The following is a 1,106,154-nucleotide window of genomic DNA, read 5'->3' as shown; positions in this document are numbered from 1 at the left end:
GGGGCTTATGGAGTATATGAAATGCAAGAGAACACTTAAGGAAGAAATCAGGGAGCTAAAAGAAGGCATGGGGTTGCCCAAGCAGATAAGATGAAGGAGAATCCTAAGGTATCCTACAGATAATTTTAAGAACAAAAGGATTACAAGGAACAAAATTGGTTCTCTGGAACATCGGAATGTTAATGTATGTGTGGAGCCAACAGAGGTGGGGGAGATCTTAAATGGATTTTTAGCAACTGTATTTACTCAGGAGATGGACACAGAGTCTATAGAAGTGAGGTAAATCTATAGTGAGATCATGCACCCTACACAGATTACAGAGGAGGGGTGTTTGCTGTCTTCAGGCAAATCAGGGTATACAAATCCCCAGATGTTCCCTTGGACACTACAGGAGGCAAGTCCAGAAAATGCAGGGGTCCTAGCAGAGATATTTAAATCATCCTTAGCGACAGGTGAGGTACCAGAGGATGAAAGGATAGCTAATGTTGTTCCCTCTGTTTAAGAAAAGATCTAAAAATAAACAAGAAAATTATAGGCCGGTGAGCCTGACATCAGTGGGAAAATTATTGGAAGGTATTCTAAGGGACTGGATATATGAGTATTTGGGTAGACATGGATGGACTGGGGATCATCAACATGGATTTGTGCATGGTTCATGAAGCCTAATCAATCTTATAGAGTTTTCCAAGGAAGTTACCAGCAAAGTTGATGAAGACAAGGTAGTAGATGTTGTCTACATGGACTTTAGCAAGGCTTTTGACAAAGTCCCACATGGGAGGTTGGCCAAGAAAATTAAAAAAAATCACTCAGCATTCAAGCTGAGGTTGTAAATTGGATTAGACATTGGCTTCGTGGGAGGAGCCAGAGAGTGGTAGTAGATAGTTGCCTCTCTGACTGGAGGTCTGTGACTATTGGACTGCCACAGGGATTGGTGCTGGGTCCATTATTGTTTGTTATCTATATCATTGATCTGGATGATAATGCGGTTAACTGGATCAGCAAATTTGTGGATGATACCAAGATTGGGGGTATAGTGGACAGTGAGGGAGACTATCAAAGCTTATAGCGGGATCTGGAGCAGCTGAAAAATGGCAGATGGAATTTAATGCAGATAAGTGTGAGGTAGGACCAACCAGGATAGGTCTTACACAGTGAACGGTAGGGCACTGAAGAGTGTAGTAGAACAAAGGGATGTGGGAATACAGGTCCATAATTCATTGAAAATGGCAGCATCCATGGAGATGATGGGATGGTCAATGTTTCAGGTCAAGACCTTGCAGTAGGATTCAGAAATTCCGACAATCCTTTTGCCCGCCACGTTCCTCCAGCAGCTTATTTCTTTCTCCAGATTCCAGCATCTGCCACCACTGAAGTCTCTGGATTCTCAGACTGGCTCAGTCCACCCGGGGACAATGAGTTCCACTGACATGTGCTGCAAGCTGTCAAGAGCCTCAGTCACAAGTGAGGTGACTGTGTATTAAAATATCATGGAGCCATACAGCACAGAAACAGGCCCTTTAGTCCACTGAGTCTGTGCCAGTTCTCATTCAGCCATCTACATTGGTCTTCTTCCCATGTTCTCATGAACTTCCCTCCAAGATTCGATCACCCGACTACAGGCTAGCTTCAACTTGACCTGCCAACGCACAGAAAGGATGCTGATGTGCAGTTAAAGGCTTCACGATCACTATGTTTAGTTATCAGCATTCTGTAGTGATATCCACTTTGCACTTTCCTCATGGAATTTCCTTTCTGCTGCTGCTGTGGCATCTGGTGTAACAGAGGCTCCCTCTGGTGGATGAAAACCAAATTTATAGGTTACAACAGCACCTAGCGCGGCCAAACTTAATTTACAGACAGGCCAGCGGTGTGTTAATCCTTCAGTGACAACAGTTTATTTCTGTTTTCTCCTTTCACTGACCTCAGGCATCCTGAACTCAGCCCACAGTCCGGGCTCATCACCTGTGGTCCCAGAATGGACGCTGCTCTGTCTCAGGCTGGAGCAGTGGATTTACTCCCAACTCAGAGGAGTCCCAGGAGGGACCGGATTTCATGTGGTCTCAGGCAACTGCCAGAAAATTGCTTCCCTAGAACTCTCTGCAGTTAATTAGTTGAGTTTTCTTTCTATGTCATTGAATCCTAAGTAAGGATCCAAGGGTACAGCCTCAAAATAATCCCTTCAACAGTAAGATGAGAAGAAATTTCTTCAGTCAGAAGGTGGTGAATCTGTGTAATTCTTTGCCACAGATGGCTGGGCAGAACACAATATTTCACGTAATTTATTGGTAAGCAGATGAAGGGCTACTGGGAGAAGACAGGAGTGTGAGGTTGAAGAAGAATCCGCCCTGATTAAATGGCGGAGCGCACTCGATGGCCCGAATGGCCAAGTTCTGCTCCTACACCGTGTGATCTTTTAGTCATATGGACATTTGAAAACACTTCAAATAGATTTGGATAATTTTGAAAATATAAGTGAAATAATTGCAAAATAGAAACAGACTAAATTGAAGTAAAATAACTCAAAACACTTGCCTGCAAAGAGTCAGTCAATAAGCAACCATCTGTATCCGAGCTAGCTGTAGTTAAAATGCTTTGAATTTGTTACTTCCTCACTGCCAGACCCATTGATGAGTCCACACTGGTGCAGGAGGCTCACGGCACCAGTGTTTGACCTCCAGGTCAGATTGGATTTCCATGTTTGGCCGGATATCTAAGTAAGCTGAAAGAGGTCTCTATCTGTGGAACTGCCAGTTATTAGTTGTCGCAACTCAGTCTATAGTTCATGTCATAAAGCTGCACACTTTATCATAACAGGCAACGGTGGCCATTCAACATTGTGTATACAGGTTGGTTAAAGCCCCACACACTCTGCCTTGATTTGTACATTCATCTATATTCAGTCCAGGAAATTGTGTACCCAGAATCAACTGCTCCCAGTAACACTGTGAATTCTGCTTGGTTTTCCACGGATTATCAGTGTAGATGTCTCCGCGGTCAGTTGGTCATGGAGTGCCAACTTCAAACATACATAGAAGTAATTGATTCTCTCTAAGGTGGTTCAGCCATGGTGAAGCATTAAAGAGGTTTGTGCTGCTTTTCAGATTCATGATCACATGTACACTGAAACATACAGTGAAATGTATTGCTCGTGTTAACAACCAACACAAGGGATGTGCTGGGGGCAGCCCGCAAGTGGCGTTACACATTCTGGCGCCAAAATGCTATAGCTACAATATTCAACAGAACAACCAAGCAACAATGAAAACAATAGAACAAAAAAGATAACAGCAAAACAAGCCTTTCCCGATCCCTCAACATACAGATAGGCTTCCCAGCCTAGCACGGGCCATCTCCGGGCCTTCAGTCCTTGGCCCCAGACTCTTAGACGTGCAGATATTGGGCTTTCAACTTCCAGTCATTGGCCCGGACTCGTAGACTCAACCTTCGGGCCTTTACCTCCAGACAAACAAACTGTGGTCTTCAAACTTCAGGCTTTCTAAATCTGGACTTTGACGACCTCTGGGTATTGGCCCCAGCACTTGCAGGTCACAGGCCTGAGCATTAGGCCTTGACCCCAAACTTGCCGATCATAGGTTGGGATTTGAGGCAGGGAGAATGGTGATCCAGGGAAGCAGCATCTAATCTGCAGGGGGTTCTCAGACAAGAGCCATCTCACAATGATGGCGACAGTGAGCCCGGGTCCCTACCTCTAGCAGAGGAGCGGGCCATGAAATGGAGGTTGTGTAGGCCCTTGCAACAATCAGTAGAGGGAAGTCTGGTCCATTGCTTGGCAGGGCCCAGCTAAAGTCTGTGACTCACCTCACCCAACCTCCAGATGACGCTTTCCAGCTTTAGGACCATGTTCTCCTTTCTGACCCTATTTCCCATTGGAAAGATCCCTCATGTATCCAATCGCACCAGCTAAATCTAACCCTCTTCTGGTCAAGTGAAATGGTGCACAAGCACAATGACCTCTGCCACCTTCCTTCCTGCCTACCTGCACGTGTTCCTTAAGCACAGTGGTAACTATGACTTGGTTTGAAGTCATGGGGAAGCTTCAGTATTCTAGCAAGCTGCAATTCACAACATGAGGGAAAAAACTGATTTAACTTCAACTGACCCATGGATTTGGGTCATGCTTGAGCTGCTCACTTTCACTGCTACATCACCAAGAACATTTGATCGATTTCCTCTGTTGCCTCGATCTGAAAGCCATGCCAAGGAAGAACGCAGTCTGCTGGTACTTTTCGCTGTGCATTCATTTGCAAGCATGCCTTTCGCTGGCTGGGTCTCAAGAGAATCAGAATGGCACGACAAGATTACAGATGATAATTTTAATACAGAAATGCATCAGGCCTCAGAGAAAATGAAAGCTGGCACTCACTGCAACACGGGCATCCTGAAAAACATTGTGCACAATCACTTTACCTCTTGAATTTATGGTGAAGTGAGGAACTAGTTTATCTCAGTGAAACGCAAACCGGGTGTTGGCAACTAAATTATTGACGAGTAAGTGCTGCTTGACAGTTTCCATCACTTTGCTGATGATTGAGGGTGGACTGTTTGAATGGTGCTTAGCCAGATTAGACTTGTCATGTTTTTTGGGAATAGGATCAATCTCCCACTTTATTGGGTAGATGCAGTGTTGTTACTGTAATGGGATAGCTTGCCCAGAGGCATGGTCAATTCACAGTCAGAATGTTGTCCATTCCCATAGCTTTTGCTGTCTCCATGACAATCAACAGCTTCTTTATTTCCCTGGAATGAAGTAAAATGGCTTCAGACTGGCTTCTGCGATGGTGGGGATTTTAGGATTAGGCCTTGATGAATCAATTATTTATGTCTTCAGGCTGACTATTTTATGTCTTTATTGTATATGTCCGCAAAATCCTAATACTTAGTTGCATTTGTTTAAAATACCCCAAGAGCAGAGCTCAAATGAAAACTGTACACTGTTAATGGCAAGACCTTTAACGATGCTAATGTACAGAGGGATTTTCACGTCCGAGTCCATTGCTCCCTGCAAGTAGCTGGACAAGTTGATAGGGTTGTAATGAAGGCATGTGGCATGCTTGTCTTTATTAGTCAAGGCAACGAGTTTAAGAGTCAGGAAGTGTGTGGTTAAACTGCATCAGTTCTGGTTGCCCCAATATAGGAAGGATGTGGAAGCTTTAGAGAAGGTGCAGGAGGGGTTTGCCAGGACATTACCTGGTTTAGAGGGCATGCGCTATAAGGAGAGGCAGGGAAAATTGAGTTGATTTCTCTGGAGTGGTGGAGGCTGAGGAGAGATCTGATAGCAGTTTAAAAGATTATGAGGGGCATAATAGGGTAAACAGACAATATTTTTTGCCAAGGGTCGAAAAGTCTAATACTAGAGGACATGAGGGGGGTAAGAGGTATGCAGGGTAAGATTTTCACACTGAGAGTGGTGGGTGCCTGCAATGCACTGCCAGGGATGCTGCTGGTGGCAAAAACAATAGAGGTGTTTGAGAGCCACATAGATAGGCAAATGAATGTGCAGAGAATGGAGGGATACAGACATTCTATAGGCAGAAGTGATTAATTTAGTTAGGTGCTTAATTACTAGATTAATTAGTTTGGCAAAACATTGAAAGTTTTCTTGAAGCAGACCAGAGCCCCACTCTCTTCAAGGAAAGCACATCATCCAGAGCATTTCTTCTCCTCCCAGTTCTTGCCACTGACAAAACCCATCATATATATCCAAAATACTTTTTTTTAATAAGAGCACACACACACACACACACACACACACGTAAAGCAATCTTGCCCTCAGATCCTCAATTTTGCCAACAAGATGCTGGGTAGAGGGGGCCACAAACCACAAACTGCTCCAGCTGCTACCATCCGGGGAACGGTACCACAGCAAAAAAGCCAGGACAAACAGGCTCCGGGACAGCTTCTTCCACCAGGCCATCAGACTGATTAATTCACGCTGATACAATTGTATTTCTATGCTATATTGATTGTCTTGTTATACGTACTATTTATTACAAATTACTATAAATTACACATTTAGATGGAGATGTAATATAAAGATTCTTACTCCTCATGTATGTGAAGGATGTAAGTAATAACGTCAATCCTTTCAAATCAACACTTGTGTTTGAAAACTGTTTCAATTGTTATTTTGTTGATGTTGCACAGCTCTTATCCAGTAGCTCCCTCTAGTGGAGGACTGGAGATTGAGCTCATTACAAGATAAGAGAGACCATGCAGTAAATACAGAATCAGACAACACACATCAAAGTTGCTGCCTGGCCTGCTGCGTTCACCAGCAACTTTGATGTGTGTTGCTTGAATTTCCAGCATCTACAGAATTCCTCATGTTTGCATTTTTAAATACAGAATCAGAATCAGGTTTAATATCATTGGCATATGTCATGAAATTTGTTAACTTTGCAGCAGCAGTACAATTCAAAACATAATAAGAAAGAAAAATCTGTGAACTACAGTATAAATATATATATTAAATAGTTAAATTAAATCAGTAGTGCAAAAAAATGGAAATAAAAAAGTAGTGAGGTAGTGTTCATGGGTTCGATGTCCATTTAGAAATCAGATGTCCTGGATACTACGGAGGCTAGTGTCCATGATGGAGCTGAGTAATTTTACAACTCTCTGCAGCTTATTTCAATCCTGTACAGTAGCACCCCCTCCACCACCATACCAGACGGTGATGCAATCAGTTAGAATGCTCTCCACAGTACACCTGTAGAAAATTGAGAATGTTTTTGGTGACATACTAAATCTCCTCAAACTCCTAATGAAATATAGACGCTGCCTTGCCTTCTTTATAGCTGCATTGATATGTTGGGACCAGGTTAGATACTCTGAGATATTAACACCCAGGAACTTGAAACTGCTCACTCTTCCCACTTCTGATCCCTCTATGAGGATTGGTACGTGTTCCTTTGTCCACAATCCTGAAGTCCACAATCAGCTCTTTCATCTTACTGATATTGAGTGCCAGGTTGTTGCTGCGACACCATTCCACTAGTTGGCATATCTAACTCCTGTACGCCCTCGCATCACCACCTGAGATTCTACCAACAATGGTTGTATCATCAGCAAGTTTATAGACGGTATTTGAGCTATACCTAGCCACACAATCATGGGTATTGAGAGAGTAGAGCAGTGGGCTAAGCACACACTCCTGAGGTGCCCCAGTGTTGATTGTCAGTGAGATGGAGATGGTATTTCGGTATTTCGGTATTGTGCTCTTCCAGTTAGGAGGTCAAGGATCCAATTGCAGAGGGAGCTACAGAGGACCAGGTTCTGGAGCTTTTCAATCAGAGCTGAGGGAATTACTGTGTGAAACTCTGAGCTGCAGTCAATAAACAGCATTCTGACGTAGGTATTTCTACTCTCCAGGTTTTCCAAGTCCAATGAGATCACGTCTGCCGTAGACCTATTGTAGTGATAGGCAAGTTGCAATGGGTCTAGGTCCTTGCTTAGGCAGGAGTTGATTTTAGCCATGATCAACCTCTCAAAGCATTCATCACCATCGATGTGAGTGCTACTGGATGATAGTCATTAAGGCTACTCACCCTGCTCTTCTTAGGCACTGGTATAATTGTTGCCCTTTTTAAGCAGGTGGGAACTTCTGACTGTGGCAATGAGAGATTGAAAATGCCTTTTGAACACCCCCACCAGTTGGTTGTCACAGGTTTTCAGAGCCTTACCAGGTACTCCATCGGGGCCTACCATCTTGCAAGGTTTCACCCCCTTGAAAGACAGCCTGACATCAGCCTCTGAGACAGAGATCACAGGGTCACCAGTTGTTGCAGGGATCCTCATAGCTATAGTTTTATTCTCCCTATCAAAGCGAGCATAAAAGGCATTAAGCTGGTCTGGGAGTGAAGCATCACTGTCATTCATGATGTTGGGTTTCGCTTTGTAGGAAGTAATGGCCTGTCAGAGTTGACGTGCACCGATGTCACCTCCAACCTAGTTCGGAATTGTTCCTTAGCTCTGGAAATAGCCGTCTGCAAGTCGTAGCTGGTTTTCTTGTACTGACCTGGGTTGCTAGACTTGAATGCCGCGGATTTAGTCCTCAGCATACTACAAAACTTCTGGTTCATCCCTGGCTTTTGATTTGGGTATGTACAGCAAGTTCTCATAGGCATACACTCATCCACACAGATTTTAATTAAGTTAGTGACAGCTGTGGCGCACTCATTCAGAGTCAATGATGAATCCCTGAATACAACCACTTCAGCCCTCTTCCCCAACAAATCTTCTTCTCAGGCAGACCCTCTGAACTGAGGATGATTCACTTCTATTCTGTGGGTTCTGAGGTGGTTGATGAAGCCAAAGTGGGAGCCACAGTCTCCACCACAGATGGGGCCAAGAGGCTCTTGTTGGATGGACAGATGGGCACTTTGTGAGATGGTGTGCTACTTCTGCTGCTTTTTTAGTCCTTCTCTTTTCTCATGGCATATGAACTCAGGATCCTCAGTGAAATCCCAAATGCTCTTTTTCATTTTCAGGTGGTCGAGGGCTGGAGATTCCCGGACTCAGTAAGGATCTTGCGCTTTTTTGTTCGAGGAGACCTGCAACACATCCTTTCTGACAAATCACCAAGTGTGTACGCGCAGACAACTTTAGCAGCATAGCACTCAAGTGTTGGTAACTTGACTGATTTTCTCACTTCTTGACCTTGAAAAGATAGCATTGAAATCAATGATCTACTACTACGTCGACTCAGGCCTAGGGGGCCGGCGTTGGGCAATGGTCAGTACACAGATAATCTAGTTAGTATGAGATTGCATGTAAGACCTTAGTTACAGTATCTCTTAAGACAAGGAAACCCAGGTATTAAATCCATAGGAATTTATTCTTGTTCTATAACCACCCGCATTTCCCAAAAAATATCATGTTTTCAGTTACCCTGCTAATTCTGCATAACTACTCCTTATAAGTTAACAAATTTCATGACACATGCTGGTGATAATAAATCTGAGCGTGATTCTGATTGTTTTACATCTGAGCTATGATCCTGGTATGATTAATTGCTGCTCAAGGCCATAACATTGATCTCTCTTGAAATGGTTAGCATGGTGCACAAAAACCTGTTGGAAGTCTTTTGGGGCTTAGTTATGAGCCGATTCTTAAGTCTGCAACATGAAGGCAACGTGGTTGTTGAAAGTCACATTCGTGGTTTAATGCACTTTCCCAAATATCTCTGTTGTTTTCTGCACTTGATTGTTCACTGCTAGTTATCTCAGCATCAGTTGTTATTTTAATAATACAAAATGGCATTTAAGTAGAAATATTGCATTTGTTTTAACAAATTGGTAGTCCAGTAAGGTTAAGCAAGATTATCAGCTAATCTGCTGCCCATAAATGATTGTTACATCTTGCCAAATCATCCTCATTTGGAGATTACCCATCTAGTGAAGGAAGTTAAAATTACCCTTGATGTCCAAATCACTCCATAAAAGTTAGGAAGCTAAAGTAAGTGAATCATTTATAACTTTGACAAGAGTGACTGGATGCACTTAGTTGCAAAAGATTAACTGTTTAACCGATGCCCTTTAGGGAAAGAAGTTACTGGTTGCTCCCAAGGCCAATACCACCCACAGTGTTTGATTCATTCTTCAGGGCTTTACCGTCCCTGTTGAAGCTGCAGTACACCATGCAATGAAAGACTCACTGAGGTAGTAAGGAAGGTCTTAAAGTACAACGTACCGATGCAAGATTTCAACTCAAAATGTTAACAGAAATGTTCCTTTCACCCCACAGCTGCTGGTGGCCTGCTGAGTTTCTCCAACAGATTGTTGCTTGCTCCAGGTTCCAGAATCTGCAGTCTTTTGTGTCTCTTACGTTAGTGCGAGATTCCATCTTGATACAGGGAATGAAAATTCCAGTAATCGCTGCCCTGAGAATGATTTTGATTCTTTTGCACAACATTCACAGTATGGTTCAAAGTATCTACTAAAACTGTTGAACATTTTTCTGCAGGCTAATGTTGTAATTACTGATCTCACCAACCGGAACCTGCTGAAAAGCAGTCAGGAATTTATCAATTAGGAAAGTGGGTGATACTTCTAAATACATATTCATGTTCACCTGTAGCTGGAAAGTGACATATGAGACCATATTTGTAGAGGACTTTTGATGTGCATCAATAATTCTGGGATAAATTATCAGGATTGTACCAATAACCTAAAACAATTTATCCCAGAAATTCTCCATTGATCTTATTTAAAAGAAGTAGCTGCAGTAACATTGTGGATTCTGGTGAAAAACAGCAGAAGATAGGAGTGATTGATCATGGGCTTACCAAAAGACATTCCTAGTCTAGAATGAGAATGGGACTGGGAAAATGAGGTGGAACATCACCAGCTTCTGGAGCAGAGAGATAATGAGTGAGAGGGCAAGAACAGGAGAGGGGAGAAGGGCTCTAGATTTATATCTGACCATGTTGATCACCAATAATCATGACTAAGTCCAGGAAGAAATTAAGGCAAAAGTTAATGGATGGGACCAAGAGACTAGAAGGGCCGTGGTAGGACCCTGGGTGTGACATTTATCACCACCTAGTTGAAAATCATTATTGAGAAGTCTTTCCCCATGGGAGAGGAGTACTGAGGACTCATCAGGAAGTCCACCATTTGCACTCAGTCCTCAAGTAGAGTATGGTACAGTTTGGGATGCAACACACACCACCATGAGGCAAGCACTAAATAGTGAAACAAGTGGAGTAAAAACAATCCATGGAAATGTAATGAATTAACAGCACTTCAAAGTGTGGAGCTACTTCCCTGGTACTTACGCTTTTGTTCTGGCGTTCCTTTACGCTCTGGTACTAATTTAAAAGGAATCTGAGGGTCAACAGCAGGCCAAGATTCTGAGGGCAGTTCCAATATTCTCGAGAGATGGTTACAAGACCTATGATGGAATTACTTCAACCCTCTTGGTTCACAGATAACAACAAGGACAATGGTGGAAAATGGAAGGCAACCACCCAGGGGAGAAAAGCCAGTGGCTTCCTGTTCCATGATTCCTTGTGCATCATCAACACCAAGTCTCATCTCAGACATCACAGAGAACTGCTGGAAAACAGACCCCTCACCTGCTGGGATACTCCAACAGAATTTCCAGCACAGACTAGATGGGCCAAAGGATCTGTTTCTGTGCTGTAGTGCTCTATGACACTATGACCTTTTAAACCAAGAGGCCCAGAGGCAGCCCGGGAGATATAGTTCCAGGACCTCCCTCACCATGACATGTAAATTCTCAGACAGGTTGTTCACCGCACTAAAATAACCTATGGAATCCAATTCAGAAGCTTGGCTTGTGGTGACTTTGTCTGTAAACTCAACAGGAGAATCTCTGAGCTTCAAAATTCAAGCACATAGCGTTGCTTTTCAGCAGATGGAGAATTAATTTTCTTCCCAGAGCAAGACAAAATACTGATCACTTCCAAGTCACCCTGGAACTTTGGCCATACACTTCCTGGCCTGAGTAGTCATCCTTTTGCATTCCTGATGTGCTTTGTGTATCGGAGCCAGTGGCTGAGTATGCAACACTCCTTTTGCAACCCCATGCCATATTCCTTGTGGTACATCATGGAGAAACATTAGATGAAAGTTATTTATCCCAGTGCAATACTAGGTTGAGAACTCTGTTGGCTTCGTCCTTTAATTACCATGTAAACTCACAGGCACGTGGCCAAGTGGTTAAGGCATTGGACTAGCGACCTGAAGGTCGTGAGTTCGAGCCCCAGCCGAGGGAACGTGTTGTGTCCTTGAGCAAGCCACTTAATCACACATTGCTCTGCGACAACACTGGTGCCAAGCTGTATGGGTCCTAAGGCCCTTCCCTTGGACAACACTGGTGTCGTGGAGAGGGAAGACTTGCAGCATGGGCAACTGCTGGTCTTCCATACAACCTTTCCCAGGCCTGCGCCCTGGAGAGTGAAGACTTTCCAGGCACAGATCCGTGGTCTCACAAGACTAATGGATGCCTTTATATTTTATAAACTCACAGGCCTCTTGATCAACACTGTAGCAAACCCCTCTCACCAGCCCCCAGTGTTTCTGATAACCTCCATCAAGGCACAGGTCTGAATCCATTGACTGCCCCAACAAGTGATGGACCCCTTCAATTACCCAATCTTCCTGGCCCATAGAATTCCTGAGATCCCCACTGAAAGCCCTGCTTCCAATATTGACCTCCTCTCCTCCCCTTCACACTATCCCACTATCAGCCCCAACCAAAGGACTAACCATGCCCATCCTCCCCCACCCTGCTTCTTCACTGACCACAACATCCAACCTAGTCATCACTCTCAAAACAAGGCACTGGTTCCAGTACAACCAATGGTCACCAATCATTCCTTCTCCTATCGATTCCATGAAGCTGGCCTCGGCCCTGAGTCTAGCTGGTACATTTTTGAATGCTAATCCATTGCACTCATCTGGAGAACAGCTGATTCCTGCATAGGGGCTACAACTGTCTCAGCTGCCACCTTCAGCCACCATCTGACCCACCTATTGCCATGTTACTCAGCCCATGGTGTCCATTCCACCTTGACTACCTCGTGCCACCGGTGCCTGATAACCGCCCTCCCTCTGTTATGCATTAGACCATTCGGCCCATCGAGTCTGTTCCACCATTCCATCATGGCCGGTTTATTTTGCCTTCCAACCTCATTCTCTTGCCTTCTCCCCGCAGCCTTTAACACCTTTTCTAATCAAGAGCCGATCAACCTGTGCTTTAAATATATCCAATGAATCAGCTGTGACAGCTATCTGGGGCAATGAATTCTACAGAATCATCATCCTCTGGCTAAAGAAATTCCTCACCAGCTCTTTTCTAAAGGGGTATCCTTCTTTTCAGAAGCTATGCCCTCTGGTCCTAGACTCTGCCACTATAGGAAACATCTTCCACGTGTCCACTTTCAGTATTTGGCAGGTTTCAATGAGAAACCCTTCATTCTTCTAAACTCCAGCAAGTATAGGCCCAGAGCCATTATATGTTAACCCTTTCATTCATGGGCTCATTCTTGTGAACCCCCTCTGGATCCTCTCCAACACCAGCACATCCTTTCTGGTGCCCACTTCCTCAGTCTCCTTCACCTGCACAAGAGGAGTTGGATAACAAGATGCATCTTGCTCCTGATGCCTAGAATGATAATGTTAGGTGAATTCAGGAGAAACTAGTATGACTGCTGAAGGGTTCAATAAATCCAAGTAAAGTTTGGGAAGGATTAGTGATTAGGAATAAGGAATAGATGTATGTGGACACAAGAGATTCTGCAGATGCTGGAAATCTTGAGCAATATATACAAAATGCTGGAGAACTCATCAGATCAGGCAGCATTGCATCTATGGAGAGGAATAAATGTCGAGATTTCAGGCCTTGACCTTTCTTAAGACTGGACATGAAGCCAGAATAAGAAGATGGAGAAGGGGAAGGATACAAGTTGGCAGATGATAGGTGAGAGCAGGTGAGGGGGGAGGTGATTGGCTGGGGGAGGTGGGATTGATGTAAAAAGCTGGGAAGTGATAGGTGGAAGAGGTAAACAGCTGAAGAAGAAGGAATGTGATAGGAGAGGACTGTGAACCATGGAAGAAAGGGAAGGAGGAGGGAAACCAGAGGGAGGTGTGGGCAGGTGTGTAAGGAAGCTGGGGTCCACATAACGTGAGCCATCTTGCAGCATTGCCCACCGTGCCTTTCTGTGATATGCCATAGTGATTCTGCACACCTTTCATTTCTTTCCCTTTGTCAGCCAACCAGACTCGCTGTGGCGGTCTCTTTTACTATCCGGAAGTAGGTAAAGTCTACAGTGGAAATCTCTTTTTGCAGGAGTCCTTCCCCTGTACATTGGGGACCTGGGGTGGAAGGTGTTGCATTAGAGTACCATGCAACAGGTTTTTAAGCAGGTTCACTGACACCCTGTCCACCTGTCCATTCTGTGGCCAGGAGGAGTCAGAGTACCATGTTTATATGGAATGTGAGAGGTTGCAGCCACTGTTATGGTATCTGAAGGGGCTGCTCCTCCGGTTTTGGTTGCAATTCTGCCCCGCGCTCCCAATACACGGGTACCCAGTATGGAAGAGGGCAAGTCGCTCAGTGGATCTACTGGTGGGCTTGCTCCTGGGCCTGGCCAAGATGGCCATCCACGGGTCCGGGCGGCGGGCAGTCGAGAGCTCTGCCCAGGCCAACTGCTTGCCCCTCTTCCGAGGATAAGTTCATGCCCAGGTGACCTCGGAGAGGGAGCACGCGGTCACGATGGGTACAGTGGGGGATTTCCGCGAACGGTGGACCCCTCAAGCAATTGAATGTTCTATAGTCAGTAACAATCATATTTTAATTTTAATTTGTTCACTGTTTTGTAAATACTTGATGTTTGTATTTTGTATATTTTTTGTGTGAATAACCTTTAGTAGTTTTGTAAAATAAAAGGAAGCTGGGCTGACCACAGCCCTTTGAGTGACATAACCTATGCTTTGTTCCTGGGTACGGAATCTCTCACTCCACTGTCAATCGCTCCCATAATTGCCTCTCAGAAAAAGAGATACTTTGCACTGAAGTTCCATCCCTTCCGCCCATCGCGCACCCCCCCCCCCCCAAATCAAGTCCCTCTGCTATTTATTACTTTCTTAGGAAGCTGATGGGTGGTGCTTGTGAATGAATTTATTGACACAAGTATCTGTGTGTGCTGTGATCCCTCACTTAGTTAAAGGGCTCCAATATCTTCAGTTCCTTCCCACATCCCAAAGACAGTGGGTTCATAGGTTTACTAGACACTATAATTTACCCCTCATGTGGGTGTGTGGTCGAACCTCACGGGGCAGGGGAGGTTGATGGAAAGGGGGAGGAGAATTTGATAAGGTGTATATGGAGAACCAACTAGTATTAACATTTAAGCTTGGGTTTCAGGTTGTGGTGGGAATATAGAAATATATTTGTGAAATGATGCCTTACTTTGACTACTCATGTTAAAGTGTTACTTTTTTTTACAGCACAATATGTTCTGGGGTCACTTCTCACAGTTGTCATGTCCTGGTGGTGTTAGTTGCCTGGGTAACCAACTGTAACCATACTATGCTCCACCTAGGCCCCACACTGCACCCTCCCCCCACCCCCTCCATTCAAGGTCTGCAAATGCACGGCATCACTCTGTTGCTTTACCTCTTTACAGGTTTCCATTTTAGTGCTTTTAGTACTCTGAGTGATCAGCAGTTAATCCTAAAATCCCAGGCTTAGCCAGAGTTTTAAACAAGCTTTTTCTTAACACAGATGGTGCCTCTCCCTGAAATTAGCACTCCTTCTCAGCTCCTCGATGCACTCAGACCAGTGAGGCGGAAGCAATTAAACACTGTCTTACTAGTGCCACCCACGACCGGGTAAACATGTCTTTAGATAACAGACCCAGCCCAAAGTTGAATGGGTGGGAGTTTCTGCCAATTCCTTTGCATTTGCTTGAACTTGGGAAGTCCTCGCAATGCTCAGCAGCATAAATACAATTTCCAAATTATTTAAAGACTGAAAAGCTACTAAGTATTAACTTTATGACAAGATTATAACGGGGCAGGAGTAGGCCACTTGGGCTTGTTTTGATATTGTTGTGTTGTTGCTGTTGTTCTGCTGAACATTGTAGGCACGCTATTGCCGTTGGAATGTGTGGCAACATCTGCGGGCTGCCCACAGCACATCCTTAGGTTGTAACACAAATGACACACTTCACTGTGTTTTGATGTGCGTGTAATAAAGAAATCTGAATCTGAATCTACATAGATCCTTCAAGTCTGCCTTGCCACTCAACATATTCACGGTTCATCTACACTGGCCTCGACTCCTCGTCTATGCCCTAGACCTCAACTGTCCAATCTTTCTAAAGAGTAGCTACCTCTACATTACTTCTAATAATCTGGGGTGGAAAATTCCTGAGATTCCATGATAAGTTTTTGAATGACTGGTACCTTGTCTTGTAATTACTGCCCATCAGTTAAGAACCCACCTCTGTGTAAAATGTCCTTGAATTATTTTGCAAGGAAAATTAGGACTTTAGTTTTATATCATTAATTAAATACCCAAGGCTTGACATCAGGTGTTCCCAACCTTTTTTTATGCCATGGCCCCCCGGCCATGAACCGAGGGGGTCCGTGGACCCTAGGTTTGGGAACCCCTGCAAAAATGGAGATTCGCCCATGGCTATTGCGGTCTCACATTTGTTCTAATATCCAAAAGAGGAAAAATACTATGGTGGATCAAGGATTCTGCCCATCCAGAGTTTCTACTGTTCCCCCTTTCTCGCTCTCAAATAGTTTGAGGTGTGTGTTCAGTGATTTAGTATGTTCAATGATTCAACCATGTAATAGTTTTACCAGATGAACTGGAAACCCTGCTTGTACACCAGTAAGCAGTTGGCATGGTGAAATTAGAACCATAGATTTCTGACACACATGAATGTCATTTGACTCACTGCTTGTTGCCGTTGTAGTTAATGATGAGGCAGTGGGCAAGAAGAGAAGTATCAATGATACAGTTTCCTAGAAATATGATTCATCTCCCAATTAGTTGAAGACCTGAGCAATGGTTCTGAAATCTGAGAGGAAATACCAGTCTACAGTAGAGAGTGGAGGTGGGATATTTTCTTGATCTCAACTCCAAAAAAATTGCTGCAAAAATACAATAAAAATCTTATTGGCATGTAGTTCAGAGTTTATTAATATAGACTGAACAAATAATCCAACCCGCGAATAAAATTCCAAAAAAATGTTGATACAAATCATTCTTATCCATTTCTAGAGAAGCCTGGTAATGTCAGAATAACAAAGATGCATCCCTGTTGACTTCAGCCAGGTTGAGCTAAAGCGTTTTCCATTAAATACAAGTATCAATACAAAAACAAAACTATTGATAAAAGCAAAATTACAATTTGTAACACTCATTGCATGCAGTGTGAGGTAAAATCCATCCTTATCATATGTAATAATGTCATCAGGTATCAGTGTAAGCAGAGTGCATCAGATGTCTATCACTGTTCTGTGGTCAGCCTCAGGCTAACAGTGTCATCCACGGACTTGTTGTGCAAGGTTAGTCTTTCCCCATCGAACTACCGTGGCATTCCACAACCCACTCTGTTTGAGCTGTACATATCATAAAGTTAGCCAGTCTGTTTGATCTAAAAAATGTTAGTCAGTGAACCTACAGTAAATAGTTCTTTGGCTTCTTACAATTGTGGGACACGTCTTCCTTGATTCCTTGGTTCCCTCACTTTTGAAACTTGGCACAATACATTCACATTAATTTACTTTATCCCTTTTCAAATTATCCTGTACCACAGATTTCAGTCCTTGATTTACAATTAAAATTGTTGTAAAGATTTTAGTCAAGACCAAAGGAGCAGTCTTACAGAAACAAGACTCTGTCTGGCAGGGTCACAAGTAGGTTTCCTGCCTGTTTTATTTGTCTGGGATTAAGATAGCAATTATATTAAAGTAACAAGTCCCTGGTCCTGAGGTACTAACAGACAAAAAAACATTGCTGAACAATTTCTAAAATGAATGATCTTACGATGAGCAATAAACATTACAACTTTTTACTGGAAAGCACAGTGATGTACAAAATTAACACAGTATGAGGCTACTGTATCTGAATTAAAAGTCTTTCTCCAGGAATTTGGAGATATCCTGTCCCTCAGTACAGGTGGATACTCCACTCTGGGTACTGTACATAGACCACTCATTTAAAAAATACTTTTTCTTGTCGATTTGTACCTAATCTCTGCTAGCATAGGAAATGAATGACAGCTTCCTGGAATCAGTCAAGCACATTCAAAGGATTCAAAATAACATAGGTGATGAGTATTTGTGGAATGTGATTATCACTAAAGTTAGTAAGTAAAACAGGGGCCACGTCATCTATTAGATTAGGTAGGTAGTTGAAAGGAAAAGGAATGTAAAGATCTAGGAAATGTGGGAAGAGGAAAAGCATGAAGTTTCAGAGAGCTAGCCCATGTTAAAGACAAAACCACAACCATGGACTAATTTAGGCAACAGATGTCTCCAAAGTAACTTCCATGTATGTAACTATAAGCACAAAGAGAAGTGAACTGTTCCACTCCACCAAGGCATATAACCCCGAAAATCATCTACTATTATATTGTCTTTAATTTCCAAATGCAAGAAAGCTCAAGCTCAGGATTGAAGAAAACAAAAGTTCTTAAGTGTTGAACTTACTATTAACAATTTGTAGGAAATCATTACTCATCACATTATCTGCAGACATCTGCAGTTTGCAATATTTACATACTTCTCTCCCCTTCACTATACTTGAAGATTCAAGACTCCCTATGCCTCTCTATCCTCAGTATCAGCAGTGATGTGCTAAATGGACAACAAAACTCTTCCCACCCAGTTAATTTTGTTTCCTAATAGGCTGAAAGGATAGTGGAATCTGATGCAACAGAACATTTAGAAAGTAACTTGTTTACACAATAATAAAATGGGAAGAATTAAATGCAGCCTTCTGAATAGAGAGCGAGCAGCTCTTCCAAAAGGTATGATGGGTCCTGAGATCTTCTCTAAACTGTAAGACTCCATCATTTAAATTTAGAAGTGACAATTTTGATGGATCTCATGGTCTCTAGAGACTCTTGTTCTTCATTATCCTAAGGTTCTGCTTTAGTAAAAAGCAATCTTCAGAACACTAGGGAATATGCGCTCTGCCTAACCAACCGTCAACTGAAATGCAGTCTTACTTAACTAGACAGCAAAGTATTAGTCCTTCACAGTCACATTTAGTTCCTGCCCCTGTTAGAGACAGCAAACCATGCTATGATAATGTCTTTACATATTAATGTTTAATGGCTTTGCATGTTAATGAGTGAGTATATTAACACAGGTTGTTGGCGTCACATCTAGTAAGGACTTTTCATCCTATTAAATAGGGATTATCCTCCCAAATAGGGATTATCCTCCTGTTGGAATCATACAGACCATTTAGTACTCATTATCTATCTTGCAAGAGTTAGTTAAAATAAATGCACAATATTCCAAATTCTCATAATCACTCCTCTCATCAAAAAATGTGTGCAGAGTGAACACATGTAGAATACTGAAATGTCCTTCCAGATTAAGACCAAAATGCTTTTTAGGTCTTTCCTTAATGTGCATGTTTTTTGGGTTGAGTTCAGTTTCTGAAGCCAACATTATACGCAAGCTGTATACACATATCTTAAAGTTAAACTTAAGCCCAAAAGAGCTACACATTTTAAACAAGTGATGGTATTTAGTAATTCAGATTTTCAATAAATCCTAATATCAGAGAGGAAAACATCAAATCACTCATTTTATCGAAGTGCGTCCCAACTCTACATCTTCAGCTGTTGGGAAACCTGTATTAATGTTCAACTCCATAAGTTATAAATGGTTGATGACAAGATAAAGCTGGAAATCAGGAGACTCTTATAATTGTATTGTCCTTGGAGCCTGCTTCATAGCCATGTAGAATTAAAGGGGAATTTCCTGCAATATGTTGAAGTTTGTACCTGTGAAGACATTCATATGTCTTGGGGAGGTGAATCAATAACATATATTTATATCGACAGGGTAAAGACTCTATTCTCGTCAAGAAGAGGCAAATAAGGAGATTAATTTATTTGGATTCAGCGCAGAATAGGCCCTTCTGGCCCTTTGAGCCACACCACCCAGCAAGCTGCCGATTTAATCCTGGCCTAATCACAGGATAATTTACAATGACCTACCAACGGGTACATCTTTGGACTGTGGGAGGAAACCGAAGCACCCAGGGAAAATGTAGGAAGAACATACAAACTCCTTACAGGCAGTGGTAGGAATTGAAGTCGGGTCTCCTGCACTGTAAAGCGTAGCGTTAACCACTACGCCACCATGCCACTCTTGAAGGAAAGGATTCTAAACATGAAGATTTTCATTGATTTATGGAAGCCGAGACAATTTTCATTTGTACAAGTGCTAAGCTGAAGACATTGATTTTAGCAAGCTGAGATATTTTAATTTCTTATATAATATAAATTCTGAAAGTTAGGTGGAATCAGATGTAACTGAATATTTTGAAAGAAGCTTGGACATCTAATCAAATGGGAAGATTTACAAGATTGTGGATACAGAGCATGAAGAGCACTTTCAAAAGAGACAAATTACCACAGGAGTGTTGTGAAGGCTTTGAAAAGGAAGCAGAAGGGGTTCTTTAGGATGTTGCTTGGAATGAAGTCTATTAGATACAAGGAGAGTTTGGATAAACCTGTGCTGTTTTCTGTGGAGCATCACAGGCTGAGAGATGACCTGATAGGAGTATATAAAATTATGAGAGGCATTGCAACACATACAAAATGCAGGACTGATGAAAGGTCTCTCTTGATTTCCAGCATCTGCAGAATCTTTTGTGTTTATGAGAGGCATAGATAGGATGGATAGACAGAGACTTCCTCGCACGTTGGAAATTTCAAATGCTGGAGGGCATTGTAGTATAGCAGTTAGTGCATCGCTTTACAGAACCAGCAAACACCGATCCGGGTTCAATTCCCGCCGGCGTCTGTAAGGAATTTGTACATACACCCTGTGACCGTGTGGGGTTCCAGTTTCCTCCCCTACTCCAAGGATGTATGGGTTAGGGTTAAGTCAGCTGTGGGCATGCAAAGTTGGCACTGGAAGCGTGCTGGCACTGGTGGGTTGCCCCCAGCACATCTTCACATCCTCAGATTGTCCTGGTCATTGACGCATATCAGCGCATTACACTGTATGTTTCCATGTTGCAATGTATATGTGACAAACAGAGATAGCCTTTAACATGAGAGAAAGTTTAAAGAAGAGCTGAAATGCTTGTTTTTAAACACAGGAAGTGGTAGGTGCCAGAAACACACTGCCACGGATTGGAAGCAGACACAATATTAACATTTAGGAGGCATTTAGACAAACACATGAACAGACAGGAAACTGGCAGGCGGCTGGGATTAGTCTAATTTGGCATGGTGGTTGGTGCATATGTAGTGTGACAAAGGTTCCTATGGTGTACTGTTCTACCTTCTAACGAAGGCATAGAATATGAAGTGCTGCTCCTCCAGTTTGCCTCACCCTGGTAGTGGACGAACCGAAGAACAGACAATATGGGAATGGGAAAGGGAATTAAAATGGTTAGCAATCAGGATGTCCCACGTTGACCTACATTATTTCAATGATTATACCTAACCACACCACCTTTCAGCTTGGAAATTGTGTACTTAAGAAATTGGAGCATGAAATGATGTTAATATTGGGAAAACTATAGAGATTATACATCTGAATTTCAGATCTACACAGACACTGGACAAGGGTTGTGCTCCCCTTTGAAAGACGGGATTACCTCAGAGTGGACCTTGGGATATCTGAACAAAGATGCTGATGATAGAGCAACACATGGAGGAACTCAGCAGGATAGGCAGCATCTATAGAGAGGAATAATTAGTCAACATTTTTCTGCTCCCCACCTTCCCCATTCTATTCTTATCCCTTCTCTTCTTCTCACCTGCCCACTACCTCCAGCTGGTACCCCCCCCCTCTTTCTCCCATGGTCTACTGCCCTCTCCAATCAGATTCTATCATCTCCCAGCTTCTCATTTCATCCCCCACCCATGTCTCTAGCTTCTGACAGATCCCAACCTGTGACTTCATGAAAATATTTCTTATTTAACAAAAAAAGTTTTTAGAATTACTGGGAGCCTAGGGGAAATGGGAAATAGCAAGCCAAAAACATTCTAAAGGACAAATCAGATACCATGTAAAACACAATTATAAGTAATAAACAATTTCCAAACATACTGTAAATGCATAATTATTTGAAGATATTATTTGTTTGGCTAGGAAGCAAATCCCCATTGACTAGAAGAGCTGAGGAAATGCAGGAGATAAGCATCAGTACTGACACACTTTATACCCTTGTCCTGTCATTAGCAAGAGATCAATGTGGCAATGTTCCTTAAATCTCAAGGCTTTCTCTAGTGGAAATCAGCTGAAAGGAATAAGTGCAGCATTGGGACAAATAGGTTTATGTATGCAAGTCTTCTGTCAGGTTGACTTACACAGCCAAAATGCTAGAGGAACTCAGCCAGTCAGGCAGAATCAATGGAGAGGAATAAACAGTTGACTCTTTGGATTGAGACCCTATCTCAAGTCCTGAAACATTAGAGACCACAGATGCTGGAAATGTGGATCAACAGAAATAAAATGCTGGAGGAACTCAATGAGTCAGGCATCATCTGTGGAGGGAAATGAACTGTCAATATTCCAGGCTAAGACCCGTTAACAGGACTGGAAAGAGAGGGAATGGAACCCTGCCACGACCATAACTGTAGCACCTTCCAATAAAGATCAATGCACACATAATACACAAATATTCAACATATGAACACCATATTTATGAAAGGTTTTCAAGGCACAGTATTTATCCTGCAGTCCTGAGATCTCTGGAGTGGTTCCCGGGATGAAGAGGACGCAGCATCAGGTCTTAAGACTATTTACTTTCCTAATCGCTTGCTGTGCATGGATGTTTACTTTCTCAGTTTCAAGTAAGAATGCTCCAACTCCATCTGAATCTCAATACTTACTAATCTCAATAAAACTTACTTTCCCACCAAGCTTTGTATCATTGGGTTGTTCACAATAGTTTTCTAAATGGCTTAGGCCCAAGGGTCGATCCTTGAAGAAATTAGCTACTTTCACATTGCTATATTGTAATTGACCTTATTCTCTTAACCCTCTTTCCATTAACCAGTCCTTGCTTATATATTACCCAACTCCCATGAGTCTTGTGTAGTAGTAGCAGGCAGCCGTCGATCCCAGGGGATCATGGGTTTGCACCACTGGTGGACTGTGTCCAGGCGGGAAGATTTGAAGAACTGGCTGTTGCCCATGCAGCGGGCTTCCCCTCTCCACATCACTAATGTAGTCCCAGGGAAGGGCAAGCGCCGATACAGCTTAGCACTAGTGTCATCGCAGAGGGTGCCAGAGTGAAGTTGTAAACAACATCAAATTGCCTTAGGGACCCCAGCTCCAAATTTCTTCCTCAAGGTTTACTCCCGAAGCCTTTCCAGTGGGCGAGTATGGCTGCAAGGCAGCAGAGACTTGTGTAATAACCAATTATTGGCACATTAACAAAGTACTTTCCAAAAATTTGTTGGTTGTACCCTATTAGTTTCATCCTCAAACAATGGGTAGATTTGCCTACTCAATTACTTTTTCCATAATGGCGAGCTGATTCTGAATAATATATTGATTGCCGAAGTGCCAGGAACCCGCCTTAATAATGGATTCTGGTGTTAGTGTTCTCCCTTTGGTGATGTTAGACTAACTTGTTTATTACTCTCCATTGTTGTTCTCTCTCCTTCCTTGAGCATTTGCTGCCTTCCAATGCATGGGGCCAACCCTGAGTTTGGTGAATTGGGAAGAAATAAAATCAACATAGCTGCTGTCTGTGTACTTAAACTCTTTGGATGTATGACATCAAGACTAATGAATTTGTTGTTTGTAATTTGATTTTTTTTTCTTTTCTAATATTTATTATGTTATATTTCTCAGTCTCATCAGACTTCTGATCCCCCATCCCACTCCCCGCCACGATAAATTCTGTGCATTTTACTGTGAAAATGAATGCAATATATTTGCTTTAGTGTTTCTGCCATTTCCTTATTCCCTGTTGTCATTTTTCCTGCATCTGCCTTTTAATGTTAGCTTATGCTAATGACTTTCTGTTTATGTATTTGGTTTATTTTATTCTAATTAATTTACCGTCAAGTTCTGTTTTCTTCCTCTTATCTATTTCTTGGTTCATCGTGGATGATGCTTAAAACGTTCCCATTTATATAATTTTCCAGTGTTGCTTTGTTATTCCTTGTAGAAATACATTCATTAAGAAATCTCAGTTATTTCTTTAACTATCACTGCATTTCCTGAGTAATGGCAGATAAGCAATTTGCTATTCCAAACATCTCAAAATACTTTGTTTAATTGGACTAGCAGGGTCTACTATGCACTCTGCTTATACCAGATATTATATTTTCCAACACAGACTGCGGTGTAGCTGAATAATTAAATTCATGAAAACTTACATGAACCAGCAAGGTAGTCCCAAGCCACAAGATGAAGCGTGACCAGTGATCCACATTCCATGACTTTCTCAAGACTGATGTCAATATTCTTCCATTTCATGCTCCGATTCCCAAAATTTATATCTCCCTCTGAAGGCAGCCAATGCAATTGAAACTGGCTGCTCTCCACATTCAGATGGTTAAACCTCACAAGTGAGAACAGTACACCAATTAGTCCTCAAATTGACTCTACTGTTCATTTTGGTCTGAACCCAACCCCACTTTGCAACTACAATTGACTAAACACTGTTTTAAAAGATCAATTGCCCCAATGTAGAGAGGTATTTCCTGATTCATACACCTTTGTATATCAAAGAACTTCCCAATTTGGTTCAACAGTGAAATTATATTGCCTTGTTCTCAATTTCTACTGCAAGAAATAGCTTTTCCTTTAACTGTACTGTAGGGTCTTCAACCCATTTTTTTAAATCGCTTTGATCTAATCATCTCTCAGCCTTCTACAGCCAATGATGGCTTCAACCCAAAGAGAAGTGGCACTGGCAAGTTCATTAGATCCTGGTTGTCATGCTGTTAGTTCATAACATAGGACGAGAGAAATAATGTTACAAAGGAGAAAATGTTAACTGACTCAAAGAAAGAGATACTATGATGTAAAACAGTAGCCACGTCTTTCTTGTGTTAAACCAGTCTGAATTTCTCCTCATTGAATGCACTTTTTCAGTACCTTTTATGGGCAGAGCTAAAATTGTGACCAAATTTTCTTTAAAACAAGCTATATATTGAATTGAGATGTTTTGGGATCACTAGTTAGGTGTCAGGATAAGATGAGAACAACCGGAACCAGAGCTAAGATTATAAAGATTCAGACTTGAGAAACTATTTTCTTTGAAATGTTAGTAGAATAACAAGGTAAAAATGTCCTCCTGCTCATCAATCGACTGAATGTTTTACTCCTGGACTCTTTAGATTATTAGTTGCAAAATTTTTAAAAAACAGTTGTAAGACTTCACATCATAGTTTACAATCTACAAACGTTTGTATATTGTACTGTAACATTTCTCCACAAAATAGCTTTTATCTGAATCCTGTTCTTTGGTAATCAGAGGAAAATTACTCAGCATTTCCATGCCAGGCTGCTCCTAGACCAGAGATCCGACTTGACTCTGGGCTGGCACCATCACTGGCACAGCCCCCATTCTGGCAAGATTGGATGAAGTCATCGAGGGCAGTGCGGGTTCCTGTTTTGGTGCCTGCAGCTGAGCTCTATTATCCCTAGCTGAAGGACTAGAGCGGTGAGAATTGACTGTCATTGCATAATCTGATTTTTGGGGATGCTTTGGCCGGTTGCAACTTCCAGTGCTGCCAGCATCCAATGCAGTGATAGTTGAAGCAGCGTATGATGGTGGCTTGTTGGGGTAGGGTTTGTAGCTACGCATTGTGCTATTCGCAGATGACAGGGTGCCATTTTTGGAGATTAGGTCATTCTTAATCCATACGTTTCCAACTGGTGACTGGGCGTCCTCTCTGTGAACAAAACAAATGATAATCAAAATCAGTTGTAACACTCCAGGTATAAAGCAGAGGATCATTTCCTCTGAATCATTTGCTTTCATAAAAGCTAACTATAAGATGCCATGCTTACCTGTCTGGATGGAACAAGGTGAACAAGTATTACATATTATATAGAGCTTCCCTCGTATCTTATGATCACCGGGGTTTCTCATTTACTTTTGCCCAATGTGAAATTACTCTATGTCAATACCCCTTGGCTCATTTTAATCTAATATGTGGGTTTCCACTATAAAACTGACTTAAGTTTGACTCTGATAAAGTTGGTGAGATAGTGCCAAGGAGCATGTGTGTGTACACACACACACCCCATGCTTTGTCAAATTCTTCAGAAACAAAGGCAATGGTTTTCTCAGGAAATTTGGGATCAGTCCAATTCCTGGATTAGTGGGTTGTTAATTTTCAGGCTGTTCTGCAAATCAACTAAATGTAAGTCAGGTCTTTTTCACAGACTAGGTCAAAACATAAGGAAACCAAAAGGATGTCTCTAGGCTACTTTTGTTTGTTTTAAGATAGCAATTTAAGAACTTCATGGGTTTAGTCTTAGAAGTTAGGCAGCTCACAATGCTCTCAGTCATAACAGCCAATCAAAATCAGCACAGGATGAGCTCATGGGTCAAATCGTGAACAGAGCCAGCAGTCTCTTTACCTCTCTCTGTGTCACAAAATTAAGGCTTGTTGGCTTGTTATAAGTACCCGACATTGAGTCAATTAGAAGAGTACGACTATAAGATCATAAGATGGTAAAATTTGCCCCATACCCATTCCACTATCACGACTATATTTTATACGTTTAGCTAAATGGCAGAATTAGCTGCATTCTCAGTTTTCTGACACCAACATTGATTTTCAGGGGCATTGATCTTATGATCCATTCAAGAGGAATAAAAAGGAATTTGCAACATTCCTAATGTCTTGCCTCACTCTCAAGCTACAAAGAAATCCTTTCAAAAAAAAACAAACAATAGTAATATCAAAATCAAATATAAACAATAAAGCAGCCAGGCTCAACAAACAGGTTCAGTTCATCTGAGTCATAACTCAATTTAGTTGAATTGTCTCAGAATCTCATTCAGATGTGAATACCTGTAATGCATTTTTTGTCCACATTGGATAGATGTTAGCAACTGTGATACAGCCACTGTACCAGAATTAAAGTCCCAATTTTTTCTTTGCAGAACATAGAATAAATGTCATGTGAATCTTTTATTTGTAACCATGTTATTATTAATACATCAGAGGTTAAAATGGATGGCAAGCTCACTGCAAAATACCCTGATGTGTATGAATGGATCAACAAATGTTTTAAACACTGTAATGTGTGCAGAGATCTGCAATCTTTAATAATTGAAATTAGAATAGCTAAATAGCTGAACACATTTACCATCTTTTTTTTTAACTCTATATCAATTTTTTTTTCTCATGAGCCTTTTGTGAATTTCCCAATTAGTAGAAAATGCTGCTTCTGTTTTTTATAAATCCTTGGCACCAGTGAACTTTGTGGAGAATCAGCTTCTTACTTTATCTCATTGGCTAGATTTTCCTCCTTTTCTGGTGCCCTCTTGCTTCGATAGGTGCAGCAGAAAACAATGATAGCGACCAGCAAGCATATTCCAAGGAGTGCCCCAATCACAGCCCCAGCGATGACCCATGCATTATTGGCTATGGAAAGGAGAAGCAAACTGAAGATGAATCATTTCTGCGTGAAAATATTCAAATTTCAAAAGAAAACAAGAGGAACCGGTTTCAATATGCTGAAAATTGGATTTGTACCTGGGAATTCTGCGAATACAAGAAGTATGCAAATGACTGTCTGCAATGTTATTCTGTGAATCGTGACTTTCCCAATTATACTTGCTACCCAGTGTTGCTAGGCGTTGTGTTTCTTACCCTGACACTACAGTTACCCAGCCTTGGGGAGTAGTGGGAGCTGAGGAGTGGGGATGGGAGGAATGATATTCTTAATCACTGCAAAGTGATGGGTAAGATTCTATCCTAAAGCCTCCAGATTCCTTCATGGAGCACTAACTATCATGTCATTAAATCTCTAGATTTTTTTGGGGGGGCGGTCAAGGACAGGGATTGAAGGACTCTGCCAAAAAATGTAGGATTGTGTTTAAGCATAAAATACTGTGTATATGAATGAATGGATTACATGACCAAAAGGGGGAAACTGCCATGTCTACAGAATTGAACACCAACATTCGTGGATAAGGATCAATTAAACAATAGTTTCTCCGGGATCCAACATCGAGACCACTAACTTCTGTACTTACAAGTTATCACCTCCATCTGTATAGAGCATGATGCATTCCCCGCTAAATTTATGGATGAGCAAGTGTACAATCCAGACATCTCCTTGGTGAGGTTCCTCAATATTAGAGTTCCCATTTGGGAATCTAGAAAATAAATATTTCATTAAGAAATTCAAAACAGAATTGAAATTCCAAGTCTTCAATCCACTGTATTAAGTCATAAATGCATCTCAATTGCCATTTCCTTCATGTTCACTATAATTAGATCAGAAAAAAACTTCTTTGCTATTTAGTCACTTTCAGTCTAAAGTCTACAATATGAAATTCTGTCTTGAAGTGAAGTGCTTCTATTGAAGTCCATGGAAATTATCTATCTTGGCCATAACCTGGTTAAGCACCACCTCCTTGTCAAATCATTCTGGTAGGATATGGGCCAATGTAAAGGGGCAGCATATCTTGAAGTGATGACCCTATAATAGCTAATGATGATCTATATGGAACTTGATGGGGCCAACAAGCAGAGCTAAAACAATACTCCTTTCCTCGCTATGTAAAGCTGCAATGAGCCTACAACTACTTTTATGAATCCAAACCTGTCCCATAACATAAAGGTGTAGAAATCCACCCATTTACCTGAGATTTTTCCCAGATTATTTCTGTACAATAACTTCACTCAACTTCACCTGCCTCACCACTGAACTGTTCTCACAACCTATGGACATGAGCAAACCTTAAACACAAGAAATTCTGCAAATGCTGGAAATCCAAAGCAACACACACAAAATGCCAGAGGAACTCAGCAGGTCAGGCAGCATCCATGAAAGTGAACAAACAGTCGATGTTTTGGGCCGACACCCTTCTTCAGGACTGGAAAGGAAGGGAGAAGACGCTGGATTAAAAACGTGGAGGGAGGGGAAGGACGAGCGCTAGAAGGAGATAGGTGAAGCCAAGTGTATGGGAAGGATAAAGGGTTGGAGAAGAAGGAATCCGATAGGAGAGGAGAGTGGACCATGGAAGAAAGGGAAGGAGGAGGGGCAGCACAGGGAAGTGATAGGCAGGCAAGAACATGTAAGAGGCCAGAGTGGGGAATAGAAGAAGAGGGGAGGTGGAGAAATTTTTTTTTTACCGGAAGGAAAAAAATCGACATTCATGCCATCAGGTCGGAGGCTACCCAGATGAAATATAAGGTGTTGCTCCTCCACCCTGAGGGTGGCCTCATTGTGGCACAAGAGGAGGCCATGGACCGACATGTCAGAAAGGGAATAGGGGTCAGAATTAAAATGTGACAGGTCTCACCAGTATAGAGCAGGTGACATCAGGAGCCCAGACAACCCCTGTATATTAGCAGGTGAAGTGACGTTTCACCTGGAAAGACTGTTTGAGGCCCTGAATGGGGGTGAAGGAGGAGGATAATGGGCAGATGTAGCACTTTGGCTGCTTACCAGGATAAGTGCCAGGAGGGAGATTAATGAGACAAGGGAATCGCCAAGGGCATGATCCCTGCAGAAAGTGGAGACCAGGGGGACATAAAGATGCGTTTGGTGGTAGAATCCATTTGGAGATGGCAGAAGCTGTGGAGAATGATGGGTTGGATGTGGAGGCTCATAGGGTGGTAGGTAAGGACAAGAGGAACCTCTTGTTGGAAACAGCAAATCTTTCCACAAGAGTATTGGTACCCCTCCATTTCAGCCGCAGACCATCCCTTCTGTACAGGTCACATCTTCCCTGAAAAAGAGCCCAATGTTCCAAAAATCTGAAACCTTCCTGTACTATCTCCTTGGCCACATGTTAAACTGTATTTTCTTCCTATTTCTTTTCTTTTCAAATCTTTTTATTGTTATATTATACAAAAGAAATAACACGAGTACATTGAAGTAACAACACTTACAATGTCTCAAAAAAGACATTATCTTAAAGATTGAAAAAAAATTTGTGATAACAAAAAAAACCTACTAAGCAGAAAAAGTGAGAAAAAAACCCATTGGGTGTACAACCCCAGAGCCATGCATCATACAAAATGCTTCTAAAAATAAACATCAAACTGCCAGCAAGAAAAGAAAATATACCAAAACATTTACAATTAGATCATGGAAAAAATCTATCAAAAATCTCAAATGATAATAACGAGCAAATGAGCCCCATCTTTTCTCAAAATCAAACATAGGTTCAAAAGTTCGACCTCTAATTTTCTCCAAAGTAAGACATAGCATCACTTGAGAGAACCATTGTGACAAAGTGGGAGCCGATGTATCCTTCCACTTCAACAAAATGGCCCTCCTAGCTATCAGTGTAACAAATGCAATAACATGTTGGTCAGACACAGAAATACCATGAATATTTTGAGGAATTATTCCAAAAAGCACAGTTAATTTATTAGGTTGTAGATTAATTTTAAGTGCTTTAGAAATTGTTGAAAAAACTGATTTCCAGAACTGTTCCAATATAGAGCAAGACCAAAACATATGTGTCAGTGTAGCTATCTCAGTTTTACATCTATCACAATAACTATCAACATTAGAGAAGATTTTAGAAGGTCTCTCCTTCGTCAAATGATAACGATGTACAATTTTAAATTGAATCAATGAATGGCTAGCACAAATTGAAGAAGAGTTAACCAACTTCAAAATCCGTATCCAATCCTCCGTCATAAAAGTCAAATTGAGTTCCTTTTCCCAATGCTGCTTAATCCTAGATGAAGGACGCTTATCCCATTGTAATAATAAATTATAAATTCTTCCAATAGAACCCTTGATCGAAGGATTCATACTCATAATAGTATCTAACAGGTCAGCCTCCAATATGTAAGGAAAATTACTTAAATATTTTTGTAAAAAATGTCTAACTTGAAGGTATTGCAGAAAGTGTGAGTATGAAAGAGAATATTTATCAATTAATTGTTCAAAAGACATCAATCTATCTTCTTTAAATAAATCCAGAAAAGAATTAATACCTTCCTATTCCTAATTTCTTCCTATTTCTAACATCAGTAGTGTGTAGCACGGGTAGCGATCCTGAGATCACCTGTCCTGTCCTTTAACTTAGCACTGAACTCACTTTGTCACTCTCCCTACCTATGTCATTGGTACTGACATGGACCATGACTTCTGGGTACTCACACTCCCCTTCAAGAATGCTATGGACTTGATTTGTGATGTCCTTGACCCTGGCGGCTGGAAGGCAACATACATATGAATCCTTGATCACCACTACTCATCCTTTGCCCCCCTCCCTTTCCAAGTCATAGAGCCAGACTCAGTGCCAGAGACCGGACCGCTCTAGCATTTTTCTATTAGGAAGGCCTCCCTGATAGTATCCAAAACAATGTACTTTTTATTGAGGGGAAGGGCCACTGGGGTACCCTGCACTGGCTGTCTACATACTCACTGCAGCCAATTAACCTATACATCTTTGAGGAACCAAGTTGCCTGAGGAAACTCACATCATCACAGGCAGGACATGCAAACTCCGGATAAACAGCTTTAGAGATCAGAAGTGAACCTGGTTCTCTAGCACGGTGAAGCAGCGGCTCTAATAGTCGTGCCACCGAGCTACAGATTCTGTGCGGACTCAGCAAGCCGTAGGGTCCATCTCCAGCTCTCTCCATGCCATGGAGACACTCCGAGGTCCGAGGAACAAGTCTTGTTTTCTACATTATTAATAATCAGGTCCACATTACAGAATCAGGAGAGATTTCTGTTTCAACAGTTCATGAAATTTGTAATAATTAATATGAAGAACACCTTTGGGGATTTTTCTGTCGATATTTTTTAAGGTACACCGGAAGAACAGCTTATGAGCTCATTAGAAGAGTCTCAAGCGGAGATACTGAGTGCCAAACTGAGAGAGAACTGTACCAACAGAAGGATCATTAAATATGAATACATCAGGATCAATTGGGTAACCTGACTCAGCTTTCACCCCATCAAGTCCTGAGTCAGTATCAACATCACATACATTTATAAACACTTCTAAAAATTACAAAAATAGAGAGAAGTATATGCTTGTCTCTGGACTTGTTTTTATTAGTAGAATAGGACAATGATGAGGAGAGTCTTCGATTGCTACATCAGAAGCATCGTGCTGAAATACAATACATCAGCACTAGCCGGTAAAAATTAAAGAATCTTCTGAAATACATCAGTTATTGGATTGTAAGCCATTGTGCGTGTCTTTCTCAAATAATAGTTTCAGAAGCAAATTAAGCTGATTAATCTCACACTGTGTATACTTCTGCTTATCTGTGAAGTCACTGCACTCAAAGTTATTCATTGCATGTGAAGTGCTCAGTTGCAACAGAAATGCAATAAGACAGTACTGATGCAATATTTTAGCCTTACAATACTGTAAATGCATTTTTATTAGTCTGCCCACAGGAGATTGAACTGAACAGTAGGCGGGTGACATTATTGCAACGAGCTGTGTTGCAACAGTTGACACCCATTTGCGTGTCACAAACGGCAGTATCTTCTCATCTCATGTAAATTAGCATCACTGTCCACAACTGATTATATTTGTTTAGATCATTTGTATTGGATTTGTCTTCAATCTTGTGCATGGTGCATTGGTTTAACAATCCAAGACGACTCAATTATCTCCCACTTTCTGTTATTTACCTGCCAATCAATTCCATGCTTCAAATTCACATTTCTTAACATTATTCTCCTTGAATTAAAAGAAAATCCCTTTCTCAGGTCCAGTTGTGGTAACAAAAACCAAGGTGTCATAAAGTCCTTGAGTTATACAGCATGGAAGCAAGACCTTTGGTCCAAGTCATCCTTGCTGACCAAGGTGTCTACCTGAGCAAATCCTATTTGCCTTCATTTGGCCAATATTGTCCAAACCTTTCCTATCCATGTACCCATCCAAATGTCCTTTACACATCGTAATTATACTTGCCTGAACCACTTCCTCTGGCGGGTCTTCCCATGTACCCACCATTCTCTGTGAGAAAGTTGCCCTTCAGATACCTTTCAAATCTTCCCCCTCGCACCTGAAATATGTCCACTAGCGTTAGATTTCCCTCCCTGGGAAAAACTCTACGACCATCTATCTTATCTGCACCACTCATGATTTTGTATAACTCTGTAAAATTACTGCTTATCCTCCTATGCTCCAGCCTATCTAGGCTCTCTTTATGATCCAAAGTGATTGGACTGGGCAATTTAAAGAAAGTTGAATGAATGCTTCAACAATATCCCTACACTTTGTCTTTCCCTCCTCCTTGATTGGATTTGTAATTTTCTCTGTTAACATGTTTAATGAATCCACATGTTGGATATCTAACCTGGCAGATATGAGACTGTTAGGGCGTATTCTGGAGTTATGGACTAATAGCTATATTAGGCAGATTTGATGGATCGCTGTGTCTTTTCCCAAGCACTGCTATTTTACATTCACATGACTGAATTGCCAAGGACAGGGGAGAAACAGTCATCAAATCTGCAGTTCTCTCAGGACCAGCCCACCCAGTGGACTTCACATGTTCTGTCTCTTGCAAAGTTTCCACATGCAGATATTCAGTGACAACATTTCCAGTAATGAGGGATTGGTTATCCAATAGAAACTCATCAGAATAATCAGTTTCAAACTAAAGCCTATTTACCATCCCCATTTTAGTAGTTATAGAAAAACCATAACATTAGGGGACATTTACTTATGTCAGGTAAATTTTTATATTATATGGGTTTTAATCGACTCAAATACTGTTGGAAGGTACAGACTCATGCAAATTCAGGAAGGACATTTTGTTTCTGCTAAACCTCAAAACATCATAAAAGACAACATGAACAAGATTGAAAATTATTTGTGGATCAATGCTCAAGAATGGCGATCCCTCGAGCCGGTCAAGATGGCACTGAGCTGTGGTCTCCACCAAAGTTGTGGTTCAGACTTTTTTTTAGGTTTGTAGGAATGATTTTCGGTACAGAGAGGGGAGTTAGTGGTCATATTAGAGTTTAGGGACATGGTTGTGGAGGAGTTAGAGATCAGGCTGGAGACCATGCCTCCAATTCTTGCTCAAAGGCCAGTGACATTGATGTGGGGCAAAGGACATCCATGGTCAGATGTTGGGCTGGCACACCAGCAAGGATGAAGGCTGATGGACACAGAGGTGAGTGGGACACTGACAGATTTTGGGATCAGATTTCTGTGCAGGAAGGTGACACGAGGGCTGATCAGTAAGACTAGAGTTCGAAGCCTAGCGTTTAAGGTTCCAGTCGTCAGAGAACCAGAGTTCACAGCCTGGCATTTGGGTTCTTCATTCATTGTCCACGGCAAGTCCTGGGGTCAATAACAAAGATCGAGCCTGAAGGTTGATTGGAAGTTTGGAAGTCGAGGCCTGATGGTCAAAGCCCTGGATCTGTGAGACTGCAAGTTTACTGGGAAGTCAAAGGCTTAATGTCTGTGTTAGTCCACGAGTCCATGGGAAGCTGAAGACCCAAAGACAGCGTGTCCTAGGGTTGAAGGACTGTCTGTGTCTGTGCGTGGGTGGATGGGTTGAAGGGGGAATGGGGCTTGTTTTGCTGCTGTTGTTTTGTTGTTGTTGCCTGTGTTGTTCTGCCAGCATGATGGGCTATGTTGGCACCGGAATTGGTAGCGACCATTAAAGGCTGTCCAACACATTCTTCAATTGTGTTGGCTGTTTATGCAAACAATACATTTCACTGTATGCTTCGATGCAGATGTGATAAATAAGTTAATCTGATTCTCTGCCCCTACATATCATTTTAATCCTTTTCACCTGGTTTAAGTTAGCTTAACAGAAGGGCTTTGGGCAGTCACTGCCCAGCATGCCAACCTTACAATTCAATAGCTTTTGAGGTGGCTCATAACATGCTGCATTAGTCTGTGAGTTGCCCAGGAGCTTGGAGGGAGTGCAAGAAGGAGAGGCCCAGGGAGCACAGATCTGTAGAATGTGACCTACAGAATGGAGAATGGAGAACTATATGTCTTTCCTCAGCCTGATTACTCTAAACTCACCCACACTGGCAGCATGTAGGAATGAAATACACTTGAAACTTTATGTTCTTATGGCACGCTGTTAGAATTTAACCTAAATGGTTTAATTACAGCTACAATGAATTTTACACAGTAATTATCTAGTTATTAATGGGTTGTGTGGGTGAACCATTTGATTGAACTTTGAAAATCACTGATTTAAATGATGAGCGTCATTCTAGAGTATGTAGAAAAAAACCTCTGAATTCAGTCTTATTACAAAATGTCTGACTCGGGTTAGAGTAAATTCGGCGTCCTCTCCACCATTGAGCAGACCTCCACGAAACGCTGTCGCAGGAAAGCAGCGCCCATCTTCAAGGACCCCCACCACCCAGGACATGCTCTCTTCTCGCTGCTGCCATCAGGAAGGTACAGGAGCCTCAGGACTCACACCACCAGGTTCAGGAATAGTTATTACCTCTCAACCATCGGGCTCATGAACCAAAGGGGATAACTTCACTCACCCCATCATTGCAATGTTCCCACAACCTATGGACTCACTTTCAAGGACTCTTCATCTCATGTTCTCAATATTTATTGCTTATCTATTTATTATCATTATTATTTATTTCTTTTTGTATTTGTACATTTTGTTGTCTTTTGCACAGTGATTGAATGCCCAAGTTGGTGCAGTCTTTCATTAATTCTGCTATGGTTATTATTCTATATTATTCTATGGATTTATTGAGTATGCCCACAAGAAAATGAATCTCAGGGTTGTGTACGGTGGTATATATGTACTTTGATAATAAATTTACTTTGAACTTTGAACTTCTGAATTACTTCCTACAAAGTGAAACCCAAAATCATGAATGGCAGACGAGCTCAACACCTTTTATGCTCACTTTGAAAGGGAGGATATAAATACAGCTGCGAAAATCCCTACTGCACCCGATGGCCCTGTGATCTCTGTCTCAGAGGCCGATGTCTGGCTGCCTTTCAGGAGGGTGAAGTCGGCAGCCCCCGGTGGAGTACCTGGTAAGGCTCTGAAAACATGTGCCAGCCAACTTGCAGGTGTATTTAATGACATTTTCAACCTTTCACTGCTACAGTTGGAAGTTCCCACCCGCTTCAAAAGGGCAACAATTATACCAGTGCCCAAGAAGAGTAGTGTGAGCAGCCTTCATGATTATCATCCAGTAGCACTCACATCGACAGTGATGAAATGCTTTGAGAGGTTGGTAATGACAAGACTGAACTCCTGCCTCAGCAAGGACCTGGACCCATTGCCACACTAGGTCTACAGCAGACGCAATCTCAATGGCTCTTCAAGTGCCCTTAGATCATCTGGTCAATACAAACACTTATGTCAGGATGCTATTTATTGACCATAGTTCAGCGTTTAACACCATCGTTCCTAAAGTCCTGATCGAACAGTTACAGAACATGGGCCTCTGTACCTCCCTCTGCAAATGGATCCTTGACTTCCTAACTGGAAGACCACAGTCTGTGCCTATTGGTAAGAACATCTCCTCCTTGCTAACGATCAACACTCAGGGATGTGTGCTTAGCCCACTGCTCTACTCTCTCTATACTCATGACTGTGTGGCTAGGCACAGCTCAAATGCCATTTGTAAATTTGCTGATGATACAACCATTGTTGGTAGGATCTCAGGTGGAGAGGAGAGGACAAACAGGAGCGAGATATGCCAGCTAATGGAGTGGTGTCACAGCAACAACCTGGCACTCAACGTCAGTAAGACAAAAGAGCTGATTGTGGACTTCAGGAAGGGTAGGATGAGGGAACACATACCAATCCTCACAGAGGGATCAGAAGTGGAGAAAGTGAGCAATTTCAAGTCCCTGGGTGTCAAGATCTCTGAGGATCTAACTTGGTCCCACCCAACATATCCATACAGTTATAAAGAAAGCAAGACAGCAGCTATATTTCATTAGGAGTTTGAGGAGATTTTGTTTGTCACCTAAAACACTCTAAAATATCTGCAGATGTACGTGGAGAGTATTCTGACAGGCTGCATCGCTGTCTGGTATGGAGGGGACACTGCACAGGACCGAAAGAAGCCACAGGAAGATATAAATCAGTCAGCTCCGCCTTGGGCACTGGTCTCTATAGTATCCAAGATATCTTTCAAGGAGTGATGCCTCAGAAAAGTGTCGTCCATTATTAAGGACCCCCATCACCCAGGACATATGCCCTCTTCTCATTGTTACCATCAGGAAGGAGGTACAGAAGCCTGAAGGCACACACTCAGTGATTCAGGAACAGCTTCTTCCCCTCTGCCATCCATTTCCTAAATGGACATTGAAGCCATGAACACGGCCTCACTTTTTAAAATTATTTCTGCTTTTGCATTATTTTTACTTTAACTGTTTAATATATATATATATATATATATATATGTACAGCAGTACAATGCAATACATAATATAGAAGAAAAAAATCCATAAGTAAATCAATTACTGTAAGTATATATATATATATGTATATTAAACAGTTAAAGTAAACTGATGAAAAAAATGCCTCATTGCTGACAGAAGCAGAGCATTTCATTTGCTGGGGTCAACTTTACATCTAGACGTCCAGACTCAGCCAACACCACCAAATGAAATGCAGAGTAGGTTTATATTTGTGGTTATAGCACTGATGTTGTATGGTAATGAAACTTGCAACTCCAACAGAGTTTATAGCAATACATCATTGGAGATCAATTCACCCACTGGGCTCACGCAGCTAGTTTTTAAGCTGCTAGCTGCAATTTCTAGTTTTTTCCCCTGTAACCCTGCAAATATATATTTTTCAAGGACTTACCAATTTCTTTTTCTCCATTCTAGGATTAAATCTCCCCCCACATTTTCAAGCAATGAATTTCAGATCAAAGATATCTACTTTCCTGAAAAAGCAAATTTTCAAGTTCCCTTGCTACTTTTGTCATTCTCCTTCAATGTGTGAACTCTCAATCCTTCCAGCAGAGGGAAATATTTCTCTCTTTCTTCGGTCTAATTTCTTTATTATGTGGAATGCTTCTATCAAATCTTCACAGCACTGTTATTGTTACTGCATCACTATTCGGGGAACTTTAGCTGCAGCCATCTTCTGCTTTTTTTTGTAGAACATCGGGGTAAATTACAAGTCTATCCTTCTCAAATGAAAACACTGAGGGTGGCAAGAGTAGGAAGAGACACTCGAGAAATGCAAGACACAAGAGATTCTGGAGAGGCCAGGAACACAGAAAAGACTGGAGGATCTCAGTAAGTCAGGCAGCATCTATGGAGTGGAATGAGCAGACAATGTTTTGGGCTGAGACTGTTCATCGAGACTGGAAAGGAAGGAGCAGAAGCCAGAGTAAGAAGGTGGATGGGGAATGGGGGGGGAAAGGGAGACATACAAACTGGCAGAGGATAGGTGAGGGGGAAGAAGGATGAAGGTGGGAGTTGATAGGTGGAAGAAGTAACGGGCTGAAGAAGAAACAACCTATTGGGAGAGTGAATCTTATAGAATCGATTGCAATGGTTGGGGCCAATTGATTACTCGGTGAATTGACTGGGCATCCTATATGCAGGAGGGACTCTCTTTTGAGCACAGCCTTTAGAGTGCGTATGTTTTTGGCTCGGCAGGCTCAGTTTGTAGCTCCTGCACTGTAAGTTACCCAGTATGTACCGTTACAAACACGACTCAGTAAAAACACTTAATCAGACTACGTTGTCGTTCTTGCCCCACACATACATAACAGAGAAGACAGTTAACTATAGAATAAAGGGAAGGAAGGCGAGAGAAAGAGAGTCATGAGGGCAGAGGAGAAGAGGAGTGAGAGGATAACTTGAGAGATGAAGGAATCCGGGAGACACTAGCTCCTGTTCCACCATCACAGATACATCCACATCTTCTGAAATGACCACATGTGCAAACCTAAGACCATAAGACATTGGAGCAGAATCAGGCCATTCAGCCCATTGACTCTGCTCTGCCATTCATTTATGGCTGATTTTGTTTTCTTTTCTCAACCCCATTCTTCCATCTTCTCACAGTAATCCTAACTCCCTTACCAATCAGGAATTTATCAATCTCTGTCTTAAGTAGACCCAAATACTTAGCCTCCACAGCCTTGTGTGAACGCCATCAAGTACAGGCCCAGAACCATCATATATTAAACTTTTCATTCTTGGGATTATTCTTGAGAGTCTCCTCTGGATCCACTCCAGGATCAGCACATATTTCCTTAGATATGGCAGATAATGCCTTTCACAACATCAGGACATCTTAAAACACTCCATTGAAAATAAGTATATTTGAAATATGTTCTCTGGTACATGGTATGAAACTTTGAGGATCTTTTTTGTTTATCCATGAGAATTCAGCTAAAGATAACAACAGTTACATACTGAGTGAAGAAACTAGTTTTTGTACTCACTGTGGATAGGGAAATTAAAAGACTGTGGCTTGGGACTAATCCGTTGCCAAGTGTAGGTGGGGACTGGTTTGCCACTTGATGAATGACAGGTCAGGGTCACATTATGACCAACAAATTTGCTTCCGTCGATACTGCATTTTGGAGTGGAGGGTGGTACTAATTTGGAGAGAAGAGAGAAACAAATCAATGAGATGGATGCTTAAAATATGTGGAGCACATTGCACTTGCTACAATACTCAGAATGAATTCCATGGCGCGAGCCCAAGATCGACTCCATTGCTTCTCTCTGATTGAGCCACCGAGCAAAGTTGAAGGCGATGAGGATGAGAGCAGAAGACGTGCGAGTGTTTGGCGCCGTCCACCTGCGTTTGGCCAGCCTTCTTCTCTCGCGCGCTAGCTGCTGTCGGAGGAAAGTGCAGGAGTCTTGGGATCCACGTTGTAAGGATTGATCGGTGAAGCTGTGGACTCATTTTGGGGGACATTGAGGTTCATGTTGCATGTGTTTCTGGATTCTGATAACTCTATTTTTGCTGTTTTTAGGCTTTTTGATTGGGCGATCAATGCGGACTGGGACGCTTTGGCGAAGAATGGCTCTGCAGCCTGCAGTGGGATAGCGGCACTACTAAACTGAACTAAACTGAATACTACTGGACTCCTGGTTTGATATTCTATGTGCTGTCCGCTTGCTTTTTGCCATTTGCGCAATTTTTTCTTTTTTGGCGCGTTGGGTGTTTGGTGTTTTCTTGAACGGGTTCCATGGTGTTTCTTTGTTTCTTAATTGCCTGTGGGAGGACAAATCACAGATTGTATTCTGTATACATGCCTTGATAATAAATGTACTTTGAATCTTTGAATCTTTGAATGATCTTTCATTGTAACATAAGAATATCTGGCCAAAAGATTTGTTAATCAATATTCAAGTTGTGGGTGTTGTCAGCAAGGTGAGAGGTTATTCCCCAAATCTATTTGAGCCTGCATATTGCACACCATCTGAATGAGGTATTCCCACAGTGCTCTTGTGTAGGGAGTTTGAGGATTTCGACATTGATGATGAATTTCTCAATCAGAATTTTATGAACCTTACAGTACATTGCAGTGACTAAGATAGATAGAGGGGGCTGGGGGCTAACTAGAATGGTTGGAAAAAAGAACAATCGACATTTCAGCCCTGGCCTACTGATTTCCAGCATCTGCAGATTTTCTCTTGTTCGTGTTTTGTGAAAGGCAGTTTGCTCGGTGAGTAGTGTCTACAATGATTTTTTTCCCTGGTCATTTCTTTACCCTGGACACATACAAGTCCTGCAGTGATGGTAGACTGCAGTCAGTGTCATTTTCGGCTAATCTCTGGTTTTTGCATATTGTAAAAGGATGTTGTGAACCCAGACAGAGGTGACTGATGTGAGGATGCTCTCTATGATGGGAGAATTGCACCAGTATGTTTTGGAGAAGATGGAATTTTACCAACTGTTGAAAGACGTTTTCGTTAATGAAGGAAATGTTGTTCTCCTACATGAGGTCCTGTGAATTAATGAAGCCCAGGAACCTATACGTTGAAAGGTGCTAACTGTAGAGTTGTTATTAGGAGTGGGTGGAGAGGAGGCACATTTCTCCTGAAGTCAATATGCATCTCCACAGTTTTGAAGACATTCCGCTCCAATTTGTTATGATTGCACCAGGCTTATTTACTTTCTGATCGTATTTGGATTTATCATTAATTAATCATTTTTCAAAAATTTGAATTAATCATTAATAGTTAATTTCATATAACTGGTATAATAGCATAATGGCTAAGCTACTTGACTAGTATCATAGTCCATTGTCTTAGGGATGCAGGTCAAATCTTGCAATGGCAACTGAAGAAGTTTAATGCACATAATGAGGTAAAACTAGAATTAAAAACTAGAATTCCAATGCACTAAGAAAGCTCAATTCTCCTATGAATATGTCCCTCTTCTTTCCTTAAATATTTCTGTCTTAATGGTGGATATTCCAACAGTGTGTAATGCAATCTGTCCTGTTAAGTCAGTCTGAAATTCAAACTTCTGAAAGGACAATGTGAATGATGACAGTAGAGTGTAAAATGATACACACTACATTTATTATCCTTAGTAACAGAATATACCGTCTGACAGTCTCAATATGTCAGACCACACAAAAAAAAACCAAAAATAAATAGCCAATTCTCATATAAACAAAAAGAAGTGTAAGTAATTTAAAGTTTGAGAATTCATTACTGAGTCAAGCAGGCTGCAATGTGTCCACGCAGAAGATAAAGTGTAATTCATTTATCTTTCAATGGGCAAAGTGCTCTAATTTTGTTCAAAAATCTCTCCAGTGACACTTCATCAAAGGTCCTCTTGAAGTCCAAATGTCAACTTGTCCTCCCTTATCTGTGTTAGTTACAATGTTAAAAATCGCAATAAATTTATCAAACACCATTTCTCTTTCATTAGTCAATGATGACCCTGCCTAATCTTAATATTATGTTCTAAGTGCCCTGCAATCAATTTCTTAGTAATAGATTCAAACATTTCCCCACTACTAATGTCAGGCTAACTGTCCACAATTTTCTATTTTTACTCTCCCATCTTTTCTATGAAGTTATAACCACCTTCAAACTATATTAGCCAACTCCGATAAGTACTCTCTCCCAATTTGCAACTGTAGCCTCTGATACAGGGGTTCCTAAACTTTTTTAATGCTATCGTCCCTACCATTAACCAAGGGGTCCGTGGGCCTCAGGCTGGGACCCCTGCTCTCATTTGCGACTGGCTCAAAAGCTGGGGGAGCCATGCAGTACATTCTGGGAAATGAAGTCACTCAACTACAGAGTAGGCAGGCAGAGTAGATTGTAATACGTACTCAGCACAGACAAGTTGGTTATTCCTGTTTTCATTAAGCCAGGTTTTGCAGAGACTACAGTGCAAGTGTAGTGACCTGAATCAGCTAACTTGGTGTTGTTGATATATATGGAGACATCCCTGGTTGGCTTTGAATGCAGGAAACTAATACGGTCTCGGTATTGACGTTCTATTGTAATTTGGCTGCTGGAATACATCACGATCTGGAGAGAAGAAACAAAGTACATTTTAGAAAAGGAATGTTAACAGCATGGTGTACAAGTCAGTCAAACCAAACCACTATATTCCTTCACACTAATAGAATTTACACTGAATTTGATGTTAATTATGAATTTACATCAAACATCCTGCAGACAGTTCACAAAACTACTATCTTTTATTTCAAATATGATTCTATTACTCAGCTGCGTACGATTGGAATCTGTGATTTATATTTTGATGTTTTGGCGCTGTTTGAGCAATCTGGCACTTTGCTGTCTCCAAGGTTTGGAGTGGAGTGTGTGGCCTGGACGCCTGGTAGCCTGGAGACAGGGCACAAGCCAGTGATCGACTCCATGTTGCTTCTCTCCGATTGAGGCGTTGAGCAAGGCTGAAGTCGACGAGGACGAGCGCGAAGGACAGATGGGTGTTTGATGCAGTCTTCGTGCGTTTGGCCGGTCTTCCTCTCCCTCTCACTATCTGCTTTCGGAGGAAAGTGCAGGAGTCTTGGGATCCACATTGCAGGACTGTTTGTTGAGTCTGTGGACTTGTCTTGGGAGACCTTGAGGTGCATGTTGCACGTGTTTCCAAAGTCTGGTTACTCTTTTTTTTCCTGTTTTTGAGCAGTTGGATTGAAGTGAGTGATGTGGACTGGGGAGCTTTGCGGAAGAATGGCCTTGCGGCCTGCATTGGCTAGCGGCGCAGTGCTGAACTGAACTAAACTGAATACTAATGGTTTGATGTTTGATATTTTATGTGCTGCTCGTTTGCTTTTTGCCGTTTGCGCAATTTGTTCTTTTTTTGTGTGCTTTGAGTATTTGATATTTTCTTGAATGGGTTCCATGGTGTTTATTTGTTTTCATGGCTGCCTGCAGGAGGACAAACCTCAGAGTTGTGTTCTGTATACAGTACAGACTTTGATAATAAATGTACCTTGAATCTTCGAATTGGTGTTAATGTAGAACGCTACTAATTTGCAAGTATTTGGGCTAGTAGTTTAAGGAGGTCCCCAGATCCTTTCTCCAAAGGGTGCTTAATCTAAAGGTGTAAAGACCCGGATCCATTTTGCTGTATGCCCATGTACCTCATCTTGCACCTGAATTAAACTAGTTGCAGGTGGTATACAGCAAGGCTATACAGTACTTGCAACATACTGCCAATGAGAGAAGAATGAGGTCCGTCTTACACAGCACAGTCCAGTCACTGTGCAGCAAGGAATCCCTAGGAAGCTGGTAGGGAGCTTGCATAACAAAAACACCTAATCCTTTACCTAGGCAGAAAGCCCACAGGCTGGCAGCCAACACCTCCACTTGCAAATCCTGCCCCGTTTTCCAATGTGAAGCCAGGCAGAATAAAGGCCAACAGTGCAGATACCCAAGCCTATGTAAATGGCCGAGATATGAAAAAAATATACAGTTCCCCAGTTCATCCTGGTCCAGAAAGCTTTCGCCCACGTCTGATTCCATCCTGAGGGAAGTATAGATTCTCTGATCACAAATCAGGAAGCCCATCCAGGCTCTGAACCATCCCATTCCCTGACTTTTTTGTCTCTCCAATGTGTTTCGATTCTGCCCTTATTATCCCACCACCCACTTAGGGCTATTTGACACATAGCTAAACATCCTACCATCATATGTTTGAGATGTGGGAGGGAACCTAGGGAGACCTATGTGGTTGCGGACTCCACACAGACAGCACGGAGGTCAGAATCGAACCTGGATCACGAGGGCTGTGCAACTGCAACAATGTTGCTGCATTCCTGTGGTGCCCACCATTGGCTGCATGTTTTTTTGACTATTCTGCAGTCTTTTTTTGGTGCCATCATGAATACAGTCTAAAATTTCTAGGAGCCAATCACAAAAATATAGACTTTTGGAATCCTTGAAGTCTGTACTGCTGTTGAATCCATCCTCTTAGTTCAGTGTTTTACCCTCTAGTAAAATCACAATGGAAGCTACAGTCTAAAAATGTGGCTTAGCAAATGGAGCACCATCATGCTGAATAACTTTAAGCTGGAGCTGGTTCAAAAGGGACTAAGTCACCTCAGTGTACACACTAAATATTTGCTGTGATATCACTTACCACTCCTGATGTTCCTTTGGTCCAAATCACAGAGGTGATATTGAGGTTTGCTGGGCCTGTGATGATCCGGCTGGTCAGAACAACGGTATTGCCGATAGAGACCTGCTGTGTACTGGGCATCTCTAACTCCAATACTTCTGATACCACATCTGCAAAAGACAACAGAAACTCTTTTTTGAATTCAGACAAACAAATTAAGAGCAGGCTTAGTACACTGCAAAAGGTGCAGAATGTCATCTTAACACAACATAACCATCAGTGCTCTCAAGATCTGTCAGGATATTGTATATTCATTCAAGTCCTGACTTACTCTTCTAATATTCAGCAGATACAGGCAGAGATTGTCCAGACTTTCCATAAGACCACAAGACATAGGAGCAGAATTAGGCCATCCGGTCTCACTCAGGGCAGCAATGTCGACGTTATAGCGCCTCAGCTCAGCAGTGATCAGGGCTGTTCTCCGGTGAGGTCTGTCAGAGATGCCATACGAGTCCAGGAGAGTCCTTACATTCCATGTTACCAGTTTATTGTTTCTTATTTCAAGCGCAGTAGTGGAATAAACTGATAGGTATGGTAACCTATCCAGGTGAGTGATTGAATGGGCAATTTTTAGGCCACCTTTTCTAGGCCCTTCCCCAACTGAGGTGAGCAGTGCGGTCCCTAAATAGGGCTGCTCAGTCACACAGGGGTCTGCCAAAAACAACTGCCACTCAGTCCCAGCTGCTAGCGACCAAATACCCTGTGCTGCTGCCATGCAGGGTTCTGACTTGGAGCTCCCAGTCCATTCGTACCTGCTCCCGTTGCCAGACGCCCCATTACTCTTTGCTCTGTGCATAACCTTACCATAACCAACACCATCTTCCAGCAGAAGGCAAAATATAAGACCTCATGGATGCACTCTCGCTCTAAACATTGGCACATGATCGACTTCGTCATTATGAGACGTAGTGACATCAAGGATGTTCTCATCACCCGTGCCTTGAGAGGTGCAGACTGCTGGACTGACCACCGTATGATTGTGTCCAAGCTCCATATGAAAGTGCGATCCCCCCCTGCGGCTGCAAAAAAACAATAAAAGTGGCTAAGTTGCAACCGCCTAACAAGCACAGAAGCAAGAAGTGAGTTTCAACGCATCCCAACTGAGAAACTAAGGGAGCTGGAACCTTGTCTGAGCTCAGAAAATACCATGGAACAACGGTATTTAGGGAGGGAGCAGCTCCCTATGAGGCAGCAGCCCAATCCATCAGCCATAAGAGCTGGAACCACCAAGACTGGTTTGACGATAACTCAGACACCATCCACAACTTGCTTAAGGACATACACAAAGCACACCGGGCAACTTTAGACAACCCTTCATCCACCAGCATCAGGCAGCATTGGCAGGCAGCTCAGAGGAAATTGCAAAAGGCAAAATGAGTGGTGGACTGAAAAGGCACATGAAATCCAGTCCTTTGCCGATAATAATGACATGCATAATTTTTTACAATGCTGTCAAAACTATCTATGGCTCAATAAATCGATGCGTTACACCCCTGAAAACAGCAGACCTTCTAACACTTCTGAAGAATCAGAATACCATTCTGCTGAGGTGGGCTGAGCATTTTAACACCCTGCTTAATCAGGACTCTGACGCAGACTCCACCATCCTGGACGAACTGCCTGAACTTCCTCCTATCCACAACCTCAGTCTACCACCAACCTTCCAGGAGGTTCTATCAGCTGCCCATTCCCTTAAGAACAACAAGTCCCCTGGTACTGACAATATCCCTGCTGAGTTACTGAAGAACGGTGGGTACATATGTATGCACACCCTCTACCAGTACATCACCAAGGCCTGGACTGATGAGAACATCCCACAGCAATGGAGAAATGCAAACATCATTGTCATCTATAAGAAGAAGGGTGACAAGGCCATCCGCGGCAATAGTAGGGGCATATCACTCCTTTCTGTTGCTGGAAAGGTCCTGGCTAAGGTGATGCTTCAGAGACTCATCAGCAACATCACCGAGTCAATGCTGCCTGTATCGCAGTGTGGATTTAGGAAGAACAGGAGCACGATCGACATGATCTTCACAGCCCGGCAACTTCAGGAAAAGTGCCGGGAGCAACATTAGGACCTGTTTATGGCCTTTGTTGACCTCTCCAAAGCATTCGACACTGTGCAAAGAGAGCTCTTATGGGGTGTCCTCCTCAGGTTTGGCTGTCCCAATAAATTTGTTAACATCCACCGCCAGTTCCACGATGGGTCGACCGCTCGGGTGACCACAGGAGGACATGAGTCTTGTACGCACAGGGATGAGGCAGGGGTGTGTACTAGCGCCAGTGCTCTTTAACATCTTCCTCTTGTGTGTTACCAAGCTTCTTCGCAACGAGATTGAAGACAACAGCGTTGTGGCAGTGGACGTCAGATTAAATGGTAACCTCTTTGACATCAGGAGGCTCCACGCAACCACCACACTCTGCAGAGAGCGGGTCCTGGAGCTGCAGTATGCAGACGACTGTGGTCTTGTGGCCCATACTCTGGAGGATCTTCAGACTGTCCTTGCTGTGGCGGTGAGAGCGTACAGCAGGATGGGGCTGTCTGTCAGTACCACCAAGACAGAAGTGATTTGCCAATGGAGTACCAGTGTCCCACCCACTCTACCTGCCTTCACTGTTGGTGATGAAAAGCTGTCTGTAGTGCCATCTTTCAAATATCTGGGGAGCATTCTCTCTGAGGATAGTGGCATTGACGACGACATCCAGAGCCGCATTAAACAGGCATCAGCTGCCTTTGGGAGACTTCAGCGTAGAGTCTTTCAGAACAGGAGCCTTTGTCCCTCCACAAAGGTTGCCGTATACCAAGCGGTCTGTGTCACCACCCTCCTTTATAGCTGTGAAGCTTGGGTAACCTACAACCATCACATCAAGTCCTTGGAGCGCTTCCACATAAGCTGCCTCCAGTGCATCCTGGGAATTACCTGGCGTGAGCGGGTGCCTCACACTGAAATACTTGTAAAGACCAACTGCAGGAGTATTGAGGCCATGATCACCCAGCATCAGCTGCAGTGGATGGAGCACGTGATAAGGATGCTCCCCATGTCGGCTACCCCGCAGAGTGTTATACGGCCAGCTACATCATGGTCGACACTCAGCTGGAGGGCTGAAGAAGCGCTATAAGAGTCAGATGAAGAATGCTTTAAGAAAGTGCAAGATCAGACCCGAGGACAAATGGAGGAGGTTGCTGCTGACCGTACCACTTGGTGACAGCTGTGTAGGGACGGGGTTCATATTCTGGAGATGGAAAGAACAACCAGAAGACAGCAGAAGAGAGCCAGGAGAAATGCAGCCATGGTTGCCACCACTACTACATATACATGTCCCACCTGCAACAGAGCTTGTGGGTCCAGGCTAGGACTGTACAGTCATCACAGATCTCACCGTTAAAGGAGTGGACGTCGTCATTGGATTTCGATGGAGAACCGAAGGGGGGGTGGTGTGTGTGTGTGTGTGTGTGTGTGTGTGTGTGTGTGTGTGTGTGTGTGTGTTGGTGTCAGACTAGACTCTGGGAATTGAGGAGTCTAATGGCTTGGGGGAAGAAACTGTTACACAGTCTGGTCATGAGAGCCCGAATGCTTTGGTACCTTTTGCCAAATAGTAGGAGGGAGAAGAATTTTTTTCCTCCTCCTCAACCCCAGTTCCTGGCTTTCTCCCCGTAACCTTTGATGCCATGTCCAATCAAGAGCCTATCAATCTCCGCCTTAAGTACACCCAACGACCTGGCCTCCACAGCAGCACGTGGCAACAAATTCCACAAATGCACCACCCTTTGGCTAAATTTCTCCACATCTCTGTTTTGAAAGGGCGCCCCTCTATCCTGAGGCTGTGCTCTCCTGTCCTAGACTCTCCCACCATGGGAAACATCTTTTCCACATCTACTCTGTCTAGGCCTTTCAACATTCGAAGGGTTTCAATGTGATACCCCCTCATCCTTCTGAATTCATTAAGGCAACCAGACTATTTCATGGATGTGTCAGTGAACCTTTGAACTGCTTCCATGAACGTTTTTCTTGAAATGAAGACAGCAACAATGCACTTTTAACTCAAGAATAGGCCACATTAATGCTCTTTATAAAAAGAGAATAATCTATTTCTGCTTTCAATTTCCACAACAATAATAACTTTCTATTAGCTTTTGAGTTACTTGCTCTATCTGCAGACTAGCCTAACTTTGTTAGGCAACGAATGGAGACTATTTGGACTCCACAATGGTACTCAAAGGTGACTTTTGAACACTGTTTTTGAAACACAAGAATGTCTACACAGAAATCATCAAAAACAAGGTTCATACTTTAAAAATCAAACCTGGTGTCAAATCTGTCTAATGCAAACCACAATGCAGGGGTTCCCAACCTTTTTTTTAATGCCATTAGCCGAGGGGTCTGTGGGCCCTAGATTGGGAACCCCAGAGACAAGCAAGGGGAAAAAATTGTCAAATTTGGAAGGAAAGGATCATTGCTGAAGTTAACTCAGTGAGTACCCTTGACAATGATGGTGATTAAGGCAAATAAGACAGTCAGGCTGGGCAACAAATTGAAACTAACTTCAATAAGGAAGGCAACACTGATCAATATCCTTTGCTACATCTCAAGACAGCACATTAATTTGGCCAGAGCTTTGAATACTTTTCATACCCTACCCTCAAATAGATGTGGATGAATTGTCAAAAGGATCTCACAAGCAAACACACTGGAGTTTGTGTCCTCATACTAGGTTGCCACACTATCAGATCCTCTCCAAAGCTGAATCATTATATTTAAAAGGCTGACATAACCAACCTGTTGGGCACGTGGCCAAGTGGTTAAGGCATTTGTCTAGTGGTCTGAAGGTCGCTAGTTCGAGCCTCAGTTGTGGCAGTGTGTTTGTGTCCTTGAGCAAGGCACTTAACCTGGTGTCTGTGCGAGGAGTGGCGCCCCACACAGACTTCCAATCTGTGCCTTGTAAGGCAAGAAAATGCCCGACGGAGGCCTCTCATGGTCTGAGACGACGTTTCCCCCCCTGCTCAATCAACCTACAGCTAAGTTGTTGCAAATGGCAGTGTGGTGGAACCTCTTATTGTACCAAAGCCAAAGCCATGCTGATAACATAGCAGCTGGCACATTGCTTTATAGTCCCAGTGATCACCAATCGGCATTCAATTCCCACCGCTGACTGTAAGGAGTTTGTATGTTCTCCCCAAGACATCAAGGCTTTCCTCCAGGTGATCGGGTTTCCTCTCACATTCCAAAAATATATACTGTAGTTAGGCTTAGTGAGTTGTGGATATGCTATGGTGGCACCTGAAGTGTGGTGTCACTTGTGGGCTGCCCAGCCCAATACTCACTGATTTGATTTGACACAAACAAAATGCATTTCACTGTGTGTTTTGATGTGTACACGACAAATAAAACTAATCTTTAATCCAATCTGAATTTCTGAAATGGAAAGTTCTGAGGGAGAATCACTCTGCCTCTTTAGTCATGCTCTGGCTATAACAGGAATGCCTGATTAAATGTTCAAAGATAAAAATAGAGAAATGTTTCATTTCCCTCAATCCTTCTCTGCATTAGCAGAAAAGTGAGACATTTTAGCTGGTTACATATAATACATTACTGAAAATTTATGTTGAAAACACATCCCACTTGTAGATTAAGGGGGCAATTTAAACCAAACAGCCTATCAAAGGAAAAAAAAGCAAAATCACAGTAGGAGTTGCTTTAGAGATAGTTAGTGCCAAAATATTTCTATTTCTGCTGAAAGTAGCACATGCAATGTAAAAATGTGTAATTAACTTCAGTTAATCAGGCTGCTTCCATTGAAATAAAAAGCACCTCTCCTACATCATTAGCCCTGAACAGAATGACTTCTGCGATAATGAACAGGAAGAACAATAGAATGAGCATCAAACTGATTCTTTATGTTACAAACTGAAGTGAGCACTTTTCATCTCAAATTCCTGTGGGTAACCCTCAGGGAGCTTTAATACGCTGTGAAAGACAGGGCAGTTTCAGCCCCTTTTGGTCCTTCACAGCTTTTCCCGCGTCTCTTAGTGATGCAACCGCGGTCTTCATTGCTCCCATTCCACCACCCCTCACCCTCAACTTACTGCCTGCATTTACATTCTGACGGCATTCAAGACCTGTGGAGTTTTCACCGTGAACATTTATCTCATAGTCATACTTTATTGATCCTGGGTGAAATTGGTTTTTGTTACAGTTGCACCATAAATAATTAAACAGTAATAAAACCAGAAATAATTAAATAGTAATATGTAAATTATGCCAGGAAATAAGTCCAGGACCAGCCTATTGGCTCAGTGTGTCTGACCCTCCAAGGTTGGAGTTGTAAAGTTTGATGGCCACAGGCAGGAATGACTTCCTATGACGCTTTGTGTTGCATCTCGGTGGAATGAGTCACTGGCTGAATGTACTCCTGTGCCCACCCAGTACATTATGTAGCGGATGGGAGATATTGACCAAGATGGCATGCAACTTGGACAGCATCCTCTTTTCAGACACCACCGTCAGAGAGTCCAGTTCCATCCCCACAACATCACTGGCCTTACAAATGAGTTTGTTGATTCTGTTGGTGTCTGCTACCCTCAGCCTGCTGCCCCAGCACACAACAGCAAACATGATAGCACTGGCCACCACAGACTCGTAGAACATCCTCAGCATCGTCCGGCAGATGTTAAAGGACCTCAGTCTCCTCAGGAAATAGAGACGGCTCTGACCCTTCTTGTAGACAGCCTCAGTGTTCTTTGACCAGTCCAGTTTATTGTCAATTCGTATCCCCAGGTATTTGTAATCCTCCACCATGTCCACACTGACCCCCTGGATGGAAACAGGGGTCACCGGTACCTTAGCTCTCCTCAGGTCTACCACCAGCTCCTTAGTCTTTTTCACATTAAGCTGCAGATAATTCAGCTCACACCATGTGACAAAGTTTCCCTACCGTATCTCCCCTAAAAGGCACCATTGAAGCAACAGACGGGATCATTATCATGAAAGGAAGATTTGCATTTATACAGCATCTCCCAACACTGCAGGACGCAGCACAAAACATGCAACCAATTACTGTACGACCTTGCTGATACCACATTCATGACCCTGAACTTGACCGCACTTCAAAACTGGTTGCAAGTGCTCTGCAACCCCCTGCGGTTGTGGAAAGACGCTATAAACATGCAAATCATACTTTCATGATCCAGGAATAAGCTCTCACTGAATATCACCTTCCCATTTATTTCATCCACACCTGTGCTACATGCCTCGGGCCTTTCTCTCGATTTTTTTCCCCCAAAATGACAGCCGTTTTCTGTGGTTTGGTCATGTGGAGTCAGAGCTTGAAATTCCCAATTTCTAATTTTCGCCCATTTCAGGATGTTTTCTCAGTTATCATTGTTTGGCAAAATCAAATGCATTGATGATTGAGAAGTAAATTTAGCAAATAGATCGTGTTTTAATTTCTAAAACACATTGCTTCTCAGTGTGTGATGGAAATAAATAATACTTGTCCTATTAGCCATCCATATTTAATATAGAAGATAGAACATAGTGCAGAAGAGTACAGGCCCTTCGGCCCATGATATTGTGCCAACCTTTTAACTGACTTCAAGATCACCACATAGCCATCCATTTTTATTTCATCCATGTGCCTATTTAAGAGTCGTTTAAATCTCCATAATGTACCTGCCTCTACCACCAACCCTGGCAGTGAATTCCACACACCCACCACTCTCTGTGTAATGAAGCTTACCTCTGCCACCCTCCCCCCGATATTCTCCAATCACCTTAAAATTAGGCCCTCTCATATTGCTGCTGTTGTGACTCCCGTCTCCCCTTCCCCCACCACCACTCCGCAGCCCCGTCTTCCTCAGATCCCACAGTCAGCTCCTGGGCCCTCAGAGGCTCCATCTTTCTCTCACCCCAACCCTCCCCTCTCCACTGACACCCCCAGCCTCCCCCCTCCCCCCTCTGATCCCAGCCCTCATCCGTGCCGGGTCTTTACCATCCCCTCCGACCTTCAACTGTCGGAGGCAGAACGCTCTGTTCTCAGTAAGGGCCTCACGTTTGTCCTCCTTCGCCCACACCTCAGCGAGTTCCGTGTTCGCCACGATGCGGAACTTTTCTTCCTCCGTCTCCGTCTCCGAGCCTACTTCTTCGGCAAGGACTCTTCCACCCCCACCGATGACCCCTTCTCCCGTCTTCAACCCTCCTCTTCTTCATGGACACCCCGCTCTGGTCTTCTGCCTGCTCTGGATCTCTTTATTGCTAACTGCCGACGGGACATCAACCGTCTCGACTTCACCGCACCTTGTCCCCATTCCAACCTCACTCCTTCGGAACACTCTGCTCTCCACTCCCTCCGCACTAATCCTAACATTATTATTAAACCCGCTGATAAGGGGGGTGCTGTTGTAGTCTGGCGTACTGACCTCTACCTTGCCGAGGCACAGCGACAACTCGCGGATACCTCCTCTTATTTACCCCTCGATCGTGACCCCACTAAGGAGCACCAGGCCATTGTCTCCCACACTATCAACAACTTTATCCGCTCAGGGGATCTCCCATCCACTGCTACCAACCTTATAGTTCCCACACCCCACACTTCCCGTTTCTACCTCCTACCCAAGATCCACAAACCTGCCTGTCCTGGCCGACCTATTGTCTCAGCTTGCTCCTGCCCCACCGAACTCGTTTCTGCATACCTCGACACTGTTTTATCACCCCTTGTTCAATCCCTTCCAACCTATGTTCGTGACACTTCTCACGCTCTTAAACTTTTCGATGATTTTAAGTTCCCCGGCCCCCACCGCTTTATTTTCACCATGGATGTCCAGTCCTTATATACTTCCATCCCCCATCAGGAAGGTCTCAAAGCTTTACGCTTCTTTTTGGATTCCAGACCTAATCAGTTCCCCTCTACCACCACTCTGCTCCGTCTAGCGGAATTAGTCCTTACTCTTAATAATTTCTCCTTTTGCTCCTCCAATTTCCTCCAAACTAAAGGTGTAGCTATGGGCACCCGTATGGGTCCTAGATATGCCTGCCTTTTTGTTGGCTTTGTGGAACAATCTATGTTCCGTGCCTATTCTGGTATTTATCCCCCACTTTTCCTTCACTACATCGACGACTGCATTGGCGCTGCTTCCTGCACGCATGCAGAACTTGTTGACTTTATTAACTTTGCCTCCAACTTTCACCCTGCCCTCAAGTTTACCTGGTCCATTTCCGACACCTCCCTCCCCTTTCTAGATCTTTCTGTCTCTGTCTCTGGAGACAGCTTATCCACTGATGTCTACTATAAGCCTACTGACTCTCACAGCTATCTGGACTATTCCTCTTCTCACCCTGTCTCTTGCAAAAACGCCATCCCCTTCTCGCAATTCCTCCGTCTCCGCCGCATCTGCTCTCAGGATGAGGCTTTTCATTCTAGGACGAGGGAGATGTCTTCATTTTTTAAAGAAAGGGGCTTCCCTTCCTCCACTATCAACTCTGCTCTTAAACGCATCTCCCCCATTTCACGTACATCTGCTCTCACTCCATCCTCCCACCACCCCACTAGGAATAGGGTTCCCCTGGTCCTCACCTACCACCCCACCAGCCTCCGGGTCCAACATATTATTCTCCGTAACTTCCGCCACCTCCAACGGGATCCCACCACTAAGCACATCCCTTCCCTCCACCCCTCTCTGCATTCCGCAGGGATCGCTCCCTACACAACTCCCTTGTCCATTCGTCCCCCCCATCCCTCCCCACTGATCTCCCTCCTGGCACTTATCTGTGTAAGCGGAACAAGTGCTACACATGCCCTTACACTTCCTCCCTTACCACCATTCAGGGCCCCAAACAGTCCTTCCAGGTGAGGTATCACTTCACCTGTGAGTCGACTGGGGTGATATACTGCATCCGGTGCTCCCGATGTGGCCTTTTATATATTGGTGAGACCCGACGCAGACTGGGAGACCGCTTTGCTGAACATCTACGCTCTGTCCGCCAGAGAAAGCAGGATCTCCCAGTGGCCACACATTTTAATTCCACATCCCATTCCCATTCTGACATGTCTATCCACGGCCTCCTCTACTGTAAAGATGAAGCCACACTCAGGTTGGAGGAACAACACCTTATATTCCGTCTGGGTAGCCTCCAACCTGATGGCATAAAATTGACTTCTCTAACTTCCGCTAATGCCCCACCTCCCCCTCGTACCCCATCTGTTACTCATTTTTATGCACACATTCTTTCTCTCACTCTCCTTTTTCTCCCTCTGTCCCTCTGAATATACCTCTTGTCCATCCTCTGGGTCACCCCCCACCCCCCCGTCTTTCTTCCCGGACCTCCTGTCCCATGATCCTCTCGTATCCCCTTTTGCCTATCACCTGTCCAGCTCTCGGCTCTATCCCTCCCCCTCCTGTCTTCTCCTATCATTTTGCATCTCCCCCTCCCCCTCCAGCTTTCAAATCCCTTACTCACTCTTCCTTCAGTTAGTCCTGACGAAGGGTCTCGGTCTGAAACGTCGACTGCGCCTCTTCCTATAGATACTGCCTGGCCTGCTGCGTTCACCAGCAACTTTGATGTGTGTTCCTCTCATATTAGCCATTGCCACCCTGGGAAAAAGGCACTGGCTGTCCACTCATTCTATGCCTCTTAGCATCTTAATCACCTTGATCAGGTATCCTATCATTCTCCTTCACTCTAAAGAGAAAAACTTGCTCAACCTTTCCTCATAAGACATGTTCAATAGTCCAGACGGCATCCTGGTAAATACTTCTGCACCATCTCCAAAGCATCCACATCCTTCCTATAATGTTTCAACAAGAAATGAACATACTACTCCAAGTTACTCAACCAGGTCCCCCCCGCCAATCAATAACACCAATATATTTTGCGTCTGAAAACAAATGTGATGGTTAATTGCCTTTCGGTAACAAGTTCAATGGCAAAGCCTTGATTTTCTATGTAATTTCATGTCAGCCTGAAGTTATGAAATATGTTGTCAATGGAGGTTTATCAGTGTAATATACCATCCAAATTTGTAGTAAGGTCCTAAGATGGCTTTTATCAGCATCAGTAAAAAAGTTAAAAATTGGAGTTTATATGTTTTGTTTTGTTTAATAATCAGAAAGTAGACTCTACCCAAAGGAGAATTCCATAGCTGCTAGTCTGGAGTATCCAGTAATCATAACTAACTGCAACTAAACTCAGAAATTACCCCATTCCGAAAGTGAGTCTCTTTAAAGGAGTAAACTATATTGGTACTAAAATATCATACCAAATTCCACACTTCTGATGAACAATGGGAGATCACTGGTTGTTCCAAATCTTGGCTGCACCTCCATAATATTCATTTTCATTCACAGAGTCACAGAGTTATACAGCATAGAAACAGGCCCTTTGGCCCTGTCCGGAATTGCCAAGGTGACAATCTCAGCTAATTGTATTTGCTTGCATTTGGCCCATCTGCCATTGGCACTTGCCTATCCAAGTACTTCTCCAAATGCGTTTTAATTCTGTCCATTTCTACCACTTTCTCAAAGCTCATTCATACACTCATCACCTTCTGTGTGAAAAATTTGCCCCTCTGCTCCCCTTTAAATACTTCCTCTCTTATCTTAAATCTGTGCCCTCTAGTTTAAAATTTCCCCAGCCTAAGAAAAATACTGTGACAACCTACCCTATCAATGCCCTTCTATAAAGTTTCCTCAGCTTCCGTTGCTCCAGCGAAAACAGTCCCAGCCTGTCTAATTTCTCCTTATAACTCAAATCATCTGGTCCTGCAACATCCTTGTGAATTTCTCTGCACTGTTTCTAAATTAATCACATCCTTCCTATGGCGTGGAGTCAAGAAGTGAACAGAACACTTCAAATGCAATCTCACTAACATCCTGTACAGCTGAAACACGATGTCCCAATTCTTGAACTCAATGAGTAAAAAAGAATTCAGAATACCTACACGTGCAGCTAGTAGCAGATCTAGCAGTCACTAAAAGTAATTAATACCCAACATACCCATTGGAGAGAATTTTCACTTGTTGACTATTAATCATTTGTGTTAGATCAAAGTGGACAAGATATAGATCCTACAAGAGATAGTGATAAATTAAGCAGTCTCAGGTAGAGTAAAACTTTCGAAAATGGTACACAGTTCGGGGTATCTCTCACCCTCATCATCCAGAAAAGAAACTGAGGGAAGGAATTGCACACTCTACCACAATAGAAATGCTGATGTAAGTTTGTCTATAAGAGCCTAGTGTACAAGTCATTTTTCTACCCGAATACTTTGCCCAGATTTTTGCTCTTTGTTATTATGTTAATAATTGATGCAGTGACTATGTTGTGTGAATTTTTTGAACCAGTTGTAAGGTCAATAAACAATTCATTCATTTATTTTTTGTTGGTTCATGGGAATATAGGCTTGGGCAGATGCTGGGAGGATGCCTCCTACAAATGCTATTCCAAATAAACTGGGAGGGAGAATCAGGGCTTACCGTCCTATCTGAAACTACTGGTTCAATTTTGATTTCAGATCCAGCTGTTTATATCATTGATCAGTCATAAATTTATAGTCTGTTTATTACAAGATGTACCTATCCTAGGTCTTCATGTGTATGTCCTAAAGGGGCTGTATTCCGAAGGGGTAGAAATTGCTCAGTTAATTTACCTTATAGAGAAGACAACTTACAGATCACTAGTGATTTTCTGATTTGGGGTTATAATAGACACTCTGACAGTGAAAATTTTGAAATTATGGAAATTATACAAATCTGTTTGACCCACTCAGCTAAAGCAATGCTTGTTGAACTTTTCTCAGCTTCATGTAAACCTTAAGACTAGATTATTAATATGTTCTTGGAGTTGTTATTGGAAGGAATTACAGCTCAAGTATCCAAGCAATAAGGATTCATTCCTTTACATCAAAATAATCTTTTCTAATTCAAGCATAAATCAAAGTAAGAACATTTCTTCCAGCCAGCCACTTCATGAAATTTGTGCTATTTTTAATCTTTCCTGACTGAACAAACAGAAATTATTTTTTTAACTCCCTTATTCAGAGATACACCAGAACCCCTGTAATCTTCCATAGATTGTCACTGAAGTTTGTTGTTTTTCAGCAGCTGCACAGTGCAATACTTAAAAATTATGTTACAGTAATAAATACATAAGATTGATTGAATAATGCAAATATAGGGGGGAAAGTGAGGTAGTGTTCATGATCCATTCAAAAATCTGATGGCAGAGGGAAGAAGCTGTTCCTGAAACATTGAGTGTGTATCTCTACGCACTTGTATCTCCTCCTTGATTGTATCAATGAGAAATGGCCATTTCCTGGATGGTGAGAGTCCTCAATGGTAGATGCCTCCTCCTTGAGGATGTCCTCGATTGTGGAGTGGCCAGTACCCTTGATGGAGCTGCCGCCAAGCTGGACCAGTGGGCTAAGCATCAAACTTTGAACACTATATTGGAAAAAGTGCATGTGGATTTTCACCCTTTGTGGTTGCAAAGTAACTGCTGGGAACTGTATTACCTTGATGTGCAATAGAAAATCACCAGTAATGCCAATTCTTGTGCATACTAATAGACTTCTACAGCCCAAGACAAGCAAAAATAAAGACTTATGTTCAGAATATTCACATTATTTTCACTGCCAAAAAGAAAAAATCAAACATATGGATCGCATAAAATGAAACCCTTGCTATCTTCATAGGCAGATTTTTACATATATCAAAATTGCTGATGAAAGCACCCTTAATTCCTTCTTGTGTCCCACAAATTGATTTAAATTTAAACAACCCTCTAGAAATAGGACGGCTGACTTAATTTCACAAGTTTAACGAAGGAGATTGTGCACCCTGGCTCCCTAATTACACCTGGACGACACAGAAGGAAAATATATCTCCATATTTCTTTCACAGAGAAGCAGCTGAATAGTTGTGTTTCTCTGTTCATGACTAATTCAGAGATGTCAAATGAAGCTATAGCTGCTCAATTAATTCAATCGCACTTCTTATTTCAATTAGTAGTCAAGTCTGTGGTGAGGTAGTGTGGAGCTAACGATATAATGTACATTACCCATGAAAGACTGGCCAAAGGACCAGCTCATTTCTATGACATTAATTTTGCCCTACAGTAGTTGTTAAAGTACTTGTGGGTTACCACTAAAGTAATAAACAGAACAACCATATGGATACATTAAGTTTTCAGCTCAAACCTGCCTCCTCTTAGAATTCAATGTTATTCACAACATTAAAATTAAATACTCTGTAACTATGTAGCCTGATGTCCTTTATAGGTATAAACACATGAAAAAGTAACAAATCTATTGAGTCAAATGTTGAAGTCAGTTTTAAAACAATTTATGGATTCCAAATTGCAGCTATCACTGAGCACGTTCTGCTTATATATGACTCACTGACATTAAAAAATACCTAAAAGGGATTAGACCTACAAAAATAGAAAAACACCAGTTTAAATTAAACCTCCCTTTCCCTTAAACCAAATCATTTCTTCATTGCTTGCTTAAACAGGATTGGCATTTTAAGCTCCTAAATATGAACCAGCAACATTTTTTTATTTACATAGAATGGTTTGAGTTCTTAGCAAAATGAGGTGGTATCATCTAGATTTCTTTCTGTCTGGGTTTCATCCAAGCCCCACTTTTGATATTCTGCCCTGTTTAATAAAGCAGTTTGACCAATATCCTTGTTTGTACATGATCTCTATTTAATGAGCATTGCAAGGATTTATATCTTAGTCCTCTCTATTTCAAAACAAAAGTGAGCGAATGTCGACCTCAGAAGGACAGTTTCACAGGTTTAAACAGGAAACAATTACCTTGAAGGATATACCACCCAAGTTGACAAGGCCATTTTTAAGTCAAAGCCTGAGACAAATCTTTTGTAGCAAAGCTTTTTTTTGTGCTCTTAAATTGATGGCAAGCAGAACTGGTGTACCACATTTCAATTCATTCACAATTGAGATAGACCCAGCAAGAACAGCCTTTTCCAAACCCCAGTGCCAGCAACAGTAAAACAAGACAAATCAGCAAGATTTAGTGGGAATTAAATAACTGATGCAACATAATCAGCAGAGAAGATGTACAGATATAGATGGGATAAGGCCCCATGTTTTTTAATTGAACTGGAAGAGTCAAGGAATCACAATAGCACAGTAACTGGCTCATTGTGTCTGTGCCAGCTTTTTGCAGAGCCGTCACTCAATCCTGTTCATAGAGTCATAGAACACTACAGCATCAAAACAGGCCCTTTGACTGATCTGGTCTTCTGTCTACTTCTACCCATCTGCTCCTGGACTATATCCTTCTAAAACCCTCCCATTCATGTACCTATCCAAACATCTCTTAAAGGTTATAATTGAACCCACATCTGCCACTTCTACTGCCAGCTTGTTCCACACTCGCACCAACACCTGAGTGAAGAAGTTTCCTCTCAGATTACGCTTAAATATTTTACCTTTCACCCTTAACCTATAACCTCCAGTTCTAGTATCAGCCAACCTCAGAGGAAAAAAAACAACAGGAATTCTGCAGATGCTGGAAATTCAAGCAACACACATCAAAGTTGCTGGTGAACGCAGCAGGCCAGGCAGCATCTATAGGAAGAGGCGCAGTCGACGTTTCAGGCCGAGACCCTTCGTCAGGACTAACTGAAGGAAGAGTGAGTAAGGGATTTGAAAGTTGGAGGGGGAGGGGGAGATGCAAAATGTTAGGAAAAGACAGGAGGGGGAGGGATAGAGCCGAGAGCTGGACAGGTGATAGGCAAAAGGGGATACGAGAGGATCATGGGACAGAAGGTCCGGGAAGAAAGACGGGGGGGGGGGGGTGACCCAGAGGATGGGCAAGAGGTATATTCAGAGGGACAGAGGGAGAAAAAGGAGAGTGAGAGAAAGAATGTGTGCATAAAAATGAGTAACAGATGGGGTACGAGGGGGAGGTGGGGCCTAGCGGAAGTTAGAGAAGTCACTGTTCATGCCATCAGGTTGGAGGCTACCCAGACGGAATATAAGGTGTTGTTCCTCCAACCTGAGTGTGGCTTCATCTTTACAGTAGAGGAGGCCGTGGATAGACATGTCAGAATGGGAATGGGATGTGGAATTAAAATGTGTGGCCACTGGGAGATCCTGCTTTCTCTGGCGGACAGAGCGTAGATGTTCAGCAAAGCGGTCTCCCAGTCTGCGTCGGGTCTCACCAATATATAAAAGGCCACATCGGGAGCACCGGACGCAGTATATCACCCCAGTCGACTCACAGGTGAAGTGATGCCTCACCTGGAAGGACTGTTTGGGGCCCTGAATGGTGGTAAGGGAGGAAGTGTAAGGGCATGTGTAGCACTTGTTCCGCTTATACGGATAAGTGCCAGGAGGGAGATCAGTGGGGAGGGATGGGGGGGACGAATGGACAAGGGAGTTGTGTAGGGAGCGATCCCTGCGGAATGCAGAGAGAGGGGTGGAGGGAAAGATGTGCTTAGTGGTGGGATCCCGTTGGAGGTGGCGGAAGTTACGGAGAATAATATGTTGGACCCGGAGGCTGGTGGGGTGGTAGGTGAGGACCAGGGGAACCCTATTCCTAGTGGGGTGGTGGGAGGATGGAGTGAGAGCAGATGTACGTGAAATGGGGGAGATGCGTTTAAGAGCAGAGTTGATAGTGGAGGAAGGGAAGCCCCTTTCTTTAAAAAAGGAAGACATCTCCCTCGTCCTAGAATGAAAAGCCATGATCCTCTCGTATCCCCTTTTGCCTATCACCTGTCCAGCTCTCGGCTCTATCCCTCCCCCTCCTGTCTTCTCCTATCATTTTGGATCTCCCCCTCCCCCTCCAACTTTCAAATCCCTTACTCTTCCTTCAGTTAGTCCTGACGAAGGGTCTCGGCCTGAAACGTCGACTGCAGCTCTTCCTATAGACGCTGCCTGGCCTGCTGCGTTCACCAGCAACTTTGATGTATGTTGCTCAGAGGAAAAAGCCTGATTGCATTTACCCTATCTATACTCCTCAATTTTGTCTACCTCAATCAAATCTCCCCTGGTTCTCCTATGCTCCAGAAATAAAGTCCTAACCTATTCAACCTTACCCTATAACTGTGATCGTAAAGTCCTGACAACATTCCTTATAAATTTTATCTGCACTGTTTCAAGCATATTGATATCTCTCCTGTAGGTAACTGATCAGACCCTCACACAATACTCCAGATTTGGCCTCACCAACATCTTATACAACTTCAACGTAACATCTCAACTCCTGTACTCAGTACCCAGATCGATGAAGGTCAATATGCGAAAAGCTCTCTTTACAGCCCTATCTACCTGTGATGCTACTTTCAAGGAATTATGGATCTGTATTTCCAGATCCGTTTGCTTTACTGTACACTTCAGAGCCCTACCATTAGATTATGAGGACATGCAGTCCTCTTCTATTGTCATTTAGTAACGCATGCATTAAGAAATGATACAATATTCCTCCGGTGTGATATCACAGAAACACGGGACAGACCAAGACTGAAAAACTGACAAAAACTACATAATTATAACATATAATTACAACAATGCAAACAATACCATAACTTGATAAACATAGAAACATAGAAAATAGGTGCAGGAGTAGGCCATTCGGCCCTTCGAGCCTGCACCGCCATTTATTATGATCATGGCTGATCATCCAACTCAGAACCCTGCACCAGTCTTCCCTCCATACCCCCTGATCCCCGTAGCCACAAGGGCCATATCTAACTCCCTCTTAAATATAGCCAATGAACTGGCCTCAACTGTTTCCTGTGGCAGAGAATTCCACAGATTCACCACTCTCTGTGTGAAGAAGTTTTTCCTAATCTCAGTCCTAAAAGGCTTCCCCCCCTTTATCCTCAAACTGTGACCCCTCGTTCTGGACTTCCCCAACATCGGGAACTATCTTCCTGCATCTAGCCTGTCCAATCCCTTTAGGATTTTATACGTTTCAATCAGATCCCCCCTCAATCTTCTAAATTGCAATGAGTACAAGCCTAGTTCATCCAGTCTTTCTTCATATGAAAGTCCTGCCATCCCAGGAGTCAATCTGGTGAACCTTCTTTGTACTCCCTCTATGGCAAGGATGTCTTTCCTCAGATTAGAACAAGCTGTGAGCATGGCAAATAATTCAAAGTCTCTCGAAAGTCCCACATCTCACGCAGACGGGAGAAGGAAGAAAACTCTCCCTGCCATACCCGACCACAGTCCGACTCTGAGTCGTCCGAAAACTTTGAACTCCGACCAGCCCTCTGGCACCGAGCACCGAGCACCATCTCTGCCGGACGCTTCAATAGACAATAGACAATAGGTGCAGGAGTAGGCCGTTCGGCCCTTCAAGCCAGCACCGCCATTCACTGTGATCATGGCTGATCATTCACAATCAGTATCCAGTTCCTGCCTTATCCCCATAACCGTGATTCCGCTATCTTTAAGAGCTCTATCCATCTCTTTCTTGAAAGCATCCAGAGACTTGGCCTCCACAGCGTTCTGGGGCAGAGCATTCCATACATCCACCACTCTCTGGGTGAAAAAGTTTTTCCTCAACTCCGTTCTAAATGGTCTACCCCTTATTCTTAAACTGTGGCCTCTGGTTCTGGACTCACCCATCAGCGGGAACATGCTTCCTGCCTCCACCATGTCCAATCCCTTAATAATCTTATATGTTTCAATAAGATCCCCTCTCAGCCTTCTAAGTTCCAGAGTATACAAGCCCAGTCGCTCCAATCTTTCGACATATGACAGTCCTGCCATCCCGGGAATTAACCTTGTGAACCTACGCTGCACTCCCTCAATAGCAAGAATGTCCTTCCTCAAATTTGAAGACCAAAACTGCACACAGTGCTCCAGGTGTGGTCTCACCAGGGCCCTGTACAGCTGCAGAAGGACCTCTTTGCTCTTGTACTCAATTCCCCTTGTTATGAAGGCCAGCAGGCCATTAGCTTTCTTCACTGCCTGCTGTACTTGCATGCTTGCTTTCAGTGGCTGATGTACAAGAACACCTAGATCTCATTGTACTTCCCCTTTTCCTAACTTGACTCCATTTAGATAATAATCTGCCTTCCTATTCTTACCACCAAAGTGGATAACCTCACATTTATCCACATTGAACTGCATCTGCCATGCATCTGCCCACTCACCCAGCCTGTCCAAGTCACCTTGCATTCTCATAACATCCTCCTCGCATTCACACTGCCACCCAGCTTTGTGTCATTGGCAAATTTGCTAATGTTACTTTTAATTCCCTCATCAAAGTCATTAATATATATTGTAAACAGCTGCGGTCCCAGCACTGAACCCTGCGGTACCCCACTGGTCACCGCCTGCCATTCAGAAAGGGACCCATTAATCGCTACACTTTGTTTTCTGTCAGCCAGCCAATTTTCAATCCATGTCAGTACTCTGCCTCCAATACCATGTGCCCTAATTTTGCCCACTAATCTCCTATGTGGACTTTATCAAAGGCTTTCTGACAGTCCAGGTACACTACATCCACTGGCTCTCCCTTGTCCATTTTCATAGTTACATCCTCAAAAAATTCCAGAAGATTAGTCAAGCACAATTTCTCCTTCGTAAATCCATGTTGACTTGGACCGATCCTGTTACTGCTATCCAGATGTGTCGTAATTTCATCTTTTATAATTGACTCCAGCATATTTTCCACCACCGATGTCAGGCTAACCGGTCTAGGTCCCACACAGGAGATTAGTGTGCAAACTTAAAGCACACGGTATTGGGGGTAAGGTATTGGTGTGGGTGGAGAATTGGTTAGCAGACAGGAAGCAAAGAGTGGGAATAAACGGGACCTTTTCAGAATGGCAGGCGGTGACTAGTGGGGTACCGCAAGGCTCAGTGCTGGAACCCCAGTTGTTTACAATATATATTAATGACTTGGATGAGGGAATTAAATGCAGCATCTCCAAGTTTGCGGATGACACGAAGCTGGGTGGCAGTGTTAGCAGTGAGGAGGATGCTAAGAGGATGCAGGGTGACTTGGATAGGTTGGGTGAGTGGGCAAACTCATGGCAGATGCAATTTAATGTGGATAAATGTGAAGTTATCCACTTTGGTGGCAAAAATAGGAAAACAGATTATTATCTGAATGGTGGCCGATTAGGAAAAGGGGAGGTGCAACGAGACCTGGGTGTCATTATACACCAGTCATTGAAAGTGGGCATGCAGGTACAGCAGGCGGTGAAAAAGGCGAACGGTATGCTGGCATTTATAGCGAGAGGATTCGAGTACAGGAGCAGGGAGGTACTACTGCAGTTGTACAAGGCCTTGGTGAGACCACACCTGGAGTATTGTGTGCAGTTTTGGTCCCCTAATCTGAGGAAAGACATCTTTGCCATAGAGGGAGTACAAAGAAGGTTCACCAGATTGATTCCTGGGATGGCAGGTCTTTCATATGAAGAAAGACTGGATGAACTGGGCTTGTACTCGTTGGAATTTAGAAGATTGAGGGGGGATCTGATTGAAACGTATAAGATCCTAAAGGGATTGGACAGGCTAGATGCGGGAAGATTGTTCCCGATGTTGGGGAGGTCTAGAACGAGGGGTCACAGTTTGAGGATAGAGGGGAAGCCTTTTAGGACCGAGGTTAGGAAAAACTTCTTCACACAGAGAGTGGTGAATCTGTGGAATTCTCTGCCACAGCAAACTGTTGAGGCCAGTTCATTAGCTATGTTTAAAAGGAAGTTAGATATGGCCCTTGTGGCTACAGGGGTCAGGGGGTATGGAGGGAAGGCTGGGTTCTGAGTTGGATGATCAGCCATGATCATAATAAATGGCGGTGCAGGCTCGAAGGGCCGAATGGCCTACTCCTGCACCTATTTTCTATGTTTCTATGTTTCTATAATTCCCTGTTTTCTCTCTTCCTTCCTTCTTGAAGAGAGGGACAATATTAGCCACCCTCCAATCCACAGGAACTGATTCTGAATCTATAGAACATTGGAAAATGATTACCAATGCGTCCACGATTTCTAAAGCCACCTCCTTAAGTACCCTGGGATGCAGACCATCAGGTCCTGGGGACTTATCAGCCTTCAGACCCAACAGTCTATCCAACACCATTTCCTGCCTAATGTAAATTTCCTTCAGTTCATCCATTACCCTAGGTCCTTTGGCCACTATTGTATTTGGGAGATTGTTTGTGTCTTTCTTAGTGAAGACAGATCCAAAGTACCTGTTCAACTCATCTGCCATTTCCTTGTTCCCCATAATAAATTCACCCGTTTCTGTCTTAAAGGGCCCAATTTTGGTCTTAACTATTTTTTTCCTTTTCACATATCTAAAGAAGCTTTTATTATCCTCCTTTATATTCTTGGCTAGTTTACCTTCATACCTCATTTTTTCTCCATGTATTGCCTTTTTAGTTACCTTCTGTTGCTCTTTAAAAGTTTCCCAATCCTCCGGCTTCCCACTCGTCTTTGCTATGTTATAATTCTTCTCTTTTATTTTTATACTGTCCATTACTTCCCTTGTCAGCCACGGCCTCCCCTTACTCCCCTTAGGATCTTTCTTCCTCTTTGGAATGAACTGATCCTGCACCTTCCGCATTATTCCCAGAAACACTTGCCATTGCTGTTCCACTGTCATCCCTGCTAGGGTATTGTTCCATTGAACTTTGGCCAGCTCCTCCCTCACAGCACCATAGTTCCCTTCGTTCAACTGTAATACTGACACTTCCGAGCTTCAACCTCAGCCCCGGTCGCCAGCAGCAGGCAAAGCTGAGGACTTTGGGGCCTTCCCTCCAGAGATTCTCAATCGCACAGTAGCAGTGGCAGCGAACTGGGCATTTCAGAAGTTAATCCAGATGTTCCTCCATGCTGTCACGGTTGTCTCCATCAAATCAGAATTGTGCACGGCATCCTTCTTACAAATACGATATCATTTCACCAGAGAGGTTACGCGCGCTGCGTCGCACCGCCATCTTCTGTCTAAGTCCTATCCTGGTTTGTCCTTCCAAAGAGCAGCACCTCACTTGTCTGCATCAAGTTCCATCTGCCATTTTTATCCCATTTTCTCAGCATGTCAAGATCACTCTGCATGCTCTGGCAGCCTTCCTCGCTGTCTACTACACTCCCAATCTCGGTGTTGTTCACAAATTTGCTGATCCAGTTTATTACATTGTCACCTAAATCATTAATATAGATGACAATCAACAATGGACCCAGCACCAATCCCTCACCACACCACTAGTCACAGGCCTCCAGTCAGAGGTTAACAGAGAAAATAATTCAGTCTTCCCCAACCAGAAGCCCTGGATGAACCATGAGATCCACAATCTGTTGAGAGCCAGATCAGTGGCGTTCAGGTTTAGCGACCAAGTAACATACAAAAGGTTCAGATACAACTTCTGGAAAGCTGCCTAACAGGAGGAGTGGCAATTCTGGACCAAACTTGAATCACTGAAGGATGCTCGAAAGCTGTGGCAGGGCTTGAATGTTATTCCCTCTCATCAGGTGAAACCAAGCGACACAGGTGACAACAGGACTTCACTCCCAGGTGAGCTCAATACCTTTTACACTCGCTCTGACATTCAAACCATGAAGGAGCATTCACGAACACCTATACCCCCCAATGATCCTGTAATTTCAGTCTCTGAGTCCGATGTGAGAGCATCCTTCAGGAGGGTGAACCCAGGGAAAGCATCCGGCCCAGATGGAGTACCTGGCCGAGTACTCAAGACCTGTGCTGATCAACTGGCTGGAGTGTTCACAGATATCTTTAACCTCTTGCTTCAGCGGGTGAGGTACCCACCTGTTTAAAGCAGACTTCAGTTATACCGGTGTCTAAGAAGAGCATGGTGACCTGTCTCAATGACTATTGTCCAGTGGCACTTACATCCACTGTGATGAAGTGGTTTGAGAGGTTGGGGATGAAACATATCAACTCCTGCCTGAGACACGAGTTGGATCTGTTCCAGTTTGCCTCCTGGCACAACAGGTCCAGCAAATGCCATTTTTTGGCTCTTCACTCAACCCTGGAACATCTAGACAGCAAAGTTGCATACATCAAGATGCTCTTCATTGACTACAGCATTCAATACAACCATCTCCTCAAAACTAATCAATAAACTTCAAGACCTTGGCCTCAATAACTCCTTGTGCAACTGGATCCTGGATTTTCTTCACTGCAGACCCCAGTCAGTTTGGATTGGCAACACCACCCCCTCCACAATCACCATCAACACAGGTGCACCATGAGGCTGTGTGCTTAGCCCCCTGCCCTACTCGCTTTATACATATGACTGTGAGGCGAGGCACAGCTCCAATGCCATCTTGAAGTTTGTTGACAACATTGCTGTTGTAGGTCAATTCAAAGGTGGTGACCAATCAGTCTTTCGGAGGGAGAATGAAAACCTGGCTGAGAGGTGCCATAAAAACAATCTCTTACTCAATGTCAGCAAGACCAAGGAGCTGATTATTGACCTCAGAAGAAGGAAACCAGAGGTCCATGAGCCAGTCCTCATTGAGGGTTCAGAGCTGGAGAGGGTTAGCAACTTTAAACTCTTCCGTGTTATCATTTCAAAGGATCTGTCTTGGGTTCAGCAAGTGAATACCATTACTAAGAATGATGGCAGCACGTCCATTTCCTTCGAAGATTGTGAAGATTTGGCATGATACCTAAAACTTTGACAAACTTCTAGATGTGTAATGGTGTAATGGAGAGTATATTGACTGGTTGAATCACAATCTTGTAAGGAAATACTAATGCCCTTGAATGGAAAAATGCTACAAAAAGTAGTGGATATGACCCGGTCCATCACAGGTAAAGCCCCCCCCCCTCCACCGTTGAGCACATCTACACGGAGCCATGTTGCAGGAAAGCAGCATCCATCATCAAGGACACCCACCACCCAGGCCATGCTCTCTTCTTGCTGTTGCCATCAGGAAGAAAGTACAAGAGCCTCAGGACTCACTCACACCACCACGTTCCGGAGCAGTTATTATCCCTCAAACCTCAGGCTCTTGAACCAATGGCGATAACTTCAATCACCCCCATCACTGAAATGTTCCCACAACCTATGGACATATTTTCAAGGACTCTTCATCTCTTGTTCTCAATATTCATTGTTTGTTTATTTATTTATTTATTTTTCTTTTGTATTTGCACCATTTCTTGTTTTTTACACATTGGCTGTTTGTCTGTCCTACTTTGTGCTGTACCTCAATAAATAAAGTAAATAATCAACCGCCCCCCCCCCTCCATTCACTCCACTGCATCCCTTTCCATAGAAACATTTGCAACATGTTTTCCATGGTAATGACTAGTATAAAATTCTTGTTAATTATTCCAGCCATGTCCTCCACTTCAACTGCCTCAACCCTCCCACAACCACTGCTGCCTCTAAGCTGCACAGTAACTGAAATGCCCCCGTGTACATAGCCTTTATTGCCACACAGCTGGAATTTTCTTTTATGTAATATTTTATTAAAGTGGCACGCAGTTTTCTGACCGTGTGAAAATTTCCTGTTCAGAGCAATGGCTGGTCTGCGCAGCTGCAAAAAAAATTGAGGTAATATTGCCCACAACTCGTACATTTTTTATATAAACCCAAACTACTTTCACATTCTGTCTTTGCCAGTCTTAATTTCCTTACCACCTCCCCTCTCACCTGGTTCTGTTTGTCCAAGGTCTTATTTAGATTATTCTTCCTGCCTGTGTTACTTACCTATTTTGTTTCTTTTACTATGTTCACCATCACTTTGCAGTGTTACATGTAGGGCCCATTAGCTTTAGTTCTGCTGTCTAGGTTGATAAGCCACTCTAATTCAAAGTTAAAATCTTTAAACCAATGCAATCCAATATAAAGATGCAAATTACTTTGCACTTGTCCCACCTGAGTATTTACACTTCATCTACTGTTTGACAAAATTGGAAAATAAATAATTTCCCTGCATCTCACCAAAGAAAAATGATCCTAGTGGAAACTTGATTACCAGAAACAAGAAAGGTCTTGGCCCAAAACCTCGACTGTTCATTTCCATGGATCTGTTGAGTTCCTCCAGCATTTTGTATGTGACACTTCCAGAATGCTTGGAATAAAGTCCAAAGGCATTTGATTCAAGCACCAGGGGGCAGCATTGTGCAATTGATGTAAATTGTCATACTACTAAGGGAGTGTCACTTGGTTACACATAATGTCACCATAGAAGGCACTTACATATAATACAAAGGGATATATACAAATGTTTCAAAAAAATAGAAAGGGGAGGGGGGGTGCTAGGGGCAAGTGTAACTACACCAGGCATATAAAATGTCACACACAACTGCACTGCAAAGTCCTCCCAAATTCTCTGTTAGAATAAGTAATCCAAAGTTCATGTTCTCTCCCAGGACAACAACTCCAGCATGGAGGCTGTAAATGCATCCAATCTACTTTGTTGGAGAGGCCATACTCTACCAATACCGGAGTCCCAAATAGACTCTCTATTCTGGGCTCTATCGTGGGAGACAGCTGAAGAGATTCAAATATGGTCAAAGCTTCCTTGAATAAAGCAGTAACATCCTCACTGACTGTTGGGAATCCCTAACCCATGCACTGCTCAAAATGGAAAGGAGTACTGAGGATGGGATTGAGTTCCTCGAGTTCATACATTGGGGGCCCTCCATAAACAATGAAGGATAGAGCCACCTCACAAACTACCAACTCCTCACATCATCAGGTACCTCCTCTTCTTCCCATGGAACTCTCTGGTTCCCATTGGCCTCATCAATCATCTCAGAACCCACAAACCCAGAATGGAAGCAAGTTACCTTTGATCCAAGTATGTGCCAAAGTAGTAATGTAAAAATATAAGTACAATACAAAAGAAACTAAAACATAATTAATAAACAAACACCAACAAAACTACACCTACAGAGCCAAATAATAACAATGGAGTTGGAAGGGAGTAACTAATTTGTTTTCTGATAGCACATATATGGTTTGTTCATCTGGAACTGTATTTATAATCATCTTTGAACTACTGTATCAATATTGACATTATGGAAAACAAGAAAGGAAAAAGATATCAGGACAGACCACAATAATGATTTCACTTTGTATGGTGTTTTGTAATACATGATATATAAGAGTTCCAGGCAAATAACCTGTACTTATCAGAATGTTTCTGTACAGTGCTGGGTACAGTTTCCATACAAGTGTATGTCCAAAAAAGTGCTGCAAGTTCCTGCATTTTTCTTCTTTCTATTCAAAGCTAATCTATGATCAGCCTCCAACTCAAGATCTTCAAGTGTTTTGACGAAATTAAACGAAGAGAGATGTCAATGGCTTGAGAACAGGTCGCATAACTAGCGAAGAAACCATTAGGGTAAATTATTTATGTAGAATTTTGTTGCGAACCACACTGTTTGCTTAAAAAAGCAGGAATCAGAATCATAAAGCGCCATCAAAAAGAAAGTGACAAAATAATTGAAAGAAAATTTACAAGACAATGGAGAGAGAACAGCACAAGTGCCTATCAGTGGCAAGAAGGCTGAATGCAGTTGTTCCATATTGTGTGGTAAAGTGATCTTGTTTTAAAATGTACAGTATTGATATTTGGGATGGATATGTCGCTAGAAAGGCTAGAATTTATTTATTAATTAATTTATTTAGCAACACAGCAAGGAGTAGGCTCTTTGAGCCACACTGCCCCAGCAATCCCCGCCAACCCCGATTAACCCTAATCTAAGCATTGGACAATTCACAATGGCCAATTAACCCACCTGGTATGTCTTTGGACTGTGGTAGGAAACTGGAGCAGCCGGGAAAAACCCACATATTCCACGGGGAGGACGAACAGAGACTGCTTACAGACAGTGCCAGAACTGAGCTCTGAACCCTGACGCGCCGAGCTGTAATAGTGTTGCACTAACCACTACGCTACCATGGCATGCAGTGTTCTCTGTCACTCAGTGTCTTTGAATGAGTGTGGGTAAGCTGCCTTCCTCCACTGCTTTTGATAAAGGTGTTGGATGGGAAGTCTGGGATTTAGATTCAGTGATAGTGATGTTCTTCCAATTAGTGTATGACTTGGAGGTAAACCTGTAGGCAGCATAGCAGCTTCTACTGGGTCAATCAAAGGTGTTGTTATCTTTTTTATATGAATTTTTTTATGATTGCAAGACCCTGCTGAACATTAAGAGTTTAAAGTACTGCTGCTCTAACACACCGGTGAGTTGCTTATTGGTGGAGAAATTGAAGGAGCTGGACTTGTTGCGGGCCGTGATGCCACCTACATCGGAGATTTGGGGTCAGTGGACTCTAACAGCAAGTGATCAGCTTAGTTGCTTTTCTTGTGATTGTAAGACCCTGTTGGACATTGGTGGTGTGGAATGCTGGAAGTCCAATTCATTGGCTTATCAGTGAATGGTGGTGGGGGGGGGGGGGCTGCATGACCTCAGTTGTAGAGAGGACTAGACCTCAAGCTGCAGTGTCACCTGTTTTCAGCCGCCCAGGGTGGGGGAATGGTGGAGGTGTGTGCTCCACCAGAGTACTGGAAGCAGTGTGGCACGGCATCCAAGCTGAAGTTGGGTGCTCCACCAGAGTGCCAGTTGTAGTATGGTGTGGCGTTCTGATAGTGCTGGTGTCGGCCTCCTCGTGTTCACTAAGCAGAAGACAAGCTGCATTGTGTTCGACTGCAGACTGCTGCAACATTCATGGGCTTTTCTTTACGTGACTGTATTTTGCTACTATCTTATCCGTGCAATATGTGCTTTGCGCTGTGTATGACTTTTGGTACTGTGTTTAGGACCTTGGCCCCAGGGCCCAGGAGTAACACTGCTTCGTCTGGCTGTATTCATGGATATTCATGTATGGTCGAATGACAATTAAACTCGAACTTGAACTTGAGATAATGCTGTTCACAGCCCTAATCCTTCTTGCTGACAGAGGTCGACAGTTTGAAATGTACTGTCAGAATAATCTAGGCAAACAAGATGTATTTTCTAAATGACAAACACTACATTACCCACTACAGCTACAATGCATTGGGTGTAGAAGAAATATTCTACAGAGCAGTGGAAGGAGGACAAATTAGGTTGTTTTGACAGCAGCACGGTAAGCTTCTTGAATGCAGTTGGACAAATCTTCATCTAAGCATTATTTCCTGGTTGACAAATTATACATGGTCTTGTGGGAAGTAAGTCACTTGCCACAGGATACTCAGTCTCCGACCTATTCTTATGGCTCTGGTGTTTACGTAGTTGGTCTAATTGTATTCTGTGATGAATATTCACTGTCCAGGGCCAGAAGGATCTTTTTTTAACCAAGCTCAACTTCCTACCATAGCACCTGACACCCCTAGAGATCAGAAGGTTGTTAACAAGAGTTAGGAAGTTAAACTTCCAACCAATATTTTTTGTTTAGCTTCTTGTCATAAACGGGAAGCAGTCTTCAGTTCTTTATGTAACTTGCAAGCAATAAATCAGCCTGATGTTAAAAGAACAGCCTTGCAAACAGCACTGTCTATAGAGCACAGGATGCTGGCCCACTGCATGGGCTAACTTCTCAAGAGATGTAGTGTAAGACAATGGAGTTATGTTCTGTAGACTCTTCTGTTCCTGGGCATTGGAGTTTCTATAGAAAGCCAGGATGCAACCAGTCAAGATACTTTCCACCATGTATACAGTCATAGAGTTATAGAACACTACAGCACAGAAACAGGCCCTTTGGCCCATCAGTTTGTTCCAAACTATTAAACTGCTTAATCCCATCGACCTGCACCTGGAACATAGCCCTCCATACCCTTCCCATCCATATACCTATCCAAATTTCTCTTAAATGTTGAAATCAAACCTGTATCTACCACTTCCGCTGGCAGCTCGTTTACCCTCTATGATCCTCTGAGTGAAGAAGTTCCCCTTCATATTCCCCTTGAAAACTTGACCTTTCACCCTTAACCCATGATCTTTAGTTCTAGTCTCACCCAACCTCACTGCTTCCATTTACCCTCATAGTTTTGTACACCTCTATCAAATCTCCCCTCATTTTTCTATACTCTCAGGAATAAAGTCCTAATCTATTCAAACTTTCCCTATAACTTAAGTCCTGGTGACATCCTTGTAAATTTTTTCTGTACTCTTTTAATCTTATTAGAAAGCAGGTGACCAAAACTACACACACACAATACTCCAAGTTAGGCCTCACCAACGTTTTATACAACTTCAACTTAACATCCCAACTCAGGTACTCAATACTTTGACTTATGAAGGCCAATGTGCCAAAAGCTTTCCTTATGACCCTATCTACCTGTGATGCCACTTTCAAGGGATTATGGATCTGTTTTCCCAAATCCCTCTGTTCTACCGCACTCTTTAGTGCCCTACCGCTCACTGCGTAAGACCTACCCTGGTTTGTCCTCCCAAAGTGCAACACCTTGCACCTGTCTGCATTAGATTCCATCTGCCACTTTTCCGTCCATTTTTCCAGCTGGTTCAGATCCTGCTGTAAGGTGTAATAATCTTCCTTGTCATCCACTACACCCCCAATCTTGGTGTCATCTACAAATTTGCTCTATAGAATATAGTATCTATAAAAGTTTGTCTAAATTTTAGATGACATGCCAAATCTACGCAAACTTTGAAGAAGGTAGAAGTGCTGTCATGCCTTCTGTGTAATGGCTCTGGTGTGCTTTTCTCAGGACAGATACTCTGATTTGGTAACACCGGGAATTTGGCTAGGATATCCAATAAACACAACTATCTTGTTTTGTGTGAGACAGAACTCCGAGTGGACTGATTTCTCTTTGTTGCCCGGCGCACTTCAGGTTTTATCAAATAAATGCCACATTCAATCAAATGGTGCCTTGATGTCAAAGGCAGTCACTCTCACTTCATCTATGAAATTCAGTTCCTTGATCCACGCTTTGACTAAAGATACAATAAGGTCAGGAATTAAATGAAATTCAACTTGGAAAATTCAACGTAGTTTATTTGTACGTGCTCCTTTGTTGTACTATTAAGAACACTATTCATCACTAAGTGATGACTAAGAATAGACTGATTGGAAGGCAATTGTTTTGACCTATTTTTAGTGGACTGAACATACCTGGGAAACTTTCTACATTGTCACATAGATGTCAGTATTACAACTGTACTGGAAAGGGTTGGCTAGGAGCCTGGGTAATTCTGAAGGACACATCTTCAACGCTACATCCGGGTTATTAGCCAGTCCTACATCCTCTGCGTATCCAGTGTTCCTGTCCATTTCCCAACACTACATGGTTGTTAATTGAATTGGCTGGAGATGGCTTCCATATCCTATCGCAGGAGAATCTCAGGAGGAAGCAAAGACAGATGATCCACTTTTGACTGAAGATGTTTGTAGATGCTTTATCATGTGTTTGGTGCTCAGACCCTGGACTCCACCATCTCTGAGGATAGGGATATTTCTGAAACTTTCTCCTCATCCTAGCCTTTTAACTATTCACCCCCTTTCTGGGCAGGGAAGACTATGAAGCTTTGATGTGATCCTTTGGTTATGGGATCATTTGGTTCGGTGTGTTGCACACTGCCTTTCTCTGTGAGAGGTCAGATCGCCATTAGTAGCCAGCAGTACTAACTTCTGAGCTCGAGAGGATGCTGAGGTGTGAGGAGCCTGCTCCTAAATAAAAAGGACTGGACACAGCAACTGCAGCCGATTTGTGGTGAATGGCTTGCACTCCCTCAGTCTGCCAAGTTTGTTTGCATGTAAAGTTCAGCAAGTGAGGAAAACAACAGAGTGGAACTCTGAGCGCTTCCGTGAGTGGCACAGTGACTCAGCAGATAATGCTGCTGCCTCGTGGCTCTGGCAGCCCCAGTTCAATCCTGGCCTTCGTTCATCTGCATGCAGTTTACAGGTTTTCCCTGTGGCCACTAAAATTTACCCAGATGCTCCAGTTTCCTTCCACGCTCCAAGAACTTGCTGATTCCCGTGTTAATTAGCTGCTGTGTAGCAGATGGTAGGCGCGTCAGGGTGGAGTTGATAAGCATGTGTGAGGGAGAAGGAAAAATTACGAAGTAAGCAGGGGAATAGGATTAATGGGAATACTCTGAGAGCTAGCATTAAGGTGCAGGCAAACCATCCCTCTCTGTGAATACATGGATCCTCCATAGAGAACGTTCCCAGTAGTTCACATCACAGGTGACCTCACCTGGTCCCTTAATATCACCTCCCTGAACAAGAAGGCACAGCAGCACCTCCACTTCCTAAGCAGATTGAGACAAGCAAGGCTCCCACTCCCCACCTTAACTGTGTTTTACAGGAGCACCATTGACAGCATCCTGACAAGTTGCGTCTCCATCTGATATGGGAGCAGCCGAGCACTGGACTGGAAGTCCCTACAAAGGACTGTGAGAACAGCCGAGAGGATCATAGGGGTCTCCCTACCACCCATCGGGGACATCTATCAGGAGCGCTGATCAAGGATCCCACCCATCCATCCAGCATCCTCTTTGACTTTCTACCATCAGGCAGGAGGCTACAATGCAGCAAAGCAATAGCAGTCAGAATGAGAAACCGTTTCTTCCCCCAGGTCATTAGGCTTCTGAACTCCTGGCCGCATCATATTTAAAGAGTCACTGGTTAATCTGTTCCGTATCTTATGATATTTAATATTAATGTACTTTAGTTTGTTATTTATGTGTGATTCATCTGTAGATTTTATCCTTACCTTCATTAGTTATCCTGTGTTATGTGCACTACTGTACTTTACACCCTGGTTCGAAGAAACATTGTCTCGTTTCTATATACATTATTTGAATATATACATGTATATAGTTAAATGACAGTAAACTTGACTTGTCACTAATCAATGGGCTGAATGGTTTCTTCAATGTTGTGACATGATATGATAAATAAAGTATTGATTCCAGACTTCAGTTGCACAGGAAATACAAAACTTGGGTTTTTGCCATAATTAGCATTCAGCTTGATTGAAACCACTGTATGCAAGATCCAAAGTTCACATATTCCATGAAACAAATGGCTCACTGTTCCTACATGAGTACATTTTATCAGCAAAGCTCACTGAAGAATGTGATCTTTACGAGTTCATGGGTCTCACTTTCACCACATTCAATCGATTTAACCACTAAACAACAGAGAAACAAAGAACACCTTCTCAGAGAGAGTCTTCTGGCACTTTGGCTTTCACTTCCATTGATGTGAAAAATACTCCTCTCAAGTTTACCACAGTTACTGGACAAATTCGTCAGAGTCATCAGAATCAGAATCAGGTTTAATATCACTGGCCTATGTTGTGAAATTTGTTAACGTTGTGGCAGCAGTACAATGCAATACATGATAAATATAGAAAAAACTGAATTACAGTAAGTATATATATGTATATTAAATAATTAATTTAGATTTGTAGTGCAAAAGCAGAAATTTAAAAGTAGTGAGGTAGTGTTACAGAAACAGGCCCGTTTGCCCATCTAGTCCATGCTGAAATATTAATCTGCGTAATCCCATTGCCCTGCACCCGGACCTTAGCCCCCCACACCCAGAATCCTAGTTAGGATCCCAGTTTGTATCGTCAAACCTTGTTTGTGAATAGTTGTTTAGTGGAGAATGGAAGCTCCCTTCGGGAAGTAGGTCTATGGTGCTGTGTACCCGATAAATATTTGATTCTGGTTCATAGTCATTACACTGTTATGCTGCTGTCCACAGACAACTCTAAAGTACCCCGGCAAACTTCCCTTTGCTGTAGCCACAGTCAGGGACAGTAGCACATATTCAAACCTTGATATTAAAAAAAAGTCTTTTGCAGGATACAGCGTGAAATAAACCATATTTCTGTCCACAAAATCCATGGGAATAACTCCAAAAATCACAGAGAGCTTGACCATGTAAATCTAATTTAAAGATGCACTGTGAGATTGATTGTATGTTTCCAAGAAGATCTGAGCTTAAAACCATATGTTCTGGTAAATTCTGCCTAACCCCACTGTCCTCTTTCTCTCTCTTCCCATCCTAAAGTCAGTGACAGATGCTGGAGCACAGCCCCAGAAGTTCCAGTGTGTACCACACTCAAAAGTATGAACTTTGGTATCAAGTGACAGCAGGGTCTGCAACTCAGCCCAGAGTTAAAGCCAATGCCAACTGCATTGCCAAGCAACATTTCAGCAAAAAAAAAACTGGTTTTATTATTATATTTGCAGTATTGTGTGGAGTTCTGCTCGCCAACCTACAGGAAACCTATCAATAAGCTTGAAAGAATGCAGAGAAAATTCACAAGGATGTTACCGGGACTTGAGGACCTGTGTTTTGGGGAAAGGTTGAACAGGTTAGGACTTTATTCTCTGGAGCATAAAAGAATGAGGGGAGATTTGATAGAGGTATACAAAATGATGAGGGGTATAGATATAGGGTGAATGCAAGCATTCTTCCTCTCCTCAGGTTGTGTGAGATGAGAACCAATAGTCAAAGGGTAGGGTGAAAGGTGAAATATTTAAGGGGAATCTGGGGTGGGGGAAACACTACTTCACTCAGTGGGTGGTGAGAATGTGGAATAAGCTGCCGGTGGAAGTGATAGATGGGGTTCAATTATAATATTTAAGAGAAGTGGACATAGGTACTGTACATGGATATGAAATGCAGCAAGGGCTGTGGTTCGGGTATGGGTAGATGGGACTAGACAGAAAACAGGCCAGCACAGACAGGATAAGCCATAGTGCTTTAGGACTATACACACATACACTTCCTAGTTTACAAATAATCTCAAGTATCTTAAAACAGGACATTTTTCAGCCTACCTCATCTTTATCAGCTCTCTGAGCGATCCCATTAGTCCCATTCTCTCAGTTATTTCCTTATAACCTATTCGCTCTCACATGAGCATCAACTTCTTTCTAACTCTTCTACCACCACCCACGTAGTGGACAATTAACCGACCAACCAACGCACCTTCGGGATGTGGGGGAAAACCGGAACGCCTGGAGGAAACGGGGAAAACATGCAAACCCCACCTAGACAGCACCAAAGGTGAGGAACAAACCCAGGTCTCTGCACCACTTACTGAACCTCTGTGCCTGACATAATCATTCATGTCAAGCTAACTTTATTTTAAGAATTTAGCGTGGGTGCACATTTCCACAATGAAAGGTTTGAGAGAGCCACCATTCCTAACAGTGAAGACAAAAGATTTTGTGAAGGCTGACAGTCTACATGAGCAATTTAGCTCTACTGTCTCATGTTTAGTTTATTAAGAGGCACTGCAAATTAAAGCAAACTAATTTTAATTCAACCTCTAACAAGTTCAGTCCTAGTGAAAACCGCGATGTCAGGCTCATGCAATAGCAGGGCTGAACTCCAGAGGTGAAGAGAGAGTAACTGCCCTTGACATATAGGCGGTACTTGATTGAGTATGGCATTAAGGAGCACTGGGTAAAGTGGAGTCAATGGGAGTTGGCGGAAACCCTACACTGGTTGGAATCATACGTAGCATAAAGGAAGATGATAGAAGTGGTTAGAGATCAATCCTCTCAGCCATAAGACATCTCTGCCAGGTGTTCCTCAGAGTACTGTCCTTGGACCAACTGTCTTCAGCTACTTCATCAGAAATGTTCAACAATGATCATCACTATTCATGAAAACTCAGACAATGATCCACACTCACAAAATACTGGAGGAAGTCAGCAGGTCAGGCAACATCTAGGGATGGAAATGAACGGTCAACATTTCGTGCCAAGACCCTTCATCATTCTGACCTGCTGAGTTCTTCCAGCATTTTGCATGATGCAGATTTCCATCATCTGTAAACCCTCTTGTACCTCAGATAAAGCAACAGTTCACATCCAAATGCAGCAAGACCTGGACAACATCCAAGCCGAGGCCGATATGGCAAGTAACATTCCTACCACAAAAGGACCACACAATGATGATAATCAACGAGAGAAAATCCAGCTCACACCCCTTGACATTCACTACCATCACTGAATCCTCCACTATCAATACACTACAGGTAAATTGACCAGAAACTAAACTGGGATAGCCAAATAATACAATATAGCTATAAGAACATGTCAGAGGCTGGTAATCTTAGGACAAACAACTCACCTCCCCCAAGTCTCTCCGCCATCTTCAAGTCAGGACAGTGATGGAATACTCAAGACTTGCTTGGATGACTACTGCTTCAACAACACTCAAGAGGCTCGACACCATGCAAGATATAGTAGCCCACTTGACAGGGAACCCATCCACAACCACTTACAATCAACACACAGGAGCATCAGCTTGTACCACTTTCCAGGATGCACTGCAGCAACTCACCAAGACTTGTTTGAAAACACCTCTGCCAGTTAGAAGCACAGGGGAAGCAAAAGGATAAGGAATGCCACCATCAGGGATTGGCCCTCCGAGCAACACGGCATCCAGACTTGGAAATAGACCATCATTCCTTCACCTTAACTGGGTCAAGATCCTGGAGCCTTCTCCTGAACAGCATTGTGGGTATACACACATCTTAAGCAAGAATGCAGCTCAGCATCACTTTCTCAAGGTCAATAAATGAACACAAAAGATGGAAAGATAACAGCAAGTTAAACTCAGCACCAAATGTAGTTGCTATATTTATTTCAAATTGAAATTGGTTTATTATTGTCATGTGTACTGAGATACAGTGAAAAGCTTGCCTCACATATTAGAAACATACAGCACAATACAAGCCCTTTGGCCCACAAAGCTGTGCGGAACATGTCCCTACCTTAAAACTACCTAGGCTTTACCCATAGCCCTCTATTCTTCTAAGCTCCATGTAGCCATCCAGGAGTCTCTTAAAAGACCCTGTCGTTTACGTCTGCACCACCGCCGCCAGCAGCCCATTCCATGCACTCACCACTCTCTGCGTAAAAAACTTACCCCTGACATCTCCTCTGTAACTACTTTCAAGCACCTTAAGACTATGCCCTCTCATGCTAGCCATTTCAGCCCTGGGGAAAAGCCTCTGACTATCCACACGATCAATGCCTCTCATTATCTTGTACACCTCTATCAAGTCACCTCTCATCCTCCGTCGTTTCAAGGAGAAAAGGCCGAGTTCACTCAACCTATTCTCATAAGGCATGCTCCCCAATCCAAGCAACATCCATGTAAATCTCCTCTACACCCTTTCTATGGTTTCCACATCCTTCCTGTAGTGAGGCGACCAGAACTGAGCACAGGGCTCCAAGTGGGGTCCGACCAGGGTCCTATATAGCTGCAACATACAGATTGTTCATACAGATCAGATCATTACACAGTGCATTGAGGTAGAACAAGGTAAAACAGTAACAGAGCACTGATTTTGCACCAATGTTATATTAAACGAAAACAGAAAATGACTGAGATACTCAGCAGGTTAGGCAGCATATACAGAGAGCGATGCAGTTAACATTTCAGGTTGGTGACCTTTCATTAAAACTAAAATTGTTTTAGAAAACGAGTATATGTGAAGGCTGCATCCTGAGTCTCGGTGGACTACAATCTTAGAGTCAGAGAGTCAGAGAGTGATAAAGCATGAAAACAGGCCATTTGGCCCAACTGGTCCTTTGGGTTTGCTGTATTTTGTTTGCACTTACAGGCTCATACAGTATTCACACTTTGTTGCAATGGAACCCAAACGGCTGCTCCCAATGGCTACATCTGGCCAGACTGGTTGGTCTTGGCAATGATAACGTAGCTTTCTGATTTCCTCATTCAAGTGACCTAAGCCCAATGATGCAGGCACTGCTATTGTCACATCATTTAGCTTACACACAGCACTCCCATCTGAATTCTGCATTAAAAGAACTCCCTCGCATCCTTCAATGCCATTTCCAAAGCAATAATAGACGTGAATGTCGTAATGAATGTGAGCTCCTGTGTATTAAAATATTTGGTTTATGTGCAGTTTTCTATCAGCCCACAGACAAATCAACCTCAAATACATCCTGGGACGCCATAGTAATGTAGCAGTTTGCACAACGCTATTACAGCTTGGGGCGTCAGAGTTTGAAGTTCAGTCCCAGCGTTCTCTGTAAAGAATCTGTCCATCCTCCCCGTGGCATGAGTGGGTTTTCTCTGGGTGCTCTAATTTCCTCTCACAGTCGAAAGATGTACCAATTGGTAGGTTAATTGGTCATTGTAAATTGTCCTGTGATTAGGTCAGGGTTAAATCGGGGGTTGCTGGGTGGCGCGACTTGAAGGGTCAGAAGGGCATAGTCCATGCTGTATCTTTCAATGAATCTTGAAATTACAGTACCACAATAAATTCTTCAACACGGTGATATAAACCATGACTGAGCCTCAAAGTTTTTGATCATAGGTCGCAAAGTTACAGCTTTCAGAATTTTCCAAGTGCTTGTCAAAGTGCCTGAGCAATATTTTGGCAACCTGATTGGATGAGACACCTGGCTTTAATTCCCACTTTCCTGATGTAGTGGATTTTGGGAGTAATAATGTTACCTGAGAAAAATCAGCTCAGATTAAAGCATTTCTGCGTGCTTTTAGTTTTGATTAGATTAAATACATTTATCACACGTACATCGAAACATACAGTGAAGTACAACATTTGCGTTAACAACCAATGCAACCTAATGATGTGCTGTGGGCAGCATGAAGGTTTCGCCAGACATTCCAGTGCCAACATAGTATGCCCACCTTGCCTGGCAGAACAAAATACAGCCAACAGACAACAAGCAATAACGACAACAAAACAAAATGAGACAGCCAAGTGGTCCATGCAAGCTTGATTTCAATGCTTAAGAGAAGTTTGGATAGGTACATGGATAGTAGGGGTATGGAGGGCTATGGTCCCAGTGCAAGTCATTGGGAGTAGGCAGATTAAATGGATTTGGCATGGACTAGGTGGCCGAAGGGCCTGTTTCTGTGCTGTACTTCTCTATGACTATGACTCTGACTCTTTCCTACTCTCCCATCCACAGAGTCATGCCTCCAACCCAGAACAGGCTGTCTCCAGGTCTCCAACCTCCAGTTCTTGGCCCAGGCCCCGTACTCACAGATATTGGACCACCAACCTAGGGGATTCCCTGGACTCACTGACCCCGGATTTGATCTCCAGACTCACTGACCTCAGGGTTTTTGACATCAGTACTTGCCAATTATGGCCCTTGATGTCAGAACCTGCCAACTCAAGACTTCGACCATTGGGCTCATCAACCTGAGTTTCAACCACAGGATTTTCCAGTCATGGGCCTCCAAACTCTGGAGACGCCAACCTCTGGATTTCAATCTGCAGACTACAGACCTGTATCCTCAGAGGTCACTTGCCCCTGGCCCAGCAGCATTCCATTCAGAACACTGACCTCTGGCTCCTTCCCCAACTCTCTATTTATTGTCCCTGACCCCTCACTCCCCTCATCTCTGTCCCTAAACCCTAATCGAACACTCAACTTCCCACACCATACCCTAAAACCATCCCTATGAACCAAAAAAACTATTCCTGAGCCATGAACCCGGCAGACATCCGCAGCCTGGCACCATCTTGAATCATTAATATCTTCGGTTTCACTTAGGACTTCTGAATTTTTGCTACAGATGATAGGAACTGTGCTAAATAGGAACTTGGGGTATTTATTCCCAAAGCACTTTAAGGCTGAATATTAGAAGAGTTCTATCTCAAGGCATGTGAGTGTGGTACCTATGTAGATACTGGCATGTGGATTTGCTTACTGCTTGGAGTTGACCATGAGTTGAAGACATGTTTAACTCAAATTGTAGGGACCAACATCTAAGAGCACATTACATGGACCTAGTCCCTGGAGCCATTCTAAGCCATCCATTTTGCCTCTAAATGAGACCAGACAAGTACTCTGTACCAATTGACAGCTATTCCAGCTGGTGTCAACAGTGAGACTCTGCACCTTAGCCAAAAGACCATTGTTGGATTAGGGTCCAAATTGTTACTTTCCTTGTAGTTTAGCTTTCCTTATGCTTAATTACATGTTCATCTGTGAACGTTCAGTGGATTTTCATTCATTTGTAGTGCAGCTGGTCCTGTACTTCTGTGGTTCCTTTGCGTGTAAGCCTGAGATGTTAATGCAGCATAAATCAAAACTGCCCTTGTTGTCTAACAGGTTTTACAGAGAAGATCCCCTTATCTGTCCAGCTTGAATCAGTTTTCAGTATAAAGAAAGACCGCAAGGTAGGTTCTTTGTTAGAGTGAGTTGGTTACAATCAGTTTGTTACCTGCAATTGAGCTTTACCGTTTTATTTGTTATGAACATCTAGTAAAGCAGCTGTAACTATAAGACTTGCACCTTATCCTTGACTTCTAAAGAACCTTCTGAACAATATCATCTCTGGATTCCACACCAATAATGGTCTACAGTCAGTCTAATTGTCATGGGCTGACAGAAATAACTTCATGCGAAGGGCCACAGTTCCTTTCCAGACAATATGAGAAAAATGTGCCACAATGCCATAAAACCATGTGATCCTACTCCAATGGGGAAGTATAATGACCAGCTTCTCTGTAGATTGTCACCTTGTCGTGGCGGAGAAGCTTGTGTGGTTCTGTGATCCCGAGAGCAATGCCGTCTGGAGCTATGCTCCTGGTAGGGTCACCTATGGCTGTAAGGTCGAGGGTGAGGTCCCTGACAAAGAACAATCCAACCAAGACCTCAATGGTGGAACAGGCGGATGAAGTTACTTTGAACTCAACGGCTGTGAAGGCGGATGAAGGCTGCAACAAATCCATTAGCTCCAATCGTCGTGGTTTCCATGCCATTGGAATCAGTTGGCTGAGTTGTGAAGTATCGTGTGCTTCTTGGAGTGCAACGTCAAGCACACGTTAAACAAATACATGAACAGGCGTCTTCACTCTGTGGGCCACTTCTTCAGAACGAAGACCATCATCCTCGACCTCGAGGGATAGCCACGATGATAATGACTGGCTCAATCTATAAAGGTGGTTTTCAAGAAACAGTTGATGGATAATACGTTGCACAGGTCCATGCAGTATAGCGTTTTCCCATTGTCATGCTGAACGACACCCACTCCACCACCTGGTATCCAGACTGAGATCCTCATAAGAGCCAGCTTAGAACGTGATTATTCTGGTGTAGCCAAGCCAAAAGAGAAGATGGAGAAGGAAATGGAGCCAAAGGACACTTAAGACAGAAAGACAGTCTAGTGCAGGTGGCAAGATGCAAATACTTACATCAATTACGTTGGAACAACATTCTGATGGGAAGTATCCCAAGTACTCAGAGACAATTATGCTTGGTGAAGATCAATGGGAAGTTCAGGAATGTCCATGTCGATCATTTACAATCTGCACATGATTCTTAAGCTGATGAGAACCTAAATCAATAGCTACAAGGTGTGCTGGAAGAGATGTCACAACATGACATGAAAAAGCTGCAGATCCCAATAGTGATTGAGAGCCCAAGAGCAATCAGAGTGAATCCATAAATGCACAGTTGGTCATCATCAAAAGCAGACATTAGAAAAAGACATCATGGAGAAGTGCCTAGAGCAGGCATTTCCAACCTTATTTATGCCATGGAGCCTTACCATTAACCGAGAGGTTTGTGGACCCCTGGTTGGGAACCCCAGTTCTAGAGAGAGAGAGAGAGAGGGGTGGTCTATGACGTAGCTAAACTTCCAAATTTGGAAGTATACATCTGTAATGATCTGTAACGTTCTTTTCCATTAAAGGAAGCACTGTGTTTTGTTGTATTGCTTGTAAAAGAATAATTGTTGTTTTAAGACTGCTAACTCTAAAGTTAAAATGTTGACTGTTCTCTGGGTTATAAGCCTCTGTAGTCAGTTGAGAGAAGACATTGGAACAAATAGTCTCATTGGTTGGAGTCTTAGTAGGTTTGTTTGACATTTCACACCACAATCTTACAGAGAACTAGACCGCATACTCAAAATTCTGGGATATGTAATAAGGACCTGAAAATTAGCAACAGACTGCTAGGTTTGCTGGGACAATAGACTTTCACAGCTGGAAGATGGGTTACAAAATGTGCTGGCAAGCATCTCCAACTGTAGAAGAACCACGTTCAGAGCAAGCACTCTCCTGCTATTTTCTCTATTCAGTCACTCCAGCAGCTGATTGGCCAAATGAAGAAGTGGGCCCTGCAGGATAATGTCAGGATGTGGGACCATTGACTGGACTGAACATGTGTTGACAATTTCCCACGCCACAAACACTGGCCATAACCTTTAGCTCAAAGACGCAAAAAGCTTCTGAAAAACACTTATCTCAACTACAGGAACTGATTTCCTGTTTAACCCTCTGAGAATCTCCAGTAGCTCTTATAACAGCTCAAGTATTAACCTCAATATCCATTATTACAAAGACACATGCTGCAAGTCACATTTGTAAGTACTATTTGTTTAGAAATGCCTTTGAATTTGGTGCAGACCCTTCCTTCTTTGCAAGAATGTCATGATCATGAACAGAAACAATTTTTTAACATCAAAAATTGTTTCTGTTCATAATTGTGGCTTTAATGGTGCACAGTTTAGCTTGCCAGAAGCATACTTATGGGTCCATATCAAAGCAGGACTGCAATCAGAAAACACATGCCAACTTTCCTTAAGATCCTAATTAGAAATTCAGTTCACCAGAACACATACAATTCAAAACAGAAAGGAAAATTTGCTTTTATCAGAAATTCTGCCCAATGCAACCCAAAAATGAGCAGGGGATGTTATTTCCAATCTGCACTAACTGTGATCTCCCATTGAGGAAGTCAAAGACCCAGTTGCAGAGGGAGTTACAGAGGCCCAGGTTTTGGAGCTTGCTGATTGGAACTGAGGGTATGGTTGTGTGGAACGCTGAGCTGTAGTCAATAAACAATGGCCTGACATAATCCAAGGCCGAGTGGAGAGCCAATGAGATTCCATCTGCTGTAGACCTATTGTGCTGATAGGCAATTTGGCCAAGACCATCCTCTCAAAGCACTTCATCATATTGGGCAATAGTTATTGAAGCAGCTCACCCTGCTCTTCTTGGTCACTGGTACGATTGTTGCCATTTTGAAGCAGGTGGGAACCTCCGAGAGCAACAGTGAGAGATTGAGGATATCCTTGAACACTCCCACCAGTTGGTTGACACACGTTTTTCCCTGCCCTATCAGGGCCTGATGCCTTGTGTTCACCCTCGTGAAAGATGTTCTGACTTCAGCCTCCGAGACAGAGGTCACAGGATCATCAGATGCTACAGAGATTCACACAGGTGTAGTTTTATTCTCCCTTTCAAAGCGTGCATAAAAGGCATTGAGCTCATTTGGGAATGAAGCATCACTGCCATTACTGATGTTATGTTCCACCTTGTAGGAAGTAATGGCCTGCAACCTCTGCCAGAGCTGATGTGCATCCGATTCTGGCTCTAACTCCAATTGGAATTCTCTTCTCACTCTTAAAATAGCCTTCTGTAGGTCGTACCTGGACTTATATACGTTTGTAGTTCTGGATCACTGATCCTGAATGCCTCAGATCTAGCTCCCAGCATACTATGAACCTCCTGGTTCAGCCATGGCTTTTGGTTTGGGTATGTTTTTGAACGCACACATTCACCCACACAGATCTTGATCAATCAACACTGGAGCACCTCAAGGAGGTGTGCTTAGCCCACTGCTCTGTTCTCTCTACACCCATGACTGTGTGGCTAGGCACAGCACAAATGGCACCTATTAATGACACAACTACCATTGGCAGAATTTCAGATGGTGATGAAGAGCCATACAGGAGTGAGATAGGTCAGCTAGTTGAGTGGTGTTGCAATAACAACCTTGCACTCAACGTCAGTAAGACCAAGGAATTGATTGTGGACTTCAGGAAGGAGAAGTTAGGAGAACACACACCAATTCTCAACGAGGGATCAGCAGTGGAAAGAGTGAGAAAGTTCAAGTTCTTGGGTGTCAACATCTCTAAAGATCTATCCTGGGCACAACAGATTGATGCAATTACAAAGAAGGCACAACAGCAGCTATATTTCATTATGAGTTTGTGGAGACTTGATATGGCATCAGAGATTCTTGCGTATTTCCACAGATGTACCGTGGAGGGTATACCAACTGATTGCATCACCATCTGGTATGGAGAGGCCACAGCACAGGATCAGAAAAAACTGCAGAAAGTTGTAACCTCAGCCAGCTCCATGATAGGCACTGTTCTCCCCAGCATCGAGAACACCTTCTAAAGGTGATGCCTCAGAAAGGTGGCATCCATTATTAAAGACCACCATCACCCAGAACATGCCCTCGTCTCATTGCTGTCATCGGGGAGGTGGTATCAAAGCCTGAAGACAAACACTCAATGCTTCAGCAACTGCCTCTGTCCCTCTGCCATCAGATGTCTGAATGAACGATGAACCCATGACACAACCACACATTTTGTTTTCTTTTTATTTGCTTACTTTTTAACATATTTAATATAGATTTAACTTCAATGGGGTTTTAAAGTATACAAAAATGACCAGAACCACACCATTTGTAGGTAGGGCCAATAAGGAACGTCACCCAAACTATGACACAGTTTAGAATTGCAGACCCCAGTGGCTTCTGAGCAACTGTGTGCAGATGCTGTGCATCAAGGAGCTCGTAAAGCAGCAGTTCACTGTTGGAAGCTTCATGCAGTGGGACTGATTTGATATGTATGTGCTTCAGAGCAGCATTCAGCCTATGAGAATAAGAAGGAGATTCCTCCAAAAGCCAATGGGCATTCCGCTAGAGGTGGGCACTTTCCTCTACATTATTCCTCCCCAGCAACATTCTCCCCAGAAAAATCTCTATTTCCCGTCCTCAGGAGAGGATAAACCACCATAATGCTTCAAGGCATCATTTCACTATTGGATTCCCTGCCCAAATCTTGGATAGGGCTGGCCTTTAATAGGTTGGGTCTAGCATCCAACCTTGAAAAAGACCTTCATCCAGTCCTATCTGGGTGAAGATCTGCTCCTGGATTTAACACTCAGGCTATTCTTTAATCGCCTACACTCATTATAACATCACAAAAGCATTGCCAATGGAACCCCTATCGGAGTTACAAACATGGAGGACCTGGATACAATTTACTATTGTTGCAGGTGACTGATTTTTAGAAAACGTTGGAACACACAACAGAATTAAAGTCCCACAGATTGTCCCATCCAAAAGGCACAGGAAGTACTAAAACAGAAGAAATTGCAACTTAGCCCCTTCATTCAGACTTGGGTATGCAGAGTACAACTAAAGGGAAGTGCACCTGGATTATTTCCCTCCTATTGGTTTGAAGAGCATCCTTCCTTACTCCACATTATCCTGCCCCCAGCAATCATTCACAATGTTCTTAATAGAATCCAGGGACAGACACTGTTTCTTTCCACTTGCTATTACAAATACCATTCATGGAAGAGTGTTACTTCATGGTCAGCTCTTTTTATATTTAATGATAATAAACCTTCCATTCAAATTTGCATACAAGGGTCAGCCAATCAGAAAGCCATTATTCAAATAATGCAGCACCAGATAAGCTTCCAAAGCTTTCCGGAATCATACAAATGTTGGTCTATGGCCTCCTCTTTTGCCATGATGAAGCCACACTCAGGATGGAGGAGCAACGCCTCATTCTCAGTCTAGGTAGCCTCCAACCTGATGGCATGGACATCGATTTTTCCTCCTGGTAATTGTTTTCCCTCTTCTTCTATTCCCCACTCTGACCTCTTACCTCTTCTCCTCACCTGCCTATCACCTCCCTCTGGGGTCCCTCCTTCTTCCCTTACTCCCATAGTCCACTCTCCTCTCCTATCAGATTTCTTCTCCTCCAGTCATAGAAACATAGAAAACATATAGCACAATACAGGCCCTTCAGCCCACAAAGCTGTGCTGAACATGTCCCTACCTTAGAACTATCTAGGCTTTACCCATAGCCCTCTATTTTTCTAAGCTCCATGTAGCCATCCAGGATCTCTTAAAGGACCCTAATGTTTCCGCCTCCACCACCACCAGCAGCCCATTCCACTCTCTCTGCATAAAAAACTTACCCCTGACACCTCGTCTGTACCTACTTCCAAGCACCTTAAACCTATGCCCTCTTGTGCTAGCCATTTCAGCCCAGGGGAAAAGTCCTTTGCCTTTTCCACACACCTGGCTTCACCTATCACCTTTTAGCTCTACTCCTTCCCCTCCCTCCACCTTTTCATTCTGGTGTCTTTCCCCTTCCTTTCCAGTCCTGAAGAAGTGCTTCGGCCTGAAATGTTGACTGTTTGTTCATTTCAATGGATGCTGCCTGACCTGCTGAGTTCCTCCGGAATTTTGTGTGTGTTGCTCTGGATTTCTGGCATCTGCAGGATATCTTGTGTTTTATCTTCTTTTGTTAGCTGTAACTAGAATAGATTTCCTGTACTGTTTTTGTACTTTAAAGTGTATATTTTGCATTATTTAAATTGCTTTTTTAAGGTAGCTTCTCAAATGATGAGAGGTGATACAAAGTCATCAGGGAAATACAATTTCATTAAAAGCCATTGGTAATTATTGTTTACCTTCTTGCCTGAATTCTCCTCAGAAAGCTTTCTGACAAATGAGAAGTTGGAGCAGTTTTCACAAGGCAAAGAGATAAATTGCAGGTATTAATGGAATTCCAAAGCAATTCAAGGCAGGGGAATTGAAACTAAATTGAAATAAAAATGTTTATTGTACACATTCCAAGATCAGGTAATGCAATCTGGGTCAGAAAGTTCATTCTGAAATCTCACCCATTAAGAAATTCAGTTTGGAACAGTGTAACAAACACTAATGCAGTAGGTCAGGCAGCATCTATGGAGAGGAATAAATAGTCCACATTTTGACCAAGACTATTTGGCTATTTTAAATTAAATGTATTTTTAAGTCACACCTTGCCAGAATTAATTGAACATCAACAAAATTTCTTAAGCTCTTGGCACCAGTGATTTATGTTCATAGATACAGTATCTCTATTGCCTGAAGTGGAGGGATCAAAGTTCAAGGAAATTATGTACTGATCAAATAAACAGTAAACAGAATACTATCCATCCAATCTTCACCAGGGAAATTATATACTGTAAATGGGTCCTGAGACTTGTCTACTGAGATACTGCTCCAACAAAAGAGAGAGCAAGCTCAGTGCGGGCTGTTTCTTTGCAATTTATTCCAACTCTGAACTTTCAAGATAATTTTCTACCAGTAATACCACATGTGGTCTGATAGCATTTAACCCGAAATAAATAAAACAGATTTCCTGTATAACAATAGATAAGATATGTTTGCTTTTTGGTGACCGGGTGTTCAAAACTAGGATGTTTAGTTGTTGTAGTAATGGAAGAGTCTCCCCAGGAATTAGACTTAAAGCGGCTTATTTAAAGAGAACTGTACAAGAGTGGCTGGGGAGAAGGGAGAACTTGTTTTTGCAGGATGGACACTAGCATATCTATTTAAGGTTATTAAATTTATTCTGAAAAGCATTGCTCTTTCCTCAAGCTCCAGGCTTCTTGAAATTGTTTAGGAAAATGGTGGGAATATGTTGGGGCACCGGTGTGCTGTGGGAAAGAGTAATCAGATGCTCACACAAGGTTCAGTTGATCGGAGGGAGCCGTATCCTAGGGCAGGATTAATATACATTTGAATAATGGAGACTTAGTGTGGGAGATAAAATGAACATGAATTGGAAAGTACTTCAACTGTAAACTTCCAAGGAGCACCCTGAGGATTAGAACAACGATGGGCAAATGCAAATCAATTTTACCCTTCCCTTTTGTTGGCATATATTCTGCTGTAGCGTTTCAAACCAAAACATCAACAATTCCATTTCTGACACCTCTCACCCCTTTCCCGGTCTCTCTGCCTCCATCTCTAGAGACAAACCGTCTACTGACATCATTAAACCTACCAGTTCCCACAGCTATTGTGACTATACCTTTTTCCACCCTGTCTCCTGTAAAAATGCTATTCCCTTTTCTCAGTTCTTTCATCTTCGCTACATCTGTTCCCATGCTTTCCTTTCCAGGACATCAGACATGTCTTCCTTCTTCAAAGAATGGGATTTCCCTTCCTCCACTATTAATGCTGCCTTCAACCGCATCTCATCCATTTCCCAGACATTCACAGATTTATTTCTCCTTCCGGCAATTTTTTTTTTCTTTTCCCCTCCCCATTCACTCTTCTTCTATTCCCCACTCTGCCCTCCTACCTCTTCTCCTCACTTGCCTATTCCCCCACTCCTCTCTTATCAGATTCCTTCATCTCCAGCCCTTTACCTTTCCCACCCACTTGGCTTCACCTATCACCTTCTAGTTAGTCCTACATCCCTTCCCCCATCTTTTTTTTATTCTGGCGTCTTCTCCCTTCCTTTCCAGTACTGAAGAAGGGCCTTGGCCTGAAATGTTGACTATTTATTCATTTCCATAGATGCTGCCTAACCTGCTGATTTCCTCCAGCATTTTGTGCGTATCGCTCTGGATTTCCAGCATCTGCAGAATCCCTTGTGTTTATCGACAATCCCTTTCCTCCCACAGATGCTGCTCGAACTGCTGAGTTCCTCCAGTAAATTGCTTGTTTCTCTACTTCGTATAATGTTGGCTGCAGATATAAAGCAAGCAGAGCACAACTGCCAAGAAAGCCAACTACTTTCAAGTCATGTTAAGTCTACTGCCTGTCACTTAAATGTGTTTACTTAAAAAGAGAGCCGAATTAAAGCAACAAACTTTTAACTATGCCTTATCTCTGAGCTACAGACGGGCTCAGGGGAGTCTTGGGCGTATTCTGTGCAGGGATGAATAGTAGTAACCAAAATTTCTCCTTGGAGTACCAATTGATTGTTTACACAGATCGGTAAACGGAAAGCAAGCCTCATCATTAACAGAGCTGGAAATAGTTGACACAATCTTCCTAAAATTGGTCTAAATTTTAATCTCAGGAAGCAGATTATTTTTCTCCCATTTCACACAGATATTTTAAGGATTTTTACTGTTTTCCCTTCAGTTCTGTTCTCCTCTGTCAAAGATAATGTCTGTGTACTCATCCTTCCTTCAATCCACGCTTTTAAAAAATTCATTTCATTTTTTAATCATCTGTTGTTACTGAAAAACTTGCTATATTTAAATTGGCTGCTGCTTTTGCTGATGTAACTTTGGACACATCAATTTATTATTTAAGGAACATACAGGAAAACCATTAAAATTAACAAAGAAAGATCTGTGCTTTTGTCTCCTCAACTCTACAGCCTTCAATAACTTCTCCAAATGATCATGCAGTGATAACTTGCATTATATATAGCACCATTCAGATGTTAAAAAGAGCATAAGGGATTTCATAGGAGCATTACTGAATAAAATTTGACAGAAAATTACATTGAGGTTAGGTACTAAAAGAATTGTTGTAGCAAACTCAGAGATATGGGGAGATCTAAAGAGGAAATGGTCAACGAGTCAGGTAACCGTGGAGAGAAAAACAGATATAATATTTCAGATCAATCACCTTTTGATAGGAAGGGAGTTTAGATCCTTGGCATCTGTATATTCCACTTGAGTGCATGAATTTTGGGTTGTTCAAAAGGCTACAAACAGAGGATCACAGACATCTCAAAGGGTTTTAGGGCTGAAGGGGATTAAATCGATAGGAAAGCATTCTTTAAGAGAGTTTTAAGAGTCAGATGTTAAAAGACCAGCAGTCAACACATCAGTTAGATCGGGAAGTGGGTAGAGCAAGTTGGATTATCAGTGTTGAGTTGCTTCTATCGAAAACAATCGAAACTCCATGTGGTGGAACTCTGATCTTAAATTTGAATACTGCAAATACTCCAGCAGATCAGGCAATGGTGGAACAGAAACAAGGTTAATGTTTCACTTCAATGATCTTTCATCTATACTATTGGAAAGGATTAATGCAAGGTTCAAGATGGGAGCTTGATGAAGACAAGAATGACAGAGTATAATATTGAGGTTACAAAACATGCATGAAGAGTTTTGTGTCATTTTTCAATGCAAATGAACAGAACATAGAAGAGTACAGGCCCTTCAGCCCATGATGTGGAGCCAACCCTTTAACCTACTGTAAGGTCAATTTAACTCTTCCCTTCCACATAACCCTCCATTTGTCAGTGACTTTGAAGAAGGAGGACATCTCTGATGTCCTGGAAAGTAAAGCTTCATCTTAGGAACAGATGTTGCAGAGACAAAAGAACTGAAAAAAGGAAATAGGATTTTTACAGGAAACTAGGTGGAAAGAGATATAGTCAACGTAGCTCTGGGAACTGGTAGGTTTATAAAAGATGTCAGTGGATGACAAGTTTGCTTGTCTCCAGAGATGGAGACAGAGAGATTGAGAATGGACTCAGATGCTTCCAACCCTTTGTCCACTAGGGCCCATTTAATTGACTCACCATTGATCCATCGAGCAAACATGCAAACTAAATGCAGCAACAAGAGCGCTCAAGTACTATAGTTTGCTCTGCCTTTTGATAAAGCACAACTAATCTGACCTAAACTTCAACTCAACGTTCCCAACCATCCTGGCAACTATTGACTTTGCTTCTTAAGAATCTGAATGTCTCTGTATTAGAGACTCTGTTTCCACCATTCATTGAGATAAGGAGTTCAAAAGACTCATTACCTTCAAAAAGAAGGATACAAACTTTTGCAATACGCTTAGAAAGTCAACCGCAGCCCCGGTGCCAAGTTTTCAGAGCCTACAATGGAAATGTTGCTGGTCTACAAAAAGCACAGGGAGGTGAGACAATTTGGAAATGATTCAAATAGCATTGCATTGGCACAGTCAGATATGGTGGTTGAAACAATCAGGACCAACTGTTCACATGGACATTCAGTGTCGCATGAATCTTTAATGCCATTACCAGGTCAGGAAGAAAATGAGAACCTGTGATTCAGCTCTGGAGTGTCAAACTAGGAGGAACATATTATACATATATGCTTTACTTATTTGCATAAGGCAAAAATAAGGCAAGTATCATTATACATCTTCAGTAAAATTGTTATTACATAAAGATGGTTTGCCTGAATGCATCACTGACGACAAGAACACAGGAAACCAGGAGCAGGAGGAGGCCACTCAGCCCCTCAAAAGCCTGATACCCTATTCAATATGACCACGGCTAATCTACTGTACACTGGTTTCAACTCTTCTTCTATGTCATTTCTCCTTAGCCCTCAATTCTTCCATCTCTCAAATATTATCTACTTCCATCTTAACGATCTTACCTCTACCATCCTCAGGGGCAGAGTAAAACCATAAAACCATAAGACATAGGAGCAGAATTAGGGCATTCAGCCCATCACGTCTGCTCTGCCATTCCATCATGGCTGATCCTGGATCCCACTCAACTCCATATGGCCTTCTAGCAATAACCTTTGATGCCCTGACCGATGAGGAAACTATCAACTTCTGCCTGAAATATACCCACGGACTTGGCCTCCACCGTAGTCTGTGGCAGAGTATTCCACAGATTCAACATTGGAAAAGTAGTGGTCCCGATACTAACCCCTGAGGAACACCACTAGTCACTGGCAGCCAACCAGAAAAGGCTACTTTATTCCCACTTGCCGCCTCCTGCCTGTCAGCCATTCCTCTCTCCATGCCGGTGTCTTTCCTGTAATGCCACAGAATCCAAGTAAATGACATCCACTGCCTCTCCTTCGTCCACCCTCCTTGTTACTTCCTCGAAGAACTCTTACAGATTTGTCAGGCAAGATTTCCCTTTACAGAAACTATGCTGGCTTTGACTTATTTTATCATTAGTCTCCAAGTACCCCGCAACCTCATCCTTAATAATAGACTCCAACACTTTCCCAACCACTAAGGTTAGGCTAACTGGCCTATAGTTTCCTTCCTTCTGCCTTCCTTCCTTCATAAAGAGTGGAGCAACATTTACAGTCTTCCAGTCCTCCAGAACCAATGTATCTGTTATCTCTTCAGCAACCTCTCTCAGGACGTTGGGATGTAGTCCATGTGGTCCAGGTGACTTCTCCACTTTAAGACCTTTGAGTTTGCCTAGCACTTTTTCTTTCTATGTCATTTCTCCTTAGCCCTCAATTCTTCTATCTCTCGAATATTATCTACATCCACCTTAACGATCTTACCTCCACCAACTTCAGGGGCAGAGTAAAACCATTAGACCATAAAACGTAGAAGCAGAATTAGCCCATTCAACCCATCGAGTCTGCTCTGCCATTCCATCATGGCTGATCCTGGATCCCACTCAACTCCATATGGCCTTCTAGCCATAACCTTTGATGCCCTGACTGATGAGGAAACTCACTCCTGCTCCCTGACACTCTCCGACCTCTGGCACACTGCTAGTGTCTTTCACAGTAAAGACAGAAGCAAAATACCCATTAAGTTCATCTGCCATTTCTTTGTCCCCCATTACTACCTCACCAGCATCATTTTCCAGTGGCGCAATACCAACTCTCACCTCCTTTTTAGTCTTCATATAACCGAAACAACTTTTAGTATCCTGCTTTATATTGTTGGCTAGTTTGCCCTCGTATTTCATCTTTTCCCTTTTTATAGCTTTTTTAGTTGTCTTTTGTTGAATTTTAAAAGCTTCCCAATCATTCAACTTCCCACTCACTTTTGGTACCTTACATGCCCTTTCCTTGTCTTTTAAACAGTCCTTAACTTCCTTTGTCAGCCACTGTTGCCTACCCCTGCCATCTGAGAACTTCTTCCTCTTTGGGGCATATCAATCCTGCCCCTTGTGAACTATTCGCAGAAACTTCAGCCATCCCATCTCTGCTCTGCCATCATCCCTGCCAGTATCCTCCTCCAATCCACCTGGGGAAACTCCTCTCTCATGTCTCTCTAATTCCCTTTATTCCATTGCAATACTGATACATGAGACTCATGCTTCTCTCTCTCAAATTGCAGTTTGAATTCGATCATATTATGATCACTGCCTCTTAAGGGTTAATTTACATTAAGATCCCTAAAAAGATCTGGGTTATTATACAACACCCAATCTAAAATAGCCTTTCTGAGTAGGCTCAAGCACAAGCTGCTCTAAAACAAATTCCCTCTCTTGTGATCCGACAACAGCCTGATTTTCTCAATCTCCTTGCATATTGAACATCCCCATTACAATTGTGACATTACCCTGATTACATGCCTTTTCCAGCTCCCTTTACAATCTCAACCCCCACATCTTAGCTACTGTTTGATTCCCACAATGGTTTTTTCACCCTTGTAGTTTCTTAACTCCACCCGCAAAGATTCAACATTCTCTGACCCTATGTCGCCTCTTTCTAAAGATGTAATTCCATCTCATACCAACAGAGCCACACCACCACCTATACCTTATTCCAGTGATTTCCTACCTGTCAACCCTACCCTAAATAGCTGGCCCCTTATTTTGTAGCTCTGTCTCTAATTTATAATTCTCCCATTAGTGGAAATATCTCAACATCTCCCTGTCAAGCCACCTTAGGATGTTATGGTTTGAATAAGATCATGCCACTTTCATCTAAACTTCAAGGAATACAGACTCAAACTCTCTAGTCTTTTTTGATAGGACAACCCTCTCATCCCAAGGTTAAGGTTTGTGTTTGTTGTTTTTTTTTTGCAAGCATGAGAAACATTTGATGCACACAGGAAAGGAAGGAGAGAAGGAGGCAGCAGTGATAATGCAGTGGCCAGTGCTGGCAATTTGAAACATGGGCTTTTCAGTAAAAAAAAGAAACGGGTTTACCTCATCCTCATCCTCAGATTGGTGCTGTCCTCTTGCTGATCCCACATCTGGCTGAGCAGACTCCTCCTCACGACCCACAATCGCGTATAATAATTTAACTCACTCTCAAACAAACCTCAAGCATTTCAGAAATACATCTGACTTCAGCTCAAGCAGGGGTTCCCAAAATGAGTTGCACAGACTCCCTCGGTTAATGGTAAGGTTGATCGGCATTAAAAAGGTTGGGAAAGTCTGGGCTAAAGGATGAGTTTAGTATGAGAGAAATGTGCAAGTGACATCCGCCATGGGTATGGAAGGTATTCTTGTCTTTTAGGGAAGGATCTCGATGCATAAAATACCTTTGTAGCCATATTTCTTCACTTAACAAACTTTTCTTCAGTTTGAGGAAAGCTTTTCAAATTTGAGGAATGAACACTTGTGAAAATTGCAATGCCATGCTTGCTGTCCGCAAAACAAATTACTTTCTGCACCTTGCTTCACTCATCTCTTTCTCATCTCCTAGAAAACTTACAGGAGAAATATTCAATGTGTTTAAGACACTCAATGTCAATGAGATTGCATGCATGAATGTGAACTACTGTTAAATTGGCAGTGTGATAGTGCACACAAGTACCTACCTCCAACAAGCACAATATAAGGTAGGTGAAGTGCAGTTGCTACTTTTCGGAATGGATATCTGCAAGTGAGTGCCAAGCCCTTATATTGTCTGTTTAGCCTAACTACCCTCAGCTATCTTTCAAATGTCAATACATGTTTTTCCCCATTTGGAAGCTACTTGTGGTAGCTTTAAAAGGAAACAATGACTTAAACAAAAACAAGAGAAAATCTGCAGATGCTGGAAATCCGAGCAGCACACACACAAAATGCTGGAGGAACTCAGCAGGCCGGGCAGCATCTATGGAAAAGAGTACAGTCAACGTTTCGGGCCGAGACCCTTCATCAGGACTGGAGAAAAAATGATGAGTCAGAGTAAGAAGGTGGGGGAGGGGATGAAGAAACGCAAGGTGATAGGTGAAACTGGGCGGTGGGGAGGGGGGTGAAGTAAAGAGCTGGGAAGTTGATTGATGAAAGAGATACAGGGCTGGAGAAGGGGGAGTCTAATAGGAGAGAACAGAAGGCCACGGAAGAAAGAAAAGGTGGAGGAGCACCAGAGGGAGGTGATGGGCAGATAAGTTGAGAGAGGGAAATGGGAATGGGGAATGGTGAAGTGGGGTGGGCATTATCAGAAGTTCAAGATATCGATGTTCATGCCATCAGGTTGGAGGCTACCCAGATGGAATATAGGGTGTTGCTGTTCCAACCTGAGTGTGGCCTCTTTGCGACAGTAGAGGAGGCCGTGGACTGACATGTCAGAATGGACAGTGGAATTAAAATGGCTGGTTATTGGGAGATCCTGCCTTTTCTGGCGGATAGAGTGTAGGTGCTCAGTGAAGCGGTCTCCCAGTCTAAGTCGGGTCTCACTGATAATTTTGGTGGATGGAGCGTAGGTGCTTGGCGAAGCAGTCTCCCAATCTATGTCAGATCTCACCGATATGACTTAATCAATACTATTACCTCGACAGAAATACAATACAGAGATAAAATACTGCAGATGGTGAACATCTGAAATAAACATTGAAAGTGTAGGAGGGTCCATATGGAGAGAGAAGCAGGGATAATATTCCATATCATTAAGCTCTCATCAGAACTGGTAAAAGTTACAAATAAATCAGTTGAGTTCATCACAATGGGAAAATTGCATTGACATGAAAACTACACCGTTTCTGGGTCCACAGGTGCTGCTTCAACAGCTGAGTATTTCCATTTCTCCCCCAGAAACATTGAAGTTGTTGATAAAGAAGTGGCAGGGGAAGAGGAAATTGAAACTGCCCAATTTTCCATAAATTCTGTTTGGCTAAAGCTGAGCTTGTTTCTCTTTATTTTCACAAATCACACCCAATTTACATGCCGTCATTAAGGACATAATGATGTGAAATAAAATCTGTCATAATTATTATCAGCTCAGGGCAAATTACTGAGGTTGGTGGATATTCGGATGCAATATCTTCACCCAGTAAGTTAAAATTAGGAATGTGAAGAAATAAACCTGTGTTCCCATTCACAGGGCACTTTCTATCAAGGAATTCTGACTAAAAGAGTTGAAACAATCACTGATGAAGCTCCTCAGCTACTCGCTTCTGTCAGCAAAACCACTCCTTGCCTTTCCACCCTCATTCTCTTTTCAGATTGGTTCAGCTTTCATTTTCAATGGGATATTTTCATATCTTGGTACTGCACAGAAACGCGTCTTTCTTTTGCACCAATTTCACTTTGCGCAGCCAGTTTTTCAAGTATAAATCTTACTTACGTGGCATTTTGATTAAACAATTATAAGTTGTCAAATTTCCTGCTGCAAATGGGAGTGCAAAGTTGACTTAACCTAGTGAGCTTTGCCTATAGATCCTTTACCTAACAGTGGGTGCAATAATATAATAACTACACTCTACCATATGCTTTGCTAAAAAGCCAGAACATTTTCCATGAGCTATTCACTATCTGCTTTAACTATGTGCTTCAAGCTCATGCCACTCATCTTGATACAATCCATCAAGCAGACTGCCTGAGTATAAAATGGGGATTGGTGACAAGATAATGATCATGATGCTGATAATGAAATCCACTCTCATCACGTTATGTTTTGTTTCAATAAACCAGCAGCAAACTGTAATAAATATAACCAGAGGAAACATTTCTGTCATTTTGTTTTAAGATTAACACAATACACTAATTTATGTGCTTTATGGCCCAGGGCAAAGTTTCAACAATATTGTTTCATAAAATATTAGAATTCCCAAATATGAGCACTGATGTACAAATGATCTCATGCGATTGACAGTTCAGACATTCAGGTTAAATATGACTAAGTAAACAGGACTGCAAACCCCTGAAAGGCATGGCATTGGGAGAAAGCAAAACTACAAATCAATTTTGCTGGTGGTGTGCATTCTGCTGTGTGTGGGATGTTTTCTGATCCGATTTTGCCACTCTAGGCACTAACTTGTGTTGGGTTGATGCTTGATGGGGTTTCCTGAGTCCTCCAAGTGCAAGTGTAATTGGATAAGGATCAGTGGTACAAATCTGACCTTTCTATTCCCCAGATTGAGACTATGATCAGCCCACTCACAGTTCCACTGCTAGGTGAACTCAGGTCAGTTACCACAGTGCAAACTATGCTACTAAGCTTGCTGCTACCAGGTAGGTTGGAATTAGGATTACTTCGGATCATCCAATTTGCACAGAATCGTAAAATGGTTGCAGCACGAGAGAAGAATCGGCCCATTGAGTCTTATTTGTTCTTTGTAAGAGCAGTCCAGTTCATCTCAATTATCCACTCTCTCCCCATTGCCCTGCAAATTCTCAGATCCCAGCTCCTTTTTTGTATGCTATCATTGAATTTGCCTCTGTTACTTCTGCTGACAGTGCACTCCAACCATGAGCACTGATCTGGTCTTTTGTCAATTACCTTCATTCCCTGCCTCTTGGTTCCTCACCAATTTGTCAACGAAGACAGCTTCTCTCTACTCTGTACATGTCATAGTTTTAAATATCCTGTCAGGTCTCATCACAATCTCCTTGCAATCATTTTAGCATTTCTCTCTGCACCCTCTCCAAAGCCTTTACTGTTGTTTTCTAAATTGCAATACCCAGTAAAGGAAAATTCTCCAGTTGTGCGAAAACCAGTGTTTGATAAAAGTCCATTCATGACTTCCCTGCATTTACGCTCTTTGCCTCTGTTTATAAAGTCAAAGATGCTGCATGTTTTTTTAAGCACTTCCTCAATCTAGCCTGCCACTGGCCATGAACACATACACACATTAACTGCTCCTCCACTCTGTATTATCTCTTCTTATTCTTTCTGCCAAAATGTGATTCTTCATGTTTCTAGATACTAAATTTCCAGCAGCTAATCAGGAACCTGAAGACCAATCTGCCTATAAATTCTATAACTATTTTACACATAGTTCTCTTGGTTTCCACATTTTGTGCAAAATTGGAAATAAAGTTCTGTGCACTCAAGCCAAAGTCACTGGTACATAAAAAAAAAAGTGACCTCAGTATTTGGCTCTGGGAAACTCTGCTGTGTGCTTTCCTCCAAAATTAACACTTTTCTCTATCATTCCTGTTATTTAGCCAATTTCTTGCCAATGCTGCTAAAGGCCTTTGTTTTCCATGGCCTTCCATCTTGATGTTGCCTGTCATATGGCATCTTATCAACCTCATATGCAATATGCTATCACATCAACCACTTTTCCCTCACTGGTCCTCTCTTTAACTTCAAAAAACTTTTTTGGTTAGATCTGGTCACAAAATCAATACAAGTTTTTCTGTTCGATCAAAACTTGTTGAAATGACTGCTAATACTGTTAGTTCTAAAGTTCTAGATTCTTTCTACAACTTTCCCACCACTGAAATTAGACTAGCCTACATTACTTGGTTTATCACTAATCCCTTTATAATCTTTTGAGGAGTTAAAAGAGTTCAATTGTCTCATTAATCTTTTTTCACAGGAAGAGTGACTCAATTCACTTCCTACAAAAACCTTGCCCTAATAAACCAAACTGATAGCAAGAGCAGGAAGCAGACATAAATTGCATTTATTTTGTTGTCATTAATTGGACTAGAAAACCTACTATTATTTAGTGCAGCAAAATACAACTATGATAAAGGTTGGCACAAATTAAAAGAATACAGCAAGTTGAACCACATTTACTTAGACTCTACAGAAGCCCTGTGTGTTTTTGAGGATATGCAAGAAATGATCAATTCATGTCAATCCATGGCCTCCTCTACTGTCAAGATGAAGCCACACTCAGGTTGGAGGAACAACACCTTATATTCCATCTGGGTAGCCTCCAACCTGATGGCATGAACATTGACTTCTCTAACTTCCGTTAATGCCATATCTAATTAATTTATTTATTATTTTTTCCTTTTTTTTCCTCTCTTTTTTTTCTCCCTTTCCCCCTCACAATAACTCCTTGCCTGCTCTCCATCTTCCTCTGGTGCTCCCCTCCCCCTTTCTTTCTCCCCAGGTCTCCCGTCCCATGATCCTCTCCCTTCTCCAGCCTCGTATCCCTTTTGCCAATCAACTTTCCAGCTCTTAGCTTCATCCCTCCCCCTCCTGTCTTCTTCTATAATTTCAGATCTCCCCTTCCCCCTCCCAGTTTCAAATCTCTTACTATCGCTTCTTTCAGTTAGTCCTGACGAAGTGTCTCGGCCTGAAACGTCGACTGCACTTCTTCCTATAGATGCTGCCTGGCCTGCTGCGTTCCACCAGCATTTTGTGTGTGTTGTTAATCCAACAATATTTGTGGTTTTGACTCTCATTTGCCACCATTAACTTAATCTTTCCTGCAAAGTCTAAGTTGGTGTATGTCTCGATCATCCCATCAGCAGTTCCACCACACCAAGACGTATTGGTACAGTTTACACAGGCCGAGGAATTCTTCCACACCTTTTTGGTGTCATAAAATATCATGAATCTCCCTCTAATACTTTTTCAGAGACCTGTACGATTGGTATTCTTATCTCTGACGTTACATTATTTCTGATGCAGAGCATCACACAATTTCTTTGTTGACTCAAGATTATTCTGTCACTCCTGAGCTGCAGATGACTCAGTATTGATTTCAGGAACAGCTTTATGCTCATACATCACTCAGTGTATTCACAGCCCTGCTGTATCCTTTGAAACACATGAACTGTGACTGCTGTCTCTCAGCAATATAGTTGAAGATGTCACTGATGAATATTTTTGGGTGTTGCACTACTGTTAAAGACACTTGAACAAGATTGACACTGAAAAAAAAATGATAATGAACAGTAAAATTGTGCAAAAATGAAGATCTGGATTAGAAGTGCCCAGAAATATGAGCAGAAATGCTTAACTTTCTGCATTTATCCAATTTCAGCCTTGTAACACTATTACTTCGAACCTCTGCAAAGACAAATCCTAGGCCAACTGTTTTTTTCTGAGTCTAACATACTTTGGCATCTGGGCTCCAAACGTACACAGAGTTCTTTGACTTTATTCATTAACCCAAAGTCAACGAACTACAGCCAAGTGTAGACACTGCCTAATACCCATAACCGGTAGTAACTCTAGGATCATATGGTCCAGTACACTTCACAGCTCTCCCACTACAATGATAGGTCACTGAGAGTTAGCATTACTTCAGGTGCTCTCTTGATAACCACCATATACTTAGGCAAGACTGATGTGTTTGCAATTCTAGAGCAACCTTTAGATCCAAGCTAGCTAGAGCCTCTTAATTCCATCCATGCTAAGCAGCTCCTTTCAACCATGCTGACTTTGTCCACATCTAAATTCCTAGCTGCATCAATTTGCGCACTTCCTCCCCATTGCCACGTGTTGATCAGCTGGAGAGTTATAACTGAGGCTATAAACACTCTGAGAACACCAGCAGGTTCAGGAACAGTTATAATCCTACAACTACCAGGCTCCTGAACCGGCGTAGAGAACTTCACTCACCAAAACTCTGAACTGAGTCCTAAACCTACTGATTAACTTTGAAGGACTCTACAGATCATGTGCTCAGTATATATTTTTTAAATTATTTCCACAATTTGTCTTCTTTCACACATTGTCAATCTTTATGTAGAGTTTTTCATAAATTCCGTTTTGCTTTATTTTCCTGTAAATGTCTGCAAGAAAATGAATTTCAAGGTAGTATATGGTGACATACAAGTACTTTAATAATAAATTTACTTTGACGTTGAATAGGAAGCTCTCCCCTTCTCACCACCTGTGTCACAATGGCATAGCTAGCAAAGCTGTTGCCTCACAGATCCAATGATTTGGGTTCAATCCTTAACTCCGGGGCTGTCCATGTGGAGTTTGCATGTCCTCCCTGTGACTACATGGGTTTCCCTCAGGGGCTCCACATAGCTTCTTCCCACATAGCAAAGACGTGCAAGTTGGTAGGTTAATTGACCACTGTTGCCCCTAAATGCAGTGGCTGTAGAAGCTTAAGAGACAAATAGAATAGGATTAGTCTAGAATTAGTGTAGATAATGCTTGTTAATCAATACAGATTCAATGGTGCAGAGGATCTTTTTCAATGTTTTATGACTCTTATCCAATACTCTCCATTACCATGATTGCCCTGCACACAAAGCCCACAGAAAGCTAGGGTGGGGAGGCATTCTAGCCCAAATTTCTCACCTCACTTTGCACTTCCACATGACAGGAATGCACAGAAGGAACTGCGGAAACAAACAACTTAAAACAATTGCAACTCATTTTTAACTGCAGTACAACACGCACACTCTTTGCAGAAACAATTATCAAACAAAATGTGATGACTGAAGAATTCTACAAGAGCTTTTTTTTTTGTAAGTGTTTTAATACAAAAGCGAGATAACAGGGTTAGGAAATTCAGGAAGGGAGCTCCAAAGGAAGCCCAAGGAGCTGAATTCCCTTCTATCTAAAGGTACAGCGAGAAAAGAAACCTGGAATTGGAAAAGCAACAAGATCTTGGAAAGTTTTGGGATGTTTCAGATGCTTAGAATCATTTTATTACTCTTTTTGTCCCTTTCATAAAAACATGGAAAAATAAGAGCTGGAGTCGGCCGTTCAGCCCTTCGAACATGCTCTGCCCATCAATGTATATACTGTATGTCTGATCATCTACCTCATTACCAGATACTTCTCTTTTGTATCTAGACACTTATCTTTGTAGGCACATTCAGCTAGTTGGTCTCCACTGCATTCAGTAGAGTAGAGAATTCCACAAGTTCACTACCTCTGAGTGATTTTTTTCCTCTCATTACTGTTCTCAATGTCATACAATGTATCCTGAGACTGTGACCACTGGCTCTAGACTTTCCGTCCCAACCACGGGAAATATCTAGCCTCTCGAGTCCTGTCAAAATGTATATATCAAAAAGATCCCTTGCCGTTCTTCTCATCTCTGGTAATACAGACCTAGTCAATTTATTTTCACATCAACAATAGTCCCACCATCCCAGGAATCAATCTGATGAACAATCACAGCACTCCCTATTTCAATATAAAGACCAAAACTGCATGCAATGCTCTTGCAGTCTCATCAAATCCGTGTATAATTGTAGCTCTTGTGCTCAAAACCTCTTGCAATGGAAGCCAATGTTCCATTTCCCTTCTACTTCTGTATGTTTACTCTCAGTGACTAATGTACAGTATGCTGTGCACAATATTACATTGAACCCCACCCTTATAAATAGTATTACACCACAATATATATCCTTGAACATTAAGCTCTTAGCTTCAGTCCCTCATTCACTTCCGTTATTACAAATAACACCTCTATTTCTGTCCCTTTAACATTTTCACTACGTTGATCCCACATACGGCTTGCCTTTGTTTCTGTTTCTATTTATTTTGCTTACTAATTTTCTAATTTCTGTTTCCAATTCGCTTTGTCTTTGTCATTCACCTTGACAATAAAGGTGAGATAACCTGGGAGAAACACCATTGGGGATTAATGGACATGAAGACTTGTGTTAAGTATCTGCTGTCGAAATGTACCTTTAATGCATGAAAACAAAGATTCTTTCTTGGTCTGTGTTGTATTATTGCAACGACTACCCTATGGAGCGCAATGTATCCTAATTGTCTGCCCTTAGGGTTCGAAGGTTATTGACTTTTAGATTAATTAGCATCTCTATCCCTAATGTGTTTCCAAAATCAATCCATTACTGTTGTCCCCTCACTTCCCTTCCCTCCCGAAGGCCATTTCTTTTCAACAACATTTGATGGATTATCCTCCTAATAATAACTGAGGAACTTCCGCACCATAATAATTTAACTTGCATTTACAGATAAGCATTATTGCAGGAACACCACTCTGTTTAACCCATGGTACTGTTCAGCATTAAGAAGGAAGACATTACACAAATTATGATGTCATGTAGCAGGGTTAGCATAACATTAAACACATATATTCACAGAAAATGTCATTCCATCTGGCTGGGTCACCCTGTATCCTGCTCTTTCGAGAAAGAAGAACCTCAACATTTTCAATCTTTTCTGGCGTCCATAGCATCCTCTGAATAAAATGAAGTGAGTTATTCCAAATTTAATCTAATCTCATCTTAGTTTTTACATCAGTGAATTTTCCCTTAACATCAATTGATTTCTGAATAATTCTACTGCAAGGATTGGGCCCTAAATATAAGACTTTCCCTCTTTCCAGTCCTACCACAAATGAACATTTGTTTCCAGGTCAACAATACTTTGGATGCAACTCATCCATTAATTATTGCCTCTCCCACTTGAAGTGTAAAACCCGACTTCATCAAGTGACAGGATCAATTTTTGTGCTTACAGTCACAAGAACCCAATCATAAATGAATATCTTGTGATTTAAGGACAGGCTGTAAAAATGTTTCTCTGTTAATGTTTGATCTCATTGCAACCATTAAATGTAGTATTTCAGAAATCCCTTAGTTAATATTCAGAGGATAATTCAAATGAAATTCAACATGAAGTTTTAACTCTTTATAGCTCTGTGGGTGCTGCTTATTTCCTGGTGTTCACAGTGTTCTCTGATTCAATTTGAGATTTCCAACGGTTACCATTTTGCTTGATTTTGGTAAGTTCTTGCACCCCATTCTGCCATCCTAATCATTCTCCCTCTTCATGACTCAGACTCAAATTGAGCACAATGAAGTCTACGTCCACTACAGCATTGCACCCCATCCTACATATGAGAGTCCTCGCAGTGAAGGTTGTGGGGATATCTCAGCCAGATGCTATCCCAAAAAGAGAACGCAGGGAGTTGTAGACTTAGCCAGATCCATCATCAGCACAACCTTCTCCACATCAAGGACATCTTCAAATGGCGGTGCCTCAAGAACTCAAGAATGCACAATCCATCATTAAGGACCCTCACCATCTGGACATGCCCTCTTCTTATTACAATCGTTGGGGGGGTGGGGAACAGGAAGACCCCCACTCACTGTTTTAAGAACAGCTTCTTTCCCTCTGCCATCAAAATTATGAATGGTCTTTGAACCCAGAAACACCGTCACATATTCTGCCTACACACTATTTATTTATTTTTGCACTGTACCACTGCCACATACAGTAAAAACAAATTTCACAATGTGTGTCAGTGCATCATCTGATTCAGACATGCACACATAGCAACTGGAAAGAGATTAAGGGATCAAAGACTCTAGATTTGCTCAGGTCAGTCACATTTACCGTTGCCTTGAGAACAGACAGTGGACAAATGATCCATCTTGAAACTAAATGCTCTGTGTTCTTTTTAGGCTCACTGGCCAGTACATTAGACAACCAGTTCATCAAGGAATTAAACTAAATGAAAATCTAAAATAAAAACAGAAAATCACTGAAGAACATAGCAGGTCAGAGCACATCTGTGAAGAGAGAAAGAACAATTAATGTTTCAGGCTGGGAGACCCTCCTTCAGAATCTAAGGAACTACACTTATTACAGATCAACAAAGTCTTGCAAACTTAGAATTGGGCATCAAGTGGGAAGTCTCAATGCTACCAAAAATCTTTCATGCTGTAATCAATAGAATTTTATTATGCTTTATAAAGACCAAAATACATTAAATTACATTTTAAAATCAAATTAATTCAAAAATTTTAGTTCAGACTCAGAAACAGAAGTACTATAGGATACATCCTTTTTACCCTTTGCTTTTTTAGTTAATCACTAGGAAACAGCTGTATCCTCTAAATTCCAATGTTCAGTTACTTCTATATTTTCCTGCACTGTAACTTGCAATAGCAGGAAGGGCTGCCAATGGAAGATAAGCAGATCTTTAAAGATCAAACCAACAGAAATCCAAACCATAATAAAACAAACACTGCTGATACTGCATAGAGCAAGCTCTGCAGGAAGCAGTATAAACCTGCTAATCTACAGTGTAGATAAGTAGTAGATAAGTAGATTTAAAATTTTTAGGCTCCACTGTTAATAACTTAACAGCACTCAGTTCAATTTTTATCAACCAATCACTAGAAAATGCGGGAAAGTTACTCAGGATGGAGTCCTCATTTGTTTCTTTTTCCCCCTTAACTTTCGCGTATGTCTGTTTGGGAGCATTAATTAGCAGATCCCATCTCTTCCACACTGTGGGAACACACTGCCCTCAGAATCAGAAGGCTCTGGGTTCACGTCCCCCTCGCGAGACAACCCAGAGTAATTTAAGCTGATATCTCCTAAGGGAGGTAACGTTAAACTAAAGCTATAACTATTGAAGAATCTCTCATTATTATCACAGACAGCAGCTAATTTGCAGCAAACGCTTACAGAAAACTGTTAAATTATATTTATATTACATTATCAAATCTATACTAGATATTATATTTTATAATTATCATCATAATGTGCCGTGTCATATGACATGGGTGATCATGGTCTTTGACCATGACTGTTAGTGGCAAATAGTTTCAACAGAAGTGGTTTGCCATTGCCTTCTTCTGGGCAGTGTCTTCACAAGACAGGTGACCCCAGCCTTTTTCAAAACTCTTCAGAGATTGTCTGCCTGGTGTCAGTGGTCGCATAACCAGGACTTGTGATATTCACCGGCTGCTCATCCGACCATCTACCATCTGCTCCATGGCTTCACGTGACCCTGATTGGAGGGGGTAAGCAGGTGCTACAGCTTGCACCAAGGGTGACTTGCAAACTCTTCTATGATATATTTTTTTGTGTTACAGTATGTTTATTGTTATCTTATATGTGGTATATGTGCCTTGTGCTGTGTATGACTATTGGTACTGTGTTTTGCACCTTGGCTCCAGAAGAACATGGTTTAATTTGTCTGTGTCCATGGGTATCATGTGAGGTTGAATGACAATTAAACTTGAACTTGACCTTGATCTTGATAATGAACAGATATTCTGATTTAGACACATTTACTGTATCTGAAGATACAGGCTGATCAGGTCACATTTCTTTGCTATTGATGACACCACGGGATTTTTTAACAACTAAACATGTTGTAATGACTTCTGTCGGTGCAGCATTCCCTCAGTTTCATATTGGAACGTCAGCCTGGATTTTCATGCTCAAGACTCTGGATTTTGCATGTGCATTTTAATATTTGAATATTATAATTTTGTAATCAGAGCATTGGAAAAAATACCTGTAACTGATCTTACATCTCACAGGTTAAAGGTTTTCACACAATTCATGTGTGAATTTATGGAACCGCCGAAAGCATAAAGTTGGTTTTAATGTAGTCTTTCCAAGTAGAAGATAAAACTTTGCATCAGAGGGGAATGCAATGGAATTCCTCCATGACACAGTGTACAAAGTGCACTCTGTGGCCACTCTTTGAGGTACCTTCTGTACTGAATGAAGTGGCTGCTGAATGTATGTTTGTGGTCTTCTGCTGCTCTAGCACATCCACTTCAAAGTTTAATGTGCTTTGAGTTCAGAGATGGTCTTCTGCACATCACTGTTGTAACGTGTGGTTATTTGAGTTACTGTCACCTTCCTGTCAACTTGAACCAGTCCGACCATTCTCCTCTGACCGCTCTCATTAACAAGGCATTGACAAGGACTTCCGTTCACTGGATGTTTTGTTTTGTTTTCCGCGCCATTCTCTATAATCTCTAGAGACTGCTGTGCATGAAAGTCCCAGGAGGACAGCAGTTTCTGAGATACTCATCTCATACCTATCTGGCACCAACAGTCACTTAGATCACATTCCTTCCCCATTCTGATGCTTGGCCTGAATAATGTCTGAACCTCTTAACTATGTCAGCATCATGCTTTTATGTACTGTGTTGCTGCCACATGATTGGCTGACTCGGTATTTGCATTAACGAGCAGGTGTGCTGGCGTACCTGATGAAGTGGCCACTGAGTGACTATCCTTTATCTCTGTGCAACCATGTTTAACTCTTGATAACTTATGAATACATCATTCTTTAGAAAGGGCATGGCTGAAACCTTGTCCCCGAGATAGAATTTGTAACTTTTGTTTGGTCGGCATGTCACAGAACCAAAGTGATAAATAGTTATCTCTTCTCCTTCCCCAGTCTCTTGATCCACTCAGAAATACTGGCATAATTCCATTTTTTATCCTCCACACTTGTATCCCTTGACTTATTTTACTTTACACTATCAACATATCTTTTATCTCTCTCTCTCTCTCTAAGCAGACAAATGTCAATATCCAACACCATCAATATCCATATCGCAGCATCATGAAGTCATAGATTGTACTGAATACTAAGATGGACAAAAAAGATTAACTTGTTGATGCCACCTACCTCCACCTTTCCTTGAACTCTCACTATGACCCCTGATGTAGAAAGTTTGTTGGAGAATCAGAGCTAAGTTGACAAGCATCTGAGGGACAATAAAGGACAGGGAATAAGATTGTTGGGATTGCCTGAGTCAGCATAGACTGAAGGGACAGAATGGACTTCCCTGCTGTTAGTAAATATATATTGGAATCACAAAGTCAGTGAATACAACTGGCTTTCGATACTCCTACGTCTGTATTCAGAGGCTAAGAGATGTGGATCACACAAAATTAAGGAGGAATAAATACTACAATCCTAATTTAGGAACACTTCTACAATTTAATGCTTGTTCACTTATGAAGGCTACAGTTTTGTAGTGGCACGCCAAAGGGTGATGCTATGATGCCAGTGAGGATATAATAATCTCCTGGCATTAATTGGGGGTCAGTCATTATTATCAAAGTTGCTGGTGAATGCAGCAGGCCGGGCAGCATCTCTAGGAAGAGGTACAGTCGACGTTTTGGGCCGAGACCCTTCGTCAGGACTAACTGAAGGAAGAGTTAGTCCTTCAGTTAGTCCTGACGAAGGGTCTCGGCCCAAAACGTCGACTGTACCTCTTCCTAGAGATGCTGCCTGGCCTGCTGCGTTCACCAGCAACTTTGATGTGTGTTGCTTGCATTTCCAGCATCTGCAGAATTCCCCGTGTTCAGTCATTATTATTATTTTTTTTCTTCTATATTATGTATTGCATTGAACTGCTGCTGCTAAGTTAACAAATTTGCCCGTGATAATAAACCTGATTCTGATTCATAAAGAAAGATTTTGTTCAAAATACAGTATTAGATAGGCAGAAACATTTCAAGATTTTGGCTCCTGTCACAAGCTTCAATTTTAGTCCACCCATTCCACTTCTCTCCTTAGCATCCCATATATAGGACTTGTACTTTATGACAAACCTCAGCAGGCCATTTCTACAGAACATATCTTCTCAAACTTCAAAATGCCTTGGACTCCTTTATCATGTCACTCTTTTTCCCACTGTAGGGTGGGATCCATCCAAAGCTCAGTCCTTAATCATAGTAAGACCCCTTCATTCCAGCCATATGCTTTTTCTTTATGACTGACCCCAATTAATATATCTACTAACAAGAAGGAAGTTCATTCTGTCCCTTCAGTCTATGCTGGCTCTCAGGCAATCCCAACAATCTTATTCCCTGTCAGTTATTGTCTCTCAGATTCTTGTCAACTTAGATTTGATTCTCCAACAAACTTTCTACATCAGGGGTCATTAACAGTAACCAATTAATCGACCAGCATCAAATTCCACTCCTCATTCCTATTCTGACATGTCAGTCCATGGCCTCCTCTCCTGCCACGATGAGGCCATTCTCAGATTGGAGGAGCAACACCTCATGTTCCATCTGGGAAGCCTCCGACCTGACAGCGTGAACATTGATTTCTCCAACTTCTGGTACTTCCTTCACCTTTCCCATTCTCTCCATTCCCACTCCCCTTTCTGGTTCTCCTTTTACGCCTTCTCTTCTCCTCACCTACCTATCATCTTTCTCTGGTACCCCTCCTCCTTCCCTTTCTCCCATGGTCAATCCTCCTATCAAATTTCTTCATCAGCTCTTTACCTTTTCCACCTATCTCCTCCCAATTCTCACTTCATCCTCTCTTCCCCCAAACACCCAGTTTCCCCCTCTAGACTTCATCCATCACCTTCCAGCTTGTACTCCTTCCCCTTCCACCACCTTCTTATTCTGGCTTCTTCTCCCTTCCTTTCCAGATGAAGGGTCTCGGCCCAAAACACCAACTCTTTATTCCTTTGCATAGATGCTGCCTCTCCTGAGTTCCTCCAGCATCCTATGTGAGTCACTCTGCACCTACAGTATCCACAGAATCTCTTGGGTTTATGATGACCTACCAGCATGTCTGGAGGGAGGAATCTGGAGCTGAGACAGAGGGATCATGTACGAACACCATACAGATCAATGCACTTCCCTGATGCTCTGAATGCAAAGCATTACTTGAAGCATTATCCTCCATTTCCTAGGATGAAGCTTTCCTTTCCAGGACATCAGAGATGTCCTCCTTATTCAAAGAGCAGGGCTCCCCTTCCTCCATCGTTGATTCCATCTTCACCTTCATTTCCTTCATTTCCTGGACATCCGTGCTCACCCCATCTTCCCACTGCCTTAACAGTGACAGAATTCCTCTTGTCCTTACCTACCACCATGAGCCTCCGCATCCAACTCATCATCCTCCGCAATGTCTGCCATCTCCAAAGGGATCCTACCACCAAACATATCTTTACCTCCCCCGCCCACCCATCCGCTTTCCACAGGGATTATTCCCTCTGTGATTCCCTTGTCCATTCATCCCTCCCCACCAAACTCCCTCCTGGCACTTATCCCTGCAAGTGGCCAAAATGCTACACCTGCCCATTCACCTCCTCCCTCACCTCCATTCAGGGCTCCAGAAAGTCCTTCCAGGTGAGGCAACACTTCACCTGCAAATCTGCTGGGGTCGCCTATTGTGTCCGGTGCTCCAGATGTGGCCACTTTACATTGGTGAGACCCATCATTGGGGGCCGCTTCATTGAGCACCTCCGCTCCATCTATCAAAAGTGAAACATCCCAGTGGCCAAACATTTTAATTCCAATTTCCATTCCTGTTCCAACATGTTGGTCAATGGCCTCCTTTTGTGCCCAGATGAGGCCACCCTCGGGGGTGGAGGAGCAGCACTTTATATTCCATCTGAGTAGACTCCAACATGATGGCATGAATATCGATTTCTCCTTCCAGTAAAAAAGAATTTCCCTCTCCTTCCTGTCTTCTTCTATTCCCCATTTTGGCCTCTTACCTTTTCTCACCTGCCTATCACCTTCTCTTGGCTCCTCCCTTCTTCCCTTTCCGCTATCCTCCTTCCCCTCCCCTACCTTTTTTATTCTGACATCTTCCCCCATCCCTTCCAGCCCTGAAGAAAGGTCTTGGCACGAAACATGGACCGTTTATTCACTTCCATGGATGCTGCCTGACCTGCTGAGTTCCTCCGGAATTTTGAATGTGCTTCATTTTTTATATATACTTATTGTAATTTATAGTTGTTAATATTATGAATTTCAAGGTACTGCTGTTGCAAAACAACAAATGTCATGACATGTGCCAGTGATATTAAACCTAATTCTGATGCAGGAAGCACTCAGTACTCTGACGTGTGGAATGCTTCCAGTATTTTCTGTTTTTATTTCCTGTTTCTAGTATCTGTAGTTTTTGGTTGATTTTCAATTTTTTTTTAAATCTTTCTACATTGTTTCAGTGGAGTGTATCAGTGCCCTCCATAAAAGGGCATGAAATAACTTCATAAAAGTGGAGGGAGTCCAAACTAAACATTAACACCACTGCCTCTCACCAAATCACTCTATAAGGACATGCTGGACAGAGAATGGATGAACAAGGACAGCTTTATTGCCATTTTATCCTTGACAATGAAACAATAAGGAGCAAAACAAAAAAAAATGTGTAGGACACATTCATGCAGAGAAATATTTAAGTTAGAGAGACACAAGAGACAACAAGTGCTAGAATCTGAAGCAACAAACAATCTGCTGGTAGAACTGAATGAGTCAAGCATCATCTGTGGGAGGAAAGGAGTTGTTGATGTTTTAAAACAGAACCCTGCATCCAGTCATCTTTGTTAAATGCTAATCGAGTTGAACCGAGGTTGATTTCCAAATTTCACAGTACTTTGCTCTATTTAGTTTTGACACCTGGCTAAGGTTGGCACATCCACAGGGAACACCTGCAGTTCAGTCTTTCCTGTGGAAGGATGGTCCAAACTGATGAGTGGTCACTCCCCTCCAATGCTGAATTCTACTGGTAGAGTCCAGTTTTGCTCCAACTTTCCCCCTTCTCCCCACTACCTCATCCACCCTCCCCACCCACAACCTTGTCCTAATGGACCTCTCTGCCCTGGTCATTCTCTCTTCTCCCCACTTTCTTCGGGAAGAAGATACAAAAACTTGAGAGCACACACTATCAGACTCAATGACATCTATCCTGCTGTTATCATGCTCCCTTCTCGCTACTAGCATTGGGCAGGAGATACAAAGCCTTAGATTCCGTACCACCAGGTTCAGGAACAGTTAATGACCTTGGAACCAACAGTCTCCTGAACAAACATGGATAACTGCCCTCACCTCAACGCTCACAAAATGCTGGAGGAACTCAGCAGGCCGGGCAGCATCTGCAGATTTTCTCTTGTTTGTGATTGGCTCACCTCAAAACTGAAGTGACTCCACATCTGACAGACTCATTTTCAAGGACTCTTCAACTCATGTTCTCAGTATTATTTACTTATTATTTGCATGATTTGTCTTCTTTTGCACATTGGTTGTTCGTCAGCTTTTTTTTAAATGTATAGTTGTTCATAAATTCTGTTGTATTTATTTTTCCTCTGCCACACATTTGAGAGTATCGGGGCAGAAGTGAGTGCAGCAGCTATTACTAAGGAAGTGGTGCTTGGGAAGGTGAAAGATCTGAAGGTAGCTAAGTCACCTTGACCAGAAGGACTACATCTCAGGGTTATGAAAGAGGTAGCCAAAGAGATTGTGGAGGCATTAGTAATGATCTTTCAAAAATCACTTGATTCTGGAATGGTTCCAGAGGACTGGAAAATTGCAAATGTCACTCCAGTCTTTTAGAAGGGAAGCAGGCAGAAGAAGGGAAAATATCGACCAGTTGGCCTGACTTCAGTGGTTTGCTTATTTATTTATTGAGACACAGAGCAGAATAGGCCTTCTGATCCTTCAGCTGTGCCACCAAGCAACACTTGATTTAACCCGAGCTTAATAACGGGACAACTTAACCAATTAAACTACTGACCAATACATCTTTGGACTGCGGGAGGAAACTGAAACATCCAGAGAAAATCCATGCATTCCATGGAGAGGACGTACAGATGACATTAAAACTGAACTCCAAACTCTAACTGCTTCAGCACCATGGCACCACTGTGGTTGGGAGATGTTGAAGTCCATTATTAAGGATGACATTTCAGGGTACTTGGAGGCACATGATAAAATAGGCCAAAGTCAGCATGGTTTCCTTAAGGGGAAATCTTGTCTGACAAATCTGTTGGAATTCTTTGAAGAAATAACAAGCAGGATAGACACAGGAGGGTCAATGGATGTTGTTCACTTGCATTTACACAAGGCCTTTGACAAGGTGCTACACATGAGGCTGCTTAACAAGATAAGAACCTATGGTATTACAGGAAAGATACTAGCATGGATAGAAGATTGGCTAACTGGAAGGTGACAAAAAGTGGGAGTAGAGGGGAATTCTGGTTAGTTAGTGATGGTCTTCAAGGGTTGGTATTGAGGCTGCGCATTTTCACGTGTCAACAAGTTGGATGACGATATTGATAGCTTTGTGGCCAAGTTTGCAGATGATACGAAGGTAGGTAGAGGCAAAGGTAGTGCTCAGGAATCAGGGAGACTTAGACAGATTGGGGGAATGGCCAAAGAAGTAACATATGGAATATAGTGTAGTCATATATGATCATACACTTGGGTAGAAGGAATGCATTCTAAATGTGAAGAAAATTCAAAAATCTGAGTGGCAAAGGGACTTGGGTGTCCCCATGCAGGATTCCCTAAAGGTTAACTTCCAGTCAGTGGTAAGGATGGGAAATGCAATGTTAGCATTCATTTTGAGAGGACTAGAATAGAAGAGAAAGAATGTTATGCTGAGGTTTCATAAGGCACGGCTCAGACCACATTTGGAGTTCTGTGAGAAGCTTTGGGCCACTTATCTAAGAAAAAATGTGTTGGCATTGGAAAGGGTCCAAAAGAAGTTCACAAGAATGATTTCAGGAATGAAAGGGTTAACACATGAGGAGTGTTTGATGGCTCTGAGCCTGTACTCACTGGAGTTTAGAAGAATGTGGGAGGGATCTCATTGAAACCTAGCAAATATTGAAATGCTGAGATTGAGTGGTGTCAGTACCTCCAGTACCTCTGTCTTTTTGTGTGTTTTCCCCCTAGCCGTCAGTCTGTGGTTTTGTATTGCCATGTGTTCTTGTTTGTTTTCATGCCCCATGTGCTCCTGTCCCCACTCCTACTCTGTTCCGGCCTCTGTATCACTGAGTACTCCGTCTCTCACCTGTTTCTCATTATTACCTGTATCACTGCCACCTGTGTCTCATTGTGCTCCACCTATCATCTGCCTCTCTGTTTATTGCTCAGTGTATTTCAGTCCTGTGTTTGCACCTGTTTGGTGCCAGATTGTGCTAGTGAATTTTCCTGAGCCTGATGTTTGGATTTCTCTGGATATTTTGATCTCTGCATGAACTTTGATGGTGACTTTGTTTGCACCTCTGGATTTGTTACTCAATAAATATCGCAGTGTGCACAGTACTGGGTCTGCGATTGGGTTCTTGCTCTAGTGCCCTGACAGTGTGGATGTGAAGAGGATATTTCCTATAGTGGGTGAGTCTAGAATCAGAGGGCACAGCATCAAAATAAAAGGACATCCCTTTAGAACAGATGAGGAGGAATTTTTTCAGCCAGAGGGTCATGAATCTGTGAAAGTCTTTGCCACAGACAGCTGTGGAGACCAAGCCATTTAGAATATTTAAGGCAGAGGTTAACAGGTTCTTGATTAGTCAAGGCATTGAAAGTTATGAGAAGAAGGCAGGAGAATGGGGATGAGGGGGATAACAAGTCAGCCGTAATGGAATAGTGGAACAAACTTGATGGGCCAAATGGCCTAATTCTGCTCCTATATGCTCTTGGACTCTTGATCTCCCAGTCTACTTCCCATGACCCTTGCACTTTATTTGTCTACCTGCACTGCACTTTCTCTGTAACTGTAACACTATGATCTGCATTCTGTTTTTTATTCCTACTTTGATGTACTTATGGGATGATCTGGCTGGATGGTACTCAAACAATTACATTTTACAGTATCTTAGTATGTGACAATAAAAACCCAATGGCAGGACCACCCCTATGCCCTGCCCACTCCTTGCAGCGTCTTCCTTCCTTCCTTCTCCCTAGCATTATTCTGGGAATCTGCCACTCTGGTCTTGTGCCCAAAAGTTAGGATGGGATCAATAAAATAGAAATTTTTGCCTGCAGAATGGGGAAGTGATTTCACAAAGATGAGGAAAATCTGCAGATGCTGGAAATCCAAGCAACACAAACACAACATGCTGGGGGAACTCAGCAGGCAGCTTCCATGAAAAACAGTAAACAGTCAACATTTTGGGCAGAGACCCTTCATCGGGGAGGGGGAGGGGGAGGGGGAGGGGGAGGGGGAGGGGGAGGGGGAGGGGGAGGGAAGGAAGAAGTACAAGGTGATAGGTGAAACTAGGAGGGGGGAGGGGTGAATTAAAGAGCTGGGAAGTTGGTTGGCAAAAGAGAAAGGGCTGGAGAAGGGGGAATATGGTAGGAGAGGACAGAAGGCCCTGGAAGATAGGGAAGGGGGAGAAGCATCAGAGGGAGGTGATGGACAGATAAGGTGAGAGAGGGAAATGGTAATAGAGAATGGTGAAGGGAGGGGGGGAATTATCAGAAGTTCGAGAAATCACTGTTCATGCCATCAGGTTGGAGGCTACCCAGATGGAATATGAGGAGGCTATGGACTGACATGTTGGAATGGGAAGTAGAACTGAAATGGGTGGCTACTAGGAGACCCCACTTTTTCTGGCAGACGAAGCCTAGGTGCTCGGCGAAGCGATCTCCCAATCTATGTTGGGTAGTGATTTATTTTATTGAGAATTTCTCTCAAAATGCTGGAGGAACTCAGCAGGTTAAACAGTAAACAGTTGAACAGGAAAAGAGTAAACAGTTGATGTTTTCGGCTGATCGTCAGGCCCAAAATGTCAAGTGTTCAAGTGTCCACCACCCCGCCCCCCCCCCCATCTGTAGATGCTATCTCACTTCTTTTAATGTCATCATTCCAAATAAACTGATTCCTAACCTCCAGAACCGGGGCCTGAGCACTCAGATCTGCAGCTGGATCTTCAACTTCCTCACAGACAGGACCCAGGCTGTAAAAAAAATAGGGGACAAGCTCTCTTCTACAATCACTCTGAGAACCAGTGCCCCACAAGGCTGTGTACTCAGCCCCCTGCTGTACTTACTGTACACCCATGATTGTGTAGCCAAGTTTCCATCAAACTCAATATATAAGTTTGCTGATGACACAATTGTCGGCTGTATCTCGGGTAACGATGAGTTTGAGTACAGAGAGGAAATTAAGAACCTGGTGGCATGGTGCAAACTCAATAACCTATCCCTGAACATCAGCAGGACGAAGGAATTGGTCGTTGACTTCAGAAGGAGTAGCGGACCACACAACCCCATTTATATCGGTGGTGCGCAAGTGGAACAGGTCAAAAGCTTTAAGTTCCTCGGCATCAACATCACAAATGACCTGACTTGGTCCAACCAAGCAGAGTCCACTGCCAAGAAGGCCCACCAGCGCCTTTACTTCCTGAGAAAGCTAAAGAAATTTGGCCTGTACCCTAAAACCCTCACTAATTTTTATAGATGCACCGTAGAAAGCATTTTTCTGGGGTGCATCACAACCTGGTATGGAGGTTGTCCTGTCCAAGACCAGAAGAAGCTGCAGAAGATCGTGAACACAGCCCAGCACATCACACAAACCAATCTTCCGTCCGTGGACTCACTTTACACCGCACGCTGTCGGAGCAGTGCTGCCAGGATAATCAAGGACACGACCCACCCAGCCAACACACTTTTCATCCCTCTTCCCTCTGGGAGAAGGTTCAGGAGCTTGAAGACTCGTACGGCCAGATTTGGGAACAGCTTCTTTCCAACTGTGATAAGACTGCTGAACGGTTCCTGACCCGGATCTGGGCCGTACCCTCCAAATATCCGGACCTGCCTCTTGGTTTTTTTTTGCACTACCTTACCTTCCCTTTTCGATTTATGATTTATAATTTAAATTTTTACTATTTACTATCGATTTGTACTTCAGGGAGCACGAAGCGCAGAATCAAATATCGCTGTGATAATTGTACACTCTAGTATCAATTGTTTGACGACAATAAAGTAATGTGTTTCTCCAGCATGCTGCGTGAGTTTCTCAAGATTTCCAGCATTTTTATTGCTTTAATGATATCATTGACTTGTAATTAATCTTTTCTTTTAAACTTAAATACTTCAGAATCAGGCTTATTATCACGTATATATGTCATGAAATCTTTTGTTTTGCAACAGTAGTACATGCAATGCATAACATACCACTACAATAATGGCCACTTTATTAGGTATGCCTGTACACCTGCTCATTAATGCAAATATGTAATCAGTCAATCATATGGCAGCAACTCAATTCATAAAAGTATGCAGACATGGTCAAGAAGTTCAATTGTTATTCAGGGCAAACATCTGAATGGGCAGAAATGTGATCTAAATTGCTCTGACCATAGAATAATTATTGGTGCCAGATAGCGTGGTTTGAGGATTTCAGAAACTTCTGATCTCTTGGCATTTTCATGTACAACATTCCCTGGAGTTTACAGAGAATGGTGTTTTTTTCCTAAAAAAAAAGCAAAAAATAAATCTAGTGAGCAGCAGTTCTGTGGGTGAAAAGCCTTGTTAATGGGAGAGGTGACAAGAGAATGGCCAGACTGGTTCAAGGTGACAGGAAGATGACAGTAACTCAAATAACCAATGTCACAGCTGTGGTGTGTAGAAGAGCATCTCTGAAAACACGACATGTTTATCTTTGAAGTGGGTGGACTACAGCAGCAGAAGACCACACTGGGTTCCATTCTTGTGGCCACTTTATTCGGTACACTCCTGTAAATGGAGAAGGAGTTGGGGATGGTACTGGAGACGATTTGGAACAAGGGCTGTTCTATGTAGCCAACAAAAAGTCAGGCATAACTGGGCCCATGGCTACACCTTTGATTAGTCAAAAGTGAGACAAGTTAAAGTTGTTCAGGGTAAAATCAAGCTCAGCCAAGCAAATGATGGTGTTGGAAAACTAATTGGACCTTTGTTGAAGAAAGAAGCGAGGGCTCTTAAACTTTCTTCATGAGCGATAGAGATGTATAAAGAGTGGACATCCAGAGTGAGGATGAGGTATTAGGGGTTGGGGAATGGTGTCATAACAATAATAACAACCTCAGAAAATCTGAAAAAAGTAAAGCTTGCAGTTATGTTTAGAATAGTGCTGATCTTTATACATTTATTTTACAAATATAGCTGTTGAGCAAATTTTAGTTGTAATCATTCAAAGGACTAAAATTGAAGATAAATAATCACCCTATTAATAAATGCTGCTGCAATGAACTTGTTTGCCCTTGCTTTCACAGACATGCAGTCGTGTAAACGGAATGTGTGAGTAATACATAATACAGTCAGATTGTGTCAATCATAGGTGCACCATGCACAGCCATATAAAAAGACCAGGTTGTGTGTCTTGGTACACTGCAAATATTTGGACTCTAAAAGATGGTCCACTTGTTTGAGTGAATACAATGCACTTCCTTCAGGTTATGAAAAATGCACTTCTTGGAAGAGGTTCCTGAAACTCCTGGCTGAAATAATTAATTTAAATTTTGCAAGTTGGAACTTGGATTCTTCATCCGCCATCAGCCGTGGCGAGATTTTAAGCTGGTGTGTCACAGGGGCATGAAGATCTACCGTAATTGCTCTCAGTGTAAAGTTCTGAGGTGCTGAACCAGATGATCCATCTGATCTCTCAGGTGGACATAAAAGATCTCACAGGCTCACTTTCAAAAACAACAAGTAAGTTCTTCCTGATTTTCTAAGCTATATTTATTCCTCAATTAGTGTTGCAAGAAACTGCCTATCTGTGGTCATCGCCTTGCGGTTTGTGGGACTTTACTTGGCACCAATTAGCTACCATGCTCCTTAATGATGCAGAAGACTTTGGACAATTTTATGTATATCTGTATTTTTTTTAATTTTTAGATCTCTTACCAATACAGCTCACCAACTTTGCTTACAGGAAAATAGCCCAAGAATGCGAGACTACATGTGATTTTGATAACACTTGACTCGCTCACCACATTATGACAATCCATCTACCAAAGAGTGACCGGTGGGATGATGTAGAATACACCTTCATTTCCTGTGTCTCCTTCTGCAACGGGATCCTTGGCCTCCTCATCGGGAGATCAGTCAGTGCAGATGAGAAATAACATCTTCTCCTCGCTGACTATCAACACTGCTGCACCTCAAGGATGCATGCTTAACCCACTGCTCTACTCTACACCCACAACTGTGTGGCTAGGCACAGCTCAAATGCCATCTCTAAATTTGTCAATGACACAACTATTGGCTGAATTTCAGATGATTAGGGGGCATACAAGAGTGAGCTAGGTCAGCAGGTTGAGTGGTGTCACAACAACCATCCTGCATTCAATGCCAGAAAGACCAAGGAATTCATTGTGGACTTCAGGAAGGAAAAGTCAATGGAACACACATCAGTCCTCAAAAAGGAATCAGCAGTGGAAAGGTGAGCAATTTCAAGTTCCTGGGTGTCAACATCGCTGAAGATCTATTTTGGGGCCCAACTTATTGATGCAATTACAAAGAAGGTACAACAGCTACTATATTTCATTAGGAACTTGAGGGAACTTGGCATATCTGCAAAAACTCCAGCAAATTCCTACAGATGTACTGGTTGGATTACCATCTGACATGGACGGACCACCACACAGGATCAGAAAAAGCTGCAGGAAGTTGCAAACTCAGCCAGCTCCATCGTGGGTACTAGTCTCCCCAGGAAGTGTTTCTGGAAATCCAGAGCAACATACAAAATGCTAGAGACTGCTGTGAACAGGTCCTAACAAATGTCAATCGTGCGTGCTTCTGTGGCGGTTAAACACAACACTGTGCTTAGGATGAACAGCTTTTAAATAGCATCAGTTGCATGTGTTTTTGGTCAAAAGGTAGTGATTTTTGTCACTGATAGTTGACAAGAAATAAGCAGTAAGACAATTCAAAACCGTTTTGTTCACTGCAGTTTCAAGCGTTCAGGCTTGGAAATGCCAGAAACAACTGGGAGTTAAAGTGAAGTGATTTCACTACTCAACAAGTTAGGGACTATGAAAAATTTGAAGATATCGACAATCATCTTGAATGTTACCTTTGGTCCCCACCCAACACTCAGCTGTCGCCTGTGACTAGAAGTAGATCTTTGCATGCGACAGCGGCCACAGCCCGGTGCACCGCTTTGAAAGGCAGGCTAAACCAGTTGAGGGTAATCAGTAGGCCTCATACCTTGGTGGAATAGGAACGTGCCTGGCGGAGTGTGGGAAGTGAGCTCCAGCGGACCGGGTGGATGAGATCGAATGACCGGGAAGGGGGCTCTGCAACGTTCCATGGAAAGCAAAGGGCATGATGAGGCACAGAAGTCGAGGTTATCCATTGCAACAAAGGAAGACCCTGATTATGACGTCTACTAATTCCACTGGACCCAGATTCCCGAGGTCGAGAGAGTGGAATAGCCCAGCCCCAGTACGATGGCTATTCCTCTTTCCCTTACAGATTTCCTGTCATCGTTGGATGTGACAGAAAACCACCAGTAATATTGGTAGTGTTCCAATTCGTTCTGTATTTCATTTAAATACATAATTTATTACTCAGCTAAGCAGTAGTTGGTCTTTTTTTAAAAATATCTTTTTAATTATTTCCATGAAACTTTGAATTGGGGCAGCCACTTAATTGGGTCAAAATGTACTGGTCCCAATTAATCAGCATCCACTGCTTGAAACGGTGAAACGGCCACTGTAAATAAGCAGTGAAGCCTCGAGTTGGGTATAATTAATAGGAATGTGGAGAGTATAAAATGAGTTTGGTCAAGTCGATTTTTGTGTGCACAAGTACAGTGAGGTACCAGAACAGTGAAAAACTTGCTTGCAGCAACATCACAGACAGAGATTCAAACAAGACTTAGGATATAAATTATGCATTTATACTCTACACAAAATGAAGTAAACAACTGTGTGCAAAAAAAAAACACCATGAGAAGCAAGTCCATGGTAGTGCAAGAAGTGGTCCACAATGTTCTGCTGCTGAAGTAGGGTCAGAGTTGTGCAGGTCAGCTCATTAACCTGATGGTTGTAGGAAAGTAGCTGTTCCTGAGTCTAGCAGCATGGGATGTCAAGCTTCTGTCTAATTAATACTGCATCAGCCTGTGACTCTGTCCTGTTCAAGTTTTTCCCAAGTGTGTTGATACCAATAATTTGGACCAAAGCTATCTTTTGTCTTTAGCTCAATATTTGACTGCTTTATTTATATAAAGAATTATTGAAGATGAAACTAATTCACAGAAATAATTTCATGATAAGAACATGCATTATTTCAGTGACTTTCACATAAAGAAAATAATGCTGCCACTGGTAGGGATGCAAGTGGGAGGGATCATGTCATGGGAAAGCACAATCTGAAAGGCTGTCATTCGTTGCCCACTGAAATTGAGGTCAATAGCTGTGGGACCAATCCTCCCCTGAGAGCAGCTCTTGGCTAGGTGTCAAGTCACAGAACTACATCACTAACCTCATCCTTTTCAAAATGCAAACTTCAGTCCTGCATCTCCCCTGAGAATACTGAAGAATCCCACAATCTATGACCAGATTAACCTCTTGTTGAAACAACTGTACAAAAAATGAACAATGAACATAATGAGGTGTTCATGTGAAATATCTCTAACAACTGCACAAAAGGTATTAATTACTTAACATGGTATGAATTACAGACAAGAAATTTTTTTTTTTGATAATACTGCACAGTAGAGAGATTACAAAATGGCTGTCATCAGACCAACTTCAGAAACCTGAAATTGATGCAAATCCTGTCCATCTGATAGGATTTTAGGAATAAATAAAAAGTAATCAGCAAAACAATAAATTGCCTTTTCTAAACGGGAACACCATTCTGAAAGTGAGGTGGAAGCAAATACCACACTACTTTTCAGAAGGGAATTGTCAGAAAGATGGAAAATGCATTGCTGCATTATCTGGATAAAGAGCAAAGGGTAGCACAGGCATGATGGGCTGAATGGAATAGCATTGGGCTACGTTTCTATGACAACATCGGAAAGGCTTTGTAACCCTGCATTTTGTTTTCTCTCAGTGATATAGCTCTGGCATAAAAATATATTTTGTATTTCAAGATATTTGTTGTGTGTTGTAGATTCAGCCATGACACTCTCACACATTCCCAGTCATAAGTTATCCTCCAGTTAGTGAGATTAACTTAGTTTCATGTTTATTTATTCCAAATACATACAACTTTAAAATGTGTAAAAAATATAGAAATGTTTACAAATCTCAGAGCAAATGACTTTGAATATTTAGTAGAACCTCATAGGAACTGTTGGACCGTGGATGTCTATGAATTACCATTGCATGAGTGTCCAAACTGCAGCAAATAAAACCACCAAGGCTCACAAACACTACATGATGTGAAAATTCTGTTCATTTTTGGTGACTTCATGTAATTTGATTATTATCATAAAATTCCATCATTCTGGGAATACTCGTGCTATTAAGAAGCAGTCTGAAGTATTACACTGGATATTTTTAACTTCCTGGGAAAGCAGCAGCATGAGGATTTTACAGGCATTAAAGGGGTAAGAATTCCCCTGGAAAATCAAAATAAATTACTTAAATACAGCTGTGGTTTGACGTTGACAGGAAGTAGGATTGCAGTGACACTGTCCCATTTCTGATCGCCTGCGAGTTTGTAACTACACTGCAACAAGTTGAGAGGCAAATCCAGAATTGTGATCCCAATCTGACCCAGACTAACAGGCTGATGTGTCCTGCAAGAAGCTACTTTGCATTGCCTCTATTGACATACAACTCCAGTGCGATGTGGAAGCTAAGTGCAGAAAGAGTTTGGGGGATCCGTTCCAGTGTAAGCACACTTGCTATATCAAAAGGGGCGAGAAAAATGGACACTGATTCTCAAGGTTACTTGCCAAGATCAAATCCTTGCGCAGCCATCTCATGGCGGTCGGAACGTTATTTGTAGCCTCCAATATAACTGGAGTACTGCAGCTATGTACAATGTTAGATGCAGCAAGATCAAGCTAGAACACACAATTACAAAAGGGCAGAACAACACAAAAGGCAGCATGCAATCAACCAAGTCCTCATAATAAAATTACCCCCTCCAACTTTCAAATCCCTTACTCACTCTTCCTTCAGTTAGTCCTGACGAAGGGTCTCGGCCTGAAATGTCGACTGCACCTCTTCCTACAGATGCTGCCTGGCCTGCTGCGTTCACCAGCAACTTTGATGTGTGTTGCTTGAATTTCCAGCATCTGCAGAATTCCTGTTGTTTACCCCTTATTCCCTGCATTTTCCAAGGACACAGCACAGAAACAGGTCCTTCAAACCACCAAGTCCACACTAAACATCAAGCATTCATCTGCATATAGATCCCATTTTTTATTCTTCTCCACATGCCCATCAATCTCCCTCCTCCCTCAGATTCTTCTACTTACTTGTACACCAGGGGCAATTTACAGGTATTACCTAACCTACAAACCGGCACTTCTTTGGGATGCGGCAAGAAACTGGAGCACCTGGGCGAAACTCATAGTCGCAAGGAGAATGGGCAAACTCCGCACTGACAGCACCAGAGGTGAGAATTGAATCTTCGCGCTGAAGATGAGAGGCAACAGTTCTTAGCTGTGTGCCCTCCTCCTGAACTACTCAGATACAGCCCAAGAAATAGTAGGAATAACCTGTACAGCCTCTCTAGTCTGTTCCACTATTTAGTAATCATGGCTGATCTTCATACTCATTTACCTTCATGTCCAACCTCCATTAACTCTCATGGGATTAATATCAAGAAACTTATGGCTCTCAGCTTTGTATATACCTTGTATTTCCACAACCCTCTGGAGATAGAGATGCACAGCCTGTACAAATGAATTTCTAATCTCAATCCCAGCTAGTTGAATCCTTATCCTTTGATTATGCCCCTCGTCCTAGAGTCTCCAACCTGAGAGAGAGGAACAAATCCTACTGTGCTCTCTTGTACACCTCGAGTGAGATCACCTTTCATTCTTCTAAGGTTTGTTCCTGTTCCACCAGTTCTCAGCCAATTGGTCTCTCTTGCTGATTGTCTTAAATCTGCCTGAAGCCTGCTACCTTTGGAAACAGTTTCTCCTTACTTTGTTATGGACTCTCATAACCTTGAGGAGCTCTGCTGAACTTCCTGTTAAAGGTCTCTGCTCTAAGGAGAATTCCAGCTTCTCATCACATTAAGTACGCCAAGAATGGAAAGAAAATAAATGAGCAACATTGCTAAGAAATAAAGAAGTTGAACTATACAGATGGGAAGAACATTATTTATTTGAATGGCTAAGGAAAGAAACACACCTAATTAACTAATTGTCGAGTACTTAGCACAGGCTGCAAATGTAGTTACACCCATGTGTTCTTCACCATAGAAGGAAGTGAATTTCAATCAGCACTGCGTGCCACAAACCAGTCAATCAAACTGCTTCCACAAGCAGCAAAATGAAATGCACCAACTCAAAATTTCTATAATAGTACCTTTGAAACCTTACTGCCAGAACAGAAAGCAGCCAACAGACTACCATCTGCAAGTTGCCAAATCACATCCACTTGAAAATATACTGGTAACTGTTCAAAATCCTGGCGCTCCCTACTCAATTGTGCTATGCAAGTACCTTCACCCCACCGACTACAGCAGACTTGGCCAACAGATTGCCAACTCATTTATGGATGGATTATTAATTCCAAGTACCACTATGTGCCCAGGTTCTACCTGTCACCCTGGCTACGAAGGATGGGTCTGGCTCCACTCCCGCACAACGCCCCAGTCAGCTGGTCGTTGCTGTCATACCTGTCCTACGTAGAAAAGTTCTCCCAGGACAATGCCTTTGACCACAGGGCCATCAGGCAGTGGTCGGCACGTAATGTCCTGCAGGCACTGCAGGAGAAGGACATGACGGACACAGTGGGGTAGTTCCCTGAGCAGACCATTCAGTACATCTGGCAAAATGCCTCATTGCCACACCTCACCAACAGGCACCAAGACCTCGCCTGACTGTCAGTGAGAGGGGCCCTCCCAGTCAGATCCCTCCTGTACACCCGGAACGTCGTCTCCACACCTCGCTGCCCACGGGAGGACTGCAGTGAGGAGGAGTCTGTAACCCACCTCTTTGCACACTGCCAGTTCGCAAAGAGGGTGTGGAGGACGATGGACGGGCTAGTGTCACGTTTCATCCCCAGCAGCTGCGTAACAAAGGACTCTCTGATCTACGGGCTGTTCTCAGGGACGCACCCGGAGACCAACATCCGGTGCTGCTGGCAGATTATCAACTCGGTGAAAGACGCTCTTTGGTCGGCCTGAAACTTGATGATCTACCAGCACATGGAGATGTCCGTGGGAGAATGCTGCCGACTGGCACATTCTCGGCTGCAGGAGTACGTGCTGAGGGACGCACTGAAACTCGGTGCAGCCACCGCAAGGGCCCGGTGGGGAAGGACCACGGTGTAGGGTTCTTCACCCGGGGGAGTGGGAGGGGTTGGTGGGCGGGGAGTATACCCCTCAACAATGGTGTGGTAAGGTGAACAACTGGAGTGCCACGCGGGTGGCTAAAAGTGTGGAAATGTATAGACCGTAATGGAAACATTTGTAAAGGATTGACAGACATTGAATGGTTTATTGTACATAATTTTATTTTTGAATAAAGTATATTTTGGATATAAAAAAATTAATTCCAGCAAGGTGAACTGAGCTGAAATCGACACAGACACAAGAACTGAAGGGTGGCACGGCGACACATGGTTTACTTAATGTGATGAGAAGCTGGAATTCTCGTTAGAGCAGAGACCTTTAACGGTCTGTGGCACAATGCTTTACAGTTCACAGTTGAACCCAGGTTCAACTCCCACAGCTGCCTGTAAGGAACTCTCCCCGTGACTGCGTGGGTTTTCTCTGGGTATTCCAGTTTCCTCCCACAGTCCAAAGACGTACCATTTGATAGGTTAATTGGTCATTGTAACTTGTCCCATGATTAGGCTTGGGTTAAATCGAGGATTGCTGGGCAGCGTGGCTCGAAGAGCCAGAAGGGCTTATTCCGCGCTATTATTTAATAAGCTAAATAAATAAATAAGTTATGCAGATGCCTAAAATCCAAAGGAACGTATACAAAATGTTAGAGGAACTTAGCAGGTCAGGCAGCATCCATGGAGATGAAGAAACAGTGGATGTTTCAGGCTGACAGCCTTCTTCAGGACTGGAAAGGAAGAGGGAAGATGCCAAAATAAAAAGGTGAGGGGAGGGGAAGGAGGATAGCAAGAAGGTGATTGGTGAAGCCAGATGTATGGAAAAGGTAAAGGACTGGAGAAGAAGGAACCTGATTGGACAGGAGAGGGTAGTAGGTGGAGCACCAGGGGGAGGTGATAGGCAGATGAGAAGAGGTAAGAGGCCAGAGTGGGGAATAGAAGAAGGAAGGAGGGGGAGGGAATTTTTTTTTTACCAGAAGGAGAAATCGATATTCATACCATCAATACATAGATGTCCTCCAAGAGGACCACAACCTTGTAGTGGTTTGGAGGCTTGCATGCCTCGATGACCCGGAGAACTATGTTGGCTGGAGTCAGGGCTTTATGCTTTGGTTCTTGGTAGGGTCACCCAACAGAGGACTCTCTGATCTACAGGCTGTTCCCGGGGACGCACACGGAGACCAACAACCGGTGCTGCTGGCAGATCATCAGCTCAGTGAAAGATGCTCTTTGGTCAGCCCGAAACTTGATGGTCTACCAGCACATGGAGATGTCCGTGGGAGAATGCTGCCGACTGGCACATTCTCGGTTGCAGGAGTACGTGCTGAGGGACGCACTGAAACTCGGTGCAGCCACCACAAGGGCCCGGTGGGGAAGGACGACAGTATAGGTTTCTCCACCCGTGGGAGTGGGAGGGGTCGGTGGGCGGGAGTATACCCCTCAACAATGATATGCTAAGCTGAACTACTGGAGTGCCATGTGGGTGGCTATAAATATGGATATGTACTGAGTATAATGGAAACGTATGTAAAGGATGAAAAGTTATTGAATGGTTTATTGTATATATTTATTTTTGAATAAAGTATATTTTGAAATTTAAAAAAACAGGTCAAAGCATAGAGGCCAGACTAAGGGTGGTCCACCGGTCCTCCAGGTTCAGGGGTTCAGCTCAGGGCTAACAACCCTGACTGGTAAAACAAAATTGTTGCAGAAACAGCAACGAAGAATCTTTCTACATCTGAGTGCAAGGGTATTCCTGAGCCTCCTCCTGGAACTTGCATGACTGACAGTAGTGAAAACCGAGAGGAAGCTGCTGACCCGATGAAGGAAACCCTGAACACCGCCAGAGATGGAGGACCTTCATTGCTGCCTTAAACACCAGCAGCGTAACAGGCAGTAAGAACAACACATAGATGTGTGTAATGCCAAAAAAAATCAATTTGCCAAGTAAATCCTGTTAAGGTACAGGACTGCTAAAAGGGTGAGATGATGACGAGGAAGATTAAGATGATCAGATTAATTCGGAGATCACAGCCAACAAATTCTGCCATTGCTCATCTGTCAACTTGACACTGTGAGACAAACCTTTGCAGCTGAATAGAAAGACAGCTGGTTTGATAAAAAGAACAGAGTTGTCCTCAACTGGATAATCAGTGCTAGCTCACAGTTGCAATCTTTACCTCTCAGGTAAAATATTTTTGTCCAAGCCTAGCCCAAATCTAATGGTGGTACACCAGTACAGGATCGAGGAACTGTTGCATTATCTATGGTAACCCCTTGAATTAAATACAAAGCAAAGCTCCAGTTGTCTTTTCAGATGACTGAGAAAAAATCTATGCTACTGTTTGAAGAACAGCAGGAGAATCCGTCTGGTATCCCGGCTCAGATTTAGCCCTCAACTAACATCACTAATAAATGATAGAGACCTGCTGCGCAGGTTGACTGTGTGGTTAAGAAGGTTTACAGTGCATTGGCCTTCATCAACTGTGGGATTGAGTTTAAGAGCCGAGAGGTAATGTTGCAGCTATATAGGACCCTGGTCAGACCTCACTTGGAGTACTGTGCTCAGTTCTGGTTGCCTCACTACCAGAAGAATGTGGAAACCATAGAAAGGGTGCAGAGGAGATTTACAAGGATGCTGCCTGGATTGGGGAGCATGTCTTATGAGAATAGGTTGAGTGAACTCGGCATTTTCTCCTAGGAGCGACGGAAGATGAGAGGTGACCTGATAGAGGTGTATAAAATGATGAGAGGCATTGATTGTGTGGATAGTCAGAGGTTTTCTCCCAGGGCTAAAATGGCTAGCATGAGAGGGCACAGTTTTAAGGTGCTTGTTAGCAGGTACAGAGGAGATGTCAGGGGTAAGTTTTTTTATGCAGAGAATGGTGAGTGCGTGGAATGGGCTGCCGGCGACGGTGGTGGAGGCGGAAACGATAGGGTCTTTTAAGAGATTTCTGGACAGGTACATGGAGCTTAGAAAAATAGAGGGCTATGGGTAACCCTAGGTAATTTCTAAAGTAAGGACATATTCAGCACAGCTTTGTGGGCCAAAGGGCCTGTATTGTGCTGTAGGTTTTCTATGTTTCTGAATATTGTGAGTTATATGGTTACATATTTCCTTGTTTTCTGTGTGATCTTGTTGTGCACAGATTGACTACTCCATACAAATAATACACACAATTGGTGTAAAGAACTTGAGAACACTCTGAAGGTATAAATGATGTTAAATCAAAACACCTTTCAGTCCACATCAGTATATCCTTCCTGTCTCATGTACTTATTTAGAGTCTTCTTAAACACACCTACCTAATTCCCTCAACTACTTCACCTGACAGCATATATCCCTTTCCAATCTTTGGGTGAAGAATTATCACCCAAATCTCCACCAGACTCCTAATTATAATCTTCTATTTAGGGTCTCATTTCCTGTTTTTCTCACAATACTTCTATTGTCTCAAGTCTTCTGTGATCCTTAAAAATTCTATTAGGTCACCCATGAGAGTTCCTTCCTCAAAAAGAGTCCTAGCCAATTCAGTATTCCCTGTTTTACAATTCCATCAATGCAGGAATAAGCCTAAACTAAATGTACTTGCTGCATCAAATGGTGGCTTTTCTACATTCCATATCTCTAAGCCTCTCAATTACTTTCAACAATATTCAGGAGTATGTGGTCTCCTTATTAAACCTTGCAATGTGTTAACCTCCCACTTCAATGCATTGAAATTAATTTTTTAATTAAATCTCTTTCTGTGTTTATTGATGTTATGTTAATGTCACTGTGCTTTTTTTTATTAAATAAACCCTTCTAAACATGTTATCTGTAAACTTGAAATTGTACTTCCAATCCCAAAGGCAAATTAGTTTACATAAAATGATGTATTTGAATACAAATTTATGGAAATCTACTTTGTGCTATTTACCATTCTCAATGATTACTTTGACACTTTTTTTGGTCCACTTGTAGCCAACTTACTATACATTGTCTTTCTTACATATAACTTACTGTACATACATTCTCTTTCAGCTCCCAACGCTCAGCTTGGTCATAAGACTACTATGCAGCCCCTGAACATGACTTCTTTAAAAAGCTAAAAATATAATACATCTACCATGCTGTCTACCTTTTCTATTTTATTGAAGATTGTTATAGCCAGGGATGGTTGTTATAGCCCCCACTACCTATTAAATGCTCCCAGTGGTGTGCGCCTCAAATAGCCTCTGACAACCAAGTCCAGCTCCCGGCCTTCCCATGTGGCTCAGCTAGGGAGCCCAGCAGAACTGTTTCTACTGACGAGAAGGGGCAAAGGTGGGTTACTGGCACCTTAAAATCACTCGCTTCCGGCAGATGGGGCTCGTCAGCCGCGGTTGGCAGCTCATCGAGGAGAAGGAAAACTCTGATCTCCAACCTCCGCTGCCTTGCCGCTATACCCACTCATAGGGAAGACTTCAGGAGTAAACTCCGAAGGAAAAATCCGGGGCTGGAGTCCCTAAGGCATTCCTACATTGAGTTCAATGCCGACTGGCAACTCCTGCGATGCTGCTGGTACCAAACTGTATCAGTATCTGTCATTCATCAGATGTATGGAGAGGGGGAGCTTGATATATGGGCAACAGCTTGCTCTCCATATCGTACTGCCCAGACTTGTGTATCTAGACAGCTAGGATGCAATGAGCATGGTGGACCCTAACCGAGGGAGGCCTCACTCACTCACTCAAGGTTTATAGTATGGACTACACTGTAGCACAACAGTTAGCGCAACACTATTACAGCTGGGGGTGATCCGGAATTCGGAGTTCACTTCTGGTGCCTGTCTTACAGTATGTTGTCCCCAAGGAATGCACGAGTTTTCCCTGGGTAGGTTAATTGGTCATTGCACATTGTCCCATGATTAGGTTAGGGTTAAGTTAGGGTTAAATTGGGGTTGTGGGGGTGCCGGGCCAGTGTGGCTCGAAGGGCCAGAAGGGCCTACTCCAAGCTGTATCACTCAATAAAATAATCTTTCCACATGTTTTTCTACCTCTACTGATTTACAAAGTTATAAATCCTAACAAAAAAGTTGCCATCCTAATGCTCTCCATTTAGGGGGTACTTATACTAGAATTAGCCTCGGCTAGTTTGTCTTATTCCAAATGGGTCAAAAGGCTCTTGCAGAGATCTTGGCTGATGTTGCGGAAGGCAGCTTTGCACTAGTGTAGACCGTGATTCAGAATGGGCACAATTAGCAGGAAAATTATTCTGGGAGCAGTCATTGTATAAGTAAGAATGGATATATGTCTGAAAAGCATATGTAATTTCTTGTCCTTCTACGGATGTACAGCAAATAGACCACCCATACCTGCCACAATGGTGGCAGAGTATTGAACCATCCCTGAATGAATGCTTTAACACAATCGTACGTGGAAGTCTGCTTTTGTGTGCAAGGAAAATGGAAGCTATGAAAGCCAAATTTAATTCAGAGCTGCATGGATTGTGATCAAATAAAAAAACATTTTGCATGTGTGAATTATATATGTTGGCCTCTCTACCACATTGAAGAAAGGATCTGTTTTCAATAGGTTTGATGGCAAATCTGCCAAGTGAATATGAAGGAAATCTATATTCCCAAATCAACATATACTTACCCATCAAAAGAGGTCTTGATTTTTCCCCCCCTCACACATCAGAAATGTAAAATAAATTTAAAAGCAGAGACAATTGTTATAACACACCCGTTTGTAACTCAGACTGATGCCAGCCACTAGAATCAGACTCAGGGCTTTGAAGCTACTTAAGCACATAGCCACTTTAGTCTATACTTTGCAACTCTACTTCATCAAAAATGTCATGCTATCAGTTTTTTTTTTAAAAAAGAGTTCTGATTTTGTGCCATAAGTTACCATTTGAGTTGGTGCAGATATTTACTATGTTATACTTTAAAAGTGTCAGGAAGTATAGATGACCCTTGACCCAAAAGCAGAGCAGCAGAAACAATTCAGTAGTGAACAAGAACTTTAATAATTGACCACAAAATAAGATGCGCGTGACCACAAAACAAGAGAGAACAGAAATGAAACCCAACAGGCAATGAGGTAAACTTTAGGCAGGGAGAGAGAAGGGTAGGATCGTCTGGTTGAGGCCAGCTGGTTTGAGGAGTGAACAAGGACTGAGGATGAGAGGCGGGGTTAAATAGGCTGCTGGCGATGAGAGTGGGACAAGCAGCAGATGAATCCTATTAGCTGGGTGGAGACTGGAATGTGCCTGCTTGTGCAAGCTGGGAGGCGTCAGCGGGGAGCAGACCTGACGAAATGTTCCTCATTGGCTGCCAAAGAAGTAGTAAAACGTGCTATGTTTATGTTAATTCTTCCTTTCCCGGTTACTTTGAAATTTTGTGACACTGTATCATCTAAACTTGGAAAGTACAAGATTTGATGCTCATGTCCATGTGTGGATAGATACATGGCAGATCTGGCAAAACAGATTCAAGAACCAAAAGGCCTACACCTGCTCCTAACTTCTACCTTTCTATGTGCTGGCAGGAGTGGGGAGCTTGAGCAACCACCTTCTACAGGAGGCTGTGCTCTATGACTATGACCAGAAAAATCCTTTCAGCTTCCTTGTCCCTTCTGGCAATTTTGTCCATTTTATCAGTGATTCAATCGCCCTTTGACACTCCTCGTGCACAAAGAATAGCCAGCTTTGTATAGGACTGTGTTATTAATAAGCTGTTTTTACAACAGTAATAGCAAGCCAGGGGTTAGAATGAATCTTAACTGGTTGTCTGGAAAATAGTTAAGGTTTCCATTCAAAGGTTTGAGAAAAATATTCACAGTAAAAGATTGAATAACAAGTTCTAAGCCCTTCTTCAAATGGACATGATCTGTGAACTATTGATATTTTTGGAAATTGTCAGCTGCTTTTAACCTGTGCGTCTTGTTACTGTCACCCATTAAATATCATATATCACCAGAAGCAAATAAATCACTGCTGGAGATGAGGGCAAAATACTCCAGGCGTGATGATTAATTTAAAGGTGCAATCATGCTGTATTTAAAAGCAATGGATTAGCAAGACAGTGCCTATTATGTTGCAATGACTGCAAATTGCTCAAGTAAATTTAAGTTCTATAGGGATGGGGTGAAAAATCACAGAAATCCACACCAAAAGTAAACTAGAATTAGCTACCAGTGTTTGACAGGAAAATGTTGATATCACCCATAAATCTGCAAGGATTAGTTCCGAATGTAATTGCGATGTGCTCACCCTACTTCCTTCAATACACTTTAATCCATGCACTAAATGTTTTTCAATGTTTATTTCAATAAAATTATCTATGCGGCCGAGTGAAAATTCAGCAGTCTCCACTTTTTATCCCTTGAAATTAATCTTTGCCAAGTTGGAATATGGGTGATGAGTTAGGTTCGGGAAAAAGTGTGGGATTAGGAATCATTCTGGGATATGCTTTCTCAATATCCTTAGAACTGAGTAATAAACACCGACTCTCCATCGAAAAAAAATAAAACAAACTCACTAATCGTGTCAATAACCAATGTTTGAAATGTAAAACATGCAGAGCAAGTGTGGAACCAATAATGATGTCTGCTTTGAAGTTGCAATGTAATAAAAAGCAGACTGAACAGTTGGAGTCATAGGATTCGTAGACATTTCACAGGCTCATCTTATGTTAAATCCATTAAACTAGAATTTGACAGTATCAGATGAAGAAAAATATGACACAAAGTGGATGTACAGACATTTTTATTTCACATGGAATTTTTCATACCCTCACGATGTCCCAGATCAGAAGTGGAGGCAAGCACCAGAGACATGTTTTGCAGCTTGTCCCACAGGCAGTGGTGAGGTGTTATCAGTTTGTGGCTAAATGCTTGCAGAATACTTTGAATGGTGAGGAGGATTCCTTACCACCAAGCAGAGATGAGGTAATGAATCCCCCTCCGTGTTTAAAGCAGTGGGCACCTCCTGGTACTCTGCAAACATTATTTAGCCAAAACTGACTACAAGGAGTATCACAATATAACATAACGGTCAGAAAGGGAACAGTGCTACCAATCAAGTCAGAAAATGTAAATCTATTGCCAACCAGTGAGAAAATGCAGGTGAGTTCGGCTTCCGGTTCTGCACACTTAAGCCACATTCTGAGAGATTCATTCTTAATAAGAAGTGTTCAGGAATGGTTTATTGAGTGTTCTAGGTTTGGGATAGAGTGGGGAGGGTGCAAGGAGAGAAGATTTCAGTTCCCAAACAGCAGCCTGACTGAGCATTAGGGTTGGGGAAGGCAACCTTCCCAATTTTTACTTAGTGACTCTGTGCAGAAAGGTGCAGATAAGAACATCAGACTGTGGCAGGATTAGATTTATCAGTGGTGCGCCTGTAGGATCGATCTCTTCTTTTGCGCCTTTTTTCCATTTACAATGGGCAAGAGATCAAATATTATGATCACTACATAGTCTGTGGGCATCCTTAACCAAAATAATGGCAATTACAAAGGCATGAAGAATTGTTGTTTGGGAGATAGGACAAGGGAAGATTAGTAGATAAACAGAAGCAGGTATTTAAGCAGCTCTTTCACAATGCTCGACATAAATATACCCCTGGGAATTAAGAACAGAAACAAGGAATTGGCAAATAATTTACACCAATAATTTGTTCTATTCTCCACAATACCTTGCAAATATCCCAAGAAAGTCACATGGACTGGTTTCAAATGGCACTGAGAAACCATAAAGTTCATATCATGAGGGACAAAATATAAGAAAAACTAATAGGACTAAAGGCAGACAGATAACCAGGATCCAACTGCCTTTGCACAAGCGTTTGAAAAGAAATGGCAGCAGAGAGTGTAAAACCATTGGTTGAAGGTTTTTAAAACTCACTGATTTTCAGACACAAGAGATTCTGCGGATGCTGGAAATCTTGAGCACCACACACAAAATGCTGGAGGAACTCAGCAAGTCAGCCATCTTTTATGGAGGGGAATAAACAAGACACTTCAGGCTGAGACCCTTCGTCAGATCTGAAAAGGAAGTGGGCGGAAGGCAGAATAAGGTGGGTGGAAATGAAGTACTACAAGCTGGCAGGTGATAGGGAAGACCTGGAGAGAGGGAAGGTGGGTTGATGGGGGAAGGGGGATAATGTTAGAGGCTGGGAGGTGAGAGGTACAAGAGCTAAAGGCCTTATTTCCAAGAGGGTTACAGTGGACATAACTCACTTGTTCAAGAGAGGGAGATAAAAAGGAAGTATTCGACGAGCATCTATTTGTTGGTAAGATGCCAGAGTCTATAAATTTAGGAAGAAATAAGTAGTCATTTGGAGCTTAGCCATTTGTGAGATGGGCTTGAATGAGGGGGGCATAACTACAAAATAAGGGAGAGTCATTTAAAACGTATAGTGAATCTCTTTATATCTCTACCCCAGAGTGTTGTGAAGTTGAGATTATTGGGGATATTTAAAGAGGCAGAAGATATATTTTTGGAATGTCAGGGAATTGAGGCCTGTATGGAATTGGCAGTGAAATGGAGTTGCAGCCTGGATGCAACTATGAATGGTTCAGCTATGAATGGTTGGACTGAGCTTGAGGGGCCGAGTGGCCTAGTCCTGCTCCTGTTTTCTTGCGTACTGTACAATGGCATGTCCTCACTACTGCAAGCACAAATAAGCACTCTGCTCCTGCAAATATGATTCCACACCTTACAGAATCTGTTGATGTGAAAAGTATGGAACACGGGCACTTCCATATTACTGTTTGACTCTAACTAAATACACCAGCTGCAGGAGATAGCACCAACATTTTTGCTATTATACTGTATACAATTCTCTAATCTTTGTTCCTGGTAGTTTTTCCATCCGGATCATTCAATGTCTAAATAAACACAAAACTCTGCTGATTTTTTACTACATTGCAAAGAAATGGCTATTTTACCGTCTCCTTACCCATTCCTTCCTCTTGCATCATCACTCATGACATGAGAAAACGCATAGAATCCAGGATATGCACCTCATCCCATGAAGAGACCCCTGTATATTTGTATCATGCTTTCAGTGTGGTATAACGTTGAGATCACATTTTAAAGATGTCAGACATTTAATGTCTGAGTAACCAAACGAGGAATGAAAGTCATACGCAATATCACACAAGTAAATGCAACTTGGTCACATCTTCCACTTTATTCACAATATCTTGAAAATAAGTCGAGTAAAACACCCGTCAATCTTCCAGAGTTTTCAGGTTCCTCAATCAGCTCATTAATGGGCCTAAACTGCTTTAACATTAAACTTTGCATAGTTCAAGAGTCTCAGGTAAGATCTAAACTGGAAATTAAACCATAATGATTGCCATTTGTGCTCTTTTGAAAATATTTAAGCAATTTTGTGCAATATCCAAATAACTTAAAGTTAACCATTCACTAAAGTTGTGGCTTAAATAATTGTCATTTACCTGGTTAAAAATTAAACTGGACATTGTCAAAAGTAACTCTTGACAGTTTTGTATCATTGGTCAGTGTCAAAAGAAGGTTAAAATTGAATCTTAAAAAAGTCCATAATTAGGCCTACTTTCCCTGATCATTAATTCACATCAATTGGCAGCTGTAATCTAAATAGGAAACACTTTGTACAATTCAATGCAGTTTAAATCAATCCCTTTTAAAACCTTTGACTGAAGTAATGTTAATTTACTAAGTTCAATGCCCTAAGCTTTGATAAATGGTATTTGGACACAGTTATTTGATCAATACAAGGAATAATCATGTCGATCATTCCAGCACTGTGTGGAGCTATTAACATATTTTTCTACAGAAATGGTTTGCTATTACCTTCTTCTTGGCAGTGTCTTTACAAGACAGGTGACCCCAGCCACGATTAACACTCTTCAGTGATCGTCAGCCTGGTGTCAGTGGTCGCATAACCAGGATTTGCGATCTGCACCGGCTACTCGTACGACCATCCACCACCTGCTCCCATGGCTTCATGTGACCCTGATCAGGGGGCCAAGCAGGTGCTTCACCTTGCACAAAGGTGACCTGCAGGCTAGTGGAGGGAAGGAGTGCCTTACACCTCCTTTGGTAGAGATGCATCTCCACCCTGCCACCCATAGTTAGGTAGTAAATAGAAATCAGAATGCAAAATATTGTGTTGCAGTTACAGAGAAAGTGCAGTACTTATAGGCTTTAATTTTATTAGAAGCATCAGGACATAAATTCATAATTATATTATATATAATTGCTACTACACTTTTCTGAGAGAGATTTAAATCTAAGATGTTTTCCAAAATGTCCATTGGATATGGGTATGGAAAATTAGGGGAAACAGTAATTAAAAAGCTTCTAATCTGTAAATATCTAAAAAAGTGAGATCTGGGTAAGTTATATTTATTAGAGAGTTGATCAAAAGACATAAAACAATTATCCAAAAATAGATTGCGAAAAGATATTATACCTTTGGTTTTCCAATCAAAGTAAGCTTGATCCATCGTGGAAGGTTGAAATAGAAAATTTGATATAATGGGACTTGCTAGAATAAATTGATTAAACCCAAAAAATCTTTGGAATTGAAACCATATACATAAAGTATGCTTAACTATTGGGTTATTCATTTGTTTATATAATTTAAAAGAAGTAAAAGGAAGTGAAGTTCCTAAAACCGAACCCAAGGAAAACCCTTGTAATGAATTAGATTCAAGATTTACCCAATGAGGGTTTAAAGATACGTCCAAATCTCGTAACCAAAATTTTAAATATCGAATATTAATTGCCCAGTAATAAAATCTAAAATTCGGGAGGGCGAGCCCCCCCTCTTTTTTAGATTTCTGTAGATACCTTTTACCTAACCTAGGATTTTTATTCTGCCAAATATATGAGGAAATTTTTGAATCTACATTATCAAAAAAAGATTTTGGGATGAAAATTGTCCTGATGCTTCTAATAAAATTAAAGCTGACTGGGAAAGAGAACTTGAGATTAATATACCAACTGAGAAATGGGAAAAAATTCTTCAGTTGGTGAATTCATCCTCTGTGTGTGCTAAGCATAGGTTGATACAGTTTAAAGTAGTGCAGAGGGCTCATATGTCCAAAGATAAACTATCTCGTTATTACTCTTATATTAATCCAATATGTGACAGATGTCATTTCAAGATAGCTTCTTTAACTCACATGTTTTGGTCATGTCTCTTGTTGAAAAAATATTGGAAAGATATTTTTGATATTATTTCAACGGTCCTAAACATAGACTTACAACCTCATCCAATTACTGCTATCTTTGGACTACCAATGATAGACTTAAATAATTTAACCTCTTCATCACGAAGGATGATTACATTTCTTACTTTAATGGCTAGAAGGTCCATTTTGTTGAATTGGAAAGAGATTAACCCTCCTAAGGTATTTCATTGGTTTTCACAAACTATGGTGTGTTTGAATTTGGAGAAAATTAGAAGTGCAGTTTATGACCCTTCCATTAAGTTTGAAAAAACTTGGAGGCCATTCATTCAGCATTTTCATTTGATGTAAGTTGATCATTTCCAAACTTGTTTTATCTCTCTGTACTGTTGTTGGAGGGGAATGGAGTCGTCGGCACTAAGGTTTTCTTCTTTTCCATTTTTAAGTTGTTAGTTTTGCCCAGGTCTTTTAGTTTAGTTGATTAATCTTGTTTTTCTTTGGGGATGGGGTTTGTTTTTTTTTCTTTTCCATGATTTTTTTTAAAGTTTTTTTTTGATTTGTATTATCCGTTGTCAGTTCTACATGATTGGGAGGTTTGTTAACTTACACTATTTGATTTTACAATTACTTTTCTTAAGTGTAACTATATATCTCCTACTATTTGTATTATTGCTATGTTTTGTTTCTATATTTTGAAATTAATAAAAAGATTGAAAAAGAAAGAAAGTACTTATAGGCAAATAAACTGCAAGGACAGTGATGAGGAAAACTGGCAGATCAAAAGTTCAGGAGTTCATATTTCAGTGTATTAACACAAATCTAAACAGACCTTGGTCAGGTGCCATCGGATACTGAATAATTGATTGAAAAGGCATGGTTACTCTCAATTGAGCAAAAGTTTCTAAAACAACAAGAAATTAGGGACAGGAGAAAGCCATTTGACCCCTCAAGCCCTCTGATTCAGATTTCCTCTAGTCCATTGTCCTGTCCTTTCCTCATATCTTTTGATTCCTTTACTGCTTAATAATCTATCTCAACCTTAGAGCCTGAATGATCAGAGGTATGATTCTTCATCTGAAATGTTAAACCAAGGTTTTCAAGTGAACATGAAATTTCAGTATTATAAAACATAGAAATTTACAGCACATTACAGGCCCTTTGGCCCACAATGTTGTGCCAGCCATGTAACCTACTCTAGCGGCTGCCTAGAATTTCCCTAGCACTTCCCTAGAACAGAGCCCTCTGTTTTTCAAAGCTCCATATACCTAAGACCCTATTGTATCCGCTTCCACCACCGCCACCGGCAATGCGTTCCACACACCCAGTCTTTACAGTCTGACCAATATCCAAAAAAAACAGGTAAACTAGTTCTCATCTGGTTGTATAACCTTGCTGTAGGCAACCTGGGTCCTGCACTTCCTACCTAAACCCTGACTCGCTGCAAAACTATTTCATTTGTCAAACTGCATTGGTTTATACAGTGAATATCAAAAATGTAAATCTTCACAGATTGTTCCTGCTTTTTTTCTGCAATTCTGACCAACACCGAGGTGCTTTGCCATCCTATGGATGTTACTTTTTTTTTTATTATATTCCCGTAAAAGACATCTTGGCTAAGCCCTATTCAAATGAAAGTTTTCAATTCACCAAGACTAAAAACACTAAAGTTACTAAAGATGCCACAAAATGCAATTTTAAAATTTATGTTCTTAAAATGTTGAAGAATTAACCTGGATAAAATGTCAACTGGAAGATACCATGGAACTGCTTGTACCTTGTATCTTGTTGCACCATTGATATTAGTCCAATCACTTCAATTAATTAGTTTCAGTGTAGGGCCTACTGTAATTTAAACAAACTTACTTGACCTCAGCTCAAAGAATCCAGCCATGCGAATGAAGTTTGGTACAAAATATTCTGGTCTGGCTCAATGTGTCCTGCACTGGACCAGCTCATAACTTTAGCCCAGTCGGTTTCACTCAGTGTCAACAGTATCACTAGGTCCATGGCCAGGTAATGAGACGGGAGTGTTCCTCAGGATCAGAGAGCACTTTCCCAGTGGTCAGCTTCAAGGCGGCCTTGATTCACAGTCATGCATTAACACCCACCACACATCTCTCCTGGCAGTTGACATCAAATTTGACTCAGAGCTAGTGTCTGTGTAGGATATTCTACAAATAAGACTTTAAAAGATAGGAGCAGAATTAGGCCACTCAGCCCATCAAGTCTGCTCTACCATTCCTTCATAGCTGATTTATTATCCCTTTCAACCACATTCTCTTGCCTTCTTCCCATATCCTTTGATACCCTGACTAATCAAGAACCTATCAACCTCTGCTTTAAATATACCAAAGACTTGGCCTCCACAGCCATCTATGGCAATGAATTCCACAGGATCACCATCCCCTGGCTAAAGAAATACCTCCTCACCTTTGATCTAAAAGGACGTCCTTTTATTCTGAGGTTGTGCCCTCTGAATACACTCCCACTATTGGAAACATCTTCTCCAAATCCACTCTATCTCTCTAGGCCTTTCAATATTTGATAGGTTTCAATGAAATCCTCCCTCAGTCTTGTAAACTTCACTGAGTAATGGCCCAGAGCCATCAAATGCTCCTCATAGTTTAACTGTTTAATTCCCATGATCATTCGTGTGAACCTCCTTTGGACTCTCTCCAATGCCAGCACAACTTTTCTTCAAAAAGGGGCCCAAAACTGCTCACAATACTTCAAGTACAGGCTGACTGATGCCTTATAAAGCCTCAGTATTACATCATTGCTTTTATATTCTAGTCCTCTCAAAATGGATGCTATAATTGCATTTGGCTTCCTTATCACCGACTCAACCTGCAAGTTAATCTTTGGGAGTCTTCGTGCAGGATTCCCTAAATCCCTTTGCACCTCTGATTTCTGAATTTCTTTCCCTGTTCAGAAAATAGTCTACACCTTTATTCCTTCTACTAAAGTACATGACCATACACTTCCCTATACTATATACTATCTGGGACTTCTTTGCCCATTCTCCTAATCTGTTTAAGTCCTTCTGCAGACTCCCTGCTTCCTCAACACTACCTGCCCCTCCACCTATCTTCATATCATGCATAAGCTTGGCCACATAATGTATAATAGTGTACCTGGACTTTCAGAAAGCCTTTGATAAAGTCCCACATAGGAGACTAGTGGGCAAAATTAGGGCACATGGTATTGGGGCAGAGTAATGACATGGATTGAAAATGGGCTGGCTGACAGAAAACAAAGAGTAGCGATTAACGGGTCCCTTTCTGAATGGCAGGCAGTGACCAGTGGGGTACTGCAGGGTTCAGTGCTGGGACCGCAGCTGTTTACAATATATATTAATGACTTTGATGAGGGAATTAAAAGTAACATTAGCAAATTTGCTGATGACACAAAGCTGGGTGGCAGTGTGAAATGTGAGGAGGATGTATGAGAATGCAGAGCGACTTGGACAGGCTGGGTGAGTGGGCAGATGCATGGCAGATGCAGTTCAATGTGGATAAATGTGAGGTTATCCACTTTGGTGGTAAGAGCAGGAAGGCAGATTATTATCTAAATGGAGTCAAGTTAGAAAAAGGGGAAGCACAACGAGATCTAGGTGTCCTTGTACATCAGTCACTGAAAGCAAGCATGCAAGTACAGCAGGCAGTGAAGAAAGCTAATGGCATGCTGGCCTTCATAACAAGGGGAATTGAGTATAAGAGCAAAGAGGTCCTTCTGCAGCTGTACAGGGCCCTGATGAGACCACACCTGGAGCACTGTGTGCAGTTTTGGTTTCCAAATTTGAGGAAGGACATTCTTGCTATTGAGGGAGTGCAGCGTAGGTTCACAAGGTTAATTCCCGGGGTGGCGGGACTGTCATATGTCGGAAGATTGGAGCGACTGGGCTTGTATACACTGGAATTTAGAAGGCTGAGAGGGGATCTTATTGAAACATATAAGATTATTAAGGGATGGGACACGCTGGAGGCAGGAGGCATGTTCCCGCTGATGGGTGAGTCCAGAACCAGAGGCCACAATTTAAGAATAAGGGGAAATCCATTTAGAACGGAGTTGAGGAAAAACTTTTTCACCCAGAGAGTGGTGGATGTATGGAATGCTCTGCCCCAGAAGGCTGTGGAGGGCAAGTCTCTGGATGCTTTCAAGAAAGAGATGAATAGAGCTCTTAAAGATAGCGGAATCAACGGTTATGGGGATAAGGCAGGAACTGGATACTGATTATGGATGATCAGCCATGATCACAGTGAATGGCGGTGCTGGCTCAAAGGGCTGAATGGTCTACTCCTGCACCCATTGTCTATAATGCGAAAGGAAGTGATCCCAACACCAAACACTGCAGAACACCACTAGTTACCGGCAGGCAACCAGAAAAGGCCCCTTTATTCCAACTCTCTCTCCTGACAGTCAGCTATTCTGCTACCCATGCTAGTATCTTTCCCATAATACCATGCATGGGCTCCTATCTTATTTAGCAGCCTTGTGAAAGGCCTTCTGAACATCCAAGTAAAGGAAGTAATGCCTGTTATTTCTTCAAAGAATTCCAACAGAATTGTCAAGCAAGATTTCCCCTTAAGGAAACCATGCTGACTTCAGCCTATTTTATCATGTGCCTCCAACCTCCAAGTACCCTGAAACACCATCCTTAATAATGGACTCCAACATCTGAAGTTGGTCTAACTGGCCTATAGACTCCTGTCCATTGCTTCCCTCCCTTCTTAAAGAGGCATGACATTTGCCTCCAGATTGTTTTGGGATACAAAATTATACAGGACTTCAAGCCTGGGTTTTAATTTTTATTCTCAAGCAGACTTTTAAACCTTGTAGGTATTCTTTGGGTGAGGCGACTTCTGGCTGCTCTAGTGGTTATTGTTAAAATACCAGGGGGATTACAGGGAGTCATTATAACTGCATTAAATTATCAAACAAATACAGTGTGTATTTATGCTGATAGGTGATTACATTCATTGTTTTATAAATATCAGTACTAAAAAAATGCTCATTTATCTCACTGCCGGTTCCACCACAGAATGGTTGCTAATGCAACAAATAGTTCAAAAGTGGATGATGTGAAATGTTTTTGAGATGAACAACCTAATAACTGACCATACAAATGAAGTATAATTGTATAGCTTTGGACCTCGGAGGTACGGAAGCCAACTGCTCAGTATAAATATTGCACATTGTAAGGTTACAAAAAAAATATGGAGTTGCACCTTATAGAGGAGAAATGCCTTTGGTTCAGTACATTCACTGACAAAACAGCAGTCTCTCTTGCTTACTGCCCATTATGCCACTGGCATTTAGGGCAGCAATGAAGGTCCTCCATCTCAGTCTGTCTATATAGCTGCACACAGATACAGAAGGATTCTTCATTGCTGTTACGATAACAATTTTCTTTTACCAGTCAGGGTTGTCAGCCCTGAGCGGAAACCCCGACCCTGGGGGACCGGTGGACCACTCTTAGTCTGGGCGCTACCCTTTGACCTGTTTGACATGGGTGACCCTTCCAACAGCCAAAGCACAAAGCCCCGACTCCAGCCAACAAGGCTCTCCGGGTTATTGGGGTGTGCAAGGCTCCAAACCCAACAACAAGGTCGTGGTTGTCCTCTCTTCAGGAGAACTAGATATATTGTAGGAATTCAGTTTCATACTGTGAGTATAATGTCAAATCAGTGACGTAAATTGATCTTGGGGTTCTGAGGCAATGCCAGCAGTCAAGGGTCCTTTATCAGACAAAACATGAGAGAGGAGCAAAATTGCAAGCAGCAGAGGGACAAATGAAGAATGATTGCTGACAATAAGACTGCTCGGGCTCTGAACAATATACATGATAATGCATTCCTGGTACAGGCAGAGTACATAACATATAATAGAGCTACATGCTTATTGTTTAGCTTCCTTCTTTTCAATTCACACAGCAAATTTCCAGTTTAAATTATACTATGCATTACTTTTGGGCTGGGAATTTCCTGAATTTAAACTTCCCCTGCAAGCTCGCTACACCCCTCTGTCTTATTAGTCACGCTTACATTGATAGGGAATACTACCAAAGTTTTAAACTTCCTGCCATTGTAAGGAGAAAGAGTTAAAGCCTTTAAATTCAAAGGAGTGTCATGGCAAACTCACTAATTTGATGAGATCACAGCATTGCTCGTCATCTGTCTGGCTACCACCAAGGGCAGCTGTCGTTTAACCTTCATCTTCCACTGGGACTTGCTGAGAGTAAGCACATAGACCTGTTCTCATCTTTGAGGTCATATCCCTTGTCATCCGCCACTTTGTTTGCCCCCTGTCGGCAGGGGAAAATGAGTGGGCGTATAGCTCCACAATGCGCTAATCCCTCACTGATGGATGAGCTTTGTTATCTGTTGTTCAAGGACATTCAGATACAAAATGGGAATGATCATGGGGTTGACACACACCCAGGGCCTGAGCCACCTAATTGGTCGTTAGGAAACAGAGAGACAGAGAGAGAGAGAACAGATAAGACTGCTGTTAAAGGTGCAGTAGGGTACCTGTCTAGAGAACTTAACTTGGCAAACTATGAAGGCCATGAAATCAGAAAAAGAAAGAGGCTGAAACAGGAGGAAAGTATTTTTTGACTGTCGTTTTAATAAAGAGGAAAATACTATACTCAAATTCAAATCATTAAACAGAGTTTAAATATGCCAATATGTCTGGTTTCTTTCCGCCTCACTTGATAAATGGTGGAACACTTCATACGGGCCAGAGCAATTTCATGTTAGCAGCCCATATTAAATGTAAGTATTAGTCAAGCATCAGAGAAGTGGTAAAAGGGCTGCTACTATTTTATCAATATACCCGCACAAAAGGAGGGAAACCAGGGTTTGTAGTATCCATCTCTGGACCCTCACTCAAAATGTACATGTGTGGACACAGAAGGGTTGTCTCCATCCCCCTCAGTAATCAAAAAGACACCCTTCATGTGCTGAAAAGTAACCATTGGTGAGATAAGAGTCTGCAGGACTCAAAGTGACTGACGTCAATTGAGGCAAAGTAACTCCCTCCTGCTCCCCACAGACTGAAAGCTTTCTTAGAAGAGCTTTTCTGAAAATAGAAAGCCTAGCCAAGTTCGAATGCCAAGCACAATGTGCTCATCACAAGAGTTTGGGCTCATACTTTGCTCTTGAATCTAGCTTAGTTTTTCTTGAGAATTCTCCAGAGTTAGCAACATTGAGCCGAGCCACCATCAGCAATAGCATAATGATTCAGTAAGCAGGACAAGGTAGACAATCCATCCATTTGATGAAAGAATTCTAGCTGCATCAAATGCTGTTGAACTGCTAAACTCTACAGTATAATACCCAAGGTCACATTCAGGCCAAATTATATGTTCCTCAGTTAGATATGAATCTGAAATTTGTGATGTTGCATTTGCATAGAGGGAACACCTTACCCAGTTTAGGTCGGCATTTCCTTTCCAAGTGTTTACTACATGTCTTTTCTTTCCCTCTCCCATACAATTTGCTTCCTTTCATTGTCTGGTGGACCGACTGCTGATGAAGTGCGCGGCCATGGCAGACTCTGTGACCTCATCTGCAGCCCTTTTTCATATAGAAAAGCAGACCGTGCAAGCAAACAAACTGACCTTGAAAAGGGCAGCTGGTTTGAGCCTGATTAAGCCATTTCCCCAACACTCATGTCCTTGCACAATACAATGGGAAAACAGGGAATGGCAGTCAGGTGCAGGAATTCTGATAGCTTTGTTCTCCTCACACACAGCTGACTGGAGCTCCTCCAGATGTCTTTGGAAACAAACCAATCTCAAGATACAGGCCTACAGCTTATGTCACAGTTACACAGCTTTTTTAAAAATTCTACTTGATTGAGCTTGTTTGATAACATCGGAAATATCATATATCACACTCATATTATTGACCCCTCCCACCCTCTGCATGAACTGTTTGTTCTTCTGCCATCAGGCAAACGTTACAGGAGCATCAAAACTAAAACCACAAGGCTACTAAACAGCTCCCTCCCACAGGCAGTCAGACTGCTAAATAGCTGCTCTACCTGACTCTGCTTTGGACACTTTTAACTTGCACTGGACACTTATAACTGATTTTAACTGACATGTGGCTGTTGTGTTTTACTATTTATTGTTATGTTTATTATTTAGTGTTGCTTTTGTTATGTTATGATTGCACTGCTCCTGAGAAACGCTGTCTCATTCTGCCCTGCAGAGCTGATGTACGGTTAGTATGACAATAAAGTTTTCAAATCTTGGAAAATTAATACATTTCTCATATTAACCCTCAAACTACACATTACGGGCAAATGGAACATGCCATTTGTATCATTTTCAAATGGAGTGGAACAAAGAGTCATAAAGCATGGAGACAGGCCTTTCTGCCCATTACGACATCCGTGTGCCCATTTATGCTCATTTATAGAAGACAGAACAGTACAACACAAGGAAAGCTCATTCAGCCCATGATGAATGCTGAACTAATTAAACTGATGATGCCCAATTAAATTAATACTTTCTGCCTGCACATGGTCCATATCCCTCCACTCTCTGTATATTTACGTGCCTATCCAAGAGCCCCTTAAACGCCTCACACATCCCACTTTATTTTCCTCACCTTCTCATCACCATCTCCCCACCCACCTCAAGATTTTACCACTATGCATGTTAATTTACAGCTGCCGATTCACCTAGCAACACACACGTTTGTGATGTAGGAGAAAACCAAGGAGAAACCAGCACATTAACAGGAGGAATACGTGGACTCTGACGCAAGTACTACATGTAATTTGTGACTTTTCCCCAAAATATCCCATTTAGCTTAGAATACTTGACTAATTCACAAGAAAGCAGCATCACTCTTCAAGGATCCTCACCACCCAGCCCATGCTCTCTTCCTCTGCTGTCATCAGAAAGGAACAGGAGCCTCAGGACTCACACCACCAGGTTCAGGAATAGTTATTACCCCTCAACCATCAGGCTCTTGAACCAGAGAGGATAACTTCACTCACCTCAAAAATGAACTGCTCCCACAACCTATGGACTCACTTTCCAGTATTCCTCATCTCATGTTCTCGATATTTATTGTTTTTTCTCCCCATTTGTATTTGCATAGTCTGTAGTCTTTTGCACATTGGTTGCTTGCCCATCCTGTTAATTGCGGACTTTCATTATTCTATTGTTTCTTGGATTTATTGTGTATGCCCACAAGAAAATGAATCTCAGCGTGGCATTATGTGCACTTTGATAAACAAGTTGTCTTTGAACTTTGAATTGGACTGCCTGATGAATGGGTTCTGAGGAGAACTTGGACGGGGAAGCTGAATGCAAAGTACTCAATAAGTTGCATGTCTGGAAGATGTTTTAGACCCAGGTATGTTTGTTTTGATATAAACTTAAATTAGCTATTCACTCCTTTAAACAAGAAGCACTGGGACTATATTTAGGGTTGAGTGGTTCAGTATCAAAATACTGTACACATATCTGAAACCCACAAGTTTGAATGCCATGATAGTGACTGGAAATTTTCAATAAATTCAACATAGCTTTAAGGTAAGAAGAGAAATACTTAAAAGAGAGCTGATGGGCAAACTTATCAGAGAGGATGATGGGTATATGGAACAAGCCATCAGAGGTGGTGGTAGAGACAGGTACAATTAGTGTTTAAAAACATTTGGATAGGAAAGGAATGGAAGGATATGGGCCAAATGTGGAAAAGGTGGATTATCATAGATAGGTTCAGGTTGGATTAAGATAAATAGGTATCTCATTCAGCATAAACAGGTTGGGTCAAATGGCCAACCTACCTGTACAATGGCATGAAAATCAGCTCAGATATTAGTCTCAGCAATGTTGGCTATGAAGCTACTGGATTGTTATGAAGCACCTAGAAGCTCTCACATCCTTCAGTGGTCAACCAAGATGTGACTTCACAGCCACCCATGTGGTGAACTCTTAATTATCCTGGGAAGCAATTGGCAATGAACAATCAATACTTTGTCAGTGATACCCATGTTCCATGAATGAATAAGTGAGTGAGTAATGGAGTCTGAAGCACTGTTTAGGACATATGTCAGATTAATAACCACGATTATACTGTCCATACACCACACATTCGCACTGTGTTTGCTATTTTACCTTGTAAAATGACTTTGCTTCATGCAATGGGAGCAGGTTCTTTGTGCTGCTATGAAGGGTATTTAATTTCACATTTCCCGTCTATGTTAGACTCCCGCATTATCCTTTTCTTTCGTGATGCTTTATGGATATCGTGACTTCTCAGAGCACTGCTCTGGCAGCTTTCCCAGACTAGGATAAGAATTACATTGGCAGGTTTTTGGTTCCTCAGGAAGGAGTCAGGTTCAAACTACGCTCAACATCAAAGCTGCGACTAATGGTCTCAGAATTGTGCAAGGGTCGAGGCAGTGGCTTTGGAGCATCATTGGAAAGGGAGGAGGAGGGAACTATTTGCTGCTGCAGTCACAACTCCAGGGACTTGGGTTCAGTTTTGCGTGGTCTCCCTGTGATCATGTGGGTTCCCATTGGTGTTCTGGTTTCCTACAACATGCCAGATACATGCAGCTTGGTAGCTAAATGACCACTGAAATTTGTTCCCAGTGTGTAGGTAAGTGGTAGGTTCTGAGGGGAGTTGATGTGGGGCAGAAAGAGAATGGAATTAGCCTAGAATTGCTACAAATGGATGCCTGAAGGTTGGTATGGACTATGTGGGCCAAGAGACCTGCTTTTTAGCTGGATGGCTTGAATAACTTCTGAATTCTATGACTAAAATTCTCTAGCAAATCATGTAATGCACTGAGGATCAGGATGTAGACAATGGTGCTGCTATTATAAACCTGAAAATGCTCACTCACTGTTAGATAGACTGTTTGACAAAGCATCAGAAAGCTGCCATTGTGGGTTCCTTCCATTGCAAGACAGTTTTTTTTAAAAAATGTGGTAAAATAAGCTCAATTCAAATTCCTTCATAATTATGTTGTTGTTACCAAAATCCATCTTTATTTTATTTCTGTTTAATGTAAATTATTGGATACCTCTTAAAATCAAAAAAATATTAATTATTTTTCTAAATCTCAGAACAGTATATAGCAACAGACTTAAGGGAACTCTTCATTATAGAACAAAGTGAAATGAAATTAATATGATACAATCATCTGTGGGTCTGTGACATAAACACTGGTCTTTTGAGGGTTAATTAAGGAGGTGATCACTTCTAATGTCACTTTATATACAGTAATGTTATTTTTTTTAATATTTTACTTTAGTAAAATGCCGCCTCATTGCCCCAGGGTCGTGAGAAAAACAGTGGGCAAGTTTCCCAACAGTAACAGAACTTACATCAGTACAAAAAGCAAACATACCAGTGTCAAGCAGTAAGTTTCCATAATATGTCACCAGTATGTGGTGGAGACACACAAAGGTTTGACTGTCCCCAACTTCATTTATCCCAGATACACTTCCTCAGGAAAATTTCTGCATATATACACACAATAACATATACATTGGATTCTGGTTAATTGGGACACATCAGGACCAATACATTTTGGCCCAACTGTCAGTTAGCCAAACTTTCATGGAAATAGTTAAAAAGGTATATGAAAAAACATTTAACTGAGTAACAAATAATGCATATAAATGGATGCAGAACAAATTAGGACAAAATCAACAATACTGTGCATTAATTCCTAATAGTTATCATTGGAGCAATTAATGCAGTATATTTTTGATTGACTGTAAACAAAATCAACGCAGCCAGCTAGTGCAGATAATGGACTGCCTTCATACAAGGTTTTCAACTATTGTATCCTACAAATCTTCATCTTCATTGCAACATTCAAGATGATTGTCGCTACCTTGAAATTCTTCGTAGTTCCTAACTTGTTTAAGTAATGAAATCATTTCATTTTCACAACCTGGTCGATTTTAGCATCTCCAAGCCTGAACGCTTGAAACCATGGTGGGCAGCACAGTTCTGAATTGTCTTACTGCTTATTTCTTGCCAACTATCAGTGACAAAGTTCACTGCTTTTTGAACACAAACACACGCAACTGGTGCTATTTAAAAATTGTTCACTCTAAGGCAGACACTCAATGATTCAGGAGCAGTTTCTTCTCCTCTGCCATCTGAACCCATGAACACTACCTCACTTTTTTATTTCTATTTTGCACTACTATAAATATATAAATAAATATATACACACACACTATATAATATATATACATATATATACACACACACTTACTGAAATTCATGTTTTTTTTCTCTATTATGTATTGCATTATACTGCTACTGCAAAGACAACAATTTTCACAACATATGCTGGTGATATTAAACCGGATTCTGATTCATATTTCAGATCAAGCTTCTCTGACAATACCTCAGGAGGTATTGTGCACTCTCATGGATGAGGTGTTAAGGTTGTGCCCAGAGTTATGAATTCCAACTAGAAACAGCTCTCTTCCAACAGTGTGCACCAGGGTTATTGGTGCATGCTTTGCATGAAATGCATCCTGCTCAGGTTCAGGCAGGAAAGGAGCCAGAATGTCTGGTCTAAATCAAGATGGGTGATAATTTTAATCATCTCTCAGCTTCAGAAATACTTAAGCAAAGGTAATTTCCTGATTGTGGAAACAAAGGAACACAATGATAGTTTGAAACGCTGTGAGGAAATGCACTGGACAATGAGCTCGGTGGGTTAGCACTGAGCAATTACAAAGCTAGGAAGGGGAAAGGGATGTAGGAATGGTTCTTGTTCCAGACACTGCCTCAAGGGTTTGAATAGTTGGTTTCTCCTCCGATCCTAATGGTAGATCTACAGATCAGGACTGTTCCAAAATAGTCCGGTGTATGAAGGTCACAAGTTGTGGGTAGTGTCGAGGATAATGAAAGAAAGTGAAATAAAATGGGAAATAATTAAATCAATGGCTTGCCATAAATTGTAACATATTCACACAGATATCCCATGTGACAGGACATAAATACTACATGGTACAAATTTTAAAACAAAAACCCAATTGCTGAACATACCCATCAGATCAGGCAGTATCCATGAAGATAGAAACTGTTTCAATTCAATTAATTTTATTGGAACTTTAAAATTTCAGACACAAGACTTTTTTTTAAATGCAGGAAAACTGGGGCAAGGAAGAATGGGAAGGTATGTGGTAGGATGGAAAGCTGGATTGCTTACTGATAAAGGAAAATATGGCAGAAAGCAAAAAGGTGGGTAGTAACACAAGAAACAAATATTTAATCAAAAGTATGCAAATAGAAATATCAGAATAATTATCAGAAACTCTTGAACTCAGTGTTAAGTCTAAGAGATTTTATGTAAATGCTGTTATTCCAAATCATGTGCAATTTAAAACTGGAAAAAAATATTCAGAAATAAAGAAAAACAGCTGCTTTTTCTTCAAGATGATGCAACCTGAAAAAGTTCCAAACTTCATAAAATACTTCAACCTTGGTGAATAAAAATAGTATATGATTTCCATCTTATTCACTTTATTTCCTAATAAAGTAATCCTTAAGCGTTTTCCTCTGAAATGGGTAATATTAATCATTTTAAAGGATTCCATTTAGTCAATATCACTTCTGTTTAATGACACTGGAGAATAGCCATTTTATAAAATAATTTTGGAGGTCAATAAACTTTAATAACTTGTGAATTTATAATATTTTCTGGAATAGCTGTGTCAATGTTTCAAATAAACTTTAACAAATACACGTTCTGATTTTAGTATCCCAGCACTAGTATAATTTTCTCACAGTGGGAGTTTCCTGGAGCCAAGGCCAGCTTGCGATGCCTCGTTATATAAAACATAGATCAATAGAGCATAGATGGACAGGTGCTTTGGCCCACAATGTTATTCCAAACTAATTAAATAGGTAATCAAATGCCCAACTAAACTAATCCCTACTGCCTACAAAACACCTATATCTTTCCATTTGCAGTACATTTATGTCCATCTCAGAGACTACGGGATGCCTTTATTGTATTTGCCTCCACCACCACCCCAGGTAGTGCATTCCTGACATCACTACCTTCGTTGTGGGGAGAAAAACTTGCCCCGCACATCTCATTTGAACTTACCCCCTCTCATTTTAAATGCATGCCCTCTAGTATTAGCCATTTCAACCCTGGGGAAAAGACACTGGCTGTCTATCGATCTATGCCTCTCATTTTCTAATAAACCTCTATTGGATCTCCCTTCAGCCTCTACCAGTCCCGAGAAAACAATTCTATTTTGTCCAAATTCTACTTATACTGTAGCTCATCCAGGGAGCATTCCAGTAAATCTCTTCTGCACCCTCTCCAAAACTTCAACAATTTTCCTATAATGGGGTGCACTCCAGATGTGCCCTAACTAGAGTTATAAAGCTGCAACATTACTTCCCAATACTTGAACACAGTTCCTCGACTAACAAAGGCAAGTATGCCATGCGCCTTCGTTACCGTCTTATCAACTAGTTTAGCCACTTTGAAAGAGTTATAGACCACAAGATAACACTGTTAAGGGTATTGTCATGAACAGTATACTATCGCTCTAGATTTGATCACATTTGGCAGGGTTAAACTCCATCTGCCATTTCTCTGCCCATATCTGCAACAGATCTATAATCAAGCTATATCCTTTGCCAGTCCTCTAATTTACTCACAACATCACCAATCTTTGTGTTGTATTCAAACTTACTAACATACCACTCTACATTTTAATCTAGGTCTTATATACAGTGGCATGCAAAAGTCTGGTCACCCAGGTCAAAATTTCTGTTACTGTGAATAGCTAAGCGAGTAAAAGATAAACTGATCTCCAAAAGGCACAAATTTAAAGATGAAACATTCTTTTCAACATTTTAAGCAAGATTAGTGTATTATATTTGTTTTGTACAATTTTAGAGTGAAAAAAAGGAAAGGAGCACTATGCAAAAGTTTGGGCACCCCAAGCGATTTGAGCTTTCAGATAACTTTTACCAAGGTCTTAGACCTTAATTAGCTTGTTAGGGCTATGGCTTGTTCACAGTCATTGTTAGGAAAGGCCAGGTGATGCAAATTTCAAAGCTTTATAAATACCCTGACTCCTCAAACATTGTCCCAACGATCAGCGGCCATGGGATCCTCTAAGCAGCTGCCAAGCAGTCTGAAAATTAAAATAACTGATGCCCACAAAGCAGGAGAAGGCTATAAGAAGATAGCAAAGCGTTTTCAGATGGCCGTTTCCTCAGTTCGTAATGTAATTAAGAAATGGCAGTTAACAGGAACAGTGGAGGTCAAGTTGAGGTCTGGAAGATCAAGAAAACATTCCAAGAGAACTGCTCGTAGGATTGCTAGAAAGGCAAATCAAAACCCCAGTTTGACTGCAAAAGACCTTCAGGAAGATTTAACAGACTCTGGAGTGGTGGTGCACTGTTCTACTGTGCAGCGACACCTGCACAAATATGACCTTCATGGAAGAGTCATCAGAAGAAAACCTTTTCTGCATCCTCACCACAAAATTCAGCGTCAGAAGTTTGCAAAGGAACATCTAAACAAGCCTGATGCATTTTGGAAACAAGTCCTGTGGACTGAAGTTAAAATAGAACTTTTTGGCAGCAATGAGCAAAGGTATGTTTGGAGAAAAAAGGGTGCAGAATTTCATGAAAAGAACACCACTCCAACTGTTAAGCATGGGGGTGGGTTGATCATGCTTTGGGCTTGTGTTGCAGCCAGTGGCACGGGGAACATTTCACTGGTAGAGGGAATAATGAATTCAATTAAATACCAGCAAATTCTAGAAGCAAACCTCACACTGTATAAAAAAGCTGAAGATGAAAAGAGGATGGCTTCTACAAAAGGATAATGATCCTAAACACACCTCAAAATCCACAATGGACTACCTCAAGAGGCACAAGCTGAAGGTTTAGCCATAGCCCTCACAGTCCCCTGACCGAAACATCATCGAGAATCTGTGGATAAACCTCAAAAGAGCAGTGTATGCAAGACGGTCCAAGAATCTCACAGAACTAGAAGCCTTTTGCAAGGAAGAATGGGCAAAAATCCCCCAGACAAGAATTGAAAGACTCTTAGCTGGCTACAGAAAGCGTTTACAAGCTGTGATACTTGCCGAAGGGGTGTTACTAAGTACTGACCATGCAGGGTGCCCAAACTTTTGCTTCAGGCCCTTTTCCCTTTTTTGTTATTTTGAAACTGTAAAAGATAGAAATAAAAAAGTAATCTTGCTTAACATATTAAAGAAATGTGTCATCTTTAACTTTATGCCTTTTGGAAATCAGGTAATCTTTTACTCGCTTAGCTATTCACTGTAACAGAAATTTTGACCAGGGGTGCCCAAACTTTTGCATGCCACTGTATACATCTCTGAGAGATCAGAGTGAGAGATACATTACCTTGTGCTCGCCTGACCTTGTTTTTCCCATCACAGCCTTTAGCCAACTGATTCCTGCAGTTTACACTCCAATACTTTAAAATAAACCCTGGGGATTGGGTAACCAATCTTAATGTTTCCACCATCAGTTTTGATATTTGAAACATACATTTTACTACAATATGACCCATGATAAATGCAAGCTGTAACTGTACACAAAACGCTAGACACATTCAGCATGGAAAGAGAAAGAGAGCCAAACTTCAGGCTGAAAATTCTTTATTAGATTTGACCTGACAATGCTGATTCTCTCTCCACATATGCTGCCTGACCTGCTGAGTTTTACAACTTTCTTGATATATTATATATACACCTAGTATCTACTGCTTTTAAATTTTCATTTACTGTTGCTGGAAAAGGTTACTTAAACAAATAGCTACTAAAATTTATTACTAAATAGGTTCCTTCAGTACCGATATTTCATTCTTAATCTTTGGGACATCCTGCACAGTACATGTCCCAACAGCAACTTCTCTGCCCCAACTCTCAGTGCGACCTCTCCCTGGGAACTCCTCCCATGCACCACCTTAAACAGCTTCACTAAAATACTTACTTATTATCACTTTGTTGTCAGTGTCACCTTATTGTACGTTAATTGGCTACCGTGATTCCTGTCTTACAAACGTGACTATACTTGCAAACGATTTCACAAATCACATTAGATCACTCTGGTCATGAAAATTCCAAGTCCCCTTCTCAAAAAATTTAATCAGAGTTACATGAAAATTAAGGCAAATTAAACTAACAATTGGCCCCCAGAGAAACGTACGCAATCGAATAAAATACATTGGGACCCAACCTAATTGTTATAGGGAGGTTAAACTGTCAGCTCTCGTCCAATATTCGAGAGCTTTTGATCTTAAGCCAGTCGAGCCAGTCCTGTTTTTGGCTGATCATTTACAACAAAGGAACGATGCCAGGCCGTGGTGATATTAAGGTGGCACATTTATATCGCTTAAATAGCGAAACTAAGAGATGGTATTCTATCTTAAAACAAACTCTAAGCCTCTGGTTGTATTTGCGTTTAACAGCTATTTTGTTAAAAAAAAAGACATTTATGCTTCATAGCTCTATCCGTTTGCAGTAGTTGTGAGATGAACGGGACGTCCCCTGTGGGAGATTACAGACAGCCGCAGAGGAGTTCGTGGCTCACTGAAGACAGCAGTGTGTGTACGGAACCTTACCTTCAAAAGCTCCGCTTTGCGAGTGCACCAGGGAAATAAAGCGCTTCGGAAGCGTTCTTTTTTACGTTGAAATTTTTCTTTGCAAAAAAGGCATTTGAAAAGGGAGTTAGTTTGCAAATATGCGTCCTTGATTACTCATAGACCGAGTCGATGAGAGCTCCTCCACTCCAAAATCCACCTGCAGCATTCCTTCACTAAAAGGTAGCCTGAAGCCAATTCACACCTACGACCCGACAGGTAGAGGGAATTTTACTTTAAAGGCGAATAGCCAAGGAAATCCCTCGTTTACTTTGTCAAAAAAAATGCAGACAGCTCTTTAGGGACGACTTGAAATGTAGGATTAAACATAATGATGCGGTGTGTATTTTCTGAATAGCAATTACAAACTATTGCTGAAAGTAAAAAATTGTATGGATAATGAAAAATCTAAAATTTGGCACAAACCAACCCGTTTCTATGAATAAAGTTCCCTCCTAGTAATTAAATTAAGAAGAATGTTCTTACCGTCATGTACAGTTACCGTCACTAGGAACAAGAGTGTCAATTTCATTACATCCATGGTGATTCCTCGGATTTAATATCTTAATGTCTCAGAGGAACTAACAGGCAGCTCCGTATTAGTTTCCTGCAAGGTAATCGCTTGGAGAAGAAGCTTGCAAATAGCACGGCTTGTATTAATTCGACCTCGGGTAACTTGCACTGATGCAATTAAACCACGCTGAGAGCGAGGATACCGAACCTCAGCTCTGCCTCCGATGCCCCGGAGCAATGGTTACAGCCTCCGATCCCCGGCAGACGATTGTCAATCAAATCCCTACCTACCTGCCTGACTACGCGCCGCCCCAAAGCCACTTGTTAATCAACGTAGGGAGCAAGTGATTGGCTAGGCGGCGCACTCTTAATCTGTCACTCTCAGTGCACCTGCAACACGTCATCTACAAACGAAAAAGAACCAGACTGCTGCTTCCCGATGGTTAACTTTGCAAAGATTTGTATTTGCGCGCTGTTGCATCCTGCTCGGGAGATAAATTTTCCCGTACAGCTGGTCATTTCCCGTACAGCAAGGTCAGGTTTTAATATAGAAACTTGAACTACAGTGTGTCGCTTCGATCTTCAAGTCTCCCCAATTTCATTCATCAAGCCCAGTGAGCAGACGACTCGAATCGAGAGACTAAGTTATCGAAGCATTGGAGAGGATGACCTTACCCAAAAAAAAACTAACGTAGAGCTGACACAAGAGACAGTAGGTGCTGGAAGAACTCAGCGGGTTGAGCAGCATCTACGGGAGGGTGCAGGGTTTTGACTGATTCGGTGGATAATTCCTACCCCCCCCCCCCGCCACAGATGTTGCCTGCTGAGTTTTTCCAGCAGATTGTTGCTTGCAATAAAAGTCCCGTTCCGCTGACAATAAATGAGCGAAGGAAGGGCCTCTGAAACACGGACCTCTTCCCACTTCTCAGGAGCCACCTGGCAAGAAGGAGAGACCGTGGATGCAGTTTGACATCACCTTCTGTGTACCAGCACAACCTTTGACCAACAGAGGAAATCAGGCGGACAGAAGCCTGACGGCACACACCACCTCCAGGTTCAAGGACAGCTGCTTCCCTTCGGCTATTTGGTTCTTTAACTAAACTGCACAGCCCTAATCACCATCACCCAATATAGCAACCCAATGACCAATTTTTATCAATGTGCATTACGATGGGCTTTCTTTCTTTCTTTCTGTGTATGATTTGTTTTGAATTCCTGTTTTTCTTGTGAAATCTGTTTATCTGATGCTGTGTGCCTGTGATACTGCGGCAAATTTGTCATCCTTTCCTTTGATGCGGTTTAAAAATATAAAAATTAAGGGTCTTTAAAGTGGCTATTATCCATTTGAATTTAAACCACTAAAATTAACCTCAATTTGCTAAACGTAATTACTTAGAAATATGATTGTTGTAATTTCTTTTAAATATTCAAAAACTTTTTAAAAATGCTTCTATTTATTCACTGCCCATAAAATTCGAGTTGAAATGCCTCCACATTACATGTCTCCACCTAACCTCGTGTAATAAGGAATGGCTTGAAACTATGACACCCCAATAGTGTTTTACAAGCAGTGAAGTCCATGAGACCATAAGACAATTCAGCCCATCAAGTCTGTTCTGCCATTCCACATTGGCTGATTTATTTTCCCTCTCAACCTCATTCTCCTGTATTCTCCCTGTAACCTTTGACACCATTACTCATCAAGAACCTATCAACCTCTGTTTTAAATATACCCAATGATTTGGCCTCCACAGATATCTGTGGCAATGAATTCCACAGATTCACACCCTCTAGCTAAAGATATTCCCCTTCATTTCTGATCGCAAGGGATGTCCATTAAATCTGAGGCTGTGCCCTCTGGTTTTAGACTCTCCCACTATTGAAAAATCCTCTCCACGTCCACCCTATTTAGGCCTTTCAATATTCAATAGGTTTCAATGAGATTCCACATCGCCCCCCCCCCCCCAATTCTTCTAAAATCCAGCGAGTACAGGCCAAGAGCCATCAAATGCTTTTCATACGTAAACCCTTCCAGTGCTGGGAACATTCTCATGAACAATTCCTTCATTTCTTTGTGATGAAAGCTATAACTCCCAATTAAGGATATAGGCAGGTCAAAGTGCAGATTAATTACAATGAAGATTTTTAAACTATTGTTAAAATTGGCAAAAACATAATTTCTGGCTTCAGCTTAAAATTTCAAAATGTTTCAAACTAGCACATTTATGGCAAATCTACAGGAAACAAAAGACTTTTTTTGCCCAAGTGTGTAACAACTTAGCATCAGTAGAATTAAAGTACCTAAATTACAAGGAATTCTGTTTTTGCTAAATTGAAACTCACAGCTAGATTGGGCCACTTGCTTCCATAAATTCCATATTTCCTTACAACATAGAAAGAAATCATTTCAGTCCAATAAGTCTATGCTAGTTCATAACTATTTTTTCATTTTACCTATTGTCCCCACATTCATATCAACCCCACCAAGATGCCACCTCTCAGCTAAATTAGGGGCTATTTATGGTGACGAATTAACCAACTGACCTGCATGTCTTCGGATGCAGGGAGAAACCAGAGAACCCATGTGGTCACAGACAGAACACAGAAATTTAGCACAGACAGCACCAGAGGTCAGGATCAAACCCAGATAAGGTGAGGCAACAGCTCCACTAGAGGCATCCTTTTGCTTTCCTCTCTTTCCATCTTTGGGATTCCATTTCTCGGTGCAGTAAAACTCCAATGATCAAGCAGCCTTGGGAATTTGGAGAAGCCAGATGAGCTGATTTTCTGGACAATTGGACGTAATTCCTATCAGATTAACAAATATTTCCAGTACCTTAGAAAACCGAAGCATAGAAACTGAGAGGTTAGATCTGAGGATGACCAAGTGGTCAGAATTATGAATATCATATAGCTCAGATTGTTGTAAAACTGGAAGAGAGTGGTTACATGGAGGGACACAAACAAGGGTGATAATGTTAATTTTGCATTAGAGGGAAACAATAGTTTTCAATAATAAAGACGATGTGAGTCAGGGCAGAGAAGTCAGATTTTCTGGCCCCATTGTTATTCAGCATTTATATAAATGATTTGCATGAGCATGTACAAGATATGGTTAGTAAGTTTGCAGATGAACTAAAATAGGTGGTTTTGTAGATAGTGAAGAACAATATTAAAAAATACAAAAACTCCATACAGCACCATAGAAAGCATCCGATCTGGATGCACAAAGGCTTGATATGACAATTACTCTGCATGTGACTTGACTGCAAGAAACTGCAGAGTTATGGACACAGCTCAACCCATCACAGAAACCAACCTCCCCTCTATGGATGCTGTCTATACTTCTCACTACCTCAGTAAAGCAGTTAGCATAATCAAAGACCCATTGACCCTGGGCATTCTCTCTTTTCCCCTCTTCCATCAGGCAGAAGATACAAATCCCTGAAAGCCCGTACCACTAGGCTCAAGGACATTTTCTAACCTGCTGTTATCAGACTATTAAGTAGTTCCCTCGTATGATAAGATGGACTCTTGACCTTACTATCTACTTCCTGGACATTATTGTTTATCTGTACTACTTTCTCTGTAGCCATTCCACTTTATTCTGCATTCTGTTATTGTTTTACCTTGTTCTACCTCAATGCATTTGTGTGATCATCTGATCTGTATGAACTGTATGTATGCAAGACAAAATTTGCATTGTACCTTCATATGTTTGACAATAGTAAACCAATTATAATTATAAAGCAACACACCAAAATGTTGGAACAACTCAGCAGGCCAGGCAGCATCTATGTTAAAGAGTACAGTCGACGTCTCGGCCCAAAATGTCGGCTATACTCTTTTCCATAGATGCTGCCTGGCCTGCCGAGTTCCTCCAGCACTTTGTGTGTGTTGCTCAGATTTCCAGCATCTGCAGATTTTCTCTTGTTTCTAATTGCAAAGATCAGAATTAAGCCCAGATACTGGAGCTATGATTTGACTTCACCATTTGCTGTCTTGAGGTTTGCGAAACTGCCATGTCTTCTGAAAGGCCAGGCAGCATCTGTAGGAAGAGGTGCAGTCGACGTTTCAGGCCGAGACCCTTCGTCAGGACTAACTGAAGGAAGAGTGAGTAAGGGATTTGAAAGTTGGAGGGGGAGGGGGAGATCCAAAATGATAGGAGAAGACAGGAGGGGGAGGGATAGAGCCAAGAGCTGGACAGGTGATAGGCAAAAGGGGATACGAGAGGATCATGGGACAGGAGGTCTGGGAAGAAAGACGGGGGGGGGGCCAAGAGGATGGGCAAGAGGTATATTCAGAGGGACAGAAGTAGAAAAAGGAGAGTGAGAGAAAGAACGTGTGCATAAAAATAAGTAACAGATGGGGTACGAGGGGGAGGTGGGGCCTTAGTGGAAGTTAGAGAAGTCGATTTTCATGCCATCAGGTTGGAGGCTACCCAGACGGAATATAAGGTGTTGTTCCTCCAACCTGAGTGTGGCTTCATCTTTACAGTAGAGGAGGCCGTGGATAGACATGTCAGAATGGGAATGGGATGTGGAATTAAAATGTGTGGCCACTGGGAGATCCTGCTTTCTCTGGCGGACAGAGCGTAGATGTTCAGCAAAGCGGTCTCCCAGTCTCCGACGGGTCTTGCCAATATATAGAAGGCCACATCGGGAGCACCGGACGCAGTATATCACCCCAGTCGACTCACAGGTGAAGTGTTGCCTCACCTGGAAGGACTGTTTGGGGCCCTGAATGGTTGTAAGTGAGGAAGTGTAAGGGCATGTGTAGCACTTGTTCCGCTTACACGGATAAGTGCCAGGAGGGAGATCATGAGGTGTGCCAGTGTTGATTATCAATGAGGTGGTGATGTTATTTCTAATCCACACACACCGGTCTCCCAGTGAGGAAGTCAAGGATCCAATTGCAGAGGGAGGTACAGAGGCCCAATTTTGGAGCTTTTTAAAATCAGAATTATAGGAACGATTGTGTAAACTGCTAAGCTGCAGTCAATAAACAGTATTAGTATTATCCAGGTGATCAAATGCCACATGAAAAACCAATGAGATTGCATCCACTGTCGACATATTGTGGCGATAGGGGAATTGTAGTAGGTCCAGGTCCTTGCTGACACAGGAATCTTATCCACTCTCCAATAAATTCAACCTATTGTTAACCCTTTACTGGAATTTGCCAAATAGCGGGCACTTGAAAACAGCAAAAACGTGGGGGGGGGGGGTCAAGCCCTGACCACAAACACTAGGCTGTAACTCTAGGTTCAGTCCTGAGTTTGAGTGCTGTCTCTGTGGAATTTGCATGTTCTCCCTGTGACCATAAAGGTTTCCTCATGTAGGTTCCTCATTTGTTAAATAATTAGCCACTGTACCTCGTCCCCAGTGTGCAGGTAAGTGCAAGCTGGAGAGAGTTGAGGGAAGTGTGGAGGGGAAATGGGATTAGTTTGGATGGGTGCTTGATAGGTGCCATGGACTCAATTGCTTCATCCAAGATATCTCTAAAAATAAAGATTTCAAACCACAGAAATAAACCCAAGGACTTTGTCTGGAGTTTAAAGGAGCTTCAAAGCTGAAGAGAAGTCAACATCTTAGGCAGGGAATTAATGCAAACAGGACTTCAGACATCTGCAACATATACAGACATTTATTAATTGTGTGTGTGAATAGTTTGGAGATGGATTATTATTGTCAATGACCCATATTCACATTGTAATTTGTTCACATTGAGATTAAGTGATGGCACAGTACTAGAAAGGCTAGACATCCCCTCTCCACCACCTTCTTCCCATTCCAGCACCTGCAACTCTAAAGGGACTCACACAAACCACAGGGTTTGGGGGGGGGGGGGGGCCAGAGAGAGACAAGAACAACTGAAAATAAGGTTACAGCAACAGAGCCAGAAGGGGATGAGAGGGGAGGTGCAGCAGTGTTAGATGAATCGGAAAGAGGTGATAGGCGAGCCAGGAAATTCAAACATCAAACTTTTTAATTATTTAAAATAACACCAAAGTAAGTCACCAAAATCACTGAAACACCCTGTGCTGCGGGTGTGACAAAAACTCTCCTTATGAGCAGTCTGTTGCCCTCCCTACAGTTGTCTACACAGTTCTCCTCCTGTACTTCATCACCCTTGTCCATCAGGAGCAACAACAGTTCCATTCTCCCCACCTAGTTGCTGCTATGAATCACTAGCAACAGCTTCTTCCATCCTTGCACTATTATCACTGGTGTCTTCAGCCATGGGTCCTTCCTGGACCTCATAACTGCTCCTTGGCAACACAATTTAATAATCACAAGGCGAGTGCCCACATCACATCCCTCTAAAAATTCAGCAAAATATTGGGAAGCTCAGTGTCAGCATCTTCAGTGAGACAGACACACCAATCGTTGTTTTAGTGCTTCTTCACAACCCTGCTGCATATTCCACTTCAAAGTGAGTTTCTGATCACTTGACAATGTCTCACCTGGATAAGTTCCATTTTCCTACGTGATTTTGCCCAAATCAGTCGATGACCTGGGTTATCTGTTCCTGAAACCCTCATCCATGCCATTGTTAATTCCAGTTTTCCAACGCTCTCCTAACCGGGCTCGTCAGTGCAACCTCTGTCTCTGCATCGTCCTGTTTGTCCCTGAGCATTGCATTCATTGGCCAACATTGACTTCCACAGAAGCCACATTTCGATGCTAAATTTTCATCTGCTCATCCTTAATTTTGAGACTGTGGTTTTGCCTGTGTTCTTCTTCGCCACTCAGAACCCTCCCAGATATCATGCCTCTCCAATTTAGAGCTCTTGACCATCATTCAACCTCCCTGCAGTGGCACGACAGGCTGGTTGAAATGCTGTACGACTCCAGTGAGCCAGGTTTGATCCTGGCCTTGGGTACTGTCTGTGTGGAACTTCCCCATTCTCTCTGCAACCACATGGTTGTTTTGGCTTCCTCCCATGTCCCAAAGGATGTGCAAGTTAGCAGGCTATCTGGTTGTGGTAACCTGTACCTAGTTTGTGGATGAGTAGGGGGTAATCTTTGTAGGCCAGGGTGGAGCTGAAGGGCATATGAGGAAAATAAAATGGGTCAGTGTAGGATTAGTACAAGTAGGCAGTTGATTGTCAGCTTTCACCCAGTGGGCTGCGGGGTCTGTTTCCATTATGCATGACTCTATAAAAGGTTCAATGTCCCTTCTGACTTGAACTACATAACTCCCATGCACTGAGCACAACATATGCACTCTCCACTCTAATGGAATGCCCCAGGGAATGGATTGAAGATTCAATTTGACGAGGAAACAGGCCAATTAGGGAAAATAAAATCACAAAAAAAATTCTCTCCAATCTTTTAAGCATAAAAATAGCCCTAATTCCGACTCTTTTATATATATCGTTGCATCGCATTATTCACTGGAGTGCAAACCACCACAAACATATTAGAATGAGCGGACCTCATTATACAGGGGTCAATTCACTAAGGACTGGGTCTGAAGTTCTGAGCGATATACGGAGCAGTTTGATTCAATGCTGCCCTCTCGTGGCCCAGCATCGAGTTACACTGCAAGCCACCAGATCTATTTTCATTATATCATTTCCCCAATTCCCAGAGAACAGCCACAATCAAAACTCAATGATGCATAAAAAACAGAGTTCTCAGTGACGCACAGGGCATGCTTTCATCTTTGAGGGAAGCAACAATCTTTCTTGTTTTAAAGCCTAACAATGTGAGGTCGACACAAAACCTAGCAGTATTGTGAAATTAATTGTAATTTGCAGCAGGATATTAAAAGGGTGGAGCACTGGGCAAATTTGAGGCAGCTGAATATGAGGCAGTTTAATGTCGAGAAATATGATCCAATGCATTTTGGTAGGAAGAATGAAGGGCAAATGTAGAATAAAGAACACTTTTGAAAAGAACAGAAACACCAGGGCTATGTGTGCACAAGTCAATAAAAGTGGCAGGTTAGGTTGAAAAAACATTAACAAGGCATGCACAATTTTGTGCTTCATCAACAGAGGCACCAAGTCCAAAAGGAAGGAGTAACATTGTTCCTTTATAGAGACTGGTCTGGCCTCAGCTTGAGTATTGTACTCAATTGGGGTCACATCATTTTGCACTTACAGGTTTCATTGTGAGTTCAAAGGAGATAAACGCGAATGGTGCTTTGGATAATGAACTCATAACCTAAAATGATTGAACAAGGCTGAGGGGAGATCCGATAGAAAAATATTCAATGATGCAGGGTCTTGATATGGCGGATAGAGGCAGGGTGTTCCCATTGGTGGACAGTTCAAGGACTAGAGACCACAGGCATAAAATGTTGTTGAAGAGAATTAACAGGAATGTGAGGAAAACACTTACAAAGCACGTGGCTTGAATCTGGAACTCTGCCCACAGATGTGATGGAACACGTTCCCTTGCACTCTTCAGGAGGTAACTGGATAAACCTACGGCAAGTTAACATTTTTAACACTAGAGGAGCCAAAAGTTAGAATTAACAAGTTGCTCGCTCTCAGAAAGTCTCTGCAGGAATGATGGTTTAAATGGCCGCCTTCATACTGTAGCAAGGTTGCAAATTTACAGCTTAATATTGTGGTGATGGTATAGAATATGATTACAATCCAGAATGTATTTTAAATGTTAATTTTGATCAATGCAACAGAAGCAGGGAATCCAAATTTTAAAGAATACTGATTATTTATGGACTGTACAAGGTGAATGATAAACATTTAATTGGAACCATAAGATGAATATATTACTGAGCAGTTGTCAAGGGCAGCTCTACATTACAATAACATTTTAATGTACACTTGAATTTTTATAACTATGTGCTGTGCCTTGAAACCAATAACAAAAAAAAGACAAGGAGCTTTTGGCAAGTCTATTTTCCAACGGATAATTTCTTTTGTAACAAACACCTGGCTGTAACAAGGAAACAGTAATCCCCGGGGAAATCTTTCAGAAACAACATTATTCCTGTTATAACTTCTCATTGTTTTGACATCAGCAGGATGTGCCTGCCCCAGCTCAGAGCTCAGCAAATGCTGGAGTCTGCACACAGACAGCTCTTGTGGAATTGCAAGAAACAGTAGCTGTTGAAGTTACGCAAGGAAAGTAAATGGACTGTAGTTTTCCCAGTTCATTTTCCTGATTTCATATGGCAACCCACATAGATGGCTGTGGAATAACATGTCTAAACCTCACCGTGCTCTCTACCTTCTATTGTTACACTGTTAATCGTCTAGAGCCCCACCACATCTCCTTTGCCAAACTCTTGGGCCTGTCCTAATTATTGTCTCATGTGGCCTGATGTTAAACATTTTGTCAATCATGTGAAACTACATAAAGGAACTACATAAATCAATGTTTCATTTGTTGAATTAACAGATTGCTATTAATTGAACTATGATGAGAATATTAAATCTTCAAAGCAGCGTGCAAGCGTGGCTTCAGGCCGAGGTCCTGGATTCTGTGAAGATCCAGCTAGTGTTCGACCAACACCAAGAGGAACCAATGCCAATGAACTAGACAGAAAATTATGGTTCAAGATTGATGCTTTGCTTTGTGGTCTGCTGACCCTACTGGATTTACCAGTAATAGTAACTGAATGGGGTTAGGGCTGGACTCAGTGATGATGTCCCTACGGATTGAAGAACTAATCAATTTTTACAATTAACATTTATCAGAAATGGGTGGTAAAAGAGGAAAATGGAAAGTTAGGAAGATATAAAAAAATAAGGCAGTGAACTCAGGGCTGCATAGTGATCATACAAAGCTTCAAGCCAATTTATCTGATTATTTGTACTGGATTTATTACAAACTGTAGATGGAAAGAGCCATGTTGCTGGCGTTGACCAGATTCACTGGGATAACAGTGAGAGATAATGAAAAACAAAATTAAAATAAATATATCTATGAAATACAAGATTCAGCAGATGCTGGAAATCTTGAGCAACATCACAAAATGCTGGCAGAATTTAGCAAGTCAGGCAGCATCGATGGAGTGGAATAAACAGTCAACATTTTTGGCCAATAGTTGAAGGAGGTTCCCTCAAATCTGTGGGGATTACCTTTGAGGGGTGTTTACCACTGAAAAGACAGACTAATCCACATACAAACCCTAACAGAGATAGATGGGAACAAAATAGATAAATGTGGTAGCATATTTAAAAGGATTTGATTGACAAGACCAAACAGTAACTTTGCTCTGAATACAACCCAAAATTCTGTTCCTGAAAGGATCTCTCTAGCAGTCTGTTGGGAGTTTTTCTTGTTTACTAGACAGAAGTTTCCGCTGTCATACCGTACATGTTTCTGCCCTGTTTTGTCGAGGCCAGTTGGTAGGAGGGTTGGGACAGAAGCAAATCTTCCAGCTTTGAACCTGCAAGTCACCCCTCAGCACTTCAACTAGTTAACAATTGATTTGCAGCTCAACTCCACATCATGTGAACAGCACTATCAAAACAAACTATTCTAATATTGTTAATGAATTCCTACTGGAATTGACACTGGGGAGGAGTGTTTTAGATTCCTACCACCCTTCACATGTAGCTGTATTTAAGATCAACCCTTGAATGGCTAGGTATTGCTTTTATATACACCACAAACACTATTTTTCTATCAACTACTGTACATCAATTCTTCTCATCTCAGATACTGTAATGACAATAACAGCTAAACATTGAAGAGAATGAGTTTGGTCTGTGCAATAACCTGTCTCTTCAGCATCTGAACGTATCAAGGTGAATCTGTGCTCCACCCATGTCCAAAGCCCACCATACCTTTATGTTGTGCAGAGCCAAGCAATGATCAGTTGGAAAGGATGTATACAGTTGTGCTTGGCTTTGAGAGCTTTTATTACTTTGGTTTGATCTAATTCAAAGAGAAGCTGAAGCACTTGGTAATTAATTTTCATACACACTTCAAAGGAATAAATAACAACAAAAAGAATTTGGAACCTTCAATTTCAGATGATGCTGAAATCAGTCTGTTCTGAGTTCAGATAACATTAAAACAGCAAGATCAACAGTTTACCTTGGCAAACGTCAGCATTGAGTTACCCTCGCTAGAAAGTAGGTTCAGTGATTACAGAGCAGGTTCCTTCAACATGACTGTTCAATTCTCTCAATTGCCTGCTGACTGTAGCTTAAAGCACATTTATTAAAGACAACAGCCATCTGCAATCTGACACAACTAGCTACATAGAAACATAGAAAATAGGTGCAGGAGTAGGCCATTCGGCCCTTCGAGCCTGCACCGCCATTTATTATGATCATGGCTGATCATCCAACTCAGAACCCCACCCCAGCTTCCCTCCATACCCCCTGACCCCCGTAGCCACAAAGGCCATATCTAACTCCTTCTTAAACACAGCCAATGAACTGGCCTCAACTGTTTCCTGTGGCAGAGAATTCCACAGATTCACCACTCTCTGTGTGAAGAAGTTTTTCCTAATCTCGGTCCTAAAAGGCTTCCCCTCTATCCTCAAACTGTGGTCCCTCGTTCTGAACTTCCCCAACATCGGGAACAATCTTCCTGCATCTAGCCTGTCCAATCCCTTTAGGATTTTATATGTTTCAATCAGATCCCCCCTCAATCTTCTAAATTCCAACGAGTACAAGCCCAGTTCATCCAGTCTTTCTTCATATGAAAGTCCTGCCATCCCAGGAATCAATCTGGTGAACCTTCTTTGTACTCCCTCTATGGCAAGGATGTCTTTCCTCAGATTAGGGGACCAAAACTGCACACAATACTCCAGCTGTGGTCTCACCAAGGCCTTGTACAACTGCAGTAGTACCTCCCTGCTCCTGTACTCGAATCCTCTCGCTATAAATGCCAGCATACCATTCGCCTTTTTCACCGCCTGCTGTACCTGCATGCCCACTTTCAATGACTGGTGTATAATGACACCCAGGCCTCCCCATCTTACATGTGGTCCAAGTGAATGCAGGAATCTGACTTGGCAGTGTTGCAAGTCCAAATTTACCCCTGTATATCCACACAAATATTCCAATACAGATCACTAGATCTACTCAAAGATCTTCAAACCCATGGATCTTTAGGGTCAAAGTGGCAATCTGTACATGTCTTTAATTCATCTTGGCAACATTTCTGCTACTAATGAATACAATAATGAACTTTAAAATTAACATAATTGATTTTGTTTTTAAAGGAATAAATGGGATTGCTTCTTATTGGGAAGAAAAACACTCATTCACTTTCCATAATAATTCTGTACCAGGGTATCAATGCTTTCTGAGCAACAAGTTTGCAAAGACTCAGTTATGCAGGTGTCTGAAGGGTGTTATTTTTCATATTTTTTCAGGATTCCAACATAGCAGCATATTTAAACAAGTAGTACTGGTGTACATTTGTACTGCAGTGTGATTCTATGAATGCTTTCCTGATTTTTCATTGGAGATACTCGGTTGCTTCATTATTACTTTCCTTAATTAACTATCATATTAAAAGTCACTTGCCCATCAGTTCTTCATTGCTGAATGCAGTTTGCTCCCGGCCTTAGGCAGAGGCTTCAATAAGTTACAACTTCACCACCTCAACACATGTATTCAATATTGGATTCACCTTCCCCATTCCTCCCACCACTACCTTTACTGTATCTTGCTGTGGTTATGGAAGTGAACCATTACTAATTCAAAACCACCAGTTTTCATGACTATCTGGGCCAAAAGCTTCAGCAGAAACACACATTTTCAGAAACAATATTAAACAAATTTCTTCTCCAGTGCCCAAGCCAATGTTTAACCCACAACCAACATTAAATGCCTTTTATATACGACTCCTGCTGTGACTAATCAGGAAATCTTATCTTCCGTTACCAAGAGTTTCTTGTGGGACCACTGGACATTGTGGACTGCTGTCTGAACTTCTTTGAGTTATTTAGAGTTAAAAGCTGTCCTACAGCAGAGTAATAAACAATGATTGACCAACAATTTAGTGACAAATGAACACTTTCCCAATTGTGACTTTATTGAATTTGGTGTCAAGTTTGACAGGAAGATAGGTGAAGGTATTTGAAGTTTAACATTAAGTGACTTTAGACAAGGCACAGGTTTTTCCCCACCACAAATTAGCCAGAACTGCTGTTTTTGATCAATGGAAGACATTCCAGGAACTTCTTGGTACAACACCATTTTCATGCTCTCAAAGTGTTGCAGCTCTATTGGAAATAATAACCTTTGTAATGAAAAGTGAAATTCATCAAGGTTACAAAAATAAACGATTAAATCTCTGACCATTTAAAGGATTTTCAAGTACAGTCACACAAAGTGATGCAAAATTTAAGTGTTGCCTGTGGGAATTTGCACATTCTATGAAACTCCACTTGGGAGCTCCAATTTCCTTCGAAACTGAAAGAGGTGCATGGCTGCCTGATTAGATAACTACCCTCTGTGTAGGCGGATGGTAAGGGAATCAGAATGAAGTTGATTAAGATGGGGGGCAGAGAAATGGAACTGATGGGAATGTTGTGAGAGCTATCATAAATCAGTAGACTGAATAGCCTTCCATGCAATTGACAAGTGGTCAACAAGCTGCAGAACTTGACCTTCAATGGGAAAAGAGAAAAGTACGACAGGTGAAACATGATATAAACATAGGGAAATACTGCAACTTCATGCAATTTAATGAAAAAAACAAAGGAAAAAGTAATTAAAATGAAGACTGCAAAACCTCACAGACCTAATTTCCACCATGGGTCATTGAAATTGGATGACAAAAATCGAGCAAACTAGAGAGATGATCTTCCACAGCTCTCAATTCAATGCACTGGATTCAATAACACTGGACAACAAAAATTTTGCTTCCTGAATATTGTAGATGTATCTTATGTTTAATCAATGCATTTGACGTGGAGGACTTACAGAGACGCCTTAAAGAATGGTGCTGGAACTGAACTTCTGAATACTCCAAGCTATAATCGCGTTGCTACCGTGACGCCCATGGCCATGGGATTGGTTATGGCTTCTCCTCTACCTCTGCGTCCACTATTTGGTCATTGGCAGCTCTTCAATGAACTTCCATTCAACTCTGTGACATTGTGTAAAAGATATTCTGAGTGCACATTGTAATAAGTCTAATGTAGCCTTGTGTTTCTTTTTTCCAAGCATGAAATCTGAAAGATATTGCTTCAGTAGACAAAGTATCCACACACACAAATAATAGTCATAATGATCTTTAATATCTAATAATTTATAGCTTAATGCTGCATCAAGAGAATACAAGACATATCTCACCAAAACAGCCCAGAGTCGTTAGGAGTTTCCATTGAAAATAATGGAAAATCCCCAAAGTTCTTTAGTAGGGGCAGTGAGTGAGGACTATATTGTGAATCAAAAGACCTTGTCTTGATCACTTGGAACCAACATTCTCATCCATACTTACTTTTCAGTCACAAGCATTTGCTAGTCAGCAGTGATGCTATATTTTTTCCTTAAAGGATAAATCATTTCATAAAGTATTACAATATAATCGATAACAGCAGGGATAAATACCACATAATATTTCAGTTAAGAAAAAAAATGGAAAACAACATGTTCATGTTTCTGTTGCCATTCTGTGATTACTTTCAAAAATTCAAAGTTAGGTTTTAATACCACCACAAAATGTGGTTACTTGGACGGATCAGCCGCCTGCTGAGGAAATGTCTTCACACTTTGCCCTGATCCAGCCGTCATACTATTCATGTGCATCATTGGTCAGCTAAACAAGAGGAATGGCTGCCCGGTTTAAAATTAAAGCTTTACACTGCTTAATTACAGAAAAACAAAATCTGAAATAAAACTTTGGAAAAATCAGAACATAAAAATGTAAAAATACAATTTCTTTTTGTTTAAATTTACTTCTAGCCATATCTTCATCTTTATATGCTCAACAGTGTCTATACTAAGAATGGTACAGTTCAGCCTACCTGGTCAGTCAATGCTCAGAACAGTAGCTTGCTCTGGGTATTTTCTCCAGTGATTTGGGTTTTGTTTTGCTGACTGTTTCATTTGGTCTTCAATTATGTGGGAATTGTAATCCTACGTAAATTAGGGAGGGCTTAAAACGGATATATTTCAATGTTTGCTCAACACAACCTTAACGTTGCACCTGGACAAGTTTCCAAACAGTGTACACTCCGGCAACCCGACGGAACAAAGAAAGATGCAGTCTGTAATTGCAGATTTGGGAGTTTTAGCATCACTGGCTGATACAAAACTACGTACAGAACAGTCCAGCACTTTTTAGTGGGGTTGGAATGTTTCCTGGATGCCCAAGTTGTAGATACATGAAACTTCTCAGCAGCACTCCAAGATTAGGATGCAGATGTACGCTCAGTCAATGTCTTTCTTAGGGTCACAGGTTGAGTCAAAAGTTTACAGGATAGCTGATGAAGAGAGCAAAATTAAACATTTACTGGTTTCCAATGGAAGAAAAGTGGAGGGATCTTCTTGAAAGTCTAAATTGGAAGCTGCCCCAATAATCTTGTAGGTAAGGACATCATCTAGTATAATGCTAAACTTTATAGACAACAAAATTCCTGAGTTGTATTTTATTGGCCAATATCCTGGGCAAAAGCAGATATAATTGGTTTCAACGCCTGGGGAACGAGATGACAGGTGTTCATGATCATTATACAGTGACACCACGAGAGAGCAAGGACGCCATTAATGGTGGGGATTTTGGAAACACTTGCCATGTTGTCTCGTCATAATCAGTCAACATTCAATGTTTAGGTTCATAAGCCAAAATTATGCAATCTACTGGAAGGATACTTCTATCTGCAGAACCATACTCAAAGTAACAGTTGGCAGAGGACTCTCGGAAAGTAACTAGAAGAGAGATATGCTGCTTTGAGCAAAACTGTATCAAATCTTTTCATTAAACTGTTTCAGAAAGAAAGCTCATTTTAATTCAGATCCACATAATTGAACGACAGGTGTATTTCTTTCATGATTAACAAGTTGGGAATCATACTGTAATTAAAAGATCAGTCTGAATCTAAAACTTTGCATAGTTTCCAAGATCTATGTCCAAACATTGATCTCAACTGTACAACTTGTAATTATATGTCAGTTTCAATTCGATAACAAAATTCTGATCATAATTAGATCCTTCACAATAGCATATTTGAAGATATGGAAATTCATGTTCAGGGAAAGTGACATTCATTTCAAATCTTAAATACTGACCAATACAAAATTAAAAATTAAATAACCTAAGTGTCCATAAGACCGGTGACATTATTTCATGTTAGGTATTGAAATAATGCTAAGTTGTTTTTTTTTAAATTCACAAATACTTCAGGGTACAAATAGCAATCTACACTGTCTGTGCCCAAAACCACAGACAAGGGAGAGTTTTCAAAGTGCACCTCAAGTTTAATATTAATTTCCAATATTCAAAATACAATTTTGTTTTTGTTGGGACCAGGATTTACCCTTTGAATAGTCTTAATGGTGCCCACACAACCACAAAGATGAGGCTGCCTTGTAATGTTACTGGAAAACAACTTCCCCAAACTATATATTCTGAGTGAAAGTCAATTAGTTCCAATTGGATTGGATGAATGTTTTTGGGAGTATCGAGGGAAAAGTCAACAGCCCAAATTCTTCAAAATGCTTCATTCTGTTTTGAGGCAAAATTATCTAATCATCTTGAGACTGTGATTAATACCAAAATACTTTGTGTGGCACTAACGGATTACCTTTAGATTACAATTTAGAAATTAATTTACTGAAAAGTTTAGGAAGTAATCATTGTGACATGTCGACGCAGAAAACAATAATGTAACCTTTTCATAAAGAGAAGAGTAAAATAGTGAAGTTGGGCTGAGTTGCAATGATTGCTGTTTATGGAAATTACATTTTGCAACTTTGAGTGCCTTGCCCCTTTCTTTTACTGTACGAGCTACTTCAAATGTAGCACCCCAAGTAGTACCAGCAATATCACCAGAGAACTTCCAATCAGTTTTCAATCAAAGCAGCTCCAATTAGGTGTTCTGGAGGAGTTTGAGGATATGTGACGTTAACACATACCACATCTTTTAGTGGAGAGAAACACTAAGAGAAAAGTGCTCTCATGAAACTTGAAGCACCCCCCGCCCACCCATCCCCAATGACAGCTTTTATTGTATTTTAAAACAGTTCCATTTTACTACAATGTGGTACTGCTTGTAAAAAGCATCACATCGGGAAATTAAAGCCAGATTAATGAGAATAAAGAACAGATTTCATGTTGCATTTGTGTCGCACTAGCCGACAGATCATCCAGCAGGGGTTCTCAACCCGGAGTCCAAGGACCCTTCAGTTAATGGTAGGGGTCCATGACAAAAAAAAAAGTTTGGGAACCCCTGCCATAGAGGAATGAAATTAATAATTTGGACTCCTTACAGTGTATGGGAGCACAGGAATGATCTCTTGCTACTTTACATTCCATAATCCAGATTATAATTATTCATAGACACAAATTCTGCTGCCCTGCCAAAACATCAATGTTCTCACACTAAATTGCTGAAATAAAGCTTTCTGCTGTATTCTTCTGCCTCCTGTCAAAGGAATCAGTTCATGAAATGCAACTCAAGACAGGACAACATCTATATTATCTTGTCAGATAGCGTACAGGTCCAGACAGTAAGTAGCAGCTCACAAAAGGGGAGGAGGAAACAAGTTTGAAATATCCTGGCCTTGTCTGAGCAAGTTATTACACCAGATCCAATGGTATATCCTGTCAAACAAAGATCGGAGGATACCCAACAGCAAGAAATAGGACGCCTGATAGTTTATTCACTTCAATGCTCAAAGCTATGCCTCTGCTGTCTTCCATAATCATTGTAAAGTCACAGATAACGGAAGAAATCTGGGAACTTTCTCATCTACTTAGCTGTGTCTTTGAATCTATAGAAGCATAACCAGCGCTCAGTGATAATTAAACACAAGGGATTCTTCAGACGCTGGAAATCTGCATTTCCATTCATTTTCTGTGTGTTGCTCTGTGGCTTTCTAGCATCTGCAGGATTTCTTGTGTCTGTTGCTCAGTGAAATCTATTGTCAACTTAAAAGCTTCATTTCTTATTGGACTCAGAAATAAAGCTTTGCAATGTCTGTTTCACTAGTTGCCAGAAAGAAATAGAACTTTCATAACGATTTTTTTTTGAAAAATAGCATACATTTTTTCACTTTGTTTGGCACGGGCTGTCAATACCAAATGTACATCTGAAATTTTAAAAGACACTCTAGCATTATCTATTGAACAGCCATTGGGGATTTTACAGTGAAGTTTTAGATTCCCAACATTTTCAGATTAGGGAGAACATATTCAAAGTAAGATGACACTAGTTAACAAACTAGGATTAAGCTTCAATATATTCATAGCTTCATAGCTTATTCTTATTAAAATAGTTAGCTTAAAAGGACTGAAAAGCAACAGCAGCATTTTCTCTCACTTTGTCTCCAAGGTCTTAAAATATCCTCACAATGTCAAAAGCTCACCACAAAAGATGTTTCAAGTCATTCACGTTTCATTAGTAACTCAACAGATGTGGACACTACAACTTAAAGGGTGAAAAACAATGAAAAGGTGGAAATGGCCATTATTTCAAAAAACTTGGAATATTAACTCTAACAAAGGTTTCATTGGACCCATTTTGCATAGGAAAAACTTAGCCTGTAATTTGTACCAAGTCCTATTTAGAGAAATAAAGTGCCCCCATTTCACACAAATGTCACAGAGTTATACCTTAATTCATAGCACACTGCAATACTGAAGTCCTAACTTCCATCAGCTGACCTGTGCACTGACTGGTAGGAAAAATATATTCGAAATGCTCAAAACCCTGATAGCTTGTGCAAATCCACAAACTCGGTCAAAGACTGGATTGTTTGATGTAACTGACTGTGGAAGACCACTTTGGGGTGAAACTGACTGGTGCTAACAAGGCATTTTCCTTCTGACTGTATAGGGAGAGTACTAACTCAAACAAATAAGTTGGGGTTATATTCAGCTATTATTGAAGGTAGAAATCATTCATGGAATCTTTGCACTGAATCTCATTTAAAGGGTGCTGCTTGCACTCATTAGTTAAGTTGGTAAATCATACAAGTACCTGTCAAGGGTGGAGTAGACTACTGACTTTAAAATAGTTCCAGGTAGAAATTGTCAAGAAACAAACTGCTGGAGAATCTCATCAGGTCAATGCAAATAATCTGAGATCAACACACTGAGACCATAAAGTATATGAACTAGGATTCAACTCACGAAGAGTTCAAATGCACATTTGCAATCTACCACAGATCCAAACTTTCATATTTTTTTTTCCATCTGCTGCCACTGTATTTACCCCAACCTAGCCAAAATGTTCAGTGTGTGCCCAGATCAAACACACAATATTTTCCAGGCACTATGCACGTGAGTTTAAGTGCCAGGAAAATTGCAGCTGGACAGTTTGGAGCTTGGTCACGACCATAACAAAATCAGGTTCTTGGGATTGTGTTTCTGTTAACAATTGGGTCATATTTTATCAAAAGGAGGAAAATTAAATTAACACTTTGGCTGACTGAGGCTACTCCAGAGCAGCTTCTAAACAATGAAAAAGGAACCAGAGATTCCTTCTTCGCAAGTTCAATGCTAAGTTCAGTGGAAAAGGCATGCATGCAGATACATCCCATTTCAATTCCATCTTTCCCTTTCTCCGTGTTTGGATTTGCACCCAATTAAATTGGTTGCATGGCCTGTAACCCAGTGAAGTCATCACAAAAGTGACTGGTGGGTTTGACTACTGGGCAATGCTAAAACCACAGAATGCAAGTAAGGCAAACATCTCAACATACCACCACTTCAGTGTAACATTTAGATGCTCTCACGATCTGCATTCCTGACCTAAACTGGTTAGCCTGTAACTCAACTCAACTTAACTGTAACCAAGACATTAGACTTTTCAGCGTAGTTAAAGTACTGGGGCTCCAACAATCACTTTCAAGAGTTGAACTTTAAATCCACAGAGCAGACCAACTCCAAACTACATGTCTAGCATTTCAGCTACTGTCTTGCACTTCCATTCCAATTTGTTTTGAGCAAAGTGACTCAACTTCTTGTTTTTCTCTCTCAGCCGTAATAGTATTGAAACCCTTCAAGTACAGTAAATGTGGGAAGCTTTAAAATCAAAACCCTGACATTATTGCAGTTCTAAATGTGACCAGGCAGAAATCTTTGTACATCACAATTGATTATGTTGGCTCTGGTTGGAATTTACTTTGTGAACCGTAAAGAATACCCCATGGCTTTTTCCAAACACTCCTGCACGCAGCCTGAAGAGAGATACTCTTTTTCTACTTCTATAAATTTGATGTAAATAGATCTGGAGATGGCTCCTGCTCGGCAGTTTTCAGAGAGGAAGCTGTTGATTGAACATGTCTCCATGCCCAGCATCTTGACTGGTGGTTGAAAGTGTTGCAGTATGCACTGGCGAATGGTTTGCTCCTCTGCCACACCTAGATAACAGTAATGAATTTTTGACTTCATTTCACTGGCATCATTAACTTCATTTTCCAAAAGCGATGGTCCTGCAGTACTGCCACTCGAGTCCCGCTGCAGCGACACCCTTGGCAGCACTCGAATGCCGTAATCTCGCCGTGGGGAAAGATTCTCGTCCTCTGCCTCTTCACAACCAATGACATATAGTCCATTAGTATCCGGGATCCCGCCCGGAAGCAAATATTGTACGGTGTTGTCACTGGCTGCACGGGAAAGGGCAATGGGTATCCATTCAAAAGCAAAGTGTAGCTCAAGACAACGTGCCTCACTTTTTGTGATCTCAAATAGCTTGTAATAGACTTTCTTCCAGTTCATTTTTTGACGCTTAACAGCGATCACTTTGCCTTCTGGTTTATCTGGATTTAAATATTCCTTCAGTCTCTTTCCAACCGGCACCTGCGAGCTGATTTCTGCATAATGATATCGTATGTCCTCCACCCATCTCGTATTATAACCAATAGCGAAGATACCAAGTTTATTTGCAAAGTACGTACTGCCGAGATCGTCATAGCTTTGGAAATCCTGCCACCGTGGGTGGACTGAGTCCAATAGTGCCATGAGGGCTTGCAGAATCTCTGGTTTCCTTGAAAAGAGCAAACAGTAGAGAATCAGAAATCACTACAAACTGGACACAGGTAGTAACTCACAAACAGCAAAAGAGTGAGGAGGCAAGTCATTTGGTAGATTATCCCAATTAGACACATTCTATCATCCTTTAACTACAGTCCTGATTTTTTTTTCCTTTAAAATATACATTCAGTTTCTCCATTGAAAGACAGGAAGCATCCTGACAGGACAGTCCAAATCATGAAGATATGCAAATTTGCAAGTTATCATCTCACATTACTTGTTTTTTTCCCCCCAATTTATCTTAAATCTGTCTTCCACCCCAGCATTTAATGGAAAACGTTTATAATTTGTTATATTCAGAGAAGCTGACAAAATGCATTTAAAGATGTACCGCAGTCTGATTGAGGATACATTTCACAAACAATTCATGTACTGGCCTCTGCTGCCAAAGTGAAACTGTCACACGCCGGCAATCTCTTCTCAAAGCATACAGAATGGTTGAAGCATTAGTCTTCCAACAATGAAACTCCCCATTACTCAAGCAGTCATTGCAGTTCTTCCTCACTAGATGGAGTAGAGCATCGAGACGATGATGTTGACTCTTGGATTTGGCAGGACAGCTCAATCGGCAATTATGGCAATTATGGTCAACTATTAAACAAGGTTGTTCGTATCAGTCAATGAATGTAGCTCCTCAGAGCAGGGAGAAGTGGAGAGAATTAGATTGCTCTGAGAGTCTAGGGAGGAATGATGGAGGGTGTAAGAAAGTAAGATGCCTGTAGAAGCCATACATCTGTTCTCTGTCTGTACTGTATACCGTGTTGCGTGTTTATTGTTGTAACTAGTCACATGAGTAGGGACATGGTAAAAGCAAAGGGAATACTACCCTGCTCATTGCAGTTTGTAGTAGTTGGGGACCAGTGGATCTCATATCTTTTGCTGATCCCTCCATTGTGCTCAACCTACACTTGGGTATGCTTAAGTTTCATTGCTACAAGATTGTATGTTTGCCAGTTGCTACTAAAGGATCGAAAACGTATCCTTGACTTTTGGAACAATCATTATTGGAGTGAGGGCGCATCATGCAAATATAACTAACCCTTAGGGTTGCCAGCAGTGGCAATTGTTTTGGTTTGGATGCTACAATGCCAAGGTGGTCAAATTAAGATGATCAGACATGATGCCATCACCAGTTCTTCACTGATAATTCTTTCAAAAGCACAAGTTTTTTGTCTTTGTCAATAAGTCAGAATGTGATATGAAAACCCACTTTGTTTACATGAACTATCCACATTTTCATGTTTCCATTTTTGGACATCACATTTCGGATTCATACCCCAATGATATCCTTTAACCACACATAATCTGGGCTAAACATCTAGTTCAATGGAATTTGTGCAGTAACTAAGAAATATTTACAAACAGGATTGAGCAGCCTGGGAGTTTGGGATGGCTATCTAAAGTTTAAGCCATATATCACACCCTTGATACACCAAGTACACCAGATCGGACAAACAGTCAGCAGGAGGTACATTCACTGAACTTTCTGCCAACTAATTTAGGTGCAATATTTTCAACTTCATTTCATCGAAGTTGGTACTCCTGTTCATTGTACTACTTTAAATATTGAGCAATATCAGAACATTCCTTAAAGCTGTGGAGTTGGATTGTTTAAAAAATAAAAACTGCCAATCAACTGAAAATTAATTGGGAAATCAGAGTACAAAAATTATCCATCACTGTCAGTGCCTTCCCTTAATCAGCCTGAAAGTTGCTTGTTTGCAGAAGTGTACTTCAAAATTCTACTTAATGAACTATCAGATTAACACATCTCATGTTAAGCAAGGTCCTATTCACACTTCGGTCAGCAATGGGGAGTTATCAACCTTCAGTGTTCCAGGATTTGCCAACAGCACCACAGGGACCATCACCAGACTATGCCATTATGAATGTATTCACAACAGTAGTGTTTACTTTAACACATACAGTGCCTATAAAAATATTCACCCCCTAAAAGTTTTCGTTTTATTGTTTTACAACATTGAATCACAGTGGATTTTTTTTTTGACACTGATCAACAGAAGACTCTTTCATGTCAAAGTGAAAACAGATCTCTAAAAAGTGATCTGAATTAATTACAAATGTAAAAAAAATTGATTGCATGAGCATTAACTCCCCCTCCCCACCACCACCTTTAATATGACACACCAAATCATCACTGGTGCAGCCAATTGGTTTTAGAAGTCACATAATTAGTTAAATGGAGATCTGTTTTTGGAGAAGTGTGCAGTCAAGGCGTTTCAATTAATTGTGGTAAAAAATACATCTGTACAGGTGTCCCCCGCTTTTCGAATTTTCGCTTTATGAAACCTCACTGTTACGAAAGATCTACATTAGTACCCCGTTTTCGCTAACAGAAGGTGTTTTCACTGTTACAAAAAAAATCAGCGCACGATAAAAGGCAGAGCGCGCCCCGAGCAGCCGCTCTCCCCCGGATTCGGAACGGTATTGTTTTAACACATGCCTGCGAGCAGTCGTTTACAAGATGAGTTCTGAGGTATTGGAAAACCCTGAAAGAGCTCGTAAGGGTGTTAAACTTAGCATAAAACTAGACATAATTAAGCGTTTTGATCGTGGTGAACGAAGTAAGGACAACGCGAGTTTGGCTTGTGGAAAGGGACGAAGACGATGTTGAAGAGGTTTTGGCATCCCATGACCAAGAACTGATAGATGAAGAGCTGATGCAATTGGAAGAGGAAAGAATAACAATCGAAACCGAATGCAGTAGTGAAATGAACGTGAAGCAACTGCATGAGATTTTCGTTGCAATGATAAAGTACGACTTTAATTTTGAAAGGGTATGTAGGTTTAGGGGATATTTGCAAGATAGTTTGAGTCCTTACAAAGAATTGTATGATAGAAATATGCGCGAGGCTCAGCAGTCAAGCAAGCCTTCCACATCAGCCACAGCAGACGACGAACCTCGACCTTCGACATCGAGGTGGGCAGTCATAGAAGATGAGCCGCCTGCTCTAATAGAAACAAACGATGATGAGATGACACCCCAGTGTCACACCACCCCAACCCCCAGGCCACGGACAAATACTGATTTGCGGAAAATGCAGTGGTAGCCGGGAGGCACACAGCACACCTTTAAGAAAAAAGCCGAAATAAACATGCTAATTAACTAAGTGCCGCCCCACACGTAAATGTCGGCCCAGATCAGAGGTGATGCAATCGGAAATTGGCACTGATCTGGGCTGACAATTACGTGTCGGGCGGCACCTAAATAATTAGCATGTTTATTTTGGCTTTTTTCTTAAAGATGTGCTGTGTGTCTCCCGGCTACTGCTGGACCCCTGCATGCTTCGTGGCAATATATCGGGTCGCTGCCCGGAGGGTGGGGGCCACTGCACCATCCCAGCCTGCGACGACTCAGTCTAACACACCATCATCAGTGTGCTCGGCACTGTCCCGATTCCGGTAAGTGATACTACACTGTACATACATTATTTCTACAGGCTGTGTATTTTTACGTGTTATTTGGTATAATTTGGCAGATTCATAGCTTGAAGGTTACTGGAGAGCATTTGCGCCGTGTTTTTGCCAACAGCACTTGCGTGAGATTTTTGCTTCCGCGAACAGTGCAGTAATGATTGTGGAAAAGTATTTCTACTTTATATAGACTGTGTATTTATCATATTATTTCTGCTTTTACTACATGTTACTGTTATTTTAGGTTTTATCTGTTATTTGGCATGATTTGGTAGGTTATTTTTGGGTCTGCAAACACCCACAAAATTTTCCCATATAAATAAATGGTAATTGCTTCTTCGCTTTACGACATTTCGACTTACAAACCGTTTCACAGGAACGCTCTACCTGTATCTGCAAGGTCCAAGTGCTGGTGAGTCAGTGTCCTGGCAAAAACTACACCATGAAGACAAAAGAACACTCCAAGCAACTCCGCAAAAAGGTTTTTGAAAAGCACAAGTCAGGACATAGATAAATAAATTTCCAAGTTACTGAATATATTGGAGTCCAGTCAATCATCAAATGGAAAGCATATGGCACAGCTGTGAATCTCCCGAGAGCAGGCCATCCTCAAAAATTGTGTGACTGTGCAAGAAGAGGACGAGTGAGGGAGACGGCACATACAACTGTCAGCCGGAAGCCTCTCCAGTCGCAGCTTTATGGGAGAGTGGCAAAGAGAAAGTCGCTGTTGGAAAAAAAAACTCACCATGAAATCTCAGCTAGAGTTTGCCAGAAGACATGTGGGAGTCTCTGAAGTCAGCTGGAAGAAGATTCTATGTCTGATGAAACCAAAATTGAGCTTTATGACCATCAGAATAAATGTTATGTTTGGCGTAAGCCAAATACCACACATCATCAAAAACACACCATCCCTACTGTGAAGCATGGTGAAGGCTGCATCACGCTGTGGTGATGCTTCACTGCAGCAGGCCCTGGAAGGCTCGTGAAGGTAAATGGCAAAATGACTGCAGCAAGATACAGGGAAATCCTGGAGGAAAACTTAATGCAGTCTGCAAGAGAGTTGCAACTTGGGAGAAGATTTGTTTTCCAGCAAGGCAATGACCCCAAGCACAAAGCTAAAGCTACACAGGAATGGCTTAAAAACAACTAAGTTAATGTCCTGGAGTGGCCAAGTCACAGTCCACACCTCAATCCAATTGAGAATTTGTGGCTGGACTTGAAAAGGGCTGTTCACTCACAATCCTCACACAATCTTACACAGCTTGAGCAGTTTTGTAAAGAAGAATGGGGAAAATTGCAGTGTCCAGATGTACAAAGCTGATCGAGACCTATCCACACACACTCAAGGCTATAATTGTTGCCAAAGACGCATCTACAAAATACTAAATTAAAGGAATGAGTACTTATGCAATCAGTTATTTTGTGTTTTATATTTGTAATTAATTTAGTCACTTTGTTGAGATCTGTTTTCACTTTGATACAAAAGAGTATTTTTCTGTTGATCAGTGTCAAAAAAACAAATTAAATACTTTTTGTAGGCACTGTATATCATACTCAGCAACAATCACTGAAGAGTGAATACTGACTGGTTTACAGATTCCAGATCAGTAATCAGTGATGCCCTAGTATCAGGAATGGAACCAGATACTTAAAAATCTCAATTGCACACCTGCAGAATGATGAAATTGATTCTATATTATGGCTCAGGCAAAATGATTTGAAATCCACTGTTGTAACATGCAAGGATTACTTTTAAACTTTTGAGAGATGACTTACTGCATGTTTTCTGTGGATTCACGCCGTGCTGGTGGTTTCTTCTTTACTAAATTCATTTCTTCTAGGAAAAGAAATTAATTGATTAAGAAGAGTTGGCTAATTTGATGATTTATTGTTTGAGAACAGTAATATTTGCACAACAGTCCTAAGAACACTCATTTAACAGGTACCATCACCTTATTCAGGATGTGTTCGGTACATGCCCTAGAGTTATATCATATGTTACAAAACCATTCTTATCTAGCCAAAGTGCAAGGAAGTGCCCACATGGAAGAACAACATGACTGGACTTCAACACGTTTAATCATAGACCAAATGCAACTAAGAGAACAGAAGCATGTTAATTTGTACATGTTGTGATCAAATGAAGGGTTTTACTATCAGATAGGAGTAAATGAAATTCATTTATTTAGTTAGCCCTCTGAGAAACTTAAACAGATCATGATGTCTCTTTTCCCATCTGCTCTTACCCATGAAGCTGGCCTTCATCTGAAAGGACAGTTCTTGCTCTTCTGTTAAAATCCAGAAGGCTAGAACATCAAAATAGGCTATACAGAGACATTTAAAAAAAAAACATGCCCTCACAGGCAAATTAAAAATTAAATCAGGGGGCATTCACTTTTGTAAAATTTCAGTCACATTTAGAGCCATGATAAAGACTGAGGGATTAGTGACCTTTATTCCCTATTGCCAGATTAAATAAATATAAGAGTACAAAGATAGAAAATAGAAAATAATTTGCACATTTCACAAACCATATGATTGGTCAAGATTCAATGTTTTAAAAAGTTCTTATAGGTGACCAACTTTAAACCCATAATCCGGAAAATATCAGGAGTTTAGTTTCTGCTTCACAAGAGCCTAAAAAGTTGCATACATACCTTCCAAGTGTTCTCTCCACATGGAAATCACACATTTCCACAGACAGTAGTAATAGTCCATGCTCTATTCCCCCAACCTCCTCTCTCATCATAAACACTAACATACTGTATTTCTGGAACTTCAACAGGGCAACACAAATTTCCACAGCTTTCCTCCTCTTATTAGGAAAATATCTTTGTTAAACTCGTACAGTTGTTCCACTGAAATGAATGAGTGAAAAGGTCACCTCTTTGAAAAGTCAGAAGTTTATTTAATTAGGTTAGTTTAAATGATTTTAAGTGTGTGCCCCTTGTGATTAAATATATAAACTTCTAAACAAATATTACACAATTACTTTTAAACAGGTTTCAAACATCATAAAGGTTTGGAATTTACAAACATTCAACAGTAGTTACAGCTTTATTAGTTGATGAACCAGGGCCAGGGCCTCTCTAACAAAGACATTCCACGAGTGCAGATAGCTCTTAAACTGCAATACACCATGCCGATGTGCTGGGAGGAAAACTAGCAGAAGACTGCCCCATCCAATGTTGGAAAAAACAGACAGGCCCAAGCCACTTGGTCATCAATTTCAGAAAAAGCAGGACCTGCCATATTGCTGACCCAAAGATTTGTTTATTGCAAATTCAATTCCAGTGGATGACATGCTTCAAATCTATTTTAATTTGCAAGCAATCTGTCATTATCATTTGGATCTAGCATTCAAATTTGTAGGACACAGTACTCTTTGGCAGAAGTGATTAAATTAACATCCTTCCTTATTCCAAAGTTCCTGCAACATGTGAGGCAAATAAAGTTAATATTTTAACTTATTATGACAGACAACTTATTTTCTGTTCCACTACAGGCAGCAAATAAATGGCATCCTTTCTATATTTTTCCCAGCTCGTTCATGAAGAAAATAAACTGAAATCTCCAAGCCCTCCACACTCAGCTTAATGATGCATACACTGAACTCGTGCTCTTTTAAAGGTAGCATGGTAGTGTAGTGACTGGCACAACACTTTACAGCACCAGCTACCCTAGTTCAATTCCCACCATCGGCTGTAAGGAGCTTGTACGTTCTCCCTGTGACTGCGTGGGTTTCCTCTGGGTGCACCGGTTTCCACCCATAGTCTGGTTGGTAGGTTAATTGGTCTTTGTAAATTGTCCCCGATTAGGCTGGGATTAAACCAGGGATTGCTAGGCAGCGGGGTTCAAAGGGCTGGAAGGGCCTATACCACGCCGTGATGGAATGTAAGTGACTTTAATGATGGTTCTCTCAGCCCTCAAAACAATGCCACTGGATTTTTCAAATTGGAAATCAGGTTGGGTTTTAGTTTAATATCCCCTGTAAAGTACTTCAATAACTTAAGCTCAACCAGCTAGAGAACAAGCTTGGACAGAGTAGCACACAGGAGGTGTGGAGAGTACGAAGAACATCACTGGCTTCAAACAGCCTAGCTATAGAGCTTTGGAATGCAGCCCTGAATAGGCTAATAAGTTAAACCAATTCTTCAATAGGTTTGACAATTGCCCTCCTGTTTGTACTCCCCTCAGCACACCAGCCCAGATGCAGAGGCACCCAATGCTCCCTTAGCACCAACGCTTCCCCTCCTCCCCGCTCCAGTTCAACCCATCGGTGAATAACACAGACTACCACCGTCTACATCCCCTCCTTGATCTGCAACTAGCATCCACACCTCCACATACCAACTGCTATTGTCCTGATCTTCAACTACCCAGTCATTATGGACTCAACTTCACTACTGAGCAGGTGAGAAGGGCTCTGGGGAAACTTGACAGGGCAAAGCACTGGGACCAGATGGTGTGAACCCCAAGGTCCTGAAGAAGTGTGCTGAGCAGCCATGTAGACTTCTCCAGCGCATTTTCAGTCTGAGTCTCAGCCTGGAAAGGGTCCCGACTGTGTGGAAAACATGTGTGGTCCCAGTACAAAGCAGCGCCAACCAAAGTCTTGAATGACTACCATCCAGTGGCCCTGACCTCACATATCATGAAGGCCCTAGAGGCGCTAGCCCTGGTTCACCTCCGATCCTGGTCAGATCAGCCCTCCATCCCTTGCAATTTGCCTACCAGGAGCACAGTGGAGTTTACGATGCTGTCATCCACCTGCTGAACAGAGCCTACTCCCATTTGGATAAGCAGGGCAGCACTGAGAGGATTATGTTTTTTGATTTCTCAAGTAACTTCAATACCCTACAGCAGCCCTCCTTGCTGGGGAAAAAGCTCCGTTCAATGTAGGTTGGCACTTCCATTGTGCCCTGGATAATGGTCTACCTGACTGGCACACCACTGCTTGTGCTGCTCCAGAGCTGTGTGTCAGACATGGCTATAGCACCACTGCCGTCCCAGAAGGGACTTTATTGGCTCCCTTCCTGTTTACCCTATATAGCTTGGACTTTAGATACAACACTGAGTCATGTCGTCTGCAGAAATTCTCCGATGACTCAGCAATAGTTGGATGTATAAAGGAAGGGCGGGAGGATGAATACAGGGCCCAGGTGGAGGACTTTGTCAAATGGTGCAAGCTGAATCATCTGCAGCTCAACATCAGTAGGACAAAGGAGATGGTGATAACTTTAGGACAACCAAGTCTGCACTACTCCCTGTTACTATTGATGGTGAGGACGTGGATGTGGTGAGGACCTACAAGTACCTGGGGGTGCAGCTGGATGGCAGACTTGAGTGGAGCACCAACAATGGCTGTGTAGAAGAAGGGTCAGAGTCACCACTACTTCCTGAGGAGACTGAGGTCCTTTAGAAGATGCAGGCCTCTCCTTCATATGTTCTACCAGTCTATTTAGTCACCTGTACAATCTTCTATGTGGTGATGTGCTGGGGCAATGGCATCACAGGTGATGCCAAAAGGCTCAATAAATTGATTAAAAAAGCTGGCTCTGTAATAGGAGTCAAACTGGACATTTTAGACTCCTTTTCGCCTGTTATTAATCTGTTTACCACACCCTGCTATCACAGACACCCTGTGCAATACTACCATCACTTCTTATCTGGACAGTGTGAATGTGCACCCATTACTGTATAATATCATGGTAATTCTTGCACTACCTTCTTATCAGTGAGAACTTGGAAATCTTGTGCATTTTATTTTTAAGGCAACTCATTTTTTATTTTTTCTTACTTTTTTCCCCCCCGAATATTTGTATATCTTTTGCATTTGTAATGCTACTGTGACACTGTCATTTCCTTTGGGATCAATAAAGTATCTATCTTCTAAGGTGTCCGAGTTATCGAAGTGGAAACCATGTGACTCAATGGCAAAAGTATTACCAATAGCACAAGAGAAAAATGTCGTCTTCTGTTATTGCTGACAAATCCGCTCTCCAACTCTACAAATGAAGTTGCCTCCGCAGCATTTGAAGCGGATACTTCTACATCTCACATTTGCTTTGAAGACACTTCCCCGCCCATACCCGATCTCAATGACTGGGACTTTTAAAATAATTTCCTGCCTCTAACTCCCTCAAGCTTCACTTATAGCCATGTTAACCTATGGACACATCTCGATTTGCTATCTCACACTTTCCAAAAGGTACTCAGTTTAGATTTCTAGATATTAGCATGCCAGTTTGATCTTTAATTATAAAATTTAGAAGTGTTGAGGTCCATTGGGCTCCTAATTTTGTTTTTAAGCAACAAGGATTGGCTGATTTGAAAGAAAATAAGTAGGAAATTGCTATCTCCCCTGGTCATACCATTCTTAAAGGGAAGTAATGCATAGATTAGACTATTTAATATGCATCAGCATAAAATGCAGTCTTGATAACTGCACACTATGATGCAGTAATCTATACAATCTAAATTGCTTAATGATGTTGATTCAACTGTTTAAGTACATATCTCTTCCATTTTATTTGAGCTATTTAATTGTCAGATAATTTAAGTTTTGCAATAAAACAATTTAGAGTAAACAAATATGAAGACTCATCTCATAAGAAACAAAATTAACCAAGGAATCAACAAAAAAACTGAATGCTAGCCTTCACTGCAAGGGAAATGAAGCAGAAATATTTTGCGACAAAACTATGACCACACCATAGCTTGAGTATCATGCAACACACATAAAATGGAGGAACTCAGCAGGTCAGGCAGCAGGCAGGAAAATGAATGAACAAGTCGATGTTTCGGGCAGAGACCCTTCTTCAGGACTGGAAAGGAAGGGGGAAAGACATCAGAATAAAAAGGTGGGGGGGTGGGAAGGAGGACAGCTAGAAGGTGAGGGACCTTTGCTGCTACTTACGCAGGGGAGTGGGAGAGGGGGCTTTGGGGTTCAAAAGTTTTGTCATTCATTCTTTTGGGGTTCTTCTGTTTTTCATGAGTGTCTGCGAAGACAAGTCTTTCAGGTTGTATACTGTATATATTCTCTGATAATAAGCAGAACCATTTGAGAAGGATAATACTCCGGTAGATAGCTCTTCACCTGCATCTCCTATTTCCTGTACTTCTGCTCTCACTCCACCTCTCCAAACAGAATAAATGCAGAATTCCCTTGGTCCTCACCTTCATCCTTCACAGATTCTGCTTCCAATGCATTTCCATTAGCTTATATATAATCCCATTGCTGTCACATCTTGCAGGGACTGACCATTTCCACGGGGTCAGACTCTCTCCACCACTCTTATGATTCACTCTACACCTGCTCCTCCCCATCCCCTGGTACTTACACTGGCAACCACAAGAGCAACACCTGTTCCCACACTTCACCGCTCACCATAACCCTAGGTCTAACTGAAGCAGAGATTGAAATGCACTCTCTCCAACTTTATCTATTCCATTTTGTATATTTACATCGTCAAGATCAAGACTCGGCAACTGCCTTGCGAGCAATTCTCTGATGTCCTTTCTGAGCACCCAGTTGCATGCCTTTCAACTCCCCTTCTCATTCCCACACTGATCTGTCTGCCCTTGGCCATCTCCACTATCAAGGTGAGCACAAGTGCAAACTAGGAGGTATTACCCCTCAATAGGCTATGACTTAATGGAATGAATATTGAATTTTTCTATTTCAGGTATACCCCAGCACATGTTGCTTTCTCTCTCTTTCTGATCCACCCAGGTTTTCTCAACTACCACCCAGCATCCATCCCTCACTCCATTAAGTTTCCTTCCCTCTCCTACCAGGTACCATCTACCTATCACCCACATTTAACCTGCTGGGTTTGCCTATAATGCCCTCACCACCATCTGCCCAATGCACTTCCCTTACCTAGTTCAACTTATCACCATTACTCATCAGATTCCACAATCCACAGCCCTATACTGTCTCCACCTCAATCCTCCCCTTTCCCTACCTGGTTCCACCTCCCATCTCCCAGCTCTGGCCTCTCCTTTATATATTGGCCAACTGCTCTCCACACAGTCCTGATGCAGAACCTTGACCTGAAATGTTAACTATCCCTCTGCCTCCACAGATGCTGATTGACCTGCTTTAGTTCCTCCAGCAGTTTTTTTTCCCCTTGATAGAATTTCCTGCTTACGTCCTCCTCTCCAATCAGCATCATTGAATCAGTAACACCTTGTTACAGAAATTGAGGGTTTTGTGATTATACAGATTAAGATAAAAAGCATAGCAGCTTCGTTAGGCTATTTATAAAATGAAGACAACAATCCAACTGACAAAAACAGCCCATGTTTGGGAGATCTCCACCTGGGTAGCAGTAACAGGACTTGGCTAACCCACATAAACCCAAGATAAAATTAGTGAACGACCTTGCTTTCCCTCACAAAAATGCATCCAACTAATTCTGATTTAGCTGTAATCCTCTGAATTGGATAAGCCTGTAGAAATGAAGTTCAAATGAAATGGCCCCTCTTGTCAATGCAGTTACAGTCAGTGTTTTGGTAACCACAATTCAATTTGTGGACATGCTTCCGGGAGTTTTAAAAAAACAAAACACAAATTATTTCTTAACACAGCAAGCTTGACAACTAAAAACAGATTTCAGAAACCCTGCAATAAGTCTGTTTGCTCAGATCTTTGTTCCAGATTTTCACATATATGCCTGCCATGTAAATATGTATCGCCAATTCCAAACTGACTGCATAGTTTTGACTGTCAAGTCAAACTTTTTAAGCAGCTGCTCAAGTCACGAACAAATCTATGCAGTTACACCATGAGAATCCTTCAGTTCAGAATTCCAAAGGTACAGATTCACAGTTAAATACAGAACACACAGCACAGAAGGAGCATACTGGCTCTCTGCAAAAACAACAAACTAGTTGCAGACTCCTACTCTCTCCCCAAAAGCCTCACAAATTACTTTATTTCATGCATTATTGAACACAATTAAACCTGCCTCCACTTAACCCAGACCATAATCACTTGCTGTGTACAAAAATTTTGCATGGTACTACTTTACTTTTTTTTTGATTCAGCTTCATTTTATGCCTTGAGCTTCCTAAACACACTAGCAATGGGAACAATTTTTCCTCCAGTGCATTGCTCATCTTATGGTTTCAAATACCCCTGTTAGATCCCCTCACAACTGTGTTCACAGGAGAACAGCCCCAGTGTCAGTAGTCAGTACACAGACATAACCAGAGCTCTTTAATCTCTAGAATCATTAGTAAATGCGTGCTCCACCTTTCAAAGCCTTTAACTTTTAAACATGATGCCCATACTAGTCACAATACTCTAGTTGTGGCAAAACAAGTGTTTTCCACTTACCTTTTTTAGCAAGCTTCAACTATGAAACTCAAAAGATTCTTTTTGCCTGTGAGAAATGCTGCATAGGCTGGTTGATTAATGCAATAATGGATTTCAAAATTGGACATACCAACAACTTCTGCTAGTTTTTGAGGAGTTTCTAAGGGGGTGGGGAATAATTATTAACTAGATGACAGAGTGATTGTTGAATTAGCAAAGATATAAATCTTGCATACACAAACAACACCCTATGTTCCTAAGGAGACAATCGATCAATGTTAATAGTACACCGTTTAATCAACTTTTTCTCTGGGGGGAAAATATCAGACCTCTCCATGCCAAGAGTAACAAAATCTGCATTACTCTACAATATATTTTTCCTTGAAAAGAACAGCGGGCCATGTCCGCTGAATCATTTTCTTGCAGATGAAAACTTTATCTAGGTTTCATTTGTCAGGCTTGGCAACTGTTACTATGATGCCATCTGACAAGCAAATTATTGAATCCAGGATGTGACTGTGTATAAAAGAAGATCAACAGAATAAGTTGACAAGGGTCAGAGTACATGGAACAAACATAGTTATACCTCTACATTATACTTCACCTGTATTTTATCTACTTATAGCACTGTTTATATCATACAGCAAATTCAAAATGGAACCAATTGCTTTCTGAGCTAGTTATCTGCTTTTGAACTTAATATATTCACACCGCTAGCCAGATTTAAACTGTGATTGAAGACAGTAATATACCATTCTGCTTCCAGACATTGTGTTAAAGTGAGGGACAAACATCTGCAAACCAATAATTCAGAAATAACACTGGCTGGATAAACTGCTGTTCTCCAGCCTTCGTACGACTTCAAATGCAATATTCACTCTCTCAATGATAGCTATTAAGGAGTGATCATAAGGAGTCTACTTCTCATGCTCTTGACATATGCAGGAGAAAAAAAAGTTGCATGGTCCAAGATTGTACCATTTCTCCACTATCTCCCCAAATAAGTAAAACAATATTAGGACTATTTTAAAAGTAGACATGTTACAAACAGATGGATCTTAGCTAATCCCTCTCACACAGCTAAATTCATTAGTTCCTCCAGAGTTTCCTATTACAGGTTTACGAAACCTCACTGTTACGAAAGACCTACATTAGTACCCTATTTTTGCTTTCAGAAGGTGTTTTCACTGTTACGAAAAAAAATTCAGCGCGATAAAAGGCAGCGCGTCCCGAGCAGCCGCTCTCCCCCGGATTGGGAACTGCTTTGCTTAAACACGAGCCTGTGAGCAGCCATTTGCAAGATGAGTTCTATGGTATCGGAAAAGCCTGAAAGAGCTCATAAGGGTGTTACACTTATGGTAAAACTAGACATAATTAAGCCTTTTGATCATGGTGAACGAAGTGAGGACAACGTGAGTTTGGCTTGTGGAAGTTGACGAAGATGATGTTGAAGAGGTTTTGGCATCCCATCACCAAGAACTGATAGATGAAGAGCTGATGCAATTGGAAGAAAAAAGGATAACAATCGAAACGGAATGAGTAATGATAAAGTACGAATTTAATTTTGAAAGGGTACGTCGGTTTAGGGGATATTTGCAGGATGGTTTGAGTCCTTATTACAGAACTGTGTGATAGAAAAATACGCGAGGCTCAGCAGTCAAGCAAGCCTTCCACATCAGCCACAGCAGACAACGAACCTCGACCTTCGACATCAAGGCGGGCAGTCATAGGAGAAGACGAGCTGCCTGCTCTAATGGAAACAGGCAACGAGATGACACCCCAGTGTCCCACCACCCCAACCCCCAGGCCACCGACAGATACCAATTCGCGGAGAATGCAAAGGTAGCCAGGAGGTACACAGCACATCTGTAAGAAAAAAGCCGAAATAAACATGCTGATTAATTAGGTGCCACCGACACGTAATTGTCAGCCCAGATCAGAGATGACGCAATCGGAAATCGGCACTGATCTGGGCCGACAATTACGGGCGGCACCTAATTAATTAGCATGTTTGTTTCGGCTTTTTTCTTAAAGATGTGCTGTGAACCTCCCGGCCACCGCTGGACCCCTGCATTCTTCGCGGCAATGTATCGCTCAGCGGCCTGGAGGGTGGGGGGGGCCACTGCACCACCCAAACTCCGACGACTCAGTCTAACACATCATCATCAGTGTGCTTGGCGCTGTCTTCCCGATTCCCGTAAGTGATACTACACTGTACATACATTATTTCTACTTTATATAGGCTGTGTATTTTTACATGTTACTTGGTATGATTTGGCAGCTTCATAGTTTAAAGGTTACTGGAGAGCACTTGCGCGTGTTTTTGCCAACAGCGCTTGCGTGAGATTTTCTGCCGACTGCGCTTGCGTGAGATTTTCGCTACGGAGAACAGTTCAGTAATGATTGTGGAAAAGTATTTTGACTTTATATAGGCTGTGTATTTATCATATCATTCCTGCTTTTACTATATGTTACTGTTATTTTAGGTTTTATATATTATTTGGCAGGTTATTTTTGGGTCTGCGAATGCTCACAAAATTTTCCCATATAAATAAATGGTAATTGCTTCTTCGCATTATGACATTTCGGCTTACGAACCATTTCATAGGAACGCTCTACCTTCGGATGGTGGGGGAAACCTGTACTTGGCTTGTTTAGAGAAAATTATAAGGAAATACTTGTGAAAGTATGACGTACTCAATATAATCCTAACATAAAGGCATACCAGTATTCATCAGCCCTCCAGTTTTACATTTTCATACTGTCTCTCAGAAGTATTCATTAAACTATTAGTATCTGCCACCAACCAAGTAGAAGGCTTATCAAGTCAACAAATAGGATACTTCTAACCCACTAATGCTTCTAAACAAGAGTAAAACTAAATGGTAACAGTGACTGCTGAGATGCAGTCTCTTACAGATTAACATAACATACTTATGCATGGCATATGGGACTGATACAAGTACATATGCTTCCATGGGGTGCCATGTTAGCACAGTGGCTGGCGCAACACTCTTTACAGCTCAGGCTGTTCCAGAGTTCACAGTTCAACGACACTGTCTATAAGAAGTTTGTACCTTCTCCCCATGACTGTGTGGGTTTCCTCCCACAGTCCAAATACGTAACATTTGTAGGTTAATTGGTTTTTTCAAGTGCCCGATGCTCAGGCTAGTGTTAAACAGGTGGACTGCTGGGCAGTGCAGCTCATTGGGCTCAAAGGGCCTGCTCTGTATCTCTAAGTAAACAAATCAATATGCAAATTGTTTAAGGATCTTTCCACATTCCAGTTATGCTATAATCCTTTACTTTGACTGGTGAGGAAATCCTCTTGGGAATCTGCTGAACAACTCAATACTTCAGAGTCAGCTCTCCATACAGATTAACTTTGCCCCAAAGAGCAAAACTGAATCTCTCCCAAATGAAGAGTACATGCACGAGTTATGGGCATCATCTAGTTCATTGTAGTGTTATAAATCAATGATCCACTTGTTCCCTATCTACATCTTTGGACTTGCATGAATATTATTTTATCCTGTGCTTGCAAAAAAAGCAGAAACCTACAATTAGTTGACATACCCCGCTGAAATAATAGTTTTCCCATTCTTGCCATCTCAGCAAATCAGGCAAGGGTAGACAGCAAAAGTAACAACTTTTGCAACTATCATCCTGAGATAAAAGGGGGATAGGATTGACACACATTGCAAAAGTAACAACTTCCATCACAAAATATAGATGATCTTTGAGAATATCAAGAACTAACCCACAGACATTAAATACCGAGGAAAACGCCATACATTTTAAACTGTAAAGCAATCATTGAGATCTGGTATGGTGTAGTACAGATAGCACTGTGCTAGTGGTATTCAGTAGCAAAATCTAATGCAAGGTGATGTTGTATTTTTTTTTAAATGTGTTTTACACTTGCTATGTTTTTAGCAATCTGCCACAACCACAGGGACAGACCTTCACCATCATTTTCTCACACACACCTCTGGACACAAACAAAATGGAAAAGTACAAATTCTGTAGTTGTACTGAACACTAGAGAGTTTCCAGAATTCAAGTGAGCAATGACAAATTTCTCATTTTCTAATCTCCAAGTACTGCAACAGTTTATCAGTAACCACATTCTGGCCTCTTGATTCTCATTAAATTTGTTTTCCAATGGACAAAGGAATCCTGCCTTCATCCAAGGACCAAGGCTCTGGAATAACTTCAGAGTTTTCCTCTCTCAGCCTCCTCTTAAAGTGGGCTTTTAGGATTCTCATTAATGAAAATATATTCCTCTCTTAAAATCTTGTGACTTGATGGCACACCTCTCCAATGTTTTTGCGACATGTATAACATAAAAAGCACTACTATATAGAGCATACTGGGGCATTTTAAACATACAATGGTGCTAGAAAGTTTGTGAATCCTTTAGAATTTTCCCTATTCCTGCATAAATATGATCTAAAGTGTGATCAGATCTTCATGCAAGTCCTAAAATTAGATAAGGAGAACCCAATTTAATAAATAACACAAAAAACATTATACTTGCTCATTTATTTATTGAGAAGAATGATCCAATATTACATGTATTTATTGGAAAAAGCATGTGAAACTCTCAGATTATCAGTTCATTTAAAGAGGAAATTAGAGTCAGGTGTTTCAATCCATGGGATGACAATCAGGTGCGAGAGTGGGAGGCCCTACCCTATTTAAAGGGCATAGACCTGGGTCTTCACTATCAAAGTCTGATCTTCACCACACAGGTTTTTGGAATTGTGCCATGCCTCGATCAAAGGAGATGTCTGAGGATCTCAGACAAAAAAAAAGTTTTTGATACTCATCAGGCTGGGAAAGGATACAAAACCTTTTCTGAAGAGTTTGGGCTCCAATCATAGTCAGGCAGATGGTATACAAATAGAGAAAATTCAACACTGTTGTTACTCTCCCCAGGAGTGGTCGACCAACAAAAATCACTCCAAGAGCAAGTCATGTAATCATGTAATATTCTGGGAGGTCACAAAGAACCCCAGGATAACATCTAAGGTAGGGGTCCCCAACCTCTTTTGCACTGCGGACCGGTTTAATATTGACAATATCCTTGGGGACCGGCCGACCTGGGAAGCGCGGGGGGGGGGGGGGCGCGCAGGGTGTAGGGTTGCCAACTGACAAGAGTATCGGTCAAATAAGTTCTTTTTACGCAGAGAAAGACTACAATGACCATGAAGCCATGCATGGGCACCAGTGCGCATGCGGGACATTGCGCATGTATATACGTGTCGATTTTTTCTCCCAAATCGTTTCTGGCGATTCTGTTCGGGGGGGGGGTGATCACGACCAGAATATAGGTGATAAGTGGCTAATACACTCAATTTCGTTTCTAAAAGGGTTTATCTAACGAATTTAATATTAAACACACAGCGCATATTTTCCTTGCATGAATATAGTGACAAGTCAATTATCGGGGAGGACAGGGGAGCTTGAAGTAAGTGTTGAACAAACTTCCAGTAGAAGTGGTAGAGGCAGGTTCAATATTATCACTTGAAGAAAAATTGGATAGCTATATGGACAGGAACAGAATGGAGGGTTATGGACTGAGTGCAGGTCAGTGGGACTGGGTGAGAGTAGCGCTCGACACGGACTAGAAGGACCAAGATGGCCTGTTTCCGTGCTGTAATTGTTATATGGTTATATAACTCAATAGCATCATAACATTTTAAGTAATGTTTGGATATTAAACACACAGCACATACTTTCCTTGTATGAACATATCAAATCATTGCAACACACCAATATCGCTGAATCAGTGGGAGCCCTGGGTTTGTTTTCCTGCAACAAGACGGTCCCATCGAGGGGTGATGGGAGACAGCGATACTTGAAGGGGGTTCCTTAAGTCCAGTCTATTCCGCAATTTAGTTTTCGTTGCATTCATTGCAGAAAACTGCACTTCGCAGAGATATGTTAGAAATGGAAGCAACGTTTTCAGTGCTTTCGTGGCTATCTCAGGATATTCAGCCTTGACTTTGATCCGGAATGCCGGCAGAGATGTTATGTCAAACATACTTTTCAGCCCACTGTCATTTGCAAGCTCGAGGAGTTGCTCACCTTCCCGCGCTGACACAGATGACGCGCGCGTAATGACCTCGTATGGGTAATGGCTCAACAGTGCGTGACAGGGAATGAGGAAAGGTTGCAGCTGACTCATATCACCAAATCATATCATTTCCTCTGCGGCCCAGTGGTTGGGGACCGCTGATCTAAGGAGCTACAGGCCTCTCTTGCATTTGCTAATGTCAGTGTTCATGAACCTACCATCAGGCACAACAATGATGTGCATGGTAGGACTGCAAGCAGAAAGTCACTACTCTCCAAGAAGAACATTGCTGCCTGTCTAAAGTTTGCAAAAGTTAAGCTAGAAGGCTATTGGAAGAATGTTCTTTGGATGAGTCCAAAATAAAACTTTTTGGCTTAAATGAGAAGCACTGTTTGGTGAAAAGCAAACATTGCATTCCAGTACAAGAACCTCATCCCATCTGTGAAACATGGTGGTTGCAGTGTTATGGTTTGCGTCTGCTTTGCTACCTTCAGACCAGGACGGCTTGCCATCATTGATGAAACTAAATTCTGAATTGCATCAGCAAATTCTACAGAAAAATGTCAGGGTATCTGACCGTGTGCTGAACTCAAGAGAAAGTGGGTCATGCAGCAAGACAATGACCCTAAACACATAAGTCAGTCTATCAAAGAATGGTTAAAGCGGAAGAAATTTCATGTTTCAGAATGGCTAAGTCAAAGTCCTGACTTTAACCCTAGAGAAATGTCGTGGAAAGACCTGAGACAAGTAGTTCATACAAGGAAGCCCACCAACATCCCAGAGTTGAAGCAGTTTTGTGAGGAGGAATGGCCTAAAATTCCTCCAAGCCAATGTGCAACACTGATCAACAGTTACCTAAAATGTTTGGTTTCAGTTATTGCTGTACAAGGGGGTCACACCAATTACTGAAAGCAAAGGTTCACATAATTTTTTCCAACAAATACGTGTAATATGGATCATTATTCTCAATAAATAAATGAACAAGTATAATTGTCTTATTTATTTAATTGGGTTCTCTATCTAGTTTAAGACTTGTGTGAAGATCTGATCACATTTTAGGTCATATTTATGCAGAAATAGAGAAAATTCAAAAGGGCTCACAGACTTTCTACCACCACTGTAGAAGTTACTGGACTATTGATCAGAAGATAAATTCAATTATCTCCAAGGCAACTTTTCAATTAAAAATGCTGTACCAGTACCACATATGATAACCAGGAAACAGACTGGAGGATCATAAACAAGAGGTTTGATTAACTTAATGACTTTAAGGATAGAAAAACGGCCATCTTTACCTACACTAAAGGATTGTTAATTGAATCTGGATCCATCAGTGTTTGGTTCTTAAAATGGCCTAACAAGTCAAGGGGGAATTTACAGATGGACGACAAATGTGACTCACAGCAGCATCCACATTCCATGAGTGATTCAACATAAACAACAGCTAAATCTTAAACACAAGAAAATCTGCTGATGCTGTAAATCCAAAGTAACACACACAAAATGCTGGTGGAACTCATCAGGTCAGGCAGCATCTATGGGGGGGCGGGGGGGAGAAAGAATAAAGCAGTTGAGGTTTCAGGCCAAAACCCTCGACCCGAAACATCAACTGTTTACTCTTTTCCATTGATACTGCCTGGCCTGCTGAGTTCCACCAGCATATTGTGTGTGCCGCAGCAGTAAAATCTTGCTCATTTGCAGAATTTTGCTCTAGTGTATTAAATCTAAAATTCAGGAACTGATATTAAAACATTTATGATTTTCAGATTTTCACATCATTTTTTTTAAAATCACTACTGTGGAAATATTACTTTTTGAGATGATGAACTCAGCCCACTGCACACGCAGTTACTAAATGAAGAATATGACTGGTCCATATATTCCAATTAAAAAAAGTGAAATGAAAACTAGAAAATATTACTTCTGTGGACTGACAAAACCTCGCCAATATTGTGACCTTGTAAATGAGAAACTAGCTTGGTCTGATTCTGATTTTCTTTATGATTAAAGGTTGCTCAGCTTTCATACAAATGGATCCACATACTGGAAACAATAAAAAGTTTCAATTTTTGAATTAAATTGCTTGACTTAGAAAATTACCCAAGTAATGGAAGCAAAAATTGTACAAGTCGTTCTGCTATAATGTATATATCCTTAACACAAATTGCTTATAACTTGATTGATCGGATAGGGAACACTATTTGCTACGTTGGTTATGGTGTGACTATAAAACAGGCAACTGCAGCCTATTTTGTTATAACACTGGTTTTTAAAGGGAGGTTTCTTATGGATGTAACTATTGTGTTAATTGCTGATTTGGATGTCAATTTCCACAGCCTTCCCTTCAGCAGCAGAAGGAAAGCAATTTTGTAACTTTAAGAATGATGGCAATATAGTGGATTCCAGTTAAGTGGGCCATTGGTTAATCAGGGCAGCCACTTATTTGGGACAACTCTTAAAGAACAAAAACTAATTGAGAAAATAACTGGGATTCCCTTGTTACCAAATTGGGACAGGACACTGTTGTCAAACAGTTTCTAACTGGCGTCAGACACGTACATTGATTCCCTCCTTCGATAACTATTAGAAACTTATCAACAAAGATGTCTTAATGCATTTAATAGAACTATCACTGCTTAAAACTGACGGAAAAAACACTGGTCGTGGAGGGAAGCCTCCACGGAGGAAGCGTGGCTGCAGATCAGGGATATAAGTGAATTTAAGGAAACGGTTTCAAACTCCCAAACTCTTGCTGACAAAAGTGCAGTCTCTGGTGAATAAAATTGATGATCTCAGAGCCAGCGTGCTGAATCAGAGGGTCATTAGGACCACGTGTGTCCCTTGTTTCACGGAATACTGGTTAACCCCTTCCATACCGGATGCAGCGATTCAGATCAACATGTTTACTAAACACCGTCAGGATAGATCTATAGAGTCTCTCAAAATCAGAGGTGGAGGAGTATGCCTCATGATCAACTCTTTTTGGTGCACAAATATATCAGTACTGTCCCAATTCTGCTCACCAGACCTGAAATATCTAGCAGTTAAGTACCGTCCTTTTTACCTACCGCGGGAGTTCTCCGGGGTTATTTTGGTAGCAGCTTAAATTCCAGGCCAATGTCAATCAGGCTTTAGATGATCTGAGCAACGTGCACAAAACAGAGCATCCTAACACCTTCACCATTAAACCCTTGGACACTACCTCACTTTTTAAATTATATATTTTCTGTTTTTTGCACAATTTTTAATCTATTCAATATACATATACTGTAATTGATTTACTTAGTTATTTAAATTTTTTTTTCTATATTATGCAGTGCATTGAACTGCTGCTGCTAAGTTAACAAATTGCATGACACATGCTGGTGATAATAAACCTGATTCTGATTCTAATTCTAATACAGTTTCATAGTACTGTTGTCATATTAATGGTGTTCCAATTTGTTCTTATTCAATTTAAATACATAATTTGTTACTCAGTTAAACAGTAGTTTAGCTTTTTATACCAACTATTTTCAAGAAACTCCGGCTAATTGGGACAGCTGTTCAATTGGGCCAAAATGTACTGGTTCCAATGTGTCCCAATTAATCAGAATCAACTGTATCTGCACTGTTGCCCTGCTTTGATCATCCATGAAGTAGTGAAAAAGACTGAGATACATTTCATTGGGACTGATAACATGCAGGATCCCCAAAATCTTACTTCTTAGAGTGGAATTTAGTTCAAATCCTTCATAGAAGAAATGAAACTGGGACAGTGAATGTTTTCAACCATCCACCAAGATGTGGTCAAGTTCTGTTAACATTTTACCATAATGCATTTGTTACGGAAACCACAACTTTTCTAAAAAAAAACACTAAAACCACTTGTTTTCCAATGTGGCTGCTAGTGTTGGGCAAGTGGAAGACTGGAAAGTTAAGAATCCTCATTTTATAAAATAGTGAAAGTTCTACCTTTAATAATGTTTAAATCAACAATCTAACAAAGGAATAGACTATGCTTTAGTGCCAGCTGCCATTCAAGCATCCTATTGTCTGTTTATCTTTATTCCTAGTAGAAATGTGTGGTCTGAGCAAAGCTCAGGAAACTATCAGAGTACTGTAATTATCCTCAATGATCTAGGACTATTAATGGAATGGAGTGGGAATTAGGAGAAGATGATAGGAAAATAGGAAAGAAAGCTGTACTTGTCCTCTTTTGATTTTTGCACAAGATAAAATTTCACATTGGTGGCTCCCAGTGCTGGCTTTCATTGCCTTCAATAGGTTAGGAAGAGCAATCAAGTAGCATGCAGCAATCTTAAAGGTGCCAATTACTGAAGAGATAGCAGCTGCAACCAGTGAAATCTCTCACACACAAAATCTATTAAGCATAATGGTAGACTGCCAATTATGATATTAATTACTTTTTGAAATGGCGTTAGAGGCAAAGTCCTGTATAGCCAGAACTAGGTTGCAGAGTTGTGACTTGCAGCTGTCTCAAAGAAGAACTTATTGGAGTATCTAAATTAAGTTAGACCATAGAGACAATTGGTCATTCAATAACAGAAGACTATAATTTTGATTTTGGTAAGAAAAGAGATAGTAACCACAATATTAATGAAGATTTAAGTAAATCAACCTGAATATCTCATTGATGAATTTTAGAACACAACATTAATAAAGCTCAGCAATCAAAGGGTAGCTTCAGGTTGATCTTTGAAAACAATCAGGCTCAAAGTCCGACAAATGCATTGGGTCAGCTTAGCAATATATCAGAACCCACTGACTGCATCTCATTTTGTGTGCATTGTCAAGTTCTTAAACATTTTGCAAACATGTTAAGCTATCAATAAATGCTGAATGAGTCTGTACCAATTATATCCTGATAATTCCCATGAACAATTTGAAGCAAGAATAAAGAGATAATAGGACTTTCAAATCACAATTTTTTTTTGTATCTGAACCTTCACAAATGGGAACAAGATCACATTTTAGTTAAATCGCCAAATGCTTAGATAGCTGATTTCAGTAAAGAAAGCAAGCTCTAACACCGATACTTTATATAAAGATGACACTGATAGGGTCACTGACACTATAGGTGACCCAAGTGTTCAGAGCTATGGATAATTATTTACATCCACAGACAATGATTGGATATCACTGGGGGAAAAAAATGCATGACTGCAGTAAAAATACATGATTCTTTGCCATACAAGACCATTAAATCTACCACAAAGGCAGACCATTTCAAATGCCAGAGATCCCACTGATGCAAGATTTTCTAGTTATTCTAAAGTACAAAGCCAACAAGTTGCTCACCCACATCCTCATCTGCGTCCTGGTATACAGAGAGATCCTGTCTCTGGTAGGACTGTAGTTCCTGCTTCTGATTCATGAGCAGCTCCTGCTTGATAAGCAAGTCTTGTTTTTGGTTTCCCCAATCTTCCAACTCGGTTGGCTGCACCTCCCGGCTTTCTTCCAAATTAATAGTGCCTGGTTTTGCGTCCTGGTACAGTCCACTGCTGTCAATAAGAACAGGCTGATAGGCGTGTTGCTCCCACACAACAGGCACACGTCCGAAGACCTGCTCCAGCTGCTGAAATGTATAGTTACAGGTTCTCTTACCCCGACCTCGTTCCTTCACTCGACTATAGCACCTCTTTAGAGTCTGTATAGGAATGAAAATAAGTCAGACCTTAAAAGCAGTGTTAAAGTAACATGCAGAAACTAAATTGAAATCTCATCTCTCTCAGAACCCCAAAACTGAAGGATTTTTGAAAAAATATTTTGAGATAGAACACAGTAACAGGCCCTTCCAGCCAAATGAGTCCCCACCCCCACACCACTGACACCCAATTACACCCGTGTGACCAATTAACTACTAATAAACACTAGAGAAAATCTGCAGATGCTGGAAATCCAAAGCAACACACACAAAATGCTGGAGGAACTGCAGGTCAGGCAGCATCTATGGAAATTAATAAGCAGTCTATATTTCAGGCTGAGGCTCTTCAGCAGGACTGGAAAGGAAGGGGGAAGATGCCAGAATAAAAAGGTGGGGGGAGGAAAAGGCAGACAGCTAGAAGTGACAGGTGAAGCCAGGTGGGTAGGAAAGATAAAGGGCTGGAGAGGAAGTAATCTGATGGGAGAGAAGAGTGGACCATAGGAGTAAGGGAAGGGTGGTGGAAGAAGAGACGCAGAGGGAGATGATAGGCAGGTGAGAAGAGGTAAGAGGACAGAGTGGGGAATAGAAAAAGAGAGGAGGGGAAGGTAAAACTTATTTTTACTGGAAGGAGAAATTGATATTCATGCCATCAGGTTGGAGGTGACCCAGACGGAATACAAGGTGTTGCTCCGCCGCCCTGATGGTAGCCTCATCTTGGTACAAAAAGAGGCCATAGACCAACATGCTGGAACAGGAATTGGAATGAAAATATTTGGCCACACACACACACCTCCCTTTTGGAATGTGGGAGGAAGCCAACCCAGAGGACACGGTCAAACTCCTTACAACGAACAAATAGCAGCAAAATTGAACATGGGTTGCTGGCGCTCTAATAGTGTTACACTAGCCACCATGCTACTGTGCTGCCCTTATTTTTCTTCTTCCCACTGAGCCCAAATCCAAAAAAAGTTATACTTGATCACCTGATCACTAATTCTTGATCAAGCGTGCTTTCCTTCTTGTTCTTGGTTTATAACAATCGCAACCAACCCCTCTGATTCATTTTTTGAACAAAAATTGATTCAGTCAAATCACTTTTGATTATTTAATGCACAGCAAGGAAACAAAAAAATAATAATTTTCCTGTGAACATCACACCTACCACAGTGTTATACCGTGGTAATGGCAGACAATCACTTGCATAAGTGACTGAAGAGCTCCAAGCACGGAACAGAACTTAGTTTGTTTCCTGAAGTGCAGTACTGGGAGCTTATTTATTGAGAGCAATAAATAAGTACTTACTGGTTATTTGCCTTTCTCAAAAATTGACTCAGTACTGACAACACAACTATGAATTCAAAGTTATGAGTAACTCATCTCAACATACATGTATTTTTAAGTGCAAAAGCCCTTCAGACACTGTGCCTAGAAAGATCACATTAAAAAAAAGGGTACTCTTACTGGCATATTTCTGAGAAAGCTATTGTGGACTTGAAGCCAGTGGAGCTAAGTAGCCAGGTTCCAGACTTCCAACTAGCAAAAACAGATGTTTACTTCAAAATGCGTGACAGTTGGAGAGCTACTAAATAGAATTTGCCGTTATTATATAGAGCAGGATACCACAAATGGATCTGTTCAATGCAACAGCTAGTTCCTGTACAAGAATGCCTCAGAAAATGCTGGCCAAGACCCACCATGACTTCAAAGACAAAAGGCCAGGAAACATTTCAAGTGCAGAGCTCTGCACTTCCATATACAAAAACATACCTGTCTTTACTCTAATAACGCTTAGATGATTTGTCACTGTAGTGTAAACATTGCAATTAAAGTGTTTGTATGTAGGTTATTATGAAAAGCTTCCTCATCTCTGTTCAAAAGAAAACGAGTAGAGAGAAATTTCAAAGAGACATGCCAACATCCTCTGGTTATGCTACAAGTGCAAGTATTTTTAAATTGATACAATGTATTGACAAACAATACATTAAATAAAATCAAACAACAGGAATTCTGCAGATGCTGAAAATTCAAGCAACACACATCAAAGTTGCTGGTGAACGCAGCAGGCCAGGCAGCATCTATAGGAAGAGGCGCAGTCGACGTTTCAGGCCGAGACCCTTCGTCAGGACTAACTGACTTACTCACTCTTCCTTCAGTTAGTCCTGACGAAGGGTCTCGGCCTGAAACGTCGACTGCGCCTCTTCCTATAGATGCTGCCTGGCCTGCTGCGTTCACCAGCAACTTTGATGTGTGTTGATTAAATATAAAATTGTAGGTAATGTAACAATTAGTGACTTCAAAGTCTGTTATGCACATTTTAGATGAGATTCAACTTTATTGTCATTGTGCCGAGTACAGATACAAAGCCAATGAAATGCAATTAGCATCTAACCAGAAGCGCAAAAGAATAGTGTTATTTACAAAATAACTACGAGTAAGTGCTACAGCACACAAATACAAGTACTGAGACAGTAAAATATGGGTGCAATACTGCTTAGCGCTGTGATGTGAGGTTCAGCAGGGTCACAGCCTCAGGGAAGAAGCTCTTCCTGTGCCTGCTGGTGTGGGAGCAGAGGCTCCTGTAGCGCCTACTGGATGGGAGGAGAATAAAAAGTCCATGGTTAGGGTGAGATGCATCCTTGATAATGCTTTTTGCTCTGCCTAGGCAGCGTTTATGGTAGATGTTCTCAATGGTGGGCAATTGGGTGCCGATAATCCGCTGGGCAGTTTTCACCACACGCTGGAGTGCTTTGCGGTCCGATACGGGACAATTACCATACCACACTGAGATGCAGTTGGTGAGTATGCTCTCAATGGTACAGCGGTAAAAGTCCGTCAGTATCCTGGGACAGAGGTGAGCTTTCTTCATGCTCTGCAGGAAATAAAGGCACTGTTCCGCCTTTTTGATCAGGATGGAGGAATTCAGGGACCAGGTGAGATCATCAGAAATGTGGACACCAAGGAATTTGAAGCTTGATATACACTCCACTACAGCTCTGTTGATGTCTATGGGGACATGAGTGTGGCTCCTAGTATGCCTGAAGTCCACAATGATCTCCTTGGTCTTCAGGGTGTTAAGGGCCAGGTTGTTATCGGCACACCATGCAGCCAGGTGCTGTACCTCGTCCCTGTAGGCCATCTCGTCATCCCTTCTGATCAGGCCAACCACTGTGGTGTCGTCTGCGAACTTGATTATGGAGTTAGAACCACGTACAGGAACGCTGTCATAGGTGAAAAGGGAGTACAGAAGAGGGCTCAGCACACAGCCTTGAGGCAGACCGGTGTTCAGGGTGAGAGTGGAGCAGGAGAGGTTGTCTAACTTAACTGATTGGGGTCTGTTAGTCAGAAAGTCCAAGGTCCAATTGCAGAGGGTTGAGGTGATACCAAGCTGGCGAAGTTTGGCGATCAGCTTGGACGGGATCACAGTATTGAATGCCAAACTAAAGTCAATGAACAGCATTCTGACCTAAGAGTTGGGGCTGTCCAGGTGGGTCAGGGCAGAGTGAAGTGCCGTGGAAATGGCGTCCTCTGTAGACCTGTTGGTGCAATAGGAAAATTGATGGGGGTCCAGGGTAGTGGGTAGACAGGATTTCAGATGTGATAGAACCAGTCTCTCAAAGCACTTTGCAATGATGGGGGGCGGGGGTGGAAGAGTGCAACTGGGCGGAAGTCATTCAGGCCCATGGCAGTGGAATGCTTCGGCACTGGCATGATGGTGGCGATCTTGAAGCTTGTGGGGACAACTGCCTGGGCCAGGGACAGATTGAAAATGTCCGTGAAGACCCCGGTCAACTGCCCTGCACAGACTCTGAGCACACAGCCAGGTATTCCATCCGGACCAGCTGCTTTCCATATATTCACCCTGCTCAGGGTGGCACAAACATCGGAGGTGGAAAGTGAGAGAGACAGTTCACCAGGTCGGAGATCCACTTTGAGGGTGACCTCCTTGTTCTCTCGGTCATAGCAAGCATAGAAGTAATTGAGCTCATCAGGGAGGGAAACAGAACTGGAAGGGGGCACAGTACTAGGTAGTTTGTAATAATCTGTATACCATGCCACATGTGCCAGGGGTCCGAGGAGTTGAAATACTCCTTGATCCTCTGTTTGTATGTGTGTTTAGCCCGAGAGATTTCCCTCCTCAGGTTGGCCCTGGCTGAGCTGGAAGCCTCCTGGTCTCCGGACCTGAAGACTGAATCTCTGGCTTTGAGTAGGAGGTGAACCTCTCTGTTCATCCACGGTTTCTGACTGGGGAAAACTTTTATTTGTTTTTCTGATGTCACTCTATCTACACACTTGTTGATGTGCTCAAGGACAGAGTTGGTATATAAATCAATGTTAATCTGAGTCTGTGGTGGCATGGGCAGCAAACGCGCTCCAGTCTGTGTGTGGAATTGGTGCTGAAGAGCAGAGTCAGCACCCTCCAGCCAGATCTTAATAGTCTTCATTGTGGGTTTCACACATTTAGTGACCGGGCTATACTTGGGAAGCAGAAACAATGAAAGATGGTCAGACTGTCCCAGGTGGGGGAAGGTAGTGGCTTTGTAAGTGTCAGCCACATCTGTGTAGACGTGATCTAAGGTTTTATTTCCCTTTATGGTGCACAATACATTTTGGTAAAATCTTGAAAGCATGGTTGATTTTTTCAGTTTACATGTGGTTACACAGAACACTATACTTGTCCACTAACAAAGCAGACTTAAGTAATACATAAAATGTATAAAAAGTATGACATACATTACATCATATATAGCAAGGCCTAGGGAACTGATTCCTTCCAGTGTGCCCAAAAAAAAAGGCAATCTAAAAAAAGTAGCAAGAAAAAGTGACGGTAAATATTACCCAATGACACACTATTGATTCTTGCTCTTCACCCGCATTCTACCCGAGATCACCTTGGGACCACCAAGGTAGGATTCAACCTTGCACAAATTTATTACTTCACAGTTATCCACCCAAATTAATATTATCATACCCAATTGTTATTATCACTGTCTGTGCCAGTGGTGCAGTGGTATCTGCACCCAGACATTGGAACAAGAGGTTCTGGGTTCGAATCTGGCTGGTTCCTTGCACGAGTTCCACCTGCGCTGGGTTGAGTGTCAAGAAACAGCAAGGTTGCTGCCCAAGGCACCAAATAAAGCACGGGGAGGAACGTACTTATTATCACTACCTTGTTTTGATTACAGTTGATATGACAGAAGTGCCCCCTTTATTATACTTAAATCTCAAAATTCATGACTCTGTCCACAGTCTTATCCCCCTCCCCCCAAAAAAAATTTACAGTGTCCTTTCAAACGCATACCAATTTCCAGCTGGCCAAAAATTGAGCAACTTCAAATGCATTCTAGCTTTTATCTTCAAATTACCTAAGTCAGGACTTCAAAAGTAGATGTTCAATATTGATTTATGAGGTATTATGCTATAGATATTGAAATATTGGATGAGGATTGCAGTATGTGGATTAATGATAGAGATACAAGTTCAAATCCCAATGACAACTAGAAAATTAAAAATAATTAAATAAAATAGAATAAAAAGCTAGTAAAACTATGAAACGAACAGATTGTTAAAAAAAATCCACCTGGCACACCAACGTCCTTCAGACGAGGTCGGTCATCCCTTGCCATTTGACCAAGATGTGACCACAATAGAGGGACTGATTATTTATTGTAGTAGTTGCATTACAATAATTTTTAACTGAAAAGTAAAGAGCAAATGTTGTCGAGGGAGCTCTTGGGCTGGTGTAGTTCATGCAATACAGAAAGTAAACATGCAGCTACACAAGGAATTGGAATGGACCATGGTAGTTGGCACTTACTGTTGGGAGCACAGAAGCCAGAAAGTCTTGCTGAGATTGTATGGTGCTTTAGCAAGCACTCATCGGTGTATCACTTTAATCTATAAACCTAAAGACTACACTTGCACTGAATCTGTGGAACTCAGTTGGGGTAGGGGACTATCCTATAAAATAGACAAACTGTCTTCAATGGAATTTAGAAGAATGAGAAGCCTGCATTGATTACAAGAAAGAATGGCAGGACAAGATACTGAGATACCATTTCTACTCGCTGGGAAATCAGTACTGCATGTATTACATCAGGGCATGGAACAATCATTAGATCCGAAATGAGAATTTTTTTTTGGTTATACAGAGGGCTGCAATTCCTGGGAACTCTCTACCCAACTCTCTACTATTAATAGATATTAAAGGATAAGAGAAAAAGACATTTTAAATACAAAGGGAATCACCAGTTTATGGGAACAAGCAACAAAATGGATCAGACAGACATGATACTGAATGCCAAAGCTGGACTAGGTTACATGGCCTCGCCTTGGTTCCATTTGTAGGGCAATGCTTTTAACTAGAAGTTAGCAATAACTGCCAGACTTTGCCTCCTCATGCCATGAATGAATCAAATTTAATACTAATGGTATGGCTCCACACTGTTGAGATGCAGGCTATTTTTAGATCACATTTTGCTCGTAAATCCGTTTTTTTCTACTAGGGCTGGGGCTGATTATGGCAGTTATTGAGACACAAGGTAGCAGCTGCTGGCTTAATTGTTAACATGGCTCCGTTGGTACTTGCCTTGGAATGTGCAGGTTCAAGAAGCACCCAGAGAGCATTGTTGAGTTGTCTCTTTGTATTCAGAAATGCAAGCAAGGCCTACAACTTTTTAAATCAAAGCATTTTTTTTAAAAATAGTATTGTGGCGACCCACTTTCTGGCACCCACGAACCGGCTCACAACAGCGCGCGCAGGCAGAGGGCCGGCCCCAAAAAGGGTGCCAGGCCATCTTCACCAGCAGGGGGAAAATCCCGCACGCAGAAAGGGTCTGGGAATATGCATTCCCCACAGCAGTCCCGCCCGGGGAGGGCGGGAACGGGAAGGCTTTAAAGCAGGCCGCGAAGTCTGAATAAATCTCTTTCATCGCAACTCTAACTCACCGACTCCGTGTGGTTATTCTAGCGCTGTTTGTAGCACACCGCTACAATTGGTGACCCCGACGGCCCAAACGATATTTGGACCAGAGATGACCGACGCTGCATCTGTTCACGCAGTTTCGTTAAAACTGCCAAGCTTCTGGACGCTGCGACCCCAATTATGGTTCGAACAAGCAGAAGCACAATTCCACATTCGGCAGATAACCTCGGAGTCCACTCGCTACTACTACGTGCTGAGCTCACTCGACCAGGAGACTGCTGCACAAGTTGAGGAGTTTAAACAGTCGCTCCCGGAGGACGGCAAATACACAGCATTCAAAGCCCTGCTCATAAGGACTTTCGGACTCTCACGGCACGAATGAGCACGCCGCTTAATGCACCTGGATGGTTTGGGAGACAGGCCGCCGTCAGCATTAATGAACGAGATGCTGGCCCTGGCTGAAGGACACAAACCCTGCCTCATGTTCGAGCAGGCGTTCCGAGAGCAACTGCCCGAGGACATATGCCTGCTGCTGTCCGATGCAGATTTCAGCAACCCCCGGGAGGTGGCGGCCCGAGCAGATGTGCTGTGGAATGCCAGGAAAGAGAGAGGGGCATCCATCGCACAGATCACCAAGCCGCGTGCCCAACGACAGACCAGACCAGGCCCGGCAGCAGAGCCTACAAAACCCGGCGATGGGAGTGAGGAGCCCAACGGACAATGGTGTTTCTACCACCAGCGGTGGGGCACAGAGGCCCGCCGCTGCAGACCGCCCTGCAAATTCCCAGGAAACGCCAGGGCCAGCCGCCACTGATGGCTACGGCAGCTGGCCATCAGGACAGCCTCCTGTACGTCTGGGACAAGCAGTCGAGACGCCGCTTTTTGGTCGACACCGGAGCGGAGATCAGCGTCTTACCTCCAACGAGTTACGACACCCGCAACAGAGAACCGGGACCCACCCTGAGGGCCGCTAATGGCAGCACAATACGAACCTACGGCACCCGCACGGTGCGGCTACAGTTCAGCTCCAGCCGGTTCACGTGGGACTTCACACTGGCTGCCGTGGCCCAACCACTCCTGGGGGTGGATTTTCTGAGAGCCCACTGCCTGCTGGTTGACCTGCAAGGGAAGCGATTAGTTCACGCCAAGACTTTTCAAACGTTCTCCCTGGGTGAAGCACAGTTGCCAGCCCCACACCTGGACTCCATCACGCTGTCCGACGACGAATTCACCAGGGTCCTGGCGGATTTCCCATCAGTACTGACACCGCAGTTCACGGCAGCCATGCCCAGACACGCAGTACAGCACCACATCCCGACCCAGGGACCACCCCTCCACGTCCGTGCTCGAAGGCTTCCCCCGGACAAGCTCCGACTGGCGAAGGAGGAGTTCAAGAAGATGGAGGAATTGGGGATCATACGACGGTCCGACAGCCCATGGGTCTCCCCCCTTCACATGGTGCCCAAGGCAACGGGGGGCTGGAGACCATGCGGTGACTACCGCAGACTGAACGAGGCTACAACGCCAGACCGCTACCCTGTGCCGCACATTCAAGACTTCGCAGCAAACCTACACGGCGCAAGGATCTTTTCCAAGGTAGACCTCGTCCGGGGATACCATCAAATCCCTGTACATCCGGACGACATCCCCAAAACAGCACTTATCACCCCGTTCGGACTTTTCGAATTCCTCCAAATGCCGTTTGGTCTAAAGAATGCCGCACAAACTTTCCAGTGGCTAATGGACGCAGTGGGACGCGACCTAGACTTTGCATTCATCTATTTGGACGACATCCTCATAGCCAGCAGTAGTCAGCAGGAGCATCTGTCCCACCTCCGCCAGCTCTACTCCCGCCTGAGCGAATTTGGCCTTACAATCAACCCGGCCAAATGCCAGTTCGGACTCAACACCATCGACTTCCTGGGCCACAGGGTTACTAAAGACGGGGCAACCCCGCTGCCCGCCAAGGTAGACGTGGTCCGCAACTTCCCCCAACCCAACACAATCAAAGGCCTGCAGGAATTCGTGGGTATGGTGAGTTTCTACCACCGTTTCCTCCCCTCAGCAGCCCGAATCATGCGCCCCCTGTTCACCCTGATGTCAGATAAGGGCAAGGACATTACCTGGGACGAAGAGGCCTCAACCACTTTCGTTAAAACCAAAGAAGCCTTGGCAAACGCCGCAATGCTAGTGCACCCCAGAACGGACGTTCCTACTGCCCTCACGGTGGACGCATCCAACACAGCAGTCAGTGGAGTGCTGGAACAACTCATCGAGGGTCGCTGGCAACCCCTGGCGTTCTTCAGCAAACACCTACGACCACCTGAACTCAAATACAGTGCTTTCGACCGGGAGCTATTGGCACTATACCTGGCAATCCGGCATTTCAGGTACTTCTTAGAAGGTAGGCCCTTCACCATGTTCACAGACCACAAACCGCTTACCTTTGCGTTCATGAAGGTGTCCGACCCCTGGTCGTCCCGCCAGCAGCGACATCTGTCCTACATCTCCGAGTACACGACGGACATCCGGCATGTCTCGGGAAAGGACAACGTCGTGGCGGACGCACTTTCCAGACCGACCATACAGGCTCTGTCCCAGGGGGTGGACTATGCAGCACTGGCAGAGGCACAGCAGGCAGACGCCAAGATCCCCAGTTACAGGACTGCAGTCTCCGGTTTGCAGCTCCAAGACCTCCCCGTAGGCCCAGGTGAGAGGACCCTACTATGTGACGTAGCTACCGGCCAACCCTGCCCCGTCGTCCCAGCAGCCTGGCGCCGGCGGGTTTTCGAGTCCATTCACAACTTAGCGCACCCCTCCATCAGGACAACCGTCCGGCTGGTCGCCAACAGGTTTGTGTGGCATGGACTTCGTAAACAGGTCAGTGAATGGGCCAAAACGTGCATGCAGTGCCAAACGGCCAAGGTGCAGCGGCACACCAAAGCCCCGCCGCAGTTCGAACCCACCCGCCGGAGGTTCGACCACATTCATGTGGATATTGTGGGACCCCTGCCAGTGTCGCGAGGAGCATGGTACCTCCTAACTATGATAGACCGGTTCATCAGATGGCCAGAGGCAGTCGCGCTCACCGACATCACCTCCGAATCCTGCACCCGAGCACTGATTGCAACCTGGGTAGCACGCTTCGGGGTACCAACCCACATTACCTCCGACAGGGGCGCCCAGTTCACCTCCAGCCTGTGGTCAGCTATGGCCAACCTTTTAGGATATCAGCTACACCACACAACTGCCTACCACCCACAGTCGAACGGACTAGTGGAGCGCTTCCACCGTCACCTGAAATCGGCTCTCATGGCCCGCCTGGAGGGGCCTAACTGGGTGGACGAGCTTCCCTGGGTCCTGCTCGGAATCCACACGGCGCCCAAAGAGGATCTGCACACCTCGTCGGGCGAGTTGGTGTACGGCGCACCCCTGGTCGTCCCAGGAGAGTTCATACCAGCCTCAAGGGGGCAAGAGGAAGAACCCACAGCAGTCCTGGACAGACTACGGGAGAGGCTCGGTAACCTGGTCCCCATCCCCACTTCACAGCACAGACAGAGCCCGACCTGCGTACCCAAAGACCTGCAGAACTGTAACTTTCTTTTTGTACGACGGGGCGGACACCGGGCACCGCTACTGCGGCCCTACGAGGGGCCGTTTAAGGTGATCAGGAACAACGGGTCCACGTTCGTGCTGGACATTGGGGGGAGAGAGGAGGTTTTCACAGTGGACCGACTCAAACCGGCCCATGTGGACTTGGCGTAGCCGGTCCAGGCTGAGGCACCGCGGCGCAGGGGCAGACCTCCCAAACAGAGGCCGATCCAGACTGTGGATATTGGGGGAGGTATCGCTGGTTCTGGGGGGGGGGGGGGTTATGTGGCGACCCACTTTCTGGCACCCACGAACCGGCTAACAACAGCGCGCACAGGCAGAGGGCCAGCCCCAAAAAGGGCGCCAGGCCATCTTCACCAGCAGGGGGAAAATCCCGCACACGGAAAGGGTCTGGGAATATGCATTCCCCACAGCAGTCCCGCCCCAGGGAGGGCGGGAACGGGAAGGCTTTAAAGCGGGCCGCGAAGTCTGAATAAATCTCTTTCATCGCAACTCTAACTCACTGACTCCGTGTGGTTATTCTAGCGCTGTGTGTAGCACACCGCTACAGTATCACTCAGAGATATCAGCAGGAACTTCAGGATTTAACACTGCTAGGTAGAAAATGTTCTGGTATATTCAGCACTATCATCCTCTCAAAACTAATTAATAAGCTCCAAGACCTTGGGCTCAATACCTCCCTGAGCAATTGGATCCTTGACTACCTCACTTGTAGACCAGTCAGTTCAGATTGCAAAACACCTCCTCCTCAATCACCTCAACACAGGCACACTACTAGGTTGTTTGCTTAGTGCTCTGCTCTACTTGTTTTACACATGACTGTAAGGTTCAGTGTAGCTTCATTGCCATATATTATGTTTGCTGACGACAGCACTATCATTGGGAGAATCGAAGGAGATACGAATCAGCATATTGAGGGAAGATTGAAAATCTAGTTGAGTGGTGCCACAACAACCTTTCAATGTCAGCAAGACCAAGGAGCCAATTATTGACTACAGCATGAGAAAACCTGAAGTCCATGAGTCAGCGCTAATGAGAATATCAGAGGTGGAGAGGTCAGCAACTCCCCAGCATTATTTCAGAGGATCTGTTCTGGGTGCAGCACGCAAGTGACATTATACAGACGGCATAGCAGTGCCTCTAGTTTTAGAGGCTTGCGCAGATTTAGCATGTCATGTAAAACTTTGACAGAACGTCTACAGATGCTCGGTCGAGAGTATACTGACTGGTTGCATCACAGCCTGGTATGGGAGCACCAATGCTCTTGAATGGAAAAGCCTACAAAAAGTAGTGGATACAGCTGAGTCTATCACAGGTAAAGCTCTCCTCATCATTGAGCACATTTACAAGGAACGCTGTCTCAGGAAAGCAGCATCCATCATCAAAAACCCCTATCTCAGCCATGCTCTCTTCTCACTACTACCATCAGGAGGGAGTTACGGGAGCTTCAAGTCCCACACCATTAGGTTTAGGAACAGCTATTACCCCTCAACTATCAGGCTCTTGAACCTGAGGGGATAACTTCACTCACCCCAACACTGAACTAATTTCAATACCTATGAAGTCATTTATAAGAACTTTGCAACTCGTTTTTTTTTCCTTTTTTGGATTTGAGCAGTTTGTCTTTTGCACATTGGTTGTTTGCCCGTCTTCGTTGTGTGCAGTTTTTCCTTTAATTCTACTGTGTTTTTTGTATGTATTGTGAATACCTGAAAGAAAATAAATTTCTCAGTAGCATATGGTGACATACATGTACTTTGATAATAAATTTACTTTGAACATTTCCCCTACATTCTCTCTCCACACAACAAACCACCCCATTTCTTCAGGTCTTAATGCACAGTTCTTGAAAGTGATCCTACACCAAGACACCAACCTTGGTTAATTTAAACAAGCTTTCAGAAGAACTACAACAACAGACAGAAGAACAGGCCTCCATTACCCTCACACATGGTGATCACCAGTAACAGTATGCCAATACTTCTTAACATCCTTCTTTGCTGCACCTCATTCCATGTCTTCTAAACCACAGCATCCGTTTGGCCCAAACATGACCCTCCCCATCACTATGCACATAGCACCTTCCAAACAGGCAGCCTCGAGTGGGGTTTTATGTACATGGGAACACCATCAACTGCACATTTCTCTCCGAGTTGTATATTATCCCAACTTGGAAAAATGTCACCATTTCATCATCACCACAGTCTATTCCCTCCCACCACTTGTGGGAGTACCACCAAAAATACAATGCCATTTCAAGAGGCAACATCTGAATCATGAAACACTAGGCAATGGCTCCAAGGCAGCCCAACTCAACAAATGCTGACATTTCATGGCAGTACCATCTCCAAGTTCCGCAAAATCAATATCCTGGGGAATCACCAGATTACCAAAGGCACTTTAAAGTCGGACTTTTCAGCAAAACCCCTACCTAAAAAATAAATCGTCTACAGCATCCAGCTCCACTGAAATATGCACGAGTTTGATCATGGTGCCCCATGACAACAGAAGTCACAGATTCCATGACAACAGAAGTCACAGATTCCACAGTAGTGCACTGCTGGCTTGAAACAGCCAACTTCTGCCACTAAACACAACTTGCTGCCACCCAGCCTCAGCTGTTCACGTCACAGTTGTGTACCTGTTGCCATGATCTTTGAGTCTGCTACGTCAGTAAATTGCTATATCAAATGATGGCATGGCCAGTGAATTGCCCATATATCCATGGATTAACTATCAGTTCTTCCCTAGGATGACTAATTCCATGCTCCCACCTCTGCAGCTTTAGCAGTTGTCAGTCAAGCAGGTAGCTTAGATTGCTTCCACTCACGATAAGATACTACAATCTTAAGTTAGGCCAGTTATCCTTTATGGTAACCTGCTACCTCCCTCATATTCAAAGAGCACTCATTCATCAATTTGGCTGCAGCTATGAGGACAGCATGATATAAAATTAGTTGTAACAAGCACAAAATGCTGAAGGAGCTCAGCAGGTCAAGCAGCATCTGTAGAGAAGAATAAACAGTTGACATTTCAGTCCCAGACCAGAGGGAATAACTCCTGAAGAGTTGTGGCCCACAACAGTGAATTCCTGGCCATTGATGCTGCCTGACATGTTGAGTTCCTCTGATATTTTGTGCATGTTGCTCTGGATTTCCAGGATCTGCAAAATCTTTTGTTTATAAAATTAGTTGGTCAAGAAACGGCTTATAGAATATTTGCACTGAGAGAATACAGACATCTTGAAATACTGAACCACTCTGATGTTGATTGGAGGCCCAGAAATTTTGGCATCTAGCATTACTTGACTTTGGAAATTACTTTTTTTTTGGAGGGGATAATGTAACTATCATTAATAGGCAGACTGTAATATAGCAGTAGTATCTCTGTGGAGCTATGAATGTCTCCACGCCATTGTTCATGGGTCTTGGGTCCCAGGTTCCAAAGAGATCAACATGTACTGTTCATGTTAATTGCAGAGTACTCAGAAACCTGGCCCCACTTTGGTACTTGTGGTGAGGGAATATTCATGCTGATGATTGAGTAAGCACCCAGGAAATGGAAGACATTTCAAAATGAGAATACTGCATTTCTTTGTTCATCTTGATACTATAGTAAAAAGCAATAGATGTTCATTCCATTCTCAGACACAGCAGAAGCTTTCATGTATTTCTACAATTCGTGCCATACAAGATTATATGGCTAGGCACAAATATAATCTGTAAGTTTGTTGATGATACAACAGTTGTCAGAATCTCAGATAATGACAAAGAGGTGTACATGAGTAAGATAGATGGCTGGTTAAGTGGCGTCACAACAATAACCTTGCATTCAATGTCAGTAAGACCAAAGAATTGACTGCAGACTTCAAGGAAGGGGAAATGAACCAGTCCTCATCGAGGAGTCAGCAATGGAAGGGGTGAGCAGCTTCAAGCTCCTGGGTGGCAATTATGAAGGTGGCACACCAAGGACTACATTTCATTAGGAGTTTGAAGAAATTTAGTATGTCACCAAAGACTAACAAATTTCTACACATGTACCATGGAGAGCATTCTAACTAGTTGCATCACCATCTGGTTTGGAAGGGCCACTGCAAAGGATCAGAAAAAGCTGCAGACGGTTGAAAACTCAGCCACTCTACCACTGGCACTAGTCTCCCCACTACTCAGAACATCTTCAAAAGGCAATACCTCAAAAAGGCAGCAACCATCATTAAGGGCCCTCATCACCTAGGACAGGCCCTCTTCTCATTAGTACCATCTGAGAGGTGGTACAGGAGCCTGAAGACACACACACAGCGTTTTAGGAACAGCTTCTTCCTCTCCGCTATCAGATTTCTGAATGGACAATGAACCCATGAACATTACCTCACTATTTTTTGCTCTCTTTTTGCACTACTTCATTTGTTATATCTTTTCTATAATTTATAATGTATTGCTTTGTACTACTACCGCAAAACAAATTTCACAAAATATGACTGATATAACAAACGTGACTCTGATTCAATTCAGCTAAAAATAGATACATACACATTCCAAGATTTTTAATCTCTCCGTCTCCCAGTGTAGAGTGCCCTCCTTCTTCAAAACATCCACCATTGTCCCTGAACCTAAAAAGACCAAGGCAAATATGCCTGAATGACTGGTGTCCTGTCGCACTCATCTCAACAATAAGCAAATGCTTTGAGAGGCTGGCCAAGGACTACATCTGCAGCATACTACCACCCACACTGGATCCCCTACAATTTGCCTACCGACACAACCAATCGACAGATGACACAAAAGCCACAGCTCTGCACAAGGTCCTTACACATCTGGAGGAGGATGCTTATGTGAGAATGTTGTTCTTGGACTACAGTTCAGCATTCAACACCATAATTCCCTCCACGCTCGACAAGATGCTCAGAGACCTCGGCCTCTACCCTGCCTTGTGCAGCTGGATCTTGGACTATCCGTCAGATCGCCGGCAGGTGGTAAGAGCGGGCTCCCTCACCACTGCCCCTCAACACAGGTGTGCCTCAGGGCTGTGTCCCAAGCCCCCTCCTTTACCCTCTGTATACCCATGATTGTGTCGCCACCCATAGCTCTAATCTGCCAATTAAATTTGTTGATATTACATTGATTGGCCAATCTCAAATAATAACTAGATAGCCTACAGAGACAAAGTCATCACCCTGACACAGCGGTATCAAGAAAACAACCTCTCCCTCCATGTTGCTAAAACAAAAGGAACTGGTTGTGGACTACAGGAGGAATGGAGACAGGCTAACCCCTATTGACATCAATGGATCTGGGGTTGAGAGGATGAACAGCTTTTAGTTCCTTGGCATACACATCACCGAGGATTTCACGTGGTCTGTACATATTGGCTGTTTGGTGAAAAAAGCACAACAGAACCTCCTTCACTCAGACAGTTGAAGTAGCTTGGTATGGGTCTCCAAATCCTAAGAACTTTCTACAGGGGCACAATTGAGAGCATCCTGACTGGCTGCATCACTGCCTGGTATGGAAACTGTACTTCCCTCAATCGCAGGATTCTGCAGAAAATGGTGCAGACAGCCCAGCACATCCATAGATGTCAACTTCCCACTATTCAGGATATTTACAAAGACCGGTGTGTAAAAAGGGCCCAAAGGATCATTGAGGACCCGAGTCACCCCAACCACAAACTGTTCTGGCTGCTACCATCCGGGAAACAGTACTGTAGCATAAAAGCCAGGACCAACAGGCTCCGGGACAGTTTCTTCCACCAGGCCATCAGACAGATTAATTCACGCTGATACAATTGTATTTCTATGTTATACTGACTGCCCTGTTGTAAATATTATTTACTACAAATTACTATTAGTTGCACATTTAGACAGAGATTGTTGTATGTGTATGAAAATGTATGTGAAGGAAGTAAGTAAGTAATAAAGTCAATTCATTCAATGTCAGACTGCAGTGCAAAAACAGGAGAATTCAGTACAGCGACTGTCACTGCTGTGGGTGTTTTATGACAAAGAACTTTCCCCCAGCTCCAGACTAAGCAGATATCCAAATTGCTTCAAATGGTAAGCCGAGCCTTTCACTGTGGCATAAACTGTCTCCAATAAGCTTTCACACCCACAATATATAGTACATAGCTCAGGTGCACCACAAGGCTATGTGCTTAGCCCCCTGTTCTATTCGCTTTACACTTTTGACTGTGAGGCTAAGCATAGCTCCAAAGCCATATTTGTTTGCCGATGGCACCATTGCCATTGGCTGAATCAAAGCTGGTGATGATTCAACATACAGGAGGGAGATTGAAAATCTGGCTGACTGGTGCCACAACAAGTCTTGTTTTCAATGTCAGCAAGACCAAGGAGTTGATTATTGTCTTTGGAAGGACACTGGAGGTCCATGAGTCTGTCCTCATCAGGGGATCAGAGGTGGAGAGGGTCAGCAACTTTCAATTCCTTGGTGTTAACATTTCAGAGGATCTGTGCTGGGTCCAGCAAGCCTAGTGCCATTATGAAGAAAGCATGGCAGTGCCTCTACTTTCTTTTAAGTCTACAAAGGTTGGCACGTCATCTAAAACTTTGACAAACTTCTAAAAATGTGATGGACGGTATATTGATTGGTTGCATTATAGCCTGATATGGAAACACCAATGTCCTTGAATGGAAAATCCTACAAAAACTAGCGGATACAGCCCAAACCATCACTGAGCAAAAACATAGGAAAGCAGCATTCATCAGGGACCCCACCATCCAGGTCATGCTCTCTTCTTACTGTTGCATCAGGAGCCTCAGGACTCACATCACCAGGATAAGGAACAGTTTTAACACTCAACCATCAGGCTTTTAAATTACAGGGGATAACTTCACTCAACTTCACTCACCCCATCACTGAACTGTTTCCACAGCTACAGACTCACTTTCAAGGACTCTTCATCTCATGTTCTCGATACTTATATTTTCATCTCTCTCTTTGTATTTGCAGTTTGATGTCTTTTGCACATTAGTTGTTTGTCCACCTTGTTGGGAGCGATCTTTCATTGATTCTATTGTGTTTCTTGTATTCACTGTGAATACCCGCAAGAAAATGAATCTCAGGGTTGTATATCGTGACATACATGTACTTTGATAATAAATTTACTTCAAACTTTGGCTTCTTCCAGCAAGTCTTTGTTCAATGGTGACCGCCATCCCACCCCAATATTGCTGATAGAGGAATGGGCAAAATATTGAAACTTCCATCATGACAATGCTCAGTACTAGTCATTACAATCACAACTACTCTTTATCTCTGCAATTTAATTAGTTATAAGACCCTGCTGCACTTAGCACTGGACTAATTCAACGTGACCAAACATGCAGGAACAGGGTTCTAAGGTGAACCTAAAGGGTATTAAGGCAAATCAATGGAAACCGTTTTGTCAGTATTTGTTGCCTTCTTTCTCCTCCTCCTATCATTGTTGCACATGCGAAGGTGTGAGGAGTCCACAGACCCCCTCGGTTAGTGGTAGGGCTCCATGGCATAAGAAAGGTCGGGAACCTGATCTAAATAAAACTGTCCATTAAGCTTTTAGTGTCTCCATACCCGCGACTGCAATTGTTTCTGTAGCACATCCAGCAGCGAAGAATGCAATGGGATAACTAATAAAGGCAGAGGCCTGATCTCCAACAGATATTCTCCTGTCTAAAATGAAACATTGGGTACAGCAAACTTCCTCAGCTGAAATGGCAAAGGAACTAAAAGCACAGAATTCACCATGATGACATGTTGTCACACATAAACCCATACATTCAGGGACTGATAACCCTTGTGGTTCAACCCTGCTGAAGCAACAAGCTCTCTTCCAAATCAACCGCCAACCTACAAATAACTGCTTCCTTTACAAAGCACAGCTGTAGGGTTTCTCCTGCTGATCATACTCAGCTGTATGTATGATCCATAGTGGTCACAAGTTATTTTGTCTTTGCTTTATTCATGGACAGTTAAATGCACAACTTTAAGGCTTCATTGTGCTTTACCCAATCCAGACTGTAGAGCAATTAATAACTTACACTGAAAGGGCATGCTGCACAGTTGAATTTCTCAACAACATACAGGTCATTCTCCTAGATGTCAGATCGTGCTGCGTATCCTAATGTATATCTACATTACAACAATGATCTCAAATAAAGGGCATTGGTGAAATACTTTTGGGTGCATCAAGAAGCTACAGGAGTTCAAGTTTACCTTCCTTTCAGCCACTTGTTTGAGAACAGAATGGAACATGCATTCTGGATAAAGTCGTCATTTGCACTTTTATAGTTAGAACTTTAAAACTTTAGTGAGACAAGATATTAATTATTAAACTATTGAGATATGATATAGCAGCTGTTCATTGTTGGCTCTTAGTTAATAATCCTTTCATTTCAAATAAAAGGACTAAAATGCTTTTTGTTACCAGATCCTAATAATCATATATTAAATTATCAAATGTTACACTAATACAAAATGCTTTCAGGTAGTTACACTCTCTACTCAAGGAATCCATCATATTTGATTTCTTCTTTTGCGAAATGGACCTCAATGGAAATTTAAAATCCTGAGCTGAAAAGAAAATTGAACTGAACTAATTTAACCTTTGCCTATAGATATTAAACTTGCTAATTAAACATTAACATCACAAAACTGTTTTATGATACACATAAAACAAAATTCCCAAAGTATGAACTTAATTTTCTTTTTAGATGCTGACTGACCAGCTGAACAAGTGTTTTTTTATTGCTCCTGAACTCTACAAGTTCAAAATACTATTTTTAAAAGCCCTTAAGATGTTTGAACATACAAAAGTAAAAGCCTTGAACTTTCATCTACACTGTTACTTGTATTTGAAAGGCCAGTCTATTCACAAGATTGTACAGTGGCTAACTAATCCATTATGAATAATCATTTAATAACTGATATATATTGGTACAAATGCTTGTGCTTCACCTATATTTAATGAAGGTTACAGGTTCTCTAAAATATCATTTATGTTAAAATGAAAAGTACAATTTGGAAGAAAAATGAATTTATATTTCATCTTTGATCTCAGTACACCAATTGTTTTAGAATCTATTAAATACCACAGAAAGATTGCCTCAATTGAAAGGCAAAAAAAAACTGACAAGTGGAAAAAGCGTTAACCAAATCACTGGCAAATACAGAACAGTGACATGGGGCATTCACACTTCTCTCAGTTTCTTGGTTAACAGCTTATCCAAACATTCCCTCAGAAAACGTTACAGTCCTGTATTACAGTATCATTGGTTTAACCTGTATCTGCTTGCATTTCTGGAATGGGCCTTATTTTCCAGCTAACAGACTGACATCAAGATTCAAAATAATCTGAATTCAATGTATTAAATGGCAAAAGCATCACCATTAAATGAAATAATTGGCATTTAAAATACTTTCTATCTTGCTGTGCCTATGTTGATTCTTCTTGAAACAACAGCCTTAAATTTAAGAAAAGCAAAGTAACTGCTTGAAATCACAGATAATACTAAAATATGAAAAATAGAGGCAAATACTTCGGAACGACATGAGCTGGATAAAGTATAATTGGGTAGATTTTTAAAACATTTTAAAATGATGCCATTATAAAATAGTAACACACATAAATGGTACTGAAACAACCAAATAAAGCTGGGAGAAATATGTCTAATGACAGAACGGCAACATTCAAGTAAAATATTATGCAAACATTTAGCTTAAACAATTGAGAATAACTTGGAAGATGACTTTCCCAAGCTGCACAACACACCACAGGCCACACCTTGAATACTGCAGTCAGTTCTGGAGACAGCCATAAGAATCACTCAAGACCTGGACACATTCCAGAGGGGAGAAATGTGCAAGGCTGATCAGCAGTATCAAATGAACTACAAAGATTAAAAACAAGTTTTAAAAAAGTCAGTCTTGGGTGAAGATAACAATGACATTACTTTCTTGAAATTAATCACTGATGATGATTTGCTTGTGAAGCTACAAACTTAGCTTTAATTTCAAATGCATGGGAGCTTTGAAAATTTGGAATGAGATCACTTGAAGATGCTGATGACAAAATAGTAAAGTGAAGTAAACTACAACAAAAAAATCCTGACACAAAGAATAAGCAAAGGGCTCCAGTCTACAATCTAGTGATTAGAAGCTACTCCATACTAAGAGGGAATAATTTAGGATTGAGAAAAACTTTAAACCTGCTGGCAACAGAACTATAGGACACTGAGAATATGTAGATAATCATGCTAGGTTCTGGCATTTGTGAGTATAAATTAAGTCAGCTGTAGGCTCAGAATGGGGAAAAGTAGCATAATGTTAGACTGTAAGCAGCCAAAGATGTGGATTATTGATTCATATGTTTGTATTCTATTAAAGTAGATATATAATTTAAATTGCAGAGATTAAAATAAATCTAGAATAAAAAGCTAGCATTAATGGTAAGCATTAAGCTAGGTTCAAGAGCCGAACTGCTGTTGAATAGGGTTAGTATCGACTTGATGGACTGAAAACAACCTAGTTGTAACCTCTCTATGGAATAATGGGAAACGTTATAAACAGAAAGTTTATTAATCTTTTGGTTTGTGCCATTTCCAGAAAAAAATGCAACATAATCGTTTATAATACAAAATTAAAAAAGGGTTCTTGCAAATTGTCAAACTGGATCATTAAAAATAAGAATTATGGTTCAAGCTGCAAGTAAGATTAATCGGTTTTAAATGCTACTTGAAGAAACAGAAGTGTGCCCGATTTACTTCATTACTACTTACAAGGTACCTTGGAGACACAGATTATAGGTTACTCAAGAGATTCTGCGGATACTGGAAATCTTGAGCAACACACAGAAAAAAAGCTGGAGGAACACAGCAGGTCAGCCAGCATCTATAGAGGGAAACGAACAGTCGACATTTGGGAACCGAGACACCTCATTAGGATTGGAAGAGAAGAGGATTACTGTTATGCGTGCACTAGTTAGTTTTACTCGTCAGGAGTCTTGGTACCTTTATACGCTCCTTGCACTGGTTGGCGCTTCTCTCGTAACCCATTTCGCGCAGGGCCTGCGAGATCCTGTCGAAGATGTGCGAATTGCGCAGGTTGCCCTCCAGCACGTCCTGCAGCCGCTCGTCACCCCACACCGCGATCAGCGCGTTGGTTTCGGCCGGAGTCCAGGAGATACCGCGGCAGGCGGGCGGCCGGCTAGGGCTGGGCGCGGGGTTCTCAACCACTACGCTGGTCCAACTAGGGGTCGGGGGTTCACTGGCTGGATCGCCCACCACCTCTGACCAGGTGGGGGCCACTATCTCCAGTGGGGCATCAGCCGCCGCGCTCGGCCAGCTCCGACTCGGGGAGTCCGCTGCCCTGGGCGCCGCCATCCTCCACCGTCCACATCCGGGCACCCACCCAGGAATTGTGGGACACTGAGGGGCAACGCCAGAGGCACCGCCCACACAACCAGATTACTCAGGCTATGAGGCTTCAGAGCAATGGTCTCTTAAAGGCATCGCGCCAGAACGGATTGAAATGTTACTCTTCAAACTGAAAACTCCAATCTTTAAGTACTGCTCAGGCAATTCTTTGAGCAAGGATCCCATGCCCCGCAGAAAGATGACGGGCATCCTGACGTGAAGAGATTTGTGGGATTGGCCGGGCTCTCGCGCCCCTCTAAGAGATGGCGAGCGACCGGGTCACTTTAGTTTAACGGCGTTGGAGGGCTATTCACAAACGCAAAGTGGTCCCAAGTAGGTGAAAGAGTAACGGCGCTTACTTACTGGGAGTTTTCTACCTGTTCTAGGCAGCAGCGCCACCCCGCATGACAGGAGTTGGTAGAGTGTACTGGGTGACTCGTGCCCCACTCAAAGATGGCACCTTTAATTGTTATCATTCAGAAGTTTCTGTCCCTAAATTGACATAATTTAAGTGAAAGCGCCCCCGGAGACAAAATCAACGAGAAGGGTTAGGGCTGTGGTCTGTCTGTGAGACGAAAATCCCCGGGATTTGTTCACGGAGCCCCCGCAAGAGGCTACTGCCCCCCACAAAGATGGAGTTGGTAGCGTCGGCCTTTCTACCTTGTTTCAGGCAAGCAGGCTACTCTCCGTTCCGTAACCAAGTCCCTAACAGAATCGTGCCAACCAGATGCATCTTAGCCTGTAAATTTACCCCGCTACGACTTAGCTCTGTATGTAACTTGAAAATATAAATGTACGTACTTCAGATTTTAAGATAGCAGATCATATGGGTCGAGGCTCTTGCCCCTTTTAAAGATGGCGCCGGCGACTTCCACCCGGTGTATTGTGGGATAAAAGACCAGCTTGGAACCCGTCCCCACCCCCACGACGGCGCCAACAACTACCTGTACTTCAATTGGTGGCAAAAGTGTCTTTGAACTAGATTTCACCAATGTTACAAAATTATATGTAGTTACTATTATGAATATTTTTAAAGAGACTACGTGAATTTTATTGTGACAGAATTGGTAGTGGTATTTTGGTCATAACTGCAAGGAAGCTGATCTCCTGCCCCAAACAAAGATGGCGTTAGTCATGGTACCGTCAGGATCATACGACAAAAAGGGCTTATGATCCAGCCTCACCTACAACCTTTGAAAGAGGAACCTATCCCAAAAAGTGTTGAACAGATAAAGTTATGACAAATTATGAGACAGTATTTTTCTTTTTGGAACCTAATTATACATATACTAGAATTATATTTGGTATTCCAGCCCCCAGTGATATTGATACAACTTTAGGGGGTGCAAAACTTGTCCCTACACCTATTATCTCACTACTGTCCAGAGACTTAAACAGCCCTTCCAGGTGAGGCAGCTATTCATGTGTATCTCCACCAATTTTGACTATTGCATTCATGTTCTCAATGCGGCCATCTCAACGTCAGTGAGACCAAACATAATATTGGTTTATTATTGTCATGTGCACCAAGACACAATCAAATGATTGTCTTGCATATTGTTCATATAGGTTAAATCATTACACAATGCATTGAGCTAGAATAAGGTAAAACAATAACAATAGTCATACTTTATTGATCCCGGGGGAAATTGGTTTTCGTTACAGTTGCACCATAAATAATAAATACTAATAGAACCATAAATAGTAATATGTAAATTAGGCCAGGAAATAAGTCCAGGACCAGCCTATTGGTTTAGGGTGTCTGACCCCCCCCCCCCCAAGGGAGGAGTTGTAAAGTTTGATGGCCACAGGCAGGAATGACTTCCTATGATGCTCTGTGCTGCATCTCGGTGGAATGAGTCTCTGGCTGAATGTACTCCTGTGCCCACCCAGTACATTATGTAATGGATGGGAGACATTGACCAAGATGGCATGCAACTTAGACAGCATCCTCTTTTCAGACACCACTGTCAGAGAGTCCAGTTCCATCCCCACAACATCACTGGCCTTACGAATGAGTTTGTTGATTCTGTTGGTGTCTGCTACCCTCAGCCTGCTGCCCTAGCACACAACAGCAAACATGATAGCACTGGCCACCACAGACTCGTAGAACATCCTCAGCATCGTCCGGCAGATGTTAAAGGACCTCAGTCTCCTCATGAAATAGAGACAGCTCTGACCCTTCTTGTAGACAGCCTCAGTGTTCTTTGACCAGTCCAGTTTATTGTCAATTCGTATCCCCAGGTATTTGTAATCCTCCACCATGTCCACACTGACTCCCTGGATGGAAACAGGGGTCACCGGTACCTTAGCTCTCCTCAGGTCGACCACCAGCTCCTTAGTCTTCTTAACATTAAGCTGCAGATAATTCTGCTCACACCATGTGACAAAGTTTCCTACCATAGCCCTGTACTCAGCTTCATCTCCCTAATAATCTGCATAATAGAGTGTAAAAGCTACCAAAAAAACAGTGCAGTGCAGGTAAACAATAAAGTGCAAGATCATAGCAAGGTAGATTGTGAGGCTAAGAGTCCATCTTATCAAACAAGAGGTCCTCTCAAGAGCCTGATAACAGTGAGATGGTAGCTGTCCATGAAAATGGTGCTACATACTCTTAAACTTTTGGAGAGAGAAGATAGAATGTACAGAGTGAGAGAGTTTTTGATTATGCTGGCTGCTTTACTGAGGCAGTGAGACTGGATAAAGTCCCTAGAGGGGGTGGGGGGGGAGCTGGTTCCTGTGATAAGCTGAGTTGTGTCCATAAATGCAGTTTCTTTCAGCCACAGGCTAGGCAATTGCTACACCAAGCTGTGATGCATCCAGATAGAATGCCCTCTGTGGTGCATTGATAAGGATTGATGAATTTCTTTAGCCTCCTGGGAAAGTAGAGGTGTTTCTGAGCTTTCTTGGCTGTGGCATCAACATGGTTGAACCAGACAGGCTATTGGTGATAATCATACCGAGGAACTTAAAGCACCAGTTCTCTGTCCCCTCTGGCAATTTTGAACTACCAGTTGCTACTTCAATTCTCGTTCCCACCCTGACTTGTCGGAATTCAGCCTTCTTCACTGCCTTGGTGAGGCCAATTACAAACTAAAAGAACACTATCTCATATACCCACTTGAGTAGCCTACAACCCAACGTTGAATTTTCTAATAATCCTAACCTGTTCTTTTCCTATACCTACCAGTCCACCCAGGTTCTTTCTTCACCTTTTCCAGACATCCCACCTCTCCCAGAAGTTCCGGGAGTCTCCCGCATATTGATAACAGCTCCCTGACGCTCGCAAATTATATACAATATCCCGGAAATCATTTTTTTGAGAGAGAGCGAGTGACAGACGTAGCGAGAGAATGACAGGGAGAGCATCCTGCTTGGTTTCTCTTTGTGCTAAGTAGACCTACCAGTTTTCTCTGTAGGCGGGCTTTAAATTCGACCTCTCTCTCTCTTTCATTGTCCATCAGTTCAGTTTAGTGTCCTACAGCGCCATGGCAGAGTGTTCCAAAAAAAGAAAATATAAAACATACTTCATCCCAGACTACACTAAAGTGTACCCCTGCCTAATAGGGGTCAAAATAATGACAATGTTGCTTGCTGCACTGTTTGCAACAGTGACTTTTCTATTGCCCATGGTGGGTTAAATGACTGTAAAAGACATGTTGAGGTGAATCCTGGATTATGTCTCAATTAACCTTGAAGGACTGGTGCCAAATTACAAAAGTTTGCCATTTGATGAGTTCTGGGGGAAGCTGTCCAAAGTAAAATCTGTGAGCACAGGACAGTTGAGATTCAAAGAGCTCTGCCAGTTGATGAAGCTGCTTTTGGTGCTGCCAAATTCTAATTGTGATTTAGAAAGGGCATTCAGCATGGTGCGTCACAGTAAGACAGAATTCAGAAGTTAGCTGTCTCACAAAACACTTGTGAATCTGATGTCTTGCAAAATTAATAAATTCATTGACACAGACTGCTATGAGGTTGCTTCCGGTTGAGACCCCCCTGAAATGAGGTTTTGTAGGGTGGGATGTCTGCTTTTCCTACTACCTGCAGAATCTGTGTGTTGTGAAATGTGTTGTTGTGTGACAGCAGTACAGTCCAAGACATAAAAATTAACATAATTAACAAAATAAAATAAATAGTATAAAATATCAATAACTAGCTACTGTTCATCAATTCATCAAATGTTCAGAAACCTAATGGTGGAGAATAAGAAGCTGTTCTTAAAACATTGGTCGTCAATGTGGATCTTCGGGCTCTTGTACCTTCTCCTCAACACGAAGAGTGCATGTCCAAGATGCCTATCCACTTTTCACCTTCCTGACTCTGTCTTGACCTTGGAAACAACAGGGACTGCAAGTGCTGGAATCTAGAGAAAAAAAAACAAACATCTAAACTCTGCACCAGTCCCATCTGCTTGCACTTATCACCAACCATCCTCTTTCTCAAACTCCACCCCCCCACTTCACCATCTAAGCTCCACCTGCCCATCATCCCCCACATCACCTGGCTTCATCTATCATCTCCCAACCTCCACCTGACCTCTTCCTCTCAGCTTTTAATACTGGCTTTCTTCCCTCTACGCGCACTATCTTCATGTAGATTCTTGACCAAAATCGTTGCCCCTCCCTCTGCCTCCACAGATGCTGCTTGACGTGCTAAGTTCTTCCATTGGTGTTTATTTTGCTCCAGAATCTGAAGTCTCTTATGTCTCTTTGTGCACTGATTCCTGCAATTCAATGGAAATCTATAAAGATGTTAAACAGCAGGGTTCTTACTCCATTTTATGTTTTAATTGGGGTAGTGGTTAGTTCCTGATTACTATCAAAACCTATACCAATATGCTACTAGAAGTGTACAGATTACTACAAAATGTTGTCCTTTACTGAAATAAAAATTATGGAGGAAACGTACTTTGAGTGTTGGAAATCACACAGAGTCATTTACCTCAAACAGCAGTTTTCCACACATGGTATCTTATCTGCTGGGTATTTCCAGCATTTTCTTCTTTCTTCCTTGATATTGTTGTCAAAAATATAGTGTTCAGTGTCCTCCTTTCACATCTTCAAGCTGTGCTAAAGCACATTACAGCTTTTGAGTACCTTTTAAAGAGTAGTTACTATCATAGAATTGGAAACCAAGCAGCCAAATGTTCATTCAACAGAAGTAATGGACCAAGGCAATTTAACTGCTGGTTGAGAAATAAATGCCAGCCAGCACATTGGGGAGAACTAACCAGTTTGTCTATGAGAAAAGAAAAAAAATGGTAATTTACAGCCTTGGTTTAATCCAGTGTAAAAACAGGCCATTTATAATTCCTAATTGAAATCCCACTCTAGCAGAAATGCACAAATAAGTACAAGATTTTAATTTACCTTTTGTAGTGAAAATAAAGGCTGAAATTGCCAATAGAGTTTAAATAGCTATTGGAATAATGTTGAAATATGTGTCAGTTAATAACATCATAGTCTATCCAAGTGTTATTATTTGTTGCTGGACAGAGGGTATTTAGTTGTCAAACATTTCCTTGATTAAATCTAGCCATTATTTATCAGTTCTTCCCCTTTTTATGTTTGTGGATTAAAGCCCTACTGTTTCTACTTTAGCAACTGTGAAACCTCATGTCATTCATACTCTTGCAGCTGTCCTGTTACAGTAACACACGTATAGCTATATTGGGACCTCTTTCACCTCAGCTCCTGTGAATTAAACCAGTGCCATACTCCACAACGTACGCCATCTCCAAAGGGATCCTTCCACCAAACAAATATTTACCTCCCCCGCCCCTCCACTTTCCACAGGGATCAATCCCTTTGTGATTCTCTTCTTCATTCAAGTGAGGGAACACTTCACCTGCGAATCTGCTGGGGTTGTCTACTGTGTCCGGTGCTCCTGGTGCGGCCTCCTCTACGTTGGTGAAACCCATCAAAAAATGGATACTCATGGAGTATCGCTGCTCCATCCACCAAAAGCGGAAATTCCCAGCAGCCAAACATTTTAATCCCGATTCCCATTCCCGTTCCGACATATTGTATTGGTCCATGACCTCCTCTTGTGCCACATTGAAGCCACTCTCAGGGTGGAGGAGCAACACTTTCTATTCTGTCTGGGTAGTCTCCAACCTGATGGCATGAATATTGATTATATCTTGTGGTAAAAAAAAATCCCTAATGCTCCCCTCTTCTTCTTTTCCCCACTTTGGCCTCTTCTCACCTGCTCCTGGGTCCCTTTCTCCTATGATCCACTCTTCTCTCCTATCAGATTCCTTCCTCGACAGCCCTTTATCTTTCCTATCCACCTATCACCTTCTAACTATCCTCCTTTCCAGTCCTGAAGAAGAGCCTCGGCCCAAAACGTTGACTGTTTGTTCACTTTTGTAGATGCTGCCTAACCTGCTGAGTTGCTCCAGCATTTCATGTGTGTTACTCTGGGTTTTCAGCATCTGCAGACTTTCTCATGTTTATGATTTGCCATTTTAATTGTTCTCTATCAATTTGTTTGAGGTGGTGTAAAACAAAATCAGACTGATCGCTCTAGGATGGCACACAGCAGAGAAGTAAAATTGAATTGTAAAGTCATGGGAATTATATCCTGCAGTATTATCCAGCACTTACTATAAAGAGAGTGCAGCAAATATTTATTAGATTGCTTCAAGAGAAGGCAGGTTTGCCATTTCAAGAGAGATTGAGTGGACTGCAACTGTATCATTACAGTGTAGAAAATGACAGCAAGTCTCATCAAAAATTTCCAAATACTGACCAGATGTAGCAACTGTGTAAGACAGGTGACACAGACTGATAAGAAGGCAGAGATTGTTTAAGACCGCAATATGAAGAAATCTCTTCACCTAGAATCATAGAAGTATACAGCGCAGAAACGGGCCCTTTTGAACCACCTTGTCCATGCTGACCATGGGGTATATCTATGCTAATAGAGTGTGGTGAACCTTGAAATGTTCTACCCGGAGGGCTTCAAAGGCCCTGTTGTTGTATTCATTCAAATGGACAGATTTCTGGATATTAAAGGGATCAAGGGTTTTAGGGATAGTGCTGAGGTAGAAGATCAGCTATAATGAACAGCAGAGAGTCTTGACGGACCTGTTCATCTACAGCGACTATTTCTGGCAACATTTAGAAAATATTTAGGCCACTGTGTCCAAGTTGGCCATTAAAAGCTATTTGAGTCCATACAACTTGCAAAGACGCTTTAAATGTAGCTTTTCCTTTAAACGCCTGTTTTTCCAATTGGAGGCTTGTGACCAGTGGTGTGATGCAGGGATCGGTGCTGGGTCCTCCATTGTTTGTCATAAATATTCATGATTTGAATGAGACTGCAGGTGTCATGGTTTGTATGTTTCCAAATAATGGACAGTAAAGAAGATTATTTAAGACTACAGTAAGGTATAGAAAAAGTGAATAAAGGAATAGCAACACACATCAAAGTTGCTGGTGAACGCAGCAGGCCAGGCAGCATCTCTAGGAAGAGGTACAGTCGACGTTTCAGGCCGAGACCCTTCGTCAGGACTAACTGAAGGAAGAGTTAGTCCTGACGAAGGGTCTCGGCCTGAAACGTCGACTGTACCTCTTCCTAGAGATGCTGCCTGGCCTGCTGCGTTCACCAGCAACTTTGATGTGTGTTGCTTGAATTTCCAGCATCTGCAGAATTCCTGTTGTTTGCGTAAAGGAATAGCAAATGGGATTTAATTCAGACAAGTGCAATGTGCTACATTTTGGAAAGGTACCGCAGGCCTGGATGTACATAGTGAATAACAGGGGTCTGGGGAGTGTTGCTGAACAAAAAGGCCTAAGGGTACAAGTATGTAGTTCCCTGAAAGCAACATAGATAGACAGGGTGGTGAAGAAGGTGTATGACATCCTTGTCTTCATTGGCTGTAACACTGAGTATAAGATTTAATACATCATGTTACAATTGTACAAAATGTAGTTTTGGTTGTACTTGGAGTATTGTATGCAGTTCTGGGCAACAGACTACAGGAAAGGTGCGATTAAACTAGAGAGGAAAGATTCACAAGGATGTTGCTTGGATTGGAGGGGTTGGAGGATAGGCTGGGTGTATTTTCCCTGAAGCAAAAAAGGCTGAAAGGTGATATGAATGAGGTATATAACATTATGTGAGAAATAGAGAGGATAGATAGCCAGTATCTGTGACCCTTGGTTGAAGTGTATAAAAGTAGAGGGCATAGGTTTAGGGTGAGGGAGAGGATGTTTAAAGAGGATCTGAAGGGTAAATTTTTCAGTAGTTGGTATCTAGAATGAGCTGACAGAAGATAGGGTGGAAGCAATCACAGTAACAAAAGTTAAAGAGCATCTGGACAGGTACTTGAATGAGCAAGGCATAGAGGGATATGATTAGTAGAGATAGGCATGGTGTTTGGCACAGATACAGTGGGCCAAATGGCCTTTCACTGTGCTGTACAACTTGATGACTCTTTGACTATGACCCTGATGCCTTCTGCTATGTGTGACAAAAATGGTGGTTACAAGAGAATGATAACTAAAGAAGGGCAGTTAATTTAGTTACATTCAACCATCTAAAAAGATCCTAAAGTGCAAACTCTAAATTCTGAATTCTCATTCAAAAATCTCTCTAAATTTCTTTATTTTCTTACATCGGTAAGTAAAGAACAGCATTTCAGCTATCATGAAACGTTAACGCTGCTTTTCACACCCTAGCTGCTGCTTGACCATCTAAGTACTTACAATGTTTTCTGCCGTTATTTCAGCTTCTCCACCTGTAGTTTCTGCTGAGAACCAAAGCTAGGCTGAGCAAAAGGACTGCAAGGAGGCAGATGGATTACAATATGGGAAAATGCAAGATTATTCAGTGGTAGGAGTTTTTCATATTCATTTCACTTTATCCAAGTGGTATATTCTAAAATGGCAGGAATACTAAATGTTACTAAGCAGAGACATCTTGGTGTGAGGTTCACTGTGCAGAAAACATGCAAGCGATGGCCGTAAACAGACAGTTGTCTGATACTGGGATACTTCACAGAGCAAGCCATTACTCCAGACTGTTCATCTATTGAATGAAATACATGATTGGGAAAAAATACTAGTTGCATCACATTCCTCAGAGTCTGTAGAGTGTGATGTAACTATTTTATACAGCATTTATTTCATTCAATACTTCCTTCAGTGTTAACTTTTCACCAGAGGCTCTCTATTTGCAAAGGTGGGGCTTCTGTGTGATTTCAGTGAGGATATACCAGCTTGTTGAGTGGTGTCACAGCAACAACCTTGCACTCTTCGTCAGTAAGACCGAAGAGCTGATTATGGACTTCAGAAAGGGTAAGATGAGGGAACGTGAACTAATCCTAAAAGAGGGATAAGAAGTGGAGAAAATGAGCAATTTCAGGTTCCTGGGTGTCAAAATCTCTGAGGATCTAACGCTACACAAACTGAACCACTTATACTGTAGCCTCTAGTTCATATCGCTTTCCTTGGAGAGGCTGCTGGTTCAAGTCACGGCCCTCGGAGGGGCTGTTGGTTCAAGTTGCTGATCTCGGGGGTAGCTGGTTTGAGATGCTGCCCTAAGAGAGGTCCTGATGTTCTCAGAGATGTTATCAAAATTCTGAGATTTAGGGATCGGACTGGAGTTCATATTGGCCTCTTTCTGGTCTGTTTTTTTTCCGTATTCTTGCTTACTCTTTCTTGTTGCAGATTGGTGGACTGGGGGGTTGGGTGTGTTTAGGGTTTGTGAGTTTTTTTGCTTTTACTTTTTGTCTGTGGGGGGGATTGATGTCTTTCTTTCGACTACTTCTATGGTTTTCTGTATTCTATGGCTATATGGAGAAGACAAATTTCAGAGTTGTATTCTATGTACGTACTTTGCCAAATAAAATGGACCTTTTGAACCTTGAAAGATACACACTGCGGAGCTGATGAAGTATCAGCACAGGGGATCATTTTTCACTCAGCTCATAACGGTTGGATCTGGTCAATGCTGAGTCCCCTGTTCCTGCACAAGCACTTCTCTCGGATGAGTTCTTACTGTTAATGCCACTTTTGATTCCCAGTATGAAAAGAGGGTCCTCAAGAATGAGCAATACAGCAAGGTTTTCAGTCATGTCAGACAACCTAACTCGTATTTCTTAGCCTTTAGTAGGAGACTCTGAGATACAAAATTATCCATAAGCTGTAGATAGAGTGGATAGCCAGTACCTTTTTCCCAAGACGGCAATGGATAGTAATACCAGAGGATATCCGTTTAAGGTGGAGGAATGTTTAGAGGAGATGGCAGAAGTAGGTTTTATACACAGGAAGTGGAAAGTGCCTGGAGTTCACTGTGTCGGTGGTGGCAGGGACGTTTAAGATACTTCTGGTGGCCAAGCCAGAACCAAAACAATTGCCACTGCTGGCAACCCTAAGGGTTTGTTATATTTGCATGATGCGCCCTCACTCCAATAATGATTGTTCCAAAAGTCAAGGATACGTTTTCGATCCTTTAGTAGCAATTGGCAAACATACAATCTTGCAGCAATGAAACTTAAGCATACCCAAGTGTAGGTTGAGCACAATGGAGGGATCAGCAAAAGATATGAGATCCACTGGTCCCCAACTACTACAAACTGCAATGAGCAGGGTAGTATTCCCTTTGCTTTTACCATGTCCCTACTCATGTGACTAGTTACAACAATAAACACGCAACACGGTATACAGTACAGACAGAGAACAGATGTATGGCTTCTACAGGCATCTTACTTTCTTACACCCTCCATCATTCCTCCCTAGACTCTCAGAGCAATCTAATTCTCTCCACTTCTCCCTGCTCTGAGGAGCTACATTCATTGACTGATACGAACAACCTTGTTTAATATTTGACCATAATTGCCATAATTGCCGATTGAGCTGTCCTGCCAAATCCAAGAGTCAACATCATCGTCTCGATGCTCTACTCCATCTAGTGAGGAAGAACTGCAATGACTGCTTGAGTAATGGGGAGTTTCATTGTTGGAAGACTAATGCTTCAACCATTCTGTATGCTTTGAGAAGAGATTGCCGGCGTGTGACAGTTTCACTTTGGCAGCAGAGGCCAGTACATGAATTGTTTGTGAAATGTATCCTCAATCAGACTGCGGTACATCTTTAAATGCATTTTGTCAGCTTCTCTGAATATAACAAATTATAAACGTTTTCCATTAAATGCTGGGGTGGAAGACAGATTTAAGATAAATTGGGGGGAAAAAAACAAGTAATGTGAGATGATAACTTGCAAATTTGCATATCTTCATGATTTGGACTGTCCTGTCAGGATGCTTCCTGTCTTTCAATGGAGAAACTGAATGTATATTTTAAAGGAAAAAAAAATCAGGACTGTAGTTAAAGGATGATAGAATGTGTCTAATTGGGATAATCTACCAAATGACTTGCCTCCTCACTCTTTTGCTGTTTGTGAGTTACTACCTGTGTCCAGTTTGTAGTGATTTCTGATTCTCTACTGTTTGCTCTTTTCAAGGAAACCAGAGATTCTGCAAGCCCTCATGGCACTATTGGACTCAGTCCACCCACGGTGGCAGGATTTCCAAAGCTATGACGATCTCGGCAGTACGTACTTTGCAAATAAACTTGGTATCTTCGCTATTGGTTATAATACGAGATGGGTGGAGGACATACGATATCATTATGCAGAAATCAGCTCGCAGGTGCCGGTTGGAAAGAGACTGAAGGAATATTTAAATCCAGATAAACCAGAAGGCAAAGTGATCGCTGTTAAGCGTCAAAAAATGAACTGGAAGAAAGTCTATTACAAGCTATTTGAGATCACAAAAAGTGAGGCACGTTGTCTTGAGCTACACTTTGCTTTTGAATGGATACCCATTGCCCTTTCCCGTGCAGCCAGTGACAACACCGTACAATATTTGCTTCCGGGCGGGATCCCGGATACTAATGGACTATATGTCATTGGTTGTGAAGAGGCAGAGGACGAGAATCTTTCCCCACGGCGAGATTACGGCATTCGAGTGCTGCCAAGGGTGTCGCTGCAGCGGGACTCGAGTGGCAGTACTGCAGGACCATCGCTTTTGGAAAATGAAGTTAGTGATGCCAGTGAAATGAAGTCAAAAATTCATTACTGTTATCTAGGTGTGGCAGAGGAGCAAACCATTCGCCAGTGCATACTGCAACACTTTCAACCACCAGTCAAGATGCTGGGCATGGAGACATGTTCAATCAACAGCTTCCTCTCTGAAAACTGCCGAGCAGGAGCCATCTCCAGATCTATTTACATCAAATTTATAGAAGTAGAAAAAGAGTATCTCTCTTCAGGCTGCGTGCAGGAGTGTTTGGAAAAAGCCATGGGGTATTCTTTACGGTTCACAAAGTAAATTCCAACCAGAGCCAACATAATCAATTGTGATGTACAAAGATTTCTGCCTGGTCACATTTAGAACTGCAATAATGTCAGGGTTTTGATTTTAAAGCTTCCCACATTTACTGTACTTGAAGGGTTTCAATACTATTACGGCTGAGAGAGAAAAACAAGAAGTTGAGTCACTTTGCTCAAAACAAATTGGAATGGAAGTGCAAGACAGTAGCTGAAATGCTAGACATGTAGTTTGGAGTTGGTCTGCTCTGTGGATTTAAAGTTCAACTCTTGAAAGTGATTGTTGGAGCCCCAGTACTTTAACTACGCTGAAAAGTCTAATGTCTTGGTTACAGTTAAGTTGAGTTGAGTTACAGGCTAACCAGTTTAGGTCAGGAATGCAGATCGTGAGAGCACCTAAATGTTACACTGAAGTGGTGGTATGTTGAGATGTTTGCCTTACTTGCATTCTGTGGTTTTAGCATTGCCCAGTAGTCAAACCCACCAGTCACTTTTGTGATGACTTCACTGGGTTACAGGCCATGCAACCAATTTAATTGGGTGCAAATCCAAACATGGAGAAAGGGAAAGATGGAATTGAAATGGGATGTATCTGCATGCATGCCTTTTCCACTGAACTTAGCATTGAACTTGCGAAGAAGGAATCTCTGGTTCATAGAAACATAGAAACATAGAAAATAGGTGCAGGAGTAGGCCATTCGGCCCTTCGAGCCTGCACCGCCATTTATTATGATCATGGCTGATCATCCAACTCAGAACCCCACCCCAGCTTCCCTCCATACCCCCTGACCCCCGTAGCCACAAAGGCCATATCTAACTCCTTCTTAAACACAGCCAATGAACTGGCCTCAACTGTTTCCTGTGGCAGAGAATTCCACAGATTCACCACTCTCTGTGTGAAGAAGTTTTTCCTAATCTCGGTCCTAAAAGGCTTCCCCTCTATCCTCAAACTGTGGTCCCTCGTTCTGAACTTCCCCAACATCGGGAACAATCTTCCTGCATCTAGCCTGTCCAATCCCTTTAGGATTTTATATGTTTCAATCAGATCCCCCCTCAATCTTCTAAATTCCAACGAGTACAAGCCCAGTTCATCCAGTCTTTCTTCATATGAAAGTCCTGCCATCCCAGGAATCAATCTGGTGAACCTTCTTTGTACTCCCTCTATGGCAAGGATGTCTTTCCTCAGATTAGGGGACCAAAACTGCACACAATACTCCAGCTGTGGTCTCACCAAGGCCTTGTACAACTGCAGTAGTACCTCCCTGCTCCTGTACTCGAATCCTCTCGCTATAAATGCCAGCATACCATTCGCCTTTTTCACCGCCTGCTGTACCTGCATGCCCACTTTCAATGACTGGTGTATAATGACACCCAGGCCTCCCCATCTTACATGTGGTCCAAGTGAATGCAGGAATCTGACTTGGCAGTGTTGCAAGTCCAAATTTACCCCTGTATATCCACACAAATATTCCAATACAGATCACTAGATCTACTCAAAGATCTTCAAACCCATGGATCTTTAGGGTCAAAGTGGCAATCTGTACATGTCTTTAATTCATCTTGGCAACATTTCTGCTACTAATGAATACAATAATGAACTTTAAAATTAACATAATTGATTTTGTTTTTAAAGGAATAAATGGGATTGCTTCTTATTGGGAAGAAAAACACTCATTCACTTTCCATAATAATTCTGTACCAGGGTATCAATGCTTTCTGAGCAACAAGTTTGCAAAGACTCAGTTATGCAGGTGTCTGAAGGGTGTTATTTTTCATATTTTTTCAGGATTCCAACATAGCAGCATATTTAAACAAGTAGTACTGGTGTACATTTGTACTGCAGTGTGATTCTATGAATGCTTTCCTGATTTTTCATTGGAGATACTCGGTTGCTTCATTATTACTTTCCTTAATTAACTATCATATTAAAAGTCACTTGCCCATCAGTTCTTCATTGCTGAATGCAGTTTGCTCCCGGCCTTAGGCAGAGGCTTCAATAAGTTACAACTTCACCACCTCAACACATGTATTCAATATTGGATTCACCTTCCCCATTCCTCCCACCACTACCTTTACTGTATCTTGCTGTGGTTATGGAAGTGAACCATTACTAATTCAAAACCACCAGTTTTCATGACTATCTGGGCCAAAAGCTTCAGCAGAAACACACATTTTCAGAAACAATATTAAACAAATTTCTTCTCCAGTGCCCAAGCCAATGTTTAACCCACAACCAACATTAAATGCCTTTTATATACGACTCCTGCTGTGACTAATCAGGAAATCTTATCTTCCGTTACCAAGAGTTTCTTGTGGGACCACTGGACATTGTGGACTGCTGTCTGAACTTCTTTGAGTTATTTAGAGTTAAAAGCTGTCCTACAGCAGAGTAATAAACAATGATTGACCAACAATTTAGTGACAAATGAACACTTTCCCAATTGTGACTTTATTGAATTTGGTGTCAAGTTTGACAGGAAGATAGGTGAAGGTATTTGAAGTTTAACATTAAGTGACTTTAGACAAGGCACAGGTTTTTCCCCACCACAAATTAGCCAGAACTGCTGTTTTTGATCAATGGAAGATATTCCAGGAACTTCTTGGTACAACACCATTTTCATGCTCTCAAAGTGTTGCAGCTCTATTGGAAATAATAACCTTTGTAATGAAAAGTGAAATTCATCAAGGTTACAAAAATAAACGATTAAATCTCTGACCATTTAAAGGATTTTCAAGTACAGTCACACAAAGTGATGCAAAATTTAAGTGTTGCCTGTGGGAATTTGCACATTCTATGAAACTCCACTTGGGAGCTCCAATTTCCTTCGAAACTGAAAGAGGTGCATGGCTGCCTGATTAGATAACTACCCTCTGTGTAGGCGGATGGTAAGGGAATCAGAATGAAGTTGATTAAGATGGGGGGCAGAGAAATGGAACTGATGGGAATGTTGTGAGAGCTATCATAAATCAGTAGACTGAATAGCCTTCCATGCAATTGACAAGTGGTCAACAAGCTGCAGAACTTGACCTTCAATGGGAAAAGAGAAAAGTACGACAGGTGAAACATGATATAAACATAGGGAAATACTGCAACTTCATGCAATTTAATGAAAAAAACAAAGGAAAAAGTAATTAAAATGAAGACTGCAAAACCTCACAGACCTAATTTCCACCATGGGTCATTGAAATTGGATGACAAAAATCGAGCAAACTAGAGAGATGATCTTCCACAGCTCTCAATTCAATGCACTGGATTCAATAACACTGGACAACAAAAATTTTGCTTCCTGAATATTGTAGATGTATCTTATGTTTAATCAATGCATTTGACGTGGAGGACTTACAGAGACGCCTTAAAGAATGGTGCTGGAACTGAACTTCTGAATACTCCAAGCTATAATCGCGTTGCTACCGTGACGCCCATGGCCATGGGATTGGTTATGGCTTCTCCTCTACCTCTGCGTCCACTATTTGGTCATTGGCAGCTCTTCAATGAACTTCCATTCAACTCTGTGACATTGTGTAAAAGATATTCTGAGTGCACATTGTAATAAGTCTAATGTAGCCTTGTGTTTCTTTTTTCCAAGCATGAAATCTGAAAGATATTGCTTCAGTAGACAAAGTATCCACACACACAAATAATAGTCATAATGATCTTTAATATCTAATAATTTATAGCTTAATGCTGCATCAAGAGAATACAAGACATATCTCACCAAAACAGCCCAGAGTCGTTAGGAGTTTCCATTGAAAATAATGGAAAATCCCCAAAGTTCTTTAGTAGGGGCAGTGAGTGAGGACTATATTGTGAATCAAAAGACCTTGTCTTGATCACTTGGAACCAACATTCTCATCCATACTTACTTTTCAGTCACAAGCATTTGCTAGTCAGCAGTGATGCTATATTTTTTCCTTAAAGGATAAATCATTTCATAAAGTATTACAATATAATCGATAACAGCAGGGATAAATACCACATAATATTTCAGTTAAGAAAAAAAATGGAAAACAACATGTTCATGTTTCTGTTGCCATTCTGTGATTACTTTCAAAAATTCAAAGTTAGGTTTTAATACCACCACAAAATGTGGTTACTTGGACGGATCAGCCGCCTGCTGAGGAAATGTCTTCACACTTTGCCCTGATCCAGCCGTCATACTATTCATGTGCATCATTGGTCAGCTAAACAAGAGGAATGGCTGCCCGGTTTAAAATTAAAGCTTTACACTGCTTAATTACAGAAAAACAAAATCTGAAATAAAACTTTGGAAAAATCAGAACATAAAAATGTAAAAATACAATTTCTTTTTGTTTAAATTTACTTCTAGCCATATCTTCATCTTTATATGCTCAACAGTGTCTATACTAAGAATGGTACAGTTCAGCCTACCTGGTCAGTCAATGCTCAGAACAGTAGCTTGCTCTGGGTATTTTCTCCAGTGATTTGGGTTTTGTTTTGCTGACTGTTTCATTTGGTCTTCAATTATGTGGGAATTGTAATCCTACGTAAATTAGGGAGGGCTTAAAACGGATATATTTCAATGTTTGCTCAACACAACCTTAACGTTGCACCTGGACAAGTTTCCAAACAGTGTACACTCCGGCAACCCGACGGAACAAAGAAAGATGCAGTCTGTAATTGCAGATTTGGGAGTTTTAGCATCACTGGCTGATACAAAACTACGTACAGAACAGTCCAGCACTTTTTAGTGGGGTTGGAATGTTTCCTGGATGCCCAAGTTGTAGATACATGAAACTTCTCAGCAGCACTCCAAGATTAGGATGCAGATGTACGCTCAGTCAATGTCTTTCTTAGGGTCACAGGTTGAGTCAAAAGTTTACAGGATAGCTGATGAAGAGAGCAAAATTAAACATTTACTGGTTTCCAATGGAAGAAAAGTGGAGGGATCTTCTTGAAAGTCTAAATTGGAAGCTGCCCCAATAATCTTGTAGGTAAGGACATCATCTAGTATAATGCTAAACTTTATAGACAACAAAATTCCTGAGTTGTATTTTATTGGCCAATATCCTGGGCAAAAGCAGATATAATTGGTTTCAACGCCTGGGGAACGAGATGACAGGTGTTCATGATCATTATACAGTGACACCACGAGAGAGCAAGGACGCCATTAATGGTGGGGATTTTGGAAACACTTGCCATGTTGTCTCGTCATAATCAGTCAACATTCAATGTTTAGGTTCATAAGCCAAAATTATGCAATCTACTGGAAGGATACTTCTATCTGCAGAACCATACTCAAAGTAACAGTTGGCAGAGGACTCTCGGAAAGTAACTAGAAGAGAGATATGCTGCTTTGAGCAAAACTGTATCAAATCTTTTCATTAAACTGTTTCAGAAAGAAAGCTCATTTTAATTCAGATCCACATAACTGAACGACAGGTGTATTTCTTTCAGGATTAACAAGTTGGGAATCATACTGTAATTAAAAGATCAGTCTGAATCTAAAACTTTGCATAGTTTCCAAGATCTATGTCCAAACATTGATCTCAACTGTACAACTTGTAATTATATGTCAGTTTCAATTCGATAACAAAATTCTGATCATAATTAGATCCTTCACAATAGCATATTTGAAGATATGGAAATTCATGTTCAGGGAAAGTGACATTCATTTCAAATCTTAAATACTGACCAATACAAAATTAAAAATTAAATAACCTAAGTGTCCATAAGACCGGTGACATTATTTCATGTTAGGTATTGAAATAATGCTAAGTTGTTTTTTTTTTTTAAATTCACAAATACTTCAGGGTACAAATAGCAATCTACACTGTCTGTGCCCAAAACCACAGACAAGGGAGAGTTTTCAAAGTGCACCTCAAGTTTAATATTAATTTCCAATATTCAAAATACAATTTTGTTTTTGTTGGGACCAGGATTTACCCTTTGAATAGTCTTAATGGTGCCCACACAACCACAAAGATGAGGCTGCCTTGTAATGTTACTGGAAAACAACTTCCCCAAACTATATATTCTGAGTGAAAGTCAATTAGTTCCAATTGGATTGGATGAATGTTTTTGGGAGTATCGAGGGAAAAGTCAACAGCCCAAATTCTTCAAAATGCTTCATTCTGTTTTGAGGCAAAATTATCTAATCATCTTGAGACTGTGATTAATACCAAAATACTTCGTGTGGCACTAACGGATTACCTTTAGATTACAATTTAGAAATTAATTTACTGAAAAGTTTAGGAAGTAATCATTGTGACATGTCGACGCAGAAAACAATAATGTAACCTCCTTTTTCATTGTTTAGAAGCTGCTCTGGAGTAGCCTCAGTCAGCCAAAGTGTTAATTTAATTTTCCTCCTTTTGATAAAATATGACCCAATTGTTAACAGAAACACAATCCCAAGAACCTGATTTTGTTATGGTCGTGACCAAGCTCCAAACTGTCCAGCTGCAATTTTCCTGGCACTTGAACTCACGTGCATAGTGCCTGGAAAATATTGTGTGTTTGATCTGGGCACACACTGAACATTTTGGCTAGGTTGGGGTAAATACAGTGGCAGCAGATGGAAAAAAAAATATGAAAGTTTGGATCTGTGGTAGATTGCAAATGTGCATTTGAACTCTTCGTGAGTTGAATCCTAGTTCATATACTTTATGGTCTCAGTGTGTTGATCTCAGATTATTTGCATTGACCTGATGAGATTCTCCAGCAGTTTGTTTCTTGACAATTTCTACCTGGAACTATTTTAAAGTCAGTAGTCTACTCCACCCTTGACAGGTACTTGTATGATTTACCAACTTAACTAATGAGTGCAAGCAGCACCCTTTAAATGAGATTCAGTGCAAAGATTCCATGAATGATTTCTACCTTCAATAATAGCTGAATATAACCCCAACTTATTTGTTTGAGTTAGTACTCTCCCTATACAGTCAGAAGGAAAATGCCTTGTTAGCACCAGTCAGTTTCACCCCAAAGTGGTCTTCCACAGTCAGTTACATCAAACAATCCAGTCTTTGACCGAGTTTGTGGATTTGCACAAGCTATCAGGGTTTTGAGCATTTCGAATATATTTTTCCTACCAGTCAGTGCACAGGTCAGCTGATGGAAGTTAGGACTTCAGTATTGCAGTGTGCTATGAATTAAGGTATAACTCTGTGACATTTGTGTGAAATGGGGGCACTTTATTTCTCTAAATAGGACTTGGTACAAATTACAGGCTAAGTTTTTCCTATGCAAAATGGGTCCAATGAAACCTTTGTTAGAGTTAATATTCCAAGTTTTTTGAAATAATGGCCATTTCCACCTTTTCATTGTTTTTCACCCTTTAAGTTGTAGTGTCCACATCTGTTGAGTTACTAATGAAACGTGAATGACTTGAAACATCTTTTGTGGTGAGCTTTTGATATTGTGAGGATATTTTAAGACCTTGGAGACAAAGTGAGAGAAAATGCTGCTGTTGCTTTTCAGTCCTTTTAAGCTAACTATTTTAATAAGAATAAGCTATGAAGCTATGAATATATTGAAGCTTAATCCTAGTTTGTTAACTAGTGTCATCTTACTTTGAATATGTTCTCCCTAATCTGAAAATGTTGGGAATCTAAAACTTCACTGTAAAATCCCCAATGGCTGTTCAATAGATAATGCTAGAGTGTCTTTTAAAATTTCAGATGTACATTTGGTATTGACAGCCCGTGCCAAACAAGAACCTAAGTGAAAAAATGTATGCTATTTTTCAAAAAAAAATCGTTATGAAAGTTCTATTTCTTTCTGGCAACTAGTGAAACAGACATTGCAAAGCTTTATTTCTGAGTCCAATAAGAAATGAAGCTTTTAAATTGACAATAGATTTCACTGAGCAACAGACACAAGAAATCCTGCAGATGCTAGAAAGCCACAGAGCAACACACAGAAAATGAATGGAAATGCAAATTTCCAGCGTCTGAAGAATCCCTTGTGTTTAATTATCACTGAGCGCTGGTTATGCTTCTATAGATTCAAAGACACAGCTAAGTAGATGAGAAAGTTCCCAGATTTCTTCCGTTATCTGTGACTTTACAATGATTATGGAAGACAGCAGAGGCATAGCTTTGAGCATTGAAGTGAATAAACTATCAGGCGTCCTATTTCTTGCTGTTGGGTATCCTCCGATCTTTGTTTGACAGGATATACCATTGGATCTGGTGTAATAACTTGCTCAGACAAGGCCAGGATATTTCAAACTTGTTTCCTCCTCCCCTTTTGTGAGCTGCTACTTACTGTCTGGACCTGTACGCTATCTGACAAGATAATATAGATGTTGTCCTGTCTTGAGTTGCATTTCATGAACTGATTCCTTTGACAGGAGGCAGAAGAATACAGCAGAAAGCTTTATTTCAGCAATTTAGTGTGAGAACATTGATGTTTTGGCAGGGCAGCAGAATTTGTGTCTATGAATAATTATAATCTGGATTATGGAATGTAAAGTAGCAAGAGATCATTCCTGTGCTCCCATACACTGTAAGGAGTCCAAATTATTAATTTCATTCCTCTATGGCAGGGGTTCCCAAACTTTTTTTTTTGTCATGGACCCCTACCATTAACTGAAGGGTCCTTGGACTCCGGGTTGAGAACCCCTGCTGGATGATCTGTCAGCTAGTGCGACACAAATGCAACATGAAATCTGTTCTTTATTCTCATTAATCTGGCTTTAATTTCCCGATGTGATGCTTTTTACAAGCAGTACCACATCGTAGTAAAATGGAACTGTTTTAAAATACAATAAAAGCTGTCATTGGGGATGGGTGGGGGGGGTGCTTCAAGTTTCATGAGAGCACTTTTCCCTTAGTGTTTCTCTCCACTAAAAGATGTGGTATGTGTTAACGTCACATATCCTCAAACTCCTCCAGAACACCTAATTGGAGCTGCTTTGATTGAAAACTGATTGGAAGTTCTCTGGTGATATTGCTGGTACTACTTGGGGTGCTACATTTGAAGTAGCTCGTACAGTAAAAGAAAGGGGCAAGGCACTCAAAGTTGCAAAATGTAATTTCCATAAACAGCAATCATTGCAACTCAGCCCAACTTCACTATTTTACTCTTCTCTTTATGAAAAGGTTACATTTTTGTTTTCTGCGTCGACATGTCACAATGATTACTTCCTAAACTTTTCAGTAAATTAATTTCTAAATTGTAATCTAAAGGTAATCCGTTAGTGCCACACGAAGTATTTTGGTATTAATCACAGTCTCAAGATGATTAGATAATTTTGCCTCAAAACAGAATGAAGCATTTTGAAGAATTTGGGCTGTTGACTTTTCCCTCGATACTCCCAAAAACATTCATCCAATCCAATTGGAACTAATTGACTTTCACTCAGAATATATAGTTTGGGGAAGTTGTTTTCCAGTAACATTACAAGGCAGCCTCATCTTTGTGGTTGTGTGGGCACCATTAAGACTATTCAAAGGGTAAATCCTGGTCCCAACAAAAACAAAATTGTATTTTGAATATTGGAAATTAATATTAAACTTGAGGTGCACTTTGAAAACTCTCCCTTGTCTGTGGTTTTGGGCACAGACAGTGTAGATTGCTATTTGTACCCTGAAGTATTTGTGAATTTAAAAAAAAACAACTTAGCATTATTTCAATACCTAACATGAAATAATGTCACCGGTCTTATGGACACTTAGGTTATTTAATTTTTAATTTTGTATTGGTCAGTATTTAAGTTTTGAAATGAATGTCACTTTCCCTGAACATGAATTTCCATATCTTCAAATATGCTATTGTGAGGGATCTAATTATGATCAGAATTTTGTTATCGAATTGAAACTGACATATAATTACAAGTTGTACAGTTGAGATCAATGTTTGGACATAGATCTTGGAAACTATGCAAAGTTATAGATTCAGACTGATCTTTTAATTACAGTTTGATTCCCAACTTGTTAATCCTGAAAGAAATACACCTATCGTTCAATTATGTGGATCTGAATTAAAATGAGCTTTCTTTCTGAAACAGTTTAATGAAAAGATTTGATACAGTTTTGCTCAAAGCAGCATATCTCTCTTCTAGTTACTTTCCGAGAGTCCTCTGCCAACTGTTACTTTGAGTATGGTTCTGCAGATAGAAGTATCCTTCCAGTAGATTGCATAATTTTGGCTTATGAACCTAAACATGAATGTTGACTGATTATGACGAGACAACATGGCAAGTGTTTCCAAAATCCCCACCATTAATGGCGTCCTTGCTCTCTCGTGGTGTCACTGTATAATGATCACAAACACCTGTCATCTCATTCCCCAGGCATTGAAACCAATTATATCTGCTTTTGCCCAGGATATTGGCCAATAAAAGCTATCCTGTAAACTTTTGACTCAGTCTGTGACCCTAAGAAAGACATTGAGTGAGCGTGCATCTGCATCCTAATCTTGGAGTGCTGCTGAGAAGTTTCATGAATCTACAACTTGGGCATCCAGGAAACATTCCAACCCCACTAAAAAGTGCTGGACTGTTCTGTACGTAGTTTTGTATCAGCCAGTGATGCTAAAACTCCCAAATCTGCAATTACAGACTGCATCTTTCTTTGTTCCGTCGGGTTGCCGGAGTGTACACTGTTTGGAAACTTGTCCAGGTGCAACGTTAAGGTTGTGTTGAGCAAACATTGAAATATATCCGTTTTAAGCCCTCCCTAATTTACGTAGGATTACAATTCCCACATAATTGAAGACCAAATGAAACAGTCAGCAAAACAAAACCCAAGTCACTGGAGAAAATACCCAGAGCAAGCTACTGTTCTGAGCATTGACTGACCAGGTAGGCTGAACAGTACCATTCTTAGTATAGACACTGTTGAGCATATAAAGATGAAGATATGGCTAGAAGTAAATTTAAACAAAAAGAAATTGTATTTTTACATTTTTATGTTCTGATTTTTCCAAAGTTTTATTTCAGATTTTGTTTTTCTGTAATTAAGCAGTGTAAAGCTTTAATTTTAAACCGGGCAGCCATTCCTCTTGTTTAGCTGACCAATGATGCACATGAATAGTATGACGGCTGGATCAGGGCAAAGTGTGAAGACATTTCCTCAGCAGGCGGCTGATCCGTCCAAGTAACCACATTTTGTGGTGGTATTAAAACCTAACTTTGAATTTTTGAAAGTAATCACAGAATGGCAACAGAAACATGAACATGTTGTTTTCCATTTTTTTTCTTAACTGAAATATTATGTGGTATTTATCCCTGCTGTTATCGATTATATTGTAATACTTTATGAAATGATTTATCCTTTAAGGAAAAAATATAGCATCACTGCTGACTAGCAAATGCTTGTGACTGAAAAGTAAGTATGGATGAGAATGTTGGTTCCAAGTGATCAAGACAAGGTCTTTTGATTCACAATATAGTCCTCACTCACTGCCCCTACTAAAGAACTTTGGGGATTTTCCATTATTTTCAATGGAAACTCCTAACGACTCTGGGCTGTTTTGGTGAGATATGTCTTGTATTCTCTTGATGCAGCATTAAGCTATAAATTATCAGATATTAAAGATCATTATGACTATTATTTGTGTGTGTGGATACTTTGTCTACTGAAGCAATATCTTTCAGATTTCATGCTTGGAAAAAAGAAACACAAGGCTGCATTAGACTTATTACAATGTGCACTCAGAATATCTTTTACACAAAGTCACAGAGTTGAATGGAAGTTCATTGAAGAGCTGCCAATGACCAATTAGTGGACGCAGAGGTAGAGGAGAAGCCATAACCAATCCCATGGCCATGGGCATCACGGTAGCAACGCGATTATAGCTTGGAGTATTCAGAAGTTCAGTTCCAGCACCATTCTTTAAGGCGTCTCTGTATGTCCTCCACGTCAAATGCATTGATTAAACATTTCTTAATTGTTCACCTTGAAAAGCAGTCTGTCACAGCTTTGTTATAACAACAGTGTAACAAATATCAATTTCCTTTCACTTTTAGCTCTTTCAGTTTTGTATTGCATATGGTTTCTTGATTATAGTTTTGATTTAATTTATATTTTAAAATCTTATTGCTACTGGCTGATAATATTTTGTGACCATTATACCTACTCTTGTACCTCCAAATCATGTTTGGACATTAAGAATGTCAAGCCTTGACATTAAGTAGAAGGTTACCAGAAATTTTAAAAAGTCTTCAGTTCCATGGACCAGAGAAAATGGTTCAGACAGAGAAAGTTGAAGGGCTAAGTGACAGTGGTGTCACTACCTTGAATAAGTTTAATTCTTTACAAGGGCAGCAAAGGTGGTAATCAGAGATAATAATTTAAAAATCAAAGATTTTTTAAAATATGTTATTTAAAAAGGACATTTTTAGGTAACAATTGTTGCTCTTGAGTGTATAATCTTAAAGTAATGGAAGCAGAATCAACAATAAGTAGTGAAGGAGAAGATGCTGGGTTATATAGATACATTTCAATAGAACACAATCAATAAGAATGCCTCCTCCTGTGTTGTAGGTTCCTGATGGTTTGTCTGCATACCCTTTCCACTAATCTGTGACTTCCATTTTTACTAACAGTCTGCCGAGTCTTCTGGAAGTCTATCTAATTCCATTATTGCTACTTTCAAATTAGTAAAGCGGAAAAATTTCAAATGGGTGAGTTGCATGCCTTGTGCTTCACGGATCTATGGTGGTTCACATTTATCCAAGGTTCAGTCATTCAAAACTCAAGCATATTTTCACATTAGCAGCAGGGCTAATATACTTAAATATTAAAAGGCTTAAATATATTTATTTATTTATTGCTAAATATGCAATTTTTTTGGCATTTTTCTCAATGAACAATGGAGTGTCATTGGTGATTGCACTGAACAACAAATGTTTTCAAAAGTGTTGCTTCCTCAGAACAGTTTATTTCTGATAGACTGCCTGAAGCTGAACACAAATATAATTTCAGACTACTTGTATCACGCAGGAATCTGGAGAAACAAGAAATTAATTTTTATTGAATATAATACATTTAGTTGCAGAAAAGAGCTGACACTTTGCAATAGTCCAACTCAGCTAAAAATGTTTTATTATTGATTTTTGTTTGAACTTAATGTCTGAAGCTTGTTGTGGAAGTGTGCAGCAATAATCAGCCATTATTGATGGATTCCGGTTGCCCTGATACCGTTTCACCGTGACTGAAATGTCCTGGTGAAATCTTTTACCATGCTCGTCACTAAGAACACCAAGATTTTCAGGGAAGAAGTCTAACTGGGAATGCAGAAAATGAAACTTTAGTGACATGTTGCACTCCATGGTTTTGTATGCTTGAAGCATGTTGTCAACCAGCTGCACATAGTTTGGTGCTCTGTAGTTGCCAAGAAAAATTTCAACAACATCCTTGAATGCCTTCTATATGAATTTTTCTCAGATGCCACCAGAAGTTCTTTGAATTGCCTTTCATTGATGACCTGTTTGATTTGTGGACCAACAAAAATGCCTTCCTTAATCTTGAAATCAGTTATTCTGTCTTGAATTATGAGTTGAAATAACAAATATTGGGGATTTCAAAAAAATGGTGCATGATATAAAAATTTGATAGTGATTTTTCATGATCAGCAGCTCAAATCCATAAGATACACCCACAATATTCAGGAAGCAAAATTTTTGTTGTCTGTTGTTATTGAATCCAACGCATTAAATTGAGAGCTGTGGAAGATCATCTCTAAAGTTTCTTTAATTTTGTCATCCATTTTCAATGACCTATGGTGGAAATTGGGTCTGGGTGGTTTTGCAGTCTTCAGTTTAATTACCTTTTTCCTTTGGCTTTTTTAAAAAATTAAATTGCATGAAGTTGCTGAATTTCCCTATGTTTATATCATGTTTCACCTGTAGCACCTTTCTCCTTTTCCATTGAAGGTCAAGTTATGCAACATGTTGACCACTTGCTGTCAATTGCACCTCTTTCAGCTTCGAAGGAAGCTGGAGCTCCCAGTGGAGTTCCATAGAGCGTGCAAATTCTCACAGGCAGCAATTAAATTTTGCATCACTTTGTGTGACTCTGCTCGGAAATCCTTTAAATGGTCAGAGATTTAATCATGTTTATTTGTGTAACCTTGATGAATTTCACTTTTCATTACAAAGGTTATTATTCCAATAGAGCTGCAACAGTTTGAGAGGATGAAAATGACGTCGTACCAAGAAGTTCCTGGAATATCTTCCATTAATCAAAAACATCAGTTCTGGCTAATCTGTGGTGAAAAACTTTTGCCTTGTCTTTTTCAAGTCACTTAATGTTAAACGTAAAATGCGTTCACCTCTCTTCCTGTCAAACTTGATACCAAATTCAATAAAGTCACAATTGGGAAAATGTTCATTTGCCACTAAATTGTTGGTCAATCATGTTTTATTACTCTGCTGTAGGACAGCTTTTAAGTCTAAATAACTCAAAGAAGTTCAGACAGCAGTCCACAATGTCCAGTGGTCCCACAAGAAACTCTTGGTAACGGAAGATAAGATTTCATGATTAGTCACAGCAGGAGTCGTACAAAAAAGGCATTTAATGTTGTTGGGTGTAGGTGAAGCATTGGCTTGTGCACTGGGGAAGAAATTTGTTTCATATCATTTCTGAAAACGTGTGTGAGAGGAGCACTGTTACAAGGGTTCATAACGTTTTCAAAATTTAGCAAAACGTATTGAATGACATTGGACAACTTGGTGTACAAGTATAGTCTAAATGCGGTCTTAGATTATATTTTTAATTTTCACACATTAAATAATCTGAACCGAATTGTAAATTTGATACTGGAGTTGATTCTGTTGATTTTTGTACTCAAAGCATGAAAAAGCCACAGAGTAGCTATTGTTGGAACAGAAGTGATAAGATCGGTTATCCCTGTCTAATTCTTCTAATGTTGAAAATCTCAACTTGAGCAATGGTTAGGCTGCTCCTTGCCTTATTATCACTCAGAAATCCTACAGAGATCACTGATGAATGTTGACTGCATAATACTTATGAGGTTGGCTGGTGTTTTACTGCTCCCTGTAATAAAGTGGGCTGCTGAAGCTTTTGGCCCAGATAGTCATGAAGACTCAAGCAACACACATCAAAGTTGCTGGTGAACACAGCAGGCCAGGCAGCATCTCTAGGAAGAGGTACAGTCGACGTTTCAGGCCGAGACCCTTCGTCAGGACTAACTGAAGGAAGAGTTAGATAGAGATTTGAAAGTGGGAGGGGGAGGGGGAGATCGAAAATGATAGGAGAAGACAGGAGGGGGAGGGATGGAGCCAAGAGCTGGACAGGTGATTGGCAAAAGGGATATGAGAGGATCATGGGACAGGAGGCCCAGGGAGAAGGAAAAGGGGGAGGGAACCCAGAGGATGGGCAAGGGGTATAGTCAGAGGGACAGAGGGAGAAAAAGGAGAGTGAGAGAAAGAATGTGTGTATAAAAATAAATAATGGATGGGGTACGAGGGGCAGGTGGGGCATTAGTGGAAGTTAGAGAAGTCGATGTTCATGCCATCAGGTTGGAGGCTACCCAGACGGAATATAAGGTGTTGTTCCTCCAACCTGAGTGTGGCTTCATCTTTACAGTAGAGGAGGCCGTGGATAGACATGTCAGAATGGGAATGGGATGTGGAATTAAAATGTGTGGCCACTGGGAGATCCTGCTTTCTCTGGCAGACAGAGCGTAGATGTTCAGCAAAGCGGTCTCCCAGTCTGCATTGGGTCTCGCCAATGTATAGAAGGCAACATCAGGAGCACCGGACGCAGTATATCACCCCAGCCCACTCACAGGTGAAGTGTTGCCTCACCTGGAAGGACCTGATGGCATGAACATCGACTTCTCTAACTTCTGCTAATGCCCCACCTCCCCCTCGTACCCCAACCATTATTTATTTTTATACACGCATTCTTTCTCTCACTCTCCTTTTTCTCCCTCTGTCCCTCTGACTATACCCCTTGTCCATCCTCTGGGTTCCCCCCCCCCCCGTCTTTCTCCCCGGACCTCCTGTCCCATGATCCTCTCATATCCCCTTTGCCAATCACCTGTCCAGATCTTGGCTCCATCCCTCCCCCTCCTGTCTTCTCCTGTCATTTTCGATCTCCCCCTCCCCCTCCCCCTCCCACTTTCAAATCTCTTACTAACTCTTCCTTCAGTTAGTCCTGATGAAGGGTCTCGGCCTGAAACGTCGACTGTACCTCTTCCTAGAGATGCTGCCTGGCCTGCTGCGTTCCCCAGCAACTTTGATGTGTGTTGCTTGAATTTCCAGCATCTGCAGAATTCCTGTTGTTTGCGTAGTCATGAAAACTGGTGGTTTTGATTTAGTAATGGTTCACTTCCATAACCACAGCAAGATACAGTAAAGGTAGTGGTGGGAGGAATGGGTAAGGTGAATTCAATATTGAATACATGTGTTGAGGTGGTGAAGTTGTAACTTATTGAAGCCTCTGCCTAAGGTCAGGAGCAAACTACATTTAGCAATGAAGAATTGATGGGCAAGTGACTTTTAATATGATAGATAATTAAGAAAAGTAATAATGAAGCAACCAAGTACCTCCAATGAAAAATCAGGAAAGCATTCATAGAATCACACTGCAGTACAAATGTACACCAGTACTACTTGTTTAAATATGCTGCTATGTTGGAATCCTGAAAAAATATGAAAAATAACACCCTTCAGACACCTGCATAACTGAGTCTTTGCAAACTTGTTGCTCAGAAAGCATTGATACCCTGGTTCAGACAAGATCAGTTATGTTAATTTTAAAGATTATTACTGTATTCATTAGTAGCAGAAATGTTGCCAAGATGAATTAAAGACATGTACAGTATGCCACTTCACCCTAAAGATCCATGGGTTTGAAGATCCTTGAGTAGATCTAGTGATCCGTGTTGGAATATTTGTGTGGATATACAAGGGTAAATTGGGCTTGCAACACTGCCAAGTCAGATTCCTGCATTCACTCAGACCACATAGCAGGAAAGACTCCTAATCATGGCCTTCCTTTTGAGTTCCCTTGAGTATCGGAGATGTGTGGACCTCTCCACCTTGGAGCTCCTGTACCAGATTCCCTGTGCTATTCTTCAGTCTGCTGTTTCCTGGTACATCTCTCCATGGCACACATCATTTCCCACAGCACTGGCCTCTGGGTGACAGGTGCAATGACACATTTAGGTCATCATTATTTTTATCACCTCTTTCTCTTCCTTTCTATCTATTCTTCTGTTTCTCTCTCTCCTTCTGCTTAGCTCCCTGGCATTCTAGCCACGAGAAAACGTCGGACTTCTTATATCCCACTGAGGCAAGTTAGTGACTGCACTAAGTACACCAGGTAATATAGATCATTTCACAGAGGATGTGGTAATTGAGAGAAAACGTAGTTAATTTCCCATTGTGGCTGTTCATGCAGTGATTTATTCTCTGTGGCACCAAAGTAGAAAGATTGTCTGCTGCAGCTGGTATTGGGTTGACTTCAAGAGGACCTCTTTTGTTGGTAAACGCGAGGAATTCTGCAGATGCTGGAAATTCAAGCAACACCCATCAAAGTTGCTGGTGAATGCAGCAGGCCAGGCAGCATCTCTAGGAAGAGGTACAGTCGACGTTAAGGGTCTCAGCCCGAAACGTCGACTGTACCTCTTCCTAGAGATGCTGCCTGGCCTGCTGCGTTCACCAGCAACTTTGATGTGTGTTGCTCTTTTGTTGGTAGCCTCTTTTCTATTCCTTGCTGTTTCAACCTAAATTGAGGGGATGAAGGGCAAGCAAGCCATTTAATGTTCAGCATAGTGGTGGAACAGGTGGTGTTGCTGCCTCACACCTCCACTGACTTGGGTTCAATCCTGATCTCTGGTCCTGTTCTCGTTGTGAGCTTGAGGGTTTTCTTCAGGTCTCCCAGTTTCCTTCCAAATTCCAAAGGCATGTGGGTAGGTGACCACCATATGAGCTATCATTTTGTGTACGTCAATAGTTGAATCTGGGTAGAATTGAAGAAAATAAGGGGAGAAAAGTGTCAGAGGGGAAATTAGTTGAGGAATAGGATTACTGTTGGAGCTGGCGACTGGTAAATCGTCAAAGAGTGAAATAGCCTCAGTAAAGATATATAGAAATTTCATTATCATGCAAGGCAAGGCTTGATTTCAGTGTGTGTGTGCGCGCTTCTGTGTCTGAGTGTATCCCAGTGAGAAAGCAGAATGAGAAGTGACACGCGGCTCACTTTGAAATCTTGCGAATTTTTCTTGTGAAATTGTCCCTTTGTGTTCTCACTGCAGGAAGAAAGAACTGGAGCCACCTCTTGCATTGCCTGATCTGATCTCCTGCATCGTTTTGCACAAATTGCTGTGTACTGAAACATGAATAGAATGAGACCCCATTCTGAACCTCGAAATGCTCTTTTAAACTTGTTTTTGTTTTTTTTTTAGCAGCCACACTTTAAGGAAAATCGTTTTGCTGCAATTGCTCAACAATAATTTAGCATCCAAAAAAAGGTGAAATGCAATGTTTTGGTTTGAACTTTTAACAAGTAAAGTTGGATAGTTTGGGAAATTAGTTGAAAGTTAGTGTTTAATATTTTCACTAAATATACATTTAATTGAGAAATTGATCAAATGGTGACAACTTCGAGGCCTACAATGACTTACACCCTTATGTTCCGAAGAGGTGAGTACAAGGAGACTGATTGCAGTGACTGGGATTTCCAGAATTCCTCTGAGTAAATCTGGGGGTGACAACATGAAGCAAAAAGTAGTGCCCCATGTGTTGTTTCACTGTGGCCGTGATACTCTTGACCTCCGGTATTGTGTGCGTGCAGATTTTGCACCCTCTGCCTATGACTGCGTGGGTTTTTGCCGGATGTTCATGTTTCTTCCTGCATTCCAAGGTGTGCTGCTCAAATCGCCAAGAGTGTGTCAGTGAATGATAGGACAATCAGAGAAAAGCTTTGGGCATCTGAGAGAGAATAAGTTGTAGGGAAATAAGTGGGTTAATGGTATTGCTCAGAGAGCCTATATATGAGTCAAACAGTTTCCTTATATGTCATAAGGAAATTGGAAGACCCTTCCAATTTCCTTAAGACATATGAATTGGTTTAGTCCTTTCCCACCTACAACCCTCAATATTTTTCGTGCTCTCAATCTCCTCACTAACTTTCAATCCCTGACCACTTTATTTTCAGCATGGATGTCCACTCCCTATACACTTCTATCCCCCATTAAGAAAGCTTTAAAGCTCTCCAGTTCTTTCTCAAGTAAAGAACAAACCAGTTTCAACACAATCATACCCCAGAATCTGGTGGGGAAACTGTCCTCACTGGGTCTCAACACCTCCCTCTGCAGTTATATTCTGGACTTCTTAACAGTAAGGTCACAGTCAGTCCGTGTGGGCAGCAATGTCTCTCATCCCTTTACACTGAGGACTGGCACTCCCCAAGGCTGTCTGCTCAGCCCACTGCTGTTCACACTGTTGACACATGACTGTGTCGCGGGATCCAGCTCAAACCGTGTCATCAAGTTTGCAGATGACACAACAGTGGTTGGCCTTATCAAAAATGATAACGAGACGGAGAATAGAGAGGAAGTGGAGTGGCTGCTGGAGAAGTGTGAGAAGAACAACCTAAATCTGAACATGTAGAAGACAAAGGAAATCATTGTGGAGTTCAGGAAGGTGCAGAAAAACCATCCCCCTCTGTGAATACATGGCCACCTCCCTGAGCAAGAAGGCAAGTAAGAAGATTCCTAAGAAGATTGAGGTAAGTAAGGCTCCACCCCCACCGCCCCAACCATCTTAACTGCGTTTTACAGGAGCGCTATTGAGAGCATCCTGACAAGTTCTTACATACTCAGTTGACGAGATTACCAGTAAAACTGCATTTTGATAACAGAATGGTGGTGATAGGAACACTTAATGGACTAGGTCCTGGTTACTCAGTAAAATGATTGCCTACAGGTCTAACGGTAAATCCAATTTTGTATTACAACAATGGTGTATGCTATAACATAATTAATCAAACTACTGAACCTTGGAAGTCATCACTGCCGCGTCCCACGCTTCTACTTCTAGGCTTTGTCTGTGGTTCCCTGTTACCACATTAGCATAACCCACATCCCTATTTACTGGTTACCAACCCTCACTATTCCTTTCCCTGCAACAGTCCCACCTCTAGGCTCTTGGCCTAAACTTGCCAATAGGTCCTAAATCTTAGATCCCTAACAGAACCCCTATTTGGCCAACTAAATGACAATCCCCCTTACACCAACGCTTTACCTTCTGTCATAGTACACACATTTAAATACTGACGGTCATTAAACCAATCAGCTGTACAACAGCAATAATATGAGAGAAAACTTGAATCATGGGGTGGATTTGTACTTTCAAACCCAAATTCCAAATACTGTCCCAAAAGGAGGGGTTCTCTAATACCGCCCCAACTCCATTCTCATGGTCCTTTCTGACAGTGCATCTCTTTTCTTGACGACTTCCCTATCCCCTCGGTGATCTTCTGCCAATCAGCAGCAAAGTGTGCAGTGGGTGGTAGTTCTGTGGCTACACACTTGAGTAATCCTTTGTCTGTGTCACCACCATAAATATAAACTCCAGCTCCAACGTCCTTTCTGCAGGTGGCTTAGGCAAGGTCTGTCGCGCAATCATTCATTCAGTTGAGATGTCACTGATTGCCACATTATAGCCAATCAGAATGCATTGCAACCGCCCCTTGTAAAATGTCCTTGCTGATGTTGCAATGTAATAGAGTGTACTTCAGAAAGCTTTCGTTATGAACTGGCAATATGGACAGGGAACAGTTATCATATGTAGCAAAACCACATTCCATCAGGCTCCTTCCTACAACTTCCTCTGGATGTGCCTAATGACTCCCCCTTTGGTGACATTGCATCAAGTTCACCTCCCTCTAAGACTTGTGCAACTCGATTGCATAAGGCGGCGGGTTGCTTAGAGATACCTTTGTTCCCTCATGGTACTTTCTGATGTTATGCACTCTCATAAGACAGTACATCTGCTGGTCAACATGTCGTAGTATGTGGAAGACTGCTACAACATACAGTGGACTCCTCTCATTTTCGCAGCCTCCCAGGACATGCATAGTCACTGTGAGATCTCAAATGTGGCACACAGGGCACCTTCACTCATCGATTCTTTCAGCTGGTTGTCTGATATCCTGTGACCTTCTAGCCGCAGAATGTTTGTCCCGACTACAGACAAAAGCCAGGCAGCATACAGCACTCTGCAAAAAGCAAATTTCATAATGTACATGAGTGATGCTGATCCTGATATGAGTCTCTATTGTGGACTGAGAGTGAGAAGGGGGCAGGGAGAGGGCAATTATGGTTGGGAAAAAGAGAAGGGAGAGGGGAGGGAGCAGGAAGCACCAGAGAGACATTCTGTAATGATCAATAAACCAACTATTTGGAATGAAATGACATTGCCTGGTGTCTCAGGGCTGGGTGTGTCTGCACCCGTGCGACCCCTGCCCCTGGCTCTCCTTCTCTGCCACCTGTCCCCACACCCTCACCATGGTGCTGCACCCTCACCATTCCCATCATCCTTTGCTCCCGCTGGATTTACAAACTCGCTCTCTGCTCAGCGTTGACAAATACAGTACTATATATGTGCCTAAGACTTTGGTACAGTACTGTATGTTGTACAGATTGCATTTTTTAAAGTGTCACGTGTCATTGTTCACTCTATCAATAACCTTATTATATTCTTTAACTGGATAGTTTCCAACTCCACTTACTATTGTGCCATCACCACAGAATTCCCTATTCTACTAGCTTGTCCCAAGTCACCATAATTTTGTGATATAATCTCCTTCAACTTCTGCCGCAGAGGACTGACTGTGTATTTATTTCTGCTATATTTAAAGTATTCACTGTGGACCACTGTTCCCTCTCAGCTGTGTGGGTGCGTGGCCAGACAGTAGCTGAATTGCCCCCGCGCACATAGCCTTTGTTGCTACGCAGCTGGAATTTTATGTTACATAATGTTTTACTAAAGTGCTGTACAGTTTTCAGGCTGTGTAAAAATTACCTGCTCAGAGCAATAGCTGGTCTGTGCAGCTGTAAAAAAAAAATTAGAGTGAACATTGATGGAGACCCCTGCTGAAAATCCTGATCCTAACAACTCTATCAAGTCCCTTTTCCTTCTCCGTCTTTCTGTCCTAAACTCACTATGACTAACTTCCCCATAAGAGTAAATATTGGAAAAGGTGTTTCATACTGTCCCCGCAAAACCTAGGGAGCTGTGAAGGTTAAAGACTAAAGATTATCTGCACATGTCTATAGCCTGATACTAGAGTAACCTTTTCGCCCATATCTTCCAATGCTAACCCTATACCCCAGTGTCCCTCTGGGCCTCGCTACACTGTGGTGCTGTTGTGGTAATAGGGGATCCCGCAGTGATCAATCCCTGAAGGAGCAGCTCTGTCAAATACTATACGAGTTTCATTGCCACACCTAAGTGTGATTGATTCGTTCATCCCATACTCATCAGCTGCATCAGCCAAATCATCCCAATCTACATCATGTTCAGCAGGCGAGCGTGGACTTGCACTACCTACCATTCGCCCCAAAATCAGAGGGGTTCTGAGATTGTTTGGCAATCGCTATTCTGTAGTGATGGCACAATAATGCTGTTAGTATTACTATGGCCCTTTTATGTTTGGCCTTCTCTTGTCCCTTCCACCAAGCAATTTGTTCAGGGATTGTTCCAACTGAATTGTAACACTTCTTTACCATTTTTTGTATCCTGGTCTACTTTGAGAGGCGCTGATCATGTGGATAGCCAGAAGCTTTTTCTCAGGGCTGTAATGGCTAACACAGGAGGGCATAGTTTTAAGGTGCTTAGAAGTAGGTACAGAGGGGATGTCAGGGGTAAGCTTTTCACACAGAGAGTGGTGGGTGCGTGGAATGCACTACTGGTGACTGTGGTAGAAGTGGATACAATAGGGTCTTTTAAGAGACTCTTAGATAGGTATATGGACATTAGAAAAATAGAGGGCTATGGGGCATGGACAAGATGGCAGCGCAACGCAGCGCGCGCGGCCGTTCCGAATGATATCGATATGTGTTAACTAGGGGGCCGTGCACAATCCTGATCTGATGGAGACAGCCGTGAGAAGCACAGAGGAACACCTGGAGAAACTTCTGAAATGCCCGCTTCACTGCCGCTGCTACTGTGCGATCAAGAATCTTCGGAGGGGAAGGCCCCAGATCCTCGGCCTTGCCTATCGGCTGTTGCTGGGGCCGGGGTCGAAGCGCTCGGCAGAGATGGTGCTCAGTGCTCAGTGTCAGAGAGCTGGTCGGAGGCTCGAAGTTTTCGGACGGACTCGGAGTCGGACTGTGGTCGGATGCTTCCAGAATGCTGCATCGGCAAGTTTGCGGCGCTGGAGGTTCACCATCTGCGTGAGATGATGGGACTTTTGAGAGACTTTTACCATGGCCATGGTCTGTTCTTATCAAATGACGGTATTGCTTTGCACTGTTGTAACTATATGTTATAATTATGTGGTTTTTGTTAGTTTTTCAGTCGGTTTGTCGTGTGTTTCTGTGATATCATTCTGGAAAAACATTGTATCATTTCTTAATGCATGCATTACTAAATGACAATAAAAGAGGACTGCATGTCCCCATAATCTAATCTAATTCTAGGCAGCTTCTAGAGTAGGCTACCTGGTCGGCACAACATTGTGGGCCGAAGGGCCTGTAGTGTGCTGTAGATGTCTATGTATCAACTTACAGTTGTAGTGCCCTACAATCAGTATGAGGGATCCTTCCGATATCCACACTACTTTCTTGGTTTCCTCCAGCTTCCCTTTTTCCGCCATGGCCATACCTTACAGTGTCTGCAATTCTGGCTTCCTGAGCCTACGCTTCAAACAAAGTTGGTTAGTCAATCGATTTCTTAAATCAACTGCAACCCTTAAATACCTGGACCCTGGTGCTCAAAATAATGGGTGACTTACTAAAATCTGGTGCGCAGTCAAAGCTGAACTACCCAAACATGAATTCGGTATGGCTTTCACATTCCCAGTTGATAGGATTACCAGGATAGCAGAATGATGGTGACAGGGTGACTTAATTAAGTAAGACTCAGTCCTGATTACAGAATAAAATTATCTCCACTGGTCTAACAGTAAATCCAATTTTTTATTGCAACTATATTGCAACTAGGGTGCATGCTATAACATAATTAATGAAGCTCTTCAATCTTGGACATCATCAATGCTGCATCCCATGTCTCTACTTCTAGGATCTGTCTGCAGTTCTTTGTTACCGCATTATCACAATCCACATCCCGATGCACTGACTGCTGATCTTTTCTCATTTTCCCTGGCCCTCGCCACCTTCCCTGCAAATTAAACTTGTTTCACCTCTAAGTTTTCCCAGTTCCTTCAAAGGGTGATCAGCTTGAAACAGCGACTCTCTCCATAGATGCTGCCTGACAAGCCAAGTATTTCAGATATTTTCTACTTTTATTTCTGATTTCCAGCATCAGTCATATTTTGCTTTTATAGTCAAGAATATTTTGGGATTCACTTTCAAGTGAATGACAGCATCAGGGTAATTAAATCAGTAAATCTCATTTCAAAGTCAAAAGTAAAATTTGTCATCAGAGTACACACGTCACCACATACAACCCTGAGGCTTTTTTTCACTGTGGGCAGACTTAGCAAATCTATAGAACAGTAACTGTAAACAGGATCAGTGGACAATAAATTGTGCAAGTGCAGATATAAATAAATAACAATAAATAATGTGCATGAAATAACAAGATAAAAGAGTCCATAAATAAGCATAGTTATCCCTTTTTGTTCTAGAGCCTGATGGTTGAGGGTTAGTAACTGTTCTTGAAGCTGGTGGTGTGAGTCCTGAAGCTCTTGTACCTTTTACCTGATGGCAGCAGCGAGTAAAGAGCATGGCCTGGGTTGTGAGGATCTCTGTTTTTCTATGGCAACGTTTCATGTAGATATGCTCAATGTTTGGGAGGGTTTTACCTGTGGTGTACTGGGCTGAGTCCACTATCTTTTTGTAGGATTTTCCACTCAAAGGCATTGGTGTTCCCATACCAGGCTGTAATGCAGCCAGTCAGCACACTTTCCGCCGCACATCTATAGAAGTTTGCCAATGTTTTTGATGATATACTGAATCTCCGCAGACTCCTGAGGAAGTAGAGTCATTGCTGTGCTTTTTTCACAATTATATTTATTTGATGGGTCTAGGACAGGTTCTCTGAGCTAAGGACACACAGGAATTTAAAGTTACTGATCCTCCAATGTTTTCTGGTTCATGAACCTCTGGTTTCCCACTCCTGAAGTCTACAATCAGTTCCTTGGTCTTATTGACATTGAGTGAGAGGTTGTTATGACACCACTCAGCCAAATTTTCAATCTCCCTCCTGTCTGCTGATTCATCGCCACTTCGGATACGACCCACAACACTGGTGTCATCAGCAAACTTGCAAATGATGTTGGAGCTGTGCTCAGCTACGCAGTCATAGGTGTAAAGCGAGCAGAGCGGGGGGCTGAGTACACATCCCTGTGGTGCTCCTGTGCTAAAGAGATCGTGGAGGAGATGTTCTTGCTGATCCAAACTGACTGGGGTCTACAAGTGAGGAAATCCAGGATCCAAGGTGCTTGGAAGTAGGTACAGAGGAGATGTCAGGGGTAAGTTTTTTACGCAGAGAGCGATGAGAGCGTGGAATGGACTGCTGGTGACGGTGGGGGAGGCGGATACAGTAGGGTCTTTTAGGAGACTCCTGACAGATACATGAAGCTCAGAAAAATAGAGGGCTTTAATAGGTAACTTCTAAGGTAAGGACATGTTTGGCACAGCTTTGTGGGCTGAAGGGCCTGTATTGTGCTGTAGGTTTTCTATGTTTCTATGTTTCTAATTGCACAAGCAGGTATTGAGGCCAAGGTCTTGGAGTTTGTTGATTAGTTTTGAGGGGATGATGGTGTTAAATACTGAGCGGTAATCAATAAAGAGCATCCCGATGTATGCATCTTTGCTGTCCAGATGTTCCAGGTCTGTGTGAAGAGCCAACAAGATAGCATCTGCTGTAGACCTGTTGCTTCAGTAGACGAATTGGAGTGGATCAAAGTCACCACTCAGACTGGAGCTGATATGCTTAAACACCAGCCTCTCAAAACACTTCATCACTTTGGATGTAAATGCCACTGGGCGATAGTCATCTAGACAGGTTATCATACTCTTTCTTGGACACCGGTACGATTGTAGCCTGCTTGAAGCAGATAGGTACCACACACCGCCAGAGCAAGAGGTTGAAATAATCCGTAAATACACCAGCCAGTTGGTCAGCACAGGTCTTCAGTACTCGGCCAGGTAATCCGTCCAGCCCAGGTTCACTCTCTTGAAGGTGGCCCACACATCGTCTTCAGATACTGAAACCAGGAGATGTGGGGGTGCACAATGGTTTCTCCCCATTCCGGTGGTCAAGGCGAGCATAGACGTCATTGAACTCATCTGGAAGCAAAGCTCTGCTGTCTCTTCTGTCGCAAGATTTAACTTTGTAGGAGGTTATGGCATTCAAACCCTGCCACAGCTGTCGAGCATCCCTTGTTCATTCCAGTCTAGTTTGGAATCTCAATTTCACCTGTGATTTCCAGAGATCATACCTGCACCCTTTATAGCATTCTTGATCTCCAGGTCGGAATGCCTCTGATCTGGCTCTCAGCAGATTCCGGATTTCACTGTTCATCCAGGGCTTCTGATTGGGGAAAACACTGAATGATTTCATGGGGGCACACTCATCCACAGCTGTTTTAATAAAGTCTGTAATGACCCTGCTGTGGTCATACATGTCCTCAGATGAGTGCTTGAATACGGCCCAGTCCACTGACGCAAGGCAATCCTGTAACCATTCCTCTGCCTCCTGCAGCCACCTCTTGGTTGTCTTGATCTCTGCAGAATTGCTCTTTAGGCTCTGTCTGTTTGCAGGTAGCAGGAGTACAGCCAAATAATCCGACTTGCCAAAATGCAGTCTTGGGAAAGAGCGATAGAGTTCCTTGTTGTAGTGTATCAGTGGTCTAATGTGTTGGGACCTCTGGTGCAACAGGTTACATGCTGGTGATAATTGGGCAGGGTGTTCTTCCAATAGGCCTGGTTAAAGTCACCGACTACAATTTGAAATGTGTCAGGATGGGCTGTTTCTTGCTTGCAGACAACATCATGCAGTTAAAGGGAGATATGTATGACAAGTCAAATCAAAATTTTTGAAAATATAATCGACAGGGTAGATAAAGGTGAACCAGTGGATGAAATATAGTTTGGATTTTCAAAACATACAGAAACAAGTCTGCCAAAATAAGGCCAGAAGGGATTAATAGACTAGGATGGGAAGAAAAAAAAGAAAACAGAAGGTAGGAATGGTAGACTGGTTGGCAGTTGGTTGCTGGTGCAACTGTCACAAGGATCGTTGCAAGCAATGAACAAGACTTGTTCCTCCCTCCCACTCAGGCACATACACAGGGCAGGCCTCCAGCCTCTCACGGACATGGACTCGGGCTTTGATCTCCCCAGTGGCTCGCATAGCTTCGCAGACTGAGCTGTGGCCAACAGGCCTCGACTTCCAGACATCTGATTCATTCTTGGGCTTTGATACTCGGCAATCATCTTAGGACACACGCTGATCACTGAGTTTGACGCCAATTCATGAACCCAGGGGGTCATTGGAACTAGTTCTTCCTGCCCGCATGGAACTCCAACTCCAGACCCGCCAACTACTTGCTGAACTGGGGTGGGGGGGGGCTCTTGTCCACTCTCTCTGCCAATCTGACTTCCAGCCGCTGGTGTCCCACGTCCACATTGTTGGTCTTCGAACGCGGAGCCGAGACATAGACTCAAGCTTCATCTCTAATTCCCTCACATCCCTATTCATAACCCTAATCTGTCCCATAACTCCCCCCTCTGTCCCCAAAACCATTCTTACAAACCTTAAAAAAAATTTAAATATTAAACAATTAAAAAACAACTAAATCCAAGCTGCGACTTAATGGAGATCGCAGTTCGGTGCCTTCTTAGGCATTGGTCTAGCTATGTGAGTTTGAATCTCACTGCTACCACTGCAGAATTTAAAAGCAATAAAACAATTCTCCCTAAACACAAGGAAATCTGCAGATGCTGGAATTTCAAGCAACATACATAAAAATTGCTGGTGAACACAGCAGGGCAGGCAGCACCTATAGGAAGAGGTACACTCGATATTTCGGGCCAAGACCCTTTGTCCCATTCCTCCTCTCTCTGCTTTCCGCAGGGATCGCTCCCTACGTGACTCCCTTGTCCATTCGTCCCCCCCATCCCTTCCCACTGATCTCCTTCCCCGACACTTATCCTTGTAAGTGGAACAAGTGCTACACATGCCCTTACACTTCCTCCCTTACCACCATTCAGGGCCCCAGACAGTCCTTCCAGGTGAGGCGACACTTCACCTGTGAGTCGGCTGGGGTGATATACTGCGTCTGGTGCTCCCGATGCGGCCTTCTATATATTGGCGAGACCCGACGCAGGCTGGGAGACCGTTTCACTGAACACCTACGCTCTGTCCGCCAGAGAAAGCAGGATCTCCCAGTGGCCACACATTTTAATTCCACGTCCCATTCCCATTCTGATATGTCTATCCACAGCCTCCTCTACTGTCAAAATGAAGCCACACTCAGGTTGGAGGAAGAACACCCTATATTCCGTCTGGGCAGCCTCCAACCTGATGGCATGAACGTTGACTTCTCTAACTTCCGTTAATGCCCCACCTCCCCTTCGTACCACATCCATTAGTTATTTATTATATATATTTTTTTTTCGCTCTCCTTTTTCTCCCTCTGTCCCTCTCACTATACTCCTTACCCATCCTCTGGGCTTCCCCCCTCCCCCTTTCTTTCTCCCTAGGCCTCCCGTCCCATGATCCTCTCATATCCCTTTTGCCAATCACCTGTCCAGCTCTTGGCTCCATCCCTCCCCCTCCTGTCTTCTCCTATCATTTAGGATCTCCCCCTCCCCCTCCCACTTTCAAATCTCTTACTATCTCTTCTTTCAGTTAGTCCTGACGAAGGGTCTCGGCCCGAAACGTCGACTGTACCTCTTCCTATAGATGCTGCTTGGCCTGCTGCATTCACCAGCAATTTTTATGTGTGTTGCTTGAAACAAAACTCCCTGGATGTTTTTTTTAAATAAAAACAGTGTCAACAGTGCAGACATGGAGCTACAAGACTGTACATTAAAACCATTTGGTTCATTGGTCCCCATCGGGGAAGACTTTTTTTTACCCATGCCTTGCCTGGCCTTTATGTGATTACAGGCCTACTAAAGTGGTTGATCTGAAAGTGCCTCCTCAGTTCAGGAGCAACTGGGGATGGACAATAAATGCCAGCATTGCTGGTGATACCACATGCGGAGACTGAATAAAGAAAGGAACAAGCTGGGCTCTGCCATTGTTGTGGATTCATTGTCTTAGAGCCTCTTCCTTCCATTAGCTGTTTAACTATCCATACCATTCTAGATCCAGTGTGGCAGAATTGCAGAGTTTTCACCTGATCCATCAACTGCAAGATTTGTGATATCTTACACTGGGTAAAAGGTACACAACCTAACCTCAGGTTTCACATAATATGAGCCTTGGTGCTCCCGGTGTACTGTTCCACATTCCTCATTAATTATTTGTTGGTCCCCTGCCTTTATACTAATTATAAGGTGAGAGATGTGATGATGCATGAGATTACAGATTGTGATTGAATATGATTCTCTTACTGGAGGCCATAGTAGCCCCTGGTTTAATTTGCCAAATCTTATCCAATTAGCACAACGTTAAAGTCAACAGAGTGTATCCTCTGTGTGCCCTCAGTCCCTCCTGATCTGGCATGAGCAGAAATGCCTGTAACAAATACGGTAGAGGTTTGGAGGCAAGATCAAGTAGGTTTATCCTTTGTGTTCATTCACTTACCGCCTGCTGCAAATGAAACCTGTAGCTGTGTTACTCACAACTCTGCCAGCTTGCTGCCAAGCCACTCTTGGTGATGGACACTGAAGTTTCCCTCACATTCTATGCCCGTTGCCCATTCACTGCTTCTTCCAAGTGTTGTTTAACATGGGCAAACAGTGATGCATCAAATAAGGCAAGAATATATCTTTGCCCACAATGCCTTGATAACGTGAGACTTTATAGAGTTGGGGTCAACGCTGAGAACTCAAGTTCCCCTCCTCAGCTGTACTGCCATTTATGTGGGGTATGTCCTGACAGATAGAGATTTAAATTAGCACCAAAGTTACTTAATATAAATTTTGTCATGCAGATATCAAACAATTTTATGATAGATTCAAATTTAACAGTGGAGCAAAATGTAAATAAGTCAAAGTGCTTGATTAATGTGCTGGTACTCTCACATTTCCTCATATTATTCTCATAGAACACTGGGTGGCAGTATTGGTGCTGAGTTTAGCTGGAACCAAGTCACTGCCCAACTGAGCTCCAGTAATTATCTCCGAATTCCAAGTTTTCTTTTCGTTCTGTATTCTGTTCAAATATTTGACTGAAATCAGCTGTGAGCTTTTCCAAACCAAGGACAACATTCTTTAGGTGTTTGATCAGCAGAATAATTTTGAGAAGAACAAATAATAAATACAACTCTAGAAATAATAAAAAAAAACTCATGCATTTGTTAATGTAAGTGATGGTGAGGGAATTCCCCAATCTGCAATGTACGTTCAAGAGTACTGATTCTACACTAGTTATACATTGCTCTATGGTTAATAATTAATCCAGATTTAAATGAAATTTACATTCTTTTATAAAATGGAAAAAAAATAGAGTAAAATTCATCAGAAGAAATCCAGTGGAGTTGGGTTATTATGGAAGAATTGGTATGTGTTGATCTTCTGTGTGTTTTTGAAGGGGATTAAACATTATAGGGAGTTAAATATTTATATATTATTGTGACCGGCTTATATCAGATAAAATTAGGTGTGGTAGAATTAAAGGTATTTTTCAAACTGCTGCTTGCTGAGGTCTGTATTTTCACATTTGGATTGTTTTGTTAAACTTATTTGAAGCAATAAAATGAAACCTAACCATAGTGCATTATTAACTTTCGGGTTTGTTTTCTTCTTGAAGTTAAAATAACTAAAATAGATTACTTAGTTCAATAAACTAAACACACCATGAGGTCCTAAGTATGGGGAGTCATATACATCAGAGAAATTTATGCACTGAATTTTGTGATAAATCAATGAATAATGGGACAGGCCTGAGGGATTTAAAAGGGTCCTCCTGTAGGTATATTCAAAAGTTTCCTGTCATCTGAGATAGCAACCATATACCACATCCCAGGATTGTAGAGGCCAACAGATATGGTGAATTCTTGTTGGTCAAATCAATGGTACTGTTGGTCATTGTAATTATAGCATTACCTTTGTTAGCTTGAAAACAGAAACACTGGAAACATCTAGCAGTCAGGCAGTATATTTGGAGAGAAAAAGAGTGTTTATAAGTAATACAGATTACATTTTCATATAGCACTCATTCAATATCTCCACTGTCAGACGATGCAGAAACTTTTTTCCACTTATATAGTGGGATCCCGTTATCACTGCCTATCACAAAGTTTATTCCATCTTCAACATCTGTCTAAAATTGGATTACCAAGATCTGCAACCTTGGTGTTATGTTTGGTGTTGACCTAGGTCTCAGGTTTGAGGTCCACATTGTCAACACTTATTTCCACCACATTATATTGCCTGCTTTCTCTCCAGCCTCTCACTTTTGCTGAAACCCTCATTCATGCCTGTGCTATCTTCATTGCATTCCTGGCTGGTCTTTGCCATTCTATTCAATGTAAACTTCATGCAAGACCATGCTGCCCATGTCCTAACTCATGCTGGCATGGTTGCCATCACCCTAGTTCTTGCTGATTTATGGGGCCTCCTGATTAAATCTCAAGGTCTTGCCTTATGATCTATATAATCTCCACTAACTCAATAAATTTCTGAAATACCTGATACTCTAATTTTGACTTCTTGAGAATCCACAGACCCAATCACACCATCAATTGTATTCATGTCTTCATCTCACAAAGCCCCTAAATTCTGAAATTTCAACGTAAAATATCTACCACTATACCCTTTCTCCTGAAGGTATCTTTAAAACCAAGCTTGATCAAGCTTTTGTTTCTCTGTCCTGTTAATTCTGAATATGGTCCAGCACCTATGAAATGCCTTGGCAAACACTAAAGGTACTATATGAATGGAGTTTTTTACCCACCAGAAGTTGGGGATGAAAAAAGCTTTAATATAACGTGTTCTGCTTTAACATTGTACAGCTGAAACTGCATGGTGATAGAAATAATACTGAGTGTAGGTAAGTCTAGCTCCGGCCATGAATTATGAAGGACTTTGTGAAGCAGAGCTTCTTTCCAGTGGTACAAATTATCCATTGTCACTGCTGAAAAACAACCTGAACTTGGTAAGCCTAGAACCTTCCCTTCGCACGTAGACCTCTAATCAATCTTTCTCTGCTTTATTGACTATTTTGCTTTCAAAACTGTTCCTTTTAAACAAAAATTAAAGACCTTAATTTGCATTCCACACTTTGCAAAGTCAGGATGCATAATAATGTCTTACAGCTATTGATATGTTCTTGAGGATTAGCCATTGAAGTCACGTATGAAACACGCCAAACAATTTATGCACAGCAAGCTCCATCAGCAATGTCTTGGCAAATTAAGACTAGGATAGCGGGAAGCTCCCCTGAGCCATGACCAGTGTACATGATTGCTGTGGTGCTAATTGATGCTTTTGTCTTTATATTTTTTTCTCTCAGTTCCTTCTCTGAAATGATTATCTCTCATGGAATGCAGAGGAGGCTTAACCCAAAAGCATAGCAGCAGAACTTAACTTTAGTAATAGATTGCAAAATAACAAGCTACAAGGGGCCACAAATCAAGACAGAACAGGTACTAAGCACGAGAGAACAGGTACGAAACACACCAGACACCATGGTAACTGAAGGCTACGAACAATTGGTTGAGGCTGGCTAGTTTGATGAGTGAACAAGGATTGTGGATGAGAGGTGGGGTTAAATAGGCTGCAGGCAATGAGTTAGAAATGAATGGCAGGTGACTCCTATTAGCTGGGTGGAGACTGGGAGGCGCCTGCCTGTGCAGGCCTGATAGGAGCCCCCTAGGGCCAACGCCCAACAGCCCAGGACTCTTTGATAAGCAATTGACTCAGGATGTAACTGGATGGCATCCAAGACCTCTCCTCCGGGCAGCACCCTTCCTAGTCAACAAGGAACTGCATACCCCGTCCAAAAAGACATGAATCCATCAACCAGCAAACCGTGTACACTGGACCACCTTCCACCATCCTTGGTTCCAGAGGTGCAGGCTCCGGTGGGTTGAGTGGTCCGTGGACAATGGGCTTGAGACAGGGCACGTGGAAGGTAGGTGTGATCCTGAGGGACGGTGGCAGCAGACGGTAATAGGTGCAGTTGGCAGCTTAGATGGCCCCTCCATACCCTTTTCCAAACATTCTGGCAGCAGTGAACCAGAGCCCTGATGGATGGGACCTCCACTTTTTGCTCCTCTGTGGTGGACAATGGGCGTTGTTAGCCAAGAAGCACTTCAAAGAGTGACATTCTCCTGGTAGAGGAAAGGTATAGCTTGTGGGACAGCTCAGCCCAGAGCAGATACTTCTTCCGTGTCAAAGGGTTAGAGGCGGCAAAGCCTCACAGAAACTTGTCCAATTGCTGATTGGCTCTTTCTGACTGATCCCTGATCTGCGAATGATAGTCAGAAGACAAACTCACTGAGGTGTGGTGGAGGGAGCAGAAGGCTCGCCAGAAGTGGGTGACTGTGGAGGCAAACTACATGTTGGAGAACCAGGTCCACTGTCTCAATGGCTGATGGATGCTTAGGGAGGCCAATGAAGTAGGCCCCACTGGAGAACCGGTCCACCACTTTCAAGATCACCGGTGCCCCATTGGAAGGTGGCAAATGCATGATGAAATACATGGTGATGTGGGACCATAGACGTCAAGGGACCAGTAAGGGTTGCAGGAGCCCAGAGGGCCACTGGTTGGAGGATTTGGACTGGGCACATTGAGGGCAGGCATCAACGAATTGCTGTACACCTGTGATCATGGTAGGCCATCAAAACTGGCATCGCGGAAAATCTAGAGTCTGTCGTCCACCTGGATGGCTGGAGAGAGGTGAGGATTTGGCGTACTGGAATTTCTCAGAACACATGGCTGCCAGCATGTACATGGTGTTGTCAGGTTTGTCAGCTGGAGCAGGGTCATGCTGTAGGGCCTGGCGGATCTGGCTCTCGAGGTCCCAAGTGATCGGGGAGTGGATCTGAGAGGATGGAGTGATGGGCTGAGGGTTGATGTCCATTTCAGCTGGGTCAAATTGTCACAACACGGTGTCCACCTTATTGTTCTTGGCGCTGGGTCGGGAGGAGATGCTGAAGTTCAATTGTTCAAAGAAGAAGACCCACCAAGCCTGATGTGGGTTGAGTTGGTGGGTCTGTTGTATGGATATGAGGCTCTAGTGGTCAGTCCAGATCAGGAAGGGTTCAGTGTTCCCCATCAGCCAATGTCTCCATTCATCCAAGGCCCATTTAAGAGCAAGTAGCCCCTGGCTCCTACTCCATAACGGCGTTGTGTAGAGTTGAACTTGCATTAGAAGGCACAAGGGTGTGTCTTCTCTTCACGTCCTCGTTGGGGAGGATGGCTCCGGCACCCATGTCAGATGTGTCCAGTTCTACCACAAAACGTCTGGAGGGGTTCAGATGGCAGAGAATGGGAGCAGTGGTGAAGCGTCTTTTGAGCTCCTTGAAAGCGTAGTCCACAAGCAGAAGACCAGGTTATCCATGAGGTAGGTGACTTAGTGAGGGCCTTGAGAGGAACGGAGATTCAGCTGAAGTTTCTGATGAACCAGCGGTAGAAGTTGGAGAAGCCCAAGAAGCATTCTAGCTGTTTGAGCGAGCGTGGGCAGAGCCATTAACGACTGTGTGCACCTTCTTTGCATCCATGGTTATGCCTTGGGGTGAAAGAATGTAACCCAGGAAGGAACTAACTTGGGTGTGGAAATGGCATTTTCTAACTTGCACTACAATCAGTTTTCAAGGAGACACTGAAGGACTGAATGGATGTGACAGATGTGGTTTTGGGGTCCTTGAAGAAGATGCGGATGTCGTCGAGACAGATGAACACATACCTGTGTAGCTTGTCTCAGAGGATCTTGTGAATGAAGGCTTGGAAAATGGCTGGACTGTTGGAAAGTCCGAAAGGAATCACCAAGTATTCATAGTGGCCAGAGGGTGTTATGAATGTCATCTTCCACTTAAAACTCTGGCGGAAGCGGACCAGGTTGTACGTGCTCCGTAGATTCAGTTTGGTGAAGATCAGAGTGTTTCAAATGTGCGATCCATCACGGGCAGAGAGTAATAGTTTTAATGGTGATTTTGTTAAGTCCACAATAGTCAATGCAGGGATGAAGACCCCCATCTTTCTTTTTGATGAAATAGAATCCTGCAGTGTCTGGGGACTGGATGGTTGAATGAAGCCATGCTGTATCGCTTTGGCAATGTAGTCATTCATGGCTTGGGTCTCAGGAGGAGAGAGGGAGAACAGATGGCCTCAGGGAGGGGTGGTGCCCAGGAGGAGGTGGATCACACAGTCGTCTGGTCCATGAGGCAGCTGGGTGCTGGCTTTACTTTTACTGAAGGCGATGGCTAAGTCATGGAATTCCTGTGGGAGTTTGGTGAGGTCTCCAAGGACCTACGGTGTGAAGTCAACTCAGCAGTGAACTGGATGACCAGGTGAAGTGTGGGTCATGAGTGGAGGGCCAGGGGTAACCCAAGATGAGAGGAGTTTGGGTGAGTCGATCAGGAGGAATTGGATGGACTCATGGTGCTCTCCAGTGCTCATGTGCACAGATCATGTATGTGCTCTGACCATCTCATGTCCGTTAATGGATGTGATGTAGAAGGGCGGAGAGATAGGCTCGTAGGGAGTACAATCTGCACACACAGAGTCGGGTACATAAAGTTAGTGCTGTGCCAGAATCCACCAGAGCCTCCTGTGCACATAGAGCCGTCGGGGTGTAGAGGAGGACAGAGAGTGACTCAGACTATGGTGCTGGAATTAGGGGCCAGGGAGAGCTTACCAGATAGAAGGCCCCTCATCTCTACTTGGTGGCGTCGTTTCCCAGATGCAGTGGCCATTTGATGCGTTGGTGAACCCACAGTAAGCACACAAGTTGTTTATCCAAAGACACTCATGTTGTGGGTTGGGGGGGGTGCTGTTGTTAAGGGAACTCTCCCTAACTGCATGGGTTCTGAAGGCATTACTGCTGAGGGTCCTGCCGCGTGAAATGGTTCTGGGTATAGAACTGGGGCTCTGGCTGATGATCTAGAGGGTCGTTCCGTAAGACACTTGTCAATACGGAGGGCCAGAGTGATGAGGTTTTTGAAGTTGATAGGCATCTCCTGGGTACACAGCTCATCTTTCATGCACTCTGAGAGGCTGTGATGGTAATAGGCCAGCATTCCCCTCACACTCTGCTGTGAGGGTCCTGGATTCCACAGTGTAATCCAGCACTGAGCGTGAGCTTTGACACAGGCGAAGAATCCGATCAACTGTCCCCATTCCACTTCCCAAATGATTGAAAACCAGCGCACCTCAGCAGTGAGTTCCTCATATTTATTGTAGATGGTGGTTTCATTGTCCCAGTTAGCAGTGGCTTGGGCCAGAGCTCGCCCAAGTCAAGAGAGTAACGACGGCAATCTTGGCACGGTCTGCAGAATACAGGGATGTATGAAGCTCAAAGTGCAAGACGCACTGGGACAGGAAGTTGTGGCATCCGTTTGGGGATCCTTTGAAGTGTGTGGATGCTGGAGTCTGGGGCTCAGTGGGAGGAGGTTGACTGGTGTAGGGTTGCTGTATCGAGACGGAAAGTTGGAAGAGAGTGGCGAGGAGATAGTCAGTGGTTTCCTGCTGCTCCTGGATCATGTGCTCGTGTCGATGGATGACTTCCTTTAGGGGAGCGTACTCTGCTGGTTCACTCATCCTGTCAGGAAATGTAGAGGAGGCTTGGCCGAAAAGCAGAGCAGCAGAGACGATTCAGCAGTGAGCGATAACTTTAATAATAAACTGCAAAATTACAAGCTACACGGGGCCCCAAAACAAGAGAGAACTGGTATTAAACACAATAGGCAAAAAGGTAACTGAAGGCTAGGAGCAACTGGTTGAGGCCAACTGGTTTGATGAGTGATAAACAAAGATGGTTTATGAGAGCTGGGTTGAAATAGGCTGCAGGTGATGAGCTAGAAATGAGTAGCAGATGACTCCTTTTAGCTGGCTGAAGACCGGGAGGCACCAATCTGTGCAGTTGTGACATTACTTTATACTGCTGCACATTTTAATGGGTGTCAACTGCTATCCAGTACCAAGCAGCTATTTTTTCACAGGGATATAGGAAATCTGGAGTTAACAATAAGGCTTCACATGAAAGCTCAATAGAGAGCTTCTGCAGGTTCATCAGGAGCCACACCCTCTTCTCAGACTCAAGGCATCACAGCTGATTTATTTTGTACAATACAGTGGATTCCAATTAATTGGACCATCAGTTAATTGGGCAGCCACTTGTTTGGAACAACTTTTAAAGAAAAATATAATTGAGAAAAAAGCTTGGGGCTGAGGAGGGGATTAAGGCCCAATCAAGGCAAGTTCTGGTGCGGGAGTTGATTGTGGAGCTCACTGAAAAATGATGGAGAGAGAGAGAACGTCCAGGAAAGAGCCAAGCTGTTGAAGGAAGTTTTTGGCGAGAGTGGAAGTGAACTAGAGATGGAGGTCGGCGGGAAAGAGGAACGGAGTGGAAAGAGGAAGAAAAGAAAGCAGAGGTACAGGATATCAAACTCTGAGGAGTCAGCGGATGATCAAAACAGGACAGCAAAACAATGGAAAGAAGATGAGATTAAAGCAATTATAAAACTAAGTGAAGACGGGGCGTCTTTTGGTGATTGGAACCCGATTCGTTTGACGAAGATACTCAACAAAATTATAGGCGAGGTTAAAGGAGCAAAGATTTTACAAAATGGATTGCTATTAGTGATTTGTCGGGATAGTGCTCAGCAAGGCAAAGTGATAAGATTAAATAAAATAGACGGCATACAAGTACAATGCTCAATACTCAACAATAGAAAGTGGACTAGAGGAGTTATTTCGGGGATACCAACAAAAGTTACTATGGATGAGATTAAACAGAGCATAAAAGGAGCAAAAATTATTGAGGTCAAACGTTTGAAAGTTACAAGAAACGGGAAAAAGTGTGATAGTTTATCAGTAATGATTAACTTTGATGAAGAGAGATTGCCAACGAACGTTTACTTAGGGTGTATGTGTTATGTAGTTAGAATATATATACTCCCACCTTTAAGATGCTATAAATGTCAGAAATTCGGGCACATTCTGGTGGTCTGCAGAGGAAAACAAAGATGTGGGAGATGCGCTGGAAAACATGAATATGGGAAATGTGAAGCGGGAGCTCGGCTGAAATGCTGCAATTGTGGCAAGGAACACAGCGCAGCTTATCGAGGGTGCATTTATAGCAAGAAGGCGGCTGAGATACAATATGTAAAAGTAACTCAAGGAATCAGTTATGCAGAGGCAGTGAAAGAATTCACTGAAAAAAGGCTGTCAAGCAAACAAATACAGGGAATAATAAACTGGTGAATTGTGAGAGCTGTAATATGAAAAACAAGGATACACTATTAATGAGTAGAAAGGATTTCATACTTTTTATGGTGGATGCAATTAATTGTTCAGTGCAAACAAGCAAAAGAACTGAAAAAATTAAAATTATAGTTAAGTCTGCAGAAAAGTATCTTGGTATTAAAGGGATTAGGGTGGGAAGAAGTCAAAGAAATGCTGAATGGAGGATCCAACAGTTCACAGGCAGGGGAAATGGAACCTTAATGGCAGTATATTTATTGTAAATGGTCAAGAATTTAAGAAATATGTTTCAGAACTTAAGGAAAGTCCTCAGATTTTATGGTTAAAGCCCAGGGTAAATGTGCAGAACTCCAACAACAAATAGAAGTACCTGACAAGAACAACTGTGAGTTGGAAAGAGATTGGAAAATGGAGGAAATTATTACAAGGATACAAAAGGAAAAAGAATTTGTTGCAAAGTGAATTATCTACATTCAGATTATAAAATGAAAACATGGAAGCAAATGAAGAAGAACTCCAAGGTCACAGTAAACAACTGCAGGCTACGATCGAAGAAAAGGAAAACCTGAAAAAGCCCATAGACTTGGAAAAACAGCAATTTTAAAAGTATAACGTGCGATAATTACTATTCTTTAAGAAGATGATTTTAGTCTTACAAGTGATGTAGATGAAATCAATGTAATTGAGGTAATGCAACTACATGAAAACGTGACAAAATTAGGGAAGAATAGCAGTTTGCGGCCTTATCTAATGAGAGCATTAAACAGTCATGAAGAATTGCAACTATAGAATGATGCTAATACAGCAATGGTCCCCAACCACCGGGCCGCAAAGCATGTGCTACCGGGCCGTGAGGTAACGATACAAGTCAGCTGTACCTTTCCTCATTCCCTGTCATGCACTGTTGAACTTGAACATAGGGTTGCCAACTGTCACTTATTTGCTGGGACATCCCGTATATTGGGCTAAATTGGCTTGTCCCATACGGGACCGCCCTTGTCCCGTATTTGCCCCACTAAGGTAGAGCGTTCCTATGAAACCTTTCGTGCCGAAATGGCGTAAAGCGAAGAAGCAATTACCATTAATTTATATGGCAAAAATTTTTGAGCGTTCCCAGACCCAAAAAAAACCTAACAAATCATACCAAATAACACATAAAACCGAAAATAAATAACAGTAGCATATAGTAAAAGCAGGAATGATATGATAAATACACAGCCTATATAAAGTAGAAATAATGTATGTACAGTATAGTCGGGAAGATGAAGGCAAGAACGATTTGTGGGGGGAAGAAATCGGCACTTACGCGCATGCGCATATCACATGTGCACGTCACACATGCGCACATAGGTGCCCGCACAAGGCTTCATGGTCGTGGTAGTCTTTCCTGGGGTAAAGTGTCCCGGGATTTTACTGCTACTTTTGTCCCTTATTTGGGAATGAGGAAGTTGGCAACCCGAACTGTAAAAGACATGTTGAGGTGAGTTTAACCCTACTTGAACACCCCCACCCCTCCCCGGTCGGCCGGTCCGCAAGAATATTGTCAATATTAAACCGGTCCACGGTGCAAAAAAGATTGGGGACCCCTGTAATAGAGAACTGCAAGGTGAACTAGATTGTCTAAAGTAGAGAACTCCAGGACATACTTGGTTGGAACACCCCAAGTCTAGCAGGTGGCGGTAATGCACTGAAAAACTGATTGCCAACCGCCATAAAACAAAAAAGAAGATGAAGAAAAAAGCTGGATTCCCTTTCTTCATTTGGGATAGTAGGCCACTTAATTTGAGCAGGAACTTGTTGCCAGATAGGTTCTAACTAGCGTCAGTTGTGTGTGTTTGTTTTCGAATAGCAGTCCTTTTGTCACTGATAGTTGGCAAGAAATAAGCAGTAAGACAATTCAGAACTGTTTTGCTCACTGCTGTTTCAACCATTCAAGCTTGGAGATGATAGAAACACTGGGAGGCCAAAATAAAATGATTTCACTTCTTCAACAAATTAGGAGTCATAGAGTCATAAAAAGGTACAGCACAGAAACAGGCCCTTTAGCCCATCTAGTCCATGATGAAACTGTTTAAACTGCCTGCTCCCACTGACGTTCACCAGGACCATAGCCTTCCATACCCCTACTATCCATGTATCGATATAAACTTTGCTTAAACATTGAAATCGAGCTCGCATGCACCACTTGTGCTGGCAGCTCATTCCACACTCTCACAGCCCTCTGAGTGAAGAAGTTTCCCCTCAAGTTCCCCTTAAACATTCCACCTTTCACACTTAACCCGAGACCTCTGGTTGTAATTCCAGCCAACCTCACTGGCAAAAGCCTGCATGCATTTACCCTAACTATACCCCTCATAATTTTGTATACCTCTATCAAATCTCCCCTCAATCTTCTACAATCCTGACCTATTCAATCTTTCCTTATACGTTTGTAACTTGGGTCCTCCAGACCCAGCAACATCCTTGGTGTTGGATTGGGGTGTTATTTTCTTGTATTTTTTTGTAGTTTAACATTCCTATCCTTGCTTATATTTTTTATATAAACACCTATATGTGTGTAATTGTTCAGTTAATTTTCTGGTAATTGTAGCATATAGTAGCTGATTCTGTATTTTCGAAAAGCTTTTTCTGCAACAGGAATCTCACCGCTTGAATGTGGCTGTTTCCTGGGTTACATCTTACAGTCATGGAATTATAGAGAAGTACAGCATAGAAACAGGCCCTTCAGCCCATCTAGTCCATGTTGAACCATTTTAACTGCCTACTCCCAATGACCAGCACTGGGACCATTGCCCTCCATACCCCTACTATCCAAATTTCTCTTAAACGTTGAAATCGAACTTGCATGGACCACTTGTACTGGCAGCTCATTCACACTCTCATGACCTTCTGAGTGAAGAGGTTTCCCCTCATGTTCCCTTTGTTACGTACCCCGTAACTGGGTTGCCAAACCAGCAGAAATGGATCACTCTGTTGGAGTCTGGAGTACTAGAACTAAGAAAGTTTTATTAAAGAAACAAGCAACATAGTAATCGAAAGGATAATAAATGCAACAGTTCAACAATGATAACCACACATGTGCACAGAATTAAGATAACAGCATCAATCAAGCCCTATCGTTGTCTAGGGGTAAATGACCAAATTTAAAAGTGACTCAAAGTTCAGTCCAGTTTAGTAGTTCATTTCGCAGTAATCGTTGCCCTGGCGATGGACAACGTGGTGGGAAGAGAGAGATAGAACAGGAACAACTGATCATTCAGAACGGCTTCACTCACAGACCGGCGAGATGGCTCACAAGCAACTTTTGGGCGGGTCCTTGGTGATGTCACCTGAGGTCACCGACTGTGACCCCTCCTCCAGATGCGGTCGATCCTCTGCAGTGAACCCGGCACCCAGGCAAGGGCGGACACACACCGGGTTCCCGCTGATCGTACCTTTCCACCCCGGGCGTTGTCTGATACTTCTCACCCACTCGTGAGAGGCGCACCGCTTCCAGGGTCTCGTTACCTCGGGTGGCGTGTGTGTGTCCTGCCTTAGCGAACCTGTCCCTTTTTATCCCCCTGCTGGGGCATCGCCTGTCCATCACTTCAAACAGTTCAAGGTTCAAAGGGGGGGAGCCGCTCCAGACAGCTCTCTCTCCCCCGTCCTTTCATTACACATCTCCAGACGCTGCTCCATTGTTCCTTATCTCTCCTTCCCCTGAGGGCAGGTGGCAGACCACTTGCTGATGTCACTGATGCTAACCCAGGCCAGCAAACATCTTAATTTTATGTGTATTCTCGTCACACCTTAAACTTCTCACCTTTCACCCTTAAGCCATGACCTCTGGTTGTAGTCCCACCCATCCTCAGTGGAAAAAGCCTGCTTGCATTTACCCTATCTATACCCCTTATAATTTTGTATACCTCTGTCAAATCTCCTCTCAGTCTAATACATTCCAAAGAATAAAGTCCTATTGAATCTTTCCTTATAACTCAGGCTCTTTGGACCTGGCAACATCCTTGTAAACTTTCTCTGTGTTTGTTCAAGCTTATTTACATCTTTCCTGTAGGTAGGTGACCAAAACTGCACTCAATACTCCAACTTAGGCCTCAAAAATGTCTTATACAGCTTTAACATAACATCCGATCTCCTGTTCTCAATACTTTGATGATACATGAAGGGGAATGTGCGAAAAGCTTTCTTTACGATCCTATCTACCTGTCACACAACTTTGATTGAATTATGGACCTGTATTCCCAGATCCCTTTGTTCTGCCACACTCCTCAGTGCCTTACCATTCACTGCGTAAGACCTACCCTGGTTGGTCCTACCAAAGTGCAACACCTTGCACTTGCCTGCATTACATTCCATCTACCATTTTTCTGCCCATTTTTCCAGCTCATGCCTTCTGAAAGCCATGATAGCCTTCCTCACTGTCCACTACACCCCCAATCCTGGTCTTATCCACAAATTTGCTGATCCAGTTAACTACATTATCATCCAGATCATTGATATAGATGACAACCAAGAACAAACCCAGCACAGATCCCTGCAGCAGACCACTAGTCACAGGCCTCAAGTCAGAGAGGCAACCATCTACTACTACTCTCTGGCTTCTCCTACAAAGTCATGTCTAATCCAATTTACTACCTCATCTTGAATGCCAGGCAGCAGAAGCTTCTTGACCAACCTCCCATGGGAGACCATGTCAAATGCCTTGCCTAAAGTCCATGTAGACTGCATCCACTGCCTTACCTTCATCCGCTTTCCTGGTAACGTCCTTGAAAAACTCTGTAAGGTTGGTTAGACATAACCTACCACACACAAAGCCATGCTGACTATCCCGAATCAGTCTGTCTATCCAAATACTCATATATCCAGTCCCTTAGGATACCTTCCAATAACTTTCCCACTACTGATGTCAAGCTTATAATTTCCTGCCTTATTTTTAGAGCCTTTCTTAAACAGTGTGGTGCGTGGCCAAGTGGTTAGGGCGTTGGGCTCATGATCTGAAGGTCATGGGTTCGAGTCTCGGCCAAGGCAGCGTGTTGTGTCTTTGAGCAAGGCACTGCTCCAGTCTACCCAGCTGAAAATGGGTACCGGTAAATGCTGGGGGTTAACCTCGTAATAGACTGGTGTTCTATCCGGGGGGCGGAGTCTCGTACTCTCAGTCGCTTCACGCCACAGAAACCGGTATAAGCACCGGCCTGATGGGCCACAAGGCTCGGGACAGACTTTAACTTTTTAACTTTCTTAAATAGCAGAACAACATTAGCTATCCTCCGATCCTCCGGTACCTCATCTGTCACTAAGGATGATTTAAATATCTCTGCTAGGACCCCTGCAATTTCCCACAGTCCAAGGATGTACTGGTTGGTAGGTTAATTTGCCAGTGTAAATTGTCCTGTGATTAGGCTAGGTTTAAATTGGGGGTTTGCTTGGCAGTGCGGCTCTAAGGGTAGAACAGACCTGTTCTGTGCTGTACCTCTCAAAATAAATAAAATAAAAAATAACTGTATAAAACAAAATTAGTACAGAAACATAACGTGATGTAGGTTAATATGAAGAAGTGCATTAACAAGCAGGATCCTTGGATTTGTATAAGTAGCAGCTCATTGAGGACTGAGCAAGAAAGTTATGGTAAACTTTTGCAAATCACAGATTAGACCCCAGCTGGAGCAGAGCAGCCAGTTCCAGGTGCCACGTGTTAAAAAGGATGTCAGACCTTATGATGGATCTGGAAGAGATGAGCTTGAATGGTTACAGGGAAAAATAACAATGACATAAAGAAATGAGGGAAACTGGCATCTCCTTCCAGTGGGAAGGTTAAGGAAGATCATTTCATTGGGATGTTCAAAACAATGAAGTTATTCCTTTGGCATGAGGTTTATTGACACATGAATTACAGCTACATGGAGAAGCATATCTATTCAGAATCAGAATCAAGTGTATTATCGCTGTCTTATATGATGTGAAATGTGTTGTTTTGTGGCAGCAATGCTGTGCAAAGACATAAAATTACCATAAATTACAAAATAAATAAATAGTGCAATAAACAATGGATTCTTGGACTGTTCAGATATCTGATGACAGAAGCTGTTCCTGAAGTATTGAGTGTTGGTCTTCAAACTTCTGTACCTCCTCTGTGTAACAAGAAGTAACAAGGAGAGGCCATGGCCCTGGTGGTTCAGGTCCTTAATGATGGATGCTGCCTTCTTGAGGCACAGCCTCTTCAAGATGTCCTCAATGGCGGGGAGGGTTGTGTCACTGGTGGAGTTGGCTGAGTCTATAGCCCTCTACTGTCTTCTGTGATTTTATGATCCATACTCATCTACATCCAGTCGCAAAACTCTCTACGGTACATCTATGGAAATTTACCTGAGACTTTGATGACATACCGAATCTCCTCTAACTTCTAATGAAATATAGCCCTTGTCATGCTTTCTTTTTAATTGCATCAGTATGCTGGGTCCAGGTTAGATCCGCTGAGATATTGACACCCAGGGACTTGAAACTGCTCACCCTTTCCACTGTTGATCCCTCAATGAGGTCTGACATGTGTTCCCTTGACTTCCCCTTCCTGAAGTCCACAATCAATTCTGTGCTCTTACTGACATGGAGTTATTGCTGTCACCAGCTGATCTATCCACTCCTGTATGCCACCTCATTGCCGTCTGAGATTTTACCAACAACAGTGGCATCATCTGCAAATTTATTAATTGCATTTGGGCTATGCATAGCCACACAGTCATGAGTGCAGAGAGAGCAGAGCAATGGGCTAATAACACGTCCTTGAGATGTGCCTGTGTTGTTTGTAATTATTAATGATCAGCACTGATTGTGGTCTCTCAATGAGGAAGTCGAGGGTCAATAGTGAATTGTTCTGATAAGGAATAAATTGTCTGTAAGGATCCTGTACTCACGTGCCTGTGATGCTGCTGCAAACGTAATTTTCATTGTAACTGAACTTCGCCACATGATAATAATTTTGACTGGACTCGCCCATGACTATCTCTCACTTCTGGGCTTGTTCAGGGTTCCATGATTTGAACACAAAATTCAGGTTGAGATTCCCGAACAGTACAGAAAGTGTGCAGCATAGTCAGAGATGCTGTCTTTCAAATGAGATAAAATTCTGTGAGGACAAAAGAGACTGCAGATGCTGGAGTCTGGAGGAAAAGAAGCTGCTGGAGGAGCTCGTTGGCTCAGGTTGTATCAGTAGAGGGAAACATTGCCTGTCGATTTCCCGCTACAGATGTTCCCTGGCTTGCTGAGTGTCCTGCAGCGACTCTTTTTTGCCTGAATTCTGCAGCTCTTTGCCTACTCATGTGGTTGGAAAAGATTCTGGGCACCTTTTCAAAGTTCAAAGTAAAATTATTATCGAAGTACAAAGGGGCAAGTGAAGTTGAGTGAAGTTAACCCCTTTGGTTCAAGAGCCTGATGTTTGAGGGGAATAACTGTTCTTAGACATTTCCTAAGTGTTCTTCAGCTACTGTTATTACAAAGAAAAAAAATCTGATCCCTATCAAATTTCTTTTCGTTTTGCTTGCTTTTTATCTACAGTTTCTCAGTACCCTTATACATCGTGATAGGAATCTGTCAATGGAGTAGATTTATCTGTCAATAAATTTACTGCATCCAATTAAAAATATAAGACATTTTATAACAAGATCAGAAATCAGATCACAAATTGTCTTTGAAAGGAAAACAAACAAGCTTTATTTTGGATAAAAATAATAAAAAGATTTGAAAAGAAAGAAAGAAAAGAAAGCAAAGCATTAGCAGCAGATTATATTAATTCCAAAAATAAAATTGCCAATTGTAAACTTTCCACACACTTGATAGGCAATGGTTTAATAATTAAAAATGTGAGAATCAAAAGTTTTAAGTCATAGGCACATGTTGTCATGTTTAACTCAGTATCTCCTTAAGATCCTGTTCTAATGTGGTTGTGATCTCACACATTATGTGTTCCAATCCATATCATGCTGTGGTTTTGTCAAATGGAAAGGGAGCTGGTTCATTTTGACAGAGAAGTTGAGGAAGCAGACATGAATTCTTGAAGTTTGTATACATAATTGATGAGATTTTGCATCAAATCCTGTCTCTGACAATAGCCATTAAGCATTTCCTGTCTTTTTTGGTTATTGCTGTCTCTTGTAAATTTGGTTGAAAGGGTTCCTAGGACCTGTGACACTGACCAAGGGATGGATCAAAATTACTCTAACCCTGTGCCAAAGTGAGAGAACGTCTGAGAACAGACCTGCCTTAAGATCTTGGGAGCTGAAAGGGGAAATGTAAACCAGCCAAGAGTAGTATGCATTGAAGAAGAATGAGAAAAAAGTAAGAGGAAGAGAGTCACAAAGCTAGAAGGGCCAATTCCTCAATAATAGAAAAAGATCTCAAGTGTCCAGAGTTGTGGACACATTTCAGCACATTTGTTATCTTTTGTAACTTCAAAACATTCAACTAATTCAAAGGCAGACACGCGAGTCCAAAAATGCAGATCTATCTTCAAGGCTGGCACGTGGCCAAGTGGTTAAGGCGTTGGATTAGTGATCTGAAGGTCGTGAGTTTGAGCCTCAGCTGAGGCAACATGATGTGTCCTTGAGCAAGGCACCTAACCACACATTGCTCCTGCACGTTTATAGCCCAGCGGTGGCGGTTGGTCCAGTATGGACAAGACAGTTTACTTTCAGCGAGGTGCACACTTATCACGTGGTTCTGATAGCAGTAGCCAACTTTCTTCTCTATCAATTGACTCTGCTCTCCTCAACTGATCGATGTGTCATCTCCAGATGATATCAGACTCAATCTCCACTGTGTGGGAGAGTGGTCAAGTTTCCGAGTACCCACTTCTGATCACCTCTGTAGTCCTTCTCCAGGACTGCTTGTCCAGGAGTGAAACATTGAATCTCCTTGTTTGAGGAGTCTTCAATTTGTCTCAACTGTTTGTCCTGCATCCTCCTTCTGAGACCGGGATTGAGGCGATCCAAGAGTGAACACAAGGAATGACCCAGGAACAGCATAGCCGATGAGTTGTTGGTTGTGGAGTGTGTGACATTGTGATATGCAAGGAGAAAATTGGCAAACTTCTTGTTCGGTGTTAGTGTAGTGCATTCTGTTAACATTGCTTACAGTGCGTACTTTTGACTCTGGACAATCTTTTCTGCCAGGCCCTTTGTTGCTGGTGATATGATGCAGATGTAATATGTCTTATTCTATTCATTTTTAGAAATGACTGAAACTGTTCCACAACAAACTGTGGTCCATTGTCACTGAATAAGTGTTCTAGAACACCAGTCTTTGAGAAGAGGCTTCTCAACATATCAACAGTGTGTGAGTCTGTAGTCGAGGCTGTTGGAAACACTTCCGGCCACTTTGTAGCTGCATCCACTATTACCAAGAAATTTGTGCCCATGAATGGTCCAGCAAAATCCACATGAATCTTCTGCCAGGGCAATGCAGGCCATTCCCAGGGATGGAGAGGCGCTGCTCCTGGCATCTTCTGGACGTGTTGGCATCCCAAACAGTGCATGGCAAGTTTCTCGATTTGCTGATCTATCCCAGGCCACTAGACAACTCTTTCATTTTGACCACCCCTCGATGACAGGTGTGTAGCTCCTCCAACACTTCAGCTCTCAGCTTGGATGGTACAACAACTCTCACCCCTACGTAAGGCAGCCACCATCAAGGGCAAGTTTATCCCGGCGCTGATTCGTCACCCTCTTGAATTCAAGCTTGTAATTGTGTCCTCCAAGAAACAGAGCTCATCTCTTCACTCGTACTGCTGCTGTTAGTGGAATGTTCTTCTGTGGATTGAAAATGGACAGTAGTGGTTGATGATCAGTAATGAGGGTAAACTCTCTCCTATACAAGTAATGGTTGAAATGTTTTACATCCCAAGCCAGACTCAAGGCCTCTCTATCAATCTGTGCATAATATTCCTCTGCAGCAGGAAGGGAACGTGATACAAAGGCTATTCACTTCCATCACTCATAACATGTGACATGACTGCACCTATACCATAGGATGGAGAATCTCAGACAAGCTTCACTGGATGATGTGGATCATAATGTGTCAGTACAGTGTCTGTCATCACCATTTCCTGAAACTTTTTGAAAACCATCTCACACTGCTTTGTCCATTGCCATTTCTTCCCAATCTGCAGTAATGAGTTCAAGGGGTGGAGCACAGTAGCCAGGTTTGGCAGAATCCTGTTGTGGTAATTGACAAATCCTAAAAAGGACCACAACTGTGACACATCCTTTGGCCTTGGGGCATCCACCACTGCTTGAATTTTCTCAGCACATTTGTGCATCAATTGTGTGACTGCAGTAAGCGGTGCTTGGTTTAAAGAATTCACACTTGTCGCGATCAGCTCTGAGCCCATAATCTTCTAATCCTTTTAACACTGTCTTTGAGGTTTTGGAGATGTTCCTTGCCATCCTTACCGGTAACAATGATGTCATCCAGATAATACTGAGTACCCGGGCAGCCTTGCAACATCCAGTCCGTAGCTTTCAGCCAGAGCACAGGTGCAGATGCCACTCCAAAAATAAGCCTATTATATCGATAAAACCCTTTGTGTGTGTTTAAGGTGAGAAACACTATGAAATTATCCTCCATCTCCATCTGCAAGTAGGCCTCAGCTATGTCCACTTTGCTGAAGTGTTTCACTCCAGAAAGGTTTGCAAAGATATCCTCTATCTTGGGCAGAGGGTATTGATCTACTTACTGTACTGGATTGATGGAACCTTAAAATCACCAAAGATCCTGACATTCTTGTTGGCTACAGAGACAACTGGCATTGCTCACGGGCTCCACTCAACTTTGGAAAGAATTCCTTCAGCCTCCATTTGATCCAGCTCACTGGTTACTTTATCATGGATGGTATAAGGAACCAAAAGGACTTTGCAAAACTTGGGTATGGCATTTTCATTTAACATTATTTTATTCTTGATATGTTTGAGTTTTCCAATGCCATCCTTGAACACTGCTGTGGCATCATCCAGTACCTTTCTTAATTCGATTTCATATGGCTTCATTGCAGGGGATGTGGCATGCAGATGGTGTATGGATCTCCAATCAAATTGTAGTTGTCTCAGCCAATCTGTCCCCACAATGCTGGCCATCCTGTTTTTACCACATACATGCTTAACGTGGTTTGTTGGTTGTTGTATTTCACAGTTGCAAATATCATTCCCACAAGAGTTATCTTTTTACCAATATAAGTTATTAGTTGGATATCTGCAGGCTTCAGTTTCATATCTTTGAAGTAACTCTCTAACTCATTTTGTGGAATGACTGAAACAGCTGAACCAGTGTCCAATACAATTTGAATTAATTTGCCTTACACTTCTGGTGTAAGCCATATGGCTTGTCTATTGTTAGTTTTCACATTGTAAATCTCAAGGCTACACACTCCTGTGTCACTCTCATCATGACCATATTTTTTCATCAACATCAGCATGAAGATTTGTGCTCTTTTTGAAACTGCAACTTGGTTTTTTAGCCTTTTCTCTTCTGTGAGCAGCCCATCTATTGTTGTCTGTCCCTATTTTCTAAAGCTAGACAGATAGATAAACTCCAGTCCCAGCGTAGTTGTATTTTGAAGGTGGTTTTATTATTCACCATAGTGTTACAGTGTGCAAGAAGCCAATGCAAAAAGACAGTGCTTCCCAGCGTTCTCACAAAAGGTAGATTCAAATATTGATTGAAATTCCTTTGACTTCTAACTGAATGAAATGTACAAAGATATAAAATGGCTGAGCTGATGACGGAAGTTAATTGCTTAGCAATGAAATAATGAGCAATCAACAACAGTTGTGAACTTACAATTAACAGTGAGATCTAGTAACTAGAAATAAAATAACAAACCACATTAGGGTTTATTTTGTTGCATTTTCTGCAAGCTTCACTTTTAAATCTGTGTTTGTTTGGTGTATGTGAGCCCCTGCCACAACAGTAACACAACTTGATTGGCCAGGCCAGTATCTGTTTAAATGATGCAATTTTGTTCACGCTCATTTTAATTCCTGACTGCAACTCAATTGCATCTGTTTGTAGTTTCTATTGAAATAGCAATTTCCACTGCTCTTTTAAATGTAAGCTGTGCTTTAGTTAGGAGCCATTTTTGAATGTTTTCTTGTCAGGTTCCACAAACTGAACGATCTCTTATTGTATCATTAAGCTCATTACTGAACTGACAATACTCAGACATCTCTTCAATTTGGCCACGCAAGCTGAAATGGACTCCCTTTCCTTTTGATTCCGCTTATGAAACCTAAAGCATTCTGCAATCAACAAGCTGATGACCTACTCCATTTCGCCAATTAAAGCTTCCATTATTCACCGATTAAAGCAACGAGGGAGATTGAAACTTTGAGGCGAATGCGGAAAGTAACTGAATGATCAGCGTTGGCTCCCTGCCTCTTGATCCCTCTGCTGCCGTAGGAGCCTATTGCTGTGCCCGGAGGGTAGGTCTCTGCGCTCGAGCCGTGTCTGTCTCTTTCCATGATGTTGGAAGATGTTACCAAGGTTCTGTGTTTATAGATTTAGACTATGGACTTTTTCAGTCTTATAATTTTCGTATTCTGTGCTTTCACCCATTCTTTCTTGCTTTTTTTGTGTGGGGGGAGGGGAGTTTGGGTGCCAATGTTCTTGTTCTGCTTTTCTCAGTTCCTTTTGTGCAGAGGGAGGGGGATTTTGGGGTCAATATTCTTCCTGCTTTCTTGTGCAGGGGAGGGGGTTGGGGGGGTTGATGTTCTTGCTGCATTTTGTGCAGGGGAGAGAGTTTGGGGATTAATGATCATGTTGCCATTCATTTTTTGTGCGGGGGGTGGTTGGCTTTGCTGTTTCTCTTTGAACTTACTGTATTTCCATGGTTTTTCTTTGTTTCGTGGCTATCTGGAGAAGAAGAAACTCAGAGTTGCATATTACATACATACTTTGATAATAAATGAACCTTTGAATACTGAGTACACAACAACATCAAGGAAACCAATCTCCTCTCCATAGACTTGGTCTACACTTCTCCCCTTTCCATTAGATATATGATACAAAAACCTAAAAGCATGTACAGGCTCAAGGACAGCTTCTATTCCACTGTTATTGGTCCCCTATTGCACTAATATGGACTCTTGACTTCACAATCTATCTCGTAATGTCCTTATTGTCTCCCTACAAAGTTCAAAGGTCAAAGTACATTTAATATCAAAGAGTGTATACACCATACATCCTTGAGACTTGTCTCCTTACAGGCAGCCACAAAACAAGAAACCTAAAAGAATTCATTAATTAAGAAAACAACGAACACCTCATGTGCAGAGATAGAAAAACAAACATAAATTGTGCAAATAATAGAAGCAAGCAACAGCAACAACATTCAGAATGAAAGTGAGTCTGTAGATACAAGGCCTGGAGCAGCCAGAGCAGGCCCACAACCTCAGCCTCAGTTCATGACACAGCAGAGCAAAATGTCACGAAGCCCAGAGCAGGGCTACAACCTCAGCCAAACGTAGCACAGCAGCAAGCAGCACAGGCCTGACCCTCACCTGCAGTGCACTTTCTCTGTAACTGTAACACTCTGTTCTGCACTTTGATATCGTTTTACCTTGTACTACCTCAATTCGCTTTGTAATGCTCTGTAGGAACGGTTTGCAAGTTAAATTTTCCATTATACCTCAATGCATGGGACAATCATAAGCAAATTTACTCCCAAAGGCGCTGGTTCTGCGAGGTGAGTGAACTCTAATCGGTACTTGTTGTTCTTTGCATGTGGAAGATCTGATATCCAAAATGTGCTGTATTAACAATAACCTGTATTAAGAATAACAATAACCCTCAGTTTCTCCACTTAATATGAAGGCATTAAGATTGAGCTTTCCTTAAGTTTTGACCTCCAGTGGAGCAGGAGTAGGTCATCTGGCCCGTTGAACCTGTTCCTCCATTCAATAAGATCATGACTGATCCAGCTGTGAACTTAGCTCCACCTACCTGTCTTTTCCCCATAACCCTTAAATCCCCTGCTATGCAAAAAAAAAATCTAACTCTACTTATCTATATTTAATGAGGGAGCCTCTATTGCTTCCCTGGACAGAGATTTCCTTCGATTCACTACTCTCTGGGAAAAGCAGTTTCACATCATCTCCATCCTAAACCTATTCCCCCAAATTTTGTGCCTATGTCCCCTGTTCTAGTCTCATTAACTAATGGTAACAGCTTTCTTATCCCCTTCTTAGATATTACAGTCTCCAGCATTCTCTACCCTGTGCTTACGTCTTGGCAAAAGGCATCGTAATCAATTTCAAATATTTATATACTTGTCAGCCTGCAATTAAAGCCGTCTGTCACTGTTTGTCATTCTCTGAATTCTCAATCCAGCCACTAGGTGCCATCAGTAAAAAGTGCCACTGCCAGTCTCACACAGTGAGTCACATTGACAGCAGAGTTTTATGGAAAAATCCACAGCCCCATCTGCCCTGCCCAGGGAGCCAAGAACCCTTTGGAGAGAAATAAAAAGGACTGTAGCCCAGCAGTGTGGTGTCAGAGGCAGAGAAGAGCAGGCTTCCCCACCAGATGGTTACCAGTTTGGGTCTCAGTGCTGTCTCTCAAACACTGGACCCACAACTGGGATGAATTCCGCAAACTCACAGCTCTCTAACAGCCTTCTGGAACAAAAACATTGCATCTTGAATTAGGATGATGTGAGCATATTTTGCTTAATAAGCTTGGCTTACTGGAACCAGATGCCTTCAAAGACAGAGCTAGCCTTTCAGCTCATTTGACATTGCATCCTTTTGTTTCAGATGGATGTAAGACTATATTTGACAGTACAGAGCTGAGGCGCAAGTTTCCCTGTTTATCTACAAATTAAAGCAGACTGTGCTTACAAAGTGCATTTGGAATAAATATGCATGTGCATGTTTTGTTTGTGTGCATTTGCATGTGGCTTATGTGCATGATTTGAATATGTTGATACAAAGGTTCAAAGGTTCATTTTATTATCAAAGTATGCATGCAGAATACAACTCTGAGATTTGTCTTCTCCAGATAGCCATAAAATACAGAAAAACGACAGAAGTCATTGAGGACCCCCTCCTATGTGAAAACGAAAAAGAAAACTCACAAATCCTAAACCCCCAGTCTCTCCCTTGCGCGTTTAACTTATGAGGTGAAACTGCTTTTCCCAGAGAGTACTGAATCAATAGGATTCTCTGTCCACTGCTTATGCATGCATGCCTTTGTGTGTGACTGTCTCTTGTGCATGCTGGGCTGTGAGCGCGTGCTCATAGTCCTTAAACGACCTACAGTAGGTGCACTAGTTACTGATCCTGCTCTACCCCAACCTTCTGAAACTGACAGTGCTTGAACATGGACCTAAGAGACTTCCTCTGTGTGCTCTTCTGTGATAGTATTGGATTCACTTTCCGCCAAGCCCTAAACTCAAAAGGAGATTTTAAGCCTTATCTGATATAAATATCTACGGGTACCCTCACTACAGGAGGTTATACTATGTCCACCTACTTTTCAAAGACTAGCTTACTTCCCTGTCTAGTTGCAGTGGCGAGGTTGAAATGCCAATACCCATTATTTGAGTGGTGGGTGCCCCCTCCCTGCCAATGAGGCAAAACTTCCAGAAAACAACGTAATTTAAATGGAAATACCAGAAAATCTGCAGATGCTAGAAATCCAAGCAATGCCCTTAAAATGCTGGGGGAACTCAGCAGGCCAGGCAGCATCTATGGGAAAGACTCAATGATGGGTCTCGGCCCAAAACGTCGACTGTACTCTTTTCCATCGATGCTGCCTGGCCTGCTGAGTTCTTCCAGCATTTTGTGTGTGTTGCTTAGTTTAAATGCAGTTTATTTTATTTGTAATAATAGATTTAAATTTATACAAATACAGTACTGTGCAAAAATCTGAGCTACATATATATAGCAAGGATGCCTAAAACTTTTGCACAGTACTGTAGTAATTTTATGTATTGCACTGTAATGATGCCACAAAAAAAAACAAATTTCATGACATATGTGAGTGATCATAAATTTGATTCTAATATGGGTCTCTTTTTTCGATTGAGAGTGGGAAGGGGGCATGGAAAGGGGAATCATTGGGGAAAAAGGGAAGGAGAGGGGAGGGGGCAGGAGGCACTCAAGAGACATTCTGTAATGATCAATAAACTAATTGTTTGGATCAAATTAACTTGCCTGGTATCTCAGGGCTGGGTGTGTCTGCACCCGCGCTACCATAATATATATATGCCTGAGACTTTTGCATAGTAGTGTAGTTCTTAACAATCTTTTAAGACTACAGAGGATTTCTAATTTATAAAAGATCTCCAAATTCCAAAAAAATCTGAACTAGAAAACATTTCCAAACAGTGGTACAATTCTTGTGAACTGAGAGAACATACCAACAAGTTGTAGATGAACAAGTTGTCCATCGCAGAAAGTGAAGGTTGGGGAATGAATGCTAGTTCTCCTTTCTGTAACCTCGCCTTTCTGTCATTCCTAACATTCCCCAATGTTTTCTAACCTCTATACTGTTTTGCTACTGGTTGACATTAGCTGCATGTGATTTTTTTCAGATACCTTTGCTGGGACAAAGAATTTCACGCAGATGGTCTAGAAGCTTTTGGGAACAGAGATCCCGGACACCCTACGAGGGCTGATGGTCTGAGTACACAAATATCTGAAATAATGATTGATCATACCTGTGGCCATGACAAAATAGGCAGCCTGTGCTCTGTAGACAAAGCTGTTGATTTGCAAAGCTGTCCTTTTAGCTTCAGACTGATTATTGCTTGGAATTTACATTAAGAACTGAAGACTGGTTCTTGCTTACACCAAGAAGCTGAGCAAGTAATATTAGTTAGAAGTTTAACTTTGTAACAAACAACTCTGACCCTTTGGAAAGATCATGCTGCCGAGCTAGAAAACTGAGATTAACAATAAGCCTCTCAGGCCCTGGAAAGTGAATATCCATGACACTTCAAGGGAAGTGAAATATGGCTGCAGAATATTTAAAGAAATGAATTGTTTGGTGATTCAGCTCACACCTGTTTGAGAAGAGGGGTAGTGATAGTGGAGGTAGGATCACCAGTCTGCAGAGAAGGATGTGCCAGGGACCATCAGGAGACTCAGCTGGGTGGTATGTAGAGGGGGACAGCCTTCCCAGTTAATACATACGGAAAAAACTTGCAGCTCACATGTTCAAATAAAACCTGTGCATGCAGATTGAGAAAGCATCATGAAAGCACAAGCATTGCCAATGATTCACCTGTTGAGTGCTCAGATATCACATGCACTTACTGCCTGTGTCCTGGATGTGCACTGTGCACAGATATACTGTATATAGACTGTATCAACATGTCAATTCATAACAACCTATCCAAAATGCACATTAATATGGTAAAACAGGTACTTTTCACTTTCTCTGCAGTTCTCTGAGTGTGATAGTGTGGAACTTAGCTTACGAGACTGTATTGTAAATTTGGAGACTAAGTTAACTCTTAGAACTGCAACTGGGGAGGTTAAGTTCAGTTAATAATCTGCAATCAGAAGAAGACAAATGGGCCATTTGTAATTATGACAAAATGGTTGGGTTATCATAAAACATCAAGTTCACTAATGCCCTTTGAGGAAGAAATCTATTCTCCTTGTCCAGCCTGGCCTATATGTGGCTTCAGACCAGGAGTTCCCAACCTAGGGTCCATGGTTAAAGTTAAAGTCTGTCCCAAGCCTTGTGGCCCATCAGGCCTGTGCTTATGCCGGTTTCTGTGGCGTGAAGCAACTAAGAGTACGAGACTCGCCCCCCCCACCCCCCCGGATAGGACGCCGGTACCCATTTTCAGCTGGGTGGACTGGAGCAGTGTGTGGTTAAGTGCCTTGCTCAAAGACACAACACACTGCCCTGGCCGAGACTCAAACCCACGACCTTCAGATCGTGAGCCCAACGCCCTAACCACTTGACCACGCGTCCTTGGACCCCTTGCTTAATGGCATTGGTCCATGGCATAAGGAAAAGTTGGAAACCCCTGCTCTGGACCATTCAATATGTTTGATTCTTAAATGTCTTCTGATAGCAAGTTTAGGATTAAAATAAGGCGGGGTGTAAATATCAGCTCTGCAATTGATGCTGATTTCCCCCCAAAAAAGGAAAAAATTCTGCTGCCCAGTTACAACTGTAAGAGGTTCACCAGGCACCACTGAGTGTCAGGCATCCCCTCCAATAAAACAGGAAAGGACTCCACTCCTTCAGTAGTAAGCTTGTATATAGCTGCAGACTGTGAATCTTAAGAGTCAGACAACATCTCCTCCTCATTGGCTATCAACACAGGTGCAGCTCAAGGCTGCTTGCTTAGCCCTTGCTCTGCTTGCTATACTTGACTGCATTGTTAAGCACAGCTCCAATGCCATGTACAAATTTGGCAACAACGCCGCTACTGGACAAATCACAGGTGGTGATGAGTCTCTGTTCAGGACTGAGATAGGACACCTGGTTGAGTGGTCCCACCACATCAACTTCTCAGTCAACATCAGCTGATTGTTGACGTCAAGAAGGAGAAGGAGAATGAACAAGCGCCAGTCTACAATGGTGAGTCTGCGACAGCGAGGATCAGAGCTTTATATCGCTGGGCATTAATGTATCGGATGACCCAGCTCATAAATTCAGTGACAAGGAAGCTGTGCCAGTGTCTCTACTTTCTTTGGTAAAGGAGGTTCAACATCTTTCCAAACCAAAAGCGTTGGCTGAATCAGGAGATTCAGTTTGGTGAAGATGAGATTTGTGGTGTTGAAGACCAACGATACAGAATCCTACAAGAAGTTTAGGTGCAACCTACAGCAGGTCTTTGTGAGAGCAAAAAGGCAATTCTGTGGGAAGTTAGAGACACAATCAGATGTATGACAGCTATGGCAGAGTTTGCATGCCATTATTTCTAGAAGGCAAAACCTAACTTCATAACAGGCACTGGTGCTCCACTCCCCAAAAAGTTCAATGCCTTTTATGCAGGCTTTGAAAGTTTGACGCTATGACTGTGCAAGTCCCCACAGCATCTGGCGATCCTGTGATTTCGGTCTCCAAGGCCACTGTCAGAACATCTTTCAAGAGGGCGAACCTGATCGGATATCGAAAATCTGTGCTGACTAACTTAAAGGACATGTTCAACCTCTCACTGCTGCAGTCATAGTTTCCTACCTATTTCAAAATGGCATCATTCATACCGGTACCCAAGTAGAGCAGGGTGAGCTGCCTCTTGCTGAATGGCATGGCTTGTTGGGCCAGAAAGGCTTGTTCTGCGCTGTCTCGCTGTAAGTTAAGGACTGCAAAACCAAGATGTAGAAAAATTAAGAACTAAACAGCTGTCTATATGTCACTGTGTTATTGAACTAGATGTCAATAATCTCAAGTACTTGAGTTCAGACCCAAAAAGGAAATAAGAAGCTGGGCTTTTCATTACTGTCAAAAGCCATGGAAAAATGACACAAATATCTGTTGCCTCCAGGTTTAAATCATGAGAAAGAACAAATTGAAAATCACCCATACTTGTCAGCTGTAGCCATTTACTTGATTAACAAATATCCTTTGACTGTGAGTTTTCAGTCCTGACACAGCCCTGCATGTTAAAATAAAAAAGAATTTGTTCACTTATATGCAGAAGCAAAATATTTTAATAAGAGGCTGGGACATGAAAGCAAAAAATGCTTCAGGTACTCTGCAGGAGAGGTTGTGTCAGATGCATACTGTACCTCCCTTTGTTTTCAAAGATAGTTAACAGTTTTGTTTACATTTCCAACAATTTATATTCTTTTATTCAGATATTCAGGCATCTATGTTCTTTTTCTCAATGTCTTTTGGAAGCACGTGTCCTATGTTGTATACTCTCTGTACTTATCCAGAAACTGAGCTGAAAAGGGCAAAATTCATGGCTGATGGTTGGTCTTGAAGCTGATGTAGCAAGGAGAATGGTGGAGATTGCAACAGCTTGGAGACTGAATGTACTCAGACCCCAATAAATGATGTCTTTTATCTAGTGCATTTGGAAGCTGTTTAGATCACACTGGGCAAAATCATCCATTTCTTTTGGAGTCAAAATCAAATTTATGCTCTCTTGTAAACAAGTCATTGACAGTTGGAATTGTTTTGAACCAAAAAGCAATGTGCTTGCACTAATCCAAGATATATAAATACAAAACTGTGGGGCAGCACAGTAGCATAGTGGTTATTGTAATGCTATTACAGCGCCAACAGACTGGGTTCAATTCTGCCACCGTCTGTGAAGAGTTTGTACATTCTCCCCATGATTGCCATGGGTTTCCTCCAGGTACTCCAGTTTCCTCCCACGTTCCAAAGGTGTATGGATTAGTAAATTGATTAGTCACATGGCTGTTATTGGGTGGCGCGAGCTTATTGTGCTGAAAAATCCTGTGACCATGCTGCATCTCTGGGAAAAATAAGCCCTGAATTCTCAAGCCAAGCATTGCCTTATCTGTGCTAACATTATCAATTAGTGAGGTTTTTCCCACAATTTGAAATCAAAACTTGGTATGAGGAGCTTGAAAATGGAACTCATTTGAGCGATTGCACCTTTTTTCCCAAAGAGTGAGTTTTGGTTGTTTCGTGGTCATTTTGCATTTTTTAAAACACAATCTTTTGAGAAAAGTTTTGTCATCAGAAAGTGTTTCATTATTTTTCTTGAACTGAGACGGATAGCCTAAGCTGCCTGAGCACTAATTGACATTTGTCATGTCAAAACACTTTAGGTATTGTAGTCATACTGAACTTCTATGGTCCCATGAGGAAAACAAACTTCACTTAAAGCTCTGAATAAGCTCACACTATCTGTGTCTTTTAGTAAACACAAGGGATTGGGAAATAGTTAAAAATTTACTGCTGGACTGATCAACTTGAAAGAAGGAATGTGAGATCCAAGCTACAATCTTTGTTCTTTGCTTTTCCTTGTCCATAGAAATTCATGGAGTGCCTCTAATTCCTCCTGTCAGTGACAGCTGAGAGAATTTACACACACTTTCATCTTTTTTGGTCTCAGTCCAAAACTATTATTCTCTCAGGAGCAGTTAGAAGCACTTCGATTGGGTAAACAGTGTCTCATTTTCTCCCTAGAGGGAGACGATTCCCATCCTGGAAACTGGAGCGATGACCATAGCGATTGGATTTTTACAGTGATCCATCTATCAAGGAGATATCTGCTGCCAGGCACTCTCTGTGGGCCTCCTTACCAAGCTCAGGCCCAGCTGAGGCTCATCCCAGAAGGCAGCGCCGCACCTTCAGTTGGCTTCCCCAGAGTCGACAATGATCAGGTGCTGAAAAGGCAGGAGACGGTGGGTTAATTTTCTATCACCTCATATTGCACACATGAACACATAGACTGCTTAACGGCCTTTATATTACACAGTCACTCATTAGTGAGATGTATAATGGATGCATCTTAATGAGAGAATGTGTAGTACCAAAACAGCTGATCTTTTACTAACGACAAACAGAATGGCTGTCAGTTCAAGGGTGAGAAAAAGATGTCACTAGGTCTGACCAACCTTTAACCCTACAGTAGATCTTGGTAATATTTCAATCTTCACTCAAGTGGTGAGAGTATCATCTAAGGATAGTTATAAAATCAACTAAAAAACTTATTAAAATCTTACTTTTTAACATGGTGGCATTTTTTCAGTAAACACAAAAGGCTATGCACTGATGCAGTTATGTTATTTTCTAATCTATTCCAATTGTACGTGGCACTGAAAAATTCACAGCTCGCTGCGACAAGCTATTGCAGCTATTATTCAAATGTTCAGATTTAACTAGTGAGTGTGAGTAATGTAATGGAGTCATAGGGTCATACAGCAATGGAATAGACTCTTTGGCTCACCAAATCAGCTCTGACCTTGGAACACCCACTTACACCAGTCTTGTTTCATCCACCACTCCTCCCCCACCCAATCCAACCAACTCCCCCCGGATTCTACCATTCACCTACATACTGGAAACAGTTCACAGTGGCCAAATAACCTACCAGCCTATTTGTGCTTGGGTTGTGAGAGGAAACCAGTCAATCACACAGAGAACATGAAAACCACACCGACAGCACCAAAGGTCAGGATTGAACCTGAGTCTCAAGAGCTATGAGGCAGCAGCTCTACTAGTTGTGCCACTGTGTGGACAGGGTTAGTAGCCTGATTAACATTAGGAAGCATTGTGGTTAATGCCAATCATCCCACACCAAGTGTCCACATCCAGTAGGGCTTCCGTTTCAGTAGGGTGAGGAGTGGAAGTCTTGAGAAACATATATCACCTTTCATGACAATATCTTGCCCTTCACAAATACATCAGCCACACTTTCAAATTGCATTACTAACTCAAAAGTATTTTGACACCTGAGGTCATAGGGAGTAATATCTAATTTTGATTTCTTTTGACCTTTTAGTCTTAGCAAGTTGTTGACACTAAGGAACCATACATGTCACATCCTCAGAGAGGAAGGTGGGAAAGGCGAAGAAATAAAATCACAAAGAAAATGTGTACAAGATGTCACCAAAGGCAGGTGGAGCATTGCATACTGGGTTTCTGAATAAGGGCATGACAAATCTGCTGGGAATTACTACAATTTATTTAGAAGTAGCAGGAAAGGATATGAAATATCCATTGACATGTCAATTCATTAAACTCAGTCCTCAACAGCGTCAGCCTCGTGACCGCTAAGCGGTTTGATTAGTCCTGCATCAATCTTGTGCATAATGACCACTGATTATTAACAAAGACCTTAATTTGGATGAATGACTTGCACGCTTTTCTGTTGTTTATAGCTTTGAGAAGCCGTTGGCTGCCTTCTGGGCACTGCATTAAAAAGTTGTTTATTCTAATATTCTCTGTGTATGTTGCTTTGTGCACAGGCATTGACCTAGTGTTAAGCAGTGTGAGATCTGTATGCAGTGAGCTTGGAGGTCCATCTAAAGGGGCTACATTCTCAGAGTTGGATTGTTTTCATTGTGCCGACAAATAAATCACTGAAACAGTCCAAACAACTCACTGTGTAGACTTACCAAGTGCTGCTGAACTGAATGATCCGTAGCATCCTGAGCTCAATTTTCAAATGATGCAGAGACAGTCAGTTAGTCTGAGGGACCTTCTTGCTTAGGGTCAGAAAATGAAGCAAATTGCTCTTGCTATTAGCTGTCTGCTGAGAGTACGATACTTGTCAGAAATAGCTTATGGAGTTGATCGGGGAAGTTGGCAGAGCAGAAGGAAAATATTGTTTTCGGGACAGACTGATGTGCTTAAGCTGTTAAACAAGTTTCATTGGATCGAGCCAGTGAAACGTTTCTCATGGAGGTAGAATCAAGAAAATTGGGATGTTCTAAAATATGAACAAAGCCAATTAGACGGGAAATTGGAGAGCATTCTCAGCACAAAAGGTAGAGGAAATCTGAAATTCTCTTCATGAGGATGGGTGTTTCCAAGACTGAGATGAATTTTTCTCTGGTGAAGGGTGTCAAAGGATATGGAGCTGTGATAGGTGAATGGAACAGATATCAAGCGTGTGCTTACTGAATGTCAGTACAGGTACAAGACGCAAAGTGCTCCTTTCTTAAAGTTCCCACATAACTGACTCCGTGGGTCTCTCTTGGGCCACTCACCACTTCAATCAGTTTACTGGACAGCTTAGCATAAATAGACAGGGAGATTAAAGGCAAGAACCTTTTTTTTGCAGCTTCAATCTTGTCAGTTTGTTAGACAGTTTAGCAGAAATAGGACAGAAAAAGTGAGAACTGGAATGGGAGCTTGACATTCATGGGAAAAGAAAATTTCTGAAAGCATTGGATTTTGATTTAATTTTACCCCTTGGCTGTCAAACATTTGGCTTACACTAATAACAGAGGATGAAGCAAAATTTTTTTATGGCTATGTTTCTCTCTAAAGACATTGATACTTTACTGGGATTCCATGTTTTGGAAGGTGCCTGCCTATACTTCATTTATCCGCCTTTGCTTCACACTTGTGTTTTGACAGTGAGCATTTGGTAGCAATTTAGCAGCACTGGGCCCAGTTGTCAGTATTGTCTGTGACAATTGATAGGATTTGTGAATTGGTAACTTGGTCTATTTTTGTCACATTTTCTGAGGTACAATGAAAAACTTGTTTTCATTCCATTCATACAGATCATTATATCACATCAGTGCATTGAGGTAGTACAAGGGAAAAGTAACAGAGGCCAATGTTAGGCTGTCTTTAAAGAGAATGAACCCTCGCAAGGTGGAAGGTCCCGAGGGAGTACCTGGTAAAGCTCTGAAAACCTGTGCCAACCAACTGGCAGGAATATTCACGGACATTTTCAATCTCTCACTGCTATGGGCGGAAGTTCCCATTTGCTTCAAAAAGGCAACAATTATACCAGTGCCTAAGAAGAATAATGTGAGCTGCCTTAATGACTATCACCCAGTAGCACTCACATACAGTATACAGTGATGAAATGCTTTGAGATGTTGGTTATGACTAGACTGAGCTCCTGCCTCAGCAAGGATCTGAATCCATTGCAATTTGACTATCGCCACAATAAGTCAACAGCAGATGCAATCTCAATGGCTCTTCACACGACTTCAAACCACCTGAACAAAACAAACACCTATGTTAGGATGCTGTTCATCGACTATAGCTCAGCATTAAATACCATCCTTCCCACAATCCTGATTGAGAAGTTGCAGAAACTGGGCCTCTGTACCTCCCCCTGCAATTGGATCCTCAACTTCCTAAACAGAGACCAGAATCTTTGTGGATTGGTGATAACATCTCCTCCTCGCTGATGATCAACCTCAGGGGTATGTGCTTAGCCCACTGCTCTAGTCTCTATATACACATGACTGCATGAGTAGACAGAACTCAAATACCATCTATAAATTTGTTGATGATACAACGATTGTTGGTAGAATCTCAGGTGGTGACGAGAGGGCGTACAGGAGTGAGATATGCCAACTAATGGAGTGGTGCCACAGCAACAACCTGACACTCAACGTCAGTAAGGCAAAAGAGCTGATTGTGGACTTCCAGAAGAGTAAGATGAGGAAACACATACCAATCCTCATAGAGGGATCAGAAGTGGAGAGAGTGAGCAGTTTCACGTTCTTGGGTGTCGAGATCTCTGAGGATCTAACCTTCTCCCAACATATCGATGCAGTTATAGAGAAGGCAAGACAGCGGCTATACTTTATTAAGAGTTTGAAGAGATTTGGTATGTCAACAAATACACTCAAAAGCTTCTATAGTTGCACCATGGAGAGTATTCTGACAGGCTGCATCACTGTTTGGGGGGGGGCGACTGCAGAGGGTTGTAAATTTAGTCGGCTCCATCTTCGGTACTAGCCTACAAAGTACCCAGGACATCTTCAAGGAGCAGCCTCTCAGAAAGGCAGCGTCCATTATTAAGGACCTCCAGCACCCAGGGCATGACCTTTTCTCACTGTTACCGTCAGGTAGGAGGTACAGAAGCCTGAAGGCACACACTCAGCGATTCAGGAACAGCTTCTTCTCCTCTGCCATCCGATTCCTAAATGGACATTGAACCCTTGGACACTACCTCACCATTTTAATATATATCATTTGTTTTTTGCACAAATTTTAATCTATTGAATATATGTATACTGTAATTGATTTACTTAGTTATTATTATTATTTTGTAACCCTCAGGTTCAGCCGGTGGCATTAGTCTAGGGAAGATAGTCTCTGGCCTCACCAAACGTGTGGAATATGAGGTACAAAACCTCTTGTTTGTGTGGATGCTGTGTGATCTGTTCCCCGTTACAAATCAGTACAGTGAAATAACAGACAGTACACCATATACAGTTAAACGATTTAGCTTTATAGTTCTTAATTTGACTAAAGGGATAGTAAAGTAAACAAAAAGAAAAGGCAACACACACAGGACGAAGGGTCTCGGCCCGAAATGTCGACTGTACCTCTTCCTATAGATGCTGCCTGGCCTGCTGCGTTCACCAGCATTTTTTATGCGTGTTGCTTGAATTTCCAGCATCTGCAGAATTCCTTGTGTTTGCAAAAAGAAAAAGGCCCATTTTAATGAAACAGTCTAATGTGCACATGTTGGAGTTCACGGTTTCCCTCCCGCAGTCTGGCACTGACGTAACGGCAGTGGAACTGGCTGGTACAATTGGGGCTCCAGGAGAGGGGAGCCCATGGACTGTCCATACTTTCCGGAGGAGGTGAGTGTAGGGGAGCGGGCCAAATCGCAAGTCGATTCTCCTGTAGCTGGGGGCAGAGACTTCAAAGACAGGACTCTCTCGTTTCTGCGGAGCGAGGGCAAGGAGTGGTCTGATTTGGAATGTGTAATGAGTCCCCGTCCCCTACTGAAGAGTGAGAATTCTGAGTTAGTATCCGCCCTTACCTCTCAGGCAAATAAATGGAAAAATGCCCAGGTTCAAAGTCTCAGCTATCGTAGGGTCTGCGCATTCTCAGGAACGAAGCTCACCCGTAAAGGGGAAGAGGAGTATGAGACTTGGGTGGAGCAGATCTCTCAGCTGTTAGATGAGTGGCCGTGCTCTGATGACACAAAACAACAATGATTGGTTGAAAGTTTGAGTGGGCGGGCTGCTGACATCATGAGAGCCGTAAAGGCACAGAACCCCCTTGCCACTTCTGCAGCCTACACACAAGCACTAGAGAAGGTGTTTGGCCCGACGGGAAGCCCAATGGAGCTCATGACGGGGTTTCAGAACATGTGTCAGGAGGAGGGGGGAAAAGCTTTCTGCCTACATCTTTCGGCTAGAGAGGCAGCTAAATTGTTTGCGGCGTATAGAGGCCATTCAGATGGCTGAGGTGGACCAAATAACGAAAGGCGCCCAGTCCCAGAATCTGATTGCTTGGGGTCTCCGCCTGTCTCATAAGACGCTCCCCCCCGCCCCCATTTGTTGAGAGAAGTACAAGAAGAGAAGAATGCATTGGAGGCACAGGAGGCCTCCGTCAGCAGGGTACGGTCCTCAGTAGTGGTCCCCTGCGGTGAAGTAACCACGGATAGCCTGTCCCGGGGAGTGGTAGAGGAGATTGTGGCAGAGTTGAGAAACGAAGTGTCCCAGTTGTTAACAGCGGGTGTGCCCCCCCCCATATGATGAAGCTGATAGGGAGGCAGATCCTCAAAGGGGACAGACTATGCGGAGGGCTGCTAACAGCCGGGGTCACGCGAGAAGGGGAACAGCCGGTATTGTCTGTTGTAACTGTGGTGAAGAGGGACACTTCAGGTGGGAGTGTGAATGACGGGAAACCCCTCAGAGAATGAGTCTCCGAGTACCTAAGCAGAGAGAGTCGTTGGGAAAACTTAAAAGAGACCCAGTGAGGGGACAGCCTGGCGTATCAGGGGTAACACATTCCCAGCAATATATCACAGAACACCCTAAAGCAAAAAACCCTATTCCTGAAGACTTAGTGAGGCCAAGCTCCAGTGTATCGCTATGGATAGAGGCTATTTATGCTAGAGCCATACTTGACACAGGGTCTCAGGTCACTTTGCTGTAACGTTCGTTTTACAACCAGTATTTGATGCATTTACCATTGACGCCTCTCAGTGCACTAGAGATCTGGGGTCATGCTCTGGTGATTATCCGTGCGAAGGTTATTTGTCAGTGAAGCTGGAATTTTCGGTGGCCGATGCGGGAGTGGCTGAGGCCCTTAATGCATTATCACTAGTTTGTCCGGACCCCCGGACAAGTTGGGGACACCTCCCTCTCCCTTGCCAGGGAGAGAGAGAACCTATGGGTTGTCGAATTCAGATGAACTGTGAAGCTTTAGGGGTAACTTTAATATGTGTCTTTGCTATTGCTTAGCACAAGCTTGGGCTCGGTGATGGTACCGATGTGCGTTTATTTATGCTGGTGGGGGGAGGGGGGGGATTGATGTCTGCCGCTTACGTGCAGGAGGGGGGAGCGGGGGGATACTTTGGGGTTCTCATGTTTAACGGTCGTTCATTTTTTGGGGCACTTCTCTGTTTTCGTGGATGTTTTGCGAAGAAAAAGCATTTCAGAATGTATATTGTATACATTTCTCTCACATTAAACTTCACCTTTGAACCTTTGAACCCTGTTGAGAAGGGTGGTGTTTCAATTCTGGTGGGGACCAGCAACCCTATTGTGAGAAGGCTCACGGGGGCCTGCAAGGAGAAGGCTGGTGAGAGCTTCCTGAGTACATTGTCTGCTCACCCGGTGTTTCGAGCTGCTTTTGAGGAAGTGCATGGCTGCATGGGGCTGGATAACGAGTTTAGACGAGGGACTGTAGTTCACCCAGTCCAAGCCAATCGTGTTACGCCCCAGGGAAGTAGCGAGAGTACTGGGAAACCCCAAATTTCACGGAATACCCAAGGGCGAGGCCCTCTTGGTGGATGCCCCGGAAGACCACGAAGAGGAGTCAGGAGTGCCTGCTGGGGTACTGGTGAGGTCCAAACTGTAGAAGCCCTCGGTTGTACAGGTGAACAGGATGGCAGAGATTGTCAGGAACATGACGAAGAGGGAGGTCGCCTTCAAGCGGAGGATGCCCCTAAAGCATCTTTTCCTGGTGACGGTAATGTCTAGTGTCTCTGTGAGACAAGCTGGTGAGAAACTATTGGAAAAGGGGGGAAAGTTGACCACTGGGTCATTCATCCGGGGACTCCCCAGTTCCTGCAGGTTGGAAGAGGACATTGGTAGAGAAGATGTTGAAGCTGGAAGGTGTCTTTTCCACTGACGAGTTTGATGTGGGTTGTTCCAAGAGCACTTGCCACACTATCCAGGTGACTGAGGACACCCTGTTCAGAGAAAGGTCACGGCAAATGGAAAATGTTCGACTGCATTTCTGTAAGTTAGAGGAAGCTGGGATCATCACTGAGTGCAGAAGCCCCTATGCATCCCTAATAGTAGTGGCCTAGAAGAAGAATGGGAATGTACGGATGTGTGTGGGACAATAGGAGTCTGAACAGGTGTACAGTCACTGACCAGTATACGGTCCCAAGGATTGAAGACGTGCTGGCCTGTCTGAAGGGTGCAAAGTGGTTCAGTGTGCTGGACTGGAGGAGTGGATATTACCAGATACATCCATGACAGATGCAGTGACCACCTGGCCAAGGCCCTAGACTGTGAGCGCATTGCGCTCTTTCCTTGGGTTCTGTGGGTACTACTAGAGATTTGTAAACGGCTACGCAAGAATGAGTCACCCTTTAAATCAGCTTCTGTGTGGTTACCCTCCCTTGGGGAAGAAAGAGAGGAGGGTAAAGAGTATCTTAGCCCTTCGGAGCTTTTTGGAGCGAAGTGAGATGTGAAATGTGAAGAGGCCTTCCAGTCGCTGAAGGAGCTGTTGACACAGATGCCTGTGCTGGCTTTTGCAGACCCCTGCTTTCCACATGTGCTGCATACGGATGTCAGCAGAGAGGGCTTAGGGGGTGTCCTGTATCAGGATCAGGACACTGGGTTGAGACCTGTTGTGTTTATCAGCCAGAGTCTGATGCCCGCTGAGAAAAACTATCCCATGCACAAGTTGCAGTTTCTGGCATTGAAATGGACTGTTGTGGATAACAACAGTTGAGTGACTACCTCTATGGTGTCAAGTTTGAGGTGAGGACAGACAACAATCCTCTAGCTTATATCCTGACCTTGGTAAAACTGGATGCCACAGGCCGTCGGTGGTCGGCGGTGTTGTCTGCCTATGATTTCAGCCTGAAGTACCGGCCAGGAAGCAGGAACATTGATGCTGATGCTTTGTCCCGATGGGCGCATGAGGGACTGGTCAGGGACGATGAGTGGAAGAGCGTTCCTGCCCCGGGGGAGGGGGGTGGGGGGAGTGAAGGCCATGTGCTTGTTTTCCATCACGGTGAAGGCAGAGGGAAGGCAAGGGCAGGATCAAGCGGTAGATCAATTGGGAGCTTCTGATGATCCCATTCCACAAGTTTACTGTAACCTGACTGGTGTGAAGACAAACCAGTTACCGGAATTGAGTCCTGGAGAAGTGGCAGCTGCTCAACGAGATGACCCAGGCATCGGTACCATTTGGTCAGCGGTTGAAAAGGGAGACATGGCCCAAGCGGAGAAAACGAAACACTCTGTGATGCCTCCATTACTGAGAGAATAGTTCAGATTGGAGTTGAGGAACCAGATCCTATATCGGGTCACGTCGCCTCCGGACCGACCTCAGTGTTCCCAGCTGGTTCTGCATGAGAAGTATCGGAGGATTATGTTGAAGTCACTTCATAATGATTCCGGACATTTGGGAATTGAAAGGACCTATGGATTGCTCAGAGATCGGTTCTACTGGCCCTGAATGAAGCCAGGGGTTGAAGAATACTGCAAGTCGTGCATTCGATGCGTACGGAGGAAGACGCTGCCTACGAGGGCCACTCTGTTGTCCCACTTGCGGAGTGATCAGGGACAAGGTTTCAAGAGTAGGCTCATACATGAGTCACTGAGCATGCTTGGAGTTGAGAAGTTGAGGACTACACCTTCTCAGCCATAGGGTGATCCCCAGCCAGAGGGGTTTAATCGGACCTTGTTAAACATGCTCGGAACCTTGGAAGTCAGCAAGAAGAACAAGTGGAGTCAACATATTGGACATCTTGTCCACTGCTACAACTTTACACAGAATGAAGCTACCGGGTACTCGCCATATTATCTGATGTTTGGGCGCAAGGCGAGGTTGCCCATCGACCTTTGTTTTGGGACTGGCGAGGAAGGCCTGCCACCGAGGATTTATCTGAAGTATGTGCCTGAAATGAGAAGGGAGCTGAAGAAGGCTTATGACTTAATTGAGGTTGTGGCTGCCAAGTAGAATCAAGGAAATAAGAGGAGGTATAGAACATAGAACATAGAATAGTACAGCACAGTACAGGCCCTTCAGCCCACAATGTTGTGCCGACCCTCAGACCCTGCCTCCCATATAAGCCCCCACCTTAAATTCCTCCATATACCTGTCTAGTAATCTCTTAAGCTTCACTAGTGTATCTGCCTCCACCACTGACTCAGGCAGTGCATTCCACGCACCAGCCACTCTCTGAGTAAAAAACCTTCCTCTAATATCCCCCTTGAACTTCCCACCCCTTGCCTTAAAGCCATGTCCTCTTGTACTGAGCAGTGGTTCCCTGGGGAAGAGGCGCTGGCTATCCACTCTATCTATACCTCTTATTATCTTGTACACCTCTATCATGTCTCCTCTCATCCTCCTTCTCTCCAAAGAGTAAAGCCCTAGCTCTCTTAATCTCTGATCATAATGCATACTCTCTAAACCAGGCAGCATCCTGATAAATCTCCTCTGTACCCTTTCCAATGCTTCCACATCCTTCCTATAGTGAGACGACCAGAACTGGACACAGTACTCCAAGTGTGGCCTAGCCAGAGTTTTATAGAGCTGCATCATTACATGGCGACTCTTAAACTCTATCCCTCGACTTATGAAAGCTAACACCCCATAAGCTTTCTTAACTACCCTATCCACCTGTGAGGCAACCTTCAGGGATCTGTGGACATGTACCTCCAGATCCCTCTGCTCCTCCACACTACCAAGTATCCTACCATTTACTTTGTACTCTGCCTTGGAGTTTGTCCTTCCAAAGTGTACCACCTCACACTTCTCTGGGTTGAACTCCATCTGCCACTTCTCAGCCCACTTCTGCATTCTATCAATGTCTCTCTGCAATCTTTGACAATCCTCTACACTACCTACAACACCACCAACCTTTGTGTCATCTGCAAACTTGCCAACCCACCCTTCCACCGCCACATCCAGGTCGTTAATAAAAATCACGAAAAGTAGAGGTCCCAGAACAGATCCTTGTGGGACACCACTAGTCACAATCCTCCAATATGAATGTGCTCCCTCCACCACGACCCTCTGCCTTCTGCAGGCAAGCCAGTTCTGAATCCACCTGGCCAAACTTCCCTGGATCCCATGCCTTCTGACTTTCTGAATAAGCCTACCATGTGGAACCTTGTCAAATGCCTTACTAAAATCCATATTGATTGCATCCACTGCACTACCCTCATCTATATGCCTGGTCACCTCCTCAAAGAACTCTATCAGGCTTGCTAGACATGATCTGCCCTTCACAAAGACATGCTGACTGTCCCTGATCAGACCATGATTCTATAAATGCCCAGAGATCCTATCTCTAAGAATCTTTTCCAACAGCTTTCCCACCACAGACGTAAGGCTCACTGGTCTATAATTACCCGGACTATCCCTACTACCTTTTTTGAACAAGGGGACAACATTTGCCTCCCTCCAATCCTCCGGTACCATTCCCGTGGACAACAAGGACATAAAGATCCTAGCCAGAGGCTCAGAAATCTCTTCCCTTGCCTCGTGGAGCAGCCTGGGGAATATTCCGTCAGGCCCCGGGGACTTATCCGACCTAATGTATTTTAACAACTCCAACACCTCCTCTTCCTTGATATCAACATGCTCCAGAACATCAACCTCACTCATATTGTCCTCACTATCATCAAGTTTCCTCTCATTGGTGAATACCGAAGAGAATTATTCATTGAAGACCTTGCTCTCTTCCACAGCCTCCAGGCACATCTTCCCACCTTTATCTCTAATCGGTCCTACCTTCACTCCTGTCATCCTTTTTTTCTTCACATAATTGAAGAATGCCTTGGGGTTTTCCTTTATCCTACTCACCAAGGCCTTCTCATGCCCCCTTCTTGCTCTTCTCAGCCCCTTCTTAAACTCCTCTCTTGCTTCCCTATATTCCTCAATAGACCCATCTGATCCTTGCTTCCTAAACCTCATGTATGCTGCCTTCTTCCACCTGACTAGATTTTCCACCTCACTTGTCACCCATGGTTCCTTCACCCTACCATTCTTTATCTTCTTCACTGGGACAAATTTATCTCTAACATCCTGCAAGAGATTTCTAAACATCGACCACATGTCCATAGCACATTTCCCTGCAAAAACATCATCCCAATTCACACCCGCAAGTTCTAGCCTTATAGCCTCATAATTTGCCCTTCCCCAATTAAAAATTTTCCTGTCCTCTCTGATTCTATCCTTTTCCATGATAATGCTAAAGGCCAGGGAGCGGTGGTCACTGTCCCCCAGATGCCCACCCACTGAGAGATCTATGACCTGACCTGGTTCATTACCTAGTACTAGATCTAGTATGGCATTCCCCCTGGCCGGCCTGTCCACATACTGTGACAGGAATCTGTCCTGGACACACTTAACAAACTTTGCCCCATCTAAACCCTTGGAACTAATCAGGTACCAATCAATATTAGGGAAGTTAAAGTCACCCATGATAACAACCCTGTTATTTTTGCACCTTTCCAAAATCTGCCTCCCAATCTGCTCCTCTGTATCTCTGCTGCTACCAGGGGGCCTATAGAATACCCCCAATAGAGTAACTGCTCCCTTCCTGTTCCTGACTTCCACCCATATTGACTCAAAAGAAGATCCTGCTACATTACCCACCCTTTCTGTAGCTGTAATAGTATTCCTGACCAGTAATGCCACCCCTCCTCCCCTTTCCCCGCCTCTCTATCCCTTTTAAAGCACTGAAATCCAGGAATATTGAGAATCCATTCCTGCCCTGGTTCCAGCCAAGTCTCTGTAATGGCCACTACATCATAATTCCATGTATGATGAAAAGGTTAGGTTCTCCCAACTCATGCTGGGGGACCGACTCCTCATAAAGAATTTGGAGCTACCTGGGAAGCATAAGATGGCTGACTGCCCTATGTAGTGGAGAGTTACATGCCAAATATAAAAGTTTTCTGGATGAAACCAGAGGATGGGAATGGGTCTGTCAAGATTCTCCATCGGAATCACCTTCTGCCTCTGGGACAAGCGGTGCAGGTTGACCCAGAGCCTGACCTGAAGCCTACACCTAGTAGGAGGACTCTGTGACGACATGGAGTAACTGAAGGACCAAGAATAGGAGAGATTAGACCGTCCCCCACCCCTGAATGGGATATTGACTCAGAGGATGAGGAAATGGGGGTATGGTATTTGTTGCCTTCTGCTAACTCCCCACTGACTGAGGAAGAAATTCCCAACCCTTCTCACACTGGGTCAGGTGAAATTGGGGCAGCTATCTGTGGACAGACTGGGTTTCAGTGGGACCCTGAAAGGGATGAAGTGGGGCTCAGATAAGGGACAGAAGGGTCCAAGCTGCAGGAGGGGACGAGTGATAGACCGAGGTGGTCTCGCCAGGTAGACCAGAAGTAGCCCAAGGAGAGTCAGAACCTGAAGAAGTAGATGAGGGGGTAAGGAGGTCTCAAAGAATCAGGAGACCACCGGATAGGCTGGCCTACGTAGCACTGGGGGAACAGAGTGTGGCCCCTATCGCCTTGGGGAGCTATGTCACGCCTTTCACACCTGGGGTGGACTTTCCACTTTGCATGACGTGTTGGCAAATTATCTCAATGTCATGAGGACGTAACTAATCTTGGTTGGGGTGAGTGTAATACCCTGGGAAAGGTTTCACTGCTAACGTAGTGGTCTTCCTATAGAAGCAGTGTTCGGGTTATGGTTAGACATAACGGGTTCTTTAGAATGTGAGCTGTCCAATGAAGGGAGAGTGTTTTCATTCTGTGTGCCTGACACCAGGGTGACCTGGGTCTTTTGTTCGGTGGGAGATGAAGAGAGAAGACATTGGAGAGGAGAGGTCATAGGAGTTGACTTGGAGTGGGGCTGGGAGTTGACGAAGCCCAGGGAATTCGATGGAAGATCGGCGAAAGGGGAACTGTGGGCTCCAACTTGTGCACAGTAGACTGCTTCTTTAAAATGGATCCTTTTTCTGTTTGCTTTTTCTTTACTAACGCTTTAGTCAAATTTGGAATTATAAAGCTCAATCGTTTAATTGTATGCGGTTTACTGTCTGTAATTTCGTGGTACTGATTTGTAACAGAGTAACAGACCATGCAGCAGCCACACAAACGGGGTGGGGGGGGCGTTCGGGTGAGCTTATACCTCAATCTCACACGTTTGGCGGGGCGAGAGATTGTCTTGCCTAGACTTGCGCAGTCGTCAGAACCTGAGGGTTACATATATATTTCCTGATCACCTTGACTGACTGCTGCTTCAGCCTCCTCTGCAAGGTCTTCCATGTAGAATCTCTTATCCTGTCTTACGTCTCTTCACTTTCTTGTTAGCTTCAGTATATGCTAGTTGAAGTTTCACCTTAGTTCGTATTGAACTTGCATCTGACACTTTCTTCTTAATTTTCTGTCTTCTAAGGCTGTCCATGTTTCTTGCTGTATCCATTCTTTGTTCTTCTTTCCAGCTCTGTACCCTAGGCACGCCTCGCTGCTCTTCTTGAAGACTGAGGCAATCTGTTTCCACATTGTGTCAATCAATCTTGTCTACTGACACATTCTCGTCAAGGTTTTGCGAGGCCTGGAAACTGTTCTTAAACTGAATGGTGAAGGCAGATCTCACACTGGCATCCATGAGCTTTTCAGCATCAAAATGTCTTCAAAACATCAAAATGTTCTGGCCCCAGTGCTTCTCAGGTTGAGTTTCATCACTGCTACAAGGTGGTGATCACTTCCTGTATCTGCTCCTCTCTTCACCTTTACATCCCACAAAGATCGTCCCCATGTACCATTGATCATTAAATAGTCAAACTGGTTCTTGTCAAGTCCATTGGGTGAGCACGATGTCAGTTTGTGGATTTCATGGTGTGGAAAGAGGGTCCCTGCTTTGACCAGATCGTTCATGGTACAGAATTCCACCAGTCCTTCACTATTGTTATTCATTGTTCCACTTCCATGTGTGCCCGTGACCCTAGTGAAGTGTGAGTTGTTATTTCCCACTTTGGCGTTTAGATCTCCCATGACGATGATTACGTCATGGTGTGGTGTTAACTCTAACTCTGATTGCAGCTGTTCATAGAAGATGTCCTTCCTTCAATGTCACTCTGACTAGTTGGAGCATAGCACTGGTTCACTTGTTTCCCTTTCAGCCTGACTCTCATCAGCCGACTATTGATTGGTTTCCACTCCAGCAAGCGCTCCGCAATGCCCTCCTTCAAAATGACAGCAACACCATCACAATGCTGACCATCTTCCATTCCTGAGTAGGAAACTGTTTCACCAGTTGCTGCCTTTAGTCTGCCAGACCCTGTCCATCTGCTTTTACTTACTCCCAGTATATATAGGTTGTAACAACACATTTCTGCAGTTGTTTCTACCAGCTTGACGGTGTTGTACACTGTTTATACATTCCAAATAACAACTCGGTCTTGGCCTTGGCAGTGTTCGTGGCTTCCTTCATCATGCCAGTAGCTTCCTCTCAGTTTTCACTACTGTCAGCCATGCAAGTCCCGGGTGGAGACTCAGGAATACCGTCACACATGGATGTAGGATTCTTCACTGCTGTTTCCATAACAATGAATTTTTACCAGTCAGGGTTGTTAGCCCTGAGCTGAACCCTGAACCAAGAGGACTGGTGGACCACCTTTGCTCAGGCCACTAGCATTTGACCTGTTGGCATGGGTGACCTTACCAAGAGCCCAAGGCCCAGACTCCAGCCAGCATCACTCTCTGGCTCAGTGAGGCATGCAAGCTGCCAAACCATGACAAAGTTGAGGTCCCCTCAACTGGCACAAACTATCATTTCACAGACAAAGTCACTGAGAAAAACACACAAAATGCTGGAGGAACTCAGCAGGCCAGGCAGCATCTATGTAAAAAAGTACAGTTGAAGTTTTGGGCCGAAACCCTTCGGTAGGACTGGAGAAAAAAAGCTGAGGAGTAGATTTAAAAGGTGGGGGAATAGGAGAGAGAAACACCAGGTGACAGGTGAGATCACACTTCTTACCCATGCTGATGTTTGGTCTGAACAACTGAACCTCTTGACCATACTATTCTGCGTGGAATTGCTGATTAGATATTCGCATTAGTGAGCAGGTGTGGGGGTGCAGCTAATAAAGTGATACTGAGCTCAGTTTCACTCCAACACAATGGGTTGACCTTGCTTCCCATGGACAAAAACTGTATTTATTTCAATGATTCGTTATTGTAGTATGAACTGACACAGTGAGCAAACAGTTACTTGTTTGATCCTCTGAATAAACAGTTACCTGGTTTGACCCACTGCATAAGCAGTTACCTGTTCTGACCAACTGAATAAATAGTTACCTGTTCTGACTCACTGAATAAATAGTTACCTGGTCTGTCTTACTGAATAAACAGTTACCATTTCTGCACCACTGAATTAACAGTTACCTATACTGAGCCACTGAATGAAGTTACCTGTTCTAACCCACTGTATAAGCACTTAACTGTTCTGACCCTCTGAATAAGCAGTTACCTGTTCTGACCCTCTGAATGAGCAGTTACCTGTTTCAATTCACTGAATAAATGGAAACAACTCTTTTTCCCTTATTAAGGAGGGAGGGAGCCTGTGGCATGTCGAATACCAGATGAATGAGCAGATTGGGACACTACAAGTCTGTGTCTTCATTGATGCTTTGCTGCACGCTTGCATGCTTGGTGGGGGGTGGCAATGATTTTGCTGCTGGGTGAGAGGGGGTCGTTGCTTTACTGCTGCTTATGCATGGGAGGGGGAGCTGGGGGGCCTTTGGGGTTTTAATGTTCAACTGTCATTCGTTCTTTGGGGTACTTCTCTGTTTTCATAGATGTTTGTGAAAAAGAAGAATTTCAGGACATGTATTGTGTTCATTTGTCTGACATTAAGTGTACATATTGAAACCTATTGAAACATTTAATATTTCTGACTTACTGAACAAGAAGTTACCGGTACTGACCACTGAATGAATGATAACCTATTCTGGCCCACTGAATAAGTTACCTGTTCTGACATTGAATAAACAATTACCGGTTCTGACCCTCTGAATAAACAGTTACCTGTTCTGACCCACTGTATAAGCAGTTACTTGTTCTGACCCACTGAATAAGCAGTTACCTGTTCTGACTCATGGAATAAACAGTTACCTGTTCTAACCCACTGTATAAGCAGTTAATTGTTCTGACTTACTGAATAAACAGTTACCTGTTTTGACCCACTGAATAAACAGTTACCTGTTCTAACCCACTGTATAAGCAGTTAATTGTTCTGACTTACTGAATAAACAGTTACCTGTTTTGACCCATTGAATAAACAGTTACCTGTTCTGACTTACTGAATAAACAGTTACCTGTTTTGACCCACTGAATAAACAGTTACCTGTACTGACTCACTGAATAAACAGTTACCTGTTTTGACTCACTGAATAAACTGTTACCTGTTCGGTCTCACTGAACAAGCAGTTACCTGTTCTGTCTCACTGAATAAACAGTTACCTGTTTTGACCCTCTGAATAAAGTTTCTTGCCCTGACCCACTGAATAAACATTTACCTGTTCTGACTCACTGAATAAAATGCTACTTGTTCTGAAAAAAATTACCTGTCCCGAGCTAATGAATAAACTGTTACCTGTTCTGACCTACTGAATAAACAGTTACCTGTTCTGACCCACTGAATAAACAGTTACCTGTACAGAGTCAGTGTGTAATCCGTTACCTGTTCTGCTATGAACTACATATCGCATTCAACATAGTCCCAACGAAGGGAGTTATTTTCCACTGATCCTGTTCCTTTTGCTAAAATAATACATTATTTTGACTTTACGCATTCTAAATTCATGATTGTTCTTATCTAATGAATAAAATAACATATTTTAAAATTGATTTATAGAAATAGAGTATAAATCTATGAAACCCTTATAATTTAGTGGAAATTAAGCAAAGCAAAAAGGGAATATTAACACAGTGAGAAATAATACATAGTTAGTTGTTTTAAGTCTATTTATGTAGTAATGGGGATAATCTTATCTGCTATAATTGTGTTAAAAGGAGTGATCTGTCACCATTTTCCTTGCACTTATTTCTATTCTCCTTGACTTCAAATTGGGGAAATGAATAACAATAAATGATATTGTTCTTTGCTCTCTTATCTCTTCAATCAAAAGGACCCAAACTGTGCCTTTTCATTGTAGTGCTCCATTGAATTTCTGTCCTCTAACAGTTTTATTACTGTTTGGACAAATATGAGCCTCATGTTACAAATCACTAATTCTGTCTGAGTATCAAAACTTCAGAAATCAATGGAAGAAGAGCAAGTAATTCGTATTTATATAATTTCCTTTCTTGGCAGATTCCCAACCAAACTTAAAATCCAGTTTGTGAAATGGTCCATTAAACAATTGAAATAATCAGTAAAAAGTTGTTAACTCAATAGCTTCTCATGATTCAATCAGCAGGAACAAATGCTGCCATCTGTGAACAAATGGTCCCAGACGACAACAATTATTAGTCACCAGTATTATAAATTTTGCGATTGAAAATAAAATCATTTTTGATAGAATATAGGAAATTTTTGCATTTTACATCCCAGCAGCCAATTAACACTGGATAAAACAGTGATCTCAGCAGTTTAGTGAAACCAGGAATGACCTCTTTGGTAACCAGACTTGCAGGTGTCTTTGAAACAAAATACTTCAGGATTTGAGTTACAGGCCTCAAGGGAAAATCAAAGCAATTTTGACAACATGATTTGAATTAGAATTTGTATCCTCACAACACTCAGACATAGCAGGTGTCAGTCAGGTAAAAGGACCGAACATTCTTCATAAGTTACAGTGTGCGATATTTGGAAATATTAAGTTCTGAACTGACTAATTTATGTTAGTGCTTCTTTGTCGTGTTTCTCTGCTATTCCCCGATTCAGGCCCACTCCACAGATTGTCAGCTTCCTGTACTACTTTTGGTGAGCTGCACTCTCACAAGAGCCACTATTATGCAATGACTCCTTCAACCGCTGCTCATTTCCATCATATTAATCAAACCAACAGCAGAATGCTCATATTACCTGGTGAAAATCTAACATCAAAAATAGTGATAGAACATAGAACTGCAGAGTTCAGTACAGGTCCTATGACCCACAAAGTTGTGCCAAGCTTTTACCCTCCTCCAAGATCAATTTAATGCTTCCTTCCCACATAGCTCTCTATTTTTTTTATCCATATCTCTTGCAAAGGATCTCTTACAAATCCCTAATGTATTTGTCTCTATCATCACCCCTGGCAGTGCATTCCATGCACTTACCACTCTCTGTATTAAAAAACGACTTCTGACATCCCCCTATACTTTCCTCCAATCACATAAAATATTGAAGGCACATTCAGCTTATTTTTATTCACAGGATTTTGCTATGTGTGAAATTGGTTGCCTCAATTTCTACGTTACAATAGTGATTAAATTTTAAACATACATAATCAAGACGACTTGATGTCATGAGATTGTGAAAGATGTGATATAAATGTGAGTTTTGTAACTTTATATCACAATTCAATTTGCAGTGGTGTCATCATGACAGACACTCAGCAGTATCTGTTTTTGTTTCAGTCGGAATCACTTCACTTCAGACCTTGCCACAGCTATAATCCATTGGTTTATCTGAGCAGGTCATGCTCTAACCATGGTTACAAAAGCTGGAGAGAGATGGTGTAATCCTCAGTGTGTGATAAATCTCTGGGACCTTGAAAACTGTCAGCCTTTCTCAAGACTCAAGTAGTAGCAGCCACAGCAGATCCAAAGAAGCTTAGCAGCTTGTAGAACAGTTTACCTGATTTCTGGCCTCTTCACTGGGCTCGGTTCTCACCTCCTCCACCAACCGCACCATACAAATTGGAGAATGAGTTACAACATCTCCCCAAGATTGTTCGGTGACAGAGCCTTCTTTGAGTTTTACTGGTGAACAGACCAAGGCATGACAACGTCATTAAATTTGTTAGTTTGCAGCAGCAGTGCAATACAAAAAATTACTACAAGTTACAATAAGAAATATATATACACATGGTACATAAAAGAGAAAATTACTGAGGTAGTGTTCATGGGTTCATGGACTGTTCGGAAATCTGATGGCAGAGAGGAAGAAGCTGTTCCTAAAATGTTGAGTATGGGTCTTCAACTTTCTCTACCTCCTTCCTGATGGTAGTAATGAGAAGAGGGCATGTCCTGGATGGTGAGGCTCCTTAATAATAGACGTAGATTTTTTGAGGCACCACCTTTTGAAGGTACCCTGGATAAATGAGGGTTTTGCTCCTCTACTAGATCTGCCTGGCATAGCATCAAATAATCTGAATGATGGGGAATCTCAATGTACTCAGGTTGCCGCCATCTGCCAATCAGTTCCTTCCATTCTTACAGTGGAATTCAGTATGTCCAGGATGTACCTGCTGTGAAAGGGTGAACACGATTGGATCTTTTCAGAACCATGGCCACAGCCGGCTCAATTCAGCTCATTACCAATATTATTCCTTTTCTAAATCACAGATACCCTAATTTCATGACTGCTTGCTCAGAATCCTGAAACACCCTGCCTAATCATCTTGTGCGATTAACATTTTACACAAAGGATGTAAAAATTCACCTTCTCAGAGCCACTGAAGTCGACCAATAAGTATAGCCATGAAAATGTCAATTGCAACTAAAGAACAAATGCAGAAGAACAGCAGGCACTCCAGTAACATTTACACAGGTAACCTCCATAGGCTAGATCTCATGAAAAATTGATGATCATTGGCCAAGCTCACATGTGGAGAATGGTCACTTGTGCAACGTAGCCAAGTATGGCCCATGAGCATTGAACAGAAATCGAAATAAAGGATAACCCTATGATCACATTATTAAATAATTGAAGATTGAGAAGTAGTTAAATGCTTCGGTCTGGTGAAAGGCTCCAGAGGTGGAGTGCAAGTGTGACATCTCAACTGTTAATTCTTCACAAAGCTAGTGACATTTACCACATACAGAATTTACATGATGTCTATTGCAAACAATTGTTGAGAAAGCTGATGTGGCCAGTCCAGGCTGAGAGGGCAGTGTGGGAGGTCAGAAGACCGCAGATCACTAGAGGAGGTCGTGGCTGGTGTTGATCAAGAGAAAAAAATCTGTTTTAGTAAAACTGCGTATTAAGACACTGGCACATAAGATATGTTAGTGACGTTACCACTCTGCATAGAGGAACTGAGTAATGTTGTTTCTGAATTAAATAGCAAACATTCCTCCTGATCCTGATGGGAGTTGTATAACAAATACAGCAGAAGGTGCATTTAAAGAATCTTTTTTTCAGATTTTTTTAGATTATGAAGACACGCAGTCCTCTTTTATTGTCATTTAGTAATGCATGCATTAAGAAATGATACAATATTCCTCCGGTGTGATATCACAAAACACAGGACAGACCAAGACTGAAAAAAACTAACAAAACCACATAATTATAACAACATATATCAAAGTTGCTGGTGAACGCAGCAGGCCAGGCAGCATCTATAGGAAGAGGCGCAGTCGACGTTTCAGGCCGAGACCCTTCGTCAGGACATATAGTTACAATAGTGCAACAATACCATAACTTGATGAAGAAGTCCATGAGCACAGTAAAAGTTCAAAGTCTCTCAAATGTCCCACATCTCACGCAGATGGGAGGAAGAAAAACTCTCCCTGCCATGCCCGACCACGGTCCGACTCTGAGTCATCCGAAAACTTCGAGCTCTGATCAGCTCTCCGACACCGAGTACTGAGCGCCATCTCTATCCGAACGATTCGACCTCCATCTCGGTCGCCAACAGCAGGCAAAGCCGAGGATTTTGAGGTCCTCCCTCCGAAAGATTCCCAACCGCGCAGTAATGACAGCAGCAAACGAGCGTTTCAGAAATTTTTCCAGATACTCCTCTGTGCTTTCACGTCCATCTCCATCAAATCAGAATTGTTCACGGCCCCTATTTGACGGATACGATACCATTTTTCACCGGAGGGCTGTGCACGCAAGCAGGCATGAAGTTAGGGTGAGATGTGATATGGGAAAAGAATCAAGTGGGAGATAAGCAGAACTGAACTGGCTTGACTATGGTTCTTGCTTTGCACAGTAGCTATACCTTGTTCCTACCAGGGTCCACTATAAGTATGGAGGGAGCTAACTGGCAGATGCTGTGCTGCTGAACTACAAATGGAACTAACAGTGATGTCTGATCAGTCGGTTTCCTTAGAATTGAGGGAGAGAATCAGCCAATGTGATCCATGCCACACAGTACTTCATTGGCAAAAGGAAGGTTTGTCATCTGCGTGAGACCAAGAGGAGATGGATGACAGGAGTGATGCAGGTGTTGGCTGAGAGAAGGCGGTGAAGTCTTGCTCATCACAAGGCTTGTTAATCACCCTCTGCTCTTGCTGCTGAGGCTTTCTTCACATAGATCAAATGGGTCATTCTGATCCTTACTGCACTGCCATGATTTGTCTTTCTTTAACAGTCAAAGTAGAATCAACACTGTTGTAAGGTCTGGCAGAAATCTAGTGTAAAATTGGATCATACCTCAAAATGACTGGAGCTCAATAACAATTTTGGCCTTTATCTTCATCTGGTCTCAAGCCAAAATAAATAGTTTCCCTTTACTGGAAAGCATATTTGCTTTTTTGTTACTTCACATTATGTTAACGAAGTCCTCCAAATACAGCCTCGAGTACCTGAAGACATTCTTCCTTGATATCTGTTGCAATTAGTGGTCATTCTGATTGAAAATAATTATATCCCTTGCTTGTCCCTCATTACTTGGATATGTTAAGCAACAATTTTACCTAGGTGCTATAAACCATTAGTTTTTGTGCATTTATCTTTTGTGGCTTCAGCAATTTGCAGCTGAGACCTTCTTGGTACAGTATTCGTTTATTATCTCCCATATTCAATGTTTGTGCAGCCTCCAAAGTGGTTTAACCAGACTATTCATTCTTCTGCTAATGAAGATATCTTTCAACACAACAATATTTAGCTTCTGGACAATCCCCAGGGAAATTTCTCCTTTATTTTTAAAGCATGAAGATTTTAGCAATGTGGCAAAAGCGCCAATCATCCGCAACCTGGAATTCTGCTTCTAGAAAAGTATTATATGTCTCACCCAGAGTTGATGCCTCTACCAGTGTCCACATCGAGAGGATTCAAGGCAAGACTGCCTGCAAACAGAAAGCTTATTCAGTCCCGTGAGCACTACCCACAAAATAATTCCTCAGAGTTAGTGGGAAATTAAATGGTGTTATTGTGATCCTTAAACATTTTGCTGGAACTTATCCCCCATAAAAATTAAACACAAAACATTGGTTAGGCTGCATGTGGAGTATTGTGTGCAGTTCTAGTTGCTTACTGCATGAAAGATGCGATTCAGTAGAAAAAGTGCTGAAAAGATTCATAAGGATGTTACCTGGATTAAAGGATTTGAGATTAGATAGGCTGGGTCTATTTTTCCTGAACAAGGGGTGATGAGAGGGAAATAACAGAGGTACAGTACTGTACAGAAGTCTTGAGGACCTAAGGGCAAGATGGCTGTACCAGAGAGAAATGATGAATTGCTGCATTCACAGAGAAATGATTCACTCCAAACATGCCGGATTTGTGGATCAGACCTGACGACTTCTCAATATATAGCATGGACTGAATTGCTGATTTGGAGAAGTTAAAAGGTGGAGATTTGTGCTTCATGATAAATACAGTCTCTGTGGTGCTCGGATGAAGTGACCTAGGTCTTGTTGCACTCTTGTTCCCAAAATCTGGAACATCTAACAATTAAGTGCTGATGGTTCTACTTTCCAAGAGAGTTCTCCTCTATGATCCTGACCACAGTTTACATACAGCCGAAAGCCAACGTGAATCAGGCACTCAAGATATTGAATGCTGTTATCACCAAACAAGAAACTGCCCACCTTGACACATTTCAAATCATTGTCAGGGACTTCAGTCAGGCTTGTTTGAAGAAATCTCTGCCCAATTATCATCAACATATAACCTGCAGCACCAGGGGTTCCAACACACTTGACCACTGTTATACTACGATTAGTAATACCTACCGTTCCATGCCTAAATGGTATTTCGGGAAATCTGATCATGTGGCTGTCCTTCTCCTACCTGCATACAGGCAGAGGCTAAAGAGCAAGGCTCCAGACAAAAGGACAAAAAGAGGTGGTCGCGGGATGAAGAAGAGCAGCTATGGGATTTTTTCGAGTCGGTGGACTGGTCCATGTTCAAGGACTCGGAGGATCTGAATGGTTACACCACGGTTGTCACGGACTTTGTTAAAACGGTCATGGATGACTGTGTCGCCACCAAATCATTCAGAGTCTTCCCCAAAGAGAATCCCTGGATGAACCATGAGATCTCCAATCTGTTGAGGGCCAGATCAGTGTCATCCAGGCCTGGCAACCAAGTAAGATACAAAAGGTCCAGGTACAATCTATGGAAAACAATCTCACATATGAAGTGGCAATTCTGGACCAAACATGAGTAACTGGAGCAGGGCTTGAATGTTATCACCTCTTACAAAGTGAAAGCAAGTGACATAGGCGACAACAAGGCTTCACTCCCAGATGAGGTCATGCAAGATTCACTGAGTGTCACAAAGGAGGGTGTTGGGAACAGACCCAAATGCAAGACACAGAGGCTGAAGTACTAGAAACAGGACAAGGATGCAGGACCTGGGCTAGGACATGGACAAGAAACAGGGAAACCGGACAAGGAACTATGAACTAGGAGTCTGGGCTTGAACCCCGAGGCAGAGACTGGACAAGGACCCAGAACCTGGGTCTTGCCTCGGGCTCGGGCCCCAGGACCAGACAAGGACATGACATGACTGCAGGACTGGAGGCTGGGGTCTTGAGGCTCGAGGCTCGGAGACAGGCTTGGGGTCTTGAGGCTCGGAGACAGGCTTGGGGTCTTGAAGTTCGAGGCTCGGAGACAGGCTTGGGGTCTTGAGGCTCGAGGCTCGGAGACAGGCTTGGGTATGGACTCGAAGCCAGAGACTGGGCAAGGACACAGAACCTGGGACTTGACTTAGACTCGGACTCCAGAACTAGGCGAGGGCAAGACACGGCTACAAGACTGGACATGGCTTGGGTGAGGAACTCCTGGGTAGGGCGAGACAGAAGGACAGGTAAAGGCACATGGACAGGACTTGGATAGGACTGGACTAGGCACAGACTGGACAAGGGCCTTCAGGAGCACGGAGCCTTGGACTAGAAGAGACAGGAGCATGGAACAAAGAAGCGGGACCTCTCCTTGGGAACAGGACATAGGGCCAGGACTTATACACATAACACAGAGCTGGGACCCCTCTTTGGGAACAGGACGTAGGTCCGGGTCTTATACACAGAACACTGAAGGTGAAGAGACAGAACCCAACACAAGGTGGCGGCAAACAGCCAGACCCACCTAGCGAAGGCAAGGACACAGAGACAGTTCCCAACACTAGGTAGCAGCAAACGGCTGGACCTACCTAGCAAAGGTGTGGACACAGAGAGACAATTCCACACAATAAAAGACAGCTCCTTATCTTGACCTAACAAGGCTCCGGTCTTGCTCTGGCAGTAAAACTTCAGTGATACAGGCGGGGTATCCAGGCTAGGTGAGCAGGCAGAGAGTCAGACAAGGAGGGGAACAGAACAGTCCAGCAGGGAATCCCTGGTTTGCAGAGGTATTTATGTCTCAGCCCCAAAACAAGAATCACGTGCCTACAACAGAAACTGGGGAAAACTAGAAACCCTGGAATAAGGAGCTATGGACAGGACCGTGAACCGGAATACGGACTTCACAGACCGGACCATGACATTGAGAAAGTAAGGAGGCATGGGATCCAAGGGGACATTGCTTTGTGGATTTAGAACTGGCTTGCCCACAGAAGGCAAAGAGTGGCTGTAGATGGGTCATATTCTGCATGGAGGCCGGTGACCAGTGGTGTGCCTCAGGGATCTGTTCTAGGACCCCTACTCTTTGTGATTTTTATAAATGACCTGAATGAGGAAGTGGAGGGATGGGTTAGTAAATTTGCTGATGACACAAAGGTTGGGGGTGTTGTGGATAGTGTGGAGGGCTGTCAGAAGTTACAACAGGACATTGATAAGAATCAAAACTGGGCTGAGAAGTGGCAGGTGGAGTTCAACTCAAATAAGTGTGAGGTGGTTCATTTTGGTAGGTCAAATATGATGGCAGAATATAGCATTAATGGTAAGACTCTTGGCAGTGTGGAGGATCAGAGGGATCTTGGGGTTGGAGTCCATAGGACACTCAAAGCTGCTACGCAGGTAGACTCTGTGGTTAAGAAGGCATATGGTGCATTGGCCTTCATCAATCGTGGGATTGGGTTTAAGAGCTGAGAGGTAATGTTGCAGCTATATAGGACCCTGGTCAGACCCCACTTAGAGTACTGTGCTCAATTTTGGTCGCCTCACTACAGGAAGGACGTGGAAACCATAGAAAGGGTGCAGAGGAGATTTACAAGGATGTTGCCTGGATTGGGGAGTATGCCTTATGAGAATAGGTTGAGTGAACTCGGTCTTTTCTCCTGGGAGCGACGGAGGATGAGAGGTGACCTGATAGAGGTGTTCAAGATAATGAGAGGCATTGATCATGTGGATAGTCAGAGGCTTTTCCCCAGGGCTGAAATAGCTAGCACGAGAGGGCATAGTCTTAAGGTGCTTGGAAGTAGGTACAGGGGAGATGTCGGGGTAAGTTTTTTACACAGAAAGTGGTGAGTGCATGGAATGGGCTGCCGGTGGCGATGGTGGAGGCGGATACAATAGGGTCCTTTAAGAGACTCCTGGATAGTTACATGGAGCTTAGAAAAATAGAGGGCTATGGGTAAAGCCTAGGTAGTTCTAAGGTAGGGACATGTTCGGCACAGCTTTGTGGGCCGAAGGGCCTGTATTGTGCTGTAGGGTTTCTATGTTTCTAATGCCTTCTATGTTCGCTTTAACCATCAAACATGGAGGAACCATCACAAACTTTCATATCTTTTGATAACCCAGTAAATTCAGTCTCTGAGGCCAACATGAGAGCATCTTTCAAGAGGGTGAACTCACAGAAAGGATCCAGCCCAGATGGGGTACCTGGTCAAGTACTAAAAACCTGTGCTGATCAACTGACTGGAGTGTTTACCGAGATCTTTAACTTCTCACTTTGGCAGTCAGAGGTACCCACCTGCTTCAAGCAGGTTTCAATCACACTGGTGCCCACGAAGAACATGGTGACCTGCCTCAATGACTATTGTCCAGTAGCACTTACATCCACAGTGATGAAGTGTTTTGAGAGGTTGGTGATGAAACATATCAACTTCAGCCTGAGAAGAAACTTGGATCCACACCAATTTGCCTACTGGCACAAACAGGCCCAAAGCAAAAGATATTTCATTGGTTCATCACTCAACCCTGGAACATCCAGACAACAAGGGTACATGCATCAGGATGTTCTTTATTGACTACAGCTGGGTTTTCAGTACTATCATTCCCTCAAAACTAATCACTAAGTTTCAAGTTCTTGGCCTCAACATCTCTTTGTGCAATTGGATCCTTGATATCCTCACTTGCATACCCCAGGCAGTTCAGATTGGCAATAACATCTCCTCCACAATCTCCATCAGCACAGGTGCACCACAAGGCGGTGTGCTTAGCCCCCTGCTCGACTTGGTTTATATTTATGACTGTGAGGCTAGGCACAGCTCCAATGCCATATTTAAGTTTGCTGATGACATCACTGTTGTTGGCCAAATCAAAGGTGGTGACAAGTCAACATGTCGGAGGGAGATTAAAAATCTGGCTGAGGGGTGCTGGAACAAGAACCTCTCACTCAATGTCAGCAAGACCAAGGAGTTGATTATTGACTTCAGGAGGAGGAAACCGGATGTCTGTGAGCCAGTCCTCATCAGGGATCAGAGCTGGAAAGGGTTAGCAAATTTAAATTTAAATTCCTCAGTGTTATCATTTCAGAGGACCTGTCCTCGGCCCAGCACATAAGCGCAATTACAAAGAGAGCACAGCAGCGCCTCTACTTCCTCAGAAGATTGCGAAGATTCAGCATGACATGTAAAACTTTAACAAACTTCTATAGATGTGTGATGGTGAGTATGTTGACTGGCTGCATCATGACTTGATATGGAAGTACCACTGCCCTTGAATGGAAAATCCTACAAAAAGTAATGGATACAGCCCACTCCACCATGGGTAAAGCCCTCCCCACCATTGAGAACATCTACAAGGGGCGTTGTCACAGGAAAACAGCATCCATTGTCAAGGAACCTCCCCACCCCCCCTACTACTGCCACCACTCAGACCACGCTCTCTTCTTGTTGCTGCCATCAGGAAGGAGGTACAGGAGCCTCAGGACCCACACCACCATGTCCAGGAACAGTTATTACCCCTCAACCATCAGGCTCCTGAACCAGAGTGGATAATTTCACTCAACTTCACTTGCCCCCATCATTGAACTGTTCACACAACCTATGGGCTCACTTTCAAGGACCCTTCATCTCATGTTCTCAATATTTATTGCTTTTTTTTCCTCTTTTTGTATTTGCAGTTTGTTTGTTTGTCCATCTTTTTGGGTGCGGTCTTTCATTGATTCTTTCTTTTCAAATCTTTTTATTGTTATATTATACAAAAGAAATAACACGAGTACATTGAAGTAACAACACAATGTCTCAAAAAAGACATTATCTTAAAGATTGAAAAAACTTATGATAACAGAAAAAACTTACTAAGCAGAAAAAGTGAGAAAAAAAGCCCATTAAGTGTACAACCCCAGAGCCATGCGTCGTACAAAAAGCTTTTAAAAATAAACATCAAACCGCCAGCAAGAAAAGAAAATATACCAAAAAATTTACAATTAGATTGTGGAAAAAATCTATCAATTAGTGATTCTATTGTGTTTCTTGGATTTACTGAGTATGTCTTCAAGCAAGCAAATCTCAGGGTTATATATAGTGACATATATGCTCTTTGATAATAAATTTACCTTGAACTGACTTTGAACTTTGAGCCTTGAAGTTTAATGGGGATCTAAGGGGTAAATTTTGAGATTTCCTTGAGATTTGGTTGCCGTGGAATGCCTTGTCAGGGGTGGTGGTAGAGGCACATAGAGTAGGGGCATTTAAGAAACTCTTAGATACACTCATGAATGATAGAAAAATGGAGAGTTATATAGAAGGGAAGGGTTTGATTGAATCTAGAGTAGGTAAAAGATCAACACAACATCATGGGCTGGAGGGTCTGTACTGTGCTGTATTGTTCTATGTTTTATGCTTTCTATGTGGGCAGTAGTACTGGTTGCCATCGACTTGTTTAATTAAATGTTACTTTATAATCCTCACGGAGCCAGACAGTCTTATCAGCCTCAGGCACCTCCAGGCCGAGACTTTCCTCACTGCCGCTGGCCCCTCAGGCTCCCCTTCGCCCATCCCCACACTCCAACCTCGTGTCTCTTGTGTCCTCAGAGCCTCCATCTTCCTCCCACCCCACCTTCCCTGAACACCCCAACGCTCCTCTCTCCTCTGACACCACCAACTCTCTTCCCCCCACCCCCTGTCTGATCCCATCTGTAATCCTTGCCATGTCCTCCCCATTCCCTCTGATCTTCCTCTCTCTGAGGCGGAACATTCTGTCCTTAGCAAGGGGTTTACCCTTGTTCCCCTTCGCCTGCACCTTAGTGAGTTCCGCGCCCGCAACAATCCCGAGCTCGCCTTCCATTGCATCCATTTCTGAACCCACTTCTTTGGCAGGAAATTCACACCCTACGCTGATGACCCCTTCTCCTACCTCCAACCTTCCTCTTCTTGGACACCCCACTCTGGTTCTTTGCCTGCTCGGGATCTTTTCATCTTGAATTGCCGACAAGACATCAACCATCTTTACTTAAGCCCTCCTCTCTCCTCCACCACCCTTACCCCCTCTGAGCTCACTGCCTACCACTCTCTCCACACCAATCCCAACCTTACCATCAAACCCGCAGACAAAGGGTTTGTAGTGTGGCAGACAGACCTCAATCTTGCTGAAGCCAGGCAGCAACTCTCAGCCATCTCCTCATATTTACTCCTTGAACAGGGCCCCCAGTTTGAGCCATCAGAAAACTGTCTCTGACACCATCACAGACATCATCAACTCTGGAGACCCCCCATCTACTCCCACCAAAGTCATAGTTCTCTTACCCCGCATTGTTCGCTTCTACCTCCTGCCCAAGATCCACAAACCAGACTGCCCAGTTAAGTCTATTGTCTCTGCCTGCTGTTGCCTCACTGAACTTGTGTCCTCATGTCTCGATTCCATTCTATCCCCCTTGGTTTGGTCCCTTCCCACCTGATCTGTAACACTTCTCATGCTCTCAATCTCTTCAGTAGCTTTCAATTTCTTGGCGCTGACCATCTCATTTTCACCATGGATGTCCAGTCCCTATACACTTATATCCCCCATCAAGAAGGACTTAAGCATGTCTGCTTTTTTTTCAATAAAATAACCAACCAATTTCCCTCCACCACCATCCTCCTCTGTCTGGCAGAACTGCTCTTCACCATCCACAAATTTTCCTTTGGCTCCTCCCACTTTCTCCAAACTCGAGGAGTAGCCATGGGCACCCGCATGAGCTGACTTCATCAATTTCATCAACTTCCACCCTGTCCTTAAATTTATTTAATCCATTTATGGCACCTACCTCCACTTTCTAAATCTCTCTGTCTCCATCTCTGGAGACAAACTGTCAACCTACCGATTCCCACGGTTATCTTGACTATGCCTCTTCCCACCTTGCCTCCTGTAAAAATGCTATTCCATTATTCCACTTCCTCAGTTCCTTCATCTCCACCGCATTGGTTCCCAGTGCATGGCTTTCCTTTCCAGAACATCACAGATGTCCTCCTTCTTCAAAGAACAGGACTTCCCTTCCTCCACCATTGATGCTGCCCTCACCTGCATCTCCTCCATTTCATGAACATCCGCACTCACCTCATCTTCCCGCCACCTTAACAGGGATAGAGTTCCTCTTGTCCTTACCTACCACTCCATCATCCTCTGCAACTTCTGGCATCTCCAAAGGTATCCTATCATCAAACATACCTTCACCTCCCGCTTTCTTCATTTTCTACAGGGGTCACTCCCTTAGTGATTCCCTTGTCCATTTGTCCCTCTCCACTAATCTCCCTCCTGGCACATCCCTGTAAGCAGCCTAAGTGCTATATCTGCCCAACCTCCTCCTTCAGCTCCATTCAGGGCCCCAAACAGTCCTTCCCAGTGAGGCAACACTTCACCGGCGAGTCTGTTGGGGTTGTCTATTGTGTCTGGTACTCTCGTTGCGGCCTCCTCTACATTGGTGAGACCCATTATAAATTGAGGGACTGCTTTGTTGAGCACCTCTGTTCCATCCACCTGAAGCGGAACTGCCTGGTGGCCAAACACTTTAATTCAAGTTCCCATTCCCATTCTGATATGTCAGTCCATGGCCTCTTGTGCCAAGATGAAACCACCCTCAGGGTGGAGGAGCAACACCTTATATTCTGTCTTGGTAGCCTCCAACCTGATGATGTGAACATTGATTTCTCCTTCCAGTAAAAAAAATCCCTCCCCAACCTTTCTTCTTCTATTCCCCACTCTGGCCTCTTACTAATTCTTACCTGGCTATCACCTCCCCCTGGATCCCCTCCTCCCTCCCTTTCTCCCATGATCCATTCTTCTATCAGATTCCTTCTTCTCTAGCCCTTTACCTTTCCTACCCACCTGGCTTCAGCAATCAGCTCCCAGCTGGCCTGCTTTCCTACCCCCACCCTCCAACTTTTTACCCCTTCCTTTGCAGTCCTAATGAAGGGTTTTTGCCTGAAATGTCAACTGTTTATTCCTCTCCATAGATGCTGCCTGACCTGCTGAGTTCCTCCAGCATTTTTTGTGTGTTGCTTTGGATTTCCAGCATCTGCAGACTTTCTTGTGTTTATAACAATCACTAGCCTTGGCTTTTGCTTTTCTAGTGGACCAAGCCTTCAATTTGTCTGGGTATTCACAGGCCCTTTCCAGAGCATTTTCTCAGTTTAGGCTAATGGCACCTTGCTGAACTCTGGTTTTGTGTGTCCCTTCCCACAATGGAACAGCAATTGTTGCATCAATATTCATATCAGTGTCTTGATTATTGATCCTTTAATCTTGCAATTGCTGAGGCATGCAGTGACATACATACTGTTTAAAGTGTACCCTTCAATCTTATTTAATCCTCCCTTTTCTAATTTTCTCCTTCAATTAGGATATCTTCTTGACTACTGGTGCTTGGGCTTACTGTACTCTGTTTAGTCCTGCATACAAATCTGTGATCTTCTTTTCCACAAATAAAACACCTTGCTGCTCTTTTTTCCTCAAGTCCAGCTGAAGGGGCCTTGGCCCAAAACGTTGACTGTACGTTATTTCCATAGATGCTGCCTGGCCTGCTGAGTTCCTCCAGCATTTTGTGTGTGTTTCTTGCTGCTCTGAAATGGTATTACTGCAAAATGATTGCCATTGCAATAACATTGGAATTTCCTGCCAGACGTGATTTTCATGCCATTCCTGTTAGTTGCTGCTGTTGGTCTGTATACAACATTTACACTGATTTGCCAGCTGAAATTTCTTCACAACTACGAAGTTGTAGTTATATTGTGTGTTATTTTGAACGTAGCTACTTTGAGTGCTCATCCATTAGTCACATACTAATCAGCTCCTGCAAAAAGGAGATGCTCATGAGTTGCTCTGACATGGCCGATCTTTCAGAGAAATAAATGTGGTTGCTAATTCTCTCTCCTGACACTTGTTTATAGGTTCTGGACTTACAACTTTCCGAAGCCACTGATGGCATTAGGTTTATTTTTATTTATTTAGCAATGCAGCGTAGACTAAGCTCTAACTGCCCTTCAAGCCACACCGCCTCAGCAATCCCCAACAAACCCAATTAATCATAGGACAATTTAGATTATGAAGACACGCAGTCCTCTTTTATTGTCATTTAGTAATGCATGCATTAAGAAATGATACAATATTGGTCATTAATTTGCAATGACCAATTAACCTACACGGTTGTCTTTGGACTGTGAGAGCAAACCAGAGCACCCAGGGAAAACCCAAGCATTTCACGGGCAGGACATACGGACTCCTTACAGGAGGATGCTGGAATTGAACTCTGAACTCCAGAGCGCCCCGAGCTGTAATAGTGTCGTGCTAGCCATTACACTACCATGGGTTGAAATGAACTTATCACTTCTCTAATAAATGAAAGCTCAATTGTTCCATGGGCAAGCAAATTTGCCAATATTGTGTAAATGACTGTTTCTATTTCTACTAACCTGTTGCCTTCTCACATTCATTTATAGCCTTGTTCTCAGTATCTTCCCTCTTCATAATTTCCTTCAATTGGACATGTGAACTGAAGTGCTCCCATGTTTCATCATAATCACCCTGGTTTCCAACATAACCTGCCTGTGGTTCAGCATAGAACATAGAACACTGCACCACAATGTCGTGCCAACATTTTAACCAACTCTAAGATCAATTTAACTCTTCCCTTCTGCATAGCCCTCCATTTTTCTATTCTTCATGTGTCTTTCTTAGAGTTTCTTAAATATTCCTAATCCAGGGGTTCCCAATGCATTCTGAGTTGGATGATCAGCCATGATCATAATAAATGGCGGTGCAGGCTCGAAGGGCCGAATGGCCTACTCCTGCACCTATTTTCTATGTTTCTATGTTTCTATTCCTCGGTTAATGTGGAGGCTCAATGGCATAAAAAATTTGGGAACCACTGCCCTAATGTATCTGCCTCTAGCACCACCCTGGCAGAGTGTTCCACACAGCCACCATTCGCTGCGTAAAAACCATAACTCTGACACCCCCCCCCATACTTTCCTCCAATCACCTTAACATTATACCCCTTCGTATTAGCTATTACCACCATGGGAAAAAGTCTCTGGCTATCCACTTAATCTATGTCTCTTAATCATCTTGGCCTACTATTTTGCAGTCTCTACCATTTAGTCAATTATTAGGCAAGATAAATTGCATGCAATTTGGTGTGTTTCCTTTTCTTTCTCTTTTGCTTGGGATCACATGACCTGTGTGCCAAGACTAATCATGAGCTTCCCAAACTCACCCTATCAATGGAACTGCCTCATTACCCAGCTGTGATTTCTTTGGAATCCTCGTTGCCAGTTTAAAGTATTTGTGTGCTCAGTGGGCTGCTAACTTCCAGTGAAGTCCATTGTAGAAGTATACATGATTTATGAGGGCTCTTCACACAGTCTCTCTAACTAGCGTTGCAGCGCAGAAAGTAAGTAGTCTCGCAAGGGGTGGTAATCTTAAAAATAACAACTGTTGTTCACAGAAAATATTACATATAATCCAGAAGCCAATTTTACGATAAAGTTTTTGCCGGACTGAGAGTCAGCAATTCGGCGTGTCCCCTTTGACCCTAACCAATTTTATCAATGCACCATAGAAAGCATCCTATCCAGATACATCTCGGCTTGGTATGGCAACTGCTCTGACTGTGACCGCAAGAAACTGCAGAGAGTTGTGGACACAGCACATCATGGAAACTAGCCTCCCTTCCATAGATTCTGTCTACACTTTGGTTAACCACCTGGTATAATCAAAAAACCCAAACATTCTCTCTTCTAATCCCTCCAAACGGTCAGAAGAGACACAAGCCTAAAGGCACATATCACCAGGCTCAAGGACAGATTCTATTCTGTTGTTATAAGACTATTCAGCAATTCCCTTGTAAAATAAAATGGACTCTTGTCCTCGCAATCTACCTTATTATGACCTTGCACCTTATTGTCCACCTGGATTGCACATTCTCTGAAACGTAACACATTACTCTGCATTATGTTATTGTTTTACCTTATACAGTCTCTGGAAAATAAAACTGAGGACCTCAGAGCAATATTGCTGTCCCAGAGAGACATCAGGGACTGCTGTGTACTTTGCTACACGGAAACATGGCTATCCCCTGCCATTTCGGGTGCAGCGCTGCAGCCCGATGGCTTCACCATTAGATTTCAGAATGGACAATAAGCCCATGAAAACTACCTCTCTATTTTTTTCTCTCTCTTTTTGCACTATTTATTTGATATTTTTTATATATACCTCTTATTGTAATTTATGTTTTATTATTATGAATTGCAATGTACTTCTGCCACAAAAGAAAAAACTTCATGACATATGTCAGTGATATCAAACTTGATTCTGATACTTCTACTACCTTAATACACTATTTTATTAAATTGATCTGTATGAGCAGGATGCAAAACAAGCTTTTCACTGTACCTCAGAACAATGATAATAAACCAATTTACCAATTTTTACTGCAGGAAAACTGATACACTTCATAATATATTTTCTGAATTCATCATCCAACTTCATTAATGATGGCAGTCACTTGTACTAACCTGCTACGTGTCATTGGTTACATCCCAAAAGTCTCCAAATCTACTGGTTTTAGGAGCACAGTGATATAAAATCACATCGTTACTAGGTTACTCTCAATAACGTGAATGAGGTTCTTGCTCCCGTCATTCCTCGTGTGTTGCCAAAATCCCGCTTTCATCCAGCACCACCAATAACACATTGTACAGCAGAGGTGCAGCTGCACATTGGCCGATTGAGTGACATTTTCATTTATCCACTGGTTGAAGCTAATGGAATCTGTCTGCAAACATGAGAAAATCTGCAGATGCTGGAAATCCAGAGCAACTCACACAAAATGCTGGAGGAACTCAGCAGGCCAGGCAGCATCTATGAAAAAGAGTAAACAGTTGACGTTTCGGGCCAAGACCCTTCATCAGGACAGTTGAAAGGTCTCGGAATCAGTTTGCATGCTATTTTAAGACGTGCACTCCTCTAAGGTCAGTAGAGGGTAAAACTTTCAAACTCCAGTTTCATTTCCTCTCAGTACACTCCCACTAGGCAGATGGCTTAAAATGACCCTCTCTCTTCATAAATTGTTTTTAAGTGTTTCTACTTGAACACAGTGCCCAGATTTCAGCACTGAGTTTCAATGTAAACAAGATAATAATGGCAAATGGTCCATTATGGAGCCATTTGGACGGACTACCTTTGTAAATGGGAAATTCCCTGTGCCAATAACCTTAGAGTGTGCCAGACTGTTGTTCATTGGATTTCTGTTTGTAGTGGATTGCTGGCACGTATAGGTGCTATGTTTACAGACACAGCAGTGTAGACAGTTCACTGTGTGAAGTGCTTTGAGAGACTTTGACAGTGATATATTTCTTATTTATGTATTTCTATTTTAGTTCGAATTTCCATGAGAAAATGGAATTGGTATTCTCACTTCCTGTTCATTTTGATGTTTTACACATTCCAAAGATCTGTCTTCATTTTTAAAGCTTTTATTGAGATTGAAAGGCAATTTATACCCAATAAACCTCAATTCAAAAGCAGAAGGTAATTTTGTACTAAAAATGGTGCATTCTAGCTAGTCCAGAACCGTAATATATAATCATGACAAAACCACATAGAGTTGTCAACCCGACTCTTAAAAAGGGCATAAGATATCTCTATCACTTTGACCAGGTTGTGGCCTCGAGCCACTGAGGTCCCATGATGAGTTGAAGACAATGAGGTGGCAGTGTGTGTGTGTTTGCATTGGCTTCCCACTGAGAGTATAATTAAAACAGACGGAAAACAGAGGTGATAATGTGCTTTCTCTGAGGCTGCTTGCTGCAGAGGTTTGATTAATGATGCTGAGTAATACAGAGACGCAGATGTATTTGCAGGGTAGACACCACAATGGCCTACTGAGACTAAACTAAGGGATGCAACCTTGATCGATGGGCATACTCCGGGGGATTGTGGGATCAGCTGGACAGCAGTCCACTCCCTAAGTATGTGATCGTCCCTTCCTGATTTCAGGTTTTCATTTCAGTTGACTTTAACCTTATGAATGCCACTGGATTGCTACCTCAAGTGCATTGCCAAAGCTCTTCACAGGAACTATGTCTCACTTACAGGAGCGAATCATTCTAAATGGCTCTATAATACACAGTTTAAAGTTATTAACCATTTTATACCATATTTTTAAGGACAGAAATAGGAGTAGACTATTTGCTACCCCACATCTGCTTTGAAATTTGGGATGATAGTGGCTAATCTTTTACCTCAGTGCTATTTTTCCTTCACTAGTTCTGTGTTATAACAGTCAGACAACATGGAAGCAGGCCCTTAAAAGTTCAAAGTTCAGAGTACATTTATTATCAAAGTATGCATACTTTATACAACCCACTCTCATTCAGCTCACTGAATCCACAATGAGCATCAAAACACCCATTTACACAAGCACATTTATTTTCCTTGTATTCAGCTCAACTCTCCCCAGATTCTACCGCCCATCTACTATATACATTGGGGCCAATTTACAGCCAGTTAATGTAACAACCTGCATGTTCTGAAATGCGAGAGGGAATTTTGATCACAAGGAGGAAGCCCATGAAGTTTCAGGGAGAACATCCAAACTCCATACACTGATATCAGAGGCTGGGATTGAACCAAGTTACTGGAACTATGAGGCAGCTGCTCAACACTCCCTGTGTCTCCATCTAACTGCCTGTTTCTGATTCTTTCCAATTTCTCATTTCCATGATTTCCTTAATATCGAAAATTTTATCATGTGTGCCTCGAATATACTCAGTTTCTAAACCATCATCACCCTCTCTGATGGAGATTTCCAAAGATTTACAGCCCCCTGGGTAAATAAATTTCTTCTTATTCAATTCTGCGTGGCTGACCCCTTTATTTTGAACTCCTGGTGCATAGTTCCAGAAACACCATCAGGGGAATGTCACCTCTGTAACTATGTACGTGAGAGTTTTTATGTTTCAGTGTAATCACATCTTTTAGATTTCAGAGAGGTTGGCAGCTGATTGGCTATTGTTAATAACTCTAGGATTGTTGGACAGCAGGAGAGTTAGATAGGAAGATGAAGTTAATGGGTATGCAAGAGGGAAAGTGTAGATGATTGATTAATATTCAGTTTGGCCCAGTCCTCTTATACTTTTCTAAGAAGATAACACCCTCATACTTGATTCAATCTGGTGAACTTTTCTGGGGTTCATTTTATTAAAACTATACCCTTCTTTGTATTGTGAGACTAAATCTACGGTATACGTAATATTCCAGTTCTATCTTACCAGCTTCTTAATAATTACAACATCCTTATCCTCCTTTGTTCTCATATCTTCCTGAGATAACGACCAATACAACTTTCATTTCATAAACAGTGGAGTTACATTTGCCACCTTCCAAAATGTGGAATTTTGAAAGGTGAAAAACAGTGCATCCACAGTTTCTATAGCCACCCATTTTACCACTTTGGGAGGAGGTCATAAGGTTATTGGCTTTGAGGGTCATTAATTTCTCCAGCATTATTTTTTCATAATGTTAATTTCTTCCAACTCATTCACCTTAGACCTACTGCTTTTAACCATATCCATTTTTGTTGTATCGTCTCACGGGAAGATAGGCACAAAACAATTGTTTAAGTTCGCTGATATTTCCTTATTTGTTTACATAATTTCTCTTGTCTCAGTATGTAAGCGATTCACATTAACATTAGCTTTTCTTTTTTATATACTTCCAAAAGGGCTTTTACTATCTGTTTTTATGTTTCTCAATCAGATTAATCGCATATTCTATCATTCCTTACCAATGTCTTGGTAAACTTCTGCTGAATTATACAGTTTTCCAAATCTTTCGGCTTGCTTCTCTTTGGCAATATTAAAATCCTTTCCCTTTGATCTAATGCTGTAATTAACTTTTCTTATTAGCCATGGTTGGACCACACTTGTTAGGTTTTTGCACCTTAAAAGGGATATATATTTGTGAAATCTATATATTAATTCTTAGCATTTTTGTGATTGTTTATCTATCCTCATAACTTTTAATTCATTCCCCAACCAACTATTATTAATTCATGTCTCATACCTTCGTAACTTGTTTCATTTAGATCTAAGTGTTCTGCTTCAGGTTGAAGTAAATTACTTATATCTTTAATATAACATTCTATCATATTAAGATTGCTCTTTTTTAAATTCCTCAACTAGATTAATTATTCTCATTATATAATCTTTTCTCTAGTTGATTTTTAATACTTTATACACACTCCATAAAGTTGCCTTACACTATCACTACCAAATTGAATTTACTATGTAGATTAAAGTTGTCTATGATTATTGTGTTGTTATATATGCCTTGATTTTCTTGACTTATACAATGTGCTACAAAACACCTACAGTTTGGAGGCCTTTTTAAAAAAAAATCCCACCTATGTTTGCATTCCCTTTCTTTTCTTTAGCTTCAGTTAACTTTGGCTTCCTGAGCTAAGACCTTTCTTTTCTAATACCTTTATCCATTCTTTTGTGGTTCACTTTTCCTTTTCCACTTTTCTTATCTTTTCTAAAGGTTAAGCATCCTGAAATATTTAGTTCTCAATCTTAGTAACATTGCAGCTGTGCTTCTGTAATGGCTTTTAGCTCATACCCATTTATTTATATTTGTCTCACTGTTCATCTGTCTTATTATGAATGTTTCATGCCTTCAGATGAAGACTACAATTTTAGTTTTTTTTAATATTTTCCCTTATTCTTACTCTGATTGAATACTCTGTCCCTTCCTAATATTATTTTATTACTCAATTTTTCTACTCTGCTCTATCATCTTGTCCTTTCTCTTTGACTTTCTACACTTACCTTCTCCAGACACCTCAATAACCCTATACACTCACCCATTCAATATTTAAAACTGAGCTTCCACCTTACTGCTCAGGTGACCATAAATGGTTCCATAGCACTAACCAAAGGACGAACAAGCATTTCTTCCTGAACCTTTAATTAGACTTGAGGTAATTATTATGGGATCTTTCTCAATGCAGTTGGCTGCCATATTTTTCTATGAAAGCATTTGACATGCATATCATTGCCATAGATACTTTTGATCAGTTCATGATTATGAAATGTACTAAATAAATGCAATTTTCTTTGATGAACAGAATGACCACAGTAAGACATTAAAATTGCATTTTTAAAGGACACTCAAACCCTCAAAATGAATCCCCTTGACACTTCATCAATTATGCCTTTGCTAACAGTTTATATTGCAAGAACTACAAATGTTTGTAAATAAAATGAGCAAATTAGAAGTGGGATCACTACTACATTTGTTGAATAATGCCTAATCTGTGAGGATAACTGAACGTAGAGAGGCAAGGATATGAACATAACACAATTTTTCTTCTGTCTTCGATGAACAGTGGAGTGTCATTGGTGATTACACTGAACAACAAATCTTTTTGGAAGTGTTGCTTCCTCAGAACTTTTTGTTTCTCATAGTCCACCTGTAGCTAAACACAAATATAATTTCAGACTACTTGTATCACATAGGAATTTGGAGAAATAAGAAATTAACTGTCATTGAATATTATGCCTTTAATTGCATAACGGTGTTGACACTTTGCAATAATTCAACTGAGCTAAAAATGTTTTGTCGCTGACTTTTGTTTGTCCTCAGTGTCTGAGGCTTCTCACTTAAGTTTTCAACAATAATCAACCAGTATTGATGTATTCCAGTTCCCCTGATACAGTTTCTCCATGATTGCAAAGTCCTGGTGAAATCTTCCACCATGCTTGTCACTGACAGAGGCAGTGCTTGCAGGGATGAAGTCTAAATGGGAATGCAGAAAATGAATCTTTAGTGACATGTTGCATTTTGTGGTTTTGTATGCTTGAAGCATGTTGCCAACCGGCTGCACGTAGTTTGGTGCTCTGCAGTTGCCAAGACAATTTTCAACAACGTCCTTGAATGCCTTCCATGTGATTTTCTCTGCTCCCTCAAGAAGTTCTTCGACTTGCCTGTCAATGAGGACCTGCTTGATTTGTGGACCAACAAAAACACCTTCCTTAATTTTGGCATCAGTTATTCTGGGAAATATCTTCCTCAAATATTGAAAACCTTCATGGAAATTTTTGTGTCTGGTGACAGCAGATTCCATCCTTGCAGTCTTGAACCCAGTAATTCTGCTTTTGCCTTTGACAAACCCAAGTCTCTGACCAGGTCATTTAACTCAGACTGGGTTATTAGATGAGGCTCACTCGACATGAAGGATTCACAATCTGTATCAATATCAGTGTCGTTTTCCATTCCTAACTCATGCATCATGGCATCTTCACCTGTCTCCTCTAGACTCCATGTCTCTGGTGGCTTCAGTACTGGAAGACTATTGTTATGTGACACAGGTCTCATGGCTGAAGGGTGATTGGGGTATTCGATGGATTTCCTGTTTAGCAGAGAAACCAGACACACTGGTCAGACAGAAGTAGCAGTCTGTCTCATGATCCTTCTGTTCTGGTCATATCATTGAGACAGTGAACGACATTGACTTCCGAGTACCCCTGAGCCAAGGGCTAAGTTCGAATGCATATGTTGTGCAGCAAATGTGAGGAGCGCTGGCTTTGTCTTGGTCGCCAATTTTACACCCAAAGTAGAGCTCATAAGCTTTCTTAATAAGTGGAGTCATGCTCTGTCTTTGAGATTTAAGCGTATATTCACAACAAATACAACAGGAAGTATCGCAGCTGTTGCAACACTGGTGAGACATTTTGCTGTCTCAAATACTCCTAAAAATACAATTACTTTATTATAATGAGTATGCACAATATGTTATGCGCATACAGCATGCGCATCGACGTGATCGCAAACCGATATACCTGTAAACGCAATGCGTAGAACAGTGCACGTGATGCTTTTATACCCGCTCTTAAGCCTGTCCTGCCATGCAGCATCCGCCCTGCCTAAGCATGCCCAGGCAAGCGTGGACAAGATAGAAAACTTTTCAGCTTACATTGTGGGTAACATTATAATTGACTTGAATTATGAATTGAGATAACAAATATAGGCAATTTCAAAAATATGTACATGATAGGAACATTTTATTGTGATTTTCATGATCAGCAGCCCAAAATACATGAGATACACCCAAAAGTATTCAGGAAGCAAAAAATCTTTTTTGTTCAGTGTAACCCATATCTATTTGTGGGCCTCCTGCAAGTTTGCTGATGGAATTTTTTGTTAGAATTTTTGATTTGTTTCATTGGCTGAGATTTAACATTCCATTAAAATTGCTAGATGTAGATATAAAATACTCAGTCTTCACATACTAATGACATTCACTGTCATACTTTCGCAAGTGGGTCATATCCAAAAAGGCTTTTAAAACATACTTATGCCTTGAAGAGGGAGTTTCTGCATTTCTTGGTTGGGCCAGAACTTATATGTGGAGAAACTTCATATTTTTAAGCTGATTGGTGTTTTCTGATGGACTGGTGTTGATCAAACTCATGTTGGGTGCAAAAGGATGTGGTTAGTCATCTATTTTATATAGTATTATCTATTCATAAAACAGGTGCTTAAAAACCATTTTAAATAATTGAAGACATTGCAAATATTCCACTTCCATTTTCATTATCTTTATTTCTTTGTCTTGCTCAATAATCAAACCTGATGTTCAAATAGAATTCCTTACATTTTTCCTCACTTTTAGGTTAGAAATTGAATTGATTCTCCTTTTTAGTCCCACTGTGGATTGCCCGTTAATTCCAGAGGCAGAAACCATACTCTCAAAATTGGCTTCTGATTGTTTGAAGACAAGCTCTATCAGGCCAATTTTCCAGACAATCGAGAAAAGCACATCATTGTCACTAGATTTACCAAGTTAATCTTCTGTCATCTGTTTCAGCCTGAAATTGAGTACTTCAGTTTCATAGTGCAATAGCTTTTCAACAGCCTGAAGGACTGGACTGCACAACAACATTACGCTATGGATAATCCATCACTTGTCAGTTTTAAACTTGTGTCTTGTTTCTCCTGAGTTGAAAGTATCACCAGAGACAACTTTGTTATCTCTGGCTAGAACTTCCCATAATATTATCAAAATCTGTGTTTCTACATTCTGATAATACTTGAGTTCGACACCTATTAACATACTGTAGGTGGCATGGGCAACATCAAGTGGAGTACTGTGTTCATTTCTAGTTAAAACATGAAAGGATGGATGTGATTCATTCGACAGGATCCAGAAAAGATTTATGATCACAATTCCTGGGATGAGGGTCTATAGTTACAAGGATAGATTACAGAAGCTGCAACTGTTTTCTTTGGGGAAGAGAAGGCTGAGGGGATAAGTGATAGAAAGTGATACAGGGTCTAGACAGAGTGGATAATGGGAGACTGTTGCCTTTGGTGAAGTGGTTGGTGACTGGATGTGACAGGTATAAGATAAAAGGAAGGGAGAATTCATTTATGCATCATGTATTTGGAATCTGGAAGGCACTTCCTGTGGAGGTGGGTTCCATTGTGGTCTTGGGGAAAGGTATTGTTTAAATATATTGTAGCAAAATATTTTCAGAACAATGGAGAAAGGACAGATGGGTGCAACTAGTTAATTACTGGGTAGAGAGCTGGCATGGACATAATGGGCTGAATGGACTCCCTCTGTGTTTTGACTAATCTAAGATCCTATGTTCAAGCTTGAAAGAAAATCAAGGGTGTTCTAGTCATATTGAAAATAAGGAGATATCCCAGACCCACTAACCCCTCCTCCAGAACAGGTGAGACAAGTCTGCGTGTGGAGCTATTGATTAAATTGCACAAAGTCAAGGTTTTAAAGACTAATGGCAATAAGTGATCATTGTTCCTTTGCCTACTTTTTCACAATCTCTCATCTGCTTAACCTCCAGAAGTCCTTGTAGATTTCATTTGTGACTTTAGCTTTGAACTGGAATGCTTTCTAAGTAGAACAGGGGACTTAATGTATGTATACAAGCTACCTGATTTTACCCAGACTCAGATATAGTTTCATCATCTGAGGTGAGCAAATGGCATAGATCACACAACTGTTGGTTCCCTTATTCCTTCTCGAATGTTACACTTTATATTATTACACCCATGAGGTTATGTGATTGTTGAAGAAAGTAAACACGAGGAAATCTGCAGATGCTGGAATTTCAAGCAACACACATCAAAGTTGCTGGTGAACGCAGCAGGCCAGGCAGCATCTCTAGGAAGAGGTACAGTCGACGTTTCAGGCCGAGACCCTTCGTCAGGACTAACTGAAAGAAGAGCTAGTAAGAGATTTGAAAGTGGGAGGGGAGGGGGAGATCCAAAATGATAGGAGAAGACAGGAGGGGGAGGGATGGAGCCAAGAGCTGGACAGGTGATTGGCAAAAGGGATATGAGAGGATCATGGGACAGGAGGCCCAGGGAGAAGGAAAAGGGGGAGGGGGGAAAACCCAGAGGGTGGGCAAGGGGTATAGTGAGAGGGACAGAGGGAGAAAAAGGAGAGAGAAAAAAAGAATGTGTGTATATAAATAAATAAATAAATAACGGATGGGATACGAGGGGGAGGTGGGGCATTAGCCTTGAAGAAAGTGATTGGTGTGAGTAGATTAGTGCATGTCCATCATGAATGTAAGGTAGCTTCCTCAGACCTGTTGGTCAATGAATCGTTGTCTTAACTTTTGTTAAAAATCCTTTACTTAAGAAAGTCACACGTTTTCCCTTCCTGTCAATGGTTGACCCCTCTCCACTGAAATGAGATCTAGCTGCTGCTCATTCATTGGACATGCTCAAGTTTTGGACATTCTTCCAACCTTTCTGTCCTCCCACAGGCCATTCTCACCCAACTGATCTTTATGTCTCCAGCTACTTCTTACTGCTGCTCAGAAAGTGTATGAGCCTCACATGAGCACCAAGACGTCCTAGCCTGTGGCATTCCTTACTGTAAAAGATATGCAGAGTGGAACGGATAGGAAAGGCAGAACAGAGGGGACTAACAAGAAGAAGGAGCAAAGTTATGTGAGAACAAGGGACAGAACTAGCTATCTAGACACGCCTCACACTTTTTTTATCGCTGTTTTTGACACTTCGCTCACTGGCCTTAAACAGAAGAAGATGTATGTGTCTTGGAAGAATGTTGTTTCAGTGCCATCATACTAAATCCCAATTAATGCCATTGCACAATTGAGCCCTTTATTTTGGTAGAAGCATCTAAAATCCACAAAAGTGGCTTAAATGGGAACAGATTCATCCAAGAATTTGGAACTCTCAAAGACTGTGTGGGAAATGGGAAATTGTAAAGCTGTCAAAGTCCTGATGTTGGTAGTGGTGGCAGTTTAGTGGACTTTACCTTGGAGAAAAACACAGCTAAGTGACCTATAATGTATGTGATAAGTGTGGAGTGAAAAGTCTTCCATTCCATAACACTAATACCCTGTTACGCACAAAATTGGTTTGCAAAAAAGTTTTGTAAAAACTCAGTGCTGCATTTGTACAATGAAGTCAGTGTGATTATGATTAGATCAATCTCCTTGTCCGTTCTACTTGCTTCAAGATTCTTGAAATAATGTATTTTAAAATATTATAATGTTACAGAAAGATGCTCCCTTCTGCAGAGATTGATGCACAACATTGATAGTGAAACTGCTGGTGATTTAAAATAAATCAGAGATGCTTGAACTGCACTGTGACTAATTCTCATGTCCTCTTTCCAATCAGAATTCACTTCCACACAAAAATTTCCTCGGACTCTCACCCCTCCGTCACTGTCTCACAGAAGTGACATAAATGTAACCAACTGTGCCAGGAGCACTATCAGACTCTGCATCGTGGCTAATCTATTCAGTTGCCTGCAGCACACTCAATTTGTAATGCCATAATCATGGTAATCCTTGTAATTAGAATTGTACAATTAGAAATCTGATTGCTCCCTTTTTCATTCGTGTGATATGAAGAATTGTTAATGACATCTGGCCTTCTGCACTCTAAAGCTGCATTTCATTTTATATCGTCACCCTTCAGGCTATAAGTAATTAAACTTTCACGGTACCAATAGTGAGCACTGTGCTGTCTCATGATTTTCCCTGGTTTTCTCTGGTGTGTAAGGTAAGACTTGTTGTCTATTCATTTTTTTAGCTGAATGTGCATCTCCTTTTTCCATCAAATATTGTAATTCAATTCAGTCAGACTTTGTGTGGGAACATTTTTATCTCCGGTTAAATGACCATGTTTCTTTATGTGGTCAACCTCTCTACAAAACTTCTACTTCGAGCATTTACACCAGAGCACAGTGAGGAAAAAAAGGTTATTTTGGCTCAGAATAACATCTTCTCTACATTTGTTCCAATCCAGAATTCTCAAAAAGCACTGAAAAGCCAATTAAAAGTAACAATTCAAATAACAATTAATACTAAATGAACCTTTTATGTAGGTGTTTGAGCAAGGATACTGTTTTAAAATGTTTTAATCCTAATGTGCTGCATGAGATTAGAAGATTTGCATGATTATCAAGGCACTGTTTTATAACTTTGCTTCTTATGAAAACAGATAACAGAACCAAAAGGCAGTATCTGTCATGTTCAATGATTTTTTTTCAGACTTCATCTTTAATATTTATTATTATCTTGGATTCCTTTTTCTCAGTTCCTTCATTTCTGCTGTATCTGTTATCAGGATGAGGCTTTCCTTTCCAGGACATTAGAAATGTCTTCAAAGGACAGGGTTTCCCTTCCTCCAACATCATGCTGCCCTCACCCGCATTTCCTCCATTTCCGGGACATCCATGCTCACCCCATCTTCCCACCACCTTAACAGTGATAGAATTCCTCTTATCCTCACCTACCACCCATGAGCCTCTGCATCCAACACATTATTCTCCACAATTTCCGCCATCTCCAAACACATCTTTGCGTCCCCTCATGATCCTACCACCAAACACATCTTTACATCCCCTCCACACTCCACTTTCCACAGAGATTGCTTCCTCCGTGATTCCCTTGTCCACTTGTCCCTTCCCACTCATCTCCCTCCTGGCACTTATCTCTGCAAGCAACAGAAATGCTACAGTTGCCCAGTTACCTCCTCACTTACCTCCATTCAGAGCCCCAAACAGTCCTCCAAACAGTGCTCCTGATGCCGCCTTCTCTACATTGGTGAGACCTAACCTAAACTGGAGGACCACTTTGTCAAGCACTTCAGCTCCATCTGCTAAAAGTGGAATTTCCCGGCAGCCAACAATATTAGTTCCTATCCGTATTCCCATTCCAACATGTTGATTCATGGCCTACTCTTTTGCCACAATAAGACCACTCTTAGCGTGGAGGAGAAATACCACATATTCTGTCTATGTAGCCTCCAACATGATGGCATGAACATCGATTTCTCCTTCCAGTATTTTTCACTCCTCCTTCTGTCTTTTTCCCACTCTGGCTCCTTACCTCTTCTCCTTACCTGCCTATCATCACCCCAAGGTGCTCTTCCTCTTTCCCTTTCTCCTTTGGTCCACTCTCCTCTTTTATCAGATTCCTTCTTCTCCAGCCCTTTACCTTTCACACCAACCTAACCTTGCCTCTCACCTTTTAGCTAGTCCTCCTTCCAATCCCCACAACTTTTTATTCTTGCATCTTCCCTCTTCCTTTCTAGTCCTGAAGAAAGGTCTTGACTGGAAGCATCAACTGTTTGTTTATTTACATAGATGCTGCTCAACCTGCTGAGTTCCTCCAGCATTTCGTGAGTGTTGCTCTGGATTTCCAGCATCAGCAGAATCTCTTCTGTTTATTGTTTAAGTTGTAGTTACATCAAAATATGAAATATTTGCAAAATGACAGACATGAAAAAAATTCACTGATCCCAAACAGTTGTGATATCTTCTTTATCAGAATGTAAGCATGCCCAAACATTCTTGGAGTATGTGGTGCAGGAGAAATTCATATTTGCTTACCTCCACTCAGTATTTAGTTATATCTCTCCGTGCTTTGTGGTGCATCGGGCGGCAACCTTGCCGTTTGTTTAGCATTTGTCTGATTTTTACAGTGCTGGGTTGCTAGCTCAACACTCAACCTGGCATGGATGGAAGGTGTGCAAGGAGCTGGCCAGATTCGAGCCCGGGAGCACTTGCCTCGAAGTCCGGTGCTGACACTGGCCAGCTTCTCCACTCATTGAACTCCATTGATTTCAATGAAGCTAAATGTATGGAGAAGATACAGATTCAAACTGGCCAGAGGCTCCGGTATCATGAAATGCTTTGAGGCTGGTCATGCCACGCATTAATTCCAGCCTTCCAGACAACCTCGACCCACTGCACCTACCGGCAAAATATGTCTATAGCAGACGCCATCTCCCTGGACCTACACTCATCTCTGGAGCATCTGGATAGTAAAGATACTTACGTTTGACTACTACTTATTAACTATAACTCCACCTTCATAACATTAATTCCAAGCAAACTCATCACCTAACTCCAGACTCTGAGAGTCAACACCTCCCTCTGCGACTGGATCCTTGACTTCCCGACCAACAGACTGCAATCAGTAAGGATAGGCAGCAACACCTCCACCATGGTTATTCCAAACACTGGTGCTCTACAAGGGTGCACTCTCAGCCCCACTCTACTCCCTCAATATTCATCACTGTGTGGCCAAATTCTGCTCTCGTTCCATTTGCAGGTTTGCAGATGATACCACTATAATGGGCTCAAATAATAATGAGTCAGAGTACAGGAAACAGATAGAGAGCTTAGGGACATGATGCCAACAATATTCCCTTCAAAGTCATCAGAACAAAAGAGCTGGTCATTGACTTTAGGAAGGCAGCAGTGTTGACGTTGAGAGCTTCAAGTTCCTAGGATTGAACATCACTAACAGCTTACCCTGTTCACGTAGATGTAATGGCTGAAAAAGCTCACCAAAAAAACTTGTCTCTACTTCTTCGTGAGGCTAAAGAACTTTGGCATGCCACCAACTGTGCCAGGAACTCTGTCAAACTCTGCACCATGGTTAATTATTCAGTTGCCCGCAGCACTCTCAACTTGTGATGACATAATCATGGTAATCCTTGTAATTAGAATCGTCCAATTAGTTACCTGATTGCTCCCTTTTTTTATTTGTGTGATATGCAGAATTGTTAATGACGTTTTTATTGATGCACCATAGAAAGCATCCTTTCTGGATACATAGCAGCTTGGTCTGGCAACAGTGCTGCACATGACTGCACGAGACTACAGAGAGCTGTGGACACAGTTCAGCGCAGCATGGAAAACAGCCTCCCCTCCATTGACTGTCTGTACTTTTCACTGCTTGGTAAAGCAGCCAGCTTTAACCAAAGTCCCAGCTGCCCAAGACATTCTCTCTTCTCCTCTCTCCCATTGGGCAGAAGATACAAAAGCCTGAAAGATATACCACCAGGGTCAAGGACAGCTTCTACCCTGCTGTTATAAGACTTCCATACAGTACTGTGCAAATGTCTTGGGCATTATATATCTCTGGGTTGCCCAGATATTTTGCACAGTACTACAGTATTTTTAAAGTTTAAAATAAATTTATTAACGAAGTACATATATGTCACCATATAAAACCCTGAGATTCATTTTCCTGAGGACATACTCAATAAATCCATAGAATAATAACCATAACAGAATCAATGAAAAACCACCCCTGTACCTTCTTCCTAATCGCAGCAGTGAAAGGAGAGCATGTCCTGGGTGGTGGGGGCCCCTGATGATGGATGCTGCTTTCCTGCGACAACATTTCATGTGCGTTTATAGATGTGCTCAATGGTAGAGAGCACTTTACTCATGATGGACTAGGTCGTATCCACTACATTTTGTAGGATTTTCCATTCAAGGGCATTGGTGTTTCCATACCGGGCTGTGATGCAGCCAGTCAATATACTCTCCACCACCCACCTATAGAAGTTTGTCAAAGTTTTAGATGTCATGCCAAATCTTCACAAACTACTACATGCATCTGGCGTGTATTGCACTGTATTGCAGCTGCAAAAAAAAGACAAATTTATTGACACATGTGAGTGATGATTCACCTGTTTCTGCTATGGGTCTCTATTGTGGACTGAGAATGGGAAGGGGACAGGGAGAGGGGAATCATGGTTGGGAAAAGGGGAAGGAAGAGGTGGGTGGCAAGTATTAGGGACACATTTTGTAATGATCAATAAACCAATTGTTTGAAATCAAATGACCTTGCCTGGTGTCTCATGGCCTCACCCTCTCCACCCTCACCACCCTCCGCCCCGGGACTTCTTCTCTCCCACTTGTTCCACACCCCTCCCGCGACACTCCACCCTCGCCATTCCCAATATCCTTCGATTCCTTCAGCTTTGCAAACTTGCTCTCTCCTCCACATTGACTAATACAGTACTGTGCAAAAGTCTTAGGCGCCCTAGCTACTTAAGACTTTTGCACAGTACTGTAGTTCCCTAGTGCAATAAGTTAGACTCTAGACCTCAATCTACCTTGGTATGATCTTGCACGTTATCATTTACTTACACTGCACTTCCTGTGTAACTGTTACACCTGATTTTGCATTGTTATTGTTTTAACTTATTCTACCTCAATACGCTGTGTATCTGATCTGTATGAACAGTATGCAAGACAAGATTTTCACTCTACCTCAATACAAGTGACAATAATAACCAATTCCACTTTGGAAAGTTTCCTTTTAACTCTAGTGCAATTGGAAATTAGTTCAGGAACCCACATCTGGTTCAGAGTGAGGTTACCTTAGCAAATTGTTCCAAATTTCATGAAGGGACTGAGGTTTTCAGCATGTATCACAGAATCTTGTCATCTGTTTCTTTGTGTAAAGGAGATCTCTACATTTGATCCTGTCACCAACATATGTGGATGTGGTTTTTTCTTAGGGTTGGATTTAAAAAGTAGTGCTGGAGGATGCAGGCGGTAAAAATTGTGTCAATGCTCCCAGAAACTCCCAAATCTGTAGCAATTTTCTGTGCTTATGTGGGATGCAAAAGTCTGGATATAATCTTCAGGAGACAATCTGAACAGCATCAACAGGTGGAAACAGCCAAATGAATGGTGCGCATTAAGATTAGGTCAGAGCTAAGGTAAACTCTGCTGAGTGACACAACTCTACACTTCCCGTGGGATTTCTACACACCTACTAAGCATAAATCATGACTCTCAATAAAATGTTGTCCATTTGACCATGTGACTGCTGAGTGCTGTTAAAGAAGCTCAAGACTGAGCAGGACGAAGCAACAACTCAGTTGTCACTCATCCTCTGAGCTTTCATTCCTTTCGTCATTAGCACATCAGGATTCACGTTTTTCAAGCTTTAAGATTCAAGACTCAAGTTTATTTGTCACATGCAAATTGAAACATAGAGTGAAAGGAATCATTTGCGTTGACAACCAACACACCTGAGGGTGTGATAGAGGCAGCCCACATTTCAGCACCAACATGGCATACCCACAATGCTCAGCAGCAGAACACAGAACACAACAAGTGACAAGCGGCAACAACAAAAACAAGCCTCGTTCCTCCCTCCTACCCACACGTAAACACAGTCCTTTAAGCACAGACAGGCATCCAGCTCCAGCCTGCGGACACTGGGCTTCGAACCTCCACAGTGGACTTGAAGAGATCCATTGACTTGGCTCTGGCCAGCAGGCCTCAACACCTGGACTTTTGATTCATCCTCAGGCTTCGATCCTTGGCATCGATCTTCCAATTACTGAACATCAGGCCTCAAACTCAAGACTCACCAATGGCAGGACCCCAAATGCTAGGCCTCGAATTCCAGTCTCATCAATTTCCAAATCCGGGGTCGGTGGGGGGGCATCAGGGCATCAGAAATTGTTACTTCTGCCCCCATGGAACTCCAGCTCCATAACATGCCAACAGTTCACTGACGTGGGGTAGTCCTTATCCACTCTCTGCTGGTCCAGATGAGGAGGATCTTGATAAAGGAAGTGCCATTGAATGCCAAGTGTATCTAGTTCCACTCCATCTTGCTAAATATTTCATTCTGTAATACTTTTGTAGTTTGGATGTTGCCTGCCACTTATTAGCCCATGGCTGAATGTTAGGACAGAGAACATCAAACATAGAACAGTACAGCACAGAAACAGGCCCTTCAGCCCACAATGTTGTGCTGAACCACCTGTAAATTTGTATTCAAATGGCTAAGTAAAATAATCCCCTCCGCCTAGACAATGTCCATATCTATTCATTTTCCTCACATTCATGTGCCTATCTAAATACTTCTTAAAAGTCTCTACCACCACCCCAGTCAGCGCATTCTAGACATCTGTCACTCTCTGTGTTAAAAACCCACCCTTCACATCTTCTTTGAAATTGCCCCCTCTCATCTTAAATGCGTAAGTCCATAATATGCAGAGGGACCTAGGAATCCTCGTTCAAGACTTCCAGAAGTTTAATTTACAGGCTGAGTCTGTGGTAAAGAAGGCATATGCAATGTTGGCATTCATTTCAATGGGAACAGAATATAAAAGCAAGGAGGAATTTCTGAGGCTTTAGAAGACACGAGTCATGCCAAACTTGGAGTATTGTCAACAGATTTTGGCCCCATATCTCACAAAGGATGTATTGTCATTGGAGAGAGTCCAGAGGTAGCTCACGAGGATGATTCCAGGAATGAAGGGGTTAACATATGAGGAGCATTTGGTAGCTTTGGGCCTGTAATCACTGGAATTTAGAAGAATGTTGGGGGGATCTCATTCAGACCTACCAAATGTTGAAAGAACTTGATAGGATGGATGAGAAGAGGCCACAAAATGCATCAGTTCCATCATCATTGACATACTGTCTGTGGAGAGGGTGCTTCCATTAACAGGAGAGTCTCAGATCCCAGAGCACAGTCTCAGAATAAAGGAACATACCTTGAGAAATGAGTCTAAATGACTATCGCCCAGTGACACTGACATCCACAGTGATGAAGCGTTTTGAGAGGCTGGTGTTGAAGCATATCAGCTCCTGACTGAGTGGCAACTTGGATCCACTCCAATTTGTCTCCTGAAGCAACAGGTCTACAGCAGATGCTATATTGTTGGCTCTTCACACAACCCGGGAACATCTGGATAGCAAAGATGCATACAGCAGGTTGCTCTTTTTAGATTACAGCTCAGCATTTAACACTGTCATCCCCTCTAAACTAATCAGTAAGCTCCAAGAAACACACACAAAATGCTGATGGAACGCAGCAGGCCAGACAGCATCCATAGGAAGAAGCACAGTCGACGTTTCGGGCCGAGACCCTTCGTCAGGACTGGTATCCCCTTGTGCAATTGAATCATGGATTTCCTTATTTGTAGACCCCTGTCAGTCCGGATTGACAAACACATCTCCTCCACAACCTCCATCAGCGCAGGAGCACCACAGGGCTGTGTGCTTAGCCCCCCGCTCTACTCGCTTTACACCTATGACTGTGTAGCTGAGCACAGCTCCAACACCATATACAAGTTTGCTGATGACACCACCGTTGTGGGCTGTATCAAAGGTGATGATGAATCAGCAGACAGGAGGGAGATTGAAAGTTTGGCTGAGTGGTGTCATAACAACAACCTCTCACTCAATGTCAATAAAACCAAGGAACTGATTGTAGACTTCAGGAGTGGGAAACCAGAGGACCATAAGCCAGTAATCATCGGAGGATCAGAAGTGGAGAGGATCAGTAACCTTAAATTCCTATATGTCACTATTTCAGAGGACCTGTCCTGAACCCATCGTATAAATATAATTGCAAAGAAAGCACAACAGGGCCTCTGTTTCCTCAGTGGCCTGTGGAGATTCAGCATGTCAAAAGGTTTCAAAGGTACATTTAATATCAGAGAAATGTATACAATATACATCCTGAAATTCTTTTTCTTCGCGAACATCCATGAAAACAGAGGAATGCCCCGAAGAATGAATGACAGTTAAATGTTAGAACCCCAAAGCCTCCCCCCCAGCTCCCCCCTCCCACACGTAAGCAGCAGCAAAGCAACAATCCTCCCCACCAGCAAAAAACATCGGCACCCCCCCCCGCCACCGAGCACTCGAGCGTGCAGCAAAGCATCAATAAAGACACAGGCTTGCAGTACTTCAAAGACTACTCATTCACCCGTTAATTCAACATGCCACAGGTTCTCTCTCTCTCTCTCTCTCCCTAATAAGGGAAAAAGAGGCGTCCCTGTTTCACAGCGAGAGGGGAGACATAACAAACAACTCGCTGATCTATGATGTTAAAAGTCTGTTGCATCGCTTTTTCCGAGCTCTGCGCCCAGAAAGCTAGATGTGTAGTGGAAAATGTACTGATTTGCTGCATTATGTCCTGGTATGGAAACATCAATATCCTTGAATGGAAAATCCTACAAAAAGTAGTGGATACGACCTAGTCCATCACGAGTAAAGTGCTCCCTACCATTGAGCACATCTACATGAAATGTTGTTGCAGGAAAGCAGAATCCATCATCAGGAGCCCCCACCACCCAGGATTCTCACTACTGCCATCAGGTAGAAGATACAATGTCTCAGGACTCACACCACCAGGTTCAAGAACAATTACTTCCCCTCAACCATCAGGCTCTTGAACAAAAGGGTATAACTACACTCATTTAAGGACTCTTTCACGCTCGTTATTTATGGCTATCTATTTATATCTGCACTTGCCGTTTGTTGTCCTTTGATCGTGTTTACAGTTACTGTTCTATAGATTTGTTAAGTTTGCCCGCAGGAAAAGAATCTCAGAGTTTTATGTGGTGATGTGTATGTACTCTGATAACAAATTTTACTTTCATTTTGAGATAAGGAGGAATTTCTTTAGCCAGAGGATGGTGCATCTGTGGAATTCATTGCTTTAGAGGGCTGTGGAGGTTAAGTCATTGGGCCATTTAAGGCAGGAATTGAAGGGTTCTTGATTGGTAAGAGGGTTAAGAGTTATGAAGAGATGCGGGAAAATAAAAAAATTACACATGATTGAAGAAAGCTTTTGGCACATTGGTCTTCATAAATCAAAGTACTGAGTCCAGGAAGACATTGCTGAGGACTAATTTGGAGTATTGTGTGCAGTTTTGGAAAGATGTAAATAAAGTTGAAAGAGTACAGAGGAAGTTTACAAGATGTTGCCAGGATGGAGGGCCTAAGTTATAAGGAAAGATTGAATAGGTTAGAACTTCATTCCTTGGAACGTAGAAGATCGAGAGGAGATTTGATAGTGAGAAACAAAATTATGAGGGGTATAGATATGGTAATTGCAAGCAGGCTTTTTCCACTGAGCTTGAGTGGGATTACAACCAGATGCCATGTGTTAAGGTGAAAGGTGAAAAGTTTAAAGGGAACATGAGAGGAAGCTTTTTCACTCAGAGGGTCGTGAGAGTGTGGAATGAACTGCCAGCATAAGTGGTGCATGCAAACTCGATGTCAACGCTTCAGAGAAGTTTGGATATGTACATGGATGGTAGGCGTAGGGAGGGCTATAGTCCCGGTGCAGGTTGATGGGAGTTTGTGGTTCAGCACGGACTCGGTAGGCCAAAGGGCCTAACTTATATCTTGTGGTCTTATGATCTACTGATAGCACTATTGATGTCACCTTCCATCATATTGCTGAAGATTGAGACTAGGTAGATTTGGCAGTAATTAGTCAGATTGGATTTTTCCTTTTCATACACAAGAAATAACTTCAAAATATTCCACATTGTCGGGTAGATGCAAGTCTTGTAACCTTAGGGGAATAACTAAGTAGAACTGAACTATGGTAATCTTTATGAATAAATTATCTAGTCCAAACGTATAACTCTGTGACATTCTTTCTTATATAGTGCAGACATCTCGCACTATTCTTTATTAATGTACCTAATTCATGTGCTTCCTGGATCTGTAAATCTGAGTCCTTGAGAATAGACCAAAACGCAATCCTACCTGATTCTTTTGACAAGTTAGAAATAACCTTCGTTGTCCAATCCTTGGAGCACTATTTGAACTCCAGTCACATCCACCTTGCATGCTTGAGGAATCTAGAAGAATGCATCCTGTAGGAACCTTCATCAGATGCAAAGAAACAGGAAAACTCCCAGGAGAGTACATTTAAATCTTAATAAAGTAAAAGAGGCAAATTCTGCGATGAATATGAGCAGACAAATCCTAAAGGTGAGGCCATTGAAAGAATCATGCATGCTCTACATGGAGAGTTTATAGAATACGATAAGAGATGTCGACAAAATCAATGGGAGAACAGTCCTGATGAAGGGTCTCGGCCTGAAACGTCAACTGCGCCTCTTCCTATAGATGCTACTTGGCCTGCTGCGTTCACCAGCAACTTTGATGTATGTTGGGAGAAAAGACTGTGCATTGGATCAGCTGACAGACAAAGACACGTGCAAATAGCAGTTAGATGCCAAATATTCAATTATCATAAAGTTCAGCAATCAGGCCTTTGATAGCTCAGTATAATTAGGGCATCGATGCTGGGATGTTGGCCTGAGAGAGGCACTGGTGTTGGCTAACTAAACTTACCAGTGAAAGTATACGTTGTTAGTATCCATCTAGTTTTTTAAAGTGCTGTTGCATCTAATCAATAACTCAGAGACATGCATGAGGCATGGATCTCTGCTGCCCGGCCGACCAAGTGTTTTGCACTGGGCTGACTGTCTTGATCATCAAACCTTATTTTCTTTTGATGGACAAAGGCTGCACTGGTGCACTGATGGAGAATTCTGTCAATAATGTCTGCCTTCCATCAAAGGTACTTTCTGAGATAAAGGCAGAGAAAGCAGGATCTCCCAGGCCACACATTTTAATTCCACATCCCATTCCCATTCTGATATGTCTATCCACGGCCTCCTCTACTGTCAAGATGAAGCCACACTCAGGTTGGAGGAACAACACCTTATATTCCGTCTGGGTAGCCTCCAACCTGATGGCATGAACATCGACTTCTCTAACTTCCGCTAATGCCCCACCTGCCCCTCGTACCCCATCTGTTATTTATTTTTATACACACATTCTTTCTCTCACTCTCCTTTTTCTCCCTCTGTCCCTCTGAATATACCTCTTGCCCATCCTCTGGGTCCCCCCCGCCCTTGTCTTTCTTCCCAGACCTCCTGTCCCATGATCCTCTCATATCCTTTTGTCTATCACCTGTCCAGCTCTTGGCTCCATCCCTCCCCCTCCTGTCTTCTCCTATCATTTTGGATCTCCCCCTCCTCCTCCCAGTTTCAAATCTCTTACTATCTCTTCTTTCAGTTAGTCCTGACGAAGGGTCTCAGCCCGAAATGACATCTGTACTTCTTCCTATAGATGATGCCTGGCCTGCTGCGTTCACCAGCAATTTTTATGCGTTTTGATCGACATTTTCGATGGTCTTTCCATGAACCTTTATTGTCAGAGGTCATTGTTGTAAAAGCTGTTGGAGGACATTTGTGGATTTTACATGTATGGCCTATTCACTCGTATGTTTCAGTAAATTAGATAAAAGACCAGAGATATAGTGCTTAAAGGCTAAATATCTTTTTAAAAGTATTCTGCATGAAAATGTAGATTTTTACATGGAAATTTTATAAGCCACTTCATAAAATAATACCACTATAGATTCCAAAGTGACATGAGATAGACAAATGTGGCAGCTGTTCAGTCAATTGTTATATATGGTGCAGGATGTTGGTTGGGATTCTTGGTACTGGTACTTATTGGAATATTTTGGTGTCTGCCTTAAACATGGGGATAGAACCATAATATGAATATCTCCACTTTAGAACAGCATTCATCAAGCTGTGAGAAGAATTTTGTCTTTGTTTTCAGCATTGAATAATTTAGTTTTAATGCAATGTAGTATTCTGACTTGAAGAGGCTGCTTAGCACATTGTACAGTTTTAATAGTTTTAACTGGATTTACTCATTCTGGAATTGGGACCTTCAATAATGTAATGGGATGTAATAATTTAATATGATTCCTTTAGTTGAAGAGCCCAGATTGGCGGCATATTATTGCCACTAATCCACAGTATTTACTGGAAATCCCTCTGTGCCCTGTTGCTGGCTGCTGTGAAGAAATCTTTGAAGTTCACTTGAATTTGCCGCAGGATGGAATTGATAAATAATTCTGCTCATAGCTTTTTGGGAATTCTTCTGATGCCAGCATTCTTTGTATATAAACTGCCGCTGAGGAGCTATTGTATCAGTTGAACAAACAGCTGATCCCAGGATGTTGATAGTATGAAGTCCTTCATACTCATCTTGATCTTTGCTGCTTGTGTCACATTAAATTCACTTAGTCATTCCATTACCAAGACCCTTTCTTTAGACAGGACATCCCTACATTCTAAAATAACTATTGACATAGACAATAGCTTTTGTTAATTAATCACTTTATCACATAAATGGCATTGAGTGGAAAAATATAATTGAACTGATTGGCATCTTTAAGTGTCCCAAAGCACAAAAAGAGTATTGTTCACAAGTGGAAACCAGAGGACATTGCTTTAAGGTGAGTGAGGGAAAGCTTAATGGATATTTGCAAGGCGGGTTTTTCCACGCAGAGATCAGTAGGTGCCAGAGGAGGTGACAAAAGCAGAAATATTAGCAATATTTAATAGGGATTTAGACATCAAGGACTGAAGGGTCTGTTCCTGTGCTGTATTGTTCTGTGTTCTTTGTTGTAGTAGTGTATTTAATATTACAGTAATACTTGTGTAGTGTTGTAAATATATCGTTTGATTAAGCATTCTTTGTTTACATAATTCATTAGGGGTTACATGTAGAAGTACGTGAAAGGTATACAGCATTATGCCACCACATTATATTTGAGAGCCTCACTGAAGAAAAAAATGAAGTCTGCACGTATATCCTGGTTTCGCGTGTTTTTTTTTTGGGTTATCTTATGAAGATAAAATAACCTAACCATGGTGACAAATAAGTCTTAAAATGAACTCAAGACGAATACCTACCTATTGAAGTGCAGCGAGAAATTTTGCGGAAAGAAAAGGTCAAGTGAAGAAAAGCACGGCATTTCTTTTTAACAAGAGGAGAGACACAGCCGAGTAAAAAAAGGCAGAAAACGGACAAAATTCACGGGCACATAAAAAGTGAATACTGGGTGATAGTAATAAAAAAAAATAATCAGAAATGGCTGGCTACATTGGAAAAATAGATGAATTCAATTGCACAGCAGATAACTGAGGTATATTGAGTGAATTGAGCAGTATTTTAAAACAATTGAATTGAATTGACTTCATTGCTTACATCCTTCACATACATGAGGAGTAAAAATCTTTACGTTACATCTCAGTCTAAATGTGCAATGTGCAATTTATAGTAATTTGTAATAAATAGTATGTACAACAGGACAGTCAATATAACGTAGAAAAACAGTTGTGTCATTGTGAATTAATCAGTCTGATGGCCTAGTGGAAGAAGCTGTCCCAGAGCCTGTTGGTCCTGGCTTTTATGCTGTGGTACCGTCCCCAGATGTTAGCAGCTGGAACAGTTTGTGGTTGGGGTGACTCGGGTCCCCAATGATCCTTTGGGCCCTTTTTACATACCTGGCTTTGTAAATGTCCTGAATAGTGGGAAGTTCACATCTATCGATGTGCTGGGCTGTCTGCACCATTCTCTGCAGAGTCCTGCGATTGAGAGAAGTACAGTTCCCATACCAGGCAGTGATGCAGTCAGTCAGGATGCTCTCAATTGAACCTGTGGGTTGCCGAATGCCAGATGAATTGCGATAGTCTTTGGGGTAACTGCAAGGTCTGTGTCTTTGCTATCGCCTAGCTCACGCTTGTGCTCGGTAGCAGGTGCGCTTTTTTGTTTTGCTGGTAGGGGAAGGGGGGATTGTTGCTCGCCGCTGCTTGCACATGGGAGGGGGGATCTGGGGGGGGGTCTTTGGGGTTCTCACGTTTAACTGTCATTCATTGTTTGGGGCACCTCTCTGTTTTCGTGGATGTTGTGTGAAGAAAAAGCATTTCAGGATGTATATTGCATACATTTCTCTGACATTAAATTGAATCTTTGAACCTTTGAACCCTGCAGAAAGTTCTTAGGATTTGGGAACCCATACCAAACTTCTTTAACTGCCTGAGGTGAAAGAGGGCTGTTGTGCTTTTTCACCACACAGCCAGTACGTACAGACCACGTGAGATCCTCAATGATGTTTATGCTGAGGAACTTAAAGCTGTTCACCATCTCAGCCCCAGATTCATTGATGTTAATAGGGGCTAGTCTATCTCCATTCCTCATGGAGTCCACAACCAGCTCCTTTGTTTTTGGGACATTGATGGAGAGGTTGTTTTCTTGACACCACTGTGTCAGGGTGATGACTTCTTTTCTGTAGGCTGCTTTGTTATTATTTCAGATTAGGCCAATCAATGTAGTATCATCAGCAAATTTAAGTAGCCAATTGAAATAGCCAATGAGAAATGAGTCCCAGTGTTGCTGTGTGTAATCGATGGAAGAGCATACAGTTTATTAAGAAGTTTGACTGCATCAACCAAACCAGCCAAAATCAGCTTTGCTGATATTGTGAAAGTAATGCAGGAACATTTAGAAAGAAAACTATTGTTGATTTCAGAATGCTTTAGGTTTCATGAATGGAATCAAAAGGAAGGGGAGTCCATTTTAGCTTATGTAGCTGAATTAAAGAGATTGTCTAAGCCTTGCCACTTCAGTGATAGGCTTAATGATGCATTGAGAGATCAGTTGGTGTGTGGAAACTTACAAGAAAGCATTAAAAACAGCTCCTAACTGAAGCACAACTCACGTTTAAAAGAGCAATTGAAATCACAGTATCAATGGAAACTGCATCCAGAGACACAGTTGGGCTGCAGTCAGGAATGAAAGTGAGCGTGAACAAAATTGTAGCATCTAAACAAAAACCTGCCTAGCTGAACAAATTGTGTTACCTTTGAGGCAGGAGCTCACATATACCAGACCAATGAAGGTTTGAGGGTAAAACTTGCAGAAAATGGAACAAAGTAGGACACATACAAAGAGCATGTCAGGTAGACAAAAATAAATGGTCTGTACAGGGAAGAGAAAAAGATAAACAGTCAAGTTTCAGTTTCAAAAAGAGCACTTATCTGCATGCTGTTGATGAAAAATCTGATAATGATGAGGGTGACACAGGACTGAGTAGTCTTGAGATTTACAATGTGAAAACTAAAGAGACAAGCGATACGGCTTACACCAGCAAATTAATTAAGATGGAATTGAACACTGGCTCAGCTGTTTCAGTCATTCTACAAAATGAGTTTGAACGGCATCTCAAAGATACTGAACTGAAGCCTACAGATATCCAATTAAGAACTTACACTAGAGAAAAGATAGCTCCTGTGGAATGACATTCGTAACAGTGAAATACAACAACCAACAAGGCATATTGGGCTTGTATGTGGTAAAAACAAAAGGACCAGCATTATGGGGTCATTAGTGACTGAGACAACTACAACTTGATCGGAGATCTATCCACCATTTGCATGCGACGTCCCTTGCAATAGAGTCGACTGAAAGCAAATTTAAAAAGGTACTGGATGATGCCACAGCAGTGTTTGAGGATGGCACTGGAAAACTCAAACATATCAAGGATAAAAAGTGTTAAATGAAAATGCCACACCCATGTTTTACAAAGCCCTTTCTGTTCCTTATACCACCTGTGATAAAAGTAGCCAGTGCGCTAGATCACATGGATGCCGAGAGAATTCTTTCCAAAGTTGAGTGGAGCCCATGGGCAATGCCAGTGGTCCCTGTAGCCAAGAAGAATGGGTCAATCAGGATCTGTGATGATTTTAAGGTCACCATAAGTACCCAGTACTGAAAGTAGATCAACACCCTCTGCCCAGGATAGAGGATGTCTTTGCAAACCTTTCTGGAGGAAAACACTTCAGCAAAGCGAACTTAGCTGAGGCCTACCTATAGATGGAGATGGAAGAACAGGCCAATTTATTTCTCATCATAAACACTCACAAAGGGCTTATCACTATAATAGGCTCATTTTTGGAATAGAATCTGCACCAGCCCTCTGGCAGAAAACTATGCAGCAGGTGCTGCAAAGTTTCCCAGGTACTCAGTGCTGTCTGGATGACACCATTGTTAATGGTAAGGATGACAAGCGACATCTCCAAAATCTCAAGACAGTGTTAAAAAGATTAGAAGACTATGGGCTCAGAGCACGATACAACAACCATGAATTCCTTAAACAAAGCATCACTTACTGTGGTCACACCATTGACACACAAAGATTACACAAATGTGCCAAGAAAATTCAAGCAGTAGTGGATGCATCTAGGCCAAAGGACATGCCACAGTTGCTGTCCTCTTTGGGATTTGTCAATTATTATAACAGATTTCTGCCAAACCTGCCTACTATTCACCACCCCTTCAACTCATTACTACAGATTGGAAATTAGGAAGAAATGGCAATGGACCAGGCAGTGTGAGGTGGCTTTCAAAAAGACAAAGAAAATGGTGATGTCAGACTCTGTACTCATACATTATAACCCACATTGTTCTGTAAAGCTTGCTTGTTATGCCTCACCTTATGGTATAGGTGTAGTCATGGCACATGTTATGAGCGATGGAAGTGAATGCCCCACAGTCTTTGCATCAATTTCCCCTACTGCTGCAGAGAAAAATTATACACAGATTGACAGAGCGGCCTTGAATCTGATTTGGGGGTGTAAGATGTTTCAACCAGTATCTGTATGGGAGAGAGTTTACCCTCATTACTGATCATCAACCACTAATGTCCATTTCCAATCCACAGAAGGGTGTTTCACAAACAGCAGCAGCACATATTCAGAGATGGACTCTCTTTCTTGGAGGATACAATTAGAAGATGAAATTCAAAAGGATGACTAATCATGGAAATGCTGATGGATTATGCCGTTAACCCTTGGAAAAGAAAATACCTGAAAGTTTTACCAAAGAGGACACGCCTCTTGACATGTTCTCTCTAACGCAAATTGAAAGTCTCCCTATTATGGCAGCGATGATCCAAAGGGAAACCAGAAAATGTCCCACACTGTCTGAGATCTACACAGCCACACAAAATGGCTGGAATGTGTAACAGGAATCCCACTTCTGTCATCTTACCAGCACCAGGATAATCTTGCCCTTGATGGTGGCTGCCTTACGTAGGGATGAGAGTTGTTGTACCATCCAAGCTGAGAGCTAAAATGTTGGAGGAGCTACATGCCAGTCATCTAGGCGTGGTGAAAATGAAAGAGTTGGCTTGAAGCTTTGTCTGGTGGCCTGGCATAGATCAGCAGATCGAGCAGATTGCCATGCACTGTTAGGGATGCCAACACATCCAGAAGTTGCCAAGAGCAGCGCCTCTCCTTTCCTGGGACTGGCTTGCATTACCCTGGCAGAGGATTTATGTGGATTTTGCCAGATCATTCATGAGAACAAATTTCTTGGTAGTAGAGGATGCAGCGACAAACTTCTGTGTTTCCAATAACCTCCACTACAGCCTCGCACACTGTTGATAATTTGAGAAGGCTGTTCTCAAGGACTGGTGTTACAGAACACTTAGTCAGTGACAAAGATCCACAGTTTGTGGGAGAACACTTTCAGTCATTCCTGAAGGTGTATAGAATAAGACATATTACACCTGCACCATACCACCCAGCTACAAATGGCTTGCTGGAAAGGTTTGTCTAGAGTCTAAAGAATGTACTGTGAGCCAAGTCAGCAGAACATACTGACACTGACACTAAACCAGAACCTCACCAATTTCCTCCTTGCGTATCACAATGCAGCACGCACTCACAACCAACAACTCCCCAGTTATGCTGTTCCTGGGTTGTCCATTGCGCTCATGCTTGGATCTTCTCAAACCCAATCTCAGAAAGACAAACAGCTGAGACAAATTGAAGGCTCCTCCAACAAGGAGGCTCGATGTTTCTCTCCTGGACTAGCAGTCCTAATGAGGGACTACAGAGGTGATCAAAAGTGGGTACTTGGAAACATTACGGACAGAACTGGACCACTCTCCTCACAGTGGACATGGCATCTGGAGATGAAACTTAATCAGTTGAGGAGAGCAGAGTCAATTGTTCGAGAAGAATTGAGTCTAGAGCTTCAGAACCACTTCTCGGAGTCCCAGAGTCAACTCCTACAACCACTTTATCCATCTCCTTCTGCTCGGGTTCTTACTAATTTTCAAACTTCCAAACCATTTAAACTTCACCGTGGAACTAGACAAGGTTGTCTGTTGAGTCTTTTGCTCTTTGATTTAGCTTTAGAACCCCCAGCCATTGCTTTTCAAGAACCTAATGATACCTGTGGTATTTTAAGGAGAGGTATTACTCACAAAATCTCGCTTTACGCTGATGATATATTGCTTTTTATCTCTAATGTTGAGACCTCGTTACCTTGCATACTTTCTTTACTCTCCTGTTTTAGCCAGTTTTCAGGATATAAATTCAACCTACATAAGAGTGAATTATTTCCTTTAAATAGTTTGGTATCAATTAATACTAATTTCACTTTTAAAATTGTAAGGAATCAATTTACTTATTTGGGTGCAACAGTCACTTAGAATTACAAACACCTGTTTAAAGAAACCTTTCTTACTTCATTGAACCATGTAAAAAGGATATCATTAAATTGGTCTCCTCTTTCAATATCGTTGATTAGATGAATTAGTTCTAGTAAAATGAATATTCTACCGAAATTTATATATCTTTTTCAGGCTTTACCCGTTTTTATTCCTAAATCCTTTTTTGACTCTCTTGATTTTATTTTGTCCTCTTATATATGGAAAAATAAATGTCCTCGATTAAATAAAGTTCATCTTCAAATATCTAAAAAGTCTGGAGGTTCAGCCTTACCTAATTTTAGGTTTTATTACTGGGCAGTTAACATATGATATCTTATGTTTTGGCTATATTATATAATCGTGTAGACTGTCTGGTATGGATTTCTTTAGAAGCTAACTCTGTTAATAAATTTTCTATTATTTCTCTTCTTGGATCCTCACTTCCTTCATCTGTAAGTAAACTAACTGATAATTTAATAGTTAAACATACTCTGAGGATCTGGATACAATTTAGAAAACACTTTGGTTTATTGAGATTTTCCCTTTCAAGTCCCACTTATTCTAACTTTTTTTTAAACCCTCCATGACTGATTTAGTTTTTAAAGAAAGGGACAGGTTGGGTATTAAGTGTTTTTGGGATCTGTTTATTGGAGGAAATCCTTTTTCATTTGAGCAATTGTCAGCTAAATATAGCTTACCCAAAACTCACTTTTTTAGATACTTACAAATCAGAGACTTTCTAAGATCTCAATTATGTATATTTCTTATGCTTAGATAAGAACTTAGTAGACGTAATTTTCAATTTGACACCTTTTCATAATGGTTCAACATCTAATATTTATGGCATGTTACTGGAGATGAGGAATGTTCCTTTAGACAAAATTAAGAATCTCTGGGAACAAGATTTACAGACATCAGTATCTGAGGAAACTTGGAATGAAATTTTTAAACTGGTTAATACTTCATCGTTATGTGCTTGCCATTCCCTCATACAATTTAAGGTGGTACATAGAGTCCATATGACTAAGGATAAGCTATCTCGTTTTTATTCGGATATATCTCCCTACTGTGACAGATGTAATAATGGAGAAGCTTCATTAATTCATATGTTTTGGGCTTGTCCGAGTCTTGAAAAATATTGGAAGGAAGTTTTTCAAACTTTTTCTTTACTTTTCAAAGTCAATTTTAAGCTTATTCCTCTGATGGCCCTATTTGGTATTGCTGCAGGAAAAGATATCAAGCTGAAGACATCTGATTTACATATTTTGGCCTTTAGCTCTCTTATAGCTAGGAGGGCGCTTTTGTTTAAATGGGAAGATGTTTCTCCTCCTACTCATGCTCAATGGTTATGCGACATTATGTCATGCTTAGATTTAGAGAAGATTTATTGTTCAATTTCTGAATCTCATCAAGACTTTCAAACATTGTGGGGACTTTTCCTGAATTATTTTCAAGACCTTCAATTCATTGTTTAAATTCAGATGTTGGCTATTATTATTTTTTATTATATGAGAAGGTATTTTACCTTTTTTTCTCCTTAATATACAGCCGTGGTCTTGGTAGGCATTAGATTCTTTTTTTTTTGTAATAAATTAGTATATTAGAGGAAAGGAGAAGATGGCAGCACGATGCAGCACGCGCTGCCGCTCCGATAATGAATATTTGTTATTTGTCAAGTAGGGTGCCATCACGTAGCGTGCACAATTCTGACATGAGAACACAGAGGAAAAGCTGGTGAAACTTCTGAAATGCCTGTTTTGCTGCCGCTGCTACTGTGTGATCTGAAATCTCCGGAGGGGAAACATAGAAACATAGAAACATAGAAAATAGGTGCAGGAGTAGGCCATTCGTCCCTTCGAGCCTGCACCGCCATTTATTATGATCATGGCTGATCATCCAACTCAGAACCCTGCACCAGCCTTCCCTCCATACCCCCTGATCCCCGTAGCCACAAGGGCCATATCTAACTCCCTCTTAAATATAGCCAATGAACTGGCCTCAACTGTTTCCTGTGGCAGAGAATTCCACAGATTCACCACTCTCTGTGTGAAGAAGTTTTTCCTAAAATCGGTCCTAAAAGGCTTCCCCTTTATCCTCAAACTGTGACCCCTCGTTCTGGACTTCCCCAACAACGGGAACAATCTTCCTGCATCTAGCCTGTCCAATCCCTTTAGGATTTTATACGTTTCAATCAGATCCCCCCTCATTCTTCTAAATTCCAACGAGTACAAGCCCAGTTTATCCAGTCTTTCTTCATATGAAAATCCTGCCATCCCAGGAATCAATCTGGTAAACGTTCTTTGTACTCCCTCAATGGCAAGGATGTCTTTCCTCAGATTAGGGGACCAAAACTGCACACAATACTCCAGGTGTGGTCTCACCAAGGCCTTGTACAACTGCAGTAGTACCTCACTGCTCCTGTACTTGAATCCTCTCGCTATAAATGCCAGCATACCATTCGCCTTTTTCACCGCCTGCTGTACCTGCATGCCCACTTTCAATGACTGGTGTATAATGACACCCAGGTCTCGTTGCACCTCCCCTTTTCCTAATCGGCCACCATTCAGATAATAATCTGTTTTCCTATTTTTGCCACCAAAGTGGATAACTTCACACTTATCCACATTAAATTGCATCTGCCATAAATTTGCCCACTCACCCAACCTATCCAAGTCACTCTGCATCCTCTTAGCATCCTCCTCACAGCTAACACTGCCACCCAGCTTCGTGTCATCCGCAAACTTGGAGATGCTGCATTTAATTCCCTCATCCAAGTCATTAATATATATTGTAAACAACTGGGGTCCCAGCAATGAGCCTTGCGGTACCCCACTAGTCACCGCCTGCCATTCTGAAAAGGTCCCGTTTATTCCTACTCTTTGCTTCCTGTCTGCTAACCAATTCTCTATCCACATCAATACCTTACCTCCAATACCGTGTGCTTTAAGTTTGCATACTAATCTCCTGTGTGGGACCTTGTCAAAAACCTTTTGAAAATCCAAATATACCACATCCACTGGTTCTCCCCTATCCACTCTACTAGCTACATCCTCAAAAAATTCTATGAGATTCGTCAGACATGATTTTCCTTTCACAAATCCATGCTGACTTTGTCCGATGATTTCACCGCTTTCCAAATGTGCTGTTATCACATCTTTGATAACTGACTCCAGCAGTTTCCCCATCACCGACGTTAGGCTAACCGGTCTATAATTCCCTGGTTTCTCTCTCCCTCCTTTTTTAAAAAGTGGGGTTACATTAACCACCCTCCAATCCTCAGGAACTAGTCCAGAATCTAACGAGTTTTGAAAAATTATCACTAATGCATCCACTATTTCTTGGGCTACTTCCTTAAGCACTCTGGGATGCAGACCATCTGACCCTGGGGATTTATCTGCCTTCAATCCCTTCAATTTACCTAACACCACTTCCCTACTAACATGTATTTCGCTCAGTTCCTCCATCTCACTGGACCCTCTGTCCCGTACTATTTCTGGAAGATTATTTATGTCCTCCTTAGTGAAGACAGAACCAAAGTAATTATTCAATTGGTCTGCCATGTCCTTGCTCCCCATAATCAATTCACCTGTTTCTGTCTGTAGGGGATCTACATTCGTCTTTACCAGTCTTTTCCTTTTTACATATCTATAAAAGCTTTTACAGTCAGTTTTTATGTTCCCTGCCAGTTTTCTCTCATAATCTTTTTTCCCCTTCCTAATTAAGCCCTTTGTCCTCCTCTGCTGAACTCTGAATTTCTCCCAGTCCTCAGGTGAGCCACTTTTTCTGGCTAATTTGTATGCTTCTTCTTTGGAATTGATACCATCCCTAATTTCTCTTGTCAGCCACGGGTGCACTACCTTCCTTGATTTATTCTTTTGCCAAACTGGGATGAACAATTGTTGTAGTTCATCCATGCAACCTTTAAATGCTTACCATTGCATATCCACCGTCAATCCTTTAAGTGTCATTTGCCAGTCTATCTTAGCTAATTCACGTCTCATACCTTCAAAGTTACCCCTCTTTAAATTCAGAACCTTTGTTTCTGAATTAACTATGTCACTCTCCATCTTAATGAAGAATTCCACCATATTATGGTCACTCTTACCCAAGTGGCCTCTCACGACAAGTTTGCTAATTAACCCTTCCTCATTGCTCAAAACCCAGTCCAGAATAGCCTGCTCTCTAGTTGGTTCCTCGACATGTTGGTTCAAAAAACCATCCCACATACATTCCAAGAAATCCTCTTCCTCAGCACCTTTACCAATTTGGTTCACCCAATCTACATGTAGATTGAAGTCACCCATTATAACAGCTGTTCCTTTATTGCACACATTTCTAATTTCCTATTTAATACCATCTCCGACCTCACTACTACTGTTAGGTGGCCTGTACACAACTCCCACCAGCGTTTTCTGCCCCTTAGTGTTACGCAGCTCTACCCATATCGATTCCACATCTTCCCGGCTTATATCCTTCCTTTCTATTGCGTTAATCTCCTCTTTAACCAGCAACGCCACCCCACCTCCTTTTCTTTCATGTCTATCCCTCCTGAATATTGAATATCCCTGAACGTTGAGCTCCCATCCTTGGTCACCCTGGAGCCATGTCTCTGTGATCCCAACTATATCATAATCATTAATAACAATCTGCACTTTCAATTCATCCACCTTATTACGAATGCTCCTTGCATTGACACACAAAGCCTTCAGGCGCTCTTTTACAACTCTCTTAGCCCTTATACAATTATGTTGAAAAGTGGCCCTTTTTAATGCTTGCCCTGGATTTGTCGGCCTGCCACTTTTACTTTTCTCCTTAGTACTTTTTGCTTCTACCCTCACTTTACACCCCTCTGTCTCTCTGCACTGGTTCCCATCCCCCTGTTGTGAACTAACCTCCTCTCGCCTAGCCTCTTTAATTTGATTCCCACCCCACAACCATTCTAGTTTAAAGTCACCTCAGTAGCCCCCGCTAATCTCCCCGCCAGGATATTGGTCCCCCTAGGATTCAAGTGTAACCCGTCCTTTTTGTACAGGTCACGCCTGCGCCAAAAGAGGTCCCAATGATCCAAAAATTTGAATCCCTGCCCCCTGCTCCAATCCCTCAGCCACGCATTTATCCTCCACCTCATCGCATTCCTACTCTCACTGTTGCGTGGCACAGGCAGTAATCCCGAGATTACTACCTTTGCGGTCCTTTTTCTCAACTCCCTTCCTAGCTCCCTATATTCTCCTTTCAGGACCTCTTCCCTTTTCCTACCTATGTCATTGGTACCTGTATGTACCACGACCTCTGGCTCCTCACCCTCCCACTTCAGGATATCTTGGACACGATCAGAAATATCCCGGACCCTGGCACCAGGGAGGCAAACTACCATCCGGGTCTCTGGACTGCGTCCACAGAATCGCCTATCTGACCCCCTTACTATCGAGTCCCCTATCACAACTGCCCTCCTCTTCCTTGCCCTACCCTTCTGAGCTACAGGGCCTGACTCTGTGCCGGAGGCACGGCCACTGTCGCTTCCCCCCCAAGGCCCCGAATCCTCGGCTTTGCTTGTTGCTTGGCAGCTGGGGCAGGGTTGAAGTGCTCGGCAGAGATGGTGCTCGGTGCTCGGTGTCGGAGGGCTGGTCGGAGGCTCGAAGTTTTTTGGACGGACTCAGAGTCGGCTGTGGTCGGGTGCTTCCAGGATGCTGCATCGGCAAGTTTGTGGCGCTTGGAGGTTCATGGCAGGGAAAGTTTCTCCCTTCTATCGTCTGCGTGAGATGCTGGGGCCATCGGGACTTTGAGACTTTTTTTTTACCATGCCCATGGTCTGCTTTTATCAAATGACGGTATTGCTTTGCACTGTTGTAACTATATGTCATAATTATGTGGTTTTTGTCCGTTTTAGTCTTGGTCTGTCCTGTGTTTCTGTGATATCATACTGGGGGAACATTGTATCATTTTTTTAATGCATGCATTTCTAAATGACAATAAACGAGGACTGAGTATCCTCATAATCTAATCGAATCTAATCTATTTCAATTAACTATTGATTAACTTACATGAATACGAGGTAATGAGATTGTTATTATGAATAGATATAATGTAATTGGTTGTGTTTAAAATCTTTTTTGACCTTTTATATATACTTTCTTGTACTCTGTATTCTTCTTCTTCTTTTTTTTGTAAATTGGAAAGAACTCCTACAACCACTGCAGAGGAGGCCCCAGAACCTAAGATTGTTTCACAGCCAGAAGTCTCACCTGCTAAGCAAAGTGGCCCCCTCCCCACCTTCTCAGCAAAGACATTATCCCACAAAAGTAAGAAATCCTCCACAGCGATTAAATCTTTAGGCCTGAATGGGACAACTTAAAATTTACTATATATACAGTTTGTATACATTCTATATTGAGTTGAAGCTTATAGCTAAGCAGGGAGAAGTCTTGTGCATTTAATATTTCAGTAATATATGAGTAATATTGTAAAATACTATTTGATTAAGCACTGTTTGTTGTTTACATAATTCATTATGAGTTATATGTAGAAGTACATGAATGGTGTACGTCATTACACCACCATGTCATATGGGTGGACCCTACTAAAGTAAAAACAAAGTCTACACACATCTGCCGGTTTTCCATGTTTTTCTTTCAATTAGTTTATGGAGTTACAAAACATAACATATGTTTGCCCATGATGTTGTCTCAGGTCATGTGAGAATTTCCTACTCTTCAGTCGAATCACTGATAACAGAACACACAGCTCCTCAGTTTGATCTCCACATTCCACTAGGCCATGGTTGATTCGTACCTTAACTCTGTTGACTTAATTTGGTTGTCATGGAGTCATGGGGTCTTAGAATTGTACTTACTTCCTTGCTTAAGTCCACTACCCCTACTGGGTCAAAGGGCACTTACAGCAGCCCACCAGAGCCCCTCTGTCCTGGACCAGTCTTTCAAGTTGTCCCCAGGTGTAGACCATCTTTGAAGATCCTGCCTCTCCCAAAGATGAGGTCTTTGGAGCTTCTACTGGTGTTTCTGTAGCTCTGGGTTTTTACGGGATGGGGTTTGCTAGCTCCCATGCCCAACCCTCTTCCTTTCACAGCCAGGCTTAGGACCATCCATGGCGGAGTTTCTTAGAATCGTGCAGCATAATAGCGAGCCTGCTGGCTCAGCATATGAATGCTGCCCATTGTATCTACCTACGCTGATCTCAGTTATCCACATCATCGTCCATTGCCTTCAATCCCTTTGCAATTAAAGTACTTGCCTCAATGCTTCTTCAATTTCCTGAGGATTTGAAAACCTTGGACCCTTTCTCACGCCTCTCACCTTGAACCTATGCCCTTCTGTCTCAGGCACTCCAACTGTGGGAAAGCAATTTTTGCAACTTTTTTGTCCTTTTTGTAATTTTATATACCTCTGTCAGGTCACCCCTCAGCCTCCTCTGCGCCGACAAAAACAAATCCAGTCACTCCAGTCACCCCTTATAAGTGAATTGCTTCAATACAGGCAACAGCCTGGTGAATCTACTCTGTACCCTCTCCAGTGCAATCATCTCCCTCCTATAGCATGGTGACCAGAATGGTACATAACACTCCAGATAGAGTTATGAATCGCTCTGCGTAGTTGTGCAGTAATATTTCCAGCTGGGAAAAGGATTCCAGATCTCCATCATGCTGTTTGATTTTGCCCATGCACAGGCTGTATGTACTGAGCTCCTGCTTTCTTTGGTTCAACTTAACAGGCTAATGGGATTTTGGTATGATAGGTCAACATGTTCCTCAGTTTTGGCTGAGCAGCTGCATTGTCCAAAAGTGCCCTTGATTCAGAAAGAGAAAAAGGGATCCTTTATTTGGAGTCCAGCAGGTGAGTTTGCACAGGGATTGAACTTAAATTTGTGATGCTGCAGCTGGTGGTATAGCTTGTAATCCAGGAAAAGTGGGTACTTCCAGAGGGAGCGTTAGTAACAATAGCAAAAATGGTAAATTATTACTGCTGAGTAGCGTTCAGTAGGATAATTGAAAACAGTACAGCTTCAGTTGAAAAGATTTGTCAAAGTACATTGCAAACTAGCGGAGGGTGGGCGCATGCTGAATACTGACACTGACACTACATTGTCACACACAGGTCAGTGTTTCAGCATACTGCCTTACTTCTCCTCCATCATGTCTAAGAAAAATAAAAATGGGCAGAGATGTAACATGGGGTGTTGAATTGCTGTAGGCTGTTTAACACAAAGCCAAAAGTGACCCCTATTGAGTCCACATTTGCATGTGACTAATGATATTAAAAAAGGACAAAAATCACTCAAATAGAGCCATGCTTTCATCTCCAGACAGAGTGTTGGGAAAGGATTAAACGTTAACTAAGCAAAAGACATCACGAACAGCTGGACTTACTTAAGGGATGAGCTTCATTAATGACAAAATACCCATTGGCAGATGTCCTGCATAATTTTAAGTGATGGTAATGGAATAATTCTGGACTGGACTGGAATTCTGATCCAATTAATCAAACTGCAAACAAGCTTTATGCATATTCTCAGACAGTTGCCACAACCACAACTCATGGCAGCTCCCCCACCCCCATCAAGCCGTCCCTCCTGCCCCCACCCTGTGCCCCATTATATGTACGACTAACAATGACTACAATGTACAGTTTGCTGCACGTGCATCTAGGGATTGATACGATAACTGAAAGGGATTCTTACCCACTGACTTCCCATTTGTAAATCTAGCCTCTGCACTGACCTCTCACTACATTGATCATTCCATGCTTACAAAGCCAGCCCTAGACAATACTTTTACTGGACATTGACTAAGTTTTAATAAATGAAGTAAAACTGAACTGAGCTGTTTACAGCTTGGAGTGTAAAGCTACATTGCACATATTGGCCAGATCATCAAACTCTCTCATCTAGACAAGGATGGCAAGTTTCACCTGGCAACACATACAAAATGCTGGAGGAACTCAGAAGGTCAGGCAGCATCTATGGAAATCGATAGATAGTCGATGTTTCGGGCTGAGACCCTTCTTCAGGACTGGAAAGGAAGAGGGAAGACACTAGAATAAAAATGTGGGAGGAGGGGAAGGAGGCGAGCAGGAAGCCAGATGGGTGGGAAAGGTCGAGGGTTGGAGAAGAAGGAATCTGATGGGAGAGGAGAGTGGACCACAGGAGAAAGGGAAGAAGGAGGGGACCCACGGGGAAGTAATAGGCAGGTAAGAAGAGGTAAAAAGTCATAGTGGAGAGTCGAGGAAGGGGGAAGGGAAATTTGTTTACTTGAAGGAGAAATTGATATTTATGCCATCACCTGGGATAGCGAATGGGCTGCTGCAATATTCCCCGCTATCAATGGGTCAGAAAGACAAAAATTAACAAGGGCTCCTTCACTTGAACGTAGAGCTGCAGTTCCTCACCAAAGTGTGCACAGGCACCAGGTCAAGATAGGAACTGTGCTTCATTAATACCCAGGACTCTTGTACCCTGGCAAAAATCGATGAGTCATTTCAATTTGACCCCAGGAAATTAAAACTGAGAAGAGCAATAGGTGATTCAATGACCTTTATGCCGACAGGAAAAGCAGTTTTATACACTGGGAAAGAGGTCAGGAATGAAAATAATAACAGATAAAAGACGAGCACAAGCTCTTCAATTTGTTAATCTATCATGTCCCCTCTTGTCTGCATTTTCATCTTATTGCTCAGTTCCTAGAGTCATAGAGAGATACAGCACAGTAATAGGCTCTTTGGCATACCATCGACAGTGACTATCAAGCACCTACTCTAGAGTAATCCTGCCTTAACCCATTTTACTTTTGCTATATTCCCATCAGCTCCCTCCAGCTGCCACTCCTCATCTACACAATAGGAGCAATTTACAGGACCTAATTAACCTACCAACTCACATGTTTTTCAGATGTTGGAGGAAATTGCAGCACGTGGAGAAAACTAACACGGTCACAGAGAAAGCGTTCAAACTCCACATGAACAGTACCAGAGATTAGGATTGAATTTGGGTCATGAAGCAGTGAGGCACTGGCTCTGTTAGCTTTGCCACTGGGCCTGCGATCAGAAAAGTGAGAGCTGTTTAATAAACTCTACTTCAATAACTTTCTCCATGCTAGTCAGCTTTCTGATCCTCGTATCCTAATATTGAACTGATACAGTATCTCCAGAGTTTGATCAGTTGCAGGTTGAGTTTCTGTGCAGTGCCATATGCTCGAGGTACCTTGCCTTGATGAAAGCACAGATGAGGCCTGTCACAGGATGGTCCGCTCCTTCTTTTAATGATACTAATGATAATGCCACTCTGACTCACTGATACCCCTTTAGAAAGCAGTCCTATTATCCAGAAGCCACTGTGCCTGCATTTTATGGGCCCTCGTAGCCACACAAGAGAAGATGACGCAGAACCGTTCTAACTGGTATAGTTTTGAAGCTGAAATCATGCACTTCAGGTCTGTTTGATCAGCCCAGTTCCATTTTAAATCAAAGGACCTAACTGCGTCTCTGTACAAGCATTGAGCTTATCTATTGCTGGGTCACTTTGGCAGTAAAATGTGACTCTTCATTTTGAGTTTCTATACCATTATATGTGAATAAGAGGCCATTCAGCCTCTCGAGCTCATGTAAATCAAGTTTTATCCGTACCTAATCACTTATAAATCATCCGCAGTCTCACTTACTCTGAAGCGGGAGACCAATGGCAGATTAGTTCAGGTTTTGCGTCACTCCTGCAGGAGGTACCGTCTTTTGGAAGAGATATGAGATAAAGATCAATGTATCATTTGCTCTTCAACATACAAAACTTCCCCCAGTGCATTTCGAAGGTTGTAGAGGAGGGTTCCCAAACATTCAAACCAACATTCTTCTGTCTACTCATTACCAATATGACCTGGTTATTTATTTCACTTGTGTTTCTATGTCACTGCTGTGTGAAAATGTGCTTCAGTATTTCCCACATTACAACATTTCAAAGTCATTTTATTGCCTTTAAAATGATTTGAGGTATCTTCAAGTTGTAGAAGTGCCAGGCTTATGACCCACCATGTCGCTTTACATCTAATGCAATGTTTTTTCACAGAATCGAGAAAGAGAAAAGTAAACATACTATGCTTTTTAAATACAAATTCCAGAATGTGAGAGTGCCATTCTCTGTGGTCTCAGATTCCTGTGTTAAACCTCATGATGTATCACACTGTTTAACCTCGCTTACTCCAATCTGCATATAGATTAGAATTTGCATGTTGTATCTCCATTCCTTCGAGCGGGAATATCTGTGCTGTGTGCTTGGCTAAGTATAGCAGATGTCACCGGACACAATCTCATTAATCTTGTTGACATGCTCTCGTGTTTTGATAGACTAATCACTTTTTCAAATCTAAAAATGAAGAGACCTCTCCCTCTTTCTAAGCTCTCATTGTTAAATCGATCTGTTGGACATTAACTTACAACTCTGACTAGGTAACATTTGATGGAAATTCAAGGCACAGGCCCTACGTATTTTGCAAAGCCACTGAGTCCGGCAACTAACTTTGGAAGCTATCACTGCAGCTGAGATGAGGATGCATAATTATCCTTTGATGAGGTTCGATATCTCTCTCTTCATGCCTGCTGTGCAATTAATGCTGAGTCTCTGTCACTTGCATAAATTGTGCTGCCACTAAATTGACAGTCATAAGGCTAAATAAAAGTGGGAAATAAAAATTCTGCAAAGTTGAAATCAAAAAGTAAGAACAAGCACAGCAGACATAGTCCTTGTCTCGGGAAGATTAAAGTTTTGTTTGTGATCCCTTTTCCGAAGCCATCAAAAATAAGCATGTTTTCCCTTTCACTTAATCTGTAATGCAGTACCAATACTATGCAGGCTGACTGATAGCTATTAATATTTAATTTGATAAATTAAATCCTCGCATAAAAGATGAATATTACTTAAGCATATTAATATACAGACCAAGGGACTCTCGGACTGAGAGACCCTTACTTTGCTCCATTGCTCAGTAACTGGCTCTCCTAATCTTCAACTATGTAATCCAAGTCTCTCGTCTGTCCACACAAACATGGTGTTAATATTAACAAACTCAAGCTTATTACACTTGTCTTTTTTCTCTCTCCTCTTTACCAACAGCAATGTGTCACTTCTCCAACCTAGAACCACCCTATCCCCTCAATCTGCCCAAAGTAGGGTCTGAAGGAAAGATGTACACAATACTCTTCATTTGGAGACTTTATGCTCTAGAGGATTCATTCTTGGGTATTTCTTTTATGCGTCCTTTCCTTCTGCACTTCAAAACCTACTGCTTTGATGACGTTTTGCTCAGGTATCTTGTGGTCTCTATCTTAGGTTAAAGGCACTGAAAAATGCAAGCTTCGATATTACCTTCTGACTAATGAAGGCCAACATACGCCTTCTTAACCACTATATCATCTTGTGCAGCAACTCTGAGGGATTTGTACTCCAAGATCCTTCTGTTCCTCCACACTGACAAGAATCCTGACATTAACCATGTTTTTCATCTTAAGTTCAATCTTCCAAAGTGTATCACTTCACACTCTTCTGAATATCATCATGTATGTAACCCTCAGTTGAATCTAAATATTCATTAACATAGCTCTGCCCACAATTCAAGTCATTGGTAATTCCAAATTATTTAAATTTTGCTTGGTTTTCTCTCGAGCTATGCATATCCGAATTTAGTACTTCCAACTCTACATCTTAAAGGAAAATAAACAACTGTACCCATACAGTTATTTGATATTATTTGCAATTATTAATGATTCCATTGCCAGATTTTCAGTGTTACGTTTCTTGCACTGGCAGAGGGTGCTGGTGGAGTATTTTACAGTATAGTTGTGGACATAAAATATGATTTGAAATAAATATTAATGCAATCCTTCTTGTAAGGTAACTCTAGGTTTTAGTGCATTTATTCTGTATCTGACAAACTGCCTGAGGTCTGAACCCTGGAACTTCCTTCATAAATCCCTCCACCATTCTATCCTTCTCTCCTTAAAGAAAGTCCTTACAAACTTCTACTGAGCGCTTGGCAGCCCAGTCTCATTGGCTGTGCTAGTTTTCTACAATTAAACTCCATTGAGATGTTTCAGCACGTCTGACTAAATTAAATATTCTCTGTAAATGCACTTTGTTGTTGTTGGGCCTACTTTGGCACACATTGGTAGCCATCCACCAATATCTATCAGAGAAATTAAAGAAATACCTAGTAAATGGCAAGCTGGAGACAAGAATGGAGACTTCTGAGCATTTAAGGCCATCTCACTGTTTATTCTCATCACTTGTGATCATTCTTGTACTCACTGAATATATGTGATGGTTGGAATCACTACTTCAATAACTGAATATAAAATTATCCTTCAAAAGAAACTACAAAGATCATACTTAAAGTAAAACACAGGTATGGCCCTCTGAAGACAGGTTTAAATTACTACTGCTGAAGGCGGATTAATTATTGGCTATTGTCTATGCCATTCTAATCTGTAACTTGAGTCACTATTCTGTTCAGTTTTACAGTAAATTTATTGAAAGTTCACCACTAGTGTGCTAAATTGTTGCAGGATATCAGTATTGCAGGGAATTCTTGGCAACGGGGCCCGTACAATATTCCCTCAGTACCATTCTATCCTTACAGCAGATAAAAATGTGCCATTGAAGGCCGAGTACGTGTACGTGTGTGCAAATGAAGCCACCTTTCAATTCCCACAGTTGCTGTGCAACATACTCAAACAGAAAAAACAAAGAGCCAAAATCTATAAAGCATCTTTCATGTTTTCAGCAGGTCCCAGTACACTTCAAGGCCAATGTGGTACAATGTATTTGAAGTGAAATGGCTGTGGTTATGTTGAGACAATGGAGTTGATTGTTGTGGAAATAATAAATCAGATACTTTATAGAGTGCACATTCCTTACACTTCAAGGAAGTGACATGCCATGTAGATTCAATAAATTCTTCTCAATGTTGCTGTTCAGTAAGGCAAATGGACAGGACAGAATTTCTAGCCAAACATTCATTATTGATGGGAACTAACACTGAGCTAACTGCAGTGCTTGATAGAAATAATGTATCAAAAGCAATTTTCTTAAATAATGTACACACATGATCTATACTACATTGCTTCCCCTAAAAAAGTAATGAAGCCACATTAATAATAACTATTTATATGTTAAATCATTCTCTTAAATACCAACAAGAAATATAAATTAAACAAGTAATGTTCATAAAACATCCATTCACAATAAATTTAGCTAAATATAATCTACTTAGGATCTTCTCAACTATACCACTAAAGTCCAACCGAGGCAAAACAATTCAACTGTGTGACCCCTGATACCAATAAAACCAATTGATGGCTACCTGTACAACTGCACATTTCACAGATAACACACATCTCATCTTTACCAATAAATAAGAAGAGCATGCTAGGAGAACTGAGTATATCAAATAGCGTTTATTGAAAGAGAAACCAATTAACACTTCAGGTCAAGAATCATTGACTCTGAATTGGTTAATAGAACATAGAACATAAAGCATAGAACAGTACAGCACAGGAACAAGCCCTTCAGCCCACAAACCAATCCCTTTTGCCTACACAATGTCCATATCCATCCATTCCTTCCGCATTCATGAGCCTATCTAAGAGCAGCTTAAACACCTCTCTCATATTGCCTCTAGTACGACCCCTGGCACAGCATTACAGTCACCCACCACTCTGTCTAAAACACTTGCTCCTTACATCTCCTTCAAATATACCCTCTCTCATCTTAAATGCATGTCCCGTTGCATAAGACCTGTTGGACCTGGGAAAAAGATGCAGGCTATCTACTCTACCTTTCCTCTCATGATCTTATATAGAATATCATATCTCCCCTCAACTTCCACCGCTCCAGAGAAAACAACACATATTTGTCCAACTTCTTCTTATAGCATAAGTCTTCTATAATCCAGACAGCATCCTGGTAAATCTCTTCTGCACCTTCTCCAAAACCTCTACACTCTTCCTGTAATGGGGTGACCAGAATGCAATTCTCTAGATGCACCTAATCAGAATTTTATATTGTTAAGCAACACACATCAAAGTTGCTGGTGAACGCAGCAGGCCAGGCAGCATCTCTAGGAAGAGGTACAGTCGACGTTTCAGGTCGAGACCCTTCGTCAGGACGTTCCTGACAAAGGATCTCGACCTGAAACGTCGACTGTACCTCTTCCTAGAGACGCTGCTTGGCCTGCTGCGTTCACCAGCAACTTTGATGTGTGTTGCTTGAACTTCCAGCACCTGCAGAATTCCTGTTGTTTGCGTTTTATATTGTTAACCGGTTTCTCTTTCCACTAGACCTTGCTTGACTGGCTGAGTTCTCCCAGCATATTCTATTTTTGTTTCATCTGCTGTTTTATTTGTTTGCCATCACACCTGCATCTTTACCTCTTTATGCTAAAGAAAGTTGGCATGTCTCCTTTGACCTCACCCATTTCGCTGCAGCTTTGAAAGCATTCTATCCAGATTCATCATGGCTTGGTATGGCAGCAGATCTACCTATGACCACAAAAAACTGCAGAGAGTTGTGGATGCAACTCAGCACATCAAGAAAACCATGGATTTTGTCTACATTTCCCCCTGCTGTGGTAAAGCAGCCAGCATAATGAAAGATCCCACCGACTCCAGGCATTCCCATCTTCTCCCCCTTCCCATCGCACAGAAGATACAAAAACCTGAAAACACATATCACCAGGCTCGAGGGCAACTTCTACCCTGCTGCTACAAGACTATTGAATGGTTCAATGGTTCACTAGTACAATAAAATGAACTCTTGGCTTCATTGTCTACTTCATATGGCCCTGCACCTTATTGTCTGCCCTTTCTCTGTAGCTGTTACACTTAATTCTGCATTGTTATTATTTTACTTTGTACTATCTCAATGCACTGTTGTAATGAATTGATCCATTGGTACATGTTACGTAATAAAACCAATTAACTAATTTAATTTAATTTAGCATAAATATGAGCACTGGATATCAAATGTATTTCTTAATATCAATAGTGGCTCCTAAAACTTAACATAGTCTACTATGGAAATATGAATTCAGTTTCCAAAATATTCTCAAGTATCGCAAACCCAATAAAAATTCCAACAACGCAAACACGAGGAATTCTGCAGATGCTGGAAATTCAAGCAACACACATCAAAGTTGCTGGTGAACACAGCAGGCCAGGCAGCATCTCTAGGAAGAGGTACAGTCGACGTTTCGGGCCGAGACCCTTCGTCAGGACTAACTGAAAGAAGAGATAGTAAGAGATTTGAAAGTGGGAGGGGGAGGGGGAGATCTGAAATGATAGGAGAAGACAGGAGGGGGAGGGATGGAGCTAAGAGCTTTCAAATCTCTTACTATCTCTTCCTTCAGTTAGTCCTGATGAAGAGTCTCGGCCCGAAACATCGACTGTACCTCTTCCTAGAGATGCTGCCTGGCCTGCTGCGTTCACCAGCAACTTTTTGAGTCTGTTGCTTAAAAATTCCAACAATTTTGTTCTTACATGTCAATATTATTTCTCCTTTGCTCCAAATTGCAACTCTTACTTTTGCTTGCCTATGTGCAATGGAATTTTCCTTCGATTCACTCTGATTTTCCCTCCTTAGGTAGCGTCAGCAGCACACAACTCATCAATCACAGTTCTCAGTCTCTCCTGCTCTCTTTCTCTTATTGGGTTTACATTATTACCTCCAGGCCTTGGGTAATGCCATACATGGGATTTTAAAAATCTTTTTATATTACTGCCGCATAACATCACAGTCCTCATCAAAAGGAGTCTGGCTCAGGCCATTCAGAAGCTTCATGAACAGTAGAAGTCTTGCGGACAATATGCTCTTTCCTGAGACTTGTAGTTCCTTCCATCATGGGACCACCACCCACTGATACAAATGACCTGGTCAAAGGCACTGAAATCAACCTTCTCACCTGCCATCAACCCAATGATTTCAGCAAGGTACACACATCAAAGTGGCTGGTGAACGCAGCAGGCCAGGCAGCATCTCTAGGAAGAGGTACAGTCGACATTTCGGGCCGAGACCCTTCATCAGGACTAACTGAAGGAAGAGTTAGAAAGAGATTTGAAAGTGGGAGGGGGAGGGGGAGGGGAGATTCAAAATGATAGGAGAAGACAGGAGGGGGAGGGATGGAGCCAAGAGGTGGACAGGTGATTGGCAAAGGGGATATGAGAGGATCATGGGACAGGAGGCCTAGGGAGAAGGAAAAGGGGCGGGGGGAACCCAGAGGATGGGCAAGGGGTATAGTCAGAGGGACAGAGGGAGAAAAAGGAGAGTGAGAGAAAGAATGTGTGTATAAAAATAAATAACAGATGGGGTACGAGGGGCAGGTGAGGCATGAGCGGAAGTTAGAGAAGTCGATGTTCATGCCATCAGGTTGGAGGCTACCCAGACGGAATATAAGGTGTTGTTCCTCCAACCTGAGTGTGACTTCATCTTTACAGTAGAGGAGGCCGTGGATAGACATGTCAGAATGGGAATGGGATGTGGAATTAAAATGTGTGGCCACTGGGAGATCCTGCTTTCTCTGGTGGACAGAGCGTAGGTGTTCAGCAAAACGATTTCCCAGTCTGCGTTGGGTCTCGCCAATATATAGAAGGCCACATCGGGAGCACCGGACGCAGTATTTCACCCCAGCCGACTCACAGGTGAAGTGTCGCCTCACCTGGAAGGACTGTCTGGGGCCCTGAATGGTGGTAAGGGAGGAAGTGTCAGGGCAGTCCATTCATCCCCCCCCCATCCCTCCCCACTGATCTCCCTCCTGGCACTTATCCTTGTTAGCGGAACAAGTGCTACACATGCCCTTACACTTCCTCCTTTACCACCATTCAGGGCTCCAGACAGTCCTTCCAGGTGAGGCGACACTTCACCTGTGAGTCGGCTGGGGTGATATACTGCGTCCGGTGCTCCCGATGTGGCCTTCTATATATTGGCGAGACCTGACGCAGACTGGGAGACCGCTTTGCTGAACGCCTACGCTCTGTCCACCAGAGAAAGCAGGATCTCCCAGTGGCCACACATTTTAATTCCACATCCCATTCCCATTCTGACATGTCTATCCACGGCCTCCTCTACTGTAAAGATGAAGCCACACTCAGGTTGGAGGAACAACACCTTATATTCCGTCTGGGTAGCCTCCAACCTGATGGCATGAACATTGACTTCTCTAACTTCTGCTAATGCCCCACCTCCCCCTCGTACCCCATCCGTTATTTATTTATATACACACATTCTTTCTCTCTCTCTCTCCTTTTTCTCCCTCTGTCCCTCTGACTATACCCCTTGCCCATCCTCTGGGTCCCCCCCCACCTTGTCTTCCTCCCCAGACCTCCTGTCCCATGATCCTCTCATATCCCCTTTGCCAATCACCTGTCCATTTCTTGGCTCCATCCCTCCCCCTCCTGTCTTCTCCTATCATTTTCGATCTCCCCCTCCCCCTCCCACTTTCAAATCTCTTACTAACTCTTCCTTCAGTTAGTCCTGACGAAGGGTCTCGGCCTGAAACGTCGACCGTACCTCTTCCTAGAGATGCTGCCTGGCCTGCTGTGTTCACCAGCAACTTTGATGTGTGTTGCTTGAATTTCCAGCATCTGCAGAATTCCTGTTGATTTCAGCAAGGTACCAGTTTTGTCCTAACATTCTTGTGTGATCTGAATAAATTGCACAGTTCATTTCCATGTAGGGTGATGAAAATTCTAAATGATTCAAATGCATGGAGAGATCCAGATTCCTTATTCTGCTGTTGGTTCAATCTGCTCATCACTCCAGTACATCTCACCCTGATCTACATTTCTGAATTGCTTGGTGCTGTGCTCCATAGCATTTTCTTACTCTCTGGTAATCTCAATAACAATTTTTGGTCATCTCTGTAGGAGATTCCACAACGGTCACCTTCTACCCGACAATCTCACGGTAATTGTACACCAGTACCTGCTTTACTTGCCATTCATGGTGAAGAAAACATGTACATCTCTTGCTAATGGGCACTTGAACAGTCAACACTGGAAATCTCTGATTTTTGAGAATATTTAATGCTGTGGTGAGCATCCTCTTTATGAATAGTTGACACGCATCATAACTGTACCTTTGGAAGTATAGGAGTTCTCATATAATCCCATTAGTGTTCATTGCCTTCTTGGTTTGCTAGTCTGTTATGCTCACAACCTAAACATCTATTGAATGCCTGAAGACAAAAGGTGGGGATCTGTGTTTCATGATAAACTCTTTGTGGTGCTCAGACATAGCGGTCTTTCCGCACTGTTGTTCTCCTGCCCTGGAATATCGATTGATTGTGCTGTTCGTTCTACAGATCTTCACTATGATCGTGACTGCAATTTACATAACACCAAAGGCAGATGTCAAGCAAGAACTCGGGGTCATGAATGTCACAATTAGCAACTAAGAAACACCCTACTCCGACGCCTTTCAAATCCTTGACGGGGACTTCAATCAGGCTTGTTTGACGATATCTTTGCCCAATTATCATCAATATCTCACCTGCAGCACCAGGGGTCCTAACACACTCGATCAAAACCGCGTCTTGGGAAATCTGATCATCTGGCTGCTCTGCTCCAACCTGCATACAGGCAGAGGCTAAAGAGCAAGCTCCAGAGGTAAGGATAACAAAGAGGTGGCCTCAGGAGGCAGAGGAGTGGCTACGGGGTTGCTTCGATTCAGTGGACTGGGCCATGTTCAAGGACTCATCAGAGGATGTGAATGAATATGCCATGGTCTTATAACACAGTCATGGACGAGTGTGTCCTCACAAAATCATTCAGAGACCTCCCCAACTAGAAGCCCTGGATGTACCAAGAGATCCACAGTCTGTTAAAGGACAACTCGATGGTGTCCAGTCTGACAACCAAGTAAAATACAAGAGGTCCAGAAATGACCTCCAGAAAGTCTTCTCACATGCGAAGTAGTAATTCTGGACCAAACCTGAATCACAAAAGGGTGCTCAGCAGCTGTGGCAGGGCTTGAATACTATCACCTCCTACAAAGAGAAACCAAGTGACATAGGTGACAACAAGGTTTCATTTCCAGATGAGCTCACTGCCTTTTATGCTCATTTTTACCAACAAAACATGTAGGCACCTTCATGACACCCCAAAGCCTCTGACAACCCTATGATTTCAGTCTCTGGGGTTGACATGACAGCATCCTTCAACAAGGTGAACCCACGGAAAGCATCTGGCCAAGATGGGGTTCCTGGCTGAGAACTGAAGACATGTGCTATTCAACAGTCTGAGGTACCCACCTGCGTTAAGTAAGCTTCAATTATACTGGTGCCCAATAAGAACATGGTAACCTGCCACAATGACTTTCATCCATTAACACTTACATCCACTGTGATAAGTGTTTTGAGAGGTTAGTGATAAAGCATATCAACTCCTGCCTGAGGAGCAACTTGGATCTGCTCCAATGTGCCTACTGTCTCAACAGCTCAACAGCAGATGCCATTTCATTGGCTTTTCACTCAACCCTGGAAAACCTGGACAGTGAAGATGCATACATCAGGATGCTCTTCATTGACTACAGCTCTGCGTTCAACGCTATCATTCCCTCAAAATTAATCAATAAGCTCCTAGGCCTCAAAACCACCTTGTGCAACTGGATCCTCGATTTCTTCACTTGCAGACTCCAATCAGTTTCAATCGGCAACAACATCTCCACCACAATCACCATCAGCACAGGTGCACCACAAGGCTGTGTGCTTAGCCCCCTAAACTACTCACTTTATATTTATGACTGTGAGGCCAAGTACAGCTCCAATGCCATATTTAAGTTTGCTGATGACATCACTACTGTTGGCCAAATCAAAGGTGATAACTAGTCAGCATGTTGGAGGGAGATTGAAAACCGGGCTGAGTGGTGTCACAACAACAGCCTCTTGCTCAGTGTCAGCAAGACCAAGGAGCTGACTATTGACTTCAGGAGGAGGAAACTGGAGGTCCGTGAGCCAGTTCTCATCGGAGGATCAGAGGTGGAGAGGGTCAGCAACTTTAAATTCCTCAATGTTATCATTTCAGAGAATCTGTCCTGGGCCCAGCACCTATGTGGCATTACAAAGAAGGCAAGACAGAATCTCTACTTTCTTAGCGACTTGTGCAGATTTGGCATGTCATCTAAAACTTTGATGCTCGGTGGAGAGTATACTGACTCGTTGCATCGCATTCTGGTATGGAAACAACCAATGCCCTTGAATGGAATAGCCTACAAAAAGTAGTGGACACGGCCCAGTCTATCATAGGTAAAGCTCTCCCCATTATTGAGCACATTTGCAAGGAGTGCTGTCGCAGGAAAGCAGCATTTGATCACTGGGGACCCCCACCATTCAGGCCATGCGCTCTTCTCACTGCTGCCGTCAGGAAGGTGGTACATGAGCTTCAAGTCCCACACCACTAGGTTCAGGAAGAGCTATTACCTCTCAGCCATCAGGCTCTTGAACCAGAGTGGATAAGTTCACTCACCCCAGCACTGAATTGACTCCAATACCGATTTCAAAGGCCTCTACAACTCATGTGCTTGATATTTATTATTTATATATTTATTATTATTGTTGTTGTATTTGCACCGTCTGTTGTCTTTTGCACATTGGTTGTCTGTCTATGTCGTGTGCGGGTTTTCATTGATTCTATTGTGTTTCATTGTATTTACTGTGAATGCCAGCAAGAAAATAAATCTCAGGGTTGTATGGGGTGATATATATGTAATAAATTTACTTTAAGTTGATAATAAATTTACTTTTGAACTTCTGAACTTTTTTGAACTTATCAAATTTCCTTCTGACCCAATAGCTGAAGCCAAACGCTCCTCTACTGATGTGTAGACACCAGTGCATCACCCCAAATTACTTCCTGGAGAGTTTCACTGGTATCCTCTATGTTTTTCCTCTCTAGACTTCAACTCACCCTGGTAATAGAACAGTTTCTACTGATTTCTCATTCACCCTGGTCACCTTGTTAAAACCGTAGATGTTAGTCCTGGTGTGCAAGATATCTAGGCACCTCTGAACCCACTTGCCAATGTGACCTGCCCTGGGCTCAGCATGTAGATGCAATTACAAGGGAAATGTTGAAATCCAGTAAGATGGAACTGATAAACGACAACTCTTTGTGTGCAACTCCGATGGGAATCATTGGAAGCATAAGAATACGACAGCTGAATCCCAAAGTCACAGCCAAGGGTACTTCAGTAAGTAGCATCATTTTATGCCATTTAAGAAATCTATTGATACTCAAAATTTACAAACCTCGGATGGCAGACTCGGGTCATGAGTGCAGTTCCTGTTTAAGAAAACGGTAGTGCATTTAGTGCACAGGTCTACAGGTACAATGGAAATGCAAAGGCCTTAGACTCCCACTCTTGATTATCCTGCTGGTGAATGTACAGTCTCTGGAAAATAAAATTGAAGACCGCAGAGCAAGATTGTTGTAGCAGAGGGATATCAGGGATTGCTGTGTACTTTGCTTTGCAGAAACGTGGCTCACACCCACCGTTTTGGATGCAGCACTGCAGGAAATACCCAATCTAAAAGCCATGGATGACGCAGGAGATTTGTAGTCTGCTGAGGTCTAGGTCTGTGGCATTCAAAACCAGTGATCCAGAACTATACAAGATGTCAAGATACAACCTACAGAAGGCTATTTTAAGAGCTAAAAAACAATTCCATTTGGGGTTAGAGACATAATCAGATGCATCTCAGCTCTCGCAGGGTTTGCAGGCCATTAATTCCTACAAAGCAAAACCTATCATCACGAACGGCTGTGAGGTTTCACTCACAGATGAGCTCAATGCCTTTTATACTCACTTTGAAAGGGAGAATAAAACTACACCTGTGAAAATCCCTGCAGTATCTGGTGACCCTGTGATCTCTGTCTCAGAGGCTGACGTCAGAACATCTTTCAAGAGGGTGAACCCTCGCAAGGCGTCAGGCCCGATGTTGTACCTGGTAGGGCTCTAAAAACCTGTGCCAGCCAAATGTTGGGAGTGTTCAAGGACATCTTCAATCTCTCACTGCTGCAGTCGGAGGTTCCCATCTGCTTCAAATGGGCAACGATCATACCAGTGCCCAAGAAGATCAGGGTGAGCTGCCTCAATGACTATCGCCCAGTGGCATTCACATTTACTGTGATGAAGTGCTTTGAGAGGTTGGTCATGGCTAGAATCAACTCTTACCTTAGCAAGGGCCCGGACCCACCACAATTTGCCTATCACCACAATAGGTCTACAGTGGGTGCAATCTCACTGGCTCTCCACTCGGCCTTGGATCACCTAGAGATAGAAGTATCTTTGTCAAGGTGCTTTTTATTGATTGCAGCTCAGCATTCAGTACAATCATACCCTCTGTTCTAATCAGCCAGCTCCAAAACTTGGTCCTCTGTACTTCCCTCTGCAACTAGATCCTTGACTTCCTCACCAGGAGACCACAGTTTGTATGGATCAGAGATAACATCTCCTTGCTGACAATCCACACTGGTGCACCTCAACGATATGTGCTTAGCCCAATGCTCTACTCTCTCAACACCCACGACTGTGTGCCTAGACATTGCTATAAATTTGCCGACAACCCACCTATTGCTGGCAGAATTTCAGATGGTGATGAAGAGGCATACAGGAGTGAGATTGATCAGCTGGTTGAGAGGAGTTGTAACAATAACCTTCTACTCAATGTCGGTAAGATCATGGACTTCAGGAAGGGGAGGTCAAGGGAACTCACACCAGTCCTTATCGAGGGGTCAGCTGTGGAAATTGTGAGCAGTTTCAAGTTCCTGGATATCAACATCTCTGAAGATCTATCCTGGGACCAACATTAGATTCGATTATGAGGACACGCAGTCCTCTTTTATTGTCATTTAGTAATGCATGCATTAAGAAATGATACAATATTTCTCCGGTGTGATATCACAGAAACACAGGACAGATCAAGACTGAAAAACTAACAAAAACTACATAATTATAATATATAGTTACAACAGTGCAACAATACCATAACTTCATGAAGAACAGGCCATGACACAGTAAAAAAGTTCAAAGTCTCACGAAAGTCCCACATCTCACGCAAACGGGAGAAGGAAGAAAACTCTCCCTGCCATGCCCGACCACAATCCGACTCTGAGTCATCCGAAAACTTTGAGCTCCGGTCAGCCCTCCGACACCGAGTACCGACAGCTTCGACCTCAGCCTCAGTCGCCAGCAGCAGACAAAGCCGGGGATTTTGAGGCCTTCCCTCCGGAGATTCTCAATCGCACAGTAGCAGCGGCAGCGAACGGGCATTTCAGAAATTTCTCCAAATGTTCCTCTGTGCTTTCACGTCTGTCTCCATCAAATCAGAATTGTCCACGGCCCCTATTTAACAGATACGATATCATTTCACCGGACAGCTGCGCGCGCTGCGTTGTGCTGCCATCTTCTCCTCCTGCCGAAAATAATGATGCAATTACAATGAAAGCATGACAAAGGCTATATTTCATTAAGAGTTTGAGGAGAATTGGTGTGTTACCAAAGACGCTCTCAAATTTCTACAAATGTACCGTGGCGAGCATTCTAACTCATTGTATCACCTTCTGGTATGCAGGGGCCACTGCACAGGATCAGAAAAAGCGGCAGAAAATTGTAAGCTCAGCCAGCTCCATCATTGGCACTAGTCTCCCCAGCATCAGGGGCATCTTAAAAAGGTGGTGCCTCAAAAAATCCATCATTAAGGAGCACCATCACCCAGGATATGCCCTCTTCTCATTGCTACCATCAAGGAGGAAGTACAGGAGCCTGAAGACACCTATTCAGTGTTTCAGGAACTATGGCCACTACGTACAACAATGGACTCTTTTATTGTTCTCTGTTCTTTCTTATATATTTTTGAATTGCTTATGTTTAAAAACAAATTTGTAAAAAGTCCTTTGCTGTACATTGTGGTCATAGTGTTGCGACCCCCCCTCAACGCTCGCTGGCATGTCTGACACTTCAGTCTCTTTGGTTCACCATGCTCATATTAAGTTTCCAGACAACTAGCCACCTTGTGGACGAAGGCTGTGGTGATTGGTTTTAGCTTATGCTGCTATTTGCAATTCCAGCAGTTGCCCCTCTGGTTGCTTTTCCCTCTTCATGCCATTCATCTTCTTTCCATTAGAGTGGGTTCGACAGAAGCATGCCTTTACCAAACTTTCACGTCATGTCTTGCCTTGACAGCCCTGGTCAGGTCACCGCACTGCAGCCAAATTCCAAGGAGAGTTCTTGCAGATGTGCCTGCTAACTAATTTGCCTTGCCGTCAGAAATACTTTCAAGTAATCAGTGGTCTGAAAGTATTGAGAAGTCTGAAAAAAGAAGCTGTCATGAAACTGTCCAATGTTTTGTCTGTGGGATGCTGAGGATCCTTTGAAGTGCACTACCAGTGATTGACTTCTGACTCCTGACTACAGAGTGGTGAAGAGATGAGGAAAGGTGGAAAAAGCAAAGGAAATTCATCAGGATGTTGCTGCGATGAAGGGCTGTAGCTATAAGGAGAGTTTGGAAAGGCTATGTTTATACTTATGGGTTGAGCAGTAATCTTACAGAGATGTGTAAAATTATGAGGTCATTGATAGGATAGACCACGGGTTCCCAATTTTTTTTATGCCATGCACCCCTCCCATTAACCGAGGGGTCCGTGGACCCCAGGTTGGGAACCTCTGGGATAGACAGTCGGAATCTTGTTCCCATGGAGAGCAAGTCTAGAACTAGAAGGCACAGGTTTAAGATGAAATGGAAGAGATTTAAAAGAGATCAGAGATCTGAGGGGTACGTTTGTCATATGAATGTGGGCAAATATCTGGAACAAGCTGCCGGAGGAGGTGGAGGCAGATACAATTAAAAGCTATTTGGACAAGTAAATGGATAGGTAAGCGTCAACGGGATATGGGCCAAAAGCAGGCAAATGGAACTAGCGTTGATAGGCATCTTAGTCAGCATGGATCAATTGGACCAACGGATTTGTTTCCATGCTGTGTTAACTCACTCACTCTCTCTCTCTTTCTCTCTCTCTCTCACACACTCTCTCTTTCTCTCTCTCTCTCTCTCTCTACCCCCCCCTCTCTCTCCCTCTCCCCTCTCCCTCCCTCCCTCCCTCTCTCCTTCTCACTTTCTTTCTCTCTCTCTCTAATCACACACTCTCTCTCTCTCTCTCTCTCATGCGGGCAAATGGGATTAGTGTAGATAGGTGTTTTGATAAGCATGCATGAGGTGGGCTGTAAGTGGTGCATGATTCTATGGAAGTGGAGAATTACACTGTGGCCATTCTGTTAGGTACCTCCTGTATCTAATAAAATAGCCACTAAGTGCATGCTCATGATCTTCTTCTGCTGTAGCCCATCCACGCCAAGGTTTGACGTGTTGTATGTTCAGAGATGCTCTTCTGCAACCACTGTTACATAGGACATAGAACATAGAAATCTACAGCACATTACAGGCCCTTTGGCCCACAATGTTGTGCCAACCATGTAAACTATTCTAAAAACCGCCTAGAATTTGCCTACTGCAGAGCCCCCTATTTTTTTCTAAGCTCCATGTATCTATCTAAGAGTCTCTTAAAAAACCCTATTGCATCCTCCTCTACCACCGTCGCTGGCAGTGCATTCCACGCACCCACCACTCTCTGCGTGAAAAACTTACCTCTGACATCCCCCTTGTGCCTATTTCCAAGCACCTTAAAACTATACACCCCCGTGTTAACCATTTCAGCCCTAGGAAAAAGCCTCTGCCTATCCACACGATCAACGCCTCTCATCATCTTATACACCTCTATCAGGTCACCTTTCACCTCTGTTGTAATGCATGGTTATTTGAGTTACTGTCACCTTCCTGTCAGCTTGAACCAGTCTGGCCATTCTCCTCTGGCCTCTTTCGTTAGCAACCCACAGAACTGCTGCTAATTGGACGCATTTTTTGCAAAGTTCTCTGTATACTCTAGAGACTGTTGTGCATGAAAATCCCAGGAGATCAGCCCCTATTCAGCCTCTATTCAAACCAGCCCATCTGGCACCAGCAAATATTCTACGGTCAAAGTCACTTAGATCACATTTCTTCCCTATCTTGAACAACAGCTGAACCTCTTCGCCATGTCTACATGATTTTATACATTGAGTTGCTGCCAAATGATTGGCTGATTAGATATTTGCATTAATGAGCAAGCGTACAGGTGTACCTAATAAAATGGCCACTGAGTTCATATCGATTCACATTCCTGAACTGGTAGAGTGACCAAGAAGTGGGCTTAGATCCCAGTAGCGAACTTCCTTGAAACATCTGAAAATTGGCAACATTCCATTTCACAAACAGGGAACCTCATCACAGTGCCTAATCACTAAGCTCCTATTTTTTTTCCTAAACCTCACTGACTCTACTTCATTCAATACTCTCCTTATAACCAATCTTCAGTCCAATACTCCCTTCTGTACTTCTGTGTTGAAGGTATACAACAGCGGTCCTATTAAGCATGATAACATAGCGGTTAGCACGACACTCTTACTGCCTGAGGTGTCGGAGTTCACATCTGACTCTGTCTGTAAGACGTTTGTACATTCTCTCCGTGACCACATGGGCTTCCTCCTGGTGCTCTGGTTTCCTCCCACAGTCCAAAGACGTACCGGTTGGTAGGCTAATTGGTCTTTGTAAATTGTCCTGAGAGTAGGCTAGGGTTAAATAGCTGGGTAGATGGACGGTGAGGTTGTTGACCCGGAAGAGCCTGTTCCATGCTGCATCTCCAACTAAAAACTTTGTAAGTTTCACAGCGTTGAAGCTATGCCATTGTTGCTGCTGGAGGTGCTCTTTGAGCATCACTGGGTTTGCAGCTCTATAGACTTTAGCTTCCCTCATTGAACACAGGGATCACACAATAACATTCTATAAAAGGGATAGCAGAGTGAGAAACAATCAGAAATGTCAGCGAGATCTGCAGTTCCTCGATATGCATTAGTCATATCTCATAATAATCTCTGAAACTTGGGAAAGAAGAGTCCAGGGTAGATTTTCAGAGGGCCGTCCTTTAACTGCTCACATCTGACTGGAGAACACTTCTTGCCTGTGCTTTTTTTTCGCGTGTGCCTGATTCAGAGTTTGACTAACCAGCATGGCACTGTTTGCTGTAATCTACAGCTAATCACATTTGTGCACACAATGGATCTCTAATGAAGACCGTATATAATGGATATTGAATTACTAACAATCACTTCATCAATTTGGACACTTACTAGTTAGTGTCATTAATATTTAATTAGAGTAATGAATACCTACTTAATTTTCTCTAAATTACCAAAGAGTTATTAGAAATTAAACTTAAGCAAGTTAAGTGCTCCCACTCTGTAAGGCGGTACTTTGATAGTTATACAGCCTCCAGGGAAAGAGCTGCACAATGGGTCTGTTCCACACAGCAGGAATTTAACCTTCATCTTTAGTGAGTTGTGTCAATAGCCAGACTTAGCATGTGTATCACAAAAAGGCATTCAGCTGTAGTTTATCTTTCGTTTCTGTGCCCACTGCAGATACTGGCTGCCAGTAAATGGTGTCAGTTTAGGCCTTTTTTTTAAACATTGTTCTGTCCTTTGTCTGTTCTGGTTCCTTAAAGTTGTCATAGATGGGTGGGGGAGGGGTGGGGGTAGTGTGGATAAACTCCCATTACCTTTTAAATGCTCCCAATAGCATGTGACTCAAATAGCCTCTGACAACCAAGTCCAGCTCCCGGCCTTCATATGTGGTTTAGCTACTAAGCCCGGCAGAGCTGTTTCTACTAAAAGGTGAAGGGGCAAAGACAGGTTACTGGCGCCTTAAAACCAGTCACTTTGGGCGGATGGGACTCGTCAGTTGTAGTTGGCAGCTCGTCTAGGAGAAGGAAAACTCTGATATTGAACCTTTGCTGTCTTGTGACTGTATCCACTCATGGGGAAGGCTTCAGGAGTAAACCCCAAGGAAAAGTCCAGACTTGGAATCCCTAAGGCAGTCCTATGTTGAGATCCACACTGACGGGCAACTCCTGCGACATCGCTGGTGTCAAACTGTATTGGTCTCTGCCGTTCCTTTGGATTCATCAGCTGTGTGGAGAGGGGGAGCTTGCTACATCGGCAACAGCTTGCTCTCCATGTCGTACTGCCCTGGCTTGCGTATCTAGACAGCTAGGATGCAATATCCATGGCTGACCCCAACCAATGGAGGGCCTACCTCTGTCCTCCTCCTGTCAGTCAGGAACATGAAGTCCCAGGAGATCCAGGAGCCCGTGCAACAGTCGGCCCCAGCCAATTATGTCAAAAATCACTTTCCATCAAGGCTGGCAACAAAGATCAAGGGATGGGTCCGAGTTTGATCTCTTGCTCCTTCCTTTGACCAGGGAAAGGAGCCAACTGTAGTGACATCCGCACCCAACAGTCAATTGAACATTTCTGGCCACATCTTGCTGATTACATGCTGTAAGTCAATGGATTTTATATCCTCTTGGCACGTTGTAATTAAAAAGGGACATATTTGTAAAACACCTTTCCCTGACCCCAGGTCAACTATTGAAGAATGGTTTGAATACAAAGTCAGTGTCAGAGAGTCAGACAGCACAGTAACCTGAATCGTGTCCAAACTGATCGGCAAGCACTCAGTTACACTATTTCTACACTAACCCCATTTTCTTCTCCTCACATTTCTATCGACTCACTCTGTCCCAGGACTGAATACTGGGCACTCACCTCCACACTCACAGCAATTTAGAGTGGCCAATTGTCCGAGCCACCTGCATGCCTTTGGGATGTGGGAGAAATCTGAGGCACCTAGAGAAAGCCCATACAGTCACAACGAGAGCATGAAAACTCCAGGCACGGTTCAGGGTTGAACCTGTGAGGCACCTCCACTGACCTGTTCAATGGCTCAGGAGACCAAATGAACACCCAGTTATGATAAAGGAAATATTGCAGCTATTTTGTATATGCTAAACTCCCATAAATATCGATGTGGAAATGAAAAAAAAAATCTATTGAGATTTTGATTGGTGTTCATGTTACTGGGCCACCAAGGGTGGCTCATATGGTTTCATATAAAGTAGTGTTATGAAGTCCATTATAGAGACAGCTGAGGTCTTTGATGCCTCTTTCAAAAGTCAGCACTCCCTCTACACTGGGATGCCAGCTTAGTGACTTAAGTCCAAGTCCTTTAAATGGTCTTGAAACCTGGCCTGCTGATTGAGAGTCAAGAGTACTGACCAAACTGAACCACAGAAAATACTGTTTAGGCACTAGATCTTTGCTTCTGGGTGACCTATAGATGGCTGACTTCATCTATCTCTTTACACTTGGTAGTGTGAAAGCAGAGAAAACTCGCCATCTCCTTCAATATATATAATGATATGTTACTGTTTATTAATCACAACCAGTGCCTGAGAAGCAAAAGAATTTTCATTTATCTAAATGATTTACAGACCTGCCCAAAGCATTCACCAACTACTGAAGCTCTTCTTATAAATGAAGACATGAAGGTTCGGAAGAGAATAGTAGGAGTAGGCCACTCGGCCCCTTAAACCTGCCCCACCATTCAATATGATCATGGCTGAGCTGCTCCAACCCTGCTCCTTTTTTCCCATGCCTGTTCCCATTAACCTAGGACTCACTGTTCTTTCAAAAATCTAACTGCTTTCTCTTTAAATACTCCGACTGTTAGAAATGCACCATCAATCTAGTACAGACAGGCTGCCACAAGCAACCTTTAGATAAGTAACCAGAAAATTCATTTTATATTTTGAGTAAGGACAAGGACACCAGGTGAACACCCAATTCTTCATTCATTCATTCTGTGATATCTTTTCACCTCACCTTGGATGGCGGAACATGTTTCAATTTAACATCTCAGCTGAATGATGTTGCCTTCAACATTGCTCCCTCCCCTCAGTGAGGATGCCTGCTCTCATGTTCTGAAGCAGAAATTAACAACCTCCTAAACTTAGAGAAGAGAGTAATAATAACTTACCCACAATGGATACCTCAAACAACAGGATGCATGTTCTTTTAAAGTTTCCTCAAAATGTTCTGCGTGTTTTTATGTGTCTGTATGTGCAAATGTGTGGCATTGCATGCATATCTGAAGTTGAAAAGTTATTAATTAATAGTTGATCATTTTGAAGAGCAATGATATTTCAAAATGGTATAGACTTTTTAAAGACTAAGTACTGTAAGTATATATTCGCATTAAGAGGAGGGTACAATTTTAAGGTAATTTGCACAAGATACCTGAGATGAGTTGGGGAGATTTTCATTCTAGCACATACAGGTAATTGAATGAATGAATTGAATGAATTGACTTTATTTCTTACATCCTTCACATACGTGAGGAAAAAATCTTACGTTACGTCTCCATCTAAATATGCAATGTGCAATCATAGTAATTTATAATAATTTATAGTAAATAACACAGTCAATGTAACATAGAGCCCACTCAAATCAACGTGAGTTCATCAGTCTGATGGCCTGATGAAAGAAGCTGCCCTGGATCCTGTTGGTCCTGGCTATTATGCTGGGGTACCGTTTCCCAGATGGTAGCAGCTGGAATAGATTGTGGTGGGGATGGCTTGGGTTCCCAAATGATCCCACGGGCCCTTTTTACACACCTGTCCTTGTAATCTCCTGAATCATGGGAAGTTCACAACTACAGATGTGCTGGACTGTCCGCACTACACTCTGCAGAGTCCTGTGATTGAGGGAAGTACAGTTTCCATACCAGGCAGTGATGCAGCCAGACAGGATGCTCTCAATTGTGCCCCTGTAGAAAGTTCATAGGATTTGGGGGCCCATACCAAACTTTCTCAACCGTCTGAAGTGAAAGAGGTGCTGTTGTGCCTTTTTCACCACACAGCTGGTGTGTACAGACCACGTGAGGTCCTCGGTGATGTGGATGCTGAGGGATTTAAAGCTGTTTACCCTCTCAACCCCAGATCCATTGATGTCAATAGGGGTTAGCCCGAACCCATTCCTCCTGTAATCCACAACCAGCTCCTTTGTTTTTGCAACATTAAGTAGAGACACAAATCCTGAAGCATGTTTTGACTCAAAACATTCACAGCTCCTTTTCCCCATCTGATGCTGCTCAACTTGCTGAGTTCTGCCAACAGACTGTTTAAGTTAACAATTAGAGCAGATTCTCTGAAAGGCTAAAAGAATCAGATTCTATTTCTGCTTTCTGAAGGGAATTAGGGTTAACATTTGAAAAAAAAGTTGCGACTATGAAGAGTAGGCCTGATATGGCTAGCTCTTCCAAAAACAGGGCACAGATGTGAGGAGCTGAAAGTCTATGAAGAAGGGATCAATCTTAAATTTTGCACTTTCGATTTATGGGTGACTACTCGAAAGTAAGATAATGGCCTGGATTTTGTAATAATGAGCATCCAGTGAGGTCTGTTGACAGGTTTATGTGAATTTTGTGTACTGGGAAATTTGGCATTGAATGCTGATAAAATAGCATCACTATACAAATGAATATCCACCATGCATTAGGAACTAGAGGGAACAGGGCATTACAGTGTGTAATCCTTGATTAATGACTTCATATGAAAAGATTGAGAAATGAACTAGAAGGATGGAAGGAAAGTATTAGTTAGAGTAGATGAATTCTGTGTCAGTCAGATATAGAAAGAGAAATACAGATGAAAAGAAAGGCTGGATTCAGAGGGAAAAAAAGAATTTTAAAAATCTATTTTGATCATTTTCAAATACATAAAAAAACAATAAATAGTTGAAGAATCAAATCTCCACATTGGTGATTTTTTTAGTATGAATGGTTGATTGGCAGGAACGAACAAATCTCAGATTATTAAAAGGGTTCTACTCATTATTGAAATAATAAGAAATAATTAACTGTGGCAGTCTTTGATCTTGTCTACCACACAGTCAGTGCAAGTCAGCAGTGCAGCAGAGGGAAGCCATTGTCCCTGTGAAGCTGAAAATGGAAAGTGCAACTTAGCAAAAATAGTAAGACTTCAACGCTTTAACTACGCAACTGCCTCTTGGCTGAATTTGCTGCACCATCAGCACTTAAATAACAATAACCACTCACTTCACTGATACATGACACTTTTACCTAAGGTTTTCCCAGTCTGACCAACAGCAACCTAACAGACAACCTAGAACAACGACCACCCTTGCCCTATCCTGTTATAGTTAGCAGCTGTTCACCGAATATGCTGCAGGCGAACTACAGAACAGCTTGTTTGTAGCATTTGGGATAACTGAATAGGGTTCATGCAGAGGTGAGGGCTTGCCTGTAAGAGAGGAAACAACAGAGGGGCTCTGATTCGGTCAGAATACTTTTTGTTCTCTGTTCACAAGATAAATGCTTGTTTTGAGGAATGGTTTGATGGGTGGTGGAGGGTTTAGTTTTTCAATGGATCGCCGGGGACCAGAGCTCAGCTCAGCTCCATGATTGTCTGACTGTCTGTGTGGAGAGCTCCAAATCCCATTCAGGCCATTGTGGGAAGGTACTAAACAGAGGTGATCTGCTTTCATACAGTGACGAGAGACAGTGGTAAATGAGTTGTCTCAGACACTGGTGCACCCTTCACAGTAAGCGTTGGCAAAAGCCTGTACCTTGCCTGCCAGTAACTTGGCTCAGGAAGTCTCAATTCAATTCATGTTGAGCCATAACATCCAATGGAGAAATGACACCTCAATTTATTCAATGAGGGTTGGATTTCATGCCACTTTATGGAGATGGAAATGCTATTTACCCCTTATGCCACCTTGTAACATATATTGCTTCAGTAACCCTTGAACCTATTGTGGTAAAGATCAGTCCTGTTCCATCCATTATTTAGATTACTATCAGACCAGTATTTAAGTTTTGTTTCTCTATATCTTCCTTAAAATACATACCAAACAAAATTCAATTAACCTTAGTCCTGAGATTTTTCATTTTCATAGTTTCTTATGAGACAGAAGGATATTTGGCCCATCAAGCCACTGCAGGCTCAAAGTGCAATCCAGTCAATCCCATTCTCTCACATATTTCCCAGTAAATATTTTCTCTCACACTACCTGGACTAGGGGTAGGTATCGTGGCATTAGGACAAGAACTGTTAGGATGGGAAATAGCTTCTTTTCCCAGGCTGTAAGACGACTGATCTCCCTGCTGCCACACACGAATGTCATCATACCATCTCCGCACGTATGAAGCACTGGATGCATTACACCATTTACTTTTTAGCTTGTGGCATAAATGCACCCTATTATTTGTAAATTTACTTGTGGTAATATTACTTATTGTGTTATGGGTGTGAGCTATATGTACTGTGTTGTGCACGTTGGTCAGGAGAAATGTTTCATTTAGTGGTGTACATGCATACGGCTGAATGACAATAAACTGAACTTGAACTTGAATTACCCTAAAAAATCAGCACACGCTTGGGACGTGGGAGCAAATCCGAACTCTCAGGGGAAACCCAGATGGTCACAGAATATACACACACCGTACAACGGCACTGGACGTGAGGTTCAAACCCAAGCAGCAGGAATACCTGCTGTGCCCTTGCTCTGCTCTTGTGATCCTGTGTCTCAGCACTTTAGAGAAAGGAGGGTCCAGATTTCTGTTATTAAAACACGTGCTTCTAAATCAAAAACTACACCTCCTGATTTGAATAAACATTACTTCTCATTTTGTGGGGGGACAATTTTTCATTGGTCATATATTAAACACATAACATTGTTGTATTGATACCTTGCACTTTGTTCCAAAACTAGGATTTCATTGAACTTTGGAACTTCTGTGTACAACAGTCAGACGCTACCAGACCATGTGATGATCCCAGATTACCAAAGAGATTATTTAGTCAAGCTTCAATGTAAAACACTGGGAAGTGTTCTAGTGATGGTGTGGAGCATCAACAGTGTTATAGATCATTTGGACTGAATGTTTGTGACATGAAAAGAATAACTTGATTCATAAACTTTCTGTTATCATATTTGCTTCTGCCATCTCTTCTCACAGTGTGCTGTAGGCACCTACTACTCTCTGTGTAAAAAACTTGCCTTGTAAATCTCCTTTAAACTTTTCTACTCTCACCTTTTAGCTAAGACCTCCAGTATTTGACAGTTCCACTCTGGGAAAAAAGACCTTATCTACCCCATCGATGTCATAATTTTACATACTTCCACCAAGTCACCCATCAGCTCTCATCCAGAAAAAATAATCCAAGATTGTCCATCTTTTTTGTTATGGCTAAATCTTTTAAAACCAGACAGCATCCTAATGAACCTCTTCTGCACCCTATTCAAAGCCACTACACCCTTCCTGTAATGTGGCAATCAGAACTGTACTGTACAAACAAGAGAAAATCTGCAGGTGCTGGAAGTCCAAGCAACACACACAAAATTCTGGAGGAACTCAGCAGGTCAGGCAGCATCTATGGAAAAGAGGAAACAGTCGACATTTTGGGCCGAGACCCTTCATCAGGACTGAAAAAAAAGATGAGGAGTCAGAGTAAGAATGTGGGGGGAGGGAAGAAGTACAACGTGATAGGTGATGGGTGAAATCGGGAGATGGGACGGGGATGAAGTAAAGAGCTGGGAAGTTGATTGGTGAAAGAAATAAGGGGCTGGAGGAGGGGAAATCTGATAGGAGGGGGTAGAAGACCATAGAAGAAAGGGAAGGAGGAGGGGCACCAGAGGGAGGTGATGGTCAGGTAAGGAGATAAGTTGAGAGAGGGAAACAGAAATGGGGAATGGTGAAGGAGGGTGGGGCAATTACCAGAAGTTCGAGAAATTGATGTTCTGACTGTACTGTATATTGTTCTTAAAGAGTAATTATTAATAATAGTCAGAATGCAAAGTCACAGGCAAATGGGCCAGCCCTAGAAATATATACTTGAAAAATCTCAAGGAAATAATAAGACTATATTGTTAAGATAATGACAAATGGCTTTGTTCTTCTTCTGAGGAACAGTTAATAACATGAAACATTAACTTTTGGTTCATTTCTCCACCGTTGGCGCCTGACCTGTCAGCATTTCCAGAATTTTTTTTGTGACTATTTCAGATTTCCCACAAGCCTGATATTTTGTTTTTCTATTATGATTCATGAGCAGTTGATTCTTTATCTTCCTGCGTAAAACTTCAAACACCCATGCATTGTAATATTGAAGAATATTTTATGATAGAAATTAAATTGCTTTTTTGATTGCTTTAATGCTTCCCATTGAATGCACTCCATGAATTGAAACCAAAAGATTGAATATTAAATTAGCAGCCCATTTTATTAAGTCTCTTCAAAGGTTGCCCTGCATTCTTTACACACAATAAAATATAGTGGAACCAAAGGAAGGAACACATTTGTGTTAACCAGTGTTGCATAGAGCATTTTAAACTTCAGATAGCTCTTCCTATACTGTGCCAGTTTATTGGTGCATACTTTCCTGTTTAAGGAATCGTGAAAGGACATATTAAAGAATGATGAATTGCATTTAATTTGCAGAAAAGATAAAATTTCAACTCACTCAATACGTACAGATGGAAAACATAATACCAGAAATTCTCCGTATTCCTTCCCATTTGCCTGCTCTGACAGAACCACAGCCAAGGTTGTGTTGTACTAATCCTGTATCAAATGTAGCACAAAAGAGACCCTCTCATGAAATAATCTAATCTGTTATCAAACTGAAAACAAAATGTTTAATCTAAACTAGATAAGAATTTTGTAATTATGTTTACTAATGCAATTAATGCCCGCTCACAGGGCAATCCAATCAATCCTGTTCTCCCATGCTTCCCGGTAACTTAGTTTCTCTCACATTACCTAGACTAGGGGTAATTTACAGCAATTACCCTACACACGAGCTCATGTTTGGGATGTGGGAGCAAACTAGAACTCTTAGGGGAAGCCCAAATGGTCATAGAATATACAACACTCCACACAGATAGCATTGGAGGTGAGATTCAAACCCAATCAATGGCGAGGTGAGCAAGCTGCACTACCTGCTGCCAGGCGAGAGGTCAGTGGGGAGGGATGAGTGGAGAAGGGAGTCACGTAGAGAGCAATCCCTACGGAAAGAAACAAGGGAGAGGGAGGGGAAGATGTAATAGTGGTAAGATACTGTTGAAGATGAAAGAAGTTACGGAGAAAGATGCGCTGGATGGTGGTAGGTAAGGACAACAGGAACCCTTGTTATGGTGGCGGGGGGAAGAGGTAACGACTTCTGGTAAGATGGTGGCGTGTGCAAATGCAACAGCCTCTCGGGGTCCTACCAAAGGTGCTTTTTCCTTCGTAAAATGTGTTTTTTTTATGATCCAAAGACAATTCTACTCCAAAAACATTGAATATTTCAGGGCCTCCTCATTGATTGGAGTAGCTGGACTGGTCTCGGCTGCGGAGCCAGCTGAGGTGTCGAAGGGGCGGGCCGTGATGTTGGAGAAGGAGACAGCCAAGGCTTCAAAGGGGCCGGTCGGGATATCAGGAAAGGAGACGGTCAGGATATCAGAGGAGCCTGCCAGGATGTTGGAGGAGCCTGTTTGGGTATGGAGGAGCAGACCTGGCTGCAGACCGTGTTGTTGCCCACAAACGGAAGCATCGAAGTTGGCGCAGTATAACTGTGGGAGATTATCTCGGGCATTTCACTTGTGGTCGCCAAACTCTGTTAGACAGTGATAATGTAAGTTGCTGCAGGCATGCTACCCCTGTCTGGTGAAGGGAGAGGCGACATGGGATCTGTGTAACCTTGGTTGGAGCGAAGACTAGGCCTCAAGCCTCGGTCTTGCCTGCTACTGCAGACCAGGTGAGAGACACAGAAGTGCTACAGCATGGTTGGGCTCAGCCGGCGCTTGGCCTCGCCTGTTGGTGCTGCCCTTCCATGATGGAGTGGTGGAATGACAGGCTGGATTGTGTGCATCTGTACACTTCTGGGAAACTGTACCATCGATTGCTGGACATTGTCGCTCAGGGTCTTGGACTACTTACGTGTTTTTTTCTTGAGTGAATATGCTTCTTTGCTCGCTATTTTGAGTTATGTTACTTGCAGTTTACTTGCTATTTTGAATGTTTGCACCTTGACCCCACAGGAACACTGCCTTGTTCAGCTGTATCCATGTATGGTTTGAATGATAATTAAACTTGATTTGATTTAATATATGGGAAATGGAGGCGATGCGGGTGAGGATCGTATTGATGGCGGTGCAGGAAAACCACGTTCTCTGAAGGAGGACATCTCAGATGTTTCAGAATGGAAAGCCTCATCCTGAGAATAGATGTGGTGGAAATGGAGGAACTGAGAAAAGGGAAAAGCAGTTTTACAAGGGACAGAGTGGGAAGAGGTATCGCCAAGATAGCTGTGAGAGCTAGTGGGGTTATAAAAGGTAGCAGTAGGTAGTCTGTCATCAGAGATGGAGCCAGAGCAAGCAGCACCAAAGCCATCATCAGTGTAGCAGAGAAAGGATTGAAAAGCATTGTCAGTGTAGGCTTATAAGCCGATGAAAAGGCAAGCATAGATGGGGCCCATGTGGTATGATGATTAATTGGCTGTACAGTCCCATACTGAGAGAGTGCTCCCTTGTTGGAGATGCCATCTTTTAGATGGAATGGTAAACAACAGCCCCATCTCATGTGGATAAAGGATCGTGTGGCACTACGTTGATGAGCAATCGGTCTTCCCTTTGTTTTTTTTCCATTATCTATCCATCAATCATCACAGAAACTGGTCGCTTTGTCATTATCACATGGGGGAGCCTGCAATGACAAATTATTCTGCTTCATTTTGTGCATTTCAATGGTGACTTTATATTCAAAAGCATTTAATTGACATTCTCATGTTCCGAGCAATTCTGAGGTCATGGAAAGTGCTATATGAACTTAGCTGCAAAGTGTTTGAAAACTTCTCCATCCTTTTTTATCAAAAGCATTGGGCCTCTCTGGAATGACAGGACCACATTGTCACAGCCTCTGTGCTCTGGCCCCCAGAGCACTTGCATTGGCTGTTAGTGCTACTAGTCTTGTTGTTTCTTAGTTCTTCAGTCTCACTCTGATGAAAAGTGGTGAACTTGTAATGATAATTACAAACGTGGATGATAACTGTATACTTGGCCTTGCATTCTGAACCCAGTTTGGGTGTTCAGTCATGCTCAGTTTACAAGGGAAAGACTGGCAGTTTCCCGTCAGTTGCTAGCCCTGGTGTTTGTTAGTTCTTAATATGTTATGGGTAGGGCTAGTTTTGAGTAGTTACGTTCCCAGTGGATGACGGCAGCTGGTGCTTCCTCTGTCTACCCCAACCACCCCTGTTGTAGAGTCCCAGGTGCCGGGCAGTGATCGATTGGTTACATGACAAGCACTCTATAATAAACTTGTCAGGGCTGGCCACACTCCTGCACTTTGAGCTTGCCTGTCCTGTTTAGTAAAATTCATTATTCTATCTGACCTACTTTTGACATCTTAAAAGGCCACGATTTGCCGTGCATCAACTAAACCGAATCTGAATTCGCTGCACATACGCGCCACTTGAATATTCCGTCTTACGCATTCTGTTTGAAGAATTGCATCAGCAAGCATCGTTTTCAAATCAGTTTTAATATGAGAGTCTCTCCTTTGTCCCCTGATTTTCCTGGGTCACTAATTCTACTCTTCCTAGAATAAACTTTCTACGATTTATTCCCTTGGTATGGAATGTACCTAACGTGCTGCTCCAGACTTGGAATGGGAGCTTGCAGTTTTATACAGATTTCATCGTTCTTAAGGTCTTTGAATAAACTTTAATAGACATCAGCAGCATCTGCTTAAGCAAGTAAAAAGCAGTGTGAGAGGAAGATTATACATCTTTGTCTGTGTTAAGAGTTACAAACAGCAGGACTATGGGACAGTTGTAGCAGGCCAGCTAACAGTTTTGCTTTTCTGTATCTTGAGCGATATTTATTTATTATATTTATTTATTGAGATACAGCACACTACTGGCCCATCTGGCCCTTCAAGCCACACCACCCAGCAATCCCCCGATTTAACCCTAGCCTAATCAGAATCAGGTTTAATATCACTGGTATATGTCGTGAAATTCGTTAACTTTATAGCAGCAGTACAATGAAATACATGATAAATAAATGTAGGGGAAAAAACTGAGTTAAATTAGGTATATATATGTCTATTAAGTAGTTAAGTTAAAATAAGTAATGTGAATATCAGAAATGAAAAAGTAGTGAGATAGTGTTCATGGATTCAATGTCCATTTAGGAATCGGACGGCAGAGGGGAAGAAGCTGTCCCTGAATCACTGAGTGTGCGCCTTCAGGCTTCTGTATCTCCTACCCAATGGTAACAGTGAGAAGAGGGCATGTCCTGGCTGGTGGAAATGCCGCCTTCCTAAGGCACCGCTCCTTGAAGATGTCTTGGATACTATGGAGGCTGGTGCCAGAAATACGGCTGACTAATTTTACCAAGTTTCTGCAACTTACTTCGATCTTGTGCAGTAGCATCCCCTCCGCCCCAAGTCTGCTGCAATGCTGGGAGTTAAAGAAGCAATCAGGACCTCAAGCAGGAGAGACCTGTCAGGCCCAGTCCCTAGCAGAGTCATAACCAAGGAAGGATGATTAAATTCTACCAACATTAACTGGCAGTCTGTGACCCACACACACAGCAACCAACCAGTAACTGACCATGACAGCAGAGTGTAAAGAGAAATAACAACCTGTTACAAGAAGTAGAGGTGAGCGTTTACCAAGCTAAACTATGTCTCTTCTTCTCTGACCTCCCCAAGTTTCTTGACTACCCACCAATCTATAATATTAAAGATACAGTGATAAGTAGACTCCAAATGTCTGGGCTTTGTATGATAATAGGCTGGTGCTGAGTGGAGACACAAGTGACTGCAAATGCCGGGATGTGGGGCAACAAGCAGAATGCTGGAGGAACTCAACGGGTCGAGAAGCATTTGAGGATGGTAATGGACAACCGATGTTTTAAGTCAAGACCCTTTCTCTGGACTGAAAGATAAAGGGGGCATAGTCAGTATGAAGAGGTGAAGGGAAGGGATGGGTAGATCCAGGTGAGGAGGGGTGATAGGCAAATAGAGGACAGAAGAGTGGATGCAGTGACAGAGACTGGGAGGAGACAGCTGAAGGCAACAAAGGGCTGCGGATGGAATCTGATCGGAGAGATGCATGGAAGCAAATAATGGAGATGTGGTGCCCTTTGACTACTGCAAGTGACAGGAGACAGTTGGGGAGTACATTGGCGATGGCAATAGCATTTATTTAGGCAAAAGGACTCTCGGTTAGCACATGACATTCATCCAGAAACAATAAGCTGGCATTACAATACAGCTCCCACAACAATTGGTTGTGCTGCACAAATTCAGAGAGCTTTCCCAAGGAATGTAAAGAGAAGAAGGTGTTTTGCATTTCCAAAACAGTAGGGGTCATTTCTATTCAGGTGACTCAGACACACTTCATCATGATCTCATGAAATGACTCAAAATTTATGGGAATATGGTGGAAGGGACTATTCTGGTTTACTTACTAAAGGTGTCCTTTGTTCTTCTTTCAAAGCAGAAATCAGAGTATAAAATCAGCATCGAATTCACTTTGCTAAAGTCAGACAACCATCAAAGTTCTCATATCAAAGTAATAGAACTTGCTGGATTTTTCTGCTTCAAAGTTAGTTTTCTTTCAAATTTGACTTTCTTGTTAATATTCAATAATCAGTTCAAGTTCAATTGTCATTCAGCCATACCCATGAATGCAGCCAAAGAAAACAACATTACTCCAGGGCCAAGGTGCAAAATGCAGTACCAACAGTCATACACAGCACAAGGCACATATAACAGATAAACGATAGTAGGATAGTAGTCACACAAAAAAATTATTTCAAGTCCCTGCGTCCATGAATGTTGCAGCACTCTGCAAACACAATACACCTTGTCTTCTGCCAAGTGAGCACCAGGGGCAGCACTGACTCCAGCATGGACGCTGTGTCACACCTCCTCAGGCACTTTGGTGGAGCACCCGACTCCGACGCCTCCCTGTGGGAGGCTGCAAACAGACGACGCAGTGGCTTGAGGCCCATTCCTTGCTATGACCGAGGCCATGCAGCTCTGCTGCCAATGGACCAGTGAATTGGATTTGCAGCGTTCCATACTAATAATGTCCAACAGGGTCTTGCGATCACAGGAAAAGTGACAAAGGTGATCACTCACTGTTAGACTGCACGCTGCCTTCGCACACTGACTGCTCCGAAGGCTCTCTGACGCAGGCAGCAGCATGACCCACACCAAGTTTAGCTCCTTCAGTTTCTCCATTGACGAGCAATTCACTGATGCGGTCGACTTGCAGTACTTCAAGTTCTTAATGTCCAGCAGGGTCTTGCGATCGTAAAAAGTACAATAACGTCTTTGGTTGGCCCCATAGAGGCTGCTGTGTCTGAGCACGCTGCCATCTTCCTGGAATTAGTGAATGGCTACTGACTGCCTGCTGATCCTCATTCTCATGGCAACGCAACTCTCCGTACGACCACTGACTACACAGACTTGAGCTAACATATATTACTTCTTGAGCCAGATGAGAATGTTCTTGAACAATCACAGTAAAGAATGAGGAATGAAAAGCAAGGCAAGATGATGGCAGGTGAGCTTTGTATAAAGGATGTCAAGTCTAGAGTCACATAACCAACCATAAACAACCCCTCAGGGATACACAGTGATTACATATTAAGGTTCTGGTCTATACTTATCCCACAACAAACCATCACTAATAAACCCGATTATCTGTGTATTAATGTATCGTTTGTGGAAAGAAGCTGTGTGCTCATTAGCTGTGTATCTCCTCCATTAAAACTATGACTACATGTCAGAAGCACTTAATTGGATTGTAAAGTGCTTTGGGACATCTTGAGATTGTGAACAGTAGTATATGAATGGCAATTTTCTACTTTCTTTATGCTTTAATGCAGTCCTTTGAGAATATTCAGAGCTGTCTGCATGCAGTGATGGAGAAGCAGTGGACCACTGAAGAGTCAAGAAAAAAAATAAACGGCCAACCAACTCAGCCCTCAAGGCCCCAACACAAATTAAGCTTTGACTGAGATCTGGTGGTCCCAATCGGATCTATAAGTCACCACGTTCGCTTCTTCCACTGTGGTAACAGTGGGTATAAGAGATCCGAAGTCAGAAACTTCACATACTTCACATTAGAAAATCAAATCAGAATCAGAGCTAGTTTAATATCACTGACATATGCCATGAAATTTGTTGTTTTGCAGCAACAGTACAGTGCAAAAAATACAATAAATTACATTAAGAGATATAAATTAGCTAAGTATGCAAAAAGAGAGCAAAAATAGTGAGCTTGTGTTTGCTTTGAGGAACTGCTTTTCCCAGAGAGTGGAGAACCTGTGGAATTCTCTGCCCAATGAAGCAGTGGAAGCTATTTCAGTAAGTATATTTCAGACAAGATTGGATAGATCTTTGCATAGTAGGGGAATTAAAGGTTATGGGGAAAAGGCACGTAGGTGGAGATGAGTCCATGGCCAATTCAGCCATGATCTTATTGAATGGCGGAGCAGGCTCGACGGGCCAGATGACCTACTCCTGCTCCTATTTATATTCTTATGTTATATTCAGGCTCCTGTACCTTCTCTCTGATGGCAGTAATTAGAGGAGAGCATGTTTTGGGTGATGGGGGTCCTTAATGATGGATGCCGCCTTTTTGAGGCAACACCTTTTGAAGATGTGATACAGAATCAGTCAGATTAACATTCCAAGTTGTAGTTGGTAAAACTGACTTTGAAAGTAAAGTAAATATCCACACATGGGAAGCTAAACAAAATTAGTAGCAAGTTCCTTGGGAAGAATAGTTGTTATTGCTCAGCAGGAAAGGATATATGAATATCAGTGTTGAGTCATATTTGTAAGGAGTGGTATGTTGAAGGATGTTAGGATATTGCCCAGACGGTGAGGCTGGGCAAAAAGACAGTCATAGGAATGTAGGAGTGTCCATCATGAACCCAACCTTCCCCGCCATTGAAGACATCTTCAAGAGGCATTGAGGATATCCTCAAAAAGGCAGCATCCATCATTAAGGGTCCTGTCCATCCAGAGCAAGGCCTTTTCTCGTTACTACCATCATGATGGAGGTATGGGGCCAGAAGACCCACACTCAATGATTCATGAATAGCTTCTTCCCTTCCATCATCTGATTTCTGAATGGCTCGGAAATCCATGTTCATTTTCTTTCCACTATTTATTTATTTTGTAATTTATACTAATTTTGTGTCTTTGCAATGTACTGCTGCTGCAAAACAACAAATTTCAGGACATTAATTTCACTGATAATAAACCTGATTTTAATTCTGATGTTCAAAGTCAGTTCTTTGGTAATAGCTTTACCAACCACAACTTGGAATGTCAATCGGACTGATTCTGTATGACTGTCTCTTCGTCAAGACTCCTGATGAAGGGTCCCGGTCCGAAATGTTGACTGTTTACTTGTTTCCATAGATGCTGCCTGGCCTGCTGAGTTCGTCCAGCATTTTGTGTGTGTTGCTTAGGATTTCCAGCAACTGCGGATTTCCTCTTGTTTGTGACTCTGTCTCCGCTGCTGTCTGTTGGCACTTACCCACCACTTCAAGCACTCAGTCTCTCAAAGTTCAAAGTAAATTTACTGTCAAAGCATGTACATTGTATGTCACCATATACAACCCTGAGATTCATTTTCATGCGGACATTCACGGTACAACAAAGAAAAGTGGAAAAAGGAGAATAATAGAATCAATGAAAAACTGCACACAAAGACTGACGAACAATCGGTTAGATATGTGGGTTATGACCAAAGAAAAAAATGGCTGGAGTCGTTTAGCACTTCAGTGCAAAGGTGTTTATTAGGTGTGTCAAAAATCAAGCTTACAAAAATTTGCGAAAGTAGAGGAAAGAAAACAGCTATTATTTACAAAAAGTTATAGTCATAGTCATAGTCATACTTTACTGATCCCGGGGAAATTGGTTTTCGTTACAGTTGCACCATAAATAATAAATAGTAATAGAACCATAAATAGTTAAATAGTAATATGTAAATTATGCCAGTAAATTATGAAATAAGTCCAGGACCAGCCTATTGGCTCAGGATGTCTGACCCTCCAAGGGAGGAGTTGTAAAGTTTGATGGCCACAGGCAGGAATGACTTCCTATGACGCTCTGTGCTGCATCTCGGTGGAATGAGTCTCCGGCTGAATGTACTCCTGTGCCCACCCAGTACATTATGTAGTGGATGGGAGACATTGACCAAGATGGCATGCAACTTAGACAGCATCCTCTTTTCAGACACCACCGTCAGAGAGTCCAGTTCCATCCCCACAACATCACTGGCCTTACGAATGAGTTTGTTGATTCTGTTGGTGTCTGCTACCCTCAGCCTGCTGCCTCAGCACACAACAGCAAACATGATAGCACTGGCCACCACAGACTCGTAGAACACACTATCTACCAGAACACACAATGATATCTCCATACTACTTTTGTCCAAAGTGAACTTCTGACAGCCCCTATCTCTCTCCCCTGCTGAGGGTGAAGAGCCCCATTTTATTAGGCAGCACGACATGCCATCTTTAATTACCCACAAAGTTAACTTCAGACTACACATGAATTAGAATGTGATGCACCCCATAACGTAGCTACAATTATATTACAAAATAAACAGAAATATCTACCTTAACTACAGTATGCAAACAAAATATACACATTTACATATCCCCATTACGAAAGAAATGGAATATTCTGCCGTTTATGCTCAGAAAGGCACCATAAAGCCAACCCGAGCTCGGTTTAGGACTTATTATAAGAAGATTCCGGGGAAGACATTGAACTGTGTACAGTCAGTGTAACGACAGCAAAATGACAAGGGTGTGTGTGTGTGTGTGTGAGTGTGTGTGTGTGTGTGTGTGTGTGTGTGTGTGTGTGTGTGTGTGTGTGTAAGGAGTGAGTTTACCAAGTGTTCACCATCATGCAATCAATGCACACAAGAAGACAAACTGTAAATACAATAAATAAATATATAAATAACACTGAGTGATAATAAATAGTAATGCCCACCACTGGCACAACATGGTAACAGTTCATGCCATCTACAAGATTCATTACACCAGTCCCTGACAACTTTTTCAACAGCACTTCCTCAACCTGTAATCCCTGTGGCCTGATGGTACTGTGGCATAGCAAGTAGAGCTGCTGCCTCTCAGAGCCACGAATCGGAGTTCAAATCTAACCTTGGGTGCTGTCTGTGTGGAATTTGAATGTTTTCCTTGTGAATGCATGGGTTTCTTCCAGGCTCTCGGGTGTCTTCCCACACCCCAGCGATGCGTAGGCTAGTAGATTAGTTGGCCACTGTAAATTGCTCCTCGTGTGCAGGTGAGTGGGAGAAACTGGGCAGAGTTAAGAGTTGGAATTAATATAGAACTAGTGTAAAATAGTGGTTGATGAATGGCATAGTCTCAGTAGGCTAAAGGGCATGTTGCTATACTATATTTATGATTCTATGTCAAGGGTAGGAGGACGCATGAAACATCATCAACAGATTCTCCTCCCAATCACACGCACATTAACCATCTTTCCTCTATCAAGTCACTCCAAGCCCTGGAACTTCCTGTCCGATAGCATTGTCCAAGCACCTTCATCAGAAGGGCTGCAGTGACCCATGAAGGTGGCTCATCGCCATCTGATCAGTGGCCACTAAGGAAAGGTAGTGAATCAGAAACACAAGAAAATCTGCAGATGTTGGAAATCCAGAGCAACACACACAAAATGCTGGAGGAACTCGGCAGGCCAGGCGACATCTATAGAAACGAGTACAGTCGACGCTTCAGGTCAAGACCCTTCATCAGGACTGGAAAGGAAAGTGGGGGGGGGGGGTGTGAAGCCAGAATAAGGAAGTGGGGGAGGGCAAAGAGTACAAGCTTGCAGGTGATAAGTGAAGACAGGTGAGGGGGGAGGTGGGGAGGGGCCATGAAGTGAGAAGAACAAGGTGACGGTGGAGGCAAGTTCTCAGAAAGGACACACGCCTGCGGTAGCGAATGTGTGTGAGCACATGGTTGAAGTGCAGCAGAGATAACAAGGAGGGAGCTTTGCAATAATGTTTGCAACTAATGAGAATGGATCCATTTATCCATCCTGAACCATGTTCAATCAACCTCATCTTGAAAGTACTCTTCACTCTCCAGTATCACATCCTCCTCAAATAAAGAGAGGTTTTCTTATAGAATACCTCCACTTCTTTCACCCCCAGCCCCTCACATACTTAACATTCCACTGGGAACAGAAAGAAACTGACAGATACTGGATTGTGAAGTTACATAAAAGTATCCAGTGACCTGACCTCCAATGTTGTCTATGTGGAGTTTGCATGTACCTCTTCTGACCTCATGGGTTTCCTTTGGGTGCTCTGGTGTCCTTCCACCTTCCAAATACAGTATGTGTGGGTTGGTAGGTTAATTGCCCCCTTTAAATTACACCTATATAGTTGAATGGCGGAAACTAGGGGCAATTTAGGGAATGTGGAGAGAAAGTAATCTGGGATCACTGGAAGAGTTGATCAGTGCAGACATAGTGGACTGCATGAGTTGTTTCTATGTTACATGACTCTATACACTTTGTGGCCACTATATTAGGTACAGGAGTGGAACCCAGTGTGGTCTTCTGCTGCTGTAGCCCATCCATTTCATGGTTCGACATGTTGTGCATTCAGAGATGCTCTTCTGCACACCACTATTGTAACGCGTGGTTATTTGAGTTACTGCTGCCTTCCTGTCAGCTTGAACCAGTCTGGCCAGTCTCCTCTGACTTCTCTCATTAACAAGGCGTTTTCACCCTCAGAACGGTTGCTCACTTGATGTTTTCATTTTTCGCACCATTCTCTGTAAACTCTCAAGCAGGGGTTCCCAACATCAGGTCTGTGGGCCCTTCAGTTTATGGTAGGGGTCCATGGTATAAAAAAGCTGGGGAACCCCTGCTCTAGAGAACGCTGTGCGTGAAAATTCCAGGAGATCAGCAGTTTTTGAGATACTCAAACCACCCTGTCTGTCACCAACAACCAGTCAATGGTCAAAGTCAACTGGATCACATTTCTTCCCCATTCTGATGTTTGGTCCGAACAATAACTGAACCTCTTGACCATGTCTGCATGCTTTTATGCATCGAGTTGCTGCCACATGATTGGCTGATTAGATATTTGCATTAACGAGCAGGTGTACAGGTGGATTGTCACCTTGTCGTGGTGGAGAAGCTTGTGTGGCCCTGTGATCCCGAGAGCAATGCCGTCTGGAGCTATGCTCCTGGTAGGGTCACCCATGGCGGTACGGTCAAGGGTGAGGTCTCTGACAAAGAACAATCCAACCAAGACCTCAACGGTGGAACAGGCGGACGAAGTTACTTCAAACTCAACGGCTGTGAAGGCGGATGAAGGCTGCAACAAGTCCATCAGCTCCAATCATTGTGGTTTCCATGCCATTGGAATCAGCTGGCTGATTTGTGAAGTATCGTGTGCTTCTTGGAGTGCGACGTCAAGTACACGTTAAACAAATATACGCACAGGCGTCTTCACTCTGTGGGCCACTTCTTCAGAACGAAGACCATCATCCTCGACCTCGAAGGATAGCCACGACGACGACGACAGGTGTAACTAATCAGGTGGCCTCTGAGTGTATATAAATGAAGTAGAACAGATAGAGGTGGCATAGAGAGGGAAGAAGGAAGAAAATCAGCAAAGCAACAGACAGTTTCAACTAGGTTTGTGGAGGGTGCCCTGTGAATCAAATGCTAAAGAAAAGACACTTCAAACTAATGTAAGTAGCAGTTTTTGCTTAATATCTCACCATTTCTATCTCATGAACAGGTGAAGGGTTAAAGATGTTTTTCTCGTGCGTTTTTTTGCATCTTAACACGGTCAGATCCATTGGCAACCACGGAATGAAAAAGCATAAAAGGGCGACTTGACATTATTCGTAGTTTTCACCACCTCAAATTGACTACCTTTACAGAAATACAGTTATGGAGTGAAATGCTAAAAAGAAATCTATTTCAGTTAGAATGCCATTGTTCAGACCTGTGCAAAGAAATCAAGAGGAGATCAGAAAAAAATTCTTTCTGACTAGCCCTGACACAAAGATTTCTGGTCCCCAGCACTGCCGCCCTCTCACCTTGATGAACAGACAAAAAAGAGAATAGGAAAGTAATTTCAATACATGATGAGTCCCCCAAGTACTATGTAAATGGAAAAATCTCTTCTTTTCTAAATCAGTAAGGCAATTGAAGCTGTCAGTGAGCTATGTGTTGGGAATTCGAGATAGGTCTGCAGGAGCTGACAGGGAATTAATAGACTGCAAGATTATTAGGATTCACAGTTCTGTCTGCAAACATTATCGTTCTGTGGACCAGAACACCATCTGCTATTTCACATTGTAATTCTGGGACAATTGCAATCCAGTTTATGACTGAGCCCTTTTCCCCTTTCTGTATCCTTTGGCTACAGACCACCGATCCCACTCTGCCATGCCAGCGGGCTTCCCCACTTTCATCGCCACTGGCTGGGCTCCGCATAGCTTGGAAGTCAGCTCTGGGTAGATTAGGCCCCCCCTCCCAGAGGGCAACTACCAGCCTTACTGATTCCCTCCTGCCCACTCTTCACAACAACCGATTTAAAGCATCAGCACTGGAAATGGCCTGGCCCATTTGTTAGCTGTGAAGGCAGGATCACTGCACCATTCTCAGCTCTAAACTTGTGCTGGTTTCAGTCCCACTTTGTTCTAGAGAAGCAAAAAAAGATTAAGTTTAAAACTCAGGCGATTGCCACTGAAATATCTGACATTTTTTGCACAGAATTGCCTGCTATTACCTGCATTGTGTGCAGAAGTTTCAGGTGACCACACAGAGGCCTCAGACACTAGCTTCCACTCAATTGCCATTGACAGGTCAATTGCGCTTGCTTTTGGTCAGTTCAGTGAGGGAACATGAAAGAACTAGCATGTACACTGGGAAAAACACATGCATAATCTGTACCAATACAGATCTGGCATGTGTCCAGTCAGCTCATTTATCTCAATGGAGAAGGAATAAATAATGTACAATTTACATTTACATTCTTCTAATTTAACTGGTTTACATGAAGCTTATTTAATTTTTTGCTAGCAACTTTGTTTTTTTTTAATTACCATTTTTGTGTTATAATCTTTTTGATTGTGAATGGCAGAGTCATTCTGAAGCTTCCAGTCACTTTGACATCTGATAACCCAGGGGGTGTGGTTTACCAAAGCAATCCTGCGGATGAAGGCTGTCATTTACAGTTTGGAAGTCCCTCGACTACTTGGGATCTTACCAATCAGAATGCGGTTGGCTTCACGGTGCGAGTTTGTGCAGGCAATCCCATTTCTTGTAAAAGTGGTTCAGTGTGCACATGATAAGCAAAAGATTAAGATACATTATTTACAAACAAATTGCACCAACAGTACAGAACTGTGCAAAAGTCTTTAACACATGTAAAAAAATTCTGTAAAGCGAAGATGCCTTCAAAAATATGGAAAAGTTTCTCAATATCAAAAAATCTTACTAAAAAGAACAATAAACAGTAAAAAACTAAATCAGATCAATATTTGGTGTGATCACCTCTAAAACTGCATCAATTCTCTTTGATACCCCATCATGCAGTTTTATAAGAAAATTGGCTGGTAGGATGTTCCAAGCATCTTGGAGAATTTGCCACAGTTCTTCTTCAGATTTTGGCTGTCTCGCTTGCTTTTGTCGTTCCAGGTAATCCCAGACAGCCTCGATGATGTTGAGATCAGGGCCCTGTGGATGTCATACCATCTGAAACCATAAAAAATCTAGGGTGCCTAAGGATTGTGCACAGTACTTTATAATGGTATAAACCATTAAATAAAAAGGTCACAACTAATAATTTACTGGCATTAAATTAAAAAAGACACTTCCTATAGTTGCAGAGCAATATATGTCCATACTAACTATCTGCAGGAAAATTTCATAACATTTTGCTGACAATTAAAAGTGAACTTCAGCATAGCCAGACACAACATTTTGGGGGAAAAATTATTTTGCTCAGATGTTGATAAATAAAAGTGAAATTATTTCCTTAATGTCTTATGACCTCAGTAATACTTGGTGTCTTGGCAACTAGTTAGAAATACATATATATCAAGTTTACTTCTTTTTATTAATCTATTTTTCTCCTCAGCTATATGCAATGTTCCTGTGGGCAATCCTTCCCAAATTTTATCAGAGTATTTTTTTTCTACAAAGAATGTAAGAATGTTGATTGTGTGAGGCATTATGATGAGCCTGATGTTTTTGAAAAGAATAAATTCTCACATGTTTATTTTTAACCAGGAGCCCCTGAATAATGTTCATCACTGGCTTGTTACCTTCTGCTGTGTATTTCTTTCCTAAAGTAAACCAATCAGTCCATTTATGCAATGAGGTATTCATCTATAGGACAGGTGGAACACCATAATCACTGTTAGGTAAGAGAGATATTCCAAAACTTTTTCGCATTGTGGCAGTAAGTGATGCAGGATCATACTTGATTTGGTCTACAGCTCATTAATATTTTGTACAGATGATCTGGTCCAATAATCCCGAACTCCCAGTCTCAGAATCGGGTGATGAGACATTGTAAGGACTCGATTATAATCAAGCCTCAGCTGACAAAGCACTGAGGTCTTGGCCCTTGGATTTCATTAAATATTATAAAATAAAAACAAAATTCAAATTTAAAACTGTAAAGATGTATTAATAATATATTAAAAGACAAAATTAAAATCATTAAAATGACAAAGATAAATAAAAAGTGAATAATTGAACTTGCCTTGGTTTTCCTAATTGCCAATAACATTCTCAGATTCAGATAAATGGGGATTCTGATTTTGGCTCTGGTTGGTCTAAAAGGTGAATTCATCAGTGTAAAGGCTGATTTATACTTGTGCGTCAAATCAATGCCGTAGGTACGGCGTAGCCGTGAACCCTACGCAGTGCCTATGTGGATCCCTACGCCGCAGCCTGACGCGTACCTCTCCCAAAATGTAACTACGCGTCACAGCAACGCAGACCGCAACAACTGTGATTGGTCCGCTTGGTAGCATCGCATTTCCTCCTACGCTGCAATAGCTTCCCATTGGGCGACTGAAGGGCAGGGAAGGAACTCTGGCTGCAATGCTTTCCATAGGGCTTTACAGACCTCTGAAAATATGGAGGACACATTTCGCTTTTACTAAAAAAGACGCTCGCTTTAAACTTGTTTCCCCTGAGAAAGACTACCATGACCATGAAGCCTTGCATGGGCAGGTGTGTGCGCATGCACGACGTGCGAATGCGTGACGTGCACATGCGTGTACGTGCCCAAATTGCAGAGTGACGCAGACACACCAACGCACAAGTATAAATGCTCACAACAGCGTAGCCCACTTACATAGGCTACGGCGCAAGCTGGTATGCACATGTATAAATCAGCCTGAATACACCACGCAAGTTCATGTGAGGCTTAGCAATGGGCAGAGCGATGGATGTGCCTGCAAAGTTTTTATCTACAGATCAGACAATGACTTTAATTAATATAGCATGTTGCAAAATGTCCCAAAGCCAATTCACAAAAGCGATATTAGACCAAATGTAGCACTCAACAGCAGGATACAGATCAAATGGAAAGTCGGGCAGAGCAATGGCAGATGGAATTTAATCTCAAAAACTGTAAGGTGATGCATATTGGGAAGTCAAATTTGGATAAAATATGTACAGTAAATAGTAAGACACTAAAGAATGTTAAATCATAGGGATAAAGTCTATTGTTCCCTGAAATTCTCAATGTAGGTAGATAAGGTGCTGAAGAAGGAATTTGACTTACCTGCCTTCTTAAATCAGGGCACAGAATATAACGTTTGGGATGTTGGATTATTGCATGCATTGCTGGTCACCACACACCAAGAAGGATATGGTTGGGATGACACAGTGCACAAAGATGGTGCATATGGGCTGGAGGGCTTTAGTTATGGGGAGGGATTGGATAGGTTGGGCTTGTTTACCTTGGGGAAAAGGAAGCTGAGGATGGTGTATAAAGTTATGGGAGACATGGATAGGGAGATAGTCCAAATCATTTTTCCCATCAAAGGGGTATTAAAAACAGAAAAGCATAGGTTAATGGGGGATTTGAGGAGTAAGTGTTTTACACAGAGAATTGTCGGTATCTGAAGCAAATGCCAGATGAAGTGGTGGAGTCAGATACATTCATTGCATTTAGAAGGCCTTTACACAGGTATATGAACAGGCAAGAAGAATTGGAACCAAATGTGAACAAAAGGGAGTCATGCAGAAGGGCCAAAACCTTGGCATTGTGGGCTGAAGGGCATGTTTCTGTGCAATAGGACTTTTGGGCACTCTAGCTTTAAGTGGTCCACCAGTCCTCCAGGTTTGGGGGCTCAGCTCAGGGTTAACAACCCTGACTGGTAAAACAAAATTGTTATAGAAGCAGCAATGAAGAATCCTGTTACATCTGAGTGCGATGGTATTTCTGAGTCTCCATCCGGGACTTACATGACTGACATTAGTGAAAACTGAGAGGAAGCTACTGACACGATGAAGGAAGCCCTGAACACTGCCAGGGATTGATAATCTTCATTGCTGCCCTAAATGCCAGCAGCTTAATAGGCAGTAAGTAACTTTAAGTGCATATGCATTTGGGCCGTAAGAGAGAAATTGCAAAACCATAATATTGAGAGGGATACTGTCAGTGTAATAGGTGCAAAAGGCACAGAAATTCTAAATGGTATTTAAGGAGAACTCTTTTGGTCAAGATGTAGCAATCCCAACATGAGGCTTGGGTGTGACTGGAAGAGGACAGCTGATTAAACCATAAACAAGAGCAAATCTGTAGATGCTGGAAATCCAAGCAATGCATACAAAGTGCTGGAGGAACTCAGGAGGCCAGGCAGCATCTATGGAAAAAAAGTACAGTCGACGTTTCGGGCCGAGACTGTACTTTTTTTCCATAGATGCTGCCTGGCCTGCTGAGTTCCTCCAGCATTTTGTGTGTGTTGCAGATTAAACCATTCTTGATTTACTTTTAAAGAACGGAACTGGGATGGTGGAAGTATAAGTGGAGGACCATTTTTGTGATTGTGTTCATAATTCAGTTGGATTTAACAGAGTTATATAACAAGGCAAAGACAAATTCGGAGTAAAGGTTCCAAATCAGGGTAAGGCCAATTTCATCAAACCTGAAGTGATTGAGAAAAAGTGGAGTGGAAACAGTCTTTAAATCAGTTAAATTAATGTCTGAATGATAGAACGCACCAGAGAATGAGCTTCATAGATTCAGAGTGAATATATTTCCACAAAATGAAATATTTGGACTCCAAATTTAGAATCCCCTGGATGACATGTTGCACAGAGCACAGGATAGGAGGGACAGAAGAAGTTTATGTCAAACATCAGGAGCAGCATACACATACATTTTCTGTTTGCTGGGGTATGCTGTGTGCAACACCCTACCATAAAATCACAGTGCACTCCTGGACTAATGAGGGCAGAGGGATCTCGTTACCTGGAGGCTAACACCATTCTTCAACTGTATGCCTACAATCATGTGACCACTGGTGTAGCAGCCGCGAACATATGTCAAATGCTGTGGAAGTAGAGGGTAGCGTTTATCTATTGAGCTATCCCTCTGAGCAGTGCCACTGCAGCAAGTGTCAGCCTGCGCAGTGTCTCCCAGGATAAGGGAGTCATGGGAGCTGGTAGAAATCGTGGCATTCATCTGCACAAATTCCTTCTCATGTCGATCCTGAACTGCAAGTTTTACAAGCAGAAACATTTTTGGTTGATGAACAAATCTGGGTTATTCAAGGGCGCTCTTATGGGAATATGAGTGCGCTCTGGGGGAGCAAGTCCCAGTTTCCAAACTGCCACCTACTTTTTCCTCACTGGGTCCAGAATCAGAGCAAAGGGCAAAAGAGTGAGAGATACCGCAGCACCAGTGACAAACATCCAGGATAATCCAGAGGCTAGTTTATGAGCTTTTGTGACTAATTACTAGAGAGGGACCAATCCAGGTCATCCCACAATTTATTACTGGTGTTAGCTATTATGGTATTACAGAAGTCAAGCCTAAAGACTCTTAGTGCACTGGTAAGGTGCAAGTGTGGTCTGATGTCCCCAGGGACTCTTTATGCGTATGGCTCTTTCTACGTCTACATCCCCATTTCCTGACCTCCCTGAGTTGCCTTCAATACCTATCCCAAGTCCTTCACTCATGGAACATGATCATGGATGCTACCACCCACTGAACAGCACAGCAGCTAAATGCTGCAGCAACCACTTTCTGCTTGATTCGGTGTTCGAGCAGCCATTTGTCAGTTCTGGCTTTGCTTGGTGAGATGTTCACAATGTCAGTAGAGTGTCCTTAAGCAGATAGGGAAGATCACAGCACCATTAGTAGCATAGCAGTCAGCATAAGGCTTTACTGCAGCCAGCTGTAAGATAGGGGTTCAATTCCTGCTGGTGTCTGTTAGGAGTTTGTACGTTCTCCCCATAATCGCGTCGGTTTCCTCTGGGTGCTCTGGTTTCCTCCCGCATTCCCAAGACATACAGTTAGGGTTACTGAGACGTGGGCATGCTATGTCAGTGCCAGAAGCCTGGTGACACTTGCATGCTGCCTGGAATAAACCTCTCTGATTTGACTTGACGTGAGAGACACATTTCACTATATTTCAAAATACATCATAATAATAATAATAAGTACTTTACTGATCCCCAGTGGGAAGTTATTTCATTACAGCAGCAAGATTTAAAAACACACTTAGTAATAATAATATTAACTAATAATAGAGTACAGAATAATAATATACAGAATAATAATTTGCCAATGTACAATAATGTGCAATACTGTGCGATAATTTACAAAATAATAAAACAGGGACTATTGTACTATGATGTGTGTTCTCCTGTCGCACAGAGATGAACTGTTGTACATGCTTTATTGCATTTGATAGGAAAGATTTTCTGTAACGATCCTTGTGACAGTGGAGCTAAATGAGCCTGTTTAAAAGGGTGCTCCACCGCTTATTCAGTAGGTCATGGTGAGGATGTGCCTGATTGTCTGTAATGGATAACAGATTGTTTAGTGACCTCCCCTCCACCACTAACTCAAAAGAGTCCAGAGACAGGGCAGTCCCTTGTCACCACCATCTCAGACAGAGCACTACCCAGCTGTACCAGCTAGGGGTCTATCTGCCCAGTCGTCAGTAATCCAGGAGATAGTGGATTTGTCTATGCCCATCCTTTGCAGCTTCTTGCTTAGAAGAAGTGGCTGTATTGTATTCGAGGCACTAGAGAAATCCAAAAATGTGATTCTCATCCAGGTGGGAGTGAGCTCTCTACAACAGGTAGATGATGGCATCAACCACTCCCACATGAGGTTGGTAGGCAAACTGTAGAGGGCCCAATGAAGATCTCACTTGCAGTCCAAACTAAGTCAGGACCAGCCTCTCCAGTGATTTCATCACATGAGATGTGAGGGCAATTGGTCTGTAGTCATTAATTTCAGATGTAGTCACCTTCTTGGGTACAGGAACCAAGCAGAAAGTCTTCCATAGCATTGGTAACAAATAAAACTAATCTTAAACCTGAATGAACTTCTATAGCTCCTTTGAAGGCTCTGGAATGGTCATTGATGTAGGTCCCAATTTATCACAGAAGGGGCTGAAAATATTTTTCATAGCGACTGACATCTTTAGGTCCATGTCTACCCTGGGAAAATATTAGGCACAGTCATGTGGTTCAATTTTATAACTACCGTGATTTAACTCAGAAATGATTGCTAGTGCGCTTTACTCTGGGTAAAGTTAACTCTGGACCATATGGTACTGTACAATTGTGTAAGTGCAGAATTTGTTCCAACTCAAAGCCATAGACCCCTACCCCTAAAATAATAAATATGAACCATTCAGACTTGTGTGCAAATAACAGCAAATTAGATAAAGGATTGGGAGAGGAGTATCTAAGTAAATTAAAGATAAAATATGTAATTTAAAACCTTTGAAAATATTGCTATTTTTCCTCATTAGATGCTGATTCTATATGAGTGCATCTCAGACCACATTCAGTCTGTGTGTTAGTGAATAACAACAAGCTCAAAGAGTCTGCCAGGTCCTGAGGGCTTCTAATTCTTTTACTATAAGGCACTATCATCCTCAACTTTGATACGTGCACAAAAGAGAATAGCAGAGTAATCTTCAATATTTGAAAAGTTGGTGCATAACATGTTAATGCCAATTGTTCAAACAGAATAGTGAGTAGATGATTTAGTTCTATCAATACTGCTCAAGAGAGAATAAAAGTAAGATTATGTATTCGTGATTAACATATCAAAGATTTGGCAAGCAATGTTCCGTTTATTTGAACCACACCTAAAAGATATAAACCGTCCCACTTGTGAATTTTTAAAACTGTAACTGGGGGAAAGTAGTTGTCTCATTTTACCCTGTATCAGTGTTGAACTCCACCAGGTTTTTAGAGGTCCCCGGTCAAGTGCAGTCTCTAATGACCAATTGCCTTAGGGCACAAGTGTTGAAGAGCCCTGAACACAACATTTCATCTTGGTGGATACAGCTCACTCCGTCACAGGAAAAGCATTGAGGACATCTACAAGGAGTGCTACCACAAGAAAGCAGCATCCATCCACAAGGACCCCCACCATCAAAGCCATGCTGTCTTATTACTGCTGCCTTCGGGAAGGAGGTACAGGTGCCTTAGGTCCCACACCAGCAGATTCAGGAACAATTATTACACTCCTGAACGAGCGTGGGTAACTTCACTCACCTCAACACTGAGCTGATTCCACAACTTATGGACTCACATTCAAGGATTCTACAACTCATGTTCTCAGAATTATTTATTTACTTATTTGTTTGATTATTACCTTTTTTTATTGTATTGCCATTTGTCTTTTGCACATTGGTTGTTTGTCAATCTTCATGTGTAATTTTTCACTTTTTCTGTTGTATTTCTTTGTTCTACAGGTTCAAGAACAGTCACTACCCCTCAACCATCAGGCTCCTGAACAAAAGTGGATAACTACACTCACTTGCCCATCCGTTGAGCTGTTCCCACAACCAATTATATCACTTTAAGGACTCTTTATCCTGCTGTCTCATGTTCTCGTTATTTATAGCTATTTACTTATATTTACATTTGCATAATTTGTTGTCTTCTGCTCTCTGGTTGATCTTTCATTGATCCCATTATAGTTATTATTCTATAGATTTGCTGAGTATTATTGTTGTTCCTCTCCGTGCCTTGTGGCTCATTGGGCGGCAATTGCCATTTCTTTAGTATTTGTCTGTTTTTACAAGGCCTAGTTGCTAGCTCAACACTCAACCATGCACGGATGGAAAGCGTGCAAAGAGCTGGCTGGATTCAAACCCGGGATCACTCGCCTCGAAGTCCGGTGCGGATGCCACAGCACCACTGGCCAGCTAATTTGCTGAGTATGCCCGTAGGAAAATGAATCTCAGGGTTGTATATGGTGACTTTGATAACAAAATTTACTTTGAATTTTGAACATTGAACTTTGAATGTCTGCAAGAAAGTGAATTTCAGGGTAGTATGTGATGATACATATATATTTTTATTTGAAAATACTTTTACTTTGAAAAATAGATGAGTGGAATTTCAAGTCTCACGGTCACTATATTAGTCATTTCTACTTTAGCAATGTTCGTTGAACATTTCTGTTCCTTACAGCTGTTGACGTCTCAATTGTGTCTTTGTCACTAACATATTTTCTTTCACCCTCCTTCCAGACCATCCGGATAATCCTGCACCAACTCCTATGCAACAACTTGCACAGCTCCAAGAGCTGCTGCCCCTCAGTTCCAGCAGCATAATTCACCCCTGACCTCTGCTGCTGTAGATGTGAAGTTATCACAGTCATCCTGCAAACTGCATGGGATTCCTCTGTGTGATCCGGTTTCCTCCCCCTTCCCAAAGACGTGCAGGTTGGGAGGTTAATCGGCTGTTGTCAATTGACCCTAGTGTGGAGATGAATGCCAGATTCTTGAAAGATTAATGGGAATGTCAGGAGAATAAAATGGATGCAGTGTTGGGTTGGTGTAGATGGGTGTTAGTGGTCAGAACAGACTTGATGTACTAAAGGAGCCATTTCCATGCTGTGTGAGTGTGACTTTAACTCCAAGTCATCCAGAGTCATAATACTAACATTACCCCAACAGTCACATCAGCCCTCTATTTTGACTTACATTGTCAGTAAGGCGATTTGCAGATCAATAGCTTAAAAAATTATAATGCAAAATCAGACTAGAGCAATCATAGCTCCAACATTTAACAATAGTGTGCTGGGATTTTGGTTTGTGGAATGACTGATGTACTCACCCATGGTAAGTTCAGCCTCAGTAGCTCAATTTTTCACTTACCACAAACTAATCTATCAATAAAAGCACCATAGATGAAGCAGCTTGCTGATATCTTATCGCTGTTTCCTTTTAAAAGAATCTCCTTTTAGCACTTTCTTCGCCAAGTCCTGCAGCAACAATAGTCATATGCAAAGATTCTAAAAGAGGTGATTCAAATAAGGGAATAATTATTGCCCATTGACTGGTATAACCTTTGACAGACATGTAACACTTCCTTTAATAATGAAAGAGAGAAAAAGAAGACTATTTTGGCGAAATGGTCCTCAAAATATTTAGATTGACAGATCTGGTTTTGACTGGCTGAGGCCCATCGCCCAGTTGTGATGCCCTCACCCTGTGGGGTATGTGCCATATCCTTAATTTTCTCCAACCGCAGTCAAACGAGGCCCACCGTTGGACTTTATGAAGTCTGATATGGGACACTCCTCCACCATGGTTTCTTGTGATCTAGGAACTGGAGCGTGGTGAGTCACCACTGCCATTTATGATGTCAGTTTGACGTGGGCTTCATTTGTACCATATCTGCTCTTTGGTGCCCCATGAATGTAGTTAAAAGCAAGAATCTCAAGTGGATGTTGGTCTGTAGCTGTCTTCTTTTGGCTGCGTTCTGTGATCCTTTAACAGTTTTTCCACCTTTGGCTACAGCAGCTTTTTACTTAGAATATAAGACTAAAAGACATGGGAGCAGAATTAGGTCATTTGGACCATCAAGTCTGCTCCACCATTCAATCATGGCTAACTTATTTTCCCTCTCAACCCCACTCTCCTGCTTTCTCCTCATAACCCTTGATGCCCTTACTAATCAAGAACCTATTAACCCCTACTTTAAATATACCCAGTGACCTGGTCTCCACAGAATTCTGTGGCAATGAATTCCACAGATTCACCATCCTTTCGCTAAAGAAATTCCTCCTTATCTCTGTAATAAAAGGATGTGCCTCTGGTCCTAGATTACTTTCCAGCCTTTTCCAGAAGGTCAATAGCCACCTTCACAGCGTTCTTTCACTTTCCATTACTCCGTGGAGAGTGAAGCTCAGATAAACATGTCAGCTACATGCATGTCTGTTCAACCTGCACCAAATCATTATATTGTATGTTACTTCCTCACGTGCATTCTGTAAACCTTAAATTATTCCTTTATAGTATGAGACATTTCCACTCTGGGAAAAAGACTACAATTATCTACTCTATCTATAGCTCATATAATTTTAGATATCTCTATCAGGTCACCCCTTAAACAATGATGTTCCGGACAAAACAATTTGTGTTTGTCTGATGGAGACATTAAAGTTGCTGGAATCTGGAACAACAAACAATATGCTGGATGCAGCATCTGTGGGAGAAAAGAAGTTGTCGACATTTCTAATCAAACCCCTGTATCAGGAGTGAGGCAGGGTCTTAACCTGAAACATGGACAATTTTTTCTTCCCATAAATTTTGTATGACCTGCTGAATTAATCTAGCACATTGTTTGTTTCTCCTAGTTTGTCTAAACTCACTTTATAGCTGATACACTCCAATCCAGGCAGCATCCTGGTGAACCTCTTCTGCACCCTCTCCAAAGCCTCCATGTCTTTCATGTAAAGTAGCAAGAAGAACGACACACAATACTCCAAATGCTAGCCAGAGTTTTATACAGACACACCCTGACTTCTCAACTTTTGTACTTAGTGCCACAAATGATAAAGGCAAGAATGCTGTACACCTAGGAAGGTGGAAGACCCGTGACAAAGTCCATGGAGGTACATGCCTATGTTCTGTCCGGTACGGGTAGAGGGTGAAGGAGACTCTGGGGTTGGGTACAGGGCTTCTTGTTCTGGGCGCACACCTCGCACGCTTGCACATATTGTCAGCCTCCTTTAGCCATTCCAGGCCACCAGTATCTCCACTTAATGAACTTGAGGGTTCTGGCAACCCCTGGGTGAGTGGTCATTTTAGATGTGTGTCCCCATTGAAGAACCTTAGACCTGACAGAACTTGGAATGAACAGTGCAAGAATGGAGGACCATTCTTGGGAATCTCTCCTTGCAACTGGGCTTTGTATATCAGTGCATCGATTCCCAAACGATGGGTGCTATCACCCTAATTTGGGGCAAAATGATGGTAGGTTGCTCCTCTTTTTCGGGTTCATCAAACTCATGAGACAAGGCATCCAGTTTTTGATTCTTTGACCCTGGTTGATTGGTCAGGACAAAATTGAAATGGTTAAAGAAAAGAGACCACCTGGCTTGCCTGGAATTCAGTCTTTTGGCCTCCTGAATATAAGCCAGGTTTTTGAGGTCGGTCCACGCAATAAAAGAGTTCTTGGCACGCTCAAGCCAGTGACACCATTCCTTCATCGCCAACTTGACCACAAGCAGCTCCCTATTTCTGATATCACGGTTCACCTCTGCTGGGGATAAACCTCCGGAGAAGAATGCACATGGGTGCAGCTTATTGCTCAAGGGTGTCTGTTGAGACAACACTGCACCCACTCCAATGTCTGAGACATCCATCTCCATGACGAAGGGAGGGTCCAGGTTAGTCAAGACCAAAATGGGAACTGTTGTGAACTGCTGTTTGAGTTCTGCAAAAGCAGCCTCCGCTTTGGTAGTCCAAGCAAAAGGGCCTGTGGAGCTCTTATTCAGTACTATCAGCAGAGCCACCACTGAGCTGAAGTTCCTGATGAACTTTCTGTAAAGTTGTCAAATCCCAGAAAACGTTGGACTTGTTTCCCAGTGGATGTTTGTGGCCAGTCTCCAACTGCCAGTGTCTTAGTAGGGTCCATCTTGAGATTGCCATTAGAGGTGAAAAACCCCAAAAGTGAAACTGTGGTTACATGAAATTCGAATTTTTCAAGCTTGACATGAAGCCCATGATCTAGAAGCTTCTTTAAGATATCTCTGATGTGACTGACATGCTCCTCCATGGACTTCGAGGAAATTAGCATGTCATCCAAGTAGGTGAAGGCATACTTATGGAGAGCATCGCAGAGCACATCATTCATGAAGGCCTGAAAAACTGCCAATGCATTAGCAAGGCTGAAGGGCATGACCAGACACTCATAGTGCCCTGTCAGTGCTTTGAATGCAGTCTTCCACAAGTCACCCTTCTTTATGTGGACTGGATTGTATGTACTGCGCAAGTCTAGTTTTGAGAATACTCCTGCTTCTCAGCATATCTCAAAGGCCGTGTTCATAAATGGAAGGGGGTAACAATTCTTAGCCATTATGCGATTCAGCCCTCTATAATCAATACATGGCCACAGGTTTCCATCTTTTTTCTGTACAAAGAAGAAGCCTGCGCCAGCTGGTGAAATGGAGGGCCAAATGAATTCCAGGGCAAGAGTCTCCATAATGTACTTCTCCATAGCGTGTCTCCCTGGGCCAGAGAGCGCGTACAATTGATCCCATGGAGGACAAGTACCAGGCAGTAGATCTATTGCACAGTCATAGGGCCGGTGTGGTGCTGAGTTGAGGCCTTTCCCTTGCAGAAGACCTCTTCCAAATCCTTGTAGGCGGAGAGAACTTCAACTGGCTCAGGTGTTGCAACTACCACGAACATCACTCTGACGACAAATTCTGAGGCTGCTTAGGTAGTGTGGGTAATTCGCAGACCTCGGAGGCTCCTCCGTAGGTTTACTGGAGTCCTTTGTTGAAATGGAGTCCAAATCGGTTCTTATCTGACTCCAGAGACTTGACCAAATCAGAGTCCAAATCTACATCCATAGAAAAGGAAGGGGGAAGATGCCAGAATAAAAAGGTGAGGGGAGGGGAAAGAGGCTAGCTGGAAGATAAAGGTGAAGCCAGGTGGGTGGGAAAGGTCAAGGACTGGAGAGGAAGGAATCTGATAGAAGAGGAGAATAGGACAATAGGAGAAAGGGAAGGAGGAGGGGACCCAGGTGGAGGTGACAGGCAGGTGAGAGCAGGGAATAGTTGGGGGGAGGGGGTTTGAATTTGTCTACCGGAAGGAGAAATCGATATTCATGCCATCAGGTTGGTACCCAGATGGAATATAAGCTGTTGCTCCTCCACCCTGAGGGTGGCCTCATCTTGGCACAAGAGGAGGCCATGGATCGACATGTCAGAACAGGAATAGGAATTGGAATTATGTTTGGCCACTGGGAAGTCCCACTTATGGCAGATGGAGCAGAGGCCTTCGATGAAGCATTTCCCCAATTTATGACAGGTCTCACTAATGTAGAGGAGGCAGCATCGAGAGCACCAGACACAATAGGTTACCCCAGCAGATTCACAGGCAAAGTGTTGCCTCACCTGGAAGGACTTTTGGGGCCCTGAATGGAGGTGAGGGAGGAGGTGAATGGGCAGATGCAGCACTTTGGCCACTTGCAGGGATGAGTACTGGGAGGGTGATTAGTGGGGAGGGACAAATGGACCAAGGGATCATGGAGGGAGCGATCCCTGCGGAAAGCGGAGCTGGGGAGGAGGTAAAGATATGTTTAGTGGTAGGATCTCTTTGGAGATGGTGGAAGTTGTGGAGGATAAAGTGTTGACTGTGGAGGCTGATGGGGTGGTAGGTAAGGACAAGAGGGACTCTACCACTATTATGGCGGTGCGAAGGTAGGGAGCACGCGGATGTGGGTGAGGGCAGTATCAATAGTAGGGGGAGGGAAAACCCCATTCTTTAAAGAAGGAGGACATCTCTGATGTCCTGGAATGGAAAGCCGCGTCCTGGGAGTAGATGCAGTGGAGGCAAAGAAACTGAGAAAAGGAAATTGTATTTTTACAGGAGATTGGGTGGGAAGAGGTACAGTCGAGATAACCGTGTGAATTGGTAGGTTTATAAAAGATATGTGTGGTGATATCATGTGTCACATGTAAGAACGTGATTGGACTGAGTTTGGAGCATGCGCAGAAATGACAGAATGATTGAGAAACTTGTATGGTGAAAAACGTGGTTGCTGTTTGCTGTTGTAAATAAAAGTACTAGTTTTAATTCCTCCAGAATATGGTTTGTTCTTAGTAACCCATGGTAAGTATAAAGAACACAACATGGTGTCAGAAGTCGGTCTGGAAGAATAATACCTTTCGCTAACACGGGAAAAACAATTAGCAACATTAATCAAAACAAACCCGTGGTACGTATAAAGAACACAACAATATGGGTAGACAATTTCTCTTCAGAGATGGAGACAGGGAGATAGAGAAGGGGGAAGGACGTGTCAGAGATGGACCAAGTGAATTTAAGGGCAGGGTGGAAGTTAGAGACGAAGTTCATAAAATTGACAAGCTCAGCATGGATGCATAAAACAGCACCAATGCAGTTGTCAATGTAGCAGAGGACGAGTTGAGGAGTATTACCAGGGAAGGCTTTGAATATGGACTGTTCTACACAGTCAACAAAGAGGCAGATGTATCTGTGGCCTTTGCAGGTGCCCACAGCTACCCCTCAAGTTTGGAGAAAGTAGGAGGAGACAAAGGAAAATTTGTTGAGGGCGAGGACCGGTTCTGCCAGATAGAGGAGGGTGGTAGTGGAGGAGGATTAATTGTTTCTTTTGTCAAGAAAGATGTGGAGAGCTTTGAGGCCTTCCTGATGGGAGTTAGAAGTGTATAGGGACTGAACATCCATAGTGAAAATGAGGTAATCAGGGCCAGGCAATTGAAAGTTACTAAATAAATACCGCTCCTTTGCAAAGTCAATTGAAATGGTAGTCCTCTTTCTCAGACAAAGACTAAGGGAAGCAGGGAGTGTAATGTTGCTGTGCTTTGCTCAGGTCTCGACAAGACTAAGACAAAAAGGAGTTAAATGCTGCCATAACGAAACAGTAATTAGCATGAATGGTGGCAAGATGCTAGGAGGCGCTGAACAGTATCAACCAGGGAACCATCCACCAAGCAGAGAGGAGGGGTAGGTGGGGTGACTGGATCCAGGGGAGAGGTAGTAACCAGATTGAGCTGGGAAACATGGAACACCGGGTGGATCTTTATTGGTTATGGTAGGTGCAAACATTTCCTGACTTCAAAGAACTGGAGTATGTCTGCAGGGCCAAAGTTGTTTCACCATGCTATGGAATCAAGATTCAACTTACCGCTCAAGTGCAGAGAAGTGAGGCTGTTGGTTTAATATCCTGAAAGCAATTTTTCTGACTTCCCTTCCATAAGTAAACTAAAATGTTGAATAATCCATCTACTCGTCTCCATAATTTAGCTCTACCCTGCTGTCTTTACCCAACATTTACATCTCTCTAGCAGCACTTCAGAGTGAGTTTACCCACCTTGGATGAACTTTCTCTGTTTCTATTCGACCACAGTATGGTTTAAGAAAATATCCCCCCACCTTTTACACCTAACGGAATATTGACTTCTAATGCTAAAAACAAAATGGGGAACATCACTCAATCACTTGCATATACTAACCATGGTCACTGCCCATGTGCTTTGTCGCTCTTGAAAGTTGTATTAATTTTGCATGAACAATTTTCAGGATTCTCTGCTGGGTTTGACCATCTCGCAAATAGCCAGCAATCTGCTTTTATTATGGGAGTCTTTTAGAAAGACGCTGCTTTTTAACACGAGTATTTTTAACATTTTCTGCATTTTGCGAAACCTTGAAAAAAAAGCTCCTGGTGAATGAATTTCAGTTTTGGCTGCCATGTGATTCTCACACTGTTCCCTGTTTGCTAGAAAGTGCTTAGATGCTCCAGTCAATAGCAATTAGTGACCAACGGGGCACCCCAGGGATCACAGCAGATGCAGATTTGCTCTATCACTCACTGAATTTAGTAACTAAATCACGTTGCAGGATCTCGGAGCCTTGCTTTATACAAAGACATAGAGTTGTCTTAGAGATGGAGTCACTGAAATAAAAACACCAGAATTATCAAAAAAAAGTGAATACTGTAATCGCAGAACCATAGGATTCCTTTGAATGGATGACCTAAGGTGAATCATCTGGTTGTTTTCATCTGGAATTTACTGTGGTGATACTGAGAAGATGACTTATGGTGTGTTGTACCATCAGCAAGAGGAGTGACCTATGTCCCATAACAAACATTTCAGAGCTCACAAAACTACACCTCTCTTCTTACATCCTTGTTATAATGCCAAATAAAAGGGCATATGGAATTTGCTGCAAAAGATTTTTATTAAGTTTACCTCAGTTTTACACGGCTTCCTTCAGAAGTCAGAAGCAGATACAATGACCCTGAACTTGACTTTAATGCTGACGCAGCAAATAGACTATGTGTGATACTAATCCCAACCCCAGCCCTAACCTTTAGCACTGCTAAATGCTATTTACAAGGCAGTCAAGCTCAGTAGATATCCCTGAGAGATATGTACATGAGTGTAATGTCACATTCAAGACCACTGAAGAGACAAAGTACAGTACATCAGCAAACAGGCACAAGGTGATTACACAGCAATAACTCACTGAGTCCCTATAATACACACCTGATCATTTGTCCACCAACAAATAGCAGCCCTGTGCACTAAAAGCTCCATTCATTAGCATTCTGGGCTTGGGTTAACTTTCAGATTTCATGTGAGGAAAACGTGTTATTGTACGTAACTTTATTATTATGAGTTTCTCATATCTATGGCCATGAAACGCACACAAAATTGGCTTCTACTGCAATGGTTATACATATCATATTTGCTGCATCTCTCATTGTCTGCACATTATTAGCAGTCTTTTAAAAGAAGGGGACATACAAAAAAGCTGTGCACATGCTCGTATTTTCCTAGGAATGCGATGGTCTTGAAAGTCTATGTTAACTTCCTACATTGCACTTTTCTTATAATTTCTTATGATAGAAGAGGCCATTTGGACCATTGTGTTTATGCTGGCACTTACAGCAATCCCATCAGTCCCATTGTCTAATGTTTCCCTGTTACCTATTCTTACTCACCTGTCCATCAGCATCCCCTGAATTCACCCACACTGGAGGAAACTTACAGCAAACAATTAAACTACCAGCTCAGTTTGGGGATGTGGAAGAGAATAGGGATATCTGGAAGGAAGCACACGTGGTCACGAAGGAACGTGCAAACTCCACAGACGCAGTATCTAAAGTGGAGATCAGGGCATTGTAAATTCATTGTAAATTGTCCTGTAATTTAGCTCGGGTTAAATATAGTTGGGTTGCTGGGTGGCACAGCTTGCTGGGCCAGAATTGAATTGGCTTTATTACTTACATCCTTCACATACATGAGGAGTAAAAACCTTTACGTTACGTCTCCGTCTAAATGTGCAATGTGCAATTTATAGTAATTTACAATAAACAGTATGTACAACAGGACAGTCAATATAACATAGAAGTACAGATGTGTCATTGTGAATTAATCAGTATGACTGCCTGGTGGAAGAAGCTGTCCCAGAGCCTGTTGGTCCTGGCTTTTATGCTGTGGTACGATTTCCCGGATGGTAGCAGCGAGAACACTTTGTGGTTGGGGTGACTTGGGTCCCCAATGATCCTTCAGGCCTTTTTTACACACCTGTCTTTGTAAATGTCCTGAATAGGGAGAAGTTCACATCCACAGATGCACCTGGCTGTCCGCACCACTCTCTGCAGAGTCCTGCGATTGAGGGAAGTACAGTTCCCATACCAGGCAGTGATGCAGCCAGTCAGGATGCTCTCAGTTGTGCCCCAATAGAAAGTTCTTAGGATTTGGGGGCCCACACCAAACTTCTTCAACCGTCTGTGCCTTTTTCACCACACAGCCAGAATGTACAGACCACATGAGGTCCTCAGTGATGTGGATGCTGAGAAACTTAGAGCTGTTCACTCTCTCAACCCCAGATCCATTGATGTCAATAGGGGTTATCCTGTCTCCATTCCTCCTGCAGTCCACAACCAGTTCCTTTGTTTTCGCGACATGGAGGGAGAGGTTGTTTTCTTGACGCCACTGTGTCAGGGTGATGACTTCTCTGTAGGCTGCTTCGTTATTATTTGAAATAAGTCCAATCAATGTACTGTTGTCAGCAAATTTAATTAGCAGATTGGAGCTATGGGTAGTGACACAGTCATGGGTATACAGAGAGTAAAGGAGGGGACTTAGGACACAGCCCTGAGGGGCTCCTGTATTGAGGGTCAGAGGGGCAGGGGTGAGGGAGCCCACTCTTACCACCTGCTGGCGATCTGACAGGAAGTCCAGGATCCAGCTAAACAAGGCAGGGTGCAGCCGAGGTCTCTGAGCTTTTTGTCGAGCCTGGAGGGAATTATGTTGTTGAATGCTGAACTGTAGTCCGAGAACAACATTCTCACATGAGCATCTCTCCTCTCCAAGTGTGTAAGGACGGTGTGCAGAGCTGTGGCCTATTGCGTCACCTGTCAATTGGTTGTGTTGGTAGGGGAATTGTACTAGAAGTACCTGTATGGGGCTGTATCTCTAAATAAATAATGAAGTTTGGAAAGATAGACAAAAAGGAAAGGTGTAGCACTGTTGAAGAATGACATCAGAATAGTAATATGAGATTACCTTGGCTCCTACAATCAAGATGTAGGACCAATATAGGTGGCAATAACAAACAGCGAGGGAAGATGTCACTGGTTGAAGCTGTACATACCCTTGTGGATTTAGCAGTGTGGTTCAGAGTGTAAATCAAAAAACTAGAGGGGACTTACAGGAAAGGTAATGCAATAACTGTGGGTAACTTTAATCCTCATATACATGATTTAAATAATAAAATTGTCAAAGGTGCCTTCAGGGTGGATCCATTGAATGTACTTGAGTTAGTTTCTCAGTATAATATGTTGTGAAAAAAAGCCAGAAACCAGTCAAGTGTATTGAGGCTGGGTTAATTAATCTCATAGCAAAGGGTTCTTTTGGCAATACTGGTCAGAAAATATTCATATTTTGCTTAAGAGCGATAAATAGATATGAAATGTGTGTTTTCAACAAAAAGTATGAGGGACTTGTATGATTTTTTTCTAAAACCATAACCATATGTTGCATTTGTGCTGTGTGCAATGTACAGTGTGTTGTATGCTGTTGGTAATGTGTCCTGCACCTTGGTCCGGAAGGAACACTGTTTCGTTTGGTTATATGCATATATGGTTGAATGAAAATTGAACTTGTACTTGAACTTGAAGGTAGAGTGGCAAAAGTGAATTAGGAAAGTAGATTAAAAGATGAGATAGATATTCAGTGGCAGACATTTGAAGAAAAGTTTCATAATTATCAATAAAGGTGAACTCCATTGAGAAATAAAGACTACTGAAGGATGATGCTTGTTCTGTTAATAAAAGCAATTAAGTGATGGATGCAAGTTGAAAGAAAAGGCCTATTACTTTGTAAAAATCAGTGGTAGGCCAAGTGATATTGGAAAGCAATAAAGGTTAACTAAAAGATAAAAGTGAGAATGTCATTATCTAAGTAAATAGCTAAGAAATATCAGAACAGATAGGAAGGCCTTCAACAGATGAACTTTGGGGATTCTTTGATTCCCAAGAGCAGTAGAGGATAAGTCATTGAATATATTCAGAGATGAGATAGACAAGTCATGGGTCTGTTGGAAAGCAAAGGGATATGGGTAACAGGCATGAAGCTAAAATCAGATTAGCCTTGATCTTATTAAATAGGGGAGCAGGCTTAGAGACCCATCTACTATTACTACTTCTTAACTTTCTGATAACATGCTCTGGAATTTCTATTGTAAGTATGGAGTTGAATTAATCTTGGGCTCAAACTTTGTGACAATTAATTTATGAATACAGTATTAAGATCCATTTGGAAGTCCAAGTCAAAGAAAAATTAAAATCAGAAGTCAAAGTAGGCCTGATATTCTTTGATTATTCTGAATTTTGTGCAGTGAAAATATCTCTGTAACTCAATTTGTCAACATGGAAACAATTGTATGTCCTTAGGAGCTTGAAAGGTGTCACCAGAGGAATCTGCCAAGAATTACCCAGCTGAACTTGCAAAGTTTGCCACTGGTGATGTAGATTTAGATATGAATGCATTCAATTATTCCCTTTGGTATCTCTGGATGTCCTTTTACAGCCAATGAGAAACTTCTTTGGTGTAATCACTGTTGTAACGTGATACTCAGTTGGCAGAAGCAAAATTGTGGAAACTGTGATGCAATAATAACCAAATGGTTACTAATTTATTGATCTTGATTGAAGGATCAATGTTGGTCAGAATTCCAGCAAGTGCAAATCACTTTATAAAGGACCACATAGAGCAAACTTTATTTTTCCATGTTAGTGATCCAACATTACATATAAAGGTGTTTACCCAGTAGATCTAAGCTTTACAATGATGAATTACCAGCTCAAAGAATGTTGTACTAATCTAGTGTTTGGGAGATGCTGGAAATGCCTTGGGAAAATGTGTGTTTCTAATTATTTTCCGGCTTTAAGTTTTATATTCATGGCAAGAGATATATTCATTGCTTTACCGGAAGAAGTTGCAATTAACCTACAGCGAACAGACATACGATAGATGCTGGCTGTTAAAATATCCTGTGAGCTCCCAAATGAACAGGCCTCATCAGGTAACATTATATGGATCTTGTGGTCTTCTCCATGGGAAGAAATTAATAAGGTATAGTCCAGGTATAAGGTATGTTTACACCTTCAATCTGTTAGTGTTATTCAGCTGCTTGTCCTCTCATCACAAAAGGGAAAGGAGAGAAGCACATAACAAACACAGATCGACATATCTTAAGTTTCATCCTTATTGCATTGAATAGCTGGTTATTGTACAATAGACAATTTTGTGGTAAGGAGGGTAATGAGCATCAATTCCTGGAACAACAAACAATCTGCTGGAGGAACTCAACAGGTCAAGCTGAACCTGAGGGAGGAAAGGAATTGCTGACGTCCCAGGGCATGATGCTGCTTGACGGGCTGAGTTCTTCCAGCAGGGTTGTGTGATGCTTCAGATTCCAGCATCTGCAGCCTCTTGTGTCTCTGTTGATTCCAGGAAACTGAATTTCAACTAGTCAGCATCATGCAGCTCTTAAATTGGCAGCAGTCTTGGTGAACAGTCCATTTGCTCTGTGGTATTGGCTCACTTTTTTCCCCTCTCTCATTAGCACAGCCAGCCCTACTGGGCATGAGCTGCACCCCTGCACTTTACAGCTCTTATGTTCCTCTCTCTGTGTTCTCACTCTCATTTCATGAACAAAAAGACCATGTACCCTCTCCCTAAACGCCCACATTAACCCATCAAGCAGACAACCTAGTTCATATCTTATCCTCGGGTGCCCCTGTCTTCACCCTCTTAAAGACATTCCATTGTTCTATCTACCCCCTCCCATCTTCCTTGTAGATCGATACTAATATATTTCCTCATCTTCTAACGAAGAGTCTTTGATCCATAATTTCTGCCTAACCTGCTGAGTGTTTGCAGAGTATTCTGTTTTCATCCCAGATATCCAGCAGCTGAAGTTTTCTTTGATTTCCAGTCTGTTTACTTGTTATCCTAAGACTGATCGCAGCAGCATATTTTGAAAGATTTTTCACAATTCCTTTTCTTATAAACTAGACCACACAGAAGTTTAAATATGCATAGTGAATATGCATATATGTATATTTAAGTATGCATGGGAACCAAACCCTGTGGCCTTACTTGGGATTTTATAAAGGATTAGCAATGATTTTTCAGTATATCAAGAGAGTCCACAGAATGCCCAAAATATTGCCCTATAACTCCAGATGTGCTGACCAAAATGATGCCTGCTGCTTAAAATTCCTTAATTATTTCTTATTTTATTTCCAGCATGAATTAAAGACAGAGCAGGTACAAAAATAAATATGTTATTTAAAACAAAATCAGAAAATGCTGAAAATACTCAGCAGGTCAAGCCGTATGTGTAGGAAGAGAGAAACAGAGTCAATGTTTAAGGTTGGAGATAACCCCCCACCACCACCAGGCTACTGCACAGAATCGAAGTGACCTGCAAAGAGGTGTAAAATTAGTCAGCTCTATCATGGGCACTAGCCTCTGTAGTATCCAGGACATCTTCGAGGAGCAGTGCCTCATAAAGGTGGCCTCCATCATTAAGGATCCTCACCACCCAGGACATGCCCTCTTCTCATTGCTACCATCAGGAAGGAGGTACTGAAGCCTGAAGGCACACACTCAACGATTCAAGAACAGCTTCTTCCCCTCTGTCATCCAATACCTGAATGGACATTATCCATGAACACTACTTCATTACTTTTTATTTCTAATTTTTTGCACTATTTAATTAATTTAATTATTTGATATAAATATATACTTACTGTAATTCACAGTTTCTTCTCTATGTTGTCATATATTGCATTATACTGCTGCCGCATAGACAACGACATGTGCTGGTCATATTAAACCTGTTTCTGATTCTGATTCTGCCAAGTGTTTCCAGCATTTTCCATTTGGTTTAGCCCTTGGAGTGGACGGCCTCTTTCTCCATGGTGACCTCTGTGAAGTACAGATGAGCTGGTTTACCTGTGCGCACAGAGAAATTTGCTTTAGAAGAAAGAGTGCCTGGATGTAAGGATGATCCCTTGATTTGAGAAAGCACAAAATGCCGGCAGTACAAACAATGAAACAAATTGACCACCTCATACCATGTCACCTACAACTTCACTTGTTCCCTGTGAAACCTCCCCTTATTTTTATATTCTGCTTACAGTATTGCTGTTTATTTTCCCCAGTTGTGCTTCTTATTTCATAGCTATTACTCTGCAAAAAGTTATTCAAGCACGTGAGTGGCATATAAACTTGTTTGTTTAATATGCAGGCTTTGACTTCCGATAGAAGTTTTGAGCTTATATGAGGTGTGGGTGTTTGCAAACATCTCCCATCATGTAAGTGAGCTTTCCTGATACTTGGATGGCAACAGAGAGATTTTCAGATATAGGTGATATTTCAACACTGTTCTTCGATGATCGTCATTTTGTCATGGTGGCGAGGCTTGTGAATTCCTGAGATCCCAAGAGCGATGCTGTCTGGAGCTTAGTTCCTGGTAGGGACACCCATGTTGGCAAGGTCAGGGGGGTGATTCCAGACCAAGAGTGATCCAACCAAGACCTCAACAGCTGGCTGAAGATAATGACACGTCACAATGGCAGTTAAAGTGGAGGAAGGCTGCAGAGGTGGAGAGTCCCCAGTCAACTAGCGTGCCATGCCACTGCACCCGGAGCCTGATCTATCAAGGGTATCCCTACATCACCCTCCCCATGTTAAACAAAGTCACACACAGGCAGTCTCCATTAAAGGAATAACCCTCTTGGAGAACATCATACTCAACTCGCGAGCTCGCACAAAAAAAATATTCCAGTTCTAGTAATGATTCAAGATCGCCAGCGCTATCTTGCCTTACCTTGGACTCAATTGTAAGGTCAATAAGTTATTCCTGCACTTTGTAGAAAGTTTTAGGGCTTTATAGTTGACAGTTGAGCATCCTCTCCTAATGGCTAAAACCTTCTGAAGCTCTTTCAACAATGAGTTTCATCAGCAGTAATGGTCTTCCTCATCTCGGTGCCCCTCTCTTGATCTATTCCTGCCCTTCGCAGAAGTATTGAACCCTTTTTCATAGCTTCAGCTCTTGAAAAACTATTCAAGTAGTTAATGTTCATCCTTCCAGCATTAGTGACCCAAAATTGCTGCAATCAATTCCTGCCTGAACAATGCGAGCCCTGGAGAAATGATCCATAGGTTAAGAGAAAATAAGCTTCCTGTTAATTCCCAAATAAGGAACTTGTTACGTAAAAGGTGACTCGACGCTAAAAATGCCCCAAATGAGGAGCTTCAATATAAAAAGGTGTTCATGTGCTGATTCATTATCAAAAGGAATTTCAGTGGTGAATCAGTGTTAAAGGAGTTCAAATGATGAATCAGTATCAAAAAGTTCCCGTGACAAGATTCAGCAATGAAGAGAATTCTCAAGGTGAAAGTTGCTATTAAAAGGCGTCAGTCGTTGAAATGATTGTTAAAGAGGCACATCAAATCCAACTCTGTTTTTTATTATTTAATTGAGCCAAGATGTTCAAATAATTGTCAGCCAAAAAGCAAGAGAACAAATAAAAACAATATTCAAAGTGCTCCCTAACAATGGGGAGAAGCAGGAGCCTCTAATTATAACTGGCAGGTCAGCAGAGGTTACAATAACTCAAACATATGTTCTGATACAGCTGTCTGCTTACACAAACGGAGTGATTGCAAATTATAGCTTGGTCAAAAGTGAAAGGAAAAACATAAAAATGGCTTAAACAATGGAGAAAACACACACACAAAAACAGATTAGCAGTTGGGGTGTATTAAGATCCCATTGCACATCTTTAAAAGACGGTTTCCAAACAGCATATATCACTTTCTCCCTCCGGGGTCGTCGCTCACCGGCAGCTGGGCCCCCAGTGGGAGGTGAATGAGGAGCGAAGGGAGAACGGGTAACAGGTAGAAGCCCATGTGCATGTGGCAGGTTTGGGGACGGAACCTCATTGAGAAGGAGACCATCAAAGCTGAGCTTAATTAAGTAGAAGGAGTGTTTGTGCCGGAGCTAATAGGGGATCAGAGAGATGGGGTGTCCGTGACCGGCTGTGATACAATGAAAACCAATTATAAGCCCCCAGCCTTCTCTTACATTATGTATTAAGCCATCTGGGTCCATGATATTGGAGGTAAAGGGAGACAATCAGTGGGAGTGTCACTGATCACACGCCAAATTACCACGTCTGTCTCTTGCCATTGTTCACAGGATGATACATTCACAAAAGAAGCGGAAGAAACGGACACAGAGGATAAGAGGTCTTTAGGGGCTTCCAGCTGAGTCCTGTCTGCAAACAGCTTGCTTAAGGCATGGTTGCCAAAGTACAGAGTAGTTTGTGTACCCTGCATAACTCCACTACAAGAAAAGTGCCCCAGGAATAGATAAATGCCTTTAAGCTTAGGTTAGTTTGCAATAAACACTATCTTCAGATTGAAGCAAGCCAGGGTATAGCTGCAGAAGATGATGAACTATTGTTATTTGTTTTTATCATCAGTGGTTTTGGTTAGCTGAGTCCAGACTGATACTTGACTAGTGTGGCAAACAAAAGATCATGAAGTGATTATTGCATGGTGATGATTAAAATTAATTGAAAATCTTACTAATTCATGAGATGGAAGGTAAGTGAAGAAAAGTGGACTTTTTATCTTGAGGAGGTTTGAGGGTACTGCTCTTGAAGTTCGGCTTACTCTGGGCAGAGATCGGAAGGCTGATGCAATTTTGTAGTTCCAATTCTCTTAAACTGAACATCTCACTGCAGGTGAGAGCTTGGGAAAGTTTGAGGAGAAATGGTATGTCACCAAGAACACTTGCAAATTTCTACTGATGTACCATGGAGGGCATTCTGACTGGCTGCATCAACGTCTGGTATGGGGGGGGGGGGTTGCTGCTGCTGCTTCCATAGTATCCAGGATATATTCAAAGAGCGATGCCTCAAAAAGGCGGCATCCATCATTAAGGACCCCCACCACCCAGGTCATGCCTTGCTCTCATTGCTACCATCAGGGAGGAAGTGCAGGAGCCTGAAGGCACACACTCAACAACTCAGGAACAGCATCTTCCCCTCTGCCATCTGATTTCTGAATGGTTACTGAACCCATGAACCACTTTTTTGATTCCCTATTTTTTGCGCTATTTATTTAATCTATTTAATATACATATATATATATTTAAAGTAATTCATAGCTTTTTCTCTGTCGAGTATCATGTATTGCATTGTACTGCTGCCGCAAAGTTAACAAATTTCACAACATATTGCCAGTGATATTAACCCTGATTCTGATTTTATCATTAATGTTTTTGGTTAGCTAATTCCAGACTGAAACTTAATTAGTATGGTCACAATAACTCACATTTATATAACATTTCTTATCACAGTAAATTAGCCTAGGTGTTTGGTGAAAGTTTTACCAGGTAAAATTAGATACTAAACACAAAATATTGGAAGAGATTATCATGTGCCCGGCAGAAATGTAGGTTGCAAGGAATAATAAAAGTGGAGGGAGAGGTGAGAAGTGAAGATCTTAATTGGCTCAGCGGCTGAGGGCATGTCAGCCAGTGGTGTGGAATGAAAACTAGGCAGAAGCAGCATTAGGAGGCTGGTGGAATTTCTACATCCTCTCCTGAAGCTGAGGGCTTGGGGCTATGGTACCAGGGATCCTCTGGTCCTTCACCATGTGAAACAAAATCTGGAGTTTAGGATTTGTGTAATCTTATTTAATTTGATAAAGATGGTGAGGGGGGGGAGGGAGGGAGAGACAGAGAGAGGGAGAGAGAGAGAGAGAGAGATGAGAAAGAGGAAAAGAGAAAAAGAAAAGAAGAGAGGTGAGAGAGGGAAGGGGAGGGGGACAGAGAGGAGAGGAGAAAGAAAGGAAAGAAGAGAGACAAAGAGAGAGAGAAAAGAAAAGAGAAAGTCTTCCAAATACTTGAGTGTATGTACCTTCCCTCCAGACCCGTCCTCGCACTTTTTCCTCTGAGCTGGGAGACTGTCCATTGTCATGGCCTCAAGGTGTCAGGTCACTGCTGCCTTCTGCTACATCAGGTGTTGGTCCAACGTGGGCTTCATCCACAGTATGTCTCTGGCTCTCTGTGGTGTCAGACTTTGGCAATTCTCTGGTTATCAGGGACCTGTCTTCTTTTAGACCCCTCCCCTGGTGTACCTTTAGCAATCCTACCTGCTGAACTACAGAATGTCTATGTTGGGGTGTGATATCTTTCTGGTCTGCAACAGTCAACTCCACATTGTAACCCTCGTTTGTATCTTTATGTTCAAAATCTTCTGAGAGTATCTCTTGGCTGGCTTCAGTCTTGAAATATATCACTGGAGAGGACAGTGATTCAACCAGTAGTGTTACTGCCTTGCTGCTCCATTGTCCCAGGTCCAAGTCTGACCTTTGGTACTGTCTGTGTGGAGTTTGCACAGACTCCCTGTCATCATGTGGCTGTCCTCCAGAAGCTTCAGTTTCTTCCCACATCCAAAAGCTGTGCAGGTCGACCAGTTCATTGGTCAATGTAAATTGTCCCTAGAGTGTAGGTGAGTAGTGGAATCTATGGGAGAGTTGATGGAATGTGGGGAGGATAAAAGAGATTGGGGTAGAGTTAGTGTATAAATGGGTACTTGACGGATGGTGTAGGTGGTGGGGTGAAGGACCTTTTTCTGTGCTGTATCTCTCTATGACTCTGAAACCACAAGACTGACTGGTTTTAACTGTAATACCTTAGGATTAATAGCTTGCTTTGGGTGGGCATTTTACACTGCTTCCAAGCCTCACTGAAGTGTCACTGAATCTCTGAAAATTCTATCCTTGCAAAACTCACCTGATCCACTCCATGGACATGTAGTGTCTTCTCCATTGTCCACTGTTTGTGGGAATGACTTTCCAAACCACATACCTTTTCCACATTGTACTTTTCCCTGTACTTTCCCTGCTCTGCTTTTTGTCTGCTGATTCATCCCTCTCCCTGTTGTTGGCCATCCAACGTTGCCGGTCTGGTTTTATAAATCCACAGTTTTGCAGGTCTGAATGCAGCTTTCTGGAATTAACTCTTTCTCAAGTAATAACAGCTCCCTCAAGTTAGGTTCCAGACTCCACAAATATAATTTGATGGGCAAGTCCTTAAAAATATATGTAGTCTGTGGAAAAGTACACACTCAGGACAACAAATACTTTTTCGGGTTTTAATTCCTTTATCTGTTTTAGATGTTTAAGTGCCAGAAGAGGGTTGCAAAACAAAACGAACAAATTTACAACCAGTTCTTGCCGTTACAATCTCAGTTTAACTTTCAATTCACACTCTTGTGTAGTGGCCAATTGTGTATGCAGTATAAAAATACATAAAGCAAACTGCACAAAACTAATACAGAACTAACACGGTAGTGGCAATTCTACTTGGCTGGTGAGGAACTTTGAATAAGCCACGCTACCCAGCGTTGATTTCTTCACTCGTGGAAATCTTTCCTCACCATGCTCAGTCTCTGGGAGGAACTCAATTCCAACGCCCCACCAGCGTCTGCAGCAGAAAACAAAAATGGTCTCCCCACTATCCCACACGTGCGTAATGACATCACCGTCTCCACTTAAAGGCACAGACAACTATTCTAGCATTACCCGGATGGATGCCTAAGTACACTTTTAACGATACTGAATAGATTCGACGGTCACCCGGTTACCTATACGAAACTGTAAACCAACTAACAGCCTTAGCTCCTGGAAAACATTATCAAAGCATTCCCCTGACTCCTGTTTGCATGTTCAGAACTGGTCATAGTCAGCTCTTTCATCTCCAGGCGTGCTGCACTTGATACATTCTCTTGGATCTCACTTAAAGGTTTTATGGTCTGGTGCCATCCTTTCCCCTCCCCCTCCCTCTCCCCCACCTCAACCCCACCTTGTGACCAAGAAAATCTGAACTTTTTTTCTGTTCAGATTTATCTACCGCCTTCATTCCTCAATTGTCTCCATTCTTTAGGCAGGCTACTTGTCCGAAAATCCAGCGGCTTGGGGGATTTTATCTGCTGCATGTCACTGTGTCTCACTTAGTTCTCTATCACTCACAGCACATCTGTGCATTATTTTAGTTAGATACCTCCTGCCATTTCACAATATTCAAACTGGGCACTATAAATAAGGTAATTATGTCAACAATGGATCAGCATCACTCTTGTGAGATACTGGAGGATAAGGGGTTAACTCACAAAGTGCTTTATTTAAGCCAAATAACTTGTTGAAAGAGAGAGAGAGAGAAAAAAGAGGCAGAGAGAACATTTCTTTTGCTATATGCCTATATCCAGATAGGCAAACCAGCTGTAGTCCACTCAGTGGCTGCAAGCTAACTACATGCTGTATATATACGCAGTTGGCAATGTGGGATGAATCATACTTGGGTACACACTCCTATAAACAGATAGGCTGCTTGAGTAGCCATTAAACAAGCCACACATATTCCAGGATTGTTCGTGCTTATGGTGTTTTTTTTTGCAAAACCTAAATTAATGGAACCTCCAAGAGGACCACAACCTTGTTGTGGTTTGGAGGGTTGCATGCCCCAATGGCTGGAGTCAGGTCACCCATGTCAAACAGGTCAAAGGGTAGAGGACAGATTAAGAGTGGTCCACCGGTCCTCCAGGTTCAGGGGTTCAGCTCAGGGCTAACAACCCTGACTGGTAAAACAAAATTGTTACAGAAACAGCAACGAAGAATCCTTCTACACCCGAGTGCGACGGTTTTCCTGAGTCTCCACCTGGGGCTTGCATAATAGACAGTAGTGAAAACCGAGAGGAGGCTACTGACATGATGAAGAAAACCCTGAGCCCTACCAGAGATGGAGGACCTCCATTGCTGCCCTAAATGCCAGTGGTGTAATGGGCAGTGAGTAAGAATCAATGGAAACACTCACTATTCAGGAAACCCTGAGTGCACAAGCTCCGAAGTTTCCAAGAAATGGGTAGAAAATATTTCACTACATGCTCGGTTTCCGGAATCACACACTGGGAGGGTATGGCTGGCCAACAACTTGCTTCCAGTAACATGAATTAGGGGTTTCGTCCCAAAACTAATCAATTCTTGCCTGAGCCACACCAACAAAAGAAGAAGAGCTTGCATTTATATTGAGATTATGATTTCAGGCCATCCCAAAGTGCTTTTAATCCAATGAAGTACTTTAAAATTGTGAGACAGGCAACTAAAGTCTATCTTCACGCAGCAAGTTTCACAACATCAATGAGATGCTGACCAAACCATCTGTTGTAGTGACTCCAGGTGAGGGTAAGTAATTTCTTGACCTAATCCCCTACTCCTTCTTAAGATCTTTTAAATACATTAAGAGACTGGGCCACTGTGTAGTATTTTATCCAAAAACGTCATGGCTGACGACGCAATACCACGCTATTAATGAAGTACAGTATTTGGTTTAAAAGGAAAAGTAATTACAGGAATGGAACATCCATTGGGTTGAACATGGTGTCTGTGTTTATCCAGTCCATTGTCCGATACAATACCCAGTCATACAATCACAAAAGTGAGCTGGCTGGACCAGGCGATTTACCAGAGTACATCTTATGAGGATAGGTTAAGCGAGCTAGGACTTTTCTCTTTTGAGCAAATGGCGATCCAAGGTAATTAGACAGGTGTACAAGATGATAAGAAGCATATATTGAGTGGAGAGCTAGTGACTTTTCCCTGGGAGGAAATGGCTAATATGAAGGAGGGTAATTTTAAGGTGAATGGAAGAAAATATAGGGAGGATGTCAGAGGTATATTGTTTACACAGATAGTGGTAGGCGCATGCAACACACTGCCATGGTGGTGGAGGCAGATACTTTAGGGACATTTAATAGACTCTTAGGCTCATGGATGATTGAAAAATGAAGGGTTATGTTGGAGGGTAGGGTGAGATTGATCTTAGAGTAGTTTAAAAGTTTGGCACAACTTTGTAGGCTGCTTGTACTGTGCTATGTTGTATTAGAGTATCCAATGTCATGGATGACTCTAAAGCAAGTCTTTAATGAATTTAATAGGAATCCAAAAGGAAGGGTCAGTGATATGACATAGTGATTAGTAAATTCATAAGGAATTGAGGACAAATTTCACACACATGGTACTTTGAACACGTGATGCACAGACATCCCACCTCTCCCGGAAGTTCCGGGAGTCTTCCGGATATTAATAGTGGCTCCCTGATGCCCGCAAATTATATACAATATCATGGAAATCAATTTTTTTTGAGAGCGAGAGAGAGAAAAGCAAGAGAGAGCACGAGAGCGATCACGAGAGAGAGAACACGCCATGGCAGGGTGTTCCAAAACAAGAAAATATAAAAAGTACGTCACCCCAGACTACCCTAAAGTGTACCCTTGCCTAATAGGGGTCAAAATAATGACAGTGTTGCTCGCTGCGTTGTTTGCAACAGTGACTTTTCTATTGCCCATAGTGGGTTAAGACTATAAAAGACATGTTGAGGTGAGTTTAACAGGTGTCATTCATTCATTAGCATAGCTAACGTTATTTAAACTATCTGGCTAGCTGCTAAGGAGCTACTCTATTGCAGACATCCCACCTCTCCCGGAAGTTCCGGGAGTCTCCCGCAAATTGATGGTGCTACCTCCCTGAAATGAGTTTTCACAGGGTGGGATGTCTGGACTCACTACCGCAAAGAGTGGCTGAAACAAACTGAATGATATGTTGGAGTGAATCTGCGGGACAAAAGAGCAGATGGTGATGCAGATAGGACAAGGGGAAGTAGACTCAGGTGGAGCTTGAACTCTGGAAACTGGAATACTGAGCCACAGAATTCAGACAAGGTCCCAAATGAAGTTCCATTTTTGGATGCTTGCATTCCTTATGGTCCAAGGATGGACGGAAGTCCTTCTCTCATCACCGTGCAGTGACTCCAGCTGGAAAGTGCAAAGGAATGGATGCCAGGAGAGAGCTGTGATATTTTACAATTTCCATTATCTGGACAGACCAGGAGCAGCTATGAGGTAGTGGAAGGATCCTGGTGCTATTAAACTTGCATTTACATAGCACCTTCCACAACCTCAACATATCCCAAACTACTTCACATTGATGAAACGCTTTTGAACTATAGCATTTACTAGAAAGCACAGAAGTCAATTTATAGCAAAGTCCTATCTGACTGGATCAGATAATCTGCTTCAAAGATTGCAATTTAAGGATAAAACTAAGAGTGGTACGTAAGCATATTTCCCTTTAAGACAGTGTCCTGGGATCATTTACATCCACCTGAGATGTTCAGGTGGAGCTTTTGGTTCAATATCCCCTCCCAGGAAGATTCAGTACCTTCAAGGGAGGAGAGAGGAACACATTTGCTCCATCTCCCCTAACTATCTTGGAAGATCTCTCCAATTCACTTTTTCTAAAATTAATCAACATTTCCCAGCTGATTGAAATGAAACCTCTCCTGAATAGTTCTCTTTAGAACTGGCCATGCCTATAACCAATGTGTCAGTCACCTGACCAGCTCACAAAGGCCACTGATCTCAGGAGACTCTGCAGAAATAAATGAACCTGTCCCGACTAATGCAATCAAACTCAGGCCTGCGATATTAAACCAGAGAGAGAGAGAAACTCCATCATATGTGTTCAAAAGGGTATTATCATGCAGAGAACTAGTGAGGTAACCCGATATTGCTGCATATAAATGGAGGTGGGGGAGGGGGAGGAGGGAATGGGAAGAGAGATTGACAGTCAAATTTATCAAAAATGACTGTGGCCACAAGTCCATAGCAACAATGTTCCCAGAAATTTAAAAGGATTGATTTAGATCTTTGAAAAAGATTGTCAAATAATAAATCTGCCAGCAGATTTGCTCATCACTCTGTATTTCTGAAATGGCCTTGGCTTGCAATCTGGAGTTTCATTTTTAAATTAATCCTTTTTTTAAATTATTCCCCACCCTTGATCCTGTATACGATTCCTGAGGCAGCCACTGGGAGGGGCACAAGAGCTCATTGTCCTTCTGCTTCTCACCTCAATGCCTCCTTCCACAATTTAAACCGTCCCTTCTCACTAAGGCTGAGAGATCAACAGGTACTTGCTGAATGAGTTTTTGTGCATATAAATCTACAATTATATCACTATTGCAAAATAATCCACCGCACATCCTTTCCATTTTAATTTCACTCTCAATAAAAAGGATGTGGTTAAAAAATGTTACTGGCTCTTGGGCCTGTAAGTTCTCTTCCCTCTGCAAATTCCCTCTTAATCTCTAACTAATATCTCAGATATAACTCACTACTTGATTCGTACTTAACCATACTGATTCATCACACCTATCACAATACTTAGGTTGCGGATAGGACATTAAACCTGGGTAGTGGGGCTGGGTTCAACAGTGTGGAAAAGTATGGATAAAGTAAAAAGGAAGGAGAGTGCAAGAAAGGTTACTGAAGTCTCTGGAATAAAGAATAAGACTCAAAGTTTAGAAAGGGATAAGAATTTAAATTCAGGCAACATGGAGTCAAAATCGAAAAGAACGGATAGACAGATAGATAGATAGATATACTTTATTGATCCCGAGGGAAATTGGGTTTCGTTACAGCCGCACCAACCGAGAATAGATATAGCAATACAAAAACCACAAACAATCAAACAACAAAGTGCAAACTATGCCAGATGGAAATAAGTCCAGGACCAGCCTATTGGCTCAGGGTGTCTGACTCTCCACGGGAGGAGCTGCAAAGTTCGATGGCCACAGGCAGGAACAACCTCCCGTGACGTCCAGTGTTGTATCTCGGTGGAATATGGCCGGAGTCCAACAGCAAAAAGTTCAATATCCGGTCTACAAACACGTTCCTCGATCGTAATATGACCCAGATTGCACCATCCGTTGTTAACCAGAACAGTAAGCACCCAACTCCTTTACGCTTACCGCTCTCAGTGCACTTCCGGTCAGCCCGAACGGTCTGGCAGCCATCCATGGAAAAGTTTTGATCGGGTATGTCCTCGTGCAGCCCCGTTCCAGTAAAACACATAACACTGCACTCCCGAAATGTTCTCTGACGCCTGGCTAGCGCCATGAACTCGTCCATTTTATTACCCACCGAACTCCTCTTCTCCATAGGTCTCTGTTGTCTCGACCCGGTCCTCTTCCCTCGCCTTTGTGATCCCCCTCTGCATCCTCTGTGTGTTTTCCTCCAGATTTCGGCAGGGGTATCCGCCGCTCTGCTCGCTAAACCGGCCGGCATAAGCTCAATCAGCTGGTCCCTGGAGTAAATAATGTGACCATGCTTCTGCCCCGCTAATGAGACGTGTCGGAATGTAACTACTTCCAGCGCTAAAAACCCAAATAAAACTCTCTACCAGCATGTTAGAGGGGGTGCAGCTTCGACGTGTTACCGAGAAAAAAAATACAAAAAATAACGTAAGTTTAAAAAGTAAGAAGAAAAAAATAAGAATACTGGTTGGAACGGCTGTAACAGGCTGCATGCACAACCGGTGCACGCGCATGGTGAATACAGGACTGAAGGTGTTACATTTGAATGCATGCAGCATACAAAATAAAGTAGATGATCTTGTGCGCAGTTAGAAATTGGCAGGTTTGACATTGTGGGTATAGTGGATTCATGGTTGAAAGAAGATCACAGCCAAGAGCTTAACATCCGAGGATGCACGTCGTATCGAAAGGACAGAAAAGATGTGCTGGCATTAGAGACAGTCCAGAGGACGTTCCCGAGAATGGTTTTGGGAATGAAAGGGTTAGCATATGAGGAGCGTTTGATAGCTCTGTGCCTATACTCAATGGAGTCTAGATGGATGAGGGGAAATCTCACTGAAACCTATCAAATATTGAAAGGCCTAGATAGAGTGGATGTGGAGAGGATGCTTCGTATCAGGGAGTCTAGGATCAGAGGGCACAGCCTTATAATAGAGGGACGAAAATTTAGGTCTACAGCCATAGGGTGGTGAATCAGTGGAATTTATTGCCATAGGCAGCTGTGGCAGCCAAGTCATTGCATGTACTTAAAGCAAAGGTTGTTAGGTCCTTACTTAGTCAGGGTGTCAAAGGTTACGGTGAGAAGGCAGGAGAATGTGGTTGAGAGGGAAAGTAAGTCAGCCACAATCAAATGGCTGAATGGCCTAATTTTACTCCTATGTCTTATGGTGTTATGGTTTTATGATTGACCTTGAACCTCTATCCTGCTATCCTCTCCATCCCAAATTTCAGCTTTCTCCTTTTCAGTCTTGATTTCTACTTTAGGCAACTCCAGATCCCACAAACCCAGATCCCTTCCTCTGCTCTACATAAATTTCATTTTATCCAACATCTCCTGCCTGTGTTCTTTCCAGCATCAAGTCATGACACCTTGAGTGTATATAACACTGACTGCCCCTTAATGATTGCTTTCATTTCAATAAAATCACCCTTCTTTCTTCTAAATTTCAAAAAAATCAATCTAACTTTTTTAGCCATGAGTGCTACAATTTGTATTAAACATTCTCCCTTTTCCTCTCCTTATTGTTTTTTAAGCGCCTCCCATAAACTTCTTCCCCTTTGAGTAGCCTTTAGTCGTCCAAGCTAATATTGCCTTTAGCTCATCATTTCGCTTTGTCTGATTTGGGACATTTATATATGACTTAGGTGTCATATCAAATCAAAGTGTTATTGTTTTATTACTATGACTGCTTGTTTTATTATTTGGTCTTACATAATCATGCATCTCACACTTCATGTCAACCTGTCAATTTTCAGACCATGCCACCCAGGGGCTGGTACTAATATTATTTTGTGACTCTACGTGCTGGATCACAACTACTGGTATATATGCTGTGTGTGACTATGCACCGTGCTTTGCACCTTGGCCTCAGAAGGCTGATGTTTCACTTAGCTGTATACATGCGTCAAAATGGTTGTTCTGACAGGTCTAGTGTGGTAGTGTAGTGGGTAGTGCTTGTCGCTCTCACTTTCAGCTTCCACCGCTGGCTAACGGGCCTGTGAGAAGGAGAGCTGAATGTGTAAGTCTTTCCCCGCCTCTCCAACAGCAAGCCTCAAGTAGTGCCTCCTCGCTGGCGACACATATAAACTGAACTCCTTCAGACTCAGGCTGTGCTGTACTACTCAGGACAGGGAGGAGGTCTTTTCCCTGCACATGTAGCATGCAGGCCCACCGGTGTGTGGACACGTCCTGGTGCTCGTGAACCAGATCCCCAGCTCTGGGTAAATAGCCCCATTGCCTTGTGGGCAGCCTCAGGAGGGGTGAAGGCTACGGGAATAAACCCCGACAGCAAATCAGGAGTGGAGCCCCTAAGGCGGCTGGATGTCATTGAACATCCTTCCAGCAGCTCCTGCAGCCAAGCTAGTGCCAAACGTATTGCTTCATAAGCTTTCCTTTGGACTACACTGGTGAGGCCGAGAGGGGGATCTTGACAACTGGGCATCTCAGGATCTCCATACCTCCGCCCATTGTCCTTCGAGACAGACGAATGTCCGTCACCACCGTACGTGTGTATGGCTGAATGAAAACCAACTTGAATTTGAACTTGAACTTGAACTTTGAATATAAGAGTCTTAATAACTGAATAAACAGTACGGCAGTGACTCTCCAAATGTTTCATACAGTGAACTACTTTGAAATGCAATCTATCAATGTGTAGGCAAACTATGAGTTGTCTCAGTCCTTCTATTAAGACAAGAGTCCTAGGCAAGGATGGTTAGGACCCAAGTGCTGGAGTATTTGAAACTCGAATCAAGACGCAAGATGAAACTGAGACAAGAACCGGGTTCGAAACTAAATGCTAGATGAGAATCCAAAATAGAGTTGATGATTGAGCACTGAACCTTCAGTTCAGGTGCCCTTTACATATTAGAATCCTGGTGCCAAAACATGGCCACCAATTTGTGGGGTGGGCCTGAATCCAAGAGCGCTTCAAGGAATGGTGCCTCAGAAAGGCGACGTCATTATTAAGGACTTCCATCACCCAGGACATGCCCTCTTCTTATTGTTACCATCAGGAAGGAGGTACAGAAGCCTGAAGGCACACAATGATTCAGGAACAGCTTCTTCCCTTCTGCCATCCGATTCCTAAATGGACATTGAACCCATGAACACGACCTCACTTTTTAAAAAAATATTTACGATTTCTGTTTTTGCACTATTTTAATCTGTTCAATATACATACAGGTTTCCCCTGCCCCCCCCCCGAAGGTAGAGCGTTCCTATGAAACGGTTCGTAAGCCAGAATGTCGTAAAGTGAAGAAGCAATTACCATTTATTTATATGGTAAAAATTTATGACAGTTCGCAGACTCAAAAAAAACCTACCAAATCATGCCAAATAACACATAAAATCTAAAATAACAGTAACATATACTAAAAGTGGAGAATGATATAATAAATACACAGCCTATATAAAGTAAAAATACTTTTTTGCAATCATTGCAGTACTGTCCACCGTAGCGAAAGTCTCAAGCAAGCAGTCTCGGCAGAAACACTCAGCACAAGCGCTCTCTCCAGTAACCTTTAAGCTATGAAGCTGCCAAATCATACCAAATAACATATAAAAATACACAGCCTATATAAAGTAGAAATAATGTATGTACAGTGTAGTATAATTTACCGGAATCAGGAAGACAGCGAGCACACTGAGGTTAGGCAGAGTCGTTGGAGGTTGGGGCGGTGGGACACTGGGGTGTCATCTCATCGTCGTCTGTTTCCATCAGGGGAGGCAAGTCATCTTCTTCTATGTCTGCCTGCCTCGATGTCGAAGGTCGAGGTTCATCGTCTGCTGTGGCTGATGTGGAAAGCTTGAAAAATGACAGTATACTTGACTACTTAGCCTCACGTATTTTTCTATCATACAGTTCTTTGTAAGCACTCAAATCATCATGCAAATATGCCCTAAACCTACGTACCCTTTCAAAATTAAAGACGTACTTTTAGGCAATCATTGCAGCGTTGTCAATTGCAGTGAAGATCTCACGCAGTTGCTTCACGTTCAGTTCCTGGACGACTTTCACTTTCGGTCTGTTTGCTACTGCATTCAGTTTCGATTGTTATCCTTTCCTCTTCCAATTGCATCAGCTCTTCATTTATCAGTTCTTGGTCATGGGATGCCAAAACCTTTTCAATATCATCTTTGTCAACTTCCACAAGCCAAACTCTACTTTGTCCTTACTTCACTCACCATGATCGTAAAGCTTAATTATGTCTAGTTTTACGCTAAGTGTAACACCCTGACGAGCTCTTTTAGATATTTCCAATACCTTAGAACTCATCTTGCTAACGGATGCTCAAAATAAATCGACGTAAAGCACAGATGCTCACAGGCACGTGTTTAAGCAATGCCGGCTAGAATGCAGTTCCAGGGGAGGAGCTTGGCTGCCTTTTATCGTGCGCTGCCTTTGCTCGCGTGCTGCCTTTTTTGTGCGCTGCCTTTTTTCACACGCTGCCTTTTTTCGTAACAGTGAAAACACCTTCTGTTAGCGAAAACAGGTAACTAATGTAGGTTGTTCGTAACAGCGAGGTGTCGTAAAGCAAACTTTCGAAAAACCGGGGACACCTGTATATACTTATTGCAATTGATTTACTCAATTATTTTTCTTTCTACATTATCATGTATTGCACTGAACTGTTGCTGCTAAGTTAACAAATTTCATGACACACGCTGGTGATAATAAACCTGATTCTGATTCTGATTCTGAATCTTTAAATGGGCTACGCCAGCTATCCACACTCTGGAGAGTCAGAATGTCTAAACCTCGGAAGCTGACGCTGTCCAGTGTGTATCGTAACACATAGTAAATATATTTTGATGAAATTAGTTTGTAATTATTGACAGCTTCAGAATCATAAATATTATCACTCACCAGAAGAATGTGAAATTAATTGTTTTGCAACAGCTGTACTGTGCAAAAATGTAAAGTTAGGATAAATTACAAAATGAATAAATAGTACAGGAAAAGGAATAATGAGGATCATTCGGAAATCTGATAGCAGAGGGGAATCTATGACTTAATGATATTTTCAACCTCACAAAAGAAAACCAGATTGAAAACAGCCCAAAATGAAAATCCCTGACAATGTACTGGAACTTCTACTATTCATGTGTGAGGAAAAGATAAATATAATTTGTAGAAACCTGCTTTGCTGCTAGACTGCTTTCTTAGAGAGAGGAGGGATTGTCAGAGTTAGTAAATGAGATGCTCAGGGATGTGCTTTGCTTCACTGCTGGTTTATTATAGAAAGAGAGTAAATAGGGATCACAGAAGCAGCCATCATTATCGGTTGTATTAGTTTCAGTGATCCCATATTTGATGACAATTCTGTCCCTACAAATGAGTGGTGGACTTCAACACACACTCTACCGAGCTTTGTGCTGTTCTTTCCACTCTCTGATTTTCTAAATAATTACTGACAACATGCTGAAATTGGCTCAGCTGAAAGATCGGAAAGTGGCAGTAAAGATTCATAAACAATCCCAGAGAATTTCAGAAGCAATTTTATTCATTTTCAACCAGACTGGTCCTCTTATTTTCTCTTGGGGTGTGCAAGTCTGTAGTTTATTTTCCTGGTTACTATCTATTTAGGGTTGGAATGAAGGTAACAGTGCACAGAAGTTAGAACAGCAATATTGGCAAAAAAAAGATTATTTTGATAACCCAGGAAAAATAAGATTTTGCATTTTATCATGAGAAATCAGATATCAACTTTGGTTCAGATCAATCAAAATCACACAGACAGAAGAAGCAACCAGATAAAGAGAAAGATTTGATCATGAAGTGAATGACTTGAGATCCCAGGCTAACTGTTTATTTATACCTGGATGAACTGCTTGAAGCTTTTAGGGAAAAGGAGCTCATATCTTCTGTCAGAAGACTTAGTCTCTATATTGTCTGGTTTTGTGTGATTCCCCTGTCTTTATTTGCACACCCATCATTCACTTCCTTTTCTCCAAATTCGCAGAGCATCTCATCTCGAACATTACACCACAGCAGTAAAAAGAAGAGAACTCTGGAAATTAGGGATTAAACCTGAGAAGAGTAAAACTTTGATCAAAGGGTGCATCCAAGATCTTTCCCTTTCAGATACCGAATGTCTGCCTGACCAAATGCAACCCTTCATTACATCCTTCAGTGTAACAATATACACATGTGGTTATGAATAGAGGCTGCTGATTCCATCAAGTGAAATTTCAGACCCTTGCTGCCTTTGTCCTTCTTGTTGGTGGATGCTCTGGATTTGGGAGATTCTGCTGGAGTTGCTTAGGTGAGTGACTGCTGCGCAAAATGTCAATAAACCTACTGCATCCACTGTGCATGGTGGAGGGAACGAATGTTCAGGATGAGTTGGTGGAAATTAATCTTGTTTTAAGGGGACTTGTATCATAGAAATCGTGTACAAGGATATGAAATACTGGATAATGTAATAAATCTCTTCCCCGGCCCAAGGTTTCATCCTCTAAAAGGGGCAGAAGGCCAGGAAGCCCCATAAGATGATTCAGAAAGAGCTACACAATCAAATATGCAACCTGCCTCAGCTTGCTGCTCTCTTTCCTCCATGTGTGACCCTTTGATTCTTTCCTGCCAGCACTTTATGCCAAGGAGAATGACAGAGCCAGTGTGACAACACCTCTCTCAGCTGACATCCAGAGTGTGGAAATGTGGCTTGCTTTTTTGGATGAATCAAGTACGGCTGGACATGGTGGGCTGTAGGGCCTGTTTGTGTGTATTGTACTCTGCAAGGTCAATGAAGAAACTCGGTCTAAAATGTTGAACTTTGTTTTCCTGTGTAAAAACAAGCTGCCAAAGAACTCCAAAGGTCGAGGAGCATATGGGGAGCCAAAGAGATAATCAGGGTTTTGGGTCTGATGGTGCCCCAACCCCACAAATAGACCCATTGTTTCTGCCTACTCTTGCCCCATCAAACTTCTCTCTTCATTCTTTGACTCCATCTGTCTCCCTTATTCAGTCCCTTCCCATCTACATCCAGGACACCTCTCATACCCTCCCCATTTTGACAACCCCTAATCATTCCTTTGCCTCCATAGGTGCTGCTTCACCTACTACGTTCTTCCAGCAGTTTTCTCCTCCAGATTCCAACATCTGCACTCTGTTGTGTCACTTTCTTTCCAACGCTTATTTCTAGGTTTTATCTTTTACATTAGGTGAACTGATCTTCCAGGAGGAGGTGAAACACCTGTCAGTTATTTACCCTGTTGTCCCAGCTAATGCATCATATATTGGTGTAGTACTGACAAGAGGAGTCCCATCAGATCTCCAGCCCTTCTGAAGAGCAACTGAGGTGATCACACCCAGAGTGAAAGCTTCAGATAGTAGATGGGTGGCCACCAGGAGGAGTAAAGGGAGTAAGCAGTCAGTGCAGGGTTTCATTCTGGCCATTCCCCTCAGAAACGAGTATACCCTTTTTGGATACTGTTGGCGGGGGGGGGGGGATGGGAATGACCTATCAGAGCACGGCAGCAGCAGCCAGGCCAGTATCGCTGTGGTAAAGTGACAGGAGACTCAATAGATAGGAGAACGGACAAGAGATTCTGCGGCTGTGAATGAGGTTCCAGGGTGGTGTGCTGCCTCCCAGGTGCTAGGGTCCAGGATGCCTCGGAGCAGCCGCAGAATATTCTCAAGGGGGAGAGTGAGCACCCAGAGGCTGCGGCGCGCATAGGCACCAATGACATGGGTAAAACGGGAGGGAAGGTTCAGCACAGTGAGTGTGGGGAGTTGGGATAAAGACTGAAGAGCAGGACCAGCAGTATCATGGTCAGGAGGTTCACTAGTACAACTCTGGAAAGTTTAAACTAGGTTGCCAGGGGGATGGGAACCAGATCACCAGGTCAGAAAATGGAGGGATGGAGAGGAAGGTAGATGTCAAGGCCAGTAAAAACAGACAGGAGCAAAGTAATAGATACGATGGGACAGATAGTTTGAAGTGTGTGTATTTTATTGCTAGGAGTACTGTGTGTAAAGATGACGGACTTAGAGCATGGATCAGTACGTGGAACAACAATGTTGTGGCCTTTGCAGTGACTCATTTAAGACGGACAGGAATGGATGATTAATACCCCGGGGTTTTGATGTTTTAGAAAAGTTAGAAAGGGACGTAAAAGAGGAGGTGGGGGAGTTGGACTACTACTCACGGACAATATCACAGCCACACTCAGACAGGAGATAACGGAGGGCTTCTCCACTGAGTCTATATAGGCAGACCTCAAAAGTAGGAAGGGTGTAATCACTCTGATGGGATTATACTACAAGCCCCCAATTGCCACCGGGACATTGAGGTATAGATGTGCAGGTAGATTAAGGAAAGGTGTCAAAACAATAGGGTTGTTGTCATGGGGGCCTTCAACTTCCCTGATATAAACTGGGACCTACTTAGTGCAGAAGGTTAGATGGGGCAGAATTTGTTAGTGCAGCCAGGAGGCTTTCTTAACGATATGTAGATAGTCCAACAAGAAGAGGGGCTGTATTGGACCTGGTGACGGGTAATGAGCCTGGCCAGGTGACTGTCCTTTCAACGGCTGAATAGTCAGGAAACAATGACCACAGCTCCTTAAGATTTAAGATATATATATATATAACTATAGCGCCTACAAAAAGTATTCAGCACCCACCCTCCCCCCCCAGAAGTTTTCATTTTTTATTGTTTTACAGCTTTTTTGACACTGATCTACAGAAAAAAAACATGTCAAAGTGAAAACAGATCTCTACAAAGTGATCTAAATTAATTACAAATATAAAACACAAAATAATTGATTGCATAAGTTTTCACCCCCTCTAATATAACACACCAAATTAGTTTAAGTGGAGATCTGTTTTTGGAGACTTGTGTGCAGTCAAGGTGTTTCAACTGATTGTAGTAAAAATACACTTGTATCTGGAAGGTCCAACTGCTGGCGAGTCAGTGGCCTGGCAAAAAACTACACCATGAAGACAAAAGAACACTCCGAGCAACTCTGCAAAAAGGTTATTGAAAAGCACAAGTCAGGAGATACATACAAGAAAATTTCCAAGTCACTGAATATCCACTGGAATACAGTTAAATCAATCATCAAGAAATGGAAAGAATATGGCACAGCTGTAAATTTTCCTAGAGCAGACTGTCCTCACAAACTGAGTGACCGTGCAAGGAGGGGACTAGTGAGGGAGACCTATGAAAACTCTGGTGGAGTTACAAGCTGGGAGAGACTATGCATACAACAACTGTTGCCCAGATGATTCACCTGTCAAAGCTTAAGGGAGAGTGGCAAAGAGAAAGCTACTGTTGAAAAAAACTCTCATGAAATCTCAGCTCGTTTGCCAGAAGGCATGTGGGAGACTCTGAAGTCAGCTGGAAGAAGGTTTTCTGGTCTGATGAAACCAAAATTGAGCTTTTGGGCCATCAAACTACATTATGCTTGGTGTAAGCTAAACACCACACATCATCAAAAACACACCATCCCCTACCGTGAAGCATGGTGGTGGCTGCATCATACTGTGGGGATGTTTCACTGCAGCAGGCCCTGGAAGGCTTGTGAAGGTTGAGGGTAAAATGAATGCAGGAAAATACAGGGAAATCCTGGAGGAAAACCTGATGCAGTCTGCAAGAAAACTGCGACTTAGGAGAAGATTTATTTTCCAGAAAGACAATGACCCCAAGCATAAAGCCAAAACTAAACAGGAATGGTTTAAAAAGAACAAAGTTAATGTCCTGGAGTGGCCAAGTCAGAGTCCAGATCTCAATCAAATTGAGGATTTGTTGCTGGACTTGAAAATGGCTGCTCACTTATGATCCCCATGCAATCTGACAGCTTGAGCAGTTTTGTAAAGAAGAATGGGGAAAAATTGCAGTGTCCAGATGTGCAAAGCTGATAGAGACCTATCCACACAGACTCAAGGTTGTAACTGCTGCCAAAGGTGCATCTACTAAATACTGACTTGAAGGGGGTGAATACTTATGCAATCAATTATTTTGTGTTTCATATTTATAATTAATTTAGATCACTTTGACACAAAAGAGTCCTTTCTGTTGATTCATGTCAAAAGAAGCCAAATTAAATCCACTGTGATTCAATATTGTAAAACAATAAAACATGAAATCATTCAAGGGGGTGATTACTTTTTATAGGCACTATATGGGCCTTGCAGGAGAGTATTAAAGTGAGCAGAACAAATTACAAGAGTATTCAGCAGGAACTAGGGAGAGATCATTGTGAACAGCTGTTTTTGGGCAAGTCCACATCCAACATGTGGAGGGTGTTTAAAGCCCAACTGCACAGAGTACAAGACAGGTACGTTCCAGTCAGGACATGGAAGGACAAGGATGGCAAGGTAAGAGAACATAGGATGTTGAGGGAAGTGATGAATTTAGTAAAGAAGAAAAATGAAAAGAATGTAATGCTGAGGAAGCTAGAGTCAGATACAGCCCTTGAGAATGATAAAGAAGCCAGAAAAGAACTCAAGAAGGAAGTTAGGAAAGCCAGGAGAGACCATGAAAAGTCCTTGGCAAGTAGGATTAAAGAGAATCCTATAGAATTCTATGCATACATCAAGAGCGAGAGGATAACTAGGGAGAGGGTAGGACCACTCAAGGGTAAAGGGGGAGATCATTTGCTTGAATACGGAGGATATGGGTGAGACCCTAAGTAAGCAACAGCAAATCAGTGCTGTCCATATTAATATGCTAGGGCATTTCAAGGTAAAGGAGGAGGTAATGCTGTGTCTTTTAAAGAGCATTAAGATGGATAAGTCCCCAGGGTCTGATAGGATGTACCCCAGGATATTGAGAGAGGCAAGAGATGAGATTTCTGGGGCCTTGGCCAACATCTTTGTGTCTTTCCGATCCATAGGCAAAGTCTCAGAGGACTGGCGAGCAGCTAACATTGTTCAAGAAGGAAACCAGGGACAATCCTGGAAACTACTGAATAGACTGATCAGGCTCACATCAGTGGTAGGAAAGTTACTGGAAAGGATTCTTTGGGATAGGATTTATGAGTATTTGGAAATCCATGCCCTAATTAGAGAGAGCCAGCATGGCTTTGTGCAGAGCCAGTCGTGTCTTACTAACTTGATTGAGCTTTTTTGACAAGATGATGAGGGTGATTGATGAAGGTAGAGCCGTGGATGTTGTCTGCATGGATTTTAGTAATGCGTTTGACAAAGTCCCTCATGGGAGGCTCATCCAGAAGATTAAGATGCATGGTATCCATGGTGAATTGGCTGTTTGGATTCAAAACTGGCTTGCTCATAGCAGACAGAGGGTAGTGGTCAAAGGGACTTATTCCAGCTGGAGGTCAATGATTAGTGGTGTACCACAGGGATCTGTACTGGGGCCTCTGCTGTTTGTGATGTATAAGAGGATGCAGAGTGACTTAGATAGGTTGGGTGAGTGGGCAAATTCATGGCAGATGCAATTTAATGTGGATAAATGTGAAGTTATCCACTTTGGTGGCAAAAATAGGAAAACAGATTATTATCTGAATGGTGGCCGATTAGGAAAAGGGGAGGTGCAACGAGACCTGGGTGTCATTATACACCAGTCATTGAAAGTGGGCATGCAGGTACAGCAGGCGGTGAAAAAGGCAAATGGTATGCTGGCATTTATAGCGAGAGGATTCGAGTACAGGAGCAGGGAGGTACTACTGCAGTTGTACAAGGCCTTGGTGAGACCACACCTGGAGTATTGTGTGCAGTTTTGGTCCCCTAATCTGAGGAAAGACATCCATGCCATAGAGGGAGTACAAAGAAGGTTCACCAGATTGATTCCTGGGATGGCAGGACTTTCATATGAAGAAAGACTGGATGAACTGGGCTTGTACTCGTTGGAATTTAGAAGATTGAGGGGGGATCTGATTGAAACGTATAAAATCCTAAAGGGATTGGACAGGCTAGATGCAGGAAGATTGTTCCCGATGTTGGGGAAGTCCAGAACGAGGGGCCACAGTTTGAGGATAGAGGGGAAGCCTTTTAGGACCGAGATTAGCAAAAACTTCTTCACACAGAGAGTGGTGAATCTGTGGAATTCTCTGCCACAGGAAACAGTTGAGGCCAGTTCATTGGCTATATTTAAGAGGGAGTTAGATATGGCCCTTGTGGCTACAGGGGTCAGGGGGTATGGAGGGAAGGCTGGGGCGGGGTTCTGAGTTGGAGGATCAGCCATGATCATAATAAATGGCAGTGCAGGCTCGAAGGGCCGAATGGCCTACTCCTGCACCTATTTTCTATGTTTCTATGTTTCTATAAATGGCCTGGATGTAAATGGGCTAGTAAGTTTGCAGAAAATACAAAGATTGGTGGTGTTATGGATAGCATAGAAGACTGCCAAAGAATACTACAGGATATGGATCAGTGGCAGGTATGGGCAGAGAAATGGCAAATGGAGATTAACCCAGACAAATGTGAAGTGTTGCACCTTGATAGATCGAATGTAAGGAGACTGTACACTGTCAAGGTCAGGACTCTTAACAGTATTGATGAGCAGATAGATACTGGGGTCCAAGTTCATAGCTCTCTGAAAGTGGCTACACAGGTTGATAGGGTGCTTAAGAAGGCATATGGCATGCTTGCAATTATTAGTCAAGGCATTAAATTCAAAAGTCAGGAAGTCATGTTGCAGCCTTATAAAAATCTAGTTAGGCCGCTTTTGGAATACTGCATACAGTTCTAGTAGGAAGGATGTTGAGGCTTTGGAGAGGGTGCAGAAGGGATTTACCAGGTTGCTGCCTGGATTAGAAGGCACGTGCTATAACAAGGGGTTGAACAAATTAATGTTGTTTTCCCTGGGGGGGGCGGAGGCTGAGGGGAGATCTGATGGAGGTTTATAAGATTATGAGAGGCATCGATAGAATTGCCAGACAATATCTTTTTCTCGGGGTTGAAATGTCCAATAACAGTCGGTGTGCATTCAAGGTGAAAGGGGGGTAAATTCAAAGGAGATGTGAGGGGCAAAATTTTGACGCAGAGAGTGGTTGAGTGCCTGGAATGCGGTGCCCAGGTAATGGTGGGAGAGGGAGATACTTTGGGATTTTTAAGAGACGTTTAGATAGGCACATGAACGTGAGGGAAAAGGAAGGATATGGACTCTGTAGGCAGAAGCAATTAGTTTAGTCAGCCGTTTGATTACTAATTTAATTGGTTTGGCATAATATTCTGGACTAAAGAGCCTGTTCTTGTGCTGTCCTGTTCCATGTTTCAACCAGTGCTGCGGCTTCGGGTCGTCCGTGTATGGCGGCCAGAAGTGATGCGCCATATTATCCAAAGCATCTTCAAGGAGTGGTACCTTCGGAAGACAACGTCCATCAGTAAGGGCCCCCATCACCCAGGACATATGCCCTCTTCTCATTGTTACCGTCGGGAAGGAAATACAGAAGCCTGAAGGCACACACTCAGTGATTCAGGAACAGCTTCTCCCCCTCTGCCATCAGATTTCGAAACGGACATTGAACCCAGTAGTACCTCACTATTTTTTATTTGTTTTATTGTCATTACTTATTTTAACTTAACTAATTAGTATACATATATATACGTGCTGTAATTCCGTTTTTTCCTCATATATTTATCATGTATTTTATTGTAATGCTGAGATAAAGTTCCAAATTTCACGACATATGCTGGTGATATTAAACCTGATTCTGATGCAATGTTCTAACCCAGTAGCCGCAGCACCCTTTCCCCCCATATCCTTCCCTTTTGAGCTCTCATTGCAATGTTTATCTTTCCCTTTAACCGGCATTTAAAACAAATGACCGAGTCATTGCATTCGTTGTTGAATCATGCTGCTTGCAAATTGGTTGCTGTGTTTCCTACCCAGACAACTGTGACTACATTTCAAAAGTACTTCACTGTGCATCACGATATGGGACACCCGGATCACAAGAAAGGTTTGTTTTTAAATATTCGTATTCAGATTAGTTTACTGTCATATGAAGCAGGGTACAATGAAATTCCTTGCTCGTGTAAAGTTCACAGAGTAAAGTGGAAAATAGTAATAATAAATACAATGAATACCGCGACAAGCTAAACAGAATAGGACGAAGATGGTAGTGCACTCTCGGGTAGTTCAAAAAGAAATGCTGAAGAGACAATGACAGTATAACCAAGAGAGTCGAATTAAGAGTCTGAGAACGTGGCAACATCACCGGGAAGGGAATGTGAAAGATGTGATTGCTTCAGAAGTGTGATAGCAGTGGAGAAGAAGCTGTTATTAAGGTTGCTCAGGCTTTTAAGATTCTGTATCGTCCCTTATTTTTCACTGCTTTCTTGTGTTGAGGTACGGGTGGAATAATTTGCAGCATAATTTGAGACCAAAATATAAAATGGTTACAATTCCAGGGAGGTGAACCTTGTGCAGATGAACTTGTGTGACTCCATCTTGACTTTTAACTGCCTTTTATCATTTCTCCATCCTTTTTGTTCTCTCGCGATTGTATGCTGGAAGGTTTGCTTGAGCTCAAAGGAGCTTTTTATAGACCACTGTTATGTCTGACCCAAATCCAGCACCCAGCACCCAGCACATCAGACATAATCAGGTAAACAGGATTGTAAGAGAGATGCATCGGTTTGTTTATTGAGTTAATGTCCTTCACACAAATGCTAATTGTTAGTTTATTCTCCAGTTAGTGCCTATTTGCTCAGGATTTAGGGAGCTGTGTATGTGTTTGATATTGGCTGATTTGCTCAGCTTTGTGTTCAAATAGAGGTTGCGAATTCTATTGCTTGTGCTCAGTACTTAATCTCCTTCATCCCTTGAGTTTTTGGCCATTTAACCAGCTAAGCTCACACTTCACAATTACTAATTCCACTTCATTAAAATTTGAAAGGCAAACTGTTGACTTCAATCATATTATATTTCTGTATGTGTTAAGTTTATCTTACCATTACTACAGCCCTTGCTGGACAAGAGATGTATATGATAATAAGGATCAAGATTAAATTGCTAATGCTTATAGTATGTATATCATCATAACTCATGTGGATCTTGAATTAGAGACCCAGACAATGTAAGAATAATTAAAGACCCATTGCTTGCTGTGTTTTGAACTCCAATTCCTTTCTGAGATCCTTGGCATTTTCATTAGATTTGTTTATATAATCTTAGGTCAAAGGATTTGAAAGGCAACGTTGTTTTGCTTTCAGTATTTTCTGTCTCAAAACTTTCTCTGTCGGAAACACACGAGCAGGAGAAAATGGGAGCAACCCTAACCCTGCCATTCAATATGATCATGGCTGACCTGTCCCAGGCCTCAACTCCTTTTCTATGCTTGTTCCACATACCCTTGATCCACATTTTTTTCAAGAAGTTATTTACCTCCTCTTTCAATATCCCCTATGGTCTGACCTCCATAATCACCTGGGGTGCAGAATTCCAGAGATTCATTGTCTTCTGCAAGAAAAATTCCGATACACTTCAGGTTTAAATGTCTGTCCCTTTAACTTGTAATGTTGTCTATTTCTTCAAGACTCTTGCACGATTGGAAGCATCTTGCCACCTTCCAGATCTTATATGTTTCAATAAGATTCATTTGAGCTCCATAGAGATCCAGATCAGAAGTATCTGATATGTTTAGGGTAGAAGGCTACAAAGAACATTTTGTTTCAAAGGAAACAAACTGCAGAAGAATTAAATGGGTCAGTCAGCAGCGGTAGAGGGAAGGTGATGTTTTGTGTCAGGACCCTTCATCTAGATAGCCCATTTTCCATTGCAGATGTTGCTGGGTTTCTCCAGAAGTTTGCTTGCTCCAGATTTCAGCATCTGCAGTCCCTTGTGTCTCCAAGGTCATTTGGTCTCTAACTCCTGATTTAAGACCATAAGACCACAAGACATCAGCCCAACTCTTGCAGCAGTCTATCTTTGTGCGGTAGCCTTCCTTTTGGATTTGTGTGACTTGGCACTCCTGAAGCAAGCATGCTATTGGTTGCTGTGAAAATGGTTACATAGCCCTGTACGTGGACTATTTCCTCAGATGTGTTATTGGCTGACATGATTGTGTGGCTCTGGACTACGGAAGCTACCTGTTCCCCTTGTCCTCACTGAGACCCACTTACCTGAAATATGGCATTATGTTTAAAACTGAGTGTTTAATTCTACCACCACGTTCTGAAGATGGTTGGCAGCAGTCAGGGGTTCTCAGAGAGCTGGTCAGGTCTCCCCTGCGGATGGATATGAATTTGGGAAGATAACTGGAATAAAAGCGTTAAATGCTGGAAATATACAGCAGACAGCATCTGTGGAGGGAAAACAAGAGTTAAGGTTTCAAACCAAAGACATTTCATCAGAACCACTTATCAGGAACTTTTCCTAGTTCTGTCGAAAACCATTGACCTGAAACTTTAATCATTTCCTTCTCTATAATCACTGCCTGATCTGCTTGGTACTCCTGGCGTTTGATTTTAAATTTGATGGTTCTTCAGGACTTGTCAATCACAAGCCAATCCACCACTAATCAGCAGCTTGAGCAGTGGTTTTGTGACCCCTTATTCATCCTAGATACTTTATAAAAACACTAGCATCATTTCCTGAGACATTGGAGAAAGTATCAATGTCTGTTTTCCAAAAATTAATTGTGCATCTACAAAACTTAGCACCCAGTGGGTAGAGAGTATACCATCACTGGGTGGTATTGAATTTTGTTAACTACACTTCACTGCAACAGTCTTAGAGTTGCAGTCCAGATTAATCACAGACTTGAAACCTGTAAATCACCTTTGTATCCTGCTGTAAGACTGGTGATATGACAGTTCTTAATAAAATAACATAAATTAACTTGTACCTTTCTAGGCAGCTCAGCTCAAAGAGGCGCTATCTCACAATGCAGGGGACCCTGGTTCACCTCTGACCACTGTGTGCAGTTTGCACATTCTCGCTGTGACTGTGTGGACTTCCTCTGGGTGCTTCGGTTACCTTCCGCAGCTCTGAGATGTGCAGATTGGCAAGTTAATTGGCCATTATAAATTACACTGAGTGGTAGAATCTGGAGAGAGCTGATTTGAATGTGAGGAGAATAAAATAGGATTAATGTAAGATTAATGTAAATGGATGGTTGGTGGTCAGCATGGGGTCACTGAACCAAGGGGCCTGTTTCCATGCTGTATCCTTCTACGTATGACTCCAACACTGAATTAACCTCAACGTCTGAAGAGCTTTGTCCTTCAACATAACGGATTAGACCAGCTCATTGTTTGTGAAACTGAGTCTGAAAGTGCACATGGTAGAACCAGTCACAAATATATAATCAGAAACAAATACAATAATGATGGAAAACCTGAAACATATAAAAATTGTTAGAAATATTCATCAGATCAGGGAATCATTGTAGTGGGTGAAACTGAGTTAATGCTTCAGGTTAATCACTATTTTCTGCTTCTACTGTTAGTAACAAGCACCTGGCCGCATGCATCCATTGCAGTTACAGTACATATTTTGAAAACCCCGCTTAACCTGACATATTTTGAAAGGCCTGCTTAAAAATTATATTGATTAAAGATGTTCATGAATGATATCACACAGCAAATTCCAGTCCAATTAGGCTGTGTGATTTAAGGGCAGATATTCCACAAGCACGCTCCTCTCCAATATCATTGCTGTGGACTTGAGAATCTAAGTTATAGGGAGAGCTTGAATAGATTTGGATTTTATTCCCTGGAGTGTAGGAGACTGAGGGATGATTACAAGTGGTATAAATAGGGTAAATACAAGCTGGCTTTTCTCACTTCTCCATCGGCAGGACTGGAGAAGGGTCCCGCCCTGAAACATCGACTGTACTTTTTTCCATAGATGCTGCCTGGCCTCTTAAGTTCCTCCAGCATTTTGTGTGTGTTGCTCGGATTTCCGGCGTCGACAGATTTTCTCTTGTTTTCTCACTGAGCTTGGGTGAGACTAGAACTAAAGATGAAAGGTGAAATGTTTAAGGAGAGCCTGAGAGGGATCTTCTTCACTCAGAGGGTGGTGAGAGTGAGGAACAAGCTGCCAGCAAAAGTGGTGGCTGTGGGTTCAATTTCAACATTTAAGAGAAATTTGGATAAATACATCGATGGGAGGGATATGTTCCAGATGTGGGCCATTGGAATAACACTTTGTCATAAACTAGATGGGCTGAAAGGCCTTTTACTGTGCTGTAGGTCTCTACGATTTTACGACCTGAAGGATATTCATGCAGTCACAGCGAAGCTCTGTGAGAACTCCACATAAGCAGCACTGGAGATAATGATTAAATGCGAGGAGCTGCTCTACGTGCTGTAACACTGTGTCACCCCCCTCTCCTCCCTCCCTCAGTTTTGAAGCAGTACCTATTCCTCATCAAAGTCAACATTCTGGGTCATTCTGGGTCAGTAATGCACTGTACTCCCAGGTACAACATGCAAAACTGGTTATTACTTATGCCGCTTGAATCAATTTTACTCAATATTTAGCTACAGCCTCATTAAAATTCTCAATGAATTGAGCCAACGCGCATCTGCAATGCTACTGAATCTTTCGAGCCAGGTAATAAAAGAAAAGGCAAGTGGTGATGAAAGTTCACAACTCATTCCAGGCACGTAAACACAGCACATGGAGTGGGACCTAATCACTGTTCTCCAAAACCAGAACCCGCCACCTTTCTCCAGGTGCTGCACTGGGCAGAGAATAATGAGTCTCAGACCTGATTCCAGATACAGTACATGACATTCAGCGGGTACCATTTAATTGAAAATTCATTCGGTAGGATCATCAGCTCAGCTGTAAGCCGTTCCTCGCACATGACACAAGAATCGGCCATTCAGATCCTAAATCCTTTTTAAAAGAGCAGATCAAATTGTCACTCTCCCTCTGCTCTAACACAACACTTTGCAATTAAGCAGTGTCCTTAACATTTGCAAATTTCCCGGAAATGGAGTATGAACAAGCAGAAGGGAATGGCAAAATTTGACATAAAGCCATAGCCAAAGCGAGAAACAGACCAGACATGGCCAGAGAGATTGTTTTAAGGAAGACTGGAGTGGCAAAGGAATTTCAGAGTTCAGTGCCAGGATAGATGAAAGGATATTTGTCAGAGATGTAGTAATTAAAATCAGAAGAGATCTGAGGTTACAGCTGGAATGGTTGGAGAAATGAGCCTGTGAATGAAGCTCTTTATCCATCCCTGTCAGCAATGTCTTTTCACATGTTTCGGTGACTCGTCTCTGAAAGTTATGCTTGATACTCCTTCCATATCAAAATAAATTTGTTTGCCATAATGCCTCGAGTGTGGGTCGGAGCCATGTAACACATCAACACGCTGTCTAATTCTCTCATTTTCCAATAGTTTTAAAGAAATGTGTGCATTCAAACAATAATACGCCATTCGTGAGGATTTTTCTTTTCCCGGCATTGGCCAGCATTTCCTGGTTTAAGAATCCCATTTGAGTTCTGGATAGGCTGAGTTTACTTACTTTCCAGAAGTGGAGGCTGACAGGGATGTACACAGTTATGAGGGACATAGACAGCAAGCTATTCCACATAATAGTGGTGTGTAAATCTAGTTTTGGTCTGTAGCCCTTTAAGCTTTAGCAGTTCATATGCTTGTCTAGATACTTCCTAAAGTTTGTGAGAGTACCTGCCTCTATCACCTTCTCAAGCAGTGTGTTCCAGATCCCAAAAACTCTCTGGGTGAAAACAGTTTTCCCTTAGATCCCCTCTAAACTTCTTACCCTTTTCCTCTTAAGGAAATCAAGTGATATGGGGTTGGTATAGTGATGTAGTACTGAGGTAAAAGAACAGCTATTCCTGCTTCTGGTTCTTATCTTCTGATCAAAAGCCCTACTTGCAAATCCATTTTACACCCTATGATCACATGACAAATCCCTAGGGGGAATGTCTAATTGTTTTTCACTTTTTGGCCAGATGGTCCTGGTGTTCTAGATCCAAACCTCCTGGAAAAGACTAAATGTCAGAAGCGGGACCGACAGGAGGAACTCAGCCAAACCCCAGGGTTTGAGGAGTTCACGGAGGGCTGGGGGAAGAAGCATTGCTGCCTCAAAGCCAAAGAGAGCCTGCATGGAGCTGCATTAAAGCAAGTTGTATGAAAGCTGAATGTGGGCAATTACTCCAAAGAGATAAGAACCAAAATAGTAAAAGGCAAATTTAGGACTGACGTCCGGAAATACTTCCCACAGAGAATAATTAACACAAAAGTAAAAAGCTGCAAACTGTAGAAATCTGGAAAAAAAAAAGAAAATCCTGGAAACACTCAGCAGCTTCTGGGGCAAGAGGACTAAAAGTTAATGTTTCAGATTGATGATATGGCATCAGAGTAATTAATCATGTTCTTAGGCAGTCCCTAGGGGCTGAGCATTATTTCTTCCAGTCTGGTTTTGAGGTGACTAGATGAGGCCAATGTTGGTTTCACAGACTCTTCTCCAGACAAGCCAATTGGTGGGTGGGAAGTGTGTGAGGTAATGCACTCCTTCCATTACCTACACAAGGTTTCTGTGTGCACCCAATACATGGTCTTAGGGTTCTCAATACCAGTCTGACAGCTCCTTTCTCCACCTTGTGCAGTCATCCATTCCCAGGTTGGGAATGTTGCAAGTCTTCAAGGAAACTTTGAGTACATTCTTGATATCTTTGCCTGTCCACCTGGCAACCTCTTCCTGTGAGAGAATGGTGTCTGTTTCATCAGTCTAATATCAAGTATGTGAACCCTTGGCCTGCCCAATGGTACTAAGAGTATCTTGATTGGAGTAAATACATCTGCTAGCATGGTGAGCAACCACCTGTAATTAAACAAAGCAAGCAGGGGTTACAATAGATGTCTTTGGATGAAGAAACAAAATTCGTCAAGAAACTTCCTCCTCATCTCAGTCTAGAGGGACACCATTCTATTCTGAGGCTGTGCCTTTAGATCATAGCTTTTCCTATTAATGGAGACATTCACTCTGCATCCATTCTGTCCAGGTCTTTCATTATTCAGTAGGTACAGTTGTGGGAGGACACCATAGTACCCAGAAAAAACCCACCTTGTCATAGGGAGGACGAGCAAACTCCACATAGACAGCACCGGAGGTCAGGATTGAAGTTAGGTCTCTGGTACTGTCCCACTGCATTAGGTCTCATATGAATCAGAATCAGGTTTAATATCACAGGTATATGTCATGAAATTTGTCATTTTGCAGCAGCAGTACATTGCAAGACATGATAATAAAAAATAAATTGATATATATATATATATATATATACATATACACATTTTACATTAAATTAGTGCAAAAAGAGAGGAAAATAGTGAGGTGGGGTGTTCATGGATTGATTTTCCATTCAGAAATCTGATGGCAGAGGGGAAGAAGCTGTTCCTAAATGTTGAGTGTGTACCTTCAGGCTCCTGCATCTCCTCCTTGATGGTAACAACGAGAAGATGGCATGTCCTGGGCGATGGGGGTCCTTAATGATGGATGCTGGGAGGCAAGTGCCCATGATGGAACTGGCTGAGTTTACAACTTTGTGCAGCTTTTTCCGATCCTGTGCAGTCGCCCCTCCATACCAGACGGTGATGCAACCAGTTAGAATGCTCTCTATGGTGGAATAACCTCTCTACCTTCTGCTGTTCAGACTGGTGGGAGCGGCCATGCGTAATAAGTAGCATCAGAGTTTTGTGCATGCCCACTGCAGCAAAGGTCAACGTCCAATAGGGAGAAGGGGAAGGAGAAAGCAGAATTAAACCAAACAGCAGTTGACAGTTTAACATAGAGATGACCAAACCCAGTTGTCACGTGTCTGTTTTAATACAATGAATATTTCAAAATATTTAGAAAAACAATATGCAAATGTTGCATTTTGTTTCAGGAGAATCCAAGATGCCGAATAGAATGCAGAATAATTCAGACTCTGCGAAGGGGTTAATTCCAGGCAGCCAATTGTAACACCTTCATCTGGACATGCCTAATGTCTAAATTGTGACCTCTGGTGGTCGAGCATAAAACTGCAAGGGCAACACTTCAGGGTAGATGTCCAGGAGAGAGCGGGCATGGGCGAATGGGGAGGAGACGTGCAGGCAAAAATTAAATAGAGCAAGTTCAAGGGGGAAATAATGAATCAGGAACAAGACGTTGAATACCACGAACACTCGCAGAAAAAAATAGTGTCCATCATTTTTTCACTCCTCTCAGTTACCTATTTCGGTCAAAGGACCACAAATAGTGGCGCTCGCCTTCCAACAAATCCCAGGTTAAATCACTCAGAGGCAGGAATGGGACGGAGCCGTCAGTATAAAACAGGAAGCAAAACAGCTGAGTAACTCAACATACTACGTGAGCGAAGGAAGGAGTTGATACTAAATCAAAGCACCACATAAATATTGATCTTATAATCGTGTTTTATTTTTTGAATTTCGACTCTAATATTTACCCTGGAAAGGGTTAAGGTGCAGTGCCGTACGTGGAGCTGTGGGTATGAAATGCAATTAAGGGATATGTGAACGGTGCATTGAAAAATATGCAAATAGCAGTGAATTTAAAAAAATCACAACTACTGAGTATGAGAGGGGACACGATTTACTCTCCGCCTGTCTTCTCTTTTGTTTTTTAAAAGGGCAAGTGTTCTTTAGAATAAAGCAGAGTGCTGATTTGGGGGAAATAACCGCAAAAAAAAAGCGGGCACCGCCTCTGCCTTGGGAGAGGGGTCTTCTGCATCGTACTGGCGTGAAGACGAATTAAAGTTTGCAGCAGTAACAGAAAGAAATCTCTTCAGTCTGCCCCATCCTCTCATTAAAGTGGAATTGCGCCGAGGTGGAGTGGATGGAGTTTCCTTTTATCCTTCCCACCATCACAGCTCAGCACGCTGGGTTTCAGAGTACTGTGCGTGACTCACGGCTCTCCTCTCTGCTCTCCAGAGAGCCTTATTAATCTCATAATTAAACATTTATTGGTGCAAGCACCTGGTTTCTACTTTCCCCCCGAGGGACCCTGATCATACACTCACAGGAAGAGAGACACGCAGAGAAAGAGAGAGAGAGAGAGAGAGAGAGAGAAAGAGACAGCAGAGAGAGAGAAGAGTGCAAAGCCCACCAGACTGCTAGCCTCAGTAAGCTGAACGGCTAGGCGGCACAGACTGAAGTTATTTGAACAGTCCAGTGAAGACATTCCAGACCTCCACTATCGCCTCGTTTGAGCTGTACCCGCACAATTTTTTTTTCTATTCTTTTTAACATAAACTTCTCTTAAAAATAACCTAATGTGTAATCATGATGTTGAGATATCTGCTGAAAACACTACTTCAAATGAACCTTTTTGCGGATTCAATCTCCGCCGATTCCGCTAACTCAACCGACCCGCTCTTCGTTTACAACGCCAGCCTGTCAAGCTTCGGAGAAAACGTCACCGACAGTGGAAATCTGACTTATGTCAACGGTGAGTCGCCCCTGTAAATTGTGATTAAAACATTCTTGTAGAAAGCGCCAGTTTGAAGAAGGATGCTTAGTGATATTTTACCGTTAAGTACTCCGAAGTTGGGGTAAGGAGCTCGTGGTTTAACAAACTTTAAACGATGAGTTTAGCCAGGCAGGATCTGAACACTGCAAACTGTAGGGCAGAGAAAGTTTAGTCCGTTTATCCATATTGTAATTGTCTTCAAGTATAATTTAAATTTGATCAAAAACAAATTTATGTTTTAAATTATACTGCTCTTCCGTTTGATTCCGGGCACCCAGCTATTACAACAGCTGCTGTCATAAAACCTTTTTATTGCTCTGAAATTCTTATTAATATTTTATTGCACAGATTATTTTTTCAGAATAAGAATTATCTCAGCATTAAACTTGGTAATAAAGATATAATTACAAATCAATTTCTAGCCACTCATGAATAATTCTTAAAATAATGTTTTTGAAAGATGTGATATCTAACGATATTAGACTATATATATTACATAAAGAATCTGTTTAATTCAGAGTTCACGGCAATTTCAGTGGTTAACAACTACAGGGTATATGGTGTGAGACCTGCAATTAAAGTGTTTGTGACCTCTTTAAAGCACTCTTTCCTCATATTACTATCTTGATTGGAAGCCCCACTGACTGTAGGATTGTGTTAGCTGATATCTCATTTCAAAACCATATACCCTAATATCAAGGTTGAGAACTGAGGGACTGCTGGCTTCTTTATTGGATCAATAAAACAGATTTTTCTAGTGAAAGTAGATTTGCTGTCCCTGTCATAAAGGGTAACTTGCCTTCCCTTTGGAAGGAAGAGTGAAATGTACCACAATCAATGCTTTAAGTGTCTATTTTCAGACTTTTGCCATAAAAGGTAATGGGGGAGATGTAACTGAGAAGACAAGTAGGTAAAGGACTAAATGATTCTGATGTCTCCTGCCACACCAGCCTGGCACAGAGTAAATATTTTATGGGATTCTTCAAAAAAAAATCTGACTGTGCACACCAACTCCACCCTGAAACCATCTCCTCCAACACTCCTAAATTCTATGATAGTGTTTATTTTAAAAGAATGGTGAAAGCTCAAATAAAGATCTGCAAAATAAATCCAGCTGTGAGCAAAGGTGGTGGGAGCTGAATATTGTCATGGTGCATTAGCCAAAACTGGGATGAACAACTATTTCCCCTGCCTCCCTTGCCCTTGCTCTCTCTCCACCTTCAAAGGAGAGAAGGTTTCAGCCAAAACTCTTCCCTCATCCGTGATCCATGATCATCAGGTTTAAATGGTCAGCTTGTTTGTAGACATGAAGCAATTCAGGTGGGGGTCAGCCTTGCAATTGGCCTGAAGAGGAGAATTTAAGGCATTCCAAGAAATGCGTTGAAACTCAAAAGTGAATCACACCTCATGGGGTGATTGAAGAGAAAATAGTGATCCTAGTTGAGAGCAGAACACAATAACGTGTTATATAGAAGAGGTTAAATGAAGAAAAGTAGGAAGAGGGTTTTTTTGTGGAACACAAAACCATTGGTACACACCAGCTCTGTATGTGAAGTCTGTGTATAAATGAGGTTTGTGAGGAATGAAGAAACTTAACTGTGAGTGAGCATTGACTAGGCTGGAATGGGGTTCTTTACAACTGAGGAGGTTGAAGAAAATTTAATTGAGGTGTATATAGTGAGGGGTTTGGATATCATGAATATGAAGGACCCATTTACCTAGCCAGGAGGTCAAGAATTATTGGACATAGATTTCAGGTAATCGATGAATGGATCAGAAGGGAGATGGTAGCATTTATTTCCAACAGGGGCTGTTGTGAATCTAGAACTGGCTCTTTAAAAGGGTGTCAGAAAAACAGTCCAAAAAAAATACACAGATAAGAACTACAACCAATGTATTTATGGACCTAGACCAATGGTAATTGGAGTTAGGAACAATCACTCCTCTTTGAATGCTAAGAACATGATAGGCAGAATGGCTTTCTCACTTCCTTTGATTCTATGTACAGAATATAAATGTAGTCTTCACAGTGTCAGACAAGGGGACTTCCAGGAATGGGATCTAATGACCACCCTTCTTTCCAGAAAAATTCTTCCCTAGATACCTTCAATAAACAAAATGTCGAACCCTCCGTCTGAATAAAAGCAAACCAGGAAACATAATTCCCCAAGCATTAGAAATGCAAAGAGCAAATCTTTGTTAATTGTATTCTTTGAATAAATTGAGCGTCTAATCTTGTGATAATGATTATGATGAAGAACTGCTGGTGCTGCTCTCAAAGGGTTAGTACTCATTTTATTTCACTGAATGATCTTTAGGTGAAGCCACCAGGTTCTTTTCTATTGTTGTGTGTGTGGCATTAAAATTTCATCAAACAAATTTTTGTACGTGATATTCAATATTTAACAATTCCATTTTTGGTGCATTGATGAGTTGTCCATTTCTCAGGTCACACTTTTGTGGAATGTTTGCAAAATGCTCTACATTTTTATTTTATATATGGCTTTCTCTTAGAGTATTAGCAATTTTAAAAAGAAAATAAGGTTAATCTGCCAATTGGTAGTTTAATGGAATACCTAACATGGCACTGAGACTCACAGACCGAAAGATTCTACATTTAATTCCTATTCTGTGTTAAATTGGCTGATCTGAATCAAGGAGAGAGGTAGTAGTGTTACAATTAACCAGACAGCCCCTGGATTATTTTACAAGGTTTCCTCCTGAGTGACTTTCACTGAGTAGTCTATGATCACTAGCATTGCGCTTGACTTATTCACAGTTTAAAAGCATAATTTGCAACCTGGATTCTCATCCCGAGCTCTTATGTGGAGAATTAAGAGTAATTTTTTATTCTCTTACTGTGGGTAACTTGAGAAGAAAAAAGATCAGGAATGAAACAAGTCAGGGCAATTACCCTGAGATGATTGCTGTCCTGACTCTGATTTCATCTCCCAGCATCACCAGCCATACCCAGTTATAGAGCAGTAGTTGCCCACATCTGCCCTTTGTCTTATCTCCTGCAACAGGATCATGTCAATACAAAGGATCCTGAGCGGGAGGGCAGCACTTGTGTGACTGGACAAAGTTCAAGGTATGGCTGCTGAAGGTGATGGACATATTGAGGGCATAAAAGTAATTTCTACAAAGCAGAAGTACGACTTCAACAAAAGAGCAGAATTAAAGAATAAGGATATTTCTTTGGTGGAACTGAATTATGTGCTTAGAATTTCTAAATTGGGATTGCTTTGAGAAAACACTCTCTGCATTGCCTGATGAGATATTGTGAGCCGACTTATTCAGAACACGTATACAATTTCATTACCAGGAGAAAAACTCATTTAGTGTCATAGAATAAAATTGTCAAATAATAGAGCACACAATACGACCATTTGGCCCATTGTGCCTGTGTTGGCATTTAAAATATCTGTACAACTCATCCCTCTTTCTGTGTTCTTTCCTTGGTACAGAAAAGCTCTTCAAATATTCACCCAATTTTCTCTTGTTTTATTGAGTTTTCTGGCATCATCCTCTCAGACAGTGAATGATATATTATAACAACTTGCTCCATAATTTTATTTCCCTCTGATCACCTCTGGTTCTTTTGTAAATGAATAATTCTGCATCTACAAATTACAAAAAAAACTTCTATTTAAAGTATTTTTTCTGTATTTGCTCTCTCAGACCTCTTCAAGTTTTGGACACTTTTGCCCTTAATATTTTCCATTCTAAGTCTTTCCTGAAATTCCACAGTAATGTACCATTCTGGAAACACCTTATACATTGCATTTAATATCCTAACACCATTCTTAAAGTAATCTGCATGAACTGGCCACAAAACTCCACCTGCGACTTAACTACTGTTTTTGAAAGGTTTTACCTAACTTTGTTCGGGTACTACCTCTCTCATTAATAACTTAAAAGATCTTCGTTCATGTCAAAGATGACTTTTCAGCCCCTAGAGGGAGAGGTTAATTTTATTTCTGAAACACTTAACCTTCAATACAGCAGAGATTATTAGTCTTTCAATAAACCCTCTAATTTCAGTAGACTTTACAGTTTATTGATACTGTGCTGAGGTAGAGACTTGTACACTGGTTAAATAACTGCACGGGAGGGGGGGATATTACAGTGTGAGATCGCAAGTTGGCTCATTTAGTGATGCTTGCCACTCTAGGTCAAAACTAAGAGTGTGGTCATGACAGAGGCTGAAGTTAGACTGCACAACTGAGTGAGTGCTGCTCTCTCCGTCCTCTGGATCAGACCACCACTGGCACCAATTAAATTAAGCCATTGCTTTAGGCAATTGTAAAAGGTCTTGCATCACTACTTTGGAGATGTGTGGGAATCAACCCAGCATATACTGGCCACTACTCTCCATATGCGCAAAGTCACCAGAATGCAGGTTAGTTAGTGATGAAGACTATATTCACATTGGCCTAAGTTTCATCGAACACTGGATGTAAATAAGGTAATGTGATCCATTTTAAAAGCGAATCATTTCTTTCCAAAGTAAGTAGGTGATGCTTATTGGTTGACTTCAGCTGTGGTGATCTTCCAATAGGCTTTAGCCTTTTCAGGTAACAGTGAGGAAGTGCTATAGAGGAGTGCTATCACGCCCTGTGGAGTGTGTGTGTGTGTATGTATGTGTATACACCCAGTGAAGGCAGCACGGTCTTGGCTGCTACAACCCCTGATGGCCAAATATTTCGGCAGCTCCCATTGGCCACAGCAGCCACTTTGCGTGAAGTGGGTCAGACTGGCGCCCGTTCAGGGAAGCAGTACAGAAGGAGAGAACAACTGTTTTAAACTTGATGGAATTTAAATTAAGCAAGTTTGTTATTTTTGGTATTGAGGTGGGAGATATGAGTTGGATCCGAAACAAAGTCACTGTGACTCCACTTGACCAAGTAAATAAATCATAATGTGTACTGTAGTTGTTTGAAACAGTAATGTGTTACAGAATTTATACATGGAATCAGGCCATTTGACCCAACTATTATATGCTGAGTGTTAGTGCTTTACAAGAAATGCCTCCCAATTCATTTCATACAATATATCTATTGTACACTCTTTCCTTTCATATTCTCTTAATTAACTATATTTTTTATTTGCCACAACCAATGTGTGAGTACGTTCCCCATTTTAACTACTCCTTGGGTGAAGATGTTTCTGCTGAATTGCCTACTTCTATTTTTACTGAAGGCGTGAGTGGGGCTATCTCTACTTCCGCTCTGTTGTATTTTACCGCAATGCCAAAGATCTCTTCTGTCAACTCCACGTTAACGGAAAGAGTCACAGCTTGTCCAGACTTGTTATGTCTGTTTCCCTCCGAACGTGTTGGTGCTTTGGAAGTTGCTGCCGACTCTCTTCCCCTTAATCTCTGGCCCAGCACCCTCCACTGTTGTTCTGTCACGGGCTCCTCCTGTATTTTGCAGGCGGCCACCTCACTGTCCAGACACGTTTCAAAGCTGCCGAAACCAGCAAGACAATCCGTTCCTTTAAACGGGCACGTCAGCTCCAGCTTGGTTTATCTGTCCTTGCTTCCTATTTGCATGGGTCGTCGATATTTTATAATCCGTTAATGGATGGGCTGTATTTGACAGGCGCACCAGGGGCGCGCACATCGATGTGTCCCTGTGTCATGCAAATTGGCTGATTGCAATCTGAAAGCCTGTTACTATTCCGAAGGTTAGAAGTCAAAGGCTGATGGTTTTCCAAGACGAGTGCACATTGTAATCCGACTGTCTGTCACTATGGAGACACCCGGTTTGAAGTCCAGGCTGGTGGAGTACCAGTGTCGACCCACACTGGGGCATTTATCACCGGTGCGAGGGTGATAAATGCCCCGACCAGAGGCCTCTTCCCAGAGTAAAGGCTTTTTTAAAAAGCTGAAATGATTTTCAAATTGTTTTAGCTTTATTCATTCCTAATATTAAACAAAGCCTACAAAATATTGCTCTACGTAAAAATGAACCTTGGACTCAACTCATCCACGGCCTAGATTTGCACCCAGGGTCCTGCTGATCTGTACTTTCTCGGAATGCAGAGGAGGGCCAGGTGAACGGACATCTTGAGGCAGACAGATCTGGGGAGAGTGGGGCAGGCTCTGTCAGAGCAGTGAGCGGGTCTCGTGTGTGCATGCTGAGACTCTGCCCCCGGAAGCCGTGATAGCCTTCAGCAGTGTGCTGGCTGCAAAGAAAAAAAAGCTTAACCTTTTTTGTTTAAAGCCTGACACCGAACAAATACATAGATAAGTAATTAAACATATTAGCTTAAAGTAAAACCCATAAATGCACTCACCTTTCTTGGAGGTGCTGATGAACACCTCAAATGAATGGGTTTGGTGACCCAATCTGTCCTCTGGGTGTCAAGCTAAGCTTCCTTGCAGATCCACTTATTGGGGCTGGTTCAGACCTCCCTGTCTGACTTTGCCGACATGTAACCCCGGGTATGCCGAAGCACAAACAGGTGATGACCAGCAATTGTCTTTGGAATGCTGGTTGTCAGCCAATATTCAAAGATAAAAGTAAATTTATTATCAAAGAAGGTATATGTCATCTCTTACTACCTTGAGATTCATTTTCTTGCAGGCGTCCACAGTAGTACAACTACCAATAGAACCAGTCAAAAACCATGCACAAAAAAGTCTAACAAACAACCAGTGTGCAAAAGACACACAGCAAATACAAGTAAACAAACGAAACACAGACAAATACATAATACTGAGGAGCATGATTAGTAGAGTCCTTGAAAATGAGTCCATAGATTGTGGAATTGGTTTAGAGTTGAGGTGAGTGAAGTTATCCACTCTGGTTCAGAAGCCTGATGGTTGAAGGTATGACAACCCACATACAATGTTTTAGGACAGCCTCCTTCCATATGCAATCAGATTTCTGAATGGTCCATGAAACCATGAACGCTACCTCATTAGTCCTCTTTTTCACTATTTTTGTAACTTGTGTAACCTTTTATGTCTTGTACTGTATTGCTGCCACAACAAATTTCATGACATATGTCAGTGACTTCTGACTTCCAGTGGTTACTGAAGTGTCAAATGAGGTGTTGTAATTTGAATCTTGCTTACACCCTGAGTGGACCATTGGACTAAGGTGGGTGGTCTGAAAAATTCCAAAGCACAAGTAACTTCCCAAACTCTTTTAGCACTCACTTTCCTCATGGGCTAAGCTGCCAATGACACTTTGCTGGCTGTTATGATTCCAAACGAATTTTTATCAGTGGCTAAAATTCATCTGCACTCAAGCTCTAATCTCACTCCACAGCCTTAAGTCTTAAGCTATGTTTTGACTTGCCCGTCACTGATTTAGACGTCCATCCCTCCCCGACAACACAAGATTTGATGATTGGATCAGTTTGTTTATCCAGGCATGCTATGCAATGGGAAATCACTTTGAGTTGGTCTCGACAGTAATATCTGGCCTGGGCTAAACCAAATAGAACTGTTTTGAGAATGATGCTGTCGGATCTCCATCACGTCCGGTGAGGTGCTGACATTCCTCTCGCTCAAGGGAAGGCGCAATAACGCAGCTGGTGCCATGTTGCCATCGCTGCTTTAACGAGGCTCACTGAGGCCAAGGTCTGAACAAGAGATGAGGTAGGAATGCAGTGTGATTCTTAACAGTAAAACTGGTGACATCTTCCAAAGCTATCTTCTCTGCAATGCACACACAATGCTGGAGGAACTCAGCAGGTCAGGCAGCATCTCTGATAATGAACTAGTAGTCAACGTTTCAGACCCATCATCGGGACTGGAAAGGAAGAGGGGAGATGCCAGAATAACAAGGGGAGGCAAGGGGGAAGGAGGATAGCTAGAAGATGATAGGTGAAGCCAGGTGGGTAGGAAAGGTAATGCATTGGAGAGGAAGGAATCTGATAAGAGAGGAGAGAAAATCCATCTTTGATAGATTTTTTGCTGAAGCTTTAGAAAGAGGGAAGTAGGAACGGAAAAAGTAGCAAAGAACTGGAGAGGTTCACCACGATGGAACATTTCAGTCATGAGGAGAGACTGAATGGGCTAGGTCTGTTTTTCTCAATGCAGCGAAGGTAAGGGACATCCTGAAAGTGAAAAAGTATGAGGGGCACAGATCGGGTACATAACAAAGAAAAGGAATCCCCATAGCAGAGGTATCTAAAACTAGAAAGCATAGGATCAGAGTAAGGATTAAAAGATTTGAATGGGATCTGAAGAAAGTTTTCCACCCAGAAGATGGTTGCAATATGGAGAGTGGTGGTGATAGAAGCACACACAACATTTAACAACACCTGAAGTGTGAGGGCGTGGAAAGCTCCAGACCTAGTGCTGATGAATGGGAAGGGGACAGATCCTGATGATCAGGGTTGACAGAGTGGTCCAAACGGCCGTTTTCTGTGCTGTACGATTGTGTGGCTCCAGTACAGGGTGGTAATGATCCGTGGATTTGTCTTCAGTGAGAGGTGAGCAGTCATCCACAAGAAATGCATAAAGCACTTTATGGCTGGAAAAGAAATCTAATTTCTTTCGCACAGTGGCTTTTTTGCAATCAGCAATGCTTGAACAGGCAGTTGAAGCAAGCTCAAAATGACTTTTAAAGAGAATGGGATAAACAATTGAAGAGAAAATATCAAGGAGGCCATGTATGATGGGATTCCTATTTCATCAAAAGAACCAGGACAGACAAAATGGGCTGAATAGCCTCCTATAGTATAACATTCTATGAATCCATGCAAGTGGCCTGTCACAGTTTGGTTTTGCTATGACCCGCCACCCTGTGATATGACTCCTAAGTGCCAGGCACTGACTAGCCTTTCCTACACCAGCCCTACATCTCACCCATTTCATCCTACATTTCACCCATCTCTACACCCCGCACGTTATGTCAAGCCTCCAGGTGCTCCTCCTTTGAGGTGGTTTGTGTGGGGAGACTGTGATAATGTGTAGGAGGAAATTGACATCAGACCCTGGACCAGCCCTTACCATATCATATATCCATTGGCTACAATGCTGGACCAAACAAGACTTCAGAACATCACACTCAATCCATTCGACATCTGCTATCTTACTGCAGACAGTGGATTTAAGGTAGGTCCTTCTCAGAATTGTGTGTATTTCCTAACTAAATGACACATGACAATTTACTGTTAAAGGCAGAAGGGAGTCTTGCATGGGGTGTGATTTTCTTAATACTTTAGCAATGAAGAATAGCAGCATTTTAGCTGCTTTCTCCTTTCAGATAAGACATGAAGCCCATGGCCCCCTGTACTCTTCTTCTTCTTCATCTTAATCCCATCACCCCTTTACTGGGGCATAGGCCGCCATTAGCAGCTTTTCAAAGTCCTCTGTCCTGGGCCAAAGGTTGATGGGCCCTATGGCTTCCGCTTTCACCGCACAACTTCATACGTGTTCCAGGTGAAGATCCTTCCTCTCTCAGGAATAAGGTCTTTTGAGATTTTGCTGGTGTTCCTGTAGTACTGGGTTTTTTACGGGATGGAGTTGCTCACCTCATGTCTACCCCTCCTTTTGCAGCCAGGCTTGGGATCGTCATTGGCAGAGTTCTCTGTACTCTTAGGTGAATGTAAAAGAACACAGAAGAAAATTCCTTCCTGCTGGTATTTAGCTCTTAATCAGCATCTCTAGATGACATTATTCAACTGTTTGTGGAACCTTGCTGTGTGAAAATTGTTCCCTACATTGTCATAGTAATTACATTTAAAAATATTACTAGGCTAGAAAGCATGTCCATCAGATAGCAAAAGTCAATGCTCTGTCTTCCTTGAAGTTTGCAGGAGAGAGAGTGTGCTTCACTCCACAAAAGATGGAATTCCTGGTCAATGAGAGACGCTCGTTGTATGGAGGTGGTAAGGGCTGTGGGCAGGACTCCCACTAGGGTTATCACAGGAAAGCTCTGGCAGGCAGTGGCTCCACTGGCCTTCTCCAGCAGTGACAACATGCACAATGGAGCAATGACCACATGAGTTACTGTATATGGAGGTGAGCATTGGATTAATGAAACTACTGCTCTCTCACTAACATCTGCACGTGCACAGACAGCTGTTACTCCATCCGTATGCACTCTGCCTCACCTCACCTCTGACTTCACCTGTATAGATGCCAAGCTGCCAGATATTGAGGTGTGATGTATTTCAATGCAGCAAGGGAGGTCTCAGTTGGTGTGCCAGATTGCTATTTACCAGGGATGGCTCACTGAGTATAGTACTAACGCAATGCATTTCTAGACGATTAACTTGAGATTAAATTGACGCTACTGATCAAGGAGTGTTGTTTTCCAGATAAAGAGCTAGTGATTGTGGGATAAGTTCAATACACCTGCTGTGTCATTCTGGTAATGATTGATTGTGACTTATAATGTGATGTTGATTCCTACCTGAAGTCTTTTTTCAGTCTGCTCCTATAGCCTTACATTGGTGGCATTAGCCTGTCCTAGGAGACCTTCCTAAGTGTTGGATTAGGGTCCATGGACCCCTCAGTTAATGGTAAGGCTCCGTGGCATAAAAAGGGTTGGGAAACCCTGATGTAGATACTTTTGATAGTGAGGAGGGATATACTAGGCTGAGTCCACTACCATCTGCAACTTCTTATATCCTTCTGGATTCAAATTGCCATGATTCAACAAGTCAGGATACTTGTAAGAGTGGGATTGAAAGTGGCAGAAACTGGTACAAATTTATCACAAGTATTGCTATGCCCTTGTGCATGGTATTACAACAAGTAATTTGTTAGAAGAGTGAAATGGGAGTTTGTATTGATGAAACCATGTTTTCTTCCCATGGCCCATAATGAACTGATCACTTGATTAAAGTGAATTCCACTTTCAGTTCCATGAGGAACTTCTTGTTACTAAATGTATGTGCCTTCAACTGCTGGCTCCACATCGCACCCTACCCCCCACTCTAGCAATACATCACCTTATCCATTGCACATCAATCTGATTGATAGATTGTGATGCACATGACTCTCAGATGCATTGGTTACAATGGTCAATACTAGACATTGATATTGAACTGCTACCCAAAGCATAAAAGCTCTCAGTCACTGACAGTTGCCCAGTGCAGATCCTTTGAGAGATCAGTGGAATTTGCACAGGGGACTGAGTTGTTCTTGTGCTGGGAAATAGTGAAAAAGTTATGGCATCAGGGACTTATTCATTTCTGTGCTATAACCGATGCATGTCAACCTGTAAGACAGAGATTATTGAGTGTTGTCTGGGCTTTGGTACCTATTTATTGCTGCATTCGATTAAAATGATTAAAAAGTAGAGAGAGTTACTTGCTTTACCTTAGGAACTATGATTTTTTAGGCTCTTTAGGAGGAAGCAGAGAGTGGAGGAAAGGGAAAGAGAGAGAGAAAGAGAGACAGACAGCTCTATCAGAGAGTCTCTGTATTCTCTGTCGATAATGCTGTTTTCTTTGCTTAGCTGGGAGAGGAGACTATGGATGCTGAGCAGGGACACTGCCTAGTAATTGCTATGTAGTCCTGGCTCCCAGACTCTGCCTCATCTCTTAGGCTCTGGATCTCCCTGCTGCTTGTCCTTTGCACTGAGAGTGCAAGGTTATACTGCAATGCAAGTACATTTCCACATCTAGCTTGGTATGTGCAGCAGGGCACGCACCCACATCCCATCCCTCCCACACTAATACAGGCAACAGAAGTCTCATCTTCAGGGCAGCAGTCACCTCCTCCACTACTATCCTGGTTCTTCAGCTCTTGTGGTATCTCTGCTCAGCTGATGTGGTTGGAGTCCAAACGGGTGTGAACAGCCATAGAGGTAGGAGGTAGTCCTTGTGCCCCATGATTTGTCGCTCAGTGTAGTGCTGGCTGCCGAACAGTCATGTAGACTTGCTCAAGATGGTCATAAGATTAGCCACTGGTAATACACACATAGTCAGAGACACATTCAGTGTCCACCATGCCAACTGTGGAATTTAAATTCTGGATTTAAAAAAGAGCAACTAATCCTAGTAATGATGATCAGGAATGTACTGAATTGTAAATACCCATCCAATTCACCAACAAGGAAGAAATCTCTGATCCTTCCTCAATTTGGCCTTTAATTGAATCCAGACATAGCAATCTGGCAAGCTGCTCAGATGTGCCTTAATCACAACATTAGAGCAGATAAACTAAACGGACGACCTGGCATTAACTAAGGCTACAAATCTGGACAATGAGGTCTACCTTGCTAAGTTCTCGCATTCAAACCTTGTGTTCAAGTTGGCAAGCTGTTTTACAGGCGATTTAACTACAACCTACCATAATTGTTCTCAGATAATCACCCTCACTAGCAATGTGCCAGGCTTCACCATTACAACCCCTAGGCATATCCTGTCCCAGTGGCAGTAGGAAACCAGATGAGGAGTAGCTTTGGACGTCCACAATGTTGACTCATGATATCAAGTCCAACATGGGCAGAGAAATCTATTTACTGTGTACTGTCCTCTCTCACTGGAGGAACCATTGCTTCTCCATGTTAAACAACCTGGTAGCAGAACCAAAAGTAGCAAAGGCACAGTATGCATTCTGGATGGAAGACTTTGATGTCCATAATCAGGATGGTTGTAATATTACCATTTATCAAGCTGATCAGATAGTGAAGGAAATGGGGGCGGCCAGACTGGACAAATAGATAGCTAACAGGAAAAGGAGGCTCGAAGAGCCTCCTCATCCTTAACAATGGCAGGCCCCGCATGTGAAAGCTGAAGGCAATACTGAAGCCTTCACAACTGTATTGAGTTAGGTATGCCAGGAGATGATCCATCTCATCTTCTTCCTGACATCCTCACCATTCTCCAAATAAGATGACAGTCAAAATGATTGTTGATTGCACTGAATACGGCAAAAGGCATGGGTCTAGCTCAATAGTACAAGAGTTGTGCTCCAGACCCAGCCATACATCAAGCCAGGTTGTTCCAGTACAGTTACAACACTGGCATTTTCCCAACGATGCAGTAAAATTGCCCTTTGGGGTAGAAAATTCCAAAGGTTCAGAATTCTCCGGGTGAAGACATTTCTCCTGAACTCTCTCCTGTATGACTGATCCTTTATTTTGAGATGGTGATCCCTAAATGTAGACACCCCAGCCAGGGGAAACATCAACTCTGCACCTACCCTTGTCAAACACTGGAAGAACCTTCTATGGTTTGTTTAGAGCATAAGGGATTTGTCAACCAATGCAGTATTTTTGTCAGCACATCGGGATTGATTGAATTGACGTACTACTGTGGTGAGGTTACTGTGGTTGAAGCTTGTTGGAGTCTGAGTCTAATCCCACATGGCAGCAAAGGACACTTCAAGTTATTCAATAAATCTAGAATGCAAGAACAGGTATAAACAGCAATGACCTTGAAACGAGATTAGATTAGATTTACTTATTAATCACATGTACATCGAACCATACAGTGAACTACGTTGTTTGCATTAACAACCAACACAATCTGAGGGTGTGCCGGAGGCAGCCCACAAGTGTCGTCACGCATTCCTGCATGAACATAGTATGTGCTCCATGTTCAGCAGAACAAAACACAGCCAACATACAACAAGCAACAACAGCAAAACAAACCGCTTTCCTACCCTTCCCATCCACACACACGAACAGGCCCCCCAACCGTAGGACAGGCTGCCTCTGGGCCTCTGACCACCGGACTCGCCGACATTGACCTTCGGGCTTCGACCTTTGAACTCGCCAACCTCTGGGCTTTGACCGCAGGATTAGCTGATCACGGGCCTCCGACCCCAGGACCTGCTGACCAACTTCAGGCCTCCAGATTGTTGTAAAACCCCGTCTGGTTCATTAACACCATCCACGGAGGGCAACCTGCTTTTCTTCCCAAGTTTGGAATTGCTCCTATCTCCCATCCAACCTCTTGGAAACAGAGAGTGGAAAACAAACAGTGAATGTGGCAAGACTGCCCCCGATACACTGATGCCTCACTGGACGCTATTCTGGGGACTTCAAGGACATGCAGGGAGACCATCTTCCCTGCTGATGAAAGAAAGAAGCTGACAGCCGGCTCAAGGATGTGTGGCTGGTTGCTGGTGTCAGCAGTATGAGTGTGGGCTCTTCCTCCCAGAATCAGTATCACAAGCAGTTTAATTACCTTATCACATCAGGAAAGGTGAGTACAATGACAAAGTGTGTGTATGTCTCTAACCTCCCCCCACCCCTCCACTCTCACTGCCAACCCATCAATCTTCACATCACCTTATCATACAGGTGCACACCTCCCTATTTATGCTGTTACTCGCATTCTCATCTCTGCAGCACGACTGACATTCACCTTCATCTTTATGCACTGTCACACCTCTCTCTTTCATTGCCACAATCAATAAATGCTCTACTTTCATCCATCCATGCGAATAAGCCATTATGCTCATTAATCTTTTCTTTCTTTCCCTGCAGGACTGGGAAGTGAGTGCAGGTTTCCTGACTGCAGCAGACAGTCAATGGTGGTCCTCCCGAGATCAGATGGTTTCGAGAACAGATTGTTGAGGAAGTGGCTCTGGAGAGAACCTGGATGTCAGAAAGCGTGATATTTAGTGGCAGAGAGCTGGGGATCTCTGATCAACAGATAGAATTATGCCTCACCTCAAACTGTGCATCCAGTTGTCTGGATTAAGTGCCAGGCCAACTGATCACGTGCGTCGATAAAGCCATATAAATTTTCATTTTGAATGTTCAAATTCATGGCCAGTCTTTCATAGGGTCTGCTTAACCTCAGGCACTGAACAGCAGGAAGGCCTCGGAAGAGGTGTCTTGCTGAGAGTGTGTCAGAACAGGGCATCACTTCTTGGTTGGACTGGTACGATGGACAGGCGGGTTTTCACTGGTGCCTCATACATCACAAGGGGTGGAAGCAGTGGCAATATTACAAAGTAGATGTTGTCGAATACAGGATCCTTGAAACCATGTTCATCTGGGTTGTCCCTCCAGACGAACAGCCATCCCCTGAGGTACTAAGGAAGAATACATGCTGGCGGGGACCTCGGGTGGACTGTGTGCTCTTGCAGAGAAAGTAGTCAAGTCTGTCTCAAGCAAGAGAAATATGTTGATGCAAACTGTTTTGTTGAAGCCCTTCTCCCTGCTTGCCGGTGATGTAGGCTATGGAGAAGCTCCCACGGGCATTGTATCTCAGCTTTCCAGGCAGGCTGCCTCTACAGGCACTGAGACCATGGGGGGGTTAAATGAACGGGTTTAAGAAGGGGGAAAACCAAGGACTGTAGTTGAGGCTCAGTTGTTTCACACTGTATGGAATGGCAACTTACCGCTTTGTGGGCACATGTGAAATTAATTGTCAGGGCCACTTCTGGCCCGTAACAATTCAGTTTATTGAATAGCAAGTGACTTTCAACACCTGGAACAGAGGGGTGGTGGAACGACGATGGGCAGTACACTGATGGTTGACCAAGCCACTTCCGGCTGGTTACAGAACTGCTTTGTGTTGGAGGAAGGAGAGAGACAGAGGGGTGTCTGCAGTCAGTCTGAACCTCACAGTGCTATGCAGCCTCATGTCCCACTCTTCCAACACTTGACGCATCTTCCTCATCTTCTCCCGAATACAGGAAGGTTGTCTTCCCACTCATCAGTGCCCATTGCTCACAGTCGTGCTATCGTTGTGATAACCAGGACAGACAACCACCCATTCCTGGAACGTTGTCAGGTGCCTATTGAAGCACCTGCCCAGAGCAGTCAAGTAACCTTAAATACGTCTTTGACATTCTGACATCTCGTTTTGGGAGGTGGTGCTGTCTGAGGCAATGATGTTGTTTGCTGATTGGCATCCATTCTGGGATCTGCCTTTATCTCAGAGGGGTGAGCCCAACTCTCATATCCTCATATTTCCTTATGATATAGGAGGTCCTTCAGCCCATCTTGTCTATGTTAGCTCACAAAACAATAAAATCGGCCCCATTCCCCCACTTACTTTCCAGTAACCCATTCTCTTTCTCCTGCTCATCAACTCTGTGCTAGTTCTCCTGCCAATCACTTACACTGGGATTAATTTCCAGCAGCTAGCTAACACTCCAGCAGATTTTTGGATGGGATGAAAATAGTGAAAGCTGGGGAAAGATTAGCTTTATTTGTCACATGTACATTGAAATATACACTATCAAGTGTCATATTTGGGGCAGAGCAAATCAAAAAAGGTTGTACTGGGGGCAGCCTGTTTCCAGTGCCAACAATCCACTAACCCCAACTCTATCCGGCACCTGAGGAATGTGGAAACCCCCTCAGTCACAGGAGGAACAATCAAACCCCAAAAGGTGTTCACTGATGCTGGAAAGCAATAGCACTAACCACTGCTGTGTTGCCCGATGTAGTCACAGGGAGAACATGCAAACTTCATACGGGTGTCACCTGTGGTCAGGATGAGACCTGAGTCCCTGTGGGACGAACAGCTGCACCACTGTGCCATCCCTACCCTGCTCTGCCACCTCCAGTCTGCTTGGGTATTGAATAGATTGGTGAGGGTGGGGAGATGCAGGTTGAGGGAACCAAGGCAATGGTCCGGGTGCCTTTCACACCTGGAGAAACATTTCCCATGTTTGTGAGGTATCTACACAGGAATGGAGTGCAGTCCCTATCACTGAATGAAGGCTTCAGGCTGGTGTGGTGGTGCTTTGAGTATCTGGTGCATCTGATTGGACAGCCTTATCCCTGTGGGAATCCAACATGAGTGGCATCGCCAGTGGTGCTTTCCCCGTTAGCTGCATTATCTATGGTGACATATGTAGTAGTCCCTGCAGATGTTTTGGAGGTACCTCTGGTACGTATCGATGCATAGCCAAAGGGCAAATACTGGTGAAGTCTCCTGGTGGAGTGATCCTGAAGCCTGGCAGCCTGAGGACAGTAGTCACTCTGACAACCACAGCACGGTAGTGCAGCTCACAGAGCTGCGGCCTCACAGACCCAGACCCGGGTTCAATCCCAGCCATGGTGTGATGTAAGCCTCTCTGTGAGCATGTGGATTTCCTCCAAGTGCTCTCGATTCCTCCCACACCCCCAAAATAGGCAGGTTGGGATGTTAACTGCCTGTTGCCTGTTGCCCTGGTTTGAATGGTGAGTTGCAAAAGCCAGAGGGTGGTTGATGGGACTGAGGGGAGAACAAAATATGTTTGAGCAGAAACAGGTATCGGTAGTTGGCATGGGCTCTATGGCCAAAGGCCTTTTTCCATTCCGAATTTCTACGAATGTGTTCTTGTTCAGATGTGATACCATCTTCGTTAAAGTCTGAACCTCCCAGGACACTGATGGAGTCAGTGCTGTTCCAACAGAGGGAGGAGGCTGTATTAATTTAGTGCAGGCCCTGCATCTATCTGTGCCCTCTCTGTTTTCAAATTGCTGCTTAGCCAAGGTCTCAGTGATTTCACAGTTGACTCCATCTGGGTCTTGTGGGTATTTGCTGAATAAGCAACACTCCACTGAATGCAGTTTTATAACTGCAGTAAACAAGTTTATATAGTCTGCAAAATTCAGCATAATCCTCCGAAAACTCCCTCCAAATCAACAAGACCTTTGTGTGAGACCTCATGAAGCAACAGTATTTATACTAGCAGCACATTACCTTCTCAGTTTCCGTCCAAAAGACAATCTTTACTTTGTGGGTAAAATCCCCAAACCATAATTAGCACTGCTCATAATGTTCAGTTAACACGATTACATTACAGGCCTGACTGCCTCACTGTGGTCTTAATAGTGGATGTTCTTGGTTAAACCCAAAGGTTGGTGGGTTCATTCTGCATTTTCAACCCATGGATAATCTTTGCAGATAGCACTGGTAGGGGGAAAGTTGCTACTCAGTTAAAGGGGTTAACTATTCTCAAACTCGTATATCCTATTAGAAAAGCTTTCCACATATAATGGCAGAATTCGCCTTTACATACACTCAGTTGCCACGTTACTAGGCACCTCCTGAACCTAACAAAGTGGTCACTGAGTGTATTTTCATGGTCTTCTGCTGCTGTAGCCCATCCACTTCAAAGTTTGAGGTGTTGTGCATTCAGGGATGTCCTTCTGTACAGCAATATCCTAACGTGGTTATTTGAGTTACTGTCACCTCTCTCCCCTTTCTTGATCTCTCTGTCTCCATCTCTGGAGACAAACTGTCTACTGGTATTTTTATAAACTTACCAATTCCCCTGGCTATCTTGACTATACCTCTTCCCACCCCATCTCCTGTAAAAATGCTATTCCCTTTTCTCTGTTCCTTCGTCTCCACTGTACTGTTCCCAGGCTGAAGCTTTCCTTTCCAGGACATCAAAGGTGTCCTCCTTCTTCAAAGAACATGGTTTCCCTTCCTCCAATATTGATGCTGCCCTCACCTGCATCTCCTCCATTTCCTTGACATCCGCACTTACCCCATCTTCCCGCCGCCTTAACAGGGTTAGAGCTTTTCTTGTCCTCACCTACCATCCCATGAACCTCCCCATCCAGCACGTCATGCTCTGCAACTTCCGCCATCTTTAACGGGATCATACCACTAAACACATCTTTACCTCTCCCTACCCCCACTCTCAGCCGAAGGGATCTCTCCCTCCGTAATTCCCATTTCTATTCGCCCCTCCCCATGAACCTCCCTCCTGGCACATAACTCTGCAGGTGACAATAATGCCACACCTACCCATTCACCTCCTCCCTCATCTCCATTTAGGGCCCCAAACAGTCCTTCCATCTGTTGGAGTCATCTGTTCAGTGCTTCTCTACATTAGTGAGACCTGATGTAAATTGGGGGGATGCTTTGTTGAACACCTCCACCTGCAAAAAAGCAAAATTTCCTGAAGGCTGGCCGGCTGGTGGCATAGTGGCATCAGCGCCGGACTTCGGAGCGAAGGCTCCCGAGTTCGAATCCAGCCAGCTCCCTTGCATGCTTTCCGTCCATGCTGGGTTGAGTGTCGAGCTAGCAACTCGGCCTCGTAAAAATAAGAAAGCCTGCTAAAAAAAAACACCGTCATGGCAGTGTCCCGATGACTCCACTTGGAGTTAAGGGCTTTCTTCTTCTTTCCTAAAGGCTAACCATTTTAATTCCAATCTCCATTCCTGTTTTGACATGTTGGTCTATGGCCTTCTCTTCTGTCATGATGAGGCCACCCTTAGGGTGGAGGAACAACACCTCATGTTCCATCTATGTATCCTCCAACCTGATGGCATGAACATCGATTTCTCCTTCTGGGTAATTTTATTTTTTCCTCCATCTTCTATTCCCCACTCTTGTCTCTAACCTCTTCTCACCTGCCCCTCCTTCTTCCTTTTCTCCCATGGTCCACTCTCCTCTCCTATCAGATTCCTTCTTCTCTAGCTCTTTATCTTTTCCACTTATCACCTCCCAGCTTCTTACTTCATTCCCCCTCCCCAGCCCACCTGGCTTCACCTATCACATTCTAGCTTGTCCTCCTTCCTCCCCCCCCCCCAACCCTTTTTATTCTGGCATCTTCCTCTTTGCTTTCCAGTCCTAATGAATGGTCATGACCCAAAACAGCCACTGTTTATTCATTTCCACAGATGCTGCCTGACCAGCTGAGTTTCTCCAGCATTTTGTATGCGTTGCTCTTGAGTTACTGTCACTTTCCTGTCAGCTTGAACCAGTCTGGCCTTTCTCCTCTGACAGCTCTCATTAACAAGGCATTTTTGCCCACAGAACTGCTGTTCACTGGATGTTTTTTTTTGTTTTTCACACCATTCTCTGTAAACTCCAGTCTGTTGTGCATGAAAGGAGATCAGCAGTTTTTGAGATACTCAAACCACCCTGTCTGGCACCAACAATCATTCCATGATCAAAGTCACTCAGATCACACTTCTCCCCCATGCTGGTGTTTGGGCTGAACAAAAACTGATCCCCGCCCCACCCCCAACCATGTCTGCATGCTTTTATGAATTGACTTGCTGCCACGTGATCGGCTGATTAGATATTTGTATTAACAAGCTGGTGTGCTTAATAAAGTGGCCTCTGAGTGTAATTTCACAAGCAAGGAAGGTTTTTCACTTGGAAACGGGGTGTGAATGGCAGGCAGAGAAGATGAATCAACAACAGCAGGGTACCAACTGGTTCCATAATGAAACGTCACAAGAGCATTCATAGCAACTCTGCTGACCCTCCCTCCTGTTGAGAGAGTGACATTCAAGCAGCATGGAAGAAGAAACACAAGAATAAACTTCAAGATATAAGTGGTTTAGCTGAACTGAGGAGGAAAGCTTACATCCCACTGGGGGAAATGGAGTGAAGAAAATGACACGACATTTTATTTATTTTCTTTTAATACTGATCTGGAAACAGAAAATGGTTTTGACTTCTCCTTTATTGAGCTGTCTAAAATTGGACCAAGCCATGGGGCCTGACAGACATATCAGGGACTTCATGACACTCACATTTATGTATCAGCGTCTAACACAATTTACGTAGAATGAGTCGCAGGCACGAACAATCAAGGCAATTCTGTCCAATATCTTGGTCAATATGCCTCCCTTCCTCACCAAGAATGTAGAAAATTATATGCTTATTTTCACATTGTTCCTGTAATCATATTGGTTCCTACATAACAGGGACTACACCTCCAAAGTACCTCATGACTGCAAAACACCAAGGGATATCTCGAGGTCATAAAAAATCATTCAATAGACACATTTTCTTCCTCTAATGGCCAGCAGATTCCATTAGGATTAAGGATGCATGCCCTGGGTGGTGAGTCAGGAGTCCAAAGGGGCTTTTGAAGTCAGATATTTTTTTAGTGAAACAAATGCCGGTTGTGTAGCCTCAAGGCAAATGGTTTTTGCAGTGGATGGGACAGAGATTACGGGAAGCCACATCCGTCTGTGCCTCCCATCTCTCACAAATCACCTACTCACACAAAGCCTGTCAATATAGCAAAAAGACAACAAAATTGCGTTTCATTCTTACTGTATTGCTCTGTAGACAAAGGTTAAATACAGGCAAGGTTACTTATATATTATTTTGTGCAGCATTTGCAGATTAATATTGCCTTAACCTTCTGTACGTCGGCTGTGATCCTTTGCCCTCACAACGGGCTTTAGCTATCATAAATCCTCTGAACTTGATTCACCATTAGTTCCATAAAATGTGGTAAGTTTTTAATGTACAGCCATTCATTTAAAGGCAAGCTAAGTGATGGGGGCTGTCACTACTCAATTGTATACAACAATGAGATTCCCTGGGGAATTGGATAAAATGGGCAATTTGTTAGACAAGGAAAGTTGCACATGCATTGATGGCTGAGTAATGAGCTGTTTTAATAATGAGACCTTGTCCATGCTAAAATAATGTCAAAGTGAATGGATTATTGACAGTGAAAATTGACCATTCTGGCAAGGTTCCTGAAATTGACCAATCGCTTCTTGCTCAGAATGTGAACTTGTAGAAGCTCAGCAAGCTTCACAAAAAACAGTTAAAAGATTCGAAGCTTTAACTCCAGTACTTTGCTCTGATCTTCAAACCGCGCCCCCCCCCCCACGTAAGGTCTAACCCAATTTCCCATATTACAAGAGAATTTTTTTTATTGCTTGTAAAATCTTTTGTAACATCCTCTGCCTGTAAAGGGCATTCAGCAGTACTAAAGCTGCCCTGCTGAATGCCTTCCTGTTTTTTTTCTTTTTGAAGGTTATGACTTCTGTTGGGGGTTGGATCTATAGGTACCAATAGTGAGCCATCATGAGCCTCTTAGTATCTGAAGGGAAGGAACTGTATTTATATAGCACCAGTTCAACATCACAGTGCTTTACACCAATAAAGTGCTTTCACTATGATAATGTAAATAGCAAAATGTAAATTATTATCTGGTAATGAATTGCAGAGCCAGATAATACATTTAGTGACATAGTTTGAGGGATCAATACTAACAAGTTCGTAAGGAGAGCATTCTGCAGTTTTTGTAAAAATAATGTCATGCTCTTTTACATGCACCAAATGCAGCCTCAGGTTGATGTCTCAACCAAAACATGACACCACACTCCAGCTTTTGATTAACATTTGCATTTCCAGAAGTCACTCACTCACGATTACAGTGTGTTGCTGCCCAACATAGGAAATGTCAGGCCATTTATAATATTCTCACGACTGCCGTGATGTCCTGAGCCCCTCCTGCTCTGGTTCACTCCATACCACATGATTTGAAAATTGTTGTTGATTTTGCTATGCCTAACAAGAACAAACTAAGTGTCCTCACTCTTCCCTCTATTGAATATTTCCGTCAAGAAGAGAAGGTATTGTGTTGTGCTCTGCTGATTTCTCCATTGAATTCAAGGTTCACCGATACTTATTTTAAACATAACTGGCATCCCTGGAGAGGACAATATTCATTATCCTAGCCCATTGCCTTGTGGTGACCACTATCTTGAACTGCTGCTACAACTGACTGGCCTCTGGGCCATGTCTTTTAGCCATATTGGAGTGGGAGTTGACTCACGTATGTCAGTCCAAGCATGAATGACGACCTGCCTTCTTTACAGGATGTTAGTAAGTCAGTTGGGTTTGATGACACCTTTACTGATTTGACCAATTTCACAGCTGTGCTGTACTTCCAGAGTTTTTGTCTTATGAATGAATCCAAAATGTGAAAGATTTGAGTTGGATTTGAAGGTACAATTCTGGTGATTGTACCTCATGAGTATATGACAGTGCTGGAGTACTCTTGAGGATATATGTAAAAAAAAGCTTCTCAGAACTGCAGGTCTCCTTCCTTCATTCATCCTTCCTTTCTGCATTCTATGGGTTACTAAGAGCCTGACTTGGCACCATTTGATTGCTTCAATTTAACTATTAACCTACTCTTAGTTTTCAAACCTTTATGACTCTTTGCACCATGCACTTTGGCTCTTTCTCAGCCTTCCCTGCAGTAGTTCAAGTCTTGTGGTCACAGTCCCTCTGTGACTGCAGCCCAGCAGTGAGCGTTGTCCAAAATCTGGCACTATTGCAGCTGCACTGAGAAGAATTGAATGTGCTTTCAGTAATGATCTTCCACAGTTACTCAGGCACCTCAGAGGAGTTACAACCTGGCTTATTGCTGCCAAGGGGAACTTTTTATAGGCTCAACAAAGACATTTAAAGGATGTGCATTGTTCCGTATTTATGGGCCTACAAACCTGAATATTTGTTTTTTAATTACCTGATTTTAATCACTATTGACATGCAAAGTTAATGAAGTTTGTAGATCGGAGATTTATACTATAATTGTACATCAGTTCACAAGGACACTGATCCAATAAAACATTTTGATTGGTTATTTGCCCCGTGGTTAATCTGGCCGTTAATATCAGATTTCTCTTAATCCACAACACTCTGCTCCTACCCTGGAAATAGCTTCGCTCACTGACGGCTCCAATACAAACAACACACAGAAAATGCTGGAGGAGCTCAGCAGGTCAGGCAGCATCTGTGGAAAAGAGTAAGCGGTTGACCTTTCGGGCCTAGGCAGGACAGAGTGGAATGCTGAGTTCCTCCAGCATTTTGTGTGTGTTGCTTTGGATTTCCAGCGTTGGCAGATCTTCTCGTGTTTGTGATACTCCAATACAGGTGCCAGAGTAGCGTAGTGGTTAGTGCTACGCTATTACAGTTTGGGGCAATGGACTTCAGAGTTCAATTCTGGCACCATCTGTAAGGAGTCTCTGTACATCCTCCCCATGAAATGCATGGGTTTTCCCCGGGTGCTCCGGTTTCCTCCCACAGTCCAAGTATGTATCAGGTACGTTAATTGGTCATTGTAAATTGTCGCGTGATTAGGTTAGGGTTATATCAGGGTTGCTGGGACGGCGTGGCTTGACGGCCAACTCTGTGGTGCCTCACTGAATAAATACCTCAGTCGTAAATAAATACCCACGACCTAGGCCATGCTGTCTTCTCGCTGCTGCCATCAGGAAGGTGGTACAGCAGCCTCAGGACTCAAGCTACCAGGTCCAGGAACAATTACTACCCCTCAACCATCACTCTTTAATCAGTGGAAGTAATTTCACTCAAATTCACTTGCCCCATTACTGAACTGATCCCACAACCTAGGACTCACTTTCAAGGAATTTTCATCTAATTTTCTCGATGTTTATTGTTTATTTATTTATTTATTATGTTTCTCTTTTGTATTTGCACAGCTTCTTGTTGTTTGTACATTGATTGTTTGTCCACCCTGTTGGGTGTCATCTTTCACTGGTTCAATTATGTTTCTTGAACTTATTGAGTATGTCCACAGGAAAATGAATTTCAGGGTTGTATATGGTGACATATATGTACTTTGATAATAAATTTACTTTGAATAAATAAACTGTGTATCAGAACAACTCCAAGCCCCAGCTCTTTCTCTGTAGCCTAGTAAAATTTTCTCCTCCATATAGTTATTCAGTTTAAAATCTAAAGCCACAGTGGAACCTTCTACCACAGGTAGCGGATTCCATATTCCCAGCTACATAAAGGAGTTTATTTCAATTCTCTTCTCCTTTATCTTATATCTGTGACCTCCAGCAAACAAAACAGATACACACAACCCCTCAACATCTTATCAAATCTCTTCAAATAAAACAGCCTCAGCCTCTCTAACCATTATAACTGCAGTCTCTCACACCAGGAGGTATCCTTGTAGACCTTTCCTGGACCCTTTCTATTGCTTTTACAACCTTCCTATAACATGGAGACGAGAATCAAGCACAAACTCAAGTTGAGGCAGTAATAATATTTTAAAACAACTCACCTTTCACCCGGTGCATTTGTTCATGATCCATTACCACTGTGAGTTCAGCAATCGTACCCGTGCTGTGAATGCAAAGCTAGAAATGTCTTCAAATCAATGAGCAACATATAGTGATCAGCAAAGTACAGCATCCACTCAAAGGTAAAGCTGTACCAGAGCTATGTTCTGTCCACACTCTTGTACGGGTCAGAATGCTGGTGCATGACAGAGAGCGACCTTCCTAAGCTGTCATTATTCCACACCATGAGCCTCTGGAAGATCCTCCATATTTCTTGCTAAGAAAGATCTCCAACCACACCCTACTCCTTCAGTGTTATCAAAAGGACATGGCCACAATTATCATGAGGAAACATTGAAGATGGATTGAGCACGTCATGAGAAAAAAGGCCAACTCCATCATCAAGACAGCACTTCACTGGATCCCTGGATGGCGAAGGAAACATGGGAGACCAAAGGTAACTTGGCGCTGTACTGTAGAGCCAGAAATGAGGACCCTGAACCACACCAGGGGCACAATAGAGAAGATGGCCAAGGTCAGACAGAGATGGAAGACCTTCATTGCTGCCCTAAACACCAGTGGCTTTCACAATGCTTCCTTTGATTCCACCATCAACGATCCCAGTGCTTCAGGTCATAGTTTCCCAACCCCACTTCATTTTCAATACTGTTCCATCATAAGTCCAGAACCATGATACTTCTTGACTTGACCCATACACACCTTGATGTACTCTTCCAAACCCAGTTTGGAAATCTCAAATAGATATGAACAAGCTCTGTTTAAAAAGCATCTCTGCTACAGTAAACTGCAATTCTAGATTATTTGACAGAACATGATAGGCAGTGAACTAGATAAAATATCACTGAGATCATTAGCTTGGTTCCAAGGGGTTATTAATGAACAACTCAGTGTCTGAGGGAAATTCAAATGTTTTGGGAGGCAAAGTATACTAGTGCTCCTCTACACAGATAAGCCTTCCTATTGCTTCCGAATGATTAATGAGGGTAAAGGCAAACTGAACTTAATAACCAACTGCTTATTCTGACTTTGTCTAAGAATACACTCTCCTTGCTTTCAATGCTAATACCAGGGGATAAAAAGACAGCTTTTCAATATTATCCCCGTGGTCGCTTTGGCTGTCTTTTCTTTACTATCCCCCTACAGCCTTCAACCAGGCTCATTTCTATTGCATGCATTGCCTGTTATTCCATATATCTCCCACTCGGCCATCTCTTCTTACCCCACTGCACATGAGTCATTTCCTTACACTTCTCCAATGCACAAACAGTATCATTGATTCATTTCCCTTTCCAATTGTTGTTCCTCCTTTCTCTTCCAACTTCTTTCTTCTCTTCCGTTTATACAAAGTCACATATCCTTCTGTGATGAATCATGTAAACACTCAAAAATTTTCCATCCAGTGCTTGCGAGGGCAGAGCAGACTGGTCTCTGAGCAAACTGAAAGGTGTTACTTGGTCTGACTCCTGTTGTAGTTTGGTCTCAATTCAAAAATTAAAAATTCAAAGTGAATTTATTATCAAAGTATATAAGGAATATGTCACCTTGAGATTCATTTTCTTGTAGGCATTCACAGCAGAACAAAGAAATACAATAGAATCAGTGATAAACTGCACATAAAGACTACCAAATGACCAATGTGCAAAAGACAAACTGTGCATATAAAGAATAAATAAGTCAATAAATAATACTGAGAACATGTTGGACAGTAAAGTCCATGAAAGTGAGTCCATAGGTTGTGGAATCATTTCAGAGTTGGAGTGAGTGAAGTTATCCATGCTGGTTCGGGAACCTGATGATTTAATGGTAATAACTGTTCCTGAACCTGGTAGTGTGGGACCTAAGACTCCTGTACCTTATTCCTGATGCCAGTTTGTGTTCACCAGCCACGTGTTTCTATTAACCGATCTATAGTTTGGATTATGTCAACAATGTCAGAAGCATTTGAGTCAAAGATTTTAATGGCACGTTCTGTGACTGTAATCAAAATCCATAATGATTCCATTCTTTCCTTGATTTGATGCAGCTGATTATTTCCTTCTCCCTATTTCTGCTTTTATGGGAATCTGTCTCCAGGTCAACTTGTTGCAACAGAAAAAGCACAGCTCCAGTAATGAGTTCTCCTCTCAGCACTGCCCAGTACGCAAGGCTTTATTGTCGACTCACTCCATGTCGCATGTCATTCCCTGCAGATAACATCATACATGCAAACTCTGATTCTATGCGTTTGTTAAAGATATTCAGCTGCACTTCACTCTCACCAGATTCAGTACTGAAGTTTTGAGGTGTCAAAGAGCATTTCAGTATCCAGTCCTGGAAGAGCCATAGTGTACCATTAGGACAAGAGTGTTCCTATCCAACAGTTACAAGAACATTAAATAGTTCCCTCGTATGATGTTGGACTCTTGACCTCACAATCTACCACATTTATGATCTTGCACTTTAATGCTTACCTGCACTGCGCTTTCTCTGTAGCTGTTACACTTTACTTTGTGTTGTTATTGTTCTACCTTAATGCACTGTGCAATGATATGATCTGTATGAACAGTATGCAAAGTGACGTTTTTCACTGCATCTTGCTACATGTGACAGCAATAAACTAATTCCAATTCCAATCGTAGTAAATAGGAGTAGAAGTGGGCCATTTGGCCCTTGGTGTCATTACTCCAGCAGAGCAGTGATGCAGGTAGACATGTTCCCTCACAACCCAAGCCATCCTGGCTCAATCCAGGGTATACATTCTGGGTTTAGTACTCTGCTGCTGCCCGTTCTCCATGAGTCTGCCCATTCTCCCTGAAACCACATGGACTTCCACTGGATGCTGCAGTTTTCTCTTACATCCCAAAGACATTTGGATTGTTTCGTTGTTTGCCCAAGTGTAAATTGTCCATTGTGTGTGGGTGAGTGGCGGAGTCTGGGGGAATAAATGGGATAAATGTAGGATGAGTGTCAATGGGTACTTGATGTCTGGCATGGACATGCTAGTGTGAAGGACTTGTTTCCAACTCTGTCTTAATACAATCATGACTGATTTTCCCAATCTAATATTCTCTGTGCTCTGAAATGATACCTCAAGTGTTTAGAAATCCACTAGTTTCCTTTTTAAATATATTCAGTGATTTGCCCTTCCCTACTTTCTTTGATTAGTAATTCCACAGATTCACCACATCAGAGTGAAAAGATCGCTCCTCATCTTAGACTCTTGCTCTTGATCTGAAACTATGTGAAACATCCTTCCTGCATTCAGTCCGTCCATTCCTAAAATAATGCTATATATTTCAACAAGATTATTTCATTCTCCCTCCACCCACCTTATTCTGGTATCTTTCCACTCCCTTTCCAGTTCTGAAGGAAGGTCTTAACTCGAAACATTAAGTGTTCATTCATTTCCATAGATGCTGCCTGACCTGCTGAGTTCCTCCAGCATTTTGTGTTCTTATCTCATTCTTATGTTCTTTGGTGAATGCAGGCCTAATTGACTCAATCACTAGAACCCTGACAAGCTAGGAATCAGTCTGGTGAACAGACATGGCAACCACTCTCTGGCATGTATGTCTTCTTGGATAAGGATATGGCCAGTTCTGATACAGACAGAAAATGCAAGTTACCTAAAGTTGGAGAATGTGAAATGATCATGAAACTACATAGTGTTGCAAGTGTCATTTCAACAAGATTGCATATAAATTTACCCAATATATCAATGCTCTTGTATGAAAAACCTCTTGCAATGAATGGGCAATGCATCATTTATGGACCTAATTGCTTGATGATTTGTCAATGTCTACGCTATTTTTTCACAATCATTAATAATATCCCACCTTTCTATTTGGCTGACCAAAGTGGATAACCTCACACTTATCTACATCAGGGGTGGCCGACCTTTTACATTCCATGCGTCAATTTTTTCACGCATGAGTTCTATATTAACATATTTTTTACAAGAATTGAATGGAGGTATAAGAGTTGTATGGCACATCTGAACTCGTGAGTGAAAAAAAATGATGCATGGAATGTAAAAGGTTGGCCACCTCTGATCTACATTATTCTACAGGTATTTGCCCACTTGCCTAACTTTCTTCAATTGCCTTGAAGCCTCTCTACATCTTGCTCACAACTCACAATCACAGTGCATAAACCCAAGAGAGTGTGAAATTGCTGGACAGCTTGAGCACCACACACAATATTCTGGAGGAACGCAGCGAGTCAGGAAGCACCTATGAAGGGAAATAAACAGTTAATATTTTGGGCTGAGACCCTTCACTGTCAATACTGTCCAACTAGAGGCAAATTGCTTCTTCTATCTGTATTAGAACTGGCCATTTCTGCTCTAAGCCATCCATTTCTCCCCAAAGGTCCAGCTTGACCTGCTGGACATGCCCCACAGTCCAGATATTAGCAACACGTAACATAGAGGAACAAACATACTTTTCTTCTAACTACCCTGTGAACCCATTTGACATGGTCTTACGTATCACAGATATTCCCTTTGTCTTATCCTTTCTTGCCACCATCCTCTGCATCTTAGAACTAGCTTTTCTTTCTCACTTCCAGCTCTGAAGCAGGACTTTGATCTCAACTTTTATTGTTACATTTTTCGCAAATGTTGCCTGAGTGGTTGGTCCCAGCATTTTTGGTTTTTATTTAAGGTTTCAAGTATCTGCAGTTTTAAAAATATTTTCCTATTAATTAGCACATGCTTATCTGCATATAGCCTCTTCCTGATACAATTACAGTTCCCTTTCCTGTACTGCTTCCTATTATTTACTCTTCAGCACTCTAGATTACATTTAGTTTAAAGCCCAGTTTATCTCCCAGTTATTCAATTATCCAAACTCTGATGCCAGCGTGGTTCAGGTGCAGTCAGTCCCAATGGAACACATCCCTTTCCTCAGTTGCTTATAAATCAAAAGCCACTTTTCCCATACCAATCTTTAAGCCAGACATTCATCTCCCTGATCCTTTTTAAACCTGTGACAATTTGCTTATGGCTCAGGTAATAATCCAAAGATTATTACTTTTGTAGTTCTGCTTTAATTTAGTCCTTAGACGCTCAAACCCTCTATGTCCTTTTACATTCTATGGACCATAGCAACAGGATTCTGCTCCCTCCCACTCTGAGCTCCTCTCCAGCTTTTCACCGAGCATTGGATAAGCAACGTAGCCTTTGGGTCTCAAGACCCTAGTTGCAAAATACATTGCCCGTCCCCCAAATAATGCTGTCCCTTCTTCCAACCACAGTTTTACTCCACTAACTTGAATGGCTTCCACAAAATCATGGTCAGGTTGGTCATTTTCCTGGCACCTACCCCTTCCCAAACAACACACACAAATCTACTGAGTCACATGCAATCAATAACACCCACCCCTGTCTCTCTGTCTCGGACATGCCTCCCCTTTCAGATCACCTATCAGTTCCAAAGTTAGGGTATTGTTTCAACTAGTATGTGAAATATATGCAATACTGAATGGAACATACAACTCTATAGTCTACAGTATGTTCTATAGATGCTGATGTAGTACATCAACACCAATTCACCCTCTGCTAAACTAGAAATGGAAATATATGGTTGCAGTTTGCTATGTCAAGAATTATGTGCATAATTTATGGAAGTGCATATGTTGCATGTAATATGGTGAGCAGGGTAGTTAGTACTGCAGCCTTACAGGTCCGGAGACCTGGGTTCAGTTGTGAACATGGGAACTGAATTTCCCTTTGTGCTTGGTTTCATCCCATATCCTAAAGTTGTGCTGCTAAGTTTAGTAGCTATTGTTAAATTATCCCTCGAAAGTAGTTAGACATCTGTTTGTTATGTGCTGCGTTGTATGACGTGGGCAATCATTGTCTTTCCATGACTGTGATTGTTCTTGGCAAATGTTTCTACAGAAGTGGTTTGCCATTGCCTTTCTCTGGGCAGTGTCTTTACAAGACAGGTGACCCCAGCCATTATCAATACTCTTCAGGGATTGTCTGCCTGGTGTCAGTGATTGCATATCGCATAACCAGGACTTGTGATATGCACTAGCTGCTCATATGCCTATCCACCACCTGATCCCATGGCTTCACATGACCCTGATCAGGGGTGGAGGTTGTAAGCAGGTGCTACACCTTGACCAAGAGTGACCTCCAGGCTAGTGGAATGGAGTGCCTTGTACCTCCTTTGATAGAGATGTATCTCCATCCTGCCACCAAAACGTAGTTAATGGAAGAATGAATCAAGCAGAGTTAAGCACCACACAGATAGTATCAGATACCAGGATCAACCCATTGACTTCCTGCAGCAGATTGTTTCTTGCTCCAGATTCTAATGTCTGCAGTCCCTTGCATCTTTTTGTTGCCCTGAGAGCTGACGTGGACCTGGTGGGCCAAAGAACTTCCTCCTGTGCTGTTATCAGTGTAATTGCAAGTACTCTCTGTAGTGTGATATAAAGAGAATCTAATATTGTCTGCGCAAAACTGATCCCATCCAATGAAAGGAAAAGTGAGCCAACACCAGTGTCCTAAACTGGGTCCTTAGCACTGTGGTTATAACTATACTCAGCTGGCTCTCATGAGTGGGACACATAGTCTGCATGCCTGGTGGCAGAATCCTGAAATAGACACTCCACCTCAAGATCCATGACAGCAAGGGATTACTAGGGAGCAGTAGAAATGCCTTAAGGAAGCTCTTAAGGGACTTTGTAACATCTTTATGCCTAGCCCATAAGCACTTGAATTGGAAGTGAGCACTTTAAGGCACTGGGGAGGCACTATCCTTCCCATGAAGACACACAGAGCTTCAGCAAAAAAAGTGACAAGAGTGTGCCATCGCCCGTACTACTCCTGTGCACCTCCAGTCCCACCCACTGCAGAGTCTGTGGTCCCTTCAGTAGCCTCATCAACCACCTCAAAACCCAGTGAACAGGCATGGAGGCATCATCCTCACCTAAGGAACTGCCTAAGGGTAAGAGACAAAGGAATAATATGTGGCAGAGTGATAGTGAAAGAATAATGGTTGGAAGGCTGGCGAGACTAGATGAAAAATAGTCTCCAATATTTATTTTAATTATATTATATAGAATGACATTGAACAATACAGGAGAAAAACAAGCCTTTCGGCCCATCAAGCCCATACTATCACCAAGCATCTATTTACATTAGTCCAACACCAATGAGAGTTGCTGGAATTCTCATCACATTTCCGGCAACTCTCCCCAGATTCTACCATTCATTTACTCACCATGGGATATTTACACTGGGAAGTAAACCGAGCAACAATCAGAGGAGCCTGGGAATGCCACGCAATCACAGGAAAGACATGCTATCTCCACACAGACAGCACTGGATGTCAGGATAGATCCCTAGCCACTGGAGCTGAGAGGCAGCAGACCTGCCAACAAACAAACATCGGCAATTTGTTCATGACATGTTGTGCAGAATATTCAAAGTATTCTGATTCATTATGCAGTACGAGTAAAACTGAAATTGCCTGAGGCCATGAAATTAATGAAGTCCAATTAAAAAAAGATCGTCTGAGGGGTTTTAAAAGAGGCAACTAGTCTGCCATCGTTCTTTTGGTACAATAACCAAGACTAATTTATCCCCTAAATAATTTGCATTCAAGGTGAGCTTTGGACTATACCCCAATGCTAATTTCCAGGGCATCGATGTTGCTATGATCAAGTGCATCTATGATCTATGTTGCAGTAACTATTATCAGAGGATGTGAATGTATCAACTTTGCCTCTGATCAGAAGGTTGTGGGCTTACACACAAAATGCTGGAGGAACTCAGCAGGTCAGGCAGCATCTATGGAAAAAAAGTACAGTCGACATTTCAGGCTGAGACCCTTCTTCATGACTGGAAAGGAAGTAGGGAGACATCAAAAAAGGTGGGAGAGGGGAAGAAGAATAGTTAGAATGGGATAGGTGAAACCATGTGTGTAGGAAAGGTAAAGGACTGGAGAGGAAGGAATCAGATAGGAGAGGAGGGTGGACCATAGGAGAAAGGGAAGGAGGAGGGGACCCAAGGGGGGTGATAGGCAGATGAGAAGAGATAGAGGTCAGAGTGGGGAATAGAAGAACAGGGGAGGGGGAGGGAAATTATTTTTACCAGAAAGAGAAATCAATATTTATGTCATCAGGTTGGAGGCTACCCAGACAATCTATCCACTGGCGATCAGGCTCTGAGCTCCAATATAAAATAATCTGCTTGTCTTTAACTGACTATTGTAGCCACTACTTTGAAAATGAGGTGTTCTTCCTCATGTCCTGACCAAAAGCACCAAAGAAAACCTCAATTTATCCAGTCATTTACTTCTGTAGTTTGCAGGAAACCACCGTGCATGCATTACCATCATGTTTCCTTCATTGCAATCAAAGTTATCTTTAGTTACAATACCCTGTGTGATTTCTTGAGTCCTGAAAGTCGATATACAAATCAGAATTCTTTCATATTGCTTTGCCTTTTACTACAAACACCCTCCTTTAGCTCCTAACAGGACATAGGTAAGCCTGTAGTAAGGGTGTGTGTTGTTTCAGTTTTCCTCGGATTATCCTCAGCATCAATGTAAATCGGTAAACAAACTCTACAGAGTACGTGTTAATAGCTCTGAATAAATCTGCAGCTGTTCACAACAATCCATTTTCACTTAATGGGTTAAATTGCTGCCCTACCACCCCCAACAGTTTGTTTCAATTAATCATTCATAGTGCATTTAATTACTGCACAGAGCAGACAATGCTAATTAATAGGCTTCTGGCTGTGTTGCAGCCATGGGAGAGGTATGAACACACGTAACTGTATATAAATAACAGAATGTGTGTGTGCGATTAGTTTATATTCCTGATGTACATTCCTTAATTGCTGTGAATTTGATGTTATTAAATTGCAGACTACTGCCACAAACTACGCTGGTTGCATTTAAAGGCACCATCTTTGGAAAAATAGCATCAGAGGATTTTTTTTGTCTAGAACTGAAAGACACAAAATGTGTCCTTTTAGTCAATGTTTTCTCACCTGGGGGTGATATTATCTTCACCACTGCTTTGTGTTTATCTGGGAATAGGAAAAGGGGTTTGCTGAATAGGTTTTTACAGAGGAACTGTTTCTTTAAAATTAATAGCTCTAATCCCTGCACAGATGCCTTATGTGAAGCTTAGTTTCTGCCGTTTTAAATATTAATAAATACAAAATTCAGTAGAGCTTACCATAAATTAATACACTGGGGGATAGGGAAAAGAAGGGATTTTAGTTTGTTGCATAGTCATTAACATTTAAAATCTGCTAAAGTGAAATTTCCCTGATTACCAGGGAATCTCTCTTGTTAATTATCTGTAATAAAAACAGATCCTTGTATTTTAGGGAGGCTGCTCGGATGTGGGTTTCACCTGGGAGAACACATGAAGGAATATTAGGTTGTGAGCGTTACACACTTTATAACAGAAGCAGTGCAAGTAATATTCATGAGTGGGGTCTGCAACCCAGCCTGTCTGACATTCAGTCTGAGCTCTAATCGGACAAGCATGCTGAGACACTACCTCTAGATCTCTAGACCTCTTTACATTGACCTGAACGTACTCCATTTCTCTTTCCCTTCCAGTACCCCTCTTGGGCTCTACTGTCCTGACACACTCTATGTAAAACCAGCCTCTTGGACCAATTGGTTAGCCACCCTTCCTAATATCCTGTTCTTTGTCTCATTGCAAGCTTTGTCTGATTTTTTCCCCAATGAAACACCTTAGGATGCTTTATTTTGTAAAAGGTGCTATATAAATTGAAATTATTGAAGCTACTATTTGTTCCTTTGTTCCAGTTTTTAAAAAACATTATTTTACATCAATGGAATATTTCTCATTCTCATAGCACATAAATTTGTAAAATGCAACTTGAAAGCTAGACATACCTAACAGGTCAGGAAGCACTGTGGAAAGGGAAGCAAAGTTTGTGTCATTTCTGATGAAAGGTCATTTACTTGAATTATTAACTCTTTTCTATCATCATAGATGCCGTCTGACCTGCTAAGTGCCGTCATTATTTTGTGTTTTTATTTCAGACTTCCAATAATTGCAGTTTTTTTTTGCTGTTCAAACACAATGATAAAGATTTGTCATTTGTATTAGGAATGAGGAAATTGATTCTTCATTGATTTTGATGGATGAGAAATTGCAAATAATCCATCCACGGTTCCTCTCCGTGCCCAGTTGATGAGGTGAACTTATCTGCATCCTGTGTCATGGAATGAAACACAGAACGGCCTCATTGTACTGGTTCTGGGCAGAACTTAAAAAAAAATGTAACCCTTTTCAAATTCCTTTCCTTGAAGAGCTTTACAGCTTTAAAGATATGTAGTCTCTGAGTCACGTAGGAAATTTGGTAGGAAATGTGGCTACTGTAACGTCCATAAGCATCCAGGGGATAACTACCATATGGTCTGATTTTTAGTTGGGGTTAAGTATTGGCTGGAGTATAAGCCACATGTCTTCTGCCCGTTAAAACAGTGCCTTTGGATCTGAGTGAGCAATTTAGGTTTTAGTGTGACAATTCACCTGAAAAACAGCATCTCTGATAGTGTAGTACTCTATATTGAAGTCGCTGGTGTAAGACTTGAACCCAGTACCCTTCTGTTCAGCATTAAGTGAAAACTAACCATTTCTAAAACCTAAATTAGTCCCATTACCTACCTTTGATCCACACCCTGTGTTAAGATAATGCGCTTACTAAGTTTTCCTTTAAAAGTCCTTAAGTGTTTAATGTACCTTGATTGCTAGTAAGATTTCCAGTAATGCATATCATTTGAAGAATCAAGGAACATTCTATTTCAGGAAATTAATATCAGTAGATGAATGATGTTCATGTCTGATTTCTGAGCCAAGTCCCTGTGGATGCATCATCCCATTGGTTCCTGAGATTACTGAATGACTATTTTATAGTCTTGTTCAGTAATGGCATTGAAAATCACTCACTTTTCTTCTGAAGAAACATCAAAGGTGAAGGACTGTGTGTCTGACATGAATATATTCAGATAACATTTTAGTGCTGCTTTCTCAAAAACCAACCATTGCTATAACTTACTGGGAAAGACTCTGCATTCAAATCTACAATTCATGACATCAAAGTTGTTAATGAGAAAGGCCTATGCACACTTCAGTATAAATCTATCCACGGTCCATGATGAAGTAAAATTTTATCTAAAGATGCTGTATTTTTTGCACCTGCAAATCTGCAATGAGTGTGTATACTTCTGCATGGTGAAAATACTGACTTTTTTTTAAAATTTAAAAGTACTTATATAGTCACTGGAGGAGGTTCAGTGAAACATTTACAAATGTATGAAACCAACCCTCTGAGGTAATAAACATTAGGAGAACCTGAACAGTTTTTCTCCCAAACTGACCTAATAAAAGCCTTGAAAATTATGAAGGTATTTTATAGCAGTGACATGTGAAATGATGTTTCCACTTGCAAAGGGACTCAAAAGCTATGGGTTGTTAGAGAGGCACTAATAAATTCAAAAAGGAATTTAACAGCAATCTCTTTGGCTAAAAGTGGTTAGAATGTGAATTTTGATGTAAAAGGTACAGATGCATTTCAAGGGAAGATGTGGGAAATAGAAAGGACTATGATATGCTGATAAGATTAAATGAGCTGGGTGGGAGGAGGCTTGAATTGACCTAGACTTGATTGGCCAAATGAGCAGCTTCTATCCATGTGGTCATAAATTGTGAGCACCTGTCCAATTTGTGAGTCCACAATTTCACATTGTTCACTTTAATGGGTGGAAAATCACACTGCCGAAACTGGGTGCTTGCCTTATTTCCGAATATGTGCTCCTGACCCATGACATTCTGTGTGAGGAGTGGTAAAGTCAATAACATGTAATTATGGTAAACTTCCTGTGTACAAAGCTGCTACTTGGGAGTAAGGGAGAAGGCAGCAAGCATCAGCTGGAAACCAGATGCTTCCCTACTGGATTAAGAGGACCACTGAAGAGCAAGGCACCTCGCTCTGCTCTGGGGTAACTTATAGTTGTGGCCAGTTATTCAAGAGGCCTTAACAGGTCTCTCACTCACCTGCAATCTCACAAGGCGAGTGTGAGGAACACTTAGATTTTAAAAAAATTCCAAACTGACAAAAATCTCAGTAAAACCCATCGACCTTCGTTGAATGGTTGCAATGTGAAATTTCTCTTGTCATTACTGAACACAGTGCACTTATTGCTCAACAAATTTCTCACTTGCCAACAAGCTATTCTTTCCATCATTAGAATTTTAACATTTAAAGCTACAATTGAGTGCTAAGTTAATGCCTATGTTTATACCCATAGGTCTGATTCAACAGAGAAAGAGCACCCAGTCTAATGTGGGACTTTGGACAGGAAAATTGAGGATGGGGACAGTAAAGGGGGGGGGGGGAATACAGAGTCATTCAATGCTTGAAGAGAATAAATGGATAAAATGAAGAAGTGGAATCACAGAGAAACTGGAATAAATAATTGTCAGATCAATATTTTATAGTGCACAACCCTTTGTGAATGCATTTTGTGCCCTACTGAAGGTTTTATAATGAGTACATTAAGATTGACAAGATGCTTGTGGTCTGACAGAAGCATTAACATAAAGTGTTTCTGGGTGATTATGCACCAAACAATCTAAAGATAAATATTAAAATTATATGCATATGTTTCTACAAAGTGCCTCCTGCCACTGAGCTGTGTAGTTCTGTCAGTCAGCTGAAGATTAATACATTACTGCATTGTCATCAGAAACAAACTGGAAAAGGCAATGCATTTGGGAGCACTGTAGACTTTTTCTGAGTCTTGCTTTAGACAAATTCATTCATTGCCATGGACTCTTCACTCACATATTGCTGACCCTGTTGGTTTGTCCTTTAGACTATGGGCCACATTTAAGCAGACTTATTGTTCACATTTTTGTTCTGTTCTCTTGGGTCTGTGTGTCATGTCGTAAAAGAGCATTGGAAAGAAGAAGCAACCTTTGGGAATATTTTCAGAATGCCAGCATAGAAATAGTTTCCTCTTTCGTTTCTGCTCCTGTCCCCTTTTCCAAAGTTCATCTGTGGGATATAGATTGTGAAGCTTGAATCTTAAAAACCTTGCCTGGTTTATTGAAGATAAACTTGAGAGGAGTGACCATTAGAAGATCAGCTCCTCTCAGAGTAGCGAGTGATTAGCTGACCCATTGCAGAGATGATTTGTTCTTCTGTAATGTATCGATGTGAAGGAACTGGTAAATGTTTTTGTGTGTCATGGGGTCAGTGGATGAGGCGCCACACCGTAATCATGCGGAGCAGGAGGTGCTTCGTTCAGTCGTGCTTTGTGCAGGGTGAGCTTATCTCAGCAGCTGTTGGCATCACAGTTAGGTTCCAGCTGTTGATCATGGTTACAACAGGAAGCTGAAGGTTACAAGCCACAATTTCTGCCTTTAAATAATATCTGTATTGGAAGGTGCAAATGTGGATGTTGGGTAGGGGCAATATTTAGCTTACGTGGGATGATCTCCGTAAGCAAACAGCCTAATATTTATGCCACTGTTTTTGTTTCTTGTAGTCACACAGTGCATTGAATGATCAACTGGTCAGATGTGTCATCTCATTTGAGTTGTGGTGTCCAATCTGATCGTCACTTGTTGGTTCATAACTGTGCTGTTTGCATGCCCAACACCAGAGCCCTGAAGTGGATGTTCTATTCCAAGACCTATCACAGCAGAGCATTAAGAAGTGGACAGAAGAAGGATATTCTCAAAGCATCTTTGAGAAAGTGTAAAGGTCTAACACCGCACAAATGTAGAAGGAACTTTTGATATGGTTCTGAGAATCTTGAGTCTATTTGTCAAGAGTGAACATAAGCCTCAGTCAAGAAGTGGAAGGAGTGCATGACCCTCCAATCTACCCATCTGCCCACCTTGTCATGCATCTCCTGACCCACCTGTTGTGTGGTGACCTCATCAGTCAGCTCAGAACCTGTGGATCTGGAGTGGAAAGCAAGTCATCCTCAACCTTGAGGCACTGTCCAAAAAGAAATTGGAAAAATAATAGGCAGCTGATATGGCTGATGCCCCAGGAGCAGTACAGTGCTGGAGTCATCAGTGAAGGAGAATAGGAGACAAATATAAAAAAAAAGGGAGTAGAAATATATCCTCGGTGTCCAATGATAAATATAATCAATCTTCCATCGTTGATACTTCATTTGAGGGTGAAGTGAAGGGCCAAAGATGGTGACGTAAAAACCAGAAGGACAGTTAGTGGACAAGACTGCGATGGTAAGAGTGGGCTTGGGATCGGAAAGGATCATCAGTCTGCATGGGAAATGCAGTGTTTGACCAGATTAACAACGGCAGTTCACCTTTAAACAGAAGATAATCTAAACAGGGCTGAGCTGGAAAGAATGGAGGAGGGGTGTTGTGGGTGATCGATGGGGATTGGAAGAGGGTTGTTAGTCTGGGATGGAGAGCATATAGGGATGTGGTTAGATCAGAGGGGCAAGGGTTAGATTGTCGTTGGGAGAGAAGTTGTTTACTGGAATCGGTGAAGGAGGTATCATCCTGGTCAACACAGTTGTTCTGCAGGTAGTGCAGCTGTCTCACAACTCCAGCAACTCCAGTTGGACTCTGATGGGTTTGTGTGGTGCTTTCTTGGTCTCACATGATCATGTTGTGCTGTGCTGGCTTCCTCACACGACCCAAAGACAGGCTGGTTGTAATATGAATTGGTTATGTAACTTGCTCCTGGTATAGGTGGCTGATATGAGAATGAGAAGAGGTGTTAATGGATGTGTGTGAGAGTATAGGTTATGTGGGATTGATAGGATTGCTGTGAGAGCCAGCATCGACTTGATAGACAGAATAGCCTCTGTGCTCTAAGAAAATATAATGTTGGGATTCAAAGTAGTGTTTTGGGCTGGAATTAGAAGAAAGGCAGGTGAGGGAGTTGATGGAGGAGCCAGGCCATATATCAATGAGACTGAGTTTTAGCAGCAGAATGTCAAAAAGGGCATGGCTTTCAGCCTTTGATTGTGATGTCAAGCTGAAGTCCATATGTTCAAGCATATTGTTCGGGCTGCTTTGAATATGTCTGCCCTTTTGGAATACTGTAAAGAGTTTATTGGAGAGCAGCGGTCAACTTTTATAGCTGAGATCATACGATTATTTACTTTAATGGTTGTTTGTAAGTCCCTGCTGTTTACGACCTGTCAGCCTGATGTCTGGGAGAACTGAAATCTGCATTGATAATGTATCATTAATGTCACAGACCATTCCAGGAGAGAGCTACCACTCAAAATTAAACACATTGTAGTGGCTTATTTGTTCAAAAGAGCAAGTTTTAAGGGACACCTTAATGGAGGAGAGGCAGGGATAGTTAGCGAGGGAATGTCAGAGCTGAGGGAGCTGAAAACATGGCTGCCAATGTAAATTAGAGATCTGCATTCCCAATGATTAAGTGCTTGAATTCACTAGGCTAAATTTTATGCATTTGGCCTCCCACTGTGGAGCTTTGCCCATCAGGATCACATTTCAAGAACACGGATCAGAAAGCAGTGTACCTGCACAATCCCTGTCTGTCATTAATCATGGGAATCCTGCAGGGATCACTAACTTCTGTGCTAAAAGTCTACCATATTTTCCCAGCAGGGGAAGCACTATGGGAGGTGTACCAATACTTATGGTATTGATTGTTTCTGCATCCAAGTCATTAATTTAGCTAAGAAGCTCATTAGGATTTTAAGTGTTGCTGGTTACGAGAGTTGGGGAGAAAATAGCTGAGGTTTTTACAAAGGTATTTAGAACTGTCGTGGTCTTGGGTGGTCACATCCCTAACCCAAACAGATAAAGCAGAATTATTGCAGGGTGACATTAGAGGAACTCAAACCTAGACTGTAGCATCTGTGTGAGAAAGTAAATACAAATGGACCATTGGGACACAGAAATTGCAATGAGACTATATGGTGCTTGGATCAGACCTAACTCTTGTGAAATTTTGATCACCTAATATTAATCCAAAAGAGTCTTTAAGGCAACAATAGCAAAACATATTAAAATTTGAAATTCTTCAGTCCTGAGGAAGGCGCTCCACCTGAAACGTCAGCTGTTTATTCATTTCCATAGATGCTACCTGACCTGTTGAGTTCCTTCAGCATTTTGTGTGTGTGCTCTAGATTTCCAGCATCCACAGACTTTCTTGTGTTAATGATTTCGGAATTAGTTGTCCATAAAGGTGGAGGAAATTGTTTTCAAAAGTGAGAGCACTTCATGGAAAATCATTGCATGGCCAAGGTTTCTATGAACAAATAATTTTTTTAAAGTTATCAAATGACTACATCAATATATATAAAAACAGGTAACCTCTGCTTTATTCTGGGACCAAAGGGTTTTCCATACATTCCTTTGCTAATCAGCCATACTTCTTCACTTCCACAGTATTTCACAGTACAGCAGCTTTTGATGTTTTCACACCCATAAGTTCAAATGCATTTACAGTGAACAATTTTACTCTGTTGGTTTCTTTCAGTGATGGAACGAGAAAGCTGAACAAGCTTTCTCAACCAAAATGACACAACTGTGCTTACAAGAGAAGTCAAAGTCAACATAAAAGCCAAAAGGAGGGTATATAATAGAGCAAAAATTAGTGGGAAGTTGGAGGATTGTTGGAGAAGTGGGATGCTGTTAAAAACCAACAGAAGGTAATCAAAAAATTCTTTAAGAAGGTAAAGATGGAATACGAAAGTAAGCTAGCCAGTAATATTAAAGAGGATACCAAAAGTTTCTTCAGATACATAAATGTAAAGAGGTGGGAATGGAGTGGAACGCTGGATAACGATGCTGGAGAGGTAGTAATGGGGGCAACTAAATAAGTATTTTGTATCAGTCTTTACTGTGGAAGACTCTAGCAGTATGGTGGAAGTTCCAGGTATCAGGTGTCATGAAGTGTGTGACATTACTATAACTAGAGAGAGAAGGTTCTTGGGAAACTGAAAGGTCTGAAGGCAGATAAGTCACCTGGACCAGATGGTGTACACCCCAGAATTCTGAAAGAGGTGATTGAAGAGATTGTGGAGGCATTGGTAATGATCTTCCAAGAATCACTAGGTTCTGGAATGGTACAGAAAGACTGGAAAATTGCAAATGTCACTCCACTTTTCAAGAAGGGGGAGAGGCAGAAGAAAGAAAACTATAGGCCAGTTAGTCTGACCAGAGTGGCTGGGAAGATGTTGGAGTCAATCATTAAGGATGTCATATGTTGAAAGATTGGAGCGACTGGGGTTATATACACTGAATTTAAAAGGGTGAGAGGGGATCTGATTGAAACATATAAGATTATTAAGGGATTGGACACGCTAGAGGCAGGAAACATGTTCCCGATGTTGGGGGAGTCCAGAACCACAGGCCATGGTTTATGAATAAGAGGTAGACAATTTAGAACGGAGTTGAGGAAAAACTTTTTCACACAGAGGGTTGTGGTTCTGTGAATGCTCTGCCTCAGAAAGCAGTGGAGGCCAATCCTCTGGATTCTTTCAAGAAAGAGTTAGATAGAGCTCTTAAAGATAGCGGAGTGAAGGGATATGGGGAGAAGGCAGGAAAAGGGTACTGATCGTGGATGATCAGCCATGATCACAGTGAATGGTGGTGCTGGCTCAAAGGGCTGAATGGCCTACTCCTGCACCTATTGTCTATTGTCTATTGATGTGGTTTCAGGGTATTTGAAGGCACATAATAAAATAGGTCATAGTCAGCATGGTTTCCTCAAGGGAAAATCTTCCCTGACAAATCTGTTAGAATTCTTTGAAGAAATAACGAACAGGATAGACAAAGGTGAATTGGTTGATGTTGTGTACTTGGAGTTTCAGAGGCCTTTGACAAGATGCCACACATGAGGCTGCTTAACAAGCTACGAGTATTACAGGAAAGATTCTAGCATGGATAAAGCAGTGGCTGATTGGCAGGAGGCAAAGAGTTTGAATAAAGGGAGCATTTTCTGACTGGCTGTCAGTGACCAGTGGTGTTCCACAGGGGTCAGTGTTGGGACCGATTCTTTTTAAGTTATATGTCAATGATTTGCATGATGGAATTGATGGCTTTGTTATAAAGATTGCAGACAAGATGAAGATAGATGGGGAGGGGGCAAGTAGTTTTGAGGAAGTAGGGAGGCTACAGAAAGATTTAGAATATAGGCAAAAAAATGGCAGATGGAATACATTGTCGGGAATTGTATGGTCATGCACTTTGGTAGAAGAAATGAAAGTGTTGACTACTTTCTAAATGGAGAGAAAATACAGAAAACTGAGGTGCAAAGGGACTTGGGAGTCCTTGTGCAAGGTTCCCTGAAGGGTAATTTGCAGGTTGAGTCAGTGGTGAGGAAGGTAAATGTGATCTTAGCATTCATTTCAAGAGGATTAGAATATAAAAGCAAGGACGTAATATTGAGACTTTGCAAAGCACTGGTGAGGCCTCGCTTGGAGTATTGTGAGCAGTTTTGGGCCCCTATCTTGGAAAGTATGTGCTGAGACTGGAGAGGGTTCAAAGGAGGTTCACGAAAATGATTCCAGAGTTGCATGGCTTGTCATGTGAAGAGCGTTTGTTGGCTCTGGGTCTGTATTCACTAGAATTCAGAAGAATGAGTAGTGACCTCATTGAAACCTATCGAATGCTGAAAGGCCTTGATAGAGTGGATGTGGAGAGGATGTTTCATATGATGGAAGAATCTAAGACCAGAGGACACAGCCTCAGAATAGAGGAGCATCCTTTTAGAATGGAGATGAGGAGGAATTTCTTTAGCCAGAGAGTGGTAAATCTTTGGAATTCTTTGCCACAGGCAGCCATGGAGGCCAAGTCTTTATGTATATTTAAGGTAGAGTTTAATAGATTCTCAATTGGTCAGGTATGAGGGGATACGGGGAGAAGGCAGGAGATCAGGGCTGAGAGGAAAATTGGATCAGCCATGATTAAATGGCTGAGCAGACTTGATGGTCCAAATGGCCTAATTCTGCTCCTATATCTTATGGTTTAAGCTATATATCAGAATCAGAATCAGAATCCTTTATTATCGCCAAGTATGTGGACACATATAGGGAATTTGATGTCGGTTTCCCTGAGCTCTCGCTGTACAGAATCAAAAAGCAAACAAAACAATAGTGCAAATAATCGTGAACTATATACAATGAGGTATACCTGTGTGTGTACAGGTGGACTTGGTTTATAATAGACTAAAATTCAAGTGTTCATAAGACTGATGGCATACAGAAAGAAACTGTTCTTGTACCTATTTGTCCTGGCATACGGTGATCTAAAGTGCCTACCAGAAGGAAGGAGTTGGAACAGGTGATGTCCAGGGTGTGATGGGTCTACAATGATGCTGCTTGCTCGCTTCCTGACTCTAGATGCATACAAGTCCTGGATCGAGGGCAGCTTCACACCAATAATCCTTTCCGCAGCCCTGACAGTTCTTTGGAGTCTATTCTTGTCTTGTTTGGTAGCTGATCCAAACCAGACAGCGATGGACGAACAGAGAACAGACTGGATTATTCCTGAATAGAATTGAATCAGCAGCTCCTGAGGCAGGTTGTACTTCCTGAGTTGACGTAGGAAATACAATCTCTGCTGAGCCTTTTTGATAAGAGTGTCTGCGTTGGGTGTCCACTTCAGGTCCTGGGAGATTGTGACACCCAGAAACCTGAAGGTCTCCACAGCAGACACAATACTGTTGAGTGTAGTGAGTGGGGGGAGTATTGAGGGGCTCCTCCTGAAGTCCACTGTCATCTCCACAGTCTTGAGCGTATTTAGCTCCAGATCGTTCTGACCACACCAGAGGGCCAGCCGTTCCACCACCCGTCTGTATGCAGACTCATCACCGTCTCGGATAAGCCCAATGACAGTTGTGCCGTCTGCAAACTACAGGAGTTTAACAGATGGATCCTGTGAGGCGCAGTCATTAGTGTAAAGGGAGAAGAACAGTGGGGAGAGCACACATCCCTTGGGGGCACCGGTACTGATTGTCCGGGTGCTAGAAATGATGCTCCCCAGCCTCACTTGCTGCACCCTGTCAGTCAGGAAGCTTGTGATCCACTGACAGATGGCAGGGGAGACAGTGAGCTGGGTGAGTTTGGAGTGGAGGATTTCTGGGACAATGGTGTTGAACACCGAGCTGATGTCAACAAACAGGACCCTCACAGAAGTTCCTGTGTTATATTTGCACAAGAGAATGGAATTCTTACTTGATAAGGAGAAATGTTGCAAGCCCATCATTTGCTGGGAAAGAGCAGGGCATTGAATAGCTCAGAGTTAGTATAGACATATTGGGCAGAATGGCCTCCTTCAGTGCTGCAAAATTCCATCAGTTGCTTCTGTACATTCCTTTGACTCTTTATTTTGACACCAATGATTCAACCTAGGAAACTCTCTTGTAGAAGGGAACAGCTTCCATTATAGAAGGGATTATAGCTCTGACAGTGGGTAGAGGAAGTGGAACCGGTTGCAGCTTTTTAACACAGGTCCGCTTGCAGCAGTGATAGGGTTGCAATAGAATAACAAGGAAAAGAGAGGGGAAATCTGACTAAATGTTGGCCTGAAAAACATCCACACCTGAATGCATTAAGTAAATATTCCTGGTAATTGGGTAATGTTTCAGAGGAAATGTATCATTTTCTTAATGAGATCTGACAGCACTATTAACACTTGTCCAGGGAGGAATATTCCCTGCCGTTGTCTATATGCAGCCCACATGAGCTCCAGTCAGTGTTGACAATGACTGTGCTGGCTTGAACCTTCCAAGAAAGAGCATTAACTGCCAGCATTGTTAAGGAGCTAATTACACGGTGTAAAGAGTGGATATTATTTATTCTGTGTTATCCCACCTGCAAGCATTCGGGGTCACTTCTGTCGCCGTGGAAACAATTAGCTTCCCACTGGCGGACGGTCTACAGGAACCAGCCAATAGCGGTAAGCCCTGCTGTGAGGTCACAGCACTATTCCCTTCCTTCTGCTGCTTTTACCCACCCCCCCTCTGCCCCCACTGTCCCTCACAACACTCAGTCTGATAAGGAGGGTTTGCCATGTTTCATGTTTCCACAGACAAGGGGCAATCAGGTGGTTTGAGACAGAGGGACCTTAAAAAATACAATCAGGATGAAAGACAGTGATTAAACCATAATTTTATTTGCATGGCAGAACCTTTGTTTGTGCAGATATGAGTATTAATTTAATGGCAGATAGCACTGGGTCCATGAACCGCTCTCTGTTGGAAAGAGGCCATTTTGTTCTCTGTTTGTAATTATTAGAGCAATTGGAACTGACAGTCATCTCCACGGAGAATACAAAAGGTAGAAGGGGGAATCTAGGAAATGCAGAGGTAGTGAGATACAGACATGAACAGAGAATAGGAGATCGACAGAGAGGGACTGAAACAGAAGAAATGGGAGATATGAGAGTAAATTCACAGAATTCTGTGCTCCCGGCAGACAGGCACATTTCAATAGAGTGCAGGCCAGAGATAAGGCCACAATACTGCAGTGATGACTCGTTGACCTGAGCTGCCTTTGGGTTGTCCACTGGGAACAGCTGAGTCTATTTACCCTATAGGGAGATCATGAGAGACAGATACAAAGGCAAACATATGAACAGTTAAAGAGAGAAGGAAGTGAATAAAGAGAAGGGAAGATACAGACAGATATGAAAACATTCAGAAAGGATCAAAGCCTAATAGAATGAAGATAGACTCAGAGACAAATGAGGCTAACTTACTGAAAATGTCAAAACTAAAAGTGATCAATATATTTTAGTGAGGTTATTGAGGCATTCGAATATAAGTGAAAATAACATACATGATCTAACTAATTCTTGGAACAGACATAAGGGACTGAATAGCTTAGTCCAAGGGCTGAAAGTAAGACTTTTGGTATTGGTGTGGGCATTACTGCTAACATGACAAGTTGGGCGAATTGTTACCAATATACCATCCTGTCCCTGAATGGTGGACTTTCACAATTGCTATTCCTATCAGACTGGGACCAGTTATTAGGATTGTGGCTCAGTAGTGGGTTTGTTACTGGTATCTGCCATAGACAGCAGTCCCCAGAACACTATGCTTTGGAATAAGACAGAGGCCTGTCCATCTGATCACAATGAGTTTTCTTTCTGAGGGCAGTACCATCACAGTAAGTAGCTGAGAGTTATTCCTGGTTTTAGTTTCATTATAGCCTTTTCAATCATCAGTAAGCTGGTGAATGGTGCGTGTCACCTAAAAGTAAGTGTTGATGGGGAGGTGAAGTCAGTGAGAAGAGGATTTAAAGAAGACCAGCATGTTAATCATTCTAAATAGCAGCAGGTTTGGACTGACAAGGCTAAACAGGTCTTGTTATAAGCTATTAAAGGGGAGGATTACATTGAGTAGTGCCAGCTCCAAAATGAGATGTACAGTGGGGGAAAAAGTGCTAATGGAAAGGTTAGACAGTACATGCATCCCATGGGTGACGTTTAATCGCAGTTGGATCTCCACAAGATTGCTCGGCAGCGGAGATCATTGGTTTCCGGTAGCAGGATGCTTGTACTATGTGTACCCCTCAGAGCCAGTCAGCAGCTAATTAAAATAGGATTGAAATATGTTTATTTGAAATAATTCTGCTTGTATAATACATTTGCCATTTAGCTCCTCATTTGATGTTAGCTGAGTCTGCCCAGTTAAATATCCCTATTAAAGGAAAATTAATTTCCAAAGGTGTGGAGTTCACTAATAACCAACCAATCTGGCATTCATATCTCCATGGCAACATTGCATTAGCCGGACATAAATATGGCACAAGGACCAGAAAATGCTTGGATACTGGAGTGGTGTTGGGGCGGGGGGAGTGGTGGGGAGCTTCCAGGGGACACATTACCTTCCCCTGTCAGTGACGGTTCCCTTGAGAATTGCTTCAAAGCAATCCTCTGACAGAAATGCACAGGATAAATCCGTGAGTTTTGCCCGGTGATATTTCTGTTAATTTCCCACCCATCCCTGCAATCCCACCAGCATCCAAATTAGTTTGTAAACTTTATCTCCATCTAGCACATTAGCTGCAGACAGCCACATTCTGTTCCCCTACATTGGTTGCAAAGGCTCGTACTGAGAGGGTCGGCATGTGCTGATGGTCAACTCAGTTAACCCTTCACCAACCTTCACTGGATCAGTCTTGGACCTTCCTATTCTGCAGAAATATTCATCAGGATGATTGCCCTTCTCATTCACCAAGCCTCCTTAATAATGATAAGGATAAACGCAACAGAATGATTGCTTAAGCCATGGTTCATTATAAAAAATGCCGGCACCCCCAGAACTAATCCAATGAATCAGTCCACAGGAATTTCATATCGAGTCCATAATCTTAATCACTGAGATTTTCTGGTTGATTTTGTTTCTACTTCCTCTCCTCAGCACTTACTTGGGTGACCCACTCAAAGTTGAAAACCCTGGTTTCAAGGAACTTCGTTTATGATCAGTATGCAAACCCCATTTAAAAAATAATTATTTTCATCCAGCTACATCATAATTAGTGTCAAAGCACTTTTCTGGAATGTGTGAGCTTGTCAAAATTATAATTGTGAGTGAGCAAGGTAAAAATGCAAGCTTTGCCTGCTAAAATTAATTTATGTACGTGGAAAGCACAGAAGGTGACAAATCTGTAATGTCAACTGGGTTATATTTGGTAAAGACAAAGGCAGCAATTGCAGTCCTCATGAGGTCATTGTCATTCTACACAGCAGTAGCCCATTCACCTCAGTGAATGTTCTATTATTCAGTTAGATCATGGCTGAACTTTATCTCAGATCCAGCTACCTGTCTCAGTCTCTTAATCCTAATATTCTTTTCGGAACAGGGCTGAGTACAAATCCTTGGATATCTTCCTCTTTCTTGTGGTCACATTAGCTCATGTATTTCAGTGAGCCTGTGCACTATGTGATATCCCTGACCTGCCTGCAGGAGTTGAGCTGCAAGGCTTTGAAGCTCCAATGACAGAGGGAATAGGATTAGCCCAGGAGTTTAAAACTGCAGACGCTGGACGTGTGAATTAAAAGTGGAATGCGCTGGAAAAACTCGGCAGGTCCAGCAGTTTCCGTGGAGAGGAAAGCAGACTTAGCATTTCCCTTTCATGAGAAAATTCAAGAAATCAAACACGTTGCAGAAAGGGCGGGGAGAAGCCCAGCTTGTTGATGCCATTACCCATATAAACTAATCCCACTAACCAGCACTTGGTCCATAGCCTCTAAGCCTAGTGATCATCCAAATACTTTCTAAATGCTGTGTGAGTACCTGTCTTTGTAAGTTTGTTGTTCCTCTCTGCACCTTGTGGTGCATTAGGTAGTAGCTTTGCCATTTCTTTAGCATTTGTCTTTTTTTTTTACGAGCTGCTAGCTCGACACTCAACCCAGTATGGATGGAAAGCGTGCAAGGAGCCAGCCGGATTTGAACCTGGGACCACTCGCCTCGAAGTCCAGTGTGGACGCCACTACATCACCGGCCGGCTACCTTTGGAAGGATAAAGGCAATAACACAAGAGGTGGTGGATGAAGCAGAGCAGGAAAGGGGTGTTATTCTCAGATGATCTTCCTGAGGGTGTACATAAAAAGAGACAAATAGAAATAGAGGAGAGAGAAATAAATTTAAAACGTTTTAAAAATTCTGGAACTGTCAGTTACAGGCTGGAGAGAGCTGTGGAGTCCCTGTTTGTCCAACAGCTGAGTTTTAAGAAGCAGCCTTGATATAGAAAATAGGATGGGGAAGGGAATTCCTGACCCATTCATAATGAACAATAGACAGAGAGAGAAATAATAGGAACATAACAATAACCGAATATTTCATTTTTCTCTTCCTTTATTAGTTTTAAAAATAACAGGGATGGGTTAAATTATCTCTTTGATCAATAATCAAGCACAAGGCAGAGAGCTGGAAGGTAGGCATGTGCCTTTTGTTCAGTGATCAATGGGGAAAAAGTGAGTGTGGGGCACCTGGTGAGATGGAGGGTATAGAGTCAAAGAGATACAGCACAGAATCTGACCCTTTGGCCCATCAAGTCTGTGCCAACCATCAAACTCCTATTTTTACACTAACACATTTTATTCACCCCACATTCTCATCCGCTCACACTTATCTTCCACACACTGGCGGGCAAATTAGAGTGGACAAATAGGCTATCAACTTGCACGCCTATGGGATGTGGAGAGAAAATGGAGCACCCGGTGGCAGTCCACATTGTCAGAGGGCAAATGGGCAAACTCCACATAGACAGTACTGAAGTCAGGATTGATCTCAAGTGTTACGAGACAACGGCTCTCCTAGCAGTGCCAGTTTGCCAGGATGAAAATCCAGGAATAGGATTCTTATTTTGGCAACCCTACTTTGTGTCACTGGATAGCAACCAAGAGTTAAATTTTCTCTGCTGCAACTCAGAGACACTGGGACTAATTGAAATGCTCCTAACAACTGAACCAGTCTCTTTGAGCCATGCTGTTATCAGCAGGGTTAGTGCTGCAGGATCTGCAGCACACCAACAACCTTATCATCAACTAAAATAATAGAGAAGTTATGAAAATGTATATTTAATATCTCATTACAATCATTCATTAATTAGTAATTACAATTGCATATTAAGCTCTGAACCTGCACACAACATAAAATGATTTTTTTAAAAAAAGGGACTGGAGTTGTTACATTCTAACAGTGTTGCCACAGACTGGCTTCAAAGCAGTAACATAAGAAATAGGAGTAAGAGACTTTCAGCATCTCGGACCTACTCCACAAGACTGGGAGAAATATAAAAGGGATGAACATTGGATCTTCTTGTACCATTTCATAGGTTACAAATGCTGTGGTCCAGTTTGGGGTCAGCACCTCTGCTGATAAAAATAGAGGCCAGCTGTGGTGTAGCATTAAAACCTGACCTGATATTGGTCAATTCAAGCCCAACCCAAGTCCAAAGGCATAATTGTATTCATGCCAGACCTGACTAGAACACAACACATGTAGTGTAGTCTCATCAGGTAGTTACTCAACAGCCATACCCCCATTAATCCACCTGAGAAAGCCTTCAGTGAGATCATCTGGATTAAAGTAGTTGTTAATATAAAAGGAGTGACTTTCCACATGGCCGTCAGTTTAATCACAGATATTGAAAAACCGGTATGGACCAGAATGACGTACAGGCAACAGTGCTTTGGACCTCAAGTTGTGCGTTTGTAAAGGACCCAGAGCATCCAGTCCAGTAGTGTTGGAGGAAATAAAGGTTAACCTCGCATGATGAATTAGGTGTCAGAGCCCTATTACTGTCCCCAAAACCATGTCAAAATCAGAACCAGCGTCTTTGGTGAAGGATGAAATTGGGGGAATCGAAGAAAAAGATAGGTTTCAGAGGGAAAATGGAGATGGGGGAGATTATAAACTGAGAAAATGTTGTAGGAACTGCTAAAAGCTAATAAATTAAGGGAGAAATGAACACACAGGAAATGGTAAGAGATGAAATGGAATTAGATAAAGGGAGAAAGTGAAGAGGTGGATTTTTAATAGCTACATCAAATTGTCCTCACAAGCAACAACTAATAAAGATGCAAAAAACAAACTTTACTTTGCTTTTTGCATACTTTTTTCCTCTAATAAGTAATTACAATTAATTAAGATCTAATATGCAAGAAGTAGAGTTGGTTTAAGTTTTGCAGCGAATTACTATGAAATAGAAAGAGTATAGCTGAAGGAGTTGAAAGATAAACAGGTAGATACTATTTGACATAAAAGAAACAAATCGGTGGTAGCTGCCTCCCGTGGTATCCCTCGCTCCGAGTTTTGGTTTCCATGGTTCTGGCATTAAGTGGATTACTAACCCCTGGCTGCCTGCGCACAGGCCCATCACGTCTGCCTATTCCGGCTCCGGCTGTCGAATGAGCTGAATTAATACTCGATTCTGGCTGTGAGAAGCCCAAGAGCTTATTAATTAGTGGCTTAATCTCCAGCAGATAGAAATGCAAGGAGGTGCCACTCACTCACAGTGCGCTGTGGTGCACATTACCATGCTGTGGCCTGCCGCTGCATCTGTCCTAATGGAGTCAATAGCTCTTCAGATCCTAACCTATTTCTTTTGGAATATGAAGCACTTTACAAGAATAGCCACTTAAGAAAGCTGTTTCTCTTTACATTGACTTGCACCACACACTATCATTCAAAATTAGGACACAAGTGTTATCAGGATCTGTAAGAGTGCATTGCTCTTAAACCTAGCAGGCTCTCTGGCCTACCATAAATCCCTGCAGTGGGTCTCCAAGCAGGAAGCAGCTGTGTTAACTGCAAAATTACTTTTGAGTTACAAACTTAGTCAAAAAAAAATCACTGCTGGGACGTGTGCCCTCAACCTGTCCTGTGGTGCTGACCCTCGTTCTCACCACAAATTGACCACAATCACCGCCAGGTTTCTGCCCTGGCAATACATCGCCATGGAAACAGGACATGGATAGATGGGGTGAATGGAAACACAACCCCGTAGTATCCTCGATTCAAGCTGATGGAACTGAGCGTGATCCAAGAGCAGCTACAACAATGTATTTCATTTTGTTATAATCCGTACTGGGCTTTAGGTACTGATCTTTAGATTTATATTCAATATTTTTCTTCCTGTTTGCATTACATTAGCAGTTAGCCTTAGGTGCAGTTGCCTGCATATTATTGTCAGTGGTATTCATGGAATCATAACATCATATTTGTACAGGAATTCTTAGCACGTTCTCATAACAATATGTGCTGGATTTTCACAGAATCTTTAAAATAAATGAGTTATGTCTGTTAGAGCAGACATGAATGCAGAGCAATAAACAAAGCCAATTGAATACTCAACTAGCAGAGCTGACACAGTGGAAAAAAGGTTAAGAGCAAGTGGACAGTGTTTTATTCAGACTACACACACTTTGAGCAAGGCAAGACAGAGACAGATAGACAGAGAAGAGACAGAGGTGGAGGGGAGTGAAAAACAGACAGACAGAGAAGAGAGAAATAGAGAGACAGAGAGAGACACAGAGGCAGAGAGAAATAGAGAGGGAGAGAGAATAAATGCAGTACTGAAAAATCATGATCAGGCCAGTTTCTTGAGTCCAGATTGTGTCAGGGCAGCACAATGGTACAGTCACCCACAATGCCAGCAAAGTGGGTTCAGTCCTGACCTCCAGCGCTATATACATTCTTCCTGTGACTATGTGGGTTTTCTCTGGAGCTCCACAGTTTCCCTTCATATCTCAAAGTTTGGAGAATTATTTAGTCATCCTAGTTTGCCCCAAATGCATGCAGGGAGCAGTTAATGGGAACGCAAGGAAAATAGGTTTCAGGTAAAGTTATGGGAGAATGAAATTACTCACTAGGTTGTTATAGAACTGATGGGCTGAATAGTCTGCTTCCATAACTGTGGGGGAAATATGAAATATGGGATAAGTTATTAGAAAGCCTTAGAGGAAGAGAAATTAGTCTTTGACGTAGAATGCTAATACAGGCAAGTGTATTTATTACCAGTTCTATGCTTCATTCATGATCATTTCATTCCATCATCATGTATTCTGCTTTGTGATAGAACGTTTTCAGACAAGAGATAAAAGAGGCAATATTCATCTTTGAGCAGACATGCAAAGGCCATGCAAGAGTATTGAACTCACCTCTGTGAAGTCAGTACTGCTGTAGTCAATGCTTTAAGTATTTTCTTTACAAATATGACCAGACTTCTATGAAGTATAAATAGAGTTGTCATATTTTAAACATAATTATGGATTGTGTTTCAGTATAATTGAAGCATAAAAAGAAATATGAACTAGCAATTAAATAATAACATATAAGCTGGTATAGTTGGGATCTCCTCCCCATGTGTTCACAGTCCTGTTTATAAGGCAGCACTCAACCCACCTCTCAGGGACATCAACAAAAGAGAAATGGGTGAAGACAAGATGGGCCCTAGACCCAGAGTTCACCTAGAACAAGGGTCAGTTTCGTAAATTAACACAGACTCCAGACTAAATCAACAACTCCCAGGTATGACCATGGCTTATTGGTAACAGTTTTGCCTCTGAGTCAGCAGGTTGTCCTCCTGAAACCTGCAGATAAAAATCTAGACTGATAATGGTGAAACTCTTTTGTTAACACTGTTGATGTGCTATTAAACTGCAGTCCATTTTGTTCTCTCAGTGAATATTTAGGATCCTAGGACACTAATTTGAGGAAGAACAAGGACAGGGAAAGGTTCTCCATATATACCTCTCAACTTTATAGGCATCCATTAGTCTCATGAGACCATGGATTTGCGCCTTCAAAGGTTTCCAGGGCTCAGGCCTGGGCAAGGTTGTATGGAAGACCGGCAGTTGCCCATGCTGCAAGTCTCCCCTCTCCACGCCACTGAAGTTGTCCAAGGGAAGGGCATTAGGACCCATACAGCTTGGCACAGGTATCGTCGCGGAGCAATATGTGGTTAAGTGCCTTGCTCAAGGACACACGCGCTGCCTCAGCCAAGGCTCGAACTAGCGACCTATATACCCCTCAACCGCTCAACTAATGTCATGAGAATCATTATCACACTGCTGTTCAGGAGGAGCTTCTGGTGCATAAATAGTCTGACACACTGTAAACAGAATAAACTTGACTAACCTTCAGTCACTATAAAGTGGTTTAAGATGTTCCAGGGCTGTGAGAAGTGCTGTGTAAATACATACCTGTCCTCTTGCCTAACATAGGTGTCCATTGACAATGTTTCATCTTAGTGCCAGTGAAGTATGTGGGGCAGAATCTCCTTTTGTTGCTGTGGGTTATGAAGCTGAAAGTGAGGCTTCCCCCAACCAACTGAGCAAATGCAATTTTTCACTTCGATCAATGCACCCCCAGAGTCGAGGAGCATTCCCCGAGTTAAGCAGAGTGTCCCCACGGTTGCCAGTATTTCACTCCTGCTCCTCCCCTCCTAAATCACCCACCGGCTGTTTCCAATCAGGCAATGTGGTTCCTTTTCCCCCAGCTGGGCTACCAATTACAGGAGTTGATCTACTACCATTCCCTGAAACTGTCCCACCTTTGTTGTTTCGTGGTTGTATAGCAGAGAAATAGGCCCTTCAGCCCATCATGTCCATGTGACTGTTGCACCGAACTATATTAATCCCACTTGCCTGTAGTAGGTCCTTAGCTTTCTAAATATTGGCAATTCAATCAGGTACTTCTTAAATATTGTGAGAGTACCTGCTTTCATTACCTCCTCCTCAGGCAGCACACTCCAGACTCCAACCGCCCACTCTGTAAAATTCCCATTTGACCCTCTCTAACCCTTTCATATCTCACTTTAAATATATGCCACGTTACCTCAGACAACCCTGCCTTGAGATAAAAGATTTTTAATATCTACCTTATCAATCCCCCTCATCATTTTGTATACCTCAATCAAGTCACCTCTCAGACCCCTCCACTCTGGGGAGACCCAACCCAACCTATCCTTATAACTGAAATATTCCAGTCCAGGTACCATCCTGGTGAATCTCCAATGCAATAATATCCTTCCTAGTACATGGCCTCCAGAATCTCATAACAGTATTCCATGTGGTGTAACCAATGTTTGATAAATTATAAGTCAATTGTAACATGACTTGCCAGCTCTTACATTCCAATCCATGGCTGATGTAGGCAAGTATTCCATATTGCATTCTTCACTACCCACTCTATCTCTTTCAGCTATTTATGGATTTGTCTGCAAAGCCCCTTTGTTCATACACATCTCTTGGAGCCCTAACATTTACTATGAATGTCTTACCCTTGGTTCCCTACCAAAATGCATCACGCATCACAAGCTCCATCTGCTACTGCTCTGCCCCAATTTTCCATCAGATCTTGATCATCTGTAGTCAAAGTCAAAACTTCTCACTGTCAATGACACCCTCAAACTTAACAATTAACCTCCTACATTTACATCCAAGTCAACGTATATCACAAACACCACAGCTTCCAGCACCAACCCTTGTAGTACACCACGGGTCACAGACATCCAACCAGAAAAGCGACACTCCATTAGCACCCTCTTCCTCTGAGATTATTATTAGTAATCTAATTTTGGATCTGCTTTGCCAATTTACACGGGACCAGTATACCACGTGGGTCCATGTCGAAGGCCTTGCTAACGTCTACATTATCGACATCACTGTCCTCATCAATATGCTTAGTTCTGGCTTCAAAAAAAGTCTATAAACTAGTGAGATGGGATTTCTCATGAACACAGCCATGTTAACTAGTTATTCTACACACACAAAATGCTGGAGGAACTCAGCAGGTCAAGCAGCACTTATGGAGAGGAATAAAGAGTTCCTCTTGCCCTTACCTTCCACTCCACGAGCTTCCACGTCCAGCATACCATTCTCTGCATCTTCTGCCGACTTCAAGGGGACCCTACCACCAAACACATCTTTACCTCCCTCCAGCCTGCTTTACGCAGGGATCACCTCCTCTGTGATTTCATTGTTCGTTCGGCGCTCCCCACTGCACAATGACTAACAGTACCAGCGGCCTGGGTGCAGATCCTGCCGCTGTCTGTACAGAGTTTGCATGTTCTCCCCGTGACTGTGTGGGTTTCCTCCGAGTGCTCCAGTTTCCTCCCGCAGTCCACAGGCATACCGGCTGGCAGGGCATTGTAAATTGTCCAGTGATTTAGGCTAGGCTTAAATTAGGGGATTGCTGGGTGACTCGGCTTGAAGGGCTGTAAGGGCCCTGTTCCCCCTGCAAGTGTGATACCTGCCCATTCACCTATTCCCTCACTCCCATTCAGGGCCCCACACAGTCCTTCCAGGTGAGGTGATACTTTACCTGCAAGTCTGCCAATGTCATCTACAGTACCCAGTTTTCCTGGTGTGGCCTCCTCTACGTTGGTGAGACCTGACATAGATTGGGGGACCATTTTTTCGAGTACCTTTGCTCTGTCCACTACAACAGGCAACATTTCCTGGTAGCCAACCATTTTAATTCCATTCCACATTTCCATTCTGACATGTTGGTGCATGGCCTCCTCGACTCAGGTTGGAGAAGCAGCACCTCATATTCCATTAGGATAGCTTCCAACCTGATGGCATGAACATTGATTTCTCCAATTTTGGAAACTTCTCCCCCCCCCCATCTATCCTTTTCCATTCCCCATTCTGGCTTCCCTCTTATCCCTTCTCTTCTCCTCATCTGCCTATCACCTTCCTCCAATGCCTCTCCTCCTTTTCTTTGTCCTATGGTCCACTCTCCTCTCCTATTAGATCCCTTCTTCTTCAGCCGTTTACTTCTTCCACCTATTACCTCACACTTCACTCCCCCTCTCCCACCCATCAACCTTCCTCCCTCACCTGGCTTCACCAATCACCTTCCAGCTTGTACCACTTTCCCTCAACCCCACCTTTTTTTGGCTTCTTCCCTTTCCTTTCCAGCCCTGATGAAGGGTTCTGGTCCGAAATGTTGACTCTTTATTCCTCTTCATAGATGCTGCATGTCCTGCTAAGTTCCTCCAGCATTTTGTGTTTGTTAATCTGGATTTCCAGTATCTGCAGAATCTGTTGTGTCTATGATATTCTTCGTGTAGATAAATCATAATCAGTGGCTGCTTCATTAGGAACAAGAGGTACTTACCTTTCTAACTGTAGGTACCTCCTGTAACAAATAACGAGGCCACTGAGTGTATGTTTGTGGTATGTAGCCCATCTACTTTGAAGTTCGATATGTTGCGTGTTCAGAGATGCTCTTCTGCACACTACTGTTGCAATGGTCGTTACAGTTGCTTTCCTATCAGCTTGAACCAGTCTGGCTACTTTCCTCTGTCCTCTCTCATTAACTAGGCATTTTTGCCCACAGAACTGCCACTCAGTGGATGTTTTTTTTTGTTTTTCACACTAGTCTATGTAAACTCTGGAGACTATTATGCATGAAAATCCCAAGAGATCAGCAATTTCTGAGATACTCAAACCACCCCATCTGGCACCAACAATCATTCCATGGTCAAAGTCACTTAGATCACATTTCTTCACCATTCTGATGTTCAGTCTGAACAACAACTGAACCTCTTGACCATGTCTGCATGCTTTTATACACTTGAGATGCTACAACGTGATTGGCCGATCAGATATTTGCATTCACAAGAAGGTGTACAGGTGTACCTAATAAAGTGGCCACTGAGCGTATGACAGTTGTTGTAACTTGTAATAACTTAGTAAATTGTTTTTGTATTCGTTCCCCGAAAGTTATCACTTGCAGAAACTTGTCAAAAATTAAGGGTTGTTACTCCGTAATTTAGAACAATACCCAAGTGATTCCTTCCTAGATTAATAATCATTTCAAATATTGTTAATTCAGTAACAGATGTAACGATCCTGAATGAAAGCGGATGACATAGACTTTGATAGTAATTGACAGATATTTAAATTATTAACACTTGTTATTGGTGCTAAATAACAATCACAGCATGGGTTTGTCTCTGCTGACTCTCACAGACTCCTCTAGCTGCATAGCTCTGGCTGCACTTCATTCTCCTGAGACTGATGTACTGTTATTGCTGCATCAGTGACTGACACGTCTCCAATCGCAGTGAAACTCCATTGCTCAATGACACAATTGTGTGAGTCACTATATAAAGCACACTCAGAGATATACTGTACCACGGGCCAGTGAGGTCCTAAACACAGCAGGAAAACTATCATATATATTTTGATATTGGTACTGTAATGAGGAGACGGTCCTGCAGTTGGTTTTTCAAATTGGGGAGCATACTTGCAAGATAATATGCCAAATGTATTGAATTCTACATACTATTAAGTCTTTACAAAGTGTGCAAGATTAATACAAAATTTACTGAGGTAGACTCAACGAATAGATTAGATTAGATAAGATTATGAGGACACTCAGTCCTCATTTATTGTCATTTAGAAATGCATACATTAAATAATGGTACAACGTTCCTCCAGAATGATATCATAAGAAAACACAGGGCAAACCAAGACTAAAACTGGCAAAACCACATAATTATAACATATAGTTACAACAGTGCAAAGCAATACCATAACTTAATAAAGAGCAGACCATGGGCACGGTAAAAAAAGTCTCAAAGTCCCGATAGACTCATCATCTCACGCAGGCGGCAGAAGGGAGGAACTCTCCCTGCCATGAACCTCCAAGCACCGCCAATTTACCAATGCAGCAACATTGGAAGCACCCGACCGCAGCGGACTCTGAGTCCGTCTGAAAACTTCGAGCCTCCGACCAGCCGTTCCGACACAGCCTCTCCGAGCACCATCTTCTGCCGAGCGCTTCGACCCCGCCCCGGCCACCGAGGACTCGGGGCCTTCTCCTCCGGAGATTTTGGACCACACAGTAGCAGCACCAGCGAAGCAGGCATTTCAGAAGTTTCACCAGATGTTCCTCCGTGCTCTCACGTCCATCTCCATCAAATCAGGATTGTGCACGGCACCCTACGTGAAAAACAACAGATGATATTAGGGTGATTTGATCATAGTTTTGTAGAAGGTTGTAGACTCAGTTAGCCCTGTTATGGGCACAACACACCCCACCATCGTGGACATCTTGAATAGGCGTGCCTCCAGAAGGTACCATCCATCTCAAAGGACCTCACCAATCACAACATGCCCTCTTCTCATTCCTGCCATCAGGAAGGAGGTACAGGAGCCTGAAGACCCACACAGTGGTTCAGTAACAGCTTCTTCCCCTCGGTCATAAAATTTCTGAATGGTCCATGAGGCAATGAACAATACCTCATGATCCTTTTTTCTCTTTTGCAGTATTTATTTATTTTGTAATTTATAGTGATTTTATGTCTTTACTCCGCAAAGCTACCACAGGCCAACAACTTTCTTGTCATAGAAAACAGTGATAATAAACCTGATTCTGATTCTGAGATAGATTGTACTAGCAGGGCAGTTCATTCCAAGTTGTCTAAGACCAGACACTGAGAATTCTCCATTTGTCCAGGTGACTGAATCTTTGACAAAACTCTGGAAATCATCAGTATTCACTCAATTGAAACCAAAGGTTCCAAAAGGAAACCAAAGGCTCCAAAGCCAAGTCCTCGGCTTTGCTTGTTGCTCGGCGGCTGGGGCAGGGTCGAAGCGCCGGCAAAGGATGGTGCTTCCGCTGCGGTCGGATGCTTCCAATGGTGCTGCATTGGCAAGTTGGCGGTGCTTGGAGGTTCATGGCAGGGAGAGTTTCTCCCTTCTGCCGCCTGCGTGAGATGATGATGTCTATCGGGACTTTGAGATTTTTTTTTACCGTGCCCATGGTCTGCTCTTTATCAAATTATGGTATTGCTTTGCACTGTTGTAACTATATGTCATAGTTATGTGGTTTTGTCAGTTTAGTGTTGGTTTGTCCTGTGTTTTCTTGTGATATCATTCTGGGGGAATATTGTATCATTTTTTAATGCATGCATTTGTAAATGACAATAAACGAGGACTGAGTGTTCTCATAATCTAATCTACAGAACCACCTGTAGACTATAATTGCAATTATATTGTACCTTTTACAATATACACTGCAGGAAATTACTAAGGCTCCTTCAACAGGCTCTCATAGTCCAGTGAAACCTTGCCTCAAAATCAATGGCAGCAAATATGCGAAAATGTTACCAGCTGGAAGTTTGAGACACAAAGGTTTCTGCTGCTGCTGGAAATCTTGAGGAACACACACAAAATGCTGGAGGAACTCAGTAGATCAGGTAGAATCTATGGAGGGGAAAAAAAGGCGGTGCTTTGGGCCAAGACCCTTTCTCAGGACTGGAGGGGAAGATGGCAGAAGCCAGAGTAAGAACGTAGAGGGAGGGGAAGGAGTACAAGATGATAGGTGAGATGAGGTGAGGGGGAAGGTGGGTGGATGAGAGAGGGGTGATGAAGTGGGAAGTTGGGAAAGGATAGGTGGAAGAGATAAAGGGCTGAAGAAGAAGATATCTAGTAGGAGAGGACATCAGATTGGACTATGGAATAAAGGGAAGGAGGTGATGGGGAGGTTGTGAAAGCACAGGAGAGGAGAAAAGGTGAAAGTGTAAGCAGAATGGTGAATGGAAAATGAGAACAGGGAGAGGGGAAAAAGGAGAGGAGCAATTATCAAAAGTTACAGAAATCAAAATATTGGGTCCATAGCGAAGACTGGTAGTTCAAGCACTGAATATTAATTCATTGATTTTTTCCTAGTTTGTAACTTCAAAGTTATGTCATTTATTGTAAAATATTTTCAGAACTACCCGTGCACAATGTGAAAGCAAACCCTTTTATCCTTGGCTAGATCTGCGACACTTCTCAAGCCCTCGATCTCCTCAATAACTTTCAATTCCCTGGCCCTGACCGCCTCATCTTCACAATCGTTGTTCAGTCTCAATACATTCCTATTCCCCCATCAGGAAGGCCTCAAAGCTCTCTGCATCTTTCTTGACAGAAGAACCAACCAACCCCCTTCTAACACCACCACTATCTGGCAGAACCAGTCCTCACCTTGAATAATTTTTCCATTGGCTCCTCCCACTTTCTCCAAACTTGAGGGGTAGCCATGGGCACTCGCATGAGCCCCAGCTATGCCTGCCTCAGTTGTCAGCTATGTAGAACAGTCTGTGTTTGAAGCCTTCCCCAGTTATACCCCCCAAATCTTCCTCCGCTACATTGACGACCGACTTGGCGCTGCTTCATGCACCCATGCTGAGCTCATCAATTTTATCAAGTTTGCCCCTAACTTCCACCTTGCCCTTAAATTCACTTGGTCTGTTTCTGCCACCTCTCTCCAATTTCTTGATCTATCTGTCTTCATCTCTGGAGACAAACTGTCAATCAACATCTTTCATGAACATACCAATTCCGATTCCCATGGTTATCTGAACTATACCTCTTCCCACACTATCTCCTGTAAAAATGCTATTCTCTTTTCACAGTTTCAATGTCTCCGCCTCATCTGTTCCCAGAATGTAGCTTTCTGTTCCAGGCCATCAGAGATGTTCTCCTTTAAAGAATGGACTTTCCTTCCCTCGACTATTGATGCTGTCCTCACCCGCATCTCCTCCATTTCCTGTACATCCGCACTCACCCCATCTTCTCGCTGCCTTAATGGTGATGGAGTTCCTCTCGTCCTTACCTACCACCCCATCAGCCTCCGCATCCAACACATTAACCTCCACAACTTCTGCTATCTCCAAAGGGATCCATCCACTAAACATATCGTTACCTACCTCCCCTCCCTTTTCCACAGGGATCACTCACTCCTTGATTCCCTTGTCCATTCGTCCCTCCCCTCTAATCTCTCACCAGGCACTAATCCCTGCAAGCAGCCTAAATGCCATACTGACCATTCACCTCCTCCCTCACCTCCATTCAGGGCCCCAAACAGTCCTTCCAGGTGAGGCAACACTTCACCTGTGAATCTGCTGGGGTTGTCTATTGTGTCCAGTGCTCCCAATGTGGTCTTCCCTACGTTGGTGAGACCTGTCGTAAAATGGGGGACCACTTTGTCGAGCACCTCCACACCATCCGCCACAAGTGAGACTTCCTGGTGGCAAAATATTTTAATTCCAATTCCTATTCCCGTTCCGACATGTTGGCCCATGGCCTCCTCTTACGCCAAGATGAGGCCATCCTCAGGGTGGAGGAGCAATACCTTATATTCCGTCTGGGTAGCCTCCAACCTGATGGCATGAATAACGACTTTTCGTTCCAGAGAACAAATTCCACCCCCCCCCATTCCCCATTCTGACCTTTTACTTCTTCTCACCTCCCTATTACTTCCCCCAGGACCCCTCCTCCTTCCCTTTTCCCTGTGGGCCACACACCCCTCCAATCAGATTCTTTCTTCTCTAACCCTTGACCTTTCCCACCCACCTGGCTTCACCTATCAGATTCCAGCTAGCTTCTTTCCCCTCCTCCCACCTTTTTATTCTGGCATCTTCCCTCTTCCATTTCAGTCCTAAAGAAGGGTCTCAGCCCGAAATGTTGACTGTTTATTCTTTTCCATAGATGTTGTCTGGCCTGTTGAGTTCCTTCAGCATTTTGTGTGAGTTCCTTTTTATTTCTTTATGAAATAACATGAGGCTTGAGATATGGGGCTTACAATTTGTGGTAAACAAGCCAATTGAGTTGAGTTAGCCAGGAGAAACAGTTTGAAGGATCACCTACCACCCCACCAGCCTCCGGGTCCAACATATTATTCTCCGTAACTTCCGCCACCTCCAACAGGATCCCACCACTAAGCACATCTTTCCCTCCCCCCCTCTCTCTGCATTCCACAGGGATCGCTCCCTACACAACTCCCTTGTCCATTCGTCCCCCCCCCATCCCTCCCCACTGATCTCCCTCCTGGCACTTATCCGTGTAAGTGGAACAAGTGCTACACATGCCCTTACACTTCCTCCCTTACCACCATTCAGGGCCCCAAACAGTCCTTCCAGGTGAGGCAACACTTCACCTGTGAGTCAACTGGGGTGACATACTGCGTCCGGTGCTCCCGATGTGGCCTTTTATATATTGGCAAGACCCGATGCAGACTGGGAGACCGCTTTGCTGAACATCTACGCTCTGTCCGCCAGAGAAAGCAGGATCTCCCAGTGGCCACACATTTTAATTCCACATCCCATTCCCATTCTGACATGTCTATCCACGGCCTCCTCTACTGTAAAGATGAAGCCACACTCAGGTTGGAGGAACAACACCTTATATTCTGTCTGGGTAGCCTCCAACCTGATGGCATGAACATCGACTTCTCTAACTTATGCTGGGCCCCACCTCCTCCTCGTACCCCATCTGTTACTTATTTTTATGCACACATTCTTTCTCTCACTCTCCTTTTTCTCCCTCTGTCCCTCTGAATATACCTCTTGCCCATCCTCTGGGTCCCCCCCACCGTCTTTCTTCCCGGACCTCCTGTCCCATGATCCTCTCGTATCCCCTTTTGCCTATCACCTGTCCAGCTCTTGGCTCCATCCCTCCCCCTCCTGTCTTCTCCTATCATTTTGGATCTCCCCCTCCCCCTCCAACTTTCAAATCCCTTACTCACTCTTCCTTCAGTTAATCCTGACGAAGGGTCTCGGCCTGAAACGTCGACTGCACCTCTTCCTACAGATGCTGCCTGGCCTGCTGCGTTCACCAGCAACTTTGATGTGTGTTGCTTGAATTTCCAGCATCTGCAGAATTCCTGTTGTTTGAAGGATCTTTCCTCCTTTTCGGTCATTGTCATTGTGAACACAGGTTCTGCAATTTTCTGATTATCATCCATGTGTATCCCATTCCTCAATGGCGGTGCTCAGATTCCTGAGAAAACTTTCCCTCAAAACTGCTAATTGTACCTGCATTATTACTTGGGAAAAAATTCAGAATGGGTTTGCTTCAACATTTTAATCTGTGGGCAAGATTTAATCCCAGATCTTTAAATCCTAGTGACTGAGTCATAGTGGGGTGAGAAGAATTTTCTACACTCGAAAAAATTGCAATAATTTTTAAAACTTGGAGATGTGGGCAGAATGTGACAGATTGAAAACCAACTATTGAAATCTGATGTTCTCTGTTATCCTGAAGCAAGTAAGAGAAATCTGAGAAACACAATTACACTAGGGTGACAGTGACAGAAATTGTTGTTGGGCAGCTATAGAGAAGGAATGGACGGGTTCTGGAAGTAATAAGACAATGACTTTAGAGCTTCAAGAAACAGAAGAAGTTAATCTCTTACTATTTGACCCTTTCATAATACACAGTGTCTTTAATAACTAGTGCTTTAATCCTACACAGGCAAATGGGACTAGACTGGCACCATGGTCAGCATGGATGAATTGGGCCGAAGGGCATTGTCCAATGCTGTATTGCACTATAACTCTTAAAATATGGTAGTGCGACGATCAAGATACACGTCCCTATCACTATGTTCCCCACAAGTGACTGCCTTTTCTATGCTGAAAATATTTCAGAATTAAGTCATTCAACATCCTTTCTAACATATAAAAGCCCTTCTCTTACTCTCAGCCAGATTAACCAAAGCCATTCCATCAAATTTAATGGCTTAGAAATTCAATTCCATAGCGTGATTGATTTTATGTGCAAAATCATTCACAAAACACGACGATGAAATAATGGTGCTTGCAGAGTAACTTCAATTGTCTTCTATATTGTTCTCATAAACAAGAAACATGCAGTGCCTGCACTGATGATCAATTCCTGTCAAGTACTCAACTCATTTAAGGAGATTGCCAAGACAAGCTGTGGGCAGAGTCTGGGTGAATATGAAAATAAAAATGAGAAATGCGGGAAATACTCAGCAGATCAGGCCACATCTCTGGAAAGAGAAGCAGGTAATGTTTCAGGTCAAAGACTCTTCATCAGAATTGGAGCAACGCACACAAAATGCTGGAGGAACTGAGCAGGCCAGGCAGCGTCTATGGAAAAGAGTACAGTCAACATTTCGAGCGGAGGGCTGAAGAATCTCAGCCCAAGATGTTGACTGTACTCTTTTCCATAGATGCTGCCTAGCCTGCTCAGTTTCTGCAGTATGTGTTGCTTGGATTTCCAGCATCTGCAGATTTTCTTGTTTGTCATCAGAATTGGAAAAGGAATCAGTCTATTACTGCGACAGACATACAGTGAGATACACCAAAAAGCTTGCCTTGCAAGCTGTTTATACAGATCAAATCATTACATAGTGCATTGAGATAGTACGTTAAAACTATAGCAGAGAGCAGAATAAGGTGTAACAGCCACAGAGAAAGTGCAGGTAAACAATAAGGTGTAAGATCATAATCAGGTAGATTGTGAGGTCAAAAGTCCATCTTATCATACTGGGGAATCACTCAATGGTCTTATTATCGTGAGGTAGAAACTATCGTTGAGCCTGGTGATACATACTTTCAGGCTTTTGTAACTTTTTCCTGGTGGAAGAAGGGAGACAGAAGATGTCTGGAGTAGTTGTGGTCTTTGATGATGCTGCATACTTTATGAGGCAGTGAGTATAGACAGAGTCCATGGAGAGAAGTTGGTTTCCGTGAGGTGCTGAGCTGTCTCCATAGTTCTCTGCAGTTTCTTGCAGTCGTGGGCAGAGCATTTGCCATATATCAAGCCATGATGCATCTGGATAGGATGTTTTCTATGGTGAAGCTTGGAGGGAAATCAAAGAAGCTCATTAAGCTGCAACGATGTGGGGAAGTGGAACATCTCCAGCAGGGTAAAATCAGGGTGTCCATGAGGATAAGCACTAAATAAGATTATCTGATTAATGAGTGAATGGAAGCAATTAGAGGGCGGGAGAACATGGACAAAAGAACCAAGACAAAGAATACAGGATTTGTTAAATGCAGAACAGAATATACGTGTCTGGTGGGTCAGTCTGAGAATCTTCCACTCCCAGAGAGAGAGAACAAAGAAAAGAATGAACTAGCTGTGCCAATATCACACAGAAATTGTTGGAGGAACTCAACAGGCCAGGCAGCTTCTGTAGAGGGGAATGCACAGCCAACACTGACAATTTATTTCTCTCTATAACTGCTGTTGACCTGGTCCAGCACCACCGCCCCCCCCCCAAGATTTCCAGTGTTTGCAGAATCCCTTGTGCCAGTATCACAGATGGATGACTGATACAGACAGAAATCAAAGTACAGTGTTGGTACATGTGAGGTCATCCACTTTGGAAGGAAAAGTAAAAGATCAGATTATTATTTAAATGGTAAAATATTGCAGCATGCAGCTGTGCAGAGGGACTTGGGAGTGCTTGTGTATGAATCACAAAAGTTTGATTTGCAGGTGCAGCAGGCTATTGAGAAGGGAGATGGAATGTTGGCCTTCATTACCAGAGGGATTAAATTTGAGAGCAGGGAGGTTATGCTGCAACTGTACAGGGTACTGGTGAGGCCGCACCTGGAGTACTGTGTGCAGTTCTGGTCTCCATACTTGAGGGAGGAGATACTGGCTTTGGAGGCAGTGCAGAGAAGGTTCACCACGTTGATTCCAGGGATGAAGGGGTTAACCTACGTGGGGCGATTGAGTCGCCTGGGACTGTACTCACTGGAATTCAGAAGAATGAGAGGAGATCTTATAGAAACATAATGTAAAATTATGAAAGGGAAATATAAGATAGAGGCAGGAAAGTTGTTTCCACTGGTAGGTGAAACTAAAAATAGGGGACATAGCCTCAAGATTGTGGGAAGTAGATTTAGGACCAAGATGAGGAGTAACTGCTTTTCCCAGAGAGTGGTGAATCTGTGGAATTCTCTGCCCAATGCAGTAGAGGAGGCTACCTCAGTAAATATATTTAAGACAAGGTTGGAGAGATTTTTGCATAGTAGGGGAATTAAGGGTTATGGGGAAAAGGCAGGTAGGTGGAGATAAGTCCATGGCCAGATCAGCCATGATCTTACAGAATAGCACAGCAGGCTCGACGGGTCAGATGGCTGACTCCTGCTCCTATTTCTATTGTTCTTATGTAACTGTAGAGTTGTATAGTGAGTACAGAACATTGAAGAGTGCCCAGGTGGAAAAGGAGGTGTCCCCTGTGGACTAAGCACATGTAATCAGTAAACAATCACCCACAAACAACAGACAGAAAATGCTGGAGGATCTCTGCAGGCCAGGCAGCATCTATAGAAAAGAGCACAGGTGACGTTTCGGGCCAAGACCCTTCATTAGACTTCATTCCTCTGACTCCTCATCTTTTTTGCCGTCCTGATGAAGATTGGATTCTGTTTATCAGTCCCGATGAAGGATCTTGACCCAGAATATTAACAGTCCATTGTCCTCCACAAACGTTGCCTGGCCCGCTGAGTTCCTCCAGCATCTTGTTTGCTTGGATCTCCTGAGTGAGCCCTGCAGTGCTTTTCAGAAGGGGTCACATGCTGTATTTCAGTATTTTGTGTAATCTGGTCCTGAGTGGAGCTTAGTTCTTGCCACTTGCGCAGCAGCACGATATCGAGGATGGCCACGTTAGGAGGAAGCAGAAGAAGAGATGCAAGAGGAAGGTGATGAGACCACCAAAGGGGAGTAAAACAAGACCTCCTTCTGCATGTGCATTATATCTCACACGGACTCACCTATGATGTTCCCTACTCTGGAGAGAACTTGATGAGGCTGAATACGTCTGAGGATTTTAAATGGCAAGATACGCTCATGCTCACGCATAACCAGCTATGCCCATTTCCCTCCTCGATGAAGTCTCATAATTTCTTCCAATATTTTTATTTATTTATCTATTTATTGAGATACAGAGTGGAATAGACCCTTCCAGCCGTTCAAGCCGCACCGCCCAGCAACCCTCGATTTAACCCTAGCCTAATCACGGGACAACTCACAATGGCCAATTAACCCATCAAACAGTAGGTCTTTGGACTGTGGGAAGAAACTGGAGCACCCGGTGGAAACCCACGCAGTCACGGGGAAAATGTACAAACTCCTTACAGACAGTGGTGGGAATTGAACCCCCTGGTACTGTAACGTGTTGTGCTAACTACTATGCTACCGAGCTGCTCCATTATTACTATTGTCCGTTCTACAATAGGAATCAGCATGGAGCAGGAATTAATTTAATTAAGTATGTAGTGATTAGATTTGTGACAGCATGCTGTAGGCTGGCTGAAGCTGTTCTACCATCTGCAAAGCTCAAGTGTTTTAAAGCTGTTAAAGCACCGGAGAATGTTTTATGCCAGCCACTATGAAATGCCCTAAATCACTGTGAAACCCATAAGCCCTGAGCTATCTCTCCAGTACCACATTGACATGATGTCAATGGATGGAAAGGAAATGAAAGGTGCCCAGTGCAGGTGTGTCAAACACATCACCACAGTGCACACCTTTGCACAAATCATGAAAGCAAAACAAAACAGTTTAACGTATCACACACATTTGTACAGCAATCAATTCCAAGATCAACCAATGTTTATCACTGAACGTTTGCTTAGTACCTGTTTTGCTGCGGCTTCACCGACTGCCTTCCTAAGCCTGTGTCTGCAGTCAGCTGGCGGTTGAACTCATTCAGAGTGATGTCTCACCCTGAGAAGCAGCTGTCTGGGACAGATGTTTATGGGTGGAGGGACAGACGGGAAGGAAGATGTTTCTGCCATGTACAGTAGATGTTATAAGCCAGAAGGGATTGTGGGATGAGGAGAAGTGAGATATGAGAAGGGTTAGATAACTATACCGTTGTCCTCAGTGATATCTCAATTGTCAGTGGCTATAGGCTACATTACACTTGCCAGCATTGCCCCTTTTAACCAGCTGTCATGACAAGCATGACCTCTGCAGGCTGTCAACCAGGTAATTCCCGCTGTTACACAGGAATCTGGCAGCAATCTCCTTTACAAATGTTTCTAAGTTCGTTTTTCTCCAATTGAGCATTTTTTTTTGCTGAGTCAAGCATGCCCTTGGTGCAACATGCAGCATGCCTTGAGTGGGTGAAATCAAAATCCTGGGTGAGTCGTAAGTTACCTTTATTTTCAGTCCTCACTGGGTTACACTCTGTGGCTGTTTAGATTTCCCTTGTCCATACCCTGCTTATCAAGGCATCCCACCACTGATTTGTTCCTAGAATTTATTAATATTATGGAATGCAGAATATGGATATCTAGGACAACACCACACTCTCACACACTTTCACAGAGCTATACATACACTCAGTCTCTCTCTCTCTCTCTCTCTCTCTCTCTCTCTCTCCCCCCTCCCCCTCTCTCCCCCCTCTCTCCCCCCCTCTCCCCTCTCCCCCTCTCTCCCCCCTCTCCCCCCCTCTCTCCCCCTCTCCCCCCCTCTCCCTCCCTCTCCCTCTCTCTCTCCCCATGAATATGTATATACACACATACTGACATATTCAGAATTTACAGTTGGGCATTTAAAAATGGATAGATAAATAGATCATGTTACAACGATGGTTACAGTAGAATCCAGTTTCAGGGACGTGAAGGATTCTGTTTTAAATTTGCTGATTATTGTAAAGAATGTACAGATATAACCAGCCAGGAGAATTGACACTCTGCAGTGTAGAGCACTGACTGTTTGCTACGACTCACAGTGAGTCCCTGGTTTATATTACAGTGAATGCAGAGCGACCAGGGCAATGATGCCGTGATATAAATATGACAATAGATGAATGGGCACACACAGGCAGCTGCACGTATGAGTCCAGCCAGTGCCATTGCCAATTCACATTAAAACCGAAGAGGTGAAAGGAAGATTAGTATCAGATGAGGCTCAAGCTGAAAGACAATACCAGAAATCAATAGTGAAATTGAAGAACCTGTTTAGCCCATCTATTAAAGACATAATGCAAGAGAAGAAAATGTGTATTTTTGTCAAAAATACAACTGGAAATTATCACCCCAAACTCTGACTTCCGTAAAACATTCCAAGCCAGGTCTTCAACTGAGCTAGAACGTGCCTTTCCTCCTAATTAGTTCTGCTACAGTGTGGAGCAAAAATAAACAATATCACCAGGCCTTTCGGTTCAAAGAGGCCTGTGTGTATTTTGCATTTGAAAGTCGATGGCTGCACTCAGGCGCATAAAAGGAAATGTCAGGGTAAAAGTTCACTCCTGAAAGACTTGCATCAAAGGATTGCCTGACATTTCAGATTTCTGGATTGGAATTTGTCTGTTGCAACTGGAAGCGTCAACTTGTCGATAGGTTTAGAGTGCCTTTAGGAGTCTCTTAAAGGAAGATATTGAAAGTCACAGAGATTTTGGAAGGAATCTAGAGCTAATGAAACACAACTAAAGATTTAACAGCCAAGTGAAGTAAGGGGCAAATGAGAAATGGAGAAAAACAAGAGTTCTCAGAGAGTTGTTGGGTTAGGAGAGACTACAATGATGAAAGGAATTTGAGCACAAGGAGAGTTATCTAGTCATTTTAAGACTGTGGCATCATTGGACAAGGAGTGAATGCCTTTGAATCTAAGATTATGGAGAACATCACTGGGTAGATCCCACCAAATTAAGGCTCTCAGCTAGGTAGCACGTCTAGCTGGTGAATCATCTGGTTTGTTTGAACAACTCTTAGCAAAATTATTGATGTCTCAGCCACTGGTTCATAGAATATTTGATTTGTAGTTAATAGAACCACAGGTTAGGAGAATCACCCTTTTATTAAATGTGAAAATTTATTTGTAATGCAATTAATACACTCACTGGTTGAAGAATCATTCACTGACAGTAATTTGCTTAATGATTGTGATTAATTATTTGTCAGTAAATCTGATTAGCTACTTGATCAAAACAGTTCTGTGTTGATTGCTGTCTGATCTGGTGTATCAAACCATGAAAATCACCAGGTGCCACTTGTGATGTAAGCTGGTTTCAATTTGCAGTGTGGATTTAGCAGTGAGTTGGGTGCTGCAAAGTCCCCTAATCTTTTTTGTGAGGTCTCTGGTCAGTGGTATGTGGAAACTAACATGTGAAAGAGAGAAAATGTGGTTAATAACTCAAAAGGGAAGCAATGCATAGTTTCTAATTTGGCCACTAGTTTATTTCCAGTCAGAATAGAAAAAACACTAGCTCCCAATGAAGTGTGAATTTTTGTTTCCCCTGATATTTTGGAACGAGAGTAGTTTGCAATACCAGGTTTATCTTCAGCTGCTCATCCCTCGTGCATGAGGTCAAGTGGAGATATTGACCAAGAATTGCACAGTAATCAGTCCTACAACCATGGCCTCATGTATTGGTTCCTGCCACCACTTGTACAATGTAACCTTTTAAACTTCTGGTCTGTGATGAGGAGCATTCAGGGTGGTATTGAGAATCTTTGACTCCATGTGCCAGAAGCATACAGAGGCTTTTCATTAGCAGTGGAGGGAGCAACCCATCTCACAAACTAACTACTCGGCTTTCTTGCTACTTACTACCTCTTTTCCAACCTGTGGAATCATTTGTGGTTCCCATGTTGGCTTTATACTTTATACTTTATTGTCGCCAGACAATTGGTACTAGAACGTACAATCATCACAGCGATATTTGATTCTGCGCTTCCCACTCCCTGGATTACAAATATTAAATATTTAAAATATTAAAAGTAGTTAAAATTAGTAAATATTAAAATTTTAAATTATAAATCATAAATAGAAAATAGAAAATGGAAAGTAAGGTAGTGCAAAAAAACCAAGAGGCAGGTCCAGATATTTGGAGGGTACGGCCCAGATCCGGGTCAGGATCCGTTCAGCAGTCTTATCACAGTTGGAAAGAAGCTGTTCCCAAATCTGGCCATATGAGTCTTCAAGCTCCTGAACCATCTCCTGGAGGGGAGAGGGACGAAAAGTGTGTTGGTTGGTTGGGTCGTGTCCTTGATTATCCTGGCAGCACTGCTCCGACAGCGTGCGGTGTAAAGTGAGTCCACGGACGGAAGATTGGTTTGTGTGATGTGCTGCACTGAGTTCACGATCTTCTGCAGCTTCTTTCAGACTTCGACAGGACAACTTCCATACCAGGTTGTGATGCACCCTAGAAGAATGCTTTCTACAGTGCATCTATAAAAATTAGTGAGGGTTTTAGGGGACAGGCCATATTTCTTTAGTTTTCTCAGGAAAGGTGCTGGTGGGCCTTCTTGGCAGTAAACTCTGCTTGGTTGGTCCAAGTCAGGTCATTTGTGATATTGACCCCAAGGAACTTAAAGCTTTTGACCTGTTCCACTTGCGCACCACCGATGTAAATTGGGTTGTGTGGTCCACTACTCCTGAAGTCAACAACCAATTCCTTCGTCTTGCTGATGTTGAGGGATAGGTTATTGTCTTCGCACCATGCCACCAGGTTCTTAATTTCCTCTCTGTACTCAAACTCATCATTACCCGAGATATGGCCTACAATTGTTGTGTAATCAGCAAACTTATATATTGTGTTTGATGCAAACTTGTTACACAATCATGGGTGTGCAGTGAGTACAGCAGGGGGCTGAGTACACAGCCTTGTGGGGCACCGGTGCTCAGAGTGATTGTAGAGGAGAGCTTGTCCCCTATTTTTACAACCTGGGTCCTGTCTGTGAGGAAGTTGAAGATCCAGCTGCAGATCTGAGTGCTAAGGCCCAGGTTCCGGAGTTTAGGAATCAGGTTATTTGGAATGATGGTATTAAAGGCAGAGCTGTAGTCAATGAAAAGGAGCCTTACGTATGCGTCTTTATTCTCCAGGTGTTCTAAGGAGGAATGTAGGGCCAGATGGCATCTGCCGTTGACCTGTTGCTCCAGTAGGTGAATTGCAAAGCGTCAAGGTTGACTGGTAGGCTGTGGTTGATGTGTGCCATAACCAATCTCTCGAAGCACCTCATAGCAATTAATGTCAGAGCCACAGGTCGATAGTCATTCAGTGGCTTCATTCTCCACCTCAGAATCCACAAGAATAGAAGTGATCATCTTTTCTGAGGGACTAAACAAGAAGTATCACCTGGAAAGTGCACTGCAATAATGCACCAAGGCTTTTCCATCTAATACCTCCCAAATCTGAGACTTCTATTCATGGAGACATCATGCGATCTCTATTCATGGGAATATTATCATCTACTGGTCACAATCCTTTTTGATTTGGAAGTAATACTGTTCCTTTCATATAAGACCATAAGATGTAACAGCAGAAATAGGCCATTCAGCCCATCAAGTCTGCTCCACCATTTGATCACAGCTGGTTTATTTTTCCCTCAATCCCATTCACCCGCCTTCTCCCCATAACCTTTGACACCCTTAGTAATCACAAACCTATCAACCCTGCATTATATATACCCAAACATGCGGCCGCCATAGCGGTCTGTGGCAATGAATTCCACGGATTTTCCACCATCTGGCTGAAGGAAATTCCTCCTCATCTCTGTTCTGAAGGGACATCCTTGTATCCTGAAGCTGCGTCTTTTGGCCCTAGATTCCCCCACTACAGGAAACATCCTCTTCACATCCACATAGTTGGATCAAAATCTGGGAATTCGCCTATTCCACCTATGCGCCTTGGTGACAGAAGTGGAGGACTCCTTCAGATTAAGTGCATTTTGCAGGTGGTGAATACTGCAGCCATTGTGCACTGATGATGGAGAGGAATGACCACTTAGGATGGGAGCTGATGGAATATGTACCAAGTAGGATGGTCTCAGGCTTCTTGAATGTTGTTGTAGTTGCATTTAACTACTTAAGTGGAGGGTATCCTATCAGACTCCCGAATTTGTTCCTTATACATGGTGGACAGGCCTCAGGATGATTGTCAGTCACCACAAGATCCCCAGCCTCTGACTCGCTCTCTTTCAACTGTATTTTTGGGGCTGGTCTGGTTGAACTTCTGGTCAAGGATGAACCAAAGATAGTGATGATCATCAGACTTGGTAATGGCAATAATATTGAATGTCAGGAGATAGATGGTCATGTTTCCTCTCATAGGAGAAGGTTATTGCCTGACATTTTCATGGTGTGAGTACTGGCCTCTGATCAGTCTATGCCTGTATGTTGTCGAGCTCTTGCTGCTTGCAGTCATGGCCTTGCAGGGCACGGGAGAGGTTCCGGAGGACTGGAGGGTTGCAGATGTTGTTCCCTTATTCAAGAAAGGGAGTAGACATAGCCCAGGAAATTATAGACTAGTGAGTCTTACTTCAGTGGTTGGTAAGGTGATGGAGGAGATCCTGAGAGGCAGGATTTATGAACATTTGGAGAGGCATAATATGATTAAGAATAGTCAGCATAACTTTGTCAAAGGCAGGCTGTGCCTTATGAGCCTGACTGAATTTTTTGAGGATGTGACTAGTCTTCTTCAGCAGTCCATCAATTTTCGATGATGACTGAGGCCTGGCAAAGGTTGTCTGGAAGACCGGCAGTTGTCCATGCTGCAAGTCTTCCCTCTCCACTCCACTGATGTTGTCCAAGGGAAGGGCATTAGGACCCATACAGCTTGGCACCGGTGTCGTCGCAGAGCAATGTGTGGTTAAGTGCCTTGCTCAAGGACACAACACGCTGCCTCAGCTGAGGCTTGAACTAGTGACCTTCAGGTCACTACACCGACGCCTTAACCACTTGGCCACACGTGTCACACAATGTGACTAAACACATTGATGAAGGTAGAACCGTAGATGTAGTGTATATGGATTTCAGCAAGGCATTTGATAAGGTACCCCATGCGAAGCTTATTGAGAAAGTAAGGAGGCATAGGATCCAAGGGGACATTGCTTTGTGGATCCAGAATTGGCTTGCCCACAGAAGGCAAAGAGTGGTTGTAGAGGGGTCATATTCTGCATGGAGGTCAGTGACCAGTGGTGTGCCTCAGGGATCTGTTCTGGGACCCCTACCCTTCATGATTTTTATAAATGACCTGGATGAGGAAGTGGAGGGATGGGTTAGTAAATTTGCTGATGACACAAAGGTTGGGGGTGTTGTGGATAGTGTGGATGGCTGTCAGAGGTTACAGCGGGACATTGATAAGACACAAAACTGGGCTGAAGAGTGGCAGATGGAGTTCAACCCAGATAAGTGTGAAGTAGTTCATTTTGGTAGGTCAAATATGATGGCAGAATATAGTATTAATGGTAAGACTCTTGGCAGTGTGGAGGATCAGAGGGATCTTGGGGTCCGAGTCCATAGGACACTCAAAGCTGCTACGCAGGTTGACTCTGTGGTTAAGAAGGCATACGGTGCATTGACCTTCATCAATCATGGGATTGAGTTTAAGAGCCGAGAGGTAATGTTGCAGCTATACAGGACCCTATTCAGACCCCACTTGGAGTACTGTGCTCAGTTCTGGTCACCTCACTACAGGAAGGATGTGGAAACCATAGAAAGGGTGCAGAGGAGATTTACAAGGATGTTGCCTGGATTGGGGAGCATGTCTTATGAGAATAGGTTGAGTGAACTCGGCCTTTTCTCTTTGGAGTGACGGAGGATGAGAGGTGACCAGATAGTGGTGTACAAGATAATGAGAGGCATTGATCATGTGGACAGTCAGAGGCCTTTTCCCAGGGCTGAAATGGCTAACACGAGAGGGCACAGGTTTAAGATTCTTGGAAGTAGGTACAGAGGGGATGTCAGTAGTAAGTTTTTTACACAGAGTGGTGAGTGCGTGGAATGGGCTGCCGGTAACGGTGGTGGAGGTGTTTATGATAGGGTCTTTTAAGAGACTCCTAGATAGGTACATGGAGCTTAGAAAAATAAAGGGCCATGGGTAACCCTCGGTAATTTCTAAAGTAAGTACATGTTCGGCACAGCATCGTGGGACGAAGGGCCTGTATTGTGCTGTCGGTTTTCTATGTTTCTGTTTCTATGTTTATTTCTCAACCATCTTCAGACATCTTCACATCTGACATATGAGGGAGGGAGGGGCATTGATGAAGTAGCAGAAGATGGCTGGTCTAATATATAATGGTCTGAAGAACTCTGGCAGTGATGTCTGGGCTGAGATGATTGATCTCCGATGACCATTACCATGTTCTTTATTGTGAAATATTGATTTCCCTTCAATGCCTCCTCACTCCCTATTCCTCTATGATGTCACACTCCAGTTCAAAGACAGTCACACTGGCTTCACTGGGATTCAGCTCCCAATGTATCAACCTGTTTTCAACAAAGAGTCCCATACTGGTTCTTCATCTTAGCCAACCACATTTTCTCGCTTTCACATGTTGGGCTGGGGTATCTGAGGTTATGGAAAGCAAGACATGGAGGAGATTGCAAACCTTTTTAGTCAAAGGAGATTCTGAGGAAACGCACTGAGAGTTTAAGTCACACTAGCTCTCCTAAGTAACTTTTCATATCGACCAGTCCTTCCTACAGGCATCCTGGGTTGGAGGGCTGAGGATGGGGCTAGTCTTTTGCATGGCAGGTGGGAAGGGGCTGAAGAGTGTGGGATACTAACTACAAATGTGTACAGACTCAGCAGGGTTATGGTTCCCTCCTAAGTGGATTAGCCTTTCACAGCATAATTATGGTTGGCTGACGGAAAGTCAGTTTAGACTAATTGCATTTTCCTCAGGGGGAGAGATTATATCCAACAAAAATTATAACAATTGCCAAAGTAAATTATTTGTGTGGAATTTATTCCCTTGGAGAGCCAAGTGGGTTATTCGCAAATATTTTTTTTTAAAACATAGTAAGAAACAGTATGCAGATTTTTTTATTTGGGTCTCTTACACTTAGATTCATTCTAATTATTTCATTATAAATTGCTAAAGATTCACATTTGTATGCAGCCTTTCGCAAATACATCTCACTGGAAAATGTATTCAGCTTTGAAAGCTTGGCTCCTGTTGCAATAAAGCAGTGAAATTGCGCAGAGCAAGATCCCACTAGAAGCAATAAGGTATCAGTTGTATATGGGACTGGAATGGCAATCAGAGCTCATTAAGGAGCCTTGGAGAACAATACAGAACACTGTAAACCTGAGATGAGTGCAGAATAACTATGTTGCCTTATCCTCCACACATCACTTTATTGCCAACTTTCATTTGGCACAGCCACTGTTAAATAAGCTAACATTGCATCTCTGTGTAAGTAAGGTTTCAATCTAAATATTGGAGCATTGGGACTTCTACCCTATTGAAGGGAATGTTAAAAGTTAAAGTAGGAAACAATGGAGCAGTGTAGAAACACATACAAAATGCTGGAGGAAGTCAATAGGTCAGGCAGCATTAAAAAGGGAAGGAGTACAAGCTCAAAGGTCAAAGGTGATGGGTAAAGCCAGGTGGGTGGGGAAGGGGGATGAAGTAAGAAGCTGGGTGCTCATAGAAAAGGTAAAGGGCCAGAGAAGAAGGAATCTGATATGAGAGGAAAGTGGACCATGAGAGAAAGGAAAGAAAGAGGGGCACCAGGGAGAGATTAGAGGGGAGTCAGAGTGGGGAATGCAAGAAGAGGGGAGGGGAAAAGGAAAAATTAGCGAAAGTTAGAGAAATCAATATTCATGCCATCAGATTGGAGGCTAGCCAGACAGAATATGAGGTGTTGCTCCTTCAACCTGAGAGTGACCTCATCATGGCAGTAGAGGAGGCCATGGACCGACATGTTGGAATGGAATGGGGGTTGGAATTGAAATGATTCGCCACTGGGATGTCTTGATTTTTGTGGATGGAGAGAAGGTGCTCAACAAAGTGGTCCCCCAATCTACGTTGGGTCTCACCAATGTAGAGGAGGTCGCACTAGAAGCACTGGATGCAGTAGGTGACCCTAGCAGATTCACAGGTGAAGTGTTGCCTCACCTGGAGTGACTGTTTGGGGCCCTGATGGAGGTGAATGGGCAGGTGTAGCACTTTGGCCACTTGCAGGGATAAGTGTCAGGAGGGAGATTAATGGGATGGGATGAATGGACAAGTGAATCATGGAGGGAGTGATCCTGTGGAAACCAGAGAGTGGATGGGAGGTAAAGATGTGCCCTATTCATCTATGAGGAACTCTATTCCTGTTAAGGAGGTGGAAAGATGGGGTGATGCCAAACATCTGGGAAATGGCAGAGATGCAGATAGAGTTCTTCTTGTTCTCACCCACCACCCCATGAGCCTCTTCATCCAGCACATCATTCTCCATAACTTCCACCATCTTCAATGGGATCCTACCACCAAACACATCTTTATCTTCCCTCCCCGCTCTCTGCTTCCCACAGAGATTATTCCCTCAGTGATTCCCTTGTCCATTTATTCCTCCCCGCACTTAACCCTGCAAGCGGAAGAAGTGCTACACTTGTTCATTCCCCCTCAATTCCATTCACGGTCCCAAACGGTCCTTCCAGGAGTGGCAACACTTCACTTCCGATTCCTTTGGGGTTGTCTACTGTATCCGATGCTCCTGACGCAGCCTCCTCTGTGTTGGTGACACCCAGTGTAGATTGGGAGACCGCTTTGTTGAGCACCTTTGCTCCAACTACAAAATGCAGGATTTCCCAGTGGCCATCCATTTTTCCATTCCCATTCCAACATGTTCATCTCATATTCTGTCTCAGGAACCTTCAACCCGATGCCATGAAGATCAATTTCACTAACTTCTGGTAAATTTTCCTACTCCCTCTTATTCCATTCCCCAATCTGGCCCCCCTCTTACCTCTTCTCTTCTACTCACCTGCTGTCACCTCCCCCCTAGCGCCCCTCCTCCTTCCCTTTCTCCCATGGTCCACTTATCTCTCCTCTCAGATACCTTTATCTCCAGCCCTTTACGTTTTCCACCTGTCACCTCCCAGCTTCTTACTTCATCCATCACGGTCAAGCTTGTACTCCTTCCCCTCCTCCAACTTTTTTATTCCGGCTTCTTTCCCTTTCCTTCCCAGTCCTCATGAAAGGTCTCTGCCTGAAACATTGACTGTATATTAATTTCCATAGATGTTGCCTGGCCTGCTGTGCTCCTCCAGCATTTTGTGTGTGTTGTCTGGATTCCCAGCATCTGCAGAACCTCTTGTGCAGTAAAATGAGTCAGCACAGAGAACATAGTACAAAGGTAAAAAGCAGAACTTGAATGTAACTAGGCAGTGAATTAATGCCACAAATGGAAATTAAACAGTAAGACCTAATTCACTACAGGTTGCAAAGTAACTAGGATGGGAATGATATATTCTTGGATGCTTAACTTCTGGGAAAAGGCCGTATCTTGGGTAATGATAAGTTTGAGTACAGAGAGGAAATTAAGAACCTGGTGGCACGGTGCGAAGACAATAACCTATCCCTCAACGTCAGCAAAATGAAGGAATTGGTTGTTGACTTCAGAAGGAGTAGCGGACCGCATGACCCAACTTACATCGGTGGTGCACAAGTGGAACAGGTCAAAAGCTTTAAGTTCCTCGGAGTCAATATCACAAATGACCTGACTTGGTCCAACCAAGCAGAGTTCACTGCCAAGAAGGCCCACCAGCCCCTTTACTTCCTGAGAAAACTAAAGAAATTTGGCCTGTCCCCTAAAACCCTCACTAATTTTTATAGGTGCACCGTAGAAAGCATTCTTCTAGGGTGCATCACAACCTGGTATGGAAGTTGTCCTGTTCAAGACTGGAAGAAGCTGCAGAAGATCATGAACACGGCGTAGCACATCACACAAACCAATCTTCTGTCCTTGGACTCACTTTACACCGCACGCTGTTGGAGCAGTGCTGCCAGGATAATCAAGGACACGACCCACCCAGCCAACAGACTTTTTGTCTCTCTTCCCTCTGGGAGAAGGTTCAGGAGCTTGAAGACTTGTACGGCCAGATTTGGGAACAGCTTCTTTCCAACTGTGATAAGACTGCTGAAAGGATCCTGACCCGGATCTGGGCCGTACCCTCCAAATATCCGGACTTGCTTCTCGGTTTTTTTGCACTACCTTACTTCCCAATTTTTCTATTTTCTATTTATGATTTATAATTTACATTTTTAATATTTACTAATTTTAACTATTCTTAATATCTTTAATATTTAATATTTGTAATCCAGGGAGTGAAGCACAGAATCAAATATCGCTGTGATGATTGTATGTTCTGGTACCAATTGTCTGGCGACAATAAAGTATAAAAGTATAAAAGTTATCCAAAATGGATAAGGAATGAAGCTGCTTGATTTTGATCGTTTGCTTGAAAGAGAGCAGAGAAGAAAGAACCATGGAATCAGTTTGGATGCAACTAAGAAACAGTAAGGGGAAGAAACCATTAGAGAGAATTGTTTTGCTGTAAGGCAATGGATAAATCAGGAATGTGCATCTTGCCAGAGCAATGTCATTATTATAGGAGCTTTAAGCTACGTATAGACTGGGTAATTAAATAAACAGTAATCAGGCAAAGGTGTTGGAGTTTAGAAATAGGGAAATATTGTCACAATTCTACTGGATGTTTCTTCAAATTGAAGTTCAAAGTAATTTGTTATCAAAGTACATATATATCACCTATACAATCTTGAGATTCATTTTCGTCTGGGCATTCACCGTAAGTACATGAAACACAATAGAATCAGTGAAAGCCTTCACACAACAGGACAAACACCCAATGTACAAATACATCCCAGCAAACTGCAAATGCAAAAAGAAAGAAAAGAAAGAAAGGAAATAATAATAATAATAATAATAAAATAAATAATCAATAAATATTGAAAATTTGTGATGAGGAGTCCTTGAAAGTGAGTCCAGTTCAGTGGGAACAGTTCAGTGATGGAGCGAGTGAAGTTATCCCCTCGGATTCAAGAGCCTGATGGTTGAGGGGTAATAACTGTTGCTGAACCTGTTGGTATGGGTCCTGAGGGTCCTGTACCTTTCTCCTGGTGGCAGCAATGAGAGGAGAGCATGGCCTGGACTGTGGGGATCCTTGATGATGGATACTGCTTTCCTGCGACATCAGTCTGTGTAGATGTGCTCAATGAGGGGGAGGGTTTTACTTGTGATGGACTGGGCTGTATCCAGTACATTTTATAGGTTTTTCTGTTCAAGGACATTGGTGTTTCCGTACCTGGCTGTGATGCAACCAGTCAATGTACTCTCCACTACCCACCTATAGAGGTTTGTCAAAGTTTTAGATGACATGCCGAATCATTGAAACTCTTAAGAAAGTTTTAGATGACACGTTCAATCTTTGCAAACTTCTAAGCTGCTGTGTTTTCTTAATAATGGCGGTTGCGTGCAGGATCTGGGACAGATCCTCTGTAATGATAACACCAAGGAATTTAAAGTTGCTGACTCTCCACCTCTGATCCGCCGATGAGGACTGGCTAACGCACCTTTGATTTCCTGCTTCTGGAGCCAATAATCAGCTCCTTGGTCTTAGTGACATTGAGTGAGGGATTGGTGTTGTGGCACCACTCAGCTAGATTTTCAATCTCCCTCCCTTGTGGTGATTCATCACCACCTGTGATTCGGCCAAAGACAGTGGTGTTGTCAGCAAACTTAAATACGGCATTGGAGCTGTGCAAAGCACAAGTGTAGAGCAATGGGTTAAACACAAAGTCTTGTGGTTCACGTGGGTTAAGGGAGATTGTGGAGGAGATGTTGCCAATTCAAACTGACTGAGGTCTGCAAGTGAGGAAATCGAGGACACAAGGTGGTTTTGAGGCCTTTAACTTTAGTTGTGAGAGGTTGATAGTGTTGAATGCTGAGCTGTAATCAATGAAGAGCATCCTGATGTATGCATCTTCGCTGTCCAGATGTTCGAGGGTTAAGTGAAGAGCCAATGAAATGGCATCTGCTGTGGACCTGCTGTAACAGTAGGCAAATTGGAGCAGATCCAAGTTGCTTCTCGAACAGGTTGATATGCTTCATCACCAGCCTCTCAGAGCACTTCATCACAGTGGATGTAAGTGCCACTGGACAACAGTCATTGAGTCAGGTCACCATGTTTTTCTTAGGCATTGGTATAAGTGAATTCTGCTTGAAGCAGGTAGGTATCCCTGACTACCAAAGCGAAGGGTTAAAGATCTCAGTGAACACTCCAGCCAGTTGATCAGCACAGGTCTTTAGCACTTGGCCAGGCACCCTGTCTGGTCTGTATGCTTTCCTGGGTTCTCCCTCCTGAAGGATGATCTCACATTGGCCTCAGAGACTCAGAGACTGAAATCACAGGGTAATCAGGGGCTGTGCGAGTTCGTCAAGGTGCCTCTATGTTTTAATGGTCAAAGTGAGCATAAAAGGGATTGAGCTAATCTGGGAACAAAACCTGGACCTCTTGTATTTAACTTGGTCGCCAGACCTGAATACCACTGATCTGGTTCTCAGCAGATTGCAGATCTCATGGTCCATCCAGGTTTCTAAGTCCACACCTGGAACATCGTGTACAGTTTTAATCTCTTTATCTATGAAAGGATATCACAGGATTGAAGACAGTCGAAACAAGATTCATCAGACTAATTTGCTGAGATGAGAGATTAAACAGGTTTGTTCTATATCCTTTGGAGTTCAGAAGAAGGGGCAATCTTACTGAAACATTTAAGATCCTAAGGAGGATATGACAGAATAGATGTCAAGGAGTTCTCACTAGTGGTAGTGTTTTGAGCAATGTACATAGTTTCTAGATATTTAAAACATAGAAATTTCTTTGTGCAGATAGTAGTGAGTCTTTGGAATTCTCTGGCCCAGACGGTTGTGGTGACCAGATCATTTGAAGTATTTAACGTGAAAGTAGATTATTTTTTGGTAAATCAGCAGACATGGGGAACTGGCACAGGAGTTGAGGCCAGCACAGATCATCAAATGGTGGGGCAAGCTTGAGGAGCCTGGTGGCCTACACCTGCTCCTATTTTCTTGTGTTCTTATTCAAAATATTGTATGAATTTATAAAGAGTAGCCTAATGTCTATTATTGGAAAATTGTTTGCGTCAATTATTGAAGAGATAATAGAACAGCATTTGGAAAGTAATAACCCTGGTTAAGCAGAGGCAGCATGGTTCATGAAAGGGAAGTCATGTCTGACAAAATTATTATTCTTTGAATAAGTATCAACCAGAGTAGATGGTGGGGAACTAGTAGATGTAATCTATTAGGATTTTCAAAAGATCTTAGATTTGGTGGCACAGAAAGGATTATTCACAGCATTTGAGGTATTATATAAGCACAGAGAGAGGATTAGCTAGCTCTCATGAAGTTATGAATAAACCATGGGCAGGCAAATGGGATTGATTTAATTTGGCATCATGGTTGGCACCTACATTGTGGGCCAAAGGGCTACTCCTGTGATGTATTGCTCTATAATCCCTCAACAATATTTCTGTCTGTTTCTATGGATGTTATTAGTGTCAACGTGAACCTAAATAACTGGATTCTCCCCTATCAGATGAGGTACCTCTAACAATGGCAGCCAGCAGTCACAGTCTTTTTGGGATGGCCCATTAGTGAACTGACATCTGGAATATTGGGCATATAACTGGTCCCCCTACCTAAAGCAAGCTATGCTGTACGTATGACAGAGGGAGTGCTTTAAGGGTTCATCACACTGGTTTCTGGATTGGTGAATTTGTCATTTGAGGAGACATTATGCAGACTGGGTCTCTTTGAGTTGAGAAGAGTGAGAGATGATCTAATTGAAGTACAGTATTTTTACAGGGTTTAATAGGGTAGGTGTTTTTCCAGATTAGTCCAGAAGCCTGGGCCAGAGTCTCAAAATTAAAGGTTGGCATTTCTTCACCTGGATGGCAATGAATTTTTAGAATTATCTACCCAGGAGAGTTGTGAAGGCTCTGTCATTGGATACACCCAAAACAGATACAGAAAGCTGTTTTGATTTTAAAGCAATGACGAGAGATGAAGTTGGTGCAGGAAGATGACACTGAGGTAAGAAGTGTTATTGAATGGTGGAGTATTGCCTACTCCTGTTCATGTTCTGAGAAATTCCCACAAAGAAAATAGGCCCTTCGGCCCACAATGCCTGTGCTGAACACAGTGTCAAATGAAAGAAAATTTCTTTTGCCTGCATGATTGCTCCATTCCCTGCATATTCCTGTGTCTGTCTAACAGTGTCTTAAACACCACTGTTGTATCTGCATCCACTACTACCCCTGGCAGCCCGTACTGGACACCACCTGCTATATAAAAAAAAACCTGTCCTGCACATCTCCTTCCAATTTTCCCCCATCACTTTAAATGCGAGTCCTGTAGTATTTGACGTTTCTAAGCTGGGTGAAAGGATTCTGTCTGCTTATATCTATGGCTGTCATGACTTCTCTCAGTTCTCCTCTCAGCCTCCAACACTCCAGAGAAAACAGCATGAGCTTGTCCAACCTCTCCCTATAGTTCATACCCTCAACTCCAAGCAGCATTACGGTAACCCTATTCTGCACTTCTCTTTAATGGATCAGCCAGAATTGCACACAAAAATGTAGGCTGGGAGGTGAATGCTGAACAAGTAATAGTGTAGAACCTGAAGCAAAACACTCCAGACGCTGGAAATCCAAACAAAAGTAGAGAATAATGAGTTGAGCAGCATCTGCTAGAGGAAAGGAATTGTCGGCATTTCGGGTTTTAGCCTGAAACAATGACAATTCTTTTACTCCTACGGATGCTGCTCGGCCCATTGAGTTATTCTGGCAGAGTGTTTGTTGCTCCAGATTCTAGCATTTGCAGTCACTTACATTTCTACATCAGAGGTTCCCAACCTTTATTATATCATTAAGCAAGGGGTCCCTGGACACCAGGTTTGGAACCGCTGCCCTAGACAATAGCTGCAGTATTCATCAAGCCAGTCAGCATCCATAAGGAGAGAAAAAGTTGATATTTCAGATTACAGACCTCTCAGTGATTCTCCTTTTACCAGTGTAAAACATGGATGTTGGTAATGGACCTCTCCCACATTTTTACTTCCAGTGACTGAGGTCAAAATGAGAATGGAGAAATTACTGAGGCAGGTGGCAAGTCCCCTGACAACATCACCCATTTTGCACAATCAACAATAGTTAAAACGTTCCCCTCTCTGTCTAAATTAGGTATGCTGGGCGAAATGGTGAAGAGGCTGAGGCCATCTGTTGAACTGGTCCCAAAAGGAAGCTAGAGAGAATAGAAGGTTAAGGGATTAGAGAGACCGTGTGTGAACTGGGGGAGGGGGTGTGTGGGTGAGCTGGGAATAAGCTTGTTGATCAGATTATCCAAATTCTGCACTTCAACAGAGGCCCATTAGATTTATCGTGCTCATTTGAAAATGAACATTGAAAAGGAGGCCCCATTGAATTTTGTAAAATGGGCATTATGCATCTAAAGGACAGATCTGTTACCCTGCACATTGCAACCAAGTGGTGTTCATTCATGGATAGTTTCCTTTGTGAGCAGAATCAAATCTGGAGTGTGAGAGCTGCTCCCCCTGGTGGTCTCCCAATGTTTCTGCAACGATGCTGACGAAATGAGTTCTGCTGTTCAGGTCAAATGACCAGGCAAGTCCTGAGCAGTGTAATTCCCCTGATGGTGCACTAATTAACCCATTCATGTAATATCCCTCTGGGTGTTATTATAATCTTGAAACTAACGTAATAAAACAGCACATGCTAGACTTTTTACACAAACAGGTTAAATTAGTGCAATGGCAGATGTGCTTAAACCCACAGCTCAGAGACAATAGAAACTGCCAGTATAAGACTAATTAAGGTAATGCTCTGGTACAAATAAAGATTACTTCTTATTTGCAGAATTCATGCAGCATTTAACCCTGAGGAAGTTCAAGTACAGGGGTGAATTGGACCTCACTATGTGTTATAGTTTGGAAGCTGAATGAATGTTGCAATGTTCTGATTCCGATGAGGCCCAGCAATGGGGACTTGAGCCAGAAAATGGAGTGCTGAGTTCAGCAGGCCCGATTGTCTGTGTGGCCCTTGTGACTTTGATTATGAATACAGCAGTGAGCTGAGTCAGGAGAAGAACACACAAGAAATAATCCTGGGCTTCGTAAGGACATGCACGGGGCATGATACTCAAAATAAATCAGTTTTCTCCCCACTCCCCAATTTTCTGATCTCACATCAAGTAGTGCTGCTGCCTTCCAGTTCCAATAACCCGAACTTAATCCTGACCTTTGGTACTTTTTATGTGTAGTCTATATGTTCTTCCTGTCATTGTGTGGGATTCTCCTGAGCGTTCTTGCTTCCTCCCACATCCCAGGGGTTTCTTGGTTGCTAGATTAGTTGGCCACTGTAAATTGCCTCTAGCATAGGTGGGTGAAAGGGTATACGTCACAGAGAAATAACTGGGGCAATATGACTGATGGGATTCCTGTGAGGGCATAGAATTGAATGGGCTGACTGGCCACCTTCTAGGCTCTGGATAGCTGGAGCCAACAGATACAACAAACCAAAAAGATGTAACCTCGGGTACCGAGGCATTTCACTACAGTGTATCTGACTCTCTGCATGTTGTTCATAAAGAGCTCAGGCTGCATGGTTAGAAAGAAACTGTTAGCAGTGCGAGTTAGGTCATAACCAGTTTAGGGCAGAGCTTCCCAACATGGGGTCCATGGGCCATTGCTTAACGGTATTGGTCTATGGCATAATAAGGGTTGGGAACCTGTGGTTTAGGGTAATAATATGACAAGTAAACCTGAGAAAGACATTTTTGCAAGGTTATTAGGTAAGGGGTAATTAATCAGGATCATTTCTTCAGGTAGCTGGCTTAGATTTTAGACCATGTGACCACTCTTGTTGCATGGGTACTCTGGTGCGAGGAATTGAAACTTTCATTCTAGAATCCACGAAGAGTAGAGAAATATAACTGTAACTTCTAATGTTGTACAGTTCAAAGTTTGTGAAACACATTAACAAAAGCCCTCCTGATGAAGGGCCTCAGCCCGAAATGTTGACAGTTTCCTCTTTTCCAGAGAGGCGGCCTGGCCCGCTGAGGGTTCCTCCAATATTTTGTGTGTGTTGTTAACAAAAGCCAAGCTGTTTCCTAGCCTTTGCGATACATACTGTAACTCTTCTGGAATTTCCAGGTCAGTTAGACCCAGAGAGTCCTGGAGATATACAGCACAGAAACAGGCCTTTCTACCCAAATAATTCATGTTCTCTACTTGAGCTAGTCCTATTTCTCTGGAATGTTAGCCTTAATTGGTAGAGGGATAGAATTTAAGGGCAGGGAGGTTATGCTGCAACTGTACGGGGTACTGCTGAGGCCACACCTGGAGTACTGCTTACAGTTCTGGTCTCCTTACTTGAGGAAACATACACTAGTTTGGAGGTGGTGCAGAGAAGAGTCACCAGGTTGATTTTGGAGATGAGGGTGTTAGCCTATGAGAAGAGATTGAGTCATTTGGGACTATAATCACTGGAATTCAGAAGATTGAGAGGGGATCTTACAGAAACATATAAAAATATGAAAGGGGTAGATAGATAAGATAGAGGTATGAAAGTTGTTTCCAGCAGTAGGTGGGATGAGAACTAGAGGACATAGCCTTAAGATTCAGGGAAATAGATTGAGGATGGAGATGAGGAGAAATGACTTTTCCCAGAGAGTCGTGAATCTGTGGAATTCTCTGCCCATTGAGGCAGTAGAAGCTACATTATTAAATATAGTTAAGACACAGATGTTTGCATAGTAGGCGAATTAAGGGTTATGGGGAAAAGGCAGGGAGGTGGAGATGAGTACATGGCCAAATCAGCCATGATCTTACTGAATGGCAGAGCAGGCTCGATGAGACAGATGGCCTACTCCTGCTCCCATTTCTTATGTTCTATGTTGGAACTTCATCCATTAACTTTAATATTCATTGTGCCAACCATCAGCACACTGTGATTGTGGTGTATATCATCCAACATGTCAGATCAAGGCTTGGGTGTGAAATAGTGAGCTTCCCTGTGACACCTAGATCCTGAAAAATGAGCAACTAAACAAAAGTTCAGTAGGTATGGGGAAATAGAGGCACAGAGGTAATTATGTGGACTAGGTATATAAAAATAAAGCTTGCAGTGCAGTAAAGAAGCAGGGGAAAAAGGATAGTTATAGAATTCAGAAATAGCTGGAAGTTAGGCCAAGAGGTGGCCTTCAGAAATGGCCTGATAAGGCACCTATGTAAGTATAAAAGAAATTTTGACTTGCAGAGCAGAGTTTTGGTTTGGTAAGCAGAGAAATCCAGGAGTGTTTACTTTCCTTGTGCCACGAAAGTGGCAGAAACTTCAGGAATTCTGTATGTGTACTGTTTAACACGAAGTGGCTTTCGGTGATCCTGTGCTGTGCCGACTACAAACACAAAACACTGGAGGAACTCAGTGGGTCAGGCAGTATCTATGGAGAGGAATAAACAGTCGACCTGCTGATTTCCTCTGGCATTTTGTGTGTGTTACTCTGATTTCCAGCATCTGCAGAATCTCTTGTGTTTATGATTTACTGTGTCAACTACACTTTGTTGTAACCTCCAACAGAATTCAATGTAAGCAATGAATAATTAAAACATTCAGGTAGTTACTTAGTTGTCCTGCTGTAAAACACTCTGGAACCCTTAAGATTTATTACATAGCATGTTATTGCATACTAAACCATGATTAGTATTTAGTAAGCTTTTTCGTACGTGGATTGTAATTCCATTTATAGAAAAGATTACTAAATTATAATTATGGTTTAAAATATAATAATCATTACATGATAAAGGTTGTTTAATGTCATTTCCAGTACACGAGTGTAAAGTAATTGTTACTCTGAATCCAATGCAGCCCCAAAATAGCACAATAAGATGAAGACACAATAATAATTTTAAAAAGCACAATGAATAGAAATATATAAGAGAGTTTATATGCATAGATTGATTGTATATCCATAAAGTGGAAAAGGGGAAGGGAGAGGGGAAGGAGTGGGAAGCACCAGAGAGACATTCTGCAATGATCAATAAACTAATTGTTTGGAATCAAGTGACCTTGTCTGGTGTCTCAGGGCTGGGTGTGTCTGCACCCACACTACCCCCCGTCCCTGACACTCCTTCTCTGCCACCTGTCCCACACCCCTCCCACAGCACTCCATCCTTGACACTCCCAATATCCTTTGCTCCCAGCAGATTTACAAACTCACTCCCCTCTCCATGTTGACAAGTACAGTACTGTGCAAAAATCTTGGACATCCCAGCTATATAAGTGTGCCTAAGACTTCTGCACAGTAATATAGGCTGTCAAACCTTCCTCCATATTTGTATTACACTCCCATTTAGAATCCCAGCTACTATATAACTTTACCAACAGATAATTTATATTTAACTTCTAACATTCTTGTTTGTTTTATATTTAACTTTGTCAAATAACTCCTAAAATTGTTCCCGTTCTTATCACATGTGAACACAAGGCTTGCTTTGCCCTTGAAGTGGTTGATAAATCTACACTGCTAGTATGCGCCCACAGAGTTCCACAAATACTGACACATTTCCAGTCAGCCTTGCCAATACTGACACACTACTTTATAAAATGCTCACAAGAAACACAACAAATACTGACATACTTAAAAGGAATCTTAGTATTATTATTGTCATGTTGCTCTGGAAGGGACAATCCTGGTGATTGCCAATATACTGGTGATAGTAAGATATTCAGCTGTGGGAATCTGCAGGCAGTGCTTGACTGAAACACCAAATCTTCCAGCCAATCCTGTAAGTTCCCTGCCCAGCTAATTAGTTTAAATTACCTCCTAACCCTCTACTGTGAATTTCACTCTAAACCAGAAACAATGTCTAAAACTACAAATCTGAAACAAAAAGCAGAAAAGGCAAACGGTCCATTGATGCTTTAAGATCAATGTTATCAGCCATCAGCTGAGGTCAAAGCTAAATACACTCCCCTTGCCTCTCCACAGATGCTGCCATTTTGTCCCTTTCTAACACTAGCCCACTGTCATTCGCCATTCACGTTTGCTGGAGTAGAAATTCTCCTTCACAACGCTATGTTTGTTGTACTGCTTGCAAAGTTTAAGTCTAAACGGGGAAGCACAATCAGGTTCCTTGGTTATAAGCTGCACAATTCTAAATGTTTTGTTCTGGGACATCCTTGTGTAATGTGTGCAAGCACATCAAGGTCAGGAAGGAGTAAGAGCAGAAGTGGGCAACCCTTGCCTTCCATCAGGTTTGAAGTGTCTTTGAAAAGTCCTGTGTCAGCATTCATCTGCTTACCTAGCCTGCTGTCAACAAGCCTGAGGCTTCTGTACATTGGCAGGTAGGTCCCCTTCAATGGTTACCCCCACTGCTGTTTTTGTGTACCAATCCCATCCAACTGGATCTAAAATCCCGACCTAATTACATCTGACCTGCCTGTCCTCAAATAATTACATGTGTGTGGCCCTCCCAACTCAAGACCCCAGACCATCTGACTCAGACACTGTCGCTCACCCATTCGAACCTACGCTATTGATCATCTGATCCATGAAGAGATTAAAAATTAGCTTTGAAATGTACAGCGAGATACATTGTCTTGTGTCAGCGAACACACAGCTGGAAGATTGTGCCAGGGGCAGCCCTCCAGTGCTGTCGGGCTTTCAGAGCAACATAGCGCGCCCACAACTATCACTAACTGTACGGCTTTGGGATGAGGGAGGAAACCAGAGGAGACCCATAGATAAAACGTACACTCTTTACAGTCAGTGGCAGGAATCGAAGCCCAATTAGTGACCACTAGCTTTGTAAAGCAATTGCGACAACTGCCCCCCTCAGTTCTTTCATCTCAGATTCCCTGAGTGCCTGTCAATTCTTATGTTGAATGATTGTCGGTGTGCAGGTCGGTGCAGTGGGTATGTGACAATGTGCAGGTCATTACCTGGGGTTTCCATGAACTGTGACAATCTTTGCACGATTCCCTAGCAGTGTGATAGTGACTGTCGGGTTCCCTGGGAATATGTCATTGAACATAAAGCATAATTACAGCCTTTCGGCCCACGATGTTGTGTCGACCTTTTAACCTAATTCCACGATCAATCTAATTCTTCCCTTCTACATAGCCCATAACCTTCCACATTTTTCAACAATGTGTCTATCTAAGAGTCCTTTATATGCCGCTAGTGCAGCAGTGACAACTACCATCTCTGGCAGATGCTCGCCACGCTCTGATCCACCTCAGACATTTCCTCGAAATCTTCCTCCATTCACCTGGTAGTAGCTGTTGCCGCTGTGGGAGAAGGATGCTGGCTGTTCACTTTATCTATGCCTCTTTTAATCTTATACACCTCTATCATCCTGAATTAAGAATTAGAATTAGAATTTTATTTCTTACATCCATCTCACAACATGAGGGAGTAAAAATCTTTATGTTTCATCTTCGTCGCAATGTACAAGCAATAAGGGAGGGAAATGTGGAAGGACATTGGTGAAGATTTTGGTGAAGAAAGCTTTTGGTATGCTGGCCTTTATTAATCAGAGCATTGAGTATAGGAGTTGGGATGTAATGTTGAAATTGTATAAGGCATTGGTAAGGCCAAATTTGGAGTATTGTGTACAGTTCTGGTCACCGAATTATAGGAAAGATGTCAACAAAATTGAGAGAGTACAGAGGAGATTTACTAAAATGTTGCCTGGGTTTCATCTCCTAAGTTACAGAGAAAGGTTGAACAAGTTAGGTCTTTATTCTTTGGAGCATAGAAGGTTGAGGGGGGACTTGACAGAGGTATTTAAAATTATGAGGGGGATTGATAGAGTTGACGTGGATAGGCTTTTTCCATTGAGAGTGGGGGAGATTCAAACAAGAGGACATGAGTTGAGAGTTAAAGGGCAAAAGTTTAGGGGTAACATGAGGGGGAACTTCTTTACTCAGAGAGTGGTAGCTGTGTGGAACGAGCTTCCAGCAGAAGTGGTTGAGGCAGGTTCGATGTTGTCATTTAAATTTAAATTGGATAGATATATGGACAGGAAAGGAATGGAGGGTTATGGGCTGAGTGCAGGTCGGTGAGACTAGGTGAGAGTAAGAGTTCGGGACGCACTAGAAGGGCTGAGATGGCCTGTTTCCGTGCTGTAATTGTTATATGGTTATATGGTTATATATATTGTCGAAGCACTAAGATTGTATACACAATTGTTTTGTATACGTGTACGTACAGTCAGATACAATAGATATGCAATCACATCAACGTGTATTGATAATTCTGATGGCCTGGTGAAAGAAGCTGTCCTGGAGCCTGTTGTTCCCGGCCTTAATGCTGCCGTATCTTTTGCCAGACGGAAGCAGCTGAAACAGTTTGTGGTTGGGGTGGATAGAGTCATTGATGATCCTTCAGGCCCTTTTTACGCACCTGCTGATGTAAGTGTCCTGAATAGAGGAAAGTTCACATTCACAGATGCTCTGGGCTGTCCGCACCACTCTCTGCAGTCTCTAAGGGTCTCGGCCCAAAATGCCGACTGTTTATTCCTTTCCTTAGCTGCTGCCTGACCTGCTGCTTTCCTCCAGCATTTTGTATGTGTTACACCTCTATGAGGTTGCCTCTGAAACTCAGTCCCTCCAAACATCAGTAATGTAGTAGCATTTCTTCTGAGTGTGTCATAAGTTACAAGATTCCTTGGGAATGCATCAAAATTTACAGGTTTCTCTGAAATGCTTCAATATTTGCACTGTTCCTGGGAATGTGTCAATATTCACAGGGTTTCCCAATGTTTATGTAAATATTTGCACAATTCCCAGAAATGTGTCAACATTTGCAGATTTCCCTGGGTATGTGGCAACATTTGAATGGTTGTGCCAGTATTTGCTGGGTTCCCTGGGACTGCATCATTATCTGTATCATGCATCATGCCTGATGGCATGAATATTGACTTCTCCAACTTCTGTTAATGCCCCTCCTCCCCTTCACACCCTATCCCTTATTTATTTATTTAATATATTTTTTTATATTTTCCCCCCTTTGTTTCTCTCTCTCTCTTTTTTCTCCCTCTGTTCCTCTCACTATAACTCCTTGCCTGCTCTCCACCCTCCAGGCTCCCCTCCCCTCTTCTCTTTTCCCCAGGCTGCTCGTCCCATGATCCTCTCCCTTCTCCAGCTCTTGGCTCCATCCCGTCCCCTCCTGTCTTCTCCTATCATTTTGGATCACCCCCACCCCCTCCCACTTTCAAATCTCTTACCAGCTCTTCTTTCAGTTAGTCCTGATGAAGGGTCTCGGCCCGAAACGTCGACTGTACCTCTTCCTCTAGATGCTGCCCGGCCTGCTGCGTTCACCAGCATTTTTTGTGTCTGTTGGATGAATTTCCAGTATCTGCAGATTTCCTCGTGTCTGCTTTATTATCTACAGTGTTGCCTTTGAGACTGAAAATGATTGGTAGCTTTCATGCGACTGTGCCAATAGCTACAATGTTCCTTGGTTGCTTTTAGATTACATTGTTCTCTGGGAGTGTGTGAGTATTGGTAAAAATGTAATGTAAAAATATAGGAGATCATCAGTATTTGCAGGATTCCCTAGAAATGCATTCTTATTTTCATCATTCCACATGTCAATAGTTAACTGGCCCTTGGAGTCTCTCACTACCTGCTGTGCTCCCTTTCAGTGTCTGAATCTTTGTAGGGTTGTCCAGGACTATATTAGTATTTACAGGGTTCCCCGGTAGTGAGTAACTGAAGCATTCATGCTGAGTGTGCATAAATCTCGGGGTTCCTGGAAGGTTGACATTTGCAGCTTTCAAGTATTGTAATGAAAATATTTTAAAATCCATTCCTTGCTCTTTTCTGATTCAGCAGCAAGAGGTATCCGCAAACAAAAGAGGCATTGTGCATGTGATAAAGGTCATAAGAAATCACTTTATTAGAGTTATAGAAAGAATAAAAAACAGAAAGAAAGGAAAATTATTAACAAAGCAGTAAAAGGGACTAAATGATATTTATCAGCCAACCATTAAGTTTAAGCACATTTCCCTCCGGCGCGCGCGCACACACACGCACTCCCTCTCCCTCTTCTCCCTCACTCTTCTTCTTTCCCTCTTCCTCTTACTTCCCCCTCCCCTTCTTCGCTCCTCTCCCTCTCCCTTGGCCCCTTCCTCTCCCCCTCTCTCCCCCCTCTCCTCTCCCTCTCCCTCTTTCCTCCCCTCTCTCTCTCCTCCCCCTCCCTCTCCCTTTCCCCCTCCATGTGTTCATATTTGCATTTTTTCTGTATTTAACAATATTTGTTCAGATTCCCTGGGAGCTTGCCAACATTATTAGTGTTTTCAAGGAATTTGTCAGTACTTGCAAAATGCCATATAAGTGTGACTATGTGTCTGGGACACATTGGGGCTTATTCAAACAAAGTCAGAGTAAATGTATTATCGAAGTACGAATATGTTATCATATACTACCTCGAGATCCATTTTCTTGCTGTCATTTATAGGGAAATAAATAAATACAACAAAATTTATTAAAAAAAAGCTGTACATAAAGACTGACAAACAGCCTAAGTCAATTAATACTGTATAGGGTTCTCTGTGATCACTTCAATATTTGCAGTGTTCTGGACATAAAATCATATATCATTGTAAGAGGATCTGTGGCGCACCGTGACAATGCGGACCATAGTATTAACTATTCTATTCCCACTTACCTGCATTTGGTCAGTAGTTTTCTACTACCTTGGTGCATCAATATTTTAGTGACTCTGAGAATTTTAGGCATATTTGTAAGCAAGAGACTGAATGTGTCAGTACTGGCAGTGTTCCACAGGAGTGTGTCAATGTTTGTAGATTCTCCTGGGGTTGTATCAAATTTGCGGAGTTCGCTGAGAATATATCAACGTTGCGTGAGTCCCTCAGGCTGTGATGATATTTGTTGGGCTCTGGTAGTGGGTCATTATTTGCAAATGGGTGGTGTAATCATGCAAATATTTGTAAGGTTTACCATGGTGGTGTGGCAATAGTTGCTGGGAAATATGTCAATGTTTGTAGTGACCCTTGGCTCTGTGTTTATATTCGGGTGATTGTCCAAGTGTGGCTATACTGGAAGAATTCAGGATTGTGCCAGCAGTCACATTATGAAGACTACAATATCATTTAGAGGGACTATGTGCCATTATTTGCAGGGAGTGCAGCAAATTTATCATTTTCCCAGAGCATTCCCAGAGCTGGTGTTTGACAGCAAATCAGCCTATGCACTGGGCTCCCGGAGAGGGCAGGGTTCCCTTTGAGTGGTTTCCTTGCAGCTTGTCTGCATTTTCTGGATTTCCTGGTAGTGTCCTTACTCTTTTTGCAAAGATACCCAGGATTATTTTAATCTTTGCAGAGGACTGCAGATGGTGGCAATGTTATTTTGGGAAGGTGTCCACATTTGATGATTTCATTAGGATTGCAGAGAACCTTGCATCGTGACAGTACTTGTCAGGATTTGTACCTGACTATGACTCTATAACGACGACTAATCCCAGAAAAGCTCTCTAAATCTGGACATGTTCTCAACAAACAGCAGCAGCCAAGCAAACCTGAGGGAATGCTTGTCAGGATTCATACTGGGCATATGTCAGTCCAGGGAGTCAGTACTGGCTAGTGGGATCGTGCAGCTTTTTCCAGCTTTGTTCATATGTGCTTGTCATATTTGTTTGGAAACATGTCAGTGTTTGCAGTGGACCCCTGGACGTACACCCGTGGAATTGTCCAGTTGATTCTCTATGTTTCCTTCCACTGGGAGCACCTGGGACTGTGTCAGCAATTGTTGGGTGTTTGCGGAGAACATTTCCAGATTTGGTGAGCATTTCTGGGATTAGGTGTCATTACAGATTCACGGTCATAGAGTACTAGAGCACAGAAACAGGCTCTTCAGCCCATCTAGGTCATGTCTGCCGCATCCTATCTACATGCATTGGAGATGCACCATCTCCCACTGAACCCCTCTCACCCATGTACCTATCCAAATTTGTCTTCACTGTTACAATCAATCCCGCATCTACCATTTCCACTGACAACTTGTTCAACACTCGCACCACCCTCTGAGTGTAGAAGCTCCCCCTCAAATTCCCCTTAAATATCTGTCCTCTCACTCTAAACATATGACCCTCGCTGTAGTCTCACCCAACCTGAGGGAAAAAACCTGGATGCAGTCACCCCATATATACTCCTCATAATTTTCTATATAATTTATTGGCTGGAAGTCCCCGATAGTGGGCAAGTATTTTGTCTGCTGGTATCTCATCAGGTTTGTAATGCTTCCAGAGTATTTCAATATTTGTAGCCGAGGCCTGGCTCAATAACTGCATTGGGTTCCTGGAGAGTACCTCACATTTGGAAAGGTTTCCTTTTTGAGGGAATGTCAGCACAGGTACAGTGTCGTTGAGAGTGCATCAGTATTTTGCTGGGAATTCCTGAAAAAGAGTGAGCATTTACAAGTGGTGTCTGTGTGTCAGTATTTTCAGGGCTCTTGGAATGTGTCAGTCATTATCGGGGGCTTCTGAAAGAGTGTCTATATCTGCTGCTATATCCCTGCCGGTCCATCTATATTTAGGATCTGCAGAAAGTCTTTAATTTGTGGCAGAATGAGCTGAGCTTCTGGGAGTGTGTCCACATTTGGTGCAGGTTTCTACAAGTGTGTCTGTACTGGTACAGGACACTGAAGAGTGTCTGCATCTGTGGGGATGTCTCCATTGATGCTTCTTTACCCGCAGGGTTTCCTGAGGGTGAATCTGTATCGGTGGGTGGTCCCTGAGGGTCAATCTGTGTCTATGGGGCCCCTGAGGGTGTGCCTGTATCTATGGAAGTCCCTGAAGGTGAATCTGTATCTGTGGCGTCCCTGAAGGTGGCTCCATATCTGTTGGGGTCTCTGAAGGTGAATCTGTATCTGAGGTTCCCTGAGGGTGAATCTGTAACTATGGGGGTCATTGACGTGTCCCTGTAGCTGTAGGGGTCCCTAAGGGTGAACCTGTTTCAATAAGGTTCCCTGAGGGTGAAGCTGCATCTGCAGGGATCCTTGAAGATGGACCTGTATCTATGGGGGTCCCTGATGAGGAATTGCATCTATGGGGATACCTGAAAATGAATCCATATCTATGGGGGGGGGAGGTCTGTGATGGTCAATCTGTATCTACAGTATGTGGCTGTAGTGTCTATGGGGGTTCCCTAAGAGTGAAGCTGAATCTGTGAACGTCTTTGTGGGTGAATCTGTATCTATAGGCATCTTTGAAGATGAAACACTATCTATGGGAGTCCCTGAGGGCCCATCTGTATCTCGGGGGGTCCCTGAGGGTGAATCTGTATCTATGGGGTCTCTGTGAGTGAATTTGTATCTATGGCTTGCCTGAGGGTGAATCTGTTATCTGTGCAGGTCTCTGATGGTCAATCTGTATATGAGGGTATCCCTGAGGATAAATCTGTATCTTTGAGGTTCCCTGAGGATAAATCTGTACCTATTGGGGTCGTTGATATGACTCTGTAACCGTAGGGTTCCCTGAGGCTGAAGCTGAAGTAATGATGTTCCCTGATGGTGAATCTACATCTATGGGGCTCCCAAGGTGAAACTATATCTATGGGGGTCCCAGAGGGTGAATCTGTAACTATCATCGCTTATGGTCATTTGGTATTGATGGGGGTCCCCAAAGGTGAATCTGTATCTGTAGGGTTCCCCAAGAGTGAATCTATATCTACGCCTTCCCTGAGGGTGACTCTGTGTCTATTGGTGCCTTTGAAGATGAATTTGTATTTATGAGGTTCCCTGTGGATGAATCTGTAACTATGAGGGTCTTTGAGGGTGAATCTGTAACTATGGGATTGCTGATGGTGAATCAGTATCTATGGGGTTCTCTGAGAATTAACCTGTACCTATGGCATCCCTGAGGGTGGCTCTGTATCTGTTGGGTTTCCTGAAGGTGAATCTGTATCTATGAGATTCCCTGAGTGTGTATCTGTATCTCTGGGGGTCCCTGATCTATGCAGAACCCTGAGACTCCCTGTGGCTGAGGATCCATGAGTGTGGAGATCCCTGAGAAGAAGAAAGTCCTTAACTCCGAGTGGAGTCATCGGGACGCCATCATGAGAGCGTTTTTTTTTTAGCAGGCTTTCTTATTTTTATGAGCTAGCTCAACGCTCAACCCAGCACGGATGGAAAGTGTGCAAGGGAGCCGGCTGGATTCGAACTCGGGAGCCTTCGCTCCGAAGTCCAGCGCTGATGCCACTACGCCACCAGCCGGCCGGGAGTCCCTGAGGCTGAACGTGTATCTGTGAGGGTCCATAAGGTTGAATTTGTATCTGTGGGCTTCCATGAGGGTAAAATTCTATCTCTGTGTGTGCATGAGGACAACTCTGTATCTATGGGGATCCCTGATGGTGAATCTGAGAGTGAATCTGTATCTATGCCATCCCTGAGGATGACGCTGTATTAGTTGGGGTCCTTGAGGGTACATCTCTATCTATCAGCTTCCCTGAGGATGAATCTGTATCTACGGGAGTCGCTGAGGCCAAATCTCTGTCTGTGGGGTTCCCAGAAAGTGAATCTGTAATTATGACATCTCCGAGGGTGACTCTGTATCTGTTGGGATCCCCGAGCTGAACCTGTGTCTATGAGGTTCCCTGAGGGTGATTCTATATCTGTGGGCTCCCTAATGGTGAATCTGTACCTATGGGGTCCCCAGTGGTCAATCTGTATCGATTAGTGTCTCTGAGGGTGAAGCTGTATCTTTTGGGGTCCCTGATGGTGATTCTGCATCTATGAGGGCCCCCGAAGTTCTGTCTGGATCAATGGAAATTTTTGGGGATGATTCTGTTTCTATAGAGGTCCCTGAGGGTGAATCTCTATCTATGGAGGTCCCTGAGTGTTTGTCTCTATCTGTGGTTTCCCTGACTTTGTACCTAGTCCTTTCCTTTAATACAATTTCTTCCATTATCTCCATTTTCCTGAGTCTTTAAATATCCAGAAATTTTCAATCTCTATTTTGATTGAACCCATTGACTACGTCTCTGCGGCCATTAAAGTAGGAGGATTTCAAAGAGAAGCCATGCTCAGAGTGGAGAAGCTTCTTGTTGTAATTCTGAAAGGCTTACCCCCTGTTCTAGACACTTCATCGAGCAGGGTCATTCTTCCTCTCTCCTATTCTGTTGAGCCCTTTTAGCATTTTGTATGATTCTAAGAGGTGTTTTTTTTCCTCTAAACTCTAGAGAGTATAGTTCAACCTCTCTTCATGTGACAGGACCACTTGCCCAGAAACAAGCACGGCGAATCTTCACTGCACCCCATCTCTATGAAGTATGTTTTTGTCATCAGATAAACCAATTAATTCAATGCACTCCATGTGATATTATGAGAAAGCTCGGAGTGCTTCCCTCAGCTTTATGATGAGATAGTATCACTGAAGACTTATGTTTCTGAATGGCTGCATCTCCAGCCAAGCTGTTCTTATACAGTCACAACATCTACATGTACCAAAAATATAAAATTATGGGAGGTTAGGGGTGGTAGATAGCCAATGTCTGTTTCCTGTGGTGGAGCTGTCAGTGAGAGAGAGGGAGGAGGTTTAGAGGAGATAGGAAGGGTAAAGTTTTTCACCCAAAGAGTAGCTGGTATCTGGAATAAGCTGTCAGAGAGGTGATGGAAATAGAAGGGTAACAACATTCAATTATCATCTTGTTCAAAGTTCAAGATAAATTTATGATCCAAGTAGCTATGTTACCATAAACAACCTTGAGATTCATTTTCTTGCAGGCATTTACAGGATAAAAAGAAATACACTTGACTTTATGAAAAACTATAAAGAAACAGAAAAAGAAGACTACCTACAACTAAAAATACATGGTCAGAGAGAACATGCAAATTCCACACAAGTGGCACCCAAGGGTCAGAGCAGAATTCGGCTCACTGGCGCTCTGAGGCAGGAGCTCTGTTAGCTGTGGCTGAGAAACATTCTCTTTATCTGGTTGCCATAATTTGTGGTTGAATGCTTAAAGACAATCTCTGACCTCAGGACCAGAAGGAGGAACTTCATGACATATGTTGTATTGCCTGGAAGCTATTGAAAGGCACCAAACAGGAGGTTCCTTTGAGTTTAGAGATGCTTCACGGCATGGAAATCATTTCCTTTGGTAGGGAAAGCAGGAACACAGATACAAGGTATTTGTAGAAAGGTGAGAGATTGGGTTGTGTTTCTGTTCAAGGGGCCTTCAGTGTAATTGTACACCCATCAACAATGGGCAATGTACAGGGTGCAACAAGGGATTAGGGGATCAATATGTTTGACTTTGTTACAAAACAATTTGAATACAGAAGTCTTATTACAATTGCACTTGGCCTTAGTAAGACAATGTGTGGAGTACGTTGTACAGTTTTCAATGCCTTTCCTATCTCCTTACTGCTTGTCTGAGGAGTGGCTGCACTAATCCCATGTCCCTTGATTTCCCTGAATATCAGTACTCAGTGAACTTCCATAGCCTGAACTCAGAGAAATGCCAAGGTTTTACTACTCTCTAGGTGAAGAAATTTCTGCTCACCTCTGTTGAGAATGGCTGACCTCTCATCTTGAGGGTGACCCCAGTGTCTACACAGCACTGACAGGGGCAACGTCAGCTCTGTATCCCCCCTAGTAGTACTCAGTACATTCCAGTGAGACCATCTCTCATTGTTCTAACCTCAAGCTGGAAAATGTACCTTAGGTCAGCCAAGATCTAATAGAATGACAGAAATGTGGCCTCACAGGAGATGAACTAGAGTAAAAGTGAAAGCCAAATATTCATGTAGGAAAGTCTATTCCTTTGCTCTACGTTCCTGGTTTAAAAAGCAAGGATTGATGCTGTAATCGTAACCTAGTGCTGTCGCAGTTACTGCCTCCTTTCAGGCCACTCTTACTCTCTCTCTGCTTCATTCTGTGCTCTGCTTAACATATTTGTGTTAAATTCCAGCAGTGAGACTTTACTCATAGAGTTAACTTATTGGGAAGAGTTAAGTGTCTCAGTGAAGAGTTTCCAGTGTACTGGGGAACTGGGGAGAAATCTGCCCTGTGGTTATTCAGCAAAGCTCCAGCAGGTGGCACCAGGGCACTGCACACCATCTCACTCCAATCAATGCAGGATGTTTATCTGTCGACAGTCAATACCAACCCAATTGTTTCCCAACAACTTTGCAATTTTCCAGAAGGTTGTGCACTGGGGATTTTTTTCCTTCCACTATTCCATATAAACAGAATTCTTCAATTTTGAAAATTGGTCTTGCAAATTGAAGTTTGGCCCAAGAATTCATTCCACTCTCCCCAACTTCTTTGGGGACCGTGGAATGAAAATTTTTCCAAGGAAAGTTAGAATGGATGACTAAATAAGAATTTACAAAAGTGGGTCAAATGTACATTGTTTGATGTATGGGCTGTGGAAACAATCTAGCTTCAAACTTTGATTGCAATGGCTTTTAATCCCAACACAACATGCATGAAAACTGTGATTATGATAGATTCTGGAATTTCCTCTACCCGCCCCTGCCACAACTCACACCTACACCATTTAGACATTGGGCCTGTGACACTGCTGCAAGTAAGATTTTCATTGCACCTTCGTTTCACATATATATATATATATATACCTTGAGCATAAACTTGACTTTGACTTTGATTAGTTGATCACACGATGTCATTCCCCTCTTTACCCCAAAAGATGTTTTCATTGGGAGTGCTCCAATTTTACTGAAGTTGTTAATTTGTTGCCAGGAGCTGTTGATCTTTAAGATGAGAGGGTTCCCAGGTGCAGAGGAATTTGTCACAACCGTGGCTTGTAATTATTCAACAATATTCCAGTAGGTGGCGTCAAGGCACTGGATAGGAGCTCAGCCCAGTTCATCTTGTGCACCAAACCTGCCTTTGTTATCTTCCAGTGGAACATTACTCGCAGTATTTCAGATTAACAATATTACTGTTTTTGTGTTCACAATTAAAGGGGGCTTTTGTGAACAGGTTCCACCCTTGCTCTGGAAAGACAACTCAGGCTGTTGCCCTCTAACCTAGATCATAGAACAGTAAAAAATACAACACAGGAACAGGCCCTTCAGCCCACAATATTGTGCTGAAACCATTCAAAGTGCAACGTTCAAAGCTCAAAAGTACATTTATTATCAAAGTATGTACAACCTCGAGATTCGTCTCCTAGTGGCAGCCACAAAACAAAGAAAACCAAAAGAACCCATTGCAAAAAAGAAGAGAGAAAAAAAAACACCTTATGCAAGCAATAAACACAAGCAAATAGCATTCTGAAGTCCACAAAGAGAGCTCGTCTACGGACCCTTAGTTCAGCGCAGAGTGGAGCAGAAAGCTGAACCGGCCTGCCCCTCACCTTGGGCCTTGACACCCTGACCTTTTCAATATAGCCTGGTATCTAAATTGTCGTCCAAGCATCAGGTTCAGTCACTTTGATACGCTTTGGGGCCTGGACCCTGCCACCCTGATCGGCCTGTAACTGCCCTTTCCAATTCGGCCCGGTGCTTAAATCAATCAAACCTCAGGTCTTTGTCGTTCTCGCCTCGCCTCAGTCCTGCCGCATTGAATTGTCTCCAAGTCCAAAGAGGAGTTACAGGCTATTGTTTGCGATGATCGTTTACCAGAAAAAGTGAGTCCATAGGTTGGGGAATTAGTTCAGTGTTGACGTGAGTGAAGTTTTCTTTGTTTCATCAGCTACCAGCTAGAAGTCGCTGAGATTCACCAGTGCCATCTTAAACCAGAAGCTGAAATACACAATTGGACTGAACCCTTCTGCCTACAGAATGCCCATATCCCTTCATTCTCTGCGCGTCCACTGGCCTCATTAAGAGCCTCTTAAAAACCTCTGTTGTACTTGCCTCCTCCCCCAACCCTGGCAGAACATTCGAGGTGCCCCTGACTCTGCATAAAAAATTTGCCATACACGTCTCCTTTGAACTTACCCCCAGAGTAACAAGCATTCCGTTCTCCTTTACACTCGTGTACTGAAGAGTGACAAACAATCTTGAATCTTGAATTAGGTCTTCCCTTGGCTTCCAATCTTAATTGCTTAACTGATTGAGCAAACTGATCCCTCAATCCATCCAGCTATGCTCCTGACCCATCCGTCAGAGACCCCGAAACACTGGAGTATCACTATTAGCGTCAATATCCCTTCTGATCCATGGCCCTCTTCCCCAGCTTCCACCTCTCCAGGGTCCCAGCAGTGCCAAGGCAGATCATTCAACGTTGGCAACACACAGAAAATTTACAAGCATGTTACCGGGGCTTGAGGACCTGAGTTATAGGGAAAGGTTAGGGTTTATTCTCTGGAATACCGGAGAATGTGGGGTATTCTTATGGAGTTATACAAAGTTATGCAGGGTATGGATAGGATAAATGCTTGCTGGCTTTCCCCCTCAGACTGGGTGAGACCAGAGGTCATAGGTTTAGGGTGAAAGGTGAGCTATTTAAGAGAAATCTGAGAGGAAACTCAGAGGGGTGTAGTGAGTGTGGAAAGAGCTGCCAACAGAAGTTGTAGATGCAATATTTGAAATAAGCTTAGATAGGCACATTGATAGGAGGGGCTTGGAGGTCTATGAACCAGGTGCAGGTGAATAACGCTATGTAAAAATTGGGTCAGCATGAACTAGATGGGCCAACGGGCCTGGTTCTGTGCTGTTCTGCTCCATGACTCTATGATTTAATGTATTAACTTCAGTACCTGACCAAAAGGTCACAGGGTGATGTTCCAAGGCAGGTATAGGCTATGGCTGTGATAGAACTGTTGTCTGTGCTTTTTCTGATGAGCGATCAGTCTCCAGGCAGACTTGTACTGGACTCCTGGCTCACATAGCATGATGGTCTCAAGGGTGTCCTTAAAGGTGGATTGCTTCCCCTCCCTGTGGGTGAGCCGCATATGTCCAGGGAGGTGACTATCAGGCATTTACATCAGCAGTGAAGGTACTGGACATGGCGAGGAATCTGTGGGCCTATACTTCATGAGGAGTTTGAGGAGATTTGGTGAACCAAAGACTAGCAAATTTCCACAGATGTATGGTGGAGAGAATTCTAACTGGTTGCATGACCGTCTGAATGGTGCATGAACCCCTGCACAAGACTCACTCTTCTGATTTTGCACGATTTATTAATTTATGTATGTACGTACTGTATGTATCTCATAGTAATTTTTTATCTCTTGCAATGCATCACAGCCACAAGAAAAAAATTTCGGAGCATATTATTGTCATTGATAAAAAAGCTGATTCTGATTCTGCGTTGAGAATATTCTGAAGAAACTGTAGGTTCCAGCTTCATCAGGCTGTTTCTGTGAAGTTGTGGTATGTTGTTCTGACGTTGTGATTATTGAACATTTGGTAAGACAGTCTGCTGAAGGCAATGTAACAGAATAGGTTCTCGAAATCTATGTTTTCCATCTGGGAGAGATGACTCCCACAGTAGGCCATGTGTTCCACACCTTTCAGATCCATGTACATTTTCACAAGTGCCGAAGGAGTTTGGAAATCTCAAAAATATGCCACCCATGAGGTTTGCAAGAGTCCCATTTGCCTCGCTACCCACCAGCATTGGAACTGATTCAACGGCAGCATTGAGATCGCAGCCCTATTAAACCAGAAAAGGTGAATGACCAAAAGCATCCAGCACAATAGTTAAACCTTAGCCCATGGGTGTTGTTGCTTCAGGGTAGTTACCAGCTGTGTGTCTGTCCTCCTTGAGCATGCCATTCCTCCCTGTTGGAGTGTGACGATTGTTACTTCTATTAATAAAGTGGTAGAGGTTGAAGAAGCCTTTGTGCATCAGATGTCAGATGTTTAATATCTTGTATGATGATTTTAGATTAATGTTTGCGATGCTATGTGGACAATGGAGGAGAAACTTGTGCCAGCACACAACACTGACTGAATTAGAGGTAGTTCCACTGGATTGCCTGAGCACGGTGGAGGTTCCCCACAGTGGTAACTCTCTTTAGGGAGCTCAACTTTGATCCGCTTGTCTGTGCAGCTTCACAATTGCCAGAGCTGAAGGGTTTGGTCAGATGAAGTCCACACAGAGTGCAGGTGTCACACTCAGCACTCTGCCCAGACCCACCCTGCTGCGGAACGCGAGTGGTATCTCCCGCTAGCCCAAGACTGATGATGTCAGTCAGGTCCCAGCAAGCATTTCCCCAGCAACATGAGGAGGGCAGTACGCTGATAAAAGTAGTGATGACGTCAGCTCAGCAATGCAGAGAGCGGGGATACATCAGACTCTGAGGAGCAGTAAACAGAACTTCCAGTATTTGGCTGGAGTGACAACAGTAGCAAATGCCTTACAACTCTTCATTTGTTTAATTCTTATTTGGACTGCATATGGTGTCGGGTGACGAGAGCTTTACAGTGCAGTTACTGAGGGCCAGAGTTGATTGAGTGGTATCAATCACAGTCCATTCCAGAGTCTTTGAGTACAGTTACCAGCCCTTTGGCCCAAGACTGTGCTGATCATCTGAATCCAGTTTCACTAATCCGATATGCATTCCAGATAGAGTCATAGGGTCATTGAGTTATACAACATGGAAACAGACGCTTTGGCCCAAAATGTCTGTGCTGACAAACATGTCTATCTGAACTCAACCGATTTGTCTATTGTGTGTCAGGTGATTTTGATCTGGAAGCTCTTCAGAAGTCAAGAATAAGGCATAAAACTTGGTGGTTATAGATGTTTTATTAAGTGCACAAGAACAGAGAAGACACAAAGGAAGACAAAGACATCGAAGTCATGTCATCTCATACTAGAGATGAAGCACATTCATTGTGGGAGAAGCCAGAGGGTGGTAGTAGATGGTTGCCTCTCTGACTGGAGGCCTGTGACTAGCGGTGTGCTGCAGGGATCAGTGCTGGGTCCTTTGTTTGTCATCCATGTCAATGATCTGGATGATAATGTGGTCAACTGGATCAGCAAATTTGCAGGTGACACGAAGATTAGGGGTGTAGTGGACCATGAGGAGGGCTGTCACGGCTTGCAGAGGGATATGCACCAGCTGGAGAAATGGGCTGAAAAATGGCAGATGGAATTTAATGCAGACAAGTGTGAGGTTTTGCACTTCAGTAGGACCAACCAAGGTGGGTCTTACACAGTAAATGGTAGAGCACTGAGGAGTGCGGTAGAACAAAGGGATCTGGGAATACAGGTACTTAATTCATTGAAAGTGACATCACCGGTAGATAGGGTGGTAAAGAAAGCTACTGGCACATTGGCCTTCATGAAACAAAGCATTGAGTACAGAAAATGGGATGTTATGTTGAAGATGTTGGTGAGGCCTAATTTGGAGTATTCTTTTTCAATATTTTTATTAATTACTTGCATAGACAAATACAAAATACATTATGATATTATGGAAACAGAAATAAGATTGAATTGCCCCATAACTATGTATAGTAAATTAACCATAATATTGAAAAGGTATATTTTATTCTAATCTAAAGCAAGATCAAACCCCATAACAAAACAGAAAAAAAGGAGAAAAAACAGCTGCTTGGTTAAAAGAAAAGAAAAAAATCTCTGACATATAGTCGTAAATTCGAACATATAATAGCCATCATCATTGCTGACCAAAGTGAAAATTGTGAAAGTAGTTCCAAAAATGTCCCCATGATGTGAAAAAATCTTGTCTAGGTATAGAAATAGAACAGCTAATCTTCTCTAGATTTAAATGTGACATAACATCAATCAACCAATGGGCAAGAGCAGGCAGAGTGGCATCTTTCCATTTAAGCAACAAAACTCTTCTGGCTAAAAGAGAAATAAAAGCCAAAATATGCAAATCATTCGGCTTAAGACCATAAGACCATAAGCTGTCGGAGTAGAATGAGGCCATTTGGCCCATCAAGTCTGCTCTGCCATTTCATCATCTCTGATCCACCTTTTCCTCTCAGTCCCATTCTCCTGCTTTCACCTGTATCCCTTCATGCCCTGACCAATTAAGAATCTATCTCACTGAAGAACAATCCCACCAAACCCCAAGATGCTGTCAGCACCCACGCAACCCCTGAAAGCCCAATGGGACCACGTGGGGAACACTCAGTGGCTCCACCCTCTCACCAAACCTGGCTCAAATATGCTTGGCTGGTAAGGGAGATAAAGCATGGGAGTAAAATCATTTCCTCCAACAATGCCAAACAAGGCAGTCAGAGGGTTGGGTTTAAAGTTTACTTTAAAAAGCTCTGAGAAAGTTTGAAATACTTCTTTCCAAAATTTATCAAGCCGTGGACAGGACCAAAACATATGAACTAGAGAGGCCTTTGCGACATTACACCTATTACAGTATGGAGAAAAATCTGAGTAAAAACGAGAGAGCTTATCTTTAGGCTCTATAAACCACTTTAAATTGTAAAAGAGAGTGGCGCACACATAACTAAAAGGTGTGAACAAGTTTAAAAATTTCATTCCAAGTATCCTTATCAATTGAAATCTGTAGGTCATGTTCCCAGAGGCTTTTGATTTTGTCTAACGGAATGTTTCTCAATGCCAACAACATATTATAAATATTAGAAATGGATCCATTATGAAAAGGTTTCAAAGTAAAAATTGTATCAATTAAATTCTTATCTGGACATTTAGGAAATGTATAAAGTTGAGAACGCAAGAAGTCTCTAATTTGTAAATATCTGAAAAAGTGAGCTTTACGAAGATTATATTTAATAGATAGTTGATCAAATGAGGAAAGACTATCTCCAACAAACAGATCCTGAAAACATTTAATACCTAGTCTATTCCACTCTTTAAAAACTACATCAGTCAAAGAAGGTTTAAAAAAATAATTAGAAAAAATGGGACTAGAGAGTGAAAAACCAAATAACCGAAAGAATTTTCTAAATTGTAATCAAATCCTCAAAGAATGTTTAACCACAAAATTATCAGTTAAATTACTTAAGGATAGAGGAATTGAACAACCAAGAAGAGATATAATAGAAAATTATTAACAGAATTAACTTCTGAAGAAACCCAAACCAGACAGTCTTCACGATTAATGTAGTATATCCAAAACATAAGGTAGCGTATGTTGACTGCCCAATAGTAAAACCTAAAATTGGGTAGGGCTAATCCCCCATTTTTTTTTTAGCTTTCTAATTTGGAGTATTGAGTGCAGTTTTGGTCACCTACCTACAGGAAAGATGTAAATAAGGTTGAACGAACACAGAGAAAATTTACGAGGACGTTGCTGGGTCCGAAGGACCTGAGTTATAAGGAAAGATTCAATCCTTTAGGACTGTATTCCTTAGAATGTATTAGACTGGGAGGAGATTTGATAGAGGTATACAAAATTATGAGGGTTTTTTTCATTGAGGTTGTGTGGGACTATAACCAGAGGTCATGGCTTAAGGGTGAAAGGTGAGAAGTTTAAAGGAACATGAGAAGAATAAATTGGATAGATACATGGATGGGAGAGATCTGGAGGTTTATGGACTGGGTGCAAGTCAATGGGACTAGCAGAATAAAGCTTCGGCACAGACTAGAAGGGCTGAATGGCCTGTTTTCTGTGCTGTAGTGTTCTATGGTTCTATGAGGGGAAACCTCTTCACTCAGAAGGTCGTGAGAGTGTGGATAAGCTGCCAGCACAAGTGGTCCATGCAAGCTCAATTTCAACATTTAAGAGAAGTTTGGATAGTAGGGGTATGGAGGGCGATGGTCTCAGTGCTGGTCATTGGGAGTAGGCAGTTAAAATGGTTCAGCATGGACTAGATGGGCATAAGGGCCTGCTTCTGTGCTGTACTTCTCTATGACTCCATGACTGTAAGATGTAACCCAGGAAATAGCCACATTCAAGCGGTGAGATTCCTGTTGCAGAAAAAGCATTGCCCCTTAGGTCCCTTTTCCATTCTCCCCCTCTCCCTTTAAATCTATGCCCTCTAGATCTGGACTTCCCTACCCTGGAAAAAAATGTGACCTTCCACCTTATCTATGCCCCTCATGATTTTAGAAACCTCTATTAGGTCACCTCACAGTCTCCTGTGCTCCAGGGAAAAACAGCCCCAGCTAGCCCAGCCTCTCCTTATAATCCAAGCTTTCCAAACCTGATAAAACTCCTGTAAATACTTATTTTGCACCCTTTCCGGTTTAAAGTCTTTTGTTTTAATTCTCCCCATATTCCCATGAACTCTTTCCCACCCCCACCCCCCCATTCTACGGTTCACTACCTGGCGCAAATTCTGACTAATTATTGCTCAGGTCTCCAGCAGTGTGATGCGATGTCTTTGTGGGGGTTTCTGTCCCAGGAACATCTCCATCTACCACACTTGATGATTTGTCCTCCACAGTTGTTGTTGGTTCCCTGGAAGGACTTAGCTCTGCCTCTGACAGGTTTGCAAAGTTCGCCTATTCTGGTTCAACAGGACTGTGGTCCCAGTGTTAATGCCATTGAATCAGCCCCACTTGCATCAGGGAGTGAGGTCGACAAATCCCCTGCAGGGTTTGTGGGTGATAAACGCAAGAGATTCTGCAGATGCTGGAAATCTTGAACAACACACACAAAATGCTGGAGGAACTCAGCAAGTCAGGCTAAGGAGTGGAGTAAATAGATTATGAGATCATTCAGTCTTCTTTTATTGTCATTTAGAAATGCATATATGCATTAAGAAATGATACAATGTTTTTCCGGAGTGATATCACAGAAAACAGGACAAACCAAAGACTAACACTGACAGAACCACATAATTATAACATATAGTTACAGCAGTGCAAAGCAATACCATAATTTGATGAACAACAGACCATGGACACAGTAAAAAAAAGTCTCAAAGTCCCGAGTTCATCGACTCCCGAGTCCCCGATAGCGGCGGCAAAAGGGAGAAACTCCCTGCCATAAACCTCCAGGCACCGTCAACTTACCAATACCTTGGAAGCAGCTGACCCCAGCCGACACTGAGTCTATCCGTCTGAAAAACTTCGAGCTTCCGACCAGCCCCTCCGATACAGCCTCCCGAGCGCCATCCTCTGCCGAGCGCCTTCGACCTCGCCCCGGCCGCTGAAACACGCAAAGCCGAGGATTTCGAGGCCTTCAGCTCCGGAGATTCCGGTTACCACACAGTAGCAGCGGCAGCGAAGCGGGCATTTCAGAAATTTTCCAGATGTTCCTCCGTGCTCTCACGTCCATCTCCATCAAATCAGAATTGTGCACGGTCCCCTACTTGACAGATAAGATATCATCATCGAAGTGGCCGCGTGCGCTGCTGTCGCGCCGCCATCTTCTCCCCCCTCCTGGAAATAGTTGATTAATGAAAAGTCTTGGCCTGAAATGTTGACTTTTCATTTCCCTCCACAGATGCTGGGTGGGCTGTTTTATTACCTTTTAGCCTTCATTGACCCTTGTGCTGCCATTTCCTGGTGTAGGGTGGAGAGTTTTCACAGCACTGTGCTTAGAAGCTCTCCCAGTGCAGTGGTGACTAAAGTCACTATCTATCTAGTTTGTCTTCTGCATTTTGGCTCAGTCATGTTGGCGTTGACAGAGTTGTCAGTCCAGATTGTTTGTTATTTTTCTCCCCCTTCTTTTCCTCGGGGAGCGGAGGCTGTGTCCAGCCTGACCTGCCGGGCCTGTCTTCCTGCTCTGCATTTTGCAACTTCTACGTTCTTTTATTTATGTTCTCACCCTTTCACTGTTCAAACTCACCCATTGACCAGATGACCTTGTTTACATCTTATTCCCATGGCCATCCTGGTCCTTTTTGCAGGGTTTTGACCCAAATCATCAACAATTCCTTCCTCAACCCCTACAGATGCTGCTCAGCCTGCTGAGTTCCTCCGATAGATTGCTTCTTGCTTCACATTCCAGCATCCACAGACTCTTGTGGGATTTAACCCACCAGGCCCACCCTCCTTCCCACCTTCCCTTCGCTTCAACAAGTTTCTTTTGTCTCCTTCCCCCGCACTTTGACCTGAAACATTTAATTCTGGTTCTCTTCCCTCAGCTGCAGCCTGACCTGCTGTGTATTTCCAGGATTTTCTGTTTTTAGTTTAGATTTTCAGCCATCAGAAACTTGTCTCACAGCACACAACAACAAGTCTGTTCGGCAGCTTGAACGATTGATGTTCCATGGAAGTTGTTTGATAGAAATTTCTTGCCCAGTGTTTTACTCCAATGGTGAGCATTCTGTGTGATGTGCTATAGGCTTTAGACCCTGATCTTTGTCCATTTGGAGACACAAGAGTCTGCAGTTACTTGCAATTTGCAGCAACACACAAAGGAGGTGGAGGAACTCATCTATGGAGGGAAATTGACAGCCAAGGGGTCTCAACTTTCCTGAGTTCTTCCCACTCTTTCTTTTGGCAGTATGAATGGAGCAACAAGCTGATGTAGAGAGCAGGGAATGGGACACTACTTGGTTGTCTGTGAACACTGGGTGGGGACGTCAGTACGGGAATAATTTTAAAATTTCAAACAAAATTTCAAATCTCATATTCAGTTTCACCTCTTTCTATCTCTGTAATTTCCTCCAGTCCTCTGAGATAGCTGCATTCCTTCAGCACTTTCCTGATGTAAGTAAGTCCACTGCTCGAGCCCGTGCCTTCAGGGCTTTACACACATCCCAGGAATTCTCCCCTAAACCTCTCCTCCTCCTTGAAGCCCATTAACAAATCTTATTTGGTCATCTGTCCTAATAGCTCCTTGGTGTTTAAAAACACAAACACGAGGAAATCTGCAGATGCTGGAAATTCAAGCAACACACATAAAAAATGCTGGTGGATGCAGCAGGCCAGGCAGCATCTATAGGAAGAGGTACAATTGACATCTCGGCCCGAAACGTCAACTGTACCTCTTCCTACAGATGCTGCCTGGCCTGCTGCATTCCACCAACATTTTTTATGTGTGTAGCTCCTTGGTGTCATGTTTTGCTTGATCTTGTTGCTGTGAAGCACTGAGTAGCTTCAGGCTGCTAAAGTTATAGGAATTGTTGACATATTCCCTTCTCCACTTTATTGTTAGTGACCATTAATAGGTGTGGTTGAGTATAGGGTTCCCACTGTTTTCTGCATGGAGTTTGTACGTTCTTCCGGTGACTGTGTGGGTTTCCTCTGGATGATCTGGTTTCCTCCCACAATCCAAAGGCGTACAGGTGAGGGTGAGTGAGTTGTGGGTGTGCTATGTTGGTGCCAGAAGCACGATGACACTTGCAGGCTGCCCTCACCGATTTGATTTGACACAAACAATGCATTTCTCTGTATGTTTCAATGTACATGTGACAAATAAAGCGAATCTCTTGTGCTGCTCAGAACTGCTTCAGTACATGAGGAGATACGTTGAAACAGATTTGCATGAGAAAGCTGTATTACTTTAGTCTGGGGCTCAGGGGCAAGAGATGTTCTCACGCACGCAATGTGCAATGCTTCCTGCAGGTTTGAATCAGCAAATCTTGCCCTTAGTGAGTTACCAAAAACAAGTTGTGTCTCAGGTCGAGAACTGTTTTCCTTGTGCAGCCTGTCAGTATGGTATTAGAGCTACAGGCAAAGCTAGCGGGGACATTTATAGCAGATTTTCTCTCGTATGATTGAGGTTGTGCATGCTTCGAGGACATCAGAGCTGGAGAACATGATAGTCGCGGATAGTCAAGATCCCTCAGGAAGAGAAGAGGAACGTAATTGCAACAAGGTCAACCAAGTGCAGCAGAATTTCAGATATCGTTGCCTCAGCATGGTGACAATCCCCTCAGCCCAGAGTGACGGGCTAACAATCCCTTTCTATTTTCCCCACATTCCCCCCAACGTCCGCTAGATACCCACCTCCCGACACGAGGCAGTTTACAGCGGCCAATCAATCTACCAACCTGAACAGCCTTCGGGATGTGAGAATAAACTGGAGCACCCAAGGGAAACCCACATGATCACAGAGAGAACTTGCTGACTCCACGCAAGCAGCGTCAGAGGTCGGAATTGAATCCGGATCCACGAAGCCATTGTGCGGATCAATATCGGTGTCCAAATGAGCCTGTTCAGCGCTGCAGTGCCAGCTAGCACAGTCTGATTCAGGCCTGTCCCTTCAGTGTGAAGCCACACTGATTGAAACCATTCATCGGTGCCGTTCAGCGGCCCGTGTGTGCAGGCAGCTTGTACACAGTGAGGACAACAGTCACATGCCCAGAGTTACACAACGACCACATGTATACCGAGTGAGTTTCGGGTTAGCTTACTCTGGGTGCAGCATAGGAACATAGCCCAGCCTTTCACTAACTCCTTCCAGGAAAATGCTGGTTTAGGTGCCACACATTTGAAGCTTGGATGGAATGGAAAATTAAAAAAAAATTAGACAGAGCAGGTCAGTCAGCATCCGTGGAAAGAAAAACAGAGTTAACATTTCAGGTCAAAGACCTTTCACCAGATACGAGTGCAAGCTGATCTGCCTTTAATTGCCTGCATGTTTATTGCTTAATAAAATAATTGACTGGTAAGCCGTACTGTAAATATTATCAATAAATGTATAGTCAGCTTGCTGCCGATGCAAGTGAAGGAAGATCAAGGGTTAATTCAATGGAGCAAATTCTGGATGTAATCTGAGGAAAGGCACTCTGTTATCCTGGGACCACTATCAAATTTATCTGGCTATTAGAGCAAGTTAGAACACTTTCAAAGGCGGAGAGAGTGGGGGGGGGGGATCAGATGTACAGCATGTGAAACACAGAAGCAAGAGATCATTTGTATCAAAAGCACTTGAAAATGTAATGGCAGCAAACAAAGAGATTACTGCGTGGACTACACCGAGGAAGGAGAGTTCAACTCTCCTGAGGTCATGCTGAAACCAAGCTGTTTAATGTGCCAACAAGGTGTTGTGGCAAACTGCAGCAACAACTGTACTCATATAGCACGTTCAGTGTGCTAAAGCTGACACAACAATACAACGTATCTGGACACTTCATATTAGTGCGGCCAGACAATTTAGTAGGGGAAATGGCTAAAAGCATGGTGATGGTAGAAGGGGGATAATGGTAAAGATTTTCATGTTCAAGTTCAAGCTTATCGCTTTCGCCATACATACATGGGTATGAATGCAATGAAAATTAGCTTTTTGCACAGCAATTACAAATATACCAAACAGAAGTTAACATAAACTTTAATTAACATAGCTTTTATGTACATAACATACATAACAAAATAAACATGATGACATTAATACAAGAAGCGAAAGTGAAAAAGAAGCAAACACAAGGAAATATGCAGATGCACGTCCCATTCCCATTCTGACATGTCTATCCACGGCCTCCTCTACTGTAAAGATGAAGCCACACTCAGGTTGGAGGAACAACATCTTGTATTCCATCTGGGTAGCCTCCAACCTGATGGCATGAACACTGACTTCTCTAACTTCCGTTAATGCCCCACCTCCCCCTCGTACCCCATCTGTTATTTATTTATATACACCCATTCTTTTTCTCTCTCTCCTTTTTCTCCATCTGTCCCCCTCACTAAACCCCTTGCCCATCCTCTGGGCTTTTCCCCCCCCTCCCCCTTTCTTTCTCCCTAGGCCTCCTGTCCCATGATCCTCTCATATCCCTTTTGCCTATCACCTGTCCAGCTCTTGGCTCCATCCCTCCCCCTCCTGTCTTCTCCTACCATTTTGGATCTCCCCCTCCCCTTCCCACTTTCAAATCTCTTACTAGCTCTTCTTTCAGTTAGTCCTGACGAAGGGTCTCAGCCTGAAACGTCGATTGTACCTCTTCCTAGAGATGCTGCCTGGCCTGCTGCGTTCTCCAGCAACTTTTATGTGTGTTGAGAGAAAAAGAAGTATTGTTTGAGGGAGTGCTGGAGTTTTTTAGGTTGGTTCAAGTTATGATAGTAGTGGCGAAAAAGCCGTTAAACCTTGAGGCATGGGTCTTCAGGCTCCTGTACCTCCTGCCTGCTGGTAGCATTGAGGAGAGGACATGGCCTGCTTGCTGGAAGTTGTTAATGATAGATATTACCATCCTGAGATATTACCTCTGGTAAGCTCCTTGATGGTGGGGAGAGCAGTACCCATGATGGAACTGGCTGAGCCCGTCACTCCTGCATTGGCGTTTTGGGTCAATACAATACAGATGAGTCAATGCAATATGAATCAAAATCAGAATCAGATTAAATATCACTGATATATGTCATGAAACATGTTGTTTTGTGTCAGCAGTACAATGCAAGACATGAAAAGTGCTATAAGTTGCAATAAATAAATAGATAGATGGATAGATTGATTGATCGAACAAACGAGGAATGGTAAGGTAGCGTTCATTGGTTCATGGACCATTCAGAAATCTGATGGCAGAGGGTAAGATGCTGTTCCTAAAACATTGAATGTGAATCAATTTATTCTCTTCCTGGACTGAAAGCCTTGTTCTCTGGTGAATTCCAAGAGTTCAGATGTTGCTCTCATATGGATAAGTTCTTTGTCTGTTTGGGTTAAATGGTCGAAGTGGAAACGATGTCCTAACATAAAGCAAGGATGCCCACTGCCCAAACATCAATTCTTTCAGACAACTGATGTTTCTTCTACCATCAGCCACCAGGGGGCAGTCCAAGCACAAACGTTCAGTGAGAGCTGGGATTGGCCAAATGTTGAATTTCATGTGGTTACTGCTGGGACCTACTTGCTAATTTGCAAGATTGATGTGTTTGCTGCCCATGTTTTGCCACACTGCCTGTCCGTTTATAGCTCCTTAGACCTGTAAGGCAAGGGGTATTACAGTACGGGTGACATGGGAACAAACCACACAGTCGGAGAAAGAACAGTCGAGCAGGCAGGCTCAGGACTGCCTATGAAAAATGCAATTATTCTTGAATGGAATTCTGCCTAGTCAGACCATAGCCAAATCTGGAGGACCAAGCAAAGGTTTTGGTGTCAAGAGGCTGCAGCAGGTGAATGAGGCTAAGGAGCAGGTATGGTGTGCAACTCCTCCCTTGGAGGGTCAGACACCCTGAGCCAATAGGCTGGTCCTGGACTTATTTCCTGGCATAATTTACATATTACTATTTATTTATTTATGGTTTTATATTGCTATATTTATACTCTATTCTTGGTTGGTGCAACTGTAACGAAAACCAGTTTCCCTCAGGATCAATAAAGTATGACTATGACTATGAGTATCGAGGTCAAGAGCCATCTTATCATTCTGGAGACCCATTCAATTGTCTTACAACAGCAGGATAGAAGCAGTCTTTGAGCCTGGTGGTATGTGCTTTCAGGCTTTTGTGTATTTTGCCCAATGGGAGGGGAGAGAAGAGAGAATGTCTGTGGTGGGAGGGGTCTTTGATTGTGCTGGCTCTTTTACTGAGGAACTGAGAAGTGTCGACAGAGCCCACGGACCGAAGGCTGAGATTTCTGTGACTTGAACTGTGTCCGCAATTCCCTGCAGCTTCTTGCGGTGTGGGCGGAGCAATTGTCATACCAGGCCATGATGTATCTAGATTGGACGTTTTATATGGTAAGTCGCTGAGCATCAAAGGGGATTTGCAAATTTTTTTGGGGGACTCCTGAGGAAGTAGAGTTGCTGGTGAGCTTTCTTGGGTATGGCATCTATGTGGTTGGACCAGGAGTGATGTCCACTCCGAGGAACTTGAACCCTTTCAATATCAATACCGCTGATATAGACAGGGAGCATAGGTACCATCACCCTTCCTAACTTCAGCACTGTTGATGTAGACAGGAGCATGTACACTGAGCCCCTTCCTGAAGTAAAAGACCAGCTCTTTTGATTTATTGACATTAAGGGAAAGGCTGTTATCATGAGATGATGTCACTTGGCTCTCGATCTCCTTCCTGTACGCTGACTCATTATTACTTTAGATCTGGCCGACTATGGTGGTACTATCTACATATTTGTAGAAGCAGTTAAAACAGAATCTGACCACATAGTCATGAGAGTACAGGGAAAAAATTAGGGAATTGAGGATGCAGCCTTGTGGGGTGCCAGTCTTGAGGAAAATTGTGGCAGATGTGTTGTGGACTCTCCTTACTGATTCCATTCTGTTGGTCAGAAAGTCAAGGATCAAACTGCAAAGGTCTGGGAATTTGGAGATGAGTTTGTGTTGAAGGCAGAGCTGTATCAATAAACAATCGTCTAACGCCGGCGTCTTTACTGCCCAGATGCTCCAGAAATGAGTGAGATGGTATCTGCGGTAGTCCTGTTTCAGTGGTAGGAAAATTGCAATGGCCTGAGGTTGTCTAGGAGTCTGGAGTTATAGTCATAGTCATACTTTATTAATCCTGGGGGAAATTGGTTTTCGTTACAGTTGCACCATAAATAATAAATGGTAATAGAACCATTAATAGTTAAATAGTAATATGTAAATTATGCCAGGAAATAAGTCGAGGACCAGCCTATTGGCTCAGGGTGTCTGACCCTCCAAGGGAGGAGTTGTAAAGTTTGATGGCCACAGGCAGGAATGACTTCCTATGACGCTCTGTGCTGCATCTCGGCGGAATGAGTCTCTGGCTGAATGTACTCCTGTGCCCACCCAGTACATTCTGTAGTGGATGGGAGACATTGTCCAAGATGGCATGCAACTTAGACAGCATCCTCTTTTCAGACACAACCGTCAGAGAGTCCAGTTCCATCCCCACAACATCACTGGCCTTACGAATGAGTTTGTTGATTCTGTTGGTGTCTGCTACCCTCAGCCTGCTGCCCCAGCACACAACAGCAAACATGATAGCACTGGCCACCACAGACTCGTAGAACATCCTCAGCATCGTCCGGCAGATGTTAAAGGACCTCAGTCTCCCCAGGAAATAGGGACGGCTCTGACCCTTCTTGTAGACAGCCTCAGTGTTCTTTGACCAGTCCAGTTTATTGTCAATTCGTATCCCCAGGTATTTGTAATCCTCCACCATGTCCACACTGACCCCCTGGATGGAAACAGGGGTCACCGGTACCTTAGCTCTCCTCAGGTCTACCACCAGCTCCTTAGTCTTTTTCACATTAAGCTGCAGATAACTCTGCGCACACCATGTGACAAAGTTTCCTACCGTAGCCCTGTACTTAGCCTCATCTCCCTTGCTGATGCATCCAACTATGGCAGAGTCATCCGTAAACTTCTAAAGATGACAAGACTCTGTGCAGTAGTTGAAGTCCGAGGTGTAAATGGTGAAGAGAAAGGGAGACAAGACAGTCCCCTGTGGAGCTCCAGTGCTGCTGATCACTCTGTCAGATACACAGTGTTGCAAGCACACGTACTGTGGTCTGCCAGTCAGGTAATCAAGAATCCATGATACCAGGGAAGCATCCACCTGCATCGCTGTCAGCTTCTCCCCCAGCGAGCAGGGCGGATGGTGTTGAACGCACTGGAGAAGTCAAAAAACATGACCCTCACAGTGCTCGCTGGCTTGTCCAGGTGGGCGTAGACACTGTTCAGCAGGAAGACGATGGCATCCTCAACGCCCAGTCGGGGCTGGTAGGCGAACTGGAGGGGGTCTAAGTGTGGCCTGACCATAGGCCGGAGCAGCTCCAGAACAAGTCTCTCCAGGGTCTTCATGATGTGGGACCAGTCTGTAGTCATTGAGGCCGCTGGGGCGCGACGTCTTCGGCACAGGGACGAGGCAGGACGTCTTCCACAGGTACAGGAACCCTCCGGAGCCTCAGGCTCAGGTTGAATACATGGCGAAGTACTCCACATAGCTGAGGGGCACAGGCTTTGAGCACCCTGGTACTGACACCATCCGGTCCTGCAGCCTTGCTTGGGTTGAGACGTTTCAACTGTCTTCTCGCCTGTTCAGCTGTGAAGCCCACTGTGGTGGTTTCGTGTGGGGAAGGGGTATAGTCATGAGAGCAGGGTGGGGGACTGTGAGGAGGGGTAGGAGGGGAGAGTGGAATATGTGTTGGTTGGGGGCCGACAACAGATGGCTCATGTGTGGGATGGGCAGGGGCCACACTGTCAAATCTGTTAAAGAACAGGTTAAGTTCATTGGCCCTGTCCACACTGCCTTCTGCTCCTCTGTTGCTAGTTTGCCGGAGCCCAGTAATGGTCCTCATTCCCCTCCAGACCTCTCTCATGTTGTTCTGCTGGAGTTTCCACTCAAGCTTCCTCCTGTACCTGTCTTTAGCCTCCCTGATCCTGGCTTTCAGGTCCCTCTGTATTGCCCTCAGCTCCTCCCTATTTCCATCTCTAAACGCCCTCTTTTTAGCATTCAGGATGTCCTTAATGTCCTTTGTCACCCGTGGCTTGTTATTTGAATAACAAAGGACAGTTCTTGTCGGAACATTGCAGTCCACACAGAAGTTGATGTAATCAGTGATACACTCTGTGAGCCCATCAATATCCTCTCCATGTGGCTCACAGATTGCCTGTGTGTCATGACCAGCCTCTGTAAGCCCTTCATGATGTCAAAGTCACCAGGTGGTAGTTATTAAGGCATGGTATCTTGACTTTCTTTGGTACCAGAATAATAGTGGTCTCCTAAAAGCTGGTGAGAACCTCAGATTGAAACAGATGAAGTTACTAGTGGCTGCAAATAACCACGCTTGCTTCTTTGAACAGAATCCAGGGAAACCATCCGGGCCAGTTGCTTCCGTAGGTTCACTCTCCGGAAGATTAACCCACGTCTGCATCAGTGACTGTGAATTCATATGCTTTGGAGACTGTCAATGTGGGTGGTGACCACAAAGGTGACATGGTCTTGTCCTCTTCTTACACTTGTAACAAATCAGGACAGAGTACTTCACACTTCCTGCTCTTCTCCCTCCATTTAGGGGAACATCTGACCTCAGTCACGTTCATCCTGTTACCGTATCATTCTATCATTGACTGAGCTGTATCAGTATTGTCTTTACATCTCCAAGTTCTCCTGACCATACAAGTAACGGAACCAGTGTATGGATTTAAAACCCAGATTTACAATCCACAGAGAACCATAGCGTGTTTCCGGGTTGCTGGAAGAGTTCTCTGTGAGTGAACAGGCATTGTCAACCCCCCCTATGTAATTGCAGCTATTAGGGGTTCTGGTATTTAACAATAAGCCAGAATGGCTAAATATAACAAGCCTCTGGAGACGCTGATCCTGAGATGAGATCGGCATGTAAAATACGAATCACCTCCCCCTTTTGGAGCACTCTATATCAAGAAATTGAAAGGTACCATTTCAGCAGGTCCTTGCCTGACAGTCAAGGTTTCAGTGCTGATGGGTGAGGCCTCAGGGACAGAGCCTGTCTGCCTCTTCCTGTGGATTTCACAGAACAGTGAGGAGAAGGAGGGCAGAGAACAGGATACAGCAGCAGGCTTTATAATTACCTTGAGCAAATAAATATAGTTATTTGGGCTTAAGTGAGTCTCTAATACATGTGCATTTTACATTAGCTCCATAAAATGCTGAAACCCAAGCTACTTGTCAGCGGCAGCCACTGGATCTGCTCTTTATAATTACTGAGCTCTTAAAATGATATGTGGCTGGGCTCTGATTAACCCTTTCAAGGGCAAGTTCTGCTTCCTTCTGGAGTCTCCTAACAGCAGCAAGCTATAACTTTGCTGAAACACTGTCTCCTGCTGAGTAGGCTCTAATTAGCTGGGAAAGCACCTGGTTTGTGCGTAAATGATGATGACACTACTATGGCTGCTGCATCGGTCGGTGGGGTAATACATTATTGGGGCAGGGCACCAGCTGAATGGTACAGAGACAGCAAGGAAGTGGAAATAGGGATGCTGATGTACCTTAGTCTGCTCACATGCTGCTGCTGGTGGGATGACCAGATCAGAAGAAGGGTCTCAACACAAAATGTCCATAGTCCATTCCCCCCGCCACCCCACCACAGATGCTGCCTGACCACTGAGTTCCTCTGGTGGTTTGCTTTTTGCTTATGATACAATATAAGATGTTTTAGAGCAAACTATCCCACCTGAGAATCTACAGGGATCTGAAGCAAGGTGAGAAATATTAAGTTTAGGATTGTGCAGAACAAGTACTGGCTCGAGTCACTTATTCATCTGAGTTGCCAAGTCATTGAGTATTCAGTATTTAAAGCGGAGGTTGATAGGTTCTTGATTTGTAAGGGTGTCAAAGGTTACTGGGAGAAGGCAAGATAATGGGGTTGAGAGGGATAATAAATCAGCCATGATGGAATGGCAGAGCAGACTCGATGGGCTGGATGGCCTTATTCTGCTCCGATGTCTGATAGTTTTATAGTCTTCTTGTGCAGGATGTTCTGTGTAATTCATCCACATCTCCACCAACAAATAAACCAAAATAGATTCAGTCCTAATTTCATGCTGCCGAACTTGCCCCACTTGTTTGGAATCTCATGCACAGATTGTGTTCTCCTCCTCCCTCCTCAACAGAATGTGTAATGTATGTATCTCCTTTTGATTTCTGTCAATCAGAGAAGGGGGATGGATGGGAAGAGAACATTCACAGGCTACACCATAGCCTTATGGAGCTTACAAGGTTCCCCTATTGAGTCCTGGAATAAGGCAAAGGTTCATCACCCTTATGTCAAAGAAAATTGCCAACAGTGGGTTTCTATTGTCAACTCAGCTGCTTCATATGGCTTACTAGGTTGGAGGGGCTGCAACAAGGCATCAAGTAATGGGTGGAGCGAGATTAAATGTTGGATGAGACCCATCTCAATTATTCACTTTCATGAAATGGGTGCAAGAAAATGTTTTGGAAATGTGTTACATGAAATTCTTGTCAGGTCAGACTCCTAATGACATACTCTTGGACATACTGTAAACCAGTGCATCCCATTGCTCATTTGACTGCCTGCCACTTAGCTTGTGCTCCTATCCAAGCTAGCCTCTGTGCATAGACACATAGCAGAAATGTCCAAGGATAGTTTCCCAAGAGCCAATGACCACATTCTTGGAGAGGCAATGGATGCCAATTGGTTACAATGCCTAAAGAATCACCTCAAGTATGAATGAAACTCAGTTAGCCTTATTTTGAAGCATCCAAGGTCAAGGTCAACTTACGTTCAGAGTATTGGTGCAGTGTCTAAGAGACTGGCCTGGCTTACACAACACTAAGTGTAGCTGATTGGTGGAAACTCTCAAAATCACCAGTCATTGAAAGAGCAGAAAATAACAATGACTTGCACGATAAGACATCCCTGGACTTGTAAAGAAAAAGTTATTCTAATTATTTTCTAACAATCATGGCAGTCGCAGCCCTATGGTTGATCTGTTTTTCTCACTAACAAATTTGAGTTTTAAATGTGGTAAAATGTTGTTGTTACTCACTGGCTGGCCTTGTAGATTTCAAAATTAACACCATGAAATATTTTGATAATATTAACAGGCCTTTAGAGTTGAGCAATATGGACTCTTTTGCATTGATCAGTCCCACCTACACATCTCCTCCTTATGTTTTGCAATCCTTTCCTTATCAGATAAATGAAGCAACCAGTTTGCTTCAATAACATTCTCTGCTAGTTTGTTCAAAACCTGATTATCCCTTGGGTGAAAAGGTTTTGTCTGGCTGGCTTCATTACCGACATTGGAACTGTATCTTTAATCATCTGTAGTTTAAGTCTATCATCACAGTGAACAGTTTGCGAGCGTCTCATAATTTCTTTCAGTATCAAAGGCCATTCAGTCTGTTGGGTCTATATCAGCTCACAAAGCAATCCCATCAGCCACTTAATTTCTTGTAACTTTTTCTCTCTCATCAATCCCGGTTTTCCTCGCACCCAGCTACAGGTGTAATTCACACCAGTGAATTAAACTACTTGCACATCTTTGGAATGTGGGAAGAATGCAGTTGGACGTTGACAAGCACTTCCTCCGCAGGTTACCACTGCAGGGTGGGCATGTGGGTGAACGTCCATTTAACTGTGGTTGGTAGCGGAGCTGGAGCAGAAACATTGGCAGTTTTGTCCATGTAACATCACTCCAGAGCAGAGACAAGGCACAATACAGAACAGCGAGGAAGATATGACAAGCCTCCATTTAACAGAAGTCAGGGGTTGAGGAAGAGGGTGTTTTGATAATGCCATTTTTACAAAAATGGTACAGAATTATATTTGAAGTGTATTTTCTTGTTCACAATACAGAGTGATTTCAGTGTCCGATGCCTTCTGTTTGCAATTTGAGTTCAAATATAATTTGTTACAATACCAAAATATAAACTTATAAGCTTACATGCTTTTACACACACACACACACACACACACACACAGATAGCTTATTTGTAAGCTAACTAGTCACCTCCCTATTCCCCTGCCCCCACCTTCGTCCTTTCATAAAACAAAGCTGTGCAAAATATTTCTCAGTAACTTTAATTTAAGCAGCCATTTACAATCATTTTTAGGTAGCTGACCTTTGCTCTTTGAGATTTTTCTGTCAGGGAATGATAATCGTAAGATGAATGCCTGTAAGGATTCAACCTGTATTAATAGGTGCATAGCAGTGGGGGAAGCAGCCAGCAAGGAAGCCTACTAATCCCTTCAATCATAGCCCATGAGCAGTGAAGAGAATTAAAGACCAGTGTGTAAATCCACTTTGAAACATTACACATCAATTTGCAAATGGCACCCATTCCCTCCTTTCCTCCTTCTCCGGGAAAGAAATGATTACAGGTTACTTCAAACAAAAATGATGTAAAGAAACATCCCTCCCCCACCCCCCACCCCATCACTATGTGCTGTTCTCATTCATTGAGATTAAGATCAATATTGCTTGGACTATCTGCAGGAGACTGGATTATTAAGAAATGTACAGCAGGAAATTGTGGGAAGAGTTCAAGAGGTAATCACAGTGATTTAATAAAGTCACACTTTTTACAAGAGGTTGTGGAATTTTGCAGCTGGTTTGAGGATTATTTCCTGCTTTTCTATTCATTTTCTCTATGAACTTCAAATAACATTGGAAGGAACCTTCAGAACCCAGAGGCAAGTGCTGACCAGAGCCTACTTGGGTTGTGCTGTGAGAAGCAAATGTCTAATTAAAAAATTCGTCATTAGAAGATAACATAGACAGCTTTACTGTGTTAAACACTAACAAAAATGTGCAAAACATATTGTGACAGCAGGAAATAGGATAGGAAAAGCAAGGTTTTTAATTATACAGATGGACAGTTGAAGAGATTTTTGGTTCATTAGTCCAGAGGTATTACTCAATGAAGGTTACTGGGGACGAAGGGAGAAAGTGTTACGTTCAAAGGAGGAATGTTGCTTGTTCAGGATGTTAGCCAAGTAGAACTATTTCAGTCAAGGTTGATAGATTAGTGTAAAGTTATAACAGGAAAACGCATTGAAGTGAACGATGGGAGAGATATCAAGATGCCATTAGATATGTTCCAGGAGAGAGTAGGGATTAAAGCTTTTGGCGGCTAAAGTTGGTAGAATGTTAATGTCAAATAGAATAGGGATGTTGTATACTTTGATAATATTAAATACTAAGAGTTGGTTGTGGGCTAAGGCAATGTTGGATTCTGTCGTTGTTTAGTAGTAATATTATGATGGGCACTTTGGCCCAGTTGGTCACTTTGACCTTGTTGCATGCTAAGATTGTGTTGTGTAACAGGACTTTATTTGACATTAGGACTATGCTGAGCACAAAGACCATATTGGGCATTAAGATCCTCTTTGGCAGTAAGACCATGATGAGCACTATGACTGTGTAAAGTACAAATATTATGTTGGGTACTGAGACACGTTGAGCACTAAGGCTGTGCTGGATATGAAGATCTTAGACATAGATCTTAGAACAGTAAGGGCCCTTCAGCCATGATATTGTTCCAACCTAGATAAACCTCTTCCATGATCAAGCAATCTAAGCCTTCCATCCTACACAGCCAAAACCCTCCATTTTCTTACATCCATGTGCCTAAAAGTATTTTAAATATCCCTATTGTATCAGCCTCTACCACACTCCCAGGCAGTGGGTTCCAAGCACCCACCACTCTCTGTGTAAAAAAAAACCTACCTCTGACATCTCCCCTAAATTTTCCTCCACTCACCTTCAATGGATCTCCTCTGGCATTAGCTGTTCCCTCTACCAATGCCACTCATAATCTTATAGATCTTTATCAAGTTTTCTCTCATATTCCAAAGGGAAAAGGTCCAGCTCTTGCAATCTTTCCTCATAAGACATGTTTTTTAATCCAAGCAGCATCCTGGTAAATGTTCTTTGCGCCCTCTATAAAGCTTCCACGCGCTTCCTATGAACAGTTAGACACCAGAAATGTGAAGAGCACTATGACCACATTGGGCACAAAAACAGTGTTGAACAATAAACTTGTGATGAGCAACAAGTCTGTCTTAGGCTACAAGAATTCTTTAGGTACTAAAACTGTATTAGATTCTAAGATCATCTTGTACACTTTGATCCTATTGGGCTCAGAATCAGAATCAGGTTTAATATCACTGGCATATGTCGTAAAATTTGTTGTTTTGTGGCAGCAGTACATTGCAATTTATACAATATTAATAAAAAACTATACATTGCAATATATACATTAATATATACGAATCCCTATATATATATAATTAAATAAGTAGTGCAAAAAGAGACCAAAAAAAGGGAGATAATGTACAGTACGTGGGTTAAGTGTCCATTCAGAAATCTGATGGTGGAAGCTGTTTCTAAAGCATTGAGTGTGAGTCTTCAGGCTCCAGTATCTCCTCTTTGTTGGTAGTAATGAAAAAACAGCATGTCTGGGTGATAAGATTCCTTAACGATGGATGTCATCTCTAAGATCTTATTGGACATTGACATCATGTTGAGCCCTAAATCTGTATTGGGCATTAAGATAGGGACTGTAACAAGTAAGGTAGGGACTGTGTTAGTCTCTAAGATCATATTTGGTCATATAACTTTGAATATGGTAGTCACTAAGATCAAGTGGAATACTAAGACTGTATTAGATAACAATACCTTGTTAGGAAGCGAGTCTGTGTTGAGCTGTAAGATTGTGTTGAGTTGAGAATTGTGTTGGACAATAAGATCTTGTTGAGAGCTAAAAATGTGCTGGGTTCTAAAATCATAGAGGCATCGTAAACTTTATGCCACCTTAAAAGTTTCTTCCCTCAGGCAGTTAATCTAGTTCTAGTTCTCCTCCACCCTCCCAACATCACCTCTATCTGTTACCTCATTCACTGCACTGCTCTGTGAATGTAGACACTTTAAACTACTTTTTATGGTGCTGTTTACATCTTAAATACATACTGGAATTTATGTATTTAGGCACGTTTTATTCCATATCTATACTTTAACCTCTAACTTTACTTTTTATATATTTTTTATTCTTCATAATTGTTGAAAATTGTTGTTTTTGTTTCTTGTTGTGCCAACACACCACAGCAAATTCCCAATACATGTAAATGTACAGTATATGGCAAATGAAGTTGATCCTGGATCCTTGACTTTGTTAAGCACAAAGACTATTATCAGATTTTGAGACAACATTGGGCACTATGCAGTGTTAGGCGACATGATTATATCTACCACAAGGATTATATATTTAATTTACGCTGCCCCAGCAACCCCCCGACAACTCTGATTAACCCTAACCTAATCACGGGTCAATTTACAATGATCAATTAACCTACATGATTAGGGAGGAAACTGTAATGCCCGGGGAAGCCCACACATTCTACGGGGAGGACATAGAAAGACTCCTTACAAACGGCGCTAGAATTGAACTCTGAACTCTGAACTCTGACGCCCTAGCAACTAGCGTCGTGCTAACTGCTACACTACTGTGGCACCCAAAGTGATTTTTTTTTACTAAGATCACTTTGGGCAATAAAACATTCTACTTTTTCTTGAAATGATGCTTTCATTTTAAAAAAGAATAGTGATAGCACTTGCTATTCACCTGAATATCGATGATCGTTTACAGTAAGTGCTGTGATCTACATACAGTTCTTTGTCAAAGAAGTAATCTTAGTTCAAGGACAGTCTCTGAGAAATGTGACTAAATTCTCAGGGAATTCTTTCACAATTATCATCTGTTACATTTATGTTTCTTCATTTGATTAATGCTTTGCAACAGTGGTACCTGCATGTAGTGGGATTGGTAAGCCAGCACCACAAGTAGTTGCAAAAAAAGAGAAGTGACCATTTTAGTAGGGAGGTTGCAACACTGGGAATCAATGCCATTCGATTAACCTCTGAGATCATGTTGGGAAACAGGGTGAGACAGGGGTTTCCATTATTAGCTGAGTCCTTGATGGTTACATTTATATGTGCCTTATCACATCAGTGAAACAGATCAATGCATTTTATACAAGGCATCAGTGCTTGGATACAGAGCCATTATTTTATAGGCAAACACATTAGTCTCTGACCACTAGCCATGTCCCACAAAGAGCATGGAGATCGATTAAACTGTTTCCAGATCTTTGGTTGAAAGAGGAATGTATTAGGAAACCATTCAGTCTCTTTCTCATTTCCAGTTAAGCCACATCTTATCTACACTGTACCCTCACTTATTCTATGATCCATAACTCTGGCATTGCAAAAGTCTACCTAGTTATGAAGATGTGAACAAAAGAATTCAGAGCAGGAATAGACATTTAATGCTTTATGCCTGCTCTGACATTGAATAATATCGTGACTGATCTGATTAGAACTTCAAATTTTCATTCTTGTCTATTCACGGTAACCCTTCACCTCTGCTAATCAGATTTCTATCTACCTTTGCCTTAAAATTTTTCAAAGTCTGCTTCTATTGTCCTTTGAGGGAGCAAGAGACATCTAAGAGCAAAAATATCTCATCTCAGTCTTTAACAGTAGGTTCTTCACATGAGGAAGCATTCCTCAACATCCACCCTGTCGAGGCCTCTTAAGATCTTGTATGTTACAATGAAGTTGTCCCTCAGTACTTTAAACTTCAGTGAATATAAGCTGATGATCCCCAATATTTCCTTCTTAGGTAACCGACCCATTCAAGATATCCTCTGGTAAATTTTCTCTGAAATCTTTATTGATTGAACCAGTATCCATGGTGCTGATCGTGAAATCCCAAACTTCTCATATCAGTGCCATTAATTTTTCATCCCAATATGGGACCAATATATGTATATGTATCAGGAGAGATGAGTGCTGGGAGGATCAAAGTTGCAGGGACAGAAGAAGCCAGTGAAGGAAGAAAGCAGAGCATGGATTGTACGTTCTGACATGAGGAAGCATAGCACCTTTACCCTTTCTACCAGTGGCTTTTATCCTGTATTACTGTGTTCAGCGGAGAGAAAGCTTTGTATTTAGTTGGGGGGGAGGGAAGGGAAGGTTCAAGAAGTAAATCAAGAAGCAACCAGATGTGGGAGCAACACTGGGCACATTGTCTGAGAGCAGGAAGCCTACAAGCTTTGGTAAGCAGGACAGGAAAAGGCTAGGGAGATGGGACTGCTGCACAGGAGGGGACTGGAATCTGTCAATGAATTACTATGTGCACCACTGGGGTCTTGCAGTGACCAGTGACCGCCACCTCCTGCCCTGTCACTCTCGGTGCTGAGTTCAAAAAACAAAAGTGTGTTTACTCAGTATCTACAGCAGCCTCCAACTGTTTGAGAAATCTAATCTACTTTGAACCACAAAAAGCTCAGATACTGATGCCAGAAGAAGTAATTCTTCAGGGCCAGCCATTGATTAGATCTCAGTTTATATCGGAACTCAATCTTCTTAGATGTTCAAGCTTCTTATCTGCTTCACCAGCCATTTATATCTGTCTCTCATCTGTTTTTCCCTTGTTGGATAGAATGAAGCTGTTTGACCCATCAGGTTTTTGCCAGTTTTCAGAGCAATCCCATTGCCCCACAACATGTTCTCTCTCCTGCCACTCAGCAGCCAATTAACCTGCCAGTGGGCCTCTTGCCCTCGGGGATGTGAGAGGAAACCGTAGTGCCTGGGAAAAGCACACGAGGTCACAGGGAGAATGTGCATATGCCACACAGAGTGCACTTGAGGTTAGGATGGAGCCCAGGTTTCAAGAGATGACCAGATACCTTGCCGACCCCAGTAACTCCCATCCACAAATATCTGCTCAAAGGAGACTTCCCATTAGTCAGGGAAAGGAAAGCCAGCTGGTTTTTCCCCACTAGTGACAGGCACAGGTTAGACAATGGGATCCAAACTTCCCATCATGCCTGCCACGATCAACACCTCTGTTCCGTGATCGTCCAGCAGTTGAGTAGGGACCAGGTCAGTGGACAACTTCCAGAAAACACAATGAACTACTGACAATTAATTGAAGCATGAATTTACAAGAAAGTAAAGGAAGTTACACAGGAAACAACTGCACTTACCTTTTTGTAAGGTTGCCAACCCTATTCAAATGAATGAGCCTCCACGAGATGGACTTGCAATGGCTAATGTATGAGGGGTACCAATCCCACCACTTTGTGAGTTACAGAACACAATGGGGTGTCCAGCGTATGCTGTACTTCTGGTCTGTGTGTGTGCTGAATGCTCGCACTGTATCAACAATGTACCAAACAGTTAATCAAAAAAGTTCCAAGTTCAAAGCACATTTATTATCGAAGTACAGTATGTATACATTATACAACCTTGAGATTCGTCTCCTTACAGGCAGCCACAAAACAGAAACCCAAAAGAACCCAGATAAGAAAAGAAGACTGTCGAACACCTAATGTGCAGAGAGGAAAAAAAAAATCATGCAAACAATAACTGCAAGCAAATAGCGTTCTGAACTCAAATCCGGAGAGTCCCACAGTTCAACATAGTTGAGTGCAGAGCCGAGTCGTGGAGCAACGATCTGTTCGTCCTGTCCCTCGCATCGGGCCCCAACACCCTGACCTTTCCAAATGTCGAGTTCACTCTCCTCAATATGCTCTGGGGCCTGGACACTGCCGCCTCGATTCGGCCTGTACCTGACCTTTCTGATTCAGCCCAGTGCTTAAGTCAATCAAACATAGAGCAGTACAGCCCAGGAACAAGCCCTTCGGCCCATGATATTGTGCTGATCTAACTAAACCGGTAATCAAATGCCTAACTAAATGCATCCCTTCTGTTTACATAGTCCATATCCTGCTACGCTCCACACATTTATGTGCCTATCTAAGTATCCTGATGAAGGGTTTCAGCCCGAAACGTTGACTGTTCCACACATCCCCTTTGAGCTTACTCCACTCACTTTAAGTACATGTCTTCTACTATTAGATTAGCATTAGTGATCATCAGCACAGTCTGGTTCAGCACTTATTCTTAAAGTAGCAGTGATCAGGTTGCTGTTTATGGCAACTGGCTGTGCACAAATCGTAAACACAAGAGATTCTGCAGATGCTGGAAATCCAGAGCTGATATATTGACTCTTTATTCCTCTCCATTGATTTTGCCTGATCTGCTGAGTTCCTCCAGCATTTTGTGTGTGTAGCTGTGCACAAATGGTTGCTTCACTTCTGTAGTTCAAGTATCTAGACTTAGCATCTCTAAGGTGTCTGTGATCCTGAGCTTGTGAAGAGACACAGAAAATAAGTAAGGGTTTCTTTCATTAAATGTTTGTTGATATCACCCACTGCCATTCAGAGCTGATAGCCTTTTAACAAACTATTTTGAGGTTGTATGGGAATGAGAGATTATATTGTTCTCTTTGCTTTTTCTTTTAATCCTTCAGTTTCTCCAGGAATTTCCGGCTTGCTGTTAAACTCTCCCTCCTATACATCCCCAACCAATTCCCACCCTCACAGATCCACCACTGTGCAGCTTCCCACCCTTCCCCACAACCTATCCCACCACCTATCCTGACATCTCTCCAACCTGTCATCCAGATCTGTGCTCCCTTCACTGACCATAGATGAAGCTCACATGCCAGCTGAAGAAAAAGTGTCTTCATTTCCTTCTTCAAAGGTGTCAAGGAAAAATAAAACAGTTATATGACCTAGCTAATGACAGGGGAGCACTGACAGTTACTTCCTTGCTGATATTTTGAGTGTCATCTTGTTAACTTCTGTATAGGAAGGCTGTTACAGCCAGACCTTAAAATCAGTGTCCTGTTTCACTGCTCAGAGCAGACCCAAAGGGAAAAGGCAATATAATGCCTGGGTGATGACCATGAAGCTCCTCAATTGTCGTAAAACCTTACCTGCTTCACTAATTTTCTATAGGGAGAGTCATCCATGTGTTCTCATGTTCCTGTCCAGTCAGGCATACAGTGTGATTCCAGGCACATCAACGCGAGCAACCCACTGGAAAGTTCAGAAGACATTTTGTGAAGGTCAATAAGTGTTGAACCAGTGAATAATGCTCACAAATCATGAAAGTCTGAAATGTAAGAAGACAGGTAAGAAGCAAAAGACAGTAGTCTTTCTACACAGTAGTCTTTCTACAGATACATGGCAGAGAGCATCCTTAAATGCTGCATTACTGTGTGGTACAGAAACTGGAACTGGAAGTCTCTACAATGGGTAGTCAAAACTGCCCAACATCAGCACTGTCATCAAGGACAAACTGTACATACAGAAATGTGCCAGAAAAGGGCCAGTAACATCATGAAGGATCCCAGCCACCCTGCTCATGAACTGTTTGTCCCACCGCCATCAGGAAGGAAGCTACGTGACATCCCATGCCAGGACGACCAAACTCAAAACAGTTACTTTCCCCAAGCAGTGAGGCTGATCAACACCTCCACCTACTAACCCACCCCTCCACACCACTACGTTATCATTCCCTGTCAGTCACCTTATGTACAGACACTCCTGTGCCTAGTGTCACCTTATGGACAATCATGTATATAAGCTTATGTATTTATATTTAGTGTATATTTTAATTATTGTGTTCTTTATCCTAATGTAATGCATCAGATCCAGAGTAACAATTATTTCATTCTGGTTTACACTTGTGTACTGGAAATGATGCTAAACAACCCTGAATCTTGATTCTTGAACCTGTACACATGCTCATAGATGCAAATATCTAATCAGCCGATTATGTGGCAGCAACTCAATGTGTAAAAGCATATAGACATGGTCAAGTGGTTCAGTTGTTATTAGTAGCAAACATCAGAATGGGGAAGAAATGTGATCTGAGTGATTTTGACTCTAGAAAGATTGTTTGTGCTAGATGGGGTGGTTTGAGTATTTCAGAAACTGCTGATCTGGGATTTTTGCATGCAACAGTCTCTAGCGTTTACAGAGAATGGTGTGAAAAACAAAAAAAAAATCCAATGAGTGGCAGTTCTGTGGGCGAAAGTGACATGTTACCGATGAAGGTCAGAGGATCGGTGGTTGGATAGATATTGGAGTCAATCCTCAAGGACGAGGTTATGAAATACCTCGAGGTGTATGACAAGATAGGCCGAAGCCAGCATGGTTTCATGAAGGGAAGATCCTGCCTTACCAACTTATTGGAATTTTTTGAGGTAATCTCGAATAAGATTGACAAGGGAGAGGCTGTGGATGTTGTGTATTTGGATTTTCAAAAGGCCTTCGATAAGGTGCCGCATATGAGGCTGCTTAATAAGATGAGAGCCCATGGAATAATAGGAAAGATATTGAAATGGGTGGAGCATTGGCTGATAGGCAGAAAGCAAAGGATGGGAATAAAGGGATCCTATTCTGATTGGTTGCCGGTTACTAGTGGTGTTCCGCAGGGGTCGGTGTTGGGGCCGCTTCTTTTTACGATGTATATCGATGATTTGGATTATGGATTAAATGGTTTTGTGGCCAAGTTTGCAGATGACACCAAGATAGGTGGAGGAGCAGGAAATGTTGAAGAAACGGAAAGGTTGCAGAGAGACTTAGTCAGTTTAGGAGAGTGGGCAAAGAAATGGCAGATGAGATACAACGTTGACAAATGTACGGTTGTACATTTCGGAAGAAGAAATAATCGGGCAGATTATTATTTAGATGGGGAGAAGATTCAAAAATCGGAAGTGCAAAGGGACTTGGGGGTCCTCATGCAGGATACCCTAAAGGTTAACCACCAAGTTGGATTGGCGGTAAGGAAAGCGAATGCTATGTTGGCATTCATTTCAAGAGGAATAGTGTATAAGAGTAAGGAGGTGTTGATGAGGCTCTATGGGGCATTAGTGAGACCTCATTTGGAAAACTGTGTGCAGTTTTGGGCCCCCTATCTTAGAAAGGATATACTGATGTTGGAGAGAGTTCAGAGAAGATTTACGAGGATGATTCCTGGAATGCAGGGTCTAACATATGAGGAGCGTCTGTCGGCTCTTGGATTGTATTCATTAGAGTATAGAAGAATGAGAGGGGATCTCATAGAAACGTTTCGAATGTTGAAAGGGTTGGACAGAGTAGATGTGGAAAGGTTGTTTCCCTTGGTGGGTGAGTCCAGGCCAAGAGGCCATAGTCTTAGAATTAGAGGGTACCCAGTTAAAACAGAGAAGAGGAGAAATTTTTTTAGCCAGAGGGTCGTGGATTTGTGGAATTCGTTGCCACATATGTCTGTGGAGGCCCGATCATTGAGGGTGTTTAAGGAGGAGATTGACAGGTATCTAATTAGTCAGGGTATCAAGGGATATGGGGAAAAAGCTGGAAATTGGAACTAGATGGGTGAATAGTTTAGCTCATGGGGGAGCTGCAGAGCAGACTCGATGAGCCGAATGGCCTACTTCTGCTCCTTTGTCTTGTGATCTTGTGATCTTGTGAGAATGGCCAGACTAGTTCAAGCTGATAGAAAGGTGACAGTAATTCAAATTTACCACATGTTACAACAGTGATGTGCAGAAGAACATCTCTGAACACACAACACTTTGAACCTTGAAGTGGATGGACGACAGCAGCAGAAGACCACACACATATACCCAGTTGCTACTTTATAGGTGCAGCAGGCCAGTGATTGGGGTTCAATTCGCAATGCAGTCTGTAAGAGGTTTGTACATTCTCCCCATGGCCACCTGGGTTTCCTCTGGCTACTCAGGTTTCCTCCCACATTCCAAAGACGTACCGTTTAGGGTTAGTAAGTTGTGGGAATGCTATGTTGGTGCTGGAAGCATGGCGACTCGCGCAGGAGGCTCCCAGCACAACCTCAGACTGTCTTGGTCTTTGACACATGACTCATTTTACTCTCTGTTTTGATATTTCAATGTACACGTGATAAATAAACAAAATCTCATCTTACGAGGCAAAAACAAAAACACAATAACAACTGGACAAAAATATTTGGAACATTTCACTCTAATGTCTTTGGTTAGCTGATCTACAGATCAGTTTGGAACTGCCTTAGATGACAAATTACATACCATATTCATGGTCCAATTTTCCTGAATGTGGGCTCAAATTGTAACATCATAGAAATTTTAATAGACTATAGGAGGCCATTTAGCTTTTCATGCAGGTGTTGGACAAGGAGAAGTGAAGCAGTCTTGTGCAATTAGACAGCTAGGTACTGTTTAAATCAATGAGCTGTTTTAATTATACTACTTCTCCGGCAGTGAGATTCAGACCCTGACCATCTTATGGGTGAAAAATTAATTAGGATCTCCTCTTTAACGGTTATGTTCCCCGGTTTTATCCACCTTTTTGTTAAGGGGAATAGATTGTTCCTATTTACTCTATTTAAGCCCCTCATTTTTATACACATCAATTGAGTATCCATTCAATTTCCTCTGCTGGTAAGAAAACAACCTAAGTTTCTTTATTCTTTCTTAATAGTTAAATTCTTCCAATCCTACTGTCAACTTGCTCTCCACCCTTTCCAGTGTAGTGACATTCCTGTAAGGTGGTCATTCAAACTGTTTGCAGGATGCCTGGTGAAGTTACTCCCAAGGAGCTATTCGGAAGCGAGTTCACGGTTCAGACACAGTGACAATAAAGGAATGGTGATAAATTTCTGTCAGGATGGTGTCCAGCTTGGAACAGAACTAGTAGCTGGTGTTACTGCTGCTCTTGCTTCACTTCTTTGATGATAGAGATTGTGGATTTGGCTGACGGAAAGTGAGTCCATCGTTCTTTGATGTGCCCGGGTCCGTTCCTAACAAGATCCTCTTGCACAGCTCAGTAAGCAGGTGTTGATTCCCAGCTTGGTCGTAATGGAGAGTAAGGGACAGATTAGACCATGAGGTTACAGACTGTACATCCTCCCGCTGCTGACAGACCATGGCATCTCATGGGTGGCCGGTTTTGAGCTGCCACATCTGTTCTGAGCTGGATCAAGTTATAGCAAAAACTCCCTTCTCTTACTTTCTCAGTGCTACCTAATGAATATTTCATGTGCTTTTTTAAACATCTTATTGCCCTGTTCTGCTCTCTTTCAGGATCAGAGATAACAGATAGCTCAAAGGCCAGGGCCACATCCCTTTCCATCCATAACAGCATGTGCAACTGCCAGTCTTCCATACAACCTGGCCCAGGCCTGCGCCCTGGAAACCTTCCAAGGCGCAAATCTATTGTCTCATGAGACTAACGGATGCCTATAATATTATCCACCTGAAAGAATAAGTTGTTTGTTCATTATGTGCCATTTGATATGACATGGGTGATGATGGTCTTTCCATGACCATAACTGCTCTTGGCAAATTTTTCTATAGACATGGTTAGCCATTGCCTTCTTCTGGGGAGTGTCTTTCCAAGACTGGGTGTTCCCAGCCATTATCAATACTCTTCAGAGGTTGTCTGCCTGGTGTCAGTTGTCACATAACCAGGACTTGTGATATGTACCAGCTGCTCTCACGGCTACACCTTGCCCAAGGGTGACCTGCAGGCTAGCAGAGAGAAGGAGCACCTTACACCTCTTTTGGTAGAGACGTATCTCCACCCTGCCACTCCGAAGAATAAGTCAGTTCTTTTTAAATATATCATTCAAGGGAGAGTTTCTGACAGAGCAGCACTGCCTCAGCATCAGATGAAAATGTACTTGGGCTTGAAACTTAACTTTGTGTCAAATGGAAGAGATTATTATCACTGAGCCAAGTTGACACAGGGACAGAGGGGAAGAAGGCAACATCATCATGCTTATCATAAACTGTATGCCATGTTGGTTTCACTGGAGAAGCTGGATAACCTGGTTATCCATCGAAATTGTAAAAGTCATCATTACTAACCATCTTGCTCTCACTGGATACATTTTGTGAAAACAGTTGCAAAGCTACGTGACTGTCATCATTTCTGATACTCTGTGCAAAAATGACATCTCATCATAATCATCAGTACTTTGATTGCAATATATGTGGAAAGCACCAATTGTTAATTAAATTGTTGCTTAAAGGTTTATGGGTTTGCTAAAGAATTAGGAATCTCCAGCAGCTATTGAAAAATTCACCTTCAGAAAAGAAGCATTCTTTTATTTACCCATTGGTGAAATCAGTTTGTGCTCTCCTGGGGGAATAATTGGACAAGTATTTGAAAAGACACCAGCATCTAACAATAGACTGAAGCTCTGTTCCATCAATGCCTTCTCTACCCTCAAGAATTTCAAATTCAAGTTCAAGCTTATTGTCATTTGACTGTACATAATATACAACCACACAAAACAACATTCCTCCGGACCGCAGTGCACCCACAAAACATATATCATACCAAGCACATAAAATATTACCACAAGTAAGTTAAAATATAATTCAAAGTGTATGTTGCGCACAGCACAGGTAAACAGTAAGTGACGAGATCTCAGTAGTGGTAGGGTAGTCATTAGTCTCACAGCCTGAGGGAAGAAGCTGTTACCCTGCCTGGGAGTCCTAGTCCTGATGCTCCTGTACCTCCTTCCTGAGGGTAGTGGATCAAAAAGATTGTGGGATGGTGTCTACAATGCTCCTGGTAAATGTCACAGATTGGGGGAGGGAAACCCTGGTAATGCTCTCAGTTGATTTTCAGTATCCTCTGTAAAGTCTTGTGGTCTGAAGCCTTGCAACCTGCGTACCACACAATGACGCAGCCAGACAGAATACTTGATGGTGCTCCTGTAGAAAGTTGTTAGAATGGGAGCGTGGGAGCCTTGCACACTTCAATCTCCTCAGAAAGTGTAGATGCTGCCGAGTTTTCTTGACTAGTGAGGAGGTATCGTGGGCCCAGGTTAGATAATCTCTTATGTGCACACCAAGGAACTTTGCGCTCGCTCTTCACTCTCTCCACGGCAGAACCATTGATGTGCAATGGAGAGTGGTCGACTGCGCCTTCCTGAAGTCCACTGTCATCTCCTTTGTCTTGTTCACGTTGTTGTTCTCGCAGCATTTGACAAGCCTCTCTACCTCCTCTCTGTACGCCAACTCATCATTGTTGTTGAAGAAGCCAGCCCCTGTTGTGTCATCAGCAAACTTAATACGGTTTGAGCTGGATCTGGCCGTGCAGCCATTGAATCAGCAGCCTCTCCGTCAATTTCCACCAATTCTGCCCCTGGAGAAATCGAAGTCAGGTATTCCCCAATATATCTAGTACTGTACCTGGAAGACACCAATCAGCTGATTAATCGTTGTGGGGGGGAGGATTCTGAGTTTCCAGGTGCAGCCATTTTCAAGCCCACATTCTGCCAAGGCCATTCTCCACGATATGGTGGGTGTTCATATGAACACAACTTTAGCCCCGAGTACAGACTCCGCAATGTTATTGGATACAGCTGTTAGAGCGTTCTTGTGTCAGCTTGAATCTAAGCTCCAAATATCAGCCATGAATGGCTGTGAAGTGGGCAGCAGGAGAGATGTAGGATGGATGGGTGAGGGAAGTGCTCCAGTGTCCAGTTGAACATGAACCATGGGAACTTCCTATGGATAGGCTCTCTTCTGCCTTGGTAATTAATCAGCTGAAGGAGCAGTGTGAGATAGCAAGAACTTGCAACACTTATAAATGCCTTATTACCATCGCAAGCTAGACTTGTGTCAGCTGTAGAAATAGATCCGGTACGAAAACATTTCCAAGTAATCTAATAAGCCATGTAGTGGATTATCACAGGCATTCATTCTGTGTTTCAAAACTCCATATGTTTAGGATCAACAGTGATGTGGTATCTTGTACTTTCTTTGAGTTTCATCTTCCAGTTCAATCTACACCTTGTGGCATATATCCCCCCCACCACCCTGATTCTCCAATAATCATGCAATCTCAAAAGGGTGGCCAAAGAAAATCTTTAGCAAGTTTAAGCGAGAAAACAATTAGGAGAATATTGTTCAAATATTCAGAGGTTTCTCAATCAATAGCATGCTGAGATTTACCTTTTTCATGGAGAATGATCTTCCTTGACTTCCTGTGATATGTTAGGCACGCCGATATTTTAATTACCCTGGACTTGTGTCATTGACCAGACTTGGTCATTGTCAACGGTTTTCCAAACAGGTTGGCATGAGGGGCTTTGCAAATGTGATGCCTCCATGAGCGTAGCCACACCCCACTTTCCCCACGATCTCCCAAGGGTGGCATATTGGCAGAGCACATTGAGCTGCTGCCTCACAGCTCAGTGACCCAGGTTGCAACCTGCCCTCCAGCACTCGCCGCGTGGAGTTTGTACGTTTTCCATCTGACAGCATGGGTTTCCTCTGAGTGCTCCAGATTCCTTCTGCTGCTCAAAGGTACAAGGCTTGAGAGATTAATTGGCCTCTGCAAGTTAAACCTGGTGTATAGGTAGATGATAGACAGAGTTGATGGAATGTAAGGGGAATAAAATGGATTGGAGTATGATTCATATGGTCAACACAATCTCTATAACTGTCCCTCCCTCAATCATCAGGCTCTTGGACAAAAGGGGATAACTACACTCACTTGCCCATCCATTGAGATGTTCCCACAACCAATGACCTCACTTTAGGGTCTCTTTATCTTGTTATCTCATGTTCTCGTTATTTATTGATATTTATTTATATTTGCATTTGCACAGTTTGTTTTCTTCTGCACTCTGGTTGATCTTTCATTGATCCTACTCTATAGATTTGCTGAGTATGCCTGCAGGAAAATGAATCTCAGGGTTGTGTATGATGACTTAGATGTACTCTAATAATAAAATTTATTTGGACTTTGAACCCTGTAACTTGCTATTCTTTCTACTACAGTTGTTGTCCTTGGATTGTCACTGGGCCAGAAGAAATGGGAGTTCTGTGAAGCGAATGGAGAATTACTTGGGAATTATCTTACATATTGCTCTGCAGAATGCTTCATCACAGAGCCTACAGACAATGTAAATGAGCCCGATTGTCACATATGCATGCAACCTAAACTCAAACCAGATATTTCTGGAAATACTTAGCTATCGGGCAGCATCTATGGAAAGAGAAATAGAGATGACATAACCAAGAAAGGGGGGAAAAAGGGTTGATTGTAAGTTGCAGAGAAACTGGAAGAAGGATGGATAGGACAGGGTTGCCATGGTGATAAGCTGTTGGGGAAACAATATGATTGATGGGTTAATGAGGGAAGTTAAGAGAGAGAGAGAGAGAAAAGGGGGAGTAAGAGGAGAGAGGGAGGGAGAGGAAGAGAGAGAGAGAGAGAGAGAGAGAGAGAGAGAGCATAAACAAAAAGGAACAAGGAATTGACCAAGATTTTGTTCATGTTGGAGTCCTCTCTTCAATATGACATTGGCTTTATTTATTCATTGAAAACAATTCCATTCTGAGCTTTCCATCTCTGTGCTTCTGCCTTTTGTGGGGTGCATAAGGATGGTTTCCTCGTCATACTGGAAGCACTGGTTGAGAATTTTCAGCTTGTTCAAAGCAGCAAACCTTGCACTCAGATCCATGACTTTCTGACCAGAGTTACCCCAGAGAATCTCCTCCTTATGAACCGTAGCCATTTTACCCTACTGGTGACATATCTGATCTGAATATTTACTGAGTCAATAACACGGGTGGGCAGTTGGAATTACTGGCAGGGAAGTGGAAGAAACCCTGCAGTCTGGATTTCTCTGCATGTTGGTGGAGCTTTAACTGCACACTGCGTAGCTGAATGCAAGTCACATTGACAGGAAGCGCTCCCAGGCCGTCTGCAGAGCAGGGCAGGTCCCATCCTTCAGACACTGGATTGATGCCAGATCCCAACAGGGGAAAGCATCTTTATTACGGAGTGTGGAGTTGGAAAGTGAGAAAGCTTGGAGGGTGATGGGGAAGTATTCTTTTTCATACTAGTCCCTTGAGCAATGTTACCTTCCCCCCCCCCCCAAAAAAATAGTCCTCAACCTCAATCATTGTGTTTTTCAAAGTCCAGGCTTTCCATAATGAATTTGCAAAATGGGTTACTTCAAAAACTTTGAGCCCCATTTGTCAAAGCTGCAATTCTGCTTTTGAAAGTGGGTAGGCTGCTTTTTTTTACCTCGTTCTTTTCCAAATAGACTGGGAATATTTCTTCCCCATTTAACAGCCAACCCACCATTCCACATTGAATTTCACTTCATTGTTTCGTCTGGTATTCAATGTACCCAGGTAGCACGCGGAAAATAACACCGGCTTCTACAGATTTCCTGCCATAGGAAGTTATGGCCATGTAGTTCTGTGTTGGGAAATGAGCATTTCAATCCCAGGTCCAGGGAAGCAACTTATCCCTCCTACATATTCCGACTTATCAATATGACAGCAGCCCCACATTAGTGAGACTGGCTTATCTGCTCTTTCAAGTGAAAACAAAGAATGCTTGAAAAGACTCAAGACTGCTTAATGGCATTTCCAGTACATAAGGGTAAAGGAGAATGAAATAATTGTTACTCAGGATCCAAGGCAACTCAAAAAAATGAAATCAGATAATGAACTTAATAATAAAAAACAACACAATAAATATAAATAAATAAGATTATTTGTATGTACAGTACTGTGCAAAAGTCTTTAGCGCATATACAGTATACAACTAGGGTGCCTAAGACTTTTGCACATTACTGTAGTAATTTTATGTATTGCACTGTACTGCTGCCACAAAAAAAAACAGATTTCATGACACATGTGAGTGATGACAAACGTGATTCAGATATGGGTCTCTATTGTGGACTGAGAGTGGGAAGGGGGCAGGGAGGGGGGAAATATGTTTGGGAAAAGGAGAAGGGAGAGGGGAGGGAGTGGGAAGCACCAGAGAGACATCCTGTAATGATCAGTGAACCATTTGGGTGGAATCAAATGAGCCTGCCTGTACCCACGCCACCTCCCGTCCCTGGCACTCCTTCTCTGCCATCTGTCCCCCCAGCCATCCCGTGGCGACCCACCCTCAACATTCCCAATATCTTTTGCTCCCTCCAGATTTACAAACTTGCTGTCCGCTCCACATTGCCAAATACGGTATTGTGCAAAAGTCTTGGGCAGACGAGCTATATATATGTGCCTAAAACTTTTGCACAGCACTGTACGTAAAGTGAGGCTAGGTACAGAAATGTCTGTACATAGGGTAACTCTGACAAGAAATGATAAAGTAGTGTTGGGGGGTGTGGTGGATAGGATTAGGAGTGGAGTTGTTGATCAGCCTTAATGTTTGGGGAAAGTAGTTCTGACGTGGACACTACGTAACCTCCTCCCTAATGGGAGTGGGACAAATAGTCCATGAGCAGGGTGGGTAGGATCCTTCATGTTATTGCTGGTCTTTTACTGGCACCTTTCTGTATATATGTTCTTGATGACTGGTAGGCTAGTGCCAGTGTTGAGTTGGATAGTTTTGACTTCCCACGTAGAGCCTTCCTGTCTGTCATAGTGCAATTTCTGTACCAAGCAGTGATACAAAATATCAGGCTGCTCTCTACTCCGCATCTGTAGAAGGAAATGATATTGATGTGCGTAGTCCAGGTCTCTTCAGCTTCCTCAAAAAGTAGAGGCATTGGTGAGCTTTCCTGATTGTGTAGGATGTGCTCTAGGACCATGAGAGGTTGTGCAAGGTGTGCGCTCCTAGGAGCTTGAAGCTGCTCACAGTATACACTGCTGTGCTGCTGATGTAAAAACTCAGCAGATCAGACAGTAGAAACTCTGGACATGAAATGTCGACTGTACTTCGTTCCATAGATACTGCCTGATCAGATATTGTTTTAATTTCAGATTTGCAGCATCTGCAGTTTGTTCTTGATTTTTCATAGCCTCTGAAGTGACCCGTCAAGCCCTGGGTTACATCAGACCTTAAGGTAACTGCCATTGGTTAACCCAGCTTAAGGTTACCTTAACGTAACATGCCAGTCTTGGCGGTCACTCCTATATATCCAGAGTACGAGTCTTAAAAACACTAGTTGCTTTCTTTACGTACGTTTCTACATCAGCAAAAAGTGCAGTCAAAAAGCTTCCTTTTTCTCTGGAAAAATGGACAAGGGAGTCATGGAAAGAGCAATCCCTATGGAAAGCAGACCTCATTATTATAGGAGCATCTTCCTCATTACATGGTCATCATTAATGAAATAGAAATCCCACAGCTTAAAGCAGCTTGCTTCTCCCAAACTTTTAACAGTCTTTTCTTGTGTTGAAGTGAAGTGATTTTCTCTTTTTATTTACGTGGAAAGTGCCTGATGCTGTCAAACAATCAAATATTTTGCAATATTTACTGCTTGGGTTCATGTATGAAGATTAGTCTTTTCAATGACGTCCCAGCTGGTTGAAATTGGTCTAAAACCCAGCAGGAGTTGAGAGAGAAAATTAGGGATGAGAGCGTGAGTCACAAATTAATTGGACATCAATGCGATTCCATCTTCATTTACTTTGGATATTGTTGACAATTCTGCATACATTAAATATAATTGTCCCTTATTGCACACAATTTTACAAATGAATATTTAGATTTCATGCTTGGTAGCAGCAAACATTTCCATAATTTGTTCCAATTGTAATTTAGTGGAAGCACCCACTCGCTCAGTTGCATCTGTGTAATTCCTCCATGCAAATTTATTAAACAGTAATCACACTAATTCATCTCATTCCATTCAGGCCAGGGATTCAGACATTAGCAGGATTTTAAATTGCCAACACAGAGCACTTATCACTGACAATGGCCTTTCTAGACAGTTCTTCTTTAAACAAGCTTACAATAATCCTGGCTGGATGCATTTAATGATTTGTAATGTTGTAGCATAGTTATATAGTGGTGCTTGTGCCTTTTTGTACGTGTTTCCGTTTCTGATCGATTGTGTGTTTATGTACTTGTATCATGCAGCAGACAGCAGTCCCTTCAGCCTATCATCTGCACCCACCGTCCAGCATGCATTACACCAATCCTATTTTACACTCCCTACAACCCTCTCAACTCGTCCCAGATATTTTCACTCACCTACACACAGGGGTGCAATGTACAGTGGCTATTGTAACAAGCAGCGCCTCGCCGGATGTGTGCGGAGACCAGAGCAAAGGAAGCTCACGCCGTCAAATGTGCGAACTCCCAACAAAAAACACTGGAGGTCAGGATTGTGCCTGAGTTATTGGAACTGCAGGGCAGCAGCTTGGAATAGCTGTGTCACTGTGCGGTGCTTATCCACGAACGGGTGTGTGAAGCAGTAGCTGTGTATTTGAGAGTGTATGTGTACATGTTTGTACACGTGTATCTGTATGAGTATGCACATCTGTCTACATTCCTGTGAGTGTTTATATGTGAGTATTGCTGACTGTGTCTAGCACTCTGTACATAGGTCTGAGTATCTGTATGCCTCTGTTTCTTTGACTATGTAAAATATATTTCTGCGTGTGTATGTGCGCGTGTATGTGCTTGTGTGACTGTCTGTCTATGATGGTTTTTGCATCTGTCTGAACACGTGTGTCTATAAGCCTGAATCTATTCCGTGGTTTGATGCAGCATTAACCTATAAGATTAACTGCGGAGATTTTTTGAACTTAGAAGAAACAGGTGAAATATTAAACCCACAAACTGGGTGGGTTTGTGACATTGGAAAGGAAAGTTATAAATATTTCAAACCCAAATCCAGTCTGCCGAGAAATTGACTGCTTCAACTGTTTTCATGTCATTTATGGTCACTTGGTAGTGCTCTGGTTTCACACACTCGGGCCTTGAGTTCAAAACCCTGCTGAGGTGACCCAGTGCAGGTCAAAAACCTACAGGAATAGCTGTGTGGTCAGAGATACCATCTTTTGCTTTACCGATCATTTGGGGCCTGGGTGCTCTATTAAGTGGTTTTAAATGATCCCTGGCGCTATGTTCCTATGATCCTGGCACTATGGAGGAGAATTACGTGTAGGGTCTTGGCAATATTTATCCATCTCTCAACACTGCAGAAGTAGAATATTGATTTTTGCTCTTTGTGGGGGCCTTCTTTGCACAAATTGATTGCCACATTTATTTCTTGCATTCCAGTGCAACAAGGACAGTGGGTTCCGGTTAACTGGGCCATCAATTAATCAGGGCAGCAGCTCATTTGGGACAACTCTTAAAGAGCAAGAACAAATTGAGAAAATAGCTAGGATTCTCTTTGTTTACTTTGGGACATTATTCTGCTTAATTGGTACAGGAGGCTGTTGCTGAACACTTTCTAACTAGCGTCAGTCGTGTGCATGTCTTGCGGCTGTTAGACACTACACCATGCTTAGAGCGAACGGTTTTTAAACAGTATCACTTGTATGTGTTTGTGTTCAAAAAGCAGTGACTTTTGTCAATGATTGGTGGCAAGTACTAAACAGTAAGAGAATTCAGAACCGTTTTGCTCACTGTGGTTTCAAGCATTCAGGTTTAGAAATGCCAGAAATGGCCGGGAGTGAAAATAAAAACAATTTCACTACTTCAACAAGTTAGGAACTACAAAGAATTTGAAGGTATCAACAATCATCTTGAGTGTTACAATGAAAATGAAGATTTGGAGGATGCATTTGTTGAAAGCATTGTTTGAAGGCAGTCCATTATCTACGCTCGGTGTCTGTGCTGATTTTATTAATTTACAATCAATTATAAGAACACAGCAGCGTACACTCAATTAATTCCTCTGTTGATAACTATTAGGAACTAAAACACAATGTTATAGTACTGTAGGAGCTTTGGTTATGTTCTAATTTGTTCTGTTGCTCAGTTAAACGGTAGTTTGCCTATTTCCATGAAACTTCGGCTAATTGGGGCAGCCGCTTAATTGGGTCAAAATGTACTGGTCCTGATGTGTCACAGTTAACTGGAATCCACTGCATTTCATTCCCTGTAGAATGCAGATTTCTGCAGCCCCTCCGCCTCATACACAGATGCAGAGTCTTTGCTGATATCATTGGTCATGTCCCTCTTGGTCCAGTCAACCTTTCTCACCTGCACTCACTCATGCATCCACACTCATCTTCCTTATCTTACACTAGGGCCAGCACGTGCATGTGCAGAGACCCCTCTCCTCCGCTTTTTACCTGTCAGCCACACCCTTGTCCCACAGGCTAAACTGTCCATCACACATGCAACTTTGCCATCTGGTTGACTTTGGCTGAAAAGCAAAACAACAGACAAATTTCAACAGTGTGGAAAGAAAAACAAGAGTTAATATTTCAGATTGATATTCCATCAGAACTAGGAAAATTAGAAAATCAGCTGTCTTCAGCTGTGTAGAAGGAGCAGAGACAGAGGGATTTGGGATGTCCCATACCTATGAAAGATGTTGTCCAAGCTCTTTGCTTCAATCAGTCTTTATCTTGGATGTGTTGCCGACACTCGAGTCTCAAGCCAGGTTCTATACCGAATTCCGTGCTGGTGAAGCAGAAAATGTAAAGACATGTTTTAAAACAGATCTATTCTTTGGCTTAGTATTTACTTCCTTTCATTTGGCATGCCTTTTACTACGTACAACTTCTGCTAGAAATTTCAATAGACTGAATAGCATCATTTGAATTCAGGAAAGGGCATATACAGAGGGATCAAAGAAGCAGCAGAGAATGGCAGTCTGAAAGGTCTCCTCTTGTCAAGATTCACAGAGTCATAATACCTGGAAAGGAGCCCTGCAGCCCATTGAATCAGCACTGATCTTCAAGCACCCACTTTCCACGAATACTACACTGATTCCATTTTATTTTTCCCATATTCCCCACATTCTACCATTCAGATACATATCAGAGCAATGCACAGTGGCCAAGGAGCCGACTAATGCACTTCTTTGGGGTGTGGGAGGAAATTGAAGCATCTGGAGGAAAGCCATGCAGCCACAGAGGGAGCGTGCAAACTCCACGCAGACAGTATTGGACGTCTGGACTGAACCTGGGTCACTGGAGCTCTGAAGCAGCAGCTCCATCTGCTTTGGCTATATGCTACGCAGGATGCGCAGTACTACGCACAAGCCTTAGGCACATATATATAGCGAGGGTGCCAAAGTCTTTTGTATAGTAATTTCATGTATTGCACTGTACTGCTACCAGAAAAAAATTCATGACATATGTGAGTGGATGATAAACCAGATTCTGATATGGGTCTCTATTGTGGACTGAGAGTGGGAAGGGGGTAGGGAGAGGGGAATCATGGTTGAGAAAAGGGGAAGGGAGCAGGAAGCACCAGAGAGACTTCAGTAATGATCAAAGAACCAAATGTTCGGAATCAAATGACCTTGCCTGGTTTGTCAGGGCTGGGTGTGTCTGCACCCGCACCACCCCCCTGCTCCTGGCACTCCTCTGCCACACCTGTCTCGCGGCGCTCTTCCCAACATCCTTTGCTCCCGCCAGATTTACAAACTTGCTCACCGTTCCACGTTGACAAATGCAGTACCGTGCAAAAGTCGTAAGCACCCAAGCTATATGTATGTGCCTAAGACTTCTGCCCAGTACCGTGGGTTTCTGTAATTTAATCTCATTGTGGTTCCCTATACGTGATCAGTTACCAATCACTCTACAACTCTCTAATAAGATGAGCTAAAGTCGAGAATAAACTGCCCTGATATACCATTTACTCCCACCCCCACACTCATGTCCTTACATTACCACAGCAGCTCAACCACCCTGAGATGGAAAGATTCTTGATTGAGAAACCTACTGTAAACCATTTGCTGCGGACTAACTTGCTGTTCTGTAGTCCGGTCACATAGTACAGTCCGTGGAGTCCTGCTTCGACAGTGCCTAGGGTGGGAAGCTGGTAAGTAATTTGATGAAATGGATAAAAAAATGCTGCTCACCATTGCAAATAAGAATGGTTCATTAGGACAACGATTATTTAACTGTACCAATAAAGCTTAAAGGTTAAGTTACTATTTACAAAATTTAATTAACATTAATAACTTAAAAGAGATTATACTAATGAGGCTAATAACTGTATCGCAGATTGAATTAAAAAAATAAATTGGGAAGGTAAAATGATAATAAAAGAATATAGGTAATTCAGTTAAGGTAATAAATTATTAATGGACATTTAAAGAGGTAATAGAAAAAAATTTCTCAGAACATAAGCCAGAACCGAGACCACTTCCCTGCGACGTGGAAAATTCAAGGCACCTCACGTGATCTGGGTGTTGTGTATGTGTAGGTAGGGTGTCCAGGTGCTCTCTCCACAGCTGGAGTAGCGAGTGAGTGGCCATTCAGAAGGGCAGGAAGCCAGTGGAAGTGGACAAATCTTCTGGAGGTGATACACGTTACTGGAGACTGGTGCTGGTGCACTTCAGAATACAAGATCAAGTACTGCACCACCAGAAACAATGGTGTACAAATGCTAAACACGAAAAAATCTGCAGATGCTGGAAATCTAAGCAACACCCACAAAACGCTGGAGGAACTCAGCAGGCCAGGTGGCATCTGTGGGAAAAAGCACAGTCAAGGCCTCGGACCCAGTCACTGGTGAAGGGTCTCGGCCCAAGGCATCGACTGTGCTTTTTTCCATGGATGCTGCCTGGCCTGCTGAGCTCCCCCAGCGTTTTGTGGGTGTTCCACAAATTCCTATTGTGAAAGGAAATTGAAATGTACGGGGCAATGAGGAAGTTCTGTCACTATTTGTGTGACGTTTCTCCAAAACCAGGGAGCGAAAAAGACTCAGATCCAGTTTAATTTATTTATTACATGTACACTGAAACAGACAGTGAAATGTGTCATTTGCATTAACCACGAATACAACCTAAGGATGTGCTGGGAGCAGCCCACAATTGTCACCATACACTCCAGCACCAACATGGCATACCCACAACGTTCAGCAGAACAGAACAACACAAGCAACAACAACAACAGCAACAATGCAAAACATTAACGGTAGAACAGGCCCCTCTCCCACCTTACCGCCCAGATCTCCAACCCCAGCACAGTCCTTGCTCCCGGACTCTCAAACTCACAGACACTGGGCCTCCAGTCTCCAGTCCTTAGCCTGGACTCACAGTCGCAGATATCAGGCCTCAACCTCTGGACTCACTGACTGTGGTCTTCGACCTTCCAGCTTTAACTTCCGGTATCGACCCCAGTATTTGCCAATCACAAGACTTTGAACTCCAGCCCTCATGCCTCCTATTCACGCAGACCTTCAACTCGCGGAATCACTGACCTGAGGTGGGCGGTCACCAACCCTTGTCCGTGGCCCTTGACCACGGGGATCACTGGTCATGAAGATGTGAATTCTAAGGGATTTCCATCAGGCATTTAACAGAGTCAAAAATAATGCAGTCAGGAGCAGAATGAATTAAAATCCAGCTCAAGCTCAGAAAGCAGAGTCATAATAAATAACTGAATACCCCGAAGAAGCTTAAATCTTCTCTTCAACGGTAGTTCAGTGAGATCCTCTCTCACTGCTCCCCCTCTGTGATCTCTGCTGCTCTCTGACTCTTTGATCACGTGCTTGTATTCTTTCCCCTCCCCTCTTCTTCTTTTGGCTTCTTCCTCCTTCCTTTCCAGTCCTGAAACTTCCAGCCTGAAACATCGACTGTTTATTCATTTCCACAGCTGCTGCCCGACCTGCTGAGTTCCTCCAGCATTTTGTGTGTGTAATCATAATAAATGATTGTTTTTCATGCTGGTACTTCGCAGTTATATTTCTTAAGAATCATTGCTAGGACAACTGCTTTTTGGAAATATATTGAGAAATACTGCTGTGTGGAGTACATTTTCAAAATTTACATATGACTCCAAACTTAGAGCTGTGCATTGACAATTGGTGCGGTGAGGGGCTGATTTTTGACTGTCTCAAGTCACGTACACCAGATATGCTGCAGAAGATATTTAATACAGAAAAGAGTGAAGGTCAGATTCAAGTGAAGAACATGACGAGAGATAATATAGACTACTTTCTACATACCTAATGAAGATGTAGCAACAGGGAACCCCAAGTGGAGATGTGAGTAAATCTTTGAAAATGGAAGTGCATGTTCTGTGAAAGGAAGTGAGTGACATTGAAGTCCTAGTCGTATAAGTGTACAATATTGGGGGATTACACAACCCATAATAGTTATAGTCATAATCATAATTTATTGATCCCGGGGGAAATTGGTTTTCATTACAGTTGCACCATAAATAATAAATAGTAATAGAACCATAAATAGTTAAATAGTAATATGTAAATTATGCCAGTAAATTATGAAATAAGTCCAGGACCAGCCTATTGGCTCAGGGTGTCTGACCCTCCAAGGGAGGAGTTGTAAAGTTTGATGGCCACAGGCAGGAATGATTTCCTATGACGCTCTGTGTTGCATCTCGGTGGAATGAGTCTCTGGCTGAATGTACTCCTGTGCCCACCCAGTACATTATGTAGTGGATGGGAGACATTGTCCAAGATGGCATGCAACTTAGACAGCATCCTCTTTTCAGACACCACCGTCAGAGAGTCCAGTTCCATCCCCACAACATCACTGGCCTTACGAATGAGTTTGTTGATTCTGTTGGTGTATGCTACCCTCAGCCTGCTGCCCCAGCACACAACAGCAAACATGATAGCACTGGCCACCACAGACTCGTAGAACATCCTTAGCATCGTCCGGCAGATGTTAAAGGACCTCAGTCTCCCCAGGAAATAGAAACGGCTCTGACCCTTCTTGTAGACAGCCTCAGTGTTCTTTGACCAGTCCAGTTTATTGTCAATTCATATCCCCAGGTATTTGTAATCCTCCACCATGTCCACACTGACCCCCTGGATGGAAACAGGGGTCACCAGTACCTTAGCTCTCCTCAGGTCTACCACCAGCTCCTTCTTCAATGTCACTCACTTTCTTTCACAGAACATGCACTTCCATTTTCAAAGATTTACTCACATGCTGAAGAAACTCAATGTGTCAGGCTGCTCTATGGAGGGAAATGGTCAGTCGACATTTTGGGTTGAGATTCTTCATCTGGACTGGAGAAGTGGACCAAAAAATGGTAGGCAACAGATGGATGAAGGTGAGGGGGTAAAGGTGATAGGTGGATGAGGATGGGAATGATGTCAGAAGCTTGGATGTGATAGGTGGACATGGCAAAGGGTTGAAGATGATGGAATCTGATAGGAGAGGACATGAAATAAAGGGAGGGAAGGAGGGAGAGAAACCAGTGGGAGGAATGTGTGGGTGATGGGCAGATAGAGGGGGAGAGAATGGGGAACGGGAACAGCATATTGGGGGGCAGTTGGATGAGGAGGAAAGGAAAAAGGAAAATTGGGGAAAAGGGACAAAGATGGAGTGGAGACAGTGTATTGAGATTATGCTCAACTGTCATAAAACACAAGTTAGACTACAGATGAATGTTGCATCTTGTTCTAGCCACAACATATTAGACGGGGTATAAATGTCTCTGAGTGGATGCAGAAGATATTTACTGGAATTGGTTCCAGTTATGCTAGATTTCAGCTGTACAATTAGATTGGAGAAATCAGGTTATTTTCTTGGGAGCTTAGAATATTAAGTAGAAGTTTGACAGAATTGTACAAGATCATGACACTTTCAATGGGATGTATAAAGAGGCACTAATTCATTTAGCAAGCGATTCAAATATTGAACTGTACAGAAAAGCCAGAAAATCTCATGTTTATAAAGAACCAATATTGACCTCAGGATCTCTCAAAGTACCTTGAAGTCAAATAAATGTTTTTTAAGTGTAATCACTCTGACACTATAAACACAATACCCAACAATGCAAGGTTTCATTCCACCAATGGTAATGCCAGAATAATCTGATAATTAGTAAAAAACACAAAAATATTCAGCAGTCCAACAAGCATAAAAGAAAAAGAAAAAACATTTCAGGTTATTGACTTTCATCTGAACTGGCAAAATTGAGAGAGAAGGCGATTTGTACATGGAATGGTAAATTCTATAATAAGGCAAAAGGCAGGGCTGACCAATTGACTATAAGGACAAAGGAATGCAAGAAATGCAGTAGGTGGCTGTAACGGTATGCCTAAAGAATAAAAAGATAGGTCTAATGAAGGAAATGTAACTTCCAATTCTCAGTAGCTGCTCACTGAAAATTTGGGAGCAGCAGCTCTGATATGAAATCACTGAACTCAGTTGTGAAGTGCTTAAGTGAAGATGAGGTACTGTTCTTTGTGCTTTGTAGAGGTTCTTTAGAATATTGTGAGAAGCCATGGGACAGGGGTTACACTGGGAATGGGATGGAGAAACAAAATGGTAAGTGGCCAGAGCTCCAGGTCACGTTTGCAGCCAAGTGAGCACTGAGGAGAAATCCCTAGCTTGTCATCAAGGATGTGTATGGGATCTCAGAGAATTGAAGTGACCATGATACAACAAATGATCCAAAAGATGGCACCACTGATAATGCATTCCCTCATCACTAAAGCAAAGTGTCAGTTTGGATCTCCTATTAAAATCTCTGGAGTGGCACTTGACTTGGGCTCAGTGCTAGCTGGAAAAGTAAGGAAGCAACAATTCCCAAGTTGTGGCCCTGAAGCTCTCTTGCTCTGAGATGATGATCACAAGGTCAGCTAAGTACCACATTGACACCATTGCATATTCACTCCACAGTCAAGGGCACCACATAACTCTTCAATATTGCAATCACACTGCCAAACTACTCCACAGAGAGCTGTGAAATATTATCTCAACTGACGGAAGCCATAATTAACTTGGAATACACCATCATCCACTGTGGATCACAGAGCACTAAGTTTATCATTCATTAAATGCTCTTACTAATTTTTCTTTATCTTTGATGTCTTTTCAAATGCAAAACATTGAATAGATTAAGGCCAATACTATTAATTTAATAAATTTCAGTTTCTGCATTGTTTGGAATCTACAGCAGCAAACATGTCTTTGATGTGCCGTCATTTTCCATTTCAAATTTTACCATCTGCTTGGCTCAAAGACTCACTGCTCAGACTGTAAATTAGACGTATTTCCTGCATGTAATAGGATTGGTACAGATCTTAAAGCAGGCTTCACCTGTGGGGAACAATATTAATAATTTTCCTTTTAAAAAGCCATCTTTCAAAGTTCAGTGTCTTTACAATAATCCTTGCAGACACTGGATTTGCAAATTCTACTCCTCTAATATGCATAAATGTTCTTTGGCCTACTGCCATCTGATGAGGTTTGCCCTTCAGTGTGTTCTGTTGCTAAGATTATTGTTAAACCACAGCCCACGCTGTGGTTGAGGAGTGATGTCATACATTCTTCCCCTTTAGAGGGGCTCAAAATGGTGGAAACACTCAACAGGTTAGGCAGCATCTGTGGAATTGGGAATGGGGTTAATATTTTGGGTCTCAGACCCTCCATCAGAACTGGAAAGAGCGAAAACAAATTTGTTTTCATTAGCAGAGAAGGGAAGGAGACCAAATGGGTTAATGGGGCAGTTTGAAACAAAATATGGTCAATCATTATTCAGACAGGAAAAAAAAACAAGGACTTCTGGTTTAAGATGGTGCTACCGAAGACAGCTCACTGGTAGTTTGAAAGCAAAGGAACGCGATTAAAACCATTATGAATAACACTTTTTTTGAAGTAAATTGTAGTAAATTATCACTGCAAGCTATGAAGAAGCGAGCGAAGGCAAAGCAAATTCGAGCAACGTGCCCAGCTAGTGTGCTACAATATCGACACTTGAAGCTGGAACCATGCTGGTCGGAGTGGACAATTCAGAGGGCAAAAGACGAGACAGAAGAATTCCAATGCCCATCCAACTAACCTGGGTACAAGGGTGGATCGCTCTAATCACCGAGCCGAATTGGAGAGTTCGAGAACGGCTCCTTTGGCAAAGAAATTTAGGTCCGGAACGATTCACCGGCAGAGGGGCCCGGGTCCTAGTGCAAGGTTCGGACAATTTAAATGCCAGCCCAGTCTCCGCAACGCTAAGGCTGTGAGACTGTGCCAGGTTGCTGTGCTTTGTGTCTGCAAATTTTGCGGCTACTTGCCCCAGTAATGTGATGAACTGAGTACCGAGGCTTTGGGCCTACACTGAGCTGGTCTGAGGATTTGAATCTAAGGACTCAATTTGGTTCAGAATGCTTTTGTTATCGCTCACTTCTATTGTCTTATGATTTATTTTGGTTTTCTTTCTCTTTCCCTGTGGACACCGGGGCCCGGAGGTGGGGGGGGGGGCGGCGGCGGGTGGTGGTGGATGTTGGTCTTTTTTTTAATTGGGTTCCTTCAGGTTCCTTGCTTTGTGACTGCCTGTAAGCAAACAAATCTCAAGGTCGTGTAATTTATACATTTTTTTGATAGTAAATGCACTTTGAAACTTTGAAAGTTACCTAAGATTGGAGAGTTAGAGTCCGGGAGGATGTAAGCTGCCTAGGGTGAAGAAGAAATATTGTTTCTCAAGCTTGTATTGGCCTCATTGTATCAGCAAAGTCCTGATGAGTGTGTCTCACGCACCTGCTGTAAGCAACACTTAAAACAAACTAAGAAGCATAATCTACTACAAACTACTGTCTCGACAAATTTGGTCTCATCCCATCATATATACATTTCTTTTGTTCTCCCGATCCAGCTGAGCCCCATCTTCTCTGCAATTGAAAATTAATTAGTTTCTCTCTTTGCTACTTTTGACGAAAGGCCTCAGACCAGAAATAGTAACTATTTCTCTTTTCCCAGATGCCGCCTGAACCGCTGAGAGTTTCCAGGATTTTCTCTTTCTGTTTCAGATTTTGAGCATCTGCAGTTTTTTAAAATATCTTCCCCTTGAGAAGATTATTTAAATCATGTTATCATTTTGGACAGGTCAACGTGATAACCTAGAGTTAGTAAAAATTTGAAATGATCTTGGATTTAATCTTGTTCTCTTATACCACTTATTGGGAGCCTTTGGAATATTTTCAATTCTTCATTATGATGGAAATATTCTAGTTGTGTAAGAAGACACTGTAATCTATGTTTTCAAAATTATGAAGAATTTTGAGGAATAGAAAAGAAAGCTGAGAAATAAATTAGTCTCCTGGTGACATTATTGACAAATTTCATGAACTGATCCTCAAGGCTTTTAGTTGCTCACGTAATATAACTTTTTAAAGGTATGGAGAATGGGGCTGGAATATGGGGTTAGATTTTGTCATTGCTTCAAGTATTATCTAAGCAATGACAACTCAGGAGACAGTGGGATGATTAAATCCTAAGTGCGGCAGGCAGGAAGTAAGTGCTGGTTTCTGTTTGGAGATCCTCCAGATCACTTTTCACTTCAACCCATGCAGGTTAAAGTTAAATTCATTCCTCTTTTTATCTTCATTTTCAGAATCTGGACATTGCCAATAAGTTTAGCATTTACTATCTATCCATATATGCCCTTGAGAAGATGCTGAACTGCCTTCTTGAACATTACAGTCCTTCTGATGAAAACCCCTCTGTGACCCTAAAGAGAGAGTTCCAAGATTTAGACGCAGCAGCGATGAAGAACCAGGTCTGGACGCTGTGTTACCAAGAGGGGACCCTGCAGATGGCAGTGTCTCCATGCATCTGCTACCTTTGTCTTAAGTTGACAGAGGTTGTAGTTTTGGGAGACGTCAATGGAGCAACCTGAAGAAGTAATATCAGTGCATTTTGTGGACGGTACACTCTGTGTCAGTGCTAGAGAGAAAAAACATCTAGGGTGGTTGATGGAGTGCCAGTCAAACAAGTTGCTTTGCCCTGGATAATGATACTCCTATTCAGACAAGTATTCAATCATGCTCTTGCAGATTTTGAAATCGCCTTCGGGTATCAGATGCCAAGTCGCTTACCGCCCGATACCCAGCCTCTGCTCCTGTCACTGCCGAGTTTCTAGCCAATGCTGAATCTCTCAAATTTGATGGTAAAGTGGGGGAGTGTTCTCATAATCTAAAACCATTACACTTCATGGGTTAGATTCTCTGTTGTTGGAGGCTGCCATTACTTGACACTTCTGTGGTGCTAATATTACCTCACACTTATTACCCCACGTCCAAAATTTGTCTGAAGACTTATCGCAACATTCTCCAGTTTGATACTTTTCCGCAGGCTTCAGATTTTCAGCACGTGTACCAGTAGAAATTAAACTATGTGCTGGAAGCACAAGCTAGAATATTTACCCCTATAGTATTTGGCTTGTGCAACAACAAATGGCCTAAGATGCTGATAAAAGCTTTCAATATGGTATCAATCAATCCTTGATAGACGGATAAAGCATGCATTTATTGTGAGCAACACACACAAGATGCTGGAGGACCTTGAGCTGACCACAGAAGGTGGGGGAACAATGCTTTGTAAAAGGGAGTTCCACATCTAAACATAGGGCCTGCAGATCAAACGAAGGAGAGTGTTACTGCAAGTGAAGTGGATAAAGGACATGACAGGAATGCAGAAGCCTCAGCTTTGCAACTGTGCAGTGGGTTGGGGGTCTTTTAAACTTATTGTTGGGAGGGTGACAAAGGAATGAGGTGGTAGTGGGACTCTTTTTCTCTGTAGTACAGGACAAGGATCCAGAGATTATCTAGGGTGTTCTGGTGCAAGGTTCAGGACATCTACCCAGGAGAGGAATACAAGTCAGTGGGGAAGAAGAGGTTTGGCACACTCACTATCAGGAGATGGGCACCAAATTAAGAAGGAGAAGCTCAAGTGTAATCATTTTCAGATCAGTACCTGATCCAGGTACAAAATGGTAAAGAACAGACAAGATTATGGAAATGAGCACATGCAGCAAAATGGAGCTTCGGTGGGTTTCAGTGATGGCACCAATACTGGGGAAGGTGGATGCTGTGTCACTGGCATCGTCTGCAGTTGCTTTTTGCTGACACTACAGTTTTTGTGAGATGCATAAATTGGAAAGTAGAAAAGATTTTGAAGTACTGAGGGAAAGGGTTTAACACTGGGAAGATGTGGGACATAAAGTAATAAAGGCAAGAATTGGGAGAAAGGTATTAATATGGGGGATGATAACCAGAACATAATAGGAGAGACAAAGAGAACAAATCTCTGAGAAAATCAGTTGATAACGCTGGAGGTTTCAAAAATAATAAGGTGACTAAATGAAAGCCTCTGCTTCTGAATGCACATTCCATTCACAATAAAACAGGTGCACTGTGCAAACAGAAATAAATGGATGATCTAATAGACTCTACAGCGAGACCACTGCAGATCAGCATAGATTAAGCCCTGAATATCGAAGGGTACGTGATGTTTAATATGATTAGGGAGCAAGGTTAAAAAGTAGTCTTAACGCAATAGAGATGATAACCTAATGATAGTCTCAGTGCAAAACTATGTTCAGAAAAGCAGGATAAAGAAAACATTTCGGTGGAATTAAGAAATAGTAAGGGCAAGAAGTCATCTGTGGGAGAGTTACAGCCACCCTAGGAGTGATCGCATCAGGACCAAATAGATAAAGAAGACATTAACTGGAGATTGTCAGAAGGGTATAGTAATAAACATAGGGAATTTTAATCTACATATACTGTACATTGTTAAAAGGAAGTCTAGACAGGGAGTTCATTGATTTCTCAGAACAGAAAATAAGCTATATTGAACCTCATATTATGATATGAAACAGGATTAATTAATGATCTTGTTGCAGTAATTGTAATGTGGTTGATTTTTACATTTAACTGATAGAAGGAAGCATGGAATATTAAATAAAGTAAGGGCAATTATGAAAGCAGAATTAGCTAAAGTGAGCTGGCACATTTGGTGAAGGGATCAGTCAATTTAGGCACAGTTGTAGGTATTTAAGGGGATCTTTCAGGATGCACAGAATCCTGAAAGAAAAAAAGAGGAACTCCACAAGGGGTTTAGAGATTGGATCAAACTTTAATAGCAACATTTAACTTCTGGGTGGCAGGTCAAAAAGCTGTACATGGAATCGAAAAGCAAGTAACTAAATGATTATTAAGAAGTATGAGAGAAGCCAGCCAGAAATGTAAAAACAGGTGGTAAGAGTTCCTATAGCAACTTAAAAGAAAGTTAATAATGTGAGTGTTTTCCCATGGAATTAGAGTCTGGGAAATTAATAATTAGAAATAAAGAGATGGCAAATGCATTAACCAGATTCAGTTTTCACTACAGAGACTATAAGTAACATTTCAGAGGTATTTGTAAATTGAGAATTATGAAGAAGAAGGAACTCAGGGAGAATACTGAGAACATTGTTGGAGCTGTCACCTGACAAGTCTTCGGGTCCTGATGGACTTCATCTCAGGGCCCTTAAAGAGGTGGCTGGTGAGATGTGTTAGCTTTAATTTTCCAACTTTCCCTAGATTTGGATGAGGCTCAAACAGAATGGAAAACAATGAATGTTACTGTTTGAACAAGCCAGGGAGACTTAAAGCAGGAAATTACATGTCTTTTAGTTTAACACCTGTGATAGGGAAAGTGTTAGAAGTTTTTATTAAAGCCATTATAACAGGGCAGTTACAAAAATCCAGGTAGTCAGACAAATTCAGCATGTTTTTGGTGAGGGAAATCAGGTTTGACTAGTTTATTGCAGAACTAATATGTGCTGTGGGCAAAGGGGAACTGGTGTACTTAGATTTCAGAAAGCACTTAATAAGAAGCCACATCAAAGTTTACTGTTAAAAAATAAAAGCTGATGGTGTAAAAGCTAACATACTGCTGTGGATGGAAGATGGGTTGACTAACAAGAATTAGAGAGTAGTGCATAAACGGGTCTTTGAATAGTTTTAAGATACAATAAGCAGAATGCCCTTGGGATCAATGCCTTGTTCTCAACTTCTTACAACTTATACAAATAATTTGAATGAAAGCACCAAAGGTTTTTCTGCTGTTCAGTTCTGAACCCTGATGCTGAACGTGTGGAGTTTGCTCATTCCTCTGAATGCTCTGGTTTCCTCTCATATAGCAAGTTGGTGGGTGAATTGATGACTGTAAATTGCTGTTAGTGTGCAGGTGAGTGGAAGAATCTGGTGGTTGATCTGAATGTGAGGATAAAATGAGTGAGGATAGGATTACTCTAGTAATGGGAACCTGATGGTTGGGGAAGTATAAGAAACCCACATTAACCTCTTTTTTTTACTTTTGTATTTATATTTTTGTGTTTATAGCTAGGTTGCTCTCATAGTCTACTTTCCTTTTCTTCCCAGTCCAAGGTGCTCTTTTGCTGAGTTCCGAACTGTTTTTCAAGCCACATGCTCACCATTCTTTTTGGCAGCACTTTAAACTTCTCCTTTGATTTAGTACTATCATTAATTTCCCTTGTTAGCCACAGTTGAACAGCACCATATACTTTGACTTCTGTGCTTTATTTGTTTTAAACAACGTATTCTTTCTTTAAACACAAGCTGTGGCTTGTTTACTGTCAAAACTCTGAATGTAGTTTCCCAATGTATCATTGCCAGTTCAAGCCTTATATCTTCATAGTTTGTTTTGTTTACTGTTGATTGAAGCCATTGACCAAGAGAATGTTGTATTGACAGAGAGAAACAAAGTAGACCACAAGGCTTTAGTATTTTGCACTCATCCAAGAATGACTATCTGTCTGCTTAGTTGTACGATCGAAAATTCATGGCATGATGAGAAAACTGGAGAGTTCACTTGCTATAGTTATCGACAATCTTCCTCTTCTTCATCTTCTTCCTCACCATAGAACGAAGGCTGAATTGATAGTCCATTTCTGAGATTTGGAAGATGACAGTGCATGAATTCTTTTAACACTGTCACAACAGCAGTTAACACACAGATTTGACAGAGTGAGATCTCAGTCCAGTAGCAAAGATTTCCAAGATAATTGGAGACCTGTGTCTGCTGCAGAGATGTAGTACACACACACATGCTCGAGCACGCACACACGCACGCGTGCGCGCTCACATGCCCACAAGCGTATGTAAGCAGACTGTACATACAGACACAAACACACAAGCAGAAAATCACTCACACAGGCAAGTACATTTGCTATTTGTAGGGGTTACTGAAAGGTGTTTGCCACTGTTTGCTACTACAAACAGACGATATGAGTAACTTGTGGTTTGTAAAGGACATTGGGACATACTGAGACTCTGCACTTGATGGTCTTTCTTCTTTCTCAGTCTTAAGAAATTTTAACCAGTTGGGAGAGTCCCAGAGTGAGTTTGCTGAGTGAGACAATTGTTCTGTGATTATGTATGTTTGTAGAAAATCCTCATGCTCGTAATGAGAGAATGCCAGGTCCTGGTGACAGCTGCTCCACAAATCATCAAGCCTTTGAAATTTTACGTTTATCAGATGTGAGATTTCACTTGGGGAGATGCCACTCTGCAGGTCCCAGGTGACTAAACCCAGCCTGGCACAGTGAGGTTGGCACAGTCATCACTATTAAAATATCTCCTTAGTGGGAGCTATCTGCTCAGGCACTCACCAGTGAAATCTATTAGAGACTGTAACCACGTTATACACCAAAACTCAGCTAACTCTGAAATGAAATTTGAGCTTGATTACGCCAAGCCTGTAGAGAATGCTGGTCTGATTTGATTGACTGACTGCAGGGCTGTATTCACGATCAATTGACCGGCGATGCAAGGGAAATACAGCAATCAATCGAGTGCTTATCCTTACAGTTTTAATGAGATTGATATATCGTCAGTGCAGTACTATTGTTGATGCAAACTTTGAATCTATATGGAAAATGTTATAAATAATTTCACTAGATTGAGAAGATATCAACGACCTCCAGCCCCATCCTTCTTAATATGCTTGGTGTACAGACATTTCAAAAATTATTTAAACCTTGGATTGAAAATTCAAAATGCAATGGGAAAAATCGCGAACAACTTGTCCTTATATAGAACTTTAATGCCCAAACCTAATAATATTATAAACTGTCCCAAGGTGTCCTTTGAAAATTATCAAACAAAATTGAATACATGAGGTAACTTTAGTTCTGACAACTAAAAAGTTTGGTCACAGTAATAGGTATAAGCACAGAAATATGGTGGGTTTGAAAAAAAATAAGTGTGAACATTTTGAAATCAGGGGTCTGATTAATTGGGACACGGTGTAGGTCACCTAGGACAGTGCAAACGATATACAGAAGCTGATCGCAAGTTAGAGTTGCCTCTTCCCTATCTGGAATAAGTGTCATAAAAAAGCTCAACATTTCATGAAAGCCTGGTTCAGCTCAATGCTGGTGAATTAGAAAAAACACTGAAATATGGTCATGTTTCAAAGGGCTTGATCTGTAAAGCAGATGGACTCTACAACATCTGTGATGATGTTGTGATGAGAAGGTATGGTTTTACATAGAGTATCAGGTCGGCACGCGGCAGGATTTTATGGATCTCTCCTGGAAGTTAGTTCAGATTCTGCAGCCCTCATGTCAAATCAGAACATTCACTAAATAAAGTCAACAGTGAGATCCTGGCAATTGTTAAACATAATCCCCCACTGTCTAAGGACAAAATCTTTCTCCATCACTTTTTATTGAAAGGCATGAGACTTAGATATAGCCTTTTTTGTAAGGATCTACACCCTCACATTGGTGAAACATGCAGCATTTCCCTCATGGCAGTCATAAAGCAATCAAATTATCTCACATTGAAACAGGCCATTTGACCCGATGTCCATGCCAAGCAGTGTGTACCCTTCCATATTAACCCACTTGGTCTATAGCGTTCTATACCTAAGTGATTCAAATTCTAATTAGACAATTAAATGTCTTCAATAACCTAACTTCAATCACTTGCTCCGGTAGTGCAATCCAAATACACTCCCTGTATGAAGAAGGACCCTTAATACCCCCTCTAAAACTCTTCCCTCTTACTCTAAACGTATGTCCTACAGCTTTATCTACCCTGGATATGGGTGAAATGTTTTCGGCTGTCTTCCCTATCTGTAGCTACCATAATATATATTGTTCAATCATGACCCTCTTAGCTGTCTCTGCTCCAAGGGCAAAAGACCTAACTTCGCCAGTCTCTCCTCATAGCTGAACTGCTCCACCCCAGGTAACTCCTTGGTGAATCTCTCCTGCACCCTCTCCAGTGTTATCACATCCATCCTGTGCCTTGGTGACCAGAACTGCATACAGTAATCCAGCTAAAGTCTGACTGAAGTTTTATAAGGTTGGAGCATAACCTCCTTGCTTCTATATTCAATGTCCTGACCAGTGAAGGCCAGTATCACACAAGCCTTCCTCAGTGAAAAAGATCAATTCCAATCTTGCTTTTTATGCTATTTATGGGCACAGAATGTTGTGCTAAGAGTTTCTTCTGGTATTTCTATGCAATATCTTCAAAAACACAGGTTTAATGATTTTTCTTTGTAATTGACATTGTATATAGAAATAAATATAATTGTTTTCCCGATAGAATGACCTAACTAATAGTGAAGAGAGCTGGAAAAATATACAGGCAAATTAGGAATGTGTGTGGAAAACAGATGATAATAATCACGAAGAATTTCAACTTCAATATGGAATCATAGAGTAATGCAGTGCAGAAAAAGACTTTTGGCCCAAACCATCCATGCTGACCAATATGTCCATCAGAGCTATTCCCAGTTGTCCATGTTTGTACTACGTCCCTCAAAGCCTTTCCTATCCATTCCCTGTCCAAATGCCTTTTAACTGTTGTTATTAATTACATTAACAAGTAAGAGCGATACAAAATATAGTTTTCCTATGCATTATGTATCTTACCAATGGTGTGCAGAGCACCCCAAAAAAAAAGTTGAAAAGGTATTAATGACCACAATAGATGGATGAAATTTGAAAGAAAATGATTCAAGTATGACAAATCATATTTTTTTTTAAACTGAGAAAAAGTTGATTCCAGGGGCTGAAAATAAAAGTTGAAAGTATGAAATGGTAATATTATTGCAGATGAGACAATTTGGACCAGAGAGCTTGCTTCCACGCTATTCCATGCTCTGGCTCTGTGACCCTATTGGAACAATAGGAAACATTTAAAACGGTGTTCAGCAAAAGGCAGGAATGATATATTCTACTAAACATAAAAAACAAACTAAACACTCGTTAAACTCCGTGGATGAATAAAGGCATGGGAATAATTCAGAGGAAGGAGAAAAGCTATATATAAGTACACAGTCAGCAAAGTCATCCAAGATAAGAAAAAATGCAGAAGTATTGGGAAATGGGAATTAGAAATCAGAAAAATTCCAAATGTAGAAATCTGACATAAAGAAATAAGAGAAAATGCTGAAACACTCAGTAGGTCAGGCATTATCTGTGGAAAAAGAAGCAGAGTTAATATTTCAGGTCAAAGATCCTTTGGAAAATTGTGAACACTTCTGGTTGCCCTGTTATTAAAGGCAATGGAAAGAGTGCAGAGAATATTTCCAAAGACAATACTAGAAATATCTAAATGTGAAGCAAGGGTGTGTAGAATTGGGTCTTTCTTTCTCTTGAAAACTGAAAGCTGAGAGGTGATCCAATAGAAGTATTTAAAAACATAAATGTCTCGATAGATATGGAGAGAGTATTTCCATGTGGGGGGAGTGTAATTAGAAACCATCATGAAAACATGATCACCAAGAAATTCAATGGTTAATTCAGAAGAAGTGCTGAGAATGTGTACCTTCTCACCAAAGCATTTAGATATATTCCAGATGACAAGCTTACGAAGGAGCAGGGATGGAGGCATGTGCTGATGGAATTCGATAATGGAAGACAGGAAAGGCACAAGTGGATCAAAAATGTCAGCATGGTCTGTTTAAGTGGAATGGTGGAATAGTTTACCTCTACTGTATGTTTTCTGCAATCCTATCCATGCGGATCAGTTTTCCTGTTTCTCATTTGTTAACAACAATATCCACTGAGTAACAAATACTAGCCTAGATATTTTATCCTGTGGCCAAATGTACTTCTACAGCCCATGATGGGACTTTATCAAAAGCCCAGCCACTGAAGTTGTTTGGAACTTGGTGCAGTAGTTACACATATTCTTAAAACAGAAGAATCTTCTGTGCATCGTCATGGGAAATATTAGACATGCCTCCTCCAGTGACAACAAATGTCGCTCGTGCAAGACAATGTCACCTGTGCAAAAAAGTTCTCATACAAACCCTGCAAATAATGTGGACTTACTTGAGGTGGCCATCTTACACCAAAGACTTGTGCTGGCTTTGGTGTTAGCAAAATGAAGACTGATCTTAACTGGTGCACTGTCAGGGTGCTGGAGATATTCATCTTCTTCCAGGCAAGTGTTGCTTCAAAAGTGCCTTCTCTCGACACCCAGCCAGTTTGCTGCCAATATCCTGATGGCCTCAATTGCCTCCCACCAAATTCCCAGTCATTTCATTAACCAACCCGGTAATTTCTCCATCCATTTCTGACCTTAGCTTGATCCTGTCTCAGAATGACCTTCAGTCTCAATCATAATCTCTCTAATTCTCTCTTTCCCTCCTTTCTCCACTCCTAGTGTGTCACTATCTCCAATGAATCTTTCTCCCATGTCTCCAGCAATTCTGGTGCCTCCCTCCCATACTGAACTGATTTCTGCCAGCTTTGCAGAGTCATTTACAATATATGAAAGGCCTCTGTGTGCATGATGATGGTGTGCATTCTGATAGAATCCCCTTGCCAAAGAGGACTGCACAAAATGAAGCAGGTACCACATCACTTCAATGTACCTTTCCAGGCTCTGTGTGGTTTAGTCTATGCAGTTCACATTGAATTGTATCTGTTGTTTTGTTCCAGATTGTTAAAATTTGTTTCAATGAGAAGTGTCATTTAGCCCACAGCTGGAAAAGGTGGTTGTGGACTATTTCCTTGGCCCCTTGTAGCTCTAGGCTTTAATTATGCTAACGTCCTCTGGGCGGTAATTGTCTTGTACCTTCAATGCTAATGGTTCCACATAGCCTGACTTGTAGAGGTTCTGTAATATGCTGGTTACAATAATTGTGTCATACTATATTCTCTGTAATGCTTCTGTTGCATTGTAATGGTTCTGTAATATACTGCTTACAACAGCCCTGCCGTACACTGGTCTGCAATGATTCTGTCACTAACACAGTCACAATACAGCCCAGTCCACCACAGGTAAAGTCCTCACCATATTGACACAGCCACATACAAGAGGCGCTGTCGCAGGAAAGCAGCATCCATTACCCAGAATCCTCCACTACCAGGCCATGCTCTCTTCTCGCTGCTGCCGTTAAGAAGGAGAAAAAGGAGCCTTAGATCCCGCAGAACTAGGTTCAGGAAAAGTTATGACACCTCAACCATCAGGCTCCTGAACCAGAGTGGATATTCATTCATCACTCCAACACTGAACTGATTCCACAACCTGTGGTCTCACTCTCAAGGACTCTACATCTCGTGTTCTCAATATTTTTGTTACTTGTGTATTTACAATTATGACTTTGCTTTTCTTTTTCTATTTGTACAATTTTTTGTCTTTTGCACATTGGTTGTTTGTCTTTGTTTGAGTGTAGTTTTTCATTGATTCTATTGTTTTTGAATTGAATTGACTTTATTACTTACATCCTTCACATACATGAGGAGTAAGAAATTTTTATGTTGCATCTCCATCTGAATGTGCAAAGTGCAAATGATAGTAATTTGTAATAAATAGTATGTACAGTAAGATATACAACAGAACTGTCAATATAGCTTAGAAATACTATTGTGTCAGTGTGAATTAATCAGTCTGATGGCCTGGTGGAAGAAGCTGTCCCGGAGCCTGTTGGTCATGGCTTTTATGCTGCGGTACTGTTTCCCGGATGGTAGCACTGGAACAGTTTGTGGTTGGGGTGACTCGGGTCCCCAGTGATCCTTTGGGCCCTTTTTACACACCGGTCTTTGTAAGTGTCCTAACAGTGGGAAGTCACATCTATGGATCCCCCACTTTCATATACATGAGGAGTAAAAAGCTTTACGTTACTCTCCGTCTACAGGACAGCCAATATAACCTAGAAATACAATTGTATCAGCATGAATTAATCAGTCTGATGGCCTGGTGGAAGAAGCTGTCCCGGAGCCTGCTGGTCCTGGCTTTCATGCTGTGGTACCGTTTCCTGGATGATAGCAGCTGGAGCACTTTGTGGTTGGGGTGACTTGGGTCCCCAAAGATCCTTCAGGCCCTTTTTACACACCTGTCTCTGTAAATGTCCTGAATAGGGGGAAGTTCACATCTACAGATGTGCTGGGCTGTCCGCACATTTTCTTTGTATTTGCTTTGTATTTACTACATTTCTTTGTACTTACTTTGAATCCCTGCAGGAAAATGTATATCAGGGTAGTGTGTATGTATATATATTACACACTTCGATAATAAATTTACTTTGACTTAATATGGTTTTGCTATCCTCTGGGCTGCAAATGTTCTGCCATAATTATGCTGTGTTTCATTCTGTAATGTTCTTAGCTTGGCTGCAATGTTGCTGTCCTATGGGATATTGGGGCTTTTTTTTATGTAAAGCTGTTTCAGTGTTCCTCCCTTTGCGCCTTGTTTACGTAAAATGTGGTTTGTGTATTTTTTAGCTGAACCAAATGTAGAATGGAAAATTAATTATATTCACACTGAGTTTAAGATACAAACATCCCAAACTTCATAAACTGCCAGCTGTTGGTGAATAGAGAGGCTAGAGGTCATGTTGTCTAAATGTTACATGGCTTATGTTTCATATCATGTTACTGCCCATTGTGCATCCTCTTCATGACTTCCAAGGCAATAAGATACCAGAGCAGTTACCCTGGGAGCACACTGGGCAAAGGATGTAAGTTAGGAGCTCATCCAGATGTTGTTCATTTCCAGTAGCAACAGATAGCCTTTCAGTTATGAACATACTGAGGTCATTCATTACAGGTCATGTGCAATATCTTCTGCTGTTGGTTACGTCCTTTGGTATAATTCACAGTCAGTGCCTCTCTGATCAGTTTTTAAATATTGCTAGAGAGCAAGTGGCCAGCAATGGACTTACTGTTCATTCACACATCCAGCGACCACATCAGGGAATTTCACTTTCCTGTGCATACGGCAACCAGAAAGATGATGTTACTGTTTAATCTTCACACCCCCCCCCACAACCCTTATAGCAACATACCCTTGTTCTGATGATAGCCTCTTCCAATATTGGAAACAATACTCCACCCAGAATTCCCACATATTCCATCCAGCTGACAGGACTAGAAACTCAAGGATCAGTATATGGAATAGGCTGACAGAGGAAGTTCCTGAGGCAGGTACACTAATAACATTTAAAAGGTACTTGGGCAGGTACACGGATAGGAAAGGTTTAGAGCAATGTGGATAAATAGGTCTAACAAATGGAATCTTGGCCAGCATGAACCAGATGAGCTGAAGGGCCCATTTCCATGCTATATAGCTCTATGACGTTCCACCCAGTAAACGTTTGCTCCTTAATCCCAACAATAACACGCGTTCAACCTTCAGCGATCTTCTTATCCTGCCTCAGCTTCTTCCATGTATGGAACGTCAGTGGACTGTACTTTGCCACTCTGTCTTTCTCTTATTTTTCAAAAAAAGTGGCTGACTTCTCCGGCATAGGAAATCCCTGAGCACTTTGAACAAATCCCTGTGAGCCTGCTCATCTTCCTATCACTAACTCGAGGACCTGCCTCATGATCCCCACTTCCTTCCGCCCTCCATCCCTGGCTCAATATCTTCTTTGGCTTTCAAGGCAAACGTTCCAAATACTGTAGCAAAATAGTTAGAAAATCTTGAGCAATGTGCTTATGATTTCCGGGTGTATGCAGTTGTGAGCAAGAATCCCTATCAGATATTATAACCTTTACAAAATCATAAGCAGGAGATTTTACATGGTAATAATAATGTACTGTATACTGAAGCATATGCAGTGATTCTGATTAATTGGGCCAGGGCAGCCACTTATTTGGGACAAAGAAAAAAAATATTGAGAAAATATCTGGGATTCCCTTCATTTATTTGGGACACTGTGCAGTTTAATTGGGACAGGAGATTGTTGTTGAACAGTTTCAAACTAACAACAGTTGTTTTTTCTGTGGTCGTTAGACATGACATCATGCTTAGAGTGAATAGCTTTTAAATAGTATCAGTTGCGTGTGTTTATGTTCAAAACCAGTGATTTTTGTCACTGATAGTTGGACAGAAATAAGCAGTAAGACAATTTGGAATTGTTTTGCTCTCTGCGGTTTCAAGCATTCAGGCTTCCAGATGCCAGAAACAACCGGGAGTGAAAATAAAACAATTTCACTGCTTTAGTATGATAGAAACTATGAAGAATTTGAAGGTATTGACAATCATCTTAAATGTTACAATGAAAATGAAGATTTGGAGGATGCAATCGTTGAAGGTATTATATGAAGGCAGTCCATTATCGGCACTAGGCGTCTGCACTGATTTTGTTCATTTACAGTCAATCGAAATAACACAGCAGCATATGCTGGATTAATTCCTCTGTTGATAACTATTAGGAACTAATACACACAGTTTTATAGTACTGTAGTAGCATTGGTAATGTTCTAATATGTTCTGTATTTCATTTAAATAAATAATTTGTTACTCAGTTAAATGGTAGTTTGCCTTTTTATACCTTTTTAACTATTTCCATGAAACTTTAGATCAATGGGGCAGCCACTTAATGTGTACTGATGTGTAATGTATAAACCGAAGTGTACTCGTCCCAATGTGTCCCAATTAACCAGAAACCACTGTGTCATTAATTAAATCAACCTAAAGAACATAAGAGAAAATGGACTAAAACCTTCCTTCAGTATTGTTATGGCTTTGATAATAGTTAAAAAGGTATAAAAAGGCAAGCTACCATTTAACTGAGTATTACCAATTCTCTGTATTACAAAGAAATAGGCATGGTATAATCAAATAATATATTTAATACACAATATAACAGTACTCCTGTATATATGCTTTCTATATTATGTAGGAATATTGAGTAATAAAATGTTTCAAGATATAGATGGCATAGTATCATGATATCATAATTGGTCATAGAGTCATAGAAAGGAACAGCACAGAAATAGGCCGTTTGGCCCATCTAGTCCTTGCCAAACTATTTAAGCTACCTACTCCAATCAACCTGCGTCGGGACCAGAGCCCTCTGCACCCCTGCCATACATGTACTTATCCAAACATCTCTTAAACGTTGAAATCGAGCTCACACGCATCACCCACGCTGACAGCTGGTTCCACACTCTTACGACCCTTTGAGTGAAGGAGTCTCCCCTCATGTTCCCCTTAAACATTTCACCTTTCACCCTTAACCCATGACCTCTAGTTGTAGTCTCACCCAACCTCAGTGGAAAAAGCCTGCTTGCGTTTACCCTATCTATACCCCTCATAATTTTTTTAACTATTCCTTAACTATTAACTGGCTCATTTGTATAACAATGTAGTTAGTTGAGTCATATTCTTTCTTTGTATACTTGTGTAAATATTATACAGTAACACTATCAGGTTAAATTACGCAGTAATACTCTCAGTATGTATCAGCATAAAAAGTAGCTCTGAAATGAAACAGCTGATCAATTTGAACAAGGAGAAAGAAGGTTTTAAAAGACGTAAATCTCCCCAAGTATATTTCTCACCTTGTTGGTCATCTACCCTGAGAGCTATAACGAGACACTAAAACTGTCCACCTCTTTAATTTTTAATTAGATCTTATATGTTCCTTGAAAGCTTCCTCCAAGCAAGGGTTGACAATATGGCTGTATTAAGCTGAAAGCAGTAATGGCTATGGTGCACCTGGGGAGACTAAGTGAATGCTGGCCAATCTGTATTCCCATCACTCACAGTCTGAGCCAAGTTCTGCAAATCCAAGGAATTATATTTTGCGATCGTATGTAATAGAATTACCAAGAGCTCACAAACAACAGAAGACTCAGTCACTAAACATGAAGCAGACTGCACTAGATAATCACTGAAATTAGATGCAGTGATCACAATTAGCCCGTGGAAAATAATGCAGACCATCCAGAACCTATTTTATTGAGATCAGCTCCGAGCCAGCAAGCCAGCACAGTGCTGCTAACTGGCAGGGAGCAATAGCAAGTGGCCTCAACATTCTGGCAGGATGGCTGCAGCTAAGACTGGCTTGGACTGCTTAAGCTAGCCTCTGCCTCTTAACAGGGAGATGCACTGTGGCTGGGAGCTGGCAAGAGCTGAGTACGGTCTGTGAAGGGTGGCTCAATATGGGAGAGAGTGGGCTCCAAGTCACTGCACTGGAGGGACTGGAGAAACAGAGTAAATGTGATGAGCTACATCCATGGAGGGCCAGGCACTGAGTCAGACAGCAGGGGCTGGAGTTAGGTTTGCCAACTTTCTCACTCCCAAATAAGAGACAAAAGTAGCAGTCAAATACGGGACACTTGTGTTTACCCTGAGAAAGACTACCATGACCATGAAGCCTTGCGAGGGCACCTGTGTGCGCATGTGTGATGTGCACATATGTGATGTGCGCATACGTGTACATGCCGATTTTTTTCTACAAATCGGTTTTGGCTTAATCTTCCTGATTTCTGTCTGAGTGAAACTACACTGTACATACATTATTTCTACTTTATATAGGCTGTGTATTTATCATATCATTCCTGCTTTTACTATATGTTAGTGGTATTTTAGGTTTTATGTATTATTTGGTATGATTTGGTAGGTTATTTTTTGGGTCTGGAAACGCTCAAAAATTTTTCCGATATAAATTAATGGTAATTGCTTCTTCGCTTTACGCCATTTTGGCTTACGAACGGTTTCTTAGGAACGCTCTACCTTAGCGGGGGAAATACGGGACAAGGGAGATCCGGTATGGGACAATCCAATTTAGCCCAATATATGGGATGTCCCGGCTAATACGGGACAGTTGGCAACCCTAGCTGGAGTGGTGTGAGGGCACAGGCAGATAGCCATGGAGATTATTACCAAGAATCATACCTTTCATATATCATATCATACATAACCAGATTCCAGTGGTTATGTATGATTGGGTGTAAGTAACCCAGGTCAGTGAATTCATCCTCAGAAGCCAAATCTTCAGACACCACTGCTCAATACAATCTACACACACACCACTTACTGAACTAATCAGGATCAATACCTAACATTCACGTGCTCCACCAAACCCTCACAGTTCCTAATCCATAGTCAAGGGAAAAGAGAGGAGAACAATACAGGGTTATCTATATTTTATACACAATCATCAGTGCAAATAACAGGCGATTGACTTTACAAAGCCCGATTCTGATTAGGATCATTTTTCATAGCTTCCCTTAAGAGAAAACCTTGTATTTTTCAGAGTCTCTGGACAAACCAAAGTACTTCACTGACAATAATTTTCATTAGAAATGTAGGTAGGAAATGAGTTAGAGATCAGGTAGGTTTATGGCTAGTGATTTTTGTTAGCAATCAATCTTGCACAGGCACTAAGGTGGTCTTCCCGTGTTTTTCTTCTCAGCAGTGCTGTGGGACCTCTTAGATCTAATTGTCAGAATAGACTGAGCATTGAAATCATGCCACCTCCAACATTACAGCACTAGAGTGCCAGTCAAGATGATCTGCCCGTTCTTACTTTGTCTTAGGAGTAAACAGAATTGTTTACTTTCAGTGCAGTTGAAGGGTGAAATATCTACAGAGAAATTAATATGATGAAACCTTTCCCTTCCCATCATATGTGCCCACTGACACTGGTGAGGGAAGCTACTTTTTAACTGTGGTCAGAACTTTGTGCCACAGAGGTGGCTCTGAAGCCTTTTCTACTAGGCCTCCAGTTTCTTTTGTTTCAGTTCAGACTAACTAAAACCTGATGTCAGCCACATGAGCCAAAAAAAATGACCTATGACATTACCTCGCAGACATCATTAAACACACTCACTGCTGCTTTTATCCTTCTCATAACAGGCAAAGTCTTTTTTTTGCTAATTATGACCAAAGAAAGCCTCTCTGCTGAATCGATCTGATCTAGAGAGCATTCACAGGCTGGTAACTCTCCCCCATGAAGCGTTCTGAATAAAATATTAATTCAGCACCCTTCAAAACCCCTTTCAAGGTCACAGGGGCTGAAGTTGAGGCTGAAGCAGTGAGTTTACAATACTGCTGAGAACTGTGTTAACTTAAATCCTGTGCGCATTACCTCATGTTCAGTATTGGATGATTTTTCTTTGTTTTCTGACCTTTTTATTTTCATTTTCATCGTCGCCTGCAGGCAGTCGTAAAATTCAAAGGTGAAATTATACCTTTGCTTTGGTATTGTTGTCACAACATTGACTTTTTCTCTTCTGTTGACTCCCAGCAAAAATAGGAGAAGAATCAATATGGTGATGAATATTACATGAGCTGGTGTACGGCAGTGTGCTGTGTATTCAGTGGCTGAGAGCTGTCAACACCACAGTGCAGGAGAAAAGGAGGTGCTTCTTAATCTTGCTCAGTTAGCATTCCCAAATAGACGGCGGTTGTCATTGCTCTGTGTGTGTGTGTGTGTGTGTGTGTGTGAGTGTGTTTGTATCTATGCACCTGTGTGCCTCCCTCTGTGGGTATGTGTGTGTGTGTGTGTGTGTGTGTGTGTGTGTGTGTGTGTGTGTGTGTCTGTGTATCCATGCATGTACTGTATGTATGCCTGTGTGGCTACATCTGTCTGACTGTGCATATGTGTATGTGTGTATCTGTCTGTGTCTTTGCAGTATGTGTGTGTGTATGTGTGTTTCTGTCTGACTGTGTCTATGTGTATGTGTGTCTTTGCAATATGTGTATGTGTGTGTGCATCTATCTACTGTGTCTATGTGTATATGTGTATCTGTCTCTGAATATAAATGTGTGTAGGCATGTGTGTGTGTGTGTGTATGCTTCTGCATGCTTGTGTGTTTGCATGCAGACTGGCACCTTTGCTCTAAACAATAGGAAGTATTCCTACACTTTAAATAGACTTCATTTACTTTCCTCTTGAATTTCATAAATATTTTACCTCACAGACAACATGAGGTAAACACATGGGAGTTATATGGAATTCCAATGCAAATTATTCCTTCAATAAGCACAGATCATAGCATCGCCCAATATAGTGGGAAAAAAATCTTCAGAATGAGAGATGAGACAGGTTCTGAAGGCTGCAAGTACTTTGACTCCCAAATCAGTGCCCCAGAGGAGTGGTTTGCTTTGATACAATTGAGATTTGGTTGCAGGGTAAATGATTCAATATGCTGAGTTACAGATGTTGCAGATGGCTGATTTGTTTCTCCAATCTTGCAGAAATTTAAATCCAACTATAACAAGAGGCAGGAAAAATACTTCTTGACAATGTAATGGAACATTTATCAAGATTCAGCTTGACTGTAATTTGATCCATTCAAGATTACCGCGTTTGGCATGGTATGCCATAATGATGTCATGAAAGCCACATTGTAAAACAAAACCTTCAGTGCTGAATAATAGCTTAAGAGTATGTGACAAGTCTGTCACATTCCCACTGACTTACAGCATGTCCCAATACAACGATACTCTCATTAACTTAATGGGACTATTCTGGGGAATGCTTACCACATCACGTCTGTGGGATCCTCCAGGTCCTCAACAATACAGTGCATTATCTGGTACATCACTAATGAATCACACCAGGAGCTTCAGGACTGAGTAATAATCTCCATTGTATATTCTCAGTTCAGACAAAGGTGTAACATCAGCAAATGTGCAACAACGGGAAAGGATAGTAATATTAACCACAGCAACAACAGGTGTAACCATGGAAACACAGAGGAAGATATAACAGCAGTAACAGTAGAAAGTATACTGGGAGAATAACACACACACACACACACACACACACACACACACACACACACACACACCCACCCCCACCCACCCACCCCATACACGTAGGTAGGAGCACAAAGACATAGTTCAAAGTTCAGAGTTCAAAGTAAATTTATTATCAAAGTACATATGTCACCGTATACAATCCTGCAATTCATTTTCTGCAATAAATCCAGAGAATAATTACCATAACAGAATCAATGAAAGACCACAGCAAGACCGCGGCGTACAACCAATGTGCAAAAGACAAGAAGCTGTACAAATAAAAAAAAGAAAGAATAATAATAAATAAATAAGCAATAAATATTGAGAACATGAGACAAAGAGTCCTCGAAAGTGAGCCCGTAGGTTGAGGGAGCATTTCAATGATGGGGCAAGTGAAATTGAGTGAAGCGATCTACTGTGGTTCAAGAGCCTGATGCTAGAGGGGTAATAACTGTTCCTGAACCTGATGGTGTTATTCCTGAGACTCCTGTACCTTCTTCCTCATGGCAGCAGTGAGAAGAGAGCATGACCTGGGTGGTGGGGATCCCTAATGATGGTTGCTGCTTTCCAGTGACAGTGTTTCATGTAGAAGTGCTCAGTACAACATACAATGTGCTCATAGATACAAGTACCGTGCAAATGTGCAGCTAGGGTACATTTTGGGACAGTACTGGAGACAGGGACCACACGACTACACACACACACACACACACACTCACACAGAGTAAAAGAGCAGCAGCAATACAATTTATGTATACAAGAAGCAATAATTACAACATTCGGTGTAACAATAACAAGATCTATTATATATCAGCAAAAGTGTGTAATACAGCAACTTTAAAAATTGCTTTACAGCAGCAACTGTTGCAACAAGAGCAGGTTGAGCAATAACAAAAGTATAAAGTCAGCAACAGTATTTAAGACCATAAACCATAAGATACTGGAGCAGAATTAGGCCATTTGGCCCTTTTGAGTCTGCTCCACCATTTCATCATGGCTGATACATTTTTTCTCTCAGCCCCAATCTCCTGCCTTCTCCTGTATACCTTTGTGCGCTGACCACTCAAGAATCTATCAAACTCTGCATTAAATATACACACAAACTTGGCCTCCACAGCTGCCTGTGGAAAGGAATTCCATAGATTCACCACTCTCTGGCTAAAGAAATTCCTCCTCATCTCTGTTCTAAAAGAACACCACTCTATTCTGAGGCTGTGTCCTCTGGTCTTAGACTTTCCAAACATAGGAAACATCCTCTCCACATCCACTCCATCAAGGCCTTTCATTACTTGATAGGTTTCAATGAGGTCACCCCTCATTCTTCTGAGTTCCAGTGAATACGGGCTCAAAGCCATCAACTGCTCTTCATATGACAAGCAGTTTAATTCTGGAATCATTTTTGTGAACCTCCTTTGAACCCTCTCCAGCTCCAGCACATCCTTTCTATAATAAGGGGCCTAAAACTGCTCACAATACTCCAAGTGAGGCCTCACTGGTGCTTTACAGAGTTTCAACAATACACCTTTGCTGTTATATTCTAGTCCTCTTGAAATGAATGCTAACATCACATTTGCCTTCCTCTCCACAGACTCAAGCTGCAAATTAACCTTCAGGGAAGACTCCCAAATCCCTTTTTCCTCAGAATTTTGTATTTTCTGTCTACTTAAATAATAGTCAGCCCTTTCATTTCTTCTACCAAACACTTCCTGACACTATATTCCATCTGCCACTTCTTTGCCATTCTCCTAATCTGTCTAAGTCCTTCTGTAGCCTCTCTATTTCCTCAAAATTACCTGTCCACCCCACCTATCTTCATATCATCTGCAAACTTTTGCAACAAAGCCATCAATTCCATCATGCAAATCATTGACATACAACGAAAAAAGAATCGGTCCCAACACAGACCCCTGTGGAAAACCACTAGTCACCAGCAGCCAACCAGAAAAGACTCCCTTTATTCCCACTCTTTGCCTCCTGCCAATCAGCCACTACTTTATCCACGCTAGAATATTTTCTGCAATACCGTGGGCTCATAACTTGTTAAGCAGCCTCATGTGTGGCACCTTGTCAAAGGTCTTCTGAAAATCCAAGTACACAACATCCACCAATTCACCTTTGTCTATCCTGCTTGTTATTTCTTCAAAGAATTCTAAGATTTGTCAGGAAAGGTTTTCCCTCGCAGAAACCACACTGACTACGGCCTATTTAATCATGTGCCTCCAAGTACCCCGAAACCACATCTTAACTATTGATTCTAACATCTTCCCAACCACTGAGGTCAGACTAACTGGCCAATAATTTCCTTTCTTCTGCTTCTCTCCCTTCCTGAAGAGTGGAGTGACATTTGCAATTTTTCAGCCTTCTGGAACCATTCCAAAATCTAGTGATTCTTGAAAGCTCATTACTAATGCCTCCTCAATCTCTTCAACCACCTCTTTCAGGACCCTGGGGTGTACACCATCTGGTCCAAGTAACTTAACTACCTTCGGACCTTTTAGCTTCCCAAGAATCTTCTCTCAGTAATGGTAACTTCACACACTTCATGCCCCGAGACCTGGAACTTCCACCATATTGCTAGTGTCTTCCACAGTGAAGACTGATGCAAGATACTTATTCAGTTTATCCGCATTTCCTTGTCCCCTATTACTACTTCTCCAGCATCGTTTCCCAGCAGCCCGATATCAACTCTTGCCTCACTTTTACACCTTATGTATCTGAAGGAACTCTTGGTATCCTCTTTAATATTCTTGGCTAGCTTACTTTCGTATTCCCTCTTTTCCTTCTTAATGATTTTTTTAGTTGCCTTCTGTTGGTATTTAAAAGCTTCCCAATCCCCTAACTTCCCATGAATTTTTGCTCTATTATATGCCCTCACTTTGGCTTTTATGTTGGCTTTGACTTCCCTTGTTAGTTATGGTTGTGTCATCTTACCTTTAGAATATTTCTTCCTCTTTGGGATACCTATATCCTGTGCCTTCTGAATTGCTTCCAGAAATTCCAGCCATTGCCACTCTGCCATCATCCCTGCCAATGTTCTTTTCCAATCAATGTTGGCCAACTCCTTGCTCATGCCTCTGTAATTTCTTTTACTCCACTGTAATATTGATACATCTGACTTTAGCTTCTCCTCAAATTTCAGTGTGAATTCGATCATATTATGATCACTTTCCCCTAAGGGTTCTTTTACCTTAGGGTCTCTAATCAATTCCGGTTCATTGCACAACATTCAATCCAGAATATATGCTCCCCAAATGGGCTCAACCACGAGCTACTCTAAAAAGCCATCTCATAGGCATTCTAGAAATCCTGCCTCTTGAAATCCGGCACCAACATGATTTTCCCAATCTACTTGCATCTTGAAATTGCTCATGACTATAGTAACATTGCCCTTTTGGCATGCAAATCTCTCATTGTAACTTGTAGACCACATCCTTACTACTGTTTGGAGGTCTGTATATAACTCCCATCGGGGTCTTTTTACCCTTGCAGTTCTTTAGCTCCATCCACAACAATTCAACAGCTTCTGACCCTGTGTCACCTCTTTCTAATGATTTAATTTCATTTTTTACCAACAGAGCCACGCCACCCCATCTGCCTTCATGCCTATCCTTTCAATACAGTATGTATCCTTGGACATTAAACTCCCAGATACTATCATCTTTCAGCCATGATTCAGTGATGCCAACAACATCATACTTACCAATCTGTAACTGTGCTACAAGTTCATTGACCTTATTCCATATACTGTGCAAATTCAAATATAACACCTTTAGTCCTGTATTCACCCTTTTTGATTCTGTCCACCTTTTAGGTTGCAACTCATCCTGTTGACTGCAATTTTGCCCTAACATCACCCTCTCCTTGCTAGGAGTCTCACTATGCATTGCCTCTGTTTGTAAACCAGTCAGGAGGTATACAAGTAACAACAGCAGCCTGTTCTCCGCGGCACGGCGGAGTTCGTTTTCATGTATCGCGGCTCTCCCTTGAACAGATTGCCTTCAGGTGTATTCACGGAGTACAGTTTTTGGAATTTCTACAGGCTGATTTTGATGCTATCTTTGAAGCGTTTCCTTTGCCCGCCAGAGACACGCTGACCTTCCTTTAACTGGATCTGTTTAGGGAGACGTGCGTTAGGCTTCCAGGTGACATGACCTCGCCATTGGTGTTGGTGTGGCTTTATCGTGGTGGAGATGCTGCTCACGTTAGCCTCCTCCAGTATGCTGGTGTTAAGTGTGGTAGTCTTTCCAACTGATTTCAAAAGCTTTGGTGGTATTGTTCCAGTGTTTTCAGGTGCCTGCTGTGGTGGTCTGACTGTAGGGACCATCAGCAAAAAATATAATAGCTGCAAGCATGGCAATGGTAATGTTCAGCAGATTGAACAACAGAATGTACAGCAGAATATGCACCAACCAAGACCTAGCAGTTTAGTAACCACAGTAGCACCAGGGCATAATAGCAGTAGGAAAAGGAGCCACGCAGGTTGTATAGAGGATCAGTTGCTACAAAGGAAGCTTTAATATCCTCCTTATCCTTGGAGTATAGAAGAGCTCTCCTACACCCAATCTCAGGATCTTCATGTCATCTTCATGTGAAAACTGCCCAGTGGATTATTGGCACCCAATTGCCCACCATTGAGAACATCTACCATAAACGCTGCCTGGGCAGGGTGAAAAGCATTATCAAGGATGCACATCTCACCCTAACCATGGACTTTTTACTCTCCTCCCATCCGGTAGGCACTACAGGAGCCTCCGCTCCTGCACCAGCAGGCACAGGAAGAGCTTCTTCCCTGAGGCTGTGACCCTGCTGAACCTCACATCACAGCGTTAAGCAGAATTGCACCCATATTGTCTCAATACTTTTATATTTGTGTACTGTAGCACTTACTTTTTATTCACAGTTATTTTGTAAATAACACATTTCTGATTAGATGCTAACTGCATTTCATTGGCTTTGTATCTGTACTCTGCACAATGACAATGGGAGGAGGGAGGGAACATCGACTCAGACCATGAGAGGCCTGCTTCGGGCATTTTCATGCCTTGCAAGGCACAGATTGGAAGTCTGTGTGGGACACCACTCCTCGCACAGACACTAGAGCAATGTGTGGTTAAGTGCCTTGCTCAAGGACACAAACACTGCCACAGCTGAGCTCGAACTAGCGACCTTCAGATCACTAGACGAACGCCTTAACCACCTGGCCATGTGCCCAACACAAGTTATGACAATAAAGTTGAATCTAATCTAATCTAATTTTGAAGTTGTGATAACCAGAATAGGTGTATCCAGTTATAATATACTTTTAGTAGGCTTATTTGTAGCCTTGCATCTTCTTGACTCTTTAGCCTGTTTAAGAAGCCTGATGTCCCACAAATTTTACAAACCACTCTTTAAAAATATCCTACTCCTTTCGAAGAATTATGCACCTCTGCACCCAGGTCACACTGTTCACCTTTCTTTTTTTTCAGTCCATCTCTCCGGACTTACTTGCACTCTGGTTTGGCGCATTTTGAGTTGGCCGGTGAGCCCAATCTCGGAATTACAGGCTGATCAGGTGACCATGGGTGGATTCCTTCTGCTGCTTACCCAAAGCGTTTTTGTGCTCCTGATGCATGGCTCCAGAGTCCCAGTTCCATGCCAAATACACTACCCCCACTGTAGTGGTCACGAGCCAAAGATTCCCGGGAGTGCATTTCATTCAGGAGATTTTGGATCTTTTCCTCTGTCTGCCTTCTGACCTTTCCCTGTGATGTTCCTCCACATCCTTTTTAGCAATGATTTTTCCAGTTTCATCTCTCCCTCTCTTTCTTCCATCATGAATCACTCAGCACCCTGTGTACAATTCCGCCTTACCCACTTTGACCAACTCTGCTCTTTTACATTCTATTACCATAATGTTGATCTTTGTTCATGGTTTTGTGCCATACAACAAAGTTCTAAATTGTAACTTCCACACCAAAATCCGAATCATTAATTAATTTTAGTTTTGTAAAATTCTTGGTGCCTGCATTGACCCCTGGGTAACATTATTATCGACGGTCTTCCACTCTGAAAGACAATAACTGATCACTTTTTGCCCTCAAGCTAATTTTTTTTATCTACTCTACCATCAATTCTTTTTCAAAATGGTGCCAAGGGATCATTTACTTCCACCAGAGAACAAATGAGGCCACAGTTTAATATCCCATCTGAAAGAAGACACCTTCAAAAGTATAACACCCTCTCCCAGCGATGCGGATGGTGCAAAATAGGCCTCTGGAGTGGGATTTGAATCCACAACCATTGTTGTTCAAGTAGGGACAAACCTGGTTTGCTTTCAATACAGTGAACCTGTCATGAGGGGAAACTAACATTGTAACCACCTTCCTTCCCCAACCCATTGCCACCTTCATCCCACCCCACCGCTACATAGCAGTCAGTGTCATAGAGTACTGCAGCACAGAAACAGGCCCTTCGGCCCAACTATCTATGCTGAACTGTTATTCTGCCTAGTCCCATCCCAGGCACATGGACCATAGCCTGCCATACCCTTCTCATTCATGTATTTATAAGGAGGTGGGTTGCCTTCTCGCTTGTTTTCAGAAGTCAAATGTGTGCTCAATTTTTTTCTGACTGAGAAATAAGCGTCTTTACTGTGTCAAACCCATATGTCTGGAGCTAATGAAAGAGGCAGCCAATTTGACCCAATGCAAAATCAAAGTTAGATCACATCATACACGCAATCTGAACTTGCAGGGCATCAGAAATATGTATTAAAAATATCTGTCAAATTTGCATGCTGCAGAATAAAAGAGGTGACCAAGACAGTTCAGGAATAGATTTTAAAGGCTTTCAAAAGAGAGGAGGGATAGAAGCTTTATGTGATTTGGGGTTCGTGTCAGGCATGGCTGCCAGTATTGGAGTGATTAAATTCAGGGAACATTAGGAGGGAAGATCTGACATACAGAAAGTACTGTGCAAAAGTCTTAGGCACATCTTTATAGACAGGGTGCTTAAGACTTTGCACAGTACTGGAGTAATTTTTATGTATTGCACCGTGCTGCTGCCACAAAAGAAAACAAATCAGTCCTGACAAAGGGTCTCAGCCCGAAACGTCGATTGTACCTCTTCCTAGAGATGCTGCCTGACCTGCTGCGTTCACGTGTGTTGGTTGGAAGAAGGAAGGGAGTGGGAAGCACCAGAGAGACATTCTGTAATGATCAATAAACCAGTTGTTTGGGATCAAATGATCTTGCCTGGTGTCTCAGGGTTGGGTGCGTCTGCACCCTCGCCAACCCCCCCCCAACCCCCTGGAATTCCTTCTCTGCCACCTGTCCCACACCCCTCCTATGGTGCTCCACCCTCACTATTCCCAACATCCTTTGCCCCCGCCAGATTTACAAACTCGTTCTGTACTCCACGTTAACAAATAGAGTACTGTGCAAGAGTCTTAGGCACCTCATCTATATATATGCACCTGAGACTTTTGCACAGTACTATACGTTGCTGAGTGTAGTCGGGCTCGAGCACGTTGCAGAGATGAAAGTGGGGAAATTAATAGAGAGATTTAAAAATAACGATAAGAAACTGACAACTGAGTTTTGTTGCATTGGATACCAGCATAAACCAGTGAGCCAAGAGGTGATGGATGAACGAGCCTGAATTATAATCATACACTTTGCTTAATGTACACACGGAATAATTGCAAATTGAATGTACAAGTGATGGTCACTGCATGTGTAATGAATTTAATTGTGCCTACACATGTTACAAACCTTCCATTTGATTAAGTGTTCCTCACATCACAGAGATCTCAGTGGCTCTTGTGTACATTACAGTACATCATTCTATAAAAGGTAATGCCTTTAGACTGCAGAATGAGCAAATGATACCCATCTGGCCACAAGCCAGGAATATCTGCCCATTTTATCAAATAAATAGTTCCCATTTATTTCTGATTTTTTTTTGTTCTGCTTATAAAAAGATGCATCTGTCAATGTCAGTGCTGCCTTCTGTACTGACTGATCTGGTATTCTGTGAGAGGATGGCTAATTCCTGTGGGTTTTTACACTAAATAAAGCCACAGCCAGCTCCACAGACATGCTCATTAAACTCAAAGGGTACTTTTTTTTGTTTTATATATGTAGATCAAAGTAATACAGAAAAGCTCGGTGAGAAGGAAGAAATCAATCCTAAGGGAATAGTTTCATGATTTTAAAGAAGATCTTTTTTTTATAATTTCCATAAAGACAAACCCGCTGAATTTATATAGCCCTAAGTCACAGCTTGGAAGATGTTGTTCTATAACTCAGAAGAAATGAATAATATTGGGCAGCTCCTGTTACCAAGGGGGCAAAACAGAAGCCGTAAATAAAAACAGAACATTCTGGAAATATTCATCAGGTCAGACAGTATCTGTGGAAAGAGAAACAGGTAAGACCATTCATCAAACAGAAAGCTGGAGGATCATTAAGTTCTCCAGCGTTTTGTGTGTTGCTGTAGATTTCTAGCATCTTAGTCTCTCTTGTGTCTTCATCTGAACTGAATCCATGTGCATTGTAAACACAGCAATGAAAATAAGGAAAAGTCGACTTTTTAGAGCACCCTGTACAACTAGGGAGCACCCAAATGCTCTACAGTTAATAAATTAATTTTGCGTTGTAGAATATCCTTTTTATGAAGAAAAAATGTGCAACTAGGTTTCACAAACAGCTAGTTAGAAATACATCCTTAGATGACTAGTGCTCCAGGCAAACTTCTTATTCTTTTCCCAGAACTATAAAGTCTTTAAGACTCACTGAAGTAGGTAGATCATGCCTTTGTCCTATGCCCTCAGTCAAAGCTGCCACTCTCTGTTGCTACAGGGGACTGAGGATCTTGGTGTTTATTTTCCTACATGGCCGCTTTTTTGCAGCTTTCAGTTTCAAATGAGACGTAGAACATTGGGTTTCTCTTTAGCAACAGAAAGGCAGATATAGAAAAATATAAACAAGCTTTGAACAGGGAATGAGATTAAGGTCATTACATCTCAGTGCAAACATGCTTAGCTAATCATTGTAAATTCCTATGTCCTCCAAGCAAAATTAAGTAGGGTGGAAGTTTGAGTAGACTAGGATTGTGTTGATCAACTCCAATTGGTGTCAAATGTCAAGGGAATAATGACATTTCTTAATCAGTTCATATTTCCTCATTTAGCATAGTTGAAATGGCTTCCATTGAGATCAGGAATGGGAGAAGTGATATTGATCATTTCTGAACAGAAAGATCAGGAATGGGAGAAGTAATATTGATCATTCCTGAACAGAAAGAGCTGCATATTTCTACCAGTGGAATGGACTGGGACCTCAGCAATGTAACCAAGTGAGGTGTTTCCATTGCTGGGTGTAGAATACAAGTCATTCATTTTATCTCTGCATTTGATTAAGTAAGGCAAAGGTCCTTGCTGAGAACAGAAGCAAACATAGAGCAAAGAGTCTGATCGGAAAGCACTAGATATCAGAGAAGCATTTGGTCAATTATATGCGTGTTGCTAAACCCTCATCATTCAAGCCAGTTTAGTGCTACTTCCTCCAAGAATGAGAACCAAGAGAATTAACTCTGAAATCTGTTCAGGAGAACACTAACTGCTGATAACTTTTCCAATAGTTGGCTATGTTCCTAACTACAAGCAGCTGACCTACAAATTAAACACATGTTACATAGATCCTTAATCTTTTCATTGGGTCATGCGTTCTAAATGAGCCAAGGAATGTTGCAAGCACATTCCAAATGTTTACATAGCAAATTCCTTCAGATCTATGTGAAGCCAGTGATGCTTGAAAGAATAGAAACAGAAGCAAGAATCGTCCACAACCCCTTGTGCCTGTTCTGCCAGTTTGTAAATCATGCCTCACCTAAGAAATGCTAGGATATTCCTCTAATATCCAAGACACCGATCACTGACTTGGCTATATTCTGTGTGAAGGCCTCCACAACTCTCCTGGGTAGACAATATTTTCTGAGTAAAGGTGATTTTCTCTCTCAGTCATGAATGGCTGAACCCGTTTATTGAGACTGTAACCTCTTACTTCTCACCTTTCTAAATTCTAGAGAGTTATAGTCTGTTTAATCTACCCCATAAAACATGTCACACTCCATTCTAGAACCTATGGAATTCTGGAAGTTGATCAGTGGGCCCATTGTTTCTATCACAAAGACCTTTGGTTATAGATCATCTGGCCCTGGGAATGTATTGGCTTTCTCTATGACCAATTTCTCTGATGACAGTTTTTGTTCCAAATGCTAATTTCTTTCAGTTTCTCATTCACTCTACCCCTGTGGTTCTCCATTATCTCTGAAGGAATGCTCCTCATCTGTGGAGATAGAGACAAAATAATTGTTTAATTTCCCTGCCACTTCCTTGCTCACAAATATAATATCTCATTTCCCAGTCCATACATTAACTTCTACTAACCATTTTGAAGTTTTAAAGATTCTTGTCAGTTTAAACTTTTATTTTCCTTTTCCTTTCCTTCTTGTGAGCTTATTTCTTCTTTGCTGATTTTTTTTTCCACTATCAGGCTTCTTGCTCCTCTTTTTGAGTATTATAAGAGTTTGCTGATATTACCTTCTCTTTAAATCATATTCCTGTTAGGTTTTTATAGCTTAAAGGGACACATATTTGTCACAAACCTTGCTTAATTCTACTGCTGGTAGCCTTGCTTGTCTACTTTTGTAGCTTTAAATATAGTTTCCAAATCTACCACAGCCAAGACGAGCCTCGTGTCATCAAAGCTTTGTTCCCAAGCCAAGAATAAAAAAGAAGCACACTGGACCAGAAACCTTTGTGTATGTTGTTCATGATTGTTGCCCTCAAGCCTCAAATAAGTTGACAATAAACAGAAACGATTCTGCAGATGGTGGAAACCCAGAGTAACACACACAAAATGCTGAAGGAATTCAGCAGGTCTGGCAACACCTATGGAAATAAATAAATAGTTGACATTTTAGGCCGAGACCCTTCAACAGCACCCTTCTGAAGTTTACAATCATGTTCTTACTTTGTACATAATCCTATCATCAGTGAGTAAGGTCAATTGTTAGGATATCTAGATTAATAAGGTAAAACCACAGGGTTGCAACATTATTCCACCTGGGATGCTGCTGTGCTGCTTCTTTTACCCTGTACACATTATATTTTCATTATATTGATGCTATGTAATCATTTTTACTGTTAAGTACAAATGTGTGATGAGCAAGTACAAGACAAAGACTGCTTATTGTAGCACATAAATTCAGAGTCAGAAATGATGGCGATTCCAAGCGAAATCATTATATATTAAAAAAAAACCCAAATCCAAAACACTTCTAGCCCCAAGCATTTTGGATCAGGGGTACTCAACCTGTATACACGCAGAAGCCACTTTATTATCCACACCTGTACACCTGCTTGTTAATGCAAATATATAATCATCCAATCATGTAGTAGCAACTCAATGCATAATAGCATGCAGACATGGTCAAGAGGTTCAGCTATTGGTCAGACCAAACATCAGAATGGGGGAAGAAATGTGATCTAAGTGACTTTGACTGTGGAATGATTGTTGGTGCCAGACGGGGTGGTTTGAGTATCTCAGAAACTGCTGATCTCCTGGGATTTTCAGCCACAACCATCTCTAGGGTTTGCAGAGAATGGTGTGAGAAACAGATAAACAAAACATTCAGTGAGTGGCAGTTCTGTGGGTAAAAATGCCTTGTTAATGAGAGAGGTCAGAGGAGAATGGCCAGACTGGTTCAAGCTGACAGGAAGTCGACACATTCCAGATGCTGCCTAACTATAGTTTCTTAAAGCTGCAACGTAACTTCCTGGCTCTTGAACTTAGTTCCTCGACTAATAAAGGCAAGCATGCCTTATGCCTTCTTTACCCCACTACCAACCTCTGTAGCCAATTGTCTGGATGCTCCAGAGACGAGTGCAAGGCCAAGGAGATGGTGGGACTGCTTTCGTGGTAGGTGAATTGCAGTGAGTTGAGGTTGTCTGAGAGGCTGACGTGTGCCACGACCAGCCTCTCAGAGCCCTTCACAATGGTGGATGTCCGAGCCATCAAGCAGTAGTCATTAAAGCATGTTCCCCCTTTTTTCTTAGGTACGTGGGGTGATTGTAGCCTTCTTACAACACGTGGCCACCTCAGATTTATGTAGGGAGAGGTTGGAAATGTCTGTAAATACCATTTTCCCTCTTAGCTCCCCTTGCGTCCTCCCTGAGCTTACGTTGTCTGGGCATCCCACTCCTGTTCTCTTGGACCATCAGGCTGCCTGAGAATCTGACTTCCCTTCCTGGCCCTCAGGGATGTTGGTTCACTTTTCCCAGATCCTGTCCCTTTCCCTGCATGAGTACCCACCTCCTCAAAGGAAGCATTCAAGATAAGCTTTATTTGTTACATGCACACTGTAACATCAAACATACAGTGGCAATGGAGCTGAACTCCCATAAGGATTTCTCCATTCCCACACTTCTTGGATCCGCACTTCCTTGTCATTTGCCTAAACTAATTGTTAATCCTCTCATTAGACATACTCTGAGAATATAGGCTCAGTTCAGAAAACATTATGGTCTTTATGGTTTCTCCATTTCTAGTCCTATCTTTCATAATCACCTTTTCCGACCTTCCATGCAAGACTTAATGTTTCATGATTGGTACAGAAAGGGCATCAGGTGTTTTGACGATCTTTTCATAGACAATTGTTTTGCAACTTTTGAACAACTGTCTGCAAAGTTTAACCTACCTAATGCTCATTTCTTTGGATATCTTCAAATTAGACATTTCATTAACCCTTTAATATCAAGTTTTCCTGAGATGCCCGGAAAAATATGTTGTGGACTTGTTTCTTTGTATAAACCCATTGGGTAAAAGTCTAACACCTACTATCATATAATATGTTAGCAACCTTGAGGTGTGCCCCCTTTGATAAAATTAGAACTGCCTGGGAGCATGATTTAAATATTTCTCTGTCCGACGAGGTTTGGGATTCAATTCTTAAGTCAGTTAACTCAACCTCTTTATGTGCTCACCACTGCCTTTTGCAGTTCAAGGTTGTACGTAGGGCTCATATGTCTAAAACTAAATTATCGTGGTTCTATTCTGATATTAGTCCCTTTTGTGACAAGTGTATAGTGGGCGAGGCTGCTCTTATCCACATGTATTGGGCTTGTCCCAGTTTGGAGAAATTTTGGAGAGATGTCTTTTTAACTTTACCCCATATCCGTAATTGCCATTTAGAACCTAACCCTTCGATTGCTCTTTTTGGCATTTTGGGTGAAGTTGACACGCAATTGAGTGTGACAACGGAGAACATTGTCTTTTGCCTCTGTTTTGGTTAGCCCTTTAGTTCTTCTTAGGTGGAGAGATGTTGCCCCACCCACTCATGCTCAATGGCTTAGAGACATAATGTCCTGTTTAGACCTTAAAAAGATTCATTATTCACTACTTAATTCGGACATAAAGTTCCATAAGGTGTGGGGACCTTTTCTTGATTATTTTCATAACTCGTCTTCAGATTAAAGGTTTATCTTCCTTTTTCTTTCAGTGATTTAGTCCCTTACATCCAGCTTTCTTTTCTGGGTAATTTTTATGGTTTTTTTTATGATGTGAATTATATTACAGTTTAGGTAGCAGGCAATACACTTTTTTTTATATTCACAGCTCTGTGGTGACATAAGCTCTGATTAACTTTTCTTTATCATAATGATTGGCTTGGAGTGCGTAGTGGGAGGGTGGGGTGGAAACTAACTTTATATAATTTCATTTTGGGTGCTTTTTCTTTACTGTTATCAATTGTACAACTGACGCGTTGGTTTTGCACTGTATAAATCTCCTTTTTGTTGATGTTTTTTTTATTCCAATGTAGAAATTCATTCTAAAAAAATTAATTTAAAAAAACATACAGAACATCAACAATGGGAATGGTGGGAAGATGGTGGCGCGACACAGCTCGCAGCGGCCACTCCGGTGGTGATGTCTGTTATTTGTCAAGTAGGGTGCCGTGCACAATCCTGATTTGATGGAGACGGACGTGAGAGCACGGAGGAACATCTGATGAAACTTCTGAAATGCCTGCTTCGCTGCTGCTGCTACTGTGTGGTCCAGAATCTCTGGAGGGGAAGGCCCCGAGTCCTCGGCTTTGCTTGTTGCTCAGCAGCCGGGGAGGGGTCGAAGCGCTCAGCAGAGGATGGTGCTCAGAGAGGCTGTGTCGGAAGGGCTGGTTGGAGGCTCGAAGTTTTCGGACGGACTCAGGGTCCGCTGCGGTCGGGTGCTTCCAATGGTGCTGCATTGGCGAGTTGGCAGCGCTTGGAGGTTCATGGCAGGAAGAGTTCCTGCCTCCTGCCGTCTGCGTGAGATGATGAGGCTATTGGGACTTTGAGACTTTTTTTTACCGTGCCCATGGTCTGCTCTTTATCAAATTATGGTATTGCCTTGCACTGTTGTAACTATATGTTATAATTATGTGGTTTTGTCAGTTTAGTCTTGGTTTGTCCTGTGTTTTCTTGTGAGATCATTCTGGAGAAACGTTGTATCATTTTTTCATGCATGCATTTCTAAATGACAATAAACGAAAACTGAACTGAAACTGAACTGAACTGAACAACCAACACAGCCCGACGATGTGCTGGGGACAGCCCACAATTGTCGCCATGCTTCTGGCACTAACAGAGCATGCCCATGACGTACTGACCCTAATCCATACAGTACGCCTTTGGGATATGGGAGGCAGCCAGAAGACTTGGAGGAAATCCACATGGTCATGGGGAAAACGTACAAACTCCTGACAGACAGCAACGGGAACTGAACCCACTGGCACTGTAAAGCATTACACTAACTGCTGCACTATCATGCCGCCCCATCTTGAAAATGCCTGTCCCATCCCCTGTCTCTTTCCTCTATGAAGACCTTGAACATTGCTTTGCCATACCCATTGCTGTATATTTCTAGCTCTTGTGATTGACAGTATTTACAGCTTTACTTTGAAAGCCTCATTACTGTACTTGACTGTTAATGGCCATTGCAGTTCAGTAGATTTGGTTGTACTTGACAATCAACAAACGGATTGCCAGTCATTGCTTTATCAATTTTACAGTCACTTTATCTCATTGTTGGTTATCACTCTCTCCTGATTGGTAATGCTCTTTATGCATTATTAGCAGCAGAGAGACAGTGCTCTGGCACAATTAAAAAGAGGATTCAATCTTGCTTATTTAAAATGTTGGTTTTATGTGGAATCAATTCCACTCCATATAAAGATATGTAAATCATTTTCTCAAGCACCAAGTGCTGGACACTGCAAACATGCCACAGATGAGAAAAAATGTGATACATGGCGTTACACTTTTTTTTTATCAATAGTAAAATAATGCTTCCCACATCTGGTAAAATACAGAAAACAGCCATCCTCATACCTGAATAGATTTTCTAACAGAGAATTAGTAGAATCGCTCTTTGGCCAATTCTCTCTGGGATGCATTTCGAGTGTGTCCTAATTCAGAGAAGTAATCACACTTGTGTACACATGTGTGTCTTCATCGGGTTGGGCTTTGTCATTTAAATTGTTTCAACAGAACCTGAACAACATTCTGTTTCAATGGACTGGAAAGCAATTGGGCTCTTGGAGATAAATAAAAGAAATCTCACAGAAATACACATATTGGTCAATGGCATAACCGAGGAACATCTTGGACCTTATTTTGTCAACTCAGAGCCTCTAGGCCTCTCTCGACTCAGAATCAGAATTATTGCCACTGACAAGTGTTGTGAAATTTGTTGTTTTGTGGCAGCAGTACAGTGCAACATATAAAAATTGATAGATAAATAGATAGAAAGTAAGTAAAAGAGGAATAGTGAGGTGGTGTTCAGAAACCTGGTAGTCCATGAATTGAAATCGGATGGCACACATCCTTGAGGTGACCTCAGAATGTCCAAATGTGCTTATAGCCACTGAAGTACCTTCGATAGGTAGGTACTGATTTAGAAAATGCCACAATAGATATGGTGTACTACAGCACTGAGATAAATAAAAGGCAAATCTGATTTAGTGACATTATCTATGGATAAAGTTGTCCAGGGTGTGTAATCTATATCTATTCAAGGGAAAGACTTTCATTCAGGTTGCTTCTTTTCCCATCTTGTAGTCCTTTGCAAACTGATGCAATGATTTACTTTGAAGTGCTGTGACCATTGTTATGTAGACATGAATTTGGCTCGTCTCTCTCATCATATCAGGTTTCTCTTTCAGTAACGGACTCTCTGAGACCATTGGTAAATATTTGCCAAGAAGTATTTGCATTCTGCTAACAAAACCTAATTGCGCAATTATGCTGCAAAGCTGGCTGTGTCTGAAGCGTCACACTAATCCCTCTGTCTGGAAATGGCTATAGAATTACAAGCAGTGTTGCCTTTGTGACTTTGCTAATTTCCCTGAGGATTCTACCATGTCGTGGGGGGATGAAAACCAGCACAACTGACTGAATTGAAAGCAATCAAGTCCTCTGTACCAATAGAAGAAGTGATGAAGGTTAGTGGAGAGTCTCAGGTGCCATTTTGCTTTACACATCCCTGTGCGCAGAGGTGCTTTTCTTAAAATAGGGACATAGACAAGGGAAAATCAAGGCCCATTTAATTCACCTGCCACCATCCTAATAGTTGCTTAATGATTGAGTTCTTGGCTAATCAGAGCTATGGCTGCCATGTTTTGGACTCATTTGCAAATTGGTTACAGAGTTATGGAGATACAGCACAGAATTCCTCAATCCACTGAATTCACACTGACTACACTAATCCTATGTTAATTATGAGCAACACACACACACACACACACACACACAATGCTGGAGGAACTCAGCAGGTCAGGCAGCATCTATGGAGAGGAATAAACAGTCGAGGATTCAGGCTGAGACCCTTCATCAGGACTGGAAAGGACGGGGGAAGAAGCCAGAATTAGAAAGTGGGAGGACAGCAAGTTTTATTCCACTGTCCTGTCCTATCAGATTCCTTCTTCAGCCCTTTATCTCTTCCACCACTCACCTCCCAGCTGCTCACATTATCACCTTCCCCCTCACCTAGTCTCACTTATCACCTGCCAGCTTGTACACTTCCCCCTGCTCCCCACCTTTTATTCTGGCTTCTGCCCTCTTCCTTTACAGTCCTGCTGAAGGTCTTGGCCCAAAATGACGATGTTTATTTCTCTCCATGAATGCTGACTGACCTGCTGAGCTCATCCAGCATTTTGTGTGCATTGCTCAAGATTTCCGGCATCTGCCAAATTTCTTATATCTCCTGTATTAATTGTGTTTTTGTTCTCCCCTGTGTTCTCATCAACTAACCCCAGATTCTACAACTCACCTGCACATGAGGGACAATTAATCAACCAAACTGTTTGGAATATGGGAGGATGGCTGTGGCGGGTTTCCGGATTGTAGACCTGTAACCAATGATGTGCCACAGGGATCTGTGCCGAACCCTTTAATGTCCATCATGTATGTCAATGAGAGTGTCAGAAGCAGGATAAATAAATTTGCAGATGACACCAACGTTAGTGGTGTGCTGGACTGTGAATTAGGCCATTCAAATATGGCTGATTTATTTTCCCTCTAAACCCTATTCTCCTGCCTTTTCCCCATAACGTTTGATTCCCTTACTCATTAAGAAACCATCAACCTCTGCTTTAAACAGACTCATTGAGTGGACTCCACATCAATGATTTCCACAGATTCGCCACCCTCTGGTTAAATAAATTCTTGCTTATCTCTGTTCTAAAGGAATGTCCTTGTAACCTGAGACTGTGCCCTCTGTTCCTAGACTCTAACACTATAGGAAGCATCCTCTCCATGAAAACTGTATCCACGCATTTCAATATCCTGTAGGTTTACTTCCCCTACTACCAACTCAAACTGCAAGTTAATATTTAGGGAATCCTGCACTAGGACTCCCAAGTCCCTTTGCATCTTTGATTTCTGAATTCTCTCCCCATTATGGTCTATGTGTTTATTCCTTCTAGCAAAGTGCATGACCATACACTTTCCTGCACTGAATTCCATCTGCCATTTCTTTGCCCATTCTTTCAACCTATCCAAGTCCTTTTATAGACTGCCTGCCTTTCCACCTATGAATCTTAGTATCATCTGCAAAGTTGGCCAGAAAGCCATCAATTCAATTATATAGATCATTGACATATAATGTGAAAGGTAGCGAACCCAACACTGACCCCTGTGGAACACCACTAGTCACTGGCAGCCAGCTCGAGTCTTCTATCTTGTTTAGCAGCTTCAGGTGTGGCACCTTGTCAAAGGTCTTCTGAAGATCAAAATAAACAGCTTCCTCTGACTTACCTTTGTCTTTCTTGCCTGTTACTTCCTCAAGAAATTCCAATAGACTTGTCAGGCAAGATTCTCCCTTAAGGAAACCATGCTGACTTTGGCCTATTTTACGAGGGGTGATTGATAAGTTTGTGGCCTAAGGTAGAAGGAGTCAATTTTGGAAAACCGCACATTTATTTTTCAACATAGTCCCCTTCTACATGTACACACTTAGTCCAGCGGTCGTGGAGCATATGGATCCCTTCTTTATAGAAGTGGTCCACAGCAGGGGTGATTGATAAGTTCGTGGCCTAAGGTAGAAGGAGATGATTTATTAACTTCAAACTTTCTGCATTATCACTCAAAGAGTTGAACTGCACGTGCATGTAACGAGAGTGTCTTGGACCTCCAGGTGGTCCATAGCAGGGGCGATTGATAAGTTTGTGGCCTAAGGGAGAAGGAGATGAGTTATACAGCTCTCGTTACATGCACATGCAGTTCAACTCTTTGAGTGATTATGCAGAAAGTTTGCAGTTAATAACTCATCTCCTTCTACCTTAGGCCACAAACTTATCAATCACCCCTGCTGAGGACCACTTTCTGGAGGTCCAAGACGCCGACTTCTACAAAGAAGGGATCTGTATGCGCCACGACCGCTGGACTAAGTGTGTAAATGTAGGAAAAATAAATGTGCTAGGTTTTCTAAAATTGACTCCTTCTACCTTAGGCCACGAACTTATCAATCACCCCTCATATTATGTGTTTCCAAATACCCCTGAACCTCATCCTTAATAATACACTCTAAAATCATACCAACCACTGAAGTCAGGGTAACCAACCTATCATTTCCTGTCTTTTACTTCCCCCCCACCACCACCGACACACACCTTAAAGAGTGGAATGACATTTGCTGATGGGACTTAACTCAGACAAATGCAATTTGATACATTTTGGGACGTTAGACTAGGCCAGGACATAGTGAGTGAATGACAGGGCCTGGGAAGCATTACTGAACAGGAAAACATTGTGGTAGAAAGTATATAGTCCCTGACCATGTCCACATTGATACATAAGCACACGGGGGAATGTGTATAGTATACTTGCCCTCATCAGCTGCAGCACTGAGTAGAGGATTGGGACATCCTGTAACAGTGGTAGGCCATGCTTGGCGTATTATGAACATACTGGAGGAAGAATGTGATTAAGGTAGAGATGGTGCAGAAGAAGAGTCACAGGAATGTTGCATGGATTGTTGAACTGAGTTATAAGGAGAGACTAGATAAACTGGGACTAATTTTCCTGGAGCAGAGGAGGCTGAGGGGTCACCTTATAGAGACTTTTACAATTATGAGAGGCATACATAGGGTAGATAATTATAGTCCTGGGTTTATGCAGAGAAGGGAATGAGTTAAAAGGGATCTAAGGTGAAAGATTTTCACACAGAGGGTGGACGGTGTCTGAATCAAGCTGCCAGAGAAGATGCCAGATAAAATTGCAATGTTTAAAAGATGTTTGGACATGTACGTGGATAGGAATGGATTAGAGGGACATTAGCCAAATGCAGGCAAATGAGATTAATTCAGGTTGCCATGAATGAGTTGAGATGAAGGGTCAGTTTCCTTCTATCTAACTTTATGGAACTATGAGAAAACCAGTGCACCTAGACATGTGGTCACAGAGGAAATATACAAACGCCACACTGACTACACCTGAGGTGAGGACTAACGCCAGGACTCAGGTGCTGTGAGGCTGGGTCCCGATGTGCTGGCCCACTATGCTAAACCTATTTTTCCAGTATCTTCCCAACATCAACACCTTAGTTCTGTGATCAAATCTGTGAAATCAATTGGAATATCCAAATGAAATAATCTTTGCCTTTTCCTTTTGTAACAAAGACTGTCAGTATTTTCCAAATCAATCTGATTTTCCACATTGCTATTAAAACTAGTCATTCAGAGCTAATCCATACGTTTAAGTACCATGGCACAGATTAGATGGGACAAGAATCTGGGACTGAGTTCCAAACTGTGAACATTGCACCTGCTTGAGGAAAACCTTTCATTCCAATTGGAAGCCAAGTATCATTTTTGCGATAATCGGATCTCTGACTCAGAGGGTTTCAAATTACCTGCATATGACAAGGCTACAATTTAGATATTGATAAGGTCAGTCAGCTTGCCCCAGCCCAGCCATCCAGACAAAAACTCATCAGCCTTTCTCAATCTCTGTCTGTATCTTAGATGAGCCCTGGGTCGTGGTCACCACCATTTTAACTGGAACTCAATTGGAATTTTAATTTTTTTGCATGAAGTACAGTACTTCTTGGCATCAGACTGAACATTTGCTCATTCCCAGTCTAAGTCAGTCTTCAATGTCACTGCTTACCTCAGTGCGACTTTTCCGATATCACTTACTGGGGTTGTTTTAATGTCAGTCCATTATCAAATGGGCATTGGTGAATTAGCTCCACATTATAAATTTCACCCTTCAGTGGTTCATTTTGTAAGTTACTTAATCGACTGCGAGGCATCTAAACATTAAGAAATTGCAAAAAAAAATGTATTTTGGTTATTGCAGTGTTAGAAAATGCTGATTATGTTCCATTGATGCAAAATTAGTCTCACTGGAATAATGGAATCCAGTGACCAGAACAATGCACACCTCAGCACCAAATCTGCATCTGCTGTTCTATTGTAATTTGACTGCAAGGGAGGATCCCACTGATATGACTAATCAAGCACAGATGAGCCCCTGAGCACTGGTGAGGGAGACCATGCAGGTTGAGGTTTGCACTAAACTGTGAAGGATATATTTTAATTCTACAACCACAATGCCCTTTGTAGTATAGGTCTCCAATTTTCTGGCATAGTCTGATCAGAAGTGAAAGAAAAAAATTGTAGCTAAGTTTCTGACACATGCAAAAGCATTAGGAAAGTAATAGTGGGCGATTTCAATTAACCTCGTGTTAACTTGATGCAGTCAATGTGAAAGGTATAAAGAACATAGAATCCATAAACTGCATTCATAAGATTTTTATTTAGCCAGTACCTAACAAACCCAATGAGAGGGAAATGATGGGTAAGATTCAAGCAATGAAGCTAGACAGGTGAAATGAGTTATAACAGAGCACCATTTTCCTGTTAATGATAAAAAAATTTCTGTCCTATTTAGCATAGTTATAAAAATAGAGAAAGATAAAATAGTAAAGATTCTAAAGTAGTATAATGTTAAATTTGTTAGACTAGAAAAATTTGTTTTAACAAAGTGTACCATAAGGAGCTATTTAGGGTAAATCAGTTTTAAAGTAATTTTAGGCATTTAGAAAGGAGATTTAGGGGTTCAGATAAATGTTCCCACAAAGTAAAAAAGGTGGATCTGCCAGATACGGAGCTCTGCACAAGGTGCAGAGGGGATAAAAATTAGGCTAAAACGCTAAGCTTCAGTGAGACACTGTCAGCTTAATCCTGCCTTGAAGTGCAGAAATGAATTCAAGGAGATATTTGGAAAGCAAGGAGAGAGCTGGAAAAGACACTGGAAAGTAAAATTAAGGAATTTCCATAAATGCTTTATCTGTGTGAAGGTTCGAAGAGCAGAACTCCAAAGCATGACCTATCAGTGTTGGCAAAGGGTGTGGTGATTTTTATGAATACTTTGCACCTGATGCCACTCATCATAGTTGAGGAAAATCAGTGCGAAAGATTGGAGGGGATAAATAATTAAAGAGGCATTTTAAGGGATTTGGCATATTTGATCGCATACAAGGTGCCAGGCCTGGATATTATGCATCCCAGGGTTTTTAACAAAGCAAAATGTGGAGACTAACTATAATCCTCTCATGTAGGATTGCAGAAATTAAATATAATCCTCTTGGACCTAAATAGAAGGAGATTATAACAAGGGGATTCCAAATATGCCCACTTTTCTACTGATACCCAGAGCAGTAGTATGAGTGGAGCGTCTCAGGATCGCACCAGTGCCATCGTATGGTTGTATAGCTGTCAGGAGCGATTGACTCTGAAAATACTGGCAGTGCATTGTGGATGGCAGGTTACCCCTGCAATGTTCTATTGAGTAGAGTCGTTTTCAAGAGACTTCTGCCTGTATTTCCCTTCACTGTTTTTGACCCTGTTCCAATGAACTCACTGTGTGTGTGGTAGCTCCTGAAGCAAGGCATGTGCCTCTATATGTGCTATCTATACTCTTGAGTCATTTTCCTCTTGCCACTCCAGTTTTATTCTTTCCCTTCTGTGCAAACCATGCCTTCATCAATCTCCCCAATGCTGAGCTGATTGCTACCACACCTGCTATTGGTGCTTCCTTTTGATACCTGTGCTGAGCTGTGTGAGTTCATTACTGATGGCCTTTGCCATTATCTGCATATTTTGCTGGGTTTTTGAACTCCCTTTTTTTCCAGGAGAGTCCAGTGTTTTGATCGTCATTGAACACATAAGCTTTTCACCTCTTGGCTCCATCCCTCCCCCTCCTGTCTTCTCCTATCATTTCGGATCTCCCACTCCCCCTCCCACTTTCAAATCTCTTACTACCTCTTCTTTCAGTTAGTCCTGACGAAGGGCCTCGGCCTGAAACATCGACTGTACCTCTTCCTAGAGATGCTGCCTGGCCTGCTGCGTTCACCAGCAACTTTGATGTGTGTAGCTTTTCACCTCTAGCTCTTACTCCCAAGCTTATTAAAGCAGGAATGGTCCTGTTGAATGTCAAAGCCACTGCAGTTACATTCATAGCCAAGCTTCTTTGCTACGTGAAATCTGTTGTCAAGGGGTCTTCTTCAATGGATCAAATCTTGATGTAGAATCCGTTCACCGTAGGTTTCCTTTAGATCCTGCTGTTTACTGTTTTTTTCTCTTCCTATTACTATGCCCACCTTTGAAAAGTCCTTTTGCTGTCTGTGTCTTTGGCCATCAGCTGCCAAGCTCTGGAATTCTCTTTCTGAACAGCCCACTCTTCTGCTAAGGTACTGTCAGAATCAGAATTCAGTTTAATATCACTGGCATATGTTGTGAAATTTGTTGTCATGCAGCAGCAGTACAACAAAATACAAAATAATAGAAAAAAGCATGAGCTGCAGTAAGTACAGTATATATAATAAACAGTTAAGGTAAATAAGTAAAGCGACATTAGAAATAAAAAAGTAGTGAGGTAGAATTCATGGGTTCAATGTCCATTCAGAAATTGGATGGCAGAGGGGAGGAAGCTGTTCCTGAATCATTGAGTGTGTGCCTTCAGGCTTCTGTACCTCCTTCCTGATGGTAGCAATGAGAACAAGGCATGACCTGGGTGATGGGGGTCCTTAATGATGGATGACAGCTTTTTGAGTCATTGCTCCTTGAAGATATATCCTGAATACTACGGATGCTCGTGCCCATGATGGAGCTAAGTTTACAACTCTCTGCTGCTTATTTTCATCCTGTGCAGTGCCCCCTCCCACACGCACACACACAAGACGGTGATGCAGCCAGTTAGAATGCTCTCCACAGTACATCTGTAGAAATTTGTGAGTGTCTTTGGTGAGATACCAAATCTCCTCAAACCCCAAATGAAATATAGCTGCCTTCTTTGTAGCTGCATCAATATGTTGGGCCTAGGATAGATCCTCAGAGATATTGGCACCGAGGAACTTGAAATTGCTCACTCTTTCCACTTCCAGTCCCTCTACGAGGACCGGTGTGTATTCTCTCTCCTTACCCTTTCTGAAGTCCAAAATCAGTTCTTTGGTCTCACTGATTTTGAGTGCAAGGTTGTTTCTGCGACACCACTCGATCAACTGATATATCAAAAATATTCCTATACACAGTACCAAAACCTTTGCTTCTCTGTCCCAATATCTTTCCGTGTGGAAAAAAAATCAGATTGCATTTGATTGTACTTACTGATGGCACTTATTGAGAGAACTTAAGTATTTTAGTATTTTAAGGGTGCTTCTTAAATGAAACCACTGTTGTTTTTTATTAAATGCCATTTAGTAGGTAGTTGCAAGGTACATTCCAGCCTCTTGAATCACTGTATTACCTGCCAAATGGAAGCAGCTTTTAAGAACCAGGAAGTCTGATTAATGGTGTAAGTCATTTGGGCTTCTCTCTCAGCATTTGGTATTACTGTGGGTAATTCAGGTAATAGCAAGATTTTAATGCTATTGCTTTCAGCCTTTCCAACTTCCAAAAAATTGGCATGTAAACTGTACACTACAAAAGAAAATCCCAGTGGAGGTATAGTCTTCCCTGTATTAAGTGTCAGTGTTGAGTAGTTGTCCGTAAAATATAGAACATAGTCAATAGAGCCAAGGAACAGGCCCTTTGGCCCATGATGTCTGTGCCAAATTAAACCAAATCTATCTACCTGCATGTAATCCATATCCAAAGTTCATAGTTCAAAGTTCAAAGTACATTTATTATCAAAGTATGCATACAGTAGACAACCTTGAGATTCGTCTTCTTGCAGTCAGCCACAAAACAAAGAAACTCTATGGAACCCATTGAAAGAAAAACCCCACACAACAAGACCATCAGATGTGCAAAAAAAAAGAACAAATTGCGCAAGCAGCAACAAGCAAACAAGCAAACAAATAACACACAAAACATGAAACATTGAACCATAGAGTCCCCAAAAGTGAGTCCACAGCCACGAGCCTTCGAGGTGAGCAAAGCCAGTTCAGGAGCTGATGACTGTGGCTACAGCACTGTGTCGATGGCTTCAGATCACAGCTGCAGATCCATATCCTTCGATTCCCTGCATTTTCATTTGAATATCTAATAGCCTCTTAAATGCCACTATTGGATCTGCTTTCACCACTACCGCTGGTAGCCCATTCTAGGCATTTACCAGTCTCTATGTGAGAAAGCCATCCTGCACATCTCCTTTAAACTACACCCCCCCCCCACTTTAAATGCTGATCCTCTAGCATTTTTACCCTGGGGGAAAGGATTTTGACTAGTTCCGATAAGACCATTTAACAGAGCAGCAGAATTAGGCCATTCAGCCCGTCAAATCTGCTCTGCCTTTCCATCGTGACTGATTTATTTTCTTTCTCAACCCCATTCTCCTGCCTTCTCCACATCAACTTTGACGCCCTTACTAATCAAGAATTATAAAGGTCCACTTTAAATATGCCCAATGACTTGGCCTCCACAGCTGCTTGGGGCAATGAAGTCCACAGACTCACCACCCTCTCGCTAAAAAAATTCCTCCTCATCTCTATTCTAAAAGGACGACCCTCTATTCGGAAGCTGGGCGCTCTGGTCCTATAGGAAACATCTTCTCCACATCCACCTTATCTAGGTTCCACATTACTTTACAAACTTCTATCAGTGCTTCACTTCATAGTTCCTACCCATTTTAAGAAGATCACTATCATCTCGGTAGCTCAGAAAAACAAAATATCCTGTATTAATGACTATTTCCCAGTGGCTTTGACATCCACCATCATGAGGTGCTTTAAGTGGATGGTTATGGCATGTATTAAGTCCAGCCTCCCATACTACCTCAACCCACTGCAATTCACCTGCCTCTAATGCAGGCCAACAGCAGCTCCATCTTCCTGCCCTTTCACTTATCCCTGGATCACCTGGACAGTAAAGGCACCTACCTTGGACTATTGTAGCTCCACCTTCAATACCATAATTCCAAGCAAACTCATCACCAAACTCTAGATCTTGGGAGTCAACTCCTCCCTCTGCAACTGGATCCCCAACTTCCTGACCAACCGACTGCAATCAGTAAGGACAGGCGGCGACAACTCCATCACAATTGTTCTAAGCACTGGTGCTCGACAAGGTTGTGTCCGCAGTCCCCTCCTCGACTCCCTGTACACTCATGACTGTGTGGTCAGATTCTGCTCAAACTCCATCTGTAACTTTGCAGATGACACCACCATAATGGCCACTCCATTTCCTCTCTATGGTCTGTCTCGTCATCGTTCTTGCTAAGGGCAACCACTGCTGTGTCATCCGCAAACTCAATGACACGGTTTGAGCTGGATCCCGTGACACAGTCATACGTCATTAGTATGAACAGCAGCGGGCTGAGCAGACAGCCTTGGGGGGCGCCAGTGCTCAGTATAATGGGACTAGAGTCGTTGCTGCCCACACGGACTGACTGTGGCCTTGCTGTTAAGAAGTCCGGTATCCAATTGCAGAGGGAGGTGTTGAGACCCAGCAAGGACAGTTTTCCCACCAGGTTCTTGGGTGTGATCATGTTGAACACCAAAATGAAGTCTATAAACAGTGGTCTGGTATATAAGACCCATTTTCCAGGTGGGACAGGACGGAGTGGAGAGTAGCGACATTGTCAGTGGATCGATTTGAGCGATAAGCGAACTAGAAAGGGCCCAATGTAGCCGGGAGAAAGACTTTTCTGGTCTTTGGCTCTATTATTCCCTACTGTGATTGGAAACAGGATATATAGACTTGTAATTTTAAATGTCCCACATCCACAGTCTTTTGCCTCTGCTCTTGGTCTGTTCAAGAAAATTAGCCCAACATGAAACTTTTATACTCCCAATAGCCTGGACTCTGCAAAAAAAAAACTGGAATTCCCGTCTGGAATGTCAGGTTTGCAAGGAACAAACCATAATATCAAAGAACATTTGTTTTTATGTCTCGTCAACAGGAAAAAATCAGAGACATTATCACCCTTGTGGTGTGATGTGAATCCTCGTGAATAACAGTGTTAATGAAAGAGTTATTTTCTACATGAGGTAACAATAGCAGCATGGGTGAATTAGTTCTGTCTGTTTGTGTATGTGGGAGAGATACATGGGGTTGCATTTTGATATTAATGGAACTGTGAACTCAAATACCCTTGAGTAATCAATCAGCACTGACCTAATTTGGAACTGGCAGGGTTGATTTCTTTCCCTCATGCAGCATCTGTAAACATTTTATCTCTTCCACACTTTCATTGCATTACTAATCCTTTATTTCTGCATCAGATGAGATTTTTGTAATACAAAGAAACATTCATTTATTTTCCCCCTTTCTCATTTCCAGGAGAAGGAATGTTCATCCATGAAGCTCTCACCACTTCATTCCTGTCCCTGATGCCTCACGCCCCTCACCTAACACTACCACCTCCACTACCAATACCCACACCAGCCCTACATGCAAGTGGACCTGAGATACATGAAGCTGGTATAATACTCAATCAGAATCAGTGATAGAGCTTGGTATGCCAATAGAGGAGGAAATATAGAAGTGAGTGAAGCATAGGCTCAACTCATTTATAACAAAAAAACCTATTAAAATGCCTAAAAATATCAGTTAATATTGCAGGCCCACATAGTAGGGCAGCTAGCAGAGTCACTGCCCCACAACACTAGAGATCTGAATTAAATGCTGACCAAAGCTGCTCTCTGTGGAGTCTGAACATACTCCCTGAACTCCTGTTTCCTCTCACCTTATAAGACGATGTGTGTTGGCCCTTGATGAGTGTTAGAATCTCGGGGAGTCGAATCAGAATCAGATTTATTATCAGACTTCTGTACCACAATATTTTTGCAGCAGTGCCACATTGCAAAGATATAAAATTATTATATATTACAAAAATAACAACAAAACAGGAGCAACAACTTAGTGCTCATCAGTTTGTGCGCCTTTCAGAAATCTGATGTTGGGTAGGAAAAAGCTGTGACTGAATCATTGAATGTTCCGCAGGGATTGGTTCTGGGACCCCCTCCTCTTTGTGATTTTTATAAGTGACCTGGGTGAAGAATTAGAAGGGTGGGTTAGTAGGTTTGCTGATGACACAAAAGTTGGGGGTGTTGTGGATAGTGTGGAGGGTTGTCAGAGGTTACAGTGAGACATCGATAGGATGCAGAACTGGGCTGAGAAGTGGCAGATGGAGTTCAACCCAGATAAATGTGAAGTGGTTCATTTCAGTAGGTCAAATTTGAAGACAGAATATAATATTAATGCTAAGACACTTGGCAATGTGGAGGATCTGGGAGATCTTGGGGTCCGGTCCACAGGACACTCAAAGCTGCTGTGCAGGTTGACAGTGTTGTTAAGAAGGTATGGTGTGATGGCATTCATCAACCATGGGATTGAGTTCAAGAGCCGTGAGGTAATGTTACAGCTATGTAAGACCTTAGTTAGACCCCACTTGGAGGATTGTGTTCAGTTCTGGTCACCTCATTGCAGGAAGGATGTGGATACTGTAGAGAGAGTGCAGAGGAGATTTACAAGGATGTTGCCTGGATTGGAGAGCATGCCTTTCGAGAATAGGTTGCGTGAACTTGGCCTTTCCTCCTAGGAGTGACAGAGGATGAGAGGTTACCTGATAGAGGTGTATAAGATGATGAGAAGCATTGATTGTGTGGATAGCCAGAGGCTTTTTCCCAGGGTTGAAATGGCTAACATGAGAGAGCATAGTTTTAATGTGCTTGGAAGTAGGTACAAGGGGGTGTCAGAGGTAAGCTTTTCACACAGAGAGTGGTGGGTGCGTGGAATGCACTGCCAGTGAAGCTGGTAGAGGCAGATACAACAGGGTCTGTTAAGAGACTCTCAGATAGGTATATGGAGCTTAGAAAAATAGAGGGCTAAGCAGCAGGGAAATTCTAGGCAGTTTCTAGAGTAGGTTACATGGCCGGCACAACATTGTGGGCCAAAGGGGCCTGTAATGTACTGTAGATTTTGATGTTCTATGTTCTATGTAGGTCTTCAGGCTCCTCCCCAATGATAGTAATGAGAAGAGGACATGTCCTGAATGGCGATGGTCCTTAATGATGAATGCTGCCTTGCAGTGGCACCACCGCTTGAAGATATCCTTGATAGCAGGCGAAGTTTGTGTCCAGGATGGAGATCCGCAGCCTCTTTCGATCCTGTGCTCTGGAGCCTTCATACCAAGCTGTGATGAAATCAGTTAGAATACTCTCCATTGTACATCTATAGACTTTTTGGCGACAAACCAACTCTCCTCAAGCTCCTAATGAAGTATAGCCACTGGTGTGCCTTCCTCATGATTGCATTAACGCATTTGGCCCAGGAGAGATCCTCCAAGATGTTGACATCCAAGAGCTTGAAGCTGCTCATCCTTTCCACCACTGACCCCTCAATGAGAACTGTTGCATTTTCTCCCAACTTCCTTTCCTTGATGTCCATGGTCAATGTTTTGGTCTTGCTGATGTTGAGTGTGAGGTTATTGTTATGACGTCACTCAGCCAGGCAACCTGCCTCACATCTGAAAACCTCCTTGTTGCCATCTGAGGTTCTACCAACAGCAGTGGTGGTGTCAGCAAATTTACAGATGGTGTTTGAGTTGTACTCAGCGTGTCATGAGTGTCGAAAGAGTACAGCAGCGGGCTAAGCACCTATCCCTGGAGTGTGGCTGTATTGATTGTCAGCGATGAGGAAATGTTATGTCCGGTCCACATTGATTGTGGTCTTGATGAGCAAGTCAATGAGAATCTGGGGAGAATAAAAATGTGTGATTAATGCAGAACTAGTGTAACTAGGTGGTTCATAGTGTGGACTTGATGGGCCGGTGGACCTGCTTCTGTGCTGTATCTCCTTATAACTCGGTGAGAAAAAAAAACTGAGTTAAATTTAATGGAAAAATTGAACAAAGATACACTCTTCTACAATAAAGTTTTGATAATGCCTACTCAGGATCAAATTCACCACATAATCACACTCTAGGGAGAATTCCCTCTTCAAAGAGATGGTCTACTAATTATAGTTAAAGGTATTAAAGGAAATGGAACTATAGCTAGTCAATGGTACCAAGGAGACACAAGACGTTACAATTGCTGGGATTTGGAGCAAAAATCAATGTGCTGGAGAAATTTATCTGATGAACTATTGAATTCCTCTAGCAGCTTTCTTCTTGCTCAGTTGTATCAAGGGGACCCATATGAATGGTGCAACAGGCTAGAGAGGCTGAATGGACTGTCCTTCTTCGGTGCATCTGCTCTCATATTTGGCACAGAGCAAACTACTTTGTTTCTGAGGCACATACGGTTAAAACAAAGTTGAAACGAGAAAAAAAATCTAATAAACCAATATTGCAGGGTCAGGTCTCAGCATAAGTGACTCCGCCTGGAGTAGGGCCTCTAGAGAATTCGCTTAAATTGCTTGTTATTTAAATTAGGTTGCTAATGGCACTCTTGTCAATGCAACAAGTGATGTTGCCATGATGTCGATGCAATATTAAAAGGGAAGTACCTTTCATGTTCTTGAACTTTTGTCAATTTCTCATCAAATAGTGTCATTAATCCTGGAGGACACAACATAGAGATGATTAAACTGATCATACCAATTTATTAACAAAGTTAGATATAGGTGTGTGGGGACTCCATGAGTATTATTCTCGATGGACACAAGGTAGATAGATCCCTGTGTACCTGAGTTCTCGGTGCTCCAGGCAGTAATCCCTTGATTTGTGTTTGCTTTGAACCTTGATATTTAGTTCATTTCTCTCAATTTTATGTTGGACAATGCTGCACAGCAAACAATGCTATCAATGTTATGTTGCTGACTGGCTAGCTAGCAATTGCATACTCAAATCACCTCACAGCAGTCTTGGATTTAAACTTAGTTGTGAGAATCAGGAGATGACAATATGAGTAAAGGTAATATGAAAATGTCAGATTGTTATGAAAAATCCATTTGATTCATTGCTGGCCTTCAGGGATGAAAATCTTGGGTGCATTGATGTTTCGTGCATAGATAGAACTAGTTTTGGTCACCTTTTTGTATCGGCCCCTCCAACAATTCCACTCTCCATAACTCTCCCCCATCTCCCTCTACCCTCCAAACGAAGTACTTTTTAGCCCTCCCTTGGTAAAAACACTCCAATTCACTTTCAAAGTATTGAAAAATACAAACTATAAAGCATACAAAATATTTGACCCAATATTTACCACTAGTTTTCTCCATCTCCTTGTCTGCTTAGCAAGTTCAGGCCTCCATCTTTGCCACTCTCATCAGCATTAAAACTATTAGTCTTTGCTTCATAATGACTCCCAGTAAGTCCAAGATGTCAACATTTCAACAGGTACAGTAGCTGGATAAATAGCTTCACTATTTGCCATCACCTCAGTCTGGACTACAAAAAGTTGGGCACAAGGAACACCCTTGTGTACTATTAAGCACCTCTTGCCTTATGTGAGAGTAGGGGTTCCACAGTGACCTCATCAGCTAACTCAGAGACCCCAGAATCAGAGTGAAAGCAAGAAAAAAAGTCTCATGTGCTAGGTATGTCCAGGAAGAACTTGATGGAAGTTAAGAGTGAAAGCAAAGGCTAGTACAGTACAAGCTTTGCAAACTACTCATAAATCCAGAGTCCATCCTGACCTTTAAAATTAACCTCCAGCTTCTATTCTGAATTGTAAACTGACAATTTAACTCTCCACAAGGAGTTGATGGAAGCTCTGTCCCTGATGTTGGGACAAACTCCTTCCCTCCCTCTGTCACTCCTCCAACCACCGGGCCAAACTTTCAATATAAAAACAGAAAATGACCAAACACTCCACAGGTCAGGCAGCATTTGTGGAAAAAGAAACAGATGATATTTCAGTTGACAAATTCTGCTATTAACTGTTTCTCTTTCTGTGAATGCTGCCTGGTATGCTGAGTTTTTTTCTAAATCTAGTTTTTTATAATTGTTTTCAAACTTCCAAGGTTCTTTGCAGACTTCTTCCTAACTGTGCACCTTTCTCTACTTTCTTTCTTAAGTTCCAAGATGCCTTCCAGGGACACACATTGTCTATGAGACCCAATTCTTACCCTCAGGCCTATATTTCTTCTTTAAAACAGGCAGGGATGTCTTGCTTCCACTCTGAGTCTGAAGTCACTGTCAGACCTACAAACCCTGCCCCAAGTAGGACAGAAGGTACTTGGTGGGACATGTGGACGTGAAGAATGAGAGATACTTGCTCTTCAGCTGTACTCAATAGGCTTCAATGTTTGTGAGAACAGACTAGGTGTCTGCGCTTTCCGAGATACTCATCTATTTTAGTCACTCAAGTGAGAATGTTTCATCCTTAAGGAGAATTTAAGAATATCTCTGAAGCATTTCCCTCTACTGGACCTCCTTTGCTCCTTCTATTGTCTGTTCCTTAGATCATAAGTTTTTCATGGACTCCATTCTTCAGGGGGAGTACAGAGATGTTATTTTACCTTACCTCTCTGAGCGGTTTTAGATCTCTTGGATCAATACTTTGCTTCAGGGGTTGATGCTATATTTTTTGTTTGTTTAGTGTTCATGTAAAACATCTTATAGAGCATTTTACCACATTGTGAGGCCCTCCATTGGTCAGGGTCAACCATGGACGTTGTACCCTAGCTGTCTACACAATACGCAAGCCAAAACTGTACGATATGAAGAGCAAGCTGTTGCCCATGCAGCAGGCTCCCCCTCTCTACGCACCTGATGAATCCTAAGGAACGGCAGAGACTGTTATAGTTTGGTACCAGCAGCATCGCAGGAGTTGCCACTTAGCATTGAACTCAACATTGAACTACCTTAGGGACTCCAGCTCTAGATTTTTCCTCGGGCTTTAGTCCTGAAGCCTTTTCTATGAGTGGGTATAGCTGCAAGGCAGTGGAGGTTTGAAATCATGGTGTTCCTTCTCCTAGGTGAGCTGCCAATCACAGCTGACGAGCCCCATCTGCGCCAAGCGACTGGTTTTAAGGCACCAGTAACCCGCCCTTACCCCTTCTTCTGTCATTAGAAACGGCTCCACCAGGCTTCGTAGCTAAGCCAACGTGAAGGCCAGGAGTTGGACTTGGTTGTCAGAGGCCACTTGAGATGCAAGCCATTGGGAGCTTTTACTAGGTGGTCAGAGTTTACCCCCATTACCTTCCCCAGCTATGACAACCTTAAGGAATCTTTATTGCATTAAAAGGTATGGAATAGTAGCTACTGCCATTTCAACCTACCTTCCTTAGCAGTTATGACGAGAGAGTGGAAGCTCTACTTTCTGAGGAGGCTGAAGAGAGCTGGATTACGCACATCCATGCTCACATCATTCTACAGATGTGCAGCAGAGAGCATCCTAACATGCTGCATCGCTGCATGGTACAGAAACTGCACTGCGGCAGACAGGAAGGCTCTATAACAGGCAGTCAAAACTGCCCAATGCATCGCTGGCACCAGCCTACCTACTATCAAGGACATGTATACAGAAAGGTGCCTGAAACGGGTCAGTAACACCATGGAGGATCCCACACAACTTGTTCATGCACTGTTTGTGTAATCCCATCAGGGAGGAGGTTAGGTAGCATCCATACAAGGACCACCAGATTCAAAAACAATTATTTTCCCCAAGCAGTAAGATTGATCAACACCTCCACCCACTAACTCCACCACTACTTTATTATCGAGGGGAGGATAAGATGGCAGCGCGACGCAGGCGCGCAGCCGCTCCAAAATGATATCGGTATTTGTTAAGTAGGTACTGTGCACAATCCTGACTTAATGGAGACAGATGTGAGAAGCACGGAGGAACACCTGGAGAAGCTTCTGAAATGCCTGCTTCGCTGCCGCTGTTACTGTGCGATCGAGAATCTCCAGAGGGGAAGGCCTCAAATCCTCGGCTTTGCCTATTGCCTGTTGCCGGGGCCGGGATCAAAGCGCTCGGCAGAGATGGTGCTTGGTGCTTGGTGCTCGGTGCTCGGTGCCGGAGGGCTGGTCGGAGGCTCGAAGTTTTCGGACGGACTCAAGAGTCGGCTGTGGTCGGGTGCTTCCAGGGTGCTGCATCAGCAAGTTTGCGGCGCTGGAGGTTCATGGCAGGGAGAGTTTTTCTTCCTTCTACCGTCTGCGTGAGATGATGGGACTTTCAAGAGACTTTGAGACTTTTTTTTACCGTGCCCATGCTCTGTTCTTTATCAAATTACGGTATTGCTTTGCCCTGTTGTAACTATATGTTATAATTATGTGGTTTTTGTCTTGGTTTGTCTTGTGTTTCTGTGCTATCATACTGGAGGAACATTGTATCATTTCTTAATGCATACATTACTAAATGACAATAAAAGAGGACTGCATGTCCCCATAATCTAATCTAATCTAATTATTTCCTGTCAGTCACCTTATGTACAGCCCAGCATCACTTTATGAGCATACAATAAATCTATGTATATATCTATGTATCTTATCTTGGATCTGGAGTAACAATTATTTCATTCTCTTACACTTGTGCACTGGAAATTATATTAAACAATCATGAATCATGAATCCTGAATCTTGAAAAACTGAATCTGTTCTCCCTCCTGTGGAGGAAGTTAAGAAGGAACATGATTGAGATGTATAAAATTATAAGGGACATGGACAGGGCAGTGTTCAGGAAACCTTTCCTTATCAGAGGTAGATAAAACCAGAAGATATGGATTTATGGTAGTGAGCAAGAGATTCACAGGGGATCTGAGGGGACCTCCCTCATCCAGAGAGCAGTGAGTACCTGGAATGCATTGCCCGAGAGAAGAGTTGAAGCTGGGTCACAGACAGCAGTAAAGAAGGGTCTAGTTGAACACTTGCATCACTTAAGCACAGAAGGCTATATACCAAGTGCAGGGAGATGGGATCAATATGGAAAGGTACCCACTGGTCAGCACGGACAGGTTGGGCCGAATAGGCTGACTCCATGCTGTACGACATCTATGACTCTAAGTGTCACCATTTGTTCCACATAACCATAACTTCAGTATACCCTATCTGAAAGCAAAATTAAGAATTTGTTTCTGGACATGCTTAGTGATTTAATTTAGCTGTTTAATGCAGATCAATATGCAATCTATGCAGCAGATGGTGTGAGACGAAAATCAATAAATTACTCAAGCTGATACCATGTTTTTTGAGAAGGGGTTAAATCATGATTTTGAAGTGACATTGTGAATGTTGTAAAAATACAAATAGTTTCCTCACTGTGATTAATGCAATCCACATCTACTCAGGTCTCCGGCCTGCTCCTTTTAACAGTAGCTGTTAACTGCTCCTGAGTTCAATTGTGCCGTATTGGCTACTTTAGCAATTACTAGGATTCAGTCTATTAAATACAGTATGTCAAAAAGTATTTCACCTCTGCAGTTAATGAGCAAAAATATATTGAAATACCAAGCGCCCAATTTATAGAAGTGCGGCAAGTGTGCGAGTGTGTGTGTGTGTGTGTGTGTGTGTGTGTGTGTGTGTGTGTGTGTCTGTGTGTGTGTGTGTGTGTGTATCAAAATCAGAATCAAGTTTATTATTACTGATATATGTCATGAAATTGGTTGTTTTACATGTATATCTGTATGTGTTTGTGTATTTGTGTGTGAATATTTTTTAGCCAATATCTTTTTTCTCAATCTGTCAGTAACAGTGAGGGGAGGGAAGCAGAAGGGTGGTGAGATTTATTTACTTATTTACATACAACATGGATTAGGCCCTTCTTGTCCAAAAAGCAGTGCCACCTAGCAATCCACAGATTTAACCCTAGCCTCATCACAGGACAATTTACCTGCTAACCAGTACATCTTTCAACTGTGGGAAGAAACCGGAGCACCCGGAGGAAACCCACATGCACACAGGAAAAACGTATAAATGTTCTTACAGAGGATGCTGGGAATGGACTCCGATCTTTGATGCCCCGAGCTGTAATAGCGTCATGCTAACCACTATGCTACCATTGCGCCCGGAGATGGTGGGAACCAGAGTAGCAGGTCCACGAGTGGAGGAATCGAGAGGAAGGTAGAGATTAGCGACATACAAAGGATGCTGGAGGAACTCAGTAGGTCAGGCTGCATTTATGGAGGGAAGTGGACAGTTGACGTTACAGGGTGAGACCCTTCTTCAGCACTGGAATGAAAAAGAGCAGATAACCAGTACAAAAGGTGGGTACAGGATGTTAAACAAGATCTTACATGTGATAAGTAAACCCAGATAGGCAGGTGGGGGTAGAGAGAACGGGAATAATGTACCAAGATGGTAGGTGATAGGTGGAAGTGACAAGGGCTAAAGAAGATGGAATCTGATAGGAGAGGACAGTGCACCATGGAATAAAGATAAAGATGTGCGGAGGGGAACAGGAGCGAAGAAGATATTGGTCTGGGCAGGTGGAGAGGGCATGGGAGGAAAAAGGGAAGGGGTATTGGGGTTGGTAGGATAAGGAAAACAAAGGTGGGGCAGAGGGAGTGGTTGGAGAAATTGATGATCATGCCAAGGTAGAACATGAGGCACTGTTCTTCTAATCCGCACCTGGCCTCAGCTTGGCGATGGAAGAGGCCATGGACAGACATGTCAGTGTGAGAATGGAAAGTGGAATTAACAAGGCTGACCAGTGGGAGATCTTAGCTGATATAGCAGATGGAGTGATGGTGTCTGATAAATTTTAAGCTGTGGTTGTCACTTGTTGCATTACCTTACTGAGCATTTTGAAGCTTTAGACAGACTCAGTTCCCTTCCTCTGTCTTTTCCTGAGTCACTAACCAGCACTAAGAGGAGGAAACAAACTCCTCCTCCCCCTCCACACAGACAAGGGAAGTGTCACATTCAGCTCCCAAACTACACTGATGAGGAAGCTGCTACATTTGAGCAAGCTGCACGTTTTTCCACCTTAGGCTTGCCATTCCATCACCAGTAAAGTTCTTCCCTCACCCCCACACTGTAGCATATTGGGATTTCTCCCTCCCATCCCCTCTGATCTATTCCAAAATATAAGAGTGCTGAACTTTTGCTCTGACATCAGCAGCTCAGGAAAAGACTGAGAATCAAACCTATGATACTCTGGATAAAATTATATATTCAAATTAAAATGATATTGTTAACTTTTTATTGCGTTGATGGACAACATACGTATATTAAAAAGCTACTTATCCTTGTGAGTTTCTGTGGATTTAATTCTTCTGTGAAAGGTTGTGTTTAAGCTGGTAGATAGGAGACTCTAAGGTTTACTGGAAACATCCAGATTCTTTGGAATATGCAGTGTTAGAACCCCATCCCTGTCATCCCAATGGGTTCAGATGAAGGAGTTATGTGCGGGCGAACTGTTGAATGCTTTCATCTGGTGAGTGGAAATGCCCCAGCCTAACCTCACTGAATGGATCAAGGAAGCTCATAAGAGCCTCCTGCCATATAGGACTAACCATCCTGTACTTATGGTTATAGAGCAAGTAAGCACATCATTGGCCTGTCAGATTTGCTCCATTATTTCACACCATTCTGAGTAAGACTGAGAAGTTACATAAGCAGAAACAATTTGAAATCAACCTTCAACAAACCTGACCAAGAGTCTTGGCTCAAAACTGTTTATTTCCCTCCATGGATGCTGCCTGGCCTGCTGAGTTACTCCTGCAATTTGTTTGTGTTGCTTGGAAACAACTATACTAATATCATTCAACCACGAGGATGAGATTATTTTCAATGTGTTTGTATCATTGTTCCTTAGAGTACAAACTACAGTTGGAGATCAAAATTAAATTATTACGTTTTTCCCGTAAATATTTGAAAGATTACTTTCATTGGGGTGCCATGGTAGCGTAGTGGTTAGAATGACACGATTACAGCTTGGGAATCAGAGTTCGGAATTCAATTCCAACATCATCTGTAAGGAGTCTGTATGTCTTCCCTGTGGAATGTGTGGGTTTCCTCTGGGTGCTCCGGTTTCCTCCCACAGTCCAAAGATGTACAGGTTGGTAGTTTAATTAGTTATTGTAAATTGTCCTGTGATTAGGCTAGAATTAAATCCAGGTTTGTTGGGCAGCGTGTCTCGAATGGCCAGAAGGGCCTATTCCGTCTGTGCTGTATCTCAAATAAATAAATAGATAATTTACTGGGATTTCATCAAGTACTTTCATGGACAATCACTTAAGATGGGAAAAGATTATTGAAACCTTAATAAATTGATAGGTTTGAATAATTTTCAAAAGTAATTTCACATAAATATCTTCTCATTATGGATCTAAATTTATCATAAGCATATTGATTCTTGTGGCTAACCAAGTCCATAGCAACTTACAATACTCCAGTCCTTTATAACTTTTGACATGTCGGTTAATTTACTGAGTGCTGACTAGGACTTCACTTGTTTTCAGTGGCAACACCCCATAACTGTTTGTCCATTTCCCTCTGCGGAATCGGCCTAGCCCATTCCTCCAGCAGTTTGGTTTTTCTTTTAAACCTCCAATCCTGATTCTGTCTTTGTACTACAGCAGAAATGAACAGCTTTGCTGACACTTCAATTCCCTAGACCCAGCTTACAAAGACTAATTATTCCATCTCAAGCTGGACCCTCGTTGCAATCAGCTACTTCAGTGTAAACTGGGAATTGACCTTGTTAAGGTGGAAGAGACAGTTGTAGAGTCTTGAACCTTAGTGTCAATGGCAGGTGTTATAATAGAAATGAAAAGCCAGTGCACACCTCAGAGATTGCAACAGGGTAAGTAAAGCAACCAATACTAGGACCCTAGGGATGTACTCGAGGACAATTTCAGGACATCTGCCTCCTCTTAGGAACAACCCTTCCCAACCATGACGCGACAGCTTTCTCTCTGAGTCCTGTGTGCTCAAAGTTAATACAATAAAATTGTATTAAGTACCCAGAAACTATGATATTCCTTTCAAAACATCCCATTTCAATTTGGTGGCTGGTGTCTGGTTTAATGATTCTCTAAATTTTGGAAATGGAAAGAAACATTGTTATCAAATTTCACAGTGAGATACAAGCTCACTTTGCTGAGAAACATACAAAGCTTCCTCAGATGAGCGATGAGCAGCATTTCTGCTGAGGTTAAATAATAAAGTATTTATAATTCACTTTTCCCTCTCCACCTTTTGAAGCTGCTGGTGTGGCACTTTGGTAGAAGGAATAAAGGTTTAGACTATATTCTAAACGGGGGAAAATTGGACCATTCTTAGTGTGTACTCAACACAGAAAAGCTGAGTAAAACCTGCCAGCTGCTCTGAGGTTTTATAGACCATAAGACTATAAGACCTTAGGACATGGGAGTAGAATTAGGCCATTCGGCCTGTCGAATCTGCTCCTCCATTCCATCATGGCTGTCTTATTATCCCTCTCAACCCCATTCTCTTGCCTTCTTCCTGTAACCTTTGGTGCCCTGAATAATCAAGAACTGATCAATCTCTACTTTAAATATATCCAATGAGTTGGCCTCCACAGCCGCCTGTGGCAATGAATTCCTCAGATTCACCACACTCTGGTGAATTCCTCCTCATCACTGTTCCAAATGGAAGTTCTTCCATTCTGAGGCTGTGCCCTCTGGTGTTAGATTTACCCACTATAGGAAAGATCCTCTCCACATCCACTCTACCTAGGCCTTTCACTATTTGATGGGTGTCAATGAGATCTCCCCCTCACCCCACCATTCTTCTAAACTCCATCGAGTACAGGCCCAGAGCTATCAAACACTCCTCAAATGATAACCATTCCATTCCCAGAATAATTCTTGTGAACCTCACCTAGATCCTCTCCAATGCCAGCACATCCTTTCTTAGATAAAGGGCCCATAACTGCTCACAACACTCCAAGTGCGGTCTGACCAATGCCTTATAAAGCCTCAGCATCACATCCTTGTTTTTATATTCTAGTCCTCTCGAAATGAATGCTAACATTGCATTTGCCTTCCTTACCACCGACTCAACTGCAAGTTAACTTTGAAGGAATCCTGTATGAGGACTCCCAAATCCCTTTGCATCCCTGTTTCTTGGATTTTATCCGCATTTAGAAAATAGTCTACACCTTTACTCCTTCTATCAAAGTGCATGGCCGCACACTTCCCTGTACTATATTCCATGTGCCACTTCTTTGTCCACTTTCTCAATCTGTCCAAGTCCTTCTGCAGACTCCCTGCTTCAATATTACCTGCCCTTCCACCTATCTTTGTATCATCCACAGACTTGGCTACAAAGCCATCAATTCCATCATCTAAATCATTGATATATAACATGAAAAGAAGTGTTCCCAACGCCGATCCCTCAGAACACCACTAGTCACCGGCAGCCAATCAGAAAAGGCCCCTTTAATTCCCACTCTTTACCTCCTGCCAACCAGCCAATCTTCTAAATATGTCAGTATCTTTCCTTTAATACCATGAGCTCTTATCTTGTTAAATGGCTTCATGTATGGCACCATGTCAAAGGCTTTCTGAAAATCCAAGTACTGTATACAACATCCACTAACTCTCTTTTGTCTATCTTGCTTGTTATTTCCTCAAAGAATTCCAACAGATTTGTCAGGCAAGACTTCCCCTTAAGGAAAACATGCTGACTTTGGTCTCCAAGTACCCTGGATCCTCATCCTTAATAATGGACTCCAACATCTTCCTAACCACCAAAGTTAGGCTACCTGGCCTATAATTTCATTTCATCTGCCTCCCTCCCTTCTTAAAGAGTGGTGTGACATTTGCAATTTTCCCAGCCCTTCAGAACCATTCCAGAATCCAGCGATCCTTGAAAGATCATTACTAATGCCTCCATGATCTCCTCAGCTGCCCCTTTCAGAACCCCGGGATGTATACCATCTAGTGCAGGTGACTTACCTACCTTCAAACTTTTCAGCTTTGCAAGCATTTTCTGCTCAGTAATAGCAACTACACTTACTTCTGCCCCCTGAAACTCTCGAATTTCTGGCATTCATAGTGAAGACGGCCATAAAATGCTTATTAAGTGTGTCTGCCATGTCTTTGTCCCCCATTACCACCACTCCAGAGTCATTTTCCAGTGGTCTGATATCCACTCTTGCCTTTCCCTTACTCTTTATATACTTTACATCTGAAAATCTTTAGGTATCCTATTTTATATTTTTGGCTTGCTTACTTTCCTATTTCATCTTTTCTCTTTGTTTGGCTTTTTTTATTTGCCTTCTATTGGTTTTTAAAAGCTTCCCAATCCTTTAACTTCCCACTTTTTTTTGCAATATTGTATGCTGTCTCTTTTGTTTTTATGCTGTCTTTGACTTCCCTTGTTTGTATGCATTCCTTTCATATATTCATGATCACATCACTGGGTTCAGGAACAGTTACTAACTTTCATCAGGCTCCTGAACCACTGTGAATAACCTCAACTCTGAACTGATTCCATAACCTATGGACTCACTTTCAAGGATTCTACAGCTCATGTTCTTAGTATTTATTTATTGATTGATTGTTTGATTTTATTTGCCCAGTTTGTCTCCTTCTGCACATTGGTTGTTCGTCAATCTTTGTGTGTAGTTTTTCATTGATTCTTTGTTCTACTGTGAATACCTGCAAGAAAATGAATCTCAAGGTAGATAAGGTGAACTGTATATCTACTTTGATAATAAATTTGCTTTGAACTTTGATCTACACAAAAATTCATACTGACATAGACTAAGAGGGCCATAATATGCAGGTACTTCATCAAGTTGGATGTGGAAGGACAGGCATCTGGAGAGAATCTGGATCGGACCTGCAATTGGATAAGAGATAAGGGAAACAAACATGGGTTATTGGGTCACACACACAAAATGCTGGAGGAACTCAGCAGACCAGGGAGCATCTTTGGAAAAGAGTACAGTCAATGTTTTGGACCAGAACCCTTCGGAAGGACTGTACTCCTTTCCATAGATGCTGCCTGGCCTGCTGAGTTCCTCCAGCATTTTGTGTGTGTTGCTTGGATTTCCAGCATCTGCAGATTTTCTCTTGTTCGTGTTGGGTTACTGGGTAAGTAGTCCATTTTTAGGGTATAAAGTTATTGCCTCCAGAGATTATTGCTGGTTCTTTGAGTCTTCTTTACTTCTCATCAGAAATAAGAAGCTCAGGGTTGTGTGTGGTGACATGTATGTACTCTGATAATAAATTTTACTTGAACCTTGAACTTTGCACCTCTACAACCATGGTATGAATCAGATTCAGGTTGTTTGATCTGTAAATCAGCAGCATTACCTGCTGTATCATTGTGTAGACTTCATTTATGTTCTCACATTTTGCCATGATTTGCTAATCAAATACAAGAACTGCACCAACTTTTATCGCTGGGCACTGTAGAGAGTGGTACGGACAGCCCAGCACATCTGTGGATGTGAACTTCCCTCCATTGAGGACATATTCAGCAGCAGGTGCGTAAAGAAGGCCTGGAAGATCACGGGGGTCACCAGTCACCCCGACCATAAACTGTTTCAGCTGCTTCCGTCTGGCAAACGGTGCCACAGCATTAAAGCCAGGACCAACAGGCTATGGAACAGCTTCTTTCTACAAGTCATTAGACTTCTAAATTCGCATGTCTGTACATTGCGACAGAGTCATAACGCAAAGATTTTTACTCCCTCACATTGTGGGATGAATGTAAGTTTTAAATAAATTCAATTCAATTCAATTTTGAAGGAGGCTATTGGGCCCATCAGTTCTCTGCCTGCTTTCAGGCCGGTATTATCAATCCCATCCCCCCACCTAGCTCCCTGTAACCTATTCCCTCTCACATTTCATGTCTCAGTATAGCCCAGCAGTTCTGATACAGTCAGGCCTATTTCTTTTTTAAAAGGTGAACACTGGGTGTACACAGCCACAGCCTTACAAGAAGGAAACAGTGCGTGCTGTTTGAAGCAAAACAGAAGACTGCCTTTCTGCATTTGTAGATAACTCTGAGCAGGGTGGTCTATTCAGGAATGCCCAGGGATTTGTGGTCTGTGTAGAAGGGAGAAGCCAAGGTCCCTGGCTGTCCTTCCATTGCGTTGATTGCAGGGTGATCAACTAGTCCTATAAGCACATCATTGCTTTCATTGAATTCCCATCATGCAGCAACTCAGAAGAGCTGAGATCCCACCTCATCCCCTACCCCCAAGCCACCCTTTGTCCTGTTATTTTCTAACCCTGTGGCCCAGTAGCAATTCCCTTGAGGTCTCACAAGCTCAAATAGAGAAGGCTGGTAATTGACCATTATTAGCACTGCAGTCAGGCTGAAATAGAATCATTACTGGAGATAATACAGTCTTCCGTCACTGTCAGCAGATAAATTTCAGCCTTTGTTCCGCAGATCGCTTGTTTGTCAAGGTATCCATTGTAAAGTTTAATTTTGTATTCCAAATAGGGATGTGCAGTCACAAAGACATCAAGGTCAGACCACTGTGACATTTTGTGAAGAAAACAAATTTATTACAACAAACCAAGCCATTTATTTCATATAACGCTCATAATAATATCTGCGAGCCACTGAGAACCTGCTGGTGTAATAGGCCATGAGTGAAGGGTTTTCAATTTGAGGAACCTCATCATTATGGAATTGTGAGCAAGGAAATTCATCATTAGGAGAAGCCCCAGTTGCTGAGGGAATTTGATTTGGTTTTGTGGTTTATATTATACTGTACTGTGTCCTTTCTTCACTGGCTCTTGTAACCAGTGACTAGGTAAAGATAAAGTGGCTGGAACAGTATTTGTCTGATTGTATCCAGTAAGAGTCCTGCAATGGCTGCAGCACAACAACAACCTGCCTTTACAGCACGTTCACAAAGGTGACTTCCACCAAGCTTTGGCAATGGGCCAACGGAGGAGATAACAAAATGTTGGTGATCAACAACTTGGGTCAAAGAAATAGGTTGCAATGGAAGAGAAAGCACCCAGATCACAAGTTTGCAGAAGAAATTACAGATTTTAGGGCTTGCTAGCCAACTGTGCAGCCACCAGCGGTCAGAAAGAAGGTGGTGGGGGAATTGCAAGAGGCCAGAATTGGAAGGACACAAATTCCTAGAGGATTTTGTGGATAGAGAGAGGGAGGGGCGAGCCATTTGAACACAAACTTTAAAAACATCAGTCTGAGGCACTATCTAAACTCGAATAAAACTGGCCAGTGAGTAAGGTGCTTTAAATTAGGATGTGATGGGTGGCGATTTGTATAAAATGGAACATTGAATGCTGGCCGCCAGATTGGTGGATTGTTGTGTAGGGAGGTAACAATCTTTTCTCTGGTGGAGAAATGCCTGCCTGAGGGCAGCCTCATGCATGCAAGTGTGAGGTGTTGCACTTTAGGAAGTCAGATTTAAAGCAAAAGTACCCGTACACAGTTAATGGTAGGATCCTCAACAGTGTTGATGGATAGAGTAATCTTGGAATCCAAGTCCATAACTCTCTTTAAGTGGGCATGGATATTGATAGGGTGGTAAAGGTGGTACATGGCATACTTGCTTTTAGTAGTTATGGCACTGAGTTCAAGAGCCAGGAAGCTATGTTACAGCTATCTGGTTAGACCGCGACTGGGGTATTACATTCAATTCAGGTCACCCATTATAAGAAGGATGTCAAGGCAAAAGGGGTTTACCAAAATGCTAGTGGTGCACTGCTGAATAGGCAGGCAGGCACCGGGAAACCCGAAAAAGCATCAGCTTGCATTCAAAGTAGCCCACCAACAAACAGGTGTTTCTCAGGGCAGCAGTCTGCTTAAAGCTGAGACCACTCGAGCAGTTAAGAGAAGAAAGGCATGCATGAAATGAAATGGTCATTAGGAGTAAGCACATTCATAATGCGCGTATATTGTCAAGTAACGGAACTTGAGACTGATTTTGACAGCGTTCAGGGACAAACTTCATCAACAGTTTATAGCGCAATAGTCCTTCATACGAGTAAATGCACAATGAATAGCAGATCAACGTAGAGTGACAGTAAAAATTAACTTAATCCCTATAGACATGTTAAACCAAATAAAACATGAAGTTGCACAAGAGCTGGGAAGAAACCAACGTAAACACCACAATGATGTTATCCAAGAGAATCATGAAGATGCCACCCCCGGAGCGCTAATGAGAATAGAATTACTTCAATAACTGCTCCACAACCTGACGGTAATAGCAACAACACAGATTTAGACCCTCTGCAGAATGCTGATGATAAAGCTGAGCTTATGGACAAAATTATCCAAACATTTAACACCACCTTAAGAGAGTACATACATGGGCACTGACCCATCAAAAAGACCCCACATACCAAAACGTGTCATCAAAATATACAAAAATTCTTAATGTTTTCAACAATATAATATTACCACAATATTTAGGAAAACTTTAAACATTTGAAGAACTGCACACAATAACATACTGCACAGCATTAACAGCAGTGTCGTCCAATTGCCCCAAAATAGAGGTACTCATTAATAGAAAGCAAAAACTGGGTAATGAAACGAGAACACTGAAATAGCAGAAGAGATTAAAAAATAAAATTGAAACCTGAAGAGCAGAAAAAGCCCATCAAGGGAAAATGCAAGGAACAGTACTAGATACAATTCATAGCCGTTCGCAATCTCATCAATGTTTTGACTCCATCAGTTGGGAAGGACTGACCGTGGAACATCCTCCCCAAACTAAGTTGCCTCCAGAAATTTGACTCCTTTTTGCACGTGCAACCTGTGATATTAACTAGTGGGTCGACAACATAAACTGCTCTCAATCACATATGGTTTCAAAAGGATGTGTCATTGTTTCAAAACTTTTCCCAACTTTTCTTGCCACAGTGCTACATCTCACCTCCACCAAACTTCCTGAGGGAGTGGAGCGAACCTTTAGTACCAACAACACACTGAAGGAGATCACAATGAACTTTATTACATTTCCAACACTTTACATCCTCAGGAGATCTATCACTGATTCACAAGTAGTTACATACAGTAGTACAGCCATGGTTGTCAAATAGACAAAGCAGTAAAATTTCCAGCAACACACATCAAAGTTGCTGGTGAACGCAGCAGGCCAGGCAGCATCTCTAGGAAGAGGTGCAGTCGACGTTTCAGGCCGAGACCCTTCATCAGGACTAACTGAAGGAAGAGTGAGTAAGAGATTTGAAAGTTGGAGGGGGAGGGGGAGATCCAAAATGATAGGAGAAGACAGGAGGAGGAGGGATGGAGCCAAGAGCTGGACAGGTGATTGGCAAAAGGGATACGAGAGGATCATGGGACAGGAGGCCTAGGGAGAAAGAAAAGAGGGGAGAACCCAGAGGATGGGCAGGGGGTATAGTCAGAGGGACAGAGGGAGAAAAAGAAGAGAGAGAAAAAGAATGTGTGTATATAAATAAATAAATAACAGATGGGGTACGAGGGGGAGGCGGGGCATTAGCGGAAGTTTGAGAAGTCAATGTTCATGCCATCAGTAAAATTTCCATGTGGCAAGAACCCTTAAACAAAGGTGGGAGGTGTAACCCAATGTTCAGCATCAATATGGGTAGGAATTACAGCTTAGGGACTATCCATGGTGTTTTTCAGATTATGTAATGTTAAGAAGACAAGGAACATTTCAGCAGTCCAACTGCAGTAGAGAGATGCCTATTGGAGTTGCGTTTGGAGAACAAGAGCCACATCATTGCTAGCTCTTTCAATGAACAAAATAAGAGGATGGAGCTCAACATGATATCTGCAAGGCACATCACATCCTCTATCAATGTACATCTGCTGATCCACACACAACGGTTTAAAGCAAGAGCCTGGAAACTATGGACCATTTCCTATCTCTTGGGAGGCACCTCCAGTGAAAGCAGGCATCATTGCTGAAATACAGTGCACCAGCACTGCATTTGGATAGCTGAAGGAAAGGATGTTTGAAGATTGAGACAGTAGAGCTGGCACAAAATTTATGATCTACCTGACAGCAGTGATCTTTGACCTCCTCTCTCCTTCTGAAGCCTGAACTACCTACAGCGAACATCTAATGGCTCTTGAAAGGTATTAATAACACTGTCTCCACAAAGTCCTCCTTGACTGACAGGATAAGTGAACTACTGTCAACATCCTCTACCAGGCCAACTTTCCCAGCACTGAGATTCTGACTGCACTCAGGAACTTCCACTTGGCAGGCTGTGTCTTTGTTTACCTGCTATCAGACTTTTACAAACAGAGACTCTATTCCATCATGGAGAGAGTTCACTAAATAAGGAGATGGAAGGATTCAGGAATGTTCTCAAAACCTCTTTTACAAACCTGGAAATCCTTAGCCCATGACTGCTCAGACAAGAGGAGTGTTGATGATGGACTGGGAACTGTGAGTAAATGGTTTGGGACCACACAGACTCCCAGCATAAATGGCAGAAGGGATGAATCATCTCACAAATGATCCATGAGCCCACCTCATCCAATACCTCCTGCCCCATCTAATGCAGAGAATCCAGGTCTCACGTTGACCTCAGCAGTCACCTCAGAAATTACAGAAACAGTGTGAAATCACAAGGGAGGTCAAGTAAATAAACAATTTAATACCTTACCCTGACTCTGCTAACACAGCTAATCCAATATGGAGTAGCATGAGAGCAGTCTTGTTGGAGGCTGTGTCTCCATGGACACAGGACCTCCAGGGTAGTAATCTCGGGATTGCTACCTGTGCCACGTGCTAGCGAGGGCAAGAATAGTAGGATCAGGCAGATGAATGCGTGGCTGAGAGACTGGTGCAGGGGGCAGGGCTTCAGATTCTTGGATCATTGGGATCTCTTCTGGGAGAAGTACGACCTGTTCAAAAAGGACGGGTTACACCTGAACCCGAAGGGGACCAATATTCTGGCAGGAAGGTTTAATAGAGCTGTTAGGGAGGGTTTAAACTAATTTGGCAGGGGGATGGGAACCAGAATGATAGAGCGGAGGAGGGGGAAAACAGAAATAAATCTAAGATAGTGAGCAGTAAAAATATCAGGAAAGACAGGCAGGTGATTGGGCAAACTTGCAGCCATTGGGATGAGTTGTAGTGCAATAAAGTTGCAGTGCAATCAAAGCAAAAAGTACCAAATACTGGTCTTAAGGTGTTATACTTAAATGCACACAGCATAAGGAATAAGGTGGATGATCTCGTCGTACAGCTACAGATTGGCAGGTATGATATTGTGGCTATCACTGAGACGTGGCTAAAGGATGCATGTCTCTGGGAGCTGAATATCCAAGGATACATGGTGTATCGGAAGGACAGGCAGGTAGGCAGAGGGGGAGGTGTGGCTTTATTGGTAAAAAATGATATTAAATCATTAGAAAGAGGTGATATAGGATCGGAAGGTGCAGAATCTTTATGGGTTGAGCTAAGAAATCGCAGGGGTAAAAGGACCCTGATGGCAGTTATATACAGGCCTCCAAACAGCTGCAGTGATGTGGACTACAAATTACAACTGGAAATAGAAAAGGCTTGTCAGAAGGGCAGTGTTATGATAATTGTGGGGGATTTTAACATGCGAGTGGATTGGGAAAATCAGGTTGGCACTGGATCTCAAGAGAGAGAACTTGTAGAATGTCTGCGAGATGGCTTTTTAGAACAGCTTGTTGTTGAGCCCACTAGGGGATCGGCTGTACTGGATTGGGTATTGTGTAATGAACCAGAGGTGATTAGAGAGATTGAGGTGAAGGAACCCTTAGGAGACAGTGATCATACCATGATTGAGTTCACTGTGAAATTTGAAAAGGAGAAGTCGAAATCTGATGTGTCAGTATTTCAGTGGAGTAAAGGAAATTACAATGGCATGAGAGCAGAACTGGCCAAAGTTGACTGGAAAGGGATACTAGCGGGAAGTACGGCAGAGCAGCAGTGGCTGGAGTTTATGCGAGAAGTGAGGAAGGTGCAAGACAGATATATTCCAAAGAAGAAGAAATTTTCGAACAGAAAAAGGATGCAACCGTGGTTGACAAGAGAAGACAAAGCCAAAGTTAAAGCAAAGGAGAGGGCATGCAAAGAAGCAAAAATTACTGGGAAGACAGAGGATTGGGAAGTTTTTAAAAGCTTACAAAAGGAAACGAAGAAGGTCATTAAGAGGGAAAAGACGAACTATGAAAGGAAGCTAGCAAGTAATATCAAAGAGGATACTAAAAGCTTTTTCAAGTATATAACGAGTAAAAGACAGGTGTGAGTAGATATAGGACCAATAGAAAATGATGCTGGAGAAATTGTAATGGGAGATAAGGAGATGGCAGAGGAACTGAACGAGTATTTTGCATCAGTCTTCACTGAGGAAGACATCAGCAGTATACTGGACACTCAAGGGTGGCAGAGAAGAGGAGTGTGCGCAGTCACAATTACGACAGAGAAAGTACTCAGGAAGCTGAATAGTCTAAGGGTACATAAACCTCCCAGACTAGATGGAATGCACCCTCGTGTACTGAAGGAAGTAGCTGTGGAGATTGCGGAGGCATTAGCAATGATCTTTCAAAAGTCGATAGATTCTGGCATGATTCCGGAGGACTGGAAGATTGCAAATGTCCCTCCGCTATTTAAGAAGGGGGAAAGGAAGCAAAAAGGAAATTATAAACCTGTTAGCTTGACATCGGTGGTTGGGAAGTTGTTGGAGTCGATTGTCAAGGATGAGGTTATGGAGTACCTGGAGGCAGATGACAAGATAGGCAGAACTCAGCATGGTTTCCTTAAAGGAAAATCCTGCCTGACAAGCCTACTGCAATTTTTTGAGGAAATTACAAGTAGGCTAGACAAGGGAGATGCAGTGGATGTTGTATATTTGGATTTTCAGAAGGCCTTTGATAAGGTGCCACACATGAAGCTGCTTAACAAGATAAGAGCCCATGGAATTATGGGAAAGTTACATACGTGGATGGGGCATTGGCTGATTGGCAGGAAACAGAGAGTGGGAATAAAGGGATCCTATTCTGGTTGGCTGCCGGTTACCAGGGGTGTTCCACAGGGGTCTGTGTTGGGGCCGCTTCTTTTTACATTGTACATCAACGATTTAGATTATGGAATAGATGGCTTTGTGGTTAAGTTTGCTGACGATACGAAGATAGGTGGAGGGGCCAGTAGTGCTGAGGAAACAGAGAGTCTGCAGAGAGACTTGGATAGATTGGAAGAATGGGCAGAGAAGTGGCAAATGAAGTACAATGTTGGAAAGTGTATAGTTATGCGCTTTGGCAGAAGAAATAAATGGGCAGACTATTTTTTAAATTCAAAGTTCTGAGATGCAACGGGACTTGGGAGTCCTCATGCAGGATACCCTTAAAGTTAACCTCCAGGCTGAGTCGGTGGTGAAGAAGGCGAATGCAATGTTGGCATTCATTTCTAGAGGAATAGAGTATAGGAGCAGGGATGTGATGTTGAGGCTCTACAAGGCACTGGTGAGACCTCACTTAGAGTACTGTGGGCATTTTTGGGGTCCTTATTTAAGAAAGGATGTGCTGACGTTGGAGAGGGTACAGAGAAGATTCACTAGAATGATTCCGGGAATGAGAGGGTTAACATATGAGGAACGTTTGTCCACTCTTGGACTGTATTCCTTGGAGTTTAGAAGAATGAGGGGAGACCTCATAGAAACATTTCCAATGTTGAAAGGCATGGACAGAGTGAATGTGGCAAAGTTGTTTCCCATGGTGGGGGAGTCTAGTACGAGAGGGCATGACTTAAGGATTGAAGGGCGCCCATTCAGAACAGAGATGCGAAGAAATTTTTTTAGTCAGAGGGTAGTGAATCTATGGAATTTGTTGCCACGGGCGGCAGTGGAGGCCAAGTCATTGGGTGTATTTAAGGCAGAGATTGATAGGTATCTGAGTAGCCAGAGCATCAAAGGTTATGGTGAGAAGGCGGGGGAGTGGGACTAAATGGGAGAATGGATCAGCTCATGATAAAGTGGCGGAGCAGACTTGATGAGCCGAATGGCCGACTTCTGCTCCTTTGTCTTATGGTCTTATGGACAGTAGAAAGGAAGAATGCAACCAGGGATCTTGCGCCAATGACCAGCTCTGGACGTCTGCAGATGAAGAGGTTTTACTCAGTGACTTCTGATTCCCTCAACCACCCCGCCTCCAGGTGCAGCTATCTGCCTTCCACCCCCAAAAGAAAGCAAGAAGATTCTTTGAAAATTGTTTGAATGATCATTGGCTTTTGAAGAATCTTTCTAATGCCATAAAAACTTCCATTCACAGATTTGTAGCATCACAGGAAACAATGATCCATAATTTCTGGGCACTCTGCGTAACCTGAGAAGTCTGGCAAATTTAACTCCCACTCCTGAATTACCAGCCAATGAACTGGCGCTAGAACGTACTTGGCTCTGAATATCACATGAGGATATGTTTGGACTAATGCCTCTTACAAGCAAATAAGCTCTCAAAAACAATTTAAGAGCATCTGGTTGGGTAAAGTGCCTTAAAATTGAGGACCTCCATAGAGCTGATCACCAGCCTAAGACAGACAAAGAGAAAGAATAACAAGAAATAATGAGAAAATAACTTATATTTGAAATAAAAGTACTTGCTATTTATTTTTAGCTTCTTTTTAAAGATACTTCTGGAAGAAAATAGGAAAATTGCACACTCGCATGACTTCAAACAATGTGCTTCAAAGTATAAGAACTTGTACAGCAGAAAAAAAAATTGGCAAAGGTTCTGATAACCAGGGTATGCTGTGGGTCAATGTCTTGACAGTGATGTCTTAGGACCAGATGCAAGAACTGGCAGTTGCAGTGAGATTGTTACAGGATTCAGGAACAGGTCAATGTAAACAGCTGAACATATTTAAGATGTCTGTCTTTAATGATAGCATCCGCTCTGCTGTTTTCCTCCAGGCGATGTGGTTGAACTAGTAATATAACAAATCCCTACATTATCTGCCTTGGAAATCTAATACTAATGGCTCACTAAACAAATTTAGTTCTAAGTGTGGAGCTGAACTGTATGGGACTGCAAGTGTCCAGGTCCAGTGCTTGCATTCGGGCTAGTCGGTTTATCTCAGCCTAGTCTGCTGTTAATAAAGGAGAAATTTGCCTCAATTACCACAGAACAGTCAAGTTGGCAAACAGGCAACAAAGAATATTGGAGGTGTGGTAACTGTACTAAAGTTCTAAAGAGATAAATTTATAAACATTGCATTTGGATGTATGAGAAGTCATCTTGGCTACATGAATCTGCATTCTATTCAGTAAAATCAAGGCTGATCTGTTTGAAACCCAAACTCCATGATGCTGCCTGGTAAAATTCAGCTTTAAAAATATTCACCTATAAAACTTCCACCAGCCTTTGCCAACGAAGAAGACTCACAACCCTCTGAGAGAGAAAAAAAATCTCACCTCTGGCTTAACAGCTTATTTTTAAAAAGAACCCTTAATTCAAACTATCCCACAAGAAGAAATGCCCTCTACACTTCCACACTGCAGTAATCTCTCTATACTTTTCTCACATCTGTCAGGTTTAACCTTTCCTCAAAAACAACCCACTGATTCCACATCAGTCCAGTAAACTTTTTCCAAACTGCTTCCAATCCTTTCTTAAATAACAGTACTTGGGTGTTCAGAGTACTCCAGTTGTGGGCATGAGGATACTCTCCCTACTTTATCCTCAGTTCCCTTCACAATAACATGGATGTGTTGGGCCGACGAGCCTGCTGATGAAGGATCTCGGCCTGAAATGTTGACTCTTTATTCCTCTCCAAAGATGCTATCTGACCTACTGAGTTCCTCCGGCATTTTGCATGATGTAACCAGTCAGGATATTCTCCACTGTACATGTGTAACAACATTTGAGATGACATGTGAATTTGTGGAAACTTCTAAAATAGTTACCTTTTATTATGGTACCTGCATAGTAGCCATTTTCAAATTCTGCAAAGGGACAGCCAGATTCCCTTGCATCCCAGAGATTGACAATCCTTCACCAATTGGATGAATTTCTTTTTTCACTTTTCTTGCCAAAATGGACAACTCCACATTTTCCTCCAATACGCACCATTTGCCAAATCTTTGCCCACTCACATAACCTATCTGCATGCCTTCAGCTACCTAATGTTCTCTTCACAACTGACTTTCCTACTCAATGTCAACAGCAGATTTAGTAACCATACCTTCAATGTCATCCATATAAGTTGTGAAAAATTGAAGATTGTGTATTTGGAGTTTGAGGAGATGTGATTTGTCACCTAAAACACTCAAAAACTTCTACGGATGTATTATGGAGAGCATTCTGACTGGCTGCATAACCGTCTGGTATCGGGGGAGGGGGTGTGCTATGGTACAGGATCGAAATAAGCTGCAGGATGTTGTAAAATTGGTCCGTTCCATCATGGGTATTAGCCTCCATAGACATCTTCAAAGAGTGGTGCCTCAGGAAAGCGGTATCTATTATTAAGGCATTAAGGACCCCACTGCCTAAGACATGTCCTCTTCTCATTGCAACCAACAGGAAGGAGGCACAGGAACCTAAAGGCACACACTCAGTGATTCAGGAACAACTTTTTTCCCTCTGCCATCCGATTTCTAAATGGACATTGAACCCATGAGCACGACCTCAATACTTTTCGTTTATTTCTGTTTTTGCACTACTTATTTAACCTAATGATTTAATATACATATATTACTGTAATTCAGTTCTTTTCAATATTTATCGTTTATTGCATTGTACTGCTGCCACAAAGTTAACAAATTTCACAACATATAATGATGATATTAAACCTGATTCTGATTCTCATCCGTGACACATTATTTGTAACATCTTGCCAACCAGATAAAGAGCCATTTATGGTAGATACTTTAGATATACCAGTCCCATGGCAACAATATGATAATGTCCAGAAAAGCAGAAAGTTAATATTAAATCAGAACAAAGTGAACCCTCCACAAATGTCCCAAGCACTAACATATATTTCTTCACAAGAGTGATGAAGTTCATCCAACTGAAAGGACCAACAAAGTGTTGAGTGCCAGGCATCACAGCGTGGCACTCCCACCATGCTGCATGTGATTGTCAGTTGAGATTTTGTGCTTGTTTTATTAGTGAAAGACGTAAACTCAGGGTGCAAAGGACACTAGAATACTCTAGGTATACCATAGCTCCTGATGATTGGAAGAAATTCAAAACCAACAAAAAGTGGTTAAATAAAGAGGAAGAAAAAGAGTAACAAAACAAAAAGGGGGATTAGGAGAAATGACCAAGAGCATTCTGAACTGATAATTGCGATGCAAACTAATTTAAGAAACATTAGACATGCCTTTGTTTCGGTTTATACAGTCAAGGAAAAGGACAAACTCCTGGGATCACAAGAACATAATTAAATCAGAAGGGCATGTCAACATTAACTGAAGAAAATATGAGTGGTGAGGAAAATAATAGCACTGAAGAGTGACAAATTGCCAGAATCCTGGATTTCCCTCCCAGGGCTTTAAGGAATGTAGGTGACAATATTGTCTCTGACTATAATTTCTCAATCCTTAAGAATCAGAATCAAGTTTATTATTACCGGCATGTGTACTGAGATTTGTTAACTTAGCAGTGGCAGTACAATGCAATACATGATAATATAGAAAGAAGAAAACAAAGTAAAACAATTACAGTAAGTATGTATATGTATATTGAATAGATTAAAAATAGTGCAAAAACAGAAATAATATACATTAAGAAAAAGTGAGGTAGGAGGAACGTCGACTCAGACCATGAGAGGCCTGCGTCGGGCATTTTCATGCCTTACAAGGCGCAGATTGGAAGTCTGTGTGGGGCGCCACTCCTCACACAGACACTAGAGCAATGTGCGGTTAAGTGCCTTGCTCAAGGACACAAACACACTGCCACAGCTGAGGCTCGAACTAGCAACCTTAAGGTAACTAGACGAACACCTTAACCACTTGGCCACGTGCCACATAGTGTTCATGGGTACTATGTCCATTCACAAACCAGACGGCAAAGGGGAAGAAACTGTTCCTGATTCGCTGACTGTGTGCCTTCAGGCTTCTGTACCTCCTTCCTGACAGTAAATGAGAAGAGGGCATGTCCTGGGTGATTGAGGTCCTTAATGAAGGACGTCACCTTTCTGAGACACTGCTCCTTGAAGATGTCCTGGGTACTTTCTAGGCCAGTACCCAAGATGGAGCTGACTAATTTTACAACTTTCTGTAGCTTCTTTCGGTCCGGTGCAGTAGCCTCCCCCCACCCCCCATACCGGACAGTGATGCAGCCTGTCAGAATGCTCTCCATGGTACATCTATAGAAGTTTCCGAGTGTTCTAACTGACAAATCAAGTCTCTTCAAACTCCTAATGAAGTATAGCTGCTGAATTGCCTTCTTTATAACTACATCGATATGTTGGGACCAGGTTAGATCCTCAGAGATCTTGACACCCAGGAACTTGAAATTGCTCACTCTCTCCACTTCTGATCCCTCTATGAGGATTGGTATGTGTTTCCTCATCTTATGAAGTCCACAATCAGCTCTTAGGTCTTACTGACATTGAGGCTACAGTTGTGCTACCACACCGCTCCACTAGTTGATATACCTCGCTCCTGTATGCCCTCTCATTTCCATCTGAGATTCTACCATTGTATCATCAGCAAAGTTTATAGATGGTATTTGAGCTATGCCTAGCCACACAGTCATGGGTACAGGGAGAATAGAGCAGTGGGCTAAGCACCCACCCCTGAGGTGCACCAGTGTTGATTGTCAGCGAGGAGGAGATATTATCACCAATCCGCACAGACTGTGGTCTTCCGGTTAGGAAGTCGAGGATCCAATTGCAGAGGGAGGTACAGAGGCCCAGCTTCTACAACTTCTCAATCAGGATTGTGGGAATGATGGTATTAAATGCCGAGCCATAGTCGATGAACAGCATCCTGACGTAGGTGTTTGTGTTGTCCAGGTGGTCTATGGTCTTGTGAAGAGCCATTGAGATTGCATCTGCCATAGGCCTATTGTGGCGATAGGCAAATTGCAATGGCTCCAGGTCCTTGCTGAGGCAGGAGTTCAGTCTAGTCATGACCAATCTCTCAAAGTATTTCATCACTGTAGACGTGAGTGCTACCGGGCGATAGTCATTAAAGCAGCTCACACTACTCTTCTTACGCACTGCATCAAAATCATGCATGACATTCTGCTATTTGGGAAAGGTGAGAGAAAAAAATGAGAGAAACGTAAACAAATGAACCTACATTTATTGCAGCAAACTATTGCTGAATATAACTAATGACAGAGTGACTGAGGAACGTAACAATTTGCAGTTGATTAAGAAGAGCCAATGTGCTTTGTAAAGGGTAATTATGCCCAATAAACCTGACTGAATTCTTTGAAGAATTAACTAAGAGTGGGCAGGGAAATATCACAGACTGACTACAGTAAGTATTTGATAAAGTCCCTCACAAAAGTGTTTTATCTGCAGTTAAGGCTGATGGGTGACTAGGATGAGTGGTTATAGCCTAAGTGCGGAGGGAGGGACACTGAAACGGATGAACAGTTCACTGAATTTTAATAGGAACTGTGCAGAGCAAAAGGAAAATTCTAAACACTAGGCCAAGGACTGTTAGCGTATATTCTCAAACTGAAAGCTAACGCTGACACTGCGTCTCAGAAGCAGTAACTAAATACTAAATAAATACCACTTTTTTACAGCGTCAATCTAAACGGTAGTCTTCTCTCCTGGAATGTGGTAAGCAGTAAGCATTGCCACGCTGTACTTTGGTCAAGACCTGACAAGACTGAAAGGAGAGGAAGGGAGTTAAATACAACCACAATGAAACACCAATTGGCTGGAACATGCATACTCACAAATGTGAAGGCGCCCAGACTCTGCAGCAGAGTCCTTGGTTGTGACAGGGCCCCACTCCATAGGTGCAGCTCCTGAGTCAGCAGAGACCTGTGCCCACTGGAAGTCCTGGATGAGAGATTCGTCCGGGATATCATCAGATGGGACCCAGGAATGTTCCTCAAGGCCATCCCAATCCACGAGATGCTAAACCCTGCCCCACACCGGGCGGGCGAGATGCCAGGAGGGGCTGCACAAAATCGACCAGACACCCATCCACGAAGTGGGAAGGAGGTGGAGGAGAGGTGTCTGGAGCAAGGGGGGAGGAAGTCACTGGCTTGAGCTGGGAAACAGGGAACACAAGGTGATTCTTCATCAATGATGGTAAGCAAAGTCTACAGGAAGCAACACACATCAAAGTTGCTGGTGAACGCAGCAGGCCAGGCAGCATCTCTAGGAAGAGGTACAGTCCACGTTTCAGTCAACGTCGACTGTACCTCTTCCTAGAGATGCTGCCTGGCCTGCTGCGTTCACCAGCAACTTTGATGTCTGTTGCTTGAATTTCCAGCATCTGCAGAATTCCTCGTGTTTAAAGTCTACAGGAAGCTTTGTTGATAGCCTTCTGCACTATGAATGGTCCCATGTAGCATGGAACTAACTTGTGACTCTCAACCTTCAAGGGAAAATCTCTAGATGCCAGTTAGACTTTCTCCCCTGGCTAGAGAGCCCTCACCTGTCAGCAAAGCCAATTAGCCTGCCAGGCAAATTATTTCTGTGTGCACAGCAGAGAAGCCCTGGCCTGTCTCCACATGCATTGAACCAACTGTTCAGCAGCAGGAACTCCCACATCAATCACTTGGTCAGGGAAGAGTGGTGGCTGGAATCCCTTTTGGCATTCAAAGGGGATATGCCACTGGGGGACAACCGGAGTTTATTGTGGGCAATCCCTGCCCAAACCATTTGGGAGATCCAGGTTATGGAATTCGAAGAGGCAAGCCAGCACATATTTGTTTCCAACTCCTGATTCACTCTCTCAACCTGATGAGAGGCAGGCTGTGGCTCTCAAAAGAGAACAGAAAGCCTTCCAAAAATGGGACGTGAACTGTGGTCCTCGATGAGAACATATGTCCTGAGGGAGCCGGGCAGCCTGAATACATGCTGAACCATGAGGGTGGCAGTTTCACGACCCGACGGGAGTTTAGGGAGAGCAATGAAGTGGGCAGCTTTGGAGAAACGGTCCACAACTACCAGAATGGTAGTGGTTCCACCTGAATAGGGCAGACCAGTGATGAAATCCACCAAGAGTTGGGACCAGGGGAAGTGAGGCACAGGCAGTGAGCAGATTAGACCAGCAGGGCGTTGATGTGACACCATTGGGACAGGTAAAGACGAAGTCGTGGACATTATGGGACATTGGTGGCCACCAAAGTCATCTCTTTATAAATTCCTGGATCCGTTGAATTCCTAGATAACAAACCAGTTGGGAAATATGATCACATTCCAACACTTTGGGGTGCACAGTGGCCAGGACAAACAGCCGATTGGGAGGTCCCCCAGAGATGTCACACTGGCAGGAGAGAGCATCAGCCTTGGTATTCTTGCAGCCAGGATGGTAGTTGAGGATGAAATTAAACTGTGTGAAGAAGAGCCCACTGGGCTTTTCTGGTGTTGAGTCTCTTGTTGTCATGGATGTAGGAGCAGTTCTTGTGATCTGTCCACACCAGAAATGGGTGCCCTGCCCCCTTCAGTCAGTGTCACGTTGCCTCCAGGGCCTCCTTGGCAGCCAGACGTCCTCAGTTCCCAACATCATAGTTGCACTCTGCAGGAGTCAAGCAACAGGAAAGAAAAGCACAGGGATGCAGCCAATTATCTACAGAAGAGATCTGGAAGAGTACAGCTCCAATGCCGACATCTGATGCATCCACCTCGACAATGAATGGCTGGGACGGGTCTGGATGTTGCAGCACTGGGGCAGTGGTGAAGCATCACTTTAGTTCTAAGAATAATTGGTCTGCTTCACTTGTCCAAGGAATCCTGCAAACATCTTCTTGGCAAATGCATTTATGGGAGTCACGATGGAACTGAAGTTTCTGACGAAGTGGCGATAAAAGCTTGCAAACCCCATAACGGACCTCATCTGTTTGACCTTAGATGGTTTGAGTCACTCTGCGACTGCCTGAACTTTACACAGGTCTATCTGAGCACTGGAAGGGATGAGGATATAACCCCAGAATGATACTTGCTCTTTGTGGAGCTCACACTTCTCTGATTTGGCATAAAGATCGTTCTCGAGGAACCGTCTGACAACCCTTGGGACATGTTGGATGTGTTCCTGGCGAGAGTATGAATGGATAAGAGTATTATCCAAATATACAAAAACAAACTGATTCAACATGTTCCAGAACATATCATTGGCCAGAGCCTGAAAAATGGCAGGGACGTTAGTCGGACCAAATGGCATCACAAGATACTCATAGTGGCCAGTGGACGTGCTGAATGCAGTCTTCCACTCGTCCCCTTATCAGATATGAAACAGGTTGTAAGCATTGCACAGATCTACCTTGGAGAATATCATTGCTCCTTGAAGGTGAATTAGCATTTCTTCACTGTGACGTTGTTTAGGGGTCAATAACTAGTGCAAGGATGCAGCTTGCCCACAAAAAAGAAACCTGCCCCTGCTGGCGAGGTTGATGGCAAATAAATCCTAAAGGCAATGCTTCGTTGATGTATTCTTCCATGGCCCCCATTTCAGAATGAGAGACGGAAAAGAGCCAGTTCTGGGGAGGACTAGTACAGGATAAGAGATCAATGGTGCAGTTCTGTGGCTGGTTTGGAGGCTGGGAGGTGGCCTTTTTCTTGCTGAAGACCTCAAGGTGGTCAACATTTTCGGCAGGAACACCAGACAGGCCCACGCTATCTGATGGCACAGGAAGGGATGATCTCACAGGGGCTTGAGCTGGACCCAGACAGGTAGACAGACATGCCAACCCCCACTCTTGGAGCACCTTTAGGGACCAATCAACCCATGGGTTGTGCCGTGATAGCTTGGGAAGGCCAAGCACCAGCTGCAGTTCAGGCAAATCAACAAGATAGAAGGAAAGTTGTTCCCTATGGTTGTCTCTTGGCACAAGTTGAAGGGCGACTGTGGAAGGATGTATCTTGCCGGTGCCCAGAGACCTACCATCCAGAGCCTCAACATCGATATTCTCTGTCAATTACTGTCAGAATTCTCCATCTCTGAACCAGACAGATATACGTGAGGTTTCTAGCTGCGCCAGAATCAATAAATGCCTGAAGCTTGTGGGTCTGAGACCCTCCCACAACAAGGAAGCTGGCAGCATTACACATTTAGGAGAAGATGCTTGCAGGGAGAATCAACCTGTCAGAATTCCCCTTCCTGCTGATGGGTATCCTCTTTTACTGGATGCTTGGGACATGATGCCCAGAAGTGTCCTGGATCACCACAATAGAAGAAGGAACCTGTTCTCCTGCGGTAGATGCATGCTCCCCCCCCCCCCACCCTGCATAGGCTCCTCCACAGACAGCATACTATGAGATGAGAGAGAGGGTGAAGACAAGTGATGACCTAAAGAGTAGGAGGCTTGGGGCATTCTCTCTCTTCATCACACAGTTGGCAATTTGAAAGGCCAGATTTATCAGGTCATCCAGGCTGTTCTGTTTGTCATGCACCGCGATTTCATACCGAACCCCTGTGCTCAGCTCATGCTACAAAGCAGTGATGAGAGATCTCTCATTCCACCCCATCTCAACCACGAGTATGCGGAAATTTACTGCGTAGTCCCTCACCGTCCCTTTCCTTTGGTGCAGGTCCAGGATTGAGTGGGCTGCCTCCCAACCCCATACTGGAAGATCAAACACTCTAAACTCAACCACGAATTGTTGGAAAGACTGGGTTGCATGGGTACCTTGTTCTCGTAAAACATTCAACAGGGTAATTGGGGGATCCACCTAAGAGATTCACCATGTAAGCCAGTTTATGTGCATCATCACTGAACTGACCAGGCTGCCCTTGGAAATTCAGCACACACTGGGTAATGAAGTTCCTGTAGCTGTCTGCCTCGTAGAGGAATACTCAGTTCTGATCCGGAAACTGCCAAATGAATCGGGGCGTTAGTGGCTGAGTCTGATGAGGCTGTTAAAGAAGAGGATGTGGCAGATGCTGGAAGTGGGTTTGTCGTGGCTTGTCATTCCCCGAGTAGCTGTCGCACTGCATGAGCCACCTTTGCCAACCCAACCTCTACTGACTTTAACTTCTCTCCTACCTGACCAACGATTGTCAGGACCGTAGTCAGCTGTTCTATCTCCACTGGGTCCACTTTGGTGGTCAAGTCTTGCTGACATGGTGTATGGTGATAGCCCAAGTGCAGAGGGAGAGACACTGAAGCAGAATGAATTTTAATAAGAACTGTGCAGAACAAAAGGAAAATAACAAATGCTAGGCCAACAGGGCCATTAACTAAAATCTCAAGCTGAAAAGCTAATACTGGCACTGCATCTCGGATGCTGTATCTAAATATTAAATAAATTTCACTCTTTTACAGTGTTAATCTAAACTCCAGTCTTAATCTAAACTGCAGTCTTCTTTCCTGGAGCAAGGACAAAGGTAAGCAGGGAGCACTGCCACTACTATACTTTGGTCAAGACTGAAAAAGACTGAAACAAAGGAAGGGAGTTAAACAGAGCCATAATGAAAACCTAATTGGCTGGGATTTGCCTAATCATGAGTGTGATTGCCAACCCCATTCAGCTACCTGACTGTGAGGGCACCCAGACTCTGCAGCAGAGTCTGTGGTTGTGTCACATAGGATTGAAGAAATTTATTGATCTAGACATAGAAAATCTAGGACCAGAGGGCACAGTTCAAAGTATGAATATGTCACCATATTCTACCCTGAGACTGATTTTTTTTTAGAGATAAAGCATGGAACAGACCCTTCTAGCCCAACAAGCCGCACTACTCAGCAACCAACCTATTTAACCCACGGGACAATTTACAATGACCAATTAACCTACTAACCGGTACATCTTGGGAATGTGGGAGGAAACCAGAGCACATGGAACTCACCGGAAGGACGTACAAACTTCTTGCAAACAGCATCGGAACTGAACTCTGAATACTGATGCCCCAAGCTGTAATTGCATTCCATTTTCTTGCAGGCATTCACAGTAGAACAAAGAAATACAATGGAAACAAAACAAAGACTACAAACAAAGACCGACAAACAATCAATGTGTAAAAGAAGATAAACTGTTCAAATAGAATAAAAAGACAGATAAATAATACTGAGAACATGAGTTATAGAGTCCTTGAAATTAAGTCCATAGGTTGTGGAATCAGTTCAGTGCTGAGGTGAGTGAAGTCATTCACACTGGTTCAGGAGTCTGAATTGTTCCTGAACCTCATGGAGTGGGACCTAAGGCTCTTGTAACTCCTTCCCGATGACAGCAATGAGAAGAGAGTATAGCCTGGATGGTGGGAGTCCTTGATGATGGATGCTGCTTTCTTGTGGCAGCGCTCCTTCAAGATCTGCTCAATAATCAAGAGGGCTTTGCCTAGGATAGACTGGGACCTGGTGATCCACTATCCACTACCTTTGTAGATTTTTCTGTTCTTGTGTCAATACTAGGCCATGATGCAACCGGTCAGAATACTCTCCATTGGGTATCTATAGAAGTTTGTCAAAAATTTGATGACGTGTCAAATCTGTGCAAACTTCTGAAGAAGACAAGGCACTGCCCATCCTTCTTTGTAATGGCACTTGCCGCAGGACAGACCCTTTGATATGATAGCGCCAATCACCATTTCCACCTCGGGACCTCCAATTTCCTCCTCCTGTTGTCAATAATCAATTCCCTGGCTTTGCTGACGTTGACTGAGAGGTTATTGCTGTGTCACCATTCAACCTGATTTTCAATCTCCCTCCTATATATCAATTTGTCATCACCTTTGATATGGCAACAGTGGTGTTAAAGGCACACCTTCATAATAGAAGGTTAGAACAGAGATGAGGAAGAGTTTCTTTAACAAGAGGGTGGCATTCATTGCCACAGATGGCTGTGGACACCAAGTCATTTGGTATATTTAAAGCAGAAGCTGATAGGTTTTTGATTAGTAAGGGTATCAAAGGTTATGGCAAGAAGGCTGGAGAATGGTGTTGAGAGGGATAATACATCACCCATGATGGAATAAGAGCAGAATTAAGCTGAATGGCTTAATTCTGTTCCTATGCCGTGTGGTCATGTGGACTGGAAAATTGGTTAATTCAGAAGGAGCAGGGAGTAAGGGTAATCAGCTGATACTCATTAGCAGCATGTGACTTGTAGAGTCCCTCAAGAATCTTCCTTTGTGTGATTGCTGATAGGATCGAAACTACAAATCCAATTTTGCTGCTTACAGAAAGATAGGCAGTGTTACTATCATTAAATTTCACAGATGATCAAATATGGATAAATATACTTTAATGTGATAAACAGATTTAGTGTAGACCTATGAGAAATCATCCAGTTTGGCCCTAATAAGGACAGAACTGAATACTTTATAAATGATTAAAAACCTGAAGTTGTGCAAGTTCACAGAGATGTAATGAATTTAAGTGTACTTTTATTTAGTATGGAATGAGAAAATCAGTGCAAAGATTTACTCCCATCCCTAAATGCCCTTGAGAACGGGATGGTAAGCCACATTTTTTGAACAGAGGTAATCCTCCTGGTTAAGAGATTCCCACAGTGTTAATGGGTAGAGATTCCAGGAGTTAAGCCCAGCAAGATGATGGTGTGTAAATTGGTGGGAACTTGTGGGAGGTGGGTTTTCCCATCTGTTGGCTATCCTCATCTCTCAAGATTGCGGATTTTGGAAGGTACTACCAGTGTGGCCTCGGTGAGTAACTGCAGCACATTTTATGGATGGTGCACACTGTAGCCACTGTGTAAAGGGAATGAATGGTTCAAGTGATTGATGAGGTGCCAGTAAAGAGGGCTGCCTTGTTCTGGATATGGTCAGGTTTCAGTGATGTTAGAGGTGCTATGTCCATTCATTCGGAGGGAGAATATTCCATCATGCTCCTGACTTGTGCTTCAGTGGAAATAGTCATAGTCATACTTTATTGATCCCGAGGGAAATTGGCTTTCATTACAGTTGCACCATAAATAATAAATAGTAATAAAACCATAAATAATTAAATAGTAATATGTAAATTATGCCAGGAAATAAGTCCAGGACCAGCCTATTGGCTCAGGGTGTCTGACCCTCCAAGGGAGGAGTTGTAAAGTTTGATGGCCACCAGCAGGAATGACTTCCTGTGACGCTCTGTGTTGCATCTCGGTGGAATGAGTCTCTGGCTGAATGTACTCCTGTGCCCAACCAGTACATTATGTACTGGATGGGAGACATTGACTAAGATGGCATGCAACTTGGACAGCATCCTCTTTTCAGACACCACCGTCAGAGAGTCCAGTTCCATCCCCACAACATCACTGGCCTTATGAATGAGTTTGTTGATTCTGTTGGTGTCTGCTACCCTCAGCCTGCTGCCCCAGCACACAACAGCAAACAAAAGGCATTTGAACATTTATAACATCATAAGTTTGTTATCATGGTTGAAGGCATGGAATAAATGTAGCTAACTAACAGACAGTAGTATTAAGGTTGTTTTTCAGAATGGAGGAAAATGCAGCCCAGGAGTCACAACCAGGATACCTCTATCCGACAAATTTCAAATGATAGTCGGGGGCATCAACCAGGCTTGTTTGAAGAAAACTCTGTCCAATTACCTTCAGCATATTACCTGCCGCACACGAGGTCCCAACACACCAGACCAGATCAGCAGTTTCTGAGACACTCAAACCACCTGTCTGGCACCAACAATCATTCCATGGTCAAAGTCACTTCGATCACATTTCTTCCCCATTCTGATGTTCAGTCTGAACAACAACTGAACCTCTTGACCATGTCTTTAATGCATCGAGTTGCTGCCACATGATTGGCTGATTATATATTTGAATTAATGAGCAGGTGTACAGATATACCTAATAAAGGTGAGTGCACAATGAACTATATCAAATCGATTGCGAGATCAATCGAGTGCGCGTGCAGCGGATTGATTGCACAGTGAATCAATCGGGCATCCTGCATGTGGAGGGCTCTGTCTCTTTTCGCACAAACTTTCGAGTGTGCGTGTTTTTCATCTCAATGGGTCCAGTTCACCACTTGCGCACTGCAAGTACCATTACTGACATGACTCAATAAAAACATTTAATCATACTACTCCATTGCAGTTCTTGCCCCACGCATACATAACATACGGACAATATTCAAAATAACATCTGGAGGAATAGAGTACAAGATGATAGAGGCTGTGACACAGCTGTACAAACAATTGGCGGAGTCACCTGAAATCCTCTGAGTAGCCCTGGACGTTTCACTCATTGAAAATCCAGAAGCTACGGACTCTGGAAACTTGAAATACAAATAGAAAATGCAGTAGATACACAGTCTGACAATCTGTGGATGAACTCAACAGGTCGAACAGAATCTGTGGGAGGAAAGGAACTGTTGATGCTTTGGGTCGAAACCCTCCATCAGGTCTGACAAAGGGTCTTTGATCTGAAAAACTGTGATTCTTTTTGGACACATGCTGCTTGATCTGCTGGGTGTTCAAAACATCTTATGTTTATATCACATCTTACTCATCTAGGAATAGCTGCAGCATAAATTTACTGAAATGGCTCTTGTACGACAAGGCTTAAATTAGGGGCAAAGAAGGTGAGAGTTATTTATTCTGGAGCTTAAGTCAATGCTTGAATTTTTCAAGGTATTATGGGAATCTGATAAGTAGATAGAGAGACAGCAGTTACCAAGGAGGGGAAACTAAGACCAGAAAGCCTAACTATAGATAAAGCCAGGCCTTCTATGAGAAATTGTACTGAGATTGATAGATAATCAAAGGCATTAAGTGATGTGGAAACAGCAGAGTGAGTAAAGGCAAAAGATGGTCACACATTACCCATGAACTCATGGAATAGTGAAGCCGGCTCGAGGGCTGAATGAATTACTCCTTTTCTTATGCTTCAGTACACATGCTCACATATACTAAGCCATAGCTAATGTTATTAGATCCTAATGTCCTTGAACTGGGCTTGCAGGAAGGTGAAAATCGAGCCTTGTTTTGTTTTTTTTTCATTTTTAAATCATTTTTTTATTAATTATTATTGAAAATCAACAACAAAGAAAAATACATCAAAATAATCAAGACAACATATCCATATGTAGGATAAGAGTTAATCTATCAACCAAACTAAACAGTATATCAATAATAATAAAAAAATGTTAAAGCTATTTTTTTGGGAAAAAAGAAAGAAGGAAATAAGAACCCCTACTAACTAAAACAAAAAAAAAACACTAATAACAAAAAAAAAGGGGGAAAAACCCCATTTGGAGCATAAACCCGGAGCTATACGCCATACAAGCTTCCATAAAAAAAAGACATCAATCCACCAACCAAATCCATTTACCCAAGAATCAGAAGAGGACCATCTTAATTAACTCAAATCAAATGATAATAATGGGCAAAAGAGCCCCACCTTTTCTCAAAGTCAAATCTAGGATCAAAAGTTCGACTTCTAATTTTTTCCAAACTGAGACATAACATCACCTGAGAGAACCATTGTATCAAAGTGGGAGCAGAAGCATCTTTCCATTTTAATAAAATAGCCCTTCTAGCCAATAATGTGACAAATGCAATTACGTGTTGGTCTGATATAGATATACCGTGAATATATTGAGGAATTATACCAAACAAAACGGTCAATTTATTAGGTTATAAATTGATTTTAAAGCTTTAGAAATTGTAGAAAAAATAGATTTCCAAAACTGTTTCAATACAGAACACGACCAAAACATATGTGTTATCTCAATGTAGCTATCTCAGTTTTACATCTATCACACTGACTATTAACATTAGGAAATATTTTAGACAATCTCTCCTTTGTCAAATAGTAACAATGTACAATCTTAGATTGAATTAGAGAATGACTGGCACAAATCGAAGAAGAGTTGGCCAACTTCAAAATTCGCAACCAATCTTCTGTTATCAAGGTCATGTTAAGCTCTCTTTCCTAATCTTGCTTAAGCTTGTTGGAAAGGTTGCAGAAGGTAATATTGAAAAGAGCACGTCTCCAATGTCTTCAAAAGTAAACCTGACAAGGACCATTGTCGGGATGAGGTCTAAGAAATAGCCTCTTTTGGAATGTGAGCTATGAAACACTTCTACCATCTGTGGAGCTGCCTCTCTGTACCTTTAGTGGAAGAAGGGAGAATAAACCAACAAGGGGAAGTCAAGAACATAAGGGATTCTATAGATGCCGGAAATCCAGGGCAACACATACAAAAGGCTGGCCGAACTCAGCATCCATGGAGGGGAATAAACGGTCGACATTTCAGGCCGAGACCCTTCATCAGGTCTGGAAAGGAAGGGAACAGAAGCCAGAATAAGGTGGAGGAGGGAAAGGAGAACAAGATGGCAGGTGATTGGTGAAACCAGATGAGAGGAAAATGGGTGGATGGGGGAGGGGAGCTGAAGTGAGATGCCAGGAGGTGATAGATGGAAAAGGCATAGGACTGAGGAAGAAGGAATCTGATTGTAGTGGAGAGTGGACCATGGGAGAAAGAGAAGGAGGAGGAGCACCAGAGCGTGGTGATGGAAAGATGAGGAAAATGGAAGGGGTGAGTGGTGAGCCAGAATGGAGAAAGGAAAAGGAGAGAAAGGGAGGGGGGATAATTACTGGAAGTTGGAGATATCAATGTTCATGCCATCAGCTTAGAGGCTACCCAGATGGAATGTGACATGTTGCTCCTCCAACCTGAGAATAACCTCATCGTGGAAGTAGAGGAGACCATGGACTGACATGTTGGAATGGGAAGGGTAAGTAGAATTAAAATGATTGGCCACTAGGCAATCCTGCTTGTTGTGGATGGAGTGAATGTGCTTGACAAAGCGGTCCTGCAATTTAGGTTGGGTCTCACCAAAGTAGAGGAGGCCACATGGGATACAGTAGAAAACCCTGACAGACTTGCAGCTGAAGTGTTGCATCACCTGGAAGGACTGTCTGGGATCCTGAAGAAGTCCAAGACTAAGAAAATACTGTAAGGAGAAAAATAAAGAGGGGAAGACTGAAGCTCCAGGGTTTGTTTGTATAATGGAGCCTGAGATCATACAAATGACAAGTGCCTACTGCTGCCCACCACTCAGTGTTTCAGTTCATTAAAACAAGAGCAGGAAGGTCAAAAGGGAACACAGAGGAAAGATTACATTTCAGTTCACTGGTGAATGAAGCTAAGCCAGAATGACTCAGTGCAGAAAACAAATCAATGAAACTATTTTGCCCTAGAGTCAGTTCCACCATTCAGTCAAACGATGAACGAATCTGCATCTTAACCCAATTTTCCTGTCATGGGTCCATATTTGTTAGTATTCTCATCTAACAATAATCTATCAACCAGGACCTTCAAAATGTTCAATTCTCTCAGCATTGGAGATGTGAGTTCCAGATCTTCATTAGCTATTGAAGTTATCCCTGAATAACCCTGGGGAAAAGAGTTTGACTATTTGCCCTATATGTACTTCACATAATTTTAGAAACTTTTATCAGGTTGCCCCTCAGCATCTGATGCTCCAGAGATGACAATTCATGTTTTCCCAACCTGTACTTCTACCTAATGCCATCTAATCCAGGCAACATCCTGGTGAATCACTTCTGGTTTCCACTGAGGAAGCTGAGTTGCAACCTTAAATTTCTTTGATGTGTGTGGTATTCCCACCCAATTTCATCTACCCATTGAGAGTAGATATTTGAGTCAGTCATTTCATTGTCTTTTGCTGAACGACTTCTTAAATGTACATTGTCATTTACTGAAACAGAATAATGATTGGGTTCATTTTCTAAATGCCCCAGAACTGTTTGTCCTTTTTGAAGACAAAGGCAATGCTTGGAAACTCTCTTGGCACCAGAGTCAGGTGCCCTCACACCGGCTGTTGTACCACAACAAATCCTCCTGATCTGCCAGACTCACTGATAATGAGCGAGGGGAATACCCTCTGCTGATTGTTCATCAACAGTGAGAGGTAATTGCAGATCTATACCACCCGTTTCATTCAGATTTGTCACCAGGTAACTCTGCCAAGGGCACTTTCTTCCTATTGCCTTGTCCCTATTTCCCTCCAACAAATTTGTTCCCTCAGACATGGAATATTCATCTCTTTTTTGACGGAGTAGCAACAGAGCATAATAAGCTCCCAATCTTACAATATTTCCTCATTTCATTAAGTGTAATGTTTAATGATATTGTCTGTTTGGAGCTGTACTTGCCATATCCCTCACATACACCTATTGTTCCTACTTTCTAACCAACTAATACCAACTCTGTCTCAAGGTGGCCTCCAATTTGGCGTATTCTAATGGAACCTCTTAATTTGCCTTCAGTATGTCTGCATTGGAAACATTCACAGACTCCCCAGTAATCCCCAAGCAAATGACCTCAAAACTTTATTTGAGATTAGGACATGATTAAACATTCATCAGAGCTGAATTTCTTTGATCAGCTGTTGCTTGTATAAATGTTCTGTCACTCGTCTCTGATGAAAGATGTTGATTCCTTCACCACAATTGACTTTCTACTGCAACAGCAGCTTTTCACCATAGACTGTACGGTATCTGATAAATGAACAGGCAGTTAGCTGTGCATCCGAATTTTTTTTGCTGACTCAAAGTTAGTAATCTCTATAATGTGGGAAAAGGAAGTAACAAAGAGACAATAAACAGTTGAAATGGGTGAGCAAATCTGTGGTAGGCAGTGTACAGTGCGGGTTGTGGAGTCATCCACTTTGTATCTTGGAAAGACAAATTGGAATGGTGAGGTGTGAGGAACTGTCAATGAATTTACTTTTTTTATTTTATATTTTTATTGAGATACAGCGCAGAATAGCCCTTTGAGCCATGCCGCCAGAAGCCTCCAACTTAACCCTAGCCAAATCACAGGGCAATTTACAATGGCCAATTAACTTACCAACCGGTATGTCTTTGGAATGTGTGAGGAAACTCATACGGTCACGGGGAGAACGTACAAACTCATAGGCAGCAACGGGAATTGAACCTGGGCCGTTGGTACTGTAAAGATTCGTGCTAACCACTAGGCTACTGTACTACCCCGTCATACAATTAGCTAAAAGCAACTGCACGGGTACAAAATGTATTTTTTTTAAATGCTGATAGAATAATAAAATGAAGAAAACTACATGCTGGGAATCGGAAATAGAAATAAAACAGTTAATGCCGGAAACACTTGGCAACAGGTCAGGCAGCATCTGCAGGAAAATAAAAAGAACTGATGCTTCAAGCCAAACTCTCTTTTTTCCACAGATACTACCTAACTTGCTGGGTGGTTCCACTTGTTCTGCTTTCTTGTAGAGACCCAGCCTTGATATTAAGGGGGCTGGGGGTCCGCTTAAGAAGTGATCCTTGCCTAAATCCAAGCTTAGATTCCATATGGTGTACAGAAATGCATTCAATTTTAATCACTGAATGTCAAGGAACTTCAAGTGAGCTAGGCAGGGATTATAACACAGATTCACAAAATTATATCTGGCCCAAAGAGATCAATTATAAGTAAAAGTTCCATAAGCTAGTTGTGCTGTCATTGAGAATGGTCTAACAGAAGTATCAGAAATCATTCAGGAATTTAGAAAGGTTTGAAACTCTAATACTTCTGGCAGGGAATCCAAAACATGAGCACATAGTATTTTAATTAGATAAGCTATTTTGGAGCCAAATTAGGTAAAAGCAAAGCGAAGTGAACGCCAATCCATTATTTTCAAGATTGGAATTGATAGATTTTTATTGGTTAATGCTATTAAAGGATATGAGATGAAGACAGGGAAATGAAGTTGAGACGTAGATTAGTCACAACTTAATTGAATAGTGTGGCAAGATTGAAGAATTGAATTGCCTATAATTTCTATAACATGCGTAGTGCAATTACAGTGTGTTGATATGATTCTGCAGCGTGAAGCACATTAATTGTATTGTCAGCCGAAGTGCAGTAAATCACACTCGCCACTGTGTCAGAAGGAAGTGGTCAGGTTTCAGCGCAGGAATCCAGGCTGAAGCGCTCTACACAAGATCAAGAGGGTCGCTGTCTTTGGGACGCTGGCGAAGGGAAGTGCAGTCTGGTCTCTCAGATGCAGTAGAAGACACCCATCCAACTAATTAGAAGGAGAGCAGCAGAGTTATCCCCAGTGTCCTAATCAATACTTTTTGTCCAATCAATATCCCAGCCATTATTGAGTTAGAAATTGTGATATCTCTCTGCAAGCAGATCAGCTGCACATATCAACAATGACAACACGTTAATAAACGTATCTGATTCAACGTAAAACACATTGGGGCTCGGGGGAAAGAACTATGTAAATGCAAGAATTTTTTCCTAATATGCACAGGGGACAGGCACTCACTGTATTAATCTGCATCTTAGCAATATCATGTCACATTTCCCCAATCTTCCTCCTGACAGATGTTATAGATGGTACTTGCCTAGGGGAGGGTATTCTTGAGTGCCAATCAAACCTCCCTAGCTTTGTCTCATCGGTAATGAACCCAAACACAAATATATTTGTGAATTATCTGGGGTCTTTATTTGAAACAGCTTCAGTTTCTTACCTTAGTTTGACATAAAATTTATTTCCTTGAAGATATTGGCTTGAATTTCATAATTTATTTCAGTTCTTTGTTTATTTTAATAGATCCTGAGGATCCATAAATAAATTAGGAAATAAGATTTCATAGAACCAGTAAAGTGTAGCATTAGATTGAAAGAAAAAAATATTAGAAAGAAGTGATAGGCCTGAAAATCAGGCAAACTTTAGACACTAGCAATACATAATGCAATGTTCAATAAAGAGAGAGAAAATAGAATGAATGCAAACTAGAAAGAAATATAAAAATAGATTTGGAGAGCTTCTGCATAGAAAGGATAGCAGCAAATGTGAACATTGTTCCATTAATAGCTGAGAAAAGGAAGTGTCGGAGACTTTGAATAAGAATATTGTACCTGTCTTCTCAAAACAGAAGTCAGTAAAAATGAGCCAGAGCAAGCATTAATGTTACTGGGGAGAAAGTATTAGACAAACTTACTGGACCAACCACTGATAAACCTCTGGACCTATGGTACTCAGTATGGAGTTCTCTTTAAAAAGATGACTGTATTGATATGGATTGTGATCATCTAAAGTTCTCCAGATTCTGGAAAGGTGCTCAAGGATTTGAAAACATGTTATTCAAGGAAAGGAGAGGGTGCGGGAACTGCAGGCCAGTCAGCCTAACAATCAGTTGTGCAGAGAATGCTGGAATCCATTAAGGACATGAACCTCAAGTACTTGGAAAGCTGGAATGCTCTTGAGCAGAGTTAAAATGCTTATAAAAAGGAAACGCAAAGTTCAAAGTATGTACATGTCACCATTTACAACCCTGAGATTCATTTTCTTGCAGACATACTCAATAAGTCCATAATAGAATTATAACCATAATAAAATCAATAAAAGACCGCACCAGCCTGGGTGTTCAACCTGTATGCAAAAGACAACAAACTATACAAGTACAAAAAGAAAGAAATAATAAGTAAACAATAAATATCAAGAGCATGAGATGAAGAGTCCTTGGAAGTGACTCCATAACTTCTGTGAACATTTGATTGATGGGGCAAGGAAGTTATCCCTTTGGTTCAAGAGCCTGATTGTTGAGGGGTAGTAACTGTTCCTGAACTTGGTGGTATTAGTCCTGAGGCTCCTGTACCACCTTCTTGATGGCCACAGTGAGAAGAGAGCACGTCCTGGGTGGTGGGGGTTCCTGATGATGCAGACATCCCACCCGTCCTGGGAGTCTCCCGCAAGTTCCAGGAGTCTCCCGCATATTAATAGTGGCTCCCTGATGCCCACAAATTATATACAATGTTCCGGAAATCAATTTTTTTGAGAGCGAGCGAGAGCGAGAGCGACCACGAGAGAGAGAGAGAGAAAACGAGTGCGACAGCTACCACGAGAGAGAGAGAGAGAGAGCAAGCGCGAGAGCGAGAGAGCGACCACGAGAGAGAGAGAGCACGTGCGAGAAAGAGAGAGAGCAAGCGAGCGAGAGCGCGCCATGGGAGAGTGTTCCAAAAACAGAAAATATAAAACGTACGTCACCCCAGACTACACTAAAGTGTACCCCTGCCTAACAGGGGTCAAAATGATGACAGTGTTGCTCGCCGCACTGTTTGCAACAGTGACTTTTCTATTGCCCATGGTGGGTTAAGGCTGTAAAAGACATGTTGAGGTGAGTTTAACAGGTGTCATTTGTTCATTAGCATAGCTAACGTTATTTAAACTAGCTGGCTAGCTGCTCAGGAGCTACTCTATTGCAGACATCCCACCTCTCCCGGAAGTTCCGGGAGTCCCCCACAAATTGATGGTGCTACCTCCCAGAAATGAGTTTTTGCAGGGTGGGATGACTGATGACGGATGCCGCTTTCCTGCGACAAAGCTGCATGTAGATGTGCTCAATGGTGGGGAGGGCTTTACCTGTGATAGAAAGACTGGGCCATATCCACAATTTTCTGTAGGATTTTCCATTCAAGGGCATTGGTGTTTCCCTACCAGGCTGTGATGCAGCCTGTCAGCATACTCTCCACGACACATCTATAGAAAATATGCTAACACATTTATCAAAATTCTATGAGAATGCAATTAACAACATAGATTACTGGAAGCCAATGATGTGATGTGTTTGATTTACCAGAAGACCTTCAGTCAGGTATACTATTCTATACAAGAAAGACTCCTTGAATTGACAATGATTTATTAGCAATGATTATTAAGAACAGTAGGAATAAACAGGTCACATCTTCAAGCTAACAAACTGTAACTTCTGAATCACCTTGGTCCTGGGACTTTAGCTTATGCAGTCTTTAATAACAATGTTGATGAACAGCTTGAGGGTAGGATTTCCAATTTTGTTGAAATACATCAGTTGATGTGAAAGTAAGTTGTGGGGCACACACAAGATCTGCAAAGAAATGAAGATAGGTTCCACAAATGAGGAAAAAATGTGAGCCAGAGTATACTGAAGGGAAATAGGAAAAACAGAGTATATTATTTAAATGATGTGAAGCTGTTCGATGTTAGTATTTCAGGAGATCTGTCAGTAAAGAAACAATGGAAAGTTCATAATTAGGGAAGAAGGTGAATAGAATGATGGCTTTGAATGCAAAATGTCTGGTGGATAAAAGATATCTTGGTACAACTGTACAGAACCCTGGTGGGATCACAGCCTGACAACTGTTTTCATCTCCTTAATTAAGGAAGGATATACAGTGGATTCCGGTTAATTGGGACACATCAGGACTCCTACAGTTTGGCCTGGTTGAGCATCTGCCCCAATTAACTGAAGTGTCATGGCTTAAAAAGGTATAAAAAGACAAACAACTGTTTAACTGAGTAACACATTGTGTATTTAAATGAAGTACAGAGCTAATCAAAACACTACTAATATTACTACAGCCTCATAAAACTGTGTATTAGTTACTAATAGTTATCAACGGAGGAGTTCATCCACTGTATGTTGCCATAATCCTTAGATTGACTGTAAATGAACAAAATCAGCGCAGACACCTAGTGTAGATAATGGACTGCCTTCATACAATGTTATTGATGATTGTATCCTCCAAATCTTCATTTTCATTGTAACATTCAAGATGATTGTCAATACCTTCAAATTCTTCGTAGTTTCTAACTTTTTGAAATAGTGAAATCATTTCATTTTCACTCCCGGCCATATCTCCAAGCCCGAATGCTTGAAACAGCGGTGAGCAAAACAGTTCTGAATTGTCTTTCTGCTTATTTCTCGCCAACTATCAGTGACAAAGATCACTGCTTTTTGAACACGAGAACACGCAACTGATGCTATTTAAATACTGTTCACTCTAAGCACAGTGTCGTGCCTATCGGACACACAAGTGCTCCTGACTGACATTATTTAAAACAGTCTCCTGTCCCAATTAAGCAGCATAGCATCTGTCCCAATAAATAAAGGGAATCCTGGCTATTTTCTCAATTAGTTTTTGTGTGTTAAGAGTTGTGCCAAATAAGCAGCTGCCTCCATTAACTTATGGCCCGATTAATTGGAATCCACTGTATTTGGCTTTGAGACAACACATAGTAGATTTTCCTTTAATCTAGTGTTCTTGCAATCTGGTTAGCCCTTTATGGAATTAGGAGACCATGCCCACACTCTCTGGAGTTTACAAGTGTGAGAGATGATGTCATTGAAACATACACAATTTTGAGATTGTGTGGTAGCTTAGAGACTGTAATTATGTTTCTCCTGGTAAGAGAATTCAGAATTAGTGAGTATACCAGCAAAGGTGGTGTAAAACTGACATAAGGAAAAACTTCATTCCCAGAGGGTTTGTGAGCATTCTATCTAAGAAGCAATCATTCAGTATTACAAAGGCTGAAGCAGATAAATATTTGGTCAATAGGGGAATCAAAGGTCAGGGAATTAGGGCAGGGAAATAGAGTTGAGACCATCTATTAAATCAGACATGATCTTATAAAATCAGGCTTCAGGTGCCATATGGCCAACTTATACAAAGAAATAAAATCAGGAGTTTATAAGTTCACATAGAACTCTTGATGGATACTTATACATAACATTTGCATTACATAATTATATATTACATACATCCAATTATCGGAATACAAAATAGGAAGAAATGGACAATTCTCCATTTCTCTGCTACACCCTTTTGAATCTCTGTAGGGTGATTTTAATTTTATGTTCAATGTTAGAAATCTCCAAGATGCTTTCAACTTAGCTACACAAATTGATGCTGTCTCAGATGTTATGTTATATGTTTTTGAATATTTCACTGTTCCTACTTTAACATTACATGGGATTTATATATGTATCTACACATGCAAATTCATTCTGCCATACCATTGGGATCAATAGCTCTTTCTAACTAGTACTTGGCATTATTGATTGCATTCCTTTGAAAGTTAATATATTTCAGTAATGGTATCAGAAACCCTTGCTTCTCAGTCAATACTTAGTTACCATGCACATCCCTGTTGATGTCAACATCTGATGTAGACCGGTTCTGTCACCCATCTTAGAGTTGATCCTTGAGAAAAGCCATCAGGCTCATGAATTAAACTATGTTGGAAATTCTGAGGAAGAAGACCTTGCAGGAAGTGATAAGAACTTTATGTAACTGATTTGTAATAGTGATCTGTTGGCAAACCTCCTTATCCAAATAGATATGTCAGTTTGACTCCTTTAGTGTTATATTAGCCTATTGACCTTAGCGGGCCAGCCGGTGGTGTAAGCAGCAAGAACAACATTGACCTTACTATGAAGCCAGTTTCTGGTGTGTTATGGATTCTGGAAGAGAGTAAAAGGAAGCAATCAATGTCAATTACACCTTCTGGTTGAGTAAAATGTGCAATGCCAGAACTGGTGCTGAGAACAAAATGGTACCAAGCCCGGTCTTAGTTGGAGGGATGGCATATGATCTACATTTGGCCTTGTCATTAGGCAGATGGGAAAGTTACCCATTTTCTCCATTTATTTAACATCCCTCCAGACAACCAGGTGAGGCGTTAACCCTTTCTATGGTCTGGATTTTCTCTGAGAAAGAGCAGCCTTTATGGCAAAGTGGTGTCACTCTTGTCTCGAGGCTACAGTTCAAAGCACCAGTGAGTCCAGTGAGCAGAAGCTGGGTTTTGGCCCTGAATTCTGAGTTGACATTGAAGGAGATACTCACATATGTGTCTCTCACTTCTCCCTTCGCTCTCACGTACACCTTCTCTGTCCTTCCCAGCCTCGATCTCACTCATCCTATCAATTGTATAGCCTCATAGAAATTCTCTACATTATTAAAGTATATAGCCCCTCAGAATTAGAGCCAGGTTTGTTACCACTGATACTTGTCATGAAATTTGCTGTTTTGTGGCAGCAGTACAGTGCAATACATGAACAACTGTAAGTAACAATAGAAGTCAAAATAAACAAATAGTGCAAAAAAGGAATAGGAAAGTAATGTTCATGAGTTTATGGATTGTTAAGAAATATGATTGTAGAGGGGAAGCAGCTGTTCTTAAAAATTGGGTGTGCATCTTCAGGCTCCTGTACCTCCTCCCTAATGGTAGTAATGAAAAGAGGGCATGTTCCAGATGGTGGAAGTCCTTCATGATGGATGCCATCTTCTTGAGGCACCACCTTTTGAAGATGTCCTCAGCGTCAGCGAGGCTTGTGCCCATGGTGAAGCTGGCTGAGTCCACAACTCTCTCCAGGCTCCTTCGATCCTGTGCGTTGGTGCCTCCATATCAGGTGGTGAAGCAACTTGATGCAGGATACACCTGTAGAAATTTGCAAGAGTCGTTGGTGACAGATGTGCTCCTGATGAGTCATCTCAGACTCCAAATTAAGTATAGACACTGGTGTACCTTCCTCAGGACTGCATTAAAACGTTGGGCCACATCACAAAGCACTTGAACGCGGGTGAAGCTTCTTTTGAAGTAGAGTCTGTGTGCTAATGTATGAAGCCTGGAAGCCATTTTGTGCACAGTTGGATTCCACAGGAAGTAGCCATTGAGAGGAAAATAAGTATTTGCTCGGAAAACTTAGCTTCCCTGCTTTTCTTCAAAGTAATACCATGGGAGCTTCTACATTCATTTGAAAGACCAGATTGCTTTCTCCAGAGATTTAACTCAACACCACTAGAATATGGAAGGAAACTTTGGTGGCAAAAATAGGAAAACAGATTATTATCTGAATGGTGGCCGATTAGGAAAAGGGGAGGTGCAACGAGACCTGGGTGTCATTATACACCAGTCATTGAAAGTGGGCATGCAGGTAGAGCAGGCGGTGAAAAAGGCGAATGGTATGCTGGCATTTATAGCGAGAGGATTCGAGTACAGGAGCAGGGAGGTACTACTGAAGTTGTACAAGGCCTTGGTGAGACCACACCTGGAGTATTGTGTGCAGTTTTGGCCCCCTAATCTGAGGAAAGACATCTTTGCCATAGAGGGAGTACAAAGAAGGTTCACCAGATTGATTCCTGGGATGGCAGGGCTTTCATATGAAGAAAGACTGGATGAACTGGGCTTGTACTTGTTGGAATTTAGAAGATTGAGGGGGGATCTGATTGAAACGTATAAGATCCTAAAGGGATTGGACAGGCTAGATGCAGGAAGATTGTTCCCGATGTTGGGGAAGTCCAGAACGAGGGGTCACAGTTTGAGGATAGAGGGGAAGCCTTTTAGGACCGAGATTAGGAAAAACTTCTTCACACAGAGAGTGGTGAATCTGTGGAATTCTCTGCCACAGCAAACTGTTGAGGCCAGTTCATTGGCTATGTTTAAGAGGGAGTTAGATATGGCCCTTGTGGCTACAGGGGTCAGGGGGTATGGAGGGAAGGCTGGGGCGGGGTTCTGAGTTGGATGATCAGCCATGATCATAATAAATGGTGGTGCAGGCTCGAAGGGCCAAATGGCCTACTCCTGCACCTATTTTCTATGTTTCTATGTTTCTATGAAACTGGACCAGCCGTAGAAATCCCACAGATGGAACACGCAAACTTAACCCTGACAGCAGCATGGTCAGGATTGAACCTGAGCCGCTGGAGCTGTGGGACAGCAGCCCTAATTTCTGCACCACATTGCTGACCTAAAAGTGTGTAGTATTGCCTGCAGGGGATGTAAGGTTATCAGAGGTAGTCCAGACTATGGAGTTGTGGTTACTATCTGATCACTAAGAACTCATCGAATGTCAGAGCTGGCTCCTATAGTCAATTGACCTACTCTTGTTTTTAATTTTCATATGATTATTCACCCTCTTCTCTGCTACTAAAATAGATATGGCCTTTGAACAAATGATTATAGCACGGCAAGTTAGATTGTTAATCAGTCTGAATCCTTTCACTATATTGAACTGTTTTGTGAGTACACATTTATGAAAAATACAGCTTGGAGACTTGGGTTTAAGTCAAGGTGGCTGGGAATGTGAATCTGACAGGAAAAGATGGGGTAGAGCATAATAACACAAAGGACCAAACATCCCATTGTTACACGGTTCATTTCTGTTCCAGAAAGAGGATGGTGTTGTTGAGTGTTCCACAGTTAGCTGGGAGAGGGCGCTGTGGAGCTAGCTTTAACTCACCATCAATACCATTGGATACAAAGCAGGTGTACGCAGGAGCATTGCAAACAGGTTTATTGTAGGGGTGCTGAAAGCCATCTATCATAATGCCAGCTCCATTGAAGAGTGCCACTCACTTTGTAACAGGGGGTGCTGCTGCACCTGCACCAACATACTTTCTCCAGCCTTGAGTGTAAGTGATTGACGAGCACGTGTGCCTGTGCATATGTGGTTAGGTGTCTGTGTGTGTTTGCGTCCATCTGTATATGTTCCTATATGCACATGTCTCTCTGCGACTAGGAGTGGGTGTGGGGAACTGACAGTGATCCTACTGCAGTAACCTTGAGCCGAGTTATCTATTCAGTCATAGAACGTACAGTACAGGAACAGGCCTTTCAGCCCAACTCATTCATGCTGGCCATGATACCTACTATCTATAACAATAAGACCATAAGATAAAGGAGCAGAATAAGGCCATTTGTCCAAGCAAGTCTGCTCCACCATTCCATCATGGCTGATTTGTTATCCCTCTCAACCCCATTCTCCTGCCTTCTCCCTGTAACCTTTGATGCCCTGATGAGTCAAGAACCTATCAACCTCCGCTTGATAATCCCACTGTCAGCATTAGGCCCATGTCCCTCCAGTCCAGGGGTTTCCAACATGGGGTCCATGGACCCCTTGGTTAGTGGTAAGGGTCCATCGCATAAAAAAGGTTGGGAACCCCTGCTGTAGTCTCTTCCTATCTAAGTACCTGTCCATTGATATTGTTTCTGCCCCTAGTATCTCCTTTGGCAGCTCATTCCAAAATACAAGCATCTTCTGTGTGAGAAAGATTCCCCTAGACACTCCCTTAATTTTCTTCCCTCTCACCTTAAACCTGTGTCTTTTAGTTTTAAACTAGATTGAATTTGAATTGAACAGAACAGTAGAGAAAGTGCTTTATCATTCATTCAACAAGGTGAGGATGATTTTTGACAGGCACTGACAGCCTAGCTGTTTAAGGATTTGTCCTGTTTACATGGTGTCAACACACATTGGAATGTTGTTGCTAGGAGTTTGAGGAATCTTTGCAGGGACATTAGTTACCACAGTTGATTCTTTGTGCACTGTTAATGTGGGGAAAGATCGTTTATCAGCATTCCAGCAACACTCAAGAAGGTCAATACCATTCAGGACAAAGCGGCCCCCCCTTACTGGCACCCCATCCATCATCCTATGCATTCTTCTGCTGCGCCATGATCACGGTTTGGCTGCAGTGTGTAGGCCATCACTGCCTCTTGCACTGACCACAAGAAGAACAAGGCAAGGCAGTGCATTGGGGTTCATCATCTGCAGGCTCGCCTCCAGGTTGCACATGATCCTGACTTTGAAACTTATTTCTGTTCCTTTATTATAATTGCCGTCTAAATCCTAGGCTGCCCAGCCCAATAGTATTATTGAAGTACCTTCACCAGAAGGAATATAGTAGTTCAAGAAGTCAACCTGGCAAATGATGGTAAGACTCTTAGCAGTGTGGAGGATCAGAGGGATCTTGGGGTCCGAGTCCATAGGACACTCAAAGCTGCTGCGAAGGTTGACTCTGTAGTTAAGAAGGCATATGGTGTATTGGCCTTCATCAATCGTGGAATTGAATTAAGGAGCCAAGAGGTAATGTTGCAGCTATATAGGACCCTGGTCAGACCCCAGTTGGAGTACTGTGCTCAGTTCTGGTCACCTCACTACAGGAAGGATGTGGAAGCCATAGAAAGGGTGCAGAGGAGATTTACAAGGATGTTGCCTGGATTGGGGAGCATGCCTTATGAGAATAGGTTGAGTGAACTCGGCCTTTTCTCCTTGGAGTGACGGAAGGTGACAGGTGACCTGATAGAGGTGTATAAGATGATGAGAGGCATTGATCGTGTGGATAGTCAGAGGCTTTTTCCCAGGGCTGAAATGGATGCCGCAAAAGGACACAGGTTTAAGGTGCTGGGGAGTAGGTACAGAGGTGAGGTAGGTCAGGGGTAAGTTTTTTACGCAGAGAGTGGTGAGTGCGTGGAGGCGGATACAATAAGGTCTTTTAAGAGACTTTTGGATAGGTACATGGAGTTTAGAAAAATAGAGGGCTATAGGTAAGCATAGTAATTTCTAAGGTAGGGACATGTTCGGCACAACTTTGTAGGCCGAAGGACCTGTATTGTGCTGTAGGTTTTCTATGTTTCCATGTTTATGCATTACCTAATGTTACTGGACAGATTATCTAGCCTTTATTCTGCTAGCTTTTGGTAGCTTGCTTTGTATAATTGGCACTTTTCAGGTTCAGCTCTCAATATGAGGCTAAGAATGTGACTAAGTGAGCAAGGCTCACACCAGCTGAGGCAGTTTTCTTCCTCAGAGAAAATGAAAGTATAGTTGCTGTCTAACACAATGGGTGTGAGATGTGTCAGCCCAGAGGCCGATATCAGTACACATTTGCCACTCTTCTATTGGCTGCATTTGCTCCACGGGTTTCTGGGTGGCACAGTGGTACTGTTAATGGAGCGGCTGCCTCACGGCTTCAGTCTTGTCCCCAGCTGCGTTCTGCACGGAGCTTGCACATTCTCCCTGTGACCGCATGGGATCCGCACCCCCCCCCCACCCCCCGGGCGCTCCACTTGCCTTCCTTCCCAAAGATATAAGTTTTAGTGAGTTAATTGGCCTTTGTAAATTGCCACGAGTATGTGAAGATGGTAATTGAGGAGGAAGTTGAGAATAAAATAGGATTAGCGTGAATGAGTATTTGATGGCCAGCATTGACTCAGAGGGCCAAAGGGACTGCTTTCGTGCTCTCTGTCTCTGATTCCATCTGATGTGCCTCCTGATTTTGTTAGTATGTTGCAGCAACGGTAAGATAAAACACCAATTGAAACATTTCTTCATATAGCTGAAGGCAATGTGGCTGCATTGTTTTAGCTGAAGCGGGCTCCGGCGTGTAAGGAAAGAAAGCACACTCATCATGGGCTCCCTGTAAACAAGTCACTTGTGATCAGAACGTCTGTCACTGTGTTGATCGCATTGGAACTGATGTTCGGAGTCTGTGCTTCCTTGGGCTAGCTGGCAGAGTGAATGAAATATTTCTTAACATGCTACGGCTAAAGATATTACATTTGAAAGTCAAGCCTGCTGGCTTATCAAGTTTATAACCTTTTAGGAAGATGCATTATACAATGCATCTCAGCAAGGTTAGCAGAACGCTTTACATTACCAGTGACCCGGGTTCAGTGACGGCCTCTGTCTGTAAAGTGTTCGTACGTTCTCCACGTGACCACTTGGATTTCGTCTAGGTGCACTGGTTTCCTCCCACGGTCCAAAGACACACTGGTTGGGGCGTTAGATGGTCATTGTAAGTTGTCACGTGATTAGGATATGGTTTAATCGGGGATTGCTGGGCCACACCGCGTCTCAATAACTAAATATAAAAGATGCCAGTGCCACAGGAAGGAACTTATTCAAAATTCAAAGTAAATTTATTATCAAAGTACATATATGTCACAATATACAACCCTGAGATTCATTTTCCTGCGGGCATACCTAGCAAATCTATTGAGTAGTAACTATAACAGGATCAATGAAAGATCAACCAGAGTGCATAAGAAAACAAACTGTGCAAATGTAAATATAAATAAATAGCAATAAAGAACAAGAACATGAAATAATAAAATAAAAGGACCTTAAAGAGAGATCATTGGTTGTAGGAACATCTCAATGATGGGGTGTGAGTGCAGTTATCCCCTTTTATTCAACAGCCTGATGGTTGAGGGGTAGTAATTGCTTTTGAACAGGTGAGTTGATGTTTTTGCAGCTTGGTGCTTTATTAAGGAAGGGCTTGAGACATTGCTAACCCTTACACCCCTTCCCACTAACTGAGACATATCCCCCCCCCCACCATTGCTTATAAAGGCAGCACTTTCATCATCTGCCCAGTGATGCTTTGTAGAACAATGCACATTGACAATGCAAAGCGTTTATATGGCGATGCAGGCGATTGATCTTTGATAGGGGTGACAAGCAAGCCTTTGACAGTAGATAAGTAGATAGTGGAAATTTCTGGCCTGGCTCCAATTGTCTCTGAAATGGAGAGGTATGGAATTATTCCAAGGATGACAACATCTAATCCAGACCAGAGTACCATACTGCTGGAGGTGCTTCGTTCAGAGCAGCTCTGTCAAGTGAGTGTGGAAGGTCATGTCACAATAGTCTGAACACAAGTATAAGAAGGTCCTCCCTGGGTTCCAGAGCAGATCCCTCTCTCAACCAACACCACTCAAGCAGCTAATCAGGTTGTTATAATACGACCTCTGGGTGAAATCTGTTATGTGAAAATTGGCCACCGCATTTCAAGAATACAACAGAATATTCATCTTTGACTGTAAAGTGTCTTGAAGTTGTGAATATGTTTATATGAATGAAAATATTTATTTTAATGTATCATTTGATACTTCAAAAGGAAGACTGATTGGTCATTTTTAATTAATTAAAAGCCATTCCAATGATAAGTCAACCTGAAAAAGTCAACCCTATTTCGCTCTCCACTGGTGCTTCCTGACCTATTGAATATTCACAACATTCTCTGTTTTTATTGGAATTTTCAGAATCCACAGAGTTTTGCTGTTTGAATACTTACAAATAATATTGCAATGGCTGAGGGTTGCAACTATACATTATTCGTTAAATTGGTATGTCACAGATAAACAGAATTGCTGTACTAGCAAAACATGGAATTAAGACTTTCCAATTGTCACCTTGTTGCCTGTAAATTCTGATGTTCAGTGACTGTCACAGAAACGTACACCTTGATTTATTGTTGAATATAGATCAGATTACCACTGGCAGAAATCATAACTAATAAGAAATGATTTGCATTGGGGGCATTTGGTCAAACAATCCACATCAGATAATAACATACATGCTCTGTAGGTTTGTCTTATCACACTGAAATGCCTGAAAGTACTTCACACAGTAAATTATATTTGTCACTCTTTCAAGAGAAGAAGGAACTGCCAGACACATTCATTTCTGATAAAATGATGGTGGGTATAACAGGGACAGATTAACAGCGGTCAGGTCATCACAGTAACAACTGTGTTTGACATATAGCGGATTACAAGTATCTGTGTGGGATTTGATTTTTGGGCCTCCCACTATGTAAACTCTGAGCTTAATTAGCTGGGGTCATTATTCGGCCTCTAGTTCAACAGTTGCTCTTCCATCAACAGAGGGCTTGGGAAGAAAGCGAGAGCACTACTATTTCGGCTTTTACTCGATTCTTCAGACTCCGGGCTGGAGAGAATATTCAAATCTAAAAATGACAACAAACTTACATTATGCAACTATAGTCTATCTTACTCATAAATGAGTGGGCCAAATACAAGTAGTTACACCCCCAGAGCACAAGAAACTGTTAGGAGTGAAACATAATCCAAACGTGGATTGGCAACCCATATAAAGAAAGAATTTGGGATTCTACAGCATCCCTTTTGGCCTCTGGACATCTCACGGCCCTTTACAGCTAATTACAACTAATGAAGTAGAAAGTGGAAAGGTGGAAAACATGATATCCAGTGATCTCGCAATGATAATGACCAAATAATCAGGTTTGGTGAGATTTATTGTGGGACCACCTTTTGGCCAGGACACCCCTGCTGTTGAGACATGATAGGACGTTTATATCCTCCAGAAGCAAAGGTTCAACATCTCATCTGCAAGGCAGCATGCCCTCACGTCCACACTGAACTGTCAGCCTGGATTACACATTCGTGTCAGTGGAGCGGAGCTTGGACCCACAACCTGAAGAAAGAATCCTACTGAAGAGCTATAGTTGACATAAAGATAGAAATGTTATGGTTTTGTTTATTTTAAGAGATGTTGAAATGTATTGCATTCATAAATTAAGATAATGGATGTTACTTCAACAGAGTGACAGCTGATAGCAGCTATTTCCTTTTCATCATATTGATATATGTACTGTAGATAGGTTCCTTTAGCTAAGACATTACAATGTTGGTGTGCATAAAGGGGTGAGCGAGTTGCCATTTATAATGAAGGTGTGTGGAAATTTCATCTTTTAGTTGGTGGTGAGTCTCTGGAATTCTCTAACCCAGGGGCTTGTAGAGAATGGATCAGAAGAAATGTTGTCTTCGGATTCCAGCTTCTGTAGTCTCTTATGTCTTCAAAAGGGTGGGAGATGGGGGCAGTGGTGTTGCGTCAGGCCATACAAAAACTAATTTTGAAAATAGCTGGGATTCCCTTTGTTTATTGCGGACATTCTGCCACTTAATTGGGGCAGGAAACTTTTGCCGAACAGTTTCTAACTAGCTTCAGTCATGTGACCATTAGACACTACACCGTGCTTTGAGCAAACAGTTTTTTTAAATAGCATCAGTAGTGTGTGTTTGTGTTCAAAAAACAACAATTTTTGCTACTGATAGTTGGTGAGAAATAAGGAGTAAGACAATTCAGAACAGTTTTGCTCACTGTGGTTTCAAGCATTCAGACTTGGAGATGCCAGAAACAGTTGGGGGTGAAAATGAAATGATTTCACTACTTCAGCAAGTCAGAAACTACAAAAAATTTGAAGGTATCGACAATCATCTTGAATGTTACAATGAAAATGAAGATTTGGAGGATGCAATTGTCGAAAGCATTGGATGAAGGCAGTCCTTTATCTGCACTAGATACCTACATGGATTTTGTTCAATTACAGTCAAAAGAATGCAACATGGAAGACTTATTCTGTCGATAACTATTAGGACTAATACACAGTTTTATAGTACTGTAGTAGTATTGGTAGTGTTCTCATTTGTTCTGTACTTCATTTAATTTGTTACTCAGCTTGTCTTTTTTTATATATCTTTTTAACTATTTCCATGAAACTTTGGCAAATTAGGGCAGCTGCTTATAGAGGCCAAAACGTACCAGTGTCGCAATTAATGGGAGTCTACTGCATTAGGGATAAATTACAGTCAGGAATTTGTCTACCTGTATGTCCATGGAATGTGGGGATGGTGGGGGGGGGGGAGGAACATGAAAACTCTATACAATCTGCACCGGAGGTCAGGATTGAATCAGGACACTGAAGCTGTGGGACAGCAGCACTACCTGCTGAATGGTGATGCTACCCTGATATCAGTGAAGGTGGTAATAAAATTCTACATGATGCCCAGGCACTCTTGGATCCATCTCATTCTGTTGTGAGGTAGTGTTGAGATTTATTCCACAGAATTCTTTTCCACATGAAGTCAAAGCCTACATAAAAGCCAAAGAAAAGACATATAATAGAGCAAAATTAGTGGGAAGTTAAAGGATTGGGAAGCTTTTAAACACCAACAGAAGGCAACTAAAAAGTCATGAAGAAGGTAAAGATGGGATATGAAAATAAGCTAGCCAATAATATTAACGAGGATATGAAACGTTTCTTCTGATATATAAAGTGTAAAAGAGAGGCGAACGTGGATATCAGACCACTGAAAACGATGCTGGAGAGATAGTAACAGGGCAACGAAATGGTGGATGAACTGAGTAAATATTTTGTATCAGTCTTCACTGTGGAAGACGCTAACAGTATGGTGGAAGTTCCAGGTGTCAGGGGTCATGAAGTGTGTGACTTTACCGTAACTAGAGAGAGAAGGTTATTGGGAAACTGAACGGGCTGAAGGCAGGTAAGTCACCTGGACCAGATGGTGTACACCTGAGTTCTGAAAGAGGTGACCGAAGAGATTGTGGCGGCATTAGTAATGATCTTTCAAGAATCACTAGGTTCTGGAATGGTTCTGAAAGACTGGAAAATTGCAAATGTCACTCCACTTTTCAAGAAGGGAGAAAGGCAGAAGAAAGGAAATTATAGGCTAGTTAGTCTGACCTCAGTGGTTGGGAAGATGTTGGAACCGATTATTAAAAATGAAGTCTCAGGGTATTTGGATCTCACATAATAAAATAGGCCATAGCCAGCATGGTTTCCTCAAGGGAAACTCGTGCCTGACAAATCTGTTGGAATCCTTTGGAGAAATCACAAACAGGACAGTCAAAGGAGAATCAGTTGATGTTGTGAACTTGGATTTTCAGAAGGCCTTTGACAAGGTGCCACACATGAGGCTGCTTAACATGAGGAAGCTACGAGCCCATGATATTACAATAAAGATTGTAGCATGGATAAAGCAGTGACTGGTTGTCAGGAGTTGAAGAGTGGGAATGAAGGGAGCCTTTTCTGGTTGGCTGCTGGTGACTAGTGGTGTTCTGCAGATGTCTGTGTTGGGACTGATGCTTTTTATATTATATGTCAATGATTTGGATGATGGAATTGATGGCTTTGTTGTAAAGTTTGCAGATGATATGAAGATAGGTGCGGGGACAGGTAGTTTTGAGGAAGAAGAGAGGCTACAGAGGGACTTAGACAGATTAGGAGAATGGGCAAAGAAGTGGCAGATGGAATAGTGTCAGGAAGTGTTTGCTCATGCTCTTTGGTAGAAGAAATGAAAAGGTTGACTAATTTCTAAGTGGAGAGAAAATACAAAAAACTGAGGTGCCAAAGGACTTGGGAGTCCTTGTGCAGAGTTCCCTGAAGGTTAATCTTCAGGTTGAGTCTGTGGTGAGGAAAGCAAACGCAATGTTATCATTCATTTCAGGAGGACCAGAATATAAAAGCAAGGATGTAATGTTGAGACTTTATAAAGCACTGGTGAGGCCTCGCTTGGAGTATTGTGAGCAGTTTTGGGCCCTTTATCTACAAAAGGATATGCTGGAGCTGGAGAGGGTTCAAAGGGGGTTCACAAAAATGATTCCAGGATTGAATACCTTGTCATATGAAGAGCATTTGATGGCTCTGAGACTGTATTCACTAGAATTCAGAAGAATGAGGAGAGAACTCATTGAAAGCTATTGAATGGTGAAAGGCCTTAATAGAGTGGATGTGGAGAGGATGGTGAGAAAGTCTAAGACCGGAGGACGCAGCCTTAGAATAGAGGGGCATCCTTTTAGAACAGCGACGAGGAGGCATTTCTTTAACCAGTGAGTGGTGAACCTGTGGAATTCTTTGCCAAGACTTTATGTATATTTAAGGCATAGAGATTGATAGATTCTTGATTGGTCAAGTCATGAAGGGAGAAGGGGAGAAAGCAGGATCTTGGGGCTGAGAGGAAAATTGGATCAGCCATGATGAAACATCCTCTCCACATCCACTCTATCAAGGCCTTTCACCATTCAATAGTTTTCAGTGATGTCACCCCTCACTCTTCTGAATTCTAGTGAATACAGGCCCAGAGCCATCAAACACTCTTCATATGACGAGCCAATCAACCCTGGAATCATTTTTGTGAACCTCTTTGAACCCTCTCCATTTTCAGCAGATCCTTTCTAAGATAAGGGGCCCAAAACTGCTCAGAAATTGCCTAATTCTGCTCCTATACCTTAAGGTCTTATTCTTTTTATAAAAACCCATCTTCACAACAAGAGTTTGGCCCTTGTCTCTTTCTTGACCATTTGTGATACCGTAGATATTTGTGAAGTCTATTTGAAAGATTTTCTACATTACAGTTGCGGCATCAACACAAGTAATATCTTCACCATGGCTGAAATAACTGCACACCCATCCACACTATCCTCTGTGGGATCAGCACTGTAGCTGAATCCCTCTGTTGTCCAGGACAACTACATGAAGGGTATTGAAAACTATAAGAGAAACTAAATGCCACAAGCTGCCTCTCCTCCCACTCTCCTAACCCCACGTTTTCCTACCCACTTTCACAAATATAGTGCATCTAGTTTTCTTATTCTTTCAGGAGATGAAGTCCAAAGGAAAGCAGCCATGTAAAAAAAAATCTTTATTTTTCCCAATAAATTTTAAAATAGCTTAAATCTGTAACTTTCGGTTTATAACTTGGCCAGAAGTAGGTGCATGCAGTATAAAGTGTTTTTTTTTCTTTTCAAATGAAATGATGTCTGTGACATTGTCACATTACCAAATGCTGTATCAAATATTGGGATAAGATTGCATTACAGCACTGCATTACATTTTTGTAGCACTGTGCAAATCATATTCTGTAACATTATTATGTCACAACACCATATCACATCCCATGAGATTATTGTATCGTCATGCCATATTAAATTAGATAGTGTTATTTTAAGTCACAGCACTGTATCGTATTTTGTGATATTGTTATATCACTGATTCATACCCAAGCACTGTTATAAAACAGAATGTTATCAATTTCTGGAACTGCTACATCACTGATCATGTCTGTGGCACTGTTTTTGCCTTTAAGGCAGGTTTCAGGCTCCAAGCATGCCAGGACAAACTCTGCAACATTGTTACATTACATCACTGTACAGACTTTATTCTTGGACATTGAACATCGCTGACCATTATCTTGCATTCGGTGACATTTTTATGTCCCTGTCACGATTACATACAGTAGTTGTATTGTTCCCCCAATGTTATATCATATTCCAGGACATTGATGCATAACAATTCCCTATGATATTTTTTCTACATCCATCTTTCATCACTGAAACATCTGTCTCATTCTATGACATAAGAGCTTATAGACTAGCAACAGAATTATTCCACTCTGCACCTCAAACCTGCTGAATTGTTCAATAAGATCAAGGCTGATTTGGACTTGGCCTCAGCTCCACTTTGCTGGCTGTTCCCCATAACCTATAACTCCCTAATGTGCCATCTGTCATCTATCATATCTTCTGTAACTTCTCTGGGGTTAGGTAACTCCAAAGACCCTCAGAAAGAAAAAAAAATCCTCCTCATCTCCATCTTAAATGGGCAAATTATTCTGAAGTTATGCCCCCTAGACAGATTACCCTCTTAGTATCTATCCTGTATACTAATCTAATATAATCATATGTTCAAATCAGATCATCTCTTATTCTTCTAAACTTCAATAAGCCAGTCCTTACAACCCAAGAATAAACCAAGTGGATTTTCTTTGTACTGCCTCCAATATATATAAATGTATATACCATGATTAAGGTGATTAGAACTGCATACAGTACATCCAGAATATACCCTGAATGTGACATGATGGAGTGGTGTGATACAGTAACAGTGTGATATATTGCTGTGAAATAAGGTCACAGAATGTAATACAAAGCCGAGAGATATGACAAAGTCATGGAATGCAATACAGCACTGTGTCACATTTTGTGATTTTATTATATAACTTAACATTGTATCATTTTCTCTGATAAAATTATATGATAGTGTCGTATTACATTCTGTGGCCTTATTTCACTATTTCATATCGATGATATTGTTTCATTACTCTGTGACACTATCACATCAGAATGCAGTATCACTGATGTTACTTATGCTGTTTATAATATTGCTTTACATTTATATGACCTTGTACACTTTACAAATTCTGATAACACATTATTTCACTGACACGTACGTCAAATTCTGTGAGTGTTACATCACCACCAATAGTATTACCTTCTCTGAAGGGTTTATTGCATTACTGTTTCATGTCTTGTATTCATATTCAATAATAGTTTTATATACAACAGAAATTAATCACATTTTGTGATATTGATAGATCAGAATAGTATCACATTCTGTGACTGGTAATGGCACTCTATCACATTCCCTGAGATTGTTATTATCACATTCAGTGACACTAATTTATTGCATTCTGCGACACTCGTAATAGAACTCTGTCACATTCTGTGAGGTTGTTATATCACAGCCCTGCATCACATTCAGTTGGGTTGGTTTATCACAGCAGTGATTCTATTGTCAAGGAAGAACACAGATCCAATTCTGGCCATATAGAAGGTTGTGGCAGTGTCTGCCATTTGTAAAGTCATCACCTGGGTTCTCTTCAACACCTCTACTCACTGCCAAAAGAGCTACTCCCTCAACTGCAGTGTGGACTCTATATCTAAACATGATGCTCATCATTTGACAATTTTCACTATACATGGCTTTTTTTTTTGGATCACGTAACTCCATTAGTCAAGAAGGACTGTTGAGCATCCTTATCAAAGCTCCTGTCCTATTCTAGGCCAATATTCCCAAGCACTGAGGTGCCAATTACACTCAGTTGACTCCAATGGACAGGCTACAAATGGTGCATGCCCAAAGCAAGGCTTCATAAATACTCCACTCTGAGCTCCACCATGACAAGTAACTACACAATGGATGGAGAAAATAATTCAAGTATGTTCTAAAGTGTTCTTGAAAAAGCATAACATCCTCACAAACTTAACGCAATTTCCTCCTGTGGGCATCACACAATAAGGGACATGTCAAGTGGCAAAAAGGTCCATTCAATAGGACCACACAGAAGCCCAAAGTAAATGGCAGAAGAAATGCATCTACTTTCCATTCTCCCAACTTTAGCCCTTTAAGCACCTCATGCCCCAAGTAATAGAGCCTACAGGTTGCACTGTGTCCTCATCAGCCACTTCTGAACCTTCTGAATTTTGGTGGAACAAGTCATTCTTGACCCTGAGTGACTGTTGAAGAAGGAGAGAACCATATTCTCTGACCTTGTTATATCACTGAGAACTCCATCTCATTCAGGGACATTATTTTAGGTGTGTACAGGCATTTAGCCTATGTGACTTAATTTGCCTTTATTGAGATTGTTGTCCCTCTGTGTTCTAACTCCATTTCCCTGCTCCATACACATATCCCTTAATACACTTGAGTTTCAAATCTATTAATTATATTTATGATTAACAATTGACATAATTAAGTCTATTTTCACATGCTATTTCACCTCCTTTGATGATAGAAACCATAGAAAAACTACAGCACAGAAACAGGCCTTTTGGCCCTCCTTGGCTGTGCTGAACTATTTTCGGCCTAGTCCCACTGACCTGTACACGGACCATATCCCTCCATACACCTCCCATCCACGTATCTGTCCAATTTATTCTTATGTGTTAAAAAAGAACCCACATTTACCACCTCGTCTGGCAGCTCATTCCATACTCTCACCACTCTGTGTGAAGAAGCCCCCCCAATGTTCCCTTTAAACTTTTCCCCCCCTCACCCTTAACCCATGTCCTCTGGTTTTTTTCTCCCCTTGCCTCAGTGGAAAAAGCCTGCTTGCACTCACTCTATCTATACCCATCATAATTTTATATACCTTTATCAAATCACCCCTCATTCTTCTACGCTCCAGGGAATAAAGTCCTAACCTATTCAACCTTTCTCTGTAACTGAGTTTCTCAAGTCCCGGCAACATCCTTGTAAAGCTTCTCTGCACTCTCTCAACCTTATTAATACCCTTCCTGTAATTTGGTGACCAAAACTGAACACAATACTCCAGATTCGGCCTCACCAATGCCTTATACAACCTCATCATAACATTCCAGCTCTTCTACTCAATATTTTGATTAATAAAGGCCAATGTACCAAAAGCTCTCTTTACGACCCTATCTACCTGTGACGCCACTTTTAGGGAATTTTGTATCTGTATTCCCAGATCCCTCTGTTCTACTGCACTCCTCAGTGCCTTACCATTAACCCTGTATGTTCTACCTTGGTTTGTCCTTCCAAAGTGCAATACCTCACACTTGTCTGTATTTAACTCCATCTGCCATTTTTCAGCCCATTTTTCCAGCTGGTCCAAGTCCCTCTGCAGGCTCTGAAAACCTTCCTCACTGTCCACTACACCTCCAATCTTTGTATCATCAGCAAATTTGCTGATCCAATTTACCACATTATCATCCAGATCATTGATAATGATAATGATGTATCACATTCCATAAATTTCATAGAGTTAGAGAATTGTACAGCATAGAAACTGACATTTTCTGCCTATCTTGTCCATGCCTACCATGCCCTGGGGAAAAAAAACTTACCCTTTTGATTTCCTTGGAATTTCTCCCTTCTCTTAATAAACCTGTGCCCTCCTGTTCTGGATACCCCTAGGAAAAAGATCTTGACTATCAGTACCTCCAGCTGAACTTTGTCTTTTTGTGTGTTTGCCCCCTAGCCGTCAGTCTATGGTTTTGTATTGCTATGTGCTCTTGTTTGTTTTCATGCCCTATCTGCTCCTGCTCTACTCCAGCCCCTGTATTACTGAGTACTCCGTCTCTCACCTGTTTCTCATTATTACCTGTATTGCTGCCATCTGTGTCTCATTGTGCTCCACCTATCATCTGCCTCTCTGTTTATTGCTCAGTGTATTTCAGTCCTGTGTTTTCACCTGTTTGTTGCCAGATTGTGCCAGTGAATTTTCCTGAGCCTTTCCAGCATTTGTATCGGAACTCTGTCTGTCTGAATATCGACTCTGCCTGATTCTGGTTTTTGGATTTCTCTGGAATTTTTGATCTCTGCCTGAAGTTTGATGCCCCTCTGGATTTGCTACTCAGTAAATATCACAGTGCGCACAGTACTTGGTCTGCGATTGGGTCCCTGCTCCAGCGTCCTGACATCTGACTATGTATCCTAATCATGCTACTTATATAAACCTTTATAAAGTCAATCTCAGCCTCCTACATTTGATTGAGAATAAATCCACCCTATACAATCCCTCCTAATAACTGTAGCCCTCCATTCTAGGCATATTCTGGTGAATCTCTTCTGCACTGTCTCTATGGCTACCACATGCTTGTAATGTTGTGACCAGAACTGTACAGAATGTATTCTCCTGTCTCTAATTTCAATGTTTTAATAATTAATATATTAGGCCATAGTAGGGTACAATTATTTAGCACATTTAAATGTCTAGCTGCATCTGAAATTGGATGAAAGTTGACTGGTATTAAGTTCTTCAGTGGTTGTGTTTTAGCTCTCTCAGCAGAAGTGGCTCACTGCTGCTGAGAGACAGTTCTCTACAGTCACTGCCTAGTTGTGAACCTAGGCTGTGAGTGACAGCACGTCACTCAAGTGAAAACATTACCCCGAAACATTCAACAGGCCAAACAGCATCTGTGGAGAGAAAGAAATGGCATTAGTGTTTCAGGCTGGTTTCTTTCTTATATATAGATATAAAATTAAAATGCTGTAAATATTTCACAGGCAGACAGCATCTGTGAAGAGAGAAACAAAGTTAATGTTTCGGGTCAACGACCTTTCATCAGATTAAATTAATTCTGCTCAAAGTTCCTCTTGTGGGAGAATCTAAAAGTAGAAGGGTGCCCCATTTAAGACAAATGAGACCTTTATTTCACTCAGATTCCTGTGACTTTGGAATTCTCTTCCTCGAAGGAAGCGGGGTCTTTCAATAAGTAAATTGATTATTGATATGAAAGGGGGGTTAAAGGTTACGGAAGTAGATTGGAGTGTGAAGAACAATTCAACCACTATCTTATTAAATTGTGGAGTAGGCTCGAGGGTAGGGGTGTGGTTTGTCCCTGGTTCCTAATCCATTTGATACGAAACATTTTCCTCTCCAGGGATGCGGTTTTTATTCAGATTTACAGTGTTTGGTTTGTGCGGAATGTTACTGACACTGGTGCAAGGAAGAGCCCAATATAACCTCGCGGGAAACCAGTAGGGGTCGCCGGGCGGTGGCCGTGAGCAGCGCTGTTGACTGATTCTCCGTTCATTCCCAGAATGTCTCACATCAGCTCCCGCCGCCTGGGCTGAGGAACCCATGGACCTCCTGGCCCGCTCAGAGACTGTGCCAACCTTGCCGTGTTTTCCCAGTGCTTTTCCACTGACACTTGTGGAATAAGTTTTATTTTACACACTGGGACGATCACACGTTGGGAACATGAGCGCCGCTGCCGAGCAGAGATTCCCGGGCGAGTGCGCTGCTTAATGTGGAAGGATCGTTTGCAGATTAATTGGGTATCCTAGTGCCGGCTTGCAGAGGGGGTGGGGTGGAAAGAAGAGCGGGCAGAAGGTGCCGAGTGCTGGGCGGTGGAGAGAGGCGGGCTGGAGTGAGTGACGGAATCAACTGAAGTTGGAATAAGTTAACAAGAGACAACTCAGCGTGGACGGGAGAGCTGAAAGGTTATGAATGAATGAAAAGGATCTGGATACACTGAGGAGAGAAGCAGGAGGATCGGGAACACCGTCGTATCTCCTTGCGTCCTGCCGAGATCTATGCGAGCGACACCGCCAGGGCTGCCGAACGCTCGTTGTCAGCTTCAGCCGGAGTTTGTGTGGTCGCCTCTCCCCTTCTTCGCTCTCGCTGTAGGATCGAATCCAGAGAGGAGCTGTTTGAAGGAAACCTGTTCTGCAGTTTTTATTTGGGTCGCATTGTAGGATTTGGGACAGGCCGTTTGAGGAATCCGCGATGCCGAGGTTTCCCGGGACACTGTACTTTCTCTTGCCATTCATCATCTGCTCAGCTTCGGGTAAGGAGAATGTAAACGTGCATTACGGACTTTTGTAGAGACTGCGGATTACAAGTGGGGTGGAAAAATCAGCTAAAACAACCTTTCTGTGGATTTGTCATTTTCCAATCTCCATTCAATCCTGATCTCTCATATACATTTAGAGCCAGTGATCTATGCAACAATGCAACCAGTTTATGTGCGCACTCCTCGTCCTGTACCTGAATTCCAGCAGAGGTGAAGTAGACAAATAGTAACGAAGAAGGGCCTATTAAGGGAAAATGTGTTATTTTGTTGCCGTTCTAAGGTTCCCAGTTGCATGGCGTGAGTGGGTAAAGGGGTATTGGATTCGTGGCAGACATCAAAAAGTTGGTCAATGTGTAATACAGATGTGTGCGGTTTTGTGAGCTAAAACCAATTGCCTGGTTGTAGGATAAACTTTGCTGTAACAACGGCGGTGTGTGTGTGTATTGAAAGGGTGGGGATGGTTTGGGTTAGTTTAACTGACCCACGTTTGCTCTCACACGCGCAACGTTCAAATAGAATCTGGCTTCAGTAAAAATCAGCGCAGCAAGACGCGCGTTAAATCTTCCCTGTCCCGTCGCCTCGTCCGCGTACACTGGGAGGTGACAGGCAGCACAAGGAAAATGGGAGTTAAATCTTGGGTGGGGAAAAATCGCCTTTCGTGTAATTTAGAAATCCCGGTAGTTTGTACGGTGAAGCGAGAAGTAAATTAAACGCACTGCCAAAGACAGGTCGCAGAAGCATTTCTAATGCAGTGTGTTCGTTCTGACCATTCACTTGCTAGGTACCGTGGCGTTGCCCAATAGTTATAGCGGAGTGCCGGACCCCGGCAGAGTGTGTTTGGCTTGAGGGTAACGGAGGACTGTGAATGAGGCAGACCCAGTGCACAAGCACGTGGTGAAAGTGGACAAACATTTGAAATTAAAGCCAGAAGTGTGCGTGACACTGTGTGTCGGCGTGGTACTCCTCTCCAAACAGCAATCACAAAGGGTGCCACCGGGGAATCAACTTGAGATCATTTGACTACCAAGAGTTGATGAGAGGCAGCAACGCCCAAATCCGTAATTCACACACTGTGGTTAAAACACTAACCCCAGAGCGCTGTTGTCGTTCCTTGTTGGCGCAGTTTATCTAAGTTAGTTTCTCGAGAGTCCAGCGTTTCGGTAATCACACCTGTGTGGATTATTCCTCTTTTTTGACTTTCTCTGTGACAACAGGGGAGAAACTGCAGTATAGCCCGTCTCTCCCCGCTGTGATGTAGGTAGCCCGCGTCCTAACTGACCAACCACTCTTATGTCTGTTCGGTAATACTAAGCCACGCAGATGCGGGTGTTTCTGTAGAGGACGTGTGCTCACTTAGAGCTTTATCTGTGTTTGGCTGCTTCGGGTTTATATGTGAACAATCTCGAGGGATTTTGCATCAGGCTCCCGCAGACGTGCGGATTTTAGTCTTATCCCCACCCAGAATTAGAGCTGGACGACTTGCCTGTGGTTCCAGAACCCTGATAACCAGCGGAACTTCAGTTCGAGTTTGCAATAACGGATATAAATCGTGCACTGAATGTGAAATCCAGGACTTTGTGGTCCGACGATGAATTTGCACCGCCTCAATTTTTCGGCGCCGTGTTTAGGAAGGCTTTGTTTTAAAGTCCTAATTAATGCGTCCTCCTCGGTTTGACCATTATTTGTTTCCTTATTTAGATTGAAGTGTTGTTGTTTATTTGTCCGACATAGTGATTAGCGCTGTATTAAAAACAGGAACGAGTATTAAGGTTTTAGCAAACTAATTATTTCACCCGAAGTTGGATTACAAACGTGGAACGAAAATTGAGCATCGCTCGCGTTGTCAAACTCTGTTGTAACACTCTTACACACTACACCAGCATATTAATGTTTTGGGCTAAACTATTCCTCACCCTCATTATCAAGCTCTCAGTTATAACACTGTCTTATACACCTCACCTTCATTATCGGCCCCTTGGTAGTAACATTCACTGTTCCACCCCACATCATTATAAGGTGCTCTGTTACAATATTGCATCGCTTGCACGTCCTACTCTCATGAACAGGCCCTTGGTATTAACAGTCATGTAACACCCATCGCCATTACCAGCCTCTCTGTTAGGTACTAGACCCTCGTTGTAGGGCTGTGTTATAAAAGTGCGTCACTGTAGTGTTTATAACTACTGGCCGAACCTAATTATATCCAGTGCTTCCCCCCCCCCCCCCCGCTAAATCCTCGGCACAAAGAGCTGTTGCCGAATTTGGGAGTGGAAAGAGACGCAATCCTTGGTAACAGAGACAATTGTTTTTTTTATAACGAGCCTCGCCCAGGTTATTTCACAAGTGTAGGTCTGTGCAGCAAGCTTGGAGTTCAGTGCAAAAACTAATCGTGGGACTTCTTCTCTCATTCACCGTACTGGCCTGACCTTGGGTGACGGAATCCAACCAGATGCAGACGGTTCCTCTTACCCGTTTGCGTTTGCGGTCTACTTCTCGGTCTCAGCACTGGCCAAATAACAGGGAATCACAGAATTACGCACAGCACGATCCCACAATGAGAGGCGCGACTTGCGGCTGATGAAGATTTTTCAATCGGGGCAAGAAGAACGTGCGCAAGGGCACAGTTCTGCATGGGACGTTGCTCAAAATAAAACAGAAGCCTACAGATGCTGGAAATCTGGGTTAGTCCTTAATGCGCCCACAGAAAAATGACCTTGCTACAAAATTATGTCATGTTTGGTGTAAAAAAAAGTAGTTTTGAAGTATATCAGAATTTCAATGAGCTTTCTGTCACATACCCAACTTCCTGTTCTGTCATTTTTAATGTATGGTATGAAACAAACTGTGCAATTTTCAGCACTATATTTAAGCTGGAATGCTCACAAAAACCCAAGAAAACAGGAGCAGGAGTAGGCCACCAGGCCCCCTAAGCTGACCCCACCATTCATTTTGATTGTAGCTGATCTACACTGGCCTCAACTCTTCTTGCCTACCTGTTCCCCATAAACCTCATAAGACATTGAAGCAGAATTAAGCCATTTGGCCTATCAAGACTTCACTGCGTTTGATATGGCTAATTTATTTGCCCTCTCAATCCCGTTCTCTTCACTTTTCCCCTTAACCTTTGACACCCTTACTACTTAATTACCTATCAACCTCTTCCTTAACTATACCCAATGACTTGGCATCCACAGCTGACTGTGGCAATGAATTCCACAGATTCACCATGTTCTGGCTAAAGAAATTCCTCCTTATCTCTGTTTGAAAGGGACATCCTTCTATTCTGAGGCTGTTCTCTGGTCCTAGATTCTCCCATCATTGGAAACATTCTCTGCATGTTCACACCGTCTGGGCCTTTCAATATTCAGCAGGTTTCAATGAGATCCCGGGCCACTCTTGTAAACTCCACAAGTACTGGCCGAGGCATCAAATGTTCCTCATTCCCAGGATCATTTTTGTAAAGCTCCCCCGGTCCATCTCCAATGCCTTTCTTAGATATGGGGTCCAAAACTGCTCACAATACTCCAAATATGACCTGACCAATGCCTTATAAAGCTTTCTTGCTTGTATATTTTCATCCTCTCAAAATGAAATTGATTTCCTGACTATTCTCATTTCCCCGCACTTCTGAAAATTTATCTACCCCACCCCCACCTTAGATACTTCAAATGATCCATTTTCCCCAATCCTCTGGGGTAGACAATTTCAGAGATTCACCACCTTCCGAGAGAAGAAATTTCTATGCACTTTCACTGTAAATGGCAGCTCCCTCACCCCTCTGTGCACACCAACATTGTAATATTCCCAGCCTGACATAGCACCACTGGCCCTCACCTTCACCCTTTTGAAGACGCAACGGGCTGCTGTTATTGGAGTCTGGAGCAGCACACAAGATGCTGGAGGAAATCAGTGGGTCAGGCAGCATCTATGGAGGGAAATGGATAGTCAACACTTTGGGTTGAAATCCTTCATCTAGATCCCAGCCTAAGCCGCTGACTGTCCACCTCGTCCACAGATACTGCCTAACCTGCTGAGTTATTCCTGTATTTTGTTTGTTGCTCCCGTCCTTTCGATCTGCACTATACATTATATTTTAGGATGCTTAGAGCAGGCTTACCATCCCTTATAGACAGTATCCCAGAGATGGCCTGCTTCAGGTTAGCTGTGGTATGAATCAAACACTTTCCTATGCCATATGAACTGCACGTATACCCCACAAATTACTGGAAATAAAACAGCTTAGTCTTGCTGCTAAGAGGCAGTATAGATCTGCCTATCTATTCCCCTATTTCCCCTTCTCTCCCCAGTCTATTGTTCCAGACGAGATCCATAAGCTGACCCTTCATGCCACATTTTAGACTTCGTATGCCCTTGTCTCTCAGACTCAAAAACTTCTATAGTTGTACCATGGCGAGCATTCTGACAGGCTGCATCACTGTGTGGTATGGAGGGGCTACTGCACAGGACCGAAAGAAGCTGCACAGGGTTGTAAATCTAGTCAGCTCCATCTTGGGTATTAGCATACAAAGTACCCAGGACATCTTTAGCGAGCAGTGTCTCAGAAAGGCAGCGTCCATTATTAAGGACCTACAGCACCCAGGGCATGCCCTTTTCTCATGGTTACCATCAGGTAGGAGATACAGAAGCCTGAAGGCACACACTCAGCAATTCAGGAACAGTGTCTTCCCCTCTGCTATCCAATTCCTAAATGGACATTGAGTCTTTGGACACTACCTCAATTTTAATAGACAGTGTTTCTGTTTTTACACATTTTTTAAAACCTATTCAAAATATGTAATTGATTTACTTGTTTATTTATTATTACTATTTTTATTTTATTTATTTTTCTCTGCTAGATTATGTATTGCATTGAACTGCTGCTGCTAAGTTAACAAATTGCACATCACTTGCTGGTAGTAATAAATCTGATTCTAATATATATCCACTTTAATTCCACTTCCCATTCCCATTCCGACATGTCTATCCGTGGCATCCTCTACTGTCACGATAAGGCCACACTCAGGTTGGAGGAGCAGCAGTTTATATTCCGTCTGGGTAGCCTCCAACCTGATGGCGTGGCCATCGATTTCGCTAACGTCTGTAAATGCTCTCCCCCACCCCCCCCCACCATTCCCTCTCTGACCTTATCCTTGCTTGCCCATCGTCTCCCTCTGTTGCTCCTCCCCCTTTTTCTTTCTTCCATGGCTTTCTGTCCTCTTCTATTAGATTACCCCTTCTCCAGCCCTGAATCTCTTTCTCTAATCAACTTCCCAGCTCTCTACTTCAACCCTCCCCCTCCCGGTTTCACCTGTCACTTTGTGTTTCTCTCTCCCCTTCCCCCACCCTTTAAATCTACTCCTCAGCTTTTTTTCTCCAGTCCTGCTGAAGAGTCTCGGCCCGAAACATTGACTGTACTCTTTTCCATAGATGCTGCCTGACCTGCTGAGTTCCTCCAGCATTTTGTGTGTGTTGCCTGCCCCTACTGACTGCCTCGTTTGTCCTTACGTTTTATTAAGCTGCATGCCTGTTTGGAAAATATTGACAATCAATATAGAAAATGTCAAAAAACATCAGTCATTGTTAGGGAGCAGCCGATATCTTCTGACACCTTAGCTGAAAAAACAGTAACGCAGCAAACTCTGTGATACTTTATGGCAAAGTGGTTGTCATTGAATAGTGTCAATAATTGAGAAGGTTTGGGTGGAAAGCTGAGAGTGGGGGAGCTGGTGCAGTGACAGGGGTGGGGGATTAGGAGGCGTGGAGCTATGAGAGGGTGAAGAGACAGAGCGCAGAGGTAATGGGAGGGTGCTCAAAGAATTTTAATTCTCTCCATAAATTAAGCAGGCTGATTCTTGGCACTGAGTCTTGGCAGCTGTTCTGTGCCTTGTCAAGGTTGGTACGGCCTGAATTTGCTCTTTTTTTCCAGTCAGATTTCATTTCAAAGCTTCATGCAGCCCCCTTGCCTTAGGTGGTTAGACATGACTCTTGATTGGCCTGGCCTGGATCCTGGTTGTCTTCCCAGTCCAACTGCGAAGCACCTCAGAGGTCTTGAGGAAAGCAAGTCAGCGGAGAATCAGAGCGGATTTCAGATTCAATTAGGCTGGATTCACTCAGCACCTGACAAAGTCCCACCGGGCACTCTCTGTCCCAGGAGCCTGCTATTCCATCAGTCACCTCAGAACCCATAGAATGGAGTGGAAACAAGTCACCTTCCATCCTGAAAAACTGTCTAAGAAGGGGAAGGATTAACTCAACTTCCTGCTCCCTGGCCTGATATGGAATAGTGGAAAGGTGTAGCAGGGAAGCAGAAATGGCCCAGTGTGGTTGCGAATCGCTTTACAATATGGTAGAAAGGTTCCTTCAGGCCAGGTGTGATGGCATCAATAGGGCCTTCACTTGCAAGTTAAATACAAAGAGAATAAAGATTAGCTCAGTCTCTGTACATCCACCTCTGCATGTCAAACTGATGAGATGAAAAAGTCATCTCTGTCCACTGTCAGGATTTTAATGTGTGCTGACTCAACTCAGTTCCAGCTTCATATTTAATATAACTTGGTACTGCTCAGAGCATTTGGAGTGGGAAATGGAGATACCATACAGGTAAATTGGTTTATTGTTGTCAAATGTAGCACGGTACAATGAAAAAAAATCTTGCTTATTGTTCATACATTCAATTCAGAACATTGATATGGTACAAGAGTGCAGAATAAAGTGTTATAGGGAAAGTGCCGTGCAGGCAAACAATAAGGTGCAAGACGACTGTATAATGAGGTAGATAGTGAAGCCGAGAGTCCATTTTATTGTACGAGGGAACTGTTCAAAAGTCTTATAACAGAGGGATAGAAGCTGTCCTTGAACCTGGTGGTGTGCCCCTTCAGGCATTCGTTAACTAGCATTTGGTCCGTAGCCTTCTATGCCTTGGCAATTCAAGCGCTTGTCTGAATATATTAAATATTCCTCCACCACTCACCTGAGCAGTGTCTTGCAGATTCAAACTACCCTCTGGGAGTAAAACTTCTACCTCAGCTCATCTTTAAACCCCTTCCCCCTTACCTTAAACCCATGGTGCTCTTGTAACACACACACACACACACACACACACGACATTCGGCATTTTGGGCTAAGACCATTCATCAGGTCTGGAAAGGAAGGGGGCAGAAGCCAGAATAAGAAGACAGGGAAAGGGGGAGGCATACAAGCAGGCAGGTAATAGGTGAGACCAGGTGAAGAGGAAGGTGTGTGGGGTGGCTGTTGTAAATTGTCCCTGCTGGAGTGGATGAATCAGTCCCCGGTGGGTGAATCAAGGTGGACGAGTGGACAGGTAGGACATCCATCATTAATGACCCCCACCATCCAGGACATGCCCTCTTCTCATTGCAACCACCAGGAAGTTGGTACAGGAGCCTGAAGACACACACTCAATGCTTTAGGAACAGCTTCTAGCCCTCCATCAGATTTTTGAATGGTCCATGAACCTATTAACGCCACCTTACAATTTTGCTCTCATTTTGCACTATTGTTTTATTTCTTATTGTAACTTAGAGTAATTATTTTTATGCTTTGCAATGTACTGCTGCTGCAAAACAACAAATTCATGACATAGATAATAGAACTGATTCTGATTCTGACATGGAAGTGAGCAAGAATGCAAGTTTTCCCGAGCTTATGAACCTGGACATATGTAGAGCTTGTACATGCGAAGAAGCATTTGGGAGACCAGTGGGATGTATTTGCTAGTGGCTGTAGCTGTGGCTGCCTGACCTGCTGAGTTCCTTCAAAACTTAGTGGGTGTTACTTGGAATTTCCAGCACCTGTAGAATTTCTTATGTTAATCTTTATTATCATTGGGGTCAACCTCTGCTTTATGAGTAATTAAGCAAACTCAGACACCTCTGCTTCTCAAGATATTGAATTTGTGGGCATGCCATGAGTTCAGCTTAGTGCAAAGCAAGATGAAGACTGGTATTGAAAATGTGTTTACACACAAATGGAGCAAGTTCTTAGTCGTAGAGTCACATAACACAGAAGTGGACCCTTTGATATGGCATTTGTCGGCAATCCTATGCAGACCCCTTTTTATTCTCTCCATTTTCTGCTCAACTCCCTCACACATTCCACTATTCACATACAAGTAGGGAGCAATTTATAGTGGCCAATTAGCTTACTATTCTGCAGGTCTCTGGGATGTGGGACCATAGCTGAGAGTCCAGAAGATATATTCGTGGTCACAGGGAGAACATACAAACTCCAGATGGACAGCAGGGGAGGTCAGGATTGAACCTGGATTGATGGATTTGTAAAGCAGGATTGTGCCTGCATCACGGTGTGCCACCTACTCCGCCCCATTGTCTCCTCCCCCTCCCCCACCAATCACGTGGTTAGGGTTTAGGCAGAGTGGATTCAGTTAAGATAAATTTGTATTCAGAAGCCAGAGGGACAGAAGATCTTTCTTCATTAAAACCTGTCATAAACTTAATTGAGTGTAATTAAACAGCGTGCAATGAAACAGTTCACTTTTTGCATGACCACTCAATGTCATAGGGTGATTTATTAAAAAAAGTAATTATTTGGATTAAAATTGTTCTGCAGTCTTGCAAAAGAGAAGAAATTGTTCTGCAATCTACAGAAGGGAAGAAAATTTGCAAAGCACTAACTATTGGATTAGTTGCTAAGTGTAATGGTTAGTTAGGGCCAACAATGTATAGAAGTTTCCTGGTTGACTCTTTGGCTGTGCTCCTTTTGTTGATCGCACCTTTAAACCAACTGAGGTGCTACATTTTCCCCAGCACTTCTGGCCGAGGAAGGCACAAGCTTATCCATAAATCCTTCATCTAATAACTGTCGGGCTAATCCCACAAAATGTATATGGTAAATGAGAAAACGTTGGCTTACCTTTAACACCACCTTGTTATTGAATCATGGAGCACATCCACCAACTTGTCTATGCAGACCAAAATGGATAGCTACACTAATCCCATTTGCTCACGTCAGCCCATAATCTTCTACATCTTTCCAATCCATGTTCTTGTCCAAATCTCTTTTAAATGTTGTTTTGTACCTGCTTTTGCAGCTTGTTCTATATACACAACATGCACTGTGTCAAAAAGTTTCCCCTCAGGTTCCTATTAAATCTTTCCCCTCTCCTCTGTCAATCTATTCCCTCAAATTCTTTATTCCCCAACTTTGGGGGAGAAAACTGTGTACATTCACCCCATCTATATCCCTCATGATTTTATATACCTCTGTAAAATCACACCTCAGTTCCCTACACTCCAAGGAGTAAAGTACCATCCTCTCCCTATCACTCTATCCTTTCAGTCCTGGCAACATCCTTGCGAATACTTTCTGCACTCTTTCAGGCCTAGTAGCACCTCTCCTGTAGCAGGATGACCAAAACCAAATACAATTCTCCAAGTGCAGCCTTGCCAACATCTTATACAACTGCAACATAACATCCTGATTCTATACACAATGCCCTGGCTGATGAAGGCCAGCATGCCAAAAGCCTTCTTTATCACCCTGTCTACCTGTAACACCACTTTAAGAGAACTACACACTAGTAATTCTAGATCCCTATGTTCTACAACACTCCTAGTGCCCTTCTGTTCATGCAAGAGGCTTATCCTAGTTTGACTTCCCAAAATGCAAATACTTGTACTTCACTGAATTAAACTGCATTTGCCATTCCTTAGTGCACTTGCCCAGCTGATCAAGATTCCTCTGTAACTCTGGATTAACTTTCTCATTGTTTATGGTAGCACCAATTTTAGTGTCATCTGCTGATTTGACTTTGGAAGGCCACGGAAGCATCATTATCCCAGTCCCCATTCCTGTTTTCCATAAAGACATAAACATAGGAAGCTGTTATAGAGTTGAGCCCCTGGAGGAGCTGAGGCATGATTTGGAATGCTGGAGCAGAAAGGAAGGGCTATATGGGTGAATTTTTTGCTTTTATGATTTATGAACTCTGGTAAACACAACTGATTTTACTGTGCAAAATGACTGGAGAATACCTTTTGGCCTGGATTTAAAACTAAAAATACCACTGATCTTGTGTGTTCTCTGCTAGGTGGAGTTGGGGTTTGGTAGATTATTGATTCTTTTTGACATTCTGCCTCCCTTGTCTGTACAGGGAAATCCCAGCACTAGGGCTTAATTCAAAATTGTCAAATCCGATTTGAAATGAAGACTTCCAACGTGCCTTTCATGTTGCTGGCCTGGCCCCCTGCCAGGCTAGTATGCCACCAGTGGAATCGAATCTGTTTCAGCTCAGCCACAATAAGAAAAAAGCTGAGGCAAACAAGTCATCCTGGTGACAATTGGCCAGTCCTGAGGAAGGAGACAATGAAGAGGGGCCTGTGCTTTCTCAGCAATGGATAAACTCCTCATGGACACTGCCTCTCTCTTTGTTTTTATGTGTGGAGGTCAGGGATTCCCAGTCGCTGCCTCTGTTGTAAAGCTGAACACTGCAACCTCTGGAGAGGGATATTTGCAATTGAATTCCCATGTCTTTCTGTAATGGGTAGGTGAGGGGGAAGGGAGAAAGAATGACCATAAAAACCAAAGGGGTATTATTCAATGTTCTTCCATGAGAAAAGGAATTGGGATCAAGACTGATTAGCGTCTTAGGTGTTCTTTGACTGAAGAACTATAGCAACAGGCATGGGCAGAAGCAGAATGTGAAAGGTCCATGGACAGGGTGAAGATTACTGTGCCAAACAAATTGAAATTTACATGGGACTGTGCCTGGGTCGAGTAATAAGTAAACCGGCCTTATTGTTGAAGGCTGTTGTGTTTTATTGCAGTCCTTTTCAAAACAGTGCCCCATGATTCTTCTTTTATTCTGATTTGTGCTCTACTTACAACTTAATGAGACATTTGTTTGGGACTGGTCTGAAGTCTGCTGTAAAATAAAGAGTTGCCTGCTGATTTTTGAAATTGCATAATCTATGTTGAGTGTTGGAAGGTATTTGTGTTCGAGATGCAGACTAATTTTCTAAGGGTGGCAACCGTGATTTACAGATAACCCGTTTTAAAACAGCGTAACTACAAAATGTTGTGATCTCTCTTTTCTCATTAGGATTTATTTGTTGATGCAGTTGGACTTTAAAGGGAAACTCACCAGTTGCAAAGTCTTGCTTGTTAGTGCTTTGTGGCAATATTTTCTTGGAAGACCAGAGCCTGTTTACCCACAGATTTCCCAGCATATTCCCTCAGGGCTGAGAGCATGCATTGGGAAAATGTTCCATCTTGAGCACTCATACAAGAAGGGAACTTCCACAGCGTTCTGCAGCCTTTAAAAAAACCTGGTCAAATACAAACGCACACTGGAGTATGTTGATCCCTGCTTAGCATGAATAAGCTTTCCAGCAATGGTGTGCTGCTTGGCAAAGTGATATTTTCTGGCTTCAATTTCAAATGCTCACTTGAAGATAGCATCAGAATCAGGTTTAATATCACCAGCAAATGGTGTGAAATTTGTTCACTTTGCAGTAGCAGTTCAATGCAATACATGATAGTATAGAAAAAGCCGTGAATTACAGTAAGTGTATGTATTATATGTATATGTATACCAAGTAGTTTAATTAAATAAGTAGTGCAAAAACAGAAATAAAAAATGAGTGAGGTTGTGTTCATGGTTTCAATGTCCATTCAAAAATTCGAATGGCAGAGGGGAAGAAGCTGTTCCTGAATCGCTGAGTGTGTGCCTTCAGGCTTCTGTACCTCCTTCCTGATGGTGAGAAAAGGGCATGTCCTGGGTGGTGAGGGGCCTTAATGATGGACGCCGCCTTTCTGAGGCACTGCCTCTTGAAGATGTCTTGGATATTACGGGGGCTAGTTCCCGTGATGGAGCCGACTAATTTTACAACTCTCTGCAGCTTGCTTTGATCCTGTGCAGTAGTCCGCCCCCCTCCCCACCTCCCTTACCAGACAGTGATACAGCCAGTCAGAATGCTCTCCATGGTACATCTGTAGAAGTTTTCGAGTGTTTTAAGTGACGTTCCAAATCTACTCAAACGCCTAATGAAATATAGCCGCTGTCTGCCTTCTTTGTAGCTGCATCGATATGTTGGGACCAGGTTAGGTCCTCAGAGATATTAACAGCCAGAAACTTGAAGTTGCTCACTCTCTCCATTTCTGATCACTGTATAAGGACTGGTGTGTGTTCCTTCGTCTTGCCCTTTCTGAAGTTCACTATCAGCTCTTTGGTCTTACTGACGTTGAATGCAAGGTTGTTGCAATGACACCACTTAACTAGCTGGTATACCTCACTCCTGTACGCCCTGTCGTCACCATCTGAGATTCAACTTTAGCGGACTTATTAGTCAACTTGAAATTTTCTCCTTTTAGTCTGACTGGGGTTGTATTAACTTATGACTCTACTGTTTAATAGTACATGGGCACTGTCATTTACCATTGTTCACAAGTGGGGGGATCCTGCAGAGATGATGCAGAAAGGGTCCTGAAGATCTTTGAAGAAGGACAATCCAGAACACCTGACATTTTTCTATGCCTTTACTAAACAGGAAATTATTTTGCCCTGAACACAAAAGATTCTGCAGATGCTGGAAATCCATTTTACCCTGTATATTTCACAGCACTTTATCCAATTAGTTAGGGAGAGGCACTTTGCCAAGTCAAAATGAACATAATAATGCGACATGTTTGAATTATCTGAGCCTAGCTGATGCCCTACAGCATAGATCACTTCCTCTCTCCTTCCTGGGCTTATAATAATTTTAGGTTTAGTTAAGAAGGACTTTTGAGAAAAAGGCTTCATTTCATATTGGGACATTTCCAGATCCTTTTCTTTTCAAATGGAATCACATCCAAATCCCACCACTACAGGCGTTAAAACTGGCTTTTTTTCTTTTACTCAGAAAGCTGTTACATAAGTAATTGCATTTAGAGAACTCCTCACAGACTCTAAACCTTTCTAAAATGATGAAAAACAGCTAGAGATGGCCCAGTCAATTTTGGCAACTCATTTGCGTTGAACCATTCGGGATGATTTTTGGGGGTTGTGTAGATGTGGTAATGGGAGGGGTTAGGTTCTAGACAGTATGGTTACAATTTCAACACTTGCTTCTGTACAGATGAGCTCACATACACTGGGCCAGTTATTACAATCCTGTCTGCAAGAATGCATTGACTAGACAGTTGATGGCAGTGATTTCCTTATTATTACAGTAGCCTATTTATTGACTGCATTCAAATGAGCGTACACACATTGCTTGGTTACATTTCAGTTTTGTGAAATAGACTTGCAATTGCTGACTGGTTATTCAGAAAAGGCTTTCAGGAGATTTTCTTTTATGTAAATTACTTGCATTTTTTCTGTTTTTTTACTTGCATTATTTCTGTATTTTGGACCCTACACCTTTGTCAGTTTCTTCAACATGAGGATAAGTGTTTGGCAATACGTCTACAGTCTTTACCTGAGGTTACCAGCTTCTCTGTCTCCCCAACCCAAAAACCCCTTGAAAAAGCGATCTTAATGGAGGAGTCCAAAGTTTGTGCTCAAGCATCAGCAGGTAATCACGGAGAAATATTTTTTATCCCGAATGCAGAATTTTCTTCCATAAGGAGTAGTTTGGGTAAATGGCAGAGACATATTTAATGGAGCATGATGGAAATGCTGAAAGCTTAGGTGAAGAGGCATGTTGGACTCACTAATGTGGAACATAAACCTGTTGGGAAGGGTGGCCTGTGTCTGAGTTGTAACTGTTCTTTAATTCTGTGTCCTTCAGCAGCTGCTGATTCATTCTGGGCTACAGTTTCTCAATGCTGATAATATTCAGCTTCCTGTAAACACATTCAAATTCCTTCCTTGGCATGTGAACCTAGAAAACCAGTTTTATGAAGCGTTCAACTATCACTGCCCATCACTCTGTATTCCACACAAATTGTGTAAGCTCTAGATCAAATTTTATCTTTCCTATTTCCAAACTATTTGGAGCCAATTTGGTATGCAGATAGTAACCAACCAGTACTGGGATAGAATCTGCAAAAAATGTCTAACTCTACATTGCACTAGGTAGAGCCTTAACTAAGAGAAAAAAAAGAATGCTTTTATGTATGACCATATTATGTTACCTGAACTCTCAACATTCTCCACAATTGATGAATTAATACAGTCCGTTTTGTTATGTAGAAATTTATTGGAACTGATTTGTTTCCTATAACATCAATTGAAATGATAATTTCATCCGTTTTTCCTGACGTCTAAGGGACCAGTATTGTCCAGGACAACAAGTGTAATATTTTATGTGAAAGTAATACTTCTGGCAATGTAGATCATTACCTCATCCTCCAATCTTAGAGTGGACCTTGAACTCACAAACGTATGTCTCAGAGCTTCTCAGAAAGTCAAGCTAATAAGAATCCATTTTGTAGGGTGGTGATAGCCTGGAGTACCCTTAGCTTCCAAGGCAGTTAGATAAAGAGACTTGGCTTCATTTGCACCTTATCCACTCTCCCTATTACCTCCCCACATATTTTGCCTTTGGCTGGTCACCTTACATTTAGTTGGCATTGATTTAGGTTTAGGGGAAGGGGAGAACAGGTGTGGAATAAATGTATTGGAGTTTCTAATTGCACATTTTACTAACATTCCCAGCTGTCCCCGTTGTATTTCCATTTCATTATAGGTGTAACCTAACTTCTTACTGTCTGTTCTCACCTATTGTCCTTCCTTCAAAGAACCTCTTCCACATCTACTTTATCATCATTGCCCTGTCAGACCATCAGGTACAACTGCTCTCAGCGGCTCTTTGTAAAGTGCAATCTGAATCACCATAAACCTGTGACAGGACTCAATTCACACAGATACTGTTTCAAAATGTGTAATTTTCTGTGTTCTCCCAGAGAAATGCATCAGTGTGCTTGAGTGAAAACCTGCTTTAAACTGCTTGCTATTTAATAAGAAGATTAAAAAAAAACATTTTAAATACCCTTTGCATTTTATTCTTTTCTTCTACACAACTCACACCCTTTTCTGAACACCATGTTTTCTTGCTTTATCAGCATTGTTCAGAACCAAATACAAGGTGATAGGATACTACACCAGTAAAACCAAGGCCTGTGCCTGAGCCGGAAAAGAGCCAGTAACATCTTGAAGGAGCCAACCCACCCCACTCGTGGTCCGGTTGTCCCACTCTCATCAGGGAGGAGGCTATGTAGCATCCACGCCAGGACAACCACATTCAAAAACAGTTTCTTTCCCCAAGCAGTAAGACTGAGCAACACTTCCACCCACTAGCACACCCCATCACACCCACCATCATTCTTTCTCAGTTCCTGTCAGTCACCTTATGTACAGACACTCTTGTACCTAGTGTTACTTTATGGCCATACAATCAATCTATGTGTATAAGCTATATTATGTATTTATATTTACTGTATTTTTATATTATTGTGTTCTTTATCTTATTGTGTATTTTTGTGCTGCATCAGATCCAGAGTAACAATTAGTGTGTTCTCCTTTAAACTTGTGTACTGGAAATTACATTAAACAAACTTGAATAAGGATGATGCTTTTAAACCAACTGTAATTGTTTTAATTTTTTCCATTCCAAAAATAATTTACTTACAGTATATAGCATCTCTGATGATTTCAGAAGATTTCAAAGAATGAAGTACATGGAAGCAGTCATTATCGCAATGTAGGAAATGCGATAGTCAATTTCTAGACAAGGTCCCATGAAAAGTAATGTAAATAATCATATTATCAGCTTTAGTGCTAAGAGACAATTTGTGGCCACGAAATTTCTGAGTGTTTGCATTTGTATCATGGGGTATTTTTTATCCATGTAAGAGTACCGACAGGTCTCACCTTCAGCTCTTCAGCACTCCCGCAGTACTGCACAGAAGCCTCAGCCTAGGCCTTGTACTCCAGTTTCCGCCATTGGAAGTTAACAGGCAGCCTTCTGTACTGGGGGCAAGTGATATGACTGAGGCATAGGCAAAGATTTTCAATAGGATATTTCTCAAAGCTATAGCATCTTATCCAATATATCATTAGTTGTTTATTACTGGTAAGTGAATATATGTTCCAACATGATAAAGTTCACAGTATAACATCTACACAATGGAAGCAATGGTCAATATTTTTCTCTTCTTCATTGTGCCTGTACTGAGAAAAAAACAACTGGAAACTAGAATTCTACTGGCCTGAATGATTTCATATCTCTACGAGAAATGACCTCGTCAGTTAAGGCAATCCGATTACTCAGCTTTCCTTACACTATTTGAGTGGAGACAGCAGCTTGCTCACAACCAGTTGTTCACTAATTCTGTGCAGATTTCGGAACTGCACTATTGGGATTAAAGCTTCAGTCAACTGAGGACTATGATAGACTGTGACAATGTTTTGAAAGAGATTTAAATACCTTTAAATACACCCTCCCATCTCTCCTATTTTCACTTTACCATTTCCAATTGATATCATGCTCCAATTATGTGGAAGATTCCTCTGATTAATACCGCAGATGCACTATATACATGAGTAGTTTTATCCATCTTTTACATTGCAAATTTTAGTTTGTGGCAGACTTTTAGCATAAGATAAAACTGCAGCTTGAAGCAGGAACCAGCAAGCACAGTGCCAGTCTGGCGATGCGGTTACTGGGTGCTGTTTTTCATGAGCCTCCCTAAGGTTGACATTATCAAGCAATGTTTTGCTTGATGCAGGACAATCAATAACACACTGTGCAAATTAGCCATTTATTTAGAGTGTGCAGTGGGAGAGAACATGTGCCTTCATCCCCGAGGCTTGGGTTCAACTTAAACCAGACAGATGGGGTGAAAGCTGTTATGTTTTGCATTTAAATACTTTATTTATGCAGACTCAGGCTAGCTCGTGTTGATACAAATCTATGGTACAAATTGCATTCCCTTCCCCCTACCCTGCCACCCTCCAACTGTTGATGATTCACAAACAAAAAGAGAAAGAACAGCGCAAATCAGATTAGGATGAAGCAGCAAGGTGTCAGCTGCAGCTCATCTTTAAATCAAAAGGTCATGTATTTAAGGTTCCATTCTAGAGCCTAGAGGGCCCTTCAGTGCTATGCTGTAGGAGATGTATTTTGGACGAAACATTAAGTCGAGGCCCAGCCTGCCATTCAAAACTATGCATAATATCTCAAGGTGTCACTTAACAAAGCACAGCCGAGTACGCTGACATTTTAGAAAAAACAGCTTTCCCCTTAACTCTTATTTAAAAATACATGATCAGGTCAGAGATTTCATTTTGGCTTGTGGGACCTTGCAGCATGTACTTCCGTGATTGTTCTCCTGTATTATGCAGTAACTTTTCCCTCCAGAGCAGTGTTTCCCAACCTGGGGCCCACAGACCCCTTGGTTAATGGTAGGGGCCCACGGCATAAAAAAAGGTTGGGAACCCCTGGTCCAGAGTATGTCATTAGCTGCAAAGCTCTTTGGAGCCCCCTTTCAAATGAATGGTAGAAGTAGTTTCACTGAGTACCCATCCTCAGTTAAGAGTATCAAGTACATCTTACAGAGCCATTTTTTCACCTTAAACTTCTGGAGGGCTCCCTGCCTGCTCAGTGCTCCTTCAGAGGCCTATCTGTTGGATTGATCCTTCATAGTAAGTTCCTTCTGCCTAGACATAAGAGATTCTGCAGATGCTGCATATCCAGAGCAGCACATATAAAATGCTGGAGGGACTCAGCAGGTCGGGCAGCATCTATGAAATGAATAAAATGTTGACTATTTATTCCTTTCCATAGATCTGCTTAAACTGCTGAGTTTCTCCAGCATTTTATGTGTTACCCCTTCTGACTGGAAATGGTTCTTGGCGAACTACCAGCAGCTCTACAGTATGACGCTTCTTGGCTCTCAATGGACTCTTTCATCATTTGCCCTAAGCCAGATCCTGCCCAGTGTGTCCAGTGATGGAAAACAGTGAAGTCAGTAAATCCTTCAGATATGAGACCTGCTATCATGCTGGTTACCTCTGTTGCATAACACAGTAACAGTGTTCTATCTGTCATCAAACATTGATCACTACATTTGCAGTGGTCCACTCACTTCCATCAGATGCATGATGGCCATCTTCCTGATCTGTCAACAGGACTGACTATTGGGTTGTGGGCATCCATACATTCACTTCAAAGGCAGCTGTTAGTGAGACATGAAGATGGCAAACATGTTTCAAATATTTGGGAGAGAGGAGTCTATGCTGGAGTGTGACTGTTCATTAAGACATTGAAAGAGGTCGGGAGAAGTGGAAGCTCAGATGAGGGGAAAACTCAGAGACAAGCAAACTTTGCACCTTGCCAGCTTACAGCCTTCACCTGTACACCAGAAAGTATTTACTATGGAGCTGACAATCAAAGGTCAAACCATTCTCTTCCTTCTACCCTAACACAGACCTACAGACTCACACCAAATGGCATGGTCAGTGAAGTTCAAAGTAAATTTACTTTCAAAGTTCAAAGTACGTATGGGTGAGGCCTCGTTGGTCAGGGTCAATGATCGATGTTGTGTCCGAGCTGTCTGGATGCGCAAGCCTGGGCAGTACGATATGGAGAGCAAGCTGTTGCCCCTCTCCACGCATCTGATGAAACCAAAGACACAGCAGATACCGATACAGTTTGGTACCAGTGGTGTTGCAGGAGTTGCCTGTCAGCATTGAACTCAACGTAGGACTGCCTTAGGGACTCCACCTCTGGAATTTTCCCTCGGGGTTCACTTCCGAAGCCTTCCCCATGAGTGGGTATAGCCGCAAGGCGGTGGAGATTTGAGATCAGAGTTTTCCTTCTCCTAGATGAACCGCTAACCACGGCTGATGAGCTCCATCTGCCTGAAACGACAGGTTTTAAGGCACCAGTAACCCACCTTTGCCCCTTCTTCTGTCAGTAGAAATGCTTCTGCCGGGCTTAGTAGCAAAGCCACACTTGAAGACCAGGAGATGGACTTGGTTGTCAGGGGCTATTTGAGGTGGATGCCATTGGGAGCATTTAATAGGTAGTGGGAGCTTTGCCCCATTACAACCCCTGGCTATTACAACTTTAAGGAACCAAAGTACATATATGTCACTGTATACAACCCTGAGATTCATTTTCTTGCAGGCATTCAAATAGAACAAGGAAATATAATAGAATCAATGAAAATCTATTCAACTCAATTCAAGTTTAATTGTCATTTAACCATGTATGAATTCTCATGAATACAGCCACGCGAGACAGTGTTACTATGGGGTCAAGGTGCAAAGACACATTACCTATAGTCACAGACAGTAAGCACACATAAGGTCACAATCACGTAATAGGAGTCCCAAGGCCCACTAAAAAATCTGCTTTCGGCCACAACAGAGCTGATCTTCTGCCGAGCGAAACGAGGAAGGCAGCTTCAACTCCGTTCTGGACACCGTGCCACACTGCCCCCGGTGAAGCACAACGGTCTCGTCCCCTCACTCTGGGCGGCTGCAAACAGGCAACACCATGGCTTCAGGCCCAGTCCTCGCCACGACTGAGGACTCAGCCCCCTCCATCTGCCCCTGCGTGCATCCAATAGATCAGCAAATTGAACTTGCGGTGTACCAGATTAACAGCCAATGTGCAAAAGAAGACAAACTGTGTAAATACAAAATAATAATATATTAGTGAATATATAATACTGTGAGCATGAGTTGTAGAGTCCTTGAAAGTGAGTTCATAGGTTGTAGAATCAGTTCAGTGTGGAGGTGAGTGAAGTTATCCATGCTGGTTCAGGAGCCTAAAGGGTGCAGGGTAATAATTGTTTCCGAACCTGGTGGAGTGGGACCTGAGGCTCCTGGTCCTTCCTGATGGCAACAGCAAGAAGAGAGCATGGCCTGGATGGTGGGGGTCCTTGATGATAGATGCTGCTTTCTTGTGGTAGAGTTCTTTGTAGATGTGATCAATGGTGGCGTGGGAAAGAGTGAGTGAAGGAGTCGTGCACACTATTCAATAAAAGAAAATTTATCATTCCCTGCCTCGTAAGATTGCCCTCTTCTCCCTTTAAGCTAATCATCCAAATTAAACTCAATTTTTAACAAAACCTTTTCTTGCTGATTCAGTGACAATCATTTTGGCTGATTATTGGAATGGCTATGTTGCTGAAGCTGCTACATAATGCAAGTTGACAGTGATTCTGTAATTATTTGGATAATTGTGGTTATCTTGAGCCCAAATTTATAAAATGCGCTCTGTGGCAAAATGCCCATTGGCAGTGTGAGATTGCATCAATCCTTCAAAGATGAATAGGCTTTCTCTTTCTCCAAAGTTGCTTGGGAAACCAACTCATTTTGGGTTTGTTGTCATCTGCAACAGTACAGTCAGGTACAGGTATTGAAAAACCAGCTTGCAGCAGCGTCACAGGCGCACAGATGCAGGCAACACTCAGAGTATAAATTGTACATAAATTATACAAGACAATGACAAGAGGAAGAAAAAGAGACTCTGCAAAAGCAAGATAGTGCAAAAATAAAGGCACAATTAGAGCCGAGTCCATAGTAGTGCAAAGCCGGTCAGTGGTGTAGTGGCATCTGCACCGACTCTGAGCTGAGTGGTCCCGGGTTCGAATCTGGCCAACTCCTTGCACGCCTGGGTTGAGTGTCGAGCTAGCAACTCAGCCTCATGAAAAACAGACAAACGCTGAAGAAATGGCAAGGTTGCCACCCGATGCTCCACAAGGCGCGGAGAGGAACTCAACAACCATGGCAGTGCAAACACGAGGAAATCTGCAGATGCTGGAATTTCAAGCAACACACATCAAAGTTGCTGGTGAACGCAGCAGGCCAGGCAGCATCTGTAGGAAGAGGTACAGTCGACATTTCAGGCCGAGACCCTTCGTCAGGACTAACTGAAGGAAGAGCTAGTAAGAGATTTGAAAGTGGGAGGGGGAGGGGGAGATCCAAAATGATAGGAGAAGACAGGAGGGGGAGGGATGGAGCCAAGAGCTGGACAGGTGATTGGCAAAAGGGATATGAGAGAATCATGGGACAGGAGGCCCAGGGAGAAGGAAAAGGGGGAGGGGGGGAAACCCAGAGGATGGGCAAGGGGTATAGTCAGAGGGACAGAGGGAGAAAAAAGAGAGAGAGGGAGAGAGAAAGAATGTGTGTATATAAATAAATAACGGATGCGGTACGAGGGAGAGGTGGGGCACTAGCGGAAGTTTGAGAAGTCAGTGTTCATGCCATCAGGTTGGAGGCTACCTAGATGGAATATAAGGTGTTGTTCCTCCAACCTGAGTGAGGCTACATCTTTACAGTAGAGGAGGCCGTGTATAGACATATCAGAATGGGAATGGGACATGGAATTAAAATGTGTGGCCACTGGGAGATCCTGCTTCCTCTGACGGACAGAGCGCAGCTGTTCAGCAAAACGATCTCCCAGTCTGCGTCGGATCTCGCCAATATATAGAAGGCCACATCGGGAGCACTGGGTGCAGTATATCACCCCAGCCGACTCACAGGTGAAGTGTCGCCTCACCTGGAAGGATTGTCTGGGGCCCTGAATGGTGGTGGGGGAGGAGAAGTGTAAGGGCATGTGTAGCACTTGTTCCGCTTACAAGGATAACTGCCAGGAGGGAGATTGGTGGGGAAGGATGGGGGGGAGGGATGAATGGACAAGGGAGTTGCGTAGGGAGCAATCCCTGCGGAAAGCTGAGAGAGGGGGGGAGGGAAAGATGTGCTTAGTGGTGGGATCCTGTTGGAGGTGGCGGAAGTTACGGAGAATAATATGTTGGACCCGGAGGCTGGTGGGGTGGTAGGTGAGGACAAAGGGAACCCTATTCCTAGTGGGGTGGCGGGAGGATGGAGTGAGAGCAGATGTGCGTGAAATGGGGGAGATGGTGAAATGGTAGTGCAAGGGGTGGTCCATGGTGTTCCATTGCTGAGGTAAGGTTAGACTGAACAGATCCGTTCAAAAACCTGATGGTTGTAGGAAACTCATGCTCAAGATGTGTAATTTCCCTGTCAAAGCGAGCCTGGTTAAGTGACAGTGTCACACTCTTGTTGGCTGACACCTCTCATTTTAGAAATAAATAGAATGCAAATTGAGAAGACAATAATAACTTAAAAGGACAAGTCTGTCCAGACCATTCTCTACTAATGCTGATGCCAGACCAGTGGTGTATTGATCAATGAATTTAATGAGATAGTGGAGGCATTTTTAGCGAGCAGTTCACCTAGAATAAAGAACAAGCCAACAGAAATGCAGCAGATTCCAACACAATCGTGAAAGTACTAAGCAAAGTATGATTCTTTATAGTAGGAAGACTGACTGTAGGCATTGTGACAAGTGGTAATGGTGTCAATAATTGGAAGCTTTTTACATTCGGATCGACAATGCTTGTAGTTGAAAATGCTGAGACATTAGTCAGTTAGTGTACTGAATTCTGTATGAATATCCACTAAACTACTTACTATTTGTCTGCAAGTGAAACCCCCAAAACAGGATGATTTTGCGGAATAATAGTTAACCAGCCACTTCACAGTTCAAGGACTCCATAAATTTTCTGGGGCTGAGTTTTCCAAGTACAGCTCCCTGTGTGGTGTGTGGTTTTCTTTGGGAGTGTTATTTCATGCAGATGTATTGTACAACACAGCCAGTGTTCCTAGGGGAGTGTTTGCAGTGTTAGGGTCAGCAGGAAGCCGAAAATTTCCATTGATATAATGAAGAGACTGCTATGTTACAAAATTTAATTTAGACTTGGAAGATCCGCTGAATCTGGAATTTGTGTATGGATTCTTTCTGTGGAAAGGAGTTAACTCCTTCTTTGGTTTTCTTTAAAGCATTGAGTTTAATTGATAATAATACCTTGCATTTATATGGTGCCTTTTATACAGACTAAACTTGCTGCCAAGCCACCTGCTTTATATTTAAAGTATATGTTTTATATTTAAATTAAAATATTAATTGCATAAAAATCACATATTTCATATTTTGTTTTGGCAGTGAAGGCCACTCAGCCTATCAAGTAAATACCTGCCCTCAGATCCATCCCACTTATTTCCTTGCAAACAACTCTTTCCCACACGCCTGTATATACCCTTTGATTCTTCAACTACTTGATAACACAAGTGATCATTTGAAGTGGTTGATTAACCTACCAAAAGTAGGTGGGATGTGGAATGAAACTAGAACTCCTGGCAAAAATCCATGTGGTCACAGGAAGAACGTGAAGACTCTAAAGCAAGGGTTCCCAGCCTTTTTTATGCCGTGGACCCCTACCATTAACCAAGGGGTCTGTGGACCCCAGGTTGGGAAACACTGCTCTAAAGAGAGAGCGCTAGTGCTCAGGACTGAATCGTCTTATCAATGCTGGGAAGCAGCAACACTCTCGGCAGCCTCTCTGTGTGCCACATCTTCCTTGCCTTTGAATAACTTTCAGGCTATTAGGACAGATGAACAAACTTTGTCGTGTAAAATAGATTTAAAAAAAAGATCTTTAATGGAGGAACGAAACAATGAGGGAAGGAAGCTGAGGGAGTGTGAGAGGCCTGAACTTCAGGAACAATGAGGGAAGGAAGCTGAGGGAGTGTGAGAGGCCTGAACTTCAGATGAACTTTTGAGTTCTTGGAGGGCCATGCTGCTGGAGGAGGTTGGAGAAATAGGGAGGGGCAAGGCCACAGCATGTTGAAAGGCCAGGGGCAGGGATTTAGGTTTGAGGTCTTGCTGCAGTGGGTGCTGATGAATGAGATCATGCAGGATAGGGCACAGGTGGTGGGAGAATTTTAGATGAGTTGACTTTACAAAGGAAGGAAAATGGAAGAGACTTGGAGTTGTTAAATCTGGAGATGGGAAAACCTGGGTGAAATATTCGGCTACACATGGGCAAGGACCTATCCTTGGCTGGTCACACTTCTGCCTGAGTTTGAGTCTTGTGGGTTCAACACCACTGTAGGAGGAGATTTTTTTGGGATGAGATAAAGCTGAATTGGTCTGTGTTATCTCAGGTGGATGTAAAGGAATACACAGAATAAAATAGAGGAGCTGAATGTGTCTGTGGCCATCCCCAGATCAAATAAACCCTGACTGAACACTGGCCTTGAATCAACTGTGCACATCGGAGGCAGTTTCCATTCCCCATCTCCTTTGAAATCTTCAAACCCTCTGAACTTCATCAGAAGCCCCAATGAACCCTCCATCTGCCCCAAACCCTTGACTCCTTGACCCAGAGTTATTTTGTCTGCCTTTCAACCACTAAGCTTCAATCACTCTACACCCAGTCTCATGTTCTCCAATATCTATCAGGCTGTGCTGTCTTGACCTCCTCTCCCACTCGCATGGCTATATTTCTGAAAAATATATAGAATCAACCATTGAAAGTCTTCCTTGCTTTTTGTTTCCTCTGAATCTAGAGTGTTTTTCTATGCTGAGTGCAAGTGGTTACAGACATGATTCTAATCCCAATCTTTCCAATGTAGCTGACAGGCAGCAGTTGAATGGCAGTGCCTTTACAGGGAATTTGGGACTCACTGTTTTCTTCTTTGTTAAATTTCCTTTCCTCGGAATTAAGTGGTTTTTCAATGCCAGAAGCTGAACTGATTTGTATCACTGTAATCATGAACAAAGCAAGGCTTGGCCCACAGGGACACTGAGCAGGCTGAGATGCTTTCACTGATGAAATCTCTGTAGATTAAAGAAATAAAGGGGTCATTAGGCGGAAGCCACGAATAGGTGTAACCAGCTCATTAGCATGTGTTGGGCAATGGTGCTCTCACCATTATTTTGATTTGTTCCATTACTTCCTCTTTTGTTTCTTTTTAACAAGGTTTTTGTGTTCATTAATATGAGGAACATCTTTGTCTGGGAATTACTCTCCTACTAAGATATTCAGTATCGCTATCCAGCAAAGCCAGGTTAGGGAGTGAATGGGTCAACATAATGTTTTCTGCATTTGAGGTCTGTCTCTGAATGTTTCTCTCCTACAGAGAGATCATTATGAACGAAACAGCTAATGATCTGTCTAAGAATATCATACAACTTTTCATTTTGAGGCTTGTGGGCACAACCAGCAATTCCAGTATTGATCACCCGATCCTAGTTGTCCTTGAGAAGGTAGTGATGAACCATCTTCTAGAACCACGGCAGTCCTGGCAGCTGAGGAGGGAATTTCAAGTTTCAGACCCAAGTTAGGCCCAATTCTTCCAAGTTAGGATGGGAGGGAACATGCAGGTAGCAGAGTTTTCATGTGAAGCACTGTTGGATTTGTCTAGCTGAGTAGTTGCAGAACATTTTGTAATCCAGATGCAACTGGTGGCTGAGACAATGATGTTTAAGGTGGTTAGTGAGGTGCCAGTTAAAGCAAGATGTTGTCTGGTGCATAGTATCACATTTCTTCAGCCCTCACGATCCTGTACATGAGTAGTCAAGCAGAGAGTGTGCTTGACACCATTGACTTGTTCCTTAGAAATGATAAAAAGGCACTGTTGGTTCAGAAGTAAGTCACTCACCGTACGATACGTTGCCTCTGACCTGCTCTTGGTGCAACTGTGTTTATGTGGCTGGTCTGATTGCTTTCTGCTCAATATGATGGCTGGAGATTTAGTCTTGGCAATGCTTTGAATGTCAAATGTAGGTGGTTAGAGTTATTGGTAATGCTAATCAATTGGCGTTTGTGTGGCATGAATATTACTTGCCACTTATCAACCCATGCCTGAAAATGCCATCATGGGCAGCGATGGGCAGTTTCTCTTGCTGTGGAGTTGTGAGTGGAATTGAGCGGTGTGCAGTCATCAGTAAACATCCCCACTTCTGACTGTAATGATGGAAGAAGGTCATAGTTAAAACAGTTGAAGATGGTTGGGACAAGGACACTGAGCATCGAGCATACAACAGTATAGTGCAGGAACAGGCCCTTTGGCCCACAATGTCTGTGCTGACCATGATGCCAAGTTAAACTAATCCTATCTGTAGCATTGGACTACGTCCCTCCATTCCGTGACAGAGGATCTCCCGTACTGATGTCCAGGGGCTGGGTTGATTGACATCCAACATCCACAACCACCTACTTTTGTGTAAGGTACAACTCCAACCATTGGTGTGTTTCCCCATTGATGCCTATTGGCTTCACACTGATACCAGCTATGGTTAACTGCTGTTTGATGTCAAGGGCAGTCACTATCAGATCACCTCAAAAGCTCAGTGCTATAGGAACATGGCTGCGACAAGGTCCAGAGTCATGTGTCCTGGCTAAATTCAAACTGGACATGTGTGACCAGGTTATAATTGATTAATTGCAGTCTGTCAGTATTGTCAACACCATCTTTCATCATTTTGCAGAAGATTGAGAAATGATTGATTCAGTGCTAATTAATTGGATTGGATTTATCCAGCTTTATGTGGGGAGAGTAAGGCTGGGCAATTTTCCACATGGATGGATGAATGTCAGTGTTATACCTGGAGCACGAGATTTTAGTACTGCAGCAGGGACAATTTCTAGCCCTATAACCATGAATGTGTCCAATTCTTGCAAGCATTTCTTGATATCACGTGGAATAAACTGAATTGGTGAAGATTGGCTTCTGTGATAGTGGGGATATAAAGAGGAAACCAGAGTGGATCACCAACTCAGCTTGTCAGAATGAACATGGTTGTACATACATCAGCCTTGTATTTGACACTTACTTATTGGACGCTGCCCTTGATGAGGATGGAATATACTCTTTCATTTAACTATCCATCACTATTCACGATTAGAGGTGGCAGGAATGCAAAACATTAATTGGATACAGGTCAGGAATCACTTAGCTCTGTCTGTTGCATGCTGTGCTTGCTTTTTGCGTGCGTGTTGCCCTGAATGTGGCTTCACCAGATTTGCTTCTCGTTTTTGGGGTACCCCTTCGTTCTTAGTGTGTGTCTTTCTGTCCTCCTCATTTAACCAGCCTTGCTTCCCTGGTTTGATCATAAAGCTGGTTCAAAGTTCAAAGTAAATTTATTATCAAAGTACATATACAGTGTGTCACCATATACTACCCTGAGATTCATTTTCTTGCAGGCATTCACAGTAGAAATAATGGAATCAACGAAAGCCTACACTCAAAGACTGACAAACAGTGAATGTGTCTACCAACCATTTCTAATCACGTTGTTATATAGTGTTATGTAAATATTCTGCTCATCCAGCCTGGAATGTCTCTCTGTACAATCAATACAACCAGTCACACTCCACTACCCAATAACCCTGCAAATGATTTCCCTTCAGATACCTCCTTTCTGGCATTGCAATTGGGACTTAGCACCACTACCACCCCTGGTGGTGCTTTCCAGATCCTAACATATACTGTGCAATGAAATCCTTTCCCCTTAATACAAAAAGGTAAAGTCTATTTTCATTAAACCACATTATATACATTTCTATTATTTGTTGATAGGATGTGGGTATAACTGGCTATGTCAGCATTTACTGTGTGACCCTAATTACTCCTGAGAGAGCAGTTAAGAGTATGGGGTTACCTTTGGCCAGACCAGGTGAGGACAGCAGAATTCCTTCTCTGACATTTCTGAACTAGATGGGTTTTTATGACAATTTTGTGGTTTTGTGGCTGCCACTACTGAGAATAGCTTATGTTGCAGTTCAGGCTTTTACTTAATTGCTTGAATTTAAATCTCCCTGCTGTCATGATGGGATTTGAACCCATGCTTCTAGACTGATAGTCCAGACCTCTGGCTGCTACTCCAGCATCTTAACCAATGTGTCGCCAAAGGTACGAGGAGTGGATCTGGGTCAATAGAAAGTACTTGCAATGAAAGGGTTAACACACCAAAAATATGCGTTAGTCGTGTCAGGGAAACATACAGTTATGGTGAGGGGTAGGAATGAGTTATAAGGGACAGAGAGGACAATTGGGGGGGGGGATTTTTAGCATAAAGATTAGTCTTAGTTGAGGTCATCCTGAGCCCACTTGGGTCTTTGGCTTCTTGAGTAATTCTGACAATGTGATAGTGTCGAAAAAGTGACTTCACTGAGAATAAATATCTTAAAGGGGTAGTAAACACATTTCACACTGAACGTAAGGTTATTCTAAGGCATCTGTTAGTCTTGCGAGACCATGGATCTGCGCCTGGAAAGTCTTCACTCTCCAGGGCACAGGCCTGGGCAAGGTTGTGTGGAAGACCAGCAGTTGCCCATGCTGCAAGTCTCCCCTCTCCACGACATCGATGTTGTCCAAGGGAAGGGCATTAGGACCCATACAGCTTGGCACCGGTGTCGTCGCAGAGCAATATGTGCCTTGCTCAAGGACACAACACGTTCCCTTGGCTGGGGCTCAAACTCACAACCTTCAGGTTGCTAGTCCAATGCCTTAACCACTTGGCCACGTGCCCACACATAAGGTTATTATTACCTCCTGTATCCCTCACACCAAGTGGTCCATTGTTTTGAGATGAAGGCAGCACAGTGACGCAGTCAGTAGAACTGCTGCCTTGCAACACCAGAGATATAGGTTCAATCCTGACCATGGCCATAGTCTGTGTGATGTTTGCACATCTCCCTGAGACCTGTGTGGGTTTCATTCAGGCACTCCAGTTCCCTCCCACAAGCTACCTCAGCAGGGGAACACTATAGACCACCTCTTGCACTACCATGCATCCCTATTGAATTTCTTGTACCAATGCCCTGCTTTGCATAGCCCTTTTCTTCTCGGTCTTGTATAATTTATGTTCTGTATGTTGTCTGAATCTACATGTTTCTGATGAACCTGCAAGCAAACTTTTCATTGTAGGTATACCTCACATACTTGTGCATATGGTGATAAACTCAACTTAACTTGACTCAAAGATGCATGGGTTTGTAGGTGAATTGGCCACTGTAATTTGCATCTCATCTGGAAGAGGTTGATGAGAACATAGGGAGAATAAAAATTATGATTATTGTAGGATTAGTATAAATGGGTGATTGATGGTTGGCATGGACTCTGCTCTGTAGGCCCTTGTGTGACTGTGACTACTTACATATTCGTTGCCAACCATGAGCTCATTCAGCTGGCGATAACCCTGTTGTAAAGGTGGCCGATTCACCCATATCCAAGGGTCGCTTTTCTCACTGACGTAAACTACTCATTATTCTGAATAAAATGGAATCCAGAGAAACATTCCATTTCAGTGATCAACATCTACACTTTTTTATGTTCACTTGCTTTCATTTTCCTGTTGTCTTGAATGTCACAGCAGTAATTGGGAGAAAACAGATGAAATGTTTGTACTGCTGAATGCCACAGCTTTCATTCAGCTCATTCTCCTTGTTTAGTTCGGAGCGTGTGATTAGAGGCTGCTGGTAATCTTTGAAAGTTGGATTGTCGGCTCTTGCAGCTGCTGATTAATTATTCCTGCTAATTTGTTCATGTGTGAGCCAATCCCTAATGGCTCTCTTGACAAGTATTTCACTCTCCACTGTGCTGTGGGCCCATTTCCTTGCCTTCCCTCATTTCCAGAGAGTCTGCAATTTTATTGACCCAGCAAACTGATGCAAGTATTTACATCCAGTCTGAAGGGGCACTCCTCTTGAAAAAAGGCTGATTGCACCCAGAGAAATCATTGACCAGTTGGTCACTGCACCAAAATGAACCAAGGGTTCGAGTCCCACTCTAGAGACTTGAGCACACAACCACTAAAGTACAGTTTTTAAGGTGGTTTGCTTTGTTGTAGGGCCCATCTTTCAGATGAGATATTGAACAGAAGATGGGTTTATTGTCATGTGCACAAGTACATTGAAGTATGAGTACAATGAAAAACTTGCTTGCAACAGCATCACAAGTGTATAGGTGCAGACAACACACAGAATATAAATTGTATGTAAGGGGGTTTCTTTTTTTTATGTTACTGCGTAGCCTAATTAAAATGGCTTCTTTGTTATGTTATAATTGAAAGGGCTTCTTTGTTATGTTAACTGCTGAGAAAGTCCTTCCCGCTAGCAGTTTGTTTGAATCACGTTACTGATAAGAAGATGTTATGAACCAATTGGGATAGTTGTTATGTTTTTGGTGTATCTGTAAGATATTGTATGCGCGGGGTTTTGGGGGAGAAGGCAGGAGAGAGAGAGAGAGAGAGACAGAGGATGGACCAGGTGCTGTGGGTCCACTAACGAGGTCAGACCCCGAGCAGGGCGTTCGGCGAGGAGAGGAGACGAAGACAGACTCATGTGGAGCGTCTGGTCAACCACCATTTTTGGTCCCAGGCGGCCGGTCGAGGTGGTCCGAGGGGTCGCAGGGTGAAGAAGAAGGGTCCTGAGCTCCAACTGTTGTGCACGAACAGATTGAACTTTGATAAGTGTGGCGCCTTTGATTTTCCTTTTATATTTTATTCTCTATTAATTATATAGTTCCAGTAATATCTATAAACTGTAAATCATTTAATCGTATCTGGTGTATTGTCTGTTATTTGGGTGGGGTGGGATATATCACACAGCATCCACACAAACTAATTACCCAGTTTGCTGGGGCTGAGGGCTGTCTCCCTAGATGACAGCGAGCCGAGCGACCCTGAGGCTGGCCAGGGGGGCTACATGTACATAAATTATAGAAGACAATGGTTAAAAAAGTTAAGTTCCTCCCCATGCCATTAGGCGCATCGGGCCTTTTCTTTAGCGTTTGTCTGTCTTACAAGGCCAAGTGGCCAGCTCAATGTTCAACCCAGCATGGGTGGAACTCGTGCAAGGAGCCGGCCAACTTGAACCCAGGACCTCTTGTTCCGAAGTCTGGGTGCAGATGCCACTACACCACCAGCACAGACAGAAGACAGGGCAAGAAAGACTGTAAAAAAAAAGATATTACTGGAAAATAAAAGACAACCAGAGACAAGTCTATTGTAATGCAAGAGATGGTCTGTAGTGTTCCATTGCTGAGGTACCATTAGGTTTGCTTGTTCATGTTGCATAGTTAACATTTATCTTCCAACCAATGAATTAAATAATACAAATTATTTGGTCATTACCGTATTTAGGATCTGTAACTTGGCTGCTAAAGTTCATTATAGTAGTGACTCTAAAGTTTTTAGTCAGTTGATGAAAGGAGTTATATACATGTATATCTTTTGTTTCTGCCTCAGTGGCATAAAGTTCACATGTATGTGGTTAGCATCTCCATCTTCACTTTCCATTTCCCAGGATGTTGCTGAGCTAAGGTCTGACTAAGTTCAACAACTTATTGTATTTCATGGCTATCTGGAGAAGACAAATCTCAGAGTTGTATTCTGCATATATCGTCGTCGTTAGGTCGCATCTGGAATTTCCAGTTGGCGGATGATTTCCCTCCACGCCGCTCTGACATATTGGGAAATCATGTTCATGGCAGGTTACAGCAGTGGTTTGCATTTGCCTTCTGCCGGGTGAGTTTAAAGAGATCACCACCTCTTGCAGTGGATGACCAGGACATCTAAGTGCCTTGTCATGCTCTTAGCGCTCCACAACGCCTGCTGGCCTACCTTCTTGACCGCTGGACCATTAATTGGTCTCTTCCGCTCAATCCGCCGTGGCCAGACTTCACACGCTGGGACAAGCAGATCCCCTACCTCACTGAGGGTGGAGGACCTGTCGGCTACCCTCACCTGGTTTGGCCCGTCTGCTGAGACGGTTTACTGGGGTGTGGCTGCTGTGCGTGTTACAGCTACTTGGAGCCACAGGTGAGAGCTGAGCGCCAGGTGGGGACCAAAGGTGGGCGAGCTGCCCTGAAAAAGGGCACGGCAGGCCCCCCACCAGAGGTGCTACCCCTCTCTAGACACCCCATACTTTGATAATAAAATTAACCTTTGGTATGCTGCACCCCTTTTAAAAACTGAGAAACCTGCATAAATTGGATGAAGGGCTCAAGTTAGCCTTTTCCATGTAATTCACACTGAAAATATAAAAGAAAGGGAAGACCTAAAGAGGTATCCAGTTTAGAGGTCCTGGGAAAGAGTTTGTTAGCGCGGAGATAATACATTAAGTCAGTAATTCAGTGCTGCAAAGTTACCCGCAAGATGAAGAGCTAGGAAGATAATTATTTAGAGATTAGAAAGACTAGGAGTGGAAACATCAGTGAAGTAATCACTTGCCTCCCGAGAGATGGCCACAATATCTATTCATCTAAACAAAACCAAAACATGATGTAACCTTTCAATGAACAGTTCTGAAATTGAAGTAGTTATTGCAGCTTTGTAAGCTGTAGGAATGAATAACATTTTATTAGAAATTAAATAAAGTGGTGATTAATGTGTTTTGCTGCGGAGAATTCTACAGTTAGACAGGTAGTGCCTTACTCTGGTTCGCTGCTTGTTTTCCCCATCGCCCAAGAATTCTGTTAAATTTTCACACGCGCTTTGTGGCCAATTAGTAACTCTTCCCGTTCTGCTCTGCTGATGAGAGACAGAAAAGAAGGCACAAATACACCATCTTCCCCCGCCCCTGCAATTTCCCACCCCAATCCAAGCTCCAAACCTCTATTGCTCAGAACTGAGCGTGAGGGACTTTTTAACTACATGGTGGCTGAAGTTGTAATATTTGAATGTAGGTGTTAACAAAGCACATGAAGATGATTGATGTTTCATTCTTTGATCAAATTCTCTTTGAAACGCCAGTCCTGTGTTCTAACATGTTTTACAAAGCTTGCTGTTACAGAGATTAAAATTTGACTGTTAATGTTAAGTGTAAAACACAAGCCAAACAGAAAGGGTTGGGTAGTGAGGCGTTTCAGAAGGGTGGCAGTATGCATCATGTGCTTTAATAGTGTAACTGACAGGTAGATTGGTAGTAATATCTTACCCAATGTCACATGATTTCTCTACTGAGAGGGAGTAAAAATTACGTGCCATGTTTGATAGTACAGTGAAATGGTGCAGAAATCCTTTTCTAACAGGCCAGGGAATACTGAAGAGATCAAATGGCTTGCAGAGCATCCCGTGGGAATTCTGGGTACCATCTCACCAGCATCCAACAGTTCCCCAGGATGATATTGCATCTTGCGGTGGGAGACATAAACATATGATAAATAAGGTCAGAAAATCCAGGTAGAAAGGGAGAGGAGACTGTGAAGGCTTTAGGTCTTAACAAAGGAGTTTGCTTCAGGTAGGCCCACCTAATTGAAATGAATGAGCCATCAACAAGAACTTGCATTTATATAACATCTTTGATGAATTTGAAGGTACTTCACAGGAGCATAACAAAAAATGAAATGGCGCTTAAGAAAAAATTGTTAGGCAAAGGTCTCCAAAGATTGACCAAACAGAGAGAGGTCGAAGTTGCTTGTGAATAAAAATAATGCCTTGATTTATGTTCAGCTCTTCCCAGTCTGATTAAAACTACCTTGGACTAAAGTGCCCAATTTTATTTGGAGATGGAAGCTGTTTAAATCTATATCAGGAATGAGGAGATGGGACTTGGAACTTCCCTGTACTGGTTTTTCATTAACCAACAGCTAATTAAGCAGAGAAAAGAAGCAAAAAATTAGCATCGCAAACACGAGAATATCTGCAGATGTTGGAAATTCAAGCAACACACACAAAATGCTGGTGGAACGCAGCAGATCAGGCAGCATCTATAGGAAGAGGTACAGTCGACATTTCAGGCCGAGACCCTTCGTCAGGACTAACGGAAAAAAGAGATAGTAAGAGATTTAAAAGTGGGAGGGGGAGGAGGAGACCCGAAATGATAGGAGAAGACTGGAGGGGGAGGGATGAAGCCAAGAGCTGGGAAGTTGATTGGCAAAAGGGATACAAGGCTGGAGAAGGGGGAGTATCATAGGATGGAAGGCCTTGGAAGAAAGAAAGGGGGAGGGGGGGTCCCAGCTATGCCTGCCTTTTAGTTGGCTTTGTGGAACAGTCTGTGTTCCAAGCCTGTACCGGTATCCGTCTCCCACTTCTCTTTCACTACATCGATGACTGCATTGACACTGCTTCCTGCATGCATGCTGAGCTCATTGGCTTCATCAACTTTGCCTCCAATTTCCACCCTGCCCTCAAATTTACCTGGTCCATTTCTGACACCTCCCTCCCCTTCCTTGATCCTCTGTCTCTGTCTCTGGAGACAGCTTATCTACTGATGTCTACTATAAGCCCACGGACTCTCACAGCTACCTGGACTATTCCTCTTCTCACCCTGTTACTTGCAAGGATGCCATCCCCTTCTCGCAATTCCTCCGTCTCCGCCGCATCTGCTCTCAGAATGAGGCTTTTCATTCTGGGACGAAGGAGATATCTTCCTTTTTGTCCCTTCCTCCACCATCAACTCTGCCCTCAAACGCATCTCTCCCATTTCAGTCACATCTGCTCTCACTCCATCCTCCTGCCACCCCACTAGGGATAGGGTTCTTCTTGTCTTCACCTACCACCCACCAGCCTCCGCATCCAACATATAATTCTCCGTAACTTCCGCCATCTCCAACGGGATCCCACCACCAAGCACATCATTCCCTCCCCCCCCTGCTTTCCACAGGGATCGCTCCCTACGCAACTCCCTTGTCCATTCATCCCCCCCCCCGCATCCCTTCCCACCCTTCCCACCGATCTCCCTCCTGGCACTTATCCTTCTAAGCAGAACAAGTGCTACACATGCCCTTACACTTTCTCCCTCACCACCATTCAGGGCCCCAGACAGTCGTTCCAGGTGAGGCGACACTTCACCTGTGAGTCGGCTGGGGTGATATACTGCGTCCGGTACTCCCGATGTGACCTTCTATATATTGGCGAGACCCGACACAGGCTGAGAGACTGTTTCGCTGAACACCTACGCTCTGTCCGCCAGAGGAAGCAGGATCTCCCAGTGGCCACACATTTTAATTCCACATCCCATTCCCATTCTGACATGTCTATCCACGGCCTCCTCTACTGTCAAGATGAAGCCACACTCAGGTTGGAGGAACAACACCTTATATTCCGTCTGAGTAGCCTCCAACCTGATGGCATGAACATTGACTTCTCTAACTTCCGTTAATGCCCCTCCTCTCCTTCTTACCCCATCCCTAATTTATTATTTTTTATTATTATTATAATTTTTTTCTCCCTTTCCCTCTCACAATAACTCCTTGCCTGCTCTCCATCTTCCTCTGGTGCTCCCCTCCCCCTTACTTTCTCCTTAGGCCTCCCGTCCCATGATCCTCTCCCTTCTCCAGCCTTGTATCCCTTTTGCCAATCAATTTCCCAGCTCTTGGCTCCATCCTTCCCCCTCCTGTCTTCTCCTATCATTTTGGATCCCCCCTCCCCCTCCCACTTTCAAATCTCTTACTATCTCTTCTTTCAGTTAGTCCTGACAAAGGGTCTCGGCCTGAAACGTTGACTGTACTTCTTCCTATAGATGCTGCCTGGCCTGCTGCGTTCCACCAGCATTTTGTGTGTGCTGCCTGAAAAAAATTAACGCATTTTCTTTTGCTGCATCAATGAGCCCTTTCACTAATAGAACTAACATTACCAGTTTAATATTTCAGTTAGTTAGTTATTTGCAAACAGCTGCAAATGACCAGTTTCCATATGCTGGTGAAAAAAGGTTAATAAAGATACTGAGCTCCATTTCCTATTCCTGATAAGTGCACAACTCGTAGAATGAATGTATTTGGACACAACGGTCGCTTGAATTTAGTGCCATTGTTGTGCTAAAATATTCCAGTGTGCTTCACTTGACCTTGTTTTTAATGCCTCCCACCGTTGAAAATCTGGTCAAGATTCATTGTTCACACCCATAATGACGGAGAGAAGGAAGAAGGCGACTGAGTGCCATAAAACCTCACCCTAATCTGAGTAAATGCTCCAGCCAGAGGAAGGGAAAGAGGAAGATGGTTAAGTTACTATTTGTACTGACAAGGGACTAGTTGGAGGGCCCAGAAGGAGCTGTGCGATACCAGATGGAACAGGGATATAGAGAAGGAAATGACAGCTGGTGGCTGGCATCTGATAGGTCTCTGTATACTTACCAGCCTCAATGGAGCTAGACTGTGTCTGCAAGTGAAGCATCTCAAACAATGCATCAAGACACTGTATGTGAGCATGACTGTGACAGTGCTCAAGCGTAGCATTCTCTTGTGCTCAAATCAGTCTTGTTAATTTCCCAAACAGCAGAGTAGTTTGTTCAAGGAAACAGCATTGCCTAGTCAATATTTAATTGCATTGTGCTTCACAGTGAGTGGTTGGTTGACCAGAGATAGCTCAGCGCACACTGGTGAGTGTTTAATCAGGACACCTGATTTATAGTAATGCACTGAAAGGATGACAGCCGCAATTTAAAAAAAACACAGGTTGCTTCAGGCTTTAAAGAGCAAATGTCACTATCAAGACCCCTCATCAAAAAAAATGTCTAGAGAGTTGCTAAAAATTATTAGCATTCTCATCCTTTTAGTTTAGTTCTGCTTCTTTAAGTTTCTTAATAAGTTTAATGGTGACTGCAAGTGGCAAAATTGAGTGCGCTCGTTCAGAGGAGTCTCACAGACTGGCATTGTGTTAGAGCTGGATTAGTAGAACGACGGATATTACTGGCTAAAGGTGAGGAGCACTGACTGATTCTGAGTTGAATTTGCATCAATAGAGACACAGCTGACAAATCTGAGCTCCTAATGGGCAAAGCAGTCCGCAAAAATGGCCAGGAGCTGGTTATTCAGACTGACTAACTAATCCGTTAAATCGTGGTTGACCTGTACATTAATTTTACTTACCTGCCTCCACTCCATATCCCCTGATGCTCTTACCTAACAAAAACATATTGATTGCAGCCTTTATATTTCAAATTGATCCAGCTTTCACTGTGTTTTTTTCCAGTAATGAAGGCTGCTGGTGCTCATAGGGGCACATATTCGTACAATCCACACTTTAGGCAGAAACACACTGTGGTGTGTGAGGCAGTTTACTGAGCCCAATTACGTTAGGGAGTTGGATCAGTGTTGGTAGAGAAGTGTGTGAAACATGGACCTGACTGGACTGGGCAGTATGTTGAGATACCTTCAAAAAAAATGTCATTGGGCTTGGCAACACACATAGAGTGACATTTCAGGCAGCATCCATGGAAATGAATAAACAGTCGACATTTCGGGCCAAGATCCTTCATGAGTCCTAATGAAGGGTCTCAGCCATAAACGTTGACTGTTTATTCATTTCCATAGATGCTGCCTGACTGCTGAGTTCCTCCAGCATTTTGTGTTTGTGTTGCTCTGGATTTCTAGCATCCCCAGAATCTCCTGTGTTTATCTTTGGGCTTGGGTCAAGTTTGGATTGGCTGTGGCTGGGTTCAGCTCCAATTATACCAGAGCAAACCCTTCCTACAGCAAGGGCTTGACAGATAAGTGCAGCTTAATCTGAAGGCGGTAATATGCAGCAGAGCGGAATTGCTGGTATGGATTGATGATTTACCATCTCATCTCAATTTCATTATGGAGTTGAAGAAAATGTTCCGAGTTCTTTGAGGAAATTGACCGTTGTTAGTCCAGTCCTCACTGCAGAATCAGAATCAGGTTTAAAATCACTGGCATATGTTGTGAAATTTGTGGTTTTGCAGCAGCAGTACATTGCAATACATACGTAGTAGTAACAAAACTATAAATTACAATTAGTATATATACTGTAAAAATTAAATTAAATAATAGTGCAAGAAGGGAGAGGGAAAAGGTGACGTGGTGTTCATGGGTTCATTCTCCATTCAGAAATCTGATGGCAGAGGGGAAGAAGCTGTTTCTGAAATGTTGAGTGTGTGTCTTCAGGCTCCTGTACCACCTTCTTGATGGTAGCAATGAGAAGAGGCCGTGCCTTGGGTGATGGGGGTCCTTAATGTAGATGCTGTCTTTTTGAGGCATCACCTTTTGAAGATGTCCTCGATGCTGGGGAGGCTAGTGCCCATGAAAAAGCTGACAGAGTTTACAACTTTCTGCAGATTTTTCTGATCCCATACCAGACAGTGTTGCAACTAGTTTGAATGCGCCCCGTGGTACATCTGTAGAAATTTGTGAATTCCTTTGTTGACATACCAAGTCTCCTTAAACTCTTAATGAAATATAGTGACTGTCATGCCTTCTTTGTAATTGCATCAATATGTTGGGCTCAGGATAGATCATCAGAGATGCTGACACCCAGGAACTTGAAACTGCTCACCCCTTCCACTGCTGACCCCTCGATGAGGACTGGTGTGTGTTCCTTCGACTTCACTTTCCTGAAGTCCACAATCAGTTCCTTGGTCTTACTGATGTTGAGTGCAAGGTTGTTGTTGCGACACCACTTGACCAGCTGATCGATCTCACTCCTGTACACCTGCTCATCATCATCTGAAGTTCTGCCAACAATAGTTGCGTCATTGGCAAATTTATAGATGGAGTTTCAGCTGTGCCTAGCTACACAGTCATGGGTGTAGAGAGAGTAGAGCAGTTGGCTAAACACACATCCTTGAGGTTTGCCACTGTTGACTGTCAGCGAAGAGGAGGTGTTACTTCTGATCTGCACAGACTGTGGTCTCCCAGTGAGGAAGTCAAGGATCGAGTTGCAGAGGGGGTTACAGAGGTCCAGGATTTGGAGCTTGTTGATTCGTACTGAGGGTATGATTGTGTTGAACGCTGAGCTGTAGTCAATAAGCAGCAGCCTGATGTAGGTATTACTATTGTTCAGGTGATCGAAGGCTGAGTGGAGAGCCAGTGAGATTGCATCCACTATAGACCTGTTGTGGCAATAGGCAAACCCCACCTATCAGACTCCCCCTTCTCCAGCCTTGTATCTCTTTCACCAATCAACTTCCCAGCTATTTTACTTCATCCCTCCCCCTCTCGGTTTCACCTATCACCCTGTTTTTTTCTCTCCCCTCTTCCCCACCTTTTAAATCTACTCCTCATCTTTTTATCTCCAGTCCTGCCGAAGGGTGTCGGCCCGAAATGCCGACTGTGCTTTTTTCCAGAGATGCTGCCTGGCCTGCTGAGTTCCTCCGGCATTTTGTGTGTGTGGCTTAAATTGCAGCATGTTCAGGTCCTTGCTTAGGCAGGAGTTGATTCTCGCCATGGCCAACCTCTCAAAACACTTCATCACAGTAGATGTGAGTGACACTGAGTGATAGTCATTGAGGCAGCTCTGACAGCAGCAGTGAGAGATTTACGATGTCCTTGAACACTCCCGCCAGTTGGTTGGCACAGGTTTTCAGTGCCCTACCAAGTACATCAAGAGGGTTCACCCTCTTTAAAGATGTTCTGATGTTGGCCTCTGAGACAGAGATCACAGGGTCACCAGATGTTACAGGGATTTGCACAGATGTAGTTTTATCGTCCCTTTCAATGTGGGAGTGAAGCATTATGGCCATTCATGATGTTAGGTTTCACCTTGTAGAAAGCAATGCCCTGCAAACCCTGCCAGAGCTAATGTGCATCCAATTCCATCTCTAACTTCAATCAGAATTTTTTTTTGCCCTTAAGATAGCCTTCCAAAGTTTGTTCCTGGACTTTTTCTATAGTTCCAGATCACCAGACTTGAACACCACAGTTCTAGCCCTCAGCAAACTATGAATCTGCTGGTTCATGCACGGTTTTTGGTTTGGGTATGTCCAGTATGTTCTTGAAGGCACACACTCATCCACACAGGTCTTGGTGAATTCAGTGACAACTATGGCGTATTCATTCAGATTCGAAGATGAATTCTTTAAGAGAGCACTAGAACATTAAGAGAGCAGAGGAGACCAAAAGGCAACCCAGTTTCTTTACATCACTTTCTGAGTAAATTGACCCGTTTGCAGATGATGGCAAATATCAATATGCAGCAGGTCGGAACACTGCCTTGTAGCTGAGTTTTACCAGGGAAATTGTAATGGTTTCATGCTACGAGGACAGATTGGGAAATTGGCTGTGGGGGGATACAGCTGATCAATAGCTAAGGCTGACCTTTTGGTCAATTTTCAACTACAGGCCTAATCTTTTCCCACAGAATCACAGAGCATGGATACAGAACCTTTGTCCCATTGAGTCCGCGCTGATAATCAACGACCCACTTACATGAATCTCACTTTATTTTCAGATTCCCTCTTCCGCTCACCTACATGCTTGGAGTGCTCAGGTAACCTACCAGCCCTCACATCTTTGATACTTAACCCGCATACTACAAGTTTGCATTTTCTCTTATATGCCTTTTTATTAATAACGGAATGAAATAATGAAAATTGAAAGCCTGCAGATGCAAGATATTGGAATTAAAGCCAGACAATACTAGAAACACTCAGCGTGTCGGGCAGCATCTAGAGAAAGAGGAACAGAGTTAATACTTTGGATCTGTAGCCCTTAGTCTCCTTTCTCAGATGGTGTTTGACCTGCTGAATGTTTATGCCACTTTCTGTTTTTATAAACTAAAGTTCTGGTTTGAAAACAATAGTATTTTCTAATCTTTTCTTCATTTTGTGTGAATTAGTTATAAATTTCTGAACAATTTTATCTGTATTAGTTGCCAATGTAAGTCAAAAGGCTTAGTTTAGGGACAAGAAGGGTCAAGTTTAAGTGTTTGGGTTGTCATTCTTACAGCTATTGGGTTAGCAGTGGAATGTATCTGTAAAACAAGCCTCCACAATAGCTGTTTCAATTTGCCAGTGTTTCATCATGCTTGGAGTTCTCCAGGTGGAAAGAATGCAGTTGCAGGAATTGGTTTAATGTTGTCTTTTGATAAAATACTATACATCCTTACTCTACTGGTAGAACCATTTCCCAGCTGAAATACCAGGTAAATGCATCACTACTAAGTTTTTCAGACTAGAAGGTTCTTGGCACTGAGTCCATACATGCTGGGTCATCCCAGTTGTGTTGGAGGTGGGAATGTTGCAGTTGTTTTCAGTGACCTTAGGTTACCGAGAGGGTGAACCAGTCACTGATTCCCGCTGTTGAATCGTAGCTGGAAAGTGAAGGTTAGGTAAAGACAGTATCAAGCTTCATTGGTTATCTCCCCCCTTCTCCTACCCATACTAACAATTAATACCCCTGAAGAGAGGCATATTCCCACAGCAGTTACTGGTTATTGTTTGGATCTTAATTCTTTATTAGCCAAGGGAAATTCAGCCATTTCAGTTCTAATTCAGTTTTTTCCCGCTCTAGCTGAATTCAGGAAGACAACCTTCTAAAGCACGTGGTTAAGAGATTTTCACCCACTCTGAAGTGTGTTAAATACGTCCTGTTACGCCACTGGCATTTAGGTCCTCCATCTCTGTCAGTGTTCAGGGCTTCCTTCATCATGTCAGTAGCTTCCTCTCGGTTTTCACTACTGTCAGTCATGCAAGTTCTGGGTGGAGACTCAGGAATACCATTGCACTCAAAGGTAGAAGGATTCTTCATTGCTGTTTCTATATCAATTTTGCTTTGACCAGTTAAGGTTGTTCGCCCTGAGCTCAACCCCCAAACCTGGAGGACCAGTGGACCACTCTTAGTCTGGCCTCTATCCTTTGACCCATTTGGCATGGGTGACCCTACCAAGAGCCAAAGCACAGAGCCCTGACTCCAGCCAACATAGCTCTTCGGGTCATTGATGCACACAGGACAGGGTTGTGGTCCTCTTGGAGGCCACTCTGAGTACTTAATATTATTTGGAATTGCAATGGTTTTGATATCTGGTTAAAGCTTTGTTTTGCACGAACGGAACATCTCAAAATGAAATTTTGGTCACATACCAAGGCCTAGCTCCTGCTGTCCTTTAATAAGTAATGGGATGCCAGTGCTTCTTGACGTAGAATCAGGAGGTTGTTCGTTCAAGTTTTACTCCAGAGGCTTGAGTCACTCTCCAGTGCAGTGCTATAGAAAAGGAAACACTATTGGTGGTACAATATTTCATTAAGATACTTTGTCAAGTAAGTGGCTGTGTATTTCTACAGCACTTTATCAAGTTTCTTAAACACAGACAGAAATACTAGAGCTCTTGACATGAGATAATTACTTGTGAGATCAGAATCAGGTTTATTATCACCGGCATGTGACGTGAAATTTGTTAACTTAGCAGCAGCAGTTCAATGCAATACATAATCTGGCAGAGAGAGAGAGAAAAAATAAATAAAATAAAACATAATAATAAAGAAACAAGTAAATCAATTACATATATTGAATAGATTATTTAAAAAATGTACAAAAACAGAAATACTGTATATTAAAAAAAGTGAGGTAGTGTCCAAAGCTTCGAAGTCCATTTAGGAATCAGATGACAGAAGGGAAGAAGCTGTTCCTGAATCGCTGAGTGTGTGCCTTCAGGCTTCTGTACCTCCTACCTGATGGTAACAGTGAGAAAAGTGTATGCCCTGGGTGCTGGAGATCTTTAATAATGGACACTGCCTTTATGAAACACCGTTTCCTAAAGATGTCCTGGATACTTTGTAGGCTAGTGCCCAAGATGGAGCTGACTAGATTTACAACCTTCTGCAGCTTCTTTCGGTCCTGTGCAGTAGCCCCTCCATAACACACAGTGATGCAGTCTGTCAGAATGCTCTCCAGGGTGCAACTATAGAACTTTTTGAGCGTATTTGTTGACATGCCAAATCGCTTCAAACTCCTGTAGCCCCCCCGGCCACTCTCAGGGTCGCTCGGCTCGCTGTCATCTAGGGAAACAGCCTCGGCCCCGCCAAACTGGATAATTCGTTTGTGTGGATGCTGTGTGAGGTACCCCACCCCGCCCAAATAACAGACAATACACCAGATGCAATTAAATGATTTACAGTTTATAGATATTACTGGACCTATATAATTAAAAGAGAATAAAATATAAAAGGAAAATAAAAGGCGCCACACTTATCAAAGTTCAATCTCTTCATGCACAAAACCGTTGGAGCTCAAGGACCTTCTTCTTCACCCTGCGACCCCCTCGGACCACCTCGACCGGCCACCTGGGACCAACAACAGTGGTCGACCAGACGCTCCACACGAGTCCGTCTCCGTCTCCTTGCCGAACGTCCCGCTCGGGGTCCGACCCCGTTAGCGGACTCACAGCACGTCGTCCATCCTCTGTCTCGCTCTCCCGCCTTCTGCCCCAAAACCCCGCGCATACAGTATCTTCAAATACACCAAAACCATAACAACTATCCCAATTGGTTAATAGCACTCTCTTATCACACACTAAAGCAAAAACAAACTGTTAGCGCAAACTTTCTCAGCGTTTAACACAACAAAGCCGCATTCCCCAGATTAACATAACAAAGACGCCATTTTAATTAGCCTCCGCAGTAACATAAAAGTCGAAACCCCCTTACACTCCTAATGAAGTATAGCCGCTGTCTTGCCTTCTTTATGACTACATCAATATGCTGGGACCAGATTAGATCCTCAGAGATCTTGACACCCAGGAACTTGAAACTGCTCACTCTCTCCACTTCTGATCCCTCTATGAGGATTGGTACGTGTTCCTTCATCTTACTCTTAATGAAGTCCACAATCAGCTCTTTCGTCTTACTGACGTCGAGTGCCAGGTTGTTGCTCATGGTTGAAATCATAGTTATTGAGAATATATCGGTGTTATTTCTAGATGTGGCAGAGAAACTCTTATTAGTGTCCTGACCAATATTTATCCTTCAATAACTGATGCTAAAATCATATTAATTGCTCTTTATTATGCTGCTGACTGAGGGGACTGAATACGGACATGCTGACTGCAATGCTTCCTGTAGGAAATGACCACATTGGCTTAAGGCCATTTGCCTTGATTTTATACCCTTGATGTTAACTAATTCCCCGTGTCCTCATCTGACAAAGCAGACACAAAACCTGTTCAAGAACAGCACTATGGTCAAATGTAGCACTCTCCCAATGTCGCTGTTGATCATGGGGCTTCAACCCATCACTTGCTGATTAATTGGATTCGTCACTCCTGGAAAGTACTGAGTTGATGAAAGATTTTTTAAAGAAAGTAAAAGATTAGCTTTATTTATCACAGGTATATTGAAACACGGACACATTCAGTGAAATGCATTGTTTGTGTCAGCATCCAACATGGAGGCAGTCCTTAACTGTGATTATTTATGCCTCCTGCACCATCATAGCATTTCCACAACTTACTCGCCATATGTCTTTGGAATGTGGGAGGAAACTGGAGCACCCAGAGGAAACCTACACAGTCATGGGAGAACATGCAAGCTTTTTACAGCGAGCATTGGGAATTGAACCCTGATCGCTGGTGTTGTAAAGCGTTATGCCAACCACTGTGTGCTGACAGAATAAACAAAATAAAAGAGACCATTTTTCATTTCCGCCGAAGTGCGAGACATTAAAAGGGCCAATGTTCAGGTTTGAGGTGGCTTGTCTTCCCATGGGTATCGTAGCTGTGTTTCACAGAAGTTTACACTCCACTGAATCGAAAACCATCGGGAACGTGTTCATGAATCACCAACAGTGAATCTCAGAGAGAAAGTCCCCACCCATTGATGTGGTATCAATGATAAAAGAATCTCTCAATTTGAGGTCAACTTCATCAAATTTTGAATCAATTAGCTGGTAAGAATTTGTCTGGAGGTTTAGGGAGGTGTCTGTGTGTCAGACAGGAAACTGATTAGATTGTGGTGCCAACTGATTGCATCCAGTTTTGAGACAATGAATAATGATCTACATATATACACACCTGTCCTCCCAGTTTAAGAATGCCTGACTTGTGTATGGCTTTCCAACGAGTGTTTGGGAGATCAGCAGGGTTTGCTGGCTGCTGCAGGGTTCCCAACACCAGCTGGAATTTTGCCACATTGAACCTAAGAAGACTACATTTTAGTTAATACTAGACAACAGGGTGACCTGTTGGGGCACCCTTTGAGAGAAGGGTAGTGCAGTCTGATGTGACCAGAATGAACATTAAATTTTCCTGAATGCCATTGGTATTGCTTTCCTTTGGAAACTGAAGTAGAAAACCTCAGTTTATTACAGAAGAACGACGCATAGCAAAGCAAATATAGCTGCTCCTCATTTAACGAAGGACACTTTTGATGGCATCATTTCTGGCTTATGTGCCATCCAGGACATCTCAAAAGTCCTCTTCTTTAAGGATCATGGTTTCCCTTCTGCCGTTGTCAGTGATGCCCTCACCTCAACTCCTCCATTTCCCGCACTTCAGCCCTCACCCCATCCTCCTGTCACCACAACAGGGACAGAGTTCCCCTAGTCCTCACCTACCACCCCACCAGCCTCCAGATCCAGCACATTATCCTCTGCAACTTCCGCCACCTTCAACAGGACCCCACCACTAAGCACATCTTTCCCTCTCCACCCCTCTCCGCTTTCCGCAGGGATCGTTCCCTCCATGACTCCCTGGTCCACACGTCCATCCCCAGGGATCTCCCACCCGGCACTTATCCCTGTAAGCATAAGTGCTACACCCGTCCCTACACCTCCTCTCTTGCCACCATTCAGGGCCCCAAACAGTCCCTCCTGGTGAGGCAACACCTCACTTGTGAGTCTGTTGGGGTTATCTATTGCATCCGGTGCTCCCGGTGCGGCCTCCTCTACATCGGTGAAACCCGATGCAGATTGGGGGACCGCTTCATCAAGCATCTCCGCTCCATCCGCCACAACAGACAGGATCTCCCGGTTGCCACCCACTTCAACTCCGCTTCACATTCCCATTCAGATATGTCCATATATGGCCTCCCCTACTGCCATGATGAGGCTAAACTCAGGTTGGAGGAGCAACACCTCATATACCGTCTAGGTAGTCTCCAGCCCCTTGGTATGAACATAGAATTCTCCAACTTCTGGTAATTCCCTCCCCCTCCCTTCCCCTATCCCTATGTCACTTTGCCCCCTCCCCCAGCTGCCTATCACCTCCCTCATGGTTCCGTCTCCTTCTACGACCCATTGTGTTTTCCCCTATTCCTTCTTCACCTTTCCTGCCTATCACTTCCCTGCCTCCCCTCACCCTCCCCTTTATCTTTCCCCTTACTGGTTTTTCACCTGGAACCTACCAGCCTTCTTCTTCCCACCCTCCCCCCACCTTCTTTACAGGGCCTCTGCCTCCTCCCTCTTCAGTCCTGACGAAGGGTTCCAGCCCGAAGCGTCGACTGATCATTTCCACGGATGCTGCCCGACCTGCTGAGTTCCTCCAGCGTGTTGTGAGTGTTGCTCTGCCATCCTTGTGCCTCTTGTTGTCATTCTGGAGACATGCAGCCCTTTCATTCCACGTCTCTTCATCTCTTCTGCTGTTTGTTGTTTGTCTCTGATCCTGAAAACATGCATGCGTCTCCTCCTCTGTCTCTTCTTCTCTCATCTGTTTTTGTCCTGATTCTTTGGTCCTGGAGTCGTGCAGCCCTGGCCTCATCCGATTCTTGTTCTCTCCCTCTTCTTGCCGCTTCCCGATGACGTTTGGTGTCATCTCTTGACCATAATGTCCCCCTTCCCTTTCCACACAGCATAATTAGGCTGACCATTTTTTTTTACCCTAATGCTGGATAGAAGATACGAAGCAGTGACACCAAAGGATGCTGTGATTATTCTTTATTATGTGGTTGGTGCCCTCCTAAATGGAAATGATATAGTCACCGCTGTCTTTTGACTGCAGCAAAGGGTTTTATAGGTGTCTCGAAGTACACCATTACAATAAGATTTAATTATCTCTTATTGATGGGTGGCAGTTAGATCTGTCCCAATCCTGCACATGCTGATGGTGATGAGCAGAATGTGACCCCTCGAAATGGAGCTGCCCTGCCCTTTTGTTCCGGTAGGTGTCGCTGCTGGGGCTGGCCGTGCGCATGCGTCAGGCTGTCGCGTCCCGATTTCCATGATGGCCGATCGGCTCTCGGGTTAAAAGGGAGCCTGTTGATTTTGGCGAATGAGCAATTTTATACGAATATATAACCCTGAACTTTGCCTGCATTCTGTAAGTTAGCGCATTTTAATTCGATTTAGCCAAAAAAAGTGCTGCTGTAATGCACTGTTTGCGCTAATTGGAGGTCACAAACAGACAGACAGAGCATGAGAGTTTTAGTAGTATATAGACATAGAAAACCATCAGTAGGATTTAAAAACTCAGCTGCAGTAAAATCTTTCAAAAGAATATCATTTGTTAATATCAGCTTTATTATTAAAATTGTCAAAATGAATTTGAAATGCTCCTCCAGACTATTTATTGGTCAGCCTATCTCAACAGGCAGCTTTAGCTTTGTGGGAAATCAGTTTTCAGACTTGTAAACTGTTCAGGCTACAAACAGTTCCCAGGAGCCTTAGCCTGGGGAGGGTCTGTACATGCACACACATAACTCTGCAGCCACAAATTCACATATGCGCATGCATACAGGCACACACAGAGAATAATTGTTATAATTAATAGTTATAATGAATAAACAATGTTCTCCTGCCACTCAGTCAGCCTTTCCCTGTGATCTTTATCTGAAGGGGAGATGTGGCACCCATCCATGAGGTTGTGAATGACTGGAAGATGTAATCAGTCAGATTGTTACAGTAAATGCAAATTTAAAAGAAAACAACTGCAGATAAAATATCTGAAATGGGAGGAAAAAACCTTTTGGATTGTGGCTAAGAATAGGTAAAACAAAGTGTTTTCCTTCCATTTCCCCCAAATGAACCGGGGTCTCCCTCCCATCTGATCAAAAGCACTGCTTGGTTCTGAATCTTACACGGAAAGGGTTCAGTCTTTGATGTTGAAATATCAAGGTAGAGTTTAGGAGTAATCAGTTCGAAACAGAATCTTAATTCAAGGGAATTGATATGAGCTGGGGCTCCTTCCCGTCCTTGTTATTCAGAGTGAAAGTATACAGGAAGAACTGTTGATGTCCCAAGGGTATACAAGTGCCAGCAGCCACTCTGTCAGCCCCCCACGATGGTGAAGTGTTAGAGGTCCCATGATGGTAGGTGTTGGAGGTCCCACGATACTGAATTCTTGGCAACCAGGGGTACCATCTGAATCAAAATGAAACATGAGAAGCAGATACATTTTATAGAGCAGCATTTTTCAAGACAAGCAAATCTGTTCAGTTGAATTAGTGAGTAGAGAAAAAAAAAGGAGAGTTAAAGATTTGCAGAGAGATGAGTGAACTATTGATCTGACTTGTGAATGCTGCTTCATTGGCCTTGGTTGATGCACCACAATTTTTACATCTCATACCCTGACCGTCACTACCAAGCAGAATCCATTTATGGACGCAAACACGAGGAAATCTGCAGATGCTGGAAATTCAAGCAACACACACTGAAAATGCTGGTGGAACGCAGCAGACCAGGCAGCATCTATAGGAAGAGGCACAGTTGACATTTAGGGCCAAGACCCAAGGTCTCCAAAATGCGTTCACCAGCATTTTTTGTGTGTGTTGCATCCATTTACTGAGGTGATCTGTGCTGGGGAGAGAAAGAGAAGGGCAGAAGGTATCTGAAAAGCTTCCACAGAATACTGAAGTAATTCGCTTAAATATTGACATCAATTGAGTCTTGTAGTATGGATATTTATTTATTGAGCGATACAGGATGGAGTAGGTCCTTACCCCCCTTCGAACCATGCTGCCCCAGCAACCCCCAACAAACCTGATTAACCGTAACCTAATCACAGGACAACTTACAATGACCAATTTGCCTACCCGGTATGTCTTTGGATGGTGGGAGGAAACTGGAGGACTCGGAGAAAATTCACGTATTCCATGGGGAGGACTACAGAAACTCCTTACAGAAAGGTGCCGGAATTTAACTCTGAACCCCAGAATGCCCCGAGCTGTAATAGTGTCGTGCTAATTGCTACGTTACTGTATCAGAGGATTTGAAACTAATAGGTAAGTTGACACACAACTCAGCTATAATGAAGTTGGCATGTGTGACTGAATGGCCAACTCCTGTCCCTATTATCTTAATCTCATGCGAACTGCAGATGTTCGATGTGTGCAGTGGGTTAAGAGGGGCTTTGTCACTCTGTCTGAGGTGCTGAAAATGTTCTGAGCAATTAACTGGAACATTAAGAGATAGCCCTCAAATCTGAGGCACATAGTCATTCGCGTACTTGATCGTAACACACTTAAGCTGTTGAGAGAGTTGTTCCTTTTGTAGGTGTAGTTGCAATTTGGGAGCTAATTGCACATTTCAATCACAGTATGTGAGATGCTGTCCTTTGCAGGTGAAAGACAGCACAGCAAAGTTAATTGCATAGTGGTGTTGGAGAAGAGGCTGATAATATGAGCAGCAAATCATCCACAGCTGATCCAGATCCACTTACCCAGTGGAAGATGGGGCACATTTTGTTTTCTGACTTTCTTGGCCAGTCTTGACTCTTTAGGGACATTACACCAGCCTTGACTCAGTGTTCCTGTACACAGAGCTTGTGGGGGCAGAGTTATCCTCACTAGTGCTGTTGTTTTTTGAGCCACTTGTTAAATAGGGATTCATGAGTTCATATTTCTGAGAATTTGAGCTTCTCATTACTCCTCTTAAAACGAGGCAAAGTAAAATGGTGGAAAAATGTTCAGTTCAAAATATTCTTTTCCTAGGATCTTGTATACCAGGGAGAAGGCAGAGAGTAATTGCTCGTCTTCAGTAGTCTAAGTAAAAGTGCTGTACCCTGACGGAACATGTCAGGAATGTGAATGTTGTACCCTTGCCAGCTTTCTATCCAATTAGTTTAAATGGTGGGGTATGCACAGATTACAGATCGAAAGCACAAACTGCACCGTGACCACTAAGCTGATAATGAGAGTGGGTGTGTAACTGAGTACAGTCTCATTACCATGAGTCTGAGAATGGGGGTGGATTGTGCAACAGAGAGAGTGTTATAACCGGGAGACTGGCTATGAGGGTGGAGTGTGTAATTGTAAAAGGATAGTTACCGATGGTGTGTTATCGAGCATAGTTGTTAGTAAAAGCTCAAACCACAATATAATGCCATGTTCAGAATCCTCAGGAATCCTGGATGTAGAACACATGCCAAAAGTGTCTGTTGTGTAGGTAGGCATGTACCTTTCCTCCCCAGGTCACAAATAGTTGACATATGTACAGCCCATATATGCGGATAAGTGCTTGGGAGACCAGTGGGGTTGATTTTCTAGCTCGTGCAGGGATACAGACATCTCATGCCGTGTGGGAACTCAGTTTGTGGCAAGATTTGAATGGTTGAGTAAAATGCTCTAGTTTAACTACACATTGCCCCTGGTTGGCCTATACTTATTGCCCATTACGCCGCTGGCGTTTAGGGCAGCAATGAAGGTCCTCCATCCCTGGTGCTGTTCAGGGCTTCCTTCATCATGTCAGTAGCTTCGTCTCAGTTTTCACTACTGTCAATCATGCAAGCCCTACTTGGAGATTCAGGAATACTGTCACACTCAGAAAAAGAAGAATTCTTCATTGCTGTTTCTGTAACAGTATTGTTTTACCAGTCAGGGTTGTTAGCCCTGAGCTGAACCCCCAAACCTGGAGGACCAGTAGACCACTCTTAGTCTGGCTTCTACCCTTTGACCTTTTTGACATGAATGACCGTACCAAGAGCCAAAGCATAAAACCCTGACTCCAGCCAACGTAGCTCTCCTCTTCATTGAGACACACAAGCTTCCAAACCCAACAACAAGGTTGTGGTCCTCTTAGAGGTGGTTCGCCTATGTTTTTATTTAAGTATATTGCTGGGCAGCTGTTTTCTCCAGAATGGAACTCTGTCATGACCTCGGGAGGAACTGCACTCAGTGGCTGCTGTGTAGACGGGTACTCACTGGTACAACCTGTAGTGCATTCTTCTATGTACTGGCCCAGATGGGTAATGTTCCTGTTAATCTGATCCAGTTGAGGTAAACATCTAATCTGCCATGGCAAAATAACAATCCTGGTTAGTTGGCAGCTTCCAAGTTGGTGTCTCAAGATTATTCACAGATACCTTCATGTTATTTTCAGCTTTAATTTACGTTCTGGGCAGCAGGTTGGAGGATGCCTGTTGGGGAGCAAGTCTGCGCCCCAGATACTGGATTCGTTGGTGAACCTGTGTAGGTTAACGATAAAAAGAATCAAACAAGGAGTTGAGGGCATGTGTAAGTGAGAATAATTTTCATGGGTACAGAGACCCATGGTGGTGGATTGTTCCCCTGGGGTCTGAAGTGTATTTGATGGACTGAATGCTGTCATTATAGAATTGATATAATGAGTGCAGGTAGGGAGCTCTTTGGGGTTGAGAAATACAGCCATGATTCCCCCTCAGCATCCTTCTCCTGATGTGCCTGCTTCCAGTGGAGAAATTACACTTCCAAGAAAAACAGAGTAAGTATTTCGAGTGTGAGGTTATGAGGAATGAGTAAAACTTAATTCTTCAGGCCTGTCAGGGAGTTGGCATTGCCACAAACGTCTCGTTCTGGGGTGTGCTCCTTCAAGATTCTACAACTCAGTTTAAACCACACTCTGACCTAGTTTGCTGATAAAATTACTGCTTGTGGTTTTGGACTCTGCACAACAAATCCATACAGAGTAGTACTACCAACTCTAGTTGGACTTGTTCCTAGAGCTTTTATCACATGCTCTTCTACCTCCAAACACCCCTCCACTATTAGTTGCCCCTGCTATCCAGACAGACACTGCCTCCCCATAACAACAGACTCTTAATTTCCCGATTAGGTGTGACGTTTGACTGTCAGTCAAATAGCATTTCATGCCATCAGCAATATTTCTATAATAAAGAGACAGAAGAAAATGCCACTATTTTTCAATTTTACTACGATTTCTCTCCTGAAGTTGGTTGTTATAGCATCCCAGAGATTAGTCTTTAATTCTTGGAGGTTCTGGAGGGTTGCAAACCAGTGGGCTTCAAAAATTGCCCACATGATAGCAGAGGCCAAATTATAATAAGGGTCTGATGAGCTGTCAAAGTCTTCACTCTTTCAGTAATTGACTTTATTTGCTTCTTGAAAAGGGCACATTATGAGTGAATATGCTATGTTACGATATGATTAAATTGACGATATTAGCATAAAAATGTATTTATGTGAAAGAACCAGGCTCTGGGAGATAAGGGGAATTATTCTTAAGGACAGAATCTTCATTTCCCATTGATAAACCTGTAAAATCCTCTAGTGCTGGAATTGATAAATGCAGCTGATTGTGAGGTGATTAATCTCTTTGTCATAATAGCGGGATTCACATTAAATGGAATATACATTGAAATTGTTAGCTAGAGTCAAAACTGAGATAAACACATGGCAGTCAGTCCCAATTATAACAAGGAAAAATAGCAGTAAATGCAGCTAGGACTAAGATGGCAGTGTGGCACAATTAACAGTCTTGAGCTAAGATGCTTGGTAAACTTTTATTGGAGATATAGAATTTCTGATTCCATGGCAGATCACTGTGAGCTGCCTTTGGTATTTTTTCCCCAAATTTTAACACAAACGTGTTAAATGGGTTGGAGTGATGATAAGCAAAATTGTTTTGTAGTTCTCCTGCTGTCTTCTATGCTGGTGTCATCTTGAACTATGGAGACCACCACTGTCCTCCATATGATCAGAAGGCCAAGTGAAGCTTAGAGATATTAATGTAAGTTGTCACATAAATCCTGGCTGGTCTCCTATCTTTCTCCTTCCTTAAACTTGTCCGTAGAACATTGAACAATGCAACACAGGAACAGGTCCTTCATCCCACGATGTTGTGCCAAACTAATTACTGTAAATTAATGACACCTAATCCTTTCTGCCTGAATATGGCTCATATCCCTACATTTTCTGCACATTCACTGGCTATCTAAGAGCCTCTTAAATAGCTGCATCCGATTTTCTTCCACCACTATCTCTGGATGCAATCCAGGCACCCAGCACTCTCTGTGTGAAAAGCCTGTGCTGTAAATCTCCTTTGAATTTACCCCTCCTCACCTTAAATACATAAGACCATAAGATATAGGAGCAGAAGTAGGCCATTCGGCCCATTGAGTCTGCTCCGCTATCCAATCATGGGCTGATCCAATTCTTCCAGTCATTCCCACTCCCTTTCCTTTACCACATACCCTTTGATGCCCTGGCTAATCAAGAACCTATCTATCTCTGCCTTGAATACACCCAATGACTTGGCCTCCACAGCCTCTTGTGGCAACAAATTCCACAGATTTATCACCCTCTGACTGAAGTAATTACTTCGAAATTACTATTGTAATTAGAGATGCAGAGATGGCAGAGGAACTGAATGTGTATTTTGTATCAGTCTTCACAGTGGAAGACATCTGCAGTATACTGGACATTCAAGAGTGTCAGGGAAGTGAAGTTTGTGCCGTGCAAATTACAACTGAGAAGGTGCTCAGGAAGCTTGATGGTCTGAGGGTGGATAAATCTCCTGGACCTGATGGACTGCACCCTCGGGTTCTGAAGGAAGTAGCTGGAGAGATTGTGGAGGCATTAACAATGATCTTTCGAATACATGTCCTCTGATATTAAATATTTGGACCCTGGGAAAAAGATACCAGCTCTATCTATGCTTCTCATAATTTGATAAACTGCTTGACCTCCCCTCAGCCTCCACCACTTCATTGAAAGCGACCCTACTTTCTCCAATCTTTCCTTATGGCACATACCTCTAATCCAGGCAGCAACCTGGTACATAAACGTGCCACATATTTTCTACAGCTTTAGGATTTTCATTGATTCATTAGTAATCCTGCCTTCAGTGGCCTAGGGCTTGTTGTTGTTCCTTTTCATGCCTTGTGGTGCATCAGGCAGCAATTTTTGCTGTCTCTGTAGCATGTGACTGTTTTTTTTACAAGGCCGAGTTGCTAGCTCAACTCTCAACCCAGCACAGTTGGAAAGCGTGCAGAGAGCAGGCGGGATTCAAACTTTGGATCATTCACCTCGAAGACCGGTGCTGAATCCACTGTACCACTGGCTGGCTAGCGGCCTAGGCCTTAAGGCCTGTAATTTCTTTTCTAACTGTCTTCACCTGCTCTAATCTTCGAGAAAGTACACCCTAAGCTCTACCTCTCTCAGTTCCTTCCATTGTTCCTAAAGATAAAAAAAGCTTGATAATGGCCCACTAAATGGCAAACATTTTGGTGATTTCTAGCTGCGTATCTTGTACTTGATGATAATGCTCTTCAGCAGGGATTTTTTCACTCCATGGACCCAAGAGCTGAGGTCGACCACTGTGATCACTACTCCTTATTGCTATCCACTGATCATTTGCAGAGCATAGGTTTGGATATGAAGCAGCATCCAGTAGTGAGAAGCCCAAGGTCTCCTTGTTGATGTTCCTTTGATGTTATTTGTAGTTGAGGTGTGAATAATATCTTCAAAGCATCATCTCCAGCCTAGCCCTCAGTAGTCTGGACAATGAAGTTGGGCCAACTCGTTGAACTGGCTGCAGTTCTTGCGGAGGTGGATTTGTCACACCAACATCTGTTGGAGAATTCCAGCACCATTATATATTGGCGATTATGTTGGGGGTGGGGTGGGGGTTTATCATATTGTGGCGATTATCAACAGGATTCTAGTGTCAGCATCAAGAGAATTCATTAGATCGGCCAATCGCAATGGAAATTTTTTTATCATATATTAATTATATTTAATATATAGAATATAATGTTATATATTATGTTCTTTTCAGGTTCTAGGCTACGCCTGGAAGATTTTTCACCCCGAGTCATTGAGCATCCCTCAGATCTGATCGTTTCCAAGGGGGAGCCAGCCACATTGAACTGCAAAGCTGAGGGACGGCCCACACCTATCATTGAATGGTACAAGGATGGAGAGCGAGTGGAGACTGACAAGGATGATTCTCGCTCCCATCGCATGCTGCTCCCCAGCGGGTCGCTCTTCTTCCTGCGTATCGTACACGGCCGGAGGAGCAAGCCGGACGAAGGCGTCTACGTGTGCCTCGCGAGGAATTATCTCGGGGAGGCCGTCAGCAGAAATGCATCCCTGGAAGTAGCGAGTAAGTGACTGGATGAAATGTACCCTCCCCATTCATCACACCACCTCCAGCCCATGCAGTAACAAGCTGCCTTTCGTGAATTTGAGCAGCCCTGTCTTTCATCATGAGATAGATGAACAAAGTTGGAATTGTGAGTGAAACAGTGAAGGTTACAATATATTCAAAATAAGGAGTGGTTTGTTCAAGAAAATCCAGGGAAACTGTTCCCACAGTGGCAAAGAGATGCTACAGGTATAAGAGAATTGCCCAAGTGATCAGATGGCAGATGAGGAGAATTCTCATTTCTATTTGATTTGATTCAGTGAATCCTAAATCAGAACAAATCAATTCTATGATCTTTTCTGATTTAGGATTCACTGCCTGAAAGTCTTAACAGATTAAAGAGGAACTGTCAAAATAGAGCAGCTCAGACTTTTGCAGGACAGTTGGGACAATCTGAGCTGATCTACAAAGAGCTAGCAAATATTCATTGGGCTGAATGGCCTTTTTCCATGCTGAAAAATCCAGTGTATCTACAAATTGAATTATTTTGTTAATATCTCAGAGACCGCTATAGTGTGTGGGATTGTGCACTTCAATTTCTTCCTTTTCCACGAGGAATACCACTCTTGGAAAAGAAAGTGTTTCTCAATTTTCAATCCATTACAGCTGGCAGCTGAGAGCGATACAATTTGGAGCTGTCCTCTTGTCCTGAACACCCTCAAAATCCTCTTCACACCGAGTGTTTATCAAATGTCATCCGGCTGAGTTAAGCCATTGACCAGGCCATCAATACTGCACAGTTGAGCATTACTGTTTCCAGCTAGCAGAAGGCAAAGGTCAGTGCTCACAGCGCATTAACACCCGAGCTGCGATGTCAGCATTTGTGAGGAGGTTCAGATATTCAGCCTGCGACTGACAGGCCCAATGCCACGAGGACAACCTCAAGCTGCAATTTCCCATTGTGCTGACAGCTCTTGTCAAAATATTAACCCCTTGAGGACTACAGTTGTTTTACTTCACAATGACAAGAGTTAGTCACATTTATACTTGGCAAATAAGCTGCCTGCAGTTGAATTCTCCTTGGTGCTGTGATGTTTGGTGATAGAATCTTTGAATCTTTGACAATGCATTGCCTCCCACTTCAGCTCCCAACTGAGTTGCTTTCTTGGGTTGGGGGTCCTTCATTAGCCAGGGAACAGGTGTTCCAGCGTTTTGAGATGGATTCTGTCGCTGTACTCAAAAACACTGTCGTGGCGATGCAGTACACTCAGAGGCCTGAAACTGGCAAAAGAGAATCTCACCAGATTCCAGGAGCCAAATAAATGTGAACCAGTTTGGAGTAAGGAGATGGTTTTCCTGGGGACTATTCTTTCATTGCTGAACTTGAGGAATACTAACACTGCTACCCCAATGCTTTCATGCCATCATGTCCACAAGGTGTTGATAATCAATATGTGCCAAAGATAAGTAGGGTGGAAGCCTAGTTCCAGCCTACCTGTTGATGTATTCAACAAGGAGATGGCTTATGTTAGTGGTTGCACCAGGTGCAGAGCAGGGAGACCAGTTTGAATGGACATTTGACGATAGACTTTCTCCCCTTTCCCACTTATTTCCAATGCAGCCATCCTTATTTTGGGCATAAAATCAATTTCATACATAGCTATAATTCCCATTTGGTATTTCATGGCAACCTTAGTTTACAATCATTGAGTCTTACAGCAAAGAGAATGGTTATTTGTTCTGCACTGAATCCATGTAAGGTGGTGTCAATTCAATGCTTTTTGTCCAGGATTGTGTTGGCAGATGAAATGTAATGCAGGAAAAATGTTTGCTGCATAAAACAGAAAAGCTGCTTTTTATTTTAAAAAAGGTGAGATATTGGGATAGTTGACCTTTGAAGACACACAGGTATCCCTGTATAGCAAATGGAAAATGGAAAGTTACTATGAACAGATTTGAGTAGAGAAGTAGATTTGTCTTACTGGAGTTACATAAGGCCTTGGTGAGACTGCACCAGGAGTTTTGCACACAGTTTTAGTCTCCTTACCTTTCAAGAGTATATTTGGGCTAGAGGCATCATTGTGCTTCCTACGAAGTGGGTTTGAAATGAAGTAAGATTTGAGCACGAGGCTTGCGTTCTCTCAAGGTTCAAAGAATGAAAGGAGGTTGATCTAGCCTGTTTATAAGAGGCAAAGGTAGTGTGAATAGTGAAGTTTTCACAGGGTAGAAATGCCGAATATTGCAGGGCATTTCTTCAAGGTGAAAGGGTGGTGGTGGTGGTCACTGGTACAAAAGTGGTATTTAAGAGGTATTCATACACAGGAACTTGAAGTGAATGGAAGGATACAGATTATGTGCAGGTATCATAGGCTGAAGGCCTGTTGCTGTGCTGTACTATCCTATGTTCTATTTTCTATCCCATTAGATCTTACAGTGTTCAACAGGCTGGATGCAGAGAGGATATTTCCACTTGTTGAAGGATGCAGAACCGGGGTCACAGTGTCAGAATAAGGAAGTCTGCCATTTAAAATTAAGATGAGAAGAAATGTCTTCATTGAATTGTAAACTTTCTGTCATTTTACAGTGAAAAGACAGGTTTTTCACTACACCTCATTACATCTGACAACAATAAACCAATTTCAATTCCAATCTTTGGAACTCTCTATCCCAGAGGAGTGTGGCATCTCAGTCATTCATTTTTTTTTAAACAAAGAATGTCAAATTCTTGGATACCAAGGGAAGGTTATGGGGATAATGCAGAAAAAATAAAGCTGAGGCAGAAGATCAGCAATGACCTTGGTGAATGGAGGGGCAGGAACAAAAAGCCTTTTACATTTTCAGTGCAATATGGAATTGGTGTCAGTATTAAGATAATCTACATCTTATACAGGCATGGGCTTTTATATAATAAGACCGGAAGATTATAAGACGTAGGAGCAGACTTAAGCCATTTGGCCCATCGAGTCTACTCTGCCATTCCAAAATGGCTATTTTTTAAAATCCCTGTTAACTCCAGTTTCCTGCCTTCTCCCCATAACCTTTAGCGCTCTTACTAATAAAAAACCATTCAACCTCCACTTTAAAATATACCCAATGATTAGTTCTCCCCAGCCATCCGTGGCAATGAGTTCCACAGATTCACCACCCTCTGGGCTAAAGAAATTTATCCTCATCTTTGTCCTGAACGGACTTCCTTGTTATTCTGAGGCTGTGCCCTCTGGTCCTCGACTCCCCACTATAGGAATCATCCTCTCCATGTCCACTCTTTCTAGGCCTTTCAACATTTGATAGGTTTCAATGAGATCCCCCTTCATCCTTCTAAACTCTAGTGAATACAGGCCCAGACCCATCAAATGCTTCTCATACGTTAATTCTTTCAATCCTGGAATCATTCTTGTGAACCTCCTCTAGGCCCTCTCCAGTGCCAGAAAATCCTTTTTAGATAAGGAGCCCAAAAAGCTCTTGAAGGATCGGAGCAGTGTTTGTAAAATACATTGGAGACAGGAGGCTGGAAACAGAACTGAAGATATGTCTGTTGAGAAAGGCTGGGCTTAGGTACCCAGAAAGGAGCAGGTTGATGTCTGAGCTCATAGCAGTTGTTCAAATTATGAAGGAGTTTTTAAAAGAAAATATTTAAATATTTCCACGTGGGGAGAGGGGTTGGGGGGGGTGTCCAACACCAGGAGTTTTATATATACAGTGTCTATAAAAGGTATTCCCCCCCCCAGAAGTTTTCATGTTTTATTGTTTTACGACATTGAATCACAATGGATTTAATCTGGCTTTTTTGACACATCAACAGCAAAAGACTCTTTCATGTCGAAGTGAAAACAGATCTCTACAAAGTGATCTAAATTAATTACAAATATAAAACACAAAATAATTGATTGCATAAGCATTCACCCCCTTCAAGTCAGTATTTAGTAGCTGCAACTTTGGCAGCAATTACAGCCTTGAGTCTGTGTGGATAGGTCTCTATCAGTTTTGCACATCTGGACACTGCTATTTTTCCCCATTCTTCTTTACAAAACTGCTTAAACTCTGGCAGGTTGCATGGGGATCGCGAGTGAACAGCCCTTTTCAAGTCCAGCCACAAATTCTCAATTGGATTGTAGTCTGGATTCTGACTTGGCCACACCAGGATATTAACTTTGTGGTTTTTAAGCCATTCCTGTGTAGCTTTGGGTTTATGCTTGGGGTCATTGTCCAGTGATGATTTGGTGTATCATATTAAAAGGGGTGAATACTTAATCAATTAATTTGTGTTTTATATTCACATAGTCTCTAATATATCCATTGGGGAATTCCAAAGAAATCTCTTCACGCAAAAGGAGCTTAGTATAGAGCGTTAGCTCAAGGAGTAGTTAGTTAAGTTGACCCATTTAATATGTAAAAGAAAAAGAAATTAAATGCCGAGATGCAAGGGTTAAATGCAGGGTGAGGGATGAAAATGGTGTGCAATATAAATGTTAGTATAGACCAGTTGGGCCAAATATCCTGTTTCTGTATTGTATACTCTGTATAATTTCATGGGTACAGAGAAGAATGGATGTGAGGGAGTGATTACTTCCATATGGAGCTGTTTGCAGCAGCAGATAGGCTGGTTGCAGTGTGATGTTTGAAACTGCTGATTGTACATATTTAAACCATGCTACAAATATAGAACTCTCTCCTGTGTCTGTATCTATTATTCACAAAGTTTGGACAAGTCAACATTTGCTACTTTTATTTTTTTCATTGATAACAATATTTTTAATTTTGATTTAGGAAGAACTTTTTTTCCCTGAAATTGTGACTCTGTGATATTGATGAAAATCTTGTTTGTCCCCGGGTGTTAAATTCACTTGTGGTCTTGCCCAACACCTCACCGTACAGGTGACCTGGGTTCAAATCCTGCTGCTGCCTGTAAGGAGTTTGTACCTTCTCCCCATGACCGCATGGGTTCCCTCCAGGTGCTCCGGTTTCCTCCCACAGTCCAAAGATATACTGGTTGGTAGGTTAACTGGTCATTGTAAATTGTCCCATGACTAGGCTTGGATTAAATCGAGGGGATTGCTGGGTGGTGCAGCTCGAATGGCCAGAAAGGCCTATATCAATCAATCAATAAACGAACAAATAAACAATCTGTTGATATCAAAAATCTTAATTAATCCGAAGAGATTTCAGTGCATTCCAAAATTATATAATTTTAAAATGCTTTGGAAATATAGTCTTTGTTTGTAATGCAGAAAACACTGCATGTGATTAATACACTATATATATAGGCATCTGTTAGTGTCGTGAGACCATGGATTTGCACCTTGGAAGGTTTCCAGGGCGCAGGCCTGGGCAAGGTTGTATGGAAGACGCGGCAGTTGCCCATGCTGTAAGTCTTCCCTTTCCACGCCACCGATGTTGTCCAAGGGAAGGGCACTAGGGCCGATACAGCTTGGCAGGGCAGAGCAATGTGTGGTTAAGTGCCTTGCTCAAGGATACAACACGCTGCCTCAGCTGAGGCTCGAACCAGCGTCCTTCAGATCACTACACCGACGCCTTAACCACTTGCCCACGCACCAACACCATACACAATAAGATCGCATAAGCACCAGTAAGATAATCAAGGATCATCTGCTGTTAGTAATCTTGGTTGAAGGATATATATTAGCTGAAATACTTCTTCTCTATATCACTGCCATGATATAAGGACATAGAAATACAACAAGGCCATTTAACCCTGGTATCTTGAAGATCCATCTGAGGGCCTCAGTGTCCCAGGGAAAGCACACTCTCCTGAAGCACTGTGCTGGTGTGTTGCTCTGTAAATGCTCTGGGAGCTTGGAGTTTCTGCACTGGCCTCATTTGCCATGGCTTGCCAACGTAATTGAAATGCCAGTACCTCTCTTCCACAAGCAAACGCATGGATGAATAAAATGAACCATATAGTAGAAAATAACTTCCAATAAATGTACTCATTTACTTGTTAATATTAATTGGCCAGAAGAATTACAGGATGTTGGAGTTGTTTCCAAGCTGTTCAGTGTGCAGAATTACGTGTTTTCACAACAGGTCTAGTGGAGTGTAATGCCAGCACTGCTGCAACTAATTTGCATGAGTAGCAGATACGAGGATGAAAATGGTAGTCTTAATAATGAAGCATTACTTCCTTTTCCGCACTGTTTAGGGGAGCTCTAGTTAATTAATTCTACAAACAAAACAGCAGTGGGCATATTAGATGCCTGGATCATGGAACTGAAAGTTCCTGGGACCAGTGTAGACAGAAGTTGCCTCATGTTTGGTGGTCCCTAAACAGTTGGACTGATGGGACTATTGTGTGAGTAAATTCCACTGTCCAGAGCTCAGTACTGGAGGTGTGGGGTAGATTGCTTTTGGGATCAGGGAGCATTTATACAGAAAGATCTCTTGGGGGATTAAATGGCTGAACTCCATGAAACAACTGGTGTCATGCTGACAGTGAAATGTGCAGGATTGACTGGACAAAACTTCACCCTTCCAATCATATTTACTGCTGGAAATCCCTTCACTTGGGTAGCACAATCCTATGTTATTCCTTTTACCTGGGTTATCCTATGATTGTTCACCCGCACAATATTGTTCCTTCAATTTATTCCCTTGGATAGTGGTGTCTCTTGAGATTGCTTCTGCATGATTCGCTTCATCAGGAAACAATTGTCCCACAGTTCCTTTTACTGGGCAGCATTTTCTTTTGGCCCATTTTGCTGGAATTCTCATTTAACAGTCTCATTTAACTCTCCTTTCTTGGATTATGCAGTCCTGGATTCATTTTGCCTCAGTAACTTGATTCAACATGTTTCTATTAAGCTAGGCAGTGCAGACCAACCATCCATTTTCCTTGTCTAGTACTATCTCAGGTGGTTCCCTTAACTGGATGCAGTCATATGATTAACCTCATCAGAGCAGTATGTCCTGTGATTCCCATTCCATGTCTTATATTCCTCCTTTAGATGGTCCTTTCAGAAGAAAGTGCAGTCATTGCTGGATATCTTCTGCCTGGTGCCTGGTATCTCCTTCGGGATGGCAATGTTAATGTCAGAGTGAGCAAGTCCCCAGGCCTGATATTCAGTCACCAATAAGAATGCTCATGAGCTACCAGTATTCCAGGTCTTTGTGGGATTGGAAAAGAAACCCCGTCTTCACCAAATTTCCCTATAACCTGTTCTGCCTACATTCCCATCAATTCTACCACCCACCTACTCAAGGAGAGTTGACAGTGACCAAGGCTCATGTGTTGGAGACGTGGGCAGAAGCCACAGCACCCAGTGGAAGCATGTGCACAGGGAGAACATAAGAGAAAGGAGGAGGAGTAGACCACCTGGCCCATCGAGCCTGCTCCGCCATTCATTAAGATCATGGCTGATCTGGCCACAGACTCATCTCTACCTCCCTGCCTTTTCCCCATAACCCTTAATTCTCCTTCTATGCAAAAATCTATCCAACCTTTACTGAGATAGCCTTCACTGCTTCATTGGGCAGAGAATTCCAGATTCACCACTCTAGAAAAATCAGTTCCTCCTCATCTCCATCCTAAATCTACTCCCTTGAATCTTGAGGCTATGCCTCCTAGTTCTAGTCTCATCTACCAGTGGAAACAACTTTCCTGCCTCTATCTTATCTATCCCTTTCATTTTTTTATGTTTCTATAAGATCTCCCCTCATTCTTCTGAATTCCAGCAAGTACAGTCCCAGGCGACTCAATCTCTCCTCATAGTCTAACCCCTCATCTCTGGAATCAGCCTAGTGAACCTCCTCTGCAACGAAAATGTGAAGAGCACACAGCTAACATCTGAACCTGGGTACAGAAATGTGAAATAATACTTCTACTGGCAGTGTCACTGTGTCACCCAGGACAGAACTTAGTCATGAGTTACTTTTTTGGGCAAGGCTATCCTACGATTTGCTCTACCTGGATAGTCACATTGAAGGTTCTATTAGGATGAATGGAAAGCCCATGATTCAACTTACTCGATCAGTACTCACTTTATCGCTATGATACGCTATTATGGGATTTCCCACAGTTTGGAGAGTACTGTCCCATGTTTCCTTTTACCTGGATGCTATTGTTCCACATGGGATAACACCAAGCACAATGTACTTTATCTGCATAGCACTGTCCCTAGTGACTCTTGTTATTTTGATAGTAACATCTCACAATCAGTTTATCTACAGAGTACTTCCTCATATGATGTCATTTAGCTGCAGAGTATTGCCCTGTACTTTATCGTATCTGCATAGTACTGCCCCAGAATGAATTATGTATGCCATGACTTACCTTCTCTGGATAGCCCCATCCAATCTGTTTCTTATTACTTAGAAAATATTGTACCATATTCCCTTTTCCTGAATAATAGTAACCCACTTTCTTTCTTTAGACTCACTTTCTTTAGAATGTATTATTCCATGTGGTTCCTATACCTGTACCAGATTCCCCTTATTTGGATAACACTTTCCCATACTTACTAGCCACCTTTCAATGCGAGCCTGAATGCCATTTTGGACTTTCTGCATGAACCATTTTATCTCCTGTGGACCTTCAAATAGAATTGAGCATTATGCATTTATCACTGAAAAGCAAATCTATGTCTGGGATGTTGTCTAATCCAGTAGTGATTCTGTATCATATATACTCTCAGCTATTTTTTGATAGTACTTCGAGTGAATTGAATTGATCAGGCTAGTTTCTGTGATGGTACCTTAGAAGAAAACAGCGGAAGAACATCCATTTAGTGCTTGGTTGTGAATGCTTTGGACTCAATTTCCACACTTGGGTACTGGGCCCTGTATCATTGAGGATAGTGATGTTCTTGCAGTTTCTTCCTACAGTTAGAATTCATTGTCCACTACCTAAATATGGCAGGACTGCAGAAATTTGATCTGATCCATTGTTTATGAAGTAGCTCAGAACTGTCATTGTGTACTGATCTTGTGGTTGAATGCACAAGTAGACTGTGTTAGAGCTTCACTAAATTAATACGTCTCATGTAGAATATTGTGGGTCATTTCTTGAGGTATGGATTCAGTGGTACGCCAGCTTGTGAGATAATAAATCATGATGGAATTCAAATGTATTCCTGGTAGCGTTTGACGTTGTGGCTCATACTTAACCAGTTTTGAGACACCATATCTTATATTTTGGCCCCATGATACACATTTTTAATTGAATTATATTTACCTATATCTGTTTTTCTAATATATTTTAGAAATCAGGGTCCCCTGTTGGAACTCACGGAACACAGTACAATTTATTCCAGTGATGAAGACCTGTATATGTGACAAGTTGGTACAATTCTTTGTAACACTTGTCTTTCCTGCAGGGGGTTGGGAAGCAGCAATTATCTTTTGACCTTGTCTCTGACAGCTCTCAATGGTAGTTTCGTGTGAAAGGGAGAGAAAAAATGCTCACCAATACAAAACAAGAGGCAGACCCCATGCAGGGAGGTATGAATAATGCACAGAAGAGTGACCAGTCAAGGAAGGTAGATATAGAGTCACAAGTAACGGGGTAGTCATGGGGAGGGTTACAGATCAAGTTAGGAATAAGGCAGGCTTCATTTGGTTGAATAGGTTGCAGTAGTTGTTTTCCCCTCAGTTGAGATGTCCAATGGAAATACTTCAGGGGTCATGGTGGGAAGTCAAATGGTCACAGTTCATAAGTTGTTTAAATCAAGATTGCTGTTTGACAGATAAAGTGTTACTTCTCAGCTGACACATGCTAATGCTTCAAAATGGCTGGGTCCAATGTTGGACAGGATCTGAATGTCATATTGCAAAAGCACTTGGGGCATGTTTAAAGAGATGGGCATTGGAGTTTAGCTCCAAGCCACTCAAGCAACCATAGAGATAAAGAATTCCATGCAAAAGGAACATAAGTGGAATACTTCCCAGGATTAGTACATCGAGTGGCATTGTGGTGTCATGATTCTTCCTGTTTAAAGCTTTTCATCCTACCACATGTAGAACAAATCCCCACAGACCAAGATTCCAGTTTGAGATCTCATTCTCTGCTTGGTCAGCTGGGCTCTACAGGACAAGGGTTAGCTTCACCACAGTTAGCCGCAGCGATGCTAACTACGGGGAGTTTAAAATTGCAGCTCAGATTAGTGTGTCTGATCAACATCCCAGCAGCCAGTAAACCCTGCTGAAATGTATGGAGTGTGAGGGTGTGGAAGATAGATTCCCCTGTCCTCATGTTTTTGAATGTCAAGGTTCATGTCAATCTGATCATCAATTCTGCAAGGTATCCGAGCATAGCCAGCCTTTACAGGGGAATGAGCATCTTGGCTTATCAGGGTGCCTGGATATGGATGAGTGTATAGCATTGCAATGGTTGGGATGCAATAGTGCTAAATTTCAGACTCCATTTATTATGCTGGACATGAACTGGCCAGGCTGAATTCCAGCAAAGCTTTCTACTTAGTAAAACTCTTAACTGGAAGCTGTAAATCATAGAATTTATCCTGACATTCTTTACAGTTGAGAAAAAAATAAATTAATTGGGATTCATTGCAATAACTTAGCAACGTGGAGAGTTTAAATGCTTCATGTAGATTTGGGCTGTACTGCAGGATGGCTGATAAATACCTACTATTGTGGCCACCCTATTAAACCCCTCCTTGCATGGCTGATGTGCTGTATTCTCAAGGTTACAAACCGCTTCTTATCTGTCCAGCCTGAACCTTGATTGCCCATCCAGATTTGAATAAAGCTGTTAAGCCTTTGTTTCTGCTAATGGTTTTATGGAGGCACAGCCTTAGCAAATACAGGAAAATTCGGACCTTATCACTGTTTAAGGTAAATTATTGCACACCTGTGACCTACCCCGGTGGTCGAGCTGGTAGGTCTGAGCTGACAGGTCTGAGCGGAGGAGTGCAGACAGTGCAGTCGTTTCTTTGTACAGGGGAAGTTATGAGGGTCATTTTCTCAAAAAAGACTTAAAGGTGACCTGATGGTTAATCTTGGAAGAGAGAAAATGGGTTCAAAACTATAGACTGCAAACATAAGGCAGTCACTAAGGGGACATAACTTCAAGGTGATTGGAGTAAAGTATAGGGTCAGTGGTAGATTTTTTTTACATAGAGAGTGGTAGATGCATGGAGCACGCAGCCAGAACTGGCGGTAGAAGCAGATATATTAAGGGCATTTAAGAGACTCTTAAATTGGCACATGGATGAAAGAAAAATGAAGAACCATGTGGGAGGAAGGTTTAGATTGATCTCAGAGTAGGTTAAAGGTCTGACACAACCTTTGTGTTGTACGGTTCTATGTAATATAAATGATAAGCAATTTAGGAGCTAACAAGTTGCTCATATTTTTGATAATATTGATGTGTCTACTCATGGCACATTTAACTTAATCAGCATGGATGTAAGAGGAAGTTAAGTAACAATATGAGGAAGAAAGGAACTGAAAATGTGCAAGTAAAGCATGGTGAATTAAATAAGGTGGGAGGAGTGTATGGGCCTTTGGCAGTAGGATCTGATTCTGTGCTGAAAATATTGTGGGACAGGACGTACTAAAATGACCCATTGCCTAAACGGGCCACCTTTGATGTCCAGACACACACCAACCTGACCTAGATGTGAGGACTGGTGCAGCCACAATGACTAGGCCTTTGGAATGACCTTTCAGTGGTCAAAGGGCTTTGAATATGTTATATGTCTTTGATAATCAGCATTACATAATAAAAAAAATTAAATAATATAAAAAGAAAGAAAAGAACAACCTAAAGTACTAGAAATTAATTAATCCCATTGATAAACAGCATTTGCCCTTCTACTCGAGGTTACCAACCCCTTTGCAATGCATGGGGTTATGTTGCCATGCTCTCTTCTCATTACAATCATCAGGCAGAAAGTACAGGAGTCTTAGGTCCCATACCACGAGGTTCAGAAACCGTTATTACCCTTCAACCATCAGGCTCCTGAACCAATGTGGATAACTTTACTCACCCCAACAAAGAACTGATTCCACAACCTATGGACTTACTTTCAAGTACTCTACAGTTCATGTTCTCAATATTATTTATTTATTCTTTTTTATTTGCACAGTTTGTCTTCTTTTGCACATTGGTTGTTTGTCAGTCTTTGTTTATGTATAGTTTTTCATAAATTCTATTATAGTTCTGTATTATTTTCCTGCAAATGTCTGCAAGAAAATGAATCTCAAGGTCGTATATGGTGATGTGTATGCACTTCAATAATAAATTTACTTTGAATTTGAATTTGACTTTAAAAGCTGAGAGACCAGATGCAAACAATATTCTGTCTCGCTCCTCTGAGCATTATTGGTCTCAGCAGTGGATCAGATACAATGGCATCTGAACTTCCAGCTCTACTTTCTGAGGAGTCTGAGGAGATTTGGTATGTCGCCAAAGACTTTTGCAAATTTCTAAAGGTGTACAGTGGAAAGCGTTCTGACTATTCGAATAAGATTGCAAGAAGCTGTAGAAGGTTATAGAGTCAGCCAGCTCCATCATGGGATCACCCTCCCCACCATTTTGGACAGCTTCAAGAGGCGGTGGCCCAAGAAGGCTGCACCTGTCAGGAAGGACCCTCACCATCTGGGACATACCCTCTTCTCTTTACTACAATCAGAGAGATGGTACAGGAGTCTGAAGACCCACACTCAGTGATTCAGAAACAACTTCTCCACCTCTGCCATCAGATTTTTGGATGTTCGATGATGAACCCATGAGCTCCAGCTCAATTTCTCTTTTTTTATTGCACTATTTATTTATTTTGCAATGTATAGTAATTTTATGTCTTTACATTGTACTCCTGCTGCAAAACGACAAATTTCATGTAATATTAGATGGTAATAATAAACCTGATTCTGATTCTGATATTGCTATGCCTTCACGGCCACTAAGTCAAAATCCTGGGACTCAGCACTTTATCTTACTGTGGATCAACAGTTATCTCAGCAGTTCATGGAAATAACTTATCAGCAGCTTCTCGCGGAAGCTTGGAAACAACAAAGAAGATGCTCGAGCATTTTGTTTGTTGCTCCAGATTTCAACCCCACCAGTCTCTTGAACTGGGAAGCATGTCCGTCTTGTTCAAAATGTCCTCCTCTCAGGGATGAATTTTTAAAAGTGAAATGGACAGACCTGTGAGTTGGATAATAGATACTGTGTGATAAGGGGATTAATAAAGGGGTCAGGGTGTCGAGTGCACTTCAGGAGAAATTATGTGCACAGAGTCACTGAGAGGCTGTGAGCTGTGGATAACGTGCTATCGGTGTCACTCCTGAGTAATTACTCTGTGCAGTCAGTAACCACTGACTGACAAGTGCTTCATGAGCAATCAGAGAGAAACTGTATATCCTTATTATTGATCTCCTTAAACAGTTTTAAATGCTTGAGTGCATTTTGTTTTAGCGAAACCACACAGGAATGATAGTGGTAATGTGATAGTTGTCAGCATTTTCTATAGATCTGTAAGATTTGTAAATAGTTGTGCAGAACATTTGTTTTAAACAGTGAGGTGCCATTCTGATACTGTGTTGAACTGTGCTGTTGAATCATAAATGCCTGCATCTTGTTCCATAGGGCTACAACGCTTTACAGTACCAGAGACTCGGGTTCAATTCCTGCCGCTGCTTGTAAGGAGTTTGTAGGTTCTCCAGGGGCTCCAGTTTCCTCCCACAGGCCAAAGACGTACCGATTGGTAGGTTAATTGGTCATTGTAAATTGTCCTGTGATTAGGCTAGGGTTAAGTCGGGAGATTGCTGGGCTGCGTGGCTCAAAGGGCTGAAAGAGCCTATTCCACACTGTATCTCAGTGAATAAATAAATACCTGATATAGACAGTTCCCGTTCTCAATGCTTGTTGCTTGGATGTAACAACATGGTGCTCTTCATAGTTGCAAAATTAACACAGGCCCCAGCACCGTTTGGAGTGACCAGCAGTAGATCAGTATCTCTCGAGTCAGAGCGTTGTGTACCTCACACCAGAGCCTTGAGTACATAACTATGCTGATAGTACATAGTGGTTTTGAGGATAATTTACATTTTTGTAGGGATGCCTTTCCGATTAGGGTTTGTGGAGAGACTCCATCTGCCTTCTCAAATGGGCGCGCTTTGAACAAGAAATGGGAAGTTTAATATGTTTCTCAGTCAAAATCACTAACAGCTTGAAAATCAAAAGACAGTGCAGATGCTGGAAAAAATGCAAAAAAATGTTGGATCATTGAGCAGTTCAGGCAGAGAGAAACAGAGTTAAACGGAGTTATTATTTCAGGTCAAAGATCCTTTGTCAGAAATGTGGGCCAGCTGAAAAGAGAAAATGAACAGAAGTTAGGAAATGAGGGCAATTAGGATACAACAGAACAAATGACTTCATTAACTAAATGACTATATGATATCTACAACTTATCCTCATAACAAGTTTGGCCTTACCCTATCAGAGATATTTCCTGTGTCCTAGTCATCCCTCCCGCAGTTTCTCTGTACCTTAAACCAACTTGTTTTTCCCCTGTTGTGACAAAGGGTACTCAATCTGAAACATTGACTCTGTTTTTCTTCCCTTCGATGCTGCTTAGCCTACAAAGTCTTCCAGCATTTTCTGCTTTCACTTAGTTTTTCTATTAACTGAAGTTTTCTGATTTTTACATTTTCAACCATTTCATTTCAAATGTCTTGCTAACATTTACGCGACAGCGACTTGCCAGATTAAAAGGCATAGCTCGGGAATTGGGTACTATGAAGGCTCCTCACATCAGCTGGTGGTTGAGGGTTGGAAGGCCAGAAGGAATTCTCTGCAGGAAGGATTTTCCTTTTATGATGAACAATTTTAAGGGAAGTAGTAAGCAGGGAGGAAATGAAAACTCAAATCCATTGGTGGCAATCTTCCATGCAACTTCCAGCTTCAGAACAGCCCATCACTCCTGGGCAGCTGAGGACTTTCCCTGGATCAGGAAATGGGAAGAAAACTTGGAGATATCTGAGTAGACTAGGAGATATTACAGATTTGACATCAAGGGGAAGGGAGAGTAATTAAAATACCAGGTAGTGTGCTAATTGGAATGGGAACGTGACAGAGGTTGTGGGCTTGCAATTCTTTATTCCAATTTCATTGCTTTAGCTATTCAATAAGAAAGAGTTTGAATTGCCATTGTTTTTCTCATCTGTTGATCTTTGGTTTGATAATGATCATTGATTGGAAGCACACTTCAGAGCGAATGTACTTTTAATATGTGTCATCAGCTCTCCATACTCTCCAGGCTCCAGAGAGCTGTCTCCTGTCTTCTGCCTGATGAATAAGGAAAGCTCTGAATCTATAGCTATTGATCCTGAGCTTAAAAAGAGTTTCAGATCTGACACTGGTGGCTTGGTGAGACTGCAAGTCTTTTTGTCATTACTCAAGTGATTGAGCATGAACAGGTGTGTCATGTTTCTCTTTTATCTCTTTTTATCATTCTAGGACAAATATTTGCCTTAACCTGTTCTGATTGTGATGACCTCTGAATGAATTGAAGCCACAATAAACAAGAGGCATTTTACTTCCAGCATTTTTTTCCCAGTGTCATTGTATACAGTGTACAAAACCACCTCAGGAATGTGGCACAAAGAATGTTGTGTCCGGATAACACTGGAGTGAGTCTTATCATGCTCCAGACGAGACATCAGATCAGTGCCAAATGTGTGAGCGTTTGTTGAAATCCCCTTGAAAAACAGTACTGGAGAGTTGTCATTCAATGCCAGCAGTGTTCCACTGTTCAACAAGGTTGAAGAAAGGTTAATTTCTGTGAAAGACTGTGATGGAAAACAAAAACATGTATTCCCTAATGGAGATATAAAGTGGGATACCGTAAATTAACAAAATATAATAGACAATTGCTGCTCAAATATTGTCCTGGAACATATAGGCCAGGAATGAACGTGGCAGATACAAGAATGGAGTGAACTTGATAGCTTTTAAAACTCTTCTGTGGTGTTTACTCAGGACAGTAACTGGTTTGAAAGAGGTTACATAAGACTGAGTTGTACGTCACTGATGGAAATATGTTTTGTCAAGGCCAAAGAGCTATTTTATTTTGGGATTATTTTAGTTCTCTATTGTACTGTAGGAAGAGTATTTTGGTTCAGGATTCAAGGTGATTATTTGGATTGCAGCAATGCCTTTCCCTGGGTATGATTTGCCTTTCTTATCTTGATAAAAGGTCAGATTCTTGTGCAGTAGGATAGCAAATGCTTGGTAAACTAGTTTATTATTGTTACATGAACTGAGGTACAATACAAAACATGGTTTTGCATGCCACCCATAGAGATCATTTTATTACCCCAGTACGTTGAAGTAGTACATGGGAAAAGTCTAACGGAATGCAGAATCAAGTGTTACAGTTACAGAGAAGTTCACAGCAGGCAGATAATAAGGTGCAAGACCATGACAATGTAGAGTGTAAGGTCAAGAATCCTTTACTTACCTTTTCTCAATAGATTCCTGAGGACTTCATCTCAACGTATGGAAACCCTGTCTCAAACTGTGTCTCAGCTCTTACATTAATTTCCCTCACATCCAAATTTCAACCACCATGCAAGGTTGCAGTTTTGATTTGAAGCCCAACTTCTTGAATTGAACGGAACCTATTCTGAACTCACACATATAGAGAGTTATTACTCTCTACACATGTCTTTGTGGCAAACTGACAGCGTGACAAGGGCACTATTAAAATACACAGGCATAATTTTTGCGCATAACTTGTCACCCAGGCGTTAAACCAGAATTGAAGATTGGCTGACCATTATGAAAATTGGACATTTCTCCATTTAGAGTGTTCCCAAACCCAAAAAATTAACATGAAGGTACAGCATGTAATTATGACGGCTAATCAAACGTTGGTCTTTATTGCAAGAGATATGGAGCATAAAATGAGAAAAGTTTTGATAAAGCTTTACAGAATTGTGGTACGGCTGCTCCTGAAGTACTGTGTAGCGTATTGGTCTTCATATTTAACGGAGGTTATGCTTGTACTGGTGGCAGGGCAGAGAAGATTTGCTGGATTGATCATGCCATAAATGTGTTGCTTTATGAAGAAACGTTGATCAGGTTATGCCTTTCCTCATTGGAATTTAGGGTGAGGAGTAATATTATTGAAACATATAAACTTCTGAGGGGGTTTGACAAAGTGGACTTTGAAAGGATGTTTTGGCTAGTTAAGGTATGTAGAAATGGGAGGGGGACATCCATTTCAGATGGAAGTAAGGAGAAACTCCTCTAAGTCATGAACCTTTGGAATTCCCTTTCCCAGCAACTTATGGAAATAAGACAGTAAGATCATAAGAATTAGGCCATTCAGCCCATCGAGTGTGCTCTGCTATTTGATCATGGCTGATCCATTTCCCTCTCAACCCTATTTGCCTACCTCCTCTCTGTAACCTTTCATGCCCTGGCTTATCAAAAATCTATTAACCTCCACTTTAAATACGCTCTGTGACCTGGCCTTCACAGCTGCCTGTGGCAACAGATTCCACAGATTCATCACCCTCTGACTAAAGAAATTCCTCCTCATCTCCATTCTAAATGGACTTCCCTCTATTCTAAGGTTGTACTCACTGGTCCTAGACTCCCTCATTAGAAGAAACATCCCCTCCACATCCACTCCATCTTGTCCTTTCAACATTCAATAGGTTTCAATGAAATCTCCACTCATTCTTCTAAATTCCATTGAGTACAGGCCCAAAGCCATCTCATATAAGAGGCCTTTCAGTCCCGGAATCACTTTTGTGAAACGCCTTTGAACCTACTCTAATGTCAGCACATCTTTTCTTATACAAGGGGCCCAAAACTGCTCACAATACTCTTAAGTAAGGCCTCACCAATGTCTTATAAAGCCTTAACATTACATCCTTGTCTTTATATTCTAGTCTTCTCAAAATAAATGCTAACATTGCATTTGCCTTCCTCACCTCTGACTTAACCTGTAAGTTAACCTTCAGGGAATCCTGCATGAGAACTCCCAAGTCCCTTTGCACCTTAGAGTTTTGAATTTTTCCACATTTAGAAAATAGTCTGGGCTTTTATTCCTCCTTCTAAAGTGCCTGACTGTACACTTGCTGACTCTGTATTCCATCTGCCACTTCTTTGCCCATCTCCTAATCTGCCTAAGTCTTTATGCAGCCTCCCTGCTTCTCAACACTACCTGCCTCTCCACCTATCTTCTTATCATCTACAGACTTAGCCACAAAGGCATCAATTCCATCATCCAAATCATTGATATACAACATAAAAAGAAATGGTCCCAAAACCGACCCCCTGCTGAACACCACTTGTCACTGGCAGCCAATCAGAAAAGACTCCCTTTATTCCCACGCTCTGCTTTTTACCAATCAGCCAATGCTAATATCTTTACTGTAATACCATTGGCTCTTATCTTGCTAAGCAGCTTCATGTGTGGAACCTTGTCAAAAGGGCTTCTGAAAATCCAAGTACACAATATCAACCAATTCTCCTTTGCCTACCCTGCTTGTTATTTCTTCAAAGAATTCCAACAGATTTGCTGGGCAACAGATTTGCTAGGCAAGTTTTCCCTAAGAAAAGCATGCTGACTTTGGCCTGTTTCATCATGTGCCTCCAAGTACCCTGAAATCACATCCTTATCAATCGACTCCAACAACTTACCAACCACTGAGGTCAAACTAACTGACCTATAATTTCATTTCTTCTGCCTCCCTCCCTTCTTGAAGAGTGGAGTGACACTTGCAATTTTCCAGGCCTCCGGAACCATGCCAGAATCCAGTGATTCTTGAAAGATTATTACTAATGCCTCAACAATCTCTTCGGGCACCCCTTTCAGAACCCTCAGGTGTCGTACATATGGTCCATATGACTTATCTACCTTCAGACCTTTCAGCTTCCCAAACACCTTCTCCCTAGTAATAGCAACTGCACTCACTTCTGCCCCCTTACACTATCAAACATTTGGCATACAGTTAGTGTCAAAATACTTATTTGGTTCATCTGCCAATTTCTTGTCCCACATTATTACTTCTCCAGGGTCATTTTCCAGTGATCTGATATCTACTCTTGCCTCTCTTGTACTCTTTATTTATCAGAAAAATACCATTTGGTATCCTCTTTGGCATTATTGGCTAGCTTACCTTTATGTTTCATCTTTTTGCTCCCTATGGCTCTTTTTGTAGCCTGTTGGTTTTTATAAACTACCCAATCCTCTAACTTCCCACTAATTTTTGCTCTATTATATGCCTTATCTTTTGTTTTTATGTTGGTTTTGGCTCCCCTTGTCAGCCATGGTTGCGTCATCTTCCCTTTATAAAACAACAACTTCTTTGGGATGTATCTATCCTGTGCCTTCCGACTTGCTCCTGGAAGCTCCAAGCATTGCTGCTCTGCCATCATCCCTGCTAGTGTCCCCTTGCAATCAACTTTGGCCAGCTCCTCTCTCATGCCTCTGTCATGTCTTTTACTCCACTGTAATACTGATATATCTAATTTTAGCTTCTCCCTCTCAAATTGCAGGGTGAATTCTATCATATTATGATCACTGCCTCCTAAGGCTTCCTTTACCGTAAGCTCCCTAACCAAATCCAGTTTGTTACACAACAGTCAATCCAGAATAGCTGATCCCGGAGTGGGCTCACCCACAAGCTACTCTTAAAAAAAATCTTATAGGCATTCTCTCTCTTGGCATCCGAAATCAGCACCAACCTGATTTTTCCAATCTACCAGCGTATTGAATTCCTCCATGATTATTGTAATATTGCCCTTTTGACATGCATTTTCTATGTCCCGTTCTAATGGAGTCAGTGTATACAGTATTGTGCAAAAGTCTTAGGCACATGTATATAGTTAGGGTACCTAAGACTTCTGTACTGTACTATATTTGTCAACATGGAGCGGAGAGCAAGTTTGTAAATCTGACAGGAGCAAGGGATGTTGGGAATGGTGGGTCTGCAGCACTGTAGAAAGTGTGTGGGATACTTGGCAGAGAAGGAATGCCAAGGACGGGGTGTGGCATGAGTGCAGGCACACTTATCCCTGAGACACCATCAAGGACATTTGATTCCAAACAACTGGTTTATTGACTTACGGAATGTCTCTGTGGTGCTTCCTACTCCCTCCCCTCTCTCTTCCCCTTTTCCCAACCATGATTCCCCTTCCCTGTTTCCTTCCCACTCTCAGTCCACAACAGAGACCTATATCAGAATCAGGTTTATCATCAATCACATATGTCATGGAATTTGTTTTGTATTTAGCAGTAGCAGTAGTACAGTGCAATACATAAAATTACTGTAATACTGTGTGAAATTCTTAGGCACCCTTGCCTAAGCCTCTGTGCCTAAGTATTTTGGACAGTACTGTGGAGACTATCATCTGAGTTGCAAGAGGGTCAAGGGATTGGGAAGGGTGATAGAGAGGCCAAGATTAGATCAGACATGATCCTACTAAATAGCTGTGAGGGCTCAAAAGGCTAACTGGCCTATTTGTTCTCCGGCTTCTTATGTTTTGGTGTTCTTAATTTTGCTGCAATGATACTGATGTCCTGTGGTTTCACTTGGACTTGTTGACGAGAAGTTAAACAGCAACCGTTGTTTGAGACTGATTGCCGAGAATGTTTACTCACTGAAGGCTTGTGCTGCCCTTCACTCAGAATGCACATTGGTGATGTGTGTCTTTACCATCACAAAAACTATTCAAGCAGTTCATTATTTGAAGAGCTTGCTTTCATTTGCAGTTACGGTGTTTGGTAAAGCTAGCCACATGACAGCTCACCTAACCATATAAAAAACACTGACTGCCAGGGTCCCACTTTTGTTAATGCATCCTAAATAAGGCATTAGGCTCCTCTTAGCATCTTCAAAGGTTTCAGTGCCTATTTCAGGAATGGTTTTGGATATCCTGTGAATCACACTTTGCCAATATGACAGGTGACATTCTTCTGCTGTGAATGCACCATTCATGATGATGCACACACGGACACTCACTTTAGCTCAGTAGAATATGTGCAGCACCACACTAATGAATTTCTAGGCCCATGGGAGAATTTTCTTACCATCTAATCCAATCATTGCTCATGGACATAATAGCATTCATACTTCATTGTAGTTCTCGAGTTCAATTTGTATAAAACAGCTAACCAAACGTCTAGTCAATTTCTACATCAATTTAAAACTTTCAATCATCATATCTATGTACTTGTGTTCTCCATGTTAGCTACTAACTCCTCTTTCAGTGGCAATGAGGGCATCAGAGTGGACGTGGTTTATCGTGGGGGAATTTGCTGGGAATCACAATTTGACCACACATCAGTCATTGAGCATTGGAGATGGCTTCCTTCCGAACATTCATTGCCTTCCCTTCACCTGGGGAAATCAGAGTGAATTCAGGCAAGAAGAGGCCTGACATTGATTGTGAGGGATAAACGTTAAAAAGAACATCTGCCTTGATAGCAGTTGGCAGTGTAAGACATCGCAGAAAATAATTGCACTGTCCTGACTGACATGGAAGATTGTCTCTGATATGAGGGATTGGATTTGCTATTGATTACTACCACTGCAATTAGTAACCGTCAGGCCCGGGAAACATCGCTGCCCTTTAAGAACAAAGTGGGGTCTGAAACATTTCAACAATATTTGATTATTTTCTGTTATTTTGTTATCGCTATTGATGGTGAGCTTGATTACTAAAAGGTTAGGCAGCAAAGCAAGATGTCACCTGTTAGCATCTGGTTTCTTTCATTTGTCAACATGTGACAGTAAGGTTCTTGACTCACTCACTCCTTGCCTAGCATAAATGTGAGATAACAGAGAAAAATATCGAGTTATGGCCATAACACCCCTATCATACTCCACAAGCTCCAAATATATCCACATCAAGAATTAAATTCCAGTAAAACTCTACTAATCTTGTACACTCAGAATTTGATGGTCCCTTAATGATAGAACATCCAGATTATTTGATGTTATATCTCAACACCCTTTTAATTCACTTTTTAAAAAAAAATTGGAGCACAGTATGAAAAGAAATTTTCCAGTTAACCAGATAAGTTGAAAAGATGGAAATGGGATTCAGTGAAAAGCTTGTCTTGCATACTGCTCATACAGATCAGATCATTAAACAGTGCATTGAGGCAAAACAAGGTAAAACAATAACAATGCAGAATGAAGTGTAACAGCTACAGAGAAAATGCAGTGCAGGTAAACAATAAGGCGCAAGATCATAAGGTAGATTGTGAGGTCAAGAGTTCAACTTATCATACTAGGGAGATACTTAATAAGCTTTTAGCAGTGGAGTAGAAGTGGTCCTTGAGGCTGGTGGTATGTGTTTTGAGGCTTTTGCATCTTCTGCCCAATGGAAGAGAGGAGAAGAGACTGTCTGGGCTGCTGGGCTCTTTGATTATGCATGGGGAACAGTGACCCAGTGAGTAGAAAGAAAATGTGGCATGCATTATCTGGTGAGTGAGATAGAGTCATCAAGTCATTCAGCAATGGAAACAGGCCCTTAGGACCATCTCAATTATGCTGACCAAGATGCCCATATAAGCACATTTGACCCCAATCCTTCTAGATGCAATGCCGCCCGTATTTTCAAATAGTTGGATGGTGGCCTATCAGAGTTTTACTGTAATGTAAAAAGTTTGTCTTCTCCTCCCTCTTGTTTTGGTATCACACTATAGCAGCTGGATATGCTCTGGTATTACAAGCATCAGTCCTTCATGGATGGACCCAGAAAATGATCGTCACCATGGCATTCTTTCACCCAAGATATACCAGTCAAACCTGCCGAGTTCCTGTATGTCTGGGATCACAAGGGTTTTATAAAAATCAACAATGGATTTTTTCCCCTTGTTCCCAGTACAGAGATCTGTAGACCAGTCTCAGAGAGACAATACAGTACTAGCAGAGGTTGTCTGCCACAACGCAGCCAGGGATCTGGGATCTTTATATGTAATACCATGTAGACCTCTGCATTTATTAACCAAGTCATTTGAGAGCATTTAACACCTGATGATTGAATCACAGATCATTTTGGACCTGACTTTCTGTATTTTCTTTTTGAAAAATAAAGTGGCATGTCATAGGTCAAAAGATTTTATTCCAATAATAGAACTGTTGAGGGTTTGTTGCCCTCAAGACTCCCACTTCATGTGCACAAATGATGAACGATGTTGTGGCAAGCTGCAGCAAACTTGTGATTCCTACTGGTAGTGATTCAGCTCTAATAAAATCACAGGTTGAATTGTGCTAATCAGATTTGCCCTCTGGGTTTCTGTCAAAAATTTAATAATCCTTTGAGATATATTAGGAATAGATTGTTCCATGAAATTTTGAACAGATTGAGATGAATACTCTGTGAGGGAAATTTATCGAATGGAAAGTGAAGGAAAGTGAATTAAATTTCCTTTTCTAAAGGGAATTTGCTGATGTTGAAAAGCTGAGCAGGTCATCTGGTTGAGTGGATTTAGACTTAGTCTGGGATCTAAGCCTTGTACTCTGTTCATATTTTGGATCACACAAAGCTATCCCTGGTTTATGAATACCTGACTTATGGACACCCTCTATATTTGAGCAAATTCCCATGTTAATAATTTCAAAAGAATGATGGATGTATATATGTTTGTTCCTATGAAGCAACCGCAGGAATATTTTTCTTTCTCCACTTCTAGTAATTGTTCTTTCTCATCAGTATTATGTGATTTTGATGCCATTCTTTATAGTGCTGTGGAAGGGTGGAAGGGTGAGTGATTTTTGTGTATTTTCCAACTTGTGACAAAATTAACAACAGAAACAAATCAGGTGCCCTAATATTGATTGGCATATGAATAGTTCCAAGGGTTTAGATGGAGCAGGGTTTGTTAAGTGTGTCCAGGACGGATTCCTGTTACAGTATGTTGACAGGCCGACTGGGGGAATGCCATACTAGATCTAGTACTAGGTAACGAACTGGATCAGGTCACAGATCTCTCAGTGGGTGAGCATCTGGGGGACAGTGACCACCGCTCCCTGGCATTTAGCATTATCATGGAAAAGGATAGAATCAGAGAGGACAGGAAAGTTTTTAATTGGGGAAGGGCAAATTATGAGGCTATAAGGCTAGAACTTGCGGGTGTGAATTGGGATGATGTTTTTGCAGGGAAATGTACTATGGACATGTGGTCGATGTTTTGCGATCTCTTGCAGGATGTTAGGGATAAATTTGTCCCGGTGAGAAAGATAAAGAATGGTAGGGTGAGGGAACCATGGGTGACAAGTGAGGTGGAAAATCTAGTCAGGTGGAAGAAGGCAGCATACATGAGGTTTAGGAAGCAAGGATCAGATGGGTCTATTGAGGAATATAGGGAAGCAAGAAAGGAGCTTAAGAAGGGGCTGAGAAGAGCAGGAAGGGGGCATGAGAAGGCCTTGGCGAGTAGGGTAAAGGAAAACCCCAAGGCATTCTTCAATTATGTGAAGAACAAAAGGATGACAGGAGTGAAGGTAGGACCGATTAGAGATAAAGGTGGGAAGATGTGCCTGGAGGCTGTGGATGTGAGCAATGTCCTCATTGAATACTTCTCATCGGTATTCACCAATGAGAGGGAACTTGATGACATTGAGGACAATATGAGTGAGGTTGATGTTCTGGAGCATATTGATATTGAGGGAGAGGAGGTGTTGGAGTTGTTAAAATACATTAGGACGGATAAGTCCCCGGGGCCTGACGGAATGTTCCCCAGGCTGCTCCATGAGGCGAGGGAAGAGATTTCTGAGCCTCTGGCTATGATCTTTATGTCCTCATTGTCCACGGGAATGGTACTGGAGGATTGGAGGGAGGCGAATGTTGTCCCCTTGTTCAAAAAAGGTAGTAGGGATAGTCCGGGTAATTGTAGACCAGTGAGCCTTACGTCTGAGGTGGGAAAGTTGTTGGAAAAGATTCTTAGAGATAGGATCCATGGGCATTTAGAGAATCATGGTCTGATCAGGGACAGTCAGCATGGCTTTGTGAAGGGCAGATCGTGTCTAACAAGCCTGATAGAGTTTTTTGAGGAGGTGACCAGGCATATAGATGAGGGTGGTGTAGTGGATGTGATCTGCATGGATTTTAGTAAGGCATTTGACAAGGTTCCACACGGTAGGCTTATTCAGAAAGTCAGAAGGCATGGGATCCAGGGAAGTTTGGCCAGGTGGATTCAGAATTGGCTTGCCTGCAGAAAGCACAGGGCTGTGGTGGAGGGAATACATTCAGATTGGAGGGTTGTGACTAGTGATGTCCCACAAAGATCTATTCTGGGACCTCTACTTTTCATGATTTTTATTAACGACCTGGATGTGGGGGTAGAAGGGTGGCTTGGCAAGTTTGCAGACGACACAAAGGTTGGTGGTGTTGTAGATAGTGTAGAGGATTGTCGAAGATTGTAGAGAGACATTGATAGGATGCAGAAGTGGGCTGAGAAGTGGCAGATGGAGTTCAATCCAGAGAGGTGTGAGGTGGTACACTTTGGAAGGACAAACTCCAAGGCAGAGTACAAAGTAAATGGCAGGATACTTGGTAGTGTGGAGGAGCAGAGGGATCTGGGGGTACATGTCCGCAGATCCCTGAAAGTTGCCTCACAGGTAGATAGGGTAGTTAAGAAAGTTTATGGGGTGTTAGCTTTCATAAATTGAGGGATAGAGTTTAAGAGTCGCGATGTAATGATGCAGCTCTATAAAACTCTGGTTAGGCCACACTTGGAGTACTGTGTCCAGTTCTGGTCGCCTCACTATAGGAAGGATGTGGAAGCATTGGAAAGGGTACAGAGGAGATTTACCAGGATGCTGCCTGTTTTTAGAGAGTATGGATTATGATGAGAGATTAAGGGAGCTAGGGCTTTACTCTTTGGAGAAAAGGAGGGTGAGAGGAGATATGATAGAGGTGTGCAAGATATTAAGAGGAATAGATAGAGTGGATTGCCAGCGTCTCTTCCCCAGGGCACCACTGCTCAATACAAGAGGACATAGCTTTGAGGTAAGGGGTGGGAAGTTCAAGGGGGATGTTAGAGGAAGGTTTTTTACTCAGAGAGTGGTTCGTGCGTGGAATGCACTGCCTGAGTCAGTGGTGGAGGCAGACACACTAGTGAAGTTTAAGAGACTACTAGACAGGTATATGGTGGAATTTAAGGTGGGGGGTTATATGGGAGGCAGGGTTTGAGGGTCGGCACAACATTGTAGGCCGATGGGCCTGTAATGTGCTGTACTATTCTATGTTCTATGTTCTAAACAACAGAACGTGTTTGTTACCTAGGGATGGCTTGTTGACTGCTTTCATTGAAACATTTTCTGTTGCTTTCGGCTGAGTTTAGGTGTTTGACTGTCAATATCTCAGCTTGACTATCTGAATGTGAAATGCGTCACAGTTTGGGACTATTGGTTTCTTCAGAAGCATCTTGCGATTCTCGTCTCATGTCTAACCCTATTGAAATCATGACAGAACTAATGATAGAACCATTCCTGTTTAACTTAATCTGATTACTTACACAGGCACAATCAAGTGGCAACCATCATTCACCAAAATCTTGTTTTAAAATACAAACTCATAAAAGACACCATACCTTACTATAAATACAAACCTGATCCAGTTTTAGAGTCGGAGTCCTACAAATTATATTACAACCGGTCCATTATTACAGCTAAGGCAATCCATAATAACAGTCAGGATGTAATATTACAGGATAAACAAGCAAGAACAACCTACTTAATAGATATAGCCATTCCAAAAATACATAACATACAGAAATCAATAATTGAAAAACACCAGAAATATGCTGAGTTAAAAGAAGAAAATAAAAGTCTATGGAACATGAACAGGGTATACATTGTCCCGATAGTAATATCTACAAATGGCATCATCCCAAAGTCCCTACATAATAGCATTAAACAGTTAGGCCTACACAGCAATATTTATGTAAATCTCCAGAAAGCCAGAGCACGAAACACCACTAGAATAGTCTGAAAGTTCCTAAAAATTGAGAAATGAGTGTGCTATGCCTGTACCTCAGGATTTACCAGCTTGAGCTGAGAAAAAAATAAAAATGCAACAATAATAATAATAAGTTAGTGAATAAATAATATTGAGAACATGAGATTTGGAGTCCTTGAAAGTGAGTCCATAGGTTGTGAAATCAGTCCAGTGTTGAGATGAGTGAAATCATTCGCGCTGGTTCAGGAGCCAGTAGGAATAGGGTTCCCCTTGTCCTCACCTACCACCCCACCAACCTCTGGGTTCAACATATAATTCTCCATAACTTCCGCCACCTCCAACGGGATCCCACCACTAAGCAAATTTTTCCCTCCCCCCCCCCCGCTTTCCGCAGGGATCACTCCCTACGCGACTCCCTTGTCCATTTGTCCCCCCCATCCCTTCCCACCGATCTCCCTCCCGGCACTTATACTTTTAAGCGGAACAAGTGCTACACATGCCCTTACACTTCCTCCCTCACCACCATTCAGGGCCCCAGACACTTCACCTGTGAATCGGCTGGGGTGATATACTGCGTCCGGTGCTCCCGATGTGGCCTTCTATATATTGGCGAGACCCAATGCAGACTGGGAGACCGTTTCGCTGAACACCTACGCTCTGTCCGCCAGAGAAAGCAGGATCTCCCAGTGGCCACACGTTTTAATTCCACATCCCTTTCCCATTCTGATATGTCTATCCACGGCCTCCTCTACTGTCAAGATGAAGCCACACTCAGGTTGGAGGAACAACACCTTATATTCTGTCTGGGTAGCCTCCAACCTGATGGCATGAACATTGACTTCTCTAACTTCCGTTAATGCCCCACCACCCCATCGTACCCCCTCAGTTATTTATTTATTATTATTAATTTTTTTTTTCTCTCTCCTTTTTCTCCCTCTGTCCCTCTCACTATACTCCTTGCTCATCCTCTGGGCTTCCCCCGCCCCCCTTTTCTTTCTCCCTAGGCCTCCCGTCCCATGATCTTCTCATATCCCCTTTGCCAATCACCTGTCCAGCTCTTGGCTCCATCCCTCCCCCTCCTGTCTTCTCCTATCATTTTGGATCTCCCCCTCCCCCTCCCACTTTCAAATCTCTTACTATCTCTTCTTTCAGTTAGTCCTGACGAAGGGTCTCAGCCTGAATCGTCGACTGTACCTCTTCCTAGAGATGCTGCCTGGCCTGCTGCGTTCACCAGCATTTTTTGTGTGTGTTGCTTGAAATTCCAGCATCTGCAGGTTTCCTCGTGTTTGCGTTTTCAATGTGTTCGTAAGTTTGGTACTTTCTCACTCTGCTGTGAAAGGACAACTTTATTCCAGTCTTTGCGGTGAAGTTAGTCACTCATTTTTATGAATTCTAGTTCCATTCCCACACCCCAACTGGCTGATTTAGAGGGGATCACTGTCAGAAAGAGCTTGACTATCAGTTGCTATGTGACAGGTTACAGGTTGGAATGGTAACAGATCCACAGAAAATGCACAGACTCTGCACTATTTCCAACATTATCTTCAGTGCAAGGCAGGGATTTGTACACAGAGTATGGAACGTGGGGCTGCTGCAAGCAGGAGGAATTCGATAGGTTTGTAGTTCAGCATTCATTCTGCATGAGTAGAGGTCAGGCAGAAGTCGGCTCAGATTAATCACTTCCTGTATTTGTTTATTGCAGTTATTCATGGAATTGGTTTACAGATTTCCCACAAGATAGTGCACAAAATAACACAGCAAATGTTCCAACAAGCACATTCACACCAGTCTATCACATCAGTTTAATTATCATCTCATCCAATTTAACATCCGTAGTTTAAACCGGGTGAATAAACAAGATCTGATAAACTATAGCAGTGTTTAGTCTCATTGAACTGAGGTACCTGTGGTTACTGTTAATCTATTTTTGATGGATTTGGAAATTGTAACACCTTGTACACTCGACTATTAGTCACAGAAACATTTTAAAAATCAACAGAGAGTAGCTACATTTTTTTTCTCTGTGATACTCTTCCTTCTCCTGAAATTATTAATTCTGGCTGGGCGTTAAATGTACAGACTCTGTCAATGCTCTATTACCTCAGATAAAGTAGCCCCAATCCCAGATGTGAGCTGTAGCAAACAAGCTGACCATATGGTGGTATACCTCAACAAAATTCTGTCCTGCACCCTGCTCCTGCAGGAACCCTTCTAATTCCTGTACTTTACTAAAGATCTAAACTGAGATTTAATTGTTGACTCCCTGCTGGAGTATCTCTTTCTTCACAAAGAGCAGAGAATAAACCCGGGTCCCATTGCTATGAATGACTCAGAACCACACTAGGCAATGCACACAATTACCAAGCTGCCATCAGAGATGGCTGATTCCGTTCATCAACGTGTCATAGTGATTTGCAGTTCAACCAGTTATTTGGATTAGTTTATCTAGACACAAACTGAGTTTGCTGCTTTCAAATTTAGGAGCCATGTATATTCATGAATTACTCACTGATTCAAAATGTGGTATTTAAATTAGTCGAGGAGTAGCCAGAAGCCTCCCAACAGATTGGACGTGTGTATTGATGAAGAATTTGACATTGTCACTTTTGTTTAATCAGAAGCAATTGATTTGAGTGGTTTACTTGCTTGTCAAGTGTCCAAACTAATTTCAGGAATGAAAGCAAAATGGCAGGAAGGTCATCTCCAAATAGGAGAACTCATTCATAGAAACATGCATGGTCACCTCCATTAATGGCGAGATTCTAGTTTAGATTGAAATTTATCCCATTTATTTTTACCTCATGATTGAAACAACAGTGAAGTCTTTTCCCACTTATTTTACCTCATGATTGAAACAGGTTGGTATAAGCCAACTCTGAAGATAAGAAATTTAAGAAGAGAAAAATCCAGGAGGAAGTATATATCTTAATAAGCTGCTTTGAGATCACTGGGAGGATGCGAAATAGAGGTTTTGTCTTTGCACTACAGACAAAGTGGAACTAACTCAGAGTGAAGACACAAGAAAAATAATTTGTTGCACAGCAGGGGCAGAATTAGTGGAAATGTGCCCAGAACAGTGGTTCTCCGTTACCTCTTTATAATTATCAGTCCTGCAGATATTCTGCAAGAAGTGATCAGGGAGTTGACTTAGTATAAGTCAATTGACATTCATTTGAATAGTTTTTAATGGATTTTCACAGAATCTGGGTTCTTAATTCATTATAATTGAAGTCTTATCTGTAACAATTATTCTCTGGATAGCTCTGTTACATAACAGTAGTCTGGGAGATCATCCATAGTCAGATTACAATTTTTTTCCAAGAGAAAGAATTCCCTTTCTTAAAAAAATTGAATAATCTTAGCTTTATCTGCACATTTGATGAATTTAATTAAACAAACAAAAGGCTTGCATTTCTATAGCATTTTTACATGACTTGAAGAAATCCCAGTATATTTTAATCATTTAAATATTTTTGGAAGCATAGTTAGTGTAATGTGGAAATTACAAAAGATTTTTGATGCACAGTCTGCTCCCACAACCAGCGTGGAAATACAAGAACAGATTAGCTAAGGTGCGGAATGAAGGATAATTATTGGTAGATAACTGGGGAGAGATCCCTTACATTTCTCTGAAATATGTCTCTTAAAAACTTTAAGCCCACCGGAGGTTTAATGTCTTGTAGGGAAGAAACTACATTCAACAGTGCTGCACTCTCTCAGTTCTATTGTTAGTTGTCCGTCGTACCTGATGATGACGATGAAACCTGTGTAGGAGAAACCTGGAGCCATTCCACTCTCTCAGCCTCAGTTCAGGTCCAGTGGTATGAGTAGTCATCTCAAACTGGGCCTTCCTTGGTTGCAGTAGATGATGGTAATTTCCTCTGTACTCTTCCCTCATGATAAAGCGTTGCAGAACTGCCTTCCTGCCCATTGGATCTCACCGTTGATCTCATCTGCCGGAGCTGACTTCACATGCTAAGACAGGCATATCCCTATTTCACGGGGGCATAAGGCCCGCTGGCTACCCTCAGTCCTACACTGGAGTGATTATGTGCTGAAGTCTTTGGAAGCATACTTACATCTACAACTTTCAGTCCAGAGGCATGAACTTCACTGTTTCAGACACACAGAGGTGCTATCAATTACACATCAGCTTCAATATCATCTGGCACTCTGGGTTACACTGGAAATTCAATATTCCTTGTTAACGGAACAGGATTATACATATATTGAAACTGGATTGGAATGTACAAGCATCATTAAAATGTAAACAGCCATTGGTCAAGGTTTACTTCGCAAAGTTTTGTTCGCCGATAATGAGTGGAGTGGCACCAGAGATACTGTTCCTGCAGAGAATTCAGCTGAAGGTCTCTCCCTAATCCCCCAACACACCAGCCAAAATGAGGGGAAGTTCCCACAATATCCAATCTTGAAGCCTGCTTTTGTAATCAGGGCAAGTCTCCATGTCAGCAAAAATCTGAAATAAAAGAGCTGAACATATGTAAGGCAAAAGGCTGCAGATGTGGAAATCAGTAATTAAAACAGAAAATGCTGGTTAGGGAGCATTTGTGAAATAAGAGTAAGAATAGATTATCACCGGCATGTGATGTGAAATTTGTTAACTTAGCAGCAGCAGTTCAATGCAATGCATAATCTAGCAGTGAGAGAAAAAAATAAATAAAATAATATTAATAATCAATAAATAAGTAAATCATTTACGCATATTGAATAGATTTTAAAAAGTGCAAAAACAGAAATACTGTATATTTTTTTTAAAAAGTGAGGTAGTGTCCAAAGATTCAATGTCAATTTAGGAATCAGATGGCAGAAGAGAAGAAGCTGTTCCTGAATCGCTGAGTGTGTGCCTTCAGGCTTCTGTACCTGCTACCTGATGGTAACAGTGAGAAAAGGACATGCCCTGGGTGCTGGAGGTCCTTAATAATGGACGCTGCCTTTCTGAGAGACTACTCCCTGAAGATGTCCTGGGTACTTTGTAGGCTAGTACCCAAGATGAAGCTGACTAGATTTTCAACCTTCCGCAGCTTCTTTCGGTCCTGTGCAGTAGTCCCTCCATACCAGACAGTGATGCAGCCTGTCAGAATGCTCTCCATGGTACAACTATAAAAGTTTTTGAGTGCATTGTGAATCAGACAATGGGTCCCGGACCTGACAGAGGGAGGCAGGCCTGAAGTGTTAGCTGTCTCTCTTTACACAGATCTGCTGATTGTTTGTAGCATTTTCTGTTTTGGTTATAACTAGAAATATGATATACTTATGTAGAATATTTTAGTTTGGAGGATTCAAAGAGACAAGAGCAGTGCAGAGACAAAAGTCACAGATCGGTATATCTCGTAGACCTGCTGCCTTACAGCGCCAATAACCTGGGTTCAATTCTGACCCTGGGTGTTGTCTTTGTGGACATATGGGTTTCCTCTCAGATACCAAAGAAGTTTGCAGATGGATTGGTTAATTGACCACTTTAATTTGCCCCAGGTCTGCAAATGAGTTGTAGAGTTTGGGGAGGAGGAAGAGTTCATGGGAATATGATGAGAATAAAATAGGTTAGGGAAGGGATAAGTTCAAGTTTATGGTCATCTGACTGTGCATACTGTATATACAACCAAATGACACCCTCTGAACATCAGTGCACCCATAAAACATATATCATGCACAGCACATAAAATAAAATGGGTGGTGGTGGCATCCATTAGTCTCGTGAGACCATGGATCTGCGCCTGGAAAGTCTTGCTTCAGTCTGTGTTAGAGCAGCGTCTGTTGTGGCTGTAGAGGCCCACACAGGATTGACAGTCTCGGCTTCAGCGACTGCACTTGAAGGCGCTGTCCTCCAGTGTTATCTTGGTGCTGTTTTTCCGACGAGTGCGCTTTTCTTCAGCAGCAAGCCTCAGCTTCTCTTCTCCTCTTTTTAGACCTCTGCGTAGTTCCAGCCTCCAGTGAGAGCGATCGCTTGCGATGTCCTCCCACCTCTCGACATTCATTTTCAGTGACTTCATGTCTCTCTTGCAAACGTCTTTGAAACGAAGATGGGGTCTCTTGTGCTCTCTTGCTGGAGGCCAGTTCCCCATACAGCAGGTCTTTTGGGATCTCCCGTCTGACATGCCCTGTACGTGGCCCAGCTAGCGGAGACGGCGTTGTTGGAGCAGGGTGAAGAGGCTGGGTATCTGGGCGCAGGTCAGGACCTCATTGTTGGTGACTCGGTCAGTCCACATGATCTCAGGCTGCGAAGGTGGAAGGCGTTGAGACGCTGCTCTTGTCTGTAGTAGAGGCTCCAGGTCTCGCTGCTGTAAAGCAGTGTGTTGAGGACGCAGGCCCTGTAGACTGCAACTTTGGTGTGCGTCGTCAGCTTTCTGTTCTCCCAGACTCTCTTTGTCAGCCTGGCGAATGTTGAGGCTGCTCGTCCGATCCGTCTGTTGATCTCGGGGTCTAGGGAGAGGCTGTCCGTGATGGTGGAGCCAAGGTATGTAAACTCGTGAACTACCTCCAGCTCGTAGTTGTTGATGGTAATGGCAGGGGGGTGCTCAACGCCTTGGCCCAATACGTTGGTTTTCTTCAGGCTGATGGTCAAGCTGAAGTCCTAGCAGGCTCTGGAGAAGCTGTCCATGAGGCGTTGCAGTTGCTCTTCAGAGTGTGTTGCCAGTGCCGCATCGTCTGCAAACAACACGTCCCTGATGAGTACTTCACGAACCTTGGTTTTTGCCCTCAGCCGGGACAGGACTGAACAGCCTCCCGTCCGATCTGGTGTGGAGGTAGACACCATCAGTTGATGTTCCAAAGGGCGTGTTCCAGCATGACTGCGAAGAAGATACCAAACAGGGTGGGGGCAAGCACACAGCCCTACTTCACACCGCTGCGGATGTTGAGGGGAGGGATAAGTTCAAGTTCAAGTTTAAGTTTATGGTCATCTGACAGTGCATACTGTATATACAACCAAATGACGCCCTCTGAATATCAGTGCACCCACAAAACATGTATCATGCACAGCACATAAAACAAAATATTATCACAAATAAGTTAATAAAATATAATTCGAGATTCATATAGTGTGCAGCACAGGTAAACAGTGAACAATAAGCAGTACAGTAAACATTTCACTGTCCTAGTGACAAGACCTCAGTGGTGGTATCAGTCTCACAGTTACCCAGTCTGGCAGTCCTAGTCCCGATGCTCCTGCAACCCCTTCATGACAGTAGTCGGTCAAAGAGATTGTGTGATGGATGGTAGGGATCCTCAACAATGCTTTGGGCTCTTCATTTACAAAGTAGGTATTGATAATTATCACCGGTTTGGTGGGCCAAAGAGTGTGTTTCTGAACTGTATCTCTTATCAGAGTGTCAGATATTGCCAGGATTAGCATAAATCTTGAGAAAGCTAGTAAATTCAGAGAATGCCAAGCAATGATTTTAATCGTATGTTGACTTGTAATGTTAACACAAGAAGAAAGGCTGTCTTGGGTGCTGTTTTTTACTCTTGGGAGGAGAAGAGGAGGTTTTATCAGAGAATCAATTGCCATCATGATAATGATGAAACAGAGAGACAAGGAAGAATATAGAAAGGTGAAAGAGGTTAAGAGGAAAATTATCCAACAGATAAGATTTCATTTCCTTATCTAAGATACTGATAGATTAGTTGCAGGCCAAGTGGAAACACTGTGTTGACACTCTTAACTCATTACATTGTCTTGTTTTTTGATCCATTCTTTTCCAAGACTTTTACACAACAGAGCTCTTCCTTCTGTCCTCAGGTTGTTAAAACTCTACATTTTTTCTCTTTGGGAGAAGAACCCAGATCAATCAAATAGTGGATACAAATGCAGGATAGTTATTGCTGGAGGATGGTTGATGCTCAGGGGGAGGGGGAGGAGGTGTAAGAGGAATGAGTAGGCACAGGGGGTTGTTCATGTGTTATGTGAGCACTGACACGTGACGAACATGGGATTAACTCAAAGTTGAGGAAATTCAGTGATCATCATGTTTTGTTGTAAAGCAGGTGAAAAGACATGTTTCCTCTGGAAAAACAATGCACACACTTCTTTTCCAGGAAATTTTAGGCCAGTAAAGCTCTTTCTATTTCAAATTGTACACAAATTTCTTGCAAACCACTTTTGAGGGTTACTAACAAAAAAAAACTGGTTTGTTTTACCCATGCATAGCAGATGTTGGGATTACACTCTAGTTTTGCTGTTTCTTAGCACCTTCCTGCTGCTCCACTCACTACCTTCTCTATGGTTCATAGGGTCATAGTGATAGAGAAGTACAGTGCAGAAACAGGCCATTCAGCCCACCTGGTCCATGCCAAACCATTTAAACTGCCTACTCTTCCAACAATGGTTTTCCATTTGTTAGTTCTTTCTACTTCACCCAACCTGTATGCACTAGTATTAAGCCTCAGTGTGGTATGAGTGACTGACCTGTACCTAAGTATATCATACCCCAGTACTTTGAAGTGACAGACACATGCCCACCAACATTGCATCCCAATGTTACAATGAGAGAGCAGTACCCATCAGTAATGTACCTGAGGCCTATCACTGTGTGTTGTGGACCACAGCTATCAATAACTAACTTACCAGCTCAATGTGTAAACTGAAATATGCACAGCATGTTTAAGATGTTGAAGAGAATTAATTAATGACTTGTTGGTCACCTCTATGTTCATTTTCAGTTAAGACATGTTCAAAGGAGATTCAGTATAGTTTTGCAAAAAGAGATTAAATCACTGATTTTGTAATTGTACATAGCGCCTAATATAAGAGAAGCCAGTGGTGTTTCCATGACATTAATATTGATGGTTTGCTTGATTAATTGTCCTGTGATTCTGTGGTAAATGACATTGCTGATTTGCATATTAACAACTGGTTTACAATGCTGTAAAGCTGACCGTGATATTTTTTTTAAATGTAGAAATTACAGGTTTTCAAAGTGAGAACAGCACACGTCCCATTTCACCATCTATTTCAGCAAAGTAACCTTTACATCAAACTGCTAATGGCTTGAAGTGTGTCCATTAATAACACTGTCGGTGGAGTTACTCTCTATGAAGACCTGTCAGTGCCTTATTACATATTTATTTTTCTGCCCCCCTCCAATCCCTGGTGGTTATTTTGTGGAAGGTACTTAACGATCATCAGCGTAAAGGAGGGTGAGGGAGTTGCAATGTGGGGGTAGTGCTTTGTAGTTTGAGAGAGGTGCTCTGCCTGAGGCTGAATTCATAGTAATAAAATAAGGAATCCTGGATGGACCCCATACAGGTGTTTTGCCAATATGAATTTTCTAAAAAAAGAAATTAAAAGAACACATAAGGAGCATTCTTTTCATTACATCAAAGAAGGAAGGAATATTGACTGCTTCATCATATAATCATTTAAAATTTATTTTTAACATCTTTCTTCTGGATATTAGTTCATATTAATGATGTAAGTTCATAATTACTTGTGAAAGTGATATGGAAATATTATGACTTAAATATTAGAATCGAATGAGTTTTTGACTCGTGGATTAATTAATTTATTTATTGAGATACAGCATGAAGTAGGCCCTTCAGCCCTATGAGCTGCGCTGCCCAACAATCCCCCAATTTAATCCTAACTTAGTCGCGGGACAATTTACAATGACCAACTAACCTACTAGCTGGTAGGAAACCAGAGCACCAGAGGAAATCCACGCATTTTTACTGGAAGAACTTACAGGCAGTGGGGGGAGTTGAACCCAGGCTGCCGGTACTGTAAAGCGTTGTGCTAACCACTACGCTACCGTGCTGCCCCTAATGTTTAACTGTACATTTGGAATGAAGCCCTGCACCATTAATAAGCTTATCAAGTAAATTACTTGGAAGACTTACTTGCAGTTCCACCACGGGGTTTTATTTGATGAGAAGGTCTGCTGGAAAATTCAACTGCTAGCTTCCCACCATCTCTGTCCACTTATTGCCAAAATTTCCAATATTCAGAGTTTCATGGCCTGCCTCCACTGAATTGTCAAAATGAGATCAAGGCAGCAAAATAGACAGGGAAGTGATGCAAAGAGGCAGGAGTAATGCTATCTTTAATGAGTTTTCCCAAAGCTCTTGTTTAAATGAAATTATTTGTAGGCACTGGGCACAATTCTGAATGTGATCATTAATTTGCTTCGAAAAGCCTTCAGGCTCTGCTGGCAGAGGACAGAGGTCAAGAGGTTACCTTGGATTCTCTCAAATCCAAGTGGGAATGTAGTGAAACAGGTGACTCCTTGTGGTTTGCCCAGGACAGCTGGCTATTGCGAATGCTGCTCGTAGACAGGTGCTGACATGTAGAGGGCTCCCGGCTGTTGGATGGAAGATGAACGATTGCTCTCCTGCACTGGGGCTCCCCGCAGGGAGCAGATGACGGACCATTTGTAGGGTCCAGAGATTAATTTTGCAGCTGTGAGGGACCAGATTAGAGTTCAAATGTGAAAGATTAACCCCAGAAGACAATAACCCAAAGAAAGCAAATCCTTCGCTGATACAGAAAGGTCAGACTAAAAGCGGACTTGGTCCTAATTGAGCTTAAATTTCTTGTGCAGGCTATGGTGGGATTTTTATAATGTTATACGTTGCTGTTGCCGTGCGGTCTTAAGATCTATTTGAGAAAACTGGATCTTTTCCATGTTGCCATTCTGTTCCAGTAATCCAAGGACATCCCTGTATACTGCACAGGCATCAAGTCAGTTATTTTAAAAAGATCAATGCCTTTACTAAAACAATGGACAGATGGATGTCACAGAAATTGTTAAACAGTTGCCCACAGTTATGAACAGGTTCAAAAGTCTTTAGTATATGATGTAGGCGACATCAGTGATTAAGAGGCTTTCAACTGATTTATCAATAGTATTAAACCTGTGCCATTAGAATTCAAGCTGTGATCCCAGCCTTTGGCCTGTCCCTTATGCTGTTTACTGTTTAGCCTTGAACTTGGCAAGAGTTGACAATAGTGTCTGTACCAACAGGATGATGGAATATGATGTTCCGTAATGGAATATTGCTCCACCCTGGAATGATATTGTACATGTAAAGCCCTGGGTAAGGTGTCTACTGCTATGTTGTGAGGTATTTTTATTTTAGCAGTTTTCTGTAAAAGCAGTGTGTCCTGCTAGTAAGGGTGTTTTGGCTTCGGCTGAAGATAAGGTGCCGTGTTGCCTAAATTAGGAATGTTGTGTCAGCTAATCAGGATTGTCTGGGTACGTGTTGTAACCTTGTGCCCAGTGAGATGCAAGAGAACGTACTCGAGAGCTGGGTGGGATGAGATTTCTGAAAGACAGTAGGTCTGGTTTGGGGTCTTTGAGCAGGAGCTGCTGAACGGGGCACAAAGGAAGATGCTGCAGAATGCTGTTCGAAGGAGAGATCCTATTGCAAGGAGTGCTTTGTGAGACAAAGGATTTTGAGAAGGGGAGTTCTACCTGTGGTTGGTGATAGGAATTCAGCGCCGTGAGTAAAGTGATACACCCAGCTACTACAGAAACGAGCTCCAATGTTTATGTGCTTATTGGACTGGTTTAACTGAAATAGCCTGTTTATTTTTCTTTTTCTATTCATATTAACTGTTTGATAAAGTTGGAAATCGGTAAATATACTTTTTTTGTAATTTTATGATGGTGTATGATCTGTCATTTCTTGGTGGCCAATAATTGTGTATGGGCAGTATTTACACAGAACTTGCGAAAATCACTGTTCTTTAATCGGAACATCCCAACTTTCTGGTTTGGTTGAACCCCAAATCATACTGACCCTAGACTTAGCTTGCTTATGAAACGTGTCCTTCTCACCGCTGAGCCACGTGGTTGTTAGCAGAGTTAGCTAACAGCCAAGTTTGTATATGAGCCTGGTGAAAGCGTTGCATACAGTAAGGGAGGTAACTCGGGGAGGGGTGTTAATTTTTTTATACTGATATATGGACTTGGCATTTGGTATTTCTTCTTGGGGGTATAGAATAGAAGAGCACATTTATATTCTGTTGGGGTCAACTATGCCAGATACAGTATGTGAGGAAATCTAGCAATACCTGCAATGGACTTTTTAGAAGGAAACAACTTTCAATATGACATCTTTTGGTAGTTCAGGATGAACCAATATTCAGTGCCAGTGTGAACTACACAAAAAAAGCTCACCAATAGCAATGTAATAATGATTTATTCAGACGTTTGTGCCGTGTACATCTTCTAGGATGTAATATTGACATTGCCCCCCCCCCTCAGTAATAGCAACAAGCAGCTCAGAGAGGACCATTATGTCTTCATAAAGACACAGTGGCATAATCTGTCCATGACAGCTGTTTGACTTGACTGGGAACTTTGTATCCTCAAGAACCTGTTGTTCTTTCTCCCTCCAGTGGATAGAGGTTGTGCATTGGTTGTCAAGGAAGCTTTGATGAGTTGTATCGTATATTAGGTGGTGCATACTGAAATCACAGTGCATCAGCGGTGCAGGAGTGAATGGTGAGAGTGGAAATGTATTTCCACAAGTCTCCCTGCAGCAATGAAATAGCAGGGGAGAGGTCAAAGGGGCTGCAGTTCCTTACATGTGGTAGCAGACATTACTTAATTTATATGGTGCATTTCAGCTCTGGACATCCGTAGCTCTGAAGGCCTCAACCTGACTATCTGGACCAGTGGTCCTCAACCTCTGGGCCGTGGACCGATATCGGGCCGCGAAGCATGCAGGGGTGCAGCGGTAGCCAGAGCGCACCCAGCACATCTTTAAGAAAAAAGCCAAAATAAACAAGCTAATTAATTAGGTGCCACCCAGAAGCCAGTCTTCATTAGAGGAACTGAGGTGGGGAGGGTCAATAACTTTAAATTTTTTGGCATTAAGGATCGACATTTCTCTCTCTGCAAAGTGTCAGTGGATCTGTCCTGGGACCAGCACATAACTGTCATTACAAAGAAAGTGCAGCAGCGCCAATACTTTATTAGAAGCTTGTGTAGATTCAACATGTCACCTTGATATTGACAGTCCTGTCTTTTCAGCCTGTCTGGACTGGTGTTTAAATTGACCAAACAATGGAACAGCTAAAGGCTCCAGCGCCCTGGAGAGAGGAGTGAACATCGCGTAGAGTAAGTGAAATCGGCAATGGCCTCTGATCTGGGCCAACATTTACGTGCCGGGTGGCACCTAATTAATTAGTTTGTTTATTTTGGCTTTTTTCTTAAAGATGTGCTGGGTGCGCTCCGGCTACCGCTGCACCCCTGCATGCTTCGTGGCCCGGAGCTTGGGGACCACTGGTCTAGATGGCCATCCTCTGAGAGAAATTGGGATGCAAGTGGCTCTTATCTAGTAGTAGTAAATTGATGAATTGTGTTTTTCAGCAAATAAGCTCTTAACGCATTCTTAACAGGAGTGTCAGAGCACTGTGCTTTCGTGTGAATGGAAGGATTTGTGCAGGGTAAAGATTGATGACAAGACCCCTGGAGCAGATGGAAATGATGTTTCTGAGGAGGAAGGGGTTCCATGCAACTGGAATTATCTAGAATTTGCAGTGGGTGGCATGTCATTGGTAGAAGGGTCGCCATACAGCTGATGACACTAGATAGTATAAACCAAATGATCTTTGCACCTTCTCTATGAAAGTTAATTTTTTTGGCTCTTCATAGAGAACCTGCACTGAGAAGCAGGAAAAAGCTAAAGCAACAAACCAAGCTAATAGGTTTCAATAGGTACATTTAATGTCAGAGAAATATATATAATATACATCCTGAAATTCTTTTTCTTTGCAAACGTCCACGAAAACATAGGAGTGCCCCAAAGAATGAATGACAGTTAAATGTTAGAACCCCAAAGCCCCCCCAGCTCCCCCCTCCCATGCACAAGCAGCAGCAAGGCAATGAACCCCCTCCTCCACCAGCGAAAGAGCATTGGCACCCCCCACTGAGCACTCAAGCGTGTAGCAAAGCATCAGACTTGCAGTACCCCAAAGACTACTCATTCACTGGTAATTCGATATACCACAGGCTCGCTCTCTCTCTCTCCCTAATAAGGAAAGAAGAGGTGTCCCTGTTTCACAGCGAGAGGGGAGACATAACAAAACAACTTGCTGATTTATGGTGTTAAAAGTTTGTTGCGTCACTTTTTCCGAGCTCTGTGCCCAAAGAACTCTGGTCGCTGGGCACACAGCTAGCAGCCAGCTCGCTGCTTACGATCTGTCTCCCACAATGCACTTGCCAGCGGCACCAGCCTCAAGTCCGCCTGCCTCCAGAGCCACAAAAATCTGGCACCCTGAAGGTGTGCTAGTCTTTCAGACCGTGTCCTTGGTATATCAAAAAGCAGCCGGTCATGAGACCCCAAAAGCGGGTCCTGCTCCCGTAAAGAACCGAAGTCAGTGTGCAACTCCAGGTCAGGGTTTTCAAACAAACCGTGAAAAGGGAAAAAATAGATATCAAAGATAGAAATAGAGCTGTTTCCGAAGATGCAAGCAAAGGAGTCGCTGTTAAGCCATCATCCTAATCTCCGCCCTCTGGAATTGGTCACTTAGTTGGTTCCTTTAATAGTCACTGAGATCTGATCTCCCTTCTCTTCAATAGGAAGCAATTTACCATTGGTAAAATGAAATAAAGACCTACATTTATAAAGTACCATTCACATCCCCTCCAGAACATCCCAAAGCATCTAATGGTCGTTGGAGTGCTTTTGAAGCATACACACCATTAACCGAAGTCAATTTGCACAGTGCAAGCTCCCCAGAAATTTGCTATACTGAAAAGACATACAGTTTAGTTGGTTAATTGGTCACATGGGTGTAATAGTGTGGCTTGGGCTCATTGGGCCAGAAGGGCCTATTCATGCACTGTATCGTTAAATAAAATAAATAATTATATTTTGTGATGTTGATTGAGAGACATCTAGAGTCTGGAAGAGTAGAGAGATTAATTTAGACTAGAGAGATTCAATTAATGCCATGGAATTTTTTAGATCCTTTTGAGGGGAGGTGCATTAACATCAATGGAAAAGAAAATCAAGAGGTTTTATGCTGGGTGGTTTCTTCATCTACATACCCGATCTATACTTGTCAGTTTTATCATTCTTTTCTTTATTATATGCTTTGTTGGAATCATCTTTTTCTTTGGATATGAGTGTCAGCTGTGGTTCCTTTGACTGCATTCTCATGTGAGGCAGAATTCTGTCTTCAGGCCCCACACCTGAGTACAAACATCTAAACTGACTTCAGGCACTATTGCGGATGCTACAAAGTTGGAGTTGCTGTCTTTTGATGATACATTAAACTAGAGCACCATCTGGCCTCTTAAGAGCAAGGGAGTTCTTGACAGCGTCCAGGCCAATGTTTATTTATTGCTCAAACACATCATTAAAATGGATTATACCATCATTATCACATTGATGCTGGTAGAAGCACACAAATTAGCTGCTGCAATTTTCCCTGCATCACAGCAGTTAAAAACATCTCCAAAATAGTTGGGCATGAAGCATTTTATGACGTCCTGATTCTGCAAAAAGACATGGTAAAAATATTAGTTCTTACTTTGATGTGATTGATCTAGATTCTGTGGATTTAATGCCAATGCCTCACCATGCAGACCTTCAATATTGGGAGGTGCACCTGTCAGATGGTCCAGCTCCCCATAATATTTGTATTATTGCTTTAATGCAGACAATTACATTTGGTTACCAGAAAGTTGTCAATCGCCAAAGGCTTAGGGAACAAACGAGTTCGCTGAGCACAGATTTGTAGCAGCAGCAGTTACAACTTGACTCAGACATCTGTCTATCGTCAGTTTAATTGACCAGTGCTTGTTATTGTTTGAGTGAAAGAAGCTGTTTGAACAGTGCCTTCTTATTTGTTACTAACGATGATGATGAGCGCCCTTGCAAAAGGACAGATGTCCAGATGTTTAAAAAGGACTTTTCTCCTGACAAAGTCTGTATTGGAAATGTCGGAGAGGCAGTTTGTAAACATAATTCATAATGGATGTTTTGTTGACAACCTGCAAGCTCTCTACCACCCACCCACCAAATATTTCTCTTGTTATTTTTCTAAAGCAACTGGCAGTTGCCTGGTTACAGTTCTACTGAGGATAGCAATCCTTTGGCACCTTGCCCAAGTGACCAGGATTCATGTAAGGCAGCTCGACACGAAGAATTGGGAGTAATTTTCTGAATACAAATGGCATCACAGCTAAACTCATTTTTTGCTTCTTGACCCAGTATCTGCAGCACCTGGTTTCTAACACTGTTACACGTACAAAAATTCCTTCCCCTTTCCTCAGCTCTGACGTAAATGATACTCCCCAATTTCTGCCCATACTAAATTCAGATAACAATGTAAAATGGGAGCTGAACTTGGGAAGTTCAAGACTAAATGATTGGTCTGTGGAGTTGGTGTCTTTATTCACTTAGTTTCTTGACAAGCTACATAGTTTTTGATCACAGTATATGGTCATACATTTAATATTGCATTGACTTTGTTTGCATTGAAGATGCTAAATTCATATTGGATTGGTATGATCAGACATTAATGGTGATTAAATCGCTGGTTATAGTTGCACTAAATTGCCAGTAAATAGTTCACATTTATTTGTAACTCTTGATGTAGTTTGTCTTATCAGCTTGATATGAGTAGACACTATTTCTTATCAGGAGCTCATCAATTCCAAGTGCATTGCACACTGCATGTCTCATGCACTGCACTCCTCTGTGCCAGGAGCCACGCTATGCAGGAAGCTTGCAGATGGGAGTCTTGCCATTTTGAATGATTTGACCAGAGCTGCCTGCACATCAGGATCCATCAGGCCTGAAAGGTTTAAAAATAGCAGATCCTCTTCTCAGTGAACAGATTGATGGTTGGTGCTGTGAGTCTGTGTTGCCCTACCTGACCTGTGGGATGGGGGAATTGCTGCTACAGACTGAACATTGCAAACATGTCAAAATACCAGCATTTTGTGCTTACGATCACATTTAATGTATCCCATAGGTAGGCTTAGTTACCAAGTCAGGACTCAGAATTGCACCATGCATAAGTTTATATAGAACAATGAACAGTACAGCATAGGCCAACCATGTCTATGCCAGATTCAAGTAATTCTTTCTGCCTTCACAAGGACCAATTGGTTCTATTTCCTGCATATTTGTGTGCCTACCTAAAAGCCTCTTGAACATCAATATGGTAACTACTTCTGCTAACATCCTTGGCAGTGCATTCCAGACACCTACCACTCCCTGAGTAAAACAAAACTTGCTCCACACCCTCCATCCCCTTTAGAGTTCATCCTCCCACCCCACCTTTTAAGCTATACCCTTTTGCTATTTGACTTAATCCCTGCAGAATCATCATCCTTTTTCCACAGAATGGCAAGCTTCTTTGGGCGTTACACAGGCTTAAACTGAGGAAATGGTGTATTCCAAAAAATACCTGTAATATTGGATCATTTTTCTCAATAAATAACTGAAGAAGTATAATATTTTTGTGTTATTTATTTAATTGGGTTCTCTTTATCTAGTTTTAGGACTTACATGAAGATCTGATCACATTTTAAGTCAGATTTATGCAGAAATAGAGAAGATTCTACATGGTTCACAAACTTTCTAACACCACTATAGAAGCTGTCACATATTTTCAGGCTTTTGTACCTTCAGCCCTGTGGGAGAGGGGAGAAGAGAGAATACCTGGAGTGCATGGGACCTTGGTTAGGCTAACTGCTTTACTGAGGCAGCGAGAAGTACAGACAGAATCCATGGAGGGGAGGCTGGTTGTGTGATATGCTGAGCTGTGGCCACAACTCTCTGCAGTTTCTCTGGGAGAAAGCACATCTGCTCAGATCCCTCCTATCCTTGTGTTGGACTTCGCTCACCAATGTCTTTGTATTGTAATCCATTGTAAGCATAGTTTCTCCTACACAGTTCTCCCTGGTTAGATTACTCTTTTGATTTCTGAAATGCTCAGAATGGGTTTTTAACCTTGTACAGCCTTTTCTATTTCATTGTAAAAGAGTTTTTACAAGATGGTCCAGGGTGATACCTGACTACAGGGGCCATCCATAAGGTTAAATTTCAGCCAAGTGGCCAATATGGGGTTAGCATGGAGGTCCTGCTGGAAACAGAAGGCCTGGAAGTAACTTTAACCTAACTGGCCTACTGGACCAGGCAGTGTCAGTTTTACACGCCATCTCCTATTTCAATGGGAAGTAATTTCAGATGGGATGAAAACCAGCATGAGATCCACTATGTATCTGACAAAATTGACTAATTTGATCAAGTGAATTAATATCTTAAGGACAAGTGGGACAAAAGTTAAGTCTTCTGTAGACCATGACCAATCTGTCTCGCCCAATTACAGAGATTTATTTAATCATCTTAGTCTGATCCTTAAACTTGTGATCACTGACCATTCGCAGACATTTCTTTCTCTGATAGTGTCTCCAAGTCCCGAAGTTTTTGATGCTCTCTGTCTGGTGGATATAAATATAAATTTTATCCCTGCATCTCTTAGTTACGCAAGCATGATCACTGAAATTTAGAACGTGTTGGAAAGAATTGAGGGTTTTATGTGATTGCATGAAGTGTAGGGTTGCTGTTGGAGCTTAACAGGTATAATCTGTTCAGTCATTTAGCAAAGAGCCTGGATAAGCTGACATACTTGTCCAGCCAGACTTGTGCTCCCTATTAGAGTAACAGTTTGCAGTTGGCTTGATCTGGTGGGTTACACCTCAGTCCATAGTCAGAGACCTTGCAATTATTAATGAGCTACACTAACCTCCCATTTTTGATAGTATCTGGGCGAATTGCATCGAGGATATATTGAGTACATTTTGCCCTTAAGTACGATCAGCTAGAGCACTACAATGTATGTTCTAAGGTAATCCTTTTCCTTTCTGACATTATGTTTGTTTTGTGAGAATTACAATGGCCATTCCGTGAATTCCAGAGTCTGCATTCCAAGTCAGTGCAGTGAAGAAATGTTAAAGCAAAGCGGGAATACCGAGGAGTAATCAACTCATAACCTCTTGTGAAAGTAATCAATAATGTATCAGAATTGCAGCAGCCCAATTGCACAAAACTACCAAGGATCTTACACCCTGGGAAGTTAGATAGCCACTGGGTGGAAGGACAATCATGTCTGTACAGTGTTCATCCATTACTATCCAAGTGCTCCAGGCTGAAACATGAAATTTGCTTTGATTTAACCTGACTTTGCATGTTTTATTCATTTCACTTGATAAATTCAAGCTGCCACGAAAAGTGCAAACTTCTTTATTTCTGATTAATTATACTTATTTTTCTTTCATTTCCCTCTCTCCCAGGAGTGCTGACATGCTGGGATAGAGCTTGAGTGCCCAGTGGTCCTGACAGTGTGTTGTGGTGGGTTTTTCACCATGTCTCAGGTGAAACGATCCAAATCCATAAAGATCAAATACTTGTGTGTGTCCATAATCCTTACAGTACCTAGCCAGCATGTTTGATAGTATGCTTTTAATTCCTTTCATTTTACTGTTTTTTTTCTGGTCTGAACTTTACTAAATGGTAAATAAAATAATCTGTACCTTTGACCCGTCATGCATCTTTCCACAAAATACACTTTTGGAATATCTCACATCCATTTGCTACAAGTCACTGATAATAGCAATGTCATTCAAAGAGGCTGACTGAATTATTATTCAGTGACCAGTGTAAAGTGTACACAGGGACAACTGAGTAGCAATCTTTCACCAGTAACCCAAAATATGAAGGAAATGTTATATTTTCTGTTACTGACACCTTCAAAAGAAAATGAAAAGAAGAGGAGCGAAAAAATATTGAAAGACCAGTGGTGTGCTCTTCACTTTGTGGAGTGACAGATGTTTTTCAGGTCATTTCTGTTTACCTGAGTTCAGCAGCTTCTATTAGCCCCTTACCCTCCTCCCCAATAAAAAGCCCTGTAGGAAGATTAGCTTAATCCTCTTATTCCCAAGCAATTACACAGTTAATGCTGATACTGGTGAGGAGCACGCACAAACTTCCGAAAGCGGCAATAATAGGCTTAATGCCGCTTACACTCTGCACACAGTGATGGGATGCAGCACGGCGCTGTGCTGTGCTCACAGCTGAGATGCTGATGCAGAGCTGCTGGTCAGGATTATGGAGAGGAATTTATTCCTTAATCTGAAATAAACTAGGAGTTGTGCCACTTCAAATTGCTCTCCGTCTGAGCAAGATGCACCGGCCTTAATATTCCTCTCTCGTAACTAGTAATGCAGTAATTAATGTAGGTATTCCTGATTAATTCAGATTCTCGAGGGGTCTATCCAATATTAGGTGAAATATCTGATCAACCAGTTTCTAGACCTCTTCCAATAGTCTGTTTAAAGTCAGTTTTGCAATTTCATGCATCAAACATGTCTCAAAGGATTGTGGACATCTGAACCTTCCAGTTCCCTGCGGATGCTGACTCAGTTGAAATGTTCAAGATAAGGTGCAATAGATCCGTGTTAGTTAAGGATATTAAGGAATGTGAAGCAATGGTGAGTAAGTGAAGTTGAGATGGAGATCATTAGTACCTGGCAGATATTAAAATAAGCTTGAGGGGATAAACTTTCTCCTCCACTCTGTGCTGAGTTAGTTAATTTCAGTTTGTTAAGTGGGTAGGGGCACAGTGCGATAACTAGCTTCAATACTTCTGGTTAAGGGACGGAGAGAATGGACTCCTGATTACTCTCCACTGATCCCACCTGATCAGCTTTGGCAAAGACATCAGATGAAGTCAGTACTGGTTTTGCTGATGTAAACACTTTAGAACAGTGGTTCCCAAACTTTTTTGAGTTACTACCCCATTAGCTCCCAGACCACATCCCCAGCACCCCCCCCACCTATTACATAAAAATTATAAAGAATTTTGATTTACGATGCAGAGCAAAAGAAAATAGGAACTACAAATTCAAAGCATTGACAAGTAATTGCAAAAGTGTTTCAAATTTATTTAAGCTACAAATAAAATTATTTCTTTAATTTCAATAAAACTATGTTCATCAACAACTTTAGAGCATACATTGTTAGTCCAACTATTCACTACTTCATTGTACATTCACTTTTCAATGAGATGCACGGGCTTGGTGCAGTGATACCAACTTCTCAACATCAGGCTGAATGTCACTCAGAAGGAGCCTCAGATCCCCACGCTCAGTAATTTGCAGTCTGTTTCATTGCTTTGAAAGAAGCTGGGTGACTGCACTGAAACCGCACTCCTCTAACTACGACGTCGGAACGGCAATAAAGAACATCTCAACCTTTTTCCACAGTATAGCATAGCATTCAGAGATTTCTTTCTGCAATGAAAATAATTTTTCAATAATTTTTTGAACCTCAGCTTCAGTTCAGTCATTTTGTAGCGAGATCAGTTCTTCCTCCATCCTTCCTAGATTTATTACTCAATCTGGAATTTGGATCGATAGAAGATCCTGAAATCTCTCTGATATATCTTTATGCAGCTCACCCACATGGGCACAGTGTACTTGAAGATCATCAGCTGGTACTCCTTCTTTCTCTTCCAACTCTAGAGAGGCTGGGAAACTGGAAAAGGTCATGATGGTCAGTGTTGCACTTAAAGAGGGTTAACTTGGACAAAAATGAAGAGATGACTCATTTGACTTTGATAAGATTCACATCATTTCCTTGCAATTGAAGACTGATTTCATTAAACTTTGCGAATCATTCTGACAAATAAACAATGTCATGCCTAATATTCTTGAGTTGATTACTGAATTACATTCTAGTCTTCAAAGAATTTTATCACAGTTTCCAAAAGCACATAAAAGCATCTCAGTTTCCTTTTGAGAACCATTTGACTTCTGTGTGCAACAGCAAGCATTTAAACTGTTCATTCACAATACAAAACTCAAAATAGTCAAGAACGGAGAGCATGGGACTTGATTTTATTTACCACTGTGATAACAGTATTTAACGATAAGCCAATCACTTAGGTTTTTTGTGAGAAGATGTTGTCTGTGAATTACACAGTGAATGGTAAATATGTTAGGTACCGCACTGAGTCAATGCTGCTTTAATATAGGCCCCAGCTTTTTCAGTCAATGCAACAAATCCTTTAATGCTGGTCAAAAATGGAGGCTAGTGACTCACCTATGTCATTGACTGCCATTCTCCCTTCCTCCAGTACTAACACAATAGACTTAATTGGTCATTCAGCCATTTGATTTGACTTGGATGTTATTGGTGCAAAATGATTGCTCCATATGTAACCTTACAGTTCCGAGTGACTCACTGGAGGTAACTTTCACTTAGTACCAACTCAGTGTGAAATTGATAGGATGGGAATTGGTTCCTGTTTTACACTTGAATGAAGAAGTGATGTTTTACGGCTTGGGAGAAGTAAAGTTTATAGGATTATTGTCCAGCCAAGACATTAAAGAAGAATCCATGGAAAAGTCAGAAGTAGCTGTTGAATGATTTTAGAGACAACTCTGCAAGGAGGATACAGCATTCACCTCCTATTTCAAAGATAATTGAAATGAACTGACTTCATTTTTTATTACTTGTTATTTATACTGCTTATTTGAAATTAATGGAACATTCAATTTTCAGTGCATTTTCCTGATACATATAAATGTACATGGTGAATAATCCTTGATCCTGAAGCAGGCTATACTCGACATTTAAAAAAAAACAAAAACCAAAAACAAAGCTGCTAATGCTGGAAATCTGATGTGAAAAATAAACTGTTGTAAATTGCTGGTCAAGGGGTGATATCGCCCACTTTGAGAATCACTGCTTTAGAAGCTTTATTCAAGTATTAGCAAAGCTGCCAAACTTAATCTTAGCAGGAAGAGTTTCCACAGGTGATCTTGGGGAGATCCGCAAAATATTTTCTTTTGTCAATAATTCGGTGTAAGGATTGAAGAAAAATTATAGTTGTCATCAAAATGAACCCTGCTGCAGTGCAGTATTTTAGCTTGGCTTCAAAATCTAGACAAGAGGCAAAAAGATAATGAGCCCCAAACTAAAGATTGAACTTCAAAAATACTTTGACATCCCAGTGCTGTACAGTAAAACTCCCCTTGCTGGGATTATTGGGTTTTCTGGACTATTGGATGTTCCCCATGTTGATACCCAAATTGCACTTTTATATCACTTCTTTTTATACGTTACCCAGTGGTATATTAAACTTTCTGCCGAACCCAGTGAGTTTAAAGTAAGTGGGAAACAGCAACCAGTGAGATTTATCTTGTCAAAATGAGCTGAAACATACAAGCACCATAGACCTTGGCTCCAGTAGCATTATTGTGTTTCTTATTTGATTGTGGGTTTTTTTTGCGCTGCATCGGATCTGGAGTAATAATTATTTTGTTCCCCTTACACTTGTGTACTGGAAAAGACGTTAAACAATCTGAATTAAGATTTCTGAACTTCATTTTCCTCAGCTCTGACAAAGTGTCTTCAACAGGAAATATTAACTCTTTTTAGTCATAGTCATAGTCATACTTTATTGATCCCGGGGGGAAATTGCTTTTCGTTCAATGAAGTATGACTATGACTATGACTATGTCTTTTATGTCTCTTATGTCTCTCTTCCCACCTATTCTGCCTGCCCTGATGATCGTTTGCAGCGTTGTTCTATGTATGCTCCTCCAGATTGTTCAGCAGTGGGTGACGAGCATCTGTTTCCTCAGTTAGTCTCCACCAATGGTGTTTCTGGTAACTGGGGATTTTCTGGTCTCTATCCTATCACAAATTTCCTTTCAGTTTCTCCACTCCATTCCAACATGTTTTGTCATTTTCTTTCAGTTCTGACTGAAGGTCATTAACCTATTGAATTAACTCTTGTTTTTGACCACAGATGCTGCCTGACCCAATGAGTATCTCAAGCATTTTATATTTTTATATCAGTTTTCAGCATCTATGGCATTTTGTATTGTTCCCATTTGAGATTCAATGGGCCAAAACACCTGTAAAGAAGAAGAAATGGACTAAGTGGCAGAACATGTTCCACTGAGAACTCTGAAATCACCGATTTGTGCCTTTAGGAAGTATTAGAATTTCAGAGTGTTGGATGATGAAAGATGATATAGCAAAGCAAATTTGAGAAGATGAAGTATTGTTTTGGAAGATTGGAATGATAGATTGTTAATCCAGATTGACATTCTATTAGACTGCTGCAGGAGTGCTATAGTGTAAGATATTCACTCCCTGTAAAACTAAACTTCATCTGTGTTCTCAGATTAGATATGAAAGATCCTATGCCACAGTTCGGTCTACATTCAGTCTTGGAGTAATCATTTATCTTTCATCTAGCATGCAAAATCGACATACTGGATATTTATTTCATCACTTTTTTTGTGGGACAACTTTGTTCACAAATTAGCTCATATTTCTTACATTAGAACATGGCTTCACTTCAGAGAACTTCTCTGTTGCCCTGAGGTTCTGAAAGGCAATATATAATGCGAGGCTTTCTTTGCTCTGATTGAGCAGACAAGTCTTAAGCTGGCTGAAGAAAGAGCATGCTGGCTGGGGTTCTGGGGTTGTCATGATTGGTTGCTTTCACTAATAACTCGGGGAGATTAATTGGTATGATTGTAGGACAAATAAATTGACATTGGCTTATGATCCTTGTCATAAAGGGTTAAATTATTAGGACAAGTTGCATAAACTTTAAATATGGAAGCTTTCAAAGTAAGTGATTGGCTGAGCTCTTCACAATAACTGGACTTGATTGAAGTGGAACAAAGAAACTATTTTCTCAGGTGTAGAGCAATTAAGGACAAATGATCTTCAATTTACAACAAGGTTAGAGAAATTGGGAAGTACTTTTCCATAAAAGCAGTGGAAATTTGTAACTCCCCCTTTCAGAAGCCCGTGGACTCAGAGTCAAATGTTGTCTTTGTTGCTTTTTTAAAAAAAGATATAAACTAAGGCCAGCAAATGGAGTTAGAGCCAAGGTAAGCAATGATCTAACTGAGTTAATTGTGGGCAGAGGAATTGGGGACAGTGATGCAAGAAAGTTCAAAGTAAATTTCATTGTCAAAGTACATTTTTGTCACCATATACAGTATAACCCCGAGATTCATTTTCCTATGGGCATACTCCGCAAATCTATAGAGTAGTAACTATAATAGGATCAATGAAAGGTCAACCAGAGTGCAGAGGACAGCAAACTGTGCAAATGCAAATATAAATAAATAGCAATAAATAATGAGAACATGAAATAACAAGGTAGAGAGTCCTTGAAGTGAGATCATTGGTTGTGGGACATCTCAATAGATGAATGTAGTTATCCCTTTTTGTTCAAGAGCCTGATGATTGTGGGGTAGTAACTGTTCTTGAACCTGGTGGGCCTGAGGCTCTCGTACCTTCTACCTGATGGCAGCAGTGAAAAAAGAGCATGGCCTGGGTGGTGGGGATCTCTGACAGATGCTGCTTTCCTCTGACAATATTCAAGGAGTCCTATTCCTCCTTCCATGAGTGGAATGGAATAAATGACTGGTGGCTTCCCCTAGCACAGGGGTCCCCAACCTTTTTTGCACCACGGACCGGTTTAATATTGACAATATTCTTGCGGACTAGCCGACCGGGGAGGGGTGGGGGTGTTCAAGTAGGGTTAAACTCACCTCAACATGTCTTTTACAGTTCGGGTTGCCAACTTCCTCATTCCCAAATAAGGGACAAAAGTAGCAGTCAAATCCTGGGACACTTTACCCCAGGAAAGACTACCACGACCATGAAGCCTTGCGCGGACACCCGTGTGCGCATGCATGACGTGCGCATGTGATATGCGCATGCGCGTAAGTGCCGATTTCCTCCCCCCCACAAATCGCTCTTGCCTTCATCTTCCCGACTATACTGTACATACATTATTTCTACTTTATATAGGCTGTGTATTTATCATATCCTTCCTGCTTTTACTATATGTTAGTGTTATTTATTTTTGGTTTTATGTGTTATTTGGTATGATTTGTTAGGTTATTTTTTGGGTCTGGGAACGCTCAAAAATTTTCCCATATAAATTTATGGTAATTGCTTCTTTGCTTCACTCCATTTCAGCATGAAAGGTTTCATAGGAACGCTCTACCTTAGCGGGGCAAATACGGGACAAGGGTGGTCCTGTATGGGACAAACCAATTTAGCCCAATATACGAGATGTCCCGGCAAATACAGGACAGTTGGCAACTCTATGTCCAAGTTCAACAGTGCATGACAGGGAATGAGGAAAGGTACAGCTGACTTGTATTGTTTCCTCACAGCCCGGTAGCACATGCTTTGCGGCCCGGTGGTTGGGGACCACTGCCCTAGCAGACTGATTCAACGTACACCTGCCATACTCAGTACATCTGGACCTAAGTAGGAAAAAATGCATCACATAGAATCATTACTGTTTTCTAAAACATCTTGTATCATGTAATTTTGAGTCATGTGATAAGGCTGTGTTTATCACTGGTGTATAGGAGAGGGACTATTGCACAAATAAGAGGGGGACTGTTGCGGTCCAGATGAATTGATTTGTTCTGATCTGATGTTGCTAGGCTATATTGTGCTGTGATAGAGGGACTGAAAAACTGGCTGAAAGATATCAACAATGACTTCACAGCCGTCAAGCTGGTGAGCCCTTTGACTTTATAAGATTTTAAGCCCCTGGGTACTGATGGTAGCTTGGTGACATTTGTTGACTTAAAATGAAAAATAAACTCCTCTACAGACCACAGTGTAAATTTGGCCATGGTAACAAATTCATTCACACAAGTCTGAGGCAAATCATGCTTTGAAACTGAAGATTGGGCTGACTTTTTCAATGCTTCACCCCTCTTCAGGAAACCTTTTAAGTGGGTCGTGCTGTCCCCAGCATTTCTTCAGTGTTGTTACAGTATATTCCCCAAGCTAGCTCCAACTGTTGTGCAGCTTGTAGACTTTGTTTGCAGTGAACTCTTTAAACTCACTGTTTTGAATAGCACTAGTTTGTGTTGGCTCCTGGAATATAGATTTCCCTTGAAATATGGGTGCTTAAAGTGACCATTGCTGATACTGAGATCTACAACCACAAATGGAGTGTCTGCTTTGATAGTTTTGCCCAGAGAGATTAAGGTCATGGTTGTGCTCAGCCTTGCAGCCTGGGATCATTCCAGGCTGCTGCTGATGATGATGATGATCACGGCCACAGTTTCCCCCCCCCCCCGACTCCATACTCATGGAAGGTGGACTTCATCTATATTTCCTTCAGCACTCAGGAGCGACAATGGCAAGGAGTGACACAGTGTAATACCAAAAAGCTGGAAGAACCATGTTGTTGGATGCATAGTCAACCACAGTCATTAAGTGCATGGGCAGAGTAAAGACATTGGATGGGGAGTGACAGGATAAAAGAGAAAGATATAAGGAGGGGGATAAGAGGACTGCGGGACTGCAGGAAATATAAAGAGATGTGTGTGGAATGAGCAGGATGAGAGAGAGATGGATGGAGAAACTGAAGAGTTCAAATTGAGGAAGAACAGCGAGTGGGGAAAAAAGATTTGGGAAGAGAAATGGAAATGAGGAGAGCTCTGAAAAATATCATTTGTGGTTGCTGCGGATGGATTGACTGTGTAATTAGAGAGGAACTGCTGCTTGTAAGGAAAACAAGCTGTATATCACAACAGAAAGCAAGCTCTCAACAACCTATTTATAGTGAATCACAAGGAGATGGAACAAAAAAGAATCAGGGCAAAGGGCACTGTAGAGAGATAGGACTGAAAGTTTGGGATGAGTTCTGACATTAGATGTGAGCTGAAAAAGATTTGAAGCTGTCCCTGAAAAAGCAATTGAAAACTACAAGCTGGTGCCTCTCCCTTCAGTTAAAGCATGTTTTGAATTCTGATCCACACTGATGAAACCTGCAGGATTTCATCTATTCCAAATTATTCAATTATGTTTGAATGTCTCTCCTAAGTGGTAATCAGTCTTGCAAGTCTGCTTGCTTTTGAGTGGATAATTGGCATATCTCCAAGATGTAGTAATAGCTGTCCCATCTGAAAATAGTCAACTGATCTATTCCCATACCTCTATTAACTAATTAATTTTGAAATCAAGTACAGTGGATTCCGGTTAATTGGGACACATCGGGACCAATACAGTTTGGCCCAACTAAGCGGCTACCCCAATTAACCAAAGTTTCATGGTACAGTTAAAATGGTATTTTTTTAAAAAAAAGACAAACTACTATTTAGCTGAGTAACAAGTTATGTATTTAAATGAAATACAGAAGACATTGGAGTGGGAGTACTGGCATCAGTCCACTTGCACATGCTGTATTTCTGCACTGCTATGTGCAGACTTGGAGGTCAGGAACTTGTTGGATTGCACAGCACCGTTAGCCTCCAGTTCTGTGTGAAGTGCATGAAAAATGAGAACATGAAGAACAGGAGAGATTACACAGAGGGAGGCTTGAAGTGGCTTGTTTCTGTGCTGTATCTTCTCTGCATGTGGGTTTCTTCAGTAATTCCTATAAAAATAACTCTATGTGACAGTCAGGCCGGAGCAGGATTAAACTACAAATGAATGGTCATTTGTTGTCCATTGAAGTGGCCATTCAGGTGAGGTAATAAAGGGCTGTCTCAAACCTGACATGTACTGATGAATTCAGGGGGAGGGGAGGGAAACAACTAGAAACCAATATTCAGATAAATGGAAACTCTCCTTCATCACGTCTTTCCTCAAGCACAGGCCCTAACAGTTGTATTTCACTCCCCAACTTGATCCCACCTTACCAGCTCTACCTCTTACTTGGGCTTTGAAGGAGAGTAATGCCACAGTAGAGATGCCTAAATGAATTCAGCATTCTCATTAGAAAATAGATATGAAGACAGTGGGTAGTATGTGCTGAGAGAGGCAGAAATCTAGGTGTATTCTGCCATTGACTACAACTGCAGTCTTGTTCTCAATTTATTGGTATATATTCATCCTTGATTTCTTGTGCTAAGCATGCAATACAATAGCAGCTGCATATTCTCTTCTGAAGCTTGTTTTCATTAACTTCAGTATTCATTACATACAGAATTGTGTTTACTGTAAGTGACCTATGATAAATTACTGTTCTCAATTACTTTTGAGGCCTATTGCCCCCAGATTATCTTTTAGCCAAGCATTTTCCATACACCTTGGATAAGAAACAAAAACATTAAATTTGGAGGTCACTAATTTTTTGTTATTTTAGCTTGCCTTGTTGTATTTGGGGATTATTCATAACTTTAAGTAATGGTATTAAATAGGTAATTTCAAATCATAACACACGAAACGATGGAGGAACTTGGCAGAAACAAGCAAAAATCTGCAGATGCTGGAAACCTGAGCACCACACACCAAATGCTGGAGGAACTCAGCAGGCCAGGCAGCATTGATGGAAAAGAGTACAGTCGACGTTTCGGGCCAAGACCCTTCATCAAGACAGATGTCTTCTTTACATCTGGTTTGTAGGGACCTCAGTGGTAATAAGAATTAGGAATGTAAACTTCGGGTATGGGAATCACAGAAATTGCTATCTTTACTGGATAGGTCTACTTTTCGCTGCACTTGAAATTCCTAGTTCCTGTGACTGATGCATCTGACTGAAGGCAAGTACTTGTTCTAATAAATGAAGGGCAGCTAAGCAGGTTGTTGATAACAGTGTATAATGTATACACTTGTAGGGTTGGCTTCAAGTATCTATCACCCTTTAAGATTTCAAGCTAAGTGGTTCTTATCTTAAGCTTTCTATGTACTAAAGACAATAGCTGGGGGGGTGGGGTGGGCTGCAGAGGTGGGGAATGTGCCTGCAACACAAATACACAAGTTCTCCACTACAGGCAATAAAGCAATACATACTCATACTTTGGGAGGTACTACTCTAACCCGGGATTAATCTAATGAGTCCAGGATTCATGTGATGCTGTGCTTGTCAAGGATTTAAGCACAGCTGTACATGACTTGCCAAGAATAACCTAACGTGATAAAAATGGACTCCTGTTCTGGCCTTATCACTTAACAAAACCGCAGCAAGAGTAGCCAAGTCAGCCCCTTACACGTGTTCTGCCATTTAGTAAGATCATGGCTGATCTTTTTACATCAGCACCACTTTCCTATACGAACCTTGAATCTCTATTTCTCTTCTGATTGTTGTCTTGGATTTACTCATCAATGCAGCCTTCATAGCCCTCTTAGGTAGTGAACTCACTTGATTCATTAACTTCCCGGCAAAATAATTTCTTCCTATCACTGTCTTTATTTTGAGATTGTGACTCCAGCCATCATCAGCATCTTCAATGCACTACTGTGCCAGGCACCACAAGAATCTTGTACATTTTAATGAGATGAGATCTCCTGTCATTCTTGTGAACTCAACAGTAGACACCTAATCTATTTAATCTCTTATCATATGACAAAACATCCGTCCCAGGAATAAATCTGGAGAATGCTTGCTGCACATCCTTTATTGCAAGCACATTTTTCCTTAAATCAGGAAGTCAGACCTGTATGCAATATTCCGGATGCAGTCTTACCAGGACCCTGTTACAACTGAAGTGAGGCATGTCTGCTCTTTTATTTAAATCCTTTAGCAATAAAGGCAATCTTTGCTCACTGCCCCTGCACATTTCCTTTCAATAATTTGTGTGCAAGGATACTCTGGCACCTCTGAATTCAACAGCTTTCAATCTCTCATTTTAATAAAAATCTTCTCAATAAAAACTCTATATTTTCATGCAAAAGTGGATGACCTCACGTTTATCCACATTCTGTCCTGACTGCCATATCCTTGCCCCTTCACCTAGTCTCTCTGTACCATCCTGAAACCTTTCTGCATTCTCCTCAAGTCCATATTGTCACCTTTGTTTTTAATCACCAGCAAACTTGGATATATTACACATTATTCCTACATTCAAATCAGTGACTTGGATTGTAAACAGCTGGGACCCCTACATTGAATCCTGTAGACCCACTAGTTAGATTCAGATTCAAATTTATTTATTGTATGTACATCAAAACATACAGTGAAATGTGTTAGGGGTATTGCTGCCCATTAAGGCATCAGCATAGCATACTGACCATATACTCAGCAGAATGACACAGAACAAACAAAACAGGACACAACAAGCAGCTAAGCAACAAAAAGAAGATGAGCCCCATTCTGCATCCCTATCACCCACCTACCCATGCACATAAACAGTCCCCTAACCCCTGGACAGACTGTCTTGAGTTTCCAGCCTCCTGTGGACTGATGAATTCACTGATAGTGAGCCCTGACTTCCCCTGTGGACTCACAGGGATTCACAATCTCAGGGTCTGGCCACTGGGCCTCGACTGGACCTCCGCTTGGCTTTCAGGCTTAGAAACATAGAAACATAGAAAATAGGTGCAGGAGTAGGCCATTCGGCCCTTCAAGCCTGCATCGCCATTTATTATGTTCATGGCTGATCATCCAACTCAGAACCCCGCCCCAGCCTTCCCTCCATACCCCCTGACCCCCGTAGCCACAAGGGCCATATCTAACTCCCTCTTAAATACAGCCAATGAATTGGCCTCAACAGTTTCCTGTGGCAGAGAATTCCACAGATTCACCACTCTCTGTGTGAAGAAGTTTTTCCTAATCTCGGTCCTAAAAGGCTTCCCCTCTATCCTCAAACTGTGGCCCCTTGTTCTGGACTTCCCCAACATCGGGAACAATCTTCCTGCATCTAGCCTGTCCAATCCCTTTAGGATCTTATACGTTTCAATCAGATCCCCCCTCAATCTTCTAAATTCCAACGAGTACAAGCCCAGTTCATCCAGTCTTTCTTCATATGAAAGTCCTGCCATCCCAGGAATCAATCTGGTGAACCTTCTTTGTACTCCCTCTATGGCAAAGATGTCTTTCCTCAGATTAGGGGACCAAAACTGCACACAATACTCCAGGTGTGGTCTCACCAAGGCCTTGTACAACTGCAGTAGTACCTCCCTGCTCCTGTACTCGAATCCTCTCGCTATAAATGCCAGCATACCATTTGCCTTTTTCACCGCCTGCTGTACCTGCATGCCCACGTTCGATGACTGGTGTATAATGACACCCAGGTCTCGTTGCACCTCCCCTTTTCCTAATCGGCCACCATTCAGATAATAATCTGTTTTCCTATTTTTGCCACCAAAGTGGATAACTTCACATTTATCCACATTAAATTGCATCTGCCATGAATTTGCCCACTCACCCAACCTATCCAAGTCACCCTGCATCCTCTTAGCATCCTCCTCACTGCTAACACTGCCACCCAGCTTCGTGTCATCCGCAAACTTGGAGATGCTGCATTTAATTCCCTCATCCAAGTCATTAATATATATTGTTATATATATCAATCCAGACCTCAGACTGGCCTTCGGGCTTCGATCTGGACCTCTGATCGACCTTTGGGCTTTGGTCGTTGAAATTGACCCAGGAATCACAGATGACAAACGAGGACCCTTGATGAGGGCCTGAATTCCAGGCCTTGAACGCCAGACTTGCCAATGAGGGGACCCTGAAGAAGTAGACCTCAAACTGCCGTCAGCCCATGGTGCTGGCCTAAGAATGTGAAGTGAAGGCTAACTTAGCCTTAGACCTCCAATTCTCCCACATTCCTGTCACTAAACTCTAATCTGACCCCTAACTCTGCTCTCTGTCTCCCAAGCCATCCCTATGAACCTAAAAAAGCCCTAAAAACTAACTAAATCTGAGCCATGAAATCTACAGAGAGCGCAGTTCAGCATCATCTTGAACTCCAGCCTCCCAACCTGATGGTAACCCACTTACATCTAGTCAGTTGCCAATTCTGAATCCTCCACAATATTTCACTCCCCAACAATATTTGGTGTAACTTTGTTGAATAATCTCTCATGTATCATTTATTTTTCTTTTAATAGCTACAATCTCAAAAAACCAATGGATTTGTCAAACATAATTTCCCTTTCATAAATCCATAATGACTCTACCCAGTCTATTATTAAATTTCAGAAAATGTCCTGTAACCGCATTTAATTTAAGGATTCCAACACAATCTCTACAATGTCTGTCTAACCGGTATGCAGCCTCCTAATTTCTCATTCCTTTCTTAAATAGTGGGAGTGACATTTGACACTTTCTAATCTGTGGAAACCATTCTATCATGTTTGGAATTTTGGAAGGTGGCAGCCAACACATTCATTATCTCGAATGTCATCTCCATCAGAGTCTCAGGATGCAGGTCATCAACCTGGGGACTTATTGCCTTTCATTAGAACATAAGAAAACAAGAGCAGGAGTCAGCCATTGAGTAAGATCATGGCTGATCTGGCCGTGGATTCAGCTCCACCTACCTGCTTTCTCCCCATAATCCTTAATCCTCTTGCAGTGCAAAAATCTATCTCACTGTTCTTAAATATATTTATTGAGAAACCTTGCACTGCTTCCCTGGGCAGAGAATTCCACAGACATGGGAATTCAGTAAGTGCTCAGATGACCCTGTTACACTCACTGAAGAATAACAACCCCATTAATTGCAGTCTGCCATTGTTTTCATGGGGTTTCTAGTATCTCCTTTTGCGAAGTCTAATATAAAATGTTTATTTAAGTAACCTGCCATTACCTTATTGCAAAAGATATTTTTTTTCACTCTCAACCTATAAGAAGCTCATACTTTGCTAATCTTTTTCTTTTATATAATGTATTGAAACTCTTACAGCCTGTTTTAATGCTTATCACCAGCTTACTCTAAGAATCTACTTTTCTTTTGCTTATCAGCACCTTGGTCGTTTGCTGAGTTCTGAAATTTTTCCATTCATCAGACTTATTGCTTTTTGGCTCGGTTAGAAGCATTTTCCTTTGATTTAATGCTAAGCTTAACTTAAATAAAAGCAGAAAATTCTACAGACACTCAGCAGATCTGGCAGCATTTGTCAAAAGAGAAACATAATTAACATTTCAGGTCAATGATCTTTCAAAAGTCATCCAGCTGAAACATTAATTCTGCTTCTCTCTCCACAGACACTGCAGGACCTGTTGAGTATCTCCAACATCTACTAGTTTTATTTTACAGTATCTGCACCTGTAATTTCCATTTTGCATTTTGATTAGCTTTAATTTCCCTCACATAAACAGGTCCATTTTTTTCTGTTTGAGTATTTTTTGCCTTAAAGGCATATAATTTACTTGTAAATTATGCATAAATTATTTAATTTTTAGCTGTTCTTATTTTATTGCCATACATTTAAAGTTAATTTCAAAATGTACCATTGCCAATTCATACCTTGTGCCTTCATATTAAGCTTAATACACAATTACATTTATTTACTGAATCGACTTTCAATTTTATATAAAATCCTATCACATTATGATCATTGTTCCCTAAAGGCCCCTTTGCTAATAGATCCCAATTAACTCTTTCTCATTAGACAATACTAGATGTAAAATAACCTGTTGCTAGAAAACAATTGCTTATACACTCCATAAATCTATCATTTATGGTTTGTCCAATCTCGATGAAAGCATCGTGATTGCAATGCCCGTTACATAAGCCTTAATTTTCTGATTTACAGTTTCTACATTGCCGCCACTGCTTAGTAGCCCTAAAGACAATTTTTGCCTTCCAAACTCTCAATGGCACCTGCTTCTCTCCAGCACTCTCGCAGCTCTCTGGTGCCTGTTCCTAGCTGTGAGAACAATTGAAACAATTAAAATAAGCCTTTAGCTATTCTGGAATGTGCCAGGTCTAAATATCTTGTATGTAGGTCATAGTTCCTCTTTGATAGAAAGTTAGATTCCTTGCAGTAGAATCTGTATGATACCTAGAGTGTCCCTTCATGCATGGACTGCAATATATGGCTAATTATTTTTCAGAGAAATTAAATCAATTATGTTTTTGGTAGAAGATGGAAAAATTCAAAACATATTTCATTGTAGTCATATCTCTCCATTGTCTCAATTGTCTCTGAAGGAAGTTTCCTGAATTTGTAGTGAAGTTGTAAGCATATCATTAATTCATTTATTTAACTGCAAACAAAAAGAGCTTTGTATTCCTTATTTTACCTTGAGTTGAATTCAATTTAACCATTCCCTACTATTTCAATTATCTCCTAAACTATCAGTGACCCCTTTGTTAGAATTAAAAGTGTACAGGAAATAGTGCAGCAGATAATTTCCCTTGATGGTTTTGCTATGTAAGACATAGTTGCTGGGTTATTTATTGAACAAGAGAGAATGAAGACACCAGAAGCAGAGAGTGTCACGCAGAATATGTGGCCTTGTTCTGAGATTTGTGGCTCAGGATCTATGGTCTGTGTCTCGCTGAAAATCCCTCAGGCAGTCTGAGGTGTTCTGTCCAGTTAGCCCTGGTCTCACAGGCTCGATTCTCATTATTGATAATGCCTTTGATGTTCAGTGACCAGGGAGTACAAGGAGTGAGTGAGTGCAGTGTTGGGTGGAAGGGAATGGACAGATGCAAGGCCCCACATGAAGCGTGTGCCTTTTGTTTGGAAGCATTGTGCATTGCCTCAAACTCTGTTTATTGTCTTCTGCTGGAATGCTACTGTATGTTTGAGCCTTTATTGATGCGGGTCCAGTTAATTAAAAGTTCTTTTCCCTGGGGATGGGGGAGGTGTGGGGTGTTATAGTAGGACAGGGGGAGGGGGGAGTTTAGAGGTGGTGATAGTTAAGAGTTTATCTTCTATCACATACTGTGAAGCATGCCAACTCCCAGGAGGCACAGGGGCCATCTGCCACGATGTCCCTTCTAATGAAGCCCTGTTGCTGGGACAAAGGCACATATTGTTCTGAACATATATTCACACATGACCTTTCTTTCAAACTACCTCACGCCAGCCTGCCTTGGGGTCTCAATGTAGTATCAGTGCTACTCTATCTTGGCTCCTTGATTTGCTTTTAAACTACGGCAGTCCCAGTGCCTGCAGTCGGAACCTCCAGATGTGATAATACATCAAACCAACAATACGTCGCCTCTACAATAGTCAGTCCTTGCGTCCTCCAGCTCTGCTGAGCCCTAAATGATTTAAAATTGTGCTGATTGGATAATTTGGTTAGGGGACCAAAGCGGTTGCTAGGACTTTGTAGTTGTCAGCAAGAACAGGACGCAGGGGAGTCTTCAGGGGTCAGGGGTCACAATCATAATCTCCCAATAACCAGAGGGTATTGTGGGTAATTGTATGTACCTAATCGGGAGTTAGCCTAATATATTTTTGATTAGTGATCTCTCAATGGAAAATCTGGAGACCATATGGTCGACATATTGTACGTGACAAGCATAGAAGACATGACCTTCAACCTAGTGCTCTGACTGTAAGATTTGATTAAGATAATTTTTATTGGAAGTGCTCAAAGCAGGATTGATGGCATCAAGCATCCCAGCCCCAACAATGTACCAAAAGCAGAGTCAATGGGTTTGTGACAAACAAAAGGCAGCTACAAATCCTTGGCTTCATCATCTCTTCACCCTTATCCAGCAGCCCAGTTATCCTCATGCCAAAGTGTAACACTGGCAGGTTGTTAAGGAGGTCACTTCCCCAAGCAATTTATAGATATGAAAAATTGATCTTTTTATAAAGACATTTTAGCCTGGTAATTTATTGCCCTCTTTGTTTTCTCATTATAGTTTATAGCCAGTAATTATTGAATGACATTGTCAGGGTAGCTGATTTGCAGAATTATTGAACATCGCTGTGCAATGGATCAGTAGAAAAATTATCAGCTGAATCTCACTGACTCATGTGAGTGGTTCCTTTCAGCTTCTAGACATCTGCCAGTCTATTCCATTGCTGGAATCTACACAGCTGAGAAGGCTTTCACCCGATCTGCATCAGGTTTCTCCAGTGTGGAGGGGACCACATTGTGAACACTGAATTGGAAGAAGTGGAAATTAATCACTGCTTCACCTAGAAAGTTAGTTTGGGTCTCAGGGTGGTAGGAAGGAGCAATATGTAATGGCAAGTGTTGCTTTGCTTGTAGTTACGAGGGAAAGTGCCTTAAGAAAGGGCATGGCTGGTAGGGATGAAAAAGTGGACCAGGGAGTCATGAAGAGAACAGACGCTGTGACAGGTGGAAAAGGGAAGAGTCTGACTTGAAATGTTAAGAACTTAACTGACCTGTGGGATGTTTCCAGCTTTTTCTGCTTTTGCTTTAGATTTCCAGCATCTGCAGATGTTTTTAATTCTTAACAAGGCAAACCGTACGAACCACGTTAACAGTGGAGTGGGTCAGGGATCATCTCCTTGAGGCTTGTAGTCTCTGCACCGTTCACAGCACGTACATCAGCTCAGGTGAGCGAGGCCCCAGACACACCCATGAAGCTCAGAATGGTGCAGCAGAAAAAGTTAGTTTGCATTTAAAAAGTGGTGTTCAGTGGGGCTGACCCACAAGACTTCACTCAGTCTGAATCATGGCTGGTCAGCAGTGGGACTTGAGCCCATGTCCCACCGATTCAGTGCCAAGAACCTAGTCACAGAATCGTGTATTTGTTTTATTTAAGGGCATCACTATCACGGCCAACATTTATTGCCTGTCCCTAATTGCCCTTGTGAAAGTACCTTTTGATTTGTTGCTGTCCTTTTGGTAATGGTAGATATTCTTAGGTGTGTGTATGTATATATGTGTGTATATAATATATATAATAATATGTGATGATAAACCTGATTCTGATATGGGTCTCCATTGTGGACTGAGAGTGGGAAGGGGAAGGGAGAGGAGAGGGAGCAGGAAGCACCAGAGAGACATTCTGTAATGATCAATAATTCAATTGTTTGGAATCAAATGACCTTGCCTGGTGTCTGCCCTCATGCCGCCCTCATGCCACCCTCTGCCCCTCTCATTTTTTCTCTGCCACGTGTTCCACACACCTCCTGTGGCACTCCACCCTCTCCATTCCCAACATCCTTTGCTCTCGCCAGGTTTACAAACTCACTCTCCGCTCCATTTTGACAAATACAGTACTGTGCAAAAGTCTTAGGCACATACATATGGCTAGGGTGCTTAAGACATTTGCACAGTATTGCACAACTTGGAGGGATACTTGTAGGTGTACTGCTCCCGTCTCCATGCTACCCTCATCTGCCTTAGTGGTATGCATCAGAAGCATGGGCAAAGTAGCTTTGTTGAATGGTGTACTGGTGCTGAAATCAGCGGATGACGTAAACAGTGGCTTTTCGAGATGATGTCAGCATGCAGCAAGACACAAACACCACCAGACACGGGCAGTTAAGTGGCAAATAGGACTTGCCACAGGAGGAGCAGAATTAGAATTAGAATCAGGTTTATTTATCACTGACATATGTCATACAATCTGCTGTTTTGCAGCAATACAGTATAATATATAATTACTATAAATTACAATAAGAATATATAACAAATAAATAACCAATGTATAGAGAGAGCAAAATAGTGAGATGGTGTTCATGGATTCATGGATCATTCAGAAATCCGATGGCGGTGGGAAGAAGCTTTTCCTAAAACATCGAGTGTGTGCCTTCAGGCTCCTGTACCTCCTCCCTGATGGTAGTAATGAGAAGAAGGCATGACCTGCATGGCCAGTGTCCTCAATGATAAATTCTGCCTTTTCAAGATGTCCTCAGTGACGTGGAGGCTAGTGCCCTTGATAGAGCTGGCTGAGTTTACAACTTTTAGCAGCTTTCTCCAGTCCTGTGCAGTGGCACCTCCATACCAGACAGTGATGCAATCAGTTAGAATGTTCTCCATGGTATATCTGTAGAAATTTGCTAAAATCTTTGATGACATACCGAATTCCCTCAAACTCCTAATGAAATGTAGCCGCTGACATGCGTTCTTCATAATTGTATCAATATGTTGGGCCCAAGATAGATCCTCAGAGGTGTTGTCAACCAAGAACTTGAAGCTGCTCACCCTTTCCACTGCTGATCACTGGATGGGGACTGCTAAGTGTTCTCCCAATTTCCCCTTCCTGAAGTTCACAATCAATTGACATTGAGTGCAAGTTGATTGTTGTGACACCATTCAACCTGCCGACATATCTTACTCCTGTACGCCTCCTCGTCTCCATCTGAGATTCTGCCAACTGTTGTGTCATCAGCAAATTTATAGCATTTGGGTTGTGCCTTGCCACACAGCCGTGAGTCGGCACTGTCTGTGGTCTCCCTTTGAGGAAGTCAAGGATCCAGTTGCAGAGGGAGCAACTGCGGAGCAAACAAGCAGTGATCATTCATTGCAAGAGTAAGTCGAACTACTTACCCCTGACATTCAATGTCATTACCATGCCAAGAGCCCTCACCATCAATATCCTGAGATTACCGTTGACCAGAACTCAACTGGATAGCCACCTAAGTACCGTAGCTGCAATAGTCAATCAGAGACTGTGTATCCCTATCCTGGTTGACCATCTTCACCAGAAGGACTGACTGCAGCAGTTGCAAGAAGGGAGCTCATCGTTTGCTACTAAGGGGCACTTAGGAATGGACAATAAACATTGGCCTCACCAGTGAGGCCCAGATCCTAATTAAACTGAAAAAATAAATACTCATTTCTCCAGTGATACTAATCAGTTTCCTAGAATTCCTTTGTCTAACGCCCATTTTGTAGAACATTTTCCTCAGGAGGAGGAGGCCCATCAGCATTATTTCAGAGCAAATAGAAATGGTTCCAAGTGTTCTCCTTAATAGTTATGGCCACAGTCCTGATTTAAGTCCCCTTGCACAGTCAGGCAAATGCATTTTAGCACTGAGCATAAAAGTAAAATGAACCGAATGGCACTGATTTTATGCTGACTTGAAGTTAATCATTTTTAGATGTCTTTGTATATCCATCATTTCTTATTTATGGGCTTGTGATGTCCATAGTCCACTCAGGTTGCTGTGTTACTTTCCTGCATCACTTTATTAAAAAGAGCATCAGATGGCAATGAAGCATTGTCTGAGACTGTGCAGTTATAGGGAAAATAAGGCTCTTTGCTTACCACACCTGTTCTTGTTGGTGGTCATAGGTACCCAGTTCTGATTATTAATGAAGGACAAGGGATTGTTGAGCTTGTTCTCAACATGGAGCTGTCAATGTGATATGCTGTGATGTTGACTAGTACTTGAACTGAGAGGTGGTTTATGTATGATCTGTTTGTCCATCTTTTGTGGACCCACTAACCTACATTGGCTTCCCATCCAGCAGTTTAAAATTCCATCCTTGAATCATAAAGCATGAGAAGAGGGTCTTTGGTCTATCGGATCTGTGATGGCCACCATTTACACAAATCCTGCACTGACGCTATTTCCCCCCCCCCCCCACACCATATTCTATAATTTACCTAAGCACGAACGGAATTCAGAGTGCCCAATTTAACTTGCGAACAAGCCTACAGGTCTGTGAGATGTGAGAAGAAACTGGTTCATCCTGGGAAAACACATGTTGTCATTGTGAGAACAGGCAGAATACACACAACAGGATCTGGGATTAAGATTGAGCCCAGCCCTAGGAGCTCCAAGGTAGCAGCTCTACCAGTTTGCCACTGTGCCTCTAATTTGTCTTCAAGTTCCTCTTATGCTATGTCACTCCTTATCTCTATAATTTCCTCCTTCCTGTAGTATTCTGACATCTCTACAAACCTCCACTTCAGCTTTTTGTGAGTATGATTTCCTTATCCTACCACTGATGACCATGTCTTAATCTACCAGGCCCTAAGGTCTCCCTAAACTTACCTGCCTTTTTAGTCACTTTTGAGGCATTTGGTTACTACTCTGTATGGCTCAGTTTTGCTTTTTAGTAGCTATTTGGATCATTTCAAAAGGTTAAAGACATTAACTACCGACGAGTTGTTGACAGAATGGCCAGCACCTTAAAAATGTTGTTGGACTTTACTACTGAGCTAGAAGCACCATTGGATGTTGGCATTAGAGTTAAGATCTCACTATAATCAAAATGATTTGTTATGGATGGAACGATGTCAACCAGGACCTTCTCATTCTAGTCGAATGCATAATGAGAACTGTTCGAATGGAGGCAAGGATAGAATCAAAGTTGGAATGGAGGTCGAATTACATCGAACTATTGAATAAAAATGTTCACTTGAGGCCAAAATGCCCCACCAGGAGGTTAGAATCCAATTTAATGATTGAATAAGCCTGGAAATGGAGAGCCAAGATGACGTCAGCTTCTGTTTCAATTGTCATACCATGGCATTCTATTAAGCCTCGTGAGCATCATGAAATACTGAAGCATCAAGCAGGGCCCACCAAGATCATATCTCTCCATGTGACCCCTGGGCAGGTCCTAGCAAATTAAAAGGAAATAAATTCCATCTGCTATTTGGATATTGGAGGCAGAAGAGACGATGGAAGATTATAAGTTTTTTTGGATTCAACCAATGTGTTGTGGGAATCACCAAAAGAGCACTTTTTAATTTGAGTGTGTCACCATCACTCCTGACTCTGAGTCACAAAAGTATAACCATGAAAGTACCGGCAATAATCTGGATTGTAATGAGATGCTTATTTGTCAGCGAAGCCATGGAATTGACATACTCTGATCCAGCTGTGTGAGACGGCACACTTCCTTTCTTACAGATGGTGGTTTATCTTTTAACCTACCACCTGTTAGCCATTACCATTGTGAAAACAGAGGATTATCCGCTCACAATACCACGAGCAGCTATTAGCGTTAAGTGTGTAGAAACAAATATGAACATTCCTGGTTCAGTCTTCCCTACCCAGTTTAAGTGTTTCTTATTTAATTTTGCGCTTGTCAAGTTTACTGCTATGGACACTATTGTCACAGAGGTTCAAGCAGCAAGCAAAGTGCATTTCCATTGTCATAATGTTTCGTGAGCTGCGGTTAGCTGAGCTGCTGCCTTGCAGCTCCAGAGTCCCAGGTTCAAGGGCACTGCATATGTGGAGATGTTGCGTGCTGCCTCCAGGCGCTCTGGTGCCTTCCCTCATCCCGAAGGTGTGCGAGCTGGAATGTAAATTGCCGCAGGTGTCTAGATGAGGGGCAGAATCACCTCGGGGATTTGGTGGGAATGTAGGGTGAGGAGTTTGTGCGCTCGTCCCATGACCGTGTGCGTTTTGTCCGGGTGCTCCGGTTTCCTCCCGCAGTCCAAAGACAGACTGCTTGGTAGGTTAATTGGTCATTGTAAAATGTCGCATGATTAGGCTAGGATTAAATTGGTATGCTGCTGTGCAGCATAGCTGGAAGGGCCGACTCCACACTGTATCTCAATAAAAATAAATGGGAGGTTGATCGCTATTATGGACTTGGTGGGCTAAAGAGCCTCTGTGCCTCATTGCTTAAAGTCTCTGAGTTCAGTTCCCTGTTCAATAATGCACACAAGTGAGATATAGATATTTCTTGGTTTACAGTTATTTGACTTACAAATTTTTGCTATCAAGCCATTCAGTATTTGGAATAGATTTTTTTTTATTTGCAAATCCATTTTTCACCGTAATGAATTTCATGCAATCCTCCACCTTTAGGAAAATGCAGTACCGTAATACCAAAAAAAAATTCACCCGGCCTTTTGATTTAACAAGAGTTTTTTTTCCCCCCAGAAACACAACCCTGTCATAAATTGAGAAACAACACAAGCATAGGGTGGTTTTCTTTCGGCCCTGTGCGCGTCCCAGCAGCTGTGAGCCATCTTTAATGGGACTGTATCAGCCATGGCCTTAGGCAGCATTCTGTTGGCTCAGCTTCCACGTTAGGAAATCTGAGCGGAGACTCCAGTGCAGTAATGAGGGAGTGCTGTCCTGTCACTTTGCTTTGTTGAGGGTTTAGATGTTGTATTTACTACAGTGACAGTGGGTGGCAGACACCAACAGAATCAACAAACTTATTCGAAAGGCCAGTGATGTTATGGGGATGGAACTGGACTCTCTGACGGTGGTGTCTGAAAAGAGGATGCTGTCTAAGTTGCATGCCATCTTGGTCAATGTCTCCCATCCACTACATAATGTACTGGGTGGGCACAGGAGTACATTCAGCCAGAGACTCATTCCACCGAGATACAGTACTGAGCGTCATAGGAAGTCATTCCTGCCTGTGGCCATCAAACTTTACAACTCCTCCCTTGGAGGGTCAGACACCCTGAGCCAATAGGCTGGTCCTGGACTTATTTCATAATTTACTGGCATAATTTACATATTACTATTTAACTATTTATGGTTCTATTACTATTTATTATTTATGGTGCAACTGTAACGAAAACCAATTTCCCCCTGGGATCAATAAAGTATGACTATGACTATAGTGAAACAACGATGAAACTTTTGTTTTCAAAGTGTACTTAAGACTATAGGAGCAGAATTAGGCCATTCAGCCCATTGAGTCTGCTCTGCCATTCGATCATGGCTGATTTGATTTCCCTCGCAACCCCATTCTCCTGCCTTCTCCCCGTAACCTTTGACACCTTACTAATTAAGAACCTATCAATCTTCACTTTAAATATACCAATGGCTTGGCCTCCGCAGCTACTTGTGGCATTGAATTCCACAGATTCAGTATCCTTTGGTGAAAGAAATCCCTCCTCATCTCTGTTCTAAAGGGACGTCTTTCTATTCTGAGGCTGTGCCCTCTCGCCCCAGACTCTCTCACTACTGGAAATACCCTCTGCACATCCACTTTATCTCAGCCTTTCATTATTCAGTAGGTTTCAATGAGATCCCTCCTCGTTCTTCTAAACTCCAGCGAGTGCAAGTCCAGAGCCATCAAAGGCTCCTCATAAGTTAACCCTTTCTTTCCCGGGATCATTCTCATGAACCTCCTCTGGAACCTCTCCAATGCCCGCACATCCTTTCTTAGATAAGGGGTTCAAAACTGCTCACAATACTTCAAGTGCGATCTGACCAACAACCTATAAAGTCTCAATGTTACATCCTTGCTTTTATATTCTAGTCCCCGTGAAATGAATGCCAACATTGCATTCAGGAGAAAAGGCAGGGGGCCCATTTTTTGGTGCCCACTTGTCATTTTCAACCATTTTTCATACTTCTGGTCTGCAGTCCATTCATGATAGTAATTCTCACACCTTGGATTAGCCAGTGTTGACAGCTCTAAGTATTACTCCCATATAAATCGTAATAGTCAGGAGTCTTTTTTAGTAGAATTTGCCTGTAGGCTATATGTGTTCGTCTCAGACTGATCGTCACCTATGGGTTATGTTCCATCTGGAAAGCCTTATTAATTTGATGAGATCACATCAGGATCAGACATCATTAATCCAATTTGGGTTTCATCCGAATCAACCATCCCAGGAAACAGCAAACAAAACGGAACGGCTGCATCGTTAATCACCTGCGGCTCCACATTTATGCTGTCTGCCTCTTCAGGAAAGAAACTTTTGCTAATTATTCATTCAGTGTTCATTGTATAACACTGACAGGAAACAACATTACAGTGACATTAGGCCATTAAAAATTAAAATCATATTTGCCTGTCAAGTTGGGTAAACCCTGTCAGATGCCTCTCTCGTTCAGATTAATCAGACAGGAGTGAATGTTTCCTCGACACCACACTCAGGCTACTATCTGTAATTCTTTGTAATGAACAATTAATTGCTGCTTGCAGTTATTTAACTGTTGACAGCTCCCGTTTTCATTACACACAGAGTGACTGTTCACAATAGGATCACCAGTCTGTGCAAAGATATTTAATGTGTATTGTTCCACAGCAGAAGCAGAACTATCAAAATACTTCCAGCATCTTTATCTCATTCTTTCAGACTCTAGCCAAGGCGAAATGCTTCTCAGGTCAAAACCAACCAAGTTCCCCCCTCCCGCCTGTACTGTTAAAGCTACCTCAGAATCAGGTTTAATATCATCAGCATACGTCGTGAAATTTGTTAACTTTGCTGCAGCAGTAGAATAAAGTACATAATAATTGAGAGAAAAAACTGAATTACAGTAAGTACATAGATATTAAATAGTTAAGTAAGTAGTGCAAAAAATGGAAATAAAAAAATGTAGTGAGGTAGTTTTCAAAGGTTCAATATTCATTTTGGAATTGGATAGTAGAGAGTAAGAAGCAGTTCCTGAATCACTGAGTGTGTGCCTTCAGGCTCCTCTACCTCCTTCCTGATGGTAGCAATGAGAAGAGGGCATGTCCTGGGTGATGGGGGTCCTTAGTGATGGATGCCGCCTCTCTGAGGCACCGCTCCTTGAAGATATTCTGGATACTATGGAGGCTAGTGTCGAAGATGGAGATGGCCTAAGTTTACAACTCTCTGCAGCTTACTTTGATCCTGTGCGGTAGCCCCCTCCCCCGCCCCCCCCCCCATACCGGATGGTGATGCAACCAGCGAGAATGCTTTCCACTTACATCTGCAGAAGTTTGTGAGTGTTGTAGGTGACATACCAAATCTCCTGATCCTGATCACCTAAATGAATATTAGTTCTTCTCTGACTGATTTAGAACATTGTACATAGAACATAGTACAGCACAGAACAGGTCTTTCGGCCCATGATGTTGTACCAATCTTTTAACCCACTCCATGATCAATCTAAACACTTCCCTCCTAAATAGCCCTCATTTTTCTTTCATTGATGCGCCTATGTAGGACAGAATTGTGCCTAGTTTTTGTTGCTGAGCCTCACACTAAGAGTGGCCACCTTGTTTACTGAATCATGGCTAAGTGTGATTGGCCTCCAGTCTTTTTCCCAGGCCCCTCAGCTTTCTGTCCTCAGCGCTGGCAGCTGGTGACAGTGGAAGAAGCCCCAGCTGAGCCCAACACCCCTTCACCTAACCTGTGCACGTGGGCATGGTTCAGCAGCGGCTATGAGACTGCAATAGGAACAGATTTTTCTCCCTTTCTTCTGACCTGGGGTCACTCTCAGCGATTCTAGTAATGCTAGCAGCCAGATGAAATTGAAACACAGCAAAAAGCTGAGATCTTCCTGCTGTGTCAGTCTTAGTTCAATGGCAAAGTTCCCATTACTGAATTAGAACAGTGAGCCAAGACAGTAGACCCATTTGAGAACGATTTTATGCATAAAATGCACACAAAAATCATTTTTTTGCACATTTTATTGTGATTATGCCCATTTCTGATTGAAGACCCTCCTTTCTGAAATTTGGCCACACATCTCTGGAAGGGATTTACTTTAGCCCATTTCATTTACATAGACCAGGAGTTCCCAACCTGGGGTCCACGGATACCTTGCTTAATGATATTGGTCCATGGCATAAAAAAGAGGATGCTGCTTTCCACATTAATAGCAGAAATTGGTGAAAAAATCTGTAACAGCTTGTGTTTTGCCCATACTGTCTAATACTGAGACAATCACAGACCAAGTCACCAATCATTATGTGAATTAAGGTGTCTCCATTGTGATATGACTGCAGTGTGCTCCCACTATGCATTGCAGATGAAGACTGATCTTCTTCAGTGGCTGTCTGAGTTGGCTGTTAGCTTTAGAGATTGGTCCTTCAGCCCATAATCCAATGTGTCTGACATTGCTCAAGATGTGGCACATCTGAGGGTGGGGAGAGTGGCAGGGTTCTTGCCGTGAATACTGTAGATGTATGTTCTTCCCCAACTTTCATCTCCATGGCAGTCTATCGCCTTGTCACTATGATACCATTGGGAGTGTGCCTTAAAGCATTCACTCAGCTGCAGGAATGACATGCTTGCCACAATCTGTGCATGTTGTTGCACACAGACGGTATTCTGATGGAGGAGGATCAGGCCACCCTAATAGAGTCAGAGAGTCATAAAGCATTACTGTACAGAAACAGGCCCTTTGGCCCATCAGTTCCATGCTGAAATATTAATCTGCCCCGTCCCATCGACCTGCACCCAGGCCATAGCCCTCCATACCCCTCCCATCCATCCAAATTTCTCTTAGATGTTGAAATGGAAGCTGAATCCGCCACTTCCACTGGTAGCTCATTTCACACTCGCACCACCCTCTGAGTGAAAGGATTCAAAGTACACTTGCTATCAAAGAATGTATAAATTATGCAACCTTGACATTTGTTTGCTTACTACATGCAGCTACAAGGCAAGAAACCCGAAATAACCCAATTTTAAAAAAGTAAGCCCAACACCCAATGCGCAGATATAGAGGAAAAAACATAAACCATGTAAACTATAGAAGTAAGTACCAGTATTTTGAACCAAAATGAGTCCATAGACCCAAATCCCTAAATCCCCTGAGCAGCCAGATTTATATTTAAGTTCCCCTTAAATATTTCACCTTTCACCCTTAACACATGACTTCTAGTTTAGTGGAGAAAGTCTGCTTGCATTTACCCTGTCTATACCACTCACAATTTTATATACCTTGATCAAATCTCCCCTCATTCTCCTACACTCCAGAGAATAAAGTCCTAATCTATTCAACCTTTCCCAATAACTCAGGTCCTCAAGTCCTAGCAAAATCATTATAAATTTTCTCTGAACTTTTTCAAATCTTACTGATATCTTTTCCTGTAGGTAGGTGACCAGAACTGCCGTTCACAAAACTTCAAATTAGGCCTCACCAACGTCTTATACAACTAACTCTTTAAGAGTTACTATTTCTTTAAAAGTTAAATTTCAGCAGTTTACAATCCTCATAAGGAATAAAAGCAACACCCATTTTAAGTAAAGGAGCAAAATTCAATTGAGTTCACATTCCTTTCTGGAAATTTAAGATTAGGCTGAAGGTGTTGTTGGGGATTTGGGACGACAGCCTTACACTCCTGAGTAGATGCTGCATTGCTGTTTTTGGGAAAGGGCATTAAACCAAAGCAACTTCTGTCAAAAGGATGTAAAATAATCTAAATTAGTTTTAAAAGGAGCGCTGTCCTGGCTAGCACTTATTTCTCAACCAGCATTGAACTTAAAATATCTGATAGCACGTCTCATATTTTGATTAGTTTATCGTTACAGACACCAGGGTGAGGATGCAATGAAGTTCATTGCTCACGGAGTCAACAGTATACATGTGATAATAGACACACAATAAATACAGTGATGAGTATAAAGCAACAGAACAGTGCTTCATATAAATGCAAAATTATTAATGATTTCATCAAATTAATAGCAGGAGAGCTCTTTCCTCCAGTGATACCACTGATGCCTACCCACTCTTTGGTTATCGCCAGTCTCACTGCTGACAGACTCAGTTTAAGTCAGTAACATGCATGGTGCCACTCATTATGAAACAGAACTGTAGCTGGGTGGCACACTGCCACAGCTAGTGGAGATGTTTTCTCTGATCCAGTGATTCAGGTTCAGTTTACACCTCCAGTGCCGTTTGTGTGGAGTTTGCACATTCTCTCTACAAATGCATGGGATTTCTCCGATTTCCTCCCACTTCCTAAAAAATGTGCAGACTTGTACGTTAATGGCCTCTGTAAATTTAATGGCAGAATCCAATGGGAGAAGTTTGGATTAAAGGAAATGTGAGGAAAAGAAAATGGGTTTGGGTAGCACGGTAAAAATAGGTACTTAATAACTGGTGCAGACTCAGTTGATCAAAGGTCCTATTTCCTTGCTGTAGCTCTCGGTGACTCTGTGAGACCCATAAACATCATCGACTGTGAAAAGAACCCACTTTTGATCCAGGAATATTTCCTAAAGTCCCCTTATGACCAGTTCGTCTCGTCAATGGTTACATTTCTGGCCAGAACCAAGGGATGCAGACTGGGTGGTGACCATTAACAGATGGGGTTTGTTTATAGTCTGCAAACCCTACATGTTTACTGCAATCAGCTTCTTGTTTACTCTCTGCATTGAAGTATGTCCAGATTTTCTTTCTCTCCCCCCCCCCCCCCAGTCAGAGCAGCAACAGATGTTACAGTTGCTGCAAATTCTGACCTTAACTTCTGTTGCCTGACTTTGGTATCAACTCTTAGTGACGCACCAACCTCCACCCTCCTACACCAGGCGTCCCAATGCCATCCCTAGTCTCCTTGGGTACAGCTGGATCTATGCTTCTAATTTTGTGCAATTTCCAAATGACATTTAAAGAGCAATACTGTTAGGGATCTGATACAGGGACAGGGTGGGATGTGCAGTCATGCAAAGCTGTAACAGCTACACTGTGGAAGCAGTGTTAAAGATTTAATCTCCACTAAGTCACACTGTTTCAATAAAAGTTACATTCAGCCACTTGAGGACTAGGGACATGATGATTCCATTTGAAGAAAATTTAAAACACATTCCTATTCTGGTACTTTTGTGCCCCAGTGTCTGTAAGCATCCATACTCTCAGAGTGGTATTTTATCTCATTTGAGACAGTTTACTGAATTGATAACAGCAACAACTTGCTTTTCTATAGCAATTTTGACAGGCATTGCATTATGGCAGTGGGATTCACATCGTAATGTAGATGGCACCCAAGAGCAGCAAGTAAAATTTGTATTTTTTTTATCTTCTCTTCAAATCAAAAGACAAATTATCGGACATGTTCACGAAACTAGTAGATGACCTACCCAAGCTTTAGCCTGAGATCCCTACTATCATAGAAATCAGGCTCTAGCCAATTTGACTCACTGCACTGTTAGAGTGAGTTTTTGGGTAGATGATTCATTTACACTTAAATGACTCTGGCCACCAGCCTTCTGTTTGACAAAGTACCGTGGATTGAGTTCACAACAATGCATTTCCTAAAAGCTGTGAATATCGGGATACTAGCCAGACGCTGCGGATGGAAGTGTGAAGTTTACAGGTAGTTTCGAAGACAGTATTATCTATACTTCATAAATATGAATTGTCCTCTATGTTAGCACGTAAAATACCAAATAAATGTATTGTGGATTTGACTTGCACTCCTAAAGGCTGTGAGTATCAACCCAGACATACGGGCATCAGGAGGAAAGGATGAAGTCAGAAGGTGTGATGTTTTGGATGTAGCTTCAAAAGGAAGCATGGTCTATAACTTTGTAAGTAGCGATTGCCTTTTGTGTTTAGCATATAAGTATCGAGCCCACATTGGGCTAACAGACCTTTCCACCGAAAGCGTCTCCGTCCGTATGATGCCTGCTGTAACTTGTTGTGTCAAATAAAGAAGCTGCTTTGTATCTACCAGTGACTCTATCTCTCCGCTGATTTAATCCACACTACAACATCTGCTGTCAGGAGTGGGATACCTTCGTGACCCGTCATGTGGCCAGCGTTCCTAGCAGTCTAAGTTGGTGAGTATTTTTCTAAAATAATGCTCACACTTGGATCTGTTCGGTCGCTGGTACACAGGAACGCGAGGTATCACGAACGTGGAGAGCTGAACTGGTAGATATAAGCGTAGTGTGTGCGTGTGTGTTTATGTAAGTGAGGAATCTTTATATGTTAACTTGGTTAACTTGGACCACCAGTTGCGAAAGGTGGTAACCAACGGTACGGTTCGAGATGCCAGAGTAGGGGAGTGTATACTCGTTCGGGGAGCTGCATTTTAGTGTATGCGTTTGCAAGTGTGATGCAAAGGAATACAGCAGACATCATGAGTTCAGGTACCTAAAAGTGGCAGATCATGGAATACATACTCTGCGGTTTTATATTTTGCGTAGTGTGGGAATTAGTATGGAGATATCTCGGAGAGGTTTACCCAGATAGATCTACCAGAATGGCATCTATTGAGGTCAGGCAACGTCAGGTTGAGAACCCTGATGATCCGAGCCAACCCTTGACCTTGATTACGACTATTCATAAGCCCTTCAGCCCCAGGGAGAAACAGAGCATCTTGTCTGAGTTGCCCTCACTTAAAGTTGCCTGTGGGAATTCATAATTCTGGCATAAGCTCAAGGAAATAGTTGAAATTCACCAGATGCACCCTAAAGATATACACGTGTTGGTGAAAGCGAAGTGCCCAAGGAATATCTGGGGCAGTATGGCCCAGAGGGTGCAGGATGGTACATGGGCAACTACCGAGAGTGCCAGTAATGAAGAAAGATATCGCTGTTTTAAAGGAGAAGTGAGGCAGCGGCTGGGGGGAAGGGAGAGTAGCTGGGGAACGATAATGGCAGTGACCTAGAGGGCTGACGAGACAGCCATGGATTATGCAGAATGTAGATACCGAGTGTACAAGGAGTATTCCAGGTTGGATAATCCAGGGAGGGATGACCCAGTCTTCCGAAAAATGCTGAAGGAAGGCCTGAGCTCAGCCCTCCAGGAAGTTTTAGATTTGGGTATAATGGTGGGGACCAACTACTCTGTCTCTCCGATGATTTCATCGACGCTACAACGTGCACAATGTCAAGAAATGGCTGAGAACACTAGATATCAAAAAGTCTATTAGACCAGACAACATCTCAGGTATAGTACTGAAGACTTGCACTCTAGAACTATTTGTGCCTTAAGCTAACCTGTTCAAGTATAGTTACACAAGGACACAAAAAAAAGGGGGCCAGGCGTAGGACCAGGCTCCTCAAGCCTGCCCCACCATTACATTTGATTCCTCTTCAATGCCATTACCTAATGTCCTTCAATTCCACAATCTTCCAAATATTTCTCAATCTCCAACTTTAATTTATCTAACATTCTGGTCTCCACTGCCCTCAAGGGCAAAGAAATTCAGAGAGTCCAAGAGAAGACGCTTCTCCACACCTCGGTTTTAAATGACCAGCTGCATACTTTGTTGCATCGTCTTCTTCACAGCCCTTTCACCAGTGAAATCTTCTCAACATCTACCCTATCAAAACCCCTCAGGATCTTACTGCATGTGTTTGAAATAGGTTACCTTGCAATCTTTTAAGCGTCAAAGGATACAGATCCAAAATATCTAGCCTCCCTTGGTAGGACAACTCACTCATCCCAGTCTGGTAAATCTCCCAGTGATTTACAAGCATTTGGAGAAGCATGGTCTGCTTAGTGATAGTCAGCATGGCTTTATGAGGCGCATGTCGTGCCTCACAAGCCTGATTGAATCCTTTGAGGAAGTGAAAAACACGTTAATGAGGATATAGTGGTGGATGTGGTGTATATAGATTTTAGAAAGGCTTTTGTCAAGGTTACCCCTGGTAGGCTCATTCAGAAAGTCAGGAGGCATGGAATTCTGTTGTCTGTGTGGATTCAGAATTGACTTGCCAACAGAAGGCAGTAGATGGAGCATATTCTGTCTGGAATATGTAGACCATTGTTCTTCCACAGCGATCTGTTCTGGGACCCCTTCTCTTTGTGAATTTTATAAATGATTTGGATGAGGAAGTGGAAGGATGGATTAACAAGTTTGCAAATGACATGAAAGTTGATGAAGTGGATGGTGTAGAAGTTTGTCATAGATTATAAAGGGACATTGATAGGATGCAGAGGTGGGCTGGGAAGTGGCAGATGGAGTTCAACCCAGAAGAGTGTGAAGTGATACACATGGAAGTCAAATTTGAAGGCTGAATACAGGGCTAATGGCAGGATTCTTAGTAGTCTAGAGGAACAGAGGTATTTTGGGCTCCATGTCCATTTGGGCTTCAATGTTCCCACACAGTTTGATAGGGAGGTTAAGAAGGCTTATAATGTGTAAACCTTCAATAGTTGGTGGATTGTGTTCAAGAGCTACAGGGTAATGTTGCAGCTGTATAAAACTCTGGTCAGTCCATAATCGGAGTATTGAGTTCAGTTCTGGCACCTCATTACACGTGGGATATGTGGATGTGGAATCTTCAGAGAGGGTGCAGAGGAGATTTACCAAGATGCTTCCTGAATTAGAGAACATGTCTAACGTGGATAGATTGAGCAAGCTGGGGCCTTTGTCTTTGGAGTGAAAGAGGATGAGCGGTGACTTGTTAGAGGTATACAAGGTAATAAGAGGCATAGATCATCTGTACAGCCAAGGACTTTTTCACAGGGCAGAAATGGTTAATACAAGGCAGCATAATTTTAAGGTGATTCGAGAAATGTATAAGGGGGTGCCAGAGGCAAGTTTTTTTTTTAAACAGAGAGCAGTGGGTTCATGAAATGTGCTGCCAGTGATGGTAGGATATTAGGGACATTTAAGAAACTCTTAGATTGGCACATGGATGATAGAAAAATGGAGTGCTACGTGGGAGGGAAGGGTTAGGTTGATCTTAGAGTAGGTTAAAAGGACGGCACAACGTCGTGGGCTGAAGGGCTGCACTGGTTCAATGTTTAATATCCTGCTATGGAGAAAGAACTGGATTCTAGGCATAGTTGGTTATCTCTGTCAAATAGGGAGGTTAGTCACTGTGGACTGAAAAGCTCATTTATGTCAATCCTTCAGTAACTCCATAAATGTCAAACAAATTGATAAAAGAACAAATCTGCTATTGAAGGAAGTAAAAGGCTCCCTTCCCCCACATGGTGCAGCTGGGCACTATATAGCACTGTTGATTTATATGCCATTGTTTTTAATTGGCTGCCTCCTCTCTGTAAAAGGGGTTAATAGGTTCACAAACAACATGGCCCAAGTGAATTGTGCTTTGCTTCCACCTAACAGCACCTAGTTTCATTCAGTTCGACTGGGTGCACAAATAGGCATCACTGGGGGAGTTAGAGAGTGTGTGCACTCCCTAACCAACATCTCAGAGGATCCATTCCTTTGGAGTAATTTCCCTTGAAGAAAGAAAGGTGATGTAATTGTCTTTCACATCCCCTTCAAATAGCATGTGGTAATCAAGAAAACATGCATTTCTTTTCCCTTTAAGATGATTTCTGTGACCCTGTTCTGTAGTTTACTGAAGTGATTTGCACTCAACATTCAGTCGTTTGACAAGAACTTTTAGATGTCTGAGATGTACCATTACAGAAGTGTAGGGGAGTATAGAATTGAAAAGTTGAGACGTGATGAAATTGCAAATTGGTTTCACACCAAGGAAGTGCAAAACCAGAATGATGGCAAGATGTTCTCACCTAGAGCACGATCAGCAAATGGAAGAGCGTTTTCAGGTGAAAGGATAAAGAATTAAAAGTAGTAGGGTGCTGCTATGTGAAGAAACTAAAGATCCCAGCAGATAAGTGGGTTTAGTGGTACTGAATAGTCTCTCTCATGCATGAATATATTATGATCTTGCTAGAAAGATTTTTTTTGGATCCGTGTATATAAATCATCTGGTGACCGTGTTTAAGTATTAATTCAGCAGCCCTGCTGAAGGGCCTCGGCCCAAAACATCGACTGTACTCTTTTCCATAGATGCTGCCTGGCCTGCTGCGTTGTTCCAGCATTTTGTGCATGTGGCTTGGATTTCCAGCATCTGCAGATTTCCTACATATCTCATATGTAGCTCTGCAATTATACTATTCTTTTTAAGTATCCCTTTTTAATCCTCAGTTAAGAAGAACTTCCTCTCTAAACTCCTCTGTCTCTATATGTCTGTTTCCCTCAAGTCACTTAAAATCTACTTTTGTCTTTTAATATTCCTTATATGGCTGAATGCAAGATTTCTCTTGGGGAAGTTCCCCATAATAATAAGAATCTCCCCAGGACCTAATAATGGTGTCATCTTTATTATGGTTCTGCATTTTAAAAATCAGAAACACAAGATATTTACAGGAGGAAGATAGTTTCAAACACAGTTCATTTGTTTTTAGTGATACACATTTAAATTTAGAATACATTATTAACACATTTAAAGCTCAGGATTTTTATCTTACAAAATATTTCCAAATTAAATGATTTTTAAAACACGAATGATTTCCAAAGCACAGGCACAATTCCTACAAGCTAAAAAGACATACCAACGAGTTGCAGACAAACAAGTTGTCCACTGTGGAAATCAAAGGCAGAGGAATGGATTCAGTTAAACCCCACCTTTGTGTCATTCTTCTTTTTGTTTTTGACCGTTCCTAACAAGCCTGACTATTCTCTAATAGTTATACTGTGTTACGCTACTTGGTGGCTTCACACATGTGATATTTTTCATTTACATTCAGTCCATGTGAATGCATTGCTTAATTAAGCTGAAGCAGACCACATGGTTTTCTCTTTGGACCAACAAGGACCCTATTGTTTACGAGAAGAGGCTGAACAAGGAATATAACCTGGAAGTTTAACTTACTCAGAAAACAACTCGTTGACCCTTGGAAGAGTCAGCTGCTGTGTGAGCCCTACAGGTGAATATCCATCACAAGGCTTCCCCAAAGTGTAGGTAGTCACAGATTGATTCATGTCCTACTGAGGCCTCCCTGGAACCTCTTCCCAGCAGCACCTGTCTGAGGCTCTGGAACGTTTCCATGATTCCCTTGAACAGACAGAACACCCTTCTGAATACAGTTCCCAGCCTGTCTGGGTAGCACTGAATGATTGGGAGTATTCCCTCATAACCTTCACATTACGACAGCAGATATCTTTTGAGTAGCAGTACTCCTCTCTGGCAGAAAATGTGCTGCTTGCATGTGGTGGATGCTTTTAAGGTGTGACCGCTGGAAACTGCCTTTTCAGTGTGCTAGACACTGCTCAGCCAGGGTAGGACTCCTAAGCAAACTATGCTGTGCAGTAGCTGTATATACTCAGTCACACAACACAGAAACAAGCTCTTCAGCCAATCTGCTCCATGCCAACCATCAAGTGTCTTCTATACCAATCCTATTTACCAGGCGTTGGTTTGTAGAATATTCTTGCATACAGAATATTTCAATTGGACTTGACCCCTGGGACAGAAGGCTGTCAAATAGACAGGTGGCTTTGAAGAACTGGCTGCAAAGATTGCACCTGTGGGGCTTCATTCAAGAACACATCAGTTGAAAACAGTGTAGAAATTGGCCATGTTAGTGTCAGTGTGGCAATATGCAGCAGAATCCATTCTCCAACCTTGCAACTGTAGGCATCTTCTACAAATAAGATAATTGGCTAAATTTTCTTTATGCTTAAGGCATATTCAGAATATTATGAGCAGTTTTATTTATTTAGAACAACAACTGGGTAAAAGGACCTTCTGGAGCAATGCGCTAGCACTGCCCATGTGTCTAATTACCCTACTAACTTGTATGCCTTTGGAATGTTTGACGAAATTGGAGGACCCAAAGAAAACCCATGTGGTTTCAGAGAGCATGTACAAAATTCCTAAAGACAGTGGCAGAATTAAGCTCAGGTCACTGGCGCTGTTATTGTGTTATATGATAAACTACACTAACATAGATAGATAGATAGATATACTTTATTAATCCCGAGGGAAATTTGGTTTCGTTACAGCCGCACCAACCGAGAATAGAGCGTAAATATAGCAATACAAAACCCCCCAACAATCAAACAACAAAATGTAAACTATGTCAGATGGAAAATAAGTCCAGGACCAGTCTATTGGCTCAGGGTGTCTGACCCTGATATGGGCCCCATATCTAGGAAAGGATGTGCTGGCATTGGAAAGGGTCCAGAGAAGTTTATAAGAATGAACCCAGATACAAAAGGGTTAGTGCATAACAAGGTTTAGATTGAAGTTTAGAAGAGTGTGGGGGTGTGCGTGGGGGGGACCTCAATGAAACACCAAGAACTGAAAGGCCTAGATAGAGTGGCCATGGAGAGTACATTTCCAATAGTGAGAGTCTGTGACCAGAGGACAGAGCTTCAGAACAAAAGGGTGTCCCTTTGGAGCAGAGACGTGAAGAAACTTCTTTTAGCCAGAGGGTGGTGAATCTGCAGCGTTCATTGCCACATATGGCTGTGGAGGCCAAGTCATTGGGTGTATTCAAAGTGAAGGTTGATAGGTTGTTGATTAGTAAGCAAGGAGAAGCACAAGAATGGGGTTGAGGGGGAAAATAAATCAGCCCTGATGGAATGGCAGAGTAGACTCAATGGCCTAATTCTGCTTCCGTGTCTTACGGTCTAAAAGAATCGTAGAGCTATTTTTGAGTCATGTTGTTTTAACCAAGGCATTTTTTGTTCTCAGCCAGGCTGAAATGTAATTGTACTGAGTGTTATCTGCACACAGACACAAAGAAAATGGCAAAGTATTTCATTCCATCAGCAGTTCCCTTCAAACCCAGTTTTGAAATGAAACAATCACTTGTTAATCTGCCATGCAAGCTTCTAAACTGCAGAATCTGCTTAAGGAAGTGTTGTGGTTATTAAAAATTGGCTGCATCCTTAATGCAGGAGTTTGTTGATGTTAACGTACAATAACTCACCTGGATCTGTTCGCCTGCAGCTCAGAATTTGACAGCAGGTCAAATTTGAGTAACAATCAGTCATGAATGGTACCAATGTTCCAGTTAGTGAATGATAAAGGAGTTGATTCTGGTTGATTTTAGTGAGAGATGCTAAATTAATTTACAAGTAATGCTGAAGTTATTGGGAAACTTAATTACTCAGTGATGATGGGGTGATACTAGAGTGAATTACTGAGTGATGCCATATTTAAGTGAAAGTGAAGCTGGAATTAATGTTAAACTTAGTGAGTCAGATGGAATTAATTAAAAGTTCAAAGTAAAATTTATTATCGGAGTAAAGACATATCACCACATACAATGCTGAGATTCTTTTTCTGTGGATATACTTAACAAGTCTATGGAACAGTTAATGTAAACCAGATCTGTAAACATCAGGAACTGTAAACAAACTATGCAAATGCAGATAAATAAATAGCAAGAAATAACAAGGTAAGAGTCCTTAAATGAGTTTAGTTATTCCCTTTTGTTAAAGACCCTGATGGTTGAGGGGTAGTAACTGTTCTTGAATCTGGAGGTGCGAGTCCTGAGGCTCTTGTACCTTGTACCTGATGGCAGCAACGAGAAAAGAGCACGGCCTGAGTGGTGAGGATCTTTGATGATGGATGCAGCTTTTCTATGACAACATTTCATGTAGGTGTGCTCAATGGTTGGGAGGGTTTTACCCATGGATGTTCCAAAGTTAATTAGCAACTGATATAGTTAACTAGTTAGTGAGGTTGGGGTTGGTGTTAATTAGTGAGTGATGATGGGGTTATTATTGGTGTTAATGAGTAATGCTGGTGCTAATTAGTGAGTGATGATGGAGTTAATTAGTGGTTAATACTGGAGTTGATATTAGTGTTAATTAGCAAGTGATGCTAGAATTGATGCTGGAATTACTTAACAAGTGATAGTGATGTTATCAGTGAGCAAGGGAAGGTGGAGCTAATTAGCAAATAATGCTGAAGAATAGTTAGTGTGTGACACTGGAGTGCGTGAGACAGAGTTATCTGCTAACTAACAAGTGATGTTCACTAAAGTGGGAAACTAGGGATCATTAGTGAATGATGATTAGCAAGATACGATGGAATTATTATCAATGTTAATTAGCAAATAACGCTACAGTTCAGTAACAAGTGATGCTGGAATTAAGTAATAAGTGATTGAGAAGTTAACTGAAGAATGATGCTGGGGTCAATAACTGACTGATGCTGGGGTTGATACGAGAGATGATATTATTATAATTACCAAACGATACAACAGTTACATCACTAGCCTTTCTACAACCACCCAGTTAAGTTCCATAGATCCCTTTCAACATCCTCTTGCTAATCCTGAGCATATGTAACTCATACTGTTTATGTATTCTAATTTTGCATGAACCTCAGAATTTTCAAGCTGATTGTTTCACTTCAGGTCAGCCTCTGACTTACAAGCATCAAGCGCAAGCCCTATCAATCAGTTACCCAATTACATGTTTCCACAGTTCTGGAGAGTTAAGACTTTAATCCAAAATCCATGGTAAATTAACGGACTGGTTGCCTTAGGTGTTGCTAGAAAGGGCAGAATAGTTGGCATTACCTCCAGAGCAAAGAGAATTTGACCAAATTTTTTCCATCTGATTGATGAACACACTTTCCTGTCAATAGCCACATACAGACAAGGCGTGGAGATAGAATTAAACTTGAGTGTGATAGCTCTGTGCTTGCACATTGTACATCTCACATGATAAGTGCCCAGCAGGTGGGTAGATAGTGAGGCTATGTACTTCAAAATGAGATACCATGATCAGGAAATTGGGAGGTAAATATCGAGCGGCTTGACATGATGCTAATCCTAACCCGAATGCAGGTAACATGTCAATGCACTAGGCTAAAAGATTTCCATAAGAAAGTGGTGGTCTAAGGTTGTGTCTATTATGTAATCACTGGTACAATGTCACCAATAATAATACAATTTTAATCAAAGTAGTGGCAGATGTTAAGTCAGAGGTTGCGAGAGATTAACCTCTGTATAATTAAAAATAATTATCCCCCACATCTGGCCTGATGATGCAAGGGACTTAATGAATGAATGAAGTATCTAAAAACACTGGGACTTGAACACCTACTAATTATGACCTCTTTGGTGTTAATTAACCGCCAGCAACTGTAGTTATTGTCCTTTTTCTTCTCTGCCACACTTGTTCACACATAACCCACTATAATGTGTATTCAGATACAATAATAGACTCAAGGGAGAGATTGTAGATCAATAATCTAATTGAGGGGTTCAGTGGTCATTTATTACTGTCATCAGAACCCCAGAACAACATTAGAGACCTGAAATTAACTCAGGACATTGACTCCCATTTGATAATTATATTGTGTACTCTGTTTGATAAGAGCTTCCTTAAATAGTTCTCAAATGTCAATGAAAGTTTGCTGGCAGCTTACAATACAGGCACATTGAGAGACCAAAAATTCCAATAGAATTTATGCAGTACATATTCATTAAGAAATAACTTGCGGTAAAACAATCTACAGTGCACTGTTGTCTAATGGGAAATGTTGCATTTAATAGACAGAAGAGGTTATTGACTGCATAAGTGGATAACTGACTAGGGATGAGTTTGGTATGAAGTGTGGTGATTTATAGCTGTGAGACATGGATGCTGAGGATGAAGGTTGTCAAGCTTCTAAGTATCCTTGAAATGTAGTTGAAAAGATATTTGTAAATGTCGAGATAGAGGGGAAGAGGATCAAGCAATTGATGTAATCTACAGAGACTGCAGAAAAGTCTGACGGTGTCCCAAATGCCAAGAGCCCATTGGTAATTTGGTTCCAAGTCTGTCTTGATGATAGAAGGCAGAGCGTAGTGGTCAAGGGTTGCTTTTGAGATTAGAAGCCTGTGAACTATAAACTGTGAACTGATTAGTGCTAGGACCCTTGCTTTTTATTCTATATACAGGAGAGATCTACATGTAGATATACATCCTATGATCGGTAAGTTCACAAATGTCACCTAAATTGGTGGGATTGTTGACAGTGAGAATATTGATGAGTTGCTAGGGTGTACAGAGAAATGGTATATGGAATTTATTCCTGAAGAATGTGAGGTGATGAATTCTGGGTGTCAGATAAGGCTAGGATATAAACAGTTTAGGTTTTGCAACTTTATAAAATTCTGGTTAGGCCACATCTGGAGTATTGCACTCAGTTCTGGTTGCCCCCTGTGAAGGCTTTTCAGAGGATGCATAAGAGATTTACCAGGATACTGCATAGATTAGAGGGCATGTGCTATAAAGGGAGGATATAAAGAGAGATTGAAGTTTATAAGATTAAGAGGGGCATAGACAGACAGTCTTTTCTCCTCCTGTTGAAATGCTTCATACCAGAGGCCATGCATTTAATGTGAGAGGGTTATGTTCAAATGATATATGCAGGACAAATGTTTTACAAAGAGACTGGTGGGTGCCTGGAATATAGATGCCGGGGTAGTAGTGGAGGCAAGTATAATGGAGATGTTTAAGCAGTCCTTTGATAGGCACAGGAATATACAGAGGATGCAGGGCACTGGATATTGTTTGGACAGAAGGTTTAGTTCGGCTTTTAATTGCTAATTTAATTAGTTCATAAGACCATGAGATATAGGAGCAGAATTAGGCCATGCAGCCCATCAAATCTGCCCTGATCACAGTTGATTTATTTTCCCTTTCAATCCATTCTCCTGCCTTCTCTTCGAAACCTTCAAAACTATTATTAGTCAAGAGCCTAACACGAGGAAATCTGCAGATGCTGGAATTTTAAGCAACACACATAAAAGTTGCTGGTGAACGCAGCAGGCCAGGCAGCATCTATAGGAAGAGCTCTTCTTTCAGTTAGTCCTGACGAAGGGTCTCGGCACGAAACGTCGACTGTACCTCTTCCTGGAGATGCTGCCTGGCTTGCTGCGTTCACCAGCAACTTTGATGTGTGTTAGTCAAGAGCCTATCAACTTTCACTTTAAATATACCCAGTGACTCGGCCTCCACAGCCATTTGAGACAATAAGTTTCACAGATTCACCACCCTCTGAGATAAAGAAATTCCTTCTCATCTCAGTTCTAAATGGCCATTCCTCTATTCTGAGGCTGTGCCCTTTGGTCCTGAACACTCTCACTATTGGAAACATCTTCTCCATGTCCACTCTTTTCAACATTCGGTAGGGTTCAATCAATTTGGCACAACATCATGGGCTGAAGCCTCTTCCTGTGCTGTACTCTTTTCTGTGCTTTATATATGTAAAGTGACAATCAAAATCTGTAGATGCTGGAAATCTGAAGTAAAAACTGAAAATCTTCAACCAGAAAGATTAGCCCTGTTTTGCTTTCCATGGATTTTGCCTGACCTGAATCTTTCCAGCATTTTCAGTTTTTGTGTAGGATGTACAAAATTAATGGTAAGACCTGAGTTATTTTTCGGGAAGGATTGTTGTACATATCCAACAATCCCTGGAGGCAACAGGTTAGGTGATTAAGGAGACATATGGAACATTAGCCTTCCTTTGCTGGGGTGTTGAATATCAGGCTATGGTACAACTTGACAAAGCATTGGTTATGCAACAGCTGGAGCATTGTGTGCATTTCTGGTTAGCAGACTATAGGAAGGAGGTGACTGCACTGGAAAGGGTGCAGAAGAGACTCACCAGGTTGCTGCCTGAAATGGGGAGTTTCAGTTATAGGAAACTGGATAGGTTGTGCTTATTTTCTTAGGAGCAGAGAAGGCTGAGGAAAGGCCTGATTGAATTATACATAATCACGAGTTGTACAGATAGGGCAGAGAATGTAAAACGCCCTTTGCAGAAGCGTCTATAATTATAGGGCATAGATTTAAGGGAAGGGCTTGGAGACTTAGAGAGATCTGAGGAAGAATTTTTTTTCACCTAAAAATCTGGACTGTATTGCCTGTGTGGTAATGCTGCCGGGTGTGCTCTGTATGAACTATTTATGTGAACACTTGAAACACCATGGCATAAAAGACTATGGCTTGAGTGCTAGAAAATGAAATTATACAGGCAATTACAAGGGCTCTCCACAATACGGATGGCCTGAATATAAAAAATTTGACTACACAAATTTTCCCATACATTTTTAAAGTGATTTTAAGATAATAATAATAATAAAATGTTTCATGACATTAATTAGTGAATGGTGCATTATTTATTCCATTTATTTAATAATGAGTTCATTCAATGAAATGAAAAATTAATTATAGCAAGTGTATGCAGAGCAATAGAAAATGAGTATCTGTAGAAGTGGCATTACTTCCAGAGAAATCGGCTGCAGACAAATCTCAGGAACCCTCATACAACCTGGGGACTGCCTGCCTGGGGACACAGTGGTCAATAGGCCTGCTTCTCTGCTGTATGATTCTAAATTGAACTGTCATAACTCCAATCTTGCTTTCAATATTCTTGGTGAGGGATGCCCCACACCCACAGTGACACTCCCAGACTCTGTCTTAGTGTGTTGGTCAACTACATATGGGTACGTGTGTGTGTGTCTCCATGTGTTTCCAAGTGCATGCATGTACCTGTGCCCACGTATGTTTGTATGTGTATGCCACGTAACAACAGATTTCACGACATATGCCAGTGATATTCAATCTGATTCTGACACACATGTGTTTGTATATATTGTGTGTTTTTACGCACCTGCATCTCTGTATGTGTGGAGCGGGTGTGTGTTTGGTGGCATGCTTCTTCACCTCCTTCTGTCACTGCTGCCTCTGGTTATGCTACTCGGAAGAAAGCAGTTTACAAACTGTTCAGGCAAACTGTTGGTGGTGACTACTTTATGGCATAAAACATCAGCAGAGTGGAGAGCTTCCTGGATGATGCAGCAATTGCAACATTGGCTATGTACCCTTCATCCTACAAGGCCACAAAATAATTGATAATACTACTGTCCCCAAAGCATTTCCAGAGCTCTCAAGGGAGCTACTGAGAATATGTCTTGTGAATCTAATTAATTACTATATTTCGAGGCTGCTGTAATATATGCTGGTTGGGAGCCATGAGTCCACTTTAGCTTTCTGAATGTTTTTTTGACTGACTGCAGGGTTAGATGTTACTTTGGGTAATGGGCATGTCTCCGATCTATCTGCCTGCGAATATTCATTAATTCAGATCAGTGGAAACCAAATTGAATTACTAAAGGAGGGAAAAATGAGCTGGTATAATTTGGTACAGTTTCAGACAGGAACTAATGCATACATAGATCAAGGGTGATGTGGGCCATTACAAGCATTAATGGAACTGCTTGGGACTGAATAAATACAGGATTTACTTAGTAGATGCTGATTAGGCTCTTTTTAGTCAGATCATGTTGATAGAATGTAATCATTACTTTTTATATATTGTGGCTGTGGCACTTCTATAGAATTGTGCAGGTTACTGTGCAGAAAGTGCCTCCAGGAAGACAATTGTGGTGAAGTTCAGGGGACATGATTGTGGTTTGGTTTGTGTATTCCATTGGTTTTGTGTGACACATGAAAGGCAAGAATCTTGCACAAAAAGATCAGACAAGGATATTGGATATACTTATGCATGCATTCTAGCTTCTGTCCATTCTAGCTTCTGGAGGACATCAATTCTGATTTGAACATTCAACCATCTTTCTCTGCCTTCCTCTTCCCCGATGTTGTGCCAATCACGTGCTCAACTAAACTAATCCCTTCTGCCTACATATTGTCCATATCCTTCTATTTCCTGTACATTCATATGCCTATCTAAGGGCCTTTTGAACACATTTATTGTATTTGCCTCCACCAAAGTTCAAAGTAAATTTATTATCAAAGTACATGTATATCACCGTATACAACCGTGAGATTGGTTTTCTTGCAGGTATACACAGTTAATCCAAGAAACACAATAGAATTATTGAAAGACTGCACCAACAGAATGGACGAACAACCAATGTGCAAATACAAAAGAAAAAGAAATAGTAATAATAAATAAGCAATAAGTATCGAGAACATGGGATAAGGAGTCCTTGAAAGTGAGGCCATAGGCTGAGGGAGCAGTTCAGTGATTTGAGTGAAATTATCTCCACTGGTTCAAGAGCTTGATGGTTGAGGGTTGATAACTGCTCCTGAACCTGGTGATGCAGCTCCTGAGGCTCCTGTTCCTTCTTTCTGATGGCAGCAGCAAGAGGAGAGCATAGCTTGGATGGTGGGAGTCATTGATGATGGATGCTGCTTTCCTGTGACAGCGCTCCGTGTAGATGTGCTCAGGGGTGGGGAAGCTTTTTACCTGTAATGGACTGGGCTTTATCCACTAATTTTTACATTCAAGGGCATTGGTGTTTCTATATCAGGCCGTGATGCAACCAGTCAATATACTCTCCACTACACATCTATAGACGTTTGTCAGAGTCTTAGGTATCATGCCAACCTTCGCAAACTCCCAAGGAAGTAGAAATGCTGCCATGCTTTCTTCGTAATTACACTTACATGCTGGGCCCAGGACAGATCCTCTGAAATGATAACACCGAGGAATTTAAAGTTGCTAACCCCTCCACCTCTGATCCCCCGATGAGGACTGGCTCGTGGACCTCTGGTTTTCTCCTCCTAAAGCCAATCATCAGCTCCTTGGTCCTGTTGACTAAGTGAGAGGTTGTTGTTTTGGCACCACTCGGCCGGATTTTCAGTCTCTCTTCTATATGCTGATTTGTCACCACCTTTTTAGTTGGCCAATGACAGTGATATCGTCAGCAAACTTAAATATGGCATTGGATCTGTGCTTAGCCTCACAGTCATAAGTGTGAAGCGAGTAGCGCAGTGCCACTCTGATCTAAGTCACTAGAGTGACACTGAAGTTGGTGATATATGGTCGAATGTCCCAAAATCAAAGTACATCACATTTTCTAACTTTAAGGTCAAACATGAAAGCAATACAATTTTCAATAGTTACAATGACATCACTTGCTTAAATATTTTGAGTCTTGACAGTGCTTCCTTTGAACTATGTATATGTCTACAATGGGAGACGCCTCTGGATGTTCAAGCAACGTACACACAAAAAATGCTGGTGAACGCAGCAGGCCAGGCAGCATTTATACTGTACCTCTTCCTATAGATGCTGCCTGGCCTGCTGGGTGCACCAGCATTTTTTTGTGTGTGTTGCTTGAATTTCCAGCATCTGCAGATTTCCTCGTGTCTGAATGTTCAAACATCTTTGCTATGACAAAGTAATTCACAAGGGCGGTCTAAAGGTTTCTGGGGACAAAGATCCCAGGCACTCAAAATTAAAGACTCTGAGCACACAAGTATCCCAACTATTGATAGAACAATATGCCTTGACCATGTTTGATAAGTGACAATATGTGTCTGGCCTGTAGTCAGTACTCTTTGTTTGCAAAGCTGTCCTTTTAGCTTCAAACTGATTACTGCTTGCAATTTACATTAAGAACTAAAGACTGCTTTTCATTTGAATCAATATCTGCTATATTCATATAAATCCATGATTCCTGACTCCCTAACCCATGGTTTTCCAAATGTTCATAAATCCTTTCCCTAATAATCCTCTCCAGTAACTTTCATACTGCTGACGTGTGACTCACCAGTTTGTAGTTTCCAGGATTATCCCTTCTTGAATAATGGAATATTTGCTACTCTCACCAATTTTCCAGTATCTTGCCTGTGACAATAGAGGGCACAAAGATATTGATCAAGGCCCAAGCAATCTCATCTCTTGCCTTTCTCAAAAACCTGGCATAAATCCCATCAGGCCCTGTGTACTTAATGTTCTTTAAGAGTCCTATCATTACCTTTTTTTTTAAAATCTGGAATTGCCTTAGCATATTAGCACTGATCTCCCCGTCCTCCACGTCCTCCTTGCTAAATACAAAGTACTCATTTAGGACCTCATCCACTGCGTCTGCCTCCAAGCAAGTGTTCCCCTCTTTATCCTTGAGGGGTCCTACTCTCCCTACTTATCCTTTTGCTCTTCATGTATGGAGAAAGCCTTTGGATTCTCTTTTATCCTACTTGCCTACTTTTCCAGGCTCTCCTGATACCCCTCTTGAGTTCACTTCTGGTTTCTTTATAATCCTCAGCATATTACCACAACTTTATTACTCTGATTCTGTCTGAATGCCCTTATATTAAATTGTAATTGTGCTGATGGGAAGCTGTCAAAATTACTTATTTGCCAAAGTTATTCATGAGCATAGTGTAGGTTACCATATGAGGGGTGATTGATAAGTTTGTGGCTTAAGGTAGAAGGAGTCGATTTTAGAAAACCTAGCACATTTATTTTTCAACATAATCCCCTCCTACATTTACACATTTAGTCCAGCGGTCGTGGAGCATATGGATCCCTTCTTTGTCGAAGTCGGTGTCTTGGACCTTCAGAAGATGGTTCCATAGCAGGGGTGATTGATAAGTTCGTGGCCTAAGGTAGAAGGAGATGAGTTATATGGCTCTTGTTACATGTACGTGCAGTTCAACTCTTTGAGTGATTATGCAGAAAGTTTGAAGCTAATAACTCGGGCCACAAAATTATCAATCACCCCTCGTATATGCATGTCCAGGTGGCAGCAGTCAGCAGTTCTTGGGCAGACCACGTGGTGTGACCTTTTGTGTTTCTTTTCAAGGTCACAGGAGCATAAGAAGGGGGAGCAAAAGTAGAGTAGTACATGTGGTCCTGAGTTTATTCCACGATTGAATAGGATGATGTTGGCCTGATCTTTGTCCTCAACATGGCCCATTTCTTATAATCCTTGATTCCCACACAGTAAAGAAATCTATCTTACTGAATATTCTCAATGACAACACATCCATCTGAGTCAAAAAATTTCAAAACTCCCCAATCCTCCAAGAAGTGAAGAAATTTCTCCTTGTTTCCATTTCTCCACTGAAACTGTTGTCCTTTGGCTGAAGGCAGTTTTCTCCCTTGTCCCTCCCTAGTCCTACGTGACGATTTCCGCCAAGCGCCCAGCGATGTTGTGGTGGCGGCAGGGGAACCCGCTGTGATGGAGTGCCTCCCACCAAGAGGGCATCCAGAGCCAACCATCTCCTGGAAGAAAAACAATGTGCGCATCAACGACAAAGAGGAGCGGATCACAGTGAGTAGTGACATCGCAGAACATTTGGGATGGGAGGGAACGGACAGGTGGTGCTGGATTTCGGCATAGTGAATTGCACTTTTAAACTTTAAACTTTAGGCATACGAACTGTTATTCTCCTGGGATTAAACTTCAAAAATATTTCGAAGATGCCATTAAAGGATTTGTCTTTCACCTGATCCCATCCCATTCTCTTTGTTCCATTCCTATACTGCAGATTAACAAAGGCCATACTTTGGATCCCTTCGTGAGGGACATGTTGCAGTAACCCATATGTAGTCTTACTAAACCATTCTGCAGCATATTCTTCACATCTGAGGGTAGATTGCAATACTTTACCTTCTCAGTGTACCACTTCCTTATATATCCCACCTGCAACAAAATGACAGCACTGGATTTATCATCGAATAAGAAACACATCTTCTTTGCTCATATATTCTTGGGGTATTTTGTATTTCTCATGGGCGTAGTCAGCATTGGAATATATTGACACTGCCTTCTTTTCTAGATCCGAGGGGGAAAGCTGATGATTTCAAACACGAGGAAGTCCGATGCTGGCATGTACGTCTGTGTGGCCACCAACATGGTGGGTGAAAGGGACAGTGAGCCGGCAGACCTGGTTGTTTTTGGTAAGTGACATTTTCGTGAATTGTGTTGCTTTATCTTCTCAACACAGGATAGAGAGATAGTAAGGGATTACTCCCCAAACTCGGTCAGTGTTGCTTTGTCTCCCACTGCACCAGCTGAATGTACAGTCCCAAAGATAAAGACTGCAAAAATGAGTTGTTTTAGGTCTTCGGTGGTGGTCATCTATTCAGCTAAGTGGAGAACGGCTGCTGTGAACAGCAACTCTTGCTCTCCATAATCCAGACATTTGGCATTTGAAGCCAATCGCCGAGCAAGTTTATTTGTAAGTCTCAAGGCCTCACTAACACTGTGCATTTGAGAGGAAGCCCGATGTAAACAAAGTTAATGACTTGCTCTGCTCACTCACCAGGTTTATCAAAACCATTAGGTTTTACTTTAAATTTTTGTTTCTCTATAGTTATTGTCTTCTGTCTTTCCTTTCTTGGGTAAATGTTGTGACTCATGACTAAAAAGTGGACATTGTTCAAGACCTTACCCCCTTTCCAATGACTGCTGTAAGTTTATTTGGCTATGCAGAAGGGGGATATAACAATTTTCTATTTTACCCAGTACCCTTTCTCCCTATGTTATATACTGTCCTTTGTCCATCTGCAAAGGATGGTTATTTGCCCTCACTGTTCCCTGGGCAGAACTTGAAGCCCCAGGGACCCTAATGTAGATCTGTGTTTAACCAGCTGGGTGCTGTGCGAGGATGGTGCACTTCCTCATGTGGGCATGGTACGGTGAAGAGGACCCTGGGCAGCATTCCCATCCCCCAGGACTCTGAAGTCAAGTGAACCATTCCATTTTCCATCCCTAACTTGATAAACTGTACATCCTGTAACTAGCTGGACCTGTCAGATATTGGATAGAAAGGTTTCACATTCAAAGTGATGGCTTCCCTTTTCTCTTCCTATCAAGCAATGATAATATTTCACCTGGGAAGATTGGGAGTGGGTGTGATAGTTCATGTAGTTAATAGTGCTCATCATCTGCACAGCAACATAAATATAGGATTTTAGTGTTGAGTGTTATTAGCATATGGAACTAGATGACATCAAAGGTTGAACATTTTCAATATGGGAGGACATGAGATGTGAGGGGAAACAATGCTGTGGAGAGAAAAAACGTCGAGTATAGTTTTGAGGAAAAGCTCATGGGTTCCCAGTGTGTCAGGATGGAAAATTCCTTACCTCGTGTGGTAATAAGACTAGCTGAACTGAGACCATGTGGTAAGCATCTCAGCTGAGATAGTGGTGGGCCACTGGAGACAGACAAAAGAGGCTGCAGTGCAGGAATCTGGAACTGAAACAGAACAGTGGAAGAACTCGAGAAGCATCTGACGAGGCAAAAGGTGTAAGTCGATGTTTTGGGTCAAGATACTATTATCAGGGCTGCTGGAGTTGGGCTCAGTCATACAAAACTCAAAGTACATTTATTATCAATGTATGTATACTATACACAACCTTGAGATTCATCTCCTTATAGGCAGCCACAAAACAAAGAAACACAATAGAACACATTCTTAAAAAAGCGAGCACCCAATGTGCAGAAAAAGAAACAATTGTGCAAACAATAAAAGTAAGCAAATAGCAATCTGAACTGAAGTTCAGAAAAGTGAGTCCGCAGCCACGGAGCCAGTCATCACTGCAGCCGATTCAGGAGCCTATTAGTTGCAGGCCACAGCCTCAGTTGAGCACAGACCTCGCGAAGCAGCAAGCTGAACACTGGCCCGTCCCTCTCCTCCAGCCCCGACACCCTGACCTTTACAGCCTGACCTGGCACTTAAATCAACCAAACCTCGGCTCGTTCTTCACTCTCAGACTCGGACCCTGGTGCCTTAATTTAACCTGTACCCGACATTTTCAATCTGACCCAGCATCGAAATCAGCCAAACAGCAGATCATTCCTCACTCATGGGCTGGGGGCCCCACCGCCTCGGCTCACCTTGCCTCGTTTCTGCTACTTCAAGTCACCTCCAAGTCTGCTCCAACAATGACCAAACATTGGAAAGTGGCCAGAGTACCACCCTTTATCCTCCAGTCTCCACCCACAAGGAGTACCGGTGCACTGACGTGAATGTCAGTTTAATGGTGGCCATGTTGGTGCTCATTGTTTCAGTGCTCCTGGGGTGTCACCAGGAATCACCTGTCACTAGTGGACATGAACCCTGTTCCTCCAACACCAGCTTTCCCTGGGCAGAGATGAGCTAATTTCAGAGCCCAGAGCAAACGTGCACAGAGGATAGAGATTTCATTTATTAGGACGAAGCCTGGAGAGGTGTTAATGGGGTCTGGTTTACTCAGTCAGAAAGGATAATATTGCCAGAAAAGCTCAGGACATCCAATACATGTCCAGTTTAGAACCTGATGCGCTATAAGTTGCAAGAGTTGTCGCCAAGGGCTATGAATTGGGATCAGGTTAGACAGCTGCTATGAAACGGGGCTGAATGGCCCCTTTCTGTGCCATGGATTTTTATAATTCTGTGATTCTATGAATGTAAAGAGCAGAGTGATGGTCAGAAATTGGCAGTATGAGGGAGCATCTACCAGCTTACTCTACCCTGCAAAAGCCTCACAAAAGAGTTGCCAAAAATGCATGAGCAAACTTCCTCCAAATGGCAGTGCATTGCCTGGGAAGTGACTTATCTGGTTGTAATTTTCATTGCGGTCTCGTCACCTTGCCCCGTCATAATCCTGCAGAACGGCCAACCTTCATCAAGCGTCCTGTAAACCAGGTGGTTCTGGCAGCTGACACCGTGGACTTTCATTGCGAGGTGCATGGCGACCCCGTGCCGACCACCCGCTGGCGCAAGGAGGAGGGCGAGCTGCCACGGGAAAGGTATGTAGTTAAAGTATTAGAGTCTTCAATGTATTTTTCTGTTCAGCTAAGAAGATGCCAGTGAAGATCCAACTAACCAGCTTGCCCCATTGCAGTTTAGTGCCATGTCCTTCATTGGAATGAAATACGTTAAGAACTATCTCAGAATTTAATGCACTCATCAGAAGAGGTCTTAAGGTACACTGGTTCTTGGGAAGTGAACCAAAAAACATTGTTTTATGATCTTAGTATATTTATCCATAGGGTGGTCCCCTCCCGTTTGGGTTGACCTTTCTCAGTAAACGAAGTGGCATTAGTTCCTCAGCACCCCAGAGAGATGGAAGTAAAAGCAGGACCAATTATCTTATTCCAGCCACCCAATGGGACGTTTGGTTCAGGATCTGCTTTTATGTGTTCCTTCTTTCAGGCATAACAGTTGATATCCAATGTATGAGATGGATACCTGGACCTGATGGGTGGGACTGAGAATCTTTACTCTGACTGAGGGAACATTTGAAGTGGGCGTAATTACAACAGTTAAAACACAGTTGGGACAGGTACATGGATAGGAAAGGATTAGAACAGAGGTTTCCAACCTGGGGTTCATGGACCCCTCGGTTAATGATAGGGGTCCATAGCACAATAAGATGATGAGAGGCATTGATTGTGTGGATAGTCAGAGGCTTTTTCCCCAGGGCTGAAATGGCTAGCATGAGAGGGCATAGTTTTAAGGTGCTTGGAAGTAGGTACAGAGGGGATGTCAGGGATAAGTTTTTTTACTCAGAGAGTGGTGAGTGCGTGGAATGGGTTGCCGGCGATGGTGGTGGAGGTGGATACAATCGGGTATTTTAAGAGACTCCTGGACAGGTGGTGGTCAGAAAAATAAAGGGCTATGGGTAACCCTAGGTAATTTCTCAGTTGAGGACATGTTCGGGAAAGCTTTGTGGGCCGAAGGGCCTGTATTGTGCCATAGGTTTTCTATGTTTTTATCCCTGGATTAGAGGGATATAGGACATATGCAGGCAGATGAGACTAGCTCTGGTAGGCAATTGGTCAGCATGGATGGGTTGGGCTGAAGGGTCTGTGTGCTGTTTACATCTATGACTCTATGAATGAGCACATTCAAAACAGAAGAGGGAGAAAACAAAGAAATAAGCGTATGAGTCACTTGGGCTTTGTGTGATGATGCAAAATGAGTAACAGTAGACCAGTAGTCTATTTTATATCTGCATTAGCTCAATAGAAATAAAATGCAGGAGAGATGTAATGTCGGTTGCTGATTCACGAATGGCCTTTTTACAATATCACACAAGGCAAGGTCACTTGAAGTGAGTACTTCAATTCAGTGAACAGTGTGAGTAACTCTTATTTTGCACCAGGGTATACAATGAACTAAAAAAGTTTTTCTGTCTCTTTCAGATTTGAGATTCAGCCTGACAACAGCTTGCGGCTGGTACAGGTTAGCAGCGAGGATGAGGGGACATACACCTGTATTGCAGAAAACACTGTGGGTAACGTTGAATTCTCGGGCACTCTGACTGTGCATGGTAAGGATCTCTGGATGATTTTTCTGAACTGAAAATATGTATATATTTAGTGAAATACTTCTGTTGCACGGAGGGGTGATTCCATCATTCAACCTTTGTGGCAGCATCTTATCACTGATGCAAGGCAAGGAAACGTGTAGATTAGACTTGAATGTGTTGATTAATGACTGATGGATTTTTGACTATTGATTTGAGAGTCTTTACAGTGAGTGACAGTTGCCAGTTTAATCCCTGATAGGGTATCACAATGAAATCTAACTCTATCCTTGCAAAATTAGGGTTGGGATTAGGACTGACTACTCCTACAAACACTCATTGCAGGAGCAATCAGGCTGCATTCCAGGGTCATGAAGCAGCATGCGTTATGGAGAGAACTTGCTTTTCTTTGTATGCCAGAATTGGAGAGTGGAGAATTGTAGAAGCTATAAGGCAGGGTGGCTCTGGTGCGAAACAGATTTTTCTGCAGATTCAATAAGTTCCAAGCAAAGAAAATATGAAAAAAAAACTCCCAAGTGGGCAGCCCAGTGTACAGCCTATAGATCTTCTGCCTCATATCTCCAGTGATCCAGGTTCAGTCCTGACCTCTGATTCTCTTTATATAGATCAAGTGGGTTTCCAGTTGGTACTCCAACTTATGTCAAGTTTAATTGGCCATGATAAATTGTCCCTTGTGTGTAGGTGAGTGGGAGAATTTGGGGGAATAAAGAAAAATGGGATTAATGTAGATTTCGTGTGTATGAGTGGCTGATGGTCAGCACAGACTTAGAAGGCCAAATGGCCCATTTCTGTACTATAAAATTCTATGACCATGAATTGGGCAAGATACCAAGGACGACTGATGGAATCACCTTTCATGGGAGTCAGAAGTTCTGATTATGACCATATAGTGGTGAGGAGTAAGCCAATGACACAATTTTCCAACTTGCTTAGTGTTGATTTTCATTGAAATTAGCTTTAAAACAATCATTCTTTTCTAATTCTTTTGTTTGTTTGTAATTTAAATGGTGAACATTTACCAATAATTATCATGATTACGTACCACTCACTGTGTCCCATAATGTTGAATTTTTTCACTGTTCTAGAAAGGATGTGGAAATTACTTACTGGTGAGTAACACAAGGGTGATTGTAACTGTAAATGGAAAAGTTTTACTGGTGCCTGGCAGGAGGTTGAATGCCTAAATGAATCGGTTGCAATTACTCGTTGAATCCATTCCATCTGAAATGTCACACTTGTGCCATGGACAATGCCTGTAAGTTTATCTCTTTCATTTTATCTTCAATGGAGAGTGAAATGCAATACCCACTCAAATAAGAACTCAAAATTACCAGTGAACCTTTTGCTGCTAAAATGTGCAACCATTTCAGATAAAGGGATGCTTCAGTGATTTCTCATATCTGGATGATTAGCACTCTCTTGCTGAAAACCAACTACTTTAATGTTGCTGGAAAGAAAAGTAAAGACTAAAAATAGATATTCTAAATAATGAAGGTAGATGTTCAAATTTATTATTTAGTGTAGTTCACAATTTGAAAAGGGTTATTTATTTAATTAATTTGGGAGACTTGGGTGTCACTGGCAAGGCTAGCATTTATTGTCAATTTCCAGCTGCTTTAAGATGATGGTGAGCCACTGCGCACTTTTGCCGTAATCTGAAGTACTAGGGAAGGTTTCCAAGATTTTGACCCAATAACTAGGAAAGAACAATGCCAATTTCCAATTTAGTAGGGCTCAGAAGTGATAATATATCCTTTAACCAGTTGCCCTTGTAAAGGAATAGGTTTCGGAAATTCTGTTTCCTGTTTGAGTAACGGTGAAGGTGGAGGTTGATTTCTGTTTAACCAAGAGCTATGTTCACTGCTGCCAAATTAATTGTTGTTACTGAGGGTGTGGTAGTGAGTAGTTAATTAGAAAACCAACTCGGGGATCTTGAGTTCAAATCCTAGTGTGATAATAAATCAGCCATGATGGTATGGCATATTTCTGCTTCTATGCCTTATGGTCACATGGCCACAATAAATGTTAAATTGAATTGAGTAAATTTGCAATTTTATATAGGAAATAAATGATTGCAAAATCATTTAAGACTGAAACCCACTGGTTTGAAAATCCACGTTGATTCTGTGTCACCTAATAGCCTGACAAGGTTCACCAACTAGCAACAAAATACAGAGAAGTATCAAGTAAGCCTGTCTATGGACATATTGTTCAGTGTATAATTGGATCATACAGAGCAGGTTCAATCCATGATCTTTCCTGAGCTCAGTAGGGTGTTGCAATTGGTGTGATATCATCTAGGCCAAAACAATTTAAAGCAATCAGGATTTCAGTATCTGACTACTGCTATTTGGGTGTTCCTCTTGTAGTACAAGAGTGTGGAATGAGGTTGCATCATAGCGTCCAAATAAAAAGAGAGAAAATGTAGCAAGTCAAACCATTGAAAATAAACACATTATTATCAATGTTAAACCTGCACTGTGATGTCACTATCATTGAATCTTGATAAATGCAGAAACAATCTGGCAGGAAATATTCCATGGGGCCTGGGTTGCTATCAACTGCAGCTAAAAACGGCCAAGTCATAAATCACAGTAGCACGGCCCACGAACCAGTGATTAAATGTGAAGATAATAACTGAAAATATATTGTACATCACATGTGTGGAGCAAAATGCAGTGCAATTTAATAGTGATTTGGCTCCAATTTTTGTGATGTGGGGGTAACAATAAATTTTCTTTATGTAGTGTCTTTAACACCTCAGTACTCTAAAGAGGAGTATTACTAGACAAAAATTGACAGAGTCGAAAAAGGGGTCATTAGGGCTAGTGACCAAAGGGCAGAGTTTTGATGCCAGAGGTCGATCGGCTTTCATTATCTTTGCTTTTGTTAAAATTCAGCGACATTGATGAATCTTGCAAGTGCCCCTTTATTCACCAACTCTAGACCTATAAGGCAAGTGTTTGTGTAATTGAATGGTTTGCTGGACCATTTCATAGGGTATTAAGAGTCAAAAATGTACCACATGAAATGTCAGACATGTTGACAGGTTTGAGGAGGATTGTGAAATATTTAGTTTTAAAACATAACTGGGGTCTTAAGAAAATTGTCAGCTCTCAGGATTATTTATTACTTCTATTGAACTTGGTTTCAGTTCTTATCATTTGTGAGATTGAAGCTCTTAATTTCTGGACCTACAGGCCTGAACTGTTTGACCTTACATTCTTCATTGCTCATAGTGCCTTAGAAATATTTATCAGAAGTCAGATGTCTTAAAAGAAGCTTGTAATAGGTGCATTATCTCCTGTGGAAAGCTTGTTAGCAAAAAGCCCAGGTGTTTAGCAGTTCAGGCATAAACAGTTGGTGAAGGGACCCTTCAGTGGCCTTTGGGTTAGAGACAGGGTCAGTGCAAGTTATTGTGGCCCCATATCATCGAACTATGAACTCCAGTGTAAAATTAAAAGTATTAGACCTAAAAATAGTAGCTAAAGCAACAAAATGCCCCTTACATACAGCATATTTGTCCAGACAAAGACTAATTAGGAAAATTGTGAAATAAATAACTACCAAGATCAATTCATAGAAGGAGCACACCTCATTATGATCCGTAAGTATGCAAAAAAAATTGCTCAATATTAGTTTGAAAATTGGGTTGAAACATTCACTAGCCTTGCATACTCTGCACGTGAGGTGATCCATGGTCATCTTCAGTACAAGAAGGTTTTCTAACAAGAAATGCTGGAAATAGTCAACAGGTCAGGCAGTGTCTGTGAAACAGCTAACCTTCCTGTTTTGACAAAAGGTCCTGGACTTGAAGCAATAACTGTTTAATTTTTAACAGATGATGACTGGCCTGCTGAATGTTTCCATCATCTTCTGGTTTTTGTTCAAACTCTGGCAGCCTAAACGCAGCTTCTCCTCACAGGAGTGTTGTTAAGGGAAGACCGCAGCAATTTCAGAGTAGCTCATGCTGTGTTCAACTCTAGCCCGAAGAAAAATTTCGATAATGTTAGTAGTTGGTATAGTACACTCCCACCAATCTCAACTCTGAGCCGCCGTGTTTCATTTGGTCGTATGTAATTAAATATTAAGCCTTCCAAGGTTGAATAGACCTCTGCATTCTCTGTCCAAGCACACAGCTAAAAGCCAGTGTTTGACCAGGCACCAGTGGAACCATAGCCATACAAAAGTCAATGTCCTCAAATAACAATAGCTGAAGAAATATTGGAGAATAACAGGCCACGGTTTAATGGGCAAGGGAAGAGTTGAGTGGTATCAGCTACCTGTTACACACCACACCTACAGGTCTGAAAATGGTGAATATTGTTCTACATGTTAAGATTATAAAAGCATGTATTTGGTAGATTATTATTTTATGCAGTGCTATGAATATATTGTGTCATAGCCAGCAGTAAAGATATAATAAATATCCACAAAATAATGGGGCAACTCAGTTCCTTGTGAGCACAGAAGACATGAGGAAATTAAACTCAGTTTGATGTGAGAAGATACTCATTATATTCTATGTGCAACCCCCTGACATATCCTTTATATATTTGTAAAAGAAAATGATGACATGTCTTTATACAAGAGGAATGTGGTTGTGAGTCACTGTGAAGAGATAGCAATTAAATTGTAATGATGACTTTGCATTTCTCTCCATGCTCTAACAGGGTCCAGTGATTTGATGCAGCATTTGGCACTTATCACACTTAAACTACTGCCAAATTATCATGAGATGCATGAAATTTCTCAGACGCAGAGATTTGATTGGTTTGGTGGTCAGAGTCAATCTAACTGCTAATTACTGCAGCAAATCATTTGCCCCTTATCAATAGCTGAAGTTAACATTTCCTGCTGTTTCTCACTTTTAAACTGACATTTATGCTGCCATTGTGTATGAGTTCATTCATGAATTCATTCATGAATTTTCCTTAACATCTCATGATTTTTTTTCATTTTTTCTTTGTTTCAGTTGGTCCATTCAGTAAGTATTCATTTCATCTCATTTACTTACTGCTGCATGCTGGGTTAGGTGGAGATTGTGAAGGATTGATTTTCATTTGAAGCATGCCCTTAGCTTTCCACTGAAAGAAAGCTCCATGCAAAGTGTTTTGAATGCACAGAATAGTCAAGATTCAATTCCTTGGGAAAGAAGTGTCATTTTACCATAAATTCATCCACATTTACATGAGACCAGCCATTAACTCATCTGGAGAGGCTTTATGTGTTTGGGTCGCTTGTTGATGATGTCACGGTGCTTGTTGCTATGTGGTGAAGTACATGGGTCACCAAAATCACCAAAACTAGTACCTTTTCAACAGACAAAATTTCATTACCAGCACGTAAAACAGTCTAGTATCACAAGCAATTTGAAAAAAAGATATATCATCAGACGCATATAACTGCAGAAGTTCCATGTACATCACTTAGCAGGAGTGGTGGTATTAGCACCTGTGACAGGTTGTATGCCCTGTGACAACACCTGCAAATATGAGATTGACAATATGAACGACGATTTTGTGTCAATTCAGGTAACAATTTAACATCAAGAGATAGTGCATGTAGTTTTGCTGTGTGAAAATACATGACATTCAAATGTTCTTTTCCTTTTAGGAACTATATTTAAAGAGCAGGCACAATCATCAGCTCTGTAAATGGGCCTTGGTTGGAACTGATTGGCCTCCTTTGCCATGTTGTGCGTTGCAGGCTTTAGCATCACCAACATGCAGTTCTGGTCAAACAGGACTGGACATGTTACGATGGCATCATCCCATCACCAACCACTCTTTGTTGTCAAACAATATCTGTCAAAAGCGTTATCAGCTCAGGCACGGTCAGCAGCTGGGAGCAACAGTCACTGTCAACAGCGGAGACATAATTGAGAAGAGAAGCAGAGCAAAGAAAGAATATAAAATAAAACTGGAGAACATGGTGATTAGTGAAAACTTTTATTGACACTAGACAGGATATGCTGTCTAACCAAACTGTGTCAAAAGAGCATGCTCAAAACATTAATGAGTGAGTCTCTGTTGGAAACAGGCTGGGATGGATCCAAAAATAAACTAGTGTGTTATCAGTCTAGCATCTAAAATCAGGCCGGAAATGTACTCAACTGGGGGAAGCTGGATTAAATACTTAAAGGGGCCATGCCATTTGAAAAATCACATCAGGCATTTCTGTTAACAAAGCACGCTTGCACTAACAAGCGGTCTGCTTCATAAAAGGAAATCTGATAGTGAATAGATCAAGGGAGTGGAACACATAAACATTTGCAAGTACTCATGGTCTGAAATAAAATGAGAATAAGCAATAAATATTCAGCAGAGTTGTCAATGTATATAAAAATAAGACAGCTTTAATGTTTTGTGTATAATTCTTTCTCAAAACTGTTATTCCTCTTCACAGACCTGCTGCTGTGGTTTGTAGCATCTTTTGTTTCATGTCCTCTACTGTTTCCGATAATCAGCATTGTAAATTTGATCATGACCAATGGCAAATTTAGACCTGTTAGAGAACCTCATAATGTGTCTAATTAATAACTCTGACTTTAATAAGGTTTGAGGTGGGGTATATGGGATGAGGTGAGCTTCTCCTGGAAAGAGGGAAACCTCTTGACTAGATGAAGGATTGTCCGCTGCATTGTGGAAGTGGTTTTTCTGATGGAATGGCTGGAGAACCAAGGCAATGTTTTCTTTGGAGAATTATTCCTCTCTTACCCCCCCCCCCCCACAGCCTGCTTCATTCTTCCAGACAAAAGGACCAGAGTGGAGGGTGAAGGAAGGGGAGAACTGGAATTCGAATGAACCTTTTCATTGGTCCTTGTGCTCACTTTAAAAATTACTGTCAAGCAACAATACTGCAGAAGAAAAGAGCCAACTATGAATTGATTTAAAGTCATTCAGTTATATTTCAGTCTGACTTTGTTCTAATTAGCAGTGCTGAATAGGAACATCCAAAACATCTTGAAGTTCTTTTATCCTGATTAACGAGCTTCAAAGCACATCTATACATTTCCGTGAGTGTGAAACATTACCACAGATTTTCATATTGTTGGTGCATTAAAGGTGGCAGCTGAACTCCAGATGCAGGTCTTGCTTGGCAAGCATGGTAGGTTCATGTGGAAAATTGCACCATTACAGTCAAATTATCAGGGCATGGAACAGTGGTTTTCAAACTCCTTGCACTGGCAACCCCATCCTCCACCCTACAGAGCGAGTCCCCCACCAAGCGACAATACACATCCCAAGCAACAAGGCTGCGCATGGGACTTAAATGCTCTTCTTTTGGATATTTACTGCTGTGCTGTGGCAGAAGAGCATCAGCCAACACCATCCTCGCGCCAAAGTCGACCTCAGCATCTTATCCAATGGTACAACGGCTGAACATTTCACCCCTGTACTTGCACACAGCGTGAAATATCAGAATGACTTCCCAGCATTGGGTCTACTGGCCACAAGCAGGCACCCCTTCTGTAACCAAGAACTGGTCAGGAGGCAGTCTCGTGAACTCTGCCCCACACCTGCTTCACCAGCCTCATGATCAGACCACCTCCACGTGCAAAACACCTTCAATACAGATTGCAATAGCCGATACAAAACCATCCTCACAAGTAGTGTCCAGGAGCAATGTGGTATCATACGTTTAGTTTATGTAACAACTACATATTATGATGCAAAAGTAATATTTTAAGATAGATGGACTAGATGTGTGATTGCAGCATTAGGAGCCTCCAAAATCCTTCAGCCACAGATGATGCCAGATTTGTCTAGAATGCTGGCTGAGCTTCATCTATAAGTGTTTAGGTCCATGTACCTATACAGCAGGAAGGAAGTAAAAGACTTGGAAATGGTTGAGGGAAAGTTTACCAGAACGGTAACTAGCGTATGTGGACTTCCAGTTGCGTGAAATAAGAAAGGGACTGAGGTTGTTCTTTTTGAAATTGAGAAGGTTAAGGTTTAATTGTTCCATTCACAATTTTGAGAAGTGAGTGAAGTGTGAAGCCTGCACCGGCAGGGCCGGGTTATGATTTCAGTGGCTGCAGATTTAAAGCACCTGGAGTGATGAGGATAATTTTGGGCAGTGAGCTGTTATAAAGTAGTATGCATTCCTTATTAAAAGCAGCATTTCATATTCAGTCTCTATCAACAGCGAGCTTCGATACGCTGGGCCTGGCAGAACTCCTTCAATATAATTTCAGCGTCCAAAGATCTTGGATGCAAAACAAGCAGCAACTTTCAACATAGAAGCAGTGTCCAGTTGGAGAAGGAACTTAAGCAGGGCAAAGCAGTGGAGTGAGTCAAATTTTCAAAGAGCTGCACAAGCAAAGGGGGCAAATGGCCTCCATCTAAGCTATAAGAATCAATGATTTCTCGGAATAAGAACTGTGGGCCACAGAATGTATCTATTTACTGCTCTTGTGTGGGAGCTATGAAAGCTGATTTGTTTCCAAACTGGTATCTGGTTTAGCATGTAATTACAATGGGATTCTCACTGACTGCCATATCGGGAATCATTTTTAGGGGTTGTAGCACCTATTAGGAGTGAACGGAGAAGGTGAATTATGAAGTCAATCACTCAAAGTAGATTTGAGATCAGTGTTATACCTGGCATAGTATATTGCACAAGGTATTACAGTCAGAGGTGCCAGGTGTTGAAGGAGTTTATCTTGAACAAATGACATGACAGGTTGCTCAAAACCATGAGTGCTTTTGCAGTTGTCTCCCTGTTCTGACAGGAGGAGCAGAAGAAGACATACTGACTGAAGAAAAGATGAGAAGGATCCTCAGCAAATATCTCCATCTTGAGCAATCCTGCTTGACCCATGAAGAACAATACATAAAGATCTTGTGCTTCAGTGAGGATGTCCTCAGGAAAATACACCGCCTGCTCCAACCACTAATCTAACTACATGGCAGAGCAAGGATCTTTTATCACTGGCTCTGAAGGAGCAAATGGCAATGAGTTTGAGGCACTGGGCTCCTTCCAAGCTGAAGCTAGAGAAATCAGCACTTTGCCTCCGCTGTTCCAGAGGGAAAGCCACAGATGCTCTCTATTCTAAGAGAGCAGGGATCTTGATAGAGAGCTGCAGAGTTACTTAGAGCAGCTGTGATGATGAGAGGCATTGATCGTGTGGATAGTCAGAGGCTTTTTCCCAGGGCTGAACTGGTTGCCACAAGAGGACACAGGTTTAAGGTGCCGGGGAGTAGGTACAGAGGAGATGTCAGGGGTAAGTTTTTTACTCAGAGAGTGGTGAGTGTGTGGAATGGGCTGCCAGCAACAGTGGTGGAGGTGAATACGTTAGGGTCTTTTAAGAGACTTTTGGATAGGTACGTGGAGCTTAGAAAAATAGAGGGCTGTGGGTAAGCCTAGTAATTTCTAAGGTAGGGATATGTTCAGCACAACTTTGAGGGCCGAAGGGCCTGTATTGTGCTGTAGGTTTTTTTATGTTTCAGAGGGACCAAGCACATGTTGCCAGGTTTACGGATCTCCCCATTGTGTCAGGTATTGCTTGCACATTGCACTGAGATACCTCAAGATCAATTTAGAGCGTCACCTCAACGACAAGATTTAATTCTCCGTGTCCATCTGCTATGAGATCTCATACACAGCCTTATGCAGATAAGTGCCTTCCATGTTCATAATGCTTTCATTCAGCAGTGCTTCAATGGTTCATTTGTACTTGACCATTCATGACAAGTAAATGAGGAATACTTGGCAAAATCTTCTCATGCCTTTGCCTGGCTGACACAGAAATTGGGTCAGATACTTTAGGGTGCCTTTGGCTGGAAGTATCTGGTCAAATTTCAGGAGTAGAGTGATTCTACATGAAAATGAATCCTAAGTAACTCTGAAACGGAAACATGCTAACTGAATGAATTCCTAAGCTCTTTCTGCCTCAGTCTCGCTTTCAGTAGCCCCCAGTGCTATTTGTGGCTTATTATTCAGCTGCCTCTAGCGGCAATGGGAGAGGGATAATTAGTAGGCCAGCAAAAAATATCCGTCTCAGTCCCACATATGCACTCACTCAGGTTTATTGTTAACATTTGGAGATTAACATCTGGATTATCTTTCCAGGAAGCAGCTGGCAGCCTTCTGGAAGAATTCTCAGCAAGGCCTTTTGTGTGTGAATCAGTTCAAAAGAGTACACAGGAAAAGCTTATTCAAAGTCTGATAGAAGAATAGTGTGTCCTTCCTACTGGAATCTTGCTCGTACTAATCTCTGAGAGGAATTTTCATTCCCACATTTCTGTTTCTATGAACATTTCCACTTCAGAACTTTGACCTTGGTTGCCTTTCTTTCTGTCTTCATTATCTCAAGAGTTCCATTTATTCTGTGGATATAACCAATGTTCACCAGGCCATAGCCTGGTCCATTCCCTCATTAATGAGAGAAAGGGCAAGCATGTTTATGTTGCACCTCATGTCATCTCAGGATGTTCCCAAATGCTTCTCTGTCTTTAATAAGCATTGGAAATGTGTGCCTGTGGTTCAAGAACAATATGTGCTCAGCAAGATCTGCACTAAGGTCAATAGTAAAGATGGCCACCAAATGATAACTGCTGGGTAATGTCCTTGTTTTCCTGAGATCTTGTATATCTGAGAGGGGTGGAAGAATTATATGTACTATCTTATGTGAAAGATTAAATCCCTGAGAGGGCAGTATTCCAGCAAGGTATAGTGTTAAGTCATATCTAAAATGAGGCTCGGCCTAATACATGGGGACTCAGAACTAAATATCATTACTACTGGGCCAAGGGAGATGCCCTAAGGTTGGATGGCACAGTGGTTAGTACTGCTGCATTGTGGTTCCAATGACCAGGGTTCAATCCTAGAGTAGTTTGCACTTTCTCTCTCTGGAAGTATGGGTGCACTGTACTGCTGCCGCAAAACAACGGATTTCATTTTGTATCAGTGATAATAAACCAGATTCTGATTCTGATTCCAAGCGCTGCTGTTTTCTCTCCTTTCCCAGGCAGGTGCTGGTCAGTTAATTGGATATTGTAAAACTATGCCTTATTGTAGAAAGAAAGAGAATAAGTTTTAGGGTCTTGGAGTGGGGCTAAGAAAACAGTGAATGGAACTGATTGTTGAGTGTTGGCCTTGACCCTATGGGCCAAACAGCCGCCTTCTGTGTCAGAGTAACTCAAAGTAGTGGTGGAAGAACCTTCTAATATTCATGTCCTGTAGACAAAACAGCATACTTTGCCCCTTCAGAGGGCACCAATAATTAACACTAAAGAGTTGTCCTGGAACCAAGAGACGTTCAGGAAGCACCCTTGAAGTTCTCTTGAAGGTATGCAGCACGTTGCTCCTTACTGAGGGGTGAAGAATCAGGAATTGTACAATCAGAATAAAGGGTCAACTCTAGAACTGAGATGAGAGATTTCTTTTCTAAAAGTGGACTATCTTTGAAACTCTCAATACTGGAAGGCTGTGGAGTCTCAGGTGGCATTCATGAAAAACCAAGATTTCTGAATATTAAGGGAATTAAGATTCTGGGCGTCGTGCAGGAAAATTGTGTTGCGATTGAAAATCTTGATGCAAAGCTGACCTGCTCCTACTCCTATATCAGTGTACTAGAAATTAACTAAAAAGAAAGAGAAACCAAAGAGAAAATAAACTGCTGACCTGCACTAAACTGTTCATTCAGGCTTGGTGACATTGTGAGAGGTTCGTGCTGCAAGCTTTGGCCATTGCAATGTCAACATGATGGACTGCATGTAAGACACTAAGCCCAGCAGGGGAGAAAGAAGGTCATGATCTCTGGCATATTTCTCCAAAGTCCAGTAATTTTCTCCCCCCGCCCCCCACTGCTTCTCTTTTTTTCATTCCTCACTCTGGTTACCCTCTCACCCCTTTTCTTCTCCATACCTGCCCATCACTTCCCTCTGGTTCCCCTCCTCCTCCACTTTCTCATATGGTTCAGTATCCTTTTCTATCAGATTCTTTCTTCCTTCACACCTTTACCTCTTCCACCTATCACCTCCCAATTTCTTACTTCATCCCCACCTCCCTCACCCATCCATCTTCCCCCTCACCTTGTATCACCCATCACCTGCCAGGTTGCACTCCCACTTCCCCCACCTACTTATTCAGGCTTCTGCCCTTTTCCTTTCCAGTCCTGATGAAGCATCTCAGACCAAAGCATCGGCTGGTTATTCCCCTCTACAGATGCTGCCTGACCTGCTGAGTTCCTCCAGCATTTTGTGTGTTGCTCAAGATTTCCTGCATCCGCAGAATCTCTTGTGTTTATCTCCAGCTTATCTCTGTGTTGAAAAACAGTTGAGCTGGAGGAATAGAGACTAGCTGGCCCTTAGGTAGGGTGTCATTTGGCAAACATTGAGGCCCACTTCTTTCAATCAGGATAAAATTCTGGTTTTTACACAGTGCAGAGTCAGCATACTCAGACATGAGCTAGGACAAAACAAATGTGACTTAGGACACCAGGCAGAGAGAGGGAGTGCTTCAAGAATTTAGTAGGTGCTTGGAAGCTGGTCCCAAGGGTCTTCCCTCCAGCTGAAGTAGAGTGCATAATTATGATAGGGACAGGAGGGAAAAAATGTAAGTGGGAGTGGGGGCTGCAGTGAATAATGCAACTAAACTGTAGTACTTGTAAGCAGCGAAATCCTGACCTTTCAAAGCTCAGTCGCCTGCTCAGTCTGCTGGAGTGTTTATCTTAAAAGATTCAATCTGATTTGACAGCCCTGTCTGAATTCAAAGGGTATTCCTCCATGTATCACCTTAATTTCCTGTAGCCCATATTCTAATCTTCCTTATCACACTGTATCCATCTTTGACCAGAAATTAGAGTTTCTTTTTGTCATTCTAGCTCTTTTTTCACTCCTTTGAAGTGGAGATGACTGCATGACAGATATGACCATTGATTATCAGAGATTCTAATCTCCTCATTAGCACCTTGCCAGAATGAGAGGTGTTCCTAACATCTCATAGGAGAGAGAGAAGAAGGAGGGGCACCAGGGGGTGGTGATTGGCAGATGAGGGGAAGAGATAAGAGGCCAGAGTGGGGAATAGAAGAAGAGGGAAGGGGGAGTGAAAAATATTACCAGAAGGAGAAATTGATGTTCATGTCATCAAGTTGGAGGCTACCTGGACAGAATTTGAGGTGTTGTTCTGCCAATCTGAAAGTGGCCTCACCGTGGCAAAACAGGAGGCCATGGACCAACATGTCAGAACAGGAATGGGAATAGGATTAGAATGGTTGGCCACCAGGAATTCCTCTTTTGGCTGTGGAGGTGCTCAAAAAAATGGTCCCATAATTTACTTTGGGTGTCAGCGATGTGGAGAAGGTTGCTTCAGGAGCACCAGATACAATAGGCAGCCCCAAGAGATTCACAGGTGAAATGTTGCCTCACCTGAAGGGTCTTGGCCTGAAACCTTGACTGTTGATTCACTACTGTAGATGCTGCCTGACCTAATGAGTTCCTCCAGTATTTTGGGTTTGTTGCTTGGGATTTCCAGCATCTGCAGATTTTCTCTTGTGTGTTGTGCTTGTTAAGAGTAACATTTTATATATTGGGAATGTCTCTTTCAGTTACAGAATGGGGCTATGTGACTTTCCCAAGCAGCTTGCAAGACTTATTGATAGCCTTGACAAATTAGCCAAACCTAAGTCGATCTACAACAAAGATCAAGCAGTTACACTTGTGCTGGTGGAGTCAGTTTGTCCCTGGGGCAGGGTGAAACTCACCCTTCTAAATAGCTTCAGCATCTGATTAAATTGTATTTGGTTGAGTGCAGAGGTGACATTTCCTATAATAGATCTGACTGCAGATTCAGAAGTAAAACCAAAAAAGTGGTGGAGACAAACAGCAGATGAGCGCGATGAGTCAAACTAGGGCTTTTCTCTTTGTAGGAAACCGGTGGAGGCAGATACATTAGAGACATTTAAGAGACTTTCCGAGAAGCACATAGATGAAAAAAAAAATGGAGGGCTATGCAGGAGGGAAGTGGTAGATTGATGTTGGAGCAGGATAAAAGGTCTGCACAACATTGTGGGCCAAAGAGCTTGTACCGTGCTGCAGTGTTCTATGTTCTAGAGGTGGTGCAGCATCTATGGAAAGAGAGAAACAGGATTTCTGATGAACATTAACTTGATTCACTAATAGTTTTGACTCCACAGATGTTTTCCAACCTCCTAGATATTTCTAGTATTCCTTTTTATGCCCTGTGATGGGAGTCCTTAAGGATGGAATGGTGGATGCCCTCTTTTCGAGGCATTGCATTTTGAAGAAGGCCTCGATGCCAGGGAGACTACTGCCCATGATAGAGCTGGCTGAGTTTACAACCCTCTGCAGCTTTTTCCAGTCCGGTGCAGTGGCCCCTCCATACCAGACGATGATGCAACCAGTTAGAATGGTCTCCATGGTACATCTGCAGAAACTTGAGCTCAAGTCTTTGGTGACATACCAAATCTCCTCAAGCTCCTAATGAAATACAGCCACTGATCTGCCTTCTTCAGAATTGCATCAATATTTTGAGCCCAGGATAGATCTTTAGAGATGTTGACACCCAGGAACTTGAAACTGCTCACCCTTTCCACTGCTGATCCCTCAATGAGGAGTGGAATGTTTTTCCTTGACTTCCCCTTCCTGAAGCCTACAAGCAATTCCTTGGTCTTACTGACATTGAGTGCAAGGTGGTTGTTGTGATACCACTCCACCAGCTGATCTATCTCACTCCTGCATGCCTCCTTGTCACCATTTGAAATTCTGCTAATAACAGTTGTGTCATTTATAGCTGGCGATTGAGCTGTGCTTAGCCACACAGTCACAGATGTAGACAGAGTAGAGCAGTGGGCTTAACACACATCCTTGAAGATCGCTGGTGTTGATTGTCAGTGAGGAAAAGATGTTTCCCCTCCACACTGGCTGTGGTCGTTCAAAGAGGAAGACAGGCATCCAGTTGCAGAGGGAGGTGCAGAGGCCCAGGTTTTGAAGTTTGTTGATTAGTACTGAGGGGATGGTGATGTTGAATGCTGATCTGTAATCAATAAACAGCAGCCTGGTGTGGGTATTGCTGTTGTCCAGGTGTGCAAAGCTGAGTGGAGAGCCAGTGAGTTTGCATCCACAGTACACCTGTTGTGGCGATAGGCAAATTGCAGGGGGTTCAGGTCCTTGATCAGGCAGAAGTTAATTCTGGCCATGACCAACCCCTCAAAGCACTTCATCACGGTAGATGTGAGTGCAACTGGGCGATAGTGATTAAAACAACACATCCTGCTCTTCTAGGGCACTAGTACGATTGATGTCCTTTTGAAATAGGTGGGAATCTCCGACTGCAGCAGTGAGAGGTTGAAGATGTCCTTGAACACTCCCGCTAGTTGGTTGGCACAGGTTTTCAGTGCCCTACCAGGTACAACATTAGGGCAAGTTGCCTTGAGAGGGTTCACCCTCTTGAAAGATGTTCTGACATCAGCCTCTGAGACAAAGATCACAAGAGCTCCAAATGCTGCAGAGATTCACACAGGGTGTAGTTTTATTCTCCCTTTCAAAGTGTGCATAAAAGGCATTGAGCTCATCTGGGAGTGAAGCTTCACAGCCATTTATGATGTTAGGTTTTCCCTTGTAGGAAATAATGGCCTGCAAACCCTGCCAGAGCTGATGTACATCTGATATTGTCTCTGACTTTATTTGGAACCTATTTTAATTTGGTTGAAGGTGTTTGGTGTAACATCTTTGATAGTTCCATACCTTTGTATGCAAGATTAGATTAGATTTTAGATTAGATTCAACTTTACTGTCATTGTGCCGAGTACAGATACAAAGCTAATGAAATGCAGTTAGCATCTGACCAGAAGTGCAAAGAATAGTGTTATTTACGAAATAACTGCGAATAAAAAGTAAGTGCTACGGCACACAAATATAAAAGTACTGAGACAGTACAATACTGCTTAGCGCTGTGATGTGAGGTTCAGCAGGGTCACAGCCTCAGGGAAGAAGCTCTTCCTGTGCCTGCTGGTGTGGGAGCGGAGGCTCCTGTAGCACCTACTGAATGGGAGGAGAGTAAAAAGTCCATGGTTAGGGTGAGATGCATCCTTGATAATGCTTTTCACCCTGCCCAGGCAGCGTTTATGGTAGATGTTCTCAATGGTGGGCAATTGGGTGCCGATAATCCGCTGGGCAGTTTTCACCACACGCTGGAGTGTTTTGCGGTCTGATACGGGACAATTGCCATATCACACTGAGATGCAGTTGGTGAGTATGCTCTCAGTGGTACAGCGGTAAAAGTCCGTCAGTATCCTGGGACAGAGGTGAGCTTTCTTGATGCTCCGCAGGAAATAAAGGCACTGTTGCGTCTTTTTGATCAGGATGGAGGACCCCTTTGCAAAAATTGATAAGGTAAAGTGTGTGCAATTTTTTTCTTGAGCCTTTGAGCATGTGAAATTGAGGACAAAGGAAGACCAAAATGTGCCTGCAATATCATTCATTCAAGTCACTCAAAGAAAGGTCCAAGCTCGTCTCCTTTTTTGTTCTGGTATAAATGCTTCGAGCGAGTGAGGCCAACAAAATATATTTTATACGAAGGAAGTTTACTATGTAGTTACACACTGCACTGTAAAAATATGTGTCCTAAGAATCAATGCAGCAGGCTACCATTCCAAAGACTAACCCCAGTTGAGCTACGTATTAAGCAATATGAGATGGTTGCAATTTAAAAACTGCCTCATATAGATTTCAATCAGTCAGGATACAGAATGCCATCATTTCTCAACTACCTCAGTAGGGGATATAACTTTAAGGCATTTTTGAAATTGATACAATCAGAATAGAAAAGCAAAATGCAGGTGCTGGAAATATGAAATAAAAGTAAAAATATTAAGTGGGTCAGAAATATCAGTGGAGAAAAAAAGTCAACACTTCGATCAGAAGCAGAACAAGTCAAGATATCAAACATGTTTTAGGTTGCAGAGAAAGTGGTGGTATGGAGAGAACAAAGGGAATGCCTGCAATAGGCTGGTAACAAATAGAAATATCTTGGTCAATATTGATATTCTTGTCCAAGGCCAGGTGTTTGAGGCTGATGTTTCCCTGCTTGTCTCAGTACAGAATTGAATCTGAGGCCTTGTCACTGAGAGTCACTGCATATCGTGCACTAAATCTCCTCGCCGTCATCTGGAGGGGTCGCAAGCCATTTTTCGAGTTAACTGATGTAATCATATTGGACTCCCATCTGCTTGCCACCATCTTTGATATAATTAATCTGCCTAGAAAACTATCAGCAATGTCCTCAGGTACTAATTTAGGCTTCAGGCACCAAGTAAGGCAGGGATGTTAATTGTACTTTGTAACCACACACAGCAATTTGATACCATCTTTCACAGAGAGGGATTTGTTTTGTATTGTGGGAGCAGCATTTTTGAATGCCCAGAGGATTCTGAGTCAAGGGGGGACTATCTTCAAATCTATAGCTTCATTAACCCAAGGCCTCGGCTGATCAGCTTCACAATCTAACACCTGACACCGCTATATATCTTCCCTACTCTCATTCCTTCTCAACTCTAAGACAGAGATGCTTATTGTTAGCCCAGCTCCTTAAACAGATCAAACAATCTGCTCCCTTTCTGTATCAACCAGCGATATTTTTGGATAAACAATCAAAGAGGCAAATAGATTGTGGACTTTCTTGTGGAACAAGCATCAGCTGAGGAAAGGTTGACAGGATCTCAAAGTCATCCACTTTGAATTTCCAAAATGGATGGAAGCTGTTTCAGTAAATCTTTTTGTTGACACGAATATCTTTAGTTTAAACAGGAAGGCAAATGAAATGCGGAATTATTGAATGAAGACTGATTTCAAAGTTTATTTACTGTAGAGCAATATACACACAATTCTGGAGGAACTCAGCAAGTCAGGCAGCATCTATGGAGGGAAGTAAACAGTCAACATTTTGGGCCAAGACCTTTCATTAGGAGTCCTGATGAAGGGTCTCGATCCGAAACGTTGACTGTTTAGTTCCCTTTATAGATGCTGCCTGACTTGCCGAGTTCCTCCAGCATTTTGTACATGTTGTTTAAGATTGCCAGCATCTGCGGAATCTATCATGTCTACGCACACTACAGAATTTCTCCTAGAGTATAATTGCTGCTGTTCAAAGGAATAAGTGTGTTGCTGCAGTCATTGTGGTAGTGCGATTTCCCCAACTACCGCACCCACTTTTCCTTGTGGTTACTCAAGTGAGTTTGCAGTTGCCTCTTCTTGGGCAGTGTCTCAGAACTGATCATGACTTGCTTCCACTCCAGTTTTCTGGATATTGAGGTGACAGTGTAGGAACTACATAATCTTTCACACATGGGGCAGGAAGGTAGTCTGTGAAAGGGCAGGGAGTAGTCTGTGGGTCACTGCTGTCTGCACCACTTATTCAGGACAGTGAGTGCTCCTGATGATGGTCTAGATGTTCTAAGTATCATCCTCACTGTTTCTTTTCCACTTTGAGAGGTTAAGGGCCAGAGATTTTCAGCAGTTCATGAGAATGTTGTTATTTTTTCAAGGCTTTGAGTGCATTCTTCCATCTTTTCCCTTGGCCTCCTGGTGATCTCCTCCCTTGCTAGCTCTCAGAGTAGTGTTAATTTTGTGACTGATGTCAGGCAGGCGAATGGTATGTCCTGCCCAATGGAACTCGCCGATTGTAACTAAGAGCCCAGTGCCAGAGCTGTTAGCCTAGAGAGGTTTGCATATCTTTCCCGTACTCTTGGAGGATTTTGTGAAGACAGTGTTGATAGTATTTTTCCAAAGCCATTAGCCACAAATGCAGATAGGAGTGGGCAATTAAGTTAATTAATCTATTTATTTGCCTATCTATTTTTTGTTTATCTATCATTTATTTATCTATTTATTGCAGGGGTTCCTAATCTTTTTTTTATTTCGTGGACCCCTACCATTAACCTAGGGGTCCATGGACTCCAAGTTGGAAACCCCTGATTTATTGTTCAGAGATACAACATGGTAACAGACCTTTGGCTCAATGATCCCATACAAACCCATGCAACCAACTAACCTACTAACCCATATGTCTTTGGACTGTGGGAGGAAACTGGAACACCTGGAGGAAACCCATCCAGTGTGTTAAGCTGCTCTTCATAATTCACTGAGTAATATTTAAAGAAATGTGATGTGCTGTGTCATCTGACTAGCAACATTCAAAGAGGAATGATAACCCAGTCGGTCAAACAGAGACGGAGTTATTTGAGTAGTGGGCAGACAAGAGGTCAGATTCAGGCTGTTGATTGCTAAAAGTCAGCTGTGCGCACACATTTGAATACTTGGTGAAGAAGAGAAGAGGACCTCAGTCAAAGTGTCCCAAGTAGGGAAGCTCCACATGACCCAATAGACTCTGTCTTTGACCTTCTGGCCTTCCTGATAGCTGGCAAATTGCTTTTCATCAGGCTGTGAAAGCTGCCATGAATTCCCCACTTCCCCCCACATTAAAATATAATCAGAACCTGACTGATGTGATTGATTAATCCCTCAGCTACATTAAGTATGCGTTTCAGTCTCACGTAGAACCCAGTAAGTGAAGGTCACAGCAAGCGGGTAGCCAAAAGGCTCACTTTTATTACCCATCTGGTTTCCACAGGGCAGGCCTTGTTACAATTAACTGTTCAATGTCTGAGAATGTCTGCCTGTACATCTGTCCATGCACATGTTGATGTGCCAGTTTTTATATCTATCTCTTAGTGCATCTTTCTCTTAGTACAGTATGTTCCGTTCCATGTTGATGAATGCCTCTCTGTATGTGTCTATGACTCTGTGTCTATCAGTGTGTGCACGCACATGTGTGGTGCAGCTCAAAATCCTAGAGAAACTCCATAAACAGACTCAAATTGTTACCATCAGCTGCTAGTTTCTGTTAGTAAATGGATTCACATTTAATGCACTCTGGAGGCAACCCCTTAAAAAGCAGAAAAGTAAAGCACACCAGTAGAGAAGAATCCATATCTGTAACTAAGAAGGGGGCAGATGTGTATCCATTATTCTAAGCCTGGTCATCCCTTGACCCACTGCTATGATGAAGCACATTCACCTCCATATCTGAGGTAGTGGATTCAAATGCCACTTTAGATTCCGCAGCACAAATCCTGGGCCAATTCCCCTGTGAAATAGTGAGGGGGTGATACTGCCGGAAGTCTTTTGAATAAGAAGTTAAACCAAGGCATTGTTTGCTCTCTCAGGTGGACATGAAAGATCCCAGTAGAGTATTTGAAAAAGGTCGGGATGTCTTGGCTCATGTTTCTGTCTTAATCACCAGCATAAAACAAGTTAGCTGGTTGTTTACACAAGGTTGATTGTGGGAGCTTTCTGCACATAAATATGCTTTTCTATTTCCTAAATAATAAAAGAAACTATATTTCAAAATAACTTTGTTGAACATAAAATGTGTTTGGCTGTTCTGAGATTGTGATAAATCCTATAAAAGAGAATGTTTGTTCATTATCTGCTTTCCCTTTCACAAGGCGAAGGTCGCAAGATCACTGATAGGGCTTGAACCAAATGGTGGTCAGAACCTGTTCCTGAGCCTCTGGCCTTCATTTTAAGATAGTTAACCTGGCATAAGCGCCTTAATGTGATGTAGTTTTAAAGACCCTTTCTCAGTAAACTTCTGCTGTTGAGTTGACGGATTGAGCCTTCTTCTTTCAAGGACGTCTCTCAGGAGCAGGCTCCTGACCACTGGCTGCCTGTCCTGCTGTTTGCTTTCACCAGACATTTATAACCAGCTCCAAAGTTATATGCTCAGGGTATGCCAGATGTCAATATCTTTCAGCAACTTTTACTTATGGAAGCACAGCACACTCAAAGCTGCATTGTTCTCATGCTCTATTTACTGTGACAGGTTAATAAAGGGATTTCCCTCGTATCTTCATTTATACCCTTCTCTCTTCTCATTCTGTTTTCCCCTCTTCATTAAATGTTGGAAGATCAGCACTCCAAGCTGTTAGTACTTTTAAAATAATTCCTCAATATGTAGAGAATTTTAAATTCATATCATTTGATGTTAATTTTCTTAATTTTTCTGTGTAACATCACTGCCAGCACTGCCCTAGTTGGCTCTTTCCTGGGAAATGGTGTGCTCTTGCTGATTGGTCATCACCCAAATGACCTTTCCTCAACGCGGAGATTGGATAGTGAATTCTATCAGGCCCTCAGCCTTTCCCCATCGGACATTCACAAAGCACAACTACATACACTCATATTTTGATCTCACTAACACGTGTGCACACAAGCACACGCTAAATGCAAAACACATGTGCCAATGTACAGACACTTTCCACGTCCACACTCTCTATCCCCTGGCACCATTGCACAAACTGTTGTTTTTTTTTTGGTATGTTGTGATTTTGTGCAAAGGACAATACTCCCTATTTTTGCCTCAGAACTGTAGGTTTTCCTTTAGAAATTGTATGTTTATTCCCAGTGCTGTAAATCTGAAACATAAATTCTGCAATACTCAACAGGCAAGTCAGCATTTGAGAATAGGGGAAAAAACAGGTTCTTATAATGAAGTATGGTGACAGGTTACGATCAATCTGGTGGGTTCTCAGGGCCAAACCAAGAGACAGAAAGGAAGATACGGAGGCAATTAGTAACTCAGCAAAAACTCTGGCTAATTTATTGGTCCCTATTGAGTTAATATGCTCATTGCATATTCTGAATTGCAAAGTGATGCATTTGTGGATAATCTAATAACATGAAAAACACAGACTGAAGTGAGCTTTATATCATTCAGCAATTTAATCGTGACCACCTTGCTGCAGTTGCTACACCAAGTAATCATTTTATTTTGTTACATGTGTTTCTGATTTATGAACACATGGGCCAAATTCTCTGATAAGATGACTGAGTGTTTTCATCTGGGCAGATGGCATGGAGGGAACATATCATTAATAAAGGCCACACAGTTTTCTGTACATTGATTTAATTGGGTTGAATCTCTGGCAGTGTCTGGACAGACATGCACCCGTCTCCGTCTTTATGCTTGATGCCTTTCTATCCACACTTCTGCGATGGGTCTACACTTTTATATGTTTTTAATACACACTCTAAATTTTGGCAGTTTAATACTTTTGTGGTAATACTGGGATTGAATTTGGTATACCAGAAATGACAAAATGACATCAAAATAAATGGCTACTCATTGCACATTCCCTCCCCCTTCCCCCCCCCTCTCTCCCCCTCCCCCTCTCTCTCTCCCCTCCCCTCTCTCTCTCTCCCCCTCCCCCTTACATACACACACACTCTCTCTCTCTTCCTCTCCCTCCTCCTTCCCCCCTTCCTTCCCTTCCTCCCCTCTCCTCCTCCTTCCCCTCTTCCTCCTCCCTCTCTCCTCCCTCCCTCTCTCCTCCCTCCCTCTCTCCTCCCTCCCTCTCTCCTCCCTCCCTCTCTCCTCCCTCCCTCTCTCCTCCCTCCCTCTCTCCTCCCTCCCTCTCTCTCTCTTATTCTCTCCCTCTCATTCTCTCCTCCTCCTGCCCTCTTCCTCCCTTCTCCACCCTCCCTCCCTATCCCTCCCTCTCTCTCTCTCTCTCTCTCTCTCTCTCTCTCTCTCTCTCTCTCTCTCTCTCTCTCTCTCTCTCTCTCTCTCTCTCTCTCTCTCTCTCTCTCTCTCTCTCTCTCTCTCTCTCTCTCTCTCTCTCTCTCTCTCTCTCTCTCTCTCTCTCTCTCTCTCTCTCTCTCTCTCTCTCTCTCTCTCTCTCTCTATTACACTCTCACACACACTCTCTCTATTACACTCTCACACACACTCTCTCTATTACACTCTCACACACACTATCAGACAAAAGCATAGTCATGCAAGTACTTAGACACCCACATACAAATGGGCACCACACACATATAGTCATGAGCACAAATATATATATATATATATATACACACACACACACAGTGATACAGTGATATTCCAGAGGGGGTCTCCCCTGCACATTCATTGTAAATTCGTTGAGCCATTTTGCGATCAGTGATTTACCCCTACATTATCAGGTCATTCGCCCTTTACAGGTCAACTGTCATGAGCAGTGTCAGTCCCAAGTAGACTGACTGACCGGTTGTGCCTGCGTCACATATGGTAAAGCTGTGCTGAAATCACCAAGAGAGAATCCACATTGAGCTCCCACATAGAAAAATCAGCATTGTAAGCTCATGTCACATTTTTATCATGAAATGTTTGAGTAAAATTGTACCTCAAAGACGGGCGTTCATTTAAATCAGTCTTTGGTGTAAGTCTGCTGAAGAAGCACTGGGGCATTGATGCCCAGGTAAGCATATGTCAATGTTTAGCAACATTTGTTGACTGGGAAAGTTTCAAGGTTGGGGAGATTCTGTGGTAAATTAAAGTTCATTTCTGCATTTTTAATCCATGAAAAAGCGAAATAAAAAAAAGTGGAGGTTTACAGTATCCTGGGAGTGACCAGCTGAAGTCTGTACTTTGTTGCTGGAGTTCTGTATATTGTATGTGTATAGTAATGCTCTTTCCTTCTGTGCTCACTGCAGTGCCTCCGCAGATCACTGTGCGGCCTCGCGACCAGATTGTGGCTCAGGGCCGCTCCGTTACCTTCCTCTGTGAGACCAAGGGAAACCCTCCACCAGCTGTCTTTTGGCAAAAGGAGGGAAGCCAGGTAGGAATTGTGCTGGTTGAGTAAGGAGAGCTAATATGAACCAAGTTATATGTTGTTGCTTACCAGTACAAAGAATCTGAAATGCTTGTGGGAGGAGGGATACTTAATACTACAGGACAAGCATTTCAGGTGAGAGGGGGAAAGTTTAAATATGCAGGCCATGGTTTTTTTTACACAGAGTGGTAGGTACCTGGAACAGACTGCCAGGGGTGTTGCTGGAGGCAAATAAGATATTTAAGGCATTTAAGAGGCTCTTAAATAAGTTTCTGAATGAACAACAGGGAATGGAAGGATATAAGCCATATTCAGCAGAAAGGATTTGGTGACATTATCGTATTTATTTTGGCACAATGCCGTGGGCTGAAGGGCCTGTTACTGTACTGTATTGTTCAATGTTCTAGGTTCTGCGTAGGCCACTCGTCCCCTCATGTCTGTCCCATGACTCAATACAACCAGGGCTGATCTGCCCCAGGTCTTGTTTCCTTTCCTGTGCCAGTTCTCCATAGCCCTCAGTCTATCGCCTCTTTAAATTGAGTCCCCAAGATGTCTCCCCTTTGCCTCCCGCAGCCATTGGGCTAGTCCACACAGGTGGAGACTGAACAGGAGAATATTCGTTATGATCTAGATCTTTAGCTTGCCTGGAGCTCCAACCGGCGTAGTTTAAACCATGATTGCTTCAGTCCACCTCTTACTGGGCTCTGGCTAGAATGTGAATCTTGTTGATGGCTCATCACTCAGTTGATGCATTCATAGAGTGATACAGCAGGGAAAGAGGCCCTTCAGCCCAACTGGTCCCTGCTAACCAAGATACCAATCCAAGTTACTTCCATTTGCATTTGGCCCATAACCAACTGTCTTTTAAATATTGTTACAATAATAGTAACTATTTGTATAGCACCTTTTGTACATTAAGATGCAGGCTCAAAATACTTTACATAGATTAAAAATAAGTCAATATAGTCATAAAATACAAGACAGAATTAAAAACAATAAGTTAAGACAAATATATAGAATAAAATGTAATTGAATTTACCAATTTATATAAAAGTAATCAACAGGCATTAATCAATCTTATAGATAGGTCAAATTTTTTTTTTAAAAGGTCGATTTTTCTAAGTGTTTTGATATATTCCGCAGTACTAGCCTGGCGTTTCTCCATCAGTACAGTATTCCAGATTTTTGGTGCATAAGAGCAAAAGGCCGCATCACTGGTCCTTATATGCTTGGCTCTACCTGCTTATTATGCCTGCCTCAACCATTTCATCTGACAGGTCATTCCACATACCATCCACTGGGTAAAAAGATTGCCCCTCAAGTTCCTGTTTAATCTTTCCCTCAGACTCACTTGGACTGGTTTATTGGTCTGGGAAATAGAAAGTATCTGACAGTTGCTGGAGCGGCTGTTCTTTCCAGGCATCTGGTCAGGTGTCTGTTGGTGGGGTGGAAAGGATGCTGGTGGAGGCAGAGAGCTGGTGGTGGAGCAGTTGCTCTCACCATCCTCCACCTCACATGGATGTAATTGATGCCGATCACGTCTGTCTGAGCTGAGAGCATCCGTTCCCAGCACATAGATCCTTTGTTTTGACGAGCACAAAGGAAAAAGACAAATGACATACTTACAAACAGGGCAACTCATCCTGAGAGATTTTCTTTCAGCTGGCAGGCTGTAGAGACCTTTCACAAGATGCTAAGCTTTAGCATGCAGAGGCAGCTTTCTTAAGCTTTCAAGTGCCTTTCAGGAGTTGCTGGACTTCCACATGAGTGATCCTGTTAAGAACTCAAGCACAGAGAGTGCCTCCGCAAATATTGTTTCACCAAGTGGCCCCTGTAGCTGCACGGGCCTTGGCTGCTGAGAGTTGGTCTCTGGGGTTAACTGTTACATCCAGGCAATGAAGATATTATGATGTAAAGCCAGCACAGCTGTTAGAAGTATCCTGTTGCTGTTAATAGGATCATTCCCAAAGGTTGAACAAAGTATTCTTAGAAGAATAAAATTCAAGGTCTTTCACTCACTTTCTCCCAGGAGCCATGGGTAATGGTGCTGCTTACCTACTGTTTCGTAATCAAGAAAATTTGCCCTGCTTGTAACTTACAAGACAGGTGTATGGTGGCTTCTAATCCACCTACATGAGATACCAATGCCACCATAAAGCTATGACAATACATTTGTTCTGGATCACAACTTTGTTTGAAGTACGGATGGAATCAATTGCAGTGTGCACTCCTTCAGTCAGAATCAGGGAGATCTAGCGCAGATCTGGTGGGGAAAAGATCAATGAAGAGATGGAGGAGGAGATATATATGAATCCTTGAGGATTGCAAGTGCTATTACAGCAAAAAAGGCCATTAAAACTTGCAAATTGATCTGTACCAACTGGGAAGAGGAACAGATGGATTTTAATACAGACAAGTGTGAGGTGTTGCACTTTGGCAGGGCAAACCAGGTTAAGACTTACACAGTGAATGGTAGGGCCCTGAGGTGTGTGATAGAACAAAGAGGCCTGGGAAAACCAATCCATAAAGAAAGCTTTTGGCACATTGGCCTTCATAAATCAAAGTACTGAGTACAGGAATTAGGATGTTGAAGTTGCGTAAGACCTTGGTGAGGCCTAATTTGGAGTATTGTGTGCAGTTCTGGTAACCTACCTGCAGGAAATATATCAGTAACTTTGAAAGAGTACAGAGAAAATTTGCAAGGATGGTGCCAGGAGTTCAGGCCCCGAGTTATAGCGAAAAATTGAATAGGTTAGGTCTTTATTCCTTGGAACGTAGGAGGATGAGGGGAGATTTGATAGAGGTATATAAAATTATGAGAGGTATAGATAGGGTAAATGCAAGCAGGTTTTTTCCACTGAGGTTGGGTGAGACAAGAACAAGAGGTCATAGGTTCAGGGTGAAAGGAGATGTATTTAAGGGAAATCTGAAGGGAAAATTCTTCACTTAGAGGGTAGTGCAAGTGTGGAACGAGCTGCCAGTGGAACTGGTAGGTGTAAGGTCAATTGTCACGTTAAGAGAAGTTCAGATAGGTACATGAATGAGAGAGGTATGGAGGGCTATGGTCTGGTTGCTGGCAGGTGAGACTATGCAGAAGACCAGGCCAACACAGACTAGATGGGCCCAAGGACTGTTTCTGTGCTAAAGTGCTATGTTAGTCTAGACTTTGTCACATTTGTACACTTGAGCATTGGTTAAAAATCAAAAGCAGAGATGAAGAGTAAATCACTCATTATCAGTGGTAGGACAGCATAAGGTGTGGGGTGGTGAGATGGTAGCTTGTTGGCATTCAACTGTATAAAATCTACCTTGATGGTATATGAAAGGACATATTAGCTGATGATACAAAGCAAACTGAACAAAACACAACAAGGCCATGGGTCATAAATGGAGGGTAATGTGTAGAAGTTGGAGTCGTACAATGTGGAAGAAGCCCCTTCAACTTATGCCAACAATTAAGCACCCATTTACACTAATCCTACACACATCCCATTTTATTTTCCTCATATTCCCAAATAAACCCACCTCTCCCAGCCTCCACTGGATTTGACCACTCACCTTTACAGTGACTAGTAAATCCGCCAGGCTATGTTTGACTTTGGCCTGTAGGTGCAAACTAAAGCGCCTTGGGGAATTCCACACAGTCACAGGGGGAACGTGTAAACTCCACACAGACAGCACCAGAGGTAGGGCTTGAACTCAGGTCATTAGAGCAGTGAGGCAGTGTCTCTACTAGTTGTGCCACTGTGCCATAAATGCTTCCCCTTAAGGAGGAAGATTGGACATACCAAATATTTTTAAGTAGTGAGTGAGTAGTAATTATAGGTAACACACATCAAAGTTGCTGGTGAACGCAGCAGGCCAGGCAGCATCTCTAGGAAGAGGTACAGTCGACGTTTTGGGCCGAGACCCTTCGTCAGGAGGGTCCTGATGAAGGGTCTCGGCCCGAAATGTCGACTGTACCTCTTCCTAGAGATGCTGCCTGGCCTGCTGCGTTCACCAGCAACTTTGATGTGTGTTGCTTGAATTTCCAGCATCTGCAGAATTCCTTGTGTTTGCGAGTAAATATAGGTATTCAGAGAGATTTAAGGCTTCTTTGAAACAAATCACTGAGAGTTTAAATTAAGTAACCTTGGGGTACATTGGTTTTTATTGTAAGAAGTATAAGAGGAAGATAGACGTGCTACAACTGTATTGAGACAATTCTTGAGACCTTGTGTAATTGTTAGTCTTAATGAAGGATGATTATAGTTGAGGCTGAGGGATGTAACAAAGTCTTGTTCTGAGGATGAGAGAGTAGTTGATATCTGGATTGTGCTGTTGGAGCTGTAGGAATCAAATACAATTGCCACGTTTAAGATACATTTAGGCAGACATAAATAGGCAAGTCATAGAAGGATAACGTTCTAGTGCTTGCAGATGGGATTATTATAGATGGGCAAACAGGTTAGAATCGACATGATGGACCAAAGAGCCTGTTTTTGTGCTGACTCAATGATTCCTATGACAAGAATAGAATGAACCCTATTCTCTCAGATTAGTAAAATGAAACTCTCATTTTATACTTCAATCTCATTGAAGTATAAAATTAACAAAAGGCATATTAGATGTGGTTATACTGTTTCCTAGGAGGGAAGTCTAAAGCTGGGGATTAATATCACAGGAAATTTAGGATGACTTTCTTCAGAGAACTGAATTTTTTGAATGATCATACTCTGGAAACTTGTGAATGCTCAGTAACAGAGTAACTTCAGGATGAAGAGTCATAAATTTTTGGTTTGTGGGGAATTGGGTGGTACTAAGGAGATAAAGGGACATGGAAACCAGTTAGGAAAACAGATTTCATGTAGATTTTACATTTCAGTGAATCGGATCCACTACTCAATAACAGAGTTACCAGACTTCAAACATACATGAAGTCCACTTTCCTAACTGATTTCCATATCGCTTTGCATGCCATTTCTTATTTTATTGATATGTCAAAGCTCTCTTCGTTCAATAAAATATTTCTGGACTACAATTATTATCATAAGAAATACCACTGCCAATTTTTACACAAGACTCACTTAACCTCAGTGAGATCATTTGAATGCTGGCTTAATGATAACGTAGTCCAGAGACTTTCTCTGCTGTTGGAAGTTATGTTTTTGGATGGGCGAATAGTGAGGGATTGAGTTTGAAGGTTCATCTGGAAAAACAGAACCTCAACCAAAGCCACACTGGAGGGTCAGTCTAAGTTATAGAGCTATACAGTAATGTTGCACTGTGTAGATACAGGCCCTTTCAACCCAGTCTCTCTATGCCAACCAAGATGTCTATCAGAGCGGGTCCCATTTGCCTGCATGTGGACTATATCCCTCTAAACGTTCTCTATCAATTTATCTGTCAAATGCCTTTTAAACAATGTAATTAAAATATTCCTCTGGCAGCACACTCCATATACCCATCACCCTTTGTGTGGAAAAAGTGTTAAGCTGCAGTTTAGAAAATAATTTGCTGACAGCGCTTTATCTAGCCAGGTGAGAAATAATTTTCCCTTGTCAGTAAGGCTATGTGAGACTACTGCTGCAAGTGATTGAGGTTTATTTTATGCACACACTTTATGCCTTAACTATTCTTAAGTCACAGCATTTTGCTGAAGAAGTTACCATTTCTAGAGAGAAATGCATGGTAATTTTTTTTTCCTTGTGAGCTTTGAAATAGGCTGTTTATTGAGAAAGTTGACATTCTGCTGTACAACAAACTCTTTGCTGTGTGATATGCAGCTTACCCCCACCTCTGATGCATGGCTGACAGTCATATCAATGAGTAATCACTTAGGAAAATAGGTGCTGTTGAAAAACTTGAGACTAACTCTGTTAGTCAGACCTGCTTCTAGAATGTGGACTTTAGCTAACTTCTCTTGGCCTACTCTCCTTAAACAAAGTCATCCAAAACTTTGCTGCCCCTGTCCTTCCACACACATTCATCCAATGTTTTGTGTTTCATGATGTACGTTGGCTCCCAGCTAATTCCTTGATTTAAAATTCTCGTTCTTTTGTAAATTCATGTTTGTTTCCATGGGTTCATCTCTCTATATTGCTCATCTCCTCTGAGACTTTAATCCTCCCATGACATTCATTGAGTTGTACAGTGGAGAAATAGGCCCTTGACCTAACTTATCTGTGCCAACAAAGTTGCCTATCAGAATTAGTCCCATTCACCTGCCTTTGGCCTCTGTCCTTCTAAACCTTTGGTATCAAATGTACCTGCTTGTACCATTTCCTCCGGCAGCTCATCTCACTTCCCCAGCTCATCCTGTAGTAATCTTAAATAACTTTCCTCATTGTGTATTTTGATATCATCCATAAACTTGCTCGCCAAGCTACTTACATCCCAATATAAAATCATCCAATTGATACAGGGTCCACTTTGTGATAAAGAAAGTGAACCCACAACCACTCCACTGGTCAGGGGCCTCCAGTCTGAGAAACAACTCTGTGATTGGCTAGCTCACCTTGGATGCCATCTGATCTTACCTTCCAAACCATCCTACCATGCAGGATCTTGCTGAAGGCCTTGTTAAATTCCATGTGGATAATGTCTGATCCCTGCCCTAATAAGTCCTCTTGATCCCTTCAAAAAAGTCAAATTTGGGGGAGACAATTTTCCATGAACAAAGCATGCTGACTATTGTGAATCTGTTCCTGCCTTTCCAAATACAGGAAGGTACAGCCTCAAGTTCCCTCCAGTAACTCTACGACCAGTGATGTTACACTCACTGGCCTGTAGTTTCTTGGCTTGTCCTCACAGCCTTTCTTAAATTAAGATACAACATCAGCCACCCTCCAGTCTTTCAGTACCTCACGATGATACAAACATCTTTGCCAGGGCCCCAGTGATTTCTTCCCTGGCTTCTCACTATATCCTAAGATACACTTGATTTTAAGGCCCAGGGGATTTATCCACTTTTATGCACATAAAGACCGCCAGCATCTTTTCTTTTGCAATGTTTTAAAACTCGTGTTAGAATCTATGTAAATCCCTGCAGTTGGATCTTTCCCTTTGCACCTTTCTCCAGGCCAGATGTTCTAAACCTTAGGACCAAGTAGCCAGCACAGCTTTTGGGAACTCTTGTCTTTGCAGTATTTAAGTGTCTGTCCCTCCAATTATGCTATCGCCTATAACTCTTTTCTCACCCAACATGAATGAGTCTCTGTGCCAGGGTGCCCTGGACAGTTTATACATCCTCCTTGCAGTAAACACTAGAGAGCAAGAATCTCATAACTGTTGGACAAGGACTGAGGCTCCTCTGGAATTATCCTCTGCATCCTTCTACCTGACTCTTCTACAGTCACACTTTCATGACTTTGTCTGCCTCCTGAAATACTGTGCCCAGGTAATTCTCCCCTTACCTGAGGTGTCTCAGTGTTTGGAGCTTGGACTCCAACTCATCAACCCTAAGCAGCCTACCCTTGCTGCATTTATGATCACTGTCCAATGTTGCAGCTGCAGTATATTGCTGACTCAGCCACCTGTTCGAATTAATTAGTTGTGTTTGTTAGTTTAATTACTTTATATTAGAGCTAAGCTCTTTAAACTTGCAGAACTTGCTCACACTAATATGCCCTGATTTGAAATACTTAGCCAATCAGAATAAACTGAGAGAATAACTTTAAAATACCTACACATCACCTACATATGACCTATAGGCGGAGTTATTTGGTGGTTGGAGTTGGACTGAGGTCGAGGTAATCTGATCCAGAATCTCAAGGATTATCAGTAAACATCTACTGCAACATTGTTTGATTCAAGCTCACCCTCAGAACTCACTTACTCATTACCCCTTGCACCAGAAACATGAATAAACTTCAGAGCTATCTCATTTATGACTTGTATCTGAAGTCATTTAGGAAGCTTACAGAAGAATTCTAGGGCCTACATCTTTACCTCAACAACTTTTAGGTCTATTGACCAACCAACACGAGACAAGAAAGACCCTATTTTAATTTGATAAATGGTCAGGCGACAGCCACAGTGCTAGATATGTGACTGCTTTGTCCCTAATAGATGCATTTATTTTGCATACTGGCATCAAGAAACAATCTCTTGGTCTCTTTCTCCAGACAAACTCAACACACAGGGAATAAGTTATATTATGGTATTGCTAATTTTCTTCTAATTTACAAAGAATGACAAGTTTCTCATGAAACGCTTTTGAATAACTTTTTTACAGTTATACTTTGTAAGTTAGAAGATTGAGCAATGCAGTTCTTTAAGTTATTCCCTGTGTGTTGAGTTTGTCTGGAGATAGGGGCCAAGAGATTTTTTCTTGATACTGGTATGAAAAGTAAGTGATAAAATTGTGCATCAAAATTTCTTGTTTCTGAAGTGAAAGAGTGTGTAGGTCTATTGAATAAGACATTACAATTGCAGTGTGGATTTCATTGCAATAAAATTTATTTGTTTCTTTGCTGCAGATCCTGCTTTTTCCCAGCCAGCCTCAGCCATTGGGGCGTTTTTCTGTCTCTCCAAAAGGTGAACTGACAATTACTGATGTCCAGTCAGGCGATTCTGGGTATTACATGTGTCAGGCAATCAGTGTGGCTGGCAGCATCCTGTCTAAAGCACTCCTGGAGGTGGAAGATGGTAAGTCCAAGAACAGTGTGCGTTTGATGTCAGCTACCCTGCTGTTTGTGAGTGCTGAAGTAAAAGAATTGATCTTTGGACAAGGTTTGTAGGAGAACATTGATAAACTAGTGAAATAATGGAAAGTATTGCAAGTATTTGAGGAAATATCCTGTGAATATGAAGATAAAATTGAGACAAGTTTGTGCTTTTTCTATTCCACAATTCCACTTTGTTTGAAATTTGCAAAGAGGTTGAGCACTGAGGTGTCCAGTCTCAGCAATAACTCAAGATCAAATCTCCTGCAGTGCCTCCTGGCCATTTGGTCGTCTGATCTAGGAGAGATTAAACCCCACATCTTTGTAGTAGGTTAAGAGTTTAGGTTAGCCTTTAAACTTAAGTTGAAGGCATTTGATTTCAAAAATGAGACTTCCCACCTCTTCGACATCTTCATGTAGGCCATCTCTCTAATTGGTGAAGTTGAGCTAATGAGTTGTAAGTGGCCTACAGAAAGTGATACAAAAGTTGTGAAAGGTGTTCAAATTTTATTTAAGGTATTGGGAAATGAACAGATGTATATTGTGTGCAGACTTCTTTGGAGCCACACAGACCCTGCATCCTCTATCTAATCCCTAGGTGGAACAGACTTTTGGCAGGACCCCCTCCTCCTGATTTAGGACAGCACAGATTATCCAGATTCAGATTTATTTATCACATGTACATCAAAATACACAGTGAAATGTATAATTTCTGTTAATACCACCCAAGGATACGTTGGGGGCAGCCCACAAGTGTTGCTGTACCTTAGCTCCAGCTCCTTACAGCCATAGAGTAATAGACCACTACAGTACAGAAACAGGCCCTTCTGCCAATCTAGTCTGTGCTGAACTATGAATCTGCCTAGTTCCATTGACCTGCACCCATTCATACCTCTCCCATACATGTACCTGTCCAAGTTTTGCTTAAATGTTGAAATCAAACTGTGCTGCAGCTCATTCCACACAGTCAACACTCTGAGTGAAGAAATTCCCTCTTATGTTCCCCTTTTCACACTTGACCTATGACCTCTAGTTAGAGTCTCACCCAACCTCAGTGGGAAAACCCTGCTTACATTTACCCTATCTATACTCCTCATAATTTTGTATAGCTCTATCAAATCTCCCTTCAATCTTCTACGTCCTGCCAATATCCTTGTAAATTTTCTCTGTATTTTTTTCAACCTTATTTACATCTTTCCTGTAACTAGGTGACCAAAATTGCACAGAGTACTCCACATTAGGCCTCACCAGCATCTTAATCAATTTCAACATAACAATCCAATTCCAGTACTCAATAGTTTGACTTATGAAGGCAGTGTTCCAAAAGTTCTTTACGGCCAGATCTACCTGTGATGCTGCTTTCAAGTAATTGTGAATCTGTATTCCCAGATCCCCTTGTTCTACCACACTCCTCAGTGCCTTACCACTCACCATGTAAGATCTACCCTGGTTGGTCCTCCAAAGTGCAACATCTCGCACTTGTCTGCATTAAATTCAGTGGGATCTAGACCAGCTGCCATTTTACCAGCTGGTCTAGATCCCACTGCAAACCTTGATAGTCTTCCTTGCTGTCCACTACACCCCCAATCTTGGTGTCGTCCACAAATTTGCCAATCCAGTTTACCAAATTATCATCCAGATTGTTGATATAGATGACAAACAACAGCAGACCCAGCACCGATACCTGCGGCACAGTCCTCCAGTTGCAGGCCTCCAGTCAGACAGACAACCATCTACTACCACTCTCTGGCTTCTCCCACAAAGCCAATGTCCTATCCAATTTACTACCTCATCCTGAATGCCAAGGAAGTGAACCTTCTTGACCAATCTCCCATGTGGTACCTTGTCAAAGGCCAAAAGTCCATGAAAACTCTATAAGATTGGTTAGACACATCCTACCAGGCACAAAGCCATGACCATTCCTAATCAGACTTTGTCAATCCAAACATATACATATATAGCTAGGATGTCTAAGACTTTTGCACAGTGCTGTAGTAATTTTATGTACTGTACTGGTGCTGCAAAAGAAAGCAAATTTCATGACATATGTGAGTAATAATAGACCTGATTCTGATATGGGTCTCTATTGTGGACTGAGGGGGAAGGGGGCATGGGAAAAGGGGAAGGGAGAGGGGAGGGAGTGGGAAGCACCAGAGAGACATTCTGTAATGATCAATAAACCAATTGTTTGGAATTAAATTACCTTGCGTGGTGTTTAAGGGCTGAGTGTGTCTGCACCCTCACCACCACCTGCTCCAGCACACCTTCTCTGCCACCTGCCCAACACTCCTCCCGCAGTGCTCCACTCTCACCATTCCCAACATCCTTTACTCCTGCCAGATTTACAAACTCGCTCTCTACTCCACATTGACAAATTCAGTATTGTGCAAAAGTCTTAAGCACCCTATATATTTGTGCCTAAGATTTTTGCATAGTATATCCAGTAGCTTAGAATACCTTCCAATTACTTTCCCATGACTCATGTCAGGCTCACTGGCCTATAATTTCCTGGCTTATTCCTGGAGCCTTTTTTAAACAATGGAACAAAACTGGCTACCTTCCAATCCTCTAGCACCTCACCTATCACTAAGGATGATTTAAATATTTTTGTTTGCGCCCCTGCAGTTTCTGCACTTGCCTCTCACAGGGTCTGAGGGAGCAACTTGTCAGGCCTTGGGGATTTATCCACCCTAATTTGTCTGAAGACAGCAAACACCTCCTCCTCTGTAATCTGTGTGGAGTCCATGACCTCACTGCTGCTTTGCCTCACTTCTAGAAACACTCTGGTCTGTCTCCTGAGTAAACAGAGATGCAGAAAATCCATTTAAGATTTCTCCCATCTCTTTCAGTTGCATGCATAGATTACCACTCTGATCTTCCAGAGGACCAATTTTGTCCCTTGCTATCCTTTTTCTCTTAATGTATCTGTAGAAACCTATAAGATTCTCCTTCACCTTGTCTGTTAGAGCAGCATCATGCCTTCTCTTAGCCTTTCTGATTTCCTTCAAAAGTGTTCTTTGCATTTCTTATACTCCTCAAGTACCTCAATTGTTCCTGTCTGCCTGTATCTGCTGTGCAGTTCCTTCTTTTTCATAACCAGGACCAAAATATCTCTCGAAAAACCAAGGTTCCCTAAACCTGTATCCTTGCCTTTTATTCTGACAGGAACATACAAACTCTGTACTCTCAAAATGTCACTTTTAAAGGCCTCCCAATTATAAAGTACACTTTTTCCAGAAAACAACCTGTCCCAGTCCACACTTGCTAGATCCTTTCTCATACTATCAGGATTGGCCTTGCTCTAATTTAGAACTTCAACCCAAGGACCAGACCTATCCTTCTCTATAGTTACTTTGAAATTAATGGCATTACGGTCATTAGGTGCAAAGTGTTCCCCTGCACAAACTTCTGTCACCTGCCCTGTGTCATTCCCTAGTAAGAGATCTCATATTGCACTCTCTCTAGTTGGGACTTATATGTTCTGACTAAAGAAGCTTTCCTGAACACATTCGACAAACTCTTTCCTATCCAGTCAATATGTGGAAAGTTAAAATCAACTACTATCACAATCTTACGCTTCTTGCAACAGTCTGCAATCCCTCTACAAATCTGCTCCTCTAAATCCCATGGACTGTTGGGTAGCCTGTCGTATAACCCAATTAATGTGGTTATACATTTCTTATTCCTCAGTTCCACCCATAAGGCCTCACGAGATGAGCCGTCCAGTCTGTCCTGTTTGAGTATTGCCATGACATTTTCCTTGATTAGTAATATCATCAATCCCCTTTTAATACCCCCCACTCCATCACATTCTAAAACAATGGAATCCCAGAATATTGAGACACTCCTCCTGCAACTGTCTCGCTAATGGCTACAATGTCAGAATTCCACATGCTGATCCATGCCCTAAGCTCATTCACCTTTCCTACAACATTCCTTGCATTGAGATATACACAGCTCAGAACATTAGTCCCACAATGCTTAACCTTTTGATTCCTGACTTTGTATGTAGGCTTAGCGGCACCTTTCTCCATATCCACTCCAATATCTGTTCTGATGCTCTGGTTCCCATCCCCCTGCAACACTAGCTTAAACACCACCACCCCATGTAGCATTAGCAAACCTCGTAGGAAATTCATCCCCCTCCAGTTCAGGTGGAAACCGTCCCTTCGGTACAGGTCCCACCTTCCCTGGATGAGAGCTCAATGATCCAAAAGACTGAAGCCCTCCCTCCTGCACCATCTCCTTTGCCATGTGCTAAACTGTATGATCTTCCTTTTTCTGACCTCACTAGCATGTGGCATAGGTAGCAATCCTGAGGTCACATCTCTGGAGATCCCATCCTTTAACTTAGTACCTAACTCCCTGAACTCACTTTGCAAGACCTTGTCACCCTATCTACCCATGACATTGGCACCAAAGTGACCAGGACCTCTGGCTGCTCACCCTCCCACTGAAGAATGCTGTGGACTTGATCTGAGATATACCTGACCCTAGCACCGAGACACAACAGATCATCTGGAAACCTTATTCTCATCCACAGGATCTCCTTTCTGTTTCCCTAACCAACGAACCCCCTATTACCAGAGCTTGTCTCTTCTCCCTACATACCTTCTGGGCCAGACTCAGTGCCAGAGACCTAACTGCTGTGGCTTTCCTCTGCTAAGTTATCCCGTCCAATGGTATCCAAAGCGGTTGAAGGTAACAGCCACAGGGGTATTCTGCATGGCCTGCCTTTCCCCTTTCTCTCCCCTGATGGTCACACCGTTACCGGAGTCCTGCATGTTAGGTGTAACTACCTCCCTGTATGTCCTGTCTATCAATCCCACAGCCTCCCAAATGATCTGGAGTTCATCTAGTTCCAGCTCCGACTCCTTAACACTCCTTGTGTCACTCCTTAGAAGCTGCAGCTGGATGCACTTCTGCAGTGTAGTTGTCAGTGACACTGGAGGTCACCCTATCTTCTCACATCACACAAGAGGAGTATTCCACAATCCTGCCTGGCGTCTTCTACTGTTCTAAGTGTGCAATAAGAAAGAAGAAAGAATAAATAACAAAAAAGATTGACCTACTGCCTCTGCCTCTCCTTGCCAAAACCTTGATGAGACAAAGGCTCAACTCCCCACTCTAACACTGACACAATCACTCAATGACCACTCCACTTAAACCTAACTTATTTTTATTGGACTTTGCCAAGTGCCTAATTATGCGCAATCCAATGTCTACTCAGGAACTGTGGCATGCATAATGTGCCGATTGCCCCCAATCACTCCTTTTGAACCCACTCTCCCGCTATGTAATCCAGTGTCTCCTTGGGAATTGTGGGTGCAAAATGTGCTGACTGACCCCGCGCTTCTTTTAAGCTCGCTCTCGCTCTACGCAGTCCAATGTCTACTTGGGAAATGGTGCATGCAAAATATGCCGACTGTGCCGGCTCGCTTCTTTTAAACTCTCTATCTCTGCAATCCAATTTATCCTCGGGAACTGCGACTCGCAAAATGTGTTGATGCCCCTGCTCGATTCTTTAAGCTCTCCCTCCCTCAACGCAATCCAATATCTCTTTGGGAACTGTGGCGCACAAAATGTGCCAACTGCCACCACTCGCTTATTTTAAACTCTCTCCCGCGCAATTAAATCTCTACTTGGGAACTGAGGTGTGCAAAATATGCTGACTGCTCGCGCTCGCTCTCTCCGCTACGTAATCCAGTGTGTCATTTAGAACTCTAGTACGCAAAATGTGCTGACTGCCCCTGCTTGCTTCTTTTAAACTCTCCTGCTATGCAATCCAATGTCTCCTTGGGAAATGTGGTGCCCATAATGTGCTGACTACCCCTGCTTGCTTCTTTTAGACCTCCTCTTCCTCTATGCAATCCAATGTATCCTCGGGAACTGTGCTGCGCAAAATGTGCTGACTACCCCACTCCCTTCTTTTAAACCCTTCTGCTATGCAATCAAATGTCTACTCAGGAAAATGTGCCAACCCCACTGTTTATTAAAGTTTCTCTCGTTTACGCAAGCCAGTGTCTCCTGGAGAACTGTGGTGTGCATAATGTGCTGACTGATCTGCTCGCTTGTTTTAAACTTTCTCTAAGTAATGCAAGTCTCCTCGGAACTGTGCCGTGCAAAATTTGCCGGCTGCCCCCACTCGCTTCTTTTAAACTCACTCTCCTGCTACGCAATCCAAAGACTTCTTGGGAACTGTGGCGAACAAAATGTGCCAATTGCTCCCGCTCTCTGCTTTTAAGCTCCCACTCCCTCTGCGCAATCCAATGTTAATCGGGAAATATTGCACGCAATACGTGCCAAATGCACCCGCTTGCTTCTTTAAAAATCTCTCCCTCTACACAAGCTAGTGTCTCCTCAGGAACTGTGGCACACAAAATGTGCCGATTCCTCTCTCACGTTTACTTTAAGTGCTCCTTCCCTCTACGCAGTCCGATTTTCCCCTCAGAAGCCGTGGCGCGCAAAATGTGCTGACTGACCCTGCTCACTTCCTATAAACTCACTCTCCCTCTACACAATCCAATGTCTCCTTGGGAACTATGGTGCAGAAAATATGCCGATTGCCCCCGTTTGCTTCTTTTAACTCAGTCTCACTATGCAATCCAATATCTCCTTGGGAAATGTGGCATGCAAAATGTGCCAACTGCCACTGCTCGCTTCTTTTAAAGTCCCTCTCCTTTTACGCAATCTCATGTCTACTTGGGAACTATAGCGTGCAAAAGGTGCCAACTACCTCCACTTGCTTCATTTAAACTCTCCTGCCACACAATCCAATGTCTGCGTGAGATCTGTGGCACTCAAAATGTGCTGTCTGCCAGTGCTTGCTTCTTTTAAACCCACTATTCCTCTATGCAATCCAATGTCAAGTTGGGAATTGTGGCACACAAAATGAGCCGGCTACCCTCGCTCTTTTGAAATCTCTCTCCCTCTACACAAGCTAGTGTCTGCTCAGGAACTGGGTCATGCAAAATGTGCCGATTACCCTCAGTCGTTTGCATTAAATGCTCCTTCCCTCTATGAAAGCAAAGCTGTCCTTGGGAACAGTTCACATAAAAAGTACCGACTGTCCCTGCTCGCTTCTTTTAAACTCTTTCTGCCTCTACACAATCCAACATCTACTCATGAAATGCAGCGTGCATTCTGGCTGACTGACCCCGCTGACTTATAAACTCACTCTCCCTCTACACAATCAAATGCCTCCTGAGCAGCGGTGGCGCGCAAACTGTGCTGACTGCACCCGCCCGCTTTTTTTAAAGCTTTTTCTTCGTTTACGCGAGCCAAAATGTGTCCCCAGGAACTGTGGCGCTGAAAGTATGCTAACTACCCCTGCTTGCTTCTTTTAAATTCTCTCTCCCGCTTTGCAATCCAATGTGTCCTCTTGAAATGTGGCACGTAAAATGTGTCAACTGCTGCATTCACTTCTTTTAAACTCTCCCTCCCTCTACACAATCCAATGTGGTGCGCAAATGTGCCGACTGTCTCCGCTCTACGCAATCCAATGTCTCCTCAGAAACTGTGGCGCGCAAAATTTGCCAACCGCCCCCCACTCACTTCATTTAAAATGTCTCTCTCTACGCAATCGAATGTCTACTCGGGCATTGTAGCATGCAACATAAGCTGACTGTCCCTGGTTGCTTCTTTTTAAAAACGCTTCCTCTATGCAAGCCAATGTCTGCTCAAACGGTGGCTCACAAAATGTGCTCGACTGCAACAGCTCTCTTCTTTTAAGTTGTCTCTCCGTCTATGCAATATAATGTCTCCTTGAGAACTGTGGCGCACAAAATGTGCTGACTGACCCCCCCCCCCGCTAATTTTAAACACTCTCTCCTCTATGCAATCCAATGTCGCCTCAGGAACTGTGGTGCGCAAAGTGTGCCGACTGCTCTGTATGCAAATTTTAAATTCACTGTCCCTCTACACATGAGCAATGTCTCCTCGGGAACTGTGGTGGGCAAAATGTACCAACTGCCCTCACTTGATTTTTTTTATCTCTCTCTCAGCCTATGCAAGCCAGTGTCTCCCCAGGAAATGCAGTGCACAAAATGTGCCAACTGCCCCCACTTGCTTTCTTTAAACTTCCTCTTCCTTTACGCAATCCATTGTCTCCTCAGGAACTGTGGCGCGCAAAATGTACCGACTGTCCCCATACGCTAATTTTAAACTCTCCCTCCCTCTACGCAACCCAATGCCTCCTCGGGAACTGTGGCGTGCAAAATATGCTGACTGCACCCGCTTGCTTTTTTTAAACTCCCCCTCCCTTAACGCAACCTATTGTCCCCTCGGGAACTGTGGCGGTCAAAAATTGCTGACTTCATTTAAACTATCTCTCTCACTACAGTATCTCCTCAAAAACAACGCGCAAAATGTGCCAATTTCCCAGACTCATTTCCTTTAAACTCTCCATCCCTCTCCAGAATCCAATTTCCTCGGGAACAGTGGTGCACAAAATGTGCCGGTTGCCCCCGCTCACAACATTTAAACTCTCTCTCTGCTTCTGTGCAATCAGTTGTCTACTCCTGAATTGTGGTGCGCAAAATGTGCCAACTGCCCCCACTCACTTTTTACTGTCTCTCCCTCTATGCAACCCAATGTCTCCTCGGGAAATTTGTTGCGCAAAATGTGCCAATGCCGCCACTCTTTTCCTTTAAGCTCTCTCTCCCACTATGCAATCCAATGTCTATTCATGACCTGTTGCATGCAAGATGTGCCGATCACCCCCGGTCACTTCTTATAAAATCTCCCTCTGTGCAATCCGTTGTCTTCTTGGGACTGTGACAGGCAAAATGTGCTGATTGCCCCCCATATGTTAATTTAAAACTCTCTCTTCCCCCTATGCAATCCAATTTCTGCTCAGGATCTGTGCCACGCAAAATGTGCTGACTGCGCAAAATGCGCTTCTTTTAAACTCACTCTCCCTCTATGCAATGCAATGTTTCCTCTGCAACTGTGGCATGCAAAATATACTGACAGCTCCCAATCGCTTCTTTTAAGCTCTCTGTCCCACTACGCAATCCACTGTCTCTTCAGGAACTGTGGTGTACAAAACATACTGACTGTCAACATACGTTAATTTTAAGCCCTCTATGCAATGCAATGTCTCCTTGGGAACTGTGGTGCGCAAAATCTGCCTACTACATTCGCTTGCTTTTTTTAAAATTTTCTCTCCGCTTACGGAAGCCAATGTTTCCTTGAGACTGTGGTGTGCAAAATGTGCTGACTGCATCCGCTCGCTTCTTTTAAGCATGCTTTTACTGTCACTCCCTCTACGCAATCCAATGCCTCTTCAGGAATTGTGGTGTGCAAAATGTATCACTGCCTTTAAACTCTCTCTCCCCCTCTGCTGTCCAATATTCCCCTTTGGAACTGTGGCGCGCAATGTGTGCTGACTGCGCCCCCCCCCCCGCGTGCTTTCTTTAATCTCTCTTTCCCTCTATGCGTTCCAATGTGTACCCTGGAATTGTAGTGCGCAAAATTAGTTGACTGCCCCCGCTCGTTTCTTTCTAAACACCTTCTTGCTCTACGCATTCCAATATCTCCTCCAAAACTGTGGCGCGCAAAATGTACCGACGGCCCTGTTCGTTTCTTTTAAGCGCTCTGTGCCGCTCTACAATCCAGTGTCTCCTTGGGAACTGTGTGGCGCAAAATGTACCGACTGCACCTGCTCGCTTTTTTTTTTAAACTTTTTCTCCATTTGTGCAGTCCGATGTCTCCTCGGGAACTGTGGCACGCATAATGCGCCAACTGCCCTCACTCACTTCTTTTAAACTCCCTCTCCCTTTACGCAATCCAAGGTCTACTTGCGAACTTTGGTACGCAAAATATGCTGATGGCTCCACTTGCTTCTGTGTGTGTCTCTCTCTCTCTCTACACAACACAATTTTTACTTGGAAACTTGGTGATCAAAATGTGCCAACTGCTCCCGCTCACTTCTTTTAAACTCTCTCTCCCTCTATGCAATGCAATGTCTCTTCCGGAACTGCGGTGCACAAAACGTGCCAACTGCTGATGCAATGCATTCTAATGTCGCCTCACGAATTGTGGTGCAAAAAAAGTGCCAACTACCCCTGCTTACTTCTGCTAAACGCTCTCCTGCGCAATCCAATGTCTCCTTGGGAACTGTGGCATGCAAAATGTTCCAACTGCCTCTCCCCACCCCCCGCTCGCTTCTTTTGAACTGTCTCTCTTTCTACGCAGCCATGCCATCCCTGACCTCAGTCTGACAGAAGTAGTGTATCAGTACCTGGTTGTTCAACTGTTAACAGATGTCAAAGAATTTTGTGTTCAACAGGTTGTTAATCTGGTTTCAAACTAAGGTTCCAGTAAATGACAGGTAATTCCTTAACCCTTCCTAGCTCTCCAGGATGCCCTCTTTAATCTTATTACCTGATTGGTTGCTCAAATAGTCCAGGCCGTATTTATGGGTAGAGCCAATCCAATTTCTTTTTATTATCTCTAAAATAAAAATAATCAAAAATAAAAATAGCCATAATAAAAAATACAATAGAATAAAAAGTGCAACACACACAATATGCCAGAGGAACTCAGCAAGTTAGGCATTATCTATGGAAGGAAGCAAACAGCTGATGTTTCAGACCAAGACCCTTTATCAGGAGTGGAAAGGAAGGGGGAAACTCTTTACATTATTAGTGCCATTTGCTCAATATATTCAGTGGTGTTAATACCTTTATTTTGTATGTAGTGCCATTGCCACTCCAGTGGCTCCCTTGGTGATACACCCTTCTGTGGTTTGATGGGCTTCCCTGCGGTACTCAGCCATCCATGTCCTGTAGCAGAAGGTCCAAGACTATGATCCTTCCCTGTTATTTGTGGGCAGCGTCAAGTCAATTGGCTTGGAACATGGAAGGCTCACTCTCCATCAGAGCTTTAGAACAACTCATGGCAATTAGATTCCTTACAGGATAGGAATAACTTTGCAGAAAGTCTCTGGAAAGGAGCAACAAGCAAAATGCTGGAAAAACTCAGCAGGTTTCATGGCTTCTTCTCAGGTACCGGAAAGAAATGGTGATATTGATTTTCTCTGTCTGAATATCCACTGGTTTCTTCATAATCAGGAATTGCAATGTGTTTCCTGACAGCTCTGCTGCTCAGGTAGGCTGGACCACAACACTGGCAATTTCAGCATCAGAAGCTCTAATTGACATTGTCAAAAGACATTACAGCGCCACTTGAGATGTAACGGAGCAGCAAACTGGATGGACTGCTCAGAGGAATCACCTGGGTTCCTGCAACCCTCTTCTAAAAGCATGTCAGTCATGTGTCAGCCCGAGTGATCTGGGGCTAGTCCTCCTGGATCTGATGGGATACGGGAGCCCCTCTGGCATTCTGAATGATGAGCACAGCCTGTGATCGCTGACAGGATGACAGGTCTCCCCCGGATTACCTCTGTCCAGAGCCAGCCACTTGCATTGATTGATTTCCCCAGCACCCCTCACCCTCCCGGGCTGCAGACTATTGCTGGGAATTCCAATTGAGTGTGAGCTTTCATCTGGCCTGTCACTGCTTCCAAATCGATGGGGAATAATTAGTGCCATAAATGAATACAGGAAATGAAATGCGGGGAGATTGCCTCTGTACTGTGTTCTCTTTCTTTAATTTAGCCTCATCTGGTTTGCATGATCTTGGAAGCAGGATTACTGGCACATGCCTATATTATTGCCTGCATAATAGTAGTTTCAGGACATTCCGATTATGTTCTGTATAAATACAGTCATTCCTTTATAATTAGCCTAAGTTAAACTCTTTACACCAACCCCTAGATATCCTGTTTGAGCCGGTCCAAGTGGAATGTGTATCAGCCCTTCAGGAGGCATCTAGGAATGAACAGTATGATGTATATGTGGATTCTTAATCTTTCTGCATCTGGTGTTTGTAATATACTAAATCTGTAATAGACACAGAGATATGCTAAAACTTGCAGATATCCTTTATTCAATTCTTTTTGACCACACTGTGCATTGAACACGCATTATAGATCTATAAGCACAAAGCTACTTTCTTCTTTTTGAAGTAAATAATTGATTCAAATTCACAGATTTGATCTAATTACAGGTTTTATGAATCTCTTTGATCTTCTCAAAGAAGCTCATGTGTAACCCAATTCAGTGGAAGCTTGTGATGTTCTTTTCACTGGATCAACTTTTAGAAATCACCTCATGGTCACATGACTCGAGTATTTTCTTGTCTGACCCTTGTGGGTGTTATCCACTTCTGTGCACAATTCTCCAAATTCTGCATTCTACTTTGACATGCCATGTTTGAACATTATTTTTGCTGGCTGGTGTTAGCAGGCAAACTATATTGCTTTGCTTAAATTGTGATTATAATTTTCTCTGCATCTTAATTGCTTCTCTTCCATCTAAAATTGATTGTAGTTAGCTAAATCATACTGTAGTCCTTTGGTGTGCTTAACAGATCTATAACCCATAATGAAATGTGACATCAAACTGAAATTTGCTAATTGACGTATGCTTGTTAAATTTGAGTTACCCTATGATATCACTTCCATGCTACTTTGACAATTCTTGCTGATCTATTTGCTACATCTTTGATTGACATGGGTAAATAAGTATGTGCTTCCACCATTTTGCTTTATAAATTGCCAAGATAGAAATAAGCAAAATGCAGGGCTATTTTCTTAGACTAACTCTTTTGGTAAGCTACGATGTGAGAAAAGGGATCTCAAAAGTTCATTAAGATGCTCTTCTGTAGTATAGAACCCCACTTGGTTCACCTCGACACATTCTAAGTGACTGCCCACTAGCACAGACTTGTCGATTACCTTCTCACCATAGTCAATGTGCTCTCTGAAAAGGCATCACCACCATTTCCGATAGGAATATGAAAAAAAAAGCAGAACTGCAGATGCTAGAAATCTGAAATAAAAACAGAAACTGCTAAAAAATACTCAGCAGGTCAGACATCACCCATGCAAAGGGAAATGTTTCAGGTCCGAGGCCCTTTGCAGAACATTATCTCTGTTTCTCTTTCCACTGATGCTGCCTGACCTGCTGAGTGTTTCCAATGAAAGTGCCTTTGATGCTTGACTTTCTAATGTTGGCAGTAGACATATCTAGTAACGTTTCAGCTGTTTATTTAATAAATAGCACTTACGGCTATTGTCTTCAGGTTTCAGGTGACTTTATTATCAGTATGAATCTCTTCCAGAAACCACCGTCTCAACACACCTAATGTGACAATCTCATCCCATCAGCATTTTATAATATCAGATACCGTATATCTTCATCTAGACATATACCTGATAACATTTGACTTTGTACAGTTGGAGAACAATTCTTTTGTTTCTTTTACATTGCCTTCTTCATCTTGATTGCATAGACAATCATATGGGCAATCTTCGGAGTGGCCACTTTATGAGGTACACCTGTACACTTGCTCAATAAGGCAGATATCTCATCAGCCAATCATGTGCACCAACTCAATGCATAAAAACATGTAGACGTGGTCCAGGGGTTCAGTTGTTGCTCAGAGCAAACATCACGATGGGGAAGTAATGTGATCTAAGTGACTTTGACCATGGAATGATTGTTGGTGCCAGACGGGGTGGTTTGAGTATTTCAGTAACTGCTGATTTCCTGTGATTTTCATGCACAGCAGTCTCTAGAGTTTACGGAGAATGGTGCGAAAAACAAAAAAGAAACATCCAGTGAGCAGCAGTTCTGTGGGCAAAAGTGCCTTGTTAATGAGAGTGGTCAGAGGAGAATGGCTAGACTGATTCAAGCTGACAGGAAAGTGACAGTAACTGAAATAACCATGTGTTAAAACAGTGGTATGCAGAAGAGCATCTCTAAAAGCACAACATGCTGAACCTCGAAGTGGATAGGCTACAGCAGCCGAAGACCAGGGACATAAATTCAGTGGCCACTTTATTAGGTGCTAGTATACCTCGGAGCATTTCATTAAAAAAATTCTTCGGTGATAAAGAAATATTTTTTTGCTGCTACTTAGCCGGGTGTCTAACTTTTCACATGGATAAAGCAGTTGACCAGGCAGGTTGGGCAATATCTGTAATAACGTTTTGGGGGATATATTCAGTTTTTATTTTGGATTTTTAGCATCTGCATTTTAGTATTATTTTCATTTATGAGGAGTTATCCTTGTCAGGAAGAAGAGAAGTGGATGAGGTACTTTATTTTACAGAATTAACCTCACTTTTACTCTGACCTTTATAACATGAAATCAATAGATCATATCATCTGTATGCAAGCTTGGGTTGCCATGACAACTTGGGCATTTAAGGGTAGCTGAGTCTGAGAATCCTCCAATGAGCTTGAACTACCTGTGTGTAAACTCTCTCTGTCAAACTGTGCATGGCTTTATTTCAACAGCAAAACAAACCACAATAGCAACATAGTTGAGGAGGTGCTGGTGAAAGAATGGTCACATCTCAAATTCAAGGAACTAGATTTCTCCCTGTCATGGCAGCTGGACTGGTGAGTGCCATTTGCCATAGGACACTGCCTGTCTTGTGTTCATCCTTTTGTCATGGTCATAAATGCATCAACTTTTAAATTATATTTATAGCTTATTCCGGCATGTGGGCATTCCTCAAAAGGACAGAATTTATTACCCAGAGAAGGCAATATGGTCACTTCAGCCCACTTCACCATTCAGGGCTGAACTGAATTTGATCTCACCTCCATTTTCCTACCTAATCCTACCTTCCGGATTCCCCTGCCATCCAAAATTGAACTGTCCTGATCAATCTCCACAGCTCTACATGGAAGAGAATTCCAAAGATTCACAACTCTCTGAGACAAGAAATTCTTCCTTACCTCCCTTTTCTAGAGACCATGTCTAGCCTGTTCTCAGGAGGAGGAATGTCCACTCAGCATCTATCCTGCCAACTTTCCTCTGAATTATCCATATTTCTAGAAGATCACTTCTCACTCTTCTAATCGCCAATGAGATTGTTCCATTCTTCTCAATTCCTCTTTATGAATCAACTCGCCTTTGTCCAACTTGAGGGTGAACAACTTGGATTTGGGAGGCATTGTTGAACAAGTTCTTGTGGGTTATGGCAGGCAGTATATCTTGTATCATGTATCCTTACGTTGTTGATATTAGCAATATATTTCCTGTCTCTAATTCTTACTTTCTAAGGCTTTCAGGCCTGCCAGTGTGTTCCCTTCTTTAGGCCCTTGTCCTCTAACATTCAGAGTACGACTCTTCTCTCACTCACAAATTCTAGGTAGTCAGATTCTCAACTTCCTTTTAGAAGCTTAAAATAATGTGCTAACAAATCTAGTATGCATATGGAAGGAGTTGCACTTCCTGTGACATTAGAGGACATGGAACAAAATTCACATGCTGAAAGACGTTGGTAGTTCCCTCAGTTCAGTGTATCTGTTCCGAAATCTACTCTTCAAGTGTAATGCTCAAAATATCACTTGTCCTACTCAGGGTGTCTTTGAGGTCATTGAGTACACATCAGTGAACATTTATTGTTCAGAGACTTGGGGATTTACTTTGTCATTGAGTACAGGAGGTGGGAGTTATGTTGCAGCTATGCAGTATAAGACATTGATAAGGCTGCACTTGAAGTATGTGCGCAACCTTGGTCAGCCTGTTATGGGAAAGATGGCACGAAGGAGATTGCAGGGTGAGCTGATAGACATACGGTATGTATGATCATGAGAGGCATAAGAAATGTGAAAGCACATAGTCCTTTGTTCCCAGGGCAGGGGGTGCGAGATCACAGGTTTAAGATCAGAGGTGAAGGATTTGAGAAGGACATCAGGGGCAGCTTCTTCACACACAGCGCGGCGAGCATTTGGAATGAGCTGCCAGAAACAATGGTTGAGGTAAGCCGTTAGCAGCATTTAAAAGGCATCAAGATAAGTACATGGATAGAAGAGGTTTAGAGGGCTATGGACCCAACATGGACAGACAAGACCAGCTTGCTGGGCAAAACAGTTGGAATGGATGAACTGGGTCAAAGGACCTGTTTCCATGCTGTATCATTATGACACTATCATTTCCCCTTACTGTGCACAGTCCACTCACACAAAGCAATAATTAAGCATATCATTGTTTAGTAATAATGCATCTTTCAGAAAGCCTATTTATCAAGTATAGTGGCATGAAATGGAGCTGTTGCAACGGACTATTAAGGGTCAGGGTAATCTTGTTATTTCTTGACTACCCTGCAGTTTAATTTCTGGTCGTTTGCAGTTTCACTGGACTGAAATCTATTTAACAATTACTCCATCTCATTTCTCACAGTGTTACTGCTCATTGCTGCGTAATCAATTTCCATTGATTGCAACAAAATCTCTTCCAGAAGCATCCAAATAGAGGGTCTTTCTGGACATTGGGCTCTTTCAGTTTTCAAACAAAACAGGGGCTTGAATTTTTTTTTCAGGTAATCCCCATCAAGTAGCACACACAGTTTCAATTTTCGTTGACATTTTGTCTTTGTCCTGAGGCTTCTGAGTAATGTAGATCCTTGTGGTGCTCACTTGTAAGGTAATGGGCTTCTGTTGGAGGTCTTCAAGTGAAACGTTCCCTGTAAAAAGGGAGGAATAGGATCAGTACCTGACTGCAGGTGTCCCCCAATGCCTCAAAAGATGATAAATTGGACGCTTGGTCACTGAAAGGCCAGGACTTACATTGTGACAAATGTGAACAATGCCAGCTTTCTGAAGAAGCATAAAACAGTATAAAATGCAACTTACAGTTTATACTTGTAGGACTTGAGGTAGAGACATGGAGTCATATAGCACAGAAACAGGCCCTTTTGCAAAAGAGTTTACTCCAGTCATCAAGGTACCCATTCACAGTATATCTACATTAATCTCCGCCCAGTGCAAATTCCACCGAGACAGCACCGAGACAGACAGAACACTGATCTCTGGCACTGTGAGGAGCTGGCTCAACATGTTGCATCACTATTTCATTGGACCCCAGGTGTTTCAAAGTCCCTTTGAACCCCGGCCATTGTTGCAGCATAAGACATTCAGCAAGCCAGTGCGCTGGCATGGAGCACAGAGTTAGGCAGGTTAAGAGGGCTGCAGGTTAAAGATAAAGACAAAATGCTCGTGCAGGGTAATACAGTGAGTGAGGGATGACCACGGTCTATCAGGAAGGAATAGTGCACACAAAGTACTCCCTATTAGCGTCAGAACTGGGAAAAGTGCTTAAAAGACAATATTGATTTTTTTTTCTTGTTTGAATGCAAACAGCATTCGCGATGAGCACTGAATTTATAGCACAAGTCAAAATAAGTAAGTGAAACTAAGTGGCCACAACAGAGCTGTGGTTACGAGGTAAACTACACTGGGAATTAGATATTCCTGGAAACTTGCCTTTTAAAAGAGGTATGCAGAGTATGAAAGGAGGCTGAGTTGTCCTGATATTCAAGAGTGGGATAAAGGCAGCAGAGAGCAAGAATTTCAGCTCACAAAATCAGATCGAATTAGTTTGGGTGGAGCTGTGAAACAGCAATGGGAGAAAATATTGAGGGGAGCTGTAACTAATACAGGCAAGCTTCAAGGAAGCATCAATCGTACCAGTGGCCAAGAAGAATGTTGTAACTTGCTGAAATGACTATCATCCAGTAGCAGTTACATCAACCATGTTGAAGTGCTTTGAGTGATAGGTCATGAAGCATATCAACTCCTGCCTGAGGAGTGACTTGGGTTGGCTCCAATTTGCCTACCTTCACAACATGTCAACAGCAGATGCAATTTCATTGGCTCTTCACTGAGCTCTGAAACACCTGAGCAATGAAGATGCATTCATCAGGATTCTCTTCGATGACCACAGCTCTGCATTCAATACTATCATCCCCTCAAAACTCATCACTAAGCTCCAAGGCCTGGGCCTTGGTACCTCTCAGTGCAACTGGATCCTTGATTTCCTCACTGGCAGATCACAGTTAGTATGGATGAGCAACATCTCCACACTCAACATCAGCACAGGTGTACCGTGGAGCTGTGTGCTTAGCCCCCTGCTCTACTGACTTTATACGTATGACTGTGTGGCTAAAAACGGCTCCAATGCCATATTTAAGTTTGCTCATGATTATGGAGCTGGGAGGGGATAAGCGGAAGAAGAAGGAATCTAACAGGAGAGAACGGTGGACCACAGAACAAATGATGGGAGGTGGGAAGCCAGAGGGAGATGATGGGCAGGTCTTGAGAATGGGGAGGAGAAAAGATTTAAGCTTGTTGATTGTTGTGAGCAGAATCAAAGGTGGAGATGAATTGGAATATAGGAGGGAGACTGAAAATCTTGTTGAATGGTGCCACAACAACAACCTCTCACTCAACATCAGCAAAACCAAAGAGATGAGTATTGTCTCCAGAAGGAGGAAACTGGAAGACCTTGAGCTAGTCCTCATTGGAGCAATGGAGGTGGAGAGAGTCAGAAACTTTAAATTCCTTGCCATCAAATTTCAGAGGATCTGTCCTGGGACCAGCACACAAGTACTATCACAAAGAAGACATGACATTGTCTCCACTTTCTTAGAAGTTTGTGCGGATCTGGCATGTCATCTAAAACTTTGACAAACTTCTATAGATGCACAGTGGAGAGTATCCTGTTTGGTTGCATCATGCTCTGATATGGAAACACCAATGCCCAGGAATGGAAAAAAAACTACAAAAAGTGGTGGATACATCCTAGACCATCACAGGAAAAGCCCTCCCCACCACTGAGTATATAAAGTGCTGCCACAAGAAAGCAGCATCCATCATCATGGACCCACACCATCCAGGCCATGCTCTCTTCTCGCTGTTGCCATCAGGAAGGAGGTACAGGAGCCTAAAGCCCCATACCACCAGGTTCAGGAACAGTTAATACCTTACAACCACAAGGCTCCTAAACCAGCACGGATAACTTCAATAACCATGACTCTGAATTGATTCTATGACCTACAGACTCACTACAAAGGACTCTTCAACTCATGGTCTCAGTATTATTTTTATTTGTGGAGATTGTCTTATATTGTACTTTGGTTGTTTGTCAGTCTTTGTCTGTTTATGTATAGATTTTTGGAAAAATTCTATTGTACTTTGTTTCCTGTAAATGCCTGCAAGAAAATGAATCTCAAGATAATTTATGGATATATATATATAAAAAAACTTTAATAGTTATAATGTGGGACTGAGTATAAATCGTAATATTAGAGTTCTGTGTAATAAGGGAAATACAGTAATCGGGGTTGGGGGGGTTTAATCTTCACATAAACTGAGAAAACTAAATTAGTAGTAATAGTGAAAAGGGTCAATTTATGGAGTAGTTTCTCAGATCAGTGTCAAGGGAACAGGCTGTGTTAGACCTGGTGTTGTGTAATGAGAAAGGTTTAATTGATGATCTGGTAGTTAAAGGGTCTTTAGGGAGTAGTATTCATAATATGAATAAATCTTATATAAAAATTGAAAGTGATTTACTTCAGTCATAATAATGCAGACTACTAAGATATGAAATGTGATTTAGCAGTGGTAGATCAGGAAATTGCATTGGGATGTATGACAGTAAACAAATAATGGCTTTTTTTAAGGACATTAATGCAGTTTACAAAAAAAAAGTATCCCCTTAAGGAAAAGCCACCAAAAAAAAAGCTGTAGTCCAGCCACAGCTGCACAGAAAAAATACGGATATTATTAGATCAAATGAAAATAATTGGGGTGTAGCAATTAGCATACAGCACCAGGGACCTGGGTTCAATTCCACCACCGTCTCTAAATAGTTTGTACGTTCTCCCAGTGATCATGTGGGCTCCCTTTAAGTGCTCCAGTTTCCTCCCACATCCCAAAGGTGTATGGGTTGGTAAGTTAATTGATCACAATTGGGCGGCACAAACTCGATAGGCCGGAAGGTCTGTAAATAAAATTAAAATATAAAAAAGGCTTATAACTTTGACCACCCCCCCCCCCAAAATAAAGCTGAAGACTGGAAAATATCTAGAATTTAGCATAGGAGGACCAAGGCATTATTAAGGAAAGAGAAAGTGGAATATGAAGGTAAGTAGGTTGGTAAGAAAAATGAGAACTGACTGTATGAGCTTTTCTAGATTTATGAAAAGGAAAAAAAAAGTTAATATGTTAAGTTATGGAAGCTATTGCACTGTTACTGCTTCCTGCCTCAGCGCTTCAGGAACAGTACAACAGTTATACCCCAAGAATGTGTTGGTAAGTTTAGTCTGGTTAAAGTCAAGGTATCAAACCCTGATCTTTGCCCAGTGGAGACAAGCCTGCAACAAAGGTATTGCCCTCACATGTAAGGTCCTCAGCTTCTTAAGTTGGGCTGCAAAGCAGGTAATGCCAGGTAAAAGGATGGAGCTGTAATCCAGGCTTCACATCATTCATTTTTCTACTGATCACCACTCTCCAAAGAAACTGTGACAACCACACACATATTCACCCATCTCTCATGCCCAATGGGACCATGCTTCTGCTTCTGTATGGGTATGAACCCATTTGCACTTGTTTTGAAGGTAAAATGAACAAAAACTGATTCACATATTTTGTATACATTGTGAGTGGTAATCCCATTTCTTGGGAAATTGGAACAGGCACTCCTAAAGCATTTCACCTTAACAGGGGGTTTATTTCCATGTCATATTTCGCACACAATGACATCATTGCAGCACATATTACAGATCAGCCAATGATAGAAATTGGATACTAATGTTGCAAACTAAGATTTTCATAATTAATGCATATTGAAGCTCACCCCAAAACCAAGGGTACATGGTTTTAAAGGTGTCTCCTTTGCAATGTCACTTTATGTTTGAAAAATCCTTCCATGAAATTTTTATAGGATAAGTTGGTGCTGGTATCCACTGTGAAAACCATGGCTTCAGATATCTAGTTCACAGATTCCCTCAATCTGTTGGTCTGAATTTTTCTGATCTCTGGCCTTAGTGTTGAACTCAGCACCCATCTAGTGCACTGAAAATGTCTCAGTCCTATTTCCAGGCGAAGAATGTTTTATTTTACAGAGTCATGCAGGATAGGAACAGGCTCTTTGGTTCAACTGGTCCATGGCACCCAAGATCCCCACCTGTGTTTGTCCCATTTGGCCCATATCCCTCCAAACCCTTCCTATCCACGTACCTGCCCAAGCACCTTTTAATTGTTGTTAATACATCTACCTCAACTATTCCCACTGGCAGCTCATTTCATGCACTGACCACACTTTGAGTGAAAAAAATTGCCCCTCAGGTTCCTTTTAAATCCCTCCCCTCTCATTTTCAATTTATTCCCTCTAGTTCTTGCTTCCCCAACCCTGGGAAAGATTATGCACTTTCATCCTCTCTATCCCCCCATGATTTTATAAATAAGATGACCCCTTAATCTCCTACGCTCCAATGAATGGAGTCCCAACTTGCTCAACCCCGCTCCATAACTCGAATGTGTTTTGTTATCTCTTCCTCTTCAGTGGAGTAGAATGGCAATGGTGCAAGTGTACAAAGTGAATTATCTGTGGCTCAGTGGTAGAATGGCTCAGAGCTCCAGTGATTCGGGTGCATTCCTAACCTTCAGTGCTGTCTGTGTAGAGTTTACACACTTGCTCTGTAATCCTGCGAGATTCCCCCTGACTGCTTCAGTTTCCTCCTAAAACCAAAGATGTGTGAGTTGGTGGACTAGTTGTCCAGTGTAAATCAGCCCATGGGCGTAAGTGAATGGTAGTGTTTGGGGAAGTTGATGGGACAAAAGTGGGATTGTTATTGGATCAATATAAATGGGTGCTTGATGGTTAGCATAGACTTTGTGGACCAAAAAGCCTGATTGAATTCTGTATGACTCTATGATTCCAAATGAGCCCTGTCACTAAACGCTACCACGTTTTTCAGCTATTGCAGGATCACAGCTAAACCTGACACTGTCCTCAATATGTATTCAGACTCACAAGAATGTAGCTGACGTTTCAACCTCCGCAGTCCCAAAATTGTACCACACCATTCCCAAATCCATCCGGTGAATCAGAATAATTGTTCAGCATCACCAAACCTTATTGTACTGAAAGACCCATCAAGGATCTCAGTTAAAATAATCTAATAAGCAACAAATGGAGAATCCAATTAAATCTCAAATAAAATTACTTGTTCTGAAGCCTTGAATGGTCGCTTTTTAATTAAAACTGGAAGAAAGACCTTGATTCATTTGGCACAAAGCTGTGATCCTGCAATAACTGAAAAATGTGGCAGTGTTTAGTGAGAGGGTTGGGAGGTGTGCTTGAATTGAAACACATGTTTGAGCCCTGAAGACGGCCTAGCTCCCTGTGGAAACAAGTTCACATACTATCAGGTCAGTCAATTAATGTTCACTGCTAATCTACTGTTTAGTTATTGTATGAGGGTCAGAGTATCTTGTTGTGTGGAAGGGATCAAGTTTCAGTACCTTCACCATGCGAATAAACCAGTCTATCTCTCTGTTCCTTAACCTGATGGTGAAATGGTGATCTGGGGAGGGAGTGGTCTGTCCGGTTCCCCTCGGTCTCATCAGATGCAGTCCCACTGCTGAACAGTTGCTTTGGGCTGACAAGTTGAATCTGCTGGCCACAGAGTCAGTTTGTTGCCCAATCTCCCCTTTGTCGTGTGATGTACGGTTCATTTAGTTCTGTGGCTGCTCTGAGACCCAGCACTCTCTCAGTACTGCTTGTCTACATAATGCAGAACACTAGGACGGCTGCCTGGTTACACTCCATTTATCTTGGCAGTGAGATACATCTCCAGCCACCCCTCCCTATCCAATCTGAATCCAACAAACCTGCTCATCCTTCCTCCCACGATGCAAACCTGAAAGCACATACTAGCAGGCTCAAGGACAGCTTCTACCCTGCTGTTATATTACAAGATGATTAAATAGTTCTCTAGTATAATAAATTAGATTCTTGACCTTATAATCTACCTCCTTATGATTTTGCACCTTATTGTTTGACTTCCTCATCCTTACTAACTTCTTGCAATTACTGGGCTTGTTAATGACTCCATACCTTCCCTCTGTCCAGACTAAACCAGAGAATCAGCTTCTTTCTCCGAGACTGCACTGTAACCCCCAAGGTTCTTCCCCGAGTCCACCTTATTCCTTCCTCTGTCTGCCATCCCTGAATATATAGCATCAGTTGACACCTTGTTGACAGTGAGCCCTAGTTCACTGCCTCCTCTCTTCGCCTCGCAGCTTTCTCTGAATTCTCGCACTGCTGATCCCACATCCAGTACTGCCACAGAACACTCTCTACTGTATGTAAGTGTTCAGGGAAGTGAAACCATTGTATCCAGTCCCTGCCACTAACTCCATTCCTTACACACTGAGTCCACCCCTTCTCCCGGCAAACGTCTGAACAATGTGGACCTTGACCCTGAGGTGACATCATAAAGGCTACCTGTTTCGGCAATTACCTCAGCACAAACCACTCTTGCCTCGGCTTAGCGACTGCTGGAAGCCTCATCCACACATTAGTTGCTTCCCAGTATTCCTGTTCCTTTGCCTGTCCAGTCTCCTGTGGTTCCACTGCCTACATCCTAACTTGCAACGTCCTGTTCCCCCCTTGTCCAAGTTCATAGAGTTACAGAGCCATCCAGCCTCGTTCCCATCTCTATTAATCCCATTTTTCAGCACTTGGTCTGCAGCCTGCTGAGCCTTGGCAATTCAAATACTCATCCAGATGAGTCTTCACTGTGCCAGAGTCTCTGCCTCCTCCACTTTCTCAGGCAGTACCTTCCAGACTGCACACCAGATCCCCTCTAATCCTCTAAATCATCTGGCACCTATCCCCTTTCATTTTCAAATTCACATCCTACTTTCCAATTCCCTCTGTGGCCTCAGCCTTCCCTATTCCTGCAACCTTCCGCTGTAAGCTTTCCAAACATTCTGCTTTTCTCCGAGTCCTGGTCATGCCCGAATCTCCTCCCTCCATGTTTGGCTGCTGTGCATTCAATTGTCAAGAGCCTAAGGCTTTGCAGTCCCGCTAGTTTATCTGTACTGCTCACATTCTTACTTTAAAATATTCTTTAAAGCACATCAGTGACTAAGCATCTGCTGTAGATTTTTTTTTATTTCGAGGTACAGCACAGTAACAGGCCCTTCGGGCTCAAACCTGCGCCACCCAGCTACACCCACATGACCAAATTAGCTACAAGCCTACACTGGATGTCTTTGGAAGCACCCGGAGGAAACCCGCGCGGACATGGGGAGAACGTGCAAACTCTTTACAGACAGTGGCAGGAATTGAACCCGTGTCGATGACTCTAATACCATTACACTAACTGGTTCGCTACAGTGCTGCCGCAAAATGGGATCACTGTAGATGGGTACTTGCTGGTTAACATGGTGAGCTGAAGGACCTGTTCCTATGCTGTATGACTGCATGGTTCTATGATTATAATGCTCTTGTAAGCATCCAGGGAAGTTTTAAGCTATGGAAGGTGCTTCATAAATTTGGCTTCTTGTTGTAAATCAGCTCTTATATCTCATATGCATTGTTCTTTCAATTTTATTTTGCAGTATGACACATTTGCAGTCCATACAGCTCCTGTATAACACACTTTAGCCCTCTGTGTAATACAATGGACAGCAGTTTAGCCCTCTTTGTAATGTATTGCTTAGTTGGAATAATTCACCATTGCTCAATAGCACCATCTTTACAAAACCCCAGCACATCTTCACTGTCCACTTCTGTTTCAGTCTCCTCAGATCGAATTCCACCCATCATCCGCCAGGGCCCCGCCAACCAAACACTTGGCGTTGAATCTACGGCACAGCTCCCGTGTCATGTGATCGGGAACCCCCTTCCCAGTGTGCACTGGCTCAAGGATGGACAGAGGATCCTGGGTAATGACCCTCGCATCAGCATGCTGGATAACGGGACGCTGCAGATTACCAATGTACAGGTAGGACCAGGTCATTGCCAGAACACAACATTGCATCAGCCCTTGAAGGGACACGTTACTGTTCTGTCATTAATTCTGCTTGCTGGAAAACTTTTTTGTGTAACATTTCGCTGTTTTGTACTTTGCATACTTGAATGCTCCAGTGAAACAAAGAACTGCATAAAATAGAACACGATGGAAATATCCAGCAGGTTGGGTAGCATATGTGTGGAGAAAAAAGCTGTGACTGTTTCAGGTCATTGACTTTGTCAATAGCATATTTAGTTCCTCATACTAAAATTAGGAGATGGAAAATTATAGGCAAATTTTTCTGTAATTTAACAAACTTTAAATTCCAGTAAACACACATTTGTATGTCATTGTCAAGGAGATGCCAATCATTTAAAATGTTTTGACACCATTTCCCTTCCCCAGAATGCATTGTTGACGGTCCATCTGGGAAGAAAGCACTTAACCAGTGCAAGTGAATGATCTAAAACAGAAAAACTTGCATTTAAGTAGCACCTTTCTCTTTCCCAGAGATGGCCAATAATTGCTGGTTTTGCCAAAGCTTGCATCTGAACAATCGAATAAAAGCTATTCTTTTTTAATGTAGTTTTTAAAAATGTTTTTGAAATGTAGGGAGCATGGTGGACTTTTAATTATTCCAGGCAATGTGTTATCAAATGTTGGCCTGTTCTACCAGGTCTGTTGAATGACTTCATAGGAGATTGAATGACAAAAAAGGTGAGTGTCCAAGGCAAATGAGAAATAATAAGACAGGGTACCATGGGGGGGGCCCCTAAATGGCAGCCTGATAGGCTGCTGGTTACCTAGTCATAGGAGGAGGCACTGATCCTGCAAGTTACTTCAAGATAGAAGTTTATATGAATACGAGAGACATAGAAAGAGTAGACAGCTAGTATCTTTTTTTTCCTAGGGTTGAAGTTTCTAATACCAGAGGACATTCATTTAAGGTGAAAAGAGGGAAAGTTGAAAGGAGCTATGGAGGGCAAGTTTTTTTTACACAGAGAGTGGTGGATGCCTGGAATGTGTTGCCCAGTGTGCTGGTGGAGGCAAAAACAATAGAGGAGCTTAAGAGCCTCTTAGATAGGTACATGAATGTGCAGAAAATGGAGGGATATGGACACTGTGTGGGAAGAAGGTCTTAGTTTGCACTTTTATGTAGCCTGGGGTAAAATACACACACAGGACAACAAATACTTTCTCGGGTCTTAAATTCCTTTATCTATTTTAGATGTTGTATTGCAGAAAGAGGGTATCAAAATAAAAATGACAAAATAAGCTAAAAAACAGTTCCAGCTATTACAGTCTCAGTTTAACTTCGGACTACACCCTTGTTACGTATGCAGTATGAAAGTAACGAAAACAAAAAAGTATAAAGTATAAAATATACAAAACCAATACCGTAGCGGCAATTCTAAAAAAACAATATAGACAACATTAGAATCCCACCAAACCTGTACCTTATACAGAACATCGAAAATATGAATAAATACATCTCATCTTAACTGAGAGATGTACTAACATTTGGCACGCATGGGTTTAACTTCCAAACACATAGGCTAGACCTTGAAATGAGTTCTCCTCACTCAGGCTACGTGAACAGAGATTAACGCATTCACATTACTCTGTTACATTCACATCTGGTCATGAAACAATAAAGAAGACAAATAAACTTCTACAATATATTGCTTGTAGTTGAATTACTAAAAAGACTACCCTAGTAGGCCAATTAAGGAATGTCACAATCAGGCTATCCAGCGCTGATCAATTTACTCGCGAGAATCTAAAGCATCCACATGTAAAACACGTCAAGTTACTGATATTCTAGATTTACAAACAAGTATAAACAAATTTACATGGATATTATCAAATATTATTCACCTTTCCTCACCAAACCTGGCAAAAGCATTGGAACGTCGTCCTTACTGGAACATGGCAACTTCATTCTACTCCACCCATGCAAAATGACATCACCGTTTTCTCTTAAAGGCACAGGCAGCTATTTTAGCATTACCAAGGCGAATACATAAGTGCACTTTAACAATAAAAAATGATATTCAATGGTCACCTGGTTATATTTAAGTACTAGATCAATTAGTTTGGCACATCATCATAGACCAAAAGGCCTGTTCCTGTTCAATGCTGATCTGTGTTCCATGTTCTATATTGAGCTTCTTGGGTGTAACTCAAGATTTATGACTTAAGATAGCTTATTGTCATTCTTTAGTGCACGAGTGTAAAGGAGAATGAAATTAATGTTACTCCAGGTCTGATGTAGCGTAGGAAAGCACAATAAGCATAAAGATCACACAAAAAACATAATAAATATGAAAACAATCCCATAAAACATGATGTACAAGTAACTTATATGCATAGACTGATTGTATATACATAAAGTGACAAGAGGTGATGTGTATGTGGTGGTGGGGTGGATCACTGGGTAGAAGTGTTGATCACCCTGATGGCTTGGGAGAAGGAACTGTTTTGAGTCTAGTGGTTCATACATGGATACTGCATAGCCTCTTCCTTGATAAGAGTGGGTCAAACAGTCCATGAGCAGGATAGGTGGGATCCTTCATGATATTGCTGGCCTATTCCTTGCACCTTTCTGTATTTATGCCCTTGATGGTGGATAGGCTGGTGCCAGTGATGGATTGGGCAGTTTTGAATGCCCATTGTAGACCCTCCTGTCCACCAGAGTACAGTTTCTGTACCGTACAGTGATGCAATATGTTAGGATGCTTTCCACTGCATATCTGTAAAAGGTCCTGAGTATGGGTGTGCATAGTCCAGCTCTCTTCAGCCTCCTCAGAAAGAAGAGCCATTGGTGAGCTTTCTTGACTGTGTAAGATGTGCTCTGGGCCCATGAGAGGTTTGCGAGATGTGCACTCCCAGGGGTTTGAAACTGCTCACAGTTTCCACTGCTGTGCTGCCAACGTAAAGAGGGGCGTGAGTGGTACGGGTTCTTCTGAAGTTGATAACTATCTCCTTTGTCTTGTTGACATTGAGGAAGAAGCTATTTGCTTGGCACCAGGGTCAAGAGATCAAACACACAAGTGTTCAGAAGTCTTGAGAAACAAAAAAATTCTCTGTTGGCTATAAACTGAAAAGTGACTCATTGGGATCACAGAAAAAAAAACCCACAATTCAGATTCCTGCTCGTGTACTGCCCATCAAAATGATACATGGAACCATTGTTAATGTTCACAGACATCTGAATCCTAAGTGGCAATCAAATCTATGATCCATTATCACATCTTGAATGTTTACAAATCAAATGGAATCACTTATTTCCACATCTCTGAACCACTTTAATTATCAGCAATAATTACAGTTTAAAAGAGGGAACTTCATTCATTTAGTACCTTTCCTGTGCATCAGAGCTAATAAAATATTTATAAAGTTCAGTTGCTGTTGAAAGGTTGAAGTTGGAATACCAAGTACAATTCTGATCCCTTTATTTTACTAGCACTAGAGACGGACCAACAAAGATTGACTCAAATTTAGATGAATAAAGAATGATCAGAAATACATAAGGTCTCTGAGGAGCATGTCAGGGTATATGTCAAGATGTTTTCATTACTGCGAGAATCTTGAACTTGGAAACATTGTAGTTACATGATTATGGAGCAGTTATTTAAAACAGAGGTATGTAGGAACATTGTCTTAAAGAAGGTAGTGAATCCCTGGATTTCTCCACACTGGAGAGCTGTAGAGGTTAAATCATTGGGGGTATTTAAAGAAAGGATGGATTTGTTTTTGAAAGATCAGGGAAATAAGGGTTATAGGGAATTGGTGAAGCAAGGCAATGAGGCCTGGGGCATATCAGTCATGGTTGTGCTGAATCATGGGACATGCATGAGGGGCCAAGTGGCCTACTCATACTCTTATGTTCTCTTATTCTTATTACATCTGTGGTTTAAGCATAGCAAGATTCCACAATATGCCGTGTGTCAGACAACCAGGTGAAGTGTTGCAGCATTCTTTAAAGAGAAAAATGTCATGTCCTCAAGCCAGTTCATCTTTTCACCTGAAAGGCAGGGTTGTGGATTGTGTAGCGTTTCTCCAGGTGCCTCTGCACGTAGACAGAGTAAAACTATTTACTGTTGTTTCTGCCCTGTTTATAGCTGTCGGCTTTGTCAAACAGCTGTGAGTTAAAGTGTTCTTCCAACCTCTGAACTACCTCTGCAAATGAGATATTTGTGCCAAGTGATCACTTTTCTATTGACTTTATATGGGGCACTGACTTTTAAAACAGAGAAGGTCTACTCGGACTGAATAACCAAACACACACCCACCTAGTGATGGCATTGTGAAATGGCTAAAAAACATGTATGAGAGTGAAGCACAAACTTTCCATCCACCTTGAAAAAGAAAAGACTCTGCTAATTATTATAATATTACTAACAAAATAAAATCGGGCAGCATTTACAATAAAGAAGCTATTGATCTTTTGAGAGGCCTGTCCTCTTACTGATCTGTCTGTGGGGCAGTGCTTTCTTTTGAAGCCCTCTTTTGTGAGGTCTGTTTGTCTTTCAGCAGTTTATCATAGAAGACTGCAATCAAAGTCAAAACTTATCCACACAAAACAAAATAACCTCCATTGTAGATAAACTGAGCAGTGACTTTTCCAGTGAAGAGAGTGTGTAGGGTATAAAAACACAGAGGTGTTTACTCAGCCATCAGGTTCATGCTAGTTCCCAGGAATAGTCCCGTTACAGAAATAAACGCTGTTAATCCAGCACACTCAGGACTTTTGTTGTGCCGAGCTGGCGGACATTGCTGACTATTGGATATTATTCCCAGTAACACCTGGACGCCCTTTTAGTTCACATTTTTTGAGAAGGACGAAGCACTTTTCAGTCAACCCAGTAAGTTTCAAGGATGCAGGCCTAATGGGGCCCCAGTGCATTTCAAGGGAGTATTGGAACCAAGGTGCCTTTTGTCACGAAAAAGACGATGCATCTCTTTTCAGAGACACAAGAGATTCTGCAGATGCTGGAAGTATCCCCTATCGAACTTAAGGTGGCAGGTCATGTTTGGCAAGAGGTAAAGTTGTTTTGTACGTCACTCTGTTAATAGCACATTCTTCTGCAAGACTCGTTTGAGCTGTTTTGTGTACTCAAAGGCTGCCTTTCATAAACTCACAATTATAGAGAATAGTTAGAGTCATATAGCACAGAAATAGCCATACAGCCCACTGAGACCACACCAACCAGAGCCACCATTTACACAACTTCTATAGCAATCCCATTTCTTTTATTCTCTGTACTTTCTCATCAATTCCCCACAGATTCTACCACTCACTCACACACTAAGGCCAATTTACAGTGACCAATTAACCAACTTGTCTTTGAGATATGGAGAAAACTGGAGTTCTCAGTGGAAACACACATGGCCACAGAGAGAATAGGCAAACTCCACATAGGGAACACTGAAGGTCAGAATTGAACCCAGGCCTCAGGCACCAAAAGGCAGAAGCTCCACTAGGTGCATCAGTATGCCACACAATCTCAACAGCTTTGTAGAATGCCCACCCTCGACCAAACATTGCAGGAATGTTTATGTGTCTGATGTGAGGAATGATCCACTGGGCTTCTCTGTCATTGCACGCAGAAGAGCAGACTTGCAGTGAAACTTCAGTCTCCAGTGATTTATTTTTCTCAATTGCCTTCAGTGACTTCTGAAAGATGGTTGTTTGTTTACAAGCAGAAGCAGACCAGAGTTTGGTCCAAGGGTCATTCAATAATGTTGTGCACTTCTCTTGCAATAGCAAATATGGCTTCGGTCCCTCAAACATAAACAAACTTCAGTCTTGTGCTTGTCCAAAAGGTATGAATCATGTGCTGCTGTGTTTTAGCAATTTAGAATTTTTGAGGCTCTCAAATCAGCAGAAGTCTTTTAATTATTCTACCCAAGTCCACAAGTATAAACATTTCTATCCAAAGTTCAAAGTTCAATGTAAATTCGTTATCAAGGTACATACAGTACATGTCACCCTATACTACCTTGAGATTCGTTTTCTTGCAGGCATTTAGAGGAAAATAAAGAAATGCAGTGGAATTTATTGAATAGGTTAGGACTTTATTACTTAGAATATAGAAGATTGAGAGGAGATATGATAGAGGTACGCAACATTATGGGGGGTATAGATAGGGTAAATGCAGCAAGCTCTTTCCCCTGAGGTTGGATGGGATTACAACTAGCAGTCATGATTTAAGGGTGAAAGGTGAACAGTTTAAAGGAAATATGGGGGGAACCTTCTTCACTCAGAGGGTTGTGAGAGTGTGGAATGAGCTGCCAGCACAAGTGATGCACGTGAGCTCGATTTCAACGTTTAAGAGAAGTCTGGATAGGTACATGGATGGCAGAGGCATGAGAGCTATGGTTTGAGTGCAGGTTGATGGGACTAGGCAGTTTAAATGGTTCGGCATGTACTAGATGGGCCGAAGTACCTGTTTCTGTACTGTACTTTCAATGACTCTGGGACTCTAAAAGCTATAAATAACAAAGGCAGATAAACTGTGATGCTCTTCACAGTGAGCTCTCAATTGGAAAACAATAAGCTGGTGTTTGTGAGCAGTTGTGAACAGTTGTAAGCACGGTGATGTGATGAGGAGAGATGCCGCCACACTGCTCCAGCCACCCTGGATCAATCCTGACCTTCAGAACGGTCTGGTTTCCACATTCTCCCTCTGCTCACATTGGGTTCCTCTGCTTGTTTCCTCCACATACTTGATAAATTACAGTGATGATGTCAGCAATAACATGTCTGTCTTCTTTCAACATTCTGCCCTGAGTTTCCTTGTTAAAAGAACACACACACTTTTGTGACATTGTGCATTGTTAACAAAGGCTGCAAACCCTGTGCTTAGTATAATAGAGTGGATGCTTTCTGTGTGTGGCTTCTCTTAACATATCATGACCATTCGATACCACACGAACATGACAGAGCAAAGTCCTCATCCAATAGCAGGAAGATCCAGGTTCTTCTGCCTGAGTGCTGATCATCATACAGAGAGTCATGTGTAATGGTGCAGCGTAGTAGCAGGTATGCAGTTTATCACTCTCTGGCATTCTCCATCACCTTCCCCAGTCCCCCCCAGCCCATACCCTAACACACATACACACACACACACACATACACATACACATATACACACACACACACACACACACACACACACACACACACACATACAGGGACAGGGGCCCTTTTCTTTTCATTTCCCTGCACCCCATCAGTGCCATGCTGTTTCCCAAAAGAGTAATGCCATCAAAATGGAGACACAAGGTTTGAAACAGAAAGGACCAACAGATGTCCAAAATAATGAGTAATATCATTAGATCCACTCCCCTCCTTAGCTGTTCCTGAGGTACTCAAACCACCCTGCCTGGCAACAACAATCATTCCACAGTCAAAGTCACTAAGATCACATTTCCGCTCCATTCTGTTGTTTGGTTTGAACAACAACTAAACTTCTTGACCATGTCTGCATGCATTGAGTTGCTGCCACATGATTGGCTGATTAGGAATTTGCATTAACGAGTAGGTGTACAGATGTACTGATAAAGTGGCCTCTGAGTATATGTCACCATTTACTACCCTGAGATTCATTTTCTTGTGGGCTTTCACATTAGAACAAAGAAATATCTTACTTTACTTCACTTTATTGTCGCCAAATAATTGATACTAGAGCGTACAATCATCACAGCGATATTTGATTCTGCATTTCGCGCTCCCTGGATTACAAATCGATAGTAAATATTAAAAACTTAAATCATAAATCATAAATAGAAAATAGAAAATGGAAAGTAAGGTAGTGCAAAAAAAAAAACCGAGCGGCAGGTCCGGATATTTGGAAGGTACAGCCCAGATCCGGGTCAGGATCCGTTCAGCAGTCTTATCACAGTTGGAAAGAAGCTGTTCCCCAATCTGGCCGTACGAGTCTTCAAGCTCAATAGAATACAATACAATACAATCAATGAAGAACAAAGACTGACAAACAACTAATGTACAAAGGAAGAGCAATTGTGCAAATACAAATAATAATAATAATAATAAGTAAGACAATAGATAATACTGAGAACATGAGCTGTAGAGTCCTTGAAAGTGAGTCCATAGGTTGTGGATTCACATCAGTGTTGAGGTGAGTGAAGTTATCCACATTGGTTCAGCAGCCTGGTGGTTGAAGGATAGTAACTGTTGGTTAACCTGGTGGTGTGGGACCTAAGGCTCCTGTAACCCCTTCCTGATGGCAAGAAGAGAGCATGGCCTGGATGGTGGGAGTCCTTGGCGATGGTTGCTGCTTTCCTGTGGCAGCACTCCTTATAGATGTGCTCAATGGTGGGGAGGCCTTTTCCTATGATGTAGTTGATGCTGTTTTCCTGGCCATGTTTTCTCTGTACACCCATTCCTCTTCTGGGTCCTGACCCATTTGGATATGTGGCCTCACTCCTGCCAAGTTCTTATTATCAAAAGTTTAAGCTCCCAACCACTCAGTGAGGGCAGATGGCTGTGACAGAAACAGAAGTATCAGACTTGCTTGCTGAAGCAATCTTGAACCGTGTTCAAGCACAAAGTGATTTGCTGAGTCCCTCACTGGTTATAAAACTGACTGCTGCTGCTGCTGTTGCAATTGCATTGAGGTCTTCCTATTCACCCTCTTATACCGTAGGCTTTGTCTTACAAACTTTTGGAAAAATGTTCTATTACAAAAACATTTGCTTCACCTGAAGAAAAATTGGGACATCTATGATATTGTTCTTTCGTTATGTGCCATGTTGTTTGATGTGGGCAATCATGATCTTTCTATGACCATAATTGCTTCTGGCAAGTTCTTCTACAGAAGTGGTTTGCCATTGCCTTCTTCTGGACAGTGTCTTTACAAGACGGGTGACCCCAGCCATTATCAATACTCTTCAGAGATTGTCTGCCTGACGTCAGTAGTCGCATAACCAGGACTTGTGATATGCACCAGCTGCTCTCATGGCTTCAAATGACCCTGATCAAGGGGCTAAGCAGTTGCTGCACCTTGTCCAAGAGTGACCTGCAATCTATGGAGGAAAGGAGTGCCTTACACCTCCTTTGGTAGAGACGCATCTCCAGCCCACCACACTACCTATGATACACGTATCTTAAGTATGCGACTGCCCCAATAAAAGTGGGATATATAGTTACTCTGTAGCTACCAGTAGTGAATATGTGATTGAAACACAAACAGGTGCTGTGGTCTGTCTTAAAGGCATATAACGGAATGTTAATTGTTGACGTCCCGAGACAGGGAAAATGGAGATAATTTTTAATGCCAATAACATTGTTCAACGAGAAGGAAGGTGCTGAATCAGAATCAGGTTTATTATCACCAGCAGGTGTCATGAAATTTGTTAACATAGCAGCAGCAGTTCAATGCAATACATGGTAATTTAGAAAGAAGATCAGTTCAATCAATCAATCAATTACAGTATATATATATATATATATATATGTTGAATAGATTAAAAATTATGCAAAACAGAAATCATATATATTGAAATAAAAGTGAGGTAATGTTCATGGGTTCAATGTCCATTTAGGAATCATATGGGAGAGGGGAAGCAGCTGTTCCTCAATCATTGAGCCTTCAGGCTTCTGTGCCTGCTTCCTGACGGTAACAATGAGAAAAGGGCATGTCCTGGGTGATGGGGGTCCTTAATAATGGATATCACCTTTCTGAGGCACTGCTCCTTGAAGATATTTTGACTACCACAGAAGCTGGTACCCAAGATGGAGCTGACTAATTTTAATACTTTCTGTAGCTTCCTTTGGCCCTGTGCAGTAGCCACCCTGCGCCCCCCCCCCCATACCAGACAGTGATGCAGCCTGTCAGAATGCTCTCCACGGTACATCTGTAGATGTTTCCGAGTATTGACCAATCAAATCTCTTCAAACTCCGAATGAAATATAGCTGCTGTCTTGCCTTCTTTATAGCTGCATAGATATTTTGGGATCAGGTTTTATCCTCAGAGATCTTGGCACCCAGGAACTTGAAGTTGCTCACTCTCTAAACTTCTGATCCCTCTGAGGATTGGTCTGTGTTCCCTCATTTTACCCTTCCTGAAGTCCACAATCATCTCTTTCGTCTTACTGACATTGAGTGCCAGGTTGTTGCTGTGACACCACTCAAGTATGCCCGTTCATGCAGGTATTGAAAGTTGCAATGCAGGAGTAGGAGAAATAGAGTTTGAAGTTGATGCGTGTGGATGCGTACTCACTAGAATCTGTGACAACACAAAAAGCACTGGAGGAACTTAGCAGATCAGGGAGCATATATGAAGGGAAATGGACGATAGATGTTCCAGGTCAAGATCATTAGGTCATTAGGGACTGCAGATGGTGAAATCTGGAGCCATAAATATCCACTCCAAAAGTGGATACAGTGGACTCTAGATAATTGGGACACATTGGGACCAGTACATTTTGGCCCAATTACGCAGCTGCCCCAATTAGCTGAAGTTTCATGGAAATAGTTAAAATGTTGTAAAAAAGACAAACTACCGTTTAACTGAGTAACAAATTACTGTTTTTATTTAAATGAAATACAGAACAAATTAGAACACCACCAATGCTACTACAATACTATAAAACTGTTTATTAGTTCCTAATAGTTATCGACGGAAGGTGTGTGGAGTAATGAAGGGGCTTGTCATGTCCATTCTGGGACAGCTCACTCACCTGTGATCCCCACAAGACACTCAGCTCTCACCTGTGGCTCCAAGTAGCTGTTTGCATGTGACAGCGGCCGTACCCCAGTACACTGCTTTGACATGTGGGCTAAACCAGCTAAGGGTAGCTGGCGGGCCTCACACCCTGGTGAAGTAGAGACATGCCTGTCCTAGCATGTGATGTCAGCTCTGGCGGACTGGGCGGAAGTGATCAACAGTGAGATCCAACGGCTAAGGAGGTGGTTCTGCAGTGCTTCTTGGAGAGCAAAGGGTTTCATAAGGCACAGAAGGAGTCATTGTCATCCACTGAAACCAAGGGTGATTCCAGCTTGTGATGACTGCTTGTACTTCTGCACCCAGACTTCTGAGGATGAGAGAGTGGAATTGTCCCAGTGCAATGGCTTTTCCACTTTAAAAGCTCTCCTGCATAGGTTTCACTATCATCGTCTGATACAACGGATAACCAACATGCTGCCATGATGTTTTAGTTGACTCTAAGTGAACATAATTAACGCAGACGCCTACTGCAGATAATGCACTGCCTTTATACAATTACTTTCATTGATTACATCTTCCGAATCTTCATTTTCATTGTCACATTCAAGTTGATTGTCGATGCCTTCAAATTCTTTGTAGTTGCTAACTTGTTGAAGTAGTGAAGTCGTTTCATTTTCACTCCCAGCCATTTCTGACATGTCCAAGCCTGAATGCTTGAAACCACAATGAGCAAAACAATTCTAAATTGTCTTGCGGCTTGATACCCGCCAACTATCAATGACAAAAAAACACTGCTCTTTGAACACAAACATGCAACTGATGCTATTTAAAAACTGTTCGCTCTAAGCACATTTTTTTAGGAGATTGAGGGGGGATCTTATTGAAACGTATAAAATTCTAAAGGGATTGGACAGGCTAGATGCAGGAAGATTGTTCCCAATGTTGGGGAAGTCCAGAACGAGGGGTCACAGTTGAAGGATAAAGGGGAAGCCTTTTAGGACCAAGATGAGGAAAAACTTCTTCACACAGAGAGTGGTGAATCTGTGGAATTCTCTGCCACAGGAAACAGTTAAGGCCAGTTCATTGGCTATATTTAAGAGGGAGTTAGATATGGCCCTTGTGGCTAAAGGGATCGGGGGTATGGAGAGAAGGCAGGTACAGGGTTCTGAGTTGGATGATCAGCCATGATCATACTGAATGGCGGTGCAGGCTCGAAGGGCTGAATGGCCTACTCCACCTATTTTTCAATGTTTCTGTGTTTCTACAATGTAGTTTCTAACGGCCACACAAGTTCACATGACGGATGTAAGTTAGAAACTGTCCAGCCGTAGTCTCCTGTCCCAATTAAGTGGCATAGGGTCCCAAATAAACAAAGGGAATTCCAGCTATTTTCTCAATTAGTTTTTTTGTTCTTTAAAAGTTGTCCCAAATAAGCGGCTGCCCCAATTAACCGATGGATCAGAATCCACTGTGCATATTACATATACATGAATACATGTTCTAGTGATATGTATCCACTTCAGACTTGATTGCCATTAACACCTTCTCCCTTTCCTTCACCACACATTTCAGCACCTTCCTTCTTGTTTAACAATGTTATTGACCTTAAAACTAGATGTACTGGTTGGTAGATTATTTGATCATTGTAAATTGTCCCATGATTAGACTCAGATTAAATCAGAGGTTGCTGGGCAATGCAGCTTGAAGGGCCGACTCCATGCTCAATAAAAAAATAAATAATTCTCTCCATCTTGGGATGTGAACTAATGACACTCCTTCTAAGGCAGACAATGAAACCAATTTGTGCCTGAACCACCATTTTGTCTGTTTTCCCACAATAGCAGCACTGTAGTACTCAATCCTGGGTGAGTTCATTTACACTCTCAGCTTGTTCCCTATTTACCTTATTTGTCTTTCTTACATCATATTTTGCTTCAAGAAATGGGCTCCAACCACCACTGCCATTTCTTCACAGTCAAAAGTAACCGCCTGGAGCTCGCCTTATCTCCCTTTGATCTGAGCTCATGGGACCCATGCAAAATGGACTTGGCCTGAGGCAGGAACATTGAACCTACAGGCTTGTTTTATTTCTATTTTATTTTTGCCTGTTTCTTGCAGCCGTGAAGTTTCCCCAGGGTTCATATCATATGTGTATATATTTGCTCTTAAGGCACCACTTTGATTTATTTTCCTAATTTTATTTCTACTGTTTTGTTTTTGTTTTAACTTTACCTAATGTAATGTCGATTGGGATGGACCTTGAGTACTGCTGGAGGTCCAGTGAATTTTAATTACAGCAACAGTTTTTTTGATGCACACAGGAAATATGTGCAAGGGCATTTACATTATTCCAATCCAAAAATGAATTTGCTATACATGGTGCCTACATCATATATTTATATTTACATCATTTATTTCACTTTAGATTATAATATTCTCTAATTACCACATGACTTACTTATATATACAAATACTCCATATCTTGATCACTTGAACTTTTTACAATTGAAATTGATAAATTTTTAATCGGTAGAAGTATTGAACGGTTATAGATCGAGTGTGGGACCAAGAATTAAAATATTGATTGGTCATGATTTAATTGAAATGGTGGAGGACAGATTTCTGCTCCGAATCAGAGAACAGGTACAACACGGAAAGAAGCCTTTCAGTCAAATGTCTTAATATCTGCTGGAAAGTGGTAGGGGTTTCTTTCTGCCTCGGACTCTCTTTCAATCATTCAACTCTAGATCCACATTATCATCTGGGTGGATTTTCTCCCCATCAACACCTCTGTAAGCCGTATAAAACAAAGACTAAATCTATGGCCCTTAAGTTATAGATAAATAAGTTCTTCCTATTCAGTCTTTTCAGATTTCTCCTAATTTTATACAAGACAAATAAAAATTTGCTTAGTGGTCTCTGCTTCTGAATAGCCTCAACTTGGCCACTCCATCATATGAAAACATGACATCTAACTCAATCTTTTTTGCTTCCTCTCTGGAGAAGTCATATCTTCCCTCTAATATGGTGGCTGGCTATTGACTAACAAAGATATTGTATACAATTCTAGCTTGATCCCTCCTGGTCTTATAAGCTTTATCATGGAGAAAGACAATATCACATTGCCTTTTGAAACATGTTATCTACCTGCCCTACCATCTCTAAAAGTTTGGGGGATATACTCTGTTCCTTTACACTTCCAAGTATCTGATCATTTACGATGTGCCCTTGCCTTGTTTCCCCCTCTGAGTACATTGCCCTACTCATCTCTAAATTGAATTTTATCTGTCACTTTTTAACACCTTATTAATCTATTGATATCTCCCTGTAATCTGCAGTTTTTTAGTTTAATCTCAACCACACAGCTGTTTTGGATGAGCTGCTCTGCATTCTCCACACAGCCAGCACTGCCACTATCATCAGTCTTGGCTATGTTACACATAATCCCCTCATAAATTTTATTTTATTCATGAAATCTGAATAAAATAATCCTAGATAGAGTGTGACTCCAATGTTTAATGTCAAGTTACTAAAATAAATCATGACTAACAAGGAGCTAGCACTGAATCCTGTGGAACCCCATTGAAATCCCCAGTGACTATGACAAATTTAGATCCTATTTTCCGCTGGGTCACACAGGATTTAGCACTTTGGGTCAGTCTACCACTTGGAACCTTGTTAAGCAATTTGCTAAAATCCATCACCTGATGGACTGGAATCTCTGTAGAATTAGTATAAATGGGTGCATGATAGTCAGATTAGACACATTGGGCTGAAGGGTGGCTCAGTGTCATCATTATTAAAGTTATTGCCTCACAGATTTAGTGATCTGGGTTCAATCCCAGCCTCTCGTACTGTCTATGTATAGTTAGAATGTTAATTCAAGAAGGTGCCACACAAGACATTATTAACAAAATAAGTGCATATGGTATTAGAGGTAATATATTGGTGATGATTAGTTAGAAGTTGTAAAACAAAAGAGGAATCTATGGGTCATTTTTGGATTTAGAAGCTGTGACCAATGGAGTCCCCAGGGATTATTGATGGACCTCAATTGTTCATAGGGCAGCTTCCATCCCACTGTTATAAAACCTTCCATGATAAGATGGACTCTTGTGACTTTGCAGGTTTCTGTCTACCGGCACTGCACTTATAACACTTTATTCTGAACTCTGTTATTGTTTTAACTTGTACTAACTCATGCACTGTTGTCATGAATTGACCTGTATGGACAGTGTGCCAATCACGTTTATCACTGTACATTGCAATGTTTTCCTCAATAATAAACCAATTTGCAAATGTTTATCAGAGTTTGGGGTGAGGGGGAATTATATGTAACATGTCTAAGTCTGCTGCCAGTAGCAGTATTGGCTGTGAAGAGAATGCAGTGAATCTTCAGGAAGATATTAACAGGCTAACGGAATGAGCAAGGCACTGATAGATGGAATATAATGTGAAAAAATGTGACTAAAAGTTTGAGCACTTTGTTGTAAGGGAGTTTGAGTCCAAGAGCAGAGTTTATGAATGGCTGCCCCAGTTCAAGTGTATCTGGAATATCAGCGGGTCATGGGGTCATACAGTATAGAACGAGGCCTTCAGCCCATTGAGCCTACACCAACCATTAAGTATCCATCTGTACTAACCTATTAGCAGATTCTATACTAATTCTTTTCTTTTATTCCACCGATGTTCCTGTTAACTCCCACTAAATTCTACCACTGTCACAGTGGGGGAAATTTACAGTGGCCAACTAACCTCCCAGATTTGGTCTCCCTACCTCAAAAAGATGGAAGGAACACAGCAGAGATCACCAGATTGGTTCTTGTGTTGCTGGGTTGGTTTTATGATGAGAAATTCTGGGGTTCATAAATCCTCTTAAATCTATAGCAGAATGGCAGGTAATCTCAGAAAAAAAAACATTTACAATTCTTTGGAGTTTTACAAAATAGACGCAGAGTTTGTGTTTCCCCCCCGGAGATCACAAACTCAAATTAGAAATCAGCCATTCAGGATAGGAATGAAAGGGTGTTGAATATTTATTATTCTCTACCCTAGGGAGCTGTTGAGGCTCAGACAGTCAGTATATTCAAGAGACTGGGAGATACTTTGGTAGTAAGGAAATGAAAGGATATGGAATTACAGTAGTGCAGGAAAGTAAGAGCTCAGCCACAATCTTATTGAGTGGCAGGACACACATGAAGGGCCAAATGGCCAACTCCTGCTACTATTTCTTATTTCAGTCTTTGTGGTTATGTTCCAGCTAAATCTACGAGATTTGTAAATCCTCATTTTGAGCCTGAAACCTAACCTAAAAATTTGATTTACATTTTTACTGAATAGTTTCAATGTTGAAAATTAGAACAAAAGTCACTTCAGGCATAGTTTTCTTAGTAAAAATGAAGTACAGTCTTATTTTTTCTGTTATATTCGCTAATGGGATCACCTTTAGCTCTGAGCTAAGATTTCTGAGAATGAAATTCTCTTGACATTGCTCTCATGTCTTCTGCAAACCCCTCCCCTTTATTGAATTTGATTTCAGCTTCAGATTAGTTTAAATTGAGTTAAACCGCAAGGACTGATCGTCAAGATCACAAGGTTGCATTAACACAGGACACTTACCTTATATTTTTCTACAGAAAGCCATAGAGAGCCTCAAGAGGGATGTTGTTTGGTAAACAGGGGATTTGCTATTCAGCATATGGTGAAATCCTTTTATCAGTGTTTCATAGAGCTAAAATAAGACACCGTCTTGTGTTGAATCTTTCACTACACTGATGTACAAAATGGCTGCCCTTCACTATATCAGCTGCAAAGCCGAGCCAACATTCATGCAATAGAGTTGCATTCGCTGCAGAGGTAAACCAGAGGCCAAGCATACATTAGTTATAAAAGCTTGTGGTCATACTGAACATTTATTTAAAAATTGATGCTGAAATCTGTTGGGAGTGAAATATTTAATGTTTTTGTGCTTTCATTGTCCTGGAGTCATGGGGTTAATGCATCCTCCTTGTCCCTGTGCGGGTAATAGCATCATTTTATTGCTGCTGTGGCTGTTTGCCCAGAAAAAATTAGAGCTGTCAGGCAGTTTCTGAGATGACTATGAATTAATGGTCCTCTGGGAGACAGCCTCATCAGGTCAGAGTGATTCAGGGGGTTCTAGTGGAGGTCATGTGACTGAGTTCAGAGAAAGAGACAATCTGCCACTGAAGCGCATTTGAAATTAGAAATACAGAGTCACAGAGTAGCTGGAGCTCATTTTGCCTCAGTATCTATAAAAAGTGCCCATGTAATTATGTATGTTCATTAATATCACTCAAAGTAAAGGCCATTCCTTGGTGATGTCCAGAGACTCTTGATCTGTTTCATTACGTAGACCAACCCATATCTGATACTATTTTCTTAATACTTCCTATTTTATTTCAAGAAACCAAACATTATTAACAAATTAATTGAAACAGGAAAACAAGCAAGTACTTAAACAGCAAGGGTTCAGACCTGAAGAAATTGTATTTTCCCATTTATTGTAGATTTACGTTACCAAATGTAGAAATTGTGGAGGTTTTCTCACCAGGAGGTGCTGGCTTATCTTCATTCTGATTGACATTGGCACGCTCCATTGATATAGAGATGATATAAATTTGCACCAAGCAACTAATATCAGTGTCAGACTGATATAGAGGCACCATATATTCACACTGAAACAATCAATATCCTCTTGTATAGAAATGGCATACAGTATATTCATAGAGACTCACTGCTGTCATAGAATTTGCATTAATGAAATCCTAGCTCCTTCTCCCTTAGCTAGGTGCTGAGCCATGGCTGCATTATCAAAGGTGTTAGGTAGAGATTTTAGAGAAGACCATGGAACTCTGCCGACATCTGATCTGACAATTACCAGCCAATGACAAATCATACGCACACTATCTGGCTATTTATTTCATTGCTGTTTGTGGGATCTTCCTGTGTACTACAGTTGCCTGTGTTATAGTAATTAGTGAAAAGCTTTAAACATCTTTCCTTCATCCTCTACCTTTCAGATTTCTCCAATTCCTTTACTAAGTTTGGAGATAGATGCCCGTATTTGGCTCCTTGGGAACTGCCAGCTATCACTTAGCTGTTCACGTAGCTATCAAAGCAGCCCCGAGTTGTACAGCACAGAAATAGGCCCTTCAACCCACATATTGATGCTGACTATCTTGCTTACACACACCAATCCCATTTACCCACACTGTTCTCCTCTAATTTACCTGTTTAAATTGTTCTTAAAAACAGTGATTGATTCTAATTCCACCACCTCTCTAGCAATTTGATTGTTATGTGATGTAGGTGATCATGGTCTTTCCACGATCATGATTGTTCTTGGCAAAATTTTCTACAGAAGTGGTTTGCCATTGCTGCCTTCTGGGCTGTGTCTTTACAAGACAGGTGACCCCAGCCATTACCAATACTCTTCAGAGATTGTCAGCCTGGTGTCAGTGGTTGCAATACTAGAACTTGTGATATGCACCGGCTGCTCATACGACCTGCTCCCTTGGCTTCACATGACCCTGATCAGGCAGCTAAGCAGGGCCACATCTTGCCCAAGGGTGACCTACAGGCAAGCAGAGGGAAAAATCACCTTACACCTCCTTTGGTAGAGAATTACCACCCAATAAGTTCCTGGTATCAACCACTCTCCATATTAAAAAAAAACTTACCCTCAAATCTCCTTTAAAATTCCTCCTTTCACCTTAACCCATGCCCGCTTGTTTTGGCTAACCAGCCATCGGAAATTAATTCCGGCTATCTTCTCTATGTCTCTTATCCAGGCAACATCCTAGTGAACCTCCTCTGCATTCTCTTCAGTGCAACAACATCCATCCAATGTGCAATACTCCCCAAGTATGGTCTAAACAGTATATTCCAGCTCTGCTCCGACCAATGGTGTATTATCCCTCATCAACACCTTATCGACATGTGTTGCCACTTTGAGAGAACTGTGGATCCATTAACATTCCTTAGTGCCCTACCTTTAACTGTAAATGTCCTTTCTTGGATTACCCAATACTGGTTGGGATTAAGTTTCATCCAAGAAAGTTCCACCCAACTTTATCGTGCTGTAGACTTCGACCATCTTTCCCTCTATCTACAACCTAATTTCCCTACCATTGATGGAAAGCTCACTGGCCTGTAGTTGCCTTTTATCCCCCTACTCCTCTTCTTCAGTGAACTTCAAAGCTCAAAGTCAATTTTATTATCAAAGTACATATATTTCACCGTATAAAACCCTGAGATTCATCTTCTTGTGGGCATACTCAGTAAATCTATAGAATAGTAACTAGAGCGCAGAAGAAAACAAACTGCGCAAATGTAATTATAAATACGTAAATAGCAAAAAATAACGATGACATGAGATAATGAGCTAAAGAGTCCTCAAAGTGAGTTAATTGGTTGTGGGAATATTTCAATGATAGGACAAGTGAAGTTGAGAGTAGTTCCCCTTTTGTTCAAGAGCCTGATGGTTGAGGAGTAGTAACTGTTCTTGAAGTTGGTGGTGTGAGTCCTGGGGCTCTTGTACCTTCTATCAGATGGCAGCAATGAGAAGAGAGCCTAACCTGGGTGGTGGGGATCTCTGATGATAGATGCTGCTTTCCTATGACAAAATTTCATGTAGATGTGCTCAGTGGTTGGAAGGGCTTTACCAGTGATGTACTGGGCCGAATCCACTACTTTTTGTAGGATATTCCATTCAAAGTCATTGGTGTTTCCATAGCAGGCTGCGATACAGCCAGTCAGTATACTCTCCACGACACACCGGTAGAAGTTTGTCAAAGTTTTAGGTGTTGTGCTGAATCTCCGCAATCTCCTGAGGAAGTAGAGGCAGTAGGAAGTAATGTTACTCCTGAGGAACAACATTAACGATCCTTCAGTCTTTTATGGCTAACGAAGATACCTCCGTCTGGGCATCAGCTATCTTCTCCCTTGCTTCCATTAGCAACCAGTAGCCATCTGGTTCTGGATTTATCAACCCTTCTGCACCCCATAACCTCTTACATCTCAGCCTATTCCAGATTATCTACATCCCTCTTCTTGAAATCAGGCCGGCTGGTGGCATAGTGGCATCGGCCTCAAGGTCATTTGCTAGATGAGCATAGACCTCCTGGAAAAAAAACATTGGAAGGAGTGCACTATCTCATAAACTGTCCACCTATATCCACCAACACTGGCCTCCACTCAGCTTAAAGCCTACAATATCAGAGTGGAAGTACATCATTCTTGATCCCAAAGGATTGCCTAAGAGGTGTATGTGTTTCTCTGCACTAAGTCAGAATCATGAGGTCGTCTTTTTCCCCAATTCTGATGGAAGGTCTTTAAGTTGAGGCATTTGCGCTGTGTCTCTTTCCATGGATGCTGCCTGACCTGCTGAGTGTAGAAACATAGAAAAGCTACAACACAATACAGGCCCCTCGGCCCACAAAGCTGTGCCGAACATGTCCTTACCTTAGAAGTTACCCAGGGTTACCCATAGCCCTCTATTTTGCTGAGCTCCATGTACCTGTCCAGGAGTCTCTTAAAAGACCCTATCGTTTCTGCCTCCATCACCGTCACCGGCAGCCCATTCCACCCCCTCACCGTCCTCTGCGTAAAAATCTCACCCCTGACATCTCCTCTGTACCTACTTCCAAGCACCTTAAAACTGTGCCTGTGTTGGCCATGATATTGTAAACACACAAGTGTTTACAAAATTTTCAGTTTTTATTCTGTTTGGTCAGCAACAGCTCTGACTTGTGTTCCTCAGCTTTCACATGTTGCTTTGTCAATTATCTCTCATTCTCCCTCTTTCTTTCTTTTTAATTGAATTCATTAATCTGTTAACTAGTTTGCCTCACCCTCATCAAACCTCCACTCCACCCACTGAGTAGCTAAATAGTTTTTGCTCTTTTCCAGTGGTAGGTCTGAAATATTTCTCCTTCCCCCTGAATGATGAGGTTTTCTAACAATTTCTGTTTTGTTTTCAGATTTCTAGTATCAACAATAGTTTTGATTTGCAATGAATTTGAGCACAAGTTGAATAAACATTAAATTCACTCTATAGTGACCCATCAACACTTCCAGGTTGAGACCTCCTTAGATTAGTCCCATGATAAAGTGACATAATGGATCAGAAATGTAGCAATTGCTGAACTCTCATGACAAAATGGTAGGCGCCACATTAAGGGAAGGATAAATCAAGCACGTTGTGTGTAATACTCCACTCCGGCAACTGGTTATGAAATGGTAGAGGAGAAACATAAAGGAAGAGTGAAAAAACACGTTACACATAGCAAATATTTTGTCCTTCATTTCTGGTTTATGAAGCTTTAACTCCTGTTGGCTAGATAGTGGAGGATTGCTTTAAATTCATGATGTTCGCTTAATCTTAACCCATTCTTTAGTTTTTTTCTTGCTATATTTGTACCATGAGATCATTTGAATTTCTGTTTACAGCTATCCAAATAAGAATTATCCAAATAATTAGAGAATGTGTATATGATTTGAAGTCTATTCAAAGAGATGAAAGGGTTGTTCTGTGGGTGCAATTGTGTGTGTCAGTAAATTGTGGCGCAGAATACGAAAACTCCACATTTTGAATCAATCACTGTTTGGACTTAACATAGTTAGTCTTTATAAAATGATTCAATTTACTCTCCTTAGAGAGAATGTTTGCACAAACTTTGACCTTCTCCAGCATTATGAGATGGCAGAACGATGCCACCATCTTCGACTTTTAATCAGACAGTGTAGCAAATGACATTTTCTTATGACAGATGTTAATTTGTAATGGGGGCCAGAAGAGAGCCTATTTGTTGACCCCTCATACTAAATAACAAAGGAGTGACAGTCCAGGATCCTGGTGCAGAAATATGAACAATTCTTGGCCTATCTGAGTCTTGATGCATAATTTAATATATATTTTGTTTATACATTGCTGTGACATTAAAGTATACCAAATCTAATCAAATTATTAGAAAGAAAACTGCCATTTATATGATGCCTTTCACAAATGCAGAAATACAAAAGCACTTTGTGGTGATTTCTTTTTGATGTATAATCACTCTTAAATATAAATGCACATAAAAATGTAAAGATTAGTAGCAGAAGTGGGTCACTCGGGTCCGTGAACTGTTTACTAAGATCCTGGCTGATTTGACCATAGTCTCAGCTCTGTATCCCCACTTACCTTATCAAAAATTTATCTAAGGTATTTTTGCCTTGAAAGCACACTGTTTATACAGCTAAGCTTCAAAGACATATGACTCTCTGCAATTAAAGAGCTACTAATTCTGGACATTTGCACAAGAGGAAACAGCTCCTCCTCATCTAATACTCATGAAGAACCCTCAGGAATCTTGTATGTTTAACTCACCCTCTACCTCTGTTCTCAATACCAGTGGGTGTACATGTAGTTTGTGCAATCTTTCCTCATACGATAACTCGAGCTTTCAAGGCATCAGTCTGGTACAACTTTTCTGAACAGGTTCCAATGCATTTAACATCCTTCCTGAAATGTATACAGTACTCCAGATGTGGTCTTATAAATCCCCTACATAACTGAAACAAAACCTTCCTACTTTTAGATTCCATTCCCCCGCCAATAAACAATAACATTATGTTAGCTTTCTCAGTTATTAGCTGCACGTGCATGTACTCTGTCTTCATTATCCACTGAGTTACTATCCATAGATTAACATACTCATGAGGTTGGTTGTATATTACTGGGAGAATTGGTAAATACTTCACATTTCTCCAGAGCCCTCTCTTACATTGTCTGCTGAATCTTGTTCACCACAAAATGGATTGCATCCTGTGCTGGCAACCATTGAGATTTCAACAGTGTGCAGCAAGGGGCAGACTGGTGTTAGGGTCGGGAATGCTGAGGTTAGAAGCGTGGTAAGGGTGTGGCTTGACTGGGGTATGGAATATGTGTGACCAGGAAGCCAGGAGCTGGAGTGTGAGTATCGGGCTTGCAACCACAGCGAGGGTCAGAAACAGTTGGAGTCTGGAATGTGGATAGATCAGTGGCTGAAGCTGGAAAATGGAGTCTTTTAACAAGGTGAAACAGTCATGGAAGTCTTATATCCATGCAAGTTGACCACTGTTGGACATAATAGCCAGTGGTCATTGACAGCAGCCATAGAAGTATCTGCAACTTTTTGTTATCTGTGAGGTCCATGCTCCTATTTCTGGTGCATACTGAGAACTTAGTATACTGGCCTTTTGTAAACAATGCACTAGGATACCCAGGTTCCACACCATCTCAGATCTGCATTCAGTAACCACTTCTTTTCCACTTTTCCTGCCAAAATGCATGACTTCACATTTTGCCACAGTATGTTCCACTTTCTAGATCTTTGCCCACACCTGTAAATGTTCTTTTGTAGCCTTTCTATATCCTCTTCATAAATTGCTTTCCCTCATTATGTCATGAGTAAATTTAGTAACTGTATCACTGATGTGTTCATAACATAAATTATAAATAGCTGAGGCCCCAACACCATTTTTTTTAGTACACCACTTATTACATATTGTCAACTAGATAACATAGAATATAGAACATAGAGCATTGCAGCATAGTACAGGCCCTTCGGTGCACAATGTTGTGCCAATCTTTTAATCTACTCAATGATAATCTTACCCGTCCCTCCTACATAGCCCTCCATTTTTTTCCCCATCATCAATTAACTTCTCCAAGAGTTTCTGTGATTTTTGCCAATCTTGAACTTAGATGATGTCCTGAGGGAACAAAGTACCCTATCAGGGCATATGGGCCAAATCCTCAAGAATTAATAATGCACTTCTGAATACTAGCCTGCTAAAGTCATTGACAACCAGTTATTGCTAAGGAACTTGGATTCAATTGTGAGATATGATTTCATGTTTATTATGTTTGGATTAGTGGTTCCTCCCTGAAACAGTTTTTTTTTGCACAGGAGACATTAAGCACAGTACAGTAAGTATTAGAAAAAGGAAACAAAGGTGTAATGTGTTAACAAGATGTAAGTACAGATTACAATAATGAGATGAAACCCTTTTTTGCAATGTTTTTTTCCCCAAAGCCTATGATGGAAATGAAACCCAGGTGGGGTGTAATGACTGGTATAGAATATTATGGGCAAAGTGTGTAATGGGGTGTGTAATGGGATATGTAATGAAGTGTGCAACTGGAGGAATACTACTTGATTTACTGATTGAACCAGAACATGTCTGCTTGCCTCATTTGGCAGTTATAGTCTTGCCTGTGATTCTGGAGGATGTACATTTAAACTACAGGCCTTTTGCACTGACCTAGGGCTACATTTTAATACACTTGTGAGTAAATGCCTTATTGTCAAAGGTGTTGCCCTTTGTGGGGGTAGGATGAGAGCTTCTGCTCTTTGGTTATTTCTTAGCTCAGGTTGACTATAAAGATATCCTGGTGTTAATAGATGAAGTGCGCTGACTCATTCTGGTTTTGTGTCCTATATCATCTCTTGACCTACACCACAAGACCAAACTGCATTAATTTTAAACCTGTCAAGTGAGGCAGATGACCTTGGGGCATGGACTTGTGCTTGGGACTGGGGTATTAGAGGCATAACAGAAACATGGTTAAGGGAGGGGCAGGACTAGTAGCTCAATGTTTCAGGGAATAGGTGCCACGTGCTTGATAGAGGTGGAGGTAGAGAAAAGGAGGGGGTTGTGCATTGGATTAAGGAGAACATCATGGCAGTACTTAGAGAGGAGGGGAATTAGAGGAACAAATGTAGGGAAATATCAATTAGCTATAAGAATAATTGGAGTGTAACAGAAGGTGATTCTACTTCCCTAATATTGACTGGGTCTGTCATGGTGCAAAGGGCTTGGATGGGGCAGAATTTGTTAAATATGCCCAGGAAGGTTTTCTTAAACAGTATGTAGTTGGCCTTGCTAGAGAGGGATCAACACTTGACCTCCAGTTGGGGAATAAGGCTGGGCAAGTGACTGAAGTGTCACTGGGAGAGCACTTACGTAATCAGTGACCATAATTCTGTTAGATTTTAAGTAGTGCTGGGAAAAGATAGGACTGGATCACAAATTGAATTCCTGAATTGGAGCAAGGCAAATTTTGAAAATGTTAGACTAGAGGTTTCCAACCTGGGGTCCACAGCCCCCTCAGTTAATGGTAAGGCTCCGTGGCATAAAAAAAAAAGTTGGGGATCCCTTTCTTAGACAGGCAGAGGCTGTTTACAGGCAAAGGGATGTCCGGAAAGTGGGAGGCTTTCAAAAGTGAGCTGGGGAAATATCCAGGACAGCATCCTGAATGAAGGGTAAAGCTGGCATGACTGGGGACCTTGGTTAATGAGGCATATGGATCTGGGGTTGACAGGGTGAACAGCTTTAAGTTCCTCGGCGTAAACATCACCGAGGATCTCATGTGGTCTGTACATACCGGCTGTGTGGTGAAAAAAGCCCAACAGCGCCACTTTCACCTCAGACGGTTGAAGAAGTTTGGTATGGGCCCCCAAATCCTAAGAACTTTCGACAGGGGCACAAATGAAAGCATCCTGTCTGGCTGCATCACTGCCTGGTATGGGAACTGTAGAGTCCCTCAATCACAGGACTCTGCAGAGAGTGGTGCGGACAGCCCAGCACATGTGTAGATGTGAACTTCCCACTATTCAGGACATTTACAAAGACCGGTGTGTAAAAAGGGCCCAAAGAATCATTGGGGATCTGAGTCACCCCAACCACAAACTGTTCCAGCTGCTACCAGTGCTATCATCTGGGAAATGGTACCACAGCCAGGGCCAGTAGGCTCCAGGACAGCTTCTTCCACCAGGCCATCAGACTGATTAATTCATGCTGACACAACTGTATTTCTATGCTATATTGACTGTCCTGGTGTACATACTATTTATTATAAATTACTATAAATTGCACATTGCACATTTAGACGGAGATGTAACGTAAAGATTTTTACGCCTCATGTATATGAAGGATGTAAGTAATAAGTCAATTCAATTCATATTGAGTCTTTGGCCAAGGAAAAAAGGAAGCATATGCCGCACATACGTAGATGGAATCAAACAAATTCCTTCAAATTCAAATTTAGATTTCCTTCTTAAGATTCCCCTTAAGAGGGAAATCTAAATACTTAAGATTTCCTCCCTTTTAAGTATACTCCTACATCTCTTTCCCTTTTGAAAAGAGATGTAGGAGTATACAAGAGGGAAATTGGGAGGACAAGAAGAATACATGAGATAGCTTTGATAGATAGAATGATGAGATTCCTAAGAGATTCTATGAGTATATGAAGAGTAAGACAGTAACTAGGGAAGGATGAGGTTATTTTGAGGTTCATTGTGGTCATCTATATGTGAAGCCACAGGAGATGAATGAAATATGACCATAAGTTATAGTAGAGGAATTAAGCCATTTGGCTCACCATTTCATCATGGCTGATCCAATTTTCCTCTCAGCCTCAATCTCCTGCCTTCTCCCTGTATCCCCTCATGCCCTGACCAATCAAGAATCTATCAATCTCTGCCTTAAATATATAAAGACTTAGCCTCCACAGCTGCCTGTGGCAACGAATCCCACAGATTCACCACTCTCTGACTAAAGAAATTCCTCCTCATCTCCATTCTAAAAGGACGCTCCTCTATTCTGAGGCTGTGTCCTCTGGTCTTAGACTCTCCCACCAAAGGAAACACCCTCTCCACATCCACTCTATCAAGGCTTTTCACCATTTGATAAGTTTTAATGAGGTCACCTCTGAATTCTAGTGATTACAGGCAGAGAGCCATCAACCACTCTTCATACGGCAGGCCATGCAATCCGGGAATTATTTTCATGAACCTCCTTTGAACCCTCTCCAGTTTCAGAGTGTCCTTCCTAAGATAAGGGGCTCAAAACTGCTCAAAATACTCCTAGTCAGGCATCACCAGTGCTTTATAAAGTCTCAGCATTACATCCATGCTTTTATATTTTCATCCTCTGGAAATGAATGCTAACATTGCATTTGCCTTTCTCACCACAGATTCAACTTGCAAATAAATATTAAGGGAATCCTGCACACAAGGACTCCCAAGTTCCCTTGCGCCTCAAATTTTTTTTGTATTTTCTCTCCATTTAGAAAAATAGTCAACTCTTTAATTTCTTCTACCAAAGTGCATGACCATACACTTCCCAACACTGTATTCCATCTGCCATTACTTGGCCCATTCTTCGAATCCATCTGTTCTTTTGTATCCTCGCTACTTCCTCAAAATTACTTGTCCCTCCACCTGTCTTCATATTGTCTGCAAACTTTGCAACAACGCCATCAATTCTATCATCTAAATTATTGACATATAGCATAAAAAGAATTGATCCCAACACAGACCCCTGTGGAGCACCACAAGTCATTGGCAGCCAACCCTTTATTCCCATCCTTTGCCCTCCTGCCAGTCAGTCACTGCTTTATCCACGCTAGAATCTTTCCTGTAATACCACGGGCTCATAACTTGTTAAGCAGCCTCATATGTGGCACCTTGTCAAAGGACTTCTGAAAATCCAAGTACACAACATCAACCAATTAACCTTGTCTATCCTGCTTGTTATTTCTTCAAAGAATTCCAACAGATTTGTCAGGCAAGTCTTTCCCTTGACGAAACCATGTTGACTACGGCCTATTTTATTATGTGTCTCCAAGTACCCTGAGACTGCATCCTAAATAATCAACTCCAACATCTTCCCAACCACTGAGCTCAGACTAACTGGCCTACAGTTTCCTTTCTTCTGCCTCTCTCCCTTCTTGAAGAGTGGAATGATGTTTGCAGATCTCCGGTCTTCCAGAATTTAGTGGTTCTTGAAAGATCATTACTCATCCCTCGGCAATCTCTTCAGCCACCTCTTTCAGAACCCTGGGGTGGTATGTTAAATGAAAGTTTCTCATCAGCATTTATCGTGGATAAGATCATAGAAGTGAAGGAATTAGGTAGTAATCTATTGGACAGGGGTCCGTGTTGGGGCCGCTTCTTTTTACATTGTACATCAACGATTTGGATTATAGAATAGATGGCTTTGTGGCTAAGTTTGCTGATGATACGAAGATAGGTGGAGGGGCCGGTAGTGCTGTGGAAACAGAGAGTCTGCAGAGAGACTTGGGTAGATTGGAAGAATGGGCAAAGAAGTGGCAAATGAAATACAATGTTGGAATTTGTATGCTTATGCACTTTGGCAGAAGAAATAAACGGGCAGACTATTATTTAAATTGGGAAAGAATTCAAAGTTCTGAGATGCAACGGAACTTGGGAGTCCTTGTACAGGATACCCTTAAGGTTAACCTCCAGGTTGAGTCGGTGGTGAAGAAGGCGAATGCAATGTTGGCATTCATTTCTAGAGGAATAGAGTATAGGAGCAGGGATGTTGATGTTGAGGCTCTATAAGGCTCTGGTGAGAACTCACTTGGAGTACTGTGGGCAGTTTTGGTCTCCTTATTTAAGAAAGGATGTGCTGACGTTGGAGAGGGTACAGAGAAGATTCACTAGGATGATTCTGGGAATGAGAGGGTTAACATATGAGGAACGTTTGTCTGCTCATGGACTGTATTCCTTGGAGTTTAGAAGAATGAGGGGAGACCTCATAGAAACATTTTGAATGTTGAAAGGCATGGACAGAGTGGATGTGGCAAAGTTGTTTCCCGTGATGGGGAGTCTAGTACGAGAGGGCGTGACTTAAGGATTGAAGGGCGCCCATTCAGAACAGAAACGCAAAGAAATTTTTTTAGTCAGAGGGTGGTGAATCTATGGAATTTGTTGCCACGGGCAGCAGTGGAGGCCAAGTCATTGGGTGTATTTAAGGCAGAGATTGATAGGTATCTGAGTAGCCAGGGCATCAAAGGTTATGGTGAGAAGGAGGGGGAGTGGGACTAAATGGGAGAATGGATCAGCTCATGATAAAATGGCGGAGCAGACTCGATGGGCCGAATGGCCGACTTCTGCTCCTTTGTCTTATGGTCTTATGGTCTAACATATTCAAATCAGAATGGAGGAGGCGCTGGTGGTCTTAAGGAATATTAAGTTGGATAAATCCCTGGGCCTGATCAAGTAAATCACTGAGTATTGTGGGAAGCTGGGGAATAAATTGCAGGGCCCTGGCAGAGACATTTGCATCACCTTTTGCCATGGATGAGGTACCAGAAGATTGGAGCATGGTTAATGGTATGCTTTTTATTTAAGTATGGCTGCAAGAACAAGCCGGGGAACTATAGGCCAGTGATGGGAAGTTACTGGAGGAGATTCTGAGGGATGGAACTTGCCAGCATTTGGGTAGACAAGGAGTGATAAGGAAAAGTCAGCATCACTTTGTGTGGAAGTTCATGCCTCACAAATTTGATTGAGTTTTTTGAAGAGGTAATGAAGGTGATTAACAAGGCCATGTTTTAAAATGTTGTCTACATGGATTTTAAAGTTTTTCATTAGGTCTCACGCGGTACACTAGTCTGAAAGGTTAGAACACATAGGTTTTAGGATGACATAACCAACTGGATATAAAGCTGGCTTGGTGAATGGAGACAGATGGTGGTAATGGAAAGTTTTTTTTTCATATTGGAGGCCTGTGACCAGCAGCGCACCACAACGATCAGAGCTGGGCCTGAGTTGGAGTGAAAATGTTGTTAACATGGTTAGTAGGTTTATGGATAGCACCAAAATTATAGTGTAATGAACAGAGAGGAAGGCTATCTAAGATTACAACAGGATCTAGATGAACTGGGGAAGTGGGCCAATGAATAGCAGGTGGATTTTAACTTGGACAAGGGCAAATTATATTTTATGGAGACAAGATTCTGCAGATGCTGAAAACCTTGACCAATGTACACAAAAGCTGGAGGAGCTCAGCAGGCCACACAGCATCTCTGAAAGCTAAGAAAACAGTCAATGTTTTGGGTCAAGACCCTTCATCTGGACTCAGGAAAGGTCTCAGCCTGATGTGTCAACTGTTTATTTCCCTCCATGGATGCTGCCTGACCTGCAGAGTTCCTCCAGCTTTTGTGTGTGTTGTGAGTTGCATTTTTGGCAGTTAAACCAGCTCATGATTTGCATAGTTAAGATGATCCTGGAGAGTGTTGTAAAACAGAAAGGCCTCGGACATAGGTACATAGTTCCTGAAAGTGGTAACACAGACAGACAGGGTGGTGAAGAAAATGTTTGGCATGCTTTCCTTCATCAGCCAGGGCATTAAATACAGGCATTGAAACATTATGATGGAACTGCTCAAGTCATTGGTGAGACCACACATGGAATATCATAAGACCATAAGATATGGGAGCGGAATTAGACCATTTGTCCTGTTGAGTCTGCTCCGTCATTTCATCATGGCTGATCCATTTTCCCCCTCAGCCCCAATCTCCTGCCTTCTCCCCATATTCCTTCGTGCCCTGATTAATCAAGAACCTATGAACCTCTGCTTTAAATATACCCAATGGCCTGGCCTACGCAACCACCTGTGGCAACAAGTACCATAGATTCACCACTCTCCGGCTAAAGAAATTCCTCCTCATCTCCATTCTAAAAGGGTGCCCTTCTATTCTGAGGCTGTGTCCTCAGTTCTTAGACTCCCCCCACCATAGGAAACACCCTCTCCCCATCCACTCCATTGAGGCCTTTCAACATACAACAGGTTTCAATTAGGTCATTACTCATTCTTCTTAATTCCAGTGAGTACAAACCCAGAACCATCAAACGCTCGTCATATGATAAGCCTTTCAATCCTGGAATCATTTTCGTGAACCACCTTTGAACCCTGTCCAATGTCAGTACATCCTTTCATAGATATGGGGCCCAAAACTGCTCGCAATACTTCAAGTTAGAACATTAAAAACATAAGAAATAGGAGCAGGAGTGGGCCATCTGGCCCGTCAAGCCTGCTCTGCCATTCAATAAGGCCTCAACAGTGCTTTATAAAGCCTCAATATTACATATTCCAGTCCTCTTGAAATGAACGCTAGCATTGCATTTGCGAAGAAAAAGCATTTCAGGATGTATATTGTATACATTTCTCAGACGTTAAATTGAACCTTTGAACCTTCCTCAACACTGACTCAATCTGCAAATTAACCTTTAGGGAATCCTGCACAAGGATTCCCAAGTCCCTTTGCACCTCAAATTTTTGAATTTTCTCCCCATTTAGAAAATAGTCTATCCTTTTATTTCAGAATCAGAATCAGAAACAGATTTATTATCACCGGCATGTGACGTGAAATGTATTAACTTAGCAGCAGCAGTTCAATGCAATACATAATCTAGCAGAGAGAGGAAAAAAAAAGAAAGTGCATGACTATACACTTCCCAACACTGTATTCCATCTGCCACTTCTTTGCCTATTCCCCTAATCTCCCTAAGTCCTTCTGTAGCCTTTCTCCTTCCACAAAACTACCTGGCTATCTTGGTATTGTCTGTAAACTTTGCCACAAAGCCATCAATTCCATCATCTAAGTCAATGACATATAACATAAAAAGAAGCGGTCCGAACACAGACCCCTGTGGAACTCCGCTCATCACCAGCAGCCAACCAGGAAAGGCTCCCTTTATTCACACTCTGTGCCTCCTGCCAACCAGCCACTGCTATATCCATGCTAGTATTATGCACAGTTCTTGTCACCCAGTTATAGGAAGGATGTAATTCAGCTGGAAATGGTGCAGAAAAGATTCACAGTGATCCGACTGGAACTGGAACGTTTTAAGTTATAAGGAGAGGCAAGATAGACTGGGATGTTTTTCAGGGGTTAAGGGGTGACATTATAGAGCTTTTTTAAAATCATGAGGTGAGTAGATATGGTGGTTTTCTTGGGGTCGGAGAGTTGAAAACTGAAGGATACTGATTTAGGTTGAAAGAGGAAAATTAAAGCTGAGATATGTTTCTTGGTCAACATGGATAAATTGGGTGAAATGGCCTGTTTCTGTGCTGTCTGACTATGACTGTATGGCACAAGAAACATAAACTGATCGCCACCGGTCCTATTAGTGTTGGTATCAGTTTGTTGTTTGCAGAATGGACCTTGCTTACACTAATGAACAGTGATCACCCTAATAATTCCCTTTGATGACGTTTCAATGAATTTACCATGGTCCCTGATGTATCTCTATTTTCCTTTATGGTGCATGCTCTGCTAGATCAGTGCTCGATCGTTCCCAGCTCTCTAATTAGTTCAGCAAATTACCATTGACTTGAGCATTATTCACCATTTCAATTAATATTGCGGTTTTAGAGTTGATGGTGTGGCATTGTGTTGGGAAGAATGGCAGGAGTATTTTTGACTACAATCTCATAGTGAGATGGTGATAATGAAACGTCAGCATATTTTATCTTCCTCATTGTAAGTAAAATTGAGAAGGTATGTAATTCAGAGCACATATGTTAAATTAATGGGACTTTTTATATACAAACCCCATTTCCAGAAAAGTTGGGATATTTTCCAAAATGCAATAAAAACAAAAATCTGTGATATGTTAATTCACGTGAACCTTTATTTAACTGACAAAAGTACAAAGAAAAGATTTTCAATAGTTTTACTGACCAACTTAATTGTATTTTGTAAACATACACAAATTTAGAATTTGATGGCTGCAACACACTCAACAAAAGTTGGGACAGAGGCATGTTTATCATTGTGTTACATCACCTTTCCTTTTAATAACACTTTTTAATCGTTTTGGAACTGAGGATACTAATTGTAGTAGATTTGCAAGTGGAAATTTTGTCCATTCTTGCTTGATATAAGACTTCAGCTGCTCAACTGTCCGTGGTCTCCGTTGTCTGATTCTCCTCTTCATGATGCGCCATACATTTTCAATAGGAGATAGATCTGGACTGGCAGCAGGCCAGTCAAGCACACGCGCTCTGTGTCTACAAAGCCACGCTGTTGTAGCCCGTACAGAATGTGGTCTGGTATCGTCCTGCTGAAATAAGCATGGACGTCCCGGGAAGAGACGTCGCCTTGATGGCAACATATGTCTCTCTAAGATCCTAATATACGCCTCAGAGTCAATGGTACCTTCACATACATGCAACTCACCCATGCCGTGGGCACTGATGCATCCCCATACCATCACAGATGCTGGCTTTTGCACCTTTCCCTGATAACAATCTGGATGGTCGTTTTCATCTTTGGCACGGAGAACTCGACGCCCGTTTTTTCCGAAAACTAGCTGAAATGTGGACTCATCTGACCACAGCACACAGTTCCACAGTCTTTCGGTCCATCTGAGATGAGCTCGGGCCTAGAGAACTCGCCGGCGTTTCTGCATAGAGTTGATGTATGGCTTCCTCCTTGCGTAATACAGTTTCAAGTTGCATTTCTGGATGCAGCGATGGACTGTGTTGAGTGACAATGGTTTTCTGAAGTACTCCCGAGCCCAGGTGGCTATAATTGTCACAGTAGCATGACAGTTTCTTAGGCAGTGCCGCCTGAGGGCTCGAAGATCACGCGCATTCAACAATGGTTTCTGACCTTGCCCTTTACGCACAGAGATGTCTCTGAATTCTCTGTATCTTTTCACAATATTATGTACTGTAGATGTTGAAAGACCTAAATTCTCTGCAATCTTGTGTTGAGAAATGCTCCTTTTGAACTGACTAACAATTCTCTCACGAATTTTGGCACAAAGCGGTGAGCCACGACCCATCCTTGCTTGCAAAGATTGAGCCTTTGATGGACGCTACTTTTATACCCAGTCATGATACCTCACCTGCTACCAATTAGCCTGCTTAATGTGGAGTGTTCCAAACCGGTGTTACTTGAATATTCTGTGCACTTCTCAATCTTATTTTAACTCTGTCCTGACTTTTGTTGAGTGTGTTGCAGCCATCAAATTCTAAATTTGTGTATATTTACAAAATACAATTAAGTTGGTCAGTAAAACTATTGAAAATCTTTTCTTTGTACTTTTGTCAGTTAAATAAAGGTTCACGTGAATTAACATATCACAGATTTTTGTTTTTATTGCATTTTGGAAAACATCCCAACTTTTCTGGAAATGGGTTTGTACTTATGATGCCCAGATGGAGGCTTTTCAGCCCCATACGCTTGTGCTGACATTTTGAAAGAGCCATTTAATTATTCTCCTTATCCAATTATTTATAAAACTTTAAGTGACTTGTATCTCATGACCTAAGGATGACAAAAATTCACCTTTGGACCAGTAGCTCCAAGGATCCAGTATCATAGAACCTTGTCTATCATATACTGTTTCTGAATTTCACTGTTCAATTGATTCAAAATTCACCACACAGCTAAATCATCATAATAGCCGGTAATGTTTATAAAGCGCACCAGCAGTCCATTAGCTAAGAAGCAGAATTTAATAAAACTGTGATACAGTGGAGCAGTAATAGTGCCATTGCCTCTCAGAGACAGGGATCAGAGTTCACTTCTGTCTGTGTGGAACTGAACATGTTGTGTATTATTTTGGACACTTCTGCTGGGTGCCACTTTCCACCCACATCCCAAGGATGAGCAGGGTGGTACATTCATTGCCCCACTGTAAATTCTTCCTAGTGCGTAGGTGGTGGTAGAGTCTGAGTGAAGTTGCTGAGAATGTGAAGAGAATGAAACTGATGTGGGATTAGTATCAGTGAATTGATGGTGGTCAGTGCAGTTTCTGTGGGCTGAAGGGCTTGTCTCCATGCTGTATTTCTCTCTGACTAAGTAGGTAGGAAAACTGAGAAAAAACAGTGAGTGAGATTAACTGGATTAGATCCCGAGTACATAATTATATTCCTGTTAGCTGCCAGCAAAATGTTGCTTCTCTTGGGTACCAGTCTGGTGTCATCTATTTTTTAAACAGCTGGAGCCAAATGATTTCCTTCTGTGCCATACTACTGTTACTCTCTGGAAACTGTTTAGTTCATGAGTAGCTGAACCTCTCGGACCAGGTGGCCCCACGTTCAGTCTCAGGCCAGATGACAGAATAAACTGGACTCTTAATCGCCCTGTCCCCACACCTCACATTGAGAGTTCGATTCATCTACTGAAAGAAAATGTGTGTAGAGGGCAGGATCAGGCTTGGCTGTGAATTCCCCTAGAGCCTCCTGAGGCTCAGTGCAAATCCCACTCTCCAATATGAACAATAGATGCGGTCAACCAATCAAAGGAAGAGGAGAAGACAGAGGACTGAAGGGGAAAGAAGTGAACAATGTTCCCAATTTTGTGATATTTTGAAAATTAAACTCAGTTTGTGTTATGGAAACTGAACATTGCTTGGAAGATAACTTATATCCACCCAAAATTCACATATATGTCAATAGTTTCATTAATGTACCAACACAGGCTTAACGCACAGCATCTCCTAATTTTCTAGAGCACACTGCTACTGCCAGATTTAACAGTGAGATTAATGACATTAGGCCTCTCATTCTGTCTTAGACAGCAATATGTGATCTTTCCATATCTTCTCCATAAAGTTTTATGTGAGAGATTTCCCATGCTTCTGCTCCACTACAGCTATTTACACCATTTCTCAACCAGCTTCTTTAATAAGCAGATCAAGCAGTGTCTGTAAAAAGAACTGACATTTCAAGTGAATATTCTTTCAACCTGCTATCCTTGCCTCATTATTTCTTGCCCTCACCTTTCCCGTTCAACCTTGATAATCTGGCTATCATCCTTCCCTTCGCTTCCTACCTTGGTTCACTAGCATGAAACACTAAAAGTTCCTTAGGTCCAAGCATTTTCCAATTCTAACGAGAAGTCATTAATGTAAAAGCATAATCCATGAGCACGTCTACTGAGCCAGTTCTACTGTTCAAATTGATCCTGGCTCCCTTGACTCATCTTGGGCTGTACCCCTTATTGTCTGTTTTCCTCTCCACTAATGCTGCCTAAATTGCTGAATGTATATATTGTTGTTACACCTCACTGGATGAAGTTTTGATTTGCATATGTAGAAGAGGTGAAATCTTCTGAACAAAATATTATCAGTTTATAGCACGCGTTGATGGTAGCCACTGTATAATCTAAATTCAATAGAGGAAAACTAAAACGCTTTCTAAATTGACTGTGCTTCTGTTGCCAGGTTAGCGACACTGGTATCTACATCTGTGTTGCCACAGGATCAAGTGGGGAGACTACCTGGAGTGGCTACCTTGAGGTGCAAGGTAAGATGCCATTAAGTCACATCACATCATCAAGGAAGCAAACAAAAGCAAGGGCAAGTTACTGGTCTTTGTTAATTAATTAGAATTAAAAGGTAACATGGAAATACAAGTTTTTTAAATCTTATATTCAAAGTGATTTTGATCATGGTTGCTGAATGGGGCCGACAACAATGAAGAAAATTTGCAATTCAAATAAAAGCATTAATATAGGTTCATTTCCCCAGGTTCCTTCATCAGTGGGATATTGAGATTCCACATGAGCAATTTTAAACTAAGTCTAATAATATACAGTTACAAAGCTGAATTAATAATCTCGGAATGAGAGTTCACATTCTAGTGTGAAATCTGAATTCATTTAGAAAATTTGGAAGCCATTAGCAGTGCAAATGATCTTGCACCTGTAAGACTTTAGAAATCCAAATGATTCCCTAGATATTCATGTAGGTGGGGAACTTGGTCTGGCCCATATGTGACTTCAGCCCCACGGCAACATGGCTGAGTTTGAAGCACAAGATCCTACAGATGCTGAAAGTCCAGAGTAACCCACACAAAATTGCTGGAGGACCTCAACAGGTCATCGATGGAGAGGAATAAAGAGTTGACATTTTGGAACGAGACCCTTTATCGGCACTCAGTTTAAAACACCCTCTGACTGTTTAGCATTCTGCTTGGTTCTGTCAAATCATGAGGAAGCTCAAAAGTACTGCTGATTAATGGCGTCCTTGACATTGATTCCCACATCCTAAGCATATTTAAACATGTCTCATGGTCCTAATGGTTGAGCTAAAAATCACTGACTAAAAGGGAGGGTGGATCTTAAGCAGTGGAGAGGAGGAGCTTGGATGTGGAGGATGGCAGAAGATTGGGGGAAAGGATGATTATCGGCCAATACAAAGGAGGAGAGCTCAGTTTGACAATGCCAGCTCAGAATCACCTCCAGCTAAACTATTAATAAAGTTCCTGATAAATATCTAGGCTTTCCTTATAATTGTTTGCAAATGAACTCACATTCCGATAGATTACTGTCTACTCGATTTTCTGTGTCACAGCTTGACCTGGAATGAGGGAAGTTCAGTGTTTAAACAAACATCTTTGATTGCATTGGAGAAAATGATGGACTGTAAGTAATAAGTGAAGAGGATTGTGCATGTGGAGATTTAACGGGTAGCTGGCTACACTTGCTGCAGAGTGGAGCTTGTTAGCAAAGACAGTGATGCTTGCAGAAGGCAGCTACTGCCTTTGAGCCATTGTTCATGGGTGCAGTCTGAACATCCATCCCAGCAGTCCCAAGGTAACACAGCAGGCTCGAAGAAATAAACATTCAAGCCGAATCATCTGTGGAAGGACTTCAGAGTGCAAATTCAACAGAGCACCGCTTAGTGGATGCACAGGGCAGCAGATCAACCTTTAGCTTTAGGCTGTCAGCTGCAGTGAAGGCAGAATTTGCTGAATTCCCTCATGGATTTCTGTTCCTATTTGTATTTGTGTTTCTTTATTAGCCTGTAGCCCTTGTTGCTGTTATCTAAAATGGCCGTTTCTGCACCATTTGACCTTGAGTGGCAATGTAAACAAGATACAATTGGATCCAAGGGACAGTGACTATATTTGATTGTGACATCCAGACTTTCTCTGGTTGTATAAGGAGAGATACAGGGGATCTTACAGAATACAGTTGATGGACATGCCTATGCTTCACTTTTACAAATACAAAAGAGCAGGATTAAAAACTTAACTTTGCATTTATGTGGCACCGTTCAGGATGATCAATGTTGGAAGGAGTTTAACAGACCTTTTATTATTTGACTCAGATTTTTACAAAGCTACAGAGGAGATATTAGAGAAGTTGGGCCAGATGGGACTGATGCCTCGCTGTAATGAAACAATGAATGAACCAATCAACCAATAAACAAATAAATAGAAAGATAAATAAATAAATGAGTGAGTGAATGAATGAATAAATAAATGTGTAGTCAAAGAAGTGAATTTTAGAATTTGAATGAAAAGAGTTCATCAGCGTGAGGGACTTAGGAAGGTTTCCACAGCACAGGATGTGGTCAGCTGAAGGAAGGCCACCACTGAGGTTCAAAGGTTCATTTATTATCAAAGTATACAACTCTGAAATTATTCTTCTCCAGACAGCCACAAAACTAAGAAAGAAAAGAAAGGCAGCACAATCATCAAACCCCAAATCCCCTCTCCCCACACAAAAAAGCAAACAAAAACAGAACAGGCACATCAACCCCTAAATTCCTCCTCATGCACAAAAAAACAAGAAAGACCGTATGAAAAACACAGAATATAAAAACCAATAAAGTCTGATTATTTAAAAAGTCTACAGTCCAAGTCCACATCCAAAACGTAGAAAGCCTGGGCAACACTCTCCAGGCACAGCAGCAGGTTCTCCACTCCCACTGATGACTATGAGTTCAGAACTGGAAGACTCAGATATCTCTGAGACTATCTTGACTTTCTCATTTGTGTATTAACTTCCCTCTTTTCCCTTTGTTTCTATGAAAGTATGAACACGTACGGTGTCACCCTCAAAGACAAGGTTCAAATTGCATGGTTGATTGATCACAGGATGAATTTCAGTAAAGTTACCTTCTTACAGACTGAAGCTTAGGCTGGTTGGGTCCATGAACAGGAATGATTCCTTAAGTCACTCTCCACAGCATCTTGATTAATCAATGGTCCATGTTACTGAATGTTTCAACATAATCAACAGGCTAATGGTTTATTCTTGTTCCTATGTTTCCTATCCCTCCAAATCACCTAAGTCCAATGATTTCTAGCTTCTTACTGCTTTATGCCTCATTCTAAGGTGAGTTTTTCTTGTTCCATTCAATGGTGGACTCCTGATGCCCTACTTATGAGTGGACTTGTCACGTTCCAATCAATGGTGGGTGGGCTCGCTGAAGTCCAATTCATTAGTAAGCTTCCCGTGTTGCGATCAGTGGTCGGCTCCTACCTTTTGATCTGAGGTTTTGCATTCTCTGTGCTTTTGCTTCCAGTGTATCATCCCTGCTGACATATTCTGGGTTGTGATACCTGTCCGTGTTTTAAAAATAACAATGACAAGTGAAAATGTGTCTTGATTTTCTTCAGAAAATGGGAGCCCAACTCGTATCCTCTCCGCTGAACCTGACCTTCTGCCGGGCCCTCCCTCGAAGCCACTGATCACTGACGTCACTCGTAATAGTGTCACCTTGACATGGCAGCCAAGCCAACACATCGGAGGCTCGGCGGTCACATCATACATCATCGAGGCATTTAGGTAAGGAGAAGAAAGAAAGCAGCTGGGAAAAGCAGGAATTAATATTGCACGGAGGTTTCATGTCCCTTTGGACAGCGCCAGGGTGTTATTTAGCAAGCGACAGCTCTCAGTGCCAATCGCGTACAGATTTATGAAGCTCACTCAGGTGGGGAATGTGTTTGTTCACAGAGAGAGATTTGCCTGTCACAGACATGACAAGAATAGCCTTGAATTACTGTCAGACATGTGCTGCACTAACAGGGAAAGGCTATGAGGCAGAACCAACATTGCTTCCCTGGGAAACAATTGATGACTGCATTAAAAGACCCTTGAAATCCATCATCAACATTGCTGAATAAAACAGCCAGCCTCTGCTTTATGGCTTGAGGTATTAATTTCACAGGAGGAGATAGAAGAACATCTTGATGGTTTGGGTAATTTACTTATTTGATATCTTCTGTCTCTCGGAGCTATTTCCATGCAGTGCACCTTCTCGACTTCTGCTCACTGCTCCCAGATTAGGAGATCTCAGACACTGGCTCAGAATGACGCTCGTTCTGTAACCTTCGTTCATTACAGCAACTCTCTGCCCAAGAAATGCTAAGAACCTCCGCTCCCTATGGGAGTACTGTCCTTGGACATTCTGGGTTCCAATATCTCACCAAAACATTGATTGTTGGTGTGGGAGTTGGAGCAATGAATTGTAGTAGGGTACCAGATGGTGGGGATTATCACAGTTCAGCAGTGATGAGCTTAGCGAATGTTGATCGATCATTAGGTATTGATCAATGGGAGTTGATGTGATTTTTTTCCCTATTTTGGATTGAGTACAGGCAATAGATTATTTTTCCCATCAGAAAAAAAATCATAGTTGAAAAAAATGTAAAATAAAAACAGTGGTGGAAACTGCAAGTCATGCAGCATCTGTAAAGAGAAAAAGAGCTATTATTTAGTATTATTCTCTCCACAGATGCTACCTGACCTATTGAGTATCACCAGCAGATTTTGTTTCTTCATTATTTTCAGATTTGCAGCATGTTTTTTTTCTCTCTATGAGGGAGATTGAAGCCTTGCTTTTCGCCTCAATTGAGAGCATTTTGAATTCTGCCAAGCAGCAGAACTTCTGCTCCTTCAGTGTCCTAGGAAGAGCCCAGCAGAGCCAATAATACTTCACAGTGCCAGAAACCAAGGTTTAATCCTGAGTTCTGGTGCTGTCTTTGTGGAATTTGCATGTTTTCCTTGCGATCAAGTGAGTTTCCTCCCAAATCCCAAAGATATTGGTAACTTAATTGGCCACTGCAAATTACCTGCATTGTGTCGGTAAGTGGTTGAATCTGAGGGGAGGTGATGAAAATATGGGGAGAATGAAAAATGGGGTTAGGATGAGTGTAAATGCATGGTTGATGATCAATGTGGACAAAAGATTTATCTACGTGCTTTATCTTTCAGTGACTATGAAATGGGAGGAAATTAAAAAGAAGGCAGTCAGTGTCTGAAAGTGAGAGAGGATCTAGTAACCCCCACTAGAAATCATACCTAGGCGATAAATGCAAGATATTCTACAGATGCTGGAAATCCAGAGCAACACATACAAAACACTGGAGGAACTCAGCAGGTCAGGCAGCATCTCTGGAAAGGAATAAACAGTCAATGTTTTGGGCCAAGACTCTTCATCTGGACTGGAAAGAAAGGGGGAAGAAGCAAGAATAAGATGATGAGATTTTAAAGGGACTAAGTGGTAGAGGGAGCTGAAGAGAGTCCATTCTCATCAAAGCACCAATAGCAGTAGTACTATCAAGAGAGTAGGTATAGTGTTAGAGGAATAAGGTTTTAGTTATGGAGCAGAGGAAACTTCGGAGATATGGAATGGTTTGCTGTGAACAAACTTGGGCACATATTGGAATTTCAACATTAAGATGTAAGTGGGCCTTGAGCCAAGGTTATAGTCAGTGAGTTCCAGAGAAATGTGTGGAAAATGGCAGTTTGTTTCTGTAGGGTGTGAAATGGGAGTCTGTCCATTAAAGGCTAGAAGTGTCAATGACAAGGAATATACATTTCGGGCACGCCTGGACTGGAAACATATCACATGGTCTCCATCAGTTGTAACAAATGTGTTTACTGAAGTCAGGTAAACAAACCTTTTGACACTGGAAATTGGTGATGTACCACTGATTGCGGAGGGATATCAGCTCAAATTTTCTGCATCATTTGCTTATCAACATTTTATAGGCAGAGAACAAAAAATAAACAGCAGTAAACCACAGAGAGGTGAATCCAGGCTTGCACTCTCCTAAAATATATTTGAGTTCAACCACGCAGACAATAGATAAAAGAAATGAGGTAGGTTAGATGGAGGGCCAAATCCATGAGAGCAAGGTTTATAACAAAGAATGAACTGCTTGAACCTAATCCCTCTGTAGTCTTAATCCAGAGGACAGACGTGCTCCATTTGAATTGTAATTGATAATCGAATAGGTGAGGTAGGTCAACCATGGTCATGTTCTTATGTTAGGAAAGTAAAGCAGAGCAGATGAAGTTTAGAGGAGAAGCAGACTTTTTCTATTGTACCAACAAGTTTGCTGTGGTAAATATTTTATTTTGCTCATGTTCCCTTGAGCTTATCAGGAAATCCTTTATTTCTATTTTGCCATTTTCCACTTGTACATGTCAATGAATGGTGGAGTATTGGAATATAATTATAGACGGTACAGTCCCAGCATGAACTAGGGAAGGGCGGAATAGAATTTTTGCTTTTGGGTGCAAAAGAGCACAAGAAACAGGGACTCTAAAACTCCTGAACATGATGCTGCCTCATTGTTCCAGGAACCCAGGTGTGCATACGTGTGGAGTTTCTCCTGATAAATTTGTGTATTTCTGCCAGGTGTATGGTTTCCTCAAAGATATGTTAATTAGCCATAGTTATACTTAAGTGTAGATCAGTGAAAAAAGAGTCAAATGGGAGTTTATGAGGATGTGAGAGAGAATTAGTTGCAGGTCTACACCAAAATAAGGGGGGGGGGAAGACTGGAACAATGGCCTTCAGTGTCATAGGAAGTGAGTAAAATTGCCTTGATGAGAACAGATTGAAAATCTGCAGATTCCTCGACTAGGCTGTTCTGTCCTTTTAAAGTGGCCTGTTAAATGGCCAAAGGTTTGCTCTCTCAACTTCGGATATTGTGTTACTTGTAATTGTGTGAAGTGAACAAAAAAAACCCCCATTGACACAAAGGCATTATGGGAGTCAGTTAGACATATAGAAGTTGAACTGCTGATGACTTTCATTGGGATATTGAAAAGGCTCCTCAGCTGTCTATCTGTGCATAATGAGCAGAAAAACAAATTCAGTTTCTCAGTAACACACATCAAAGTTGCTGGTGAACGCAGCAGGCCAGGCAGCATCTCTAGGAAGAGGTACAGTCGACGTTTCAGGCCGAGACCCTTCGTCAGGACTAACTGAAAGAAGAGATAGTAAGAGATTTGAAAGTTGGAGGGGGAGGGGGAGATCCAAAATGATAGGAGAAGACAGGAGGGTGAGGGATGGAGCCAAGAGCTGGACAGGTGATTGGCAAAAGGGATATGAGAGGATCATGGGACAGGAGGCCCAGGGAGAAGGAAAAGGGGGAGAGGTGGGGAAAACCCAGAGGATGGGCAAGGAGTATAGTCAGAGGGACAGAGGGAGTAAAAGGAGAGTGAGAGAAAGAATGTGTGTATAAAAATAAATAACAGATGGGGTACGAGGGGGAGGTGGAGAAGTCGATGTTCATGCCATCAGGTTGGAGGCTACCTAGACGGAATATGAGGTGTTGTTCCTCCAACCTGAGTATGGCTTCATCTTTACAGTAGAGGAGGCCGTGGAAAGACATGTCAGAATGGGAATGGGATATGGAATTAAAATGTGTGACCACTGGGAGATCCTGCTTTCTCTGGCAGACAGAGCGTAGGTGTTCAGCAAAGCGGTCTCCCAGTCTGCGTCGGGTCTCACCAATATATAGAAGGCCACATCGGGAGCACCGGACGCAGTATATCACCCCAGCCGACTCACAGGTGAAGTGTCGCCTCACCTGGAAGGACTGTTTGGGGCCCTGAATGGTGGTAAGGGAGGAAGTGTAAGGGCATGTGTAGCACTTGTTCCGCTTACAAGGATAAGTGCCAGGAGGGAGATCAGTGGGGAGGGATGGGGGGGACGAATGGACAAGGGAGTCGCGTAGGGAGCGATCCCTGCGGAAAGCAGAGAGATGGGGGGAGGGAAAGATGTGCTTAGTGGTGGGATCCCGTTGGAGGTGGCGGAAGTTACGGAGAATAATATGTTGGACCCGGAGGCTGGTGGGGTGGTAGGTGAGGACCAGGGGAACCCTATTCCTAGTGGGGTGGCGGGAGGATGGAGTGAGAGCAGATGTACGTGAAATGGGGGAGATGCGTTTGAGAGCAGAGTTGATGGTGGAGGAAGGGAGGCCCCTTTCTTTAAAACAGGAGGACATCTCCCTCGTCCTGGAATGAAAAGCCTCATCCTGAGAGCAGATGCGGTGGAGACGGAGGAATTGCGAGAAGGGGATGGCATTTTTGTAAGAGACAGGGTGAGAGGAGGAATAGTCCAGATAGCTGTGAGAGTCAGTAGGCTTATAGTAGACATCAGTAGATAACCTGTCTCCAGAGGTAGAGACAGAAAGATCTAGAAAGGGGAGGGAGGTGTCAGAAATGGACCAGGTAAACTTGAGGGCAGGGTGAAAGTTGGAGGCAAAGTTAATAAAGTCAACGAGTTCTGCATGCGTGCAGGAAGCAGTGCCAATGCAGTCATCAATGTAGCGAAGGAAAAGTGGGGGACAGATACCAGAATAGGCACGGAACATAGATTGTTCCACAAAGCCAACAAAAAGGCAGGCATAGCTAGGACCCATACGGGTGCCCATAGCTACACCTTTAGTTTGGAAGAAGTGGGAGGAGCCAAAGGAGAAAATATTAAGAGTAAGGACTAATTCCGCTAGACGGAGCACACTCCTTTGGAACGCTCTGCTCTCCACTCCCTCCGCACTAATCCTAACATTATTGAACCCGCCGATAAGGGGGGTGCTGTTGTAGTCTGGCGCACTGACCTCTACCTTGCCGAGGCACAGTGACAACTCGCAGATACCTCCTCTTATTTACCCCTCGATCGTGACCCCACTAAGGAGCACCAGGCCATTGTCTCCCACACCATCACCGACTTTATCCGCTCAGGAGATCTCCCATCCACTGCTACCAACCTTATAGTTCCCACACCTCGCACTTCCCGTTTCTACCTCCTACCCAAGATCCACAAACCTGCCTGTCCTGGCAGACCTATTGTCTCAGCTTGCTCCTGCCCCACCGAACTCATTTCTGCATACCTCGACACGGTTTTATCCCTCCTTGTTCAATCCCTTCCTACCTATGTTCGTGACACTTCTCACGCTCTTAAACTTTTCGATGATTTTAAGTTCCCTGGCCCCCACCGCTTTATTTTCACCGTGGATGTCCAGTCCCTATATACTTCCATCCCCCATCAGGAAGGTCTCAAACTCTCCGCTTTTTTTTGGATTCCAGACCTAATCAGTTCCCCTCTACCACCACTCTGCTCCATCTAGCGGAATTAGTCCTTACTCTTAATAATTTCTCCTTTGGCTCCTCCCACTTCCTGCAAACTAAAGGTGTAGCTATGGGCACCCGTATGGGTCCTAGCTATGCCTGCCTTTTTGTTGGGTTTGTGGAACAATCTATGTTCCGTGCCTATTCTGGTATTTGTCCCCCACTTTTCCTTCGCTACATCGACGACTGCATTGGCGCTGCTTCCTGCATGCATGCTGAGCTCATTGACTTTATTAACTTTGCCTCCAACTTTCACCCTGCCCTCAAGTTTACCTGGTCCATTTCTGACACCTCCCTCCCCTTTCTAGATCTTTCTGTCTCTGTCTCTGGAGACAGCTTATCCACTGATGTCTACTATAAGCCGACTGACTCACACAGCTATCTGGACTATTCCTCTTCTCACCCTGTCTCTTGCAAAAACGCCATCTCCTTCTCGCAATTCCTCCGTCTCCGCCGCATCTGCTCTCAGGATGAGGCTTTTCATTCCAGGACGAGGGAGATGTCTTCCTTTTTTAAAGAAAGGGGCTTCCCTTCCTCCACTATCAACTCTGCTCTCAAACGCATCTCCCCCATTTCACGTACATCTGCTCTCACTCCATCCTCCCGCCACCCCACTAGGAATAGGGTTCCCCTGGTCCTCACCTACCACCCCACCAGCCTCCGGGTCCAACATATTATTCTCCGTAACTTCCGCCACCTCCAACGGGATCCCACCACTAAGCACATCTTTCCCTCCCCCCCATCTCTCTGCTTTCCGCAGGGATCGCTCCCTACGCGACTCCCTTGTCCATTCGTCCCCCCCATCCCTCCCCACTGATCTCCCTCCTGGCACTTATCCTTGTAAGCGGAACAAGTGCTACACATGCCCTTACACTTCCTCCCTTACCACCATTCAGGGCCCCAAACAGTCCTTCCAGGTGAGGCGACACTTCACCTGTGAGTCGGCTGGGATGATATACTGTGTCCGGTGCTCCCGATGTGGCCTTCTATATATTGGCGAGACCTGACGCAGACTGGGAGACTGCTTTGCTGAACACCTACGCTCTGTCCGCCAGAGAAAGCAGGATCTCCCAGTGACCACACATTTTAATTCCACATCCCATTCCCATTCTGACATGTCTATCCACGGCCTCCTCTACTGTAAAGATGAAGCCACACTCAGGTTGGAGGAACAACACCTTATATTCCGTCTGGGAGGCTCCAACCTGATGGCATGAACATTGACTTCTCTAACTTCCACTAATGCCCCACCTCCCCCTCGTACCCCATCTGCTACTTATTTTTATGCACACATTCTTTCTCTCACTCTCCTTTTTCTCCCTCTGTCCCTCTGACTATACTCCTTGCCCATCCTCTGGGTTCCCCCCCCTTGTCTTTCTTCCCGGACCTCCTGTCCCATGATCCTCTCGTATCCCCTTTGCCAATCACCTGTCCAGCTCTTGGCTCCATCCCTCCCCCTCCTGTCTTCTCCTATCATTTTGGATCTCCCCCTCCCCCTCCAGCTTTCAAATCCCTTACTAACTCTTCCTTCAGTTAGTCCTGATGAAGGGTCTCGGCCTGAAACGTCGACTGTACCTCTTCCTAGAGATGCTGCCTGGCCTGCTGCATTCACCAGCAACTTTGATGTGTGTTGCTTGAATTTCCAGCATCTGCAGAATTCCTGTTGTCCAGTTTCTCAGTATTTGATTAGTTGTCTTTTCAAATATGTTTCAATTCCCATCCACGTTTAAAAGTCTATAATGAGTCTAAGTCAGCCTCATTATCAACTGAGTTTGGAATTACAAAGGAGTGACTTTGCACAACATTACAGCCCCAAAGTCAATGCAGAGTCTTAAAGCATAGGAGACTCTCATTTTCTGTACAAGCACACCAGAGCACCTGCATTTTGATCATGGAATGATCAGGTGACTGAGGAACATCCATCACTTTTAACTGCTGAAGAGACCTTATGTGATAGATTATGTGGCTTTTGTTCTGACTAGCTAGAAGAATACTGAATGGAGATGCCATTCATTTATTTCCAATTAAAATACAATTTTGCATTCCAAATAATTTGAAAAATTTGGTCACAGTCCTTCTGGCGTGACACTTTAAAACGCATCAGATGTTCACATCATAACAACAAAGCTTTTATTTGGCTACATAACTGGCTGCCAGAGGTGATGATATTCAGCAAAAAAAGTCTCTTCAGACCATGCTGTTGTACACTCAGTGGCCACTTTATCAAGTACTCCTATACATCTCATCGTTAATGCAAGTACCTAATCAGCCAATCATGTGGCAGCAACTCAGTGCATAAAAGCGTGCAGACATGGTCAGGAGGTTCAGTTGTTGTTCTGACCAAGCATCAGCATGGGGAAGAAACGTGATCTCAGTAACTTTGACTGTGTCAGAGGAGAATGGCCAGACTGGTTCAGGCTGACAGGAAGGCGACAGTAACTCAAATAACCACGCATTACAACAGTGGTGTGCAGAAGAGCATCTCTGAATGCACAACACATCAAACCTTGATGCGGATGGGCTACAGCAGCAGAAAACCATGGACATGCAGTCAGTGGCCACTTTATCAGGCACAAGAGGTATATTAACATTTGTTTGAAAAATAATGGTTTTAAATGTATAACAAATTCATTGTATTTTATATATATATATATATAATTATGAGAAGTCTTGATTGAATTGAGAGACATTTTCCCATAACAGGCAGGGCAGTGACAATTGTTATGGATTTCAGATACTTGACAAAGGAGTTTAAGGATGTATTTTTCATCCATAGAGTGGTGGAAGTTTGGAACTTACGACCCACCAATGTGACGAAGGCAGAATTATACATTGCAATTATTTAGATAGACGCTTTTAATCCCACATAACTTGAAAGGTCACAAATTATACAAAGGAACTCAGCAGGTCACGGAGCACCTACGGAGGGAAATAAGCAGTTATCTGGTCTCACCTGTCACCTGCCAGCTTGACTCCTTCCCCTCCCCACACCTCTACTCTCTTCCTTTCCAGTACTGGTGAAGGGTCTAGGCTCAAAATATTGACTGTTTATCTCCCTCCATAGATGTGCCTGGACTGCTGACTTCCTTCCTTCAGCTCTGTGTGTGTGTGTGTGTGTGTGTGTGTGTGTGTACGCGCGCTGCTGTGAAATAAGAATTGGCTCTGCAGCTTTTTGCTGGCTAAACGAATATAATGGACTGGAATAACCTGCTATGCCATCAATTGTTGTAGGCTCTGTTAAAAATTCGAAAGCTGATTTATTATAAGAACATAAGAAATAGGAGCAGGAGTAGGCCATCCAGCCCATCGAGCCTGCCCCGCCATTCAATAAGATCATGGCTGATCTGTCCGTAAACTCAGCTCCATCCACCTGCCTTTTCCCCATAACCCTTAATTCCCCTACTATGTAAAAACCTGTCTAACTGTATCTTAAATATATTTAGTGAAGAAGCCTCAACTGTTTCCTTGGGCAGAGAATTCCACAGATTCACCACTCTCTGGGAAAAACAGTTTCTCCTCAACTCCGTTCTAAATCTTCTCCCCTGAATCTTGAGGCAATGTCACCTAGTTCTAGTCTCACTTACCAATGGAAACAACTTTCCTACTTCTATCTTATCTATTCTTTTCAAAATTTTGTATGTTTCTATAAGATCCCCTCTCATTCTTCTGAATTCCAGAGAGTATAGTCCCAGGTGACTCAATCTCTCCTCATACGTTAACCCCTTCATCTCTGGAATCAACCTGGTGAACCTCCTCTGCACTGCCTCCAAAGCCAGTATATCCTTCCTCAAGTACAGAGACCAGAACTGCACACAGTACTGCAGGTGTGGCCTCACCAGTACCCCATATAATTGCAGCATGACCTCCCTGCTCTTGAATTCAATCCCTCTAGCAATGAAGGCCAACATTCCATTTGCCTTCTTAATAACCTGTTGTACCTGCAAGCCAACTTTTTGCGATTCATGAACAAGCACTCCCAAGTCCCTCTGCACAACAGCATGCTGCAATCTTTCACCATTTAAGTAATAATCTGCTCTTCCATTATTCCTTCTAAAGTGGATGATCTTGCATTTACCAATATTGTATTCCATCTGCCAGACCTTGGCCCACTCACTTAACCTATCTATATCCCTCTACAGACTCTCCACATCTTCTGTACAATTTGCTTTTCCACTCACCACCCCACTCACCATTGACTGCCAACCAGAAAAACACCCATTTATATCAACTCTCTGCCTTCTATTGGTTAACCAATCCACTATCCATGCCAATACACTTCCTCCGACTCCATGCATCCGTATCTTATTTATAAGTCTCTTGTGCGGCACTTTATTGAACGCCTTCTGGAAATCCAAGATTATGACATTCACCTGTTCCCCTCTATCCACTGCACTTATTATGTCCTCAAAGAACTCCAGGAAGTTGTCAAACAGGACCTGCCCTTTCTGAATCCATGCTGTGTCTGTCTAATGGAACAACTCCTTTCTAAATGTTTCACTATTTCTTCCTTAATGACAGCTTCAAACATTTTCCCAACTACAGATGTTAAGCTAACTGGCCTATAGTTTAATTCCACATCCCATTCCCATTCTGACACGTCTATCCACGGCCTCCTCTACTTTAACGATGAAGCTGCACTCACATTGGAGGACCAACACCTTATATTCCGTCTGGGTAGCCTCCAACCTGATGGCATGAACATTGACTCCTCTAACTTCCACTGATGTCCCACCTCCCCCTCGTACCCCATCCGTTACTTATATACACACATTCTTTCTCTCACTCTCCTTTTTCTCACTCTCCTTTTTCTCCCTCTTTCCCTCTGACTATACCCCTTGCCCATCCTCTGGGTTTCCCTCCCCCTGCCCCTTTTCCTTCTCCCTGGGCCTCCTGTCCCATGATCCTCTCATATCCCTTTTGCCAATCACCTGTCCAGCTCTTGGCTCCACCCCTCCTCCTCCTGTCTTCTCCTATCATTTTGGATTTCCCCCTCCCCCTCCCCCTCCCACTTTCAAATCTCTTACTAGCTCTTCCTTCAGTTAGTCCTGACGAAGGGTCTCGGCCTGAAATGTCGACTGTACCTCTTCCTAGAGATGCTGCCTGGCCTGCTGCGTTCACCAGCAACTTTGGTGTGTGTTGCTTGAATTTCCAGCATCTGCAGAATTCCTCGTGTTGGCCTATAGTTGCACGTCTTTTGCCTACATTCTTTTTTAAAAAAGTGGCGTGACATTTGCTGTCTTCCAATCTGCCGGGACCTGCCCAGAGTCTAGAGAGTTTTGGTAAATGATTACCAACGTGTCTACTATAACCTCTGCCAATTCCCTCAGCACCCCGAGATGCATCCTATCAGGACCAGGGGATTTATCTACCTTCAGGCCCTCTCGTCTGCTCATCACCATCTCTTTAGTGACAGTGATTTTATCAAGGTCCTCACCTCCCATTTCGTCCATAACATCATTCTTTAGCATATTAGACGTATCCTCTACCGTGAAGACCGACACAAAATAGTCGTTCAATGCCTCAGCCATTTCCTTATCACCCAATATCAATTTCCCCTTCTCGTCTTCCAAGGGACCTATGTTGTCCTTAGCCACCCTCTTCTGCTAGTTATTTATAAAAACTTTTGCTATCTGTTTTTATATTTTGTGCTAATTTACTTTCATAGATCAGTCTACAAGTTTCCCAAGTGTTGATAGTATAAAACTCACAACTCCAGGGACCTGAGCTTAATCCTGACCTCTGGTGTGGCCCATGTGGAGTGTGTATTTTCTTTCTGTAACAGTGTGGGTTTCTGCTGGGTTCACTGGTTTTTGCCCGCACCCTGAAGAAGTGTTGGTCACTACAAATTACCCCTAGCATAGGTTAATGGGAAAAGAAACATCAAAGGGGAATTAATGAGCATATGCGTGAGTGAATAAGTTGCAGTGGTTCAGCGAAATAGGAGGAAGCAGTGAGACTGTTGTGGTGAATGACTTCCTGTGGTATGAGTTTAATGTATGAAAATCTCTTGGTAAGTAAGCTGTACAACTTTTGCCTTACTTAATTGATATACACCAGCTCCCACTTGGAATAGAAGACATGGTGTAGAATTCCATCGTGTTGCCCACACTTGGTCACCATCCACCTTTTTTTCTTCAGCCAATCTGCAGGAAGCACATGGCAAACAGTGGCTGAGTATGTAAAAGTGGAAAAGCATACAGTGACCGGGCTGAACTTTAACACCATCTATCTGTTCATCGTTCGTGCTGTCAACAAGTATGGCCTGGGAGATCCCAGCCCCATCTCTGAACCCGTCCGTACACAAGGTAGGCTTGTTTCAGTCATAGCCATAGAGTGTTACTGTATAGAAATAGGTTCTTGGACCCAACTCTTTCATGCCAATCAAGATGTCTCTCTGAGGTAGACCCATTTGCCTGAGTTTGGCCCTTTTCCTTCTAAACCTGTTCTATTCATTCACTGAACTTTTTCTTTCTATCAATCCTGATATTGTGACAAAGTTCCTCCCAACCCCTTGGAGTTTGCTTACCAATTCATTTTTGGCTATTCCATTCATAGATTTGCTATTTAAAGAGGGAATGTAAAAGCCTCTTACAGTGACTCAAACACAATTAATGATGGTGAGAGAAAGAGACCTTTTGGGTAAATGATAACATCCCTATTTCAGTACAAACTATGGAACTGAGCTCTATTCCAGTTACTCTCTGTGATTGGGATCAGAATAATGGCCTGACATTGTGCTTAATTTCTCTGAGATTTTCCATCTCCTAAAACACCAAACTTTCACTCTAATGGTCTGCACCAAGACTGCCAGCACAGAAATGCTTTTCAGTGCAGCAAACTGGCAAGAAATAGTCAGTAAACCTCAACATAGTGAACCAACTGGATGGACTCAGAGCAGTAAAAACTGGAATATGGTTAACTTGGAGCACCAGGGAAACCAGCTCAAAATTGTCCCTCATCTTGAACCCTGCTGGTTTTTTCCACTTTGGATCAGTTATGCCATTAGTTCATTTGTAATGTTGCTTTTGTATATTGTAAAAATAAATGATATTGAAAATGTTGATGGATTTACAGCTATTTGTGTTGTTGTGGAACATTTGACTAATGCATGTGCCATTAATTGAATTTCTAGACAGGGTTTTTATTGCTATCACTATTCCTATTGATTAATTATCTCTATAATGGGCTGTAAAACAATTAACATAACTGTTAGCAGATCCCAGGATGTTTGCACAAGTTTATTGCATGAATTTCCCTTATCATGTGCAGATGTGAGCCCCACCGGGCAGGGTGTGGACCATCGGCAGGTACAGCGTGAGCTCGGGGAGATGGTGGTCCAGCTACAGTCTCCTGTCACCTTGACATCTACAACCATTCAGGTCACCTGGACAGTAAGTAATGAATGCGACAGTGGCTTCCTCTCAGACCCTCTGCCCACTCTTCCCCACACCACCAACTGCCAGCACTCCTGCCATATAAAGTTGAGGAAAAGCCTAGGAAGAGCATGGTAGGGGGAAGAAAGACTGGTGAAAAGCTTGTCTGCCATCATTGGATGGACTAGCACAGGTATTTAGTATGGATAGATGACTCCTTTCATCATCACTGTCTATTCCTTTTACATTTAAACCATCAACTCATACTTAGAGAATCATAGAGCATTACAACACAGTAAACAGGCCCTACGGCCCATCTAGTCTGTGCTGATCTGATTTGCTGCCCAGTCCCATCTACCTGCGCCCGGACCATAGCCCTCCGTACCCCTCCCATCCAAGCACCTATTTAAACTTCACTTAATGTTGAAATTGAACCGACATCCGCCACTTGTGCTGGCAGCTCGTTCCTCCCTTGCACCATCCTCTGAGTGAAGAAGTTCTGCCTTTAACCCTAATCTTATGACCTCTAGTTCGAGTATTTCACGCCGTATGCCAGTGATATGAAACCTCATTCGAATTCTGATTGTCTCGCCCAACCTCAGTAGGGAAAGCCTGCATATGTTTACCCCTCAGAAATGTACATATTTCTATAAGATCTGCCCTCATTCTCCTACTCTCCAGAGAATAAAGTCCGAACCTGTCAACCTTTCCCTATAATTCAGGTCCTCAGGTATTTTGCACTGCCAGCTTGATACTGTTATTCTTATGTGTTATTTCTTCATGTGAGTTTCGGGCTGATGCAAGGACAGGCACTACCTTTAATAATGCAATGTCTTTATCCCTTTACATGGAATGGTCCCACACTCTTCCATATCTATGGTGTTAGAATAACCCTGCTGGGAGCTGGCATCAAGTCAATACAGCTATAAATTAGACTTTCTAACAAGACTGCAAAGCAGTCGGGAGTGTATTACTGACGGTGAAGGGGTTCTGAACACAACCCTATTGAAGTTTGGGTTACTGTGAAGTGTGCAAATGTGAGCATAAAGGGAAGGGGAATGGGGATTAGCATTGATTGATGGCACTTGTTCTTCAGAAACCATAGAACACTACCTACACTAAACAACAGCACTCGTCATCCTGGCTCAGAACTTGGAGACAGGAGCAGAGAATGGATTAGGCAGTAAATATTTATTTATTCTTTACCCTAATTAGAAAGCACAATTCCAATGGCAGGGAGACCTGCTGAGAACATGGAAAGGCTGTGTGAGTATGCTAGAGGAAGCAGCGTCTTCTACCTGATTAAGCTGAAATAAAAGGAGAAGAAAGGTGTGGAATGTGACGCTTTCAGGCATGTTGGTGTCACAGGCAGTGAGTGCCAAGAACATGAAAGAATACAGTCCATTGTAGGTGTAGTCCGCTAAGGTTAGTGCAGTGATAAGCTCTATCCTTAGGCACAGTACGCAATGATATATCTTCGTGCCATCAGATGAAATGGTCCCTCACTCTCTGCATCTATGGTGCTAGAACAGCATTGGCTGGCATTCTTCAGGAATATTTCCAGAAATGGAGTGACACAGAATAAGAAGACACTACTCAGCCACCTTCTACTCAGTGAGATCACAAATGATCTGTGTACTGCTCATCCATTTGCCTTGACTCTGTGTCCTTCAATACTAAATTTAAAATGGGAGTTAACATCTTCTGGTGAAAAGTTTCATATGTTTTTCTCATGCTCTCTGTGAAGAAGTATTTACAAATGTTTACTTGAGTGCCTTCACACTGATTTTAAAATTATATCCCCTCATCCTGAATTTCTCCAACAACTGGAAAAAGTTTCTCTGTTCTTCCAGTACTTTACAAAACTTCAAAAAAAACATTTATTTGTATATTTCAGGAAGTATTGCTTAGTTTAAGTTATCTTGCCTTAAACCACACCAGGTAATACTCTGGTGATTCTGCACTGTCCACATTTCCAACAATGCAATATTTAGAACTATATAAAGAAGTCTAGATGTAATCTCTCCTCAGATTTCTGTAACTGTAGCAGAACATTCTCCCCTTTATGTTGTCGTCGTTGAGATATAAAAGCTAACATTCCACATGGTGCAGCTGGTAGAGCTGCTGTCTCACAGCTCCACTGACCAGGTTTAATCCTAAATTCTGATTCTATCTGTGTAGACTTTGTGCAAGTTCTCACTGTGACTGCATGAGTAGTTTGTTTATTTTATTGAGCCGTGCCATACAGCAACCACCCCCTCCCCCCAACTTAATCCTTGTTCAGGTTCCCTGGAAAGATTCCTAATCCCAAAGATGGGTTGGAAAGTTAATTGACCACTGTAAGTTGCCCCAAGTGTATAAGTGAGAGGTGGAACCTGGAATGAGTTCAGGGAAGTGTGGCAAGAATAGGTTATGGGGAAAATTAGTGGGGGAACGAGACTGTTCTTGACCAACAAGGACTCCATGGCTAAAATGACCACCTACATTGCAAAGAAATGCATAAGCTCTTTTTCTGATTATTTGGATTCCTGACCACTGGATTTTAGTGAGCTCTCTACAAGGTTCTGTTTCTGTTATGTTATGTGCCATGTCGTATGATGTGGATGATCATGATCTTTGGCTATGATTGTTCTTGGCAAATTTTTCTACAGAAGTGGTTTGCCATTGCCGCCTTCTGGGCAGTGTCTTTCCAAAACGGGTGACCCCAGCCATTATCAGTACTCTTCAGAGATTGTCTGCCTGGTGTTAGTGGCCACATAACCAGGATGTGTGATATGTACCAGCTGCTCATATGACCATCTACCACCTGCTCCCATGGCTTAGCATGACCCTGATCAGGGGGCTAAACAGATGTTGCACCTCGACCAAGAGTGACCTGCAGGTTAGCGGAGGGAAGGAGTGCCCTACACTCCTTTGGTAGAGACGTATCTCCACCACGCCACCCAACAAGGATCTCTAAATCTCTTTAAACCCCAAGTGTTCCAGACCAAACTCTTCACCATTTAGAAACGTTCAAAACTATGCTTTCTTTGAATGACCTCAAGCTGACTGGTATATTACTGCATAGTCACTATGTCAATTGTTATCGCTTTGTGATTTTATGATTTTATCCATTCTATTTTCCATGCCAATAATCTCTGTGTCATTGGCAAAATAAAATGGACATATAATTCTCCATTGTGTGATCTAAGCCATTAATTACCACGTGTCTTTCTGCCCTGGTGTGTTTGTTGCAGGTTGATCGGCAAGCCCAATTCATTCAGGGTTACCGGGTGATGTACCGAACCAAAACAAGTACCTGGCTAGTTCAAGATGTGAAATCCCCAGCTGAGCGCACCACCATTCTTGTGGACTTGAAGAAGGGAACAGAGTACGAGATTAAGATCCGCCCGTATTTCGATGAGTTCCAAGGAATGGACAGTGAATCTGTCACTGTGCGGACGCCAGAGGAAGGTAAGGTTCTGATGCAACCTAACAGCACAAGTTTGACCTTACAGATGCTTTGGGACTTGCGTGATCTGCACCAAGGTCACACAGCAGGCTATAGTGAATTGCCAGACCATTTCAAACTGTGCTTGATTTTCTGTGGGCTGCAGAGAGTTTCTTTTGCATGACCAGCACAAACCAGCTTAACCCCCCTAACTTAAACAGTTAGCGTAGTGGCGCAACAGTTAGTTCTCCAGGGACACTGGTTCGATGCTGATCTCAGGTATCATCTATGTGGAGTTTGCATGTTTTCTCCATGTGCGAGTGCATTTCCCGCTTTTTCTCTGATTTTTTCTCATATATCACAAAAACATCCTGCTGGATTAAATTGGCTGTGGCAAATGAGTGCTTGGTTATTAATGGTGCAAATTAGAAAGTGGAATTGGCGTGTATATATGAAAATATGTTACAGTAATGCAGGTAAACAGGGAGAGGGGTAATGGGACTAGTGGGTTCTTCCACTGAGAGCATGCATGAGCCTAATTGAACAAATGACTGTCTTTGTTTAGCAATAGAGGCATTTTAAGCAGATTGGGTTTCCCCCTAGATGCTTCAGTTTCCTCACACATCCCAAAGCCATGCAGGTTGGTAGATAACATGGCCACTTTAGATTGCCCCTGATATGTTGGTACGTGGTAGAATCTAGGCAAGCTTACAACAATGTGGAGAGAGTAAAATGGGCTAAATTGGGATTTAGTGTAAAGGGGTACTTGATAGTCAGCATAGACTCTGTGGGACAAAGGGCCAACTCTGTGCAGTAGGAAGCTGTGACTATTTAAATTTATTTATTTTTGAATATTTTGTCTTTTTAATTATTTGAGCTCTTGTTTTAAATGTATTTAATCATCCATATTTGATAAAGGGTTTGTAAACTTGAACTGAGGCCTAGTCGCTGCTCATAGACCACTTTGCTGCACTGAATGGTCAAAGCAATGAGGCATGGGGGCCGTTGGAGACCACACAGCCTGAAAGGGGAATGACACCAGGTGTATTTGGGGCATGGACCCCGCTGAGTAGAATTCAGGTCAAAGTCTTGTTTGCTGCTCTCTAGAGGAAGCCTGCAGCAATGTTCTTTCACAACAATCCTTCGGCTGTGGTGCATTAGATTGTCTTCTAATCTTCCTGCAGGAATGAAAGGTTGATCAAATAGTGGAGTGAAAACAGATTTCTTAAAGTAAGATCTATTTTCTTTGAAAATTTCCTTTTATAGTCACATTTTTTCCCTTCAATGACCCAAGATCAGGATAGTGGGAGGAGATGATTCTCCACAGCAGCTGAAGCTCATAACACAATGATCACAGCACAACTGGTAATAATCTACCAATCAATCTCCCATTATTTTTCATTCCTCCACATCTCCCTCTTCAGATCTCCTCACATCTGTTTACAGATCAGTGTTTGTCGAGGGTTTGGTGGAAAACTGCCTTCCTGCCTCCCAGCTGTGTCTCCCAGCTTCTGCCTCAGTATAAATGCAGCTTGCCTTTTAGCTGCACTGTAGAGGGCTGTTAAACAGTTGGCAGATTGTCACCATTTAGTACTTGCAGCAAAGGTTGACCAAAGGTTATAGATTGATAGACTGACCGTCTATCAGTGATATGTGCTGAGTCTTTCCTTGAGGGATCAGTGGAAAGGATAAATATTGAAGGAAGAAATTTGCTTGACATGACACTGAGTTTACCAACCGCCCATGTGTGTTGGGCAGTGCTAAGCAATAGCTTGGCTCTGACAAGAACAGATAGGAAATGTGAAATATTTCACCCAGGTGATTATCATAAACACTTTTCATTGCCAGTGTTATTTTGGAGAATATACTCTGATTTTACAACTTGGTCATCCCTTGTGGGAATATCTCTCAATCCAGAAACCTTTCAAACGGACAAATCAGTTAATGGCCTGATCTAAAATGGGCTTGAAAGTTCCATAGTGCCTTCAATTAGTAAGTAATATAACCTATTTTAAAAAATGTGAAGTGCTGTTTTTAAAACTCAGGAAGATGGTATATTGTTGAAATCTGCTGCCAGAGTCACTCTCCCTTTGCCATCTCTAACCCAGCTTAACCTGGCTCAGCAGGACCATTGCACGTCCTTGAACTCACTTTATCTCAAATATGTTGAGGCACAGACCACAGCAGGAGCTGCCTCAGAGTCCTGCAGCCTGCTTTCTCTTCACTTAAACATTCTTTTCTTCTTTTCCACTAAACAAAAACAGCTCCTGCTGCTGCGCCACAAGCTGTTACCGTGGCAACAATTGGCTTGAGCAACAGCACCAGTATCAGCGTGTCCTGGGAGCCACCTCCCGTTGAGGAGCAGAATGGAATCATCCAGGAGTACAGGGTAAGCCGGGACACCGGAGGGATAAATCAAATGAACAGTGGGACAGGGGAAGCTAATGACTGAGGTTTGAAAATATATTAGCCTAATTTCTCAACAGTTGGGACATGTTAATTAAAGAATTTAATCATAATTGTTCTGAGGTGAAGAATGAAAACAAAAGAAGCCTCGTAAATCCATGGAGGCTTGGCATTTTTACAATGAGCCTTTAATGGTGATAAGGTTACTGTTTACCATATGTTCATTACTTTAATTGATCTTTATTCCCCATGCAGCTGGCCTGTTTTAAGGGAGGACTGGTCATGCATGCTCAACGTGAAAGCTAAAACAGTTGAGGATTAAGGGCTGTGTTTTGCACTTTATGGCTGAAGCATTTTGTTGAAGTATTTTTTTCTCTAGAGCTGAGTACTCACGAGTGGTAGCTGGCATCGAGTTTGTTGCTTTCAGTCTGAATTTTCATTAGGATGCATGGTAGGAAAGTGACCAGAGCACATTTATGATAATACAGGTTGCACTGTCTGGGCAGCCAGCTTGTAACTCTGAGTGCCTGAGCCTTTGCTCAGCCATCTGCAGGACGTATAGTAAGGAGCAAAACCTGCGCCCAACTTTGCAAAGGGAGAACTAGCAGAGTGAAACAATCACTAACGGTATTCTGCACAACAAAAACAGCCACTTGGTTCCGCTGGCAACTGCTCGGCTGGCGAAGGGAATGGCGATTTATCATTCAGTATATGCACCTTGACTGGTCGAGCAGCCATTTGCATCTGCCAATTTCAGTTCAAACCCTCACAGTTGGAACCAGTAAAATGTATTTGCTCACAACCACTGGGGTAAATATTCATCATGAATGACTGCTAGAAACAGACTAACGGTAACTGTCAGGTTTTCATTTCATAGATCTCAAAAAACAATAATCAGGCAGTCATGCCCTTCCTTCTCCCCGAGCCCTGCCAGATTACCACAAAGCTAGTGCAAACAAAGATGTATCTCCTTGTTCCTGACTATCACAACTGGCTCCTTGGCTATTGCTTCTTCAGCATTTACGGCCAAGCCAGGATGGAGTCTGCCCACAGTACTTGTAATGGTCAAGCATTGAAAACAAGTAACTTTGGTATATTTCAAATGGTTCCATTTTAATATCAGAGAATGTATACAGTATACAACCTGAAATTCTTATGCTTCACAGGCATCCACAAGATCAAAAGAGAACCCCAAAGAATTAACAACAGAAAAATGTTAGAACCCTAGAGCGCCCTCTCCCTCTTCCCAACACAAGCAAAACATCAACCTCCCCACTCCCCCCCCCCACCCATTCAGCAGAAAGCATTAGCACCCACCACTCACCAAGCAAAGCCCCCAAAGGGAGACCATGATCTGCGGTCAACAAAAGCTGTACCCAACACTTCGACATGCTACAGGCTCTCTCTCTCACTAACAAGGGACAGAGAGGTGTCACCAATTTCTCGGCGAAAGGGGAGACTAAGAAACAGTCGCTGTTACGGTGTTACAGTCTGCCGTGTCACTTTTTATTCCAAGATTCTCCGACTCGAGAATCGGCAGAGAAGAAGAGAGAGGGAGCGGTCATTCGAGTACAGAGACCTCTGTCAGCTGTGAAATTCTGATGTTCCTCCTCCCGCCTTGCCTTAGTCAGTGACACTGGCATGGAATCAGTCATTCACAGGGCCGCACCCTGGAGGCCCGCAACAGCCAAGCCGCTCCTGGATATGTCAAAAAAACAGCTGGTCGGTGAGCTTAGGAAGAAGGGAACTCATTCACCGGGGAAAAACTCAGTTTGAGTGCATCTGCAGATCACCGACTTAGACAGAACCCCAGCCACCTTGAAAAGTGCGAAAAAGGAGACATTAAAGAGAGGAATTTAAACTGTTTTTGCAGATGAGCTTGAGCAAGCAGCTATTTGGTGCCATCTTAGTTGCGTATATCTGCAGTCACTCGGAAATCAAATGAACAGGAGATATTTATCATCAATAAATGCCCATGATCGGGTGCAGTTCAGAGGCATAGCACCTCATGTCGGGCCAGAGGAAATGTGATGCTCAGACCTCTGACTGGCAAACAGCTAGCCTCAATGTGCATGGTGGCTTGTGGATCATTGGTTAGGTTCTTCAAGGAAACAAGTGGGGAAGATGTAATAAAATGCAAATCTCATTATGATCCTGCACTTGTTTTGAGCTGACACCTTATTGTTTACTTGCACTGCACTTTCTCTGCAACTGTAACACTTTATTCTGTACTCAGTTATTGTTCTACCATGTATTACGTCAATGCACTGCTGTAATTAATTGATCTTTATAAATGATACACAAGACCATGTGACACGTGATAATACTAAATCAATACCAATAAATCTGAAATGGATGTGTGCGCCCAAAATTCATATTAGAAGGCCAGAAGTTTGACATCAATAATTGCAATCACATTCTCCCCACAAATCATTAAATTGAGGGAAAGCTAAAAGCTGCTCAGGATTGATTGAATGCGCAGTTAAAAGTGCTCCCCTAATGTTGGCACAGAGAGTGAAGAGTGTTGTCAAAAACTCCTGGAGGGGTTTAGATCCCGGCTGAACATTGGCTGCTTGAATTTGAGTATTAGAAGGACAAATTCCAATGAGAAAATGTTCTTCTTTTAATTGTCCTTGTGTCCTTAAAAGCATCATGATGGAATATTGAATACTCATCCACATCTAGCCAAATCAGTCATCAAAATCAAAATCATCCGCAAGTTTAAGACAATTTAGGTTAGGGCTCCGTAATACATCCTAATCTTCAGATATTTAGGCAGCAAGGGAAAAATAACTGGCAAAATGTTATTTCAGTTTCCTTAAATCACTGTAATTGTAAGTATTGATATAGTTATGTATGCTGTTTAAATTGACTTGCACAAATATCCTTCATATCACAATGTCTTCATGTTCAATACAAATGAATAACATATTGATTACATTGCACTCAAAGCTCTAGTGATCTTTTGGTTAGCACAGATAGTCATTCACTGTCTAATCACCTAATCCCACATTAATACCTTTATAATTAAATTGTTATTCCTAAGACTTTAAAATAGGCATTATCACACAAAGCCGCATCTCGGATCACTGCCCTCAGCCACGTAGTTGCTTATGTGGTTGGAGGCTGAATGAAAAGTCGTCGCTGTTTTTTGGTTATCTGTTATTACCAGCCCAAACTTTATCCCATTGACGGTATTAGAATCAAAAACAGAGGCATATGTTGCTGAACTGGTTTCATTAATGGTCAGGTGTTGCACTTTTGGAAATCAGCGTGGAGTGTACAGTAAATGGCAGGACCCTCGGGAACAAAGATGCACAGAAAGATTTTGGGGCTCAAATCTATAGGTTACTGAAAGTAACAACACAAGTAAAAAGGCTGTGAAAGAAGGCGTATGGCAAGTGCCTTATTGGACAGGCCAATGAGCATGGCAGCTGGCAAGTCACACTGTATCTATAAAATATTTTGGTTTGGCCATAGTTTTATCTGGAGACTGAGAGGCAACTTGATCAAAGTATATAAAATTATCAGAGGCACAGATGGGCTAGACAGAGTCTTTTCCCCAGGGTGAAAATGTCAAATAATAGGGGGCATAGGTTTAATGCATGAGGGGCTAATGTTTAAAGAAGATTTGCAAGGCAGGGTATTTTAGACTTTAATATACTGCGTGGGGAGGCAGAGAGAAAGCAGACAAAGTAGGACTAAGGGGGCATTTGGATAGGCACACGAATAGGCAGTGAGTAGAGAAATGTAGAACGTGCACAAGCAGAAGGAATCAGCTTAAATTGGTGTCATGGTCAGCGCAGACATGATGGGCTGAAAGACCTGTTGCTGTACTACGCTGTTGTATGAGCTGAGAGATAATTTAGATTTAAATTTGTTTGTTGTTTTATATCCAGGGTAGAAGGAAATTCCTTGCATGCATGAAGCTTTCAGATTAGAATACATGGATATTGAAATGTGCCTTCTCTGTTAACAATCAACACAATCTGAATATGTGCTGGCAAGTGTCGCCACACATTCTGGTGCCAACATAACATTCCCACAATGCTCTGCAGAACAGCACGCGGCCAACATACAACAGGTAATGACAGTAAAACAAGCCCCTTTCCCACCCCACCCACACATACAGATGGGCCTCAATCCCAGGACAGGCCGCCTCCAGATCATGGCCCCAGATTCTCAGAGTGTATACATGGTAATATAATGTTCATCTGTGCATGCAAACAAAATTGATTTGAATTCATGGTGTTTATTCTTGTAGATCTGGTGTTTGGGAAATGACTCCCGTTTCCATGTTAACAAGTCGATTGATGGAACTGTCCATTCAACGGTTGTCCGTGGACTAATAGCTGGCATGCTGTACCGTGTGGAAGTTGCAGCAGCTACCAGCGCTGGAGTTGGGGTCCGGAGCCAGCCTGCAACTATCCTCATAAGTAAGTGAGAAAGAACCTAGAAGCATACCTATAGTATTTAAAGACTCTGCATCAAATAAGACATTTATTTCCTGTAACATATTTCTATAACACTTCATTCTTTACATTTCTGTTGCTGTGGAAGACTGCACATTTTCACATATTGTGGATAGCAAAGTGGAATAACGATGCTTCTCTAGATGACCCTAAGACAGGGGTTCCCAAGCTGGGGTCCACAGACCCCTCAGTTAATGGTAGGGGTTCATGGCATGACAAAAGTTGCGAGCCCCTGCTCTAAGATGTGCTCCTTACTGCAATTGAATACAACTGAAGAAAGGCCTGGATTTAGTGCACATCTGTCACAAACAAAGATATTCTGTGTTATTTTATGGGCAATGAAATAGATTTTTTGAAATGTAGTCAGTATAATCAGTTAGTTTGTGCATAGAGAGGTCCCACAAGCAGCAAAGATAACATAATACTCAGGTTTACTGTTTGAGGGAGAAATGTTGTCTAAGACACTGTGGGTAAAATTTCCCCGCTGTTCTTCAAATAGTCCAATAGAATCTTTTACAACCTCTGGGAGTAGCTGATGGATGCTTGTTTTGATGTCTCATCAAAATCATGGCACCTTCGATAATCCAACTCTCCCTCAATGAAAGTTTGAAGCATCAACCTTAAATTGTATGCTCAAGCTTGCAAGAAGGAATCTGATAGGAGAGAAGAGTGGACTGTGGGAGAATGGGAAGAAGGAGGGGTGCCAGGAGGAGGTGATAGACAGATGAGGAGAAGAGGTAAGAAGCCAGAATGGCAAATAGAAGAAGAGGAAGGGGGGAGGGAAAAAAAACTTGAAGGAGAAATCAATGTTCATGTCATCAGGGTGGAGGGTACCTTGATGGAATGGGAATGAGGATAGGAATCAAAATGTTTTGCCACTGGAAAATTCAATTTTTGGCGGATAGAGCGGAGGCGCTCGATAAGGCGGTTCCGCAGTTTACATCAGGTCTCACCAGTGTAGAGGAGGCCGCATCGGGAGCACCAGACATAATAGCTAACCCCAGCAGGGTTCGCAGGTGAAGTGTTGCCTCACCTGGAAGGACTGCTTGGGGCCCTGATTGGAGGTGAGGTCGAAGGTAAATAGTCAGGTGTAGCATTTCTGTTCTTTGTAGGGACATGTGCCGGGGGGAGATTAGTGGGAAGGGACAAATGGACAAGGAAATCATGAAGGGAGTGATTCCCGTGGGAAGCGGGGAGTGGTGGGAAAGTAAAGAACAATACAGCAGAGGAACAGGACCTTTGGCCCTGTAATGTTGTGCTGAACTAATCACATAAGTACTCAAATGCTCAACTAAACTAATCCCTCTACATGTTATGATATCATAAGTCGTTTGTGGGAACACCACCGCCTGCAGCTTCCCCTCTCAGTCATGCACCATCCTTGCATGGAAATACTGTCTATTGGTGGTCCTTCATTGCCTATAGGTCTAGGTTCTGAAACCACCCAGCCAATAGCACTGTTAGGATGATTTAACCAACGGATGCAGCAGTTCAAGAACATGCCCAGCCATCACCTTCCCTAAGCAAAAACCTCTGGCCTTGCTTATGGCACCATTATCCCAAAAAAGTGGATGAATGAGAAAAAAGTTGCTGCTGTACATTTAGAATAACATCCCATCTGACAAATGGTGAGCAACATCTGAGAGGACTGCTGGTATGGATCAAGCTATTGGAAAACATTTATATCAGAGGATTTAGCTGTTCCATCTCCCAAGCCCCTATTTAAGTTCCTACTCAGGCTGATTGCCTACATTTCTTGGCTCTCATTCACATCTCCCTGTTGGAAAGGAAGATTGGATAATTTCTGCCTGAACAATTCAATTTGGACACATTCATCTGCCAGCTTAGCATGTAAAAGGTTATGGGTCATTGAGTAATCTAATGCTGGAGTCAACCGCCATGTTATTCTTGAAGGAAAGATTTCCAGTAGTGAGCTGTAAAATTCAGAGCATATGATATCGGGTTTTTGGGAGATTCCAATAGCATGGTTAAAATTATGAATTGTCTTGATAAAGTGGAAAGAGCAATCTTGGTTCCACTGGCAGGATGGTCTATAACCAAAGTTCAAAGTACATTTATTATCAAATTACATATTTTACTTAAAATCTTGAGATTTGTCTCCTTATTGGCAGCCAGAAAACAAAAAAAGCCAATAGAATCCATTAAAAAGAAGAAAACCATCAAACACCCAATGTGCAGAAAAAAAACAAATTGTGCAAAACAATAAAAGGAAGCAAATAACATTGAGAGCTGGGGTTCACAGCCACGAAGCCATTCATCACTGCAGCCTATTCAGGAGCCCACTAGTTGCAGGCCAGAGCCTCAATTCAGTGCAGAGACGAGTAAACCTCGCGGAGCAGCGAGCTGGACACTGGCCCTTCACTCGCCTCCAGCCCCAATATCCTGACCTTTTCAACTGGCCAAACCTCAGGTAGTTCCTCACTCTCAGACCCGGGCCCCGCTGCCTTGCTCTGTCTCACCTCCGATCGCCTTGCCTCCATTGTGCTGCAGTGAATCGCCTCCACATCTGTTCCAGCAATGGTCAAACATCGGCTCATTCCCCATTCTCAGGCCCAGGCCACGCCATCTTGATTCAGCCTGTACTCACCACGCCGCAACTATCCTGCACCTTTGAGGCTTCAGTTCACACCAGAAAAATGTCAGGTCAAACAGGCGGTTCGAAAGCTCAACTCCGAAATAGCTATTGATTGCAGTGATCATATCCGAGATAAAGTGTGATTAATACAGTAGGTTATAGTTTTGTTAGCTACCAGCAGGTTGTCACTTGTGCTTCCCCAGCACCATTTTAAACATCACCCACAGAGATGGGTAGAGATACATTGAAGATAGTTAACCAAATAATCAGTAGGGAGCAATGAGAATTTCTTAAGCAGCCCCAGAGTCAAAGTCATGTTTATTGTCATATGCACAAGTACATGTATGCACAGGTGTAATGAAAAGCATACTTGGAGCAGCAACATAGGCACACAACGTTCACAAGAAAAACAAACTACATAAATTATATAAAGTTATTCAATTAAAAAGTCCATTGTAGCGGAAAGTTGTCATGGTGTTGCTATACTGATGTAGTGATTGGAGTTGTGCAGGTTGGTTCAAGAACTAGAATGGTTGAAGGGAAGTAGCAGTTCTTCAACCCACTGGTGTGGCCTCTTATCTTAATCTGTAATTTGCTGATTGAAAGGATGTTGAAAACAGTTTCAGTAATAACTTTCAGAAGAGCCACCTAAATATTTCACAGGGGTCTAAGGAAAGAGCAAGGCAGCATGACTAACTCTCACAAAGAGCTGGTTCAGACACAATAGCTGATAGCCCTCCGTGTTTTAAGGTTCCATAATTGAAAAAAAAAGGTTGTTTTGTTTGTCAGTCTTCAAAGACTATGAGTTCCCATGATTCAAACAATTGGTTCGATTTTAATTGATCCAGAAATTATGAGCTCTGTTGATGCCCAAGGGTACTTAGAGATTATTGAAGCTGTAGTAACATCAAACACCATTAAATAATGAAATGTACTGTATTTTTAATGATTAGTAAATTATTTTAAAAATATGATGCAAAGTGAGTCAGTGTTCAGCTGGAGGCCGTGTACAGCCCAGCTTGATGCATCCCTTTACAAATAATTATTCTTTGAAGATAAATTAAACAATAATTTCCTATCATTTAGCTGTGCTGCAGTGCATTAAGCCTTGGCCACATGTTTGCATTTCACTGCATTATCCCAGTATAGAGCAGTATCCCTACAGGAAACAGTGAGTAGTGATCCAATGTTTCTCCACTGGGCTGGGCAAGAGCTGACAATCCAGCCCTGAAGCCTCTGCTGTCGACATTCCTTTAAATCTATAACTCATCTCCATCTTCCCACATTACTTCCCATAATCTCCGCACTTAAAAAGAATCCATCAATCTCAGTTTTGAAATGTTCCAGATTTATGTTCCACAATTCCATTACTCTCCATGTAAATAGAGGATTTGTAATCCAATTTCCTCCAGGATAAGGTTGTGCTTGTCAGTTGCAAATTCCCCCAGCAGAGAAGCTAGCTTTGCTCAGTTTAACTTAGTTAGTTCTTTGACCATATCCAGCACCTCAACACAGCCACCTGAAGTGCTGCAGCAGGATCTTCACAAGGGCTTCATTACACAGCTGCTCAAGGTGGATCAGAGCAGCAGAGAAATTGGTTTTGGTTAGGTTTGGAAACGGAAGTTGAGTGTGATGGGAAAGGTTAGGTAGGTGCAAAAATACAGTTTAAAAAATGGCTTCTTACCAAGCTGAAAGTAAGAAATCTAATGTCCCCTCGTGGAACATGTTTATTTATGAACAGTAGTTGGCATTCGAAGAATGGGCTGGTGGGTAATCCTGGAGGGTTTCTGCTGCAGTTGTATTGCCAAAAAAAAGAAAAGAAAGGAATTCCGTCACCACACTAGTGAGGAGCAAAATGACTGCAACAACTTGCTGTCATGAACCCTTTGGATCAGTGGAAAGCCCCCAAGGCTTCCAGATTTCGGCACTCTACTTCACGTGAATATTGTTAATTTACCAAATTGTGGCTTGTTTTACCTGCTAATTGATCCCTGAAGATTTTACATGCTGTTTATTGGTAACTGTGGGTTTCTTGTGCGGCCTTGTACTATTTAAGTTATGCGCGCTGAGCACTCATCGTTCAGTCTTGAACAAGCCTCCCATAGTGACATTCGTTCAGAGTGACCTACCTTTGTTGATTCTTCTGTGAATAAGTTCACATTTTTTACTTGAGCCTTCAGTTACTCCATGCTGAGGTTCGCTAGCCCGAGGTCATCGTTACACTTGCATTGAGTAGCCCTTAACTTGTAAGTATATGAGCTATTAAGACAGGTTTTGAAAGGGGTACAGTAGGTTTTAATTATCTTAATGGAAGAGAACATGTTTATTTTTTAATCATCAATTATCAATGATTGCCTGCACTCAGAGGAACTGCATGTCTTTACTGAAGCAACTTGCTTCTGTTAACTTGAAACTTGGGAGCTGGAATGTTTGCATTCAGTAGAAAGAGACCAGGGCAAGATTTCTGCTCAAATGGAAACATATTGGATAGTCAGTCTAGTAAATCATACTCTGGGTCATATCCCAGACACAGCCGTGCCTAGTGTAATGAGACGTGGATAACACAAACACATTATACGCAGCAGCAGAGGTAGACCATTCAAACTGAGCATTGTTCTCTTCCCTCATTTGGGTAGGTTCTCAAACCCATTATACTGATTTTACTCTGTAACCCCTATGGCCTTTAATAAACTAAAAATCTAAATCAGTCATTAAAATGCATGATCAAGTTATTACAGTATTTTGTTGAAGTGAATTTGTTATTTCCAGGGGCCCAGTTCTGATCTTCCAGCCAAGATGGTGCCAGGCTGCGGTCTCCATCGGGATCTCTGCTCAGACTTATTTATTTTGTGGGTTCATAGGGATTATTTTGGGGACAGACAGCGAGTTAGGGGTCAGATTAAGGTTTAGCGACAAGGGATTTGGGGAGTAAAAGGCCCACATTTTGAAGGCCAATGACGATGTGGGCAAGTAGGGATGCCAATTGTCCCGTATTAGCCGGGACATCCCGTATATTGGGCTAAATTGGTTTGTCCCATACGGGACCGCCCTTGTCCCGTATTTCCCCCGCTAAGATAGAGCATTCCTATGAAACCGTTCGTAAGCCGAAATGGCATAAAATGCAGAAGCAATTACCATTAATTTATATGGGAAAAATTTTTGAGCATTCCCAGACCAAAAAAAACTACCAAATCATACCAATAACACGTAAAACCTAAAGTAACACTAACATATAGTAAAAACAGGAATATGATAAATACACAGCCCATATAAAGTAGAAATAATGTATGTACAGTGTATCAGAATTGGGAAGATTAAGCCAAAACCGATTTGTAGAAAAAAACTGGCACGCATACGCACACAGGTGCCTGCGTAAGGCTTCACGGTCATGGTAGTTTTTCTCGGGGTAAACACAAGTGTCCCGTATTTGACTGCTACCTTTGTCCCGTATTTGGGAGTGAGAAAGTTGGCAACCCTATGGGCAAGAGACATTAATGGATAGTGGACAGATGTCAGGCCAGCAAGCACTGTGGACAAAGACCAGTGAAGACGAGGGCCGATGCCCCAAAACCACCCCCACTCCCTAGAATCGGTGGGATCAGAGATCTGTGTGGAACGAAGGTACGAGGGCCAGTGACACCCTAGGTGCAAGTCAGCAATTCCAGAGTTTGAGGCTTGGAGTTCTGGGTCCTGTCATCAGTGACTCCTGCGGTTGACGTTGAAGACCTAATCCTGAAGGTTGATCAGAAGTCGAGGCCCACTGGCAGAAGCCCCGAGTCTGCAGGTCTACTGGGGAACTCAGAAGCCTGGAGGCGGCCCTGGCCCAGGCTTGGGAGACTGTCTGTGTACGTGAATAGGTGTGTGGGTGTGTTTAAGGGAGGAAAGGGGCTTGTTTTGCTGTTGTTGTTTTGTTGCTGTTATTCTGCTGAACATTGTGGGCATGCAGTGCTAGTGCTGGAATGTGTGGGTTCACTTGTAGACTACCATTTCTGTTGGTTGTTAATACATTTCACTGTATGTTTTGATATACCTGTGATAAATATCTGAATTTGATGGAACATTGTTCCACTTTCATCTGGACTTCACCACTGGAGAAAACACATCTCTGGATTTTATCCATTTACTCCTTTCCACCATCTTCAAGAACACTAATTACACATCCCTTAACACCTTAGTTACACCACATCTCAACCCTCGAACTTCACTTATACCACACCTCAACTCTAGAGCCTTAATTATACCGCATCTCAATTCAAGAACCTTAATTACACCGCATCTCAACCCTCGAACCTCACTTCCACCACACCTCAACTCTAGAATCTTAATTATACTGCATCTTAGTCGAACTTTAATTAACCATATCTCAACTCAAGAACCTTAACTACACCACACCTCACTGAAGCAAGTCCAACCCAAGTTTAAGCGAATGTTCCTCATACTTTAATCATTTGAAGACTGTGCTGCTACACATGTTGAAGGTTGGAGGGGTTGGGAGTGGGAGGTGGACTTACATAACCAATGTTTAGCTCTGCAAGCATATCTGTCTTAGACGTTCTTTCCCTTCCTATGAGGATTTTGACTTCTCATAGTCGTGCTTCTAAGGGTTGCCTTATCTGCCCACTGCCACCTGTAAAATCCGAGTAATAGGTGACTGTGAATTCCACTTGGTTCAGGGGTATTACACCAATCCTTTAAGATATGTTGGGGTCACACTAAGGACAAAACCTCCCATATTATTGGACAAAAGGATGGATTCCATTCACACTGAATGAAAATTCATGGAAGCGCACTAAGCTTCTGATCTGTGTTGTAGAGGAAGGGGGTTCTTTAGAATGCCGACCAGTCAGCCTCGCGACCTGATATATAGTCCAGAAGCCAGCCTGTCAACCCATCAAATCTGCACCAACCTTCAAGCACCTAATTTACACAAATTTTCCCCTATTTATTCTCTCACATACCAACTCTGCCTCATTCTATCACTCGCCAACACATTAGGGGCAATTTACAATGTTCAGTTAACCATCCAATCTGCCTGCCTTTGTGATGTGAGAGGGCATGGAGCACTCAGGGGAAACCTATGTGATCACAGGGAGAACATGCAAACTCCACACAGACAGCACTCTAGATATGGGCTAAACCAGAACCTCTGGAACTGTGAGGCGGCAGGTTCATTCGCTGCTGCATTGTGCAATCTCCTCTTAAACTCCAGTTGTTTCCCTTGGAACACAAGAGGCTGTGGGAAGATTCAGTTGAGGTGTATAAAATTAAGAAACTCCTCAATAAATAAGTGGAAAACAGATCTAGTTCTATTAGAGTGCACTTCAAATCCAAATGGGCGCAAACTTAAAGTGATTGGTGGAAGGATTAGAGAAATAGATGAGGGGAGGTGAGGTTGTTGGTCAGGGGTTCATGAACTGAAAGGATGGTTGAGGTAAAAATTATTATCACATTTAGTCAGTATTTGGATGTGTAATTGATAAATTGTTTAATTATTTTCACATGTACCAAAGTACAGTGAAAATCTTTATTTTGCATGCCATCATTATAGACACATCACATCAATGCACTGAAATTATCCAAAGGAAAAGCAACAAGACAATACAGAACAAAATTACAGAGAAGATGCAGTGCACACAGACAATACGGTGCAAGGGCATGCCAAGGTAGATTGTGAGGTCAGGAGTCCATCTTATCGTACAAGAGGTCTGTTCAGTAGTCTTACAGCAGTGGAATAGATGTTATCCTTGAGCCTGGTGGTGTTTGCTTCCAGGCTTCTGTATCTTCTGCCCAGTGGGAGAGGAGAGAAGAGAGAACGTCCAGGGTGGGAGGAGTTTTTGATGATGCTGGCTGCTTTACTGAGGCAGTGAGTATTGTAGACAGAGTCTTATGGTCATGGGCAGAGCAGTTGTCATACCAAGTTGAAATGTGATTGGTAGCAGGATTATAGAAGAACCTGAGGGGAGGGGAAGTTGTGGGTTAAAAACTCACTAACTGAAAGGATGGTAGAGGTATAAACCCTTGCCGCACTTAAACAGCATTTGGATGTATAGTTGAAGAGCTGGGAGTTGCAAGGTACAAACCATCCTGTGCTGGAATATATAGAATTGGAATCAACTTTATTATTATTGACATATGTTGTGAAATTTATTTTTGTGGCCACAGTACAGTGCAATCTATAAAATATACTATAAATTATAATAAGAAATATATGCTGTATAATAAAATGATAAATAAGTAGTGCACAGAGAGAGCAAAAAATACTGAGGTAATGTTCATGGGTTCATTGTCCATTCAGAAATCTGATGGCAGAGGAGAAGAAGCTTTTCATAAAACATTGAGTGTGTGTCTTCAGGCTCCTGTACTTCCTCTTCTGATGGCAGTAATGAGAAGAGGGCATGTCCTGGGTGGTCCTTAATGATGGATGCCACCTTTTTGAGGCATCGCCTTTTGAAAGGGTGATAGAGCTGGCTGAGTTTATAAGCCTCTGTAGCGTTTTCCAATCCAGTGGAGTGGCCTCTCCATACCAGATGGTGAAGCAACCAGTTGAACATTCTCCACAGTACATCTGTAGAAGTTTGCTAGAGTCTTTGGTGACATATCAAATCTTCTCAAGCTCCTCATGAAATACAGCCAGTGTCATGACTTCTTTGTAATTGTATCAATATGTTGGGCCCAGGGTGGATCTTCTGAGATGTTGACACCCAGGAACTTGAAATTGTTCACCCAAGTCAAATTTCTGCCCCACATTTTGTTTACTTCAAATGTTTTTAAATTTGGGCTCTTTGGAAGCTCTTCTAACCTTTTCATCTGCCCCCAGATCCATCCTCGGACCAGGAGTCGGTTCTCGTGGAGGACAATGAAAATGTCAGCCTGGCAGAGCAGATAACTGATGTGGTGAAGCAACCAGCATTCATCGCTGGCATTGGTGGCGCCTGTTGGGTGATACTGATGGGTTTCAGTGTGTGGCTCTACTGCCGGAGGAAGAAAAGGAAGGAACTCAGTCACTACACTGGTGAGGAGAGATTATACTCAAACAGCTTGCATTTGTGTAGCACCCTCAGTTCTTCATTGGAGTACTTGATGTTGAACCATATGAGTTATTGGGACAGATATCTAAGGGGCAGAGAGATATCAGGAAAGAATTACATTTCTGTGGCTGAAGGCACAGTTAGCATAGTGGACAGGATAACATCAGGTCTCTTAACTGGAAATAGTTGAGTGGAAGACCCTCAGTTTTGAAGGTGGTCGCAGATAAATTGAAATGAAGCCAAACAGGATCTGTGAACATTGATGTAAAGCTGGGGTATTGATAGCCTGGGAGCCAGAGTAGGTCAAAGATCAAAGCTCACCCATACCACAGTGGTCTCTTCAACATGCTTTGGAGAGTAGGTTTAGCCACTAACCCTCTTCCACCACTGAAAACAGGTGAGCCCCTCCGATGGCCCCTGTTAGAAATGTGGTTTGTTGCCCCCTCTCACTGCTGGCAGATTCTTGTTTCTTTTTCTCCTGACTGTTGATACTGGATGTGATACCCCCATGAGCCCTACCTGCAGCAACAAAGTGGTCATCCTGCCACCACGCCAGGCTAAGAAGCAGCAGCAAGTGTATGGCAGCTGAGCAGGAGTGAGGTTAGGCTTTAACAGAGCCTCGTTGGACTGAACTCACTGACAGGCCCTCCTATTAAAGAAGCGAGGACCAGGGATCGCTCCTGGGATCTTCCTGATGAGTGTGGCTCAGCGGCATGTGAAGTTGAACAGGCTGCTGCTGCTGAAACCTGTCCTAGAATTTTTGTAACTGGAGCTGGACAGTGACCAATATCTGGGCTTTCAGTGAGTCAGAGCTGAAAATCTGTTTGCTTTGGTCCTATAATTTCATCGGCAGCGTGGAGCATGTCCCTGCTGACATTTATAAATGAAGCTGGTGGTGACCCACCCCCATCCCACTGAATTTATTCTGCATTTGAGGTACTGCTACTCTAGTTCTGTAGTTGATATTAGGAGTTTGATACCACCTGGGACCCCTTCCAACCTCCCCAGCTGTTCTTGCCTGACAATAATAATGCTTGCACAATATCTGTTCTTACTGTCCATTACAGCACTAACCAAACTCATCACTTTCCAGGTAAGAGAACCTGTCCTTAAGGCACTGACTTTAGGCTGTTCAGCTGATTACTGCTCCAACATACCAAAGCACTGCAGTGACTCCCTCCAGGTCACTGAGTAACACTGGCCATGACAGTTCTGTGCACTCCCTCTGCCTGCTCATTAACCTACAGCCGTATGTTTGCATAAATTGTTGTTACTCCAGAGTCTCCATTCACTAACCCAGAGAGGGCCAGACAGCGGTCCTGACAGAAGGCACTTGCTAACTGGACCTTCCTGCAATGGAAGCGCCTCTCCTCTGCAGGATCCCTCTCAGGGTACAGCTGAACTTGCATGCAAGGCTCAGCCACGCACGAGTCATCTGCCACAAGGTGTGGGGCACAGCTGGAGCTGTGATTCCATGTTGAACTTAAAGCTTAGCCAAAACAATATTGGATGTTAGTGATTATGCTTTTGTGATTACTGGGTCCCACTTTGATCAAACAAGATAAAATCAATTTCTATAAAAATCATTGGAATTCTATTGTTTTCTTTCAGTCTTTAACATTAGGGCATTATCTTGTTACTACAAAGGCTTGAGGGTGTATTTGAAGATGGACCAATATCCCTTTGTGAATATAGCCAATTAACAGCATGAGCTGAGTTACACAGAGACCACTGCATCCACTGACCATTCTCTTTCTCTCCTCTTCCCTTTACAGCTTCTTTTGCGTACACACCAGCAGGTATGTTAAGCAGTCATTTTATGTTCACTCATAGTTTGAATTGTTTCCTTGCAGTCTTTGGTACAAAGTGTGCAATTTTGAAGCCAACCAACAAAGCTCCAAATGTCATAGCATTCCCCAAGAGTCATAATTGCATTCCACGTTTGACACAACAACGTGTGCTTTTTTTCAACAAACACAAAGACATTACCTCAACCATAGAAGTTCAATGCACCCCTATAAAAGAGCTGCAATCTAATTCTTGGCTGTCATTTTAAATTAAATGATTTCTCTGCAAGGTAGCTCTTCAATCAATTTTATTCAGTGTATTGTGAACCCTTGTGATGTTGCGTTAAGTGCATGCTGGGAGAGTTGAGCTATTTGGAAACCTGATGACAAAATGGTTGTCTGTCAGCACTGAGCAGAAAACTGGTCAATAAAATGGATTTTCCTTTCAAAGAACTGCTGCAAGCAAAAAAAAAGCAGAGAAATGAATTAACATAGATCAATCAGGCTGGATCTGAACTTCAAAAAAATAAAAATGTAGTGATTTTTATTGCTTAAAATAATCTTTCAAAAAGACAGATGATTTAACATTATGGACCAGTTCCAGTTACCAAGCTCCAGCAATTCAACCTCCACAGCAAACTTTTTGACAATATTTATTTGATGTTGTCTTGTCCTGTGATAGAAATTATTCATGTGTTGGGCAATAAGCCTCACAAATGCCAGGTTTGTGGAGTGCAACATCATGTCTGTGCCCTTCTTGTATTCTCAGAAAAGGTTTTCAATACGTATTCCTTTGCTGTTGCAAAGGCTAGTGTGCCATTTACTGTTGGTAATGAGTGCAGGCAAAAGAAGAACTGTTTCCTGAGATCGGAACATTCAACCTTTTGCTCCAGTTAGCTGCCACACCCAGCAACTACATGCACCAGAAAATTGGATGCACACAAGGCCCAGGTTGCTCACTGAATTGTTTCTCTGTCAGCACATTGCCTGATCTCAAATGACTAACACTCTAGCATGTGCATCGCAGCCTGCTAGCAGTAGAATGTTAGAATTTGTGGTCTTTTTGACTTCACTTTCCAAAACAGAAAACCCAGTAAGTCAAGACCTGTTGTAACCCACAACTCACTGGTGATAGTGCCTGATATGGAGAAATACAGGATATGATTTGGCAGAATGGGCAATAACTAACCTTACCATTGTAATGTTTTATAGAACATTTAGAGCTGCACTTCAAAAGTGCTTTTACAACCTCAGGACTTCCCAATGCATTTTACAGTTAAATAGCAAATGACCACACTGTGACAATCAGTCTTAGAACACGAGAATAGGAGCAAGAGAAGGACTCTTGGCCCCTCAAATCTGCCCATCATTCTGTATGATCATGTTGATCTATGCTGGTCTCTTCTGCACCAGTTTCCTATAACCCTCAATTCTTTGATCTTACAAATATTTATCTTAAGTTATTTATATTTAATAATATGGTGTTCAGATCATGGGAGGCAGAGATTCACTACCCTCCAAGATCATATTTCATATTTCTGAGAGAATAAATGAAAACAAAAAAAATGTCAGCTAAAGTATAGGGAATGCCCAAGGTATAAAGAGGAAATCTCTGCTCATTTAATTAGAGCAAAAGCATTTTTCATAGAACCTTTGGGAGGGCAAATGGGCTTGGCTTAACATCTCATCCAACAGTGCCTACTCCTGCAGTACCGCACTAAAATACCAGTTTACTCTTTGAGTGCAGAGCCTCACTGTTACAGATGAACTATCAGTCCTGTAATAAAAGTTCAGCACTTATTATCATAAAGCCACACAAGTAAAGAAAATGCTCCCAAATTTTCTTGATAGGGATAAGAAGTCACTTAGAAGATTCCTAGAGATTTTCCTAAATTGGAATAGATTTGTATCATCTCTCTTGCTTTGCCTCACCCAGAAGCTGCCCCTGTGGACAGTGACATCAGTATGAGGTTGCATTCTACACTGGAGTAGGCCGACCTTAGACCTGCAAGTGTGCAAATTCACTCTTATGTTTTTGTGTTCACTATCTTATAAGCTTGTTGTAAAGATTTAACTGGTATTTGCTTTCATGCAGTAGCTTTTCCACACGCTGAGGGTTCAGGCATCAGCAGTAGCAGGTAAATTACAATCAACTCATTTTAAAAAGATCTCCTAGTGGTAGCTTTTAAGTAGTGACACCAAGCTGTGGTATTCACCTACTGAAATATCCTCCCAGACCAGGAATCCTGGGCGCAAATGTCACCAACTACCCCTGGCTGGCGGACTCCTGGCCAGCCTCCAACCTGATGCGGAACAGCAATGGAAAGGAAAGTTCTGCTGGCTCTTGCATAGCAAAACATGAAACTGCTGAGCGGTTCTACAATGGTGAGTGAGGTGATGGGTTTGCACAGGGTGTCCATAGAAGCAGCCAAGGCAACTGTCAATAGATGTGTGTAGGTTTTAAATATGATGTCCCATATGCAGTGTTCAGCATTTTGTGGGGAGGTGTGAGTGATCTCAGATGGAGAGTAGAGAACAATATTCATAAAGACTATAGGCTGTTTCAGTGGTCACAGCTTTTTGCTTTATCGCCATGGTTCCCAATAGGAGTGCAGCTGCTTGGAAAGGTGGCTTTAAGGTACTTATTCGAGTCATTTGTGTAACCAATTGTCAACACCATGGCATCAGAATAACTAGGAGATAACCACCACCTGCCCACTCATGAATGATCAGTCAGTATTTCTCCATTTTGATCCATGCTGTGGGTGGGAGACTTCAATGTTCATCGCTTACAGTTACTCAGTAGTCCAGTACTGACATCCCGACCAAGATCCAAAGGACATAACTATGACTGAGCCAGTAGCCATATGATTAGACAAGCAACATGAGAGAGGAAAACCTATGTGGTGCCATTCTTAGTAATCTGCCAATCACAGGTCAATCTATCCCTGACAATAAATGATATGACTGACAACTGTGCAGTCACTGTGGGCACAAAGTGCTGCCTTCAAAATGAGGACACACTCCATCGTGTTGTGTGGTACCACCACTGTGCTAAGACGATAATCCTAAACTGGGCAACCATGAGATAAAGTGGGCCATGAGCAACAGGAATGTCTTTACTTCGCATTTGATGAACTGCCTACTTCTCACTTTGCCTTTACTCTCAAGCCCGAGACCGACATTATTCTAAGGGAAGTGTAGAAGAGAACTTCAGGAACAATGCAGAGAATTCCTGAAAATAAAAACTGCCAGCCTGGTGAGGATGTGTAGAAACACCATGTCTGGGTCAGAGCTTGGTGATCCGACAGCTACAGGACTGGAACAAAACTCTGCTGCCCGAGGTCATCAATGAGGCTGAATAATGAAAGAGCTGTCAGATGTATGAACATCATCATTCTGAGCACGGCAGAGTCCAGAGTATGATAGAAAGGCCAAAATATTCTATTACCTGACATCAAGAAGTGATTGTGAGCTGGACTAGGTGAATTCAATGGGTGCTGGACATGACTGCAGTTGTGCTTTAGACTTGTGCTCCTGAACTAGATGTCCTTCCAGAAAAGCAATTCCAGTCCACTCAGCACAGTGGCACTGATGACAGCAAGAAACTTCACGGTTTTGTCATGTCCATAAAAAATACGAGTCTAATTCCTTCTCCATCAGTCCGTAGCAAAGTTATGGGGAAGGGCGGGATGTGATCAACAGTGCTGCTAACCAGGTTGATTCAACAGTGCCCTGCCTGTTGACGGGTTAAACTGTATGATCTTCCTATTTCTGGTCTCTTTAGCACGTAGCACAGCTAGCAGTCCTGAGATCACAACTATGGAGGTCCTGTCCTTTAACTTAGCACCTAACTCCCAGAACTCACTTTACTGGACCTCATCACCCCTCGAACCATGTTACTGGTACCAAAAGGGATCACAACCTCCAGCTGCTCACTCTTTGTTCCCCTAACCAATGAATCCCCTAGCTCTACAGCTTGCCTCTTACCACCGCCCCCCCGCCCCCGCCCCTCTCTAGAGCCACAGAGCCAGACTCAGTCCCAGAGACATGATTGCTGTAGCTTTCCTCTACTAGGTCATTCCGGCATGCCGCCACACCACGGTATCCAAAGCGGTATACTTGTTGTTGAGGGAATGGCCACAGGGGTACTCTGCACTGACTGCCTATCCCCGTTCCCCCTCCTGACAGTCAGCCAGTTACATGTGTCCTGCACCTTGGGAGTAACTACCTCCTGTATGTCCTATCTATCAACCCCTCAGCCTCCTGAATGATCCAGAGCCCATCTAGTTCTAGCTTCAACTCCTTACCACCATCTGTTCGAAGCTGGATGCACTTCCTGCAGGTCTAGTCATCAGGGACACTGGATGCCTCCCTGCCTTCCCACATCCCACAAGAGGAGCATTCAACGATTCTCCCTGCCAAACCCCACTGCTCTAAGTGTGCAATAAGAAAGAATGAATTTAAAAAATGAAAAATTCTACCTACATCCTACGCCTCTGCTTGTTGAAGCCTTGATGAGCCAAAGCCTCAACTCCCCACTCTATCTGGCTCACTCACACAATGGCTGCTCTGCTTACCTGCCTACTTTTTATTGGACATTGCCAAGTACCTAATTATGCGCAATCCAGTGTCTTCTCGGGAAGTGTGGTGCGCAAATTGTGGAAACTGTGGCGCGCAAAATGGAGAAGTTCATTTGAGAAGTTGTATGGATTACTAAGATTAGAACACCAGGAATATATGACTGGATGGGACTCTTTTCTCCAGAGAAATGAAGATTATCTGTAAGAGTTATCTAATATTATGTTTAAGGCACCAGACATAGAGAAAGACTTTCCAATAGAGGAAAATGAAAATCTGGCTTCTATTAACATAAGACAGGAAACCATAGATTATGTGGCATATTGAGGAGAAGCTTCTTTACTCAAGTTTCTATCTACATCAGAGCACAAAAATGTCCTTTGTCAATTTTGCAGTCAACCAGCTGAATCTATAATGGTGACTGTTCCTTCTTACTTTGCCTGATACTTTCTGTCTTTGAATACTCCTCTGCTCCAATGATACTGTCCTCACCCAGTCCATTCTTAATCTCTTGCAGACAGAGAATCATTCTATCCCATGCTCACACCCTCATCTCCAGAATACTGCAATCTTCGTGATTTTTATTGCCTCAACACCCTGTAAGATTTGTCACCTGTTTCATGACATCCATTGCAGAAGGAGCAAAATTTTCACCAACTAAGTATCAGCAAGACCAAAGTCAGTATCTTCAAATTCTATACTTTGGTTCCAAACTCTTTTCTCCACCTGTGCAACTGTCTGAGGCTAAAAACAGATTGCAACTTTGGCTTCCAATGTAATGTTGAGAGATGACTACTACAAAATGACTCCATCATTAAGACTGGCCTCTCTGGCTACATAATGCTATTGTACTCTGATTCTCTGTCCAACTGCCCTCATTCAAGCTCTTCTTACTTTTCAGACAAACCTCAAGTCTCCTAGCCAACTGCCCACTTATTTATGTGCACAAAGTTAAATGTATTAATACTCTCTAGCCCATATCCTATTTCACACTGCCCCACACATCCTTACACTGTCTCATACATCCACCACGCTCACATTGTCCTACATATCTGTCACCCTCACACTGTCCCACATATTCATCACTGTCACATGCACCCATCATCTGTTCACCATCTCACACACTCATCACCCTCATACCATCCCTCACATCATCCCCCACACCATCCCTCACACTGAGCAACACATTCATCACCCTCACTCAGAGCAACACATCCGCCCCCCTCACAATGCCCTACACACTCATCACCTTCCCCCAGTGCATTCATTGGCTTGGCTTTCTGACCAACAGTACATCCACTTTTATTTTTCATCCTGTTGAAGTTCTTCTATGCCTTCTTATCTCGGTAACCCCCAGAATCCTTGTAATCTCTGCATGTTTCCATTCAGTTATGCATGTCCAATATTATACAATTTTGGAATCAAACAGGACAGAAATGGGCGCATTTGACCATGCCATCCGTGATTCCTATCTGTGCTAATTCTGTTTGCCTGCATTAGGCCCATTTCCATTTGCTTCTTTTCTATCTTGGTCCAAACACCTCTTTAAATATTGTAACTATATCTAACTCTGCCACTTCCTCTGGCAGGTCGTTCCACAAATTTACTACCCTCTTGGTGCAAAGCAGATCTCTTTTAAAGTTGTCCATGTTCATCTGATACCTGCTGCCTCGAGTTTTGTGACTCCCCTCCCTTAGGAAAATAATCTATCTGCCCTATCTATACCCTTCATTATTTTATACAGGTTTATATATTCAGGGCACCCCTCAACCTCCTACCTTCTAGTGAGAATAAACCCACTTCTAGAGAAAATCTCTCCTTATAACTACAGCCCTCCATTCCAGGCAACATCCTGGTGAATCTCATATAAACTCTTTCTCCTGCTACCACATCCTTCCTTTAGTGTGATGACCATTGCTTTCAGCTGCTTAGGCCCTAAACACTGAAATTCACTCCTGAAATCTCTCCAATCTGGTTGATTAATCTCTAAAGTAATCTCTTAAATCCTCCCCCTTAACCATCTGTCCTAATATGTAGCTTACATCAAAGTTTGTTTGTTAAAGTTCCTATAAAAAGTCTTGGATGTATTATTATATTAGATAACATATTGCTGAGAGTGGGTGGAATGTGGAATTTATTACCATATGGAGTAATTTTGCTCAGTCCCACAGATAAATAAATGTGGAGGTAAATTAGAAAATCACATGCAGGAAAAATATACTATACATATGCTGGCAGGAAATTGTTCATTTCTGTTTTAATTACCAGGAAACACCAATTAATCTTGTGCTGTACATTCCATGTAGATTTCTGTATCAACTTGTCTATACAATGGACTGAGGACATAATATTGATGAATGAGATAAGGTGACCGTCTTGTCTATCAACATCCACCAATTGGGAGATTGAGAAAGATTAAGGGTGCTTGACTCTTGATACATTAACACTACAACCAGTAACATGTAATCAGTTCCTGAAAGCTATTTTCTTCCAATTCCCTCATTGACCACAGCTTCTGCCCTTCCTGCATCTTGTCCTTTCACGTACTCCTTCCAACCCAATGTAGCAAACCTCAAATCTCTTCCTCCATTTTATCAATAAAGTTGCCCTGTAAATTGTTGAAGGGCCGCAAGGAAATGCCGTGTCACTGCTGCTCATCTGCTCACTTTTGAATATACAGACCCATTTCTAAACATTCCTATTGATATCGTCCTCCAGTTAGTCATTGTGTCTGACAGATCACGTAGAGGAGATGGACAGGAAAGTCATTCAACTCCGATTTCAAAATGCATAGGCATACTTCAGCTAGGACTCATAAGCAGAAGTGTGACCTGTTGTCTCTGTCTAACCTCAATGTTACTGAGATCAACAGTGGATACATAGATGACGCACTTACACAATGAGATGCCAGCAGCACGGGTTGGATGTTGTTCCGGCTTTCCTACATCACTCAAGCTGTACTGCTCAAGCCTGGCATCATTCACCCTGGATTCGGTTAAAAGTTTCTTCACCCACAATATCCTCCACATGGGCTCAGAGCTCCTTTCAGTGTCCAGTGCCAACAGAATGCTAGAGACGCAAGTCTTAGTTTATCCCGACAAAGAACAGGGATGTGAAGAGCAGACATGATGTTAAACCATTGCATCGAGCCTCATTACAATAAAATTTCCATGTTCTCATCCAACACCTGTTTAGAAGGGGAACTAATTAATCCCTCAGTGATCTTTCATTGCCTATCCCAGTGATCAGGGAATGGTGGCCAGTGCGATGTGACTTCAGTGTTAGGGCTATTAGCAAGTTATTAACGTGTCACCACAGCATAATGTTAGCCTTTGATATTCCCACATACCCTAGCTCATTCTTAAATTCCCAGCTTCAGGTCCGTCATGAGGCCAACAGTTGTCCTAAAAGTATCTTGTCAGGCCTGGTCCCAAGAAACTACCGCTGCTTGAACCCCCTTTTAATTAACATGGCATACTGAGCTCACTGGTCTAGAGGGTCCCAGTCTCAGAGTGTTAGGTCATTTATGTGAAAAGTACCCAAGTGAATAGATTGATTATTTCCACTTTGTTAACTGCACTTCTCACAGGTTGCAATGACAAAGAACATTATTTGTTTTTTTTTCCTTCTGTGCTCCAATCCAGAAGCCGGCATTTCCAACTACATTGCTCAGACGGAAAAGTTTGGAACAATGATTTCTGACGGGCCTATTTATAGCACCATCGACTCTGCCAGTGATGAGATGCGTACGTTCAATGGGGCTTTCCCAAATCAGCAGACCACACTGTATGCAAGCACTCCTGTGGTGCCCCTTGGAGCCCAGAACCAGTACACCACGGACCCTGTCAATGGGCACTGGGGTGCCCAGCCCGGACCTTCCAGCACCCAGTACACCCAACCAGAGCGTGGCAGACAGGACGCTGGTGAGATGTTTGAAAATTGGCATAATTTTGTGAGGTTCATTTTCACATATGTTGGAAACCAGCTGAATGAGTCTCAGTCTGGAACATCAGCCCTTTATTCCTCTCCATAGTTCCTCTGGCATTTTGTATGTGTTACAAGGGATAAATGTTTTGAGTTTGACATTGGGTGATTTCCTCGTCAACCTTGGCTCAGTCATGATTTTGGTGGAGGTCAGGGCCCAGCTAGGATGAAATAAGAATCCTAGTTAGTAGGTTTTACCGCTTGGTTTCCCTCAACCCATTTTTTTTTCCTCCTTTGGCCTTTCCCAAGCCAAATGCACAAGAGGATCCTACTGCTGCCCACGGCCAAGGCAGCTTCATGGTCAGGTGCAGCAGCAGGAAAGCAGACCAAGCTATTTAACTCATTATTCTGCCATTAAATTCGTGGTTTACCATTCCCCATATTTCATTCTGTTGGCAATCTGGAAAACGACAGGATCTTAAATTCAAAACTTTTATTCCATCTTTCTTTCTGCTACTTTCCAAAGTTATTCAAAATAAATGTTAGAAAATTGTGGCAATTAAATAGTGATTAAAGTAAAACTCGATGTTTTCCTTGGAGTGGTGTGGGATTTGTGGGAGACAATATTAAATTTTGAATTATATTTTGTTATGTGTGTGCTAATCCAGTCTATTTTTAGTCAGTTATGTGGGGTTGAATAAATAAGAACACAGTGAATCTGAGGTGGAAGCAGATCTGAGAAATCAGTGGAGACAAGGAGCAGACACTCAAGCTCAGGCGGGGTCCAGGAGGGAATGCCCAGCATCAGAGCCTTGGTCATGAAATCAAGTCAGAGGGTTGTGAAGAGTTTATTAGGGCTGGGGTCTGCTAGGTTCGGGTTGGTGGATAAGAGGCAGCGGGAGTTCATGAAGGTGAAGAGGTAGAGCTAACTAAGGCTGGCTTCTCGGAGGCAGTACTACTTTGAAGATAGGAATGTCCCATAAGCGTTCAATGTTAGATGCTTCTCAGGCTAATGGAACTCAACTTCCTGGGTGCATTGCACGAGAGTATCATCCTGTGTGTGACAGATACAGATCTCTCATCTGATGTTCAAGGGTAATTCACAACCAAAAGTGCCTACTTGAATTTATGATTGCTGCAATTTGATCCTGAAGTGGTTGCAATCGCACCGCAATCGGTAAAGACACATTTTTCAGGTGCATAGCACCAAAATAAAACACCAAACATCCAATTTATCTATGTACATTTGCTTATTTGTTGGTGTGTGTGGGGAGGGGGAGTAATAACCAGGTCTTTATTTTGTACTTATTAATTTAATAAGGCAACCATTACTGTAGTGTGATTGTGTAGGGTGTGTATTACATGTGTATTAGTACAGACACCGATGAGAACCAGTATCCAAACACACCAATGAATTAGCCCCTCAGTAGTTAAATGATCTGTTACCACTTGGGTAAGGTGATCAATCGATCAATACATGTCGGCATCAACGGGGTCGGGGGGGGGTGCGGGGGAGAAAATTAACTGACACCTAAGATGTATAAGATTATGAGTTTTAGTGAATAAACTTACTTCCATTTAGATTGACCCTTACATGACATTGAAATATCTGGAAAGGATCAACGTGCTGATTTATTGCAGTGAATGAGTTATCTAGGAAACAGAGCGATCATTCTTCACCAATATGTTCCCACAAACAGTAATGAGATGACTAGTTAATCATTAGATTTGGCTGAAGAATGTTGGTTATTCAAAAGGATACACTCACCCTCACAGCACTAGAATCAGGATTCTTTAATATCCTGAACGTGTGGCCTTTGATTTTTTTATTGTCTCACCTAATGGGTCTGAATGTCCAGTCTGGTGAGATCTGGCAATCTGAGAAATCTGACAAAATTGGGCACTGAATACTGGAAGATACAGCCTGGATATGCCAATCTCCATTCATATTCCCACAGGTGGGAAAACCGGGAAGCAGAAACTGAATGCCAAGTCGGTGAAGGCTGCCCCTCTGAACTGGACAGATCTACTGCCACCACCACCACCCAGTGTAGATGTTGATTCCTATGATGACGAAGAGGAGTTGGAGTATGGGTACGTGACACCATATATGAGCAGCCATTGTAAACCTACTCAAGCGATGGACATGAACCTAAAAATGCTGGGTCCTCTTACCACTGAGTCTGAGAATCCCATGAGATTCTGGTGGCTGCTCATCCACCCTTCCCACTGGTATGGATCTAAAGCACCATCCAATTAGGCAGCACACTGGTGCAGCTGGTAGAGCTGCTGCCTCACAACTACACAGACCTAGGGTTCAATCCTGGTCTGTGTGGAGGTCGTGTGTCCTTCCCGTGACCGCATGCGTTTGCCTCACATAGTCCATCTTCCTTTCCACAGGTTGCTAGGCTACCTGGCCACTGTAACTTCCACCCTACTGTAGTATGCAGGCAAGTGGAAGGCTCTGGGGAGAATAGAACAGGATTAGCTCAGGCTTCGTGTGAGTAGACATTTGATGGTGAATGTAGACTCAGTGGGCAAAGGACTTGTTTCCATTGTTTATGTCTCTGTGACTCGATGCAAATTTTTGTGACATTTTGACAGAAGCCATGTAGTGTGCTAAAAGCGGAAGCAGAAAAGAAACACAGATCATTAGACATCGAATTGGAATTGAAATTGGTTTATTATTGTCATTTGTACCAAGATACAGTAAAAAGCTTGTCTTGCATACTGTTCATACAGATTAGATCATTACACTGTGCACTGAAATAAAGCTAAGTAAAACAATAACAATGCAGAATAAATGTAATAGTTGCAGAGGAAGTGTAGTGTAGGTAAACGATAAGATACAAGATCATAGCAAGAAAGGTTGTGAGGTTAAGTGTCCATCTTATTGTAGAAACTGTCCTTGAGTCTGGTGGTATGTGTATCTTCTCCCCTTTAAGAGCAGTAACAGGCCATTTAGCCCATCAAGTTCCCTCCACCATTCAATAGAGGCAGTTTTTTCTCAACCCCATTCTCCCACCTTGTTCCTGTAACCATTAATCTCTTTATCAATCAAGAACCCATCAATCTCTGCCTTAAAAACACCCAATGACCTGGTCTCCACAGTCCCCTGTGGCAATAAATTCCACAGATCTACCACCCTCTAGCGCAGTGGTCCCCAACCACTGGGTCGCGAGGAAACGATATGATTTGGCGATATGAGTCAGCTGCACCTTTCATCATTCCCTGTCACGCACTGTTGAGCCATTACCCGCGCCTCATCCATTTCAACGCGGGAAGGAGATTAACTCCTTGAGCTTGCAAATGACGTTTGTTTGACATAACATCTCTGCCGGCATTCTGGATCAAGGTCAAGGCTCAATATCCTGAGATAGCCACGGAAGCACCGAAAACGTTGCTTCCATTTCCAACATATCTCTGCGATGAATGTAACAAAAACTAAATTGCGTAATAGACTGGACATAAGGAACCCCGTTTGAGTATCGGTGTCCCCCATCACCCCTCGATAGGACCGTCTTGTTGCAGGAAAGCAAGCTCAGGGCTCCCACTGATTCAGCGATATTGGTGCGTTGCAATGTTTTTATAAGTTCATACGGGGAAAATATGCGCTGTGTTTAATATCCAAACGTTACTTAAAATGTTATGATGCTATTGCCTTATATAACCATATAACAATTACAGCACGGAAACAGGCCATCTCTGCCCTTCTAGTCCGTGCCGAACGCTACTCTCACCTCGTCCCACCGACCTGCACTCAGCCCATAACCCTCCATTACTTTCCTGTCCATATACCTATTCAATTTTTCTTTAAATGATAATATCGAACCTGCTTCTGACACTTCTACTGGAAGTTTGTTCAACACTTACTTCAAGCTCTCCTGATAATTGACTTATCGCTATATTCATGTGAGGAAAATGCGCTGTGTTTAATATTAAATTCATTAGATAAAGCCTTTTAGAAACAAAATTGAGTGTATTAGCCACTTATCACCCATATTCCGGTTGTGATTAACACCCCCCTCCGAACAGAATCGCCAAAAACGATTTGTAGAAAAATGATCGGCATGTGCGCGCATGCGCAAATAAAGCATGTGCATTGGTGCCCGCGCAAGGCTTCATGGTCATTTGTAGTCTTTTCTGGGTAAACGCAACGTATTTGACTGCTACTCTTGTCCGTTGGCAATTCCCCCGCCCGGTCCGCAAGAATATTGTCAACATGAAACCGGTCCGCACTGCAAAAAAGGTTGGGGACCCCTGCTCTAGTGAAAGAAGTTCTTCCTCATCTCTGCTTTAAGGACATTTCCTTATTCTGAGGCTGTACCCTGAGGTCCTAGACTCTCCTAGCAATGGGAATATCCTCTCTAGGTTTACCCTATCCAGGCCTTTCGGTATCTGGTAAGTTTCAATGAAACCCTCCGCTCATCCTTTGAAGGCAAGTTTCCATGGCCTAGGTTCCCCAGCTCTGACAGGCTGAGCTAGGCATCACAGGGGCACTGCTTTTGCCTGTTGATCAGCCCATGGCTGATTTATTTTTATCTGAAGTTTCAAAGGTAAAGCCATGCCCTCGGATGGTCTGTAAAACTCTCTGGAAATCTCAATTCTATAGCTACTGCTCAAAAGGGCTCAAGTTGTGAGAAAATATTGGAAGAATGTAACAAACGGCCCCTTTACCTTGGCGGTAAGTTGTATCTCCATTTGCTCTTTGAAGCCCTGGTGCTGATGACTGGTGTCCCCCACTCCCTGAAAGAACCTACTTGGCGGAGGGTGCTAGCGAGGATGAAGGACCCCCTCCACCACCACGAGGCGACGCATCATCCCCTGCCACTTCATATGGGCAACAATCGACAGCCACGCTGACACCATCACCTCGGGAAGAAGCGCGGTCGACAGGACACGGAGCAACGGAAGATATTCCAAGGCTTCATCAGTTTGAGATTCCACATTTACACCGGTGAGCAAACTTACAAACTGGTCGTTGTATTTACAAACTGCAACATCAGAACAATGAAAATATTAGGGCAAGGATGGGTAATTGCAGAAAGGGAGTGGGGGGAGAGAATAAAGGGGAATCTGAGGGGGAACTTATTCTGAGGAGGAACATTTGACTCAGAGAGTGAGGAATGAGCTGCCAGTGGAAGTCATGGATGTGAGTTCAATTGCAACTTTTAAGGGAAGTTTGGATGAGAAGGGTATGGATAGATGTGGTCCGGGTGCAGGTAGATAGAACTAGGTAGGAAACCATGTTGGCATGGACTAGATGGGCTGAAGGGCCTGTTTCTGTGCGGCAGTGTACTATGACTAAAACTAAATGAATGACAGGTACTCTTAAGAAAAGTTGCAGGTCTTTCCAACATTTCCTACTTCAGAAGTTGCAGATACTGCTTGATAGTCTCCTTGAAATACTGTACAGAATCCTGAATCAATAAAATGATTTTATTTGAACAAATTCTGCACCAGTAGAACAGAGGACATACATAATGAGGATGTTGAAACTAATGAGGACATTGACAGAGCAAAAGATGGGAAACTATTTTTACAGGTGGAAAAGTCAGTAACCTACGATGGCAGGTTTAAGATATAATTGGCCGCAGAACTAGACAGGGGAATTAGGATCAATTTTGTTTAATGTTGTGATAAGAACATACTGCCTGAAAGGTTGCTGGAGGCAGTATCCAATACAATAAATTCAAAAGGAAGTGGGGTAAATTTTTAAAGGGGAAGTGTTTCTGGGGAAAGTACAGAGCGATGGGAGAAAATTGGGTAGCTTTGTCAAGGATGATGTAGCCATGATGGGAGAATGAATTATTTGTGTCTCATGATGTTTATTGCTCTATAGTGATTATTACAGGTGAAAGCTCAGCCAGTAGTTTTCTGCAGGGGAGGTATACATTGGAATGGCGGGGGGGGGGTAGGGTTGTCAGTGGATGGGTGGCTGTAAGGTGTCTCTTTCCATTGTTCCTCTGGAAATCTATCACAAACTGACAGGACCTGTTTACGTGAGTAGTGCTTTTATCTATTTAGCCACTCTGCCTTGAACTGCAGGGTTTGGTGGATTGCCACGCATTAGTGTAAAAAATGCAAACTGCTAGAGGAACTCAGCAGGTCAAGGAGCATCAGTGAAGGTAGAGGTATGGTCGACATGATGGGGCTCCTGACCCAAAAAATTATCTATCTCTTTCCTCCACGGATATTACTCAACCTGCCAAGTTCCTCCAGCCTTTGTCCACATTTCATACATAGAAACATAGAAAACATACAGCACAATACAGGCCCTTCGGCCCACAAAGCTGTACCGAACATGTCTTTACCTCAGAACTACCTAGGCTTACCCATAGCCCTCTACCTTTCTGAGCTCCATGTACCTATTCGGGAGTCTCTTAAAAGACCCTATTGTTTCTGCCTCCACCATCGCCGCCGGCAGCCCATTCCACGCACTCACCACTCTCTGCGTAAAAAAACTTACCCCTGACATCTCTTCTGTACCTGCTTCCAAGCACCTTAAAACTATGCCCTCTCATGCTAGTCATTTCAGCCCTGGGAAGAAGCCTCTGACTATCCACACAATCAATGCCTCTCATTGTCTTGTACACCTCCATCAGGTCACCTCTCATCCTCCGTCGCTCCAAGGAGAAAAGGTCGAGTTCACTCAACATCTGACATCTCTTGTGTCTGCCGTATATTGGTACTCTCTGCTCCTTTTTCAGGAGACTCCCAGTGGGACCAGTCCCTCTGCCCAGACCTCCAACACCTCCGCAGAGCCACTCCAACGTGAATGAGAATGAGGATGCTGTCACAGAATCAGCAGGCCCACACCGGCATGGCCACAAACGCAACCTGAGCCAGACCATGGCCAACAGCAGTGAGAATGTCAGCATACCTGGAGCAGGTAAGATATGACGCTAATTCATGGATGAGGGAAGGGAAGGCCTTTATCCCAGCAAGAGAAAACACAGGTGGGGCAGCACAGCAGCATGGCAAGTAGCGGCACCAGAGACAAGAGACAAGTTTCTGTTTATGTTGAGTATCCACATTCTCCCAGTGACTGCATAGGTTTCCTCACGGTGCTCTTGTTTCCTCCCACATCCCAAAGACATGAAAGTTGGTAGGTTATTTGGCCGCTGTAAATCACCCCTTGTAAGCTGGTGATTAGTAGAATCTTAGAGTTATTTGAGGAGAATCAGAATCACATTTATTATCACCGACATATATTGTGAAATTTGTGGTCTTTGTGGCAGCAGTACTATGCAATACATAATAAAAGAGAAAAATATATAAATTACAGTAAGTGTATGCGTATATATAAAAATAAATTAAATGTCATGCAAAAATAAATAAGAACAATGAGGTAGTGTTTATGGGTTCAATGTCCATTTAGAAATTGGAAGGCAGAGGGAAGGAAGCTGTTGCTGAATTGTTGAATATGTATGCCTTCAGGCTTCTGTAACTCCTTCCTTAGAGTAGCAATGACAACAAGGCATGGGCTGAATAATGGTGATCCTTAATGATGGATGCTGTCTTTTTGAGGTACTGCTCCTTGAAGATGGAAACATTTTTTTTTAAGTGTGATTAGTGAAGACTTGATGTAAATGAGTACTTGATGTTTGGTGCAGACTCAGTCATGCTGTATGACTCTACAAGTCTATGCTAATCTTACCTCTTTGCTTCACACGACGTTTGACATTTTTGTAGCATATGCCCTTTTAATATGTTTAAAACTATTGTGATTTGTATTAAGTGATGCTGCTCGGATGGGGAGGCACTATTGAAAAACAATTTAAACCAATTTTAGATTCAAACGTTAGCAGTGGTGTTCCAATGTAACCACAGATCAATAAAGTTCCATTACATTGACAAGAGTGAGGATCTCCTTCTGACAGGGGATGTCTTGAGTTATGCAGTCATTTAAAACTGAAGCGTGGAGGAATTTCTTTTCACAGAGGGTGATAAATCTCTGGCACTCTGTAGCCCAGGACTTATCGAGGCTAGATAAGAGAGTGTATTTAAAGAAAATGTAGCTGAATTGTTGGCAGATTGAGCAATTCAGAACTATGAGGATCTAGGACAGAAGAGAAGTTAAGGCCTGAGTCAGATCAGGCAGGGCAGCCTTGAGAGCTGAATCGCTTACTTGCTCTATTTACTGTGCTCTTGTGTTTTGTCAGTTTCAACTTGCTTAGTTTTAGACTTTATGGACAAAGTTAAAGTATATCTTCTTCCTAGTTTCTGCTTCTCTTTCCACCTTCTCCTGATGGTAATGTGCCTCGTCCCAGAGGATGGAGCCCATGGTTAAAGCTATTGTTCCATTACTTGTCTCTAGTAGTTCTTCATGTGTGTACAAGATTGAAAGCTCACAAACTATTCTGTAGTAAAAGCCATCAGAGTTGAGTCAGATCCTTTCCTTACATGATGTCCACACTTCTACACAAAGGTTAACATGTTGCTTGATATTCTTCCAACTGTTTACAACAGGAGTGACTGAATCTTAACTGAAGCACGTAAGAATGATGTTACTGCTCTGCTCCATTTGTCTCTGTATTCATGAGGTTTCTATAAAAACTGAATCAAAGTGATTTAAAGGCAAACTGAAGCCTTAAGAACTTGTAATGGGATTGTGCTGAACTTGCATTACCTCTGTGGTACATGACTGGATTCTGGGAATCCGATTCATTGAGTCATAGAAGTGGCGCAGGAGGCGGCTCTTTGGCCCCTTGTCACTTTTATCCACCATATCCACACTTTTTACAGAGGTTAGGAGCCTCTCATCCTCAGCTTTTGGTCCAACATCCTTTGTAAATTGTTTACGGAATTAGCGTCCACTCTTTTTTGAAGTAGATCTGGATGGTAAAAGTCATAAGATCAATGTACAGTACACTTTGTATTGTAACAATTTACAGGTAGCAAACCACTACTTGATCCGCTATGCTTGTCATCCAGCATTCCAATCAGATTGCCATGTGCACATGTTTCTAGACATTTAATCATTTTGCTATCACACTCCCCCTTCAAAAAAAAATTAACTCTGAATATATGAAAAACAGCATGACTATTAATTGGAAACAGCTCCATGACTCATTGATACACTCATTATTTTATCAATAATTACTTTAGTGCTATGCCAGTGCAGGCACTTCACATACTCCATGTGAATGACTTATTTATTTATTGAGATACAGCCTTCCAGACCTTCTGGCCCTTCAAGCTGTGAAGCCAGCAACCCACCAATTTAACCCGAGCCTAACCGTGGGACAATTTACAAGGACCTTCTCACCAGCACATCTTTGGACTGTGGAAGGAAACTGGAGCACCTGGAGGAAACCCCCGCATTCCACAGGGAAGACGTACAAAGTCCTTGCAGAGAACACTGGGACTGAATTCCGAACTCCGACGCCCCAAGCTGTAACAGTGTCACGCTAACTGCTACACTACCGTAATTGGAATGCTACATACAATACCTGTCACATTGATAAAAGATATGTTGCTATTTGCGAGATAGTGAATAAATGCTATAAGATGATTTAAAATTCTCCCACTGTGTAAGGGATACATCTGATAGGGTTCTTACTTCAGAAGCATGTATTGGTCTTGTGGAGACCGACTGATTGAGCCACCAATGCACTGAGGAACATTAGGACATAATCCAGCAAGAATCAGTCATTGGGAGGGGAAAGTGTCATCTAACAGTGGTGGCATTTGTGATTGCACAATGAGACATTCATTTTAGGAAGTTAATCAATTGTGGAATTTAACCTGTAAAATCTTACTCTCCATTCAATTTTCTCTCCAGCAACAATAGTTGCTGCATTTCTGTCCTTAATTATTCTGTTTATTGTATTTCCAGGAAAGACAAGGTACACCCCAGTGATGGGGAGTGGCAATGTAAACACTCCACCCAGCCAGAAAGCCCGTGCAAAGAAGAAAGCCAAGCAGAATCAGTATCGCCGTGACCTCTCCCAAGGGGGTGAGTTCCAGCCAAGTTCTGACTAATAAGAACTTCATATTCTGTCCAGCCCATGAATTATTTTCCTTCCACGTACCAAAAAAAAATGTTATCTTCCACACATCACTTCTGCTAATGAGGAATTTGGAAATTCACTGGAAACTAAATTTGTTACTCACAAAATAAGCCAACTTAACATTTTGAAATACACTTGGTCTCCCATCATGTTACACAAGGAAGTTGAAAGCTAGTTGGTGTTCCAATGAAGTGATTGGCAGTCAATTGAACAAAGATTTAAGATGTAATGCAGCCTCTACATTGAAATAAAACTATTTCATTGGAGAATATATTGAGTGATGGTGCGGGGAGCCAGCCATCTGTGCACCTTGACAAACCACTACTTTTTGGAGGAGGTTTATAGTGGAAAACTGAGCTGCCATCAGTCAAATTATACTTACAAAACTGAACGCTTTCCGTGTATATCTATTTTTTTTGCAGAAAATTTACAATATGGAAACAGGTTAATTGGTCCAATTGGTTTACGTTGGTTTTAAAGCTCAATCTTAGTAAAACTCCAATAATCTGCTCTCTGGCTATTTGGAAATTCCAATGGCTTGTCATCCGGGTCTCAAGATTATGTTTGCCACAGTACGTTCCGACTCACCAGAACCCAAATTTTCATGCTTCCTCTAATTCCCCAGCTCCCCCACTCTCTTTCAACTGACCACGGTGCACTCCTTTTAAATTTAGCTGGGTAACTGAGAAATTGTTTATTATACAGTATAACATCTAAAAAAATCAAGTGAATTGGAAATGTGCTGAATTTTTAATATGGATAATATCTAGTAGTCTGGAAAGTCTGTTATTTCTGGCACCACCAAAGTCTTGAGGGCATTCACTTATTACAGTTTCGCTTTGTAAGTTTCCTTCCTTTTTGAACAAATCTGTGATCATCTATTCCAATCTGCTTATTTCTGTCTATTAAAAAGAAACATGTGTGCTGCATCAACAATCCTTTGAAGAAGTTGAACATGAAAATGAGAAAAAAAATCTGCTGAATTAAAAATGAAATTGCTAGAAGCACTCAATAGTTAAGGAAGCATCTGTGGAAAGAAAAGTAGTTAATATTTCAGGTCCAAGACACTTCATCAGGGAGCATTTACACATTCTAAGGGTTTTCCAGTTAACACATATCTCATGATTTCACTTTTTGATCTATTTGTGGTTTTTTTGTACTTCTGGACCCAAGTCTCTGCCTGCCATGGTGTAATAATGTTTCCTCTTTGCCGACACCTCTATAATTTTTAAGGCCACTCCTTGGTTTTCAGTTCTTTAGAGAGAAGAGCATAAGTCTGTTCAAACATTGCTTAGTATGAAACTGCCTCCAATTTTGGCATTATTCAGGCAAATCATTGTTAATCCTCACTTTGCCTTGAAATACATTTTATGATATGGGATCCCAAAACTGAGTACAGTTTTCCCAGTGAGGTCTAACAAAGGTTCTGTGCTTTCCTCTTCTAATCTCCTAAAATGAACAAAAGTGATTCTTTTATTGTCTTTTAGGGGCTTACCAACCTGTGATACTGCTTTTCATCAATTAAGTATCTGTAATCTCTAGCTATTTTGGTCCATATAGAGTTATTTTCGAGGCACCATATGGCCTCCTTATTCTTCCTAGCAAATAGTTACAACTCATGTAACTTATTACGGAGTCAAGAAACGTACCGCAGGGAAGCCTCACCGTTTATATTCTGCAGTTTAATTTTGTGTGGTATTCAAATCGTTATTGTTTATAACTCCTAATTTGGCACCTCTGTTATTTAAATAGTGAACAGCACTCGGTCCTAGCATTGATCATTGTGGAACAGGACTTTTCACTGGTTGCCTGGCCTAATCAGTTTCCATTAACCACTATTCTCTGTTCTTTGCTTGGTTGCCAGCTTACTGCCCAGTCTGCTCCTTTACTGGTGCTTTGACCCTGATATTGTTTAAAGAATAAATCTGGGAAGAGAAAGAGAATGTAGGAGGGGCTCTGCAGTCCAGAACGGTTGACATCGTTCCATCTGTAAGATGCTTGTTATGCAGCTTTCAAAATTTGGTGAGCCTGCTTCACACCCTTCATTTTCTCCGGTAACTACACAAGCCGATTCTGGAAAGCAGGCACAAATAACTTAAAACAATAACTAAAAGAGTTATTGGTCCTTGATGTTGGGTGATCTATGGTACTACCATGGGTATCTACAAAGGAGTTACCCAAACTACTGATCATTACCTCAACTGCTAATGTCAACATTTGCTTCCATCATTAGTTACATGTTCTCACTTATATAATTGTTGAAAGCTGTTGTCTTTCTTTTACTACCAAACTTAATATGGAGCTTTGGACTTCCTACTCATCTAGTAACTCAGACCACCTCCTCAAATGTTATATCCTTGGGGATGGATATATCTTTCATCCTGTCCCCATGCTTGTGTTAGAAAGGCCTTCTTAGTTTTATGCTTTATGCCCTCTTCACCGCTGAGCTTATCTACATAGAGCGTTGTCGCAGGAGAGCAGCATCCATCATCAGGGATGCCCACTATCCAGGCTATGCTCGCTTCTCGCTACTGCCATCAGTGAGGAGGTACAGGAGTCTCAGGACCTACACCACCAGGTTTAGGAATAGTTATTATCCTTCCACCATCAGGCTCTTGAACAAAATGGGATAACTTCCCTCAACTTCACTTACCCTATCACTGAATTGTTCCCACAACCTATGGACTCACTTTCAAGTACTCTTTATCTCATGTTCTCGATATTTATTAATTATTTTTTATGAATATTATTTTCCCTTTTTTTATATTTGCACAGATTGTTGTCTTTTCTACATTGGCTGGGGCGGTTTTTTATTGATTCTATTATGTTTCTTGTATTTATTTATTTTTTATTTATTTATTGAGATACAGCACAGAACAGGCTATTCCAGCCCTTCGAGCTGCGCCGCCCAGCTTCCACCAATTTAACCCTAACCTAATCACAGGACAATTCACAATGACCAATTAACCCTACTAAGCGGTAAGTCTTTGGACTGTAGGAGGAAACTGGAACACCCAGGGGAAACCCATGCATTCTGCGGGAAGGATGTACAGATTCCTTCCAGAGAACACCAGGATTGAACTCCAAACAGAATGCCCGCAAGAAATGAATCTTAGGGTTGTATAGGGTGACATATACATACTTTGATAATAAGTTTACTTTGAACTTTGCTAGGGCTGCTTAGCATCTTTGCTTTTGGGAGGACAACTGTGTTGGAAACATTTTACTTTCCTTCCTACACAGTGGCAAAGCTGGTGGATCCAATGTCCCACAGAACCAGAGACCCTGGTTCAATCCCGACCTCGGGTGCTGTCCATATGGAAGTCGTACTTTCTCCGTGACCACGAAGGGTTCCTCTGGGTGCTCCAGTTTCCTTCCACGTCCCAAAGACTTGTTGGTTGGAAGGTTGTTTGGCCAATGTGAGTGCCTCTAATGTGTAGGTGATTAATAGTGTTGTGGGGAGGAGGAGTTTGTGCAGATATGGGTGGAATTAATGTTGGAATGGTGTAAGTGGGTTGTTGATAGTCAGCACAGAGTGAATGGCTTGTTTCCATGCTATATATCCCTAAGTCATTCTCTAATGAGCTGAGAAATACAACACTGCATTGAAAGAAGTGTGCAACTACCATAAAACTTACTTACAAAGAAAGCTTGCACTATTCACAGGTTAAGGCATGCATACTGAATGGCAGGGCCCATGGAAATATTGAAGAACAATGGGATCTTGGGTAGATAAGAGGGTGAAGGTGGACATGGATACCCGTCTTCATTATCCTAGGTGGAGAATATAAGAGCAGGACAGTCATGGTACAGCTTCATAAATCATTGATTCAGCCACAATACAAAACCGTGTGCAATTCTGGTCATCACACTTTAGAAAGGGTGTGATTGCATCAGAGACGATGCAGATAAAATTCACCAGATGTTGTCTGGGATGGAGATCTTTAGTAACTGGAGAGTCTGTGTTTGTTTTCCTTGGAGTAGAGGAGGTTGAGGGATGTGGGAACTGAAAAAGGTATACAAAATTATGAGGTGCATAGATTGGGGTGATAGAGAGGTATCTCAAACTAGAAGGTGAAAGGTAAGGCTTAGGAAGTTTAGCGGGGATGTGAGGAGGTTAATGGGCATCACTGTCTTTGTGGCTTAAGCAGTAACCTCCAAAAAGACATTTTTCCCAAAAACTGATTAATATGTTATATCAAAAGAAGTGGATACACTTCCATAGCAACACTAATCTCTTCCGTGTGACTACCCCAACAATCATGTGCTGACCCCAATTTTGCCTCTGAGGCAATTGATTCAATAGCTAGTTTTCCACATATGGGGAGCTATGAGACTTGTAGAGACTGCTCACTTTTTGGCAGGTGTCAATGCTCCCAGCTGGGGAATGACACCTACTTCAGATCCCAAAACAGGCCTGAAGAATTCTTAGGCTCAAGCTCTGATATTTATCACTTGTGGCCCTGAACAGTGACTTAGCAAACTGTTCACTGATAAAATGGTGTCAGATGTGATCAGGGTCCACACTCAGCTTAGATACCATGCTAATGACTTGGACATTGATTGGCCAAATGAGGTCTCTCACTTTGACTCTTTCTTTGATGTTCCCCTATGCGCAATTTTCCAACAAGACTCACAATCAGGAACAGAACATTCGTTAAGCTGGAACGCTGACTTGGCCAGCTTTTGTTGACTCACTCTATCTCTGCCTTGGACAGATCTTCCACCACCGCCTGAGCCTCCCCCAGCTGATGGAGTTGTGGAGACTCCTTACTTACAGTCCAATAGAATGGAGACCGGGGGGACCTCGCTTGACCATGATGGAAATGCTTCGTCCACAGAGAGGAGGCCATCAGCTGATCAACGAACAGGGAGTGCACACCCTCACAACAGAGCTGCATCTTCACGACACAAAAATGGTGAGCAGAAGAAAGACCTCGGCAGTGGACAGCAGTGATTTGACCTTATATGTAACAAAGCTTTACTAATTTAGGATTCTCTCTGGAGCTGAAGTGTTGAACTGAAAAAAAAAAAGCAGTATTTACTTAACCCGTCCCATCGAGTTGTGTTGTTCCCTAATTCCTCGGATCTCAAGTTGTTTCTTGAGATGAGATACAGATTCCAAATACCCAAACTAATTTAGGCAGAAAAAAATCTTAATTCCTTTAAATGATCCAGCCTGGTTTAGAAGACCACAAAGACCATGAACTGTTTTAGTTGCTGCCTGCACCCTAGCAAGAAACTGGTTTAACCCTCAGCTTTAGGAGCCGTTTGATTAGTCACTGTCTTATGGTACCAACTCTGCTGAGCAACTAAACTAATCGTACTAACCTGTGGGATCTCTCTCCAGCTCGTCATTATAATGAAGATTGCTCTTTAAAAAATAATCTCCTGTAGGCTTCAGCTGTCAAACATACATTTTCATCAGTTTGCCTTGAACCTTAATCTGCTTGGAGTTTGTAGTTCTGAACTGGAGCACCAAGTTCTCAAACTAGCTGCAGTACCTTTGGGCTCAGAAAGCAAGCACTCAACCATACTTCTAGATGTCAATGGCTATCCAGTGTTTTTGGCTAGAAGAGGTGCATCTTTGAGATAGGATCAGGCTTAACTGTATCCTCTTATTTGCCAGCTAGTGCACATATTTACAGGGATACCCACTTAAAGGGTGGCCAATCCTAGCAATAACATAGACATAAACACAAAAAATTCTGCAGATGCTGCAAATCTAAAGCAACACACACACACACAATGCTGGAGGAACTCAGCAGGTCAGGCAGCATCCATGGAAATGAACAAACAGTCAACGTTTTGGGTCAAGACCTTTCTTCAGGACTGGAAAGGAAGGGTAAAGACACCAGAATAAAAAAGGTGGGGGGGATGGATGGATGGATGGATGAACATCAGGTGACAAGGCAAATGGTATGTTGGCTTTCAGAGCAAGGCAGTTTAAGTACAGGAGCAACAACGCCTTGCCTCAGTTATATAGAGGCTTGGTGATGCCATGCCTGAAACAACATTGTTATCTGACCTCAAAAAGAACATTCTTAAGAAAGAGAACATTCACCAGACTGGTTATTGGGTTAGCAGGACACATGCATGATGAGAACTAGGGCTTGTACACACTAGGGCTTTTAAAGAATAAGAAGAGAACTACAATATTCTGACAGGACTAGACAGACTGGGGAGAAACCAGACAAGGTCTCAGTTTCAGGTTACAAGGCAAGAGATTTATGACTGAAATGATGAGAAATTATTTCACTGAAAGAAAAGCAAATCTGTGGAATTTGCAACCACAACTTTTAAAACTTTTAGATAAATTCTAGACACAAAAAGCATCTAGAGAGAGAGATGAAATATGTTATTGAGATAGATTGTATTGAAGGGCAGAACAAGTTTGAAAGGTCAAATGGCCAATTCCAGCTCCTATTTTCTTAGTTTCCATGTTTCGTATGAAAGACATGGATCAGTTCAGTAGGTGAGCTGAACTAACTGGTCTTACAAAGATGGAAATAGGTGGTCTCAGATACAAAGTCAGAAACTCAGTGCAGGGTCAAATATGACACCAAGTTGCCAAACAAAGGGATGAAGTCAATGGTTGAGGATCTTGTGGCATGGACTGAACAGAGGAAGTTAGTGCTCATCCAACAAAATACCTTACAACTTAGAGACTTGGAGTGGCGATAGCAAGCCAGGGCGTGTCAGCAACATAGATGTGGCAACTGATGATGCGTTTTAAATTACATTGCAAGGACTAGCCTGTAGATGAGATATACGAGGAATCAAAGATTAGTTCCTTGGAGACATCAGCTGCACTGGGGCAGACATGGATAGAGAATCCACTAGGGGTATATCCCAATGGAATGATTGTACATGGAATAAAGCATAAATACGCTCAGAACTATTCCCTCCACAGAATCTGCTTTACCTGACCTCTCATGTACTGTATCTTACCAATAACATTTCTGGAGAAAGATTGTTCCATTAACGATCTACTGAGCCCACGGGCTAAGTTCATTTATATTTATTTTCAGTATCAGATTGTTGCTGGCAATGCTAGCATTTATTTCCCAGCACTAATTTCCCTTGTGAAGGTGATGATGAACTGTCACCTTGAACTGCCAGTGAAGGAATTTCTATGGTTCCACTCAGCAGGGAGTTCCAAGGATTTCAAAGCAGTTACGATAAAGGACCAGCAACATATTTTCAAGTCAGGATAGTGGTGTTCTCATGTTCTTTGCTGTTCTTGTCCTTCTTGGTGGTTGTGATTGCTGGTTTGTCAGGTACTCTTGGTCTGGATGAGTAGAGTGGTTCATCTGTCTCTTTTTGGAATGGGTGCTGCCTGCCCATTTATATCAGATATATTTCTTGCCATTTATTAGATCATGCCTGAATATTGTTTTGGTTTTGCTGCATACGGGTATAGTCTACTCTATTTGCTGTGGTGCATGAATGTGACTAAACATTGCACAATTGATGAAGCAGCTGATGGTGGCTAGACTTAGGACAATGCTGGAAAAAACATCCACAGTAAGGTCCTTGGGTTGTGATGATTGATGTCCAACAACCATCATCCATTTCTGAAGTCATTGTATCATCTGTGATTCCCACTGATTTCAGATTTACCAGGGCATCCTGATGCTACTGTAATTTCAGTGTCGGCTATTTTATCTCCCTATACAATTTACTTCCCTTGGACCAGATCTGTGATGAGATCTGGAGCCCAGTATTCCTTGTGCAACTGAAACCGGGCATCAGTATCTAAAACCAGTTATTGGTGGCTGCCTAACAGTTCTGCTGATGTTACCTTCTATCACATTGCCAATGATTGAGTAGTAATTAACCAAATTGGATTTGTTCATCTGTGGTGTAAACAGGTCATTGCTGACCAATTGTCAATTTTGATTTTGATACCCGCTAGTGACTGTAGCAGACCAGCTTTGCTACAGGTAGGGCTGGTTTAGAGCTCAGGTTTTCAGTAATACAACTGGGATGTTGTCTCATTCAATAGCCCTTGCTGAATCTAGTGCTCACAGGTGCCTTTTGAAAGCATGTGAAGTGAATCAGATAGGGTGTAGACTGGCTTCTGTGATGTTGGGATCCCAGCAGGAGGCCAAGGTGGAGCATCCATTCAGCACTTCTCCCTGAAAGTGTTAGCGAATATTTCTTCCTTTGCATTGGTGTCCATCTATTGGTCCCTGCCCCACTGAGGAGGAGGAGGAGGATTTAGTAGCTTCTTCTCCTTTTAACTGTTTAATTTTCCACCACCATCCACAACTAGAGCTTCATAGACACTAGCAGTTCTGCAGATGCTGGAAACCCTGAGCAACACGGACACAAAAAAGTCTGGTGTTTTGCCTCCCAGGTGCTAAGGTCCAGGATGTCTCAGAGAGGCTGCAGAAGATTCTGAAGAGGGAGGGTGAGCAGCCAGAGGTTTGTTAGAGCTGTTGGGGAGGGTTTAAACTAATTTGGCAGGGGGGTGGGAACCCTAGTGATAAGGCTGAGGATGGGGCAATTGGTATACAAGTATGTAAACAAGTGTGTAGTGAGACTGTGAGGAAGGACAGGTAGGTTGTTAGATCAGTTGAAGTGCAACATGGGGGCAAAATTGAAAAGGATGATGAATACAGGACTGAAGGTGTTGTATTTGAAGGCATACAGTATACTGAATAAGGTAGGTGATCTTGTAGTGCAGTTGGAGATTGGCAGGTATGATGTTATGGCATCACTGAGTAATGGCTGAAAGAAGATCATAGTTGGGAGCTTAAAATCCAGGAAACAAATTGTATTGAAAGGACAGGCAGGGAAACAGAGGGATGGGGTGGCTCTGTTGGTAAAAAATGAAATCAAATCATTAGAAAGAGGTGACATTGGATCAGAAGATGTAGGATTATTGTGGGCAAAGCTAAGAAACTGCAAGGGTAAAAATACCGTCATGCGAGTTATATACAGACTCCAGAACAGTAGTAAAGATGTGGTCTATAAATTACAATGGGAGATTGAAAATGCATGTCAAAAGAGCAATGTTACAATAGTCATGGAGGATTTCAAAATGTATGTGGATTTGGAAAATCGGGTTGGTGCTGGACCCTAAGAGAGGGAATTTGTAGAGTGCCTATGAGGTGGCTTTTTAAGAGTAGCATGTGATTGAGCCTACTAGGGGAAAGGCTATTCTGGATTGGACGTTGTGTTAATAACCAGATTTAATTAGGGAGCTTATGGTAAAGGAACCCTTGGGAGACAGTGATCATTATATGATAGAATTCACCCTGCAGTTTGAGAGGGAGAAGATAAAATCAGATGCATCTTCCCCTCTGCCATCCAATTCCTAAATAAGCACTACCTCACTTTTTTATTATTATCTCTGTTTTTGCACTATTTTTAATTTAACTATTTAGAAATTTAACTATTTCTGGTCAGTATTACAGTGGAGTAAAGAGAATTACAGAGGCATGAGAGAGGAGCTGGCTAAAATTTATTGAAAGGGGACACTAGCAGGGCTGATGGCAGAAGAGCAATGTCTGGAGTTTCTGTGGGCAATTAGGAAGGTGCAGGATAGATACATCACAAAGATGAAGTAGTATTCCAAAGAGAGGATGAGGCAACCGTGGCTGATAAGGGAAGTCAAAGGCAGCATAAAAGCAAAAGTGAGTGCATATAATATAGCAAAAAATGGTAGGAAGTTGGAGAATTGGGAAGCTTTCAAAAACTAAAAGGCGGCAACTAAAAAAGCCAGAGGAGAGAAACAGTGAAATATGAAGGTAAGCTAGCCAAAAATACCAAAGTTGTTACCAAAGGTTTTTTTCAGATACAGTTTATAAAGAGTAAAAGAGGGGCGAGAGGGAATATCAGACCACTGGAAAACGACCCTGGAGAGGTAGTAATGGGGATAAAGAAATATCAGATGAACTTAATAAGTATTTTGCATCACTGTGGAAGACACTGACAATATGCCAGAAATTTGAGAGTGTCAGGGGCAGAACTGAGTATAGTTGCTATAACTGAGAAGAAAGTTCTTGGGAAACTAAAAAGTCTGAAGATAGGTATGTCACCTGGACCAGATGAACTACATCCTAGGGTTCTGAAAGAGGTGGCTGAAGAGACTGTGGAGGCATTGGTAATGATCTTTCAAGAATCACTAGATTCTGAAATGGTCGTTGAGGACTGGAAAATTGCAAATATCACTCCACTCTTCAAAAAGGGAGGAAGGCAAAAGAAAGGAAATTACAGGCCAGTTAGCCTGACTTCACTGGTTGGAAAGATGTTGGAATTCATTATTAAGGATGAGGTTTTGGGGTACTTGGAGGTGCTTGATAAAGTAGGTCAAAGTCAGCATGGTTTCCTTAGGGGAAATCTTGCCTGACAAATCTGTTAAAATTCTTTGAAGAAACAACAAGCAGTATAGACAAAGGAAAATCAGTGGGTGTTGTTATTTGGATTTTTAGAAGGCCTTTGTCAAGGTGCTGCACATAAGGCAGCTTAACAAGATATTACAGGAAAGATCCAAACATGTATTGGCTGACTGGCAGGAGGCAAAGAGTGGGAATAAAGGGGGCCTATTCAGGTTAGCTGTCAGTGAGAAGTGGAGTTCTACAGGTTTCAGTATTGGGACTGCCTGTTATCTCATTATACATGAACAATTTGGACGATGAAATTGAAGGTTTTGTGGCCAAGTTTGCAGATGATACAAAGATAGGTGGAGGGGCAGGTAGTGTTGAGGAAGCAGGAAGTTTGCAGAAGGACTTGGACAGATTAGGAGAACGGGCAAAGAAGTCACAGGTGGAATATAATGTAGGGAAGGGTATGTTCATGCACTTTGGTAGAAGGAATACAGGCGTAGACTATTTTCTAAACATGGAGAAAATTCAGGTGCAAAGGAACTTGGGAGTCCTTGTGCAGGTTCCCCTGAAGGTTAACTTGCAGGTTGAGTTGGTGGTAAGGTAGGTAAACGCATTCATTTCATGAGGACTAGAATATAAGAGCAAGGATGTGATGCTGAGGCATTGATCAGACTGCACTTGGAGTATTGTGAGCAGTTAGGGCCCCTTATCTAATAAAATATGTACTGGCATTGGAGAGTCCAGAGGAGGTTCACAAGAATGATCGCAGGAGCAAAAGGGTTAATGTATGAGGAGTGTTTGATGTGCCTGGGCCTGTACTTGCTGAAGTTTAGAAGAATGAGAGTGGATCTCATTGAATCCTATTGAATATTGACAGGCCTGGATAGAGTGGATATGGAGAGGATGCTTCCCATAGTGAGTGAGTCGAGGACCAAAGGGCACAGCCTTAGAATAGAGGGACATCCATTTAGAACAGAGATGAGAAGGAATTTCTTCAGCCAGAGTGGGGCGATTCTGTGTAATTCATTGCCATGAGCGACTGTGGAAGCCAAGTTACTGAGTATATTTAAAACAGATGTTGAGAAGTTCTTGGTCAGTCAGGGTGTTAGAGGTTACAGGGAGAAGAGAGGATACTGGGGTTGAGAGGGATAATAAATCAGCCATGATGAATGGCAGAGCAGACTCGCCAGGCCAGATGTCCTAATTCTGCTGCTATGTCTTATGGTCTTATTGCCTAAAATGCTGAAGGAACTCGGGATGTCAGGCAGATTCTATGCAGGAGAATAAATAGTTGATGATTCGGGTCGAGACCTTTCATCAGGGCTCAGCCCAAAATGTTGACTGTTTATTTCCTTCCATAGATACTGCCTGACTTGCTGAGTTCTTACAGCATTTTGTCTGGGTTGCATAACTAGGGGTTCATTCTGATCTGTTGCCTATGGGAAAGCAAAATTCTGTCCATTACTTGCTGTCTTTGTCATTTATCATGCACTGTCTATCTGAGGAGCAACACATTATTCACTTCCTCCACTGTTCAGTGCTGGCCATCTGCAGTCCACCACCTTCAACCTCAGTGGCTGAACACCAGCATGTTAGATGGAATGTCTTGATCTTCAAATGATGCTGGAACATTGACGGTAATTTTGTTGAACGTGCACTCGTTTCTTACTCACTGGGGCATCGCTTCCTGGTGCTCCCCTTCCAGTGTTCCCATGCACCTTTTCAACTCACCAATGCCCCAATTCCCATGGTCCATAAAAAGTTACCTGGCTTACTGAAAAATGCATGACAGATAACAGTTAAAAGAAATGAATTGAAAATGCATTGGAGTATGAATGCAAATAACTTCCAGAAGTCCAGAAAATTATCCAGTCCAGTTCCAATTGTACTGGATTATCAGAGTTTTACTGTAAAAATAATTAAAATAGACAACTAGACAATAGATGCAGAACAACTGCAGTATTTCCACTGTGTGGTGTGGACTTAATCTCAAAATTCAAACTGAACCACTTTGGAAGAAAATAAGCATTTTTTTTTTCACTCAAAGGCAGGAAGAAATCTGAAGTCCTCTCCCATATAAAGCTGTGGATGTTGGATCAGTCAGAACTGATAAATCTTAAAATGGGTTTCAGAGCTGCTATTTCCAACCAACTATATTGCTGAATATTGGAGCAAACCTACTCCTGTTCCTGCATTTCCGTATTCCACACATTAGCCTCCCCCTCCCCCCAAAGGATATCTTATTCTGTTGGATGAAATTTTGCTGATTATGGCCCTTGTGATAAGCCCAGAGTTTCATTTATTGCCAGATAATTGAGGTTTATCCCAACTAATTGGGCCTCTCTGCCTCCACTGGCGTCTTTGGAGTTGCTGATTTCGATCGTACTATCAAGGGGAGGCTAAACCCATTAAAATTATTTATGGTGGCTTTTGTTATAATGTTGAAAAATTCATAATCTTTTGTCCTTGATGGATATGTAAATCTCTCTGCAACAAAATTCTTTTAACAAGGTTGTGGCTCAATGAGATGCCTTGCAATAATTTCCCAATACTTGGCAGAGCAGGTCTGAGATATTTACAGCAAATGGACTGGGTCAGCACTAAATTTCAAAGGAAGCCTTAAATTAGCTGCAAGGTAGGAAGGGTAGTTACCATAGTGTCATATTACTTTGGAGTTAGAGCTAATTGATTCCATTAAATCCATTCCCTGTGATGAAGGGTATGGAAGTGTTTTATTTAAATGAAAACTCTGTAGGTCATTACAAACATTTACAGACCAAGGCAGTGGAATATTAGGGAGATACAATTCTGAAATTGTAATGGCTGCCTTGTTGATGGATTTGCGATAAATAAGTGCAGCTTAAAATGCACTCCACATCTATCAATTAATGGTTCTGTGTTGCTGATTGGATATCTAGTATTTCACTAGCCTTTCCAGTACAATGTGCCATTTCTTTTAACTCGGAGGGTTTAGTAGTTAGCATTGTCAACTATATTGTCAGTACTTTTTCTAAAGCTGGCTGTGTGGGAGGTTGTCATTAATATCAGTGGTGATATTGTCAACTTATTTAGTGCTTACTCGGGAGAATGACTAAGATCAGCATTGTTAGTGAGATAGACAGCTCCCTGGGCTGAGTTACAGGTGCAAGGAAGCTGGATTGTATCAATAGAGGTACAGTGTACAGTGACACATGATGCTAGCTGGGAAAACTTATTAAGGTGCACAGAGGGAAGAAATGGATTAACATCAGTAATGAAAATCAAATAACAACCTCTGAATTCTTGAAGTCTAAATTAAAAACTGAACCTGCAGTATTTTAATGCCAGTATTGATCAACCTTAAGTGCTTCAATTTGCTCAACTCCAGCTATTAGTCTGTTGTCTCATTCCCCGACTTCTTGTTCATGCATTTCTACAATATTATTCGTAAGGCCAGTGATGTTGTGGGGATGGAACTGGACTCTTTCACGGTGGTGTCTGAAAAGAGGATGCTGTCTAAGTTGCATGCCATCTTGGTCAATGTCTCCCATCCACTACAAAATGTACTGGGTGGGCACAGGAGTACATTCAGCCAGAGACCCATTCCACCGAGATGCAGCACTGAGCGTCATAGGAAGTCATTCCTGCCTGTGGCCATCAAACTTTACAACTCCTCTCTTGGAGGGTCAGACATCCTGAGCTGATAGGCTGGTCCTGGACTTATTTCATAATTTACTGGCATAATTTACATATTACTATTTAACTACTTATGGTTCTATTACTATTTATTATTTATGGAGCAACTGTAACGAAAACCAATTTCCCCTGGGATTAATAAAGTACGACTATGACTATTAGCTACTTCCCAATAGGAGGACAAAGTGATTTGCCTGTATGTTGGATGCAAGATAGTTAAGCTTCTGTCTGTGCAACTTATGTTATATTCAAATAGTCTGTCCTTATGCACAAGAACTGAATCTTGGAAACTATTTCACTATAAGGGAATTACAACACTAAACTCAATCTGGAATTTACCTGATCTCAAGGTGGGACAGAGTTGAAGATAACTTTAGTAGAGTCTACAACTTTGTCTACTTTGAAATTTGAACTTGCATCAGCTGGTTGAACTTTTCCTTTGAGTCAAAAGATTGTGTGTTGAAGGACAACTCCAAAATCCACCCATTGAACCTGACCTGAACTTTAGCTTTTTACCAGAGAAGTGCTCCACTACTAAAGGTGTTGCATTAAAACCAGAGATTGACTGCTTCCTAGGGAAGACAGAACATATTCCATGATATCATCTGAAGATCATAAATTCTTCCTTCAGCTATCACAGCCAGGAACAAATGAGATTGGTAATCCATTTGGTAATTGTGATCTCTTGACTTGAACAGCATGGATGCTGCATGAAATGAGTGCACATTAAAGTATTTGATTTTGATATTCAAGTAACTTCAAATAAATGCTCCTCCTAAGCATCCTGAGGTATTCAGAAGTCAATTTCATAATTTGGAGTCAGATCCATGTGTATGCCTGTCTGTTTTCTCTCTCTGAAGGCCATTAATCAACTTGTTTTGACTTTTGCAACAGATCAGCAGCCTTCATGGCCATATTTTCTAGACCTAATAATCCATAAGTAGATGTTTTAAAATTCCTTGAGACAATAATTCCATAAGAAATGGGAACAGGAGTAAGACATGAGCCCCTTGTGTCTGCTTTGCTATTCAATAAGATACAGCCAATCCAAATTTCCTCTAGTCCCACCCTCTCCCCATTGGCATCTTTTCCCTGACTGATTAAATATTAAACCATTTCAACCTTGAATATATTCAAGGATTCTGCCTCTGTTACCTTTTTGGAACAACAAATTCATACAGTTCAAATGGAAAAAAAAATCTTCATCTTCAAGTCTGAAGTGGGTTTTGCTTTATCCTGAGACTATGCCCTCAGGTCCAAGAGGCTCCCAGCAATGAAACATCCTCCTGGCATTTATCCCATCAAGATCTCTTAGAATCTTCTGTATTTCAATAAAATTGCCTCTCATTCTTCCAAACTGTAATGAATACTGACTCCAGCAATTTAACCTTTTGCACTATTTATTACCTCGCTATTCTTCTTATGCACTATTTGTAACTTACAGTAATTTATGTCTTGCACTGTACTGCTGCCACAAAACAACAGATTTCATGACGTATGTCAGTGATAATAAAGCTGAATCTGATTCCCCATGACAACCTCTCCTTCTCTGGTGAACCTTCTCTTAACTACCTCCAATGACAATATATCTACTGTATATATAAGGGGACTACAATATTTCCATATTCAAGGACCCCAGAACTGTTGATAGTGTTTTGGATTTAGTTTCACTCACAACTTGTACGGTTGTAGTGAGAATTCCCTATTTTTATTCTCCAAACCTCTGAAGTGAAAACCAACATTCCACTGGCCCAATTACCTGCCATGTTTGTGTGGCATCTTTTTGTGCTCCATGTACAAAAACCTCCAAGCTCCTAGCAGTCTTTCTCCATTTAAATAATAATCCATTTCAAGACTTACTATAGTGTCAGAGTACTAAAGCACAGAACAGGCCCTTCGACCTATCTAGTTCATGCCAATCTATTAATCTGCTTAGTCCCATCAACTAGCACCCGAACCATAGCCCTCCATACCCCTCATCCATTTACCTATCTAAATATCTCTTAACTGTTGAAATCGAACTCGCGGCAAGGAAGACCACCCCTCCTCCAAATGATCAGGTGCTGTGTCTTACCATGGCCGATGTGAGGAGAACCCTGTGCGGGGTCAACCCACGGAAGGCTGCTGGACCAGACAATATTCTTGGCGGAGTGCCTAGAGGATGTGCAGACCAGCTAGCAGAGATTCTCACTGACATCTTCAACATCTCCCTGAGCAACGCCGTCGTTCCTACGAGCTTCAAGGCCGCCACCATCGTCCCCGTGCCGAAGAAGTCTTCAGTGTCCTGCCTCAACGACTACCATCCTGTTGCACTCACATCCATCATCATGAAGTGTTTCGAGAGGCTCATCATGAGGCACATCAAGACCCTGCTGCCCCCCTCACTGGACCCCCTGCAGTTCACGTACCGTCCCAACCATTCAACAGACGATGCCATTGCCATCACGCTCCACCTGGCCAAAAAAGACACATACATTCGAACGCTGTTCATAGACTTCAATTCAGCATTCAACACAATCATTCCTCAGAAACTGATTGGAAAGCTGAGCCGACTGGGCCTGAGCACCTCCCTCTGCAACTGGATCCTAGACTTCCTGACTGGGAGACCTCAGACAGTCCGGATTGGAAGCAGCATCTCCAACACCATCATACTGAGCACGGGGGCCCCCCAGGGCTGTGTGCTCAGTCCACTGCTGTTCACTCTACTGACCCACGACTGTGCTGCAACACACAGCTCAAACCACATCATCAAGTTCGCCGATAACACGACCGTGGTGGGTCTCATCAGCAAGAACGATGAGTCAGCATACAAAGAGGAGGTGCAGCGGCTAACAGACTGGTGCAGAGCCAGCAACTTGTCTCTGAATGTGAACAAAACAAAAGAGATGGTTGTTGACTTCAGGGCAACACGGAACAACCACTCTCTGCTGAACATCGACGATTCCTCCGTAGAGATCATTAAGAGCACCAAATTTCTTGGTGTTCACCTGGCAGAGGATCTCACCTGGTCCCTCAACACCAGTTCCAAAGCAAAGAAAGCCCAGCAGCGTCTCTACTTTCTGCAAAGGCTGAGAAAAGTCCATCTCCCACCCCCCATCCTCACCACATTCTACAGAGGTTGTATTGAGAGCATCCTGAGCAGCTGCATCACTGCCTTCTTCAGGAATTGCATTATCTCGGATCACAAGACCCTGCAGCAGGTAGTGAGGTCAGCTGAGATGATCATCGGGGTCTCTCTTCCCGCCACTACAGACATTTACACCACACGCTGCATCCACAAAGCAAACAGCATTATGAAGGACACCTCGCACCCCTCATACAAACTCTTCTCCCTCCTGCCATCTGGCAAAAGGCACCGAAGCATTCGGGCTCTCATGACCAGATTATGTAAGTTTCTTCCCCCAAGCCATCAGATTCCTCAATACCCAGAGCCTGGACTGACACCAACCTTCTATACCCTCTACTGTGCCTATTGTCTTGTTTATTATTTATTGTAATGCCTGCACTGTTTTGTGCACTTTATGCAGTCCTGGGTAGGTCTGTAGTCTAGTGTAGTTTTTGTGTTTGTTTTACGTAGTTCAGTGTAGTTTTTGTATTGTTTCATGTAGCACCATGGTCCTGAAAAACGTCATCTCGTTTTTACTGTGTACTGTACCAGCAGTTATGGTCAAAATGACAATAAAAGGTGACTTGACTTGACGTCCACCAATTCTGCTAGCAGCTCATTCCATACTCTTCCCACCCTCTGGTTGAAGACTCCCCTCATGTTCCCCTTAAGCATTTTACCTTTCACCCTTAACCCATGACCTCTCGTTCTAATTTCACTCACCTTCAGTGGAAAAAGCCTCCTTGCACTTACACTCTCTATACCCTTCTCTCAAATCTTCCCTCATTCTCCTATGCCCTAGGGCAGCGATCCCCAACCACCGGGCCGCAAAGCATGTCCTACCGGGCTGCGAGGAAATGGTATGATTTGGCAATATGAGTCAGCTGTACCTTTCCTCATTCCCTGTCACGCCCACTGTTGAACTTGAATGCACGCGAGGTCATTACCCGCGCATCATCCATGTCAGCGCGGTAAGGAGATCAACTCCTCGAGCTTGCAAATGACGGCGGGCTGAAAAGTATGTTTGACATAACAGCTCTGCTGGCATTCTGGATCAAAGTCAAGGCTAAATATCCTGAGATAGCCACAAAAGCACTGAAAACGTTGCTTCCATTTCCAACATCATATCACTGCAAAGCGGAGTTTTCTGCGATGAATGCAATGAAAACTAAATTACAGAATAGACTGGACATAAGGAACCCCCCTTCGAGTATTGCTGTCTCCCATCACCATCTTGTTGCAGGGATACAAACCCAGGGCTTCCACTGATTCAGCGATTTTGGTGTGTTGCAATGATTTTATGTGTTCATACGGGGAAAATATGTGCTGTGTGTTTAATATCCAAACGTTACTTAAAATGTTATGATGCTATTGACTTACTTATATAACCATATAACAATTACAGCACGGAAATAGGCGATCTCGGCCCTTCTAGTCCGTGCCGAACGCTACTCTCACCTAGTCCCACCGACCTGCACTCAGCCCAGAACCCTCCATTCCTTTCCTGTCCATATACCTATCCATTTTTTCTTTAAATGATAATATCGAACCTGCTTCTGCCACTTCTACTGGATGTTCATTCAACACTTACTTCAAGCTCCCCTGTCCTCCCCTGATAATTGACTTATCACTATATTCATGCGAGGAAAATATACGCTGTGTGTTTAATATTAAATTCGTTAGATCAACCCTTTTAGAAACGAAATTGAGTGTATTAGCCACTTATCACCTATATTCCGGTCGTGATTAACCCCCCCCCCCCGGACAGAATCGCCAAAAACGATTTGTAGAAAAAAAATCGGCACGTACACGCACGCGCAAGTCACGCATGTGCACTGGTGCCCGCACAAGGCTTCATGGTCATTGTAGTCTTTCTCAGGGTAAACACAACGTATTTCATTGCTACTCTTGTCCGTTGACAACCCTACCCCTCTCCCCCACCCCCCCGAATTGGTCGGTCCGCAAGAATATTGTCAATGTTAAACCGGTCTGCAGCGCAAAAAAGGTTGGGGACCCCTGCCATAGGGAATAAAATCCTAACCTATTCAACCTTTTGCTATAAGTCAGGTCCTCATGTGTTGGCAACATCCTTGTAAATTTTCTCTGTACTCTTTTAAGCTTACTGATATATTTCCTATACAAAGCACAACACTTTAAATTAGGCCTCACCAATGTCTTACACAACTTCAACATAACATTCCAACTCTAGTACTCAATACATTGATTTATGAAGGTCAGTGTGCCAAAAGTTCTCTTTACAAACCTATTGATCTATGACGCCACTTTCAATGACCCTCTCTATCCATGACGTCACTTTCAATATGCTGCTATAGTGGGATTTGAACTCAATCTTGGAACTGATAACCCAGTACTGTAATTGCTAAGTATTGCAGATTTTCACAGGTTTTACACTCTTTAGAGGTGTGAGAGATACAGAACAAATCAGAGTGATTTCTGTTAATGGTTTTAGGCTGCTAGATTAACTTTTCATTTTCTTTGAATTGCTCTTGCAGAAGATGACTTAATACCGTACAGTAAACCCAACTTCCTGCAGCGGGGTCAGATGTCAAGCAATTGCTCCACAACAGGAAGTTCATCATCCAGAGGTTCAACCGGGTCACGGGGTCACGTAGCAGGGCGAAGCAAAGGAGCTGGAGTAGACCGCAGTGAGGTAGGAGGCTATGGAGCCAACTTCCATAGTACAACATCCTGGAGATCTGGTACCTTATTGATCCCCTGTCCAAAAGGAATGTATTAACAGATGATTGTCCCAGCATTAATGTACTTTTGTCTTGTGAATGCCATCACCATTCACCATATGTCAATCTAGGCAGATAACCCATTTACTCTTGTTCCATCTAACATGCAATGTACAGGGGTTTCCAGTAATTCTAACAAAGACCCCATGACATGTGGAAGATAGCCTTATAATGTTTTCAGAATCAGCTTAGGGATGGGATTTTCTTAAGGACAGAATTTCTTAGGGATAGGATTTCTAAGCATTTGGAAAACCATGGCCAAAGTAGGGAGAGCCAGCTTTGCTCTATGCAGGGCAAGTTGTGTCTTACTAGTTGAGTTCTTTGATGAGGTGATGAGGGTGATTGATGAAGGTAGAGCTGTGGATGTTGTCTTCATGGATTTTTATAAGGCATTTGACAAGGTCCCTCATGAGAGGCTGATCCAGTAGATTAAGATACATGGGATCCATGGTGATTTTCTGTTCTGGATTCAGAACTGGCTTGACCATGGTAAACAAGGGTCTTGGTGGAATAGACTTGCTCTAGCTGTAGGTCTGTGATTAATGGTGTTCTTCAAGGATCTGTACTGGGACCTCTGCTGTTGTGATGTATATAAATGACCTAGATGAAAACGTAGATGGGTGGGTTAGTAAGTTTGCAGGTGACTTATTCTGGCTTTTTCCCCTTCCTTTCCAGTCCCGATGAAGGGTCTCGGCCCAAAACATTGACTGTTAATTCATTTCCATAGATGCTACCTGAGCTGCTGAGTTCCTGGAGGCTGAGGGGAGATCTGATCAAGGTCTATAAAATTATGAGAAGCATAGACAGAACAGACAGACAATATATTTTTCACAGTGTTGAAATGTTTAATACCAGAGGGTGTGCATTTAAGGTGGAGGGGGGGTAACTTCAAAGGAGATGTGAGGGGCAAGTTTTGTTTGTTTGTTTGCTTTTTTTTTATAAAAACAGAGTGGTGTGTGTCTGGAATACACTGCCTGGGGTGGTGGTAGAGGCAGAAACATTAGGGACTTTTAAGAGACTTTTAGATAGGCACATGAATATGAGGAAAATGGAAGGATATGGAAGTATAGGCATAAGAGATTAGTTTAGTTGGCTTTTGATTACTAATTTAATTGGTTTGGCACAACGTTGTCGATCAAAGGGTCTGTTCCTGCGCTGTACCGTTCAATATTCTTTGTTAACAGTTTGCATTGCATCCCCATACATTTTATTTCTCATTTATATAAACACAAAGTCTGTGCTAAGGATAAAATGTAGAATTCTTCCTAATTTTATTATTTCTGTAAAGGTTTGGTTCTGAAATTCCATGGGAATCTTATGGCCCTCTGTAATTGTTGCAAATGACTGAGAAATGAGTATTGCCAGACTTATGGAATTTGTATCATCCAACCCACCTAGTTTCTGCTCCACAGGGCCATCCACCCTACATCTATCCACCTAACTCATTTTATTCATTGAGGGCAAGGCCAGCATATGTTTCTCAGGCCTAATTTCCCTGGAATCCAATGATTTTTCAGCCATTTCAGAACACAGTTAAGAGCTATCAACACCGGAGTGTGTCCTGAGCCAAATACTGTGCAAACCAGGTAAGGACAGCAAATTAGTGTCCATCAGGTAACTGCTTTCATGACAAGAATTTGATGATCATCATTACTGACACTGGATTTTATTTCAGATTGATTTGATTAACAGGGTCCAAATCCCCCGGCTGACATGCGATGTGAACTCATGTTGCAGGTTCACTAGCCCAGCCATCTGGTTTGCTAGTCCAGTTACATAATGCACTGTACCAGTTCTATCAGCAGAGCCCTCTTTCCTGTGGGACTGATTGTTTGATTAACCCTTAAAAGTATCTATTCACTTCAACCCCTATTCATAATCCTAACCACACTCTGAGCTTTCATCTGAATTTCTTCTATTTACAGGTAACAGTTTTTATATTTATGATTTAATTGCCCTATGATTTTGAAAGCTAATGTATTTCAACTATCAGCACACACCTTTTACAATGATATAGCTCGTAAAAACAGCAGATGAATTTTAGCTACCATGGTGAGGTGGCAATTGGTGTTTCTCCAGTTAAATGTAGAGGAATGCTATCCAAAGATTCAGGCTAATAATGCTACAAATAGCTGCTTGCAGGTAAGTTGTAGATGATTGGGATAAGCATCTGCATTTGTAGAGAAATAGCTTGGTATAACACCTAACTCACCTTTGCATTTCTGCATGTTTCAATCAATACAACAGTCAGATTGTAATCTGAATCAGTGCAATGATTGTTGCTGTGGAGTTGATACCAATTACCACACCTCTACAAGTCTGGGTCAGTACCGTTATTATTGTGTATATGTACACTGGATTGATAGAGCACTAACTGCATTTGTCCAAATTTTAGTCAGTACCACAGCTACTGAAATTGTTATGTTCAGTCAGGAGAAGAGTCATTGATATTAGTAACATTAATTGTTTGAAATTCTATATTAGGTTGCAGAAGAATATTGCAAGATGGAAACTCGACCATTAGGTTCACAAATCTACCATTCTAATGGAATAGGGTAACTCTGAAGGAGGTGATGAAACTTTGCTTTACAAGCCATTGTACTTTAAGAGTTAAATTATCATTTGTTGCAGAGGCGATGAAAATTCTCTCCAGAGAGATCGGTGTGCTCCCCGCTTGAGGGCAAGGATTTATAGATAACTATGTCAGGAGTCCTTTAGAGCTCCATTATGCGGTTTAGATTACAAAGCTAATCGCTGTATTAACATCCATTGAACCCCCTGCACCTTATATACCTGATACTCCCTTAATGTGCCTGCTACTGGAATGAAAAGAACAGCTTGTGAGATGACTCTTTGCTCTGAGACCTGCCCAGACCTGTCAGGCCTTACCTAGAGCAAAGGGCCAACTTCAGCCTCAATTCCTTTCAGTCATCTTTTTTTTTTTCCCCCTTTTGTTGTGTCTTTTTGCTTCTCTACAAAGGCTCTTTCATCCTGGCTGCAGATTCCATTGGTGGATCTGTCACAGGAATGCTGACGGTTGAGATGTGGTGGAGCTGCGCTTTGTTCAAATCAGAATCCTCCAGACTGCTTCCACAAGCTGGTTTGATGAACATAAAGCAAAAAGTCTTTCTTGGCCCTGCCTCAATCAGATCTGAGCTATTGCTTGTTGAATGATGCCATTCATCATTAGAACCTGCTCAGAGTCATTGTACCGTTAGCAAGGTCATCAAATGGACCCACACCTCATTGTTAAATTGTATTTTGTAGACAGGACATAATCACTCACAGTCATAGAAAGGCACAGCATGGAAACAAGCTCCTTGTCCACAGAATCCAACCACCCATTTGTACTAATCCTACATTGGGAGACCGCTTCGCCGAGTACCTACACTCCATCCACCAGAAAAAGCAGGATCTCCCAGTTTTAATACACTTCCCGTTCCCATTTTGACATGCCAGTCCATGTACTGCTGCAATGAGGCCACACTCAGCTTGGAGGAGCAACACCTTATATTCCGTCTGGGCAGAATAGCACAAACATCAATTTCTTAAACTTCTGGTAATGCAAACCACCCCTCCCCACCACCTTCTAACTCTGACTCCTCATCTTCTTCTCTCCAGTCCTGATGAGTGGCCTCAGCCTGAAACGTCGAATGTACTCTTTTCCATAGAAGCTGCCTGGCCTGCTGTGTTCCTCCAGCATTTTGTGTGTGTTAATCCTACATTAATCCCAATTTTTTAAATCAACCTCTCACTTTCAGAAACTTTTTGTACACTGCATGCCTTTTTTCACCAATTTCATTGTCATAAAGAGGTAAAGCAAATAAATACATCCTTAAGCCCACTGACCATCAACACTAATCCAACATTAATTTCCCCCAGATTCTACCACTTACCTACACATTAAAAGCGATTTACAGTGCCCAGTTAACCTGGAAACCCGCACATAACTGGAATATAGGAGGAAACTGGAGCACACAGCAAAAACCTACGTAGTCACATTGCAAACTCCACATGGAGAGCATCAGAGAACAGGATTGAACCTTAGTCTCTGAGCTAGTGGGTCTAACAGCTGCGCATCTGTGCCACCCAATGAGTTAAGAAGTCATTTGTAAACAATTTAGGGCACGACAAATCGGAAGCTGCTAAAACATTATTCTTGGATCAATGGTCACTTCTGAATTAGCTGGTTATGTTTCCACACTTGACACCATAAACTGGTCCATGTCACCTTGGCAGACATTTCAATGCAGTACTGAGAGACTGCTGCAATTTTTAGTCTCAAGTGAAGCTGTGTCCACTCAGCTTGACCAAATAAAAACCCATGCACATTGGAAGAGAAGTAATGAAGTTTTTTGTAAATCCGAGGTCCGAAATGATCAGAATCAGGTTTAATATCACAGGCATTCTGTATGTTGTTTTGCAGCAGTACAGTGCAATAAATAATTTTTAAACTATAAATTACAATCAGAAATACATATAGCAATTAAATTAAATAAGTAGTGCAAAAAGAGAGCCCAAAAAAAAATAAGTGAGGTCGTGTTCATGGGTTCGTTGTCCATTCAGAAATCTGATGGCAGAGGAAAGAAGCTGTTCCTAAAATGTTGAGTGTGTGTTCTCACACTCTTGTACCTCCTCCTTGTTGGTAGCAATGAGAAGAGGGCATGACCTTGATGCTGGGGAGGCTAGTGCCCATGATAGAGCTGGCTGAGTTTGCAACATTCTGCAGATTTTTCCATTCCTCTGCAGTGCAACCAGTTGGATGGTACATCTGTAGAAGTTTAAGAGAGGCGTTGGTGATATGCCAAGCCTCCTTGAGCTCCTAATGAAATATATGATTATGAAGACACGTAGTCCTCTTTTATTGTCATTTAGTAATGCATGCATAAAGAAATGATACATTATTTCCTCCGGTGTGATATCACAGAAACACAGGACAAACCAAGACTGAAAAAACTGACAAAACCACGTAATTATAACATATAGTTACAAACAGTGTAACAATACCATAACTTGATGAAGAAGTCCGTGAGCACAGTAAAGTTCAAAGTTTCTCAAATGTCCCACATCTCACACAGACGGGAGAAGGAAGAAAAACTCTCCCTGCCATGCCGACCACAATCCGACTCAGTCATCCGAAAACTTCGAGCTCTGATCAGCTCTCCGACACCGAGTACTGAGCGCCATCTCTGTCCGAACGATTCAACCTCCTTCTCGGCCGCCAAAAGCAGGCAAGGCTGGGGATTTTGAGGCCTACCCTCTGAAAGATTCCGAACCACACAGTAACGACAGCAGCGAACGGGCGTTTCAGAAATTTCTCCAGATGTTCCTCTGTGCTTTCACATCCATTCTCCATCAAATCAGAATTGTCCACAGCCCCTAAATATAGTCACTGTCCTGCCTTCTTTGTAATTGCATCATTAGGTTGGGCCCAAGATTGATCTTCACAGATGTTGACATCCAGGGACGTGAACCTGCTACCCTTTCCACTGCTGATCCCTCAATGAGGGCTGGTGTGTGTTGTACTGACCTCCCCTTCCTGAAGTTCACAATCAATTCCGTAGTTTTATTGACATTGAGTGCAAGGCTGTTGTTGCAATGCCACTCAACCAGCTGATTGATCTCACACTTATAACTCTTCCTTGTTACCATCTACAATTCTGTCAACAATAGCCGTATCATCGGTGAATTTATCGAAGGTGTTTGAGCTGTGCCTAGCTACACAGTCATAGGTGTAGAGAGAACAAAGTATGGGCTAAGCGCACATCCTTGAGATGTGCCAGTGTTGATTGTCAGTGAGGAGGAGATGTTATTTCCGATCTGCACTTTCATGACCGGACTTTCCAAAGTGTGGGTGTGGGACGGCACAGTAATTGCTCTTAATGGTGGTATAACCACGGTCAAGTGTGTTGGTCCTCTGGTTCCACAGGTGACATGTTGGTGGTAATTATTCAGAAATTTCTTCAAGCTGGCCTGGTTGAAATCTCCCGCAATGATAGGTAAAGCATCAAGGTGTGCTGTTTTGTTACTGATGATCATGGTGCTCAGTTCCTGCAATGCCTGCCTGATGTTGGCCGGGGTGGAATGTACACCGCTACCAGGATGACAGTGGAAAACTCCCTCATCAGATAGAATGGACAACACTTGACTAATGGATGTTCCAGGTCGGATGAGCAGAACTGAGACAGAACCACCATGTCTGTGCACCACAATGAGCTAATCACATAGCATACTCCCCCTCCTGTACCTTTAAAAGACTCAACTGACCTCTCTTTGCAGAGAATGGTGAGCCATCAGGCTGCAGCTGTCACAACCACGGATTTGGCAGCATAACAGATAATGGCAATTGTGCTCGTGAATATGTACATCAGCTAATTGTTATTTCATTGTAATAGTATTTAACTCCATTCATTCCGTCATAGTATTTGTCGAGACTTGGACATAGCAACGCTTCGTTGCCTGCTTGCGTTCCACCTTGCCCGAGAATTTGGACTGTCGAGTCAACTGACTCTGAAGACTAGCGGTATTCGTTTTATTCTTAGTTGTTCTTTTCAGCCGCAGTGTAGACTTCGTTTTGCATTTGAGAGCTTCAGTTAACAGCCCTGTTTGGCCTAGCATTTATTGTTTTCCCTTTAACACTGTTCGCATTAAAGTCTGTGAACTATTGATCTGCTTCAGTGTCTCTCATTCCCCACTCGGGCCACATCCGAACCTGGTGACAGCAGCGCTGCATCCAAGGGCTAGCCATGTTTCCGTGAAGTAAAGTACACTGCAGTCCCTGATATCCCTCTGGTACTGCAATCTTGCTTAGGTGTGTTCAGTTCTATTTTCCAGACACTGTACATTCGCCAGTGGGATAGTCGGGAGTGGGTGTCTAAGGCCTCTCTATTTCAATTGCACCTGTAGCCCAACGTGCCTTCCCTGCTTCCATTTTCTTAAAGGGGTATTGCACTCACGACCTGAGTCTGCTATCCAGGATCCATTGATTTAGAGGATCAAAAGATTTTTTAAACACCTTAAAGCAATGTTGCTTACTAAATCCCATGGCTGTGACTGTGGATTTCAACTGTAGTAGTCCTACATGGGAAAATTTGACGATTCCCATTGGAGCTGCACATAGAGAGTCACCACGTATTGGTGCTTTCTATTGCATTTTGCATGTTTCCCATTGATTCAAGGTGCACTCCATCATACGGGACCGAGTTTGTCAGCTCAGCTCAGCCAGTGCCACTCTGTGTCACATAATGGTGAACTCTAGGACCTGAGCCCATAATCCTGGTCAGCATCAAAGCAGAGCTGCATTATCAGAGTTACCTTCCAGATGTTAAATCAATTCCCCTCTCCCTGCATGCTTGGGTGGCCTGTGCAATGCCAGGTTAATCGGCAGAGCAGCTGTCTCATCCTGTGGTTTGCAAGGGTGCGTGGTGAGCTCGTGGTAGAAAAGGAAAAGATTTATTTGCGATGTAGAGCATCACTGTCCCCACTGCCTGTGATGCCCAGCACATCCTCTTACATGGGATTAGATTAGCCAGTTCAGGCTTGGTCTCCTCCAGTCACACTTTCTGTCTCATGTTGTGTACAACCTTCTCCAAGAAAGGAGTGACAGTATAAAGAGGTGTTTGGAGAATCTGTCCCTCATTGTTAAATAGGTCAGCTCTGCTTAAGACTTAAGGAATGTGAGGGTGGAGGTAGTATGTGGAGAGAGAGGGGCACTGGAATCTGAATCTGCTAAATGCAGAACAGAGTAGTGTTTGAGAAATCAGATTGAAGATGGCAGGGGACTGAGAAGAATAGACAACTCTGCTGTAGTCATAATTTTTTTTTTGTCACATTACAGCCATCTTCTCCTGATATTGACCTTCTCTTAGACTTTTCCTGTCAGTGCTAATTTTCCTTCGTTATCATTCTGCACAACATAGGAGGCTATTTAACCCATCAAGTCCATGCTGGCTCTCAGAGCAATCCCATCATATCCACAGCCCTACTTTACTGGGTGATCTGTTCTCTCTCACATTCCCTCAGCTCCCCAACACTTCCATCCGCCTATTCTAGAGGCAACTTACAACATCAATTGACTTAACCACTAGCACCCGTTTAGCAGAGGAAACTGGAGCATCTACAGCCACAGACAACATTCAAGGCCAGATTTGGATCTGTGAGCCACTGTGCTGTCAAGTAACCCTCTTTTTCTCTGGAAGGATTTAGTTCTGCAGATGTGCGAGAGCAGGATCTCACACCTGTCTTTTCCAGAGTTGGGGCCTCTACTAAATTTTCTGAGAACATAAGTTTTTTTGTCTGGATCTCATGCAACTAGAACAGCCCATTGATACAGTTCCTGTACATAAATGAGTGGAGCCAGTGAAAAGCTGCCCTCCTCACTCATTGTATTGTGGGCCATTCACCAAACCAAGGTGCTGCTTGGAATCACATCATCTGGAGTGGTCTTTGCAGTTTGCAACCTGAGTACCTATTTTCAAATACAATGGGATTTCCAGATGTTAATGCATCTATAGGGTTATTAAATGCTTAAACCCCTGGCCTAACACTCTGAACTTTAGCTGCTTGGAGACCATAAGACATAGGAGCAGAATTAGGCTATTTGGCCCATTGAGTCTACTCCGCCATTTCATCATGATTGATCCATTTTTTCCTCCCACCCCCAATCTCCTGCCTTCTCCCTGTATCCCTTCATGCCCTGACCAATCAAAAATCTATCAACCTGTCTTAAATATACACAAAGATTTAGCCTCCACAGCTGCCTGTGGCAACGAATTCCACAGATTCACCTCATCTTCACACCTCCTGGATGAAGGAGTCTAACTGTTCAAGGTGCACTGAAGCAGCTCACCGTGTATGAACTCTCCTTCCCCTTCAGTCTCTACACTATAGTCAACCTTCACACCCATATTCACCATGTTGGATGCATTCCTGGCACAAAAGAGATCCATACCAGTTCCCAGCAGAGCAAATGCACCAGTCCCAATTGCTTTCTCCTTAGTACCCTGAAATCCTTCATTTTGTTCTCCTTAAGTTGAAGACCTTGCTCATCTACTCACTACGACATGAAAACTGGTGAGGAAGGGTGCCAAAGGATGCAACAAAATGTATATTATTTGGAAACTTGCACAGAGCAATGGCAGATGAAGTTAAGGCCAGCCAAGCGTGAGGTGTTGCATTTTGGAAGGTCAAATGCATGATTAAAGTATGCAATAAATGGCAAGTTATTTGTATGTAAGAGGATCATTGATGTACAGAAGGATCTTGGGCTGCAAATCTGTAGTTCTCTAAGAGTGCCACCAGAAGTGTATGGTATGCTTGCCTTTATTGGTCAGGGCATTGAGTATAGAAGTCAGAAAGTCATGATGCAGCGATATAAGGTTTAGGTTAGAATGCGCTGCATAGGGAAATGGTGGAAACAGATACGATACCAACATTTAGAAGGTACCCTGTGAGACACACGAACAGGCAGAGAATAGAGGTTTGCAGATGATGTACTTTGGCATCATGATTGGCACAGACATGGAGGGTTGGAGGGCCTGTTCCTGTGCTGTTTCGTTGTATGTTTCTTTGCACAGACCATGGCTATTTGACCCATCAGGTCCATGCCAGCTCCCAGCAGCGCTATCTCAGTCCCATTTCCCTCCCTCTTCCTTCTTATTTCACTATAGACCTACAACATATCCTCCTTCACATGCCCATCGATTCCCCTTTTAATTGTTTTTTCATCACTGGCCTATGCTAAAGGCTAAGTTACAGCAGCCAGTTAATCTACTAGTGATTTTTTGGGATGTCGGAGGAAACCAGAACGCCCGAGGCAAACTCACACAGTTGTGGAGAGAACACGCACAGTCAATTCTTGAGGTAGGAATTGAACCCTGGTCCAGGGAGCGATAAGGTAACTGTGCCAACTGCAGCAAGTCAGTATTACGCCCAACACCACACTGCAGTGCAATAAAAATGCGCTCGTCCCAGGATCGCTCACATCCTACCTCACTGCAGACCATATAACCTTGTATTTTGTAGGGACCACATGCAGAAAGTACAAGGATTGTTAGCCAGATCAAAAGCAACAAGTTTAGTCCATTTTTCCCCTGGGCAAAGTAACTAATCCTAATCCTGCTGTTTGTCCATCTATTAGAATGTTCTCATAAGCTTTCTAAAGACATCACATCATTAGCTTCTTTGTGCAGGAAATTTGATGCTAAAATTCTGCAATGTGCCGACAGAAAATAGATTGTCCAGGAATCTAAAATCCCGAAGAAAACAGACCAATTCTGTTATTGTTTTTATAATGGACTATATCAGATAGAGTGGCCTAACAGTATCGGAACTAATGCGAGGGCATGTGTAGATACTGCTTAGGGACCTGTACATTCAGATAAATTTAATACACATTGTTCAGTAGGAAACTCAGTTAAAGAGTCTCTGTTTATTTCACATCTGCTCTAATGTCAAAGATTTTCATCACCATCAGGGCTGTGGCCTTCCAGATTTTAGTTATAAATGGCAGAACTTAATCTGTCAAAATACAGTTAAAAACTTGCCAAACCAAACATTCAATCATAATTATTTAAGGAATTATTTTTTATTAAATTATTCAATTTCTGTACAAATGTCTAGCCTGTTCAGTTCAGTCTGTACCCTAAAGCATGTATGTTTGATAAATGTCTCCCATTTCTTTAAAGACAGATTGTACCCTAAAGGGGAAGAGTATTGAGCAATCTTGAAGTCTAATGAAGTGAACATGCTTTTAATATATGAATTACATACATAAGGATAGACTTCAAAGTGTGTGATGTGGCAGTATTTTTTTCTTTGCTGCCTACGGTCAGAATATTAGAAAAATGCAAAATGGAATCAAGTATCAGAGATAGTGCAACTTGATCACCTAATGAGCCAAGAGAAACCTGTTCCTGTTTTTTTTTTGGGTCTCTCATGGGAAAATGCTGCTTTAACAAATTCTTACTTCTGCAATGCATAACAGACATCTTTAAAGGATTTATTTAAGCCTGTAATCACATTTCCCCCACGCTTCCCCCTACCACCCCCACAACCCTCCCAGTGAGAAGCAACTTTCTTGGTCTGCAAGCAGGTGCCATGGAGATCCACCTCCCAGAGTCTGCCTGTCATTTCTTGTATGGTTGAGGGGTGGGGTACTGAAGGGGCCACAGCGGAGGGAACTGCATTACAAGTTTAAGCGAACGCGACTGAAAATATCCTTGACGAATTGGTGTTCTCTTTTACTCAGACTAATAAACATTCAGTCGGGGACTGACAGCCACAAAATTGATTGACTCAGAAGTTCAGAAGTTGAAGTTCATTCTTTTGCAGCCAGACAAATGTTCAACCAACTGTTACACTTCAAATAAGAAAGTTCTCTAATATCAAACCCTTCATCTCTACCTCGTAGATCAGTACAACAAAGCCTCTCCCGCTGAGCATGGAGGGGAAGGCTGGGGAAACATTTTAAATTGAATAAACAATGACACGTTGATAAAAATTGCCATCTACAGTATAGCTTCTCATTTGTTGCTGCCTCTCTTCACTCTTTCTCCCCAAACTTGGTCGGTTATCTTTGACCCACCCAGTCTTGCTCTTCCCAAGTTCCACATACAATAGGCTTCCTGCGTACACCCATCTCGCAACTCCACTGTGTTGACTCGGGGGCCGTCACAGTCTGCAATTGTACCAGTGAAATTTGAGAAAATTGTGTTTCACAAATTTGAGAAGCGATGAGTTAGAAACAGTAGAAGGTCATGGCTTGAGCACAGCAAGTACACTAGATCAAGGAAGAGGGGCAGGAGGGCGTATTTGAACAGTAGAAATTGTGTTTATGAAAGCATTGATGCTTCAGATAGTGACCGAACTACCTATGACAAGTGAACCAGTGTGGAAAACTTCACTCACCTCAACTCTGAACTGATTCTAAAATCTATGGATAAACTTTCAAAGACACTGCAGCTCGCGTTCTCAGTACGATGTATTTAATTTTTTTTATTTCCACAGTTTGTCTTCTTTTGCACATTAGCTATTTGTCAGTCTTTGTATGCAGTTTTTCATTGCATGTATTGTATTTTGATCAATTGTGAATGCCTGCAAGAAAGTAATTCTGAAGGTAGTATATGGTGATATACCACTGTACATACTTTGATAATAAATTTACTTTGAACTATTAACATAGAAACATAGAAAATAGGTGGAGTAGGCCATTCGGCCCTTCAAGCCTGCACCACCATTTATTATGTTCATGGCTGATCATCCAACTCAGAACCCCGCCCCAGCCTTCCCTCCATACCCCCTGACCCCTGTAGCCACAAGGGCCATATCTAACTCCCTCTTAAACATAGCCAATGAACTGGCCTCAACAGTTTCCTGTGGCAGAGAATTCCACAGATTCACCACTCTCTGTGTGAAGAAGTTTTTCCTAATCTCGGTCCTAAAAGGCTTCCCCTCTATCCTCAAACTGTGACCCCTCGTTCTGGACTTCCCCAACATCGGGAACAATCTTCCTGCACCTAGCCTGTCCAATCCCTTTAGGATCTTATACGTTTCAATCAGATCCCCCCTCAATCTTCTAAATTCCAACGAGTACAAGCCCAGTTCATCCAGTCTTTCTTCATATGAAAGTCCTGCCATCCCAGGAATCAATCTGGTGAACCTTCTTTGTACTCCCTCTATGGCAAGGATGTCTTTCCTCAGATTAGGGGACCAAAACTGCACACAATACTCCAGGTGTGGTCTCACCAAGGCCTTGTACAACTGCAGTAGTACTTCACTGCTCCTGTACTCAAATCCTCTCGCTACAAATGCCAGCATACCATTTGCCTTTTTCACCGCCTGCTGTACCTGCATGCCCACTTTCAATGACTGGTGTATAATGACACCCAGGTCTCGTTGCACCTCCCCTTTTCCTAATCGGCCACCATTCAGATAATAATCTGTTTTCCTATTTTTGCCACCAAAGTGGATAACTTCTCATTTATCCACATTAAATTGCATCTGCCATGAGTTTGCCCACTCACCCAACCTATCCAAGTCACCCTGCATCCTCTTAGCATCCTCCTCACTGCTAACACTGCCACCCAGCTTCGTGTCATCCACAAACTTGGAGATGCTGCATTTAATTCCCTCATCCAAGTCATTAATATATATTGTAAACAACTGGGGTCCCAGCACTGAGCCTTGCGGTACCCCACTAGTCACTGCCTGCCATTCTGAAAAGGTCCCGTTTATTCCCACTCTTTGCTTCCTGTCTGCTAACCAATTCTCCACCCACATCAATACCTTACCCCCAATACCATGTGCTTTAAGTTTGCACACTAATCTCCTGTGTGGGACCTTGTCAAAAGCCTTTTGAAAATCCAAATATACCACATCCACTGGTTCTCCCCTATCCACTCTACTAGTTACATCCTCAAAAAATTCTATGAGATTCGTCAGACATGATTTTCCTTTCACAAATCCATGCTGACTTTGTCCGATCATTTCACCGCTTTCCAAATGTGCTGTTATCACATCCTTGATAACTGACTCCAGCAGTTTCCCCACCACCGACGTTAGGCTAACCGGTCTATAATTCCCCGGTTTCTCTCTCCCTCCTTTTTTAAAAAGTGGGGTTACATTAGCCACCCTCCAATCCTCAGGAACTAGTCCAGAATCTAACGAGTTTTGAAAAATTATCACTAATGCATCCACTATTTCTTGGGCTACTTCCTTAAGCACTCTGGGATGCAGACCATCTGGCCCTGGGGATTTATCTGCCTTCAATCCCTTCAATTTACCTAACACCACTTCCCTACTAACATGTATTTCACTCAGTTCCTCCATCTCACTGGACCCTCTGTCCCGTACTATTTCTGGAAGATTATTTATGTCCTCCTTAGTGAAGACAGAACCAAAGTAATTATTCAATTGGTCTGCCATGTCCTTGCTCCCCATAATCAATTCACCTGTTTCTGTCTGCAGGGGACCTATATTTGTCTTTACCAGTCTTCTCCTTTTTACATATCTATAAAAGCTTTTACAGTCCGTTTTTATGTTCCCCGCCAGTTTTCTCTCATAATCTTTTTTCCCCTTCCTAATTAAGCCCTTTGTCCTCCTCTGCTGAACTCTGAATTTCTCCCAGTCCTCAGGTGAGCCACTTTCTCTGGCTAATTTGTATGCTACTTTTTTGGAATTGATACTATCCCTAATTTCTCGTCAGCCACGGGTGCACTACCTTCCTTGATTTATTCTTTTGCCAAACTGGGATGAACAATTGGAGTTCATCCATGCAATCTTTAAATGCTTGCCATTGCATATCCACCGTCAATCCTTTAAGTGTCATTTGCCAGTCTATCTTAGCTAATTCACGTCTCATACCTTCAAAGTTACCCCTCTTTAAGTTCAGAACCTTTGTTTCTGAATTAACTATGTCACTCTCCATATTAATGAAGAATTCCAACATATTATGGTCACTCTTACCCAAGGGGCCTCTCACGACAAGATCGCTAATTAACCCTTCCTCATTGCTCAAAACCCAGTCCAGAATAGCCTGCTCTCTAGTTGGTTCCTCGACATGTTGGTTCAAAAAACCATCCCGCATACATTCCAAGAAATCCTCTTCCTCAGCACCTTTACCAATTTGGTTCACCCAGTCTACATGTAGATTGAAGTCACCCATTATAACTGCTGTTCCTTTATTGCACACATTTCTAATTTCCTGTTTAATACCATCTCCGACCTCACTACTACTGTTAGGTGGCCTGTACACAACTCCCACCAGCGTCTTCTGCCCCTTAGTGTTACGCAGCTCTACCCATATCGATTCCACATCTTCCCAGCTTATGTCCTTCCTTTCTATTGCGTTAATCTCTTCTTTAACCAGCAACGCCACCCCACCTCCCCTTCCTTCATGTCTATCCCTCCTGAATATTGAATATCCCTGAACGTGTAATCTCATGCATAGGTTGTAGGGTGGCCATTCAGACTCTAAGCCTAAAGACACGAGAGAGATTGCAGATGCTGGAATCTGGAGCAACAGTTTGCTAGAGGAACTCAGCAGGTCGAGTAACAACTGTGGGAGGAAAGGAACTGTCAACATCTCAGGTCGAAACACTACATCAGGACACAACCCTGCACTGACTCCTGACACAGTTCCTTTCCTCTGTTACTCGGCCCACTGTATTCTTCCAACAGAATGTTTATTGCTCCAGATCCTGAACCCGTGCTGTCATTTGGTTAGAGCATCAGTATCTAAATTTATCCACCTTGGTTCAATATTCCTCTCATCTTTAACAAAGATGTAATAATATTAGATTTGATATGTTCAATTAACTCCTGCCTCAACAACTACTTTTGTGGGAGAATTCCACTTCCATCAGTAGGGAGTGTTTCTTGGTCATATCCGAATGTTGTTATATTAGCTTGTATTTCCCGCATAGAGATACAGCACAGAAGCAAGCCATTCAGCCCACCTTACCTATACTGACCTTTGTTCTGGACATTTTTAGAAAGAATACCTTCTATCTATCTACTCTATTGGACTGTTTAATCATCTTGAACAGCTCAATATAGGTTTACTCTTCTATACGCAAGGAACTAAGACCTTGTCTATGCAACATACTTTCATATTTCAACAATTTTAACCCCAGTATTATTTTGCACTGACCAATGTTACTTATGTTTTGTTTTTGGTTATTTACAGGACAAAAGATGAACAGAAGACAGGAATGGGCAAAAGAACCAGGCTGTAGGTGAGGTCCCCGACAGAGGCACCTCCCATGCTCTTGTTCCCAACCCTGGAAAAAAATAATTTGCCTTCTATGAAAAAGAATTCAAAGTTTCAAATTTCAAGAAAAGAAAAACTTTTATGTTTAATTTATGACATCAGGAAAATTCATGTTAACTTTGTAAATGTAAATAGCTGGGATTTTTTTGTTTGTTTGTTATTAAGCATTTCCTGGCCTTCTGGTGAACGTATTTATAAATGAAAAAAAAAGATAATGTTGGATATTATAAGGTATTTGTCTGAATGTGCCAATCTTTTTCAATAGCGAGTATGTGTCTAACAGACTAAATGAAAAAAAATATATTTGCACTCTGTAACATACACACACAACGCATTCTGGATCCCCCAAACGATCCTGTAGGCCATGGGAAACACAAGATTGGATGGATTAGCCACTGGCTGCACTACCTGTGAATATCCCCATCTGTGTTCCAAGATGATGCTCTTTAGCGGACCACGATACTGAAGTGAATATGCGTTGGAAAAAGCCGTTAGCTTATGCTTGCTGGGTGAGAACCGTTCTATTTGAAGATGAGTCTGTTGGAGGTGGGAGGGTATTGGCTGCTGGTATAAAGTTTTAATAAGATTGAATGTAGCCTGATATTTTGTTGTATTAAAAACATTTCGTAAAAATGTTCAGTAGATAAACTAAGAGTGGTTATTTATCTAGAGGTATATAGAAACACAATGTCTGATGCTCAAAGAAGGAAATTGACCAGTGACTGATGATAAAAATAGGGCATGCATCTCAGCTGGAGGTTTCTCCTTTCTGAATGAGATTTTCTCTTGTTTTGCATATATCTGGCAAAGCTAAGTCATAGAGGTAGAGTTGACAATTTAGTAGTCCCACTAGTGAGCCTCACTTTGGGATCATTAATTCAAACATCAAAGGAAAGGCCACCATTTAGAGGCCAACCCAATCTTCGGCACATTACTAAACAAATACCTGGCTGGGTGCTGTAGCTGTCATGCCTGATATTCCAATCAGTTCTTTTGGTGTTTGGGTTTCTATGTTGAGTGTAAAATGGGTTGTTTTTTTTTGTAAAATGAGTTGGTTTTGAGTAATTTTGCCTCCCTGCATCTGACAAATCAACTAAGATTTTTCACACCTCTGGATTGGTTCCTGGCCTCTGTCAGGTCTAGTTCTGGTTCTCTGATTGACTATTTGGTAGAAATGGCTAGCACTGTATGAATTAATGTGAGAGTACATTTGAGGAGGAGGATTATAACTCTAGGTAAATGCAAACATGATCAAACTTTCACTCATGTCTCAACTGATTAGTAGTATTTCCAGAATAGGTTACATGCAGCCAGTGAGGCTTTGACAGTTGACCCTAACACTGTGATGTTAAATTGGATTTAATTCTGCCATTCCACTTGCTGGTGGTAACTTAAGTGTCAGGTGAAGGCAAGATTGCAATGGGTTGGGTTGGATTTGGCTTCCCCTCCCCTCTGGTTGTGTTGGAAGGCTATCCAAAACTTAAGGCAAGGAAGAAAGTTTGATGGACAAGGACATTCCAAGATGGACTCCTGAATCTAGTGAGAGCTGCAAAATATTACAAAGTCAGCTGTATCTTCAGTCATAGACAAAGAGATTGCAAAGATACCCTGGGCCATCCCAGTTTTCCATTAGGGTCCACAATGGTGCAGTCCATTCTCTGGATAATACTGCTAATGGAACTGCAGAATTTCCAAATCACTCAGCCTTCCATATAATCCCATGGAAAGTCCCCTGATACAGTGAGCAAGAATATAGGTAGAATGCCTTCAGCCCTGTCAAGAATTTTCGGCTGGACCTTTGATAATTGTATTTCTTGCTTGTATTTATGAGTGAAAATAGTGAGAATTCCAGTGTATATGTGACCCTGTGTACTGCAGGATTATCGCTATGCCTGCATACACTTCAAGGGCTCCAAAGCGCAACTGTTGCTATGTATAATATAAAGAGGCTGAGATTTCTGCAGGGACAGGGTTGCACTGTTAGCCTACCATGGCAATATTCCAGTCATGTTTAAGGCAGATGGAATAGAGCTCAAAAGTCTGAGCAAACACATTGTGTGGATGGCTTGAATGCTGGTTAGATGTTCCTAATGGTCAGTAGGCTGCGTGCCAGCTGTTTTATAGAGGTTAAACAAATAGGCCCTGACAAGACATCCTGTACATTATGTGCCATCAACAAGAAGACCCATAAATCCAATGATAAGATTGGACCACACTCATTAATTAGTTAAGCAAATGTAGAGTCAACAGCAGATGTTCCTCTGAAATAACTGAAAGTGTTCTCGTTTTTATTCTGTTTCTCATTCACAGTGTAAAGTCAAATTGTACCAAAAATACTGTTATTGTTAGACCTGACCAAAAATATTCTGGTTTTCTCTAACCCGAAGACTATAATTTTTTTAAAGAATTAAACATTTTAAGGAAGCCAAACAGAATGCCTTTATTTTTCTTTTCAGTGTTTCTGATATGTCTCAAGCTATGTGTGTGTCTGTATGTGAATGAGTATGGAGGGTTCATCCTACGTGTATGTCTCCAAGTGTGTGCTTGAGTCTGAATGTCATGAGAGACTCTGTACTAGTCCTTAAATGTCCTTATTGGCCTATATCATTTGTCTCTATTCCTGTTACTATTTGCACACATCAGTATAGACATGTGCTTATGCCAGTTGTCAGAGTGAGTATGTACAGAACTGTATGTCAGTGTGAGGTTTCTGGATTTTGTCTCATCAGTATGAATGTGTTAAGTTCAAGTTCAATTGTTATTCAGCTATGCACAAATACAGCCAAACAAAACAGGGGCCGAGGTGTGAAACACAGTACTGACAGTCACACACCGACTGCACATGGCACATATAGCACATATAAGATACGAGGGGTGATTGATAAGTTCGTGGCCTAGGGTAGGAGTCAATTTTAGAAAACCTAGCACATTTATTTTTCAACATAGTCCCCTCCGACATTTACACATTTAGTCCAGCGGTCGTGGAGCATACGGATCTTGGACCTCCAGAAAGTATCCACAGCAGGGGTGATTGATAAGTTTGTGGCCTAAGGTAGAAGGAGATGAGTTATTAACTTCAAACTTTCTGCATAATCACTCAAAGTGTTGACCTGCATATAACGAGAGCTGTATAACTGATCTCCTTCTACCTTAGGCCACAAACTTATCAATCAGCCCTACTGTGGACACTTCCTGGAGGTCCAAGATCCGTATGCTCCACGACCACTGGACTAAGTGTGTAAATGTAGGAGGGGACTATGTTGAAAAATAAATGTGCTAGGTTTTCTAAAATTGACTCCTTCTACCCTAGGCCACGAACTTATCAATCACCCCTCGTATCAGTAAAATAGTCACACAAGAAAATAAAATATTCTCCAAGACCAGAATCCATGAATGTTGCAGCAATCTGCAGTTGAACACAATATGGCTTGTCAGCTGCCAAGTGAACACTTGGGCAGCACTGATTCCAGCTTGGATGCCGCACTACAGCAGCATTCTGTTGGAGCACACTGACTCCAATGCCTCTCTCCTGGGTGGCTGTAAACAGGCAAAACCACGACTTGAGGCCTTATCCTCACTAGGCCCAAGGCTATGCAGCTGCCCCCTACTCTCCACACCAGCTATCTGCCAGTGAACGGGCTTGCGGCATTCCACGTTATTAACGTCCAATGGGGTCGTGCGATTACATGAAAAGTGACTCAGACGATCATTCACTGTCAGAATGCACATCTCCAACACACACCAACTCCTCTGACCCTCAGTATGTATCAGTTCGGTTTGTGCTTCATTGTGGAAACATTTGTGTCAATGGGAATCTTATGTACGAGCATGATTATGTTGCTGTGGCTGGGAACTTACAAACTCTGCTTTGACATTCAGTGCATATTAATAGAGTATATGATATGTCTGTGCATTGGTTCAAATTAATATATCTTCATATTTAGAACATAAAACAATACATCATTAGACAGGTCATTCGGCCCATAATGTGCTGATTGATGCCAATGATAACTAAATGTCCACCTCCTGTATATCATCCATTTCTCTCCACTCCCTTCATATTCATGTGTCTTATCTTGTAACCTCTTAAATTCTGCCAAACTGCCCAATTTCAAACTAACCTTGATAACCTATTCCAGCCACCAACTATTCTCTGCCATAAAGAACTAGCCCCTTATGGTGCATTTAAATACCCCCCACCAAACTTAAAAGCATGTCTTCTGGGTGTTTGACGTATCTCCATTGGGGAAATAATTCTAGCTGTCAACCCTATTCAAAGTACATTTATTATCAAAGTATGTATACAGTATACAACTCTGAGATTCATCTTCTCCAGACAGCCAGGAAACAAAGGAAACTATGGAAGCCATTCAAAGAAAAACATCAACACCCCCATGCGCAAAAAAAAAGAACAAATCATGCAAACAGCAACAAGAACATCTACACCCCCACGCAAAAAAATCGTGCAAACGACAAAATGCATCAAGCCCCCCACGCACAAAAAAAATTGCACAAACCGCAACAAGAACATCAATCCCCACGCGCACAAAAAGAAACAAACCATGCAAATGGCAATAAGAAAGAATGAGTGCAAACGCAGAATGCAAAAACACAAAGCTCAAAGAGTCCAATCCATAAAATGCAGACCCAGAACTTTGGTTCCATTCTCCAACAGCATTGAGGGAGAGTGAGACCATTTTAACACAGGGGCCTTCCCTTGCAAGCAGCAAGCGAGAGGGAGAGAGAGACCGTCACACAGACACCTTCCAACGGCAACAGTGAGCAAGAGGCTGGTAGATGATGCTGAACACTCACTTGCCTTCCACACTCACCTCGATGTTTCAATCTTCCTCTATGCTTTGATTGGCAAGAAATGGCGTCGATCACGGGCTCACGCCCCTTCTCCAAGCTTCTTGGCCTCAAGGCCACTCGCCTACTGGAACATTTTCGGACACAGCAAAGCACCAGATCACTCAATCAGCCTGAAAACACACCATCAGGCTCCAACAGCACCAGAACCACATTTAAAAGAAAATGAAGATGGAAAATAAGTGAAAGAAGCTGTTTCATGGACTATCTGGAAGATATCACCTGAGGTAGCACCACACATCAAAGTTGCTGGTGAACGCAGCAGCAACGGCAGCATCTGTAGGAAGAGGTGCAGTCGACGTTTCAGGCCGAGACCCTTCGTCAGGACTAACTGAAGGAAGAGTGAGTAAGGGATTTGAAAGTGGGAGGGGAGGGGGAGATCCAAAATGATAGGAGAAGACAGGAGGGGGAGGGATGGAGCCAAGAGCTGGACAGGTGATTGGCAAAAGGGATACGAGAGGATCATGGGACAGGAGGTCCGGGAAGAAAGACAAGGGCGGGGGGGACCCAGAGGATGGGCAAGAGGTATATTCAGAGGGACAGAGGGAGAAAAAGGAGAGTGAGAGAAAGAATGTGTGTATAAAAATAAGTAACAGATGGGGTACGAGGGGGAGGTGGGGCATTAGCGGAAGTTAGAGAAGTCGATGTTCATGCCATCAGGTTGGAGGCTACCCAGACGGAATATAAGGTGTTGTTCCTCCAACCTGAGTGTGGCTTCATCTTTACTGTAGAGGAGGCAGTGGATAGACATGTCAGAATGGGAATGGGATGTGGAATTAAAATGTGTGGCCACTGGGAGAGCCTGCTTTCTCTGGCGGACACAGTGTAGGTGTTCATTGTATGCTTTCTAAGATGAGGGACCCAAAACTCCAGTACTCCAGTACTCCAAATGTGGTCTGACCAATTCCTTATAAAGCCTCAGCATTACATCCTTGCTTTGACATCAGCCTCGGATGCTCTTATGAGAATAACCCAAGTGTGTCCAACCTTTCCTTGTAGTTAATACCCTCTAATCTAGGCAGCATCCTGGTAAATGTCTTCTGCACCCTCTCCACAGTTTCCACATCCTTTCTACAAATGGGGTAACCAGAGCTGCTTGCTGTATTCCAAGCATGGTCTGACTTACCATAAATGTTATACAACTGTAATATGACTTCCTTACTCTTATACTTAATGCCCCTACCAATGAAGGCAAGCATGCTATGTGCCTTCTTTACCACTTGCAGAGCCAATTTCAATGAACTATGAACCTGGACCCCAATATTTCTCTGTACGTCAATATTATTAATGGCCCTACCATTAACTGTATACTTTCTCCTTTCATTTGATCTCCCGAAGTGTAACACCTCACACTTTTTTGGATTAAACTCCATCTTCACTTCTCTGCCCATACGTACCTGGAACTGATTTATGTCCTGCTGCATTATTTGATAGTCCATAACTCCACCCATCTTGCCTTCTACAATCTTACTAATCTGCCCATTTATATTTTCATCCAAATCATTGATATGTATCACAAACAACGCAGACCCCAGCACCGATCCTTCTGGAACTCCTCTGGTCACAGATCTCCAGGCAGAACAACTCTCCTACCCCTACTCTCTGCCTTCTATAGGCAAGTCATTTTTGAATTCAAATATGCAATTCACCTTGGATCCCATACATCTTTATCTTCAGAATCAACCTATCAAGAGTGCCTTACTTAAGTACTAAAGTATGCTTTTATATGCTAGCAAGATAGTGCACATCAATTTACACGCGTTTCCCTGTGAGTGTGTGTATGTTGTTACTGCTAATGTCTGTAAAGGTGTCAGTATGAGAGCAGTATATGCATGTAAGTTCATGTGGAACTGTACACAAATATGCTGGGAAAATTTGTAAATGTAACTAAAATTAGGTTGCGATCAGTTCTAAATTTACTGAGCAACCACTGTCACATTGTTTATGCAGAGTATTAAGCACCAACACGATCTCTAAACACTAGATATACAGGCTTTAAAAATTAAATACCACTACATGCTGCTATTGAGTCATCTCCTTGTCAACAATTCACACTGAATCTCCCTGCTTTTGATGTGCTTATAGTGACTTATATTTATTTAATAATTGATGCAGTAACACTTATCCTCCTTCACTTATATTAAATTTTCACAATCTCACAAGCTCCCCAAATGCTCCTTGTACAAAGAGGCACTTTAGAACAGTAGCCATCGTTCCAATGCAGGGAACAAGACATCTACAAATAGCAATAAGGAACAGGGCCAGCAGCAGAACAACCTGGGCAATAGTAAATAAATTGGCTTTTCCACCAAGCTGATATTTTTTAATTGAAGAAATAATCAGATGATATGTAAAAAGCTGCTGAGTCATTACTATCAATTTAAATTTTACTGCACAGCAGTTTCATTTCCTTCCACTTTTAGTGATGTTGCTGAAGGTAGTGGACCCGTGGCTGACAAGAGAAATTAGGGATAGTATCAATTCCAAAGAAGAAGCATACAAATTAGCCAGCGAAAGTGGCTCACCTGAGGACTGGGAGAAATTCAGAGTTCAGCAGAGGAGGACAAAGGGCTTAATTAGGAAGGGGAAAAAAGATTATGAGAGAAAACTGGCAGGGAACATAAAAATTGACTGTAAAAGCTTTTATAGATATGTAAAAAGGAAAAGACTGGTAAACAGACAGACACAGGTGAATTGATTATGGGGAGCAAGGACATGGCAGACCAATTGAATAATTACTTTGGTTCTGTCTTCACTAAGGAGGACATAAATAATCTTCCAGAAATAGTAGGGGACAGAGGGTCCAGTGAGATGGAGGAACTGAGCGAAATACATGTTAGTAGGGAAGTGGTGTTAGGTAAATTGAAGGGATTGAAGGCAGATAAATCCCCAGGGCCAGATGGTCTGCATTCTAGAGTGCTTAAGGAAGTAGCCCAAGAAATAGTGGATGCATTAGTGATAATTTTTCAAAACTCGTTAGATTCTGGACTAGTTCCTGAGGATTGGAAGGTGGCTAATGTAACCCCACTTTTTAAAAGAGGAGGGAGAGAGAAACCGGGGAATTATAGACCGGTTAGCCTAACGTCGGTGGTGGGGAAACTGCTGGAGTCAGTTATCAAGGATGTGATAACAGCACATTTGGAAAGCGGTGAAATCATCGGACAAAGTCAGCATGGATTTGTGAAAGGAAAATCATGTCTGACGAATCTCATAGAATTTTTTGAGGATGTAACTAGTAGAGTGGATAGGGGAGAACCAGTGGGTGTGGTATATTTGGATTTTCAAAAGGCTTTTGACAAGGACCCACACAGGAGATTAGTGTGCAAACTTAAAGCACACGGTATTGGGGGTAAGGTATTGGTGTGGGTGGAGAATTGGTTAGTAGACAGGGAGCAAAGGGTGGGAATAAACTGGACCTTTTCAGAATGGCAGGCGGTGACCAGTGGGGTACCGCAAGGCTCAGTGCTGGGACCCCAGTTGTTTACAATATATATTAATGACTTGGATGAGGGAATTAAATGCAGCATCTCCAAGTTTGCGGATGACACGAAGCTGGGTGGCAGTGTTAGCTGTGAGGAGGATGCTAAGAGGATGCAGGGTGACTTGGATAGGTTGGGTGAGTGGGCAAATTCATGGCAGATGCAATTTAATGTGGATAAATGTGAAGTTATCCACTTTGGTGGCAAAAATAGGAAAACAGATTATTATCTGAATGGTGGCCAATTAGGAAAAGGGGAGGTGCAACGAGACCTGGGTGTCATTATACACCAGTCATTGAACGTGGGCATGCAGGTAGAGCAGGCGGTGAAAAAGGCGAATGGTATGCTGGCATTTATAGCGAGAGGATTCGAGTACAGGAGCAGGGACGTACTACTGCAGTTGTACAAGGCCTTGGTGAGACCACACCTGGAGTATTGTGTGCAGTTTTGATCCCCTAATCTGAGGAAAGACATCCTTGCCATAGAGGGAGTACAAAGAAGGTTCACCAGATTGATTCCTGGGATGGCAGGACTTTCATATGAAGAAAGACTGGATGAACTGGGCTTGTACTCATTGGAATTTAGAAGATTGAGGGGGGATCTGATTGAAACGTATAAGATCCTAAAGGGATTGGACAGGCTAGATGCAGGAAGATTGTTCCCAATGTTGGGGAAGTCCAGAACGAGGGGTCACAGTTTGAGGATAGAGGGGAAGCCTTTTAGGACTGAGATTAGGAAAAACTTCTTCACACAGAGAGTGGTGAATCTGTGGAATTCTCTGCCACAGGAAACTGTTGAGGCCAGTTCATTGGCTATATTTAAGAGGGAGTTAGATATGGTTCTTGTGGCTACGGGGGTCAGGGGGTATGGAGGGAAGGCTGGGGCGGGGTTCTGAGTTGGATGATCAGCCATGATCATAATAAATGGTGGTGCAGGCTCGAAGGGCCGAATGGCCTACTCCTGCACCTATTTTCTATGTTTCTATAATGTTGGCCAGTCACAGAGGGAACTGGGTTAAATTGAGTGAGGCAGTTACTGAGCTAATAGCATGTTGTTCTGACCTACAGAAGCACAATTCATTTTGTATGAACACCAGCTTCCTATACACAAGTTGTTTTTTATGCCACTTCCTTCACAGTTCTTTAAATTCTGATTTGAAGCACATAATGGAAAGACATTCATCTCCATCCACTCTATATTTGCCCTTGAAACAGCAATACATTTTCAAAGGAAATATCATTAAAACCCTGAAAGAAACCTTCCATCTTGGGTGATTTTTGAGAAGTTGTTTAGCTTGCTGCATAGCTGTGTCCACACACACAGCGAGAGCAGTAGAGTTAAAAAGATAAATCGTCTTCAAAGGCATCGCCCCAGACTGGAGACGCGTCTGCCGCTGTAGATGACAATGTCAGCTTCCGACCCGAGCAACGTCGTTTGCCAAGACCTGGAGGTCAGGTCAGAATGCAGCTCATCTAACACGTATTCGCAATGCTCAAAATGAATCCACGACTTGCTTAGTTGCAGTGCGAGCTCACACCAAAGCTAAAGTGGCAAGAATGAGAGCAGTGTATGCAAAGCGTGAAATTGAGATGCAAGTGGAGGAAGCACATATAGTCATGTAGAAATCATGTATAGAGTCTATATTAAGTGCACTCAAGGAAGAGTGTGAAGCTGAGGCTGCCTCCGCAGAGGAAAATGTATATGAAGCAGCAGCTGACTTAGACAGTTGTGAGTTTATAACCTGAACCAGTCATCACAACATCCAATGCATCTTATTAAAGAATATGTCCAAACACATTTGGGCTATAAAAAGGACAAAGGTTCAGCTCTACAAGGAGAAGCTCAACACACCACTCAGCCAACATATTATTCACATAGTCTAGGTACCAACAGTCAAGGTCTAATGCGGTAAAGACCCACAACACTCCGTTCCACCACAGCAAAGACCTTAGTCAAGATTTACTATGATTCTATTCCCAACTGCACAGAAATGGACAGATTGAACTTCCATCCATCCTAGGACACACATTTGGAAAACCAGTCTTCATAATGCTCTCATTCAGGAGTTGCAGGTGCATTAGATTTGGCTTGGTATGCGGCTCGCCAAGATTTAGTCATAACAAGACTAAAAATGTTCAACAATCTACTTGTGAAGTTATCCACTTTGGTGGCAAAAATAGGAAAACAGATTATTATCTGAATGGTGGCCGATTAGGAAAAGGGGAGGTGCAACGAGACCTGGGTGTCATTATACACCAGTCATTGAAAGTGGGCATGCAGGTACAGCAGATGGTGAAAAAGGCGAATGGTATGCTGGCATTTATAGCGAGAGGATTCGAGTACAGGAGCAGGGACATACTACTGCAGTTCTACAAGGCCTTGGTGAGACCACACCTGGAGTATTGTGTGCAGTTTTGGTCCCCTAATCTGAGGAAAGACATCCTTGCCATAGAGGGAGTACAAAGAAGGTTCACCAGATTGATTCCTGGGATGGCAGGACTTTCATATGAAGAAAGACTGGATGAACTGGGCTTGTACTCGTTGGAATTTAGAAGATTGAGGGGGGATCTGATTGAAACGTATAAAATCCTAAAGGGATTGGACAGGCTAGATGCAGGAAGATTGTTCCCGATGTTGGGGAAGTCCAGAACGAGGGGTCACAGTTTGAGGATAAAGGTGAAGCCTTTTAGGACCAAGATTAGGAAAAACTTCTTCATACAGAGAGTGGTGAATCTGTGGAATTCTCTGCCACAGGAAACAGTTGAGGCCAGTTCATTGGCTATATTTAAGAGGGAGTTAGATATGGCCCTTGTGGCTACGGGGATCAGGGGGTATGGAGGGAAGGCTGGGGCGGGGTTCTGAGTTGGATGATCAGCCATGATCATAATAAATGGTGGTGCAGGCTTGAAGGGCCGAATGGCCTATTCCTGCACCTATTTTCTATGTTTCTATGTTTGTATTGAAAGCCAAACTTTCACAATGCTGTGGAAGGATCATGTCTCAAACCTAGACCTTCTCTGTAAGTGACTTGGTGGGAAGTCACTGCAACATGCAAGAAGGGTTAGGGTAGTGCACATCAATAATCTAGCAGCAGGGTGATCTCAGGTTTAGCAGGTCAATAGCAGAAACTCCTTGTATCCACATTCAATTACTCTAATTAGATAATTCCAGAGCAAGAATCAGTTCTCAAACAGTTCACAAGATGGACATTACAGAGCAGCTTCACAAAATGGCAGCCTCCATTCCTTCAAGCACACGGCAAGAACAAAGACAATTGGTTCACCTAATTCCACTGTCCTTGATTCATTCAAATTCACTGTAGTTCTTTCTGGCCAACTGACCATATTCCCAACAACAGGAATGAAATCCCAAATTCTGAAGCTGCACATGGACATTCACATCTTAAGGCCATAGCTGACAAGATTCCGCCCCCCCCCCCACATGACTCTTCTGCTGAGATTCTCCTGTTGACACCATCTATGCACAAAAGGTACATGAACAGAGCAATGGTCAGCACAACTGGATCTTGGTTGGTTCTCGGTGGCTGAAATCTGCCTTGATAGTGCACATTAGCCCACTATCAGCACATTTAAGGCTAATGGACTGGAGGACAGGTGCCCATGTCATTTTAGACCCTGTGAGAGAAGAATCTGTTTGAAAAGAAAGATTGTAAGTAAGTAAATCAAGCACCCTGATACGCTTACCTCTGCTCAACCAGATTTAGGCAAGCTGATCTTCTGTCACTGGGAAGATGACTTTAAGCTAGCACCTTCCATCAAAGATGAGTTCTTCCTTTGAATCATGACCAAAGAGTTTAGCAAAGTCAAGCCAAACAGTTGTGTAGCTCCACTTCATTCCGCTTTCCATGACTCCTACCAAACAACAGAGAGCAGTCTCTTAGTCGACTCATGTCCCTCAGTTGCACGTTGTGAAGGAAACCAGAAAAAAAAAAGATTACGGCGAGGTCTTGGAGAGACTCTTCAGGAACAATCATGCTGAGCTAGAGCCACCACCAGATCCCAACAAAGAAAACTGGTATTTGCCCAACTTTTGCGTCTTCCGTCTCCAGAAACCCGTACAAACATGAATTGTCTTTGATTCAACTCCACAGTTCAAAGGCAGATCGTTGAACAACGTGCTCTTGTGGGGTCCAGGCCTCAATAGCAGTCTGCTCGGGGTCCTCATACTCTTCAGAACTGAGTCTATCGCAGTTACGAGCAGACATCGAGTAGATGTTCCACGGCTTCCTAGTGAGAGAGGATCATCGAGGTAACCTCCGATTCTTGTGGTTTCATAATCACCAGATGATCAGCGAAATTCTGGAGTAGCGCATGAGAGTTCACGTATTAGTTAACTATCCCTCACCAGCCCTTAAGAAGACAGCTATTGAGGGAGAGACGGAATTCAGCATTGAAGCACGGTGTCACAACCAGGGGTCGTTTCTAAAAATGTTTTTTTGTCAGTATGTGGACTGAATTTTCCCTTTTACTGGGTGTCACATTGTGGGTATCTTTGGATTATTTGTCTTTTATGTCTAATTGCTTGTCTTTGCGCTAGCTCTGGTTTTTCATTTTGTTTTGCAGGTGTCCCATTTGGGGTCATGGGGGTTGTTAAACTCTTTGTATCTATCACTTTTATTCAAATTGGATAATTTAATTAGCATGGTAATCTCAACGTTCGGAATTCCTACGAGCTCCAGGGTATACTTCAGGGGGTCATTGTGGTTCCAAACTCAGACCAGGTTCTGCGTATCATGAGTGATTTTAGTTCGTCAAGATTCTGTACAGCTCTTGTTTGTATACTCTTGTTAATTGTTGTAATAAATCTTTAGTTTTATTTTAATTGCCGAAGTCTCTGTGAGTCCTGCACTTGAGTTCACTAATGATCCTCACAGAACGACCCAACCAGAAAAATGATCTCGGCAGGATTCAATCAGCGATCTGATCTGGCAATGCAGAGTGCCGCGGTCAGTAGGGACGAGCAGCAACTACAGGAATTGGTCACGGCTCTCTCTGCCATCCAGAACACTCTAAAGCCCAGGAAACTCTTAAATCCATGATCTTGGGGAGAGAGAGCGCCAATAGCTCCCTAAATCTACCTACTCTGGAGCGCTTCGACGGGAGTCCCGCGTTTATAACTCTGTGCTCTCTGGTGTTCGCACTAATGCCGCACGAGTTTCCTCCCGAACAGAGCAAAGTAGCTTACATTATTTCCCTCCTCTCCGGTAAAGCTCTGGAATGGGCAAGAGCGAAGTGGGAGAGAGAGAGGGGGGGGCCGAATGCTCCTTTATTGGCCCATTGATCGGCACCTTAAGGAGTGTTTAAACACCCCATCCGTGGGTAGCAGGCGGCTGAGAGAATCCTGGCATAAGACAGGGATCGAGGAGGTGCGGAACTATTCAATCGAATCAACTGTGGCTCTAGAGAGTGGATGGAACGGGGAAGCTCTGGTGACCATGTACTGCAAAGGGCTCAGCAACAATCTTGAAGATGAACTGGCAGCTCGCGATCCAGATCCAGTACCAGTACCAGACCTCAATGGGCTAATCGATTTGGCCATTCATCTTGACATCCGTCTGTCAGAGTGCCGTCAGCAGCTTCCCAGCTTCTATCCCACCTGCCACCACCCTCCACTACACTGACCACTTCCACCTACAGGTCCTTCTCCCACCTACTCGCTGGAGGCAGTGGAACCCATGCAGTTGGCCAGAACTCATCTCTTGGTTGCAGAACGCGACAGAAGATTTAAAGCACTGATTTTTAAAATATTTTCTTTAATTTTTTAAAGAAAAAATATAAGGACTCAATTAATACATATTGAAAAAAAGTTAATTCAAATACATTAATAAGTCCAAGAGAGAAATAAGAACACCTATCCCAACACCATCTCCCTGCATTTAGAAAAAAGGAGGGAGAAAAAAACATAAAAGACAGAGGAAAGAAAGGAGAGAAGAAAAAAGAGACAAAAAAAGAAAAAGAAGAGTAGGCATCTAGCTCTCAGAGTCAGTTTAAAATACAAATTAAAGAAACTAGCTTATAAGAAGGGATATATTAATTTAAAAAAATAAAATAATTAATCTGGGCATTTAAGTAATCCAAATATGGTTGCCAAATCTCAATGAACATAGTGTGTCCATTCCTAAGGATACAAGTAATCTTCTCAAGGGGTATACGACTTTGTATTTCTTTATTCCAACAATCAATATGTACAAGGGAATCGGATTTCCATGTTACCGCTATCCATTTCCTGACCACTGACAAGGCAATTTTAATAAATTTGGATTTGTTCCTGGGGAGGTTAACTTTCAAAACTGCTAAGTTCCCCAGAAGAAACAATTCTGGGGAATAAATCCCAGGAAGAATATAAAATTAAATTATTTGCTGATGACATTTTAGTATATTTGGCTGACCCGGCAGGCTCTTTGGTAAGACTAGGGCCTTGCTGGACAATTATGGTATAATCTCAGGATATAAAATTGGAATAAAAGTGAAATTGTACCTTTAGGTAGAGGAGACTATGCCCAATATGGCACTCAGTTTAGATGGATTAAAGCACTGATTCTTGAGAATTTGGATAGAACAGGTTTTAATTTTGAAAAGAAAAAAATTTAAATATTAAGAAATCTAAATTTATATGTTCATAGAACAAGGTCTCAGCAATCAAGCAATATTTCGGTACAACCTCCTGATTTTGTAACTTTTTCATGAAATGTGTTTTTCCTGTCATTACTTAGTTTCTGTCAACACAGACACAATAAAAAGCAAATTATTCCTATTTATTTAGTCTTATATAGATTTAGAGCTTTTAAATCATTGTGTCTACACCATAGGTACACATATGTGCTGTTAAATGTTGAATATTCACTTTTGTTCATTTTTATACTACTTCACGTGTACTCCTTTAAAAACTCATACATCATGCAACTTTCATCATTAGCATTAATTTTGGACATAAACACATTTTTAATTCTGACAATTACTTTAATAAATCAACTGTTTTGGAGGAACAGATTGTAAGCATATTAATTTAAAACAAAGTAAGTTCCATCTGATGGTGGTGACTGAGACCTGACGGTGGTGGCAGTGGCCTAATTACAACAAACAATTCCAACCTTTTCACCACTCAAGTCAATGCTTCCTTGCTTAACAACTTTATTTAACAATTTGGTACAACAAATAACAATTTGTCATGTACATTTTATCCTAACAACAGTAAACAGCAAAATAAAAAACTACAGTACAACTGCAACATTTAAGCATAAACATCAACTAGAGAGCAGGCTATTCTGGACTGGGTTTTGAGCAATGAGGAAGGGTTAATTAGCAATCTTGTCATGAGAGGCCCCTTGGGTAAGAGTGACCATAATATGGTGGAATTCTTCATTAAGATGGAGAGTGACATAGTTAATTCAGAAACAAAGGTTCTGAACTTAAAGAGGGGTAACTTTGAAGGTATGAGACGTGAATTAGCTAAGATAGACTGGCAAATGACACTTAAAGGATTGACGGTGGATATGCAATGGCAAGCATTTAAAGGTTGCATGGATGAACTACAACAATTGCTCATCCCAGTTTGGCAAAAGAATAAATCAAGGAAGGTAGTGCACCCATGGCTGACAAGAGAAATTAGGGATAGTATCAATTCCAAAGAAGAAGCATACAAATTAGCCAGAGAAAGTGGCTCACCTGAGGACTGGGAGAAATTCAGAGTCCAGCAGAGGAGGACAAAGGGCTTAATTAAGAAGGGGAAAAAAGATTATGAGAGAAAACTGGCAGGGAACATAAAAACGGACTGTAAAAGCTTTTATAGATATGTAAAAAGGAAAAGACTGGTAAACAGACAGAAACAGGTGAATTGATTATGGGGAGCAAGGACATGGCAGACCAATTGAATAATTACTTTGGTTCTGTCTTCACTAAGGAGGACATAAATAATCTTCCAGAAATAGTAGGGGACAGAGGGTCCAGTGAGATGGAGGAACTGAGCGAAATACATGTTAGTAGGGAAGTGGTGTTAGGTAAATTGAAGGGATTGAAGGCAGATAAATCCCCAGGGCCAGATGGTCTGCATCCTAGAGTGCTTAAGGAAGTAGCCCAAGAAATAGTGGATACATTAGTGATAATTTTTCAAAACTCGTTAGATTCTGGACTAGTTCCTGAGGATTGGAGGGTGGCTAATGTAACCCCACTTTTTAAAAAAGGAGGGAGAGAGAAACCGGGGAATTATAGACTGGTTAGCCTAATGTCGGTGGTGGGGAAACTGCTGGAGTCAGTTATCAAAAATGTGATAACAGCACATTTGGAAAGCGGTGAAATCATGAGACAAAGTCAGCATGGATTTGTGAAAGGAAAATCATGTCTGACGAATCTCATAGAATTTTTTGAGGATGTAACTAGTAGAGTGGATAGGGGAGAACCAGTGGATGTGGTATATCTGGATTTTCAAAAGGCTTTTGACAAGGTCCCACACAGGAGATTAGTGTGCAAACTTAAAGCACGCGGTATTAGGGGTAAGGTATTGATGTGCATAGAGAATTGGTTAGCAGACAGGAAGCAAAGAGTGGGAATAAACGGGACCTTTTCAGAATGGCAGGCGGTGACTAGTGGGGTACCGCAAGGCTCAGTGCTGGGACCCCAGTTGTTTACAATATATATTAATGACTTGGATGAGGGAATTAAATGCAGCATCTCCAAGTTTGCGGATGACACGAAGCTGGGTGGCAATGTTAGCTGTGAGGAGGATGCTAAGAGGATGCAGAGTGACTTGGATAGGTTGGGTGAGTGGGCAAATTCATGGCAGATGCAATTTAATGTGGATAAATGTGAAGTTATCCACTTTGGTGGCAAAAATAGGAAAACAGATTATTATCTGAATGGTGGCCAATTAGGAAAAGGGGAGGTGCAACGAGACCTGGGTGTCATTATACACCAGTCATTGAAAGTGGGCATGCAGGTACAGCAGGCGGCGAAAGAGGCGAATGGTATGCTGGCATTTATAGCGAAAGGATTCGAGTACAGGAGCAGGGAGGTACTACTGCAGTTGTACAAGGCCTTGGTGAGACCACACCTGGAGTATTGTGTGCAGTTTTGGTCCCCTAATCTGAGGAAAGACATCCTTGCCATAGAGGGAGTACAAAGAAGGTTCACCAGATTGATTCCTGGGATGGCAGGACTTTCATATGAAGAAAGACTGGATGAACTGGGCTTGTACTCGTTGGAATTTAGAAGATTGAGGGGGGATCTGATTGAAACGTAGAAAATCCTAAAGGGATTGGACAGGCTAGGTGCAGGAAGATTGTTCCCGATGTTGGGGAAGTCCAGAACAAGGGGTCACAGTTTGAGGATAAAGGGGAAGCCTTTTAGGACTGAGATTAGGAAAAACTTCTTCACACAGAGTGGTGAATCTGTGGAATTCTCTGCCACAGGAAACTGTTGAGGCCAGTTCATTGGCTATATTTAAGAGGGAGTTAGATATGGCCCTTGTGGCTACAGGGATCAGGGGGTATGGAGGGAAGGCTGGGGCGGGGTTCTGAGTTGGATGATCAGCTATGATCGTAATAAATGGCGGTGCAGGCTCGAAGGGCCGAATGGCCTACTCCTGCACCTATTTTCTATGTTTCTATGTTTCTATCAGAAAACACACCAGGAACTAAAAAAATCCATCCATTTCTGGGCTTGAAAATCTTCAAAAACGTTCAGTCAGCTTTATCAGGAAGTAGATGATTAATATGCTCCTCCTCTATGAAGTCCATGACTTCAGCAGACAGGTGGTAGATCTCCCTCACCCTGCTTGCATGACCGGGTAATGATGGCTCCATCAGTTTGACCAGAATATCTTCAACTGGTATAGAGCACATAGCCTTTCCGTCTGGTTTTGGATGGAATCGCGTGTTGGGCCCATGAGGGTGGAAAAACTCCACTTGAACATCTTGATGATGAGCATCCACAGGGACAGCCTCTGCTAACCACCAATTTTGGTCATAAATGACTGCAAACCAATCTCCACAATTAATGACACCAGCAGATATATCTGTCGTAGTCCCGTCAGGACCACTCTGGGGTTCCTGCTCCATTTCCTCCATCAGCATTGCCAAAGGCCCTCTGTTCTTTCCCATTGTGGTAGAGCCATCATTCTCCTCAGCCTGTACCCTGGTGTGTGCATTTTCAATCAACTGAAATGTTGTTGGGCGGAAACACTGGCACATCTGTGGCTCACTGCAGAGACATGACAATGATCTGCAATGGATGCTGTTTCCGTAAGGTATGACCTGATGGATTTTCCTCGTTGCTGGTACAGGTTTTAGTGGTTGAGAAAGGAGTGCATCATATGGCTGCACGTCACCTTCAGCAAAATGATAGAGCTGAGTACTGCAAAGGCTTCTCCCAACCATCTCATGGAAGATTTTGCTTCCCTGTGGCATCTGCTTTGTTCTTTCTCTTGGTGATTCTTGTGTTTTTTTTATTTCTAGTTTGCTCTAGTCACCAACACCTTTTCAGTTTATTCCTATCTTTTATTATCTCTTGAAGTTCATTTTTCAAAACTTTCATCTCTCTCAAGTATCTTACTCTTGTTTTCTTTCTTTCCCTTTCCCCTGCTATAGACTGCCTACTGCGAGCTGGCTCCTGTATGGTCTGATCCAATGGGCAATCTGGGTGAGTTTCTGGGCGTTCTGGGCCCTTTCTCTTACGCTCTCTTGACTCTTGCTGTCTACGTTTCCACGCCTTTCTCTTACTCCTCTTTTCCCTTTCATTCAAATCACTGATAGTTTTTATCTTCTCTACTCTCTTCTTCCATCTTTGCTTTTCCTTTCTCAGGTATTCCTCCTTTAACTCTGGCTCACTATATATTTTCTCTCTCTGCTTTTTTTGGTATTCCCAGTTTCTTCTCCTTCGCTCCTCCACCGATAGCTGCTGCCTAGCCATAACTTCCTAAAATACATAAAAGGAAGGTCAGAATTTAATGGATTTACTATGAAATTGTGCAAAATTACTATGAATTTAATAATGTTTAATTTGGTGAAATTTTATAAAATGATTATGAAATGGTGCAACTAAATTCATTTATGGTTTTAGTCATTGGGGATACATATAGTAAGGAAATACTGTAGGCCTGTGTGTGGAAGAAATAAAGGGGAGATTATGTATATTACAAATAAAGAGGTTAATGAAATATTACAAGCCATATTACTATTTATTGTGATCATAAATTATATTCAAGCCTCCACTGAGGCTGATTTTGGATGTTTTTGTCAACACCGTCAGACAGAAAACCTGGCGATGGCGACAAAAACACACTTTTTTACATGACATGCATGAGTTGTGTAAAGGAGCCATCTTGTTTTTGATCTGTTGCTAGCTGCCTCTGGCCTCTACTTAAAATGCATAAATTTATGTCATAATTTTAAATAATTCTTTCTATACAAAAGAGGCAGTGTTGACACATCATGGTTGTGACAGTAGCAACATCAATAAATATTTAAAAATTATTGAAAAAATAGCAAACTTACAGGAGCTTGTTTGACCTTGTTGCATTTAGCAGATGTGGAGGGTGAACAGGGGCTCCTCAGGAATATAGTTGAATATGTGGTTGCCTGATTTTATTGCTTTTTTATAAATATCTGATGGTGTTGACAAAAACTTGGGACGCATTTTGAGCAACCATAAAATAAGAGTAAATATTGTTGAAAATTCACTGCTTTTAGTTTTAAAATAGTTTTTTCACTCTACTCTTTCATCTGGCATATATGTTATACATTTTTAATGATTTTTTTCCACACTTTTTTATAAAAAAATTGAAATGATAATCTCTTACCTGAGGACAACTGATTTTGTGGGTACAGGGCTATCATATAATCATATAATTTTTAAAATTAAAAACAAACATATGAAAAAATGTGGCATTCGTGCAAAAGACCCCCAGATGATCAACCCTGATTATTTTAAATAAGAAAATGTTATTCATTTTCAACGGAATTAGTACTTTTCTTAGTGGGACATGTTTTCACCAAAGTCTCAAGAATCAGTGAAAGATTTACGTCAGCATCAGAGACTAAAATCACAGGACTATCAAGAGCTGTGGGAGTTTGTGATGGTTTTTCCATGTTTTGATGTTTAAAGCAAGCATAGAAGGCATTGAGCTCATCTGGAAGTGAAGCCACTTGATTTTACTTTATAAGAGCTGATAGTATTCAAGCCCTGACACAACTGTGGAGCATCCTTCCTTGATTCAAGTTTAGTCCGGAATTGCCACCTTGCCTGTGAGATGGCTTTCTGGAGATTGTACCTGGACCTCTTGTAACATTCTTGGTCACCAGACTTGAATGTCTCTGATCTGTCCCTCAGCAGTTTGCAGATCTCTTGGTTCATCCAGGGCTTCTGGTTGGAGAAGACTGAATGATTTTGTGGGGACACATTTGTCTACAACTGCTTTTATAAATTCCATGACAACTATGGTGTATTCATCAGTGTTGACCAACATCATTCATTTATCATTACTCTGACATGGCAGTGCACACATTGAGCAGTTTTCAAGCTGGAAGTCACTTACCGGATCAATTACCTGGCTCTCATATATTGCTCATTCCTTTGGAGGAGCAGTGGTTGGCACATTTGTAACCTAGCTCTCAGTGCAGAGTAACTGAATGGGGCAAAGTTTGGAATCCTTCTTGCTGTTCAAAGACAGGTTTATTCAGAGGAAGCGCACTGCATCACAAAGCAGAAACTTCTCCCAAAACAAAGTCCCCTTAGTGAACTCCGTCCCTTTCTTGACTCTAAGGGGCTACTGCCAGTTGGAGGACTTATAAAGAAGGCACAATTCACTTCAAATGTATCTCACCTGATCATTATTCTGGGCTTATCAATCACCTTTCTGCTCATTAGACATTACCTTGAGCAAGAATGTCAAGGTCAATGTTTTCGAAGTGAGAACGGTTAAAGATGATGCAGTAAGACTGTTTCCAAGACCAGTCTCTGAGATTATCCTTCTTTTACCAAATACTTAAGTGAAGTAATCACTTGACTTGTAGTATCAGTTGTTAAGTTTGACATCACATGGATACCACGTAGGGAGTGTTTGGGCCTCTAGAGGTGCAGTTCATTTTGTATGAACATCACAGTGGTTTTTTTTATACCACTTTCTTTATTCTGATTTGAAGCACGGTGAAAAGACATTCATCGCCATCCAGTTTTTATTTGCCCTTGAATATCTATGAGTCTTAAGTTTGGTAATAGTGGTAAACATTTAGTAGATGTACTTTGAAGAAAGAATTATGTTTAAGTTTAGCTTTCTTGACTCTTGTTTACACTGTATAGTTATGGAGTATTGCATAGGTGTGCTACCTTGGTTAACACCTGTTGTGAGAATAATCAACAGTATTAGTATATTCAGGTACACAATGATTCTTTATTGAATTTCATGTGTATTTTACTTCACTCTGCAGTTTAAAACAAAAAGAGGTCTCATTTTAAAACCCTATAAAAATGCTTCCTTCCTGGATCATCTGTGAGAAAGTTTTAGCTCACTGCATTGCTGTATCCACGTGCACAGTGAGGGCAGTAGAATTCACATTACATTTACATTTCTGATACAGTCATGTTTATGTTGAATTTATTGTGCAAACGTTACTAACAGATGAATTTTGTATATTATTGACATAGTTATTGGTGATTTATTTTGCTTGTTCTGTTATTAAAACTGAAATACTGCTAACAAATTACTTGTATTGGATTTACTATGACTGACACTGAATTACTCTGCGCTGATTCCCTCATGCTCACAGGCAATTACAGCTAATGCATTAATTATACTAATCTAAAAATTGGATTGCACCTAACTTTGCCGTGTTGAAAGATCTTTGTGACTGGTGCCAGCAGAAATCAATCCCCTTCAAAATATCAAAAAGTGGGTCAAAGACAAGTTCTCAACAGTGGCAGTGTGTTTTACACTGAGAAAGAAGCGTTGATATGGAGCCTGAGCAGTTCTCAATTGGATCTCATTTAATTCAGCGTGGTTGCTGCTACTTAGCTTCAAAAAAAAAGTCTGCTCTTAAAAGCGCAATCCCCATGCAGCTAGATATTAGCAACATGTAGTGTCTTTGTTGGCTGTTATTATCATTTTGGTGGGAGAAGCTTCAGGGGTTGACTTACTGAAGGGATAATGTTTGTGAAGGCAGTTATCCCTCAATAAACAGCAGTGACTGAAGCAACAATGTGACACAGTGGTAAGCATGTCTAAAACTAAAGGACTTAGATTTAAGGTGAGATGAAAGAGGTTTAAAGGGGATCTGTGAGGTAAATTTTTAGCTGGTATCTGAAATGAAGTGCCAGAAGAGATGGCGAGGACAGGAAAATTAACAACATTTAAGAGGCACCATGACAGTTACCTGAATTGAGCAAGGTATAAAGCAACGGGGAATTAATGCAGCCAAGTGTGATTAGTATAGACGGCCATAATGGTCTGAGGTCACCATAGATCAGGTGGGCCAAATGCCTTTTTTCTTTGCTGTACTCTATTAAAAATAAAGGGTGATGGGGTGGAGATATGTCTTTACATATACTGCAGTGCTCCTTCCCTCCGCTAGCCCGCAGGTCACCCTTGGGCAAGGTGTAGTACCTGCTTAGCCCCCTGATCAGGGGTCACATGAAGCCATGGTGGTGATATAGTGGTGGTGGGTGGTCATTTGAGCAGCTTGTGTATTTCACAATCTGGGGTCACCCACCTTGAAAAGACATTGCCCAGAAAAAGGCAATGGCTAACGATTTATAGAGAAAAATTTGCCAAGAACATGGGGCTCTGATCACCTACGTCATACGATACAGCACATAAGCAAATTTTATTATCAAGGTACATGTAGTATATTTCACTATACACAACCCTGAGATTCATTTCCTTGTGGACATACTCAACAAATCTTTCAAAAAATAATGATGATGATGACTGCATTAAAGGAATTTTAAAAAATTAAAATCATAAAAACTATCTAGTTATATTTAATTATTCAATTAACCAGTTACAAACATGAAAACATGCAAGTAACTAGTTATTTACAAAGTGATGCAAATGCATATAACATGATTCTTAGATTTAACTAAACATCAATCCTTCCAATTATAAGCTGAACACAATAAACTATGTATCTCCAAAGTGTTTCCTCTCAAGACTGATAATCACAATAGATTACCTCACCAAAAGGCTTCATATTTCACTGCCCATTCCATACTAAAGCTGTTGACTACATGTCATTAAAGTACATTAAGTTATGTATATTTCTGAATACAGTATCATAGAATAGAACATAGAAATTCACAGCACATTACAGGCCCTTTGGCCCACAATGTTGTGCCGGCCATGTAACCTACTTTAGAGACTGCCTAGAATTTCCCTACCGGATAGCCCTCTATTTTTCAAGCTCCATGGACCTATCTAAGAGGCTCCTAAAAGACCTTATTGTATCTGCTTCCACCACCGCTGCCAGCAGTGCATTCCACGTACCCACCACTCTGTGTGTGAAAAACTTACCCCTGACATCCCCTCAGTACCTATTTCCAAGCACCTTAAAATTATGCCCCCTCATGTTAGCCATTTCAACCCTGGGAAAAAGCATCTAGCTATCCACACGATCAATGCCCCTCATGATTTGATACACCTCTATCAGGTCACCCCTCATCCTCCTTCGCTCTAGGGAGAAAAGGCCAAGTACACTCAACCTATTCTCATGAGGTATACCCTCCAATCTAGGCAACATCCTTGTAAATCTCCTCTGCACTCTCTCTATAGTATCCACATCCTTCCTGTAGTGAGGTGACCAGAACTGAACACAGTACTCCAAGTGGGGTCTGACCGAGGTCTTATATAGCTGTAACATTACCTCACAGCTCTTGAACTCAGTCCCATGGTTGATGAAGGCCAACACACCATACACCTTCTTAACAACACTGTCAACCTGCACAGCAGCTTTGAGTGTCCTATCGACAGGGACCCCAAGATCTCTCAGATCCTCCACACTGCCTAGAGTCTTGCCATTTATATTATATTCTGTCCTCAAATTTGACCTACCAAAATGAACCACTTCACACTTATCTGGGTTGAAGTCCATCTGCCACTTCTCAGCCCAGTTTTGCATCCTATTGATGTCCCACTGTAACTTCTGACAGCCCTCCACACTATCCACAATACCCCCAACTTTTGTGTCATCAGCAAACTTACTAACCCACCCTTCTACTTCTTCATCCAGGTTATTTATATAAAAAAAAATCACAAAGAGGAGGGGCCCCAGAACCGATCCCTGCGGGACACCAACTGGTCACCAACCTTGATACAGAATACGAACCATATCAATTCTTATCTTAACCCTAATGATGACCAGAAACCCCAACAACCTGCAATAATTAAAATTGTACGTTATTCCCAGCAAATTGTCAAGTAAAACATCAAAACATACTTCAGACTGCTGTTTATCGATTACCAGAGGACCATAAGACCATGAGATATAGATGCAGAATTTGGCCATTTGGCCCATCGAATCTGCTCTGCCATTTCATCATGGTTGTTCCATTTTTCCTCTCAGCCCAATTTCCTGCCTCCCTCCCCCCACCCCGATTCCCTTCGAGCCCTGCCCAATCAAGGATCTATCAACATAAATATACATAAAGACTTGTCCTCCACAGCTGCATGTGGCAAGGAATTCCACAGATTCACCACTTTCTGCCTAAAGAAATTCCTCTTCATCTCCGTTCTAAAAGGATGCCCCTCTATATTGAGGCTGTGTCCTCTGATCTTAGATTCTCCCACGATAGGAAATATTCTCTCCACATCCACTCCATCAAGGCCTCTCACCATTTGATAGGTTTCACCTCTCATTCTTCTGAATTCTAGTGAATACAGGCCCAGGGCCATCAAACACTCTTCATATGACAATCCGTTTAATCCTGGAATCTTTTTTGTTAACCTCCTTTGAAAATTTCTCCAGGTTCAATGGGTACATTTAATGTCAGAGAAATGTATACAATATACATCCTGAAATTCTTTTTCTTCCCAAACATCCACGAAAACAGAGGAATGCCCCAATGAATGAATGAATGACAGTTGAACGTTAGAATCTCAAACCCCCCCCAGCTCAACCCTCCTATGCACAAGCAGCAGCAAGGCAATGACCCCGCCTCACTCCCACCAGCAAAACAGCATCGGCGCCCCCCGCCAAGCACTCAAGCATGCAGCAAGGCATCAATAAATACGCAGACTTGTAGTACCCCAAAACGACTCATTCACCCGGTAATTCGACATACCATAGGCTCTCTCTCCCTAATAAGGGAAAAAAGAGGTGCCCCCGTTTCACAGCAAGAGGGGAGACATAACAAACAACTCGCTGATTCACGATGTTAAAAGTCTGTTGCGTCACTTTTTCCGAGCTCTGTGCCCAGAGAGTCGGCACCATAAAGGCGCAGCTCTCTGGACACACAATCCCCAGAGCTAACCCGCTGCTCCCGATGTTCCGTGTTCTCCTGCGACGCTTCAGTCAGGGGCACCAGCCTGGAATCAACCCATTTCCAGAGCCACGAAAATCCAGAACCCTGAATGCGCACTCGCCTTCCAGGCTGCGACCTTGTGATAACAAAAAGCGGCCGGTCTTGAGGCCCTGAGAGCGGGTCCCATTCCCACAAAGAAGTGTAACTCCAGATCAGGGTCTTCAAAAGAACCTTGAAAAAGAGAAAAAAGGAGATATCAAAGATAGAAATAGAGCTGTTTCCAAAGATGCAAGCAAAGCAGTCGCCATTTAGTGCCATCTTGACTTCACTCCACCTCTCTGCAGACCTTTCTAAAATAAGGACCCAAAACTGCTCACAATACTCCAAGTGAGGTCTCACCAGTGCTTTATAAAGTCTCAAAATTACATCCTGTCTTTTATATTCTAGTCCTCTTGAAAGGAATACGAACATCACATTTACCTTCCTCACCACAGACTCAACCTGAAAATTAACCTTCAGGGAATCCTGCACAAGGACTCCCAGGTCCCTTTGCACCTCAGATTTTTGTTTTTCTCTCCATTTAAAAAATAGTCTACCCTTTCATTTCTTCTACCAAAGTGCATGAGCATACACTACCCAACACTGTATTCTATCTGCTGGTTCTTTGCCCATTTTCCTAGTCTGTCTGTCATTTTGTAACCTCTCTATTTCCTCAAAACTACCTGCCCTTCCACCTATCTTCATATCATCTGCAAAATTTGCAACAAAGCCATCAATTCAATTATCCAAATCATTGACATACAGTATAATGTAAAAAGAATCAGTCCCAACACAAACCCCTGTCACTGGCAGCCAACCAGGAAAGGCTCCCTTTATTTCCCTTCTTTGCCTCCTGCCAAACAGCCACTGCTTTATCCATGCTAGAATCTTTCCTGTAATACCATGGGCTCGTAGCTTGTTAAGCAGCCTCATGTGTGGCACTTTGTCAAAGGCCTTCTGAAGATCCAAGTACACAACATTAACTGATTCTCCTTTGTCCATCCTGCTCGTTATTTCTCCAAAGGATTCTAATGGATTTGTCAGTCAAGATTTTCCCTTGAGGAAACCATGCTGACCACAGCCTATGAGCTTCCGAGTGCTATGTGCTCTGAAACCACATCCTCAACAAGTGACTCCAAAATCTTCCCAACCATTGAGGTCAGACCAACTGGCCAATAATTTCCTGTCTTCTGTCTCCCTCCCTTCTTGAAGACTGGAGTGACATTCGCAATTTTCCATTCTTCTGGAACCATTCCAGAATCCAGTGATTCTTGCGAGATCACTATTAATACCGCCAAAATCTCTTCAGCCACCACATTAAGAACACCATCTGACTTATCTACCTTCGGACCTTTCAGCTTCCCAAGCACCTTCTCTCTAGTAGTGGTAGCTTCACACACATCATGACTTCTGGCACCTGGAACTTCCACCATACTGCCAGTATGTTCCACAGTGAAGACTAAAGCAAAACACTTGTTCAGTTTGTCCACCATTTCATTGTCCCCCATTACTACTTTTCCAGCATAATTTTCTAGTGGCCCAATATCCACTCTTGCCACTCTTTTACACTTTATGTATCTGAAGAAACTTTTGTTATCCCCTTTAATATTATTGGCTAGCTTACTTTTGTATTCCATCTTTACTTTCTTATTGACTTTTTAGTTGACTTCTGTTGGTATTTAAAAGCTTCCCAATCCTCTATCTTCCCACTAATTTTTGCTCTATTATATGCCCTCTCTTTGGCTTTTATGTTAACTTTGATTTCCCTTGTTAGCCATAGTTGCATCATCTTGCCTTTAGAATATTTCCTCCTCTTTGGGATGGATATATCACATGCCTTCCAAATTGTTTCCAGAAATTTCAGCCATTGCTGCTCTGCCATCATCCCTGCCAGTGTTCTTTTCCAATCAATTCTGGCCAACTTCTCTCTCCTGCCTCTGCAATTCCCTTTACTCTACTGTAATACTGATACATCTGACTTCAGCTTCTCTTTCACAAATTTCATATTATGATCACTTTCCACTAACAGTTCTTTTACATTAAGCAATCTAATTAATTCTGGTTCATTGCACAACACCCAATCCAGAATAGCTGATCCCCCAGTCGGTTCAACCATGAGCTGCTCTAAGAAGCCATCTCGTAAGATTTCCCCCTCTTGGAATCCCACACCAACCTGATCTTCACAATCTACTGGTCTGTATATAACTCCCATCAGGGTCTTCTTACTCTTGCAGTTCCTTAGCTCTATCTACAATGATTCAACAGCTTCCAACCCTATGTAACCTCTTTCTAATGATTTAATTTCAGTTTTTTTTACCAGCAGAGCCACGCCACGCCTTCCTGCCTATCCTTTCAATACAATGTGTATCCTTGAACATTAAGCTCCAGCTATAATCATCTTTCAGCCATAATTCAGTGATGCCCACAATATTATACTTGCCAATAAGTAACTGTGCTGCAAATTTATTAACCTCATTCCGTATACTGTGAAAATAATACTTTTAGTCCTGTATTCACCCTTTTCGATTTTGTCTGCCTTTTATGTTGCAGCTCATCCTGTTGCCTCCAATTTTGCCCTATCGTCAGCCTCTCCTTGTTAGGAGTCTCACTACACAGTGCTTCTGTTTGTAAACCTCATGTTTAGCACTATCACTCTGGTTCCCATCCCCCTGCCAAATTAGTTTAAACCCACCTGAACAACTCTAGCCAACCTGTTTGTAAGGATATTAGACCCGTCGGGTTCAGGTGTAACCCATCCCTTTTGTACAGGTGATGCCTTCCCCAGAAGAGATCTCAATGTTCCAGAAATCTGAACCCCTGCCCCCTGAACCAGTTCCTCAGCCGCACATTCACCAGCCAAATCATCCTATTCTTATTCTCGCTGGCACGTGGCACAGGCAGCAATCCAGAGATTACTACCCTGGTGGTTTTGTTTCTCAGCTTTCTACCTAGCTGCCTAAAATCTCTCTTCAGGACCTCCTCACCTTGTCTACCTATGTCATTAGTGCCAATATGCACCAAGACTTCTGGCTTCTCACCCTCCCTCTTGAGAATGCCATGGACACAATCCGAGATATCCCTGATCCTGGCACCAGGGAGGCAACATACCATCTGGGCATCTCTATCGTGCTCACAGAACCTCGTTTCTGGTCCCCTGACTAAGGAATATCCTATCAACACTGCAGTTCTCTTCACCTCTCTGCTCTTCTGAGTTACAGCACCAGACTCAGTGCCAGAGACCCGAACACTGTGGCTCCCCCCAGTAGGTCGTCCACCTCAATAGTATCTAAAGTTGTATACTTATTATTGAGGGGAATGGCCACAGGTGTACTCTACACTGGCTGTGCATTTGCCCTCTTTTTCCTGCCAGTCACCCAGTTACCTGTCTCCTGCAAGCTAGGGGGTAACTACCTCCCTGTAGCTCCTGTCTATCACCTCCTCATTCTCCTGTGTGAGCTGAAGGTCATCAAGCTGCAGCTCCTGTTCCTTAATACACATTCTCAGGAGCTGTAGCTCAGTACACCTGGTGCTGATGTGTTTATGTGTTTATCTGGGAGACTGGAGGTCTCCCAGACTTCCCACATCCCACAGAGAGTTCAAAATACTGCCCCTGGAGCCATATACTATTCTATGCACTGATAGATGAGGAATGAACAACTAAGAACAGAGAGAGGGTACCTAACAAGACAACCTACCTCACACAAGCCTGACCTCACCTAAGCCTGATGAGCCAAAGCCACTCTAAAGACTGGCACACTCCAAAACAATGGCCACTCAATGGACAGCCAATCTGCTTGCATTTGGATTATTCTTATTGGCCCTTTCTAATTAGTCCCTCTTCCTGATTTGTTGCTCCTGAATTTTAAAAAAACTGCTGCGATGCTCTGCTTTCAAAACCTCAATCATCGCCCTGATTAAAAAGTAACTCTTTTTTTTTTGCGCCCCTGGTGTGGATTGTCCAACTCAGAGAAAACTGTCTCGAAGCTCTGCTTATTAAAACTTGAACACAGAGCTGACTGAAATATAGCTCTTTTTATGCACTGCCTCTTGCTGATTGGCTGCTCCTCAAGTCAGAAAAACTGCCACAAAACTCTGCCTTCAAAATCTCCAGTTTCCACCCTGATTAAAAAGTAGCTCTTTTTATGCACCTCTGGTGCGAGTTACCCAACTCAGTGTTTAATACCATTATCCCTCAGTATTAATCCCCAAGCTTTTAAACCTGGCCCCACGTACCTCCCTTTGTGACTGGATCCTCGACTTCCTCATCAGGAGACCACAGTAAGTGCAGTTTGGTGATCTCCTCCTCATTGACAATCAACACAGACTGCTCAACTCTCTCTATCCACATGACTGTATGGCTAAGCACAGCTTAAATATCTTGGAGGATCTGTCCTGGGATAACACTTTGATGCAATCACAAAGAAGTCATGCCAATGGCTCTACTTCATGAAGACTTTCACCAAAGACTCTTGCACATTTCTGCAGATGCGTAGTGGAGAACATTCTGAGGGAGTGGCATCACAGCCTGGCATGCGGTCTCCATGGCACAGGATCACAGAAGGTTGTCGACTCAGCCAGCCCTATCACAGGCACAACTCTCCCTGCTATCAAAGACAGCTTAAAGAAGCAGTGCCTCAAGAAGGTGGCATTCATCAATAAAGACCCTCACCATATGGGACACGCCCTCTTCTTGTTACTATCATCTGGGAGAAGGTACAGCACCCTGAACGCCCAGACTCAATGAATCAGGAGCAACCTCATCCTATCCACCATCAGGTTCTGAGCTTTCCATGAGTCCATGAATACCACCACATGATTCCTTTTGCTTTGCACTACTTATGCAGTTTGTA

General features: G+C 42.4%; 4 protein-coding genes and 1 long non-coding RNA gene across 15 annotated transcripts; 2 read left to right on the top strand and 3 right to left on the bottom strand.

The window, feature by feature from the left end:
• Positions 1–16,685: 16,685 nt before the first annotated feature.
• On the bottom strand, positions 16,686–203,527 carry LOC134340801 (endothelial cell-selective adhesion molecule-like). Of its 7 annotated transcripts, none has more exons than XM_063038331.1 (7): positions 203,511–203,527; positions 44,432–44,580; positions 42,153–42,354; positions 39,291–39,446; positions 27,946–28,068; positions 27,190–27,331; positions 16,686–25,624 (listed from the first exon to the last, which is right to left on the bottom strand). In XM_063038331.1, exons 2-7 carry the CDS (start codon positions 44,549–44,551, stop codon positions 25,240–25,242), a joined length of 1,128 nt encoding a protein of 375 aa, XP_062894401.1. In that variant the 5' UTR covers positions 44,552–44,580; positions 203,511–203,527; the 3' UTR covers positions 16,686–25,239. The 7 variants fall into 7 exon arrangements, with proteins under 7 accessions (XP_062894401.1, XP_062894397.1, XP_062894403.1 ...); XM_063038327.1 differs by lacking the exon at positions 203,511–203,527 and adding an exon at positions 158,188–158,907; XM_063038333.1 differs by lacking the exons at positions 42,153–42,354; positions 203,511–203,527 and adding exons at positions 123,906–124,003; positions 158,188–158,208.
• LOC134340800 (myb/SANT-like DNA-binding domain-containing protein 2) lies at positions 171,140–225,770 on the bottom strand. Of its 2 annotated transcripts, none has more exons than XM_063038325.1 (4): positions 225,386–225,770; positions 203,507–203,855; positions 184,578–184,638; positions 171,140–179,319 (listed from the first exon to the last, which is right to left on the bottom strand). In XM_063038325.1, exons 1-4 carry the CDS (start codon positions 225,755–225,757, stop codon positions 178,452–178,454), a joined length of 1,650 nt encoding a protein of 549 aa, XP_062894395.1. In that variant the 5' UTR covers positions 225,758–225,770; the 3' UTR covers positions 171,140–178,451. The 2 variants fall into 2 exon arrangements, with proteins under 2 accessions (XP_062894395.1, XP_062894396.1); XM_063038326.1 differs by having other exon boundaries at positions 184,578–184,635.
• A 143-nt stretch (positions 225,771–225,913) lies between these two features.
• On the top strand, positions 225,914–240,518 carry LOC134340802 (myb/SANT-like DNA-binding domain-containing protein 2). Its single transcript, XM_063038335.1, has 3 exons — positions 225,914–226,123; positions 234,528–234,631; positions 237,263–240,518. The coding sequence occupies exons 2-3, from the start codon at positions 234,594–234,596 to the stop codon at positions 238,128–238,130; spliced, it is 906 nt and encodes a 301-aa protein (XP_062894405.1). The 5' UTR covers positions 225,914–226,123; positions 234,528–234,593; the 3' UTR covers positions 238,131–240,518.
• Positions 240,519–468,677: 228,159 nt separating this feature from the next.
• robo3 (roundabout, axon guidance receptor, homolog 3 (Drosophila)) lies at positions 468,678–1,077,876 on the top strand. 4 transcript variants are annotated; one of them, XM_063038552.1, is made up of 29 exons: positions 468,678–469,170; positions 791,159–791,485; positions 885,217–885,374; positions 885,883–886,003; positions 888,704–888,842; positions 890,241–890,368; positions 895,341–895,352; positions 913,870–913,994; positions 922,448–922,616; positions 947,311–947,516; positions 983,261–983,342; positions 986,448–986,616; positions 998,335–998,501; positions 999,466–999,587; positions 1,002,806–1,003,022; positions 1,005,264–1,005,388; positions 1,009,670–1,009,841; positions 1,019,291–1,019,485; positions 1,021,277–1,021,300; positions 1,023,384–1,023,426; positions 1,023,525–1,023,673; positions 1,029,514–1,029,792; positions 1,031,752–1,031,887; positions 1,034,508–1,034,750; positions 1,036,504–1,036,685; positions 1,039,635–1,039,754; positions 1,044,528–1,044,728; positions 1,059,441–1,059,598; positions 1,075,372–1,077,876. In XM_063038552.1, the coding sequence occupies exons 1-29, from the start codon at positions 469,005–469,007 to the stop codon at positions 1,075,381–1,075,383; spliced, it is 4,347 nt and encodes a 1,448-aa protein (XP_062894622.1). In that variant the 5' UTR covers positions 468,678–469,004; the 3' UTR covers positions 1,075,384–1,077,876. The 4 variants fall into 4 exon arrangements, with proteins under 4 accessions (XP_062894622.1, XP_062894623.1, XP_062894626.1 ...); XM_063038556.1 differs by lacking the exons at positions 468,678–469,170; positions 791,159–791,485 and adding exons at positions 829,428–829,829; positions 831,368–831,454; XM_063038553.1 differs by lacking the exon at positions 895,341–895,352.
• On the bottom strand, positions 527,971–612,035 carry LOC134340788 (uncharacterized). Its single transcript, XR_010016635.1, has 3 exons — positions 611,948–612,035; positions 599,941–600,043; positions 527,971–528,338 (listed from the first exon to the last, which is right to left on the bottom strand). It is a non-coding gene; the product is annotated as an uncharacterized LOC134340788 (long non-coding RNA).
• Positions 1,077,877–1,106,154: the final 28,278 nt, after the last annotated feature.

Source organism: Mobula hypostoma, chromosome X2, assembly GCF_963921235.1.
Source record: "Mobula hypostoma chromosome X2, sMobHyp1.1, whole genome shotgun sequence".
Taxonomy (NCBI): Eukaryota; Metazoa; Chordata; class Chondrichthyes; order Myliobatiformes; family Myliobatidae; genus Mobula; species Mobula hypostoma.
Note: the sequence above shows the minus strand (reverse complement) of the source record. Positions and strands in the feature narration are given on the sequence as shown.

What these genes read in the sequence shown, in the direction of transcription:
- LOC134340801 (XM_063038334.1), bottom strand. Translation starts at nt 122,775, where the DNA reads ATGGATAACCTCGACTTCTGTGCCTCATCATGCCCTTTGCTTTCCATG. An exon ending in AACCAACTTGTCTGTGCTGA is followed by an intron (nt 39,447 to 42,152) that starts GTACGTATTACA and finishes TCTCCAAATTAG; the next exon opens with TACCACCCTCCACTCCAAAA. An exon ending in AATCTAGCCAATGAGATAAA is followed by an intron (nt 25,625 to 27,189) that starts GTAAGAAGCTGA and finishes TTTTGTTCACAG; the next exon opens with AGAGGACGCCCAGTCACCAG.
- LOC134340800 (XM_063038325.1), bottom strand. Translation starts at nt 225,757, where the DNA reads ATGGCGGCGCCCAGGGCAGCGGACTCCCCGAGTCGGAGCTGGCCGAGC. An exon ending in GGACGCAGATGAGGATGTGG is followed by an intron (nt 184,639 to 203,506) that starts GTGAGCAACTTG and finishes TTCTTTTCCTAG; the next exon opens with AAGAAATGAATTTAGTAAAG. An exon ending in GAATCCACAGAAAACATGCA is followed by an intron (nt 179,320 to 184,577) that starts GTAAGTCATCTC and finishes GCTCTTTTCAAG; the next exon opens with GAAACCAGAGATTCTGCAAG.
- LOC134340802 (XM_063038335.1), top strand. Translation starts at nt 234,594, where the DNA reads ATGGATTACAATATGGGAAAATGCAAGATTATTCAGTG. An exon ending in AAATGCAAGATTATTCAGTG is followed by an intron (nt 234,632 to 237,262) that starts GTAGGAGTTTTT and finishes GCTCTTTTCAAG; the next exon opens with GAAACCAGAGATTCTGCAAG.
- robo3 (XM_063038552.1), top strand. Translation starts at nt 469,005, where the DNA reads ATGATGTTGAGATATCTGCTGAAAACACTACTTCAAATGAACCTTTTT. An exon ending in GGCAAAAGGAGGGAAGCCAG is followed by an intron (nt 913,995 to 922,447) that starts GTAGGAATTGTG and finishes TCTTTGCTGCAG; the next exon opens with ATCCTGCTTTTTCCCAGCCA. An exon ending in GAGATTCCACATTTACACCG is followed by an intron (nt 1,034,751 to 1,036,503) that starts GTGAGCAAACTT and finishes CTCCTTTTTCAG; the next exon opens with GAGACTCCCAGTGGGACCAG.